Source organism: Crocodylus siamensis, chromosome 1 (genome assembly GCF_052110815.1).
Source record: "Crocodylus siamensis isolate JL-2025a chromosome 1, ASM5211081v1, whole genome shotgun sequence".
In the NCBI taxonomy this organism is placed as follows: domain Eukaryota; kingdom Metazoa; phylum Chordata; order Crocodylia; family Crocodylidae; genus Crocodylus; species Crocodylus siamensis.
Window position 1 is genome coordinate 305,008,892 of NC_143395.1, and position 1,153,433 is coordinate 306,162,324.

The following is a 1,153,433-nucleotide window of genomic DNA, read 5'->3' on the forward strand; positions in this document are numbered from 1 at the left end:
ACGCACCCTGTCCCAAAAAGAGCATAGGCAGAATTGAGGTACCTAAATGTAAGCCTCAGAAAACCCTTGCTCAGTCTTCTGGGCACCTTCATCCGTGGGTTTTGCTGGCTGGGTTGCCTGTGGGCAGCCCCACTCCAGCAGGTGTGAATATGTTGAAACCTCTGTTGTACCTATGCTAGTTTCATAGTTTCTAGGGTCGGAAGGGACTTGAGCAGATCATCTAGTCTGACCCCCTGCCATGGCAGGAAAGAGCATTGGGGTCTAACCTCCTCTTAAAAACCCCCAGGGTAGGAGCCAGCACCACTTCTCTTGGAAGTTGGTTCCAGATCCTAGCTGCCCTGACTGTGAAGTAGCGCCTCCTGATGTCTAGTCTGAATCTACCCTCTGCCAGCTTGTGACCATTATTCCTGGTCACTCCTGGTAGTGCTCGGGGGAACAGGGACTGCCCCAATGCCTGCTGATCCCCCCTGGCTAGTTTGTAACAGGCCACTAGATCCCCCCTCAGCCTTCTCTTTTGGAGGCTGAACAGGTTCAGGTCCCGTAACCTCTCCTCATAGGGCCTGCCCTGCTGTCTCCTGATCATGCGAGTGGCCCTCCTCTGGACCATCTCCATGCTGTCCACATCCCTCTTGTGTGGGATCCTGGGACGTATTCATTCCCTGTCCATGCCCTCGAAGCCTTTAGCTAACTGGAGGGTGTTTCCAAAGAGGATGGAGCTAGACTGTTCTCAGTGGTGACAGATGAGAGAACAAGGAGCAGCAACAGGTCTCAAGTTGCAGCAAGGGAGGTTTAGGTCCAATATTAGGAAAAACTCTCTCATGTGGAGGGTGGTGAAGCACTGGAACGAGTTACCCAGAAAGGTGGTGAAATCCCCATCCTTGAAGACTTTTAAGACCCAGCTAGACAAACCCTTGGCTGAGATGATCCAGTTGGGGCTGGGCCTGCTTTGAGCAAGGGGTTAAACTAGATGACCTCCTCAGGTTCCTTCAACCTCATCTTCTATGACTCTAAGCAGCACAGTGGCAAGGATGTTTGCCACTCAGGGCAAGCCCGCAGTGGCAGCCCGCCCTCACCCCCATGCATTGATCTGGGGGGCACATGCCCCCCCATGCTTGCCTGGAAGTGCACACACCAGCAGAAGCCACCCTCCCCCATCCCTGTGCCCCCCCCCAGACCAGCCGCTCACGACTCTGTCCTGCACCCCACCCCCACTGGGCAGCATCTATCAGTGCCCCTTCACTTTGGTGCCTGGGGCAGTTGCCTCACTCATCCCTCCCCCTCTTGCAATGGCACTCTTTCTAAGGGCTCAAGCCAGTGCTTAGATCACACCCAACATGCTGACAGGGGACCTGGTAGCAGCTTACCACTATACTAGGGGAGTACATCAAGGGCTCAGTGAGCAACTGTTCACCAGGGCATACAAGAGGAAAGCCAGGAGTAATGGCCACAAACTCCTGGAAGATCGATTCAGGCTCAACATTAGGAAAAACTTCTTCACAGTCAGGGTGTTCAGACTGTGGAATAAGTTCCCTCCAGAGGTGGTGCAATCACCTACCCTGGAAATCTTCAAGAGGAGACTAGACAGTCACCTTGTTGGAGTCACCTGACTCCCAGCTATCTTTTCTGCTTGGTGCAGGGGGCTGGACCGGATGATCTTCCAAGGTCCCTTCCAACCCTACAGTCTATGAATCTATGACAGAGCTGGGCTCTGCACAAAATGCAATAGCCACTGCCACTCATTCCAGGAGACGACAAGGAGGTGGGGTGGGGCCAGCATCCACATTTTGCATAGGGGCTTAGTAGAGCTTTCAACCAGGAATTGGAAGACCTGCCTTTAATACTACCCTCAACCTGAACTCGCATCTTTCCCCTCACAAATGAACACCCTCAGCACCTGTTGGAGCCTAGTGGGGGTAGCACTTTCCACTCCTCCTGCTTAAGGCAAGACGCTTTGCAAAATGAAATTCAAGCTTCAGGCATTGAGTACAATGCATAAGTTGCTCTGGATGCACAGATCACAATCTATATCTCCCTTGTCTTACCTGAGTGCCTTCATCACCAAGTTAACAAGTCATGCTTCTCCTTGCTCTCAGTCTCCTTTCCCAACCAATCCCAGTTTCTTCTCTTATGGCTCCCTCTCCTATAATGGTCTCCAATCACCACCTCTCAACTATTGTCCCTGCTCCTGCTGTCTTCCTGACTCCCTCCTCAGGCTCTCTGTTCAGTCTCAGCATTCCCACTCTTCCCAATGCCCCTAGCAGCTTCTTCCCACAGACAGTCACAGTTTTTCCTTTGTACTCTGATACCCACTATCATAAGGAAGCACTAGCCCCAGACCCCAACCAGAGGGAAGAGGAAGTGCAAAACAGCAGCAGCTGCTCTGCTGGGATTGCCATTGCTGTGCTGGCAGCAGTGCAGCCACTAATGCTGCCCCATGCGCGGCAGCAGGGTGCTCAGGCATCCAGTTATCTCTCTGCTGATACCTCACCACATCCAACTCCCTGCTCCAAACAAGCTATTTTCAGTTCTAGTTTCCTAGTCCATAAACATGAGCCACAGTCCCACTTCCCATCTCTCTCAGTTCCCTATCCCCAAGCTTCTTGCCCTGATGCAGTATCTTCCTTCTTTAGCCTACGGAGGTCACTGAGAACGGAGGTGACACTCCCCCTGCCATCAGATAAGGAGCTCAGCATCCCTGCAGCAGCCCAGAGCTGCAATTGCAGGGATAGTCTGGCTCAGCCCAGGGCTCAAACAGGCCGAACATCGATAGAATTTTCAGAGCTTGTAGCTGCTAAAGATTTTACTCCATTTATTCCATTATTTTTCACTGGAAATGTGGGTAGACTTTCATAGGGATAGCAAGAGAGACATCCCTGACACAGGAATTTGCCCTGTGGCAAATTTCAGGTTGCTATTTTAAAGCATGGGTGCACTAAAGCTCTCAAATCAATGTAGTCAGACCAATGGCATTTTCTCAAGTCTTGTTCTCCAGAAGTGCTGAGTAGTTTTGGCAGAAAGCGTTCAAGAAAATTCACCTTGAAGCATGCATTTGGCAAGGAAAGCTTCATCCTAAATAGAAATTTTTGGAAAAGTTAGAACTAGGTTCTTACAACCTGTCAGCGTTACCAGCCCTGCTTATCAAAAGTACCTGCTGCCTCTGATAGCACTTCTAGTATTTATCACAATAGTCAGTCATTCTTAAAAGTGTCTTTCCAGGAAGCCTTTCAATGAATGGCCTGTGCAGGAGTCCTTTCCCATTTCCAAACCATTCCTATAAATCACATTTCATACTTCCAGGTCTAAACATTATTAGCCCCTTGGGGCAAATACTAGGTTTTAGTTGCTTGTGTAGCTAGCAATGAGTTCATTAATTAAATCAGTGTATTCCGTTTGTAATCAAAACTTAGCTTGTCCTTCTATTTCTTGATCCTGGACACATGGCATATGCCAGAAACACTCTCTCTCATGTGCCGAGCCTCAGAACACACTGATTACAAAAGTTATTGATATAGCTGTCCCTTGAATCTCTTCCTTTCTCCATTTTAAATTACATGCAAGTATAAATATACAAACCAAAACTAACAATAAACATTTTTAGACTGCAATAGCAACACTGAAATAGAAACATCTAGGATGGAGGTGAGTGAAGATAGGGTTTGTTCCATGTTCTGTAGGACATCTGTCAAAACTATCCTCTCTGAATTGCAATGGCTCTCATGTCCACCTCTTATTTTCTTAACCAGTTGCTCTCCCTATTCAGCTCTAGTGACAGATCAGCAAACTGCACTTACTCTCTTTCTCAGTAATATTTACTGAGTAAACCATGTCACTTCTGTCAGTAAGGCTCCAGATGTCCTCAAGAATAGTCAACATCCAATGTTTTATTTACATGCCTTCTGCAGGACTGACCCTTAGGAAAGGCTATAAGCATTTGACCTTTGAATCCATACTAAAGTTGACAGGTTGTCAGCTACTTTGCTTGCACTAACATGCATTTTTACTTACATGGAAGATACTGTAACTAATTTAGTACTTTCATAGTATTTCCCTTTTTGAACAGCATATAACTTTAGTTATATATTTGGAAAGTGACAGCTGTCTTGGGGTTCAGCCAAAGATTGTAAAGTGAACTCCCTTAGGAACTAAGGACTACCACAAACATCACCATCTTCCTCTCTCAATGTAAGCCACATTTCTCTGATTTACCTTCTCTAGCATAAATATGTAGTAACATGTATGTATTGCGTATATAAAATTAAACCTGAAATGCAACCAAATGTTGTGTTTGTTTCTCTTGGGAAAACAGAAACACATACATTAGTTGTTGCAAAATGCATTATTGGGAAATCTTCAGATACTTTAGTGTTAAATATAATATAGCAATTTATAAGGGTACAACAGAAATGTTAGTACTAAACATCTGTCCTTTAGCAACTGGAGGGTTGCTTTTTCCCCTTACAAATTTGTGTCTTAATTGAACTCAAATTGCCCTAGCCTTTCTTAGCAGATGTGATTCCTAGTCACCTGCTCCCATCATATGATGCCTAGATTGAGAGGAAAACCAGCCACAGGCAGACAGAACCCACATGCCCTCATCAGTGACACAACTGTGATGGAAGGGAAGCTGGTCATTAATGATTTACGAACACCACTTTTGACTGGGCATTGTGGTAATTACTATATGAAGAGGTTAGTTTGAGAGAGAGTTATTAGGAGAGCAGGAAAGAAAAGTGGTTTAAGATAATCCACCCTGCAATAAAGCACTTACTGGTTCCTTAAGAAACAATCTTCCAAATTCATAGTTTGAGTATTCTGTCTCTTAGCTCCAGGCAATGTAAAAAAATTCTTATGTTCATGGTCAAAGACTGGGCACAAGAAGATTTTAAAGAACAATAAAAAATTAAAAAAGGGATTTCCTCAAGATGGGGATACTGCTGCTCATCCATGCAGACACCAGTGATAATGCCAGGGGAGACCCTGAGCAGATCAAAAATCACTACAGGGCTCTGGGTAAAAGGGTGAAGGGGTCTGGGGCTCGGGTCTTGTTCACTTCCTTCCTTCCACTCAAGGGAAAGGGCCTGGGTATGATGAGCAGGTGCATTCTGCAGATCAATATTTGGCTTCACAGGTGGTGTTGCCAGCAGAGATTTGGCTTCTTTGACCATGGGATGTTGTTCCAAGACAAAGGATTACAGGAGAGAGATGGGATCCACCTGATGAAGAGAGGGAAGAGCATCTTTGCAGTCAGGCTTGCTAACCTAGTGAGGAGAGCTTTAAAACTAGGTTTGTCAGGGGATGAAGACTGAAGCCCTAGGGTAAGTGGGAAGTGGGAGAGCTGGAGGAAGAGCAAGCAGGAGAGGGCAAGAGAAGGTACTCTCATAACTTCCTGAGAAAATCAGGGCAATGAACTAGTTACCTCGAGGCCATCCTGGGGTGGGGGGGCAGCCATGAATCTGGGCAACTGTCCTAGGCCCTGCACTTTGAGGGGCCCCGCAGAGCCAAGTGGAGCAGCTGTGGCAACTCCATGATGCTGCTGGCTTCACATCCAGCTGCTGGGTACCTCTTCCCCACCGCTGAATCTGCCGCCAGCTTCCTTGCGTCTGGGGGAGAGGCCCGGCGCAGGCTGATTTGCTCTGGGCCCCACACCCTGCTCAGATAGTCTCTGCCTGTACAAAAAGGCACCGAGCTTAGAAAACTAGCACAAAGAATTAGAAGTCCTTGCACATTCACAAAACTATGATATGATTGCAATAACAGAGATTTAGAGCTATGCTCACGTGGCTGGAGCACTGTCATGAATGGGTACAAATGGTTCAGGAAGGACAGGCAGGGGGGAAGAGGAGGAGGAGTTGAACTTTATGTAAAAGAGCCATATGATTGCTCAGAGCTCCAGTATGAATCTGGAGATAGTCCTGTTGAAAGTCTTTGGGTTAAGGTTAGAAGAGAGAGCAACAAGAGTGATGTCGTAGTGGCAGTCTCCTATAGACCACCAGACAGGAGGAAGTGGTGCATAAGTTTTCTTCAAACAGCTAGTGGAAGTTTCCCAATCCATCCTTGGTTTTCATGGGGGACTTCAAATCACCCTGACATCTGCCAGGAGGGCAACAGAGCCAAGCACAGGCAATACAGGAAGTTTTTGGAGAGTGTTGGGGACAACTTCCTGGTGCAAGTGCTGGAGCAGCCAACTGGAGCCATGCTCTTCTTGACTTGCTGTTCACAAACAGGGAAGAATTGGTGGGGAATGTAGTATACTGGATGGCAACTTGGGCAGCAGCGACCATGAAATAGTTTCATAGTTGGTTGGGTCAGAAGGGGCCTGAGCAGATCATCAAGTCCGACCCCCCTGCCATGGCAGGAAAGAGTACTGAGGTCAAATGACCCCAGCAAGGTGTACATCCAGCCTCCTCTTAAAGACCCCCAGGGTAGGAGCCTGCACCACTTCTCTTGGAACTTAGCTCCAGATCCTAGCCACCCTGACCGTGAAGTAGCGCCTCCTGATGTCTAGCCTAAATCTACCCTCTGCCAGCTTGTGACCGTTATTCCTGGTCACTCCTGGCAGTGCTCGGGGGAACAGGGACTTCTCCAATGCCTGCTGGTCCCCTCTGACTAGTTTGTAACAGGCCACTAGATCCCTCTCAGCCTTCTCTTGTGGAGGCTGAACAGGTTCAGGTCCCACAGCCTCTCCTCGTAGGGCCTGCCCTGCTGCCCCCGATCATGCGAGTAGCCCTCCTCTGGACCCTCTCCATGTTGTCCACATCCCTCCTGAAGTGCTGTGCCCAGAACTGGATGCAGTACTCCAGCTGCGGCCTGACCAGTGCCACATAGAGGGGGAGGATCACCTCCTTGGACCTGCTTGAGATGCATCTGTGGAAGAGAAGACTGAGAGGGGATTTAATAGCAGCTTTCAAGTACCTGAAGTGGGGCTCAAAAGAGGATTGAGCTAGACTGTTCGGTGGTGGCAGGTGACAGAACAAGGAGCAATGGTTTCAAGTTGCAGCAAGGGAGGTTTAGGTTAGATATTAGGGGAAAATTTCACACTAGAAAGGTAATAAAGCATGGGAACAAGTTACCCAGAGGGATGTGGACTCTCCATCCTTGGAGGTTTTTACAACCCAGCTAGACAAAGCATTGGCTGGGATGATCTAGTTGGGGATGGTCCTGCTTTGAGCAAAGGGTTGGACTAGATGACCTCCTGTAGGGGTGATGCATAGGGGGAGCACGCAGGTGCACGCACACCCCCTGAGCTTGTCCATGCATCCACTGCAAAAAGGCACCGCCAATAGGCAGCCCCTGTGGGCAGTTACCACTTGCCACCCCACTGTCAACATCACTGCAGAATCTGCAGGTGGTCTGAGATTCCTGCTGGCTGCTGCTGGTGGTTGCAGGTGATCGCCGACCCTTGATCAGCACTCGCCACCCCCCAGCTGCCGACGGTGCCAGCAGCATCTTTGGGAGCTCCCCTGCTCACTGCTGCCGCCACTCTTCTGCTGTTGCTGTGCCCCTCCAGCTGCCGGGGCCATGTGCCATTCATGATCTCCTCAGGTCCCTTCCAGACTAATTTTCTATAACTGTTCAGGAGCTATTTGAGCATGAGACTGATGTACAAACATGCACTGAGAATGTCTGGAGAAGGTAGGTCCGTCTAACCCACCACCACAGAATGACAGCTATCATGAGGTATACATATAAGCAGTGATTAATTGGGAGGCATTATTTACACATATTCCCCCAAACTGATTTAACTGCCATCAGGTTTGGGCCTTGTCAAAAGCTAATAACAAGCTATGTTCATTTGCATTATTTTTATATCTGCAAGTGACATGTTCAACGTAAGAGTTTTATTTTGAGTTTGAGTTTTATAGCCTGCATAATTTACAAGTCATCTGGTTTATTGACAAGTGTAAATAGTTTTATTAGTCAATAGCCAGTTACTGCATCTTGCCTCAGATTTAAGTCCTCTTCTCAAATAATAGCCAGTTGCTTTTCAAAAGAAAAAGCCATCAACAAATTGATCAGTGGAGACACCTATGCTCATCAGACAGGTACCTAGTAAAGATGAAATTGCTTGTAGAAACTGATGTCTGTCTCCTTTGACCAAAATAGCTGAGGAAAATGTGATTAGGGGTTTAGGTGAATATTTCTGTCTTCTTTGAATATAATAAAGGAAGAGGAAGGGCACCTAGCTTCTCAGATAGATGCCTATCTGGAAAGCAAATCATACACACAGATGTAAGTAGTTCTGTCCTTCTTAAATAGAATGAGGAAGATAAGGGAGTATTAGGAGCCAGGAGACTGAAGTGGGGAGTTCTGAGGGGAAAGTTATATTCAGCATGCCAAATCAGATGACACACCCCGAGTCCAAGGAAAGAGAAAGGGCACCACCTAGACAGGCTGTGGAAATCATCTGTAAATAGCAGCAGGTGTGTTTGAGCAGTGAGCTGGACTGCTGAGAATACCAGGAAACTACTTCAGGTCAGAAAGTAGCTGGAAGCTATTTCTGATTCTATTCCTTTGCATCCTTTCTCTCTGAACTTAATAGACTCTTTTTCTTCTTTCTTACATGTTCTTCTGTCTTATGTAATTAACCTGTTTTGCTTTACAAGTTACTGATTGCCTTGTGGTAAGAGTGATTTCAGGGCAGCTGATAACTACAGGCATTTTGTTTCCATGGAAATGGTGAGTCCATAATATTTTGCAAACTGGGCAATTATCCTGTGAGCTGCAGTCTGTCTAGGGTCCGGGAAGACTTATATTTGCTGGGGCTTAGGAATCATTGAGGAACAATCTAAGACTTTATCCAGAAGACATGCAGCAGGACAGTGGGGAGAGGCTTGGGATACCAGGTTCACCCCAAGAATCTGTCACAGTATAGTTTTAGGTAAGATAAATACACATAAAGATGGTTTGTCAGCAGCTTTTCTTTAAATGCTTTGCCCCTTCAGTTAACCTACTTAAAACCAAATACCGTTTATTTTATCTTGTCTTCACAGTCACTTCTGGTCACAGACTCCCAAAAAAGAAAAAAAAATCACAAGTGCAAAACCTAGTCAGACCTGCTGGGTAAGCATGGTTGATAGAGTCCTTTAGCTCTGTCTGGGTGGCAGAATTGCAGAATTCTCCAACACAGAAGAAGTAACAGCACAAGATCTAATACATTTGGGATATACTCAGAGAAACCAGGAGGAGGACAAATGTATCACCATGATAACAATGTCCTTTGTACAGAAGCTGATCAGATAGCCCCCTGTTACAATCTCAGGCCATATGCCTTACTCAAGGTTGAACTAAGCCATTGGTCCCTCTCACACACAGCACTTTGGGCAGAGAGTATGCACCCTACTCTATGTGGGCCTCCACGTACTTCTGCACCCGCCCTGGGGCTGCTCTCTCTCTGCCCCTTCACTGGGGCCATCAGGGTCTTTTACCCTATGGGCTCAGGTGCCTCTCACTAGGCATGCCTGGCCCCATGCCTGGCCCTACTTCAGGGTCACCCACCGGGCTATGGGGGATGGGGTTTTAAGGTGCCCCTCCTGGCCTTTCACCAGAGAGGTAACTGGCCTAGCATTTCTGGGGTACTGTCCCACCACAGACAGCCCTATCAGAGCACCCTCCCTGGCAGGGTGCAGTTTTCAGTCATACCCAAAACCAGGCACCTCCTACCATCCCCATAGCTCCTGCCCTTCCCCCCAAGGATGTGCCAAGCAGCAGCTCAGATGGGTGTTGCTCTTTCAGCTGCCAACAGCAGACAGCTGCCCCAGCTCTGAAGGCCTGGGTTAAAATGGAGGCGGCTCTACCCCCCTCCTGCAATCCCAGGGCCTTCCTGGGGTTGTGTGACCACCTGATTAAGGCTAGCCCACACCTGCAGGCTGCTGATGCTGCCCGCTCTCAAACCTTAAAGTGAAACTGAAGGTACTTTGCCATGCAGATCCAAAAATTTCATCTTTATAGTCCCCAAAGTTCTAATTCCTGTGCTTTTTCTGTGACCTATCCATCTAAAGCAGTGGTGCCCTAATAGTCCTTAGTAGATGTGATTGCTAGTCACCTGCTCTCATTATGACACCTAGATTGAGAGGAAAACCAGCCACAGGTAAGGCATAACCCACATATCCTTAACAGTCACCCAGCTGTGATAGAAGGGAAGCTGTACAGCCCATGGCTGCTAAGCCATGTCATCTAGCCAGTGGAGCTTCCCACCAGTCTGTAAAATTACCTGCGGGAATTAACATAGCCACCAGTCTCCTACCACCAAGTTTCCAGACACACAGGGAGCTTCTCAGGCCATATGACATGGCTCCATGCACCAAGCTAGACCAGCATGTGGGGTTGGTGCACGGGATTGCTTTGTGGCTAGATCCAGAGCACAGGGTCTGGCTGGTGAACAGCAGTGGTTCACAGCCAGATCCAGCATGCAGGGTTGGTCCACAGCTGGATCTGGAGCATCAGATAGACTCTACATACCAGATCACACCTGCTGAGCAGCACTGTGCTGAATCAGGCCCACAGACTGACTCCACAGGCTAGATCAGGCATGACTGCTGGCAGTTGGGCATGGGGGCACCCCTGTTTGTGTGGTGTGCTCCTTAGTGAAGTCTCTGGAGGGCCGGGTGCAGGAAGGAGACTCCGATGGTGATACCAGAGGAGGAGGAAGGTAAGCAGTGTGTTACCAACCACAAGAGGACGTGCAAGGTGGTGGTGGGGCAGACTCCCTCCTATGAGGCATCAAGAGTCCCATCTGCCATCTGGACCGCCTAGCTCATGAGGTCTGCTGCCTCCCTGGTGCCTGCATCCACGATGTTGCAGAGAGGATCCCCAGGCTCATCCAGCCCTCCAACTACTACCCTATGCTCCTCATCCGTGTGGGAACAAATGACACAGGCAGGAGTAAACCAAACTGGGTCATTAGTGACTACAGGGCTCTGGGGGCTGGCCTCAAGGGGTCGAGGGCCCAGATAGTCATTTCCTCTGTGCTTCCAGTTGCAGGTCATTGCCCTGATTACTCCAATGGTGATGCCACCGAGAGGGCTTCAACTTCCTCAACCACAACACGCACTTCAGGGAGAAAGGAATCCTGGGAAGGGATGGCATCCACCTAACGCACAGAGGTAAGTCCTTGTTCTTGGCCAGGATGGCCAAACTTCTAGATAGGGCTTTAAACTAAGATTGCTAGGGGGATGGAGAAACACTGACTGGAACTAATCTGGGGACCGACATACAAAAAAGTTCCATAGACAGGGACACTAGGAGAGCCATTCTTGCAGGAGCTGAGGAAATAGTTGTCCTTCCATGTGACAGGAAGCTGAGGGTCTCCATAGGAGGACTAAAGCATGGGGAACAAGCAGAAGGAGCCAGCCCTCCTGGTCTCCAGTGGGCATTATGACCTAGTAGAGATTACAGAGACCTGGTGGGACTCCTCACATGATTGGAGCATAGCCATAGAGGCCTACACCCTACATAGAAGGGACTGGTCAGGAAAGAAAGATGGAGGTGTAACTCTCTATGTAAAGGAGTAGTACACCTCCTTGGAGGCCGATATTGGCTCTAAAGAAGGACAGATTGAAACCCTCTGGGTCAAGCTGCAGATGGGCGGGGGTGGCATGAGAGACCTAACTGTAGGTGTATACTACAGACCACCAAACTAGGGGGAGGAACTCAATCTAGAGTTTGCCCAAGAGCTGGTAAAGGCCACATGTGCATGGGACATGGTCATCATGGGCTACTTCAATTATCCAGACATCTCTTGAGACATATACCCAGCCAAGTCAGATTGGTTTTGTTCCTTGCTGACCTGCATTGAAGAGCTCTTCCCGGCTCAGGAGGTACATGGCCAACCAGAGGTAACGCTCTCCTAGACTTGGTCCTGGCTGCAGGAGACGACCTGATGACCAACTTAAATATAGAGGGTAGCTTGGGTGACAGCAACTATGAAACCATCACATATGCTGTCAGTCACAAGACAGACAAATCAGATAGCAGGGTTGACATTTTTAGACTTAAAAATGCAAATTTCCACAAGCTCAGGTCACAGGTAGGGGTAGTGGTGTGGGACCAAGGACTGATGGCAAAAAGAGTGCATGAAGCGTGGTTGTTCCTTAAGGACACAGTCCTTGAAGCACAAAGGAAATCCATTCCCATGCAGAGGAAAGGTACCAGAAGGGCTGGGAAGCCCTCTTGGCTAAACAGGGAAATCGCAGTCCTCCTAAGACAGAAGAAAGAAGCATACAAACAATGGAAGCTTGGGACAGGTCCCAAAGAGGACTATATAACAACGGCACACACTTGTAGGGAACAAATTAGAAAGGTTAAGGCAGTGACTGAATTTAAATTATCAATGGAAATCAAGGACAACAAGAAGTTCTTTAGGTGTGTAGGGAACAGGAGGAAACCAAATGGGAGTGTGCTCAACAACTCAGGGCAGCTGGTTACCAACACTCAGGAGAAAACTGAACTCCTGAATGACTACTTTCATTAGGTATGTTACTGGAGCAAGGGGAAATTCATACCAGATAGGTCTTGTCCTACCAACCTCATCTCCTTTTACAATCAGGTAACTCACCACCTGGATAAGAGAGAAGAGGTTGACACTGTATATTTTGACTTCCAAAAAGTCTTTGATCTGGTATCCCATGATGTTCCTGTGAGAAAAATGGAGGATTGTGGGTTTAACTGTGAGACATTTAGGTGGGTATGAAGCTGACTGTGGGGTAGGGCACAGAGAATCCTAATGAACGGATCTGTGTTCTCCTGGCAAGACGCGGCCAGTGGTGTCCCGCAGGGGTCAGTGCTTGGTCCAGTGCTTTTCAACATCTTTGTCAATGATTTGGATGTGGGGGTAAAGAGCTCACTAACCAAATTCACGGACAACACCAAGTTATGTGGAAGCATGGTCATGCTTAAAGATAGGCTACTGATACAGGCAGATCAAGACAGGCTAGCAAGTTGGGTGAGTCAGAACCAGATGAAGTTCAACACTGAGAAATGTAAAGTGCTCCACCTGGGGATGAATAAACCCCTACACACCTAAAGGTGTGGCAGTGCCAAACTGACCAGCACCAGGAATGAAAGGGACCTGGGGGTAATAATAGACCACAATATGAATATGACCTGGCAGTGTGACGCCGTAGCCAGCAAGGAAAACAATATTTTGGCATGCATCAATAAATGTACCTCCAGCAAAACCAAGGAAGTGATTCTTCTGTTCTACTCGGCATTGCTGAGACTGCAGCTGGAGCACTGCATCCAGTTCTGGGCATCGCACTTTAACAAGGACGTGGTAAAGCTTGAGAGAATCCAGAGAAGGGCCACCCATACGATCGGAGACTTGCATAGCAAGCTATACAAGGAAAGGCTGAGAGACTTGAGACTTCAGCCTGAAAAAGAGGAGGCTGAGAAAGGGCTTGGTAGCAGATTACCGCTACATCAGGGGAGTACATAAAGGGCTCAGTGAACAACTGTTCACCAGGGCATCCTTGAGGAAAACCAGGAATAATGGCCACAAGCTCACCCCTGCATCTAATGATTTGGTGACCTGGTCATAGAAGGCCACCAGGTTGGTCTGACAGGACCTGCCGCTAATGAACCTGTGTTGGTTGCCCCTAGGCATAATCTCCCCTGCTGGCCCCTCGTGGCCAGGATAATTCTCTCAAAAATCTTACTCAGGATTGAGGTAAGACTAACTGGCCTATAGTTTCCTGGGTCTTCCTTCCTCCCTTTTTTGAAGATGGGAACCACGCTGGCCCTCTTCTAGTCCTCTGGCACCACACCAGAGCTCCACAAGTGCTCGTAAAGCCGTGCCAGGGGTCCCGCAATGACCTCAGCTAATTCCCTCAGCACTCTGGGATGGAGACTGTCAGAACCAGCTGATTTAAATAAGTCCAGTCCCTCCAAAAGTTCCTTGACTAGATCCTCACTGACCCTTGGCCTGGGTGTGCCTCCCCTGGGGCCTGAGGGGGTTCCAGTGGGGGGGGCTGATCTGGTCCCTGCTCAGGAAGATGGAGGCAAAGAAGTTGTTAAATAGGTTAGCTTTGTCATCTGGCGTGACAACCAGATTTCCTAGCATGTCTTGCAGGGGCCCCATGTTACCCAGTACCTTCTTTTTTCCCCCCTACGTATTTAAAAAACAAAATTCTTGTTGTCCTTGATCCAGGAAGCTAGTCCCAGTTCCATCTCTGCCTTGGCCTTCCTGACTGCCCCCCTGCATCCCTGAGCAACCACAGTATAATCCTATCTGATGATGGCCCCTCCCTTCCATTGGGTGTGCGCCTCCCTTTTAGCTAGAAGACATTCCCGGATGCTTTTGGTGAGCCCTGGGGGCTTTTGCACCCTCCTGCCCCCTTTGATCCGTGTTGGGATTACAGCCCTTTGGGCTTGGAGGATTGTCTGCTTAAGGAGTGACCACTCTTCTTGGACACCCAACTCCACTCCCCTCCGGAGACCTGACAAACAATGAGACCTGACAAAGATTCATAAGTATGTCAACTATCTAGACACATTCATCCCTAAGTTATTAAAATGCAAATATCAAGACTTGAGATGATGCAGTTCAGTTTCCTCTTCAAGCACTGGGATGATCAAAAGAAAATATTTCGAACATTAAAAAGTGCTATCCAGAAGTACCCTGTTTTGAAGTTGAAAAAGAACGTAAGGTATCAGTCAATGCAAACACAACTGCATTGCTTTGTGTCTTTTTGCAAGATAATCAGTTACAAGTGTTTGTTTCAAGTGCACCACCAATAATACAACAGATGAACACTGGGTTTAAAAAAAGGCTGTCATTTAGCTTTTTTTATGGGCAACACCAAAAAAATCAGTCAATACTGACCATAAATTATTGAAAGCTTTATTATAGAATCTATTATTCAAAGTACTACTCGATTTCAGCATATATCCAAGAAATTGCAAAAATACATAAATGTGAAATGCAGACCTGGTAAATATTGTCTTATAATGGGCATAGATTCTGGAGTTCTTAAACAGTAAAAATAAATTTTGGGAAACGACCTTGGTTGCCTCAAAGAACCTTATGAAATCATTTAAGAAAATGGTAAATATCCCTTTAAACTAGGATTTTCAAAAACACCCAAGAAAGGTAGGCATCCAGCTCCTTCTGGCTGTCTTTGGGAGTTAGGTGCCTCATTTACTAAGGTACTTTTGAAAATTTCCCTCTGAAAACACTGCTAAAATTTGAAGAAAACGAATAATTAAATTAGATAAATTAAAGATGGAAAGACCTGTCTCTGCTAGTGCATAGATTCATAGATTCATAGATGCTAGGGTCGGAAGGGACCTCAATAGATCATCGAGTCCGACCCCCTGCATAAGCAGGAAAGAGTGCTGGGCCTACATTACCCCAGCTAGATACACATCCAACCTTCTCTTGAATACCCCCAGGGTAGGGGAGAGCACCACCTCCCTTGGGAGCCCGTTCCAGACCTTGGCCACTCGAACTGTGAAGAAGTTCCTCCTAATATCTAATCTAAATCTGCTCTCCTCCAGCTTGTGGCCATTATTTCTTGTAACCCCCGGGGGCGCCTTGGTGAATAAATACTCACCAATTCCCTTCTGTGCCCCCCTGACGAACTTATAGGCAGCCACCAGGTCGCCTCTCAACCTTCTCTTGCGGAGGCTGAAAAGGTCCAGTTTCTCTAATCTCTCCTCGTAGGGCTTGGCCTGCAGGCCCTTAACCATACGAGTGGCCCTTCTCTGGACCCTCTCCAGGTTATCCGCATCCTTCTTGAAGTGCGGCGCCCAGAATTGCACGCAGTACTCCAGCTGCGGTCTGACCAGCGCCCGATAGAGGGGAAGTATCACCTCCTTGAACCTATTTGTCATGCATCTGCTGATGCACGATAAAGTGCCATTGGCTTTTCTGATGGTTTCGTCACACTGCCGACTCATGTTCATCTTGGAGTCCACTAGGACTCCAAGATCCCTTTCCACTTCCGTGCCACCCAGCAGGTCATTTCCTAGGCTGTAGGTGTGCTGGACATTTTTCCTCCCTAGATGCAGCACTTTGCATTTCTCCTTGTTGAACTGCATTCTGTTGTTTTCTGCCCACTTGTCTAACCTGTCCAGGTCTGCTTGCAGCTGTTCCCTGCCCTCCGGCGTGTCCACTTCGCCCCATAGCTTAGTGTCATCTGCAAACTTGGACAGAGTACATTTCACCCCCTCGTCCAAGTCGCTGATGAAGACATTAAAGAGTATCGGCCCAAGCACCGAGCCCTGCGGGACCCCACTGCCCACACTCTTCCAGGTCGAAACCGACCCATCCACCACAACTCTCTGGGTGCGACCCTCCAGCCAATTCTCCACCCACCGGACTGTGCAGTCATCCAAGTCACAGCCCCTTAACTTGTTCACCAGTATGGGGTGGGATACCGTGTCAAAGGCCTTCCTGAAGTCCAAGTATACGACATCCACCCCTCCTCCTGCGTCGAGGCGTTTTGTGACCTGGTCATAAAAAGAGACTAGATTGGTCAGGCACGATCTACCTGCCACGAACCCATGCTGGTTTCCCCTCAGCATAATTTGTCCTGCCGGGCTCTCACAAATGTGAGCCTTGATGATTTTCTCAAAGATTTTGCCAAGGATGGAGGTGAGACTGATTGGCCTATAGTTACCCGGGTCCTCCTTCCTCCCCTTCTTGAAAATGGGAACCACATTGGCCCTTTTCCAGTCCTCCGGGACTTGACCCGTGCGCCACGAGCGTTCAAATATTCCCGCCAGTGGCTCTGCAATGATGTCGGCCAGTGCCTTCAGTACCCTCGGATGGAGCTCATCCGGGCCTGCCGACTTAAAGGCATCCAGTTCCTCCAAGTGACCCTGCACCACCTCAGGGTCCACGCATGGAAGTCTGGTGCCTTGCTGCTGCCTCCCTACACTCCCAGTGAGAGACTTGTCATGCCTCTCACTTAGGAACACTGAGGCGAAGAACTCGTTGAGGAGTTCAGCCTTGTCCCCTCTGTCCGTCACCAATTGTTTCTGCCCATTTAGCAGGGGTCCTATTCCTCCCTGGGCCTTCCTTTTACTCCCTATATATCTAAAAAACAATTTCTTATTGTCTTTTACTTGGGTTGCCATCCTCAGCTCCATGGTAGCTTTGGCCTGTCTAACTGCCTCCCTACAAGCACGAGCAGAAGAGGTATATTCCTCTTTGGTGATCTCTCCCTGTTTCCACTTTTTATGTGCTCCCCTTTTGGCCCTTAGTCTGCCCAGGATTTCTCTGGTCAGCCAGGGAAGCCTCCTGGCCCCTTTCCCTCTTTTACCTCGCACGGGGATCGTCTCGCTTTGTGCGAGAAGGATAGCTTCCTTAAGGCACAGCCACCCTTCTTGGGCTCCCATCATTTCAAAGCTACTACTCTGCAGTGCATCCTTCACTAATCGCCTGAGTTTGCTGAAATCAGCTTTCCTAAAGTCCAGCACGTTCACCCTACTGGTTACCTTACCCACTCGACGCCTTATGTTGAATTGTACTTTTAGGTGATCACTGTCCCCCAGATGGCTACCGATCTGTAGGTCCCCTACTATGTCATCCCCCGTTGCCAATACCAGATCCAGTAAGGCATTCCCCCTAGTGGGATCATGTACCTCCTGCGTCAGGTGGAGGTCCTGTACACAGGTTAGAAACCTGCGTGAGCGGTGGGACTTTGCTGTCTGTGTCTCCCAGCAGATGTCCGGGTAGTTTAGGTCCCCCATGACCACCGCCTCTTTAGCTTTTATGGTCTCTGAGAGTTGCCTCAGGAGCCCCAAATCTATTTCTTCCCCTTGATGTGGGGGTCTGTAGCAGACCCCTACCACCAAATCTTTTTCTCCTTGCCCCCCATGTAGCCTAACCCACAGTCCTTCTACTTCCTCATCCTTTGATTCTGTCTTGATGAGGGTTGATGTATATTGCTCCTTAACATAGAGCGCAACCCCTCCCCCCCTTTTCCCCACTCTGTCCTTTCTGTACAATCTATAGCCCTCAATATGTACCGCCCAGTCGTGGGATGGATCCCACCAGGTTTCCGTCAGCCCCACTAAGTCGTAGTCGTTTAGTGCAACCAGGAGCGCTAGTTCATCCTGCTTGTTCCCCATGCTCCTAGCATTAGTATATAGGCACTTGAGCCCTGTGACTGGTGCTTTTGCTACCCCCTCGCTCCAAGTCCTAAAGGGCTTTTTGTCTCTAACCTTCCCGTTCCTTACCTGTGCCGTATTGCTGTCCACCCCCTGCCTTTCACGTTCCCAAAGCTCTCTTTCTTCAGGCTGGGCTGTCCTTGTGGGTGCCACCTGGTTTGGTGGTCCACAGCCTCCCCCACCCTCATCTTCCCCTCCCCCCGACGAGCCTAGTTTAAAGCCCGCCGGAGGAGATCCGCCAACCTGGAAGAAAACACACGCTTACCTTTGGGGGACAGGTGAAGCCCATCCCAGCTGAGCATGTCCCTCGTTGTAATGTGTGGGTCATTGTCCAGGAAGCCGAAGCCCGCCTCGAGACACCACTGCCGAAGCCGCCAGTTGGTCTCTCGGATGCAGTTCTCATGCCGTCTTCCACGTCCGCTCACTGGTAGGATGGAAGAGAATACCACCTGTGCACCAAATTCCCTCAGCACACTGCCGAGAGCCTGGTAGTCCGCCATCAGGTGATCAGGGGTTCTCCTGGCCGCATCATTAGTACCCACATGGACAAGGACCATGGGGTAGTAATCGGTGGGCTTGATCCTGGCCTGGATTACCTCCGTCACATCCTGAATCTTAGCTCCAGGCAGGCAGTAGACCTCTCGTGCTGAAGGGTCCTGGCGACAAATGGGCCCTTCCATACCTCTCAGGATGGAATCGCCTATGACGAGCACGCGTCTCCTCCTCTTCTGGGTCCTCTCGGATCTCTTGATCTGTTTGGAATGTGAAGAATGTGGCATTTCTTCCTGCCCAAGGGTTTCCTCCTCCCTTTCCATCTCCTGCAGAGTCGCCAAGGCCTCGTACCTGTTCTCCAGTCGGACTGGAGAAGCTTGTACCTGCTCGCTGCGAGCCGCTCCGGTCCTGGCTGTGACCGTCTGCCACTCTGCCGTGGAGGTCCTTCCCTGGGCTGCTTCTTCCTTGGGTGCCTGGTCCTGCAGGGAAAGGAAATAACTGTCAATTTCCTCCTCCGTCTCCCTGATCCCCCTCAGCCTGCTAACCTCCTCCCGGAGCTCCCTCACCTGTGCCTCCAGAGCCCTAAGCCGGGCACCTGCCGGACAGGTGTGGGGGCTCCCAATCTCTGCCCCCCCCGGCCCTGCTGGGGATCCCCCGCAGGCCGGGAGGTAGGGGGACATCAGCTTCCCCATGGGCTCGGTCTGGGTGGAGGCCTCAGACCAGCCCCGGTTAGCCTTGTCCCCCTGGGCAGAGGCCCTAGCAGCACTCCTCGTAGACACCATTCTAAGCTGCTGTTTGTAGACCTGTGTGGTGTCTACGTCCTACCCGTACAGGAGTCCCACTCCTGGCCCTCCCAGCCCGCCCGCCGGCGCAAACGCCTGCGCAAACGCCGGCGCGCTCTTACAGAGCGCGCCTGTTTGCGCGCTCTGTTCGCGCTGCGCGGCTCGGGAGCGCGGCTGCCTACCGGCTCAGCTATATGGGACCCGGAGGGCTTCCCCTCCGGATCCGGCTCAGCTGTGCCGAGGCCCTCCGCCCCACTTACCTTCGGGGGATCAGCTGCTGCTGCCCCCGCTGCCGATTCCTCTGCTGCTGCCGCCACTGCCGCTGCATGATTGTTCCCTGATAGCATAGTCTCAAAAGAATTGTTCAGTTTAAAGTCTCAAGTGATGAGACTTTATAATTTTCCTTAGGAGACTGTTTAAGTATCTAACTGAAAATTAAAAGAGTTGGGAATCAGAGTTTCTCCCCAGGAATCCCAGTAGGGTTGTAATTTATTCTGACATTTGTCAAACTGTTCCTATAATTATTTTAGTGATGGAGTCTTTAAGCATATACAATGCATGGTCTCACAAAGACTTTCTGGATAGTGGAATGTAATGTCAACAGACTAACATCCACTTTAGCTTCTAGTTTATTAAAAATGACTTGATAAAGAAAACAGAACTTTGGACAACTCTGTAAGTTCAGTAGAATGGCACAAGGGGAGTGTGGGGCTAGCATATCAGGGATTCAGAAGCAGGAGTGGTGCTTTGGGTGGATGAGGCATTAGTTCTGATTATAAAAACAAAGCTACTAGCCATAGAGACACATTGATTGTAATATGGCAGATGGATCTCTCTCTCCCTTTCTCTTTCTGACAGGAAACACCACTCATCCCAGACATGTACCACAGTTATTGAGAACCACCCACATTAACCATTTCTATATGGGTTATTTCAAACCAGAGCCTTCTATTTATTTACAGTATAATGAATCTGATCAGGAGATGAAAATGAATGCATTGCTTTTTGCTGGGAAACCTTTCTTGTTTTAAATAGGTATTTTGCTTAAAATATTTATTTTTGTTAATTATTAGATTCAAAATGAAAAGCTGCTTTGGAAATATGTTGGAATTGTAAAATTCAGATAAGGACCAGCTAGGAAGACAACCTAGAGATAAGAGTATCCCTTGCTCCAGGGAATTCTGGACTGAAGCAATACGCTGGCATGCAACTGGTATGATGAGAGGCCTGAAGAGCAAGCCATACGAGGAAAGGGTGACAGATACATGACTGTTCAACCTAGAAAAGAGAAGACTTCAAGGGGGATTTGGTGGCAGTTTACAAATATCAGGGGTGAGCATCAGGGGCTAATGAACAACTATTCATCAAAGCACCCCGGAGGATAACCAAGAGCAATGGTCATAAACTCCTAGAAGAAGGTTTCAGACTGGATTTAAGGAAAAACTCCTTCATGGTTCATGTGACCAGACTCTGGGAATAGACTCCCAGCAGGGGTGGTGTAGGCACCTACTCTGGAGGTCTTCAAAAGGAGACCGGACGCACACCTTGTTGGGGTTATTTGTCCCAGCAGTCTTTCCTGCCCAGAGCAGGGGGGCCGGACCCGGTGATCTCACAAGGTCCCTTCCAGCCCTAAACTTCTGTGAATCTGTGCTACAAGAACAAGTGAAAGAGCTGACTCAGAACTGACTGGTGGCAACCAGGAGCGCTCAGAGAACCAGAGGGCACATGCTCTGCCAGTGCCTGGCCAGCAGGACTGTTCCTAGCTAGGTAAGTTAGAGCACCTGTTACTTCAGCACTGATGGTTGTTTCACACTCCAGTTTTGGAGTCATCTTTATACTTCCTCCTTTTCAGCTGCCCCAGACATTAGCTCAGTACAGCTGAGGATTACCCTCTTTAATTTTTAAGTTAAGAGTGAAAGCCTCATTCTCAGCTGATGTCCTTATGTGAGAAAAGATCATCAATTCACATTAAAATGTCAGCTCTTTATCTTTGAAATACTGAGCTTTTGTTTGTTATGGCAGCACAAAGAAAGGGCTCCAACCTAGCCTCTTTCTGCTGTTCAGTTTGAAAATATCAGCATTAATGGGGCATAAAGGTAACACAAGCTGCCTGGGGAGATAAAGGGAAGAGGGAGAGTTGCAGGAAGAAAAAGGTGACAGTTTTAAACTGTATCCTCTCCTCCCAGGGCCATGACACTTTCAGCAGCAGTTTGGGATCATCCAGGAACTCTGCACTGTAAAAAATGAAATGGCAAATAATAGGAAGAGCTGCTGGACCCCAGGCTGCTTTAGAAAGTTTTGCTTCCTAGCTGTCTGGGCCAGTAGTGTAACTTGGGGTGAGTAAGTGGGGCACCAGCACCAGGCACTCACTTAGCCACCCTTCAGGTACCCTTTCTCCTTGGGGAGTCAACAGTGCTTCAGCAGCCAAGAATGCCATGGCTACAGCAGCAGCAGCAGCAGCAACCAGATGCAGGCAGACCTCTCCACACCTGCAACAGCTGGGGACTTTGAGTCCCTGGGACAGGTAAAACTGATCCCTCCTTATCCTCTACTCTCCAGGGCATGGCATTCCCCCTCTGACCCCTTCCCCCCCAGGTTCTTACCAGGACACAAAACTTGCTAGTTATGCCTCTGGTAAGGGCACAGGAAGAAAGAGATAGAGGCAAATAGTCCTAAATTTTACAAACAGGAAAAAGTGTTAGAACTTAAAAATATATTTGGAATAGTAAGAAAAGAGTGTTTGCCTTTTTTTTTAAATATTGTTTTTCAACTAGCAGGAATTAATTTTTATGGGGGTGGAGGAGCGGAGGTGGGATACAGTCCTCCTCTTTTCCATTCAAGAAGCAGCGTGTGTCTGTGATTCTCAACCAGGGTGTCACGGTACCTGCGGTGTTGTGAAATTCTTTTAAAGGTGCTGCATGATGCCACACAATATTCACACTGTTAGATATGCAAACACCTACGCATGATTCACAACATAAACCCAGGAATTTCAAATAGGAATCTAAAACATTCTGACCTGTTGTGGACTTTCTGAGTTCTTTGCAACAGAACTATTGCTGTATTATTTTTCTGTAGTCATAAACTAAAATGAAGGTGAAAAGCTGGTATTTTCTAAGTGGGGCTTTTTGAGTCTGACAAGGCTGAGAACTGTTGAGTTAATGAAATGTAAACTAAAGAACTGTATTCCAGTGGCAAAAATGGAGACAGGTTACTGATGTAGCTGAGTCTGCTTTGAGCACAACATGCCTGTATCCCCTCTTTTCTTAATACTGTCTGTCCCTCTGTTACCAGTTAAAGACTGCAGTCCTGACTCTTTAAGCCAGGGATGGCCAATCTGTGGCACAGGTACCACAAGTGGCACAGGCAGCCTCTGCATGGCATGCAGCAGATCAGTGAGGGGACAGGCAGCACAATGGCAGATAGGGCAGAAAGCGCAGCAAATTGGGCAGGAAGCCCAGGGAAGGAGGCAGAAAACAGAACAGCAGATTGGGCTGCTTTAAGCCACCAGTTGGACCTGGCCCAGGTACATCCATGAGTATACTTGACTATCATGACTCTGTGACGCAGTTAGACAGATGGAACAATGTACTTTAAACAGCCTTATGTAAAGCACTTGAGAGCTACAGACACATTTCTCTTGTTTAGCGCGATCTGGTTGTCAGATAAGCTTACAGAGGAGTTTGGAATGAGCCAGTCTGATGATTGTTAGGGCATGCTACACTGATTTCCTCTCTCATAATGTTTTCTTGTCATTACAGGAACAATATTTTAAAAGTCTGCACAATGGATTTTAAAACAAAATTTTAAAAGTCTGCACAATGGATTGAGCCTCCTCTACAGAGCTGGATCCAGACATTTTGTTTCAGGATGTTAGAGCAGGTCCCTGAGCACCATACAGAGACATGCTGTACTGTGTGAAGTGTCTCAAACTAGCAGCCCCTGACAACATAGTAATATTCAGGGAGGTCCTTAGCCAGGGAAAGGATAAGTGCAGAAGATTCTATGATGTTTACTTTCTTCTGCAAAAGAAAGTAAGCTCTGGATGCTCTGACATCCTGAAACAAAATTACTTGGCAATAGGAACCACAGGAAGCTAGGAGATGCATAGAAATCATGGGCCAATTGAGCTGGAAGAGCTCTAATCCATCCCCCTACAATGAAGCAGGATTTAGTAGAACTAGACCATCTGCTACAGATGCTTGTGCAACTTGTGCTTAAAACTTTTCAGTGAAGGTGCCTCCTCAGCCTCTTTAGGCAGGGTGTTACAGTGCTTTCCCAGCCTTACAGTTAAAAAGTTTTCCCTAATCCTCTTCACTGTAAACTAAGCCACTTCCATTTTAATCCCAGGAAACATGAAGTGCCATCGATCATTGTCCTTCTGACAAACTTTTATATATTTGAAGACTGCTAGCTGTAACAGAGAACCCTTCTCACCCTGTTACTGGGAGAAAGCTGGGGGACAGGCAGGACCTGCAAAGGCCCTTTAAGGGGAATGTCTTTGTGGCTCAGAGAGGAACTTGTGAGCAGAGACAATATACAGAATGGAGACAGGGTTTTCATAGTCACCAGCAGCCCTACAGCAGATGCAAATCCAAGCAGGGCAGAACTGCCCAGTGAAACAACCCTGGATGTGCACAGTGTAATAGGGTGAACTGGCTGGAAGGGATGTGGTTTAGGAGTATAAGAGGGCTGCCCTCAGGCCAGCAGCCAGTCTAGCCTGACTGAGACAGGGAGAGGACCTGCTGGACATGTTGCTGTGAAGCCAGGAGGGGATGGCAAACCCTGCGATGCCAGCAGACAAGCCTCTTTTCATAGAATCATAGAGAATGGGGGGTGGAAGGGACCTCAGGAGATCATGTAGTTGAACCCTCTGCTCAAAGCAGGAACAACCCCAACTAGATTATTCCAGCCAGGGCTTTGTTGAGCTGGGTCTTAAAAACCTCCAAAGTTGGAGATTCCACCACTTTTCTAGGTAACCTGTTACGGTGTTTTAGTACCCTCCCAATGAGAGAGATATTCCTAATATCTAAGCTAATATTCTCTTACTGCAACTTGAGACCATTGCTCTCTGTTCTGTCATCTGCCACCACTGAGAACAGTCTAGCTCCATCTTCTTTGGAACCCCCCTTCAGGTAGTTGAAGGCTGCTATTAAATCCGCTCTCAGTCTCTTCTTCTCCAGGCAACATAAGCCTAGTTCCCTCAGTCTTTTTTCACAAGTCAGATCCCCCAATCCCCTAAATATTTTTGTTGCCCTCCACTGGACTCCAATTTGTCCACATCTTTTCTGTAGTGGGGGGCCCAAAACTGAACATAGTACTCCAGATGTGGCCTCACTAGTGCTGAGTACTGGGAAATAATCACTTCCCTTGACCTACTGGCAATATTTCTACTAACACAGCTTAGTATGCTGTTATCCTTTGTCAGAACAAGGGCACACTGTTAGCACATATTCAGCTTATTCAACTGTAATGCCCAGGTCCTTTTCTGCACAGTTGCTGTTTATCCAGTTGATCCCCAGCCTGTAGTGGTGCATGGGATTGTTCCGTCCTAAGTGCAGAGCTTTCCACTTTTCCTTATTGAACCTCATGAGATTTCTTTTGGTCCAATCTTCCAATTGGTCTAGGCCACTCTGAAGCCTAGCTTTACCCTCCAGCATATCTACTACTCCCCACAACTTGATGTTATGTGCAAACTTGCTGAGGGTGCACTCCATGCCATCTGGAAGAGGGCCAACATGGTCCCCATCTTCAAAAAAGGCAGGAAGGAGGACCCAGGAAACTATAGGCTGGTTAGTCTTACCTCCATCCTAGGCAAGCTGTTCGAGAAAATAATGCTGGCACACATCCAGGAGGGGCCAGCAGGGGACTGCATGCTTAGGAGCAACCAACACGGGTTCATCAGTGGCAGGTCCTGTCAGACCAACCTGGTGGCCTTTTACAATCAGATCACCAGATCATTAGATGCAGGGGTAGCAGTGGATATAATCTTCCTGGACTTCCGGAAGGCTTTCGACACTGTCTCTCACCCCGTTCTCATTAAGAAACTGGGGGGCTGTGGTGTATACACCCACACAGTCACATGGGTCGCCAACTGGCTGGAGGGCCACACCCAGAGGGTGGTAGCGAATGGGTCCTTCTCAACCTGGAAGGATGTGGGCAGTGGGGTTCCGCAGGGCTCGGTCCTCGGGCCCGCACTGTTCAACATCTTCATCAGTGATTTGGACGAGGGGGTAAAAAGCACCCTGTTCAAATTTGCTGGTGACACTAAGATGTGGGGGGATGTGGGCACACTGGAAGGATGCAACAGGCTACAATCAGACCTAGACAGGTTACAAGGGTGGGCAGATGAGAATAGGATGGGTTTCAACACAGACAAGTGCAAGGTGATGCACCTCGGGAGGAACAACTGGCACCATACCTACAGGTTAGGGAACTCCCCTCTTGTCAGCACGGAGGCAGAAAAGGATCTAGGGGTCATCACTGACTTCAAGATGAACATGGGCCGGCAGTGTGGAGAGGCAATTAGGAAGGCCAGCTGCACCTTGTCATGCATCCACAGATGCATCTCGAGCAGGTCCAAACAGGTAATCCTCCCCCTCTATGCAGCACTGGTCAGGCTGCAGCTGGAGTACTGCGTCCAGTTCTGGGCGCCACACTTCAAGAGGGATGTCAACAGCATGGAGAGGGTCCAGAGAAGGGCCACTCGTATGATCAGGGGACAACAGGGCAGGCCCTATGAGGAGAGGCTACGGGACCTGAACCTGTTCAGCCTCCAGAAGAGAAGGCTGAGGGGGGATCTTGTGGCCTGTTATAAACTAGTCAGGGGGGATCAGCAGGCATTGGGGGAGTCACTGTTCCCCCGAGCACCGCCAAGAGTGACCAGGAATAACGGTCACAAGCTGGCAGAGGGTAGGTTTAAGTTAGATATCAGGAGGCGCTACTTCACAATCAGGGCAGCTAGGGTCTGGAACCAACTTCCAAGAGAAGTGGTGCAGGCTCCTACCCTCGGGGTGTTTAAGAGGAGGTTAGATGCACATCTTGCTGGGGTCGTTTGACCCCAGTATTCTTTCCTGTCATGGCAGGGGGTCGGACTAGATGATCTGTTCAGGTCCCTTCTGACCCTAGAAACTATGAAACTATCTTCCAGGCCGCTGCTGAAGACATCGAACAAAACCAGCCCCCAGACCAAGCCCCGAGGCACTCTACTTTGTACCAGCTGCCAACTAGACAGCGATCCATTGTCTACTACCTTCCTTTTCTTTTGCCTTAAGTTTACTGTGCGGTAGAAATGATTCTGAGTTTTGTCCAGTTTTGGTTTTGTGGATGCCCAGAGTGGTGGGAGGGTTCCCCCTTACAATGGTAGAGATGACTACCACTAAAGGACCAGATGTGGCTAATAGGGAAAGTTTGGGGGCCATACAAGGGGTGCCTGGGAGGCATTCCGGTCTCTGAACCCAGAGAGGGCAAGGGAGGGCAGGCTAAAGCTGAGATGGCCAGAGCCTGCATCCTGAAAGCAAGATGGGGCAGGCTAATGGGTGAGAGGGCTAGGGCTTGAGCCTCAGAGTGGAGCATGGCTGTGGAGAGGCTGGAACTAAGAAGCCAGGCCTGATCTAGTAGACCAAGGCTTAGGAGTCCCTACCTAGAGCAGCCAGTGAGCCAAAGCCTAAGAGACCTGAACTATATACAATCTGGTGTCTGGAATACCTGCAAGGAATGGATGTGGCTATAGGGATGGTGGAGATACAAATATAGCCCATAAGACACCTATGCCCTAAGGCCCTAATTGAGCTAGAAGGGCCCCAACTTTGTCCAAGGGGTGATATAGCAGGGAAATGAACTCATTTGGGAAACACTGGGGCTGATTCCGAAGCTTTGAGTAACATCAAGGCATGGCAGACAAAACAGCAAGGTAAAGTACCCAGAGGAGCCAGAATTAGGAAGAAGTCATGTGGCCACCAGGGGGCATCACAGCCACCCCTGGGTCAAGGGTTCTGTTATATAATCATTTCCCTTAGTCTTCTATTTTTCTAATGAAAACCGAGAATATTCCTTCATCCTTTCCTCATGAACCAAGCTTCTCTAAACTTCTTATTTTTGTTGTTCACCTTGCAATCTCTGCAATGTGTGTCTTGAAGGGCAGTTTCCAACACTAGAAAAAATACACCAACTTAGGCTGAATACAGCAAAATAATTATCTTCAGTTTCTCACATACAAACCCCCTTTTAATATAATCCAGAACGAGATTTGTCTTAAACAGCATCACACTGGCTGCATCTGCATGAGAAGCTGTGCAAAGCTTTGGTCCCTGATTCAATTTGGTGGAGATTTGGCCTGATTCATGGCCAAATCTCTGAATCTGAATCAAATAAAGAGACCTTTTAATCTCCCTGAATCGAATTGGAACCCTCCGAATCGATTTAGAGATTTTTAGAAATATTCAGAGATTCAGAAATAGAGACAGCTGTAAATGTTTTTTCTACAGATCTCTAGGTAGCAGGATGCCCTGATTAGGGAGGGGTTCCCCCCTTGATAACAGAGCATTTATCAGCTCTGTTATCAGCATTTAACACCCCATTAGAAAACAAAGTCCCTCTTATTAGTTCAAACTCTTCTTAAACAACTTTTTTCAAGGAAGGAAAGGAGGGACATTACCAGCTGACCTATTGATTAGCTCCAAAAAGCCCTAAAGGCACTGTCCTGTCAGCCTTATGCAGACACCTCTCAGCATTAGCTAGCATGCTACATGCTGACTACCGATCAAGCTGTGGGAGGGAGAGGGGATCCCTGCTTGAGCAGCAAGCAGCAAGGGGCAGAGGGGGCAGAAGGAAGCCAGGCAAATGCTCTGTGTCTGCAAGTCACTGCTAGAGCTGCAGCCAGGGAGGAGAGGGGAGGGGCCAGCCCTGCTCTGAAGCAGAAAGCCCTACCCAGCCCAGCCCAGAGAGCACGCTGGGGGAGTCTGGTTTAACTTAAACCAGGAAGGGGTCTGGGACAGATATTGCATAAACTGGTTTGAGATAAATCAGTTAAGTCTGATTCAACCAGGTTTATCTCAGACTGGTTTCACCCATTTTCAAACTGGTTTATGTGCATTAAATGTCTGTTTTGTTATAGGTTTAAACAGTTTCTCATCACTTACACCTGTTTATGTGTAATGTCTGTCCCTAGCCAAAAAGGGTAAATTAGACTGGTTGTAATATATACTTTATTCTGTTTTTCTGATGGAGAGGTTGACTCACAATATTCAATGAAACTTAAATACATGCACACACACCACCACCACCACCACCACCACCACCAGTTACTAGAATTTGCATCCTATTTTATCTAATTTCTGTGGTGATAAGCAACAGAATCCAGGTAATAAAAGCTTCCTATTCAGGCCTGGTTATCCACTCTCTCTGCAAACCCACACAGCCCCATAGACTTCACTGACATCATCTTAAAAATCTCCACACACCTGTCTCATGAATTCTTCAGCCCAAGCACCACATTCTCATCTCTTTCTGTCCTTGGAGCCCAACCAGTCCTGACAGTCCTAGAAACCCGGGGCTCTGTTGAGGTAAAGATGATGGTGCTGAAAGATCTTGCAGATCCCACTGAATTGAAGTAGCAACAGGGGACCAACATGAACCACTTCCCTTATCCTGCATGTACTCTCCTGCACTTGTAAGCCGAACTTCCTATTATCACAGGAGGAAAACCTGCCTGTAATGCAAAAGTTAAAAAGGAAATAAATGGAGACAGAATGAAGAGGTGATTCCAAAGTTACAAAATGGTTAGAAATTGTGCTTTTGCTCAAGAATAGCCTCATATAATTGTTAAACTGCTGTAATTCAATCTAAACCACCTTTTAATCAGGCTCTTTATTCCACCTCTTCAAACAAGCTGAAGCTTTTAACAGCAAAACAATACAATTATTTATAGCCAATGCCCAGATGAAGGCAGATAGATAAGAGAACCACAAAGATAATTGGAACCAGTCTTATTCTGCAGCAAAGATTTTCCAGTGCTAATAAGACAAGCTTCATCAAAATAAGTATGAGGAAAAATAGAGTGAGTAGAGCAAGCAAGAAGAGTTGTATGAATTTGCTTGCATTTGTTGTATCGTTAAAATGCTAATAGAGATTAATATACTAATATGAATGCAAAAGAGTCATACCAGCTTCTTGGTCATTTACCTACAAGACAATGACAAAATCTTTGTAGTCACTCCATTCCATCTGGTAGCTATTTACTTTGGCCATAACTTTCTACATGGGAAAAATCCTTTTACAGTGTGCAAGACAAGGAGCCTACATGAGTAATAAACACATTTAAAATTCTTTTTGTCCTCTAAATATTCTTACTTTTAAGATAGTGAAAGTAACAAAGTTATATCTAGTCATATGACTAGAATGTGTTTTCAGGAGAATGTGTTTTTGTAGGCTTTGCAGGGATAGTTCAAAACCTATAACTTATATATAGTTTAATTCTTGCAAGTAAAAATAGTTTTTATTTTGATTACTTGTAATTAGGCTTGCAGTGAGAACTCAAGATTCTGTGCATTCGTTGGCACTTGGGATGTGATTTCATTCTGAGTTGGTACGTTCTCAGGGAAAAAAAATAAAAAAGGAAAAAGGAGAAGTTAATGTAGAAATATGGAAGGGGCAGAGGAGTTCCATTATCAATGGTGCCACAATCCTCTTTAGGCATAGAAATCTGTTATTCTATGGATGTGTTTTGTTCTATCATTAAAGTTTCTGGAAGTTACAAGTTTATATCAGTTGAAAAACAGATTCCTAATTAGCCAGTTTTCTTTTTCAGGTTCATGGCTTCCAGACCCTCAGGCAGCTTCTGCGAACAATGAAACTTTTTACAATTATTACCAAATAGTTGTGTGTTTTGTTGGGTTTATTTAAAGGTACTTATCTGACTTGTCTGACCTAGCTCTTATTCAACACAGCTCTCTGGGTGTGATGTGTGGTGATGTGGTCGGCATAGCACAACCCCAGTGATGACCAGGGATCTTAGAAATCCATTTGCCATGGAAAAAACATGGGGAAAAATGCAGAATTAGAGTTTTTAAAGAGAATTGCCAGAAGAAATAAATAGTTACTGAAAATAAAATGAGGGCTCCCCAGTGGGGAGTTTGTATTAGGCTATTGAATCAATTGTGCAAATAATAAAAGGAGCATTTGTAAACGGATGCTGACCAACTGCAGTGAGGATCTAGAAAGGCATGTTAACTTTTTGCACACCCCCAGTGCTGGAACACCGTAGCTTCACCTGCACCTTCAGAGAATATTAGACAGAGTTGGAATTTATGATGTTGTGGCAAGAAGTCTTATTGGCATGAGTTGGGACAACCAAATTATAAATGGCAAAGGTGCAAGCAATTTATACCCAACCCAAACGTGCCAATAAAAGTTTTTCATGGAACACAATGGCTGTGAGACAAATATGCCACACGTTTCTTTGAAAAGTTTTTTTTGATAATGTTTTATGTTGCTATTTAAAAATTGCATTGGGACTATATTTTACATTACTCTGCCTCATGTCCAGGGATCCTGGTTTTCTCTGATTTAAAAAATCCCATTTTCAGTTTTAAAAAAAAGGAACCCCAAATCCACATTTTCCATGATTTAAATGAAACACCATTAATATATAGATGTGGATTTGGGGGTTACTTTTTTTTTTTAATGAACATTGGGATTTTTTTTTAATTGGAGAACACCAGGACCCCTGTTCATGATGTTACTAACCTCAGAGGAGCATGGAAAGTACCTAATACATTTCAGAATTCTCTAACAGTTATCTAAAATTGCTTTTCTATACACAATAATGCCACATTTTTAAAGACTGATATCTTGGTTAGGTTAGAAGCAAATGATATGAGAACCGCTGGGAAGCTTCCATTTTCAATTTTTATAAAGCTTTCAATTCTAGCCTTGATGGATCTTGAGATATCAGGCCTTAAATCTGACATTGCTTTGGGACAGAATATAACAACTTCTTACACTCCCACTGTCCTTAGAAGGTGATGAGGGGCGGGTAGGAAAGAGCATGAAGGAAACATTTGCCACTTTTTTTCTTTTGCTGTTGTAGCCAGGAGTTGTTTTATTCCCTTCAGGCAGTTGTTTGAAAGCTACAGGCAAAAACAGAAAGAGTCTCAAAGGCAATGTTAAAGTGGATCATCAAACGAGCTTTAGTTCAAGTGTCCCCACTGCCATTTTTAAGAGTGGGGACACTGATACACAAGACGTGGTGGTGCTTTAGAGAGCCACTGTAATTAATTAAAAGTGTTGCCCCCTCCACCCTCAGTGCTGCCCACCCCACCCTCATATTGGAGGCACTAAATTTAATGCACATTAGAAAAGGCCCATTAATACACATGTAGATGTACCTGAGTACCTGTTTGTGAATACTGTTTTTTCTCTGATTCCATTTGAAAGAAAACTTTTATTGAAATCGGTGACATTTTTCCTCAAGCAAGGACTGCAGAGAAAGTCAGGGTGGAATCCTCTCTCCATTAAAATCTGTGGCAAAGCTACTACTGATATTAGTGAGGACAGGTTTTCATATGTATATGTGCACACCTATGCTCACATGAAGACAAAAAGAGACAGAGAACTAATTAACAGAAGCTTCCCTCCCCAATCCATGCCTTGTCCATTACACCTTATGAAATCATTAAACTTACATTAATGAAATGTATTAAATGGTATTAAAGTGCTATGGTTTTACCCATAATAAAATTTAAAAATGGGTTCCATATCTTCTTGAACTGTCTTGTTTTGCTCTAAATCTCACACCTTACTTCTCTCGTGAGGCTCTGTTAGCAAGAGTCATTAAAAATTATTTTATGGGAAAGTCAACTTACCCTTCCAATGCCTCAGTATAATTCACTTAACAATAATTAAGCTTACTGATCCACTTTAACATTGCCTTTGAGACTCCTTCTATTCTTGAACGAAGACAGATTTGCCAGCATATGGCTCTGAAATTACTTTTCAACCACCGAGGAACATTTGCCTCTTAAACCATGTTTGTTTTAATGGAGCTTGGTATTGCATTTTTTACACCTGTCACTGAGCTTGGGAGTTTAGCGTCCACAAAGAAAAATCAGATCTCTTTATCCCACCACTTCTGAGAATTTAAGAGACCAGATCTTTGGCTGGTATAAATCTGCAAAGCCCTACTGGATTAAAATTTATATTAGCTGAGGATATGACCTTTCAGGCGCCCAACCTGATGCATTTAGATATTATGTCAGAACCATGCACAATATAGATTAGGTAAATCAAATGACCTAAGTCTGACATCTTGGAAAATAGAAAATCACACAGGTCAGAAATATTAGTACTTCGAGACAAATGACACAGAGGTTTCCAGAACCTGATCAAAAAAAGTTGAGCTGGAATATGGACAGAAATATACAACAAGCTACAGTATGAAGTTTAGAGGAAAGAATAAATAGGAAATGTTGAAAAAAATGCTTGTTTTATACACCTACATAATTGCAAATTAATTGTTGATAGACTTACCTGCACTTAAACATTTGAATACTGTATCTGATACAGTAAGTGTTTGTATTGGGTGGCTATAAGTGCTAACATTTGTACCCATAGTTGAGTGTGGACAAATTTGTGTCTGAAAAGAAGGGAGGGATGGGGGCAGGGGTCGCACTACAGCTCATTGAAAACCAGGTCTTAGCATGAATATCTAGCCCTGTTTTAAACAGTAGCTTCTCCCTCTAGGGTGCTTTTTTGCTTTTGTTTCAATCACAAGCAGTTTCTATTTTAGAAACACAGTTGATTATTGATTATTGGAGATTCTACTCTCATTACAGACGTAGTAGTGTAACTTCATTAGAGTCAGTAGAGCTGCAGGGAAATGACAGCAAAAATCAGAACCACAGGGCTTAAGTCACTTGTGGTTGCTTTCTGGTAAAATGTCTACTCCTTCCCAGATGAGTCCCCTAACCACTATGCTACAGATATATGCTCCATCAAGCTTCCTGTCTCCAGCAACATCAATACAACCCCCTCCTCCTTCTCCTGTGGATGTGTTTCAAAATAAGAGTATAAGGACTGTTCACTCCTTTGGAAGAAGGGTTGCAGGTGCTCCCCCTCAGACAGAGCTCCAGCAGACTCCAGAGTCTCGTGTATCAGCATCCCCACGCTTAAAAGTGGTGGTGGGGGTGCTTTAACTAGGATTTGAGCCTGAGGGCCAGAAGCCTCAGAATTAAGCATTGCAGCCCCTAACTGGAAGGTGCCTGGGCTTTTATTAGGATTATTCCTGTTTCTTTAGTCCATTTGCCCATGTCATATTTAAATTTAAAAATGAAACAAAATTGAAATGATAGGGCTAAATTCTATGCTAGTGTAAGTCCACTGAAGTCAATGGAGTTCATTCAGAAGTTGATTTGACTTGGCTGGTTCTAGCCCAATGGTGTTCAACTTTTCTCCACTGCAGGCCAGATGGATGGCGCTCAGCCCAGCCCCAACCCAACCATGGGGGGGTGGAAAGGGGCACAGCTCAGCCCCAACCCAGCTGGGGGCACTGCTGCACCCATGCCATCTGTGTTGGAGAAGGAGGGGCACAGAACAGCCATGGGTGGGGGGAGAGGATGTAGCCTTCCCCCAGTCTGGCCCTATGTGGAGGGAAGGGGCAGGAGCAGCCCTGCTCTGGCTCTGCAGTGCTTGGGAATTCGGTAGTGGTGGAGGGATGGCAGTATTATTTGCCACTGTTCCCCCACCACCAAAATTTCCCAGCCCATGGGGAGACATGTGGACCAGGTGCTGAAGCTCTGTGGGCCACATCTGGCCCACAAGCCAAAGGTTGAGCATCCCTGTTCTAACCCTAAATCCTACAGCTAGTATTTTCCATTTGACTAGCTGAGGAATTGGAGCTCTCACCCAATCCTGTATTTACAGTACCAGGACTAGTCTGAAGGCGACTCTGAAAACAGAAGGTACAAGGAAAGGAGTGTCCCTTGTATCATTCAGCACTAACCCCTGAAGCAAATTAAGCAAGAATGCATAGCGTTCAAAGCTAGCTGCCTTCTGCCATCTTCAGAAAGAAGCATAGTTTGTAATTTCAGTTGGAGGTAAAGGGTCCTCATCTTCTGTCGCATCAATGTCATGGTCCTTAGCGGTCAGTGAAATGGTCCTATTTACTAAGAAATTTTGCCCAGTGTTTCATTTCGAAGTGATGCATTTTCGAGCTTGAAACAGTGAAATTAAAATGAAACAAGAGCCTTCAAAACAGCTTTGAAATGAACAGGGCCCTCTAAACGTTTTGAACGTTTCTAAACGTTTCGAGTTTTGAAGCCAGGCTTACTGGCTTCATCACCAGTCCCAGCCGGCAGCAGCAGCCTCCTGTCATCCAGCAGGCAGACTGGGGCCTGCTCAAACCCCAGAAAGGCTGCAGGGCTGTGCCAGACACCTTTGGGGGGTGCAGGCTCCCAATCTGCCTGCCAGACGACAGGAGGTTTCTCCTGCTGGCTGGGCACAGCCCGTACCAGGAAGATCGGTACTGCTGCTGGCCCCAGCCAGCAGCACCAGCCTCCTGTCACCCAGGCCCATCATGAGGCCAGCTGCCTGTCATCTGGAAGGCAGATCGGGGCCACTCACAATCCTGGGAGGGCTGTGTGGGCTGTGCCAGACTGCTCCCAAGCGTGCGGGGGGGGCCCAATCTGTTTCCCTGATGACAGGAGGCTGGTGCTGCCAGCCAGGGCCAGCAGCATCACTGAATTTCCTGGCACTGGGTGAGTGAAATGTCAAAACAGCATCAAAATAGCAAAACAGTTTCAATGAAACAAAATGGAACAGTGCTTTTGAAACAAAGCAAAACTTGAAACGAAACACTGTTCTGTCGAAACGTTGAAATAGAAGTCAAATTGGAATAATGCTGTTTTGCACAGTCCTACTATTTACATCAACATAAGTGAAAGCAGAATCACCCATGGAACATAGAGTCAAGCATAGAAGGAGAACAGTTTGAATTTAAATGGGAATGTGAGTGAATGGTAAAGTTTGGCTTTGCACACATATTAACAGACATGCATTTTTGGTCCTAAATGCATAAAAGTTAGCAAAAAACCAGACTAATACAAGAGAACAAAACAACAGAGAGCAAGGTACCAGCTATAGTGCAAGCAACTTTCCAAAGGAAATCAATTGAATACACACACATTCCAAATTCCTTCTGTGTTTAACTGGCCCTTTTCATGGATCCATAATTTTTGGGGGTTTCTACAATGCCCTGGTTTGTCCAAAAGGCATTCACAGGAGCAGTATTATGTGACCAACCAAAGGCTTAAAGTCTATTGTTAACCAAACCAGCATCAACAACTTTTGAAGATTATTGGCATGTATTGACAACAGTATTAATATAACTCAGCTTGTTGTATACAGTGTTCCCCAAAAAAATTGTAAATGCCTATTTTAAATTACCACACAGTCCACTGCCACACTATTTTCACCTTTTACAAATTATTCCATTTATTATCTTTATATAGATTTTATTAAACCTAGCAGTGGCATGATTTTCACACTTGATTTCAAATTGTCATTGGATAATATTCACCCCTCAATTAAAGGACCCAATGCCTTTAATCTTAATTTTTTGTGTTATGGTCTATATCTTTGAGGTCAATTGTTCACAGAAACCACTGTTCTTTTTCTTTTGCTGTATGTTGCAATACCATTAATCCACCATCCATTCACAAAAAAGAAAACTTGTATGATTATGTTTTTTCCAGTCATACTCTCGTTACAGTGAGCACTATATAAATATAAAGCAAAGCTTGTGCCCTGCTCAGAGAACATTAAGTCATAGAAACGACAAACAGTCAATGGGGAAAGAGAAGGGAAACAAAATACAAGTAAATGAATCAAGAGATGAGTGACTATGTATTGACAGTACAAATAATTTTTGTTTGTTTTTAAAAATGTATTGGCTATCTTCAACAACCCTTCAGCTCAGCTATTGCTAGCCAGCTATTTCCTTGGAAGAAATAGATCTTAAAGATGATTTGGGGCAGAAAAAAAATTGTGAACAAGCTAATTGTACAGATTGTTGTACAGTGACATATGGGAGAAATGGACAAATAGTGTATAAGTCTGGCATCATTAATGGAATAGAGAGGGCAGCTTGGTAAGAGACAAAGTCTGAGGCATGTGATTGGGTCTGGGAAGAGTAGTGACAGACCATGAAGATAAAGATAAGAAACTATCACTGGGAGTATTGAAACAGGACCATCAGTACAAGAATTCAAAGGGAGCAGAGGGAGATACTATAGATAGCAGCTGTACTTTCAACAGTGCTTTTAAACAAGCCTATCATGTCTTTACAAAGAAAGATTAAATAATCAATTAATTAAAAAGAGGGTTAGAGACAGATGAACTCTTCTCACTCAGAATGATGATTTGTGATCCCTGGCTCTCTCCAGTTGCCCAGGTTAATTACAGGGAGCCTGCTAATGTGCTCTGGCAGTGTCTCAAATAAGATTATTCTTCTTGTGCCATTTGTTATCTTACTATAATAAGTTTAAATTTTGTATCCTATCTTCAGCTGCACCTCACCCTTGTTACCGTTAGTCAGCTACTTCCTTGTAGACTTCCCAAGAGGAATGGATCTTGGGGAAAATTTTGGGCAGAGAGAGAAATAACAGTACCTGGCTATTATCCATTGATTTCTGTCATGCTCCCTATCTTCCCTTTTATGGTTTTTTTCTATTCATTGCTTCTTTTTAACTGTAACTGATCAGGCCCCAGGTTTCTTGAAGCATTTTCAAGTTATTCCCTATTAATTTTGCGTGCAAGTTCTGATATTTAGTTCATAGTATCATAGTACATAGGGTTGGAAGGGACCTAAACAGATCATTATGTCCGATCCCCTGTCCCGGGCAGGAAAGGGTGCCAGGGTCATATCACCTCAGCCAAATATCTGTCCAGCCTCCTCCTGAAGACCCCCAAGGTAGGAGAGAGTACCACCTTACGTGGGAGCCCATTCCAGAGCCTGGCAGCCCGAACAGTAAAGTAATGTCTCCTGATGTCCAGCCTGAACCTTCTCTCTAGGCCATTATTCCTAGTAACCGCGGGTGGTGCCCAAGGGAACACAGCCTCCCTCAATTCCCACTGGCCCTCCCTGGTGAGTTTGTAAACAGCCAACAGATCCCCTCTCAGCCTTCTCTTGTGGAAGCTGAATAGGTTCAGTCCCTTTAGGCTCTCTTCGTAGGGCCTGCCCCGCTGCCCCTTAACCATGCGAGTGGCCCTCCTCTCGACCCTCTCAATGCTAGCTACATCCCTCTTGAAGTGTGGCATCCAGAACTGGATGCAGTACTCCTACTGTGGCTGGACCAACGCTGCATAGAGGGGAAGGATCACCTCCCTGGACCTGCTTGAGATGCATCTGTAGACTCCAAGATCCCTTTCTGCCACCATGTTGACAAGAAGGGTGTTCCCCAGCCTATAGGTGTGTTGCTGGTTCCTTCTCCCTAGATGCAGCACCTTGCACTTGTCTGCATTGAATTCCATCCTTTTCTCATGCACCCACCTCTGTGACCTGTCTAGATCTAGTTGAATTCTGTCCCTCCCCTCTAGCATGCCCACCTTGCCCCACAACTTGGTATCATCAGCGAATTTGGACAGCGTGCATTCCACACCCACATCCAGATTGCTGATAAAGATGTTGAACAGTACAGGCCCCAGGACTGACCCCTGGGGGACTCCACTGCCCACATCGCTCCAGGTCAAAAATGACCCATCCACCACCACTCTCTGGGAGTGACTATCTAGCCAGTTTGCCACCCATCTGACTGTGTAGGCATCTATGTGGCAGTCACCAAGTTTTTTTAAGAGAATGTGGTAGAAAACCATGTCAAAGGCCTTCTTAAAGTCCAGGAAGACAACATCCACCCTGACAGCCTCGTCCAGGGACTTTGAGACCTGATCATAAAAAGAAACCAGGTTAGTCAGGCAGGACCTGCCCTCAGTGAACCCATGTTGGTTGCCCCTGAGCATTACCTCCTCTGCTGGGCCCTTGCAGATGTGCTCCTTGATAATTTTCTCAAAGGTCTTCCCAAGGATCGAGGTAAGACTGACTGGCCTATATTTGGTTAGTGAATGACTTTACAAATCTATTCATCCTAAACTTGTTCATCTTTGGCTTGAAGTCCCAAGTAATTGCTTTCTCACAACAGCATACATACTCTGGTAAACTATATTCATCAATGGGATATTCACCTCTGATAATTACCAGAACCATTAGTTAGGTAGATGGAGTTAACATCATCTTACTTTATGAAGACCAGAACTCATTTGGCCTGTGCAGATTGTTTACAAGGTACAGCAAAGATAGCTTACAAATGGGGAACCCAACTTCAGTAATAACCAGAATCATACAGTATGCCTTCATCTGGACAAGTATAAAACATTGTTGTAACACCCAGGCCAAATGCACTGGCATGCACTAGGTGACAATAGTTCAAAAGCATGTCCTCAGAGAGGCATAATGCAGCAATGTAGGGGCAAACTCCCAGGCCCGGTCCCAGTATTGGCTTGCCACCTATCTATGGGCAAACTGCCCACCCACCTTTCCTGCCATGCCTTGTTGGTTAATTAGTTCATAGATGGTACTAGGTGGGAGGCTGCCCTTTGAGTGCCCTGATGTCAAGGGAACTTCTCACATGACTCCAACCTACCCTTATCATGTCCCATGCCTCTCAGATGACATGCAGTTTGTTACAGCACACTGCCCTGTTCTGGGCCACATTCACTCCACCCACCTCTCACTGAGACCTCTGACTCTCCACCCACTTTCACCAGACCTCTCTCGCACTGCCCTGTTCTGGGCCACATACACCCTGCCCTGCTTCCTCTGAGCAACCACATATGCCATCAGACCTATCTTTTCACTCCTTGAGTGGCCCTTGTTCAGCCTTTTGGGTCTCTCCCATGACCTTCATCTGAGCTGTGACCAGTCAGTTCACCAAACTCTGGGCTAACTCTGCCCCTGGCCCCTTACTGGGCCACTCTGCCCCTTTCATGGATCAACACTCCACCCCTATGCTGGGGCCCCAGGGTCTTACACCCTTGTAGGCTCAGGTGCCTCTCTCTAGGTGTGCCTGGCCTCAACTTTGCCCTCTCACTAGGCCCTGGCATCTTATACCCCCTTGGGCTCAGGCACTTCTCTCTAACTGTGCCTGGCCCTTACTCCCAGGTCTTACACCCCTATGGGCTTAGGTGCCTTTCAGTAGGCTTGCCTGGCCCCCCTGCTCCCACAGTGACCCACTGGATGGTGGGGGCTGGGGTTAAGGTGCCCCTACCCACCTTTCACTGGGGAGGTTACTGGCCTGGCATTTCTTTTTTTAATAACAATAAATGTATTTCCTTCAGTGTCCTTCTGATGGCTGATGATTTGGCGAGAAATTATATAAGAGTAAAAACTGACTAAAGGCTTTCAAATGTCAGAAAGAAAGAAAATAAGCATTACTAAAAATTCAAAATTCAGCTATAGATACAATTAAAGCCACCTCTGAGAAGTGGCATAGGCAAAGATGGATAACAGAGATAGAAGATGAATGCCTAATACTTTATTGTTGTTAATTATTTTGCTCTCAAATACAAGTAACCTTTGTTCACACATGCTTGTTATTTATGTGCTCCAAGGATAAGTGTGATAGTATTTTATTACTTTGTAAGGACATGATCTAATACATTATGTAACATAAAACCTGGAAAAGTGCAATCAATCTGGCTAAAAAACAAGAATTTAGTTTCATAAAAAACTGAATTTTGACATTTGTTTTTTTCCTGTCAGATGAAAACTGAGATCTTTCGACATTTTTCATAAAAGGAAGCAGAGTGGCCCACCCTATCTACTGGGAGGATGATACTACTGAAACATGCTGGGGATCACTGCCAGAAAGCAGACTGCTCTTGTAGGTGTTCTTTTCAAATCGCACACCTGTTCATGCAGGTGATAGAACAAACAGCCATGTCGGCCAGTGATAGAATTAACACAAAACTAATTTGGAGATAGACATATTTTGCATTTTAAGCTATATTAAACATAGATATAAGAACTGAACAGATGCCAGGGTCAGACAAACACACATGCAGGTGTTTACCTTTTCAACTATGTGTCTGCCTATAAGAAAGTCAGACAAATGCCCCTTGGAAAACGACGCTGTATGCAAGTGAGATACTTACATCACTTCACACCCTAAAACAGAGGATAACAGTCCAAACTCCTGTGTTAATGATTATTGTAAGATTTCCCTTTTCTACACACTTACTGATTAATATGTAGATATCAAAAATATACAGTGCAGAAACTAAGAAGAGGGAGAGGGAGAAGTGGGGAAGGACCGCTCTGATATTAACATCTGTAGCTGGCCAGTATCTGTGATTTGTCCCTGAAGTCGCTTCCAATCCCAGTGCTTTGGGGTGGGACAACAGACTTCTGTCATCCTGTGTGCAGTTCCGGGGGCCCACATCCCCTGGGAGGAGTCTGGCACAGCCCTGCAGCCCTCCCATGGGCTGCGGGCCCCCGGATCTGTGTGTGGGATGACAGCAAGCTGCAGCTGTCAGCTGGTGCTAGCACCAGCACCCAAAGCTGTTTGGCACAGCCCGTGCTGAGCGCCAGAAAGAACCCAGTACTGGTGCTGGCCCCAGCTGACAGTGGCAACCTGCTGTCATCTTGCACACAGATCTGGGAGCCCACACCCCCTGGAAGGAGTTTGTCACAGCCCCAAGCCCTCCCAGGGGTTGTGGGGCCTCAGTCTGCATGCGAGCATGCTGCCGCTGCCAGCAAGTGATGTGAGTTTTGCTTTGAACAGTTCGAGGTGCAGTTTCACGCAAACCCCAGCACCCATCTCCTTGAAACTCGGCAAACTTGATGCCCTCAGAAGGGGCTACCATCCCTGCAATTTTCATCTAAAATCAGCCAAAATACAACAAGTTACAGGTATTTTAGTGATTCATCATTATAGTCCATGGCTGAATATCCAAAACAGCGTCAAAATTCCTAAACAGTTTCAGCCAAATTTAATCAGGACAGTGATCTGAAACACCAAATTAAATCACTGTCCCTCTGAAATGGCCAAATCTAAATCTGAATCAGAACAGAGCTGTTCTGTGCAGTCCTAACTCCCAGAGTAGTCCAGGTATTGGCCAAGAGCAACTCTGCAGGTCTTCTGCTGTAGCACTCTTCCCCCAGCAGCTCCTACAGCCATACTGACAGCCCTGGCTCAGGCCCTGAGTTTAAATGGCTGGAAGCTATGCCCTGTTTTGGTCATGTGACTCCCTGAGCTGCCACAGGTGTTTCCTGATTTAACTTGCCAGCTCAGCCCCAGGGAAACTTACTGCTGCTGGTCTCTGCTGTAATAATGGCTTGTAATAGGTAAATCCTCAGGTACTTGCTCCCTGGAAGTTCCTAATGGGCCGCTTTCCCCACTGCCCTTTCACCCTTAAAATAACAGGAGCCACCAGCCACTGGGTGTTTAAGGGCTCGTAAGACTCATAAGAAATGTATTATGTGTTTTAGAAATCAGGACATTTCCCTCTTTTAATTCTCTGTAGTATTTTTTTCCAAAACTTGTATTGACTTCTTGATCTGACAGCAGTAGGTGCATGTCGGTGAGTAGAGAAATAATCTGCCTGGCTCCAAGCCTCTGAACAAATGTATTTACAGACACAGGAAGTCTGCTGAACTGGATCAACCCATTTTTAAATTTTATTGTATCTGTAGAATAAGTTCTGTGCTTCCTTTGTAACCATCTTTGGTGCACAGGCCTTGGCATTATTCCAATCAAGAATCAATCATTGCATGCCTAGTCACACTCTAACTAAACCTAAAAAAATATGACTTAAGAAAAATACAAATCTAGAAGATTGCACAGTATCCATTTTTCCTTTTGTAATAGACTGTGCTGCTATTTATTTATTTATTTATTTTTTGCAGTGCTGTACAGAAGACTACTATGTACCTCGTTCGAATATGGCACTTGAGGTCAGTTTGTAATGACATATTCATTCGCCATATCAATGTTTATTACATAGGGTTCACTGAGTGGTATAAATTCAAAAAGTTGAATTGTTTCCTAACATCAAAACAAGTAAACATTGCTAATTTGTATAATGGTATCCTAACTACAATCAGGGAACATTATGAAGCCTGTCAAAAGAAATCACTACCCATTGCAATTAGAGCAGGAAAGGCACAAGCTTTTTTAGTCAGAGTTCTGCATAATAACATATTAATGCATTTACGTTCCTTGCCCAGGAAACGTTTTTCAACAGGAAATGTTGTTTTACACTTTCAGACTGCAGAGAAACATCATGATAGCCATAATCATTTTACCAGTCAATCCATCATTCATTTACTGGGCTTTCTGCCTGTCTATTTTAGATACATCCTGTTTTCTGTTCTGCAACTGGCAGATAGGAAAATTTCATATTGCACTGGACAAGTACATTCATTCTAAGGGAAGAACTTATTTTATAACACTGATGCTATGAAAACAGGATATGACAAACTTGTTGCATTTCTGTTCAGTATAATGATTGCTGGTGAGATTTTGGACAGTGCCTCTTGAAGCAGAAAACTCACAGCCCAGAACAAACCATAGTTTCAAGCCACATGTGCACACATTCTGGGCTTTTCTGTGACCTGAAGTACACTTAATGTACCTTTAGCAACTCTGGAGGGCTGTCTGAGTTACAGTAGCCTGTTCATCATTGCCCAGACTGTTTATAGTGCTACATATTATAGTGCTACATATAGTCCTATCCCTGATACCTCCTTAAAGCCTGAGCTTGTGAGGAGGTTTACAGAGACAGCCTACAGCTGTGTTCTTCATCTCTTGCACAAAGGGGATTCTCCCCCAGGCAGATCCAGGGTTTTACAGCTCTTTTAATCTCCACTAGCCCTGTTTCCTAGCTTACAGTTTCTGGAGTGGGTGTAAGAATCATCCTGTTAAGATATGCCATCTCCCAGAATGAACACACTGCAAAGGTAAGAGAAGTTATGATTGTCAATAATTTACCATTTCTAATGTGAACACAGCCATCAAATGGAGAATATGTGACTGAATTTTCTTTTGGACATTTTATAAAATGGGGGCAATTAGTCCTTATGACTTACCTTAGGACCTTCTGAACCAGTGAGGTGAAACAAAGGTGAATGAGCCAAGCATGTGCTTACACCTGCTCCAATTCCATATAAAATTTGGGGGATAGATTTGGGCAAAAACATGGTATAAACAGTTCATTGGATACCAAAGAAAAGCCAAGAAACAAGGGAAACCTGTTAAAATGCACAGTATGCGGAATAAGGAAGCTAGATCCTCATCCAAGCCTCAAAGGCATCCTGCTAGGGTCCCACTCATGCATGATTGTGTTTCTTCTATTTTCCAGCACATGTGCTACTGACAGCTTACCACTCTCTTTTCTTCTTTATATTCAGTCACTCATATGTTACGTTAAAAATCTGTTTTCTTTATTTGGTTTGAGTACAACCAGAAATCTTGTACCAGATCTGCTTTGAGACTCCAAAAGGAATATAACTCGCACTTAAAGTGTACTGATAAAATTCTGCCTCACTGAAATCAAAGAGTGTTCTGACAACTTCCCTGGGGCCAATATTTTACCCTGAACATCTTTTGCAAAAATCACTATTTTATTAGCATTAGTGGGAATTAACAGTTACTAATTATATTAATATTAATGGGTTAACATTATATTGTGAATGTCATGCATAGCCTAAACCATGATTGTGACACCATGATTGTGACAATCTTCAAGAAAGAAGAAAAGTCTGACTGTGAAAACTACAGAATTATTGCCTTGCTGTCCACCATGGGAAAGATGATTGCAGGAAACCTCCTGAACCATCTCCTTCCACTTGCTAAAGAGCTCCTCCCAGAACCCCAGTGTGATTTAGGGCATCAAAAGACACAGGTGACTTGATCTTAACACCTCACCAGCTGCAGGAAAAATGCCAGGAACAACATTAGCCCCTCTGCATGGCCTTTTTGACCTCACAGAAGCTTTCAACTGTCAGTCAATAAGTAATGCAAAGGATCCTTCTCAAGTACAGATGCCCATCAAAATTTGTCACCATTCTCTGCCTGCTCTATGGTGGTATGGCAAGCAGTAGTTCTCAGTAATGGATCTATCACAGATCCCTTTGAGGCTAAAATGGGAGTTAAGCAAGGCTGTGTCATTGCTCCAACACTCTTTTCAATATTCTTTGCCACAATGGTACATCTGACTACCAACAGACTTCCAGCCAGAGTGGAACTAAATTACGGAATGGTTGGTAAACTGTTTAATCACAGCCAACTCTGAGCCAAAACCAAGACCACCTGAACTTCAAGAATTGAGCTCCAATATGCTGATGAAGCTGTAGTGTGTGCTCTCTTGGAAGCCAAGCTTCAGGGAATCATCATATTTACTGAGACATACTGGACAATGGAACTGATGCTTAATATTCAGAAACCTAAGGCCCTCCACCAACAAACTCCTAATGAACAGTCTCCAACTCCAATAATCCAGGTCCATGGTGAGACTCTGGAGAATGTTGAGTACTACCCATATCTCAGAAGCCATCTCTCACAAAAGGCTGACATCAACAAAGAAATCCAACATTGCCTCAAATGTGCAAGTGCGGCCTTTGGACACCTGAAGAAATAGGTGTTTGAAGATCATGACATCAGATCTGAAACCAAGTTTATGATTTATCAAGCAGTCATGCTCCCCATCTTGCCATATGGAGCTGAGACATGGACAACATGCACAAGACCTATTCAACGGGTACTTTGCGTCAGTCTTTCATCAGTCCCTGCAACCCAAATTCTGGAAAGGAACTTTGGGCTGAAAGAGAGCCTAAACTTGTTGAGTCCTGGATACCAAAGTTTAAACCCTCAGAACTCGTTTGGGTCACTCTGCCTGACCCCAAGAACCGCCACCCGAAAATTCTGAAAGGAACAATAAAGTCTGCCGAACGATACCCAAATACTTACCTCGTTGAATTGAAGGACAGTGGACGAGCCATACTGGCCCACCGTAACTGGCTGGCCAGACGAGCCATCAAAGACACTGTACAATAGGCCCTTAATTAGGAATGTAAATGATCCTATCGTAGAATTCGTTCTGTCCCGTTTTGCTTTATTTTTCAGAACCACCGAGTTGCTGAAAGAGAGTGCGTGATCTGACCGGGTGACCATCCAAATACCTGAATCACCGAGAGATGTTACATCTCTTGCACCAACGGATCCACAGTGGACAATTGGCTGAACTGACCACTGAGCTGGATCACTCAAATCTGTTATTGTTTTAATTTGTTTTATTATAATTGTTCCAGTTGTTAGTTGTATTTTTCAAATTCTTAAACGTAAGTTGTCAAATCCATCGGTTTATGTATATTCCACCGTACCTAGTTATGAAAATTTCTGAAATGAAGATGAAAATGAAATTTAAATCAAAATATAAAACTCCTGTGTTACCAGCAAGGGGGCATGTCAGAGCAAAATTTTGTATGTGTGCTGATAACACAGAGAGTTAGATCTGAACATGCGCAGACAAACCTAGCAAGCGGAAAATTCCACTGCATGCCCAGCATGTGCCCCCTGCTCGACCCCAAGGCTTGTCAATCAAGACCGCCATAATGCGCATACTCAGTTTACTCAGAGCATGAGGTAATCTGATCTAACACACATGCTCAGTTCACTGACTGCATGATGTAATTGGACTAGAAATTTCTATGAAGCGAGCAGCCTGATTGGCCACTAAATTCATATAAAAGGCTTGTGACCCCCCCACCCAGGTGTGGTGAGGTGGTGTGTGTGTGTTTTGGAGGAGAGACTGTGCTCGACCTGTGAGCAGAGGCTGCCTTTGCAGGGACTGTCTCACAGGGAGAGAACAATCCTTAGAGCAGGGGCTGCAGCTGCAGGGGCTACTCCTAAGGAGGGCTTCTAGCCCACTGGTCTCTTCCTCGCTGCGATTTTGGCTATTCGATTCCTCTTCATTTCCTGTCTTGATCTTTTGGCTACCGGACTGATTCTGGCACCGACCCTGACCAAGATTTCGATCAACCCAACTTACTGAGATCACAGCTTTACCTCATCATACCTGGCACTGACCTCAGCATCATTATCTATCAACTTCGGCATTGATTCCACTTTGGACTGGCGCCACAACATGTTACAGTTTTGTTGTTCGTATCCCTTAATGAGCTGTTGACCAGCCCTGGGACTTAAGGAGTGGGCAGCCACCCCTATCCCTCGCGGGGTAGATAGCAAAGGCTCACTCTGGAACCCTGTGGGCCAACAGACCCCTCTGTTGTTCGTTTTGTTAGCACTGTAACTGAAGCAAACTTCCTACCTACACTACAGAAGTGTAAGTAAATAAAATTCAACTATTTTTGAAACCGCACAATTCCGCGTACCGCTCAGACTCCTCGCCGCTAATCCCACCTGTTCTGTATATGAACCCTCGGCCCACCGTGACCTTGGGGCCTTTATTCCCCAACACAAGAAAGGGAGGAAAGCGGATCCAGCAAACTACAGGCCCATCAGTCTGACCTCTATCCTGGACACGGTTCTAGAAAAGATTATTAAAGAGGCCATTCTTAACAGAATGGCCGACAGCAACATCCTGAGGGATAGCCAGCATGGGTTTGTTGCGGGTAGGTTTTGCTTGACGTCTCATTTCCTTTTATGACCTGGACAAGGGAGAGAAGATTGATGTCATATATCTTGACTTCAAAAAGCCTTGATCTGGTATCCCATGATCACCTCTTGGTGAAACTGGCCAACTGAAGCCTTGGGACCACCACGATCCACTGACTGGGGAATTGGCTCCGTGGTTGGACCCAAAGGGGGGTGGTTGATGGAGGTCAATCGTCATGGTGCCCTGTGACAAGTGGGGTCCCTTAAGGCCCTGTCCTTGGATCCATATTGTTCAACATCTTCATTAATGATGCGGACATTAGAGTCAGAAGTGGACCGACCAAGTCTGCTGACAATACCAAACTCTGGGGTAAAGCACCTGAAGACAGGCGGGTGATCCAGGCTGAGTTTGACAGGCTCATTAAAGGGGCAGATGAGAACCCGATGGTGTTTAACACCGAAAAATGCAAGGTTCTCCACCTTGGGAGGAAAAACCTGCAGCATCCTTATAGGCTTGGCAGTGCTACGCTGGTTAGCACTACAGATGAAAGGGACTTGGGGGTCACGACTGACCACAAGAGGAACATGAGCCTTCAATGTGATGCTGCGGCTAGTAAAGCGAGCAAATCGCTGGCTTGCATCCATAGATGCTTCTCAAGTAAATCCCAGGACATCATTCTCCCATTGTACTCAGCCTTGGTGAGGCCGCAGCTGGATAACTGCGTCCAGTTTTGGGTTCCGCAATTCAAAAAGGATGTGGAGAAGCTTGAGAGAGTCCAGAGAAGAGCCATGCACATGATCAGAGGTCAGGAAAACAGACCTTACGACGATAGGCTGAGAGACATGGGGCTCTTTAGCCTGGAAAAGCATGGGCTCAGGGGTGATCTGATGGCCACCTATAAGTTTATCGGGGGGTGACCACCAGTATCGGGGGGAATGTTTGTTCACCAGAGCACCCCAAGGGATGACAAGGTCGAATGGTTATAAATTACTGCAAGACCATTTCAGGCTGGACATAAGGAAGAATTTCTTTACTGTCCAAGCCCCCAAGGTCTGGAATAGCCTGCCACTGGAGGTGGTTCAAGCACCTACATTGAACGCCTTCAAGAGAAATTTGGATGCTTATCTTGCTGGGATTTGATGACCCCAGCTGAGTTCCTGCCCTTTGGGCAGGGGGCTGGACTCGATGATCTTCCGAGGTCCCTTCCAGCCCTAATGTCTGTGAAATCTGTGAGACATCTAAAGTTGTTCAAGAAGTACCATCAACTCTGGCTGCAAAAGAACCTCTGAATCCAGTGGAAAGACAGACACATATCCTCCTGCAAGCAAACACCATGAATACCGAGGCAATGATCATCCAACATCAACTTCATTGGGCTCGGTACATCACCTGGATGTCTGACTCCAGATGCCCAAAGTAAGTTTTATTCTCTCAGCTCAGCCAAAGCATATACTTATGAGGAGGGCAAAGAAAGCACTTTGGTCCTCAAGGCCAACTTTAAAAAATGCAACATCGATGTCAACTTGTGGGAGACTATCACCCAGGAGCACCTCAAATGGAAGAAGAGTCTGCTATAGGGATCTCACTACTTTGAAACCTCACAACAACAACAGGAGATGGAAGAGTGAGACCATTAGAAATAGCATGTCATGGACCAAATAAAAAAATCCAGCATTACCCACCCCACATGGTAACACATATCTGAGCTGCAGTAGAATTGGTCATTCCCAGATAGGCATCATCAACCATCTTCAGACACACAGGTAAGACAGTCATGGAAGACAATCATCTTTGACTATGAGGGACTGCCAAAAAAGAAGAAACTTAAATTTCTTCTGTGTGTGAAACTCCTATCAAAGTACAGGGGAGTCCTGGAGGCAGAACCAGTGAAAGGATGTTTGGATGACTTGGTCAGTAAAGGCTATATGTAAACCTAAGTTCAGCAAAGAAGTTAACTATTACTTTTACTGAGAGACAAGCTGAGAAACAGGCTAGTTTTAACTAACCAGTACAAAATAGCCAAATTCAGCTACTGTACTAGCAGACTCATCTGTCTAATTATTTATTTCCTTTAGTTTGGCAAGTATTTTTTTGTGATGTGTACCCAGCCCTCACATGTGAATGCATCAGATTTGGCCATTTTATAACAAAGTGCACTTCAGAGCTTTCTGCCTGATAAGGCAAGTGTGTGGGGAGAGGGTGTGAGGAGGCATTTGTAAGCACAAGGTGGTACTTTCCAAGCAAACAAAAGGCATAGTTTGAAGGGATACAGGATTCAACAACTTGGCCTGTGTTACTCATGAGTGGATCAACTGAGTCAATATTCAGTAATCAATGCAGCTATTTCTGAGAGTAAAATGAAAGAGTGTTGAACTTCGATCCTCAGTGGTGTGTAAGTTTTCAGCTCCCACTGATTTTAATGGGACTTGAGTGGCTAAATAGGATTTTGATTGAACATCTTTGATATGGCCCTTCATTCGGTGTCTGAGATGTGAACGCTGCAGTGAAGTGATGGAACTAAAAATCGATAGCCAGGAATGTTTTCAAAAGATAAACAAAGTATTCTTAGAATAATTCTTAAATTAGCTAAAGTCTTGACCAGCCCAAACTTTTTGCTGTACTTACCACAGGACAAACAGTTCTCAACATATACTTTCTATGACACCACACTGCTGAGCATAAATGCATACACCGTGCAGCTGGTTGTTAGAAACTTAAAGAGAATGAATATATTAACTACAGTACATGTGTGTCAGCAGAGATGCCACAATTTACTTCTATCTAGTATCGGAGGGAGCCGTCAAGAAGGGCTAAGGTGAAAAGTGCAAATCAGCAGTTTTAGCAAAGCTTACAATTTGGAAGCCGCTGCAGGCTTCAGAGATTAAGGCTAGGGACAGACATTCAAAAAGCCTGAGCCTGAATTAATTCAATCTTTGCAGGTTAGTCTAACCTGGCTAGGCTAAATCAGTTTTGTAACCAGACATACGTCCCAGACGTGCAGGCACATGCTGCAGTGGCTCAGGCTAGAAGCTGGGGGTGCTAGAGCAGCCCTCCTTTCCTTCCACAACAGAGGACGGAAGCTGAGGGGGGCATGTCCAGGCTCCCACAGGAGGTCTGATTAGCCCAGGAGGGAATTGATAACAGTGTTTATGACCCAATTAAGAAAACAACAGAGGGACATTACCAGCTACTTGCTGATTCTGCCCATTGATTCTACCTGTTGATACAACACAGACCATAGCCAGCCTGTGGTCTGCTAGCTAATAGATAGACATCTCCTCAGCAGGGCAGAGGGGAGGGGGCAATTCCTGCTTAGCAGGAAGTGGTGAGGGGAGAAGGGAAGCATCCCACAGTCTCTGGAGCTCCAGCCAGGAAGCAGAGGGGAGGGGTCAGCCCTGTTGTGGAGCAAAGAGCCCTGCTCAGCCCAGAGAGCATGCTGGGATGTTGGGGGTGTGTGGTTTATTTTAAACCACTAAGGGGTCTGGGATAGACATTGCATAAACCAGTTTGAGCCAAATCAAGTTAAGTCTGATACTACATTCAACCAGGTTTATCTCAAACCAGTTTCAGCCATTCTCAAACTGGTTTATGTGCACTGAACAACTGTTCTGTTACAGGTTTAAACCAGTTTCTGATCACTTAAACTGGTTTACGTGTAAAGTCTGTCCCTAGCCTAAGAGTCCAACCCCAGAGTTAGCAAACAGAGTGTGAACACGGTAGAGCAACCTAGGGAGAGGAACAGAGTACCAGTAGTAGAGGGAACTGGCAGAGTAGACAGAAGAGAAAGGATGGAAGAGCAACTAGAAAACAAATGAAAAAAGAGGTAAAGTAGCAGGGGAAGAAGTATAAGAGAGATAAGAGTTGCCAGAGATGAAGAAGAATAAAGGAACCAAATCTCAACATGGAGCCAAAATTTGTTGTTAAGACATTTGATATACAATGCATTTAAGGCCAAAGAGCTTTCTGGGTTATTGTACTCTATATGCTTTACACTAGAGGTGTCAAATTCTCTGCCCCCTGGGCCACAAAAGGACCGCAGGGCTCCTCTGGACCTGGTAGTGTTGGTTGGGCCAGCAGCGGTGGTGGGGCAAGTAGCAGCACAGGGGTTAACACAGCTGTTGCTTTGTTACCTTACTGCCAAAATGCATCCTCATTGGTCTCTGTACCCTGGATGTTGGTGGCAAGCCCTCTCCCTGCTTGCCCTACCTCCAAATTGCCAGCCCCTCTGGGAGCCACATGATTTGGCTCCACAGGATGGACCTGGCTTCTCAACTGTACATTCGATACCCCGGCTTTACATAAATCTCTGGAGCATAAATCTTTGGTGCTCAGGTAGTGTGCTTTGATGGTGGGAACATCATGAGTTCAGTACCATCATTCTCCTGGCTTACAATCTCCAGTGTCAAATGGGAGGTAACAAGCAAGAAAGCAATAAATTTGTGTTTGTGTGGAATAGGTTTCAATGGGATTGCATGGGGGGCAGCCAGAAGGCAGGCAGTGATGTAAAACTCAAATTCCTCTTCCTAAACAAGAAAGTAAAGACTATGAAGAAGGAATACATTAAGAAAACATTGATAGTGAAGAAGTCATTTCTCCACAGAGCAAACAGACCATAGATACCAGTAGTACAAGTTTTCACACACTGCCCCCCACTAAGAGGACTGAACACTCCATTGGCAAGAATTATTAGCTCAGTGGTCTTTCTGCTAAAACATCTTTTTTTTTAGGTGGGCCTTTGGTCACTAGGATTACATGCAGATGACCTATACATTCCACATACACTACCAGAGCCTCAACTCAAACACTAACAACCTGGGGCATGTGTAGATGAAATGGGGACCATAAATTGAAGCAGTAGGTTTTTAAAAACATTGTTTCAATTTTGGGCCCTTTAAGTCCCCCTGTCGTGCACACACCCAAACCTACCTGCTTGTCCAGCAGTGGGGAGGGGAGGGTGAGCTGCCGGCAGGCAGAGCAGTACCTGGGCTGTGGGAGGGGAGGAGGGCTGGTGCTTCTCTCCATGGCAGAGGTGGCCCTCACCCCTGCAGGCAGCACCTGCCTGCAAGCAACTGGCTCAGGCAGTCCTGGGGGGCACCGCAGCTGCAAAGGGAAGCACCAGGCCTCTGTGCAGCTGAGGCAGGCAGACAGGCTCCAGGGGAAAAGAAAAGAAAAATATCTTTGGTGGAGCCTGTTTTCCTGGGCAGGAGGAGTTTCAGTTTGCTGCACCCCCAGTCATTTAAGGCACATTACACCACTGAATTTGCTACGGCGGCTGGAATTACTGTGCAATACACTGGCGACGTGTGCAAACACCAACACCATTAAAGCGGTGCAAAAGCATTTAACTTGCTTTAAAGTGTTGTGCACACACACCCCCTGTTTTGTCTACACATGGCCATGGGTTTTTAAAAACACCACTTTAATTTAGGGCTGTTTAAACCCCTGTGTCATGCACACACCCAAACTTACCTGACTCTCCAGCAGTGGGGAGGGGAGAGTGAGCTGCCGGCAGGCGGAGAGGTCCCGGGGCTGTGGTGGGGGGCTGGTGCTTCCCTCCGTGGCAGTGGCGCCTCCCCACCCAAGGAGGTACCCACCCGCAGGCACCCAACTCGGGTAGTCACGGGGGGCATCACAGCCATGGAGGGAAGCACCATCCCTTGGGCCTCTCAAGCAGGCAAGCTCCAGGGGAAAAAAAAAAGAAAAGATCAGGCTCACCACTTTTCTTGGTTGTAGCCTGCTTTCCTGGGCTGCTGCCAGGCTGTCTGCATGGTCTTTCTACAGAGCCCCTGAGCTACGCAGAGCCTAGTGCTTTGCTTGGAGTAGTTTTAGTTTGCTACACCCCAAGTCATTTAAGACGCATTATGCCGCTGAATTTGCTGCAGCGGCTGGAATTACCGTGCAGTATGCCACTGATGTGTGCAAACACCAACACCATTAAACCGGTGCAAAAGCATTGGCTGCTTTAAAGTGTCATGCACACATGCCCCTCATTTTGTCTACACATGGCCCTGGTCACCCCCTCCTTGGCCTCAATTTAGACCAAGGCTCTTTCAGTGAAATGCTCTATATCACATTACTAATCCCTGAGTCATCCTGTGGCTATTCATTTATTTATAACACTTTATTTTTTGACCCTGGATTTTAAAATAATTTCAGATCACTCTTTTTTAGAAGCACAGTCAAAGCAGACTGCAGCAACAGGCAAGGAAAGGCCAAACTTCTGTCATTTCCTACACATACATCAGCAAGTAGAAGATCTTAGGAGGGCTGGAGGAAAGGATCCCTAACAATACCCACTGCCTACGGACGACCCATTGCCCTTGCAGATGAAAACAAGAGATACATTGAACCAGGCTTTTAGGATTTGTAAATCTTTGGGGGTGGGGGGGCAGGCATAAGGGGGACAATGAGTGCTCAGGAAAGCAAAGTGCGAGGCAGTGCTTATGGCACTTGGATTTGTATGTTCTCTGTTCTGCTGCATACTACTTGTATGACTTCAGGCAAGTTCTTTGGGGCCAGATCTAAATGGGCTTTGTACTCACTTTTATTAAGGCTAAACAATAGATGCCTTGCCCTAGGAGGCAATCCAGATACACTGGTTTAGGCACCTGCTGTCTCTATACAGAGGATGGGGGATATAACTGCCTCCCAAGGGAAGTCCAGGGTACCTAACTGCTGAGCAGAGGAGGGCCTAAGGCTAGCCAATAGGCACACTAAGCCCAGGGTCAGAAACCCCAGCCCTCCTTCAAGCTTACATACCTGACTCAGAGCTAAGTAGGCATCCAGTAGGCATCTTTGTCAAGTTAAGATTCTGGTCCTGCTCTGAGGACAATTTATGCACATTACATTAGACAGTCAGAAGTTACAGAAAAAAAACCTAGCAGCATGAAGCACAATCCAGGTTCCCCCTCTCAGGGAAGGACCCACATCAGAGGACTACAGAGTCAGCTCATTCTTGTTTCTTCTCTTCAAGTCTGCCAGTAGCCCAGTTTCAACAAGAAGGGTGGAAAGTGACCACTACACACCCAAGCTATTTTATTCTATAGCCTAGTAGTGAGGACATTCTCCTAGAAAGTGAGAGATGTGGGTTTTTTTATTTTCTCATACTGAGCAGGGCCCAGAACGCAGGTCTTTGAGGATAATAATTCTTCCTTATGCTCCCAAGGGTGTTGCAATGCTCTACGAATGATTGCAGGATTCTTAGATACTGCAGATATGCTACAGAAATGTGTATCTAAAATATGCAAACCCAAATATAAGACAGAGAATTTTAAACAATCACTTTTGCCTTTGCTTGATTTTGTGTCCAGCATTTTGGACAAACCTAAATCCTATTTAGATTTCATTAGAGATGAACCAGAGCTTAAAGGAAATTTTGATCCAAATCTAATCTTTGAATTTGACCCCTAACATTCAAATGAACTTCTCAAAACCCTGTATCTGAATTTTATAGCTTTGACCTACAGCATGTTTCTGTGAGTAAGGTGAGTAAAACTACTGTTCTCTAGCTTTTACCCTTCCATTGCTGCCTAAGGACATTAATAACATTGGTATTCATTAGGTTCTTGTCACCAACAGATGGTGGCCACAAATGCCAACACCCCTTGTGATGGTGTGCTATAAGGATAAATGCCTGCCGTGCTATCAAGATAAATGTCAACCTGAAGCCCTTTGGTCCACATGAAAGTAAGTACATGTTTTTACAGGACCGCTTTTTGGTTTCAAGTAGAACTTTGCAAAGAATATTTTTTCAGTTTGCTGATGGATCAGAAACTCCACCCCCTGGTCCTCACCCCAAAAAGAATCAGCTAAAATGTTTTGTTCAACCTGAAACAAAAGCTGTTTTTACATAGTGACAAGTTTAGATAACTATTGTCAGACCTTTTCTTAATTTAGGTCAATTTCAAAATGAAAATGCCATTTTAAATTAAATGACAAGTTGATGTGTTTTGTTAGGCAAATATCACTACATTTTGTACTGCTTTCGTACATCTCATTGCAGCATCTATGATGAAGGAAGGGGAATTACCAGAATTTGGCCTAAATGTATGGCCCTAGCCCACATGGCACTAGGCTGCTGGTTCCATAGACCCCAGGAGACCCAGTCCGGGCTCCTGGGCTTGAGGTCAGGCACACAGCTCTCCTGACCTCAAAAACTGGGGACGTTCTCCCCTAGCCAGAAGAATCCGGGAGGAGGGCTGTGGTTTCTGTCCCCAGCCTCCCACATTCCCAGAAGGGAGGGAGGAAAGGTCTGCCTCGCACCAAGTGTGGTGGAGCAGGGAGCCCAGGGAGCATGGTTAACCCTGCTATCGTCAGGATTAACTTCTGAGTTATAATCTCCAGGACTGCAGGATGCCATGGCACCCTGGTTCAGAGTCACTGTTCTAAAATAATGTTTATTTTCAAATACCCTACTCAGTGAGCACTTCTATACATGCATTTACTCCAGCCTAGATTTACTGTGCAGTAAGCTACTGTACAGTGGACACAACTACACGTGATGCTACACAGGGCTGCATTAATCCTTTAGTGGGCCCCAGGCAATCAAACTCATGGGTTCTGGGCCAGACGAGGCACCCCTCCCCACACTGCCACCCACAGGGACTGGGGTCAGAGCCACTGCCAAGAAGCAGCAGCTGCAGTGATGAGGCTGGTGAAAGGAAAGGGAAGGGGAGGGAAGGGAAGGGAGGGGAGGTAGATGGGGTCATTTGTGCCACTGCTGCAAAAGAAAGGAATGGCTCCTCCCGCAGCTTAGGGCTCAAGGCATGTGCCTAGTTTGCCTATGCATTAATCTGGCCCTGACACCATGGCAACATAGTGATATGCTATGGCGATGTAGGTCATCACTATGGTGACTTAGCATTAGTGGGCACAAACTGTGATGCAGATGCTATATCGCCATAGTGATGTGCTACGTCATTATAGCACATTGCTACAGTGACGTAGCATCTAAAAATACCCCCAGTAACGGCTGTTACTATGTTTTCATTTAGTACTTCCAAAAGGAAGTACTAAATAATGGCACAGTAACAATGGCACCATGTGGAGACGTGCCCAGTAAAGGTTTTTGGGTAGGTGTCTACACACATGTGGAGACTAGGGAGAAGATTTGCTGCCAGGTCCCTGTGGCTCTGCAAGGGACTCCTGCTGCCATTGCGGGGAGATCCAGGCTCCCCCGGGTGTTAACCCAGGGGCTGGCAGGGAGTACCGGACCAGGAGACAGCTGTCCCCTGTCCCTTCGGGTTGTCTGCTGCTGGGGTGGGGGCAATGTCCCCCTTCAGCAGGGAGCTCCTGGCCCTGGCTCCGCAATCAGGGGCACAGGGCTTGGAAACAGCTGCAGGGAAGAGGCAATTCCCAGCCCCCTGCCCTGATCTGCAGGTGGGGCAGTTAGCAGCAATATCGCTGCTAGCTGCCCCACCGATGAATCAGGGCAGGGAGCTGGGACCTACCCCACCCCTGCAGCTCTTTCCAAGCCCCATTCCTCTATCACCCAATTGAGGCATGGGCCTGAGACCTGCCTGTGACTGGGACAGTTCCTGGTCAGTCTGTACCTGCAGCCCAGAGCTGGCTGGGGACTAACCAAAACAGGACAATCCCCAGCCACCTCCAGGCTGCACATGCTTCCCTGCGTAATCTAGGGCTGGCTGGGAACTGTCCAGGTCAAGGGCAGGTCCTCAGCCAGCTCCAGGCTGGGCAGAGAACTGTCCCCATACAAGGAGCTCCCAGCCCCAGCCCTGTGATTGCAGAGTGGGGGGCTGGAAGCTCCCTGATGCTGAGGCAGGGGGACATTGTCGCCACCCAAGTATGCGGGGCAGGGCAGGGGCTGGGGAGCTTGTTTCCTGCCCAGCTCCATAAGCTGCGGGGGAGCAGACTGGGGAGCTTGTTCCCCAAAGCTCTGTGCTCGTGGAGGCAGCAGGCAGCAAGCAGCTCTTGGAGGCAGGGAGATACCTCCTGCCCCCGGTAGACGGCTGACTGGGAGCAGATTTTGCTCCCAGTCAGGTGTCTACATGAGCACTATGGTGCCATTACTAATACTGAGAAAATTTGCTACATGCATTTGCAGGTAGCAAATTTACTCGGTATTGGGGAGGTTTACTGTGAAGTAAGCATGTGCACTTGTAGAAGCACATGCTTACTTTGCAGTAAATTATGCTAATAAGAAGCTAAGCGTCTCATGTAGATGTGCCCAGAAAAGACTATTCTCAGCAAACATGTCAGCTGAAAAAATGTGGAAGATAGGAAAAAGAATGTAAGAACATGATGTAGCTCATCACTATGGCAATAAGGTATGTTGCAATGGAACCAGATCCAAATTGTGTGCAGAACTGTTTATCCAGATACTTGGAAAGAAAACCCAGGAAGTGTACTGAGGAGAGAGTGAAGTGCTAACTAGCATGCTTTTGGCTCTGAAAGTTATTTCTAATAATATTTACTGGAACCTAGGCAACTCTTGAGTAATTGAAGAAGATATTTTACCTTTAGTCTTCTGAGGAGTTCATGCCTTTTGGTGTGTGCTGGGAAGGGATTCTCCCTGGATGACCTACCACAGAGCAGTTACAGAATTTTCATATTTGGACCCCAGTTACCTGACCTGAGTCACAGTTACAAAAGGTTGTCCCCTTATGTCTTTATTAAGATGTCCCATACTTCAGTAATTGAGTCATGGAAAATTCTTTTTAAGATAAACTACAAGATAAACTTGAATTATGCAAGTCACTTTTTAAATATGTGTCTGCATTTTCTAGAATGGGTCAAAATTAGCTTGAAATAGACCTATTACAGTGGACTCCAGAATAAACAATTAAGGGCAGAACTAGCTAGTCATGAATAATGAAATATAACATTTGCACATATGCAAGAGTTCTCTTAAGTAATTAAAACAGACCTTCAAATTATTATTCCTGTTGACAAGAACCATTTAGTCGATGCTTAGAACACTGTCAAGATCAGCTGTTTACCAAATACCCTTGGGGTACTTTTTGTTCATTTAACATTGTGTTCCTATTAAAATAGTGTTCAATGTATGCTGCTCACTGCTTCTTTAGCATCTGATCCACTGCTGTACTACGACATGAGATCTGTGTTAAGGCTTTGTGCTTGAAGGATTTCTTTTTGGCTTGTTTCTTTTAGTGACATGTACATGGGAAATACAGTACAGCATGTTTTCAATTCAAGCAATTTCTGTCACGTAACAGAGATTTATCAGATAAACAGAGTATCTTGCAAAAAGGTTACAACCAACACTTCAGTCTACTCACTGAACAAAGGAAATAGGCTCTCTACAATGTCTCTGAAAACCTAAAATTATCATCCGAAACTTGAGAGCAATGCTAAGATGTATTTTCACACTCTGTTTGAAGGCTTTCCAACCAAGATAATAAATACTGGATAAAACCCACCTGGCCCATGAATTGCTACAAATATATTTAATAAATATTAGGAAGTAACCAGGAAAGGAAAGTTTTGTCTAGAAATATTATACATCAAGCCTATTATTAACAAAGACATCCCCTTGAGCAAATCACTTAAATTCTCCATGCTTCAATTTTGCTATCAGTAAACATGGGAACATATGAAGAATTGGTTTGAAACCTTGGATAAAAAAGTTCTCCATGGACGCATCTACATTAATATGCAGTAATAAACTTTGGCACATATTGAACCAGAGTTTATTGCTTCTGGGTGCCACGTCTTAACGTGTGCCCAGGACTGTGGCATGAAAAGCCAGGCTGGAACAGGCCCTGCTGGCAAGGGATCCAGGAGGTTAGCTTGCCAGCCCAGGGCTGCTGCTGCCCAACTTAATGTGCTGCGGAGGAGCTAGCTAGGGCATGAGGGTGCTCCAGTGCAGAGCTAGCTGGCAAGCAGCCCCCCACACTGAAGCACCCTCATGCCCCAGCCAGATGCATCAGTGTCTACACATGCATTGCTGCGCCCAAAAAAAGTCTGCAGCAGGATAGTACTTGTATGTAAGTATTAACCTGCTGCCAAGCATATTAGTTTCCTGCAGTCTAATAGGGCCACACATGTAGCATGGAGCTATTTAGGCAAAGCTGCAGTAAATGTCTCGTGTAGATGCGTCCTGTAGATGCTAAATGTGACTGCTATTCATTCAGTATGGCCACGGCACTGAGATTTCTGAAAAAACCTTAATCAATAATGCATTTAGACAGAGACCTCAATTTATTTGTGAAGACCTCTCTTGTTGTTCTCTTTATGCAGTTCAGGTTTCTTGTTCGGACAGCTAGAATCAGCTTCCTAAATTATATTCATTATTACATTAAGGGATAGACACAAAAAAGAACTTACCTGCCTACAAAATAGCTGTGGTGACTCTAACCTTAGAGGCACCTGACCCTTAAGTTTAACCAAAACCCTGAGCCTGGCATATAAGCTCTCTACAAACTTTGCCTACTGAATTTAGACACCTATTGTTAAGTAACAGATGAGCAGGACTTCTTAGACAGGAAAATCAGACTCAGTGGACACATCTACATGTGCAATTAATGAATCTGAATTTTCTTGGCAGAAAATTTAATCTCCTTAATGTGCTCTGAGGTGCACACCTACATATGCACCCCTGTTGGAAGCAAATAGCACCTAATAGGAGCAACCCGGTCTAGGGCTGCTCTTGCCCTGCTCTGCCCCCCTGCAGCACCCAAGGGAAGCTCCCGGCTCCCCTGGGTGCCAGCCCGAGGAGCTACCAGGGGGAGGTGGGCTGCCAGGGGGCACTGGGGTCTGGCCCAGTCTCTGCCAGGTGGAGAGAGCTGTGCCAGCTTCAGGAACAGCTGTCTCCCTGCCATTTGGGGATCAGGATGGGTCCTGATCCCCATGTGGGCGGGAGAACTATGCTAGTTTCAGAGGCAGCTGTCTCCTGGCTACATGCGGATCAAGACAGGTCACCCCACATTGGGGCTTAGCCAGGCAGTAGCAGGCCCCCTGCTGCCTGGGCTGACCAAGAGAAAATTGCTCCCAGCCAGTATCTACACGTGTGCTATGGCACATTAGCTAATGAGCTGTTTATCTATACAGTATCTGTATGTGTGGGTACTAGAAAATGGTGCATTAGACTAATTTATTGCACAGTAAGTCCCGCACACATGTAGATGGTTCTATTTTACTGTGCATTAAAGTAGTCTAATGCACAAGAAAGCATCTCATGTAGATGTGCCCAATATCTTATTGAAAGGCCTGATGGGTGTTTATCACTGATTATACCTAGTCTGTCAATCTGAGAATTTATTTTTAAGGAAGAACACTCCTAAATGACAGACATGAGAAAACTGAGAAATGTAATGAGTATGTCAGTGCTTGGATCTGGCTTACAGTTAAAGAGCATGGCAATCTCTTCCACAGCAAAGGGAAGGCCTGTAGGTTGTAGTCGTGTTGGTTTAAGGACATAGGCAGATAAGGTTCTCTGGGTAAATCAGGTATCTTTTATTAGACCAACTCAAATGGTTGGAAAAATTATTCTTTGCAAGCTTTTTAGTACAAACACCCTTTGTCAGGCAGAGGAAGCATCTTCAGTTGGTCTGTGTTCCTCCTGGTTGGAATAGTAATCTCAAAATGGCCTTCACTCAACAAGGACACTCCTTCAGAGAGATAGATCACACTTCTGAAAAAGCCACCTGGATGCCACGTGAAGAATTGCTGCACTGCAGAAGAAAAACCCCCATGAATTGCACAACACTGGTTATGACATACCATCCCTCCCTGGAACCTATACAGAAAATCTTCAAACAGTTGTAACCCATACTAGAAGGAGACCCAATTCTTAAAGATAACTTCCCAGAGTTACTCATCCTAGCCTTTAAACAGGTACTGAACCTTGCCAACCTCTTCACCAGAAGCAAACTTCCTACAACCCGAAACACATTGAATGGATCCAGAACATGCCATGACAAGAAATATAAAACCTGCCAACACATCTCCATGACCTACAATTACTACATCCCACAACAGAACCATCAACATTCCTGGATCATACACCTGCACTTCCAAAAATGTAATATATCTCATCCAGTGCACTAAATGCTCTGATGGAAAATATGTAGGAGAAACCAAACAACCGTGCACCAGAATGAACGCACACTGAAAATCTATAAAAGACAAGAATACCCAATTACTTGAGGGAGCACATTTCTCACAAGAAAACCACTCTCTCAGTTCTAATCCTCAAAGGGAATTTACAAAACACCTTTCCCAGATGAGCCTATGAACTTTATCAGTCTACTGGATACAAAAAATCCTGGATTAAATATAGACGTTGGATTTATGACACATTATAACCTGCCTAACGTCTGACTCCCTTGGTAACCTCTCCACTTTTTACCAGGTATATTCTTTCCCTTCTCCCACTTCTTCCTCCCATCTCTCACCCATTGACTACAGCTACATTCTTTCCCCTTCCACCTCTCACCTGTCTCTTACCTATTGACTTCCTCAATTTATATTTTTATTGACTGGCTTTCTTGCATAGGTACTGGCCTCTGTACTCCATCCAAAAAGAGCACAGACTAACTGCAGATGCTTCCTCTGCCTGATGAAAGGTATTTGTACCCAAAAGCTTGAAAAGAAGAGTTTTTCCAACTATTTGAGTTGGTCTAATAAAAGATATCTGATTTACCTAAAGAATCTTTTCTGCCAATAGCAAAGAGAATGCATTTTCAAACTATTCCCCTGGTATTTACTAGGATCTGGGCAATTCTCACTTATAGCAAGAGTTAATTTCCAGTGCACTGAGTTAATAAAGTAATCTCTGGATCACAGGCAAGTGTTCATTACTGATAAGTTCATTACTAAAGCTGACCCAAACATTCATGGTTGGTTAAATCAGTACTAATAGCTGCTCCTTTGGATGTTGATTTTTGTGCACAGTAAAATTATTAAACATTTCCACCATGACATTTAGAGTTTAAAGCACTTAAAATACTAATAACAAAATTTGCTGCAAAATTCAGTTGCTGAATAATTCCTGTAATCTAGTGGTTTTCAGACTTTCTTGCTTCTTCTGCTGAGGAATCTCCACCCTTGGCTCCACCAGCTATATGAGCTGATGTGGAGCCAGATAACATGGCCAGGCAACGGCACCTCACTTCCTCCCAGTATGCTTTAGTATTACCCTTAATCTCTGCAAAGTCCCTGTTTGAAACCCTAGGTTCTGCAGAACAGTTTGAAAAACACTGCTCTGATTCATTTCTTTCCTTGAAATTGATTCTTTCCCCAATAGTTAATGCTATTTCCTTTAAGTGTGTAATGAACAAATGTCCATAATTTAATATTATTCTTCCAGTCACGTTCTATAAACATTCCATTTTAAACATTTCCTGCTTTTCCAGTCTCAGTGGCTCTACAGTAACTGAGAAAGCTGATCAAATTATGTGAAAATCTGGACTTGCTCCAAGTGCGTTCTTGCACAAATATGGGAATTCCATACCATGCCCTTGAAAACTGCTCAGTTCCTCTTTGATTTCACTTAAAAACACACTGCCTTCTGATTCCCATGCCTAATAACCAAATAGCAAATTTCTGGACTGACCCACCTATAGCTATGCACATTAATACTGCTGGATTGTTAAATATCAGAAGACCACTTAGATTAGGTTAACAGGTTGATTGCATCGTAATTAGGAGCACTGAGATTATTTGTTACTAAAAATCATATTTACGCACTCAGCTCATGCCCTCACATTTCACCTGCCCTCCCACCTCCCCCCACCAAATCTCCATAGAGGTTATAGTCACATTTGGAATATCTGTCTTCTTTGTTGGAGTTGTACTGCCACTGGCAATGACAGGCCTCTACTTGAAGGACATTCTGCCCTCATAATTATCTATGTTAGGCCAAATCTTACTAAAAGTAAAGCCACAGGAAATCTTGGTGATAGTGCTCTGGGGTCATAACACTGAGTTTTGGAGATGACTTCATTATCATCATCATCGTCTATGATGAATTCAGCCATGGATAACTGAACATATAGGCCAGTAATTCTCAACCGGGGTGCCATGGCACCCTGGGAGCCTTTGAGATCTTTTTAAGGATGCTGTGGGGTGCCACACTTATGTTAGTATTCTTAGGTGTGAAACCATGATTCACAAGATAAACACAGAGATTTCAAATAGGAATCCACAGTATTAAAATGTTCTAATTTTGTGGGGTCTGAGTTCCTTGCAACAGAAGAATTGCTTCATTATTTTTCTGTTGCCAAAAAACAAGTGAAAGTTAAGTTCTGGCATTTTCCAAGGGGTGCTTTGAGTCAGATGAGGTGTGCCTTGAGTCTAAAAAAGTTGAGAACCATTGACTTAGGCCTTCAGCTACTGAGGTGTCTGGGGAAGGAAAGGCTCTGGTCAGGCCTCACCTGGAGTCCTGTGTTCAGTTCTGGTCACCCATGTTCAAGAAAGATGTATTCCTGGTGGAACAGGTGAAGACAAATGTTGCCAAGATGATCAGGGGGGATGGGGTGCCTATCTTGCAAGAGGAGACTAAGGACTTATCTGATGCATGCTAGCAGCATATCTTGACCACAAAGGTCTTGAACATACATCTCTGCACCATACCCACTTGCACCACAGGCACACACCAAACCAGAAATTTATTGGTGAGCTTCTCTCAGTAATGTTCCTTTGAGGCCACTCTCAAACTCTTGGTCTCTAGATGAAACCAGGGCAACTCCAATGACATACCGGGCACATCTACACATGTTGCTATGGTGACATTGTTACTGTACCATCTTTTAGTACTTCCTTTTAGATGAACTACCAGGCCCAGCAACAGCCAGCGAGCCCAGACCAATGGTCAAAAGGGAGAAACAGGTAAGTGATGGGGGACGGGGCATTGCTGAGACTAGAGGGTCAGTGGGCACAACCGCTGGAGGCCTCAAATGCCTCTACACAAATGCTAGAAGTATGGGGAAGAAGCAGGAGGAACTCGCTCTCCTTCTAGCTGTCACCAGCCCTGACATAGTGGGGATCACAGAAACGTGGTGGGACTCATCGCATGACTGGGCGGTGAGTGTCAAGGGCTATAGGCTATACAGGAGGGACAGGATAGGAAGGAAAGGTGGAGGAGTAGCACTCTACATCAAGGAGGAATATACTTCCTCGTTAATTAGCAAAGGGGTAGAGGGGGGGCACTCTGAGGTGCTCTGGGTTAGAGTAAAAGGCAGTCCAGAGGATAGAGACTTAAAGGTGGGAGTCTACTATAGACCTCCCAACCAGGGAGAAGAGCTCGACCAGGAATTCTTAGGTCAGCTCACAGAGGCAGTGAGGGCTAAGGATGTGGTCATCATGGGGGACCTGAACTTCCCAGACATCTGCTGGGAAGAGCAGTCAGCCAAGTCTGATCGCTCACGTCGGTTCTTAGCCAGAGTGCAGGACCTCCATCTAACCCAGGAGGTGCACAGCCCCACCAGGGGAGATGCCTTGTTGGACCTGGTGCTGGCCACGGGTGATGACCTGGTGAGGGGGCTGCGGGTGATGCGCCACCTGGGAGACAGTAATCATCGCTTGCTGGAATTCACCATCCAGCGTAAGGTGGCAAAGGGCTGCAGTAAGGCAACAGCCCTAGACTTTAGGAGGGCTGACTTCAACAAGCTAAGGAGGATCGTTGGGGAAGCGCTGAGGACCCAGAGGGGAAGGGAACCAGATGTCGAAGGTGAGTGGTTGCTCCTTAAGGAGACGATCCTCCATGCCCAAAGGGAGGTAATCCCAACAAGGGTCAAAGGGAGCAGGAGGGCACATAAACCCCCATGGCTCACTAGGAGCATCCGGGAATGTCTCCTTGCTAAAAGGGAGGCATACACCCAATGGAGGGATGGGGTCATCACCAAGAAGGACTATGTTACAGTCGCCCGAGGATGTAGGGGGGCAGTCAGGAAGGCCAAGGCAGAGATGGAGATAGGACTAGCTTCCTGGATTAAGGACAATAAGAAGTCCTTCTTCAAATACATAGGGGGTAAAAAGAGGGTCCCGGGTAACGTGGGGCCCCTGCAGGACACGATGGGCAACTTAGTCATCACGCCAGATGACAAAGCTAACATATTTAACGATTTCTTTGCCTCTGTCTTCCTAAGTAGGGACCAGTTCAGCCACCTCCCTGCTGGGCCCCCCTCGGGCCCCGGGAGAGACACGCCTGGGCCAGGGGTTAGCGAGGAGTTAGTTAGGGTACTTCTGGAGAGGCTGGACGTGTTCAAGTCCGCTGGTCCGGACGATCTTCACCCTAGGGTTCTACAGGAACTGGCCGAGGTCATTGCGGGACCCCTGGCGCGGCTCTATGAGCACTCGTGGTGCTCTGGTGAGGTGCCGGAGGACTGGAAGAGGGCCAATGTGGTCCCTATCTTCAAAAAGGGAAAAAAAAGAGGACCCAGGAAATTACAGGCCAGTTAGTCTTACCTCAATCCCGGGTAAGCTCTTTGAAAAAATTATCCTGGCACACATCCAGGAGGGCCTTGCGGGGGAATGCATGCTCAGGGGCAACCAACATGGGTTCATCAGTGGCAGGTCTTGTCAGACCAACCTGGTGGCCTTTTACGATCAGGTCACCAAATCATTAGACACAGGGGTTCCTGTGGATGTAGTCTTTCTGGACTTCCGGAAGGCTTTCGACACTGTCTCTCACCCTGTCCTCATCAAAAAGCTGGGAGACTGTGGTGTCGATGCCCACACAGTCAAATGGGTCGCCAACTGGTTGGAGGGCCGCACCCAGAGGGTGGTAGTGGATGGGTTCTTCTCGACCTGGAAGGACGTGGGCAGTGGGGTTCCGCAGGGCTCGGTCCTCGGGCCCGCGCTGTTCAACATCTTCATCAGTGACTTGGATGAGGGGGTAGAAAGCACCCTGTTCAAGTTTGCTGATGACACTAAGATGTGGGGGGATGTGGGTGCACTAGAAGGGTGCAATAGGCTACAAGCTGACCTTGACAGGTTGCAACGGTGGGCGGATGAGAATAGGATGGGGTTTAACACTGACAAGTGCAAGGTGTTGCACATGGGGAGGAAGAACCGGCACCACACTTACAGGTTGGGGAACTCCCCTCTTGCCAGCACGGAGACGGAAAAGGATCTTGGAGTCGTCATTGACTCCACGATGAACATGGGCCGGCAGTGTGGGGAGGCAGTCAAGAAGGCCAACCGTACCCTGTCATGCATCCACAGATGCATCTCGAGCAGGTCCAGGGAGGTGATCCTCCCCCTCTATGCGGCACTGGTCAGGCCGCAGCTGGAGTACTGCGTCCAGTTCTGGGCGCCACACTTCAAGAGGGACGTGGACGATATGGAAAGAGTTCAGAGGAGGGCCACTCGTATGATCAGGGGTCAGCAGGGCAGGCCTTATGAGGAGAGGCTACGGGACCTGAACCTGTTTAGCCTCCATAAGAGAAGGTTAAGGGGGGACCTTGTGGCCTGCTACAAACTGGTCAGGGGGGATCAGCAGGTATTGGGGGAGTCCCTGTTCCCCCGTGCACTGCCAGGAGTGACCAAGAATAACGGTCACAAGCTGGCGGAGGGTAAGTTTAGATTAGATATTAGGAGGCGCTACTTCACAGTCAGGGCGGCTAGGGCCTGGAACCGGCTTCCAGGGGAAGTGGTGCAGGCTCCTAGCCTGGGGATTTTCAAAAGGAAGTTAGATGAGCACCTTGCCGGGGTCATCTGACCCCGGTGCTCTTTCCTGCCAGGGCAGGGGGTCAAACTAGATGATCTACCTAGGTCCCTTCCGACTCTAGCTACTATGAAACTATGAAACTATGTCACAGTAACACCCTGTACTGTGCCATGCATGCTGTGCATGGTTCTTTTTAGGCAGTATGTCACTGTAGAAATGTGCTATAATGGGGGAGGGTGTTGCTACAGCAATGTAGTTGTGACATCATGGTTTGTGACCACCAACACTACATCAACATAGCACATTGCTACAGTGTCATAGCATCATGTGTAGAGGCGTCCACTGCTTGGTTTGTAGCATGCCTGCAGGCATGGGTACTGCAAGATGTGGAAGAAGCATGCTTCAGCCCACCTAGACTTGGGCACACTTTTCCTGCCATGTGGACAAGCCCTAAAAGAGCTTGACTTGTTTATTCTTTGAGCCGTGTTTTCTATATGCACATTCCGCTGTGGGTGCTCATAACCCTAATGCAGTCAAGGCAGATATGTTTGGCCAACTGTACCTGTAGTGCACACATGTATCCTGCTGCTTCCTGTGTTTTGCACCAAAAGCAGGCATAAAAGGACAGAGTACCTATTATGCCTGCATTTTCTCTCAACCAGGTTTGCCAGACTCCAAGGAAGAGGGTCTGGAGGGCAAGAAGTGGAATGGGGACACTTGAATGAAGATATCCAGTCACCGTGATAAACAACTTCTCTTTCTCCTTTGTGTGATTGGCCATGTGCATGTTCCGCTGTGGATAACTCTGAAATGGTAACTAATCCATCTGAAGGAAAGAAGTTACAGTCTCAAGATAAAAGTGACTCCAGCGCCCCATCTGAAGGCTTCAGAAATTGTCCAGTGTTTTGTGAATATCGCTCCACATCACCATTCTACAGGTGCCTGGGGCAGAGATGCTTTTAAGTGATGCTGTTAAGAGTGCCTAAGCTCTGATGCTGTAAAGGCCCAAAGCAGGTTTGCATTGGTTATTCTGCGGCCTGGATTCATACAAGCAGAGATCCATTTGAAAAGCCTTTGGAGGAGACTGTTATGCTTTACATCATTTTTGCTATGGATGTGGAAAGCTGAAGAGATGACCTGAGAGATCTCATCCTTTGTAAGTCAAAAGCCAATGCATGTTTTTTGTCTGGGTTATGGGGCAATGCCTCTGTCCCAGCTGCATATGTATGGGGAAAAATATGAGCAGGTGGTTGTTAGTTGTTGGTTTAGTTTTAACTCTGTATTCATCTTTTGTAGGAAGGAGACCTTGTCCAGATAGAAAGCTTTATAGGGAAGACTTAGCATCTGGGCTTGGACTATCAGGGAAAGCATCACAATCATATCCAAATAGAATTTGCCAGGAGTAGACCCTAGTTTTAATCAACCTTCTATGCACTGCAGGTGTAGTTTTGTATGTGGCATCATGTAGGTACACAATGCCATGTAATCCTACAGAGAGACAAGTTATTGCCTCTGTTTAGCTCTAGGTTAATTGGGCTCTGAAATCTGTCCTGAGGAAAGTATGCCACATATGACATGAAAATCCATAATCCCAATGAACTGAGTCTTTGCTTTGACATTTGATTCCTAGGTGTTTACTTTGAGACCAGAGTAAAGTCCAGAGCAGACAAAGAAAGTATCAGATGACTTTACAAACCTGAAGAGAGACTTTCCTTTTCATTATTCAGTTATCCAGGTAAGAGTACACCATTAAAGTGTTTGTCTTGATGTATATCTCCCTCACTGTCCTGCTCTGGGAAGCTAGAGTTGAAGAAAAGATGTTAAAATAGCCCCCTTTTTCCTAGCAGAATGTTTTATATGAAGTGATCACTCAGCAAACTTGATTAAAATTCTGCAAATAATTTCCCCCGTGGCTTATAGCTGGCAAATAAATGATAATCTAATGCAATACAGTTAATACATTTCACAAATATACCTAGATATATTCTAAAATCAGTCATAAACTTAACAAGAATAAAAATAAGTGGCCACATCTACATACATGCTTCACTGTGGAGTAGACTAATTAATAGGACTGTGTGAAACAGCTATGTTTCTTTTCAGTTTGGGATCCTGCCGTTTGGGGGGACAGTGATTCGATTTGGTGTTTTGGATCACTGTTCTGTTTTGATTCAGCTGAATCTGTTTTGAAGTTTCAGTGTTGTTTTGGTGATTCAGCCATAGGCTATAATGGGGAATCACTGAAATGCCTATAACTTTCTCACTTCTTGCCTGATTTGGATGAAAATTGCAGGAATGGTAGCCCCTTCTGAGGGCATGAAACCCATCAAGGAGATAGGTGCAGGGTTTTTGTGAAACTGCACCTCAAACTGTTCAAAGCAAAACTCATGATATATGTGACTGTGTGTGTGTTAAGGTTGTTAAGGTGCAGCAGGATGAAACCAGCAGGGGTGATAGCTGTAACAGGGGGCCTTCCCAGTGCCAGTTGGATCTCCACCCAAGCATCTGTTTCTGGGCCAACTGCTCAACTCTCTTTTTCCTGCCATGCATTAATGGAAAACTGATTCAGATATTTTCCAGGTGGGAGGCTGCCCATTTAGGTGTCTTGGGGTGATATCCATTCCGCAGCTCCGTATCTCTCCTAACACAGTGGCCCATGCCTTGCACAATGTATCCTTTACCCCCTCCAGCTGCAGTCCTCTATCTGCAATCTTTGATTTTCAGGTCAGTCAGAATCCTGAGCCTCTTGCTCCGGGCATCCCTCGCAGTGGGCCTCAGCCCTTTGACCCTCCTTTGGGTCCTGACCCCAGCATGGACGAGTTGAGAGTACGTCTGATATCTTTTATTAGACCAACTGAATAGTTGAAGAAATATATCTTAGCAAGCTTTAGGGTTTAAAAACCCTTCATCAGGCTAAGGAAGCACCAGGTTGCTGTGTGTGTGTTCTTCCTGGACGGAACAAATAATGAAGAAGCCAGAGGCTGGCATGTAATGCAGGCAAGAAAGCCAGTCAGTGAAAATGTAAATTGAGGTGTCAGGGGATGAGGGATAGGCTGGGGCAGAGGGAAATGGGATGTAGCAGGTAGAAGTAGAGAGGTACCTGGGGAGTCAGATGTCAGGCAGGTTATAGTGTGTCATAAATCCAATGTCTGTATTGAGTCCATGAGTTTTTGTTTACAGGAGGTTGATGAAATGAAGCTCATAGGCTCATCTGTAAAAAGTGGTTTATAAATTCCCTTTGAGGATCAGGCCTGAGAGATTGGAGACAGAGTGGCTTTCTTGTTAGAAATGTGCCCCCACAGATAGTTGGGCATTCTTGTCTGTAATAGATTGGATTAGTATGGGTGGAGCCTCCTGCTGGCGCTGCAAGTATGCTCCCACTCCGTGGTATGGGCCCCTGACTCACCTGCCATGACTTGATGGAATTACAACTGAAAGGATGGTTTCAGTGGTGTTTCCCTCGACCCAGAGATGGGATACTCACTGGCTCGCCACGGTTGTTCCTGGGGGTCTGCCTCCTCTGCACCCCGTCCACTCACCAACCATATGGACCTCTGGGTTTTGGCTTGTCTAGTGCCCCAAGGAGCTTTTGCCTCAGGGCCCACTAAGATCTGGGAGATGGTATCCCGCTCTGTTTTGTTAAGGGGGCCACTGATCCCAATCTCTCCTAGCAAGGCCATCTCATGGATGGACTTCTGTTGCTTGACCAGCCTTTCCAGCATCAGGTATTTGGAGTTCCATCAAGTCTCCACATCCTAAATAATTTTGTGCAGTGGGATGTTCAGCTCTGCCTGTTTGTCCCACACCACCTTGTCTCCCTTGATGCTCCAGTAGAAGTAGCCCACCAGCTTCCTGCATTTGGAAATGAGCTGGCTGGTTGTGACAGTGCCCTCACCAGCAGCCCTGTCCCCCTCCAAGGCATCCCTGACTATAAGGTGGAACTTGTGTGCCACACAGCAGATGCCAACAAAGTTGGCATCACAGACTGCCTTGACCATATTGGCCCCATTGTCAGTGACCATGAACCCATGGATGAGCACACCCTGCCCAATAAGCCACCCCTACACCATCAACAAGGAGAAATGCAAAGTGCTGCATCTAGGGAGGAAAAATGTCCAGCACACCTACAGCCTAGGAAATGACCTGCTGGGTGGCACGGAAGTGGAAAGGGATCTTGGAGTCCTAGTGGACTCCAAGATGAACATGAGTCGGCAGTGTGACGAAACCATCAGAAAAGCCAATGGCACTTTATCGTGCATCAGCAGATGCATGACAAATAGGTTCAAGGAGGTGATACTTCCCCTCTATCGGGCGCTGGTCAGACCGCAGCTGGAGTACTGCGTGCAATTCTGGGCGCCGCACTTCAAGAAGGATGCGGATAACCTGGAGAGGGTCCAGAGAAGGGCCACTCGTATGGTTAAGGGCCTGCAGGCCAAGCCCTACGAGGAGAGATTAGAGAAACTGGACCTTTTCAGCCTCCGCAAGAGAAGGTTGAGAGGCGACCTGGTGGCTGCCTATAAGTTCGTCAGGGGGGCACAGAAGGGAATTGGTGAGTATTTATTCACCAAGGCGCCCCCGGGGGTTACAAGAAATAATGGCCACAAGCTAGAGGAGAGCAGATTTAGATTGGATATTAGGAGGAACTTCTTCACAGTTCGAGTGGCCAAGGTCTGGAAGGGGCTCCCAAGGGAGGTGGTGCTCTCCCCTACCCTGGGGGTATTCAAGAGAAGGTTGGATGTGTATCTAGCTGGGGTAATGTAGGCCCAGCACTCTTTCCTGCTTATGCAGGGGGTCGGACTCGATGATCTATTGAGGTCCCTTCCGACCCTAGCATCTATGAATCTATGAATCTATGAATCTATGTGGCTCATGGGCCCTGTTGCCATCTGGGACTCATCCATTACCTCCACTTGAAGGAAAGCCCCATGACAGCCTGACTGATTGCATCAGTGCCCTGTGAGGGAGAGGTAGGCATGATCTCCACCCAGGCTGCTCCAGATGTCCAAGGTGAAGTCTAAAGCCACCTGCAGACCTGCCTTGGGCAGCTCCTCCCTCAAGTACTCCCTGCATGCCTCATACAGGGAAGGCACCACTGTTCTGCTGAAGGTGGTGTGAGGGGGCATGCGGTATGATGGGGCCATGAGCCGCCTGAACCCTGGCCACTCAACTAAGGACAGAGGATGGCCATCCAGAGCAAGCATCTCCCCAGTGCTCTGGGTGACCTCGCTGGCCTTGGGAGTGCATCCCCCTTTCTGTCCGCCTTTCCCCCACTGGTCCAGGGTGGCCTGCCTCTCCTTCTAGGGGATGGGGGCTTTGGAGCAAGAGGGGGACTTCCCTTTGGGCATGCTCCTAATGGTGCCAGGCTGAGGGGGTGGTGCCTCCTCATATGCATCAGCATCTGCATGGTGCTGAAGTTTTTCTCATCCTTGCCCCAGCTGGTCTTGCATTGGCAGTGCAGGCAGATAGCATACTTTGGATCATCTGATACCTCAAAATGATCCCACACTACACTACCCCCTCGCTTCTGGGGTATGGGTGCGGATCCTGCCTTATCCCTCTCAACAGACAGAGGCACAACAACAAGGGAAGCTGAGCCACCTGCCCCCATTAGCTCCTCTGCAGTGCCTTCCTGACAAGTAGACCTGACTCTAGGGGAACTTTTAGGGGCATGGAACAGAAACTAAGATTCCCACTCCTTTCCCAGAATTTCCCTGGCTATGACACTGAGCTTCCACAGTTCCAGATCCAGCCCCTCCTCTGGCACTGGGAGGCTCACACTGGGAACAGAAATTGGGGTGGAGGGGTTTGTCTTGCTGGTGTTTGTCATGCTGGTGGTGCTGGGGGTTATTATTTCATAGATTTCATAGACATTAGGGCTGGAAGGGACCTTGGAAGATCATCGAGTCCAGCCCCCCACCCGAAGGGCAGGAAGTCAACTGGGGTTATAGGATCCCAGCAAGATAAGTTTATTATTATTATTGCTGGTGTTAGTGGAGGTGGGGCAGGTGCAAACACTGCTCCCACCTTCTTGCTGCCACTAGCAGCAGAAGCCTCATGCCTGCTAGGGAAGAGGGTACATCTAAGTTTGGGCAGAGCAGGACTTACAGCTCTCCCTCCCCTGCCAGAAAACCTGACACCTGCCTTTCCAGCACGCTTCATAATGTTTGCTGTGCTGGAAAATGTGTGTGTGTGTATGTGTATAATATATCTTCTATCTGCTTTTTATATCTTCTTTCTCTTTACTATATCTGCTTATCTTCTATCTCTTTTCTATATGCTTATTTTACTATATCATCTATGTTTATCTTTACTATATCTTCTATCTGCTTATCTCACTATATGATATCACCTTCTATCTGCTTATTTTACTATATCTTCTATGTCTTTACTATATCTTCTTCTCTCTGCTTACTATATTTTCTATCTGTAATATATTGGAAAGGTGTATATCTAATTCTTTCCAAAAAGAGAGGCTAGCAAGAGACTGACTAGGAAGCCAGTCACTGCAGACAGCCACAGTACCTTTCACACACTGCGGCTTCCAGACAGACAGCTCACAAAAGGGACAGAAAGGCTTCATGCAGAGCCTTTTATGCTCCTTCTCCATCCCTCCCCCAGAGCACGGGGACTAGAAGAGACCTCAGGGACAGATTGCAGACACTGGCCAGCTACAGATGTCAATGTCAGAGTAGTCCTTCCCCCCCACTTCCTCCTCCCTCTTCTGAGTTTCTGTTTCCCTGCAAACCCACCTCCAAAACATTCCGAAACATACAAAACATTTTGAATGGTTTCGTTTAGTTTCAGAGCCTTCGGTTTCTTTTTGGATTCGGTGTTTCAGATGCCAAAATGGGGCGAAACACCTCCAAAAATGAAATGGCTGCTAAAATTTCGCATAGCCCTACTAATTAGCTATGGAGAAAAGTGTTACCATCTACACATGCAATGGTATTAGGCTGCAGTAAATTAATTTACACCAGCATAAGAGTAGTACTGTCCCCAGCAGTACTATCTTAAGCTGGAGTAATATACTGCGATAAAATGTACATGTAGATGCTGACTGCAGGCATAAATTGCACCCAGTCAGCCCAGGGCCAGACTCCTGTCTGCCACCTAGCCACACAGCTTCACACTTTTAGCACCCTTGTGCCCCAGCCAGCCCCTCCACCACCCAATACCACCAGCCAGAGCCTGAGGCTGATCCCCCATGCTCCTTGCCAACCTAGGTCTGCTCTGCCCCGGCTCAAATTGTTGCTGTCCTGGGGGCATGTCTAGACACCGCACCTGGGAGTAGTTTACTCTGGCTCAAACTGGGTACATCTACACAAGACATTTGCTGAGAAGCTGCCTAATTAGCTCCACAATAAAGTATCTGCATCTACACATGTGGCCCTTTTAGGCTGCAGTAAAATAATAAACACTGTCATAGAGTATGACTTATAAATATAAGTACTATCCTGCAGCAGCATTATTTACTGCACAGCAACACACATGCACATACTGACAGGGCTGACTGGAGCATGAGGCTGCTACGGTGCAGAGTCTGCTTGCTGGTTAGCCCTACAGTGAAGGACCTTCATGCCCTGACCAGCCCCTCTGAAGCATGGTGAGCCAGGCCAAAGCAGCCTCAGGCTGGCCGGCTGACCCCCTGGCCCCTCTTCCAGCTAGAGCTCCTCCAAACCGGCTCAATGTGCTGCAGTCCTGGGTGCACGTATAAATGCAACACCCAAAACCAATAAATCCTGGAGCAATACGTACCAGAGTTTATGGCTTCACATTGATTACATGTGTAGATGCAACCAATAGCCACATCTACACAAGATTCTAACTGCATAGTAGCCTAATAAGACTGTGCAGTAGCATGGCACAGCATAGACAGTGTTAATATGCTACTACACAGTAGCATCACTAAAAAGGTGTTTGCCAGTGCTACCGCGCAGTAACTCTGGTTGCTGCGTGTTTATTTACTACTTGATTATACAAGTACCAAAGTAACCACTGCACATTAATGAATATGTAGGTGTACCCAGTATCACTTAAAAACCCAAGTCCTAAAAGTTCTGACAGGTGGCCAACCTGTCAAGAGGATCTTACTCAGAATCAGAGGCTGTTTTAAGAGGCATGGGATCCTCACAACATTTGCAGATGGGAACCACAGCAAAGGATGCTGGAGGAACACCTCTTAGATCACTAAACCTTCTTTCATCCCCTTCCTCAGTAAAGGCTTACAAAATTACTTGATAGAAACTTCAACCAATATGGTAAAAGAAAAGATGCCCTTATGTCATCCTATTCATCAGGATGGAACCTGCTGACCTGACCCCTTTATCAAGAATAGATGTCCAAAGACTTAAATCTTTCAAGGAGTTTCTCTCACTGGGGACTTTCTTCCATTTTTTTCTCTTATACCACTTCCCCTGTCCTAACTTATGCTAATTTAACAGTACTTGAGGCCTATTAGAACATCGCACAAGTCTCTCCTAAATCCAGAAATCATTTGCTGAGAAAGGGGCTTGATATTTAATGGTCCTGAACTGTAGGCTCAGGCTTCATTTTTTTGTGAGTGACTTTATTCTGGTGATATTTTTCATTTGCTTTTATCACTAGAGAAGATGGGACTGGAAATACTGTCCTTCCTCTCCCTCCAGTGAGACTTGATATTTCTTGTCCATATCTTACATAAGGTGGAGTGTACTATAGTTGAAATCTGTCAGACCACTAGAGCATGACCCATTTGTTTATAGGCAGAGCCACTTTTCCCATTAGCAGTGGAGAACATCTACCAGTTGTGTGTTTGTTCCTCAACTTTCTCAAGACCAGAAGCGGGATCTAGAGAACACTTGCTATTCTTTTCAGACGATTTTGGAACCCTCAGAAATCATGCAATTCAGGGGTTCCCCAGAGGAATCACTACTTCAGCTGGGGAGGAAGAAGTGAACAGAGTAAGACCTCCTGTGGTTTTAAGTTGGATCATGGTCTTAGGCACATGCTCTTGTTGTGGTGATAGATCTTGCTGGCACTGGTCAAAAAAGCCACCAACCTAGAGATCATGAGATGCATGTCCACCTTGCAGCAGAATGTGCATGTACCTTTTTCAAGGAAAACAAATGGGTATAAACGCTGTAAATACATTTCAGCTAAAATGAGAAGGCTTCTAGCCATCAGAAGAGTGAGGCTGGCACAGCTTTTTAATAGGAGTAATGTCAGCAAGAAAATTAATTGGTTTTAGGGTGCAGCCTGAGAAGTTTGTGAACAGGATTATCTGATGAAAAAAAATTGTAACTGACATGGAGAGAATGAAAAAAAATGTCACTGTTTAGGTTTATCTCTGATTATGAGCAGATATTACAGGCAAGTGACATGTGCATTAAGTATCAACTCCCTGTTTGCCTCCTTACTTTTATACCCTGTTACGAACAGCTGGACCAGAAGGACATACAATGACTAAGTTGAGCTCCTTTCTCCTTGGACATATTCAGAGTTCAATTAATGGGAAAATTCCAACTGGGGAGAAAGTCACAATCTAAAAGAGTTAATTCTTGATGTGCAATAACAGAAAGTAGATGTATTGCACCATTTCTCAAGGTCTTACTAATTCATTACAGACTTTCAGCCTCTATCATATTCTAAAGATTGTGTGTTTTCTCCTTTCCTGTGAAAATATTAATGTAAAGTTTAAATTTTACGTTGATTCTTGAGGAGCACATAAAGATTCAGTTGGTGAAAACAGACAACCTTTCATAGACTGTTTCTTGACAATCTTCAGTGAGTAGATAATTAAGATTTATATATATTTTATTTTGCTGTGGTAAAATTCTCTCTGGTGTCAAGAGATAACATCAGGACCTTTATCCCTCCTGCACTGGATTCCCAAATAGATGCTAGTCCCCCTTATGTATCTCTGGAGTTTGTGACCAGTATTCCCAAAGGGAACAGAGACTCTACTTGTACTCTTAGACATACAAAACCTACTTTATTCTTTTTTCTTTTGGAAAGCAAATGCTGCTGTATATTCAGATCCTCAAGCAAAGTACCAGATTTTCAACACCCTGCCAAAAAGAAAATTGCTTTCTTTCACCTGAAGCTAGGAAATCTGCTTATATTTCTTTCACAGAAATAAGGACATGAGATGGTGCAAAGCATGTATAAATCCACACACACACACACACACATCCCAGCAAGAAACCACTTGTGAAAATCTAAGGACCTTTTACCACTCTCTCTTGCTGCATTTAATTTTTCTGAAGATTTGGATTTAGTATTATCAGAAAACCCATATAGATGCACCCACACTTTCTGCCACAGCCTCCCAGGTGCACTTTGTACTCTGCCTCCACAAATGCTGTAGTGGGGCTGCCAGAAGTAACTCAGCTGGGGGGACATGCTCCGTGGGTCTCTGTAGGCAGAACTGTTTCCAGCAGTGTGCTTCTAATGTAGACAAGCCCCCAGTCCCCAAAGCTTCCAAACATGGTGTCACGGCTCAGGGTCTCCAAGGATGGCCATGATGCCCCTAGGGCTCTGTGACTGTGCCAGCTTTGCCCTGCGGGCACCTTCTAACCTCTTCTGCCACATCTTGATGGTTAAGATAATAAGTAGGGAGGCTGCCCACAAGTTTCTGCATGGTCAGGGTCCTTTTGAACCCTGTTAGAACCTGCATGTTCTTGGATCCCTTGCCAGGTCCCACTCCAAGTCAGTGCCTCACAGGACCCCCTAAGCCTTATGGGCTAGATGTGTGGCTCCAAAACCTTCCCTTTACTATGCTCCATGCCTCACAGGTGGTATATAAATAATGTCTCTGTAACAGAGCCTTAGCCTAACTCAGTTTCCTGGGGTCACTGGGCTCTGCAGCCCTGTAGCTGCACCCTCTACAATGCTGGGCCCTGTGCAGTAGGCCTGTGTGAAGTGGATAGTATTCGCTTCAGATTCAGCTGATTAGGGGGCCAGTGATTTGATTCGGTGATTCGAATGACTGTTCTGAATCGATTCAGCCGAATCTGATTCAGCGATTCAGCCACCGCCGAATTGACTGAATCTCCTAATCAAACAGGCCCCATCTCCAACCCAGACCCCATCTCCCCAAGTGCCAGCACAGTGGGGCTGGGCAGGGCAGCCACTGAAGGGGCTGGGAGAGCAAGCAGGGGATGGGGGTTTGTGGCAGAGCCCTCCCACACAGTGCAGGGAGGCAGTGGGGATTGCCCCCATGCCTGGCAGGAGCCAGTGAGTCTGGGGCTTTTTTGTTGTTGTTGTTTTTGTTAAAGTACTGGGATGCTGGGGCTGGGTGGGGCAGCCATTGACAGGGCTAGAAGAGTGGGCAGAGGGTGGGGCCTGGTGGGAGTCCCCCCATGATCCCCTCTCCCCTCCTCCAGCCCTTTCCTCCCTACTTACTGGCACAGAGTCTGGGTCCAGCTCCCTGTGGTGGACAGGGACTGCTCAAATCACCAAATCTCCTCTGAATTTTTTTCTGAATCAATTCAGAGGCTTCAGATCAATTTGGGCCTTTTTATTGGTCTCCAGATTCAGTTTGGATTTGGAGATTTGGCTGCCGAATTGGGCTGAATCTCCTCTAAACTGAATCAGCACAAAGCATGAAGCTTCACACAGCCCAATCTGCAACCCTGTAGCTGCACCCCCTCTGGCACTGTGGCTCTACACAGTAGTGTGCCCCAATGAGGCCTCCTCCTCCCCTAATAGCCTCATCCTGCTCCAGCGGTACGAATGACAACATGAACACAAGCTGCTGGGCTACAACACAATAACAATGGAAGCCACAATCTTCCCCTTTAAGAAGACCAACTTCTCCCTTAGTATTGTGTGCCTCTCCTAGCCCCAGGTACCTTATGAGCTTTGGGAAGCCTATTAATCTTGCAGGAAGCGGATGAAACAACTAAATGTCCCCCAGGTAGCTTTCTCATGGAGAAGCTGCTTCCCCTGGCATGGGCCTGCCAGCCCTAGCCTTGGGGCTTATATGTGCCCAAGGCCCTTTCAGCTGATCATGTGCAGGTGCCAGCTAATTTCCTCATTAGCCTGCTGTCCGGGCAATCTGCAGCTGTGGAGCTCTGCCTCCCTCACATGGCTCTCTAGCTAAGCTGCTTTTGCTCTTAAAGGAGCAGGCTCACCTTAGTTCCTTGCGACACCTGGCTTCACACAGGAGCAGCAGCAGCAGTGAGCCTGTTCTTCCCCTAGCTCCTAGTCCCACCCCTGCTCACAAATCCTTGAGTGGCAAGTCACAGCTGTACAGGTTAGGGACAGTCAGAGAAGGTTTTTTTAGCCTTACAGGTGACTGCTTCACTAAGCTGAACAACACTAAGCCAATTCACATTTGTTTGGCTCACAGAATAAGGTCTGACAAGGCCCTAAGTATTGCTGGCTACAAGACATTTACTGTGGAGCTGCCTAATTAGCTCCACAGTAAGTAAATATCCTATGGTGGCATTATTTACTGTGCAGCAACACACATGTAGACACTGATGAGGATGGCTGAGGCATGAGAGTGCTTCAGTGTGAGGGCTGCCTTCCAACTAACCCCCCTCTGAAGCACCCTTGTGCCCCAGCCAGCCGCTCTGCAGCATGTTCAGCCAGGTCAGAGTTCAGCCAGGTCAGAGTAACCCTGGGCTGGTAGGCTGACCCCCACCCCCGGGCCCTCTGCCAACTAGGACTGCTTTGACCCGGATCAACGTATTGCTGTTCCAAGTGCACATGTAAACATGGTGCCTGGGAGCAACAAACTCTGGTGCAATATGTGCCAGAACTTATTGCTTCACATTAAATTCATGTGTAGATGCACCCGCTGAGTAATAGATTCAGTGTTTTTGAAACAGGTCCTCTAATTCCAGAGCGCACATTCATCTTGCATATTTATTTTTGTTCCTTTTTCAAAGATACTTTGATAAATGCCTTGGATGTAGCTTCACAAGAAGTATATGTCAACAGTTATTTTGTAGGTATTGCCTGTTGCACACCAGTGGTTTTTTCTGGCCAATGTATATAGTGATCTTATTATCTCATACTTCATATTTTTTGCATTTATTCCAAAATAAAGGCCAAATTGTAAGAACTTTTGTTTATTTTTAACTCAGGCAACTTTCAAATGTGTAATATTTCACTGATGATAACTGCCTCCCAAAACAGCAGGGATTTCTGTACATATTGGGAGGGCTGCTTTCCACTACATACAAAATGTCAAAACTTATAAAAAAGTAGAAGCACAGAATAAGAATTTGGAAACTGCTTAAGAGAACCAAAGGAGAGGCTTTAGTACAGGCATACCTCGGAGATATTGTGGGTTCGGTTCCAGACCACCGCAATAAAGCAAGTATTGCAATAAAGCGAGTCACACGAATTTTTGGTTTCCCAGTGCATATAAAAGTTATGTTTACACTATACTGTAGTCTATTAAGTGTGCAATAGCATTATGTCTTAAAAAAAATGTACATACCTTAATTAAAAAATACTTTATTGCTAAAAAATGCGAAGTGAGCAAATGCTGTTGGAAAAATGGCACTGATAGACTTGCTCGATGCAGGGTTGCCACAAACCTTCAATTTGTAAAAAACGCAATATCTGCGAAGCGCAATAAAGCGAAGCGCAATAAAACAAGGTATGCCTGTATTAATGTCCACTGATTTTAGTCACTCCTTATTCCCTCATTAGTGTCACTTCTTGCTTTCCTCCTTTCCTACCAGAATAACTGAACCAGCTCATTGTAATGTCAGGTGCAGTGTGGCAGGCCCCCGCCTAGCTTACTGGCCCAGCAGGAGACCCAGTACTTGGGATTCCAGGTTGGGAAAGCCAGATACGCCCATTAGAAGATACGATCAGAGCCTTGAATTCCTATGAAAGGCCTCAAACAAAGAGACAAATCTGAGATTTTTGGGGACTTGCCAACTACTACCTCAAGTTCATCCTGTGGTTTACAGAAATGGCAGCACTCTTCGTGGATTTGACACAAAGCCTGTGACCAAACCAGGTCCAACAGACTGCGGTGGCCCAAGAAGCATTCAAACAGGTAAAACTTGTGTTATGTCAGGACCCAGTGCTATATACCCCAGACTTTAATAAACTATTTGTTTTGCAGAATCACCATAGGGCCTAGGGTTGTATGAAACAGCACCATTTGACTTCAACTTCCGCTTCAATGGAACAGTGTTTTGTTTTGAGTTTTGTTTAGTTTTGAAAGCACTGCTCCATTTTGTTTCGTTGAAACTGTTTTGTTGTTCCAATGCTGTTTCGACAGTTTGTCCAAAGTCTATTCTGCAGCCAGTGCTGGGAAAATCGGTGCTCCTGCTGGCCCCAGCTGGTAACACCAGCCTCCTGTGATCCGGCAGGCAGATCGGGGGCCCACACCCCCCAGGAGCAGTCTGGCACAGCCGGAACATTTTGAGTACCCTTGTTTCGTTTCAAAGCTGTTTCGAAGGCTTTTGTTTCATTTTGATTTCTCTGGTTTGAGCCCAAAACACATAGAATCAGCTTTGAAATGAAACACTGGGCAAAATTTCACACAGCCCTAATAGGGGCTATCCTAATGCAATGGTAAGAACCTTGGGAATGACTCATGGCTTATGCAAGCCCTAAGTTGCTTCCCCAGTACTTGATGATTTGCCTGTACTTAACTCACCAGTACTCGATGATTGAGCTAGAATGTCTGGCCATCCAGTGGCTGGTGGAATTTCTCTGCTATTAGTTACTAGGATGAACTTTCACCCTCCTGACTGATAACGCCCCCCCTTAGGTGACTACAGTCTTCCAAGATGGATAACTCCCAAATCATGCAACAGTTGTTAGCACTGCAGCTGTTTTATTTTCCAGTCCAGCACTGGCCTGGCAAGCAGAATGTGGTGATGGACTTTCTCTCTTCCCAATATGAGATCAAAGCAATGCCTGGTAGACTGGAATTTCAGGCAACTCCAATGTATGGCCTGGAAGTAAGCACCAACTCCACACCAATGCATGACCCAACCACCAAGCAGAGGGAGGGGGTATGTGGCATAACCCAGGTGACCAGGCTGTGACTGGCACAGCTGCTGCTCTGTAACCGGAGGAGCATAGCCCTGTGGCCACATGCTGAAAAGTGTCCAAGAAGCCAGGAACATGGTGGGATGTGCCGGGCACTGGAAACAGAACCAGATGCGCCCCCACTGCTGGGAACACACCGCTGCTGCTGTCATCATTGCCATCCAGCATGCCGGGGGGGACTGGCCCAGGCTTGCCTGTGATTAGAGGAGTCCAAACCAGAGGGGCATCCAGGCCCCAGACATGAGACTGCACACCAGGTGCAGCTCTGGCTGCCAGCCCAAGGCCAGACCTACTTGCTGGGACCAGGCAACTCACACTGGAGTCAGAGCCAAGCAGCTTATGCTGGACCAGAGCCAGTATCATCACAGGTTAGATGGGGATGGGAGAGGGCAGACCGGTGGACCTAGAGGGCACCCGACGGAGACAAACCCCAGGGGGACAGACTGCAATGCTGGAACCTCCTGGCAGCCCAATCACGTGCCCAAAGGGCACTGTTGGGGGAGCCCACTGTAACTGGCCACAAATGGGCTCAGCAAAAACCTCATGGAGTCATGGGGACACCAAGCCATGGGGCAGTAGGGAAAAGCCCTGGGGCAAAAAGATGTCTGATAGAAAAAGGGGAACTAGGGGTTGAGGAAGCAGACCCCTAAGCTGCAAAACTTGGGAGCAAGCAGCTCAGAGCAGGGCCAATGGTGCCCTGCCCACCACTCAGCCTGAGCCACATTGAGTTATATTATTTTGTTTTGTGTTAGCATCCCTTTTCCAAGTCCCACATATCACAGCAAGCAACTGTGACCTTGAAATGTCATCCTTTCTGTGCATCAAAGCACCTAGAATGATAATAAGGCACAGTGTGAGATCTACAAGAACAACCGAGTGGAAAGGAGTGGGGTGTAGGGGAGGAGGAGACCAACAGAAGATGCACCAAGGCAAAGTCCCTAAGCTGGTAAGAACCACTGAGCAACATCACAGAGGTACTGACAACACCCAAACTTGGTGAGTAAGTAGGCTCAGGGGTGGTCTGCCCCACAACAGGCAGCAAAGTGAGAGCCTGCCACATGCAGAAAATGGGTTATTGTTAAACTGCACTGTCAAAGTGTAAGCAAAAGTTAAAAACCCATATTAATAGTAGGATGCTCTCTGCCCCTTTGGTATGTTGTGATATTTCTAGAAAAAAATATAATATTGTAATGGGCCTGGCCCCATCACTGTGTGAAGGAATATACCTGAGTTACCATCGGCCTGGGGTGGCTTTCTCTCCTCTTCCCAAAACAGATGTGGTTGTGCTGTGGTCATCCACACTAACCAGTAGAGCTGTGCAAAGCTTTGGATCGTGATTTGGATTTGGAGATGATTTGAGTGATTCAGAGGCTGAAATTGTGAATCTGAATTGAACTGCTAGAAGCTTTAGGCTTTTTGAATCAATGCGGAGCTTCCAAATTGATTTGGAAATGATTCAGAGATTCAGCCATAAGGTATAATGGGGAATCAATGAAATATCTATAACGTTGTTTTTTGGCTTATTTCAATGAAACTTGCAGCGGTGGTAGACTCTGCTGAGGCCACAAAGCCTGCCAAGTTTCAAGGAGAGAGGTGCAGGGCTTTCTGGGAAACTGCACCTCAAGCTGCTAACAAGCAAAACTCATGACATAGGTGACACTTTGTGTGTGTTAAGGGGATAAAAACTGCAGGAGTAGTAGCTCCTGCTGCAGCCACAAAGCCTTCCAGCTGTCAAGGAGATAGGTGCAGGGGGAATCTGGGTTCTGGGGCCCCACACTTCTGGCCGCAGGCAGGCAAAACTTGTGACTGTGCTTGTGGGTGCTTGTGGGACTGTGTGTGTGTTCAGGTGCACCCTTCCTGGCGCTGGGGCCTCTGCACAACATGGCAGTGTGCCCCCATGAGATCTCCTCCCCTACAGCCTTGTCTGGTCCACCACTGTAAACAATGGCTGGCTCCACACCAATAGCACCAGCAGCATCAAAGGTAGCCAGACAGAATTGTCACAGAGCCTTTCTTTTTATAAAGGAATTGACAGCAAGAAGTAAAGATGCTGTGTTGGATATATGTTACTCGTGGTGTGTGATGGCTTATCTTGTGTTTTTATGTTTATATGATTATTATGAAAAAAACCAAAATAGTTAGAAAAATGTATCTTAGGAAGCTTTCGGGTTGAAAACCCCTTTGTCAGGCTGAGGAAGTACCTCCTGTCGGTGTGTCTCCTGGTCCTGGATGGAAGAAATAGTGAAAAAGCCAGAGGCTGGCCTGGCATGCAATGCAGGCAAGAAAGCCAGTCAGTGAAAATGGAAATGGAGGCGTCATGGGGTGTGGGACAGGCTGCGGGTGGCGGGGGAGGAGTGACGGGAAAGGAGGATGTAGCAGTGCAGGTAAAAGTGCAGAGGTGCATTTCTCCAGAAACCCCTGCACCTCTCTCCTTGAAAGCTTGCAGGCTTCCTGGCCTCAGCAGGGGCTACCATCTGAAGTTTTCACCCCACTGCACTTTAACACACACACACAGTGTCACCTATGTCATGAGTTCTGCTTGTCAGCAGTTTGAGGTGCAGTTTCCCAGAAACCGCTGTACCTATCTCCTTGAAACCTGGCATGCTTTGTGGCCTCAGCAGGAGCTACCACCCCTGCAGTTTTCACCCCACTGTGGCTTAACACACGTGACATGAGTTTTGCTTTCAGGACTTTGAGGTGCAGTTTCCCAGAAACCCCTGCCTCTATCACCTTGAAACTTGGCAGGCTTCATGCTCTCAGCATAGGCTACCATCTCTGCAAGTTTCATTTGACTCAGACAAAAACAACATTATACTCTATGGTCGAATCTCTGAATTGGCTCCAAATCTTCTGAAGTGATTCGGCCAAATCCAATCGGGAAAACAATTCAGATCTCCAAATCAAATCCCTGGCATCCAAATTGGCTGAATCCGAATCTGAATTGAATAGTTCCCTATTCACACAAGCCTACTGGCCAGCAGCCCATGCAGCCAGCACAACTGCAGCAGACAGCCCCAGCTGTGAGCAACTTGGGGCTTGGCTGCCCAATGAGGGTGGAATGGCCCATCCCTGCTGCACGTGCAGGGAGAGAAAAGCACTTGGGAGAGGCTGTTTGGGCTGGCTGGCTAGGAGCAGTCAGGCAAGCTGCCCCTTGCCTGGCAGTAACCCTGCAGCCAGCCCACACCCAGACCTGGGCTGCTAGGGGGACACACCGAACCCACTATATGGACAATGGCAGGGGCCAGAATCACAAGTACAGATACATGTAACCTTTTTTGTTAACTCTTTATTGTTGATTTTAATTTAACAATTGTTGACTGTGGGCCCGTGGGAAAGGAGCCATGGGCCCCAGCAAAGTCTGTAATTCCAATGGCAAGCCTCAGGCCAGCTGCCCAGGGAATCCAGGGTCTGGATCAGTGGACCTTTGGCTGCCCCCCCTGCGGGCTATACTAAAAAGGCTCAGGGTGTCAGCAGCACACCCAAACCAACACACCCAGAAGAGCCCCTCCCAGGGCTGCCGCCACCTTGGCAGGTCACAATATTAATATATTGTTAATTCTAAGAAGTCCCAGTTGGGAACTAGAATTATATTGTTTCTAAGCATGGTAGACATGTGTACTGAAAAGATACTTAGCATACTGGTATCATTTAGCATACTCATTTAGTCACCAGGTCAAGTCATAACCTGTGACAGTATCTGATTTTCCCAAGCTAAACAGTGTTGGGTTTGGTCCCTGTTTAGACAAAAGACCAGTAATGAAAATGCAAGTGATGCGGGAAGAGGTGTTATTGAATTAACAACCCATGCTCCTTCCTCTGAGTTAACACTAGCTCAACTGGTATAAAACATAAACAGCACTGAAAGAATTGCATAGCCAGGCTCATTCTGCAGGAGAGGTTGGGATATGTGGATGATACAGGAATTAAGATTTCTTTCTCATTCACACACATACTTTTTACATATGATGAGTTAGTTAAAGTTATGATGTAACCCATAGTAACCCATGATGGCAACCTTCATAAACTGATAAGTGTGTGCCCTAAATGTGAGTGTGGTTTCAGGTAGAGTGTGATTTACTGCATGTCTCCAAAAACACAGAAGTATTAACATGAAAAAGATTTAAAAATCTCACTGCAGGTCTAGAGACAAAATGATAAACCTCTTTTCTACTTTGCTCCATTGACTCCTCATATGATGGATAAATGTTAGCAGGTTCTCACCCTTATTTCAATCGGTAAATCAAGAAATATTTACCTACAAGTAAGGTATTTGCTCTTATCAGGGAACAGTCACTGAACCTAAACAAAACAATCTGCTTTATCTTTCCACTGAAAAAGTTCCACTTTGACATTCACATCCTATGTTTTCTTCACCTTGGAAGTTTCTTTATTATTTTTTAATGATCTTAATAGAAATTTAGTGTTTTAGACTGGGAGCTCGACTTGAAAGAGTACATAAAAAGAGTACATAAAATACTGCGATACAGCTTCCTTTGTGCATTTTCATGTAAGAAAGCCATTCATTGTCTCACGGTCTTTCTATATCAGATATTCTTATGTACTCAAGGTATAGTTCACTTTTTTTCAAAGAGCAAATGAAAGACCTATGTACCAATGAGGTCTCAATGTAGAGCCCTGATTTGAGGATTTACCTGTAGGTCCTACTATGTACACACATCTTGCCAAAGAATAAATTTCACCCATGGATATATTTGGCCTGATTCTGATTTCACATAGCTACAATACATCTACATACAGTTGCTGTAGTCCAGCCAGGAAAACATGAAGGCATGAGGAATTAAGGTCAGGTTGTTGTCTGCCAGGAAGGTCCAAACTGAAGATGATACCAGTGTATGGACCTAAATGAGAGGCAAGGTGATAGGGGGAATAGCAGGGCACTAAGATGTACCTGCTCCTGTAATGCTGAAGCAGCCTGACCAGGGAGCTCTGCAGGGTAAGCAGAGCTCCACAGCTATGGGTTGCTGGGGAAGCCTAGGGGGATAATTGAGCAGCACCTGCAGGTGTCACATGACTGGAAGGAGGCAGGATTTTGGGACATAGAGCCCAGGGCTGTAGCTAGCAGGGATACATTCTCCCTCTGACAACTGCAAGGGAAGGAGCTCCTGAATGAGGAAGGTAGTAAAGCTGCCTGCTTTACTACCCTAGTGCTGTAAGACTTCAGGAGCCTCCCAGGTACCTAGGGCTAGGGGCATGTTGCCTTAAGGTTGGAAGTTTGTCCCTTTAAAGGGGCAGGGCACTGTTGTCATTGCTAGTGTTTAAGTTATAGCCCAAGGGCTTATGCAGTCACGGTGTTCAGGGTAGCACATGGCTTGGTCATGCCAATTTAAATGGGACTTAGGCATGTATTTAACATGCTCTTCCAAACAGGGATGCTTTCCTAAAGTGAAGCCTGCAATTACCCAAAATATCAGTGTTGATTACTTTTTCCTGCAAGTATACAGGAACACTGGCAGAGACAAATATTGTACATAAATCCAAGGCACCTGTAACTTTTTCAGGAGAAAATCTTTGATAATTTAAAATATATTTGTGAGTTCTAAAAGTTCCAGGATATATAGCACAGGAGTTGGGAACTGGAAAGTGGTAATTACTATTATTTCTGATTGTCTGTTATGTCCTGACAATATGCCCTATTAACATCTATAAATTCTAAGAAAAGATGAAAAATATGACAATGAAATACGACTAAAGAATTTTTTAGAAGCCCTTGAATCAATATAGTACATTATAGATTCATAGATTGTAAGGGGCTGGAAGGGACCTCGCAAGACCACTGGGTTCAGCCCCCCTGCACTAGGCAGGAAAGACAACTGGGGTAAAGTGACCCCAGCAAGGTGACCATCCAGTCTCCTCTTGAAGATTTCCACAGTAGGTGATTGCACCACGTCTGGAGGGAGTTTATTCCACAGTCTGGACACCCTAATTGTGAAGAAGGTTTTCCTAGTGTTAAGCCTGAAAAGGTCTTCCAGGAGTTTGTGGCCGTTACTCCTGGTTTTCCCCAAGGATGCCCTGGTGGACAGTCGTTCACCAAGCCCTTGATGTATTCCTCTGATATAGCAGTAAGCTGCTACCAAGTCCCTTCTCAGTCTTCTCTTTTTTTTAGTATATATTGCAGATGTTCAGATGTCCCACAGAATTCAACGAACTACTCACATAAAGTTAGACACTTGCATAATCATCTTACTGTATTAGAGCCAGAATCATTCAAATTTATTAGTTATTGGGAAGAAATACTGAGGAAAAACCAGGTCTTATGTGATCTTGTATTTCTGGTTCAGGTTCATTCCATGAAACTTAACTGATGTCCCTGTTAAAGAAAAAAGACACCCGTGCTACCTGCTTTGATATTAACAAAATAAGGCTTTAGTCATATTTTTGGTTGAAACATCCAGTGGGTTATGAGAATTGTCCAGCCCTAACGTAAGCTAGAACCAATAGTAGTAGTATATAATGGGTGGTATATGAAATGTATTAATTCTAGTATGTTCATAATTAGAACTTTAAAAAAAATGTGAAGTACCGAACAGTACTGACATGTTAAATGTTTGTTAGGTTTTTCATCATCATAAATCCTTTGAGGTCACAACTGTCACTAGTTTGAACTTGCCACATAGATTTTCTTCCCCTGGTTATGTATATATTTTTAAAAGCTTACACTGATTAAGTTATTTTTTTTTCATGTTTTTGGCATTTAAATACACAACTTGTCTAGTTTCAGAAAACAGTTTGTATCACTTAGGCTAACAATGAAAATAATCAGATGGGTAGAATTTGGTACACTCCAGTTGTTGTCTAGCTAATATATTTTAACAGTATGTTTGAATGCTTCAGTAGAACCATTTGAATCCAAAATATATTAAGAATCCTGGTCATATTATAGCATTCCTTATCTAAGGTGGCAGAAAAATTAGGACTTAGCTCTGCAGTCTGAACACAGGCAAAATTATCCCCCCTAAATGTCAGTACTCATGCTTTTTTTGATTTCCTAACCATATCCTTAATGAATCAAAAAGGAGGCAAAAGGGAACAACAGGACAGGAAAGTAGATAAATCAGCTTGATGATGCTCTGTAAAGCGCTAATAGGTCTTTATCACTTTTAGTATGAAACATCAGTCAATATCACTTTGGGTGCATCTACACATCATCCTACAGTGAGGTAGCAACATGCTACATCGCCGCTATGGTGATGCTATGGTGACATAGCGATCACATGGGTCAACATGTGATCAGCAGCTATGTTGCCATAGTGGCACGCTCCACTGTTTCAGTGCACCACCAAGGCAACGTAGTGGCAAAATCTAATTGTGCCATGTGCATGGTGCAGCATGCGTGATTACTGCACTGTTCTTTGTGGTGCAAAGCACCATAGCAACATTACCATATGGCAACATGCAGACATGCCCTTTTAGTATGAAACATAAGTCTATATCCAGAGCCATCCCTTGGGTCGGACGTATTGAGGTGACTGCCCCGGGCCTGCTGCCTTGGGAGGCCCTGTGGAGCTGGGCGGAGTGGCCACGGCCCCTCCCCTGGGGCCCGCCTGGAGCTGGCAGCTCAGTCCTGTTCTGTGGAAGAAATGTCCAGCTGTTCACCCCCTCCCTCCCCCCTGCTGCAAGTCACCAGCTTCGTGTCTGCTGAAGAGCAGCTTGTCCAGGGCACGTAGAATCTGCTTGACCCTGGGCACCAAATTTCATTGCTACAGCAGTGCCATGCCCTGCCTTTGCGGGGATCCCACAGCCCCCCGCAGTGTTAAAGGGGCTCCATGCAGGCTGATTTAACTCGGGCCCTGCACCCTCCTAGGGACGGCTCTGTCTATATCACTTTTACTATGAAGTACACTGAGATGATCATTCTAGGATCAAACACTACTTGGGGTTTCTACACGTAACAGCATCTGAATCTCCTGCTGAAACACTGGCAAAACTGCAGGACACAAGAAAAACACACAAACACCAAACCAAAACAACAACCCTACACCCCCAAATATTATTTTCTCAAAGTGCTGACATTTTTATGAGTACAGGATTTTAGCACATAAAGCCAGACCAGCACAAAGGGGATAGGGCAGGGCAAGACAGAGAATCTGGCCCTATGTGTGTATAGCATGTGCATCTGTGGAGTACATTGTTGAACCAAGCCAATGTTTCTCAACTAGAGTTCCATCAAATCCTTTTAGTACTGGCATTGTTAATTGTACAAATATTCACAAGCATAGGCAACAGGTGGGGGGGGGTCACATGCTCCCCCTGAGATTGGCCCTGTTGGCTGGGGAGTGGGGGTGCCAAGAGAAGCACCAGCGGCACTTCCGGTTTTGCTGGCAGCACTTCTGGGGTCAGTGATCAGTCTCTGGTTCCCCCCCAGACTCAGGAGTCACCAGTTGCCACTGTTCACAAAAGAAACTCGGAGATTTCAAATAGGAATCCACAGTGTCAACAAGACTCATTCTGGTCTTTCTGAATTCTTTGCAACGGAAGGCTTGTCTATCATTTTTCCACAGTCAAAATATGAGTGAAAGCTAAGAGCTGGAATATTCTGAAGGGTGCCTTAAGTCTCACCAGCATATCTTCAATCTAAAATGGCTGAGAACCACTGACCTTTGATTAAAGAATGGAGTTAAAGGAAAATATTGACAGAACCAACAGTGACTCTTATCTGAAGATTGTAACATATACCAGGGGTGGCCAACCTGTGGCACAGGTGCCACCACAAGTGGTATGAGCAGTCTCCGTGGCTGACACATGGGAGATCAGGGAGGGGGCAGGCAGCACAGTGGCAGATAGGGAGGTAAGCAGAAAGAAGAGGAGCAGAGCAGCCAGGAAGCAGAAAGCAGAGCAGCTATCAGGAAACGGAATGAGATCAAAGTGGCACTTGGGGAGGGTACAAGGCTAATTTATTTTGGTCTGCCAAAAATGTTGGCCCCCACTGATCTACATTATTCATATACTGACTGGATTGTAGTCTTAAAACTCAATCTGGCTATACTAGAACTATATATATCAACATATATGGTCATCCCAGATGTAAAAAAATACTAGCAGAAGACCAATGCTTTTCCCTGGAAATAGGTATAAGTAGACTCATCTAGTCTAAAATAGAACCAAGTTTCAAGGTGTCTCCTGGTCATATCCTTGCACAGAGATTTGCTTATATCACCTCACAGTTTCCAGTTTGGACTCTGAGGCATTTCTGTGGCTCTCTCAAATAAAGCATAACAGAATAACTTGATGAACTTGCTAAAATAATATGAGCCCAGCTGAGTTCAATCAATGGGATGAAAAATAAATTAATCCATTTACAGGTTCTGTATTCTTATTACATAGCCCTCTCCCTTTCAAATTTCTAGCACTGACTTGGAGACATTACAGCCTGGGATCAAAATTCTCTCCTGCCCACTATCAATTATGAAGAATAAAAAGTATATGGGCCTAATTTCTCTTAGCAGCATACATTCTGCGCAGGTCCATTAAAGCCTATCGTAAAACTGAAGCCAGATGAGACACAATGTTCCTATTAGCCAAAAGGTGGCAGTGTTCTCCCATCTCAGACCTATCTGAAACCAGTTCTTTGTGCTGGTGAATGAGTAATCTCTTCCTTAAGCAATTCACCTTGAAGGGAAAAATGAACATGAAACATAATTTTTATTTGTTTCCTTTCTATGGCTAGATTTCTCATTCTAGGATTCTGCTAACACAAGACAAATTTTTGTCCCTGCTCTATCTGGAAGGCTCAGTGGTCTTTGGAAGCATGCCTATGTAACCCTTCTGCCAGGCACCGGTTGGTAGCAAGGGCCGGGTTCAATTTTGGGGTCAACATATATTTTGCCTTAGCTCAAGCCCACACCCAGGCCACCTGGGAAACACTAAATAAATTACTAGGGTGTCCCACCTAAATAACCACCCCCCCCCTTGCAAGCAGTGTAAACAAAGAACAAATATATTACTGAAAACAGGCAAAAAACCAAAGGAAACACTAAATACAGATTTAAACACTACCAACTGCAAGGCATCATTCATAGATTACACCCTTTTGGGGAAGCCTCACCCATGCCCAGGCAGTCTGGGACTGGGGCTCATCCAAAAGGCAGTTCCAGGGTCTTGCACTCTTCAGCAATGGGCTGGAGGGGGGGCTTCACTGGAGAATCCTTTGAGCTGCTCCTTGGGTTTGCTTGGCTGCGGGAAGCTGCTAGAGAGCATGGCTCTTCTGTGTTGCAAGGGGCCCCTCGTTGCTCACTGTGCCACTAGAGTGATTCCTACTTCCATGTGGTGGCCTTGAGGGGTTAACTGTAGCCCCAGACAGCATGTTGCACCCCTGAATTCCTAGTCCCAATCCCAGCTCTGCTGGGCAGAAACTGCAAAAAGAAAACTTCAAAGGAGAGGTCAGGCCTACCTCACTGGGCCTAAACTGGGCAGCACAAGCTGGCCAGGCCTATATTACACTGAGGCCAGAACATATAGCTGGGGTTTAGCTGCGCAGCTAGGCTGAAACAACATAGCTGTAGAAACAGCAGGAAAAAAAGGCCCAGGCCCAGGGGCAACCTGTAGAGGGTGCACATGGGTGCGTGCGCACCCCCTGAGCGTAGTGGTACACTCCCTACAAAAAAGTCCCTCTGACAGTGTTGCTGCTCATCACCCCACTGCTGACACTGCTGGCGGTGTCTGCAGGCAGTCCGTGATCTCTGCTGCTGCCAGTGATGTCTGCAGGTGGTCACCAACCCCTGGTCAGCACTTGCCACCCCCGCTGCCGACAGTGCTGGTGGCGTCTGCAGGAGTTTCCCCACTTACCAATGCCGCCATGCTCCCAGCTCCGCTGTGCCCCCCAGCCACATTTTTGAGTGATTAAAATGAAACACCACTATATATACATCTATATCTAAGTGGGGTATCATTTTAATAATGGAAAAATTTGGAATTTGGGTTACTTTTTTAAAAATAAAAATTGGGGATTTTTTTTTTTTAATTGGCGAAAACCAGGATCCCTGCTCATCAAGCAGATGGATAAGAGCATTGGTGATGCGTGGGGGGTGCACACAGGTACACATGCACCCCCTGAGATTGGTGGTGCACCCCCTGAAAGAAGCACTGCTGACGGTGCCTGTGGGCATTTGCAGCTCACTACCTCCTTCCCCTTCCTCCCCCTCCCCCGCTGTGCTGCTGACACTACTGGTGGCGTCTGTGGGCAGTCGCTGATCACCACTGGCCGCCACTGACGCTGCTGGCGGTGTCTGCAGGTGATCACCACTCACTGCCCCCCCCCCCACTGTGAACACCACTGGCAGAGTCTGTGGATCGTCACTGATCACCACTGGCTGCCACCGACGCTGCCAGTGGCATCTGTGGGTGGTCGCTGATCACCACTGGCTGCTGCTACCACTGCTGACAGTGTCTGCGGGTGATCGCCAATCGCCACCCACACCACTGGCAGCATCTGTGGGCAGTCGCTGATTGCTGCTGGCTGTCGCCAACGCTACCAGCAGCATCTGTGGGTGGTCACCACTTGTCACTCCCTCCCTCACCGCTGACACTGCTGGCAGTGCCTGTGGGTGGTTGCAGATTGCTGCTGGCTGCTGCCAATGCTGCTGGTGGCATCTGCAGGTGGTCGCCAACTGCTGGTCGGTGCTCACAACCCACCCACCCCCCACTCCTCGCTCACTGCTGCCATGTCCCCGCTGCCTGTGGGTGGTTGCTGTGCCCCGCCAGCCTCTGGGAGCACTTGCCATTTATGAATAAGAGCCCCACAAGAAAGAGGAAGACTTAGTGAGTTGTTCTTATATACCTGGTGTGACATCACCCAAGCCTTGTCAAATCTGAGAGGGCCACATTTCAGTCCTTCTCCCAACCAATCTGCCCAAAAAATCCCCTGGTACCTCTGGCTAATGAGGTCAGAGGGTTTTACATATTTTCCCCAGATACAGGCCCCAGCTTGCCATGTGCTGAGGACATGGCCAGCACAGCAGAGGCCATCTGGCCCAAATCAAATCACGCACACACATACAAAAAAGATACTGCCCCAAAATTCACCTTAGCCCCCCCATTGCCATCCCTCCCAGCATTGGCCCTGTCCAAGCCCCTCACCTTCCCTCCCGAGTCACCACCACAAACCCCACTCCTGCCTGCAGAGGTGCAGTGCTCCCAGTACAGCCCGGCTGGTGGGCCCATGTCTCACTTTTGTCTAAAAGCCCCCCTCCTTCCCCCTCCCCCCCAGTTTTCTGTCTAGTCTATCTCAGCCCCTGTACTGGGAAGAGGCTGGTGCCATCCCTGATCTACATAGTAGAAAGGAATCACTCTACTTCATCTTGAAAAAAATAGAGTGAGGTTCTGTGGCCTGCATTATGTGAGAGGTCAGATAAGATGATCATAATGGTCTCTTCTGTATAAATCTGCAAAACCAGACCTACTTTTCACTGTGTGAAAAGTGCTTTGGGATTTAATGGCCACAGTTGATCAGGACCTCAGATGTATGTAACATTTGAAAGACAATATTAATACCAATATAGTGCTTCATACTCCTATCCATTGATATTAGTTCAATACCATCTCAAAAAGCAATATTATTTATCTAAGTTTCATAACATTGACTTTTGCCCTTGATTTAGCAGCTTTTTCTTCCAGCCATAAAATTGTTTGGTTTCTCAAGAGAGAAACAAAGGGGAAGCAGGCAACTCTTGGACAAAGTGGAGCAAAATGAGAAAGGAAAGAAGAGAAGAGCAGCTGGTTCTAGAGAGCAGGGGGAAGAGAAGTGGTCTCACCAGATCCTGAAGAAGAGAAAGATTTGCTGTTTTGTGCCACAAGGCTTCCCTGCAAAACTTACTGTGCTTTCATCTGCCCCCTCTACTTTACCATAAAATATCCTGTCTTTGCTGTAGCCCCTGGGTAATTTTCCAGCAACAGCATGAGCACAAATACAGACCTTATTTTTACCCCAGTGCTATCTAGAACTGCCTAGGCTGAAAGTTTATGTCCTTAGTGCCAAATGGAGAACAATTGCTCTCCCAAGCTGGAAAAATGTCAGCGCATTTCAACCTGACAGATGCTAAAGCTGTTATTGAGACAAACTGAATGGAGGGGATTGTGAGTCCTTGAAACAAACAGACCAACAGAAAAAAAAAGCAGTGGCAGAAAAAAACTATGGGCATAACCAAACACAGACTGGAGAGACCACATTGTCTCTCATTGCCACATTGTTTGCAGCATTCTTTAGTAGTCTGTATATTCTAAACTTTCTCCTGGAATTCAAATATCAACATTTTTATCCCCTGAATTTCAAATTTATGTAACCTCTTAAATTGATATCTTTTTAATACAGCCTTGAGAAAATGGTCTCCAGCCAAACAGGAAGCAGTAAGCTCCACTTCACTACAGTGAAAGTGTGATGCATTTACTACTAGGGGTGCACCGATAAAGATTTTTTGGGCTGATACCAATGGCGAGTTATTAACCAGCCCTATTGGCTGATACCAATCTAATTGCCAATATGCAGCCTGGCAACTTGGAGTGCAGCGTCCAGCTGATAAGTCTGTGGGGTGGAAGGGGCAGGGAAAGAGAAGGGGTGTGGGGGGGTTCAGATTGAGGCCTCTATGGTGAAGGAGGGAGTGGGGCTGGGGCCAGGAAAGGCACTGCCCAGCTAGAGGCTCATTTAGGGAATATGAGGGGCGATAGAAGGGTGACTCCCACTCCTGCATGCACTCCCGGGGGAGACATGGGGGGCATGTTCCCCCCAGAATTGTGCATGGGGCAAGGGCAAGCTGCCCACTGTGGGCTCAGGGCCAGGGGCTGCACCAGCCTCTTCCCAGTGGGGGAGCTGGGCCAAGGATGTGCTCAGGCTGAGCGGGGGTGAGACAGGCAATGACTGCACTGGGAGGGCTGGCTACAGGCTAAGCTAGTCACCCCAAAATTTGCTATAGCCACCCTGTAGCCCCTGTCCCAGTGCCACTGCCACCCATCCTGCCTGCCCTGAGCTCAGCCCCAGCCCAGCCCCCTGCTGGGAAGAGGCTGGCTCAGCCCCTCGCCCTGAAGCCATAATGTGTAGCCTGCCCTCACCCTGCACACAAATCCAGGGAACACATGCCCCCTGTGCCTTCCCTAGGGGTGTGCAGAGTGTCAGGAACTACCCCCATCCCTGTTCTGGATGAGCTACCCACAGCTCCATCTTGCACCCTGCCCCTCCCTGGCTGGGCAGTGCCATTATCAGCCACATCAGCCCAAAAAAAGCCGATGCCAATAATGTCTATTTTCTTTTTATTGGTGCTGATACGATATGGACTGATATATCGGTGCACCTCTATTTATTTATTTAAATGCAAGATGGAATTTTTTAAAGCCCCTCATCTTACATTCACATACAAGGAAACCTCAGTAAGTATATTGTCTGTCATTAGACTGCTACCAAAAGCAGCATGTGCTCGATAATAGAAACCAATTATGGAGTTGATTAAATGCAGCCAGCACTGAGCATGACTATAAAACACATGGCCCATACTGGGCAAACATACTTCACTAATCCACTTTTTAAATTAAAATATATTTCTATATAGAGAGAGTTATATATATATACATCCTTTATCATAAACTTTCCATCACACGTCTATAAATCGCATTAAGAAACCCGTGATTCCTGTTACAATAAATGCAACCGCTCCCCTGAGCCCCCACCCTCCACCCTCACCTACTCCAATTGCAGTCTTTTAGTCCAAGCCCTGATTTGGGGTTACATTCTCAGTTCATTCACTGTCCTTGTCGATGTCACTGTCACTTTCACTGCTGCTGATCCTGCTGTAGTCCTTCTTGCTGTCTCCAGGTCCAGTTGCATCTCTGCCCTCTTCATTCTCCCTGTCCACTTCCCTCCCCCCCCCCCGAGGGTCTTTGAACAATCCGTACTATGTGTCACTTTTCCAGATGAAGTTGGCTGCATCTTCTCTGTCCTTGTTCACTGATTTCTGGTGGTAGGACTGAAGTTTGTTCAGAAACATTTTAACACAGTCCATTTTCTTGAGCTTGGCATGCCTATATAACAGGAGGTTCCTGCATTGCCACAGGGCACTCTGGAGACAGGACACAACCTGATCAAAATGTGTTGTCTGGGACCCCTGCTGCTCAGTCAGGTCTCTGTACACTGCCTCTTCCTTGTGGTCAACCTGACTCCTATTACTCTTTCAAGGAGCCAGCTTACCTTTTTCCACACATCCTTGGCATACAGGCAGTGCCGTAGGAGGTGGTAAATGGTCTCTGCTTCTTTTTGGCTGGTTTCATGAAGCAATTGGATTGAATCCCTCATCCCTCCCTGTACCTCCACGCCCTCACTGAGAGTATTTGGTGCTCTATTAATCAACTCAAGTCCCTGTAGCCCTTACAGAGGTCCTTGTGGAAGATCCAGTTCCAGATGGCTTGACAGTCCTCATCGTGGAGCATCTCCACGGTTGATAGCCTGTCTCTGGCTCTTACTCCCTTCTGTATCTTTCTGTGGTTGGACATAGTCACCAGGCTTTCTTTCTGTAACCCATACTTGCACCAAAACTCAATCAGGAACCCATAAAACCAGGGCTGCTCCATGGTCCATGGTCTTCCATTGGTTGGTGCATACACCCCACACTGTCTCAAGAGGTGACCTGAAAAAAACTTTACTAGACAGGCTGTTCTTCTGTCTGGCCCGGTTGCCAGCTTGCAAATCTGGCTCATGTACCATGCCCGCAGGAACAGGTGTATGTCTGGCATCCCTCTGCTCCCAGCCCATTTCTTTTTGTATAGAATCTTCCTTGCCACCTTCTCCATTTGGGATCCCCAGAAGAAGATGCTTATGACTCTCTGGTTCTGTGGATTATACGCTTTGCAGGAGGGAAGACCAGTGCAATGTACAGAAACACTGGTAGCAACACTGCCTTTATGAGTAGCAACACCCACCCATGGAGAGGTGACGTCTGTGCCACATACTCAACCAGTATGTGGTTCACCTTGGCCTCCTTCTCCCAGGCCTTCCTTCTATTCAGCTCCAGGTCAAATTCCACCCCAAGGATCTTGACCCCCCTCATGGGTGACTGAGACCCCCAGAAACTCCAGGTCCCAGAGCTTACCTATGGACAGGCAGGTGCTTTTGCTCACATTAAGTTTGGACCCCACTGTCACTTTGTAAACTGTCTGTACCACAGGACTCCACAAGGATAGGTTAGTATAGCAATCTGAATAACATATATGGTAGTGTCCATTGAGTGCAGCCCCCTCATTGCCAACTCTTTTTAAAGTCATGGTGAGCCACTACATTGCATGTATTTCAACTTTGTCTTAGCCACCACAGTTGAGCTCCACCTTTTCTTTTCCATCCACAATTATTCCTTTCATCACCAGTTTTCAATGTCTGGCAAACATAATGAAATGGGGCCCTAAATAATGAATCCAGAATCCCTCTGTTGCTGCCTCTCTCATATAATTAATATGGCCCTGCCTTCCATGAGGTAGAAACAGATCAGGTTACCCTGTGCATTGTCTTCATGTAAATTTTTGGAGAATCCCAGGATTCGTGACAGGAACACTTGGTTCCAATCATGTGTATGGGCCTAATTAGTACACAGATCCTTTGTGGTGGGTATCAGGAATACATACACACAGTGAACAATGCTAAGCAGTGAGGTTACCATGGCTTTGAATGCTATTGTCTCTGCTGGGACCCAGCTGAGTGAACTCTATGGTAAATTATGAACCTTTTGGCTTTGGACTAATATCATGCATAGATTGTACTTTATATTTCTCAGCATCTTGAGAGCTAAGATCAAAGGTAGTCACTGCACTGGTCTGATACCTGAGCCAAAATGGATTTAAAATGGCACTGTGTAGTGGAGGGTACACCCCAGTCCAAATGTGGGCAGGACTCCCTATGAGATCCTCATAGTTAGCTTTCCACTGGCCAGCTTCCAGTAGGACAATCTTAGTGAATTCACAAGCCTTAGTGAATACTGGGGCTACATTTTCAATGATTCCAGAAAAACCCCCCTGTGCAGGAACTAGTGAACAGCATGTACTTGTGGAAGGGATTGAGGGAACGCAATCCCGACTCCCTGTTTGTAAGCCACTTCTCACCAAAGTGGGGGACCATTTGCTTGAGCACTCCTTTGTATATTCTCCAAGTTGCCCGGTTGCACTACTTAGGCAAAACCTACTCACAAAATTGCAAGCTGAGATATTTTTCAGAGACGACCAGATGGTGGTCCAGCTACCTGTCAAGCAGAGCTCAAACTATCAAATGGCTCTCCTGGAGGACCGACGCCCTGTAGTAAGTTCTAAAAATCACGACTAGAGTAGACCCTTTGGTATGGGCTGATGGAACCCCTGCGCAAGCTAAGTCGGTCTCCCTGGTAAGGATCACACTCAAGGATGGGGAGGGGCCCGTTCGGGTAAAGCAGTATCCACTCAGCTGAGCGGCCAGAGCTGGACTCAAGCCGTTAATAAAAAAATACAAGAGGTGCAGATGGCTAGTAGAAGGGTCCTCACCATATAATACCCCCATTCTTGGAGTGCCGAAGGCAGATGGAGTCTCATACAGACTGGTCCAAGACCTGCGAGCAGTAAATAAGAAGGTCCTTTCAGACCATCCTGTAGTCCCGAACCCACACACGATTTTGACACAAGTACCGGGGGAAGCTGAAATATTTTCAGTGCTAGATTTGAAAGATGCTTTCTTCTCCATTCCCCTTCACTGAGAAAGTCAAAAATTGTTTGCTTTTGAATGGGAGGATCCAGATACTTTCCATAAAGCCCAACTCATGTGGACAGTTCTTCCACAAGGATTCATAGCAGCCCCCCATATTTTCGGACTTGCCCTTCAGAAGGACTTGGAGGAGTGGAAGGGATCACACCCCGCAGTGACTCTCCTCCAGTATGTGGATGACCTGCTAGTTGCAAGCCCAAACTTGCAACTCTGCGAGAAAGCCACCAGGTTACTGTTAAACACTCTAGGGGAAAAAGGATATAAAGTCTCTAGAGAGAAAGCCCAAATATGTCAGCCTCAAGTTACATTTTTGAAATATAAGCTCTCAAAAGGAGTCAGAGCCCTGAGTGCAGACCGCATACAGGCAATCCAAGGTCTAACCTCACCTAAGTCACCCAAGGAGCTGCAAGCATTCCTAGGGCTAACTAGGTTCTGTCGACTATGGATACCAGATTATGGTTAAAAAGCTAGACCACTGTATGACTCACTGACTAAGGAGAGTCTCACTAAATGGAAATGGAATAAAAAAATGCAGCATGCCTTTGATCTGCTTAAGGCAGCATTAACCCAGCCCCCTGCCCTGGCCATCCCAAATAGTAAAAAGCCATATCGACTGTGTGTTCATGAGAATCGAGGGGTCGCATCAGGGGTGCTGACACAGCCACCAGGCCCAACCTGGAGACCCGTAGGATATTACTCAAAGGTTCTAGATCCAGTTGCACTCGGGTGGCCAGCCTGTCTTCCGGCTGTGGCAGCCACAGCAGTGGTTGTTGAAGAAGCCCAGAAGATAGTCATGGGTGCGGATATGGAAATACACACCCCACATGGAGTTCCCCAGATTCTAGGGACTGAGGAAAGAAAGTTTCTCAACCCCTCCAGACAATCACGGTATGAGATATTTTTGCTCTCTAATCCAAGACTTACTTTCAAACATACTACAGCCTTGAACCCTGCAACCTTGCTGCCGGAGCCAGGGCAACCGACGCATGACTGTCTTGAGGTCCTGAATCAAGCCACACAGGTGCGGCCTGATCTTGCTAAGGACCCAATTGAAGACCCAGATGCTGAATACTTCGTAGATGGCTCCAGCTCTGTCATCAATGGAAAAAGACGAACAGGATGTGCAGTAGTAACCTTGGATAAGGTAGTATGAAGGAAGTCATTGCCGAGCTCATGGTCGGCACAGGCCGCGGAACTCACTGTGCTCACCCGAGCATTACAGCTGGGGACAGGCCAGCAGGTTAATGTATACACTGATTCTCGCTATGCTTTTTCTACGGTCCATGCGTACGGACTGTTGTGGAAAAAAAGGGGTTTCATTACAGCTTCTGGGAATAAAATTGCTAACAGCCCTCAGATTATCAAGCTACTAGAGGCACTCCACCAGCCTAAAGAGGTAGCAGTCATTCATGTGCGGGCCCATGGGAAGGCTGCTGAGGAAAAGCATAAGCTTGGAAACGCAAAGGCTGATGCAGCAGCAAAGGAAGCCGCATTTATTGGTGAAAAAGTGGAGAAAGTATCCAGGCAGGCCTTGTCCCATGCCATATGGCCATACGTCCGGGATTTAGTCCCGCAGTATTCCCCTGAAGAAGATAAATTTGCACAGAAAGCTTGTGCAGAAAAGAACTCCCAGGGGTAGTGGATAGTACCAGGAGAAAAGGTCATAATACCCAGGCCATTGCTTCGGAAAATGCTGCATCAGCTTCATGCAAGAACCCATATGGAAGGCTTGGCTATGGGTGATCTAGTGATCCGCCAAGCAGTAGCCCCAGGGCTATATGTAGAAGCTCAGCGTATTGCTACCAGGTGCATCACATGCCAGAAAGTAAACCCTCGAAGGAAACCCCCTGTGCCAATGGGAGGTAGACCCTGGGCAGCGTACCCTGGACAAGCATGGCAGATTGATTTTGCCGAGCTCCCACGGTCCGGACATCATGGGTTTTTACTTGTCATGATAGACCAGCTCTCTGGTTGGGTCGAGGCATGGCCCACCAGGACTGCCACTGCGGCAACAGTAGTGAAGTATTTGTTGCAGGAAATCATTCCCCGGTATTCTCTGCCTGAATCCATCGAGTCGGATCAAGGACAACACTTTGTGGGAAAGGTAGTTCAAGAAGTCGCACAAGCTCTCGAAATCACTTGGAAACTACACACACCATGGAGACCACAGAGTTCAAAACAAGTGGAACGCATGAATAGGACCTTAAAGACTCTACTCACCAAAATCTGTATTGAAACACGCCTTAAGTGGCCTTCAAGCATTGCCGCTAGCTCTTACTTGCATTCGAAACACTCCCCGATGGGGCATTAAATTAACCCCATATGAAATTATGTTTGGCAACCCCCTCGAGTCTTACCCCCTGGGATGCGAGAAAATGTAACTTTTGAATTAGGTAATAGCGAGCTTCATATGTACGTTATTGCTTTGCAGTCTGTCTTGTCTTCTCTTCACAGGCATGCAGCCTCCCTTCAGCGTCTGCCTTTAGACGTACCGGTACATGACTTCTGCCCGGGAGACTGGGTCTTGGTGCAGCGGTGGAAAAAGGAACCTTTGACTGAGAGGTGGAGTGGCCCTTTCCAGGTACTTCTAACAACCCACACCGCTGTAAAGATCGCTGGCCATGACCGTTGGATACACCATACCCGTGTGAAACGACATCCACAAGCGTCAGAGAACACCAACTCCCAGCACGAACTCACTCCGGAAGCTGAGTCGTCCTCGGAACAAGAAGCCAGCAAGTAGAGCTGTGAACCCACTGATAATCTCCAAGTGCGCCTGAGACGGCTTAATCAAAGTTCAAAAAATTAGACAAGAAAGTAAAAAGAAAAAGTTTAGACTGTATTTAATCTCAAGAAAGGGAGAATATGGTGGGAATCTTAATATGCTTTGTTGTTATCTATGTAGTAAGAGAAGCAGGATTGAGCAGCCCTATCCACCAGCCTATATCCCCGCTTCCCCCAATTGCTCCCCCAGGGACAAATTTGTATGTTGACATGATGGAAAGAATTGCAGGTATCTTCAATCTCACCAACTGCTGGGCCTGTGGGGGACTCCGAGAGGCCGGAGAACAGTGGCCTTGGAGGGCTTTTCCTTTGGCCCCAAAATGGTTGGTAAGTGATAAGGCGGATGTTAAGAGTACTGGTCAAGAATAAAATAAGAACCGCAGCTGGGATCTTTCCCAAGTGGCATTAGGAGAGTACTGTATTCGCAATAATGGTACAGGAAGGAGTTTGGGACATAGCCAGTGTACATGGACATTGAAATGGGTCCAAACATGCACTACCTGTTATGCCCTTAATTGCAGCATGTATGCAGGTCAATGGAATTCTACTGCTGTTAAGCTCCCAAACTCCACGTGGATGAAATGTAACCCATCCACTCCACAATCATCCCCATATGATAAAAACACCTGCTTCAAAAAAATTAATAACCACCACAGTTGAAGGAATGCAAGTTACAGCAGTCCCCCTCAAAGCGCAGACTGTAGCAAAAGTCATAGTACTCAGAAAAATTCCTCGTAATGATCTTAATCTGCCTAAATAAAAATGGAGAGCAAAAAGCATCTTGAGGGGGGAATATTGTTAGAAATGGAATATTGTTAGAAATGGAGTATTGTTAAAAATGCACAGCTTGCATCTTGCACCTGATAAGAAAGAAACACTGCCAAGGACTTTTTTCCTTGCCCAGCCTTGCCACAGCTTTTCTTATACTAAATCGCAGACTCTCCCCCAGCTTCTCCCTAGTCTTTCTCATACAGATTACAGAAGCTGGAATTCAACTGACTGTGTCCTTGAAAGGGGGGGGGGTTGAACTCTTGGTAACCTATAGTACTCTCTGAGCATGCTTAATTAGCTGATACATATTTACCTCTCCGCCCTGCATACTTAAGTAGTTAATTATACTATACATGCGATGTATGTAGTGATGTAACCACATGTATGCTTGTATAAAACGGAAGTAAGCTGTAAAAGTTCCTGTTTCTGCACACGTGCCCAGGAGGAAAAAGATAAATACAGCCTGCAAAATTCCTTGGTGGGTTCAGAGTAATCTGAGTTTTTGACTCTGCTCTGACCCTATTTGCAAATACACCTTTTGTGCCATCTAATAAGTGTGTGTCTGTGATTTTGGTGGCCTCCAAAAAAACAAACCGCTTTAAGCGTCAGATATTTGCCAGCAGCAGGGCCACACATGGTTTTTTGAATAATTCAAATGATTTGGAAATGATCTGGCTAATTTGACCTGGAACACAAAAAAATTTCCAAAAAATAAATAATAAAAAAGGGTTTGTACTTGATATAAATAGGCACAAAAGTGCTGCTTAAAAATGTGTTTATGGAGAACCTGTGCTAAAACTTGCAGAAGCTTCAAAAAAGGTAACATGCATCATTTCTGCATTTAGTAAGTCTGCGGGCACTATATGCAAATTACTTCAGGCCTATTTTGAGGTTATGTTTTCAAATTTGTTCTTTACTTTCATGTACTCAGGAAGAGTTGGAGCTGACAGTAAGGGTGACAGGAACTGTGAGAGAGTGCTTATGCTAAGCAAGGCCTAGCATTAGAAACAATGCACTAAAACTCCCAGAATGCTTCAAGGAGGTTGAGAAGTCAGCGATTGACATTCTGGTAATCACTTTCTGACCCTTGGATGAAAATACTGAACTTCTGACCTTTGAACAATGATAAAAATAGCAGACATGCCGCTTACATTGTTAAGAACAGGAAACTGCATGGCTAAACCGCAATGATGAAAAAACAACCGCATATTATGTCAGTTTTGACATTTTAACCCTGCAAAAACCAGCAAAACATATAGATGAATAATATATTTAGGTTATAGAAAATTAGCATAAGAAATATAAAGGTCATTAAGAATTAACATAAGAAGCATAATGATTATAATACAAAGCATATCACCTGATATTATAATATAGATAAGTTAACTAAATAACCAATAGAAGTAAGAATTAGAAATGCATATGTATAAGTGTTATCATATATAACTAATAGTAAAGTTATGTTAGATGCCTCACTTCCACCATGGGGACAGTTTTGTATCTTTTGCCCAAAAAAAGATAAGGGACTCCTTTTAAATGAGCTGTTGACCAGTTCTGAGACTACTGGATCAGGCAGCTGCACCTAGCCTCCGGGTTAGAGAGCAAGCGCTTGATTTGGGAACCCCGTGAACCAACAGACCTCCTTTAGTTTATGACTTTGTGAAACAATAGAAGTTTTAAATTGAACAGGTCTGAGCCTGTGCTTAATTCAGGCCTATATAATTCAGCATCGAGCTCACACAGGAACGGACTGCAGGGAAAAGAAGTTGGTCAGGTGCTACCTGACCCCCTACCCCCAGCTTTACTTATTTTCCTTGCTGTAGCAGTAGGGAGGAAAAAAATTCAAGGTAAACCTCCAATAGTTAGATTCTATATCTGGAAAATTATAAGAAATGTATACATTTTCCATATATAGTGTCTAATTATTGGGGGGGTCACCTTATATTCAAGTAAACATGGTATGTGCATTAGTCATTATTTATGGTATGGTTTCTTTAATGTGGCTATGCTGTGTTCCTCCTCAGGCACCACATTTTATTTTCAGTTTTGGTTCCTGTTCAGAACAATAGTTACCAGCCATATGAGCTGTGTGATGCTTTCTCTGCTAGTCTAAATCTCCCCACCACTGTGGAACCACAAGACATAACAGAATGGTAAACTCCAGAGCTTACCTGGAAGTCCCAGTAGTACATTTGCAATGCATGGAAGAGAGGCTGCACTGGGACAGATATTTTAAGGAGGGTGGCACTGCACAGTACTGGTGTCATGCTTCCAAGGCATTTGGCCAGATCACATAAGGCCAAAGCTCTGAAGAATACAGGGAGCCATCTGTGAGAGATTCTAACCTTGTAGGCATTCCTTGTGGTCTGTGTATCCACAGGCTTTGTAGGAGTTGACAGCCAACACTGCTGCTGCTGCTGCTGCTGCTGCTGCTTTAAGGTAGGAGGAAACCTCCCAACAGAATTCTTCCTTGCTGAAACTGCACCCCCTTCCCCTAGCCCTCTCTCCTGGGAAGGGTCAGTAAGGCCCATTACCATTAATGAGTAACTGTAATAATTAGCAATACACTCATACAGAATTCTTGGCACTCACACAGCATTATGGAACTACAAAACAACATTGGCAAGTAAAACACAGCTAGCACTTTAAACTCCTGCAAGACCGTTTCAGGCTGGACATAAGGAAGAATTTCTTTACTGTCTGAACCCCCAAGGTCTGGAACAGTCTGCCAGCGGAGGTGGTTCAAGCACCTACATTGAACACCTTCAAGAGTAAATTGGATGCTTATCTTGCTGGGATCCTATGACCCCAGCTGACTTCCTGCCCTTTGGGCAGGGGGCTGGACTTGATGATCTCCCAAGGTCCCTTCCAGCCCTAATGTCTATGAAATCTATTAAATGAATCATATATAAAGTATATTTAACAAATCTAAAAATATCACGTGATATACTGCATGCAAAAACACATCAGCATTGATTTATATTACCTTTTATTTATCTTTCATTCTAATATGAACCTTGCTGTTGTGGTTCAGTGGTAGAAGCTTTGTCTGCTGTGTGGGTGAATTGGGTTTGATTGTTGGACACATGCATAACTACAGCCGTTGAGGCACTAAACATCCGGATTCAGTCTGGCCTTTGGAGTTTGTCCCAATGGTTTAAGAGGGGTGGAAGGTCTGGGCAGCCTTCATTTCCCCGTACTCCTGCCTAGGCATACATGTTGAAGATCTGGGTGACCTCTCATGCATACTCCACGATTGGCAAGGATCGACAGTTGCTTACTACTAATCAGTGATATTAGCAAGTCCTTTCCAATCCACACTATTCTCCACTATTTGAGTGGAGAGCCCAGTTTGATTTTTTACAAAAACCCAAACACTCTTGAAGTTACATTGTGCCTGCTTGGGCATGGGTTTCCTCAAGAAAATCCACTTAGCAACACTGTGCCACTGCACAGAGCTAGAACACTATAGCAGTCCTCTGCTCCAATGATCCTAACAATGCTGGCTAACCCAAAAGAGAGGATGGTTTGGGAGAAAGCAGGGCTGTGACCTTGCCTACTGCCTCCATTAGACAACAGAGTGGGTTGGGCTTAGAAAGCCATGAGTCTTTCACTTGCTGAAAGAGTCACACAACATACCCATTGAAAGGGCCACCTGCATACCACATGTCCCCAAATAAGGTATGCGCCCTTTTTCTGGAAAGCAAAATTGGTGGGGGGTGGGCAAGGTGGTGGAAATTTTTCCAGTGTTGTGGCCTAAAGCTGGCTTTTTCATGAAGAGCATATGTTGCAAAGTGGCTTTCAGCATGTTAGCCAGCAAGCTGAGTTGCTGTAAAAGGGTTAACAATGGACTCCACCCCTCCTTCCTGCTTGCTGAGAGACAGAAGCTGGCAGCAGTTTTGCAATACAGTGCTTTCATGCTTCTATCACTGCAAAGAAAATCAACTTCCCCACTTACAACATGGATCCCAATTTTGGAAGACTGATTTCTGGGGGAAAGGTGCATGTGGTATGCAAGTAAATATGTAGCCATACTATCCAGGAGCTCAGGGTGCAGGAGAAGGGGGCATTGCTGAGTCTGCTTTTGACTGCCTTCTCCCCTGCCTCTCATATTATTGCATAAGTACCAAGAGTTGTCATGTAACCTTCCCCCTTGATTTGGCTGTCCTTCAGCTCAACAGTGAGCCCAAGGTTATAAATACAGTCACTGAATACAAACCAGAAAGTAAACATCAGCTATGTTCAAACAGCTCTGAGTAGAGTACAACAAATGGGTATTACGTGCAAAACACCTCTCTGGTGTCCTGGTACCTGGATTACAGGCAAACTTGCAGGTTGATACTGATAAAAGAGGCAAGAGACAGGTCTGCGGCCTGAACTTTTATTGCTTACACCCCAAAACACAAAAACAAACAAACAGTTAGCCCAAAGTTTATCTGGTTGTCTGAGCAAAATACAGACTCTTGACCTATACTGGGTGGGAAAACTAAAGAACAGGGATGAGGATGGCACACAGATTGGCAGCAGGTCTTCCTGAATTCGCTGAGTTCTCCAAATTTTCCTCCAGCCTATACACTATACTTGTAGGTGGCTTAATATTCTAATAAATGGTCTCTGATTGATTTGATTAAAATGTCTTTGTTTTATTGCTTACCACCATCCTGTTTTGTCTTGACCTTGACCCATGGTCTTCCCTAATAAGCTACTTTGTTTTTACAGTTTATATAGAAATGTTAACAAAAAGCTATCTATTATAGCAAAACAGCATCTAATACATTTGGGTATGTTAATCACTACTACTAACATATTAAGATAAAGTTATGCTATAATATATTTGAATTATTTTAAAGGTCTTTCCTTACAATGTCTCCTTCCAGGCCTCATGTTCTGTCTAATTAGATCTCATTACTGGTTTAGCTGGACATGTTGATTTGCTGACCAAGCTGGTTGTCACATCTGTAAAAGTTCATTCTACAGTCACTCAGAAACAGGCTCTGGGGTCTTCTGCTTAGCAGCTTTGCCTAGGCCCCTTGAAAATGGTCAAGGCTAGCATGGCTTGACAGGATACTTTGTGCATGTTCGTATGTGCAGTACATGCAAACAGCCTGGCTCAACAACAGGAGGACAAAGAGGAAACAGGTTGCAAAGCAGCAAAAAGATGAGAAAAGAAAAGGAGCAACACTGACTGAACAGGGCAAAGGAACCTCTAGGAGGTCCTTCATGATGAAGAACTTCCAGGAAAACTGCACTGAGTCAAGGAAATTGGAGGCTCAGCTGCAGAGCTGGGTGTTGCCTGGCCCCACTGGACTGAGAAAGGGAGAAGGTCACACAGATGCAAGAACCCTGAGTAGGAAATGCAAAAGCAAAATATCCAATAATTAATAACGAACAACTTTCCAAAGTACCATTATTACTAGCTATCCCAAATGCCCAAGTACAGAAATGAGCTGTACAGGCTGCCTAGATTGTAATTACTGTGCAGGCAAACAAACACATTGTAGTTTTTCACGGGTTTCTTGGTTTTAAATGTAGAAATGCACATATGGGTTCCCCAGACCTTTGTTAGGCCTCAAAAGCATGGAATGACTGCCGATTGTGCAAGTCTCCATCTCCGGAGGACTTCTGCTCTTCCAACACATTTTTTCTGTTTTCACATGCCTTAATCAAGCGTCATCTCTTAAATGTTGTTAAAACATGTACTAACCACATATCTCTATGCTATTTACTTGTGATATCAGCTGCTTTCTGCTTTGCTCAATGGAGAGAGCTTTCTACTACAAAAATGGATTACAAGCCATATAAAAAATTCCATTTTTAAAAGCCATTTACTTTCTTAGATCTGATCACAAAACTCCCATTGAGATCACTAGCTGATACATATACAGGACCTGTGGGCAATTTACAGTTTGTGGTAGCTATATCTGTCCTCTTAAAGGTTTTGAAACTCTTGCCACTTCCTATGTTGATGTTGTATCCCTATGATAATGACCACTGTATCCCTCATCAACAACCTGGAAGATAAGATGGGAGTGCACCCTCAGCAAGTTTTCAGATGACACAAAGCTGGGGGCAGTAGTGGAGATGCTGGAGAGCAGAGTTAGGATTCAAAGAGGCCGTGACATATTGAAGGATTGGATGAAAAGAAATTTCATGAGGTCCAATAAGGGCAAGTACGAAGTCTTGCATTTAGGATGGAAAAATCCCATGCACCAGTACAGGCTGGGGACCAACTGACCAAGCAGCAGCTCTGCAGAAAAGGACCTGGGGGTTAAAGTGGACAATAACCTGAATATGAGCCAGCAGCATGCCCTTGTTGCCAAGATGGCTAATGGCATACTGGACTGCACTGGTAGGAGCGTTGCCAGCAGATTGAGGGAAGTGATTGTTCCCCTCTATTCAGCACTGGTGAGGCCACATCTGGAGTACTGTGTTCAGTTTTGGGCCCCCCACTACAGAAAGGATGTGAACAAATTGGAGAGAGTCCAGCAGAGGGTGACAAAAATGGTTAGGGGGCTGAGGCACATGACTTCTGAGGAGAGGCTGAGGGAACTGAGCTTATTTAGTTTGGAGAAGAGAAGACTGAGAGGGGATTTAATAGTAGTCTTCAACTACCTGAAGGAGGGTTCAAAAGAGGATGGAGCTAGAGTCCTGTTTTCAGTGGTGTCAGATGACAGAACAAGGAGCAATGGTCTCAAGTTGTAGTAAGGGCAGTTTAGGTTTGATATTTGGAAAAAAATCACTAGGAGGGTAGTACAACACTAGAACAGGGTACCCAGAGAGGCGGTGGAATCTTCATCCTTGGATGTTTTTAAGACGCAGCTAGACAAAGCCTTGGGTTGGATAATCTAGCTGGGGATGGTCTTGCTTTGACCTCCTGAGGTTCCTTTCAACCCTAATTTTCTATGCTTGTATTAGTTTGTAATACAAGCTTCAATTAAAATAATGAAATAGGGTAAAAGTGCTAAAAACTTAGAAGTTATTTGAGATGCTATGGAAGGTAATCCAATAACGGCTAGTAAACATCATAGCTGGCATGTGAGTGTGATATTTATTTATTATACATAACCATAAGAACTTGGGAGTCTTAAACTCTTACACTTGTGGCAATATACTGCATCAATAATAGTGAGACAGAGAAGCATGAAAGGGAATGTACCTTAGTAAAGTATTACAGGATCCAGGGGCCAACTCCCTGAAGAGGGGGAAATTTCACCACAAGCTCAGAATATCCTCAGGAAAAGTATAATACAGATCTCTACTGGTGCCTCATTTAGATAAGTTCTTCCACATTATAGAAATAAACACATGCCAATTAAGACCATCCCCACCTAGATCATCCCACCCAAAGCTTTTTCATACTTACCAAATTTCAACTTGTTATAATTTTCCAAGTATAGGATCTAATTATTTCATGACCATCTTAAATTCATCCCCCCCACCCCCAGCCCTGCACAGGGGGTTAGGACAGGCAGCCTGATCCCTGCACCTTGTTCCCCCAACTCCCTCACTTGCACCCTTATTGCCTGTCCCCCATTCCCCACCACTTTACTCCTCCTTCCTGCACCCCTGCCACCTGTCCCCTGACCTGATCTCCAGCTCTCACTGCTGCCTGATCCCCTACAGGTGCTACTTCCCCATCCCTCACGCAACTCCTGCAGGTGCTGCTGCCTGATCAGCAGCACATGCTGATATCCCATCCCCTGACCCACTGCTGCAGCATCCCTGGACCTGTGCTTCTGACTGGCAGCAGTGCACACCAGGGGAAAGGGAAGCAGCACACATTGCTGCCCCTGGATCCTGGATGCGGCTGCTGCCAAATAGGAGTGTGGGTCAGGGGATGGGTCAGGAGTGTGCCCTGCATCCCTATCTCTGAGCTGCATATCTGCCCCATCTCCTGACCTGTGCTGCTGATCAGGCAACAGTGCAGGCAAGGGGATGCAGCAGCAATACAAATGGGGGCATGGGGCAGCAGCACAGATCGGGGGAGAGAGAAGCAGTATGTTTGCTGTGCCATCCCCTACCAAATTTCCAATCCAAACCCCAACCCCAGCATCCACCCATCCTGGACCCTAGCCCTGGTCCAACCTGCACTCCTCAGATTGCTGCTGGCTTCAAGCAGCATTAGTAACAGCAGACCCAGCAGCTCCAGCTCCAGCCCTAGACCAAAACTGGGGACAGGGCAAAGCTGGTACTTGAATCCAAAACCAGGTTTGTTTTCCCACCAGTTGATGAAGCGCATTCCAAACCTCATCTTGGAATCAAGTAAATATACATGTATATTGTATTTACGCAAATCCAAGACAAGGTTATTTTTCCCATTTATCTTTCAAGTACAAGGCAGTTTGGGGACAGGGAACTGGTGCAGCTTTGCCTCTGGCAAGGGCCAGAACCCCAGGTGCTTCTCCCCCACCACAGCCTCAGGCCCTCTGCCTGGTCCTTCCCCTCCCCCACTGCAAACTAGGGTTTCCTCTCCCCCACTGTCACTTACCCTTGCTCCAGCCTGGGGCATGGAGCATATGCTTACTCTGGCCCCAGTCTGACCTGTAGCAGTGGTGGCAATAGCTCCAGCCGTGCCCCAGAGGTGGGGCTGTGAGCAAAGCTGCAACACTGCCACTGCTGCTACCACTCTGGGCTGGGGCAAGAGCAAGGGTAAGTGGAGAGGAAGAGGGCAGGTGTGGGATGGGGGAAGAGGCTGCAGGGGGAGGCAAGATACGGGGGGAAGAGACAATGGGGATTTGAGGCTGCAGGTGGGGTAGAGGCGGCGGCAGGACAGGCAGCAGCACAGCAAGTGGTGGAGGGGAAAGACAGCAGGGAGTAAGGGACAGGGGTCAGGCTGCTTGATCCCGGTACTGCCTATCCCTTAATACCTGCTCTTCCAACCATCTGCTTTCCTGCCTCCCCCTCTGCCACTGCTTTTCTTGTTGCAGCAGTGGAGGTGGGGAGGGGCATGACAAATTTTAGATGACCCTCCCTTAATTAGTTTCCATATGTAGAAAATTATAATAAATGTATATATTTTCCATGTACATAATCTAATTATTGGGGGGGGTCCTCTTGTCTTGGATTCTGATAAATATGTTATATATGACGATGCACTTAATTTGTGGAAAACTGGAAAATCCCCAGATCTCCACTGGAAGTTTTCAAAAGCTCTTCAAATCAATACTGTCTCTACTCATAAAGGGCACTGTTAATCTTCTTGAAATATTTTAGAATCCTTTAATCTGTCTCATAGTATTTTAAGGAGAACAGAATATATAGTATAAATATATATGATTTAGGAAAAACAAATTTAATGAAGACAGATTTGGAAATATGCAAAATGCCAGATTTTAGTTTGAAATTATACTGTTTCAGAGACAAGATATATTTTTTTTCCATTCAGATACCATCTACTGGTATCATTTAAAAATCTTGGACCTATTACAGCAGTAACAAAGGTTTTGTCAAAAACATTGCTACATTTCAGGAAATCATTTTGAAACACATTTACATACACCTCACGTCTGCCTGCAGAACGTGCTGGCTTCACCCTTCACAAAACCAGAATAAACAGAGAAACAGTTCCATCTTTGCAAAGTTTTCGTCAGAATAGAGCTGCATTATTGGAATAAATAATGCTAGCACCCACATAGAATTATTCTGACTGGGGCTGGAGCAGTTAAGAAAGCTAAAAAAGGAAGGAGAAGGTACTGAGGGTAGGGGTGGGTGGGAAGAGGGAGGAGGGTTGCCTTGGAAAGAGAAGGATCGTAGGAGAGGGGAGAACACAGTTCACTAACAGCAACAATATTGGATGTTGCTTAGAGTTTAGTTATAGCCAACAAGATGAAACGTCAACATTTCAAAATGTTTCAAAGGATGAAAAGTTCTGATTCAGAAATGTCAAAATGTTTCCCCTCCAAACAGCTCAGAAGCACTTGCCTGAGTTACCACAATACCTCTATGGAAACTGTTGCTTAGGTATCTGATGTGCTTGGCCGGACTATGTCTCTCTATCATGATGGTCATAGGACTGCCAAGACACCACCATCTTACTTTGGGCTTAGCTTTTGTAATCTGGTGAGAAGCATAGCTCACAGGGGAGGCACATGAACTACCACAGCTATTATCCACTAGGGCAGCTCAGACAGATGTAGACAAATGTTCTGATCCCCAAACATGTATTTCAATTCAACTTGACCAGTGGAAACATTTTGTTTCAGATCAACTCAACTTGAAAGCAAACATTAAAAAAAAAATTCCCAACCAAAACTCAGCATGTTTTGGCAAAATTGACATTTTCTTGTGGTGATGGATATATTGGAAATAAAAAAGTAGGACTTTGCATATACATAGCAAGTTTTAAATCCATTCGTGTCATGTATTGATGGTTAACGCATGCCATGCAGAAGAGATGCCTGTGTCTTTAAAGCTGCTGGTGACAGAACTCTTGGAGAGACAGAAGTAGAGCTGTGCTGCCTCCTCACCAAGGGGAGGTCTCTCAATCTATTTCTCAACCAAGAACACGGCCCCAGGAAGCTCGGTCTTTTTGATAACATTGAAGAAAGTGCAAAGTGTTCTTACCACTAGGAATCCTGACAACAGACCAGGAAGTGCTTACAAAATAAATGGCAAAGTTAGACAGTTACAAGAGTATGGATTTTCAGCACCATTTCTCCTTCTATTACTTAACTCAGAAAGATACTCATGAATAGTTCTCCCTTTTCTAATAATACTTGGAAAGTCTGCAATTTATGTGTACAATGCTGTGTGGAAAGTGCATATGCAATTACTAGCAGGCATCTACCGAATTCGTGGTGGAAGTGAGATGTGCTGTGGCTCCTTTAACCTTACAGGCTCCCCTGCACTCCCTCCTTGGTTGATTAGTGGAGGAGCCCTGCTTGTGGCTCGCTTCTGATCAGTGGGGAGGGAAAAACTGCAGTTTTAAATATGGCGCCATTTTTGCCTCCCGCCAATGATTGGCTGAGGGGCCCCGGACAGCTCTGCTGTTTGCTGCTGACTGGTGGGAAGGCAAAAATGGTGCCATGTTTAAGACAGCAATTTTAACTTCCCTGCTGATCAGGAGGGAGTGGCAGGGTCCTCTGCTAATCAGCAGTTTGGAGGGGGGAGATTTAGGGGAGAGGTGCATGCAGGGGAACATGCAAGATTAAAGGAGCCACCATGCATTCTACTTCCACTGTGAATTCAGTAGGTCCCTAGCAATTAGCCAGCCACTTTGCCAATAGAATTATGATTTTGGTATGTACTGGTCAATTCTATGCACAAGTGGCTACATGTGGTCATTTATGTAAACAGTTAAATAATTTACATGCACAGAGCTAATTGTGCAAATAGTTCTTTGTTAAATCAAGCACAGAAAATAATTCCTGGTGATTCCTTGTACAGAGAACATATTTCTTGGCTTTCGTCTGTTCATCCAGTGTTCTTACCTGATGTGTTCGATACATTGCCTAATAACATGCTACAAGTTACCATAACCTACTCCTATTTTCTGTGTATATGCAGTTCTACATTTACATAAAAAATACATAAATTAAACAAAAACATACCTGCCATAGAAAACAAGAACACTTAGGCTCTGATCCTACAGAGACTTTTGGGACCATAATTGGTTTATTACATGTGAGCAGTCCAACTGGAAAGTTACGCATACACATTTGCAGCAACAGAGCTCCAGGCTGTAAAGCAAAATAATCGAAAGTCAGGAATGCTAAAGTTAAGGTAAACCCACGGCATCTGAACCTACTTCCTTGTCCATGTGCACAACAAAACTGCCTTTTATCATAATCATGCTTTCCTGCTGGATCCATTCTTCATTCAGTTGTGGTGGTGAGAAAGAGGTAGAGATATAAAATGGATCAGATGCAGCCTTGTTACTTGAAATAGTGCACTAGAATACAGCCTCCAGTAGATAGTAGAGAAAAAATAATCTCAAATTTCCTTTCTGGTTGTGAAAATGGGCAAACTGAATATTGGATACTTCACCATATCTGCCATTATTTACTCCCTGTGGGCCCACAGGAAGAACTTGATCAGGTGGTTGTAGATTATTTTAAAAAACACCAGGGGAACAGTCTTTCTTAGCTATTATCAAGACAGATAAAGTTATCACACTGAATATATCACAAGCTCTGAAGGTGGTGAGCAAAATGCGTAACTGCAGATTGAGATATTAAAAGAGAAAGTAGAAGGACATTTGATAGCAAGAAATTTTTCCTTGCCAGTCTGAACATAGTACATTGTCAATAATGACATAAAAGACAATATCTGAACTGGGTTGATAATTGCTTGTGGTTTCACTGATATTGGATGCAATCTGATTGACCTTCAGGGTAAAAAGGTATAAAAACCAAAGTATTTTTCTTGATCAGCCGTTTGGACATCAGTTTAATTTCTTGATTTCTAAGGGAATTCTTTGGGACGTGGGAGCAGATTTTTCTAAGAAAATGGCAACTTTTAATGAAAAAAAAACCTGCAGCCAACGGATGGAAGATTTCAGCCGTTTTATGTGGAATCCAGAAACAAAGCAGTTTATGGGAAGAACCTTGATTAAGTGGGGTATGTGTTTGTGTTCATGTACAAAAACAAGAATCTTTTCTTTTTTGTGGTATTGTTAGAAAGCTGCATATTTTTAAATGACTGAAATAACATATAAATGTTGGATGTTTTATGGTTACCAGTTTTACAGATAACCGATTTTTATTACATAGTTATGATTCACCTTTGCAGGTCAGTGAAATATTTTGTTACAGCCCACGTTAATTTCCTGAAACGTTTCTGACTGTGGAGTTATAGAATGGAGAGATTTGGTATTTCAATGATGCTTCACAAATACAAGGGTTTTACTACCATAGTTAAAATATCTAAACAACTGTCAAGATAAAATGAATGGATTTAAAAATGAATTAAAACAAGGCAAGGAAAGACAATCACTGAAAAATGGAGTGAGCACAATGAACAGCAACCAGAAAAATTAAGGAGTTAGTAGAACTGATTTATGAGAAAAACTGAAAGGACTAAGGACTTGATCCTGCTCCCACTTCAGTCAATGGCAAAGAGTCCACTGGCTTCTATATCTAAAGCCCATGAATACAGCATGAAAAATGTACTCCCAGTATGTTTTTTAACTCTTCAAGACCAGGTCAGAAGAATGAGAAAATCATTTCTGGGCCAAATATCTGGAAATATATTTTTCCTCAATAAAATTATTTTTGAACTTCTGTTTGATTAGCACATTTGCCATTTTATCCCAGCACACTGATGTCCATTCATCCACCCAGAGCCAGGTCTTTTACTAATAATATGCAATATAATTATATGGTCTACAGTCAGAGGGGCCCAACTCTTACTAACTTTAAGATGACTTTCCATTCTTCCCACGTATTTTAATCTCTCCCTTACTCACTCCTTCTGTGAGATAACAGAATTTGACTGCAAGATAAAATTTGACACACTGTATTTCATCAGAAGGATTTTATTTTGAATTTTAATTTCAAATCAATTTGAAACTTTCATATTTTGCTATTGGCAAAGTGCCCAGTAACAATTGAGGCCATGTAGAAATAGGTAACTCATTCATTATTTTGCCACTGTACTTTCCTGTCTTTGGCTACGACAGTATTTACAAAGGTGGTTGTGGGGAATGACGGCAAAACAATGTTGCTGTGGAATGCCTATACATAGAATTCACTTTAACTATATATTCTAAAGCATACATTTCCTTTACAGTGTGGATCATTTTGTACTACATTGCCTTTTATGTGGTGATAACTGGGCTGTTTGCACTTTCCCTGTATTCCTTAATGAGGACAATAAATCCATATACACCGGACTATCAAGATCAATTAAAATCACCAGGTACAGTCCATTTCACATCATATGGCCAAACTATCAAAATCACATTGTTTTGTATAATAACACAGTAGTTTACTTAAACTGATTGGCACTGGAAGTATTCTCACAACTAATGGGGCAATGGGAGATGGAGATCGGTAGAACGGACTTGGGTAAAGCAAAAACATACTCCAACGGTAGTCCAAAAGTTGAACACAAATGAAAAGAAAAACCAAGGTTGAAAAATCTGCATTTACTTTTTACTTCTATGAACATTCTGGCTTCAACAATTAAAGTACCAGTGCCTGAGTATGCACATGAAAGCTGTGTATGGAAGGTATCCTCCACAGTCTGATTTCTGCCCTTTTATGTGCAGATAGGGTCACCCATCACTGCATTACGCCAACATCTTAGAATCCGCAAGGTCAGAAATTGAGTAAGTAAGGGTAGAAGTAGCTAGGTTAATATGGACATCCCTGCTTGTGTCCAGCATAGGTCTGCTCACAAACAAAAGACAGCTGGAAATCATACAAGAGAAAAATGGAACAGAGTGGGAAAAGGCAAAATGTGTTTAACACCTGGGAAAAACAGGTGTTCAACAATTTAATACCAAAATATCCAATCTAAGGCTTCTCCTAATTAAGCAAGGGAAAAGAAAACCCACCACTTTTAGCTACAGAACACTACTCCAAATTATATCCTCCCACCCCCAAACGATATGACTTGTTTGTAAGCAGTCAATTTTCCTCTCTTCATATCTAGCAAGTGAAAAGTTTGCTGGCAAACTAATCAGTGCATGGATGGTTTCCCTTTTCTTCCTTTCATAAAGGCGTGACATTACGTCCAGATGTTTATGTGGATGAAGATCTGGACATTTATTATAACATTAATGACACACACTCCTGGGGAAGACTTGTAACTGCTCTTCACACTTTTCTTTCAGGTGAGAAAAGAAAATATAGTTCATATTTATTCAAATATAACATTAAGGAAGCACCAGTCATGGCTGTCTTGTGAAGGCTGAATTGAATTTTTTACTTCAAGCAGAGATTCAACTTTGAGGGAGGGTGGGGGGCTTTGTATGAAAAATGCAGTATATCCTCCCAAAATTATAGAACATTTACTATATAAAAGTATATTGAGTATTATCTTTTTTGAAAATTAACAAGTAAACCTGTTGATTAATTTATTAATCAAGTTCATGGAAAATGTGCTGCTTAAAAAATAAAGACCCTTTTCAGATCACTTTTCATCAGAAATGGTCCTAAAAACAGTGGGTCAGATCCTAAAAAAGGACTTAGGCGGATTTTAGGCCCACAAATAAAAAAAAATGGAATCCAAAAAATCCCTACAAGCAACCATGTACCCCTGGAAGTACCTATACTCACTTCTTGTCCCCAAATCTTCCCAGGGCCTCCAGTTCCATCTTCTGCACGTGCTCAGATCTGCCCTGGTCTGAGCAGGTAGGCCCTCTTTAGATCCAGAATCTAGCTGGATCAGCAATTATATCCCCAGACAGCTGATCTCCAGAGAGGCTCAAAACACTAATGGTTCTGGATTTTGCATTCCACCTTGGGGTAGAGATGTCTGTGATTATAGGCATAATTTGTTAGGTACCCAAGTCTTTTACTGGATTTAGCACAGAGTGAAACCATAAAGTGAACACCATGCCATGGTGTTTTAATAGGGGCATTCAAAGCTGTTTTGGTGATGTAACTGTATCATAGTAGTTAAATATTTGCATTTATTGTCAGTTGAACTGTTATTTTGTATTCCTAGCATTTATAATGCTTATTTTTAGAATAATTATAACATTCCTGGTATTAATTTTACCTTGAATTATTAATATATACAGTCAACCATAATTCCATTTGAAAGTAGGTTTATAAAAAATGTAACCTAACCTTCTAATACTATCTGACACCATTCTATCTATCAGAAACAAGAACTTGTAAAATGGTATCAGGAATTAGAATTTCCCAGTGAAATGTTTCAAGGACACAAAATTGGTAGAGAAATTAAGTTTTTTCCTTGTTGCATGTACAGCATACAATACAACTGCACAACATAAAAATATCAACTGCTCAAGTGAGACATACTTCTTCCAGAAATCATTCCTTGGTCCAAATAAAACAAAATTCTCCTGCAAGTTCACAGCAGATATGCTTGAAAACTGTTCAGGCCTGACAGATCCCAATTTTGGATTTCCAGAAGGAAAGCCATGCTTCATTATAAAAATGAACAGGGTAAGTACCAATCCAATATGCTGGAAAAAGCATGATTTGTTAGTATAGGATAAAGAAAGTTAATTTTTCTGGTCACCTGTGAAGAATTGTTTAATTTTGGGCTTCTGACTTACACTGTAAGTCATTAGCAATTGCTGCTACTTAGCAAGCTTCAAGGGCCAGCTTCCAGAAGTGGAAGCTTAGATGCCTGGCTTTGGCAGGTAAAGAACAGACTTTTTTCAGAAAGCTGCTGCATTCACCAGCAAGGCCTTTTTCAGGCCTCCTACCACCTCAAGGTTCAACAACGAGGAAAGCCTGTCTTACAGTCCCCACTGGAGATTACATCCTTCCTTGCTCACAGAGATACAGGTTCTACCATTTTACATCTGCAAAGGGTTTGTCTATTTACATAGCCCAAGCCAGTGATGAGATGTTAGGTCATTGGAGGCAGCAAGTTATAGTAAGATGCATTAATAAGCTTCTGCTCACTGAAAAATACTGTGATGAACATACACAATTGAACCAGTTAGCCCCTGTGAAGTAACAGAATAGTGTTTCATATTGCCATATGATGTTTTATGGCAAGATTTTTTATGCTTACGTAAAAGTAAGCGACCTAAGTTTCATAATTCTTACTGAGTTTCAGATAAAGCAGCATGTTTATCTAAATTTAATGCTTTGTCAATTTTAAATAACAAGTAATTGAGCTGAACAACACGAACTTTTTGATATTTCAGATTATCAATTTTCTCCCTGGCAATGGCACTGCACCAAGGGTAAACTGCACAAATAAAGTAAGTCTCCAGAGCTTATATTTCAAAGTATCTAAGCAGTGCAGTTCTAATACATATAAATTGTGATTTCTCTATCTTTTAAGACAAATGACTGTTAACTTGATTTAAACAAAACATAGTGAATTTATAAGTCATTGCAATGTCTAATTGTTCCTTCAGTTGAGGTATTCTGAGCTATGCATCTCTTTCTCCACCAAAAACAGTCAAAAAGGGAAAAATTTTAAAGTAATTTGGAAACTGTTCATATTGCAGATATTATAGTAGTGAAACTTATTTGTCTCAAATTTTTGCTGTTCCTGCCATTTTACCTCTTACCACATATACTTTTGAAAATGGAAGCTTTTCAACTAAAATAACATCTAAAACCCAGGAACTCTGAGTTGACAGAGGTCTTTTCATATTTTAAAATTTTAATTATATGAAATTTGGTCATTTAAAAACTGCTTGTAAATATTTATTTTAAGGGAGTATACATATTAAATATCAGATATTAAAGCTCTTCATAAAGACTATTTCCCTTATGCATTTTGATAAAAGAATTAAATATATTGCTCTTTAAATATAATCACTGGCATCTGAGTTAGCATTCATTGAAATAAGTAAGGGAACTCACTACTCAAAGTAATTGTTATGGACTCTGATGGTGTAGGCAGAAATCCAGGCACTAGTTAAATTATCGTGATATTTGGGACTTAATCTTTACAACTAGATATCTACTGATTTATTAATGAGAGCTGAGACTATAGAATTAATTTAATTGGGGCATAAAATGTTAAGCATGTTCTTAAGTGCTGTGCTGACAAGCAGTGGACCACTGAACTGGGATTTCAGTGAATACTATATGGGTTTCAATATCAACAATATTCTAGGCCAAGTTTATCGTTATATTGTTAATAATCCTCTTTTCTTCAAAAACAGGATGATTCCAGCCCACTTGAAGTTCAATACTATCCAGTCAATGGTACCTTTAACCTTCACTACTTCCCTTATTATGGAAAGAAAGCACAGGTATAAATTTCTAAACTCATTTTTCCTTCAAGTTTTTCTGTAAAATTGTGTGAATTTAATAGAAATTAAATGTACAAGCTGTATTTCTAAATTGACAGCATTATTTTTTAAGAAAAGGTTATAAGACCTTCTTTTTCTTTCATCCTAGCCCACCTATACCAACCCTTTGGTAGCAGTGAAATTTCTCAACATTCCAAGGAATACAGAAGTTAACATAGTGTGCAGAGTTGTTGGAACTGGAATCATCTCAGATAATATTCATGACCCATTTGTAGGAAAAGTGGAATTCAGACTGAAAATAAAAGAGTAGACAACAATAACATTTATTGTACAAATGAAAATGTTTCTAAAAAGTGTGCTGTGAAGAGTGATTTAGGTGTCACTACATTGTCTTATATTTATTTTCTCTCAATGATTTTACACCAAAATCACTCAGATTGCAGTTTAACAAAAGCCATTTTAAATGCCAGTACTGAAAGATCATCCACAGATCAAAAAGTCCACAGTATCATTTACAATGCATCAAGCAAGAAGGATTTTTCTTAATGACATACTATGTGGAACAAAACAGCTTACTCTTCCACGACAACCGTATATTAGCGCAAACAGTTGTATAAAATGGCTTTCTTCTAAATGGAGCAGAAATGACTCATGAGAAACATGGACATAGTATCAAGAAGTCATTTTCAGTTACTTTTTTTAACCATAGAATAACCATTGTATATTTACTACATACTGGACACTGTAGAAACAGCTGAGGTATTAGAAAAAATAAAATGGCACAGCAGTTGAAGCACTGGTTTATATTTCATTACACATTGTTTTTTGCATAGCATACAATGTATAAATCAAAAAGTAGTATAATCTAACTGGATCATTAATTAATACATCATATTCTGCATGGTTTAGTCAACAGATTTGTTTTATTGTGTAACCTATCAAATATTAGAAAAAGAACCAACTTGAAAATTAGTTTATGTAATTTACATCATTATAATTACTGCAAGTTTTACAACTTCTATATGTGTACAGTTTAATAAAATAAACAAAGGTGAAATCTAATTATGCCTATGAAAGTTGGGCTAAACTGTTAAATTAGCACAACATGGCATCTCCATGGGCCAGTCCCCCAAAATAATCACTGAGTTTTGGCTGTCTGCAATAATTCAGGAAAACAGAGCCTATTATGAAAAAATCAAGTTCTGACATAAAATAGTATTAATATAGCTACAGCACAACAGTATAGCTTCTGTTCAAATGGGCTTGGGTAAAAACTAGGATGTTTTAAGTAGACAATAAGTATTTTGGAGAGTACGTAATTCAGAAGATATTTTTGAATGCTTTCTTAATTGGAATCTGGAAAGACAAAGATCAACAAACTTCCACAGCAAGACCCAGTCAGCATGGCACCTGGAATGACTGACCTACAGGAAAAATCCTTAGAGGGGAAGCTATATCTCCCTCCATGACCAGCAAGAGATCCTCCTCACAAACCTGGAACTAAGGACTATTTGGATATCTCTAGTTTCAGGGAGAGAGAGAAAATTAATTAATTCTTACCTATACATTTCTTTCCCTAAATCTTTTGCATCTCAGTCTTAACATTGGGATATTTGTCTCTTTTTTAGGTGATTCAGTGAAGACCAACCTTTTATCTTTGCTGGGCATAGATTTCTCCTCTGACTCTTTCCCAAAATAGCATTTAAAACTATGAAAACAACAAAAAATTGTGAACCAAACTGCTCAAATGTTAGCCAGTACCATTTATACATAACTGTACCATTTGCCCATTGAGCTATTAGAAACAAGCATAAAAATCCTCCTGCTTCTCTTGTAGAAGATCCTGCTGGCTTCCTGCTGCAATTTTTATGTTTGAATCAGAAAGCCCTCTATCACAATTCCACATACTTGTAGGAAGACTGCTATTCATTTTTGCTATATGCTAGACTGCTTGTGCCCTCAAAGGCAATCCGAGCATAAAATGTCTCAAAGACTGGACCATTAGGATTGCGAAGAAAGGTCTTCAGTACATTGAAGAGAAAGCCATAGCACTAGAAGTGTCCATGTGTGGGTTTTATTAAACAGATTTTATGTTCACAGTACCACCGTCTGAAAATGCTACTTGATGTCACTGTAAACAGCAACATTTGCCAAGATTCCCATACACAGTGCAATCGCTCTGCTAGTGATCTCTTAGATGCTGGAATGTATGGCTACTGGACAAATTATGCAATTCCCCTCTCCAATGATGTAATCAGCTGACATTGATGAGGTGACCACAAGGTGTTTAGAAACATCAGTTTAGAAGCATTTGAGGACAGGCAGTACTTCTGAATGTAGCGGGACATTTTCTTCTGTCTAATAGAAATAGGAAGGAGCCATAGTTTCAGGGTAAGAGAGATCACTATATTGTCTACTCTGAACTCAAAAACCACCCATTTTAATGTACTGAGCCTGATAACTAGTGTTGGAAAAAGTGCATCTCTCAGTAAGGCATCTACATTCTTGATTGGAAGACAGCACAAAATGGAAAAATTAGCACGTTGTAATTTGTTCCATTAATCATATCACTGTTTGCTTAAATAATATATTATTTTTTATTTGAATTTGGCTGATGTTGACTTCCAGATATTAATTCTTGTTATACTTTTCTTCACTCGATTAGAGTCTGTTCTTATTCCAACTCCTGTGGAGATACCAGTTAAATCTTTTTCTCACAGTCTTTTTTCTGATAAGTTATAAATTCAGCTCTATCACTCCACAGCCTCTTTGCCAGATATTTACGTAATTCTTGTGGCTCTCTTCAGCACCGTCTCCAAGTTTTCCAGCACCCATTCTCAGATATGGCCAGAGTACAGAAATATATACACAATAATACAGGAAGGTTAAAAAAAAAAAACAACCAAAAAAAAACCACCCCAAAACAAACAACCTCCCTGCTCATTACTGCCCCACTTAAGTATCCAAGATTGCACAAGCCATTTTTTGCTCAGCCTCGCATTGAGAATGTATGGTCATGCTTGTCCACCATGACCTTTTCCAGGATCACTTTCTAGCACACAAGTCCCAAATTTTATAGGTACTGCCTGTGTACCCTGTAGTTTCTAGATATATTATTTTACACTGAGCTGCAGCAATGCACATTTTATTTGAATGGCCCCAAATTAAAAACAATCCAGAGTACTTTGCCTTCATTATCATTTACCACTCTGCTAATCTGCATTATTTATAAGTTTCTTCTTTATTATCACCATTGATTTTATACTTACTTTGGAATATTTTCCATCAATGATCTGAAAGCAATTGCTGTGGAACCTCACTAAAACCACTCCCATTCAGTGATATGATGTTTTTTAAATGGTCATTTAGCCAGCTCTTAATCCATTTAACTTTGGCTTTGAGGTTTCTGTAGTACTGATGTTATTTTTAATTAGGAAATCATGCTGTACTGAATCAAACACCTTAAAATAGTCTAAGCATCTATGAAAGATAAAAGGTTTTTATGTTCTTTTACTGCACCAACTTTAAAATATTACTAAAAATGTATACACAGTTGATCCAACAAAATCACACACTCTCTCTACTCTAAACAGCCATATGATTTAAACACCCAACTCTTAATCTCCCCAGAGAAATTAGATCTTCCTACGCAAACCTATTTTCTATTAGAACTACTACTTTGATAAAAATTATATAATACATCTAATTCTTTTGAAGTCAACACTCTTTAAAAAAAAAAAAAAAAAAAAGAGAGGCCTGGCAGCCTAATGTCAGAGTTTGCTGGGTTGTTCTTTTTGAAAATATGTACAACGGTAGTCTTCCATTATTCTAGAATGTTGCTTGTGTTCCAAGATTTATTAAAAATTAAAACACAGAGAGCAAATATCTACTTAAATCAAACCTTTTAGGACTTGATTTAAAATTTTAGGATTTAATTTTGTTTTAAATCCCAAAGTAGATATTTAACGTCATCCTTAATTACTGAAGGAGTGGGAAAATACTTCAACTTCCTGATAGCCTTCTTCAAAAGGACTTTCAATTTTGCTGTACACTGGTATCCAAAAAGTGGGAGAGAAGGGAGGAAGAAAGTGTTTCTGAAACTTTTCAACAATCAGACCTTGCAACTGAATAGGACTGACATCATTGCTTTGGTATTTGCACTGATGGTACTAAGCTGTCACTTGGTACGTTGATAGTACCAAGGTTTATTACTAAGACCGCATGCAAAGCTAGCTGGGCTTGTGCTCCAGTTAGGTGAATTTAATCCATGCTTTTATGCTACCCTGCCTCTCCCCCAATATGCCAAAGAGGTCCATTATGAACAAGTGATTACTTGAAGAGAGTAGTAATTGCAACTTGGCAAGTGGTTTAAAGAACTGATGGATATTCTTTGCATTCCCCCTTTGTTTCTGGAGAGGAGCTGTACAGAGTAGTTTCCCTACCCCAGCTCTGTTTTGATTTCAGAAACAAATTCATGAAGATTAATCAGAAACAAGAAATCAAGAAAGGGGAGGCTTTTAGAACTCCCCCCGCCCCGTTTTTTCATACCCACTGCCAAAGACCAAGAGTGCCACGAAACTACTCCACAGTCTAAAAATCACTGATTTATATACCCTTACTTTTATCTCTTTGCTCTGAAACTTTGAGCCTTCCTTTTCTCTCTGCCCTAGCTTTCTCAAAGCCTCTCTTTCCTCTGTCCAACTGTAGATGATATGCTGGAACTTTATAATTCAGGGGAAGCTTGAAGATGAGCCAGAGAAATCTTTGGGCTGCCACTTACCTACTGATAGGCTCTGCAGATGCAGATGTGACTTCTGCTGAAGAACTAAAGGAAGGGAAGGAGCTGACTCAGCTGCTATGGAAAGATATTTTCACATCGACACCACAAAGAAATGCACCCATCTGTGGTGACATCTGGTTGATAACGCATTAACAAAAAAGTTCCTCTAGACCAGTGGTTCCCAATCTTTCTGATCCCATGCCCCACTTCCAGCAAGGGTCCAACTCTTCCAAAAGAATACAAGTTGCTTACAACCCCACTTGTAAAGTGATGCAAACTCTATTGCTCTCAGGCCTCCAAAATCATCACTGAGACAATCCAGTAAGCCCCTGGATGAGCTGAAATGTTCTAAAGTAGAATAATCCTAAATTAGAAAAACACAGAGCTTGTTAAAAATGCCCATGCGCGTTTTATTAATAAAAACTAACAGTGCCAAGGTTAAACAAGTCAAACAATTAAAGTCTCTTTATATTCCATAAAATATTACAGAAAAGTTTATTTGTGTTTCAATAAAAAGACTACTGTCTTAGAATAGGCAGCTGACAGTATTTGTGCAGTTAATTGTTTTGTGAATAAATTTAAAAAGACTACCACCTGCCCTGAAATTCCTTTTATAAAAATGAACTATTAAAAATGATTGACAAATTTTGAGTTAAAAAACTTAAAACATTCTCTATATTTAATTTCAACTTTATAATAGATTACAGGAAGATGCTTATGAAACAAATACAAACATTTGTTTCGGTACATGTCTTTATACGATAGACTTATAAGTATGTAAACAACTATATAATAAGAAGTTTCCAAAGTCTGCCTGTAAGAAATCAGGCAAAATTTACCATAAGCAATAAATCATTCCAAACCTTCAAGACATTTTATACAGCTGCACCAGCTGGCAGTAAACATTTGCCAAAAACTCTGTAGTTTTATGTTTCAACATACAGTGAAAACAATATATAAAACCGATGGAATCACAATGTTTATATATAATTTAAGGGAAAGTAAGTTCACAACATTTCTGGAATTTAACATGTAAAAAAGTAGGACGTATCTCTTTTGTTTGTTTCTTTGGACACTGCATGATTAACAAAAACCACTACTACGTTAGCTTGCTATCCCTCAAAAAGTGGTATAATCAAAATACACTCCAAAGAAATGGCCATTCAGTGTATTCATTTTCCACAGAAGGACAGCATTTTATTTTTCATTGATGTGTCTACATTTTCTTTAGCAAACTTAGCAAAAAACATTTGGGGCAAAATGCATTTTCCTTCAAGTAAAAAAACTAAAGAGTAAATAAAGGCTCTGCATTAACACACTGGTATCAAAACACACATCCACACCACATTTAAAAATATCCTACATAAAACAATCCTTGTTTGCTTATTGGAGGTGCAATTTCTAAACTCAGAAATGCTTACCAATATTTTCCTTGAGGGATGGGGCAAAATAATTTGAGTGTTCTCTCCCTAGAACAATTTATTTCCTGAAGCTTGCTGAATTTTAACAAAAAATAAAGTCTACAAGCAAAGGGGATCAGTCATCGTCATCATTTTCATTAAAGTCATCATCATCATCGTCATCATCTCCAACATAAGAGACAGGCGTCTCAACTCTGGAGCCACTGTACTGTGATCCATTGGAACTTGTAGCTAACATCCCATCTCCACCGTTGGAAAAGTCACTGAAACAAGGAAAAATGAAATTAATATTTATCATTTTTAATACATTTATTCAGCTATTATTTGCATGCGAGGTAGAACACTAAAATTCAGTGAAACTTCAAACATTCCATGGAAAGAAAGTCACGCTTTCATCAAGCGTTCTCCACCTATTTTTGTCATTGCTGCTATACTAATTTATTACCATTTATCACATTTTAGACATGGGAAAGAAAGACAAGTCAAACATCTGGATACTGCAAGAGTTCAGAAGGGTTGACATTTGCACATTTTCCTGTAAGGTTACTTTAACGCATTGAAAATTTTTTAAAACAAAACAAGCAAACACGAAACCTTCACTGGCTTTGGAAAAATGGTCCAACAAACAACCAACTGAGACTTAACAAAGACAAGTGCAGAGTCCTGTACTTGGGACAGTATAACTGCACATAAAAATACAGACTAGGGAATAATTGGACTGGCTGAAGTACTGCAGAGAAGGACTTGGGGATTACAGTGGACCACAACCTGAATGTGAGCCAACAAGGTGCTCTTGATGCAAAAAAGCCAACAGCATCCTAGGCTGAATTAACAGGAGTGTGTCATTTGCAATCAAGTGAGGGATTTAGCACTGGTAAAGCCACATCTGGAATACCATATCCAGTTTTGGGCCCCACACTTCCAAGAAAGACGTGGACAGTTTGGAAAGGGCAACAAAAATGATTAGGTACCTCTGAGACAAGATTTCTAAGGTAAGGCTGAAAGAACTAGGGTTATTTAGCTTGAAGAAGACTGAGGGAGGATTTGATAATAGTCTTTAAATACCTGAAGAATAAATATAGAAAGGAAGGAGATGGATTTTTCTCTGGGTTGTAGGGGACAGGACTAGGAGCAATGTCCTCAAGCTGCAGCAATGGAAATTTAGGCTGGAGATCAGAATGAACTCTCTATGAGAGTGGTTAGGTACTGGAACAGGCCCCCTAGAGAAGTTCTGGAATCTCCTTACTTGGAAACTTAAAAAAAAAAACAGTTTAGATGCCTGGCTGAGAGGTTTAGTTAGGGATGATCCTGCCTTCAGCAAGGGACTGGAATAGACCACGTGACCTCCCTTCCAGCCCTACTTCCCTATGAACCTATGAGGCTCTAGGCCACGCTTGTCCAACATACAGCCCGCAGGCCGCCATGCGACCCACCAAGTCATTTTCTGTGACCTACAGTGCTGCGACAGGAAACTAAACACAGTTTACTTTAGTTCCCGCCCCTTGTCCTTCCCCCAGCCCCTCAGCAGCTTCCTAACGGCTGCTGAAGGGCTGGGGAAAGGACAAGGTTCCCACACGCACTGCATCAGCTTGACATTGCTGATGCTGTGCATATGGGAAGAGGAATGCAGACCCGGCCCGCCTCCTCCTGTCCCCAGTACCATGTGGGGAAGCCATCACTTCTCAGCCTGAGCGACTCACCGCTCCCCGCCCACAGGTGAGAGGCAGCCTAGCTTGGCTGCCCAGCCTCGGGTTGCTGGCAGAGGTGGAGCAGCACGGGCAGGTGCCGCCTCCTGCCACACTGTTGGCATTGGCCATGCGGGGTGGCCCTGGGCCCAGGCGAAGCCTGCACTCGCTGCACACTAAGGTGCTGCTTGGCCCTGGCTCCCTCCAGCCTGGCACGGCACGGTGTGGCGATGTGAACCCATGGAGGCAGCGTGGTGGCCGGGCTCACCCTTGTCATCTGCCTCTGCCGCCTCCTGCCGGGCCAGGGTGCCACAGGTAGGACCGGGCCAGGTCAGGGTCAGGACAAAAAGATAGCACCTCCCCCCCAGGGCCGGGCCAGTGGGCTCCCGGCACCTCTGTGTGTGGGGGGGGTCCCCTGCCTTTCTCAGGGGAGGGAGGCTCAGCTCTGATCCCCATCTCCTGGGGCCAAGGCTTTAACCTCAAAGCCTGGTCTTCCCTCCTGGAAGCTGGCTGTGCCCACGTCCCAGAAGCCAGGTACTGGAGCATTACAAAGGAAGGCAAAAACCTCCACAGTCGGCTCTAATCTGACCATAGGGTAAAATTCCTTCCTGACCCCAAATTTGGTGATCAGTGGGACCCCAAGCAGAGGGGAAAGGCCAGGGCTCGGCAGCATTTTTTGGGCAGTGTCAAAAACACTTGCAGCCTTGACTTGTAAAATGTTGGCGTGCCAGTGGCAGACAGCGGGGGAGCCACGAGGGGCTCTATCCTTGTAGTCGCAGCACAGCCCTGGCCCTTCCCCTGAAGTCTGCCCTGAGGCACATGTGCCAAGCAAAATGCCTTTGTGTACTATGCTCTGGCACCCATGGAAGAGGTTGCCTACCTCTGGACATAACCCTCTAGCCAAAACCCTCTGGATTTGGTCCCAGAAGGAGCATTGGCACACCCCAGTCAAAGTCCCTAGCCTTAGCTGTAGCCAACACCCAGTACCTCTGAGGAAGACTTAAAAACACCATGGCACATATAGCAGAAAGGGGAAGAGTAGCGGTGGGGGCAACCAGCAAAGTCCAGAAGCATGAGAAGTACCCATAGTAGAACATAGACATAGCTATGCCTAGATCAGGGGTAAGCAAAATATGGCCCACAAGTTGTATCCAGACCACCAATTGATCCTATCTGGCTCACCACCGGGAGCCTGAGGAGCAAGGGTTGTACCCTGTGTTGCTCCGCTCTGCCTCAAACAATTGCCCACCCCGGTCTAATCAGTGGTTCTCAACCTTCCTTGTACCAGGACCCATCTGTAAACATAGATGGTCAGTCCCGACCCAATGTCCCTCACTGCTCCTACCTCCAGACCCCAGTGCCCGGGGCATGAGGGGGCCCCAAGTAGCCCTTTGCAGGCTGGAACTCTGCCAGCCCACAAGAGAAAAGCCACAGTTATAAAGGAGAAAAACATAAAGGAGAAGCCATTTTTAAAGTTTGCTTGTGACCCTTTCATATATTCTTGAGACCTGCTTTTGTGTCACGACCCATGTTTTGAGAAACGCTGGCCTAGATCATGCCTGATTAGTGCTGTCCAACATCTTTTTGAACACCTCTGATGATGGAGAGTCCACAGCTTCCCTAGGCAGTCTGTTTCACTCCCTTGCTGTTCTAACCTCTGTGACCAGAGGGCTGGTACTGGAAATATAGCAAGGTTTTCAGGCTCTGTTCTGTGCCTTGTCAGTTAACACACGGACAAAAAGAAAAGGGGAAGAGGTTTTCTCTTTAATTTCTACCTCCTCCCATTGGCAAGAACCCACTGGAAATTTCTTCCCAAGGTCTTGTTTGACTGGTGGCAGGATGCCTACTGCCTCATGGGGTCCAGGTCAGGTACTCCCATGGAACCAGTGGGTGCCCAGTTCCTTTCCAAATCTGGCATTGGCAGTTTACCCAAAATTATGTGGCGAGTCTGTGGTAGAACTTGAAATATAATTCAGCTTGCCTGGCTCCCAGTCTTGGTGCTGAATCCATAAGCCACAGTTGCAGCAAGAATAATGATTTATGGTCCTTTCTGATTGCTAAACTAACTTGCCACTCCCTGCTTTCCTGGGTGTGTTTGCACAGTAAGCTTCAGCCAGCACTGAGAAGTGATTAACTAGCTATCTATTGCCTGTAAAGCATGGTGTCCAGAAAAGAGAACAAACACAACAGTAGTTCATCTTCCTTCTGCTTCATCCTTTTCAGTGCAGTTGCTGTTGTACTATGAGATAAGTGATCAGATCTTTGGATAAAGTACAAACAAGAGAGGCTTCTGCTGGATCAGCTGTTGTTTCCATTTCCCCCTTTCCTCTCTATTTGTCTGAGCTATAGCACGGTAGGGCTGGTTGTGTTGAGGTTGCCACCAACCTGACCTTAGACCAGATGACCTGGCTAAGCTAGTCTCCAAAACTATTTTGGGAGTGTTATTTTAATCAATGCCTGGTCTGCTACTTTGGAGGCCCTCTGCCTCTTTAACCAGCAGATACTGAATTGCTGATAAAAGGGATAAGATGGGGTAACACTGGATATGATGGCAGTAAATGAAGACGCGTGTAAGCATCTTTCACTGGGCCAGATAAATCTAAATTCTACCCCTGCTGGTCACTGAGGTCCCACCTCCTTCATCCAGACGATGCTTCCGTTTCTCTTTGTGCAAGACTGGGGGTTCAACTTATTACTACTTGTTAAAAGATGTGTTACTAACAAGTTATTAATTCAATAAAAGTAAATCTTCTTGAAGATTATTCTCAAAAATGCCCATATTTTGTTGCTTTGATTAGTCTCCACTCTGGCTGATATCTTTTCCACATTTAATCTGTCAACTTGCATTACGGTTCTTTCATTTATTGAGAAGTAAGTAGAAGCGAAAGTGTTTATTTTAGTCAAGTGTTTCGTATTATTTCTTTGTTGCTTTTTATATCGTTTTTATTTTGGATTTTAAACCACATTTCCAGACCCATTTCATTGTCACTTCCTGCAACTTTATTGGTGTCAAAGGTCACGTGACCACTTCCTGATGTGATACCACTTCCTGTGAGGTCTGTGAATATGGCTCACCGGCCCACTGAGCGATAGAAAGTTTGTGATGGGGCCTCACATTCAAAAAGGTTGGACACCCCTGCTCTAGGCTAACCCTTAGATGAAACCACTCCTCACAACTGAAAATGTGCCACTGTGTAGATAAGATGAGAGAGCAAGCACAGGAGTGAGCATAACTTCATAGCCCAGCAACAATGGCACTTCCTCAAGGAAAGGAAGGGGAGATGCCTAGAATCTGTTCCTACTCTTAACACTGTTTAAAGCATTTTATCTAATGACTTCATCTGCTGTACTGGTATGTTGTGAAGACTTGTTTATAAAACATATTTGAAGTAGTTTAATTAGCAAATCTAGAAAGAAAATAGCAAGTGAGAATTGACAAGCTAGCAAGTGAAATAATATTTTCTAATAATCTCTGAAAGAAAAATAGTGAGTAGGTGCAACTATGCAAGCATGTATAAATGTCGTAAGAATGGATGAGAAAGCAATAAAGAACTCACCATAAGTTTGCACCATCCCTTTGAACAGATTGTCAGATTCAGTGGTTTTAAAATAGTACTGTGTGATTAGTTTCACACAGTTGACATTCATTTGGACATCCATATTTATACTTTATTTGGGGTGCTTTTTTATTCGGTCAAACTAGAAGGTTCCAAAAAAAGCTTATCAAAACTAAAAAAATTGCAAGATTGTCTATTTGTTTCAAACCTAGGAAAAATGGAGGATGCTGAAATGTCAGAATTTGGAATATTTATAACAGGTGCCTCAAAAAAGGGATACACCTGTAGAGGCAAAGTTAAAAAAAAAAAAAGCAATACAGAGCTACTATTTTAGGGCCAACAGGGTATTAAAAAAAAAGAAAAAGAAGAAAACACAATCTCTTAAAGCTTGCAAATAAAGAGATGAGGATATAAATCTGTCAAATAAGTCTGGCATAGAGTCTATACCTAAAAACATTTTCATCTACTAAAATGAGCCATGTAGTTGCTGATTTATGCCTTTTAAACTATACTAATACCAAAAATTAAGTTTATTCGTGAAATAAATTAACTTAGAAACTGATAAGTATGTGAACATGAGAGTCCCATGTAAGAATTAAATGCCTCCCTAATGGTGCTTCTCCCCACACCCGGAGAGATGGACGTTAAATGGTTACTGTATTCCTGGGAACATTTTGGGGTAGAGAGTTATGCTCGTTATGGTAGGTTACAAAAGGTTGGCAAGTCAGAAATACTTAAAGTCAGGCCCTAAAGCCCAGTGGGTTTCAGATTAATATTGTATCTGTCAGCATGACTAGAAACCCATATTAGAAGCTGAAGAATACTTCTGGGAAATTGTGAGTAACAGACACAAAAGATTATTAAAAGCAGCGGGGAAGATTAATACAGAGAGTGACCCACATTCTCCCAGCACACATTAGGATATAGAAACTGCTTTTTTTCATTAGCTGGGGTTGAAGGGATTCTGCAAATTCAGCTGACATCTAACAAGTCAAGGAGAGAGAAAGTTAAGGGGTGACAAAGCAGACTGCAGGAACAACATCCATATCAAAAGTGCAGGGCAAATCTTTCCTTCAGCCAGAAGCAGTTAGGTTGTCAGGCTTCTCCTAGGGTGATGTTCTGTGACCTTCATCTTTATATTGGCCTCTGGCCAGAAAATACTTAAAATTTCAATGCCCTTGATGTTCAAAGGTTTCTTTACACTCTAATTCCAACTATTACTACACAAAACTTGGTTAAAAGTTGAAGGTAAGGTGGGGGGAAATGTACTTATCTTATAATTCTGATTCTATAAAGATATTTTGGCAGCATTTGTAATCCTGAACTTCAGTTCCCTACTCAAAATGGAGAGAGCACCCCATGCTCTTTCACACAACATGCCCTGCAGGGGTAGCATTTTACCACCCTGAGCTTAATTGCTTCCTTTGCCAGTTAAATCTGGACTTGAACACAAAAAAACCCCAAAAAAACCAAAAACCCCCACACCACAAAGAAACACCCTCTACCTGAAACATAACTTTGGAAATGTAATGCTTAAAAAATACGATGCTATATCCTGCATCTGCAAAAGATTCCCCTTCCAAACTGAGAGAAGGTGGGTGGATGGGTGAGAGAAAGATACCAGAATGATAACTTCAGAGAAAAAGAATTGCACATTATACTTCGCCCTGTTTAAAGATAATCTTACCATTGCAGGACTTTTACCCTACAAAGCAAATAGCTTAAAACAGGGCTGTCAAACACATCTGACCCTGCAGGACAGATGAGTGATAAGAGGGCGGTCTGTGGGCTAGATTGCACCCCCATCCCCACTCCCATCAGATCCACCACATACAGCACCCATCCCGGCTGGTCTGGGATGTGCTGTAGCCAGTTCAGGACCATGCTGCATGCAGCAGTGCAGCCTGGATTCAGCTCTTGGGCTGCATCTTTGACATCCCTGGCTGAGAAAAAGGTGAGTAAAGGGTGAGAACTAACTCAGCTTGCTGGATGTTCATTATGGGCTGTTTGTACTTTATGTTGTGCTCTGTGGTGAGGATTAACCCAGGACTTGAAGCTTATAGTGGACTGGTTATATTTGCTACGGAGCCTTGGGAGGGCTGAAGAACCCAGGGCATTATTGTCATGTGCTGTAAGCCGGGTCCAAGTAATCATGACCTGGGAGTTAGTTCAAGGACTGATCTGAGCCTGGTAGTGCCAAGCTAGCCATGTGTCCAGCTACAACATCTCAGAGTAGTCCTAGAAGAAAAAGGAATGGCTGAGGCTTGGAAAAGCCACAAGAGACTCTGGAACTTGCTCTCCCCTCTCCTTGTTCCAATGACTGCATGGTTATGTGTTACTGATAGAGTTGGTTATTCAACTAGCCAAAAAAAATACTTGGTCGACTGACCAGTCAAATACTTTAAGCATTAATTAAAAGTGGAGAGACTCACTTAAGCTCTTGCAGCCCCGTACGCTTAATGGGGCAGAAAGAAAATAAGGCTGGAATAGCTCAGGAAAGAGCAGAAGGATGGGGGCGGTACCTGCTCCTAAATGGACAACATGTAGGATAGTTTATGAGTCCTGACTCCTGCAGGACTTCAGGGACAAGACATACATTCCTCCTACTCTTGCTAACAGATGAAACAATTATGCTCTAAAAAAGTAGGCTGCCACATACACAGAGGCATTCTTGGCTTCCTGAAACATTTGACAAATTTTGACTGAAGTCAAATAATGGGCTGTCAACTGACCAATCAATTATTTTGATATTATTTGACCAGTCAGTTTGTCAATCACAGTAACTGAAAGAGGTAGAGGGTATGCTTCTAGAGAAACTGGCAAAAAGGATTCTTGTAGTTAACTCATGAGCTGGCTAAATTAAATTTGTTCTACTTGACTTTAACGCTGCTAGCTGTATTACACTGTTGTAAGAGTAATTACAGAGCTTACATAGGTGTCTGAAAGCAAAAACTAAGCTAATACCAGTTTATGAGTTAAACCTAATACAGTAAGGAAGACAGAAAGAGAAATTAGTAAAATCAGGGATTGCCATGAGAAACAGTACAGGGCTACCGTGCCATACAAGGGATATAATTAATAGTCCAATCTGCTACTATTAAGGACCAAAGAAATTTAAACTCCCACTGCCATAAGCTACAGAACCATAGAGAAGTAAGATTCTTGCCCAAATGTTATCTTTAGATTAAGGACTTTCACTTTATTGCTAATTTAAATTCTAAACTAAAGCCTACTCCAAAGTAATCCGACTCTATATTTCTTGGCTTCCTGAAACATTTGAACAAATTTTGACACCGTTTTGTGACGGATTTTTCCAGTGACCACAACCAACTGCATAACAAATTTCTATACAACAAACTGTATTTCAACCATGATTAATTTCTTTACAATATTAGAAGGGGAAATTGCCTATATGACATCACATGATAGTCCAATTACTCCTAAAAGTGACAAATGGGCAATAAATAGTAAGAAACATCACTAATTATCTTTTAATTAATTAGCATTAATGGATGTGATTAATGCAAGAACCAATTAAAACACATTAATTTTTTATGTATTAATCACAGACATGGTTTTGGAGTCTGCGCCCAGGCTGCCCTGCAGCTTCTCTCTGCCGCTGTCAACACTGCCTCTGGGCTGCCCAGCAGGGTAGTGGTGGCAGTGCAGACAAGCCACACGGCAGCCTGGGCGTAAGCACAAGGTAGCTCCCAGCTGTGCTGGGAGCTCTGGCACAAGCTGCCTCTGGGCCCCTGGGGAGCGGTGCCGACAGCAACCCCACGGAGGCAGTTGCTGCTGGCAGGTAGGGGCAGGATTCCTGTGGAGCCACTTCCCACAGCCCCCACCCCATGCCACCCCACACACCTGGCCCCAGCCCAGCGCTGATGGAACCCAAGCCCAGTACCTGGGAGAAGCTGCCACCACTACTCTCCCTTTGCTGTCTGTACTCCTGCTCAGCAAGGAAGCGGGGAAGTTCAGGTCCAGGCTGGGGCCAGAGCAGCTGCCCCCAGTAAGGGCAGGTTGAGGCCACCACTGCTGGGGGTGCACTCCGGCAGGGGCACACTGCAGCCCCACAGCAATTCTGCAGAGACCCCACTTACATTGGGCATCCTGCCAGGTCATGTGGGGGTCCACACCCCCAGGCTCCAGACCCTCCCCCCCAGCTCCAGATCCTACATATATAGCCACAGCCCACCACACCTTCACAAATTTCGTCCCACACCCACCCTGCAACCATACAGAGTACCTGCAGAATTTTGGAGTTTTTAGCTGTGCAATTAAAAAAGTTGCAATTAATCACTATTTAAAGTCATGCAATTAATTTTTTAATAGTTTGACAGCCCTACTAATTATAATAGAATAGTCCCCATGAATTACTTTTGAAGAAAAAAAAAGTTACACATCAAATCTGCCATTGCCAAGGTAGAACTAGAGATTGCATACATCATGGTACTGGTTAAATTGCTGTAGTTTAAATGGATCTAAAGCTAATTTATGAAATTAGTCTCACCTAGCAGAAAATCTTGTGCCATTTGAAGCAGAGCCTGACGAAGATGTGACATATACACTGCTGATGGATCCCTGAGCCATTTCTGCAAAATAGAAAGAGTACACACTTCAACAACTTAACATGAAAGCAAGCTAGCATAATCAAGAACCACCATTCCATCTGATCACAGCCCAGAAGCATCTTTTAACTCTTAAAAACAGTATTTGGACTCAGAGATTCAATTCCTATATGCAAGATAGAGTATCAAATTCCAAAAGACGAAAGAAGGAAAAGCTATAACTTAAGACTTAACTTCCTTATATAACAAGAAAAAGTACTAATATACATTTAGCGGAGATACATTTTTGCAAGTGAAACAAATTTCATGCTCCCCTACTAAAATGTTATCGGTTTAGGTAATGCACTTGAAAAAATGAACTAATAGAACTTTTTGCAGAGTCAAGTTTTAGTTGAACAAGTTCACTCTCAAGTCCTACATAAAAAGATAAAATAGCAGAAGCATGTTATAAAGGGTAACTAACCTGTCACATATGGTTCCAGAGCTTTAGGAACCAAACTCTTTGCAATTTTTAAGTCCTCTGCTGAACAGCTTCCAGATTCTAGCCCACAAGCCATTCCCATTCGTTTTAATACCTCTATATCATCATGAATTTCAAAAGTATTGTCAAAATTAAATAGGTATTCAAACCTAAAGGGGAGAAATCTCAATTAACTTCTGAATTTCTGAAAAACAGAAATATAGCAAGTATATCAAGCATTTTCAAGTAGAGTAGTGTAGTGCTTAAAGAAATTAAAAACACATGACCACAGCAATATATGCTTTCTTAATGCTGGTTTGTTTTAGTAGCAATTCTACTCCTTTGTTCTAGTGAAAACTCTTAAGTCTCAAATGCCATACCCTAGTTAACTCTATGAATAGATAACTCTGTATTTACTTGAATGTAAGATGACACTGAATAAAACAAGTACCCTACAATTAGATTCAACATCTGGAAAAATTACAGATGTTTTGCCTTGAACTTGTCCCCCTCTCACTGCTAGAACAGGGAAAATAAATCTGGGGAGGGCCATGGGCCCTCTGCTCCCACAACAGTCCCTCCTCCCCACTCCTTACTTTCAGACCTTGCTCTCCTTGAGCACATAGAAGTGAGGGGCAAATTTGAAAGCAATGACTTTGAGATAAACTTCCCTGTAGTAACTTGAATATATGCAAATTATTGTGGGTACCCATAGACTTAGTTCATCTTAGCTGCATTTTACCTTTTCTGAAACTGCTGCAAGTTTTAGCACAGGTATTCCATAAGCAGCACTTTTATACACTAACTTCTATATCAGGGGTGGGCAAAATAAGGTCCATGGGCCAGACCCAGCCTGCGAGGCCATTCTATCCAGCCCGCAGGGCCCCTAAAAACTTTAAAAAATTAATATTCATCTGCCCTTGGTTCCTCTCAAAAATGACAGGAACCAAGGGCAGTAGGACTCAGGGGAAGCCCGGCAGGCTCCCACAACAGCAGGGCCTGCCCAGCCCCACCCCCCAGCCAGGAGCCCCACCTGGGCCTTCTGGCCCAGGGCCACATGGCTGTCCCAACCGGAACAGCAGATAAGGGGTGGAGGGGGGACCCCAGGCAGGGAAGGGGCCAGGGACAAAAGCTGAACACGGGGCGGGGAGTGGCCCCTCCCCTGCCCTGTGGCCAGCACCCTACGCTGCAGCTGCTTGCAGGCCGCATGGGGCTGCTTGTACCCGTGCTTGCTCTGGACAGCCCCATGGGCTGTGAGCATTGCAGCAGGGAGCACCGACCACAGGACAAGGACAAGGGAGGGGCTGTTTTTCCCCGCTCCTTCCTGGTGGAAAGGAAAATGGCCCCTCCCCCACACCATAGCCAGCACCCCGTGCTGCAGCTGCTCGCAGTCCATGAGGGGCTGTCTGGAGCAGGCAGAGGCAGCCCCAGGTGGGCTACGAGCAGCTGCAGCACAGGGCTCCAGGTGGGCAAGAGGCCGCCCCCCCCCCCAGCACCACCTTGTAACCTAGTCCCGCTGCAAGCCTGGGCCCCGCGCCAGCTCCAGGCTCACCAGTTGGGGCTGTGCATGGCAACAGAAGCTGCAGCCTCGCCGCTTAACAAAGCATTTGCCACTGCTTCCTGTGGGCTGCCTAGCGCGAGCTCTGGGCAGGCAGCAGCAGCCAACACTGCCAGGCACGGCACATGGTGGGGGTGGGGGGGGGCCACAGCTGCTGCCACCGACAAAAGACCCGGGTGCTGGCTTGGAGGCCAGGCTGGCAGCAGGGCTGGGTTACAAGCAGGTGCTGAGCGTGGGGAAAAGTGGCTCCTCGCTTACCCCATGGCCAGCGCCCTGCACTGTAGCCACTTGGAGCCCGTGTGGGGCTGCCTGTGCCTGCTCCTGACAGCCCCGCGTGGGTTGCAAGTGCCTGCAGCCTGGAGCGCTGGCCCTGAGGCAAGGGAGGGGCTGTTTTTCCCTGTGCTCAGCACCAGCTTCGTCCCTGCTGGCAAACCCCACTGACCCCTGTCTGTACCGGAGGGCTGGGGGTCATTTGGTGCAAGGGGGCATGGGATCCAGCAGGAACACAGGGCCCGCACCGGTGTCCAGGGGCCAGTGCTGACAGGGCCCAGAGCAGGGTGGCAGGAGCATGGTGTCTCAGCTGGTAAGGACTCTACACAGCCAGACCAGCTCCCCCCTCTCCCTGCTGGTGCAGCCCACTCTGGCTCCACAGACCCCTGCCAGCCTGTGCCCTACCAGTGCTGGCTCTGGGACACTGGTCCCAAGATATTGGGACACTGGTCCCAAAATGGTGACCAGAGGGCGGGTTACTTGTCAAAGGGCGGGGCTACCCACGCAGCCCTCGACAGCCTGCCAAAACTGGGTAAGCAGCCCTCTGCCTGAAATAATTGCCCGCCCCTGTTCTGTATAGTAAAAAACTATGCATGATATTAATCCAAAGCCAAAAGGCTCATGATTTACCATAAAGTTCACTGGGCTGGGCTCCAGCAGAGGCAACATTTCAAACCATGGTAACTGCATAGCTCAGTATGCGTGTGTACTCCAGATATCAAAACCCCAACCCCACAAAGGATCCATTTACTTATCAGCTCCGCTCCCCCTACCCTATCACTGGAACCAGGTGTTCTTGTCACGAGTCCTAGAATCTTCCAAACATTTATATGCAGGTGAGGTGCAGGGTAGCCTGGTCTGGCTCCACCTCATGGAAGGTAGGACTACGCCAATCACATGCGACAGGCTGAGACAGGAGTGACAGAGGGATTCTGTCTGTTTAGGGCCCCATTTGGTGATGGTTCGCCAGACATTTAAGATTGATGAAGAAACAGGAATCATTGGAAACAGGAACAAAAGGCACAGCTTCACTGTGGGAGTGAAGAGGAAGTCAAAATGTATACAGTGTAGTGGCTCATAGTTAGGGCCTGGTTTAAATCATAGGCCAGCTTGTAAATATCATAGCCCAATCATAGCGGAGGTCACCATTTTTGTGAGCTTGATTGCAGAGCCACTGACCATCATATTTGAAAACTCATGACTATCAGGAGAGATCTCAGATAGTTGGAAAAGGGCAAACGTAGTACACATATTTAAGAAGAGGAAAAAGAAGGATACAGGGAACTACAGACCAGTCAGCCTCACCTCAGTCCCTGGAAAATTTATGGAGCGGATCCTCAAGGAATCCACCTTGAAACACTTGGAGGAGAAGTTGATTAGGAACAGTCAGTATGGATTCACCAACTTGACTGCCTTCTATTGAGATGACTGGCTCTGTGGAAGCGAGGAGACCAGTGGGTGTAGTATACCTTGATTATAGCAAGGCTTTTGATATGGTCTCCTACAACATTCTTGCAGGCAAGCTAAGGAAGTACAGGTTGGATGAATGGACTGTAAGGTGGATAGAGAACTGGCTGGAGCATCAGGCTTAGAGGGTAATCATCAATTGTTCAATGTCTAGTTGGCAGCCAGTATCAAGTGGAGTGTTCCAGGGGCTGGTCCTAGGGCCGGTTTTGTTCACCGTCTTCATCAATGACCTGAAAGATGGCACAGAGTGCGCCCTCAGCAGGTTTGCAGATGACACCAAGCTGTGGGAGTAGTAGATACGCCAGACAGTAGGGCTAGGATTCAGAGTGACCTAGACAAATCGGAGGATTAGGTGAAAAAAAACTCATGAGGTTCAACAAAGTCCTGCACTTTGGATGGAACAATCCCATGCACCAGTACAGGCTGGGGGCTGACTGGCTGGGCAGCAGCTCTGCAGAAAAGGACCTGGGGTTACAGTGGACAATAAGCTGAATATGAGCCAACAATGTGTCCTTACTGCCAAGACGACTGAGGGCATACTAGGCTGTATTCGTAGGTGTGTTGCCAGTAAGTCCAGGGAAATGATTATTCCCTTCTATTCAGCATTGTTGAGGCTACATCTGGAGTACTGTGTTCAGTTTTGGGCCTCACACTACAGAAAGGATGTGGACAAATTGGAGAGTTCAGCAGAGGGTGACAAAAATGGTTTGGGGGCTGAGGGACAGGACTTCTGAGGACAGGCAAAGGGAACTGGGCTCGTTTAGTATGGAGAAGAGAAGACCGAGAGGGGATTTAACAACAGCCTTCAACTACCTGAAGGAGGGTTCAAAAGAGGATGGAGCTAGACTGTTCTCAGAGGTGGCAGATGACAGAACAAGGAGCAACTGTCTCAAGTTGCAGCAAGGCAAGTTTAGGTTAGATACAAGGAAGAATTTTCTCACTAGGAGGGTAGTGAAGCACTGGAACAGGTTACCCAGAGAAGTGGTAGAATCTCCATCCTTGGAGGTTTTCAAGACCTGGCTAGACAAAGTTTTGGCTGGGATGATCTAGTTGGGGATGCTCCCTGCTTTGAGCAGGGATTGGACTAAATGACCTCACGAGGTCCCTTCCAACCCTAATTTTCTACGATTCTATGACATACCCTTCGAAATACTTCAAAACCATCTGAAGCTTTCCAAAATGGTACCTCTTGAAATGAGGTATTCTTTTGAAGCATTTCAGTTCCTGTGCACAGAGATAGGAGGGATCCACAGATTCTCCAGAACCCCAGTGATGTGCTTCTTTTCTTCCCCAATTCCACAGCAGAGGGAGGGAGCGGAATGGACAGTGTGCAGCATAGGTAACTGGTGCCTTTTGAGTCGGGGGGGGGGGGGGTGCATATGCCCCCCTGACACCAGTCAGCAACTGGTGGGGAGGGAGGGGGAAGTGGCAACTGGGGCACAATCTCATTGACCGGGGGCTGGGGGGAGAGAATCCCTGGCAGGCAATCTCACTCAAAGAGCGACCACGCTTTTACTGGCAGGCCCACTCTCTGGCCAGTGCTTGCTGGGGGGGGGCGCTGGTGCTCCTGCCTGCCCCTCTGCTAAACAGGGAGCGCAGCCTGATAGGGGGTGCACATGCACCCCCGTGCATCCCCTCCACATTGTCACTGGTCTACAGGCTGGGTGATGGAGCACCAGACTATGCAGCAGTCAGGTACCAGACCATATCTTGGCCACTCCTATACTAGGAGCCTGCTGCCACTGCTAGGTTCTTCAGCTACAGTCCCCTATACCTTTCCTTTCTAGTAAAAGGGATTGGAGCTGGATAGGAATCCCAGCAGTGGGGAGCCAAGGAGCCTATTCCTTTTTGAAACATTTCCAAGCCCAATTTACTTGAAAATGTTTTAAAAGTTATTCAAGTCTTCGCCCTTCTCTAAACATCTAGTACACCTGGGTCATTTTCTTTTCTTTAATCTCCCCTTTCTCCTTTCATTAGCAACTCTTGATAACCTAAAGCCAAAATATAGACAACCACTACATTGTTTCCTCAGTAAGACACAGGTGTGGATTCCAAATTAAGGGCAAAGAAAATACAAATCTAGCCATAAGCCTGATGCCTGTGTGTCATTTTCCTTGGAACAAAGAAACCAACTACTTAGTAAAGACAACAACGTTTTTACAGTTACCATCACTAGCTTTCAGCATAAAAGGAATGCTAATCTCCACAGCACCCAAATGGTTAATAAGCTTTAAATAGTCCCTAAAGTAATTTTTACCTATATGAGAATTTTAGAAAATTCATTTTATACTACATACAAACTAAATGGTTCTGGGTGAAAAAACAAACACAAATGCTCCCTATCAACAGAAGTAAATAAGTAGCTTTATTTTTATTTCTTCTCTAGCAAAGTAAGTTGTGGACTTTATTTCTCCTGGCTGCATTGTAAGGACAGTTAAAAATTTTAGCAGACTTACTTGTCATTAGAAATACTGCAGTCAATCACAGTCTTTTTGCTGGTGTTCACAATGATAAATGGCAGATGGATGACAGAATTGGAAGGTGGTGGTCGACTTGCTTGCTGCTCTGCTTGTCGATTTCGTTGAACTAGGTTCTTGAAGGCTATTTGCTATAAAAAGTAACAGTAGCTTAGAGAATTACCCAGAGTCATATTCCCCCCATCTCTTTTATAATCTGCACATCTCCGAAAGTTAAAGAAAAAATAAGTTTCCAAGTATCTTAAAAAAGCAAACTGAAATTCTGTCTACTTTGCAGCAACAGCCTGTTTCCAACATTGTAGATTATTAAAATGGATATTTGGAATTAGTCCATTTATTTTAAATAGGAAACATTTTTAAAGAAAAATAAAGTAGATACCAATCACTCACAATTTCTTCCATTCTTTGATGTTTGTAAAATTGTATGAGACAAGGTTACCATAACCCCACATTAAACATTTTCCATCAGAAAACTGGATTTTGGACTAAAGAAAAATTTCTTTAGAGAGCCATCTGCTTTCTGTGGAAAATGCTAGCAATATAAAATAAACGTCTGGAAGGAAACTGACTATGTTTTGATCTATTCTACAGAGGAGATGCACTGACAATAACAGGAGCCGAAGCTGTAAATAGAGGCAACAGCAAGATATGATCAGCATATACCTAGATTTTAAAAGGTACCACAGAATTCTGTAATGAAAAGGCCTAATATTGTAGAACTCATTAGGGAAAATTAGAGAAAACTTGAAGTTTTATGGCCATAATTGGGGCTTTACACAACCTAGGGAGGCTGAAACATCTGAGAAAAGCAAGCCTGAACACTCAATGACCAGCATGGCAATTTAATCCACTCTGTCTCCTCCTCCCCGCTGCTAACCATGTTTTGCTGCTGCATTGCACAGCAATAAATAAAAATCTTAGTTTTAGCAGAAACCTCCCACCGGTTGCAACGTAGTAATTAAGATTAACTAGATAACACTGCTATCTCTTAGAGGTAGCATTTCAGCAAGGAATTAGTTCATAGGTAGACAATTATTTTTCACAAGCTTGAGACCTAGAAACTTGAGTTTAACTGAATCTTAAATCTGATGCCAAGTTCTGTGGGAAGTTCCGTTTTCTCTAGTCACAGGACTATGAAAAATAAAAGATTTTGAACACTAGTACGTTTTATTTGTGGTGACTATTACAACTCATGGCAACCACAAAATAAAAGCAGCGCAAAATAAAGAAACGTTCAAAATGCATGGTCAGAACTGCATGTTACAATTCAGAAATACAACAGGAATTAAAGCACTGTCAGCAAAAAGCTGCTTTAAAACATACTCAAAGATCCTACTGAATTTAACACAGCATTCTGGAAGTTTGCCAGCTATTCCCAGAGCAACACAGAACTTGTCTATACCACTAAATGCACAGGCACTGGCACCATTCTTTTTACAGTTCACCTGGAATTCCCTGCAAGGTTTCAGTTTGTTTGTTTCTAATAAGTGCCAATAGAAAATAGTTATGCAAATATGTTACCTTGCCCAACAGACAAGAGTACCTTGACTATACCTGTAGAATAAGTTCTTGTAGCTGAGACTGTTTTAGCTTTATTCTTTCAAGTCTTCTCTGTTTCTCCACCTTAAGGAAAAAAAATGGTTTTAAACCAATATTCCATATTAACACGGTCTCCGATTTAATAAAATCCAATGGATTGCAAACCATCTTTTTATTCTTCCAGTTTTTAGTTCATAATCTTAAAATTATTTTTCAAATTATTGAAAAAAATTAAAATTTGACATTGCATGAAATCATATGCAGACAGTTTAAGGCTCAAAACTTAAAATTTAGGGAATAAACTATCTAAAAATCAATGTCAAATCAGACCATATATAATCATTTTCATAGTTCAATTCAGATATTTTCATACTACTTGTACATTTAACCCACATTTATTTTCAAGATTATTTCAAGGCAAAGGCTTCACTCACTTGCTAAATTTTATGCCTTGAACCCATTAGTGTAATCACCACTAATCTCCCACTGAACATTTCTGTTCTGGGTAAACATTTCAGAAGTGGCTAAATAGTCTAAATATCCACAGGATTCCATCTTTAAATGAGTTTTAGGGTAAAGATTTTCAAAACTCCTTTGTCTACATATATAGTAACTGGCCTATTTTGAGGCTAGGGAGATTTACTAGGCAGATGATACATTTCACTCTTCCCCCCCCTTAATAATAGAGGCTGCAACTGATATTTTCTAGTCATATGGTAGTCCCTCCTGATTTGAAAAGCTCATTAAAATGTCTTGCTACTGCTCTTGCGATTCATGAACTAGTTCCTTCTATATTCTTTGATCTTTTCCCCCTCCCATTAAGACAGGGAACTGAGATCTTTACCCTGAAAGAAAGAAAACAGCCATATTTGCCAATGATGGCTGGAATGGCATGACACTGCAGTACCAATTATCATAGTCATATCAACATGAACTTGTAACAGAATAAACACTCCATAGACCACTTACAACACAGAACTGAAAATTTTTGTTCCTGTATAGGTTATAAACTCTGCAAGAAGGGGCCTATAATAACTATTAGAACAAACAATAAGGTTTATGTTATTTTGATGAAGCCAGCAGAAGCTATATACTCTACAAACCTAATAATTCTGTTACAAGCACTTGAAGTAGCAGACAGAGCCTAGGGGTTCCTTCCAGCTTAATACAACTATATTTCCCTCATTCAACACAAGAGGTAAATATAGATGTTTGACTTTTGGGTAATGTTGATGCCACAAATTTAAATGATCTATAGATAGGGAATAAAAAAGCTGCAAGGCTTCCAGTACAAACAAAACAAAAACCCAGAAGCTTAAGTGTTACAGTCACATGTTAAAGCATGTATTAATTATATTCACTATAAAATGTAGACATGTGTTGCATGTCTGAATAACATTAGTATGAGATGTTTGGGGGTTTTTTTGGTTTTTTTTAATTACTTTTTAGTATAGTCTAGAGCAGGGGTGGGCAATATGTGGCCCGTCAAGCCATTCTATCCGGCCCGCAGGGCCCCTAAAAAATTTAGAAAATTAATCTGCCCTGGGCTGCCTGTCATATGGCCCTTGATGGCTTGCCAAAACTCAGTAAGACGCCCTTCACCTAAAAAAATTGCCCACCCCGGTCTAGTGTCATGTTGGGATTATAAAATATTTGCATTTCAATTAAATCGACTTCAGGGCTATTTTACGCATAACAATTTCACGTAGAATTTTATCAGATGTAATCCAAATAATCTTTAAAAAGCTTCAATTACCATATTTTCACCCAACTAAGAAGCAACTTGTTTTTGGGACAGCAGAACGAAGATAAAAAAGTATGTCCAGAGTTACTGCTGCATAGAGCAGGTACAAAGCCTAGTCTTTACTCACCCTCCCCTTCCTACTCAGCCTAAAACTATAACCGTAGTTGTTGTTCTCAACTGGTCTTTACTGGATCTGATTTTGAAAAGACCTAAGTCTGCAAGGCTGTGAAATAGAAGAGACTAGAAATACTTAGCAGACAGCAAAACTGCCAGAAGAAAGATTAGCTTGATTAATGGAACTTCAAGGCTATGAAGAAGGAGACAATCACTAACACCTGTGGACTGAAGAAAAAAGAGTCATTAAAACAACTGACTCCCAAGCTCCCTGAATAGAAAAACACTACTGCTGTTGTTGGGTAGTTGACTTTGGAGGAGGAATCATAGGAAAGTAGGGCTGGAAAAGACTTCACAAGGTCTTCTAGTTCAAGCCCTTACTCAAGGCAGGATCATCTCTTGAGTAAACCAAGTGTCTGTACTGCCTGCTCTAATATATTTGGGGATGGAGATTCCACTTCTTTAAGTAGCCTGTTTCAATGCTTGACCAACCTCATAGAATACCTCCTAATCTCCAACCTAAATTCCCTCTGCTACAATTCAGTCCATTGGTCCTAGTCCTGTTTCCTACGGCCACAGGAAAGAGCCCATCTCCATCTTCTCTAATGGCCCCTGAGGTATTTGAAGACTGTTATTAAATCCTCTCTTAGTCATGATTTCTCCAGACTAAAAGCCCTAGTTCTTTCAGACTTTCCTCTTAAGTCATATATCCCAGGTCTCTAATAATTTTTGCTGCTCTACTCTTGACTTTTCCCAATCTGTCCAAACCCTCCTTGAATCATAGGACCCAAAACTGGACACCAGGCGAGGTGAGGCCTCAGCAGTGCTAAACACAGCAGAAGAATCACTTTCTTGATTTGTAAGTGACAGTCCTATTAATACAACCCAGTCTACTGCTGGCCTTTTGTGCAACATGGACATACTACAGTATTAGCTCATTTTCAGTGTATCATCTATTGCAGAAGCCAGCAACCTTTTTATAAGCTGCAGGCCATAACAACCTGACTTCAAGTACAAGATGGGCTGGGTGGTTTTGGCATCACTTTCCCCACACACATGCTGGTGAGAGGCAGCTGGGAGCTGTGCTTGCACCACTGCAGCTTCTCCCAGTCCTCCACCTCCCCACAGTGGAGCAGGTACACCAACACCTGGTATCTGCAAACTGTGTCTGCACTGCTGCTGCTTCTCTCTGCTCCCCTGCAGCTCTGGTATAGGCACAGATAGAAGTTACTTGGTCCCAGTGCAGCTTTACACCAGCTGAAAGCTGTGCCTGTCTCATAGTTGGGGAAGGGAGCAGAGAGAGCAACATGGACACAATTCTAGCTGCCCAGTCCAGCACAGCTCCCCAAGAGCTAGAAGCTGTCTCTATGCCACAGCTGGGCAGTAGAGGTGTGGGTGTAGCTCTAAACTGCCTGGCCCTGGTGTGGGAGAGCACCCCTCCCCCCCAAAGACACTGATACACCACTAAAACCACCCAGCCCATGTTAGACCAGAGCTGAGAGGCCAGAAAAAGCAATAGTGGCACAGGTGCAAGATGTTTAACTGCTTGCTGCCTGGCCCTTGTGTAGGCATGGGCACAGGCAAAGCTCTCTAATTCTGCAGGCTGGATCCAGTGTTACGCTACTATTCCTGGCTGTCTGACTCCTTCCCTGTCTTTACTGCCAACTGTTACTGTCATGTAATAATTTATGAAGACTGAAGTAAAGAAGGCATCAAGTATTTTCAGCCTTCTCTGCATGATCTGTGACTAGACTGCTTTCTGTATTCTAAAAGGGACCTACAGTTTCTTTGGTGTTCCTCTTATTCTTGACATACTTAGTTATTGCCTTTTATGTCCCTTGCCAGTTGCATCTCAAATTGTGCTGTGTGCTTCTACTTCAGACAGGAAAATCAGCTTCACTGCTCAAGACGTGCCCTCCAATTTTGGGGGGCTTATTTTTGGAGAAAAAGGTGCAGGTGGTATGCAAAAAAATAAGATGTTTAATTAGATATGGTATAGTAACGTAGGTTATCTATTCTTTTATTATATTTTTATATACTTAAGTTATTAAGAATCCAAGCATCTAATTCTACATTGCTAGCTTGGAAGAACGTTTGCTGGCAGGATAAGAGCATAGTTAAGTCTCTAGCATTTACTGAAACAGAAAAATCTCTAATTATTGACTTCTCTATATGTATACCTCTAAATTCTGACATTCCTGAGCTGAGTTAGTAGGTAGACCAATCCATTTGATTTCCTTCTTCTCCTTTGAGATAATATTCATGGCCATAAGGACATTTAAGGCATCATAGACACGTCGTCTAATATTCTTCTGGTCATAAGCCTGCTGTAGACATAGTGCATTAATCAAAAACATACCTGTGACAGAAACATTTGAAAATCCATTACAGTGTATGGCCAACTCAGGCAGTATCAACTGTTTCATTTAATATAAAGGGGAGAAAAAAAATTCTAAATTCTCTAAAGAAAGCCATCCTTTTCCCATTCAAATGGCATGTAACCCAACCACAGTATACTTACTGATTCATTTGGTGAAATATGATTATCAGTGGTACTGAACTCTGCGACCAACTCGTCTGCCACCTCATTATATGAGGTGGTTCCTTTTCTCTGTACCTTCTCACAAACCTTCATTGAGAAATGTCGTAAACCCTTGCCATTCTTCTCTCCTTTTTTGTTGCGTTTCCTACAAAATAATTTTTTAAAATTTATCCCTTAGAAAGTTCATCAGTCAATAACACTGTGGTCTGAAATGTCACCATTGCAATTTTCAGCAGCAAACACAACTGTCCTTTTTAGGAACACATATATACTACATGCTTGAATCATGGATTAAATTGAATTTACAAATAATATTTGCAGCATATTGACCATAAAACACCAAGCTAATCTGGTCACTGGTCCTACCAGAGAGCCAAGTTAGTAGTAGATTCTTTTAATGTAAAGGGAGTAAGGGGAAAAAATAAATTCTGTGTTAACATCTTCAAGATGAAGAAAAATTGAGGACTAAAGTCCTCTCTAAGTGGTGGTGAACTACAGGAACTAACATTTTTCTGAGAGCAAGTCAGTGGACTTAATTCACTTTCTTCACTGATATTATATTGAACATTACAATATGGCCAAACTGTGGATTTCTGCTGCCATGACATGCAACTTTGCTACAAATGCCATAAAAGTCAGGGTATATGCTGCGTAAATCACATTACTTGTTCAAACTTGCAGTGTTATTAAATATTTAGAAGAATATGAATGATAGCTAACAGATCGTTCTCAGTTTAAGTTTCCACTAAATCTTAGTATCTTTAAAGTAATAATAAAAATGTAAATATCAAGACCAGTGAATGAAACTGTTTATATTTCCCTCCACCTGTTAGCTCAAATGCCTTTGAAACAACAACTCCATAATCTACAGTTAAAACAAATACATTTAGTATCAACTATAAAAAAAAACCACACATAGTACTGCTAACTTGAGTGAACTACGTTAAAACAATCAGCCTTCAAAACAATCTTTTGTGAAATAAATCCCAAAAGTATGTTTCTGCTGAAACTGAATGAAACACCATTCTTATTTTAAAACTGCCCAACAAATTATGCTAATTTAGTCTGAAACAATGCATTTATATTTTAAGAGCACACAAGAGAATGCAAAATCCAAGTTAACACCACTGAGCTGAAGCCAGCTTGATTCCTTATGTTAGGAGTCAATATTTATAAGCACAAACATGACACAGGAACACTGCCTACCAGCATACCTGTCAGTTTGTTTCTATAGGTATCTGACTTCTGCTATATGAAAGTGAAAATGCATTCTAATTTAAATATCTAATCCAGGCATTAATATCAGAAACAGTAATGCTGAAGAACTCAGAGTAAATCTAAGCCAAATCCCTTTTTCACATAATATAATTTTAACAACAGAGCACATTTACCCAAAACTGAGAACTTCAAAAGAATGTTCACACAACTCTGTTAATCCCCTGTAACTTAATAGAATTTTGCTCACCCAGCAGACCAAGGCGAAGAGTCTGCAGTCTGGTTCTGTGATACAAAATGTGTGTTGGGTGTATGTGGACTTCCTACCAGGATAGTATTTGGCGCTGACGGTCTCTGAGGTGTACCAATAACCTACAGTTAAAACAAAATAATTTGGAATATAATAAAAGTTTCCCATATTATTTAGATGCATTCCCCACCCTTATCTAGAACTATTTTTGTATTTCTACCTACTTCTACTAGAAAACTAAAATCACACCATACTACCATTAAAACCTTAGCTTGTATTTGTATATTTTGGGCTTGGTACATTGTCTGATCAGATGGCAAGTTTTTACATTTTATCTTCTCATGATCAACTCCATTTGCTTTTTTGATTTATAAACAAAAATTTGGCACTAACCTTGCAAGGATGAAAACAAGCCTCAATAATATGACATTAACAGATGAATAGGTTTAAGCAAGGTTTAAAGAGGCAAGAGCAAGTGATGATATAAAATGCACCAAAGAGGAATCATAAAGCTCACAACTCTCTTGATAAGTGAGAGAAAAAGTGGTACTGTAAGAAGCAGCTTCCTAGGCAAGCTGTTCGATAAAATTATGCTGGCACACATCCAGGAGGGGCCAGCAAGGGACTGCATGCTTAGGGGCAACCAACATGGGTTCATCAGTGGCAGGTCCTGTCAGACCAACCTGGTGGCCTTTTACGATCAGATCACCAGATCATTAGATGCAGGGGTAGCAGTGGATATAATCTTCCTGGACTTCCGGAAGGCTTTTGACACTGTCTCTCACCCTGTTCTCATTAAGAAACTGGGGGGCTGTGGTGTAGACACCCAGACAGTCAAATGGGGTGCCAACTGGCTGGAGTGCCGCACCCAGAGGGTGGTAGTGGATGGGTCCTTCTCAACCTAGAAGGACGTGGGCAGCGGGGTTCTGCAGGGCTCGGTCCTCAGGCCCGCACTGTTCAACATCTTCATCTTGGAGTCAATGATGACCCCCAGATCCCTTTCCACCTCCGTGCTGACAAGAGGGGAGTTCCCTAACCTGTAGGTTGTTCCTCCCGAGGTGCATCACCTTGCACTTGTCTGTGTTGAAACCCATCCTATTCTCGTCCGCCCACCCTTGTAACCTGTCTAGGTCTGATTGTAGCCTGTTGCATCCTTCCAATGTGCCCACGTTCCCCCACATCTTAGTGTCATCAGCAAATTTGAACAGAGTGCTTTTTACCCCCTCATCCAAATCACTGATGAGTGACCAGGAATAATGGTCACAAGCTGGCAGAGGGTAGGTTTAGGTTAGATATCAGGAAGCGCTACTTCAGTCAGGGCAGCTAGGGTCTGGACCCAGCTTCCAAGAGAAGTGGTGCAGGCTCCTACCCTGGGGGTGTTTAAGAGGAGGTTAGATGAACATCTTGCTGGGGTCATCTGACCCCAATATTCTTTCCTGCCATGGCAGGGGGTCGGACTAGATGATCTGCTCAGGTCCCTTCCGACCCTAGAAACTACGAAGAACCACATCCTCCTTTCTACTTGCGTCTTTCCTGCTATTGCATCAAAAAAAATTAAGACAGCTTCTGACTTGGGTGACAGTGAAAGCCACCTCTCCAAACTACTCCAGACTAATCACATGCATCACAAATACCATCCACCTGGTTTAAGAGTATACATGAAACCCTCCTTTACTCATATTTGTGAAATTGGCTGAAGCAGCCACTCCCACCTCTGCTGAAGAACTACTCTCCACAACTAAGCTTTTATACATGTTGTAACATTATAGTATTCAGAGTTAAGAAAAACATTCCAAAAACTGATCACTATGGCTTTCCTATATTTAAAGAAAGATCTGCCTATTCATCCAAGCTGCAACTCTATTTCCAGAAGAGAGGGATGGCGGGGTCACTTATGCCTGTGAGACAAAAACTTCTATTATACCTGAAGGCTAATACCCAATACTTCCCACATTTTTCTTGGCATCACATTTCTTTGGTTTCCTCTTCCCACTTGTCAAAACCTTGAGCTTAGCTTATTCCCCCTGTCTGACTTCAACAAAATTGTTAAAATTCTGTAATGACAAAAACTGAAAGTTTAGGAGGATCTGAAGATGAAACATTTCAAATTCATGCTTAATTCATTCTGCAACTGCATAAAAAAGGGATAATGTAAAATCTATTATTGTTTCGCATTTAAATTAAATGCCTCTGAAGTTTACTTGAATTTGGCTGGGGCAAAATGCAGAGTTGCTAGGCTGCAGAAGTCATGTGTTGCTTAAAAAATTAGGCCAAATCTGCAACAATATGGAGTTGTTATGCCTAACTTAGAGCACTATTTCTATACTAAGTTTTATTGCCATTTCAGAACAGCCACCCAAACCAGATAACTTCTAGTTAACTATATGGAAGAGGTAGAATGGGACACAGAACAGGCATAGAAAGAAGCGTGTCAACAGATTACCTCTCTCACTGGAGCCCAGCCCCTCAGCATTTATACTGTTCTTCATAGCCATCTTAGAGAGCTGCAGACTGAAACATGACATTTTTCTCCTGACACAATGCTTTCCTTGCAGAAGTTTTTAAGAACAGGTTAGGAAAACACCTGTTAGAAGTAGTCTACTTAATCCTGCCTCACTAAAAGGGAATGGCATAGAGCAGGGGCAGACAAAATCTGGCCTGCCAGGCACTTTCATCCACCTCATGGCAACCACTAATTGTACCCTGCACAGCCGTTCCATCCACGAGGGTGGGAGTGAGACACCCACATATACACCCCCCACCAGCTTACCTTATTGTGCTTCTCTCCCATCCTCAAGTGCAGAAGGGCCTAGCCCAACGAGTACACAGCTTCCAGGTGCGTCTGCTACTGCCAGTGCTGCAGCCGCTAGAGAACCTGATCAGCTTCCCGTGTCCCACTTGCTCTGGGCAGCAGGTAAGGAAGCTGTGGGGGTGGAGCTGCTGCCAGGCCAGCGTGAGGTGTGGGGCGTGGAGCTGGGGCTGGCATCAGCAGAGCTCAGGTAGGTAGTGTGTGGTGTGAGGGAGAGTGAGGGGGGCGTGGGGACCGCCCCACTCTCCCCATGGTGCGCAGCTGCTGCAGGCAGCAGCAGCAGCAGGCAAGAGAGCTCATGCCTGGTGCAGGCACTGCAGCCTGACAGCACACAACTCCATCCAGTGCTGCATGTGGTGGCAAGCTCAGCCCAGCCGAGCCACCTCTACCTCTGGAGCTCCCCACTGTGCACATGCACAGGGGCCGGGGCTCCCCTCTGTTTCCAGCAGTCCTCAGACCTGCACAGCAGGGATCAGCGAATGCACCCAGCTCCAGCACGTGGAGCTTTTCTCTGATGGTGCGCGAATGAGGGAGTTGCATGCGTGTGGCAGAGAGTCCTGGAGACAGAGGCAGCTCAGCCAGGCTGCGCTCCTCACCTCAATATGCAGTGCTGGGTCGAGCCACGCACCCCACAGGCAGCAGTGCCTATGCCAGGTATGAGCACCCTGAGTGCCCCTGCCTGCTGCTGCCTACAGAGGCTGTGCCATGGGGGGGGGTCCCCACTCCCCCCACCACCTGACAAATAATCACACACCCATACCCTACCCCTACAGCCCCTCCTCCCCACAGCCACACACCCCTCCCACACTCCACCTGGGGCAGCCCTGCCCCCACCACTTCCCTACCTGCTGACCAGAACCAGCAGGAAACTGGAGAAGCAGAGCAGGTCCCCAGGAGTTGCAGGCAATGGCAGCAGGAACCCTACCTGGAAGAGCTGCGTGCTAGCCGGGCCCTTCCGCCCAAAAGGGTGGGAGCAAGGTGCAATAGGACTTTTTTTTTTTGGGGGGGGGGGAGGGGAAAACGTGGGCACCTCGCTTCCACCCCTGTGGGTGGAAGCGCTGGGCAGGGTACGATTTGTTGGTGGTTGTTGCGCAGGGCCAGATTAACGCACAAACATCCCTAGGCCCCGGAGGTGCGGGGGCGGGGGGGCAGTCCTTCCCTCTGCAGCTGCAGTGAGAATGGTTGTCTGCCTCCACTCCCTTCCCTCCACCAGCCTCGCTACCATAGCAGCTGCTTCCTATTAAACTATAGGAATTAGAGTCATTTCTAAATTATTAATTACTTGTATGAATTTCAAAGAAAATACTAGTTTTATTGCAGAGAAAAAAGCTGAGTATCAGAAATAAATACATTCTTTTTACAGGTCAATCACAGACACTATCCAGAGTTATTTTAAGCATATCATTTTATTATCTTAAACAGATAAAATGCACTACCTACTCTGACCCTGTTAGCTTCTGACAAAGGATTTTTTTAAATTCATATGCTTTAAATCTAGGTGACCTCACTCACTTCAACAGTTCAGAGTTCTAGCTCAATGGAAAACTAAATGACGTTATACCCACTTTTGCTTTGAAGACGTTAAAAGGTGATACAGACAAAAAATAACTAACTGTTGAATAGGTTACTGTTGTGCACACATTAAGGCAAGCCTTACTATGTCTTACTACTTGCATAATACACAATATTTACAACTTGTTCCAACAAGTGCTTGTTGCTATTTTCTCTTAAGTAATTGAACTACAACTAGAAATAACCATCAAAAACCTCTTTGGTACTATAGGTTTAAAAACTCTTAATATATCCTTTTCAACTTCCCAGAAAGGAAAACTCCAGCAATTTAGAAATATATCAACATTACTAAAAATAATAGTATTTATTCTTCCATAAAACATTAAATTAAAAAAACCAAAACCCTTTCACCCTTACCCACATTTCCAAAATCTACTGAGCTGAGTAACTAGCATTCTATAGGACTATAAACAAAACAGTGAATCGCCCTCCTTCTTTCCTCCAATATACATATTCTTCAGCTATGCAACACATTTTTCCAGTACGTTATATCTCATACTTTACATAGCTACTGCTTCCATTTTTCATTCAGGCCAAAACTGACGTCCTATCTCTTTACTGAATCCCATTTGTAAGCATCTGGATACCTATGTCTTCAAAATAAGATTGCCTGAAATTCTAAAAAAATGCTCACCAAAAGATTATACTTTAAATGAAGTGAATGACAGATCTGAATCGAAGACACAACTTTTGTCTCATTAGCAGGGATTCTGGTTTCTCCATTAAAAAAAATCCAAAATTCATTCTCTCTCTCTCTGTTGAGCACAATGTTTGCTTTAAAACTGTAAATGTATCAATAAATCTGAAAGCCTAACAGTGTCTTAATCATAATAGTAAAATAAATTCTAAATACCTATATATTTTGGCATTTGATTTTGCTTTAACGTGGAAAATCAGAGCTCTCCTTGTCCTTTTTACTCATCAGGATACAGGTCCTGCTGTGGCTGTCCCCCGGCTGCTTTGTGGCACCAAGCTGCCCCTTCACTCCCAAGCCAAACCACCCACCAGTCCTGCCAGTGCTCCTTACTCCCAACTTATAGCCCTCCCCCCCCAGCTCTGCTGGTGCCCTTTACTTCTGACCCACTGTCCTCCACCCCTCAGTGTGTGGGGTGTAGGTGCCTAAGCATAGGCAACACCAGAGGAGACACGTGGCGCGGTTGGCGAGGGGGGGGGGCTAAGGGGCAGGAATGTGACCCCCCAGGGGGCATGGAGCTGCAATCTGGTCCGACCAGCAGAGACAGGAGCCACCTCTGTGGCTCAGTGGGCACGACCTGATGCAGGGTGATGAGATTCATTGCACTGCCACCAGGACCCCCACACAACTAGCAGAATAAGGAGAAGCTGGGGGGGGAGGAGCAAGCTGTGCTGCCCTCACCACCTCCTGTTGCCAGCCGCAGTCCTGCGCTGGGTTACGGCTCTACTCCTCAGTCCATCTGCACTGCCCCCTATGCCACCTCACCTCCAGGGTAGAGCCACAGCCTGGCATAAACAGCTGGCATCGGGAGGAGGGGAGGGCAGCGCCCCCTCCCTCCTTGTGCTGCTCGTGTAAAAGTCCCAGTGGCAGCAGCCAGTCTTGCCACCCTGCTCTCCCCTCCCATGCTAGGTCAGATATAGTAAGAATAAACAATTGAAAGTATTTCCAATATTTGTATGTTCTTGCTGTTTAAAGCATAAATAAATACAGGATCTGCTATGTTGTGATGAAGGAATCAGAACATGAACACAGCCACAAGTAAATTTTCGTGAGTTGTTTTTATTAACTGAAGTACAAACTGTAAAGTAAATGCAATACATATCGACCTACCTTAAAAGATGATTTAAGGCAGGGGTGTCCAACCTTTTTGAACATGGGGCTGGATCATGAACTTTTTATCACTCAGTGGGCCGGTGAGCCATATTCAAAGACCTCACAGGAAGCAGTATCACATCACCACCCCCACCCCCCCCCCGAAACGAAAGTACAGTGTTTAATTTGGTTCCCCGTTGCAGCACCCTGGGCCTCAGAAAACAGCTTGGAGGGCCACATGGCGGCCCGTGGGCTGTACATTGGACAAGCCTGATTTAAGGTAACTGCTATGAAATGAGCAGAAGTTATTTTAAGGGATGCAGCAAATTTACCAGTTAGTACACAGGACCAAAACTTGGACCATGGACAGAGATGCATCTGAAAAACTCTGAATCCAGGATGACTAAAGAATTTCTGCATACCTCTGGAGGTTTCTGAAAACTGCCTGGTACATAGGATAGCACTCACTGACCGTCTACCCGTTTCCCCCCACATGTGTATGAGTGTGTATACAAGTTGTCAGGGGCTTAGGGATGGGGGCTTTAAAGGAAGTAAGCACTTTAAAACATGCTCATTTTTAGTGGGTCATTTTTAAAGTACTACTTGAAATCATTCACATTTGTACACTCACCACTTAAAGCACTTAAAGGCACTTGGAGTGCTTCTAACAGCACATGCCCAGGGCTTTAGGACGCCTTTACTATCTCTGGCTCTACCACGGGTGTGCTACGCAATGTCAGCAAGTAATTTCATTGCTCTGTTTCACTTTTCCATTTGTAAGTAACGATATTGACTTTTTTATAACATGCTCTGAGCCCTGCCCACAAAATGACACAATTTCTATTGAGTTTAGTGATGGATAGTCTATAGGAGTATTAATACATCAGTGCATCACCCTCCTTCCCCACTCCAATCTCAAAATATGCTCTTTAGCTAGTCACCCTTTTCACCAGGTTACAGCTCATATTGCAGAATACCATCTACTAGCTGTACTGCATCCCTTAAAGCAGGGATATCAAAGATATGGCCTGTAAGCTGAATATGGCCCACCGAACCACATCATCCAGCCCAGTGTTGCCTGCCACATGCAACATGCACTGGTCCCAGCAGCACGTGGAACCCATCTAAAGCAGTCTTCACATGACAGAGCCAGTCTAGGATATGTACTGCATAAAGCAACTATACCAGACCAGTCTGCCATGCCGGATCTGGGGCCTGTCCAGATTGGGCTCACATATCATATCACATCCACCACACAGGGCTGGTCTACTGTGGGTACTGCATTCAGTACATGCCTCAAACCAACCCCATCCACTGCATACTGCACCAGGCTGGAGGTGGCATGCACTGCATGCAGCATATGGGGCTGCTACGGAGCAGAGGCTGTATGTGGCACCTGGACCAGACTGGCCCTGCTCACTGAATCTAGGGCCAGTTCAGATCAGGTCCACAGACAAGCCTTGTACACTAGATCCAGCATGCAAGGCCACTCCAGTGTGGATGCCACATGTAGCATATGCCCCAGACAGGTCCTGTGTGTGGGGCTGGGGCTAGGCCTGGTGCATGATGCATATGGCAGGTGTGGCTGCACCTGGCACATATGTTGCAAAGTGAAAACAGCTGGTCCAGGGCATGTGCTGCTCACAGCAGATGATCCCTGCAGGGTGGATCTGGAATATGGGACTAGTCTCTGGCCCGATCCAGCTCGCAGACCAGACCTGAACCTCTCACCTGGCCCACAAGGCCAAATGAGCAGCACTCCTACCTTAATGTGAATTCTGCATAGTGCACTACAGTTACCTTACATGATTATTTAAGGTAAATTTTCTTTATTTCATTTCGTTTATAGTACAGGATGTAATTTCATGGATAAAAAGTATTAGTTAGAAAATATACTGAAGTCACTAGGAAGTTCATGAATTTGGGTGGGGGGAAGGGGGATAGGAAGAAAAGAGCTTAGTTTTAATAAAAAGCAAATTTAAGAAAAAAAATTTGCTTCTAAGCAATTGTCTGGAGTATTCTGCTTATAAAAGCAAGCAGACTACAATTCAACTACAGAGTGTGTGAATAAATCCAAGGCATTGGGAGTGAAGGGCAGAAACTATTCTACAGTATTTACATTCTTTTATTGTATTCACCATGTTGTCCAAGGACTTAACTCTGACTTGATTTACTCCTTGATTTTATGCCCTTCTGGTAAAAGGAGAATATTATTTTATAGCTGAGCCAAACAAGTACTTAAAATTAAATGTTTTATTTTTAAGTACCTAAAAATAAATCCAGTCTTGGAGAGTCGTGTAACACCTCAATTATATGGCTGACCAGACAGATGAGGTTACCTTGAAGGAAAGTACAAGTAGAAAAGCTTTCCTAAAGAACCTTGCCTGCCTACTGAGTTAGGATCTTTCCAGGATAGGAAGAGTTCAGGAAATAAAAAAAATCATTCACTTAAAACCAACTTGGAGCTCTGGGAATTAAGGAAAGGCACTGAATGTATTCAAGGAGCTGTCTATGCAAAGAATAAAAGCTGATTATCTTGCATGGCAATATACAACTAAGCTCCAATTTATGTTGGTATCAGTATAGCCAGTATACAATATCCCAAGTAGAAGATCCTACTAACATAGCATGAAGAAACCTACATATATAGGTGAATAAAATCTCTTCAACATTTGAGGCTCTACACTCTTTAGTATTATCTTGTGATCCAGACATTTAGTACATAAATCTTTCTATGAGTTTTTCTAATGGTCACAGAAATAATAATGGGAGAGTGTAATTACCTATTATTTCAAAACTAATATTTTAAACAAGCAATACCATACACAAGTAAGTTTAGGAGTTAACAAAAAAAAATCTTTAAACTACTGCAAAAATTTGAGTTGTTTTAATACAGTAAACTATTTAATTTGCCACTCCAAAGGGAATGCACATAATGGCAAATTATCCAATAGTGACCAATCATCAGGAGTTGAAGGTGAGGAATTAGAAAAACAGCAATTTAAACCACAGACAAAATTGATCACATTTTAATGTATGTATTTATCTTAGTTTTCAAACTTTGAGAAATTCTCAAGTTGTAATAAAAAAACCCCAAAAATAATATAATCCTTTCAAAGTTTAGAGTGAAACGAGTGCACTTAAATAAAAATTATAAAGATTCCATGTCACTTTAATTATGAAGTTATGACCTAGGACCTACTAATAATTCTCCTTACTGTAGTTCCTTTGATGGGTTACTACATTAACATAATAAGAGCCAATGCAATGGCTGGAATTTCCCTTTCTGAGAAACTAAAGGAAGACCTGAGAACAGTAACTGAATTAATATATAACCGGCAATGTAGTACAATCAAGTTATCTGTTGCCCTACAAACATTTCACGCAATACCATCCATGGTCTGAGAGGGAACTTTTGAAGTGTATGGAGTTCAAGTATTAGGCCTGGTCTCTACACATATTTTAGATCTGCATAAAATTACTTCAGGTGGGGGGGGGGCGGGAATCAAAACCCTTTTTTTCTTCTTTTTTACTGAAATAGTACCCCAATATCCCTAGCATGGATACAATTATACTGGTATGTCTGGCTGCTGTAACTGTATCCATATTAAGAACGTTTATTTTCATTATACCAACATAGTTAAAATGATACAACTTGTATAGTCAGACAACCCCAGAGCTCTTTGCATTCCAAGATGGGTCCAAGAACGAGTTACTAAAGGTAAGCCAGGGTGCAAACGTGCTCAGTCAATTCTTTCCCAATAGCCTGCACACGCTCTCTTACTCCATGGTAAATGTGAGGTAGTTTGCCTCTCAATGAAAATGGGATAAGCTACCTTCATTTTTAGCGTAGGGCAGGGTTGTCAATCAGCGGTACAAGTGAGTGAGCAGGGATGGAATGCTGCCACAAACCATCCTCCACTGCTGCACAGGCACTGCCCACCCAGACATGAGGGAAGCTTGCGCACAATGGCTGCCACCGTTCCACATTCGGCCACTCTCCCCGTGTTCAGCCGCCGGGGGTACACTGATCCAAAAAGGCTGAAAACCTCTGGTGTAGGGGACTGTGGGATAAGAGCATACATGCTGATAATTTTATTGATGCACTAAAGCTTTGTGTGCTCCTTGTAGTAATTTATAACTGAGGGCATGGATGCATGAATACAACCACCTCTTGTTCAATACACCTCCAAACTCTTAGCTCTCTTTGTTATTAAAAAATAATCCATATTTCAGTGCACAGGCACAAAAATTCAGAGGCTTTTACACTACAGGAATAGGGTCATTTTATCTTGTTACTAGCTTCACACACCATCCAACCTCCACACTTTTTATATTTAATTATTTTCCCAATATTGATCTCTCTTAAGATACTTGCAAACAGGCTTTTAGTCCAAGATCCAAAATATACCAGTCTGAAAAGATCATTGATTTATAGCAACAATTCTGATTACCAAGAGAGAGACCTGAATATTCAGTAATGAAAGGTCTTGAAGGCTGGTTTAGTTTGATAACCATTGGCACCTATTTACACACTGATGCTGCCTGTACCCATGAGAACAGTTATTAACAAACTACTGGACTGGTTAAATAAACAACCCCTCTCATAAAAGAAGATTAGATTGAATTGAATTTTTTGCCAGTACTTTGCATGTTACACAACAACCGATTCTCCACATCAGAAGTTGGCAACCTGTGGCCCAAAGGGCAGAACTGGCCCACAGCAGCACTGGGGATCAACAGTACACAGCTCACTTCAGTGCTCTTTCCACCCAACAACATGCTGCCGATCCTCCCACCATCCTGTCACCTCCTATAGTGCATGCTGCAGCTCATCATCACTGCCAAATGTTCCTCAGGGACAGGGATTGGAGGCACATAGCAGAGGCAAATGATGGAGCCAGCAGGAGGCAATCTGGGCACCATGGAGGGGAGTGCTGCAGAAGGGAGAAGCATTTCCCTTCACTTCCATGGAAGTGAAAGGAAACAGCAGCCTGTGGCAAAGGCTGAGTCACAAGTGGCAGCTCACTGCTTTAAAAGATTGACTCCTTCTCTACATGGTGAATTTAAACTAAGCTACAGCTAGATAGATTTGCAACCAATAATAGAAAAAAATCCTTACCACTTGTTGTGCAATGTTGACATTAGACTGTCCAAATGTTTTTGGCAGGAGCTGTTTCCCAAGCGTATTTACTGTAGAAGGATGAACAGCCACTAATGAAACAACCCCTAAAGCAAATAAAAGCAGAAAATTACAAGTCCGTCTTATTTCTTTCTTTCAATAAATCAAGCTTCATATAATAAAAAGAACCACAGCACGTAACTTTGAGAAAACCAGCTTTGAAAGAGCCATCACCCCAAAAATAAATAATGTAAGCACCAAAAATAATTTTTGTGGGTGCATATGAAAACTCCCTTCATGAGTCTAAACCACTTGTTCTCAACCTTTTGCAGACTCAAGGCATGCCTTGGAAAATGCCAGCTCTTTGTTTCTGCTAATTTTCTGACTGCAGAAAAATAGTACAGCAATTTTTCTGTTGCAAAAAAAATCAGAAAGACTACAAGCCAGAAAGATTTTGACACTACAGATTCCTACTTGAAATCCTTGGGTTTATCTTGTGAATCATGTGTAGGTGTTTGCACACCTTACAGCATTAATACAGTCCAGCACCACAGGAAACCATTAGAAGGATCTCACAGCACCCCAGTATGTCATAGCACCCTGGTTGAGAATTAGTGGTTTAAACAAACATGAATATAGAATGTGTGTCTGAAGACAGCAGCAAAAAGTTTAAAATCCCCAATAAGTTCTTCCAATCTTTCTCCCTTACAGACACCTGGAGTTCCATGATCCATCACAACTGGGTTATTCTCTTCCTTACCCTCCAAACTCATTAATGCCTCCCCTCAGTTTCACAGTGCAATTCCAACAGGTGGACCTGTTTAGAGAACAAATTCCCCAGGGTCTCATCTCTATTTGAAAAAATGCAAAAGGCCCTTCACCACCAGTAAGTAAGAGCCTTTCCTGCCCCGCCCTACCCCACTCCTTCCATATCCTTCTTGATGCCCTTTGGTGCAAAGGTAATGTGTGAGCAGGAGCCCTCAGAAAACAGATATTTGAGGAGAATAAATAAAAGTATGTGGCAGACCTAGCTAGAGGCAAGAGACCAGCACCCCCTTACCCTACTACAATGAGGTAAGCAAATTAGGTTATTTAGAGTTGAAATTCAGTGGCAAAAGTTGGCCTTCCAATACTGTCAAATCAGGTGTCCCTGGTTATTTGGTGTTCCAGGCCAACGTGAAACAAGGCAACAAAAGCAGAATACAAAAAGCAGCAACACAGCAAGCAAGCTTGAAGTTGCAATTCAGCATCAAGGAGGCTTTTGGAACCAACAAGCCAGATATCTCTGGCACTTATTTTCCTGCTGATGGGTGTAAATATTTTATCAGCCTCTTGGAAACGCTTCCCCTGACACCATACTCACTTCAGACTATCACAATAATTCAGTATTTTTGACCAGCAGTTTTGGAAAAGGCCTTGGCCAGTCCTTGTGGTTGGGATCTTGAGCCCCCCAACCCTTAATGACTTAGTTCGTCTCCTTCTGAGGTCAGCTCTGAACTCCTCAGTACCTTAACAAAAAGCCCTTAATCAAACAGCCCAGATATTCCATGACAGCCAAGGAAGTTAAAGATTCCGCTCACCAATTATCTTCTTAGCTTCCTCAGATGTAGTTTTATGCAGCATGGTTTAACCTACCATTTTCCCACTTCTTTACTACTTCTTTCACTGTCTTCCCACCCTCAGGGTGTGAGCAGAGCAATCCCACCCTCAGGATGGTACACACAGCAATCACCCTCTAACTCTATTCCCCTCGCTCCTTCAAGTGTGGTCTACTTTACTCCTCTACTTTAACCCTGTTTATTCTCTTTTTCTTCTCCTGTTGAAGGTCACAGCAGTGATAAATTTATATTAGTACCTGATCTCCTGTGATGCTTCCCTAATGTAAGTAAGGTCTACCCACTTTGCATTTTACATCCTCTGACTGCTTTATTTATAAGTGAGACAAGGAAGCCTAGCACATATTGACAGCCCGCATGTCCAAAGGACCAAAATAGCTTGGGAATAACTTTCTGACCCCTGGATTCATTCAAACCACATAAGGAAGAGATGAGGTGATCCAACCCACTGAACAAGTCTTTTGAATTAACCCTTAGATACGTTAGCCATGTTGTCTGATGAAAAAAAAAAAGAATTATGAATGAACCACCTGCCCATTCTATTAGTATAATAGGCTTGGATAAAGGAAATAAGAGAACCAACTGTGGACCAGGATGTTGCATTCAAGATTGTGTGAAAACGGACTTGCTAAGCCTTCCTGAAGACAATGGGGAAACCAAAGACAATGACTCCCCCGAGTTCAAGAGAGACAATGGATACAGATGGATCATGGGTCCATGGTGTTCTCAAGCCACAGGATTCTAACAAGTCCATGGCCCTACCAGGCAAAAAAAATAAAAATAAAATAAATGAAAATATGTCATAAAAGCTTTAATGTCAAGTGATGCCAGTAAACATCTTTCTAGCTGAGGCTCTCAGCCTCTCCTTTCCATTCTTCCCCAATGTGAATAGCCAAAGGAATCAGTTTGCTATTCCTAGTTCTATCAGCATCCACTAAGGATCAGTAAGGAACACTGGGCTTCACTCTACTTGTTCATATACAGAGATACAGGACTTCCACTTAACCCAGGAGGTGCACAGTCCTACCAGGGGGAATGCCCTGCTGGACCTGGTCCTGGTCACAGGCGACGACCTTGTAAGAGGGCTCCAGGTCCTCGATAACTTGGGCGATAGCGATCATCACATGCTGGAATTCATCATCTAGTGCAAGGTGTCAAGGGCCTGCAGCAAGGCGGTAGCCCTAGACTTTAAGAGGGCCAACTTCAATAAGCTGAGATTAGTGGGAGAGGTGCTGGGGTACTCGAGAGTAGGGGAACTCAGTGCCCAAGATGAGTGGTCGTTTCTTAAGGAGATAATACTCAGAGCCCAAGGGGTGAAAATCCCAACAAGAAGCAAGGGGAACAAGAGTGCCCAAAAGCCCCCCTGGCTCACCAAGGGCATTCATGAATGCCTGACTGCCAAAAAGGAGGCACACACCTAGTGGAAGGGTGGGGCTATCACCAAAGAGGAGTATGCCTCCACCGCTCAGGTCTGTAGGGGGGCTGTTAGAAAAGCTAAGGCAGATACCAAGCTAGGGCTAGCATCAAGATCAAAGATAATAAAAAAGTCCTTTTTTAAATATATAGGGAGAATGAAGAAGGCACCAGGTAATGTGGGGCCCCTGCAGGATATGCTTGGCAATCTGGTGGTTGTACCAGAGGAGAAAGCAGACCTCTTTAACAAATTCTTTGCCTCCATTTTCTTGTGCAGGGACCGGGACTCCCTGACCAAGATTCCAGATGGACTCAAAAGAAACGCCGCCAGGCCTAAGGTCGGGGAGGACCAGGTTAGAGAACTTCTGGAAGGGCTGGACGTGTTCAAATCAGCAGGCCCAGATGCTCTCCACCCCAAGGTGTTGAGGTAATTGGCAGGGGTTATTGTGGGGCCCGTGGTACGGCTTTACACGCACTCGTGGTGCTCTGCCAGTTGCCAGATGACTGGAAGAAAGGCGAAATGGTCCCCATCTTTAACAAAGGGAAGAGGGAGGACCCAGGCAACGATAGGCCAATTAATCTTACGTCAATCCTGGGGAAACTCTTTGAGAAGATTATCAAGGAGCACATCTGTGATGGGCCAGCAGCAGGGATGATGCTCAAGGGCAACCAGCACGGTTTCATTAGGGGCAGGTCCTGTCAGACCAACCTGATTGCCTTCTACGATCAGGTCACAAAAGCATTGGACGCAGGTGTCGCGGTGGATGTAGTCTTTCTGGACTTCAGCAAGGCCTTTAACACTGTCTCCCACCCCATCCTCATTAAAAAAACTAGGCAACTGTGGCACTGATGCCTACACAGTCAGATGGATTGCAAATTGGCTGAAGGGTTGTACTCGGAGGGTAGTGGTGGACGGGTCTTTTTCGACCTGGAGGGAAGTAGGCAGTGGCATCCCTCAGGGCTTGGTCCTTGGGCCTGCACTGTTCAATTTCTTTATTAGTGACTTGGACGCCAGGGTGAAAAGCAGCCTATTTAAAATTTGCTGATGATACCAAGATTTGGGGTGAAGTGGGCACACTAGCAGGGAAGGACAGATTACAGCAGGACCTGGACAGGTTACAGGAGTGGGCTAATGAAAACAGGATGGATTTCAATACTGAAAAGTGCAGGGTGCTGCATTTGGGCAGTAGGAACCAGTAGCACACTTATAAGCTGAGAAACTCCCTTCTCAAGAGCACAGTGGCAGAAAGAGATCTTGGAGTCATTACTGACTCCAAGATGAACATGGGCTGACAAGGTGAAGTCATGGTCAGTAGGGCTAACCATACCTTGTCATGCATCCACAGATGCATCACAAGCAGGTCCAAGGAGGCGATCCGCCCCCTCTATGCGACACTGGTCAGGCTGCACCTGGAGTACTACATTCAGTTCTGGGCGCTGCACTTCAGGAGGGATGTGGACAGCGTTGAGAGGGTCCAGAGGAGGGCAACCCACATGATCCGGGGACAGCAGGGCAGACTCTACGAAGAGAAGCTATGGGATCTTAACCTGATCAGCTTTCACAAGAGAAGGCTGAGGGGGGACCTGGTGGCCAGCTATAAAACTCACTATGGGGAACCAGCAGGGTTTGGGAGAGACCTTGTTACCCCTAGCACCCCCTGGGGTAACAAGGAATACCGGCCACAAGTTCTTAGAGAGTAGGTTTAGACTAGACATCCAAAGGCACTATTTCACAGTCAGGGCAGCTGGAAGAAACTTCCAAAGGAAGAGGCTCCTACCCTACGGGTCTTTAAAAGGAGGCTTGACGTCGACCTGGCTGGGGTCATTGGAGCCTGGTTTCTCCCTCCTGCCCAGGGCAGGGGGTCAGACTCTATCTACAAGGTCCCTTCCAACCCTACTTCTATGAATCTATATACTGTGTGATAATTGTGTACAAGTTTAATTAAAGTTCTCTCTCATCTGAAGAAAAAAGATATTTAGTCAGTTTTAGGACTCTCATATCAAAATATTTATACACAACCTCATCTTCCTAAGGACTACATGCAAATTATAAATGGCTCATTTAAATAAGCTAAAACCATTCTCTTTTACAAAATACTCCCAATTTTTATATTATTGGACCAGTGGCCTTCCTAACCTAAATTTGGAATGCTCACTTCTATCACGACCTTTGGGGATGACTAAAAATAAATAAATAAATGGCATCCTTATTTTAAGACATTTCCTAGAAAATTTGATAGCAAGAAGGTTCTCATACACTGTAGAATGAAAGAAGATATTAGCATAAATCTAAACCTCATCTCGAATGCGGACGATAAACATTTTTCACAGCTTGAGCTGAGGAACACTGGTAAGGCAATATGATGAAGTTCAGATCTCTGATGAATGATTTGTTCATTTTTTAAAAATGGGAATTCAGTCTCTATCACTTACTGATCATCCATGATCCCTTGATTTACTCCAAAAATGTGAAGGAAAAAAAAGGTCAAGCAAAACCTATTCTAAAAATATTCAGACACTGGCAAAATCATTTGTTTTGATTTGAACTAAGGGTTCCAATCTTTTGCTACACTATCTGATGTTACTCCTCTTCTCCACAGAAGGAGCTGTAATGGGAGTGTTAATTATTTTTGTAAAAATTATTTTCCCTTTCTTTCCAGAGACCATTATTCACTGAGGTTGGATTGGTAAGAAAATTCAAAATAAAAACCTGACATAGTATATTGTAATTTTAAAGTAGCAATCTTTTCTACTTAACATCCATGGAAAACTTGTTATAATAAAACAAAATGATTTTTTCACGCTCTCAAATACAAACAGGTTTGACAAAAAAGCAAGTCCCAGGGTTTACTGCAGATAAAAGCTTATTTTTAAGATGCACCAAATATGTATGTTTTAAGGACTTCTTTTACAAGCATTTCTCTTGTGTGCCACTACTGCCACCTACTGGTATACATGTCAATCCTCATCTATAGTTAAATACCACATTTGCTGTCTAAAATTAATGCAAGGCTGTGTAGACAAAATGAGGCACATGTGTGCATGACATTTTGAAGTGGATTAAATGCTTTTGCACCACTTTAACGGTGCCTGTATTTGTATGCATCAGCGGCATACTGCGCAGTAATTCTAGTCGCTGTACCAAAATCCAGCGGCGTAATGAGCCTTAAATGACTTGTAGTACAGCAAACCTCGAAGGAGTTTTAGTTTACTGCCCTACAACGGCAGAGCGAAGCACTTGGCTCTGTGCATCTCAGGGGCTCTGCAGGAAGCCCATGCAGGCAGCCTGGCAGCAGCCTGGGAAGGCAGGCTCTGCCCAAGAAAAGCAGCAAGCCTGACCTTCCCCTCACTCCCCAGAACCTGCCTTCCTGAGCTGCACGGGGGCCCGGTGCTTCCCTCCATGGTGCTGTCTCCCCAGGACCTCCTGAGCTGGGTGCCTGCAGGGGGGTGCCACCTGGTGGGGGGGCTGGCGCTGCCACTCAGGGAAGTACCAGCCCCCACTCCACAGCCCAGAGACCGCTCCAGCCACTGGCAGGTCACCCTCCCCTCCACTGGAGAGGCAGGTAAGTTCGGGTGTGTGGTTTAAAGGGCCCTAAACTGAAGTGGTGTTTTTAAAAATCCACTGCTTCAGTTTAGAGCCCCCATCTAGTCTACACACCCACATGGCAGCTGCCCCATTGCGCAGGTGCAGCGCAGCCTGGCAGAGCGCTGTGCGCTGTCTGAGACCTGGGGCCACTGAGGCTTGGCTTCAGTTGACTGTTGTAGCTGCCCCAGGTCCCAGACAGCACATGGCACCCTACCAAGCCGTGCTGCACCCAAGCAATGTGACAGCTGTTGTGCAGGTGCTAAGTTGGGGAGAATCCTCACTGCCCCATGCTGTGTGGGGGCACTCTGCCATGAGCCCTGAGGCCCTGATTGTCACTGCTGCAGGGCAGCCACTGGGGCTTCTTCTGTGGCTCCTCCAGCTGTGCCTGCTTCTTCCTGGACATGGGTAGCTGTATGCTACCCCCCCCCACCTACTGGTTGCCAGGGGTACACTGACCTGAAAAGGTTGAAAACCCCTGTACTATCCTGCTGTGGAGTAAAACACTCCACAGTAGCGACGATGTGTAGACGCTGCCTGAGGCACAAGAGTTCTTCAGTGAGGGGGGTTGCCTGCCAGCTAGCCCTGCACTAAAACTCCGTGTCCCAGCCAGGCCCCAGCAGGGGCAGGTCTGGGTTGGGAGGCTGACCACTGGGGCCCCCTACTAGGTGGGGATGCTCCACCCAGGCTCTATACACTGCACCTGAATAAACTTTAGAGCTTATTGCTCTGGAGTCGACTGCTCCTAGGTACCGCATCAAAGGCATACCCAGGAGAAATTAACTCTGGAGCAATAAGCTCCACAGTTTATTCAGGTGCTGTAACTGCACATGTAGATGCACCCACCATGTATCAAAGCAGAAGAGTCTGGAAATTTCCCCCCCAAAATCAAAAACTCGTAAGTTCAGAATTAAGGCTTCACTTAAAAGAAATCCAAAAACATCAAGGTAAAAAGCTCAGCCGAGCTTCTCAAACAAGCTTAGCTTTCATTAGAATTGTTTGGCGGTTGCATGATGTCATTACAATTAAGCCATTTTGGTGTTTGTGATCTGAGATGAGGTAAAACTGATTTCTGACCCAAGATGCAGATTCATTCCCGTCTTTTTGGGGCATTACTGCAAGGTACAATTCAAGTCATCTGGCTGCCTTAATTCTGAATTTCTTAAGACACTTGATTTTTTTTTTTTTTTTTACATGTAATATTTGTTTAATCTCAGATCTTTATTTCAGCAAATTGTAATGCTGAAAATTACTAACAACTTTCTTCAAAGTTCCTGACACATTCTTATCTCTAACTCCAATTTAATACATTTCCTAGCTAGATCTTTTTTTTTTTTTTTAAAACATTACATGGGAAACTCCCCAAAATATATTATGTAACATATCTGATGATCTTTACACAAACATCAAAATCTTCAACTTTATGTAGTTTACAGCTACTGTTTACAGCAGTGGTTGGAAACTTCCAGTCCACAGACCAGACCCAGCCCGTGGAGCTGTGGTTTCAGCATAGGGAGTGAACCCTGTGCCATACTGCAGTCAGCTACCTAGAGCACCCATGAAGGAAAACTGTCTGTGCACCATGCTAGTGAGATGCCTGGGGCTCTGGCAGAGGTGGAAATCTGGAGGCAGGGGGGTGGGGTAAGCCAGGCAGGTGGGTGGGACTCTGTCCCATGTGGAAAAACGCAGGGGCAGCCATGGGCCAGACTGGAGGAGGAAAGAGAGGGGACCAACCACACCTACACATGCACTGCACCGCCTGAGTGGGCTCTGCTGCACACAACCCTCTGCCGCCCCATCCTTCCCAGCCTGCTCCTGGGACCTAGAATGTACACATACAATACACAAGAGAAAGACTTTATTTTGAGCTATTATGCAATTGCTTCTATATACACTACTCAAAAAAACAAAGTCAGGACAAAAATTATTATTTTTGAATATAATTATGTTATAGTATATTAAAAAAAATAAAATCAAGCGTCTACAATTTGTTTTTTTAATCTCACTCCACGATGGATGCGCAATTTTACACATCCAATGCTGGTTCCAAGCCCAGATAAAAAGGAAGAAGATTAGCATGAGGAAGGGCATCCAGCTGTAAAAACCTCTGCCAAATCATCATGATGCAAATCCAAGGAACAAACCTAGCTAGGGCATCCCCTGTAGGAGACAAAATCAACACCTGGATTCTGTGGGAAATGGGTAAGGGCTACCGCACCAAGGACAGTGTGGCAAAGGAAGCTAGTCCAAAGAAAGGATTTGAGTTGTGACACTCACTGTGGGAAGTACGATGGCGAGAGGTGGAGAAGTGGCAGACTTAATGGAAAGGAGGAAAGTACATATTGGGTGTGTGCAGGAAAGAAAATGGATAAGAAACAAAGCAAGAGGGTTAAGAGGAAGATTTAAACTTTTCTATAGCAGTGGAGACAAATGAACAAACAGAATCTGGATCATCCTGTGCAAAGAACTAACGGACAAAGTTTTGGAAGCTGAAATAACAGGGTTATGAGACAAAAACTGGACAATGGAGGCCAACTGATGAGTGTGATAAGCATGTGTGCCCCACAAGGAGAGAGTCTAGCAAAGAAGGAGAACTTCTGGGGAAAGGTGAATGAGATGATGCAACAGGTGCCCAACAATGAAGTAGTCATTATGGGGAGAGAACTCAATGGACATGTTGGGCGAAGTAAAGATAGCTATGAGCAAATCCCTGGGGGATGTGGATTCGGAGATCTCAATGCAAGGGAGAAAGGATAGTACACTTTGTGGTATCTTACAATCTTGTGGATCTGCATGTGGGATGACGGCATGCTGCCGCTGCCAACTGGAGCCAGCAGCAGCACCAGTCTTCCCAGTGCTTGGTGTGGGCCCTGTTCAATTCCCCCAGCTCTCTGATCACTTCCCCAACCCTTCCTGGGGGACACGGGCCCCCAGATCTGCGCGCCGGGTTTCAGCAGTGTTCCCAGTGCTTGATGTGGGCTGTGCCAAGCAGCTGCCGCTGGCCCCAGCCTGCAGTGGCAGCCTCCTGAAACTCCGTGTGCAGATCGGGAGCCTGCAACCCCCGGGAAGAGCAGGAAATGATCAGCGCTGGGGAAAGCAAACAGGGAGCTAGATGTCAATATCAGAGCAGTCCTCCTAGCCTTTCCCCCCCTCCCTCTCCTTAGTTTCTGTTTAGCTGCAAGCAAGCCTGGCTCCAAAACTCGAAACATTTTGAAACTTTCAAAACATTGAGTGCCCTCATTTCGTTTTGAAGCCTTTTGTTGTTTCCATTTCATCGTTTCAAGCTTGAAACACACTGACACAACTTTGAAATGAAATACCCATCAAAAGTTTACACAGTCCTATTTGTAAAATCTTGAGAAATCAATATACTGTGGAAGCTGTTTAAAGTTATATTTGTAACTCAGAAAATGGCAAATGAATGGAGAGGGAGGTGTGTTGGTGCCAGTATTCAAGCAGAAGGGTGATGTCCAGGACTGTGGCAACTATCAGGGAGTAAAACTGATGTCTCACACTTTGAAAGCATAGGAAAGAGTGGTGGAGAACTGGTTAATGACTGAGGTGGTCACACTGGGGAAAAGTACCATGGTTTTTGCAATAACACAGATGATGGAGAAATAAAGAGAAGGTTGTAAAGATATCCATTTATTTTTTATTTATCTGAAGAAACTTATGATCACGTACCCAGAGAGGAAATATGGGAGTGTCTGAGAGTTAAGGACGTGCCGGAGAAATGTGTCAGAATCATCAAGAACATGTACTGGAAATGTACAACACAAGTGAGGAGCAGCTCAGGAGAATCAGAATTTTGAGGTGAAGGTGGGCATACATCAAAGGTCAACTTTCAGCCTGTTCCTGTCTGTGGTCATGATGGATTTGTTTACTGAACAAATAAGAAAACCTCCCTGGAATATGATGATTGTGGAGGACATGGTCAATTGCACTGAAAGGTTAAAGAAAGTGCAAAATGGATAGGACCAATGGAGAAAAGTGGTAGAGGGAAGAGGAATGAAGATTAGTCTAAACAAAAGAGAATATATGCACTGTGATTTCTCTGATGTACCTGATAAAATGTAATAAAATCAATGAGAAATATGTTTGGAAAAGTTGACAAGTTCAAGTATCTGGGGTCAACCATTCAGCAGAATGTAGAGTTTGATGAAGAGTTGAACCATAAAATAACAGCAGGGTGGACAAACTGGAAATTGGCAACCAGAATATTATGCGACTGGGAAGTACCAGTGAAGCTGAAGAGGAAAGTTTACAAGACATGTGCGTCCAGTGCTATTGTACAGAGCAGAGATATGGCCCCTGAAGAAAACTCAAGAAAGGAGACCTAATCCAACAGAGATGAAAATGCTCCGATGGATGTGTGGAGTGATGAAGATGGATAAAGTGAGGAATACTTGCATCAGAGAATTGATAAAAGGTAGTGAAAGCATCTAAGAAAGTACAAGTGAGAAGACGGGCATGATATTGGCGTGTTCAAAGGAGTTTGGAAGAATGTGGGAAAACAAGTTACCAGGATGACACTACCAAGCACACATGGAAAAGGAAGACTAAAAATGAGATGGAGGGATATAGCAGAGAGGACATGAGAGAGAAAGCACTGGAAGAACAAGATACAAATAACTGAAGTTGGTGAGGAGCCAAGATCTACAAGAGCAACCCCATTCAGATGGGACAAGTGAGGGAAGATTTGTTTTTTACCTCATTTAAAAAAAAATGATACCTTATGAAAAACTGTGCATGTGCAGCTACTGACAGTTCACTAAAACTTGCTAAGTAGCCCACCAGTCAAACTAATTGCCCACCCCTGCTCTGGTAGAAAGGGTCTTTTGCCACACCACACTGCAGCTGAGTGGTAGAAAGCAGCAGCAGCAATGCGTGAGTCTCAGCATGGCAGATGCTGGGTTGAAGCATCCCCACGCACCTGGCACTGTGCAGTGGCCAGAACCATGATGGCCTGAGCATGACTCGCCCAGGGCCTGCTGTGCAATTCCAGGCGAGGCTGCTTCCACTCAGCATCCCCTGCAGCGCCCAAGATTTCATAGACATTAGGGCTGGAAGGGACCTCGGGAGATCATTGAGTCCAGCCCCCTGCCCAAAGGGCAGGAAGTCAGCTGGGGTCATAGGATCCCAGCAAGATAAGCATCCAATACTTGAAGGTGTTCAATGTAGGTGCTTGAACCACCTCCGCTGGCAGACTGTTCCAGACCTTGGGGGCTCGGACAGTAAAGAAATTCTTCCTTATGTCCAGCCTGAAACGGTCTTGCAGGAGTTTGTTACCGTTCGACCTCGTCGTCCCTTGGGGCGCTCTGGTGAACACACGTTCCCCCAGATCCTGGTGGTCACCCCTGATAAACTTATAGGTGGCCATCAGATCACCCCTGAGCCTACGCTTTTCCAGGCTAAAGAGTCCTGTGGCTCTCAGCCTGTCATCGTAAGATCTGTTTTCCTGACCTCTGATCATGCGCGTGGCTCTCCTCTGGACTCTCTCAAGCTTCTCCACATCCTTTTTGAATTGTGGAGCCCAAAACTGGACGCAGTACTCCAGCTGCGGCCTCACCAAGGCCGAGTACAAGGGGAGAATGACGTCCCGGGATTTGCTCGAGAAGCATCTATGGATGCAAGCCAGCATTTTGGTCGCTTTATTAGTCGCAGCATCGCACTGCAGGCTCAATTCATCTTGTGGTCAATGATGACCCCCAAATCTCTTTCTTCTGTAGTGCTATCCAACGTAGCACTGCCGAGCCTATAAGGGTGCTGCAGGTTTTTCCTCCCAAGGTGGAGAACCTTGCATTTTTCGGTGTTAAACACCATGAGGTTCTCGTCTGCCCATTTGCTGAGCTTGTCCAGGTCAGCCTGGATCACCCGCCTGTCCTCTGGCGTGGATGCTTTGCCCCAAAGTTTGGTGTCATCGGCGAACTTGGCCAGTCCACTCCTGACTCCAATGTCCACATTGTTAATGAAGATGTTGAACAGTATGGGTCCCAGGACAGAGCCTTGAGGGACCCCACTGGTCACAGGGCACCACGATGAGTGACTGCCATCAATCACAACCCTCTGGGTCCGTCCACGGAGCCAGTTTCCCAGCCAGCAGATCGTGGTGGACCCAAGGCCACAACTGGCCAGTTTGGCCAAGAGGTGATCATGGGATACCAGATCAAAAGCTTTTTTGAAGTCAAGATATATGACATCAACCTCTTCTCCCTTGTTCAGGTGATAGGTCACCTGGTCATAGAAGGAAATGAGATTGGTCAAACAAGACCTACCCGCAACAAACCCGTGCTGGCTGTCCCTTAGAATGTTAGCCTGGGCCAGTCCCTCAAGGATGGCCTCCTTAATAAACTTTTCTAAGATCTTCCCCAGGATAGAAGTCAGGCTAATGGGCCTGTAGTTAGCCGGATCCACTCTCCTCTCTTTTTTGAAGATCGGCACCACATTGGCCTTCTTCCAGTCTTCAAGCACTACACCAGAGCGCCAGGAGTTTTCAAAGATCCGTGCCAGGGGCTGGGCTATGACGCTCACCAGCTCCTTGAGTACCCTGGGGTGCAGATTGTCAGGGCTGGCTGACTTGAAGGTATCCAGCTTCTCAGGGTGTTCCTTCACGAGGTCAGCATTGATGGAGGGTAGGGGATCCCCCTCACCCAGATTTCCCTGTCCCATAGCAGGCATGGGCATCCCGTGTGACTGATGAAAGACTGACGCAAAGTACCTATTTAATAGGTTGGCTTTTTCCTGGGCGTCAGTTGTCAGTTGCCCCATCTGGTTTAGCAGGGGTCCAACATTGCCCTTGCTTTTCCTCCGGCTCCCCACATATCTGAAAAAGGACTTTTTGTTGTCCTTGATGCCTGAAGCTAGTTGGAGTTCAGTTGCAGCCTTGGCTTTCCTGGTTTGCTCCCTGCAGGACCGGACCAGCGCGGAGTAATTCTCCTTGGAGGTGAATCCCGTCCTCCGTCCTTTGTAGGCTTTCCTTTTTAGCCACAGTAGGTCCGCTAGGTCCCTGGAGAGCCAGGAGGGCTGCTGTTCCTTCTTGCTGCCTTTCCTCCATGTTGGGATAGATTTAGCTTGTGCATTGAGGATCGCTTCCTTGAGAAGCAACCACTCTTCTTGAACTCCCCTCTCTCTGGGGTCATGGTCCCTGAGGGCCTGACTGACTAGCCTCTTGAGCTTGTCAAAGTCGGCTTTTCTGATGTCAAGGACTTCTGTGTTGCTGACTGACTTGCCAGCTTTACAGCAGATGGTGAAGGTGATCAGCTCGTGGTCGCTGTCACCCAGCTTCCCATCGATCACTAGGTCGCCGATTAGGTCATCCCCTGTAGCCAGTACCAGGCCGAGCAGCGCTTTGCCTCTCGTTGGCCCACAGACTTCTTGAGTCAGGTAGAGGTCATCCACGCACGAGAGAAAGCTTTGCGACCGCTCGGATTTTGCTGAGTGATCTTCCCAGGAGATGTCTGGGTAATTGAAGTCACCCATGACAACCAAGGTCCTGGAGCAAGCGGCCTCAGTCAGTTCCCGGGCGAACTCCTGGTCAAGCTCAGGACTTTGAGTGGGAGGTCTGTAGTAGACTCCCACCTTTGTGTCCCCTGTGCCATATTCCCCACGAATTTTTACCCAGAGGGTCTCTAGCTGTCCATGCCGGTCGCCAACATCAGCTTGCAGGGACATGTAGCTTTCCTTGACATAGAGAGCTACACCCCCGCCCCTTTTGTCAACACGATCCCTCCTGTACAGGGTATAGCCCTCTATACCTGTGGTCCAGTCATGGGTGGAGTCCCACCAGGTCTCCGTTATCCCAATGACATCATATTTCTTTGCACTGAGCAGGAGGACGAGCTCGTCCTGCTTGTTGCCCAGGCTCCTGGCATTAGTGTACAGGCAGGCAAGTGTGTCCTTGGGGGCTCTTGCCTTGCCCACAGATTGTGCCAGGGCTGGGGCAGAGGTGAGCTCCCTTAAGTGCTTTGGTCTGCTGGCTTTGCAAGGGTCGCTCAGCGGGCCAGCAGTGGCAGTAGTCCCCCCATCCCCCAGCGGGCTTAGTTTAAAGCCCAGTGGAGCAGGTCAGCCAGCCTGGCTGAGAAGAGCCTCCTCCCCAGGGGAGAGAGGTGGAGGCCATCTCTTCCCAGCAGCTCGCTGCCTCTCTCGCCAAAGAGCGGGCTGTGGTCATGGAAGCCAAAGCCTTCCCGATGACACCAGCGCCGCAGTCTTTGGTTCACTGCGTGGATCCTCCTCTCCCTCCTCAGCCCATAGCCCGAGACTGGGAGGATGGACGAAAACACCACCTGAGCTCCCAGACCCCTAAGCCCTGCTCCCAACTCCCTGTAGTGCCTCATGACCTGGCTGGGGGTGCTCCGAGCCGTGTCATTGGTGCCCACATGAATAAGGAGCATGGGGTAGTGGTCTGTGGGCTGGAGGAGCTGCGGGATCCTCTCCGCAATGTCTTGGATGCGGGCCCCCAGGAAGCAGCAGACTTCCCGGGCTAAGGGGTCGGGGCGGCAGATTGCCCCCTCGGTCCCCTGCAGGATCGAGTCTCCCACAACAAACACCTTTCGCTTTGTCTTGGGGAGAGCAGGGGCAGTAGCTGCGGTCGAGCCTGGGTTGCCTGTGGGAGCCGGCAACTGAGCAGGCTCTGCTGGGGCTGCAAGAGGTGCGAACCTGTTGCTAAGCTCCGGCGAGGGAGGGGCCTTGGTGCGGCGGGCCTTGGGGCCCTTGACCACCTTGGTCCATGCCCCTGACTGGGCAGAGCGGGAGGTCCCAGAGTCCTCCTTAGTCGTGGAGAGAGACGGAGCTCTCCCCTGCGGCTCCCGGGGGAGAAGGGCCTGGCAGTAGGAGTCTATCTCCTGCTCGCAGTCCCTGATGGCACGCAGTCTCTGGACTGTGGCCTGGAGCTCCTCCAGCTGGCGCGCCAGAGACCCCAGTAGGGAACAGACCCCGCAAGGGGAGGTGGCCATGCTCCTGGGCCCCAGAACCTGAAAAAGGGACAGGCAGCCCCCGCAGCCAAGAGCCAGGGGCTCCGTCTGCGTGGAGCCCAGAACCATGGGCTCCATCTGGGCGGCCATCTCTGAGGTGGCCAACGAAGGGCCCACAGAGCCCGAGGGGACCCTCGGGGCGCAGCGCGTGCCCATCCGTGTCATGCCTCTGGTAGGCTGGCTACGGCTGGGGCTGGCTATGGCTGGGGGGGGGGGAGGGGGGGGTGTCGCAGGCAGGGTCTTGTGCCCTCCCGCGCCCTCCCCTGCGCGAACTCCGTGCTAACTCGGGCGCCTGTTTGCGCAGCCTGTTCGCGCGGCTCCCTGGGGGGCTGGGCCAAGTAGGATTCTGGGCAGGGGCTCGACCCGCCGGGCACCAGGCCGCGGCCTCCTCCCAGCAAGCGAGAAGTTAACCCCTTCCCACCACGAGCCCGCTTACCTCCGGCTGTGCTGGGGGTCGGCAGGGGGCTCGGCGGCTGCTGAGGGGGTGTCTGGGGGGCTTCAGGGGAGCGGGGGGCGCAGTGGGCTTCCATGCCTCTAGCCCTGGCCTCTACTGGTAGGAAACACCAAGGGTTTGTGAGGATGGACCGCATCTCCCAGGCACTGTGGGGGACAACAGGGAGAAGCAGCCCCACCGACCCTCCCGGCACATTGCACACCAGGCCCTGGGTGAGCCGTACAGGCCCCAGCCTCTGCTGGCACAATGCAGTGCCTGGCAGGGCTGCTTTTGCCCAACATCCCTTGCAGTGTCTGGGAAATGGGATCCAACCCCACAAGCCCTGGTTGGCCCAGAGTCTATTTACTAGGATACTTCTTCCTAGCATTGCTTGCAGTGCCAGCAGAGGCCAGAGCCACCACCTGCCAGCAGAGGCTAGGGCTCGAGTGCAGTTTACCCAGGGCCTGCTGTGTGGTGCTGTGGCCTGCAGCCAGATAAAAGTCAACTGGCAGGCCTGATCTGGCCCTCAGGCTGTATTTTGCTTACCGTTAGTCAAATGTCTTTCATTTGGCTAGACAGTCCTATGAAGACAGGACATAGGATTTTTTTTGTTTGCTGGCCCATAATGCTAGGGTGGGGAAGTAAGACAAAGAAGAATCAGCTAAGGAAACCCAACTGGAGAAAGCTGTTCATTTACCTTATCAGCTCCTGGAACTGTTCAGAGAGGAGATGATGCAGGAAGGGGTTTGGGACCTTTAGGAGAGTTACCATCAGTATTTTCCTCATTGAGCAATAGCTTTCCCTGTTAAGCATCTTTTTAACAATTAAAAATATCCAATGCTCTTCTTAGGCCAGAATAGGCACCACCAATGTATTGGTACAGGTAGTCCTCGACTTACGTTTCGAGTTATAACTTTTTGCACTTAAAACGTTTATAAATTGACACCCCATTTCAACTTTCTGACTTGAGTTATTTCGACTTTACAACGCCTGATCTGATACCAAGCCATGCCAGGGAACAAGTTCGCTGCGCTGCCCATCTCCAAACATCTGTCCAAACTTCCTGGGACACTTTCTTTAAGAAAGCAGACAAGACCCCAGAAAAACCTGCAGCCGACACTCCTGAGAGGACTCCAGCCAAGAACCCTTCAAAAAGCGCAGCCAAGAGCCCTTCAAAACGTCCAGCAAAGTCTCCAAAAAGAAGTCCTTCCAAATCAATACGATTGGTATTTACAATATAAATACATTAATGTAGCTACATTACTCATCTATAATTGATTGAATACAAAATTCTGGGTTATTTTTGGTGAAAATAGGGCATAGGGCCTTGGTTCAGGAACCAATCTCCCATTTATAACATTGTTTCTTACAGGAAAAAATCGGTTCCGAGTTGTAATGTTTTGACTTATGATACAATTGGTTCCTGAAAACCATGTCTTAAGTCTGAGGACTGCCTGTATAGCTGTAGTGCTGGAATGAAGGCCCTCTAAAAGGCAATGGTGATCAGGATCGACTTAGTACAAAGGTCTTTAATTCCAGGTAGGGTGCATGTATCATACCAGGAAAATGACACACTAAGTTTTGCGGGCTTTAAGAATCCTTTAAGAATGCCTGAATATAAGGCCAAATGCCTAATGGAAAAGGGCTCTGCATAATATCTTTCCATGTCAACAGAGATTCTGGTAAAGAAAAATAAACTGACTTGCTGGAATAAGGCAATGGGATTTGTGTTGCTAATTCCAATAGGATTTGGTGATCCTAGAATGTTGAACTGTTGGCAAATACTGCTGCACAAAATCAAATAACAAAAAAGCAGAGCAAAAAAATTCAATGAGACCTCTGAACAACAGGGAAATATTTAATGCAACTGTGAGAGTACATGCACCATACATAACTTGTGATTAAAGCCTTGAGCTGAGAAGCGACATGAGCTGACAAATAAGGTCTAAAAGAAAACACAGGTCATTTGCGGAGAAGGTCTCCCCTTCTCTTTAGACTCTGTAAGTTTGACTGCTCTTTCTTTCTTTCTTTTTCTTTGGAATGAGGTCATGTAAATATCTGGAAATCTCCCTGTGATTTATGACATAAATCAATGCCTAATCTAACTATATGAAAGAGTCTTTGTCACAATCAGCGGTGCCAGTTCAGATTGCCTAAATGGAACTTGTGATGTCAGGAAGTACCAGGCAGGAATATCAAATGCTGTGGGCATTAGTCTGCGAAAAGTGAACCTCAGGCTCAATGCACTAAGATAGGAGTTGATAAGGGTATCTCAGATGTCTACAGAAGAGTATTTCAAACTTCTGGCTGCAGACTTACTGAAGCCCAACACGATTACAACCCCAGGTGCCCATTGCTCCTAGTTTGAAAGGTAAGAATATGACAAATCACACACTGGGATGCTAGAAGTGATTCTTCCAGGCAACTAAGGCACCAAACGTGCATCTGTCCCAGGAAATATAGCTGAATAGGTTACACTTCGGAACCATTTTGGAGTCTGGGGTATGAAAGTTGCAGTGGTGACCCACAGCCAGTGGTCACACGCAACCTATTGCTAGAAACTAAACAGAAATTATTCGGGGGGGTGGGGCAGGGAACAAACGGCAGCACAAGTGCCATGCAGGCAAGCTCTGTATATGGCACATGGCAGATCAGGAAGGAGATGGACAATACAACAGCAGACTGGAAAACAACAGAAACCAGAGTAGGGGATCACGCAGGGAACAAAGAGCAGCATGCAGGAAGTAGAATAGCAAATCTGGCAAAGAAAAGGGATCAGAATGGAACTCAAGGAGCCTACAGGGCAAATTCATGGCACTTCCACTGAAAAGTGTTATGAAGAAAGCCAATTAGTCTGATAGACAAGATAGTTCAGGGGTTGGCAACTTATGGCCCCTAGGCCAGATCTGGCTGACAAAGAGGTTGGATCTGGCCTGGAAAGCCTGGGGTGGCACAAAGGAATAAGTATATACAGCTGCCCATACCCTCTGCAGTACCTTCCTCAACAGTCCTGCCTGCTGCTCTCTTGTCCCTGCACTTACCTCACTGCAGAAGGAACAGCTATTTGCAGCAAGGGAAGTGCAAGCAGTTTGAGCTGTCCAGGGCATTACGGGGTAGGGAGGGGGAAAACGGGTGCGGGGGGTGAACATGGAGATTTGTCCAGGGTGACAAAACGTTGCTATTTTCAAGGGAGGTGGTTCTTTCAGCTCTCTGGTGCAGTAGTTAAGGACCTGAAATGGATAAGGATGTGTTCCTTCATATAGCCAGGGCTCAGCCTCGTTGGACTCGAGGCACACTCCCGAAAATGCCAGCTATTAGTTTTTATTTGTTTTGGGGGTTTTTTATACTGTGGAAAAGTAATAAACCAATTCCTCTGTTACAAAGAATCCAGAAAGACCACAACAACAGGTTAGAATATTTTTGACACTGAATCCCTATTTGAAATCTCTAGGTTTAGCTTGTGAATCACATGTAGGTGTTCTTCATCCTAACTGTGTTAATATTGAAGGGTGTTTCCCTTCAATATCACAGTACTGTTGTATCCTGGCTGAAAACTGCTGTACTAGCACAAGTGTACCTCCACGGAAGATACGAGTTTTACATAGCTTGGCAGCACAGAACAGCAGAGGCCCTATACCTCCTCAGTGAGAATACAAAGAGACCAGGCAAGAAGAATCCCGATTCATTTACAACTCGGGTTATTCAAAAGCAACCCTATGCATAAGATTCCTACTAACTTTAAGTATGTGGGAAAGTGAAGTTTCTGAATTATCTCATTTTTAAGGTCCTCTCAGGAAAACAACTGACAAGTAAATGCTGAACTTCTTAAAGGACCTGTTGAGCTATTTATTTTTAACTCTGAATTCATTTACATTTACAAAAAGTTCATTCAGTAGTCAAAATAAGCACAAGTTGGAGGAATTTAAGCTATTTTTCACTATAAAACTAATAAGATTAATACCTTCTTTGAAGTGCAAACCAGAATTCAAACAAAATTACACAATTTAGACTGCTGTGTCAATAACAACATATCAACTACTAAAGCATGAATGGTCCCCAACACTCATTCATCACAGTAAAGGGCAGTTCCTTCTGATAACAAAACAGGGTTGCACACAAAAAAAGTTAAAAAAGGTAACAATTGTCATTTCTATTACTAGACTGCTGCCAAGAATAGAGTTGATAAGTGAAATGGGGAAGTGGAAAAAAGAAGGATAACACATTCTAAATCAGATACATTTGATGCATTTAACCCAGAATGCTTGTCACAGCCTGGGGAAATAAAAAGAAAGAAAAATCTCATCATTTGTGCATGAAGAGCCAACAAGAATTCGGTTTTCCAAAAAGAATTTTTCTTGCCATTTTTATGGATTTCCTAAAGTGAATAAAAATGAAAGCTTGTTGCCACTGCAATTAATTGCTAGAAAGAATCTGAAGTAGAGCCATGTATTTATACCTCTATTGAGTGCTAGAGCAGACCCCACAAACATAAGGAAGAAAAAATACCCCACAATCTACCACAACAGTACAAGTGTTTTCACTGAAAACAATACGCTGAGAGACAACTGGCCTCCTGATTGGAATTTTTTTTTAAATATATGTTTAAATCTCCTGAAAGCCACCATAAATAGCTGGGGTGCGCATAGCTTCAGTCTGTGATTTGATTTGGAGAAGATTCGGCTTCATTCAGAGGCCGAATCCCTGAATCCGAATCAGAAGTTGGGAGGGGGAAAAAAACCCCTCCGAATCAATTCAGAAAAGATTTGGAGATTCAGAAGGCAGTCTTTCAGGGGAACAGAAACTGAGAAGAGGACGGGGGAGAGAGGGGGAAGGACTGACATTTCTAGCTGGCCAGTGACTGTGACCTTTTCCCAAGTCCCCTTCCAATCACAGTGCTCTGGGGGAGGGACACAGAAACAGTATGTAAACCTCTGTCTGCAGGCTTTTTATGCCTTTTGTGAGCAGTTTTTGCCTGAGCAACACCATCTGAAAGGTACTGGACTGGCTTGGCTTCCTACCTCGTCAGTCTCCTGCTAGTTTTCGTTCTTGGAAATGATTGGATACATCTTAGTAACTAGAATCCCTCTACTTATCCCTATCCAATCCATTTCTTTCAACTTATAATTTGTTCTTGTTTGTTCCCCTCCCCTCCTCCCCCCCACACACACACTTTTTAAAAAGAAAGCTATGTTTTCCCTGGCAGTGTGATCCATCATTGTGCACGAAAGCACATACATTACACACACATCATAGAAGTAGTCTGATAGAGATTATTAAACACAGAACACAGAAGTCAGATAGTCATACAACAGAGAAGAAGAGATATTATTAGTTAGTTAACACACACAGACATTTTCCAACACAGGAAAGATTAATATGAAGCGTGCTGGAAAGGCAGGTGCCAGGTCTTCTGGCAGGGGAGGGAGAGGGGCTAGATGGGGTAGGAGAAGAGCTAGGGCTGCAAAGTTCCCTCCCACCAAACACAGACACATCCTCTTTCCTGGCAGCCATGAGTCTTCTGCTGCCAGTGGGAGAAAGAAGGTGGGAGCAGTACCTGTTCCTGCACCTGTACCACCTCCCCCAACACCAGAAATAGCCACCAGCAGCAGAATGACAGTCTCCTCCACCCCAATTTTATCTCCCAGTGTGAGGCTCCCACCGACAGAGGAGGAGCTGGAACTGGAACCAGGGGATGCAAGAGCCCTAGCTAAAGAAATTCTGGGGACCAAGGGGGAATCTGACTGCTCCCCACCCCTCAACATTCCCCTAGAGCCAGGTTGCTTTCTCAGGAAGGCACCTCAAAGGAAGTTGTGGAGGCAAGTGGCTCAGCTGAGTCAGGTCCTCCTGTTGTTGTGCTTCTGCCTGCTGAAGAGGGGAATAAGCCAGGATCCCCATCCTCAACCCAGAAGCCAGGGGGTAGTGTAGTGTGGGATCATTTTGAGGTGGCAGATGAATCCAAGTATGTTATCTGCCAGCACTGTCAAAGACACATCAGCCAGAGCAAGGAGGTAAACCACTTTACTATGGCAATGCTGCTGCATCTCAGGAGGCAGCACACCCTTGCCCTTCTTCCTCTTCAGCCTGGTACCAGTGGCAATATGCCCAATGGGAAGTCCCCTGCTCACTCCAAAGACTCCATCCCCCCAGTGCAGAGGCAGGCCACCCTGGAGCGGTGGGGGAAAGCCACAGACAAAGGGGGCACATTGCAAGGGAGAGGAAGGTCACCCAGAGCACTGGGGAGATGCTTGCTCTGGATGGCCAGCCCTTCTCCTTAGTTGACCGGCCAGGGTTCAGGCAGCTCATGGCACTCGTGGCCCCATCCTACCAAGTTCCTGCACACACCACCTTTAGCAGGACGGTGATACCCTTCCTGTATGAGGCATGCAGGGAGTACTTGAGGGAGGAGCTGCACAAGGCAGGTCCGCAGGTGGCCTTGCACTTCACCTGTGAAGTCTGGAGCAGCCAGGGTGGAGATCACGCCTACCTCTCCCTCACAGGGCACTGGTGCGATCAGTCAGGCCATCAGTAGGCTCTCCTTCAAGCCAAGGTGATGGATGAGTCCCACACAGCTAGGGAGATCATGGTGGCCATGAACCGCATAATACAGAGGTGGCTTGTTGGGCAGGGTGAGCTCACCCACGGATTCATGGTCACTGACAATGGGGCCAATATGGTCAAGGCAGTCTGCGATGTCAACTTTGTTGGCATCCGGTGTGCAGCACACACGTTCCACCTCACAGTCAGGGATGCCTTGAAGGAGGACAGGGCTGCCGGTGATGGTGCTGTCACTACCACCCAGCTCATTTCCAAATGCAGGAAGGTGGTGGGCTACTTCTACCGCAGCATCAAGTGGAACAAGATGCTGCGAGAGAAACGGCAAAGTTGAGCAACCTGCAGCACAAAATAATGTGGGATGTGGAGACTTAGTGGAACTCCACATACCTGATGGTAGAAAGGCTAGTGGAGCAACAGAAGGCCATCCATGAGATGGTATTCCACTCCGCTTTGTTAAGGGGACCACTGATCCCAATCACCCTGAGTAAGGCCATCTCCCATATCTTGGTGGTCCTCAAGCCCTTCCTCAAGGCAACCGAGAGCCTCAGCGCTGGCGATGCCCTCCTTAGCCAGGTGATCCCCATAGTGAGGGAACTTGAGAACCAAATGGAAAAGTTCCAGGGGACCAATGTTCCTGCCTGGGGCAAGCTGCTGTCACCAGATGTGCAGACACTGGTTAGGCGGCTGAAAGAGGGCATCAAGAAACAGCTGGGTCCATTGCAGTCCAGTACAGTCCACATGCTGGCAGGCATGTGAGACCCGAGGGTGAAGGGGAACATGTGCATGGCTGAACAGGTTCAGGTCCCGCAGTGATGAAGTGAAGTGAAGTGAAGTTCATAGGCCTGGCGGTGAAAAGTGGTTTGTAAATTCCCTTTCAGGATCAGGCATGAGAGACTGGAGACAGAGTGGTTTTTTTGTGAGAAATGTGCCCCCACAGGTAGTTGGGTATTCTTGTCTTTGATAGATTCTGGTGTGCAGTTTGTGGGGGTCCTGGTGATATGTTGGTAGGTTTTGTGCTTTGAACTGTAGGAAGCTGGCTTCTGGTGATGAGGTTAGTAAGGTTTGGTGTTTGCTTGAATATACAGACCACTTGTCACAGCTGGGCTTATGAACTTCACTTCATCAAACTCCTAGGTACAGAAACTCATGGACTCAATATAGACATTGGATTTATGACACACTACAACCTGCTGGACATCTGACTCCCCATGTACCTCTCCACTTTTACCTGCTACATCCCCCCTCCCCCAGCCTGTCTTTCTCACCTGACGCCTCCATTTCCACTTTGACTGACTGGCTTTCTTGCCTGCATTGCATGCCAGCCTCTGGCTTCTTTACTATTCCTTCTGTCCAAGGAGAGCATACATACACACCAACTGCAGGTGATACCCCAGCCTGACAAAGGGTTTTTCAACTCAAAAGCTGGCATCCCAAGTAGCTAAGCTGAGCTCACCTGGAGCCTCACAACTCTACAGAAGGACGCAGGGCCCTGGGCACATCTAGGCCCCAGGGCTGGGGCTGGGGCTGGCAGGGAGAGTTTTCTGACACCTGCTGAAGCAGCAGCTCCTACAGGAAAGGAAAGAAAGGCTCTAGTCTGTGACAGTTTGGTTGCCTGAGATGCTAGTGCTACTGTGCTTACCTTTTGTTATTTAAAGTGGTGGACCAAGCTGAGGCTGAAGGGGAGGAGGAGACCTCACTGGGGCATGCTACTGTGTTGTGTAGAGGCCCCAGTGCCAGTGAGGGTGTGCCTTCACACATACATCACGAGTTTTGTTTGTCAGCAGCCTGAGGTGCAGTTTCCCAGAAACCCCTGCACCCATCTCCATGCAACTTGGCAGGCTTCATGCCCTCAGAAGGGGCTACCATCCCTGCAATTTTTATCCAAATCAGCCAAAACACGACAAATTTATAGGTATTTCAGTGATTCCCCATTATAGTCTAGGGCTGAATCTCTCCAAATCAGTGCCGAATCTTCCAAAGCAGATTTGGCTGAATCAATTTGGGACAGTGATCCGAATCAAATCACTGTCCTCAGAATCTGAATTGAATACTTCCCTATTTGCACAGGCCTAACAAATAACACATACATAACATTAAGTAAGGCACTCTAGTCCCATGAAAAGTGGAATGTCAGCTCCCCAGTTCACACTTTGGTACAGTGCAAATTTTTAAAGTCATTAACAGACCACTTTGTGAAGTACACAGATTTCATAGACATTAAGGCTGGAAGGGACCTTGTAAGATCATCAGGTCCAGCCCCCTGTCCAAGGGGTAAGAAGTCAGCTAGGGTTAGATCACCCAAGCAAGACAAGCTTCCAAGCATTTCTTAAAAGGTATCCAGAGGAGGTGTTTGCACTGCTTCTGGGGGAAATCTATTCCAGACTCTAGACTAGGACTATAAAGAAGCTTTTCCTTATGTCCAGTCTAAAACGGTTTTCTGGCAGTCTGCGACCGATAGACCTCGTCTACCCTTGGGGTGTTCTGGTGAACAGATGTTCTCCCAGGTCCTGATGCACACCCATGATATACTTACAGGCTGCCACCAAGTCACCCCTGAGCCTTCATTTCTCCAAGCTGAATGTGCATCTACAGATCCAGATGGGTTTCTTGCTTCAAATTTGTCAGTTGTAAGAAGTTTTTGGACCTAAGCATGAGTATTACTGTATTCTGCTACAAGCTCTACTCACCTTGGCAAAAGTTCAAACAAGAGACCCTCTCTTTCAGTAATAAGAAGCTTTTCAGTCTCAATTAAAATAACTGTTTTCAGTGTTAAGTATGAGGTGACGGGAAAATGCTACTTCATTCTCTTCTCTTTTTTTCGCTCCCTCCTGAAGAACAAGCTTAAGGTTGTGGTTGATGTAAAATAAGCAGTGTAAATTTGGCCTTCATAACACTTGAAGGGCTTCTGTTTATCACCATGTAATCTGAATTCAGACCTATTAGTTTTGGCTTGAGATATATTATCCAAACTTGGTTTTGTCCTCTATGCAATACCACAGAATCAAAGAATCACAGAGAAGTAGGGCTGGAAGGGATCTCCAGAGGTCATCAGGTCCAACCCCCTGCCTGAGCTAGGATCATCCCTGTCCAAACCATCATACACAATCCTAATCTAAAGCAAGGGTGGGAAATTATTTGAGCTGAAGGGGCACACAAGGGAGTTCTGATGAGCTGTTGCAGGCCAGGACAGCACACCCTGCTCCCCAACTCACCAAAACTCCCTATGGGCCACTGGGTGGGTGGCAAGCAGTGTTTGGGAGATGAACGGGCAAGTGAGGCTGAGATCATGGGGCTGGGTCATGGAGCAGTAACAGACTGCGACCAGTGGCCAGGACAAGCTGCGATCCACTCCCTGCATGCCCCTGCCCTGTGGAGGGGGGTGGAGGCAATGTGTATGGGGTATGTTGGAGGGGGTAGCCCTGGGCACTAAGTCCCAGGAGACAACCAGGAGTGAGGAGAGGAAAAGGGATCAGGGACACCTGCAGTAAAGCTTGCCTGGGTGGTGCAGTCCATGGCTGCCCCCATGGTGCTCCAAATGGGGACGAGCCCCACCAGCTGCCCCCCAGAGCAGCTCGCACTGTGCTCCCACCCGTGACAGCCAGCCTGGCCCCAGCCCAACCAGCATGCACAGCTTCCAGAAGGGCTGTTCCTGGTGCAGCTGCAGCCAGCTGGGTGCTGCTCTGCTCCCCTTGCCTCCAGCTGCAGGTACTCCTCCTGCTCCTGCCCCTGCTGCATCACTGAGTGGAAAGCAGAAGGTGAGGGGGTAAGAAGTTTCAGTCAGGGGGCTCTGCCTCAGCTCACAGGGTTCCAGCTTCCTCCCACCTGCTCTGCCCACTCAGCATGATGATCAGTCATCTGCATGTGGGTGAACAGAATGAGAAGAAGGCAGCCAGGAGCTGGAGCTGAAGCCATGCACACTCACCTCCAATAGTGGCAGGTCCTCCAGCTCCTGCCTCTGCTGTGCCACTCTGGGCAGACCAGGAGAAGCTTCAGCCAGGCAGCTTCTGCCCCAGTACACCCAGCTCCAGCTCCACCTCCTCACCACCTGCCACCCGCTCCACCTACCTATAGGTGGCTGCTTATTGTGTTGGGTGGGTAGAGCAAGTAGAAGACAGATGGAAGCTGGAGCCAGAGCCCCATGTGTTGGGGCAGGAGCTGCCTGGCTGAAGCTCCCACCCCTGCTTGCATCTGCACAGCAGGAACAGGAGAAAGAGCCACAGCTGCAGGCAAAAGGAGCAGAGCAGCCCCTGGCAGCTCCTGCCCCAGGACATGGGGCTCTGGCTCCAGCTCCCTTCTGTCTTCTACTTCCTCTGCCCACCCTACACAATAAGCAGCCACCTATGGACAGGTGGAATGGGTGGAAAGTGGCCAGGGAACAGCCCCACAGGCGGAAGGTGGCATTGGGAACAGCTCTGTGGGAAGCCGTAAACACTACTGGGGCCTGGGCTGGCTGGAGCACAGTGTGTGCTGCCTCAGCAGGAGTGGTTGGGGTTTGGCCCTAGGCAGAGCAGTACGAAGGCAGCCACGGGCCAGATCCAGTCAATTGGCAGGCTGAATCCAGCCTATGGGCTGTACTTTGCCCACTCCTGATCTAAACTCTACATAAGACTACCATCAACCCTGACAACCATAAACCAGGGGTGTCAAACTCACCACCACCTCCTCCCTCCTTGGACCACATCTGGACCTTGGAGGCCCTCATGGGCTAGATTTTGATGCAGCGGTGACCACTGCAGCTGACAGGGCTGCATGTCTCGAATGCTCAGACCTGGCCTATGGGATATATATTTGACACCTTTGCCATAAACTGTACCAAAAATCCAATGGCAGTTTTATACCTTATACAAAAGAAATGTTTGATAGGTTTGATTATTTTTCAATTTTGGTTTTTTAAAGATAATTACATACAGTTTAACGTATGTTTAAGATCATAAACGAAAGTCAAAATTGCACATTAAACTACCTGATCACTGCAGCAATGGAGTCTGAAAATATAAGGCTGTAGAAAATACTAGAAAACCCCAAATCCAATCAAGCCATGTTTCCCTAAAGAATACAATAATTAAATTGTACCCAAGTTTACTACAAAACCTAGCTTAGCAGTTAGGTTCTGGCAAAAATGTTACCTCTGAATTATCCATGCAACTGATAAACTACAGTTTATTTCTTTTTCCAAGTCAAAAAAAATTGTGCCATGAAACAGTATCAGACTCTGTGGAAAAGTTTTCAAAGCTTTAAAAGTTGCTACACAGTCCATTTCTGACTTGTTCAGAAAATTAAACATTGTTTGCCTTTCAACCAGGAACAGAAACAAAGCCTGTACCTTCTCTCCCCCATATAAATTTTAACAAACCTCAGTTTTAACATAGAACACATTGAAACATGGGCTCAGGGTCTTACTTGTTCTTCCAAGGTTCTGCTTGTAAAGACACTCCTCCAGCTGGAACCTATACAGTTCTACCTTTCCACTCCTTAACCCCAAGACCTCAGTTCTCTTAAGACTCCTCCAAACAATCTCCTAATCTAACAGGCACCTCTATGGTCTATGTTACATCTAGGGTCAAAGTAACACAATATAAGGAAACTCTGTATTTTTTTTCAGGTTGACACCACGCTCCTCCTTACCTTACACATCTGAACTACAACATTTTTTTTCCAGCCTAGGCACTGTCCAGGGCTGAGAAAACAATAGTTTGTTAACCAAGCTCTTACCCTCATGGACTTGTAATTTCTCAGGGCATTTTTATACGTGCTCCAGGAGTTGGGGATGGGTGCTTTAATTAGGGCAGCTCCAAAATCTGCTCTAATTAAAGAGCCTGGAGTGCCTCATGTATCAGCATCCCATGCTTCAACATGGCAGCAGGGGTGCTTATCTAAAAAGTTTCCTGAACAAGCTTTAAAGTGCCCACACTGCCATTTTGAACTGCAGGGATGCCGATACATGAGACACAGATGCTGGCTACCACACTCCAGCAGACTCTATTAATCAAGTCTGCTCCAGTGCACTGTAATTATAGCACATTGGAGTAGCCTCCCACCTCATGTATAGGCACCCTCAGAGATTCCCTCCAGCAGCTATGTGCCATACTAAGTTTGTCAAATCTGTCTTTCAGTTCTGAGGGATCAGGAAATAAAGCCTTCAACAACAGGCTTCCCTGCCCTCTTCATGAGACTGTAGTCTCGCTCTTTTTGCTCTCTTATTCTCAAAGAGTCAAAACAAAGAAAGGCATATGATATGGACTTACTTCAGTAAACCACTTGATACGGCATCATACGACAAATTAATTAAAAAGAGAAGGATTAGTACTAGACCTGTAAGGTGCGAGGAACTGGCTCAAATGGAAATGATGAAGTTTTGGGCTGAAACAGGGAACTATGTGGAGTTCCCTCAATGACTGTTCTTTCACCTTGGCACTGAAATTTGATGATGAAATACAGTTAAGAGGCTCATCAATACAAAGGCAGACCAGAAGAGTTAAGAAGAATGGAATAGCCCTGAACACCAGAGTAATAGAAAGGGGCTGAAATTCAACAAAGCACAAAGTAGGACACTTACAGTCTCTGCTACAACATAGAACTCATCAGTTGGAAGTCACTAAAGAGGAGAAAATCTTGGGTGTGTGAAATGATCACAGGATAACTATGAGCCATCACAAGATTCTCCAGGCAAGGTATTTCCAGCAGAACTTGGGAAGTATTGATGACATTATACAAGTTACTGATAATGGAATGTTTTGTACCAGTCTGGTCACTGATGTTTAAGAAAGATGATGAGGTCAAACTGGAACAGGTGCAGAGTCATGAGGATAGATCATGGAAATGGAGAGCCTATCTGAACAAGAGGAAACTTGTTTAGCCTCGCTCCCCTCAGCCTTTGTTTTGCTGTAATTTCTCTTTAAATAGAGAGATCAGGAGATGAACATTCAGGAGGTAAAATAGTACAAGAACAAATGGGTATAAGTGGACGTGAGTAAATTTAGGCTGGAAAAAAGAAAGCTCAGAGAAATGCAGGTCCTAAAACCTTCCAATTGAAGCACTGGGGGCAAATGATTTAACCAGTTTTAAGACAGAGTTTGTAAGCGGGATCATACGTTGTGGTTAATGCAGTAGCAGGGGAGTGGAGTCAGTGACTCAAGATTCCTTCCAATCTCAGGTTCTCATGCCTTTCCTAGGTCAAATGTTCAACACAACTCTAAAACTGATATATTTTCTTGGATTTTAACGATATAAATCAAGCTGAAATAGAATTCTCTTTTATAGGCCATGAGGCAGACACGTTCGCATCACAGAAATAAAACAGGTTAGTCAATTACCTAACAAAGTCTAGAAATTTCTATTAAGAACATTATCTCAGGCTTTGACAAACTAGGACAAATCCTCAGGGTAACTGATGACCAATCACTGTTGTAGTCATACCAGTGCAAGCCTCCCTTAGATAGGCAAAGACACTTCAAATGATTATTTGCCCTTAAACACTTTCCCCAGCTGTTAAGATACACTGATGCAAATTGTATCTATCATCTTTGCCTGTACAGTGGTACAGCTACACTCACAACTGACCAGGAAATGCCAAAGCTACTATTAAACACCACACAAATTGGAATCCACAATAAATTTGCAAAGTTAGTCTGTTAAACTTTAACAGTGAGATTAAGAAAAACCTAATAAAAGCCATACTATAAAGACAGTTGCCAAGCCCATTATTGCCAGTAATACACTTAGATATAACTATGGCCAAAAAATGGAGAATTTTTTTCTGAAAATATGTTCTTACCTTTTCCAGGACTAAGATTTTGGTCTATAAACACCTTAAGTTCTCCATTGGCTTCAATGAGTCCAGCCTATAAAAAGAAAATACGTTCAATTTACACATACAATACCTACAGACAGCTATAAATTCTTTTGTGTTTATTAGAAGTTAGAAGAAATTACCCCAGAAAACTACAACATAAAACTGGAACTAAATAACCAAAGTATCACAAAATTAGTAAGGTATGAAAAGCACAAAAATAAAGTTTAGGAAAAGATCAGTTATTCAAAATATCCAAAAAACAAATAAGAATGCTAACTATATGGGTGATATAACTGATTTTGCATATGGTGCTACAAACCCTGCATACAAACTGGATGTACATTTTAAATCATATTCCAAGGGTAAAGAATTTACAAGTAAAAAAAAAGCAAAAAACCCCCTGCAAATTACCCAAAGCTTCTTTCTAAAAAGGTTTTTCTAAGGTAGGGACTCAAACTCAATCACTTTCAAGTAACCAGAACTATTACTAAAGCCAACAATTTCACCAGATCTACTGGAATATGAACTGGAAGTAACCTGTTTACTAGATTACAAGGGGATTTTTTGTTCATTGATAAATGTAATCTCATTTACATAAACTGAATTAAAAAAATAAAAATGTAAAACTATTAACTTTTCTATTAGACAGCTGAAAGAAGCAAATAATAGTATATCAAATTTACAGTGCAGAATTCCTGCTAATTCATATTCAATTAGAAGCAAGAAATGTAGATAAGCGCAGTATGATATGAAAGTAAACCCCAATTCTGGATTTTGATTAGTGGGTCATGAGGAATTAAAATTTTGTTTTTATCAGTAGCATCTTTATTCAAGTATTTAAGTGATTTAGATTTATTTTAAGAACACAGATTGGGTTTTATTTTGCACATTAAAATATCTGTATTTAAAATGGCAGTTCTAGGAACAAGGCAAATGCATATGAACTTTTAATTATACTTATTCAAATTTGTGGCGCAAACTGTTGGGAGTGTCAAAAGTAATATTCTAATATTATAAAAGTCTAAGCCTGTCTGTCTGTCTATAATGCTTTATTCCAGGGGCGGGCAATTATTTTGGGCAGAGGGTCGCTTACTGAGTTTTGGCAAGCCATCGAGAGCTGCATGACAGGCAGCCCAGGGCAGATAAATATTAATTTTCTAAAATTTTTTAGGGGCCCCACGGGCCAGATAGATGGCCTGCCAGGCCACATCCAAGCCACATTTTGCCCACCCCATTTTACTTGCACTCTGACTGGCTGACAGAAACAGTCAGAGTGCTCCAAGTGTGGGGGAGCGCCGCCATGATTCTGAAGCCATGCCAAGGACCAGACAGGGGGTGGGGGAGCTGGGGCCAGCAGTACTGCGCCTCGGCTCCCCCACCCCGCTCCCTGCAAGAGGCACATAGGGTACTATGTGGCAGCACTCCATCCCAGCCCCCTTCCCCTCCTGTCATCCTTGACAGGCAATTGCCTAGTGATTAACATAAACACCTTAAATAGGCTTAATAGACTTCCCTGCTACATTTTTGACTGTTTTCTTCTTCATTAAAGGAATTTCTTTACATTCACCATTCTATCCCTCTATTCCCATAGCCATTTATCTGCACAACTCATTTATCACAACCCCTATGAGAAGTAGGAAGAACTATAAAATGAGGCACAGAGGGACAAAGTAATCGTGAAAGATGACAGTCTCCAGCGCAGCATGGAGTTTAAACCAGGACTTCTCAGGTCATATTATTCCCTTCAATACTAGACCACCCTTTGATCACATTCTTTTATATATACATATGTATATATAAACGCCCAACCTAACTGCTGAGTAAAGGGGATCCCTTTCTTCAGCAGTAAGAAAGCAGGTTAGTAGAAAAAAAGATTATTATACTTACTCTTCCAGAGTGGAGAGAAGTACAGAAAGAAAAATTATACCACACTTTTCAAGTGATCAAATGGTATCAAAATATATTGAATACTCACTAGCCCTGCCAATACAAAAAACAAACAAACCAAAAAACCAAAAAAACCCCCCACAGAACAGACCTGCTAGTGCTAGCAGGATTCAAGAAAACCACTCTTCCCTTTCCCAACTTCAGGTTCAAGGTTCAATTCTCTCTTGGGCATTTCCTTTACACGGGCAAGGTTCCACCATCTTTAACATCAGCACCTTACTAGCAGGTTTAATCTTCTAGTTATTTTGTGTCTCATAAATATCATCTGAAGGGGGCAGGAGGATTAACCAATAAAGTTAGAAAGGTTTAGTAATTAAGAGGTGCACCGATAAATCAGTCCATAGCGTATCAGCACTGATAAAAGGAAAATTGACATTATCGGCAATTGGCTTTATTTGGCTGATGTGACCAATAATATTGCTGATAAACGCCATGTGCACATACACAATTGCAGCATGCACATGGCCAACCTGGAAGCTTGGAGAGTGACATCCGGCTGGCAAGTCTGTTGGGGGCAAGTGGTGCAGAGAGGGAAGGGGCATGTGGTGGGGGGCAGATCGACACCCCTGTGGTGAGGGAGGGAGTGGGGCTGGGGCGGTGGCAGGCGCTGCACAGCTATGGTGGGGTACAGGACAGAGCTTCATGGCTTACCTAGGCTATACAGGGGGAGGGCAGATCCCACCGTTATGCACACCCCCGGGGAGTTATGGGGGGGGAGGGAGGAGTCCCCCAGATCTGCACACCAGGAAAAGCCCAGTGCTGCCCTCAGCCCCAGCCCACAGTGGCAGCCCGCCCTCATTCCACTCGCAGATCTGGGGAACATGCCCCCCCATGGCTTCCCTGTGGGTGTGCGTAGTGACAGGATCCACACCCCCGCCGTGCCTCCCAGACGAGGCTCTCATGGCTCTGTCCAACACCCCGCCCCAACTGGGCAACACCTGTCCCTGCTCCAGCCCCACTTGCTCCCTCACTGCAAGGGCCTTGATCTGTACCCCTACATGTCCCCCCCCCCCCAACAGATTTACCAGCCAGATGCTCTTCAAGCTGCCAGGCTGCGTATCAGCAATTAGATTGGTATTGGGCAATATGGCTCAATAATAAAATCGGCCATCGGTATCAGCCCAAAAAAATCTTTATCAGTGCACCCCTAGTAGTAATAACACTAAGAAATTTTGGGGGGTGGGGGGGAGTACAGAAATCAGATATAACAACTGAGAAAAAGAAGAATAGAAACTACAGTCTACTACAAAACAAACAAAAAATGAAGAAAAGCCAGAAAAGGAAAGCAAACTTAACTAAAAGCAAGAAAGAGGTAGGCAATCAAATATAAAAGCCTCAAAAGCTAACAAACAGTATTACAACAAAACACAGAACACAAGGATGTGGAACTATTTTAATCCTTTAAATTGCAGGGAATCTGACAGCCCCATTTATTTTTATTCCTAGCTCTGAGCTTATACCACCACATGACCTTGACTTGCAGCCACTGCTCTCAAAACTGCTCCCCTGGACTCACTGCCACCTCCAGATTCTTCTAGCCACTAGTGGAATCACCTCTGGACCCCTCTCTGCCACCTGTCTCACCACCACCACCAGACCCCTCACCACTGTGGCAGTGGCCACAATAGCCATCTTTGTGGCCCAGACTCTATCTATTTAGTCTATAAGGAGCTCTGCAATACACATCCATCCCAGGGCCCCAGATGAGTTTCACACCCTGGTATCAATGGATAAAAATGTGACCATTAGCATGACAAGAAGAAGAGATAAACAAGGAGATAGTCTAATCCTACAAATCTAAATGAACGATTCAGGAGAAATTTCAAGACAAAGATCAGAACAAACTTGGAATAAGAGACAGCTTGTCCCTATGAATGATCACCTAGGGCAGGGGTCATCAACCAGGGGTACACATACCCCTGGGGGTACTTGGGACGGCCCCAGGGGGCATGCGTGGCGGTAAGGACAAGTGACATGCAGCAGCAGTGCAGAATGGTGAATGGCGGCAGCCACTGCGTGAGCTCCTCGCCCCCTGCTGCTGCCATTCACCACTCCATACTGCTACCACACATCGTTACCCCGCTGCCCGCCATTCACCACTCTGCATGCTGCTTCCCCACTCTCCACTGCCTCCATTCACCACTCCACGCCGCCACCGCTGCTTCCCCACGCTGCCGGTTTCATGTCCAGCCAGTCGTCAGCCCCCCTCCCTCCCATCCAGAAGCAGGTAAACTCCAGAAGGGGTACATTCCTTAAAAAAAAAAAAAAAAAGATTGAAAATCCCTGACCTAGGGAAGTCCAGCCCTAAAGTGCTCAAAAGTCACCTTCTCCTAAATAAAGCAATGGCAACTAGAATGACAGCCTTCAGACTTAAATGATGAGAACATTTTGAAAGAGTTTCAAAAGGAAGCTCCATGAATCTCTTCAAAGGACATTAAGGTCCCAGGCAGCAGTAGACTAGCCAGATAAAAAAGGCCATTGCAAATTTTCAGTAATCAACAGATGACAGAAGATTAAGTGCAACTAAACAGGCAAATTACAAGGCAATACTGTTGCAAGGTGGTCCTTAAGTACTTGAATGAAAAGTCAGATTTTTTAATACGGCCAATACTCAAGGATCTTTAATACTGGAGCCTACCCTGATTCTAATCTATGCTGGGCTATCCATATAAAAAAAACAAAACAACAACTTCCATTTTGGGGAAAAAGGTTTTGATTGATGGTTTCCTGTTCTGCATCAGGTTCATTTAGACTAGCGTTTCCCTACCAGTGTGCAGGGGCACAAAAGTGTGTTGTAAGAAATGAACAAGTATCCTGCGGAATTTTGCCATGGCAATGAGCTATAATGAGTTACAATAGGTATGAGGATGGAGAATGCCTTAACAGGTGTGCCACGGAAAATTTTTATTAATGCAAGTGTGCCTTGGGCTAGAAAAGGTTGGGAAACACTGGTTCTGGAGTACCTAACACCTATGCTAGCAGACTGCCATTCAGCCCCAAAGTAACTATCTGACTAGTGACATGAAATCAGATAAGGGTGTATGGGAGATGAATAACTGACTGAATGAATATCTCTGCAAAGTTTCTCAGCCAAAACTGCACTGGCATGAAGATGATCAGGACCTAGGGGTGCTCAACCTCCAGCCCATGGGCCAAATGGGCCCATCTCGTCTGGTCTACGAGTCTCCCCACAGGATAAGACATACTGCTACCATCCCCCCTATTGAATTCCCAAACCTCAAGCTCCACACAGCTGGTTGGAGCCAGGCCACACGCCCTTCCCCCTGCTGAGCTGGGGCCAGCCTGTGCTTCACCTCACTATAAGGCAGGGCCATACCCTTCCCCCCCCTTCGTGAGACAGGACCACACCCCTTTCCCCTATGGGGCCTGGTTCTGGCCAGGCCATGCTCCCTATCTCCGCATGGGGTCAGGCCACCCCTTCAGGGTGCTCCCAGGTCATGGCACTCTGGTTTAAAATCACTGCAATATGGTAATCACTCATCTGTTCAGAAAGTGTCCCAATGTTTTCTTTTGACAAAACTGTACTTCCCTTTTTACATAGTATATCACTGACCCCCTGTAAATTAGGATCTGCGGTGAAGAACTATGGAAAATAGGTAGGGACTGCTATGCAGGCTAGGCTGTTGGCTCCAAATTCCAGGATATTTATGTGAAGTCCCATACCCTTCGAGGACTGAGTCCTTTGCATCTGTAGATAATCTAACTTGGCTGTTCAATATATTCTTGAAATACCTGCTATTAAGGTATTAATCAGAGAAGACACTGTAAAAGCTTCCCTCATACATTTATGGAGTCCAGCCAGTAACTCAGTTGTGTGGTGAAAAGGGTCAGTGTTAGCTGGTGACATCCAATCTCTCACTAGAAAACAGAATGATATGAGCTATTCTACAGCTACTGACACGCTTGCTGATTCCTGACATTACCTCAGATTCCTGGTGGTAACATTGTTCTCTATCATCATGCCTCTTTAGGGTCAAAACTAGCTAACAGTTTTTGAGAGACAGGTTACATACATCCATACTAACATCCACCTACCTCCTACAAAGTACCCAACATTTGCAGAGAGGAACCTGACTCCTGACATTCCCATCAAACCTGCTGCCTCAGGAGTGTGTTGGGTGTAAGACAGAAAATGAAAAAGAAAATGTTGTGGAGTACTAGAGTCCTTCTTGGTAGGGAATCAGCCTGTTTATTCTGAAAATAAAATAGTGCCACTAATGCCAATGTCAGTACCAGTTCTCCCCTTCTGTATGTCGCACATAAAATCTATTAGAACCCCCATAAACTCTGTGAGCGGGTAAGCAGGAGCAAAACTGTGGGTGGGTAACAGGTGCACAAGCCCCAGGCACCAACTTAAAGGGGTGTGAGAGAACAGAACAGGCTCCCCAGGGTGCAGAACCTTTTCTGCAGAGGGAGGCGGATTAGTGACTTAACTACAAAAGATATGGAGACCAACCAGGTAAAAAAAGGCAGCAGAGCACACACTTCCCAACTTGCCGCTATTTTTACTACGATCTGCCTCTGATCAATTCTTTATCTACATAAGGGTAGGTGCAGATGGGCTGTCACCACCCTAAATACTTTGTGAGAACTCTCATTGCCGTAGGCAGTACAAATGACATCACCTTGTACAGATAACAATTAGACTATATACACTGCAAATACAAGGTACTTCCTGTAGGCTGAGTGAATGCCTATAGAAGTATGTAACCTATATATCAGAAGCCCCATACTTTCTTCTTGACTTGCTTTGGGTACTTGAGTCAGGTATATGGCTAAGTATGCAGCTTAAGACATCAAAAGCCACAAGCCAGCTTTGAACTTAAGATGAAATAACAGGTTATTGTTACCATCTTGAACGTGCAATTCAAGGAAAATTAAAGATTACAAAATTCTTTGAATTTTAAGGAAAGAACAGAATTCTAGAGATCTGCAGAAAGCAGCAGGTTGTGGACATTCAACAAGTTTTAATCTCACTGCAAAAAGCTGAGAGGGAAATGAAAGTCTTAACTGCTGTATCATTTATAGCCTCCACTGTGAGCACAAGGAGAGAGAGTGCACATGTGCAGCTCCATACACTGCTATCTAAAAGGCTGATCTTGTATACATTAAGTGCATAAACACAAGCAAAGGAATCTACATCAACATATGCTCAAAGAACCTACAAGTTATTCCAGGCGGGGTGCCCAAAACTCTGGTTGAAGTAAACAAACTGTCAAAATGTGCCAAGTAAGTTGCAAGATGTAAGCATAATGATAAAGAATGTGAAAGCAAAATTATTAAACTTGTTCAACTTCTTATAGGTATGACTACAAAAATGTAATGCATATATATTCTATAAATAATGGTGAAGTCTCAGTAAAGTCAATAAAAGCAAAAACTTGCATCACAACTGTCTTGGTAGGATCAGGGCCCTATTAAAAAAAAAAAAAAAGATAAACCAAAAAATTAAGCAGCATGAGTTTAAAAATGATTGACGTTTCTGACATTCCAATGTTAAAATATTACTGCAAGTAGCTTTATAGTTTGGTTTTCCTGTTTTTAATATAAGTTGGGGTGGTAGTACCTTAAGGTGCCTTGACAATTCCCATTTTAGAGACCCCATCTCTAAATTGCATATAACTTGTCGCAACTATTTGTACTGGAATAGTTCATGGAAGGAATTTACTTCAAACTGATTTCTTGGAAAAAGTTCAGCCATTTCTGCGAAAGAGGGGCTGCATGACCCAAGACACATGTAATCCTTGAAACATTTTCCTTGCTCTAGTGCTTCTGTGCTTTAGAATAGGAAGCTGAATTATAGTAGGGTGGTATCTAGTTCCAAGGCTGGGTCTTTTGTTGCCCCTGTAAGAACTCTCCCAATTATGGTCAAGTTACAGATCTTAAAAATCCAAATTTATACATGGAAATTTGACAGTTTATGGCCAAGATATTCAAAAATTTGATCCACACTAAGCAAGCTTAAGAACCTCACAGCTTCTGATCAGTAGGTATCCTGGTTTTTCATAATTAAAAAATAAATAAATGAATAAATAATCACAAATTCTCTGATAAAAAATTGCAAATTCTCTCATAAAATTCCCCAAATCCATAGTTAAAATTAAATGCCCCCCCCACAGCCCTGCTGGTGTCGCTAAGTCCCATCCCCCCCATCCCCCAGGCCTGTTCGTGCCCCTTGCCTCCCATCCACAGCCCCTACCCCAAGGCCCTCCTGGAGGGGCCCACAGCTGCCAGGGACCCAGGTCCACAGCCCTCTGCCCCCAACAAAAGGCAGAGGCTGCTACAGCAGGAGCATAAGCTGGTAAGGGGGACCCACAACCCCCAGATCTCTTTGGGGAGTGGAGGAAGGGCAGGTGTGCACTGCAGGCTCATTCTCCTCACCCTGCTGTCCTCCCCCAGGCCTTCTGGAGTGCACCATGTGCAACCTGGCATAGCAGCACATAGGGACACACACACACACACGAAAGCTGGCTGCTGCTGCAAGCTCCGTGCTGCCCTGGCCACCTGCAGGCAGGGGCAACAGTGAGGGGGGCAACCCTGCACTGCCCTCATGCACACAGAGGAAGCGAGTCCAGGGCAGCATGGAGCTTGCAGTGACAGGCAGCTTTCATCCATGGCCCCACTGTGCCCTGCCACACCAGTTGCACATGCTGCACTTCGGAGGGCCCGGGGGAGGGCAGTAGGGCAGGGAGTTGGCTGGGCACTCTGGCCAAGGGGGTTGGGGAAAGGGGTGTTGCAGCCTCCCTGCTCCTGGCCAGAGCGCCTGGCAAGCTGCAAATCCCCACTGCTGGCCAGAGAGTGCCCAAACTGGCTGGAGGCTGAGGTAGTGGGGGAGACTACAAACCTCCCCCACCCCTCCCAGAAGTGCCTGGCCAGCTGCAAACTTCCCCACTCTCCCCAGCCAGCTTGGGCACTCCAGCTGGGAACAGGGGAGGTTTGCAGCCTCCCCATTCCCTCAGACCCCAGCCAACTTGGGCACTCCTTGGCTGAGCACTCCAGCTTAGGGGGTTTGCAGCCGGCCAAGTAATCTGACTGGGAGTGGGGAGGCTGCAAACCCCCTCCCGGCCAGCTGCAAACCTCCCCATTCCCTCATCCCCTAGCCAGCTTCCCTCCGCAGCCCTGCCCTGCAACCCACTTACCTCCAGCAAGAGGAGTGAGCCTGAAGCAGCCATTGGGCCCCACCCTTTCCCCTCCCCCTTCCCCTCTGGGCAGGATTGAGGGTTTCCCCCACCCCTTTTTTGCAAACAGTTCTTGCAGGATGAAACTCAGCCAGCCTTCAGAGCTCTTTGCAAAAGGGGGAAATCCGCGGGTTTCTCTTCTAAAAGGGAAAATCTGCATTTTTTTCTGATAAAAATGGGAAATCCATGGTTTTCTCCGTTTTTCCATGGGAAACAGAAAACCTGGATCCCTGCTGATCATTCAGATGAAGATGCTTGGTACAGCAAATTGAAGCAATTGGAGAAAACAGTGGAGGGTTGGATAAGAAGTTAGGAGACAGAAACTTGGACTGGATGAGAAAAGTGCCTTTAAAGAATATGGAAAATTAACACTAATAGGAAGCCCCGGAGATAACACTAGAACTGACTGGGCAAGAAGACTTGAACTAAGCTAAGCAAGGAGAACAGGACTGGGGCAAAGGGTCAGAAGTGGGGAAGAAACAGCTGAGATTCTGTTCTAGCCAATCCTTCCATGACTCAGGAACATCAGAAGAAATGTTTAACTAGAGTACATTACCCTGCTACAAAATCAAAGACTTCTGAGCCCGAACTTTATTCTGCTGATAGCATGCATTTGTAAAATACAGTGGTAAAGTGAGCACCTTATTCATTCCTAAGGCTGATCCACAGAGAATGACAACCCTGTCACAGCTGCTGGTCAGGCAAAGCTGCTACCAATTCAAAAGCGGTTGTGAGAAGATGAAACCTCTAGCTGCTCACTTGTACTTGAGGCACCCGTTAGAAAACACCACCTCTTAGTTTTGGCATGTTTCTTGACTACAGAAAAATAAGACAGCAGTTCTTCTGTTGCAAGGAACTCAGAAGACCACAAGTCAAAATGTTTTTGACCGTACGAATTCCAATTTGAAATCCCTGGGTTTACTGTGAATCATGTTTACACACCTAACACTGCATGGTACCCTATGGCACCTTCAACAGGATCTCAAGTCACCCCAGGGTGCTGTAGCACCCCAGCTGAAAATCAGTGCGCTAGCTTTAGGCTGAGCAGGAAAGGGAGGACAAGTGATGCTGAAGAGCACGTTCTATTCCATACGGCCGGAAAAGAGCCAAATCCCGGCAGCCATTCCAGCATCCTCACACCTCCAACCGAGTGTGGGAATTAGCTTCCTTCCTTAAGACATGCACCCCAATTTTGGATGGCTAATTTTTGGGAAAAAAAGTGTGTGTTACCCAAGTAAATATGGTAAATGAAAACCATCTCACCCTGGTGGAATCCCCAGGGAATGATGCAGCAGTGCAAACAAACTACCCTCCTTTAAGGCATAAAATCTTTACCAGACAGTTTCTCCATCTGGTGCAGGAAAGCTTAATTAGCACTCATCTGCACCAGTAGAAGTCTAGCCTAAAACAGTGGTTCCCAAACTCTGACAGACTGTGTACCACCAAGTTTAAACAATACAGCCTTAAGTAGCACCTGCAAATTTTTCTTACATATAGGTAAAACTATGCATTAAAACAACATCAAAACCTTTAGTAATGATAAAACATTGTTTTATCAGCTACTGTAGCCATACAAGAGTTCCAATTTAAAAACCTGATTATGATTATTTGTGCAATTAAAAATTAGTTGCAATTAACTGTGATTTTAAATTGCACAGCTAAAACCTCAAAATTATTCAGGTACTTTGTATGGTTGGGGGTGGCAGTGGGATTTGTGGGGGGCAGGAAATTTGCGAAGGTGGTGGGAGCTATGGATGTGTGTGTGGCGTTTGGAGCCCAGGGAAGGGGTACTCCCCACATGCCATGGCAGGATGTGGGGTACTGTGGGTCAGGAGTGAGGGGAAGCAGCAAGGACTGGGGGGTGGGGGGGAAGGGCGCTGTAGCTTGGGAGTAGCAGACACACACAGAGACAAAGACATAGTGCCCAGCAGGTAAATTTGTGGAGGGGGAGGGGCAGGAGGAGAGGTGCACATTGAGGCTCCCACGGTGAGAGAGGGAGCGGGACAGGGGCAGGGCTGGGGTGAATGAGGCCCTAGGGCTGAGGCGGGTCACAAGACAGAGCCATGAAAGGCCCTCCACAATTACACAAATCCCTGGGAGAGGCATGGGGGGCATGGGCCCCCCGGATTTATGTGCGGGGCAGAGGTGGGCTGCCCGCTGCGCTCTGCACCCCCACTACCTCCAGTCAGTCAGGATGTCATGTGCCTTCCGCGCACTGGCTGCACTGAGTCCTCTGCCCACCCGGCAGAAGGCACATGCCAACCTGCACAGCTCCAGAGGTAGCAGCAGCACTGGAGCTCCCACTGCTGCATGCACCCTGGAGCAGACATGGGGGGCACATGCCCCCCAGATTTGTATGCAGGGCAGAGGTTGACTGCTCACTACGTACTGGGCTCTGCACCCTGCTGCTGCTGCTGCCTCTAGAGCCTCACAGGACACTATGCACCTTCCACCACTGGGTGGCAGGGGACACACTGCAGTCAGCGCACAGAAGGAGCATGGCATCATGCAAGGCTCCCAAGGCAGCAGCAGCAGCGGGAAGCCGCCTCTACCCTGCACACAAATCCAGAGAAGGAGGGCGCCATGTCCCCCCCCATGCCTCCACTGAAATACTTGCAATGGCGGGGAGACACCTCCCCCCCACCGAATTAGCCGCCCAGGCTCTGACCATCCCACCACCCGCCCTGGAGCCCGATTCAATCCAACCCATACCTCTGCTCCACTCCCTCTCACTAGAGGGGACCTCGATTCCCACCCCCTCCCCACACCTTGCAACACACTTACCTGCTAGGTGCTGCTCCACACACAGTGCTGCATTCCTGGCCACGTGCATCAGGCTATGGCTGGGTTGTGTACATGTGGCCCCTCCCTCCAGCCTTCCACATATCACTCGCAGGTTGTCTGTGTACTACTGGCAGTACGTGTTAGGCCTGTGCAAAGCACCTACTATTTGCCTCAGATTTGGCCGATCCAGGGGACAGTGATTCAATTCAGTGATTCAAATCACTGTCTCTAACAAATTCAGATGAATCTCATTCAGAGACTTGGCTGCTGCCAAATCAGCCGAATCTCTGAATCAAAGAGACTCCATGGGGCTTTTTCCTTGAAGAGCTGGGATGCTGGGATACCATTTCCAACAAGAGTTCTCAGTGCTTGCTATCCTATACCTGAACAAAATGTGCGTTTATTCTCCAGCTAATTCTTAAAAGCTATAGCTTCAACATCATCTGTACTAATACTATATTATCAGTTACTGCTTAACAAGATTTTCATAGATTCACAGATGCTGGGGTTAGAAGGGACCTCAGTAGGTCATCAAGTCCCACCCCCTGTCCTGGGCAGGAAAGAGCACTGGGGTCAGACAACCCCAGCTAGGTACTTGGCCAGTCTCCTCTTGAAGACCCCCAAGGTAGAGGACAGCACCACCTCCCTTGGGAGCCCATTCCAGATTCTGGCAACCCTTACTACAAAGAAGTTCTTCCTAATGTCCAACTTAAATCTGCTCTCTGTCAGTCTGTGGCCATTGTTCCTCATTACTTCAGAGGGTGCCCTAGTAAATAGAGCCTCTCCCTGCTGCCCTCCCAATGAATTTATAGGCAGCCACAAGATCACCTCTCAGCCTTCTCTTGAGAAGGCTGAAGAGATCTAGGTCCTTCAGTCTCTCCTTGTAGGGCCTTGCCTGCAGGCCCCTGACCATACAAGTGTCCCTCCTGTGAACCCTCTCAAGATTCTCCACATCCCTCTTGAAGTGAAGCTCCCAAAACTGGACACAGTACTCCAACTGCAGCCTAACCAATGCTGCATAGAAGGGAAGCATCACGTCCCTGGACCCGCCCGTCATGTATCTGCTAATGCATGATAAAGAGCAGTTAGCCTTGTTGATCACTTTGTCACACTGACAACTCACGTTCATCTTGGAGTCAACTATGATTCCAAGATCCCTTTCTGCTGCTGTGCTGCTGAGAAGGTCATCCCCCAAGCCTGTAAGTGTATTGGTGGTTCTTTTTGCCCAGGTGCAGCAGTTTGCACTTGTCTTTCTTGAACTGCATCCTGTTTCGTTCTGCCCATTTTTCAAACCTGTCCAGATTCGCCTGGATCCATTCCCTACCCTCTGGTGTGTTAAACTTTGCCCCATAATTTGGTCTCATCTGTGAACTTGGGCAGGGTGCTTTCCACACCCTCATCCAAGTCACTGATGAAGACACTGAATAGCACTGTTGCAAGGACTGACCTTTGCAGGACTCCACTGCCCACATCTTTCCAGGTCGATATTGATCCGTCCACCACCACTCTCTGGGTGCAACCCCTAAGCCAACTTGGCCATCCAGCTGACCGTGTAATCATCTACATCACAGCCTGTCGTCAGTTTATTTACGAGAACAGAATGAGATACCATATCGAAGGCCTTCTTAAAGTCTAGGTAGATGACATCTACCTTGACTCCTACATCTAAGCATTTTGTGACCTGGTTATAAAAAGAAACTAGGTTAGTCAGGCAGAATCTACCTGCAATGAATGCATGCTGATTTCCTTTCAGCATTTTTTCACCTGCTGGGGTCTCACAAATGTGATCCTTAATGATTTTTTCCAGAGTTTTCCCAAGGATAGAGGTGAGACTAACTGACCTATAGTTTCCCAGTTCCTCCCTCCTCCCCTTCTTGAAAATAGGGACTACATTGGCCCTTTTCCAATCTCTGGGACCTGACCAGAGCACCATAAGTGCTCTAACAGCCATGCCAGCAGCTCTGCTACGACACTGGCCGATTCCTTCAGCATCCTTGGATGAAGTTCACCCGGGCCTGCTGATTTGAACACATCTAGCCCCTCCACAGTCCACAGCTGGTGGACTGGTATCCCTCCTGTGTCTATCTATGATCCAATTGGGAGATTTGTCTTGATTTGTGTCTAGGAATACAGATACCAAGAACTCACTGAAGAACTCATCTTCGTCCCCCCACTCTCTGTCACCAATTGCCTTAGTTTGTCCTGTAAGGATCCTATGTTAACCTGCACCGTCCTTTTGCTTCCTATACACCAGAAAAACTTTTTGTTGTCCTTAATTTTTGTCGCCAGCCCAAGTTCTAATCCTGCTTTGGCCTTCCTAACTGATTCCCTACAAGTGCAACCCAGGGAGGTATGTAGCTACCCCATTTCCATAGCCTGTATACCTCTTTCCATCCCTTAGGCTTTCCTGGACTTCCCTGTTCAGCCAACAGGGCTTCTTGGCCCCTTTGCCCCCCCTTTTATGCGCAATGGGATTGTCTCCTTCTGCACCTGTAGGATCACTCCCCTGAGGAACGACCACCCTTCCTGGACCCCCCATTTTGCCAGTGCTCTTGAGCTTTAAAGCCTCACTAACTAATCTATTTATTTAAAGCCATTTACCTTACTTATCTGCACATCAGTGTGGTTTAAATGCCTACAGAATTCCAAAGGATTATTCTGATATAACTGTGCCCATCAGCTTGGCATTTAGGTATAAGGACAATTAAAGCAATGCATTAAACTCCCTACAAGAAAGCAGAAAACACCCTGCCCCAGTCCAACCAATCATAAATCACCCATAAGTAGTCTTCAGTCAAGCAGATATAGAATTAAAAGTAGTGCTCTTAAAGTATCTACTGTAGCTACAAGAAATTAAAAGCTGCTATTTTACTCATACTATAAATGCAAGCTGTTCATAACAAAAACAATGACAGCATACACCAAAAGGCTACCACAGTATATTGAAAGGTACAATTAAAGTAAAACAAAGTTTGAAGAAGTGGCAAAAGAACAATTTACAGATAGGCTACAGAACAGATAGGTGGCTTCTCAGTTGCTACTGGCAAGCCACCTCAGCTGGGGAAATGGGGGAGGAGTTTTGCGCTTGTTTATTTATTTATAATACTAATGGAGAGCCAAAGGGTTACCTTATGTCTTCTGCCTACTTCCTTCCAAAAAAAATGTTTATGTTCTAAAACGTTTAACATCAGAAATTCAGATCTTAAGTACTCTTTTTCCTATAAAAAGTTTGAACTAGAGTACAAGTAAAAGTATATTATCAAATACCAAACATGTGAAAACTGACTGAGGATAAATGATTTTTTAAATCAGACTATTTAATAATCTGTGAGCTAAATGTTAATCAAAAAGTACACGCAGAAACTTAAATAATACATGTTATTTTTGTTAAAGCCTATATCCCCAGTCATTTGAAATAAAACTGTTCATCTTTCCTTATATTCTAAAAATAAATAAAAATAAACCTATCAGAAAACTTTCCTCATAGGTAAAGAAAAATCAGATGGAAAAAATCTCAGAGACCTTTCAGACTCTTTATGCATCATATAGAAATAAAAAGCCCATCCATCCTTTAAATTTTTTAAATTTTAGCCCAGATATAACCTTGGGATCCAGGGCCACAGATAATTGTTCAAAATTAATTTAGAAATACCATACAAAATAAGTAAAATAAAAGCTTTGCATTATAGTAATGAATTGCTACAATAAAACACAGAACTATTAAACTTTAACACTATATAGTAAATCTAATTCTTATAGGATTAAATATTTATAATGGATTTTGTTCAGAGAGCTAAAACTAATAAAACATGATTTTGCAGATCTTACTATGTTACACTATGCCTTGCTTAAAGAATTTATTGACAGCCTAGATGCACTACTTTATACTGGGCTTCATAAAATAGTTCTATGAATGAAACAAAATAAAAATTCACCTAAACAAGCTTAGTAGGCACATGTGAGATTATCTGTATATTATTTATCCTCAACGTAACACTAAAATATATGGAAAAATATTGTCCTAAATTAAATTAGAGGCCATTTATTTACTTTTAACGTAGTGCTTCACAACACTAGCTGTTACCACAATTGCCCAAGCTTTTCTTTGTTACAAAGGAGTTTCTCTCATTGGTCAATCTGGATGTATGTGACAATGCTCAAATCTGTTGCCTGTCTGTCCCCCCCACCACAATCACTTGCCCCGCTGCTGCCCTGTGTCTATGTGCCTCAGCACCTGCCCCCAACCCACCATCCCCATGCCTTCACACCACCTGGAACGGGAGCTGCTGCCACCACCACTACCAGGGCAGGCTGTGGCCAGAGCAACAACCTGCTCCATGCCCTGGGCTGGAGGCGGAGTTTGTGGTGCCAGCAATGAGGTGGCGGCAGGTCAGAGGAGGGAGAGTGCAGTAGCTGCAGCTCTGTTTCCAACACCATGTCAGGGCTAGAATCATAGCCATAGCAACTGCCTGCTCTTCCCCACCCCCACCACCTTGTACTCAAATCCAAGATGAGGGTTTTTTTCCCTTCCTATATTAATTTTGGAAAGAAACCTTGCCTGGATTCAAATAAATACAGTATTTTGTTCCCCATATCTTTGGGAAAAGCTCCAAGTCCTGATCCTGCAATGAGCTCTATGTGGGCAAAACCCTCTGAAGAAGGTCAGTGTGATTACATACAGGCATAAGAGTCAATCTGCACAAAGATACAGGGTCAGTCTTACTTGGTAAATGAATGACATACAACACTAAAAAGCTGTTCACTAAATACTTCCAGACGTAACTTGAGCACGTAACATTTATTCTAGGTAGACAATGTAGAGGTCAAAAGAAAAAATTTGGCAAAACAATTCAAGTGAAAAATAAGGTATGAGTAGAACAAACAATTTAAATGTTTGAGAAATCCACCAGTACAGTTTGGAAATGTTTTCATAGCAGGAACAAAATGGTATTAGTGATTGTGTAGAGCTAGACTCTGAGACAATTGCATAATATCCCCGAGACAACTACAGCAATTGCTTATGTGGAAACTGACATTGAGAAAGCCTTTAGGCATGTTTAATGCAGGGGTGGCAAACATATGGCCCACAGGCTAATCTGGCCTGTGGAGCAGCTTTATCCAGCACTGGAACATGAGCGTGTGGTCTGCCAAGGAATTTGCCACTGGGCCCCAGTAGAAATGCCAATCAGTAACAGGAGGGTGAACAATGGCTGATGTAGGCCCAGTCACCCTCCAGCCACTTCACTTGTTGTCACTGCCACTGGTCCCAGCTCCTCAGCTGCCAGCCCCACCACTGCAACTTGTCCCCTCCCAGAGCCAGCATGTGGTAGCAGCTTTGGCTCTGGCACAGGGTATGAGGTAGAAGCCAGAGCTGCCACCGCAACATGCCCTGCATTACAGGAGGCAGGCCTCCTGTGTGCCCCAAGCTGGATCTTGCCCAGAGTGCAACACAAGCCATACCCCTGATTTACTGTAATGAGCAGTTTGTCCTTTCTGGAAAAAAGAACCTCTAAATCCCTTTGGCCTGGTCTCCTCACCCACATATTCTCTTTTGGCATTCCCCCAAATGTATGCCTCTGATTCCTCCTATGTAACTATAATTCCTATAAGAAAGCCAGTCACAAGCCTGCCCCCTGTTTCACAAACCTCAAAGATTTTCTCTGCAATTAAAGTAACTAAAAATCAGCATCATTCAACCAGTCAGCTCTTCAACTACCAGTTTAAGAACTTTGATTATTATGTTTTTTTAAAAACTCTATGATAAATAGTATTTCCTTACTTGATTTTCAGATACAAATTCTAATGTACAAATAAATACATGAGGACCAATGGCCCGTCCGTTACATCATATCAGAGTTACCATCTAACTATTAGGTCACTATTATATCTCCCTACCAAATGCAGAGTTAGTCAATGTTCCATTTATTAGTGCCCAATTAAGGGACAGAAATTTCACCATCTTCTTAGCACAGGGGTGGGCAAAACAGCAGATGCAGCCAGATTCCATTCCCATGCAGTGCCTGCTCATGTCGCTGAGGCCAGTTTCCATGGAGACCCCAGTAGCAGCAGCACCATGACACCATGGAATCAAGGTTTCCAGGGGCATGCAGGCAGCAAATCGCAACTGCCCTGGCTCCAGACTGCGCTGTCAACACTGTAAGACCCCAGGCCCAAAGCAGCTCCCCACCCGACCAGCACTGCTGGGGCCAGTGACCCCACGTTGTCACGGTGCCACTACCACTGGGGTCTCCATGGAAACCAGCTGAGCAGGGGTGGCTGGGAAATAAAGGCCACCAGAAACCCAATCCAGCCCTCAGACTAGACTTTGCCTACACCTGCCCTAGAGATAACATTTGACAGCTTGATAGTGCTTACAGTTAAGGTTTCCTCCAAGCCATAGTTTCCAAAGTACTCCCTTTTTAACTGCACCCTATTATGATTCAATGACTATATGAATTTGCTGAACAGCAACAAGTCCAAGAACAGATAAAACACTTTATCCTATGGATGAACTGCCTGTAACTCTTCTCCTTCTTAAAGTACAACAGGATAATCACAAAGAGAAGGTTCTGGGGCTGCTGGAGTGACACTGAAGATGTGGTCAACCACCAGAAATGGAGTATTGACTAAACTGGGAATTCAAGAGATTACTGTGAGCTATTTTGGTTTACGATCACCAATGTATGTAACACACACACACACACACACACACACACACACACACAGAGTTAAAAACCAGAGCTAGAACCAGGCAAAAGGTACACATTACTTGACTCAAAGACTTCCATTTCTTCCAAATGAATCTATAAGACCCTCCAACCTAACACCTCAGAAAAAGGAAACGTATCATGCCCCCAAGGTGCAAACATAAAATCACTCTTCAAACACCAGGGTCTTTGTTTCCTCCCTACCGCCTATAAGTTACACATCTTTACATTTTCCATCATTTTTGTCACCATTCTCTCCAAAATTTTGTTGCTGTTTCTTTGAATACAGTCAGCTTAGAAGTTTTCTAGTAATGGGTTGCTCTGAATGCAATATGGTATGCCAAACCGGCTCTCCTCTGTACAGTTCTGCTGTGATTCTTTACTTTACGGGATATGTTGGCATACATAAACAAAAATATCACCAGCCACTTTTACCGCTAAATCATATTAGCAATTCAGAACTAATTTGACCTCTACCTCCAGTCCTAATTCTTTAAGCATTATGGTTTTTCAACTAGTCTCCTTTTATGTTTTACTTTTTCTTCCTAAATATTAGACTTTATTTAAAAAAAAAAAAAAGTCTTCATGTACATGTGTTTATCTGTCACTGGGCATATCTACACAAGACATTTATAGCAGAGCTGTCTAATTAGCTCAATAGCAAAGTCTCAGTGTCTACATGTGCAGCCCTATTAGTCCACAGGAAATTAACTAACTCCACCTCAGGTTAGTACTTGTAAATAAGCACTATCCTACAGCAGAGTTCATTACTCCGCAGCAATGCACATGTAGACACTAATGGGGCTGACTGGGACACAAGGGTGCTTCAGTGCAAGGCTAGCTGGCAGGCACCCCCTGCAATGGAGCACCCTCATGCCCCAGCTAGCCTCTTTGCAGCATGCTGAGCTGGGTCAGAGCAGCCCTGGACTGGCAGGCTGACCACCAGGGCCCCCTGCCAGCCAGGGCTGCTCCAACCCAGCTCAACATGCCATGGTTCCAGGCTCACGTTCAAACATAGCACCCAGGAGCAATAAATTCCAGCACAGTATGCGCCAGAGTTTATTGCTCTGTGGCAACAGCATATGTAGATGCACCCACTTCGTATTATTTTTCTCTCCTCAATAGTATTTTCAACTGATCCATATATAGTATTATCAAAGAACATGTTCTTTACTTATTACAAAATCTGTTAAATTCAGTCAGATGTAACATCTTCATTAAGAAACTGAACAACCTCTGGACCATGTCTAATAAAAAAAGTGAGAGGAAATTCTAACTTGATACTTTGTCATTTATCATTACCTCTTCTTCCAAGTACTTTGGCTACTTTATAATCTACATGACATTGTATCTAGGCCAGTTTAAACTAAGTAAGATTTTGAAAGATTTTATTAAATGCATCATTAGAATCCAAATATCTTCTCTCATAGTGCACCAATTAACTTTGTAATTTTTAAGGCCTCTTAAACAGCAATAGCCTTCATTTTGGCAGTAAATAATCTTTGTATACTTGTGCTGTCTTGTTCAGTTTCATTATCCAGTAGAGTCCCAGTCTTGCAGATGTAGGTACATACTCCACTTCAGCAGGTATATGCAGTTCCACAGAGGTTCCATGGGACTATGTGCAAGCCTACATACACATAAGTCTTCATAAAATGTGAACCTAGAAATGAATTGATACTTTTTCTGTTATGACTCATCCTGTTACTTACTAAGGACAGAAATTAGGCTTTGGACAGTGAATCTAAATTTTTTTTTCTTTTTAGATTAAAAAAGTAAACAATACTAATTAGTACCTCAGTTTTCTATTACTAAACTAGCTTGGATACACCAAATTTGCAAATGAACCCAATGTCTTACACCAGGGGTTAGCAACTTGCAGCTTGCTGAACCATGAATCTGGCCTGTAGAACCGTGGTTTTGGCGGCATTCAGCAGAGAGAACTCTCTGCCTGTGTCATGGCAGAGTCAGCTACCAGGGGCTTCAGTAGAGGGGAGCACTGACTGCGCCATATTGTGGTCAGGAGCTCTGATGGAGTTCTGCCTGCACTGCACTGCACCCTGGACAGCTAGGTCTTAGTGCCTCAGACCTGAGCAGGGTTGTTTTGGCTCTGCTGCCAAAAAACATTGCCAACCTCAGTCTTATTGTCTGCATCACTGCAACTTGATTAGCAAAATATAAACTCACCTTACAGACTCTTAGGAATCACAGAAATATAGGGTTATAATGGGACTGAAAGAGGTCATATAGTCCAACTTTCTACTGCACGGCAGAATTAAGTATGCTTAGTTTATTCCTAGTAGGGGTTCTATAACAGACAAAGTTCCAAAGAAAGAACGATTCACAACCTTCTTTGGTAGCCTCCTTCACTGCTTAAGTACCCTTATCCTTAGAAAGGGTTTCCTAAAACCCAACTTAAATCATCTTTTCAGTAAATTAAACTATTTTCCCCTACCCCTGTGAACACAGAATAATCATTCACCTTCTTTATAAATGAACTTGTACACATCTAAAAATCTATTATGGTCCGGCCAATCTTCTCTTCCCTAAACAAACTCATCATTTTTTATGATCCGTTTCTCCCTCTCAAATTATCTTCATATGCATTAATTGTTTAAGTTCTTTTACTTCTTTCTTTTTTAAAGGATAGATTTAAAAACAAAAATAACTTCAGTATTTCAGTCATTTTAAATTCCTTATTTTCACCCTCATTTAATAGCAAGCCTTCTTCCTTTTTATCCCCTGAGCTTCTTTAGCTATCTGTAACACATTTTGCTACCCTTATCTTTTCCTGGCAAGCTCTGAGCAACTATGTATTTCGGTTGGTTGTCTCCTCATTCATTAAGTCAGTCTTAAGGTTTTTCTTAAACCATATCGTACTGAAATCCTTGCCACTTTGAGGATGATGTGAACTGTTGCAATCCTCAATCAACTAGATCAAAATCAGTTTTAATTAAAAAAAACCCCAAACAGCTCTGCATGTTCTCTACATTTTTAAATCTTTAGGATACACATCTTGATATATAAATGACAATATTTAAACTTCTTGGTATCTTGCCAATAAGGAAGTCCAATGATAAGTAAGGTAATAATTTAAATTAAGAGTGCAGGAGAAGATGAATATTCTTATTGTGCAGAAGGACATTAAAAGTGGAAAAGGAGAGAAACAGTTTAAAAGGTAGTCCCTTTTCATTATGACTCACCTTTAGGTTGAACAGCTTTAATTGTACAGCCTATGGGGAAATCCCCAGAAGCTTGATTCCTAATGGCCCTAAGTGGCATCATTTTGGTAGTTTCAGAAGAAAGGTGAAAGAATGAAGGCATGGAGACTGAACTGCTTACATAGGAACTACCTCAAATATGATACAGCTCTTAAATAGGGTCGAGTCAACGCATGGCACTGACACTCATCTGTCCCTCTGCATCACTCAGAGGTTACTGGCTGACAACTTTGAATGCTAATAATAAATTTATTCACTTGTGTTAAAAAAGGCTGGCACAACAATGAAAAAATCAGGTTTTCAAATCCCCAACAAAAGCACACAAAATGCCAGCATCACAAATGCTTTTCAGCAAGATGGTGGTTCTTGTTATACTGCACTGAACAAACGGCTGTGGGTCTTTTCAAATCTTAAGCTCCCCCCACCCCGGTTCTAGAGCTCATAAAAATTCTATCCCGAGCTTCCTCCAGGAGCAACAAAGACAGCGCAGCTCCCACCCAGCGCGGTGCGGAAAACACGCTCCCACCGACACCAATGCCACGGGCACAATGCTCAGCCCGCTCCCTTCCCACGCACAACCAGACACGTGGAAACAGGCTACTCCCGCGCACTCACATCTTTTGCCATGTTACCAATGCCTCGAAACCAACGTCGGGGCCTGCTGAAGTGAAGGAGGCAGGAGCCCTATGGCCTAAAAATGAAGAGAAAGAGAGAGAAAAACACCAGCTTTAGCTAGGAGGTGGGAAAAGTTTTGGCAGTGCTATTGGCACAGGACCACGCAGGTCATTTCTCTACTCAGCAAAGTGGTGCTGGGACGCTGAGAACAGCCCTGGTCCCCTCACAGTATGGCCAACCCCTCTGATGGGGCTGTCCTGCTCCCACCCCATCCCCACTTCGGAAACTGCCCCCCCCCCTTAGCCCTTTGCAACCCCCCATGACTCCCAACAGCCCTCGGGGCACTGCAGCCAGACAGGCAGGCACGCGGGGTGGGTGCTGTCCAGATGCCCCCCCTCCCCCAACAACGGCGCAGACGCGCCCTTCCCCCACAGAGCCCTCCGCCGACCTGTCACTGCGGTAGTCGCAGGCCCTAGGCCGCAAGGGCCGACCCCAGCGCGGCACCCCACCTCCTCGTCCCGGCCTCGCGGCGGGGAGCGGCGGCCGCACGGTTCCGCGGGCGGCTTGGGGCCTCTGCAAGGCGCCGGGGCCGGGCCGGGCGCGGGGACACGCGCGGGAGCCCCCTGCCTACGTGCCCTCGGGGCAGCCCCTCCCCCCAGCAGCAGCAGCGACCGTTGCCCGTTGCCCCCCCGCCTCGCGCACCTGCTCGCGCTGCCCCCCAGCTCCCCGCCGAGGGCGCCCTGCGCGGGGTGGCCGGGGGGAGGGGGAGGGGCCGGGCTGGGGGCGGGGCCCCGCACGCGCTGCCCGAGGGGGATCGCGCCCCTTCCCCCCGCCCCTACCGTTGGCAGGAGGAAGGATTAAAAAAAAAAAAAAAAAATTGAAACTTACACTTTTGTGCGTCCCCCCGGCGTGACGCTGCGCGCTGACGTCACGGGGGAGAACGTGCCTCGCCCGGCCACACGCGGGGAGCCCGGGGCATCCTCCGCCCCTGACGTGGGGAGGGGGAGGGGAGAGCGCATGCGCGAGCTTTTCGCGCCTTCCGACTCTTGCTCCCTCGCCCCGCCCCCCGCGGCGGGCGCGCGGGAAGCATGGGCGCGAGAGCGACGCGGCGGGAGGCCGTTGGATGCGGCACGTGGGCTCACGCGAGGGGCGGGGCGGGGCGGGGCAGCAGCGCCCCGCCCGCAGGACGGCGGTGTGAGGGGGCCCGCGTGGTACTAGGGGCAGCTGCCTCACTGCTTTTCTCCCCTCTCCCACTGCGATGGGGGTTCTTTTAAGCGAGGGGTGGCTGCCTTGCTGTCAGCACCAGACCTCAGAAGAGTTGCCACGGGCTGGTTGGTGGAGCCAACGCCCATCTTGCCCCCTGGCAGAGAGAGGGTCTGGCTGTGGCCAGGATTTTCTGTGGTCTCCTGTATCAGTTACAGCTACCAGACTCGGGAGGCTCCTCACTCCCCTGCTCACTAGCTCCCACTGCCCCATCCCTCCTGAAATCCTAAATGCTCAGCTCAAGACTTAGGGGTCGCAGCATGGAACAAGTTAACACAAGGCAGTTCGTTTTCAAGCCTCTGTCAAGGATGTGGATAAATTGAAAAGTCCAGCAGAGATGAAAATGGATTGGGGGCCAGGGCACACGACTTCTGTGGAGTGGCTTAGGGAACCAGGTTTATTTAGTCCAGAGAAGAGAAGACTGAAGCAGGATTTGAGAGCAGCCTTCAACTACCTGAGGTGGGAGTTCAAAAGAGGTTGGAGCTAGACGGTTCTCAGTGGTGGCAGTTGACAGAACAAGGAGCAATGGTCTCAAGTTGTACCAAGGGAAGTTTAGATTAGATATGGAGAATTTTTATGCATAGCTTGTACTTGGTACCTACCTACAAGTACTGCTTAAAAGTGCATATCATAGAATCGGAGAAAATTAGGATTGGAAGGGACTTCAGGAGGGTATCTAGTCCAACCCTTTGCTTAAGCAGAACCACTCCAACCAGATCATTCCAACCAAGGCTTTGTCTAGATGGGTCTTAAAAACCTTCAAGGACGGAGAGTCTACAACCTCTCTGGGTAACCTGTTGCACCACTTTACTACCTGTCTAGTGAGAAAATTCTTCCTAATATCTAACCTAAACCTCCCTTGCTGCAACTTGAGACCGTTACTCCTCTTTCTGTCATCTGACACCACTGAGAACAGTCTAGCTCCATCCTCTTTCAAACCCTGCTTCAGGTAGTTGAAGGCTGCTTCAGTCCTCTTTTCTAGGCTAAATAAGCCCAGTTCCCTTACCCCTGACCCTGAACCATTTCCGTTGCCCTCTCCTGGACTCTCCAATTTACCCACATCCTTGACACGTGGCTTGAAAAAGAACTGCCTCATGTTAACTAATTTCATTTTGTGACCCCTAATTCTTGTGAGAGAAATAATTCCCTATTTACTTTCTCTTCACCTTTTAGTATTTTGTAAACCCTTCTCATGCTCCTCCTTAAGCACCCCTTTTCTAAACCGACAGGCCTAGCCTTTTTAGTCTCTCTTCCTGTAGAAGCCCCTCCATAGTGCTCATCAGCCCTGTTGCCCTTCTTCAGACCATCTCCAATTTTTCCATGTGCTTTTGAGGATCAGAGGGGTAATGAGCCTTCTCCTAAATGCTGTACCCCCTTGTTTCCACCCCCCCACCTCTGAAGGAAGATTAACTAGGGACAGAAGGGTGGGGGGAAAGCAAAAACTTGTACCACATGACCCCGAAAGCTTGCAGAAAAAGAAATTCTTTGCAATTTCTCAGTTGGTCTAATAAAAGGTATTATTTTGTAACCAAGAGTTCTAGTTTTTTACATTTTAACTTGTACTGCAGCTTTCTGACCTTGAAGGCCCAGTTCAGCAGCAAAGCAGTTTTTTCCCTGAAGCATGGTGGGTTCCAGGTGAGCAGGCCATACTGACTACCTATTGCAGCTTGAGACAAGAAAAACACCTCATTTGGAGCCTACCTTTTCTTCATAAAGACTGCCTCCTGTCTCACCATCATCGTCAGACCTTCCAGGCTACTTACTGCCTTTCTGTCTGAAGCAGGAACCAGCAATGTTTTTTCAGAGTGCCAGAAACAGCCACAACCTCATCTTGCAAAGTGTTGATGTGCCAGGGCAAATGGCAGAGGAGCCGCAAGGGCCCTGATCCTTGTGGCAGCACAGCCCCGGTCCCTTCCCTGCCATATGCTCCAAGGCCACATGTACCAAGCAAAATGCCTTCATGTGCCATGCTCTGGCACCTGTGCTGGGGGTTGCCTACCCCTGGTTTAAAGTACTACTGAAGTGATTAAATTAAAAGGCACAGCACTTGGTTTTCCCCTTGCTGGTGTGAGAGTGCATAGACAACCCTTGTTTACAACCCCCACAAGTGTTCCAGCACATTCTGGGGGGGTTAATGACTGCCTTCAGATATATAAACCTCTGGGTATCTTTTTCCTTCAGTACTACAGCATTTACCCCTGCACTTTAATCTGGCTTTTCTTCATGGTAGTAGTGTTGGTCAGCGCTTTTCTTATGCTCTGCTGTTTAATTTTCTTTCAAGTGTACTTTCAAAAGCGAATAAGTCGCTCAAGTTCAGGCTATGGAAGCGTGACAGAATTGATAGCACAAGATAGCTTATTTTCATGGTGTCATCTCTCACTAGACTTGGCATCAGCCTCACTCATATCAGAAGATATGTGAGAAGAAATGGGTTTTCTATTCCATTTAAGCGCAGGGTGTTCACCACTGAAATGCCTTCTGCCATGCATCAGGAACTCAGTTGTTCCAAAGATAAATGTGATGATCTCCTATTATCCTGCATTGAAGGGTCTTCCTCAGCACATCCAAGTAATAAATATTGCAATACAGATTTAGAATAAGCCTTTATAGCTAATGCCAAAAGACGGGCAAAAACAGTGACTGCTCCACAGGGAAGGATCTTTCTTCCAAATTCTTAGAGAAACTTCTCAGGACATCTGACTGAATCAAGAGTCAGTCACATTTATGCAAATAACATTCAATATCTAGACCTGCAACATCTGTCCAAATATAGTGCATGTACACATCTGTGTCAGCTAATGACCAAAATACCACTCCTCTTTCACATGGCTGTCTTAATTTCAAAAGGAAATTAATAAAAGATGGATCTTCTTTGACATATGCTATTGACTAGATTAAAGTAAAGTTCTCCATAGCAGATTAATTTTTTATTCTGGGTTCCTGCCCACCCGCTTTTTTTTTAAACCGGACATTTGGAAAATCTACCACTATCCTGGCATAAATTAGAGCTTCATTTATGTGTAAAATAGTAAGTTGTTCTGACTGCTTTACAAGTAAACAGGCTGATGAATTCCTTTTTTGTAAATTGAATGTCCGATGCTGAAATAAAAAAGGTAAAGCAGATTCAAAGTTTCTTTCTATTAAAAGACATAGTTTATTATCTGAATACTTAATAATTGGCAGGTTAGATTCTAATGTACATATGCAACATCTATCTTTCTATAGTTGACTCTCACAAAAATGGCAGTTTCATGTGACAGTACAATACTTGATTGAAAATGTTACAACTGTACATATGTCTTTATAGTTATTAAATACATCTTTGTAGTGTAATAAAAACAGGATACAGCAGATAAAAAGTCCCAAGATGAATCACCTTAGTTTCTCTAAGCAGACTACATTCTATGACATTTAAAGAAAGAGCTCTTACAAAGTTTGCTCTATAACAGACTCAAAAAAAATCCAGACTCATATAACACATTCAAAACATTGGTGTTTAAGACACTCAAGTTGATCTAATATTGATGCAATGTAATTATGCCGGTTTTCAATGCATACCCAGAGTTGTCACTTCCTATGTTGTTCAAAATAATTTAACCAAAATAATTTGTAAAGTACAATCAACACTGGCATCCAATCTCAAGAACTTTTAGTAAGTAATTCAAATATTTCCATGTCTAGTTTAAGTTCTCAGAGTTAGGTTTTCCATACATACACTTTTATTTTGGTCTCAGTGAATACAAAGTATAAACAATCAGTAAAACAGTAAATCAATAACTGAAAGTGCTGACAATTGGAATTAATCTTGAAACATAAATTAGAAGTCAGGTCACCCCTAAATCAACCTTTAGGTCAAAAATATTGTCAATAAATAGAAGACACCAGAACAAATAAAGTTACAATACAAATAAAATACATACAATGTTTTAAAAAATATCATGAAAATCAGAGTATAAATGTATAATGCTGGCTGCATCATTTTGGGATATGCATTTTAGCACTTAAAGCGTTATGCCAGTGCTGCTAAACCTTATTTTTGTGTAAATGTCTAGGCTTTACACATCACTGAAAATGTTTTGCGACTGATGCAAAACCAGCATATTAACTCTTAAATATTACATACTTAAATTGCTCAAGAGTTACATTAAGAAGGTACCATAGGCACCATAAAATAACTTGAATTTTTTAAAATAAGACTTTTATGAATGAACAGTACAAGGTGCAAATCAATGTAATAAAAAGGCACATCAAGGCAAAATATTCCAGGTGATTTGCATGATACAGTATTTAAAAATATTTTCTACTCTGTATAACTGATTGGATCAAACACAAAAAAGTTATTATCGCAGATTCTAATATGATAGTGTATTTTGTAAAAGCTGTGCAATCATCAGTATACCAAACATTTTTTTTTTTTTTAAATGTAGCATCAGTAAGGCTCATAACCAAGTGCATGTTTAGAGAAATATTCCAAACCCTCTTGCTTTCTAACTGCATAGAGATACAATGAGCTATGAGGAGAATCTCTGGAAAGACTTTTTTCCTTTTGAATTATTAAAAGTCTTGTCAGGTACTTGAGCGTCTTTCTGGCCTTGGTACACATTTCATAATTCCAGCTCTCCACAGTGCAGGTGCAAGTAAAAGACTTAACGTAGTCACACTCAAGATAAGGAGGTAGACCTGAAAATTAAAAATCAAAATGCAAGTTCTACAGTTCACATTCATAGATGCACAATAAATTAAGAAAAGGTTGAAAGGTTAATGAGATAAGTAAATTAGGAACTTTTCTGGACCACTCTTCAGTTTGACTTTAAGTCTGAGCCTGAAACTGAACATGCCTGCAAATACAAATGCATATACACATCCTACTTAAATTTAACCATGCCTCCCACATTTGGAATGTATGTACAGGCCAATTTTGAAAGCATAAGGTATGCAAATAAAGTCACCTGTCAAATACCAAGTATCTTTTACATTCAAAAAATAGGATTATTTAACAGCAGAATACTAGTCATTTTATAGGCAACCTAATTATAAGCCATGCATTGACTGTTTACATTCATTCTGGAGATGCAACTATACATTCTGAAGTATGTTGTTTACACATTATAAAATGCAAAGTAATGTAGAGAACAATGACAGAAAAGATCCCACAAAAATATCTCACAGCCTGCTGAACTCCATGTACACACAAGAAGGCCTCAAACAATTGTTATGTTTCTGTCTTTAGACAACGTGCAACTATTTTACAGAAGTGCAGTTTTTGCGATTTTATTTCATGTGACACATGGAAATTAGTCACCCAGTACTGAAGTGTTTTGGGGGGTTGATTGTTTTGAGTGAGTATTCACACTGGCCATGGTTCATTACAAGTCAAATTTGCATGCAACAAATACAAGTTTATGCACCTCTTTTTTATTTAGTTAATATGTCAAGATCAGTCACAGCCTACCACCAAACTGGACTGTGTGTTTCAGATAAACATAGTATGAAAACCTAATAACTATTAGCATATTTACTCAAATCCAAGACAATTTTCTCCCCCCATTCTGCATGGGGAAGAGAGACCCTTGTCTTAGTTTTGAATACAAGGCTGGGGGTAGGGTGGAGGGAGGGCAGGCAGCTGGCTGCAGTTCTGATTTTAGGCTTGAGCTCAGGTTAGAGCCAGAATCAGAGCCATAGTAAGTGCCTGCTCCCCTGCAGCCAACCTCTACAGCCTCTGTCCCCACCAACCCCTATAGCCTGTGGCTAACCATCCGGTGTAGCTCCTGTGTCATTCCCTCCCAGGGCACAGAGGACACAGAAGCTCTATCACTTGCCTGGCTAATCAGCAGCAGTGGCAGCTCACGCCCCTGGGACACTACTGATTGGCAGAACAGGGGACAGAGCTTCCATATGCTCCATACCCTGGCAGCTAACAGAACTGGAGCCATGCCTGGCAGTAAGCTGGGGGAGGAGAAGAAGGGGAGAGAAGGGGGCATAGGCTGTGAGAGGCAGGCATGGGGATGGAAAGGCTGGTAGGCTCCAAAGCAGAGCACGGAGGGGTGTAGAGGGCAAGGAAGCTGCCTGCCTCCCTGCTGCTTTCCCTGATGTAGCAGTGAAGTAGGACGAATTTAAGATAAGCCTCCAATAATTAGGTTCTATACATGGAAAACTAACAAATTCATAAATTTTCCCAATATAGAATCTAATTATTGGGGGATCATCTTAAATTTGAAGTCAAAGTCAATAGCTTACCTCTCGAGAAATGATTCCTGCTCTGCGTGCTCTGCTTCCCAGAACAAAAGAGAACTCACTGACTTGTGCCAGCCCTGCTGAGACGATCCACTTGATATACTGGCTGCTCTTTGGAAGAATCAGAGAAAGAACAAGCACTGCCAAAACAAACTGGAAGGGGGTTGGGGGGAGGTGTTTTTAGAAGTCTGGAAGATAAGAAGTGCTTACTGTAATGGATATAACATTTTTTACCATACATTTTGGCTGTACACAGGACAAACCAGGGGCTTTCTTAACCATAATTTCTTTAAATATCTTAATGCACAATAAGACAGTTTACTAACAAGTGTCCTTTGAACAAAAAATAATACTATAGTGTTTGGTATAGTGAAAAAGCATTTGATAATGCTGTCATAAAACCAACAGATCTAACCGAGTACATGTTTATCTGTCTAAATATAACAACAATTTCTATATTCAGCACACAAATACTAGTAGTCTGGCATCAAAATACCTATGAATAAGAGTTACAGAGCATAGCAATCATAATGGTGTTTCACCAATAATATTTATATAAATCATTTTCAGTATGTATACAGCATTTAGAAAAAAAACTGTCCAATAATGGAGATTCTAAAGTAAATATGGCATACAACACTTTAAATAGCTACGTTATCAAGGGATAAAGAAAATATACCTTCATTATGACAACTGACAGCGTAAGAAACAGCAAGATGGTGAGTTCATATATTACAAATGTGGGGAAAACATGAAGCCCTGAAAGAAAAAAAAGCCAACAAAATGGTTATAAGCATTAATTTACAGCATTCCTTTCCAGCATAGAAGAGGTCTGATTCCTTTCAGGTTTAGGGTCCTTACTCTCCTGTAAGATGACAGTTTGTGAGGTAGCTATCTAAACCGTTGCACAGAATTGCGGAGGTGCTCTGGGTGACTTCAGCTTTTACTCCAAAAGGCAGTACTCCAATTGAATGGAGGAGCAGCATCTACTGAAGAAAAAGCTGCAGCAGTGAGCCAGGCAGCTCATTCTTAATTCAGCGACTTCCTGCAAACTAAAGGAGTTGTGAACCACTCAGATACAACATGTCAAAGATTGATTATACTAGTGAATTAATAAAAATATACATTTTTAATAAACAGAGAATGACGAAATCTTCACTGATTTTACTTTTAGTTTCTTTTAAATAGTCATTAAAATCATTAAAAAAAATACTGGCATATTAAAAGATGATCATGTGATCTGGAAAGGTTGCTTAAAAATAATTTCAGGGTTTTGTGTGGTGGGGGTGGGGGTGTTATAAGCAAAGGAATAACTGTTACTCATAGTTTCATAGTTGGTAGGGTCAGAAGGAACCTGAGCAGATTATCAAATCTGACCCCCTGCCATGGCAGGAAAAGTACTGGGGTCAAACGACCCCAGCAAGGTGATTGTCTAGCCTCGTCTTAAGGACCCCCAGGGTAGCAGCCAGCACCACTTCTCTTGGAAGTTGGTTTTCCAGATCCTAGCCGCCGTGACAGTGAAGTAGCGCCTCCTGATGTCTAGTCTGAATCTACCCTCTGCCAGCTTGTGACCATTCTTTCTAGTCACTCCTGGTAGTGCTCGGGGGAACAGGGACCACCCCACCAATGCCTGCTGGTCCCCTCTGACCAGTTTGTAACAGGCCACTAGATCCCCCCTCAGCCTTCTCTTGTGGAGGCTGAACAGGTTCAGGTCCTGCAGCCTCTCCTTGTACGGCCTGCCCTGCTGCCCCCTGATCATGCGGGTGGCCCTCCTCTGGACCCTCTCCATGTTGTCCACATCCCTCTTGAAGTGCAGCGCCCAGAACTGGATGCAGTACTCCAACTGCGGCCTGACCAGTGTCGCGTAGAGGGGGAGGATCACCTCCCTGGACCTGCTTGAGATGCATCTGTGGATGCATGACAAGATACGATTGGCCTTCCTGACTGCATCCCCACACTGCTGGCCCATGTTCATCTTGGCATCAGTGATGATTCCAAGATCCTTTTCTGCCAATGCACTGACGAGAAGGGAGTTCCCCAGCCTGTAGGTATGGTACTGGTTCTTCCTCCCCAGGTGCAGCACCTTGCACTCGTCAGTGTTGAATCCCATCCTATTCTCATCCACCCCCCCCTGTAACCTGTCTAGGTCTGATTGCAGCCTATTCCTCCCTTCTAGCGTGCTCACATCCCCCCACATCTTAGTGTTGTCAGCAAATTTGAACAGAGTGCTTTTTACCCCCTTGTCCAAGTCACTGATGAAGATGTTGAACAGTGCAGGCCCGAGGACCGAGCCCTGGGGGACCCCACTGCCCACATCCCTCCAGGTCAAAAACAACCCATCCACCACCACTCTCTGGGTGCGGCCCTCCAGCCAGTTAGCAACCCATTTGACTGTGTAGGTGTCAACACCACAGTCCCCCAGTTTTTTTAAGGAGATTGGGGTAAGAGACAGTGTAGAAGGCCTTCCTAAAGTCCAGAAAGACTACGACCACTGCTACCCCTGCATCTAAGGATTTGGTGACCTGGTCATAGAAGGCCACCAGGTTGGTCTGACTCAACAAAACAAACACCTTTTCCATCATAAGCAATTTCAATCTCTGATTTCTGTTCTATCTGTGACTGAGCTGGAACATCCTTAGTTCAAAACTTGGCTGTTAAAAGAGTATTTCCAAAAAAAAGAAATCATGAAAACACTTAAGGTTTAATACATGTATTTATAGCATTTTTCTCCAAACATTCTGTAAACACCTGTCACTGTGTCAGTATCATTATTTAGCAATTAAAGTTGGGGACTTGCCAAATTAATGGTACTTCCCAGGAGGGCTGTGCAAAGCTTCAGTCGCTGATTTGATCTGGTGGAGATTCGGCCTGATTCGGCAGCTGAATCTCTGAATCCAAATCAAATCAAGAGACCCTTTAATCTGTCCAAATCAAAATGGAACCCTCCGAATCAATTCAGAGAGATTTGGAAAGATTCAATGATTTGGACATAGACACAGGTTTAAATATTTCTTCTACATACCTCAAGGTACCAGGTGGCTTGTGAATGCTGAGATGGTGGGGTGGATGAAGCATCCCATGGGAGCTCGGGGAAGGGGCCCAGCACACTCAGCAGTGGAGCTGGACACTTCCGGATTCACCTCTAAGTATGCAGGGCCTCCCCACCACACTCCTGTGGGACACTCCATCTGCCCCACCATCGCAGCATTCACAAGCCATACGTGGTACCTCAAGGTACGTAAAAAAAAAAACATTTAAAACTGTCTATGGGCAAATTGCTGATTCTCTGAATCAGCATTGAATCTTCAGACTCAGATTTGGCCGAATTGAATCAGGATAGCAATCTGAATCAACAAATCGGATCTGTCCCTGATTCGGGCTGAATCTGAATCAAATATGGCCCATTTTGAACACCCCTACTTCCCAGCAACAGTCCCCTTCCATCATATAGCCTGATCTCTCCCATTATAAAGGACTGGAAAACAAAAAAAAAATTCTAAAACTCTTATCAAATATATTCTATAATTAATGGATTTGGGGCTAAATTGAATTAATAGCAACAGTAAACTTGAAGCACAGAAAATTCCTATCGGTACTACCTACTGATGCACCAACCCAAACTACTTCCAGCAGCACCCACCTGACTTATTTCCCCAGAGGTGTCATATCCCAATACTACCAAGACTTGAGGTCACACACTGATAAAATCTTGGTATTGTGGTTGCAGAAATTGATGCTTGTATTCTAGAGCTGGAAGAAAGGAAGGAAAATCCTAAAGCCCTTGACTTACATGAATAGCAAATAGTTCATTCAAGTCAGTGGGAGATTAACCTGAATGAATATTAGGTAATGTAGATTCTGATTTACATGTTCTTTCACACATTGATGTATTACAGTGCACACTTTATATTGGCATAGTGCCTAACTAGGCAATATCAAAAACAAAATTCTCAATACTAAGCTCCCGCAAAGAGTTTACTCAACCAACATAAACAGGAGCACTTCCTTAAGCAAATCTGTGTTGACTTACAGCTGGGTTTAAAACCTGCTTCAGGGTTCAAACAACTTGACATAATACATTTTCCCTAGGACTTGAAAGCACAAGGTGCACATCCTCAAGCAGACACACATCCAAATGAACCATGTTCTACAAACCTAGACCAAAGACGGGACCAATTATGCTAGTCCTTTTAATGCCACTTACAAGCAAATTTACAGTATTTCTACCCTAAGGTATCAAGCCCACAGTAACTGCTAATGGGCATACCTCAAGTAGAGAAACTAGCTTTCTGGAAAGATATATTTAATAAAATTCAAATAATTTTGGAATCCACAGACACAAAATGTTTGGTTCTCTAGACATACAGGCAGACTCTTCTATTTACTGTTCTTAATTTCAATCAATCTCTTACTAAAAAAAAAAATAATCAAGGTGAGTTACCTAAGGGACAGCTTCCATTAACAAAAGTTCAAGCACTGAAAATATGGAAAACAAGTATTGCTAAAATCCTGATTCACTTCTAAACATTCATAGCTTTTACAAATACAATATTTTATAATAATAATTTCACTGATTATTTCAGAATCCTTAAACAGACTACTTACACCCCAAAGCATGTATGTTTTACGAACACGCATATACACACACATGCATATCTTCCCCACGCAACCTTCTGAACTGACCTCTTTCATTTGAACTGGAATTGCAAATTAGTGCAGGGAAATTATCTTCTTATTCTTTATGTGGACTAGTCTACAAAACACTAGTAGCTTAACAGTATTTGTGAGTTGGCAATGGAATGCCAGACATCAGAATTTCTGGTTTCTATTCCGGGCCTTGGGAACAAAGTATGATCCATTGGTTACCGAGAATATAGCTATGTTTAACACTCGTGTGGGACTCCACCCAAGACCCACAGATGTGAAATGAGACTACCATTTGAGCTAAACAATCAGCTCTGTTAGCATGAAGGCAGGGATAGCCATAACATTTGTATCTGAAGTCTACTCACTTGGAGTCATGCTGTTAGTGTGAAGTGCATGAGCACATAATCTGACATTTTCTCTTTGAAACAGAATGTGGCAAAATGTGTTTCGTCTCTTGTATTGTACACCTATATTATACTTCCAATGACCTTGTGCAATTTCTCAGTTACCTCACCAGTAGATGAGTGAGTAGTTAGTTCCCCTTGGTTATAAGCATGTATCTTTGGATAACGTTTGTGAAGGGTCTGGACATTAACAGGAATTGGCTGAGGAGTTAGGACTAACATTCATAGGTTTTTGTCTTGATACCAATAACTCAAGTCATTAAGGGCAGAATTGCACCAGAATTTGACCTCCTGATTGAGTCTCAGTTCATCACATTGTGAGAGGCATCTGGCTGTGCATGCCAAACCTGTTGGGAGCTTTCTGCATTTTTAAAACAGCTGAAGAAAGGACCAGCGTTAATGCTTAAGATAAATCCATGGGAATGCGTAGTAAAAACTCCGCAGCAGTGCCTAATTCACCTGGAGGCAAGCAGCAGCATACCAAGAAAACAGGATCTGGAGGACTGTTTTGAAAGTCCCTACAATGGCAAAGTGCTTAGTGAAAGTGTAAAGAGAACTCCGAGGGTTGCCTTATAGATATCCACAAGACGGACATTCTAAAGAGCAGCAACTGGTAATGGCATGGAGTTTACTGGAATGTGCCCTAATCACTATCAGTGGATCCTCCTGAGTGATTTCATAACACATCTTGATACAGTCCAGAGATTTCATTTGAACAGCCTCTGGATGAAGATCACTGTCTTTCAGCTACAGAAAGAAAAGAGCACAGATAACCAAAAAGGGTTTGGGGGTTTTTTTTGGAAATCCTCATCGTTTTACATCTAGTGTATGCAGCAATGCCTCCCCCACCTTCATCTGATCCCTCATTAGATGAGGGTTAATTTGTCATGTGATCAGTCACTTTTAAAGTGCTCTGCAGCCATGCATGTGTGTCACAACACAGCTGTAGAGCACTTTCAAGGGACTGGTCATGTGACAAATGTCATTTCTATCAGTGCCTAAAATGGCTACTTTCCAACAGTCCTTGCCAATCTGACCTGTGGGAAAAATTCCTTCCTTTTGCCAAATGTAGTGGTCTCTTTGTCCCTATCTGTGCCCCTTGGAATCTATGAGAGAGAGACAGAGACTAACCAAAGAAAAACTAAATACCGGAGACTAACATTTCGAGAGCTTCTGTAGACATCAGACATGATTGGGATCAGACTGCAAAAGCTCCTTCTCAAAGATCTCCTGGCTGGCTGAAAGGAAGGCAAAACCTGGAAAAACGGCAACACCTTTCACACTTCAGCATGGAGCATGAAGAAGGGCAGGGCTCATGCAGGCTGTCTGGACATAGCTAGAGCTCCAAGTTCAGGATACATGCACATTTACAACAGAATGTGCACATACTCAAGCAGCTGATTGAGAAGAATTGTTAGCCCGGGCCCAAATCCAAAGGCAAAATCCTCTCCTCACTTATAACTGTACAAAAACTGCACAGGTTCAGCTAATGGCAATTAAAAACGTATTATGTACAAACAAGGTGACATTTAACTTAAATTTTAGATCTCAGGGTGAATTTGCAGGGCCAGTGATGACTCTTATTTTTCCCTGCAAACAGACCAGTTCTAATGTGGATTTAGGACAGAATGAGTTAGGAAGTCCACCCAATTTTTACCATAATTTTCCAGTTGAACTATATTTTAATATGCGATCCTTTATTTTACCAGGGATAGGAATTAAATATACCTGACTGATATACCAAGCTACCTCAAGATCCAATTCTTTACTCTCTACAACAGAATATCTTGCTTATTCAGCAGTGGCCTTTTTCCTCTCTGTTCCATCACCCAGTTCAGGCTACCCTTGATGCAAGATGCTCTAGAAGAAGAAGAAAATCCCAGTAACAACTCCCTCTTTTTCAACATCTTAAAGTATACTTTTACCTTTCCTTTAAGCTGTTATTTGTCTGGATAATATTTTATTTAATTCTATTTAACTTTATTATTTTGGATAATAAAGTATTGGGATATATAAAACTCATTATACAAACTGTAGTGCAGAGGAGCTAAACGTGAAGCCTGAATGCCAAAAAACCCAAGCACTTTAAAATTTCAACCTCCATGCTCCCCCACCACCCCCACACTTCTCACAATGACCTACACAAATAGTTTCATGTTACATCACACAATTTCTCATACCCAACCTCTTTCCACAAACTCTTGAACTCTCGTCCATACTCCTATTTAAGCCTTTTAACATTTAATAGATGAGAAACTTAAAAGTAAGATAGTTAGCACCATAACCTTTTTGTGAACTGCTAAAGTACACATCATATTTCTTCTCAAGTAGCATCATACATTTCATGCAGCCATTCCTCCATAAGCAGGTTTATTCTCTTTAAAGCTCTACAAACATTTTGGGGTTCATTACTGCTAAATTAATATCACAAAAGGAAGAGAAATTGCAGTGCTCAAAGGGATATTCTTATCATTCAAGAACAGAACAGGAAGTAAAATTTGAAATAGCTACTGTCTGTTACTAGTTAGGGTGGACAGAATACTCCCTAATATCTCACCATTTTCCTTTACTCCTGTGTCTACCTGTTGTCTTCTCTTACACTTCTCTTACACTGAGCCTGCCCCAACAGATTTACAACTTGCTTTGTTCTTATACACTACTTAACATTAAACAATTCTGGTGTATGACTGGTTCTAAGGTGATAATAACTATTATATAATGGAGATGTGTTTTAATAGCTCAGCTGAGAACATTTAGCAATGACTGTCCCAACCCAGTTGCTTACACAGACCCAAAAGTTTTACTCTAGTCTAACAAATTCCCCATCCCACCTAAAGATTCATTTTAAGAGTCAGCTAGTCTGCAATTTGACTGATTTGAGTAAACTACTGTTGCAGATTGGGCAACATGTCATTAAAACTGGTGGGAATAGTTATTCATTTTCAGAGAGCTGTAAGAAACAGTTTAAGGTTCTATGCCAAATAATGGCCACCAAACCAATACACAGGTACATGGATGGGCATTCAGCCACTGAATTATGTTAGTGAAGTTGCTCCACTAGGAAGTGTTTGCATAAGGGTGAGTACTTGGAAGTGAGAGAAGTTAGAGAACAGAGAAGGAAGTTCTAAACAAAGCCTGAAGATGCTTCAAATGAAGTTCTAAAACAACATACAGAGTTTTTGAGGTGAGTGCTCACTAAAAGTACCTTGGAGCTACAAGTAAAGAAACTACCTCCCGTTTGATTCTTCCTTTTCCAGGTATGCATTTATGCATTGCATCTAAACAAAGAAAACTGCAACAAAAATTCTCAACTCCATATTCAAGTTTTTCACCTAACCTAAATAAAACTTTGATAAATAAGAACCATTTTTTTGCTGTAATAAATATCCTTCTGCAAGGAGAAAATAGGATTTAAAATAACAAAACAAACTTTTTTACCTTAAGGTATTTCAGAGATTTGTTTAAAGTAGCTCAAAGGTTAGCAGTTACTTGATTAAATAGAAATTAGGCATGTCAATTAATTGCTATTCACATGCGTGATGAACATGTTAATTGATTCTTGTGTTAATTTTTTTTAATGCATTAATCACACACATGGTTTTGGAGCCCACACTGTGCTCCACCTCTGTCACCGCTGCCTCTGGGCTGCCCAAAGGGACAGTGGTGGCAGTGCAGAGGACCACAAGGCAGCCTAGATGTGGGTTTTAGGCTGCTGCAACAGGAAGGCATGGGGGGCAGATGGACACATACAGATGAGCAACCACAGCATGCATACAGCCTGGAATGCAGTCTGGCAGCACATAGAACAGTGCCCAGCAGGTAAGTCTGTGAAAGTGACGGGGCAAGGAGAAGAGGAAAGGGGTGGAAGGGCAGATCAAGGCTCCCACAGCGAGGGAGAGAGTGGGGCAGGGGCAGGGGCTAGGGTGAATGGGGTTCTGGGGCCAGGGCAGGTCATGGGATGGTGTCAAAAGGAGACTCGCCCAGGAGTGTGGGGGGGCGTGGCTCTCCACTGCTGGAAGCACCGCCATGGGAGGATGGGGATCCTGTGGCCCCCCAGATTTGTGTGCAGGGTGGAAGAGGGCTGGGACTCAGTGCCCTGCTGCCTTTGCCCCAGGAGCCACATGCTGGCTGCATGTCCCCTGCCTGCCCAGGATGAAAGGCACAACATAGCATCATGTGGCTCCTGGGGCAAAGGCACCAGGACACAGGACCTCAGTCCACAGTGGACAGTCTGCCTCTGCCCCATTCATAAATTCAGGGGGCATATGCCTTCTTGCCTCCCCCAGGGGTGCGCACAGCGACAGGGAGCCACGCCCCCCACACCCCTGGTCAAGACACCTGCAGGCCAGTCTCACAACCCCGTTCGGCCCCAGGGCCCCATTCACCCCAGCCCGTCCCACTCCCTCCCTCACCATGGGGGCCTGAATCTGCCCCCTGCTTCTTCCCTCTCCCACCACCCTCCCCCGCAACAGATTTACCTGCTGGGCGCTGCTCTACATGCCACTGGGCTGTGTTCCTGTAGCATTACCATATTTCCAGTTTCAAAAAAAGAGGATACCTGTGAGGGGGGGGTAGGCAGTGATATTCCCATGCCCTGCCCCCACCCCTCACTCTCAAGCCACAGCCCTGCTGCTATCCCTCACTCCTGACCCACAGTACCCTGCACCCTGCCAAGGCATGTGGGGATTCTTCTTCCCTGGCTCCAAACCCCGCCCCCCCCACACACACACCACCCCCAACCATACAAAGTACCTGCAAAATTTTGTGGTTTTCTGCACGTAATTTTGGTGAGTTTTTAGCTGTACGATTAAAATCACAATTAATTGTGATTAATTTTATTAATCACACAACTAATCATGATCAAATTTTTAAATCATTTGACAGCCCTAATACAAACAGGACTACAGAGTTTTAACATTACATACTTAATTTACACATTCATAAAATATTTTAATGTTATACTTAAAATATATAATACATTTATAAAAACTTCACACTTAAGAAAATATTCTAACAGATTCATACAAAGCAAAAATTTCCCTCCCCACACAAGTTTATGTAAACTAATAAGTTTTTTAATAATGTTTTAGATTACCTATAGATGCAAAGAAAATGATGGCAAGAAAGTCCCTTATTGGTTCAATACAGGACATGATCTCTTCAGTAACCATGTGCCCCTGAGAAGAGATCAGTGCACCAGCTAAGAAGCATCCCAATTCCATTGAAACATCCAAAAGCTCTGTAATCTGTCAAGAAAGAAACATTTATTGATCTCCTCTTGCTGTAAGATTTCATGCCAGTTTTACAGGTAGACTAACTACAAAACTACTACTTATAGATTTGATGTATAAAGCTTGCCACATCAATGGTTTCACCAATTAAAGGAATGTAAAATTTTGCATTCTATATTTAAGGTATTATTATTAATAATTAATATCGATCATTAATATTTTCTTTTTGGAAATAAAATCCTTATCGACTTCAACAGAGCCAGGATTTCCCTCAAATATTTCATGTCACACACAACCCAGTAAATTTCCTTCCAATTTTCCAAAAAGAAAACTAGATTTATAATTTGAGAATTAAAGCTGTTATTGAATATCGTGCTGTTGGAGCCGGCCATCTTGCAAACCATTGTACATTATATTCAGGATAGATTTTTGGACTAGATAGATAGATAGTTAGATCAAGCAACGACATGTCACACAATACCTTTTTGGACAAAATTAATCATGTCTTGGATGATGTTAAGGTGTAAGGTATGAACCCAAAGCCCAAATAACTTCAGGCAATGAAAGAGAGCAATAACCTCTTCAACATGTAATGCCTGGAATATTTTACTACAAAATGGAACCTGCAATTTAAGAAAAGCTGTTTATTTTTAAAGCACTAGCATATGAATGTTCACCACACCACTCTATTTGTGTATACAGTTCTCAACAATTAAAAAATAGTTAAGAAAATGGAATGGGTCTGTCAAGAAACATGATTCCTTATCAGCAGGGATCCCGGTTTTCCCTTTTACAAAAAAATTCCCAATTTTTGGATTAAAAAGAGGAACCCAAAATCTGCATTTTTCCATTATTTACATGAAACACCACTAATATATAGATAAATATACAGTGGCATTTCATTTTAAATCATGGGAAAATATGGATTTGGGGTTACTTTTTTAATCCAAAAATTGGAGATCTTATTAAATAAGAGAAAACCAGGATCCCTGCTTATCAGTCAAAACTAATACAAAGATTACTGCCAAAAATCCCTTCCATTTAGTTTCAAAATACAAACTGCTCTTAGCAATAGTTTAAAATTAAAGTCAGCAATTCCTTTGATTCAAGGATGATCTCTACTGTGGCTCATTGATAGGTATTAAGGCAACTTAAAAGTCCAATCCTTAAGCCACAATTCTGCCCACAGAAATTGCAGATCTTTCCAAGGAGAGAATAAACCATGGACCAGGATTTCTCTTTTCCATCCTCCGCTTTTTCTTCTCTGCTTTGTCTTGCCCTTCTTTGCTTCAGGGCAAGATGCGCTACCTCCAAGTGGGCTGCCACTTGGTTGAGGTTGTGGCACCATTCCCAAGTTGGTTAGCCGCTATCTCCTCCTAGCTCTTGATGTCTACATCTGTTTTCTTGAGATATGCCTTCAATGTGTCCTTCAACTGTTTCCTCTGGCTGCCATGACAGCTCAAGCTAAACTAGGATTAGAGTACTTGGTTCTGCAAGTTCAGGGCCAGACATTAGGGCTGTGCAAAATTTCACCAGCCATTTCATTTTGGATGAGTTTCAGGCTGTTTTGGCACCCAAAACACCAAATCTGAATCGAAACAGAAGGCTCCAAAACATCTCTGAAGTGAAATGAGACATCCAAAATGTTTCAGAAAATTTTGCACAGGGTGGGTAGCAGCAGTGAGGAGACTCCCAGCATGGATCTCTGCTCCCTGCAGAGCCAGGTCACGGAGCATGGCAGGGCTGGTCCCTGCCATGCGATCTGGCTCTGCAGGGAGCAGAGATCCAGGGCAGTGTGGGGCTGGCAGTGGTGGCGAGGAGACCCCAGCACAGATCTCTGCTCCTTGCGGAGCCAGGTCGCACAGCAGGAGCAGCACAGGGCAGGCAGTGACAGTGAGGAAACCCCCAGCATGGATCTCTGCTCCCTGAAGAGCCAGGTTGCACAGCAGGAACCACCAGGCTTGGTCGCTGATCTGCGCTGCTTCCCTGCCCCATGACCCAGTGTGACAGGGATCAGAGATCCACGCAGGGCTCTCCTCGCCTGCACGGAGAGCAGCGGCCCTCCCCCTCCCCTGGACAAGCCACCCACAGCCCCATCCTGCTCCCTGCTAGGGCCCTGCAGCCCCCCAGTTCCAAGCCCAAACTAGCTGGACAGTAGGGCTGTACAAAACCTGCAGCCCATTCAAAACAGATTCAGAGGAGATTCGGCAGAGCCAAATCTCCAAAACAGATTTGATCAAAACAAAATAGGACACTAATCCGAAAAACCAAAACGAATCACTGTCCTCCGAAATGACCGAATCCAAAACCAAATCGAAACACAGCCATTTCACACAGCCCTATCAGGCATCTGTCAGAACCAAATTTAAAAGAGGTGCTGGATAACACAGTGTTAAGCACAGACATGCACGGACAAGCAAGTGGAAAATCCCCAGAGGGCTAGTGAGCATGCCCAGCACATGCCCCATACTTGACCCCACACTTGTCCATCATAAAAGTTCAATGAGGTAATCTGAATTGGCACTACGCGCATGCCTAGACATGCACCAGAATGGACTAGAACTTTCCAAAAGGGGAGCTATCTGATTGGCCACTCGAAACATATTTAAGGCCAGTGAGTTTCCGCCTACAGTGGAGACCAGACTAGCTCGGAGACCAGACCAGACCCGACCTGAGCAGAGACTGCTACAGCAGAGACTGCCTCAGGAGAGCCTCTTAGAACCCTGGTTTGCTTCCCAGAGTTCCAGTGGTCTCCCCACCACCGTCATATCCCGGCGTACCCTTTCCTAGAAAACGTTCCTCTCGTCTCAACCATTCGTTAACGATCATCGCTTACTCGTTCACGTTCCGGTTATCTTCGACTCGTTTTTGGCCACTCGTTCTCGATCATCCGTTCGTTTCTCATTACTCATTTACCACATTCCGGCCTCGTTTTCTCGTCCTACGTTTCCGATCAACTCGTTATTAGACTCGTTCCTGTTCATCGACTTCATTCCTGTTACAGACTTGGCTCCGTTTCTAATTCACCGTCATCGTATTATCGTATTACTGTAACCAAGTTGACCTGACCTACACTACAGTACCATTAGTGGCGTAAGTAAACAATAAAAGCATTCTGTTTTGAAACCACATGCTTGTCCGCCCGCTCTGACTCCTCGCTGCTAATCCCACCTGTTCGATCCATACTCGGCCCACCGTGACACCGGGGCCCGCGGCTCTGACAGCATCCACATGTCATATCCAGTCCAGTGAAGTTGGTGCTTGAGGATCACCAACTCAATGCTGGTAACACTGGCTTAAGCAAGGATGCTACCATTTGTGTGGTGATCTTCCTATTTAATGCAGAGGATTTTCCAGAAGCATCACTGGTGACATCTCTCCGGGCTCTGCTCCCCTCCCCACCCCGAATGATAATGGTAGGTCACCCACATTTCGCATCTATAGAGGAAAGTAGGGATGACGATTCAGAGTAGGGATGATGAAACAAATGCACTGTAGACCTGGATCTTAGGGTCTTTCTGGAGACTGCAATCAATAAAAACATGCTGAAACAATTTCCTGAAGAAGGCACTTATGCACTGGATCCTATGCTGGATAGCTTCAGTGTTCACTCTCTGAGAGAGGTGGCTGCCAAGGTAAAAGAAGTGCTCAGCTACCTCCAGGGTCTTTCCCCTTAATGGTAATTTGAAAGGAGGGGTCATATTTGAGGCCTGGAGCAGGCTGATAAAGGACTTCAGTTTTCTCCATGTTGAGAGAAAGACCCAAAATTTAGCAGAGTTCTGCAGAGATATGCAGTAGTTTGCGGAGGAGATGAGCAGCCAACAGTGGCATGAACTGTGTGCCCCTAGTGGCTGGGGGGCACAGCTGTGCTCACAGCAGAGGAAGCACAGTGGCCGTAAGTGTGGAGCTCCTACATGCACCACCGGCACTGTCAGCAGCAAGGAGGAGCTGGGGGAGGATGCGTCGGTGGCGCCTTTTTTAGGGGGTGTGCTACCATGCTCAAGCATACACATTCACCTGTATGGACCCCCTACATGTTACCCCTGAACAGTGGCAAAAGAACAGGTTGGGAACTATTTAGAAAATTGGATGTATACAAGTCCATGAGGCTGGATGTGATGCACCTGAGGGTGCTGAGGAAGTTAACGAATGTGATTTCAAAGACAGTACCCAGCTGCTCTGCAAACACATGGTGATTGAGAGAGGTCTTGTATGACTGGAAAAGGGCAAATATAGTGCCCATCTTTAAGAACAGGAAGGAGGAGGATGCGGGGACCTACAGATCAGTCAGCCTCACCTCAAACCTGAGAAAAATCATGGAGCACGTCCTCAAGGAATTCATTTCTAAGCATTTGAAGGAGAAGGTGATTAGGAACAGTCAGCTTTTGATTCATCAAGGGCAAGTCATGCCTGACCAATCTAATTGCATTCTATGATGAGATAACTGGCTCTGTGGATGTGGAGAGACCAGTGGACATGATATACCTTGACTTCAGCAAAGATTTTGATCCAGTCTCCCACAAAATTCTCACAAGCTAAGGAAATATAGGCTAGATGAATGGACTCTAAGGTGGACAGCAGGCTGACTAGATCATTGGGCTCAAAGGGTAGTAATCAATGGCATAATGTCTAGTTGGCAGCCAACACCAAGTGAAATGCCCCATGGGTTGGTCCTGGGGCCAGTTTTGTTCAATATCTTCATAAAAAAACCGGAAGATGGGACACAGCGCATCTTCAGCAAGTTTGCAGATGACACCAAGCTGGGAAGAGTAGTAGATATGATGGAGGGTAGGGTTAGGATTGAGAGACCTCGACAAATTGGAGGACTGGACCAAAAGGAATCTCATGAGGATCAGTAAAGACAAGTGCAAAGTCCTACACTTAGGACAGCATAATCCCATGCACCAGTACAAGCTGGGCACTGGCAGCTCTGCAGAAAAAAACCTGGAGATTACATTGGGCAATAAGCTGAATATGAGTCAAGAGTGTGCCCTTGTTGCAAAGGCAGCTAACAGCACACTGGGCTGTATTAGAAGGAGAGCTGCTAGCAGGGTCAAGGGAGGTAATTATTCCCCTCTGTTTGGCACTGGTTGAGTATTGTGTCCAGTTTTGGGGCCCCCCACTACAGAAAGGATGTGGAAAAATTGGAGAGAGTCCAGCACAAAGCAACTAAAATGGTGAGGGGACTGGGGCATATGACTTCTGTGGAGAGACTAAGGGAACTGGACTTATTTAGTCCAGAGAAAAGAAGACTGACCGGGGATTTAATAGAAGCCTTCAACTACCTAGTTCCAAAGAGGATGGAGCTAGACTGTTCTTAGTGGTGGCAGATGACAGAACAAGGAGCAGTGACCTCAAGTTGCAGCAACGAAAATTTAAGTTACATATCAGGAAAGACTCTCTCACCAGGAGGGCTGTAAAGCACAGGAACATGCTACCCATATAGGTTGTAGAATCTCCATCCTTAGATGTTTTTAAGACCTGACTAGGCAAAGCCTTGGGTGGGATGATCTAGTTGGGGATGGTCCTGCTCTGAGCAGGGGGTTGGACTAGATGACCTCCTGAGTGAGGTCCCTTCCAACCCTAATTTTCTATGCTTCTATGATGGTTGTTTTGAATACTTTGGTAGACTAAACAGCCCTCCATCCATTCAGTATTCAATATCGATTCCGGAGGGGAGGATCTGGATGATGATCAAAAGTGTGGGGAACAGAACTGAAGCAACAACATCCTTGCTTGCCTCCCAGTTTGGATGACAAATGGATCAGTCTCCAATCCGCTACAAAAATGATCCCTGTCATCTAATATCAAGAGAAGTATCAGGACCTTTGTGTATTTTTCAGGGTATCCAAATCTGGCCAGTATTCCCAAGGCTTTGCAACTGACTGAGTCCTTATTGAAGTCAATGAAGTCCATATATAAGTTCCAATGTCCAAACAGTTTTCTTGGTCCTGGTGGGCAACAAAGATCATGTTGATTGCTGCACGGAAATATCTGAAACCACATCAAGATTCCAGTAGGACTTCCTCAGCAAGATGATGAGCGTTCAGGAGGATTGTGGGCAAGGAATGTCCCTGCTGTGGAAAGGGGGACAATACTTTGATAGTTCCTTCACACAGACTTTCTTGAAGGTAAATACTATGTTGGCATTTCTCAAGTCCACTAGGGAACTCCTCATTGTTCCAAAGTCAAAGAACAAATTTGTGGAGTCTCAATACCAGTTCCTCACAGACAGCCTTGAAGGTTTCAACAGATATGCCATCTGGTCCAGTAGCCTTGTTGTTCTTGGTTTCCTTGATGGGATATCGAACTTCTTCTAAGTTAGAAGACCTAGACTGAAACCTTGTAGCGGTGGAGAGGCTTGCGTGTCCCAATAATCCTCAGAGTTATGTCATCTGCAGTCTTTCAATTTTGGCAGGGTCACCTATGGCAACCAGACCTGAGAGCAAGTTCCAGACAAACTACAGCCCAATTCCAAGTCCTCAACAGAGGATCAGGCAGAAAGTAACATCGGGATCTGTAAAGACAGGAGAAGAATGCAGCAGGATGGAGGCTCTCCTGTTTCCTAGGATCCTCCCTTGCCACTGGGTCCAGATGTCCACCTCATTAAGATCCTGCAGTTGTTCATTCCGCACATCAGCTTCCTCACATTAAATAAAGCGATACTCCATAACCATCATAATACAAAATAAATACAAAAGGTTGGATATAAAGGGACAAAGGAAGCAAAAACATTTTATACAAAAAGATGTTTCTGAGCTTTCCCCTTGCCCTCTTTTTGGTGAAAAGTAAAGTATCACCACTCTAGAGTGTTTTTACACTCTAAATATAGCATACAACTGGAGCATGGCTTTACTACTAAGATACTCCCACACATGCTTGTGTGTCAAGTTGTTAAAATAGTGTGATGTCAAGCTAGCTATTTAAATTTTAAAATGTTTACATTTGATGGTTAGTATAGGATTTGCAACACTGGGTTTAAAGGGCAGCATAAAATGAAGAATAAGAAAAATACCACATATATACTTATATATAAACAGTGACCAACTATAAATTGTATTTAGCACATTTGTTTTTTTCCCCCTCAATATCAAAGTCTCAATCCAACCACTTATTTTAGTATTAAGAACACAAATGTGTCAGCCAAAAATGCTGGCTTTGTTATTCTCCTGCTCCGTTCCCAAAACTGAAAGCAGGTACACAAGCCCTAGCCTAAAAAAAAGTAATTATTGCTATTCCATCTAGGGAAAGTGCATTGTATTCCTGTCAGCAATTCTTTAAACAGTCATTTTACCCCAAACACCACAGGAGGACAAGATACCAGCTATACCATTTAACTCCAGGACCACTGCACAGAAAAGGAAAAGGAAAAAGGAAAACGAAAACAGTGGTGGTGGTTGATTACTTCCTTTTGCAGAGGACAGAGACACCAATTTGTCATCCAGTTTTATGGGCCTGAGAAGTGTGTTGTCTTCCTGGATCTCAAACTTAAGACATCACAGAAAGACGACCAAAGCTCATCCATCCTTCAGACCACTGCCCCTTCCTGCTCGTCCATGTAGGCACCAATGATACTGCCAGAAATGACACTGAGAAAATTAGTGGTGACTATAAGGCGGCTGGCAAGAGTACTGAAGAGTTTAGAACACAAGTGGTGTTCCCATTGATTCTTCCTGTGAAGGCAAGGGTCCAGGCAGAAACCACTGTATCCTGCATGTGAATGCATGGCTGAGATGGTGGTATTAACGTGAAGGCTTCAGCTTCTTTATCAATGGACAGATGTTCTTTGGAAGACTACTATCAAGAGATGGGATCCATCTGATAAGAACAGGGGAAAGCATCTTTGGACAGCATCTGACCAACCTAGAAAGAAGGGCTTTATACTAGGTTACATGGGGGATGGTGATCAATACCCTCCAGCAACAGAGCACAGTCCAGAGGAAAAAGGACTCAAAAAAACAACTTAACTGTGGGAGAGATCCACAGAACTACAGGACTGCAACAAGTGATGCTAAAGGGAAGTAAGAAAGTCAAAATGCAAATAGATCCAATGCATGTATAACAAATACAAGAAGTATGGGGAATAAACAAGATGAGCTGGAAGCTGCAGCCTGTGAAAAGAACTATGATCTGACTGGCATCACTGAGACCTAGTGGGACAGCTCTTATGACTGGAATGTCGACATTGAGGGTTATACTTGATTTTGGAAGGACAGGGTAGGGAGAAAAGGTGATGGCATTGCCCTGTATGTCAGAAACACTGTTACTTGTTCCCTAGTTTAGGAGGAAGACAGCAAAATTGAATGCATTTAGGTGAAGATGAAAGGTAAAAGATGCAGCACCAAAATAATGGTGAGGATTTATTATAGCCTACCTAATAAAAAAGAGGAGGTAGCACTCTTCAAACAGGTGACAAATCTATCCAAAAGCTATGGGATGGTACAAATGAGAGACTCAACATTTCTGGACACCTGCTGGAAGATTAACACAGCCAAACAAAAAATGTCAAGCCAGTTTCTAACTTGTATGGAGGATAACTTTTTCTTCCAGGAAGTAGAAGATATAACCAGAGGATAATCTATCTTGGATCTTATCATGACCAGAAGGGAAGAATTGATGAAGTATGTGAAGGTGATGGGTAAGTTAGAAAGAAGCGAATGTAGCAGAATGCCACCTCTGTCTCTCCCCAAAACTTCTGCTATCTGACAATTTAGTTAACATGGTCACTGCAAAGGGCAGACATCCTATGGGCTCTTTAGGTAACCCTGAGTTGGATACATTCCTGAGGCAGGGGGAAAACCTGCTCGCTCTACCTACGTGACTGGCATCACATACCTAGGTGAGGGGCTTGGGCTCCCTATTGTTCTAGAGACCCTGCCAGTCTGCATGGCAACTAGTGATGCATTTCAAATTGGTTGGCTGTCAGCCAACAGGTGCTGGCCTCCACTGGACCAGGTAAATGAGATCATAAGATCTATATAAGTTAAGGACTGCCCAGGAGGAAGGGAGTAGTCATGATGAAAACTCAGAGAGAGAAAAGCTGGACCATCTGAAACTTGCTCTCTCTCTTGAAACTCATGATCAATTAACTGCTTGCCTCCAGAGGGAATCTCCACCTGCCACTGGATGATACTTGTGAGTAAGCTACCTGAAATCTAACTAGATATGTAGCTTGCAGTAACTCAGATGCATGATCAAAGGGTACCCCAGCCACCCTGTTTGCTTTATGGGATTTCTCTAATACTGCTCAATGCTGTGCCCTATTCCAAACTTACTCCTTGTAACCAATAAAGTTCTCCTTTGTACCTAGCATGGGAGACTTATTGGGAATGGGTCTAGATTATGCCTTGGGGACCCCTTGGTTCAGCTGAGGGAAACTACTGTTTGTGCTTCAGACTGAGGGAAGCACCCCAAGTTCTTGAAGTGGGTTGAGTACTCTTCAAGGACTACTAGGCCTGTGTTTCCCAGAGGGCACAGTGCCAAGATAAGACCAGACCCTGGGTGGTGGTGGCACTACCCCCAGGCTAGCAGGTGTGCGCCAGGAAGGGGGTTCGGCTAGATGTGAGGCACCCCCTGGGAGGCACTCAGAGCCTGGAAGGTGGTTGGGCACAGTGAGGTGGGTGGCTCAGAGCAGGAGCACCTCCTACTGGCCTGCCACAGTGAACACAATACAATAGAAGTCCAGATTCTGAGACAGGGGAAGCATGAAGTCAGCAAAATTAGGGAAGAGGGAACCAGCATTATGGTTATAGGTTAGGGGTTGACCCTCTCAGCAGCACAGAGGCAGAGAGGGATCTTGGTGTCATGATCGACTCCAGGATGAATATGAGCTGCCAATGAGATGAAGCAACAGGCAGAGCCAACTGCACCCTGTCATGCATCAACAGGGGCATCACTAACAGGTCCAGAGAGGTCTTGCTCCCCCTCTATGCAGCACTGGCCAGGCCGCAGCTGGAGTACTGTGTCCAGTTCTGGGCGCCGCACTTCAAGACGGATGTGGAGAACCTGGAGAGGGTCTAGAGGAGGGCCACTCGTATGGTTGAGGGCCTCTGTGACCAGCCCTATAAGAAAAGGCTGAGGGACCTGAATCTCTTCAGTCTCCGCAAGAGCAGACTGAGGGGGGAAATCTTGTGGCTGCCTACAACCTTATCAGGGACCAGCAGCAGGGACTTGGGGAAAGTCTATTCACCAGGGCCCCCCTTGGAGTCACTAGGAACAATGGCCACAAGCTGAGGGAGGATAGGTTTAGGTTAGATATTAGGAAGAACTACTTCACTGTAAGGGTGGCCAGAGCCTGGAATAGGCTTCCCAGAGAGGTGGTGCTCTCACCTTCCCTGGAAATCTCTAAGAGGAGACTGGGTAGGCACCTGGCTGGGGTCTTATGACCCCTCCCACCCCCAGTGCTCACTCCTGCCCATGGTGGGGGGTCAGACTCGATGATCTGTCTAGGTCCCTTCCGACTCATTGATTCTATGATGCTAGATTTCCAACAGTTAGATTTCATCTGATTCAAGTTAAACAGGCATAGTATCATGAAAAGATAGTTTGAAGGATAAATGCTCCCAGGAGGGCTGGGGTCTTCTAAAGGGCACAAAACTGGAAGCCCAACAAGAAAGTTTCCCAACACAATGGAAGCACAAGAAGAATGGCAAGAGACCAATGTGGCTGCATAAGGAGCTTCTTAAATGCCTCAAATGCAACAGGAAAGCAGGCAAGCAATGAAAGAATTGAGTATAGCAAGAATCTGCAGGGACAAAATCAGGAAGGCAAAAAATATAAGGAATGAGCTGCACCTGGCAAAGGAGGTTAAGGACAACAATAAGAAGTTCTGTAAGAATGATGGTCAGAAAAGAAGGACCAAGGAAGCTGTAGGTTCCCTGTTAACAAGCCAGAGGGGACTCTTAAGAGAAGATGCACAAAAGGCAGATCTACTCAACAGCTACTTTGCCTCTGTCTTCACAAAATAATTAAGCTGCAGCCAGACACATAATAAGGATTATGTGGATAAGGAAGGGGGCAAGCTGAGGGAAGAGATAACAAAAAGAGATGGTCAGAGAGCTTTTGTTGAGTCTGCATTAATTCAAATCATCAGAGCCAGATGATCTTCATCCCAGGGTCTTGAAGGAATTTGCAGAAGAAATCTCAGAGCCCTTGGCAATGATCTTCGTGGAGTCATGGGAGATGGGCCAGGTACCAGAGAACTGAACAAGGGACAACATCATGCCCCACTTTAAAAAAGGCAAGCAAGAGTATCTAGGGAACTACAGACTGGTTAGCCTCACCTCAATACAAGGGAAATTACCGGAGCGTGTCCTAAGAAAAGCCATTTGCAAGCATCTGGAGAAGGAAAGGCTGATCACAAGCAACCAGTATGGATTTCTGAAAAACAAATTGTTTTTCAAACCTTATTTCTTCTTTGACAAAGTAACTGGGTGGATGAAGGGCAATGCTGCGGTTACATTGTATCTGGATTTCAGAAAGGCTTTTGACAAGGTCCAACATGACCTTCTTGAAAACAAATTGGAGAAATGTGGGCTAGATAAAACTACTATAAGGTGGATAGGTAACTGGCTCAATAGCCATAAGCAAAGGGTAATTATTAAGGGGCTCATGTCAGAATGGCAGGAAGTTTCGGGGGGGGAGGGGTCATAGTTTCATAGTTGGTAGGGTCAGAAGGGATCTGAGCAGATCATTGAGTCTGACCCCCTGCCTTGGCAGGAAAGGGTACTGGGTCAAATGACCCCGGCCAGGTGTTCATCTAGCCTTCTTTTAAAGACCGCTAGGGTAGGAGCCAGCACCACTTCTCTTGGAAGTTGTTTCCAGATCCTGTAGTGCCTCCTGATGTCTAGCCTGAATGTATCCTCCACTAGCTTGTGTCCATTGTTTCTAGTCAATCCTGGGAGTGCTCAGGGGAACAGGGACTCTCCCAATGCCTGCTGGTCCCCTCTAACTAGTTTGTAACAGGCCACTAGATCCCCCCTCAGCCTTCTCTTGTGGAGGCTGAACAGGTTCAGGTCCCGTAGCCTCTCCTCGTAGGGCCTGCCCTGCTGACCCCTGATCATGCGGGTGGCCTTCCTTTGGACCCTCTCCATGCTGTCCACATCCCTCGTGAAGTGCGGTGCCCAGAACTGGACACAGTACTCCAACTACGGCCTGACCAGTGTCGCATAGAGGGGGAGGATCACCTCCTTGGACCTGCTCAAGATGCATCTGTGGATGCATGACAAGGTATGGTTGGCCTTCCCGACCGCATCCCCACATTGTCAGCCCATGTTTATTATGGAGTCAATGATGACTCCTACGTCCTTTTCTGCCTCGGCACTGACAAGAAGGGAGTTCCCCAGCCTGTAGGTAAGGTGCTGGTTCTTCCTCCCCAGGTGCATTACCCTGCACTTGTCAGTGTTAAACCCCATCCTGTTCCCATCAGCCCACCCCTGTAACCTGTCTAGATCCGATTGCAATCTATTTCTTCCTTCTAGTGTGCCCACTTCTCCCCACATCTTGGTGTCATCTGTGAATTTGAACAGGGTGCTTTTGATCCCCTCGTCCAAGTTGCTGATGAAGATGTTGAACAGTGCAGGCCCGCAGGGGTCTCTCCTGGGCCTGGTGCTGTTCAATGCATTTATCACCAGTTTGGATGCTGGCATAGAAAGCTTCTTAAGCAAGTTTGCAAACAATACAAAACTGGGAAGAACTGTGAACATGTTGGAGTATGGAAGCACAATTCGGAAAGATCTCGACAGATTGGAAAGTTGGACTCTAACAGGATGAAGTTTGATGTGGACAAATGCAAGGTGCTACATCTTGGGAGGAATAATCAAAAACACAAATATAAAATGAGTTACACCTGGCTGGATGGCAGCTCTATGGAAAAGTACTTGGGAGTCTTGGTAGGTCACAGACTCAATACAAGTCTTCAGGGTGATGCAGCCACACAAAAAGCAAATGCAGTTTTAGGATATTAGCATCAACAGAACTATTAGGTGCAAGACATGGGGGGTGATAATACTTCTCTACTTGGGACTGGTTAGGCTTCCTCCAGTGGTGATACATAGGGGGTGCACATGCTGGGTGTACCCCCTGACCAGCTGTGCTTGCCACTTACGCGATGGGAGGGGGGGCAGCGGGAGCACCAGTGCCCCCCCTGCGAATGCCAGCTGATCATTTCAGCCATTCCCAGAAGCGGCCGCAGCCACTCCCAGAAGCAGCTACAGTAATCGTCCGTTGTGGGACTGGCTGCAGGGGAACCCGTCCTCCCCCACCCCCAGTCAGCGGGACTAGTCACAGAGGGGCACATGCCTCCCTCTTTACTAAGGCAGCACCAGTCACCCATGGCCTCATCTGAAGTACTGTGTGCAGTTTTGGGTTCCGCAATGAAAATAAAAGCTGTGAAGACATTAGAGATGGTCCATAGGTGGGCAACAAAGATGATACAGAACTTGGAAAGCAAGTCATATGAGGAGAGACTAAAGGAGCTAGGCATGTTCAGCTTGAGGAAAAGCTTAAGAGGGGACACAATAGCAGTCTTCAAATACTTGAACAGCTGCCACAAAGGCAAGGGAAAGCACCTTTTCTCTATCACTGGAGAGAGAAAGACACAGACCAATGGTTTGGAAGTTTCAGCAAAGTACATTTCGACTGCATAGCCAGTAAAACTTCTTCACTAGTAGAATAGTAAGGCATAGTAACAGAATGACTGAGAAAGTGTAGACTCTCCATCACTGAAGATGTTCAAGAGGTCAGGGATGATCTAGGTGTAGTTATGCCTATTTTCTATCATGGGTATTTCCCATGCTTCTGTGCTTTGCTGGTTATCCCTGCCTCCCACTCCCACCCCTTTTCTGCTACATGGGTCAGGGTGTTTTTAAGTCTTCCTCAGAGGCATTGGGTGTTAATTACAGCCAAAGCTGGGGATTTTGACTGGGGTGTGCCTATGCTCCTGGTGGGAACAAAGCCAGAAGGTTCCTGGCTAGAGGGTTTTGCCTCTCCACTCAAAGTCACACCGACAGCCATATTTGGGGTCAGAAAGCTATTTTACCCCATGGTCAAATTGGTATGGACTATAGGGGATTTTACTTTCCTCTGTAGCAAGGGCCATGGCCCTCTACCTGGAATCTCTTGAGCATATATTGACATTTCATAGAAGCAGGGTGTTGGCTGCCATCATTCCCTGCTTTACCTGTGGCAGTTTAGGGTGTTAGGTCTGTGTTGTGCCAGGGCTGATGGTAGCCTTATGTAGATGGTAGTCTTATGCAGAATTTAAAATATGAATTGTATAGGATGGCTTGGATAGGGATGATCCTGACTCAGGGAGGTGCTAGATGAGGTCCTTTCCAGCCCTACTTCTCTATGAACTAAGCCACAGCTTTAAATAATATCTCCATAGGATGACCATACATCTAATTTATGCCCCATTTTCAAAAACCTCTCTGTTGGACAGGTGTTTATTTGAAGAAACTGATGGGACATCTGAATGAAGTGCCTCTCCCACAGAGTCATCAGCATGCTCCACTGTCAGCAGAGCTCAGAAACAGCTGTGTGCTGGACAGGGGAAGGAAGATTTATCCTGTTTTGAGATTCAAGAAATATGGTTTCCCTATACCTCTGGGAACTGTCTAGCATTAACTTTTCCAGTACGATAATTTTTCCTTTGAAATCCATGCCACGTGATAGAGAACTGCTATCTCTGCTCCATTAACTGCTGCATGACCCTACTGGTCTTCCTTCATGCATTAGTAAAAAAGAGCAGAGAAGAGTATTGCATAAACTGTACCAGTCATTTGTCCTCACCCAAATTCCTATCTTCTTTACAAGAAACCTTCCACAAATCAAGTGTTAGAGAATCTAGTTTAACTGTAATTATTAACTGTTAAATAATTGCCTACAGACCTGCCAAACTGTAGCAAAATGGATTTTATAACTTACCAATTGGGTCCCTGGACTGCTAAGTGAAAGATAGGCAACACACATAGCATTACTGCCCAGGCCAATTTACTGGGAAAGAAAAGTTTCTTTCCTAGCTTCAAAAAAGGTAACCAACTTAATTCCCCAAGAGGCCCAACTTTCATCAGGAAGGGAGGTAATGTTTATGGTTGGCTTTATTCATCCTGCACAAAAAAGCTTCTCCTACCTCTGATACGGGAAGGAGGGATAAAAGCAATTTGGCTCTAGTTTGTCTGCAAAATGGAACAATCTCCAGGAATCTGCAATGAAGCTGCAACTATCACAGCTGTGAGTGTTTCCTATAATGCCAGTTTTCTATCAGCAAGGCTTACTAAACAATTCTGTATTAACAATTTCACTGTAAAACTCAAAGATGTTATAAAAGTTTTGAACATTCAGAAATTCACCCTACAGAGTGAGCTGGATTCTAGTTCTACCTTGTGCATCATCAATAGGATAGTTTGCTAGTTTACAACAAGCAGCATCTGCATTAGCAGACAGGATTGCACAGGTATCGGGGTCTAATATGGTATGTGAGTCCCTTGCTTGGTGGTGGAAAAATGGTGGAAAAATTCCAGATTGTATCTCATGTAGTGGAGAAAAAGATACCCACAAACTGGCATGCTGACAACACTTATCAGAGTAGAGCTGCATTTTGAGATGCATCCTTTTGTTCTCCTCCAGTCTCAAACCCACATCTCAATTTGAGGGAAAATCAACATTTTACACACCTGTTGGTTTTTTTTTTTTAAACTTTGAATTATGATCTGGGGAAAAGCTCTTATTTTAGACCTAATTAGATGTAGCGAGACCAGTGTATCAGTTCTTCACAAACATTTTAGGAAACAAAACAAAACAAAACAAAACAAAACAAAACAAAACAAAACACCCTGCACTCAGAAAGTATTTACATATATGCAAGTTCCACAGGAAAATTACTACATGTCAAATAAGTGCTTATTGAAAATCCAGTATAAAACAGACAGTTTTGGTCTTTCAATGCACAAAGGTCTAGTCTCCAATGCTGGTAGAGAAACCTAAATATTTATCTGGTTCTATTTAATGAGCTGCTTTATATTTTGTCAAGATATTCTGTTACCAATTAAAAAATAAGCTATAAATTAATTATTCTGGTTAGGTGCCCTCTTGCTAGCTGGAAAAAATGGTTATTTCAGGATGTCTCATGCATTAGATACAGAGATTAGAATAGTCTTGTTTGATCTATTCCATCAACTTTCAAATGGAATCTTAGAGTCACGTGTGATCAAACTCAATATATGCACGATCCCATTCCTTTTACAGATGAAATGGTATGATTATGAACAACTTGCATGCATGCAATTAAGTAGGCAGAATTTCTTTCTTTTAGTTTATTTTTAGGAGATTTTTAGACTAAACCACAGAACAAAACTTTTCCTCCATCTGACAACAAGAATTCTTTCCAAATGCATCCCCCTTTCTTTTCAAATTGGATTTTTTTTTCACCTTTTTATTTTTGATAGGATAGAGTAACTATGGAATGTGGCTCTTAATATTTGCTATTACAGATGTGTAGCATTTATTATCTTGTCTTTGTCCTTGAAATGACCTTTCATCAAGTAACTAAGTATTAATATGGTATTGGTGTTTGTCATTGCTTTATCACCTCTACTGATCTGTGAAAAGCTTCTTGATATATTAGGAGTTTGGAAAAAAAGCTGAATGAAAATAGTATTTTCTATGTAAAGAACACAGCTTACTTTTGCATTTTTACAGCAAACTTGTTTCCATACATAAAAAGATTATTTTATGACAAAAATCTTTCTGCAAATATAATGCAGAGCCTGATACTTCATATAGGCACATTTCTTGTTTATGTTTGCAATAGGGGATCCATTTCAAATACAAACCCTAAATGTAGAAATGGCCTTATTTTTGAGAGAGTAAGTATATTTCTGAAGTCACCCCAATATAATTTAAGTCCTTCATTACTTTTCCATTAACAGAGCTTCACAGATATTATTCCCACTAGTTAACAGAAGTCTAGAATAAACAGTAAGTCATTTCTCCTCTTTCTTATATGATCCAACAACCTGCCTTCCTCTTTAAAAAGTGCTCTGTATTCCACTGCCTCCGTAGCAATCAATTTTTTCTAAATTTCATAGCAGCAATCTGATTTTGGCATGATATGGTTTTCGCCTTTTAACGTCTTTCCTGACCTAAATTATCAAACTTAAAAGACAGACTCCCTTGGCCAAAAATGCCCACATTGATCATTTGCCTCTGGTAGTTCTTCCCCCTCCCCCCATCTCAGGATGCATCTGAAAGCTGCTAAACTCAGCTGGATTCATTACTTTTTTATCCTCTATCCTGCTTTTAATGCAATGCTCTAGTGACAACATTTCTACTTGACACTTAAAAAGTAAAACAAATTATTTAAACTGTATATCTATAAACTCTGTTCTCACTTTGTGATCAGTTTTACATTCTACTAATTTCCTATATTAATTGCTAGAGCAAAAAATTATGTCATATGAAAATGCCAGTAACATTCAAAGAATATTAGCAGTTTCTATAGTTCCACAACAGTACTGCTTCAAACCTACAATTTACAAAAAGACAACAGATATGCTCTGCAGCAAAGTAGTTTACTGGAAAAGTGCAAATGTGAAGTATTAAATAAATGAAAGAGTTTGAAGGGGGGCAGGGGGAGGAAAGGGAAATTACCTTTAAGATCTATGAAGAATTTATAATCAAAACATTTGGCTCATGGTGTATATCTGGAAAGGCTATATTAGCTCCAATACAGTCTTTAGAAGTGCTACCAGTCACAAGAATGTCACGTTATGCCTTAGCAGTAAAAAGCAATCTGATCATGCAGACTTTTCTTTACAAAGGGACAGTTACAGATGGGTGTGAATGCATAGCAGGGTTGCCAACTGTCCAAAAATAACCAGACTAAAAATGCCTGTGCATAAATTCTGTAAAAAAGTTGCACCATCCATAAAAACCACAAAGCAAAAATAGCTCTACAAAAAGTCAGCTGAAGACACAGTTGAAGCTCCAAAGTCGGAAAAAGAAGCTGGAAACAGCATTCAACCATAGAGAGCACAGCGGTGCCACCAGGTATCTGAGCAGGAGTGTAGTACCCTTAAGGGGCTCTTCTCAGGGCTTTGTGACTTCTTCCTAAATTCCCCTGCCATATGTTGCTGCAGGTAATGGTGCTACTTCTCATTTGTCTGTTACACTGCTAGGTGATAGGTAAGCAGATACTAGTCCTTCTTTTGAAGGGCCTGTGCTGGGATGAGAATGTGGGGGGAGGAAGGGGAGCTATGTGGAGAGGGAAATAGGGTAGCAGGTAAGTTGAGCAGGGGGCAAGGAATACCAAGGTATGGGGGTAAGTAGAAGACCCGTGAGGTGGGTTGGGGCAGCACAGTATAAAACCATTGCTGCAGGTCAAGTAGAGTTGCTAACTGATAAGTCTGAAAACTTTACTAACAGCCAAACTATGCTATGTCCATAGTAAAAACAGTTTTTTTAAATGTTATTTGGTTTTAAAATGTCCAAATACAGAACTGACAAGATACGCAAAAAACAGACAACATGTTAGCTTTCTTGGTATACATGTTAAATCTATACACCTTATGCAAGTAAAATATATTATTTTTAAAAAATTACCGTTAACATAAGAAAGATGAAAGCAGATATTCCCAGAATGAGGATTTCTTTATTTCCTTTGCTTTCTGCATGCAATTTGCGATAATATGGTCCTATGAGATAAGTCTTTATAACAAGACATATAAGAAAGACAGCAGCCAGGGAAAAGAGAATTTGGCCAATCAGTATGAGTATTCTCAGTATTTCCATCACAATACTAGGAAAGAGAAGAAAAAAAGTTATTTGTATGTACTTTCTTGCTTCTAAACCAATTTCTAAGTGAAAATATCTAATATTTTAAAACAGGAAGCTTGGATTAAGGGTCTAAATTTATATTTAGGCACTTAAGTAGCCTGATTATCAAGTATGCTGAAAAACTCAGCAGCTTCCAACAAATTCTAGAATTTAATTTCTTGCTGGTCCAGTGATGTTCATGCTTGTTAACTTTTGAGCAAAGTGTACGGATCACTACTTTGCTCAAGCTTATGTCCCACATTTACTGAATTATAAAGAGTAATGCTGGAGATGTTCAGTGTTTGGCAAGGAGAGGGGAATTTGGGGGGATAACAAAACCCCACCTTTTCTTCATCACTCATTTTTAAAGTGAATAATTGAGGTGGACTAAGCTACTTAAAACATGATGAGCATTCCAAGTTAGTACTGTGAAACAAAAATAATGCATGAAAGCCCCATGCATGAAACGAGCTTCTACAACAATTACAATGTCAATTTTGCACATGGATTTTAGTTATACTTGTACATGCATTCATTAATAAGTACACATCTCTTCATTTTAAACCAAAGCCCAAAAGGTCTCCCTTCAGAACCAGAAGTACATAAATATCTATACTTCTTATAATTTCTTTACCTGGAGTATGTACTGGCTCCTGCCTGTATAAGAGTTGGCATGACAGCTATAAACAAACCAAGCTGCACATCCTGCATTACCAGCATGCCAAGTAATACGCTACTGTAGTCAATATCACCTATGCATAAGAAAAAAACATCAGATTCAGGGAACCACTTAGGAAATAAAAAAAAAGTTTGAAGTGCATTTCTCCTTTGAAAAGATACTTAAAAGTCTTATTACTAACCTATTATTACTCACAGATGCATTCTGAATCATATCTGCTTTTAGCAACAAAAACGAGTTTGCTTTTCAACCCTAAGAAACATAAGAAATACCATTTACTGGATTCCTTTCCTTTTTTGTGTCCTTGTGACAAGATATTAGCAGAATTCATAGTTTCACTGGAATCTGACAGGCCTCACCGTGAACACTTCTGCTATAGCTTCAAACTTGTGAGTTCTGGGCCATCAACTGTGTGCCTTGGCACTCGTGCCACCCCAGCTCCCATACAGTACTTTAAACCTATGTTACAGCAGCAGCTTATTATAGTATACTATAGCATTATACATACTTTTTAAAAAGTGAAATGATAGGATACTGGGCTAGATAAATCTGCCTCATGTAATCTGTATTTTAGAACAGGCTGGTATTGGGGACAGTTTAGAGACAGAAGTTGGCAGTGCAGGTAAATCTAGAATCAGTGCTGGTGCTGTTAAGTTGTGCAATAGAAATTCTGGTTCAGACTTGATCATTAAATCTTTTAGTACTATGAAGCAAATTAGGACTGCTGGGGATAGTGCCATGGTATTTTAGAACAGGCAGAGCTAAGCAAGCTACAGAAATAAAGGGGAAAAAAAAAGATCAATCAAGCACCAATGCTCAGAACCCTAGAATCCCCATCAAGCTAGTAAAAGTTACTTAACAAGAAAAATGTGAGAAGCACGGATTGTAGGCAATATATTTTATTGGACCAATACGTTATTGGGAGGAATACAGACATGCTTTCAGGTACCAAGTACCCTTCTTCTTCAGGTCTCTGAGAAAAAGCCTTTTATTTCCCAATTTGTCTTAAGACACTGACATCTTGAAAATTATTGTAAGCATTTAAATTGGTACCGACTTTGGGATGGTCTGTTTAAGCTGCACATACCTTCTTTGTCTCCTCGAGCACTCCCTGCAAGGAATCTAGATACCAAGGGTGTGCTTGATAATGACAAACAAGTAGAAATGAAGACGCTCTGTGTTGGTCTTATCTGTAGTAAGTGTCCCCATAACAAGCCAAACGCAATCATCAAAACCGTCATATAGCATGGTCCTTGCAAAGATATCTTCCATACCTCAAAGAAAAAAATGCTTATATTTGCATTGTATAATCTGAGGGCTATTGTTCCAGTGATATGATGTTACAGTGGTTTTCAGTGCAATAAGAAGCAAAGATGAGAAAGATTTGAGTCATAACACAGAATTAATGGGCTATAATCATTTTACTAGAATTTATACCCTTGCTAGACTACATGCAGGACTGGGGTGCTCCTTACCAGAAATATTAAATAAATTGGAGGGAGTTCAGAGAAAAAAAAAAAAGAAAATGATTATGGAGTTAGAATGCTTGGCATACTAATTGTCCACAAACTGAACTACAAACTCCCTACAAAAAACAAATAGCGAGCGGAATTATTTGCCATGATTCCAGAGGAATGACTAGAAGTATTAGGGAAATAGTAAGAAAAACAAAAGTAGTAATCAACTATCAGTAAAAGTCTCCTTCCACAGAGATCCAGAACAAAAAAAAAATTAAAAGACCCAATCTCAAAAGTCATTTAAAACTAGACTGAATTATACAATTTATTATTATGTAAATGAAAAAAAAGTCATGTGGGCACTTAACTTCAGTAAGTGATATTTGCCCATCACTCAAATCATGTTGGGTATCCCATTAGTACCACACTAACATTTTACCAAGCATGGATCAATCCAACAATGGCAAAACATGGATTAGTATATGGACTAATAGATCTTTATCTTTTTTTGAGTTATTTGAGTGATCGGCAAGTGTCACTTATGTTAACATTAAAGTGAGATGACCATGTAACTTTCTATGTATTGATAAAACAAACTAACATGATATCACTAACTCACTTATCAAGGGAAGAATAAGGCAAGGAAAGTAGATCTTAAAAGTATGCATTGAATGGTTAATATTTTCAATCGTTAAAATATATTTGCAGGCTTACCTAGTTAAAACCAGCTATTCTCTGTATCAATGGTTTTCAACCTTTTTTTCATTTGTGGACCCCTACAAAATTTTGAATGGAGGTGCGGACCTCTCTGAAAATTTCAAATGGAAGTATGGACCCATCTGAATTGTAAATGTGGGCATTCACATACTTTTGGTTGATCATAGTCATCTTTCAGACCCCTTAGACATAGTCTGCAGAACACCAGGGGTCAGCTGACCACAGATTGGAATCTATTACTCTGTATTAAAAATTCAGCTTAAGCATATTTGTATCTTTTCGGTTAAAGCTTAACTGCTGTTCTATTTAAAATTAGTTTGCATTACGTTATGTCTAATCGGGAACCCGCAGGCTTGATTGGCACTTTTCAGCCAGCACAGCTTATGTTTAAATCCATTTTATGGTGTTTATTACATTAGGTTTCCCTTGCAAGACATACCTTTGCATCACAACATTCTGATATTTGCATCTCAAAAACTGGATTCAGTGTCATATAAAGATGGATTGCCCTGAAGTGAATGTGGGACTTAACAATATGAAAATAAATACATGAAATAAATGAATAAATAAATAAATACATTAAAAAAATTAAAAGGTATACAGCAACTTTATTTTTAAAAAGTGATAATGAGTAGAAATATCCTTTTCTCAGATAGTGGGAGCAAAAGAAGAGACAAGTCAAGGAGAAAGAACGTGAGATATCTGTCTTTTAAAAATCTTGGTCAAGTTACATTAAGAGATAATCGCAGGCAGCTTTCCAGGTGCTTAAATATAACTGATAAGTTCAACACTAACAAATCCCAATATCCAGAAGTATAACACAAAAATACCTTTCTTAACCTTTCAGGGGAAAATTCCAAACCAACTAGGAACAAGGTGAAGAACACACCAAACTCTCCTAATGTTTCCACCTGTACAATAGACTGTAAAAAAGAACATGGATATATTTAGTGCACTACAATCTGCTTACTGTAATACAATCACATATACATTTTAAAATAATTATGCCATACCACAGGATATTAAACTGTACACAGGGTTCTAGGGGCCTTTGTACACACCACAAAATTGGCCATTAAAGCAGCTTAAATGCCCTTTTGCACTGCTTTAATGGTGTTGCTGTTTGCACGTTCTGCAGCATATTCTGCTTTAAATGACTTTGGTATGTAGCAAGATAAACCACTTCCAAGGTGTTTTAGTTTGCTACCTGACAAAATACAACAGTGCAAGGGGCGCTGGAAACTGAAAGGGCTGTGGGACCTGGCGGCAACCCATGCAGCAGGCTCCACTGAAGAAAAAGAGACAAGCCTGATCTTTTTTTTTCCCCTCCCTGGAGCCTGCCTGAGCTGTGCAGGGTCCAGTGCTTCCCTCTGTGGCTGCAGCGGAGCCAGTTCTTCCCTTTACAGCTGCAGCAACCCCCAGGACCACCCGGGCTGGGTGCCAGCAGATGGGTGCCACCTGGGGGAGCCCCTCCACAGCTCAGTGACCACTTGGCCTGCCAGCAGCTCACCTGTCACCATGCCGCCGAAGAGGCAAGTAAGGATCAGGCCCCTACCCTTGTGTACATGCCACGAGGTTTTAGTTTGGTTTAATTCTCCCTAAATTGAAGCAGTGTTTTTAAAAACCCGCCACTTCAATTTAGGGATAACTAAACCGAATTAAACCCCCATGGCCTGTACAAGCAGCCTAGATCAGCAGTTCACAATTCGGAGCACTTATTGGTAATACCAACACCTAGCTAGTCACATGATGATAAGTCTCTGGTTACAGCTAGTTCTTCAGGTGACTAAGCTCTATTGCTAAAATAATCCTACTGCTTACTTGCCTATTTCTACGAATTGCTGTTGCATAGCAAGTGGAAGAAAGAGGTGCTGTCATTAAAACTGTACCCTCCTTCACCACCACCACTAGGAGAACATATCTTGGAGACTGGAAGAAGAATAAAGCATCTAGGTAGCATCTCCAAAGGAGGTACACTAGAAGAGCAGAGAAGCATATGCAAGAACAACACATGAAGAGTAGGTGGCAAACAAATGTGCAGGGTGCTCTCAGTGAGCAAAGAAGCACAACAGATGGGAGAGTGAGATTAAATGAAGACATGAGGTTTCCTCCCCTCAAGTAACAGAATATTCCACATTAGATAGCTTAAAAAAATAAAGCCACCCATGCATAAATACTTCCCTGCTCCAATTACAACAGTTACTTAGGAAAGCATCAAAATGTTAAGTGACTGGGAACAGTAGGGATGGGACCTGTGCAACTGCAAACAGGTGATACTCCACAAGACTGCTTCTTTAATAACATGTAATATACGTATACACCATGAAAAATAATCCCTGTTCCATTCAAGATCTTTATCACTACAGTAATAGTTTTAAAACTTGTCCCTATATTGGTATGGACATTGATATGCTAAAAAAAAGCTACATTACATGTTTATTCATGTATTTAGCCTCTCCTCAATTTTCTATCCCTCAAATTTGGTAAAAACCTCTTGCAAAGTAAACCTAAGTACTTCTGGTCTCAAGATATATTTTTGCCAAAACTTATAACATTTATTTTAGGCCTTTGCTTTATTAGAGAAAAGTATGAAATAAGATAAAAATTCAAGTTTAAAATAAGTATCAATACACTGGTAAGACAACAACATTTTGCTACTACTAAAACAGTGGCCCAGCTTTGTTCTCACTGGTCATTTTGTTTTCCAGATAACCTGTGACCAACGTAGTAAGGGGAGATAACTAGACCATCTGACAGATTTTATACTGAACATAACTTCAAATGACAGTTTGGAGGGTATTGCTTTATTTTATTGCTTTGATTTTAAGATTGTATGGCATGGCTGTGCAGAAAGCAGCAACAGGTTTCAAAAGCTGTCAAATTACAGACACTAGTAGTTAGCATTTCTGAAAATCCTACCTTAAAATCCTTCTATCTGAAATAGTTTTCCAGTGCCTTTATGTATGACCTTAACAAGAATGTGACTTTTAAAAAAATTCAGTACAGAAGAAATAATAAGTTTAAACAGGTGAAGAGATACTGCAGTTGATATTCACTGAAGGACCCATGTCATTCTGAAAATCATTACGTCAACAGGAGCAGAGTTAGGTACTTTGGAAAATCCCACTCTAAGTTTATGTCTATCTGTAAACCTCGGAACTCCATGGCTAAGGATATTTTAGCTGCTTTAAATAGGGGAAGGGGAACTCACTTAGGAGTTCCAGCCACTGCTACAGTATAAATATTGCCTACATGAGCCTTTAGTGATATAAATTAGCTAAACTGCCCTAACTTTGACCCTGGAGAAGCCTGGCTATAGTTAGAGTGATTTTGCTACAAAATCATGCAGATGTAACCATGCATCATAGCAGCTTTCATCTTTATCCTTTGACAGCAATATGATTGTTACCTCTTCAGAATATTTTATCTACAAAAGAAATCCTAAAAATATTCATGCTTTGTGTTATTGCATACTTCCAGTGTTTGTGAAGTGCTTTGTAATCAATTGATTATAATCCTGCAGATCAATCCTTACTCAAGGAATTCTTTCATTTTACAATACAGGAAAGAGCCAAGAACTATTTAACTTGCACAAAGATTTCATACAGTGTTTATTTCTGTTGTACTTTTGTAAAGAAATGTGAGGGCTTTAATAATAATTCAGCCATAATTTAGTGAACAGAATCTCTATATTAAATAATGTAAATTTGATAAACAATGTTTATTACTTGCAACTACTATATATGGATTCATACCTCTTGAAATTAAGGTACATGTAGAAGAGGCCTCGGGCTAACTACTTCATTGCTCTGCAGGCCTGAAGATTCTGTGCTATAATTCTCCTGCTATATTCTAGTTCATACTCTTCTGTGTCTGCCTTACAGCCCCTACATGCCTTTATTTCCCTGACAATGGAACTTCCTTATAGGGAAAAAATAGACCAAGAAAACAGACAGTGACAACAAAGTGGAGAGGACAGATGCCATTCTTACAGCAGCAACACCTAGCATTTCCTAGCAACAATTTTAGGGTCCAAAGGAAAAAAAAAAATAGTGATAGCTGTAAGTGTGGGTGAACTGACAAAGATCATTTTGGCCAATACTGATGATAGATTATTAAATGAGCCATATCAGCCAATACCAAACTGACTGCTTGGCAGCTTGGACAATAATGTCCGGCTGGTAAGTCTGTTGGGGGGAAGGGGCATGTGGAGCACAGATCAAGGCCCCTGCGGGGAGGAAGGGAGGGTGGCTGGGGCTGGGGCAGGGGAAGGAGCAGGTGCTGCATAGCCAGGACAGGGAGTTGGACAGAGCCGCAGCTTGTCTGGGGGGCACAGGGAGTGAGGAAAGGGGTTGGCTCCCGCTGCTGCACATACCTCTGGGGGAAGTGCAGGGAGCATGCGCCTCCTCCCCATCATGATCTGTGCATAGGGCAAGGGCAGGCTGGCCACTGCGCACTTGGGGCTGGGGGCTGCACAAGGCTCTTCCTGGTGGGGGCTGGGCCTGGGTTGCACTCGGGGAAGGGAAAGCAGGGTGGTTGGCATCAGTGCTGGGAGGCGGGGGCTACAGGGTGGCTAGAGCCACCACAAAATTCATCAGGCACCCCATAGCCTCCCCTCCCAGCAATGCCAACCACCCCAAGCCCCGAGCAGGAAAAGTCCATGCCTCCCCCTAAGCTGCATGCAGCAGCGGGAGATGCCGCCTCCCTCCCCTTCCCCAAACAAGCTGCTCATGGCTCCATCCCACACCCCACCCAACCTGGGCAGCACCTCTCCCTGCCCCAGCCTCACTCCCTCCCTAACCATGGGGAACTCAATCTGCCCCCTCCACGCCCCGTCCCTCCTACAAACTTACTGGCTGGATACTGCTCTCCAAGCTGCCAGGCTGCACTCCTGGCTGTGTGCATGTATATGGCATTTATCAGAAACATTATCAGCCACATCAGCCAAAAAAAGCCGATTGTTGACAATGTCAATTTTCCTTTAATTGGAGCCAATACAATATGGACCAATGTATCAGTGCACCTCTAGCTCTAACACATGGAAAACCCCATTGACTATGAGAAAATGGGACACTTTCCCCCACAATCCCATGGCCAGAGGAGACTGAGAAGAAACAAATTTTATGTCTGCATATTTCTATAAAATTTACCAATCTTACTCTGGAGAAGTACAACAGATAACATAAAGGCCTTCAGAGGAGGACCTACAGTACAAAAAAGCAGAGGTTTACTAGAACTCCATAAGAAGCCAGCTTCTCATTGGAACTGTCTTAAGAGGGAAGGCAGCAAAACCTTCTCCATTTTCTCTGTTCTGACCACAGTTCATCTCTTTGGGGCTGTTACACTGCCTTAGCCTAGCCAACTGGAATTGCTACATCATTTTGCAGTCTTGGTGGACCAGCTTCCCAGAAAGCTGGGCAGACATGATAATCAATAATAGATTGAGCAGCAAAACAGTGATACATGACTGCTTGTTACAGCACAAGTGCACCAAATGGAAGTGTAAGTGTTAAGTGCTCCAAATTAATTCCCTCATAGGGTTCCTTGAGTTAATGCAACTTAGTCAAGTTCAGTTTTTTTAAACATGCCTTCAAAAATGTTTTAATGTAATAATAAACTCAATTTCTGAACTCTTGTTTATTTTGCAAATTTCATAGTGTGTTAAGTTTTCTTAACTCTAGAAGCTGAGGCTTCATTATGCAGAAACCTCAGCTTTCACATAAAAATGTTTATCTTCCATGATTGTGGAAAACTGTTTGGGGAAAAGACAAAAAACAGAAACAAATTAACTCTAAACCCCCTGAAATAATTTGCCTCTGAAACAGAGAGCAAATTAAAATAATCTTAAGTGTATTACATTTAAATTCTCATGATTTTCCAGGGTTCAACTTAATTTTTGAATGCTTGAAATTCTTTAAGCTTCCTAAAAATGAACACATGGGTTAAAATTTACATGAAAGCTTACTCTCTTACCTTTATACTGTTTAATCCCGATGGTCCCAAGAGCACTCCGCAAATGATGTACCCAAACATGGTTGGCAATCCTATCATTGTACACAGCCAGCCACATGGCAAAGATAACATCCCTATGGTCACAATGTCCTAGTGTATAAAATTGATAATACACATTACAGTAAAAGTCATGAAGAAGCTGTGAAAATGCTTCTAATGGTCAGAGTTTAATAGCAGTATAAAAATGAATGGAGTATACAGGATACAGGTTTAAGTGCATAGACTTAGGACTGGGGGAGGGGGGAGCTATGAACTTACCTTAACATAAAAATACAGGTTAGCTACAGGAACAACCTGTGTGAAGTATTTCAGATCTCATTAACACTCAGTACCATTTCTCAGATTTCAGTCTTGAGGTGACAGGACCTAAGCAGTTCAATGCTGCTTTAGAAGTTTTGAAACAGATGACTCTTAGTCAGTTCTACTAAATATGCAATACAATTATATTACACTGCAAACAGTGACAGCCAGGTAGAACAGTTCCTATGCACGTAATTGGTTCATGCACCTAACGGATATGCGAACAGTCATAAGCTGTCAGTTACAGAAAGCTATCATCAAATTTATGGAAACTGAACATTATGGATCTCAACATTTGAGGGTACTGAAACAATAGGATGGTCAGAACTGTATGGAAATGAGAAACAGGAAAACAAGATACAGCAGACTCCAGTGGTATTTCCCAAGTCCATCATTCTTTTTACCCAGGTGAGAATAACTGATAAAAGTTTTCTAGGCAGATGTTGTCAGGGATTGTAGAAATGACCAATATCAAAATGAATGTTTTGGCATGCACAATACACAGAGGCCTGAAAAAGGGGCTAGTGGTTTTGATGACTTGAATAAATTGTTTTGTTTTTTTTAAGAAGTCCAAAAGCCTGATGATAGTGCTGTGAAATGTAAAATACATTGGTTTCCAAATCTTCCTGAAGATCAAGGGGGCTACTATAACCTTAATATGAGTTTCTGATAATGGGAAATAGAATTTGAGATTTTTTTCATTTACTAGATCACAATGGCTAAGTACAGACAGCCAAAAAGCCCAAGGCTGAATTGATTCAACTTTGCAGGTTAGTCTAAGCTGTGTAGATCAAACCAATAAGTGAACAGATACTCACTTCTGATTTTGGAAATGCAGCTACATGCCTGCAGTGGCCCAGGGCAGAAGGTGGGGGGCACTAGAGGAAGTCTCCCTGCTCTGCTGGAGTAGACAGCTTGGACCAAGGCTAGCCCGCCCACCCTGCAAAGTTGGGGAGGGGGGGAAAGCATTGCATGGGAAGAAAAAAGCATCCTGGGATGCTGTGGGACTGAGTTAACTTGAATCTGGAAGGGATCTGGGACAGAAATTCAATAAATTGATTTCAAACTAAGTCAGTTAAGTCTGACATTACATCCATTAACATTGGCTAAAACCAGTGTAAGATCATTTTGAAAATGGTTTATGTGCACTGAATTTCTTTTTTGTTACAGATTTGAACTGGTTTCTGATCACCTATACTGGTTTATGTGTAATTTCTGTCCCTTGCCCATAAGTAACTGTCAGAGCCTTCATGATGATTTCCCAGTTGACTACTCCACAATCTGCTTGGTTTGGGCATTACACTTAAGAACCTTAGGGTTCTTAAGCTTTTCTCCATTCAAATAAGCTAAAATATTGTCTCTTTAACTTCTATAGGACATTCTCCATATTCAAGCAGGCTGTGCATTCCTCTCATGAAAAACAGAACCCTATGATCCTATTGCCTGAGATCCCCAAGATCAGTGACCTTTTCTCTTCAGAGTTCCAAAACTATAGGCACTCCAGGTTTACAACTGATCTCTTCAGACACATAACATGAGACAGAGAGATGCACAGGCTTTGTAAGAAGGCTTCAAAGAATAATCATTCTTTACTTAGCCTATTAAAAACAATATTATATAGAAATATCCCTTGTGTTTGCATCAATTTAATTAGCTGGGTTTAATTAATAAACATCTCTAATTAATATAATAATGGCTGAATTACTGTTAAAGCCCTTATATTTTTTTAAAATAGAAACTGCAACAGAAATAAATACCAGGTGAAACCCTTGTCTACACTGTTGCTGCAGCTGGCAGAGCCGGACTCCCTACTCAGCACAGGGCAGAAATGATCATAAGTGGCTCTGGGGCTCCTCCATGCCTGCATCTGCAGGGGACAGTAGCAATAGAACACAGGTTCTTCCTTCCAGGGCCTCCTCCCAGCCACCAGGGGAGACAGAAAGAAGAAGGACGGAACCAGAGCCAGGCAACCAGCAGGTGCTGGAAAGATAAACCTGAGCTAAGTGCTGCCACTGCTGTTCCTGGCCAAGCCAGCTGTTCTTTGCAGTGTGGGGCAAGAACAGATTAGGAGAAGCTCTGGGGCTCCCCCCGCACCCAGATCAGTGTGGAACATCACTGCTTCACACCACCCCCAGCTGAAGCTGTCTCATGTTAGATTCCAAGATGAGACTTTGTTTCTTACCCTCCCCTTTGTTGAACAGGGTGGGGGGCGCCTCATGTTGAAATCAAGTAAATATGATATATGCCAGTGAGCTGACTATGACCTGTCATAGCCTGACTTCATAGCAGTCCCATCAGTCTGGAACATTGTCCCACAGGTGCAAGCTCATCAAACTAATACAAGACACAAGGGAGCATGTTGCACATACACCAAATTCATGCCACAAACATCCATACATGTCCTGTTGTACCTTAGCATAAAGTAGAGCCAGAACCTCAGTAAAAATGGAAAGCATGAAATAATGGGAAGACATCCAAGACATGGAGGGATACCAAAACCACACACACACACGGGTCAGAGGAGGTGCTGGGCAGGGGGAAAAAAAAGTAGGCAAGAGTTCCCACAGCAATTTACCTTTATGAAATGATGATCAGCACGAGGAATGGTTGAATCCCTGGGCTTGGTAAGTATATACTGATTGTTCTGGGAATCAATAAGCATACTAAGACCTAAATCGTCTTCCACTTCTCTTTTTGAAATATTTCTCTTGGAGTCTGCTTCATCTTCTTCCACCCTTAAAACTGCCTCAAAGTTAACACCTCTTACCTGACATGGAAAGAACAAAACAAAACAAAACCTCAACATTTCCTAGAAGTATAAATTTCATTGTTAAAAATATCTGTTTAGAAAGGAAGGATGAAGGAAATGAGAAATTAAAGTCGTTGGAAGATTTTCTCCAGAATTTACAAAAATAATTATAGTGATCGACCTTGAAGTAGTTTATCACAACTTATTTCATTAAATGGTAAGCTTGTTGCCAGAGTTGAGATTCCATCATTTGTAGTTGTTGAAACATTCCATTTCATTTTTTTTTTTTTTTTTTTTAATAAAGTTGAATTGTTTTCAGTTGAAACTCCTGGACTGGCTGCATGGTAACACCTTTTAAGTATCTTAAAGCACTTGTTATTTGATTTAACGCTATGCCACTCCAGGACAGGATTCTCTCTAATCTGCCTAAATTTGCTCCTATTCCATTAATTTGTAGCCACTCTCCACTGCTTTTCTGCCCAAGTTAAAGTCCTTCAGCATCCCAGGAGGCAGTGGGCCTTCCTGAGTCAGGGCAAGTGGGGATGCAGGGGCACAGTGCCTCCATCTAGCCCCAGGGAATGTCTGGCAGAGGGAGCACTACAGCCACAGAGTGCCTGGCACTGCAGAGGGTGGCTTCTGCCACTGCTGGGGCTGGTGCTGCCCCCAACAGGAGCAAAGAAAGCCAGCCCAAGTGGATGGCACTGCCTCCCTCCTGCCACTCCTCAGACCAGCTCTGCTCCTGGGAGCAGGGCCAGTTGGAGTGGTGGTAGCAGAGAAGGGGTGTCCCTACCCCACTTAGATCATCTGACTCTGCTCCCACTGGGAGAAGAGCCAGTCGGAGCAGTGGTGGGAAAGCAGTGCCCCCTCCCCTCACCCCCACTCAGACTGGCTCACCCTGCTCCCACTGGGAGCAGAGCTGGTCTGAGCAGCAGCAGGATGCACCACAGCTACCAGGCACTCCAGGGCTGCAGCATTTGCTCTGCTTGGTGGGAGCTGTGAGACTATGCCTCCCCTAGCTCCTAGTCCTGCCCCTGCTCACAAAGTCTTTAATGGCAAGTCACAGCTGTGCAGGTGAGGGGCAGTGAGAGCAGGTTTTTTGCCTTAATGTGCGACTGCTCCACTAAGCCAAACAACACAAAGTGAATTAACATTTGTGTGGCTTTCACCAAGAGGTGTAACAAGGTCCTAAATAACACTTCACGTAATTTGAAGATTGCTATCGAATCCCTCCTTAGTCTTCTCTTCCCTAGACTAAACAACCATAGCTCTTTCAGCTTTTCCTCACAAACCACAGGCTTCTAATCATTTCTGCATTCTCCATTAGACTCTTTCCAGTCCATCCACATCCTTCATGAAGTGTGGAACCCAAAAATGGACACAGTACTCCAAATGAGGCCTCACCAGTGCTGAACTAAGTGGAAGAAGAATCACTTCCCTTGATTTGAAAGTGACACTCCTTTTGAAAAAACCCAGGATGCTGCTGCTTTTTGGTTTTGTTTTGCCACAAGAGCACACCATTGGCTCCTATTCAGCTTAAATTCTACTGCAACTCCCAGGTCCTTCTCTGCTCTCATCTACGATAATAAAATGTAAAAAAGCCTGCCAAATGTTTTTTGCTATTCTGAAATAGGATCAAAAGAAAGGCCCTGAGCTGGCATTTCCTCGTTTTTTTTCCCCTAGCAGACACAGGGAAAACGGGTGAGAAGAAAAAACCCATAGAGACAAATGACCCAGTCTTCCTCTTGCCAGTTAGCAAGAATAGCAACAACCGGAAGCTAAATCTGGGTTTCTTCCACACCACCTGGGAGTGGCAGGGAAAAGCTGTTAAATTCCCAGCTTCAATACATACACAGAGGCTTACCTGGAGGATGCTTCCCATCATATGTAGAATGCCAACACAATATTGCAAGTAAACCAAGGGATTAAAAGCAATGAAATCAGAAGTGAATGAAAACAATACAACTAAATTGAAAGATCACAAACCTGTTTCATATTCTACCTTGTACACCATTTCTTTTCCCAGACCGTGAAAACAAATCTCAAGAATTCTTCTCCTCCCATCAGGCAGGCAAGATTCTTTGGGTAAATGTGATATCTTTTATTAGACCAACTAAATAGTTGGAAAAATTGCTCTTTACAAGCACAAACACCCTTCTCCAGGCATAGGGAGAGTCTGCTGGTATGTTCTCCTGGGTGGAATAGAAACCAACATGCAAAATGCAAGTCTGTGAAAAAGCAAATGTGTGGCAGGGAAGATCAGAGAGGACGGGAGAAAATAGCTGCAAGACAGGTCAGTGGAGGGAGAGGGGGGAAGAAGGGGGAATTTTGACTTGGTGATAGAACGTAGATGGTAAAATGTAGAGAGGTTAGTGGGGTCATCGGATGGCAAGCAGGTTCTAATGTGCCATAAATCCAAACAATAAATCTCCCATTATATTCTCAATAAGAGATTATCATCATCATCATCACCACCACCACCATCATCTAATAATAGAAATAAAACTTTAATCCTGTATCTTGCAAGCCTAGATATCAGCTTCCTGACCTTGAAAATTGTATATGTTGTGATGTGGAACAGGCATGTCAACAATAAAAACAATACACCAGCAATTGTATGAGTTTCAGTTAAGAAACAAACATACTGCTGAGAAGAAAAACTACCAGCTTCAGGGCAAACAGTAAAAAAAATTCACAAGTCTCTATCTATGAGAGGTGCAGGATAAAACGTACGTAATAACATTTGAATATTTAAGGGGAAAAAAGCTCACCAAGTTGTGACCAAAATTTAATAAATTTGGCACCACAACAGCATCAATTCAATACTTAGTTCAGACTAAAAGTGAGTGTACATAAATCAGATGCCAAAACAGTTTCTAGACTATCACTTACAGATTTGTTGTCATCAAAGGCATGTTCTTCAATTTCCTCTTCCAGTCTATCAGCTGCCTTCCTGACATCTTCAAGAATTTCATCAAGCATGGACAGGCTTTTATTCTGGTGCTGCATATTCTTGATGGCTTCAACCTGATGTTTTTCTGCTGCTAGAAGCTCAACATATTCCATTTCTTCCTATTGGATTTTACAGCAAATAAAAATGAGGTGCTCTTTTGCTCTTTGAACAGGATGATCTTGCCTGAAGTTTATATTCATTGCTTTTGAAACAAATCATTTTTATGAATATTAGAACTGCCCAGCTGATACAGCAGTTCTTCTGGAATATTGTTTTTTTTAATTGTCAGTTTATATTATTTGAAAAGACTTATCTGCCATTTATTACAGGTGGGAAACTCTGTTTTATTACAGTTTAGAAGCAATTGGAAGGCTCCAGATGAGGGAGTATTAGAAAAGGGCCATCTCAAGGTGCTTTCAAGGAAATATCAATTGCAGGGCCAATATACACTTAGAAGTATGGCTTTGATAGTCAGATCAAGCAGAACAATGGAAAATACACCAAATCTTAAGAAGTTTTATTAAACCTTGTATAAAAGTAAAACAGAACCCCCTGCTGAATGAAATGTCAATTACAGATCACAGAATGATGCATTTCAATCTTTTGGAGATGTATTAATTTAGGAACAATATTTAAGAACTTGGAAACTAGAAAACCATGTCAAGATTCTCCTTTTTTTCCAAATTCACAGCATTACTGACAGCTGCTATTTGGACCTTCATGGAGCTAACATCAAGGTCAAAGGGAAAAACAGCATTGCACGAGTAATTCCTGCATTCATAGATGGGCTCACTCTCTTCTTGAAGTGAGCAAATCCATTTTATTTAGTCAGGAGGAACAGATTAAGTCTCCCTTGATGTTAATGCTGGGACAACAATCTGTTTAAAGTCAAACCTGTTACTTCAGTCTGCCCTTTCAAACCACCTCCTGGTTAAAATCAAGCCTTATTAACACATTCAAGAATCGTCAGAAACCAATCATATTATCATAGTAATACCCTTGTCAGGTGAATCACTGTTGGCATTACTGGAGTAAGTGGAGGATTGGGGGGAGGAAGGGGAAGGTGGAATAAAAACTAATAGACAAGGTTTTATCTGTTGGCAAGGCCAAATGCTGGCCTTTATTTCTTCATCTCTGGTTCCTGGTAACGACCATTTGTGTTTTCATAAATTTTCCTAAAGACTGCCTACTACTTATTCTTCTCTAGCTCTGTTAAAAAGTCCCATTTATGAGGGAAAAGCCAACTTCATCCACAAGCTCTAGCCTAATCCACAGATACCTACCTTCTTTGGATGGCAGTAGCCTAGAACATAGGATGCATTTAGCATTCACGTTTCCTTCCATTAAAAAGAGAAGAAATCATTTTGTCACCTCAGTCAGAACAGTTAGTTGTAACTATCTCTGTTTACTTGATGGAAACAGCTTCCACTGTATCCGAGATGTTTCTCCCCCTTTCCATCCACTCCATAACTTTGTAAGCAAACATCCTAGTGCTGCACTGGAGCAAGGGGAGTCACATAAGGAATGGCTAAAAAGAAGAAACATTTTCATATCTCTTACTGTGTGCAAGGTGAAAGTGTGCACTATAGTATACCCACTATACTGTGCCTCACAATGGTATGGAATGAGATGCCTTTTTAAAAATTACATTAAAATAAAAGCTCTTGACAAATTTAATCCACTGGCTAATACATCAAGAATTGGGACCTATTCTCTTGCATGTCTACCAACAAGATTCAGAGCAAAGTCCTATAGAGAACACCATCTTGTTTCAGCTGCCCTGTGCTGTTAAGAAAAGAAACAGCGGCATATTTCTACTGGGATGCATCCCCAGACCCCGTTTATTGTTTTTCATATCACCATCTGGTTAGTAGGTGCCCAGTAAACCTGAAGCTCCCAGAAGGTAAGTTGAAGTTTCTGTCACTTCTCTTCCTAAACAGCAGTGGAAAACAAAAGTAGTCTCTACCACTTTACTCCTCTTTTAGCCTGCCTTCTTTGGCTGTCCTTCAAAAAAATTCTGACTTTTTTCAAGCAAGATATGAAATTTGCCCAGCACTCAGCTAGTAAATACTTCCGTTCACTCAGAATAAGGAAATGAAGGAAACATTACTATAATCCTTGGAAATCAGCACCTAATCACCCAGTAGGAAATTGAAAAGGAACATCTTGCAGATACAAAGTTTAGAACACCACAAGAAACTAAAACAAAACTGGAAGTAATGCAGTCATGACAATGTGAAAGCAAGCGATATTAAGTCTACCAAGTAAGCTTTCTCCCCCCCACCCCCTGCTCCCCCAAGTGTTATACCTTACTGACTTTCCTATAATAAAGAATGAATTTGGGAGAAAAGACACTATTTAACCAACCACACGCCTGCTAAGATAAACAGTCAGGTAAAAGGAAAAATATCTTTTTTGTCCTAAATAACATGTTGACCTAGCTCACAAGAGAATCTATACTCTCCCTTCCTCCAGAATCTAAACTTCCATTTAAAAAGAACTTCCGTCCCAACATAAACATAACCTTTCAAATGTGTGGCAAGTGTGACCTAACGAAGTCGCCTTCTCAAGAAAGCAGACAGATTGCTCCAATATTCCTTTTGTGATGGTTTCTTTGTCAAGAAGCTGAAGAGTGAAATGAAAGAGAGGAAAGCAATGGACATAATATGCCCTGACTTTAGCAAGGCTTTTAATACCATCTCCCACAGCATTCTTGCAAACAAGCTGAGGAAGCATGGGTTGGATGAATGGACTGTAAGATGGACAGAAAACTGTCTGGATTGTCCAGCTCAACAGGTAGTAATCAATGGCTCAATACCTAGCAGGCACCTGGTACCAAGTGGTGTGCCCCAGGGGTCAGTCCTGGGGCCAGTTTTGTTCAATACCTTTATTAACAATCGGGAAGAAGGGAATGGAGTGCACACTCAGCAAGTCTGCAGATGACACCAAGCAGGGGGGTGCAGTAGATACACTGGAGGGTAGGGCTAGGATTCAGAGTGACCTAGACAAATTGGAGGATTTGGCCAAAAGAAATCTCATGAGGTTCAACAAGGACAAGTGCAAAGTCCTGCACGTGGAACGAAAGAATCCCATGCACCACTACAGCCTGGGGACTAACTGGCTAAGAAGCAGCTCTGCAGAAAAGGACCTGGGGTTTACAATAGACAATAAGATAGATGTGGGTCAGCAGTGTGCCCTGGTTGCCAAGATGGCTAGCAGCATACTGGGCTGCATTAGTAGAAGCGTTGCCAGTAGAATGAGGGAAGTCATTATTCCCCTCTAGCTGTGGCCTCACCGGTGCAGAATAGAGTACTGTGTCCAGTTTGGGCCCTTCCCCCCACTATAGAAAGGACAAGTTGAAGAGAATTCAGCAGAAAGCAACGAAAATGGTTTGGGGGCTGGGGGACATGACTTTTGAGGAGAGGCTGGGGGAACTGGGTTTATTTAGTTTGGAGAAGAGAAGACTAAGAGGAGATTTGAGAGCAGCCTTTAACTCCCTGAAGGGTGGTTCCAAAGAGTATGGAACTAGACTGTTCTCAGTACTGACAGAAGACAGAACAAGAAACAATGGGCTCAATGCAACAAGGGAGATTTAGATTGGATATTAGGAAAAACTCTGTCACTAGGATGGTGATGAAGCACTGGAACAGGTTACCTAGAGAGGTGGTAGAATCTCCATCCTTGGAGGTTTTTAAGACCCATCTTGATGAAGCCCTGGCTGGAATAATCTAGTTGGGGATGGTCCTGCTTTGAGCAGGGGTTTGAACTATATGACCCCCTGAATGAGGTCCCTTCCAACCCTAATTTTCTATGATTCTGGAGAGCTTCACTACTATTTAGAACTTTGCAGGCATGTATTGAAATAACCAAAAATCTTGTCAGCTTTATGATTGCCAGAGCTTCAGAAAGTGATAAGCCACAGAAGCCAGTTTCTGCCTGCCCACAAAATACTGGCAGCAAGGATGTTGGGAGGTTGGTTAGAAACTTGTTGTCAACTACACTCTACCCAACTTTTCACAAGCCCACCATAACAACAATGATCTGGTGGGAGACTTGTGGCTCACCAGAGAAGACCCCAACTCTGAATTTTTTTGACACTATGGACACCTCTTTTGAAATTTCTGGGTTTACCTTGCAAATCATGTTTGCATACCTAAAAGTGCTAACACTGTGTGGCACTCCTGGCACCATTGAAAGGATCGGAAGCCATGGTGCCATGGTACCCCCTGAGTGAGAATCAACTGATCTAAAGAAAACAAATTTATTCTAGCTTCATTCAAAATTCCATCTTTAATAGAAGTGTCGTGTACTTGCTGTAGCTCCACATTTTTAATGCATTTAAAAAAGTAGTATTATAAAACTGGAAAAACTGCTAAGAATTTTCCCATATTATCCTCCATAGAAAATTTTATATCACTAACCTTAATTGCAGCTTCCCTCAAGGCCTCCAGTCGCTGTCTACTACTATCTTTCATATTTACAACATCTTTGTAATCACCTTGAAGAGCTCTTTGCAGTCCGTGGATTGCTTGAAAGACAGAGTTTTCACTTTCATTTAGTTCCTTTTGGAAAATTTCAAATGTATGTACTTGAAATAATTTCTCTTCATCTGATAGCCTCAAATCTTTCTCCACTGCTTTTATTGCATTTTTTAGTTTATTAAGGACCACATTTTTCTGGCGAAGGAGCCCAGACAATTTTCTGCAGTTTTCTGAGACCCACTGTCTTCTCTGAGTGACAGCAGCTCCTTTCCCACGATGCAGCTTTATTGCATGCTTTACTACATCATCATGTTCCGCAGTGTTCGCTAATTGACAACAAAGCAATGAAATCAACGTCCATAAGGAAATAAATACGACTGCCTTCATTGTCCACTTTTTATTACGGTTCGGAGAAACATAACTTGGAATGGTCCAAAGCCTTCTGCTACAGGCTCTCTGCATCTCAGATACACATGTTATGCTGAAAGGTAATACAAAAAATCAGCAGTCAGACAAAGTTTAATAACAGAACCCTGGATCCACAGTGGAAAAAAAAAACCTCAGAGACAACACATTCAAGACAATGAACTTTGTTCTTTAATAAAAGTAATGTGTTCTCCTTAGACCAACAAATAGTTAAAACCAAGTCTCCCTGGGTTAGTAACATATTTTTGTTTTCTTGCTCTTCAAAACACATTATTCCACTTTAAATCCATTAAAGCTGGAAAGTTTAGCAGTTCCAGACACAGTAGTCAGTTATGAGATATAGAAGTCTCAAAACCAAAGCAACAACACCCCACTATTATTCAGTTAAATTGTTAGGATAAGGTTGTACTTAATTAAAAACATAAAAACGAATTCCTCTTCCAGATAGATGGTTTTTAAACTTCTATTACAAAGGTTTAGTTTTATGTAGTTTAGATTATAGTTTGTATGTATGGGACAGTTTGGATAGGGATGATCCTGCATTAGGCAGGGGCTTGGACTAGATGTCCTCTGGAGGTCTCTTCCAGCCCTACTTCTCTATGACTGTGATAACTAAAAAGTCTATGTGAATTATTATCAAGGGTCTCAAAGCATGTTAAGTACAGTATAAAGATTTTTTTTTTAATTATTGCCTCAAAGAGGTTACAGCATACAGAACACATAGCAATGAAACTGCCTTGATGTTTAGTCACTGACCATGAGCTTTCAGAAGCTATGCAGTGGTCTCCAACCATAAACCACACTATGTAGAATGTGTTTAAAAAATTATTCTGAGGGGAACATTAAAATAAATCAGTATCACTCAGAAGTCAGTTTGCTAGTAACTATTTTTAATTCTTTATAAAAAAGACCTTTCAAGACTGTTCTTCAATTTAAAGAAACAACAAGTATTTGTTTTTGAAACTGTCTACTATACATTCTCAAACCACGGTAAACTCTGCGCAAACTCCATTGATTTAGAAATTTTATACAAATGTAATATCCAACAAAGTGAAATTAAGTTACCTGTAAAAATGTGCTTGCCATCTAAACTTACTATTTTTAATTGCAGAATATCAATAATTAAATTTCAGCTAATTTTCAACATAATAAATAAATATTTGTTTCCTCTTCAACTGCAATTTTGAACTTTGGTCAAATTAATTATAAGCAACGGTGACCATAAATGGAATACAATAATGATTGCCTGGAACCAGCTTACCTAGAAGATACTGTCTGCCCTGTAGTACACTATCAGTTGCAAAGCAGGGGTCAGCAACTAACAACCAGTGTGCTGGATCCTGCCCAAAAAAGTCTGATCTGGCATGGGGGATCAGTGGCCTCAAATGTCTGATCTGGCAGGGGAGCTGCACCATGTCACCTATCCTCTCCATTACAGAGACTGCTGCTCCATCATGTCCACACTGATCCTCGATGGACAGAGGTTAGAAACCAGTGAAGAGGGTAAGTGCAGGCAGCTGGCCGCTCCAGGTTGTAGCCTTCAACAAGGCCTGGGTTGTAACCCACAGTCTATGCTGGCAAAAGGCTGCTGACTCCTGAATTAGAGATTGCAATGTCCTTGATACATTAGAGGGAAATAGTTGCCCAATGCTACATTACGCCATGTTGTTAGAATTCACATATGTCTGTTTCAGGAAGGCTTAGATAAGCTCAGGGGTGGGTAAAATATGGCCCGTGGCCAAATCCGACCCACCAACTGATTTAATCTGGCCCGCAGATGGAAAACGGCACCCTGGGCAAACCGCACTCCCACCTTTGCTGGTGGGTGTGGTGGGCAGCAGCTCCAGCTGGCACCCCAGTGGACACTGGGCAGAAGCAGCCCTGCCCACCCACTACCACCCAACGCTAGCAGAGGCCGGAACCAGAGCTGCTGCCCACCAGCAGAAGCAGGAGTCCGAGCATACCTCACCCAGGATCTGCCACATTGTGTTGGGTGCATAGGGCTGCTTCCACCCAGTGTCCCCTGTGGCACCTAGGAAATTCACTCTAGCCCCACAAGGCCTGGCTGAGTCACACTCAGGCCCCAGTCTCTATTGGCAGGAGGCGCCCCAGGCCTGCAGAGCTGGACTGCATCTCCCAGGCACTGTGGGATGCTGGGCAGAAGTAACCCTGCCCATCTGGCACCATGACAGGCCCTATTCAAGCCATGCTCAGACCATGATGGCTCCAGCTTCAGCCACAGCAACCCTGGGTAGGCAGGTGGGGCTGCTTGTACCCAGCAGCTGCCAGCACCTGAGTGTGGCTCATCCAGCTCCTGCACATGGGGGATGAAGCCTGGCCACAAGCCTTTATGCTGTCCTGCCCTGCCCTGCCCCCATTGCTCCTGGGAACTGCAGGGTGGAATGCACATACCAGGAACCCTGATGACGGTATGGGCTGAGCTGCAGGTGCTGGCTTGCAGTGAAGCATGGGGGAAGGGCCTGCCCCGCTCGGCAGAGCTGCCCCAGCCTCCCCGGGGCGGCAGGGCTTGGCAGGGGGAAATGTGCAGTTCCTGGTGCCAGGCCATGTGTGCAGCCCTCAACAGCTCACCAAAACTCATTAAAGTAACCCTACAGCCCAAATAACTGCCCACCTCTGGACTAGCTACCTTCAAGGAATATCCCAGGGCTTTTTCCGCCCCCCAAGTTCAAATGAAACAAGTGACGTAGAATACTATGAGCAGGGATCTGGGTTTTCCATTTCCCACAGAGAAACCCAGATGTCCCCCTTTAAAGGAAAAAGACCCAGAAGTTCCAATTTCAAGTGGGAAACCACAAGCTTCCCCTTGCAGGCTGGCAGAGTTCTAGCCTGCAAGGAGCTGCTTGGGTCTGTGGGGAGGGAGATCAAAGGCAGTGGGTGCAATGTGCACACACACACCTAGCAATAGTCAGGCAGGGTAGTGGGAGCTCCTCCCTGCAGATAACTCTGGGGGATGTGCGAGACATAAGCAATGTGTGGGGGGGCACAGTAGAGGGCACAACTTACTACTGATGCATATCAAGCAAGACCCAGGATGTCATCCTCCCATCTTACTTGGCCTTGGTGAGGCTACAGCTGGAGTACTGCACCCAGTTCTGGGCTCCACAACTTAGGAATAAGCTTGAAAGAGTCCAAAGGAGAGTCACATGCATGATCAGAGGGCAAGAGAACAGGCCTTATGAAGAGAGGCTGTGAGCTATAGGACTTTTCAGCCTGGAGAAGCACCTACTCTGGACTCTTTCAAGAAACATTTGGACATTTATGTTGCTGCAATCCTTTGACCCTAGCTGCATTCCTACCCCTTGGGCAGGGGGTTGGACCCAATGATCTTATGAGGTCTCTTCCAGCCCTAACGTCTAGGAAATCTATGAAACTCTGTGCTGCCATGGCCACCCCTTTGCTGTAGGGCATTGGGTCCAGCTGGGCTGCACCCCTGGGCCCCTAGATTGAGGCATCGGCAACAATTCAGTGAAGGAGGGAGGGAGTGTGCACTGTGCCCCTGCCTGCCAGACCAGGCACCCTCAGGGCAGGGTTGGCAGTGGGGGCTGTGCCTGGGGGTTATGCCTAGCCAGGGTGGCAGTGGCAGCATCAAGTCTAGCAATCTGGCGAGACTGCAGCCCTGTGCACCACAGGAATCTGAGGGAGCATATCTCCCTCCATGGTCCCCTAACATGCAGCTAACAGGCATGCCCAGATCACCCCTGTATCATCAGGGGGCCTCCCTAATAGTGCAGGGTCAGTTTGGGCTCACCAGGGCTTGGCCCCTGGTGGCCTAGAATGGCCCCATACCATTGGGTGCCCCCCAATAGCACAGGGGCAATCCAGGCACACGGGAGCTTGGCACATGGCCCCAATGGCATGGGGCTGGTACAGGCCATCAGCGGCCAAGCTCTGGTAAGTCTGAAGCAGCCTGGCACCATCAAGGCAGGGACCAAGCTCCAGAAAGACCCCACTCCACACTGACACCCCCTGCCCCCAACACTGGGAAGCTGGAGGCTCCCTCCAGCAACGCTGGGGGCAGCAGGGGTTTGGGGTTGGGAATGAGAAGTATCCCTGGCTCTTTGCAGCCTCCTCTGCCCCTTCCTAAGCCACACTGAAGGTGCTGTGACACCCCCTTTCTCTCCCCACCTCAGTACTCTGGGCAGTTGCCCTGGCTGCCCACCCCCAAGGCCAGCTCTGCTGGCAGGGATGGAGGTGGTAGCGCAGAGAAGTATGGGTCATGATGGCAGGGCTAGAGGGGGCTGTGGTTTGGGAGTGAGAGGCACTGGCCTATCAGGGCTGCTCAGCAGCACAAAACAAGGGGGGCAAGCAGGGGACTAGCCACAGATAGACCCATGTCCTGGTGAGTGAAGAGGACAGGGGGAACTCTGATTTTCCAGGATAAAAAAAAAATAACAAAATCAAACAAACACAAAATATATAGGTATTTAATCATTATAATAAAATAAATTTTAAGGTACTGGTAGGCTGCTTTAACCTGCTTTAAAACTAAATGTATCAATAAAACATTGTGCTCAACTGATATATACATATATAGTGGCGTTTCATTTTAATTGTGGAAAAAGGTGGATTTGGGAGTTTTTAATCAGAGAATTTTTAATTTTTAAACAAATGAAAGCAGGATCCCTGATCTTGAGATAATTTCAGTGGAGTCTATACATTGGCTTATGTCTGGTCACCACTTACAGGACTTGTTACTCTCTTCCTTCATCAATATCCAAGGTGTTAATATTTGAACACAAGCTTGCTTGGAGATAGGAAAACTTCTGTCCTACTTAGGTCTTCCCTTCTCTGGAGAAAAACCCCACCCATTAAACTATTCCTCATCGGTCATGTTTTCTAAACATGTGTTCAATCTTGTTACTGTCATCTGGGGGCTCTCCAGTTTGACTGTCTTTCTTAAAATCCAATGCCAAAGCAATGCCACCCTCACCCATACCAACTAGAACAGATAACTACCTCCCACGCATAATTCCTTTCACTGTGGGCTGTGCTGAAATTGGCTTCCCCTAAAATCAGAATATTGGTGATTCACTGAAACTCAAAATTATGATTCACCATTATTTAGTGATTCTTTGTAAGACACAGAAGCTTTTCTGCTGACATTAGATTTGTGCATTTGATTTTTCTTTCCTAAACTTGGCACTTTGCATTTACGTTTATATAATTTCATATAGGTGCACTGATAACGATTTTTTGGCTGATACCAATGGTTGATTATTAACCAGAAATAATCAGCCAATACTGATCCGATAGCAAATATGCAGCCTGGCAGCTTGGAGAGCAGCGTCTGGCTGGTAAGCGGGATGGGAGGGGCATGGGGGTGGGGGAGCCGATGAAGGCCTTCACAGAAAGGGAAGGAGTGGGGCTGGGGCAGGTGCTGCCCAGCCAAGATAGAAGACGGAGCCGCAGGTGGCTCATTGGGGTGGGTCAGGGAGGGGCAGCAGCTCCCACTGCTGCACGCATCCCTGGGGGAAGGTGAATTTAATGTGATCCACAATTGTTAAAAAAGTATTTTTATTCCAGTCCTCAAATCATTAATGAAAATACCAGACAGAACTGAAGCCACAAAAGCCCCCTGTAAGATCTTACTTGAGATGCCCTCCCAGTTTGACAGCAAACAATTGATAAGTAGTTTTTGAGAGCAATTTTTCCACCAATTTTGTACTCACCTGATTATGATTACATCTAGACATCTTTATCTTTAGCTTGTTCATGAAGATGTCACTTGGGATAGTGCCAAAAACCTTAATAAAGTTAAGAAAATTCTCATCTACTGCTCTTTTATCCATTAAGCCAGTTACCCTGTGAATGAAGAAAATGAGATTGGTTTGACAAGATGGTCTTGACATTCTGGTAACAGTTTCTTCTTTTCATTCATCTTTGAGGTACTTGCAAGTTAACTGCTTACAAATTTGTTCCAGTACCTTTCCAGAGATCAAAGCTAAGCTTGCTGGTTCTTTCAACAAGAAGGGAAAATGTGCATTTTGCTTGCCCCTCTCCAATCCTTTGGGATCTTGCTGCCCTCCCCCCACAAATTCTCAAAGATAATCACTGATGGTTCAGAGATTACTTTAGCTAGCTCAAGATGACTAAAAGCATCCTACAGTGCATAAAGAACACAACTATCTTACCTAAATATTCCTAAACCTGTTCTTAAAAAGTTCTGGCAAGACCTCCCAGCATCCTGTTAAAATTTCATTTAATTAAGAATTTAATTAAGAATCCAAAAAGTGCCTTTTTCAGTGATGGACCTAGCTTCAGCCTTCTTTGTATTCCCTGTTGTCACTAGTTCACCCATTCCATAATAGATCCCTAACTCTTCTTTGTTTTCCTCTTCTGGTTGCCTTTTATGCCTTGCTAATTTTAACCTGTTTTGCCCCTTAGCCTTTCTGAGCACCTCCAGACAAGCACACACATGCAGTCTGCAGTACCTCAAAGCTGTTTGAGGCACTGCAAACCATATGCAGCAGAAGTGGACCCATTCACCATACTGCTAATTTGCAGTGCACCGCCAAAATTTGACACCAGGGGGGTCTTGGTGTCAAAAAAGCCACAGGAAAAAAAAAAGCATAGTCACACATGCAACAGCAGCATGCACCACCAGAAATGGAGCCTGGCTGCCCCAGGCAGCTGGATCAGCACCACTGCTGCACTGGGAGGTCCCCAGTAAGACTGCTGGGACCCCTGGCCCACCTGAGACAATTTGTAACACACTAGAGCACACATGCAGGACACACCCTGGAGCAAAAGACAGCAGCACAAATATGTGCCACTGCTATTTATGCTGTGGGAAACACATTCCCCTGCATGTGTGCACATTTGAACGCACCCTCTGATTTTACCCTTATATGATTTAGGTTCACCCTGAGGCAAGAGCCCTTCTTTCAATCTCTTGTAGGAGCCCACTCTGATCCTCAGGTCACTGAAAAACCTCCTTGAGCAGGTAGAAAAGGCTCAAACTACTACGCTGCCTACCCTTCTGCTGGATAGCAGGCAGTTGTGCAGTTAACAATGTCTCTCTCAGACCCCTGCCACATGTTACATATATCATTCAATTAACTTGTGAACTGTGCCATACATTTAGGCCTGGGCTAACTAACAGTAGCCATAAGCATGGAGTAATTATCACAGACTGACCCAGTGAACCATAGTACGACATCTAGACTGGTCTCACATGCAAAGTATCATCACATGATCAAAATGACTACCCAGTTATAACAACCAGCTGTAGGCCTCTGCAACACTGTATATATATCAGCATCTCATTGGCAAGTGCCAGGCCACACCTGCAACGTAATTATCACCTGATAAAAAAGAACAATCCAGAGATAAAAAGCTATAAACCTAGGGTTTGGAAATGTCTGACAACTCCGGAGTTGGTCTCTAATCCATCCTGAAATATGAGCATTCGGTGGGGACCCTCAGCCATGAACACCCCAGCTCTTCTGCACTCCCTCTTCTCTCAGGGCCTTGCTGTTACACAATCATTTTGGGCGGCTACTGCACCTCTTAACTGCTGGATTGTCCGCACATTAACAACGTAAAACGGTTTTAAGCACTCGTTATGCGGCTAAATGTGACGCCACTTGAGTGCAGGATCATTTCCGATCTGCCAGACCCAGCTCCCCTTCCATTAAGGTGCTGAAACCCTCCAGGATCCCAGGCTCTCTCACTCACCCACCCACAGAGCAGAGACAGAAGCCTGTGCTGGCCCCCAGCTCCCTCAATCACAAGTTTCATCAATCAGTTTGCCCTAAACCAATGAAGCCTGATCTGACCTCCAATCAGGTTGATCTCTGACCGGTTCTGGCCGCTTTGAAAGAGGTTTACTGCACTGAACTTCTGCTCCGTTACAGGTGTAAGCTAGTTCCCAATTGCTTAAACTGGTTTGTGTGCAACTTCTGCCCCTGGCCCGTGGTGAGTCACAGCGACAGCTCCTAGTCCTGCCCCCAGCTCACCAGGCCTCTAGTGGCAAGTGGGGGTGGGCAGAGGAGGTTTCCAGGGTGCGAATTTCAAACTTCAAGGTGGCGCTGATGCCCATCAACATTCTCGGGAGCCACAAGACCCTCAGACCCTCCATCCCCCAGCATCGCTCTGCTCAGGTAATACCCCCGAGCCAAGGCCAGCTGCCCGCCTCCTCTACCGCCTCCCCCCGGCCCCGCCCCGAGGGGCCACGGGCTGTGTGTAGGCCCCCTCCTCACTCCCCCAGCAAGGAGCCCCGCGTCTGCTCCTACCGCGGCGGCGGATCCCGGGCACGGCCCGCGTCTCTAGCTACCGCATCCGCCCACACCTGCAGCGGGAGGAGCCGAGGAGGAGGGTGTGGAGGGGACGAGGCAGGGCGGGCGCTGCCACGTCATCGGCAACAAGCGTCCCAACTGCCGCGGCCGGGGGGAGGGGGAACGGGGACCGGAGGGATCCACAGCCACGCCCTCACCGAGGGCCGGCGCGGCCCCTTTAAGCGCAAGGCAGCCCGGGCTTGGTAGGGCTCAGCTTTGCTGAGGGACGCGGTGCACCACGGGAGTTGGAGTCGCCTGCTCTTCCCACCCATCCCGTGCATCACGGGAGCCATAGTCACCGGTTCATCCGTGGCGGCGCGGTGCACCACGGGAGTGGTAGTCCGCGCCGCGCTGGGCTCGCGCACCGCCTGCAGCGTTCCGCCAGTCCCGCGCAGGCGGAGGGGGGGCTTCTCCCGCGCGGCCCCCGTGTCCTCCTTCCCCCCCCCCCCCCCCTCCGCGCCTGGCGCTTGCTCGCGACCGGTGATAGGCGGCTGGGCCGCGCCTGCGCGGAAGGCGGCGGCGGCGGCGCTAGGCAGTGAAGTTGAGCAAAGCACCGGTGATAAAATGGTAGGTGGGAAAAGCCTGGCTTGGCCTGGCCTGGCCTGGGCCGGCCCGGCCCAGCCACCCACTCCCGCCCGGCCACCAGGGGAGGCCGTGCGTGGGTCCAGCAGCGGCGTCACTGCCTCCCGCGCTCCCCGCGGGGGGGTCGGAGCGGGGAAGGTCACCGGGGGCAGGGGCCGGGCCGCGGGAGTAGGGGGCGGGGCTGGTATTTTGGGCGCTGACGCCCCGCGGCCCTTTCCCTTTTTCGGGCAGGCAGGAGCCGGGTCCCCGTGGGGGAGGGGCCCCCGAGGGGGGCGACGGTTGTGTCGGTTTGTGACGTTCCAGGGCCCCCCGTGACCCGCGCGGGGGAGGGGGCGGGGCGTTCCCCCTTCCTCTCCCCCCCCTGTCTCTGGGGTCCCTGAGCACTGCTTGGATGAGCCTCTGCTGGTCCCAGTTCCTGGCCTCAAGGCATTGCCTGGTGGTTGCAGTGCCTGTGTTTGCCTCTGGTTGAAGCCCAAGGGTGCAGGAAAACCCACCTGCTCCTCAGGGGCCCAGGAGGTGGGGGGGGGGGTGACATGTAGGCATCTCTTTCCAAGAGGCATCAAAGCTGGTGTAAGAGGTGATTGATATCTTTTATTAGACCAATGAGATCTTTGCAAACAAATTATTTTATTTCTCTGCAAGCTTTTGAGCACACTCCCCCTTCATTAGGCAGAGAGCAGAGATTGTCAAAGTTAGGTGGGAATGAAAATTCACATTACACAGGAGAACTTAAAGGTGTGGCAAAGTCTCCTGTTTGGTGTAGTTCATTCTGTCCGGGTTAGAACTTGCCCCCCTGCCTGCGCTGGGCTGTCATGGTGCCCCCCGCCCCCTGTTGCACCCCAAGAAAAGGTACAGAGACAGGTGAGCATCAGCCAGGAACAGGATGGAATAAGCCCAGCGCAGGTGAGGTGCAGTTGGTGGGTTTGCGCATGTGAAGAGCTGATTTTTCGTCCTCGCGCCGCGTCACCTACTGTTAATTGGGATCTCGCATGAGCTGTGCAGGATTTGAGTTGGGAGCTCAGATATTTCCATTTCCCTGAGTGGGTCTTGACATAAGTCATTTTTTGAACTGGAATAGGAAAGGTCCTTTCAAAATGCCTTTGTAAACTCTATTATAGGGTTTTTTTATTTTTTTTTTCCCCATCACTGCAATTAAAGTTGTTTCCAGTTTTGTTTTCGTCACTTTTTTCAATCGTCGGAACTACATTTCAAAGAAAAGAGCTATATGTGCATGTTGGGTGTGTGATGCAGGTCTCTTTTATGGCCAACTGCAATAACCTTCTAATAGGGTTACTGTGATTAGTGTTTAAAGAGATAATCAGTAAATAGTAACTATGTATGTACAGTCAGACTGTAGTGTAATATTGAAAACTGCATAAGTGATAGCTTTTTCTAATGCTGTGAGATTAGAAAGTCTTTGCTTAATGTTATACTTGCTTGTTGATTTAAGATTTAGTCATGTCCCCACAAGATAACTTGTAAAACCTATCAGTTAACAAAAGCAAGAAATATTAAAGAGAAGAAAGGAGCAAAAAGAAAAAAAGTATTGCAGAGAGCAGTTGTAAAAACTCTTTCATACCATGTTTTGTCATCTTTAACTCCACTTTCCTGTTCTCCAACAGTACACTCTGGGTCATTGTAGATCATTGGCTTACTGCAGTTAATAAAAACACTTATTGGTTTCTGTAAATCCTTGTTTTTTGATTATTGCACAGCAGTTAATACATTATGAGAATAGACGAGATACTGGTATTAGTTCTTGTACATCTAACCAAAAGCTTTTTCTAGTTTCATAAATTAGAGCAAATATCTGACTTCATTGTTTTAGGAGTTGTGTTTTCTTTTAAATTAACTTGGGAGCAACAATTGTTTCTGACATTCAGATGTGAAATGTGCAACTTTGTTTTAAATGGTCAATTGTAAAATATTGTATTGTTCATTAGTACTGGAAAAAAATAGGAAAACTCTTAAGATTATTCAGAGTAAACACTCAGTTTTTTACAAGGCCTTTACAGACACAATCTCAAATTTGAAAGAGTCATGTTTATGAAAATTTTTGTTATCATGAACTTATTAATCATAAACTTACTTTCAGCATGTTAGCATACTGGTCAAAGTCATAGTGGGGTTTGGGGTTTTTTGTGGGGGTGAGGAGGTTAGAGTTTTTAACCAAAGAAGTTTTAAACCTTACAGGAAATGGAACATATAGAGGTCAGACACTTTTTAAAAAATGTTTCTGTGTGTACAAGTAAAACAGTGATCGGAATTTATTATTGCCAAAATATTTGCTGCTGACAGTGTGCATAGAAATGCTGGCATTTCAGTTTTCAGAAGAAAATGCTGTCTTTAACTGCAGAAGAACAAGGCTTTGTCTTTCTGTAATTCTGAAGTGGGAGATATCACTCACCAAGAAATCTAAGCCCCTTTTAAGATAGGCATTGATAGTAGAGTGCTGAAACAAACTTCTGGATTAGCTTCATTGGCTTTCCTGCTTCTTTTGCATCCCAAAGCATAAGCTTAAATCGTCTCAGAAGGACAAGGTCCGCCAGTTTATGGCATTTACCCAGGCTGGTGAAAGGACTGCTATATACTGCTTAATGCAGAATGAGTGGAAACTAGAAGTGGCAACAGACAACTACTTCCAGAACCCAGACTTGTACTACAAAGAATCCATGAAAAATTCAGTAGACAGAAAGAAATTAGAACAATTGTATAACAGATACAAAGGTAAGGATCAGTTTTATAACTCATTTAATATACATTTATGCCTTTACTTTTTGCCACTGGTAACATTTTGAGATAAAAGGTTGCTAACATAATGACCAACTGTTGTTACTTTCTCTGTGTGTTGCTGCACTTGAGAGGTTTGCTTCAATGTAAGGCTGTCTGTCTACTATTGCATGGCTCAGTGTTCATCCCAGACTTCGGACTGTTTTGCTTGTAAAGTATAAAAACACCTTGACAATGGGAAATATAATGCAAGAACTGAGCTAAATGAAACTAAATCCAGTTACTTAAAAGAGGGGACTCTGTATCTGTAAAGGATGTTATACAGTATGTATGACCTACTGTCCTTAAACTATGTTAAGGAATTTTTGTATGTCATATGTTATGTGGTAACATTATGATTATAATTCCTGTATGAAACATTTTTTCAGAATTAAATTTAGATTAAAGATGGTGGTAGTATTGTTATTTATACTACAAAAACATTTTCAGATGTAGGTAAGGTTCTGACAAATGCGTTAAGGAAATGTGATTAAGGTTGAAACTCCATCCATAATTTACTCTTTGTGTTTTGAATATTACACCACAAGTCCTGTAAAATGACCCGTTAAGAGATTCTTGGTGGGGAAACATCCATGAGAGAGTGAATTTAAGATGGAGTTGTGTTTATATCTTCTGTTACTCTTTCTTTTATGCTAGTGTTAATAGGAAAAATGCAGAAATATGGCCAAAGAAGTGCAAGACATTGTCCAGTGAAAGAATTCCTTTCAAAATGTTACTATCTTAGATCAATTATTTTTTGTTAAAGCTTGCTTTGTGAAGCTGCTTTAAATCATTGCTGTTTATTGCTTGGGTCCAAAAGTTTCTGTGGAACTCTTTTTAAAATGGAACTTTGGCCATATTTTTATCAATAAGGACCCTTTCTAATCCTAATAGATGGTATGATTCTCACCAAAATTATTTTCTATGCATCTTGGCCTATATGATGATTAATGCTTTTGCTTTTCAAATTGTGGATAATATGAATGCTTTATTCCATCTGACATGCAGGTCATCTTAAAAATTTTAATTTTAAAAACATGGTTGTAATGTGTTTACAGATGCACTGGCACTTGGGCAGCACTAGAACATTTCCTTTGGGTGCACCCATAGAATTACTATGATACTTCTTTTGGTTGGTTTTGCTTATATTTAAATTTTTTTTTCTTGATCTGTGTATAGTAGTTTGAAAGGAGGTGGTCAAGTGAAGGATATACTTAATTTCTTAAATTTGTAACTCTCAGTGGTAATGTCTAAGATGAAGGAATTTTTTTTCTTCACTGTTTTTTGTGTACTTTCTACTTCCATCTTCACTACTATGAATTAAAATGATTTAGTCAGTTTTTTAGGTTTTTGTTTTCATGCATCAGCACAATACTGTAGTGCTAAGAATTAAAGTAACGAAGGGGGAATGTAGATCTAAACATCGCTTTCCCAGAATTTAAGAGGAAAAGTCATGACAGTGCTTTTAATTGGTTTAACACTTTTTTTTTCTATCTTAACCATAACCTAAACTTTTTGCCTGATTAAAGGGTCCATTGTAATCCTAGCTCTAGACTTACAGAGGATTACAATGGAGAGAATCTACAAAAATCTGTAGGTTGCATTAGCATTGCATTTGAAATGTGAGGTGGTATTTCATTGTCCACTCGGCTATTCTTGTTTCAGTGTTCTCTTTATTTAATATTCAACATCTGAACTAAAGTTACACTTGTTCATTTTTATTGTTCACTCGATTGCTCAGGAGTTAGCAATATGCTAAGGATAGAATAATCCTGTTTGTTGAAACTGGTCAGAGTTTGGCCATTAACTCCAGTACCGACTCTTTAAATATCTGGGAATAATTTTAGGAAGTTAAGAAATACATTTAGATGTTATCCTGGAACCTGATTTTTGCAAATAATACCCTGGAAAGATTTACTCATTACTTTTACACATAGTGTTTTTGATGAAATACTTTAATAACATGTTTTTGCTGCATCAACTACTTCTACTTGGTGTTCTAACTATTGGCTATTTATAGTATCAATTCTTTAGTTACTATTGTGGTATCCTTAGAAGAGCTTGAGAAGCAAGAGGGAACCCTAAAATGAAGGCTCCAATCTTGCAGTCAGATCAGATTGTAAGACCCACGCCTAGGAAAGGATAAAATCATACCAAGTATTTATGCAAAATGTCAACCTTGTGATGTATTGAAAATATTGTTTTAACTGTATGTTTCATACAGTGGCTGGCTATTTTAGTCAAATAAACGCTTAAGACTTATTTTGCCAAATGATGGAATAACTTCTGTATTTTGTAACTTGCATAACTGTGAAAAGTAGAAGTATAATTTTGAGAATATTACTTTAGATTTGTGTAACATATTTTTAAGAGACTCTGTCGGGTTCCAAACTAAAGGAAAATAGCAGTCTTGTTTACATATGAAGTGTTTAATTTCTCTGGGATCAATTATGAATCAAATATAGTTTTCCACACAGGATTTTTGCATTTGTTTAGATTTCCTTATTTAAAACAGAAGTTAAATTTCAGGCTTATGACATAAGCAGACACTGGCTATTACAGAGTGTTTCTACCCTATAAAATAGCTTGAACAATTACAGTAGTTCTGAGGAACCTAATCTAGATTGAGGCCTTGTAGTGCTGAGCACTGCAAACACTGTCGCATTGATTTGGTCTGTCTGCAAGGCTAATTTTGTTCCTTGAATCGCAATACAGTAATTAAACCTTGGTGATCTCAGTTAAAATAGGTCCTTTTCTTTTGTGTCCCTGGGGGGGTGAAGATGGGAAAGATCTGTGGACCTCATCTAGTACATTTCTTTTATGCATCTGTTGCTGTTGCCTAACTAGTACATGTTCATTTATTGTACTTTTTATAACACTTTGCTGAGAATTAGTTTCACTGATTTCTCCCTGTTCTCAAGCAGCTTCCCTGTTGTTCATTTCTTTCTTTCATATGGTGATTGTGGGGAGGGGGAGTTAAAGAACAAAAAGCAAATATTTTTAATAGTAGTTTAAAAACAAGATTGTCAGAGAGACTTGGGAAGACTTTTAAATCTGCTTTGAATTCACATTTTGAAATTGATTAGATTTTGAATTAATGTCCAAATAAAGAGCTTGAGAAGTACTCAAAAACAGTAATGTCTACAGTGCAGCATATCAAAAGTACTCTGGTCAGGATTCCATAGGAAGGTTTAAGAACTGTAATTCTCCTTTTTGTATTTTGAACTGCAGACCAACAGGATGAAAATAAAATTGGCATTGATGGGATTCAACAGTTCTGTGATGATTTGAGCCTGGACCCTGCCAGTATCAGCGTTTTGGTTGTAGCCTGGAAGTTCAGGGCAGCTACTCAATGTGAATTCAGCAAAAAGGAATTTGTAGATGGCATGACAGAATTGGGGTGAGTGTGTTGGTTTTTCTTTATGGTGCAACTTTCTTAGGAGCTGAGCCAAATCTATTGAAAGCTTTTAAAATTCTCCATGGACTTGTTCCATGTCACCCTGAAGATGCACACAACTGACCTACTATATTGTCTGGATCCACACTTTTTCCTATGTTAATACCGCCACCACCCTATCAACTTTCTGTGATTCATTTACACAAATGCCTGAACTGGGCTGCAGCAGGAATTGAACCATGACAAGCATAATCATGATGCATTTAAAAAAAAAATCTAGACTTTTATTCACTGTAAATCACCTGTTTAGATGATTTCTTACTCTTTTTTTTTTTTTTTCCTTCCTGTCTCTCACTTTGGCCTAGTTCTTTTTTTATACCCCTTTTTTGTAAGCTGTCTAAAACACTTGTGGACCTTTTGCAGCTTTTCCTTCTCATATTGGCTCCTAGAATATAAATGATATGTAAATTTACATTTGTCCAAAGAGTATCCCTTTTTTTATTCATAAGAGAAAATAAATGAGTAAGTGTACTTGCTGAATTTTTGTTTGATAGCAAATTAGCTGCAACTTGAACTTTTGGCACTCATTTCTAGGGCTGAAAACAGTAAGCAGAAGACCTAGGCTGACCCTAAACCCTGTCTAGTTTTAGAGACTGGATAAATTCCATACATTTCGGTGTCATTGACTGTTTTTTGTCAAGTTGCTCTACACAAAGAATTTCGGTCTCCAGTGTGACAAACCACAGTCTTATCTGTTTCCCCCAAAGTGACTAAACTACCACATTTATTGAAATCCAGGACAGGATTTTTTCCCCCCATTTAACATGATGGGTCTGGGAGAGCTTCTCATCTTTCATCTGAGTACAAGCAGGGAGGCAGGCAACTACTACATTAGGTCCCATCCTGGATTTGGAGTCAGAGCCTTTCTGCTCTGTTCTGCCCTTCTTTGTGCCTACCCCCACCCCCAATGCACTTGCACTGGTCCAGCCTGGGTCACATGGCTACTCTGATCCCTGCCTGGTTACACAGCAGCAGTGGCGACAGTCCCAACGATGACGGTGCCAAGGCTGGAACTGCCACTGCCATGACCAGCGCTGTGGGGCTGGTTTAGAGACAGAGTCACTTTGTGGGCAGGCACCAGAGGGTGCGGGCACTGTGAAGGGGGAAGGGGGCAGACTGCTTGACTCGCTTGCTGCCTGCCCCCCCTGTTAACCGCTTGCCCTACTGCAGTGGTGAGGTGGACAAAATTAGAACTATCTTCAAATTTATAAATTTTCAGTGTATAGAATCTAATTATTGGGAGGGGGTGGTCATCTTGCATTCTGAATCGTCTTGGATTTAGAGAAATATGGTAGTTCTGGCTTTCTTAGCTTTTACTACTAGAAACCACACTCAGGCCAGGTATTAAAAGTCAGGATGCACATAATTCACTCAGAAAGGGCTTCTTAAAACTATTCAGTAAATTTATAGAGCGGGTCGCCAAAATGCATATAGCAGTAATTTTGTCCCACAATTTACTTACGGTGTATTGTATGTGCTTGTGTCTGTTTCTGTCTGGCTTGCAAAGGTCGGAAGTCTGTGATAACACTCCAATGTGAGAACCTGGCTGTTAAGTACAAATTTGTAATGGATCATATTTTTAGTTTTCTAAATAGTTTGTTTAATCTCTGTGATGGTGGCTGTCATTGTAGCAGGTTCACAAATGCAATTGATGAAGCAATTCCTGCTTCATCAAACTGTTATGCTAATGCAAAACCTTTGCTGTAACCTTAGCAAATAACTTTTCAAATATGGAGATGTGATAGAAGAGCTATTGGTATAAATGATACAAAATTCTATTAAGGTATTTCAGTAGAGTGCATGTTGTTTGACATTGGGACCATTATCTGTTGAGAATGGAAACAAAGCTTTTATGGAGTGTTTGGATTATAGGCAGCAAAAAAAGAGAAGTGGATAAGATATTCCTTCATAATCTAATCTTATTTAAGTTTTTGAACATACTGGGTGAGTCAGATTCTGGCCTTAACTGTCATTAAGTCTAATTTTATTCACTAATAGTACCATAAATAATTGTTCTCTCTGCTGACCACTTTTATTATTCAGAGAACCTTTGAAAAAGAGGGGAGATATCTGGAGTTGAAGTTAGAGCCCTAGTGGTGGAAATGATGTCCCATTTAACTGTAGTAATCGTTTCTCGGCCTCTTGAAGGCTCAGATCGAGCAAAAACATTTACTCTTTAATCTTAAAATTCTTCTTGTGGCAATAGACCCAAAGAAAACTTTCTTCATCTGAAGTGTCTGGGAAATCATGGCTATTGGAACTCAGGCTGATCAACTTGTAGGTTAAGCCATACTGTCCCTGTTTTTAGCAAGAGAATCAAACATTTCTTACTGAAAATGATGTTTTATTTATACTTATTTCTTGAAAAAGATGGATCAAGTAGCTGTCCTTGTTTGATCCACATCAGAAGGAACAAATTATTTTGCTAAAAGAGATTGTAGAGGTAGGTGGAAAATTTTGACCTGTTACTTGAACATATATTTCCTGTTGCTAATAAAATTTAATTTGGCTATAGATTAGTATACTGCAGAAAGACACTAGTAATAGGTGGCAACTTCTATCTAATCCAAGTGATTTTGTTTCTTGAGTAGGGGCATAACTGTGTGTTGCTCCAAGTACTGACCTCTCTCTAACCTTTCCTTTTTAGGTAAGGATGTTGACAGATTGTAATAAAACAACTTTTAGTGTCATCTGAAGTCCACTGATTACTTTATGCCCTTTAGTCTGGCTTCTGGCTATAATGACAATAATAATTGCTTCGTTATCTAGCAACTGACTAGCATTCATGTTGGTTTTGTTGTTTTTTTTTTAATTTTAATTTTTTTTTTTTTTAAGTCTGCCAGCAACATTTGATACCCTTTATTGTAAGATTTATTGAGCCACTTCGGCACATCTGTCTTTTAGGATATTTTTAACATGTCATCATAGTATTGCTATCTTTCCTGATGGAATTCAGTCAGTGTTTTGAACAATTCTGTTCTTTCTCCCTGTGCTTGAAGCACCTACAAGGCTCCTCAAAGGATAGTTGGGTAGTTTGGACTTAATGCCACTGGTTTGCTAGTTTGAAACTTTTCCTTTTTAAAACCCAGGTAGTGTTATGTATTTGCTTGTACGGGGCATTAATTGGGATTTTAGTTTAAAGTAATTTGGTTTGAGGTCTAGTGCTGTCAAGTGGAGAACACCCTAGAAGGCACAGTAGGTATCCACATTATTTAGGGAGTTGACCTGTTCCTCAGACAAGAGGCTCTCAATATAAAGGTGGCATGTTGATATCATGATAGCTCCTAATCAGGTGGTTTTGGAAGCCTAAAATGTATTTGTCTTCATCAGCATTAGTGAATTTGTTATTATCAAGCCTTTGTCCTTTTGAATGAATTACAGCAATTTGCCCCCTAATAAAGTTATTCTAGAAGTGTCAGCTAGTAAAAATATTTACATAAGCTGTTTGGCAACCAAGAAGATTTAGTCACAATAGATACTATAATTTTCAAGTAATTAGTATATTGTTCCATATTCATTTCTAGGTGTAATTCAGAAGACTCAAACTAATACCAAAATTTATAGGATATTGGCAGTAATGTGAACCTGAAAAGCCCTTATCTTCCCAGTATGATACTGTATCAGTTGAGGCATAAGTATCTTTGAGGCACAGAAGAGCTCTTTTTCTAGGTTTTAGTTTGAGGTGTGGCTTACATTTGTGACAGTACAGTTCAGTGACTGAGAAGTCATATAATTAACTTTTAGGCATAAGTTTAATGTGTAGTAGTCGTAACTCCTGTGATGGATGCTCAGATAAATTGAATAAAAAAAATCAAATTAATTTATTATAATAACCAAAACCGTACATTACAGTTAATAGTATTTATAACTAGTTGTATTTAATTTTTTCTGCACTCTGGGAGTGCTCTTTAAGCATGTGAAATTTACATTAGTTGAGATCGTGGATTAATGAAGAACCTGAAAAAGACCAAATAAATATTTATAGAATATTTTCTATGTACTTTAGGTGCTTGGATATAACATTTAACCCTTGTTTCTGGTTAAACATTTGGTGAAAGATATATTTCATAGCTTATAGAATATAAATGAAAGTGATACTTTGCAGTTGCATGTTATCATATTTTTATGTCTTTAAAATTAAACCATTTGTTTAACAATTATGCATATTTTATAGACAAACATAATCTTTTTCTGCAACAGGTGTGACACCACAGAAAAACTAAAAGCTCTATTGCCAAGACTGGAACAAGAGCTAAAGGATCCAATAAAGTTCAAAGATTTTTATCAGTTTACTTTTAACTTTGCTAAAAACCCTGGACAAAAAGGTTTAGGTGAGTATAAAAACTCAAAAGGTAATGGTAAAAAATAATGTGTGTAACTTGCATACTTTCAATAACATACTATTCACAGTTTGTCAATAGCAGCTCTAGTAGAATTGACTTCTAGGGGTGCATCAATAGAGATTTTTGGGGCTCATACCGATAGCCAGTTTTTAAGGAGGCATATCAGCTGATCCTGATACGATTTCTGATACCAGCCCTGCAGCTTGAGGAGTGGTATCAAGCTGGTAAGTCTGTAGTAGTGGACGGGGAAGGAGGAACGGATGGGCCATAAGGGGAGGGCAGATCAAGGCCCCTGCAGTGAGGGAGGGAATGGGGCTAGGACAGGCTGGGGCAAGCACTGCCCATCCAGGGCAGGGAGGGCAGCTCCCTCTGCTGCATACTGCTTGTCTGGGAGCTGCTCATCTGGTGGTTCCCACTGCTGCTCCCACTGCTTGTCTGGGAGAGCATTGAGGGGGATGGGGGGCATGTGTCTCGGGATCTCTGTGGGGAGGGTGGGGCCAGGGCTGTGCTTGGGGCAGGCAGCAACACTGGGAACTGGGCCTGTAGGGAGGCTACGACAACTTTTGGAGTGGCTGCAGCTCACCCTGAGTGCAGCCTTAGCCCCGCCTACCCCATGCAGATCCAGGGGCACACACCACTCCCATGCCCTCCTGGGCAAGCAGTGGGAGCTGCTGGATAAACAGGCAAGTGCCAGATGAGCTGCCAGATGAGCAGCTCTTGGATGAATGGCACACAGCAGCAGGAGCTGCACTCCTCCCCTTCCCGACACCCCCTGGATGAGCTGCAGCTCCGTCCCTCTCCCACTGTGCCCCAGCTGGGCAACACTTGCATCAGCCCCACTCCCTCCCTTACCACAAGGGCCTTGATCTGCCCCCCCCTTCCCCCCCATCTCCTTCCTCCCTCCTTCCACCACAGCAGACTTACCAGCTGCATGCAGCCCTCCAAGCTGCCAGGCTGTGCTGCACTGCGCATGCGCAGGCCATTTATCAGTCATATCAGGCCAATGTCTGATACAGACTATTTTCTTTGTCAGTGCCAGTCCAATATTGGACTGATGTATCAGTGTACCTCTATTGACTTCCTTTGCCTTCTTCCCTTATGTTAATTTCCTCTTTGGTAATTCTTTTGGTTGAGGTAATTTGGCTAGTTTTCATGTATGATATCGCGTTTTTATCAAGTTAAATTGCATTGTAATGGTCCTTATGTTCTTTTGGAACCAAAATGTGAATAACTGATATTAAGGAGATAATTTGATTTTTAAGATGGTCTGATTTTTCACACACTCTTCCTCTATACTCACAGCTAAACACATGTTCTTGCTAAATAGGTCCACATAGATCCTAGAAAGGTGGCAAAACACTGTGCAGACCAGTATCCTATCCAGTAGCTTTTAACAACTTGAAAATTTATAGCTTTTTTCTGGTTTTAATTTGAGCTTGAAATAATCCCATGCTGTTCAACCATGGAATGGGGGTGAGGGGAGAGATCATGTGATCAAGCAGTTAAAGACTGTCAGTGCATACACACAAGAGGACTGAACTGAGCTCGTCCATAAAGTGTTGCTTTATAACATGATCACTTGATTCTGCAATCTGAACTTTCTTTTAACTGGTTTTGTGCCTATTTATAGACGGAGTAGGTAGTACTCCTGTAATTAATACTGCCTAACACTCCCATCAGAGTACTCTTTACATAAATGCTATTATGAATTGTGGGCGCTGAAGCTTGTAACAAACAGATGAACAAATAAAAAGTTCTTCATAACAGTGAGTGGCTTATTTAAAGTAACACAGTTTTACCAGTATTGATAAGAAGGTTAAGTAGTAATAAAAGAGAAAAAAACGTAATTACTAGGTTAACCAGTTAATCTCAAAAGACAGAGCTGAAATAACAGTTGTTCTGTTGTTTTAAAGCCCAAAAATAAAAGACGAGGAAGAATGAACCATTCATGTTGTAGGGAGCTTAATAAGCTTGTCAGCAATAAGTATTTAAGTATTTGTGCTAAGCAATTTTTAAAATTGCTTGGCAAAAATACTTTGCCCATTTGAGTAAGGTCACTTTTACAGCCTATTCCTTTTAGTTTTAACAGTAGTAATTGAGGTTGTAATTTTTTTAGTGTTCTGTTAAAAGGAAAAAACTATATCTCCTTTGATTAGGTAGAGTTTGTTTTGATTTGTTGTTTTGAGACGGGGTTTGAAATTTCTGCTTGCCAGTGGTAAGGGGGATTTTTTTCCCAATATGCTGTAGTTCCAGAGTTCTGTCTTTGCATAGCAGGTGTTAATGCATTTAGTTTTGTCAATAACCTTAAACACTACTTTAGCAGAAGTAGAGAATTGTCAGAGTAGCATATGGTCAATTTCTTGCTCTTCTGTATTATTTTGTATCTCCTCCAGCGTCTTGATTTCCTGAAAAGATGCGTAGCTTTTGAATGTTTCTTTTTTCCTCTTCTGTAAGAGTCTAATGCAATGACAACTGAAATTAGTGGAAATCTCTCCACTGGCTGCATATAAGTGTTTCGTCCATAAAACAGGGATTCGTAAATTCATAGACACCAGGGCTGGAAGGGACCTCAGAAGATCGAGTCCAGCCCCCTGCCCCAGGGGCAGGAGTTCAGCAGGGATCATAGGATCCCAGCAAGATAATCATCCGAATGTCTCTTGAAGTCACTCAAAGTAGGTGGTTGAACCACCTCCAGCAGCAGTCTATTCCAAACTTTGGGGGCTTGAACAGTAAAGAAGTTCTTCCTTATGTCCAGTCTGAAACAGTCATGGAGGAGTTTGTGACCATTTGATAATAGTGCATGCTCACATTTGGTAAAGTACTTTACGATGTGTAGATAGAAAACGCCAGGAAAATACTGATATTTGAGTATTGAATTTTTAATATATATATGTCAGCCTTTTGTTGCATTGCTCTTCTAGTCAGGAAGGATGTGGAAATAACTCCAAAAAGAGCCTATTAGCCCAGTTGTTTAGAGCAGTGCAGAACTCTTTCCCTTCCCACTTAAATTTTGTTGATTCAGGAAGGGGAGGCCAGACCAATGAGATTATTTAAAACATTTAGATGGCCTTTTATAAATAGTATAAAATGTCATAACCTACGTCCCACCCCTTATCTCATTGTGAGTTGCTGATGTAATTAGTGAAAAGTATAGTAAGGTTTATTTTTATAATGTTCCTTTCTGAGTAGTTTTTTCTGCTGTTTTGTATAGCTGTCCCAGAAAATGTGACATGTACATTTATACTTGAGTGTCTGTAAAACAGAAGAAATGTGGACACTGTTCACAACCCGATTGTACCATTACATAGAAAGCTCATTTTAAGCTGTGCTTAAAGGTATGAAAAATCACATCAAGCTATAATTGTATCTGGTGTTGTATGGTTTTGCAGCATTTGATAGAGGTTAACACTGACTGACTTAAAAACATATGTCTGTTTTTCAAAGTGGTAACTCTTTTTGCACTGAGAGTTGCATAAGAGAATTTTGCATTTTAAGAATGTGTTTAATCAGCTGGTAAATGTCTGAAAGTTAAAGCTTATAAGGCCAGGCATGGTAGCTAAAAGAGCATCGAAAGCTCTCTGTTGTTTGAATGTCTTGATTCCATTATGTGCATCGGTGGTCACAGGACACCACCCATTGCAGTCCTTTTCATTAGAGAGGAGATAACTTGCTGCAGCCAGTATCTAGGATGTGAAATTAGCCTGAAATACCGTGATTGGTTTGTGATAATCAGGGAGTTTTTTTTTAGATACAACTGTGTTTGTAAATTATGGTATTTTGCTGGTGAAACTAAGCTATACAACTGTTGTTCTCATTAATAAAATTCTAAAATATATCTTCAAAGTAGAAAATAGATCATTTAAAAATACTGTTTGTGACAATATTTGTCTTCAGGCAGACATTAAAACAATAAGGATTTATTTTTTAATGTGGAAAATACACATTTTAAGCACAGAATTAAAAACAAGAGTTCATACACTTTTTGTGGGGTTTTTTTGTTGACAACTTGGATGTTTCCTGACAGAGTCTTTTATACCTTAAGGCCGTAGTTTGTTAACCATAAGAACAGTTGTTTTGTATCCTAATCAAAGACTCATGTAGATATACCCATACATATCCATTCTAGGTTTTACTAACTTGACCTTCAAATATAAGATGGAAGGCACATTTTTGCTACAAATACATATGTATGTAGGAAGTTTGTTTTTCTTTTTTATGAAGATGCTTATGTGCCTGTATTGTGTACATTTCTAAGGATTACCATATTTACTCAAATAGAAGATGAGGGTTTTTCCTCTGATCAGCATGATAAGGGGAAGCCTCTCATCTTATGTTTGTATACAAGGAAGCCTCAATAAATCCATTGTCTATTAGTAAACTGTTGCCAAAAGCAGCATATTCTTAATAATGGAAACCAACTATGAAGCTAATTTAAATGCAGATTAATGAGCATGACTAAAGCTCATAGCCTATATTGGGCAAACATACTGGTGACGGAACTTATCTGAATAAGATGTATGGTAGTGCCCGTTGTGCACAATCCTCCCCTGTCAGTGTTGACTCTTTCAAGTCATGGTGAGCCACTGCATTCTACACATTTTTACTTCCTCTTCACTCCCACAACTGAGCTGCAACTTTCTTTTCCATTTCCAGTAATTTCTGTTTCTTCGCTAGCTTTAAATGTCTGGCCAACAATACCAAATGGGGCTGTTAGCAAATAAAAACCTAGGATTCCAGACTAGCCTATGGATTGACACGGGACCTCATTTGAGTGACCAAGACTTTATTTATGACAAGTATTCAAAGTCAAGTGAGTCCAAACCAAAGCAAAATCCAGTAATTTAACTATAAGGTGATGATTTCTCACCAAACAGGTGACAAGAGACTGTTTGTTTCTTCCAGCTTCTCAAGATAGCTGGGGCACAGTAGCAGTTCATGTCAGAGAGATTTCTCACTTTTGAACCACATGCTGTTTCACTTCATAGATGGTAGATTTGGAAGGGACCATGAAGGATCATCATGTCTGACCCCCTGCCCCAGGCAAGAAAGAGTGCTGAGGTCATACGACCCCAGCCACCTGGGGTCTATCTAGTCTATCTAGTCTCCTCTTGAAGACTTCCCAGTTAGGTGAGAGACCACCTCCCTTGGCAGCCTATTCCAGATTCTGGCCACCCTTACTGTGAAAAATGTCTTCCTGATGTCTAACCTGAATCTACTCTCCACTAGTTTGTACCTGTTATTCCTCATTGTTTACCGGGGCACCCCTAGGAATAACACATCTTCAATTCTTTGTTGTCCTCCCTTGATAAATTTTTAGGTAGTTACAAGGTTACCACTCAGCCATCTCTTGTGAAGGCTGAAGAGATCCAGATCCCTCAAAATCCCCCTCGTAGGGTCTTGTACAAAGGCCACTAATAATACGAGTGGCCCTCCTCTGAACCCTCTCCAGATTCTCTGCATCCCTCTTGAGGTGCGGTACCCAAAACTGGACACAGTACTCCAACTGTGGCCTGACCAATGCCACATAGATGGGGAGCATCGCCTCCCTCCATCTGTTGGTCATGCATCTGCTAATGCACAACAAGGTGTGATTGGCTTTGATGGCTTCATTATACTGCCAGCTCATGTTCATCTTGGAGTCCAAGATTCTTTGCAGCTGCTCTGCTGCTGAGGAGGTCATCCCCCAACCTGTAGGTGTGCTGGGGATTCCTCCTTCCTAGGTGGAGTACCTTGCATTTGTCTTTGTTAAATTGCATCCTGTTGTGTTCTGCTCACTGATTCAGCCTGTATCCACTCCCTGCCCTCCGGTGTGTTAACTTTGCCCCATAACTTGGTGTCATCTATGAACTTGGACAGGGTGTTCTCCACACCCTTGTCCAAATATCTGAAGATATTTAATAGCACCAGTCCAAGGACCGAACCCTGCGGGACACCACTGCCCACTTCCTTCCAGGCCGAAAATGACCCATCTACAATCATTCTCTGGGTGTGGTCCCTTAGCCAGTTGGCCACCCACCTGACTGTGTAAGCATTCACTCCACAGCTTGCTAACTTCCTTATGATAATAGGATGCGAAACTGTGTTGAAGGCCTTCTTAAAGTCCAGGTAGAGGACATCTGCCTCAGCTCCTGCATCTAGGCAGTGTATGACCTGGTCATAAAAAAACTATAAGGCTTCTCAGACAGGATCTACCTGTGATGAACCCAGGCTGGCTTCCCTTTGAGCATCATTTCCCCTGCTGGGCCTTCACAAATGAGCTCTTTAATGATTTTTTTTCCAGTGTTTTCCCGAGGATAGCGGTAAGACTGACTGGCCTAAAGTTACCCAGCTCATCCCTCCTCCCCTTCTTAAAAATGGGCACCACATTGGCCCTTTTCCAGTCCTCGGGGACCTGGCCAGAGCACCACAAGTGCTCAAACAACCATGCCAATGGCTCAGCTATGACACTGGCCAATTCCTTCACTACCAGTGGATGGAGGTCATCCAGGCCTGCTGACTTGTACCTATCCAGTCCCTCCAAGTGCTCCTTCACTAAGTCAGCACTAACTGTTGGCAGTCTAGTGCCTCCCAAACATCTATCTATGTTCGAGTTTGGCAAATTGTCTTAGCCAGTACTTAGGAATACAGAAATGAAGAACTCATTGAAGAGCTCTGCTTTTTTCCCTTTTGTCTGTCACCAACTGCCCTGATTTGTCCTGCAAGGGCCGTATGCAACTCTGTGCCTTCCTTTTGCTCACTGTGTATCTGTAGAAAGACTTCTTTTTTATTGGACTCTTCATTCTTATACCCTTAGTCCAGCATCTTCAAAGCATTCTTTTAGTTGTGTAAATCAAGAGAGAATCCCAAACAGTAATTGACAGGAAAACCCTGTTGATCAAACTGCTTGTTGTTGGTTATCATAAAGTTCCAATTTGAATGAATTGCCTTCCTCAATGACAAGAGGCTATCCATTTCCACTAAGCTTGGAACACATCAAGAAATTAATTAACAATGAGGAAAAATGCAAGGGTTTTGGGGGGAGTGTCGTTGGAAAATCAAGGGGAACCACTAGCCAAAACAGAAATAAATCAGGAAGAGACATCTGTCACGTGGAGAATGACTCTGCACATAAAAAAAAGTTAATTGCAAAATAAATATTTACCATACTAATTAATTGAGGATAGACATTTCACACCGTTACATGCTGGACAGCTAGGAGCCTGCTTGAAATAATCATGAATATAGTAAGATAAACTGGAAGGGATACTGCATTATTTCATCTCAAATGGCCTAGCCATGAACTTGCATCCTCTTGTACTATGCAGTTAGCATTAGTATTTTGTATTTTAACTTTTATGAATAGGCCCCAGCTTAGCATGAGTTTCAGAGTCATTGGGGCCCCAAACAGCTCACCCAGAATTCCTCTATCACCCCTTCTCCCAGCCTGTCACACATGATTAGTGTGACCCTGCTCTCCATGATGTGGAGCAGGATCAAGTTGCCCTGCTCCTCATCCGCATATACATTTTTGGAGGATCCTAGCTAGTACTCATGACAAGAGCACCTGGTTCTAGTCATGAGTGGAAGGCTAATTAGCCCACAATTGGGTATCTGGAATACATGCACAGACTGAGCAGTGATGAGCTGCGGGGTCACCATGGTGTGAAATGCTTTTGGGTTTGTTGGGGTCCAGCCCAGTGACCTAAATGGTCAATTATGAGCCTCTTGGCTTTGGACTAATAGTATGCATAGTTTGCACTACGTATAAGGAATACAAAAGTACTGCCTAATAGTGCATTTATGGAGTGCCTCTGCTGAAACTTGCAGCAGTTTCAGAAAAGATAAAATGCATAAATTCTGGATGAACTATATCTGTGGGTACCCATAGTAATTTGCCTATATGTACATTTATTATAGGTATGTTTGTTTCAAGGTCAGTGTTTTCAAATTTGCCCCTCACTTCCATGTCCTCAGAGGGAGCAAGGTCTAACCATAATGAAGGGCAGAGCGGTGGGGGGCAAAGGAGAGCCTGCAGGGAGTAGAAGTTAAGGAGGGCAAGAGGCTATACAATCCCGCAGATTAATTTTCCCTGCTGGAGGGGGATGAATTCAAGGCAAATCTCGAATAATTCGATTATATACCTGGAAAATGTATAACATTTATAATTTTTTCCTGTATCATTCTAATTACTGGGGTGTTGTCTTATATTCAAGGTTTTCTTATATTTGAATATATATGGTATTTTCTTTTACACTAAACCTTAACTTACATCAGGAAATACATAGGCAAAATAGAAAATATCTGCAATTTTAAGATTTGCTCAAATACTCTGTAAAGGGTCTCCATCTATTGTAGCTGTTATACATACCTATCGTAAAGGGAGTTTTTAACTCACTGTGACAAAATACAGGTTTAGTAGTGTGTAGGTGCCTACTTAATTAATGGCCAAACAAAGGAATTTTCATAGTTTAGTCATGGCATGAAAAACTGATTTCACAGGCATTTCATGGAGGCCCCACCCCTTGCAATTGATTGGCAGAGAGGCCTAGCAGGGGAGGCACAAGGGGGCAGCTGCAATTTTGGCTGCTGGCTTCCCTATATGCCACCCTGCTAGCTGGCATCTTTCCTTCCCTGGCAGGCTGAGGCAGTGAGAACTGCTTGTTCCCACTGGGCAGGGGGCAGTATTTTATTTTTACTACTTTTTTTTTTTTTTTTTTTTTTCCCAATTGATTTTGTGGACAACTGCAGATTTCAAGGTTTCTGTGAAATTCCAAATTAAGTAGGTCCCCAGTCATGTGCTGGGCCTTGTACAAATATAGAACAAAGGCAATTCCTGCCCTGAGCAGTTTGTAATCTCAGTAAGGGTCATGTCTAGAAGTATAGGGATAGTCCCAACAGTTTGCAGAAATATGGAGGTCTTCCTTAATCATGTTAACAGGTAATGAATAGGTTGTGATGTGGGGGTGGGAAAGGACTGGCAATTGCAATTATTAAACTTAAGTCCAAATTCTATTCCAGCCCCCACTTCTTGGTTACTCACAACTTTACCTAATGAATCCAGTTTTAGCTTAATTTTTCCATTTATTGAGTTTTCAGCCAAAAGATGAATTTCCTAAAAGAAAGTTGTTTTTTTGAAATCGGTTCAGTCAGTATTGACTTATATGGGTATGACACTTTCCCCCAGGTTTTCTAACTAAAAACGAGTCCTGAAACTGCAGAGTTCTACAATTCAGTCACACTTCTTAAAGTCTTGAAGGATATTATTTGTTTTTGAAAGTTCAATAGCATGTAAAATATTCATTTTTTCATATTTGAAGTGCAATCTCTGAGCTTTTATGTAATACACGGAAGCAAAGGGTTAATAATGCCCAGCAGTTCTTTATTTTACTAGTACAGTCAAAATTGTAGCTAGATTCAGTTTGGGTAGTTTACTAGCCTTACTAGCAGAGCCTTTACATACCCAAAAGCTCTAGATCTCATTTCTCTCTTTCTTTTTTTTTTTTTTTTTTTTTTTAAGGCTGGGAAGAGTAGAAATTAAATTTTGTAAAATGGTAGTTGTGCATTATTGAAAAATCAGGAAAATGAGGAAAGTCCAAATTCATAGTGGAGCAACATTAACAGTAGAAGTTTTAGATCTCTCTTCTTCTGCATTATTTTATATAGTCCCACATGCATTATTATTATGGGTTGGGGTTTTTTAGTCCCATGTTAGGCTGATGATAATTACATGTATATAATGCAATATATAAGAATACACAGTATAACAAAGGTAACATTCCTGGACAACCATAACTTACCAACCTTAACCTCAATGTTCAAAAAGTTTAATTTTTTCCAACATTAGGACTGAGAAATAATTAATGTTAATCTGAGGTTGAGAGCTTTTATACATGGAGGTAGTTTAAATGTTTGCCATGTATTTTAAAAATACCAAATTTTACAAAGCAAAATCCACAACCCAGACCCAAATGCGCCATAAGCCCTTTAGAGTCGGAAATAATTTATACTAGAGGTGCACCAATACATCGGTCCCATTATCATATTGGCACTGATAAAAGGAAAATTGACATTATTGGCGATCAGCTTTTTTTGGCTGAGGTAGCCAATAAATGTTGCCAATAAATGCCACGTGCGCAGCCCAGCAGCATGGAGAGCAGTGTCTGGCTGGTAACTCTGTTGTGACGGAAAGGGCGTGGGGGAAGGGAGGGTTGTGTGGGAGGCAGACCAAGGCCCGTCTGCATTGAGGGCAGGGCAGAGGCAGGTGCTGCATTGTTCATGGCTCCGTTCTGTGCCACACCTGCTTATCTGGGGGACACCGGGGGGGAAGCTCCCACTGCTATGCGTACCCCAGGAGGAGGGGCAAGTGCCCTCCTAGATCTGTGCACAGAGGCTGCCACTGAAGCTGGGGCTGCACTGGGCTCTTCCTGGCAGGGGAGCTGGGCTGGGAGAACAGGTGGCACTGCTACAGGGGGTTATGGAGTGGGCTGTAGGCACCCCAGAACTTGCCATAGCTCTCCTTCCAGCGCCACCCCCAGCTGTAGTCCCCAATGGCAACTCATCCTTGCCCCACACAGATCCAGGGGCCACATGTTCTCCATGCTGTCCTGGTGTCTGTGTACCAGCAAGAGCTGCCCCTATTCCCCGTGCCCCCCAGATGAACTGTGGCTCAGTGCTGTGCCCCACCCCACCCTGGCTCACTGCAGGAGGCCTTGGCCTCCCCCGCTCCCCCCGTACCCCGATGCCTCTTCCTTCCCTGACGACAAACTTAGTCAGACTTCGTTCTCCATGCTGCTGGGCAGCATATTGGCAACCGAATTGGCATCAGGCAATATGGCTCATTAAAAATCGGCCACCAGTATCAGTCCAAAAAATCTCTACCGGTGCACCCCTCATTTAAACCATTTCCAATTCTGGTTAGTATAGTGACCTTAGTGTAGACTTGTGTCCTTGTGCATCAGTGTCCTGATGCTCTGTAAATATTATTATAACGCTTCCTTTTTGGGAGGTTAGCTGTGCTTCTTGAACCAGCAGCAGCATAATCCTTATGGCACTTCATCTAGGGAAATAAGCTAACTCTTAAAAGAACTTAGGGGAGTACTGTGTGAATACAGCTGTGCTGCTCCTGGTTAAAAAAGTAACCCACTTGTACCTCCCAAACCTAGCAGTATAGCAACCTTCATTTGTTGCCCAACACAATCATGCTGCATCTTCTCAGCAAGTACAGCAGGATACTGGTGTCTCTTTGAGACAAAAGTTTCATTTCAGAGGGCAAGTCCAGACGAGCGCGCACGTGCCTCTTGCAGTGTCTCAGCCCCCCTTTGAGATGCTGCAAGAGACGCATGAAGAAACAAAAAAACGTTCCCTGTGCTGCAGATTTGCAGTGTAGGGACAAAATTAGACCCCTGGATATCCAAGGATCAAAAAATACCCCAGGGGAAAAAATCAGGGCTATACCCCGAGGCAGCCGGCCCTCCACAGATATGCTCTGGTAGCCAGCGAGAGTATTTCTATGCCTGGCCCTCATTGCAGTGCTGAAGCACACTGCCTGCACCGTGCAGGACAGGCAGTGGTGCAGGCTGCAGAGACCTGGACCCGGCTTCATGCCAGGTAAGTAGGGGGTTGGGGAGGCTGAAGGAGTGGGGGAGGGGACCATGAGGGAGGGCCAGCCCAGGCCCAGCTCCCCTTTACCCCCCCATACTCACCAGCAGTAACAGCAGTAGTCTGGCTGCTCAGGACTTCATGGCAGCCCCAGTTGCCTGGCATCCATCCTGCCACATTGCATTGGTGCACCTAGCTCGGCAGGGTGCTGTGCGCTCTGAGCTCTGAGCCACTGGGGCTGAGCAGTGCTGAGCCCTGGGTGATGGCCACAGCACCCCAATCTTCCAGATGGCACATGGTGCCCTGCCAAGCCAGGCTGTACCCACATGGTGGCAGCAGCTGCAGCTGGTGCCAGGGAGCCAGAGCCAAGCCCCGCTGCCCCCCACCACATAGGGGGTGGGGGAGGGGGCTGTGCCATGAGGCCCCAAGTGGCCCCAACTGCCACAGCTGCTGCTACTAAGCTGTGGCAGTGTGGAAGGCTGGAGCCAGGTGGAGGAGCAATTGGTTGGAGGGGCAGGAGCCAAGAGGGGGAGCAGTCAGAAGCCTGGAGCCAACTGGGGGAATCCCAAAATCATCTCCAGCCTCCTGATCACTCTCCTGCTGGTCTCCAGTCTCCTGCTTGTCTCCAGCCTCTGGAGGACTGGAGACAGAGCAGGAGAACAAGTAGCAGGCTGGAGACAAACAAGCCCCTGGAGAAAGCTGGAGACATTCCCCTGCTCGTCTCCAGCCTCCTGCTTGTTCCCCTGCTTGTCTCCAGCTTCCTGTTCCTCCTGAGGCTGGAGATGAGCAGGGGAACGAGCTGGAGACCAGGGGGAATTGGCGGGGGAGCTGGGACCCTGCAGGCCCACCCCCTCACAAGCAGCCTCCGCACCTATCATCCCACGCACTGACTTGCATTCCCCCACATCCCTCCACACCCACCCACAATAATATTAATACAGAACTCATAATAAAACATTAAATCACAAAATGTTCCTGTCCCTGCTGTCCTTTCTAACTTTCTTTGAAATACCTTGGCCACTTTTTTTTGTTTTTCTTTTCTGCCTTTAAGAGGTGTATTTTCTCTCATTTAAAAACTCTTACTATAAAATCTTTTTCTTCAAGATGCATTTAATAGTATTAAATGTTAAAACTGTACAGTTGTGGAAAGAATGGCCTTTCATAATTATAAGCCTAAGTGATCATGATTAAAAAATAGTCAATTCAAATGAATTTTATGAACCATAAAATTATTTATATTAGTACCTTCCCATTACCATTATTATTCATTCAACATTACTAGTGTGAATAATTAACTGTAGTGTATACAAACAGCAGATTTTCAATATGGAAGTACCATAAAACTACAGATCAATAAAACTGGGGTTAATCCTAAGGGGAATGAAAAGAAACACTAACCCAGCTGCCTCTCTCCCTTAATACTTCTACACTGAATAAGCAGAGATCCTGCACAACACACTCTATGATATAGTAAAACTTTATTGCCCATCTAGTCAAGGGGAGAAGAGTAAAAGTGTAGACACCCCTAATTCTTTCAGCATCTGGCGTTTGTGTGCTTTATGTTGCAACTTCAGTATATCTTTGTAAATATAAATTTGCAATATGCGTAAATTCTACCTGCTTTACTAATATAGCAAACTCAGTAGTAGAATCTAAAATTTCCTTTTCAAACTTAAATTGTCTTCAAACCAAATACTGCTTTTGCTGGCATGATCAAGTTTGAAATGTAAAAGTCATATTTTCTGCTTTGTTGTCATTGGAGATGGGGGGCTTTCTGCTAAGCATATGTCAACACTTTCTCTAAAGGCTTCAGTTATTCATTCAGAGGGCAGTATTTGGTTTGATGACCATTTTTAAGCATATGAAATTTTACACACAGACTGTTTCATTTGCAAGCATTATGATTTTATCCTGGTGTTCTACAACTTCACACCCTAGCTTAGAACCTTCATTTTGTAGGGTAAAGAATAGGAGACCACAAGCAGCATTGGTAGCTTACATTCAGACCTCTTCCATATCAGTGCACTACACCAGTGATTCTTCTTTCTGGAGAATATAACCCGAGCTCTTAGTAATGCTGCTCTTGTAGGGAGTCTCTATTTAGAATTAAATAAGGCAAACTATCCAGTTAATTCTTAAGTATTCTTATTAACACCATCATGAAAAAGTAAAATGAAACTCTTTGGTCATGTTTTCATTCCCAATTTCTGGATAATTTATAGCAATATATATTAAATGAGTGAAAACTGCAACGAAAGATATAGCACTGTTATATTTACATTTGTGTTTTATTTCTTGCAGATCTAGAAATGGCAATAGCATATTGGAATTTAGTCTTATCAGGAAAGTTTAAATTTTTAGATCTTTGGAATAAATTTTTGTTGGTAAGTATGTTTTTCTTCCTGTCAAAATTGATTCACATTATTAAGGTGAACTTGGCAATTTGGAAGTGGTGTACGTAGCAGAGAAAAGAAACACCAAGTAAAAGGCATCGTTTCTTTCTGAGCATGTTTGCATTTGAAAATTCATGTGGAACATTGTTAAGGCAAACTAAATTAATCCTATCTATATAACTTCCCTAATGTGGAGAAAAGGAAGTGAAGCAGAGAGATAACAATACATTATTTTATAGTTTGAGTACTAGGTGACCCTGTATTCTCCTCTGGGGGAAAGTTGAATGTACAGTGTAACTCTAATTTTAGATTGTGACGGAGCCAATGTAGGTTCAGATTCACAGAGGTTTAGGGCTGGAAGGGACCTTGTGAGATCATTGGGTCCAGACCCCCTTCTCTGGGCAGGAAAGACTGCTGGAGTCAAATAACCCCAGCAAGGTGTGTGTTCCAGTCTCCTTTTGAAGATCTCCAGGGTAGGTGCCTGCACCACCCACACTGGGAGTCTGTTACAGAGTCTGGTCACGTGAACCATGAAAACATTTTTCCTTGTATCCAGCCTGAAACATTTTTCTAGGAGTTTTTGACCATTGCTCCTGGCTTTCCCCTGGGGTGCCTTGGTGAGTAGTTGTTCGCCTAGCCCCTGATGCACTCCCCTGATATATTTGTAAGCTGTCACCAGATCTCCCCCCTGAAGTCTTCTCTCTTTTGTAGGCTGAACAGTCCCATCCCATCCTCAGACTGCTCTGTTTATCACCAGGCATGTTTTGTACCAGATCAAAATGTTTTACTTGTATGCTATTTATACACATGCAATATCATGGATATTTATGAGTACTTCAATTATATTCAGTTCTTTTCTGACTTGAAAGTTTGGGAGGCTTTATAAAATTTATTTAAACCAAAAAAAGTGGAGCTTTTAACTAAAAAATGTTATAACTCCTTTTCTAGAGAGCAGTCTGTAAAAGACTGAAAGTTATGGTACTTAAAGAATAGTATTTTTCTATCCATGTACTTCTAGAGGTAGAGGTGGGGGGAGTCTAAATCTCTTTGCAAGGGATATAGTATTCTACATACTTGGTTTAAAAAAAGTTTATCTTAAATAAAGGATTTTGCCATTTAACTCCTTTTTACTCTAAAAACACTGTCCTTTTGCTTATGCCTATGATCAGGCAGTTTCAAAGTAGCAAAGTATTTCCTTAAATGTAAAACATTTTATTTTAAATTTCCTGTGAATCCAGCTCCAAAGCAGCTGGGGTTTATAAGTGGAAGGTCTATGTTTTGTACACCAGTTTCTCCTGACAAAATGTCATAAGATTTCACATCGTGCCCTCTTTGAAATTGAGTATAAATTTTAATACTTTTGATATCTCTCTTTATATCAGATGTTCAACTTTTCTTTGCTGAGCCATGTAATCAACATTCATTATGTAAGATTTTAAAGATTGCTGTCTTCGCAGTATTGTAGGTGGGGCTGGTGGCTCCACATAGTACAGTTACCCAACGCTTCTAATTAAAGGCACCTTGGTTTGTTTCTTGTAATTTCAACTGTTTAGGTTGCAGTTTTACATGCCAAGGGCCAGATCCTCTTCCACCTATAGGTGCATAAGTGCAATCCCATTTGACTATGTTCAAGTCTGTGGGAATCCATTAATGCTGTGATCAGCAACACTTTTAGTCTGCAGGCTGGAATGACCCAGTTCAGATCAGAAATAGCTGGATGCTAGGATCTAGCCACTGCTGGTGCTTTTCTCCACGGCGCAGGGAGTGCATCTGCTGCCACCACTTTTTGCTGTGGTGACTCGGAAGAGGGTCCAGTGCTGCTACCTCTTTCCAGGATTGACCACTTCCAAAGCCTCCCATTACTAAAGCCCCATGTCTACAGGCTGAATCAAATGTCTGTAGGTTGCTAAGCCTTGTATTAATACATCTTTGTTTTGGAGCACACTCTCATCATAGTTCTGAGACCTAAATTGCACAAAAGCAGAGAGAAAGAAGAGGACCTCAACCATCTTTTATATTAACTTTTTTTGTGTGGATTTGAGCAAGTAGAATAAGATCACATTAAGGATCTGGACAAATTATGTTTTAGCTGCTTTAAAAGGGGAGGGGAAGCTGCTGCTCAGGAATGTGCAACAGCTTAAATGATGTAAATGTTCAGCCTTCATGATGCTATAGTGATACAAGTAGGATAAATTGCCTTAACTTGTACCCTGAATGATACAGGGCTAAAACTGCAGCAGTTTTGCTACACTGGTATCATTCACTACAGCATCATGCAGATGTAACAGTGGTATCCTTCAGTATCAATACAATTGCTACATCTTACTTGCTGCTTAAGTGTATAGGAAGTGGGATAGGATCTTGTCCCCAACACCTGTCTTCAGGTTTTATTTATTTATTTTTAATTTCAACCAAAATGGTTCAGTTCTATAAAGAGGCAACTGAAACTTAGGTTTTGCCTGTGTTGAATGTTTTGGGTTACTTTTTCTTTGAAAAACTCTGTCTGCTAGCATCCTCTTGCCATGTAAAATCTGCCCAACTCTAATCAGTAGTTGGGCAAAGAGTCTGTGCTCCAGCAGTTGCATAGAGAGAGGTGTGGAGTCCAGCATTAGCAGATCCAGGAGGGTGCAGTTTTCTATTGGCAGAATTCATTTTTTTATTTTTTTATTATTATTTTGATGGCTAAAATTTATGTTTATTTTTAAGCATTTATTTAGATTTTTATCAATTGAAACTTTCAGAATTGTGGAAAATTAGGGGTGTTCAATTTTTATCAATTTAGCATACACATGACAGCTGCTGCAGGAGCTGAAAGCTGTGCTGTGCCAGAAGCATGGTTTGGAGGGGTAGGGCTGGTAGCACTTGGAAGCCTTGTGCCACCAGCCCCTCACTCTGCCCAGGTCCCAGCTGGGCAGGGGCCAAACTCCCATGGAGCCTGGCCCAGCGGGAGTTTTGCATTTGCCCTGATCCTGGATGGGCATGCCAGGCTCTGTGAGTTTGTCTCCTGCTGTAGCTGGGACCTGGGCAGAGCAATTGGCAGGCAGCACCAGGCTCCCTGCTGCTACCAGCCCTGCTCTTCCAACCCCCACTCCCAGCACAGCCTTACCAGTCCAGCCCCCGGCTCCTGCAGCAGCTGTTGTGCTTGTGTGTGTACACATGCAGTGTCCCAGACCCAGATTTCTTTGCCTCCATCCTGGATTTTTTTTAATGTCTCCTTTCTACAAATTTCAATAATTGACCTGTGTGTCAAGTGAAATTTGATGTTTATCAACATCTAGCAATTAAAAATTAAATCCTGCCAAGCCTAAGTATTATGGTCTCACTCTCTTTTGATTCCTGCTCCACCCAAAATTTAAAATCTCCTGCCTGGAAACAACACTGGCATTTTTTTATCTGGGCAACACTGCAGTCAGTTGACTTAATGGCTCATTATAATAGACCTGATTCCTGCTGATTGCTTTTCATTTCACAGGTGTTAACAATTTTCCCTCCTTTGTGATTGTCTTGAAGTTTCACTAATCAACCCTACCTGTCTTCAGCAATTTTGCTGTCTGCTTGCTGCTCCTCATCTTTCCTCTCTTCTCCTACTTTACAGTCCGCAGAATATGTTTATCTGTTGTCAGAATCCTAGATCTGCCCACGGAGTTCACTCTTCAGCTACAGTTTTAGCTTTTGGTGGAGCAGCCATGAGCTGCTGACTTTTTGTCTGTAAAAGGGCGAAAATTATAGTTTTTGCCTGAGCAGAAAAGGCAGAGTGAGTGAGCTGAAAATTGGGCACTCCAGTCTGTGTGGCCATGGTTCTGGAAAAATCTTTGTTCTTCATTCTGCCTTCCCCGAAACAAGGTGTGTATCTTATTTGAAGGTGTGGTATGTGAGAAAAGATGGTGATGAAAGAATATATCATCATGCATATTCATGAGGGAGCCATGCTAAAGTTGCATAGGTAACCTTAAATCGTGATATTTCATAACTTGAGTGCTTGGCATTGCAACTTATAATCTTTTAATTTTTGTGTGACTAATACTGTGTATTTCAGTGTTTTCCCAGAATTAATATAGCATAGGAGGATATTTTCTGTAAGCATCCTGCTATTTTAGGTTAACACAGGCAAACATAGGTATAAACTCAATTTGTGTCTTTAAACAAAACTCATCAGGGTGCACTTCTAATTCAGTGGCATATTTCAGTCTTAAAAGGCTTCGAGCCTGTGAATGCCTGATTTCATATCCTAAAGTAACTGGTTTTCAAATACTGTATTCCTTTATTGTTGTGATTCTTCTAAAGTCTGTTTGAGGCAGTGGAAGCAGCATTTCTGAAATGTCAATAATGCAATAGTGGTCCATCATGTACATGTACATGAAGTGTGATTGGTGTACTTGGCCCCATATAGGACTAGTCCAAAAAATTTTTGGTGTTTATATCCAGTTTGTTGTTCCCATATGCTTTGGTTGGAGGCCACAAACTCCTGGCTTCTCCCTGCCACCCTTATTTCCACCTGTGCTTTCTCTGTCTATGGAAGCACATCGTACTTGTACATAATATTTGCAAATCTTCATAATCTCTGATAACATCTTTTTCCTATATCTGCTGGCAATGGAAAGGTGCATATCAACTCTGAATTAGGGAGAGAAAATAAGAAACATAGTTGTATCCTGCAAAGGCTACCAGCAAGTTGAAGTAACGGGTTGCAAATGATGAACCGAGAACTGTTTTGGTTGATATTTTAGCATAGCTCCTTTATGCCTTATGATGTAATCTTTAATTATGTGATCCTGTGCTGTAACTTGCATGGTCCCCCTGCCTCCATCAAGTACAGGATGGACAGTACTCAACTTACTGACCAATTCTTCTATATTTTATCACTCCAATTCAGTGTGTGGCTCTTGTCCTGTACAAGTCTAAGTATCACAGCTTTTAAAAAAAACAATAATGGGAGCACGGTTGAAGAAATAAAAGCAACTGTTCAGTACAGTTTATACAATTACCTCTTTCAAGCAGCATTTTATTTCACAGTATTATTGGAAAGCTCCCGGACTTAGTAGAGAGCATTATCATAATCATATTTAACTATGTAACATTTTCTCTTTTGGAAAAACTGAGTGTTACAGATTATTGTCAAATTCTGTAGTAGTTTTATCATAATGCAATTTGTTTTCATATTATATAGGAACATCATAAAAGATCAATCCCAAAAGATACGTGGAATCTTCTGTTAGACTTTGGAAATATGATTGCAGATGATATGTCTAACTATGATGAAGAAGGTAACAAGTTTTAATTTTTTTTAATTAGATTTAGTAAAATTGGGTTAGTTTACATAAACAAAAAGAACTTTGAATCTTAATATGTATTTACATTAGGCATTTAACCACAAATATACCATATCAGATTTATTGCCAAAAATGTATCTCTATTAGGCTGAACAGAAAAAGTAAATAATTCTTGACTCTACTGCTTCAGTATGTGCTATCCAATGTGTTATGTTACAGAAGTCCTGTTAAAACAGAATTTTTATACAAAGAGGATTGTTAATTTTTAACTGAAGGTTGCTATATTACTCTCCCACGGCAAAAATAACACACAGATGTTTTTAGCGTGCACAAGTGTGGGAGTTGGTTAGCTCTGCTTATGGAAATATTAATTCATAATTGGTTTAAACTTATGATACTACTGGTCCTTAATTCTGCTAATAAAGTATTAAAATAAATATTTCTTAGCATCTACATGTTCTCATTCAAATATATTTACACTAACAGCCTCTAGCCTAAAAACACCAATGTTGGAGTAACTTTGTGCACAAGAGTATTCTGTATGATGTGAATGCCTTTAATAGGGTTAAATTACACTTCAGTTGTATTAAAAGCATTTTAAACCTGTTCTTGTAACATAGAGTATACTGTAACATTATTGATTTCGGACCATTACTCCAGTTTATCAAAATCCTTTTGGATGTTAGTCCTACCCTGCAGAATGTCTGCAACTTCACCCAATTTAGTGTCCTCTACAAATCTGCTAACTGTACTCAATCCCATCTCCCAAATCATTTAATAAAGATATTAAAGAATATCAAAACCTAGAACAGGTCCCTGGGTACCCAACTTGATACCTTCACCCAACTAGACAATGGGTCACTGATGAATATTCTTTGAGCATGAAAATCCAGCCAATTTTATATATACATCTAGGAGTGTGTTTGGGGTTTTTTTTTTTTGTTTGGTTTTTTTTAATCTAGTCTGTATTTCCTTAGCTTACCATGATAAAGGCTTGACTAAGTCAAAGTATATCACATCCACTGTTTTTCCCCCTCTTCTCTTCCCCATCCTATCCACAGAGCCCATCACCTTGTCATAGAAGGAAATCAGGATGGTCAGGCATGACTTGCTCTTGATGAATCCATGTTGACGGTTTCTGATCTTTTTTTTTTTTCTTCTCCAAATGCATAGAAACGGGCTCCTTGATGATCTGCTCCTTGATCTTTCCTTCTATTGAGATCAGACTGTCCAGTCTGTAATTCCCCAGCTCCTCAGTCTCCCCTTTCTTAAATATGGGCAATATATTTGCCCTTTTGCAGTCAACCAGCATCTCACCTGACCTCCATAAGGTCTCTAATAGCCACTGGCTCTGAAATTACCTCAGCCAATTCCTTCAGTACTCCAGGATGTATCCCATCCAGCCGTGCTGACTTAAATATCCAGGTTCTTTAAGTAATCCTTAACTAGTGCTTTACCTACTCTAAGCTGTTTATGACCTCCCCATCCTGGCTGCCAACTGCACTCATCAACTGATAACTAGCCTTATTTGTAAAGACTGAAGTGAAAAAGGCATTGAATAGGCCTTCTCTGCATCTCTTATTACCCTCTGTATTCAGTAAAGGGCCTGTGCTGTCCTTGGTCTTCCTTTTTACTTCTGATGTACTTGTAGATTTTTTTTTTTTATTATTGTCTTTTATGTCTCTTGCTAATTACATTTTAAATCATGCCTTGGCTTTCCTGATTTTTCTCCCTGCATGCCCATGCAGTACACTTATTCTCCTCCCCAGTAATGCAGTTGAGACAGAATATGCTTTAGCATTTATGCTTTTTTACTGTTTAGGCACATTTTTATATTTTCTGAAAGATGATACAGTTACTACGTTGTAGTCAGTCCAACATCTAAGTAATATCATGCTGTGAACTTGTGATCATTTGTATTTAAAGACTAAACAGGTTTCTCTTAAATTATGAACCCTTTTTTGGTTTTTATTTAGGAGCATGGCCTGTTCTCATAGACGATTTTGTGGAGTATGCGCGGCCAGTAGTCACAGGAGGAAAGCGTAAAACATCCTAACCACAGACTCTTCATAATAAACTAAGTTTGCAGTCTGAACTGCATCAGGTAACGAAGACATTTTGGCCAATAACCACACACACTGTTGCTGGTTTCAGTGGTCATGGTGAGACGCCACTGACAAAACTGAGATTTGCTCCTTTTTGCCTAAAGGAAATGATGGCTGACTTATGGACACTGCAAGAACAAACTCAGAAGATAGTCCAGGCTGCTCGTAGGATATTGGCTTCAATTATTGTACTGGGTGTATCATATAGGATGTAGATTTTTGCATGATTTTATACTTTGGAGAAGTTTAACTAGAGGCCATTTTATTGAAGTTCTGACAGCACAGCATGCCATTCAGTTCATGATCCAAGGTGAACACCAGCAGTTACATAATTAAAACTGTATTATATTGTACTTATATTAAAAGCAGTATTTGTGGTATATAAATTAAATCCCTAAATAAAACTTATGTAGTATGTTGTATTTTTATACAGGTCAGCTCTGTGAATTGGTCCTAATCATATAAACTTATGACAGAATACTTACTGATATTTTTTTTTTACTTGAAGCCAGGATTCTAATTTTATATTTTTAAACTTTCTAATGTATAGATTGATTGTACCTGGCTTTTTTTCTCACCTTAGAATTAACTTCATCAGTGTTCACAAAGTGTTTAGTCAAATTAGTTAGCAATTGCTACTCTACATTGTATTGTGACTCCAAAGATGCTTTGAATAAGATTTGCACTGTTGGTTGACTATTCCTTACCTTTATTAAAGAAGAAAAAAATAGACAAACAACCAAAGACACCTTTTTATAATTCAAGTGTCATAGTTGAGTACAATTTAGTTGTTCTTCAATTTCACATTTTCTGTTTGTTTTTTGTATTCAGTGAATTGATGAGATTGGTTATAGTCTGTCTGTAGGTTTGCTTCTGTTTCGGGAGCAAACAAGTCAGGAACTGCATGCACTGAAGGCTGTATTTGCCTGGAATTTTTTTTATCATACATTTCAGGCTAACAACAAAGAATCTGCCACAGTACAGATAACATATCTCAATACCAATCTGGAAAAACTTTTGGACTTTGGAAGACTTCTTTCTCTACACTAAAAACTTCAGCACCCAAGTATTCTGGTAAAATAAAAATTGAATAATAGTGAGGGTGTAAATAGGTGCAGTACCTCTGACATCTGTGGAGTTGTATCTGTTTATACCAGGTCTGACTTTAGGTCAGTCGGCTGTTTTTTCCCCCCTCTGTATCCCTCCACATAGACTGCTCTGGTATAGCTCAAGGACCAGTCTTCTCTTTCTCTATAATGACTTCCTATCCCTGATTTATAAAATGTACGTATAAGAGATTTCACTGGAAACTTTCACATATTTTGACACACAGGGCTTTTGTAACTTCTACCTCATCGCACTGAGTCTGTCGTAGTCACTGTAGAAGTTTGTTAAAGGGAAGAGTTGTGGAATATTTACAACTATTTGGTTTAAGAGTTGAACTGTGTATAAGAGTTGAACTGACAAGACCGTGGAAATGATAGGATGTTAACTAAGTTACATAATTTATTGGAATTTTTAATATTTAGATCATATATAAGATCATTTTAAACATCTTGTGACTTAATACACCATTTTTATTCATAAATCATGAAGATATGAGATTCGTAGTACTAAAACAACTCTAACATTTAGAGTTCTTAAGTGTTTAAGTTTCAAATATGTCAGTGGCAGCTCATAATAAAATATAAATAAATATTTATCTGTCAATATGTAACATGCTGAGTAAGGAAATTTTACCTTCATTCTTTCACATGTGTGAGTTTCACTTGTTCATACTGTTAAAAAGGAAGGGGGACGTCTGCATATGTTTGAATTGGCACATTTTCTTCAGTAGGTTCCACAGCAGGCATGGTACAAATAAACCATTCAGTGGGTTTTTATTCTTAGTCTAGTTTTACCCCTCTTGAGGTTTTTTATGAACCTTACATCTTGTTTGACAGTTAGCCACTAGATGTCAGTATCTCTGTCTTTAGATGCCTATCTCCTTTCTACATGGGAGTTAATATTATAGGAACTAAGAAATAATACTACATCTAAAACAGTCCTCTACCAGCTTCTTAACTAAGCTTATGCATCTGTGTAGAAATACATTTGAGTGCATAGTTTATTCTACAGAAGTCAAATAAGGCAAATTTTAAAAAGCAGGAAGAATGCACTTTTCTGGGGGGGACCCCAAGGTATACCATCTGTAGCTATTACATAGTGAGCATTTAATATCCAGTTATGTCAGCCACAGCTGCCAGTCAAATTTAGTAGAATGCTTATTTCTTAGAAAATTATAACCTGAAATGTATGTATACAGTACAAAACAAGCATGAATAACATACTCTGTAGATCCATTAAACAACTGAAGAATGGCTTGCATTATAGCAGAGCTTGTGCAACATTTTGTTCATGCTGAACTTCTATAGATTCAGTTTATTGAACAACCACTTCAACTTTTTTAAAATTCATACACGATGTAAAATCTTTTTTTACTGAGAGAAAATAAGGTGAAAGCACTAATGTAGTTGCTCAGATGAGCTTCCTATCTGAGTTGGGGTTATCTTTTTACTTAGTCTCCCAGGAGGAGGATTCTCAGTGGTCCTGATGCACTGCAGTTTCCCTCAAATGCATTTTTACTTGCCTGTTTTTAAATATAATTTCTGTGGAGGCTCTTCATGGAAAACAGCTGTTGTAAGAGACTGAACAGAGCAGCTTCAAGGGAAATTGGTTGCTTGAAAGGTTGCAATTCATCTGGGTGGAGTACCTTCCTTCAATGCTGTTTTCAGTTTTCTAAATCTCTGAGGCAGCCTGGAATTTAGCTAAAATCCCCTCACATAATAGCACAGAACAATATTTCTTAGCTGTTAACTCTGAGGCATCACAAAGCAAATACTTCAGATGCGTACTTGCCAATTATTGCTGTCCCGTATTCTGACCTACTCAAAGGGGTTGACTCTGACTTGTCTTTTCAGTAAACTGGTATAGTGATAATATCTAGGATGACCAATTTTTTATAGAAGCAAATTATACAGAAAAACTTTAGGCTGTTCAATGCATCTAGTATTAATGCCTAGACGTATGGTATATATTTTTTTTTGAAGTTTGTGCCAATTTGGTTCGACTTGTTTAGAATATCTGAAACTGAGTCACGGCATTTGTACTTGACAGTTCTAAATCAATGTGATTATATTGTGTATACCATGTTAAGGAGCGCGAACCCATAGGCATTCACTTACGCAATGCACCTGAGAGTCTTGCTGCTAAGTAAGCTGTACATTTGTAAATGATGTGGGAATGCAAAAAGAATAAATAGACTTTCAACATAATGCATCAAAATCAATCACACACATTGTTTGTATGATTTTTGTCTGTTCAATAGTTTGGTTGGAATGGTAAGTTTGCTTCTTTGTTTTTTTTATATAGCTGGATCATTCAGAAACTGGCAAATATGTAACAGAAACAGTTTTTTCCTGTTTGTTCTTAAAAGGGCATTTTGCTTAACTCCAAGCTCTTACTTTTCAGAAAGGCTTAGACTCGTCCTGCTGTGTTGAGCTGCAGTGATGGATTCATTAAGGAACAGTATAGTGACCAAAGCAACTGCCTGAGCTCTAGTCCGTTAACCTTCAGAGTGTAAGGGTAAAGGACATCAGTTAAACAGCATGGACTGTTATGCTAGGATGTTTTGTTTACTTGTCATAGATGCCATTTTGATAGCAGAAAAATGAGGAGGTTGGGGCAGAAAATAAAGTGGGTTTTTATTTCTTTTTAAATAGGAATAATATGGACAAGTTTAAACACGGAATGTGTCTGAGTTAAAGCAACTGGAGCCTCCTGAGAGGAGGGGGTCGAGAAATGGATACAGACTCCGTTCTGCTTGCGCTTTGTGTAAAAACATGCAACACCTGGTACCCTCTTCTATTCTTGTTTTCACTTACACCGCTTTACCAGCATGGTGGGAAAAGAATCTCCACTGGTGACCTGCAAGAAGCCCCATCTGTCTGGGTTTTTACTAGCAAATATACTACTTCTCATATGCTTTAATGTTTGCTCTCAGTTTCTCAAGATCCAGGCAGAGTCTTTCAGAAATAAACAGACATCCAGTTTAGTGGACCTCAGTCTTCCTTAGCTTCATGCATAACACTTGTTTCGTTGTAGGAGCTTGATATTACAGTTCTTTATTTGCCTCTTCCTTCATCTCTCCGTTCCTACAATAAGGATAGTCAGCTACAATTTTAATAGCTGTACATCCCTTTAGAACCTGATTCACTTCACGTTATAAAATCTCTAGAGCTGAGCTTCATGCCTATAGGCATTCATACCCAAAGATATCTGCCAAAAGGTTATCCATGAAACTGGATGAGTGAATGATACTCCAACAATAACATTGTTTTGTTTTGCAAACGTTGCACTGTTGCTCATAAAGGACACTTTCTTTTTGGCTTCCATATATTGCTTTCCAGGTATGTACCCTGGACTACAATGTCTACGTTCCCAGACTATCTCCAGCCAGATCCTGATCTGGGCTTGTATTTGTTCTGCACTGGTAACTCTCTTACTGTTTCAATCCTTTTTCTGCTATTTGGAAAGCATGTTTCTTAGGTTAAACTTGTTTCAGTCAACAGCCTCTCCTGTCAGGTGGAATCATATCCCACAGATGATCCTGTCTTTATTTGGGGAATAACTAGATGTGAATGCTAGAGTTCTCAAGTCTATACCATAAGTGTCCATGCCCTCTTGTTTTGCTTGGAAATAAAATTAAGTATCTCTACAGTCTCCTTCCACTTGGAGCCAGTGTACCTTACCTTACTCAAAAACAGTTGCAGTGCTTTTAGCATAATTCCTGACAATGCCTCATTCCTTTCTTATCCTGTTTCCTTAAAGAGAGTAAAAAGCCTTACTTACATTTTCTCATCCTCAGCCCCCCAAGATCATCTATCCATACCATTCCAGTTTTCGCTTCATTTCTTATGCAAGATTTTTAGGCCTAGAAATTTAGCTTTCCAAACAGTGAGAAATCCCTCTGTCTATTGGCTGTTTCTACATGCTGCTTTGTTTGCAGCTGTTAATCACACATGCTCTTCCCTGCTGTGAGTATTAACATTACTTTTATAGGCATAATTGTTGCTGAAGCTAAGCCATTTATTTTGGCAACCACAAAAACATGACCTCTGGCTGAGATCTTGCAAACTGTAGTAAACAGGCTCAAGCCTATCAACAAGAGACCAAGGAAAACCCAAGTGGTGGTAGGTAGCATGTGTTTTTCTTCCATTGGAGTTGATTCTTCACCTATATTCCAACATGGTATTGGGGTACTCATTGTTGGAGATGTTTATTTGGGGTGGAAGGGAGGAAGGAGTGACAGTCATCCAAGATTCTCCTAACAACTTCTGTTTATGATGATAATTTGTATACTGTATCACCTTTGATCCCATCATACACCAAGATCCCGTTACACTTGATGCTTTATGAATGCAGATGAAAAGATGATTTTGGCCCTGGCTAACGTAGTTTTAATTAATCATTATTGCAATAACAGTTGGGGTTAAAAATCCAAGTCAGTTTTTAAAAGAATAAGTCTTAGCCGTTGTCTCCTGATCAAAATGTTGTTTGCTTGCATAAATCCCCTGTAATCTCAGATAGATTTGATTTTTGGAAGGTTTTTTTTAACTTGTTACTAGATGTCCATAGTATTTTCCTTTTATTTTCAATATCCGAATCCTTTTAAGTATGGGGCCATTACCTAAAATGTATTAAATGAGTACAAGGAACATGTGGGAAGCAAGGATTTCTGGGGGTTCTATCTTTTATTGGATCAACTTCATAATCTCATACTTCCTGGACCATCCTGGCTATAACATGGCTCCAACACTTACTACAAAGAACATACACTGTACTTATGCAAATCTAAGATGAATTCAAATTTAATACACCTCCCTGCCCACTAATTAGATTCTAGACATAGAAAATTTAAAAATTTATAATTTTCCACGTCTATAATTTAAGTATTGGGGGGGCCACGTTAAATGAATCTCTACCCACTACTGTGATGGTGAAAGCAGTGGCAGGGGGGTGGGGTGCTTCTTGCCTTCCTACCCATTGCCCCCTATACCTGTGCCTGGCTACCCCCTCACCCCTGCTCCCCACTGCCATGGACCTTCTGCTGCACCTGTGGCTCCAGGGCATTCAGTAGTGCCAGCCCAGCCTCAGCAGTAGTTGTGGGGCAGGCTATGTAGTCTCTACCATATTCCTCCAAGCCATATGCTGTGGGTGTCCCCCCATGTGTGCTTTCCCCTACACTAGGGGTAGGCAAAATGATGGAACAGGCCAGTGGCTAGACTCCATTTCCCAGCAGTCCCTGCTGGTGTCGCTGTACCCAGTTTCCATGGTGCTGTGACAGTGTGGAGCCAGGCTTTCCATGGAGGCCAGACCCAGCAGCACTGGCAGGGTATGTGGCTGGATGGGGGGCTGCTGTGGGGCTGGGATCTTGCAGTGGTGAGCTTGGGGTGTGCAGGCAGCAAATCGCAGCTCTGTCCTGTCTTTGGCCCATGCTGTCACTGTTGCAAGATCCCAGTCCCAGAACAGCTCCTTGTCCTGCCACATGCCCGATCAGCGCTACTGGGTCTGGTCTCCTTGGAAACTCTGGCCCCACCCATTACAGCACCACTGCTGCTGGAGTCTCCATGGAGGGGCAGCTGGGAAATGGAGTCTGTGTGTCCAATCTGGCCCATAGGCTGGACTTTGCACACCCCTGCCCTACACTGTACAGTCTTTCCCGTCCCCTTCCCCTGCTGCACAAGTCACCCCAGCCTGGGGCAGGCAGCAGCTCAGTTCCAGCTTCAGCTCAGGGTGGAAGCTGGAGCTGAGCTGCCATCTGCCCCAAGTCATTACTTAAATCTGAGATGAGGCATTTCTGGCTCTCCCCACTCCACTGGGTTCAAGGAAATGGATATACCTTGGATGCCTTATTTTGTTTACTTGACTGCTTCCCATTTTGAAGTAGTCTTGAGTTATGTCTTGTTTTGCTGAGGCTTGCTTCAGTATACATTTTTAGCCTGATCAAATTGATCTTAAGTCTTTTGTGGCTGGGCTCACTCATGCTATCAACTTGTTATGGAGGTCTATGAACAATGGGTTTTTCAGTCTGGCAGCCAAATCCTGAAGCCTCCCCACCTCTCAATCCTCTTAGTTTTCATCTGGTACCACATTGCTGCCACCTCCTTGCTTTTTCGTGAAAATCAAGCCCTGCAAACAAAACTCCTTTCAGACACTAGTCTGCAAATATTGCAAATAGTTTTTCTATTTTGTGTATTGTATTGTTGTCCTGAGAGAACTAAACCATCAATCATAACTTTGAGTTTCATTAGAGCCTAATTTCTTTAAAAAGGTGAGGAAAGGCCCTTTCCTGTGCTTAAACTGCTATCTAATATAATGTGCTTAAGCATGACTCTTGCTATATTTTGGGTGCAAGACACTTGGAAGGAAATAAGTGTCAAACACCTCAGTCAACAACACAGTATAGTGATGTCATTCAGAATTTAAGAACAGAGACATCAAGCTCTTTGCTTTCTTGTTGAGAGAGTCTGGAGAATGAGATCCCTCTTGTTAGAAGCAGGAAATTTAAAGCACTGTCTTTGTTCTGTTATCGGCACAAAATGCCTTTGAATGAAGAAGGATTCTTCCCTAAAAGGTCAAAGACAGACAAAAGACAGTACAGAAGTTTTGAAGGGTGTAAGAGGACAAAATCCATGACAAGGGTGTCCACTTCTCGGCCAAGGATAAGACAAAGGGGGAATGACAACAACTTTGCCCGTTTCTGGAAAGGAGCCTTTCATCTGATAAGGCCTGTACTTGCTCATCGTACTAGCTTTGGTAGTTGATTTTCTTGCCTCTTCTTCACAGTGACACAGCTTACCCAGCAACTCGAATGGACTAGGTATAGTGGTTAATGTAGAGGTTTGGGAGGATGCTATGTCTTGTAAATGAGACACAGAATTAGGAGTTGAAGGTGCTTCCTCCCTAGATGGCTGGTGTGATCTTGAGTAATTCCCCTGAGTTTCAGTTTTTAATTATAAAATCAAAGTTTCTAAATTCATAAACCCATTTTTGAAAACTTCTGTCTCTGTAAAACCAATAAATAAAATATTTCTACTTATTTAAGAAAATGCAAATGGTGCTTTGAAACTCATTTTTCGTCATCTGCTATAGACATGTTGGCAAAAGACACTGCTATGTGGTCTGAGGGAGTAGGGGAAGAGCCCTATTTGAATATAAGTATTGAGTATTGGGTTCAGAGTGGTGCAGTGTCTTTCCCCATGTCATGTTACAGTTGTGGTCACGTTTGTGATAAACCAAACCATCTGAAAAATACTAAGTACAAAAACCAGAAGTGTTTGTTTATCAGAATATGAGATCATTACTAGTTTAGACCTTTTCTGTGTAAACAATTGTTGTAGACTCCTAGGAAAGTCTCTCTTTTTATTCCAGAACATGTAATGACCAGCTTTTGGCCTATGCTGGTATGAAAAATGTGAAAGCAAAACAGTACATTAGTAGTTATTTTGCATATTTTCTTTACTTTGTCCAAAGAGAAACAGTAAGTGAAGTAGTTATTTTTCTTGCTTGTTTAATGAATTAAACATTCTGATTTGTGGGTATAACAAGTACAACTTTTTTTTTAAATCAGCCAGTTGAATTCAGCACTAATGTTTTCTGGGTCACCAGTCTAAATCTAGTAATGTACCCATCCGTGCTTCCATTTGATACACTATAGCCATGAGATATAGTTAGAAATGTGAAAGGTCTACTGAATTTTACTTGGCTTATAGTCCGTAACCTACAAACTTGATTCCCTTGAGGTTTTGGGAGTAGATCTGGGCTATCTCTTCTAACAGGAGACTGCTTCTAGTTTTTGCTCCATTTTACAAAGGGAACAAAATTATTACCAAAATAAAAAAATATATACATGTTTACAAGTCATTAAATAAATTAGTACCTCCCCTGAAGGTATTTGTTTTTCTGAGTGTAGAGTTACTTGCACTGGATAGTTTGCGTATTCCCTGGCTTGCTTTACACTGGGTTGCAAGAATGACTTTCATTTTTGCATTTTGTTTCTTGCAAGTGGTACACTTGTGCTTTTACAGTAAACTAAAAGCCTGTGAAATCCTTGGATTACAAAATATTTCCTCACATTGGGTTTCAGACAAGAGGTAACACCTAAAAAGCCAGAAAAGGAAGGTCTTGCCTTATAGAGGGAGCTCTGTGCAGTGACACAATAGCTGATATAAAGTGTCAGTGTAACTGAGCAGAAGGCAAAGGAACAAAGAAAGACCAAAACTCAGTGGCTGCTTTAGACAAAAGGAAAGTGGAAAGTCCCTCTTAGGATGGAGAAATTTAAGGCTGCTCTTGTGCTGGCTGGGGTTGGGGATGCTCTTGGTTATCGAAATTTCTCCCGGGAAAACAATGCTTTAGGTGCAAAGATCCAAGAGGAACTGAAAGAAATTGGAGGGCTTGAGAATCTGGTGCTGTCTTCAGACAAATGGCCAGTAAGTGACAATACCTTGATGCACATGGCTACAGCAGAGGCTCTCATCACAGGTAAGTAAGACGTGACTAGTGAACCCAGACGGGAAGGAATAAACCTGTGGAGCTGCTAACACACTTACAATAAACTTTAAATAATGCGGGTGTAATGAGCTTGCAAAAAACTACTAAGAGTCTACAAGTGCTGCTCTACTGAATTATGAGGAGTATAAGCCTGCTGATGGTAGCATTATTTATTCAGCCACAGGAAATAGAAGTGTGATTTCTTAGGCTTAGAGTGTCTCCCTATAAATTTTTTTTTTCTTACTACATAAAACTGATTAGAATTAGATTAGCACAATTTGTGTCTGTCAAAGAAAACTTGTTAAAGAGATTCTCTGCACCACACACTTCCAAGAATAATACAGTCCACAAAAAATAAATCAATTTGAAAAGCTTTAAACTTCTCGTGCTGAAAATAATATACACAGAACACTTGCATGGTTTCTGTACGTTACGTTATACAGAACACTGTGATGTCACGCAGCCGGTTAGAAATTTTGTCTCTTTGAATCTGAGACTAGGTATAGCACCTGGAAAGATAGAAATGGAAAGTCTTCCCTTATGCAAAGAGCTTCTCTGTCTGGTCTACAGAAAGACATTTTAAAACATACTGTAGTTTTAGCTAAAATATCAAAACAGTCACTGTTTTTAAATTTGTACTTTCTCTAAAATCACAAAAGTTTTGACCTATGTTTTCTCAAGGCAATAACAGCTATCTGTAGCTGGCCATGGTTTCTATGTCCACACTTTCCAGTTGAGTCAAGACTTTTGAGACCAGCAAGCCTTTTTCACAAAAAGCATGTCAATAAGCAGGGGGGTTTGTTTAGTAACACCTTTTTCTTCAAAATTAAGTTATTTTCTTTATCTGTACAAATGAGTCTAAAGAAAAAAAACACAAAGTGCTATTCTGTAACTGACATAAGAAGAAGTTTGCAAATGTGCTGAATTGTATGTAAGAATCATCCAAATCAATGAAATCTCACATGCTCTTATTTCACTGTTTTATCTGTCTGCTGCTAAACTGTTCTAAATTTAGTTTCCAGAGATCAGTTGAAGAGCATGTTGAATACTTCACGCTTGGCTGCTGGCTAACCAATGGTCTGAAGGATAGCTAATACACTAAAGATAAGGGCAAGATGTCAGCCTATCAAGAGGAAAGATGACTAACATGTTTCTGAATATAGTCCATGATCAAGTGCATGTCATGTTTTCTGCTTCTTGAATTCTAAAAAGTACAAATGGTATCTCCTACATCTAACAAGTCTTGTAGCCGTATCAGTTACGCTATTAGTAAATTATATTTTTGAAATACAATGAGCACAGCTGGTGTGTTTATAATGGGGGGGGGGGGAAACTAACTATAAATCAACAGCAACTCTCCTGCACTTTTGTTCTCGCTGACTGGAGAGACTACCGCAGCAAAATACATGGTTTGGACTAGTTGAAGAAATTGTAAAGCGGGAAGGAAGAATTTTTAATTAAAATTCTTCAGTTTATAGCCATATTTTTAGTAAGAAAGCAACTGTGACAAGTGTACCTTGTCTTGCTACTTGAAGAAACACAAAATCCCTGTTATGCATGTCTTTAGTACCAAAAAGTGTAAAGGAAATGGGAAATTGGGCCTGATTTTGACTTCAAACTGTTGATGTAAATGCAATAATAACGCTGGAGTATGTAAAATAGGATCTCTTGGGCTGAGTTAACTAACATTTATGTTTCTAACCTATCTTTTATATGAATGTGCTACTCGTAAACTAGTTTCTCAGGCCCCCTCTACACATTACAGGTATCACAGTTACTGAGGTAATTGCACAAATTACTTTAAGACCAGCTACACATGCAAAGTAGCTATCATGTTGTAAAAAGCTCCAACCAGCTGTAAAATTAGACCTCAACAATGTGTCCTAACTTCATAGCTGGTTGCTACTGAGCTTTAATTCACATGTGTAGCAGGGGGTGAATTAGATCCCATTACACATTTACCTGCCATGTGTAGAGAGGGTCTCAAAGATTAAAGAGCAGCACTGTGGGGAACTCATTGCATAGGAGGAGTTTCAGGCTATATATAGGTAGAAGTGCACGATTCTTAGTACTATGTCAAAAATTTGAAAGATGCCTTGGCCCCATAAAAGTGAAACCTTGATCAAGAAATAAAACTAAAACCCTCAACGTCCTCCCAGCTGTGTTAATAATGGCAAGTGCAACAAATTGTTGTGGCAAAAACATTTTAATTGTTCTTCCTTCCTTTCACCATTTGAGTGTGTTATTATAAAGCACTTATGGTAATATCCTAGGGCTACAGATGGGCTTGACTGTGCTGCTCTATGTCAGGTATCCCCAACTCATGGCTTTCAGACAATACATTGCCTGCATGACCTTTCTGAAGTTGCTTACAGCAAATTATAAAGTTAAAACTGAGGTTAAAAGGAGGAGCACAGTATGAAATGGCCAGCATTGCATTTCTTGCTCAGGTTTGTTGCTGCTTTGGTGGAAGTTGTGGGTCTGATCTAGACCCTGTACAAACATAAAAATTCAGATAAAAACTGCTCTAAAGACCCTGTAGAAAGATGTGCTGCTGTAAGATGCTCAGGGCTCGGGACTGTTGGCAGCCACGCATAGCTCTACTGACTTGGACTCGCATGTACGTAGATGTGTCTGTCAGTGTGAATCAACAGGCAGGACCTGGCTTCAGAGTATAATGTTATTCTAACAGCTGAAATACTTGAACTGGCTGGACTCCTATAAAGCACAAAATACAACTACTGAGGCTAAGTGGATTATCTTTCATGATAGGAGATCCATATGAATGTTACTGATTCAAGAATCTGTATTTCTGATGCAAAGTAAGGTGAAAAGATGGAATCATGAAGCATAGTAACCATGATCAGTTCTGATACTGCATCATTCTTATGCTACTTCATTTCCCCTCCCAAAAACAAACATAGGTCTGATTGTCTTAGCATAATTATGCAAGGAAATAAGGATTTTAAGAAAGGCAATTGGAGAGAGAGCCAACTTTTTTTATTAATTTGCTTAGTATTATCATAGTAAACAATTACTTCACATTTCAGTTGCTCTTGTAACTCCCTCCTGGGGAAAATGATAACTTATTCCTTTTTACTCAGGCAGTAGTGGTAGTTCTTATTCAGAGGTGAGGCCATTCTGAATTGAACTAAAGGTCCATTATTGGTTACAGCTACTTGAAACTGGCTAAACATCCAAGTGTAAAGTCTGATCCACTAACAAAGAGTAAAGAAATCCTAGGAGCTTTTTCTGTTGTGTTTTATTGCATTAAAGGAGGATCAAGATACCTACCCATATTACTAGTTCCTGCCAACAGTAGGAGACACTGTAAAGCCATCACTAAAACTAGGAAAGCCTTTTCCTTTCTGATTTGAAAGAAGAATTTAAATAATCAGACTTCAGTTCTGAAAAAATAAAATAGTTTTGTTCCTAGTGCACTTAATTGCAAACACACCTAATGGAAATGTTCTTCTCTGTGTGTCTATAGCTAGAGTAATTATGGTGCTATGCTGCTCAAACAGTCCTAAAATGTTCTGGAAGGGGATATGTACGATTCATAATCTATAAGGAACATTTCTATCCACCTTCTGTATTACATCTGACTGACACCTATGACTGAAATGATTTTGGTGGGCGGGATGGCTTGTAGAAAGTCATGTTTCTTTGGAAGTCTGAGTGGTATAATTTATATATTGCATATGGAAATAGGAAATAATATTTGTGTCTCCTCCATTTTTTTCCCCCCACATGTTACAATATAACAAAGGAACAGCTCCGGGTTATGAACCTCCATAACTTGTCTTTAAATTGAGTCTCTTCTATTAGTCTCAGGAAATATCCACTGACTGCAGTAAAGAGGCTATCAAAGGAATTTTCCCCCGGGAGTGCCTGAGGCATGTGATTTTTTTTTTTTTTTTTCCCCTCTCTTTGTTCCTTAGTATATGTCAGACATAATCAGGCAAATCCTAAAATCTTTACTTAGTCCTTAATACATAAAATAAATAGATTAATTTTTTAAAAAATCAAATAGAAGCCAGTGGAAGCTCTTCTGAGTTGGAACTAAAGGGAGATTCTGAGACTCTTAACTCATATTAGATATGACTTTTTTTATAAATAATCCTGAAGAAATACAGTATATTTCTGTATTACTGTAGTACTGAAGAAATAGTGTATTATTGTTCAATACGGTGAGGATAGTAGAACTGCGTCCCCAGGAAATACCTTGAGTTTTAACAGAAAGACCTAACCTGAAAATGTAGTTAATCACTGTTTCAGAAAATGAATTGCTGATAAAATTGCAAAGCCGGTAAAGACTTATTGTGATTATTAATAATCTCTTAAATTTTGAACAGAAGATCAGGGCCCTGAAGAAACAAAGGCCCAGGGCCTGTACCGAATAACCTACCATTCTACATAAAAATTATAATAAAAATATATTTTAAAAAATTATCTTTGAGGTTAGAAATCAGTAATTCTTCAAACAGGGAAGTGCGGTCTTAAACTAGAGCATTGTTGGCAAATAAACTTAAAGGCTGCAGCTTAGCAATGACCTGATAAGGAATGCCTTGCATTCGAAAGCTTGTCTAACTTTATATCAACTATGCAGTTGATCCAGTAAAAGAGATTTCCTGCCCCCCCACCCCCCAAAAAAACCAAACAAACCCCATCTTAGCAGCCCATTACACCTTGCAGCTCACTTTAACAGGACTATTGTGTGCTCAAAGTCAAAGGCTGCCTATATGAATTCTTGCGGGGCGGGGGAGGGGAGTGAGGGGTTGTTTTAATTGGAGCAGTTCCTGGACAGCCACTCTAATTAAAATGGCTCACCATCATGTGTATTATGCCTCTGCATGTTTAAAAATGGCCACAGGTGTTTTATCTAAATTTCATTTGGCTTAATACACATAACAATGAAGGGACACTGGAGGGTCCTAGTTAAAACGTGGAGAAGACTCAATTAATTGAGCTGCTCCAATGCACTCTAATTAGAATGCGAGCAAGCACATGTTTAGGCAGCCAAAGACGCTGCCTATGTCTGTGTGGATCTCATAACAACAGTTGCTAAAAGTGGGGACTCCTTTATTTTTCAAATGAAGGGAATAAGAGGGAGGAAAAAATACAAGCAATTGTCCCCTTCTATAGCCAAGGTAGCCATACCACAGCTCATGAGCCTCGGGTGACTCTTGGGTAGTTTAACTATTGACAGTGGAGGGAGCACAGCTCCAAAATTGTGTCCCACTGCATGTCAAGGTTTTAGTTTGTTGGCTAGGATTAGGAAGTTCAGCCATCCAGCCCTATAGTGTATGTACCCTGCTTCTGTTGCTTTGTTTTGTATTTTAGTCCAGAGATAGACTCAGCATGCCTGCTCCGCAATTGTTTTCAGGGCTTCTATAAAAGTCTTTGTACATTTACCTGAATGAGAATTTTAAAATGTCTGGTGCCCTGTGTAGTCCTTCCCATTTCCCCGCCCCCACGCCATTTCGTCTTTTATTTTGCTTACTTTAATAGTCTCTTAATGCTTTGTTCTGAACAGATTACTGGTGTTTAGAAGACCTATATCGTGAACTGGTAAAACGCTATGTTGATTCTATTGACAAACTCCCAGGGAGACGGTCAGACCCTGCCACCATTGAAAGCTGCTCACAGTTAAAGCCGGATAACTATCTCCTGGCTTGGCACACACCATTTAATGAAAAGGGTACAGTATTTTGGGTCATGTGTGTTTGTCAATAACAGTTTTTGTAGAGTTAGAAATTCAGGGAAAGGGTCATTCCTTTTTCCTGCAACAAACAAGAGGATAGCTTTGTAACAATTCCGTATTTGCCTGCAGGTGGCAAGTGATCTGCCAGGAATTCCTTTGTAAGGCACACTGTCCTTTTGTAAATCAAGCCTGTCCTATTTAACATCTATTTAAAGAGAGATTATACATGATGTTATGCCTCTTGGTCTGGATTTTTGTCCTTGATTTGCATGTTGATTTTACAGAATATTTTCTGCCATGTTTCATTTAAGTTTCAATAGTTTTTTTTTGAAGTTCTATATGTGATACTGTCTAGAAAAACAATGTTGTATTTGCAAATGAGATTCACATCTAAAGGAAAAGGTTAGCTAGCAAAGTGACTCTGCTGCAGAAGAAAAAATATGAATATTATAACTGTATTATATTTTTCCTTCAGGTAGTTAAAGCAAAATATTCCATAGAATAATTTATTCTTCACTGATAATCCTGCTATCCTCTATAAAGAGACCCTCTAGGATCTATTATGGCTCTCTATTTGTGACTGTTTCATTTAATGATAAAGTGACTCTAGTTCCTTAAGGTTAAATAAATTCTCTCCCAGCGCACATGAAGATGCCCATGCATTCATAGTTTATTTATCCTTAATGAACTGGAGAGTTAACTTATCAAATGATATTTTAGTAGTGTTGTATTATTGCTGTAGTTATGATCCAGGGAATATGGAAGAAGCAGGATTTATTTTGGCAATATCACTTCTTAGATTAGCTATGCAGTTGGAAGAGATGTTAGACAAGCTTTCAAGTAATACAAAAACTTGTCTAAAACTTCTCTCAACTATATAACTGGTCCAATAAAAGATATGACCAAAAAAATCCTACTTCTTATTAAATAAAGTATTCACAAGGAGACACACAATTGTGATATGCTACAAAGATGTTGCCCTGAGGTGATGTGATGCTATCACAGTCATGCATATCAGCACCACTCTGACATCACACACTGATGCAATATCATGACAAATACACTGCAGTGCAATGCCGTGAATATTTTTGGCACTCAGTCCTCTTTGACAGAGCAGGAACCCTCCCTCCCTCTCTGCTTCTTGCAGCAGCTGCTTGGAGAGAGCAAAAAGAATTTTAGCAAGTCTATTCCATTCACTCGGTACATCTCGCTTCGGCCTGCATACCTGTGGGTTGGGCAGTGTGGGCAAAGACCCTCCAATGGGTGCTGTGTGCACTGTGGAAATTGACTGGGATGCTGAACTCAGGTGAGGGTCTGCCTTGTATGGCCCTGAGAAGATGCATGTCCCTCTAGCAACAGCACTCGTGCTAGTTTTTAGGGTCTGTCCAAATTTCAATGTGCGTAACTACGTATTGGCTATCTAACTTTTTTCCTCCTCTGATTCCTTTGGATACAATTGTTGTAAGTCATGTTGTATGTTAAGTAGTTGTATATTGTTGCTGTGTGCTGTCAAACAGCTGCTGTGTTCCATTCCAGCTGTAGCAGAACTACATCACAGGATGAAATGATTCCCATATTACAGGCAGAATTGTTATGCCTGTAGTTAAGGGCACCTGACAGTTTCTGTTTTAGGACCCCATTTTCTGCTACTTATAATTTGCCAGACTTTTAGCAGTTTAGGTTGAGCTCTTCCGTGCTTTGTGTTAGACTCGTTTTTGTTTTTTTTTTTTGTCAACGTGTCAATAAAATAGTTCAGTGGTCTCTGAGATGGACATTATAGGAAAAATGTTCTTAAAAGATATTCTTAAACTCTTAACAGTGTAAACAAAAAGCTCCAGTGCCTTTTTGGAGTCAGTAATGTGGCTTTTGGGTCTGTGAAAATCCACTGAAGTGGAGTCTTGGGTACCAACATGGTCCAAAGATTGTCTCCTCTGAGCATGCTCCAGGCCATGCCTGCAGGGCCACAGATGGTCTTTCCTTGAAACTGCTCTCCACCAGCTGTAGGAGGCATCAGTGTCACTGAGGAACAGAAGTAACCAAGCGAAGCACTCTCATCCATGGTCCTAGTACTGTCCTTTTAGGTGTCCACACAGTGTGGAGAAAAAGAAGAAAACAGTGTAAGTTATCTGCAGACAGGGTTGGAAGCAGAGGGGACCAGTTGATAAGGCAATGATAGCAGAATGTATAGGATGACCTGGCACTTTAAGAGGGGCAGGCAACCCTAATGCAGAAGGCCAGCTGTGAGTGTGTAGAAAATAATAAGAGTACCCCTTATTCCCTATGGGATAAGCCTCTAGAAGCTTAAAACCCAAAAGGAGAGAGCACAGAGCAGCAAACAATTCAAAGATTGTAAAAGTTCTCTACCTAGTAGAGACCGGCATTTGAGTTGCTTTGCTTTTTTCTGATGCCAGTACTGGACATATCAATAGGAGTAGACAAGTTAAAAAGTCATTTTAATGGAAATTTTCAAGTTGCTTAAAAGAGAATCTCAATTTAGCTTACATTTTTATAACACATTTCATTCAACAGGATACCAAGGCAGTTCAGAAACAACCTGATAGAGAGCTTTTACAATTTTTGAATTCTCCTCTACCTAATGAAGGGTGTTTGGGTCTGAAAGCTTGCAAATAAAGACATTTTTTGCTACCTTTTAGTTGGTCTAATAAAAGATATTGCTTCTACCCCAAGAGTTTTTATCTGCTTCTGCTTTTTAGACCAAAACGGGTACAACCTATATCCCTGAAAAAATGCCAAATATTTTTTTAAAATCGGGTCCTAGTCATCTCTGCCTGGGTGATCAGAACTAATTTTTTTTTCCTGGGCTTCACTTTACCACTGGTAAAGTAGAGATGATACAACAAATCAGTGTGTGGTGGCAATCAATTGATTAATATTTGTGTGGTATGCTGATATTGTACTGAGAATAGTGTCGCTCCATCGTCTTTGGAACCAGGTTGATGAGGGCTGCTATTAAATCTTTTCTCTCAGTCCTCTTCACCAGACAAAATAAGCCCAGTTCCCTCAGCTTCTCCTCACAAGTCATGTACTTCAGCTCCCAATCCATTTTTGTTGCCCTCCATTGCGCATCCATCCTAAGTGCAGGACTTTGCACTTCTCCTTATTGAACCTAATTTGTCCAGTGGAGGGCAATGAAAATGATTAGGGGCTGCTGAGGGTGCATTCCATCCCATCTTCCATGTCATTGATGAAGATATTGACCAAAACCAGACCCAGGACCACTTGCGACCAGCTGCCAACTAGACATTGAGCCATTGATTACTACCCTTTGAGCCCAATGATGCAGGCAGTTCTCTATCCACCTTATTGTCCATTTATCCAACCCATATTCCCTTAATGCTAGCTCTTAGTTTTCACTTTTTTGACAATGGGCCCCCCGGTACCTTTTAAAGGCACTCCAAGGTGCTGAGAGGATCACTAACCTAGCTTATGCACTAAGGCAGGCATCCTAAAGAGAAACTAGGGTGTTATCATGTAATTAAAGACTATATGATCATGCATACAATGGGATTGAATTAAGTTTGTTCAGATCACTTGCATTCAGGGATTTCCCGAGTGCTGGAATTTGTAGCCTTAATTTTTTAAATGTAGGGTATTTTCTAAGGTAATAATGTATAAAAATTTTGTGAACTGTCTTGAAGTCCTGTTGAATAAAATACTGCACTGAAGTGTTCTATGTAGAGGCAAAAATCCATGTGCATGGCTGTTAGTCCTGAAGTATGTTTTGAATGATAGATTTCAGTCCCTTAAAGGTTATTTGAATTACTGTAATATGCTTGTTTCATGTGACATTCATTATATTTGTATACGATTAGTTCCTTTTTAAAAAGGCTGTAATTATGTTTTTAATGTAGGTTCTGGATTTGGAGCAGCTACAAAAGCCATGTGTCTAGGTATGAGATACTGGAAGCCTGAGAGGCTAGAAAGTCTTATTGAAGTGAGCATTGAATGTGGCCGAATGACTCATAACCATCCTACAGGTAACATCCACTGGAATGAAGTTGTCTGGAATGTAAAAGACTGATTTTTAGTTTAGAGAAGACTAGCACAGCTCCCAATAACTGTCTTGTCAAAATCTGCTGTATTTGCAGACTCCAGGGTCCTGGTTTGATACTTGCGTGCAGTGAGGTGTATGTTAGATACACATCCATGAAATCTCTAGCTATAGAATGGCTAGAAAACCACTTGAAATGCCTAAACAATTTGCTTGTTACTTTCATGATCAAATTTAACATTTGAATTTATCCAGATTTCACTGTTTTGGAGGTAATGATATCTTTATTTTTATGATTCTTGCCACAGTGATCATTTTCATATGGTTAGGAAGGGAAACAAATTGGTTGGTTGTCAGGATATTTCCAAATCTGTGTGGCTTGAAGAAATCAGACTTAGCTAAACCAAAACAAATGTAGCATTCTGAAAGATCAGCCGTTCTGTTTTGACATCCTTGAAAAAAAAAAACATATCCCCCCCAGCAGTAAGTGCCATCCTTGTTATTGTACATTGCCTCTCCCTGATAGCTCAAGGAAAGAACATAGTCATGTCATAGTTAGGGAGCTGAGACGCTTCAAAAATAATGAATGGCAAAAAAATTGTTGAGGAACAGTAAGTATTAAAGCCCTGATCCAACAAGTTGCTTAAGACACAGACAGAAGTGCAGGTCCCCAGTCTAACTTATATAGTGCTTCACAGAAAATGTGATGAATTAGACTGATCCCCCAAATAACATCTGTTGGGTTGGAAGGGTGAGGGTTCAAGCTCCAATATGGAGTTGATACAGTCAGAGACTGCATGTTGGCAGCCTCTTCCCAGAGCCCTCTTCCCCCTCCCCCCCCCTCGCTATCTTAGGATGGTAGGGCAGGAATGGAAAGGAGAAGGGACATGAGGGTAGCCTCGGGAGGCTCCCGTCCACGTGCCTCCACTCCAACAGAAGACTGGTAAAATACCACCCTGAGCTCCCCTCTCTCCCTTCTCCCTCCTCTCCCATCCTGAGCCAAACCTGGGGGCAGGGCTGAGCTGTAGCAGCTCGGCTGCCCGGGCAGACACAAGTTAATAAAGGCACTCTGCTTTGAAGTGCCTTCATCTGAATCTTCATACAATGAGGGTTAATTTGTCCTGCAGTCAGTGCCCTGCAGATGTGCTCTTCTGTTAGGGCACAGCTGCAGAACACTTTCAAGGGGCCAATTGCACAGCAAATGTAATTTCTGTCTGCACCTTTTAAGAGCAATGCTTGGCTTAGACTGTGAGCAGTGATATTGATTTGCATCCTTGAAGTTAAGCATAAACTGTAGTGCTTTGCTTAGTTAGGTATGTAAAATGACCGGACTGGTTTCAAAACCTTATAGTGAATTTTGTACTCAATATTTTTCCTGTATTTAAAAACTACCTCAAAAATCTCAAGCAGGTATAAGAAAACAAACAAATAAAGCTCTGACTCAACCAAACGATGAGTTTAACTTGAAAGAAAAATAAATTCTTGACCATAGTCAAATGTTAAGAGTTAGATGCAACCATGCAACAAAATTTACTTGCACAGTTATCTCCTTAAGGCAAATAAAACCCGAAGACTCCTGACCTGTTACATTTAAGATGCAAATAACAGGGTAATTCTGCCTTAAATAGCAATGAGGCCAAGTGTTCAAGTCAATTTAAGGCATGCCAATACAGTAAACAAGCCACAAACCTATTCCACATATTATATGCAACAATTTTGTGGCTCCTTAGTATCATGCTTTAAATTGAACATGTGGCTGATCATGAATCAGATCCCATTAAACTGAATGTCTGTCAGCAGTCAAGTAAAATAAAGCATGCATAACAGCAGTGTAGAATAGACTTCACTAGAAACAATGATACACCTAATATCTGCAAGTTGCATGAAGCCAGTTAAATCTTATCTAACTCTACTCCAGCTATGCAGTTGGTCCAATAAAATATATCACCCTGAGAAATCTTTGCTGTTTAAAATGTAATTGAACTGCTTTGTCCAGGTCAGTTATTTAATGCGACTTAAATGAAAAGATTTTCAGTATCACACAAAGCCATCATGTTTATTTACATAACTCACATAATTACATAAATTTCTGTCATATTATACCAAGGAAAACAGGAGCTCCCTCATGTGAAATAAGTTGTTACCCAGTAAGCACCACACAGCAGCCAAAAGTCTGACTGTGCCATGTGCCAGCCTGTAAATAGACAGATTAGGTAATATATATTTGTTAAACAATCCTAGAGCTATGACACACCTAGTAATAATTTCACTGGGGATAGGCCAAGGATGTCTTCATTAATACCATGGTAGAGATACAGGTGGTAATTATTAATGCCAATTTATTCACTTTAGGCTTTTTAGGGTCTCTGTGTACAGCCCTATTCATATCGTATGCAATTCAAGGAAAACCATTAGTACAGTGGGGAAGAGACATGATGAAGGTGGTTCCAATGGCAGAAGAATATTGCAAAAAGACCATTCGACACATGGCAGGTAACTAAAATGTTTTTTAAAAATCAACTATAACCATACCCAGTAAATTTCACTGCTCAGCTATCCTGCTTTTATTACTTCATAGTCTGTCCTGTGTCTGCATGTTGTCTTCCCACCTCATCTGTTTATCCTGTAAGCTGTTCAGACAGAATCTTATTTTTATATATTTGGGAAGTTGCCTGCCACACTGGTGGCAATATATAAAAAGTAGAAGTATAACAATAACCATAAGCTTTATAGAGTTCATTACAAAATAGGAAATATACTTGCAAGCATTTCAATTGTAAAATGCATGCTGCAGTTCAAGCTGTTTCAGCTGCCCTACATCAAATTATATAGGAAAACAAACTCGCATGATCACTATGATCAAAATCATAGCTATTCCTAATTTTCCAGTGGAAGTCCCTAACCCAGCTGAAGATGCATGCATTAGATAAATCATTAATTCACTCTTTGTCTGGATATTAAAATCTCGGTTGTTGCTATTCTGTTCACATATTTGGGAGGCATCCTAGTTATACTGCTGTATAAAGCAGTTGAATGAAATAGGACTGCTGAAAGAGATTATTTTACTTTACCTGAGTATATAATACCTTTGTGCTTAATAGCTGCCTACTGACTGTTTGCCTAGGATCATTGTATTTATATCAGTCCTATTCCAATGTGAACAAATTGGCATAACTAGGATGTATCTCTAAAAGTGAAGCAAAGAGGTTTTCCATCTTTTCTAAAGAGCTATGGGGGATGGTTATCAAGAATGATGAGACTCCATAGAAAACCCTGCTTGGACCATTCAAAAAACAAAAGGGTTATCTAAGTTATCTAATTGTTCCTCTGAACATGACAGAACAAATGGGAAGGCTTTCTGAAATGCACAGAATGCTTTTAGTGGAACCTGTTCTGCTTGGAGGTTATTATTATTCTTTAAGCTAGTACTAGGGACAGCAGGTGCGGGATTAGCATATATAGGTTTCTCTTTGACTTGCCTTTACAGAAGGGTCCTGTCACTCTATCCAGGGTGAACCCACCGCTGTGTAGAGATATGTGGGGCTCCTGAAGCATGCACTATGTAACTTTGGCATTGTGGAACCTAGTGCTATTTTGGATTCAAGGAAAGAATTTTCTGTATCGAGGTCAAGCCCTCTTGGCTGCTGAGATGTGCTGCAGAGGATTTCTACTGAATAGAGTCCTCCATTTTAGGAAAACCAATTCTTAGAATCTTTTTTTGGTTCAATTGCAAAGACAATGAGAAACATTTAGTTGCAAAGTCCAATTCATTAGCCCTTGCCCAGTATCAAATTGCAATTACTTCTGTGTGTAGTCCCACTGATCTCTATATGGATGCTTGCGTAGTGTCATTAAGTATTGAGCCCAAGTAAGGGTCAAGGAATGGCACCCAGAGGGGAAAGCTGCTTGGATAGTCTGGGTTTAATTTCTGGTTTGGCCACAGATCTCCCCTATGAGAGGACTATCACTTAAACCCTGAGTTTTTCCATCTGTAAAATGAAGTTAATAGTATTTATCTAACTTACAGGGCTCCTACAGGGTTCATTAATGCTTTTGAGTTGAGACATTAGGATGGTACTGTTATGAGCGCAACAGAAAAGCAAGAAGGCATCTTTAAAAATACCAGACTTTTTTGAGTTTTAAAATCATCAGGTCATTTAGTAAGTTGTGTGTTTATTTAAGCCTGTACTGCTTTTTCTGTAATGTACTTTTTGTTAAAATACTCATCTGAGCTTTATGGCTAGGAATACATTTTAACCTTCGCTTTTTCAAACATAAATGAATATCTCATCAAGACGCTACTTGGGCTTTCTATACTATGATAGAAGTAACTTAAGGTGTGCTAAGCAAGATACTAGCCATGTTTTTAAGGACTGACAAAGTCAGCAAATGCCATTTCTCTCAGTCTCAAGTAAGGGCCTGGAGTAGCTGAACAGTTACTCAGTTTTTTCCCTCTAGCAGCAGTCCTGGGTTTGGGGCAAGGAAACATTATGGGGAAATCAAATCTTTCCTGCCCCACCAATCTGGAAGCTACTTCAGCATAAGGATTGCAGTAGACTCTGGTAGAAGTGTGTTCCTGTTCTTTCTGCTGGGTTGTGGGAGCTTGGGAAGCAACCACCATGTACCAGATAACAGCATATATAAACCACTGTTATTCTTTAAAAGGAGGTGAAGCGTTTTAAGGATATTAATTCATTATGAGGAACTCTGCAAGAGAATAGAAAATCAAATTGTTTCATTTAGAAAAGTAACTGTTACACATGCATGGTCCCTTGTTTTCTATCTGGCTCTGAGGCGTTGATAGGGAAGTCATTGAAGTAGAAGTCAGACTTTGTGTGTACTTAATTTGGAGCAGTAGTGCTGCTCCACACACTTGAACAAGAACTATACTACTGAATTGCCCATGTTCAAATGATCATGTCCCTCTTGCTGCTCTGTAAATATTTCACCCTGTCAAGATTTGCCTCTTGTCAAAGTCATTAGTGGCTCTTAGTCTCTCTTTCTATGGCACACTTACTTACTTTTGGAGGCCTTGTGGAGGGGTATGTAGTCAAGATCCTAGTTTGCAATTGTGTAGTGGTTTGAAGTGTTGATTCTGGGGATTCTTCAGTAAATGATTGCCTGAAAATTCAAGGAACTGGAGTTGATGGCCCATAAGAGCCATTCCAGTCCTAGTACCTATGCCATTGAACTTGGTGCTTATATGTTATTGGATGCTGGAAGCCTGCTTTGCAGTTTCTGGTGAGTGAGAGGGGCTGGCTGGATGTTTTCCTAGACTCTTTTGGATTTGACATCTGTTTTATAGTTACCTGCAATTGCAAGGGATTGGGATTGATGACCCAAGCAATCTTGGTTCTAGGTACCTTTAATTGCTTTATTGAATTGGTTTGGACTTAAACATTTGTGTAAAGGTTAACTTAAGGGGAATTGTTAAAGTAAGCACATGAAAATTTTATATGATTAGGGACTCATGGTGCTTAAAGTGACATGAAAACAGAAAAAGGGTTGGGTATATATAAAGAAAGCCTAAAAGGTTTTCTTCCTGTTTATATATAGAATTCAATATACAACTGTGGAAAGTTCTGGTTTTCTCACTTAGTTATTTCTTAGAGGAAAAGCTAGTAGACTCATGAGAAATCATAACTGTAAAATCTGAGGAATAGATAGGATACAATTCATATTCAGGATGCTTTAACTTAATGCTTTCTAATTGGTATTCTCAAAATTTGTTTAACTCAAACAATGGGGGAAAAGGTCTTTAGTCCACTTCTCTGTGATATCCATTAAGTCTTCTGGTAAAACCAGGAAAGGTAAGACTTGAAGTTCCTCATATTTCTAAAGTAAATGGGAAAGAACAGTATGATTTAAAGGCAAAACCAGAAAAAAACCTAAGCCTTTTTACACCCCTTTTATCCATAATATAGGGACAAAAAGTTGGCATACCTGTTGTTCTAATCATTAGTTTACTTTTTCACTAAGCATTCTTATTCTTGTATCATGCTATTTATTTTCAGTTGTAGGAAATTATTATGGTAACACTAGTTCTTAGTTTTTAATGGCCTCCCCTCCTTTTTTTCTTTTTCATGTTTCCAACCTGTTAGTACTCGTGTAATAAACCAAATACTCAGTTTTGATCCTTTTTTAAAAAATACATCACTTGTATTGTGTGAACTGTTAAAGTTACATCTCTGTAAAAATAACTAGATCAACACTGTTCTGTTTTCTTTACACATTAAGTGCACCTGAGACTCTGGTCAAGGTGGACTATTACTTTATTAATTTGCTTTTATCTTCAGAATATCAGGAGCACTGGTTTTACTTTGAAGCCAAATGGCAGTTTTATTTGGAGGAAAGAGAAATCAATGAAGAAAATCAGAATAAACCAAGCTTTCCTGATAATTATGATGCAGAAGAGAGAGAAAAGGTAAAAAAATAAATAAATTGCAAATGTAAATTTAAAACGTTCTCAGGTAAAGTCTTTACTAATAGAAACATTTCCAGCAATCTGAAATTACTTATAAATGCAGATGCTTCCTGAGTGATTCTTGTGTCTTTGCCAAGAAAAAAAACGTTCCACTGTTGTTTAACCTGTAGGGTAACATAAATGGTTGCAATGTGAACATGTGGAAAAAGATGCATGGAGGAATGCAGTAGGTGAAAATATCATGCTAGCCAGGTATTTTAACGTCCAGGAAATGTGCAATATTGAGAACCAAATTGTAATGAGAAATAGCTATTAAAGATGGAAAAGACATAGAAATTACAGTTTTAAAAGGTGCCTGATCGTCGCTAAATTAGGTTGCCCTTAGAAAATTGCCATGTGGACTAGGTACAGGCTTTCAAAAAGCTCGAGGCAGAATCAATCTAAGTTAACACAGTTTTTTGTAAGCAGCATAGTTTAGAGCGGTAGTGAACAGAGCACACGTTTGCCCTTGGGTGGAGTGTGTGGAAATCTTAGACTGGATTCTGCCATTTTTAAATCAGTCTGTGTGCTGAATTTCTGTTCTGTTACGGGTGTGGACTAGTTTCCAATCACTTATACTGATATAAGTGTAATGTCTGTACCTGGCATTTTAGTCCACTTGTTGGACCACTTTCTTGTTCCCTTCACTGATTCTTCTCCAGTAGTATTTTACTACTTTCCATGAGAACCTATTTCATAGTCTTTTTTATTTCTCTTTAAACCTGCTACTTCTAGCTAGATCTCCTTGAACCAAGCTAAGAAATGCCTCTCCTTCCTTGGTGTTTACAACTTTCCAATATTTGCAGACACTTCTCATGTTCCCCATTTAGCAGCCAAGCAATAAATATGCAGTTCTTGTCACCTTTCCCCATAAATCAATCCTCCCAGACTATTCTGAGAAGTAACTGTGTAAACTTTCTAGGGGCTCAAATACATGGTGAATGATGCCAGTAAAAGATGGATTGATGATGAATAATAAAAAAACACCTGTGTTCTGTGCACACACAGAGAAAGGTTGCATTCAGTCATATTTTCTTATTTTAGTGCCAGTAAGGTTTTTACTAGTTTTTGCTCCTGCCAGTATTATAGAGTCAACACAGCTATTATATGAGAGACTGGCGGCGAATAATATTCTTCCTCACTTATTACCAAGAAAATAGTTGACAGGATTCAAATTACAAGGACAAATTCTGCCTTCACTTACACCTGTGTAACTACGTTAGCCCTACAGAGCCTTTGATAATCATGCACCTAAAGAAAGATCCTTCCTTAACTCTGAGTCCAGGCTTGTCAGCAGGACTGATGGAAAATTTCCATTTTTCCTGGTAAATTGAGTATATTTAATCTTGAGTAATGGATAGAAAATGCATGTAGAAACTGTGTAATTTCTTTTCAAAATAAAATTGCATTTGATTCTTTCCTGCACGCCTTTCAGTGTGCCAGTTGTGTATTGAACTACAGTGGTGTATCCTTCTTTAGCAGAGGTCAGCAATCTATGGTCCTGGGGCTGGATTGGACCATAAAAAGATTGGATCCATTCCAGAGTGGTCTAATATGGCCCAGGTCATACAGAGGATTGGGTAGCATGGAGCTACATTGAGCCACCAGTCCCATCCACAGCAGCCTCCTGCTGTTCTCTCCTGCCTGTGCTTACCTTGCTGCAGAGGGTCTAGGTATTGGCAGCGAAGGTGAGAAGGCAGCTTGAGGTCTCCAGGATCAGTGGATAGTTGTAGCCAGTGACAGGGAGCTAGATTGTAAGCTTTGGCCTAGGCCGGGAAAATGTTGCCAACTCCTGTTTTATGGTGCACCAATAAAGAGGAATGTGCAAGGCCAGAATGTCACACTAAAAATCTGGGTGCATTTTTTTTTATATGGAAAATCCCCATGTGAATGTGCACACACTAACTCCACAAGCTTTGTATATTAGGCCCATACAGCTCAATGAATTTCTTTAAATAGTTTGCATAGACCCTTTTTATTCATAAAAATAAATATGCTTCAGTTCAGTAAGAAACAAAGAGTTCATGTTAGATAAAGGGCTATTTTTTAAATCTTCAAACCACTCAGAACCTTGGGGAGTAATGCAAGGGAATTAACCCTCTCTGGCTGTGTCCACATGTGCATGGTCATTTGGTTCCCTGGGGACAACTAGCAGCAGCACACCTTGTGCCACTTGCCCTCTGGGCAGTGGCTGATTTAAGATTTACTGGGGCCCTTGGCAAGCAGAAAATTGGAGGCCCCACACACCCAAGTGGGGACACCAGCAGGGGGAGGGGCCCCTTCCCCTCCTGGTGCTGCTGCTGCCAAGGGCAAGGTGGGCCTTCATGTCCCATGGGGGAGGCTGGGAGGACCCAGCTGGACTGGGTGGCACACTACTGCCTCTTCCCACAGCTCTCTCCGCACCCCGCCCCCATGACTGGAACAGAGTGAAGCCGAATGGGGTGAGGGTGGATATGGGCTGTCTGCTGTGGGCTTGGGGCTCTCTGCCCTGCTGCCTTCACCTTGGGGGCCCCACACTGGCTGTATGTCCCCTGCCCACCTGGCAATGGGAAGCATAATTCATCACCCACATTGCTGCAGGGGATGGGCAGAGGGTGTGTGGCCAGCGGGGCCCCTGGGTCGGTGCACACAGTGGCGGGGAGCTGGCCCCTTTCTCATTTCCACTCTCCCCACCCCCCCTGTGGTTGCTGGATGAGCTGCCCATGGCTCTATCCTGCTCCCTGACCTGGCCCTGGGTCCAAGGCACCACCCTGGCTGGGCACTGCCTCCAGCCCCTGTCCCACTCCCTCCCTAGCTCTGGGGCCTGAGGGCCTCAATCTGTCCCTGATACATCCCTTCCCTCCCCCACACCTCTTCCCCTCCATAGATCTACCTACAGGGAGCTGCTCTCCATGCTGTCCATGAATGTGCATGTGGGCCCCCATGCCCCTGCATCCTGCTTCTGGCAGCCTCAAGCAGGACCTCTTGCAGACTGGAATGCTGCCTGCCTGCAAGGGGAAACCCACCATTTCCTGAGGGAACTCAAGCATCCAGGGGCCCCTGGGCCTTGGTCCCATGGGCCCATGTATTAATCTGCCTATACCTCTGGTGTACAGCAAGTTGCCCCAGGTGGGGTAGGGGAGGTTGGGGCCAGCACAGAGTTGGCTCCAGCAGCCTTACCTGGGGTTCTGGGGCCTCCCAGGGCTGCAGCGGTGGCAATCCTGCCACACGGAGCCTAGCTAGCAGCAGTAGTGTGGCTCCAGCCAACTAGGCTCTGGTTTTGAGTGGGGCAGTGTGCTACTTCACTTTTTTTTTTACCCCCCCCATGGTTGTTTTTTTACACCTGAATATCCAGGGGTCAAAAAAAAGACCCCCATGCTGCTCCCTTGCAGCGTGGAAAACAACTGAATGTGTGGTATGTGGCCATACCACACAGCCATGCTCATCTGGATATGACCTCTGAGGGCATAGATAAATAGGCAGTGGGTATATATAAGACAAGTTACTTTACATTTAAGTTTGGGTGTTAAAAAGAGTGTTACATAAACTGTACAACTGGAAAGAAGGGGAAGTTCCCTCTTGCTCTGCGGCTTGGCTCTTGGAGCACTCCTCTCAGGTTGTCAAGATTCCACGGCTGGACACGTTACATGATGAAGATTCAAAACGTGGGAGAGCAAACAATTATTCATGCAAGGAACTTAGGATGCATCCCTGTAGCGTGAATTATTTTCTATTGCTTCAATTCCATAATTATCTGTTCCCAATCTAATAATTTTCAACAGTGAAAGTGAAGAGCCACTAAATTTGTGTAGAGCATTTAGGTACCTTCAAAACTCAAATGAGTGACACCTGAGATGTCTGCAACTTGCAACCAGCATAGCACTTCTGTGAATAGTCCTTTTGCTTCCAGTGGGACTATACATGTGAGTTAGTACTACTCCACAGGAATCGGCTAAAGCCTTAAATATCTGCACACCTGAACAGAAGCCTTACATTCTGGTGTGATAGGATCATACCAGCAGATGGATGCTGCTTATTGCTTACAAACATACAAACAAAGAGGAAGTGAAACTGCATTCCTGCCTCAGATACTGTCATCTCTAGCATAGAAGTTTGTGTAGCAGGGAGGGGTATAGAATATAAATTTATGAAGCTGAAATGAAAACGAAAGCAAGAGGAGGTTTTCTGTGCGCCACAGAACCTAACGGTCAAATTTAGCTCTGGAAAAATTCAAGTTACCATCTTGTAATCTAAGGCAAAATACAGGCTTGCAGGCTATCTGGTAAGTCAAATGCTTATTATACTGTATAAGAGGAGCAGGTGGATTTTGTTACACTTGGGAATTATGGACAGGCAAAACTTGAGTCCTGCATGGCCCATTCTGAGAGCCCAGGTCTTTTTGTTGCTGAAAAGGAAATCTGCCTCTTGCACTCAGAAATAATTTTCATTCTCATGCTGACCAGTGTTTATAGGAGCAGGGGCAGAGAAGGGTCAGAAAGAAAACTTAAAATGTTCAAAAACTGACCCATTTTAAAAAATGTATTGATGAAGTCCAGTTTTGGGCTCCACAATTCAAAAAGGATGTGGAGAAGCTTGAGAGAGTCCAGAGGAGAGCCACGCGCATGATCAGAGGTCAGGAAAACAGATCTTACAATGACAGGCTGAGAGCCATGGGACTCTTTAGCCTGGAAAAGCACAGGCTCAGGGGTAATCTGATGGCCCCCTATAAGTTTATCAGGGGTGACCACCAGGATCTGGGGGAACGTTTGTTCACCAGAGCGCCCCAAGGGATGACGAGGTCGAACGGTCACAAACTCCTGCAAGACCGTTTCAGGCTGGACATAAGGAAGAATTTCTTTACTGTCCAAGCCCCCAAGGTCTGGAACAGTCTGCCAGCAGAGGTGGTTCAAGCACCTACATTGAACACCTTCAAGAGTAAATTGGATGCTTATCTTGCTGGGATCCTATGACCCCAGCTGACTTCCTGCCCTTTGGGCAGGGGGCTGGACTCGATGATCTCCCGAGGTCCCTTCCAGCCCTAATGTCTATGAAATCTATGAAAAAAGTGGAGAAAGTCCCATTTAAAACTGGATTGGATTAAACTGAGAATATGTGACTGGGTGAAGAAACAACAATTTCTCAGTGGCACAGAAAAGGGCAAGACAACCTCTTAAGTCTCTTCCACTTCCAATTTCCAAGACAGTATGAACTTTCAAGATATAAAATTAGACTCTAATGTGATCCTCTTCTTGAAATCTGTCAGTCAAATTGGGTCAAGAATTTAGCCTGTAAAGTATTTGCAAGTGCTTTCTGTTTCTTCCTGTCCAAAAGTGTGGCAAATCACTGCTGTTGTCACAGATGGCTTTGTCCATCACTGAGGGAAGTGTTCCTTCTGAAAGCAAGCATCCCATGGAGGAACAGAGAGTTTGGCAGTTATATAAGGCTGTGAAAAATAATATATGCAAAACTTCATGTTGCAGTTGTATTTTGTATATGGGAAGGTAAGAGGGACCCCTCCAATATGTCAAGTAAAATAACGAGGTAGGAACTTCCTCTGAAAGGTGGGATTGGATCCATCTTCTAGGGGCCTGTGTCAGTGGTGTAATGAGTAGGGATTTTGCCCTGGGCAAACCCTGCAGGAGAATGGGAGTGGGGTGGGGAGCGCAGTGCTGAGAGCTGAGGATGGCGTGCAGGGGGAGAACGAAAGTCTTGCCCAAAACAGTCCCTGATGGTTGCTGCTGCATGTTTTGCCTGCCCCAGCTCTCTTTCTTAAAGCAGCAGTGGTTTGATGTTTATGCCCTGACTGCTGCTGCAAGAGCAACTCTGCGGGGCTGCTTCTGCTGCTGGGGGGCAATTTTGACACCCCTCCTCCTAAGTCGGCATCTGGGGCTTTGTGCCCCTCTCACCCACCCCTAGTTATGCCGTTGGCCTGTGTTTCCCAGCAGAAGAACTACTGAACAGCTGCTTAGAACTCAAACAACTGACGCTGTAGTTATTCCTTCAGACTTACAGGAGGTGGAGTTCAGAAGGCCGAGGTGGAAGAAGAGGGCATGATGCTCCCATGATTGCGTATGATGCTATTTTAGGATGTGGAGGTGACTGGACAGAACTTTGCAACCGTGCCATGTTCCACGGTGGTGAGTGTTCCTTTATAACATCACATATTTGAATCCCTCAGGGTTTAAAGGGCAAAATTATCATTGCTGCAAGAAATGTGAAGTTTAAACGAGACATGTTTGTCTTGTTGGAAGAAATACCTCAACAGGAAATCTGAGAAAATGAAACCTACGGTTGTGTATTATTACTATCATAGCAGCTTTACATCATTATTATTACTATTGTAACAGCACCTGTCATTTAAGGTTCTGAAAGTGCTGTGCAAATATTAAGCTTCACAGCCTACCTTTGACATGCATCAAGGATGTCTTGGTACGAGTTTTGCTTCATCCATCTCTAGGATAGCAATTATTTGACCACACAAGGGGTCTGGGCAGGGAAAGAAAAAGTTTATTGTGTCCAGTAAAAACAGCAGGAAGGATTCAGGTAAGCTGAATTTACCTGAGTTGGGATTTGGCTAGGACAAGGTGGGTAAAATACGGCCCATGGCTGCATCCAGCCTGCCAGGCAGTTTTATCCGGTTCTCAGGTACCCACCAATTAACTGTACCCTACCCAGCCCACATGCTTCACTCCCACCCTTGTGCATGGGAGGGCCCCAACCCTGGCCAGCACACCCAGCTAGGATGTAAGTTTGGCATCCTTAGTCTTGAGAAAAATGCCACCTGCTCTTTAAGGTGCTCGAATGGTTCATGTGTCTGGTTTGCAAAAGACAGCTCCTCCAGCAGCACTTTGCCCCCTAGTTCTGTGCACAGCTTTTAGGTCAGTATTGGCTCAAAGGGAAGTGGGGCCACCATCTGAACCACCAGCTCCACTGAGACATCCAATGGATACTGGGCTTGTGATGCCATTGTAGCTCAAACCTGGCTAGCTGGTGAGAGCTCACAAGATCTGACCCCAAGCTGTCATAGATAGTTTCAGTGTCTGAGTGTGTGTATTATTGCAATTACCTGTTTTAAATTGCTAACCATTCCCTAATGTGTTAGAGTAAGATACATTCTGCCTCCCAAAGATTTTGCACCATAAACAGATGTTTCTGGAGTTGCTCTTCCTATCTAATAATGAGGTAACAATGATGATGTGTTGCACGTCAAGGGCTCTTTAAATTAAGGGAGATATTTCTGAGCATATGTTTTCTTCCTTAAAGGAAAAGAGCAATAAGTCAGTGCTTATTGTGTTGTGGTGACCCTGCTACCTCCCTCCCAGCGGCAATTAAGCTCAATCAGCTGTGCCACTCACATGGGTGTTTGAGGAATTTTTCTGTATGGTTCCACATGTATCTTTCCAAACATTACCAAATATATTGCTTTAATTTATTTCAATTACTTTTTTGTAATGAAGAAGACATTGCTCTTTACCTTTCAAAACCATTTTTTTTTAATTTAACTGGGTAGTTTGTAATGTAGGGGGCAGTAGCTTGACGCCCTGCTAAGAAACCCTTCAAATTTATGGGTTGCCATCTTAGCAATAGGAAAGCATGGTCGCTTGCTGCAATGAGTCTTATTCTCTTATCCATTTAGCAAATTGATTTTTTTTTTTTTGCCCTGCCACTCTGAAGCTAATGGCACACCCATTTCCTTGTTTGCAAATCAACACAATCCGGAATGCCAGCATGGTTGTTCACTGCTGCTGCACAGGCAGCAGAGGAAATGCAAACACTAGGTTGTCTTTTGTTTTGTACTTTGGGGAGGGGGCGGGGGGCTTGTTTTGGTTTACTTTTTTTGCATGTGCCAGGAGCATAAGAACAAGTTCTGCTTGATTGGTGCCTGCTCAAGGTTCCCTGTGTAAGGGGAATCCCTCCCTGGAAGAGCAAGGGGAGTTTCCCCATGTCTGTACTCTTCTTAACACAGAGCAGGGCAAGGAATCTCCCCTACCGAGTCTGCTTTGAATGGAATAGTGGGGCCAATTTGTGTGCTGGGACACATGAAACTCAGGGTTTACCTTTGCTTTGTGGCTCTGCAAGCATGTCTACACAGCACAAGGCACAGGAACATCTCCACTGACTTTGCTGTGTAAGCTATCCCACAAAAGGAAAATGGTGTAGCCACCTATGTTCAGGTGGTGCTGTGCTAAAGCTAATTGTCACTGCTGAGAGACAAGAGGCACATTAGCCACAGGGAAGAGCATAGTCTGCTGAAGCAGAGCAGCTCTCTTTCTTTTCAGGTGCAATATATTATGCACTGGTGGCAGGGGAGAAGAGCAGGGATTCCAGTTAAGACTGGTGAATGTCCTAAAGCTCCTACTCCAAGAGTGTCACTGAGACACCACAAAACCTGCCAGTGGAATAATGACTTAATGCTTCCCTCCAGAGTGGGTGCAGTTACGTTCCCCTTCGGCTGTGTTGCCTGTGAGCTCTGGGTGTAAAGTCTGGCTTGAGCCACTGTTAATCCCCCTCCTTTCCTCTGCTGCTGAATTCATTGGGAAAGGATAGGGTAAGCAGCGACAGTGCTCCCCCCTGGACTCCAGAGCCATGCAAAAGCAGCCTCTGTCAGACCCCCACTCCGATCAGCCGGTGAACTCAGAGCTCTGGCAGAACTCTGTGAAACCAAGCAGTGAGATCAGAGTTTGCTGTGCCCCAGCAGCACAGCTAAAACTGGGGGACTGGGCTGCCTCTGCTGGGTTCCTGGATCTGCTGCTGCTGCTTCCCTCCCTGAATAGTGCAGTTTAATACTGTGCAATTACAAATGGCTGTAACAGGATGATGCACTACTGTGTTTAATTTTACAGGTGAGAGTGCGGCCACTGGATCCATTGCTGGCTGCTTGTACGGATTACTTTATGGCCTGAACAAGGTTCCTAAAGGCTTGTACCAGGATCTTGAGCAAAGGGAGAGGCTAGAATACTTGGGAGAGACTCTTTACCGACTATCCACAGAGGAAAAGTAAAGCAGTTTCTGCCATTTTCTCTTTTCTTTAAAGACTATATCAAATACTGTAGATAAGTAACTAATTTCAATAACCCTGTGATAGGCTGAGGCTTACTTTTAAAAGGCTCTGTACAATGTGCACCAGTGCAGTGAGCTGAGTAGTTCAAGAGTAACTGAACTTGTAAACATTCAGTTTGTCATGTGTGCTGGGGATTTTTGAGTATCAAACTAGCTACTTAAAATATAGTCCAGATCAGTAAAGCTTATGTTAAATGGAAAAAAATAAAGAAAGAAAACCTCCTTTTATCAAATTCAGTCTACCTTGCTATAAAGTCACTTTCTAAATGCTATAACTAGTTATTACACGTGTAACTAATTTTCAAAAGCTAATACTTGTCCGCCAGAACTAATTGATTTACCCCTTACAGGGGATGTTCCCTGTATACTTTTAAATATTTGATAATTCTTGTTACCACTCTCTTCCCCCCTCTCCCACCACCCCTCCTCGTCCTCCAGTCTAACAGTCTCTGATACTTGTAAATCTAATGTCTCTCAGATGATCTTTTTATGAACTGTTAACCCTTTGTCAGCAGTATGCTGCAATGTATTATCATGTTAGAAACTTCCAAAAAGGAAAAACCAAGACAAGGAATACATTCAAGGTACAACAAAATGTCATTGTGTTTAACCTTTCTGAATTATGTGTTTTTACTCTAGATTCTTCAGGGGGAAAAAACCTAAAAAAATACAACTGGCTGAAATATTTGTAAATAAATTTAATCTTATGCTCTTCATAAGCATTGTTCTTTATTTTTAGATTGTACTTGTATGTTACTGTAACAGAATTTTTGGCTGAGGTCTTCAAACAGTTGCATTATATCATAGCCTGATAGATGACCTGTTTCACACACAACTGAGAAATACAGAGAGACAGGAAAAGAAAACTGATACTTTTGTTTTTCTTAAATCACTATACAAAGATCAATTGGAAGAGAAAATGGTCAATTTGGCTACTACTTTACTAATGACAGGACAGTCTTTAAATGTCAACCTGACTAAGAGTAGCAGCTGTAGCAGAGAGTGTATACACTGCCTATGGTTGCTTTCCCTGGATTTTAAAAACCTCACTATGTGACCTAGTTAAAAATTATCTGATTTGAATAAAATTAACAGCAGAACATGTTGAGGCAGTCCTGTCTCCACTATGCTGGCATATATTTTGAGTAACTCCTAATAATGGAATTATACTTGTGTTAATTTTGGAGTAACTGAACGTCTACACAAGACGCTAACTACGCAGTAGCCGAATAATACTGTGTGGTAGCATGTCACAGCACCAACGGTGCTAATACACTAATGCGCGGTATTATTAGACTAGTGTGCAGTAGCATCCCTAATAGGCATTTGCAGGTGCTACTGCACAGTAACTCTAGTTACTGTACATTTATAAAAGTACTGAATTAATGCACAGTAACCACGTGCATTTAAACATGGCCACTGACAACAGAGCTTGGCCCAGTATGTTTAAATCCATGTTTAAGCATAGAAGTTCTCAAACTGCTCTGCAGGGAATGCTGACAGGTTATATGCTGTTGGTTTCTCCTTCTCCAGTTGCTGATTACATTAAAAATAAAGCTAAAAATACATAAGTACTTTCCCATTACTTTTCCATGTAAGCAATTGCTGTACTGTCCATAGGGATATTATGTGAAAGGGGGAGTAGGTTTTCCATGTCACTGCATTATAGGAGAGATGGTCTGCATGACATCTCTGTATTAAAAAATTGTTCTTGCAATGAGTAGCTTTTAAGTAGCTGTTTTAGCATGTTCTTTCTTTGCATCGTTGCTGGGTGCTTGCTTTTTCATTTTGGAAAGCATGTGTTAAACAAAGCAGGATATTTCTCTTTGTAGCTTTTGATTTTATATAGGAGAACATCAGGACTTGCTGAAAACATTCTTTCTAGTTTATGATGTCTTTAGCATTCCCTGTAATAAAATCAGCAATAAAGAAGAGAGAAGAGCATGTCCTGCATAAGGTAGGATTTTCTCTTGTATGTGTAACTCTTCCTTTTTTCCACAGGAAGACAAATCTCCACAAGAAAAAATATTGTTTCTGTGTTTTAAAAGTTTTATAACAATTCTCAATGTTGTTATCCTAGAATTTATCAAAGCTTTTCCCACTTCAACATTCCATACGGATAAGGACCAAACTTAATTTCATACACTTAATGGTGCAATAGTGATTGTTGGGAGAGAACATCAGATCCCAGTTGTGCTACTGCCAGCAATAAGCCCGAGGCATGGTGTGCAAGTGCTGGATGGTGAGAAACAATCAACTCTACCTACCTGGCAGCAAACCCAAAGGGCTCCCTGGCAGGGCTCTAACCCTAACCCCACAGCCCTTGAGTCCTGGTAGATAACTAAAACCCATGTGTATAGCTGGGCTGCACACAGTTTTTAAAGGTCCTGACATACTAGGACCAAAAGATCAGGGTGAGGCTCCCTGATCCCAGGATCCCCATGTAACCGGACCTATAAAACCTATATATGCAACTGGGTTCCACATATGTTGTTTCTCACATCCCCAGTGCACAGGGATCCTGGGATCAGGGGGTCTCCCTGATCCTGGGGTCTCTATGATCAGGATGAATAAGTGCCTTGCCTTTAAAGTATAAGGCATTTTAAAGTGCCTGGCCCTGCACCCCCTGCTAGCTGTACAGTTGGGGATCTAATGGTATAAAGGCGTTTCATGGAGATAGCTATGAATTATGTAAATAGTCATACAGCACTATTTCCATAATTGAAAGGGAAAACTGACAATTTTAGTAGCACTTTATTAATGAAGGGACACTCTTTAAATGTCAACCTGAATAAGAGTAACAGCTGAGGAAGAGAGAGCTTATGCTTGCTTTCCTTCATTTCAGGCAATTCTTTGAATCAAATCACATGAAAAGGCAGCTAGCCCCGACATATCACATTTGTCCCACCTTAGCATGGACATCTGATTTAAACCATGTAAGAGCTGTGATAGGTCAGCTCCTTGAAATGTCTGTCTAGTGTGGTTAGAATAACCTTCCTCTCCCAGTAACTAAACACCAACCATCTTCTCTGGCCAGCTTTGAACTGTCATTTGCATTGAACCAGTCTGCAAGGAACATTTGTTAAGAATTTCTTACAACTTGTTAATGATGATAAGAAAATACATTAAAACAAAAGTTGCCTCACTGAGTATTTGTAATTGTTTAACGTGGCCCAGACACACAACAGGCTAGTATGAATAGGAAGCAAATATTCTAATTTATCCAAACATGAATAACCAGTTGCAGCAACAAACTACAGGTGTCAAGCATATGTGTGCAAGTGGACAAAGTGTCCTAGCAGTGGTAAGTGGTCCTGAGAAGCAGCTGGTTCCTCGTGTCCTCTCTTCCCTCACCTAGTTAAATAAGCAGCCTTCAACCACTCAGTTAATGCTGAGGGAACCAATTATTGTAAAACAGCTTGTCATGAATGGCTGGCCATCAAGATGACCTTATGGCCTTCACTTGGTGAGTTTAACAAGAACATTGTGATTGCTCACAATGTGCAGATGCAAAGAGGGGAACAGGGCAACAGGAAATACTGTTTGCCAGATAAAAAATCTTCTCAGTCTGCCTCACACAGCCATACACAGAATTTTAAGAGCTGGACTGGACCCTTCAAGAAAATAACCACTTCTGCTCCAGTGTTCTTGCCATGCTGCTGTCATCATTGTTCTGCACCTCACCTCCAACTAGTTCTGTGCGCCCCTAGGAAGTGCTCTCCGGCCTAGTGTTTTAAAAGGAAATTCCACTTGTTCTGGGCCATAAATTTTATAAAAAGCTTTTGACTAGAGGTGCACCGATACATTGGTCCATATTTTATCAGCACTAATAAAAGAAAAATTGACATTATTGGCTATCAGCTTTTTTTTGACTAACATGGCTGATAATGTTGCCGATAAATGCCATGTACACATGTGCAGATGCAGCCTGCACGGGGTCAGGAATGCAACCTGGCAGCTTGGAGAAACAGCATCTGGCTGGTAAGTCTGGAGGGTGTGGGGGAAGGGGCATGGTGGGGGGCATATTGAGGTTCCCATGGTGAGGGAGTGAGATGAGTAGGGGCAGAGGCAGGCGCTGCCCAGCTCGGGTGGGGCAGGGTACAGCATGGAGCCAGTGGCTAATTCCAGGGGGAAGGGAGGGAGGGGCAGCTCTTGCAGCTGTGCACACCCTCAGGGGAGACATGGGGGTCATGTGCCCCTGGATCAGTGCATGGGGTGAGGGTAGATTGCTGCTGCACACTCAGGGCTGGGGTTGCACCAGGCTCTTCCCCAGTGGGTGCTCTCGGGCTCGGCTTGGTGGGGCAGGTGGTGGCACTGGAAGGGGGAGCTATAGGGGGACTAGAACCAGCCAAAAATTTGCTGTAGCCCCTCCTCCCAGCACTGCCGTCACCTGCCCTGCCCCACCCAGCCCAAGCGCAGCTGCTGGGAAGAGGCTGGATCAGCCCCAGCTCCAAGCCCACAATGGGCAGCCTGCCCTCACCTTGCGCACAAATCCAAGGTGACATGTGCTACCCATGCCTCTCCCAGGGTTGTGTGCAGCAGCAGAAGCTTCTCCTCACTCCCCAACCCCCTGTGCCCTCCGGATGAGCCGCCAGCTCCATCCTGTGCCCTCCCCCCCCACTCCACCTGGGCAGCACCTGCCCCTGGCCCAGCCCCAATCCCTCCCTCACTGAAGATGGCTCAATTTGCACATCCCATGCTTCTTCCCCCTAATAAGCTTACCAGCTGGATGCTACTTTCCAAGCTGTCGGGCTGCATGTCGGCAATCGGATCTGTATCTGCCGATACGGCTGGTCAATAATTGGCCATTGGTATTGCCCAAAAAATCTTTATCGGTGCACCCCTAATTTTGACAGAAACTGGCAGGGAAGGATTTGAAAAGGCTGGTTGTCAGTCCTGCTACTTGTTAATGCTAGTTTCCCATGTGGTGCTGGAAAGCCACAATACTGCAAGTGGCTGACAGCCAGAGAGCCGTGAACAGTGTAGCATCAACTGACAGAAGCTAAGGCCAAAAGTACCCCTCCCCTCTTCTGATGGTAAAAGTGTGACTTCTTCTGAAGCCTTCCAAAGTGTGTGCTTTCGACATGCATTCCCTGCACCTTGTGTGGAGGATGACCTACTGCTGGTTTAGCACTCCAGAAACCTCTGTGGCCCCAGCCCAGTGAAGAGGAGGAACACGAATGTAGGGGCTGGTCACTGGCGTAGCATTTGCGTGAGCTCCTTCTCATTCTCCCACCATCAGCAGCTCTGACAGGCCTGAATGGGAATACATCTACTCTGCCCCTGTCAGAAGTAAGTCAGACTAATCCCAGTTTCATGACAAGGAGGTGTCTGCTACCAGTGCTTTCCCTGAGGCAAGCTAGGCACTGCATTGCAGACTCTTAGCATATCAAGCTGTTTGTGCTCAAATATTATAGTGATAGGTGTCTCAGAGATGCCTGCACACACATAGTAGTAACTGTTGCCTGTGTCTGCATGAGGTATTGCTGGTGAGTGGTGCGCTGAGGGGAGCTAGTTTAAAACCAAAAACTTTTGAAAATGGCCTTAGATCCATCGGACATTCAAGCAGCCTTCTGCAGATGCACAAAAACCTTATACTGAAGATAACAGATCTGGAAAGCTGCAGTGCATTTGGATATTGTATAGATGTTATCATTATGATGAAAAAGAAAATAAGAACCTTTTAGTTTGGAGGCAGAGAGAAGAGAATCCCAGTGTGGATGTTGGTGCATGCACTGCCATGGTGGAGTCCCTGTTTGGGTGAAGTGCCTTGTACTGCTCAACTGAGATCTCTTTGGCCCTTGAAGGGGTTAATAAATTCCCATTGTTCACTGCAGTCCTAAAAAAAAATAAAAAAATCTGTCTAGTTTGGCTCAACTGTAATGATATGTAACAATAGTTCAGTGGCAGAAGGGGTAGAGCTAGGAGAGGGAAGGAAGGGAAATATTTGGGATGAAATCTTGGTCTTATTGAAATCAATAGCAAAACTCTCAGTCAGTATGGCCAGGATTCTGCTCCCTGCACCTCCCCAGATTACACATAACAGACACTTTAAATGCCATGCCAAAGTGGTAAGAGAACTTCCTCACCTCCTCCCAAACCTATATTTATTTTTAGGAAACAATATCATAGAATGATCTCAGGGTTTATAGTTTTATGCTACTGGGTCATCCAAGAGATTTTTACAGATCCATTGTAATGCGAGTTTACAGCTGACATCATCTTGGAAAAACTGTTGATGTCCTAAAAGGGTGGGGTAATTCTTATTCAATTTCTATTATTGGCCAGTGAACATGAACCAAGCATTTTGCTGCAGGCCTATCCGGCATATTTTTTGTACTTATAAAACACTGTAATATTTCTGTAAACCTTGGAAAAATCACTTTATTGCTTCTTTAAATTAGGGTTCTTAAGTGGCCTATGTCAATATAAACTAATAAGGCAGTTTGAGTCTGTATTTACCGCTTTCCAGGATGGAGAGAGGGCAGGCCCCATATTGGCAAGCTTTGCAGTCAAAGGACAGATAGACCTAGGCTAGTCAAAGTTATGGGTGGAGGGAACAGCAAATCTCTCTCTCACTCTCTCTCCCCTTCCATATACTTTAAAAAAAAAAAATCAAATTCTTGCAAAATTCTATTGTAACCATTCCATGGAAACCTCAGTATGACATCAGAGCTGGCTTCATAACATTTCTTCCATCATGTATCTTTTATCCTTCAAAGGAAGGAGTACTAAATCTAAGGTGTTACCATATGCACTATACATGGGGGAACACCTGTACTCTGATGAAATGTAGTTATTATTCACAATTGAAACCTAGCAGTGTTTGCTATGTTAGACATCAGCCAAACTTTTTTTTTTACTTTTAAAATATCTGCAAAGTCATTATAAATAGAACTGGTTACTTTAAAGCTCATTGCTTTGTTACACTGCTGTTGAATGCAGGTTTTAAAGTCCTTCTCTTTAGTGTATTGTAACATTCTCTCTCAAAGCCAGATTTTGCTCTTTATTTACAATGACCAGTCCCTTGCCCCACAAGCAGCCCCAGTAAAATTACAGTACAGGCTTAGGTTTAATTGCCTATCAAATACAACCTGCTATTAATGAGGGGGAAAGAGATCAGCTTTTCAAGGCTAATACTACCTAAAACACAAACAGTTTTGGCAGTCTTTCTTCACTCACTCACTGCCTATCACGTTTAGGTTACAGAATTTCTTCTCCCATTTCTACTCATAAAAATGAATACTCTCCTGGCATGGAGGCTGAAATCCATTCCCAGTACTTCTTACTGAACAGTGAAGCAACTTTCCAGATCTTTTGGTGCTAGAAAGCTGACACCTCTCCCTTCCCACCCCAGCACAATCTATTATTATTGAGTTCACTCTACCGATTTTGTACTCAGTTCAGTATTTTATTTTAGTAACTGATCAGCAGCAGTTAAAACATTTTCTAAATCCCCAGCTGTTTGAAGGCAACATTTCAAACTGAAGTATAGATGCATCATGTCAGAATTCCTGTTCCAGGATGAATACTGAAAAGGGACAGTAGTCAAGAGGCATTGCGTGGATATCTTTACATAAAATGTTTTATCTTTGGTCCCTTGCTACTTGTTATTGTTATGATCCTTTCCCTAAAGGTATTTCCCAAATGGATAATTGCAAAACTAAGCTAGATTTCTACTTAAGACAAAGAGGAAGAATGCACTATTAAAAGTGCATTTTATGGCTTTTTATGCTTGAAATATACTTGCTACTTCATAAATTGTATCAACAGCAAAACACAATTATTAACTTATACTTTTCAGCCTTCCTGTGGTTTTTTTGTTTTTGTTTTTTTTTTAAGCCATAGGCACAGCCATATTTTCATATCGGATATGTTCTCATCTTATTTATTGTTTAGCAGGAGTGAAAACATTTGATGATATTCTCCACGGGAGGGGACAATGGTATTAAAATTAAAACTGAGGAGTTGCACAGATGAGATTTTATTCATCATTATTAGTGTTGCTTATTCTCATGAATGTTTCCAGCTGTTACAAAACACAGAAGACGCTTCTGATGACACAATGTAGGATTGTTATTAAAACCCTGCACACTCTGGCTACAAAATGCTTCACGAAGCTTCTAAAATATTTTGCATGCTCTTAACAGCCAACTAACTATATCTCTGTTAAGTAGCTTTAAATTTAAGTATTTCTTTCCATTTTATGCACTATAGCATGTAATTAGAAAAAAGAATATAAGGAAGTAGAACCAATGTTGATTACTTCAAAAGAGCATTCATTTTCTTTTGTGCAGCACCAAATGTACAAAGTTTTGCGGTGATAAGGCGCTGATAGATCCCATGGTGCTGAAGAAGAAACTCAATAGGTTGGCAACAGAACAAGGGGCTTTTGCCGTCCTCAGCAGCCTGCTGCTGTACGTTACAGACCTTGCAGCCTGTGATCCAGAGATGCGGAGCAAGAGGGCCAAATGGGCAGAAGGCAAAGAAAATAAGGTGAGTTGTACCCGTGAACGCCAAGGGACCAACAGCACTGTGCGCCCCACAAGGTTTCAGCTTTTGCAGTCCAAATTCATGAATAACAATCGTGAAGCATATACGAAGAAGAGAAGAGAGGTTGGCAAATTGGTCATTAAAGAAAAGCAGTGGGTAACCAGGGGCTGTCTGAATGCCACCGTTAATAAGTTAGACAGAAACAAGGAGAAAAATGGAAGTGATCAAACACCAGAAGAGAATAAAAGCATGCTGCCCAGTGAGAGGGTCAAGTGGAATAATATGGCTGGGAAAAATACAGTGAAAAATATTCTTAAGAAATTTTTAGCTGCAGAGGAAAAAGCAGCTAAGGAAAACTCTCCCACCTGGAAAAAGAAAGAGCCAAACAGCAATTTGCCAAAAATAATCAGCAAGAATTCTGTTCTGTCCAAACTGAGGGAAAAATTTGAAGAAAGCAGTTCTGTGCGTTCAGCCCCAGAGGTGAAACCATTACTACCGCGCAAAAGTGAAAAAAAGAGCCAAAAGGTCCCAAATCAAAAACGTGTTCATAAACCAGACATCAGAGTGCTGCACAGCCTGGCAATGACAACCATGGATATAAATAGCCCAGAGTCCCAGTATTTAGTGTGTTCAACAGTTCCAATGCCTAAATTCAGTGTCGTAACTGAAATTAACCATCCAGGGAGCTGGTCAACAAATAACATTAGTAAGCAGCCTTTTAATCATGGTGCTCAAATGAGAAAAACAAATGCCATTGGGCACAGAGATTATATTAAGTCTAGGAAGAAAGAAAAGCCAGAAAACCAAGCACAAGATACAGAATATAAAGAACAGTTACAGACTACACAAGGTGGAATGCCCAAGGTCATGACTAATGCAGAGGGCATTGTTGAGACAAAAATAGATTCCACAAACCAAGGACCTGGCTGTCTCCCTAATTTTACTTTCCGTAAAAGTGAAGGACTCGGAGACAACATTCCTTCCTTATCTGAACATAGTCCAAACCACCCCTTACGTGGATTGGATGCATCCTCAGTGTTAAGGAACAACAATGCCACTCAAAGTATTAGTGGAAAAAGTCCACCTACTGACTTGCCTTATTCTGACATAGCTGAAGGATCTGATGTGTGCAGTCCCCCAAACACTAACAGGGGTGAAATTCCTGAAATAACAATGTATGCATGCAGTCCAGAGGAACCAGAAATAGAGTCGGTACAGCCAAAAAAAGATCCCGTCTTTGTGAGCCAGAAATGTTTCCCAGAGCAGAAAGTATCAGAAAACATTCCACCATTTCGCTACCCAGTAGTTCAGGCATCTTGTAATGTAAAGTCTCCAACTGCTGATCTGCAGCTAACTTTTAAAATGCCAGTTGCTGATAAAAAGGCACCGGTAAAGTCAAGTAAAAAAAATGTCCCAGGTTTTAAAGATGAACATTCTGAAGCAGGTGAAAAGGGAGAATCTCACAATAAGCATGAAATATTTGCAAGTTGTAACAAAAATGATTGCAAAGTCCCTACTGCACAAAATGAGGAGCCTCTGATGAATCAAAACAATTTATCTGAAGGTCAAATGCAAAAGAAACAAATAACCCCAGAATCAGAACCATGTGAAATGCTCAATGTGCAAATTAATCTTAATAACATTAGCTCTAATGCATCAAATCAAATTGTGAATAAGAAAAAACACGTGCCCTCATCAAATGATAACCAGGAGCAGACAAGTGATATTGTAGCAGTAAAGCAAATTTGCTGTGGTTCTGAAAGTGATTTTGTGAAGCGCCGTTGTCATATTGCAGAAGAGAACTTTGGGAAAGACCCATTACCTTCATCAAATGACATGACAAGTTATGAAAACAACGTTGCCCTGCCAAGAAGTGCCTTGAATGACCTGGAAACTTGTCACAGGCCATCTTATTTCATCAAACATGAAGAAGTCACTGCAGAGGAGAGCCCCTGGCCTAATTCTGAGACATGTCAATTGTTTTCATCAAATCATTTAACAAAACAAGAAAGCAATGCTGCAGAACAAAGAATCTGGCATGCTCTTCATAGACCTTTGATCCCTTCATCAAATGATTTGGTGAAAGATAAAACTTGTAGTGTAGAAGATAAGCCCTGTCATTGTTTGCCTTCACCAAATGACCTAGGGAAGCATGAAAATGATACAATGGTAGAAAAAGATCCCACAGTTAGACATGAAAATGGAAGTGAGAGAGAGAGAGAGAAATTATGTAAAAGAGGCAAGTACCAAACACCATTATCCAGTGATGGTGCAAAGCCAAAAAAGGATATTGTTGGAGCTGAGAAAAATCTGTTTTGCAAAAAACCATCAAGTGGTTTTATGGAGCTAGACAATAAAACTTTACAAAAGAAAAATTCTTGTGATTTTGAGATACCTGAGTCATGCCCAGAGCTTGATACTAAGGCTCCAGGAGTAAAACATACCTTGTGTAATATGAAGTACCCAAAGCCAACAAGAGAGTTAAAGAAACCTAAATATGATGCAACAGAAAATGAAAACACCTGTTCTACTGAGAAATGCCAACAGTCCTCAGCCAATGAGCCAACACAATCTGAAGATAATACTGCAGGAGCAAGAAATATCCAATGTAACCTTAAGAAATTTCCAATGCTATCCAAAGAAACAGTGAAGAATGAAAATAAGACTAAGGAGAAGAATGTCCATCCTAATCTTCAGAACTACCAGTTACCCTCAACAAAGGATCCAGTGCAGCGCAACAAAAATACTGCAGCAAAGAGGGATGCTTTGTTTGATCCTAAGAAAAATCAAAAACCATCAACAAAGGAGGAGAATAAAAACGTAATAGAAAAGCAGAAAGAAGTATCTTCCGACAATGTGAAGCATAAAATACATGCTGTGAAAGAGAAAAATACACAGGATAACTCTGAGAAATACCAGTTGCCTTCTAAGAATACTTCAGTACAGAAGAAGCAACAGATACCAACACCAGATGATTTTATGACTAACGAAGCCAATATTGCACAAGAAAAGAATCAACATAACTCTGAGAAGTACCCGTTGCTCTCATTAAATAAATGGGGGAAGCATGAAAAAAATGCTGCAGTAGAGAAGAAGCAAGAAATACCTGCATCAGAAGATTTTATGAAGCCTGCAGCGAGCAATGTAAAAGAGAAAAAGACGCATCAGAATTCCAACAAGTACCAGTTACACTCATCAAACAAGTTGCTGAAGCAAGAAAAAAATACAGTAGTAGAGAAGCAGCCACAATTGCCCTCATCAGACGGAATCACAAAGCATAAAATGAGCACTCCAGAAAAAAAGAACTTGTACCACAAAGAAGAGAAATACCAGTTACTCTCAAGAAAGATATTGGACAGTCATGAAAATATTAGTTCACGAAAGAAAAATACTGTAGCGGATTTTGAGAAGTATCAACCTTCGTGCTTTGAGAGCATGAAGCGTAAAAGTGACACGGTATTAGAGGAGCCCACTTTGCGTAATACAGACAAGCACCAGAAATTACCCCCATCAAATGAAATGTCCAAGCACAATAAAAGCCCAGTAGAACAGAACGAAACCCAGCATGGCTTCAAGAAGTACCAAATGCTGTCAACCAAGGGTTTGGTGAAGCGTGAAAATGAGCCTGATCAAGGAGAGGGGGTTGGCAAAACAGATGACAGAAAAGCCAGCCATGAGGACAGTTCTAGCATAGCAGCACTAACAAAATACACAGCTGAAAGCTACAGTGAAGGACTTTCAGATTCATCTTTTAAACCACTGGTTATTAGAATAACTGATACTTTTAAGCATCACACATAAGGTATCTTTACATCTAAAGAAAGAACCTAAATTGATTGATATAAAGGCATCACTTGATCTTTCTTTTGTTCTCTATTAAAGCATTAAACTCACTTTGCAATTGCATAAACATAGATATATATTTATCAGGACTGAGTTTCTTTCCTTTCTAAACAATAGCCCAAAGGTCTGAATTCGATACACTGCTGCAGGTATGTTTGTTTAATTATCAAATTTATCATCCATTTATTATTTAAATTATGAACAGGGACTTCAAAATGAACATATTAGTTCAATCCTGCTCCAGTTTCTCCTAGCTAAATGCTAGGTTAAGTTTGTAATCAAGTAGATTGTTTTGAGGATAAACTTTTATATTTACTCCTCCTAAAAGGTAAATCCTTAGCTTGAGATGATGTCAGTCTAAATTAGGTAAAAAAAATGGTTGTGTTTATGCTCTAGTTTGAGAGGTAAATGCAAATACTGATCTGTTGCTAAATTGAATAATATTGTATACAAATGAAATATGTGGAAGGGAAGCCACTGCTTGTATTTGCAAGAAAATCCTAAAGGGGCATTTTGTTAAAAAGGGATTTACTAGAGAGGCTACCATTCACTCGTATAAATATTAGGAAAATACTGACTGAATTTCCTGTAAGGACATTTTTTATGTGTATAGTATGTTTTTGTTTGTACAGATATGTGATTTCATTCAAATATGCCACTCCATAGCCACTACTGTATCTACAGAGGGTCATATTCCAGCTAAGTATAAAAGCTCAGCAAAGTACCAATCCTGGCAGCTACCGAGCACCTCCTATTTAGATAAAAAAAAAAAAAAAGGAGAGGCTGATCAAAATTTTGCATTAAGGTGCCAGCACTTTGCAGTACTGGAGTTAAAGGGCTTCTAGGTTATATCTGGCACGCAAACACAAGGCAGGCATTGCAGCCAAAAATGAAGTCACTAATTTGAAAGTCTTATCTTGCTGGTGCTTTTCTGTCAAGAGGAGCAAGTGTTCACTACAGTGTGATATGAAACTTGATAATAATGAGCAGCCAGTGTCATTGGAATGTGCCAATGGAATGTGATTTTTAAAGTTCACATTAATGGTGACTTCTCCATAATGTCTGCATGTAACAAACTTTTGTTTGAGAAAAGAGGATGGTTCTGTTCTGTTTGCTCCCTTCTGCCAAGCTGGGGAACATGATGTAGCTGCATCACTTAATTCTGCAGCTAATATAACAAAATTCTAGGCTCTTAGATAGATGTACTGTATTTCATGGTGTATAAGTCAGGTTTTGAAGCCCAATTTTTGTGTCTTAAAAATCAAACTCGACTTATATGCTACGCCACATTGAAAAATCATGGACGGGGCTGGGCTTGAGACTTGGCTGGCATGGCCCTACCCCCTGCAAGTGGCTCTCCCAGCACGGCTTGCAGAGGATTAGGCTGCGCCACCTGAGCGCCAACCACAGCCCTGTCCCCATCCCCATCCCCATCCCCTGTGAGTGGCACCAGGCTCTTGTCTGCTGCAAGCAGCACTGCCAAACACCAAGCCTGGTGCTGCTTGTAGGGGACAGGGCTGTCTCAGCACTTGGCTAGCACAACCTCTGTGAGTGGCACCAGGCTCAGCGTTCAGCAATGTCACTCTCAGTGGCTCCATCCCCTGTGAGCCCAGCGCTGTTCACAGGGGATGGGTACAGGGCTGGGCTTGGCACTTGGCTGGCGCAGCCTCATCCCCTGCAAGTGACACAGGTAGCGCCACTCGCAAAGAATGGGGCTGAGCCCGACCCTTTCCTTGTCCCCTTTGAGCAGCACTTGGCTTAGCACTGCTCGCAAAGGGACGGGGACAGGCTCGGTGCTCAGCCAGTGCGACCCCATCCCTTTTGAGGGGGATGGAGCCATACTAGCCAAGTGCTGAGCCTGGCCCCAACTTATACACTGTGTCTATGAAAATTTATATTTCAGATTGGAAAGCCAGGGGTCAACTTAACCACCATGTTGACCTATACACTGAAATATGGTAAATGAAATGACCTCACTGATCACATGTGCCAGCTCATCTTTTCTTTTGTGTGTGGGGGTGCAGTTGTGGAGAGAGGGGCCTTTTCTAATTAAGAAAGCCCTTCTTTAAATGGAACTTCCTAAAGACTTGATTTATTAGTTTTCTACAGCCATCCGTACAGATGCTGGCTCCGTGGCAGTAAAGGTCAGCCTGCTTGAAAAGCCAATTAAAAACCCAATCTTTTAAGTGGTATTAAGCTTTAGAAAATTGTAGAGCTAATCAGCAGGGGAAGAGTTTATATAAATGAGCTCTTCTTCACCCACTGCAGCAAATAATTTTGAATTTGTAAGATGGTTCCTGCAACCATGCATCATATCTGGGGTTGCTCCAGTCCCAGACTGGCAGAACACCCTGTCTGCCTGCCAACAAGAAAATGAGAACATGAGCACATTGGTGGCATGCTTAGTGCAAATCCCTTTGCCAGTATGTAAAGCACACAGCCACATGTATGACAACTAGGCTGGACAAGCCCAAGGGGCACCTCTGTGAGGGAGTAGTACCATGGAACACAGTGTTCCCTGACAGCTAAAGAAACTAATATTTTAAAAAATGTTTCCTTGAAAATGTAGGATTAAATTTCCCAGCAGCCAGGGGTAAATTCATGCTTGTGCACTTTCAATCCACAAAAATAGGGTCTGAGTGAAATGTATGGGTTGTATTATACTGCCCTTTGCACAAGGTGAATTTCACCTATACAGAGTTTATGAGCAAGCCAGGGAACCTACTTAGCCCTGAACTGAACGTGATGATTGCTATTCACTATAACATGACACCTAACACACAAATGCATCTAATTTGAATTGTAAATACACTATATGCCTGTTCACTAATTGGGCTCTTAATGCAGCAGACAGGGCTGGAGATTTAAAAACAATTCCTTTTCTTAATAAAAACCAAATCATTTTGCCCAAGGATCACACAGCTGGAGAGAGCACCATCTGTGATGAATTAGTGTGTCCCATTAGTTGCCTGGCAGATAATAAAATGTTACTCAGGCAACAGAAGAGAATTTTTCAGTGCTCAGCAAGAACCCTTTTTGATTTGTATCCTCCATGTCTATTTTTCTTGATACTGTTAAAGATCTATACTAGCATGCTAGCACCCTTCACTCTTGGTTCAATTTCAGAGCCACCATGGCTTTTGCGGGAGTGGATTACACTTCTTTGTATGCCACAGTCTATTAGAAAAGTAAGTTGAAGTCAATTCTGTCACAAGCGCTACAGAAACTTTCACTGAAAGCAGACTCAAAAGTGGTGCCCCGGTACAGCAAACTGTATATTTTTGGTTCGGTAATTATTGACACAATGTCAGAACAGAATTTCAGCTTTCATCTGCTCTACAGAGTTTTATGGGCAGAACTCTGCACTCTCAAAGCCTGTTGGGGGGAGCCCTATGCTCTGCCCGCAGATAAGGCTTCTGCTACTACGCAGCTTCTGGCTGAAGGCCTCTGTAGCCTCTCCTGTGCCTTCAGCTGGCAGCCATTGTCCGTTCCGCAGCATTTGTCCTCCCAGAGTGAACTTTGCACTCTGGTGGCCATGGGTGACTGGTGCCTCCCAAGTCTGGGGGGGGGCACCAGATTGCCAACCAGGGGCTGCACTTCTGGTTTCGTGGCTGGCACTGCCAGGGGATGCACGGCTGATCTCAGGGGGTGCGTGTGCACCCTCTACATGTCACCAGTGCTGGTGGCTCAGCTGCTCTAGCGAGGTAGCCAGAAGCTTGTGGATATAGATGTGCTATGTCTAGGGTGGCCATTATAGAAGATAGTCCAGTTGTCCTCTGTCCTCTATTTATACAAAACCAGATGCCTTTCTCCTGAAGAGAAAAATAGAGGACATAAAGGCGTTGGGTTTTGTATCAATAGAGGACAGAAGACAGAATGTCCTCTATGATGGCCACCCTAGCTATGCCGGTGGTCAGTAGCATAAGTAGGGCTGTGTGATTGGGGCATGAGCCCCCGGTGCTGACCAAGAGACAGGGGTGCCAGAGTAGCATCAGGTTATCGAGCTGTCTTAGGGGTGGTTAGCTCAAAGCCTTGCAGACCAGAGGCAGGACTCCCCATACAGCATTACTCCCCCCACCCCGCCTCTGCTATGCAGCCAACTGCCACTGCTGCCAAATTAAGGCTTTTAAAGGTATGTTCTACATGCAGGTCAGCAACAGGTGGGAGAGGGTCAACTAAGGGAGGTGGAGTGAGGTTGCTGCAGGAACTCTGCTTCCAGTCTGTGAATAAGCATCTAACAGCCCCTGGGTGAGCCTGTGTCATGGAAGAAGGACTTTGCCCCATCTCCCAACTCCTGTTTTTCTGTGCTTAGCACAACCCCACCTTCCTGCACCTGCCACTCTCTGCCCAGGTGCAGAACTACCTTATTGATGCCTCTGGCAGTTGTAGCTGATGGTTCCTACAAGAAGTCCTGTTGACAGAGGCAGTTTAGTGCAGGTGTAGCCAAGGTGCCTTAAAAAAGGGTGTAAGGTGAGGGAGCACTCATCAACCTGTGAAAGGAGTTAAGCAACAGGCCCAGTCTTTTTGAGAATCTCTGTTATATGTTTAATGATCAATGTGATGTGGTATAGTTCTGCTACAGTATTACATGGTGCTTTATATTCTCTTCCAATTCATTATGACTGAGATTTGCAGAGCACCAGAGGGAATTATGTACCCAAACCCCTGCTGACTTCAATGGTATTTGTGTGCTTTATGCCCCTACATTTCTTTGGAAATCCCAGCTTAGATTTCAATAGAGACAAAATGTCAAAACCAGAGCAAGTTTATTGCAAACAAACAAATAAAAAAAGAGTGCAAAGCACTCCTCTTCCCTCCTCCCCCCATCTGTTATTTCTGGAATTATTCCTAAAATACCAATTATTTGGTATTTCAGATGTTGATGACATCTTCCTCATTTGTGTATGCAGGTAATTTCACTAGGAGTGGACAAAGTTGTTGATTTTTCTTTCATGCCCCCATGCATTTTTCTGAAACTTCAAAGTTTTAGCTTTTCATGGGATTTTATGGGCCTCAGAAATGGAGATGCTGAGGAGGTGTATGGGTCTCAAGTGAAATTTGGGACACTTGAAGTAATAGATTTATTAGAGACTGTTGGCAAGTGTCTGGTTGTTAGGAGCATTGGGATGACTGATAAACAGCAGATAAGCCAAACTGGTATCTGCCAGCATCTCCTTACATGTTAGCAATGCATTTTTGATTCTTATGACAGGTGTACCCAGAGCATAGTAAAATCAACCTGTAGTACTAGCAATTAACACCAAAGTACAAGCAGTGTAAGTGACTTAGTAAGTTAGCTTCACTGTAGCAAAACCACAGGAATCTAGTAATAGGAGACTCAAAAGGTTTGATTTTAGGGGGCACTGATTTCAAGGCCAGAGCGGGCTCCACCAAGCTACACAGCCAGGTGTTCTAGGAGAGTTGCCTCTATTTGACCGCAAGCCAACCATCTCTTAAAACCCCATTTGTCCTCTGTTTCAGGTTCTGACATTTATTTCAGAAAATAATTCTCCTTTTGCAAGATAGCCATCGAAGATGGGTTTTGTCACTTGGAATGTTAGCTTTATAATGCAGAGAGTGCTATTTTGGAAGGTTTTTAGAATGCAAATGTTCCTAAAGCACTATTCCTGAATATTCATCGACTGCATCAGCTGCAGTTGATTTGGCTAGGACCAGTGACTTGCTACCTTCATTCAGCACAGGTACAGTCAGTGCCACTCAAGGATTTTATGGGGAGTGATATATTTTATTGGACCAACTACATGGCTGGAATAAGCTTTTGAATACAAGAACTGATGAAGAATGCCTAGCATTTGAGAACTTGTCTAACCTTATGCAGTTGGTTCAGAAAAATATATCATCGCTCCCAAAAAATTCTTCTCTCTTACATTATTTCTAGGCCATCATGGCTAAAATATCACTCTAACTCTACTGGAAAGCATCATAAGAATCTTCAGTCATTTTCTTTAGTCCTCAAAGAACAGAAAGGGGGAAAAAAAAGAGTTAATGTAAAAAGTTGTTATAAAGCCTGTTTCAGTATAATGAATTGAGAGGCACTTCTGTGCTTGAATTCTGAAATTGCTTCAGACTGTCTTTCAGACCACCTGTACATGGTATGGGGATGAGAGCCTGAGACTATACGTTGGTAAGATCTCCTCACTTTTCTTCATTAAGATTTTTGTATGTCATGAATAGGCAATAGAAGACAGCAATACAGAGAGTAACTGTTTGCCATTGCAACCATTTGTACTTAACCATTTTGAGGCAACAGATACTAGTAAGTCTGTACTCCATTAGCTCAGTTCAACAGTCTTCTCTAGCCTACTGATGATGTAAATGTTGGATTTCTCAACCACCCATAGTGGAAAAGCTCCACCTTGTGGTTTATCTGGCAGTCTACAGTGAATGCTATTGATGGAAATAAGCCACAAGGTTTTAGGGTAATATTTTTCCTTTTGTTCTGGTGTCCCAAAGGTTGCACTGTGGTGATGCATCCTGTGATTAGTCTCTGTGAAAGTGATTTGTCTCTGTGATTTAAGGAGAAGCATAATAGATCATAAGAGGAGAGGCATTACAGTTAGAATTGGAACTTCTGAAAGTAAATGACACCTTAGAAATGAACATATTTTTACAATCACAGAATCTTTTTATTTAACTATTTCACTTTGTGTATTAGCGACAAACTCATAGCATCCTCTTAAATCTATTCCTCTGTTTCACTTGTGACAGCATTCACATTTCGAGAACGAAGCATTTCTCATTCCTTAACGAGAGGTTTCAGCATAGCAGAACCATACTTTCCTGTCCTGTTAAAGAACTTGCATATATCAGTTAGAAGAACCCCCTGACTGTTATTTTATACTTCATAACCTAAAGTACCTGGGAGGATGTTTTAGGCACCTCAAACTTTTTGCCTCGGTTTATCTTTGCAGTTTCTATGGTTACTTATAGCTTACTGCACTGTAGGGACATGGGAAGAATATGTAACATGTTAGGAATTCTGGTTGACAAGCAAGAGCTATAGTAGGTCTTGTACGATACATATGTAACTCAGTAGCAAAATACTACCAGGGGAAAAGTCTGTTGAAATAAAACCTGCATATAAACATTTTGCATTGCACTGATCACTTTCTAAAACCTCCATATTAGAGACGAGGGGTTATATTTTCAGCAGTGACTAGTGATTTTGGGTGCCAAATCTGAGGTACATTAAAAGGGCTTGATTTTCAGAAAATTACTTTCTGAGAATTAAGCCCATCTAAGGTGTCCCATGTGGGACACTCAAAAATTGAAATAGAAAAAACCCTTTGAAAACTTAGGCCAAGATTTCTGAAATATGGGGGAACATTAAGGACAGTTGCTGGTTCTGCAAAGGAATCCTAAAAACAAGAGTTTCCATAAAGGAACAAATACAGATTCTGGCATCCTGTTAGTGCGTGGGGCCAGTGCCGAATGTTTTAATTACTAAGAACTGCAGTCCTTCCTGTCGGATTGTCTAATGCTACACCAAACAGGATTGCCTTGGTCCTGGCTGAAAGCTTGGGAGGATTGTTACATAGCAGTGATGTAGCTCAAAGGGATGGCAAGCCCCTGCCAACTACTGTTTCTTAAAATATTCTAGGGAGTGTGGAGAACTTATAAGACTGTGTGATATTTCAGAACCCATCCATCATTTCTGAGAGATTATTATGTTTAATCGAACCTGAATGCTTGGTTCCCTTTGAAACTTTTATTATTAAACCACCTGTCCCCCCAAAAACTAAAAAAGAAGAAAATATCAACTTTGTGAATTTAATGTTCGTGTAAAGCTCTGGATTGCTAGTTCAAGTGACTGAGGTCTGTCTTTCTTCTAAGGAATGGGAACAGAGCAGGTGGCAGCAATCCAAACTTTTCAGCAAGGCCTCACCGACATATTTCAGTTCTGATTTATCTCTAGTGAAGAGAGACATATCTACAGAACAGTGAAAGCCCAGACCCCATTCTAATTATATATGGACTCAAAAGAGATTTTGACAAGCTTTATTTACATGTATCCTCTTGGCAAATATATATAGAAAGTCATTCTTAGCAGTTGCTCCTCAGCTGTGGAATTCCCTCCTGCTTGCGGCCTGGCAGAGCCCAAGCCTGGACATCTTTCAAAAGTGCTGTATGATCTTCCTATTTAGGCAAGTGGTTAGCAACACTAGACTGGGATATTGATTAGGGTGTTTCTGTTTTATATTGATGCTATTGATTCCCTTTTAAAAGTTCTCTTGTACATTCTCCTGTTTTACAAATTATTCTATCCTTATTGTAAGCCACCTGAGCCTTTGTTAGGAATGACAGTATATACATTGAATAAAATACGTAATAAATACTCTTTATATAGACAATGCTTATACCTGAAGATCACATCTGGCTACTGTCATGTTCCTTAATAAAGATCTTTTGCTTATTATTTGTGTTAGTTACTTAGACCACTGAAGCTTGCTTGTGCCAAGAAGATGAAAATAGTGGATACATACAGATAAGTCTTGTAATCAGTGGGACAACATCAAGGGAGAAGGAAAGGAAATGAATCCATATAAAGTCAATCCCATCAAATTGATGTACAAGCTACAGGCAATAGACACCTGCATGGAATGGTTGAGGGATAGGGAGCCTTGCATCTGTGTAGGGGACTGGCTCGAGATGACCCTTGAGGTCCCTTCCAGTCTTCTGATGATATTATAGTTTTCATCTTTCTCAAGGGCTGACACAAACTAGGCTGCAGAAGGCAAATAGGGGTGGATATGTTACACAGGAAATAAATTTGCAAGTTTTGTGGCTTTAAAAAGAACAAGATGGCCACCGTGGGTGGGGTGGGGAGGGAATTCAATCCACCCACCCCACCCTCCAGCACCGGCTGGGCAATCCTCAGATCAAACCCGCTCTGCTCCCTTTCTCCCTGCCCATTCTGAAGACGGTGCCAGAGATGGGAAGGGGGAGGGGTGGTGCTACAGGAGAGCGGCTGGAGACTCAGAGCTGCTCCGAGTGTCTGATGTGTCCAGGGGATTGCTGTAATTCATGATGCTTCTTGCAAAGCACCATAAGTTACAGTGGGGAGCTACACTTGTGTGTGTGTTCCTATAGTTTTCATTTTTCTTCAGGGATGACGCAAAGTGGGCTGCAAAAGGCAAACAGAGATGGGTATGTCACATAGGGAAGAAATTTGGCAAGCTTTGGCTTTAAAAAGAACAAGATGGCCTTTGTTCTCTTACTGTATGAATCCATCCCTAAACAGTTACCTGTCTGTTTGTGATTTGCTGATGGGAATGGAGGTTGCAGTTTAGGATCCAAGCTAAAGTGTAGTCCCTGAAGAAAAAAAGGGACAAATGCACAGTTAACAGTGGACTGAACCAATGCACAATTAATCTCCACTTTCCTTCTGGGGTGGAATAGCAGGACGACACGAAAAGACATGTTGTACTTCATCATCTAATGTAGAATGGCTAGCAATTCCAGGCTGCATAATGTATTTCGTTCCTGTGAGGTGCTGATGAACCCATCAGCAAGGAGAGTATCGATGACACTGTCCCTGTTCTATGCAGTCAGCATTTAGAAAAATGCTGGGAAAACCATTTTTTTATTTCAGTCTGCCTTTCTAAAACAAGATACCTATCTTAGTTGGGGCATGTGGTATGTGAGAAAATATGGGAACATGAATTGGGATACTGTTGAGGGGTAGAAAAAGTTATGAAGGCTAATGCCCATGGGGAGCTTTAAGAAGTTTGGGGTTTCACCCAAGCTTAAGAACACTTCCAAAGTGCTCCAAGGATTTCATGAAACTACCATATTTACTCAAACCCAAGATAAGATTTCTTTCTCCTATCAACGTGGTAGGGGGAGGCTCATTTTAGATTTGAGTACCTGCTTGTGGCAGGTAGCAACTCAGTGCTAGAGTTGGTTTTGGGTTTGTGGCTGAAGCCAGAGCTAAGATGCTGCCTGTCCTGGGCCAGAATGGCTTATATGGCATGGGAGAGGGGCACGCAGCCTAGGGGATTGTAGGGGAGACCACAGGGGGAGGGGGAGAGGGAAACCTGCAGCCTTCCTTCCCACTCCATACCCCCTGTGTCTGTGCTGCCTCCACCCCCCACTTCCCTTCCCTAAGCTACCCCTTCTTCTTGCCCTCTGCTTGGCTCAGGTCCTTCCAGTCCTGACTCGGCTGAGCTGGGGGTTGTCCCCTGGCCAGGTTTGGCTAGGGCCAGGCAGGGCCACTACTGCTGCTGACTCCCCCAGAGGAGCAGAGCCACAGCAGAAGGGAAACGGGGGTAGGCTGCAGGTAGGAGCAGGTGGTGGGGAGCAGGCCCAGGCATGGGGGGCACATGGCAGGGGCTGTGTGGGGAACAAAATGCAGTGGTCTAGATCTTCACCCCCTCCTAATGCTTTCCCTGCCACAGCGGGGTGGGAGGGGCAGTGAATTTAAGATGACCTTCCAATTAGATCACCTCAGGATTAGTTGCCGGTGAATGGATGATGGCAGGAGGCATCAATGTCACACTGGCTGAGATGCTTGGACTTCATACTAGTACCACGCTATGTCATCAGGTTTCTACCCTCCTCCCCTGCAACAGTGATTGGTATGATAATTCCCATCAAAACCTTTAAGACTGTGTTAACGTTGTCTGGAGGGTTACTCACTCATGAATGGAGAGATTCAGTTAAAAGTCAAAGCTGTGAAAAACTGCTGTTGAACAGTTAAAGAACACAGTAGTGCCAGCAGCTGTGTCTACCATGTCAGGTATAGCTGTACTGAATAGTGGAGAAATTAATTGGAACAGTTCCACATAGCTGCAGTTGCAATATGAGGAGACTTGAGGACCTTGCTTCTTTTGGGCAAATCTGAGCCCCTTTTTCCATTGGCCTCTGTGAGCAAGGGGAAGAGGAGCTCTGGTATCTTAAAGGATCCAGAATTTCCCATTTTGTTACTATGTTCCATAGGTTGTGTCAGTAGTGAGTATCTTCTGCTACAGCAGGGGTGGGCAAAATGTGGCCTGGGGGCCAGATGCAACCCGCCAGGCCAGCCTATCTGGCCTGCAGGGCCCCTAAAAAATTTAGAAAATATTAATCTGCCCTGGGCTGCCTGTCATGCGGCCCTCGATGGCTTGCCGAAACTCAGTAAGTGGCCCTCTGCCCAAAACAATTGCCCATCCCTGTGCTACAGAGCCTGCCAGCAGTGAAGTGTGCAGGGAGATTGGTCTGTGGGCTTAATGACGAGTAAAAATACTGTATTACATGGCATTCACTGTGCAAGCATAAAGAGGTTGAAAACTTAAGCAAATGGCAGGAGTTGTTTCTGTAGTTTAGGCTTAAATGTTTCGGTGTAGATGGATCCTGTTCAGTGCAACTCACCTGGCACAAGTTAGCCCTTGAAAAACAAAGGCATCAAGCTGTGCCACTGTGAGCGCAGGCCCTGTTCTGTGAATACTGTGCACAGGCATGGAGCATGGGCATGTGTTTAAGGGTCCTGTTGGGGGTCTCCATCAAGGAGGGCAGACTTAAAAAGATGTTGACATGTACATTACCTCAGAATGTCCTTGTTTTTTAGAGGTTAGAGTTTAGATGAACTTAGCATTCTGAAAGGACATAAGACACCACTAGGAGACCTTTATCCTGCATTAACAAAGTTTTTGTCAGTCCTGTTCTGTGTGGGCCAAAGCCTAGTAATGCAGTATATATCTCCTTGAGCCTCTCTGGGTGCATGCCAGTCGCCTGCTTGAGACAGAAAGCCTGAGAATGGCACTGGGAACATGGCAAGAATTCTTGTGGGTGATATCTTTTATTGGACCAACTGCACAGTCTAGGATTTAGACAAGCTTTCAGGTATCACAGTACCCTTCTTCAGGGCACATGCTTATTCTAAGGCTACTGTAGGGCAGCTACTTTGCCTTGTCTTCACGAGTTGTTGTTTACAGGGCAAGATCAAGTAGGCTGGGGCACGCCTCATGGTGATATTGCTAGGAAGGGCAGAGGGATGGGGTGCAGTCGTCCTAAATGCTGTGATGAATTAAAGAGAACTTTCTGTAGAAGCACAGTATTGCAGTAACCACTTGGCAAGAGCTTTTGCACAACCACGTTATAAGATGCTTTAACAGAAAGATTCAGGTAAGTCCCAGTCTCTCTCTTTTTTTTTTTTTTAAATAAAGTTAGCCTCTAAGTAAATCAATTCTCTCTGTGTGCCTCATTTCTCTAGCCAAATAATAAGGATATTCATACTTTCTTTCTCCTACCTCTGGCCTGTCTTGTTTATTTAGATTCTAAGGTCCTTGTGCTAGGGATATTCTGTGTGTGTGTGTGTGTGTGTGTGTGTGTGTAATACAGTATATAAAAATCAGCTGATATGTGAGTATATCAAAATTATTCAAAATTAATTTTCCCACTCCATTAAAAAAAAACAGTTAAAACCAGGAATTTATCCAAAGCTCCAGTTTTACAAAACTCTTGGAAGTCTCTGAGACGCTATTAAAAACCTGAGGTTTACATTTAAAATTAAAATGTATTTCAAAATTTTGAAGAAATCAAATACCTATTGTCCTCTGATTGTAGCTGATGGCATGCAGCCTGCACTGAAAGTGAGAACTGCTTTTATAACAGGGTTTTTTGTTCAAATCGTTGGTTTTCTGTTATATGTTCCCTTCTAGGAACTTCATTCCAAGCTGAAAAAGCAGCATTCTGATTTTGTGGGCTTAACTGAGTCATGTTTTCATTTTCTAGAGGTTAAAGTAAAGTTCAAATTCATTTGATAACTTAATGAAGCATTAAAGTATCCATAAAGATCACTAAAATTCCTATCTGGGTACTGTGAGACTAATCGGGTAGACTTACAAGTATTCAGTAAGGCTCCTTAATTGAACCAACAGTTCAACAAGCCTGAAGCTTTGATGGATTTCCTAGCCTGAACCTGCACTGGCAAATGTCCTCACACTAATTATTTTTCATTGGTTCCAGTGTTAGCAACAGTGGAACTGATAGCTCAGACACTAGTAACTGAGGCACCTGTAACCAAGTAGGGTTGGATAAAGATAATACGATGGTAAATGTGCCAGAGGAACTGCACATGTGGTGAAGTATGGGTAGGGAGTTTACTAATGGTATCAAAGTCCTGCTGGTCCTTATCATGATCATGCTTTGTAATGGTATTTGGGATCGCAATCTGCAGACCTGATGAAAGTCAGGATCATAGGTGCTCTGCTTCCTTTGCACTGCACAAACATTTTCCAGTGTGTTGCTGACAAAGACTAAAAAAGAGACAAACTTAAAATGTCTATTCGGTGAGCAGTTGTGACATTTTGAAATATTTTTTTTGCCCCAAATCAGAATTAAAACAACAAATTTCAGAATGGCCTATGGAACAAACTTAAAGGGAAAAAAGATTAAATAAACCATTCTGTTGGGGTAGCACCAAAGGGGTTTGTTCTGCTTCTGAAGTTTTGTTTTATTTATATGGCTGAAGTTTTTGGAGCTATAATAACACAAATACTAATGTAAAATAAAGCCCAGCGTGACAAGCTAAGCAAACTTTTAACCATCCATTCTAATGAGGTTGCTCCATTTGCATGAGGAAGGCTTCATTTTACTGAAATATTTTCTTTCAGTATTTTTGCCAAAAGCAAGTTTTGTCACAGTAAAACACATTTCCATGGGAACATTTGTTCTGGCAAAACAGGATGTTTGAAAGAAAAATGTTTCACTGGAAAAATTATGGCCAGCTCTAGTAGCTGTGGCTCCCACTGGCACAGGGAAGATATAAAACGTTCAGACTTGGGGAAGACAAATCCTCCATCTCCCACCTCTCGCTCTCTGGCACTGAAGATGTATCAGGTCATCTTAGTGTTTGGACCCTAAGAGGCCACAGGCAACCAGCCTGAAGTGAAGCAGAACAATCCAGCTTTTGGTTTTAAACTTTCAAAATATTCTACTGAGATTGGATTTGACTTCAGAAGTGCAGCCTCCCCAAACTTCCTTGGGATAACAGGGCATTCTGTACTGCTAATTAGTAAATAAGTAAGTAATGATGGGGCTTTAAAGCCCATCCACATCTAGAATTGCCTGCACTGGTTGAGCAAATATTTTTGTTTGTATTGTAGGTAGTTAGAGAGACGATTAGTTAGAGTGATATTGCAGCCATAACAGTCCAGGAATTATGCAAAGGGCAAGGATTCCCAGAGTGCTATCTTTTATTGTCCAACTAACTAGTTGGAATAGAGTTCAACAAGCTTTCAAATGCAAAACATTCTTCATGAGGTCTCCTTTATTAGGCCAACTGCAGTCCTTTTAAATCCTTGCCCCTCCCACGCACATGTCTAAATTGCATTTTTGCTGGCCTGTAGATGTCACACTTTCCATCTGACAGAAGGGGCTGGTTGCATGGAAGGAAGAAACTGTTCAGTCTTAGCAAGTAACTGACCAACGGAACAGGGTTTTTCTTTATACATTTATGGCACTTAATTCCTTATGCATGATCATGCCTTAGCCAGTCAGCAAGTCCTGCTCTGAAGAGAGTATTCCTGGTACATTTTTTTGTAAAACATTAATTCTTCCCAAAGTGGAGATGGAGAACTTTGCCCACCTCAAGAAATCACAACAGAATTATCTGTGGTGGGTCCAGCCAGGCAGGGCCAATGCCAACCATGTCATATTCCCTGCAGGCCAAAGTTCTTCTATTTTCTGGACTCCTCCCATGGTAGACGGTAATGTTAACTGGCTAGTCATGCTGAGATTCAGTGTCTCACTTACAGCATTGCCAGTCACAAGAGATCAAAGATCATGAGTTAGATCTCTCTAAATATGAGCTATTTTAATAAGTGAATTATGGTTTTTCAGTCTTCCTTGACTTTTTTTTTTTAACTTTTCCCTCCTCTGCCTGTGTGTGGGTGAGGATTTCAGGGTGAAGAAACAATGTTAATGCACAGAGAAAATGCCCATCTCTCCCTTGCTGCCCAAATGGCGATTCCATTTACACTGCGCTCAACCCTGTGATAAGGGAACTGCTATCCATTTCTTACTACTGTCTCGACTGACTCTTCCCTTCCTTACTTTTCCTCTAGAACCCACCTCCTCCTATTGTACTTGCTTAAATATCTGTCTCAAGCCTACTGAGAAAAGGTATACTGCTACAATGGCCAGGATGAAAGGGTGAATATGTTTGACTGTACCCTCCTCTCTGTTTCTAGAGGAAAGCACTGGAACCTCTGGGTGCTAGTACAAAACAGAGAATTATTGTTCATAAGAAAGAACTGAACCATGTGCTCAAGGGTCAGGGGGCAGCAACTTGGGGGGTTTAATATTGTACAGGAGAAGGTGAGTCATATATAGTAGACTCGGGCTCCTGTTATTAAATAGGAAGGCACATTGGTTCCACCCAGCTAGAGGCTTGAACGTTTGCCAAGAGCTGTGTGTGGTTCAAAGCTCCACCTTCTAAGAAGGCAGAGTTTCAGCCTGTAACAAGCTGCTTTCAAAAGGGTGCAAAACCCTAAGCCCTGTCCAGAGGGGAAGGGAGAAGAGGCAGAGGCACAGCCTGAAGATCTGAGACCAGCCAGGGCTGGCTCAGACTTATGTTACCTCCTGCAGTCTTTGGGGTAAGTAGGGCCTGGGAGGCTGGGGGAAGGCAGCTGCTAGGGGCACCTTCCACCAGACCTGGGGAGTGGGGAGTGGGCAAGAAGCTGAGTTGGGAATGAGGTGGCCAATGATTTCCTGGTCTCTATGTAGCTCCTGGGCCTGATTTTGCAGGTTACAGGGCCTGCTGCTTGACCTTGCAGGAAAGAGGAGGGAAGCCTGGTGGCAGGCAGGGCAAGGGGGATGGAGGAGGGGAGGGAAAGGAGGCTGGGAAGTGGGAGGGGGATGCAGCAGGGGCCATCCAGGGGTCTGTCCCAGCTGTCTTTTAGCTCCCAACAAGGCAAGGACCACTGCTGCCTGCCTGCTGGTCCTATGCAAGTCCCTGGCCTACCACAGTCCCTGCCCTGCTACTCCAGTCCCACTGCTCCCAGGTGCTCACTGCCCAGATGTTTCCAGATAGTGGCCGTGGGTGCATCAAAGTGCTTGGGGCCAGTAGTGCATGGGTGGGCCGGACTAGCGAGGCGTGTCTCAGCAGAGTGGCTCCAGGAACTGCATCTGGGACAGGCAGTAGCAGCCCTGGGCAGCGTGCAGGGGCTGGCCAAAGCTGCAATGAGCCCATTGCTGTCAGGGGCAGCCCCACTTAACTGGGATGAGCTGTGCTGCCCCTGCTGCCACCACGTGGAACCATTTGGGTGATGAGGGCCTGGGAGCAGTGGGGAGCCAGGGACGCTCATGGGGGTAGCAAGAAGGCAGCAGCAGTCCCTGCTTGGTGGGAGCAAAAAGGTGGCTGAAGCAGACCCTACCTGGCTCCATGGGTGGCCCCTGCTGCATCCCCATTCCGCTGCCCCTCCACCTTCTCTTCCTCCTCTCTCCTGCCTGCTCTGCCTGCTGTCAGGCTGCCCTTGGCCAGGGGCCAGCACAACATGAGACACACAAGGGCGCTGGCAGGACTGGGGGGGCTGTGGCTTGGGAGTGAGGGGCACCCCCATGGGCAGGGCACCAACATGTCAGGACTGCTCAGTGCCACAAAGCAGCTGGGAGGACAGCTGCAGTTGGACCCGTATCCTGGTACAGGGGGGAAACTGCCACCAGGAGGGAGCAAGTGGAGGGTAGGCACGGGCTGTGGGTTGGGAGTGAGGGGCACCAGCAGGGCTGAGGAGGCTGTGGCATGGGAGTGAGGGGCAATAGCATAGACAGGGACAGGATGCTGACATATGAGGGCTGCTTAGAACTACAAAGCAGCAGGTGGGGGGGGGCAGGGACAACCACATCTGGACTCACTCTTGGTGAATGAAGGTGTTAGGGGAAGCTCTGATTTTCTATGATAAAAAAACAAAATGAAATACCAAAATAGATAGGTGTTTAGAATTTATTCTAATATAATAAAAGCCTTAGTCTGTGTGTTTGTCTGTCTGTCCGTAACCAATCAGAGTGCTCCAAAAGTGTTCTGGCCAGGAGGCGGTGGTGGCACCACAGTGGAGTGCTACCATGACACTGGGGACGGAGGGGATGGGACAGAGGGCTGAGGCCAGTGCCTTTCCCCTTGCCGTCAGCCCTGTTCCCTAGAGGCAATGGTGGTATGGGGTGCTGGCCAAGGAGGATGGAGGGAATGGGAGGGCAAGCTTCTCCCCCCCGGCCACCCCTGGGATGTGTCCTGGCCTGTCAGTCCCGCCCCCCCCCCCTTCCTGATGGGCAGTTAGCTAGTTTTATTATAATGATTGAGGCACTGGTAAGCTTCCAAATTGCTTTCAAATTGTAAATATATCAATAAAACATTGTGTTCAGCTGATACCTATATATATAGTGGCATTTCATTGTAATCACAGAAAAACATGGGTGAATTTGGGAGGTTTTATTCAGATAATTTTGGATTTTTAACAAAGAAAACCAAGATCCCTACTCATGAGGAAGAAGGTTTAGTTTCCCCACTTCCTTAGCTTCTCCCATTACACTTTGATTGTCTCTCTAATTACAACCCTTGAATTTTAATTTCCATTAATCCTGGGCAACCAGGTCCCTTTGCTTATTTCTTTGATCCCTTCTTCGCCACTCCTTTTGCCTGACACATGCCATGCCCTTGGTTTAGGTCTTAAGATAACAACACCTGTTGTTCTTCCTTTGCTGAACTTCCTAGCAAAAGTGCTACCCTTTTCCTACTTACTGACTCCTGTGCTTTATAATTTTGTTATTGCTCACATTTATATTCCTAAACTTAAAGTGAGGGGGGGAGAAAAAATGAAAATAAGAAAAACATATTGAAACTTGATCTGAAAAAAGAAACAAATTAAATGAACAACTGCTCTACAAATATGCTCTATACTGGCTAATTCCTGGCAGCTGCACATGACCTTGCTGGCGTAAGGAGGTCAGTTATCTTTGTAGGCTGTAGGGTGTTGAAGATATGTGTTAAAAATAGCTTTGATTAGTTTATAGCCTCTAGACTCCTGATGCAATTATTTATACTCTCTGCTTCCCCTCCAAGACAGTTCTTAAATTCTCTGAAAATGGATTTGTTTAGACTAATCGTATCATTATTTACCAGTTTTTCCACTGCTTTCTGATACTCTAAAATAAAAAGCATCTTTTAAAATAGGCAATAAAAGAAAGACTGAAAGATTATTTTTAGCTTGCTACTGTCATAATGAGATTGTAGGGAACTGCTGTGAACATAGGCCTTAAGGTTACACTGAAGATAAGTGTCACAAATCTCTAAAGGTATGCTTCTTTTTCCTTAAGTCCTTTTTTACTGGAAAGGAAAAAACTACTTGTACTTTACTACATGCATTGTAGTTTTGTGTATTGTGATCATCTGTGAATTCCTGAAGTCTCCTTTGATACATTATTATCATTATTCAAAAGGCAGCAAACAGGAGATAGTAAATACTCTCCAGACTGGAATGTAGCAGGATGATTATGTATAGCCCACACAGGGAAGTGGCACCAGGGCTGATCACACATAGAAAAATGAACGGAGACAAGAAAGTGTCCCACTGAGAAGAAAATATAAAACTCAACTAATTCTTATATAAATGTCATCTTTTAAATAGTTCTTCCTTTATGATGATAAATTAGAATCGTCTCTTGTTCTATTATAGAAATAACCTTGAAAGGCAGTTCTACACAACCATGAGACTTTCAAATATCATTTATCATCATCAGGAATGTGGGTTTTTCATTTCCCATGGAAAAACAGAGTAAAACACGGCTTTCCCCCCTTACCAGAGGAAAACGCAGGTTTATTATTTTAATGGAGAAACCTGTGGATTTTGCAATTTTGCCAAGAGCTCTCTGCAGGCTGGCAGAGTTCCAGCCTGCAAGGTGCTGTGGGGGAGCAGGAGGAGAGCAGTCAGGCAGGGGGTGACATGTGCACGTACATGGCCATGAGGCAGCCTGGAGAGCAGCTCCCACAGGTGCGTGGGGTGGGGGGGAGATTGAGGCCCCCATAGGAAGGGAGGGAGTTTGGTAGGGCTGGGGCTGCTTCCCAGCTGGGTGGTACATGGGGCTTGGGACCATAATGTGTGGCCGCAGGACCCCAGCAGGGTGCCATGGACAGGGCCATGAGTGGCTCATCCGGAGGCAGGGGGGGAAGCTCCCCACAGCCCTGAGGGCTCCTGGGACTCCCCAGATCTGTACATGAGGTGGGGGCAGGGTCAGGCACAGGCACTGTGGGCTCAGGCTCCCACCCTGATGCCCTTCCCCAGAGCCTCCGCAGTGCAGCGGGTGACACCCAGCACTGCAGGGCACAGTGGGGCCATGCAGGGAAGCTTGTTGCCACTGTGAGCTCAGTGGTGCAAGGTTGTGCCCCTCATTGCTGCCACATGCACAGGGGATGCTTTGCCAGGGCAGCGTGGAGCTCACAGTGGCAAGGAGGTCCTTGTGCAGCCCCTCTGTTCCTTGCAGCACCAGGTGGCATCCGCTCAGATGCAGAGGCCCCAGGGAAGGGCTGAAGAATGAGAAGTAATATCTTTTGTGTATCTTCTCAAACACCAGAATTATCTTTTGATGTGATCAATGAAAGAGTACATACTAATGAACTAAGTGACTTCCATTTGTGAACTAGATTCCAGCTGTATCACTGCTTAACATGATAGGTGACATCAAAGCTTTAGTCCAAATTCAGATCAAATGAAGAGTTGGCTACAAGCCAACACATTAGTGACAAAGAAGCAGTGTTATTGTATGTCCATGTTCTCTTCCTCATAAAATTCTTATCCTCAGATGAAGTTTATTTCTGCTACAAGTGTAACTGAATGTTTGGTAGGGTACTGTAATAGGGCACTGATCCCAGGCCCTGTTATGGTCCAGGCTGGCCAGCTAGATGAGTCTGCTGAGGGACCTACCTCTGGGCCCTCAGGGTTGCAGTGCTGACCCCAAAGACATGCGGTCAGCCACTAGAAGAAGCAGTCAGCTCGGGAGGCACACAGCCAATGTGCTAGTGAAGTGGGCCCTGATTAGTTGCTGGGAGTTCTGATAGAACCCAAAAGAGGCTGCCAGCACACATGTAGATAATCCAGAGAGAGGAATGCATAGCTTCTCCTGGGAGAGGGCAGTGCAGTCTGCGAAGGAGGTACAGAACAGGGTCAACTGCAACACGAGTCACAGACACCAGTCTGGGAGCAAGAAAAGCCAAAAGTAGGGTCAGTGCAGTGGATGGAACACCAGGTAGGACAATGGGAACTGGAGAGTGAACCATCCAGGCCCTGGTGGTGACGGTGAGGAGGAAGAGGATAAGCCCTCCTGGAGGGAGTTTGCCTTGGGTAATTTTTTTTCTTTCAGTTGTGGGACTAATTAAATAGATGAGCTAGCATATGAAGGATGGAACACAGCAGTCCCCTAAACATGATTTATTGATGGGAAGAACCAGTGAGCGACTCATGAAAGGAACCCATCCTAGATAAGCACAGGGAATGGGATAAGTCAGTGCCTGACAAACTCGTGAATTGGTGAGGTATAAAGTGAAAATTAATAGAGTAGTTGGACTTGTTAACTGATGTTTCAAAGAGTGATGGTAAACTCATTTATTGACAAGGTATAAGTAAGAATTGAGTGATGAAAACTTGGTAATTAATGAAGTATAAATAAAAATTACTTGAGTGATGGAACTTGTTAATCAATGAAGTATAGATAAGGATTCATGTAGTGATGATAAAACCACTAATGGGTGAAGTATAAATAAGAAACAACTGATTTGGTGAACTGATGGTGAAGACTTTTTAACAAATGACTTATAAATTATGTAGTTGAACGTGTTGGCAAGGGTTGTATTGCTGACTCCTGTGGGTAAATGGCAGGAATGACCAGACTGTAGCCTGGCATCACTCAGTGCGTTACTGTGAGAATGAGATATCAAAAGAAATTTCTGGCCTAAAAATGGGCAGGTGCAATAAGGGCAGGGTGTAGAGGAGGTGGAGCCCTGTGAAGAAAAGTTTTGCCCTTGAGCCCTACCATTGATTGTAACAAATATCTCACTTCCCTTCTTTTCTCTTTTCTAATCATTTGAATGTGAAGGTGTGGCAGGCGAATAACAAAGGGAGATTCCAAAGTGGAGGAACAAGCGAGCAAGCGTGACATCTCCAGGATACACACTCACTTACAGGAACATATGGTCAGTTCTGTTCTAGACAATGTGTATGCATACACATAAGCTTAGAGCACATCCTCTGAACTATTTGCCTCTCTGGAGAGTGATCCTGTGTACATCACATCACAAGGTCTACCTCCCACTGCCATCTTGTGACCTATCTTCACCTTGCACTTTCTTGGGCCTTTACATTCCCTGATTTGTGCCTCTGTACAGCTGACAGCCAGAAGTTATCTGGCCTTGTATATGTGTTATAACAAAAATAATTATTTAAAAAAAAAATCTGCCTAGCAGTAAGGGATAACACAAAAATGATCGCTAGAACTGTGGAGTGCAGTTTGATAACTAGTTACAAGAACTGTGAAGATGTAAATTCTACTTCACAAAGGAGTTCAAGATTTCAGAATCTGGCTTTGTTCCATACTAGAACCTAATCCACATAATCTTCAGTATTCTCCATGAAGATAGGAAGGGGGCTTGAGAGATGGAGCAATGGGAGTAGGAATAAGAAGACTTGGGATGTGATAGAAGGTGAGGCAGGGGAAGAAGTGAAGCCAGTGGATGGGGATGAAACTAAGAGAGTTGGATGAGGGGGACAGGCAGGAGCCAGGAAGGGAGAAGCAGCAGGGGAAGGGCCTGGACAGGGGCAGGACCTGAGGGCTGAAACATAAGGACCTGGTGCCCGATGGGGGCTGTGCCCCCTTCACAGCCTCAAGCTGAACCTATTATTGTTGCATCAGGACAGTGCCTAGCACTGTCCACACCTAGGACTCCTAAATGCTACAGTAAATAAGTAACAGTAGGCAGTGCTAGGCAACACCATTTTTGTCCCACTGCATATAAAAATATGATTTCCCTTTCCATACATCTTTAATAATTTGCCTTTCCTATTTAGCAGATCTCCCATCAGACCCTAATGCCCATGGTGAAACTATTGTTTAAAATGTTCCATGTGGCAGCAAAATAAGAGAATTTTTAGCAAGCACGTTCACTAACAACAGGAAGGCTCCAGAAACATGTTTCAGAAAAGCTGGTGCCAAAAGCAGTGCATTTTTGCCATGCCAGTTTGGTAGGCGTATTGGTTATTAGCTCCCCTGATTTGAAAAGTACAGAATTATACCTTTTTGCAGTTAGGCAGTGTTGCTTGTCAGCAATACTTTTATATATAAAGGACCAGTCATAAATAGCATCCATTTCTGTAGATCCCTAATTTACAAGTTTGCAGCCTGGGGCCCTATGTGTCTGTTTGTTCTCAGTGCCTTTGCTTTTAATATATTTACAAAGTGGTGCACATGTGATTCCCACCAGTGAGCAAGTAGAAATGCTAACCACTTTTCTATCAGTGACCAAGATATTACCATCCTATTACCATACATAAGACTGTTTCCTGTCCACAGTTGCAATAGCAAAGAGATATTTTTATATTTTAAACGAAACTGAGACTTCGTAATTATTTTTATTAACATGTTATCACTCTAAAGAGATTCTTTAAGATGAATAAATAGCAAGCTTGGTGGGAATCAGACATTCTGAGTGAACAGTAATTTTGCTAACAGTTATTAGATTTGTATTTAAACTAATGGAAAATGTATGTAACACTTAGATTATCTACAATGCAAAAATGGGCTGATGTATATGTCAACCTAACTTTGATGACTTTTTCTAGCATAGACATAACTTTATTTAGCCACAGGTTTGTTGCATGTGGTGCATCTGGTAGGATTATTCTTAAAGGAACACTCACAGTATAGTTGTGATCGAAAGGAAAAGAGACGAGGGTTGGCCATGTGAATCAAAAGGTAACGTGGTTATGGGAAAGTGGAAGATCTGGGGCGAACTTCTGCCTTATTTGCTGTTTTACCATGTTGAACAAGCTTACCATTGACTCCAACAGAACAAGATTTCACACTTCCTTTGTGACTGAGTAAGTCCATCAGGTGATCTTGAACATTTAACTCTAAGCTAAAGGGCCAGATCCAATAAAGGATTTAGGCAGAGTTTGGACACTAAGTTCAAAATTGCTTCTTAGAACACCGTCACTCAGCTGCTACCTCATTCCACAGACCATTCAGTTTTGGGGCTTAATGTTCTTCAAGTGCCTAAAGTTTTGTTTCTGTGCCTGTCTACAGCGGCAAGACTTAAGATAACCCACTGTATTTGACTACTGTCAGAAACATCCCTCCCATGCTAACTTCAGGTAGTTCCTTATAACCTGCTCAATGCTCTCCTAATGCTCTGCTTCTCCCCATGCACTCTGTGTGGGAGACAGGGTTCAGAGTTTTCCTGAAGGGACCAGGTACCTAAAAAACAAGCCTTGTAACACAGAGGTTGCTGACAGACATGTAGCTCCAGGCATAAGTCATGGCACTTTCTGCAAAACACCATAAGTCACAGTGACACTCCCGACCCAACAGGCATTCACTGTTGGGTCAGGAGGGCGTGGAATTAAGCTCTACTTAGGAGCCAGTCCAGGAGGAGATGCCTGCCTGCAATATCCCTCCCCTAGCCCTGCTTCCACCACCACCCCCACCAGTTCTGGTGCTGTCTGCAGGATGGGAGCAGGGAGAAGAGAGCAGAGAGCATCAGCCCAGCCCCAATGAAACAGAAGTTTAAACGTGCTTAAACATGTAAGCCCAAGGCCTCAAAGGTACATGGACAATGCCACTCTAAGCATTACAGTGCCCAATTCCTAGGCATCCTGACAAGAGCATACCACTAGCATCATTATCCTAATGTTCCTCTATATTGGAAGTGATGGGGGTGCTGAGGTACACAGTTCACCTAGGGCACCAATTACCCTTGGACTGACTCTGCTATGTCCCCTACTAAAATGTAGGATAACTCAGTGTGGGAATTCTAGAGGAGATTAACCAGAAGTCCCCAACACCAACATCAACTGTCATAAATCAACCACAAAGCATTTGTGAGAATCACCAGGAAAACTTCTTTTGGGGAAAATGTCACCATTTTCCAACAACAAAGAAGTCTAGAGGTCCTTAAGCTGCTACTCACTGATCAGCACCATATTCTGACCATGTGTCTGGCTTCCCACTGCTAAATGCACAATCCCTTGCAATCTCACCCACATCATTGAGCAATTGCAACTCATACTGCAACAGGACTAGCAGCCGCATGCTGAAATTGCCAATTTTGTTGCGTAACTCTTAATGCCCAATTCCAGCAAGCTACCAAAAGATAAGGATAAGGCAGGGATCTACATGCAACTGTCAGTGATGGAGGTTGGGTTACTCTGGGACCAAGTGTAGACTGCTGAGTACCAGCTCTGGGCTTGAAAAAAGCCTGAACCAGTGGAGAAGAGCATGCTGAAGCTCTAGGGGCAGTACGGGCAGAACAACTTCTGGATAAAAGACGGTTTTCCTGGAATCTGTTGAGAGCCAGCCTCAGAGCTGCAGAGATAGGTGATCCACATGAGATCCTTTGATTCTGGAGAGGCAAGTGGTAATACCTATCTGGAAGCTAACAACCTCCAGTGGACAATGGTTTGTAAGTAAACCAGTTTAATTGACTGTGGCAAGTTTACACGTGATGCTGTGGTGCATGAGGCAGTTGTAAAATGTGGCTGGCCCCACATTTCTTGAGGCTTTTTGACACCTAAGAGATTATTGGTGGCTTTGCACACCTGGGTTTCCATAATTAAAGAAAGGTGGTAAAGCACAAGTTCCAGTTTTTTACTTCCTCCTGCCTGAAGGCTTGGACTTCATCAATAGGAGGGGTGTTTTTCTCCCATGTGCATCAGGACATGGTTGCTTCCTGTGGAAGATTCATGCATATCAGTGCAGAGTGGTATGGACAGTTTTCAATCGTTCTACTTTGGTTTCCCTGATGAGGAACAGAAAGGTTGCCAGCACTGGTTGCACCATAGAATTCAGTGGTGTTACCAGCCCTTTGCTGATACTTGGTGACTCTGCCTACCCACAGCTGCTGTTGCTCATGAAAACTTAAGGGACTTTGACCAGGGGACCAGGAAGAAACTGTTTAACTTGTAATTGAGCAGTTGTAGGATGACAGTTGTATGTGCCTTTGGGCAGCTGCAGGCCACATAGTACATACCCAGTGTCTAGGTGAAGGCTATCAAGTGATACCTACCTCAGATTTCGATGATGTGCTATGTTTTGCACATCTGTGAGAGCACAGGCGACGGTCTTGGTGAGAGTTGCATAGCAGAGATAGAAAGGCTGGCCCAGGATTGAGTAGTTAAAGGCATGACTGATTGGCAAGTGACAACCAGCAAGGGCATGTCATTTGGTGGGATGTGGGCCATGTACTTTGAGCCAAATGTGGGAATGTGACTGTATGTTACTGGAGCTCTTGCAATGCAACTACTGCCATCCATTTGCATGAATGAAACCTTGGGATGAAAGAGTTCTCTGAATCCAATCCTCATACTTTTTCTTCTACATAACACCTGGGTTTACTGGCCTTACTACACACAGAAGCCCTGCAGGGTCTCGAGCAGCATGGGCATCTTGGCTTTTCTGTTGCTCTTCATACTTACTGCTAGCTTTAAGTAGCCATCTCCCTGTTGTGATGCTCCCCCTTTTTTTTTTGCTGTGCGTGAAGTACCTATATTTGCTGGCACAGCTTAGCTTGTGTGCTATGGGTGACTGCAGGGCAATACTATCAAATGAAGGCTGCTTTGAGATTTGATAGTAGAGAAAAGAGCTGACGAACGGGATTCAGGCACGAATGAGATAGGGAGCTATGCAGAAGTTCAAAAATAGCTAAATGTTGTGTAACATAGGTGGACCTCAGCAATCTTTAGTCCTTTACTTGCAGGCAATGGTCAGAACTGAGATGGAGGGATCCTGGCTGCCCACTGTAAGTATAAGTTTCCTGAGGGCTGGAGAAGTGGAGCACCAAGCTGATGAATTGGATGGGTCAAAGCAGCTTGGTTTCTGGACAGCACTATCCTTCCTGACCACCCTGGAGTAGCAGTGGCTGGTAATGGTGCTACACACAGGCTGTTGTTTTAATTTTTCAGAGAGTGCAGCATGGGTCATTATCTGCCAAGGTCAAGTGGAATTGGCTGGGGGGACATGTACAGTGCAAGAGGTGGCCAAGCAAAAGCATTTGCTCATCTGCTCACTATGGATAGCTGTCTAAACAGAACTTCTACTCACAAGTGTTTCATTTATTGCTCAAACCAGATGCTTCTCTGGATCAGGCCCAGAGTCTCCCTGATTACTGCAGTGGCATCTCTGGGTATACTTCTACCAGGGGTAGGCAATTATTTTGGCTGGAGGGCCACTTGCCAAGTTTTGGCAAGCTACCAAGGTCTGCATGGGTAGCCCCGCCCCTTGACAGATGCCCCACCCCCTGGTCACCATCTTGTGAGTGGAAGTCCCGCCCCCTAATCCCTGACCTTTGCTATCAGAAGTCCATCCCCTTAACCCTAGACATACTTCTTTCAGCAACGGGTTTTGTCCTGATTTACATATGTTTGCATAGTGTACATAGAGGTGATTGCACAATAGCTTAAAATGACAGAATGGCTTGGTGGGCCACATCTGGCCCACTGGTTGCATTTTGCCTGCTCCTGATTTATACAGTGGTTTTGTGGGAGGGTGGATAGGTATGAGGGGTCTGGGTGTGAGGTGAGGGAGCATGTGGGTGTGTGTATAGATAATTATGTAGGGTGTGAGTGGGTATGGGGTTTACACACACACACACACACACACTGTCCCTCCTTCATTGTTTTCTCTGTCTCTCTCTTCCCCTCCGTGCACGCGCACACACACCCACCTCCCCTCCCATTCCTGGTTCCAGGGTACCAGTGTGGGCCCTGTACTCCCATGGTCTGACAATGAAGCTGGGAGCCACATAGTGCTGGAACAGCCAGTGGCAGGGAGGAAAGTGGGGAAATGGAGGCTACAGGTGGGGGAGTGGTGAGTGGGAGTGAGTGGGTATGTGGGAATGCAGTGACAGCTGGGTGGGAGTGTGGGGCCCACACTGGAGCCCCAGGGCCAGTGCCAGTGGGCCCAGACTGGGGTGGCAGGAGTGCAGGGCTCAGGCCAGCAGGGAATCTGGTGCCGGGCCAGCTCTCCCCTATCCCTGCTGGTGCAGCCTGGCTTGGCTCCATAGAGCCCTGGCTGGCCTGAACCTCATGCTGCTGCTGCCCCCTCACCCCCCAGGCCCTGCCAGCACTGGCCCCGGGACACCAGTGTGGGCCTCACACTCCTGCCCAGCTGCCACTACTCCTGTGCACTCTCTCGCTTCTACTTTCCCCCTCCTTCCTGTCAGCTGCCACAGTGCTCTGGCACCACATGGTTCCCAGCTGCATGGCCACAACTGCAGGACTCAGCAGGATCTGGCCCAGCCTCAAGGACTGGAGCAATTGCCCACAGTCCTTCCCTGCTTCTCTCCCACCACACATCTGAACTTTCTCTCTGGCAGAGGGAGGCAGGAACAGCTCCAGGGTCCCAGGCCAGAAGCCTCTACTAGGCAGAGGCTTCCAGTTGGGGGTGGTTTAGGGCGCAGCAGGGCCCAGCTGGCCTTGCTGCTGTTCTGCTAGGTCCTGCCACCAGCTTCCCCTGGGTTCTACTGCCCCTGGCACCTGTCATCTTTGACAGGCAGCCAGAAGCAGATGAATATTAATTTTCTAAATTTTTTAGGGGCTCTGCAGGCCAGACAAAATGGCTTGGTGGGCCACATCTGGCCTGCTGGTTGCATTTTGCCTGCTCCTGGTTTATACAGTGCAAGGCAACACTGTGCTGAGACATGCTGTCACTCCCAAGACCTGCGAAGTTTGCTGACTCCTGAACTGAAAGCAGCGTGGTCATTTAGTGTAGTACTGCATACATGCCACTAAGTTCTGCCTAGCAGGGTTTGGTAGCATATGGGTGTGGACACTAGTTTGTATTTATTTGCCTGCGGTCCTTACTGCAACAGAAGGAAATGCTGTTCCTTACTGCTCATACTGTGCTAATATGCTCCCAGGAGCTCTGTAACAGGGAGCCAGAGTCTCCTGTTACTCTAGGGGGATGCTGCTACAGATTACGCTTGCTGGGGGCTATGAACACAATGTGGCCCTGGAGGCTGCGGGGGGCATGGCGAGTTCCCACAGGTAGCAGTGCTGGCGGTGGCGAGAGCATGATGGCAGCAAGTGAGGAGCTCGCACAGGCAGCCATGGCACTGTTGGGGGTGAATGGGGGGTGGTGAGCACTGACTGGTGGTTGGCGATCACTGCAGATGCTGCTGGCAGCATTGGCAGCCAGCAGTGGTGATTGTGGACTGCCCGCAGATGCCATCAGCAGTGTTGGCGGCAGGGGGAGAGAGCTGGTGAGCACTGATTGGTGGTTGACGACCACCCGCAAACACCGCTGGCACTGTCGGCAGCTGCCAGTGGTGATTGCGGACTGCCCACAGACACCACCAGCAGTGTCGGAGGGACCTTTTTGCAGGGGGTGCACCATCAAGCTCGGGGAGTGCGTGTGCACCTCCTACACGTCACCAGTGCTGGGGGTACGGTCAGCTGAACAAGGGTCAGCTGTGGAGAAATAAGCAGGTGGTATCAGCCAGGCTAGGAACTGCTCCTGTGGGGAGGAGTAACTGTCCTGAGAGCTAGCTGCACAGAGGACAGACACCCAAACAACCCAGGAGCAGACCTACAGGCAGCCCAGAAGGGAACCGCAGGCAGCTGAGCTAATCTTCAGTGGTGGAAGTCAGGCTAGCTGGCAGGCCTAATTGGAAACTCCTGTGGCTGGCTGGAGAGGCACCAGACAGAAAAGAGTGGAGCTTTAGAGGTACATAAGACCAGTCCTGGATAACAGGACTGCAATCTAGCCCTGCAGATACAGGAGGAGGAGTTCTTGAGCAGGATGGCTGTAGGAGGGGAACTGCCCAGCACCCAAGATGTCCTTGAGAGCTGCAAGTGAAGTGGAAGGAGTATCTTGGCTTGCAGGAAAGTTAAGACCCAGTAAACTGGGAGACCAGGTGTGGCTATAAGGGGTGACGAGGACCCACAGGGGTTCTATTGAGCCCTGCCAGGGGCAGGAGTATGAACCACAGGGGTTCCTGAGAGATGCATGAGGTCTTGAGTCCTGCCAGTGGCAGAGGCAGGGGCAGGGGCAGGGGCCTAAGACATGGGCAGACAGAAGCCAGGAAGGCTAACGCCTGAGCCACAGTGGGGTGCCAAGAGGCATGCCAAGGCTTGAGCTCTGACAGGGGCCTGGGCACCAGAAGTAAGTAGCTGAGGTCAAAAGGGCCAATAGCCTGAACATGGCAGGGGCTTGAAAGGTGGGCTGAGGCTGGGAGGGCCAGAATGCATAGCCTAAGAAGGGTGAGACTAGGGCCAGGGACCCAGAGCCCAGAAAGGGTGAGCAGAGAAAGGCTGAAGTCAGAAGACCGAAAAACTGAATTGGAGAGAACAATATAGAGGTGGCCTGAAGCCAAGAGGGCCAGCCAGAGCCTCGGAAGGGCGAGAGCAGGGCTGGGGCCTACAAGCTGAGCCCAGGACTGTGGGCCTTGGGCTAATGACCTAGCTAGAGAAAGGGGTTGAGGCTGGGAAGACTGTCAACACTCCAACAATGCTTTTGAGGCCAGAGGGGTCAAACAGTGCTGAGGGGTGAGGGACCCTGCTAAAGTGATAACTTGTAATATCTGTGAGGCCTGGATGGAAGGAGACCACAACTAATCCTTAAGGCAACTGGTGCCCTAGGAGCACAGATGGGACCAGGAGGTCCCACTTAATGCTTGAGGGGCAAGACTGAGATCAGCTGAGTCTGGGACAGACATGTGGGATGAGGAATAGAAGAAGTCTTGGTCTGGAACCCTAGGGCAACCTCTCTTTTTGTAACCCAATTATTCCATCAAGGCATGACAGGCAAGAAGAAAGGGAGGGTATCCTAAGGGGCAGGAGGTGTGTGGCCACCAGGGGGGTGTCATGGCTGCCACTGGGGCCCAGTCCCATCACAGGCTTTCACACGATAAGGATTCAGCTACTGCATGACATTCCTCTCTCTTTTTTGTGTTTGCCATGTATGCACCTGGAGAGGATGTGGCGGGGAGGAGGCTGGGAAGGCATGTAACAGGCCAGTTCTTAGGCTGTATGTCTGGAGAGAGTGCATGTTGGGGGATGAGGGGTGGAGTGGGTGAACTTGAGCTGAAAGATGGCATGGGATCTTTGAGCTGAAAGATGGTGGGGGACCAGTTTTGACTGTCAGCCCATTCTCATTCAGACATGACCAAGCACAGCATAAACAGCCAAGGATCCATTGCACTTTGGCATGCAAGAATATCCAAACCAAAAGGGATACATGTTCATTAGCGCTGTCTATACCTTTGCAACTGATAAGGCCAGTGTCATAAGCAAGAGGCTGGCTGCCAGTTGGCTGCGTGGTGATGGGTTGGATATCACTGGTCTGAAAGACCTCTGTATCACCTTTTCCACTGGGGCAAATGCAGGATGCCTGGATAGTGAACAAGATTTGGGTCTCAGTGGGCACATGTATACATTCATTAATGTGCTTTAGGTAATGTGTGCTAAATCTAGTACCTCCACTGTGGTAGTAATGCTTTAATGGTCATTAAAGTAGGCTAATGTGCGTTAAAGCACACATGTGGATGCACCCAGTGTCATTTAAAAGCTAATCTAATTTATTAAAATGTCTGTATCTATAGTGGAGGTGCAGTGTACATTGGTAAAGGGAATATTTTTGCTGTTATAATCAAACCATCTTCCCAAATGACATAAGCTTCTACTGACCAAAGCAAAATCCATAGAGGAAGTTTAGCCAACAGTTCTGTTGAGAAGGGTGTAAGTTTTTCCCATAGTCCTTTCTGATTTAGCCTATGCCAGGAAAACTTACTAGCATGAATCAGGCCAGACTCACCAACATTTTCCTCTAGGTTAAGTTCTGAACCTGCTAATACTCAATCATATGAATCATTTTACTCCAGTGTTTTATCTTGTGAGTAAAGGCATGCATGGGCTCACAGTTTTTCTTAGGTTTTTAGATTTCATAGGCATAGGGATGTTTTGCTAGGCTAGTAGCAATCTTTTCATTCTATTAAAGGGAATGGTTCTGGAATATTCCCTTACTGTTTTTCTTATGCTGTTGGATGTGAATCGTGTCTATATTTCTGTGTGGTACATTGTTTTTGATCCATATAGAGGAGGCAGCTGCCTTGAGGATCATGTTGGGAAGTTCAACTGTTGATCTTCTTTATGAAATCGCACTTGTCACTCTTTTCAACTACTGCTTGCTGTCTCTGGTAGATAATATTTCTCTGGCAGTAACTGTCATTTTTCCAAGAGCTTGCCTGGTACAAAGACAAAACTTTATTAAAAATGTGGAGGAAAGAATATCATTTCACCGTTCCTTTTCTCTCATTTAGGTTTTTTTTTAACATGTATGTTTCAGTTTTCTAGTTATTGTAGTAGGTGTGTTTGGTTTTCCCACAAGCACTGTTTTGAGGAAACAGTCTTTCCAGTGGCAGACAAGCTGGAGAAATGGGGAAAATTCAGAGGCTGTTGTTTTTCCATTCTGTCTTTGATTGCTACCTTATGGTAGAAATTAAGTAAATAAAAACTAAAGCTAATAATATCATCTCAGTGTAATAAAACTTTGGCTTTGCTGCCAACAAATTCTTCAGGGGAACATAAAACAAGCTGCAGAGTGTACTAGGCTTTGAGTATTGAATGAAAGAAAAAGAAAGAAGGAAAGAAACCAATATTACTGCTAAATCCTGTTTGGAGGGAAATTCCCTCCCCTTTTTGTATATATTTTAAGTAGGGTTACCATACGTATGGGTTTTTCCAGACACGTCCTCTTTTTGGATCTTCCTGATCAGATGTCCAGGAGTTTGGTCAGCTTAGTTTTGAAGTTTTTCCTAGCTTGACCTAGCAAGGAGCTGTTTAGGGCTGGGGGAGAGTGGAGGGAGGGCAACTAGAGGCAAGGCATACATGCGTGATGGCTGGCATGCAGCCAGGTAGGGAGGGTGGGACGGGAGCAGCCGGAAGAATTGCATGCAAATAAGTCTGTGGGAGGTGGGGGTTGGAGGGCCAGGGCTTGGGAACTATCATGTGCGTGCATGTATGTGTGGAGGGCATGGGTGTATCTTTTTTTTGGAACTGGAAATATGTTAACCCTAATTTTAAGGAGACATTTCCCTTAGCAGGAAAGCCACCTTCTAAACCAGTGTTTGCGGTGTATGATTAATACAGTCAGGTACATTTTAAATGTTAAAAATATTTATAGTACTTTATATGGTTAGAAAATTGCCTTGTCGCTAGAGTATAGGATAGGATCCTGATATCTGTTCCTGGCTCCACAGAGAATTAAGGCCTGATCTCAGGAAGTCTTGCACCCATCAAGGAGAGCAGTAGCTATGTGGAAGGTTAAGCGCCTGAATGAGCCTTTACCTAGGTTCCTGTGAATGAAGTCAATGGGACTCTGTGCATTCTTGAAGGCTAGATCTTGCACATGGATCTGTGCGGACTGACATGCAATCACATGGAACAGGAGCTGAGAGGTGAGCCTTTGTACAAGTCTGACTTGGCAAGATTTTGGTTTCAAGTCTGCAGTAGCTTGGGGGAAAAAAAGGAAATTTAAAAAATCCATGCCTTGAACAAAAATGTGGAACAAATATTAAGTACATGGAATGCACTCTCAGAGGAAATACAAAAAATAAGGACTGGAGGAGTCCTGCAAATAGTTTGGTGTAGGCTATGTACCCAGGTGGAGCACAAGGCCCGGGAGGGCCCTTGGGGGCTTAGGGGTTCTGCTTTTAGCATCACATTAAGGCCATTTAGAGTTCATCTCCTTCTGGCAGATAAGCCATTTAGATCTGAGCTGGAAAGAGGCAGCAGGACTGGACCTCAAGCACAGGTGGATCTAGGATTTTGAAAAGTGTGTGTGTGAGGGGAGGGAGATAGCGTATCATCACACAGAACACAACACACTTTTCTCCAGTTAAAACAAAACTAGAAGCTTTACTGATCTACTAGGGCTCAGGGCTGTATTATTCAGTTTAAGATCAAAGTAACAACAAATATCATTTTATTGAAAGTGTGTTACTTTGCTATATCATATATTGTGCACAACAGGACAAAACAAAAACTAGGCAAAAGTGTTCTTTCTTTTGTCCTGTAGTCATTAGAATTAAATGTACACCTCTTTTTTTTTTCAGAGTGATAATGATAAAACCAAATCTAGCTTTCCTGAACAGGTTGACAGTGCAAGGTTTCACTGTAGGTTATTCCCACACCCGAGTTAATGTTCACCTGAGTTTATGTTTTCCGCACCTGAGTTAAGCTGAGTCTTTTAAGCTAGACTTCACAGCAGGCTGCAGGGTGGTGACTAGAAGCTGGCATGTGGGGAGCAGCTAACAGAGCAGAATGGCAGAGCAAAGGGCAGCTTGATTGGAAGACCGTTACAAACAAAGGAAAGGGGGTCATTAACACCCAGACAATGAAGATCTTGGTTTTCTCTGATTTGAAAAAAAACAAACCCACCCAATTTTTAGATTAAAAAAAAGTAATCCTGCGATCCACATTTTTCTGTGATTAAAATGAAACACCTATCTGTCTAAATGTGTAGTAATTTTTCATTTTAATCACAGAAAAATGTGGATTGTGGGGTTACTTTTTTATTCCAAAAAATTGGGGATTTTTTTTTAAGAAACATTTTATGTTCCAACTCAAATCAAGTCCAAATCCATGAGTGAGTCCAGAACCATAAGTGGCCCTACAACCAGCAAACATCCTCCACCCCCACCAGGGGCTTTAGATATTTCCGAAGCCTTCAGGCATCCTAGGTGCAGGCCCAGTTTCGCCTGCCCTCAGCCATACCGCCGCAGGGGCAAGCTAGGGAGAAGCCTCCCCTTTCCATAAAGTGGGCTTTAAGCCCCGACACCTCGGCGGGTACTAAACCGTGCCAGAAGAGCAGTTATCCCCCGGGCACTTAAGGAAAACTGCCTGCATGGCCCCAGATTCAGGTGTTTCCCCTGCCAGGTCGATTTTTTTTTTTTTTTTTTGGTCAGAAAAAAATCAGGATCCCTGATAACGGCCACGAAGGCAAGCTGGTTTCCCACTCTGGCGGGAGCAGGAATCAACTGCACCCCCTTGGGTTTGTCCGCGGCCCCGAGTCAGGACAGGGCAGGACTGGGGGGGGCACTCCTGGAGGGTCACTGGGAAACTGCCCTGCTCTGCCCCAGGGCCGGGACCTCTCCTTGCACTGCGGGGTGCAGCCTGCTCGGGCTGGGGCGGGCGCAGGGAGCGGCGCCTCCCAGGTGCGGGGCGGGGCGGGGCGCCCTTGCCGCCCCAGCCAAGGTGCGCGGGCGTGGGAGGCGGCGGGCAGCTCAGCGCGGAGGAGGGAGGCGGCGGCGCTGCAGCTTGAGGAGAGCGCCCGGGAAGGGCAGAGCCGAGTCGAGCCGAGCCCCGGGTGCGGGGCAGCGACCGCGCTGGTCTGGAGGGACCCGCGGCCCCGGCCCGCCATGGAGGAGCGCGGCGGCGCCGGGCAGGAGGTTGGGCGCTGGCAGCACAGGTAGGGCGGCCGCTGCCCAAGTTTCCCTGCCCGTGAGGAGCGGCGGTGGCGGCCGGGGGACCCGCGGCCCCGCAGCTCTGCCTCCCCGCGGGGGCTGCGCGGGCTGGAGCGCAGGTGCGGCCGGCTGGGCTGGTCCGGCGCGGCGCGGCGCGGCCCGGCCCGGCCCGGCCCGGTGCCGCCGGGCTCGGAAACCTCGGGGGTAGGGGGCAAAGCACGATTCGCCCTGCCCCCGCCCCCATGTATTTTGTGTGCCTGTATCTCTCATGTATGTCTCTGGACACCTGAGGTCCTGTAGCCACCTTTCCCCTCTGAGGAAGGGATACATACATACTTTAAGAAGAGACTAGACAAGCACCTGGCTGGGGTCGTTTGACCCCAGCCAGCTCTTTCCGGCCCAGGGCAGGGGTCAGACTCGATGATCTACTAAGGTCTCTTCCAAGCCTAACAATTGCTTTCCTTCCTTCTTTCTTGCTTGCCTTCTTTCTTTCCTACCACCTATCAATTTCTACGTGTGTGTGTGTATCCTTTTCTCAGAGGGGGAAAAGTGGCTGTGGGATCCCAGGGCTTGGGTGTCCAGCCCTTGGAGGAGGCTGTATTTCCTGGCTGGGGACTAGACACTTCCCTAGTCTGGACTCCTCTAGTTGCAGCAGTTTCTGAGCAGGCAGAGAGGTGAGAGAGACACCCTAGAGACCGCTTCATAGGAGACCAGTTTTTGGGAGCAAGAACCTGGTGTCGGGCTGCCAGGGCAAGCTCCCTTGCCCTGTCCCTTCCAGAGGCACTGAGCTGCAGTCCTGGCATTGGCTGATGGGTTCTGTTTTATTTGGAAGAGCTTCAGGAGAGGCGGCTGAATGCTGGCAGACTTGCTCTCCTCTGTCATTCTCCACCGAGAGGCACAGCACACTTGTGTGTGACCCTATTCATAAACAGTATGGGGTACCCGGAAGGCTGCAGATAATAAATACAACAACGTGACACTTTGCTACAGTGAAACAGAGCCACTGTGAAAGCACCGTGTGAAACAGAGCTCAGAAGCCTGTTGCATTGGTGGAGGGGGGGAGCAGAGAGGCTCATGGGGGTCAGAAACTCAGCAAGGGAGTCAGTGCCTAGAAATAATGACAGAGATTGCCTTAGCAGACAGAGAGCAAACTTGTGACTGGAAGTTTGGAGGCCGGATGAGGAAGCTTTGCCAGTGTCATTCTCTCCGTTTCCCATGTGTGACACGTTGGAACAAGGAATCTGTTACAGATAGAGTCAAATGGCTTTGACGCGTGCAGCCTCAGTTGAAAAGAATATCTTAAAATCTGGGACAGCCCTCCCCTGCCCTCCCTACAGGATTTCTGATCATGTCAAGGCTCTGAGGAGAAGAAATAATGCAATTTTTAAAAGAAAATGCATGGAGACTTCTGCTTCCCAGCAAGCAGACCGAGTTAGAAAATGAATCTGCATCCTCACCTCGCATAATTGGAATCTTAAACATGCATTTGTGTTGAAGTGTTAGTGCTGTTTTTAATTGTCACAATGCTGTACGTATGCTAAAGTTAATTATTATCCAGTTCAGGAATATAAAAAATAATAATAGCTCCCCAAAAACCTTCTCTCCTCTAGTGAAGAACAAAATAGAAATAAGTGAGTCTGCAAACTGTACGGCTGGTTCTTGGTGTTTATGTCTGCTGTAATGCTGCTTTGGCCCAGCCTCTTGTCTCCTATCAAGTAGTCAGGATACAGTTAAAAAGATGATCTTTCTTACTGCCAGTTCAGTGAATTCAGATGCTAGATGCTACTTTTTCTGACCCATTGGTGAAGAGGTTCATGGAGTCAGAATCACCTGTACTGTCCTTACTGGAGGTTGCCCAGATGTAACCAAGAGCCACATTTTTCTTTATAGAGCTGGAATTTAGCTCTTGATATTATGAAGTTTCTTTCTGCATGGATAAACTTCTGTGTCCTCTGAAAGCCCCACTGAGTTCAGGGAAGCTTTGTGGTTGTGTTCACTTATGCAAAACGCATCTTGAAGAATTGGGGTCATCAATGTAATTAATTTTTCTTGATACAAGTAAAATAATAATAATGGAAAAAATATTTTTGACTCAGAATCCAAACCACTCTTAAATTACAGTTCTTCAGTACTAATTGGAACAAAAATAGTAGTAATTGCTATAAATAAAATGAATGTATCTGATATCACATGCACACGTACATACACATGGTAGGACAGGACACCTTAGGGACACTAGTTCAGAGAAGCAGGAACTTTTGTATTTCATCCCATGCAATGAAAGGACAATGCAGAGGATCTGTTGGAGAGGGTAGTAAAGACTGCTGCTATACAGTGGCTTTTCTAGCTACTAAACTTTGAAGAGAGCTATGTAATTTTGTCACATTGTTACAAAAAATAGCACCTTCTAAAGGTCATTCTTGTAATTGAATACATTTCTACAGGCTTCCCCCCTACCCCCCAATGCAGAACTGTCTTTGTGGAAAAACTAATATATTGCAACATTGAACCAGACAGGCTTGCCCTTGTAGCACCTACTGCTGCTTTTTTTTTTTTTTTAATGGCCTGTCATTCTCTCCACCCATGAATAAAAACTTTTTATTTTTAAATTGGCATGATTTAAATCATTTTTCTACAAAACGCATCTTCCTCTCTGAACCTTCATAGCAAAACCAAAAGCAGTGAAGGCAGAGATTGACCATAAATTGCATACATTCCAGTTGTTCATTTTAGCAGTTATGATGTAGCAGGGAGCTGGTAGGAATGTGTTGATTTTATTTTCCTGAGTTACTTTGTAGATTATCACCTATAAGTTAGTATTAATAAAGTATACTTGCATATTTTGAATTGTGAATTTGGAAAAAAAATAAGCATAACAATAACTTCTCTTACATTGCAGAGTTGATTCCTATGGGTTTGAAAGGCCAGAAGATTTTGATTATGTGACATACGAAGAATTCTTTTCCAGGTATCTTGTGATACTCACTAGGCGGGCAATAAAGTGGTCCAAGCTTCTAAAGAGGAAGAATAGTATACAGAAAAATTTAAAAGGTGAGTTGCAAGCTGAATGATTCACATTTAGCTCCGATAAACTGCAATTTGGGGAGTAGACTTTAAGTTTAAATTGGTTCATGGTTAAGAATGCTTAATTCTACCCATCTTTCTGCTTAAAGTAATAGTACACAGAGCATTTAGTAATAACACATCAACAAATGTACTGTGGTTTTAGAAATAATCAACTTGATTTTAAGTTCTTAAGGGAGTCATCCTGCTTGATATGCATCACGATATTAAACTTTGTATCCGTAAGCAAGATGGATTATACCTGTGCGAGACCAGAATTTTACTGTTGTCTACTTTTTTGTTGTCTACTATTCTGTGCTTGCTTCTGCTGAGATATGCCATACAGTTTGGTGCAATAGAAAGTGTGAAGAGGTAATGCTTAGGTGCAAGGATAGATGGGGAGTTTGTGTTTGAAGAAATCAGCTGACTTCTCTGAACATTCTCATGGTACCACTTGGCCGCTCTGCATGTACTAACTCCAGTCTTAGCAGCAGCTTAGCTGTCTCAGTGCAGGCATGTTTATTAGCTGTAGCAAAAGCTGGGTGAATGGCTGTATTGCTGCCTCTTCCTCAGCTAGAACTAGTGTCTTCCCCATGCCTAGCAGCAGGACTATGACGGGAAGAGGGGACTGCATGGGCTTGGGAATGTGGGGTGGCAGGAGGGCTATAGGGTAAGTAGGATTTGGGAATGCATAGGAGGCTGGAAATGGGCCAGGGGATCAAAAAAAAAAGGGTGAGAACCACTGGTATAGAAGAGTCTAGGGTGTCCCAGACTGTATTCATAGAGTGTATCCAGATGAGCATGGGCATGTGGTATGTGGTGCTGCAGACAGGTCGTATACACTGCACATGCAGGCATTCCCTGCGCTGCTACCTAGCACTGGGGGAGAGGGAGGGTTTGACCCCAGGAAATCCTGGAGTCAAAAAAGCTCATGCTAAAAAAAAAAAAAAAAAAAAAAAGGGCAGGTTATGTGGCAGCAGCAGATACTGTCCAAAACAAGCCACATGCCAGCTGCTGAGTAGGTTTTCTGCTGCAGGAGCACCAGGGCTGCAATTCCAGGAAGCCCCCAGGACCTCAGGTAAGGCTGTTTGGGTGCTGGCCTCCAGCCTCCCCTACCCCACTTGGGGTAAACTGCCACACACCAGAGTGCACATGGCACAAGCATTCCCCAGGGACAAGTAGTAGCAGCACAAGGTGTGTCACTGCTACTTGTCCCTGAGAAATGCATTTCCTGCTCATGGGGGTGTATCATTAGGTTTGTCATTGATTCCTGTCTGTGACTCCTTGCAAAATGCTTTAGCTTCCTTTTCCATTTTTATCCCCTCTATGAAATGAGTTTAAAGCTAAAAGGTATTATGTATGTGCTAAGACCCAATACTACTTTTTATTTTATTTAGAAAATGTTTAATATTAACATAGGAACTGGATGCAAAGACTCAGGGAGATAATGGGACTTTTAATAGGTAGTTTAGGAATCAGGAAAGCGTTTAGTGGTAGCTCAGTATGTAGACGTGTAGGTGAGAAGGTGGAAGCTGCATGTTCTCTTCCTTTCCATGTTGAATTTTTTCCATGTAAACTTCTAAATTTCCCCATTTGCTCTTATTGATGTATCCAGTTTGTCTGCTCCAGGTATCCTGTTTGAATACCTGTTTGAGCACCACTTACGAGAGCTCCAAAAGGACATTAAATATTTTCCGTTTTACTTGTATCTTCTTTAAGAGCTGCTAGGTATACCTGAATCTTCAAAGGTGTGCTTCAGAACTAGGCTGTGCTTGGTTTTTCTGAGAGTTTGTTGCAGTAGCAAGAGTAGGTTGGTTAGCACTGAGAGACAGGTATATGCATGTTAGGACAAAGAAACTGTACAACTTTGAAACTGAAGAACACTGGTAGGCTTGGATCAAATATTGCACGTGTGTTTGCTCGCATACTTGCTCCCTTCCCCCCCCCCCGCAACTTTTGTCAATTTAAATAAGTGTTCTTTTAAGTGTTTGATTTTAATACAGGGGTAACTGAAATGATATTGATTTTTAATGAGATTTAGGCTTATGCAGAGTTCAGAGGAAAATACCTTTAACTTTTAAGGCTACTTCTTTGTTTTTGTAAAATGTGGAAATTCTTAATGTTAAATTTTAGTATTTCCTGTTACATGGTAGAGTGTTTTCTCTTTGTGCTGAGTCTTGTCCCATTCATATTAGTTTTCCAGAAATTAACTTCCTAGTTTTGCAATGTAGGCTTCTCTTTCAATTACGTTCCTAGATGCTGTGGGGATGAGCATGGTTTATATATGCCCTTCTTTCATCTTTTTCTCATGTAAACTGCAGCAAGCTCACTCAGACTCTTCTTGAGGCAGTATGGGTCACAGCAAGCACATACTATTACAACAAATCTTGCATATTGTATTGTCCAGCATTATTTCCCACCTTTGGTAATTTTAGGATATCAGAACAGAAAAGTGGCAGATTACTTTTAATCTGTAAACTACAGATGTGTTGTTTTAAATAGCAGTTTCTAGGTATTTGTACAAGGATCAATTATGTCTGTGGTGTATTCCTACCCTCAAGACAGAAACATGCAAGTCAGGAGTTGGCAGCCTACAGTCCATGGAGTTGTCAGATCTGGCCCACAAACACATGTTTTTAGTGGCATTCAGTCACAGATGGGGACCAGCAGCAGGTGCTTTTCCTGTGCTACCCTGGGAATGAGCACTGGCAGTGGCCAAGTCATAGCACCTACCCAAACTCCTATCTCTGACATAGGGTGGATTATTCCAGCCTGGAGCCAGAAGAGGCTGCCTACCTCTGATGTAAGTAGTTAGCATAGGGGTTGGCAATGTTTTTGAGCAGAGTGCCAAAAACACCGGCAACCTTGATTTGTAAGATGTTGGTATGGCAGGGGAGCCCAATCCATGTTGTGGCAGTTCAGCCCTTGCCCCTTCCCTGCTGTTCACTGCATGCTGTGCGTGCCAAACAAAATGCCTTTGCATACCACACTCAGGGACCTGTACCAGGGATTGCCTACCCCTGAGTTAGCAGTTTGTATGGATGGCCTTATATTGAAGTATTGCTTTTTTCATTGGAATGCAAACTGGAAAATCCATCTTTTAATGCTCTGAATGCCAGTGAGCTGCTCTAATTGAGATAGCTCATGCTTCAGTGTTAGTCTGATACTTAATTTTGTTTCCCTGGTGTTCTAGGAGACTGAACTGCTGATCCCAATAATTTCTCTTCCAACTGTAAACTGATCCCAGACTTGTGGCAAGAGGTGCGTTTAATTTACAGTGCTTCCTTAGACTTCCCCTGAGAACCTACACAGTCTACAACCTCCTTTTCCTAAATCACTGGTGAGATGTGGGGTCCTATCAGGACACAATGTGATCACCATCACCAGACCTCAAAGACTACTCTGCATATGATCTTTTTAGCTTTACACCCATTTGTCCTCGGGCCCTAAAATAATCTCATAATTCCTTTGATTTCTGCCAGGATGAGCAGGAAGGAGGTATGACCTGTGATGCATATTCCTAGCTAGGAAATGTGACGCATTCATGTGGTGATCTGTTGCATGTGGCTGCCTCGTGTCTGAGATTACACATGTACATACATGCTTTTGTTCTGCATGCCAGAAAAATAATTTACCTGTTTTAACCACAGTGGCAAAGTCCCATCTCCTGTTAGTGTTGATCATAAAGTTTGAGAGAGGAAAGTGTTATTAGTTTTGAGCATCATTTTGTTCGCTTGTTGTTCTTTATCCAGTTCATCATGTTGTCGTAGCTATTTCAGCCCTGCTGTCTTATTTGCATTTGTTCTCTATCTTTAGTTTTCTTCTTTGTCTTTTTCATGTGCACAGATCCCACTGTTAGTTCTTTTCCCCCCCCCCCATGACTCGATTGTTGTGATTTAGTTCTGCTTTGACCTGTTCAGCAGCTGTGGGAGCTGTGCTTTCTTTGCAGTGTTGCAAAGTCAGCTTGCTGCTTTTATGCACACTTACAGGTGGGCAACAAGCACCAATAGTGCAATTATGGAGCCTGATGAGGCCCTTTAAAGTATTCCAGTTCCCATGTGGCCTATGAATATTTAGGAAATTCAAGTTATTGCCTTGTTGCCAGAAATTCCTGGTAACAAGAGGTAATTATTGTAAACCTTATCAGCCTCTGGCTGCTTGCAAATACTGTGCGTTGTACTTTGGAAGAAAGTCTGTTGTGGTTTGTGAGCACAATTTGTGAGACCAGGCTTGTCAGTCTGCCACTCATCAGAAATGCCCTAGCAAAGGCTGAATGAATGCATAAGCTTTTCCCATTCAATGCTAACTTGTAGCTTGTTGACTAGACTGGATGTTCTTAGAAGACAAAGTTTTCATTTGTCCTTTAACTTCTAAGTACATGGAAATAACTTTCATGGTCACGCACATCAAAGAAAATAAAGCTGTATAGTCCAAACCACTCTTTAAAATGCATTGACTTTTGTTTACAGTGCCACTTATCTATCCTCAAGAATTGAATGAGAAAGTGATATACAATAGTTGTATTATTTTAAGTTGCATTGAGGCTATAGAATAAACCATTTATACTCTCTAATAAATGTGCTACTGCTAAGTGTTTATCTATACCATCTTCAGATAGATTCATAACTGCAGCTTTTATTGTTGTCTTGGATTGTTTTTCCTGAAATATATTACTTTTGGTATTTATTTTTTATTTCTGCCTTTTTTTTTCTTTGAGCCCGTTAAACTCTCGACTATAATTACATTTTTAGTTTTTCCACTCTTTCTGTACTCTGAAACATACCTTTAAGCTTCCAACTTTTTTCAAGGGTAGTAGACTAGTTCCAGCACTTTAAAAAAAGAGGGAAAAAAGATGGTATTGGAAACTGAAACAACTGGAGCATTCTTGGTTTTGATTACAAAGGGTGGGGTGAGAGAGGAGTGGTGGAGGGCAAGAGGAAGGAAAATGTTTTAGAGAAAATATAAACTATTTTCCATCTTGTGCTTGGCCATAATTGGAATGCCAAGTGTATACAAGGCCAACTTTTGCTTCTTCTGTGATGTATTAATAATGAAATAAGCAACTCTTTTAACTCCTTATTCTGGTCTTCTGGTTTCATCTCTGTTTTAGCCTTTATTTCTCAAGGGTGCTAGTGTTCTCAACACTTACGTTGTGATTTTTAAATGTAGAAATACTTTGCAAATATAAAATACTGCATAAGAGAACTTTAATAATATTTTTGGATTTTTTTTTTGTTATGCATTTAATGAAGTTTTCACATGACTGCCTAAAACCACATCCTAGGGAGATAATATTTGTGGAAGAGCATGACCAGAAGAAGTGGAGTGAAGTTTTTATCATTAAAGGAAGAGTGCCAAGTTAGAAATCACATGTTGTTTTTTTTATTGCTCTTATTAGAAATAATGTCCAATATTTGAGAGACAGTATTTTCTGTATTTTTTTTTCTAATTTTTCTTGCTTTGACTATATGCAAAGTGCTCTTAAGCACTCACTTTCCTCCATTAGTTGGGCAAATCTTTCATGGTATTAAACAGAGGAAAATATATGAACATAAATTGATAAATGTGACTTGAAATTCCCAAAAAACTGACATCAGAATCCAGAAGCAAATGCAGTGGAACAATTGTGTTTGTTTGGTTAAATTGTCTACATTCCAGGTTGGGTAGTGCCTTTTCACTCACATTACACAAGCAGGTTTTTCCTGGTCAGACACAGATACAAATTGAGGTTGCATGTACTTCTGACCCTTCAAATGCCTCCTTCTTTGCAGTCAGTGGGGCTTGCCCATGTAGCATTCCTTTTGGGATCAAGACCTTAATTTGCTTGCTAGGTCAAGTGAAGGAAAAAAGTATGATGTGAAGTGTAACTTCTTCTGGAAAAAAACCCCCCAGCATTACACATTGGAACTGCTTACGGTTCCTCTCTGAAATATTTTATGCTTTTCTTTCTCAAGGCTGGGAGGTTAACTGGCTGTAGCTATCTGCTTTACTGTAGGAAACTATGTTGTCAAAAATTGCAACTGAACTCTGTTCTTCAAAATGTGCGCCATTTCTGTGGGCAGGGATGATTGCTCTGGGATGATGATTCTGACTTTGTTTTAAAATCTACCTCAGCAGGAGCTATAGTGAGGGAGGCAGCACTGTGTAAAGGCTCTGAGGTGCAGTTTTAACATTTGGTAGACTTTCAGAATCCATGGTCTTGCTAGCTGCAAAAGGCTGAATCGTTTTAGAATAAACCTTTAAGCAAAAAGCATTACATTAGTTGCACTTAATCCAAATAATCTTCCAACTTGGGTGGTATGAATACAGGGGCATTCATAGGTTCATCCATATATATGTGCCTCCTGGCCTAAGTGGGATTAGTCTCTGAAACCCAGGTAATATAGATGTGTATCTATAGTGTTTCTCCAGCTGAAACTGGTTGATATGAGAGCTGTTTTTTCACTTAACCTAAATGAAGAAGTGGTTAATTGCCCTTTTGATTAGTAAAACCTAAAGCAAATAGAGGCCACTGCCCAAAATGCAGATCTTCATGGTAAACTGGAGCAGAAACTGTCATGGGGCAGGGGGTCTAGGTGCTGATTATAGCAAATATGGAGACTGACCTGAATTAGTGGAGTTGTGTATGTCTGTGGGGAAAAAACACCAAAAAGCTGGAGCAAAAGAGCCATTGCCACAGTTGAGCCAAGCTCTGGGAATGTCAATCCACTAGAAAGCTGAGAGAAAATACTTCTAAACTAAGTACTGACTACATACTCATAACTTGAAGAAGATCTTGATCCACTGGAACAATGCATGCATGGAGGAGAGGACTCCTGGAGGAGTTAAAATTTTCCAAAAAGAAGAACCTGATGTTTGAATTGTGTAACTGAAAAATAATTGGCCAAGTATACATGGTATTCCCTCAGGATGTCCCAGCTGGAAAGCTTGTAGTTTTAAATGTGTAATATTTAAGTGGTGGGAGGAGGAAACAGGGGTGTGATTTGAACAGTTGCATTCAGAGGGGGAGATGTTTTGCAGGTGTCATGCTTTATAAAACAACAGTTGGATATTTCAAGAAACTTAGCCAACCCAAGGAAGGAACGGTAAACTAGGCAGGATGTAGGAAGTCCAATACTTGGGCTGGTGCTGCCTAAGATTAAGAGATCCTCTATGGAGCAATATCTTAAGGGTGCACAAGATGATCACATTGCTATTCATGAGATTTGGCCTCTGCCTGAGAGACCAAGAAAGCTTCTCCAAGAAAGAACCTATGGCAGTCACAGTTGCCATTCTTCACCAGACTCGGGTTTCCAGGTCAAGGACATAACTTTTAATTCAGAAGCTTTCAGCAGCCTGACAGGTTTTCAAATCCACAAAAATCCACTATGATGGCACATCCATGATCTGCTTGAATGGTGGAAAGGTTTGTTAGACTAGGAATTCAGTTCTCTACTTTTGTAGAATGTTGTCAAAGGAATGGGAACCAAGTTATCATATAGTTTTTGCTAGTTTAAAAAGTAAAAAGCATAACTTAATGCTTCATATGTTTGGGCAAGCTAATGACCCCTGCAAACACCTTCTATTCCTGGGGAGGCCCAGTAAGATCTGGATCGTAGAAACCTTATAATACAAACTTGGAAAAGCTTATGCTTCCAGTGGGGAAAATATGAGGATAGCACCTGATAATATTAAGATGCTGATGTGAGGTCAAATGAGAACTTTTTAAAGAAGTGATCTGGCTTGGTTCCATGCTTCAGGAGATAGAAGGTGGGAGTACTAAATTGGATAAACCCATGAGAGACCCTATATAGCACTGACCCAGATGCAACATCATGGTGTATAGGATACTTACTGTTAGGTTCCTAGCTGGGCTCCAGTGACTCTTGGGGAAGATGCAGGGGGACAGGGTTTTATTATGGCTTGAATATGAATTGCCCATTAGAACAGAACGAGCCAGGTCTGTCCTAGCCAGCAGATTCCACTGAAGGGCCAGGCATTCCTGAAGGGTTAATTGAAAGAAGCTCTCCTTTTGGATGGTGGGAAGGAAATCAGGTGGGGGAAAGAAAGCACTAAGGAGATTAGATGGGTGGCAAGGTGGAACATGAGCTGTCACGCAGGTGAGCAGTTTTCTCGGGACTAGAACAAATATAGAGGCTGTGCCATTGGTGAAACAGTTCATGTCTTGTTGGGGTTAGTGATATGTAACTGTGCTAACAGGTATTCTAGTAGGGCCCTACTGTGAAACAACTCTTGAGCAATGCAGAGTAACTGGAACAGTAGCTGGTAAGTTGTTACTAGCTCAACTGTTGCCAATATTTGAGCTTCATTTTCCCCTCTCTCTTTTATTGGCCAGGTAGCCTGTGCTTCATGCATGGTTTTAAATTGTGCTAGAAACTTTTGCATGTGTATGGCTTAGGGAAAAACTTGAAATACATTTCATACTAATGCCACAGTAAAAATTCCCCTGCTATGTCCATTGTCTCTTGTTTGATTCCTGTTGTTGTGGGGGGAAATGGGACATTGTACATTCTTTGAAAATAGAGTTGCATCAAAGACATACCCGACTTCACCAATTTCTCCTTCTTACTGGAACAACCTATGAGACCCCAAGCTTTTGGTTAATGGCTTAAAAGGGGTGGCAGTATGCTAGGGATACTACCTCAGAGTGGCAGGCATTTGTGATTATTAACATACCTTTCCTTGGAGGCAATTACTTTAGCTGTTATTAGGATAATACTTCTTCCTGCAGTCTTGTATCCAGTTGCTCATGCTGAGGTGTCTGTTAATAAGATAGGACTCAGAGAAGCGATATTAAAAGGATATGGTCACAGTTTAATTCTACAACTTGACATAAATTAATATCATAAATCTCTGGGTAGAAAAAATAATGGGTCCTTAGCTGTCATGATGAAAATAAGTAGTTTCTCTCTCCTTTTTTTGACTCTCTTTAAGAGACTCTTTCAGACAACAGCTGCAAGTCCTAAAGGACTGAATAGCACACACTGGACTCGTTCTTTTTATGCTGCCGAAGTCAGTAGTACTGACAGCTAACCTCTAAACCCTAATCTAAAAGTTACACTAATCTCCCCAGTGAGGTTAGTGCATGTCCCATGCAAACAAAATACCGTGGACTGTCAAGCTCCATTATAAATTTTGGAAAGGGGAAAATACTGAGTTAAAAAGGAACAACTCTGTAATTAATAAAAAAGGACAGAGACTACTGGGAACATTTTTCAAATATGCATCCAAGAAAATTTTGTAATAAAAAGAAGGGGAAATGCTGTCATCCTAATTTTGGGGCAGTGTGTATTATTAAATTAAATAATTTAATAATTAAATTAACAGTAGTTTGTTCTTGTTATAATATGCATACACTAAACCAGTAAGAATTTGGCCAGTGCTATGACAATTCTGTGGAGGTACTAGCAATTATTACCAGTGGCTCATGAAGGTCTTTTTGAGGAAGGTTTGGTGCTTTCAGTTCTGTTTGCATAGGAACTTCTTTTATTCTGGGTGTATTTTTTGCCAGTGGAATTTGCTGCATACTCGGTAAGTAAATCTAAATGTGTCTCCTGGGTTTTGGCCTCCTGTATGGACACGGTAACTCTGAAATTAATAAAGGTTCTCAATTTGAGATACTAGAGGATCTCAATTTCCTTCTGACTGTCTCCCAAAAAGTTGTCTTTTTTTTTTTGATAAAGGTACTGAAAATAACTTCTGGTTTGTTGCTTTCCAGTGAAGAGATATATCAGGAAAGGTATTCCCAATGAACACCGCGCACTGATCTGGATGGTTGTAAGTGGAGCCCAGGCCAACATGGAACAAAACCCTGGATACTATCATAAACTACTTGAAGGAGAGAAAAATGACAAGCTCTTGGAAGCGATCAGAACAGGTTGTTATATATTAATGATACTTAGTTATTGGTTGTATAAGATCTCGCAGTAAAACTGTGTTTGTGTAAATAGTGAGTAGTGGCTTAGTAATATGTAATTGCTGAATTATAGCTCTTTCCAATGGCAAATGGATGAGTAGAAGGGGGGAGGAGTATATTGATCATTCTTGATTATACTATGCAGTATTTCTGAAACCAGTGATGTCTTCATAGTGGTCAAATGGTTAATGACAGAATTTTTTTGAAATTCCATTGGCATAATTCCATTACTTTCTTCTGTACCATCATCCTCAATGTCAGTGTAGTTCTAGGACTCGTCATTAAGATAACAAGTCTAGGAGCTCTTTGCCGGCTGACTGCCTGTCTCCCCCTCCCCCCCCAAATGCCCTCTCATCCTCACTCCTGATCAGGTGCTTTAAGTTATGGCCATGCCAGATTTTATTTTATAATTGGCCAGTTACCTAAAACTTTCTAAACAACCCCCAAAACAACAACAAAAAAGCCTTGTCCTCAGTAAAGTAATTTTGTTTTCAAATATTTGTTCAAAGCCAATTGGTTGCTATAATAACTTGTGGGAGTTTGGGATCACAAACCTCAGTTAGACATTTTGGGGAAAATAAGTTTCAGAAAGGAAAGCCAGGCCAGAAATCCTCTGATTCCAGTTCTCCATGCTGAAATGCAAGCAGCAGAGTGGCAGTTTATGAGTGTAGAGGGAACACCAAACATGACTGACTGTCAATCTCACCAGTGGCTTAAAAGAAAAAACCAACGAACCCAGTCCTCTCACAGAGGCCAGCTCCTGGACTTTATTTCCTCTGTAATATTTTGCAGTAAAACCAGGGATTGCAGTAGTTGATTATCTGGGAAGGGCATTCTGTGAAATAAAACATTGTAGGTGGAGACAGAAAATATAGTAGGAGGGATGGGGTAACACAAAGGAGTCACAGGGAGCAGTAAGAATTCTAGGGATCCAGTGGATGGTGACTTGGGGAGAATGATGTTGTAAGAGAAAACAGTAAATGGGAGGTCAGCGGAGTTAGAAAATAAAGGGTAGCCCAAGCATTTGAGAGCTGGTAGAAGAAAATATGAACAAATTGAGATGCGTGCAACTTGTAGTCAGTAAAACTATGTCTGGTCTACTCTTTAGAAGCATATTTGGTTTTGAATGATTGTCATTTCACTGCAGGGTGATACCTGATTTTATTTGCAGCCATTTGGTATGTTCCAGCTTTGTGCTGAAGATTTGTAATGTTGTGGTAGGTTGTTAAATAAATAAATAAACAACCCAGAATCTTGTTAATACTTGTTTTGGAAAACCTCCTCAAATCTTCTGACAGTTATATCCCATAGATGGGTAAGTACTAAGTTGTTATAAATAATGCCAATAAGACAGGAAGGAAAAAGCAGAATTCTCCAGTTAATTCTTAATCATTACTGGAACTAAAAAGGTTGCTTCTGTGGGGGAAAAAACAAAAATGTGTTTTATTTTAAAACATTATGCTTAAAATTCAAAGTAGATTTTAGGTCCAAAGAGGTGATCCTCCCCCTCTATGCGGCACTGGTCAGGCCGCAGCTGGAGTATTGCGTCTAGTTCTGGGCGCCACACTTCAAGAGGGATGTGGACAGCATGGAGAGGGTCCAGAGGAGGGCCACTCGCATGATCGGGGGCAGCAGGGCAGGCCCTATGAGGAGAGGCTACGGGACCTGAATCTGTTCAGCCTCCAAAAGAGAAGGCTGAGGGGGGATCTTGTGGCCTGTTATAAACTAGTCAGGGGGGACCAGCAGGCATTGGGAGAGTCACTGTTCCCCCGAGCACTGCCAGGAGTGACCAGGAATAACGGTCACAAGCTGGCAGAGGGTAGGTTTAGGTTAGATATCAGGAGGCGCTACTTCACTGTCAGGGCGGCTAGGGTCTGGACCCAGCTTCCAAGAGAAGTGGTGCAGGCTCCTACCCTGGGGGTGTTTAAGAGGAGGTTAGATGAACATCTTGCTGGGGTCATTTGACCCCAGTACTCTTTCCTGCCATGGCAGGGGGTCGGACTAGATGATCTGCTCAGGTCCCTTCCGACCCTAGAAACTATGAAACTATTACTTTTGAAGTTTAAAGACATGTCTATATTGAGAATGTAAAAGGACACAGTCAGGTTAAAGAACATGCATCCTGTCTTAATTATTACTGTAATCCTGTAATTAATACTTTAATATTATTTTTTAACCTAAAAAAATCCAAATCCTATTCTGCTTTTTCAGTATAGGAGCATGAAAGGGGAGGGAGCACTACATCCTCTCTGGATCTGCCCCTGGCTGTACCTGCTTATACCAGATACAGATTGTGTCCACAAATTGCAAAATAAGAATTATTCAGCCAGCACTCAACTTTTGAATCAACTAGCTGCTTCTTTTTTTTTTTTTGTGGTATCTTGGGACATCCTACTTCATAAGGATTCACCTACATGGATCAGTTTGCAGTAGCAGAGTCTTTGTATATTCATTCATAATAGTTTAAGGAAGCTATTACTTGAGTATTTCAGTGGTCATTTGACTGGAGGCAGTGAATATTTTACCATCAAAACAGAAATGCACTTCAAAAGGTTAAAAAGAATATTGGCATTATTCCCTATTTGGGAAATTAGCTAGAGAGAATGCAGTCATGAGATGGTGAGGAGAATAGTGTTACCAATACTTCTGGGTTTAGGGTGGATCTTGCAGAATTTGGTATCTGTCATAGAGCCCGAACTACTCAGGCCATGGGGATGATAAGAATCAGCATTCTATCATTTTAAGGATGTTTTTAGTCCTCATGGTTGCAATAAAAGTTTGCAAATTTGATCCATTAAGGTGCAAAAAATTAACAGGACACAAAACAGGAGAACCATAAACTTACTTTTACAAACCAACCATGTAGAAATAATGATCTGGGGATACCACTCGTGATTTGGAATACTTTTAAGTAGCAGACTTAGGAGGTATGGGGGAAGAAATAGAATGGTTTTTATTATTTTTGTGTGCAATGGAGATGTAACTATGGAGATGTGTTAAAAGGCTGTATGCTTAGAAGAACTTATAGATAAGATAGACAGTCTACAAATGCAGTAATTGGGGAATAAAAGGAGCAACCAAAATACATGCCTGAGCAGAGCAGCATAGAGCTTGTCATGTTAGTTCTCTGTTGTTAAGCTGTACAGCTGGTACAGTTTGATACAAGGAGTTGTTTCCGGAAGTGGGAAGAGTCTGGATATTATGATAAGAAGAAAAAGAGTAGGAGAGTTTGATAGAGTTGGCTACAGGCATGTTAGACTTCCCAAATCCATGATATGTCAGCATAGAATCCTGTGCAGATGTATTTTGTTTTGCTCTGTGTTCTTTTTCTTTTAAACTTTTGTTGCAAAAATAACTTGTTAGAAGTTTTATTCTTTTTTTTTAAACTTTTTATCACCTTATATTACTTGATTCTTTAACTAAATATTCATTACTACCCAAGATACCAAAAATTGTGATGATGATAAAGAAGAAAGAAACACACAAATGGCTCTATTAAATAAAATTTATACATAGAAGTTAACCTCAAGAGGAAAGAAATTATTTAGCTAACTTAGTTCAGCTAGTTGCATGACACTGTCATCTCCTGCTAATAACTCACAATTATTATTTTGTAACTGCAGATGTACTGTGTCTCCTCCTAGAATGGCCCTCTTCTTTTTCTCACTCTGTCACATGTTCCTCTGTTAAAGCTGGTGGACCTCTGCATAACCACGGGCATGTCCATGTAGAGCTCATTGAAGGATCAGGACTAAGCAGTCAGTATAAAATACCATGCCGTTTCCCTTGCTACCTTTGTCCTATAAAATTTGTCCTAATTCTTATTGTCATGCTGTAATCAACTGTTCAAAAAAATAGTGATTATTGGCTTCCTATCTGAAAATGTTTAAAAAAGAATTAAAGTAAATGGAAAGTGGGTTTTCCCTCACCCACACACTCACCATGTGTAAGGTTTTTCAACCTCTTTTCTAAAATGCATGGCACTCTGTCATAGTTAATGGTTCAGGCCTTTTTTAGCAAGAGTAGGAATATTCTGCGCACACTTCTATGTATTTTCACTCTGGTTCCTTTCTGAGCTTCATTGTAACAGTGTGAGCTGGCAGCTCAAAAACCTGGCAACCTATGGCTTGCGAACAGGATTTGGGACGCAGCAGCTCAGGGAACCAGCAAAATGTGCCAGTTAAAGCAGTAGAGGAGGCATCATCAGGTTCCTATTAACTGAACAGTGGCAGGTCTCTTGCTGTGCCAGAGGAGGTGCCCCCAGGGTCCTAGCATCTGTATTTATCTATTCCCAGCTTCATGTAGTGGCACAAGGTTGCCAACCCCTGGCCTCCTTCATCAGTTAATAAAATCCAATCGTTCTCAACCTTTTTAGACACAAGATTTCCCTGCCCCCCCCCCATTAGACATAGGCACTCCTCAGAAAATGCTAGCTCTTTACTTTTTACTCCTTTCTTGACTGGGGCTGTGTCGGGGTACAGCCACGACCGTCTCCCTGCGCCAGGGCTGCTTACCGGTCGCCAAGTGTTGGCTCACCTTGGGTTGGGTGTTTTACACGCGCTTGCCTTGCTTGCCATGACTTTGATGGTAATAGAGTTGGTTCAGATGGTCCGGTGCGTGTCGTCCAAATATGAGACTCCTCGGCGTCCCGTGGGTCCTGCTTTGATGAGGGCTCTGCTACCCCTACACCCTCGCCCATTCCACTGGGAGGTGGCCGCCTATCTGGCTCAGCCACGTGTCTGTAGACCACACAGATTGTCCATGAAAGAAATGTACAGATCAACACAAATGCTATAGCTAGGGGTCTCCCTGGGTTGGGGCCGCCGCTTCTGCCTTCAGCAGACGGTCTCCGATATCCCCCCCGTATGCTGTGGGGTCGAAACCCCACTCCCGCTCTCGCAGAGCTCTTCTTGAGGGCTTGTTCAATTCTTCCCTTTATAACTAAGGCTTGCTGTGGCTGTTCCTCCCCTATTATAAGAACTACGGTGCCCACAGTCAATGAGTGCCCTGCTATTAGGGCTTATACGGTACTCGGGTCCCGCCAGGTCCCAGCAGCTCCCGGCCGGTAGCAAAACAGTCCCATGTCCCACAAGGGCCAGCTGACTGGGCTCAAGAGCCCCGTTGGGGCTCACCCCTTCTCCAAAGGCTCCTACCGCGGTTGAGCTGCTCGCATCCACTGCAACGCGCTCCGGCCGGCTCCAGCCCCTCCGCTGCCTGTTTCCGGTTCCGCGCCACCACTTCTTGCCGGCCCTGGCCTCTCTTTTATGCCGGTCCCAGGAGCACCGGCTCCGCCCTTCCCCACACACCTGTGAAAGGTGAATTCCTGCCCAGCGTCTTGGGCCTGCGGACACAGGACCGGTGGGCTACCACTCGGGCGTAGGGCCCCGGAGCCTGCTGGCTCCTTCTCTCCCTCACAGGCTGGTTTTGTTCAGTGTCTTCATTAATGACCTGGAAGATGGCATAGAATGCACCCTCAGCAAATTTGCAGATGACATCAACTGGGGAAAATAGTAGATATGCTGGAGGGTAGTGACCTAGACAATTGGAGGATTGGGCCAAAAGGCATCTCATGAGGTTCAACAATATGCAAAGTCTTGCACATAGGATGGAACAACCCCATGCACCAGTACAGGCTGGGGGCTGATTGGCTGGGCAGCAGCTCTGCAGAAAAGCACCTGGGGGTTACAGTGGACAATAAGCTTAATATGAGCAAGCAAGTGTGCCCTTGTTGCCAAGAAGGCTAATGGCATACTGGGCTACATTGATAGGAGTGTTGCCAGTAGGTCAAGGGAAGTAATTATTCTCCTTTATTCAGCACTGATGAGGCCATGTGTGGAGTACTGTGTTCAGTATTGAGCCCTGCCCCCCCCCCCACTACAAAAAGGATGTGGACAAATTGGGGAGAGTCCAGCAGAGGGCAACAAAAAAGGTGAGGGGGCTGGGGGAAATGAATTATGATGAAAGACCTAGGGAACTGGGTTTTAGTCTAGAAAAGAGGAGACTTAATAGTAGCCTTCAACTACCTGAAGGGGGGTCTGAAAGAGGATGGAACGAGACTGTTCTTAGTGATGGCAGATGACACAACAAGGAGCAATGGTCTCAAGTTTCAACAAAGGGAGTTTAGATGAGATATTAGGGAGAATTTTTGTACTAGGAGGGTAGTAAAACACTGGAACAGGCTACCCAGAGAGGTGGTGGAAGCTCCATCCTTGGGAGTTTTCAAAACCCGTATAGATAGCCTTGGCTGGGATGAAATAGTTGGGGCTGGTCCTGCTTTGAGCAGGGGTTGGACTAGATGACCTCCTCAGGGCCTTTCCAACCCTAACTTTCTATGATTCTATGACTATGGGAAAATAGCAGAGCATCTCTTCTGTTGTCTAGACATCAGAAAGATCGCAACAGGTCAGAATGTTTTTGACCTTACGGATTCCTATTTGAAATTTCCTGGTTTATCTTGTGAATCATGTGTAGGTGTTTGCATACCTAGTATTGTATAGCACCCCATCTTACTCTTAAAAGGATATCAAGGCATCCCAGGGTGTCATGGCACTCTGGTTGAGAATCACTGCTATACTCTGAAGTGCTGCCCTGCCCTGCCTTCTGCCCGACTTCAGATTAACGTGGTTAACTACCTCACTTTGTAGTAGCATAAATGTCCTTTGCTCCAGAATGATGTAATCAGAATGAAGCATTTTTACAAAATATAAGCATATCTGAAAATCCTTCATAAAATCTTAATCCCTCTGCCTCCAGTGTAAAGTTGTACTTACCAAGAGTGAATAAAATTAGAGTCAACACTTTAATTATGGAGCCTTCCTGAGGATGTAAAATTAAAGATAAGTTTGTTTAGGTCAACTTTTGCTGTGTAAGGCTGTTTTCTTTCATCTGTAGAGCTGAAGGGGAGGGTCATAACTAAATGTTAACTCTAATCTTTCCTGAAACTTTCATACAGTAAATAACGGATGTTGATTATACTAAAGCTATGCTGCTATTTGTATTGAGAGAAACAAAAGTTTACATTGCTCAGGATTATCTGACTGTCTCACAAGGCAGTTAAGGGCTATTGTTCTTCTTGCTTTTTAGATTCTGGTGGGAGGTGAATGGAAAACATTGCCACTATCCTTCACCCAAGCTGATTTCATATCTTTTTAAAAAGAACAAGTGATAATTCTTCCTCGTAACTGGTCACAACTCAAGTTTTGGTCAGGGAAGTCATAACAAGCTGCTTCCTTTAAACTGGAAGAACAGATAAGAGCAGGTATCTCCTAGCTTCTAGGACATCCACAAGTTGTGCATAGTTGTGTGCAATACTAGTACTGTTTTTTTTTATGCTGATTATTTAAGTATCTTGGGTATAGTTACCTAATTTGAAGGAGACCTGAACCATAGAAGTGAGTTTGCTTTTGTTCCTAGTGTTTTAATTTAAATCTAGCTGCTGTTACATTGATCCTGTGATCCGTATTTTCTAAAGTGACTAGTGATTTTAGGTATTCAACTTGGGACCTTCTAGAAAGGCTGAAATTTTTAGAAAGTGGGATACTTATGAAAATTCAAGTAAGTCATTAGAAATTCAAGTGAGTCATTAGTTTGTAAATTGGTTATAAGTAATATCAGTTTAAAAACCAGTGTGCTGTGTGCTAGATATCAATAAAGGTTTGTTAACAAATTGACAACCCTTACCTATAATGTGTGTAGTTAAACAGTGTGCATTCTGGCTACAACATCACTCCTACCAAAACTTCTATTTAAATTCATCTGTATTTGTGATCTTCATAAATAATCCTGAGAAACTTTAAAATTTCACATTTCCCTATTTATGCTACTTGTTAACTGTTTATATGCAGCATGTTTTAAGTAGTAGTAGACTACCCTATTTACTTTTCTCTTTAAGCAGTTTCTAGATACTTACTGTCTTATGAACTAGCAATATGTGACAAGCCCTGTGGCAGAAATGTGTTAAAAAGTTTTCCCCTGACTTTATTTTAATTTAAATGGAAATTCCCTCCACCATCCCCTTTAGTATGAGCATATTTTCTAAAAACTAAACTTCGGACCAAAGTTTTCTTGATGTTTAAGGAATGTGTGCTTTGAAATGCTGTGTGAGAAGCAAGATATAACTGGTAACATCTCTCCGACCTATATGACTGGTCAAGTAAAAGGTATTGCTACTCTCATTCACTGGACTGTCATGGCTACAACAGCGTTAACCTGAAACTGTGCAATTGTAGAAATAATTGAAAGTTGCATTTTTAAAAAGCAAAAATGCAACAAAAGCAAAATAGTGGTGTAGGACTGATCTTTTTACCTAAATGAAATGGAGACCAGTTTGATCCAAGTTAAATTATCTTGTAAGAATCTCTTTAGAATTGCAGCTACTGCTTTACTATCACATTAGATAAATTTGTTAGAGATGGTTAGTTGAAATGTAGCCAACTTGTTTCTGGGACTTTTCTCATAGATTGGCCTCTATCTTTAGTCCTGCTTGATACTGTAAGACATCCATTCTCTAGAGAGATCAATCTTTCTAGGGATGGATCCTCCTTAAGGAAGATGATCACTGAGCCAAAACAGTGCTGAGGTTGTTTTGCTAATCTCACCCATCAAACTATTGTTCTGTAAACCCATAGTCAGATTTCAGTGGTACCTCTTACAAAATTAAGATTTATGTGGTTGAGGAGAAATGAGGGTGGAGATGTGGCAACCTGCTTTAATGTGGTCCTTTTTTTTTCCCCTTAGACATGAACAGAACATTTCCAGATAACATACAATTCCGCAAAACTGCTGATCCCTGTTTACAGCAGACACTGTACAATGTATTAGTAGCATATGGGCACCATAATAAAGCAGTGGGATACTGCCAGGTATGTAACTTGTTTAAAATATGCTCCCTTACATTGGCATATCATTTCTTTTTTCCAAATTTTAAAAACTAACTTTGTGTGGCAAGGGTGTAGGTGCAGGTTCAAGGTAGATACGTGAACTGTTGCAAAGGATACTTTACTGGCTTGTTTTATGTTGGTATTTTATGTTAGTTCAGGTGGTAGTATGCAGTTACATACTAACTGAAATCCAGACTTTAAAAAGTAGCATTCTTTGCTACCTTTTTGTCATGTATTAAGGCATAAATGCTTTTTTAAGAGTATACTTGGCATTTACAAGGGAATTATTGGGTCTCATTTGCCCTTTTTTTGGACAAGATCTTCTTAAGTACAGGCTATAGGATGATACGCAAGTTTTTTTATTATTATTATCTGGGTAACCCAAAATTAATGTTTAGGGCTTTATTTCTTTTAATTTTTAACTTATGACATGGAGTAGAAGAAAGAAGTATATGAAAGAAATACAGGTACTCCTGACTTAACGTTGTCCCAGTTAACATTTCATTATTACATCTCTGATCTATTTAAAAAAATTCTTTGTTTAAAGTTGTGAAATGTTTGATTCCAGAAAAGAGGCACATGCATGATCAGAGGTCAGGAAAACAGACCTTACGACGATAGGCTGAGAGCCATGGGGCTCTTTAGCCTGGAAAAGTGCAGGCTCAGGGGTGATCTGATGGCCACCTACAAGTTTATCAGGGGTGACCACCAGGATCTGGGGGAACGTTTGTTCACCAGAGCGCCCCAAGGGATGACGAGGTCGAACGGTCATAAACTACTGCAAGACCATTTCAGGCTGGACATAAGGAAGAATTTCTTTACTGTCCGAGCCCCCAAGGTCTGGAACAGACTGCCATCGGAGGTGGTTCAAGCACCTACATTGAATGCCTTCAAGAGCAAATAGGATGCTTATCTTGCTGGGATCCTATGACCCTAGCTGACTTCCTGCCCTTTGGGCGGGGGGCTGGACTTGATGATCTTCTGAGGTCCCTTCCAGCCCTAATGTCTATGAAATTTATGAAACATGGTTTGGCTGCTGCCTACTAGCAGGCAACTACTGTGATGTAACTGGATTCGCTTAACATCATTTTGCTTAAAGTCACATTTTTCAAGAATGTAACTACAATGTTATGCAAGGAGTAGCTGTAGAAAGAATTATTGGAATCCAATGCCATAACTTTTAGGTGGTGGACTGAGAAGACTCCACAGTTCTTAGTGGTTCCTGTGAAGGATGCAGAATGTTAAATACCTGGTTCATAAAAGCTTGAAGGTAACATACAAACAGTAAAACCTGTTTTAGAGGCCATCTTCCATACTATCTTTGTAGGTGAGGGAGGAACCGTGACTCGCGCAAGTGTAAAAATCTGTTCCCTGTTCAGTCTATTTTTTTTTTAAATCTTCCCTGCTGCTTCCATATTCTGTATTGCATTATAGTTGTACACACTTACATTTGCTTTGTGATTGTCAAGAAGGGGGATATTGTAAACTAACCATCCTCAATTATAAGAATATAAGCTATGCTTTTTGAATGACATGCTACTAGAAGAAAACTGATACTGATTTTTTTTTTTTGTGGGGGGAATGCACTTTTGTACTCATGGCAGAGACAGATTGGTTTTATATATATACATTAAAAAAAAACAAATCATTGTGGGTGCCACACTTCAAGAGGCATGTGGACAACCTTGAGAGGGTTCAGAGGAGGGCCACTCAGATGGTTAGGGGCCTGTAGGCAAAACCCTACAAGGAGAGATTGAGGGCACCGAATCTGTTCAGTCTCCGCAAAAGAAGGCTGAGAAGTGATCTTGTGGCCACCTACAAATTCATCTGGGGGGAGGGGGACAGCAAGGAGAGGAGATGCTCTGTTTACCAGGGCACCCCTTGGAGTAACTAGGAGTAACTAGGGCTAGACATGCACCTGGCTGGGGTTGTCTGACCCAGGCACTTGTTCCTGCCCAGGGCAGGGGGTTGGACTTAATGATCTGATACATCTATGAATATATGTATATTCCTTCCAACCCATACATCTATGAATATATGTATAAGTATGAATAAAAATCAAAGGGTCTACTTTTGCAAATGATCTAGGTACTTACAGCATCAAGCCCCAAGTTAGAGCAAAGCAGACAGACAGATGTATCAAGAAATGCATGCAACTTTGAAACTATTCTGTCCCTGCACAGAAATACCATTCTGTTTCTCCTGATCAGTTCTGGTATGATGCAGGTTTTACTCATCAAACTCCACCTGTGTTTGAACATTGAATTGTGTACATGTATAATCTGAAGAATGAAACAAATAGGTTAAGGAGGGGAACAAAAAATTCCTTTTCACCCCTTTTCTGTCACCAAAAAAGAGGATGCTGTTCATTGTAGGAGTATAAATAGGGCATAACCAGAGGCTGTAGCCTGCTCTGAAATACTCATCTGAAATAACTGTATACTTTGGAAAAATCCTCTATTGTGCTAATGAAGTACTGCATCAAGATAAATGGTCATAGTAAAAATGCATGCAGCTTTTGTTGTAAATTTAGTGTTTTGTAGTGTTTACTAAAAATAGGCCCTTTTAAAGAAAAGCTTTCATAATGCTTGTGTGTTTGTGTTGTGTGTGTGTGTGTGATGCTTACTAGACCATTAAGCTTGCCGGCCCAAGAGTTGGTCTGACCCTGCATTGCCTTCTGTACTGTCATTGTGGGGAATGCTTGCGGTGGTGCATACGGCAAGTGGGATTCTTGGTTCCATTAATATTTTCTGTAGAGTAGTCTTTTGTGCCTGCCACATCAAGTGCCAAATACTCTCCTGTCACCATGGATGCAATTATCAAGCTAACGGGCCTCAGGGAACAGAATAGCTGTCTTCACAAGCAGAAGGGCAAGTGCAAGACAGATCCAGGCAACTTCAGCAGCTTCTAAAAGTTTATCATCGAAGCCTGTTGAAATCAAGAAACTGGATTCCAACTCAGGAACTTTTGGTTTCCAAAATCCTCAGAGTATTTTAGTTTTGGCAGTGCTCTTCTTGCTTGTACTGTATCTGGCAATGGTAGAGTGCAAAGCAAGGCAATGTTCTGCCTGTCACCATAGACAACAGTGGAGGAGGGGTGAGTTCAGGGGGAAAGAGGGCAGGGAGAAGGCAAAAGAAAAGGATGAAACTTGAGAATATTCCGAAGACCAGAGTCAAACACGGGTGACCTGACACCAGCCTTCACAGCCCACAAATACTGAAAGACATTTTTGTTTGCTTTTTTAATATTGTAATCATGTACATCAGAGATGGCCCCTGTGCACCTTCCTTCAGATATGCTATTTTAGATTCCATCTTGTTTATTTTGAGAAAAATAGGCTTTAAAAAAAATCCTGTGACTCTGGAAACCAATAGGGCACAGCATGGTCTCTGTGAGTGAGTATTCAAGGTCACTTAATAGTCTCTAAGAAAAGGGTTTGTTTTTTTAAGTAAAAAATAGTCTGTAAGGTGTTTTAATTTCTCCATGTTTATTTATAATTTACTTCTGTGTGGTTTGGTGCATAATTTAACGTTTAATTTTCATTCTGTAAGTGTAGCAGCCTAATCAGTCCATAGATTTACTCTGTACTACCCATATTGTGAATTGTAATAATCTAGCCTGTTGTAGCTTTCAAGGAACATGTTGACAGCATTTTTTTTCTCTACTTTTGTTATTTTTGCTTGCTAAGTACTTTGACATTCACGTATGATATCATGAAATGAGACTAAAAACTGGAAGTAGGTGGAGAAGTCATAGAAGCTTCTTTTTATTTCAGGGCATGAATTTCATAGCTGGATACTTGATTCTTATTACAAAGGATGAAGAGGAGTCCTTCTGGTTGTTAGATGCTCTCATTGGACGAATACTACCTGGTATGCAAAAGGTTCTTATTTTGTTTTCTGAACGGTAGTGTTTGGTGTGTTTATTCCCCCTTAACCTTCATCTTCAGTTTTAGAAATTTGTGGTGATTGTATTATGCTGCTCGACTACTTTCTAATGCCCTAATTCTGCTTAGATTTCAGTTGGGAGATACAGGATATAAGTCAGGATAGAATTTGTCTCTTTTAATTAAATTAAGACTCCACTCTTCAGGCAGGAAAGCAGCATGAAATTGAAATTTGGTTAGATGGTATAAAACTGTTGATTTGCTGTGTGGTTCTTGCTTTTCACTTATCCCTATCCTGGCATATTGCTCCAATACGTCAGTGTTGTAGTGGAGGTCAGGGCTGAAGAGAATATCTGGGACTTTGCAGTTTCCCCTTGGCCTGTGGGAAAACAGTGCAATGAAGAAATTAAGTGATTAGTCTCAATGTGAAGGAAGAGCACGAGTTTTGTTGCTACATGAGCATTGTGTGATAGCAGGTACATAACATACTAGCTTTTGATGGACTGAAGTGTGGCAGCATTTGTTTGGAAAGGACTACAATAAGTGTTGTATTTGGATAGAGATGGTTAAGTTGGTATATTTCTGGCTTCTTTCACACTGTGACAGAAAAAGAGTTTTGGGATTTCATTCTTATGTGGATAAAAAAAAAAAAGCCCGTGCTCCTGCTGGAAGAAGCAGTTTTTCCCATGATATTTCTGTTTAAACTTTTGAGTGGGTTCGTTTTTATCTGGGATACTGTGGGGAGGCTGGGATAGATTCATAGGTCTCTGAGATTCAGCAGACTAGCTCAGTCTTTGATGAAATTTCTTTTCATTGGGACCCTGTAAAGCCTCTTTCTCATATCTACCAGGATCCTCCAAAACCTTGCAAATATCTAAATAAGAAAAGGCACTCATTTAATTTTCCTAGTCATTATTTACATTGATTATTTTGTATCTAATGCTAGTAGCATCACTAATTTTTTTTTTATATAGAGAGTCATACTATGCATGGCAGATCTCCTTAAATACAGTATTTAAGGAAATATATATTCAGACATGGGTGTATGCTCTCTGAGATCTTACTATGCACCTTGTCTTTGTCTTTTTAATATCTTTTGTATTAACATGGGACTTTCTGTGAAGAGTGTTTGCCATGGGTGAAAATTCTTTTTGAGACCTCCAAGATGGTTGTTTTGCCCTACACTGGTGTGTGCTCCATTTTGGGGGAGTTTGCACAATGAGCAGAATAACTGGGATAACTGTACCAAAGTATGGTAAGTGTCTTAGAGCTTTTCTGTGGAAACATGATTATTCCCTCTCAATTGATTTGGAATATGCATTGCTTTAATTCATTGTCAAGAAAGTAAAGAAACATCACATGTATTTCAGGACTAGTGTTGGCTACCACGGTTTGAAGTGAGTGCGTGCCAGTGTGGATGCATCTTACTAGCTGTCAGCTCTTGATGGCTCAGTTAGCTGGCACGTCTCTTTTTGTACATTGGGTGAGACTGCCCTCTCCATAATGTTATATAATCTGTCCCGGGGAGCCTGGGAGGAACCCGGGGAGCAGGAACGGGACGAGAAAGAGAAAGAAAAGAAAAACAAATAGGTTCTTACCTTCAGAGAGCAGTGTGGCAAAACCAAAAGTGGCAGCGTGACCTGAGCGGCTTGTTAGTTGCGTTTTTATAAAGTTATGGCAAGCTAATGGCCACAGCTGCAGGATCCGGTTGGGAGATTTAAAAGCAGCGGAGTGCAGCCCCGGGGGGAGGAGAGAAGGAGCAGCGCCGGTGAGGGAAGCACTCTCCACGTCCCCTTGGAGTAAAGGAACATGGGGGCTTGCAGCCGGCAGCCCTGTTGGAGAGAGCAAGACCCTGCAGGAGGAGATTGTCACCGGCAGCAAGGCAGGAGGTGAGGAGGGTCGAGGTGTGGAGGCCGAGGAGGGTTGGAGAACACTGAGACCTGGAGGAGCCCTCAGAGGATAAGAAGAGGCAGCAGGCTCCAGATCACCGGACCAGGTGGGATCACCGAGGGCATGGACAGCCCCAAAGAAGAGCTGAGGGGGAGACGCGCCAAGGGGACCCACCAAGAACACAGTAGGCTGACCCTAGACTAAGGTTAGGCTGGTTGAGGTCGGAGAGATGGCAACTGGAGCGGGTGGTAGGAGCAGACATAGAAGGGGCAAAGGGCAGCCCTTAGTATCTGGTGTTTTCTGCCAGCAATTTATTCTGTTTTGTTTGGTTACCCACTGTTGGAGGGAAGGTGAGGTATATAGCACTGACGGGGTGCAGCTGTGGGTCAGAGCAGGCGGCTGGTAGGAGGGGAGTATCTAGCTGAATTCCTGGAGCCAACTGGGAAGAGGGCCCCAAGCCCAACTATCAGAGGGACGGGGCCAAAGACCATCAAGATCCATCAAGGTGTGGTGTAAGGGTGAGGTAGAAGGGAGGAGGAGCCTTGCAGAAGACCAACGTCCTTTGGTCCCTGGAGCGAGGAGCACCGACAGTCAATCCCTACCACTGTAATAAGATCAAATTCATGGCGGGCGAGATTGGGGAGAGACGATTCAGGTCAATGACATCAACTCGCTGAGATTACAGGGATGGAAGGGCGGACAACTTCGAACATCCGGGGGTGCAGAGCACGTGACTGGATGTTCGAAACCAGATGGGTACATAATCCCTTTCAAACACTGATCACACTACATCTTAAAACTGTATTAGAAATACACTTAGGGTGAAGTTACATGTTACACTTAAGCTGTACTAAATCTCTGGAATGCTAAGCAATGTTAAAGTTAGAATGTGCTGTGACCAGTCGCACATTAAGGGTTAATACCATTTCTTGCTTGCACAGAAAGCTGGCAAGCAGGGGATTGGCTGGGAGCTAGGGCTCTATGCCTGTTCTGGGCAGGGGTGGGAGGGCTGGGAGCAGTGCATCCTGGGATGCTGGAGGACAGTAAATTGCTCATTTTAGCTCTGTGGAGCAGAATGCAGTTACCCCAACACAAACTAGGTAGGACAGTCCAGAGTTAACTTTTGCCTGAAGTGGCATAACTTTGAGATGATCAGAGGGCATTTAGCATGAGTTAATGAGCTTTAAGTTGCAGAGGCTCACATTTTAAGTGCCCTTAGTATGGCCTAAGTGTAATGTGTAACTTCACTCTTACTTAGAAATTGTTCTAGGATCTAATTTTTTTTTGATGGTTAGAAAGTCTCTAATTTATTTATAGCCATTTTATACTCATTTGTGCTTGTATCAACATCCTTTATCTTAAACACCTGGGAAAAAGAAGGAAAGAATTGATATATCCCCATGTTTAGGGGGACCACTCCCACTCAGTCTTTATTTTGCTAAACTAAACAAACTGAATTATTTTAGTTTCCACTGGTATGATTCCCCTGACCATCCTAGTAGCCCATCTCTGCATCAGTTCCTGATTTGAATTATTTTTTCTTGATTTGTAGGTGACCAGAACTATATATTGCTCTACGTGAGGTCTCACTAGTGCCTTGTACAAATGCATTCATGTTTCCCTGTTCCTACTGGGAAGTACTTTTCCTGATGAATCCAAGGATTATGTTTGCCTTTTTTGCTGGCTGTTATCACATGGTAGGCTCATAGTCATCCTGTGACTGATCTACATACCCAGGTCTACATCCTCTGTCACTTCCATATGATGAGCAGGGATCCTGGTTTTCTCTGATTTTTAATCAAAAAATTGGGGATTTTTTTTTTTAAAAAGTAACCCAAAATCCACTTTTTCCCATGATTTAATATTTTAATTATGGAAAAAACTGGATTTTGGGTTACTTGTCTTATCCAAAAATTGGGTTTTGGTTTTTTTTTAATTGGAGAAAACCAGGATCCCTGTTTAGGGCTGTGTGAGTCTTCGGACAGAGCTTTGGATCCAGAGAAGCTTCGGACACTTAAGGGTCTGAAGCAGCATGTCTGGGTTGAAGCGCTGGCTGCGTTAGGCTTCCCGAACCGGTTTGGAGCTTCTGAAGTGCTTTGGAGCCACCTTGGAGATCTGGCCATAGGGTATAATGGGGAAACAAGAAAATATTTATAACTTTGTTGTTTTTTGTCCAATTTAGATGACATTTTTAGGAACGGTAAACTCTGCAAAGAGGATGAAGCCTGACAAGTTTCAAGAAGGTCACTGCAGGAGTTTGAGGGGAATGGCACCCCAAATTCTTGAAAGCAAAGCTCCTGCCACATCTATGTGTTACAACACAGGGGGGATCAAAACTGCAGGGGTGGTAGCTCTTGCTGAGGCCACAAAGCCTGCCAAGTTTCAAGAAGATCGGTGCAGGGGTTTGGGGGACCTGCACCTCAAGCTGCGGACAAGCAAAACTCCTGCTGCATGTATTAAGGCACAACGGGGTGACAGCTGCAGGGATGGTGACCCCTGATGCAGCCATGACGCCTGCCAGCTGTTAAGGGGATCAGTACAGGGGGGTTCTGGGGTCCTGCACCTCTAGCTGCTGACCGGCAAAACTTGTGACATAGGTGCTTGTGGGACTGACTGTGTCTGTCTTGGGACCTGGGAGACGCTACTGCAGGCCTGGCTGCTAAGCTACTGTGTTACCGGTTACAATCAATCATGATTTACTCAGGGACCAGGGACTCGGGGACCAGTTCAATACACAGAATCTAGCTACTACATAGTGGCTTAATGAGCATCATTAGCACCTACAAAACCAGGCTAAGGAGAGGAAAGAATTGATACAGATAATCAACTCCCCCAAGACGGACACAGTCAGTTCCACAAGCAGCTATGGCACAAGTTTTGTCTGTCAGCAGCTCAGGGTGCAGGGCCCCAGGACCCCCCCCCCCGCACTGATCTCCTCCACAGCTGGCAGGCATCACAGGAGAGGCCACCACCCCTGCAGCTGTCACCCTGTTGTGCCTTAATATACGCAGCAGGAGTTTTGCTTGTCCGCAGCTTGAGGTGCAGGTCCCCCCAAACCCCTACACCGATTTGCTTGAAACTTGGCAGGCTTTGTGACCTCAGTAAGAGCTACCAGACCTGCAGTTTTGACCCATCCTGTGGTGTGACACACAGCCATGACATGAATTTGGCTTTCAAGAATTTGGGGTACAGTTCCCCCCAAGCAGCGATCTTCTTGAAACGTGGCAGGTTTCATGCTCTCAGAAGAGGCTACCATCTCAGCAAGTTTCATCCAAATCAGACAAAAAAACAACAACATTATAGATATTTCATTGATTCCCCATTATACCCTATGGCCAGATCTCCGAGGTGGCTCTGAAGCTTCAGAGCTGCTTCAGCCGGATTGAGGCGGAAACCTGGTCTGGAGCTCTGGATTGGATCGCAGCCATCTGAAGCAGTCAGATCCAAAGCTGGATCGGATCATCGCTGACTTGCACGGGCCTATCAGGTAATCATGTCTGGCTCACTCCTTTTGGAACTGCTGTTAATACACTCTTACTTCCTCCTTTTTAGTAAATTTGTTTTACTGTTTGGACAAGGAATACTGAAATCCCTAAACCTGGGATAAGTGCATTTTAAAATCTGTGTCTGGAGAGGGAAGTAGAATCTTCTATGGGAAGTGGAGCATCTCATTAAGCTGGATAGGAAAAAAACTTGGGAGAGGTTAGACTGAATTCAGCTGTTGGAGAACCTGTAGGACAGCATACATAAGATTTCACTACAGATTAAACCAGCTTTGTGGCTATCACCACAGACATAGAACCTGCAAATCATGAACTGTTGGGTTGCTGCCTGTGCCCATTGCACTCAGCTCCATGACTGTCTCTTGGCAGAGTTGTCTCTCTCCTCTTTGGAGAATTGCTTCTAATTATGAGATGACAGTAATTCTGATTAGCCCTCTTAAATGTGCTCCCATCCAGGGAGACGGACATGTTTAGCCAGATAATCGGGATTTCAAGATACAAGTACCTGGTATATTTTACTGTTGGCCTTCAGCTGCCAGCATTTAAAGAAATCTTTTTTTAACATTAGAAGCCAGTTATTTTTATCTAAGAGTTAAACATGTTTGTGTCATGTTAAGGTGAAGGTGGAATCTGGGGTTCATGTGAATATATTTGGAAACTCTGATCATCCTGAAATGCTTATTACTTCTAACTCTGAATTGCCAGAGGATTCTGAAGATCTAGACTGTGGGAGGATCAACAATGAATATTTTTCTGCTTTAACTTCTGCTGGTCTTGTGCTGCCTGTGTTTACTGTGTAAAATTCAGCTACTGTTAATCTCGGTAGTAAAAGGGAGTATTTTGGATATTTGGCTGGCCTGTTCCAGGCACCATGGTAGAGGTGTCAAGAGTTTTATATAATACGTATTTTAACCTGAGATTACTTTGTTTCTGAAGTTAGGCAAGGTTTTTAGAATGCCAATGTCCTTGGCATTTGGCCTGGCATGAAATGTGTTTAAGGTCCAGTCAACACTGCAAATAGGAACTATTTTGGTAACCAAGCTAAGAGTTGCTGTATTCCTTGACTGGTATAGTGCAGACATAGCCAAAGCCTTAGGTGCCCAAATGTGTCTTCCTATGGCAGGCTTTCATTAATACAACATAGTCCTTCTATACCTTGACTAGTACTCTCCAAGCCTTCTGTAGGTTTCTCCAGTCCTGTAACACAGCCCTCTCACCTTGCCCTTGTTCACATTTGCTTGTTTCCCTGGTAAGTTGGAGTTCTTTTGTTATGAGAGGACCAGAAAGTAAGACTTTCCCACAATATTGAAGTGAAATCCTGTTTTGGTTTAGATTAAATAAAAGCAGATTTGTTCTCAATTGAATTTAAACTCCCTGAGTAACTTACTGATATATTTGTAAATTCTCAGGAGATCCATTTATATACTCCAGGACTGGGTACTTTTAAGCTTGAATTACAAACAGAAGAGGCTGAGTCCTTGTTCTAAACACAAGTATTCCTAGATTAACATCAAGAGGTACAGTTTGGTCATCTAGTCTCAGGTCCTGTATGATACAGGCCCTAGACTTTCACTCAATTTGCTTTTGCCATGAACTCGGTAACTTGCTTGGTTAAAGTACACCTTCCTGAAAACCTCTAGACTTTATCTGAAGACATGAAGGATGGAGATTTATGGCTTTTCTTGTTGCAGTGGTTAATTGGCTTCGCTCTTATGTACATATGCCTTATTTCTAATCTGACCTGGTTTGTGCTTAACTTGTAAGCATCATTGGTTTTTATGACTCTGGGATATCCCTTTTTGTACCCAGTGTTTTCTCCCTTTAAAGACTAATATACTGTACTCAAGTCATCTCTTGATCTTCTTTTTGATAAGCCAAGCTATTAAAGCTTTTTAAGTCTTTCAGTGTAAGGTATTTGTTTTCTAGCCCATGAATTGTTCTGGGGGCCTTCGTCTGCACAATTTTCAACACGCTTTTAAAATATAGACAGCCCAACAGGAAGTAGTATGCTAACGTTAGTCTTATCAATGACAAACTGAAGTGAAATCACCTCTTCTCACTGTTCTTAACATGTCCAAGGCTGGCCTTAGGCTTTTCTATGGACTAATACTGGTAGATGAGTTTGTGATGGATTTGTGATGCGTGCAGCTAATTGTTTTGCACAATGTACTTTTTTTCTTCATAATCAGTGCATACATAATCAGTATAGTTGAATGAGTTACTATTTTGTCTAAATGTAAGATATTGTTAGAAATGGATGGTGTTGCATTATTAGTAATGTAGTTACAAAGTGTGGCTGGATACCTAACTGACACCTGGTAATGCTTGGCGTTATGTAAGTTGAGGAAAGGATATGAGAAGTTTTCCTAGGAGAAGTTTAGAGAGTCTGGCTTTAGGTAGGAAATTTATTGTTAGGTTATCTAGAAGATTTGAATAACTTAAGCCTTTGAATCCTGCCACCAGTACTAAGATTTCATTTCTGCACTCTATAAATTAGAAAGTGCTAATTTAAGATTAAAATGAATTCTGTCAATTTGCGTCTTTAAATTTGAAATAAGTGCATTGTGTTACTCTTTGTGAGGGGTGGGGAGGAATGTTAGATCAGTTCCTTCTCTAAATACCAAATTAGTGGTGTGTGTGTGTATGTGTGTAGCTTTCTGTTTCAAACTTGTCTCCATCCAAGTGTTTTTATGTAACCTTAAATACCATGTAGTTCTGAGGGTGAGACCAGAGCAGTCATATGAGTTCAGGAAGACCTAACTTTATAGGGTCATTTTTAAGTACAGTGTAATCTGATTAGAAGTACAGTATTTTGCATTTAGGTATGTTAAGAACAGGTAATCTTCTCAGTGTACTTTATTTTATCTGATAAGACAACTGTTCCACATGCTTCAATATGCAAACTTAGAGCCAGGGATATTTGTGTACAGCTGAAGACATGAATCCTTCAGACTCATTTTGTATAATTGTAAATTAATAGGACTCTCTCATAAGCATGTCAGGGATTTTATTTTCTAAATATTAGTTTGTGTTTGTTTTTTAAAAATTTCATTCAAGTATTACAGGTTAAAATACTATCTGTGATGGAAGTGATTTTTGGATGAAATACTCGATTCCCATGATTAAGAATTTGGTGAGCCTCTTACTATAAAATAATCACTTGTTTACACCATGGGAATGGCACTGATTTTTGTGGCTAGAGATATACCAGGCTCTTTGGAAACTAGTGAATTGGTGAATAATGTATGAAAATGTGTATTAGTATTAGGAAAAGTAAGATAGTTAGGAAAGATGTGACTCCTGTCACTAACGAATATGGTGGAGGAGGAGATATTGTACATCTGTTTTCTTTCCTTTTCTTCCTAAACTATGTGGCTGTTTGAAAGGACTTAAATAGGGAGAACTTTAATCAAACTAGACTATCCATAACAATGATCCAAGTAGTTATTATATAGAATCCATTTCAGATTTTTCAATTGACTAAGAAGCAGTGATGATAAAGTGGCTCATTCTGGTCAGATGACTAGTAAGGTGGTGTTTCCTTTAGAAGTGTACAGCAGTTCATATTTCCCAATAACTAAAAAATGTTCAGATCTCATTACTGTTTTCTCATATTAAGCTTGCTTTATTTTTGTCTCTGTATGTCTGCGAGATTACTTCTGGAATTCCCGCTGGGCATTTATATTACAACAGATGAAAGTAAAATACAATCTAAAGATGAATCCTTTCTCTTCCTCCTTCCATCTTGTTCTGTTGTGTGTTAAATAAACACGCCTCTCATCCTTATTGTACCACACTAGAGGCTTAGTCATGGACCAGGAACTCCTTGTGCTAGGTAATATATGAATGTAAAAAAACCAAACCAACCCCCAAAACAATTCTTGCCTCAAACTTTAGAGCAGGGATGAGCAGTTATTTTGGCCCAAGGGCCACTTTAGGAATTTGTGAGGTGGTGTGGTGGTGGTGGGGGCGGGGTCTGGGGATGGGGTGCAATTGATACTATCTGGCTTGGGCCCATCCGCTGTGCACCCATCACTAGGGTTGCTGGGCAGGATGTGTGGGTGGGATCTCCATTGATACTGGCGGGGACCCCTGTGGGCAGGGTGCAGTCAGATGAATGAATGGGATGGGGCTGTGGGCAGGTGAGGAACAGTGTCTGGGAGCAGGATGAGTGGGCAGAGGTTAGGGGGTGGGATCATGGGGCAGTGACAACACAGGGCTGGGGCCCAGGGCAGAGCCACAATCTGCTCCCTGCATGTCTAGGCCATGCAGCTAATGGATTGCAGCAGTGTCCTGGCCCCTGGCTCCATGCTTTCACCACACCGTGTTCTGCCTGCCCCTCCCGCTCCCAGATGCAGTTCCCCTTGCATCCACGGCCCTATCCCATACACCCAGCTGAGCACACTCTGTCCACAGGGGTCCCAGCTAGTCTCCATGGAGACTTTGCCTGCCCACTCACTTTAATGCCCCCAGCTATGGGTGTGGGGTGGACAGGCCTGGGCAGCAGGGCCAGGTCTGGTGGTGGTGGCTGGAAGGGAGTCCAGCTGCTGTGCTGCCCCCACCCTGCCATGCACTTAGGGGTGGTAGGACTGACTGCACTGCCACAACCTGGGCTGCCTTCTGCGCCTGGGCCAGGTGGGGTCAAGGGACCCACCAGGGGCTGGATAAAATCCCTTGGCAGGCTGGATCCAGCCTGTGGGCTGTATTTTGTCCACCCCTGGTTTAGAGTTGAGTATAAAACAAGAGATAATGGATGTACACGAACAGACAGGAGAGGCAAAGGAAGAAATAAAATACCTTTTCTTACCTTGGGGATTTACACGCATGAAAAGTTTAATTTTAACCTTCCTCAAATTATACATAATTCAAATTGATATTCTTTGTTAACATTTCTGGGAGATATTCACTTTCACCATTTGGTATAAAAGTAGAAGTACACTTGATATAGGTTTTCATGTGCATACACAATGTATTTGTGTAAATAAAATTTTATTTAATATTTCTATTTTTCTGTTGCAGTGTCTGACAACTATTTAGACTCTATTGTGAATCCCAGGATATCAAAAATGAGAAGTTACCCACTCTCCGCCTTCCCTTCCCCCCCTCCCCCCCCTCCAAATTAGGCTGGTTCAAAGATCACGGAACTTTATAATAAGTAGGGATCTTGGTTTTCTCTGATTTAAAAAAAATATGTAGTCTCAATTTTCAGATTAAAAAAGTAACTCAAAATCCACATTTTTTCATGATTAAAATAAAACACCACTATATATATATACAGTAAAAAGATATAGTGACATTTCATTTTGATTACAGAAAAATGGATTTTTTGTTACTTTTTTAAATCTGAAAATTGGGAATTTTTTTTTTTTATTAGAGAAAACCTTTATAATAAAATACCTTTTCTTACCTTGGGGATTTACACGCATGAAAAGTTTAATTTTAACCTTCCTCAAATTATACATAATTCAAATTGATATTCTTGGTAATGAGCTGGATTCTGTCTTTTCTGAGTTTGTCTTGGGGGTACCCAGGTCACATTTGCAAACTTATTTCCACAACTAAGACGGTAAGAAACTTCCTTTTAATCAGAATGAAGGTAGTCACATAATCCAAGTCTACAGGGATAGGACTTTAAGCAAAACACCAGATAGTGCTGCAAGACTTGGCAGTTTATATGGATTGCCTTCCTCCCTTTCTTGTTCCTTATGATTTTCTCTAGTTTCCTTCTCTCAGCATGATGCATATTGGAATATTCAGTCAGCTCTCGTACAACTGAGGAAGCAGAGCCTCCTATGGAAATGTGGACCAAAGATTGCTAGCCTGAGAGGAAAAAGTTGTGTAAGCAGCGCTATAGCCTTTTTTTTTAAAGGCCAGAAATAATCATTACCATATTCAAATCTGCTTTCCTGCATAACTTGGGCCTGAAAGCTTTATTCAAAGATTCTTGCCTCAAGTCCATAACTGGAGCTATAGCAGATCTTTGTGGAAAAGGGAGATTCTTGCTGCTAGGCTGTTAAATTGATGGATCACAGTATTCAATAACATGTAATCATATCGGATTTTACTGTAATGGATTACTGGAAGAGATTGCTTCTGAAAAACCAGTTTCACACAAAAGATAACTTTGAATATTTCCCACTACTTCTGCCATTACTACGCCCACCTTTCTTTCTATGACCCAGCCCTTCCCTGCTTGTTTTGTTCAAGGTATCCAGCCTCAAACAGCAATCCACACTGTATTGCAGGCAGCTATCTTTGGTTGTTGCAAGGACAGCTGTACCTCTGTTCTCACCTCTTCTAGGAAGAAGCGAAGGGTCCATTGAAGTGCAGGAACACAAACTCAACAAAGACTCGGGAGGTGTTAGGCACAGCTTCAGTTTTGTAATAATCCTGTGCCATTTGGGACTGGTAACAAGTCCAGCAAATAGTGTTAGTAGTCATGGTAAAATGTGCCTGACATTTACCCAAATGCATGCATTATGGCAGTTAAATTTTTTAGAAAAAGCATTGTTTTAAAGAGGAAAAGGGCTGGAGCCTTTCTTATTTGCTGATGTACTCTATGCTTCAGCAAATTTTTATCACTTAGAGCACTCTCTCACCTTTCAGTACCTTTGTTGAACCCCTTCAGGATAAAGTATCGAATGCTGGCCACTTGGACAAAGCAGGAAACTGATACTCTGTTTTGAAAGGCTTGCTTTGTTGCATTGTAACAGAGGGGTCATTGATTATTTTTCTGAAAGAAAATATTTTTGTTATGAAAGAGAAATGCATTTAAATACAGGAGCAGAATGTGGAACCCTGATACTAGCTATACAAATTGGAAATGGAGCATTAAAAGTTTGAGTGGAATAATATCTAAACAAAATGATAGAGAGAGAGAGAGAGAGAAAGAGAAATTTGGTAATGGTATACCCTAGAAGTAATCAGTAATACTTTACTGAATTCAGAAAGTGATCTGCAATTGATGGCTTTACAATGTGTTACTTTTTCAATGTAATCTGAATAAGCCTGTTCACAGTCAAGGTTTGAGAGCAGGGGTGCTTTATAGTGTTATAGATTTCCAAAAAACTAAAGTAATGTACTAGAGCAGGGGCAGGCAATTATTTCAGCTGGAGGGCCACTTCCTGAATTTTGGTGAGCTGTCAAGGCCTGCATGGGTAGCCCCACCCCTTGACAGCTGCCCCACCCCCTGGTCGCCATCTCATGGCCAGAAGTCCCACCCCCTAACTCCTACCCTTTGCCACCAGAAGTCCCTCCCTTTTCCCCCCCTCCCCAAAGTACTCCTTTTGGGAGGGGGTAGTATGGCCTTGGAACTGGAAGTTATACTCTGTCACATGGTCTATGTCAGGGGTAGGCAATGTTTTTTTTTTTTTGGCTGGAGTGCCAAAAAACCCACAATCTCTACCTTGTAAGGTGCTGGAATGCCAGCATGCCAAAAAAAACCCAAAACCTGGGCAGGGGGTGTTGTAGGATGCACTGTATATTAATATAGGTAATAATCATAAATGTTTCTGTTTTATGGTAAATAGCAGGTTTTCTAAAAATTCTAAACCTGGTGACCATAAATAAAACTTCAGGGAGGGAAGAGAGAGGGAATAAAAAATAGAGGGGAGAGCGAGAGAGAAGGGGGAAAGAAGAGGGAGGGAAAGAGGGAAAGAGAGAGAGGCATGGGGAGACACCGCAGGGTGACTGGCCTGGGCAGGCCAGGCCCTTGGGAAGGTGGCAGCTGGGGGGGGGGGGGGGGGGGGCTGCCTCAGAGCTCTGACTGGCCCACAGCTGGGCACCCAGAAGCACCCAAAGTGGAGCCTGGCCTGGCCCGGCCCCCACAGCTCTGTGGGATGGGGTGCAACTGCCCTGCCCATGAGAGGATGCTGCCTGGGTTCACCTTGCTGCTCCACCCCAGGCTCCTGCTGGGTCCTGATGCTGCTGACTGCCTCTCATCTTTGACAGGCAGTGAGAGGCAGATAAAAAAATTAATTTTCTAAAATTTTTAGCGGCCCTGCGGGCCAGATACAGCCTGTGGGCCATATTTTGCTCACCCCTGTCCTAGAGGCTAGTTCAAGGAGTAAAATTAGGTCTTTAGTTATTACCTCCCCCTCCCCCCATCTCTGACATGCAGTCTGTCAAGTGTTATTTTCATAATTCTGTGTATGACCCATTATCTACTGATTGCACTTCAGGGAACATTCTTAAAGATCTTGATATCCCAGAGCATGATAGCACCCCCTTAACCCCCTTTATTATCGGTATACTGAGAATACAGGTGGGAACAAAATCTTTCATAGGAGAACTTTGTGACAAATATGCAAAAACACAGATTAATTTGAGTAAGATTGCACAACATAGACAAAATACTAACTGGACTTGTCTTGTTCCTGCTTTGATGCTTATGGGATTTTTGAAATGATCAAAGGTAGTGTAAGCATGGCGGTCCAACTGGTGGCCCACAGGTTGAATGCAACTAGCAATTGGTTAAGTTGGGGCCCCCAGGCTCCTGTTCACCCATGGCTTCCCCCTACCACTTGGGCTGCAGTAGCGGCCAGAGTATCCAGATTCCCATTTTGTCCTCTGGCTTCCACATTCTCTGCCCCACAAAGGGGGCAGTGTGGCACAGGACAGGGTATTTAAGGTGATGCCAGGGCTGCACAGTGCAGCTGTGTGTGTGTGTGTGTGTGTGTGTGTGCGCGCGTGCACGTGGGGGAGGGGGTGAAGCATCCATGTAGAGTTACAGCATGCGGGCACACAGTGCAATATGGCGGGGTGGGGGGAACATCCATGTGACATACAGTCTGGGTATCTGTGACTGGCCCCCACCCCAGTGCAGCCTGCAGGGCATGCAGCCCCAGACCTCTTGAAAGCTGGGCAGCCCTGGTAGAAGGTATGTAGCAGAGCTACATTATTGTCCTAGATATCTCCTGGCTGTTGCATTGAATGCAGAAATGATGCCTCAAAGTTTCTGTCAGGTGTAGAAATACAAATAGCAGTGGTGAAACTACCTATACAGTTACACAGAAACACTTTGTGTTCTTTGCAAATGTTTCTACAGTAGTTTGTGTCAATTTATTTCTTACAGTATCATTTTTATTAAGTCTGGCATGCATGCGCACACTCTGATCTGAGAGTCTAAGACGCGCTTTTTTTAAACTTCTATACCTCTGATTTGAAGCTGATGATCTAAAGCTATGAAAACACCACTTCTTAAATTTTTATTTTTGGGGTCTTTTAATCTGTTTGTAACTGAGAATAAGGTCATACAGTCTTTGACAGGAAATAAGGGATAAAGACTGTAATCTCATTACTGCTGCGTAGCACTAGCCAGCAGTAGTATCTTTGTAGTGGACTTCTTACTAGTAAGATTCACACAGGTGCTGATTGTGATAAAGAGAAAATGAACGAAAATCATTTTTAAGGCATATCTATTCTTCCCCATATATTTTACCCTTCCCCATAATTTAAACCAGAATATACCATTTTGTACCTTTTGTTCATAGTTCTGTATGCTCCAGGAGTCGCACAGTCACTAACTAAACAAAACAAGACTAACTAAAAACAAAACAAGAATCTTTTCAGCATCTTTTCTAGTTTAACATCATGCACAGGATCATGTAGTAATGCTAAAACATTTGGGCAGTTTGTGAACGTAGATCACACGTTTGTGTTTTCTATTACTGTAATAAAGACTTGATTCTGAGAGGTGGGGATAATCTCCAATCCCCCACCAATCCTGCTGATTTAAGAGGCGTGATGGGAACTTGGCACTTTTCAGGATCAGCACTTTTTGTCTTGGATTAATTAAGATGGATGTTGTATGCAGCGGGTGGCTCTGGGTTAGCTCAGAGGCTCATGAACTTGAATGCCATCTGGTCAAATGAGGACACTGTATCACATCACAGTTTAAGATTAACAGCTTCTGCTGGTATAACAGGGTGGTTGGAGGTTAGAGTCCCTAGAAGTGACCTAATTTATGAGGAAGTGGCAGAAGAGAAGCCACAAGGTACTATGCTTTTCCCTTTTGTCGATTATTTTAAGAGGAATTTGGAGGGGGGGAGAGAGAGAGAGAGAACTTTAGATCCATTCATTTAACTTCTGTCTGGGTAATTCTATCTAGAATCGTTAATAAAGTGGAGAACTTCTCAGCACCTAGAAGAAAATATCATGAACAACAATAGGGAAATCTTACTGTGTGACTTCTGTGTAGTGATTTACACCTGGATAAAATAATCTGGTTTAGTATATTTTAATTTTTGAGGGTCTCTGTTGTGGCTTCAAAGAGAGTTTTCCTATATGGATCAATGGATACCCAGTACATTAAATTAAGCTAGTTACAATAGTGAATGTCTGTGACCAGTGGAGAGAGGATATTGACTGGAGTTAGTTCTGGGTCATATACTACTCAATATTTTTGTGAACTCCTTAGGGCAAACCAGAGAGTGTGCTGATAAAATTGGATAATATGAATCTGGAAGATATTTCAAGTAATATAGACTAAAATATAAAAAAAGCTCCTTTATATAGGTGCATTGATTTATGGATAATTTTGAATAGTTCATATAGGAAAGAAGTGGTATGAATGACTTAATATGCTTTAATGTTGTACAGTAGAAGGATTAAATACTGCTGTGGGTGGCATATTCACTTGCTGCAGGAAGGAAAGTCATGAGGAGGAGAAACACTACTACTCCTTTTTTAAATAAGGGATACTGTGCATGAAGTTCTGTAGAGCTGTAGGCAGAAGTAATGATTATATCAGTACCAAAGGATGCTGATACAAGCTGTAACAGAATCCTGTACAAGTAACAGTTGCATTGCAGCAAAACAGTATAACAAAGCCACTTCAAACTACTTCAATTTGAAATCTGTTCCTTTCAGGGTTGAAGAATGGTGGTTTAGTGAACTTGTATCCCTGCAGGATCATGCAGACAACTATTAGATCAGGGATATTGAAGACCACTCCACAGCCTGGGACTGGTCTGTGGGCTGTTTTACCTAGCCCATGAGACTGCCAGAAGGGCCAGGAATTCAGAAGTCGGGTGAGCGGAGATGGGGCCTGCTGCTGAATTGCCAGCTACAGAGCTCTGTTGGAGACACGTATGGGTGGCAAGGGAGCAAACAATACCTACGTTAACTCCATCCCTGCATGCCACTGCAGCTTGCTCCAGCACTACTTCTGGGTGCAGATTGGCCCTGTGAGGCTCCTTGCAGTCCAGATCCAGCCAGGTGGGGTTAACGCTTCTGAATTGGTTCATAACAACAGATGCATACTCACCAGCAGCAGCACCCCCTCACCTCTTTTAAAGTGGCCAAAAAGTATGTTTGTCTAGTTTGTCTTTTATTGAAGCACTGCTCAGCTTCACCCCCAAATTTGTTTAAAAGTCTGGGAAAGCAGCAGTTTATACAGTTGCATTGTAAGGCACATGAGGAAAATTAAGAGAGATGGAGAAGAAAGAGATCTATGTTGCAGAGGGATGTTAGCTGAGAGGCTAGGGATAAATTCTCTTTTAGTAAAGAAAGATAAAATAGAAGGGCAAAATAGGTTAAAAATGCAAATATTTATAATCAGTGGAACATGTAGGCACCTAAACAAGCTGCAAAATCACCTTTGCTCTAAAAGAAGTTCATGGCATTGACCATCTGTAAGAGAGAGCTTGGACTTTGAGAGTGAGTCCTACAGGCAGTGCACAAAGCTGGGCTGAAGGAGCTGCCAGAGGTCCTCTCTGAATGCTTCTGTGAAAAATACAGAAATATGTGCCTGAATTTCCATGTCTATATGGACTAAAGTCAATCTTAAGATGCGAGACACTACATTTGATGCTTGTAATGCAGTTTGCTTTATAGAATTAAAAACTTTAGCATCCAAATTTGTATTGTTACCATCTTGTTATGTTGCTCTTATAATCGATGGGTAAATTTTATATTAGCACAGGCTTGTTTGAGAACATTTGAACTCTCAATTTTGAGGGATTTATCTTTAATCTATTTTAAAACCCTTCAGTGCTGGTTAATCATATCATGATAAAGTGTAGCTAATCTGTGCATAAAATTATAAATCTTAGTTTTTTTGAGTTCATCAAGGTCAGTATGGAAACTACCACTTTAGGAACAGATGACCAGGCTGTTCTAGCTAGAAAATAAAAAGGTATTACTGTGTAATACTACTGTGTAACAAATTTGAATGTAATTTGAATCTAAATAAGGCTTTCCTGCAACTGACTTATTCACCACTTTATAATTCAAAAGACCCAGTAGCTGAGGAGTGGCTTATCTAGCTTTACTCTGGCATTTCCAGCTGGTTGGGCTAGTGGTCTGATGCTCTATCTGAGATCTTGATGTTCTTTTGGCTGGAGTACTGTAAAGACTGAAAATAGCAGCTGATGTGGATTTCTGCATATCGGATGATCACAGCAATACATAGCAGAGAGCATGTGGGCATGTACTCCAGTGCAACTTTCCAATGGTAAATTAAGAAAGACTTAACCACTTACGTACCTCAAGCATGCACAAAAGGAAAAGGTTGTTTTGCATGTTAGATGGTGTAGGATGCAGGGTCCTTTTTCCTGCAAAGTATGTTTGTAGGAACATTTTAGAGGCATTCCTGATTTATAAAATAGGCATGTGGGCCTGTGCTTTTCTCTTGTGTTCCAAGTTGTCACGGAGCCACGGAGGTGCCCCGTGATTGTAAGGGTGATTGGCAGAGCTGCCAATCACCCAGGCAGCTCAGGTGCCGGGTTACCAGGGCAACCAGGTGGGTCACATGGCCAGAAGGGGGCAGGGCCTGGCCTTTATAAACAGCTTAGGCCAGAGCCTGACACACAGTTCCCTTCTGGCTGCCACAGGAGCAGGAGCTCTGCGGCTCGAGCTGAGTGGCCTGAGTTGGTGGTCGCAGCCTTACCCCACTAACAGGCTGCGATGATGCGGGGAACCAGATCACCCTGATGGGAGGTAGGACTGAGAGCCCTGGTAGGGCTTGGAGTTATAGTTAGGCGGATGGAGCCTCTGTGTTTATGTTACAGCCGGATGGCTGGAGTTTGAGTTACAGTTTGCTCCGGAGGACCGGGTGAGGCTGTAGGGGAGCGAGGAGGCCTCCTGGGGGCTCCCCAACAGCTTGGGGGTTCCCAGTGCCCAGTAGGGGCACAGTGCCAGGGGCACTATTGTCGGTGCCAGGGAGGCACTGTATTGCGCCAGGGAGGTGCGGGGTACAAGGTTGCAGACCCCAGCCCCTAAGGCTGGGGTGTTGCCCGGTGGGGCAACCTGACCCAGCGAAGGGTCAAGGGGACAGGCACGGCGGTGAGCGCCTGTGCCCCTAGCGCGGGGCGCGCGGTGTCGGCCCTAGAGAGGGCAAGGCCCCGGAGCGGGGCAGAGACAGAGCGCGAGGCGCGCGGTGTCGGCCCTAGAGAGGGCAAGGCCCCAGGGTGGGGCAGAGACAGAGCGCGAGGCGCGCAGTGTCAGCCCTAGAGAGGGCAAGGCCCCAGGGCGGGGCAGAGACAGGGCGCGGGGCGCGCGGTGTCAGCCCTAGAGAGGGCAAGGCCCCGGAGCGGGGCAAGGACAGGGCGCGGGGCGCACGGTGTCAGCCCTAGAGAGGGCAAGGCCCCAGAGTGGGGCAGAGACAGAGCGCGAGGCGCTAGGCCCCGGCCCTAGAGAGGGCAAGGCCCCAGAGCAGGGCAGAATAAGAAGTGATAGTGAGCCGGCCCAAGGGCGCCGAGACTAGGGCGGCGAGAGCGAGCCGGCCCAAGGGCGCCGAGACTAGGACGGCGATATCGCTCCCGGCCCAAGACGGAGCCGGCGATTAGCCAGGCGCTGGCTAGAACCCGGCCCAGGGGGCGTCGATATTAAGCGGCGCTAGTGACCCGGACCCAGGGGGCGCCAGCGTGTAGCTGGGCGCCAGCGAGACAGGCCCAGGGCACGGGGAACGGGCTAGAGATTGGAGCCCAACCCAAGGGGGCGCCAGGTGGGCGAGGAGCCCCGGGGCCCAAGCGAGGGCACCCGAGGGGCGAGGGACTATCCAAACGTCCCCAGAACAGCTGCGAGGCTTGGGGCATGCTGAGGGGGAGGTTTGGAGGCACGCATAGCCCTTAAGGCGGGACGCGCATAGATACCCCAGTCTGGAATAGGGACAGGAACACCAAGACCGTCCACTAGGGAAACTGGCAGCCTCCACAATATATATATGTCATCAAAGTCGTGGCGGGCGAGATTCTGAGGGTGCTACGTCACCCTAACGTGATGGTAGGGGGCGCTAGGGGGTTCACGGCCGCCCTTAGCCCCCGCTCCCTCACACAAGTCATAAGTAAAATTATATTAAAACTGAGGTTAGACACACCTGTGTTGTCATGTTGAAGTGTGACTTTCTTTACTCTTGACTTCACTTTGGTAGTTGGAATTTTCCATACATCTCTTGATGACAATTTTTGGTTTCAATACTGAGAGCTTTTCTATGATGGGTTCTAGAGCAGAAGCCAAAGGTATGTATGGTCTAATAATAACTAAAATGGATAAAATGTCCTGCCTGAGACATGCATCTAAATAGGTAGGAAGATATTGAGGCTTACCAAAGGACTAAAAATTAGGTGTTACCCTCCATGGGTGCATTCACACATGCAAGCACGTGTGCTTGCAGCAGCTCAAATAGAAACGGTGCAAATTTGAGCTAGGGCACACGTGCTTGGACATGCATTTTGTTGAGGAGCAAATTGTGCCACTTGGGGCAAAATAACCCTTCCTGGCTCCTCCTGGATCTGCAGTCAGGGGGAGCTAGAGCCCAGGGCCAGCACCTATCATGGCCCCAACAGTATAAAAAGCTGCCCTGTCCTGGCCCCAGCAGTACAAAAAGTTGCCTTGGCAAGTAGCTCAGGGCTACTTGCTCTCAGGAGCTTCTGTGGCCCAGCCAGTTGGTACCGGGGTACACTGCCCCTTGTGCCAGCTGGACTGAAACAGCCCTGAGAGTTCCCTGCACTCTCTACCCACTACAGGGGTCTGGCAGTAGGGGCTGCTGCCTGGCTGTGACCTACTGCACACCTTTCAGACCCAGATGGGGACTGCACAGCCAGTAGAGGCATCTGCCCCTCTGGGCTGTGGCTGCAGAGTTGGCTCTGTGCAGCACTACTGCCATGTGTGCCTCTGCCTGGCCATCTGGGCAGCTGTTGCCCGGAAGATGTTCCAGGTGTGGTGGCTTGGTTTGAACTGTCAAAGCATGTCCTCCAAGCCCCATTTGTCCAGGAGGTCAGCCACAGCCAGCTGGGCCCATGGTGCCAGCTCTGAGCAGGCAGGGTCCTGCCACTGGCCTCCCTAGCAGGAATTCTGGTGTTCCCTGTCGGAAAACTGAAAAATCCCTGATTTAAAAAAAAAATAAAAAAAAATCCCAAAGTCATTCTGTAAAATACCCCCAAATCAATGTTTCTCCACAAGTAAAACAAAATAATAAAGTGAACTTTAAATATGTTTCATGAAACATGAATATAAGCTTTGTTGCCCCCCCCCCACAGGGGCTACAGCCCCCGACGCAGAGGCCAGATGGCTGCTGCAGGAGCTACAACCCCCTCTGCAAGGCTCATATGCCCCACCCCCTGTCCCCAGATGGCTGCCCCCCCAACTCCAGGCACCATCACTTTAAAAAAGGAAAATAAAGGAAAAAAACCTGAGAAAAAAAGCCTCTTACCCTAGAAGCAGGGGCTCCGGGGCCTCCTAGCAGAGTCCCCCTGGGAAGCACAGGAAAGTGCTTCAAGTTTGCAACACGGGGAACATTTTTCATTCCCACACGTGCCTCTTCCCTCATCTCAAAGAGGTTTGAGATGGGACAAGAAGCACACGTGTGTTTGTCTGGATGCACCCCATAAGGGTATGAAAACAAGCTCTGCAAATTGAGCCGGAGCCAGTGGTTATTAGATTGAGGTTATTCAGAGTGGCACTTATGACAAAACACACTTTGAGGTTTTAAAGTACTGGCAGGGTTTAGCTCTTATCATGGACAATCTACTATAATTCATTATTTACATAATTTAGTGTTCCTCTGTTAAGATTTCCTAAAGTATGGGCATTCTCCTAATACCTTTTGTTAGCTCTAGCTATTTCTCAAGCATATGTAGAAATCCATTATTTTAGGACACTTTAGGGTTTCTACATTGATTTCTAGCAGGTGTTTTGTTTGTTTCTCCTTATTGCTTTACCTACCCATAAATTATCTCTTTGTCCTTCTCTTGTGTTTAGCAGTTTTGGCATAAACCCGCTAAATGGTCACAAAGTCACAATTATTTTTGTCCTGTGACCTTTAGAGGCTATAAGCAAAAGGAAAGGCACAGCAAGAACTTGCATTATCTGCTGTGCTGTTTTTGTGCTGAGAGCATGGTTCTATCTGTACAGCACTTTGAGTCTGAAGGACCAGGTCCACAAAAGAGCTTGGGCAACTCAAGTCTGTTCTAACTGTGCCTGCAAATACCTCACTCAAGAAATCTGATCTTCAAAACTCTGGAGGCCCATAAGTTTCCTAGGCACCAGCAAAGGTCCCTGAAGTGACCTAAATGCCTGCTCCTGAATTCCTTAGAGGGGAAATATCTGTCCTACCTGCAATTCCAAACCAGGGAGCATTCTCAAAGTGCATGTCCCAGGTCCAGAGGTGGTGAGATACTGGACAAACAGGAGTCCCAGTTGCTGGAGCACTTGCCCTCAGGGACAGACATTACATATAAACTGATGTAAGTAATCAGAAACTGGTTTAAATTTGTAATAGAACAGACATTCAGTGCACATAAACTAGTTTGAAATGGCTGAAACCAGTTTGAGATAAACCTGGTTGAATGTACCATCAGACTTAACTGATTTGGCTCAAACTGGTTTATGCAGTGTCTGTCCCAGACCCATTGCTGGTTTAACATAAACCAGAGACCCGCAGCATCCCAGCATGCTCTCTGGGCTGGGCAGGGCTCTCTGCTCCCCAGCCCGAGAAGGAATAGGCAGGGGCAGGGGTCTGGGCAGAGAGAGGTTTAATTCCTTCCTCTCTGTCCCACCAGCAGGGACCCAAGCTGTCTGTCAGGGGCTCCCCCACCCTTTGCTGCAGGAGTGGGGCATCATGGCCTGTGAGGCAGAGGGGGGCAGAGAGGAGGATTAGTTTCTGCTCTACCCCCACTGGCAGTCACACCTGCCTGCTTCGCGGCCATACTTGCTCCCTGCAGGGAAATGGGCCCCTGCTGTCCCCTCCGCAGGATGCTGGAGGAAGGAGGAATGACCCTTGCCCCTGCCCCCCCAAGGGGCCCTGCTGCCTGGTGTCTGGCAGGACAGCCTGGTTCTGGCTCACGGTGGCTGCACTAGGAAGCGCCAACTGTCCAGGCATGGCACTGGGCTGCCCTGCATCTCTGCTGACTGCTGGGAGCTGGCATCCTGCTGCCCTGCATCTCTGCTGTGTCAGAGATGCAGGGTAGCCCGGTGCCGACTCTGGCTGGCTGCACTTGGAAGCATTAGCAGCGGGGGAAGAAGGGCCGCTTCTCCTGTGCCACCGCTGCTTGGCCTGGACCGTTGTGGCCCCGCCTGGCCACTGGAGCTGCGAGGGGGGAGTTTCCCTGAGCATCTTGAGGGCAGGGGAGTGCAGGGCAAGGAAAGCTGCTGCCTGCCGTGAGACCCTGGTGCCTCAGTGCCCAGCCCCCCACAGCTCTGTTCACCCTGCAGCGGGGCCCCTCTCCACACTCCCTGACATTGACAGCAAGGGCTCTGTCCCCTCCTGCTGCAGCAGCAAGGAAGGGGCACAGCCAGACGCCAGCCAGCAGGGCCTCTTTGGGGGCAGGGATGAGGGTTATACCTCCTCCCTCCAGTGTCCTGCAGAGGGGGCAGCAGGGGGCTATTTTCCTGCAGGGAGCAAGTGTGGCCAGGAGGCAGACAGACCTGACTGCTAGTTGGGGTAGAAGAGAGACTAATTCTCCCTTCTGCCTCATGGGCCATGGTGCCCCACTGCTGCAGCAAGGAGGGAGCCCAGTTTGGGTCCCTACCAGTGGGGTAGAGAGGGGGAATTCACTCTCCCTGCCCAGTGAAGCTAGGATTGGCCGTGGTCCCCCTCCCCCCACTCCCCTCCAGGTTTCCTGCAGCAGAGGGCACACTGTAAAGCACCTTGCACCCAGCCTGAGTGACTGCGGGCAAGTGCCTGCATGTCTGTTCTGTTACAAACTGGTTCAACCTAGGCAGGTTAGACTAACCTGCAAAGGTTGAATCAATTCAGGCTCTGGCTTTTTGAATGTCTCTCTAGCCCAGCTGAGGAACCTACATTCAAATCCCTCATGTGCCCCAGGGAATTTGAGCCTGTACCGCCCCCCTCTCCCCCCATGGACAAATGCTCTAATAACTAAGCTGTGGAATATGCTAATTTGGGGTGCTACCTTGCCTTTCTAGTTCATGTTCATGTTTACATGTTCCATTTGCATGGGAAAAAAACGAAGCCCGTCATTGAGCCAGTGCATGAGTGGTTGGGACAGTCACCTGGAAAAGATGGCACCTGGGTTCCTGACTCAGCTTTCAATGAAGGCTTAATAAAAAAGTGAAATAATCTTTTTTTCTTATTATTTTCAGTGCAAATTTTTGTATCTCGTCACGTCTCCAGATTGATCAAAGACCTAAGATTTTGTTAATTGTACCCCTGCTTGGGTTAAGACGTGTCGATTGTTAGGGCCATTGGCGACGCATAGGGGTGCATGTGGGTGTACCCACACCCTCTGTGTGGCGGTGCACCCCCTGCAAAAAGGCACTGTCGACACTGCCAGTGGTGCCTGTGGGTGGTCGCTGCCTGCCACCCTCTCCTCGCCCCCAACACTGCTGGCAGCTTTTGTGGGTGGTCCCCAATTGCCATTGGCCACCGCTGTCTGCAGGCAGTCATTGACCGCTGGTTGGCTCTTACTACCCCCTCGCCACCAACAGTGCCATGCTCCCACTGTCGACAGTGCCACTACTACCTGCGGGAGCTTGCCATGCCCCCCCTAGCCTCCGGGGGCACGTGGTGTTCATGGTTAGGGTGGGTGGATGGATGGAAAAACATGCAGCAAAGCTGAGTGATTAAATGTTTGAGGAGCTGAGAGTAGGGGGCTATTGTGGCAGGCTTGGTGAAAGTAATCTGCTATGTAGAGGGATCTGATGCTGCTGAGGCAGAAGTTGAAGGGCTGAGAATGCATGTGGTCTCATTCCATACTTTAACATAGCTATGTGCTTGGGGCTCAGTAGGCTAAAGCTGTTTGGCTTTAACAACTTCTAGTGTTTCTCATTAGCATCATCACATTACTTTTATAGATCTCACACACTAATTACTGAATGTTGATTTTTCTTCCTTCAAAGACTTCTATAGTCCAGCGATGATGGGTCTGAAAATGGATCAAGAGGTCCTTGGAGAACTTGTAAAAATGAAAGTTCCAGCAGTTGCAGAGTTAATGGATAGACATGGTGTTATGTGGACTCTAGTCGTGTCCCGTTGGTTTATATGCTTATTTATTGACATTCTTCCAGTGGAGGTAAGAAATAACTTGCAGTTTGTTTTATGATACATGGTAGATAATTCCTTTTTGTAATGGTTTGAATAATGATTACCAATAGCTGAAACAAGGTAACCTAGCAGCTCTTTTTCCCCCCTATAGACTGTACTCCGAATTTGGGACTGCTTATTCTATGAGGGATCAAAAATTCTCTTCCGTGTGGCCTTAACGTTGATTAAGCAACACCAAGCTTCTATTTTGGAAGCCACAAATTTCCCTGACATCTGTGATAAATTTAAGGAAATCACCAAAGGCATGTTTGTAACAGAGTGTCACACTTTCATGCAGGTAAGTGTTTTCAGTTTGTAACAGAGAATAGTTAAATATTGTAGAACCAAATAGACTTTGAAGTGTCTTGCTCATCCAAAATGTGATACAAAATTTGAGAATGGATTCCTGTGAATTTTCACTAGCTTGAACAGTTCTTCCAGTATAAGATTTGTTTAAGATTATAACTCAAAGAACTAACTTACAGCCTTTTCTATAACTGCAAACTTTGGAGCACCTGGACTATAAATGAGATTCCTTTTGCCCTGCTTGTAACCTGTGAATGTGTTAAGAAAACCCTGAATTATGAGTTGAATTTACTTTCCTCAAGTACTCCAACAGATAAGTGAATTCTGCATGACTGATGCAGAATAATCACAGTAAAGTTTGCATTAACATTCACAATCTCTCATGCTACAAATGTGATTCTAACAACTGTATATAGTCAGGGAACAAAATGGCTGCTGTTAGAATATTGAAGAAGTTGGAGTGATGCAACTGAATGCTAAATGAAGCAAAGAAGTTCCAGGAATAAACTGGTCAATATTTTGTTGCTGGTGTGTTTAAAAATGAATGGGAAGTGGTTTGTTGGGAATGATTTGTATACAGGTCCACTTTCAGAGTTTCAGGGTAAGCCAAAATTGCATCCCACTTATTCCTAGCATAATTCTGTACTTATGTCAGAGCTCGGTTCTGTTCCCAGATCAGCCACTGACTTCGATATATGACCTTGGGCAAATCATTTTATTCCTGTTCCTCAGTTTTTCCCTATTTAAAAATTAAGATGATAAAGCCCTTGCTTGTCAGGCACTGAGGTGATGCAGTGGTGAAAAAATATCATATATACAACTTAGCTTTGAAGGGAACAAAAGCGCAAAGTCCAGACAAATGCTCCCGAGTCATTTGCTAACTCCTGCACACACTTTCCTCCTGTTCAGAAATACTGCAGAGTAATCTGGATAAAGATGTGGCTATTGTCTTGTTAGCTGTCTTGACAAGTGCTTCTACCCTTTGTGCAGCAACACTGTCAGGACTGAAATTCTTCTCTCACCCCTGTACCCTTCCTCCTTGGTCACTGTGTAAATTTGATAGAGAGTTAATAAATTATTCATTGGGATGGGCTACCATGATGAACTGGCCTTTAAAGTATAAAAAATTACTTATCTGAGTAGCTAAATGAGGCTTCTCCACTGCCAGTACAAGTGCTTGGTTTTCCTTGGTTCACAGATGCTGGCAGTAGTATGCCTGGTGACAGACAAATGTCAAGTGTGTTTGCAATAGAACAAAAAGTTATTTAAGTTCCTTTAAAGTAGAATTTTATATGAATCCCCTCGTGGTATTGGAAAAAACACTGCTTATACGGTTTATTTACTGAAGATGTGTATGTAACTCACCTGTATGGGTCACATTTCCCCTTCTCCATATTCACAATGGATTATGCTACATAGAACTGAAGAGAGCATAAGACAGTTCGAATATACTTACCGTCTCGCCACAGAACTTATTCCAGAATTAACTGCATGATTTAAAAAAAATGTATGTTCATACTTCCCTCCAACATCACTACTACTTGAGATCCTCTTGATATCCTTGGAGGCCCTGGGGTCAGGAGACTTGGGATCTGTTCCCAGTACTGCTGATGGCTTTGTGCAATTTTAGCCTACTCAGTGCTATCTTACTATGCTGCCACTTTTACCCTGTCTTTGAAACAGGGATGATGATGATTGTATTAATCCATCTTGGAGAAGCACTTGCATCTAAGAATGAAGCATGCTAGAATAGTGCTCTGTGTCTCTGTTCACAATGAGGACTTTGGGTTCCACCCGTGCTTCTTTACATCTTTATGTGAAGTCTAGCAAGACTTTTATGTGCTTTGGGACTGAGTTTAACAATTAATATTCTTTGTCCTAGAAAATATTTACAGAACCTGGGAGTTTGTCCATGGCAACTATTAACAAACTTCGAGAGACTTGTAGAGCGAAGCTGCTTGCTCAGGGATAACTCGGGAGTATTTATTGGCCGATTGGCTGCTACAGAAATTGACACATTCCTCCTCTGAAATTGCACTGAGTGAACACAATTTCTAATCTTTCCGTGAGTGTTAACTGACACTTGACCAATTTTTCCTGCCTTTCAAGTAAGTGTTGTCAACACTCTTTGTACTGTAAGTCTGTCAGTACATTTGGTAACTGGATTTATTTTTTAATGGTTTAAAATATGATCAGACTATTTCAATGTGAGGATACTCCTTTAAATAGTCACTCCTTTCTTTTTTTTTCCTTCAGGGCATTTTGTAATGTTTGAGCAAGTAGATATATAGGGTTACATCATGGATTGTGTGTATTAATCATGACACCACAACCATTTGTACAAAATAAATACTATTTATTTGTCAAAGCCTCTTTCTTGCAGTTAAATATTTGTTATGTGTGTGGTGGTGTCTGACTCCCAGCATCTTCAGTGACAGACTAACTAGCCTTCTGAGAAAAGATCTACTGAAAATAACAGGCCAGTATCATTATCATTATTGAACCAACACAAAAACAGTTCCTAGGCACTTCAAATAGGCACATTCTCCAACCTAGGGCAGGAAGAGCTGATGAAAAAAGGCTGTAGTTCTTGTAGACTGTGGCCAGGTACAGACATTACACCTTTACCAGTATAAAAGAACAGAAGTTTACTGCACACAGACTGGCTTAAAAATGGCACAACCTGGTCTAAGATGTGAACTTCTTCCCCCACTGCCAAGGGCAAATGTGTGTTCTGTTCCCTACTGCTCTTAACTGTCGCTTACAGAAAACCATGCAACTTGTATCTATTCCACCTTGGGCTTTTTTTAATGTCAGTACCTAATCTGTGCATTAGTTTAAGAGATCTGAATTACATAACAGGGGAGAAGGATAGGAACAGGGTTGAACAAATGGGCTTGAGGCAGAGCAGGAGTCCGTGTTGCAGGCAAGGAAGGTTAAAGAGCCTGAAACTCAGAATGGTAAGTGCAGTCTGCATTCACCCCTGGTGCTATATAGCTGACTTGCCTCCCTCAAGCAGTGCTTGAGCCCCCTAGCTTGTGTCACATGCCTGGGGACACAGACTGCTGCATAATCACAAGTAGGGATACACTAATAAGAGATTTTTTTTGACCAATACTGATAGCTGATTTTTGAGGCATATCAGGTGCCATGATCTGATTTCTAGTACATAGCCCAGCAGCTTGAAGAGCAGTGTCTGTCTGGTAAGTCTGTTGTGGAAGGTGTGTGGGGCGGGGGAACAGATCGAGGCCCCTGCAGTGAGGGTGGGAGTGGGGCTGGGGCAGGGCACAGGACAGAGCTGTGGCTTGTCTGGGGGGTGTAGGGAAGGGGTGGTGGCTTCTGCCACTGCACACCCTGGGAGGTGGTGTGTCCCCAGATTTGTGTGGGGGGCAGGCTGGACGGGGCTGTGCTCTGGGTAGGCAGCATCTGCTTTGGGAGTGAGGCGGGGGGGGGGAAGGGCAGCAGCCACCCCAAAATTCACTGTAGTCTCCCCAGTTCCTTTTCCGGGCACTGCCCCAGCCCCAGCCTGCAGCAGCAGCCCACCCTGGATGAAGATCCAGGGGCACATGCCCCCCATCCCCTCCCAGGGTTGCATGCAGCAGCAGGAGCCTGGACAAGCTGTGGCTGTCCTGGGTCCCACCCTCCCCCATCCCCACTCCCTCCCTCGCTACAAGGGCCTCAATCTGTCCCCCCATGCACCTTCCCTTCCACCACACCAGACTTACTAGCTGGATGCAGCTCTCCAAGCTGCCAGGCTGTGCTGCTTGCTGCCTATGTGCTGTGCTGCAGCTATGCGCATGCATGGGGCATTTATTGGCTACATCAGGCAAAAAAAGCCAACTGCCAATACAGTAAATTTTCTTTATATCAGTGCCGATCCAATTGGACCAATGTATTGGTGCACCTCTACAAACAAGGAATTATGGTCAGGGATATGCTTCTTTTACGGTCCTTCCATCTCTGCTCTTTGGAGGTTAGTACAGAGCAGTGCTGTAACAGGATTACTGTGAATAAGATACAATGGCACAGTAGGTCAGTACTCCTAGTTCTGCATCTTTGCTCAGTCCAGAACTGACGTATTCAAGTAAGCCCAGCTTGTGGAGTTTCTCAGGCTTCCTAGCCAGGGTGCTACCTCCTCCACTCCACTAGTCTGTGGCAAGCTGAGGCTGGGCCTGAGTGCACTGCCACCCACCATGTGCATCTTTCCTTACTTTTCCTGATGTGGCAGTTGCTGGCTTGTCAGCCTAGTCATCCTGGTGGTTTTCCTTTGCTAGCAATCCATCTCACCAGCCTCTTCTCAGTCTGATCCCTTGTACTTTTAGAGCCCTCTACTGGTTGGACTCTTTCCATCCTTCTCATTCTGGATTCTGATCCCACTCCAAAATAAGGCAGAGCAGAGTTATTAGATATGCAAGAGTCCATACAGGGCTCCTAGGAGACAATAAAGCACCTGCACAAAGGGGCGTCTGTATGGTTTGTGTGTGTGTGGGGGGTACCTGGGTACAGAGCCTTCTGTAATAGTGCTGTGGACTAGAGGGTCTGTTCTCACAGCAGCTGAATGGGGTGATGTAGTTGAATCTTTCAACCTTTAACCAGATTTCCAGTCCAGCTGTAGCAGGATGGATTAAATGACAAGTTTCCTTCCATTATGCATTGACTGTTGCTCATTAGTACCACTAATGAGAATCCTTCTTAAGTGTAACAGGCCTTGTTATTGCCCTTCATGTTATTCTGCAGCTGAAGAAACTTAAATCCTTCCTTTGTTTTTATCTCTAAGTGGTTCCTCTTCTTTTGGCTGTTTACATCTTTTTTTTTTTTGCAAGCTTGTCCCTTTTACTACAATTAGAATTTCTTACCTACTGAATCCTCCGCTATCAACATGGATGTTTAATAGGGAAGCAATCCAGCAATACTACTTGAGGTTAATTGAGCTTTTCCATTTCCTTTTTAAAAGCTAGATCCAGCCAATCATTAGGTACTATCCTCTCTGTTTTTTGTAACCCTCTGGTCCTTGCCTCTACTATGAGACCTGCACTACAGTTATGCTAGGCTCTTTAATCTCACAATCATACTTTAAATATGAACTGGCAGTAGAAACCCCCCCTGCCCCAAACCTTTCCACTCACCCCCCCCTGTAAAGTTTGAGACTTATTTCCTTACCCCTCCTCCCTTCTTTTTTTGAGCTGGATCAGTGCGAGCTAAGTTGGAGCAGAAAGGGTGTCACAAAGCTTTTCTTTGAATGGTCTGAAGAACTGGCCACAAAAAAAGCTTACCATTTGCAACTAGGTGCCCTGACCCTTACTGTCCATCTATTAAATAGGAGCCAGAGTAGTGTTAGTGCACGGTTGCAGTATGTGAAACAGCCCTATCCTGCCCTGCTCCCACCCACATTGCTTTGGCAAATATGTTGCAGACACAAGTATCTGTCTTCTCCTGTGTAAATCAAGGCTCCTGAAAGAGATGAATCAATTATATGCAGGAAGATTTGGGGACTCAAGCAATTCACATGAAAACCAACAGAAGGAGGCAGAGGGATGGAGCAGGGGTGGAAAACTGTTTTAGCAAGCTGTTACCAACAGCCTGGCTCTCCTTCTGTCTACGTTTCTGTACAACTCAGGCCTTCAACAGTGGCAGTTCTTTGCAACCAAGACATAATAAAAGATTAAGCAAGGTCTGCAAGGGCTTACTAGTGTACAAATAATACACTTACTGTACAAAGCTGTACCTAGTCTTAAGCTCTATTAAAATGCTACATTACTCCTCTTAAATTAGTAATTTAACTCTTTAAGTGTTACTTGGAAATAAGGTGTTGTGTGACCAGTCAGATAGTGCAGGGGTTATTAGCAACAGTCTGCAGGTCAGAGGTGAGTATGTACTAGGACCTAATTGCTGTCACTTTCACTTACACTCCTGCTCAGCTGTTCTGCAGCACCCTACAAGACCCCTCTGCCAGAGCCCAGCTGCGTCCACTGTTGAAGCCACAGCTCTATAGGGCTGATCCACAGGCTTCACAGGGGTTGGCAAATTGCAGTCCTTGGGATAAACCCAGCTTAAGATAGAAGAGTTGAGAGGAAAATAAACCAGCACTTTATAACTTGTTTTTTTTAGCATTAAGCTAGTACAAGGGCAGGAAAAAAATACAGCCTGTGGGGCACCTAAGCAGTTTAGAAAATTAAAATCTGCTCCTGGCTGCCTGTCAAAGGATGGTAGGAGCCAGAGGTAGTAGGGTCCTAGGGAAGTCAGCAAGACTCAGGAGCAAAGCCAGCTCACCCCATCCCCCGGAAGCCTTTGCATGCCCCAGCTTTCACTGCTCCATTGCTCCAGCACCACATGGGCATGGGCTGCGCTGTGGGAACATGGGACTGTGCCGGTACCCCAGGGCCAGGAAGGGGGTGGGGGTGTGTGCGTGTCTGTGTGCATGCACATGCAATGACAGAGTGCATGCATGTGTTCATAGGGCAAGTTCCACAAGCACCCCCCGCCCATACACATGCACCCATATCCCCCCTTACACTGCCATACATACAGATCCCCACACTCCTTCACACACTCCACATGACTATATACACACATCCTCTCACTCCACACCCACACCTATTCACCTCCTCACAACCCCCCACCCACATCTGTACCCTCCCCCAAACCTATATCCACTTAAAACTTCATTTTAAGCCATCGTGCAATCACCTCTGTGTATGCTACTCAAACACATGTAAACCAGGACAACAATTTTTTAAAAATTAAATTAATGAACGTTGTAGATGTTTGATTTTTAGAATATAATTTGTTTTTCTGGTTCTGAGATGGCAAAACCACTTGCTGAAAGGAGTATTGGGGGGGGGGAGGGGGCAAAGGTTGAGGGTTAGAGGGTGGGAACTTCCAGTCGAGATGGTGACCAGAGGGCAGGGCACCCATGCAGCCCTTAACAGCTTGCTAAAACCCGGTAAGTGGCACCTTGTCTGAAATAACTGCCCACCCTGAGCTAGTAGGACCTACTTGCCAGGAGCTTAGAGTTGTAGTCTCCGGCCTAGTTTAAGAGTGTGCAGTTGTGCAGGAAGCTTAGTTTGCTATTTGATTGGAAATACCCAAGAGCAAGGTAGTGACAGATCATATACAGAAAAAAAAAAAGATGTCTTTATTAGCATTGTTACAGGCAATGCATACATCAGAACTGATCCTTGAAGTGTACAACCCCCAGCCAAGGTTAAAGCAAGAGAATCAGCAGATTGAGATCGATATTGTACACATGTGCAGAAACAGGATCTCTGGAGCTTCCAACAGAAGAGACTGAAATTCACTTTACAAAAAAATGTAAATAAAAATAAACACCCATTTTTTTTACATTTAAAAAAGTGCCAGCTTCTAACAAGCTGGCAGGGCATCAAAAGTACCAAAGAGGGGAGTTGTCCAATTGTAAATGAGTTCCTATAGGGTTTGAGTATTGCATTGTTTACACCCTGCATATGCCAGGCATTGTGTTTAAAGCTTAGTAAAAATACGCACCCAGGAGACAAGGTGGGGTTTAGATTTTCATGTTGTCAGTCATTGCTTATACTTTAAATCAGTATAATTAAACTTCCATCGCAGGATGGTAGTATCAGAGTGAATATATTCCCTTTGTTAGGCTTAATAAAATCAGAAGTTGAGTGAATGTGAACTAACTACACACAAGTCTGGAATCTTTAACTGACATTAATGCAGTCCGTTTCAGAAAAAACACCCTCAAAAACTGCAGCTTGTTTCTAAGCGGGTAAATGTTTAAACTAGTTAGCAAAATTAGCCACCAGAATTTCAGAAGTTATTCCTTTGTGCATAGTTAAATGCTGCAAGATGGATTTCACATTTAATAAGGCAGACTTAACAAGAAGCATTTTGCAGGAAAGGCTGTTTTCCCTTATAATACCAATCTTAATGCAGGGGAACACAATTTATTTGCTTCTTGCAACTGCTCTGTATCTAATTAGTCTAAGTGCAAGTCATTAAATTGTCTGATATCCAGCATGGCTTCTCTTTCTGCCAATCAAATAAGCAATCAAGACTATCAGGACAAGTCCAGCAAGAGCTGCACCTACTATGATAGGGATCAACATGTTGTTTTCATCCAGCTGGCATTCTTCCACTGGGGAGAGAGGGGGAAAGGTCATGTTAGGCACATGCAACATAATATATTTACCTACATCGCTTTCAACATGTTAAGAGAGCCACTGGAACCATAGAAAATTGGGGTGGAAGGGACCTCAGGAGGTCATTTAGCTAAGCCCCTCCTCAACTATTCCCAACTATATAATCCCACTCATTACCCTAGGCAGACTCCCCCTCCTACTAGACACCACTTAAAGCTGCTAGGATGCACACATCTACAGATCTTTGCTGTTACTGTCTAAGATTTGTAGGGAAGAGGGACTCTCAAAGCAAGAGGGAGAACATCTGAATGTAGCTCTTCTAAGAAAAGAGCTTCTTCCATTAAATATAATGGAGACAAGAGTTTTCTGGACCATCTAGCACCCCACTGTGCACTAGTTATCTCAAGGAAAGTTACACACTTGATGAACTCATCTTAATCCAGAGCCTTAAGTCTTGCTGTCTATGGGAGCATCTACACATGTAATTAATGCACTGTAAGCTTATTTCACAGTATACTTTCCTTGGGAGCATGTCTACACATGCACCCCTGAGGAGCAAATTTGATCCTAATGCGAGCAATTCAGTGAAGCAATTCAGCTACTCCTGCTCTGTTCTGCTCTCCCTACAGAAGCCACAGGGACTTCCAGGCTCCTCTGGGTGCCAGCCCCGGGCTAGCAGGCGGCATGGGAGTCAGGGCTGGGCTTGGGGATAGGGAGGGGAAGATGGGATGTGGGTGGAGCTGTCCTGCCTCTGGGACAGCTGCCTCCCAGCCCCACATCCCAGTCAGATCAGGGCACAGGGCTGGGAAATAGTTGCTGGGGGAAGGGACAATTTCCCAGCACTGTATTCTGATCTGATCGGGGCTGGGAGGCAGCTGCCCAGGGAGGGGCACTTCCCTCCCCCCTTATTGCCTAGGCTAACCAGGAGCAATATGCTTCCAGTCAGCTGTCTATGCATGCACTACTATGCAGTAGCTAATGTGCAGTTAATCTACCTGTATTTATAGGTAGTAGAAAAAACTGTGTATTAGGCTAATCTACTGTGCAGTAGCTGCTGCACATGGTTACATGGTGATGCCTTACTGCTCAGTAGATTGATATTATGGAATAGGCTCCAAAATGTCGAAGGCCTGAAACTTTGAAAGAAGGATGTAAACATATGCTTAAGTTAGTAAAAGCTTAAACATTCTGAATGATTTTGCAGTTTATACTTAAAGTATGCCCTATTACTGACAGAGCAACTCTTACCTGCCCCAAATTTGTCTCCGTCAATCTTGAAAACTTGGACCTGAACGTTGAACAGGTTGACAAAAGCTCCTTGTGTGACCAAGAGATTCTCCTCTGCATGACACATGTAGGAATTTCCCACCGAAGCACCAAGCGCACTCATGCTGTTGTTCACAGCCTCAAACTGTGGTTCTGCATAGAGAACAGCATGTTACAGAGTTGTTTGCAACAAAAATTGATGCTGCTTATTCCTTAGGGCTTAGTAGTTAAGGAAGAAAATACACGTCACCCTTTCTACTGCAGTCTTCATTATATCTAGACACTCTGACTTAGATGTGCAGTTAGTCTAGTTCAGATAAGACATTTGAAAAACCCTTACTTTTGGCTTCAGGAGGCAAAGTTGTGTTCACGGTGACACCTTGCAGGAAAAACTTCTCAATACTTGTGTTCTTTAAAGAAAAAGATAAGCGATTATTTGACTTTTGAAAATACCATTTAACAAACTTAATTCTAGCCATTTAGGTCTTAGCTCAGTGCACTAGTTGAAAAGTTTCCAAAGCATCCTCTAGTCGAGGTGTTGCAGCAGGGAAAGACGTTCTAGAATGACACCAACTACATTTTTAGAGAAGAAAACCATGGTGGGGAGAGGGAACAATTTGCTTGGGGACAGAAAAGGAGGCAATAAAAGGTTAAAAAGAAGGCAACTTGGTCTCAGTCTGAAGTAGCAACTGGATCACAGCAGCTGACCCCCTGGCAGGGGCAGAGAAGTCAGTCATGAAACATTATCTTCCCACACCCCTCTATCTCTGTGACAGCTCCACTAGCAGAACTGGTGCTTATCTCAAGATCATGCAGTGGTTAGCTCCAGTGTATTTGCCTTGTTTAACAAAAGGCACAATGCTCTTCCTGTGATAGTGGTAGGATCCCTCTAATGCAAGGTGTCAAGAGATGCAGTCCAGGGAGGTAAACCTATTATTTGGCCCATTGTGCTCATGCATCTTGGATCTGCAGCACGTGGGGCCAGTCTGCAGACTAGCCCTGCGCCCCTCACCTGGCCTGCAGGGCCTTATGAATTTGACAGCCATGCTCTAATGCATGCAGGCTGTGGAACCTGCACAGTTAAGGCTTATGTCAGGGGTTTCCAAAGCATTACCCCTGAAGGGCCATTTCAAAAAGGGGCAGTTCTGGGTCACTGGTTGCTCCAAAAAAAAAAAGGGGGGGGCTGCAGGTGATACCTAGACACACTGGGAACACCCTGCTTAAATTAAAGCTGAGTTTAAGAGTCAGTAGGTACATCTATACATGCATTAATGTGCATTGGTTACTGAGCATTTAATTTAGTTCCTGTAATAATCTGCAGTAATCAGCACAACTGCACAGCAGCACCAGCACATGCATTTTAGGTGACACTAATAGGCAGCAGACTAATTCTACTGCACATTAGCATGGCTTTTGCCTGCCGCACTAATGCGATGTAGAATTAGTCTACTGCGCTTCTAGCGTCTCATGTAAACATGCCCAGTAGGTCCCTTGAAAAGCTGACAACTGGGGGATTTCAGGGTGATCAAGTGAAGTCCTTTCAAGAGAGAAGTCTGAGAATCAACTGTTATGGACATATGTTGTGGTTACAAAGGAAACAAAAGCTATACAGCTTCTGGCAAGATGGTAAACTGCCACAGAAGACACCACAGAGTAGCTCAACAGTGTGCAATATGAGGGCTTCATTCAATTCCTTCCTTCACAGGATTTGCTGAAAGACACATTCACAATCCTGCCTTAGCTAGTGCATGATCATTCTCTGAAAGCTTTATTGAATTTAAGTTGTTTCAAAGTAATGGCATTGCCAGTACTGCCACTGAGGGTGACCATCTAGTGCCAGGGGTGGGCAAAATGCAGTCCGGGGGCCTGAGTGGCCTGCCAGGGCATTCTATCTGGCCCCTAAAAAATTTAGAAAAGTAATATTAATCTGCCCTAAGCTGCCTGTCATGCAGTCCTCAATGGCTTGCCAAAACTCAGTAAGCAGCCCTCTGCACAAAATAATCACCCACCCCTGGTCTAGTCCATGCTCTTGAGGAAAAGAAAATGGTGGGGAGGTTCGGAATATTTTTAGAAAGGGGCATTTCTAAAGCTAAGTAGCTCAGACATAACTCCTAGCTCTCCTGCTTGGTTTCATTGGCTCCAGAATGTATAGGTTAGAGAATTCCCCCACCCTTTCCCATAAAACTGCCATTTTCTCATGGCAAGATAAGGGGAAGGGAAAGTTTTCCCAAACGTGGCCTTGTTCAAAGTAATTTCAACCTGGAACTACTTGACAGCAGTGCAAGATACTGTGGCCAAATACTCTTACCCGAATGAAGTGGAAGGTGAGCTTGGCTTTCCCAAAAGTCAAGTTCAAGAAGGCTGAGGAATTGTCACAATTTCCAGAGACAGATGTATTAGGTGGGATGAAATTCAGCACGTCTAATCCAGTCTGTACATGAAAGAAAAGCAGATGGAAAACCACTAGTGTAACATCCTTTTCAACTTAAAGCACCTTCTGCAATTTCTTTGAATTTGGCAGCAGCCCATTAAAAAATTCACTCATTTTTAACTACAGAAAATATTTAATAAAGCAATTCTTTTGTTGCAAAGAATACCAAAAGCCCGCATCGGTTCAGAATAGTTTTAACAGTGTGAATTCTCTGGGTTTAGCTTGTTAATTGTGTCTACGTGTTTGCACCTCTAACAATAGTGCTAATATTATGTGGCACCCTTAGAAGGATCTCACGGCACCCTGTTTGATAATCATCTTGGTTTTAGTACCTTACAATAAAAACTGTTCAGAAAACTTCTACCTGGCTTCCACTCAGATGCAAGAAGGGGGCTATTTTTTACAGGCTGCTGTGTGTTATATCAGTTACCAGTTGACACCAACTAGCCCCAAGCTGAAGGAGCAGAAAGGTCATAGTCCCACCCAGTTTTTGCTGTGGTCTTACTGGATGCAGCCAAATCTGAACTTTGAACTCAGGCTGCATTTTGTAAGCAAGGCAGCTAGTACCATATTCAGAAGCTAGAGGAGAACCTTGAGCTGCCACCAACACTGCATTAGTGCCTTGCTTCACTGAAATGAAGGCAAACTGATAAACCAAACATTCTGCTTTGACACTAGAGAGAAAAAGCAAATCAAAGGGAACGAGCTCACAACATATAAGACAACCCCTTAGAAATACAGGTTTCCTTTGCTTTATGTGGGTTCTGTATGTGCAAATTGCTCTTATGCGATGACCCTTTTTTTACCAAAAATTTATTATGTGCAAAGTGAATTCACTCTTATACAATCTGTGTGGTGGAAATCCACAGTCAGTTGCTTTGTGCGGTGCATTATGGGAGTGACGAGCACCAAAATATAGTCCCCGATGTGGATCTGTGCTCTTTGCTCGTTGTCTGCGACACGTTTCTGTAGTTGCCATCCCCATTATGATAGTGCCTCGTGCCTTGCATATGCTGGTCTGCTGCTGGTGAGTACCGAAACCGTCTTGTAAAAACGGTAGAAAAGGATCTGGGGGGTCAGTACAGTCAAGGTCTTGGAACATATCCCTATTTGTTACATTGTAAAGTGGGTTCCCTTTATACGAGTTTGAGTTATGAGCCTTTTTCCAGGAACACACGTACAGCACAGAGCGAGGGAAACCTGTACACATTTTAAAATGCTGAACTGTATCACACGTACACTCTGACATTTATTTCAGACACTCCTGTTTTGACAACTAACTGTGGGCTAGATGTTTTAAGTGAGTGGGGACCAACCCTTTAGGCAGGCCCTCTGCATCTTTCTTGAGTGTCACTCAGATCCCCATCCCCTGCCTGATCTGCAGCTCTGCATTGCATTTCCTGCCATATCTGCAGCTATGCTGCCTATCTCCTCCCCAGCCAGATGCATGTTGCATCCAGAGGCTGCTTGTGCTACGTGTATCACAGGCTGGCCACCCCTGTTTGAAGCCATCTGAACTGGCTTAGAAAGGCACTTCCACAAGCCTTCTGGGGAGAATTCTTTTCTTTTTGTCAAGTTACCTAAAAATTAACACCCAAATCATCCTTGAAGTAGGCTCAAATATTGCCAAGATAAAGGCAAAAAATGACTATGTTGTTTTAGACCCATCCAAAGCTCCCTAGAGCTAGGAGAATGAGGAAGAACATACCACCAGGGCTCTGACAGGTTGGTAGGCCTGACTGACAAACTCCCTCACACAACCAGCCATTTAAAACTTCCCATCATTTGGTAGGTTAGAAAAATTAGTGCTAGAATTTAATGTTGTAGAATTAGCTAACTAGGTTGCACAGAACAGAGTGATAACCTACAGTTAAAGTTGCTGCAGCATATTTCCCCACAAGTCAATGAACCACCATCTGGCCCACTCTGGTTCACATACTTCCCCTTCCAGCCAAGTTCACTGTTTTCAGCACTATACCACATTACCTATAACTCTTCAGATAAAACCACGTAAACCCAGACAGGGTCAGGGGACCGGCTGCTGCATTCTGAAGGCTTTTAAAGTTATTTTGTGACCAGTTCTTCAGACTTTCCAGTGAAAGTTTGCAGCCCACCCCTCTGCTTCAGACACCACAGCCGATAAAAACTAAGGTTGTACCTAGGATTTGCCTGAATGTCCTTTCCTCTGCTTCTTATTTCAGAGCAACCTTCAACCAAGAGGCTCTGAAAAATCCATAGCTCTTGATCTCACTAATGAACCTTTCCACTGTTTGTCAGAATACAACCACCTCCCTCAAACTGGGATTCCTGCTGCAAAACCAGCCATCTTTTTTTTAAATGGTCTAGGTCAGGGTACTCAACCCCTGGTCCACAGGCCAGATCCAGTCCACAGCATCATGTCATGGGAGCCCCATGGGCCAGATAAGTCTAGAAATTTGGTGGTACTGCTCCCCTGATGCCAAATCTCCAGACCCTGGAGAGCCTTGAGCCCTGCAGGTTGGATCCAGTGTCTGATCCCAGTGCACAGGGTTGGGTGGGGGTGGTACCAGACCCCATGGGCCAATCCCAGGATCCAGGGGGCAGGAGGGCAAGGTGCCAGGCCCCCAGACCCCATCTGGCCCAGAGAGGCCCTGTGCCACTTATCTAACCCGCAGGGCCAAAAGGGTTGAGCACCATGGGTCTAGGTGCCTATGCAGGAACCTGCAGGTCTGATAGCAGAGCTTCACAGGAGGAGGAGGAGGGATGGGATGCCAGGCTAAGTAAGGACAAATGGAAAGAACCTCTAGCTTCTGTGGCAAAGTACTAGGAAGCCTAGGAAGTCTGTACAGACTAAAATTCCACCTGCTAAAAATTAATCCAGGTCGACTAAAGCTGTGTGAAACTGAAAACTCATAATCGGAAATTTTGTATTCGACTGGTTTGGGGCCCTTTAACAATACCCAGAGAAACAACCAACAGTCTAGTTGTCACTTATTCTCTCTTGGAGAATTTGAAAGTTTGTTCTTATTCAGATACTACCAGACTAAATCGTGGTATTTAACAAGGCAAATTTAAGCTGTGTCTTCATTGCCTATTTCCGTGATTCACTTCTGCTGTTCTTAACTGTTTGCTATTCCCATGGCCTAGTGAAATGTATTGCATTTGAATTTAAGGCTCTGGCATATTTACCATCCTAAATAAAGTGGAAACAGGTAGGCCCTGTTCACATTGGTTTCAGATGGCATAAGAAAGTGTCATGCAACACCTCCTCCACTCACTCCTGCTCTATGTAAAACACACGCTGATAAAAAGGTGATCTATCCACTATTAGCCAAGCACTGGTTATGCCCAGCACCACTTGCGTGCATGCAAGTAGCACCAAACATGCACTTAAACGCACCCACATGACTTCTTTGGCATTTGATGCATGAGAAGTAAGGGGAATGTTTTCAAAGACACTGATTTCTAGTGACATCCAACAGGAGACAGACATGCCTCTAAGTTTTTTTTGTGGCCTGCTTGTGACACATCAAGGGAAAAAAACAAAATAAAACACATTTATGACTGGTTTGTACTTGTTCTACAGTCTCTGAATACTTGGACTATTTGTTTTTTTAGTTCATACTACAACTGAACTGAAACATAACCATGATTAAATACTACAGTTCTGTCTACAAATGAAGTATAGGGCACCTAAAATAATTATGCTGGCTCTCAATATAAGAAAGAATTTTAGGTTTGAAGGCAAGAATAAAGAACACATACCTTTCCGTCTTTCTTTCCATAGGATACATTAAGCTGCAACCCCATAGAAGCAAGTACACAGGTCCCGTTTTTACCAGTCACATTGTATTTACCAACCGCTGGGTTCTGTGGCAGTGTGGTTGGTGCTGGGCTAGTAGTGGTAGGCACCTGGCTAGTAGTCTGCCTGGCAGTTGTAGTAGCAATAGTAGTTTTCGATTTGTCTCCAGTACATTCAGATTCTGAAGAATGAAGGAAAAAGAAAAAAAGTGACAAATAGCAAGCAGAATGGCACAGACTACAGACCAAGTGGTTTAAGTTCCTCTTTAGTATTAAGAACCAAAAGATTTTAAATAAAAATTCTAGCTAATTGTACCCCTAATAAAATAAAAGCGACATACTGTGTCAGACCAATGATCCATCTGCTCAGTATCCTGTCTCCAACAGTAGCAGTAATAGATGCTTATACAGCAGCATTTCTCAACCCATGGGTCGTGACCCAAAAATGGGTTACAAGAATATATGAAAGGGCTGCAAACAAACTTTAAAAAAACAAACAAACAACTGATTCTCCTTCAAAGGAGAAACGTGGGAAACTGGCTTTCTTCCTTGCAGGCTGGCAGAGTTCCAGCTTGCAAGGGGCTGCTTGGGGCTCCCCCTGCCTCACACACATACTCTCTACCCCATGTACTTACCCCCTGCCCCACACACTGGGAGCTGGGACCTGGGGGCAAGAGGCAGCAGGTTGGGTGTGAGGGGCAATGGGTGTCAGGACCGGCCAATGTTTACAAATGAGTCCTGGTACAAAAGAGGTTGGGAACCACTGCTATAGAGGGAAAGCATTGAATTAGATATCACTAGAGTAATCCATCAATAGCCACCCTGGCACCCATCATTTATTTAGAGAAGCTACAAGAAACATCTCCAACCATAAACACAACCATTTATGTTCAGTAGCCAAGAACAGATCTTAACATCCATGAATTTATCCAGGCCCTTTTTGAATCTGGCTATGCTCTCTACCTCCACAACCTCCCACGATAATGAATTCCACAAATTAACTATGCTTTCCATTAAAAAAAGTCATCTCGTTCTTTTTCATGTCAGTACAAAGCTGGGGGACGTGGCCTTTGCTACTGCCCTTTCCACTTCCGCAGCAGGGAGCGGAGAACGGGCCGGCTGCGGTGGTCTCTGCCCTGCGCAGCTGCCCCCAGGGATGCTGGGGGGCAGAGGAGAGAATCAAAGGGCTCCAAGCAGAGAGAGCATCACAGCAGGGCCCCAGGGCCGTGTTGGGAGCGGGCTGCTCCTGGGCCTTTGATCCATTATCAGTACAAATGAAAAGCTGGTCAGTGTCACTTCTTTTTTTCCCCTAAGCACTCAGTTTTACAGCTTCTCAAAGCATAACTTAAAGAGGATGTCCATGTCCTTTTCATGTTCTGAAAAGCAGCTCATGGCAAAACAGAAGCTATTTAGCCATTAGTTTGTATTTTCACCAAGGAGTGGGTCAAAGTAAGCTGTATTTGTAGTAGTGCAGCCAGCTCCCTCTGCTTGCAGATCACAACAAGGCTAATCTGTTGGCTGCCTGCCCAATGGAGATTAGCCTGTAAGAGCCACCTCCTCTATCTGCAAGCCAGCCTTCAGGGAGCCTCTTCCTAATCTTTCCCTTCAGGCAGAAACCAGTTGTGACCAGGGCCTTATTTAATGGTTGCAAGGAGCCCTCCATTGCCTTGAAACAGTGGAGGCTTGAACATCTTCCAGAGGAGTACCAGGATAAGCTTCAGTTCCAAACTCCAATATAATCCAGAGGCTGCTCTGTATTGCTAGGTACTCATTAGTGGGAGCAACTCTTTATCAGCTCCATCCTGTTCCTTTCTTTCAGTTTCAAGAAACAGGCCTGCATACAGAAGCGGGTTCTCCCAAGTCCAAAACAGTTCCTGCTTTAGGCATCACCAATAAACTGCTCTTCTTTCTTTTCATCCAGGTCAGTAACAAAAGGGAAGGAAAGGTATCAGGATGCGTGGGGGGGGGGGGGGGGGGGACGGGACACGACAGGGAGAGGAGGCAGTGACTGCAGCTCCATACTGTTTGCCAAGAGCATTCAGAGACTCCTGGCAGCAAGTTCCTGGTTTTTAGAAGCTATTCTGCCAAGCCTCCCACATTGTAGCCTTTTAAATCAGCAGTAGAAGTCCCAGCAAGGAAAGTGCCACTATGCAGGATTATGTTTCAAAGCAGGATCAATGCGGAATGTTTGCAAAGAGAGACAAAAAGCACCATATTTATCCATTTTATGTGGATAAGTGAGACTTGCAGCTAGAGTTGCATTACTGTATTTGTTTCATTACTCAACTCCACGGGAACTACTTCTAGAGCTTAGCCTAGATGCTTTGCAGGTTACTGCTGGTTATGTGAACCAAGCAAAGATTTTAGAAAGATATGCCATAAAATTTCTCACTCCATAACTTTTATTGTGGGTTAGAGATAGAGAGGGACTCTCCCATGCTCATAGTTAGGGGTGCACCAATAAAGATTTTTTTGGCCGATACCAATAACCGATTATTAACCAGCCATATTGGCCAATACTGATCTGATGGCTGGTAAGTCTGTGGCGGGGGAAGAGGCGTGGGACGGCCAATTGAGGCCCCCATGGTGATGGAGGGAATGGGGCTGGGGCAAGGGCAGGTGCTGCCCAGCTTGGGCAGGGTGGGTTGAAGGACGGAGCCATGGGCAGCTCATATGGGCAGTGTGGCTCCCTACCTCTGCACGGACCCACAGGGGAGCCATGGGTGGCATGAGTCCCCTGGATTTGCACGTGGGGTGAGGACAGGCTGCATTGGACTCCTCCCAGTAGGGGGGAGGGGGCTGGACCAGGGCTGCATTCAGGGTAGGCTGGGGCAGGGATGGGTGGTGGCAGCAGTGGTGCTGAGAGGGGTGGCTACAGGGTGAGTTATAGCCACCCCAAAATTCCTTATAGCCCTCCCCCTCCCAGTGCCACTACCGCCCACCCTGAGGGCAGCCCCAGCTTAGCCCCCCCCAACCCCAAGCCCGCAGCAGGCAGCTTGCCCTAGCCCTGTGCACAAGTCTGGGGGGCACATGCCCCTCATGCCTCCCCTAGGGGTGTGCACAGCCACAGAGAGCCACCCCCCCCAGATTAGCCACCCATGGCTCTGTCCTGCACTCTGCCCTGGCTGGGCAGCGCCTGCCCCTGCCCCACTCCCTTGCCATGGGGGCATCAGTCTGCCTCCCCCCACCCACCCCTTCACTGGTCAGACGTTGCTCTTCAAGCTGCTGGGTTGCATTCCTGGCCACGTGCATGCATGCAGCATTTATCAGTGACATTAATGAGCTACACCAGCCAAAAAAAGCCGATTGCTGATAATGTCAATTTTTCTTTTATTGGTGCCAATCCGATATGGATCAATTAATTGGTGCACCTCTACTCATAGTTCATCTACAATCTACAACCATCTCAGAATACATACAAAATGCAGGTACGTCATCTTGGGTATCTTTTTCCATTTCAAGGGGAAATGGGGGCAAGGAAGCTTTTTCTTCAGTGGAAGAATGGGTTGTTCCCCTCCCTGGCCCACAGTGCTTCATGGAAGGCCTGTTGGGTCTTGGCTCAGAGCAGCTAACCATTCCCTCAAAGCATAAGGGCATGCCATTGTGTTCTCCCATCTGCTGATCAATCCCCCAGCTACAATTACTGCCAGCACTAACAACTCTGTGTGTTGCAACCTTGTAAGTTTAGGGAAGAATCTTACTTCTCAGAAGTCAGCCCCTAGATACAATCCAGATATGCATTTTCATGGAGGTCATTTTAAGTTCTCTGTAATATCTAAGAATATATTCAAACCAGGATGCAGAGCTGTACCTGGCCAGCAGAGACCAGTACTGAAATTACTGCACTTATTATTATTTGAAATTATCAAAGCACTACATGTCACACTGATTCTTCAGTAGGGCAAAAACTGAGCTGACTTCTTCCTGCAGACTTCCCTTCCAGGAGAATAACAGATTGCCACTAGGAGGTACTCCAGGTCTCCCTTTCTACAGTGGCAGCTTTTATTTGTTAAGTTGGGAGAAGACAGCCTGCCCAAGCTAAAAAAGACACATGAGAAGTAGAATTTCATGTATTAAACATTAACTGTGCCATCAGAATTGCACGCTGCTGACAAGGAGCATCAGGAATAGAAGTGGCTGAACCAGTCAAGTCATTCAACACTGGTATTTAAATTAAGGAAAACCTTACCCAGTTGTTACAAAAGGTAGGTATGACCTGGAATTTCTTTAACATGTAAAAACATCTGGAAAGGCAAGAGAGAAAAAACTAATAGGAAAGAGAGGAGACAATATTATGTGGAAAAGATGGGATAGACTGGAGGTATGGAAATAGATACTGATCACCCTTATCCTGAAAGTTGGTCCTATTTATCTCCACTAAATACTTGTCTTATGACCTGTAGAGAAACTCAAATAATACTTTTACAATAGTTTTGTTGATACATTGCCAGTTTCTTCTGTTGAGATATTTTCAGGCAGGAGAACTGAACTGAGACTATAAACCCATATCTGTAAAGTGGCCTTTTGTGATATTACACCAAGTCTCTTTTATTACTTATTTCTAGTGATGCAAACCACGAAAAATCTAGCATAAAGAAAGACTAAAGATTTGCTTGCTAGTGTTTCTTTGGTTTGTTTTGTAAAGGAAATACTTACCATTTACACTTAAGGTATTATTCACAAGATATGCTTCAAGCGTAACATTGCTAAGAGTAACATTGACATTCTTCATATTGACCTGGTCTGTACTGATGCATCGGTATCTTGTACCCAAGTTTGCCTGAATATCAGTTTTTTGAGAGACTTCCATTGTTCCTGTAACAGAACATTTACATTTGTTGTGACTATAATCTCTTAGACAACATTTAATAAAAAAAAAGTATTATACATGTATGCATCTAGAATAGTTAAACAATGGAAAGAACCGTGAATTTTCACCTCACCTGCAGTTGAGGAACCAGGGAAGAAAGCCACATCAGACAAACTGTAACTGAAGGTTAACTCTTCAACTCTGTACTGGTTTGAGGTCTTCATGAATTTCAGGCTTAAGGACTGTCCCATTCCAAATCCAATCACGAGAACAGGAGGTGTATCCCCTTTACCACAAGTGCTGTTGTGCAGTACAGTAGCATTTTGTGGAAGTACAAAATTTGCCATCTAAAGATGGTAAGATGAAACACACTTAAGAATTAGTAAATGCCTCTTTTAGTACTACTGCCCCCAACTTCCTTTCATCTACAGTAAAATCTCCATTAACCTTACAAGCCAGCATGCTCTGTTAACTGGCATGCTGGCTTGTAAGGAAAAGTGAAACCGGAAGTGCCTACTGTGGCACTTCTGGTTTCTCCAAGCCCTTACAGCCCAGAGCAAAGCTGCCTGCGCTGCTGAGCCCCCATGGCCCAGGGGCATAACAGGCTTCACGGGGCTTGCCTCCCTGTTTTGTGGGAGGGTCAGCGATGCCCCAGATGTGGCAGGAGAAGCAGTGCCCCAAACAGGCATTCCTGGGGGATGCAGGATAACAGAGCTTTTACTGTATATCAATGCACGGAGCCAGACTCAGTTACTGCAGGTTGAAATGTTCAAAAATATCAATATTCCAAAATTATGCACCATCTTATCTGAGGTAGTCCAAACACGGGCCATATCATTTGCTGCTCCCTTTTAGTTTTCACCATTGGAAATGTGTAGTACTTGCTCAGATCCTCTCCTTCAGCAGGTGGAATGCCATTCACCAGTTGAAGTAACAACTGCAGCATTTTTAACTATATTCTCTGCCTTTTGCTACGCAGCAGCTTCTAATGAGACGTCCCATGGGGGGGGAGGGAGCATGAGAGGGCAGACAAGATCATTAACATCCCACCAATTACACCTTTATAACAACTTAAAGACAGTGATGCCAAAGGTTCCAGCTCCAAATGCAAACTGTTTTCAAGTAAAATTGCTTGTCTAACATTATCCATGCGGTCTGTCCAATAAAAAGTTATCACTCAAAGAATCCTTGTCTCTTGCACGATCCTTGGACCAACACAGCCACAACATCACTACAACACTACCAAAAAATGAAAGACATCAAAGTCCTCTACTGATGCCCCTTGACAGTTGCCCCGACCCCTGGTCACCATCTTGGGACCAGACGTCCTACCCCCTGCCCCCAAAAAAACCCCTTTTGGGAGAGAAGGGGGGGTACTACCTTAAAACCAGAAAAAATACCCCAAATCATACACTAAAAGTCAAACACCTACTATAACATACCTTAAATTTTATTACAAAATATGTTTTTTTGTCATGATTTGTGTTTGCATTGTGTATATAGCAGCGATTACGTAATAACTAAAAATAACTTCTTAGTCTTATGTATTTGGGGGAGTTGTGTGTGCATATGGTGGGGTGTAGGTGTTGGTGCATGTGGGTGTATGGTGGGGCATTGGTGGTGTGGGTATATGGTGAGCTGTGGGGGGTTATGGGGCAGGGTTTTGGTGTGTGGCATTTGTAGGGTGTGGGAACCCCCTACACTCCCCCCTTGGCATAGCAGCAGCAGCAGACGCGCTGAGGGCACTCGTGCTCAGTGCAGGGGCTGGTGCTCAGCGGGACGCAGCTCCGGCCAACACTGCACATTGTGGTGAGGGGCGCAGCCTCTGCTGGGCAGACTATCGCCCCTGCTCCCTGCACTTGCTGTGCATGGGAGGGAAGTCCCAGATGCTGGAGCCAGTTGCCTTCCTCGCCCCCCCTGGGGGAAGACGCCTGGAGCTTCCCTCTCGTGCCATGCAGTGCTGGTGGGGAAGGCCTCCAGCTCCAGCACACAGGGCTTCCCTCCCATGCTGTGCAAGTGCGGAGGCTGCACATGCGCAGCAGGTAGCGCTGGTGATAGAAACTGCCCAGCAGAGGCTGTGCCCCTCGCCTCGATGTGCAGCACTGGCCAGAGGTGTGCCACACTGGGCGTCTGTGCCAGGCACGAGCACCCCCACCTGCTGAGGCTGCATACCATGAGGAGAAGTGTGTGGGGGAAAGGCAGGGGTCCCCACACCCTCCCTCGCACCCACACTCTGCCCATCTGAGTTCTGCGCTGCTGCCGCCAGCCCCACATTCTGCACTCCCACCCCCACCACTTCCCCACCTGCTGCCCAGAGCAACCTGGAGGCTGGGGAAGCTGAGCAGGTTCCTGGGGCTGCAGCAAGGGTGGCAGCAGTCCCGTCTGGAAGCTGTGTCGTGGCTGGGCCAGGCCCTTCTGCCCACAAGGGTGGGATCGAGGTGCAATAGGGTGTTTTGGGGGAGTGTGTACATGTGGATGCCGTGCTCCCACCATTGTGGGTGGAAGGGCTGCATGGGGCACAATTTGTTGGTGGGTGCTGCAGGGTGGATGAAAGTGCTTGGTGGGTCAGATCTGGCCCGTGGACTGTATTTTGCTTACCCCTGCCATACAAGCTTTTCTTTTGGTAACCGATACCCCTGGGAATCTCGCTCCTCTCCAATATCACAGCTCTACCCTCTATTCTTAATCATGGATGGGCATGCTCCCTTCCTCAGGCCTGATGAAGAACACCTTGCATTCAAAAGCTCGTCTAATTTTATCCAAACCATGTAGTCAGTCCAATAAAAAGATCACCCCCAAAATGCCCTTGCCATTAGACTTAAAAATGCAATTTCAAACACAAGTGAGGTGGACATTAAACACCAGAACCTCTGGCTGCCCACACCGTTTTTCTTTTTTAACCAGAAAAAGCAGCAGGTGTGATAACAAACCCTAGTCCTTACCCAAGTTAAAGCAAGGACAAGTACACTTCAAGAGAATAATCACAAGTCTGTTGCAGACGATTGAAAAAATTCAGGGGTGTCAAAACTCACCTGGGGCCCAGGCCAGAACCAGACAGACTATGGGGCTCCCTCTGGGCTGGATCTGGCCTGAGGCTGGAGGCCTGCTGCAGCAGCAGCATGGCAGAGCAAGTCCAGAAGGAGCCAAGCTCACGGTCAATGGCCCTGCCCAGCAGGGTAAGTGTCCTGGATTTTGCAACAGACCACACCCTCCCCAACTTCAGAGCCAGATAAAGAGGCTCCATGGGCCTAACACTTGACATCTTTGGTATAAGTGATTAGTTACTGACAAGCACAGACACAGGGAGAACTGTCAAACTCAACTGAAGACCTAAATGTACTTAACCTGATTTGGAGTGACCAGCATGCAGCCAGCTATAGGAATAGCATACCTGACAGCATATAAGGTCTGTATAATATGAGACCACCTAGGCTACTTGTGACCTAATGTAACAAGTGTGTCCTACAAGTGCACTAATAGAAAAGTAGTGAATGATGTTTTTCTAACTAGCAAAGCATAACAGAGATTTGGAAATCCTGCAGACTTAAAAAAAACCCCACAACTCTCAGCTACAGTGAGATTACGAGCTATCCATAAAAGCCCATCCAGAAGATATAGCAATCAAGGCAGAGATTTCCAAGTGGGAAAACAGTATATTAGGAGACAATGCACAGACCTAATGTTCAAAGCAATTCTTTTCCAGAGGTCATTTAAGTGAAACCTAACTATTTAGCATCATGAAGGAGAGGCCCTGCAGCATACAAAAGTCAAAGCGTCAGACTTGGCAACTAGTGTACATAAGGAGTCTTGTCAGAGCCAGTGGCAGGACTGGGGCTTGGTGCCACATAGGCAGGCTGCAAGGACCAAGTCCTGTGCTCACTACAGTGAAGGTACCTTTCATTGCGAATAGAAGCGCCTGGATTACTTAAGCCTCCACAGGCAGTAATGGACTACTTTAGGCATATTCCTTTGTGTGTCAGTCTTCTGACTTTTATTTCCTGATTAATTTAAAAAAGCAGCATGATTTTAAAGAGGGCTGTTTGCACAGCACGTTTTCTTGGCTTAATGATTGTTCAGACTTTCACTAGAGACTCCTCACCCCTGTAAAAGTGCCACACGGAATTTGAGCTACTGCTCTTACCTTTTGGTGATCCTTGGCAGGGTATTCCACTGAGAAGTTTACCAAGAGATCAGCAATTATGCAGATTTTACCACTCTCTTTCACTTCAAATGAGAAGGAAGTCTGTAGAAAACCTGTTAACAATGGCAAGTGGTTAGCTTCAAACTGAAAATGCGTCACAAAGAAAAGGATGGTGTTCATTTTAGACCCCAAGCAAGAACAACTCTGAAACAGAAACAAGAAAGAGCTCTGGCATGGGAAACTGACAACAAGATACAATTCACAGAAGCTAGAAATATAAGTTATACATAAATGGGTTTAAATAATCAGAAACTGGTTTAAACCTGTAACAAAATGCACATAAGCCAGTTTCAAAATGGCTAAAACTGTTTTATGAAACTTCTGTCCCAGACCCCTTCCTGATTCAAGTTAAATCAGAGTCCCTCAGCATCCCAGCATACTTTGCAGCCCTGGGCTGTGCTGTGCTGTCTGCTCCAGAGAGCAGGGCTGGCCCCACCCCTCTGCTCCCTAGCCAGGCCAGTGAGGGCTGGCTGACAAGGGTGACAGGGGACAGGGCAAGCCCACCTGGGGATGCAGCCCAGTCTGCAGGGTGGGAAGTGGGAGGTCAACAGATGGTGGATGAGGAGTTAAACACTCCTTTCCCAACTCAAACATACTGCTGGCTGTTACTGTGGACTACAAATTCCAGAGGCACCTGGGAGCAAGAAGAGGAAGCGATGAGCAACCCTGCAGAGTCCTGCTGCTGTGAATCTGGACTGCAAATCCCAGAGACCTCAGGGGGCAGCAGGAACAGGAAGTGAACACACAGCCCATGCTGGCCATGTGCCAGAGAGACGTGCTCTACTGCCTCCTGGCTTCTGGCTTGAGTCACTGCAGGCATGTGGCTGCATTTCTTGAATCGAAGGTAAATGTCTGTTTACTTCCAATTTAATTTAATTTCTGCATATTAGACTAACCTGCAACAATTCAGCCTCAGGCTTTTTGACTGTCTGTACTTAAGCAGAAAGCCTGTAGTAGCATGATTTCACAAACCACTCTGCATATTGATTGCCACATCAGTTTGTGTCCCCCGCCCTCAACTACCCCATAAAATCCTCAAGTCTTCCATGGGGAAAACTTTTCCTCCACAGAAATACCAGCCTAGGTTGCATCTTTTAGCTTTGTAGGAGTCCCTTCCCTTCCTTTCCATTTCCTTTGCTAGTGGAAACAAAGGATTTTTTCCCCACCAACAGACTTGCCCAGTCATTTGCAGCTTACCATCAGCCAGTCACAGAGGCAGAGCAGTTTTAGTTAAGTAGCAACAAGACAGGATAAGATGGATAAGAATATTACCCTGTTAAATAAAATGCTACCCCCTTCCCTCAGTAGGGAAGTAATAAAAGGGAACTCCCATTTTCCAAGGGACTGCTGACAGAAATTCTCTTCCCCATTACTCCCCATGGGGAAAATAGTTGTATGTAAGGTGACCTGCCTTCTCCCCACAACCAAGCAGCAATTTCATTCCACCTCATCAGAACACTAAAGTATTTAAAAGATCACCTAAAAGGTTCCAGGTTGATGGGAATGATTGAAAAAGCTCCTCAGATGCAATGGAATTCATAAATAAGGGGTTGTGCTAAGATTCTGGAATAGAATCAAGGGCTAGTCTGCCTCAAGCATCTACAACAATTACATACTAACAGATACATTTATGAAGACAGACCTTTCCTCTGTCAGCTGCACACACGCCTTTCTACCTCAAAGACAGGAAACCACAGAAGCTAAGAACAACCCACATGAGATGTTATTGAAAGGTAAATCACAGACTACTCAAGCGTGATACTCTGGTTATAAACAGACATCATCCTTGGAGTTGGATCAGTTGTTCCCAGATGTGTTCCTGCACAGCTGATCCACTTCACTGGACAACAAAGACATTGCCTGTTGTCCTGAAGATGAGAGCCCTTGTTGCTCCCAGGGCTTTAGGGGTCCGATCCTGCAGGACAACTGAGGAATGAAGGAGCCAACTCAAGGAGCGCATCTGCAAGTAGGGGAACCACAGGGTTCTCCCATTTGCAAAGACATGCCCTGAGTTAGGGTTTTTCCCAGACATGCATATTGCACTGCCACAACCTAACCAGGGGACCCCCAGGGTGTACCTCTGTATGCAGAGAACCCAGACAAGCACTCCTAGGGCTTCAGAAGCCTGATCCCACATGCCCCAGGAACACCCTTGCAGGGGAATTCCTGAAATGCACAGGATTAGCCTTCTGAAGTGACCAGAGAGGCAGCTAGGGGCTGCCTGTGCTCTTCTCTCAAAGTCAAAACAGACATCCATTACAAAAAAGCTGCATAAGTTTTTACTACCTGTTGTCATGCTCACAATTTTGGGCAGTTGTGGCACAAGAAAGGGCATTGTTTGCTTGGACTTTGTGCTGCCAACAGCCACACTTAACACAGCTACAGGAAGAATTTGCTGGTCAATTAACAAATGCCATTTAGATATCTTGGATTACATCCAACATAAATCATTTAAAACAAGGCAGTATTTGTGTTTGAGTTTTCCATGATTTCAGTTAGAATTAGCCATAAAATGACTCTTGCTGTGTAATCTAAAGAAGCGAATTTGTAGCCGTTACAGTTTTGACAGTTGCTCTGCAATCAATTGTGTCTGCAAGGTTACCTTCCCAACACTGCAGAAAGCAACTGTAAGATATGGCATCCCTTTGGGTACAGGGTTAAAACCAGAGAAGATGCAAAACATTCAGCTGCTCATTTTGGTGGAAATATCTACCTGGTGTTCTATCACATTTGAAGGAGTGGCCAAAGGATTTCTACCAAAAGGAGATGAGACTGAAGAATATAGACTCAAAACTTTTAGTTACCTGGCATGAATGTCAAGAACTGAATCATTTTTGATGTTTTTCTAGATGTGGGTCAGAAGTAGTATGGCTAGAGGTACTCTCAAGACCTTGGGGGTGAGGGGAAAGGGATGGGGGGTGGCAAGACTGAAGCAGCTCAATGACTGAACTTTGATCCCAAGAGAAGGGAGGGTGGCACTCTATGTTCATGAAGACAGCAAAGGACAATTAAGGACACCCAAGGAAGACAACAAAACAAACCACACGATCTGACAAGGAAGAAGCTATTACTGGATTTGTGAAGCCAGTTTTAGGCAAGGCTCATTTTTAGGGTATTTAACAATCCCAACTGATCTACCAGAAAAAAAGCATTTAGACCAGTGGTTTTCAACTGTCACAATGCCAAAGAATTTGTGCACAAACTGTGATAAAAATACCACATTGACTTGTTCAGTTAAAGTAAGTTAGTTTTAGGAGGGCTCAAATAAGACACTGCTGGAATGTTGCTTGCATTTGCTAACTGCAGACTTATTTCAGCACACCTCTTTTTCTGCTTATTTAAACAAACAGTGACATGATCTTCAACTACAAGCTTAAGGGATGACTGCTTCAGCAAAGACTGTTGAAATCTGTCAGGACCAAAGTACTGATTCCATAAACTGTGGAGGTTATTTCTAGGGCCCCTGGAACGTGTTCATTTAATGACTCAATGGGATCTGATCCCCACTCTCAACAACTCCCAAATGGCACGGGTACCTGGCAGGATATGCAATTTTGGGATTGGGGGTCAGATCCTAATCATGCTATTGATACCTGCCTGTGCACCGAGAGTCTGGGATCATAATTTTGGGCTCTCTCTATATCAGCATATTGCAAGCCAAGTGCCTGCATCCCAGGGTAAACCAATGCAGTCCAATGGCTGGGACCCAACCATCAGCTTGCTGTCTGTCTCAGCCTCAGGACCACACTGGAGCTGATTCAAGACTCTGGTCGCAGTCCCCACCCTAAGACTGCAACCTGCAGATTGTTGGTCCCAACTCCAGTTCCAGACTCCCAGATGGTCCTGAGACTGGGACCAGTGTAGTCATAGTTTCTAGGGTCAGAAGGGACCTGAGTAGATCATCTAGTCTGACCCCCTGCCATGGTAGGAAAGAGTACTGGGGTCTAACAAGGTGTTCGTCTAACCTCCTCTTAAAGACTCCCAGGGTAGGGGGCAGCACCACTTTTCTTGGAAGTTGGCTCCAGACCCTAGCTGCCCTGACCGTGAAGTACCGCCTCCTGATATCTAGCCTAAATCTACCCTCTGCCAGCTTGTGACCGTTATTCCTGGTCACTCCTGGCGGTGCTTGGGGAAACAGTGACTCCCCCAATGCCTGCTGATCCCCCCCTGACTAGTTTGTAACAGGCCACTAGATCCCCCCTCAGCCTTCTCTTTTGGAGGCTGAACAGGTTCAGGCCCTGCAGCCTCTCCTCATAAGGCCTGCCCTGCTGTCCCCTGATCAGACGAGTGGCCCTCCTCTGGACCCTCTCCATGCTGTCCACATTCCTCTTGAAGTGCGGCGCCCAGAACTGGATGCAGTACTCCAGCTGCGGCCTGACCAGTGCCACATAGAGGTGGAGGATCACCTCTTTGGATCTGCTTGAGATGCATCTGTGGATGCATGACAAGGTACGGCTGGCCTGTAGGTATGGTGCCGGTTCTTCCTCCCCAGGTGCATCACTTTGCACTTGTCAGTGATGACTCCCATCCTATTCTCGTCCTCCCACCCTTGTAACCCGTCTAGGTCTGACTGTAGCCTATTGCTCCCTTCTAGAGTGCCCACATCCCCCCACATCTTAGTGTCATCAGCAAATTTGAACAGGGTGCTTTTTACCCCCTTGTCCAAATCGCTGATGAAGATGTTGAACAGTGCAGGCCCAAGGATGGAGCCCTGGGGAACCCCACTGCCCACATCCCTCCAGGCCGAAAATGACCCATCCACTACCACTCTCTGGGTGCGGCCCTCCAGCCAGTTGGCACCCCATTTGACTGTGTGGGTGTCAACACCACAGCCCCCCAGTTTCTTACTGAGAACAGGGTGAGAGAGTGTCGAAGGCCTTCCTAAAGTCCAGGAAGACTGTCCACTGCTACCCCTGCATCTAAGGATTTGGTGATCTGATCATAGAAGGCCACCAGGTTGGTCTGACAGGACCTGCCACTGATGAACCCGTGTTGGTTGCCCCTAAGCATAAAATCCCCTGCTGGTCCCTCATGGATGTGTGCCAGTATAATTTTCTCAAACAGCTTGCCTAGGATCAAAGTAAGACTAACTGGCCTATAGTTTCCCAGGTCCTCCTTCTTCCCCTTTTTGAAGATGGGAACCACGTTGACCCTTTTCCAGTCCTCTGGCACCACACCAGAGTACCATGAGTGCTCGTAAAGCCGTGCCAGGGGTCCTGCAATGACCTTGACCAATTCCTTTAGTACTCTAGGGTGGAGATCGTCTGAACTGTCTGACTTGAACACGTCCAGTCCCTCCAGAAGTGTTACCTGTCAGTTCCATGTTCTTGGGGAACCCTGACACAGGACACAGACTGTCTGACTCACAAAGAATCGCCATTTCCGCCCCCCCACCTAAACAGAAATTGATTAAGATGCAGTGAGAGACGCACCTAAAACCCTCCAGATAAGGGTGACAAAAGTGCAACAAGTGCCCTAGGTCTCATTTGCATCTGAGATGGGAACAGATGACCATTCATTTACATGAGAGATGGAGAACAGAAAACCTGAAGCAGAGACTGCAGTGAATTCTGGGATCAGCAAAGCAGGGGAGCACTGCATGATGGGGAAGCTGTGCTCCAAATGCTAATCAACCCCCACACCCAGTTCAGCATTTATCAGACCAGTTCTAATCTGGATTTACAAAGGACTTTTCCTCCTCCCTCCACACACACACCTCTAAGCAAAAGTAAGTTTATTAGGGATCTCGGGCCATACATTCCCCGGTCCCACTATGGGAGGCCTATGTAAACTTAATTGGCTACAACTCGGTTGCCGGGTTAGGGAATGCTGAGGCAACAGACCGAGTCAGAGGGGGTATGGGCAACATTTGAACAATGGTACAGGGTTCATCACAGCGTCCAGCCCGTTGGAGCCCTGTCCACAAGTGTTGTCATACTTTTCCCGAGACGACTGGTGGAAGTCCTCTCCGCAACAGGTTATGAACACTCCAATAATTGCCTTAAGTCTGTTAAAAGACTATAATAAGATCTGGAAAAGTCATGCTAAGCTAAGGCTTGTTCACAGCAAGTAAAAATCCAAAAACCCTGATGCTGCAATCTATTGTTTCTGAAGACACCAGGAGATATCCCATCAAGTATATCTGCTATCCATAGGAATGTCAAGCTGGCTCCCAAGTAGATGTTTCTTGAGTATCAATCAAGTTCCTGAGATGTTCCACCCAGATAACCCCTTGTCAATAGAAAAGACAATTTGATTTACAATATTGAGAATGCTTGAAAGAAACTGAACTGGGGGTATAAAAATCTGTAAAAGAAGCAGCAGTGTGTGTGCTGACACCACCCGCTTTCTTCTGGAGAGGCTGCAGGAGGAAGATCATCTCCCTTCAAGGATCGTGCTGAGAACTTTGACCTGTCAGCTTTGCAACCCGAGTGCCTTGGACTAGTGAGATCCCAGCTCTCTCTCTCTTTTCTCTTCTCTCTAAGCATAAATTTCTGAACTTGCACTGTACTAGTTAAGCTTGAGCTAAGTTTCCCCAAATACTTAGTAAAACCAGGGTACACTGTAACTGTTTGTGTTTGTTTTTCCTTTGCATGTCTATCGCTACTAGTGTCAATATATATTTAATCTACTTAGCAATAAATAACTTTTATAGTCATACTGGTGGTAACTGGGTAAATTTTGCCTCTTTACTTCTCTTTCCCCACTTGCTCAGCAACGCCCCTCTTACCTAAGCTAAAGATCCCTGTGAAGCCTAGAAATACTGTGGGGTCTGCTCATCAAGAGACTAAAAGATTGGGACGTGCTGAGTTCGAAACACATAAGGCGATCAGCTTGTACAGGCTGATTGACCCAGTTTGGCTCAGACGTGCCCTAATGAACTGAATGCTGGCCCACGAGGGTGTCATCTGGACACCCAGCCAGATTCAGAGGAATTCTGTTTAATTGTGTGCTTGTGTCTGACTGTGGTTATTGTTGCTCTGATGAACTGATTCTTGGCATATGAGGGTGTCAGCCTGTCCATGCTGATCAACCCGGCCAGGTCAGGCATGTCATGGTAATCTGTGTGTGTTTGTGTGTATGACTGATTTGGGGACTGGAGGAACCCAGCCCCACTGAACTGAGTCCTGCAAGATAGCTCCACTGGGGGTGAGGGCTTGCAGAAGGGAGAGATACAGCTCCATAATAGAAACACAAGCAACACAAGCAGCACATTGATAGAATTACCAAGACCCTAGCCCTAATAAATGAGCACACCCCAAAGTAGCGGGCAAATCTGGTAACAGAAGCTCCCCAACTAGTTCCTTGCTAACCCTTGGCCCAGGTGTGCCTCCCCTGGGGCCTGAGGGGGGGCAGGGGGCCTAAGGCTGGGACTGACAATTGGCCAATTGTTAGTCCCAGGCCTGGGACCACACAAGTGCTGGAGCTGGCTCTGGTTACCCTGCCTGCGTTCAACTTGAGGCCTAATGGAATCCTGTCACAAAAAAGTTACGCATCTTTTGTGGAATATTTGTGTGGCTGGTTTCCCATTTTGTCACTCCATTAATTCCTTGAATGTGTGGCAGGGTTACTATTTATGGCATGATTAACAGGTTAATTACTTCTTAATTGTAATGTCTGCCGGGGCCCACAGGATACAATTAAATAGCTTTAGAGACTAGCATGGAGGGTAACCTGATTGCTACTGCAGAATACTTAAAAGGAACCCAGTTATCCTTCCATGGGAAATACTTATTGTGTTGGTGCTCCAAACAAGTACAGTATCTCACTTCCACAGCTGCAGGAAAGATTGTACCTGCATAGTAAGAATAAGTTGCAGAGTGACCAGTCACCTGTCTGTATAGAGCAGTGCAACTGGTTTCTATTTCCATCTGTAGTCTTCAACCAAGTATGTGTTGCATCTCTTAATAAAAAAAGATCTATTTTATGCTCAGTTGCCTTTGTTGTTCCATGACCCTAGGTATTTTGTTGGTCAAATATCATTTTACAAGTTTTTGTTATTCTTTTGTATTTAATGGAGTTCTATAATGTGGAAACACAAAGGCTATCAGGCATTTCACTAGCAGAAATACAGCTCCGTGACTAATTTTGGTAAATTTCATTGAGAACATATACAATATTATAAACATACACATAGCTGGGAAAACTCTGAAGACTGGAATCACCTTTAGGTGAAGCCATTCAGTTATTCCAAACAGATCTGCCTTTTTTTTTTTCTCTCAAAAACAACTAAAACTGTTACTTGAAACAGCGTATTCATTTTCAGCTGAAAAAGTCTGATTTAAAATGTTAAAATACTTGCATTAGGTTTAAAGAAGCAATATCCAGGCAAACTTTTACTTTATCAGCAAAACTTTGCTGGGGACAGGAGATGACTGAATCAAGGGAAGAACAAGATATGTAATCTGGCAAGCATGAAACATGACTGCTTACACTGACTAATAATTTAGCTCTCCTTTAGTATTTCAAAACTGCAATTCCAGGCATGAATTTCATCTGAGAAAAACTACCCTGATTTGCTATGTGCATCTTGAGCAAACAAGATGTACAGAGTGTGTAAGTAAGACTGAGCTCTGCTCCCTTTGAATGTTTTATCTGGGAACCAAGTAAGAGCCAATTAAAAGTTCAGAGACTTCTTCTTCCCCTGCCCTGAAAGCTTCATATGGTACCCTTTCATAGGTACAGCTGACCAAGAGCTGGGATTTGCGCTACTAGCACAACCTCCTGGATATAATTTTTCCTCCAGCAGTGAACAGTCTTCCTTTAACTTCGAAGGAAAAAAAGTTCCTTTGTTGCAAAAATAAAAGCACTTGTTGACATGATTGCCGTAGTTACATATATGTTGTTTCTAAAAAGAAGGGTCCCAGACTGCTCCTCATTCGCTTTTCTTCCTACAAGTTAATGATTTACTGATGTTTCAGAGTTCCACCTTTTGGATATCCTGTTGTTCCAAAATGTTCTGTACTCTCTGGCTTGCATCCAAGACACCAAAGTTCCAAGATTAGTTTTTAAATTGTTATATACTGCATCAGATAATTTTGTTCAGCTCGGATTCATGTTTTAGGCTGAGCTGGGATTTCTCCATAGTACTCTTGTCCTTTCACTTTAAGGATAGGAGACCTCTACAAGAATCCACCTCCATTCAAATCCTATATTCTAGCCTGATTCAGCACATTATCACAGCTGCATTAGAGGTCGATGGTACTTAAAGGCCACTATGCTTTGGGAGGAGTCATGGTTTTAGGGTGGCAGTGGTAAACACTACAACCCTGCAATGGTTCAGCATATCACATCCACAGTGGTACATGCACCAAGGAATGCTATTTGCACATGCAACGCTTGCCACAAAGTTTGCATATGCCCAGAATTTGTGTAGCTCCATGAACTGGGAGAGAATTGCTCACGCTACCATTTTGCTTCCAACACCCCAAAGGCATGGAAGAGCTATGCATGCAAACAGCATACCAGTTTAGCAGGAGGTTGCAGTGCATAGTCTATTAGATTGTAGGCACTGTGCTTATTTTTTTTATTCCAGGCAGAACTGCTCCCTCAAGAGACTTTTTTTTTTGCACCGGTCCTGGAAGCACTGTAATACCAGGTCAATGCATGGAGTTGATGGAGCACGCTCCGGTTCCACCACCCAATACCAAAAAGAATCTGCTCAATATAAACCTCCTGTGGGGGACATATCAGCGGGCCCTAGGAAAACCACCTTCCAGATCATTGTGTCTCCCCTGCCAGGTAAGTATGCATGATATTAGTTTAAGGGACTGCTCCAGGAAAGATTAATTGTGTGACATGAGCAACCCAGAAACACCCATTCAGCTAGTGAACAGAGTGTGGCCTACAGCCTTAGGCCTTCTTTGCAAATGAATGAACCACTTCTTTAAAATTCCCCCTAACCACCCTCCCTCAGCTCTGGCACTGAGCACTCCTCTTTCTAGATGCAAGAAGAGATTCTCCTTCATCGTTCCCAGTGTTCCAGGTCACCCACTTCACTCTGGTAACAGCCTCTCAGCAGCACATGCAGCATTGCCCCTGGAATGACGGATGGGCAGTAACTGGATCACCACAAGAGGATACTGGTTAAGTATAAGACCAGGGTGTTAAGGTGTTGTGGGTCAGTGAATGTGGATGTTTGCTCTGATATACTACACTCTAGATATACTAACACTGTTATTTCCATGGCTGTGCACATGCTCCTATGTTACAGTGATAGTGGGTACCTGCATCAACAGCAACAAGTGTTTTTCTGTCTGTTGTAGACTACAGAAAGGATAACCTGCAGCCATCTCTGCAAGGCTCTTCCAAGAGAAGAGTTCTTGCAGGCATCCTCAGGTTTGGCCAGGCTTCTCTTCTCAGGAAGAAAAAGTACCATATTTTCTTGCATACTACATATCCCCAGTACCTTGTTTTTAGAAGGCAGAATACAACGGGGGGGTGCTATGAAGAATTTTTCCGAAGGGTGCCTGACAGTGAAAAGTAGGTCCTTCTGGAAAGACAAAATGTCCAGGGAGTATGGCTTTCCAGGAGACAGTCTGCAAAACACAGCAAGAACTTTCTGGTGTAGTAGTACAAGGTTGGGCCCTGGACCTTTGCAAGGGCAGTAGCAAGTATTACTTAAAAAAAAAAAAAAAAGATTGTTATTTATAGGAACTAGTATAAAGTATTAAGTGTCATTCTCAAGCCACATTAAGATACTACAGACTGTGTGCAGCAGCTCACTTGCTTTGAGCCAGCTCAACTGCTACTTCAGGTGCAAGTTGCATGTCCACCCCGTAGGTACTCCAAATTGCAACTGTGCATTAAACAATGGACTCTGCCCCTTCTGCTTGCTGGGCCACAGAGAAGTGGCAACCATTTGATGCCATTTCTCTGTGGGATCTGCATGTTTCTATTCCAGGAAGCATCAAATTTCCTGCTTAAGATGCACACCTCAATTTTTGAGGAAAAAGATGTGCATGGTATATGAATAAAAATAACAATCTTGCAATCTGAAGCAGGGAGCTAATGGCAACAATCAGTTTTCCAGGTGCAGTTTAGTTGCGTTCAATATGGTTTTTACACATGCTCATTATGGGTCTATCTGTATTAAATTTCCACTCTGAGTTAACTCAACACAGAATCATATCTGCAAGAGCTACTTACACCAAGTATAGGTGTAGACTATGGAGGAGATCCAAGCGCTAAGAATGCTCCACTGCTCCTGAGAAATGGCAGTCAATTAACTGCAGGCAGAAGAGTTGAATCTTGTGTTGGCAAGCTCAGACATGCGCATCAGTCTGACTTTGTGGAGCCAATAATCTTTATGCTTCAGAAAGTGCTCTAGGGAAGTATTCTCACCACATAAGTGCATGAATGCCCTCCTGTCATTTATTCAAAAATAACCCCCACAATGCAACATCAGAAAAATATCCATTTTAACTTTGTTGAGTCATGTATGTGGAAGTGTTTTATATGGGCTCTGCCATGAAATATTTCAATAAAAATCTTCCCCCAGGTTTATAAAGACATTAACTTAAACAAACCGACCAACCAACACTATTTAGGCATCCCTTTTCTATTTAAAAACTTGGAAACAGTTATTTAGTGGCTGCATACTTGTAGTTTGACAAGTCACTGGGTAACTACACCATGTTCTGTTATCTGAAACTTTGAAATCCAGAGCTTAGACTGGGATTTTCTTACTCTGGATAGGTGTAAATTGCAGTGAGTAAATTAGTTTAGACAGCTTTACGCTGCCACAGTTAGGCTGCTTCCAGATCTAGCGCAGGTACCTTTACACTGCATCAGAAGCATGCAATGTACACATACCTCCTCAGATAACAGAACATGTGCTTTTCTCATGGATAGCATTTTGGAAATAAAAAGCAGAGGGGGAGGGGAAAACTGAGGGTAGTCTAAAACAGCTAACAGGAAACATCTGGGACAACAAAACAAACCAACCAACCATCAGTGAACCACTTCAAACTTCTCATCCAGAACAGGGAGCACCTTCAGTCTTCATTCAGAAACTGTTCATGTTTTCCTAGAAAGCGTATGAGCCGCTAACCTGCTATGCTGAAGCTTCTTTCTGAGAAGGCTGTATAGAAATTTGAAATGCAGACTGCTGTGCCCAAAGTCTTAATGCCAAAGACTGATGCAACTGTTTCTTATAAATTTCTCATTGTATAAAGCCTTACCACATTTGAAGTTGAATGTTCTAGGACCAAAAGAAAGGAGTGTCACTACCTTGTTACATTTTGCATTAAGAGAGAGGCTCAGTACTATGTACTATGCAGCTTTCATTGTCAAAAGATAGAGAAAGCTGAGCTGGGGAAAAAAGGTTGTTCTCAGCATGTGACCTGTATCACAACTAAGACTATTTAAACCATAAACATGCTTTCAGGTTAGCAAGGCAAAAAAAAAAAAAATCATGAAAAAACTTAACAAGTACATATGCTTGGGACACAGTCAAGTTTTGCAAGTTTACAGTATATGAGTTTTAAGTAATCATGTATATTTCTGTATGAGAATAGTGCAGTAAAATACAAAAATAGCTGTTCTAATGAATTCCTTTTAAGCATGCAAAGGACATGAAGCTTTCAAAAGCAACGATGGCACTAAGCAATCTCTGAAATTGTTGTTTAGTAATTATATTTCCAATCATTTCAAACATACAACTTACTGGCTAAAATTAAATAACTACTGGAAAGATATGCCAGCTTAATACCAGAGGCAAGGGAAACTGCACATAATGCTATCAGATTTTTGGCATTAGACTTAAGGAGGCAAAGAAAGAGCTAGTTTTGTTAGAAATGTAATTTTCTATAGCTTTAGGCATTCTGTCTTTTCTACAATTTAATTTCAACTTTTAGAACTGGCATCATAGCCAGAGGAACAATTCCTACTAAATCAGGTTGCTGGCAGAACACAAGATACTGGTTACAATGAGCACCAAGAGGTAGTTAGTAGGCCTGTGGAAAGTGGTAAGTATTTGATTTGGATTCAGCCTATGTGGAGGGAGAGTGATTTAATTATGTGATTCGAGTCACCATCCCAATTTGATTCAGCTGAATTGAATTTGAAGATTTGATGCCAATTTGGAGATTTGGCTGTAGACTAAACAGGCAGCAGTCCTTGACCATGCTGGACATAGCTGCCTCCAGCTGCTAAGTCTGTTGTGGTGGGTGAAGAGGGGGGCAGACAAATGTTCCCACAGAAAGGGAGGTATTGGGGCCGGGACAAGTTGCCCAGCCAGGGGCGAGACTTGGGGAGGGGGGCTCCCACCACTGCATGCCACCTGTCCGGGAGGGCATGGGAGTGGGTGTGCCCCCAGATCTGTACAGAGCGGACTGGGCCAGGCTACGCTCCAAGAGGCTAGCTCCAGCTGCCTGCCACCAGGCTGCACTCTGCAGGGCAGGTGGAGCCAGGGCTGTGCTCCACCTGTCCCACAGAGTAAGGTGGAATTGGGGGAAGGGGGGGGGGGGGCTGCAACCACTCTAAAATTCCCCATAGCTCCTGCCACCAGTACCGCTCTGATCTGGGTGCATGCACCCGCTCCCATGCCCTGCCACTGTTTGCAAGTCAGCTTGTCTGGGAGGCGTGGGGAGGCTGGGTAAGCAGCGGGGAGGGAGTAGGCCCCACTCCCAGTGTCTTCTGCCACCCATCTGGAGCGCAGCCTGGCCCAGCCTGCCTCATGCAGATCTGGGGGCACCCATGCCCTCCCCAGCTGGCTGCACACGTGCTGCTGAATCTCCTTCAAACTGAATTGGCTATTGAAGCTTCGCACAGCCCTAAGTAGTCAGCTGCATTAGTCTGAAGTCAGACAGAAGGCAGGGAAGATATGCTTCTTATAAATTAAATAAGATACAGAGCACCAACTTTTGTGAGCTCAAGTTCATCAGATTCATTGGCTACATCATTGTTTTTGCCATCTTCATGCTCTTTAGATGCATCTGATTAAATGAATTCAAGCTCACAAAAAGCTAGTGCTCTGTATCTCTTTTAATTTATAAAGGTGCATATCTACTTTGCCCTCTACTATTAGCTGTATCCTCTCCAGTACAATTTAGCAAGGCTATTTTACCAAGGGGCCAGCCCTTAAGTCCACTGTCAACTCACATGTTTGAACCCAAGAAGCCCACCTCAAATTGAAAATAAGGATTAATGATCTACTTGGCAACTGCATGGCTACTTATTACACTTTCAGGAGTTTTAAGTATGCAAATACGCCACATTTCTTCCAAAGACAGAAAAGCTGCAGACCATGCCAAATGATTTAACACGCTAAGGATCTGACAGCCGAGATGATACTGTATAGCAGAAGCCCTTCGTGACTGCATTAAAACGAGCATGCTCAAGTAAGCAATTGTGCCAATGATATTAGGGGCTTGTATGATGCATTGCTTGAAACACAGTGTACTACTTAAGGTTTTTTTTGGTTTTGTTTTTAAAGAGTCAAGAGCTTTAAGATTTAGATATAAGATTTCACAACAAAGTTCCATGACGTTCAGTCTGAGGTCTGCTTTCCAAACAAAACTAAGTAACAGCTGCTATCCCTCAATATGGCCTGTAACAGGGACTCAAGCAGGAGCCCTGTTACTTAGACAAGGTCAGGTCAGACTGACCCAACAATGACACCTACCAGGTGGGAGGAATTACACACCCAAGACAAGATCGACTGATTAGCCCATGAAAAAATGGCATAAAACTGGTGGCGGGAGACAGACTGATCGCCTTTGGGTACAAGAAAAAGGTGAGAGGAGACAAGGAGCCCATCTGGTGACCTGGGAAAAGATGTCGGGACTACGGGACCTGAGACAAAAGATGTCAGGCAAGTTGCTTACCTTACTCCTCAGGCAACCCCAGTGAGTGTAAGGAGAGCTGACACAGCTAGCAGCTCAGCGGGGGAATCCCAAGTAGTGATAAAAACCCTGGGACGACAGGTGGGCAAGAGGGTCCCAAGCTGGACTAAGCCCTGACCCTCAGATCCACAGCTTTGCCACATAAGGCGGTGCGGAGAGCAAGAGGATAACCTAGACTGCTCCCGGCACTCAACAAAAGCTAGAGGCATGGGGAATGTGCCTTGCTAATAAGACAATTAGCACTTAGGCCGTTCAGCGCTACATCGTAACTGGAGAGGCATCCAGTGTTGCAAGATCTGCTGGCAACTCAGACATGTCTCACTAACGAGGTAACTGGCAAGACTTCTGTTTTTGCGCTACTTTTCTTTGGGAAATAAACTTGCATAAAGTATGTACCATCTGGGCGGTTTTATTCGATCCTTAGCCATAAGATCTCCTTTTTTCTTCTGATCTAAATAGCGGCAGACGAGTACAGCAAGGAGACGCAGCTAGGATCACCCTCCCACTCACAAAGTGGTGCATTGGTTGGGAAGCCAGTCATTAACAAACCCCAGCAACATGGACACACATGTCCCAACGGACTGGCAGCAGGCACACAGTATCATTCTCTGGCTCCTGCAGGGGCAACAAGCTCAGCTGGAGGAGATTGTAAGGGCGCATCCCCAAGAAGCAGAAGCACGAACCTGTCTTCTCTCCGCAGCAGGATTAATGTGAGGAAAATTGAGGCACAGCAGGTGTCACTGGGGAGAGTGGGTGACAGGGCCAGACTTCCCCGGATGTCCCCAGACAACAATGTGGAAGCATATCTAGAAGCCTTTGAAAGGACAGCCACAGCTGCAAAATGGGACCCCAGCAGCTGGGCATCATGGATTGGGCCCCTTCTCTACTGTCAAAAGTTTTGGGCCTGGAAGGGAATGGAGGGGGCTTGTCCCCGCCCGCTAGCACAACTGCTAAGGGATTTGGCAGAATGGTGGTTACAGCTGGAGACTCATACCCTACAGGAAGTGGTGGATCTCATCGTCCTGGAGCAATTCCTGACTGATCTCAGTAATAGCTCTCAGCAGCGGGTGCAATGCCACCAATCCAAGACGGTAGAAGAGGCTTCACAGCTTGCTGAGGATTATGCTGCTGCTGAAGGGGACAGTGAAGCTCCAAGGAGAGACCAACCAGGAGGTCCAGCACCGGGAACTTGACAAGGAACACCTAGCCAGTCGTGACGGGGTGAAAATACCCAAAATCCTAGAAGGGAACTTTGAATCTGGGACTCTAAAGAACTGACATGCTACAGATGTGGGGAAAAAGGACATCTCTCCCAGTTCTGCCCGTGGAAAACCCAGACTGAAACTTCTGTCGATACTATACATGATGAGAAAATGGATTGTAGTTTTGGATGACATAAGGGCCCAGGGCTGTCAGAACAAACCAGTGTTCGAGGTAAAAGTTGGAGACACCATCATACATACATGGGGCTTCCTATATCTATGAACGCAAGACTATTCCGCTTACCGTACTCAGTCGCACCAAAGAGATTGCCATGGGTCTAGCCAAAACCCTACTCCACCCCAGGCTTCTGGGAGGAGACTGGCCTTATCTTGAGGAAGTCATTGCTCGAGTCATCACCAAGAAAGGTGGAGAGTGGGACCAATTCTCTGGAATGGTCCGCTTTGGGGATCCTAAGGAAGGCAAGCAAGATAACTGAGATATGGAACAACTTATAGGCAAGGAGTATTTTTGGGATGAGCAAAGACAAGAGCCCCTGTTCCAGAATATCTGGCAGTCTCAACTGGCAAAAGATGAAGGAGAGGTAGTGGGTCACCAGAAAGCTGAGCAAAATCCCCAGTATGAGATAAGAGGCATCCTCTATCACAGTGGTCTTCAAAGTGGGGTGCGCGCAAGACAAGCCATTGGGATGCGGGAAGAAAATATTAGAACTTCTATTTATATTTATTTTTTAATCTAAAAAAAAATAAGAAAGAAATTAAGCTTTACTAATATTTAATATACAGCTTGACACTGGCGCCTTCACTCAGTCCATACGTCAGACAGTCACGTATCACATACGGCATGTGAGGTATCCTGAGGGAAGAGTGGAAGTTCCATAACGCAGAAGTACGGTAGTACAGTGTACTGTGGTCTCCAAACTTTGTACAGCGTTACACTGAGTAGTACATGTCTATAATTTATAAATAAATATACATATATTGGGGGTGCATGCTCAAAAATTTTTTACTGATAGGGGTGCGTGATCAAAAGAGTTTGGAGACCACTGCTGTATCAGGTGGACAGCCAAGAAGATGGGGAGGAGAGGAGCCAAGTCCTTATTCTCTGCATGTATTGGGAGACCCTGCTGAGGGTCGCCCACGCACTCCCTATGAAAGGCCATCTAGGATGGGATAAGACGGAAGTGCACCTGAAACAGCAGGTCTTCTGGCCCAGCCTTTACAAAATGGTAGAGAGATTCTGTGCAGAATGCCCCGCATGGCAAATGACCAGAGGGGCGAAACCCAGGAGGGTACCCTTGATATCAATGCCCCTCACAAGATGGCCATTTGATCATATCGCCCTAGATGTGGTGGGGCCATTTCCTCAGAGCAGATCAGGGTATCGATTTATTTTAGTAATAATTGATTATGCAACCCGCTTTCCTGAAGCAGTACCCCTGAGATCAGTAACAGTTACAGCCATAGCTGGGGCTCTGCTGAAGTGGATTGCATGGGTGAGTGTTCCCCATGAAATCCTTATGGATCAAGGAAAGAATTTTATGTCCAAAATCCTAAAAGGAGTCTGCCAAGTTGAGGATTAAGCAACTGCACACCTCCATCTATCACCCTCAGACCAATGACCTAGTGGAGTGTTTTAATCACACCTTGAAAGGGATGATTTGGGTCTGGGGGATCCCCAGGAGTGGGACACCATGATACCTCCACCAGGATCAGCTTTATTTGATTCTTAGCCATAAAAGACCACTGATCTCCTTTTTGCTTTTGATTTAAATCATGACAGGCAAGTACAGTGGGGAGACGCAGCTCGGATCACTCTCCTGCTCACATGACTGAACACCCCAACAGAGAAAGCCAAATACAGATTGCTATGTATTTCACGCAGCTATTGTGTTAAGTGTGTACTTTAAATCTGGGTTAGGCAAATTCCCCTGCCCACAACCACTCTTGCAAGTCAGTGATTTCCAGAAAGTGATTGTGAGAGGACAGTGGTTAAGCAACATATGCAAAGCAAGCACTGAAAACCAATACACCATTGCACTGACAAGGTTCAAAACTGCTAGACTAAAGTTGTAAAAAGGAATGTCTGAACATTGCATCAAGCACTCTGAGAATCCCATTCTCCTCATTTTGTTCTCAAGTCCAATTACTAAATATACTCTTACTAATGGAAAATTTAATCTCTAAACATTCAGATTTTTGCAATTGAGTCTTTCAATACAACAGCGTACATGAATGTATCCTTCTGCATGTTTCAGCAGCAGCAACCAAGAGAAAAAAGTAAGTTCTTCGTCCTTCACTGCACCATGCTCCAATGTCTACCATGCTCACTGATGCTGTAGGTCTCTGCTACAAGTGCTCAATAGGAAATACTTATCAAATGTGTAAAATGTCACTAGATTAAACAGGCCACTTTTAAAGTTTGAGTAAAAAGTTTCCAGTGTCTCGGACTTACTGTTTTAAGTATCTATGCAATCAAGGAGATAGTGTGCCGACTGATATTCTTTCAGTTTGTTAAAATGTGATTCTGGCCATATGTTTATCCTGTCTATATTTTACCATTCAGCATTGTGTCATTTGATTGAGGTTTGCAGCTATGTTTAAAGGGTGGTATTCTGTATTGTAGACAAACCCTACAGATTTACTTTTAAGAATTCTTCAAATCAGATTTTTTGTGATCTTATGGTCTCTTTGGCAATGTTAAAAAAAAGACTGAAATCTGGGAGCAGCTGTCTAGAGAATTCACTTGATGAAAGGGAGTTCTCCAGCCTGCAGGCAGGCAAAGGGAGAGGACATGTTAGAGCACCTGCTACAGCCATTTTCCACCAGCATAAGATTCACTTATCCCAAGCAAGGCTGACGCAGGAAAGACTCTTCTCCCCTTCCCCCACAAAGTTCTACAATTAAGTAGCTAATTCAAGGATGACACTTATGTAAATTACACATCTATATGGCAATGATTGGCCAATGATACCACAACTAAAAAGATTAGTCCGTTTTTATCTTTCTTCCTCTCTGTTTTGTAACACCAATCTGATCAGTGAGATACTGCCAAGAACCAGTCCAATAGCTATGTCAAAGCTCAAGCAGTTAAGTGCAGCAGGCATCCATGGCCAATGACTGCTGAATAAAGCCAGAAAAAAGTCTCCTCTATTCAGTTCCACAAGACATTACTAGAAGGTCTAGCTGAAGACTCCATAGAGGCTCCTGATGCAGAATATGGAACACCTTAGTGAATTAAGCCCTAGACAGGATACAGCAGCCATACAGATAACTCCCATCATTAATACCACCAGCTCAGCTCCCCTTCCTGGTCAGGTAGAAATTTTAATATAAGTAACTCTCACACTACTTTAAGGAAATTTGTTAAAGTCTCTGAAAGCAAAGTTAGGTATGAGTAGGTGCTTAAGCTACTCTAGTAGGTGCAGTAGCCAGCACTCTATTTCCATTACAGCTTCCAACTTTGGTTACACTAGGGAAGCTGAACTGGTGTCAGTGGTAACACGTCTTTGCATAGTTTTGCTATTATTGACGAGACTTCACAATAGTTCCTGTGCTATACAGTATTTCACCTCAACCAGGCCTTCATCCAGAAGCAGTGTAGAATTACAAGTTTCAATGCCAGGGCCACATTTTTGTCTTGTGCATTGTGTTATATTAAATAAAACCCAATTCTCTTGGCTCTTACCAACTCATGCATACATTTTTCCTGTCCTCCCCAGCTCTTCCAAATGTGATACTGCAGTGACTTTTCACAGAAGCTTGTGATTTTTTATGAAGAGGCTTTGTAAATATTTCAAGACCTGTGCTTCTTAACAAGACATCAGAAGATTAAAACTGACTTGCTATGGACTCATGTAAGTCCTAAAAGCTAAACATGAAAACAACTGCCTGGGGCTAAGGCAAGTAACCTACTCCCTTCCACATACTGCCAAGTTTCAGAACAATTATTATGGTGGCATCCCTGGACCCTAACCAGAAATTCAGGTTTTAGCTAGTAACCTCTGTCACTGGTGTCTCAAAGAGGAAGCCCTTATTGAACCCATCTAGCTGCTTGGAAGGCAACAGGAACTATTCCTACTATAAGCCCAGAGGCCTTAGTGGAAGAAGGGAACCGTTGTGTTATTCTCCATCTTCTCCCATCCTTCATTGCTGTTTTTTCTTGTTATATGTTCTGAATATGACAGAAGCAGTATAAGAATATATAGGAACTGCCATTTACTGGTCAGACTGTAGGTCCATCTTGCCTGGTTTCCTGTGTCACATGGTGGCAGAGAGCAGATACTGAAAGGGAAAATTAATAGGGGATGACCAGGTTTTTTCCCCCGCTACCATTCCTCTCACTTGCAGCCTCCAGCAGTTAGTCTAGGAAGTGGTGACTCAGAAGCTGTGCCCCTAATTCTCACTAGCTCAATAGCTACTGATGCACCTTTCCTTCAAGAATTTGTTTAATCCCTCTTTTGAATCTGGCTAAACAATCAGCTTCCACAAAACCTTGTGGCAATGACCTCCACACTTATAATTACATGCCGTGTGAAAAAAATCCTTTCATTAGTGTTAAAATGACTGTCTACTAGGCACCATGGGACTCCAGAAAGATAAAGTGAAAACAAAAACTGTAACTTTGCTAGTGCTGAGAAACCCACCTACACACTCCCGATGACACCATCCCAATCAGATCATACTGGTAAGTCTTCTGCAAGCATAACAGCTTGCAGGCTTTAAAAGTGAAAGATGTATAGAGCTTGTATTAGCTTTAGGCACCTCTCATGAAGTAGATCTTAAAAGACACTGAGCTCACCCAGGCACACCTCAAACACTCAGCAGCCACATCTCCAGGCTAGCTTGCCACCAGGCTGGCACAGTTCATGCCAGGTGTGTATTGTACAGGCACCTGCACAGAAGCCCCAGCCTGGAGAGCTACAGCAGCAGTTCTCAATCTTTTTAGATTCAAGGCCCCCTCTCATAAAATACCAATTCTTCACTTTCACTCTACTTTTGACTATGGAAAAATAACAGAGCAAGTCTTGTGGCAAAAAACTCGGAAAGACCACAACCAGTCAGAACAGCTCAGGCACCGGCAGATTCCTAGTTGAAATCTCAGGGTGGGATCTGGTGAACTGTGGCTGCTCATTGCTATGGTGTAGTAGCACTGGGAGGCACTAATCGTGATGCAGTACTACTGTGCAGTAGTGTCAGAAAAAAAAGAAACGTGGGGTATGACTACATAGTAATGTCAGTTACTGTGCAGTCATTTCGTACTTGATTATGCAAGTACTAAAAGCACAGTAACAACTGCGCAGTCCACCACTCGTGTAGACGTGGCCTGTGTGTAGGGGTTTGCACCTCTAAGGCTAAAAACAGACCTTGTTTGCCTGGGAACTGATTTTCCTAGCCTTCAGTTCATAGTTTTATAGTTGGTAGGGTCGAAAGGGACCTGAGCAGATCATCGAGTCTGACCCCCTGCCCTGGCAGGAAAGAGTACTGGAGTCAAACAACCCTGGCTAGGTGATTATCTAGCCTCCAAAACAGACAAGGAAAAATGTTAACTTGAATAAATCACAAGTATGTAGTATGAGTTCAGTTGAACCATTCACAGGTACTTAGGGCATGCAAGGTCTGGATTTGATGCAGCACAAAACCCTCAAATGAGAATTAAACCCAGCAGTCTGTTAGCAGGGGTATTTGGAGGTGCACTTGCACTCCCCTCCGATTTCAGCTCCATCCAAAGTTTAAAACCAACTGTCCCGCAGCAACATTTTTAGTCAGGCAGCACTGAGGAAACCATTTCACTTTATGGCTCATTAACAGGGATCCTGGTTTTCTCTGATTTAAAAAAAAACTTTTTTAAGTCTGAAGATTGAAATTTAACCCCAAATCTACATTTCTCCAAGATTAAAATTAAACAAGACTAATATATAGATATCTACCGACAGATCGAGATAATGCCATTTCATTTTAATCATGGAACTATGTGGATTTGGGGTTACTTTTTTTAACCTGAAAATTGGGGATTTTTTTTTTAAATTAGAGAAAAGTAGGATCCCCGCTCATTAATAATCTACCTGTTTCCTTCTAAGCTCTTCAGCCCATGGGTGCGAAGGCTCCCTTCTTTTTAGCAGCCTTCATGTTCCACCCTTCCAGCCCAGGCCGGAAACGCCAGCAGCCCTGCTCTGAGCCCGTAGGCTGGAAACCCCTGACTGAGAAGCGAGTTAGGTCTGTGATAGTCTGGGCAATTACAACATCTCAGTCACTCTGCCATTGGCTATGAGGGAATTTAGCCTGGGACATTTTCAGACAGCAGAATTTGAGCAGAGCAGAGGCACTGCCCTGTCTTGGCCCCTAGGTGCCCTCCCTCATGGATGCCGATCCGGGACCAGCCTTTCGTTTACCAGCTGCTCCTGGGAACAGCAGCTCCCCCCTCCCTGCCTCACAGGCAGCTTTTACCTCCCTCTAAGCAACACTCCTATTTTTTGGCTTGGCTCCTAAATGAGTGAGTGAGCAAAGCTTCTTATTTCTCCTCCACAGGAGAGAGTTGCGCTGGGGCAGCATTTCTCAGGCCACGGGTCATGATTCACAAGTGGGTTGCAAATATATATATGGAAGGGTGCAGAACAAGCTTTAAAACCAGATTCCCCTTTAAAGAAGAGAAAAAACCGAGGGTTTTCCCTTGCTGGCTGGCAGAGCTCCAGCCTGTGAGGCACTGATTGGGGACCGTCGCCTGGGGGTGGGGGGGGTGAGGGGCACTGGGTCGGGAGTGGCCAAGGATGTTTACAAGTGGGTCCTGGTACATAAGAGGCTGAGAGCCGCTGCTCTGTGGAACGAGGTCCCTCTCCCTCAACACGCCCCTCTCCGCAGCCCCAGGTCCGGCCCAGCGGGGCACGGGCTAATAAAACCAGCCGTTCGTGGGGGGAGCCGCCCCCAGCCCAACGGCCCCTCCCCCCGCGCCCCCATTGGCTCCCCGGCGCGGGCGTAGAACCCCCAGCAGGGGCCCCCCGGCCTAGAGGGGGGAGGACCCGCCTCTTACCGAGCAGCGCGGCAGCAGCGGCCAGGAGCACGGGAGCGCGGGGCCGGGCCATGGCGCAGGGAACGGAGCGCAGAGAGCAGCTGAGCCGAACAGAGAGCTCACCCACCCCCCGCCTCTGGAAGCCGGGCCGGTCATATGATCGTTGACGTCACCGCCCCGCGCTATCGTCACGTGACCCGCCCCTTTTTACCGGAAGGGAAACCGGTAAGAAGGGAGGGGGGGATAATTAAAGAAGCAATCTCGCGAGAGCGGCGCCGTTTCTCACAGTAGCCCCACACTAGTGGTTAACGCAAACCCTGGAGAGAGGCACCCCCGAGCAAGGTGCCCCAAACCCGGCAGCACCGGCGAACCCATTGCTCCTGAGCTTGCGTACAAGCCGCCATCTGATTGGTTGCTTGAACCCCGCGGCGGCCAATCAGAGCTGCCCTTGGGAGCCTTTTACTCCGCCTCCCCCCCGCCCCTCAGGTGGGACTGAAGGGAAGGATTGAGCCTGCGGTTCGGGGTGGTCCCACCCCCTGCTGCGTCACGGCCGGCGGAGGGGGCAGCGCGCGGCCTTCTACTTTGGGAAACATGGCAACGCGCTCGGCAACGCTGTGACGTCACAGAGCAGAGCAGGAAGAGCCATGGTACCTTGTTAGTGCAACGGTGAGCAGGGAACCTCGTTTTCTCCGAGTTAAAAAAAAACAAACCCATTTTTCGGATATAAAAAAGTAGCCCAACATCCACATTTTTTCATGATTAAAATGAAATACCACTGGAATATATATGTATATATTTATTTATTAATGGCATTTACTTTCAATTATGGAAAAATGTGGATGTTATCTAAAAAATGGTATTTTTTATCAGAAAAATCTAGGATCCCTGATATTTGCAGCGCCGTGGCTGGGAGAGGTGCTGTCTGGGTCTGCAGCCTGCCATGACCTGTGTTCAGAGTGGTGCTGTCTGTGGTGCCTGCCCATGTGACAGACCAAGTCACTACGGAGAATTTTGGACTTTCCTTATAGGGCTCTTTTGGGCCATGTCACCACTTGTTGCTTGTTACCTGACCCTAATGGTGCAGTGCAGTGATCTACTGGGGTGCCACAGCACCCCAGGGTACTGAGATCCATTCAAAGGTGCTGTGGAGCACCCATTGTAGCACTGCTACATGTGCAAACCTGAGCCACAGGATGAACCCACAGATTTCACAAAGGAACCCATTGCGTTAAGAAGGTTCTATCCTACTGGGATCTTTGTGTTGTTTGCAGCAGACAAATCGTTATTTTTCCATAGTAAAAAAACCCATAAAAGTCAAACAAACAAACAAGGGAAAACTAGGAGCTGGGTTTCTCTGAGCTAGGCCTTGAGTCTAAAAAGGCCAGGAACCCCACTGGGTTTAGCATCTGTCCAAAGCCAGTGACTGGGAGTAGGGAATAAATGAGCAAAGGAGCAGAATGTGTGGATCAACTCATGAACATTATGGAAAAGGTCCATCTGGGCAACATAAGGGAAATACTCATAAGACCATAAACTGGCCATACATTTCTGCAGGGAGCTGAATTTTGGAGTAACAGACAGATAATAGAGACTGGCTTTGCACAGCAGGGGTTAAGGACAGGGGTGGGGAGGTAGCAGCATTCCACTACAAGACTGGTCAAGGTCAAAGACAAGGCACAAGCTAGCTAGCTGCCTGCCTACTGTCAGACCCTGAAGAAAAGGCTGAGCTAGATCGCAGGGTATTGCATTCAGTAATTTTGTGTTTCGGCTGTATTTTCTCATGCTTGGTCTTTCAAATAAAAAGCAATAGTATGCTCAGAAACTCTGTGTAAAGTCTGTCTGCCATGCCTGCTCTGGAAACAGATTGCAAACTAGAAAGCTCATAACCTTTGCTGTGGTTCTCAGAAAGGGAATGCTTTAGCTCTAGGGAGTCCCTTCACTGCATCCGATGAAGCTTGCAAGCCATCTGCCTACCAAAGCTTATACTATGAATCTATAAAGGTACAAATCTACTCTGCTTTCTGCCTGAACAGTCAGTACTAGAACTAAGTGTAGGCAGGCTTCAGCTCTCAGGTGTTAGCAATGATAGGGCATGGATCAGCATCTATGATGGCAGCTACAGACTCTTAAGATGGGGCAATGCCTTGGGTCCACTCAGATTCTTAAGTCTTAAAACACTCAGGACATTCATTAACTAAATTCCTTGGTACCAAATTGCCAAGTGATTGAGATGATGTAATTGTCCAAACTGTTACAAATGTAACTCATTTTACATAGACCAGGGTTTTTAAACACATGGCCACAGAGCTGTTCCATCCAGCTCACTGGGCTACTAGCATTTGGGGGGCAGGGGCAGAGAGTGTGGCCTCCACAGAATTTGGGGTCACTAGGCATCAGTGGCACAGGGGGTAGAACAATGCCTGTACAGATACAGTTCTTGCTTACCCTGCTGCTGGGCCCTACTACTACCACCTGGACCAGAGCCACCACTGCCCATAGAACACCAGTGCTCCCAGACATGCCACAGCTACTGCTGGCCCCTTGGATCTAGCTCAGGAGGAGCCCAGAGGTCCAGATCCAGAATCTGATACTCCTGTCATAGATCAAATGACAATGGCTTTGGTCACCAATGACATGATCAAAAGTGTAGCTGAAAAATTGCTTACTCATTTGATCAGCATGCAAACAGTCTAGCAAAAAGTAGAATTCATAAATCTTATTTTTTTTTATTACTGTATAGTGAGAGTAACTTGGCTAACAAGTTCCAGTCCACTGGTATGTTTTTGTAATTACACAGATGAGAATTACCTGTTGATTACATCGCTTCCTCAGGCAGACATAATTCACTGGTTGGTGAAAATGTCTCTAGAGAATACGATCAGTTTTTGTAAACTACTGTTTTTGTTCATCAAAACACTTGTTGAGTTAAGAGTTTCTTTTGTTGGGGTGAATGAGTGAGGGAAAGAGAAGTAGCAGTGATATGCACCATTGTTTAACATATATCACTGGACTGCTGTTTGTTACTGCCAACTCCTTAGTCTGATGATTTTCAGCTGTGGTGTTGCAAGATCCTTTGAACACTGACAAACAGTATTATTTCTGTTAGGTGTGCAAACATCTACGCAGGATTCCCAAGACAAACCCAGAGATTTCTAACAGAAATCCCTAGTGTCAAAAACATTCTGACCTGTTGTGGTCTTCCTGAGTTCTTCGCCAGAGAAGGATTTACTCTTATTTTCTGTAGTAAAAAAACAAGTGAAAGCTAAGAATATGCATTTTCTGAGGCATGTCTCAAGTCCAAAAAGATTGAGAAGCATTGCTTTAATCTGAAGAATCTTCTGCTCCATTAGCCTCATTATATGTACTTTTTTTTTCTTTCTTTTTACTTTTAATATTTTTGCAGATGGACTGGATGGATGTGATATGAACATAGATCAATCAGTCAGCAAATCTGCCTTTAAACTAACTAAACTGCAGATTGAAAAATTGATTTAAGTACCACAGTCACATTGTGGCTAAGAAATTAATATTTAATATGCAACAAAAAAAGGTTTTATTTGAATTAATGGAAGATTCAAATATTAAAACAAGTCTACATTAAATTACAATGTTAAATAACTTTTAAATACATTTATTATACTAAAGTTATGCGAGGTTTATCTTCTAACCATAGTGGAAAGGGAACAAAAATAGTTCAAAGAATGCAATACAATGAATGAAAATAGATGAGAGAAAGGACTTTAACAAAGAAACTCAAGAGATCTCTATGTTTAACAATGTATTCTTAAGGGATAGTGATCTTTTAATTTATGCACAAAATTACATTACATAAATTTAGTAAGGTACTTTTCAAGAAAATATTGCTTAGTTAAATTCTCATTACACCATGATCAAAACTCCTTTGGTAGCTTTTAATTAGAATCAAACACACCATTATGCAACTCCTGTAAAATAAACAGAGGCTTGTAAATATTACCACAAAAAGTATCTTCCTTATAGTTACAATTATCTAACAGAGCTACAAGTCTTTCAGTCTTCAATTCAAATCAACTTACATATATACAATATGTAACAAGGTACTCACAAAATCCTTAATCTCTCAAGACAAAAAGCTATGCTTTCACAACTTCAAGACTAAAAAAGTCTTTAAGAAAACTTTTTTTCTTTTTAGTGTAGAGCACACTGTACAGTCATTACACTGTATGCGACTCTAAAGGCAAAACTAGGTTTTACTGCAGTTTTACATAAACAGTGATAAAAAATTGTTGTCCAAAAGCAAGATAGGATCTGTTGGATTCACTCTTCATTACCCCCAAAAGCAGGACCCTCCCATCCCCACCCCCCAACCAAATATCTTAGCTAAATTATCATACAGTTCTCTACAGACATTAACACAGTTGTCCCCTTGGCACTTCAAAGATCTCACTTCAAAATCTGATTTATCCAAACCAGAGAGAAGTTTAGAATTATTTGAAAGAAAATTAAAATGTGAAGATACTAGTATTCATGGTGCAGAATTTCAGAAATTTAGTGTATTTCAACAACACTGTTTGTATATAAGTATTCATGAATTAAGGGTTTTTAAAAAGATACTCAAACAATCCTTGTAGCTAAAGAATGCAGCATTAAGGGTCTGTATGAATGTGCAGTGAATAAACCTGACTTGCATCTCAGAGAAAGTTACACAGAAAAATTTTATCTTCCCATTCAACTTCAAAGATATTTTTAAACAAAATAGTAGAAACGCATTTGGAAGAATCCAAAAGAACAAAAGGCATAACTAAAAGAAATAAAAATGTGCCATTTAAAATCGCTAAGGAGTCTTGACAAGGTCGATCCAATTACCATCTCCTTTGCTTCTCTTCCACAGCAGTGCATGCAGCTAGTTGAATAATACGTATCAACCAGATATCTGCTAAAAGTAGAGTCTGGAAACAGCATAGTTATTCATTGTCCTGAAGATATATTTGTGTATTTAAAAAGGGATTCTCTCTTCATTATGCAACATAGTGATACTGATTGGGGTTGTCTTTGTCTCTCTCCATATAGTCTCTATCTATGAGAGATTCAATCCTCTTTTTCAAGTCTCCAGGCTACAAGAAAAAGAAACATTATTAAATACTATGCCAATTATAAGTGAAATATATATGGAAGTAAATTTTTATCTTTATTTTCAAAGTTGGGGCAGCTATAAACTGTATAACAAAATACACCATTAAATTAAACATCTATTTCTAAATATAAACTCCTGGCATAAAGCTGCTGACATTTTTGTTCCTTTCTATTAACACAGGGGTTGTCGACTGTGGGTACGCGGTGATGAAGCGCTGCCATCTCGCACTATTGCCTCACAGAAGCAAGGGCCGCGTAGATGCCATGCTACTGCCACTCGCCACCCCCACCTTCCCGCTCCACATCTGACCACTCGCCGCCACCCCGCATCCAGCTACTCACCTCCCCCCCCCCGACCCCGGGGGTACACTTATTAAGAAAAGGTTGAAAACCCCTGTATTAACATATACACTTTAATATCTGAATTGGTGATTCAGCTATAACATTCTGCACTATTCTTCTTCAATATCTAACAAGGTTTAAGATAAATGGAAAAACTGAGCAACACTTTCTAGTATTTTGAAATAATGTTAAGAAGGTTCAAAGTTCACTTACCTTAACTGGAAATTTCAGCTGATTATACAATTCAGAAACAAGAAGGTTATGACCAAGCGTCTTTCTTATCTTCATTATTCGTACAATAGCAGCATCAATCTGATATTGTCTGTCTTGAAATACTCTTTCAGTTGTGCTCACCTGTTCCTCAACCTGAAGGACAATCAGAAAAGATGTATCAAGCCATCTTTCATCTTTAATTCCTCTGACAATTTGGTTAACCTTTGGAGAAGAATATACAGCTAAGACATTAATCAGAATGTACACTCATGCTTTACCCAAGAGAGAGAGATGGACAGACACAAACCACTGTGCATCTAAAACTAGGTTTCTGGGATACCCTGGTGTTAGAGGAGACAGAATGCATAAGCAAGATAAATTAAAATACTGTATATACTTGAATCCAAGATGAGTTTTATTCCTTCCATTCAACATATGGGAAAAAAGCCCCTTATCTTGGATTTGAGTACAAAGCAGGGGGAGGGGCTACTGCTACAGCTCTGTCGCTGGCTCTGATCCAGGCTTGGGGTCAGAGCTCTAGCTACTGCCCCTCCTCCTCCCCCATCTGCCTCCCACTTTCCCCCTCCCTGCCACCTCTGCTTGGCCTCCCCACCCCTGCCCTACTTACCCTCAGTCATGGCTCTGAGCCTCCTCCAGCCTGGGGAACACAGCACATGGCGACTGCAGCCCCTGCACAGCCAGGCAGCAGCTCCAGCTCCAGCTTTGACTCAGTCCTGGGGCCAGGTGTGGAGCTACCACTGCTACAATCACTGCTGCGTAGCTGGGCAGGGGTCAGAGCCACCATGTCCTTGTTGTCCCTGCCGAGAGCAAGGCTGGAGTTGGAGCCAGAGCTGTGACAGAGTAAGTGGGGGGTGGGGGAAAGCACAGACACTATAGGGGGGAGAGAGAGTAGGCAGTGAGAGAGTGGGGTACATGGCAGGAAACAAGCTACAGGGAGGCACAGTACTGTGGGGGAGGGCAGACTCCAGAGAAGTAAGTGGGGGTGGGGGAAGAGGAAGGCAACAGGAGGCAGAAGTCAGGCCACTTAACTCTTCTAACCACTTGTCCCACCATTGCCTGTGGTCTCCTCACTGCAGTAGTGGCAGGGGGGAGGAGGGATGAACTTAACCCTACAATAATTACATTCTATACATGCAAAATTATAATAAATAATTTTACATAAAAATAATTAATTATCAGGGGGGTCATCTTAAATTGGAAGTCATCTTGGATTCAGGTAAATCTAGTTTTATAAAGACTGAGCTTGGTAAATCACACCGTAGTTTACAAATCATTTAGAATTGTTTAAAGAAATACAAATACAGATGAACTCTGCATAAAACTCTGACAAACAAAGGCCTTCTGAAATAGAGAGTCATTTCAAGGTTATGTATTTCAAGGACCTGCCTGAACAGAAAGGCAAGCTAAATAACTGGTCATGCTAACCAACGCGTGCTGAATATACTGAGCTGGGACTCAATCCTGACAGACAGCTATAGCAACTGCCACAACAGAAATAACACTGGCATGCTAGTAACCTCTCACCCTTCAGGTAAAAAACAAAGCAGCTCATCTGTTAATGGCATTTTTTCTGATTTGTTTATTAAGAATAGAGGCAATGCCTTAACTGCTCTGGGAAACAGTAAAGATGTACTGAAAGGCATGCAAGATCATATTACTTAGGACACATGCTAGCAGACAGATTAGAATGCATTCTCCCCTCCTAAAAGGAAAACAATCTATTGTATCAGTGCTGTCAGAATGTGGATAAGCAGGTCAGTGATAGTTTAATCAGAAAGCATGCAAATAAGAACAGTTTTAATACATACTGTTTCTTTCATCTGTATCTGGTTAATCTTGATTCTAAACAATCTATGCTTGAAATCACCATTAAAGATGAATTTGTCTTCATCTTCTACATCCTTGCCTTTTGGATTTTTAATCAATACTCGTGCTTTACCACAGGCCAAAGACTGCAAGGTTCTTCGCAATTCACTGTCCTCTGTAAACAAGTAAAAAAAATACAAGAAAAACTCACCAGAATGTTGAAAAATTACCTTTTTAATGTATAAAAGCAATTACAAAAATTCTCCCATTCTTGAAATAGGTTGGCATTAATTTATTTTAACTCATTCCCAATTATACAACATTTATAACTCTAAGGCCCCTTCTACACATGCAGGGAAAGGCACAATGGGATCTAATGCAAGACTGACACAATTGCACCTCCTACCATGCCACAAGTGCATGGTAGGAGGTGTGACTGTGGTATTGCACATTAGATCTCATTGCACCTTATTGCCAGTGAAAAGGAACCTGATCCCGAGCTTTCCCTGCACTGGCAAGAAGCAAGGTCCCACAGCTGGGTGCCCCATGCACCCCGGTTGCTCCTCAGGCCCTAGGGATCATGGCACCTGCAGGGGAGACCCTGCTACGTGTGCATATTAAAGCTTGGTAGCAACTAGCTATAACAGTAGTACGCATTTTTGAGGTCTAACTTTATAGCTGGTTGGTATTTTTTATTGTGAGACAGCTATTTTGCATGTGTAGATGGCCTGCAAGTAATTTTGCAATTAACCAGTTAATTGCACAATACCCGTACCAGGTCAATGGGGTCTAAAGGCGCACCCTACAGCTCTTAAATGTAATTCTGGACTATAGTTTCAGCGTTGGACAAAATATGAATAAACCCAGTCTCAACCTTGGAGGCCATATCCAGACAAGCACAGCTGTATGGTATGTGGTGCTGCAAACATGTCTGCGGCACCACACACTGCACATTCAGATGTTTTCCATGCTGCAAGGGAACGTTTCCTGCGTGTGCACTGAGTATCACCTCACTAGACCTGTTTGTGATGCACCTACTTATGCAAGAAAGGGTGCAGTTAGTTTTACTTATTACCTCATCACACTGGTGACTCATGTTCATTTTGGAGTTATCTATGACTCTGAGATCCCTTTCTGCAGTTGTGCTACTCAGAGTGGTACCTCCCAGGCTGTAGGAGTGTTGATGATTCTTTCTCCCCAGGTGCAACACATGACACTTATCCTTCTTAAACTGCATCCTATTCTGTTCCACCCATTTCCCCAGCGTGTCCAAATCAACCTGGATTCATTCCCTGCTGTCTAGTTTGTGTACCTCCCCGCATAGTTTGGTGTCGTCAGCAAACTTGGACAGGGTGCTTTCTACTCCCTTGTCCAAGTCACTAATGAAGATATTGAATAGTACCGGTCCCAGGGCAGAGCCTTGGGGGACTCCGCTGCCCACATTTCTCCAGGTAGAAACCGACCCATCCACCACCACTCTCTGGGTGGGTCCCAAAAGCCAATTTTCTACCCACCTGACTATGTAATAATCTACATTGCAACTGTTCAGTTTATTTATAAGACTTGGGTGTAACACTGTGTGAAAGGCCTTTTAAAAATCTAAGTAAATAACCTCTACCTCTGTTCCTTCATCCAAGCATTTTGTGACTCAGTTGTAAAATGAAACCAGGTTAGTCAGGCAGGATCTGCCTGCTATGAACCCATGCTGATTTTCCCTCAGCATCATTTTACCCATTGGTCCCCCACAAATGTGATCCTTACTAATTTTCTCAAAGGTCTTGCCAAGGATAGAGGTAAGACTAACTGACCTATAGTTACCTGGTTTCTCCTTCCTCCCCTTCTTGAAAATAGGGACTGTATTGCCCCTTTCCCAATCCTCTGGGACCTGTTCTGAGCACCATGAGTGCTCAAACAGTTGTGCCAGCAGCTCCGCTATGACTCCAACTAATTTCCTAAGTACTTTAGGATGAAGATTGTCAGGACCTGTTGACTTAAATACATTCAACCCCTCCAGGTGTCCTTTTACTAGGTCAGCTCGAACAGTTGGTGGGTTGGTATCTATATTGGGCTTACCTAAAGTCCCAATGGGATGCGTATTTGTATTTGTGTCCAGGAACACGGATGCAAAGAAATTATTTAGAAGCTCCACTTTGACCATCCTCTGTTACCAGTTGCCCTAGTTCATCCTGAGGGAGCCCTAAGTTACCCTCTACATTCTTTTTGCTTCCTATGTACTTAAAAGAATGACTTTTTGTTATCCTTAACTTTTGCTGCCAGCCTAATCTCCATTTCCACTTTGGCTCTCCTCACTGCTTTCCTGCAAGCTCGAGCCAAGCAGGTATACTCCTCCTTGGTGGCAGCCCCCTGCTTCCACAGCCTGTAGGCCTCTTTTTTTCCCTCCAAGCTCTCCTGGATTTCCCTGCTCTACCAAGAGGGGTTTTTTTTTTGTTTTGCCCTCTTTTATGTGTACTGGGATGGTCCTTTTCTGTGCCTGCAGGATTAGTCCCTTGAGAAACGCCCGCCCTTCCTGGACTCCCATCTCTCCAAGGCTTTTACTAGTCAGTCCCTCCCTAATTAATGTCCTGAGCTTGTTGAAGTTGGCCTTCCTGAAGTCTAGCACTTCCATCCTACTAGTTATCTTCCCCACCTTTCTGCAGATAGTGAACCCTATCAATAGGCGGTCACTATCCCCTAGGTTACCTTGCACCTGCAGATCCCCCACCAAGTCATCCCTTGTGGGCAGTACCAAGTCTAGTAAGGCATGATAACAGTGAAAACTTCAGCCAAGTTGTATATGAGCATGTATGGCAGTGTGGACAAAAGGGGAATGTTTTACTGGACAAGCACCTAGCTGGGGTCATATGACCCAGCGCTCTTTCCTGCCCAGGGCAGAGGGTTAGACTCGATGATCTACTGAGGTCCCTTCCAATACTAACAAATATGAAACTATGAAAATAGCACCAGCTAGTAATTTCTAAATTATTGTGCGTGAATCAGCTGAAAAACATGCAATAAACCTGCTCTAACCTTAAACCTACATGAAGAAGTGATTACTAGTAGGTTTACTGCATTTGTGTCCATACCTATACTGATTTGGACTTCTACAGAATTGGACATGTAACTTGTTTTAGGTGAACACTGTGTTGAAGAGATAGCAAAAAGTTATTTATGCTACCAGAAAAAAACCCCATTTATGCAATAAATTTACAGCATGATAAACTTACCGGAAATAAAAATTATACAGGATAGTAAAGACAGTGGATTATAAGAATCTTGTAATATGTAAAATGCAAAGTTGAAAGCTACTTGCAGGGTAGGTAGAACAAAATGCCAATGTACTGACCACTAACCTATGGAAAAGTTTAAAACATGAAGATATGTTTCTGCCTAGTCTCTGGAATCCTTTTTTTCCCTTAACACTATAAAACTGTCACAAAGTTCACTAGGCTTGAGCTCTGCAAGAGACCCATGTACTGAAATAAGAAAGATTCTGAAAACTACTGTTAAAGTGCCCTGAAAGCTCTGAGTAGCAGGCTAACTTACTTAAGTCTACTGTTAACACTAATAGCTATAGAACACTTTAGTGATCACATTTCTGCAGAGCTACCATTTAAAAATTCCTTGGTATTCCCCAATTCAATATCCTTCTGTTCCCTTATTATAATTTACAAAAATACCAATCACAGTAATCAAACAAAGGTGGAATTTTTTAAACATTACATAGAACAATTAATTTCAGTAACTCTGTTTCTTTGAGATTATACAACAACTTTTACAACTGTAAAGGCCCATTCTACAACTCTTAACTGTAAGCCTGGACAGTAGTTTCAACATTGCTTCTTTGAGATGGGTCGTCACATTTGTTTTAGTCTCACTGTGCATATGATTTGCATGAGCAAGATGGAAATGTCCACTGGAGCCAAATTTGTGCTCTGCATGCCCTCCGGCTCTCTGCAGCAGAAGGAATGAAGGGCAAAGAGGCTGCTGCTCATCAGCCCCTGAACCATCAATATCCAGCTGGTAAAGGACTCCATAGTAGCAGGGAAGAAAGGTAGGTCACGGGTTATGAATGAGCAACTCATCTTAAAGAACCACATCTACTACACGATGATTCTTTCTTTAAATGATCTGTCAACAAGTTTCCCACTTCTAATGATTCACAAGCAGTAATCTCATAGCCTGGATATGGGTACCTGGAGTCTAATAAAATGGGTATACTACAGCTCTGTCAAAGCGGGCCTTGTACCTGAAGCCCTCTTACCTAGTAGTAAAGGTTCTGGGTGAAGTATGAACTGAACTCCAGACACCTGTTTTGCAAATCTTAGATCACCTCTTAGAAGAGCTTCATAGACTGCTTGAGCTGTAATGGAACGGGCCTTAATCAACATCGATGAGTCTGAAAATAGTATCATGCTACCAAGTTTGAATACAGCCCATTTAAAAAGCTTTTGTGCAAACACAGGTTGGACTTTCTTCTTGTCAGAAAAGACCAGGAGCAGAAGATACAAACAGTCTCAATCAACTGAATCCTTGACTCACTGTTTGTCTCTTGTGATTATTAGGATATCTTGCAAGCTTGGGAGATATGCCAACAAGTTATACTGGCAGTGTCACATATACCAGCCACAGAGACCAACTGCTTCCTAGCAGAAACACTGCAAGTGTACCCTTCTCTGGTTACTGATGCAGCATATTGCTGTGGTACTATCAGTACTTGGGTAGGATAAGCATACATCACTTGGAAAGCTACTTCTCTGGGAGAACCACAGGCTCTGCAACTGAAGGCAGGGCAGATGAGTTTCCTATCTAAAGTCAGATAGACTTGTCATTTGTAGTTTGGTGGGCAGAGGTGATCAGAATGAATGCCACTTCACTGCCTGTGCATACAGCATCCTTCCATTAATCTAACAAAAAAGTCATAACTACGGTTTCACAAGTTCTATGTGGCATCTGCTAGGAAGAGATACTGATGTACCAATGCTGTATGATAACGTAGGTGAAGTTCATCATGCGGGTGTCAGAGTCCAAATATCCCATGAGCTCAAGACATATGCCCTCAACAAAGCCAATTATCAAGGTACAGTAGAATTGGTCTTTTAGTGTCCTGGGGTGGGTTGTGTCAACCATGAAGGCACTTGGTAAGTGCTCTGGGAGCAGTGGTAAGACTGAAGGGAAGTACTTTGTATAAAGAGTGAGTTTTGCACAAAGATCCCAAAGTGTATGCTGTGTGCTTGCCAAACTGCAGTATGGAGCTATGTGACCTGTGAATAGTCACATAAACAGTTTTTGAAAAATTAAAGTAGGAACTACAGAAGCCATTTTCACCATTGCAGTGACATTTGCTGATTGGTCAGAGGTCCAGGAATATCAACCCCTTTTCTTCATTGGGATTCAGCAGTATTGTGAATAAGACTCCTTCCCTGGAACTCTGAGGGCATGCTTTGCCATAAAGTGCAGCACCTGGTTCTCTGCTTGGATAAGGTAACCTACTGTCTGGGATTTTCAGAACCAACCTGTCCAAGGTTATCCTACCATAGACCTCTGAGAGAGTGGGGAGAGAGGAGGAAACCGACACCAGATGGTTCCGAAGATTTGGGAGATGGTAGCCGGGAACGTAAACAAATCCTGCAGATCTATGCAATTTTTGACTGTGACATTAAATCTGCTGATTGGAGATGACAGTAGTGCATGACAGAGGGTTGACTTCTCTGCAAGTTCTCCTTTCTGAGGCTCTAATGATCTTTGTTGGTTACAGTATTAGGAAGATTTGCTTTTGGCTGTGATATGAGGCCTGTATTGCTTCCTCCTGTGGGGAGAGTGGGCACTCAAAGAATGGGAAGCATCTTTTAAAGCAGGGATAGCCAACCTGTAGCATGCAGCACATTAGGGAAGGGACAGGCAGGACAGTGGCAGAAAGGACAGGAAGCCAAAAGCAAAGCAGCAAATCAGGCAGGGAGGCCATGGTTAGGAGCAGAAAGAGCAGGAGGTCAGGCAGGGGAAGGGGATCTGAGTGGCTCTGGGGAGTGTGTGGGGATGTGGCACACCTGCCAAAAAGGTTGTCCCCCAGTGTTTAAATTATGCAGAACTTCACTATGTGGGTACTGAAAAGGTTGCAGTTTTTAAAAGGCAGGTTTTCAATGGTTCTTTGGATTATCTTTGGAATGCAACCAAGAGAACCTGTGCTCAGTAGTCAAGGTTGCTTGCTCTGGAAGTTGCAGCAGATTCTATGGCACTGAGTGGCTTTTTGAGAGGTATGAACAACTGTCTGGCTAATACAGTGGTTTTCAACTTTTTAGACCTGAGGCACTTGGATAATGTCAGCTTAGTTTTCACTTGATTTTTGACTACAGAAAAATAATAGATCACCTTTTCAACTGCAGAAGATCCAGAAAGATCACAACAGGTCAGAATGTTTTTAACATTATAAATTTCTATGTGACATCTCTGGGATTCTCTTGTGAATCATGTCTGCAGACCTAACAGGATGCCATGGCACCCTGGTTGAGAATCGCTGGTCTAATATCTGTGCCTTAAGTTCTTGTATTCCTGAAGTCTCTCTCTATGAACTCCTCTACACGTCACAGGTATTGCACCATTAAATGGTTAATTGCACAATTACCTGGAGACCAGCTATACATGCAAAGTAGCAATCACACAATAAAAAGCTCCCATCAGCTATAAAATTAGATTTTGAAAATGTGTACTAACTTCATAGCTGGTTGCTATCAAGCTTTACAGCTGCAAGGGTGCTCCTTGCCCAGCTGGGGCTGAATCCCACAACTACTGGGGACGTTTAGCCCCGGCAACTGCAGACTCTGGGTCCCAGCAACATCCCACAGCTGCTGGGAGCCAGAGTCCCACGCTGCAGACTCTGGATCCCCACAGGTGTCTCCTGGCAAATCCCCAGAGTGGGGGGATTGCTGCAGGGGCTATGCCCCCTGGCTTAAGGGTACAGGAAACTCCCCAGCAATCCCACTGCCCTGGGAGTGTAGGAATTACCTGGGGCTACAGGATCACCACTGCGGCAATTTCCACACCCCCGGGGCAGGAGGGGAAGTTGCCTCTGGGGTTGATACTCTGTCCGTGTGGGTCTCCTATACCCTTGGGGAAGGGGGGGGAATTGCAGGGGGTATCCTGCCCTCCCAAGGTGAGGTTGGGATCACCTGTGCAGCTATCCTTTGGCCCTGGGGTATGTGGGGCACCCCCGTGGTTGGGGGCTCCTTGACTGAGGCGCGTGGGGCTCCCAGCTGCAGGAGTATGCTTCTTGCTGGTACAGGGGGAACCCAAGATCAGGCTCCCCCTGCACCAGCCACAAGGAGTGATGGGATATAATGTACAATCCCACAATTACGCCTCCTGCCATGAGCAGGGGGCATGGCTATGTGAATCCCACAATAGATTTCATCGCATCTTTATCTGCATGTGTAGATGCCTATAAAACATAATGGTTAGTCCTCATTCACAAATTCGTATTTAGTCAGGAACATTTCTTATTTAGATGCATGCATCTGTAAGCTGATTGAGGAATGAGCCTTTAGTTTTCCTGAGCATCCTTATTACAAAGTGGACATTTGTGTCATCTCACTGCTTGGCCTCCTGTGAACAGTTGCAATCACTAAGCAATGAGGAATATACAGATCCTTTTGAAAGGGCTTGACAATACCTATCCACTTTTATTGGTGCCCTTATCAAATAAGATGTGGTTTAACACAGACCACTTGTTGCTTCCAACAAACTTTCATTTATTGGCAGTACTAAGCTACTGGGGACTGGGGAGTGCAGGATATCCAGAAGTTTGTTATTCTCCCTGCACTGTCTCTACTGAAATTCTTAACCTTTCAGCTATTTACTGAAAGAGTTTCTGGAAGATTCAGGAGTCATCTGAAAAAGGTGGAACAGGAGTGAGTGACAGTTTCACCAGGTGAAGAGGAGGCTGTCATTTTTGGGATAGGCAGAACTTTCCACTTGAATTGTATCCTTCAATGGGTCTGTAAGAGCCAGGAGTGAACATGGATACAGTACCATGGAGAATACAGAAAAGGTGATATTATTGGGCTCCTGATATTTTCTCCAGTAAAAGTATCCTCCTGAATCTTCCTGCATAGCTGGGTTATACAGAGAAGAATACAATAACTATGGGCCAACTTCCCTCCATGACACTTGGATGCAGATGAGAAGACATTACCTTCCTTCCATAATCTGAACTTTTCTCTTCACAATTCTAAAGTGTCTCCAAGCATCTTGCACAGGAACTCACATAGCAGATACAGATGACAGACTTTAAGAACTGCCTCTTTTAGCCACCAATATGGATTTCAGTAGACTAGTTGTTGCTAAGACACTGGTTATCAAGAAACCTGGTTTTGGGATCATATCCTCCACGTCACCTGGTAGTGTGGTAGATGCTGCAGATGACAGCACAGTTTACAATGAGGCTACTGCTAGGTGCTTCAGGGCTGTGCATTTGGGTGTCAATACCAGTTGACTCTAAGCAACAGACAGGACTTTTTTCAAAAAATGTGACAACCCTGGAAATCCAGGTAGATGGAAAGTTGAGAGAGGGTAAGGGCCAGTTTACTAGTCATCTTCTTGTCAGGGTCAGAGAAAGCCTTTACAGCTCTTTCTCAGAGTAAGTTTTGGTGCATGGTTTCCTTGTTTTTAGCCCTCTGAGTACTGTTATAGTATATGCACTCCACTGGACAGAAGAGGCATTCAGTGTCCCTCATTATAGAAACACCTGCCACATAAGAGGGACAGGATTCGAATCCTGGGTACTTAAACTATGCCATGTCCATGGAGTTCAAGTACTCCTACTTCAAGTTTGTTTTGTTTCTTTAAATGCTCATAGGTTTAACTATACCATCTTAAACCAAAAAAAAAACCAATAAAAAATTAGAAAAGACAAGCACACACTGTGCAGAACTACAGAAACAGCAGGATTCTGTCTTGTTCCCCAGCTGGTAAGAAGGAACTGAGGGATAGGCAACATCTGTTCTGCCTTTTATGCCCACAGCTACAGAGCACCCAAAAAGCATATGGTGTGGAGGTGGTGACCTGAAGTACACTGATACTCAAGACAAATCCAATCTAAAGCCATATATATCAGAAGTGCGCGTGGATGTGGATAATCATTTCAACATACTAAATTAAGAACACACTCCCCAAACATCCATAACTGAGCTGATTTAGAAAGACCACTTTTAAATTATGATACTTGAAACTACAATGGAACTTTGATTATCTGCTCAGAACAGCTATGGCTTATTTTATTACTCTCAAGAAGACTAAAAAAAAAATAAATGAGGTCTTATACCAATACATCAATTTTTACAAGATGTATCACAGGCAGTCTATATATATGTAATTGTCTATATATGCACACCTAAAGGCAGTATGTATGCATGCATGCAGTGTTAATGTTATCTCCACAGTACAAGGTTGGACCTGTGAATCTGTTTTTTTGGGTGTGTTAAATACTCGTTGATTCATAACCAACTGACCATTGTAAATTACTGAAATTAACAAAATTATACTGATCTAAAATGAAACCTTCACATCCAGATAAAACGTAGATAAGAGCAGAAAGAATCCAGGACAGCATGAGAAAAAATTAATAGAGGCACAGAAAAAATGATTTATGAGAAAAGGCCTAAAGAACTAGAATTACTAATCTGGAGAAGACAAAACTGAATAGGTATTTAATAATAGTCTTCAAATACCTGAAGGGCTATTTTGAGGATGGAGTTAAGAGTTTTCTTTTTTCTGGTAAATGACAAGACTAGGAGCAATGGCCTCACACTTCAGCAGAGGAAACTTGGTTTAGAGATTAGGAAGAATTTACCAACTATGAGGGTAGTTAAGCATTGGACCAGGCTACCTAGAGAAGCTGTGGAATCCACATGCTTGGAAATACAATAACAGGTTAGACCAGTGGTTCTCAACCGGTTTTGTACCGGGACCCATTTGTAAACATCAATGGAGAATCCCAACCCAGTGCCCCTCACTCCCCTGCCACAGCCCCACAAGGGGCATGGAAGGTCCCCAAGCAGCCCCTTGCAGGCTGAAACTCTGACAGCTTGCAAGGGAAAAGCCACCGTTTCCCACATTTTTCTCCTTTAAAGCAGAATCCATTTTTAAAGTTTATTGATCCATTTTTGAAGTTTGTCTGCAACCCTTTTATATATTCTTGTGACCAAGTTTTGGGTTGTAACCCAGGGGTTGAGAAATGCTGGGTTAGACCAGTGGTGACTAAATCACCCAACCCCATGTTCATGATCTGGCATGTGGGGCTGGTTCACTGGTGTAATGCAGCATGTGCAACTGCATCATCTGGCCCACAGACATCCCCACCAGTCTGGAAACTTGGCAACAGAATGAGCAGGAGCAGTGATAATTACCACAGCTCCTAGAGCTCCAGCAATTAACACTGCCACTGCTCTCCCACCATCAAAAACTTCTGGTCATTTCATCTGTGGGCTGGATAAAAATTCTGTGCGCCATATCTTGGGCACCTTTGGGCTGGACAGACTCTTGTGTCAGAAGCCAGAGCAGCAGGTAGGCAGGCAAGCCCCCAGCTCTCTCTGGCTGCCTGTGTAGGACTGGCTATCAGCTGTCAGCTGCATGAGTGCCTTCAGCTGGCCCTATTAATGTGCTTGGTTGTGGCTGCTACACATAAGTAGCAGCCCCTACAGTGCTCTGGGGGCTGTCGACCCAGACTTCCTCTTCTGTTTAGTCTCAGAACTCTTGCTTCTCAATTCCTCGTTCCTAGTCCTGGTTCCTGATCCTGGAGTGTCCCAGTCTGGTTCCTGATCTCCAGTTCCTGCTGCCCCCTTCCTAGCCTGCATCTGTGCCTTGCTTCTGCCTAAAAGGTGCAGGTTAGTCAAGGATTAGGCACAAGTCTCTTTTCCCTGCCTGAATCCTTGTTTTGTTCTTGCCTGTACCTTTGTTTAGTCTGAACCTATGCCTCCCTCCTATCTAAATCCTTTCTAGTTCCTGCCTGGCCCTGCTCCCATCCTGGAATGCTCTTGTTCCTGACTTGGCTCTCTCAGCTCTCAGACACCTGGTATTATGGTCCCTTCAGCTCATGATCCTGTTTAGTTCTGTTTGTTGACTCTTGGTTTCAGCTCTTATATTCACAGTATTGTTACCTTTTGTTCTTGGGCTTTCTGGGCTTGTGCCCTTAATGCTGACATCTCACATCTAGGTTGTGCCTATGACAACTTGACTGAGATGGTTTAGTCAGGGATGATGCAATATGAAGCAGGGCGCTGGACTACATTACCTCATGAGGTCCCTTTCAGCCCTATTTTCCTATGATCCAGAATCATACACAGAAACTATATGAAAGTTATGAAGAAAAAAATATATTTTTTCATACCTATACCAGTAGCCGTTTTAATTTCTTCAAAACTGAATTCATCTCCTTCATTAAACATAAGCAGTACTAATGTCTGGAAGAGTGATACTTGAAACTCTTTCTTTCCCTACAAATGAAATAAAAACAATCCAAGTTAACATTCAGACTATAAATTTTTAATCTATACAATGTCAAACATTAAAAAACTCTGTTGTAAAAATAATATAAGAAATACCTTCAAGATGAGGAAAAATGAATGTTATCATGAAGCATATGCTTCCCTGGAAACACACAGCCATAGCAAAAATATAGAAATTCCTAATCTTTACATTGGTAGTGTAGTGAAAATCCAACAGGTTACTATGGACTCAGTGTTCCCTTAACAGTCCATTAGGTCTTGTTTTCAGATGTAATAGGTAAATTGCTGACTCCCCTGAAGTAAATAGAAGTAATATTACTAACTTCAACAGGGGCCAGTATTTTACCCTGTGTTATTTAACAGAGATAAGCAATTTAGCAGAAAGGATCTCAGTAGAAAGCATCTAGTTTAAATTTAAGAATTTTTTTGGATTTTTTTTAAATTTAGGCCAATGGTCACCAACCAATGGATCTCGATTGACTGGCTGATCACGAAGCTTCTGACAGTCAATCTTAGTCTGTTAGAGGCTCCATGACTGGGAGCGGCAGGACACACGTGGCTGGGTTGATCCGCGCCCCCTGCTACCTGGGCCCAGGTGGGTGAGTGGGGTCAGAGCCCAGGCAGCTTGTCTGGGAAGTGGGGGGAGGGGCAGAGCAGGGGGCGATAGATCCTGGGGTGCCCTTGACTTACAAAAAGTGATTTTCACCATAAAAAGGTTGGAGATCACTGATTTAGGCAAATTTGCAGCTACAGTAAATTTAATAGAAGCAAGATACAGCTAAAATAGGCAAGGCAGATTAATACGAGATCTACAAATAGATACAAATATTGTATGTCAGCTATCAACTGAAACTAATCTAAATGTTACACTTATACCTAGTTACTACTGACAGTGAATTTTGCTTTTGTTCTGGAACAATAAAATTCTGTTGCTAGTGATCCCATCAGACAGAACAAAAGCTAATGTTAACTAACATTTAAGTTATTTGATACCTCAGAAATTCAACCAGCATTTAAATTTTAAACACATTCATTAGGTTACACCACTGATACCTTTCAGTGCAGTTTTGAAATGACAGAAGGCTTCACCGTTACGTCAGTGGGCCTCCAAAATATGTTTTGAAAAATACCCCTACTCCCTTCTGTTGGTTTCCAACCTGTTATAAGTTTCTCTTACCATCACAAAATGATACTTCCTGTTGACACAGTCTATGCTGAAAGATATTACATACTGTTACTATATAGGAATGTGGCTAGAGAAAACTCATATTACAAGAACATACAACAGAAAACCATAGTTGGATTTTAGTTTCCTCAGCAAAGGGTGCTTTATTAATTAAAAATATAAGACAAAGCAAATAAATTATTTAAATTTAGAAGCAGCAGGTAAAGCATTAAATAAGTGAACATACTTCCTTAAACTCTGCTTTCAGGACAGCTTGTCCTAAAGTGGTTTGCCACTGAAGTTTTCGACCACTGTGTTTTCCAAGGTAAAAGGTCTTAAACACCTCCTGAAGCTTAACCATCTATAAGCAAAGAAGTAACAAAAAGGGTTTATTTATGCTGTACCAATGTAATTTAGGAGTTCGGTTTTCACAGAAACAGTTTGCTAGGTTCATATAAGTAGCATTTCAAGATTCAAGTTCACATAAAACTAAATATCAAGGGCCAAACTGTGGTTTCCTTGGTACCTGTTTAAATAGAATAAAACTTGATTTCAAACACAGCTACTTGCAATTCATATAGTTTCCCTAAAACTAAATATATTTTAATGAAGTTTAAAAACAAAATTTCTACCAAAAGAGTAAAAAGCACACTAAAAGGACAGCTCTCCTCCTAAGCCCTGCTATAGTCTGTCCTCACACCTAAACATTCAGAGGAAAAAAGCATGCTTTAAGGCCTCACTCCAATCTTGTACTGATTACTATTTGCCCTAGTCCAAAGTCTTATATTTGATTTGTTTTCCTAATAGGAGCCCTGGCTGTTTCCAAAATTTTGCATGTCTCCACCTCTCCGAAGAGCAGTCAGTGGAGAGATAAAGGTCTTTCAGTTCCATCAAGTATCTGACACCAATGGACAACTCCTGATGAAAAGATCCAGAAGGAAGAAGATAAGAATGCTTTTCCATCCTGTAAATCAAATGCCAATACTACAGTCATTTTTGGGCCCTGATTAGCATAGATTCATAGATGTTAGGGTCGAAGGGACCTCAACAGATCATCGAGTCTGACTCCCTGCATAGACATGAAAGTGTGCTGGGTTCAGATGACCCCAGCCAGATGCCCATCCAACCTCCTCTTGAAGACCCCCGGGGTAGGGTAGGGGGGGAACCACATCCCTTGGGAGCCCATTCCAGACTTTGGCCACTAACCGTGAAGAAGTTCCTCCTAATGTCCAGTCTAAATCTGCTCTCTGCTAGCTTATGGCCATTATTTCTTGTGACCCCCAGGGGCGCCTTGGTGAGTAGAGCCTCACCAATTCCTTTCTGTGCCTCCATGATGAATTTACCACAAGGTCACCACTCAACCTTCTCTTGTGGAGGCTGAAGGGGTCCAGGTGCCTAGTCTCTCCTCGTAGGGCTTGGCATACAAGCCCTTAACCATACGAGTGGCCCTTGTCTGGACCCTCTCCAGGTTATCCACATCCCTCTTGAAGTGTGGTGCCCAAAACTGGATGCAGTACTCCAACTGTGGTCTGACCAGTGCCTGATCGAGGAGAAGTATCACCTCCGTGGTTCTGTTTGTCATGCATCTGCTGATGCATGATAACGTGCAATTAGCTTTTCTGATGACTTCGTCACACTGACGACTCATGTTCATCTTGGAGTTCGCTAGGACTCCGAGATCCCTTTCCACTTATGTGCTGCCGAGCAGTTAATTTCCTAGGCAGTAGGTGTGCTGGACATTTTGCCTCCCTAGGGGCAGCACTTTGCATTTCTCCTTGTTAAATTGCATTCTATTGTTTTCTGCCCATTTGTCCAACTGTCCAGGTCTGCCTGTAATTTCTCCCTGCCCTCCGGTGTATCCATTTTTCCCCACATTTTTGCATCATCCACAAACTTGGACAGAGTATACTTCACTCCCTTGTCCAAGTCACTGAAGACAACACTGAAGAGTATCGGTCCAAGAACCAAGCCCTGTGGGATCCCACTACCCACTCTTTTCCAGGTCGATACCAGCCTGTCCACTACCACACTCTGGGTACGACCCTCTAGCCAATTTGCCACCCACCGGACTGTGTAACCATTCAAGTCACAGCCTCTTAACTTGTTCACCAGTATAGGATGGGATACTGTATTGAAGGCCTCTTTCGGGGTTAAAAAAAAACCCTGTCCCTTTCCCATATTGTCTGGCATATAGCATGCACCATTTTTTCCTCCAAAAATCAGCTGCTTGAAATTGGGATGTGCATTGTAAGTAAGGAAATATAGTCACAGCAGTTTCTACCATACAAAGCCTCTGCGGGGGGGGGGGGGGCGGTAAGGGGTGGGAAGAGAAAGTAATGTTGTACATGCTGCATGGGGGGCTCCTTAGCTACTGGCTGTGGACACTATTTTTTTCCCCTGGCTGCCCATCCAGCCCAGCTCAACAAGAAAAGGTGTTCGGCTGAAGGGGCTAACAGCCAGCCACAATGTTTTGCTTCCCTGCAAATGCAGCTACCTGTGTTTTCCCTGAAAAATACCATAGTTACCACTATTAAGGAAAGATCTTTTTTTCTTCATTCTGCCTTACAAAAACAAGAGGGGTACCTTATTTGGGGAAGTTTTGTATGCATTAAAACATGGTACTGTAAGTAACATGTAACATGGTTGAAATTTAATGCTGTTAATTACTCCAAAACATACCAACTTGAAAACATCCTCTTTTTAGGATGAGCAACACCTTTATATACATTGCCTTTTTTAAGAGCTATTGCACGGAATGAGGTAAGGCTCTCAGGGGGAAAAATGGCATGTCATCCTCATCTCTTTTCAAATTGTATCAAAATTCATAATCATCAGGTGGACAGAATTAAGATTAGACAGACAACCGCCATTTTTCCATTTTCTAACAACCAAATGCTTAACTTTGCAACTTAAAAAAAATACTTTAATCTGTTTTTGGTACACAATTTTATAAATACAACTATTTGTTTTAAAATAACCAAACACACTACACCACATACACAATGACAAGTGAAATTAATTTCCTTGTTTAGGTAGGTCACCAGGATTTAAGCCCAAGCCCTACAGAGCCTCAATGCATTCCTCTGCCATTTGAATTTAAAATGGCAACTGGCAGCAATAGTAGTGGGTAGTTATACAATATGGACCAGGCAGTAGAAGGAAAGGTTTACATGTTCAGGTATAACCCTACTGCACACACCGCATAATAAAATTTAGTTCTCGCAGATGCTGAGAGGCACTATGATTAAGTGGATGAATCCTGAGTCTGTCATATTACAGACCCATATTCTATTCACCCATGTTCATTTCTAGTGCCAGACATGACTTTGTGCTTTCTATCACAAATAATGGCTTATACTTGCTTCCCTCTCTACAGTTACCAATAGACTTCTTAGTACAAGATAACAATAAAGTGTAAACAATTTTTAACACAAGCCAAAAGAATTTAAAACTCATTGTTTCCCACTTCCCAAACCCATAAACACCTTCCCTTAGGGCTCAAGTATTTTGAGATTTGATAACAGCAGCTTCAGCAGCCATTTTGTTTATACTCTGTCCAAAGACTGTGTTTTGTGCAATTTCCTCAAACTATGCGAGATGTTCAGCAAGGTCTCGAAGAATAAATCAGCACAACTGAAACGTTTACAAATTTCAAAGAACAAATCAGTCTTAACCACTTTACATATATGCAGTAGAATTTGATTTCTGGAGTGTAACGTGGTCAAACCTAGCCAGTAAAAGGCAGTATATCTCCCGTAACCCATGATCATCTCTCTGCTCAATTAAAAATTTGTGCTCCAAACCAGACACACCAGAACTACTCAAAAACTGATGGAAAAATATTACTGTCAGCCTTCTATCCCATATTACTATTTATTTTACACCAACCTTAGTATAGGGAGTAGCTGTACTGTTTTAGTTTATATTAAAACAAAACCCACACATGGGATGTTTCATTTTAAAAAACTAGTATTTGCCAATATTCAAGCATGCTTAAAGAAAAAGGAGAGGAAGAGGGAATAAATGTGACACCCTGTCCTCCCGAAGTCCCATCCCTTAGTTTTTGTAATTTTCTAATTTACTTCCAAAAAGAGAGTAACAAAGTATGTTACAACAACATCAGTAGAGGTACTGCTATTTTCCCCTCATAATACATTTTAGAAGAAGAATTCAAAGACTCACCTCTGAAGTTAAGTGAACTTCCATGGGGGTATAAGTTGGCCAGTATCCCATAGTTAGTATATTTACTGTCAGGTCTATACTGCCCGGATCACTCTGGTTCTGTACATACTAAAATGGAAAACCAAATGACTATAAAAAAATCTTGCTAAAAATCCTTTTATTAATTATTCCCAACAGCAAACAAATACAGAAGTAGTAAATCAATGTCTTTTTGGTTACTAAGTGATCCTTGTAGTTTTTGAACACCTAATAATTTTGGTAATTCATTATAGAAACAGATCCAACTGTAAGATGAAACTGAATTTATTAATGCTTCTTATAAAAAGTGTCTCTGAACACAATTCCTACCCTAGGAAACATATAGCTCTGAATCCATTTAATGCTGACTTTAGCAACAGGTCATGGATAGTAGCAAGAAGAGTTTTCTGCAGGTGATGGCTTCACCCAGAAAACCTCCAGTTACTACTCTCTCAAAGCATCCGAGAACACTTTATATATCTAGCCAATTCAGAACACAGAGAACAGCTTGGAACAAAAAGACAAGAAAGTTAACAATAAAAGTGCATGCTGGAGAGTTTTCATTAAGTGACTCTAAAGTCAAAAGAATTTAAAGAAACCAAAAAAATCCCTCTCTAAGTCAGCACAAACACAGTAACATCAAAATATGGTATATTTTTATTCCACATGTGTGTTAAAAAGCTACATATTGCCATGATTTTGAAAGAAGTATGCACAGAAGGAGCCTGGGCTATATAGTCAGAGAACATAAATAAAACTGAAACATTCTGTCAACAGATGCAGGTCACTCACACTCAGAACTGGTTAGAGCCTAGCAATAATTATCATGTGAAAAAACATGGTGTTAAAATGATCTTACATATTGCTCCAATAAAATGGGTGTTACATGTTGCTCCAAAAATACGATCTTACATATTGCTCCAATAATACATTCAGGCTTTTTTAACAGAACTGAAGCAAAAAATCAAATGAAACCACCTCACATGATTTCTCAGGAGATGCACTGAACTATGAACAGAATCTGCTCAAAACCTGTTTTGTCAAAGTTTAGTTCAGACTACATATCATCCTCACTATTGCAAAACTGATTGTGCATATATGCAACCAAAGTGAAACATACCTGCTTAAACTGAACCATGACATCTTTTGACAGTTCCATATCCTTGAACATGCCTTCCAGTTTGCTGGTGAAAGCAGCACCGCATTCTGTCACAAAATAAAAGCAAAGATTCCAGACAGGGCATCTACACACATACTTTTTTTTTTCCAGAGACATGCTGGAGATGTGCCACTCCGTACGCAAGCTGAGGTGAGCTGCACTGCGCTGTGTGCAGTTGTATAAGTGGCGAAACAAGTGTCAGTGTGCAGAAAATGGTGACTGCGCTTTTGAACTAAACCACCTCCAAAGTGTCTTAGTTCAAAAGCATGTTGCTGCCATTTTCTCAGCGCTGATGTGCATTATACAACTACATGAAATTGCAGCACCAGGTACTTTTCTAAACACCTGCAAAACACACACACACACATGCCCACACAGAACAAGCAATTAAGGTTTAAACTTTAAGCAGACTGTTGAGTGAGATGTTAAGAAGTGCTTAACTTCCACTCTGGAGGCTGATTTTGAAATGGGTACCTAAATGACCTGGCCACATTTCCAAAAGCACAGCAATCAGCAGCTCTTAAAGAGAGCAGTGGAGCCATAAGGTGCTCAACTCTTATCTGGCTTGTCACTTTTTAAATACAGAATAAGGACTCAGATTTACAAATTACAGGTAGAAAAAAAAATCAACACATTTGCTGATGCCCACCATGTTTAAGCTTTGACAACATTGATTTCTCAGCATCTACTGAAGCACTTTTTCCAACCAGCAGTCTTTTGGCCAAATCTTTCTTATAAAATGCCTCAAACACATCTTTGCCTGTATGGAAACAAAAAATGAAAATAAGAAATCAAATATATTCAGTTCTACAGAAGCATCCTTTCGTTTTACTTCCTGATCAATGGAACAACTCTCACTATAGAGCTGCAAAGAAAAGTATGCTTACAATGGGGTTTTTTTATTTATTTGGATTTTCTTTTTAATGTATTGGGGTTTTATTTTCTAGTGTCCAGATGCAGCTGCTGCCTTCCTTCTTCCTCAGGTCATCAGCAATCAGCCACAATCATCCAAAAACAGAATCTTTCCCTCTGTGTTCTGATTCATTATTATACAAATTGGTCTCCTGCATATTATGTGGAAACCCCTTTTGTTCGTGCTTTTTCAGGCTTCTACACCCTTCTCACCAGGGCCTGCAAATGGTTCTATGAAACAGATACGTTACACAAATGCCCACGCCTTGCACAAGGGCTTCCTCAAATCTTTCCCCCTTGATACCACCAGGGTTTATTTAGCCTCTGGTTCAGAGATGCTATAATGTAATTTCAACTCTCAGATAGCAGGGGTTCTCACTCTCAGGATAGTCCCTGGTTGCTCAGAATATTCCTGTCTGAGCCCCTTTTATATTTCTTCCCTGGATCTTGTCAAGAAGAACATAACATTGACACAGCTGAATGCCTTATCTCCTGCCCAAGAGTCTTCCAAACTGTTTCTGGTCTCTTCCAGGACCTCTTTCCCACTACAAAAGAAGTCTGGCAGTAAATGTTAAGTTATTTTAACTCAGACACTATCACTAGGAGAGAGAACTGAAAAGTTGCAGGAAATGTTTAGAATCCTCCCAGTTTGTACATTATATGCAGAACACCTGTTGAATACAAGCCCATGTATGCCCATTCTTAAAGGTCCCAGGCCCAGAGATTGAGTACTGAGAAACATGTGTTCTTAAAGGTCAATGTCCTGTTACTATCTATGTACTAGATTTCACATAAGAATATTAGTTTAACTAAAAAAAACAAGATCAAAATTTGAAGTACAAAAAATAATGTAAAACAGCAGAACTAGTGACAGCTTCATATTTAACATTTCAGAATTGCAGAGATCAAATCTCTTAGCCAGAAAAAGCCCCAGTCATGCACTTTATTCAACGCTTTTACTAGGATTCTGCTGTTTTTCAGGCAAAAAGAATCATTTTGCAAATGGTGTTATTCTATGATCAATGACTGTTGTGTAAATCCTGTAATACTGTAATTCTTCTAGATTCTGAGGGAATAGCTCTACCACGTGAGCAAATAAAGGTAAAAGAGGACAGTCCTGCTTACTTCCCCCACCTGTATGAAGTGTTTGATACTGACATTTTTTTGGGGAAGTGCACGACAATAAGCTGTGAAATGCTTTAGTATCCTCTCAGTGCCACTGCGCACCCTCTACTGGCACTCTTGTCTAAGGGTGGAGTTGGGGAAGAAAAAAACAACCCACTCCATGTAGGACTCTGATACACTCTGTCCAGGAAGTAAGAGAAAGCGTGAGAGCAAAGGACAGGATGGAAATCTACCAATGAGCTTTGTGTCTCCCTCCTTAGGGGTCAATCCTTGATTACTGTGCAAAATTACCACTGGCATCATTTTTAGTCCCAAGCCAGAGACTCTAAATAAACATGTAACTGGGCCATGCTACTGGAATGAATATACACAAAACTGATGGACAATGCTGTGAGCAGCAAGGAAGATCAAATTCTCATTACATGTATTTTTAAATGTAAATTCTTACCATGAATGAATCGAAATATTATCATGATTTTGTCAAGTATCCTTTCCAGCTCTTCATCTGTTGCTTCTTTATTGCCAGCTCTCAACTTTGAATCCACATATTTTGCTACAATAAATAAAAAGTTGAAGAGCTTAAAAACAAAATCACTTTAAAAGCACTGTTTTAAGTATTTTCATTCCCAATATTGCTATATATATATTAAAATATGGGTAAAGTACCAAAAGTTTATATTTTATAATCAGTAGTCCCTCCCCACATTCAGTGGAATTGTACTAAAATATTGCGTTACTAGTGGAAAAATGTCACAGAACTGACCAAGAAAAAGATGAATACAACAAAAGCTTTAAAATTAATACACTACAAGTAATACTAAATACACTAAAATTAATACACTCTCAAATTTTTATGTTATGTTATGTTCACTACAAGAGTGCAAGAGTGTTACTCGTTGAGACAGAATGCTTTGGAATTGTACAAATGTATATGAATGTATTATATGAGACACAAAAGACAAACAACATGAAGAGGACTGTATTTTTGTAGACCTTTACCGTACACCTCTTGCTCTGGCCAAAACTTAAACAGAAGCGATGCTTTCAAGTTAGTAGCTTGATAATGGCAGAAAGAAATAGGAGTAAGCCATGATCTTAGTTGAGGATCTAAAAAGTCAAACAAATCTCTCTCTACTAATTCCTACCAAATCATATGACAGTGGGATGGAGAAGGAAACCATTGTAACAGCAGAGGCTACAGAATCCACGAATAGCAGCAAACCATATTGCTGCTTTGCATATAGCAAATGGTATAAGCTTATTCTTTCTATATAAGGTTGCCTTTAACAGAAACCATTAATCCTATTGAGCAGGAAAAACAAAAGAACATACTATGGAGAAAAATTGGAGGTCTGCCCCCCACCCCAGCCAGTGTAAACTATCACAGCTCCACGGAACAGAAATCAACCCAGCTAAAACACTGTATGTCACCCTTGGAACTGTTCTTATATTACTTATTTCAAAACATGCTCAAGTACATTAATAGGGCAGTGTGGCACTTATAACCTAACTCCTTCTGCATAATTTCAGACTAACATGACTAACTACCTCTTTCAAGTACATTAATAGATACTAAATGATTACGGCTTTCCTCGTCCTAATTTCTGAGGTCCTTAACAACTGTCTTCTATATAAAGATAGTCTCCCTATAATGTAATGCTTTTATAATTACTGGTCTCCAAACTTCAGCCCTGAAGTGAGATGGGGAGGTACTACTTCCTTTGAAGGGATGTTGGTCTTATTGCCAATCTGGGCTGCCACTCTATGTAGCAAATGGAGAATTTATTAACAATATAAGCCTCATCCATAAAGCATCTAGACTGTTCTCAAGAAACAGTTATAATTCTTTTTGTACTAGCTATTCCATTCCTTTAGCTACTTCCTCCACTTCTGGAAAGTAGCCATGTGGTTTTCTAAGCAATTGTTAGCACCACTCGCAATGTAATAAGCAGGATGCAGGAGTTGACAGGCTTCTTCAGGAGAATGAACATACACCTGACACAACACACCCAGACTTTTTCCTGGATCCTGTGACACATCCAGATTAGCCTGGTATCCCAAAACCAAGCCTTGTAATAGGCTAAGTACTGCACTGCTATTACACTAGCATACCCAGTAACTTTATCTTACCATACTTTCTATAGGTCTTAGAAATATTTTACAGAAAAATATTTTTGTACCTATCAATTCTGCAGGCTTATTTGGTCTCTTGTTGATAAATGTTTCAAAGGATTCCTTCATCAAGTTTATAAATTTTTCATTTTTCTGAAAGCACACTTCTATGATATGGTCCACTTTATCCTTAAAATCTAGTAGCTCTTGCACCATATCCTTGTCCTTTTCAGGATTAACCACTATTGTTGTCCCAAAATTCTGTAAAAACAAACACTTTTGATAATCAAATACTTTAGTGCTACCTATCTCCCCCAACAGACACGCACATCTTTACAAAAGTTCTCAATTAGAAAAATAAATATCATAGAGCTGCTTGATAACTGAAATCGTAAGAAAGTTTTCAAAAATGATGAGATGCATTGAAATTTAAAATAAAACCTGGACACACATTCATGGATTTCAAACAGTAGTGTTTAAAATTTACATTAAAACACAAACTAAAAAAAAATTACATAGTAGACATGGATTGTATGACACACGCACTTACAGTTAAATACAGAGCTACATGACCATGTAAAAGAAATTATGTGGAAAGTGTTGCAAGAATGTTCAGTCTAATGGACAAATCTGCATGACCTTTTAAAAATCCATGGAACTTCTACTTATTGGCAGAAATAGCCAGTTATGATTTAGCTGTTTCTGATTGATCCAAGCTTCCTACGTGTCAATGAAAACTACAAAAGTGGGAAAAAAAAGTTGTCACCAAGTTTTAAAAAGCTGCTGCTTTGCAGGGACAGAATTCTCACTTTATCTTCTTTTAATCCCATCTTGTTTCTGCTTTGCCTATATGTCCAATTGAGTTATAATACCACTGTCTACCAAATCAGTCCATATGACAATATTTTGACTGATTGCATTTAAAAAGTAGCAACATTAGTATCTGGCTTCTGTCACAAGTATAGAGACAAGTATAGTTTCTCAAGTAAAAACAAGGGTTATCTGCATAGTGGCAGGAGAAAGACAGATCATTTCTCCAATAACTGCGGCTAAGGTATTTAGCAGTGACAAGAGAATAAACAAAAAAAAGGCAAAACAACTCAGACTTTGCCCTTACTACTACATTATTCATAGTAGTACTTCATTGACAGCCCTTCATGCACTGCACGCTACTTCCCCTGCCCCCCAACAATCTCCCTGGCTTGGTTACAGCTACTTCTCTCTCATACTTGCATGGGTCCTCCTATTACTGTGGAATCTTGGACACCTCACAGTCCTTCACGTCTTACCCTCACACTCACATTTATTTATTTATGCTAGGGAAGTGGGACTAGTCCATTTTATGGGTGAACTATGGTACAGAGAGACTAAGCAACTTGCTTAAATCAGATAGTCAGTCTATGGTAGACTATGGACCTGAACTCAGACACCTTGATTTTCCTTTAGCACATCCCCTATCCCCAAGACTCCTTTTGACTCCCTCTGCCCTAATACTCCTCAAGGGGCTAGTCCTTCTCCCTCTACAAACATTCACTCGATCTTCTAACCACAGGACTTATTTCCTCCTGGTGCAAGTATTCAGGGTCATCAGGGACCTTATCTATATAGAAATCTTCCACACTATTCAATCTTTCCCCCATCTGGGAAGAGACTGTAGAGTGGTTACAACCAGTAATGATGTAAGTTTAGTTTCTAAAATGCTAGGTTTCTGATCTGTCTTTCCACATACTGACTCACAAGATAAGACATATGAGTTCCAAGAGTTTCAATGCAACATCTTCCCATCATACACCCAACCTCCAGTTTAAAGCTACAATGTAAAAGGTCTACAAAGAAGGCTGGACAGGAGATTTTTTTAAACTGTAAAAACAATTCTACTAAGCAAGGCTAATATGCAATCACAGTTAATTATAGAACTGAGCTACTGAATTCAAGATAAAGTTGTGCTTTCATATCTCTTGTATAAAACTTTATTGCTAGCAGCTTCTAAGAGAAGTAGCTGGTAAGCTCTTTGGGAAATATACCTTGTTTGGGCTATATATTTGTCGAGTGCCTGGCAAAATGGAACCAATAGCTCATTTTACTTGGTTTTATTTTTTTTAAAATAACTCATTTAATTTTTCAGAACAACAGGGTAAGAATCTAGTCTGTTGACTGCTGCTTTCTATATCAGTTAAACAAAGCACAACATGATCTGCATTAAACACTGCTGAAGGATGTACCAACTACATACTGATATTTCACTGGTTTTGTACAAATGTGACTGGTGTATATGACAAAGTTAGGCTGAAGCCTAACTTTAAGCAAATAGTTGTATATTTTGCACAAAACTTAGCTAACTTAATAGCTCAGCATTTTCTAACATCCCATGTAGCTCTATTTTTTTTCAAAATAAACTTTCATTTTCAGTTCTGAAAAGAAAATATTTCCTAAATATGAACGTCAGATCAAAATGTATGTGCTGTAGTTTTTCATCACATGAGCTTTCAGGATACTGCTCAGCAAAATGAGTGCACTGACAAACCGAAACACCCACAGACCTGTTTAAAATAGTTTTGATGAACACAGCTGAGTGTTTTATTGCTCCTGCCTACTTGTTCACTCAAACACTCATTCTACTGAAGACATCATAAATGAGACCACTGAGAGGCACTATTTTGTAATACCTTGATGTATTCACTCCAGTGTTGCAGCAGGATCTGCTGCCCACCTTTTACCCGGCTGAACAGCTGATATGTCTGTGTAAGTTCTGATATTCTGTTTTCATCAAGCAGGTTATCAAGCCCTAAAAAACCAGAACAACAAATAGATTTTATTTGCATAGTAAGAATGAAATTAAAGACACAATTAGAGGATCTATGAGCTCTATGAAATAATCAAAATTAACACATTATAGCCAATACACTAGACTTTCTTTTGTATACAACGGCTATGTTCAGCATTGATAAATGTCTATGTTTACACTAGCTGAAATGATTTGTGGCATATTTTTAAAAAGAGAAATTATTGTAAATTGAAGTACTTCCATTTTCTAACCATGTTCTGCCTACTACAGGCTTGCTGTGAAGTATTTTATTATTAATAATGACAGTTCTAGTAAAACTTTTCCATCTGTGGATCTAACAATTTTCTAAAGGAAGCCAGAATATTAAGTCAACTGAACCACCTAAGTTTTCAAGCAGTAAAAAAATATACACTGTGAAAGTTTCTTCTGTGGTTAGCCTTGTTTTTCTGTTAAGGATGTGTTATGAACAGAGAAAGTATCTGCTATAAAGTAGTATCGATACATACCATCACAAATTCTTTCCTAGAGTTCACCTCTACCTTTGTTAATACTCCCCATGACAACAATTTCAACATTGCAGATGCTACTTCATTCATAAATTGTATTATGTTAACATATTACAAATATTTCTACTTGCCAATTTGCTTTTGTCCAATTAAATTTCAAGATTCACAATTATTTTAAATTACTGCTAACTTGCATTTTCAGATTACCTGCTGAAAGCACAAAGCATCCTAATCTTACCAATACTGCCATTGTGTATTATACCTCATTCTGCTTATACTAAGGTGAGGAACATCCAAATAAGACAGAGGAAAACAATTCAAGGATGATGTCAGCCAAGTAAGCATAAGTGAAACTGGCTCTCAGTCTTTACTGTTTCTTCCACCCTCTCAAATACCCAGAGAAATACAGAGTATCCAGGTAACTAAAAAAAGGTAAATTATGGTCTCTTGAAAATATATCAGTTGGGGTTTCCTTTGATGAGATATGAGAAATGAAGAAAAGTACGCTCTGCCACATCACAACAGTTTCCAGTTAGTTCAAAGAGAACAAATGACTAAGCAGTATAAGAAAATCAGCTTCATACTCACCTGTTCACTTTCATTTAACAACATCGTTATAGTTTGCAGTGCTCTCTTCAATATTATTGTTTAAAAGTAAAGCGTTAAATACAAGGACAACATTCTTTTTCCTGGCCCAAGCAGTGGTGTCAAACATAAGGCCTAAAGGCTGAATCTGGCCTGTGGAACTGTTGCATCTGGCTCACTGGTAGTCTGGTGCCCTCAGCTCTGCACTGCCACATGCCCTGGGCACTGTTGACCAGCCAGAGCTCCATGCTGCTGTACAGAGGTATGGAGTTGGGGGCCAGTGACTACACCAATCCACATTCAGATGGCTGCATGGAACAGTGGCTGGTCGGTATTGCCTGAGGCCTGCAGCAGAGCAAAGCCAAAGGCAGGCAGTAGCATGCAGTCACATTCGGGCAGCACAGATGAGGGGGCGTGCAGTGGTAAAGAGCCTGGGGTGTGCATTGGCATGATACTCTCTGGCTGTACATGGCTCTGTGCTATTGCATACCGCCATCTCTGTACCACTGCCCAGCCATAGCTCTGTATCACCTTACAGCTCTGGCTCTTTACTGCCCAAATGAAGTTCCTTGCAGCTGCATGTCCCTTTCATATACCTGGACCAAGTCCATACTGGTGTGGATAGTCTATTGCAAGTTTGATAGGCGAAGGAAAGGTATGGGAGTTTCCTTTAGAACAAGAAGACTTCACACAACTTCTTGAAAGCATTGCGGTGGCCCTGGAATGATTTGTTATACTCGCAATGAAAACAACCAACATCTAGTCAGTGGCAGTTGTAAAAATACAAGAAGAAAAGTTTCTCATACATACCCTGCACTTGTAAGCTTTTTTTTTCCTTTATCAAACTGACTACATCACATGCCTTCTCCTAAGGAACAAAACCTACAAAAGGCAGTGTCTTCTTCTACTTGCACTGCACACTAGGATGTTATAAGTGGATTACAATGTGCTCCTAGATCAAATGAATGCAGAAAGTTATGTAAGTCAATAGATGTTAGACTTACTCAATTTAAGTGCAGATACAGAAAGTGAAAGCTGATCTAAAATATAACAATCTCAAAATATAAACATAAAAACTATATAATATACAAATCCATATGTTTATGGACAGTGAATCTATATTATGAATGCAGAAAGAGTTTATAATAAAACAAAAAACCCATATTTTTTCTGACCCAATTGTCTGCAACAAACACATCTGTGAAAGTTCATTAAGCAGTGCTTGCTTTAACAAGACAGGCTTGTAATTACATGGGTTCTGCTGATGTTTATCAACAAAATTATTAGTTATCCATACTGCTTTTGAAAAAGGCCAATGGATTGACTCTATTTATTCACTTAAATATGTTGAAGTTAAAAAGTAAAAAAAACTAGCACCTCGGGGAAGACAGAAAACTAAAGAATTATTTATCCTTAAAAGCAAAAAAAGAGTATGTAAAGAAATAAGATATAGTACAAGATTATTACACAAACCTGTCTAACAGCATCACACACTGACAGGGATTGGAATGACAGGAAAAGTGCTGGAAAGTAACTCATGTCAGGGGCATATTTTGACAGAAGTTTGGAGGCGGAAGCCTTCTGCACAGAGAACAAGACTGATACAGAAGGAACAGGTTCTGGAAATGCGTGTGGCAGCTGGTCACTTCCAGGTTAACTAACAGTTAGTAGTACTTAAAGGTCTAAATGAGAAAGCTGTTGAAATCTAAAGGAATTAGAGAGAGTGACAGAGAGAGAGAGAGAGGGGCAGACTAATCCCACAGAACCAAATCAGATAACTGGCCCTCAGACCAGGTAGAGAAGCAAAAAAAGTCAACATCAGACATTCTGAGAAAGGTATATCTGTATATCAGGGAAGCTAAGGAAAGAAAAAAAGGGGAGGAAGAAAGAGGAGAGGAGGGAAACAAGAAAACAAGAGGCATGATATCAGCTTCCCAGAAGATCCAGAACCTAAAAACTATCCAGAGCCACAGACAGAAAGGCTGTGAACAGAGCATTTATAAGATTTGGGAATATCAATCAAGCCCAGAAATCCAGCAGAACAAAGAAAAAGACTGTTCCTATAAACTTTTTTAATGCAAAAGGACATTGCAGGCATTGATGTCCCAACAAATCTAAGATTGCCAGAGATACACAACAAAGTATGGAAAATATATTTTGTATCACTTTAAACAGATATCCTCACTGGGATGTTGCTCTCTTTGATAGCATATAGTTGTTTAAATACATGACCACAAGTACATGGGAAACTGTCACCTGCGCTGTGTAATTATTATAATGCATGAAAACCTACTGCTTTAGGATAGCATTTTTCAACCCATGTAAAAGTGTTGAGAACAAACTTTAAAAATGGATTCTCCTTTAAAGGAGAAAAATGTGGGAACCCGTGGCTTTTCCCTTGCAGGCTGCCAGAATTCCAGCCTACAAGGAGCTGCTTAGGGCCCCCCATGTCTCACACAACCCCCACTGCCCAGGTCGGGACTGGCCATCAATGTTTACAAATTGGTCCTGTTACAAAAAAGGTTGAGAAGCACTGCTAGTCCCAGGACACATTAATTTAGGAGATTGCTAATTAAGAGATTTTATTATGAGAAAAATATATTTAACCAAACCCTCCATAAAACTAAAATGAAATACATGTGCATGTTTTCCTATATATAATCTGCTTGCCCAATTTTACTTGGCTTTCTTTTTGTGGCAGTTTTGGCTATGGCCTATGTTCTTTATTAAAAGGAACAGTTGTACAATCCACAATTATTCCAGACTCTGAGAATCTGTCATTAATGGTAGATTACAAGAGCCAAATAACAGATACCTTTTTGCAAAATAGCAGTTAAGTGTTCTCCTAGTAGTTGCTTCTCCACACAAGCAATTAGTGGTTTCCTATGTAGGGCAAAAAAGGTATATTAGAAATACTGTACGGCTCAAGCCAAATAACTTTCCTACCATTACATAGGTATGAATATTTCCATTTTCACAGGAAGAAGATGCCTATAACTGTGCAATCTGTATTTTAAATAAATCCAAACAGCACAAAATGTACGCTATTAAAAATGGAAATACACATTCAAGTATATTTTTTAAAAAAAACAAGATTGTGTAATTCTAAACAATTTCTTAGATGTTTTGAAGTTTGTACAGTTTCAAAAAGTACAATACTCTTTTTAAAAACACAAACGCTTCTAAAATGGCACTTCTGAACTAAACACTATACAAAATTGAACCTCATCCAAAATTTTAATCCAAAATTCATTATTTTCAACTTCAGAGGTACGCTTCTTAATGTAGAGAATAGGAAATCAATTATGTTTGAAAAGCAAGGTCTTGTTAGGTTAAACACGTTGTGTTAGCAGAGCTACTTGTCCCTTAACTTTCACAGAGGGCCAAAATATATTATATATGTAGAAAGAAATCACTGACACCAGGTTACTCTATATAAACTGAAAATATTTATGCATGGGCCTAATAGAACTACTCCTGTACACGAAATTGTATCAGCAGGAATAATTGTGGAATTAAATATTAATTATCCTGCAAGTAAGTATTCGTAGAACTAAGTCCTAGTGTTAAAATCTTGTGATGTGCAGCAACATATAATGCAAGCGAAAACATTTTATATGTCCTATAATAAAGGCTGTGAGGAATAAGTTTGTCATGTGAATTGAGAAAAGTTTATTTTAAAATCACCATTATAACAACCAGAAAATTAGAATATATAGGCTAGAAGACGGGTAAAAAGATGGACTGCTATTTTAAGTGAAAAACTTGAAAAACATTAACGAGAGATTCAATAGACAGACAATTCTCTGCCCTCCAGCAGTTTGAGCTACAATGTCATTATCAGTGTACAAATGTTGATTTTAACTATTCTGATAACTCATGTAATATATTAAATAACTAAAATATTTCAATAATTTCACTTTATACTGCTAAATAACTCAAAATGTCCTTCCCTCCTATATTTATCATCAAAAAATAAAAGACTTTAGAAAGCAAAATTTATGACGTGATGTCAGTTATCAGACACCATCAATATCATTTAGCTTTCTTTGCAAAAATGATACTGCTTTATGAACAGCTGGGAAGTTGGTTGACCTACAGTGAAAATAAGATAACTTGTACTCACTGTGTGCTGTGGTCTAAATAAGTTATAACTCTGTCACCTTCTTCTTCTAAACGCTTGCTAACATGGTGAAGATATTCTGGGACCTAGGAAGACAAATAATGACATGGCTCAATAACTAAAGAAATTAAGGATGACATTTTTATCATGATGATTATTGTAAACTGTATATTTAAGAGTGCTGATCTCACAATGATAAGACAATAAAGGAGATAGAATAATTCTAGAAGTCAATTGAGTGATATGCACTGTCAAAATTATCTGATACCGAGAGTAAAAGCAGCACACAGCATAAATGTTCATAAAATTATAAATATGTATATATTGGAATAAATTTAAAATTGTCACTATTTGGGCTGAAATGACATTGGGACTTATTTGACCTACACAATAGAAGTCTAAAATGAGGGCCATGTAGTCTTAAACGGCCAGCTACACAGACTAACTTGCAAGACACTATGGTACAGGCCCTGAGGGGGTTGTCATCATCATATCTGTTTCACATCAACTACAACAATTTCCACACCCTATCTGCCCCCATGCAGCAAAGGTGCACTTTTGACACAAGTGTGTCACTCAAGCCCCAAATAAACAGTTTAAACCATGCATACATATATTTGCAGAGTAGTGGCTCAGTCCTTTAGTTTTCTTCGTACCTTCCATCAGGTATAGAAAAATCAGTAAGAGCCCTGTTTTCAAATTCCATAATTCTCAGACCAGTTTCTCCCACCCAGAAGTTTTTGAAGATGAAGTCATCAAGAAACAGGGTGAAAAATGGCAACCTACACCACATTAAGGACACAGCATAGTTGTGGTGAGTCAGTTTTGATGCTGAAGTATTTTCTGCAGTCCCCATACTGACTCTCAAATATTTTATATTAATATCTTTTGTTATACAATTTAGGGCTCACTTACATGACTGTAACTTGACAAAAAAAAATACTGCCTTAGTCTATTGAGTAATTATACCTTTTTAAACATCAAACGACTTAATTCAGAATTCAGCACAGAGATAAGAATGATATTAAACACACTAATTTTATCAGTGAAGTAATACTGACTATATCATTTAAGTTTTTATTATTGTGATTTCTAGTGTTTGGTTTTATGCAGACAACATTTTTCCATGCTTCCTCCCTTCTAATTGCATGCTTAAAGGTATGTAATTGAACTGGGATCCAATTCTTGCCCCAGATACACCAAAGCAGCACTCACTGAAGTATTAAGAGGTTTATGGGCATATCTGAAGGCAGAACTAGGTCCCACTGTTCTTTAACATTAACATCTCTCTTATCTTCTTATGCACGACAATGATTTGACATAACAAATTCAGTTCTTCCCACAGCACTTTAAATAACATGAAAGTGCTCATTTACATAGTAGGCAAGGTTCTTTGAGTAGATGTGGGAGGAGGGGAAGCCAAAGGTGAGTAAGGGAGACTATACAGACTCCACTTTGCCCCCACCCTGCTTTCTTCCCCCCTCCCTTCCCTGCTCTACCTTTTGCTTACATAATTTCTACCTATTTACATTCTCACTGACATCCTGTCATACTTTTAGCTTCTCTCATTCCTTGGAGTCTCAGAACAGCAGAGGCTTCCTATGCCTGAAGAAGGGTGATTGTGCCCAAAAGCCTGCTAAGAACTTTTTTTCCAGCTACTCAGTCTAATAAAAGATATCACATCTACCCAAAGAACCATGCCTGCCTATTTCCTTAGACCAACATAGCTGCCACCAAAAACCTAGCATTTACAAAGTATGTGTTTACCTCTCTTTCTTGCATTAACCGTTGGCCCTCTGCAGCATATAAACAATTTGTCTCTTCCAAAAACTTTTGTTCAAATGACTCCTTGTAAACCTATGCAAGGAATAAATCACAAATGTAGTTATTCAGAAAGCTCATCGGTTGCCATGATGAACAAATAAAATATGTGATACTTTCAATGATTCTGCCAGATTAACCCCTCTGGACCATAACATTCTTTATTTATTCTCTTAACAGGCACAGAATGAGCAAGAGCAATACAAGCTTCTCTACTGCACCAGTATTGTGTTTTGATCATGGATTTGTTGTCTAATTCTTTTAAAATCAATCAGCTCACTTGCCAATATAATAGCACAGTAATGGAACCCTAATTCAGGTTAGTTCAAACCTCCTGCCACCAGTCCTGTAGCAAAGGTAACTGCTACAAATGAGGACAACTTCAGCACATAAACAGGCAATCCTCTTCAGTCAAATGCTTGAACTGGTCAGGAGCATGTTAAGAAAAATATTTTTCATCCGAGAAATCTAGTGATCAGTCAGGCTGATCACAATGACAAGGTGAGGTATGGCAGGAAAGGTGGACTTTCCTTTTCCTCTTCCCTGGAAGCAATTCCTATTGTTGAATGAGAAAGGGTTCAAGAAGGGCAACAAGCTAGTCCTCAACTATGGAATTCACTGCCTAACAAAAGCATATGAGCAGGAGTCTCGTTATGTTCAAACAAAATATAAACTTCTAAACTCATCTTTCATACAATAAGCAAGTACAACTGCTAGCATGAGTGAGAAACAACAATCACTGTATGTATTTACTGAATAATTTGTAAAACACTCAGTGTCTGGCATGAAAAAACCCCTACATTAGATTAAGATTCCTAATATAGAGGTTGAAGTACTGTTTCTGAAACAATCTGAGTCATATCTAAACACGTATTAGAAAAAGAATCTAAGAAAAGAATGATATCCAGCTTTGGTTAGTAGAGCAGATCACTAATCCTAAAACAAACAAACAAAAAACCAAAACCCTAGACTCTTTAAAAATGTGGCAAGTATGAAAAAGGTGATGTAGCAATAAAGACTAATAACAAAGAGAGCTCGGGGAGGGGGAGGAGGGAGGGAATGAACACACAACCTAGACCCATAGCTAGGGAATTCACTGAACATGATGTGATCCAAAGCAAGTAACTGACAGAAGCTTGTTTTATTCACTAGAAACTGAGACTAACAAGGGGATTATTTATTTTCCCCTTGATTATTTATTTTCAGACACAATACAGAGGATTATGAATGACAGTTAAGATGTTTAGCAAGAACTGTAAGAACTAGGTTGGGTTTTTACTACCTGCCTCTCCTCTTAGTCTTCTCTAGCATCTTATCTTTCCCCAGCCATGTTAAACACCAATTCAATTAAACTATGAAGACCAATGCTAAATGATTTACTAAAAGACTCAGTGACTTCAGCGGTGCCCCACACAGAGCACACAGCATGACTGGATGCTAACAGATGGATCACATTTACCCGAATCAAAAGTACAAAATTTATTTCAAGCTTGTTCTAATTAAATCCATTAAGTTACAGACAAACCACATTTAGTTAGAGATTGCTCAGAATTCGTGTCCTAATCTGTCCCTAGAGACTCTGCTAAGAAGCTGTTTAAATGTGGTGGTGGTTTTTATGTTACAGGCTCTTATCCATCAGGATCTAGACTAAGAGGAAATTCATTTTGCAAATGCCACACTTGATGTTAGGATAAGACAAGTGACTAATTAAGGCAAAAACAGAAAAATAATCTCCTCTAATGAGTACCAGGTTTAAAAACACCAACTTGAAGTCAGACCAGTAACTAGAAAACGTTGCAAGGTGCTGTTATGCTAAAAACCTCAAGCCTGGTAGTAAAGTCAACCTTCTCCCAGTCGGGGTGAAAACCCAGTACATGGAAGAGCAAGAAAAATTCTCATTGTGAACTTTGTCTCACCTGCAGCAATTTACAATGACAATTTAATGCAAGGATGCTGCCTGCCTATCATTTAAGAGGTACATCAAACTTCCGCTGACAATACAAAAACAAATGAATAAGAAATAAACAGGCCAGGACATATTCAAGTCAGTCTATAAAAAGGGTTTTAGAGATAGAAGAAGTAGACAAAATAGGTTGTTGCCTATGAAAGCTTATGTCTTTCCGAACTAGTTAGTCTCTAAGGGCACCTATACATGAGTGTGGAGGCTGCTCGGATGTACTGGAATTTGATTAATCGAGTCTGCTAGAGTGTGGCACTTGCTGTGCTCCAGCAGCCTCCTGGGTCTCGTGTATCAGTGTCCCCATGCTTAAAAACGGCAGTGAGGGTGCTTGAGCTAAAGCTTGTTGAATAAGTTTTAGTTCAAGCACCTCCATTGCCAGTTTTTAGTGTAGAAGTGCTAAGAGAGAAGACATGATGACTCTTTAATTAGAGCAGCTCTCAGAGCTACTCTATTTAAAGTGCCGCACCCCACACCACCCTCAGAGCAAATGTACAAGTGCCCTAAGATGCCACCCTGCCCTACCTTCATTTAGCTCTTGTTATGGAATTAATTTATGTCTTGTTAAGCTGTCAAATATGATTACACTGAAAAACAAATAGAATGAAGTAAGTCAATAGAATCCAATTTATTTTATTGAAAGCAAATCAAACATAGTAACTACTCCTACTCCTTAACGATTTTAATAGAGATTAAAATGGAGGTTTTCCTAGGATTTTTTTCAGGTAGTAGAGCCATGTACTTTTACCACCTAAAAGAGCCTTTCTATTTAAGTTTCCTCATAGTTATGTGGCAAGTCATTCAACTTGGTTCATAGCTAAACACAGTACTGCCATTGCTACATGACACATAACAAAGAGCCAGAAAACATACAGGCATGTTAATGCAGGCCACAGTACTTTACTGTACAGTATATTATTAGAAACTACTTCTGTGGATGGTGGATTCACATCTTTTATACAAGTCCTTTGAACTGGAACATCAGCATATTTACAGGTATGCAGAAAGAGACCTGCTGTGTTCTTGGTCTTGTTTTTTTAGTAGCATAATTCTCAACAGCAACTATAAAAAAGAATTATACTATAAAGCCTCACTGAACAATTTATGTAAAAATGTTCTAAACCCAATCATGATCTAAAAAAATATGGTTGCAGTTTGAAAGTGCATCTTTATTAGGAGGAAAAAGTTATTATTTCAGGACACAGAGGAATCAGGAAAGGTTCAAAATGCACCTCTGCATTTAGCTGCAGCTGGTATTTGTTAAGTCTGTCATACTTACTTGTAAATCAGACAGCATGCTCAACAAGCTTCGCAACAAACTTCTGTCGACAGCTTCACCATTTCGTTCTCGTTCAATCAGGAGGAGGATTCCATCAATGGTCTTGTTTTGAACTAATTTCTCACTAATAATGTGATTTCTAAAAAGTTCTAGCCCCATATCCCTGTACAAATATTGAAAAATTAATACATTCAAAAATATATAGTTTAATTGACATGACCCAAAGATACTGACATACTTTTAAAAGTTACATCTAAGTTTGAAAAAAATAATTGTGAAACTTTTATTAACCTTTCCTGAAAATGAAATGTAAATGTAATGTTGTGCAGGAGTCAAATAATTTACAACCTGTTGAACAGTTTATATAAATTCTTTAGCACTGGTGTCCTGAACTGTAAAAAGGCAAAAGGTACTTATTTGGAGGTTATTAAGAATATTACTACAAATTAGATCAGGGATTGGCAATCGAAAGCCTGGGGGCCATGGAGTCACTGGAGCCAGCCTGCTGAGATGGGGCTCTGGTGGTTTTGGGTGGTAGGAGGCTTCTGAAGAAGCAGCAACAGCAGGCGGGTTCTGGCACCTGCCCACCCACCTCTGACCCAATGTGAAGCATTCCAGCATGCAGCTGAAAAAGGATGCCTAACACTGGCATAGCAAATTCAAACATTTTTAAATGAAAAAAAGCACATAAAATTAGATTGACTACTGTGACAATGTGGGAAGTTTATGTATGAATTCTTTTTGTGATTCTGAATTCTCTATATGGTTAGCCTTTATGATTATGTGTAATATATTCTCTGCAGATGGCAAGGGTGTGTAGGAATGTGATTCTTCCAGGAGACGGATCACAAATATCAAGAAAGTAGTAGTTAGCTGTATTAGTCTGAAGTCTGGCAGAAGGCAGGGCAGGATGGCACCTTGGAGACTATGATGTTCAGAGACCTGAACTTTTGCAGGCTACTTCTTCAAATGATATGAAGAGACTTACAGACAGCAGATACTAAATAGAAAAGAACAATGTCATTTGAATACAAAGGACAGGGAGAAGGGGAGGAGAAGAGAAAGTATTATTGTGAGAGGGGAACGTGGGTTGAAGAGATCAGAAAGGATAATGAGGGGTCTACCCACCTTGAGGAGACGGCCGGCTGATTTTGTGTGCAGATCATGGAGCCAGCTACCATTTTTGAGGGCTTATTGTGGTGACCCCCTGCACCGTGCCTCTCATTGGCTGAGGGGCCCCACCCCACCTTCATTGCCAACTGGTGGAGAGGGCTGTCCATCAAGTGGCCCTACCCCTCACTGTTGATTGGTGGAAAGGGGCAGCACCACATGACAGGCAGCCCTCTCAGCCAATTAGCAGCAAGAGGTAGAAACCATCTTGCCAGCAGTCCCCCTCCTCTCCCGTCCCTAGCAGGCCGCAGTGGCCAGGAGGACTGCTGGCTCCCACTGGAAGCCAGCATTTTATTTTTAGTAAGTTCCCCTCCCCACAGATTTCATGGAGATCACCTGATTTTGTGATTTCCATGAAATCCACAAAATCACAATTTGGGTAGATCCCTAGGGACAAACAAAGCAGCTAACCCACTAAGGGACACAAAGCTTGTAAAAGCTGGTCAGTGTAATGGAATAAGAACCCAGAGTCTCTGTTGAGACTATACATGGGTAGGCTGTAGCCTATGAAAATTCACACCTCTCTGAACAAGTTAGTCTGTAAGTTGCTGCCCTGCCCTGCCCAAAATCAGGTGACAAAAAAGCAGCTTAGGGTAGAAGAGAGGACAAAAGAGACCTTGTTGAGTACATGCCAGCAAAGCCAAAGGAAAATTACTGCAGAGGCCAGAAAGAGTATGGAGAAAATTGACTCAGAGAATAGCATGCAAGTGTTTTACCTAAAGTGTTTTATCTAATTCTAACTAAAGTAAAAATAATTATGATAGAAGTTTTGAAAAGCCCTTGTCTGTTTTAGCTTCAACTATCATGCATCCCTGGAGAGGTAAGCAGTAAACTAGAGTGCCCACAAGGCAGGAACCTGGGAAAATGTACACTGAAGCAACTGAAATGTCTGGAAGAGTCAATACTAATCTATCTCAGATTCCTGCTGTTGAAATTCAGGTTACAGCTCTCAGACATTCATGCCAGCAAGAAACTCTGTGTGCGCCTAGAAACCAAGACCCTAACTCTACTCAGACTCAAGAAAGCTTAAAAGAATTATTGTTCCAACATGAGGACTAAAACATGCCCATGTCCAGCTGGGAGACCAGGACTATTACAGCTATTAATTTACATATACTTTAGATCTCCAAACACACATGCACTGGCTTTCTTAACACAATTAAATCAAAGGTGATTTCACCAAAACAATATAGGCAGTAAGTTTTAGAGAGCTCATACAGAAACAGAAAAACCACAGGACACTTAAATATAAAAAGTCATTTCAACCCTTATAGCTGAAGCAAAAGCATACATGGTGGCAAGAAAGCACTGCAACCTTCAGTCTTCCACCCAGTTCTTCCAAACAGATGGCCTAAGTAAGGCCTTTACAACCTCTACTCCTCTTGCTGCCATCACAGGGAGGTGGGAATCCCACTGGCCTGTGAAGAGTGGAAAGCAGCAGGCTTGCTTGCCAGACTGTCATTTCCCTAGCAGCCTCACTGATGTCAGTCTGCATTCTGTGAACCTTCCCATCAGTCCACAGGAAAGAGGAAACTGATGAGTGCAGGAGTCAGATAATCACTATGGCACCAGGTAGGTACAGAAGGTTTTTTTCTGCGCCAGGACCAAACTTTGATTTGTCAAACTTCTGAACATTTGGTAAATAATAGGACTGTAAGAAAGTAGAAGTGGAAGGGATCTCAAAAGGCCATTTAGTCCAGCCCCCTGCTTAAGGCAGAATCATCCCCAGCTAAACCATCCCAGCCAAGTGTCTGTCTAACCTGCTTGAAAGTTTCCAAAGATGGAGATTCCACAACTTTTCCAGGTAACCTGTTTCAATACCTGACCACCCTCAAAATGAAGCTGATCTGACAGTAGGAGACTGGCATATAGCAAGGTGTCAAACTCATAGGGCTGCACAGGCTGGGCAAGTGACATGGGGCTGGCCCATGGGCTGGATCAAGCCCACGGTCTCCCTGGCCAACATTCTGGACCAGCCTGAGAGGGTGCCATGTGCACTGGATCAGGCATGCGGGCAGGGGAGTGAGGCCTGGTGGCAGCTTCCAGCTCTGCCATGGCCCCACGCTGTCACTGCCCCAAGATCCCGGCCCTGGATGCAGCTTGGGGAGCTGCGTGGGCAGGGTGTGCTGGTAGTGGGCAGGTGGGAAGCTACATCCAGAGCTGGGGCTGGGATGCCAGGGCAGGACAGAGCTGCGATCTGCTCCCTGAATGCCCCAGCCTGAGGAACCCACACTTGTCGCAGCATTGTGCGAGCAACAGATTGTGGCTCTGACCCAGCCCCAGCCTGAAGTGTCAACACTCCATAACTCCAGCCTCTCCCACCTGTCCTGCTCCTAAACACTACTGCCCAGGGTCCCATCCCACACAGGGAGTTTTGGTTGCGTTGGGGGGGGGAGGGAAGGGGGGAAAGTGCTGACTTAGCTTGCAACAGCTCACCAAAACGGCCTATGTGACTCTTGGGCCCAAATAATTGCCTACCCCTGTCTTAACTCTATCCTAGGCTGACACCATGGAGAGGTAAGTGAAGCAAAGAACATATCTTCAAAAAACAAAAAACAAAAACAAATTCCTCATCATTTAATCCTCTAAAAATCTTAAAGTGTCCTGAATTTTAAGATTATTACATAGTGGGTGTATCTGCACATGCAGTTAAGGCGAAACGATAAACTCCAGAGCACTCTGAGCTGGAGTGCAATGCTCCCGGACACAGCAGTGTTTACACATGCACCTGGGACAGCAGCACTTTGAACTGGGGTGGACTAGGCCCACATTAGCAGCAGGCTTGGGGAATCAGCCCCGAGTTCTGGGTGGGGGCGTTGGGCGGTGTTGGGGCTGACTGGGACACAACAGTGCTGAACGTGCAGAGCTGCATGGCTAGGTAGCAGGCAGGAGTCTGACCCCCAGCTGCCTGGGCTGACTGCATGCAATTTGTGCCCGATGTCACCATCTTCATGAGTGTTTGATTGCAGTTAAATTACTCCACCATAAGATAGTAGTCCCCCAACAGTACTATCTAATGGCATAGTTAATTAAATTACTGTGCCCTAATACTGGCATGTGTAGACAGTGATGCTTTACTGCAGAAATAATTAGTGAACTCCACAATAAAGTGCTAAAGTGCATGTGAAGATGCACCCAGTTACCAAAACACAAAGTTAACATTGTTTGGGTGCTGTAACTGAGGAATTTCATTATCTTAACAGGTTTCGGTTTCTTTTACGCCTAGCTTTAACTCCAAATTTCCTGACTTTATAATATCTATTTTGTAGGAGTATTATAATATTCCTTAATTTTACCAGGCATTATTGATGTTTTTGCTTACAGAATGGTCCCAGGCAAAAAGTACACATGCACACTGATCAGTTGTACATATAACCCCATACATTTACAGGGAATGTTACTGAAATAAGATGTGCTATATATAACAAAGGTAATAATCTGAAAAAATGCTTAAAATTTTAAACTACATATTAAATTTAAAAAGGTACTTATATAAATACCTACCATATAGAAGGAAGCATTGAATTCTGAAGTACATATGTACGATCCAAAAATAAGAAAATACTTCTAATCATGATCTGGAAATAAAAGGTAGTGATTGAACCAATTTGGTTTTTTATCTGTTTGCAGCACACAGGATTGTATTTTATATTATTAGGAGTTGTGGTAATGAATCAACTTGTAAACTGTACTTTTATCATTATGATTTTTCATATATTTAACCAGGTGATTTTTATGAAGGCCTATTACAAGTTTTCAAACAATTTTGATGCCCATAGTGGCTAAGTACCAATTATATTGCTAGAAAGCCTGTATTCAATTAACGTACTAAAAAAAAAAAATCAAAAGCTATTAAAATGGTATAAGATCTTGTATTATTGCTATATCCACCAAGCCCCCAAAGCAGTGCAACCATTAAGTTTTCAACCTACATTCTTAAGTGGCAAACTATAAATAGTATTTGTTTAGTTTAATTTTTTTCCAAACACACAATTTTTATGGTGAGGACTGAATGACAATGCAATGAACCCCTTTTACTACGAAAATCAGTCCCTGACATAATAATAAGAAAATAGGGATAAGTTTATAAAATCTCTAACACCCATTATCTTCCAGAACTCACACACTTACAAAGATTAGTATTTTCAGTTAACTGGACACTTTCTCTTCCTATTGGTCCAGTAAAAATTTCTCTCCATGTCTCAGAGCAAGTTAAATATGAAAAATAAGCTCCCACTTTGTTTCCACACTAGAAAATGACTTAGTAGTAGTTAAGATAACTAGACAATGCAAGGCTGCATTTTGTTGGAACAGAGAAAAAGTCCTTCAGTACTGTCATATTATTTTCTCTGTGGTTTCTTATAAACTCAGACAGGTTTTTCTGAAACATGTTCTATTGGAAAATGTGCTTAGTCTGACTAACTATAGTTAATCTAACCTGACTTTTCCACAGACAAGCATCTATTTCTATTTCAATGAAATACTGACTTTCTTTTCAGAACATTTTAAATTATTTTTGGTCATCCAGCCTTCCTTACTGTATAACATTATACCAGGTAGAAAAAGGTAACTAAGTGGTTTCCTCCTCTCACACTTCCTATGACACTGGAGGAAGAAAATGTAAGAAAAGAGAAAGGAAAATATATCCTGAAAATCTAAAAAATGAAAATGGATAATCCAAATATTTTAAATGTTCATAAAACAGACCAAAATAACATTACATTAAAACACTTCTCATTTCAAAATAGTATCTAAGCCAAGTGAAAAGTCTCTTGTTTTGTTGTCAAAATTCCTATAGAAAAATCTTTGAAAGGATTTTTTTTCTATAACATTTTGCATTGCAAGGAGGGAAACACAGTTTTTCCAACTGGTTCTTGCTGCTTAATGTATTAACTACCTAGCTGATATCTCTGCAAGGTACTGTTATCTTCTCTTCCAAAGATTAGAAATGACAGTTTAAAAATATGAAGTTATTTCCTGATTTATATCTTCTGCCTTGAAGCCCCACTATATTTTTGCCAGTAATCAAAACTAATGTAAGGGAAGTTATCCATCTTTAGATTAAAGAAATTGAGAGTTTAAAGTTATTTCTGTTTCTTTTAATGTTAAATGTTAGGTTAATGTGTTTAGGAAGCAACCAAGAACTGCAGAATGTCACTTAAACAACTCAGACATACCCTGAAAGAAAATGATAGGGAAAAGAAGAGTGTACACAATTTTCTGTTTTTGTTCTTAAGAACATTCAGGGCTGAAGGGCTATGACATCTTCTGCACTTCTAATTTTTCCAAGGGGGATATTTCCTGCTTAGTCACTAAGGAATGAAGTATTATTTTAATCCTTAACTTTTACTGTAAATAAGTTATTCTAATTTCCCACTCCTCTCAGCTATAAAAAGTATCTAAAGTGTACTGCAAGGGTAAAAGCTATTGAAAAGCAAGGAGGGGGAGAAAACAAATGCAGGGAAAGGCAGATTGGCAGAGGTGGATAGTGAAGGAAAAAAATCAGTCAAGTTTAACCCTCATACAAGGTTAACTCAACTAAAACCTGTGTGTTTTTTTAAATTACTCAAAATCAAAAACAGAAAATAAAACACATTCTTATTACTTATTGCCTTCAATCATAAAATACAGTTAAGTACACATTTTGAGTAGTGTTCCAACTGTTTGCCATTATGAGACAATACATGGCTGCAACAATCAAAAAGGCCAACCAAGCAGCCACACAGCATCTCCAGACAGGCTCTTTGCAAATACTACAAAAAATGTGACAATACTTTGAAAAAGCCACAACCAAATGTTACCAGATTTTCCCCCTATGAGCCAAGAATCTGTATTATGAACTGAGTATTCAACTTACCATTTGTCTGCAATGATCTTGCCAGCATTTATCTATCTTCTTTAAAAATAAAAGACTGTCCAGAAAATCTGTGCAGCGCTTGTTAAGGAAAATCAGATTGTCAACACCTTTGAAACAGGCTACAAGCAGTTATCTTTGTCAGCTCTTCAGAAAAGAAACTCAAGTGATATTGTGCAGGAAGTCAGGAATTAGAATTCAGTTAAGCTCAGCACAGGGCTAAGGCAAAAGCATCACTTAAGTTTCTGAGCAAATGCCTTTCACTGTATCCACCAGATGGTGTAAGAGAGAAGCATTGCTTAACTTTGACAGGTTAAAGAGGAATCCCATCTGTGTCAAAATCAACCCTCCCAGCAACCCAGCACAGTTGATAGCAATATAAAAAAAAAATCTGCTTATAAAAACATTTTGTACTATGCATAGTACAGATGTCCTTATATTCCTTACAAACAAAGGACTTAAATAATGTGGAATATAAACAACATATCTGGGGCTCATTAAAATACTGTGAGGAATAGTACCCTGTATCAGGGGTCAGCAGCCTACAGCCCCTAGGCCAGATCTAACCCACAGACATAGGGTTTCAGTGATGGGGCCTCTCCTGTGCAAGCAGTGGCAGTAGAGGGTGCTTGCCTCAGGCTGCAGCAAGTACTTCTCCCCATGCTGTGATAAGGACAAGTGGCTGCTGGTTGCTAGAGCCCATCCACCTCTGACACAAACCGAGTCAGTCATTCTGGCCTGCAGCCTGAAAAGATTGCTGACCACTGCCCCAGACGATACCAACTGTCAGGTATTCACACAAAAACTGGTTTCAGAAGAGCTTTACACTCATTTACAATTTACTCCACTATCTATCCAAGCAATCCACATTACATTTACAAGAGTTGAATGCTGGGTTTGCACAGATTAAAAAGTAAAATCTATAATTCTAATTTGGAGGCAGGAGACACATTACCTGCATAATATTCCCCTGCAATAATGTTTTTTCCTGGAGTTAAAAATTCACTTATGCTGACTAATGAAAACTCTCTAAACGAAGTATAAAATTTACTCATACACTGTTAATGCATTGACAATAATGAAAATGTTACCAATATTTTGAACCATATATTAAAGTTACCCATTTCAAGCAAGCAGAATTCTGTCAAACCAAATTTAACATATGTAGGTGTTCAATACAGAATATATATCAACTGTTTTGATTAACTTTGTTTTATTAACTGTTGTATTACTTCAAAAAGTAAATTTTTAAAGATATATTTGACTGTTTTTTTAATGCAAGAGAAAGGATATTCTCTGAATTGAAAGATTTGTGCTTTTACATGTTCTTCACAGACTTGTCGCAATTGCTTGTACAGTGTAGCAGACACTTTATAAGAGCAGAGATTTTCAACAGCCTACAAAAAACAAAAACAAAGTAATAAATAAACTCTAAAATCCAAATAATGATCTTTTGTTTGGATTGTGTACCAACATAACAAATATAACAAAACAAAATAAAAAGAAAATATATTCTTCCAAATTAATAAGGATAGTAAAAATACGGTTAGCCAAAACATGAAGAAACCCCCCCCCAAAATTTAATGACCTTTTATTTCTGAATCTTAATTATTTCAGTAACATCAGACATCAGTTAGGACAAAATAGGGCTGTGCTATGCTTATCTATCCTAAGCCATTCTTTGCTTCTTCTCTATGATGTAAGTATGGTAAGTTAAGTTTTCCTTCTACAACTACCATTTATTAGATGGATTCTTCCAGCAAAACTCTTATATTCATTTCTCTCACTGCCCAACAGCATGTTTATCATGACAGACACTGGCTTAACGTTTAACACACGGACCAGGTTTTTCAATTTTCTTTTCTGGATGGATCTGGATGTAAGGTGTTGAACTCTGAGGAATCATCAAATTTGTTAAAATGAATTCCCTTTAATACTTAAAATTTTTAATTAAAAAAGTGTTAGTGGATTTCCAGCTTTCACATCCATATGAAAAACTGGAAATAACATCCGAGGTGAAGAGACAGAATTTGGTTTTTAAACTGAAGTTTTGTGAGGACCAAATCTCATTTAAACTGGTTGAATGCAGTTGCGATCTTGAACATTTGTGACTTTATTTTCAAATATTTGCTTTAGCTTAATTCCTCTCTTTCAGAGTTCCACATACCTTCATTTATATAAACTTAAAATTTGGATGTCTGATAAAAGTAATGAAATTGTTGCACAGAAAAGACCACAGAAGATCAGCGTTGACTTGCTCTGGTAGATTTAACTTTTACAGCATGTTCTGTTCTATTTGAGATCACTGATGTAGTGTCTTGAACTACATCTGATCTTCAGCCTTGCCATACAAATTCTAGTTACTTCAGCTGTTACCTCCACAGTATGTTCTACCACCCTGAAGAGCTGATCCAAATTTACTTGCAATACACAGATTGTAGATCTGATTCCTGGGCCCCTGAAACACATATTTAATAGCACAATGTGGTCTGATCAGTTATCCCTACAGCTGCACCTCCTGCCATAACACACATGCATGGCAGGACACATTTTTTTGGGATCAGATCCCAATCATGCCATTACTACTTGCCAGTTCAGAGAAAGCTGGAGTCTCACCCTGCACTGGCAAATTGCAAACCTGGTACCCACAGCCCTATGGTGCCAACCCTGACTAACAATCAGTTGATTTTAGGTCCCAACCCTGGGACCACACTAGGGCTGGATCATGATGCCAGCATGGTTTGGGACTGACAATCAGCTGCTTATCAGTTCCAGATCCTGTGCACTAGGATGTTGGAAAGCCTTGTGTGCAAGCCAGCTGCACATGTCTTTAAAGTCCTAGTGCAAGGGGACCCCAATCCCAGGGTTTCTGTGGGCAGGATGTATCAAGTGCCTTGCCTGCTGCTCCCTGGGTGTTGTGGAGCAAGGCAGTCAACCTGCTGGGTCTCGGGGGACTCTACAATTCCCAGAGCCCAGCATGGTGCTTGCCTTGGCCCACAAGCCTGGTGGGGTCAGAAGACAAGGCATGTTCTGGTACCAGACTGCAGTGAGGCATAGGAGTCAAAAAGACCCTTTGGCTCCCAGCACATGGCAGACTGGCCCCCCTGGACAAGACACACTGAAAACACCAGGGTACAGCAGGGCTGCACCACACAGCTGTCAACTTGCTGATATGGTGGAGCTTCTAACCAAGCCCTGTAAGACAACCAACATTAGATGCATGGTGGGGCTATCCTACTACACATTCATTTTAACATGTGAGAGATATGAGCCACAAAAATGTTACATATTTTGTAGAATATTTTTGTGGTTGGTTTCCCATGTTGTCATGTCATTAATTTGCTGAACGTATGGCAGGGTTACTATTTATGGGATGATTAACAGTTAATTGTATCCACATGTGAAATTACTCTCTGAGCATACCTTTGTGTGGGACTAGTACTAAAATAATTGTAATTTTTCATTTTAATACTGGTTAATTACAGAATGTCTTTTTTTTGCTAAATATTTGTTTTTACGTTTAGATTTTTTTTTCAACTCAGCTTCAGAATACTTGAAAAAATGTATGCACAGAGCAGTCACAGATTATAACCTTACATATTTTTTCTACATAACATCCTTAGGATATGGGCAATATTTGCCCATCTGCATACCTAAAACTACTGTCCAGCCTCTCATTTTTGTTACCAGAACTTCACTTTTTATAGCCTCAACAAATACAGTCCTGACAAACACAATTCTGCATTCATAGCTACAATGCCTGCTCCAAAAATTATTTTTCTAACCCATGACTTTGGCCATGTTATCCATCTCTGCAATCCACTGGTTCCTCCTTTTCTATCAAACTGAACATAAGCTATATCTTTACTTCATGACCTATTCACACTCTAAATTTCATTTCTTATTTATTATCATGAGGTCATTTCCCAGCCTCTGATCACCCACTTGTTAGGTTCTCTCACAGGCACGGTTAAGTATGCTGCCCCTTATTCTTGGGCTGAAAGACTTCACTGTAAACTTCAACAATGCAATTCCACACTCTTCTTGAAATCCTTCCTTAAAATTCTCTTTTGTAATGATAAGAAGCTTAATAACTGTTAGGATGCTGATGCGCTGAGACCACAGCCAATTATGTTGTCGAATTATTTCCTTACATCCTCCTCATATCATTGGCTCTCTCATCTTAGAATGGGAATTCTTTTGGGAGGGTACTGTGTTTTTGTTTTGTGTCCATACAACATCTAGTAAACTTAGGTTATGACCTGACTGGGACAACAGTAGTGCAAGCAGCAAACAGCCAGGCATACGTATGTACAAGAGGGATAGAATCCCACAAATTGATACTATAACAGCAGATTGCTAAACTCTCACTGAGCCCCAAATTTTGCTGGCACACTATACAGTACATGAAATGATCAAGTCCATGCAATGTGTATGTCTGTGTAATACGAAATCTATATAAATAAACACTTCCTAACTTATTTCTAAAATCCTCAAAGGATCATACTTCCAGAAATCTGTACAGTGTACAGACCTTACTGAAGTAACTGATGCAAGCTAGATGTGGTACTTAATGTCTGAATGAATGCACCATTAAACTTTTGCTATGTTTTCCCTGAGAAAGAGACTAAGCTTAATCTACTGCTCATATACAGGTATATGAGGCCCTGGTGTCAACCAGGATGTAGGCAGCCAGGTCTGGACAGATATAATATTTCAAGTTCTTCAAATACTTATGGGGCATTTCAAAGAGTAAGTGCCCCCAAAATAACCCTAGATAAATTAGCAAATATTTGAAGGTACTTCAACTTTGAGGTGCTTCCAGTTACATCTGTGTGCACTATAGAATGCAACAGGAGGTTGCTTGGTTCTCCAGCATCCAACAGTTTTCAGCTCTCTCCCTCAAGGAGAGATTAGCAGAGGGATAGGGACAGAAAGCCAATGAGCAGCATGCTCCTTAGTGGTTGGCCATCCCGAGGACTGGAGAGCAGGAATCTCTACATGCCTCTCTGCCTCTACACTTCCATTTCTAGTGGGGAAGGGGAGAAAGGATGTGAGGTCTACCAGTTCCATCAGGGGTTCAGGGCCTCAATCTTCCAGTTTTGTCAAGGGTGGGCACTCAGTTGTCCTTGCCAATCTCTGGAGGCAGGGCATCATTGTCTCCAGCCCAAGTGCACAGTGCAGGGAACAAGGTGCACTGTGGGTGGGGGTGGAGCCACAGGGCACAGATAGAAGTGCAGCTCCCAGCTGTAACTCAGAATTATTTCTGCAAAGCATTCTGAGTGACAAGGTTAACCCAGACCAAATAGAAGTTCATTGGTAGTTCCAGGGAGCAGGGAATCTAGTTGCCATAGCAACAGCCAAGCTCCTCTGCCAGTGCTCACTCTTTTCAGAATGGCGGAGTGGGGGGGAAAGGCAGCAGAAGGAGCTTGTTCTTGGGGCTCCAAAGATGGTGCTGAAGGATAGGGTGGGTGAACTGGAGCCCCTCCACCTTGGCGGGGAGGAGGGCTCCAATACACCCAACCCCACCCTCCAGGTGGGGTTGAAAAAATCCCCAGACTGAACTCCCTCCTCTCCCTTCCCTGCTCTCATTCTGAAAACAGCAACAGGCTGGGAGCTCCACAGATACAAGTTACACAAGATGCTACATTTTGAAACATTTTTATCTGATACCTTATGCAATAAGGGGTCATTTTTTCACTCAATCAGCCATTTATGAAGTTGTCTGTAGCTGTGCATTTATGTTTGGTCACAGCTACAAACTGCTTGCTGTGGCCAGATCAGGCGAAATGTCACTTTTGTCTGCACCCACAGACTAAGTAACTCTTTGTTGTACCACCTGACTGGGGAGTACACTGCTGGCATGCTGCTATGGAAGTTTTTAATCGAAGCCTTCCAGCAGCAAACTGCATGCCTGTACTTGCCCCGAAGTGGTCCAAATTTGAAGCACTCCAGATTGGAGTGGATTTAGAGTACTTCAAATTTGCATCTGTCCAATGCTCATCTTTTCTGAAGTCTTAATGCAACATCAGCCGGAAAAGACTACTGAAGGGCATGTGGCAAAGATACTTCTTGATTTACTCCTAAATGTTTGCTAAGTAGGCAATGATACCTATAAAGAAGTAAGAGCACGGTTATCTATCAGAAACACAATTATGCTCTGGTAGTCCACAGAAATGTATGAGAAAAGTATAGACAAGACCAAACACTGTTGCAAGTAAATACACCACTAAAACAAGCCTAATAGTGTCATTTGTCACTGTCATATATTAACTTCTTAGGAACACTTAAAACAATAAGACCCTAATCTGTAACAACGATTCAATGATTCAAGAAGAAAGAAGCCATGATGAAAGCTTGAAATAACGTGATGCTATAAAATAAGTAATTCAATAACATGATGTTCAAATTTCTGCTAACATTTTTAATAGTGAGAGGACACGGTATTTGTGAGGGAAGGAGATAAATGTAGGTCTGAAATAAATTTGCATCATGAAGTAGCTGAGAATTAGACTCCCAGTGCTGAAATGTTAGTGACACCTTGCTAATTGACTTTTACTTCCCTGAGGGCAGAACATTCATATGCCAAATTAGGCGTGACATACTTTAAGCATAACATATAGTAATTTTACCCTAGAGACTTACTTCTAAAATGATCTTATGCAGAGTTACAGGTAAATATAAAAGTTGGAAAAAATTTCCAGAAGAGAATGATTTAAAAAACTTCTTGACTGTATTCTGGGGGCTAAGAAGAGGTCATGCTAGATAAATCAGTTTCATTATCCTGAGAAGTGTACAAGAGGAACCTAGTAGCCAAACTGGAAGAAAAGGTGGAGAGTGGAACAAAGGGGTGGGTAAAGGAAGGGTGTGGAGTGGGAGATGATGGGGAGGAAACAGAGTATGGTGTGTAAAAAGGAATGAAAAATAAAGTAGAAACTTACAGAACCAAACAAATTTGAAATAAAAGGAATAAGTGAAGGTTTGAAAATGGAATAAAAAGAACCAAAAAAAAACAACCAATGAGACAGAGATGGCATGAATATGGATGAAGACAATAAAAAAAATGAATACTATTTAAGAACAAAATGAAGAAGGTGGAGAGAAGGATATGTCAAGGATATCTCTTACCCCAAAAAAGTTCTAGCAATGTTTCCCCTAATTTAGTAACAGTTTTAAAAGTCTTCAGCGGCAGTGCAAATATATCAGAATATGAATATGGTAGAAGCTGATACTAATTTCATCTGCACAGATATTTTTTCTGGCTCCAAAAGGATTTATGACTGAAGCTTAATTATGAGAATGGCTTTGGTAAAACAGACCACAATTTTATTACTGACCAGAGTATGCCTGGATGACAAATAGACATAAGTGTGACTTGTAGTTTAAATTATGGAACACAAAACAATTAAATAGGAGCTTAAATGTCCCTAAGCAATATTGAATCAAAATATGTGAACTGAAAAGGAAACTAAGAATGTGGAAAGAGTGACAAATTTTAAAGTGAACACATTAGAAATGAAGATCACAGTACTTCAAGTACAGGTAGATATATACTGATTTCCACTACCAGAAGCATGTTATTGTTTTTGTACGTGTTGTACCTATAACTGTTTGGGAGAAGGGCGGGCAAAGTATCATCTTAGAAACTGGATCAAATATATTGGAAACTAAAGAGAAATGATATGGAGACACTGAATCTGAATAAGACTGGGATAGAGGAAAATTAACAGTGCTTGTCACCCAATTGATTCCCAATGACTTTACAGTATCCTGAAAAAGACACCCACTTCACAAATTCCTAATTGGACCAACAGCATAATGCTATCATTCCCTATTCTTTCTTCCCTTGTATTAAAGAAGATTAACATTTTAATATCCAAAGACACAAATTACTTTGACTATTCAAGCACTGTTAAAAGTAATATGACAACTGTCCATATATAATTAAAAGCTAACAGAACAAAAAGATGGCCCCTACCAGAAAGACGAAGGAAAGAAAAAGGATGAGAGCAGTACTGTTATGGTAGTGGCATAATGCTAAATTAAAACTTACACAGAGCAATGAAGCCACCATATGAATTTCTTAGAGTTTTTACACAGCATCCTTTTCCATAAAACTCAGACTGTACAACACAAGGGCTTGCAAGATGAGGCCACCGATCACACAATTCAGGGTTTTCAAGATCACATAGAAAAGGAAGGAAAGACTAGATGCTGTTGTCACTAGTAAGGCAAAGACGAAGTAGCTGTTTAGGTCCCTTCCTACCCTAAGTATACTATGATACTATGAATAGGAGTAACAGTGTATTTCCCCTTTCTGTGCCAAGTATTAGAAACCCTTCGTCCTGCTTTAGAAAGCACATCTCTTTAGTTTTACCTTCAACTTAGCTAAAAGCTCAGATAAGTGAAAAACAATTAGACTTAGGGAACAAAATAACAGTTATATTAGAGGGTTTTTAAAAAAGCTCTAGTTAATTATTTTAACAAACACTTTAGGCTCAGCCACCATAACTGCAAATTCTTGCCAAGTACAAAATCAAATCCATATTTAATATTAAATCTGAATCTCATCAGTGGTAGTTACTTAAAGTTTTCCTCGTCAAACTAGAAAAGTAATAGAGGACTACAGCTTTTGGTTATGTGGCAGATCAGGTTCTAAGCCTACATGCTGGGCTCTGTAGGCTCACAACTTCCTTTCCAAAATGACAGGTAAAGAGACAAAGAACAGAAGCTAAAGGAGTTACGAATTCTTCCCTGTAGGCGGGATTATGTCCAGAATGACGCAGTTAGGACTATTTACAACTACACGATATTTCTCACCAAGGCTGAATTCAACCTTTCATTTCCCACCCAAGCAAACAAGTAAATGAACAAGACACATTTAAGAATCTTGTTAATTTGCACAATGGATCCATTATGACTTAATGAACTGGCAGTATATATTAGGAGTTTGCAAATTAGCAAGAAGAACAATAAATTTGATGTTTGCTTTTTTACAATATAGGTGAGCTCAAGCCCTTCCGTTCCTTTCCCTCTTGACAACAAAAAGCACGTGGCTTTGTTGATTTCATGCTAATATAATCTTATCTCTCATCTTTCAAAATGCCAAGTAACTGGTCTTTAGGGGATTAAGAAATTAAGAAAACTTTATGATTTTTCAGCTACTGAGCTTTAAATCTTTGAATGTGAAACACACACACAACTGGAATTTTGCAATCCTATAAAACCCAAGACATAAGCAACAACTACCTAAAGTTACTTATGGAAAAGACTAACTTACACTTCATTTTCAAGTTAATATAGTGGATTTAAAATGCATTTGAGAAGGATATGTTGTTAAATGCTCCAAATAATCTTTGATAAAAGGACAAGCACCGGCTTAACTGACCAACAATTATTTTGAGGTCTTTGGATTTATTTTGTTTTTATAATGCTGTAGTTACTGATTTTTATAAAAATGTTATTGCCATAAAGTACACATACTGTAAAGTAAGAATATGGATGAAGACAATAAAAAAAATGAATACTATTTAAGAACAAAATGAAGAAGGTGGAGAGAAGGATATGTCAAGGATATCTCTTACCCCAAAAAAGTTCTAGCAATGTTTCCCCTAATTTAGTAACAGTTTTAAAAGTCTTCAGCGGCAGTGCAAATATATCAGAATATGAATATGGTAGAAGCTGATACTAATTTCATCTGCACAGATATTTTTTCTGGCTCCAAAAGGATTTATGACTGAAGCTTAATTATGAGAATGGCTTTGGTAAAACAGACCACAATTTTATTACTGACCAGAGTATGCCTGGATGACAAATAGACATAAGTGTGACTTGTAGTTTAAATTATGGAACATAACATCTCATTTGATATCTTGAGCAGACAAATTGTGGGAGAGTACCACCACTCATCCCTTTTCTCTGCCACAAAAGCTGGTCCCCTAGTACATCTCTGTACGCCTCAGTATAACCTGCCAGTTAGATGGGCCCTGATAATGTTCTCCATGGACCAACAGACAGTTTCCCTGAGGATCATATTTGGGGAACCACTGATCTAGAAAATGAGAAATGTCTTAAGAAAACAGCTCTCACAATCAGTAGCAAGATATAATTAGTTTTTAACATCTACATATACAGCACAAACAAAGCTTGCAAATTTACATTTGTCTAAGAATATTCCAAAGCAACAAGTGTCATGCTATACTTTTCAGTTTGGCATAAAAAAATAAAATAACCAGGGCTCTTACCTGGTAGAGCTCTTCAAGGTTGTATTTAATAGAGGTACTACTTTGTATAGCTCTCACTGCTTCATGAAGCTTCTGCCATGTGTCCTGAGTGTAATTGTCAGGCAATTTAGGTCTTTCTGCAAAGCCAAATACAGGTGGAAAACTGAATACCCAATCTACATGACTGGTTTTAGGCATCTCTTTCAAAATGCTTGGTAAAATTATACCAAACCACATGTACTTTCACAGTTTAAGCTTGAAACAATATATTTTTTAAACAACTAATATTCCTAATTCCATGGGAGACGGTAAAAGACATTAAATGCCTTTTTAAAGATGTATATCCAGCTGTATCCAAAAGGCTCACATAAAAACTAAGGCTTTCTTGGTGATATCAAATGCGCACAGCATCTTCCTTCAGGTGTCCTTTAAAAATGCTTTTTTTAAGAGTGTGTTCATGGCTTAGGTTGGGGAAGGTGCCATTAGGATAAGTAGAGAGAGTTTAATAGTGATGTAGAGTTAAATTTTGCTTTCTAAGTAAAACAGGTGTCTCGCAGAACGGTACTTCGTGCCCAAAAGCTAGTCTAACATCTCTCCCAACTGTACTGTTGATCCAATAGATATCACCAAAAAAAAAAATTTCACTTCTTGCATATATCCTGAACTGTCACAACTAAAAACAATAATCCAGCCCTACAACTTTTTTCTCTCAGGTAGCTGACATAGGAGGCTCTTGCTCCACAAGCTACTTTGCACAGACCATCCTTTTCAGATGAATGGTCTCCTACTGAAGAAAGTGGAGGTTCTGTCCACATGGAACTTCTTGCACAACATGGACAAAGCATGTTAACAAGTAGTGTTGAGGTGATGTTGTTGCCACAACCGTCTAGAAAAAATGCGAGGGGCAAGAATTCTTGTGGGAGATCACTTTTACTAGCTCAACTGTATGGTTGAAGCTTTTGGGGATCCCAGTATCCTTCCCCAAGGCCTCTGGCAGAGCAGATACTACTTAGCTCAATTGTATCCACTTCTCAGAGGCCCAAGGAAGCCAACTGTAATCCCTGAAAGCTGGCCTCTCTCTATCCCAACCATGTAGTTCAGGGGTAGGCAACGTTTTTTGGCTGGAGTGCCGAAAAAACCACGTCAACCTTGGAAGGTGTTGGAGTGCCGACATGCAAGAAAAACAAAATGAGGGTGAAGGCAGGGGTGGTATACATGGCAGTATGCACTGCATATTAAATACTCATAAATGTTGCCTTTGTGTGTATTCCTTTTTTGTTGAGCATGTTGCAATGACAGAGAAAAAAGAGACAAATAAGAGAAAGAGAGAGAGAGAAAAGGAAAGCAGAGAGAGAACCAGACATATGCACACAGAGAACCACATGCACAAACACAGAGAACCAGAACCCACCCAGAACAGACACATGCACACATGCATCCAGAACGAGACACATGTATGTGCACACAGACACATAGGACCAGATAGAGGCACACAAACACACAGAACCAGATGCACAGGCACACGGAGCCGGGCTCTTGGGCCACTGGACAAAGTCCGCTCCAAGGCATGCACGCACCCACCGTTATGGAGCTAATGTCAGAGCGCGGAGCAGATGCTTGCAGCCTGCTGGCTGCAGCCAGCCTAGGCTCTGGGTAGCTGCTGCCAACCATGGCAGGGCTTGCAGCAGCCCAGCTGCCTGCTGGGAGCAGCCCGGGCTTCGCGGCTGGCAACAGCTGCCTAGAGCCCAGGCCAGTGGTGGCATGCCGAGCAAAATGGCATTGCGTGCCATACTCAGCACACATGCCAGAGGTTGCTGACTTGATGTAGTTAGTCGAGCCAATAAAAGATGAACTTTCCACATGAACTTTCCTCTCGCATATTTCCTGGGCCATCACAGCACCTCAACGCAACTTGGACTTTTTAACACACTGTCCACGTTTGCAAAAGAATATCTCCATTTGGGCAAGCATCTCCATTTGGGCAGACCCTCCACTTTCTTCAACAGGAGTCCATCCATCTGAAAAGAATGGTACGTGCAAAGTAGCTTGTGGAGCGAGAGCCTATATTAACTTCCTGAGAGAAAAGAAGCCATTAGGCTAGAGTGTTGTTTTAGCTGTGCCAGTTTGGGAAATACTCAAGAAGCGAGGGTTGTTTTTTTTTGTGGTATCTTTTATTGGACCAACAGTATGGTTGGGACAGATATTAGACAAGCTTTTGTGCAGAAAGTGCTGTACTGCAAGACACTTGGTTTGCCTTGAAAGCAAAATTTAACTACATCACTATTAGAATCTCCCTACCTATCCTAACAGCATCTTCCCCAAACTAAGCCGTGAATATGCCCTTAACCAAAACACCTTTTTAAGCAAGGACAGCTGAAGGAGGACATGTGGGCAAACCCTTCACTTCCTTCCACAGGACTCTATTCAGTGGAAGAGGAGGGTCTGCACAAAGTTGCTGGCAGAGTGAGAGCCTCCTCCATCCACTCTTGCCTCTGAAGTTCTGGGTGCAGGGGCAGCATGTAGGCAAGATCCTCCCACTAGCAGCTGGGCCCTGGGAAGCTAATTACAAGATTGGAGGACATCCTGCCTGCAGTGCATTGGACAGAGGTACACCCTCTACTACACAATGCCATTTAAATCAATCTTGGTCTGGGTAACAGACCAGTGCAGTGACTATGCTTGACCTTAGCCCACAAGAGGCAGCCTCTTAACTGACTTTTGGGTTGGTTGTCAGCACTTTCTTATGATCGGGATCCTGGTTTTCTCCGATAAAATCCCCAAATTTCAGTTTAATAAAAGGAAACCTAAATACAAATTTTTCCATGATAAAAATGAACCACTACTAATATAACATCAATAACATATCTATCTATAGATATTTATTAGTGGTGGTTCATTTTAATCATGGAAAAATGTGAAATCATCTATCTATCCATCCATCCCTATAGATACATCTCTATCTGTAGCCACATCTCTATCTCTGAAGATAGATAGAGATATATCTATAGATCAGGGCTGGGCAAAACGCAGCCTGCAGGCCAGGTGCGGCCCTCCAGGTCATTTTATTTAGCCTTTGGGTCCCCTAAAAATTTAGAAAATTAATATTTATCTGCCCCTGGACTGTCTGTCATGTGGCGCTCCATGGCTTGCCGGAACCCAGTAAGCAGCCCTCCGCCCAAAATAATTGCCCACCCCTGCTATAGATAGACAGATATAGTGGTGTTTCATTTGAATCATGGAAAATGTGGATTCTGAGTTTCTGTTTTTAATTTAAACCTAAATTGAGGATATGTATTTTTTTCAATCAGAGAAAACCAGGATCCCTGTTTATGTCCACTTGCCTTGAAATACAGAAATGCTTCAGCTTGGATGTCCCCCCAACGCCCCCACAAGAGCTACAGCCCGCACTATAAAGTCTGGAAGAAAATAACTTATTTGAACACTGATTTTTCCAGCAAACACCAGTGTTTTACTCCCGGTTCGATGGTCGCACACTGACGCCGTGGCAGCGCGCCGACAAGCAATGCAGGGGGCAGCGGCCTCCTCGGCGGGGCCCCAGGAAGGCGGCAGCCCCGAGGCGCGGGCGGGAGGGGGGAGGCCCTTGTCAGAGGGGAGCACCCGGCCGGGATTGGGCTCGCGGCTCCCCGGGGTCCCTGCGGGGGCGGGGCAGGGGCCGGGTCGGGCCGGGGGCCGCCCCGCACCCACCTCGGAAATTCTTGATCACCAGCTTCTTGGAGGCGGCGGCGGCAGCGCCTCCCCCCGAGCCGACACGGCCCCCCGCCAGCGCCGCAGCCTTGGTAAGGCCATTGGTGTGGCCCACCAGCGCCGTCAAGTGCGGCTTCTTGCGCGGCTCGTCGGCCATCTCCGCCAGCCCCGCCCCGCCCCCCGCTCCCGCCCCGCCCGCAAGATGGCGGCTGAGCCCTGCCCCCCACAACAGTTGGCTCGCGCTGCGGGGCAACGGACGTGTCCCCAGATGTGGTTCAAATGTGCCTGTGCGTTGTGCTTCCACGCGCGGAGGGGGAGGCTGGGCTTGGGGACTTGCTCCACAGCCGGAGACGCCAGTGTTCCCAGGCCCCGCCTCCCTGCCCCGGCGCGTGGAGCAGCAAGCTCCACCTCCCGCGGACGTAAAGGGGGGGAGGGGGAGGAGCGCCGGCGTTGCCCTTCCAACGGAAGAGAAGCAGGGGCAGGGGGTGGAGCTAACTCCCGTCACCAGGTGGGCGTGGCCCCGCCCCCTTCTGACCAAACCCACACGTGACAGCGTGAGAGGCGAGCCAGGGGAAGGAAGGGGATAGGGGTGGAGGTCACGTGAGGCGAGGGAGGGCGGGGCTTTCGTTGTGGCCCGGGCGTCCGGGGCGCGCGGCGGAGGCGGCGTCTTAAGGGGCGGCCTCTCTTGACCAGCGCATGGCACACATCACCATCAACCAGTACCTGCAGCAGGTAGGTGGGCGGCTGGCGGGCACTCGTTCTCCCTGTCCCCGTGTGTCTGCTCAGCACACACGGATGCACGCAGGCACATACCAGTGTACACCACGCATACATACACCCAATACACGCATGTGCATATGCATACACCCACCACATGCATCCTCAGTATGCACATGCATATACCCACTACACACACACACATGCACACGCATACCCAGTATACATGCACGTATATGCCCACTACATTCCTTGGAGTCTTAGACCGTATGCTCCCTATGCCTGACAAAGACTGACTGTGCCTGAAAGCTTACAAAAAACTTTTTTCTAGCTACTGAGCTGGTCTAATAAAAGATAGCACATCTACTCAAAGAACCTTGCTTGTTTATGTCCTTAGACCAATGCGACTACAACCAAGAACTCAGATACCCGCTACACACACATGCATGCACACATACACATGCAGTATACACACATGCACATACATGCACCCACACACACGGACATATGGAGCCCCTCTGAAGTCTTCCTGGAGGGTGGTGGATACATTAATGCAGGGGTGTCAAATTTACCTGGTCTTATGGGTCACAGATGTACACGGGAGTAGTCCACGGGCCACATGAACAGCACAGGGCTGGATCGGACCGCCCCCCCCGACTCCATCTAACATGCTTCTGTATTCTGAAGCTTCTATACTTAATTTGTATTGTTAAACAATAACATTCAGATACATTTAAGAGACATGATTCCCTGCACTTAAAATATCCTCCATTTCAGGAAAATAAATAAAATAATGAAAATGAATAGTGTATCTTTATTCTTGGAAGTGTAAGTGAAATTGTTAAAGACATGTTAGAAACTTTGTACATTTATCATCCAAAGACAATGATGATGATATAACATTGTTTTATAAGATCTCTGGTTTACTTTGCTCTTTGCAAGCAAGGAGAAAAAAGGTGGTGACAGTGTTGGCCACCCACATCACTTGCAGAATTTCCATAGGTATGTTATGGACTTAAGTTATTTGGAAGTAATGTATGAAATACTAATTTTTGAAAAGTCATTGACAAGAATATACATGTATCTGCAGGAAAGTGGCTTTATTTGATATGTGGCAAAAGGTGGCTAAGACTAGAGCTTATTCATAGCTTCATAGTTGTTAGGGTCTGGAGGGACTTCAGTAGATCATAAAGTCTGACCCCCTGCCCTGGGCAGGAAAGAGTGCTGGGGTCATATGACCCTAGCCAGGTGCTTGTCCAGTCTCCTCTTAAAGACCCCCAAGGTAGGGGAGAGCACCACCTCCCTTGGAAGCCCATTCCAGATTCTGGCAACCCTTACTGTGAAGAAGTTTTTCCTAAATGTCCAATCCAAATCTGCTTTCTGTCAGTTTGTGGCTGTTGTTCCTGGTTATTCCAAGGGGTGCCCTGGTAAACGCAACATCTTCTATTTCTTGCTTCCCACCCCCTCCCCCCTTGATGAATTTGTAAACGGCCACATGATCACCTGTCAGCCTTCTCTTGTAGCGGCTGAAGAGATTCAGGTCCCTTGGTCTCTCATCAGGCCTTACCTGAAGGCCCCTAACCATAAGAGTGGCCCTCCTCTGGACCCTCTCAAGGTTATCCACATCCCTCTTGAAGTGCAGCACCCAGGACTGGACAGTACTCCAGCTACGGTCTGACCAATGCCGCATAGAGGGGGAAATATCACCCCCCTGGACCTGTTCATGATGCACCTGCTAATGCATGATAAGAGTGTAGTTAGCTTTACTGTTTACTTTATCGCATTGGCCCCTCATTTTCATCTTGAAGTCAGCAATGACTCCGAGATCCCTTTCTGCTGCTGTGCTGCTGAGAACACCCTCCCCTACCCTATAGCTGTGTTGGTGATTCCTTCTCCCTACATGCAGCACTTTGCATATGTCTTTGTTGAACTGCATCCTATTCTTTTCTGCCCACTTTTCCAACCTGTTCAGGTCTGCCTGGATTTGATCCCTTCCCACTAGTGTGTTTACCATACCCCATAATTTTGTGTCATTCCTTGCTGTTGTTTTCTTTTTTTTCCATTTTTTTTACTTTTACCTGTCTTGTTTAGGTACAAGAGGCCATTGATACCAGAGATGGACTTTTTTGTGCAGAACTAGTGTCATTTAAGCATCCTCATGTTGCAAACCCTAGACTTCAGGTAAGGAAATTTGTTACCTTGCCAAATCGCAGCCGCAAATCCTCCAGTATTCTTTAGGTGTGGGAGTACATTTTCACTGACTTTGGAGAGGCTCTTAATGGATATGAGATTTTTCCCATTTGGATATGATTTCTTGATGCAAATAGGAAATCCATGTTAAATGAAGTAATGTCCACAGAGAAGCGTAGCAAGGATAATAAATAAGCACAAAAAAATTAAAAAAGCACAAACTTAAAAAAAAACCCTCATACTTGAGAATGGAGAATGTACCTAGGATGTGATCTGGGGGTGGGAATGTATACTGTTATGTAAAGCCCTACAGAATTTAAACGTGAGAAACCAAGACTGTTCAGAAGAAAATTACAACAATTTCATTTATAAAAAAATGAACTAACTGATAGACTTCAGTAGTGTGATCTCCTCGCTACAGTTCCTTAGGAATATGTAAAATATCCTTATTAATAGTCTGTAAAACCTTTCCTTTTGTGGATCACTATGTAAATTTTAAAACAGTTAGAAAGATATGTGGCCAGAAGAACATTGCCTTGCATCCCATTAGCAATAAGATGCATTCATCATTTCCTTCTTCTCCTCATAATAACCTAAAAAATGTACAATGGTTTCTAGAAGAATACAGTGAAATGTAGCTTGTAAGATCTATACATGTCCCCAGCCTACACTTTTCTCCCTTCCTTTTTTTCCCACCTGCCTTGTCTCATTTTACCTTGCCTTCTTCCCTGAAAAAAAATATTGTTAATGAGCCAAAGCAGTGGCTCTTTCTGGTTTTGTGTTTTTCTATCCCTTCTCACATTTTTCAACTCTTCACCTTTCTTCATGATGTGCTTTTTCCCTTTCTTCCCCAATTTTACCATAGGGGTGGGTAGTTATTTGGGCCAGAGCCACTGAGATAGTATTGGTGATCTGCTGAGGACTGTTCTAACACCCCTTCATACTCCACTACCCCTACAGCCTGTAGCAGCTCACCAAAACTCTCTCGGTGGCTCTGCCCTGGAGCTGGCCCCACACTGTCACTGCCCAACGAGAGTAGTCTGGGACATGTGTGCAGGGCAGGGTGTGCTTGGCCAGGCAGGTGGGTGGTGGGCAGGATCCAGGAGTGGGATGGGCAGCTGGGGCTGGGATTGGAAGGCCGTAACACTGCAGGGCTGGAGCTGTGCTGCGCTCCCTACACGCCTCTGCCTGTCATGAGGATGGATCATGGCTCTGCCCTGAGCCCTGGCTCCATACTGTCACTGCCCTGTCATCCTAATCCAAGCCCTGGCCTTGGCATCAGCTGCATCTTCTGCTCCTGGATGCCACTCCCCTGCCTGTGGTCCCATCCCATCCACCTGCCAAGCATGCCCTGCCCGCATGGGCCTGGGCTGGTCTACATGAGACCCCACCTGTATGCTCCGTCTGGTACCTCCAGTGGTTGGTGCGGGGCGGATGGGCTGTGGTGCCTAGGTGCTGGTGCTGGAGGCAGTGGAGACTGACCCACCGGCAGCTGGAAGGAGTTGTGGAGGCTGCTGGGAAGTGAGTCCAGCCACTGTGCCCCACTCCAGCCTTGCTGTGCACTCTGGGGACAGTGAGACCGGCCATGCCACAGCCCAGACTGCACCCTACACCTGGGCTGGGCAGGGGGATGCACTGCAGGTCAGATCCAGCCCACGAGCCATAATTTGCCCACCTCTGCTTTACCATCTATTCTTCCTGAGTTTCCACTTCTCCTTTCTAAGGATCTTCTGAGGTTCTGATGCCAAATGAAAATTTGTATGTAGAAAAATACCATTATGTAAAATAATTCTTGGTAAAATATGCCTATGGTTTTCTATTCTTGATTTACTTACCTTACACTTAAATGCTTTGTTGATTTATTTATTCTATATCTAGCTTCCATCTCCAGAAGAGAAATGTCAGCAAGTTCTGGAACCACCCTATGATGAAATGTTTGCTGCCCACTTAAGGTAAAGGTGGATTGAGAATAAGAAAGTTTGAATTTGGAAGCTTTTAAAGGAAGGCATTGAATTTTTCTCTGAATTGATCAGAGTTATTTGAAGTGACACTGTCAGCCTCTTTGGTCTGAAAATGTTTTTCATACTCTTGTTACAGTAACCCCTAAAACTGCAACAGATAAAATATCCCAGACAGTATTTACTGATTTTCTGTTTTCAATTGCATTTTCTAGTCTTAACAGCACATGTATATAGTCACTGTCATATCTTTTTATTTATACTGATCATCGCTCTTCTTTTCCAGGCCCCAGAAGAGGGTACTTGCTTTTAATAGTAACAGCAGTGATGAAAGTGAACAGGCAATAAACAGAAGGGAAAAGAAATATTTAATAGAAATAGGAAGATTAGTCAGGCCACTGTCTTGAGCCCAAAATAATTTTGCTGAGTGCTTTGTTTATATTTTGGGGGTTTTTGCATTTACTAGCAGTCCAGTTAACTGTATCATTTTACTTTTTGTTGTCATTCATTTCAGTAACTTGGTACATTTTCCTTTTTAGGTTGTTTTGAATGGCAGTTGTAGAAAATTAATTTAAAACTGGGGTGGGAGGTTGGTGGCATTTGAAGCCCAGGGGCCAGGAATGGAGTCAGGGATAGCTTTTCCAGCCCCCTTGGGTTTTGCCACTTCCACTATTCAGTTGGGAGCTGAGGGTGGAGACTGCAAAGGGAAGCTAGCAGGGGCTGGGAATGGGTCTTGAGGATAGCCTTCCTGTTCTCTTCCCAGTTCTTACCCACACTGTTCACCTGGGTGGCCAAGGCAGCATTTAAAACCCAGCAGCTGGGAACTAAGGTGGGGACTTGGGGGTACAGTTCCAGGTACACCTTTACCCTGTTGTTGCACTCGGCGAACCAGAAGAATGACCCCCCCAATCCTGTTATGCCAATCAGCTTGTGGGACAGGGGACAGGGTCCCCACACGTCTGGCTCTCAAGGAACCAGTGTTCTCCTTCCCTCCCTCTTCCTGGGAGGGAGGGAGTGAGGGACAGCAGAAAACTGTGGGATGCTGGGTGTCCTCAACACCTGATAGACGTGCACTTGGTAGACGTTCAACTGTGTGTGAGAGGGGAGGGTTCTCCCTGGTTGCAAGAGGTAAACTTTCCTGCAGAAGAGCCATTTCCTTCTGCAGAAAAGCCCTTGAATGGCTGTATGCTGCTTGTGTGCCTGGAAAAAGGCTTTTCTCTCGACACAAATGTCATGGCTGTATGCAGCCTATATTATTACAGAGCTTTTCATTTCACCAAGAAGCAAAAGGAACAACCTTTAAAATTTGTCTTTCCTAATGCTTTCCATTTTTCCTTTTGACAGATGTACTTACGCAGTGGGAAACCATGACTTCATTGAAGCATACAAATGCCAAACTGTTATTGTCCAATATCCTTTTCTATCAGTCCTCTGTTTTGTATCTAGGATAATTCCATTTATTTGAGAAATGGAAAATCATCCTGATAATTTAGAAGATGTAAATACAGTTTTAGTTCAGAATATTTCAATTATATAAACAGTGAAACCTAAACAAGTATTTTCCCTTCTCTCTACCTCATGCTTTCCAAGCCAGAAGATTAGTAAAATATACAGGAGTCTCCTAAAAGCATTTATACAGACCCTAAATCCCCACTGTATCAAGGTGACAATGTTACTGCAGAGAACTGCTATGTTGCGCCTCCCCAGCTTCATACCTGTGCTTCTGCAGAGTCAGGAAAGGAGGGAACAAGCATCAGACCTGCCCCTCTCTCCTCTCTTGTATGTCTCTGAATCCTGATCCCACACCACCTATTCTGTTTTTAATTGATGTCCATTTCCCGAAACTAGAACATAGAATATGGCGTCTTTATTTGTGCTGTTTAGCTTTGCAAACCATACTGTATTAAGTTCTCCTAAATAGAACACATCATTCCTGCGAGCATTTCAGGCACATAAAGAAGAAAACTGGTAAGTACTTCACAACAAGCATTAGTGGCCAGATGGATTGTTATTAGTTCATCATAAAATTTTGTCATAATTCAATTAAGATATCTCTATAAAAACACTTTAATTTATAATTATGCTTCATTTTTATGCACAGCAGTTATTTGTATGTGGTATGTGACTAGATGTTCAGGTAAAGGCATTATAGGATCTGATGTATGATTCGCACAATGGTTTATCGATCAAGCATCAGATCCTATCATGCCTTATAGCTGGTGTGGGTAGAGTGGGATCACCACTGTGGGTTCTCCCTGCATGGGCGAGTAGCAAGCTCCTGCAGCAGTGAGTCCTGTAGCACCAAAATCTGAGCCATGGCAATGCTGCACAGCAGCCAAGATGGAGAGTCTTGCAGCTGTGGACTCTCCATCCCGACAGTGCCCCATAGCTGAGGAGACCCTGCTATACATGCAAGTTAGATATGGATAGAAACCAGCTATAAAGTTATTGACATTTTCCAGCTTTAACTTTATTGCTGTTGGGATTTTTTTTATGGCATCATAGTTACTTTGCACAAGTAGCTGATCTAAATTAATTGCACAGTTAACCAGTTAATTGTATAATACATGACATGTAATGTGTAAATGTAATATAAGCCAGAAATTATCTTTTTGTAAAAACCCAATATTCTAAATTAAATTATATGTAGTGTATTTATTTTCTTTTCCTTAAACAAGCTACTGAATGCAAAATTAGATTCATTGGAGACTTAAATTGTGGAGCAGATTTTTTAAATATATTTTTCATTCACTATAGAGATTTGTGACATGTCAGCCTTCTCAAGAAACTTTCCTTTTTGTAGAGACTTCCATAGGGAAAGAAAAGTGAGATGTTTATGGAGATGTATAAACACCAGTTAGTTTTAAAAATATGTAGATGTTATGGTTTTGTTGCAAGAGAGGTTCAGTTAACTGTCTTTGTTTCTCTAGGGCTTTGCCCATTATGTATGCTGTAGCACTTGACCTTCGAATTTTTGCTAATAACGTAAGTAGATGTAAAACATATAGTTACCATTTCATGAACTTCATCCATTCAAAAGAATTTTAAGTGGCTTAAATATTAAACTTCATCATTCAGCCTAATTTTACTTAATTTTTTTGGAATTGTGTGTTAATAAAACGATGCATGTTTATAATCTCACCATCTGTGAAATTCAGTAGATATTATTACAAATGTAGATTGCTCACTCTTTCCCCATCCTGTGGTTGGCCCTGAAGTAGAGAGGTGCTGAGAACTTGAAGGACATGGAAGTCAAGTCTGGATTTATGGTTCTAAAGACTTCTGTTTGGCTGATTTTTCTGCTTCACTAGTTATTCTATTCTTGGCCCCTTGATTAAGGTAGAATTTTCTTTTACATTAGTTGGAATTTCATAGGGACCCATGTCACAAACCCATCCTTGGGGTAGCCCCAGAGCCCTGAGTTTCTCCCTGCTGTTCTCCGTCCTGTCCCAAAGAACAAACCAAGGTTTCTCTCTGTGTATGGTACAACAGATTGAGGAGGGAACAGGCAACACAGTGGCAGGTAGGGAAGGAAGCAGCAATCAGAGCAGCAGATCAGACGGAGCAGGAATCAGAGTGGCACTATAGGAGTGTGCAGGGTTGTTTGTGGCGTGCCTGTCAAAAATGGTGGCCCCCACTGGACTTGGAAATGCTTTGAACCAAATAGGTATTTTTTGTACTTCTTATTGTGACCTCATTCACTTTGGGACTCTAAACTTGATATGCCAAGTTGTGTGCTTATACTCAGAGATTACCTGTAGAAACCTGATTTGGGCTAACTTGGAAGGAGGATTTTGATTTACTGTATTAACGTTTTTTCATTATGAGAGCCAAAGAGTATGGAATGGTTACAGCTTCAGTAACAAGGTTATCCCTCCATCAGCATTGGGTTTACCTTTTGGGAGTCCCCAGACAAATGTTAATTTGTAAGCTTCTTTTTTTTATTTTATTAGACAACTTAAAAACTAAAATGGATGCATCACTGTAATGGTTTTTCAACTGCCCTAACACAGCCCTAAATCTCCTTTAATATTTTTTTTTTTATTTGTTGTTATGTTAGTCACAAAGCACATAGATCATGGGGTCAAACTCCTTTCTCCTAGCCAGTGTAGTCTAGACCGTAGGATTCCTTGCAGGTCAGGTTTGGATGTGGCAGTGGTAGTGTGAAGGTTAACAAGAGTTGTTGCTTACTCTCTGCTGTGGTCGTGTATCACCAGTATCTCCAGACCCCAAACTTAATGGTAGGCTCTGCCTCCAAATTCCCATTCTGTCTGGGAGTCCTGTGGGCCAGCTGACAGCTGTCAACCATGTTTTGCACCCTTAATATAGACAAATCCCAGTCCATATGGGGACCAGTTGTTTCCTTTCATTTATCCTTGTTCCTAGGTAGAGGCCTGCATTAATCTATATACACCTTTTAGACCTCTTTAGTCTCATTTATGCAGTATTGCCAGCTTTCGTGATCTTTATTTTCAGCAATGGCATATATAGTGATGTTTCTTAAAGCTTCAGCTTCTAGAACCATATGATTATATGAAGGATCACAGTAGTGCTATAAAAGTTTCTTAATCTCAAAAAAGGTATCATATTAAAATGTCACAGTTTTAAGCCTAGCTAATTAAAACATAAACTGTAAGTTAAAGCTGTTAAAGCCATCCTTTTTTTTTCGAAGTAAGATATTCAGAATTTTAAGGAGATACTTTAATTCTGTGTTACAGAAGTAATGTCCTAGGATGCTGGTTTTTGCTGATTTAAAAAAATATCTATCTACCTACCTATCTATTTACATTAGAGGCGTTTCATTTTAATCATGGAAAAATGTGGATTTTTGGGGTACTTTTTTAACCTGAAAATTGGGGATATTTTTTAACAGAGAAAAACCAGGATCCCTGGTTATGTCACTTGCAGGATTTTGGGGTGGCCAAAGTGACAAATTTACCACTTATTTTACTTACCAAGATAAGTGTTTAAAACACTAACCTTTTGTTTTGAACAAAATGAACCTGGAAGTAGGAGTACACTGTATGTTTCTCATCTTGTCATGCTAGGCAGATCAACAGTTGGTGAAGAAAGGAAAAAGCAAAGTTGGCGACATGCTGGAAAAAGCAGCAGAATTGCTGATGAGCTGTTTTCGAGTCTGTGCTAGTGACACGTGAGTGAAAGATCCTTCCTATACTGCACACTGAATCATTAAAAAAGTAAATAAATTTCCAATTTGCAAAGCATAAATGTTAATTTCTTTCCATTAAGTCAATATCTGAGCCAGCACAGTCACCTCTGTGGCTTGGGTCTATTTTGTTCAGTTCCCTTGTGATTTACTTATAGGGGTGGCTTCTCTCTTTCTGGCATTTTTAACATGGGTTGGAGAGAGAGAGAGAGCTTCATTTTTTTTTTCCTTAGCTCCCAAAGCAGGCCACTAAGCTCCCAAAGCAGACCACTTTCCTGTTCTGTTCTAGAGTTTGTATACCCTATTACTTAGGGACTGTGAAAGAAGGAGTCTTGCCTCAGTCTTCAGTTTTCCACTCTTACAATTTTAACACTTTCAACCTAGGGAAAAATTTCTTTGCTGTTTTTTCCTTGCTTCTGATATTTCAGGCAACTAGAATTCTCAGGTACATGCTGCCTATAGGTGTGCAGAATACTCTTTGCAGGGGGTTACCCTATTGTCATCAACTGAGACAATATTACCATCCACAGGCACTTAAAATTACTGCCTCCCTCTCTCTTATCAGTCCTAAAACCAATGCATCCTCTTAAATATATCTCTTTACTTGCCCACTTCCAGCAAATACCCAAAATCAGTTCTTCAAAAACGCGGTCAAATGCATGACCCTAATTCCAATTTATGTATATTTTAAGTACAAATAAATAATCTAACAAAGAAACTGTGAACGGACTTAAGGTTGTAATAATGTTGATAGATAATGCAGTTGAGCAAACCTTAAAGATGGCAAAGATCCTAAGTTTGAAAGGGCACCCTGTTTTGATGGTGTTGTATGGTTTAATATATGAGACTTCCATCTTGACTATGTTACTGGTTTAAAAACACTTCTTCACAAATATACACAAAGGGTCCCCAGAAGCAAAATCATATTTTCACGAAATGTTCCTTTGTATTGCTTTTTATCTCTTGTAACAGTCGAGCTGGCATTGAAGACTCCAAAAAGTGGGGCATGTTGTTCCTGGTGAATCAGCTGTTTAAAATATATTTTAAGGTATGAACCAAATCTAATTACCTGGTTTTCTTTACATTTCATATTCTAAATCAAGTCTACATTTATCCAGTGGTGCCACATTAGTATGTCTTTCAAACATTTAACTCTCTTCACAGATCAACAAACTTCATCTATGTAAACCATTAATTAGAGCAATCGACAGCTCAAATCTGAAAGATGAATATACAATGGCACAGAGAGTTACATACAGATATTACGTTGGACGCAAGGCCATGTTTGACAGTGATTTTAAGCAAGGTACTGTATGTCAGCAGGGCAGATTTATACTCTGCCTGCTGGGACTGAAATCCAGCTGACGTGTTTTGTGTGCGAGTCAAAACCTGTTGTGGAAGGGACAGTTGTTCCATTAGCATAACTTACATTTGGTGAGTACAAAAAAAATCCAAAAGGATTTACTGCAGGCTGAGCCTGATTTGGGTAGGGATTGCATTACACTTCTAACTGCAATGTATACTCAGTTTTAAAATATCTGTCTCTGTGGTGTCTTTTTTTAGTTATCTTGGTATATTTTATACACACATGCACTACAATAAGTATTTTTCAGTATGAGTATTCAGCCAGATAAGGACATTTAATCCTCAGTTTCTGCATAGAACTGATCAACTGAAAAAAAGGAATCTCTGAAATGTTAGAAGTGGAAACTTTTTTTAAAAACAAGTTAAGTTTAATCATTTTATGAAGCTTTTTAATTTCAGGAAAAAATATACTTATCCATGGATATAAAACTTCAGTGGTGGCAGTGTAGACATTGGAAACAGTCCCAGTGTCAGCACTGTAGTCCCCCGAGAACTAGAAAAGAAATCTAATTTTATCTAGAGAAATACAGGAAACAACAAGTAGCAAAAACTATGGTGACAAAAGTAGGTTTTAGCCTCCTAACTCTTAACTTTGGATATTCTGAGTGTATGAGTGGTCACAGTGACTTCATATTTTTGCTGAACTGGGACTAATTTGTTAACTGCTTTTTCAGTGTTAATGGTTATATGTGAGGCAGTTTTTATTTTAAAAGTGACTTTAACAGAAGTGTCTTAGAAACTGGGCATATCATAATGTTACTATTTTTAAGTCTTGGGTTACTGTAACTTACATAGTACTTAGACAATACTAGTTTTCTTCAAGTAAAATAACATTTCTCATATTCCTGTTCACCACATTATGAGCTGTAAATGAATCCTTATAATTCTTCTTGGGTGATATTTATATAAAAATGCTTCTATACTTCATTGATTCCCCACCTTTACCCCTTTGCTCATACAGCATGGTACAAGAAGCCAAAAAGAAAGTTTGAACATAGATATTTCAGTGTCTGGTCTTAGAGCAGACAAACTGTATTTTTTGTCCTCCCTAGCAGCAAAAACCCATTAAAGCATTTATTTGCAGTGTCACTCTTACCACTCGAACACGTCTTCAGATATTTATAGGCACATTGTATGTTATATGACTCCCTTTAGTTTGAAAAACCCTAACATTTATTTTGGAAAACGTTTATGGCATGTAAAAAATGTATTATCTTAAAGTTATCCTCTTCTGTAGCACAGTGATTCTACTGAATTGATAGGGAAATCTCTTTTATAATGTGGTTTGATTGTCCAGCTACCCCATCCAAAACATACCAGCACAGCCTTAGTGACCTTTTAGATAGAGATCTAGTTTTTATTGTGATTTCTTGTCTAATGAATGAATTGATCCTTACTGCATTTGTGTTTTGTTACTGTACAGTTTTGACTGATTTAGTTCCTGTGTGAATGCTTTTAAGTTATTAAAATATGAGAGAAATCTCTTGACAGGCTCAAATCACAGGCCGTGTCCACACAAGCAGGGATGTGCATTTGCAGCAGCACTTTGGGTTACCATATATCTGGGTTTTCCCGAACATACCTTCTTTTTTGGACCCCTGTCCTCATGTCTGGGTGAATTCTTAAAATACAAGCAAATGTCCAGGTTTTTACTTTGCCTCTGCTTTTCCTGGGCATGAGCAGCTTGGATGCTTGGGGCTGGGAGCACCGGGCAAGGTGATCAGCTGTCAGGCATCATGGGCTCTGTGTGTGGGCCCCAGCAAGTTGGTCTGGGGGGGGAAGGTGGTTGTGGGTGGACAGTGAAGGGTACCCACAGGTCTGGGGGGCCAGGGGCTTAGGAGTGAGGGACAGAGGCAGGGCAAAGGCATATTGCTGCCACAATCATATACCCCTTCTGCTCTCCTCCCAGCCCCTCCACTCCTTCCCTGCTCCTCCCTCTTGCATGCATCCTCTTTTTTGATCCTGGAAATACAGTAACTCTAGGCCACCAGCATAAATAGCAGCACAAAATTGTGCCACTAATTCGTGCCACAGTGCATACCTCTGCCTGTGCGCTTTGCAGCAGGACATATTGTTCTGCTGCTCTGTTTGCTGCTGGGGGGCGTGGAGGGGACTGGCTGGCTGGGGCATGGGGTGCCTTAGTGTGGGGGCCGGGGGGCTGCCTGGTCCCCCATCTCCACATACTGTGTGGTCCCTGCAGTGAGGTACCCTCAGTTGCTCCCTGGCTGGCTGGGGCACGAGACTGGGGAGCAGGCAGCCCTGGGTTGGCTGCTCCTTCATCTCCACGTGCTTTAGTGTGGGGGCTCTGCTGCTCAGGGAATGGCTGGCTGTGGCCCTAGGCTGCCTGCTCCCCTGTCTCCACATTTGCCCTGATGCACGTTTGTCCAGGGTTGTGTTTTTTGATACTGGAAAGTCCCAGTAGCAAATTTAGTTCTGGCGCTGCAAATTAGCAGCACCAGGCATGGTTTAATGCGCAACACGTGTGGTTTGTGATGCGACAAAAGCAGTTTGTGGCACCACAAACTGCGTGTGCCTGCATGTCTGGATCCAGTGATAGGGTCAGAATGAACCTAATATTAAAGTCCCTGTTTCACCAGTTTTTGTCATTGGTCTTCGTTACCAGAAGCTTTACTGATCCTCTTTCTGTGTTTGTAGCTGAGGAATATCTGTCGTTTGCCTTTGAACACTGTCACCGCTCAAGTCAGAAAAACAAAAGGATGATTTTGATTTACCTACTGCCCGTAAAAATGCTGCTGGTGAGTGCCTTTTATTCCTGGCTTCCAAATAGTTTGCTGTGAGACAGAACATGGTCTACAGCATAGCATTGAGTTTCTTGCCTAGTTTGTATTGGAAGCAGTCTGGGGCCTTATTCAGGTGCAGGCGTTAGCCTATGTAGGGTGTATTGCAGACCTGAGGTTTGGAAACATTCTCGGTCAGGCTCCTATATGACATTGCAGAATTAGCATTTAGGTGCAAAAAAGAGGGGGTCATAAAATTTAAATTTTAAATTATCCACTTAATAAAAAGCATATTTTTTCACCCAATTTGTAGGGAGTAAATTGTATTCCTAGCTCCACAGCAACAAAGATATCTGTATCGAAGTAACTGGTGGTCTTACAATGTATTAAGAGCAGGGTAGGATTATAAGGGGGGGAAAATACCCCCAAAAAGGATGCTATGGTATGGTACGGCACTGCAGTACCATACCATACCATAGCAGTTCCCTCTGACAATATAGGGAGAGGAAATGCAGATCCTTCTCTTTGTTAATTGTGCATTGCAAAGTGGGAATCATACTTGAGTCGGTCTGCAGCCTGAAAGGGTAGAATTCCTTCCTTTATGCTTCTCCCTTATGTCAAATATACAACTACAAGAGATGGGTACTGGAGGAGTTGTCAGGCAAAGCACCTCAGTCATGGTTTCTCAATGTGTACTAACCTATAGGCTCTCTTGATCAGTCGTAACATAAAATATGAGATCTTGTGGCATGTGAAATGGGAACTGGGATGGAAATGCAAAACCCCTCATGGCCTTTAGTAGAAATCCACTGTTTTTTTGTAACCACGTATTTTAGTCTTGAGTTGCTGTCTTTGCTAATCTAAAGGATTTTGGTCTATGGGAAGCCTTGAAGAAGACTGACAACTGTCAAAGCATTGGCAAATTTGTTATAAGCTTCCAAACTTTAAAACATATTAAAATAGCATAAGTAACTTTTTGTTTCTACCTGGTTGTTGGTAAATGTGCAACAGAACTCTTTTTCTCAGCCAGTTATCTAACCAATAAAGGGTGCTACCAGTGGCATACCATTGAGCACCCTGGGACTTAAATTTAAACTCTGACTGAGTTGATGTGCAATATAATCTCTGTTGTGCAATCTTATATTTTTACTTATGTGACAGAGAGAAATTCCTTTTTGATATTGTATATGGTCCAAAATCTTATGTGACCTAACACAATGAAAACATTCTCTTCAAATACACATTTTTTAAGAACAGAAATTAAAATTTCCCACTGTTAATTTTTAAGGAAAAAATACCTGTTATAGACACAGATTGCTCCTTAACTGTGCTGTGACACAGTGGGCATGATTTGTGGCATTCATCTTCTAACACAGCTTTTTGTTTGCAGACTGGTGGTGCAACTTAAGTATAGAATTTGTAACAGCTTAGGTCATATGAAAGGTGATCTAGGGTTGGGGTAGGCAACCAACAACAGATACCAGAGTATGGCACACAAAGGCATTTTGTTTGGCACGCATGCCTCAGGGTGGATGGAGGAGAAGGGGCTGAGGCTATGTTGCCACAATAAGGATCAGTCCCCTTGCGGTTCCTCCACTGTCCACCATTGGCATGCCAACATCTTGAAGGAGTGGGAGCCTACCAGGGGTGGAGAGTAGGGAAACCTGAAGTTGCAGGTGTTTTTGATGCTCTGTTCAAAAACATTGCCACCCCCTGATCTTGTGTGTAATGGAGTCTTAAAACAGTTTATACAATTTAGAAACAAAGTTTTAAAAAAGTAGAGGTGTGTAACATGTTATCCTTGGAGATGCAGTGTAATGGAGCCTTGAAAATAGCTCCATTTACTTCCTTTTGTTTTTTGAGGGCAAAGTAAATAAACATTTGTATTTCTTCTTTTTGATAATGTTTTTATGTGTTATTAATTGGAAATATTTGACTTTTATTTTGGATAAATATAAGTGTTGTTTACCTTTCAGGGCCATATGCCAGCAATTCAGCTTTTGAAAAAGTATGACCTTATGCAGTTTGCTGAAGTAACTAAGGCTGTGAGGTATGGCATCTTACTGAATTGTGGGTGTTTTAGCTTAAAGGAGTATCACATATATATTTATTGTGTGGGAAAAAATGCAGATTGAGTTATAACACTGAAGCAAAATATCTGCCTTTTCATATTTTTATATTTCTATGCTTTTAGTGAAGGAAATCTTCTCTTACTGAATGATGCTTTGACAAAACATGAGACATTCTTCATTCGCTGTGGTATCTTCCTTATCCTTGAGAAGCTGAAAATCATCACCTACAGGAATCTCTTTAAGAAAGTGTAAGCAAAGTAAAAATTGCATTTTTACAAAGGTTATTTTCATGTGGTTTCTCTAGAGAACTGGATTACATGTCCAGGCAAAGTAAGTTATCATGGAAGGACTTTTTTGCCCAGAAACCAGCAGATTTAGTTGATTTTTTGCTCCTTCTCTTTGTATTCTTTCAGATATTTGCTTCTCAAGACTCATCAACTATCCCTAGATGCCTTTCTGGTTGCCCTGAAATACATGAAAGTGGAAGATGTTGATATTGATGAAGTGCAGTGTATTTTAGCCAATCTTATATTCATGGTATGTGTTCACCATTCATTGTTTGCCTTTGCAAACTGCAGTCAATATAAATGACTATGCAGATTAGGGAAATTTTATTAAGACTAACATAATAGCATAATTTACTTTAAACATTTTTTTCTTGGGCCACCTGTGTCTTATATTTGCATTTACTTGTCTGTTGTACTTGCATCTTTGTATATTTTTACTGTAACAAAGGTGCTTATGTTCCAATTCTTGCCCTGCATGGAAAACAGTTAAGATTGCAACTGAATTTCCATTATAAATCCAGTCTTGCCCTTTTCTCTAAAATCCACAAATTCATGAGTATAAGTCCTAAAGGTCAATAGCCAAGCTCTGTTCATATGTTAGGGAAAAGAATAAATGGGTACACAGAGGCCATGAATAAAATTAAGTTGAAAATGTGGAAGAGATTCCTACCTACCAGAGGAGCGAAATTCTGGAAGAGTCTTTCAGTAAGTGCAGTGTTTTAAGGGGGAGTTCAGTAAGCGTATGAATGAAGTTACATGATGTGCTGCCTGTGACATCAGGGGAGTAAACAGGTGCATAAGCAGTCCCATTGAAATCAGTGAGATGATAAAAGTTAATGGCACTGCTCAAATGCTCACAATTAAATGCCGCAGGTTAGAATTTGACTGGATCAAAACCGAAGGCAGACGCTGAATATGAATGTGTCACCAGCTTTCAATACTAACATTTCTTTCTTTTTCCCTTTGTCAGGGTCACATTAAAGGATATATTTCTCATCAGCATCAGAAGCTTGTTGTTAGTAAGCAGAACCCATTCCCACCGCTTTCTACAGTGTGTTGAGTTGCTCGCATCTTAGGTACAGGGATATTCATAGAAGACTTGCATTGTCCAGTAGAACTGTTTGCTCAGATTGCACAGCATAAACTGTTAATCAGCTGGTCATGTCCAGAACTAGAATACCACAACTGTCACATGGTTTCTTTGCCAGATTGACCGGGGTCTGCCAACTTGATAAAACCTGGGGAATGCAATGCTCATGTTTTTAAAGCGTTAGAGTTTCTTTGGCCTCTTGGAAACTTGAAGCATCTTTTGCAGGAAAAGAAAACAAAGCATTCCCAATTCACTGCAAAAATATTAAGAAACACTTTACAAGAATTTTTGTAAAAGCCAAACCTTTCTCAACTGTCACTTAGACTGATGCTATTGTAAGCTCCCATAACTGTTTCTTTGCCTACCTGTCATAACAAGTGTCTATCTTATGATGCTTTGTTAATCCATTCTTTGAGGAGGCAAACAAAGCTTTTTCACTTTTTTCAAGGCTTAACTCCCATTACATTTACATTTTTTGTTAATAATTTTGTTTTGGATACAACATGCTCTTTAAGTTGTCTCTAGAAATTAGAGATGATCCTGCTAAATACTGAACATCAGGAACTTCATGTTATCTCAGTGGGATTTAAAGAGAGCTGAGCAAATACGAGATGTTTGCCTCCTGCCGCTCAGAATTCAGCCTCTGGTAACTGTTCTTCAGTACTTGTTTGAGTTTCCTGCTCAAATAACGAATAAACATTTTGGTAGTTCACTCACATTCCATTGTTGTTCATGCAGGTTATTTTTATAAGAATAATAAAATGTGATATTTTTCTCTTTTGAGATTTTATTCTTGTTTTTGAAAGGACTTTTAGAGTGGTGTCATAAGTTTCAATAAAATGACCATATTTACCCAAATCCAAGGTGACTTAAATTTAAAGATGATTCCCCCAATTATTTTTAGATTCTATGCATGGCAAGTTATACCTTTGATACATTTTCCATGTATAGAATCTAATTATTGGAGGGTTGTCTTAAATTTCTTTCCTTCCACTGCTGTGGTGGGGAAAGTAGCAGCAGGGAGGCAGGTAGCCTCACCCTTGTGCCTGCCCCCCCGGTGCGAGTCCCCCCCATACCACTTGCACCTCCCTGCTGCCATTTAGCCTATGTGGCAGCTCTTGCTTTGGCCTGGGACATGGAACACAGTGGCTTTAGCCCCAGCTAAGCAGTGACAGGGTCAGAGCCACGGCAACAGCAGCTCCCCTGCTGCACAGTCTCTCCTGTGTTCTCTCCAGGCTGCACAGCCTGTTCCCTACACTATCCGTTCCCTCAGCACAAGCCATCTCAAGCCATCTTGTCCCACAGCCAAGCAGCAGCACCAGCGACTGCCCCAGTCTTGGCCAGTGCCAGACAGAGACTCTAGTCTGGGCCCAGTTTGGAGCTGGAGATGGAGCAGCCTTGTGGCCCAGGCTAGTACTCAAGTTCAAGATGAGGCTTTCTCCAACAGGGGGAGGAAAGACAGACTGGGAAATACAGAGTTTTGGTTTTTATGGGTGAATATAGCTAAATATTTACAGGATAAACATGACATCTTTAGTATCTGGGTGCTGTCCTTGATGAAACTGGTACAATTGTTGAATCCAAAGCATATTTTTCAATCACAGTTAGGGATTTCATGTCATAGGGATTCTTTTTATACCATGGTTTGTTTAAACCACATCATATATCTTGCAATCTTGGTGAAAAGAAATATTTCTGGGTTAGTTGCTTTTGTTGGCCGAGTTCCTGTAATGCCTGTCAGAAACCAAGTGCCTTTATAATCAGTGGCAGCAAAATTTCCTCCAGCCAGCGGCTCATCCATAGGTGCTTGGTGATGCCCACAAAATTCCCTGTTTGTAAGGCTTGTATTGAGTAGTTGTTCACATTCCTCTATAGGGAGGTGTGAAACCTGCAATTCTTTTAACACTCCAGTAAGTTCTGTTCCTTCAATTTTCCAGCCACTGACCGTCCCAGCCAACTGAGGAATCAAAACATGTTCCGCAAAGTCTCTGTCAGGGGTGCATATAGGAAGCTGGTAGCTGTTGCACTCAATGTGCTCTTGGAGTTGTATCAATGCAATGTTATTTTCACCAGTCTCTTTATCATATCGGATATGTATGTGTTTCTCATTCACGTTCATTACCTGCCCAACTCCATCTTTCCCTGTAAAGTAATGACATGTTCGCTGATATTAAAAATAGCCTTACTGTGTGCTGCCAAAGCTGAACACAGATTACTGCCAACAATCACGAGAGCTATTCTGACAATGCATGAATTGTCAATGTTGTGAAATGAGGGAGAGGTACACAAACTCATTGTGGATGCCAGTTTTACAACAGTTGGGTGTTTTTGGTTATGGTTATTTAAGTTAAGCATTATACTTTCAAGGCGTTGTTCAACTATTGGCAAACCTGTTTGTATGAATGAATACGAATTTCAGGTTGAGGCAGTAAAATACACAACCAAAAATGGATGCCAGTTTCTCCCTGAAAACCAAAGACTTTCAATCCAAGCAGTTTGCTTTTGAGGCTGGATGGAATGTTCCTAAATGCCAATGTTGGCATATCAGCTGTGTTGGTTTTTTTAAAGAGCTTTCAAACACAAGTATTTAGGCAGATATAAAGAAAAAATATGCTTAGTAACCTACCAGCCCCAACCTTGATCACAAAATTTCTGTGCAAAAGGGCACATGTAGCTGTAGTCAACACAAAGTTGCTGGCTAATAGCACACCTCCACAGAAACTCTTTCCTTCTGAATTTAGCAACAGGACCTTTAAAACAAAACAATAAGTAATGGTGTCAAATAACTGTCTGTAATATGACAGGATAGGAGTGAAATACTGATTTATTGCAAGCAGTAAAATTTGTGTGTTAATTATTTTTAGAATGAAAAATCCATACCTGTCTAATTCTACTATTCAAATCAAGAAGTCTCCCACTGACAGCTGCATTTCTAAAGAAAGGAGTAGGTTTGCACTGAGAAGGGAAGAATTTGGTTCTAAATATTTGGAACCAAACCCTGTTTCACCTGTAAGTTACCCTACTTTGGTGTGAAAGGGCAATTTTATTCTGAGTCCTTGACAAAATAATGGAAAGGCAGGTAGTCCCCTCCTTACTGCTTTTTGTGGCTTAGTTTGAATTGATTAAGCTGTGTTACAAAAGTTGATCTGTTCATTTTTCTTCAGGATTTATAGCAATGTATGCTATTGGAGCTGGAATTACCACAGCTGCTGACACCAGATTTAGCCTCTATAAATCCTTGATAAAGGGTTAAAAAGTACTTGTCCAAGTTATAGGGCCTAAAAAGAGTCCTGTGTTATTTTTTGTTGCAAAATCCCTAGGTCGGACATGGGTAATTTGTGTGCCAACTGCTTGCCTTGGATGGGGGAGCTGTATCTCAGGCTCCCTCCCTGGAATCAATCTCTGATTCCCTGTCACCTATGATCACCATGTATGTACATAAAGCACCACTGAACTTTGATAGTGCAAACATTTAAATAGGTTGTTGCTGCCAAGGGGGGTGTGCAATGGGCCCAGAGATTGCTAGAGTCACCAAAGCAGCTGCTTCCTACTTTCTCGATTAAAGGAAACAGCAGATGTTTTAACTTTGGGGGAAGAGGGAAGTGAGTGAGTTTTAGGGACAGCCAGGGCCCCCAAATGCTTTAATATTGCAGCAGGAGAGGAATAGGGTGTGGAAAATTCTGGATGTGCCCTTCAGCATTCATTCTCAGCTCTGAAAGAGATGGGATGCTGGGCATGACAGACTGATGGTAGTTCTTATGTGGAGCAGAGTAAAATAGGATTGTCCTTGGGTACCTTAGAGGGAAAATAGGATGTAGACCTTAAAATACCATGTATCATAACAGTGACAGATCAAAAGGGAATACCCTTACATGAATATATTGAAAAAAACAGAATCTTTTCTCATACTGACATGTAAGACACTAATGAGCATTCTGCAAGAACAACTTGAAAATGTGCACATATTAAGAGTGGAGCTACTGAAAGTCAGAAAAGGCAAGAAATAAGATACTGACATGGATAACTTTGACATCTAACTAAACTGCTGTCTTCTGTTTTTATTTACTCATTAAAGAGCTTGCATGGTTGAACCATTCAAAAAGAGCACATTTTAATCATAATAGATTTTTTTAAAGTAAAACTATTTCTATAAATACCTGCCAAGGGAATCCTCTGGCAAGACTGTTTTCCATTTCAGCCATCTTTGTTGTTTTTACAGTGTATTTAAATCTGCCACATGCACATTTATCTGGCCGTGGTTAAAAAGAAAAAAAATACATTTATGTCATGCAATATTTTGCACTCAGCAAATCAGGATCCCAGCTCTACTCCAAAAACCTCAAGGACCAAAGAAACTCAAATCTTTTTCTTAAAAAAGATGCTCCCGCTCCTCTTGCACATATGGGAGCCAAAATGAAACCTGCAGGAATAATAAGGTATGCTTGCCTGAGAGGACTCCAGCTTTCTCAACTAGTAGGTAAATTATCCACATCTTCCTGAAAGCAAGCAAGTTCTATGCAGGTCCCATCCCCTCTTCTACATTTAAAAGTACTGCTGCCAGCACACCCCAAAATTGCCTTCACTTTTCATTTTTCCAGCTCACAACTGCTCAGAATATAACCTGATGACGGTGCGAATTCCTATTGTATCTTTTGTTATGTCTGATAATATCAGTTCTAGGCTACCTTGTGGGCAACATCAAATTTGTGATAAAATACGAGATATCACTGCAGCTGGGCATCAGCAGATCTAGGATTCTGAGAAGGGCAGGGTGTAGATGGTATGGTGCATGATCATGTCTAATACAGCACACGGTTGTCTCCTATCCTTGTTCTGGACTGCCCCATGCCAAGCCTGACTGGGACATTGCGTATCTTCAGTGTCAAGATGGTTGGCACCAATACAGCAATGCATGCAACGTACATTTGAAAGTTTGAATGATTAGAGGAATCAAAGGGGATACCTCCCCACACAATGTACCTCCCCTGAATTCAGCCCTGCAGCTGGGTTGTGACCAACACGACAGGACAGTGTGGACCCACAGAAGTTCATTTGTGCATAGTGTGGGATCTCTGCTGTGACTGAGCGGAGCCTTGACAAGCTGAAGGAAAAGTCTGGGTGAGTGAGATGCACATGGTCTTTCCTGCAGCTATTCCAACCTCGTGGACTCTATTCATTCCAAATCCAGGTGTTGCTGATGGGGACTGGAACGCCTGCTGGGGGAGTGGGTAAGACTGGCTGTAATTCACACTTGGCTTGAAAGATTTCTGTCTTTTAAATTTTAAAAAGTGAATTCTTTTCAGGCAAGGCCATTCTACTGGAAGGAGCATCTTCCCTACTCTGGAGGGAATGTGGGGGGGTCTCTCAGCCTGTCATGTCTGGGGGGAAGGTGGGTGATTCTTCTCATGGCACTTGGGAGTAGAGGGGTGGATAGTTACAGGCCATGAAGCTCATGGGGTTAGAGGAGCACAAGTTCCCCAATGAGGAACAACAGTGATGCTCTCCCAGCTCCTCAGTGCATATGTATGTGTTACCTTGGCAGTGAGATCAGCTACCAGAGCAGCAATCTTGATAGTAAAAAATGTGCTTGTGGTTGAGTCTCCTCCTACTCAGTTCTTTCTTTTCAGATGTAACTTGACTGACTTCAGTGGTGGTCTTCTGAGGCAAGGCTGTCAAACATATGCCCCATGAGCCAAATCCAGCCTGTGGAGCTGCTCCATCCAGCCTGCTAAAGCTACTGGTGGGACAGGGAATTTGGGGACATAGCTAGGAAGGGGTTGGGCCCACCATGGAATCTGGGCCCTGTTGAGCATGGCTCTTGGCAGCGGGTGAGCATGCCAAGGGCTGTGTCTGTTTGCCCTATGGTTGTTTGGGGCATGACTGCTTGTCCTGCAGCTACCACCACCACTGCTGCTTGTGCTTCCTTTGCTGCAGTATGCAGCTGCTTGGCCCACAACTGCCTGCCCCACTGCTTGCACTCATACTGTTGGCCCCGCTGCCTTCACCACTGATCCCACTGCACCTGCTGCTTGCTCTGCAGAGCTAAGCTGTGAAGAGCTGCACAATCTGTATCCAGCCTGGGGAATAAAGGTGAGTTTGCCATCCCTGCTCTAAATGTATAATGAGAACAAGTGGAGACTGTGATCCAGCAAATCCATTTTAGAATGACATGAGTGCTTTGTTTTGTGGCTCTGCTTAAAACTTTCCAATTAACTTTCTTTTTCCATTTTGGCTGCTGGAGAGTTGTCCTTGCAGGTGCCATCTGAATGCCTCCTTTTCTGTCCATCCTCAAGGTCTCTTAGTGCAATTGTAAATTCAGCCTTAGAGTCTGCTGTCTTCTACTGATGCCACTACCCCCCTGTTTGCCTACCCTGCAATAGTGCTGCCTGCATGCTAGTTTTCATACTTGCCTGTTGGGATGCATGATTTTTTATCTTTTCCTAGTTCATAGCCATTTGCACATGAGCAGCGGTAAGAGCGAGGGCCTGGATAGCAGAACTGTTGACATCCATAACTTGTCTTGTGGTGGCACTCATTTTCAGCTAAACACAATGAAAAAGGTAAATACATTTAGCTGTCAACTCTGGGAGCTTTCCTTGTGTAACATGAGCTCTGTTTCACTACACCAGAACACTGGTCACCACTCATCATCTTTTGGACTCACCACGTTAGTTTTTACTCCCTCTCCCTCTTTTCCATTTGTAGGCATGGAATTGAAAGGTGCAGAGCATATGCATAGCCCAGGAAGTGACTGCCTGTTGGACATGCACAGGGGCCCAGCCCAAGGGAATGCAGTGGCTGGACTGGGCTGAAACAGGAGCTTCTGAGGACCTTTTTTAAAGACCCCAAAGCAGGTGACAATCCCCACCTCCCTTGTGCTCAGAGGCACGTTCCTTCCCCTCTGTTTCCTCCTCCTCCTCCTGCTGATGCTTTCCCCACTGTTTTGTGGGCAGGGGAAGCTTCAGAGCTACTCCTGCCTACTCTAGCCAGGCTGCAGGGCAGGGGAGGGGGCCTGGCTCAGTTAGAATAGTAACAGCAGCAGTAATTGAGTTTCTGCCCCCCATGCCTGCTCCTGGGGGCTGGGAAGGGTGAGCGAACTCCCCACCAACCCATTGCTGCTGCTGCTGCTGTCCTGTCGCATTTCAAACTGAGTCCAGCTCCCCACCCCTCTCCCCCCAGGAGCAGCTTTAAAGCTTCCCCCACCCCTAAGACAGAGAGAAAGTAGCAGCAGCAGATGGGGGATGGGGTAAAGGGTGGCAGAAGGAGAAGCTCTTCTATGGTTGGGGATTGCCAGAGCTCAAAGGGCACAGAAGCCATTGCTCTTATTTCTCAGCCACATCCCAAATGCCAGAGGGCTATGCTTGCCTACAGTGCCCAAATATTTCTCTATGGTGGGGGAAAGTCTTCAGCTAGGCAGCAAGGCTCATTTGAGGCTGGTGGAGTAGCAGCTCTTTTCTCTCCGAAAGAGACTTGAGGCTTGTGATTGACCACAAGACAAACATGAGCCACCAATGCAATTCTGCAGCCAGCAAAGCAAATAAAACTCTCAACTACCAATGCATCTCAAACAAGACCCAAGAAGTCATTCTCCTGTTTTACTCAGCCTTGGTGAGGCCACAGCTGGAGTACTGCATCCAGTTCTGACAGTTTATAAGTATATAAAGGGTCTGCATCAGGAGCTGGAAGAACATCTGTTCACCAGGGCACCCCAAGGGAAGACACGGTCTAATGGTCACAAACTTCTGGAAGACCATTTTAGACTGGATATAAAGAAAAACTTCTTTACTGCCAGAGTCTCCAGAGTTTGGAACAGACTCCCCCAAGAAGTGGTGCAAGCACCTACTGTGGATACCTTTAAGAAACTCTTGGATGCTTATCTTCCTGGGGTGTTTTGATACCAGCTGACTTCCTACCCCTTGGACAGGGGGCTGGACCGGATGATCTTGCGAGGTCCCTTCCAGCCCTAATGTCTATGAAATCTATAAGCAGCCTTAACAGGCTCAGGAATCTGGCCTATTGTGTTTTTCTATTAATTTCCATTTCCATGTATAGCGATTAGCATTGTAAAGCAGATCAAGGCCATTTTTCTGTTTTTATTCACTCCTTATTCAGGTGAATTTCCAGTGCAGTCACCTTATTACTGCCTGAGAAAGGATGGAGAAAGACTGAAGGGGGATTACCCTCTTCAACAGAAAGCCCCACAGGAAAGTATCCTGGGAGTAAAGGAAGAAATGGACAATGGGTATCACATTTTCTCATGTAATTTTAATGCATCTTTCACTAAGGATCATATATGTTCTAAGTTAAGGCAAACATGATATGAGGTACATAAGTTTCCCATTATGGCTTCCAGGAAGGAATATGATTCCAATGTAGTGCTTGTAGAGAACTTACCTAGTGCACAGTTGTCTCCTTCATAGCCACTAGTACAACTGCATATGTAACTGCGAATGTTGTCCATGCATGCGCCATTATGCAGACATGGATTTGAGGAGCACTGTCTGCCACCTGAATGAATGGCACATCAGTAAGAGCAGTTATCATCAACTGTGACACATGACCTACTTAATTACAGTGCTTTCTTTCAGCAGGAAGATGATTATGGAAATTCTATTAAAATTACTTAAAAAACAACTTATTACTGTAAAAGAGAAATTTCTTTTCATAATATCAAAGCTGAATCAATCTTGTGAGTAGTATTTGCTATCAATTTTTAATCCGGAAACCAGATTCTGTTGTCGAAAATTCCTAATTGTGACAGGAATTGAACATATGTATCAACAGACAGAACTAGCTATGAAAGATAAGATACTCAATTTAACAATGGGACTTTGTTTTTCCTCCCCTGTTCTCAGTTCCTGTTTTCTAAATCCTTTCTATTTTATAATGAAACTTCATACCTGCACATGAGGATTTCCTGAAGTAACTGGTGAAAATTATTGTGATATCTGACAATATAATTCCCACCCACCCCCAAAATAAAGACACTAAAGGATGAGAACTGTACTGATAAATACACCCAGTATTAATTGACACTAATGTCCAGCAATGCCATCTTTCAGTATGCATGTACAGTACTGCATCTTAGCACATGGGGACATGGGTCACCTAACTGAAAACTGTCACCACAGAAACATTTCTGAATGTGAAGAATTGAAGTTTGACAATAGAATTTTTCCACAGTAATAAGTAACATTGTAATTTAGCTGAAAATATCCATCAAACAATTTTATTTACCTGCTTGATACTCCTCTGCATGAGATGCCTAATGAGTGCAGACACATGGACAATGCACTTGAGTATAATTAGTACATTCAACAACAGCTTCTGAAATCCCAAATACTTTACCTTAATAATTACAACACTTTTTGCCAGGTGTTCTTTTCCCTTCCAAGTAGACAGTGTTGGCTATGCATGACTCGAGTTCACAGAATAGCTTTACAGTCAAGCTGCAACACTACATATATGCCATAATCAGGCTGCTTAGATTTCATATAATCAAAAAAAGTGATGCATGAAAATATATTTATACATCTGCCACAAAGAGGAAACATTGGGTGGTGGTGGTTGGAGACTCCCTTCTGCAGGGCATAGGGATTCATTTGCCAGCCTGACCTGCTGTCCCGTGCAGTCTGCTGCTTGCCTGAAGCCTGGATCCAAGATATCAAGGAAGGATTACTGAGACTTGTCCAGACCTCTGACAAATATCCCATGCTGCTCATCCATGTGGGTACCAGTGGTACTGCCAGGGGTGACCCTGAGCAAATCAAAAGTGACTACAGGGCTCTGGGTGCAAAAGTGAAGAGGATAGGGGCACAGGTCGTGTTTTCCTCAATCCTTCCGGTCAAGGGAAAAGACCCTGGCAGGAGCAGATGCATCCTTCAGATCAATGCATGGCTGCACAAGTAGGGTTGCCAGCAGAGATTTGGCTTCCTCGAGCATGGGACATTGTTCCAAGAAGAAGGCTTGCTGGGAAGAAATGGGTTCCACCTGACAACGAAAGGAAAAAGCATCTTCACAGACAGGTTCGCTAACCTAGTGAGGAGGGCTTTAAACTGGGTTCGCAGGTGGATAGAGAACAAAGCCCTGAGACAAGTGGGGAAGCAGGAGACCTGGAGAAAGCAGAAGCAGGAGGGGGCAACATGAGAGAGCTCCTCATTCTTCCTGAGAAAGTAGGGCAATTGGCTAGTCACCTCAGGCGCCTGTACACAAATGCACAGAGCCTGGGAAACAAGCAGTAAGAATTGGAAGTGCTTGCATAGTCAAAGAACTATGATGTAACTGGAATATCTGAGACTTGGTGGGATAACTCATGTGACTAGAACACTGTCATGGATGGGTACAAATGGTTCAGGAAGGACAGGCAGGGGAGAAGAGGAGGAGGAGGAGTTGTACCGTGTGTAAAAGTGCTGTATGATTGCTCAGAGCTCTAGTATGACACTGGAGATAGGTCTGTTGAAAGTATCTGAGTTAAGGTTCAAGATGAGGGCAACAACAGTGATGTTGTGGTGGGTGTGTGTTATAGACCACCAGACCAGGAGGATGAGGTAGATGAGGCTTTTTTCAGGCAACTAGCAGAAGTTTCTAGATCACAGGCCCTGGTTTGCATGGGGGACTATTGTCACCCTGACATCTGCTAGGAGGGCAATACAGCAGTGCACAAACAGGAAAGAATTGGTGAGGGATGTAGACATGGATGGCAAGTTGAGCAGCAGTGACCACAAGATGATTGAGTTCAGGATCCTGACAAAAGAAGGAAAGGAGAGCAGCCATGGTCGACTGGTGCCACTTTAGTCAGGTGGTGAGGGGTGGTGCCTGTGGACAACCTCACCATCTGGGGGGAGTCCCCCTGCAGCCAATCTTGCTGACCAGGTAGTAGCTGCAGCACTCCTGGAGGTGACTGCAGTGCTTCATTTGGCACTCTCACTCCCCAGCCAGTATTTGCAGCTGGGCACCGGAGCTCCCACCTGCCCTCCTGCCCATTGCCTAAGCAGGGAGTGTGGCCTGTCAGAGGGTGCACCCGCACTCTCAGGGGCTGCATGTTCACCCCTGTGCACCCCCAACATGTCGCCACTGAGAGCAGCGGAGTATGAACCCTGGACTTAGAAAAGCAGACTTTGAGTCAGGGAACTGATTGGCAGGATCCCCTGGGAGGACAATCTGAGTGGAACAGGAATCCAGAAGAGCTGGCTGTATTTTAAAGAAATCTTACTGAGGGCACAGAAACGAACCATCCTGATGTGCAGGAAGACTAGCAAATGTGGCAAGCAACCAGCTTGGCTTAGCAGAGAACTCTTTGGTGAACTTAAAAAAGGAAGCTTACAGAAAGTGGAAGCTTGGACAAAGAACTTGGGAGGAGTATAAGAGTACTGCTCGGGCATACAGGGATGACGTCAGGAAGACCAAAGCTCAACTGGAGTTGCAGTTAGCAAGGGACAAGAAGGGCTTCTATAAGTATTTTAGCAACAAGAAGAAGGTCAGGGAAAGTGTGGGTCCATTACTGAATGGGAGAGGCAACCTAGTGACAGATGAGGAGGAAAAGGCTAAAGTACTCAATGCCTTTTTTACCTAGGTCTTCACAGGCAAAGTCAGTTCCCTGACTACTGCACCAGGCAGTACAGTCTGGGGACCACCTTGGTCCATGCCCCTGACTGGGCAGAGCGGGAGGTCCCAGAGTCCTCCTTAGTCGTGGAGAGAGACGGAGCTCTCCCCTGCGGCTCCCGGGGGAGAAGGGCCTGGCAGTAGGAGTCTATCTCCTGCTCGCAGTCCCTGATGGCACGCAGTCTCTGGACTGTGGCCTGGAGCTCCTCCAGCTGGCGCGCCAGAGACCCCAGTAGGGAGCAGACCCCGCAAGGGGAGGTAGCCATGCTCCCGGGCCCCAGAGCCTGAAAAAGAGACAGGCAGCCCCCGCAGCCAAGAGCCAGGTTGGTGGTGCAAGGCCTGAAGCCACAGGAGGAATTGTGCTGTGATGTATGCACAGCCTCAGATTGCCCCAGTACAGCCTTGAGAACAATCAAAGAAAGTGCCCATTCAATGTGACTGCATCTAGTTAAGCATATTAGTAGTTTTGGTTTTACTGTCTTCACAGTTTAATTAATTCTTAAATCACTGTTTTTATAATGACCACACTTGGGTTTGTGTAAATGTTTTCCCACACATTCTTGAAGACATAATAAATAGCAGTTGGATATTTAAATTAATATTTCAACAGAATACATTACTCAAAAACTCCTATAAAATGCATAATCCTCAGTGTAATGACCATGACATTCTGCAAATGGAAATGAATTAGGCTGCTTACCAAAGTAACCATTCCAAAATATTTTCTGAAAGAAATAAAAATAAAAAGTTATTTTTTTCTAAAACTGACTCTTTTTTACCACAAATATTTTGTCACAGCAAAAGCACAGCAAAGAATAAATATTATATTTTAAGCTTAAAGAATCACTATGGGTCTAAGTCTTACAAGCTCGATTGACAAAACCACCATTAAATGAAATGGGAGTTTTGCTTGAGTCAGAGCACAGGATCTGAACCTGATGCTTTATTTCAGAATAAGTGAATCACTGTGGAAAAATATCAGAGGGGGAAGAAAGGGTCTGTGTTATGTGTAAGAGATGTCTGGGCATTAGTATGTGATAATAAGTGATAACACCAAACCCCTTCAGCGCTGAGGATCTAAAGTCTGAAGCACATTCATTTGTCTTCTCCCCTGCTGTGCCTTGCCAAGCACTTGGGAAGAAACCGTCAGTCACTCCAAAGAGCAGAAAGTTGGATCAGGTGAGCTTTGTTGTGTATTGCATCACATGGCCTGGATTGTAGCACTTTTCAATACACCTCCAACCACTAAGCTACCCACACAGCCCCACCTCCCACCCAGTTGCCGTTGGCATCCTCTCCATCTGCTTTCCTCACTGTTCTGGCAGATAGGTCCCTGGCATAAAATGCATACTGTGCACTGCTAGCAGGTGGCACAATGCATGGTGCTGCAAAAAGAAACATCTGGCACAAGGTGGGATGCCCTCCTGATCATGGCTGCTACTTCTCCTTGCTGGGAAGACACCACTCTCTCATGTTACTCCCTTTGCATCTGCTCTCATCCCTCACTTCACTACTGTGGCAAGAAAATACTTCAGTGCCAAAGTACAACGTGCAATGCTTTTGCCCTGCAAAGAAATCTAGGTATTGTAGGCACCGTGGCATGGGAACTGCTTGCTATCTATCAAGTAACAAACAGTAAGTGCTCTAATCTTTAGAAAACAAACAATAAAAAAACTACCTACAAGCTTTTCGTCATCTTCAAACACTTCCCTTGCCTCTTCGAGTGAGCATCTTTCTTCAAGGCATTCTCTTTCCAAGTTGCCTTGGAGGAACTCCTCAAAAAAAAAGAAACGGGCTCGCTTGGGCCTTGTAATAACTTTGTTTGCATCATTAGCAGATAGAAACACTGAAAAAAATGTATAACAAGAGCAGGTAATATAATACTGGCATGGACTGAGCAATTAGTTCAGCATCTACAACCCCCAAGGCCCAGGGCATGTAGTGAGCCAAGGCCATACATATGTCCTTAGAGTTCTTACTCTGCCTCTCTTCTGTCCTGGACCACGTGGCAGTCAGGTTCTGATACAAGCCAAGCTCCATCAGGCCCACATATCCAGAAGCCTGTATATCAGCTATAGCACTACAGTACAGAAATGTTGCACGGTCCTTGTTTTTGTCCAGGTTTATACAGTGCCTAAAAAACAAGAGGGTCCTGGGCTCCAACTACGGCTTGTCTGCACTATACAAATATAAATAACCAATGAAAATTAGGACTCTGTGTTTAATTTTTCTGCAGACTTTCTCTTGGAGGAACAATTATGCACATCTCCCTAGCAATAATTCCCACCTCCTCCATTCTGACTTGATATTGTCTTTGCAAAATAAGTCCTAAGGAAAGGGCTTTCTCACCTGCTCTGCAGGGTTTGGGTGAGTGAAATGTTGCCAAAGAGACTCCCCACTTAAAAGAGTTAGGAAGCCCCAGCCCCTGGAGATTTGAAACCTCTCTGCAGAAGTGGAGAGAATTATTTTGTGCCAAGTTATTTTTCAGTGTGTCAGCCTGAACTTCCTTCTCTGACTGTTTTGAAATATTCACAAAGTAAAGATGGCAAAATATGGTCCTTCACCTGTGTGTCAAATAACTAATTTTCTGTACAAATTGAAGCCCAACAACATTCAAAAAACATGATCATAGCTTATGCCATATCCTCCTGGTTTCTGGGGTTCCTTCTGGATTTGGATTATCACAATGCCAGAAAAAACTTGGCAACAGTTTGGCTGCTGACATTCTACAACCTGTCATGTTGACTAGTGCCGTCTCAGCAGCGGTGTTCTCCTACACCTGTCTGTCTCCATGTGTTGTCTCTTGTCTTACACCTAAGTAATAAGCTATTGGGGATAAGAACTGTTATTTTTTTCTTGTGTTTGTGCAATGTCTATCATAGTGTGGTCCATGCCTGGGAGGCTCTAGCCATTATGGAGAAAAAAACCCAGCAAATAATAATCAATAGTGACAGCAGTAAGAGGAAGATATTCTGAAATTGTATTTAATGTCTTAGTTAAACCTTTATACATGAGTCCCATGGAACAGAATTATTTTAACAGGGTTTTCAGTATTCAAAAAATATTCTCCATTATACTTTAAAATGCAGCTACTGTATTTCACTGACTTTATATAGTTCATATTTTCCTTAAGTGGCTAATATTGCATTTTTGTCACTAATATAATCTCAGTTGAAAGTCATTTAAAATGTTTGTGTGTGTGTACACTATGGTATATTACATACTTAAGTAGAAATCTGTATTTTTTTCACTCAAACTCCAATTAATAAATGCATACTTACTTTCCTTTCCCCCTTCCTTTTCCTTCCCTGTGGGGTATTCTAGCACATTAATACAGAAAAGTGTATTTATGCAATTCATGTAAAAACAAGCTTTCTATATGAAACAAACTTCTACCATAAACTCATTGTTAGTCCTTACAATAATTAGAAATACTCTTTAAGGATAACAAGTGAGGAGTAAAGAGAGAATATTGTGCGACATCAACTGAATGTCATGTCATCATTTTTTCCAAAAGCTGCCTCAGTAGCTGAATTACAGATTTTGCTAAAATGTATCGGAAAACAGGAGAAGATGGATGAACATAAAAACCACCAGCTTTTTAATGATGCAAGCCTGTGCTAGCAAGTAAAAACTACACAAGACAAAAAATATTCTTGTTTGTCCCATGTGTTTAGAAGATCAGAACAAAGCCAAATTAAGGTAACATTAAAACGAATGACATACCTGTCTGTTCTGTCTGAAGAAAAAGGAGGAAAGAAAGAAGAAACCATATTATCTGAAAGTGAGCTGCCATTTTTGATCCTCTGCGAGAGTTAACTGTAGCTCGCTGGCATTCCTGTAGTTCTTCTGGGAAGTTGCTACATGAGAAATGCTAAAGTGTAAAGTTCAGTAACTCATGAGAAAACAAAACCTCTGCTAGTAATGCCCGCACTCAGTGTCAATACATACTACTTAAAAAAAACAAGGTTAATGGTCCAGCTCTATTACCATTCTAGAAAGGAGGTTTTTTTGATAGCCTCTTACCTTTTTGGCTAGGGACAGACATTATATATAAACTTGTTTAATCAATCAGAAAGTGGTTTAAGTCCGTAACAAAATGTAAGTTCAGTGTGCATAAACCAGTTTCAAAATGGTTGAAACTGGTTTAAGATAAACCTTGTTGAATGCAGTATCAGACTTCACTGATTTGGGTTGAATCAGTTTATGCAATGTCTGTCCCAGACCCCTTCCTCATTTAAGTTAAACCAGAGTCCCCATCATCCCAGATGCTTTGCAGCCCTGGGCTGGGCTGGGTTGTCTGCTCCAGAGAACAGGGCTGGCCCTACTGCTCTGCTCCCTAACCAGAGCTCCAGCAGAGACTGCAGGCACAGCAGAATCTGCCTGGCTTCTCCCTGCCCCACACCCCCTCACTGCTCAAGCAGGGATACCCTCCTCCTTCCCTCCATCTCCCACAGCATGGACCCCAGTCCCATGGATCCTAGGCATGTGGTATGCTAGCTGATGCTGAGGTGTCTCCGTGTGTGTGTCTCCAGTTTCACTGGGACAGGAAGACAGAACAGTGCTCGCTTAGGGCTTTTAGGAACTAATCAACAGGTCAGCTGGTAATGACCCTTCATGCCTTCCTTGCAAAAATCTGTTTAAGTAAAGTTTGAACTAATGAGAGAGATTTTTATTTTGTTAATGGGCTGATATATGCTGTGTTATCAGCTCCCTGCTGGCTCCCTCACCTGTCAGGTTTGCAGACAGTATGAAGGAGGAGGGAGAAGGAGACTGAAAAGCTCAGTATCACCAACAGATGCATTCACTGCACCCCCTTCCCCACCTTTGCCTCAGAGTGCTAGCCAGGGCTGGGGGCTGGCAACACACCTGCCCCTTGAGCAGGGAGTGGGGAAAAGCCTGGGACTGTGCAGGCAGGGTGGGGGTTTAAACCACTCCCTAACTGGAGGTCCTGCTGAGGCCTGGCCATGTCCCACAGCACTCCAACTCAGCACTTTCAAAGGAAAGGGAGGGCTGCTCCAGCACCCCCTGGCTTCTAGCAGTTGCAAATTGATTCAATCTAGGAAGGTTAGACTAATCTGCAAAGATTGAGTCAATTCAGGCTCAGGCTTTTTGAATGTCTGTCCCTAGTCTATGAGACAGATGTAGGTGGAAGCAGGTTTGCCAGCTGTCCTGGCAACTGCTAGAGAAGTTCAAGGTTTGAGCATTTCCTCATATCCTGGTCCCATTTTGAATAATACAGCTAGAGGAGATATGCTAAAAAGCTGAAGGATTTATTACACCTTCAGTGAAATATAGGTACAAACCTGAGGAGGGCTCCTAGAAGATTTTCAGCAAGACTGTTTTAGGAGTTAGTGAACCAGCTTTTCCCCCATAAACAACTGACCAGGGCAGTAAGAGGCCACAGAATTCCTTCAGCTTGCATTGCAGAGTCTCTGTCAGTCTAGGGTTGTATTTCCCAATAGATGAACAGATGATATTCCACAGGAACTCTGTAATGGGCAGAATTAGATCCCTGGAGCTATATTTTCATGACCCAGACAATCTTCCTTTTTGATGCTGGTGGAACTGCACCTCAGAAAAGGTGGGAGGGAACTGTTTAAAACATTTCAATCTCAACTGCTTGCAGATACATGCACGCACATCTGTACAAACTGTAGTGCTGAAACAATTAGTTGCCTGGAAATAGGGCATTCCTGTGGCTGATTTTACATGTGCAAAACTCTACATTGGTAGCATAAGTTGCCCCACACTTGGAGTACATTGGTGGGACAGCAAATGGTGCATCTGTCATAGCAAAAGTACAGACATGGACCAAATTGGTTCCTCTTCACCCTCCTACACTTGTCTTCTCAATTAGTTATACAGCACAAGCATGCTTTCTTCAATGCATTTAGCTTACAGCTGGGTCACCACTTGAGGTCAGCATATCCACAGGACTCAACTGTGAAACCAAAGCAAAGCTGTACTCTGTAAATACATTTTTACAAGCTGGCTATTTTTGCATGTTTCGTTTAAAAAGGAGATCAATGTGGGTACAAATTCATCTTTCAAAACAGAACTTCAGAATCTGCATTATTCAATTCCATTTTTCATATTAAGGTAGTGTTGAAGCATGCAGTTAATCCAAAGAACCCCATTATTAGCTACAAAAATCCTTGTCGTTTTTTAAAAGTTAACTTGTAATTCCTAAACAATACTCCCCCTACTGAGTGGTTGTTATATGGCTTTGTACCCTTTGGATATAGATCATAATGTGTTCAGTCACATAGGGCAAGGCTTTACAGTAAATTCTATAGAAAAAAAGCAACACTCAGTTCTTGGAGACATGTAAACATTAATGTGGACCTCCAATATCCATCATCCACCTTCCAACTGGTACTTCCATCTTTCAGTGATGACTGTGGGGAGAGGAATGGAGAACTAGTATTCTTAGTGGATAGAATAGATTAATCTGCCCTGACACTAAGAAGGCAGGGGAGTACCACCGAGATGAACAGAGCCATCCATGCCCTTCAAAGACTGCTGCAGGCTCTATTTACTTTCCTAGGATGCTCCCATTCATCTAAAAATATCATTTCACATCGTTTTTTACTGCTCTGAGCCTCTGAAGCTGCACAGGGATGTACCCGTGTATGATACACCTAGCTTTGGAGTAGGACTCTGTATCTCCAGTCTCCTGCCTGTTCTTGCCTTTATCTCATACAGGTACCACTGACACTGAAATCCCCATGAAATCTCCAGCAGTGTGGAGTGGCAAGGAAGAGGGTAGAGCACATTTGTATAGCAGATGTATAGGCCAGCCAAAGAGCTGTAGTTATGTGTATATACTGCTTTGTATACACTGTGTTGCACCGTGTTGGCCTGCCCTGAGTCCACTGCAGAGAAACAGCATTGCTCTTGCTGGATTTTGCAATCTCTTCATCCCACTTTACCCCATTTATGGCAGGATGCCATTTAACTGTGTTTACTCAGCATTAAGCTCACAGAACACTCTCATTTCTCATCTTACCACTGATAATCTCAGTAGCAAAAAAGACCCCTAGACCCTACTAGAGATAATACTTACAGAAACACAATACAGTACACTGGATCCTTCAACCTATCCACCTTCTTAAAGATGGGCAGATGATATGGAATAAGACTCAGTCCATTAGCCAGAAGAACCCCAGGTCTATTCAGATCAGAGTCGTAGTTAGAAACACACTCCTCTACCATTCAATGCAGCTATTTCTAACTCATGGAAGAAAGCTGGAATGCAGGCAGGTCATGTCCAGTAGCTATTGCCAGTTGTGTAGGGGACAGAGTTAATGTTTCTTTGTCACATGTCTTTCCACTGCATTTCTTGGTTGTTCAAAGGTTTTGCTGAAGGAAACAATATACCATTGAGTGCCCATAATGCTTTGTTAAACATTTCTTTCTTTTTAGCAGTGAAAAATTTTGCCCTGGAGCTAGCTGCCATTCTTGTCAGCAGAGTCAGAAACAAAGAAGTTCTAGCTTTCTAAAATCAGAGAAGATATTATATACAGACTACTGGTTAAGAGCAACAGGAACTTCTTAGTCATACCAGGATTTTGCTAGCCTGTACCCTCAAAGTATGCAGGGACTATGCACTATGTTCTTAACGTGAGGTTTAAATAGTAGATATGGTTTTGTGCAGGCCCTATGTATTGGGAAAAATTTGAGCCTGACCCGAGCAGTGTCCTGTTTACAGAGGCAAAGGCCAATACTTTAAATACACAGGAGTTTGTTTTCCAGTTAAATCTGCTTGGACTAATGTGTAATGCCTGCTATGTTTCTGACCCGGACTTTGGAACACACGACAGAGACATTTTACTGAGAACCTCTGCCTATCACTTGGGCCTCTCATGGCAGGGATTAAAACCTAGGGAGTGGTGCAAATCTTCTAAAAATGTAACCCTTATTGTCACAGTGTGAATCCCTGGAATACTTGGAGATTCATAGATGTTAGGGTCGAAGGGACCTCAATAGATCATCGAGTCTGATCTCCTGCATAGGCAGGAAAGTGTGCTGGGTTCAGATGACCCCAGCCAGATGCCTATATAACAACCTCCTGAAGACCCCCAGGGTAGAGGAGAACACTGCCTCCCTTGGGAGCCCATTCCAGATTTTGGCCACTCTAACTGTGAAGAAGTTCTTCCTAATGTCCAGTCTAAATCTGCTCTCTGCTAGCTTATGGCTATTATTTCTTGTGACCCCCAGGGGCGCCTTGGTGAGTAGAGCCTCACCAATTCCCCTCTGCACCCCCATGATGAATTTATAGGCAGCCACAAGGTCACCACTCAACCTTCTCTTGTGGAGGCTGAAGGGGTCCAGGTGCCTAGTCTCTCCTCGTAGGGCTTGGCCTGCAAGCCCTTAACCATACAAGTGGCCCTTCTCTGGACCCTCTCCAGGTTATCCATATCCCTCTTGACGTGGCGCCCAAAACTGCATGCAGTACTCCAACTGTGGTCTGACCAGCGCCCAATCGAGGGTAAGTATCACCTCTGTGGTTCTGTTTGTCATGCGGCTGCTGGTGCATGATAAAGCGCATTTAGCTTTTCTGATGATTTCGTCACACTGACGATTCATGTTCATCTTAAAGTTCACTAGGACGCCAAAATCCCATTCCGCTTATGTGCTAGCGAGCAGGTCATTTCCTAGGCAGTAGGTATGCTGGACATTTTGTCTCCCTAGGGGCAGCACTTTGCATTTCTCCTTGTTAAATTGCATTCTATTGTTTTCTGCCCATTTGTCTAACTGTCCAGGTCTGCCTGTAGTCGTTCCCTGCCCTCCTGTGTGTCCACTTCTCCCCACAGTTTTGTATCATCCGCAAACTCGGACAGAGTACACTTTACTCCCTCATCCAAGTCACTGATGAAGACATTGAAGAGTATCGATCCAAGGACCGAGCCCTGTGGGACCCCACTGCCCACGCCCTTCCAGGTTGATACCGACCCATCCACCACCACTCTCTGGGTATGACCCTCTAGCCAATTTGTTACCCACTGGACCGTGTAATCATCCAAGTCACAGCCTTTTAATTTGTTCACCAGCATGGGGTGGGATATCATATCGGAAGCTTCCTGAAGTTTAAGTAAATGATATCTACCCCTACTCCTGTGTCCAGGTGTTTTGTAACCTGGTCATAAAAAGAGACTAGATTAGTCAGGCATGATCTACCTGCTACGAACCCATGCTGGTTTCCCCTCAGCATAATTTTTCCTGCTGGGCTCTCACATATATAAGCCTTAATAATCTTTAGGCTTTAATAATTTTTGTCTTATTGGAAAGCTCTCACACAAGTTTCCCCAAATCCGACTACCTTTCACACAATGGAAGCATAACCAAAGCAGAAGGGTGGTCTACTGAGGGGTTTGCCCCACATTTTTCAATAATGAGATAACAGGAACTGTGTAAGAGGTAGGATACTCAGGCTTTTGCCGGATGTTCGATTCAATACCACAAGTTGCTCTGAGGAAAAGCTTAGCACGTAGGTGTAATGTTATACATCCATTTATAGCATCTGTGTCCAGTGGGGCTTCCCCACATAGCTGGGGATGACCAGGAGCTGTCCCACTTCTGGAGCATATCCCAGCCAGCCCCTGGTTGGGTGGGAAATCCCCAAGCAGCTAGGAGCAGCTCCTGTGGGAAGACGGGAATGGAGCAGCACTGGGGTGGTGGGAGGGCAAAGAGCTAGCCTGTCCCAGTGCTGCTCAGTTCCCGGCTCCTGTGGGGGGCCAGGAGCTGAGCCATTCCAGGACTGGGGAAATTCCCTGTCCCCCTTGGACCCCTGAGGTTGGGGCTGATTGGGAGCAGATTTGCTGTCCTAGCTGTGTAACAACTAGATAGTGTTGTTAACATCATATACAAATGACTTTCCCATTAATAAAGTCTGAGAGCTCATAAGAACCTGCTGAAAAGTAGCACCATCCTGCAGCCACTAGTCAATAAAAGTCTTGGTGTGCCACTCAGCGAGCGCATGCCTGGGCTTTATGTCCAGGCATCTATTCATCACTTGTTTAATGTCCAGTCTGAACCAGGCTATGACTATTTGTTCACATTTGGACAACTGCCGATATTTAAAAAATCTGCCAGTTTACGTAAGGTAAGCTGTGTGCGCTATATTGATCGCCATTGTTCTTGAAACTGTTCCACCTTCGCTGAGGGAGATTGTGCAAAACGTTAACTGTAGGTAAACACTTGGATTTTGATTGTAGCTGTTTCCTCTTCTTTGTTTTCTGTCTAGCACTAGGATTTCTGGTAGGATTTGCTCCTGGTGGGCAAATGGGACTCAATACCACAGTACTTTTGCAGTGGTAGGGTTGGACAGCTCTGCTGCACAGTTGTTGCATGATGGGGAAACACAAAAACATTACTGACTCCAACATCTGCAGGATAAAATTGGCCTTGGGAAGTGATTTTTGGATTTTTAAGTAGAATCCAAATTGAGCAGAAAGCCAAATCATTTAAACATAGCCATGACATGAATGATTGATATTTCCATTCCAAACATTCATTTAATGCACCTGCCTGGTCTTCTGAGATTGTCCTTGTATACTCATCTGTTAAAATGGCATTTTGCCCACTCATGAAGTGGCATGTCAGTTAGAGAAGGCTATAAATGGCAGCTAATAAAATACAGTAACTGCATCTTTCCTGCAGGATGTCCTTGCACTGTGACAGCACGGCCACCCTCTTGTTCATACCTGTTCATGCTTTCTGTGCATGCCAAATAAAGACCAGCTCCACTTCAGCTGAAACAATTTGACTGAAACTCTGTGAGTGGACACAGAGATTTCTTTTGCCCAGCGCCTTGCTGCAGGCCTCCTTTGAGTGCAACAACATAATTCTCAATATTTCTACTGAATACAAAAACTAGAAAAAATGAAATTTTGAAGATGGGGAATAATAATATTAATAAACAAGAAAGCCCTATGGTTACTGTTAAAGATCCAGAGATCCTAAATGATTTGTCAGGGTAGCATGGTTAAGGCATATTGTTTTTTGTATGCAAAGGGCTACACACAAGTAATGCGTGGGTTTAAATTGCCTTTAAACCCACCACATCCCAGCCTGAACAACCAGATCCCCCTTATCACCCAGCTGAGTCATGTTTCAAAGGTCAAAACATAGTTTCATCTCTTTATAGGGGATCCATCATCTTGTTATGCAAGTCATTGCTTTTAAATGCCTTTGAACTTGGAAACAGAAACTAATAAACGTACGATACATAAATACAGAGAAAGAGTGAGAGGCCCTGAATGTTGAGAACCAGTGGCTAATCACAGAGCTGATTAAAAAAGTTAATGTATGTTAAGCTGGAAAATATAGATGTATATTTTTAATTAGCTCTGTGACAGCCACTGGTGCTCAACATGCAAGGTCTCTAAGCTTAGGTTTCTTGCTTGTAGCTCCAGAGATGAGAACTTGTTCTGGATTTGTGCTGACCTAGCTGTAAGTGGGTACCTGGCTGCTCCGTGTGGGGAGTCAAGGGAGGCACATGTGACGCTAGCCACATCACTCCCTTGACATAAAGCACATGAAACATGTCAGTCAGCTGTATGGTAGGGCATTGCGTCTTCCATATCTTTTGGCATTTGGCCATATATACTTTTGCAAACTCTTTTACTAAATAAATACAGACAACATTTAATTTTGTTGGTACACTTAAAACAATACTGCATTTTTAATAGGCATACCTAAAACACATCCACATTCATATTAAATTGCCCAATGATTGCCCACCATCCATTCAAGAACATGAAATGGAAAACAGCAGTAAAGAAAAAATGTTCCAAATAGGAAATATGAAAGAATACAACAGTCTTCAGCACAACCTTAAAGCAAGATATCACCTCTGGAAAATACATATCTAGGGTACATATCGACTTTATAGACTAACCAAAATACATATATAGCACAAGTTTTCGTGAGCTGTAGCTTCATGAAGTGCAAGCTTGTGCTATACACATACCCATACCCATACCTATACATATACACATCTACTTTGGTTAGTCTATACAGTGCACCAGACCATGGTATGCGACGCTGCCATGGCTACATACTCTTTCCACTCTCTCCAGCTTCAGGAAAGCCCCTTGATGTGTGTTAAGCAGGGCCTTCACCTTATTTTGTTGGCCACGTGACTGGCATTTGGCATGTGCCAAGTGGGATATTTTTACAGAACCACTTACTAGCACATGTATATATGTTTTAGAAACATCCTAAGAGCCAAATGGAGAATCAAGATGGAGTTTACCTTGAGGATTTAGAAATGCTCTCCTTAGTCTCACAAATGGCCAAGACCTTTTTTAAAAAAATAAATGCTATTTATGCATGTATTTTGAATCAATAGCTCAAGTATCATCCGTTCCCAATTGAAGTACAGCTGGAAAGGGTTTATCAGTAATTCTCCTGTAGATGACAACATCAAGCAGGAACCCAAAGTGAAATCTCTCTCATCTAATCAGCACTGTTTTTAAAGTGCAAGTGTGCAGACTGAAAACTTTCTACAAGTTCATGAGAAAGCTCTCAGAAGAAACAAGGCACTAGAAAAAAAATATAGCAGAAATAATCCGGAAACTGAATTTTATTTTTGGATCAAAGGCCTACATAGAATATAACACTAAACGAATCTCAGGAAGTTACTATTTATTTCATAAATTTATGCAGCCAACGCTGGAATTTTGACACTTTTGTATACACGCCATATTTCCCTTTCCTTGCGCACCCTTCTCCCCAGCTGACAATGCCAGTAATAAAATATGTATTCTTGTATTTTGTTACATGTGGTCCTCCACTGTCTCCCTGACACGCATCTTTAGCTTCTGTATTATAGCCAGCACAGAACATGTTTTCTGTGATCTTAAAGTTACTGGAAAGCTTGCAAGTATTTCTATCTACGTAAGGGACTTCAAGTACTTTAAGTCTTTCAGATAGTCGTCCATTTTCAAAGAGGCGCCCAAAACCACTAACAGTTCCAGATTTCTGATTCATCAGAATATCATTAGCAAAGTCTACACTGGGGAGGCAGGCAGAGTATACATATGGAGAAAATATTATAGGTTCCTTTAATTTTAAAATGGCTATGTCATAATCGTAGGTGGCTGGAACAAATTTAGAATGTACAAATATTTTTTCCACGCTGTATGTTGCTTCAGTCACTTCTTCCTTTTTTCTGTCCACTACCCCTGTGTGGGAGCATTAAAAATACAATTAAATATGAACATGGCACAAGACATCTAAATAGTATTTTGAAAACCATAGGACTAACACACCCAGGCTTTGCATCTGCCAGTTGTGCAAACTGGATGGACAGTGCTCCCGTAGTGTTTTATGCCCACATTGGACATAGACAAATACCAAATCTGCTGAGCAATGATGACTTTAGAGTTAAATTGCAATAATATTTAGAAATTTAATATAATCATTTTTAGTTACATAACTCTCTTATGCAATGCTCTGGGTGTTCTAAGAGTACAAAGAAAAAAAACTGGTCCTTTATAGGTGCATCTTCAAAAATAATGCAAAAATTTGACTTCTTTGCATTTTGAAGATCTCTAGCACTATATATATTGGTGCAAAAAACAAGTTTTAGCCTTTCTGAAGAAGCATTAAGTTTCATTTGGACACTGGATGGGGTTGAGGTTCATATATACTATCTGGTGAGGTGTTGCTTTCTCTGTCAAAGCTAAGCACACAGCCTTCACAAGGCTCCACAAACATGTTCAATGACCTGGGAGGAGGTCATTTCTCAAGTTGGTATCTATAACAAGTGGGCATCCCAGGGACGGTCTAAACATAGGTCCACCCACTTGCTTCCAGACAAGCCACCTGCCTACCTTTCCTGCCACGCTTTTATATTAATACTTTAAAAAGATGTCACTGAGGTGGGAGGCTACCCATTTACTTGCCCTGGTGACAAGGGCCTAGGCACATGGCTCCAACCAACCCTTACTGTGTCCATGCCTTGCAGATGTTTCATGGCCTAACACCCAACCCTATTAACTTCTAATATATTCTTTGGGCTCCAAGCCCCACCCCAGACCTCCAAGCCTGCACTCTGGGATCAGGGCTCCAAGCCCTGTCCTATGCCCCACTGGGCCATAACCCCTTATCCTTTTGCCCAGGAGCTTTGCTAGTAGCTCCCCAAGGCTCAGGGCCCCACCCCTCTGGAGCCTCACTCCCAGTTCCCTATAACAGCCTCAGTGTTCACGGTGAGCCTGGGTGCTGCTCCAGGACCCTCCACCTGACCTGGGCCCTGCCTCATAACTCCTGTGAATCTGGGCTCCCCTTTCTTGATCTCAATACCCACCAGGGATGTAGGAACTGGGCATATAAGGCAGCCCATACTTGCCTTTCACTGGAGAGGTGACTAGCCTGGCATTTCTGGGGAACTGCCCCACCATGGGCAGCACCACCAGGCCATCCTTCCCCAGCAGGATGCAGTTTTCTGTTGTACCCAGCACAAGGAGCCTCCAGCCTTCCCCATAGCTCCTCCCTTACCTCCAAGGTGTAAAGAGCAGCAGCTTAGCTGGTGGTGTCTCTCCAGCTGCTCGTAGCAGACTGCTGATTTGTTGTTCAGGGCCCAGGTCTTAAAAGGAAACATCTGGGCCCAGTCGTCCTATCAGGCAGTTGTACCTGACTAATGATTACTAGCAGCTGCAGGCTGCCTTGCTGCTGCCCATGCCCCCGTGAGTAACATAGCACTCTGTGCTCTGCTCCAGTATCATCTACTCATGGTTGAGGATCTGACCAGAATATTGCCTCACTAATGAAAAACTAGAGATTTATATAAAAAAATAACTACAGAAGGACAGCTTAGGGAAGCGATGGAAAAGATGCAAGGAGAACACACATTATGAAAGCATGTCAACCCCCTTGGTCCCTGGGTGGATGGCTCTTTTCCCCCAAGTCAAGTGACTTCAGCCCACTATAGCTAAATCCTGCTTCTGGTCATACAGCTGAACTTTCCTGAGGGTTCCTGGGTAGACAAGGCCTTATGTTTCAGATTTTCTGGCTGGTAATAAGGGTGAGTGTTCTGAAAAAATTATATTCTCAAGGGTAGGCGAGTCTAAGAGGAATTAGTCTTAATTACTTCTGTGCAGCCCACCAACAAGAGGAGGAAACACTGACAGGAACTATAAAGTGAGCCAGTCCTGTAGTTTGATGTTACTAGCAGAGGGACAGGTTGATGCAACAGTGAAAGCTGACAAGTAAAAAGCTATGGGAAAGAGATAGAACTAATGCAATATCCTTTTCTAAGAGAATCTGTGAGTAATACATATTTTTACATTAAAGGGGTAAAATAATAACAAGCACTTACCAACCACTACTTCAATTGATTTGGACTGGTTTATGCAGTGAGCTGCTGTGAGTATATGATTTTCATTAAAAATTGTCCCACCACAGAAGCCATCCTTTTCTTCATTTAAAAGAAGAGCCTGCAAGGAGAGAAAGATTTTTTTATATATATATATATATATATATATATATAAGATACACACACACACACATTAGGGCTGTGCAAAGCTTCAGGTGGTGGTGATTCAATTCAGAGGAGATTTGGCCCAATTCGAATCGAATCAGGGGGCCAATTTAAAAGTCCAAATCAATTCAAAGCTCTCTGAATCTTTGGAAAAGATTCAGAGAGCTTTGATGATTCGGGCAGTCCCCGGTGGCTGCAGCAGGGAGCTGCAGCTGACTCTGAGCTGGTAAGTACTAGGGGCAGGGAAGTGGGGAGGGGACCATGTGGGGAACCCCTGCCAGGCCCCCCAACTCCCCCAGCCCCCTCACCACCCCTGTGGCTGCCCCACCTGCCCCAGCTCCTGGTACTTGAAAAAAGCCCCAGTGCTCACTGGGTGCTGCCAGGTGGTGGTGGTGGGGGGTGATCCCTGCTGCCCCCCACTTCCCCACACTGCATGGGGGCTTGCCATGAGTCCTCTGACCCCTGCCCCCCAGCCCTGCCATGGGTGCCCCGCCCAGTTCAGCTCTGGCCGTTTAAGAAAAAGCAAACCAAGAAAAGCCCTGAGACTCACTGCTTCTGCTGGCGGGAGGCTATCTCCCACCCGTCTCCCAGCCCAGGAATGGCAGCCCTGCCTGCCCCAGCTCCTGGCACTTGGGAAAAAGAAGCCCCATCTCACCGGGTGCTGCCAGGCAGGTGGCAATCTCTGCCCCCCCCACTGCCCCATGCTGCATGGGAGGCTCTGCATGAGCCCCCCCAACCCCCACTTGCTCCCTCAGCCCCCCACAGGTCCCCCGCCTGGGCCAGCTCCAGCCCTTTAAGGAAAAAAAACAAACCGAAAAAACCCCAGCACTCACCACTCCTGCCAGTGGGGGCAATCCCTTCTGCCCCTCACTGTCCCATTCCACATGGGGGGGCTCTGCATGAGCCCTCTGAAGCCCCAAGGCTGCTGCAGGAGCACTGAGCTCCAGGGCTTTTGTTGGGTTTTTTCAAGGGCTGGCGCTGGCCCAGGCACAGCACCTGTGGGGGGGCTGGCAGGGGTTGGGGGGCTTGTGGCAGAGCCCTCTATGCAGTGTGGGGCAGTGGGGGACAGCAAAGATTGCCCCCTTCCCCCCCACCTGGCAGCACCCGATGAGCACCGGGGCTTTTTTTTAAAGTACCAGGAGCTGGGGCAGGTGGGGCAGCCATGGGAGGGGCTGGGGGGGGGTCAGGGAGGCTGGCAGGGGTCCCCCCATGGTCCACTTCCCCCTCTCCCAGCCCCGCCTCCCCTGCCCCTAGTACTTATCAGCTCAGAGTTAGCTGCAGCTCCCTGCTGCATCCACTGGGGACATCATCAAAGCTCTCTGAATCATTGGAAAACATGAGCGATTGATTCACTTTGAATCGATCTGGACCTTTAAATTGGTCCCCATTCGATTCAGAGATTCAGGCACCGAATCGGGCCAAATCTCCTCTGAATTGAATCACCACCCGAAGCTTCACACAGCCCTAATGCACACACACACACTTATCTATATATCAGTATATGCCAGCAAGCACACAGATTTATCTGTCTAGATACAGTATAGGTCAGTATACCTTATAGGGAGAAGTGCTGGCTGTGGTGAGTCCTCATGCTCACCTACCTCAGACCCAAGTTTGGTCATTCTAGTCTGAAGCCAGAAAAAATTGCTTACTGCATGTGTATAACATTACCCACACACATACACACTCACTGTGTATATTCATATATTTACTTACATTTACTTATTTTCATACACATGCATTCTGCATGTTGCATTCTATTAGCAACACTGCAAACTAGCACTATGGAACGACTTAGGACAAAATTGACACATGCTTGACCTAGTTAAAACTCCTGGGAAAATTTTAGTTAAGATATAATTGAAATTCTGTGGGGCAGGGAGAGCCTTTTTGTGCGTGTTTGTACAGTGCTGGCCATGCTGATTGATGCCTTGGTGCATAACCTTCCAGACATTATTATAACACCAATGAACCATCATCCTTATCTTCAGGAGAAATTTAGCCAGGACAAGCTAATATAGTACCCAAATACTTATTAAAAACTTAATGTCTCTTTTAACAACTACGATTCCCACAGAGTATTGGGGTTGGAATAAGAAGAAAAGCCAGAGCCCAATACTATCACACTGGAGCAATACATTGACACAAGGGTAAGAATATTACCAATCAGTACACCAACACCTGCAGATACATCACTTCTGCTTTTCAAATTTCCTATCCAGGAACAAGATCCTAACTGAGCCCTTGGTTCGCTCCAACTTAGGTTTCAGCATCTAGTCAACCTATACTAAGCATAGATGCATAGATGTTAGGGGCTGGAAGGGCTGCTGCTGGAAGGGACCTTACAAGATCATCAGGTCCAGCTCTCCTGCTCTTGGGCAGGAAAGACTGCTGGGGTCAGATGACCCTAGCAAGATGGATGTCAAGACACTTTTTGAGGATTGCCAGAGTATGTGACTGTACCACCTCTGGCGGGACTCTGTTCCAGTCTCTTGGCACTTAAATTATAAAGAAGTTTTTCCTTATGTCCAATATGAAGCAATCTTCTATCAAGTTGTGCCCACAGTTTCTTGTCTTTCCCTGTGGGGCCTTGGTGAACAGATGCTCCCCCAAGCCCTGATGTACACCTCTTATATATTATAGGCTGCCACCAAGTCCCCTCTAAATCTTCTCTTGTCCAGGCTGAATAGTCCCATGTCTTTCAGCCTCTCCTCTCATGACCTGCTCTCCAGACCTCTAGTCATATGTGTGGCCTGCCTTTGGACTCTCTCAAGCTTCTCCACATCCTTCCTGAAGTGCAGTGCCCAGAACTGGATGCTGTGGTCTCAGCAAAGCCAAGTAGAGCAGGAGGATGACACCCTTAGTATTGCTTGTGATGCATCAGAAGATGTATGCAAGTGTTTGATTTGCTGTACCAGCTACGGCACATGTTCATTCTGTGGTCTGTTACGACCCCCAGGTCTCTTTCAGTTGTGGTGCTAGCAATCATACTGCCAAGCCTCTAAGTGTGTTGAGGATTTTTCTCCCCAAATGGAGCACTTTACATTTCTCCATGTTAAACATTATCAGGTTATGATCTGCCCACCTTGCAAGCCTGTCCCGGTCAGCCTGTATTCCCATCCTGTCCTCGAGCATGACTGCGCTCCCCCACAATTTCGTTTTGCCTGTGAACTTTGCCAGTATGCTTTTAATACATGAATCCAAGTAACTGATGAAGTATGTTTTTAACACCCAAATCCAAGTAATTGATGATCAGAGTTAAGTGCCTCTCTACAGGCCAGTGGTTTTCAACCTGTGGGCTCTGGACCCCTGGGGGTCCAGACCCTATGTTTAAGGGGCCTGCAAAGATAACCATGATCAATCAAAAGTATGTGAATACCCACACCTACAGTTCAAAGGGGTCCATACCTCTATTCAAAATTTTTAGGGGTCCACAAATGAAAAAAGTTGAAAATCATTGGTATAGGCCAGGGGTCAGGAACATTTTTAGGCAGGGTGCCAAAAATATCCACCATCTCGACATGTAGGATGTTGGCGTGCCAGGGATGGATGGTGAGGGAGCCACGAGGGACCGCGTCCTTGTTGTGGCAGCGTAGCCCTGGTCCCTTCCCCACTGTTTACCCTGAGGCATGTGTGCCTTTGTGTGCCACATTCTGGCACTTGTGCCGGGGGTTGCCTCATAGTTTCATAGTTTCTAGGGTCGGAAGGGACCCAAGCAGATCATCTAGTCTGACCCCCTGCCATGGCAGAAAAGAGTACTGGGGTCAAACGACCCCAGCAAGGTGTACATCTAGCCTCCTCTTAAAGACCCCCAGGGTAGGAGCCAGCACCACTTTGCTTGGAAGCTGGTTCCAGATCCTAGCCACCCTGACAGTGAAGTAGCGCCTCCTGATTTCTAGTCTGAATCTACCCTCTGCCAGCTTGTGACTGTTATTTCTAGTCACTCCTGGTGCCTCCCCCTGGTATAGGCTATCTAGAGCAAGCCAATAGGTAAGATTAATCACAAATTTGTGTCTGATCTCCAGTCCTTTTACAGGGTGTAGGGCATTTAGGGATTAAGGATTAAGTTAAGGGAAGCTCATTAGGCACTTCTGTTCACTTGGAATCCAAAAGCAGAAGTCCTTTTCTGATGCTAAGTGCCTAAATAAAATGACTGAACCATGTGCGTGCATTATACATCCTTTTTGTATAACATCTATAATAGCACTAGCCCAGCAAGAGGAGACTAGTTTCTCAGCTCTCCTCCAAATGAGAGGACTCAAATCCTCACTTCCTGCCTCCTAGGAGAGTGTCCCTCCTCACCTACTAACTAACTTGGATGAGTTAGTGCACAAAGAAGACATGCATGGCTTTAGAACTGTCAGAAAGAGAGGAGGCACAAGGGGGCATGACATTCTATCCTACTCGTTATGGTACCCCAGCAGAGAGGATGGACCAGTATGACCTGAGAGTCCTGTCTGGTTGCAGCATTTGGTACCACTGTCTAACCTGGTACTAGACATGTAATATACTCTAAGGCCACGATTTGCAAACTGTACTCCAAACTGCATGTCTAATGTATGTGTACAATCACCAGTACTGTATATGCAAATATGCAAACTACAAATGGCTCAGTAGATGGGCAAACTTGGTGATGCCTGAACAAAAGTTCAGCAATTATACATGTAAACAATTGTGCAATCAAACATTTTTGGACATTCATGACCAGGGATCCTGATTTTCTCTGATAAAAAAAACCCAACCCAATTTTTGGATTAAAAAAGTAACCCCAAATCCAAATCCATATTTTACTGTGATTAAAATGAAACACCACTAATATATATATATTAGTGGTGTTTCATTTTAATCATGGAAAATGTGGATTAGGGGTTACTATTTTTAAACTGAAAATCAGGTATTTTTTTCATTCGGAGAAAACCAGGATCCCTGGTCATGACCTACATACTCACTGGATAGAGCAGTATGTCTATCTACACAGAAGATGCAAAAATACATATATTTACCTGCCAGGGGCATTCACCAGGCCGACAGTCATCGCCACCCACTATCCTGATGTCCACTTCTGGATCCCCACCCATGCCATCTGTTTCATTCAGAGGATGATGGGTTGGACTTTCTGTAAATGGTGTGATGTTCTCCTCAAACGTTACATAGCTTTTATTCAGTTCAGGGGATTTGCCATCTTGGTTGCTGGTAATGTTGCTAATGTTATGATGAACTGAAATCACTGACCTTCTACTTACTTTTTTTATATAAACTCTACCACACGGGAACGGAACTGTAAGGACAAACAAAGGAAGTTAGTATTTTATGTCCAAATAATATTTGATGTTCTAACAACTACAATCACCTCAGAACTGCTAGAGTTAATGGTCAGAATGTGAATTAACCTTTTTCTTAACTTCCTCTGAAAAGATGGTATGGATTTTTTTAACATAAACAGTTCACTTGATTTGTTCTTTCCTTAAGAAAGTGAGCCTTCATAAGCAACTTGAGTAAAAAAAAATGTGTGCCAAGTTTAGAGAAAAGTATAAGAAAGCAGGCATCGCTACCAACCTTTGAAATTTTCTCTTCTCTAAGAACATGCACTACATGTCTTTTCATTGTCTTTAATCACCCATTCATTCATTTACCCAATTATTTTGTGGTAAGTTCCACAAGACTTTAAGACACTAACAAAAGACTGGCAGGTACTGAAAAGCATTTTACCAGACTGGACAAAAATAATAGCATTTTTGACATTCTGAGTTTTGTCCATGGTGCTCAAATTCTACAGAAGCAGCAGGGAACAAGCAATTTCATTAGAAGCATATTTTTAATATGTTTAAGTGTTGTCTTTTATTGCTTAAATTCTAATGGAATTTGTGGTAGCTATTTAAAAAAGTTGCCTTATATGAGTATCTATCCAAAAGGTTATATTTACAAATTAGAAATCTACATATAGAACTCATATATTTCAACTCACTCCTTTGCTTTAAAGGATAATGAAACATGCATTGTATTTAAGTAAAATATGGTGTTTGAAATTGAATATCAGCGTATATAAGTCTATAACTCAGGGGTAGGTAACGTTTTTTGGCTGGAGTGCCGAAAAACACCACAACGCCTACCTTGGAAGGTGCTGGAGTGCTGGCATGCCAGAGAAACAAAATAAGGGCAGGGGGTACATGGCAGGATGCCCTGCTTGTGCTTCTTGCCCTGCACCCAAAGACCCTGCCCCCCAAGCCCTGCTGCCCCTTGCCCCGCAACCCTGGGCTCTGTGGCTGTCAGCAGCTACCCCAGCTGCTGGAGCCTGGGCTGCTCCCAGCAGGGCTTGCAGTGTCCCAGCTGCCTGCTGGAAGCAGCCTGGGTTTCCGGCTGGCAGCACCTCCCCAGAGCTGGGGTCAGCTGCAGTCGGGAGGCTCCAAACAGCTGCGCTGTGCTCCACAGCTCTGGCATCAGCTGTGTGCTGGCAGAGACTGTACGTGCACCTTGGGGCAGACAGCAGGGCAGCATACCCTGCCTCAAGGTGCCCATGCAGTTGGCACCAGCACAGAGCTGATGCCGGAGCTGTAGAGCCCCATGCAGCTGTTTACAGCCTGCCAGGCGCTTGCTGCAGCTGCCCAGAGCCCAGGCTGGCTACAAACATTTGCACCAGGCTCCGAAGCCCAGTCAGTAGCTCTGTGCTGGGAGCTGGGGTGAGGCTGGGGCTATGCTGCCTCAGGTCCCTCCCCCACTGCCCACTCTGGCATGCGCCAGTACAGAGCTGATGGCTGGGCTCTGGAGCTCAGCGCAGCTGTTTGCAGCCTTCTGGCTGCAGCTGGCCCCAGCTCTGGGTAGCTGCAGCCAGCCAGGAGCCTGGGCTGCTCCCAGCAGGCAGCTGGGATGCTGGAAGCCCTGCTGGCAGCAGCTACCCCAAGCCATGGCTGGCTGTGGTGTGGTGAGCTAAGCAAAAGGGCCTCATGTGCGATGCTTGGCACACGTGCGGGGCTGCTGACCCTGGCTATAAGTTTTATCTACACAGAATCATAGTGAAGTAGGGCTGGAAGGGACTTTGCAAGATCATATAGACAAGAGGTGGGCAATTTTTTTCGGCTGGAGGGCCACTTAATGAGTTTTGGGGACCTATCGAAGGCCCTGTCAATCCATCTCTCTCTCTGTCTAGTCTAGTCTCATCTCCTCTGTCTCCTCTCCTCTCTCTCTCTCTCTCTTCCCTCTCCTCTTTCCCTTGTCCCTGTCCCTGTCTTTCCTCTTCTCTGTCTCTCTCCTCTTTCTCTGTCTCTCCTCTTCTTTCTTCTCCCTGTCTGTCTTGGGTGGATATCACAGAATATCCCCCTTCTTTCAGAATCCATTGGAGCTGTAGTTTGCTGCACTGGTGGGCAGCGGCATCAGCTGCGGATGCTGCTGGTAGATTCAGGACCCCAGACACTGAACCTGTTGGCTGCACCCTCAGCTGATGCTGCCACCCACTCAGTGTGGCAGCAGCTCCTACTTGCATAGGTGTTAACTCTGTGGGTGCTCTGATGCTCAAGCACCCATTAAAAAAATTAGCAGGTGCTGAGCACCCATGAGCCAGGTTAAAAAACACCCAAAGAAATGCACTTTGCTGGAAGAAGCAGTGTGTTACTTCAACCCAGCTCTGCAGTGTCTGTAGAGACTGGGTGCTTCAGCAGGGCTTTTCAGCACTTTTAACTAAAGCTGATTCAATCAGCTATTAGAAAAAAGTGCCAAAAAGCCCCACTAAAGCACCCGAACTTTACAGACACTGCAAAGCTGGGCTGAAGTAATGCGCTCCCTCTTCTAGGCATCCACAGGGCTCAGTGTGGGAACACACTAAGTTAAAATAAAGTGTCATTGTTTGCGGAGGGAGGGGGTTGGGAGGGGGGTGTTATGCCTGCAAGTATCCACCAGCAAAAAGCAAAGATGGCACCTATGCCTGCCTGGGACCACAGCTGATGCCACCCACAGGTTCCAGGTTAGAGCTCTGCACTGCAGCTACCATCCTGGTGGGAGGGCAGCAGCATCAGCTGTGGATGCCTCTGGCAAGTTCTGCATCTGGGCTCCTGAACCTACTAGCGGCCTCCACAGATGACGTTACCTGCCACCTGCTGTGGAAGCCCCACATGGGTCCACAGCTGATGCAGCTGTGCGGAAGCAGAGCCACCCACCCACCTGGCACACATGATGATTGGAGCTGCCAGTGGTCATCCACCCATGGGCTGGATTGAATCTGCTGGAAGGCTGGATCTGGCCCACAGGCCATATTTTGCCCATCCCTGATACAGACCAACCCCCTTAGAGTTTATAAATGTTATTATTGTGTGTCTACTTCTTTATATGCAGCAAGTTTTTCAGGGAGGAACAGAGTACATTGATAAATACTTTTAAGTACTTTTTCCTTCTGCTCATGTCTTGTTATACCTAGGTAATCACTAAGGGCTGTGACTTGCAAAAGGATAGGGACCTGGTCCTCAAAAGGACTTAAATCATGGCTCCATTAATTGACTTGTGAGACAGAGACTTCAAGGTAAAAGTCTGGGAGTAACTAACTGCAGGGGAGAAGCCAGGTACCAGTGAAAAGCTGTCCCTAGTAGATTGGGTCTCTTGAGGGGAATGAGATGTGGGGCATGTAGTTTGTGAATCCCAAGCAGTTTTAGATGTGCAATAGGCTACAAGGAAATCAGGTCAGTCAAGAGCTGTACTTAAGGCATGCAAGTAACTTCAGTGGCAGAAACTCAGTCAACTAGTCTCCCCATTGACATGGATTACCAGCATGTGTGCATATAGATACAAGCTCCTAAATTATTTCTATGCTTAGGTGCTCTTATGGAGCTGGTCCTGAGTGTCTTCAGTCTTCACTCTGTTAGATTCGGGGATGTTCAGCACTTCATAAAATTACACAGTGAAGGCCTTAGAAAGCTAGGTATCAGCAGGTTATATCCAAATTATTCAGACCACCAGTACATTTTAAGCCCTACAAAGCCTGCCTTCCAATACAACAGAAAACAAATCTCATCATCATGGTTATCATCAGTTAGTTGTATGACATCATACCTGCTGCAGCACAGGATTTGCCATCCTCTGCCAAAACATACCCAGCAGCACAGGAACAAACCACATTGCTCTTTTCTGATTTGCAGAAGTGTTCACAGTCTCCATTGTTGATCTTGCAGTATTTTGGTATAACTGCCCAAAAGACAAACATTATGAAAATCACAAAGAAATGCTGCTTTGGAAATGCTTGTGATGCTGATAACAACCTGCTTCAATTGTAAACTTTGGTCAAGGTCATTGCCTTTGTGTTTGTAAAGCTGCAGGCAAATCTATAGCAAACTATTATTTATTGATACATTATTGTGATAGCACCCCAAAGATAAGAGGCATAGCAGTACAGCTCCATGCTCAGGCCAGCTGTGAAACACCTGAAGCAGTGTCAATTGCAGCAGCATAATCAGCTACTACCATGGTTGCAACTATTTTTTGCACCCCCCCACAAAGGTGGCGCCCAGGGCTGCTCTCCCAGTTGCCCCCTCAGGGTGAGGCACTTTCCACACAGAGAAGACATTCTCTACCTCAAAGAGTTGATGGTTTAAAAAGCCAAAGACCAACAAGGGGTGGGGGAGCAGACTATAGCAAAGGGGCACAGATATCAGGATGGTGGCTGGTCCATCCTGTTATTTCTCCCTCCTTCTAGAATGTGTTCTTTTCATCATTCTTTCAAACCATTTTCAACTTCAGTGCCAGCGCCCTATACGCTTCTCTTCCAGCATTTTATTTTTTACATATCAGCAATGCATTAATGGGAAAAATAAGAAGTGGATGACAGCATAAATATTACAGAAAAGGTAGGCATTCTGGAGGGATTTAAATAAAGGCTTTGGCTGTACTGGGGAAATTCTGCTGGTAAAACTAGCTGTGAACAATAGAGCCAGCTGCTGAAGGGACTGTGATAGTCAGCAGAAGGCACAGGCATGTGTGTGTGCATCCTGTATCAGGTGGCAGCAAGAACCTCTTTTTGTTTGCAGAGGTGGTATTACTCTGCCAGCAGACAAAAGGGGTTCTGCTGCTCAGAGGGTACCTCTGAGCATGTATGCTCTAGTAAAGTAGTTCCCAAACTCTGACAGATTGTGTTCCACCGATTTAAAACAATACAACCTTAAGTACTACCAGCAATTTTTTCAGTTCAATCTTAAGTACCACCAGCAATTTTTTGTCATATAAAGTAATTATAATATACCTGTTAATGTGTACCACTGACAAGTTGTCTGCGTACCACTGGTGGTATGCGTATCACAGATTGGGAAGGGCTGCTGTACTGTAAACAAGACTGAAGAAATTCCCAGCATGCTCAGAGGTTTGGGAAGTCATTATGCTCTTTACTGTAAGCCACTCTCCCTCACTCTCTCATGCCCATCTTTGATGTGCTTCTCTGTCTTCTTGCAGGGCAGTGAGGTATGTAATTGTAGCAGAGTTGGGGGCCCTGTCATATGTTAAAATAGTGATATGATTGGTATCTGAGGAATTTTATGCCTCATTCAAAAAAATCACATGGCCTGCTATGCTAGATATGAATGACATGATGTACAATGTTTGGGATGAAGCCTAAAATTGCTCAGATCCCTACCACATTACCCTTCAGATAGGGTAGGGAGTGGCTGTTTTGGAACTGATCTGAGTTTTCCACAACTCATGTGAAGGTTGAGACTCGGCACAGGCCAGCTCTGGGTTTCCATTTGGGATCTAGAGCGTACCCCCCACCTGAACCCCAGGTGTTGGGCTGGGGAGAGTCCCAGGTCTGGTTCCTCTATTTTTATCATTGTTGGTGTGGTATGTGGTTTGGAACACAACACATGCTGCATGCTCAATTTAAGGTATCATACAAACTAGCAACAAAGATATTCTATGTTATATGTGGAACATCTTTGTGGCTAATTTGCCACTTTATGGTGCAATAAACTGGATGAAAATGTGATATGTTACAATCTATGGTATGATTAATGTTACCTGTACCATAAAGGTACTGCCAAGGACCAGCCAGGGCTCTGGGAACTCACATAGCACACTTCAGTATTCGTTAGGCCCTGGAGTCCCTTACTCCTCTGAACATTTTCATGAAGCTCAAGCAGGTTATTTCTGAGAAGACCTACTACCCACATCAAAAAGGCCTATAGGACTGAGTACCATCTTTACAACAAGTGTCCTTTTTGAGCATTTAAAAAAATGTATCCATTTGTGAAGCTCCAGTAATCTCTAAAGCCATGTATTATTGGCATTAGATCTTTCTGGTGTGTTTTTCTTCCCAATCTCATGAATCTCTGAATTCTGTCATTATCATCTAGTGACACTGAAGAAATGAGAACCATTCTTTATCGACCGGTTATTTGACAAATTCATTCCCATCATATATTAAACAGAAACCTACCAGATTCGCAGTTTTTGCCCTGATAACCATCCAGGCAGTTACATGTGTATGTTCCAATTCCATCTTTACAGTTTCCACCATACTGACAAGGATTGACGTCACACTGGTTCCCATCTTTAAAAAAACAAAACAAAAACTATGACATATGTTAAGTTTTAAGGTAAACTATGTTACAGGGGTTTAGATTGTAGCTGTATTGGTTTAAGGACATAGGCAGACAAGGTTCTCTGGGTAAATCTAATATATGTTATTATAACAACTCAAATAGTATAGTTGGAAGAATTCTCCTTTGCAAGCTTTCGGGTATAAATACACTTTGTCAGGCTGGGGAAGCATCTGCAGTTGGTGTGTGCACTCTTCCTGGATGGAATGAATAGTAAAGAAGCCAGAAGCTGGTATGCATGCAAGAAAGCCAGTCAGTGAAGATGTAAATTGAGGAGTCAGTGGGTGAGAGACAGGTTGAGGGTGTGGAGGGGAATAAATGTAGCTGGTAAATAGTGCAGAGGTACCTGGGGAGTCAGATGTCAGGCAAGTTATGTGTCATAAATCCAATGTCTATATTTAGTCCATGATTTTTTGTATCTAGTAGGTTGATGAAGTGAAGTTTGTAGGCTCATTTGTGAAAGGTATTTTGTAAATTCCCTTTGAGGATTAGAACTTAGAGATTGGAGAGTAGTTTTCTGGTGAGAAATGTGCCCCCACTGGTAAGTGGGTAGTCTTGTCTTTGATAGATTTTTGGTGTGCGTTCATTCGGGTATGCACTTTATGACCTGCCTAACATCTGACTCCCCAGGTACCTCTCCACTATTTACCAGCTACATTCATTTCCCACCCACATCAACTGGTCTCTCACCCACTGACTCCTCAATTTACATCTTTGTTTTCTTCCATACATACCAGCCTCTGGCTTCTTTACTATTTATTCCATTCAGGGAGAGCACATACCAACTGCAGATGCTTCCTCAGCCCGATGAAGGTATTTATACCCAAAAGCTTGCAAAGAAGAATTTTTCCAACTATTTGAGTTTGCCTAATAAAATGTATCAGATTTACCCTTGTCTGCCAAGGTTCACTATGTACATTTTCATTAAAATCTGCAGTGTCACTGGGTGATGAATTTTGTGATCATCTTTTTGTTAATATTTAAAATATGTGCATCTCAAGACACGATCTATGAGTTTCAATACTATGTTTCCAAATGGGCCTCTGGCATGGCAGACCAGGCACTCCGCACTGGATTCAATAGAGTATCTTTCATTATTATTTTCCCTGTTATCTTCAGTTTTCATTGTGATTCAGGCTTTTCATGCAGACATTGTATAATGCCAGTAAGAAACCTATGTTGCAGGTAAGATAACTGTTTTGATAACTCAGATGAGAAAAGTTGGGGTTTCTCACCTTTTAACCCAATTACCTAGTAGTTAGGTTATTTTCCAGGGAGTGAGGCCCAGGCTGTAGGTCTCCCTCTAGCTGACCTGCATCTTGCATTTAGACCTCACATCTCCCACTTCCAAGCAAAGTGCTCAAACCAACGGGCCATGGGCTGGGCAGGCCCAAGGGTGCCTTCCACCCCTGCTGAAGCCAGCCATATGGGCAAGAGGGAAACCTACGTGCTGTCAGAAGAGCAGGCCAGAGGGAGTCCAGCCTTGTGGTTAGTGAGATGGGTACTATACTGGAGGGATAGGAGTCCTGGGTTTTAGCCTACATGGCATATATCTATTTTAGGCAATGATGATTATATGGAAAATTTATATTAGAAAATATAGTATTGTTTCCAGTATTATTGTTCTTCACTCTTAGAAAAAATATATATTAGGTTCTAGCCTACATGACATATCTATTTCAGCCAATGATGATAACATGGAAAATTTAAAAAATGGTTGTACTAAATCACTCCCCTCTGGGCTGCCTCAGTATTCTCCCTGGGCTGCCTGTCCTAGGATTATCAGGAATACAGAAAACTCTTGATTTTATTCAACAGGATCATGATCCTAGCTAAATTGTTCTGCATTCTTGCTGTCCTGTGGGTGTTGAAGGTGAGAAAGGCCATGTTGATTCTTTTCCTTTGTGGAAACTAGCGTGTGAGGAAATTTGGCCCAATGAACAAAACAGAAATCAAGGGGCAGCAGGTAGAGGAAGGACTCCTCCCCCACCCCAGGTTCTTTCTCAAAGGGATGTAAGTAGCAGTATCCCAGGCTTAGGAAGGGCTGAAAGGGCATGCATGTCAGAAGCTTTAAATCTGATACTCCAAGCAAATGAAGAAAATATAGTTTGGTGCTATATCTCTGTGAACTGGACCCTATTATTCAGTTTGATATATAAATACATCAGTGATTCTCAACCAGGGTGTCACAGAACCTTGGGGTGCCATGAAGAGCTTTTAAGGATACCATGGGGTGCCACAGAACATTAGCTCTATTAGGTATGCAAATACCTATGCACGATTCACAAGATAAACCCAGAAATTTCAGATAGGAACTCATAGGGCATATCTACACGTCACCGTATGGTGCCATTGCTATAGTGCCATGCTTTAATACTTCCTTTCAGAAGGAAAGTATGGAGTAGTGGGCTATAAGCGAGAAAGGTACCGCTACAGTGATGTATAGGCGATCACTTGTAGACCCAGGTGATCGCTATATTGCGTAATGCTGTAGGATGATGTATACATATGCCCATAGTGTCAAAAACATTCTGATCCATTGTGGTCTTTCTGAGTACTTCACAACTGATAAATTGATCTATCATTTTTCTGTAGTCAAGACACAAGTGAAAGGTAAGAGCTAACATTTTTGCAAGGGGTGCCTTAAGCCTAAATAGGTTGAGAACCACTGGCACACATGAATAACGATCACCTTGCAAATAACATTTCAAACATAACCACGGAAGATCATCAGTTTTGTTACTTCTTTATAAACATTTTAAAAAAAATAAAGTGTTTCTGTCTTGGTTTCCAGTATTATTGTTCGTCACTCTTAGAAAATATATATATTATAAAGTAAACTTGAAATCATTCCTTACCTACATATATATTCCAGAATTCTTCCTAAGGGAAGGGAAAACAAGTTTTATGACAGTTAGTGAACTGGACTCTAAAACCTAAGTGTCATACAAATAGAATTCCTTACAGAATGGTGTTCCTAGATTATTCTCATTTAAAAAATGTAACCAAAACTGAGCAACTCAAACCACCATGGCCTTACCCCCTGAAACAAGAGGGCTTTTCCATAAACATTTTCCTTAGAGGTTCTTTGCAATAACTTATACTGAAAACAGGGTTCCTGTTTTTTTGTGTAACTTCCCATTGACTTTAACAGGAATGACTTCCGTCCCAATATTGCTGATCCCCAGAGTCCCAAAAACATAAGACTGGACTCTTCTTTCTTTGGCCTCCTACCCCACTCCATCTTCCACACCTCCCTAGCAAAGTACTACTTTTTGCCTTCCAAATATTCCTTGTGTTCCCTTTCCCAGTCACTCCATTCTCTCTGATGCCCAGTCTCTCCATCACGTCTCTTAACTCCTACACATCTCTTCCTCCTTTCTCTTATTCTTCTTGCTTCCCACTTCCAGCTTCCTAGTTCCTTCTTTTTCTCCCTTTATTTCCTGTTGTCAAGCAGCAAGGCAACACCAGGAGCCAGAACAACATTCACAGCTAGCAGTGCTCCCAATTTAGTAGCTGATTTTCTTGCTGCCCCATGGTGAACACTATTCAAGGGCCTTCATCTTGCTTCTACTTCTGCCAAACTACAGGCTCCTCAATGCTGGCAGACCTATACCTCTTCCACCCAGAGTCCACTTGTCTAATATCCAAGGCAGGGCTGTCCAACTGGCAGCTCATGGCCTGCATCTGTGTAGCTGTCCACGTGGCAGTGGTGAGGTGGGGGTTCAGGCTAGTCATGTGGCAGAAGTGTGTGTGTGTTGGGGTGGTTACAGGAGAGCTATGCCTGGCAGGGTCCTGAGGGGCTCTCCAAACATGTGGCCCAAGATCTGTGACTGGTGTGATGTGTGGTCCCTGGTTGCTTTGAAGTTGGACAGCCCTGACTAAGGGCATACTTTGTTCCTAGGGGAATGCTGGCAACAAGGCAGCATACAAATCAGGGTGATACCTAAAGATTATAAAAGGGGTACATCATCACCCAGTACAGCTAGTAAGTCAGTTTAAAAAGACCTGTCAATAAGACATACTAGCACATTATATTTTCTGGAAAAAGATATAGTATGTCTACAAGAAGTGGAAGCTCTCCTGTAATGTCCCTATCTCACCAACTCTCCATCCCTTGTCAAATCTCATCTGTGAACTCAGGTTCCCATTTGCTCATATATCTGAATGCTTAAAAGGTACTGCAACCAGTCAGGAAGGAAAATCTGTGGTTTATGCTTATCTTTAGAGATACTTTACATTTATGATTAAACAGGTCAGAACATTAAAGAAAGTGAACAGACAGGCTTTCATATAGTCTGACTTGGAAGACCCAAACTATAAGTAGGTGCCTTTTCAGATTTTGTATGATTCTTCCTGCTCCTCTGCCATCATAAACTCAAACTTGGCAATCTTTCCTACTTCTCCCGGGAAGAGAGAGAAAAAGACTAAAGTTGTCCTATGTATTTGTGATTTTAGGTACCCAGTTTGAAAGACACTAAGAAAGCATTTCAGTTTGGAAAATATAGGCCCATTTGTTTGATGATGCTTTGTCCTTACTGTTTTTTCTTGGTTTTCAAAGGCTTCCCTGGCCTCTTCTTTGTTGCAGACTTCCTCCTTACATTCTCTTTCAATATTCCCTTTCTTGATCTCCTCAAATAATGAATAAGCACGCTTTGTTCTTTCCAAAAATGTATTTGCAGTTTCTTTCTTTAAAAATACTGAAAGGAAACAAAAATGACTTATTTTAAAATTTGTCAAGAAACATTACCAGTGCACCTTCCTCTGGCCAGGGCACTTTTCCAACACATCCTTTGAAGGGCGCCATGAAATGTCAGGAGATAATCAGAAAAGCTAAGTAGATGAACACAAGCCTGAATGATCCCCCACCTTCACTTCCCAGCTCCTCTGTAAGGAGGTAAGCGTGAAATATATAATTAGTTTTTGAAGTTGAGTGCTACCTCATTGACAAACATTATGGAGGATGCCTTGAATCCAGTGAAGGGTGCTTTGAGTTAAAAAAAAATTGAGAATGACAGGTCTAAGGTGCTCTGCCTTCCCTCTCTCTTAGATATGAACACTGGGTTTATATAAAATAAACAAGGTTTGCTCAGAAACAGTTCCTCTTGGCTACCCAGGTAGTTGCACCTGAGTGGAAGCATGGACCCTATCCCAGTGGTTTTCAACCAGGGTGCTATAAGATCCTTGTAAGGGTGCTGCAGGGCGCCAGGTAATATAAGCACTGTTAACAGTTGCACCCATAGATTCCAAACAGGAGCCCATAGCATCAAACCTTTCTGAGCTGTTGCAGTCTTTCTGAGTTTTTTGCAATGGAATTGCTCCATTATTTTTCTGTTGTCCCAAAATGTGTGAAAGCAAAGAACACACATTTTCCCAAGGGTGTTGTGTATCTCCAATAATAATAACTCAGAGGGGAAGATTCTGCCATCATTAGGCACAATGAAGCAATATTTTATTACTGTATGGAGTCAGATCAATGCTGATTGTACGTAAGACTGGCAGAAAGTGTGAGTGTTTGGTTAAATGATTTATAGCTCACTGTTTATTCACTAGCTTGTTTGTTCTTAAAGTCATTTTCCTTCTCTTTAGTTGAGAGGCAGTGACAGGCTACAGCTGGTGTCTATAATTTCTATATTCCTGTGCCCACACAGTATTATTATGGGGGGCGGTAAAGGAAGATTTTAACATAAATGTAGCTGCTGGCTTGTTGTGTTGGTAAGTCTTGCTTTTTTCTTTCCTATTGGTTCTGCAGTGTTTTCATCCTCAAAACATAGGTGGGCAAGTAAGGCAGAACAACCTAGAAACATGCAAAGGCCATTATTTTGGAACCTAAACAAGCTGACAATGAAATCTCCCCAATGCAGTGGCTTTGGAGAATGGCGTTATAGCACCATAAAAAAAGAAAAGAAAAAAAGGAAAGACCAAGTAAGTTTTTGCTACCGTTAAAAACTGCCACAGTCACTGACAACTGAGGTGCATGACTGAGGCAAGGCAGGAAAATGGGGGAAAAAAGTCTGATTTTCCTAAGTCCCTAGTACTGCTGTAATACCCGAGTGCCTCAGTCTCCAGTGCAGTTGCCCACCCAGCTTCCCTTTAGGGTACAGAAGTGCTACCACCCCCAGCTGACAATCCTGATTTGGCAGATGGGGAACTGAGATACAGAGAGACCCGCGTAACATCCCAAAGGAAGCCTACGGCAGAGTAGAGAAGACAAGGAATTCATTCCCAGGCTGGTGCCCTCTGCCCTGCGTGTAGCTCAGGAAACTCTCCACCTGTGTGGTACCTCCTTGCTAGAGAGCTGGGATTCACCTGCTCTTCCAGGAAGGCTGGCAGGTGTATGCCAAGACCCTCACTGAAACGAAGATGTGAGCCCCACAGGGGCTGGCTGCCTCTCCTTCAGGACCTTTTCTCCCCATCTCTTTACCCTGCAAGTCTTCTCTTTCAGTCACTTCTCCGTCTCTCCTCCTTCCCCCCTGCAGATGGACGCCTCTCTCCCACTTCTTTGGCAGAAACCCTTGCTTTTCCTCCCCCTGCCCAGCTGGCAGCCCCCCTCCTGCAGGCAGCTGGCTGGAAGGGAGCTCCCCCACATCTGGCCCCTGCATGCAAGGAGCACGCCCAGGGGCTGCAGTAGGACATCGCCCCTACCCCCAACCAAGGGCATTTCAGCTCTCCCCAGCTGGCTTTGCTTGGGAGGGGGCTGGCACAGACGTGCAGCAGCCCCATCAAGAGGCCCCTTCTCCCGCCGAGCCCCAAGCACAACAGGCGAGAGCCCCTCACCGCTCCCGTGAGCTCCCAGCCGATCCTCCAGCGTGGCGCAGAGCAGGATGAGAAGCAGCGGACCCGCCATGGTGCCCAGCTGCGCACAGCACTCCCGCCCTCGCGGCGGGGCTGAGCAAGGTCCAACGCCCCGACGTGCACCTCCCTGCGGCGCGCTGCCGCCTCGGCCCGGCCGGGCCCGCGCTTGGGAGCCTGCTCTGACTGGAGCCCTTGCTTCCAGGAAGGATTTCCCCTACCCGAAAGGTTGCATTTGCGGACTCGAAGCCAGGCGGGATGCTAGCAGCCCAGCGGCTCTCCTTGCCTCCTTTTGGGGTTCATTGTTCCCTCAGGCTCAGCCCCTCTGGGTCCCAAAGCGCAGGTGAAGAAGATGTCCCAAAGCTCAAGGTCCTGTTTTGAGAGAGACCCCTGCAAGGCAAGGCAGCAATAGAAGAGCTGCTGGGTGGAGAAATCAAGGTGCCCTCCTGGCACCACACCTTCACCTGGGCGCTGCATGCACGCAAGCACACCACATGTCCTCCATAGGAGGTCTATATTGAGCAGATTCTTTTTGGTATTGGGTGGTGGAACCGGAGCGTGCTCCATCCACTCCATGCATTGACCTGGTATTGCAGTGCTTCCAGGACCGGTGCAAAAAAAACAGAAAAAGGAAAAAAAAAAAAAAGGCACTTGGCTGGCAGGGGAAACACTGCGGCTCTGGGGCCATGCAGGCAGTTTTCCTTAATTCCCCGGGGGATAACTGCTCTTCCGGGTTTAGTACCCGCCGAGGTGTCGGGGCTTAAAGCCCACTTTATGAAAAGGGGAGGCTCCTCCCTAGCTTGCCCCTGTGGCCGTATGGCTGAGAGCAGGCGAAACTTGGGAGCATCTGAATCCCAAGCCTCCGGGCTTTGGCCTGCATGTAGGATGCCTGTCAAAAAAGTTTGAAAATATTTAAAGCCCCTGGGGGATGGGGGATGTTTGCCAGTTGTAGGGCTACTTATGGTTCTGGACTGACTCACGAATTTGGACTTGGCTGATTTGGCTCGGAATATGAAAAATGTCTTTAAAAAACCCGAAAACTTGGCTAATTTTTCTTTGGGAGATAATAGGCCTGGGGAAGGAAGGCCAGTAGGGTGCTTTATGATACTGCAGGCAAGGTTCTGTGCGTAAATCTGACACCTTTTATCAGATCAACTCAAATAGTTGGAAAATTCTTTGCAAGCTTTCAGGTATAAATGAAATATATTTATGATATTTCAGAACACAAGTGGACTAAACAAACAGGAGTCATTAGTAAAGAAAAAAAAGTTGTATTTGAGTCTTATGATGTTATGAGGTGATGTCTTTCACAGCCTCTTGCTGCCATCTGTGCTAGAAGCAAGAAGCTCACAGAGGTAGGTTTGTCTGTAAGTGGCACAGCTCACCCATGAGAGGAACCACCCCATCCCAGTGGTCCTGCTTCTGAGGAGGAGATGTCCATATGTTGCTGGCCCCTACAGGATGACCAATTGCCTCATACCTGAAATGTACAGTGCCCACTCTTTTCTAGTCTTTTCCAACATCTTCAAGGGGAAGGACTGGAACTAGTTTTAATTCATTTAGGATATTTTCAGTATTTAATACCAGGAAAGTCACCTGGTAAACCTGATGATTTCCTCTTCTCCCCCTCCTACCCACATCAATCCCTGGGTCCAAAAATAATTTGCTAAAGCTAAGCAGCGTACTGTATTCCACCCTTGCATTCACCTGCCATTTAAGTCATCTAAGAGATCCCCGGCATACACCGGAGTGTTAGGAACTCCCATACTCCTGTGTGCAGGATCCTATCTTGTACTTATTGTCTAGCATTTTGTCTTGTCAGGTTTTAAATAACACAATTGATGCTGTTTTCACCATGTGCTTTGGGGACCATTCCTCAATCAAATTCCTCAGTTGCTGTCAGGAAAAGTTGCATAGTATATTGTCTCAGTCGTCCTTCTCATGATTTCACTATGTTGATCTGGCACTAGGTTAGGTTATTCTTTTCTTGGCATTCACATCTTTGATATCTTTGTAGCCCTCTATCAAATCTTTCCATTTTACACATTATAAGACTTCAGTTACATTCAAAACTTCTTTAATAAATCACGTTATTCAGACCCCTCATCATTTTAGTTGTTCTTTCCTGAACCATCTCCTGTTTGTCAGCATCTTTCTGTAGATTAATTGACTACTTATGTTACCAACATCTTCACAATGGATCTATGTACAGAGGATCAATTAAATTGCTACACTGGGATTCACTGCTTTGGGTTATTTTTGCTCTTTTTGGATTTGTTTGTTGTATTGCTTCATTGAAGAATTAGATTTTATTTGCTGGCCTGTATGCCCTGTAGGCCTTTTCTTGTTAGCTTCCTTCTGTCTTCCCTCCCCCATTAAATATCTGTGTTTTGGATTAACTTTCTCCCTGATGCATTAGTTTTCATTTTTCCAAGCTGGATCTCCTTTTGTTATTTTCTTCCATGTTTTTACTGTCTCTGGGTCCCTTGATCTTATTTCTCTGTCCTCAGTGGAATTTGGAGCTCCTCCAAATTGAATATAGTTTTTTATTATGAACTGTATGCTGCCACTTCTATGCTGTTAATTCAGATATTAAATAAAAAGAAACCCAACATGGATCTGTGCAGTACCCTGCTACCAGCATCCTTTCATCTCAATACATTACCATTTATCAGCATTTCCCATTCTTAAGTCAGTCCTGTGTGATAATGCTGGTATCATAATTTATTTGAATAAACTTGGAGAGTTATAAGATTTCATCTGACACCCATTAAAATGTTTTCCTAAAATACCAATCTATAATGTTTGCTGTTTTCCCTTAATTTGTTAGGCTGTTTTCAAATGGTATTTGGAGCTGAATTTACAAGAGTATGTAATGCAGCCTTAATTGTGCACACTATTTCATGTACTATCTTGTGCCTGTGAAACTTATCATTTGCCCATGCAACCAGATACACCCTTCAGTACGCAGCTGGTCAGAATTAGGTGATCAGAACAGTTTCTTCTAGTCTTAAAAATCTATTAATCTATACATATAGATGACAAGCCATAGTTTGAGTGTCCTACCAGTGAAATATGGTAAACCTTCATTTTCGTCTGTCCTTATCATGTACTCAGTAATGTTATACCAAAGCAAAGATAAATTTAAATCAGTTATTGTTTGCCATTCAAAAATCTGGGGTCAATATTAAAATTGCTAACAAAATAGTACAATATTGTTTATGTACAAAAATAGAAACCCAGCCTGAAATGAACCTTTCTCACCCTGGAGATTTAGCAAAGCTCGCTCCTTTCAAGGTCTGTCAACTGCATTTACAGTTGTAATGGAAGCTTGTGCTCATGATTTTTGAATAATATAAAACTCTAAATTACTGGCAAGGCAGACATATGAACCAAATTGGAATTAGATTTGTATCAAACGATCACTTAAGTGTTAGTATAATTTTCTTATGATGGTAAAAGATGCTAGAGAGGGAAGTATGAAAGATAGGTTGAAGGACAATGCAATTCAGAGATGATCTGAATGCAGGGAAGCATGGTGGCTTAGGAAGCCATGTGGTTTTTTAACCATTCGGTATATCTGGAAACTCTTGTATAAACACCATATGTGCCTTTGGTAGCACACCCCTTTCCCCAACTGACAATCCCTGTCAAAAACCAGGTGTTTTTGTACTTTGTAGCATGAGGTCCACCGCTGTCACCCTTGCAGGAGTCTTTAGTCCCAGAAAGGTCTCCAGCACAGAACATGTTTTCTGTGATATTTAAGTTGGTCTCTTCCATACATTGTTTTGTTTTCACACGTGGCAGGTCAACTCTCATAAGAATGGCAGAAGTAGCACCTCGCTCTATGAGACGCCCCCATCCACTCACTGTGGAGTATCTAATGGAGGACAGCTCACGCTCTGAAAACTGCCTGTCAGGCAAACATATTGGTACCACGTAATCGGTGAAGTTAACAGGCTTCTCCAGTTGCAGCAGGGCAATGTCATGTTCAACTGTGACTGAAGAATACTTTTCATGAATTATGATTTTAGTAACTGTCCTCTCTTGCTCGCTTTCCTCTTCCTGATTTATTCTGTGTTCACCTGCAAAAGTAATTATGACCCCAGTCATGTTTAGATAGAGAGCCAGCTCTCCAACTTCACAGAGCTTGTGTAGAAAGAGATTTCTTTACTTCTTATTTTATTACATTCCCACCCTTTCTATTGCATCCTGATTTTTAAAATGTTTCTCCTTGGTTCACCAGAAATAGTTCTTGTTACTCCAAAAGGTCTGTGCCTTAGCCTCTTCCTTCCTTTCATGTTTCTCCCTTTGATTGGAGCTATGCAATAGGGTTCAGTTACAGAATTGCAACAGAAGGCTACAACACACAAAGTCTGTATTTCTGAAGCAAGATGACAGAAGTGGATACTATTTCACTTCAGTCTATTACTTTATTGAAGCACACACCTTGGCTATTACACAATTAACTCATAGTAAAGGTCAGAATGGACTAGTCTCCCTGACAGTTATTTTTGTAACTGTGTGTAATTTCACCTGCCACCCCCTGGGAGACAAGTTTCTCCTTCATGTTAATCCCTAGGTATCTGTATTCCCTAGCTGTAGGAGGAACAGAAAATCAGAGTGTAGTCTCTGCAACCTAGTGAATTTATCCCACATGTGGAAGTCACTCAGGAGCATCCATCAGCTTCACATATAAGGGAGATGTAGGTCAGGCATAGGAGAGCCTGAAGTGTTGCCCATTCTCCGCTTGACTGGCCAATGGATCCTAGAGAGAAAAAACTTTTTTGCTACACATTAGGCATGTCTACATGAGATGTTTACTGCAGAGTTGACTAATTAGATCCAGAGTAAACATCTTGGTATTGACACGTGTAGCCCTGTTAAGCTGCAGGGAACCGATAAACTCAAGAGTTTTTACTCTGCAGCATCACACATATAGATGATAATGCAGCTGGCTGGTGCATGAGGGTGCTCAGTACAGGGGCTGCCTGCCAGCTAGCCCTACAATGGAGAATGCTTGTGCCCCAGCTAGCCCCGCCACAGCATGTTGATCTAGGTCAGAGCAGCCCTGAGCTGGCAGGCTGACCGCTGGGACCATGGGCCACCTGGTGTTGCTCCAACCCAGCTCAACATGCTGTGGTCCCAGGTGCATATTCAAATTGTGCTCCACATTAATTGCACGTGTAGATGCACCTCTTGATGACAGACTTCCTGTGGCTCACTGACCATGGCTGTCACCAGCTTCCAATCCTTCTTAAGAGTGGATTTCATGGCACAGAGGCAGAAACTGTTCACATCTTTGCATCGCCCAATTACAATGGGGTTAATTCTGCAAGTTTTGAGCCACTCCTGGTCAAATGCTAACACTCTTGTTTTATGGGACTTTTTAAAGACTTATTTTATGGCTCAGGTCCAGTGTGAGGAATCTGAGGTACTGCCAACTGCTGCAGTTGCATATTGTATTTTGTAATCCATTTTGAAAGCTATTTATTGCCTTTAGCATTTAACCCCTCAAAATATTTTCCACTAAATAATTTGGAGTATCTCTCCTGACTTCAGAGAAGTTACTCTGGGTTTTTGGACATGTAAGAGTATATCTTGGGGCCCCAAACCTTGAGAAACTGAGGAAAGAAGAATGCATACCTAATTTTATCTTCAGTTGTTTGACGTTTGCTTTTTCTACACAATGAGCTGCAGTAACTACCCAGTTTGGAGCCAGGAGGGAACCCCCACAATGTTCTTTGAGATTCTGTATTAACAAAGCCTGCAAATACACAACCAGAATATTCATGTTTTATAGCAATTTGCTGGGTCTGCAATTCTATACAAGTTAAAGAAAGCATCTATCTGTTGTATTCATATGACCATGAGATTATTTAAAATAACATTTGATTTTTGGTTGAGATGTATAATCCCAAGGGCCCTTTGCTCAGAATACAAAATGTAAGACTGGATCTTTTAGTAATTCAAGGGGATATAAAGGGGCTTAAATATCCATCTTTCAGTGAAAGCTAACAGGAGGTGGGCATTTAACTTCCATGGGTTCCTTGAAAATCTGGGCAGTAGTTCTGTGGGACTCCAGCAAAAACAGCCACTTCAGAGTAAGGTTGAGGCAGGTAATATTGAAGGGTTTGGAGCTTATGTTACCTTAAGCTGTGCCCTAACTGTTCTACAGATGAAGAGAGGACTTTGTTATCAAGCTCTGACAATCCTGCATCTTTCACAAGGGCCCAACTGATGAAAAAGTATTAAATGAGAAAAAAATGGACCCCTCCCCCCAAACAAACCACAACATTGAAGACTCACCTGCCATGGACATACACCTGGAGGACATTCCACACCACCCACAATTCTCCCGTCCTCAGTTTTACTTCTTTTTGCCAAAACAGGTATTTTCCCACAAGGATAATCCACTTTGGAAAACAACAGAAGTATAATAGTTACAATAATGTGACTCAATACAGTGAATTTGTCAGAAAAACCTGTGCTGGGGTAATTCCATTAAACTTCTTCAGTGGAGTTATTCTTGGTGGCATAGGATTAGCTACTCCGAAGTTACTCTAAATAGCTCAGCAAGTTAAGTGGTCTTTTAATTCTCTCTGGATCCAGTTTTCTCTAGATCCTTCATGGTACCTGGGTCTGCTGCTATTAAACATTCTGTTCTCCCTTGTCTTGGAAACCCTGTAAGATGTATGCAGGAGGGGATACTCTCTGACCCACTTTGAGAGTAAGGCCCTGATTTGTATTCTATGACAAACTGGGCATATTTACATGTGAAATTAATTCAACTGAATAAACTCCAGCACAGTTTGTTTCAGAGTTTATTGCTCTCAGGTGCAGTGGTTACACTTACACCTGGGACTGAGGCATGATAAACTCGGGTGATACAACTCTGGTTGGCAAGCCTGGGGCTGCTGGGAAATTATAGGTTACTCAGTTTGACCTTGCTACTGGATAAAATTTTGGAGAATCTTGAAAGGGTCCAGAGAAGGACCACAAGAATGATTAAGGGCCTGGAGGACAAACCTTACGAGGAAAGACAAAGGGATCTGGGACTGTTCAGCCTGGGGAATAGAAGACTGAAATGGGACTTGGTTGCCATCTGTAAGTATGTAAGGGATGAATATCAGGAGCTGGGAGAAAAACTGTTCACTAGGGCACTCCAGGGGAGGACAAGGAGCAAGGGCAATAAACTGTGAGAGGTTGGTTTCAGGTTGAATATAAGGAAGAACTTCTTTATGGCAAGGGTGATCAGAATCTGAAATAGACTTCCCAAGGAGGTGATGCAGTCCCCAGCTTTGGAAGTCTTCAAGAGGACACTGGACAGACACCTTGCTGGGATCATTTGATCTCACCAGTATTCCTGCCCAAAGCAAGGGGGTTGGATTTGATCTTTTGAGGTCCCTTCCAGCCCTTTATTTCTGTGATTCTATGACCCAGCTCAATGTGCTGCAGATGGACTGGCTGGGGCATGAGCCCCTGCACTGAAGCACCCTTGTGACCCAGCCAGCCCCATCAGCATCTACATGTGTGTTGTGGCACACTAAATGATGGCACCATTGGATAGTATTTGTTTTGGGCAGTACTATCCCATGGTGGTGTTTATTAGTTTACTGCAGCCTAATAGAGCTGCATACGTAGATGCTGACATTGTATTGAGGAGCTAATTAGGCAACTACGCAGTAGATGTCTCATGTAGATGCGCCCACTGGATCTAAAATCTCTTAGATTCTGCAGCACCCAGACAGTAAAAACCTGTGCTCAGTGAGGTCAATCCTAGCCACTAACTTTAGTGGGGCAAGGATTTCATTCTGATGGGGTGGAATTTCAGATAAGTCCTAGTACTTAAAGAGTGTCTACTAACCAGCTCAAGGCAGCTTCCTGCACAATACATACATTTTTTTGGCTTGCTTTTCTGAGGTTCCTAACTCTTCTCTTGGACTTTTATAAAGAGTAGGGGATGACATACATGTCTATCCTGGCTTCTGAAATATACTCTGTGGGCTCAGACATCTAATATAGATGCTTTAGTTCTTTATTGGATTTAACTCTTGATTTACAGAACCTTACCATGGGGAATACAGGACACTTCATCACTTGCTAGCTTGTAACCTTCTGCACAAAAACACGTTCGTTTTTCAGTTGAGTTCAGTTCAGTGCAATAGTGTTCACATCCACCATTGTCACTTATGCATTTCAGTAAGTCATCAAAACCTAAATAAGGAAAAATGCATGTGAGTTTGTGAGTGTGAAATTCACTGCAATCTCTGTTATTGCCAGGATGGTCAAAGACAGGTAGGCAAGTGCAAGTAAATATTAATGGCAGAGCTGCACAGAATTAGAACTAAATTCTCCAGCACAAATTAAACAGATCAAAAGTTTGCCGTAAAAAGCATTCCATTAAAATCTTTTGCTAATAGGTATCACAATGTATTATCTACAATATTGTAATTCCTTCCTATTCTTAGAGCTAGATATAATTGTAGTAACTGTTGTTAAATGTTCCTATATTAACAATAATGTTTTCCTCTCTCCTACAAGAGCACTCTGGAAAAGCCACTGGTTAACTGATTGCACAAGATGACATCTCTTCTAGAGCAAAGACATATTTGAACATTTTGGTATTCCAGCCATCTGAATGGCCGAACTTTAACAGGTACTTTGTAAGAAATATTATTAATTATGTGACAGGCAAGGATATTTTTGGGGGTGATAACTTTTACTGGAGCAACTGCATGGGATATGCTAGATCCCTGTATGGGAAATATTTTAGTCAAGTTTTTGAACCCAAAATACTCTACTTCAGCCATTATTACTTAGCCAGATTTATTAGCGATACAGTACTTAGCCAGAAATTGTCTCCACTCTGGAGACACTAGCAGCTGCCATAGGGAACAATACTGTACAAAAATAATGAGCACAGGGTGTGACGTAACCTTTCCAGGTAGGATTCACTTTAAGGAACAGTTTCATTTTCTGAAGTTTTTTTTTTGGAGAAGGAGGGGTAATGAGCCTTGCAGATATTGATTGCAGACTGTTCTAGGGGGACTAGCATGCCCAGGTGGTAAAAGTTAGGAATGGGCAAGAAAGTGAATGGCTAGGATGGATGACTAGAATAAGGTAAAGGAGAAGAGATGAGGGTAGAGATGTAGGCTGGGCTTGGCATGATGGAGTCCCTTTGTAAAGATCATTAATGGTAGTCAGAGACAATATTTAGGGAGTCCAATATATCTGCAAGCTCCTAATCTTTCTTTGGGCCTCTAGTATTCTGCTATTACACAGAGTGACCGAAATTAACTCTAGTAGTCAATATATAGTCAAGAGTCTCAACCAGAGTGCAGCAACACCGTATGGTGTCTTGAGATCCTTTTAAGGATGCTACAAGGAACCGTGCAAAATTAGCATTGTTAGGTGTCCAAATACCTACACAAGAGCCACAAGAAAAAGCCAGAGATTTCAAATAGGAATCCATAGTGTCAAAAATATTCTGACTTATTGTGGACTTTGAGTTCTTTGCAACAGGAGAACTGCTTTATCATTTTTTCATAGTAAAAAATGTGTGAAAGTGCAGAGCTTGCATTTTCCGAGGACTGCCTTGTGTGTAATGAGAGGTGACTTAAGTCTATACTCACTGGTGTAGAGAGTTAGGACTAATGCCCATTGAAATCAATAGGAAAACCTCTGTAAATTTGGTAGGGTTTTTCTGTCCCCATATGCTTTCAAGACTCTAGTCTTACTTGGCTACACAACATTTCCATTTTCGAGCCAACACACCACTAGAATTTAGTCACAGAAAAGTTCCTTTTTCTTCAGGTCAGAAAAGTGAACTTCTCAGAAGATCCATGTTGTGTAATAAGTATTCTGCTATTATACAGAGTGACTGAAATACCAGTATGCTAGATTCCTTTATAGCACAATTAACTACAGCAGTCATATATTCTGTGCAGGAATGGTACAGAGTAATAAAGTTTGTTCCATTTGTCAGAATACCTGGTATTTGAATTATGCTTTTTTTCAAGATTTGCAATTGCTTACTTTTTTCACAATTTTTGCCCTCATAATCCTTAGGACAAAAGCAGACATAATCCTGAGCTTCATCAAAGCATGTCCCACCATTCTGACAAGGATTGGGATCACACTGGTTCCTAGCTGCAAAGAAAACAAACATTCAGCATCAGTCTGGTTTATAGGAAGAAATGCCATAGTATAATTTCAGGTATTGTTAGAGCATATAAAATTCCCCTACCAGTATAGACGTGCCAGAATTGCATCTGGAGGAAAAAGAGGAAAATTAATTCTAACAAGAATAAATTCAAAGAATTTCTATGGCCTGTATTACATAGGAGAAGAGATTAGATTGTCACTGTGGTCCCTACTGGCCTTACAGTGTATGAATCAGTGAAAACAGGCATAAGGAAATTCTTCATATATGGTTTGTCATTTCATATACCAAAGGCCATGAACAGATTATATGAATGTTGCACTGAGCTAGTGAGAAGGCGACTAAATTTGCAGCTTTGAGCAAAGGACAGAAATTACATATAAACAGGTAGAAGTGATCAGAAACTGGTTCAAATCTGTAACACAACAGAAGTTCAGTGCACATAAGCCACTATCAAAATGTCTGAACCAGGTTTAAGATAAACCTGGATGGATGTAGTATCAGACTTAACTGATTTAGGTGAAATCAGTTGATTGGACTTCTGTCCCAGATCTCCACTGGATTCAAGTTAACTCACAATTCCCCATCATCCCAGGATACTTTGGCACCTCTCCCTACAAACCTCCTCCACCCTTGCAGGTGGGCGGGCTAGCTTTGGCTCATGCTGCAGATGTACGGCTGCATTTCTGGAATCAAAAGTGAAGCCTGTTCACTTGCTTATCAGTTCAATCTACGCAGTTTAGACCAACCTGTGAAGACTGAATCAATTTAGCCTTGAGCTTTTTGACTGTCTGTACTTAGCCTTTGAGAAAAGCAGCGTCACGTTTAACAATATTAGTTTTCTACTTTTTCTGTATTTTATAATTATGATAAACATAAAGGTCCAGAGAAGGTATTTTTTAGCCCCCACAGTTTAAAGGTCAAACTTAATTAATTTATATATGTAATCCAGGCTAAAAATCTGGCTAACATAAGACTGCTATCCATTACTTACTGTTCTTGTATGATCTTGGAAAATTTCTTTGGCTTCCTCAAATGAACACAATTCTTCTATGCATTCTCGCTCTAGTGACCCAGATTTTAGTTCCTCGAAGAAGCTATTTGCTCTTCTTTGTCTTTGCAGCAAACTGTTTGCCTCCTGTCGCTTTAAGAAGACTGAAAAGTAGAAATGATTGGACGCCTTTATTTGTTACACTTTTAACTCTTCAGAATCATGGAAAGTCAGGAAGATTCCAGCCAGAAGGACTTTTGTATATTTTAAAATTGGGGTTTTTTTGTAATGGTGCTTAAAATATTCTCACTGTGCAACTTTGCAGTATCTCTGATAGATATGTTTTTTTCACTATGATGTACATATGAAGTCAACTGACAGATGTCACAATTTACGCAGGCCACAATTTTAGAAAATTTTAACAGTGCTGCATTCCAGTATCTCATGAAGGAGTGTCATGCCTCACACTAGGTTTTGTCAAAAGTAGGACAGAATTTCCTTTAGTTCTGACACCTGAGCTACCATACGGCTAGAGAATGGAAATACAGCTCCTCTCACATATATATTATTTCTCTTTGCATAAATTTAATTATACTCAACATATTAAATCACATGGTAAGAGAAAGGGACATCCTTTGACCCCAGCTGACTTCCTGCCCCTGGGGTAGGGGGCTAGACTCAATGATCTTCCAAGATCCCTTCCGGCCCTAATGTCTATGAAATCTATAATGTGAGACCTGAGGGCACTCTTTGTCTGAAGCTTGTCTAACATCTCGCTCAACTATACAGTTAGCTTCTCTAATAGAAGATATAACATGACTCCCCACATGTGATTGCTTCATCCTTTTTATCTCAAAATCTTCCACTCTTTGGACCAGCAGGAAGGCTTCTGTGAGCCATTAGTTGTCCGTAGACCATAACTGAAAAACCACTAATTTAGTATAGTGGTGACCAAACTTGTATCCTATGGGTTGCATGAGTGGTGCAGGGTTGGTCTACTGGCCAGATCTAGTCCATGAGCCACAGTTGGCACTCAATCCAGTGTGCAGCCTCAGCACTACACACTGGATTAGGCCTCTGCTGCAGCCCTGTACCCTGGACCATGCCAAAAGGCCCACAATGTTTGGAAATTTGGCAGTGGGGGAGTGGAGGCAGTGTGAATTGCTACTGAGCAGCCAAATTTCAGGACCACTGGTTTAGTACATTCTTCTCTAATTTCTTCTGAAAAAACTTGTGTGCCTTGGCAATTCGTTTGGCTGGACATTGGGGCTGGGAGAGGGCATGTAAGGCAGAGGCAGATCCAGCTTTACTGCCATATACAACATCACCCCGCACTGCCACCACCTCCAAGGAGGTGACGGCAGCGTGAGGTGCTGGAGACACAGCCCTGGTCTCACCTCCTGACTCTGGTGCTCAGGGCCAGATGCAGGGTAGGGGGCTTATGGGGCCAGAGGCGGAACGGTGGCACTGAGGGGTGCTGGGTGGTGGAGCTCCGTCCCTGCTCGCCCCCTCTCCCCCCAAGTCAGTCATAATGGGCAACAGTGGGGATGGACTGGGCAGCAGTGCAGGATGGTGGGTGGCGGTGCTCTTTCCCTGCTCCCCCTGTCATTCTTCATGGGCAATTGGCAAGTAATTCATACCATTGTTATAATTCATGATCATATTAATGTAGAATTCATGGTCTTTATAATATTCACAATACCCATATAATTTATAGTGAAAGATAATATTTTGTTACAATAATTCATTATATTATTATTGGCCCAATGCAGTAGTGTTTTCCTATAACTTTGTGCAGTAGAATGTACAAACAGTCTTTTTGAGTTAGTGTACAATACCTTCCTACATATTAAAGAGTTAATTCTGAAGTGTAGTGATAATTTCAATGTCAACACTGCTATTTATTTCACTTTTGAGCAGTTGAGCAGAAACCTCTAACTACTTTGGGGGATTCTAAGGAGATCTGGGATTGATCAAGGACTATCCTCAGTATATTTTCCCTCTTCAGTATGATCCCCTAAAGACAGAGATCTATCTTCCAGTCAGAAAGTGGTCTGCTTTCTGCTTTGAGAAGATTTGTGCAAGGAAACGTTGAAACTTACTGGTGGGTGTGAGTAGGGAAGTGTGCCCTACTCATGCTGTTTAACTGCCAACCATCACATCAGCATTAATATCATTAATATTTTAAATACCCACACAGACAAAATCAGAACAAAACAAAAAGAGAGGATTACTGCCACATGCCATGTCCTATAATGACAATGATTATTTTTTCTATAAACATTTGCTGAAATAGACTTTTTTTCCCCTTAGGGAAATCTACAAAATAACAATTCTAACAGTAGTCTTTATTTAATCTAGTTGCTAAAATTCTGTTTAGATGTCATTTTCACTGTTCTGTCATTGAATTTACGAGAGATAATAAATATGTGAAAGCAATTTGGAGAAGTAACTTTACTGTTATGAGAAAGTCAGTTACCTTTTGTTTCTGTTCATGTCCAGTTTTGTTCTTTCAGAGTACAAGTAATTTTTCCCAGTGGTTTGCAATTGTTTTCAATATTTTGCAATTGTTTTCTTATGCTATGTCTACTTATTCATTTATTAAAGTAAATACATATGCATATGTAATGACCGCCTCACCCCTTCTGTGTTCATGCATGTGCATATGAAAGAGGAAAACCTTCCTTTTTCTTTTTGTATTTTTAAAAAACTGCCTGTCCACCTCAGTTGAAAAGGGATAGCGAGTAGTCTAATCTCACTAGTGCCCCTCTGGCTGCTTGGCTGCTGATTTCCAGGCATATATTAGCACTACAGATAAGCCAGCAACTAACTTGTTGATTCACATTCATGTTATGCTACATATTTGTAATGTCACTTTTCTAATTTCTCCCTGATTGAATGACAGCTAATTGATTCTCTGCTTTCTGTGTAATTCAATAATTGATTTTCAGATGAAACTAGAAGCAATTTTTCCACTGACATTTAAGGAGTAGACACCCATGCCAGTAGCTACAAGAGCACTAGAGTACTCATGCAGACAGACACATTCATGAGGTATGTTTATATACGTTTCAACCTCCTGACATGAAAATAATGTGATTAACAAAAGAACATTTAATTGTAAATAACAGTACATCTGTTTCCTAGGACATACCTGCAGCCAGAGAAAGAGGAAACAGCAGCAAAAAGTAGAGAACCAAAACTCTGTAGTGACAGGAAACCATGATGAAACCTTAATGCCTGTGTCCCAATAACTTGTTGACACTCCAGGAAGAACAGTGTGGCCAAAGATCTCTATATTCAATGCTTTGACCTAGAGGAAGGGGTGGAGAGTCACTACACAGAGAAAAATGAAACCTTTTACAAGGGGAAATGCCATGATTCCCCAACACATTTTTGTAAACAAGCCAAGATGACCACTGTGAAGAATTCCTACTCGTATTGTGCAAAGACTAGGCTGAATACTATGAACTTTGCAATGTATTTTTATTAGTTACCTAACATTCCTAAATGTGCAATACCAGTGTCAATAAATGGCTTCAATTTGAATAACATTGTATTATGTGCATAGCCACTCAAACTATGCACAAAATAGCTTGAGTTGGCAGAATTCCAAGTTTCAGGCTTATTGGAGTCAATGGGATTGCATTGTTGATGCTTAACAATATTAAGTCCATACATATTCTTTTACTTCATCACCACTGTTACTCCAAACTACTGCCTGACACTACTATGAAACACTAATTAACTAGCAAGAAGGGGCAAATCCTGTTTTGCTCTGTTTTTTTGCAGTTAACGAGTCATATAATATATATTGGTGTGTACAAATATCTTAAGGAATATTGACTAGAAGAGGTGATTGGAGAAAAAGTTATATTTCATTAATCTTTTCAGTGGTTTTGCTGAATGTGGTCTAATCCACAGCCAAAGTTTTATCTGGAAAACAAGCATGCCTTTGAATTAAGAAGTATCAAAGACTAATAACTTCAGAATAGAGTTTGCAAAGATTTGCTTAAGATATCAGCAATGGTAGGATTGTATTTGTCTTTAGAGACTGGAGCATTCCATAGGGACCGGTTCCTTTTATGATTCTACTTTTTTAGGATAAAGGAAAGTGGATTCTCTGTGTATGTCAGTGTAATGAAGGGAAAGAGGCAGACAAGGGTCTTTGGGTCAATCTGATATCTTTTATTAGATGAACTCAAATAGTTGGAAAAATTCTTAGCAAGATTTTGGGTACAAAATCAGTGGGTACACCCATCAGTGTCTCATTTCCAGGAGTGACACACGCACAGTGGGTTTTTGTTTTGTTTATTCTTATTATTTCTTTGGGTTTATTTCCTTGGCAGCCCAGCACGTAGAACAGTGATTCTCACCTAGGGTGATGTGGTACCCTGGGGTACCTTGACATCCTTTCAATGATGCTGTGTGGTGCCACACAATATTAGTACTGTTTGGCATGAGAAAATTGCAAGATAAATCCAAAGATTTCAGATAGGAATCCATAGTGTTACAGGCGTTCTAACCTGCTGTGGTCTTTCTGAGTTCTTTGCAACAAAAGAGTTGCTCTGTTATTTTTCTGTAACCAACAAATAACTGAAAACTAAGGGCTGGTATTTTCCATGAGGTACCTTGAGTCTGAAAAAGTTGGCATGCCTAACAGTGCTGACATTGTGTGGCACCCTGGAAAATCACAAGGCACCTAAGGGTGCCCTAGCACTGCCTTAGACATGCTATTTTTGTAGCACTACAGAAAAATAGATGGTTATGCACAGCTCCCTGGCTGCAGTTTGACAGAGTCACCACAGAGGCATGCTGTCCTGTCAGGACATAATAGTGGGGTACTCCTTACTCTTCCTATGCCTGGGGAGCTTGTCAGTGAACAATAGCTGAGGAGCAGGGACCCTGGTTTTCTCCAATTTAAAAAAAACAATACCAACTTTTTTAAAACCAAAAATTAACCCCAAATCCACATTTTTCCGTGATGAAAATGAAATACCACTAATATATAGATTAATGGCATTTTATTAATCATGGAAAAATGTGGATTTGGGGATACTTTTTTTTAACTGGAAATTGGGGATTTTTTTTTTAATCAGAGAAAATCAGGATCCCTGTTGATGAGGCTGCATGGAAGCTACCTGTAAGGGTACGGGCTGATTGAACAGTCTTTGCCACCCAGTCAGCTCTTGCACAGGGCTGGCAGTAATGGTTAAAATGGCAGCACCTTAACAGTCTACAACCTCATGATGACAACAGGAGATTTTGAAGTGAGAGCTGCAGAAAGAGTGTGTCGCATACCAAATCAAGAATCCAGCGCCCGCCCCCCCCCCCCCCCATGGAAACACAAGTCTGAGCTGCAGCAGACTCTGTTGACCTTGGATAGGCCTCATCAGCTATCTTCGGATACACAGATAAGACAATCATGGAAGACAATCATCCATCCATGACTGCAAGGGATGGCTGAACACCGTTACAGTTTAAAGTTGCTGGTGCTTGAGCTACAGCAGCCCTTTAGAGTGAGAGTCAGTCTCCAGTAGGGCTGGAGGGGACCGCCGGAGGTCATCTAATCTAATCCTCTGCCTGAGGCAGGGTCATCCCTATCCAAAACATCCCATAAAAACCATAATCAAAATTCTACATAAAACTACAGTCAACCCTGACACAACACAGACCTAACACCCTAACTTGCCACAGGTAAAGCAGGGGAACCATAGTGGTCAACATCCTGCTTCTAGAAAACGTTGATTCAATATACACTCAAGAGGTCCTGGGTAGAGGACCACACCCCCACCCCCACTTCAGAAAAAGGCAAAAACTCCTGCAATGCACACCAATCTGACCACGGGGTAAAATTCCTTCTTGGCTCCAAATATGGCAATTGGTCTGAGCCTGAGCAGACGGGCAAAATCCTCTACCTGGAAACCTCTGGCTTTGGAACCAGCAGGAACATTGGCACAACCCAAAGTCTCCAGCTTTGGCTGTAGCCAACACTCAGTGCCTCTGAGGAAGACTTAAAAACACCCTAGCACACATAGCAGAAAGGAAGGGGAGGGGGAAACCAGCAGAAGTCTTCAGTTTGCAGGCAGTTCTGTCACCCTTGCTGCTGGGTGACAGGATTGCAGCAGTGGCTGATTGGGTGGTGGAGACTAGCTGATTTGCCCTTGCTACCCAGGGCTGCTCTCAAGGGGATTCCTGATGGGCTTCTCCTTGGACCAAGAGAGGAGTGGAGCAGTATAGGATCCTGGGGGGAGCAGGAATGAGGGTTTTCCAGATCAGTTCATATACTGAATTTGTTATGGAAAAGCTTCCTTTGACTAAGTAGTTGTTGTTCTTGGTCCAAGAAAGTCCTGCCTGGTGGTACAAAGTCCATGAACATGTGAACAAGTGCTTTTTGGCACACCAAAGCAGCTTAAGGTATGACAACATACCTATATTTGACTTAGTCACCTACAACATACATTACACAAACATTTTACTGTTCTTGTGTGTTCTGGGTGATTGTGACCTTTGTTTTTTTCTCTTTTTCCTGTTAGTCTTTATGATCTATGACATTCTTATTTTATGGAGTAAAGCCTATGAAATAAAATATTTTATCAGGGGAGACCAAGTTCTAGGAATGATAGACAATACATGGTCTATGTGATAAAATGCCGCCTTCTAAAAAATATTGGAGAAATTTTGTTGGATAGTGACAATAAAGGTGGCATTCACAAGAAGGCCAGGCACTGGCTGGCTATAGTAATCCCTCAAGAACTTTGATGGAGTTTACTATAGCATTTTCTTGAACTTGACCTATAGTCACAGACTTCTTCTCAAAGCTGTTGCCTACGAGGAGCAACAAGCCCACTCTGGTAAAATCTTATTCATAACAGAAATAATCATACTTCTTTTTGTCAAAATCCAGCACAACTGCTTAGAATTCTCTTACACAATGAATTTCTAATCCTGTTTGTTTTCCAGTTTTTTGGTCTACAAGTAGGAACCTATGCAAATCACGATTTCACAGAAATTATGAAATTGGGTGATCTTGGTGAAATCCGTAGAAAAACAAAACAAAACCCGACTAAAAAAAAAAGTGCTGGCTCCCCAGTGGGCATCAGCAGTCCTCTTGGTTATGCAGCCTAGCAAAAAGGGGGCTGCTGGCACTAGGGTGATTAAGCAAGATGGCTACCACCCCCGCCCCTCAATACTGATTGGCTGAGAGGGCTGCCTGTTGTGTGCCTGTTGTTGGGGGTGGGGAGGGGGGACACCATGATAAGCCTATGAAAATGGAGGCTGGCTCTACTATCTGCCAGTGAAATTGGTCAGCTGCCACCTTGAGTGGGTGAGCCCCTATAACTATGGGTAGCTATATTAAAGCAGAGATACATCAGGCTGCAGTCTAAGATACTGTCTTGGCTTGTACTTTCTGCATGATTCTGAGAGCAACAAAATGATCAGCAAGCTAAAACTATATACAAGATTACTTTTGTGGTGAAGTTGTTGAAAAAATGATTTTTTTTTTAGCTGTTAGAATTCCAAAATTATTTTCTTTTCAAATTGAAATGAAAAACAGAAGTGTCAAGACTTTGCTAACTGAAAGATGAGTGATGTAGTATCTTTTAAAATGTTGTTAGAATGTTTAAGAATGTACTTGAAGAAAATATACTATTAGTTCTAAGCTACTATTAATATTAAATAAAATTCAGAATGAAACAGTATAGATATAAAATCCAAGTCGAAGCAAATCAAATTAGGTTCGTCTCAATATGGGGTTGGAAGGCAACCCTCAAATTTATACAGTCCTTGTACATAGAATTCTCATTATAATAGGGCTGTTGCTTGATTTATATCAGAGCTGACTAAATATCAAAATACTCAAATCAACTTATTATTTAATGACTGAATTGAAATCTGAGAACCAAGCTTCCTTTTTAGCTTTCCTCATTTCTAGTTTCTTCCCTGATAATCCACAACAAACAAACAAATGTTCATTTTGAGCTAAACGATGGGCCAACTAGTTGCTTTTCTGGTGTTTTCTGTTTAATACAATAAATTTAAGTTAGTCTATCAAGATGAAACCCAAATTAATACTTACATTTCACATAAGGTCTGTATGCCCATAAAAGCTATGAACTTGAAACAGGAAATTTTTTTGCACCAAGCATTTTGACCAGCTCTAAAGATGATGAGCTATTAAAAAAGTATTTATGTTGATTGCAATACTTGGTTCATACTTTACAGCAGTCTTTTGGGCTCGGGACAGAAATTACACATACACCTGTGCAAGTGATGGGAAACTAGGTCAAGTCTGTAACACAACAGAAGTTCGGTGCACATAAGCTGTTTTCCAAAATAGCCTAAACCAGTTTAAGATGAACCTGGATAGATGTAGTATCAGACTTACCTGACTTAGGTTAAATTGGTTTATTGAACTTCTGTCCCATATTCCCTCCAGATGCAAAATCAACTCACAATCCCCCAGCATCCCAGGATGCTTTACACCTCCCCCACAACCTCCTTCCTCGCAGTATTTATAGGCTAGCCTTGGTCCAAGCAGTCTGCTCCAGCCAAGCAGGGAGGCATGCTCTTGCACCCCCTGGCTTCTGGCCTGCGCTACTGTAGGCATATGGCTACATTTCTGGAACCAAAAGTGAATATCTGTTCATTAGCTTATCAGTTCATTCTAAGCAGCCTAGACTAACCTGTGAAGATTGACTCAATTCAGCCTTGGGCTTTTTGACTCTCTGTACATAGCTCTGGGATATACAAATAATGCAGGGCACTGTCTGTTTGTCTGATCTGTCTGAGACACACTGGGAAAAATGAGACAAAATAGATTAAAAATCAAAGCAAATAAATTCTCTTTAAATGATGCAGGAGATACCTCTGTCTAATCACATTTTGGGTAGTGATAGAAGAGTAACACAAAAATGCAAGCTAGAAGCATGGAAACCTGAAAAATACTTGTTTTGAACTACTTTAAGTTGAGTGTTGAACTGACCAGAGACTCATCTAGATGAATCTTTCAAAATACTGATATAAATAATTATGCCTGATACTCTAGCATCACCTTGAGGCTGCTGCTGGCACTAATGGCAAGAGGTTTGGAAATATAGTAAAGCAGAAGAGCAACAGTGTTTTAATGAGTCGGCTCTTCTCTTATATGTGCCTCTTGCTATAGCAGGGCTTTAATGTACATTGAGGGTTATGGTCTATCTTCTAAAGAAAGTGCCAGGGAGATTTAAATGTTTTTTCCTCAGGATCTGACAGATATGCAGTTCCCCACTGTAACTCATGGCACTTTGCAGGAACTGCCATGGGTTGGTGTTCCCCTGACCTGACAGACATTGGCTGCAGGGTCTGCGAGTTTGGGGGATTGAGCTGCAGTTTAGAGCAGCTGCTTGTCTGCAGCCATCTAGGGGTGGTGGTGGTGGGGTCCATTCCAGTCTCTCCATCCTCTAGGCTGGGCAGAATGAATTCCCACCCCTCCCTTCTCCCACTCTGAAGATGGCACTGAGCTGCTTCAGCCCAGCCATGCTCCCAGTGTGTGCTGACAGACGTTAATGTAGGTGCTCCACTTTGGAGTACCTTCATCTGAATTCTCACATAATGAAGGTTCAGATTGTCCTGAACTCTCATATAATGAATGTGATTGGGCATTTTTAAAGTGCTCTGCAGCCATGCACTTCCTTTTAACCCCTGTAGACAAAACAAAAACACAACACCTCTAGATTGAGGATATCCAGCAAGAAATGCTGAAATTTATTCATCAAAATTTTCATACAATAAAGACCTCTGATTTTATACTTCTTGATTTACAGCTGTAGTAAACAAAAACAAAAAAAAACACCAAAAAAGAAACAGTGAAATGTGCTGTATTAAAGTGCAGTGATGTGTGTAAGATCACCAAAATAATGCAAATGACGCAGTCAGGAGACAGATGAAAGGACAGAGTCTCACTCTCAGACAGCTTTGGAGTAAGATATGTAGGTAGGTTATGTTACAGATAATTTACAAAATAACTTACAAACAGGACAAAAGCCCAAAATGTCTACACACTGCCATTTCATTATCACATATCAGGCTGAACATTCCGAGCCAGTACAGTATTATATAGGATAATTTTTAAAAAAGGAACAGGCTGTTGGAAATGATATATAAAGTAAAAACCCTGAACAATTTTAATATTGCAATATTACAAGAAACCTATTTATGCATTGTAAAGTGACATTTCCAGCAACATGAAGGCTATAAATACATCCTTTACATTGATACATATATACACAGACACAGACACACACACACACACACACACACACACACGAATTTGCACTGACTGGAATCAGTACATTTGACTGTAAGTGGAAAAGGATTCATTTCTGGAACACTAAAGATGCTTCTTTTGAGGCAGTTCTCTTTTCATTATTTGCACTTCCAACTCTAATCTAAATTCTGGGCATTGAGATAAACTTTTATGGCCTGATTTTCACATGTGCTGAGAACTAGCAGCTGCCACTAATTTCAATAGTAGTTTGCTGTGCTCAGAGTTTCAGAGACTCAAGCCCTTAATGTCTGAGGTTATTTTAAATACAGGACATGGACCAGAGAGAGAATGGTATCTTAGTATAAAGTAAAAAATATATCAAGGATTGGATTGAAGTATTCAGTGCAGCATATACATAAGTTTATATATTGTTTGCATTTGTAAGGCTGAATTGTAAAGGATACCCTATGGAGTGATAGCTTACGGCATTGGTTTACATCACATCTGTAAAACTGCATGTTTATGATTTCCCCCTCTTTAAAAAAATAATTAAAATATTTGTCATTAACACAGTTCAGTATTTTAATAAAGAAGTTTTCCACCCTCTTCTGTCCCCCTTTATAGAAAAGGTTATGAGTTTATATTTTCTGTCCTTTTAAGTATATCTACAAACATCATCAACTAAAAATTCCAGGTCTCTAGTCCTCACAGTATGTCTTCAAGCAGAAGGAAGACCCCAACTACATAGTTCATCTGCAAGTTTTCTTTGCTTGTAACCATCTTCTAACTGTTAGAGCTGCAGGCACTGCATTGCACTACAGACCATTTAGAAATTGCTTAACATGTTTATATTAACTAATATAAACATGTTAAGTTTCAATGTGCACCCTAATGACAACAAATAATTTTGTTTCAAACATGCTATTAAATTACTAATGTTATGTAAACACAGTGATTCTTGTAAAGAATTTAAGAGACCAAAATACCTAAAAAATAGCCATTGCACAGTTTTAAAAGTCAGAAAAGATAAAATGGTCTTCTCTTTTGATACTTTTATAATCAGGGGATAGTCCATTTATTTTGCAGCATAGCCTGGAAAGTATTTTACTGCAGAATACATGGTGTTAAAATGCAAGACAACAAGAGAACAGCTAGGCCAAAATTTAATTCCCGGTTACTAGAAAAACTACTCCTGCACTGCATTAACTCAGAACTGTATTTAAAGGAAGGATTGAGAATGACTAGTAAACTCCAGATTTATTATCCTAACTTCTATATAAAACAGTGATTACCAATTTATTACTTTACAATAGTATTTGCCACTGAACACATTTCTACTGTTTTGTTTCTGATAGTTGCAAAACAATGTTTCTCTGTAGAAATTTGACTTGGGAAAAGGTGTGTTGTGCTAGTAACTGTTGAGATTCAGGCTTCAAATGAGAAGCTTCTTGAAGAGTCTTTTTCCAACCATTTTTTTGTTTCATTTATAATATTCACACTCCACATACTTTCTAGTGAGATCTTCCTAGGGATGCTTTGTAAGCCACCATTTAAAACATACAACAGGGACACGCACGCTGGTTCCCCAATACTCAGAAGTCTGCACAGGATACTGAAAGTTCACAGGAGGCTCGATGAAATTTTAACATTAGCCCTTAAGGTCCGAAAAGCTGGTGCTACTAACATTGCAACTATCACTGCAACTTGATGATGAGCTCAAAATACTGGAAGCAGTGCCTGATTCTGGAATAGAAGGGAAAGCAGTGGAATAATTAATAAGAGGTAATTGTTAACAAGTCTTCAGCAAAATGGGTTGCTGGTACATTTACTACAGATGCCTTACCAGAGCTGCTTAGAGACTGTGCAGATTTTGAGTTGCCTATGAGCATCAATAGATTGTTGGCTGGGACCCAACCTTCCCTACCGCTAGTCAGATTCTTTACATACCTAAAAAAACAAACACATACTGTCAAAACATTTTATTGAGATGTTTTAGAAGAGTTACACTCCACAAACACACACACAAATATATGTGTATATGTACAGTGGTGTAACAAGCAGTTGGGTGCCTGTGGGGGAAACCCTGCAGGAGCGGGTGTTGGCACACGCGTTTTGAGAGCTGGGGACTGTAGGTCTGGAGAAGGATGGGTTCTGAGAGTATGGAGGGAGAAGAGAGGATAGAATATTTTACCCTCCTTCTGTAAGAGCTATACCAGGTTCACAGGTCAGGCACTATACGTAGATTCTGAGAGCAGGGAGAGAGGACGGTGGGGGACACAACAGTTTTACCCATTCCAGGAACTAGTAGATAGCCCTAGCTGAACTGCTGCCACTGTGGGTGCTCTGCCCACCTCTGCTGCTGCTCTTCAAGTAGCAGCAGCCAGGAACTGTTTTGGCATTCCCGGCATAGGCATGTTGCTGAGGCACAGACTCTGGGGGTGGTGGTGGTGAAAGATTCTGGTACCTCTCATCCACACCTAGTTATACATATGTATATACATATATATGCAAAGCTATGCACAGGAAAAAAAGTATTCTGAAGCTCTGCATGCATTTCCAGATAGTTAAACACAAATTTCCAGTTTCATACCAAAGTCCATCTTCCCCTTCACGGATCAGCTGAACAGCATCACCACTTTTCACTGTAAAACTTTCAGAGCTTCCTTTGTCATAGTCAGTCACAACAGTGTATTTACCAGGAGTCTAAATGCACAAAGGGAGAATAAAACCAATAAACTAATAGTTAAAATAGAGTAGATACTTTATTTTGTGAGGGGCATTCTCTCCCTCTCCTCTCAATAAACCAAAAAGATGCCAAGATGAACATTTACTTTGAGGAGCGGCAAGGGGCAGAGGGGCATAGGTTTACAGTCACAATTTACTGGCATGTGAAGTCAATATATGAAATCTCATACATTTTGAATACTTCCTGAGAAATCTTTCCAGCATAAGACTTGATTAAAAACTTCCTTCTCCACTTAAAGGGCCTCAAAGAAAAGTGAAATTTTAAAAGATGCAGAAGTGAACAATATGAGCAAGTTGTGAATTTCCATACGCTCTCTACCACACCATTTTTCATTACTGAGGCAGTAAAAAAATGACACTTACCTGCTGCATGACTTTCATTTGAAAAGTCCTTTTGTAAGTAGTCCAAGTCTTTACAGATCCTTTCACAAGGTTAAGCCTTGCATTAGTGTCTTAAGTCAGGCAAACTTCCCATTGAAATCACTGGAAATTTTGCTTGAATTAAAACCAAGTCTGGGACCAATTCCCACCCCCTGGCTGAAATAACAATTCCCACGTATTCACTACTTCCAGCATATTGATTAGTAAATTTAAATGAACTGGTAAGAAAATGTTTCTGGTTACCAGCTTCATCTCTCCTCCCCCTCCTACAACTTCTTCTTCTGCATCTGATGAATTAAGTGGGTCTTCAGCACTAGACCAGCCATCATTTTCTTCAGAAGCATCAAGTGAATGAGATGTTTTAGTCCAACCTTGGTAAATAAAAAGTGTTGACAGTTACCAACTTTGCAAAAATGTCCCAGAAACAAGAAAAGCTCCCACTCGTTTTAGTGAATGAAATGGGAGGGAAGTATTAAGTGGGAAAATGTATATACTTTCTGGGCCAAGGTCATGGCTAGTGTGAGGTGGCACAACTCTAAAGTAAATTAATCTCATGGCAGTGGTGAATCTGGCCCTTCATGTTTTCAAAAAGAGATAAAAAATCCCTTGTTTGCATATTAATCCAGTATACAGAAGTTCTTTTACTTGGAGGAGGTGGAGATAGGAATAATTTTCAAGCTGTGTGCTGCTGGGAACTAGCACATAGGTATGACACTATCTAACCAGCTAACTGGTCAATTAGAACATGACAAGTGACAACAGCAGCCTGGTTTTTCAAACTGTGAAGCACTTCCCTGCTGATGGCAGTTTCAGGATTTCAGCACTTCATCCAATCACATTATGACTATTACAGAATTGGTTGCTATTAAAGCTGTTGAAGACAGCATCCCAAGAACAGAGCATGCATTATGAAATGTCACTAGTTATTTGGTAGAAGGTACCCCGTAGACCTCTGCACCTTATAGACTACTTATATTTGGTAACAAGTAACACAGGCTATAAAGCATTTGGCTTATTTATAATACTGAAGCATGTCCAGTATAAAGTTAAACCACAGGCCCTGCTAGTAGCAACATGCTTTTCACTGTGGCCAGGAGTTTAAAAAACACAAACAAAACATATACATGTAGTTCAGAGAAGCGAACTGGAACACGGCACTAGAAAAGATGTGCAGCCCATTATTAATGGGCACATTTCTGTCGAGGACAAAGTTACATCATTAAGACCCAGTGAAAAGAATTAAAAGGAAGAACATTCACAAAGCCAACTCTACATAAATGCATGATAAGACTTAGCTGGATTGAAAAGGAAACTAGCATTTATGCTTTTCACTGGTTGCCTAGGACACCATTTCCTATGAGACTAATAAGGAAAATACATTTGAGAGGAAAAAAAAAAAGTTTTGGTACCATCAGGGAAAAGCCAAAACAACTGCTAAGAAGTACTGCACAGCACACCAAACAGGTTCACTTGACCCAAGATGGACACATTACCTTGCCTGCGTAGTGTGACCGGCATAAGATTAGAAGTACTGAGCCATTTGGCCCTGTCCAATAATACTGACCTTGCATCTGTGAAAGAACTGAGTAATTAAGTTCAGGCTACATTTCACATATATTTCATTTTAGTGAATATATATATTTCATTTCATTCTTTCAGCCATTGGCCAGGTCTTCCCTATCAACTTTTGCAGGCATAGTTATGTTGCCTAGGCACATGAGGGGATCACACCTCCTGGCTGACATAGCTGCACCAGAATAAACCCTGGACTGGGTGCAGGTAAGCTACACATCAGCATAACATGTTATTTGGGGAGGTGCTGTAGCTTCACTAGTAGAAATAGCCCAACAAATGTTGGTGTCTTGAAGCGGAGATATCCAAGCTCTGCTGATCCACCTATAACAGCAGAGTTGCTGTAGTGTAGGCAAGTCACTCTGTCTTATCTTTTTAACATTATTTGTGCGTTGTTTCACAGAGCCTCTCTTACAGCACAATGTGGCTACAAATTCAGTTGGGGTTGCCAGACATGAGCATAACACAAATTACAGTGTTGTAGCCATTCATAAAAACTGGCACTGAATTTTTATAAAAGTTTAAGAGAGTCTTCATTTATACAGGGCAGATTTAAAAAAAAAGAGGTGGAGGGAGACAAACACAAACAGGTAAAAGAATTTCCATGAAGTAATTTTCTATTACTTTCAGAAAGGATTTAACTAAATTAGAATTGACAAAACATACTGCTGAGTGCAGTTAGGGAACCTCCTTTTCCTCCTCACTTGAGCTGCCCCTCCTGCCCTGCCCCTCCCCCCCACCTAAGTCCATTTTTCCTGCTGGAAATTTGGTGGGGGAGAGGAGATGAATGAGAGAGAGAAAAACAGTGAAAACAGGTGTTTTAAAACAGAAAACTCTCTTAGGCTATCAATGGCAGGGGTTCTGGGGAGGATAGGAGACTGCATCCATGGATGCTGGATAGCAGGAGGTTAGAATTGGTAGATGCTGGGAGAACAGTAGACGTGATATACCTTGACTTTAGCAAGACTTTTGATAGTCTCCCACAGCATTCTTGTTACCAAACTAAGGAATTATGGGTTAGATGAATGGACTGTAAGACGGATAAAAAGCTGTTTGGACTGCTGGGCTCAAAGGTTAGTAATCAATGTCTCAATGTCTAGGTGGCAGTCAGTGTCAAGTGGAGTGCCCCAAGTGTTGGTCCCAAGGCTGATTTTGTTCAATATTTTCATCAGTAATCTAGAAGATAGGATGGAGTTCACACTCAGTAAATTTTCAGATGACATGAAGCTGTGGCAGTGGGGAGTAGTATCTATGCTGGATGGTAGCACTAGAATTGAGAAAGACTAGCCAAATTGGAGGATTGGGCCAAAAAAAAATGTCATGAGGTTCAGCAAGGACAAGTGCAAAGTCCTGCACTTGGGATGGAAGAATCTGATGCACCAGTACAGGCTGGGGACTGACTGGCTAAGCAGTCAGCATCAGGTCTGCAGAAAAGGACCAGGGGGGTTACAGTGGACAGTGAGATGGATATAGAGTCAGTAGTGTGACCTTGTTGTCACGAAGGCTAAGAGCAGACTGGGTTGCATTAGTAGGAGTCTTGCCAGCAGATTGAGGGAAGTAATTATTCCTCTCTATTCTGCACTGGGGAGACCACTGGAGTACCATGTCCAGTTCTGGGCCCCCCACTACAGAAAGGAAGTGGACAACTTGGAAAGAGTCCATCAGAGAGCAATGAAAATGTTGCAGAGGCAGGGGCACATCTGAGGAGAGGCTGAGGAAACTGTATTTATTTAGTTTGGAGAAGAGAAGCCAGAAGGGATTTGATAGCAGCCTTCAACTACTTGAAGGGGGGTTCAAAAGAGGATGGTACTAGACTTCTTCTCAGTAATGACAGATGACAGCACAAGGAGCAATGGTTTCAATTTGCAGCAAGGGAGGCTTAGGTTGGGTATTAGGAAAAACTGTCTCACTAGGCTGGTGGTGAAGCACTGGAACAGGTTACCTAAAGAGGTGGTAAAATCTCCATCCTTGGAGGTTTTTAAGACCCATCTTGACAAAGCCCTGGCTGGAATAATTTAGATGGGGATTGTCCTGCTTTGACCAGGGGGCTGGACTAGATGACCCCCTGAGTGAGGTCCCTTCCAACCCTAATTTTCAATGCTTCTAAGATTCTGGAGACGTTCACTAGTATTAGAACTTTGCAGGCATATAGTGAAATGATCAAAAATCCTGGCAGCTTTCATTCCCAGAGCTTCAGAAAGTAATAAGCCACAGAAGCCAATTCCTGCCTGCCCACAAAATACTGGCAGCAAGGATGTCAGGAGCTTGGTTAAAACCCCGTCATAGACTATACTCTACCCAACTTTTCACAAGTCCACCATAAAACAATGATCTGGTGGGAGACTTGTTGCAGCTCAGAGGAACCCAGCTGATTTATTTCTGACACTATGTGAATCACTGTGAATCATTTTTGCACACCTAACAGTACTAAAGTTTTGTGGCACTCCATTCTGCTACAGCTCAAAGTGCATTCTGGGAGGCTGCCAACTTCTTACTAGAAACACAGCAGCCATCTGATAGCCCTGGAGTATTTTCACACACATTAGTGGGTTATTGAGTGGCAGCAGAAACCTTAATCCACTTGGTACAGTAGAGGACCGAGCTGACTACAGGCTTTGACCATGTATGTGCGCAGCACTTTACAAACAGAATCAGACCTCTCCTGATGAAATGTTTCTGCATGGACTAGGCATTGCTTGGCTCAGTTGGGGTAAAGGGAAAACTACACAAGGTCCAAGCATATGGGCTGGGGTTTCTTAAAAGCAAGCACAAAAAGTTGTCTCCTAGCACCCGGGAGAATTAAAAATGAAAGTGCTGAGAGATAAAAGACTGGAAAATAAATATTTAACACATATAATAAAATGATAGAAAAAAAATAATGCAAGTGCCACCTTCATGATCCTTAGCAACATAATTCCCACTCTAATGGAAGCATGCCGTTACTGGAGTGCTTTTATATGAGTATACCCCCTTTATACAATGAGCGCTGTGTGTGGAAGAAGTCAAACAGATGACAAGGGATCTAGCTCTGCAGATATCTGGGATAACCTGCTTCCTCCCTTACACAGAATGACAAGACTCCATTATATATTGAAATGGGCAGGCCCTTGTTTCTTTGATAGAGTACTCAGTACTCTTGAAATGAATGGTATGCTACTTTATTTGATCATGAGGTATACAGCTGCAAAAGCTTTTTTGTCAGAACCAAAAATCCACAGCAACTGAGTGAGCAATTTAGAAAACCCAGCTGATGTAAATATTGTGGTGCACACAGTATTATTATATGCAGTAACACCCCTTTTACACGAAGATAATATGAGGGATGGCTGGCTTATTGTGGAGTAGAAAATGTGATATCACTCTACCTCTTAAACCAACAGGAGTTGGATCACTCTTTACTTCATGCCGCTTAGCTTTTTTGTCAGGGCTGGTAGGTGAAGCTGCAGTAGGATCAATAGGTAAAAAAAACAACAAACACACAGAAGAGATATTAAAGAATTGGGAAGAGAGGTGGAAAAGAGTGAACAGGTGGGTTGCATGCTAAATACCTTTGAGTTTACGCTGGAATATAGTGAATGAGTTTCTGATCACTGCAATTTATTTTTGTTGCTGTTAGTCAGTTACTAAAAAATAAATTGTAGATTTTAAACCAGTTTGCAATAAACTAGTGTTAGAAATATTATTAAAAATGCATTATCAATAGCAGATTTAGAAAAAACACAGCTGCTAGCCCTCCTTGTCTCCTTAATGGGAGAGGGAAGGGGGGGTTGGAAATTGAAGAGAAAACTACCAAAGGCTCTTTGTACTAAGGTATCACTCTCTCTTTGTTCTGGAAATTTACTATCTCTTTGTTACACTAAATCACACTTTCTTTCATGGCTCCCACATTTCTTAGGCTAAGATAAGAATAATTGCCATTTTAGCCTTCAGGTTGAACCTTGAGTAACCTTGGGTCCCTTCTAAGCACGCGCAATAACCTAATACATATTAAGCCTATCCGCCCCGCATACTTAAGTAGTTAATTATAATGCACATGGGACGTATGAAGCGACATGTTTACATATATGTTTGTATGAACCGGAAATGAGTTGTAAGAGTTCCTGTTTCTGTACACGTGCCAGAAGAGAGGGGATAAAAGCCTGCTAATGATTGCTCCCGGGGGCAGAGGGTTTTGATCTTTTGTCTTCTCTCTCTGACCCTATTTGCAAATATATACCCTTTTGTATCACCAACAATGTGTGCCTAAAGGATCATTAATATTCATTGAGCCTCCAAAGAAACGAACCGAGAGAGAGTTTTTTACCTCACTGGCAAGGGCATTTTTACATGTACAGATACAATTATATGCAAAATTTCCCTCAAGGAACTACAAAAAACCCAGAATACACTTAATCTACATGTTGGGTACACTGGCCACAAACAGACCTTCATTTCTACTTGTGGAAATTTCTCAGAAATTTCCACTAAAAAATATCCTTCCATCAGAGGGAGGAGTACATACATTCAATTTGCAGCTGCCCTGTCTCCTGCTTTCCATTCCTTCCCAACACCAGGGTGATCCTAGGGTGGGGAAGGGGAGGGAAGCTCCCAGCTGGCCAGTACTCAGCTTGGGAAAGAGGCAGGGAGCCATGGTGGCTGTTCCTCCCCTCCCAAAGTAGCTTTCAACCAGAACCATTGCTACTTTGTCTCAGGGAGCAGAGCAGAGCAAGCAGGGGGCAAATCCCACCCCCACAACCAGCTTCTCACTTGGGGACTTGTGTGAGAAGCTGGCAGGGGGTTCACAATGCTGCTCCCTGCACTCTGGTGCAAGGGTGGGGGGGGGAAGGGGGCAAGGGGGCAGAGCAGTGGAGCAAACCCATGTTCACTATACACACATGGGATGCTGGTGAGAGAAGCAGACTTGGGAGATGGGGGAAAGATAGGGAACAGGACACCTCACACTGCTGCCCCAGGGAGAGCCCCTCATGATCCTGGCTCTCCCTTAGGAGCAAGAGGAAGCTGGAAGGGATCAGCACTGCTTCCAGCTCCTGGTGCCTGGGAGCCAAGGAAAGAAAAGCTGTGCCTTGCTGGTCTGCCTGCTTTTCACACAAGTTTCCAATGTGAGAAGCAGACATGGAGCAGCTGAGGGCTGATCCTCCCTTTCCTTCCTGGTCTACGGGAAGGGGAAGGAGCAGCTACCCCTGTGTAAACGTCTTGGTTTTTCAAACAAGAGGTCTCCAGGAGGAGGTAGGCTGGGAAAAAAGCTCCAGACATTCAGTTTCCTAGCAGAAACTCCCCCAAGAACAATTTCACCTTGGTTGTTCCTGGATTATTTTTCTCCCAGAGCAGCCAGTTTTGCTCTGGGAGAAAATAGTATGAACATCTGCCTACTTGTGATTTTTACCAGGGGAACAGCAATTCCTCCAGTAGAAACTGACCATCTGTACATAGCCATTATATGAAAATAGTTTTAATCTGGCAAAGCTAGCTCTATAGCAATACCTGGTCCTGTTAGAAGGATCATTGGCAATGTCTGGCTTTTAGCAGTAAGAGTTGAAGTTTCTGTCAAGGCAAGCATGGAACATTAGTGCCTACCTCATATCTATCTAGATATACTACTCTACAGTCTCTCCAGAAAGAACTCAAAAGGTAACCAATTTTTAAAGAGATATTTTAAGACAGTGCAATGAAATGCAAAGAGTGAGTCACAGCAAGGACTACAGAAGCATTTATTAGGCAGCAGGCAGTAGAAAGTATCCGAGTCACAACAGCTCCTGTTTTGGAACAAAATTTTAAAAACTCCTTTGGAAAAAACTAAATCTTATTTCCTTGTAGAGAAAAGAATTCTCACTTCCTTTAAAGATAGTATTAACAGATGCTCTGCCTTGCAGTTTTGTTTTACACATGTGATTAACAGCAAGTTAATACAGAAACTTTGTTAACAGAATCTTGGTTTATGATTATTAAATATTCTTTCACATGGCAGACTAACTAAGGCAGGGTACACCACTCACCTACCAAAGCATATATCTATCTGAACCAATTAGTTTCTAAGCCAGGAGGTCTTCTTTGATTCAGGGCACTGTCCATCACTTTTTTAAGTAGGCTTCACCCCAGTTGAGAACCACTGTTGGGCTGTCTCAGCGTAAATCACTGCTTCTCACCTGAGGTGATGGCACTGCTGCAGCCACCTCAGCCAGGTGGAACTGCCCAGCATGCCTTTCCAGTTCAACCCCCTCAACACTCCTTGGGACAGGTCCACCTGCCTTGGGCACCTCTTCAGGAGGAGCATGGTGGGGGTAGCGGGGCAGAACAGGATTGACTGGAGCAGGACCCAGAGCTCCTGCCTGCTTAGACTCATTAGATAACCTTAATTCAAGGCAGGAGTGTGCACTCATACCACAGCCCTTTCTGATTTGGTTGCACATGGAAACATGTGGAGCAGTTTCACCTCCCTGCCACAGCAGCAGTGTTCATACTGCAGCATCGCTGAAAGGGGTTTGCAGCACTTTGGCGTGCTGCAGCACCCTGCTTGAGAACCACTACTTTAAGCTATCACTGCACCGTGCCTTTTGCCTGACTTCAGACTAACATGGCTAACTACTACTGATAGGAAGTCAGTGAGATTTCTGCAGTCCCTTAAGAGTTCCCACTGGAATTGGGCAGCTTGAACTCTTTTTAAGGACTTCAGAGTGGGAATAGGTATTTCATCTGGCACTCTTCCTCACTATTCCTATGACTTTGCTATCCTGGAGGACACTACACCCTACAATTACCTCCTCCAACAGGCAAAGGAGCTTAGAGATGCTCTGTACCATTTACTGCTCATCTCCAAGTCCCTTCCCTGGGGCCTATGATGGTAGAAACCAACTTAAGATTTCAGGAAAGTAACAAGATATCACTGTATATTTATATACCCAGATAAAAAAACAAAAACATATACATGTTACATCTCCCTCATACACACAAATCAACAAAGCAATTACAACATTGAATAGGAAATGGAATCCAACTAGTTAAAAGTTTACCTTCCTGACTTTTGAGGTTAGTAAAGCCCTTTTTTGACAGTGCAGAGTATTCTGAGGTAGGACTAGTAACTGTATCATCTATGAAAGATGGAAAGAGGGAAAGGGGAGATGCACATGGAAAGGTCAAGGCAAAAAAAAGTCACCCACAGCAGTGTCATGGAACCAGCACTTTGAGAATGAAATAGAAATTGAAAGGATATATTACATAGGGAACGCACACAACAACATATGACCACTGTGCAGGCCTTCACTTTGAATAGTGGCCTAGAAGTCAGATTGGAGAAGTCAAACAAGGACTCTTCAGAACAAGAAATAAAGACAGTTGCCCACCTAAAGAAAACATTCATGGAGGGAGGGAAGTGGGTAGTGGAAATCAAATCTGGGAAGTTAGTCCACTATGAGTGCAGGTCTTGTGACAGGAAGCAATATGCTTTTACCTTCCATTTTACCCTGACCACCCTTCATTGCGCTCAGTAATCTTTGGTTTGCTCAGGGATAACCAAACTGCGTGCAACTCACCTTTGCCTTTCTCAGGATACTTTGGCAAGATATAACCTTCTGGACTTGTAGGATAAGTTTTCCTTTCTTCTAGTTTTTTGAGGTTTCTTGTCTGATTCCTTGAAGGACTATTTATTGGAAAAAAGTAAGTCGGTAAGTGTTATGTAGATCTGGGTTGAAGTCTGAATGGGGTTGATATATATTTGTCTCGGGGTCAGAGGGGAAATCTCCCTTGGACTAGCAAACCTGCACTTAAGTGCTGGAGAACAAATATAGACCATAAGGCTATGGGCTTATTCTGGTGGAAGCATAAATAAAAATCAGGCCTACACTTCTATGAGCTTCCCTCAATAGCTGATGTTCAGAGGTAGTCCCATTTGAGTTGAGGTACATAGGTATGGGATGATATTTGACAAACCCTAATGCATGTATGTACTAAGACAGCATATGAAGTGGCAACAGGAATACTACCTCTTAATATTCTTGGTAGTTTAATGAAATAGCCACACATATAATATTATGCAAGAGAAAGCAAGGCAGGGGCAGGTTGCTTTATAAAAGAATATTACGGCTATAAAATTTGGCACAAAGTAGTCTGAATCTACTGTCTGCAGCTATAACAGAGGGGGGCAAAGAAGGAGACAAAAGAAAAGAGGTAGCACGTGGACAGAAGTACTACACTTTATCTGAGCCTTCAAGAGGCTGAGAAACGAAATCTTAGTAGTAACCTTGATGTATTATGCCCTATTAGCCTACCAAATTGTTTTGGTAATGTATTTACCCACCTTGTACAAGATGAAGCAGGAAGAGGTAAACTGTGCGTCTGTTCTAATGTTCTGTGTTGACTAGCTTCTGCAAAGAGGAACAAAAATGATCTTTCAACATTATTTGTTCAGAGCTTACTTTAAAAACTTACTTATAGAGTGGGTAGACAGGGAGAGGCTTCAAGTACAAAGTTGCACTGCATATATGGGAAAAGGAAAGAGATAAATGTTTTACCTCTGTATGCCTGCAGTTGACTAGTTAGCACTTTCCTAATTTCCTTTACCCAGGTAGCTTTAATTTCAAGAGTGGGTGCCTATCACAGAAAATCAAGTCAGTAACCAAGTACAAAAAGCTTGTCACCTACTTGCTATGAACAAAAACACAACCAAGGAACAGCCCTGAAGGAGGAATAAAAGCAACTGTACTTCAAGTCTTGGGTGAACAGGAGTTCACTATTAAATATTAGGCTAGGCTGAGGATACTACAGCACTGTCAGTTACAAAGTAATTTGTTAGCTGTGAGAAAATTAACTTGAGTTCTGTTATGGCAAAACATTTCCAAAGTGCTGTGATATCATTTTTTTCCATCATAAAGATCCTGATCCTGCAGACATGCACACAACTTTACATGGGCGACTAGTGCCTCTTGAGTCGGGAGCAGTGGGGGGGAAAGGGGGACAACACTCACAGAAGCTGGCAGCAGTACTGGCGGTGGGAATGGGGCTGGCGGGCACCCGTAGAAGCTGCTGGCAGTGGGGACGGGGCACGTGCCCCCCCATGCCCTCCCTACCAGTTGCTTATGCAACTTTACATGCCTGAGTAATGCTTGTTATAGTCAGTCACAGGGCTGCTCAGATTTGCAATGTTAAAGATATGTATTAGCCTGTGCAAAGCAGCTAGTATTCGCTTCAGATTCGGCTGATTCAGGGGACAGCAATTCAATTCGGTGATTTGAATCACTGTCCCGAATTGATTCAGCCGAATCTGATTTGGAGAATCGGCTGCTGCTGAATTTCCAAATCAGCCAGGCCCATTCATCACCCACTCTCCCAGCCCCGCAATGACTGCCCTGCCTGTCCCAGCTCCCAGCACTCTGGGAGGAAGAAAAAAAAAAAGCCCCGAGTCACCAGGTGCTGCTAGGCAGGGGGTGATCCTTGCTACCCCTGCTGCTCCATGCTGCATGTGGGGCTCTCCATGAGCCCCCCTGACTCCCCACCACCGTCCCAGCGCCCCCCCCCATGGCTGCCCTGCCCACCCCAGCTCTAGCCCTTTAAGGAAAAAAACAAAGAACCCTGCACTCACCAATTCCTGCCCAGCAGGGGGTAATCCCTGCTGCCCCATGCCACAGGGGGGCTCTTCCATGAGCCCCCGCCAAGCTCTGAGGCCACTGCAGGAGCCGGTGAGTCTAAGGGTTTTTTTGTTCATTTTTTTCCTTAAAGGGCCAGAGCTGGGGTGGGCGGGGTAGCCGTGGCGGAGTTGGGGGTGATTGTGCAGAGCCACTGATGCAGCATGGGGCAGTGGGGGGGCAGCAGGGATCACGCCCCCACCCAGCAGCACCTGGTGAGTGGGGGCTTATTTTTAAAGCACCAGTAGCTGGGCCAAGCGGGGCAACCATGGGGGGGCTGGGGGAGCAGGCAGGATATGGGTCTGGCAAAGGTTCACCATGGTTCTCCCCTTCCCCCCCCACTTACCAGCTCCAACTCTCTACTGCAGCAGGCAAGGACTGCCCAAAATCACCAAAGCTCACTGAGTCTTTTCTGAAGATTTGGAGAGCTTCAGAATGGATTTGGACCTTTTTATTGGTCCCCTGATTTGATTCGGATTCAGAGATTCGGCCATTGAATCGGGCTGGGATCTCCTCCAAATCAAATCAGCACTCAAAGCTTCACACAGCCCTAATACCTATCGGTTCTTGCACAGGGTTTACTCCATTTTTCAGTCAGCATCACTGGTGCCAGGTCACAAAACTACTGGGTTGCAACCATGGATTAGAAAGTCTCCACTGTGTAATGGTTTTCATAATATTGCATCTCAAAATGCTTTATCAATTAGAAAAAGCCATGATTTTACTCTTGATATCTTATCAGAGGAAGATTCTCTACTCCTTTAATATAGGAAGTGTATTTTAGGAAAGAAAAAACTTTCAGCTGAGTGACTTACTACACTCAGTGGGTAAGTTTTCATAGCTCTATGGACTTCAACTAAGTAACAGTTTGCACAGTTCTGAGGGTCTGAGACCCTTAAGGAAGGAAACCTCTCTGTCCAAACAGGGTACACACTTTACCAGATTTTTTTTTTTGTGTGTGTGTTCAGTTTGGCTCTCCTGGTGCTGCATATAGACTCTGGCCACTCTTAGATACTGACCTCCCATAAGAAAAGCATTACTATCTCATACCTGAGGCAGAGTCCAACAACTGCTAACCCTTTTTAGACTACATTTCAGTGACTTTTGCATGTCAAAGATTGCTTGGTTTTATAACAACATCAAGAATGCCATCACTTCAACACATAAGGGGAATTGCTATATTACACTGCACTGCAGTCTACAGAAATACTCAAATGAGCTAGCTCAGGTATCAGCAGCAGTCTAGCTGTGGCAACCTAGAGCTCAGGGCAGATTAATTTACCCTGTGTCTCAGGTATCTGCACTAGACTACCATCTGCAGCATGGACAAACCCTGTAAGAGGACTGCGTAAAGAATTCAGATTTAGCATTACATAGAATAAATCTGAAACTCAGTTACTTTATTCTAAAGATATAGTAAAGCACCATTACCTGTATGATGTAAACTTCTTCCCTGGCATTATACCAGATTTCAAATTTCTTTGCATCACCTTTAACATTCTCTGTTATGCCAACAGCTGTCATCTGAAAAATTGAATGAACTGAAGTTAACATATTAAGGAAACAGTGGGAGCTGAAGATTAGGTCAAATTAATATAAGTACCATGCCAGGTGAGACCAATGATCCAGTATCCTGTCCCCAGCTGTGTAGGGATGGATACTATTGAGGGAGTGCATTGAATCAGATTCATCTAGACTAACTTATTCCCTATTCAATATTCTCCTAGGTATTCACCATTTTTGGTTTAAAGATGCCAGAAGGAACATCTCCAATCATTTTATTCAATAGCCATTAATAGATCTATCGCTCACAAATTTATCCAGTCCCTTTTTTGAACCTGGCTGTGCTATCTGCCTCTACCACTTCCTGTGGCAATGAATTCCACAAGTTAAGTGTGCATTGCATAAAAAAGTACTTTCTCTTGTTAATTTTAAACCTGTCACCCAGTAATTAGAATGGGTTTCCCCTAGTTTTAGCATTCAGGGACTTAGTGAACAACTATTTCCTATTCACTTGGTTCACACCTTTCATGATTTTATAAACCTTTATTGTATTCCCCCCTCAAACTTCTCCTTTCCAAACAGAAGGGTCCTAGGGCTTTTTCAGTATCTCCTGGTATTGCAACTGCTCCATGCCCCAGATCATTTTAGTTGCTCTTCTCTGTACCATTTCTAGTTCTATTGCATCCTTTTTGAGATGTAGGGACCAGAAATGCATACAGAATTCAAGATGTGGGTGCACTATGGATTTGTGCAATGGCATGATTATGTCCTCTGTTTTGTTTTCACTTCCCTTGAATTGAAGGGGCCAGATGTGGAGCGAGGGGGTGAGGGGTGGGCACTTGGCTGGATGCGAAGCAGCGGTAGCGTGAGCAAGCTTCCCCCCATTCCTGGGATGTGGCAGCGGTGCAGGGTGGTGGTGCACAGCACTCCATCCCCTCCCTATTTCCTGTCATTCTTGACAGGCAATTTGATAGTAATATATATGGGCCATATGAGACCACAAGGGAAGTTATAGTCATAACCTATCATCAGTGGGTGAAAGTAATTTACTGTATTATCGACTGCTTAATGTTGGTACTGTTTTATTTGGTTTGTTCTGAGATTGTTAAATATAGCTTACATTCAAGGAATGTTTATAACTGTAGGATGGTGCCTTTTCATATCCCTCTCCATTTTCGTCTCGCTTTTTGCAGAACAACACTGCCTTCTCATGGAGGAACAGGTGTCGTTGCATTGGCTTGAATCGTGCCAAATCCTTCACCTTTGAGTGGCCCTTTTTGTGATCGGTCCATACGCTGAAAGATCCCTGCATTAACAGCTTACCCAGTTCATTGAGGTTTCCCTGAAACAAAAAAACAATAAAAGGGTAGCAATTTAGACTCTAAGGAGACAGAAACAACCTGAACACTACAATTCTAATGCATAGCTTTGCCTTTTCAAGAAGTGCTGTTTTTCCAAGCAAGCTTTCACATTGGTGGATTTGACTGTGTAGCACTGGGGGGGGTGTCACTTTTAAAATTTTTTTTTATTAATGGTTACTTATAGAGCATACCTGCTGCATTGCCCATGGAGCCACTCAAATACCTGCTGTCCTATGGTGTTAATAAGGAACCAGAGTGGCAATTAAGAAGCAGGTAGTTGTATAGACAGAGCAGAAAAGGGAAGGAGTCCCCAGAAATATCTGGAGTAATTCTCCTGGGAAACAGAAACCCCCAGTATAAATATCTTTAACCAAGAATTTCTATTTAAAATGGTAGTCAAAAAAATAGTTAATGAAAAAAAATCAAATTGAAAATGTACCCTTATGCACAATTTATTTGCTTCATTAATTGTGCAGGTGACAAAACTTTACACAAAGCTACAGTATGTAAGATAGTACAAAGCAAGGGTTGGCAACATTTTGGGGCAGAGTGCCAAAAACAACTGCAATCTCGATTTGTAAGATGTTGGTGTGTCAGGGGCTGATGGCAGGGGAGCCATGAGAGGCTTAATCCTTGTTGTGGCATCACAGGTCCCTTCCCTGCTGTCTGCTCTGAGGTGCACATGCCAAGCAAAATGCCTTTGGGTGCCACACTCTGGCACCCATGGCAGGGGTTGCCTGCCCCAGTCCAAAGTAATAGTAATAAGACAGAATCAGTCTGGGACAGCAGCATTGCTTCTCATCTAAAACTTTAAATTAATCCTTTTCAATAAAAACAAACTGCCAAATTGTATGTACTTTCACATTAACAAAAACACATGTAATATCTCATACCTAAGTATGACAACAAACACTGAAGAGAATTAGATGAGAAAACAACGTAGACTCTTGAGATTATCCAAAAAACACACCACACTTTTCATCTAAACCTTTATTTCAAAGGTTCAGCTACAGTGAAAACATACAGGGTATTGCAATAGACTCAGTGGAGCATTGCTTTTAAAAATTCTTATTTTCCTGTTTGTGGTTTAAATTGTGTAATAAAGGAGATGCTGGCTTACTGTGCAACTTAGGGGGAAGGGGGGAGGAAAAAAAAAAAAAAATCAGGATCTACAAATAGGACCTCTTACTCTTCAGTATTTACCAGTGGTATGGCTTTGTGAAAAATATACAAGACATGAGTTTTCCCTTTAATCTTACTAGGGCACACAGTTCAAGTATGTTAAAAGGAAAATGTTGTAAAATGCCATTCAAATCCCATACCAGCCCCTTTAAAAAAAACCTGTAAATATAAAATAACAAAACATTAGAAATAATAAAAACCCTACTGCTTACATCATAGCCAGTAATGGCAATCTGGTGCATGGAGTCATTGACTGCTTTGAGAATACCTAGTATGGAAGTTAATGCCTCCTGCAGATCTTCAGCACCTTCACAGTTTTTACTGTATTTCAGCATTTCCTGTGGTAAACACATAATGAGATGCTCAGTTTTGTAAAGAGCAAAATCTGTCTGGTCACATGGAAAGCTTTCAGTTACAAATGCCATCTTACAGTTTTGAAAAGACCAAAGGAAAAAAGAGGCCAGAGGGAAAAAAATTTCTAAAAAGCCATATGGAACGACAGATTAAGTATACAGTAGGGACTTGGGGTATGGTTCCCTGAGCAAGTTCCCCCAAGATAAACTAGAATATGAATTTATGGCATATTAGCTACTCTGCAGTATCTGCCCACATGCAAGCTCTCACCCTGAAGTAAATACAAGGGAGCTTGCCCTACTTTCGCTCTGGGGGTAAAACTACCTTGCATTTTCCTTGGGGGTAAGATCAAGCTTATTGGCAGTTACCACAAAATAGAGAATGATGTGCTGTAAACTCAAACCCTACCTAACAGTAACTCACTTACAGAGCTATACCTTTGGAGGACTTCAAGTCCTACTCCTCTTGTTCTAATGACTGGCTTCAATCCACACCCATAAAGAACGTACAGTATAAACATTACTAAGTTAAAGTGTATAAGCACCAGGAAATTAAGTTTATAACTAGGGCCTGGTTTAAGTTGCCATTTCATTTTTGGGTGAAAATTATGAAATTAAAGTGAGTTTCATGAAAAATGTAATTTGCAATGAACTGCCATGATACAGCCACTTGCTGGGTTGTTACAGTACGTTCCCCAGCAACTGGCCATATTGTGGCATTTTTGCAACAAGGTGGCTGCTGAAGGCTAGGGAAAGCATTCCCCATCCAGCAGCAAAAGCCTAGCAGCCCAGAAGCTAGGGGGGAGGGGGGCAGGAGTGTAGAAAGAGGATCACAAAAGGTACAGGGGGAGGGGAGTTTTGCTCCCCTGGGTGGAAAATGTGGGGTGTGGAGGGGTTGGGTACACCTGCGGGCTGCCTTGGCAGATGGCCCTCCCCTACCTGATGCCAGGGGTGTCTGCCAAGGCAGCCTGCAGGTGTACCCAACCCCACCCCATGGCCCAGTTTTCTCACCTGGAGGAGCAAACAGCCCCTTCCCTACCCAATGCCAGAGCCTTCTGCCAGAGGGCGCCAGCAGCTTCCGAGCCCAGGGAAAAGCCTCTGCTGCTGCAGTTAAACTTGGCTCTAAACTGCCCCCTCAGCCAACCAGGAGGTTGAGGGGGTGCCACAATCTGGGCATGAAAATGACTGCCCCCACCATAATCAGGTCACAATATTATTAAGCTGGGCCTGTGATTTCAACCCGGCTCTACTTATAGGTCTAATCCTGCTAATATAGTTTCACAGTTTCATAGTTAGTAGGGTCGGAAGGGACCTGAGCAGATCATCAAGTCTGACCCCCTGCCATGGCAGGAAAGAGCACTGGGGTCAAACGACCCCAGCAAGGTGTTCATCCAGCCTCCTCTTAAAGACCCCCAGGGTAGGATCCAGCACCACTTCGCTTAGAAGATGGTTCCAGATCCTAACCGCCCTGACAGTGAAGTAGCACCTCCTGATGTCTAATCTGAATCTACCCTCTGCCAGCTTGTGACAGTTATTTCTAGTTATTCCTGGTAGTGCTCGGGGGAACACGGACTCCCCCAATGCCTGTTGATCCCCCCTGACTAGTTTATAACAGGCCACTAGATCCCCCCTCAGCCTTCTCTTGTGGAGGCTGAACAGGTTCAGGTCCCATAGCCTCTCCTTGTAGGGCCTGCCCTACTGCCCGCTGATCATGCGAGTGGCCCTCCTCTGGACCCTCTCCATGTTGTCCACATCCCTCTTGAAGTGCAGTGCCCAGAACTGAATGCAGTACTGCAGCTGTGGCCTGACCAGTGTAGCACAGAGGGGGAGGATCACCTCCTTGGACCTGCTTGAGATGCATCTGTGGATGCATGACAAGGTGCGGTTGGCCTTCCTGACTGCATCCCCACACTGCCGGCCCATGTTCATCTTGGAATCAATGATGAATCCAAGATCCTTTTCTGCCACTGCGCTGTCGAGAAGGGAGTTCCCCAGCCTGTAGCTATGCTGCTGGTTCTTCCTCCCCAGGTGCATCACCTTGCACTTGTCAATGATGAATCCCATCCTGTTCCCATTGGCCCACCCCCGTAACCTGTCTGGGTCCAATTGCAGCCTATTCCTCCCTTCTAGCATGCCCACTTCTCCTCACATCTTAGTGTCATCAGCAAATTTGAATAGGGTGCTTTTTACCCCCTCGTCCAAGTCACTGATGAAGATGTTGAACAGTGCGGGCCCGAGGACCAAGCCCTGGGGGACCCCACTGCCCACATCCCTCCAGGTCGAATAACACCCACCCAGCACCACTCTCTGGGTGCGGCCCTCCAGCCAGTTAGTGACCCATTTGACTGTATCAGTGTCGATCCCACAGTCCCCCAGTTTTTTAATGAGAACGGGGTGAGAGACAGTGTCTAAGGCCTTCCAAAAGTCCAGAAAAACTATGTCTGCTGCTACTCCTGCATCTAAGGATTTTGTCACCTGGTCATAGAAGGCCACCAGGTTGGTCTGACAGGACCTGTCTGTAATGAAACCATGTTGGTTGCCCCTAAGCATAACCTCCCCCGCTGGCCCCTCGTGGACATGTGCCAGGATAATTCTCTTAAAAAGCTTACCCGGGATTGAGGTAAGACTGACTGGCCTATAGTTTCCTGGGTCCTCCTTCCTCCCTTTTTTGAAAATGGGAACCATGTTGGCCTTCTTCCAGTCCTCTGGCACCACACCAGAGCACCACGAGTGCTCATAAAGCTGTGCCAGGGGTCCCACAATGACCTCAGCTAATTCCCTCAGCACTCTGGGGTGGAGATAGTCTGGACCAGCTGATTTAAATACATCCAGATATATATTATCATAACAGTGAAAAAAAAGTTGTAAGAATTTTTGCAATTTTTTCTTTTTGCTTCCTTGTTATGTTACTTTTCATTGTTTGAATTACAGAAACATTAAGATCCCAGAGATGGAGAGAAAGCTTATGTGAGAGGTACCTATTGTACAGAGTACCATCCAAATACGCAAGACTACATTCCTTCCTCACAAGTTTATATTCTAAATTAAGATTATTTTCTCAATTGGATGGCCCTGAGTGTGCAATGTGATCTGCACCAGCATACTTCTGAACTCACGTGATGTCCCACTGACTTCAGAAGGAGGTCCTATGGAAACTGGCACTCACCCATGCAGATTGGATTGCAGAAACTAAAGGACATTTCTGGAGAGATACAAAACCACTAGATGCTGTTTTCTCTTTTCATTATTTTAACATAATGGGAATATTCATTCAATTCTATTCATTCATTCAATTGCTGTAGCTCCATTAATGTTAATGCTGTGCGTCACAGGTATATTTGATTCACAGCAACTTTTAAATACTTGAACTATATATTTTAAAAAATTAATTCTGAAACTCAATTTCTGTGTGTCAAGCAGTTCTCAGACAAATAAGTTATATGCAAGGAAAATACAGTTTGAATATCTGCTAATGTGGGGTAATATATTCAGCTATTTATTCAATGCTCTCTGGCTATTTTTTATTAGTACTGTACTTCTAGGCTTTTTTTTTTTTAAATCTTTAATAGTGTTAGTGTTGTAGCAGCCATGATGGTCCAGAAATTATGCAAGAGGCAAGACCAAGAGGTGACCTATTAATCAGATCTATTACATCTTTTGCACGTTTATACTGTAGCTTAAAAAAAAATCATGCATCTTTCTAAACACACGCAGTGCAGTTAGCTAAAAAGTATTTCATTCAGGCAAAATAGTTCCTGAAGCCCTCACCCATCTTGGAGAGCTAAAGTAGCATTGACTTGATTACCTACAGTGACATTTGCTAACTACATTCATGCTTGTGGGTGCCTGAAATCGTTATGATTGTCAGCTAACACACAGTACTAACATCTGGTACTCCTTCCCAGGAAGTTTTCCTGGCAGTTCTGTTTTCCTAGTCCTCTTCTCTCACTCTACACAGAAAAAGCATAAAGGCAAAAGAATTGTTAAACAGGTACTATATATAGCAACATCAGTTTATTTGTAGCTTTTAGAAGTAAGGAGACAAGAGAACTGAAAAGGTGCTGGCAAGATAAGCTCTCCCTGGAGTTGGAAATCTGTATGTATCCTTACTTCTGGCATTTTAGGGGCTAAATTCAGGTAGCATAGGACATGTGATTTACAATTTAAAATGCAATATAATTTTTGTTTTGTTTTTTAAAAAAGAACTGCATCAATAAGCACACATTAATATCATTCTGCAACCCAGACAGACAAGGTTCTTTGGGTAAATATGATATCTTTTATTAAAGCAACTAAAATATTTGGAAAAAATTCTTCTTTGCAAGCTTTCGGGTACAAACATCCTTCTTTAGGCAGAGGGAAGGCTCCCTCTGCGTGAAGAAGGGTGTTTATACCCAAAAGCTTGCAAAGACGATGTTTTCCGACTATTTTAGTTGCTTTAATAAAAGATATCAGATTTACCCAAAGAACCTTGTTTACCTACATCCTTAAACCAACACGGCTACAAACAACACCCCATTCTGCAACCCATACCTTTAGAAGTAACTGATATTTGGTTATTCTTTGAACAGGCTTCAGTAAGTATGAATCCAAACTCAGTTTGTGATCAAGTTTTCTTTGACATTCCTATGATGAAAGTAGAATTAATTAATAATTAGAAACCTTTCATCTACCAAGCTCACAAAAATATGTCTGTTTATTTCCTTAAAATATTTATTTTTGTAAAAAAAGCATACCTGAAAAAATACTGAGTCTGAAAACTGCCTCCACAAACTTTCAGATCGGGGCTTGTTTTGACAATATTTTTCATAAATCTGGAAATCTTCCATCTGAATTTGGTGAGAAAAAAGGCTTGTTAATTCAAGTGAGTGAAATATTAGTTAAAATCTGACACATTTTTAAGGCCTGCATATAAAAATATAAGAAAATCAGGATGAAGATTTTCTGGTCTTAACTGTCAAAGTTTGATTGTTCAAAAACGTTGTCATTGTAATAGTAGGGTTGGGGTGATGTTGCCTTGATGGTCCAGGAAAAAAGCAAGAGGCAAGGATGTATGCGAGATATCTTTGATTGAACCAACTGTAGAGTTAGGAATGGTATAGACAAGCTTATGGGTATAAAATATCCTCTCTCTCACAAAGATCAGAGGATGGGTACTTCATACTCGGAAGCTGACCTATATCCCTTCTAAACACTTAATGGATATTCTTGTTTATTTGAACATTGCATTGTAGTATTTACAGAATAACTGCCCCTCCCAATAATTCTTGCTTCAGTGCAACAGTAAAACATCTTATAAACATGTCTATTTCACATTTACAAGTCTTCTAATCAGTAAAATGGAAAAAAGTCTATACAGCATAATAGTCTATCACAAATCATAAAACTGGAAATATAATAAAATAGCTGGATGCTCTTTTGGTGGCAGATGCTAATGCCTGCAGCTGTGTTCAGGTCTAAAAGCTATTGGTGACTTGTCCATGACAAAATTTTACTAGCCTCTTACAGCCTAAGGACTAAAATCAAATGCTGCCCAAGTTGGTGGCAAATTTCACCTGCTAAATAAAAACATCACACATATACACGCTAGAGATTTATCACAGGCCACAAAACATGGGTTGTGAACATGATGAGGCATACTCAAACATCTTATGCAAAATAAAGTTTACAATCATTTGTGCAGTAGTTGCCAGTTCTACACCTTGACTACAATTTTGCCTTCCTAAGCCACCCTTCCCATTTTCCCTGTTGACATAGCTCAGTTTCCTTCCTGCAAGCAACACAAAAAAATAAGCTTTAATATTGGGAATAAGTCAGCTTTTATACAAGCATTACTTGTATATTATTGTATATTATAAAGGCTAGCCATTATTTTTTAAAGAATTAATTAATATTTGTGGAGGCCAATCCACTCATATGGGAGCATCTGCTTCATTTCACATTTATAATTGCAATAATTTCAGTTTTAATTGCTCTACAGCCTTGAAAATGTTTATAGATGACACTTTACTGAGCATTTCAAGTCTTCAATGCAAGTTCAGTAAGTAGAGCAGCTAACTCGTCATTTCGTTTTGACTTTTCAATTGCAGTATTTTGCTTACATTTTTAAAAGGGGATATTTGTCCTCATTTACATTAAATAAAGTATTCAAAAACTTGATATATCTGATAAAGTATAAATGGTGAGAGAAGACAATGGATCAATTTTAATCTTGGCCTAAGTAGAGGCATTTTAACAACAATAGACTTGTGCCTGTTGGTAGTAATTAATGCTGAATTCCACGACATTCGGGAATGACACGTGACATAAAAGGACCACAATGAATTGCTTTTGATTTTATCCAACAACCCATGTTTATCCATTCAAACAGTGAATGGCAATTTAAATAGTCTAAATAAAAGTATTAGCTTATTACAATGACTGGAGGTTTTGACAAGATTATGTTGAGATGAGCGCCTTAAATTAAAGCATTTTTTTAAAAAAAGTTTACAAAACATGACTGAAGTCACCCAAACATATTGGCTTGATGTGACTGAAGACTTATCTATGGGTACATACAAGCATTTGCTGCATTGGTTTAGGCAGCTAACTTGAAGGCACCAAAACCTCAATTTGAAGCATCACTTGCAGGTGTTAGCTGCTGCTAGAAGCAGCACAAGCAGCCCCCCGTAAGTAACCTGGAATGGGAGGAAGGGCTGGCTGGTCTAAGATGAAGAGGTGGGGGATTCTGGGTTTAGTGGCAATAGCTGGGGACTAAAAATAGCCAGGTCAGGATTGCAGCAGGGAGAGGGCACACAAACAGCACAGCCCCATGCCTGGGGTGAGTGCCTGGGCTCTCCCAGCTCCAGGGCTTTGCTGTGAAAACCCTGCTGTCTACAGGCATTTGCTAGATTGGGTTAACCTTTTATTGATCTTAAGTTAACTACACCAGGTGTGCCTTTTTTTTTTTTTTTTTAAAGCAATTTGAGCCCTGTGAACAACTGCATGACTGGACATTTTGATTTAAATGTAATGCTTGTACATATTATCAGTGATTGTAATGGAGACATTAGTAAAACACTTTCTTTTTCAGCATACAGATAAGACACAGGTAATTCAGCAAGCAAATTATTTTTTTCAGACAGTTGCAAATAAGTTAATTAAAATGTCTTCTGTTTGGATTCCTTTGGTACTCTAACTAAAGGAAAGGAAACTGCAGACAACTATTGTGTAAAAATGTCCCAGTTTTGTAATCAGAGTGCTAGCTGTAAATCCACCTAGTTCAAGCAGTTGCCATTACATAGTAAAACACTTTGGACACGTAACAAAAAACATTCTGTTACAGTATATTTGTGATACATACCCTTTCCAGAAAACATCTTCCAACCAGCTCAGGGTATTCTATGTAATTTTCCAGTTCTCTCACAAATATTCTACAAAAGATTTTAGAATACCATATGATAAAATAGCCTACATGAAAATAATTACATTTTGTGTTCATGTACTTTGCATTCATTTTCTAGACTTTAGGAAACAATACACTTTATAAAAATGTAAATATAAAATATGCATATTTGTTATGTAAAGCGCAACATATTTTTGCTAAGCCATTTGCATCAACTTAACATGCATTTCTCTGGTGGATGTATCACTATTACAAAATCTCAAAGAAATTAGGAAAAATAATATATCTTTAGGTTTATCTACATTTTGTACATTGGGCAATATTTTGTATGAAGCCATTTGCACTATATGGCCAATACAGGCCTATTCTTTTGTTGTTTGTGTGGATCATTTGTCCAAAAAGAAAAAATGTTTAAAGAAATGTATTTTTTAAAAGGACTGTAAAACTACATAAGATGCAAGGTGGGCTCAAGGGCATGACATTCAAAATAATTTTTAATTTTTAAAAGTGAGTCACTTAAAAATTGATAATGGTCCTTTAAAAGTTTTGAGCCAAATCCTGCTGTCTAGTTATACCCGACAATGAATAAAACTGCTCATTGTGCATAACATTTTGAAATTATACTTCTATTTTTCCTTTTAAGGTTTACACTTTTAAGCTCCAAATCTGGCTAGAAGCATCTGCTAAACAGTTGGCACTAATTCAGACTTCTGGGAGAGGATAATTTACCTGAGTATAGTACAAAAAAAAAAAAAAAAAAAAAAAAAAAAATCAGCAGGCTCTGACACAGAATATGGCATATAAGAATACTAAAAGGTGGGATACGATGGTTATAGCAGTTGATATAAATTCTGGTTTTCCTTCTCATTTGAAGTTAGGGAAAGATTTTAAAATGTAGGGAGATATCTAACTTCCTTTAAAGAAAAATTTTGCTCTTTGCTTCTTTCCTTTTAGTAAGGCATTATAGCAGCTCCACTTTTGGGGCTGGACAGTCAATAAGGGATGTCCTGTGCACTTGGCTGTCCCTGACAACCTCTGGACACTGGCAATCGAGAGGCATGCAGGGATTCTTGCCAGTGCCTCTGTGGTTAAGTACAGACATTCAAAAACCCCAAGCCTGAATTGATTCAATCTTTGCAGGTTAGTTTAAACTGTGTAGATTGAATTTACAAGCAAGTGAATAAACATTCACTTTCGATTCTGGAAACACAGCCACGTGCCTCCAGTGGTAGGCTAGAAGCTGGTGGGCACTGGAATGAGCCCTTCCTTCTCTTTGGCAGTGGCTGGAAGGGGAAGTGCAGCCAGGCCCCAGCAGGCTGAATATGATTGGGGAGGGGTTATAACCCCCACCCTGGCCTGCAGGAACTCCAGCCAGGGTATGCCTAGAGGGGGAAGCAGCCCTTGCCAGGCTTGTCCCCAAGTGGTGGGGGGCATGGCCAGCTGGCAGCCCAGGCAGTGCCTCAGGTTTATAAGGTGGGGAGAGACTGGGATTAAACACCCATGCCTCCCTTCTTCCACTTTCATGGGACCCCAGCCAGGGTCTACCCAGCTTCTAATACCTGCTTGTGGCTCAGCACAACCTGGGCCCCCCAGAGCCCCCCTCCCAGCCAGGAGGTGATCCCACTGTGCCTTCCCAGACACTGGGGCAGGGGTTTCATTTGGGGCAGCTCAGGAACAAAGGCCAAATCAGGGGGAGGGAGGAGAGCACAACTGGCCTCAAGCCCAGGTGGCGACATGCACAGAGTAGAGCACTGAGGGATCACGGCAGTGGTGGCAGCTCCATCCTGGATGTGAGCCCCATTGAGTACAGGGACCCAAGGCTGGGGGGCAGGAAAGGGGATCCTACCTGCCCTACTTTGTGCTGATCGTCTTGGTCTGGTGCTGGTGGAACTTGAGCCAGAGTGGTCAGCTGCAGAGGAAGATCTGGGCACAGAGCCCCATGGCTGAGCCAGACATGCCGAGGGCACTCAGCCTGCTGCAGGCACTGGCCACCAGGGGGTCTGCCATGACTGCACTGGTAGGCACCACCTGCATTGCCAAACTGTGGCCAGTTGGCAGGTGGACAGATGGTGGTGGCAGCAGGGAAGCCACTTGGGTACAGCAGAGAGCCATAGGGATAGTGCCATGCGCTGAGCACCTGGTACACAGGGCCATGTTGTAACAGTGTTGGCTGAGTAGGGGAAGAGTGAGCAGGGTATGCCCAGCTCAGCACCCGGTGGCCCAGGGGACGGTAGATAGTAGCACTTGAGGAAGAGGCCATCCAGCAAGTACTGTGCAGTGGCAACAGGCATGGCCAGCTCCTCCTCACTGCCCAGGGAGCCCTTGTGCTCATCTGCCTTAGAGCCCACAAAGGAGCGGTCTGGCTCAGCCTCCAGCATTGAGTCACCTGGCTTCTTGGTGCTCTTGTCCTGATGCTGCTGGGGGGAGCCCATGCCATAGGTGCCACTGAAGGGGCTAGGGGTCAACCTGGGCACTGCCCAGCTGCACGCTCGGCTTAGCTCTGCCCTGCCCCAGGCTAGCGCAGATGCACTCAAGCCCCCTCCCTACCTCCTGCACCACCTCCAGCAGTCTGGGTCCCTCTGCTTGGCAGGGCTCACATCCAGGATGGAGCTGCAGCTGCCACAGTCCCTCTGGGCTCTGCTCTGCATGGTACTTGCTGCATGGCTTCAGCCCTGAGCGCTACTACCTGCCATACCCCAAGGTGCTAGGCACACCCTGCTCGCTCTTCCCCTACCTGGTAGTGGTGGCATCACAGCATGGCCCCATGTACCAGGCACCCTGCAGCTCCATTCTGCCCCCAGGTGGCTTCCCTGCTGCTGCTGCTTCTACCTAGCAACCAGCCGCAGTTTTGTGGCATGGGCCATACAGATGGCACCTACCCAGTGGCCAGCCTTTACAGGCCCGGCACCCTCAGTGTGGCTGGCTCTGTCATGGGACTCCATGTCCAGGTCTTCCTCTGCAACCAGCTGCTCTGGTGGCTCGAGTTCCACTGGTACCAGACTGAAATGACCATCACCAAGCAAGGCAGGGATGAGACCCTTTTCCAGAAGCCTGGGTCCCTCTGCACATCAGGGCACACATCCAGGATGGAGCTGCTAACACTGCAATCCCTCTGTGCATGTTCCCACTTGGGTTTGGGGCCAGTTTTGCTCCCCTCCCTCCCACTGCCTGATCTGGCCTTTGCTTCTTGGCTACTCCAAGTGAAACCCGTGCCCCAGTGGATGGGAAGGCGCAGCAGGATTGCCCCCTGGCTGGGAGGGTGGTTCTGGGGGGCCCAGGCTGTTTTGAGCCACAAGCAGGGGAGAAAAGCTGGGCAGACCCCAGCTGGGGTCCCATGCTGGTGGGAGAGGGGAGGTGGTGGGGTTTAAACCCCCTCTGCCTGAGCCTGCTGTTCCCCGTGCCCTCCGCTCCAGCAGGAAAAATTCTGGCAGGAGCTGCTCTCCCCTTCACCGGATGGATGGGCTGTGTCCCCAGCTGGGTTTTCCACCCCCTCCCCTTGTCAGCTAGCCCTCACTGCTCTGGCTAGAGAGCAGAAAGGTGGGGCCAACCCTTCTCTGCTTGAGCAGACTGCGCAGCCCAGCCCAGGGCTGCAAAGCATCCTGTGATGCTGGGGGAATGCGATTTAACTTGAGCCAGGAAGGGATCTGGGACACAAGTTCCAGAAAACAGTTTGACCTAAATTAGTTAAGTCTGATACTATATTCAACTAGGTTTATCTCAAACTAGTTTCAGTCATTTTGAAACTGGTTTACATGTGCTGGACTTCTGGTTCTGTGCAACTTCTGTCCCTAGCCTGTATGTCTTTGTAGACATTTTGAAGTGCTGTATGGGAGAGGGTGGGGTTACACATGGAGCCTAAATTGCAACACACTGGGATTCAGAGTGATCCAAATGCAAGTCTGTCCATGGTATTAAAGTTTTTCATAAGCAGTTTAAAACATTCAGCCTTGCCTACCAGCACGCTGCTTTTTTTTTTTTAAATTGAACATGACTTCCTAACCTGTTGTGAAAGTGATAAATTTCCTCCATGTTCCCAAACAAAATATCCTTCTTATTTTGGAGTCCTGGTGACATAAGATGCATCATTAAGGGGTTGTCCATCTCAGCAGCATACCCCTATGACACAAGAAAAAGGAAGATTAAGTAGCTTAATTTAGTTCCAACACCTGTCCCTTACAAAAGTCAACCTGTTAGCTGCTTATAAACAGCAAAGCAAGATTTCAAAATAAATGATAAAATAGTGAACCTTAAAAGCACCTCTTTTTACTACCACTTAAGTGAAATCTAAGCAGGATGCATATCCCCATTTAAAGAGAAAATTTGAAAAAAAATACTGAATGCTGTAGAAAAATAAGCAAGCAGCAGTTTATAGAAACACAATACCCAGGCTAATGTTAATTTAATTCCTGCCTTATTTAATTCAGAGAATTTGTGATTTAAAAATGTTTGTACATTTAAGCTCTTAGCTTCAAAGCTAAAATTCCAGGTTATACTCTGAAAGGTAAGTTATAGTACCAGTTTGACTCTAAACACTAACCTACAGCTATATACTACTGCAGGCAATAAAAGTCATGCTGAAGAGCCCATTTTCAGCATGTAGCACAAACAGAATAGTTTAAGTGCATCAGATTCAGACATTCCCAGTTAGGCATACTGGGACAGATTCTCTGGTCAGTGAACATGGCATAAATTAGGAAGGGAGGATTTACATATGGGGTTTAGATCACTATCACTTGTCTCCAGTCCTGGGAACACTGGACAGTGCCTCAACATAGTGACTTCCAGATAGATTATATATAGAAAAAACAAGGCTTTTGTGTACCAAGAACTCGTCAGAATTTGTAGTTTTAAGGATAAACTATTGCTCCTCAGACCCCAACAGGACAAGGCGTAAGGCAGCTCTGAATTCATCTTGCTGCAAATACCCACTCCAAGAGACATCCCTCAGGTAAATATATCTATCTGAATGTATTCATTTAGTAGTCATAACCAAAGCAAAAATTATCTGATTTCAGGCTCATTTGAAGACTAGAGGATTCATAAAAGTAGCTTATCCGTACATTCTTGGAAACGGTGATAAAGTACCCCAGATTTGTCCCAGGAGGTTAAACACGTATATCCTCACATGCTTTCCCCGATGGCTTTCACACCCTGGACTTGATTTCTGTCCTAAATGTCAAGACTGAGGACATTCCAAATTGCTGTTTTGGACAGACTGCATTTAGGCAGTAGTCAGAGACCTTCCAGGACCAAGGCAACAAGATTAACATTCCCAATTCCTTTGCAAGAAATTCACAGACTCCAAAAAATTCCACGGCCCATTTGCTAATAGCAGTGCTCCACCTACAGGACAAAGAGTAAAGAATCTGGAGGACTATCATCATTGTATGCTAGTCTTAATCATTAACAACGACTCCAGACAGCCTCTGTTCCCCCGCCACACGAACACATTACATGCATGGGCCTCCTTGGTTTTATAACACCTGGCACTGGATGAAGAGAGAGAACAGATACTCAAGCATTAGTAGTAGAAAGATAATGGCTGCCAGAGACAGGAGGAAATAAAGAATGCATCAAAGCCTATGTTGATAATGCATTACATTGCCAAGAGGACCTTTCCAATAAGCTTCTGTTGAAGCTGACAAATCCCTCTCCTCTGGAATAAAATGCTAATTCAAACCTGAGTGCCTATAAGACACATTAGAGCCATGGACCAAGCAACACAAAGAACTAATCATTCCATTTTGTAGAGGTCTTATATATTTGGGAAGCCCACTTAAAAACAGCAGTCCCAATACCTTCTCTCTTCAATAAGTTCTGGACACCATAATGGTGTTACATTTAAAGTAGAGACATAAATTCATGGCAGAAGTAGAATATATGGTGGCTCCTTTAATTTTGTATGTTCCCCCATGTGCACCTTGCCCCTAGCTCCCCACTCCCTTCCTGGCCACAGATGTCCCTGCCACTTCCTCCTGACCAGCAGGGAAGCTAAAACCATGGTTTTAAACATGGTGTCATTTTTGCCTCCCCACCAGTCAGAAACAAACAGCTGGGCCATTTGGGGCCCCTCATCCAATAAGTGATGGGAGTCAAAAAAAGGCACCATGTTTAAAAACCACAGTTTTTGCCTCCCCACTGATGAGGAGTGAGCTGCAAGTGGGGCCCCTCCACCAATGAAAGAGAGAGAGAGAGAGAGAGAGAGAGAGAGAGTGAGTGAGTGAGTGTGTGGGGGGGTGCATGGGAAACTGCAGGATTAAAAGAGCCACAGTGCACCCCACGTCTGCCATGAATTTGATAGGTCCCTAATTTCAAGACTTCTAAATTTGATCTGCACCTTTTCTTACTTATGTAGGGGGGTTGTAAACACAACCAGTACTCCTACTGCTTGAAACAGCCAATACATCATTCAGACAAGGACTCTTTTACCTTTTAAATAGGTAATAGTGCAGCCAACCAACAAAGAAATGCACCTTCAATATTAATCAGTGTAAAACTACTCACAAATCAAGCCTTCCTCTCCATTTCAAAGCAATCTCCCCAAAGGTAGACAAAGACCAAAACTGAAATAATCAAATTTAAGTTACTTCTTCAAAGAAAGCACAGGCTGGATTTGGTCTGGGAAATAAGACTGAAACCACTTCAGTGGTACAGATGGATGATCCGATATAAAGCAGACCAGTCCTCATCTGCCTGGACCTCTTCATAGCATCTGACAGTGTTGATGAAGAGACATCTGTTTCCTGAAAGACTTGGGCCAGGGATTCAGGACAATTAATTAGAATGATACAAGTCCTTCTTGAAGAGGTACATTATACTGATGACAAAGGAAGAATTTAATTTAAAATAGATTAGAAAACAAACATCACTAATAATAAACTCATTTGGATATCCCATGATATGATAGCCAACAGGTTTCTCCTCCAAACACTCACTGAATTGAGAAGATCCAAGCTCCCTCCTCCCCCGTTTTTTTTTTTTTTTTTTGAACAAGTGAGGATATCACTTGAGCTGGTCACAAAAATACTCTTGGATCATGGATAACCATGAGCTGATTCAGTTCTCATTAAATGGAAGGATAAACAAGAATAGGTATGTAATTAAGATTTAAAAGAGCAACATCTAAGAAATTAAGGAAAATAATGAAGGACTCAACTGAAGTGCTCAAAGGCTTGAGCACAAAAGATATTTTCTTTCAAGAAAACGTCTTTAAATGAAAAGTAAACACTCTATCTGGAGATTTTATCTGGAAAAACCCAGAAGAAAGAGCTACAGTGGTAACTGGATTAATAACAACCTCAAACAGGATTTTAGGAAAGAGGAGAAAGCACTGTTCAGCAATGAAATTCTTTTAAAAGGAGAAGAACTGATCAGCAATGAAATCTAAGTTTTAACAATCATGAAGTATAGAAACAAAATGAAAATTGCCAAATGTCAGACTAAATTAGACCTTGCAAAAGGTACTAAAAACAAGTAGCACAGGTTTTCAGCCATTTGGATTAAAAAAAGGAATGGGAGTGAAGAAAAAAAGATGAGAAGTTGAAGGTCCAACTGCTGCAATGATGATGTAGAGATTAAAAAAAAAAAAAAAAAAATCAGGTGAGACCCAAGAACTAAATGAACATTTCACCTGGGGTTTCAGCAGACAACTGATATCTTGATGGAAATTCAAGATGGTTAATGGGGATGAGGGTTTGGAAATGAAAAATAACTACAACTCAGCTGGAAGCAAAAAAAACTGAGCAAAAGGGAGGAGGAGGAGGAAGAAAGAAAAAAACCCTACACATGCCATCAGAGGTCAGATTGTTTAATGCAAAACTGGTACGTGTCAAGACACTCTAGTGTCGAATAAGATCCTATTAGATGTATAAATAGGAATATACTTACTTCAAGAACACATAGAAGCTCATCCACATATGCTCGTTCTGTTTCAATAAGTTCATTAATTACATGCCTGCAAACAAAAATCAAGGAGAACTGGTTTATTTCCTTAGACTAATAAAATAAAATGACAACTATGACTGCTACATAATTTCTATCAAAATTATATGTAATCTAGCATTTAAATATATATTTATGGTAAAAATTTTGGCCTGAGATGGAAAGGCAGGGGAACTATGATATTTGCACACAATTCAAATATTGCAAGTACTGTCACAAACTGAGTCTTTGGATTATTATTCTTTTTTTAAGTCCCACTCATTCTAAATCTGGGTTATGTTCTGTCTGGAAGTACTACAGGAACTGGAATTGGACAAAACTGCGTGTGCAAAGAAATACAGATTTTTATTGTTGGTCAATTTGTACTCAAATCATCTTGTATTTTATGGCATATGAAGAAATGAATGTATCCTTGCCTGTATTCATTAGATTTTCTCCCCAAAATAATCAAGCAAGCAATATATTTTATGATTTTGAATGGCTTCCTTGCCTATTCATGAACACATGGACTAAATGCCAATGCTTAGTTTAGCTATAGTATAGCTTTTTTTGAATAGGTGAGGTAGGACACTTGACTCTGCAAGCTCTTCTGTAACAATTCTAGATTTGTATCAAGCTAATTTTGTAACATAATGGGACCTGATGGGGCAGACAGAAGTAATTAATTCAAATAAAAGCTTAAAAAGCTTCATGTCAGAAATATGAATTATGAAGATGAAAGTATTATTGGTTTATTTAAGACTTGAATAAACATCTGAAACAAAATTTTACATTAGTGTGCTTATAATGGAACATCAGCCTCAATGAAGTGAAGCTAAACTATATGGTACAAGCAAAATTCACATAAACCTGAAGATTAAAAAGGGGGAAAAATCTTCCATTGTATATGACAGAGTACAACTAATTTATTTCCAGAAGCTCATGAAACTTCAGATTCTTATCTGACCCTTATCCAAACATAGTAGCAGATTGTGTTCAACTCAAATATAGTTGTTTGCCAAGCTGTACCCACCTCCGTAACACAGCTAGGTTTTCTTCATCATCCATCACTGATCCACTTCTGCTTTGTTGCATTTCACTCATTTCACCCTGGAACAAAAAATGGAAAAAAAAAAAAGTGTCGGAGGAAAAAACAGGAAGATGTACACACACTGATATTATAACTAGTTTCATACACAAGCACAGCTGAGATTTGGCTAAAAATGAAGGAAACGTAAGAGGCAAATTCAAGAGCAACTGAACAAAAGATTATACAAAGGTCTTGGGGGACATCACACCACAGGCGTAAATAGATATAGGGGCCAGACAACAGCTTGAAAAAGCTGTGGTCTAGTCCTCCTTCTCAGAGGAAAGACCTTGGGGGAATGGCATGACCCTGAAGGACATAAAACTGTTTAACCAAGACTCTGGTTGGCCTCAATCAAAAAACATTTTGGTATATCCAAACTCAAAGAAATAGGGTAACTTCACACAGTCAGATGACTAGGAGGACATGAAATAATCAAAAACAAAATTACTTTTGTTCTTCGGTAGTTCGTTCTCGGAATCATATTACTTTCTGGGCTGGTTACATAGTCTCTTCGAAGACCTAGTATAGATGACAGAATCAACATCTGTAAAAACTGAAATAGATTTAAAATGGATTATTTGTTCAGCCACAGATGAAAGCTCGAGTTCTTTTCAAGTTCAGCTGCATAAGGTAGGACTCTAATTTCAGGGCTACACTATTACAGCTGTTGGATCTTGAAGAGGCTTGTGATGTTGGAACAGCTCTTTTATGATATACAACAATTTATGTATAGACCTATTTATGGTAAACAGGTAACAGTCTTAATACTGTTCTTGTGAAGGTCTTGTGGCTAGCTTTGTGCCTATTGTGTCCCTGGGAAGTTCTTATTTGAACTTTCTCGTGAGATGACAATTCCTGGAAACTCTGGGTTTCCAGAAGGACTTTGTCACAACAGGTACTTACCTGGCGAGGTACAAGGTGATTTTACAAAGGCCTCAGGTCTAGGTGCCACTGGCTGAACTGGACGGGTCTGCTTAGCTGCCAGTTTCTTAAGGCTCACTTGTCTCTTTTGAAACATTTCTTCCATGCTCTCCTGCTTCTGAAAAACTTTCTGCACGTGCTCCTGTAACAGTAGCATAAAACTATCATCACGGTTAAGAACACACTCACAACCTATGCTGCCATATGCCATTAGCATATATCACTTATTAAAATAATTTTACCTATGACAATGTGCTCTAGCTCTGAGAGGAAGAGGAAAAAAAATAAAGAAAAATAATTAGTGGGACATCGGCTGCTAAATGCCCAAGTCACTTTTGCAAATGGGTGTGGGTTCATATGCCAAAAAAAGTTAGAAGCTTTGTGAAAATTTCACTCTAACTTAAAGACATCAAATAAAGCAGCCATGAATGGTACAGCCTATCTGCTACCAGTACAGCCAACAGATAGTGTAGCTGACATTAGTGAGTAGAATGGATAAGGAGTTAAAAGAGCCTCAAAAATTGCCGCCCTTGGAGGACAGTGATGTGGCTTATCATTAATGCTGGTCTTGCAAGAAAGCAATCCTAAAGTTAACAAAATGCACATGTATAGACACCAAGAGTACCATTAACTCCTGGTTAAGGATGGGTTCATATTCTTTGCATATTCTATTCAGTTCTTCAATTTTGTTGTCGGCACCAGTGTCCAGGAATTTCTCAATCTCCTGTAAAGCTGATTCTGCACCATCCTGGGACTGGCATTTGTCCACAGGCTGTGAAGCCAGCAAGTAGATTCCGTCATCACACCACTTCATAGACTGGAAAAAAAAGGAGACAGAAAGAGTGGACATCGGTGTATAACTTATATGCTAGTTAGCTATGAAAAGGGGAGAAAAAGAATCATGTTTCTGATGGTTTCCCCATCTATTAAGCAAGTGTCTGATTCAGGCCAGAAGTAGTATTTCTTTACTGAATCACTACGTACATTATAAAAGGAAGCACCACATGTTTACAGTGCCATTGGCAAGAGATATGGAATTCATATTCCATACATATGACATTTACCTTTTCTAATAGGCTATGTAGTTCCAGAGATTTGTTGAGCAGATTTTTCCTCTTGTCTGTCTCTGTAGTAAATGCATCACAGAGATGCTGGAGTTCATTGCACTTTGGAAGAATGGAGTCCACAGCATAATGCTTGCTCTGAATAAACCGGTCTCCTTCAGAGACAAGCACTCTGGCTTTTTCTACAGTTTCCTAAGAAAGCAAAACCTTTTTAAATACTGGATTAACATACATCTATAATATAGGACTGGCATTTTTAAACATCTCAAGTAGAATATGTAACTATGGTTTTATTACGGAAAATTACATTTATATGTTATACAAATCATTTTATGCCATTATCAAATGGTTAACTGATATACTGCCTGATAAATCAAGCTGTTTTCTTATCTTTCTGCCCAGTTCAGGGTTTAGATTTTGTCCCATAAAATATATGCATCAACCAACCACGTTTACATTTTGTTTTAAAAAGGGAACACAGGCAGGCTAAGAACCATGGAGAAATTACAAAGCTCTTACATGTGATTTTTCTTCAAAGTTAGCAAGGTCCTTCAGGATGTGCTCCACATGCGAGCAACTGTTTCCAACATCTGTGAAAGCAGATAGCCTTTCGGACACAATATCTAAAGCTGCTCTGACCTGAAATTAGAGAGACCAATGCATCAGACAGGGTTACTTCGTCTACCTCAAAACTACTATTGAAAGCCATCAGTTGGATGATGGATACCCTTATTTTCAGTAGCAATGACTTGCTCACATTAAAAAAAAGGATTGTAAAAGACGATTGCAACTTTGCGAAGCTAACTTTAATCGTAACCCAAGGTGCAAACAAATACATCATTGTTATTATAAAAATAAAAATTAAGGCAATCTCATTACTTGGTACTTGCAAATGGAGCAAATTCAACAAGGACAGTGGAAAACATTTTTAGGAACTCTGCCTTTACCATAGCAAAGACAACTGGATATGAGACATGTTCTTACTAAGCCAAGCAACTAGGAATGCCAGTGGTAAAAGTGAATGATGTTTTCAAATACTGACAATACAGAGAACCTGGGTGTAGATTCTGATGTAATTTAAAAGTAAAAATGAGTCAAAGGCTCTTTTGAGCATAATGGCCAATTTGGCTAGTGTAATTAAGGCATACCAATTTCTGCAGCCAGCCAGTGACACAAAGGCAATATTAGAATAGCACCAGGAAACTCTCACCTCTCTAAAATTCTGTTCAAAATGACGAAGTTGAAGACACTGCTCGAGTTTTTGCTGATGTTTAGCCCAAAATTCATCAAAGGCAGTCTCAGTTTCATTTAACTGAGCCAGAAGCCTACAACAGAAAGTACCACATCAGATATATGGATCAAGAGATATTATCTTTGAATGGGAAGTTCATAGCCTCCTTTAAAGTAACCATTTTTCAAAGCATTAAAATGGTCTGTTAGCAGTATAGTTTCTTCACCTGTGGAATTTCCTCTCTTCAGTATCCAGAAAAGGGCGGCGGGGGGGGGGGGTGTTTCTTTTTAAATGATAATGATGTAAAACAGGAACAACCTTGAATATTAGCATTGACAGCTATGGCCATAGTTAGTGCTCACACACACACACACACAAGTTCCACTTTAAGCTATAGATATAGACTCTTCTCCCAGACAAGTACGCAGTAGTGTAATAAAACCCCCACTTCTTTCCTTTTGCAGACTTCAGTCATCTTTGAACCTGAGTTCTGAGATTATTTTACTTCTTTCTCTTCCCTACCTACATAAGCACCAATACTATATCCAAACATACACCACTGTACACCACAGTATCTGAGAATCTCCTTACAATGTAATGATATTTATGATATTTTGCAGCTTAGGTCAAAGGAACACGCTCTTCACCTTTCAGTGCAAAAATTAACCTAGAATTTTGGAATGAATAACACATAAAACATTTAGGAATTGAATCCAAAACAAAATAAGATTAATGCAGAAGAGGGACTTGTATGAACCCTAAAATCCACTCTGGCTTTTCAGTTATTCTAGCTATTTGAGACATTTTAAAGCAGAAACAAGCAGCAAATGGCTTGCAAATAGCCAATAGCTATATTAGTGAAAATGAAGTTTCTCCCAAAACTCCGCATTGAAATAGATGGCTCTTCTGAATAAAAAGTGTACTAACAATATTGGAGCTAAAGCAAATACAAACACAGATGACAAAAGGGAGAAGAGGAAAAACCTTAATATCTATTACTTATTTCTGTGTTCATGTAACTGGCACCTAGCAATCTCTAAGTACTGTTTCAGCATATACAAAAAGGCCAACATCTACACTGATAAAAATGTAAGCAGTGCTACAGACTCTTCCTGACCCCTGCATAAGGGAAAAATAAACCTTCCTACCTCAAACACCCCTTACCAGGAAAGGGCCTGCATAAGGTTAGCTAACATTTGCTCTCATAAGTCCTAAAGCAGAAAGTCTTCCCTTGAAATTATTTTTACTCCCAGATGATTAGAAACTGATTTCAACTGTCAGATCTGAGCACAAGGACAGAGACAATTTCTGAACCAGTTAAGGCTTAAAACTTCAGGTGCTTTGAAATCAAAACTCAATACCCTGATTTGTAAATCAGAGGATGCAAGAGAACAGAGCTAGTTCTCTGCTCTACTTCACCCATTTTTACAGAAGCAATCATCCTGTTACATTCTGCCTTTGCTCAAGTTTCTCAGTTAATCTTCTAGCTTGTCCCAAGCAGAGCACGTTACAATACTCCAAATCTGAAAGTGCCAAGGAAGTCAACTTTAAGCAATTTGCATCTGGCAGGAATGATGACAATTTCCTACCAGATGAAAGAAAAACAAAAACAAACAAACAAACAAAAAACTTTCTCCATTTCTGCCACTCCGTGGAGGTATAGAAACTACTGGTGATTTAACTGGTCTCCTAGGTTCTTAGCAATAAAGGTTAACAAGCTCACTCAAAAGAAGGGATTGATACCATTTCTCTCTTTTCTCCAAAACACTCTCTCTGCCTTATTCAAGTTGAATGCCAGTCAGCCATTGTAGCAATCTTCTCTTTTGCTACCTAGAGCTGTCCAAATCCAAGTCAGATGAACCAGACCCCGAGTGAGTGCCATAGATTTATTTTTGACATTGAAACAAACGTTCGTTCATAGGATGACTCCACAGCACAAAAGATAAAATTCTAAGGCCTACAACAGAGCCCTTGCAGCAGAAGGGCATTTGCCTGAATAGTCTGTTTACAATGGCAAGCCTTTTTTTCTGTTACCTGCCCATGTTAAACACTAGAAGATAAAAAGGAAAGAAATTCACAGACAAATGGAATGAGTGGCAGGAATTGGTTTAATCTCACCTTTCCACTGTGGTTTGATTGTCAAGCTGATCTTGGTTCAGTTGGTAGTCAGGGTTTTCGGTCACTGGCTCTGTGATACTTGCAAGGATATTGTGTCCCTGTTCTATTGCTAATCTCATGTCTTCCTGCAGAAGATAAAACACTCCCATAAAATATATCAGGGCAATCACAGAATTCACAAGAAACCCTGTAACAATGCAATTTTTTTAATTTTTTTTTTTACAGAAAGATTAGTGAGAATTATTTAGTAATGTGATTAATAGCAATGGTTTAAAGCAAGGGTATCAAACTCATTTCATTCCCTGGGCAGATTTGGACTGTGGGGCTCTTCACATTGTAGATTTGAGTATGGCAGTAGCTGAGCATGCATTGGCATCCACGGGGGTTAATATAATCTTTGCTCATCCTAATGCCCACATGTGTGCCCCCCAAAGGGGCTCAGTATCCCAGATTTTGGTGGTAAGTCCATCCCTACCCACCAGGCCCCCATAGTCTTAGCTTTTTTACCAGCCCCACATGGCTGAGAGTCACAACCAGGCTATATGGTTGACACCCCTGGTTTAAAGCAAATAAAGCTACAGGACTTTAAATATTTACACATTTTTAGTGTATTTGCACATACAAATAACATAAAAATATCACTGCTACATTTTGTTTATAAAGCAATCCATGCCTAAAAAGATCATCCAAGTGTAGCATCTTTCCTTGACCTCAAGGAGTATTCTTTTGCAAAGAATAAAGTTCCTTGTTTAACTTCAGACTTTCTTACAACTGTCTAGCTATACAAGAAGGTCTTATATGCATCTATACATTTAAATTTAAAAATCCCTTCAATTTTCAGCTGTACTTGTATTGCTAGTTATAACTAAAACAATGTGCAGACTAAAAACACTGTTCCCTCCTTGCAACATGCTTACCTTCATTTTATCCTTCTTTTCTGTGTGCGCAGTAAGAAGGATGCTGGTTGACTGCACCTCATTTGGCAGTTCTGTCTCAGCCAATTCAGTCCCAAAGGACTGAAGGGTTTGAGCTGTTTCCTTAACCATTAGGGCGAAATTTTCTATAGCCTTTGGGAACAGAAAAAAATTAAAGAAATTTCACACTCTCTGAACACAAACTCCCATTGAAAAAAAAAAAAAAGATGCAAATGTTGTAAGATAACCATTAAAGCAGAGTAAAACAGACAGACTTCCAGAGATGAAAGATGGTCTATACAAAAGATTTTGCAAGCAACAGTTTTGTATACAAGCTACCTTCACCATCAGCTCCTTAACTGCATATTTTCTGTAGGACTACATCAGATACATTTCCCACACACTTTTACAAACTGGAATCATTTTTTTAACTTTAGTTTTCTCTCTGCTGAAGGAACAATAAGCCTCCCCTCAACAATATTCTGCAGCTTTGTTGCTCCAAACCCCAAAAAAACCACTCCCAAGCTTATTACTCATAATATTTCTCCAATATGACTAAGTTCCACTGGGATTCCTCACTCAGGCTATGTCAGTGCACATTAACTGGAATTTGTTTTTATAAGTGATAGCATAAAACAGAAGGGTCCATTAAACTGAAAAAATAAAGCAACAACTGGAGACTTACAGTGCGATGAGACAGCCATCTGCTATGGGAATAATCTAGACTGCCACCGAGGTCTTCTGTTAGCTGTGATTTACCAATGTAACGCTGAAGTTCTGTTACTGAGCCCAACATTATGATCTGCAACAGCAAGAGTAGGATTAACATTACCAACCCAGTGACAAGGAATTTTGGGCTAAGTGCTTCATATAAGATTAGCTTCCACGTTGCTGGGTTTTTAGTTGTAGCAGTGTTGGTCTAAGGACATAGGCAGGCAAGGTATCATATCAGATTACCAATTTTGTTTACATAATTATTAAAATACTATTATTTGTCTGGGAAAAGGTTGATAGACATGTTTTCCTCAAAATTACAACACAGGATAAAATAATACCTATATAAAATTACACAGACCAATTGTTAAAAATACTTTTATGCAAGTTTGTTCTTGTGACAAAGTGTTCTCAATTTCCATATGAAGTCTTTTAATACATCTTTATGAACATAAGTTGAAGAAAAGGAATACTTACAGGTACCTTCATTTTAAATTCATCTCTGTTGAATCTGAAGGCAAGGTCGGTGAGAGTTCGGTGGAAAAATCCTGTTGGGCGTAGAACAAGGACTAGCTGCAGGTTTCCTGGGAAAGATGCCTGCAAATATAATGAAACCAGTTTGTCTTAGTTTCTGTATCTGGTTTCTACAGTTATAAGTAACCCAGTTTGAATCAGGATATAAGGAAGGCCTCTCAATGTTTCACCAAATAAAAACTCCAGGCCTCCAATTACTGTAGAAAGCCATTGTAATCTAATTATGATTTAGCTATTTTTTGTGGATTGTAAAATGTTCCAGTGCTGCATTATATGGTTCACAATTACTATTGATACTAGCTGTACTAAAATGTGGTAGTTCAAGAAGATAACATTGTTAAATATATTAAGACAGCTTAATATAGTAGGGGCCAACAGTTTTTGCAGGTGTACCACAAATTAGCCCCACACTCTCCTTGAGTCTCTCTAAGATCCCTTTCCACCACTTGCTGCTCTGCTTTCTACTCTGTACTCCCTGCCTGAGCTGCTGCTCTGATTTCTGCTCCCAGCCTGATCTCCTGTTGTCTTCTCCCTTATCTGTGGCTGTGCTGCTTATCTGCTCCCTGATTTGCTTTGTGCCACATACAGGCTGCCCATGCCACAGTGCTTCTCAAATCACGGGCTGCAGATTGTACTGAGCCCTTGGTTATAGCATTTGCCATTCAAAGTTTGATAAAGTAGTTGATTGTCAGTGAGAAATTAAGGGCTGATACCAATCTGTGGGTCCAAAAAGTTAGTGAACCATTGCTTTAGTATGAATAAAACTTCCCTCTAAATTAAGGGAAGAAACAAAAAGTGATTTGATCGTTTTTTCACAGAGAATATGGAGAAGTAGAAACCCAGATCATTCTAATTTCTTGTATCAACCATCAAATCATCCTTATCCTACTGCAGATTATAGGCCCTTTGTATTAACAAGAGAAGTTTTTGTCACTGTTTATGCCAAATAGATCCATAATTGCCAAATGCATGGAAAAAATTCCTATGAAAGGTAATTTTGCTTAAAAAAAAAGGAAAAAAATCCATTTAAGTTACAATAATTTAACAAAAACAAAAAGGCTGAATAACCATTTCATGTTAAGAAGTAAATTTAAATTGCTTTGGCTAAAACATGACATTGCAGATGCACACAAAATGAAATTCTTGAAAGCCTAAACCCAAGAATGTTTTCAAGACAGAAACAGCAATGGCTTCTGTTTCAGACAGGAATTAGGAAGAAAAATCAATGAAATAATGAATAAGCTTTTACATATTCTCTGTACAGAATTTAATTAATGCTTGATACCTTAATTTGAAGTCACTTTTCTCTTTTTAATCATTATTAATCTAAAGGGTAAATATTATAGGAAAGAGGCATATTTTTTTTCCTCTAGCCCAGGCAGTCTATCCAAAACAGCACTGCTATTCAGTCTACAACTATTTACACTGAGGCCATGGACAGATGAACTGGCAAGCCTGCAGCAAGTCAAGCTGCCCTATTTCAAAAAACCGCTCCAAGCATATGATGCAACACTGAAAGAAAATTTAGTCCCATTTGATTTGTGGCAAAATTTATCATGCTTTCAAAATGCCTTCCTTGCAATGCAGTCTGCTTCTCTCTCACCTTTTCTATTGCACATCTCCATTTGTTTGCATACACACCTTTCCAGATTCATGCCTTGGGTTTCACTTTTCCATTGAGGTATCAAAGCTCTTCAGTAGTTTCCAATTGAGTACTTGGCTTCATACAAGCCTACTTTTGTCCTCACATTTCCACTTCCTTCCATTTCTTACTTTACTTTGAATCACTAACGAGCACTAGGACAAGTAAAACTGGAGAAGTGCTACAGTAAACAGTGCTGGTCAGGTGTCAGCTGTTCCCCCTTTTCTGAGCTCACATCATCACTATTAACATTAATGCTTTTTTTGAAAGCCCTAGTGACTTGCAGAGACAAGAATATGATCTAAGAGGAACTCCTGGAACACAGTTCAATTTAAAAAGCCAGCCAATTTTACAATGTACAAAGAAAAAAAAAGTACTGAAAAAGAAAAAAGTCACTTCATTCCAATCCAGCAGAACATTTGTTATAAAGCTCACCACATACTAAGCAGACCTAACAGACCACACAATGACTTCTTAAAAGCACTATGCCAAATTAAGCAGCACAAAAATAAATTGTCAATTATGTTAATATGGTTACTAAGCCACAAAATGAAGAATGTGAAGAACATCATTCTACGATAAATGAATACAAGAGAGATGGAACAAAAATATAGGACAATTCTGGTTTACAAGGTTTGTACTCCAAAAGACAATTCAGTGCAATTTGAGGGCAGGGTGGAACAGAGGCCCCTCACCTCCAGACCCAGCCCAGGTCCCACCAACAGCCCAGGCGGCGTAACTAGTAGAGCTGTGCAAAATTTCTCTGGCAGTTTTGTTTCGATGCTGTTTCAACCTGTATTGAGCTTGAAACAGCAAAATCTAAATGAAACAGAGGGCTTTGAAGCAGCCTCAAAATGAAATGAGGCCAGTTGAAACATTTTGAATTTTGAAGCTCTAGCTGAGCTTGCCTGCAGGGAAACAGAAACTAAAGTAAGGCGAGGGAGCGGCAAGGAGCGCTCTCAATATTGACTGTGGAGCTGGCGAGTGACTGTCAGCCTTCCCTGAGGTCCCTTCCAATCCCAGTTCTCTGGCGGAGGGATGGAAAAAGTCCATAAAAAGCAGCATTTTTGACAGTCATATATGAGTTTTTCTTGTCAACACCAGAGGTGCAGGACCCCAGAAGGCCCTGCACCTATCTCCTTGACAGCTGGCAGGCTTTGTGGCTGCAGCAGGACCTAGCAGGCCTGCAGCTTTCACCCCCCTGTGCCCCAAGACAGACACAGTCCCACAGCCACCCATGACATGAGTTTTGCCTTTCAGCAGCCTAAGGTGCAGGGCCTCAGCAGGGGCTACCATCCCTGCAGTTTTCACCCTGCTGTGCCTTCACATACAGTGTCACCCATGTCACGAGTTTTGCTTGTTGGCAGCTTGAAGGGCAATTTCCCTGAAACTGCTGCACCTATTTCCTAGAAACGTGGCAGACATCGTGCCCTCAGAAGGGGCTACCATTCCTGCAAGTTTCATCCAAATCAGACAAGAAATAAAGTCTATAGGCTGTTTCAAGCTTCCCCATTATAGCCTATGAGCGAAACATTGAAACAGCGTTGGAACAGTGAAACTGTTACGACAAAACGAAATGGAACAACGGTTTTGAATCGAAACAAATTGCTGTTCTGTCAAAATGTACCAGTGCTGTTTCGCACAGCCCTAGTAGCTAGGAAGGGGGCTCCGTTTCACTCCCTCCCCTCCAGCTCCTGCCATGCAAAGCAGCCAGCAGCTCCTGATGTTCCCTCTCCCTCGCCTGCCCTTCCCCAATGACAGGCCTAGAGACAGGGCTGAGGGTGGTGCTCTGTGTTAGTATCAGCCCCAAAGCACAAAAAATGAGCCCTGGAGGGAACACAAATTCCTAAGGCACTCTGCTTTAGAGTGTTTTCATCTAATACTCGATTTGACCAGGGTTAATTTTTCACATGACTGGCCATTTTAAAAGCACTCTGCAGCCATGCACGTGTGTTATGTCATGGCTGTACAGCGCTTTTAGGGGCCCAACTGTGTGAAGAACTGAACTTGTGTAAGCAAGCACCCTAAGGCTGGTTTATGCTTTTTCTTTCCTTTTACATTTATTCCTATGTTGCAAAACACTTTTGGCCAGAATACCCAAATATTTTTAATGTGAGAAAGAGAACGTAAGGCAACCTGAAACTACATCAACCATTAACTTGCTACAATTACCCAACATGTTTCAATGGCATATTCTTTCTTAAGATTAATTGTTTACGCAGGTTTATCAGGAAGCTTGAGTTAAAATGGGCTGACAGGCAGGCATCATGAGTTGGAATCATCTTAAAGTAGCAGCGATACAGACATGATGCATAATTTACTTTTCACTAAAAGCTGAGATATTGCGATTTACCCTCCATTCATGGTGCAGTGAGAGCATGCATCTGGGTAGTTAGTTCAGAGCAGTTGGCATGTTTTAAGCCCTTGAGCTCTTTTACCTCATAGAAAATTGTTCATATGTCTGTGCCCAAGTACCCCTCAATGATAATGGCTTTATAAACATTTTCCCCATCTTTTCTCTCTTTCACATGTCAAAGATCCACATAAAAGAGAAAAAAGACTGATTATATCAAGGAAATTGTGTCAGTGATTATACCCAAAGTGATGTCAAATGCCTAATGCAAACAGGCTGAACAAAAGAGAATAGAGCTCATTCAATTTCTGTCCGTTATGGCAGTCTTAAGTATTACTTGTTACAAGAGTCTAAAAGTTGTTTAACAGAATTTTTGGGGGGGTTTTGTTTTGCTTTTGTTTTTACAATACACATGTCTTGGAAAGAGAACAATGTTTTATACAAACAGAAATATTGCAAAACAGAAAATTAACCCATCTCAGTCCATTGATCCAATCAGTACCATTCTTATGAGATCACAGGGCTTATAAAGTACTAAATCCTGGATAAGTATAACCTTCTAAGTCAGATTATTCAAAGTAGAACTGCTGGGTTTGAAGACATGCTGCAAAAAAAAAAAAAATAACTGAAGCACTCATCCCCACATTATTACCACTTTTGCTAAAGTTAAACAACCTCAAAAGTAGTTTGGCTCATCTGTTAGCATGGCTGACTACACAGCACCAACAATTAAGAGCATCTTAATCCATCTCCATCCATCTAGGAAGCTTTACTTCCTTTTTCTGGACAAGGTCTTGGGTCACAGAGCTACATGTCTGGATTACTGTAAATTACTTCATTTGAACCTGAATATGAAATAAATGTATAGGTTCCAAGTGGTACAAAGTGACTACCTGTTTTTTTCCTCTGGTTTAGGTTCTTATGAACATCTCTAACCCATAATCTAGTCCTTACATTGGCTTCTAACCTACTTTCATGGCCAGTTCGTAGGAAAATAAGGCTGGAAGGGACCTCACAAGGTCATCTAGTTCAGCCCCCTACTCAAGGCAGGATCACCCCTAACTAAACCATGCCAGCCAAGTGTCCAAACCTGCTTTTGAAAACTTCCAAGGACAAATTCCACAGCTTCTCTAGGTAACTTGTTCCACATTTGACCATCCTCAGTCAGAAAGTTCCTCCTCAACTCTAACCTAAATTTCCCCTGCTGAAGCGTAAGGCCATTGGCCCTAGTTTTGCCTACTATGGTCACAGAGAAAAGCCCATCTCCAGCCTCTCTGTAATTACACTTAGAGTATTTGAAGACTGTTATCAAATTCCCCCTCAGTCTTCTCTTCTCCAAACTAACTAACCCTAATACTTCCAGCCTTTCCTCATGAGTCTTGCTTCTCAGGCCCCTAAATTGAAGGTCTTGATCCTAATCATTGAAGCAATCAACAGATCGGATCCCTGCTACAGAGGCTGCATACTGATCTGTGAACCACTAAAGACCACTCTACTCCTATTGGACAATTAAGCTCACAAAGTCCAGAAGAAAGGCATAAGAGCAGGGCATACAGAATACTTAGTTGAGAGGAGCAGGCTGTAAAACAAATTTACAGAGCAGATTCAATTAATTAAATCCCTATTCACATTTAGAAATGCTGCAAAATATTACCATTTGATAGCCATTTTTCCAGCACAACCAGAATAGCTTTCACATCATTGGTCACTTCATCCAGCTCACCCATGAAAAAAGCAAACAGAAAAAGCTAAGACCCTAGTCAAAGTCCTACAAGCCAAAGAGAGAAGAGCCAGAGACTCAGCTTAATCCATTAGGGATATTGCTGCCTTTTTTTTTTTTTGAGGAAAGCTGAGTTCCAACTAGTAGCAATTTACTCTAACATAGACTGGATCAGAATAAGTATTTACAGCTTAACATCAATCTCCAGGCAAAAACTCCAGCTGCTCCTACATTCATGAGAATGATCTGTCCCATCTGCATCACAGTGTGTACAGATTCAGGTTGTATTCCATGAAAGATATAAACTATGTAGCTGGGATAGAATTAGATACACTTTTGAATATAAGAACAGATGAAGAATGTCTTGCATTTGCATTTGAAAGCTTGTCTAACTATCCCAGCTACACAACTGGTCCAATAAAATATATTATCCCAAGAAATCCTTGCTTCTTCAATACTATGAAAACTCAGCAGCTCCAAACTCACCTCATTTTGGTCCCTACCACTGGATTCCTCTGTGTCTCAGATTAGTATCTCTAATTTTCATGACTTGTTGAGCCAAGATTTACTTTTCCAGCATTTCTTGGCAATATATAAAAATCTTCTAAACAACTTAGAATCACTTTAAGAGTAACATGAAAATGCCTCCCTCAAAAGGAAAGCTACATCGTGCATTGTTTTGTACTTATACAAATTCCTGATTATACAAATACTGATAATGACAGGTTAGAAAATAGCAAAAAGTGTAAGTATTCAGACTTCATTAAAATGAACATTCTTACCATCCAAACTCTCTTTCTGTTTTTCTGCTTACATGTTAAGAGTTTGCACTGTGCAATACATTTTGTGCATACTGTAGTTACATTTTGAAAAATTAGTAGCCCAAAAGTTTTGAGTTAAGCTCTATTTGAAAATATATGAAAAGCATGCCAAGGCATTTATCAGGTGCCTTGTAGCTTCTTTATAGAACCTCCAGTTTTAATGGAAGCCAACTTGGTATTTAAATAAAATAAAATGCAATTTTTAGGAAGTTAGTGGGCTTAATATTTTAGTTGCCAACAACATGCATGTCTAGAACATGTTAAATCTGGTAGCAAAAATTTTAAAACAGATGCCAAACTCTTCACTCTCAGTAAAAACAAACAAACAAATAAAATGAAAATATCATGCCATAGCATTCAAGCTGTTTGAGTCATCAGTGCAAAGACTATTTTAGACCAGATCCAGGTGTGTGCATTCATACATAGATGCAGTAAAACAAATTTATCTAACTTTAGTGCTAGAAGCTGTAGCATGTAAGCATATCATGTAAACTTATGGTATCCTATGTATTTATACTATCAAATTAAAATGAGAAAAATAAAGAATTGTTACAGCATATATCTTTATATATGAGACATACATTAACACTTCCATAAGTTTACCGCATTTTATAGATGCAAGAAGTTCAAACTTTAAAGGGCCTTCATAAGGCTTTCACTGAAAGCTGAACTCACCGCTATTCGCAGGATTGAGGCTTTCACTGAGGTCCATTTGTCTTGCCTACGATCTATGACAAGGATAAATCCAATTCCAGCATCTCGCAAGCTAAGTTCAGAGGGAATAAAAGAAAAACTATAGTTACAAAACGCAGATGAAATCGGTCTCCAGTTCTCTGAAACCATAGTTCACAGTTGAGCAAAATTAGTAAATTAACCTTCTTGCACTGAACCTTAAGTTATTTCAATTATGCATGTGACTGCATACAGTTACCATGAGGAAGACAGTGCTCCCAAATGGATTCGATGCAGCTTCATTTAGTCAACACACAACTGCCGTCAACCATGGGAGGCAAGATTTTTGCATATCCTGTACCAAAATTCCTTGAAGAGAATGTACGTCCCTTCAGTTTTTTAGGAGGATTGTTACAAGCGTAATCCATCTTTCACGTACTTTTTGAAATTCAAGCTTGAAAACAGAATCATTTCCCTTCTACAGCTGTTACAGTAAACCCCCTCTTGGATTCATTCCTTACTCTGTTGGTGTCTGAACCCCTTTAAAAAACACAAGCTCCTAGGATCCATGCCTCCCATTAATTCTTGCATCTGAATTTCTCAGTCTTCCATGTTAGAAACTTCCTAATAGGGGAATTTTTATATTCAAAGCAAAAAATCCCCAAGGAATCCAAGAGCTCAAAGTCATACACTAGAAAAAGAAGATAAGATGCACTTCTTTGGGAAGGAAACATCTGTGAGAAAGATCACACTCGAATCCGTGTGCAAAGATGACCTTTGTTTTTCTGCTGCATTCAACTGTAAGTCTTACAGTCACAGAGTACAAATAAAGAAATCTGCTACTGTTTTGTATTTCATATCCAAGCCAATTGTGTGATGCCAGCAGCAGACTTGCCAGCCAATCGCTACTGGAATGAAAATGACAGGCAAATACAGCCTTGAATGATTTTTTTTTTTAAATATTTGGCAAGTCTTGTATATACTGTATTTGAAAAACACCATATGTCAGTTTAAAGACAAGAAGCAAATATAAACTGAGGTTGACCTATATTGTTTCTACAGAAGCTCTAAATACTGTGCTGGTAAATACTACAGTTTAATTTGTTGTTTATTGTCATATTGCACTGATAAGCTATTGCTACTTGTATTAGGCTGGAAAGATGATATGAAAATACTCCCTGATTATTTAGCACACCAAGCTGTTGTTTGTGATTATCATCTTTTACATTGCTAGCTAGATTCATTATGGAAAAAGGGTATTTCATGATAGATAAAAACTCCAGGCACCCACTGCAATCTCTTACCTGCACCTTTACTACTACAGGTAGTAATATCCCCTCTACACCCTCCCCTTTTCACACTGCAAGTAGCTCAGTTTATGAGCTAAATATTTATAGGACCAAAAAAGATAATAGAACAAGATGTTAAAGAATAATTACTAATGTTATACAGAAGTGACCAAAAATAACGAACACAGAAAGGTGAAACAAACACATGCACCATTTTCTTATGTTGCACACAAAATGTATATGCATTTTGTACTGAAAAGTGTTCTAGTTTTATGTTGCTGTAAAATATTGTTTTTTTTCCAATATGACCATTTAATACATGCTTGCTCTGTTGTATTTTGTCTGTTTCTTAATGTGAAAGGAAATATGACAGCACGTAGGCAGGAAAGCTTTGTTTAGACCTTGTTTAGAAGCCACTCTTCTGTTTACTATAAACAAGAAACCTGGCTACTTGTCATATATGACGAGAATCCAGGTTTCTTGTTTACAGTAAATATATATATATTTTTTGGGAAATTTTTGTGTTCCAGGTCAAATTAGTCAGATCAGTTCCGAATCCTTTTGATTAAATAAAGTTCAAACACTGTTATGTACCCCTGCAACTGGCAAGCATGCTCCATCCCAGACTTTTCAGCTCGAGGCATCAGATACTTTCAAATCCAATTGGAAGGCATCCTATGCTCAGGTCCAGGCCTGGAAGCTTGGGGTTTGGGTGCCCCTGAATTTTACTTGCCCTCAGCCAACAGCCACAGACCAGCTAAGGAGGAGTTCCCCATTTCCATAAAAAGTCAGCATGTAGCCAAGATCGGTCGGAATTTAAAATTACCATCTGTCTTATATGGTACACTGAGAAACACGTCACCAATCCGTCTTTTGTAATGAATGGGCCAAATTTATTTAAATGGAAGGGAGTCTTGGTTAGAATGACAGCAAAGTCTGTCTGAAACAGAAGCCAGTCACCAACTCTCAGCAATCCTTTGACATCCATAAAAAGTATGAGTCATTTGATAGCCATTTATTGCACTCCCCCTCAATGGTTTGCCTTCACTGTGAACTGGAGGAATTTTAATTCAGTCATTAATTTTTTTGAGTATGTGTATGTATTAACTGAAAAGTCTTAAGGCTTTCACCTTCCATAAGAAAAAATAAATACAAAGCATAAAGAGATCAGTCTTGTTCCTCTACAAGTTTACAAGCAGAAAAAATAGACCTCCCACCCCCAAAGTCTAGCACTGTGAAGATGCTGAAAAGGTTATATTAGTAGTGCTCTCATACTATAGGTCAGAAGTAGCGGAAGGAAGTGGGAGGGGGAAGATATCAAGAAACAAAGAAAATTATTTTTTATTATCTGTCCTTTCTTTCAGTACCCCAAAATGTAATGCTGAGTGACTGAACCGTGCCAAAACAACCACTTTCTTCTCTGTAAATGCACAATTCTCACAGCATAGGGCAAGGGCTGAGATTTCTATTCAGTGAATCTTCTGCTTTGTTATGGGGACATCACCCTCCTTTGTCTTCTGTTTGTAAGATTTATGACCTCATGTACCTGGGGGAAAGGGTGGGAGAGTTTTCTGTGTCAGGCTGCAGAAGAAAACTTTCCTTTAGCGTATGTGAAAGCAATTACGTATTCATCTTCTGAAAGATCCTTCCATGTCTCTGAGGTATGGGTGGTGACAGCTGTGACATAAAATAAGGAGGTCTAAAGTTTTTGCTGCTTTTATACTGTTGCATGCAAATTGCTTGTATACATTGCCCATCCCAGTAACAACAACAACATAGTTATTACCTTCTGGTTCCTCAGTGCCTTGGTAAGGCAGAGATCACAGACATTGCAAATTCAGGACAGGATTAGATCATTTTTGGCCCACCCAAGTGATATGGATTTAATAAAGTTTATTTCAGTCTTAACAAGCTGCTTATTTTCTCTTTTAAAAAAGCACAAGTCCATAAGCTTGCAAACAGGAAGCCAACTGATCTTCCTCTTTGATCACTCACTACCTTGACCATACCTTCCTGGTTACGCTAATTTACCTAGGAACTTTTGCTTTCAAAAGCTGTTCAATTATTTCAGCAACAAGACTTCAAATGGGACCCAGTAAGGAATCGCTCTACTAAGCAAAGCACCAGAAGGATATTAGCAATAATGTTGCAGGTGAACTGTGATAATCATCGGGCACAGACTCTTACAAAGAGGTCAAGCATTGGGGTGGTAACTGCACTGATCATTAAAGAACAGCCTCATGCATCAAGAAGATCAGAGATTGCTGAGCACTCTTCATAGTAAAAGGTGTTTACACACATCTGAAATCAGGTATTATTCTGTATTTGCTTGTTAGAAGACTAGGACAAGGAATCAAGAGCATAAGTCACCCAGCTTAGTAGTAGGTGACTAAAAACCAGATGACTAGCAGAGTTTGTTTTCAGATAAATTGGAAGTCATAAAGCTTCAATAGCCTGGATTATAGCCATCCCACAGCTCTCTTCTGACTCAGAGACAATGGCCAGGTAATCCAGCTGCACTCAGCAAAAACAATGTAAATGTTAGTTCCAAGTGTGAAGCTCCTGAGAGCAATGACAGGCAAGCACGACTAAAGCTTCTCATTCCACCAACGCTAAGAATGACATCTTTCAGAAAAACCCCATAAACAATGTTCCACTTGTTACTTAAGTAGGAGAGAAACAAGCTCCTGCTCATTAAAACTTTACATGGGCTTCTTAAGGTACTCTGAACACTTGGTGGGGAGTGGCATCCAGTCGGCAAGACAGAACTCTATTCTACAGCAACTTTAGTTGAAAGGAAATGTATCACCAGCACAATGTTTCGGATATTAAGACATAAGAAACCCCCCCTCAGATTCTTAATCCAGGAGAGCTAAATACTCCACAGAACCAAATATGCAAGAGAAGGGGGATCCATTTTCCAGACATTGAACAACTGTCTGCACAGAGCTCTTATTATTTTGTTCTTATGGGGTGCTTGTATACACCGCAGGGTTTAATCCTCATTAAATTACATGGGTTTATAAAATTTAAACTTGTTTATTTTGGAGCACCGCATCAGTGTTTGCATGTAGTAGGTTTTCAAACTAAATAAGCTTTGGAGCATTGCACCAGTGTTTTCACAGGCTTGGTTTTCAAATGAATTAAGCCTGGTCCCTGGCCCCCCAACCCATGCTCTGCCACACAGCTGTGGGAGCAGGGAGCTGGCAAACAGCACAAGAAAAAAAAAAAAAAAAGCAGAAGCAATTTGAAAGCAGAAACAATTCAAAGGGGTGCGCGACAAAAAAAAAAGTCACATCAATGTCTGGTCGACAAAGAGGCTCATTACACATCTTAGTGCTTTTGTTTGCATGCAATGAGTCTATGGACATGACACTTTAATTTGTGGTGAACCAAACTAAACTATACTAAAAGGAGTTTTAGTTTAATGCACCAGAAAGACTTTTAAACTATCTGGAAAACCTGTTTGTGCAAACAAACAATTGCGTTGTTGTAGCACAAAAAAGGGCAAAAAATGTAGCATGTACAAAGGCCCCTGGTTCTTCACCACAAAGGTTACCATCTCTTCAGAAATTGTTCATCTATGTTTTTTCATCCTAGTCACCAGCTTGGTTTCTGAGCAACTTAAATTCATTAAAGATAACTTTCTCTCCTTCCCTATTCTCTAAGGAAGTGCTTTAAATTTTTGATAGAGGTGGCAGATAGATTACTAACAATATCGAAAAGGCAAAAGTCAAAGGCCTTTTACTTGAGAAATCACTGCTTCTAAAGGGAATGAGATTGTCTTATGCATGCCTCTTTCTGTAAAGTATGGGAATAAATCATACTTACCAGTCTCCACAAATGCTTCAGAACTTGTACCTTACACAACAATTCATAATATAAAGTCTTGGTTTCAAGATGGAAACTTTCTAATAAAGGTCATTTTTTGAAGCAACATGTATGAGTAAGACAGATTGTTAGATTTAGGCAGGTTGTTTCATCATTTACTTTACTTGGGCAATGCGCAAGTTTTCTATATTTGACAGTTACTTATGAGATGGAGGGTCTGTATTTCAAAACATGAAGCCTAATTTGAATACTGTCCTATAAGGCTGTACATGCATTTAAGACATTTTACCACCTAAAGGTTGCTTTTAAGAAAGTGCTCAAGAAAAATCTTTCAGCTCAGGAATACATTGAGCTATCTTACAAAATAAACGTCTTCAGTAGTTATCTTTCATTTCATTATTATGAGCCTTACAAGAAATACTGCAACTCCAGATTTGCATGATTTGTGTATTAAGTTATAGGATAGGTCATTGTTGCTCAAACACAGAGAAATAGAAATGACTTTGAAATATTTTGGTGCGGTGGCTCTCCTTAATTACCTTTACACTGCTTTAATATATTAAATATCAATGCAACACTGCAGAGCACAGAATGCCCAATTCCTGAACCTGTATGTTTTTTAGATTCATACAATCCTCAGCAGAAAAGCTAGTGACCTTTTAGACGTTTAATTTTAGTGTCAGTCTCCAAAATTCTGCAATTTGGAGAATACCATTTTACATGTTTTAAAAATGTACACCTCACTTAAAACACTACAGGTTTTATGGTGCACACCTAATTCTTGGTTGGACAGCTCACAATACTGGTGGCAAAGAAATGGTCAAGCAAGAAAACAAAAAGAATAAATGCCCAGTTTCCCAGTGATGCCGGATGACAGCTGTATGATATCACCATGACATTTAATTTATTAGACAGAAAGCAACAGCTTACTGCCAATTCTGCCTCTGCTGTGTACGTGTGACTTTAACCAAGGCCAATGGAAGCTGCCCACATCTGAGGAAAGAACTGTTTCCAGCAATCATAACAAATAATAAATATTAGTCACTTGAATACAGTACAGCCATTTAAAAGTACCTGGCAAGCCTAAAGAGCTGTGCTCATAGCTCATCCCCAATGGAATTAAGTTGGTAGCTTGTCTTTTCAGGCTCTGGAATCTCCTGTGAATCATCACCAATTTTGCAGTATAAATAACCCACTATAATTCAGTTCCTAAAACAGAAAATTTCTGAAGACCAGGAGAATCTGAGAATTTTTATATTCTGGTTCCATAAGTTCAGTATCAACAAGTCAAATTTCACAGACAGTGATTACAATGATGACAATAATCAGCGCCATCTCTATTAAATCATCATCTACAGTTTCAGAGAGAATGATAGATTTAATTTTTTAAAAATATTTATACCCATTCAAACCCATTCAAACAGCATACTGAATTAGATGGGTTGCGGTATCAGTCTAACGTGAGAGCTGGAGTCTCCAAGTCTTGTCCAATTGTATTTTAGCAGCTTAGAAAACCACTGAAAAAAAAAACACTGCAATGTGGTCTGAAAGTAAACACAATTTACAAGTTCCCAAATTCTAAACAGTACTCTAGTCCAGTGTCACTGTCTCAAGTAATAGACGGATCATTTTACTTTTCTGGTTCAGGATCTACATCTATAAAATAAGAAGAATACTCATCTAACTTGTAACTACATTCTTCTGACTAACCAGCTAGAGCCTGTACCTTTACCTTGAATGAGCTGATCACTGTATAAAACAAACACAGCGTACCAACCCCTACCAGGTTTTAAATTACTTCACTACTTTCCCATTGTCAAATCAGACCTTCCTGCAGCACTTTCAGCAAAGAAAGGAGGAGGAAGCTTTTGCAAAACCAAAGTTAAAGCTGCCAATTTATGTTCATAGAGCTTTCCATTGAAACTCATGATCTACAATAAACTTGTCATAAGAATATGCTTTTAATCATCATATGACAACTTTGGGCATCTATGCTGCCCTTAGTAAAGGTGGAACTCCAAAGAGGAGTACAGAGGAGTACCAGCAAGGAGAGAGAGAGCCGAGAATCTAAAAGCAGCTCATCGAGGCTTTGCCTGTCCAACCCTGCCTCCTGGTGGTTAATGCAAAAAATGGACTACCCGGGGGGAGAGCAGGAGCTTCAGCCAGGACAACAAAACTCAGCAAGTAATGCATAATCTGCAAGTAATTCAGACCCAGTCTTCACAGGCTTTCAGATTAAAAACTGAAGTTCCAACAAATAGTTTATTGTGGGAAGAGTCACAGCGCATGGAAATATTTGTATTTTTTCCTCAAATATGTGCATTTTATGCCTGAGGGGGTTCTTATCTTTGTTTTATTTTTGGCAGCTACTCCCTTCCCTTCCAAGGAACGGTAAAGCAGCATGGAAAAACAAACAAACAAAACAAAACTACTCTGAACTAGACCCAACTTTGGCCTTCCTGTTTATTTAAGTGAAATTGAACCTGTTGTTAAGGTTCTCATTTTTGTTTGGGAAGTTAAATACACATTTCCTTTTCTCTTCCCCCAACTCCAGCTGTTCTTCCCTTTCCTAGGTCCTACTCCAACTGCACCTTTGATAAAAACTGTCATTTCTTTCTTTTGCTGCTGAGCTTATTTTTAGGTTTGCTACACTATGAACTCACGTCCTGTTGGGATGTTTTAGGCACTCAGTACATTGTTGAGTTTCTCACAGTTGGGGCCTGAAGTTGGTGCACCTGGTTATAGTTCAGGGGCTCACAGCAGATATGCAGGAAGAAAATAATTTTAATCTCTGTGGAGTTGTGGATAGTATAAACCAGGGTTGGACTGGCGGTCCAACTGCAGTTTTCCTTGACTGAAAGTGGGGATGGGTGAGGTCATATAGGGAAGGATGAAATGGCAAAGAAGAACAAGTAGCAAAATGTACTTCTGAAGCTGATCACAGGTTTAGATAAGGCAGCCGAAGGTGAAGTTGTAAGTATGACAGGACTGCATGCAAGTCAAACAGGGCAAGGGCAGAGAAAAAAAAATAAAGAATATTATCAAACTAGGTTTAAGGCTTAGATAAAAAACTTTGGAAGGAAGCAGTAAGGGATATCGGACATTAAAAAAGTGGGGTGCAGTAGTAGCAGCAGCAGAAAGGTCACTCACTGTATGTGCGCTCAGGTGACAGTGAGTCAGCAGCAAGGAGATGGAGGGGTACAACTGTATCACTTTAGTTCTGTACCTGGTGGGGATGGAGGGAGCTTACCCAAAATTGAGACTCTTTCTATATCACTACACAAGTACATAATTGCCACACGTAAACTGACTTTAGTATAAAGTAAAAACAGCATACAACATATAGCTGAGCATAACTTCCCTACATAGTCATCTTGTTAATACAATTTCAAAGGGTCACTTTACCTAGGATTTCAGTGTTTTACTACTATATATTATTAGTGTAATAGTAAATGACTCAAATCCAGGGTAGTTATCCTACTCCCCCCAAAACGTCTAATCGCATAGGAAAGTTGATGCATGTGGAATATCTCATAGGTTCAACTCCAAATTAATAACATGGGGTAGCTGTTTGCTCAGTGCAAACAAGTTTTCACACAACTTTCTGACTGGAGATTGCAACAGCATCTGTAGCACATTTTGAAGAGGTGGTCACACATCTTATCCTTACTACAGAATAAAGTTTATTGTGGATCAAAATGTGGAATTAACTGCAATAATCCTGTTGCATATCCACTTCTTAAGGTTAACGCTCCACCTCCCCATTTTCAAACCCATACAATATTTGTATCTGCTCCTACAGTAGCAATACCTTATTGCATTTGGTACAGAAGCAGTTACCAAAATTTAGAACAGGTTCTTAACATATCTCAAATCAACTGGCAAGGAAAACCGAGGAGCAGCATGGCCTTTTCTTAAACCCAGCCCCCTAAAGATACTACAGTTTTGATAGGTTTCCTAACAGACCTGTTGGAACAGCTCTACAATACAACCCCACTCATGTCACATGTCACCAACATCATCTTTGAGATCTTGCTCTTCTTCGTCTCTGACTAGCCCATCTTCTTGGCATCTTCCATGTTGTCCTATGCACTTGGAATGCTATCACTTCAATTTGTCAAACCACTTGCAAATCTTTCCTAAAGCTTACCATTATTGATTATTGTTGCAGAACACTCGGGTGCCCTGAGCCTGAGAGCAGGAATGGCTTAGGAGGCCCCTAGTGGCAAGAAGGGGGAGGCTCAGCTGCAAGTCACCAGGGCAGCACAGGTGCTGGTTGCTAGGGCAACCAGTGGGGCCAGCTGACAGGAAGGGCAGGGCTTGGCCCTTCTTAAGCCCAGGCGAGGCCAGGAGGGTGGTTCCCCTCTGGCAGCCAAGGAAGGGGGAGATGCTCGATAGCAGGAGCATCCTCTGGTTGCTGCCATGGGTTGGAGTATTTCCCAGTAGGGATTAAATGTTGTTTTGGCCGGATGGTTAGCTTTTTATGTTATAGCCCAGGGGCTTTGTGTTTTTGTGTTTGTTGTTAAACCAGAGGACCGGGTGAGGCTATTAGGGGTTGGAGGAGGCCTCATAGGGACTCCATGGTAGCGTGGGGATCCTGGCGCCAGAGAGGGTACAGCATTTGGGGTGCATTGGCCGCAGCCCCAGAGCAAGGGGGGCAGCCAGAAGCCCAGAGAGAGGGCTGCGAGGAGTGAGAAGCCCCAGAGTAAAGGGGACAGCGAGAAGCCTCTGAGAGAAAGCAAGGGCCATGTTAGTACCATCTGCGAGGCTCAGGCTGCGGTGTAGGGGAGGAAAAAGGAGCCACAGACAGTACCCCCTGGCACCAGGGTGCGTAAAGTGGGCAGCCTCCCACTAATTACAATCAATCAACCAATCAAGATCAAGGCATGGCAGGTGAGTAAGCAGGTGGTTGGCCCATTACAGGAGGGTGGAGCCACCAAGAGAAAGGCTCCAGTAGCAATACCCCTGTCACAATTATATATAATCAATATTTAAAAGCCGTGGTTTGACATAGCCCCTGGCACTTGGGAGCCAGGAGCAGGGAAGAAAGGAGGGATCTGGGCACATGTGCGTCCCACATACACATGTGTGCCCCCTTACCTGACCCAAGGCAGAGGCAGATGCAGCAGCAGTGGAACCAGCAGCGTGGGTAGCAACAGCTGATCTCCCAAAGGTAAGTGAGGCAGAGAGATCTGGCACAGCTGAGCCAGATCTGGAGTGGAAGCCCCCGGATCCCTTCTAGCTGAGCTGGTAGGGAGCCATGCTCCTGAGCCGCGCCACGTGAACAGAACACGCCAGCATTTGCACCAATGGGCAGGCAGGAAGGACCAGGAGGGAGACTCCTGCAAGGGTAGGGCAAAGGCACCACACAAAAATATAAACAAACAACAACTTACATAAATGATGTTGATGCAGAGTCCTGCTAGGGCCCCTGACCAGGGGGGCACCACCTACCCAGGGCTCGTCTGAGGCCTCCACCCAGACAGAGCCCATGGGGGAGCTGGCATCTCCCTGCCCTCTGGCCTGCAGGGGATGCCCAGCAGGGCTGGGGTGGCAGGGATTGGGGGCCCCCACAGGCACCCATCTTAGGGCCCTAGAGGTGCAGTTGAGGGAGCTCCAGGCGGAGGTTAGCAGGTTGAGGGGAATCATGGAGGTGGAGGATGAAACTGATTGTTATTTCCCTTCCCTGCAGGGCCTTGCACCCAAGGAAGACGCACCCCGGGGTGTGCCCTCCACTGCAGAGTGGCAGACTGTCACCTCCAGAACTAGGGCTGCTCGCAGCAAAGCAGTACCAGTTCCTCCAGTCAGCTGGAGAACAGGTATGAGACCTTGGTGACACTGCAGGAAAAGGAAGAAGAGGAGGAAACGTCCAGAAAGGAGGCAACTCCACCCTCTCCACACTCTGAATAGGCTGAAGGAGCTAAGCAGACCTGGAGAAAACATCAAATGATTGTCATAGGTGACTCCATCCTGAGAGGTACAGAGGGTCCCATCTGTCACCAGGACCCCTCGATACGTGAGGTTTACTGCCTGCCCAAAGCAAAGATTCAGGACGTGATGGGGATGATCCAGGCCATGATTCAGCCCACCGATTACCATCCCATGGTCTTAATCCATGTGGGCACTAATGATGCAGCCAGGTAATGATCACCTGATGATGGACTACTACTCTCTGGGGGCATGCTGAGGGAGATGGGGGCACAGGTGGTATTCTTTTCTGTCCTCCCAGTGAGCAGACGTGGAAGACGACACGAGACCTGCATCAGAGAGATCAACTGGCAGCTTCAGGAACGGTGTTTTGAGGTAAGCTTCAGCTTCCTAGACAATGACCCGCACATGAGGACGAGAGACATGCTCAGGTGGGATGGGTTTTACCTTTCCCCCAAAGGTAAGTGTGTGTTCTCTTCTAGGTTGGCGGATCTCCTCCAGCAGGCTTTAAACTAGGCTTGTCAGGGGAAGGGGAAGACTAGAGTGGAGGAAGCCTTGGACCACTAAACGAAGTGTCACCCACAAGAACAGCCCAGCCTAGACCAACGAGCAGAAGAAATACCCAGGTAAGCAACAGGGGACCAGGCAGTACCGAGATTAGGGGGCCAGTGCACGCATCTTCAGGAGGCCTCAAATGCCTCTACACAAATGCTCGTAGTATGGGGAACAAGCAGGAAGAACTTACCCTCCTGCTAGCTGACAACAACCCAGACATAGTGGGGATCACAGAAATGTGGTGGGACCCAATGCATGACTGGGTGGTGAATATCATGGGCTATAGGCTGTACAGAAGGGATAGGGCAGGAAGGGAAGGTGGGGGTGTGGCACTCTACGTCAAGGAGGAATACACATCCTTAACATGTAGCATAAGGTCAGAGGAGGGGCACACTGAAGTGCTTTGGGTTAGAATACAAAGAAGTCAAGGGGAAAGGGACTTAACTACAGACCACCCAACCAAGGGGAAGAGCTAGACCGGGAATTCTTAAGTCAGCTCACGGAGGGAGTTAAGTCAAAGGACGTGGTCATCATGGGTGACCTGAACTTTCCAGACATCTGCTGGGAAGAGCAGTCAGCCAGGTCTGACCACTCACATAGGTTCCTAGCCGAGATACAGGACCTTCATCTAACCCAGGAGGTACACAGCCCCAGCAGGGGAGATGCCTTGTTGGACCTGGTCTTGGCGAGAGGTCTGCGGGTGCTTGACTACCTGGGTGACAGCAATCATCGCCTGCTGGAATTCACAATCCAGGGCAAGGCGGCAAAGACCTGCAGCAAGGCAGCAGCCCTGGACTTCAGGAGGACAGACTTCAACGAGGTAAGGAGAATAGTTGGGGAGGCACTGAGGTCCTGAAGGGGAGAGGAGTTGGGTGTCCAAGAGTGGTTGTTCCTTAAGGAGATGATCCTCCAAGCCCAAAGGGAGGTAATCCCAACATGGATCAAAGGGGGCAAGAGGGGACAAAAACCTGCATGGCTTGCCAAAAGCATACAGGAATGTCTCCTAGACATCTCCTAGCTAAAAAGGAGGTATACACTTGTGGTGCTCTGGTGTGGTGCCAGAGGACTGGAAAAGGGCCAATGTGGTTCCCATTTTCAAAAAAGGGAGGAAGGAGGACCCAGGAAACTATAGGCTAGTTTGTCTTACCGCTATCCTGGGTCAGCTTTTTGAGAGAATTATCCTGCCACATGTCCGTGAGGGGCCAGCAGAAGAGATTATGCTTAGGGGTAACCAACACGGGTTCATTAGAGGCAGGTCTTGTCAGACCAACCTGGTGGCCTTTATGACCAGATCACCAAATCCTTAGATGCAGCGGTAGCAGTGGACATAGTCTTTCTGGACTTTAGGAAGGCCTTTGACACCATCTCTTACCCCATTCTCATTAAAAAACTAGGGGACTGTGGCGTTGACACCTACACAGTCAATTGGGTTGCTAACTGGCTGGAGGATCACACTCAGAGTGGTGGTGGGTGGGTCTTATTTGACCTGGAGGGATGTGGGCAGTGGGGTCCCCCAGGGCTTGGTCCTTGGGCCCGCACTGTTCAACATTTTCATCAGTGACTTGAACGAGGGGGTAAAAAGCACCCTGTTCAAATTCGCAGACGACACTAAGATGTGGGGAGAAGTGGGCACACTAGAAGGGAGGAACAGGCTGCAATTGGACCCAGACAGGTTACGGGGGTGGGCCGATGGGAATAGGATGGGTTTCAACACTGACAAATGCAAGGTGATGCACCTGGGGAGGAAGAACCAGTACCATACCTACAGGTTGGGGAACTCCCTTCTCATCAGTGCAGAGGCAGAAAAGGATCTTGGAGTCATTATTGATGCCAAAATGAACATGGGCCGGCAGTGTGGGGATGCAGTCAGGAAGGCCAACCGTACCTTGGCATGCATCCACAGATGCATCTCAATCAGGTCCAAGGAGGTGATCCTCCCCCTCTATGCAGCACTAGTCAGGCCGTAGTTGGAGTATTGAGTCCAGTTCTGGGTGCCGCACTTCAAGAGGGAAGCGGACAACATGGAGAGGGTTCAGAGGAGGGCCACTTGCATGATCAGGGGGCAACAGGGCAGGCCCGCCGAGGAGAGGCTATGGGACCTGAATCTGTTCAGCCTCCACAAGAGAAGGCTGAGGGGAGGATCTAGTGGCCATTTACAAACTAGTCAGAGGGGATAAGCAGGCACTGGGGGAGTCCCTGTTCCCCTGAGCACTACCAGGAGCGACCAGGAAAAGTGGTCACGAGCTGGCAGAGGATAGATTCAGGCTAGATATCAGGAGGCGCTACTTCACTGTCAGGGCAGCTAGGATCTGGAACCAACTTCCAGGAGAAGTGGTGCTGGCTCCTACCCTGGGGGCCTTGAAGAGGAGGCTAAATGAACACCTTGCTGGGGTCGTTTGATCCCAGTACTCTTTCTTGCCATGGCAGGGGGCTGGACTTGATGATCTGCGCAGGTCCCTTCTGATTCTGCAAACTATGAATAATATAGTAGCATTAGATGCTTTTCTATTGTACTTAGAGGCATGGCTTCTGGTCTGAAAAGCGTGTACCATTACCAGGAAGCTAAGGATATGTAGCCAAGTTGAAAGGAAAACCTAAAGCAATCAGGCATTCCCCAGGTACACTGGCTATTTCAATTTCTCTTTCATACTACCCATTCCAAGTCTTTTCAGAACACAATCTTGCAAAGATATATGCATGCATGAATGGGCCCATTGAATTAAAAAGGACTATTCGGAAGAGTCAAATGATGCATGTGTTTGCCCAAAAAATATTCCTGTTTAATGCATCTTGCGTCTTTCATAGAAATTATATACTTTAAATACTTACTTTTCAGTGAGCCCTTTAAAAGAGACAGATGTAATGCATTCATATTTTAAATGAAAAATTGTTTATAATCCAAAGCATTTATAATCAGTCTGAACTGTAATGGTTTTGAAAGCAAAACACAGATTTTAGTAAAGAGAGTTAGACATAGGCCATATTATCCTTGAGGAACCATTTTATGAAATAAAATAAAATAAAATGGGTCACTAAAGCTGGAGGTATTCCATGTTGGTTAAGGCTATATACACGTGAACAGAGAGCAGAAGTAACCTTATTCCAGAGCTGTTAACTCTCACAGATTCCCCCAATTTTCATAATTATTCAAAGATGTCAAATTTAAAATACAGATACAGGCAACCCCCACTTAATGCTCTTAACAGGTTCCCAAAAAACAAAATGTTAAGCAGAATCGTGTTAAGTGAAGCCTGCTGCCAGCTGTACATGACTGTGAGCATTATAACAAAACTCACTGAGCGCTAAGTGGAATTGGGTATCAATGTAAAACGAGCGTTATAGCAAAATAGCACTAAGAGAAACAGAGTTAAGTGGGGGGTTGCCTGTATTTAAATGCAAGATACAGAAATGTGAATGCCACTATAAAAAACAATGGCAAGAGCTCATTTGGACAGAATGCAGTTCTGGTCATACACGTTCAAGAGAGGGGCTCTAGCATAATTGCACAAATGGAGAATCTACCTAATGACGGGATACAAAGAATGCTTGGTTTCTTTGTCTAGCCTAACAAAATGAACATGAAGAGTGAAGATGGCATCTGTCAAATACAGCAGGAAAGTAGGGGGAAGTCAACAGAGCAGGAGAACAGCTATAAAGGCAGTGTTTGTGAAAGAACAAATGGGCAAAACTGGCCATGATTGAGTTTGGCTATAAAGCAGGGGAAGGTTTCAAACCATTAAAGGTATGAAATTTTGTGGCAGACTCTCCAAAGGAGTAGTTGGGATGAGAAACCTATGTGGTTGCCTGTGATGGCAAGTGTCATCCAGCGGAGTTCCCATCCAGTCCCATGGAACTATTTAATGCTTCATGTTTATTTATCACCGTCACTACTAGTTTGAAACCTAGTAAATTAAACAATGTTAAAGTACTATAAGTGTCCATTAGTATATCCTTTAGTACTTTTTTGTACTCTTTTCCTTTCATAATAACTTTCTAAAATATTTTGAATTTGTCTCTTTCATGCATGTTTTTGCATATAAACAAAAATTGAAAAAAAAATTAAATTCAGGGATACAGTAAGCCTGAATTTATGTATATGCATCAATTTTTTTGTTTTTATACACATATATATCACATATGTGATTTATATGCCACCCTTCCCAACAAAGGCTCAGGATGGCTTAGAGCAAGAGAAACAGAGCAACTTAAAAGGCCCATTAGACTACACAAAAAATAAAGCAGAAACCTACTAAACCCCTTAGCTTAGCTTTGGCTGCTAAATGCTTCCCCTATGCTATTCTGTCATCTACATAAGTTAAGAGTGGGAACAGGAAGACAAAAAGATTGAAAGTAACAATAGCTAATGCTAGTCTCCTCTGCAGAGATAGCAAGCAGATTATAAGAAGAAAGTCTATCCATGGTAATATGTAGAGGATGAAGGAAAGAGAGGGTTGCATGGAGATAAGTAATCTTGGGCAAAGGAGGCATCAGGATGAGCACCAGACTAGGTCAGGTTTGTTTTTGTTTTTTAATGTGGTGTTCTTGTTCCTACAGAATGATAATTAACTTTGGATGTTCCAATTCAGGAGCACCACAGTGGCATGTGTGTAAGATTATAATCTTCCAGTTTCTTGCATCTAAACAAACAAAGCTAACATTTGTACAAAGTCCTGAGCCCAAAATAGAAACAACTCCCCCCCCAAAAAGTACACCCTATTGTTCTTCTATAGAGCAGACAGAGACCATTGTTATAGTCTGCTCTCAGAAGAAACTGCCAAGAGAACACTGCTTCTGAACGAGACATCCTGTCCATTCTTTATGTGGGGAACTCATCAATTTCTTTTGAAGTATTTCTGCTACACCCTGTGTTTATTTAAGTGATTAGTGTAAATTTAAGTCACCAAATTACAGTAATCACAATATTAACAACAATTTCATTAAAATAATTAATGTAAATATGCACAAACTATTGGAATATAATAAACATATTAAAGTGACAGGTGTGTTGGACAGAAATCTATAAAATGACATGGATGGGCAGACGTAGGATTTTGAAAAAGTGCGGTGCAGGTGGCGTGGCACATCATATAGAACACAATACATTTTTCTCCAGTTAAAGAGAAACCCAATGCTTTACCAGATGTTCACAATATACTAAGGGGCTAGCACTATATATTATTCAGTTTCAGATCAAAGCAAAAACAAACAATTAGTGGAATGAGTATTAATTTGAGATTATATGTAAAGTTTCTTTAAAAAAAAAAAAAAAGAGCACAACAAACTAGGCCAAAGAGTCAAAAGATTCCATGTCATTACTGGGGGGTCTACCCAACTTGGTGGCAGCTGGCCAATTTTGTCAGCAGATCAGAGAGCCAACTGCCATTTTTGAAGGGTAGTCATGGCCAGAACTCCCCCCCACTGCCAATTGGTTGTGAGGGCTGTCCATCATGTGCCCCCCACGCCACCAAGTGGTGGCAAGGGATGGGACTGCCTGACAAAGCCCTCTTGGGCAATAAGCAGTGAGGAGCAGGGATGGCAGCCACCTGGAGCCCCTCCACCCTTGTTTCCACCCCCCCTCTACCAGCTGCATGGCTGGGCAGTTCCCTCTGGGGAGCCAGCATTTTTTTTCAGTAAGTTTGCTTCCCCACACCCCCCTGCAGATTTCACAGACATTTCCTGCTTTTGCGGGTACTGCAAAATTTAATGTTTTCTGCAAAATACATGAAATGGCATTAATTGGTAGGTCCCTCATCATTAGTCCTGTAGACTATATTTTACTCAAATCTAAGATTATCCTGTATTTAAGACCCTCCTCAATAATTAGGTTCTACACATGGATAATTTATAAAATTTGATATAGTTTTCCATTTATAGACTCTAATTATTGGAGGGTTGTCTTTAATTCACTCTCCCCCACCCCACTGCTGCAGAGGGGCAAGCACTAGGGGTGCAGATGGTGTGGGGTGGTCACACAGCTTGCTCCCCTGTAATCTCTTCCCCCGGCCTGGCTCCTGCTGCAGCCTCAGGTCCCACCTGTTTGCTCTGATCCCCCTTCTAGTCTCTGCTCCCCATCCCACTCCCTTTTTCTTGCTCTGTGCCAGTAGGCTCCATACCTGTTCTAGCCTGGGACACTGAATATGGCCCCAGCCTAGCCCCTATAGCAGTGCAGGCTGCATGCTGCTGCTACAAAGTGAGGCCAGGCTCAGTGCCCCAGCCTACAGCATGGACAGAGCCTTTCAGCGCAGAAGGAAGGTAAGGGGGGAGAGGGTAAGGGTGGAGGGAAAGAAGCAGCCGAGAAGAGATGTCAGGGTGCAGGGAGCAGGCAGCAGCTATAGCTATGGCCCAGACCCCAGGTAGGGGTTAAAGTCGAAGCTCCAATACCTGCCTGCTCCCTCCCCAGCCTCATTCTTTATTCTTAGATGAGGGGCTTCCCCCTCTCCATGTTAAATTGGGGGATGGGGGAAACCTAGTTTTACCATCAAGTAAACATGGTAGTTAAACATACATCTCATTCAGATTCACAGAAAAAAAAAAAAAAAAAAAAAAAAAGCAACAACCAAACAAACTAGCCTTCTTGAGTGTCTTCACAGTGCCTTCAATACTTCACTGTCAGTCAATTGGTAAAGAGGGGTGGGGCCACATGACAGGCAGCCCTCTCAGCCGATCAGTGGAAAGTTGCACTAAATGGCCTTGTGAGGTCCCTTCCAACCCTAATTTTTCTGATTCTGTGAATTCTATACCCAAGTTAAAAACCTTAACTTAGATGTAGCAATATTAAATACAGCTAAAGACAGTCTGCAAAGCTGTAAAAGAGAAGAGAGACATTACCAGGAATGCTTTGAGGACAGCAAAATTTGCAGAAAAAAGGTAGTTTGAATATTGGAACATAAAGGCCATTAAAAAGGATAAACTGCTGTTACTGCTTGGGGAGTGGAGAGAGATTAGCAAGAATCAGAGAAATTATAGAGAGACAAAAAGACAACGGGCTCTGTCAGCACTGCTTGAATTTAAGTGCTGCTGCCCCTCACAGGCAGTTGGTTTTAAAGTCTGGTTGAAGCAGGAATCAAAGGGGGATAACAGGGGTACAACTACACACCACACCCCCTCTGGATCCACCCCTGATGACACTTGCCCAAGATATACTCCCAATATCTAGTTTATTGAAATAATAAAAACATTTCACAGGAAGAAAAATGCTTTAAAAAAAAAAAAAAATACAACGGAGTAAAAAAAAGAAGAAAAGACTTAATGTGTTGACCCTGCTCCTTTAACATGTTTTAACCATTTTTGGAGATTCTAACAGAGTTCTCTCCCTTGCCCTTGGCTGCTTACTGTAAGAGTATCCTCCAAGGAAGCATTTTTCACTGAGGGATAGCCTAACATTATCCAATGCGTGTGATGGTACTACAGCTTTCATCTGCCCATGTGTTACAAGACAGCACTCTATTTCCCCGCCACCTGGCCCAGTAACTACTGTGAAGGCAGCATTCACACATGAAAACAAGGCATGGGAGAAGGACACCCTCCGAAAGGCCACCAGACTTTTTCTTGAGACAATTAGTTTACGTTTCCCACAAGTATTTCGAAGCGTCACAAAGTTTAGGGCTATTGCTACCTTGTGATATGCAAGGCGTTATATATACTTCAGTAATATATCTTTGGACTTCAAATCCTGTGATTGCTTATGCAATTGCATAATTCAGGCAAGATGGGTATTAACCTTTTTATACAGATTGCAAAGTGCATATTAGAAGATATTCTGAGGTGGATTTAATTTATTGTATTACACCCATTCCTATTTTATAGGCAAAGGGGTCTTGCAATATCACTGATATCCACATGAGGGAGCTGTATTTTATGAAACAATATTCTTTCTACAACTACAAGGGGGCATAGGCTCCTTTCACTGCTACTTAGCGCTCTCACACAGCACTGTGACATCTTTACTCACAATCCCCTTCACCAGTAGCCTAGATTTGTAACATTTACTATTTGGGTAGGTAGGAAGTGAGGCTATCATGTATATCATGCACTCTGCAAGAGAGTATTATGTTAGCTAATCCTGTTTCAGTCTAAGATGTGCCCATTGTAAAGCAACTCTCTCTCACTTTTCCCTAAACACAAGTCTCCCAGTAAAAGCCATTTATGTTGCATCCTCATACTGTATTACCATGAAAAAAAGCTTTACAGAGAAACTGTTCATAAAACCCTGGGTTCTTAGGTCTTAAAGAGCAATACCCAAATATTTAACCCACCCCCTAAAAAACAAGGACAAGGTCCAGCTTGGCACTTAAGTCTTGTGGGTAAAGTGATGTGGGCTAGGAAACTGATTTTTTTTAAAGTATATTTCAGGGCAAAATTTCCAAAAGAAATAGGTGTACTATCAAACTACTAGAAAAACTATAGCTCCTTCTGTTCAGGGAACTGGTGCAAGTTAAACAACTGAGGCAGTATTTTGCAGGTGTAAGTGGTAACTCCATTAGAAATATTGCCAATATAATTTTAGGGATGAATCTTATAAGTGTAAGCAAGGTCAGAGAAAGCAGAGACTCCCCTATTAAGTTGCCTGTGGCAGTTTCTTGCTAACATTCTAGTGGAATACAGTTGCCCTATATATTACGACAGCAGAAAGTTGCTTGACTTGTCGCTATGATAATCCATGTGGCAATCCAGAATCTTTTGCCTGAACAAATAGCATAAATGATTTTTTGAAGTTTTTCAAAACATGTTGATGTTCTGAAGTCATGTTAGAACTTTAAAGTATTTTGTTACTCAGCAACCAGTTGGCAGTTATATAGGGCATTTCACCAAAGCTTATTCTACAGGGTTGCAGTCAAAGTAGCACTCAGCAGGGCAAATTGCTTAATAGGTTGAACCAAGTACACTTTGAAAAAAGTTCCAAGAGTAAAAATGTTGGCTTTAATTTTCATCCTTCTTATAAATCTTGTACCTTAGGCTTGCTTAATAAATAATGGATAATGTAAATAACTGGCTGACTTTTTCTTAAAGGAGTAGTCTGAACTGTTCATGAAGCTTTTCAGTGGTGTATGTTGTAGCTGTGTTGGTCCAAGAACAGGAAGACAAGGTTCTTTGTGTAAGTCTGATATATCTTTTATTAAACCAACTCAAATAGTTGGGCAAATTCTTCTTAGCAAGCTTTCAGGTTTAAAAACCCTTTGTCAGGCTGAGGAAGCATCTGCTGTTGGTGTGTGCGCTCTTCCTGGGTGGAAGGAATAGTAAAGAAGCCAGAGGCTGGTATGCAGGCAAGGAAAGCTAGTCAGTGAAGATGTAAATTGAGGGGTCAGTGGGTAAGAGACAGGTTGGGGGTAAGGGGAGAAATGAATGTAGCAGGTAAATAGTGGAGAGGCAGCTGGGGAGTCAGATGTCAGGCAGGTTATAACAACATGTCACAAATCCAATGTCTATATTTAGTCCATGATGGTTTGTATCCAGGAGGTTGAGGAAGTGAAGTTCATGGCTTTGTCTGTGAAATGTGTTTTGTAAATTTTCTTTGAGGATTCAAACAGAGATTGGAGAAAAAGGGGGTTTCTTGTGAGAAATGTGCCCCCACTGGTTAATTGGTAAACAGGTAACAAAATGGCCCCACAGTACACCAACCTTTTTATGAGCCAGCCTGACTAAGGGTTTTTAAACCATAAAACTTTCAAAGAAGAATTTCTCCAACTATTTCAGTTAGTCTAATAAAAAATATAAGATTTACCCAAAGAACCTTGTCTGCCCATGAAGCTTTTCCATCTTTGAAAGGTTAGCTACATATTGCAAATGCTTTAACCCAAGATTAGAAAATTAACATTTCTTGAGAGTTAGAAATGCCAGTATCAGTGTGAATGACAAAATATTGGAGCATCTCTGATATTTAAAAGTTGGTGGCTCACAAAACAAGCAACATGTACAAGGGTAGAGAACAGCAAATGGAGAGCTAAGAATGGAGGAACTGAAAACCATTCAAAATACTGGACGTGATTCCCAATTACAGTGAGGGAACTCTAATGAATTTTAATTTTAATAAGTGATGATGCAGAGGTATAAGAGCCAGTATCTAAGTAGCAGCATTTTCATCATTCGTTGAATGATGTTCCTTTCTTGTACTTAACTCTGTTTAGGATTCATAAGCTAGGTGGGGCACCTATACATGAGCAGTGAGGCTGCTCTGATATGCTGTAATTACATGGAGCATGGTAATTACTGTGCTCTAGCAGACTCCATCATCTCATGTATCAGTGTCCCTGTGCTGAAAAACAGTGGCAGGGGCACTTTAACTAAAGCTTGTTCGAGCACTCTCATTGCCATGTTTCAGCACAGGGACACTGATGCATGAGATGCGCTTGGCACTTTAATTAGAGCTGCTCTAGAACAGAGGTCTCCAAACTTTTTTGATCGCCACCCCTATCAGTAAAAAATTTTTGAGCACGCACTCCCAATACATATATAAATATATGTATATTTATATTTGTGCACCCCTATCAGTAAAAAATTTGATCATGCACCCCCAATATATGTATATTTATATATCTAAATAGAAGTTCTAATATTTTCTTCCTGTACCCCAATGGATTGTCTTGCACACCCCACTTTGGAGACCACTGCTCTAGAAGACACTCTGGGTGCTTTAAATTAGGGTGCTCCCCGCCCCCACTCTGGCTGGATCACGTGTATAAATGCCCTGTGCCCAAGTCCTGTGAGGGGCCTGGTCCAGGAGACATGCTCAGAGCATGCCCCACGTGCACAGAGAACACTGCAGCCATGGCCACTTTTAATCAAAAACAAACAAAAACAGGTGCAGGTGGAGCTGGGGGTGCCCGCCTTTTATAGAATAGCCTAGAGGTTACAGCTTTTGTCCAGGAAGACAAAATGCCAGGATTTAGAGCCCACACCTCAGTCTTGGGGGTGGGGGAGGAATCAAAACCACATTTCCTACCTTCCAGAAGAATGCCTGTACTACTAAGCCTCAGGCTAGACAATGAGGGCAATCCCAACTCCTCCTGTTGACATGGGGCCGGTGTGCATAAAAGGAATGCAAGACTCACAGAACCAGTAAGACTGCAAAATTCCTGAATAAACGAGAGAGATTCTGAGCCATGAGGATGAGGTGTCCCAGAGATGTTTTAGGCACATTGGTATTTTTAATACTATAATACAAGAGTGTTTTTAAAATTAGGTAGCTTTAGAACTGGAATTAGTAGAGCTATGTCAAGATGGTGTCTATTCTGGCTTAGAAGCAGGCCAATTAGACTGGGTGAGGTACTGAGCAACATGACTATATTGCTTTCAATAACGCTGCACAGCACTCACCCTGTAGACAAACACATTTGTTCACAGTCAGCTGCCTGTGTGGCACTGCATTGCACTTTCTTCTTTGCACTGTGTAGTGCCAACCCTTTTGGCTCCTCACTCAGGTTTGTGAATTCCATTCCCTGAGCAGGCATGGCAATGCCGAGTATACTCATGCCCCTGTCCCTTTGTGGATTTGACCCACAGATAAGACCATCTGTAATGCTGAAAAGAGTTCTTTACGGAGGAGTGCATTATAAAGAACTTAAATTGTGGACTAGTGTTTTTTTGGCATTCAAGGTTTAAATTACCACCATCATTCCATATGAATTACAAAAATGAAAGCAGCCTCACTAGAGCATCAAAAGACCATACCAGAAGAAGGTCAGATTCCCAAGAAGTGGTACATCTGAATGAATACTCAAACACATGCCTACTGTCAGCAAAACCCCCCCAGAAGTTTGCTCCATAACATCTGACAAACTGAGCCATTGAAAACATGCCCACAGAGCACTGGCGTTGTGAAGTCATTTACTAGTCTTATAAAAGTGGTCTTCACTCTACCGAAAAAAAAAAAAAAATAGAATTTATCATTTAGAGCAGGTGTTGAGACATGGAAGTTCATCTGATTTGGCAAACACTGTTAAGAACCATAGATAGCAGGGGTTACAAATTTGGTCTACAATTATTTGAAACAACAAAAAGCTGTTCTTAATGCTGTTAAGAGGTTTAAATTTGCCATTTATACAACAGAAGGGCAGACCAAGACAAAGAAACTGATGGAGCAATTACTGATCAATTTTAGAAAGAATGAAAAAGCAAACTAGTAGTTGACAAATACATCTGTGACCAGTGAAACTGAGGCACAGTCTACCAATGACAGCAGGTCTTCCCAATATAGCAAGAAGATTATACAAGAGAAGAACAGAGGGGAGAGGATAATGAAAACATTTTGACTTAAACTGTTTTATTCACAACGTATTTTTTTTATTTTTTTATTTTTATTTTTTTTTTAATATCCAGAGTAAACCTATCAAGTGTCATTTGAAATATGGGTTTGCAGCTGCAAACCCAAGCAAAACTGACCATGCTTACATGCTACTATTAGTTTGTTACGTACAGTGTAAACAGCGAGGAAAACTGCTCACAACCAGCATTTGGGCACTGCTACCTGGCTGCAGTTTTCAGAAGCAAACTGTTTCTAACTCCAAGAGCCTCATATAGAATAAGCACAATTCTCCTATATTGTGCTAACTATGCAACATGCAACACTTCAGGCTAGTCTGGTAACAAAATACTTGTAATCCTTTTTTCTTTAGCTGTAGTAACTGTCCCACCTCTAGAGGCAGATCAAGTGCCAATCAATTATAAAACAATACTCAATAGAGAAGGGATATATTCAGGGAAGAAAGAAGCTCTTAAAATCTGATTAGAATAAAAAAGGGTCTCATTCTCAAAGTCAGAAAGTCAGTATAAGTTTTACTCAGCAATAATCTTACAATGAATACAGTTTGGGTGCACAGGCACATGACACTTAATAAAATGTACGAAACACCTTTCACAGACAAGCCTACAAAGCTTCAGTTAGTCAACCTACTGGAAACAAAAAATCATGAACTAAATACAGACATTGGATTTATGACACACTATAATCTGCTTAACATTGACACCCCAGGTACATTTCCACTATTTACCAGCTACATTTATTTCCCCTACCCTCCAACCTCTCTCTCATCCACTGACCCCTCAATATATATCTTCACTGACTGGCTTTCTTGCATGCATACCAGCCTGTGGTGTCTTTATTATTCCTTCCATCCAGGAAAAGCATGCACACAAACTGCAGAATGCTTCCTCAGCCTGATAAGGGGTATTCATACCCAAAAGCTTGCAAAGAAGAATTTTTCCAACTATTTGAGTTGGTCTAATAAAAGATATCAGATTTACTAAAAGAACCTTGTCTACCTAATAAAATGTACAATTATCTTTGTTTTTGCAGTTTATAACTGGAAGGAAGCCAAATGCTATAGAGATTATGCACTCAAAAAGTCAGAGGGACAGGGACTTTTGTTGCTCAAGACAGACCCTTGCAAGGAATTGTGGAGTAGTATTGTCACATGCTGAGCAGTATCCTTGCCTATGGTAGTGTCACACATTCAGCTTAACACTCACTGGGCACATCCAGACAAGCACGCATGTGCCTCTTGCCCAGTCTTAAACCCCTTTGAGGCAGGGCAACAGGCACGTGAAAGAATGAAAAAATGTTTCCTGCGCTGCAAACTTGCAGTGTAGGGAGAAAATTAGACCCCTGGGGTCAAATAAAAACTCGGGTGGGAAAAAAACAAAACAAAACGGGTCAGGGTGTCCCAAGGCAAATGGGGGCTCAGTCCTACAGAAACACTCTGGAAGAGTGCCAAAACATCTTTATGATTGGTCCTTTTCCTGCTCCTGAAGCATGCTGCCCGCCCACTCTGGGCAGGTAGCAGTGCAAGCTGTAGGGACCCAGACCCAGCTTTTGCCAGGTGAACAGGGGGTTAGGGGGCTGGAGGAGTGGGGAGGGGACCGTGGGAGGCTGGAGACAGCAGGGGAACGAACAGGGGGCTGGAGACAGCCCCAGAGGCATTCCCCTGCTCTCCCAAGGCTGAAGGCAGCAGGGGATGGTCTCCGTGGCTGTCTCCAGGCCCCTGTTTCTTCCCTTGCTTGTCTCCAGGCTTGGGAGAGCAGGGGAAGCAGCAGGAGGCTGGAGGAAGCAGGGGTAATGTCTCTGGGGGCAGTTTCCAGTCTCTTGCTCCCTCCCAAAAATGGAGACAAGCAGGAAAGGAGCAGGAGGCTAGGGACAAACCCCTGGAGATAAGCTGGAGACTTCCCCTGCTCTCTCCAGCCTCCTGCTCATTCTCTGCTACTGCCAGTGAGTGTGGGGGGTGGGGTGGGCTGGGAGAGCAAGAGGGGAGCCAGGAGAAGGAACAGGGGGCAGGGGGAACAAGCCTCCTGTTCGTTCTCCTATTCTCTCCAGCCTCCTGCTTGTTCTCCTGATCATCTCCAGGCTCCAGAGGCTGGAGAAGACCAGGGGAATGAGCAGGGGGCTGGAGACCAGTGGGGGGGGAGGGATGAGGGGGAGCTGTTGCCCCTGGGGGGCCTGGGACTCTGTAGGCAGGGTAGTTCATGTGCTGTGGGGGGGGGGGCAGGGCTCTGCCCTATGAGGGGCAGGGGACTATTGGCAATGCATAGGGGGTGCAAATGCACTCCCTGAGGATGGTGGTGCACCCCCTCAAAAAAGGTGCTGTCACTGTCGGTGGTGCCTATAGGCAGTTGCTGCTTGCCACCCTCCACCGCCAGTGGTACCACTGACATGCGGCTAGTCAGCGATTGCTGCCGGTGGTGTGCACGGGCGCTTGCCGCTCACCACCCCTCCCCCCACTGCCAACAGTGCCGGTGACATCTGCGGGAGCTCCCCACTTTCCCACTGCCAGCGCTGCCGTGTCCCGCCAGCCGTCGGGGGCATGTGGCATTCATGCAGGGGACCCACCCCTCCTAAACAGCCCCCATACCCAGTCCCCCCCCCACCTACCCATGCAGTGACTCATCCCCCACACCCACCCATATTCCCCCACCCTGCTTCCCACCCCCTCCTGCAAACCCCACATCCCCCCCAATCACACACCCATCATGTGACAGGGAAACCCAAAGCAAACATTAAAACTTAGATATTTAGGATTTATTTTATTATGATGTTAGAGACACTGATAGGCTTCCAAATTTATTTAACATTGTAATTATAACAATAAAACATTGTCCATCTGATCAATTCCCCCTTTCTCTCTCTCTCTTGTTCTAATTATAGAAGAATGTGGATTTTGGGGTATTTTAAAATGTGAATTTGGGATACTGCCTCAGCAGTCTAGCTGACAAGGGGCTAGTGTCCCCAGATACCAATTGCCTGGGCCCCAGATGCTAGTGAGGTCAAATAACCCTGAGCCGCTTGCCAGGGAAGGTTTTTGTACTGCTGGGGCCAGAACAGGGCAGCTTTTTATACTGCTGGGGACCGCACAGGTGCTGGCCCTGGGCCCTAGCTCCCCTTGGCTGCAGATCCAGAAGGAGCCAGGCAGGGTTATTTTGCCCCAAGTGGCACAATTTGCTCCACAACAAAGTGCGCTGAGGCAAAAAGCCCCGGCTCAAATTTTATTTGAGCTGCTGCAAGCACACATGCTTGCATGTGTGGATGCACCCACTAAATGCTTGCATGTTCAGGCAGTTTAGTACATAAGTGCCCTCATGGTGTTGCAGGTGAGGGTCATCTCCTAACACATTCCAACTTTAATAGGTCACAATATTACACTGATTTGCAACTGTTGCATGTAAACACCTGACAAAGCCCTTACTTCCCTTGTTGGAAGATTGGCATTCGACTACCAGGCCTCAAAAAAGCAACAAATAAATGTAAGAAACAGGAGAGATGGGGAAGCTTGAGTAATTCACAGACAGATTATAAAGCCAAAAGGTGATCATCTAGCATTACCTCTTGCACAATACAAGCCACATGATGTCCCTGAATTCCATTCTTGTTTAGATTAGTAGCATGGGTAGCCTTGAGAAATTTACATGGAAAACTCACAATAGCCATAGGTGAGCTGTCCAAGGCTAAGGACAGACATTCAAAATGCCACAGCCTGAACTGATTCAATCTTTACAGGTTAGTCTAACCTTCTTAGATTGAACCAAAATTGCAAGTGAATCGACTTTCAGGAAATCCAGGCACTTGCCTGCAATGGGTTAGGCCAGAAGCTGGGGGGTGTTAGAGCAGCCCTCAGCTGCAGAGAAGCTGTGCTGGTGGGAGCCGTGGCCAGCCCTGGCAGTAGCCTCAAGTGAACTGGCCAGGGAGAGGGTTTAATTCCCCCCTCCCAGTCTCACTGGCAGACTTGAGCCAGGGTCCACCTGGTGCTCCCCCCTCACTGCTGTAGTGGCAGGGGCATGGCCAGAAGCTGGCCAGCATGGCCCTCTGAGGCAGAAGGGACAGAAAGTGAGCTTATTCCCCCCCTCCCTGCCCATCCCCAGGGGACTGCACCCAGGGTCTACCAGCCCTGACTGCTACCAATCACTCCCTTTACAGGGTAAGCAGTGGAATAAAATCCTTCCTTGCCCCCTCTGCCAGGTGCTGGGGGGACGGAGGGAGGGGGGGGGAGGAATAACCCCTCCTTGCCTAAGGGGACCATGCCAGCTAGCCACCCTCTGGCCACAGTCCTGCCACTGGGCAGTGAGGGGAACACCAGCAGACTCCAGCTCAGGTCTGTGCTGGTGGGACAGGGAGCGGGGGAATTAAACCCCCTTGAGGCTACTGCTGAGGCTGGATATGGCTCCCACCGCTGAAGCAGTCAGCAGAGAAATGCCTGGCAGGTCTGTGCTGGTGGGACAGGTGAGGGAGGGGGGGAAATAAAGCTCTTCCCTGTCCCCTTAACCTTGGCAGGGGGGCAACATCTGGCCACACCCCAGCTCCTGCTCCACCTAGTGAGTAGAAGGGCAGGGCCAGCCCTGCTGTCTGAAGCAGAGAGTACAGTTCCATTCAAGGCTACAGAGTATTCTGGGGGACTCTGGTTTAACTTAAACCAGGAAGGGGTCTGGGGCAGAAGTTCCATAAACCAGCTTGAGCTAAATCAGTTAACTTTGATACTATATTCAACCCAGTTCATCTCAAACTGGTTTGAGCCATTTTGAAACTGATTTACTTGCACTGAACTTATGTTCTATTACAGGTTTAAGCCAGCTTCTGATCACTTAAACTGGCTGGTGTGTGGCTTCTGTAGTTTGACTTGGGCTAGCTTCCACTTAGAGCCATTGGATTTCATTACACCTTTGTCTGTTCCTCCTATAAGAGTTTCCGGACTGTGATAAACGTTACCCATAGACTTCTCTTAGTTAAGTTTATTACCAGTAGACCAAGCTGACCGTCCAATGTTTTGGAGGATTTATTATACCCTTCAATAAAATCAAACAGAATGCAATAAAGGATGAATTAAATCAGGAACTAGAACACTTTCCCAAGTCTACGTGTGTTTTCAAGTGAAAACTAAGAAGAGTCCCATAAGCAGTATGATGAAGCATGTAACAAGGGACCTTAACCAAATACTTGAAGAGCTGCCATAAAATAGTGGGAAAGCACCTTTTTTCTCCTGCTGTGGAGAGGATGACAGACCAGTGGCTTGAAGTTGTAGCAAAGTGAGTTTAGATTGGACACCTAGAAAAAACTTCTAGAATAGTAAGGCAGTGGAATAGACTGCCTAAGTTGTGGACTCACTGGAGGTGTTCAAGAAGAGGTTGGATAGCCACTGGTCAGGGGTGGTCTAGGTGTAGCTATGCTTATGTTCTATTAAGGGTACACGCCAGTCTTTTGGGCTTTGCTGGTTGCCCCTCCATCTCCCACCCCGCTTTCTGTTACATATGTCAGGGTGTTTTTAAGCCTCCCTCAGAGGCACTGGGTTTTGGCTACAGCCAAGGCTGGAGACCTTAACTGGGGAGTGCTAATGTTCCTGCTGGAACCAAAGCTGGAGGTTCCTGGCTAGAGGGTCTTGCCCCTTCACTCAGACCGATTACCGTATCTGGGATCAGGAAGGAATTTTATTCTGTGGGCAGATTGTTATAGAGCGTGGGGGATTTTGCCTTCCTCTGTAGCTGGGGGCATGACTTTCTATCTAGGATCTCTTGAACATATGTTGACATTTCACAGAAGCAGGATGTTTGCTGCTGTGGTTCTAGTGCTGTGCCTGTGGTAGGTTAGAGTTAATGGCAGTCTTATGCAGAGTTCAGAATATGGATTGTTTTTGATGGTTTGCATAGGGATGATCCTGCTGCAGATAGGGAGTTGGACTAGATGACTTCTGGAGGTCCTGTCCAGCCTTACTTGTCTATGATTCTGCAATACCAGATACAGCTGTTTTCTGCAGGCACCTACCTTGGGATGCTTGTGAGATAGGTCAGAACATTTTGAAACTCTCTCTCTGGGATCTCACTGAAAGCTGGGTAGTCTGGAAATGTGATAACAGGGCTACCATCTTCCCCTCGTCCACCTAAAAAAAGAAATAAGCAAAAGGTTTTATATTTAAATTGGTCATCTTGCATAGTTCCTATTTGCTCAAAAAGAAAATATTGTTATAATTTTTTTTTTTTTTTAAACATAGTCCTAACAAATGTATATTTTGTCCAAGTAACCTAGTTTTCCTTTTTGAATCAAGGAAATATGGTCACACCAGAGCCAGTCAGTCCAAATTGTTACTCCTAATTTTGGCTTTTTTTGGGTTTTTTTGGTGGGGGCAGGGCAGGTGGAGGGAGTTGTCCGTTTTTAAAAATACTTAAAAGTTGAACCATCTCTACTTCCATGACTTCGGTTTTAAACACCAGATGGCATTGCATCTTTATTTCAAGACATCATGCTTTCAGTAAGCATATGACAATGGGTGAACTGTTTAAAACACAATCTATTACCAACCACATGAATTCGTAAGTTAAAAAACACCCCAAACTAATGTTAACTGGGACCATCACCCAGAGCCGAGTCCAATTTTCAGAGATTTAAAAATCCCAAGACTCCTAGCTGTTGTATTTTTTTTAAAGTATCTTCCCCTATTGGGAGAAGTAGCAGAATTCCACAATAGAGGCAATTTCTAGTGAGATTTCCTATTCAATTTGGTAGCTCCACATGGAATGGACAAAGTGTAGATAAATAAATCTCTGAACTTCTAAGTACAACCATACAACAGCAAACATTATTATTGCTGTTGTTAAGATTATTATTCTCTGAATCTTTTGCAGCTTCCCCATCCTTATAGGGAATCCAAAACAAGAAAAAAGGAAGTTAAATTATTTAAAATACATTACCATAAATATAAAAACAGAAGCATTTTTATAGTTAGGCATATACATTTCTGATTTAAGTAAGTGAATGTTTAAAGAGATGGGCAACACTAAAATGCACTAATCCCAGGCAACTGCATTAAAAATTAATAGACTAGGAGAAGCTCAATCCTAAAAAGATTATCCCAGCTCAGTGCTTCACAGGAAGGAAGAGAGAACAAAATACACAACAAAGTCTCTGCCAATGTCGTGGGGAAATTCCCTCCTAATTTCATGTCTAATAATTGTGAATAAAGCACTTCTAAATAATAATGCATCACAAAAATTGTAATTACAGTAATACCTTTTACAGCAAATCTAGGGCAATACAGAAGAACCACTCAACTTATGTGCATGCACTATTAACACAAGCAGAGAATAGCTACATTAATATCTATATCCATAGAGCCATTTTGATTAAAACCTTTCCCCTCCGAAAACCTCATCAATAGAAATGCATAGATAATATCACTGCATTGGTCAGATATAATCTTTTATCTACATGTTTACTTGCATACACTATAGTAGTATCACTGTGAAGTTCCCAGGTAGGAAACTGAACTAAAAGTGAATCATCCAGGATGCTTTCCATTATGCAAAACTATAATGGTTTTGTAAAGAAAAGTGTTAACAAATCATAATGACTTGGCTGTATCATAAAGGCTATGTTGCAAAAGCGCAAACACAGGAAAGCTAATTTTAGCTAGATAAATATTAAAACAGAAGTGAATTAACACCAGTTGTGATTCTCTTGTTCTGCTCTACCCAAAACAGAAAAAACTGAAAGAAGAAAATATTATGAGAGGGGCAAAGACTTTTGTGGCCGATATCCTATTGGATCAACTGTATATTTGGGAGGGAGGTAGACAAGATTTGGGGTACAAGTAAACTTCCTACTTTCCTTTCAGCTATACAGATGGTCCAATAAAATACAATCACCCATAAAAATCCTTGCCTGTTGCATATTTCATAAACCATAGTGCCTACAACATGACTACCAAAAATATTAGAAACCCCCTCAGAGAATCCTAAGCTCCAGAAGTGGTCATGCTTCTCTAGAACATATTTTGGGGTACTGGAAAGTCATCATAGCATCATAGTACTTAGTGTTGGAAGGGACCTAAACAGATAGTCAGGTCTGACCTCCTGCCCTGGGCAGGAACAGGTGCCAGGATCACATCACTCCAGCTGAATATCTGTCCAGCCTCCTCTTGAAGACCCCCAAGGTAGGAGAGAGTACCACCTCACTTAAGAGTCCATTGCAGAGCCTGGCAGCCCTAGCCATAAAGTAATGTCTCCTGATGTCCAGCCTGAATCTGCTGTCTAACAATTTGTGGCCATTATTTCTAGTAACCGTGGGTGGTGCCTGGGGGAACAGAGCCCTCCCCCAATTCCCGCTCGTCCCCCCTGGTGAGTTTGTAAATGGCCACCAAATCCCCTCTCACCTTGTGTGGAGGCTGAATAGGTTCAGGCCCTATAGCCGCTCTTCATAGGATCTGCCCCACTGCCCCTTGACCATGCGAGTGGCCCTCCTCTGGACCCTCTCAAGGTTAGCCACATCTCTCTTGAAGTGCAGCACCCAGAACTGGATGCAGTACTCCAACTGTGGTCTGACCAATGCCGCATAGAGGAGAAGAATCACCTCCCTGGACCTGCTTGTGATGCACAACAAGGTGCGGTTAGCCTTACTGACCGCTTCCTCGCATTGGTGAATCATGTTCATCCTGGAGTTGTCAATGACTCCAAGATCCCCATCTGCCACCGTGTTGACAAGAAGGGTGTTTCCCAGCTTATAGGCGTGTTGCTGATTCCTTCTCCCTAGATGCAGCACCTTGCACTTGTCTGCATTGAATTCCATCCTATTCTCATCTGCCCACCTCTGTAACCTGTCTAGATCCAGCTGGATTCTGTCCCTCCCCGCCCCCCAGTGTGCCCACCTTGCCCCACAACTTGGTTTTGTCAGCAAATTTGGACAGTGTGCTTTCCAGACCCACATCCAGATCACTGATAAAGATGTTGAACAGTACAGGCCCCAGGACTGAGCCTTGGGGGACTCCACTGTCCACATCCCTCCAGGTCAAAAATGACCTGTTTACCACCACTCTCTGGGTCCAACCATTGAGCCAATTTGCCACCCATCTGACTTTGTAGGCATCAATGCTGCAGTCACCAAGTTTTTTTTGTTGTTTTTTTTAAAAGAGAATGTGGTGGGAAACCATGTCAAAGGCCTTCTTAAAGTCCAGGAAGACAACATCTACCCCGACACCCTTGTCCAGGGACTTTGTGACCCAATCATAAAAAGAAACCAGGTTAGTCGGGTAGGACCGGCCCTCAGTGAACACATGCTGATTGTCCCTGAGCATTACCTCAGCCAGGCTGGCTGACCTGCTCCACCGGGCTTTAAACTAAGCCCTCTGGGAGATGGGGGGACTACTGTCACTGCTGGCCCGCTGAGCGACCCTTGCAAAGCCAGCAGACCAAGGCACTTAAGGGAGCCCACCCCTGCCCCAGCCCTGGCACAATCTGTGGGCAAGGCAAGAGCCCCCAAGGGGACACTTGCCTGCCTGTACACTAATGCCAGGAGCCTGGGTAACAAGCAGGAGGAGCTTGTCCTCCTGCTCAGTGCAAAAAATTATGACATCATTGGGATAACGGAGACCTGGTGGGACTCCACCCATGACTGGACCACGGGTATAGAGGGCTATACCCTGTACAGGAGGGATCGTGTAGACAAAAGGGGCGGGGGTGTAGCTCTCTATGTGAAGGAAAGCTACATGTCCCTGCAAGCTGATGTTGGTGACCGGCATGGACAGCTAGAGACCTTCTGGGTAAAAATTCGTGGGAAAAATGGCACAGGGGACACAACGGTGGGAGTCTACTACAGACCTCCCACTCAAAGTCCTGCGCTTGACCAGGAGTTCGCCCAGGACCTTGGTTGTCATGGGTGACTTCAATTACCCGGACATCTCGTGGGAAGATCACTCAGCAAAATCCGAGCGGTCGCAAAGCTTTCTCTCATGCGTGGATGACCTCTACCTGACTCAAGAAGTCTATGGGCCAACGAGAGGCAAAGCGCTGCTCGACCTGGTACTGGCTACGGGGGACAACCTAATCGGCGACCTAGTGATCAATGGGAAGCTGGGTGACAGCGACCACGAGCTGATCACCTTCACCATCCGCCGTAAAGCTGGCAAGTCAGTCAGCAACACAGAAGTCCTTGACTTCAGAAAAGCCAACTTTGACAAGCTCAAGAGGCTTGTCGGTCAGGCCCTCAGGGACCATGACCCCAGGGAGATGGGAGTTCAAGAAGAGTGGTTGCTTCTCAAGGAAGCGATCCTCAATGCACAAGCTAAATCTATTCCAGCACGGAGGAAAGGCAGCAAGAAGGCACAGCAGACCTCCTGGCTCTCTAGGGACCTAGCGGACCTCCTGTGGCTAAAAAGGAAAGCCTACAAAGGATGGAGGACGGGATTCACCTCCAAGGAGAATTATTCTGCACTGGTCCGGTCCTGCAGGGAGCAAACCAGGAAAGCCAAGGCTGCAACTCAACTCCAATTAGCTTCAAGCATCAAGGACAACAAAAAGTCCTTTTTCAGATACGTGGGGAGCCGGAGGAAAAGCAAGGGCAATGTTGGACCCCTGCTAAACCAGATGGGGCAACTGACAACTGACGCCCAGGAAAAAGCCAACCTATTAAATAGGTACTTTGCGTCAGTCTTTCATCAGTCCCATGGGACGCCCATGCCTGCTATGGGACAGGGAGATCCGGGTGATGGGGATCCCCTACCCTCCATAAATGCTGACCTCGTGAAGGAACACCTTGAGAAGCTGGATACCTTCAAGTCAGCCGGCCCTGACAATCTGCACCGCAGGATACTCAAGGAGCTGGCGAGCATCATAGTCCAGCCCCTGGCACGGATCTTTGAAAACTCCTGGCGCTCTGGTGTAGTGCCCGAAGACTGGAAGAAGGCCAACGTGTTGCCGATTTTCAAGAAAGGGAGGAGAGTGGATCTAGCTAACTACAGGCCCATTAGCCTGACTTCTATCCTGGGGAAGATCCTGGAAAAGTTTGTTAAGGAGGCCATCCTTGAGGGACTGGTCCAGGCTAACATTCTAAGGGATAGCCAGCACGGGTTTGTCTTGTTTGACCAATCTCATTTCCTTCTATGACCAGGTGACCTATCACCTGGACAAGGGAGAAGAGATTGATATCATATCTTGACTTCAAAAAAGCCTTTGATCTGGTATCCCATGATCACCTCTTGGCCAAACAGCCCAGTTGTGGCCTTGGCTCCACCACGATCCACTGGCTGGGAAACTGGCTCCGTGGTCAGACCCAGAGGGTTGTAATTGATGGCAGTCACTCATCGTGGTGCCCTGTGACCAGTGGGGTCCCTCAAGGCTCTGTCCTGGGACTCATCCTGTTCAACATCTTCATTAATGATGTGGACATTGGAGTGAGAAGTGGACTGGCCAAGTTCGCCGATGACACCAAACTTTGGGGCAAAGCATCCACGACAGAAGATAGGCGGGTGATCCAGGCTGACCTGGACAAGCTCAGCAAATGGGCGGACGAGAACCTGATGGTGTTTAACACCAAAAAATGCAAGGTTCTCCACCTTGGGAGGAAAAACCTGCAGCTTCCTTATAGGCTTGGCAGTGCTACATTGGATAGCACTACAGAAGAAAGAGACTTGGGGGTCATCGTTGACCACAAGATGAACATGAGCCTGCAATGCGACGCTGTGGCTAGTAAAGCGACCAAAACGCTGGCTTGCATCCATAGATGCTTCTCGAGCAAATCCCGGGACGTCATTCTCCCCTTGTACTCGGCCTTGGTGAGGCCACAGCTGGAGTACTGGGTCCAGTTTTGGGCCCCACAATTCAAAAAGGATGTGGAGAAGCTTGAGAGAGTCCAGAGGAGAGCCACGTGCATGATCAGAGGTCAGGAAAACAGATCTTACGATGACAGGCTGAGAGCCATGGGACTCTTTAGCCTGGAAAAGCGCAGGCTCAGGGGTGATCTGATGGCCACCTATAAGTTTATCAGGGGTGACCACCAGGATCTGGGGGAACGTTTGTTCACCAGAGCGCCCCAAGGGATGACGAGGTCGAACGGTCACAAACTCCTGCAAGACCGTTTCAGGCTGGACATAAGGAACAATTTCTTTACTGTCCGAGCCCCCAAGGTCTGGAACAGTCTGCCAGTGGAGGTGGTTCAAGCACCTACATTGAACACCTTCAAGAGTAAATTGGATGCTTATCTTGCTGGGATCCTATGACCCCAGCTGACTTCCTGCCCTTTGGGCAGGGGGCTGGAGTCGATTTCCCGAGGCCCCTTCCAGCCCTGATGTCTATGAAATCTATGAAAACCTCCTCTGCAGATGTGCTTCCTCGATAATTCTCTCAAAGATCTTCCCAAGGACCGAGGTGAAACTGACTGGCCTATAATTGCCAGGGTCCTCCTTTCTCCCCTTCTTGTAAATGGGGACCACATTGGCCCTTTTCCAATCCTCTGGTACCTGGCCAGTGCCCCACGAGCGCTTATAGAGCTTTGCCAGGAGCCCCACTATGACCCCTGCCAAGTCCCTCAGCACCCTCAGGTGAAGAGCATCAGGACCTACTGATTTCAACATGTCCAGCCCCTCCAAAAGTTCCCTAACTAGGTCCTCCCTGACCCTAGGCATGGCAGTGCCTCCCCTGGGTCCGTCTGCAATTCTAGCGGGAGAAATGTCCTGGTCCATGTTCAGGAATATAGAAGCAAAGTATTCATTAAAGAGGTCAGCGCTTTTTCATTTGCTGCAATCACCAGATTGCCAAGCCCATCCTGTAGGGGCCCCACATTACCCAGTGCCTTCTTCTTACTTCCTATGCATTTGAAAAAGGAGTTATTATCCTTAATTCATCTTTTCCCATAACTGAAATAGGGCAATTTAATATGAACAATTGAAAACAGACACCCATTATAAACATGGTGTGGCACTTCTCTACTGCCCGATTAGTCTCTGTTAAATTTTCTGTAAGTTAGAATGACTGAAACCTCGAATGTAGATAAAGAGAATAGTGTGGTTGCAATACTGAAGGAGATACTCAACCTTCAGGGTTTGAAACTTAACTGCACGTAGTCAGCAGCTTAAGTCTGCTTAGCTAGAAGGCAGGGAGCCAGCTGCAATGACAGTAAACCAGTAAACAGGTGGAGCTATGAAGAGGGTAAAAAAGCTCCAGGAGCAGAGTACAAGGGGAGAAGGAGGGCAAGAGAAAGAGGGCAAAGGCCGGTGCACAGAACATGAGTTGCCCCTCTCTAGGTCTGGAGAAAAAAAACCCACAGGTTTTGGGTCTCAGTTATTCCACACACTTTTGTTTTGGTTGCCTGCTATAAGGGCAACGTTGCACATGTAAAAATAAACTAACTATAAACCTGAACTCAGAGTTGTTTGCCTTTGATGAGGAAGCTGGGTGAGTGACCTGCTTACAAATACGCATTTTAAACAAACAAAAAAACTAGACAGCTAACAGAGATCACTCTTAGACTTGGTATTTATCCAATGAAACTTTAAATGCATGTTTAAATTTTAAGTGTTGTTTTTATGCTTTTCTATGCTAGAGACTTAATGCAGAAAACAATTTGGGGTCAAGTGATCTGAAAAGCTAATGCTTTATTATATGCTATACAATATTACGTGTGCAATCTTGGCTTTTTTTTTGTAGTGATGTTCTGTACAAGTCCTCCTTTCAAGTAAAGTGGCCTATTATCAGGCACTTTCCTTATGAAGAGAGAGGTGGTGTGCATGTAGAGGAAGCGTGGAGGACTATAGGATGCTGAGGTTCTAGAGACCTTGGTAGTTCTCCATACAACTATGCAAACACTATATGCAGCCTACAAAACAGAAGTTCTATAAAAAATACTACCATTTGTGGCAACGCTACGAAGAGATTGGCATGCATCCACAGATGCATCTCGAGCAGGTCCAAGGAGGTGATCCCCCCGCCTCTATGCGGCACTGGTCAGGCCGCAGCTGGAGTACTGCGTCCAGTTCTGGGCGCCCCACTTCAAGAGGGATGTGGACAGCATGGAGAGGGTCCAGAGGAGGGCCACTCGTATGATCAGGGGACAGCAGGGCAGGCCCTATGAGGAGAGGCTACGGGACCTGAACCTGTTCAGCCTCCAAAAGAGAAGGCTGAGGGGGGATCTTGTGGCCTGTTATAAACTAGTCAGGGGGGACCAGCAGGCGTTGGGGGAGTCACGGTTCCCCTGAGCACTGCCAGGAGTGACCAGGAATAATGGTCACAAGCTGGCAGAGGGTAGATTTAGGTTAGATATCAGGAGGCGCTACTTTACAGTCAGGGCAGCTGGGGTCTGGAACCAGCTTCCAAGAGAAGTGGTGCAGGCTCCTACCCTGGGGGTGTTTAAGAGGAGGTTAGATGAACATCTTGCTGGGGTCATTTGACCCCAGTATTCTTTCCTGCCATGGGCAGGGGGTCGGACTAGATGATCTGCTCAGGTCCCTTCCGACCCTAGAAACTATGAAACTATAAGATTGAATGGCTGCATGTTTGCTTTTTGTAGTGCTACAACTGCAAATTACTGTTATAAATGTAACACCTACATTTATAGCAAGAGTCTGCTCCAGTCAGGCAGAACACATATCACAAGATATATCCAAAGAATACCTTCAACCGATCAATTCCATTATAGGTATTAAAAATCTCCTCTAAGATGGGAATTGGAGTACATGGTCTGATACTAACAGTATGCAAAACAAGGCGAGTGTTATAAATGTATATTACAAGTGACAAAAGTAATGGCTAGTTTATATTAATAGAACCTTTGTTTTTTTTAATAAACACAATCAGAGTAAGGCATGCAGGAAACAAAAAGAGGCTTTGCAACATTTTGCTGCATTGGCTTCTTCAAAAACCACATTGTAGTGACAACTCCTGAATAAACTATTTGTAAACTGTGAACCCCCTACCCTTCCCCTGCACAGAAGGAACAAAATCAGGGAACTTATAGTCACTAGTCCTTATTATGAGACATTCTACTTGCTCCCCTCCTGCTTGAACCTCAGGTTTTAAAGACTAAAACTCTTAGGGATCTCACTGGGCCAAATCCAAATCCGAAGATTCGATGGCAATTTGGAGAACCAGCAATTTGGCCAGACACTGCTTTAAATGTTTTTTCTACATACCTTGAGGTACCAGGCACGATGCTGGGGTGGATAGCGTGTCCCACAGGAGAGTGAGGAGGGTGGCATGTGCTCAGCAGCGAACTGAAATAGTTCTGATCCACTTCTGGGTCGATCAGGGAGTGTGTGGCGGGGGGGGGGGGAAGGGAGCTGTGCCTCCCTGGCTCGAGGATTGGCTACGGGGGGACCCTACATGCCCTTCCCAGACCCAGGAGGCACCAGTCACCGAGCTGCGGGGGGAGGGAGGGGCACAGGGGTGCCCCCTCATCACGTTCCCCGGTGGACCTGGAAGTGGACCAGAAGTGCTTCTGGTCCACTTCCAGGTCTGCTGCCGTGTGTGCTGGGGGTCCTGTAGGACACTCTATCCGCCCCATTATCACAGCATTCACGAATCTCCTGCTACCTCAAGGTACGTCGAAAAAATAATTAAAGCTGCGTCTACATCTGAATCTTTCCAAATCGATTTGGAGGGTTCCAATTTGATTTGGAGGGATTAAAGGGTTTCCAGATTCGATTCGGATTCAGAGGTTCGGCCACCGAAGCAGGTCAAATCGGATTAGTGACCAAAGTTTCACGCAACCCTAATCGATATCATCCTGAGAGCGCCAGATTTCCCAAATATTAGCCATTTTCAATGGGAAACAATTCCCCAGCCACTAATGAGTTTGCCTGGACCTGCCTAACTAAAGGACTGCACATTAATGTGAGCCCAGTGCCACAACTGCAGTTATCATAGGTTTTGATACTCGACACCACACCCCCTCTTACAGAGAGAGAATGGGTGAAAATGAGGTGAATGGGGGAAACGAATGATGGCAAAGTGTTTTCTATGTCAGAGCTCTACAACTTGCTCCTCCCTTAGGCCAGACCCACTGCAAAGAAACTAAATCAGAGGATTTGGAGGATGTTGCCTTCTGGAGGAAAAGAAAGAATATTTCTTGTAGGTATCTGGCTGGAGAGTTCCTCTCTAACTGCATCAATGGTGCTAGGGTTATGCTGTAATATTAATTGTGAACTAGAGTGCCGTCTTTTGTATAGGACAGCCTTTGCTCACATGAAACGGTAGGTTTTTTCCTTTGAGAAAGTCATGAAGCATTCAGTCAGTTTTTTTCCAGGGAGCCTAAAAGTAGTTATGCACCTTAATCTATTGAAAGCCAACAGGAGTTAGGAACGCATTTTCCTTGAACTCCTTTGCAAATTCCTGACTATGCTGATGTTTGTTTATAGCAAAACAGAATCCTATGAAGCTTCTAGTTAAATGAAATGATAAGGTCCTTTCCCCAGGGGAAACGGAACATAAAGATGAAAGATGAGACATGGTGAAGTGACAGGGGTTTCCAAGAATTCCAACAGTGCTAAATTATTATTTTGTCCACTATAACCACAAGAAGATAGGCATCGAGGAAGAGCTGCATAAAAGTGAACTTACAGAACAAGATACGTAAACAGGAAATCTGGAAATTCCATGCAGATTCGTCTACAGTGCCATCTGAGAGTCTTGGCCTCTTGTCTGATATATAAACTCTGACCAGAAGTAATTAATAACCTTTTCATTTCAGTGTGGTGTTAAAAGGAAGTCACAAACTGAGGACTTTTTCTGCACCAAGCTGAATGAAAATATACCAGCATAGGATAGTTTCTTGAACTGTTTTACAGAAAGAAAAAAGGTAAGTCCCCAATCAGATAAAGTGCATGTATGTTTCTTTGTGAGGCTAGCAGGTTTTAGGAACAAGGAAGAAAGTCTCTTAGCTCTTTGCTGTAGGAATCTAAGAGGGGATTAGAGAGCGCTTAGCAACATTTTGGTAATGATCACTTCCCAGCACAATAAGAAAAGTCAAAGTACGGTATAATGGATGCTTTATGGCAATGTGCAAGGATGGGGATCTACAGGACTGAATTCATGATGGAAAATAATTGACATTTGGGTTTCAAAAAAGAAAAATCAGGTGCCATCTCTAAATTGGTTACTGTAGGCAGACAAAACCAACAATGGATCCACATCTACAGCCATAACTTAAGTGGAGTCATCTGTATGGATTGATGCCCGATTTGAAAGAGGGACTAATGCAACCAACTCTCAAGTCCCTGGCAACCTGAAGACCCAGTGTTTGGAGATCACCACTTCAGGGGGAACTTCTTCTTTCTATATCTTTGTAGCAGTAGATTTAACAAGAATAGTCATAGTATCTGGTATTAATTTTAACATTATGGGGATTGAATAAAAGATTTGGCACTGCTGTTTTCATTATATAGCATTCCCTTTGCATTCAAAGAGACCAAAAGAAGTTAAAGTATTTTCTCCCTTCAGTGAGCTAGAAGTTTTTACATGCTGTGTTTTGTCAAGAAGTTGAATCTAATTAAAGGAACTTAGAACAACTGCAATCCAGTGTAATTACAATTTAGCCAAATCTGAGGATGCATCTGAAGTCTAACACTTTTTGGTCAAAGGCCCAATTTTAAAGACAAAACACATAGTACGAAAGTGAGTTTAGTACCTTTATGTCCCAATTTAAGATCTAAAATGGTAGTCTACATCCTGAGCAACACAGACACAATAAGTCTCATGAAAAAAACCAAGCAACATTTTTCTGTAGAAGCACAAAATACGGACTAAAGCAAAAGGACCCACCAAGAAATGAACAGTGATTTCAGGGGACATTGCCATGTTTTTTTTCTACATACGTTGAGGTACCAGGTGCGGCTCATGAATGTTATGATGCTGGAGTAGATGGAGTGTCCCACAGGAGCATGGAGGGCTACCCAGCATGCTCAGCGGCAGAGGTGGAAGTGGAGTGGAAGTACTTCTGGTCCACTTCTGGGTCTGCCAGGGAGTGAGTGCGCTGGGGCCCCCCAGCTCGGTGATTGGCCGTGGGGGGACTCCGGGCGCTCCTGGAAGTGCTCCTGGCCCACTTCTGGGTCTGCTGCTGAGGCATGCTGGGGAGCCCCCTGCACTCCTATGGGACACTCCATCTGTCCCAGCATTGCAGCATTGATGAGCTGCCTGTTACCTTGAGATATGTAGAAAAAAAAAAAACACATTTAAAGCTGTGTCTATGTCCGAATCTCTCCAAATTGATTTGGAGAGACTGAGAAGTCTCCCAATTTGATTCGGATTCAGAGATTCCATGGAATTGGGCCGAACCTCCACCAAATTGAATCAGGAATCAAAGCTTCACACAGCCCTGATTAACAGTACAGATCCAGCACCAACTGATTCAGACCTATGAGGTGATCTCAGACTATAAAGGTCCAAGTTGCCAAAGATTGTGTGCACATGGGTTGTGGGTTGATGTGCACTGGTGAAGGAGGGCTAAGTGGGTATTTGGATCAGTGGGTCTGTAATCTATGCCTGTGAAGTGCAGAGTGTAAGGCTGTGAGTCTGTTCAGAGTACTCAGAGTTTGGAAAGAGTGAGTGCAAGTGAGCATGGTTGCCTGATAATGGAGCAGTACAGCACTGGCTGGCAATGGGAATCAACTTCTGTTCCTGAAGGATTACTGCTGTGATGGCTTTTCGTCTCTCTGTTGGTATTGTATCACTGTTACTTTGATCCCTATTGTTGTCTCCCTTTGTTCCCAATAATAACCAGTTCTGTTTGATGACCTTCTGTGTATATACAAATCATTTAACCAGCAAACCAAGCCAAGGCTCCTAGTTTGCTCTGAAAAGCCCAAAGTCCAGAGCAAGCCAGCTTGGACCAACAAATACCCATAGGGTACATTCTATTCAGCCACCCCTTTCACAAGAAAGGTTGTTCTATTAATTAACATTAATTAATTAATATTAATCAGTAGATTGAGATATGCCCCTGTCTGGCAAATACCTTCCCTTACAACTACCAGCATGTGCGAGCATCAGGAATGTGCCAGACATGGCCTCAGCAGAGTACTGTTATGCTGCCTACAGAGTCAGCCAGCTTGCACTACTCAAGATGATTAATAGTCTCTAAATTTCAGTTGTATTTATCATTTTTGGTAAATTCCAAAGGAGGAAATTATGAATAATTCCAAATGGAGATCACCAGACATGGGATTCCATGATATTAAGAATCAGCAGCTATGTGAAAGCACGGCAGTGGAAATGATAAATTGAACACAGCATAGCTGTCCTTACCTGACAGGTAGGCAAATTGTTTCTTTAACTGGTCCTCAATATCTGCAGCACAGAGGGGAATGATATCCTGATGCATGATTTCATCTGAAACCAAAATGAACAAACAAACAAATGAAATATTGTGGTATCTTATAGAAGAGTTTATCAAAGACCACACAAAAGGTCAGGTCTAGAGTAGTCCCATGTAGAGATGTTCACATTTTGAAAAATTTATTTTGGGATGGAGTGGGGAAGAAGTGGAATCATTCAAACTTTTTTGTCAGAAGCAGCATTTTGGTCTTCTAACTGATTTTTTGGTCTTTATAGAAGTAAGGTAGCTTTGCTGCAACTCAAGAGGATGGAATGAGTGTTTAAATCAAATATTTAAGGGGTTACACTGTAGATAGAAGTTAAATCTAATCCTGCAAAGTTCAAACCTAAAATTCACTACAATTGCTCAGACGATGAAAAGAGAGACAGAAAATGATACTACTGATATTGGACCAAATCTACCTGAAATCCTCCAATTGAGGACACAGAATAACCTTTTGAGACTCTTAATTAAATTGTAAAAGCACCAGCAGAATTAATGCATTTGAAAGATGTCACGCTGGAATACTGAACACACATTTAATCATCATTGTGGTTTTTGAAACGTAAGGATTTTAAAAGCCTTTAAGAACAGATATTTTATGAGGAGTGTTTAACGGGAGTCCAAGGTTTATCATGCCAAATTAACTTGCCAGTGCATTCCATCCTATAGTGTGGTATCTAACTGCTATGGTACTGGTCATGATTATGAGAGATACAAAAAACATGTTTCAGATGATGTCCTGCATGCAATGTACTTGCATTGTAATAAATATTGAAGCATCTATTTCATGATCCCTGTGATTTTACTGGGATCCTAGTTTGCCTGATGGTAAATATGAACCATAGTTTCATAGTTGATAGGGTCAGAAGGGACATGAGCAGATCATCGAGTTTGACCCCCTGCCATGGCAGGAAAGAGTACTGCAGTCAAACGACCCCAGCAAGGTATTCATCTAGCCTCCTTTTAAAGACCCCCAGGGTAGGAGCCAGCACCACTTTGCTTGGAAGTTGGTTCCAGATCCTAGCCACCCTGACCGTGAAGTAGCACCTCCTGATGTCTAGCCTGAATTTACCCTCTGCCAGCTTGTGACCATTATTTCTAGTCACTAATGGGAGTGCACGGGGGAACAAGGACTCCCCCAGTGCCTGCTGGTCCCCCCAACTAGTTTGTAAACAGCCACTAGATCCCCCTCAGCCTCCTCTTGTGGAGGCTGAACAGGTTTAAGTCGCTTAGCCTCTCCTCGTAGGGCCTGCCCTGCTGCCCCCTGATCATCTGAGTGGCCCTCCTCTGGACCTTCTCCATGTTGTCCACATCCCTCCTGAAGCGTGGCGCCCAGAACTGGACACAGTACTCCAGCTGCGGCCTGACCAGTGCTGCATAGATGGGGAGGATCACCTCCTTGGACCTGCTCGAGATGCATGACAAGGTGCAGTTGGCTTTTCTGACTGCATCCCCACACTGCCAGCCCATGTTCATCTTGGCATCAATGAAGACTCCAAGATCCCTTTGTGCCTCTGCACTGACGAGAAGGGAGTTCCCCAGCCTGTAGGTATGGTGCTGGTTCTTCCTCCCCAGGTGCATCACCTTGCACTTATCAGTGTTGAAACCCATCCTGTTCTCGTCCGCCCACCCCTGTAACCTGTCCAGGTCTGACTGCAGCCTATTCCTCTCTTCTAGCATGCCCATGTTCCCCCACATCTTAGTGTCATCTGCAAATTTGAACAGGGTGTTTTTACACCCCCATCCAAGTCACTGATGAAGATATTGAATAGTGCGGGCCAGAGGACCGAGCCCTGGGGGACCCCACTGCCCACATCCGTCCAGGTCAAATAAGACCCGCCCACCACCACTCTCTGGGAGCGGCCCTCCAGCCAGTTAGTGACCCATTTGACTGTGTAGGTATTGACACCACAGTCTCACAGTTTTTTTTAATGAGAATCGGGTGAGAGACAGTATCGAAGGCCTTCCTGAAGTCCAGAAAGACTATGTCTACTGCTACACCTGCATCTAAGGATTTGGTGACCTGGTCATAGAAGGCCACCAGGTTGGTCTGACAGGGCCTGCCTCTAATGAACCCGTGTTGGTTGCCCCTAAGCATAGTCTCCCCTGCTGGCCCCTCACACACATGCACCAAGATAATTCTCTCAAAAAGCTTACCCAGGACCAATGTAAGGCTGACTGGCCTATAATTTCCTTGGTCCTCCTTCCTCCCTTTTTTGAAAATGGGAACCACATTGGCCCTTTTCCAGTCCTCTGGCACAATGCCAAAATGCCGTGAGTGCTCATAAGGCCTCTCAGATCACCAGTTATTTCCTGAGGCCCAGGGACAGACATTACACATAAACCAGTTTAAGTGACCAGAAACTGGTTTAAAATCTGTAACAGAATAGATGTTCAGTGCACATAAACCAGTTTGAGAATGGTTGAAACCAGTTTGAAATGAACCTGATTGAATGTAATATCAGACTTAACTGATTTGACTGAAACCAATTTATGCAATGTCTGTCCCAGACCCCTTGCTGGTTTAAGATAAACCAGAGACCCCCAGCATCCCAGCATGCTCTCTGGGCTGGGCAGGGCTCTCTGGGGGGGGAGAGAGAGAGAGAGAGAGGTGGGGAGCAGGGCTGCTCCCATTCACCACTCCCTGCTAGGCAGGAATTCCCCCTTCCCCTCTGCCTTGCTGAGGTGTCTATGTATTAGCTAGCAGACCACAGGCTAGCTAGTCATTGATTAATCAACAGGCAGAATCAACAAGTAGCTGGTAATGTCCCTCTATTGTTTTCTTAATTGGGTAATAAACATGGTTATCAATTCCCTGCTGGGCTAATCAGGAGGACCTGCTGGAGCCTGGCCTCACCCCCATCAGCTCAGTACTATGGAAGGAAGGGAGGGCTGCTCTAGTGCCCCTCAGCTTCTAGCCTGAGCCACTGCAGACATGTGCCTGCATTTCTGGGATATCTGTCCAGTTACAAAACTGATTTAGCCTAGCCAGGTTAGACTAACCTGCAAAGACTGAATCAATTCTGGCTCAGGCTTTTTGAATTTCTGTCCCGACAGAGTATTTGACTAGACCGAATTTATCCAGGGCAGCTGGAGTGCAGTGCTGATCATTTGCTGGTCTACATGCAGCTAAAAAACTTCTAGCTTGGTTTGAAAGAGCATTGTTATTCTAGCCCCAAAACTGCGGTATTCTTCTTTGAAGTAAATTATAATTAAATGAAATATGTGGATGAGTTTATAACATCTCTCTGCATTCTCTTTATTTTGTTGTAGACCATTATTTTATAATTTTTCATTTTTATTTATATGTTCTTAGGATACAAGACCAAACGAGTCGGACATGCTTGGCTTTGCCCTTGTTTTAACATTGACTGAAATACCACTTCCAGTACCTGTCTGAGTGTGAATATCAGAATTGAGAATGTGAGATAAAGTAAAAATTAAATATGCCTGACCACTGATATTACAGGGGTCAACCTGTTTTGAAATACGGACCTGATCAAATGCAATAGTATCAAACCTAGTTCTTTACTAGTACTATTTATTCTTAGTGGGTGCTCACTGTAACAGCATCTACAGATGTATTTTTTCTTGGTACATTTCAAACCCAGTAAAGAAAGCCTTGGAGGAAATGGAGACAGTTGTGTTCAGATCAAGAACTGGAAGTAAATAAATGGTCTAGGAGTATGCTTTGCCACATAAATGTTATCTAAACATACCCATATATTGTTTATGGTGGAAAACCTATGGCCTGTCAAATTAGTGCTACAGAACAATGAGAACTGTTTCTTTCAAAAGAGGTACATCCTACACTTAGCCTTATGGTTAAAAGCCAATGTTAAATATGCACATAAAAATGTCATTTATTGTGGATTTCATGGTGAACATAACGTTGAAGACTATCGCCGATTAAATTTAGTGATTCAACTGTCCAAGCATTCTTTTGGCTTGCCACCTGAAGCAAGTAGTAAGCCTGAACCAAAACTACACATCTGAAGCATGCCCAATCATAATATAGTCTACAGCAGAAGTGAAATTCATAACTAGATTGTCTCACAATATAAACAGCATAACCTGGATAAACATCCTTGGATTTTGTAATCAAACTAACAACACTAGCTCATCTCCATCTATTTCTTCAGAATAAAACTGTTTCTATTACCCATATAACTCTAGAATTTAAATAGCAACTCAAGGCAATATTTTAAAAAAATTGCCAAGAAGTCAAAACTTAAGATACTCAATTTATAGCTATGCTTTCTACAGAGTTCAAACTGTTATCAATATTCAAATTTAGGAAACTTGTATATAAATCAGAAACTGCAGAACATGTACAATACTTAATCAAGGATAGAGTTTCAATCCTAACTTGGCAGTTTCTTGTTTTGGTTAATTACATTTATATTTTTTAAATCAAAGGGACCATTTGTCATTTCTCAGAGAGGAAACCTTCCGTTTACCTCTTGTAATTAGATTGTGTCTAGCAAGGAATGCAAAGTGGATAGTATAAAAGTACAAGTTCAAATTAGTTCTGTCACCAAAGACAATTTTTCACTAAAAGAAAACTGTGGCAAAAAACCAATAAAAGTTCACTGAAATCTGTGAGAGACAGAAATCAAAAGGAAGCTTTTTTTGTTTTTGTTTGGCTGAATGAATTTCTTAGGAATAAAATTCTGAGAAGTGCTATTTTTGAGAAGTAGCCAACATACTGTCACAGTTTCACTTCTTCCACATAAGCAGCAACTTATTTTGTGAAAACAGAACTTTTCTGTTCTCGGACAGCAGGCAACAGAAAAGGCCTCGATAACTTCCTTCAAGGTCACATAGTGATTGCATAGTGATTGGGGCTTTTTTTCTGCATCTGGTGAACTACTACTTGGCCAGAAGACCTCCACATACTGCACTTTTAAATCCACAAAAGGATGCATTTAACTGTTAAATCATGTTCCATGGAAGCAGTTACATAACTGTGGGATACATCTAGAAGAAAATTGAATTACAGCCTTTCATAGGTTTTCTGAAAAATTGGCCTTGGATAAGGATTCAGAAAAGAAAAATCAAATGAAATGAAAACAAGAGAGATTTTACTGTGGCTGATTTACACATGATAATTCCATCTGCAGTGAGCAGCACCCGTCAGATATACCCAAGTCTATAAGCTGACTATGCAACCGGACATGCACATGTGAAACCTTCTGTCCATAGAAATGACTGCTACTTCAAAGCCTAGAATGTATTTATTTGACATAGACACAGCAAAGTGTCACCGTACCCGCAAACACACGTGTGCATACCACCCCCAACCAACCAACATTTTTCCCCCTATAGCTACTTGTCAGCTACTAACAAAACGGAACATAAAATTTTGCATCCCCAGCCGTTAAAGATATTCATAAAAATCTGGGAAAGATTTGTCTGCTCCAATTGCACATTGATCACACCTCCTTATACAAATCACTCTTATTAGTGCCTAATTTTCACTACATGAGCACTTTTTAATGGTATTATTTTATTTTGATAAAAGAAAATAACCAACAACATCCTACTGATGCCTAGAAGCACAGAAGATTGCAGACCTTTTCAAATGATGCCAATATCAAAATGTTAGTCACTTTAAATATAATTATGCTCTCTCTAAACTTGCTTTTAACTCAAATATTAGGCACCAATTCTGTGTTCAGGTTGGCATACGTGCCCCATTGTGTCCATGCCAAATCAGAGTATAGAAACAGATCCTGACTGAATAAACCCCTGAAAACGTTTGAAACAGTTTCCCATTGGTCCCTACTTAATCTTCTTAATTCCTTTCAATTTTTTCAACAAGTTGTGTGAGGACACATATGTGAATATGCTGGGATTCTTCATCTAAGATTTTACATATTTTTAAAATATTTCTTTTCCAAGAAATCTTTTTCAGAGGAATACCTTTTCCACACAAATTGTTTTGTGACTGTTCTGTCATCTGCTCTATTGACTACCAGCCACTCAAATCTTGTCCAAATGCACCACACAAACCATAGAGATATTGTGCTAAATGAAGACTACTCTTGGTATTTGGAATTACTGATAAAAAGGAGAAGCCCATGTTTAAATAAGAGAAATAATGGAAAATGAAGGGATAACGTTTTGTTAAAGGGATAACCATTGCCAGGTCTCTATCTATGGGCTTTCTGTTTTTAATAGTATATAGGCAACTGACTTATTCTCCAAGTAGCAAAAAGTTGTCTTTGTATGCTATCAGTCTTAGACTTAAATCAGGCAAGGAGGTGCAATACTCCTGCAAGAAAGTTTTTTGACGGTTCTGGACTTGAGTATTAGAAGTGAAACACTTCATTTAATTTAATGCTAGCTGGGTACATCTATACAAGACATTTACTGTGCAGTTGACCAATTAGCCATGCAATAAAAGTCTCAGCGTCTACACTCATATTAGGCTGGAGTAAACTAATTTACTCCATAGCAGGACAGTATTTACAAGTAAATACTGCCTAATAAAATTAAATATGCCTGACCATTTTCCAGCCTAATATGAGTAAACACTCCACAGAAGCGCACATGTAGATGCTGCCACAGCCCCCATACTAAAGCACCTTCATGTCCCATCCAGCTATCTCCTGGCTAGCCCCCACTGAAGCACCCTTATGTCCCAACCAGCCCCTTCGCAGCTTGTTGAGCTGGGGGAGAGGGGAGAGCAGCTGTGGGCTGGCAGGTTGAGAACCATGGGGCCCTCCTGCCAGCCATGGTTGCTCTGACCCAGTTCAATGTGCTGCACATTAATAAGTTCTAGAGCTTATTGCTTCAGAGTTTATTGCTCCTAAGTGTACATTCAAACTGCATACCCTGGAGCAATAAGCTCTCGAGTTTATTCATGCACAGTAATTACATGTGTAGATATGCCCACTTCCTTATTTCACTCTGAGCTAAATAAAATATGTACTCCTACTTTACTGTAATCACTTTCACCAATGATTTTGTAATAGTTTGTTTCCAGTATTAGAAGAAGTGTTGTTACGATATCCTAGATGCAGGGAATTTAAATTCCATTTATAGTATATTTAGTCAAATCCTTCATATATCTTTAAATGAAAAACTGTCTAAATTTTGGGTCCAGACATAAAAGTTTACAATGTGAATTCTAATAAAAAGGAGGGGAAAAAAAGAAATACAAAAAACCCCCAACAGAACTGTAAATAGACATGTTACCTTAAAGTACCATATTTTCCTGCATATGACACATACCTTTTCCCCAAAAAACTAGCTGCTGGAACCTGGTGTGGTACATTATATGTGAGAAATGTGGTAAGAGCAGTTTCATCTACTTGCATGGCAAAAATGAGAGTACTGCACACAATCATAGATTTCATGCACACTAGGGGCTAGAAGGGACTTCACAAGATTGAGTCCAGACCCCCTACCATAGGCAGGAAGTTTTCTGGGGTAAAAGGATTCCAGCAAGATATGCATCAAATGCCTTTGGAATAAGTCCAGAGTAGGTGCTTGCACTACCTCCGAGGGGAGTCTGTTCCAGACCCTGGATACTTAGACTATAAAGGAGTTTTTCCTTATATCAAGGCTAAATCCAGCCTTCCAGAAGTTTTTGGCCATTAGATCGTGTTATCCCTTGGAGAGCCCTGATAAACAACTGTTATCCCAGCTCTTGGTGCACTCCCCCTTATATACTTATAGGCTGCCCCCAAGTCCCCCCGAGCCTTCTTTTCTCTATACTGAAGAGCTCCATGTCCCCCAGCCTCTCCTCATAAGGCTTGCTCTCTTGGCCTTTGATCATGTGTGTGGCTTTCCCTTGGACTCTCTCAAGCTTATCCACATCCTTCTTGAAGTGTGGGGTCCAGAACTGGATGCAGTACTTCAGCTGTGGCCTCACTAAGGTCGAGTGGAATGGGAGGATGACACCCCTGGTTTTGCTTGAGGTGCATCAGTGAATGCATGCCAGAGTTTGGTTTGCCTTGCCAGATATGGCATGGCATTGGTGGCTCATGTTCATCTCGCAGTCAATCAAGACCCTCAAATCTCTTTTGGTTATAGTGCTCGCAGGTGTAGCACTGCTGAGTCTAAGTATGCTGCTGCTTCTTCCTCCCAAAGTGGAGCACCCTGAACTTCTCTGCTTTAAATGCCATCATGGTTTGCCACCTTGTGAGCCTGTCCAGGTCAGTCTGTATCCCCAGCATATCCTTCAGCATGACCGCCTTCCCCCATAGTTTAGTGTCGTCCGCAAATGTTGCCAGTCTGCATCTGACACCCGAATCCAGATGTTGCCTTTGTTTTTCCCCTGACTTTCCACGTATCTGAAGAAGGACTTTGTTGTTCTTGATTCCTGTGGCTAGCCTGAGACTGGTTTCTGCCTTGGCTTTTTTGGTCCACTCTCTACAGGTGCAGGCTAGTGCTGTGTAGTCCTCCTTGGTAATGACTCCTGCTTTCCATCTGGTGTAGGCTTCTCTTTTCAGTTTCAGGAGGTCCAAAAGTTCTCTATTTACCCAAGGGGGTTTCCCAGCCCACTGAGTGCATTTCCTGAGGGACAGAATGGACTTTCCTTGTGCTTCAAGGATTTCACTCTTAATGAACAACCATTCCTCACGGACTCCCCTTTCTAAGGGGCCATGGTATCTTAGTGCCTGGCTGACCAGTCTCCTGAGTTTCTGAAAGTCAGCCTTCCCAAAGTTGAGGATTTCTGTTTTGCTGAGATATCTGCCTGCCCTGCATTGGACAGAGAAAGTGATCAGTTACTGGTCACTGAGCTTTCCCTCGATCCTCAGGTTGCTCACCAGATCATTCCCTTTCCCCAGAACCAGATCCAGTAGTGCCTCTCCCCTAGTCAGCCCATAGACCTCTCATATTAGGTAAATCAAAGAGGGAGAAGGCAGCACAGCAGCAGACACTGCAGGAGATGGAAAACAGAGCAGAAGATGAGGCAGGGAGCACAGAGCAGGAAGCAGAAAACAGAGCAGCAGGTAGTGGGACAGGGGCAGGGGATCAGAGTAGCCGTTGGGGAAGGCTCAGGGCTAATTTGTGGCACACTTGCCAAAAAAAGCTACCCCCTACTATTGAAAATGCCTGAGTGACAAATTAAGTAATAAAAATTGCTTTAGTACACAAAGCCAAAATTGTAAGGAGTAAAAGGTAAGAAAGACCAAGAAAAAGGACAAGGGCTTAAATACAGAATAAAGAAAATTAGCAATCAGAAAAATGACAAATTTAGGAAGCACAGGGAATCATGATGTAGGGTGAATATGGTCATATTGATAAACCACAGGACAGTCAGGAGTTCAGGGCTCTGCTCTTGCTTCTGTCATGTGCTTCCTGTGAATTTCCTCAGTTGCACTTCCTCTTTGGGCTGCAGTTTCCTTAACCGTAAAAACAGGGATACTGCTTGCCTGCTTGACCTCTCATAGATAGTATAAGGATGAATTCCTGTTCAGTGTGTAGGGACCTTAGATGGAATGAATTATAATAAAATTAAGCTACTATTTAAGGGTGCATTAGCAGCAGTTACCAAAACTCATCCTAGTGGAAATAATTAGTGCCTTAAAAGAATATGGGCAGAGGAGAACCTCATGGTGTTTAACACCGAAAAATGCAAGGTTCTCCACCTTGGGAGGAAAAACCTGCAGCACCCTTATAGGCTCGGCAGTGCTATGTTTGTTAGCACTACAGAAGAAAGAGACTTGGGGGTCATCATTGACCACAAGATGAACATGAGCCTGCAATGCGATGCTGCGGCTAGTAAAGTGACCAAAATGCTGGCGTGCATCCATAGATGCTTCTCGAGCAAATCCCGGGACGTCATTCTCCCCTTGTACTCGGCCTTGGTGAGGCTGCAGCTGGAGTACTGCGTCCAGTTTTGGGCTCCACAATTCAAAAAGGATGTGGAGAAGCTTGAGAGAGTCCAGAGGCGAGCCACACGCATGATCAGAGGTCAGGAAAACAGATCTTACGATGACAGGCTGAGAGCCATGGGACTCTTTTAGCCTGGAAAAGCGCAGGCTCAGGGGTGATCTGATGGCCACCTATAAGTTTATCAGGGGTGACCACCAGGATCTGGGGGAACGTTTGTTCACCAGAGCGCCCCAAGGGATGACGAGGTCGAACGGTCACAAACTCCTGCAAGACCGTTTCAGGCTGGACATAAGGAACAATTTCTTTACTGTCCGAGCCCCCAAGGTCTGGAACAGTCTGCCAGTGGAGGTGATTCAAGCACCTACATTGAACACCTTCAAGAGTAAATTGGATGCTTATCTTGCTGGGATCCTATGACCCCAGCTGACTTCCTGCCCTTTGGGCAGGGGGCTGGACTCGATCTCCCGAGGTCCCTTCCAGCCCTAATGTCTATGAAATCTATGAAATCTTAAGCCACCAATACAAATACCAGTACTTGGGATTTTTGATCATCTCTTCTTAATTAATGGAAGATGATCCCCATTACCTGGGGGAGGTTAAAAACCACTAATTTAGATAGCTGCTTGAAATGGGAAAGCTGAAATTATTCTAAATGAAGTATTGGAGTCAGGGTTTTCAACACATCCATCACCTCTGGTCAAAATGCTGCCGAGCATCCTACATGCAAGATGAATACCTTATTATTATACAGCAAAAGAAAACAGATACTGAAACAGCAAGTAGAAATGACAGCTATCTGAAGCACAGCATCGCTAACTTTCCATGCTAGTATCAGAAGCACACAAGAGTGAAAATACTTTTAAAAGCAACTAGCAGTTGATCGATTAAAATATATCACCCACAGAAACTCTTGCCTCACATATTTGCTGGACCGTCATGGCTACAGCATCTCAACACTAACAAAACAACAATCCTAAAATCTCAGCCTAACTAATTCAAAAGTTTATAACTCCAAAATAGTCTTGGCTGCAGCACCTCCTACAGAAATAAAAAGCTTCCTCTATCTATAAGGACCTGATAAGAAAAGCAGACATATCACTGTTACCCCTCCCATAAGATACCACACTTGTCACTCTTCCACAAGCTGGCTTGCATTTTTAGTACAGCAACATGGTCAAGCCTTTGCTGCATTAGAACATATGTCAGTTTTGTGGCATTGCCTAGTAACATCGCAGCCATGATCTTTCATTCAGAAGCTCAACTTGCATAGGAATTCAAGAAAAACAACCAAAATACCAGTAAATGGCAAAACACTCCTTGGGGCAAAATCCTGCTCCCTCTGAAGTCAACAGCAGGAGTGTAACTAGGGGCAAGAAAGGCGCACACTTTGGGCACCGATGTGTGTGGTGGTGGTGGTGGGCAGAAAGATGAAGAAATGCTGTCATCACAGCTGCATAAACATGGCAGCAGTAGGGCAGTAGATGCAAATTGCCACTGCCCCCATATGTTGCAAGTGCCCCAGGCTTGTGGCTGTGTTGTTGTACCTCTGGTCAACAGCAAAACTTCTATGGGCTTAGGATTTCACTCAGGCAAAATCCGCAGATGTCCTCCAGGTGGTCAATTATTTTTCCATAGAACAACACAATGTCATCTAGCCCAGCCCTGGAAGGGAGTCCCTAGTCTCTGGAGGCATACTTTCATATGTGCTAAAACTGACGTGTGGGTCAGCTAAAGAAGTTAAAAGGAAAGACGACGAGTTTCAGGATATATATTCATTATAGCTGGAAGAACTTCAAAAACAAGCCCTCACTTTGCCTAAAAACAAACTCTTCATATCTTTAAGTGTGGGTCACAATCCTTGATTTCTTGAGATTTTTTTTAAAGGTGGATTTATAAAATAAAGGTACTTAACTAAAAAGATTAGATGATTTACAATGTTCCCTTCTGTTATAACACATGATCTATTTTAGGCATATTGGCCAACAGATTTTAAAAGTGCATCCCTGAAAAATTCCCTTTAAACTGGAGGTGCACAGGGCAACCCACAGCCAGTGGCAGCCAGACGGACATTAATGCTGCTTTTGGGTTTATACTTCTGGCTGTAATTTGATACGATGGTTGGAAGTCCTTAAGAGTTCTTTGACTTGCGGGGGGGGGGGGGGGACCAGCAAAACAAACTTAGTGCTTACAACACTTCATAAATTAAGAGTCAGCTGTTTTTTTAAATTTTACCCCAATATGACTGGATATCACTTTCCAGCTACTGCATGATAGATCACATTCATGCATCCCCAAATATCCAGTACTATCTAGACATAACAGGCATATTAAGAGAATATTAGCAGCTTCTGTTCTGGATTAAGACCGGAAGCTCCTCAAGAAAAGGCTTTACCTACCTCATGTTTGAATTAAAGCTGAAAGATCCTTAGGGGAGTGCTCGTCTCTCACTTTTTAGCGTGATATGTCTAGTCTTGAACCTGACAGGGGCTTACTGATACTACTGGAATCCAAATAGAATATTTTTTCTTTAAAATGTTATTCTACGTGGTACAGTCAGCTGATTCAGGACAGTTGTCTTTTGTACTAGTATATATAATTACTTTAATTACAAACTCCTTTATTTTTCTTTTTAAATGACTCCATGAGACTGAACAGAAAAATCTCACGGTGCATGAAATTGTTCTGTCCTAAGTGCAGGACTTTGCACTTGTCCTTGTTGAACCTCATGAGATGCCTTTTGGCCCAGTCCTCCAACTTGTCTAGGTCACTCTGAATCCTAGCCCTACCCTTCAGTGTATTTACTATTCCCCACAGTGCAAGCTTGCCAAGGCTGCACTCTATGGCTAGGGACAGACATTACACATAAACCAGCTTAAGTGATCACCAACTGGTTTTAATCTGTAACAGAACATAAATTCAGTGCATATAAACCAGTTTAAAAATGGCTGAAACTGGTTTAAGATAAGCCTGGTCAAATGTAGTATCAGACTTGACTGATTTGGGTCAAACTGGTTTATGCAATGTCTGTCCCAGACCCCTTCCTGGTTTAACTTAAACCAGAGTCCCCCAGCATCCCAGCTGCTTTGCAGCCCTGGGCTGGGCTCTCTGCTTCAGAGAACAGGCTGGCCCTGCCCCTCTCCTCCCTAGCCAGAGCTCTTGGGGAAAACTCCAGGTACAGCAGGGTCTGCCTGGCTTCCCTCACTCCCCCTTCCCTCCCATCTCCCACACCATGGATCCCAGCTCCATGGACACAAGGCATGTGGTATGCTAGCTAATGCTGAGAGATGTCTGTGTGTGAGTGTATGCTTCCAATTTCACTGGGACAGGACAAAGGCAGACAGGACAGTGTCTGCTTAAGGCTTTCTGGAGCTAAATCAAAAGGTCAGTTGGTAATGTCCCTTCTGTTTCATCCTTGGAAAAAGCTGTTTAAGAAGAGCTTGAACTAATGAGAGAAACTTTTATTTTGTTGATAGGCTGATAAACACTTATCAGCCCACCAGCTGCTGATTTGCAGCCTTGTCAGGCTTGCAGATAGTATGAAGAAGCAGAGAGAGGGAGAATGAAAAGCTCAGTATCATCAACAGATGCATGTACTGCAGACCTCCCCGCACTTTGCCTCAGAGTGCTTGCCAGCAGCAAACGGGGATAAGCCTGCGACTGTGCAGGCTAGGGTGGGGGTTTATACCCTAGTCAGAGCATCCTGCCGGGGCCTGGCCACAGCCCCCTCAGCTCAGCACTGATGAATGGAAGAGAGGGCTGCTTTAGCACCTCCTGGCCCCCAGCTTCTAGTCTGAGCCATCGCAGGCATGTGCCTGCATTTCTTCAGTCCAGAGGTAATGTCTGTACAGTTGCAAACTGATTAAATCTAGGCAGGTTAGACTAACCTAGAAGAGTGAATCAAGTCAGGCTCATGGTTTTTGTATGTCTGTTCCTAACCTACGTAGCCTTCCAACTCATTGATGAAGACATTGAACACAACTGGCCTCAGGACCGACCTCTGGGGAATTCCACTTGATACTGGCTGCCACCTAGGCATCAAGCCATTGATTGCTACCCTCTGAGCCCAGCCAGTTTCTATTCATCTTACAGTCCATACTTCCAGCACATACTTCCTTAGCTTGCCTATGAGAATGCTGTGGGAGACTGTATCAAAAGCCTTGCTAAAAAAAGAAAAGGTACACCACATACACCAGTCTCTCTGCATCCACAGAGCCAGTCATCTCATCATAGAAGGCAATCAGGTTGGTCAGGCATGACTTGCCCCTGGTGAATCCGTACCGACTCTTCCTAATCCATTTCTCTTCCAAGTGCTTAGAAATAGATTCTTTGAGGATTTGGTCCATGATTTTTCCAGAGACTGAGGTGAAGTTGACTGTTCTGTAGTTCCCTGGATACTCCTTTTTCCCCCCCTTTCTAAAATATGGACACCATGTCTGTCCTTTTCCAATTATATGGGACCTCTTCTGATCACCATGAGTTTCCAAAGATGACTGGTGGCTCTGCAGTCAGTCACATCAGCCAACTCCCCTAGCATCGTCAGGTGCATCTCATCTGGCCCCATGAACTTATACACGTCCAGATTTTCTAAATAGTCCCTAACCTGATCTTTCACTAGTGAGGACTGCTTACTTCCTCCGCAAACTGCTGCCAGTGCAGTAGCCTGGGAGCTGACCTTGCCTGTGAAGACTGAGGAAACCCCCCCCATCATTGAGGACTTTAGCCTTTTCTGCATCCTCCGTCACAAAGTTGTTTCATTCATTCAGTAAGGGATCCACATTTTCACTGATCCTCCTCTTGCTACTGACTTACTTGTAGAAACTTGTCTTATTATCCTTTAAATACCTTGCTAGCTGCAATTCCAGTTATGCTTTGGCCTTCCTGACTGCACGTCTGCATGCCAAAGCAACGCTTTTATATTCTTCCTTAGTTATTTGTCCAAGTTTCCACTTCTTATAAGCTTCCTTCTTGTGAGATTTAGTTTACTGAAGAGTTCCCTGCTAAGCAAGGCTAGTCTTCTGCCATACTTTCAAGGCTTCTTTCAAGTACAGCCAGTTATCCTGGACTCATCTCCCCCTCAGTTTAGCTTCCCAGGGGATCCTGCCCATGAATTCCCTGAGCAAGTCAAAATTTGCTTTCCTGAAGTTCAGGGTCCTTACTCTGGTGCTGTCCATCATTTTTTTCTTTGGGATCCTGAACTCAATCACCTTGTGGTCACTGCTACCCAAGCTGCCATCAATACTACGTTCCCCACCAATTCAGCCCTCCTCCTCTTCTCCCCTGCCTGTCCTTCGTGAACAGTTTGTATCCTTCCATGACAGTGCTCCAGTCTCCAGACACTGTCACCAAGTCTCTGTTATTCCAATCACGTCATAGTTCCGTGATTGTGCAAGGCCTTCCAATTCTTCCTTCTTGTTTCCAAGGCTATGTGCATTTGTGTACAGGCACCTGAAATAACTAGTTGATTGCCCTGATTTCTCAGGAAGGATGAGAGCACTTCCTCTGTTGCTCCTCCTGCTTGCTCTTCCTTCAGGACTCCCACTTCCTCACTTACCTCAGGGCTTTGGTTTTCATCCCCTGGTGAATCTAGTTCAAAGCCCTCTTCACTAGGTTAGTGAGCTTGGCTGTGAAGATGCTCTTTCCTCTCTTTGTCAGGTGGGTCCTGTCTCTTCCTAGGAATCCTTCTTCTTGGAAGAACATCCCATGGTTGAAGAAGCCAAAGCTCTGCTGGTGACAGTATCTGCACAGCCAAATGTTGATTTACAGGATGCAGCTGCTCTTCCCTGGGCTATTTCCCTTCACTGGAAGATCTGACTAGAACACAACCCAAGCCCCAGATGCCCTCATCCTTGTATCCAGAGCCCTGTAATCACTTCTGATATGCTCAGGGTCTCCCCTGGCAGTGTCGTTGGTGCCCACATGGATGAGCAGCATGGGGTAACAGAGGGCTGGATTAACCTCCGTAGCCCCTCTGGTACTTCTTGGATCTGGGCTCCAGGCAAACAGCAGACTTCAAGACAACATCAGGTCAGCAGATGGATCCCTCCATGCCCTGCAGAAGGGAGTCTCCAACCACCACCCATCACTTCTACTTGGTGGTGGTTGTCTCGATTCTTCCCACCTTAGGGAGGCCTCACCTGTCTTCCTCCACCAATGGACATGATCATCCCTCTCCATTGCTAGGGCTGCAGATCTGTTCTCTGGATGAACCACTACCAGTGGAGGTGAAGACCTCTGCTTGCTGCCAGAAGTCAATCCTCCAGCTTCCGCCCTCTTGGGTGTCATCTCTCTTCTCCGGTACTGCCTCTGACATTTCTTCCTCCACAGTCCCAGAAGTCTTCTTTAGCATTGAATCGATGAACTCCTCATGGCAAAGGATGCTTTGGAGCCTTGCCACCTCCTCCTATAGTTCTCTTACCTGCCTGTTCTCTGAGACACACCACCAGGAGATTCTGCTCACACCACAGGCACCCTCCCAACCTGGCCATCACTAGAAGGAATCTGCAAGTCGCAGTCAAAAGAGGGGACCAAGCTAGCTCCTCAAGCCATATTCCCTCGTAGTCAGGACCAGAACAGTAAAGTGTGCTGGGAGTAGTCCCCAGGGCATCCAGGGCTGTGGTCTGGGTATCTGGCAGGCCTTCTTCAGATTGAAGCTGGAATTTATATATTATTTTCCTTCCCACAGAACAGTTACAGACACCAAGGGGCATCCTCAAGATTCTAAGACCACTTCTGTTTTTTTTCATTTTGGTCCTGTATGTTTATTAAAAAACAAAACAAAACTACAGATCACTTTAGGTATGGTTAAGTACAGTAGGGGAGAAGTTTCTGCTGAAAGAAGATTTCTCTTTCTCTACACTTTGTTTATTTTCCATGGGTAGGTTATTTTATTCAGCTTGGTATACTATGTGCCCACAAATGACAAGAAAATTAAAGTTACTTTCTCTGAAGGGCAAAGAGCTTTCATCTTAAAGGCAAATCACTTAATAGTGCCATTTTTTCTTTTCCATAACTACTTAAAAAAAATCCATTCTATATACATACATGGTCCATCACTACCTAATTCTGTAGGAAAGCACACTGGTACAGAACCTTACCCCAATGTGGAAACCCTACACAGTCCATGGAAATGTATCTATCTGTTGGATCTGACAGGAATACCTAGAGGGTTGCATGAAACCCAGGCCTTACGGTCTCAATTTTGGCAAACTTAAAATAAATGTTACCCTTTTTTGGCCAACAAGATGACACAACAAATGTCACCGAAGATTAGCATTCCAAGAATAAGGAACAACCTGAAAAAGCAAGCAAGCTACAATACAGTATACTCCATTGCTCTTGTAATTCAACCCCATGGCTTATTCTCCTGAATACGATGGTATCCTACAGAAGTGTGTCCATATGCCCAATTTTTGGGGGTTCATTTGCAGGTGAACCAATTTTTATGGCTCTTTTGGAGGGGGAAAAAGGGTCAACTTATAATTGGAACCAATATTACCAAACCAAGATAACAGTAACATTGATCCATGAGGTTGCACATTATGGGGCATCATATCCTCACAGCTCCATAGCACAGCAGGCACAACAGTTACCTTCCACAACCATGTCTTATTTTTCATTTTCAAAAATTATATAACATTCAAGTAGCTACAAATACTATTAATATATGAAGCTAAAAATAAATTTGAATGTGTTCTAAGACAATATGCATCTGCACTAGTCTTAAATAGAATTCTGTTAGAAGCCCATTGTGCTTATAAAGAAATAGAACATTGTCAAACAGACAGTTGACAAGATATTAGGCAGGTCACACAGACTTATTTTAAGATGCATATTTGCTGGTTTGTGTGGAAAAAGAAATCTTAGGAAAGGTATTCACTCTTAGATGCATCTAAAGTAAAACTGGTTTTTTATGTAGCCAAAAAAAAAAAAAAAAAAAAAAAAAGGATTACAAATGTTATTATGCCATTCATTGACTTAACATGTGGCTAGTTGCAATGGGTGCAGACAGAAGTGCAGCTCCCTGCTGTAACTCGGAGCACTTTGCAGGAAGCGCTCTGAGTTGCAACCACCCCCCAAACCAAAAACAGAAGTTCATTGCTAGTTCCAGGGGCGAGGGGAATCTAGCTGCTGACTATCAGCCTGTATCTGGTTTAACAACACCACCTCCTCCCTTCCAGTCCATGCTATTTTCAGAATGGGAGGGGGGAAAGGCAGCAGAGGGAGCTCATTCTAGGGAGTCCCCAGCTTGCAGTGGGAGGTGGGTAGGTGGATTGGAGTGACAGGCTGGGAAGCAGCACAGACAGAAATTATTGAAGGCGCTCTGTTCTGAAGCCTCTTCATCTGAACCCTCATGCAAAAGTTGGATGAAAATTGTCACCTCTGTCCGTGCCCAATGTGTAGATGGGGCTGAAGATAAATGCACAGCAAGCACTTCCCATACCATTAAAATCATTAAGAGTTTAATCACTTCACCTAAGCTGTGAACCTCCTCCCATTAAATGTAAAACAGATAAAGGTAACTTGCTACAGAATTTTAAAAATAAATGCTTACATATTCACAGCTATAACATAGACTTGGAGACAAGATTGTAAGTCTAACTGTAATGACCATACATCTGCTGTTTCCATGGTCTCTATGTTTTTTCTTCGCAAGCTCAAATTGTTGCACAAGTAATTTAACTGTTTGACAAAAATGTAAGCATATATTGCTCTTACAAGTCAGCTAACCCTTGGAAGCGAGGTTGAGTGAAAGATATTTAGGGGATCGGAAGATAAAATTCTCTTATGACTTGATCCAACTCGTACTGAATCAGAATTGAATTAATATGTAGTCAGAAGGAATATGCTTAAATGTTTTTACTCTGTCAACTTGAATACTAACCTATGCGTGTCTTTCTGATGTTTTCTTTGAAGGAGGGTGTTTTTGGCAGCATATGGCTATCATTATGTTCTGAACATAGTCCAATACAACTAAGCAGATTGTAAATGTTATTGTTGGATTTGTTTTCTTTTTTTAAAGGGAAAAAATCATTGTTCCTTATTCAGCAAGACACTTTTGAGGATTTGACTATGAATTTTCAAATACAATTAATTTTAGAACAGAAAATTGGACAAATGTGCTTAGGAAAACAACAACTTTGTTCTGTTCCCCATACAGACAAAGTTAACCCATAGGGAGAGATGAATAAAGAGGGTCCTCAACAGAAAGTCTTCATTAAAGCACCATCCAGTCCAGTAATTATAAACTCCACATAATGAGTTGCAGAGCATTCCCTTCATCTCCCTCAGCTGGGAAATTAAGCCCCAAGGCAAAGCTTTCATTTCTCATTCCTTTCTTCTCTCCACCTCCCCATCACTAACAGTCAAGTGCTTTGTCCAACTCCAAAAGCAGGGAAAGCTGGAGCCACAGAGATTGTAGGAGCTTTACATAGAAGGTGACTGCACATGAATTCAATTAACCAGTTAAAATGCTGAGAGGGATCTCTACAAAATGTACTTGTTTATTTGGAAGGTCCACATTGAAACCAAAGCTGTAGCCCTCTTCTTGAAACACTGCTTACAGATCTTGATATTTCCAAGCTCAACAACAGAAAAGCCCCTCAAAAAACACCCCCCAGCCCAAAAGAAGTATGCTAATGAAAGCAGCTTGCTGTTATGCTAGTTTCTAATCTCTTTCCAATTCATGCTATTCAAGGTTGGACTGTTTCAAGGTATTAGCTGATTAGCAGTCCCAAATTTTTTCATTAAAAATTAACTTTGCTTGAATGTCTCTTCAAGTATACCTTAACTTAAATTGCTACTTTCAGGAAATTTCTTCCAGGATTTTTAGGACAAAAAAAAATGTATTTTTTCCCCCACCACTGAGACTAAGTTTAAAAAAAAAAAAAAGAGAGAGAGAGAGAGAGAGTCATAGAATCATTGAAATAGAGCTGAAAGGAATCACAGAGGTCATCTAGTCCAACTGCCTGTTAGAGACAGGATTATTCCTATCCAAACCATCCCAAACAAATCCTTGTCTAACATATTACTCAAACTACACAATCAGCACTGGTATACAGCTACAAAAGGTATAACAGCAAAACCTGCCACAGGTAAAGAAGGAGGACAGTGGCAGTCCATGTCCTACTGCTACAAGGGCTGTTAAAATGCACTTGAAGAGGAAGCAATTAATTGGATGAGATAAGTAGTTTCTTGGAGCACTGTTTCTGCCACACTGGTAACCAATGCATGAACATTAATACTTTGTCTTTGCCCAATCCCATCAAAATCATCATGGTTATTTACAAAAAGAAAATAACTCTGAATTCTCACTACAAAGTGCAACATACAGCTATGTCAGTTCAAGTGCAGCATTAGGCACCTGACAAGTAGCTGTATCATTACAATATTTAAGAATGTTACTTTTAAGACCAGATTAGTAATTAAGATTTAAAGCTCATATTTTTCTATCCTTTCAGAGATAGTTTCCCCTTATAAACCTTAATGAATAAAATAGATCTTCATACTGTGACGAATAAAAAAAAAAAAAAAGAAGAATATTCTAAAGAAATTCCACTTTAGTAGCATTAATCCTACTGTGGATACAGGTTTACTTGATGCATAGCTTAATTTCCTTCATATTAATAATAATAATAATAAATTTAGGGGCCTCATGATAGCAAGCAAGGGGCTACTCTATAGAAGACTGAAACAGACCTGGGTTAGTAATCTTCAGCTTTACAAATGAATCTAGGCCACATCCCATTAATACTTGGAAATGAGACCTCTGCACAAAACTTAAGTACTAGAACTGGAAATGTGGTAAGTAGCAATTCTTTCTTCTCAAGCCCAAGCGATATGAGACAGTGTACTGGTTACAGGGATTTTGAGAGACAGGCCAGGCAGACTTCTTGAACCTGTTTTGGACCATAAGATTGCATCATGGTTCTTACAAAGAAAGGTGAATGTCATGGTATCTATGATGAGTTTCAGTTTGGATAACTACTTTGACTTCTGAGTTCCTAACTTTCAGTAGGTAATGGAGGTCTTGTTATTATCCTTTCCTAAAGTATTGCTACACGCAGTTAAAGAGTATACAGCTTTCACTTTAGAGACTCCCTTGAAGTTCAGTGAAAAGTTAGAAAGATTCAGAAGAGATTGTAATAATTATATGCTAGGTATAGTATATGAGATCATTTGGAATCCATGAACAATCTATATTAATAAATTACTGCTTTATCAACTGAACATCAGGAAGACTTTGTTTTTTATTTTTACTTTCCTCTCCTTTTACCCTTTTACTAGGCGATCCAGTTTTGACAACACAGTTGTTCCCTGGGGGAAGGGAAATGTTACAAAACCAACCCTCTGTACCTATTTCTTGAGGGTACAAAACTATTAAAGAATCACTTAGATAGCTTGGCTGTTTAACTCAAACTGTAGCAAGTTGTGCTTTTATTTCAGGTGCCCCTTTGGAGGGAAAAACAAAAACAGGAATTTCTATGGAAAAAAAAAAAAAGCAGGTAGGCTACAGGCAGCTGCAGCTGATAATAGAAGGGGAAAAGTAAAGTAAAAACAGCTGAGAAGGGCTGGGAGCAGCAGACACAAGAAGGAAAAAGGTAAGTCTTCAAGGAAAGCACAAAGCTTGCAATATGACAAGAAGTTCATCTGCTGCCCACCATACTTGGCACCCATAGGGAACTTAGGAAGTTCAAAGCACATGAAGAGACATTAGAAGAGACAGTCAAAAAGCCTAAGGCTGAATTGATTCAGTCTTTGCAGGTTAGTCTAAGCTGCACAGATTTAACCAATAAGCAATTGAACAGACATTCACTTTTGATTTCAGAAATGCAGCCACATTCTTGCAGTGGCCCTGGCCAGAACCTGGGGGGCTGGGTGGAGCAGACAGCTTGGGACAAGACTAACCCACCCACCGTTTGAGGAGGGGGTGAGGTACAAAGCATCCTGGGATGATGGGGGACTGTGTATTAACTTAAATCTGGAGGGGATCTGGGACAAATTCAATAAAACTGATTTATGTAAAACAGTTAAGTCTGGTACTACATCCATTCAGGTTTCTCTCAAACCAGTTTCAGCCATTTTGAAAGCAGTTAATATACATTGAACTTCTGCTGCGTTACAGATTTGAATTGGTTTCTGATCACTTATACTGGTTTGTGTGTAACTTCTGTTCCTAGCCCAATTCATTATTTAAAAAAAGGAAAAAATATGTATCTTGTGCATCACCAGCATTATAATGAAAACATAGGGTACAGAAATAAATTATATTTGCCATGCAGTCGGCCCCCTGAAAGTATTCTACAGCCATGCCATAACACATGAGCATGGCTGCAGAGTGCTTTAAAAGTGGCCAATCACACAACAAATTAACTCTCATATAATGAAGGATCAGATGAATGTGCTCCAAAGTGGACTGCTTTAGGAAATTTGTGTTCCCTAGGGTCAATCTGTCAGCATGATCAGGGCTGCATCAGCCGAGCCCCACTCCTAGTCCTTTCTGCAGGAAGGGCAGGGGGTGGAAAGATGGGGAAGGGGAACCTTCAGGCTGGCATTTGCCAAATCCGAACTGGAGGGGGTCGAGAGCATGGATTGGAGCCCTCCACTTCACAGCCTCACACCTGCTGCCCTTCCTTTAGTTCAGGCTGGGCAAACGCCCTAGCCCACAGCTGACCCTCCCCCTCCCCTCTCCCTTCCTGCAGACAGCACCAGAGCTAGGAAGGGGGAGCAGGGCTGTGTTGGCCCCACCCAAATCAAGGGACAGGCATGCAGGCCTGATCTCTCCCATCACCCAATGAGCAAATGTCTGCTGGGTCGGGGGTTGTTCTAACTCATGGCATTTTATGCAAAGTGACTTGTGTTAGAATGGAAAACTGCACATCCACAGGCACCCATATTGTTTAATCTGTGATTAAGAAGGGGAAAACCATTAACAAGAATATTCCAGTAGACTCCAGTATAAACGTATGTTCAGACTCTTCAGCAAAAGATACTTATGTAAGCACTCTCACAAGGTCTTCTGGTCATCTCAAGGTCAGCAATGAGGCTGGGCAATACCAGAATGATCTTTGATGCATCCTGGCATAGTAGCAAGACATGAGGAAGGTAAATGGCTAATGTTATAAAGTGGATGAAGTCAACTTAATATGAACCAGACCATTATCCCTCTAGCTTCTGAGTCCATACTGGTGTGAACATACTGATTAGTGCTATCATTGAAACAATACTCACCACATGGAGGTTTTAAATACTTCTATTTATTCCTACCTAGAGAACAGTGGAAGAACCAATTATGGAGACTGTACATTAAAACACATGCATTGATTCCTAAAGACATTCAGTTTGGTCATGAAAAATAATACATGGACAGGCAGCTGTAACGGGAACGTATGCAACAAAAAGGAACAAAAACAAAAACAAGATGACTGCAACGCTACCACATTAGTAGATCTGTACTGTTCTGTTACCTTTAATTCTTGCTTCCTGTCACACACGGTGTGTTTTGAAGAACCAAACCGAGTCATCTTTATCATCATACACTGAGACATACAAGTTCTTTTTCACAGTATGATCACCGTCTTTCATATGTGGAGGTTGCTCACTGATCATTCCTACAAACAATGGGCAAGACTGCATGCAGATAGCTGCATGCCAGTACAGCAGCAAAAGCAGCTTACATGATGCTTACTGTTCTGGTATTTCCAAAGTTGAAACAGCTATATATAAAGAACATCTTGAAAATTTCAGTAGCCAACTCAGGCTTTGGTTTTTTCTGAGTACTTCTCCAAGGACATTTGATTCTAACACTTAAAATAATAAGAACAACAACTTCAGAAATGCTTGCCTAGCCATTATCATTTATCTTGACAAAAGCAAGTCCCAAATACCAAGTTATTAGCTTCCCTTTGCCCTAAATAATTTAATCTCCAGACCAAAGGAATATGCATCTCCGATGCATATTCTTGATTCAAAGTTGCCTTTCACCTACGGGATCCTCCATCCTCAACTGCACTCACAGCCTACTGTGAATACAAGAGCATTACTTTGTTCCTGGCAGAAGAGATCACGTCAGTTCTATTATGTCATTCACATTTACCCACCAAAATAAGATGAAGTCCCAAAGCTACTAAGAGACACAAAAGTTAAGTGCAGTTGCTTTTAGTGAGCATGCCCAAATTCTCAAAACGCAACTAAAGGAAAGCTCAGTGAGGACACACGTATTGCAATATCAGCAATCTCCTTTATTACATTTTTCACTGCACTGAGAACATTCAAGATGCGTTTTAAAGCCCCATCATTTTAAATAGATTATTTCTTGGTACCCAGTGAAAAACCTAGAAAACACTGGTGGTGGGAGGGAAAGGACCCTTCTAGAATATCAAAAGTTATCCTAACACATCTGAGGTTTTGAGCTTTTTCAGTTAGAATAGAGTCTATCCATCACTTAGAACGTAGTCTGTTTCGATGCTCTTCCATTTTTACACTGCTCTGAAGTGTTCCAGAACCGTCTCGGTGATACCTTGTGATGTGCTGCTCCTTAAGTTGTTCCAGATACTGGTAATTATTTCTGATGTGAGATCGTGGCAGAGATAGACTAAGAATAACTAAATACAATGCATTCATTCTCTTTTCAGGATGGGCAATAGAAGGGAGAACAATCACTGTATACGTCTCACTAAACACCTGTGTATACCAGTAGTACAATTCCAGATTCCTGGGGTCTCACACCACAAAAGTCAAAGTTGACATAATATCTACTTTGATAAAACACAGATAATTTTAAAAACATAGCACTAGATATTAACAATCTTGTAAACTAGACTCCATAGCAGCAAGAGTAATTACGTTAATTTCTAGAAGTGTTAGATACCTTATTATAAATGTATTTATATGATGGTCAGGGAAGAGGACAAGTATTTTGGAAGAAACAAAAACAACCTTTTAACTATTGTTAATAGAAAATATATGGTACAGATTACACCTTAGATAGTTTCTCTTTACTTGTTGACTCTCCAACAGCAGAATGTGTTAATTTTCAGACTGCTTGTAATCAGACTTAATACTCAAGAAAAAGATATTATTAAAAAATATTATAAAATCTCTTTTGAGTTTTCAAGTCCATTCAAAGTCAAAAGCAAAGAAGAAAGTAAATACTCAGGTGCACAGATACCAAGTTTGAAGAGACTTACTGAACTGAGAACCTTTCAAAAGAACCTTACAAAGATATATTTGTAGGCCCTTTCCTAGGTTAAATGTAATCCAAGAGAAAACTTTGGATATAAATTTCTTCAATGGTAAGGGGTGTTCAGATCTGGGATATTGTTTCATTACAAATACAGCTCATTATGCTCACTGGACCACTGAAAGGCGTCGTCTTTCAACCATATAGCTTAGCATCAAAACTATTAAAAATCAGTGGGTGTTTGGATTGGCATATCTACTGCACCTCTGTTCCATGCACACCAGATCCCAAAATGGATGAAGCACAGCAGCCTTGAGATTGAGTTGGACACGCACCAGTAAGCTTTGCTTCAAGCACGATTGCATTTGCTTACCAAATTTCAAGTTCCAGTGACCACATAGGTAAATGTAGTACAGAAGCTTACATGCAACCAGAAGTGCTTTTGTTTTCTATTCCCTTTCTTTACCGAGAATTGCTCAACCATTTTTGTTCAAATGAAGAGAGACTAAACTGTGTTACTAGGCAGAAAAAAAAGTGTTAAAAAATTCTTACGATTTGACAGATGCAAGTAACTGAATAGAAACATGTGCAACCTAAACTACAGATAATTTTCTATCTGTTATAACTTTAAATAGGGCAGAGGCGTATGTAAAAAAAAAAAAAAAAAAGTTAATTTATTTAGATTCATGTGCCTCAGTGACCCGAAACATTACCAAAATCCACTTGACAAATGCAGTCTTTATCATAGAACAGTCTAGGATAGACCTAGGTAGCAAAGACTAAAGAGAGACAGGACAACATTTACAGAAAGCTAAAAAAGAAAAAAAAAAATCAAATACCAGAATGAAATCGCTTTAGAAAAATACTGTTTTTGAAAGAAAGCTTTTAAGTTGGTTGTTATCTACAGAAGACTGTTCACAACTATCTTGGAAGTGACATCCCAGGTCAAGAATTCTAGCCATATAAGGACACAGGCCCCTCACCTGGCTGCCATTCTGATGGCAAGTCTCACATGGTTGCAATATGATGGCTCTGGCCAAAATCCCACATTGTATTGAGCTGTTTTCACAGTAAGAGAAGTGAGAGAGTTTGGTTTGGCTTTGCTTTTTGCTGTAAGAATAATGGCCTTGAATCAACTCTAAATGTTGAGGTACAGCAGGAATGGACAATTTATGGCCAGTCCCAATATGCAACTCCTATCTTGTATAGCTGTTGCCAAGAATTGACAAACATCAATTTTGGTTTCAGTTTAGACTTGGTCATATCTAAAGCATCTAGGGCTTTGTTCTAATTTCAGATATATAGGAATATGGTCCACTCATGACCCCAATCATTTTCTCTACATGGGGAAAAAAAACTAAGAGGGAACAGTCTTCAGAAGGACCCCTCCACATGAAGAGCTCCAATGAAGAGAAACTTGTTATCGGTACAGAGCAGAGAAACGTGTGGCAGGCACCAGCTTCAAAGCCTGGCAACCAGCCTCCAGTACTGTAGTATTACTGAGATTAAATACTGCTATTTTCTTATTTTTAGACTGAGCATAAAGGTTTGCCTAAAGTCACACAGGATAGTCTGGAGTCATAACAAATATGCTGACAGTAGCTATGTATCCAAGATCAGAACTAAATCCTAGTTCAAATCTAAAGCAAGGCAATTAAATCTGACATACCAACAAGTTATGCATTTTGTGAAATCTGAATCAAAATCTCACCGACTAAGAAAGCTCAGAAATGAAGTGCAGAAGTATACAATGTATTATTTTATAGTTGGCAACTCAAACTTACAACTTTAATTCACACAACACTGTCATGGCTAGGTTGCATAAATGATCATTTTGTAAATGGTCTTATTTTATATAGACAATATACAATATAAAACGTTATACATACAAGGCAGGTTCTTAACTATATACTTCTCCAACTGAACTGAACATGAATGCATATAAAATACCAACACAGTTCCATCTCATAATGAATAATTCCCCTAGCTTTTTAACCTTGCTAGCCTTACCTTCCTTTAGTCCTCCTCCTTTCATCTCCTCTACACAGAATGCCTTGCAGCATACATCTCTGTATCAAGCACAGTAATATGAACTGCTACTGAGAACCAGAGGACACAGCGGATGCTTGTATGCTGCTTAATTAAATTAATTATTCCAAACAGAAATGCTCCCACTTCCACAACCTGCTTCACCCAAATATGACATTTCAAAAGGCACAATGCTGGAATGTATACCACCTCAGACTGCTGCCCTTAATCCGGTATACCCTGCAACACTCATGCATACCAAGTAACAAAGCAGAACTGGAAATGTGAATTGAAGCAACAGAATAGGGAAGCAATTTTTGGTTGTCATCATTCCACAAGACATGCTTTCAGCTCTGCAAGGGACTATAGCTGCCCTATTTAGACCAAATAATATCTCCACTGTTTCGTTTACTTCAACAGAAAGACGGTTTCTACAGAAAGCTTAAACTGAAGGAATTTAAGAAATAGTGTATTTTATGTGGCATCTCCCATACTAACAATTTTGGGATGGCAAATGCACTGTATTTTTCCCCTCTTATTGTACAGGGCTTCTAATGAAGATCTATGTCAACAATACGTTATACTGAAAGTTACTGATGAGACAAAATAGTCCAAATATGAAAAAATGACTCTTTAAAGCAGTAATCTCTTTCCTTCAAGCTGCTCCAGTGACCCTAATTGCCATAAATCACTGGTTAAACCTACTTTTAAGAAAACACATTACTTATAAAGATTTAGTTGATCATTTTGACATACTGTGAAGTGCATCAAATAAAATGATGCACTGTAGACACAGATACACACAACACAAATACTAAATGTATTATACATGTATATGAATAATCATATTTATGCATTCGCTATACATACTGAGAAAAAAAAGAAAACAAAAGCGGTCAACTCCTACCCTTACACTCTGCACCCGCATCACATTTTCCTTGCTAGGATAACCTTATCTGCCAAAGTTACTAGGTAACATGTAATTTAAACGCAATTAAGTCACTAAGGGGGGGGGGAGGGGGAGAACAAATATAAAAGCGAGACACACCTGTACTGTTCCTCAAAAGGATCCACAATTCCGCAATATCCTGGTACAGCAAAGACATCAGACTTAAGGTCATATTGCCACAAATCAATTTAGTGCAAAGTAGTCCCATAGACAGTGACCTATTTATCTGTAAGCCTGCCTTCCCAACACAAAGGAAGCATAAAACTCCATCCTTCCGTCAAAGCCAAGCGACACAGGACAATACCTTTCTTCAAATGACATGCAAAGCAAGCATGCCTTTCAACAGGGCCCGAGGTCCACCAAAGGGTTAGCTGCTTACTGGCTACGCACCACTTGGTTTTATTGTTTGAAGAACAGGGACACCTTTAGACTTATTTTATTTGCTCAGAACATGAACACATTCACTGTTCAAATACTGTCAAAATAAGAACACGTTTAAAAATTAATTATAGCTATGTTACCGTTGCATGTCAAAAACCTCCCTTTAGGAGCCCTATTTTAAATAAATGGTAACTTATCAAGTATACCCATCTTTTTTTCTCCCTCTACACAAGGAAATTTACTGTCCGACAGACAATTGCCTTTTCTCAATGAGCCTTCTGACCAGAAAATTCCTTATAATTTAACTTGATACATATATTTAACGGGGGAATCTCCTCACCCTTGTTTCTTTGAAATACACTAAAGATATTTCACTCAGTGGTAGCTGTTCCTGCTGAAAGCACAGAAGTCCATTCTAAAAAGCATCATGTTACATTTAAAGTCAGATTACTGGAATGGCCACAAGGCTATATATATTTTAAAAAAACAAAACAAAACACTTTCAATAAGATCAGCTACAACCAATTCTTCAAGACTTTCTACATACTGCTGCTTTTGCAGTTTTGTTTTATCTGATCCTTTAATATAACTGCTGAATGCTAAATTATCTGTGAACTAAGGGTTTCAGTTATAATAAATCACTGGACTTCTCCAGGGCCTTCCATCTGGACATCTTGAAGCTCCTGACAAATCAATATCCATGCTACTCCCATGAACTAGGTAAACACTACCGCAGTGCCACACGTGGAAGTTGAGCCAAAGAGAGCAAGTGATCTGCTCTAGGTTACGTATCTGTGGCAAAAAAAATCACAACTAGAACATATATCTCTTGTACAAGCTCACACTCACCTCCCAACGTTTAACAAATTTCCACAGCTTGCTACTTCTTATTAGCTACCTTTTATCAGCTTGTGGGACAGAATGCTTGACCCAATGAATGAACTCCCATTTCCCATACACCACTTGTAGGTACAACAGTCTTATTTGTTCCTGAAATTCAAGCCAACCTCAGGGGGAAAAAAACCTTCCCCTCTTCCCTATAAGGACAGTCAAATCTTCCTGTCAAAAACCAAAAAAGTTTACTGAAGCCAAGTGGTCTATCAGGATGGAATGGTTAAGGCATATTACTTTCTGTTGCCAAGGGCATGCAAAGGAGCATTGTGTCTGGTATCACACCTAATCACCTTTAACTTCCCAGTCTGAATAAGCAGGTAGCCAATTACTGATAGATTGATCGGGGGGGGGGGGAGGGGGAAGGGATTGTATACAGCATTAGCGCTTGGAGCAAGACTTCAATTCATGCTGCTGGAGCTGTAATAAGAAGCCTCAACTGTTATAAAATCACAGAATCACTGAGTCGGAAGGGACCTAGACAGATATTTGAGTCCGACCCCCTGCCATGGGCAGGAAGGAGCTCTGGGGTGGCAGGGGCGATAAGACCCCAGCCAGGTGCCTGTCCAGTCTCCTCTTGAAGATCTTCAGGGAAGGTGAGAGCACCACCTCTCTGGGAAGCCTATTCCAGGCTCTGGCCACCCTTACAGTGAAGTAGTTCTTCCTAATATCCAACCTAAACCTATCCTCCCTCAGCTTGTGGCCATTGCTCCTGGTGTCTCCAAGGGGGGCCCTGGTGAACAGACTTGCCCCGAGTCCCTGCTGCTGGCCTGATAAGGTTGTAGCCAGACACGAGATCCCCCCTTAGTCTCCTCTTGTGGAGACTGAAGAGATTCAGGTCCCTCGGCCTCTCCTCATAGGGCTGGCCATGGAGGCCCTCAACCATACGAGTGGCCTCCTCTGGACCCTCTCCACGTTCTCCACGTCCTTCTTGAAGTGCGGTGCCCAGAACTGGACACAGTACTCCAGCTGAGGCCTGACCAGCGCCACATAGAGGGGGAGCAAGACCTCTCTGGACCTGTTAGTGATGGCCCTGTTGATGCATGACAGGGTGTGGTTGACTCTGCCTATTGCTTTGTCGCATTGGCGACTCATATTCATCCTGGAGTCAATCCTGACTCCAAGATCCCTCTCTGCCTCTGTGCTGCTGAGAGGGTCAGCCCCTAACCTATAACCATAATGCTGGTTCCCTCTCCCCAGGTGCTGCACCCTGCACTTGTCCTTGTTGAACCGCATCCTGTTCAGATCCGCCCACTTCTCCAACCTATCCAGGTCTGCCTGGATGCGGTCCCTGCCTGCTGGTGTATTCACTTTACCCCACAGGTTGATGTCATCAGTGAACTTGAACAGGGTGCTCTCCACCCCCTCGTCCAGGTCGCTAATGAAGACGTTGAACAGCACCAGCCCAAGGACCGAGCCCTGGGGGACTCTGCTGCCCACACCCTCCCAGGTCAACATCGACCCGTCCACCACCACCCTCTGGGTTCGCCCCCGGAGCCAGTTTGCCACCCATGTGACTGCATTCGTCAATGCTGCAGTCCCTCAGCTTGCCCACCAGAATTGGGTGGGACACCGTGTCGAAGGCCTTCTGGAAATCCAAGAAGATGACATCCTTCCCATCTAAGCTCTTTGGCACCTGGTCATACAAAGAGACCAGGTTAGTCAGGGAGGATCGGCCTTGAACGATGCTGTTCTGCCATCCTGTTCCACTAGACAGCCTTCTAGCAACCAGAAATCCCATTTATCTTATAATTTATGGTATTCACATGCACACACTGCCATTTAACATCTCTGCTCAGATGCAATATAGTTAGCAGGGTGCTCAGTACATGGGGGTCTGAGGTCCCTGCCCCTCCTCCCCTCCCCCCCCCATGAACACAGATGTCACCTGAAATGCATAAATCTTTCTATATGTCCATCGTCTTAGCCCTCCCCTACCCCTCTTTGGCAAAAATGAAAGTACCTACGATATCTGGTGTGAATTCTCAGCATTATGCTTGACTGATTAGACCAGAGGTGTCAAGCATATGGCTATTTTATCTAGCTCATGGGGCTCCCAGAGATGCAGGGGTGGGGCAAGGAGGGGGCAGGCCCTGCCACAGGATTTGGAGCTATGGCAGCCTCGTTGAGAAGGACTTTCAGTGGTAGTGAGGGTGAACAGGGTTGATGAGCAATAGCTATACCATCCTAGCATCATTTATCTCACTGCTGCTCACACCACTGCTATTACTATCTGCCCCTGCCTCACCCCCAGGTTCGGATCTGACTCAATCAAATGAGTCTGACCTCCTGAATGAGATGATTCTCATTACAAGTAAAAGGAGCTGTGATGCAAACCCCATTCCACCTGTTGGAGAGCTATGTGCAATCTAGTTCCAACTTAAGTGCCTGAAACACTGTTCTATTCAAAACCATGGGTAGGTCCTTCTCCTGCTCACCATTGATTTTGTCTTGTAAATGATGTTATACAAGTCGCCACATTAGCAATTTTTTTAAGGGACTTGAGCAGTGTGGAACTGAATCACATTTGGGTTTCTATATAGACTTGGCCACCTAACGGGGGTAATAGAATCTGCTGTACAGTATGCTGAAAATTTTCTCCTTTTCAAAAATTTATAATTACACAAGAGTCATGATATTCCTTCTATACTTGCAGGGAAAAGGGAAGACATTGTGGCTGCCTTGAAAGAAACCAAAATGAAGTGAAAGAAGAACTATATCACCATCACAAAAGCAGAGATCTGTATCCCTCACCCTAATGACTTCAGCAAGACATTTATATGCAGAGGGACCTGGCACTAACTTGGTTGTTGTTCTTCCAAATTATGTTCTGTCCTTAAGACACCCCAACCTGAGTTATGTTGACTGAACTTAATCCTACAGTAAAATGTAGAAATGAAATGTAAATATGTGCAGAGATTAGCACTGCCTTTTCGCCGAGCCCTCTCAGGGTATGAAAAAGGGAGACCATCTCAGCACAGACAACAATTTTATCCACACATTTCAGAGCACATGAATTCTGATTTAGAGGAGACTGTAGAGCTAAAAAGAAAAAAAAAATGCTTCAGGAAGGAGGAGAATATCAGTTTGATAGTAATTCGATTCTTGAGGCTAGATTCACAAAGAGATTCAAGCTGAATTTATGCATCCAAAATCTAAAATTTAGATCTTCAAAACCTCTTCACATTTACAGGCATGTCCAGAAGCATCTCAGTCTTGACATTTAATGCCTGCCTGCCCTAAACCCCATGAACATCCACAATCTAGGTATTTTCCTCATGCTACTTGTAGGCCGCAATTCAACAAGCATTCTCAAAGTTCAGTGACACTACTGAAGAGACATAAAATATTGGGGAAAAGCTGGCTTGGAGAGTTTGGAATGTGGGAAGTAAAAGCTTTGTTGTTTTATTTTTAAGATGGTCCCAAGGCCTAGGGACAGACATTACACAAACCGGTTTAAGTGATCAGAAACTGGATTAAACCTGTAACAACATAAATTCAGTGTACATAACACTAGTTTCAAAATGGCTGAAACTGGTTTAAGATAAACCTGGTTGAATGTAGTATCAGACTTAACTAATTTGGGTCAAACTGGTTCATGCAGTGTCTGTCCCAGACCCCTTTCTCTTTGAAGTTAAGCCAGAGTCCCCCAGCATCCCAGATGCTTTGCAGGCCTGGGCTATGCTCTCAGCTCCAGAGAATGTGGCTGGCTCCATTCCTCTGCTACCTAGCCAAAGCTCCAGGGGAGACTGCAGGCACAGCAGGGTCTGCCTGGCTCCCCCTTGCCCCATCCCCTCTAGCTGTTCAAGCAGGGATTCCCCCCCCCCACCTCCTTCCCATCTCCCACATCATGGACCCCAGCCCTACAGACCCTAGGCATGTGGTATGCTAGCTAATGCTGAGAAGTGGCTGTGCGTTTGTCTCCATTTTCACTGGGACAGGCAGACAGAACAGTGCCCACTTAAGGCTTTTTGAAGCTAATCAACAGGTCATCTGGTAATGCATGGCAGAATGTATAAAATGTATAAAGTGTGTATAAAATGGCAGAGTGTATAAAAATAAACCAAATGCATTCTGGCTATGACAATGACTGGCACAGAAGCATTCATAACAGAGATTAAGTAAATTAATGCATCATCTCTTGCAAACTATAATTTAGTTTAACTGACATGTTAAAACAAAAGAATTCCTACTTATTTAAATGTTATTTTGAATGAGCTGTGATGGCCTTTAAGAAAAAAGCAAACACCAGAAGTATTTATTCCTTAAGCCACTAAGCAAAAATAATTTGCAGTTATAGTTATACAGTTTACATCAAACAACCCCCAAAGCACTTATGGAAAGGTCCATTTTTATAGTCTTGCACTAAGGAATCTGCTTGCACAAACCATTCTTTGCTAACTTGTATCAAACTATTTGCCAAACATCGACAAACCCAAGAGAACTGATGCATCTTTTCAGTTCAAGACAGCAAAATATTTTTCAAACTTAGCTGCTTAGACATACCAGCAAGGCCCCTTTTGGCATCTAGGTTTGAATTTAAGCTGCACTCAGTTAAAATTCAGTCATAAAACATGACAAAAGTATGAACAAATTACTGCAGTGTGCAAGTAGCATGGGCAGCATCTGTGTGGCACACCTCAGATCTGGGAAGAGAGAGGCAACAGTGGCAGAATGGGCAGGGAGCAGAAAGCAGAGCTGCAGATGGGGCATGTAGCAGAAAGGAGAACACCAGATTGGGCATGGGACAGGGATCAGAACAGTATCCAGGGAGTAGGTTGGGCTAATTTGTGGCATGCCTACAAAAATGTTGGCTCCTAGTGACTTCAAAGGTTAAGCAAGCAATGCTTTGCCACGTAAAGCAACAAAGTCCTTGTGGATGACACATATTATAGCAATACAACTGTTGTTTTCCAAAGAACTACATTCTCTCACACTGCTAACACATACCTGAAGAATGAGGTAAGGGGACCATGCTTTCTTGTTCCAGGTTCACAAAAGGGGTGTGTGTATGGGGGGGATGCTTGCATTAGCACTATAGAATAATCAGCCTCCAGTTTTTATAGTACAGAAAAAATCCTTAGCTGTTTCAAGATGTGCAAGTCATGCTTCCAAATCCATGTAGAGTTCTGAGATATATAAAAGAAATCCTTAATATTCAATTCCTGACACATCAAGAGATCCTATTTTTGTCCCAGCATCTCTCAGATAACCAAAAAGTAATTAAGCGCAGGAGAATATGCAATTAAGTGCAATCCTTGCTACAAGATTTGAATGGCAAAGAGCTCTCAAAATAGGAAACTTCTTCATCTGAGGGTTACATTTAGCTGCGTGATACCTGACAAGAACTGAGGGCCATGGGACAAATGGCTTTAATCTCTCTCCACTGCATTTTGTCCATGTACTGTACTCCTGGGACCTTTCAAGGTCATTAAGAATTGTGTATAAAAGCCATCTACAACTGAGGGTGGTCACTGAAAATGCAATGAAGCAAAACACTAGGTAAGACTCATACAACTCTGTGCCTCTCCTTGGGAATCATCAAGGGATGACTCTTCTTCCGCTAACATCCTCAACAGCCTTCTGACATGCACCCCTACCTCATACATAAAGGATGTCAAGCCCACTGGGCTCCACAGACAGTTTATCACAGGGATGGAAGAACAGCAAGAAGTAGCAGCAGCAACTGGATACTTTAATTAGAGGAAGGCAAGACTGAATGGAAGGAAACAAGTTCACTGATCGTCTCAGGTAGGAGTCTGAATTGCAAATGCAGTCGAGACTGAGGAAATCCTTTGCTGCAGTGGCAGAGAGTCTGGAAGCCAAGTACAAGGCACAGAAAAGAAGTGGCAGTTGTGTTCACTTGCAGTGGAAAAGAAAGTGTAATGGAAGCTGCAGCAGGAGTTAAGGGGAGGGTAGGAATCACAGGGAACATGAGACAGAAAAAGAAAGGCTAATAAAAGACACCAATTACACACACAAATGCACACATTTTGAGAAGAAAAATCCCACACATACAAGCAGAGAACACAGATCTGCTAAAGAAAATGCTGCTTCACTCCCTCACAAACAACTACACTTATGAAGCAAGTTAATCAAAATGCAAAGAAAAAAACCTATCAGTAACAATGGATACTATGTGGTGGCTCTCCACACAAGCAAGATTACAATCCTTCTAGTTTTTAAAGAATAATTACACTTTCAGAAACCAGAAGAGCTTTTAAGTTGGTACTTATTTTGTTGGAACCAGATCATCATTATCCAACACTCAGTAACACTGGTGAGCACTAATATAAGGAGCAGTGCAGCTGTCTACATCAAAAGTGGTGAAAGAAAAAAACCAAAACCAAACAAACTTCAAAGCCCCAATCTTTTGCCTCCCCTTGACACATATTGCCTTGTCCAAACCCCCCTCCTTAAAATGAATTTAGCAAGGGAAATATGATGGTCAGGATTAGGAGACAGACATTCCAGGTTTCAATTCCGTGTCTAAAACAGATTTTAGTTATAGCTTTTGGAAACATGATCTGTGGCCCAGTTCTTAAAAGATGCCCTTAGCTGCCACTCAATCAATACAAGTTTAATAGCGTTTAGCATCTACAGCTTCTCAGCCTTAGTTACCAGGCACCTTTAAAATGCTGCTTATGGGTTAAATTCTAAATCTGGTGCTTAGACTGCCAGAATACTTAAGTTTTACCAGGCCATGTGCCTATAACATAACTGAAGGGTGGGCACCAAGGCAGCTGTCCGTGTGTGTAATGGGAGGAAAAGGAAGGGGAAAAATAGTGATCACGAAAGTGGCATCACGAACCCTGCACAAGCCCTGAAAATGGCCATGCAGCTTCTAATGTTTTGGGAAGCCATATCTGAATCCTTCCTACTACAAGCTCTCTGCTTTTGAAGGCTGTAGTAGGCTCCAAAAGAACGCACCCCTCCAAAAAAAAAAAAAAAAAAAAAAAGAAACAAAACCAAAAACAGACAGACAAAGCAAAAACAAAAGACCCATGGAAGGCTTATGGGGACCTCTACTTTTATGGAGAAGTAGAAGGTGGCAAATGAATATAGTTAAGCCCATATTCCAGCTGATACTCAGGGCTAAATACAGACAGACAGTCAAAAAACCGAAGGCTGAAGCTATTCAATCTTTGTAGGTTAGTTTGAGCTGCACAGATTGAATCAATAAGCAAATGAACGAACATTCACTTTGGATTCTGGAAATACAGCCACATGCCTGCAGATACCCAAGCCAGAAGCCACGCTGCACTAGAGCACACCTCCTTGCTCCACTGGAGCCAACAGCTTGGGCCAAGACTAGCTTAACCACCTTTCAAGGAAGGGTTTGTAAGGGAGGTGCAAAGCATCCTGGGATGCTGGGGGACTGAGTTAACTTTAATCTGGGAGGGGATCTGGGACAGAAGTTCAATAAACGGATTTAACCTAGATCAGTTAAGTCTAGTACTATATCTATCCAGGGTTATCTTAAACTGGTTTCAGCCATTTTGAAAGCAGTTTATGTGCACTGAACTTCTGTTGTGTTACAGATTTTAAATGATTTCTAATCATTTATACCCATTTGTGTAACTTCTGTCCCTAGGCAGGAAGATCTCCCTTCAGATCTAAGGGCCACAGCTCACTTTCTTCCACATAAGGAAAAAGAATTAAAATCTTCACCCCTAAATGTATAGTGGTACAACCAAGATCATAACAACATTTAACCTAAAGAAACCAAGCTGATGCTAACAGCCACTACACATCATGGATCCAAAAAAAACAAGATCAGCTGGAAGAGTTTCCCCCTTCTTTGCAGACACAGCCTTTATTAAAAAATATAGTTATATCATCTGTATCTATATATCATAACCTGTAGCATCCTTTAGCATGGATTAGCATATACAGCCAAAACAGAAGCCTCTCATGAACCTGAAAATATTTCACACTCATCTGTGGACCTTATAACAAAGAAGATTCACAGCAGGTGTCCCCATGTCTGTTCACTGTGAAGCAAACAGGAAGCATATCCTCACCCAATGGAAAAAAGTCAGTTCATGAGAGGTAATCACCCTAGAACTACCACCATTTTCTTTCTTTTCAAGTTTCCTGTGGTGTTTCCTGCATAGTGCAGGATGGAAGTGCAGACACCCAACTTTTTTTTTCCCGCCAAGGCTCGAGCTATAATTTTCCACATTACGAACTATTTGCATCATTACTCTATTTACTCTTAGGCTAGGTGCAATGGGATGGGCAGTTATTGGTACCATTCAGAGGGCAAAAAAGCCTCAGATGAGGAGCGGTCTGTTTAGTCACTGGCTTTAATTTTGTCACGCGGACGTCAAAATCCTCATAGCCCATCCTTTCCAAATAATGAGTAATTAACATAACATTACCAAGAGGAAGATAATTGTGCATGCCTGCTCTAATTACAAAGAAAGATGGAAGATCTCATTGTTAACTACCGTAACATTTCCTAACCCCGTGACTAGCATTTTTAAATTAAGATGTTGTGTGTAAAGCAAAACTAGGGAAACTTCTGTAGATATTTGGTAAGAACCACAGCCAGAACACCACCCCGCGAGCCCTAAATCTTTTTCTTTTGGGTTGTTGGTTTCCTCTGCAGTGCAGATGCTGTCGCCCCCTGCCCCCTGTGCTGCAGGGATGAATTGAAGGTTAAAGAGCAAATTCCACTAGATCCAACACACACTCACTGATTTAGCTAACATCCACATGGCTAATGTAAGACAAGTTTCAGACCCCACTTTCTCTTCTTCCTTCCTGGTGGAGTCTCTGCTAAAACTTGATTTTAGCATTTGCACCTGTTCTAGCATTTCACCATTTACAGAAAACAAACTCAGTGAAGCCCAACCTGCAGTGTCAGAGCTAGTGAAATAAGAAATATTTTATTCCACTGCCCTGCTATTATCACTGCCTTTTTCTTGTTGTCATGATCAATATCACAATGCTTAAGACCCAGAGAAAGAGAAGAGAAAGAAATAATTTGCTTTTAGGTTTAAATTAAAAACAAAATGGAAAATGAAGAACTACAAAGAGCCAGCTTGCTCAAATTGGATTTTTTTTGGTTTTCTTCATAGTATATTCTAGCAGAAAAGTAAACAGGATTCTTGTTAGCTTGTAATAAGATAGCACACCTTCTCCCATAAACCATATCCATAATTTAAACCTCCTTTATTTACAGAAGATTCTCAGCCTAACAAGCCACACAAGTATTTTTATAGCTAGGCTTGCAGAAATGTATTTCCACCTACTGAATTCACCTCTGATAAGTACAGTATTATTAAGTGAGCTTTAAATCTGGTATTTTAACAAGCAGAAAGACAGTCCAGGTAAGCAAAAGGATCCACAAAATAACATGGGGTATGGGGTGGTGGTAGCAAACAGAAGTTATTCCATTTCATATGGATCACTCAAAGAGTGACTTAGTAGCTGAAGTCATAACTCTTCAACATGAAAAATACAACAGGATCTTTTTGTAAACAGAAGTGGTTAGATGTCCTGGACCAAAATCCCTGCCTCCCAAAGGTGAAGCAGTGTTTTGCTTGACCTCAGCCTGCATTCCTGAACTTACAGTATTTCAACAGCACCAAGTGCATCTGTGCAGATTTTTTTAAGGCACACTGGGACCCAAAATAGGCAACATGAGGAGTATAGAGCAGCAATACATACAGTTGAGCTCAAGGGTCCAAAAGAGAGGGGCAGAGAACTTCTTAAGGCAAAAAGGAAACAGCAGCAAGATCATTTGTGGAAGAATATTTCCACACATAGCCCTTCAGCTTACTTATTTGAGGCCCAGGGATAGTTTCTCAGGGAACTGGATTTCTCATCAGAAGAGGGTTCTTGAAGTACAATAGGGGAACATGAAGTGGGAGAGGGGTAAAAACACTCTTTTCTTCCCCTTGAGGATGTGTAGATGTTCTCCTACACCTTTCATGGCTTTCTCTTCTTGGAGCATTCCCTTTTTGAGGTGTGATAGAGATGATGCAGACAGCATATTAGAAACACCCCCCCCCAACAACTCAACCCTCTTTTCTACAGCTTTTTCTGTCAACTTAGGGAAAAGTAAAAAGAAGGCATTCTGCTCTGTTTCACTAAACAGATCAATGGGACTGCTGCTCAGTTAAAGCCAGAAAGAAAGAGTTAGTCTCTCAAAGCAAAAAAGCCTGGCTTTGGTTTATCTTTTTCCTCCTTTTTTTGCTCAGTTCAAGAAGGCAGAAGTTCTTACTGTACCTGAAGGGCAAGTAAAGAGAAAATAGTAGCAACTCCCTTGTCAGCTTGTCCAGAGAGGTATAAACTTGTCAGCTACTTCCTGACAACTGACTAGCACAAAGCCTCAACCAGCTCAGCAGGGGGTGGGCATTTAAGGAGTCACAGGTGCAGCCAGAATTGGTCAGGTGCAATCAGGTTATGGAACACGTTGTTCTGCTGCAGAATCCAGAACTTGAGAAAAAGTGAAATAGTGCCTACCAGCTGCTGGGACATTTACTGGAGCAAGAGTTTCAGATAAAAATGACTCCAACCCAAAATGACTCTGCCCACATTTGGCAAAGTGTGACCCTTGACTACTCCATTGCTTCTCCTCTGTCCCCCCACTTGTGCATTAGTAGTGTAAGCAGTTTAATACTCTTACTTGCTTAACTCTTGGCAAGACTAGTGTATTACAAAGCATCTCGGTCTGTACCTGATGTTCTGATTCTAAATATAAGTAACAATTTAAGTCTCTTAATTTTTTTACTCTCAAGAATAGGAGGACCACTCATATGGTTAAGGGCCTGCAGGTAAGGTCCTATTAGGAGAGATTGAGACCTGGATCTCTTCAGCTTCTGCAAGAGAAGGCTGACAGGGGATCTTGTAGCCATCTATTAATTCATCCGGGGTGGCAGCAAGGAATAGGAGATACTCTGTTTACCAGAGCACCACTCAGGGTAACTAGAAACAATGGCCACAAATTGACAGAGCAGATTTAGATTAGACAGATTTATATTAGACATCAGGAAGAACTTCTTTATGGTTAGGGCTGCCAGAATCTGGAATGGGCTTCCAAGGGAGGTGGTGCTCTCTCCTACCTTGGGTGTCTTCAAGGGGAGACTAGACAAGCATCTGGCTGGGGTCATTTGATCCTAGTGCTCTTTCCCCCCCAGGCTCGATGATCTACTGAGGTCCCCTCCAAACTTAGAAATCTATGAAGAATCTATTGACTCCTCTGCGAAATCATATGAAATATGAACTTTCATTTCTACCCAGGAGAACTTTTACAATCTTTTTTCCAATGTCTGACGAAGGGTGCTTCTGCCCAAAAGCTTGCAATTAAAGACACTTTTTTGCAAAAAGTCTTGTTGGTCTAATAAAAGATATCATCTCTACTATGAGTCATGAAGAATAAAACAAAGTTGTGGAAATGTGCCAGAAATCACATACAAACCAGAACTAAGTTTAAATGGTGCTTTGTCCAGGACACTTCAAAGCAGGAACAGAGTAGCAACATTTTAACAGGGAGCTCACACAAAACACTGGTTTCCCAGATAAGGTTTGATTGTGCTAACGTAAGGAGAGAGGGACTGGTAAATAACTGAAAGAAAGAAGCAATCTAACATAGCAATACCCCCCCACCAAAAAAAATTGCCAATATTTATAGCTCTTTGCTCCTGAATTGTGTGCTGTATAAGTTATTAATATTAATTTAAGGATGTATAAAATTAAACTTGTGTAATCTGAAGTTGGGAGTGCAGTAAGTAGCACTGTAGATAGAGTACTAGACTGACTGTGTCCTGTGTAATGTTAGTAGAAAACATCGGGGTGTCTCTGATGGAAAAGACCTAAAACCAAGCAATTAATCACTTGTTATTGTTGAAGATTCTCTGGCGCTGCCCATGGGAGCTGGAGTTTTAACTCCCATCTCCTAGCCAAATTAGGTTTAGATCCACAAGGAGAGAGCATACAAGGCAGAAAGACTAGGTAGGCTACTGGTTAGGACATTTACCTGGGAGCAGGGAGTCCTGAGTTCTGTTTCCCACCGTCAGGACCATCTATGCCTTCAACCAGGGGTGCTCAACCCTGGCTTGTGAACCAGTGCCATGTCATCCAGCCCACAGGACTCTCCATGGATCTTATGCAGAGTCACAAGGGCTGTGGCCCTGTGCACTAGATCAGGTACACAGGGTGACAGGGGCCCAATCCTGGTGTGCAAGGCCACTGGAGCCTGATCCCAGCTGGACAGGGGCAGAGGCAGAGGCAGTGCAGAGCTTGATCTGGACCACAGACTGGCCCCATGCCTGTGGAGCCAAAACTGTGAGCACCATTGCATTAAACTGTCATTGGATAAAGTACGGAGACAGCTGTGGGAGCAGAGATCAGGATTGTGTTAGAGTCACGACTGAAAGAATCTTGAATTCTTTTCTGCACTATGCCTCAGCTTCAGCAAGAAGGAAGAAAATGCCACCACCCAGCCCAGCCTCTATCCTGGTGCTTAAGACCCTCCTTGGTGGTGGAGGGTCTTAAGCACATTTGAATCCTTTTCAAGCTGAGAAAGGCAATGAACTCTGGTCCCCCACTTTCTGTTGTAATAACTAGACTATTATAAAATGTGCACACCCTCATTGTTTCCCCTTGCTCTACGGCTTTGGATGATAGTCACTCTTGCTGTTATTTGGTGCTGAACTTAATCCTGTTGATGTATGTTAGGCATACTCAGAGCACAAATACCAAATTGTGCCCCTGCACGGGACTCAAGCAAGAACATACAGTTTCAGGAACCCAGATTGGCTTAGAAATCATAGAAGCAACAAGTTCCTCAGCTGTTTTAAAGGTGGTGGCTGGGGTAGGTAGTGGGGTGAGTGACAGCGGTCTTCAGTTCCTGGGTTATGGAGCTGTGCCAGTGCTGCCTTTGGCAGCCACACTGACAAGCAGGGAAGCTCAAAGAGCTCAACATGGATGCAGGACATACCTAAAGAGGGGTGTGGCAGCACCTGTCCCACATCCCACACACTTCTGCCTGGATCCACCCCATGGATCTGGGCAAACTCTACTAGCAAAAATGTGAGCACCTAAGGACTTTTAGAGGTTTAAGGGGCCAGGTGGGGTTTGGAGGATTGCACTCTTGGTCCTTTTGTGCATCACGGGGTGTCAAAGATAAGCGCTGCAGGCCGGATCCAGCCTACAAAGCCAAATCATCCAGCCCCCAGTGCTGGCCCTGGCCCATGCTGGATCTACCCTGTGCCCAGGGCCTGGAGCATGTGCCACACATTGTGCTTCCCCAGGGCCTGTCCAAGACCCAAGATCCAGCACTCATTTTAGCTGCTCTGGGATGCAAGCTCCCCTCTGGCCAGTCTGGGACATGTACTGCACACAGCTCCAGGGCTGGCCACAGCTGGCTCTGGATGTTGCATGCAGGGGAAAGTATCTGTGGGTCTCCCACCATATGCCAGATCCAGGACCTGCTCTTGCCAGTCTGGGGCTATGCCACATGCAGTGCCTGCTCCAGCTGGTCCAGGACCTGTGCTACACACAGATCCAGGCTGTGGTGGGGAGGTAGGTCCATGGGCCAGATCTGGCCATGATCTAGTTCCTGTCTAATAATGATACAAGTAAATCTTTTTTTCAATTTGACCTCATAACCCTTATAATTCAAGTTACAAAAGAAGAAAGGCAACCTCCCTGAAGCTATTTGTAAGATAAAATGTGCTGTTTCACTGCTTGAGTTAAAAGAAGACTAGATCTATATTCTGCTCCTCTGATAGCTTCTCTGCCACAGGGCATTCTGTTGTGTCTCTGAATTGTCTCATCTGTGAAGCATGACAAGATTTTATAGCAAGAGACATATTTCATCTAGTTGAACTAAATACATTTTGAGGAAATAAATCAGTATTCTTTATCATTATTCAGCACATGCCTCTGAAGTGCTTCAAATATCTGATCCTATTCAAGCAGCAAATCATTTTATATCTCTGTAGGCAAAACAGTGTGCAAAAATGTGATGATTTTACTTATATCATGGAGTTCGTATTTTCAGGCTTTAAAGAATGACCTATTCTAATTACATATGAAAAACATTAAAAGCTCCGAAGTGTAATTTTTTCATCACTCAAAAAAAAGCTTGTCAAAACCTATATCTAAAAGAATATTTAAAGTTAAATTCATATAAAAATCTCAAAAGTACTACCATTACAATTTTATCCAGGAGAAGAAAAGCATAATACATTCTCATAGCTGGAAGTTCAACCTAGATGTTCAAAGAAGATGCAGTCCCTGACAGCACTGCTATCATCCCTCTGCTGTGTCCCTGCTTACCATTATTTACCACTGGATCCTAAAGAGGTTGTAAGTACATCAGCTAAATGTGGCAACTTAAAGTGAAAACACCTATTTATTTTATAGCATTATTAAAGCTGAGATTCTAGAGGCTAATTTTCCAGTTGCAGAATTGCAGATAATTTGAAGCTGTAACAAAAATTTAAGAACAATGACATATTTACAATTTTCATCTTGAAACAAGAAGAAAATGAAAGACCCATTCAGCTCCTCACTCCCACTCTATGGGAAGCTAATGGGCTCCCACTGTGCCCAAAAAGCCGATGCACTTTGTTGGACCACCACCTGACAAACATCCCAGGCCTCTGACAAACAAAACCTTCAAATATTTATTCCTATTGAGTGTACCTCATCTACAACAGAGATTCAGGGATGATTTCTTAGACATCCACAATCCAAACCTGTCACCAGGGTCACAATCACAAATCACAGTCAATCAGTAGTCTCACACATTTTTTTAAAACAAATTATATTCTTGACTACCCTGAGTTTCCCAGAATATTTGGAAATGTGAAATAAATAAATCAAAATCCACAAATCTCAAATACTCAATAGATAAATACTCAGATTTTTCAATAAAAGATCTACAAAATTTCTTGGTAAAAGAAAACTGTAACGATTCATCCTTTACAATCCAACTGCGTGTTCTTGCTAATTTACACTGGAATCCAAATCCTGTTCGAACAAAGTTATGAGAGACAAATCCAAACCTGACTGAAAAATAAGGCTAAGCCGAGTGTCACTGACACTGATAACATTCCAGCTCAAACAATCTCACTTTTACCTGTGGAGGAGGAAGAGGAGGGAGGACAAGAACATTTTGAAGAGCCCTATATGAAGAGGTCCTCTTAGCATATAAAAAATAGCCCCTAAAACACCCTTTAACCTCTCACTAAAAGGAAATAATTAATTTGCTCAAAAGCAGTAACATGTTCTGCATTCACACAGGCAAGTTAACCTAACCTTGTGGTCAACTGTATTAAAGATTGGGTTTGAAAAATAACAATGTCAACAGTTTTTTGCCTATTGATTTTAGGAAAGCATCAACCAACATGACTAATGATAGAGCAAAACCAAAAATCAGATTGAAAAAATATAAATTGGGTATAATATCATACAAAAAACTATCCAAAACAATCTTTTAAGAGGGTTGAAAAAAGGTCTCTGAATAAGAAACAAACCCATTAAGGTTGTGTGAATCTTTACCAAACATTTTGGAAAAGAAACAGAAGTATTCCATGGAAATATAAGGGATGGTCTGGTACAATTTTTTTGGTCCAGTTTGAATAAGGATGAAGTAGAAGTCTCATATGACAGTTTGCTCTCTTCAGCCTAGTTTCCCTAACCAAGTTATGTGAACTGAACTTCATAACCTTTGGAAGTTTGTCTAATGTATTTCATGAACATCTGGGGTTTTGTTATCAGTAATTTTGGTAAGAGGAAGTAGTCGTGAACCACTTCACAATGCACTGCTGTACAGTAAGAAAAGACTTTCAATTAATATAAAAGATTGCAAGCAACATGTTAAAACAACACTGGAGATAAGGAACCTCAATAATACTATATTCCTGGTCTGGGAATGACTCTACCCAGATAGTAAATAATGGTTTTGCATATTGTTGACACATTCTCTATAAGAAAAAACATGCTATAAAACACTTTAAAAAAAATTCCCAGGTTCATATTTGATACAGGTTTATATTTTTCAACAGCTAAGAAAGTACAAAAAGATAACTACCTATTACATTATTCATCTAGATACTGTCTATTAACACCATTTATTAAGTGCAAATTTAAAAGTGTAGTTATGGAAAGGATTAATCAAATAAAAAGTCTTCATTTTCAATGTCAAAAGTTGCAGTTATTAATTTATGGTACACTTTTTTTGGAGAAAGGATTTTCAATGTGTACAATCAACAACATTTTCAAAATGTTTATTGTCAAAACTTATATTTATATAATACAGATACTGCCACAAATAGTTTTTTTTAAATCTCTCAGATTTCAAAATTAGACTATAAAGGAAATGCACACTAGCAGTAGCAACTCATGTAGCTTTTTTAGGTGAGAAACTGAGATGACAATTATGTAGAGTTTTCTATTAAACTACTATTGGAATGCTTCAGTGAAAAGTAACATCAGACCTAGAACTCCATTCAGTTTGTTGGAGGGATTGTCATCAGGCTGCATTAAAATAGTAGCCTGAGAGGCTAGTATCTCAATGCTGAAGCCATAAAGGAAGTCAAGCACTGTCTTTTCAGTTTCACACAGTAAGCAGCAGAAACTGCTTTTACTGTATTTCTTGCATACACATACATTTCTCACATATAATGCACACTCCAATTTCCAGAAGCTGTGTTTTGGGGAGAAGGTACATGTTGTATGCAAGAAAATATGTTATATATTTTGTAGGTAGAATTACGTTATATAGATGCCATGTACCAAGCTGTAGCATTTACATTTATTTTTATAATTTAAAGACAATATCAGCCCCTGTTATGAACTCTTGGAATATTTAGCCCCCACTGTGATAATTAATGGAACAGCATGACTGCTGTTATAAAGGAGGCTTTATTTATGAGCTAAAATAAAATTGTAGCTAATAACTGTCAAGATATTACTTGGCTTCTAAAAGTTCTGCCATTTTTCCATAATTTTGTGTAATGCACCGCACCTGCATTGTTTGCCTACAAACCACTAACTGTTCTGAAATGCTTTGTAAATTTCCCAAACTGGAGTCTCCCTGGTGTTTAAGAAAAAGATAACAGAGAATATAACTCATATTTTAACAAGTTTGACAGTACTGGAAAAATGTTCAATCAAAGCTGATCATCTGCCAAAAATGGTGTTAAGAACTCAAAATTTCAGCAACTGGGAAACAAAAATAGACACTTGCAAAAGAAAGACAGAATTCTTTCACACATTACATTTTCTTATTTCTGCTTTTAGACTATTTTCTTATATACTTTATTAAAAAGATTACCAGTGAATTGTTCATTGTATGCAATAGCAAACACAGAAATCCATTGTTCATTTATCCATTTTCGATATTTCTTCTGTTTGTCACAACGTGTGTCCAACAGCGTCTTTTGCTTCAAAAAAACTAAAAGTTGTTTTCCTCATTTCTGTGAATATTCTACCAATTACAAAATTTTAAATGTTGAAAGTGACATCTACAGTGAGACACCAGGAAAAAAAATAATTATAGAAATAAAGCTTGATCCCTCCAGTATCACAACTCAAAACAGTCTAATCTCCAGAAGGTAAAAACTGAGTAAATTAGTAGCACTCATATAAGCTGTTGGATTGGTAGTTCCAGGGAATGTTTTCTGGGTGCATCTACACATGCAGTTAATGTGACTGAATGTGCTTCAGCTGAGTGTGAGCCAGAGTAAACTAATCTCGACATCACCATCTACACATACATTTAAGCACAGTAGGTTGCTGCAGTGTAGGTGCCTTTGCGTGCTCCACAAAATTGGCCTTTAAAGTAGCTTAAATGCCCTTTTGCACCACTTTAATGGTTTTGCTATACATTTGGCCGTGTATTCCACTTTAATGGCATTGCTGTTTGCACACTCAGCAGCATATTCCACTTTAAATTACTTTGGTAGGTACCAGGATAAAACACCTATGAGGTGTTTTAGTTTGCTACCTAACAAAGTGCAACAGTGCACAGCTGAAAGCTGACGTGCTCGGGGCTTGGCAAGCCCTGTGCAGCTCAGGGGTTGTGAGACCTGGAGGCAGCCTGTGAAGGCAGGCTCTACTGAAGAAAAAAAAAAAAAGCAGTGAGCCTGATCTTTTTTTCCCCCTCCCTGGAGCCTGCCTGCCTAAGTTGTGCAGGGGCCCAGTGCTTCCCTCCATGGCTGCGGTGCCCCCTGGGACTGCCTAGGCTGGATGCCAGTGGGCAGGTGCCACCTGAGGGTTCCCCATGCAGCTTAGGAACCACTCAGCCCACTGGCAGCTTGCCCCCTCCCTTGCTGCCGAAGAGGCAGGTAAGGACTGGACCCCTACCCTTGTGTACATGCCACGGGGGTTTAGTTCAGTTTAATTCTCCCTAAATTGAAACGGTGTTTTTAAAAATCCACCATTTCAATTTAGGGAGAACTAAACTGAGGTAAACCCTTGTGGGTAGTACAAGCAGCCTAGGATAGTATCTGTGTCTGACAGGACTGTCCTACACCAGAGTAAATTAATCTACTGCATGCTAATTGCATTGCATGTATAGATGGTGACACTTAACTGCACATGAAATTAGTTTAATGCACAGTAAAGCGCACATGTAGACGTGCCCTCTGTTTATCAGAGAACAAACACTAAACAGGTTGCAGTTCTCTAACCATTTCTGTATTATTCTATGAATGCTGATTTGGGGCGAGAGAATAAATAGGTCTTCATGGCTTTTGAAATATTGATCTCCTATTTGACTGTATCAAGGAATGCAAATTCTAGTATTAGTTCAGTGATATGCCCACTGTCAGACTAATAGCTGGACTGAGATCAGAAAACCTTTTCCCCTAAGAATATAATAACTATTGAATGGCAATAGCTTTTTGTTGCTACTGGTGATTTAGAGATGAGGAAAAAAACCCATTAAACTCCATTATCAATTTCATCACTTTGCACCTGTGAGCCCAAGGAGTACAGTTGTGAACCACTGCCTCCTCAAAGTCATGTCACTGCACTTGAAATGAGGCAGTCATTCCAACACTGTAAATTGCACTGAAGTCTATGCTACCTTGGTTATGCTGCTAGAGGCACACCAGATGGCAAGTGTAAAGCTATATATACTAAAAGAGTTAGTTTTGTGACATATTTAACTGAAATGTAGTATTGATCAACTTTCTGGTTAACTGTAAACAATATTAGAAAGGGGTTAAAAGGTTATTAAGTTAAGCTCTCAAAAGCAAGAAATGGAAGAGTTATGGTTGCCTACACAATATTTCTATCACTTGTGCTTCTGATTTCTAACTACTTCCATCCATTCCTATCCCATATTTACATATACACCCACCCATGCACCCACCCAGAGAGCATGGACAGTTTATCAAACATCACATTATCAAATACTGATTGGGAACTATGCTCAGGTAAGAACATACCACTTTCTCCCACAGATGTTAGAAAAGCAGAAGGATTCATAACAGGAGGATGTCCCCGTATCCTGTTTGGGCTCTGTGTATCAGCCTCTGTCTTATAGGTCTGAGAAATGACAAAACCTTCAGCTTGGGAGGAGGAGCCTCATTCTCACAAAATATGCCCAGGTATCTCTGCCTTATTTGCTTCAAAATTTTTTGGGAATGGAGGAAGTGTCTCAGACTGCATTGTTCTGGTACTTACCTTTGCAATTGCTCTTTGTTTTCCCAGGCTTTACTGTTCCCCATAAGGCTCTAAACAGCAACAGCACAAATGATCCAGTCTTTATGAAATGAAAGTGTTAGAAACCTATTTTTGTTTTTTAAATTAAAAAACTTAGGTCCTAAAACATTTTATGAGTATATGCCCAGGAAAAATCTTTGCTGTCTCTAGGAGTATGGATTTTTGTAACTCCGATCAGTACCATAAGCTATTTAGACACCTCAAGCAATATGCATTTGGTAAACTGATATATTTTCAAGAACTAAAGCATAAGCTAGAAAATCTACAGGAAAGACAGTTCAAAGATGCATTTTGTGGCTTACATGAAACAAGAGGCTAAATTCAAAATTCTTCCTAGAATACATGCACAACTCACATATGTCACACACTCTTTTTAAAGGGGTTGTACATTTACTTATAAAAGACTGAAACATATAGTGATACAATATAGTTAAGTTGGCAGTTAACTTACCCTGGGCCACAGAATCTAACCAAGAACACCACTCTGAGAAAAAATAATAACGCCTCATTTCTGCCACAGAAATGTGTATGCGAGTCGTCATGACTCAGAATCTCACAGGAAACCTCCACCTTTTCCCTTCCTGTGCTCAGACCATACTACCCTTCATACATGAATTGCTTTCTTACTGATTGAACTTTGTTCCTGAAAAGCAACAGGTGGGACAAAGATGACTTTACAAATAAAGCTTTCTCCAATAACTTTACTGCTTGTAATTATATCTTCAAATACCACTCTATGTACATATTAGGTGTACCCAGCTTAGAACACACTGCAACTTGACAGTCGTCTCAGGCCCAGAAGTACAATGCAGTGCCTGAAGCACAGGCCTGCTGTCTGTGTCTGGCAGCAGGGCCAGCACCTGCTTCCCGCTGCTGCTCACCCCCAGCAGTCTGTCCTGTGTTGTCAGGTCCCATGGGTCATTGCCCCTGTGCCTTGCCTCTGTGCTGAGTGCTGCTGTTGAGGGCTGGCTACACAGAGACAGCCATGCAGGGGCCCAGAGAGCCAGCACAGGATGCACCACCAGCATGTCCTCCCTATTGAGGCCTGGAGCCCCCGGGTGTACATGCCCAAGCCTTCCACCCAGGGCCCCAGCTGGAGCCAGGAGGAGGTTGGAGACCTTGTGGTGCTCTGGGGGGATGCAGAGGTGCAGAAGCAGCTCATGGAGGGTGGGCGCTTGAACACCCACATTTATGAGGCCCTGTCAGGTGGTATGCAGAAGCAAGGGCACTCCCGGTGGGTACAGCAGTGCCGCATAAAGATCAAGGCCTTGTGGGCACAGCGGGTGGCCATGACCAACTACAATCGTTGGTCCAGTCGTGCCCACAAGACCATGCCCTTTATGCAGTAGTTCACCAGGGTTTTGGCACCCTCGGACCCAAGCCACAACCCTGCAGTGCTCACCAGCAGAGGCGGCCTGCCCAAGCTCCCATCCCACCCAGACCCTCCAGTGACACGTCACTGGAGGAGGGACCCTGGGGTATTCAGCACCGTGCCCCTCCCACCTCCTTGGCTGTTGCATCCCCTAGCAGCTCAGGGAGCCCCGGCCAACAGCTCCTCCCCTACTTTTTTTGTTTTCCTGATTTTCAACCATTTCCTTTTTCTTTGAGAGCCTCTCTTTTTTACTTTGTATTATTATCACTGTGGTGTTTCCCTTGGTCCATTCCCCCGCCCCGCTTTCTTCCCCCCCCCCTTACCTTTTGTTTTTTCTAATTTCTACCTATTTATATTTCCACTGACATCCTGTCACACTTTCTTCATCCTTCATTTCTGTTTTCCTGATCTCCTACAAATTCCATTTTTACTGACAGTTTCTTTCTACCTTTCTTTCTTTGGCCTTGTTCTCCCTGCCTGCTTCCCCCTCACTTACTTGTTTTACCTTTTGTCTTTCTAATTTCTACCTATTTACATTTTTATTGACATCCTGTTTCACTTTTAACTTCTCTCATTCCTTGGAGTCTTAGACCAGCAGAGACTCCGTAAGTCTGAAGAAGGGTGACCACGCCCGAAAGCTTGCCTAAAACTTTTTTTCCCAGCTACTCAGTTAGTCTAATAAAAGATATCACTCAAAGAACCTTGCCTGCCTATGTCCTTAGACCAATACAGCTACAACCAAAAACCCTGTCAAAACAAATCATTTTAAAGAAAAATAAAATCAAAATACATTTTTAATAAACATCCAGGTATTTTATATATCATTTACATTAGCAACATTTAGCCTACCATTGCTACTATACATGAATATACATATTTGAGTGTATACACAAATGTGCATGCACATACTTTTGTATATATAGAGAGGAATTAATTGTAAGTTATATGATCAAATAAATGCATGTAAATCTTAAATTTGCTGTCCCATATTATTTTTATAGAACCCTAGTGATTCCATGAGTACAGTAAAACATCAATCCTCTGTAAAACAGATGCATTTCTTCCAATTCAGGTCATCCTTTTATACCAGATTTTCTAGGTGGTTTTATTTATATTGCCTTGACTGAACCAATCATTGAAGGTCTCTAGAAGAAAAGGACTAAAAGCAAGCCTGTCATAAGCCTACAGAGCCCCAGAATCTCTGGGTATCAACTGCATAACACCTGAGACTGCAGAAAGGGAAATCACATGTATAGGTTCCAGTATATTTTTTATGTACCTGTAGGTCTCAGAAGAGGTTTATTACTTCCAGTAAATACTGACAAGTGAAAAAGAGGGAAAACACTATTCAAGAATAGTATATAGTATACAACTCTCCCCAAAATTCCAGATTCAAGAACACTTGTTGGATTCTGATGTGTATATAATAAAAAAAAAATAATTCCTACCAACACTACAGCAGTCATTATATGGCTATAAACATTACATCATCTATTGCTCTTAAAGACATAACAAAAAGTAAAAATACCTGTTATATTCAGTCATTTAGACACAAGTTTTTTATCAACACAATTGAATGACTAGCCAATGTCTGAAACCAAATTTGTTTTCAGAGTCCTTCCAGAATAGAATCATTTTTTCATAAGTGTGACTTCCACTTCTGAATTCATATTTTTCAAATATAATTTACAAGAAAATTGCAAAAATACTATTTACATGTAACCATAATTTGGATCCAAGTGCTTTGAATGTAATGATTAATGAAATGACAGCTGCAAAACACCCCCTGCCCCACACACATGCTTCCAAAAATGAAGTCACCTCACCAGACCATGCTTGACGTGGGTTATTTCGAGAGCGTCTCTTTGGAATGGAACGAAGTACTGTGGATGAGACATTGTGAAGGATTTGGCTGAATCTTGTTAGGATCCTGGAATGACCTTCTTGTCCTTCCCTTAAAAGTCCGTGTAGAGACATGGATCTATTTCTTAATTTTCACAAAATTATTCACCAAAAAAAAAAAAAGTTAGTGCTCTTCAGAATTGCACTCTTAAATCACATTGAAAGGATGCTCCTTTTTAATGCCAACTGCACTGCAGAACAAAATTCTCCTGGAATACTCCCAATCCCAGGGACATTCAAGTACTATCAAAAAGGGATGGAAAAAATAATAGAAGTTTGAAGAAATGGAAACAGGTGCAGGTCATTTATTTGTATTGTTTGTGCTTTTCCTCAGGAATCAAGCTGTATTCTTACAATAGAGAAGATTAATAAACTCCTGCAATTCTGCCCTACTGACAGAAAATGCCAAGATAATTTCTAGCCGAAGCTACAAAATTCTTTCCACTCCAAGAACGTTTCACAACTTAGCTATGAAAATATAACATCTTCATTATGAATACATTCTGTGTTTTCTTATCTTCATAAAAAAGGTTTCTCACTTACGTAGGTCAGATTAGCAGAAAAATCCTTCAGAAAAAAACCCGTTAAACAATACCTCTTTTTTTAAAACAACCTTACGCACTTCTCCCCAAAGCCAAATAGTCACATCCACTGAGACCGTTCATTTCCACAGCATTCACTATCCCACAGCTTTAGAATTGTTCATACAAGTAACTTGTCCCACTATATATTCAGATGCTTCTCATTCATGTGCAGAGATGTTCTGTAGTTGCAAGGTGGTATTTTAGGCTTTCACTGCAGAAGGGCACTTCAAGGTCCTCTTCATAAGTTTACAAATCAGCATTCATCCAGGCAGAAGTCTAATGTTGACACTCAGTGCACTTCCTATTCCTGCATCTCCCCCTTCCTCTACTCCCCTGAGGCTAGCACTGTGCTGATGCCAGCAAATGAGATGAAAATATCAATGCCAATACCAGGTTATCAACTAGGAACACTTTTTCACTAATTGACTCTAATTGAAATTTCCATTTTCCCCTCCACCCTGAAAAAAAAAAAACTGCACAGAACAGAGCTGAGCCCTTCAAAGACAAAGTGAGTTCCCAGAAGATGCAAGCAAAAAATCTTAAAAGAAAACTCCCAGGAAGATTCACGTTTAATAAACAAAGAACAATAGGAAGGAAGGGAGGGGAAATGGATCCCCGCTTTCTTAAAACATACCAGGAAATTCTGCACTGTCTGCTCCCCCTGTCTCTTTCAATGCAGGAGAAAGAGGAAATTGATAATGCTGCTTTACTTGGCAGTGAACATTTTCCACCAAATATATTTAACTGTGTCCTGTATGGTAACAAATCTACCACAGCTTCAACACGTATCATTACAAAAATTAAACTGAAGAATATTATTCTGTGATGTGGCCTATCAATATTTAAGTCTACTACATGCTACTACTAACAGACCAACAGAAGTACTGTTTAGCAATAATGAAACTCTGCAATCTAGAAGAAAGTGTATTTATTAAAAATTGAAATTTAGGCCACAGTAGAACTTCCTAGACCTCACAGGGGATGCCATACATATTGGCTATGCTTTTCACCTAAAGTTGTTTTTTGAATCATTAATTCCTGCTGATACTTCAGCAACAGCATAACAAGGTGCAATACCAGCTGTCGGTGGGTGTCCCAGGCCTGGTCTAAATGTAAGCCCACCCACTTGCTTCATGGTAAACTGTCTGTGTACCTTTCCTGCCACGCCTTGATGACAACAACTGGAAGATATCAATAAGGCAGGAGGCTGCCTATTTACCTGCCTTGATGCCAAGGGCCCATATACATGACTCCGACCTCCCCTTTACCATGTCCCATGCCTTGCAGATGGCATCCATGTTCCTCCAGTGCCTCACACTGGGACCCAAGCTCCAGTCTCACATGGAACTCTCATTCCCCACTGGAGCTTATAGTCCCAGTGCCTTCACACTGGGCTCTCCTTCTGTTCATCTCTCTGGACTCTCAGCCCCATCCCCATTCAGGGCTCCCAGCCCCATCCCCTGCCCTACACTGGGCTACAATCCCCTTATCCCCTTGCCCCAGGAGCTTCATACATAGCTCCCTGTAGGCTGGGGGCCCCACCCCCCTGGAGCCACATACTTGGCTCCTTAATGCAGCCTCAGAATTTGTTGCAAGTCTGTGTGCCATCTCTGGTCCCTTCACCAGCCCAGGACCCTGCCTCAGAACTCACAGTGAATCTGGGCCCTTGCTCTGTCCTTTGGGGTGTGCTCCCCTAGCCATTCCCCTCCACGGGGTCACCCGCAAGGCAGTGGGGGCTTAGGCTTTCTAGCACCCCATACTTGCCCTTCACTGGGGAGTCCCCAGGTGTGGCATTTCCTAGAGATTGTCCTGCCACAACCAGCCCCAACACAACATCCAACCCCAGCAGGGTATAGATTTAGGTCATGCCCCAGGACCAGGAGCCTCCTGCCATTCCCAGAGCTCCTTCCCTTACCTCCAAGATGTTGTGAGCAGCAGCTCTAGCTAGGTGGTATTCTTTTCCCGGCTGCTACCAGCAGACTGCTGGCTTTGCTGCGCAGGGCCCTGCTCTTACAGTGCACAGCTGGGCCCTGTTCCCAATCAAGTAATTAGGCCCGATTGGGAGAATAGCCAGCTACAGGCTGCTTTGCTGATGTCCATGCCCCTAGAAGTAACAGAGCACACCCTGTGCTCTGTTACACAAGGGTCGATACATTACTTATGCTAACAAATGCCACCTTGCACAAGGAAATCAGGAGCGCAAGAAAGTAAATCACTCCATACTTTTCTACTGCAACTTTGGTACACAAAAGAAAATGGACATCCTGAACTTATCTTGCTGACAAAGGCCATCCATCATGGTTTTGGCCCCAAATTGCTACATTTTCTGTAAGAAACTACTGACAAACATGACGACTACAAAATCTAACAATCAAGAAGAGTCACAGAGGGAAACTGGAACACTTGAAGCAAATTCCATTTGTTTTCTATTTTAATTATAAATTTGCTACAATAAACAATTGCATCACTGTACAATGGCATCTAGGTCAGTCTTCCTGAACCTGACTCATTATACCTGAATAAATAATAGAAGAAGAAACATAAATATGGGAAAAAACAACTTTTTTGGACATTTAATATTTTACTAAATGTTCAACTCAGGCAATAAAAATTAGAGTATAGAGTAACATACATAAAATAAACTTTGGCAAAATTCCACCTTTTCTAGTATAAATCATTAGGGAGGAGAAGTGGAGTAGTGCTAGCCATACACACTTACGCAGCAGGATAGTTCACTGCTGGCTATTCAGCTTCCAAAGTAGAAACCCTGTGAAACCCTACGTGACCTGGTAGTGATGGCTGTGGTTGGTCTGTGCCAACCAGCTGCATATTCCCGCACAGCTGGCAGACCACTTTTTGTCTTAAAGCTATGCACACTAGCCTAGTTCTGATTGCAAGCCTAATGCTCTCTCAGACTGTGAGCAAAGTCCCTTTGGGCACTTGTGCAATACACTGACAGAGCACACAGTCTCCTTTAGTGACTGACTTAACAGAGAAGAACAGCCTCCTACTACTACCAGATAACAAAGTTACTTTGGTTCAAATACTGCTGGCTTCTGCTATGATGCAGAACATACTTGGTTCAATCCAATAAATGTTAATGCTTTAAGCAGAAGAGTTCTCCATTCCTCTCTCTGTCTGCTTACTAGCCTGTACACAAAGGGTGAATACCGTTTCCTGTTGAAGATTAAAGGTTTTGACTCAGGTTGCCAAGGTGCAAAATACCCACAATCCCACTGAAATCAGGCCATTAAGCTACAACTATGTCACTAGAAGTCATTTTTAATCTTCTTTCATGCATTCAAATTTGTTCCTAGCAGCAAAGGAATTAATCACTACACTGGCTGTAGCAGTATGCAATCAGAAGGAAACAGATGGTGTAACACAGCATTTTCCCAACAGCAGCCACCCTCAAATTGCCAGTAAAAATAATTGTTTTTTTGCTGTTGTGTTACTATAACAAAAATGTACACAGACAGGATTGCTTCTGTGTTCTGTACTGCATCAACAAGCTAATTAGTTCAAAATATAGCAACATTATCTGAACACTAATTGGCAATACTAAATAAGCAGCACCTGATCTTTCTCTTTACTGTGTAAACAGTAACAGGCAATGGGAAATACCTCTGTGAATACATCAGATGACTATGCACAGAGTGGTGGACTCAGAAAAATCATGGAAATTGATTTTTCTCATTGCTATTTGAATAATTTCTCCGGTTTTTGGCATACAGAATATTGCCATCACTTCAAAGCAGTTTAACTGAGGTTTTGTCAGTCTTCTTTGATTCTTAGGAATTTAAGACCTTTCAACATTATTTTGGCTCTTCCTTTGGATCACTGAATTAAACTATCATCATCTTTCCCTGCTTGGCACTCTCATTGTTTCTTTTACTCCCTGTACATGATTCTTAGCTTTGCTGAACTTCTTGTTCTCCTGATTGTGTTTTTTCCCCCAAACACTAATGAATATTTACAGGCCTTTCTCAACATCCTCAGGTTAAATACACAGCTCAGAAATGTTCACATCATAAGGTAAAATGACCTCTCTTCCCCATGTGGCACATGCTCTGGTAGCAGAATTAGTGTGATGCTAAGGCACAAGAGTTTAGATATGCAGAGGAGTATACCTGCCATTACCTTGCAGCGCTGTCTCTTGGGAGCTCTCAACATATGGGCAGTGGGTGGGGATGAGTTAAAAGATCTTCTGCTACAAGGAACTTTCCATCTTTCCTCCAACTCTTTCTACAGAGTGAACATATGAGAGCTGCAGGGCTTTCTTCAGATAGCGCTACAGTAGCAGCTATGCAATTATTTTTCAGATTAAAACAGTAAGGACTGCAGAGATATGTCATGGATAGCCTAGTATGAGAGCAGTGTATGGGGTGAAGGGATTTGTGCTGCTAGACAAAAAATAATTTAAAATTAAGTTTGCCTGCAACAGCCTCATAAAAGCTAGGGATATATGCTTGTTCAAATCTTGCTCACAAGATACAAGAACAACGTGTGTCCCTCAACTTTAATACATTCTGAATGTGATCAGGGATCATCTGAACAGGAGGAAAAAGCAAAACATAGGAAGAGTTCATTAAAATAGAAAAATGTTCAAGTTATTAATTACCATATTTTATGGTGTATAGGTTGACACGATATAAAAGTTGCCTCCATATTTCTGTACAAAAAAGTTAGAATTTTTATAGATGAATTGTATAAGTCTATCCTGACTTAGTGTGAGAGGTGCTGGAAGCCCAGGTGGGCTCTTGGGCGAGGCGGCATGCTGGTGGGCTCCCAGGAAGTTAGGCTTCTGGGAGCTCAGGCAGCACATGCTGACAGCCTGCCCAGCCAGCCCTGGAGTGTGCCGCTGCTGTGGAGGAAATGTCCAGGCCCCCGCCCGAGCTCAGGGGCTGCCTGGCCTGCTGGCAGTTTGCCCCCTGGCTGCGGGACAGGCAGGGAGGCTCTGCCAAAAGCAGGATTGGGCCCCTCACTGCTTCTGCCTTCAGCAGGCTTCTGCAGTTGGCAGGATGCCTGCCACTGCCTGGGAAGGGGCTGGCTTGCCCCAGGGGCAACATGGGGTGTTGGGCAGGGGGATGCCAGCTCTGCCCAACACCCTTAGCTTCCTCTGTCTGCCCCTGGCCAACACCCCATACTGCTCCAGGGGCAAGCCAACCCTTTCCTGGGTGACACAAGATGTCCTGCCAGTCACAGAAGCCTGCTGATGGCAGAAGCAGCGAAGGGCCGATCCTTCCTCTTCTGAAGCCTGCCACTTGCCCTGGGGCCTGGGGGTGAGCTGCTGGCAGGCCAAGCAGCCCCTGAGCTGCAGGGCAGGCCTGGACTTTCCCTCTACAGTGGCAGCACTCCCCAGGGCAGGCTGGGTGGGTAGTCAGTGGGCCATGTGCTGCCCAAGCCCCCAAGGAGTTTCCAGGGGTGTCTAGGCAGCACTTGTTACAGGGGACAGTGTATAAGTCAAGGTTGACTTTTAAGAGTTAGAAATTTGGCTTCAAAACTTGACTCATAATGTGAAATATGGTAGCTCATAGAAAACAAAGTGTTCATACAACTTGCTGAGAAGCATAATCTAAACTGGAATTGTACCGCATTGTCTAGTAAACTGGTTTCATTTAATCTTTATGGCTAGGGACAGAAGTTACACATAAACCAGTTTCGGTGATCAGAAACTGGTTTAAACCTGTAACAGAACAGAAGTACACATAAACCAGTTTCAAAAAGGCTGAAACCAGTTTAAGATAAACCTAGTTGAATGTAGTATCAGACTTAACTGATTTAGGTGAAACTGGTTTATGAAACTTCCATCCCAGACCCCTCCCTGTTCAAGTTCAAAGTCCCCAGGATCCCAGCATTCTGCAGACCTGGGCTCAGCTGTACTGTTTGCTCCAGAGAGCAGGGCTGGCTCTGCCCCTCTGCTCCCTAGCTGGAGCAGTAAGGGCTGGCTTACTGGCCTCACTGGCTGGCTCACTGTCCCCCCTCACCCCAGGGCCCCAGCGAGGAGGGTTAAGTTTCTCTGCCCCAAGTACAGAGCTCCCTTGCCCTGCTTACTTAGTGCTGGCTGCAGCTGTGGACTACAAATCCCAGAGGCTCCTGGAAGCCAGAAGAGGAAGTGATGAGCAACTCTGTAGAGTCATGCTGCTATGAGTGTGGACTGCAAATCCCAGAGAGAGGGCAGCAGGAAGAGGAAGTGAACATATAGCCCATGCTGGCTACCTGCCAGACAGCCATGCTCTAGTGCCCCCTGGCTTCTGGCTTGAGCTACTGGAGGCATGTGGCTGCATTTCCTGAATCAAAACTGAATGTCTGTTCATGTGCTTATTGGTTCAATCTTTGGAGCTTAGACTAACCTAAAAGACTGAATCAATTAAGCCTCGGGCTTTTTGACTGTCTGTACTTAGCCTATGTGAAATTTATCCTAAAATTTTTCTGTTTCAAGTGTTTGAAAAGAAGTGCTTTAAGAGGGCAAGTTATATATTATTTTGTAGTGTACTATATATATTTTGTGTGCATGGAAGCTCCATGCAGAATATGATTTTGTATTTTCTTTCTATTTGTTTTCTAAGTAAAGAAACTAACAACAGTAAACAAGTTCCACAGACCAGTCATACAGATAAATCAGTAGATTAGCTGGAGTTTGATTTGAACTAAATCAAAGTTTGATTCTGCTTCAACTGAGAGAGTGAGCATTAAGGAAATGAAGAGCTTTACATTCATAAATCCATGAGTGCTGTGGGAAGATGAAAAAACTTTGGGAGAAGCCTGATCTGAATGTCTGAGGAGCAAAGTTATTGTTGGAAGGGATGGAATCCATGGAGACATTAGAACACAACTCGGTTTGAGTTTAGATTTGTTAATATTAAAATTTATGTAGTTGGCTTATCCATTAAATGCTTTCTATATATAGTATTTCTATTCTTGTTAGAACTTGGTGAAAATATTAAGTTTGTTGTTTTATGCTACTTTGTGGGAGGACTGTCTGTGAGGCAAGGTACACAAAAGGGGGTTCCCATGATCTAATCTGGACAAGCAAACTTTTGTTTTTAATAAGTAGCTGGAAGAGGGATTGCGGGGGAAAATTCTTGGGGGTGGGAAGAGGTGTTAAGGGCAACATACAAACAATTGGGCAACTCTTCCAAAAGTTCTTTGTGAAAAACAGTCTCAGTAATTCTAAAACATGAGATGTTGATGACAAGCAGCTTTCAAATTTCCCAATATAATATCAGTGAATCCTTGGAGGTAAGGAGGTATACTGTTCGAGCACCAGTTGACTAATTAGAATTCCAGATGCAAGCCTTGAATTAGGTTATGAGTGAAAATTAGGTTAGTGGTCCAAGTTAGTCCTAATTGAAAGTCTCTGCTCAAAGATAAACCATGACTGTAATAGATGATGAATATAAGCAGATTATGACTGAATTAAATTGACAGGTTCCACTATTTATGCATGCACAATGTGTTGCTCTGTCACATATGCCAGTCCTTCACTTTCAGGAGTATTTTAAAGTTAACTCTCACAAAAGAATTAACTTTTTTCCTTAACAACATATTTCTGTGTAATGAGGCCTTCAAATGACAAAAGAGCAGTTTAATGACTGGGACTGGACTTATTTAAATCAGCTGGTCCTGACGATCTTCACCCCAGAGTGCTGAGGGAATTAGCAGAGGTCATTGTGAGACCCCTCACATGGCTTTTCGAGCACTCGTGGTGTTCTGGTGTGGTGCCAGAGGACTGGAAAAGGGCCAATGTGGTTCCCGTTTTCAAAAAAGGGAGAAAGCAGGACCCAGGAAACTATAGGCCAGTTAGTCTTACCTTGATCCTGGGTAAGCTTTTTGAGAGAATTATCCTAGTGCATGTCTGCGAGGGGCCAGGAGGGGAGAGTATGCTTAGGGGCAATCAACACGGATTCATTAGAGGCAGGTCCTGTCAGACCAACCTGGTGGCCTTCTGTGACCAGGTCACAGAATCCTTAGATGCAGGGGTAGCAGTGGGCATAGTCTCCCTGGACTTTCAGAAGGCCTTCGACACTGTGTCTCACCCTGTTCTCATTAAGAAACTGGGGGGCTGTGGTGTTGACACCCACACAGTCAATTGGGTCACCAACTGGCTGGAGGGCCGCACCCAGAAAGTGGTAGGGGGTCGGACTAGATGATCTACTCAGGTCCCTTCCGACCCTAGAAACTATGAACTATGAAGATTGTAAATCTGGTTTGCCAGTTTCTTAATCCAACTACCCCATTCCTAGTCTAAAATGCTGATCAGATGCGTGTGTGTGTGGGGGGAGTGGTTCTGTTTGTTTTTCAGTTAGATAACAAACATCAAGGACATGTCTTAAATACATAGGTGATGACAATAGGTATTCAAGCAAACAGATCTCAATCAAATAAGAGCCCAGCAATCTTAGGCCTTCTGGAAATGAAACTGATTAGAGTAAAGGTTTAAAAATAATGAATTATCTGACAACTGAGAATACAAAGGCAACTTACTTTATAAAATGCTGGAATGAATGCCGTATGATGCATTTACTATCACTGCAATTTTTTCTCAATTTTGTGGACGACTTCCCTGTGCATGCTGCTTCTTTTTTAGCAAATGTGTTTATTAAAAAAAAAAAGCAAGCCCTCATGACCCTGGTGTCAGCTAAAACTGTGATGTGTTGATGTGTGCCAAACTTTTGGTGATATAAAGTTGCCACTGATTTCCCATTGTTGAATATATTGTATAATGATGTTTTTCTTGGATCTAGTAGTATGTGTTCTTGCATTTCATATTTCTGTCTTCTGGATTTTTGACTCCTTAGACTAAAAATGCTTCAAATGGATCCAACAAATTCCATTTAAGCACTGTCTATTTATGACTATGCCACTATATAACTGGAACCTAGAGTGAGCTGCAGCAGACAGCCTAATGTACAATGCATCTGCTGAGCTTCAGGGACCATGTACAGTGTTCAGTCAAAGGGGTTTTGTCTTTTTTGGGGTTTTTTTTGCTTTTTTTAAAGTCACCAAGGATTTTGTGAATTACACACGCTGAACAATAAATAGGCAATGATGTAATGGTGGATTCTTTTGACATGACCTCACTACATACAAAGACTTGAATGAAAAGAGCCTTTCAAGCAAACCAGAAGCTACAAAGAATGCACAGTACAAGAAACTACCATCTTAGCTTACACCTGACAGAGACCACATGCCATCCCATAACTTCATGCAAGTTCCTTCAGGGGAGTGATACCTGAAACAAGCAGCACGGTCACTGGGATTCCCCACCCATGAGAGCATTCTAATTGATCCCCCCCAGAAATCACTGGTCTTATAGAGGGTTAGGACTTCCGTTCTTTGTGCACACAGATTGCTTTTTCCAATACCTAAATCAGTGATTCTTAGCAAGGGTGCCTGGAGTGCCTTCAGATCCTTTCAAGGGTACAGCAGAGTGCCACACAATGTTAGCTTTGGTAGGTATGCACACATGATTCAGAAGATAAACCAGAGATTTCAAGTAGAAATCCACAGTTGTGGTCTTTCTGAGTTCTTTGCAATAAAAGAACTGCTCTATTATTTTTTTGTAGGGAAAACAAAGAGTTGGCACTTCAAGGCATGCCTCAAGTCTATCCAGGGGTGCTATACCAGCAGTTTCTACTTGGCTCTAGACCTAACAGTTCTGTATTAGAAGCAAGTAGTGCTCCTTTTTACTGCACAGACAGCCAAACTGGAGACTGGGCCATAGCAGTTGTCTGTGCTGCCATTTGTAATGCATGGGAAGAGAGAACGCAGCATTCCTTTGTCAGCTATGCATGGTACTGCATTGGATACCTGTGCTCTATACTCTTAAATACAGAAGATACATCAGAAAAGCAGCACACCAACTGACCTGCCTTTTGTCAGAAAATTAGATTGGATTTTTGGACACGTACTGAGGGACAGGGATCATGTAGGGGAGGAAAACAAGAGATTCACAGATGTTGTGAGCAGTCCACAATAATCCATAATTATAAAGAGACTCAAACACACTCACTCACACATACACACACACACACACACACACACCATTTTGAACACAATGCGCAAGGAATCCCAATCAAATGAGAATAATTCTGGGAAATATTTTGTGGCTGATATATAATCAAAAACTTAACAGAAGAGTTAAAAATAGTTTGCCAGTCTCTTTTCAAACATTAAACTACAATATTCATCTCTAAATGTAAACTTTCCCAAACTTAGTATATTCTAACAGCTAAAGTTGCAGGTCCATGTCAAACCTTTAACTAGCAGTGAACCCTGCTGCTATACTAGATGTATTAAAATATTTATATTAGTTCCCTGTGCCACCTCCAAACTATTTCTTCCCATGCACTGCTACAGCCTGGTGACTGACTCTCTAAGCAGCAGCTCTGCAGAAAAGGACCTGGAGGTTACAGCAGACAATAAGATGTATATTAGTCAGTAGTGTGCCCTGGTTGCCAAGACGGCTAACGGCATACTGGGCTGCATTAGTAGAAGAGTTGCCAGGCTTGATTATTCTCCTCTATTCTGCACTGGGGAGGCCACATCTGGAGTCCTGAGTCCAGTTTTGGGCTTAACTACAGAAAGGATGTGGACAAATTAGAGAGAGTACAACAGAGAGCAATGAACATGGTTTGGGGGCTGGGGCACACGACTTCTGAAGAGAAGCTGAGGGAACTGGGTTTATTGACCGATAACAGAACAAGGAGCAATGGTCTGAAGTTGCATCAAGGGAGGTTTAGGTTGGATATTAAGAAAAACTCTCTCACCAGGAAGGTGGTGAAACACTACAACAAGTTACCTAGAGAGGTGGTTGAATCTCCATCCTTGGAGATTTTTAAGGCCCAGCTTGACAAAGCCCTGGCTGGGATGATCTAGCTGGAGATGGTGCTGCTTTGAGCAGGGACTGGACTAGGTGACTTCCTGAGGTCCCTTCCAACCCTAATTTTCTATGATTCTGTGATTCCTCCTACTCAACCATTTAAGTGAAGATTATGAAAATTACTATGACTCATATTGTGGCAGCTCTGCAAGAAGAAGAAAAGTGGCTAAACATTTTGAAATAATGATCTGATCAAATGGCTTCCTCAAGGCTAAAAGCCTAAATAAAGCCAAGGTAAGTAAGGTAAGCCTTGATCCTCTCTTTGGGGAGAGGAAACAAGTCCTTCTGCCTAGAACAGGGGTGGGCAAAATGCGGCCCACAGCTCAGATGCGGCCTGCCAGGCCATTCTATCCAGCCCACAGGGCCACTAAAATATTTAGAAAATTAATGTTTTTCTGTCCCTGGCTCCCTGTCATGTGGCCCTCAATTGCTTGCCAAAACTCAGTAATCAGCCCTTTGCCCAAAATAATTGGCCACCCCTGGCTTAGAGTATAACTTTCTGCTGACTGACTGGGAAACTATGGCAAATATCTTACACAGACGTTTGGCCAGTGTATCTGTGTGGTCACTAGTTACAGCCTGAAATCCCACGGTGGTGAGAGGGAACGCTACAAGGACACATTGGCCGTGTCCAGACAAGCAAGCATGTGCCTATTCTGGTGCTTCAAAGCAGTTTGAGATGCCACAAGAGTCATGCTAAGAACAAAAAAATGTTCCCTGTGTGTTATATTTGTAGAGCAGGCTCTACATTTGGAAATCCCAGTATCAAAAAAAAAAAAAGTAGGGACATGGGGGTAAGGGTAATGGTGGGGGTGGGGGGCACTGTGGGTGGATGGACTGTGTTGGGGTGGAGGGGACTGCTCAGCAGGGATGGGCCCCCCACCCACCCCACTGCTCAGCCCTCCCCTCCCCTGCAGCAGAAGTGGTCATTGGGGTGATCATGCCGGTGCCTGGCAGAGACCCCTGGCAGTGCGGTGCCGCCTCAGACCAGTGGCTGTACATAGCACTATGCCGGTCTGTTTGCGTGTGCTGTCAGGCAAAACTGGGCCACTCTTGCTGTCACCCACTGCTCCTGGCACCACATATAGAAGCTGTGCCCTCAGGCTGGGCTGGGTCCTGCCTCCACTGAGCCGTCCCAACCCGACAGTGTGCATGGCATATGGAGACAGGATCTGGTCTGGCCCAATAGCACATGTCTTCTGTGTGCAATGCTAGGATCCTGGGTGACAGCAAGAGCTGGCCCAGTTCTGCCTGAGGGTGTGTGTGAGGGGCTGGACCAGTGCCATGTGCAGCTGCTGGTGGTGCCAGCCAGGAATGGGCATGGTGCCCTGATAACTGCTACTGCTAGGGGTGGGGGGGCTTTGCACCATGTGGAGCGGGGGGGCTGTGGGCCATGCAGTGGAGTGGGTGGGGGACCCACCCCTCCTAAGGAGTCCCCCAGCCCCTCCACACAGTCCCTCCACACCAGGTGCAAGTAATTATTTTGGCTGGAGGGCTGCTTACCAAGTTTTGGTAAACTGTCGAGGGCTGCATGGGTAGCCCCACGCCTTGACACATGCCCCACCCCCTGACAGGTGTCCCACACCCTGGTCACAGTCTTGTAACCAGAAGTCTATCCCCTTGCCCCCGGAAGTACTCCTTTCAGCAAGGGGTTTTGCCATCTTGGAACCAAAAATGCCAAATTATATTCTAAAAGTAAATATCTATAACATTCATTAATTGATTTTTAAAAGGATTTTTGTCCTGGTTTACATGTCTACATGTAGTGTACATAAAGGTGATTGTATATAATAGTTTAAAATGAAGTCTTACTTTTGTATATTGGGTGGGTGGAGGGCATGGGGGGTGGGTATAGGTTTGTGGGGGGCTGTGGGTATGTAGGGTGTGGAGGAGGGAGTGGGTGTGGCTGTGGGGGACAGATAGGCTTGGGGTGTGTGGATGTGAGGTGTGGATGGGTATGGGGTTTGCGCGGTCTGTGTGTATGGCAGTGTGAGGGGGTGTGTGGGTGCATGTGTATGGTGGGGTGTGCGTGTGGAACTCACCCTATGAACACACATACACACTCCGTCCCTCCCTACATACACATAAACGCACACACTCTAACCATCCACACACACGTGTGCACACACTCTGCCTGCCCCTACACACAAACACAAACACACTCTGCCCCTCCCCGCACACAGACATGCTGCTCCTTCACACACACACACACACACACTCCGCCCCTCCCCCCCACACACCCATGCACACATGCACACATTCTGCCCATGCACACACACACACTCTGCCCATCCCTACACACACACAGTCATGCTACTCCTCCCCACACACACACAAACACACTCTGCTCCCCCTCCACACACACGTGCTCTGCTCCTCCCTTCCACACACACACTCTGCCCCTCCTACACACACACTCTGCCCCTCCTTACACACGCAGACACACTCTGTTCCTCCCTACACATACACACACATGGTACCAGCATGGACCCCATGTTCCCGTGGTCAGGCGATGCAGCCAGGAGATGCGTGGTGTTGGAGTAGTGCCAGAGAGGAAGGCAGGGAATGGCTGGGGGTGTGGCAGGGCTGGACTGCTCGGTTCTGCCGACTCCCCCTGGGTCCTACTGCTCCTGGATCCTATAATCTTTGACAGGCAGCCCCACACTACACCAGCCCCACAAACTTCACCCTCACAAACCCTGCACCCACCCCTACACACACCTCCAACCCCCCCAACCCACTTACACCTCTTCCCCCACAAACCCTACATCCCCACTACAAATCTCACACCCTGTGTGCCCAGCCACCAGACAGGACAGGACAGGACAGGACAGGAGAGGTCCTGCTGGTGGAAGCCACAGCTGCAGGAACAACTGCCACACTGCAGCCCTGCATCATGTCCACACCAGTGATGGCACCTGCAGCCCCAGCCTGGGGGCACTCCTGGCCCCAGGAACCACTTGTGGGGTGTGATGGGTTGGGGTGAGGAGTGGAGGTGGCAGTGGAGGTGTGTGTGCATGAGAGAGAGAGAGAGACATGGGGGTCAGGGATGGGAAAGAGAGGCCACCAGAGCTGGGCTAGAGCCTGCCTAGAGCAGCCTGTGGGGGAAGGGGGGTGGTGGGTGTTTCGGCTTGCCCAGCCCATCCCTGAGCCTCAGTCAAGGGCTTCCCCGGCACAGTATGGGGATCGCTGGGCCCTGGGCACAGGCATAGGGAGCAGAACAACAAGGGCTGGGACTACTCAGAGTCACAAAGCAGTGTGTGGTACAGCTGCAACTGGACTCACATCCCCTGGTGTTGGGATGGAGCTACAGCCAGGAGGGAACTAGTGGAGGCAGGCAGGGACTGCAGGTCAGGAGTGAGGGGCACTGGTGAAGTCATGGGTTGAGAGTGAGGGGCAAGGGCAGGGTCAGGGAACTGGCATATCAGTGCTGCTCAGTGCCCCACATCCTGGTGAACAAAGGGGAAGGGGCAGCTTTGATTTTTCTATGACAAAAAAACCAAAAGCAAATGCCAAAGTGTATAGATATTTAGAATTTGTTTAATACGATGACAGAGGTGTACGTGTAGGGAGGGGCAGAGTGTGTGCGTGTGTGTATGTGTGTAGGGAGGGGCGGAGTGTAGGTAGGGACAGAGGTTTCCAAATTGCTTTAAAATGGTAAATATATCAATAAAAGATCACCCAATTGATTTCTCTATATATATTGGTGTTTCATTTGAATTGTGGAAGAACACAAATTTTGAGTATTTTAATGAGAATTTGGAGGGGTATCAGAGAATTTGCAATTTTTAGACAGGGGACACCAGGATTTCTGCTAGTGAGGCAAATGGTGGGACCTGGGCAGAAGAGCCTGCCCAGGGGCAGCACCAGGGACCCAGCACTGAGGACTGGAGTGTAGACAAGGAGGTTGACCTCTTGGCCATTTGGAACCAGAAGGACATGTGTTGACAGTTCAAAGCAGGTCACTGTACCAAGGACACCTTCTGGACAATAGCTGTTCAGATGGCAGAGTGGAGACACCAGAAGACATGACAGCAGTGTTGCCTGAAGGCCATTTGGGCTGCCATGGCCCACCGGCAGCTGGCCCAGAGGTGCAGGTGACTCTGCTACAGTGCCCATACCATAGCCCAGCCAGATGGCCATGCAGTCCCCATCCGGGTCTGGCAGGCACGCAACCATGGGGCCACAGGTCCAAGGGGACATATGCTGTTGCAGGTGGCAACATTTCACAGCCAGGCAGCAGCCCCCACTGCCAGACTACTGCAGTGGCTAGAAGGTACAGGTGCCACTATAGGTTAGGGCTGCTTCATCAGTCCAGCTGGCACAAAGGACTAGTGTCCCCAGATACCAACTGGCTGGTCCTCAGAAACTCCCTAAGCTGCTCACCAGGGCAGCTTTTTATACTACCTCAGCCTCTAGCCCCCTCCCCCGGATGCAGTTCCAAGAGAAGCTGAGCAAAGTGTGCCACTGACGGCAAACTGACAGTTTGCCGTCAGTGGCACAATTTGCCCCATACCAAAGTGCATGTTCAGGCACATGTGCTGAGGCACAAATCTCTGGCAAAATTCTGTGCCGCTGCTATTTGAGCTGCTGCAAGTGCATGTACCTGCATGTGTGGATGTGCCCCCTGAAGGTATACCTCAAGAAAACGGATGCCAATGTCAAGAGCTGGGAGAAGCTGGCTGCTAAGCAACTCCAATGGCACCACAACCTCAACCAAATGGCAGCCCATTTTGAGGTAAAGCATCTTGTCCTCAAAGCAGAGAAGAGAGTGTGGAGGAAGGAAAAGGAAAAGAATCCCAGCCTATAGGCTACTGTCCTCTGCAGAAAGACCTGCAACTTCTGCAGATGGTTGTGTAGCCCAAGGATTGGACTCTTAAGTCACCTCAAGACCCATCACTGACATATGGTAGAGCTCATCCTTGAATTTAGGGATTGCTACCACCAACATCATCATTACCCATTAGATACACCCAATTCTATCACCTGCTTTGGAGAGGGTTACTGTGGATCACTGTTCCTGAGCTCATAGGTTATAGAGAATCTACCTGTGTGGTTTTGTGACAGCCCATTTTGCATCTGTAGAGATACTACTGTGGTCCAGATGCATCATGGCTTTGCACTTCCATGAAACAACTGAAGACTTGGTGTTGAACTGGCTATTTCAATTCATCTATGAATGCATAATTTAATAAAATCAGGTCTTGGTTATTTTAGAGTTATGGAAAAGCAAAAGGCAGTGAAATAAAGTCTTTAACTAGTTTCTACAGGTTGTGTATAGGTGGCAATTTTAAACATTATTATATTTAACACCTGTTAAATAACAGAACAATAAACATGATTATCTAAATCCTTTGACTCCCTCATCGAAAGGCAGAAAAATAGTCTTCAAATTTGTATTAGCTCTTTATACACTAGCAGGAATTGGAAACAAGTGCATTTAGACAGCACAGATTTTATGTAACCAACTTCAATATTACTACAAAAAAAATTTTTTGGCTGAAAGCAAAGTAATGAGACTATTATAATATTGGCAGAATTTTCTAGTACAGGCAACTAAATTCTATTCAGAATCTCAGGAGAACATAATTGAACAAGTCATGGATACCCAGTACTATCAAGCACTATCAGCTGATTAGGTTATCAAAGACAAAGGGAGTAAATTATAAATTCATTTGTAATGGATAGATTAGGTTGTAAAATACTGAACCTATTCAAAGCCCTCTCTCATTTCCCAATTTACTAGCTCCATTCAAACTGATTAAACAAAGGATCGTGTATTCTACTTCTTTCAGTGTTCTGGAAATAAAGGATTAGGAAATAATAGGGAACTGTTAAACTTTTGCATGTTGCAAGTCAAGGGATCCCTAGAAATGGTGAACATAAAGAACAGAACAGTTTTCCTCACTATTTACCACTGCTACAATGCTTTATTAAGTTAGTGTGTTTTTACTCACATAGTTTAACAAGTTTTAAAAAAAATAAAATTCGGCTAAATATAAGGTTAAGGACCAGAAGTGCACATGAAATATGGTTTCAAGCAGAATACTTACCACCAAAAAAGCCAGATGCAGAACAAAACCCCTTTATTTACTTTTATCTTTAACGGTCTTGAAAGCTGCTTTCAAAAACGGTCATTCCTCATGTCTGTACAGCTTTCAGAATATATACTGTTGTATTCTATGCATAAAGACCCTTCTGTGAAAACTCATTGGCCGTTTAAAGCCCCCTTTTCCCCCCACCACACTGCCATTAAAGGATCAACTAAACAAGTTCCCCATTATTATCTGAAATGGACACCTTTTTAATAAAATATCTCTAGTATTTATTCTTAGACACCCAGTGGCAAAATCTTCAACCTGTATAACCCATATAAAACACATTTTATTTTTAGCTTGTTGTTAATAGCCATATCTGTTATGTGCATGATGTTAGCTTCTAAATGCTCCCATGGCACTTATAAACAAGTGTGGCTTTTCATGAAGTTAAGGATCTAAAAGGGTCATTACAACTATCTAGTCTAATTTTCTTCATAGCATGAATATAATTTTCTTCCAGTAACTCCTGTATCAAAGCCTGTAACTTCTGGTGGAACTAGAGAATAATTTTAACAGCTGTTACCCAGCTTCACCTAAAATATGACCATCACAATTTTACAAAAAAGGTCACAATTAACAATAAAAATACTCTTCCAGTTTTGATATCAACTTAAGGAAAATGCCACTGCTACAAATGGCACAGAAACTTGTTTTCCATGCCTGCTATATTATTAGAGATGAGACATTTGAAATAAATCATCTTACTTGAGAAATTAAGGTAATAGAAATTGAAGTAGAAATAAGCTGGTTTGTTATCCATAACAGATAAGTTATCAACAGCCATGGGTGGATCTAAGATTTGGAAAAGTGGGGTGCAGGTAGTATGGTATATAATCACATGAAAAGCAAATGAACAGTTATTTACTCAATGTCATTCAACTTTCTAAAAATGGGGGTTTATTTGGGAAATGTCCCTTTAGTAACCACTTTGTTGGTAGCCTGTATGGTTAAAACTAAGCTTTTAGCTATTAGAATTTCATGTATTTAGTATGCATGTTCAAAGCCTAGATTTGCAAGCATGATGCCATAAAATAAAAGTTTGGTGAATCCTATACCAAACGAATGAACCAGCTCCCTTCACTACCAACCCACAGTGGGGGGGAAGTGGAGGAAAGAGGGGAAGCAACCTAGTACAGATCCGCACAAGAAAGGGCTCCTGAACCTGGCTGGGAGTTGTACATTCTTTTAAAGTACAACCCTACACAAGTTTCCAGTCCAACAGTGGCACAGATGTGTCAGGAATTAAGTACGCAGGGGAATTTTCCTTCCTTTATGTGTGTGAGATGTCTAAGATACCAAAGAAGGTGCTTTGGTATTAATCTGATGTAGTCTCTATAGAATTGCTCTACAGCTGCTTTGCTGCCTTAAGGAAGTAATGCCAAGATAGGTCCTTTTGTTTCCTCCTCTGCCATGGGCATCTTCTTGTCAAAGTATTAGGTTTTGAATTTGTCAATAATGTTGTAGGGCTAATTAAGATGCACCTTGCATGATAAAACACATGCAGGCTGCCACCCCCACTGGCTTGCAGTGTAGATTTGTTGTCACACACTCAGCTGGGATCTATGCAAGCAATACATTTCAGGTTACAAGTCAGCCTCAATATCAGCAGGGACTGCTGTACCACCAGCTAAGTAAGCAGGGATACCTCCTTGCCCCTGTTTTACCAGCTCTCCACTCCCTTCCCCTCTTCAGCCATGCAAAGCAGCAAAGGGAAGATGGTGGCATGATGACATCGTCAGTGCTTCAACCTGGAAGGACAGGAGCTCCATTGCATGAAGAAACAGGATAGAAAACACTTCCTTGGGGTAAAGTGAACACTTGGGGCTAATTGTTGGCTCACAAGACCCCAGCACCAGCTTTGATCCTGCACGGCTCCCCAGACTACACTAGGTATGCCAATCCCCCCTAAGCTATTTTTCACTCTGCACAAACCCTTGCCTTGCCCTCACATTTTCTTCTGGAATTCCTCCAAGCTATTTACAAGTATCAGATGAGGTATTTTTGGAACTGAGCCTTACATCAGCACCTCTGAATGAATAGCCATTAAAAAATATATGGGAGCAAATTAAATAAAGCAATCCATACCCAAAGTAATAATTCTTGTCAAAATTATAGCTGGGAGAAGGAGGATGTGGAGGAGTCTTGTTTCTTTCTCTGTTGGTGTTTGGAGACAGGAAGGGAGCTCTCCATAATACTAGAAATTAGGAAACTGGTAAGCAAGCTGCACAAAATAAACTGCATAAAAAATAGTACATTTTTCCTTCCTTTAACATGAAAATTCTGGTGGTCTTCTGTGATCTCCATTCCTTGTTAATTTCCTGTTCTACTTCCAAATATATTTTTTTAAATCATCCAATTATGAAAATGTCTCCACTTGCAACTAATCTTCCATTTTCATATAGCTACACAGAAAGGAAGATGCAGCTAAAAATAAACATCTCACTTTGTCTTGCTTGTTCTCTGAGCAGTTTGAGTATATGGATTTCAAAGAAACTGATTATGTGCCAATGAAGCCACTGAAGTGGAAAAATGGAAGGGGTTATCCTCTGTGTCAAGGTGAAAATCAAGTGCAGCAGATTCTGGAAAAGAAATATAAGGCAGAACATTTAATTCAGTGGGTCTAATTTTGAAGCTCCAAGGAGCCTCATGTTTTAGTTTATATTTTTTTTAATTTAAAATTACTTACCTCTATTTAAAGGCAATCAGGACTCATAGTAGAGATGATATCTTTTATTAGACCAATAAGATGTTTGAAAAAAACACTAAATTTTTTAATTTTTGCAAAAATCTTGTTGATCTAATAAAAGATGTCATCTCTACTACAAGTCCTGATTGCCTTTTCCTTTAAACCAATATGGCTACAACCTGGATACCTTACTTCTATTTAGTAATTTACTTCATGCATGTTTTGGCTGCAAAACCAATCACCCTGATATATTCCTTTCCTACTTCCTACATCCTCTTCTTCCCTCACTGCAGATCCCCCTCTGCCTAGGATTCTTTTCCTCACCTAGTTCATCACACTTATATTGTCACTCCCCTCTGGGCACGTCTAAATGTGTGCATTTACTGCACACTAACCAAAATTACTGCGCAGTACAGGCATGCGTCTACACATGCATGCCTGTATTACATGGTAAATATGATGATTTATGCTGACTTGAGTGTAAATTTGATACCTACATCATGAGGATATCAAATTTACACCCAATTATTGGGTGTCAATTATGCATGTATAGATGAATTACTGCACAGTAACCCAGGGGACTTCCCTGTTGGATCTGCCCAGTCACTAGGGGGCTGGCCTGAGCCCAACCCCAGGGCTCCTGGCTGGCTGCCTCTCCTTCAGTTTGGGACTAAATTAGTCCCAAGTGCTGCCTGCCTCTCCTGGCTTCAACTTGGGACTAAAGTTAGTCCCAAGGGTCTGGCAGCCATGTGGCCAGAGGCTGGAGCTCCCCTCAGTGGCCATAGGGGCACATGGCAGGCTGCTTTGACCTGGGACTAAACTTAGTCCAAGGCGCCTGCATGTGTAGATGCTAGCCTATTCCCACTTTCTTTGCACTAACTTAGGACGTGTGTAGACAAAACAAGAGGCGTGGGTACATGACACTTCTAAGCGGGCTAAATGCTTCTGCACCGCTTTAATGGTGTCAGTGTTTGCACACTTCAGCGGCATATTGCGCATTAGTTCCAGCTGCTGTAGAAAATTCGGCAGCATAGTGCACCTTAAATGACTTCAAGGAGTTTTAGTTTGCTGCCCCTACAGCTGTAGATCGAAACACCGGGCTCTGTACAGCTCCACAGCTCTGCAGGAAGCCCTGCAGGCAGCCTGGGAAAGCAGGCTTCACACAAGAAAAGCAGCAAGCCTGATCTTTCCCCCCTTCCCCCCAGAGTGTACCTGCCTGCCTGAGCTGTATGGGGGTCTGGTGCTTCCCTCCATGCCTGCGGTGTCTCCCGGCACTGCCCAAGCTGGGTGCCTGGGGGGGACTGCTGCTGTGGAGGGAAGCATGACCCCCCCCAGCCTAGGGACTGCTCCACCCACCAGCAGCTCACCCTCCTCTCCCCTCCCTGTTGGAGAGGCAGGTAAATCAGTGGGGTGTATGCATGACACGGGGGTTTAATCAGCCCTAAATTGAAGCAGTGTTTTTTAAAACCCACCGCTTCAATTTAGGGCCCCTGTTTCATCTACACATGCCCTTACTGCACAGTAACTTATTACATGGTGAATTTAAACTGACATAAATGCATGTGTAGACATACTCTCTGAGTTCCTCAAATAGGTTAAGAAGCTTTTTCTCCCTCTGGACCCTCAAACAGTAATAGAAGTATGAGGTGTGATTTTCTTTCTTAGTTTCATAGTTGTTAGGGGCTGGAAGGGACCTCCTTTCTTTCTTTTTAAATTGAAAGTCTGCTCTTATCTCTGAGATCTTTGCAGGAGAATAATATATGAAAGAATTCATTTGATATCAGACGTATTAAATTACATTTAAATTTATGATCCAATTTTAAAAAGTGAAACAATGAAGAAAATAATGAGAAACCTGATATGCCAACTGGGCAGCAATACTCAAGCTATAGATCGTGTAGAAGCCAAGAAAAGAGCAGGGCATAGAATCTATTGATCTGCATATAGTGATTAGAAAAAGTAGTAAAGGTGGAATCAACAGCCATAATATGCTGAAAAGGGAAGAGTAGGTAAAGTTTTTACCTGTGAGGCAAGATTAGCATGTAGACTAAAAATCCAGGAAGGTGTTTGGGTTGTCTGATAACCTTGCTCATCTTATTTTCTTTCCTCAGTGTTGAATGCACTAGATGACTGTTTCTCTTTCTAGCAAATATGAAAGCTGAATTCTGGGTGATTTAGCATTCACTAACAATCCACTTTTGAAATTTTGATACGATGTACCTAAAAAAATTGAAGGGAAAGTAGGCACAATTTGTGATTAAGCAGACTGAGAGTGGAAACATAATTTTTCTAAAATAACATGTAGACACTGTTGAGACCAGTGGGAGCTTAAGAAATAGCTTTGGGGAAAGTGGGAGAGGCTAGGGTAGAGGCTGGATAATGGCTTGAAATTCCTTCATGAAAGAGCTAAGAAAAGCCCCTATACCCTGGATGTATCTACACAAGATTTTTACTGTGGAGCTGACTAATTAGCTCTGCAAAAAAGTCTCAGTGTCTACACATTCAGCTGTATTACGCTGCAGTAAACTAATCCTGAAAGCACAGTGGCAGAAAGACATCTTGGAGTCATTATCGATTCCAAAATGAACATATGCCGCCAATGTGAGGACGCAGTCAGTAAGGCTAGCAGCACCAGGTCATGCATCCACAGATGCATCATGAGGAGGGCCAAGGAGGTGATCCTCTTCCTCTATGTGATACAGGTCAGGCCACAGTTGAAGTACTGCATCCAGTTCTGGGTGCCACACTTTAGGAGGAATGTGGCCTGCAGCAAGAGGGTCTAGAGGAGGGCCACTTGCATGATCCAGGGACAGCAGGGCAGGCCCTACGAGGAGAGGCTACGGGACCTGAACCTGTTTAGCCTTCACAAGAGAAGGCTGAGAGGGGACCTGGTGGCCATCTATAAACTTACCGGGGGGAACTACTAGGGAACGGAAGAGACCTTGTTCCCTGAGCACCTCCCAGAGTAACAAGGAATAACTGCCATAAGTTGTTTGAGAGTAGATGGAGGCTGGACATTAGAAGGCACTACTTCACAGTCAGGATGGCTAGGATCTGGAACCAACTTCCAAGGGAAGCGGTGCTGGCTCCTACCTTGGGGGTCTTTAAGAGGAAGCTTGATAATTACCTAGCTGGGGTCATATGAGCCCAGTATTCACTCCTGCCCAGGGCAGGGGGTTGGACTTGATGATCTACTTAGGTCCCTTCCGACCTAAACACAAGTACTATCCTATTGCGGCATTATTTAGTGTGGCACAACACAGGTGTAGATGCTGACGGGGTTGGCTGCAGCATGAGGGTGCTACAGTGTGGGGGCTGCCTGATGAATAGCCCTACATTGTGCCCCAGTCAGTCTCTCTGCAGCACACTGAGCCGGGTTGAAGCAGCCCCAGGCTGGCAGGCTGACTCCCTCTCCCCACCCCCTGCCCCGGGTCCTCTGACAGCCAGGACTGCTCTGACCCAATTCAATGTGCTGCAGTCCTAGGCACAATAAACTCTGGTGAAAATTGTGCTGGAGTTTATTGCTTTGAGTTAATTGCACATGTAGACGTATACCCAGTTTTCTTCCTGACCAAATACACTCCCTTTCTGTTTGGTACACCCTTCCTCCCAAAAACATAATGACATGGCATGCAGGTATCACAGTGATGAGAAGCAGCAAGAGAGGAGAGAAAGGAGTCACCTGCCAAGAAAGCTTAAGCCTCTAGTCAACACTGTGTGATATATTGGAGATCTGACAATAAGCTGGATTCCTGTGCCAGTTGTATGTCCTCTGGCCTGCCACTGGACCCTGACAGGACACCTGAGAGACCTAACCTGCTGTCCTCCTCCATGCTGAAATTAAGAGAAGTCACATAAAGGCAGCCTCCAGCTACAAGCAGACTCCCCGACCATTCAATGTCAGGTCCAGAACCAGTGTTCCCACAACCAAAGCAGCAACATCATAATTGAACTCCCCTCAAGACCCGGGTCTCCACGATACTGAATATTTTGCTGGTTCTGCCATGTAGGAAAACTGGCAAAAGCCTTCCAGATCCCAAAACTGGTGTGCAACCAGTGTCAAAGGAGATCCAGGAACAAGCAAAAGAGTGGGGAGGATGGGAATGAAACAGAGAGCCTGCAATGGCTGGTCTGCAGTTAGAAATGGTCTCAAACCATATCCCTTCCTGCCAACTAGATGAAGACCAATCACGCACCCCAAAACCACAGTCACTGGTATGGTATGCTTATTGCCCAGGGGCAGCAGTGGTGAGTGAAACAAGACAGCATGTGCCTAGATGCAGCATGTGCATCCTCTTCCCATCTGTGTGTGCCATTTGGCAAAAGGAAGGGAGGAAAAGGAACGAGGGAGAAACAGCTGCCATTCACCAGAAGTTAGGGAAAAGCAAAAAGAAGCTGACAGTAGCTGAACTGAGCACTCTTTCACTTAAAGTGTCTCCATTTCTCCTGGTACCAATCCCAACTAGAAACATAAGCATTTTTTCCATTTAATAACAGGCAAGTGAACCCCCCTCCCCACCATGTATTTCTACTTTTCCAGGCACTTGAGACATTTTTTCTCAAAATAAACAAATCAAACAGAATGACACCAAAGCAATAAACAACTCCCCTTTTAACTGAGATCAAACCTGTAGGCATTTCAGCCAATTATGTGACTATTTCTGAGAGGTAGGAGGCTACTGAGAATCAGATGAGACCTGAAATGCTTAAAGAACATTAAGCATGATTGAAGCACCCTTTCATGTAGGAAGATTCATTACTTCGATTCATGGGTGTTCCTTCTTTTTACTCAGAGTGCTAAGAGTTTGCTTAAAGAAACAGATGGTAGCTATAATAATGGCACCTTTCCGAAATTGAAAGAAACAGTAGGGACACCACATAATTAAGGCAGAGAATCATATGTTTGTACAATTTGTATAAATTAATCAGGTGACATTATAGAAGCAAGACTTGCAAGCCGAAACATGAGGCAAAATTCAAAAACAGTAAATGTAGTTTGTGTAACAACCAAACCAAATGTAGTCTAGTGCAGATAAATAGAAAACTCAGTGTATTATTTTGCCTTCCCCCAATCATGCTAAGCATATAAACAACACAAATTGAACAGGACTTGAATGGTATTTTTTCAGTAGCACTTGAAAAGTTTTAAAAGAAGAGTTCCTTTTTTTCCTGGGGTAGAGGATGAGGGACTTTAAAAGAAAGGTCTGCTGGTAGGTCATTGCAGCCTGGGGAATACCTTTAGGAAATAGCTTTTTTGGTTTTTGGAGACACTTTGTGGGTACCTACAGATGTTTAGTGGCTGTGCTCTAACTCATGGTGCTTTACACAGAGCTCCATGAGTTAGATTGCCCCGCTGACCCAACAGATGTTTAACGCCTTTTGGGTCAGCGGGGCTTGAGCTTGCCTGCACTGGTTCTGGCCAGTAGGTGGGGGTGCCCCTCTTCCCAGCCCTGGCCATGGCAAGGCCAAGCCAGAAGCTGTGTGCTGCCCTTGTTAAGAGGCTTCGGCAGGGGGTGAGGGAAGGGGGACCCCCACTCCTGGCTTGAGCCTCTTGACAGCAACAGCTTACAGCTGCCAGCTGGGCTTTGCTGCAGACGGAGCTGGGGGTGGTGGAACGGAGCCCCATTGTCTCCCCCCCACCCCCCCGCTACCTCAGCTGCGGTACTGGGGAGAGCTGGGCCTGACCTGCGAAGCAAGGGTGGTCTCCGTTCCTCCACCTCCCCACCTGGGCCTCTTTACAGCAGCAATAGCAGTTACTAACTTGGCTTTGCCGTGGCTAGCACTGGGGAGAGAGGGTGGGGTAGAAAAGAGCCCCCTTGCCTCATGGGCCCAGCCTGGCTCCCCCCGATACCCCAGCCAAAGTACTGGGGGGGGGGGAAGGCTGTGAGGTGAGGGTACTTCTTTCCACCCCGCACACCCCCCTCTATCTCCGGCCAGGCAAAGCCCAGCCAGCAGCTGCACGCTGCTCCCTCCCCTGCTGGAACCTGAAGGGAGTCCCCCAAGACCCTCAAGAAAACCTGAACACAAGTTCCCTACGGCACCTTCAGCTAATAGCTGATTTATTGAGGGTTACTTTTCATGCAATCAGCCATTTTAAAGGCCTTCTGCAGCTGTGCATGGGTTGTAGAGCACTTTCAGGGCCCCAATCGTAAAATGTAAAAAAAATGTAACTTGTATAAATTCTCTGTGAGTTCATGCATTAGAATGAATGAGGTCTGCCCTGAGAGGATGTAAAAGCACGTTCCTCAGGCCAGTGAGGGAACCCACCAAATTGCAGTAGGTTTGAGTGCCATCAGCACATGACACCGTGTAATTGGATAAATTTATCAATGAAGGGGATTACCGCAAGAATAGGCAGTGGCCATTGAAGAGCACTATAATAATCAGTCTTGAAACAAATAAAAGGAAAAGACCCCTAAAGGTCAATGTAAATAGTACTGCAATTGAAGTGAAGTTACCTAAAAATACAACCACACTAACAGCAGGAAAAATGATTTGGGGGCGTCTTTGCTAAGAAAATGCTTAGATATTACAACAATTTGCCCTTCAGGAGAAGGGCAAGAGGAGAGCTCAACTAAATTCACTTATCCGTAAGAGTGCTTTGATGCCCCTGCCCTTCTTTTTTTTGTGATTAATATATACATTTACAAAACAAAAAAGCAGTGGTATAAGCTTCATTACATTCTCAGAAAGGCAATAAAACAAATACCTACTCATTCAAAAGAGGATCTGATTCATTTGAAAAGAGAAGAGATAATAAGAGATGAGAAGAGAAGAGATGAAAATAGAAACAGGATTATGAGGAGCATTACTACCAGAAGACCATATGCAGAAAGGCCTTTCCTTAGATTTCAGTTTTGTTTTCATATTAAACCTTCTTTCCACCCAGAACTCTTATTAAAGATGGTAACAAAACCACTTCCTCTACTCAACAAAATCAAGGTAGTTCATCTGCCTACTTCCATTTATCTTTGATATATAGATTTGTCAGCTTACAGCATCAGCCATCTTGTTATTTATTTCCTAGTATCAGAAGAAAACTAAAAAGAGTAGTATGCAATACTTAAACACAGCATTGTTTCTGTTGGGGTAATTTTTTACCAAGTTTCAAGAGTGGTAATGAATAATACCTCAAGAATTTTGTAATAACAACCCACCAGTATGCTTTGCATGATAAAGAGATGCAAATAACACCTGTCAACTGTCTAAGAATAACTGTCCAAAGAAGCTGTTCTTGAAGGATGCAACAAACAGTACTCTTCAGTGTCATGGTAATCAGGCATATGGTGTACATTTTGTAACATGTTCACATTCTTGCATGAATAATATGCATCAAAGTTCTCCTGGACCTCCAGTCAGTCATGAATCAAACCATGATAGGCTGCTGTTCAGTCCCCGTTCTAAATATTTACATATTTAAAATGTTTCAGGAAGCTTTAAAAACTAAGCAAATGCTTCAGAAATCAGGCTAACATTTCTGTAATCTACTTGCTGCAGTTTTTATTCTCATTCAGATGTTAAATTACATTTTCCATAATTAATGCATTCAAATCTTTGCCCTTGTGAATATACAATCTAGAATCACCTAAAACAGATATTGCCACACTTGTCAAGTATTCAGGCATTTCATGATTTCATATGGTATCGCATTCTTAGATAGCTTTGCATTACCCTCCTTCCGCCTACCCATTCTTCAGCTTCAGCTACATTTGGGCTGCAGAAGAATCAAGGCTGGTTTATATTACTTGACTGTGCCAGCAGCTATAAAACACAAACAGCTCTTCAATACTATCCTCCTAAACCTGGCTTCATTAATATTACATAACTGAAGCGGTTTTTAGACAGAATTAGATCCTGCTAAATATATTCAGCATCAGTATGAACACGTTAGCCCTTACGTAGATGACTCAAACATTTTCGCTCCCATTAATGCAAGGAATGCTATTTCAATTACAAGCATTTTTCTAAAAAAACCCCTATAAAATCACTAACATGTCAATATAGCATATCATTTAAGACCAGCAGCTCCTCCTACCAGTGCACTGGGAAACCGCATTTAATCTCTGCATCAATTCTTTTAAGGCCATTTCTTCATTTCTCAGCCAACTTCTCATTCTCTGGTAAAACAAAAAAGATCCACAGCAAACATGTTTCTCCCCGCTCCACGATGAAAAAAACTACAGCAGTGCTCCACAGCCCTGCATTTCAATGAATCCACAGAGGTTCCCTATCAGCACAAAAGGAGGTGTAAGTCCATACTTCCCTCTGCAATGCACAGGCGAGGCGTATGCTGCTTGAAGCCGGAGTCATGAATGTTAATTACATCAGGATCACTTAAAACTTCTGTCTCCTCCTCTGTGCCCCAGTTTGTTTGTAGGATAGCTCACAAATGCCAGAATTAAGGTGAAGCATTGATTAGACAATGTATCACAAATATCTCTCAGACTGAAGCAGACGCTGGAGAGAGCTGCATTGAATCAGCAGCATGTTGAGGAAACAGCAGCAGTGTGAGCTTAAGCAAGCAATCCCGCAGAACTGCACAAAGCACCATCCTCATTCTAAAGTGACCATTAAGCTCCTTTATACCTCTTTTGCCGATTCCACCGCCGTCTAGCTGGTGTTAAGGAAAATTCATTCTCACTAGAGGCCAAGGGGCAATACAGTTTCTTTAGGGTGAAGAATGCATTTACCTTCTTCTTGTTACAGCTAAAATGTTGCTCTTTTTGGTTTGTGCCTGATGTTTAACTGTTCAAATGCTTTATAGCAACGGCCTGACTGTCCTCTACACCTGCATTTCTCTGAAACACAATTTCTGACATTATGGCATTGGATTCATAGCAATGGAAAAGACTAGGCTCCAGCTAGCACACGGATCGACTTCTATGCAGCTCTTCCCCACCATTCATTTTGAATGCTCTTATCCAGACTATCTTGAAAAATACCAGACAATTATTAATCTCACTTCTGGGACATTTATTTTTGTTGATTTTTAGCTACACTCTCCCCTTTTTATGTTTATCCCCCCTGATTCCAGTTATGCTCCCTGGTATTACCTAAGTATTTTAACTGCTAATTTTTAAGTTAATTGGCGCTCTCACAAATATCTGCTTCAGAAAGAAACCCAGAAAGTTCACATGCACAGAGTCATATACAGATTACACATTTATACATACAAATAAATAAAAGGACCAATTTTGCTTAGCACGAAGAGCTTAGCATTTAGTTTCTCAAACAGTTATGTGGCTGACAAAAAAACAAATAATTCCTTCAAGGGAAACGTGAATCCTTGTGGTGATTCATGGGTGACCGGTGCCACCTTAGTTGAGGGGTATGTGCCACCCAGCAACCAGTCAGCAACCAGGGGGCAGTCCCCCCCGCAGCCAATCTCACCTCCTGGTGTGGGGAGGTCCCCCTGTGGCTTATTGGGCTAACCAGGAAGCGGCCACGCCACTCCTGGAAGTGACCGCTACACTTCATCCAGGCACTCCCAGTCCCTGGCCAGCAGTCACAGGGGTGGGCACCAGCACTCCCGCCGGCCCCCCTGCCTGTCACCTAAGCGGGGAGCGTGGCCTGTCAGAGGGTGCACCAGCACTCTCATGGGGTGCACATGCACCCCCGTACACCCCCTATGCATCACCACTACCGTGATTCATTAGTATAATAAAATGCAAGCAGGGCATGGACTTCAAATTATTTCAGAAAAGTATGCCTCAGCCCATCTGGTTTTTCTCAGTAATTAAATTCTTCAGCTACATTAGTGATTCTCAACCAAGGTGTAGCAGATCCCTGAGAGTGCCATGCGATCTTTTGTAGGGTGCCATAGGGTGCTGCTCAATAAAACCCAGAGATTTCAAATAGAAATCCACAGTATCAAAACCATTTTGGCTTGTTGTGGTCTGAGTTTACCACAAAAGTACTTCTCTATTATTTTTCTATAGTAAAAAAAAAAAAAAAGAAAAAAGAGTGAAAATAAAGAGCTAGCATTTTCTGAGGGGTGCCTTGAGTCTAAAAAAGCTGAGAATCACTGAATTAGCTGGATATCCTTTTTAAAATATTAATTTATAAAGAAGTTTTTCAGCATATAGTAAATTCAAGTTTAATAAACCCCTAACATCTCCCCTTTTTTATATATGGTTTAGGTATATTAATTAAAACTTAATCATCTAAAATTTTTGTGTCAAGATTAATTGTATCATTTTAAGTTCTATGTACACACAGGCTGATGTAGAATAAACATTTTGTATTTCTAACATCTGCTTAAGTATGAACAGTTGCAAGGGGGAAAATATAACAACATGATTCTATGTCAGTTCAATTTCTAACCCAGTCAGGTAATTAATTAAGAGCACATTGGAGAGACGAACTGTGTGCGTTCACATCTTAGGATTGTTTTGAAACAAAGGATGTATCCTGGAACACAGTGTCCAAGAAATTCTCAGGCTTCCAGATTTCAGGAAGTCAAATGGAAAGGACACTGCTGCCTTAGCTAGGAAAATAAAAAGATTAAGAAATTTTAGCTTGTAATGAATGACCAGTATAAATTACTTATGTGTTACAACTTTTCTTGTGTAGCAAGAAATGCAGGAGACACAGACATGTTGACAGTCACATGAGTTTTTACTGGAGCAGAACATGCCATTTCAAAACTGGCTTGTTCCTAAAATGTCTGCTCTGTTTACAAATTCTCAAACTTTCTACAGAAAGTTAGTGAATGTAATGGGCCTAACTTTCCATTGATGCCATGCACCTTGAGAAATCATTTTTACCCATGGAAAATTCTAAGTGGAGACTTCAGTTTCACTAGTATTTTACACTCATATACAGTGGTGACACTACTTTCAACCCACTTTCTGTAGGAGTAAATAGTTATACATGGAGAAAGGCACTAGTGGGAGTCAGACCTAATGTTTCACTTACTTGGACTGATTATCCAAAAGTATTTTTTTATTTGTTTTCTTAGCCCATATAATTCTATGACATTAGTGAATCTAGAAGATTAAGAGTCTTCTCTGAAGTGCTAAGTCTGGTTTACATCCATCTTCTCAACAAATGGAAATACATACTGTAAAACTTCAAATGCATAAGTCATTGCTAGAATGAAGCAGAGATGATAGGAAGCTGACTTACACATCTACTCTTATTGAATATCCTGAAAAGAGACAGAACTAGTAACAGGCTAATTAAAAGCACCCCTCTCAACAAGAAGATCCAAGCATGGCCACATGTGACAGATCATACCAATGTCTTGCTGCGGCAATTAAATCCAACTATGAAATCAGAACAAATACTGTAACAGCAGCAGTGGATTTCTGATCATAGGGTTGTTAGTGTGAACTTTGCCTCCAACATTAGACTTCCGTAGTGGATCAAATGCAGTCATGTCACAATAACATAGCTTGTTGCAAAACTTTCTGGCATGCATACCATAGAGTAAATCCCACCCTCTCCACTCCAATCCCCTTCCCTTGCCTGATCTATGAATCTGCTCTCTCCTCCCTGCCCTGTCTACTAATGTTCTCCCTGCCGGGTCTGTTGCTCCACTCTCTCCCCCTATCTGCCACTGTTCTCCCTGCTCTCTTCCAGATATGACACATGCCAAACAAGGCAGCTGGCCATTCCACCTAGTCACCCTTGCATAAGGAGTAAGGAAATGCTATTTCTCTTCAGCAGGTCTCATTTAAAATGTGGGGTATAGGTAGAAAGGCTTAATGAAATAGTCCTTTTATGAAAAACGATTCTTGAAGTGGCATTTTGGGGTTCTAGGTTCTTGGTGATTCCAGACCAGAAGTTTGTAGGTCAATATATATTTTTTAATACCAGAAGCCTTCGTAATTGAAGCTTGGGCTCTACGGATCTAACTGCATTCTTTCTATCTTGTACATCCTAGCATATTCTTTCCTTCTTATATATCACAGGTAGTAACCCCTGTGGCAACAGGTGGATTCATCTCAAATTGCAGTATTGCATAGGATAATGTCAAAGATATGTGAGATACTCTATGTAGCAGGTGCCTGCTCAATTACATGGTTGATATGGGTAGAAAACACTTTTGCCATATGGCGTACATTTTCATTTCATCTTCCTTTATGAAAACAACAAAGTTAACAAGCAAGGAAGAAAAGTACTGCTGATTTTAATCAAATCCGACAGTCAGTCATCTCCAAGGTGACATGTATGCAATATCTGACCCAATTTCTGCATGCTTATACTGATTTTTAATAAAATGTCTGTGTAGTTTTACAGTAGCAACAGCATTACATTTTCCCCATTCCATTGATGCTCTTTTCTCCTTTGTATTTTTGTTCACATTTGTTTATAAAAGCAAATTTGACATCTTTATAATCCAGTATTATTTCTTGAAAGTGGAAAATAAGCTAAGAAAAAAATCCCAAAACAATGTAATTAGGTTAACAAAAAGTTTTACCAACTGGCTCTACATTGGCTCAGCTGACATGTGGTATATTCATTTGCAGAGTTTATAGAAATGCAGTATGATTGGGAGCTTTGAAAATCAAACAGTCCTATCAGTCATACTCAGGGTTAATAAACATTGATCTTCTCTATTGCTTACATGCACTGTTTAACTCTTTCTGCAATTATAGCTTTGCTAATGCATGTCTATATATCATATGCAAATACATGTATTACATACCCATCATTTTGAAATGGATGCATTGAATGAGTCATATCTTGCACTTCTAAAAGAAATAGATGCTTGCAAAACCTTTGCATGATCAGGAATCTATTCATTCTCTATGGAAAGCTGCTTTCAGAGCACTCAAATTCAAGTATAATTTGGGAGACAAGTGAAATGGTTGGCAGCAATAATATTTAATAGAACAAGTGTAATGTTACACTATGTTCCCAATCATCTTTCTTAAATTTAAGCTTTATTTTTAAAGACATTGGTTCCACTATATGTTAGACCACAGCGGAGCAAATAAAGTACTCCAACCCTTTGGGCTGGTGCGCAGTTGGAAAACATTATTGCAGAGATAACTTGGTGATGTCAGACAAAATGCTCTTTCAGCAATCACTGCCAAGTTTTGCCTTGGATTCAGTACAGCCAATACAGCACAGTATTTTACTGTGCTCTTCAGGTTTGCTCTCTCATATCTGACCTTATCTAACTACTTACAGGGCCTCTTTTAGTACAGTATCTTCGTGCCTCACAAGCATTATCCATGTACATTTCCTGGGAAGGAAAGGAGTAATCTTCTTTTATAGATGGAGACAGAAGTAAGTGGCTTGTTCTAAGATACATGGAAATGAATATAGCAGAAGAAGGAACAGAAATCAGGATTCTCAAGTCATAATCTCATGTTTAAACCACAAACCTATGTTCAAATTCTGTGAGAGAACCGTAATGAAACAAAAAATACATAGGAGATAAAAATATTTTGTTGGCATGTTTGGAACACCCAAGATTTTTCTTTAACTAGGGATAGGGACAGTTGCACAAATAGCAGTTAAGCAATAGGATTGAGAAGTTATATGATTTTATACTAGGTTTTGTGCTTTTCTTCACCCTGAGAAATCAACAAGCCCCAACACCTTAGCTCAAATGGTCATATCTGCCCTCTATGCTGGGCTTGCTGGTCCTCCACTAGATTGTACGTCTGGCTAGCCACCTCTTCCACTTTGATTATGATCTAGCTATGTGACTTCATTCCTCGATTGCCTCCATATTGGATAAAATCTAGCTCTATCTTCCTAAATATATAAAAAAAGTGGAAAGGAAGTACACAACCCAGCAGGCCATTTCTTAATTGGAGCAAGCTGAAGAAATCATACTTCCTTGGTGTTTCACAACATGCATGAACTACCCTTAGATTATCAAACATCATGGATAGATTTATCAAGAACTAGACTGGGAATAGGCTTACACTATCCTACTGACCACCTTACCTTCCAGAACCTCCATGGCAGTGCGATCATTCATCACATTATTATTGAAGGAGTCTGGATGACTTTTTCAGGGAAGTCATCTAGAGCAGCCCTGAGTTTCTGATCTTTAGCACTATTGATAAAAGATTGAAATACTGACAGAAAAAAAAGAAAATATTATTATGAAAACCCTAACCAATTATAGATAATGTCCTGAAAGTGGGTAAAATTTCCAACCTCCGAGGCTAGGGACAGAAGTTACACAAACTGGTTTAAGTGATCAGAAACTGTTTAAACTTGTAAAAGAACAGATGTTCACTGCACATAAACCACTTTCAAAATGGCCAAAACTAGTTTAAGATAAACCTGGCTGGATGCAGTATCAGACTTAACTTATTTGGGTCAAAGTGGTTTATGGAACTTCTGTCCCAGATCCCTTCCTGGTTCAAGTTAACTCACAGTCCCCCAGCATCCCAGGATGCTTTACAGTGGAGCAGGGACTGTCTTGCCCCTCTGCTCCTTAGCCTGCTTCCTTCCTGCATCTGTCAAGCCATAGGGATTGGGAGTGTGGGCAGGGAAACAGACCCCACTACCCCCCACTAGCCAGGGTCTACACAGCATGTAGAGGGATGGAAAGTCCCTCTGGTGGAGGCTTTTCAACCCTTGGTAGCCATTCCCCTTCCCAGCTACAGATGGCTTCAGTGGCTGCCCCAGGAGGGTGGGAGAAGGAGGCTTCGTGCCCAGTTGCCTGCCCACGCAGCCCAGCATGGAGCCTGTAACAAGGGGCCTGCTCGGGGCCGTTCTCAGATTGGCCCGCTCACCTTTTCCTAGGCCTATCGCCCGTGTACTCACTCGCCATGCCTTGATCTTAATTAATGGATATTAAGTTAAGCGGGAGGTTGCCCATTTCTGCCCCAATGCCAGGAGGTGCTATCTGCGGCTCCATTCTCCCCTACACCGCAGCCCAAGCCTCGCAGATGGCATCTAGGTGTTCTCATTATCACCGGCCCCACACTGGGCCCCAGAATCCTCCTATCAGGACCCCTCCAAGATCCCTCCATTCAGATGGCCTACCCCACCTTCATTCAGCCTGAAACTATTTTCCCCTCTCGGGTGTGGTCCCCCTGGGATCTTTGGCTACCAGCCCTGGCCCACCTCCAGGCCAGTTGGGACCCCAGGCCCTTGGCTCTTAGGCATCCCTCGCGGTGGGCCCCTGGCCCTTTTGACCATCCTGGTCCTGGCCCCAGATGGACCAGTCAAGGGTACTCTCTTGATCAGGTCCAAGTCTCTAGCCCCTCACTCTATCCAGGGGTCTGCCCTCTGGGCCCTATACACAACAGGGTTACCCATCCAGTTGTGGGTGTTGGGGGTTAAGGCACCCCAACCCGCCTTTCACCAGAGTGATCACTGGCCTGGTATTTCCTGGGGGCTCCTGAGCTACTGTGAGCCTCACCTGGCCACCCACTCCCAGCAGGGTGCAGTTTTAGGTTGTACCCAGGACCTGGAGCCTCCTATTTTTCCCCTACAGCTCCTCCCTTACCTCCAGATGATATCAGCAGCCCTCCAACCAGGTGATGTTGTTGCCTGGCCTCTAGCAGCCGAACTGCACTGTTTATATAGGCAGCCCCTGATCCCAAAATGGCTGCCCTAATCAGGCACCTGCCAGCTGCCAGCTCCAGGGACTTAAAGTGGCAGGCACACACAGTGTCCTGCCACAGAGCCCCTGGGGAGCCCCCACCCCTGAACCCCAGAGCTGCTTTCCTTAGCTGCTGCAAGTCTCAGGCAGCCTCAGAGAGTGGAGGGAAATTCTCCTGCTTGTCCGCACTCGGTTTTGCCTCAGCTGATTTGAGTCTAAGGTAAAACTAGTGCAGGGGAGTGGAAGAATTTCCCTGTGCTCTCTGAGGCTGCCTAGGGCTATCCTTGAGATTCACAAGGGCTAAGGCAAGCAGCTCTGGGGTTCAGAAAGGGAAGAATTCCCCTCAGTTCCCTGGGGCTGCCCCTGGGCTGGGGGACCCTGGGCTGGAGTTGAGGGAAGCCTCCCAAGTCAGGGGCTGTTCAGTGCCCCCATGCTGGGCTGCACAGGCAGGCACCCGGCTGGGAGGACTTCTTCTCTCTCCCTCCTGTGGCAGCAGCTGAAGCAATCAGCAGCTGGGAATGGGGAGGAGGTTAATCCCTGGCTCCCCAGGATTGCCTGGGCTGGGGACCCCAGGCTGGGGGAAACCCCTGAGGGGAAGGTTCCCCTAAGGTGAGCCAGCACCTAGACAGGGACTCCTTAAGCCCCCATGGGGTGGGGGGTGGGGGGCAGCCAGGGTTTGGGGAATGGCCAGCAGGCTGGGAGATATGCACTAGCACCCCCTGCCTACTGCCCTGGGTCAGTGCAGGCCTCTCCCAGTCTTTCCCAATTGAAAACTGAACATTGGTTCAGTTGGTTATTGGTTCAACCTACGCAGCTTTGAAGAAGTTGCTTAGACTGAATTGATTCTGCATTGGGCTTTTTGACTGTCTATACTTAGCCCAAATGCAAAAAACCCCACTAAACTGCTATCCAAAAAACTGAAGGCCTACCTCTGTCACCCACCTATAGCAGTGGCAGTTTTGTCTTGTATTCAGGCTCCTAATCACACCGAGAGAGTGAACTTTTTCTCCATATTTCAAGAAAAATACTCAGCATCTTAATATCAAAGATATTCTAGCTAGAGATGAGTAGAAGCCTCTCCAATTTCATACTCTGATTTCCCCAGAGTTCAACGAGATTCAGGCCAATTGTTGTGGGTTCTCTCCACCCGTTAGTTCTAATACTTTTGGCAGTAACTATAGAATGACATTAGACTCAATGAAAAGGAAAAATCCCAAGTAGGGATTTAGGTATTAAATTATTAATTGGTATTTGTATTGTGGCAGCATCTGAAGGAATCTGTCTAAGATGAGGGCTCCACTGTATATTCATGCAATGAAGACAGCATAATAAGAAGCCAGGCAGGTATTTTAGAGAGACTTATAGTTCTCATTACATACTGCCCAGTGACAAGAACCTGTCCTTGAATGAACAGGAAACCCTTAGACCCATAAACAACAGTTCTATCAATCAAAAACATAAGGGCAAATTTTGATTAGCTGTTAGTAACAGTAGTAATTGGAGATACCAATATGCAAATTATTTACATAGGCCAGTTACAAACTTTACATTTTTGCTGGTATAAGTAATCAGAAACCAGTCTATACCCATAGCAGAACATAAGTTTAACATACACAGACTGGTTTAAAAATGGCAGAACCTGGGCCAAGATTTGGCCATCCCCACCAAGGGCGAATGTGTGTTCTGTTCACTACCTATCTAAACTATGGAGCTTATAGAAAATCATGAAACTTAGATGAATTTTGCCTTGGGCTTTGGAAATGTTTGAACTTAAACATAGAAATTCAAACATCTAAATTAAAATAATAGAATGTCCTGGGGAGCCAAATAATAAGTGGGACGACGAGCACACGATGCCGCTGGAAAGACCCACACGGCACATCAGCCGCCTTTTTATGCGGGTACGTCCAGCCGGTGATGTCATCGGGAGCCGGTGGGCGGCAAGGATAAAAGCAGCAGCTGCAGCAATGGAGGGAATGGAGGGCCCCATGGGAGAACAGGTACCAGCTCCACCAGCGGGAGGGGCGGATAGGCCCTGGGAAGAATAGTCACCGACTTGGCCAGAGAAAGCGGCAGCAACCAGAACGATGGAGGAGGTAGAAGAGGGGCTGGAGGGGCGAAGACAAGCAGCTTGGTGGGAGGCTGCTCCAGAAGAGGAAGGTGCAGTAAGTGTGGTCACAGAGGACCTGCTGAAGCACCAGAGGGATGGCAGCGTGGGACCCCAGGGAAGTGCCGGAGTGACGCCGCAAAGGCCATACAACAGGGGAGAAACCCTGAGACAACCCCGAGAGGGTGCTACCAGGTGGGGATCACTGCTACATCACAGTACAGTGAGCTGAGGGAGGCACCAGGAAGGCTGGAGTCAAGTATGGCTCAAAGGCCCGGTGAAGTCTAGCTAGAAGGCTCTGCAGAGCGAGGGCTGAGTAGTTGTAATTTACGTTGTGTTGGGGCAGGGGGTATCCCTGGTCGGGGCAGGGAGAACCGAGTTGGTATCCCTATAGAAGGGGATGTCTAGGGTATTGTGGTGAGGCCAGAACCTGTGCAGCGACCCCGTCCAGGGTCAAACAGGGAAAGGCCAGAGGGCCCGTGGGCCAAGCATAGGGCGAAGCACCACGACAGGGACAGGCCGGGAGACAAATAGTAACCTACGGCTGTAGACCTGGACCCGTAGAAGAAGAACGCACAGGAGGTGGCGTGAGGCTGGGGTATAGGGGTGGCAGAGCCCCGTGATGTGACCACCAAGGGATCCTGGGCCGCGGAGCATACCATGAACCGACCTCGACACTGAACAAAACAGCAAGTCGTGGTGGGCGAGAACAAGGCCGGGGACTGGGATGAAAGAGAGCTGCTTCGATCCCAAAGTGATCCCGAGAGGGGAGTGACATCTCTCTGTAGAAGGGGAACCACCCGGGGGTGAGAAATTGAAACCCGGCGGTCACATAGAAATTCAAGCATCTAAATTAAAATAAAGATGTGGGGGGATGTGGGCACACTAGAAGGAAGCAACAGGCTACAATTGGACCTGGACAGGTTACAAGGGTGGACGGATGAGAATAGGATGGGATTCAACACAGACAAGTGCAAAGTGATGCACCTGGGGAGGAACAACCGGCACCATACCTACAGGTTGGGGAACTCCCCTCTTGTCAGCACGGAGGCGGAAAAGGATCTGGGGGTCATCATTGACTCCAAGATGAACATGGGCCAGCAGTGTGGAGAGGCAGTAAGGAAGGCCAACCGCACCTTGTCATACATCCACAGATGCATCTCGAGCAGGTCCAAAGAGGTGATCCTCCCCCTGTATGCGGCACTGGTCAGGCCACAGCTGGAGTACTGCATCCAGTTCTGGGCGCCGCACTTCAAGAGGGATGTAGACAGCATGGGGAGGATCCAGAGGAGGGCCACTCACATGATCAGGGGGCAGCAGGGCAGGCCCTACGAGGAGAGGCTACGGGACCTGAACCTATTCAGCTTCCAAAAGAGAAGGCTGAGGGGGGATCTAGTGGCCTGTTATAAACTAGTCAGGGGGGGGATCAGCAGGCATTGGGGGAGTCCCTGTTCCCCCGAGCACTGCCAGGAGTGACCAGGAATAACGGTCAGAAACTGGCAGAGGGTAGATTTAGGCTTGATATCAGGAGGCGCTACTTCATGGTCAGGGCGGCTAGGATCTGGAACCAACTTCCAAGAGAAGTGGTGCAGGCTCCTACCCTGGCGGTTTTTAAGAGGAGGTTAGATGAACACCTTGCTGGGGTCGTTTGACCCCAGTACGCTTTCCTGCCATGGCAGGGGGATGGACTAGATGATCTGCTCAGGTCCCTTCCGACCCTAGAAACTATGAAACTATGAAATATATTTACCTGAATACAACATGACGTTGAATTTAAGATGCACCCCTTTTCCCCAATAATTAGATTCTATACATGGAAAATTTGTAAATTTGTTATAATTTTCCTTGTGTAGAATCTAACTGCTGGAGGATCATCTTAAATTCATCCCCCACAATGGCTGCAGTGAGGCAAACAGCACCAAGGGGAGAGGGGGCAATGGGAGGCAAGCACTGGGGGCAGGCTGCAAGGGAGTGAAGTTGCCTGACCTCTGCCCCTTGATTTTGTATTTACATTTTTGATCCATTCTCTAAAGGTAGCATTTTACATCTAAACAATCAAATAACTCATTTAAATCCATATATCATACTCTTTGCCTTCTATAGTTAGATTTTATTTTTAAACAAAGAATGTTTAATACCTGGTATTAAAATTAGCCCATCTTGTAAGCTGTCCAATTTTTTTCTTCCTCCCCTCCTCCCCATACTTTTTTATAAGAACAAAAGTTTTCAAGCATTCTTAGAAAGCATTGGACTTGTATAGAAAAGATTTTTTTTTTATGTTACATTTGGAAGAAGAGAATCCCCTATATTTCTGCATGACCTATGTCACGGAGTCACAGAGGCGCTCCGTGATTGTGAGGGTGATTGGCAGGGCTGTCAATCACCCAGGCAGCTCAGGTGCTTGGTTGCCAGGGCAACCAGGTGGTCACATGACCGGAAGGGGGCAGGGCCAGGCCTTTATAACCAGCTCAGGCCAAAGCCTGAGACACAGTTCCCTTCTGGTTGCCGCAGGAGCAGGAGCTCTGCGGCTGAGCTGAGCGGCTGGGGTTAGTGGCTGCTATTTCATCCCGCTATCCGGCTGCAATGATGCAGGGAACAGGATCGCCCTAACTGGAGGTAGGATTGAGAGCCCTGGTGGGGCTTGGAGTTGTTAGGCGTGTGGAGCCTTTGTATTTATGTTATAGCCAGATGGCTGGAGTATTAAGTTACAGTTTATCCGGAGGACCGGGGAGGCTGTAGGGGAGCGAGGAGGCCTCAAGGGGAGCTTCCCCACAGCTTGGGGGTTCCCAGTGCCCAGTTGGGCATAGTGCCAGGGGCACTATTGTCGGTGCGATAGGGCACCATATTGCGCCGGCGAGGCGCGGGGTGCGGGGTTACAGACCCCGGCCCATAAGGGCGGTGTTTAGCCCCGGAGCGGGGCAACGACAGAGCGCGAGGCGCAGAGTCAGCCTCGAGAGGGCAAGGCCCCTGGAGCGGGGCAGAGACAGAGCGTGAGAGACGCAGAGTCAGCCCCGAGAGGGCAAGGCCCAAGGCGGGGCAGAGACAGAGCGCGGCGAGAGCGGCCTAGCTAGCCACCCGAGGGCGCCGAGACTAGGGCGGCGATAGCGCCGGCCCAAGGGCGCCGAGGCTAGGGCGGCGATAGAGCTAAGGCAAGCGCGCCAGGCGAGAGAGAGACCCGGCCCGAGGGCGCCGAGACTAGGGCGGCGATAGCGCCGGCCCAAGGGCGCCGATGCTAGGGCAGCGATAGAGCTAAGGCAAGCGCGCCAGGCGAGAGAGAGCCGGCCCGAGAGTGCCGAGACTAGGGCGGCGATTGAGCCAAGGCTAGTGCGGCGAGACCAGCCTAGCTAGCCACCCGAGGGCGCCGAGACGAGGGCGCGGCGGTAGTGCTTGCCCAAGGGCGCCGAGACTAGGGTGGCGAGAGACCCGAGATCCGGGCGCAGGGAGTGAGCCGGCCCGAGGGCGCCGAGGCTAGGGCGGGCGAGAGTGAGCCGGCCCGAGGGCGCCGAGGCTAGGGCGGCGAGAGTGAGCCGGCCCGAGGGCGCCGAGGCTAGGGCGGCGAGAGTGAGCCGGCCCGAGGGCGCCGAGGGCTAGGGCGGCGAGAGTGAGCCGGCCCTGAGGGCGCCGAGGCTAGGGCGGCGAGAGTGAGCCGGCCCGAGGGCGCCGAGGCTAGGGCGGCGAGAGTGAGCCGGCCCGAGGGCGCCGAGGCTAGGGCGGCGAGAGTGAGCCGGCCCGAGGGCGCCGAGGCTAGGGCGGCGAGAGTGAGCCGGCCCGAGGGCGCCGAGGCTAGGGCGGCGAGAGTGAGCCGGCCCGAGGGCGCCGAGGCTAGGGCGGCGAGAGGTGAGCGGCCCGAGGGCGCCGAGGGCTAGGGCGGCGAGAGTGAGCCGGCCCGAGGGCGCCGAGGCTAGGGCGGCGAGAGTGAGCCGGCCGGAGGGCGCCGAGGCTAGGGCGGCGAGAGTGAGCCGGCCCGAGGGCGCCGAGGCTAGGGCGGCGAGAGTGAGCCGGCCCGAGGGCGCCGAGGGCTAGGGCGGCGGAGAGTGAGCCGGCCCAGAGGGCGCCGAGGCTAGGGCGGCGAGAGTGAGCCGGCCCGAGGGCGCCGAGGCTAGGGCGGCGAGAGTGAGCCGGCCCGAGGGCGCCGAGGCTAGGGCGGCGAGAGTGAGCCGGCCCGAGGGCGCCGAGGCTAGGGCGGCGAGAGTGAGCCGGCCCGAGGGCGCCGAGGCTAGGGCGGCGAGAGTGAGCCGGCCGAGGGCCGCCGAGGCTAGGGCGGCGAGAGTGAGCCGGCCCGAGGGCGCCGAGGCTAGGGCGGCGAGAGTGAGCCGGCCCGAGGGCGCCGAGGCTAGGGCGGCGAGAGTGAGCCGGCCCGAGGGCGCCGAGGCTAGGGCGGCGAGAGTGAGCCGGCCCGAGGGCGCCGAGGCTAGGGCGGCCGAGAGTGAGCCGGCCCGAGGGCGCCGAGGCTAGGGCGGCGAGAGTGAGCCGCCCGAGGGCGCCGAGGCTAGGGCGGCGAGAGTGAGCCGGCCCGAGGGCGCCGAGGCTAGGGCGGCGAGAGTGAGCCGGCCCGAGGGCGCCGAGGCTAGGGCGGCGAGAGTGAGCCGGCCCCGAGGGCGCCGAGGCTAGGGCGGCGAGAGTGAGCCGGCCCGAGGGCGCCGAGGCTAGGGCGGCGAGAGTGAGCCGGCCCGAGGGCGCCGAGGCTAGGGCGGCGAGAGTGAGCCGGCCCGAGGGCGCCGAGGCTAGGGCGGCGAGAGTGAGCCGGCCCGAGGGCGCCGAGGCTAGGGCGGCGAGAGTGAGCCGGCCCGAGGGCGCCGAGGCTAGGGCGGCGAGAGTGAGCCGGCCCGAGGGCGCCGAGGCTAGGGCGGCGAGAGTGAGCCGGCCCGAGGGCGCCGAGGCTAGGGCGGCGAGAGTGAGCCGGCCCGAGGGCGCCGAGGCTAGGGCGGCGAGAGTGAGCCGGCCCGAGGGCGCCGAGGCTAGGGCGGCGAGAGTGAGCCGGCCCGAGGGCGCCGAGGCTAGGCGGCGAGAGAGTGAGCCGGCCCGAGGGCGCCGAGGCTAGGGCGGCGAGAGTGAGCCGGCCCGAGGGCGCCGAGGCTAGGGCGGCGAGAGTGAGCCGGCCCGGAGGGCGCCGAGGCTAGGGCGGGCGAGAGTGAGGCCGGCCCGAGGGCGCCGAGGCTAGGGCGGCGAGGAGTGAGCCGGCCCGAGGGCGCCGAGGCTAGGGCGGCGAGAGTGAGCCGGCCCGAGGGCGCCGAGGCTAGGGCGGCGAGAGTGAGCCGGCCCGAGGGCGCCGAGGCTAGGGCGGCGAGAGTGAGCCGGCCCGAGGGCGCCGAGGCTAGGGCGGCGAGAGTGAGCCGGCCCGAGGGCGCCGAGGCTAGGGCGGCGAGAGTGAGCCGGCCCGAGGGCGCCGAGGCTAGGGCGGCGAGAGTGAGCCGGCCCGAGGGCGCCGAGGCTAGGGCGCGAGAGTGAGCCGGCCCGAGGGCGCCGAGGGCTAGGGCGGCGAGAGTGAGCCGGCCCGAGGGCGCCGAGGCTAGGGGCGGCGAGAGTGAGCCGGCCCGAGGGCGCCGAGGCTAGGGCGGCGAGAGTGAGCCGGCCCGAGGGCGCCGAGGCTAGGGCGGCGAGAGTGAGCCGGCCCGAGGGCGCCGAGGCTAGGGCGGCGAGAGTGAGCCGGCCCGAGGGCGCCGAGGCTAGGGCGGCGAGAGTGAGCCGGCCCGGAGGGCGCCGAGGCTAGGGCGGCGAGAGTGAGCCGGCCCGAGGGCGCCGAGGCTAGGGCGGCGAGAGTGAGCCGGCCCGAGGGCGCCGAGGCTAGGGCGGCGGAGAGTGAGCCGGCCCGAGGGCGCCGAGGCTAGGGCGGCGAGAGTGAGCCGGCCCGAGGGCGCCGAGGCTAGGGCGGCGAGAGTGAGCCGGCCCGAGGGCGCCGAGGCTAGGGCGGCGAGAGTGAGCCGGCCCGAGGGCGCCGAGGCTAGGGCGGCGAGAGTGAGCCGGCCCGAGGGCGCCGAGGCTAGGGCGGGCGAGAGTGAGCCGGCCCGAGGGCGCCGAGGCTAGGGCGGCGAGAGTGAGCCGGCCCGAGGGCGCCGAGGCTAGGGCGGCGAGAGTGAGCCGGCCCGAGGGCGCCGAGGCTAGGGCGGCGAGAGTGAGCCGGCCCGAGGGCGCCGAGGCTAGGGCGGCGAGAGTGAGCCGGCCCGAGGGCGCCGAGGCTAGGGCGGCGAGAGTGAGCCGGCCCGAGGGCGCCGAGGCTAGGGCGGCGAGAGTGAGCCGGCCCGAGGGCGCCGAGGCTAGGGCGGCGAGAGGTGAGCCGGCCCGAGGGCGCCGAGGCTAGGGCGGCTAGAGAAGGAGCGGCCCGAGGGCCAGAGGCTAGGGCGGGCGAGAGGAGCCTTGGGGGAGGAGGGAGGAGTGAGCCGGCCCGAGGGCGCCGAGGCTAGGGCGGCGAGAGTGAGCCGGCCCGAGGGCGCCGAGGCTAGGGCGGCGAGAGTGAGCCGGCCCGAGGGCGCCGAGGCTAGGGCGGCGAGAGTGAGCCGGCCCGAGGGCGCCGAGGCTAGGGCGGCGAGAGTGAGCCGGCCCGAGGGCGCCGAGGCTAGGGCGGCGAGAGTGAGCCGGCCCGAGGGCGCCGAGGCTAGGGCGGCGAGAGTGAGCCGGCCCGAGGGCGCCGAGGCTAGGGCGGCGAGAGTGAGCCGGCCCGAGGGCGCCGAGGCTAGGGCGGCGAGAGTGAGCCGGGCCCGAGGGCGCCGAGGCTAGGGCGGCGAGAGTGAGCCGGCCCGAGGGCGCCGAGGCTAGGGCGGCGAGAGTGAGCGGCCCGAGGGCGCCGAGGCTAGGGCGGCGAGAGTGAGCCGGCCCGAGGGCGCCGAGGCTAGGGCGGCGAGAGTGAGCCGGCCCGAGGGCGCCGAGGCTAGGGCGGCGAGAGTGAGCCGGCCCGAGGGCGCCGAGGCTAGGGCGGCGAGAGTGAGCCGGCCCGAGGGCGCCGAGGCTAGGGCGGCGAGAGTGAGCCGGCCCGAGGGCGCCGAGGCTAGGGCGGCGAGAGTGAGCCGGCCCGAGGGCGCCGAGGCTAGGGCGGCGAGAGTGAGCCGGCCCGAGGGCGCCGAGGCTAGGGCGGGCGAGAGTGAGCCGGCCCGAGGGCGCCGAGGCTAGGGCGGCGAGGAGTGAGCCGGCCCGAGGGCGCCGAGGCTAGGGCGGCGAGAGTGAGCCGGCCCGAGGGCGCCGAGGCTAGGGCGGCGGAGAGTGAGCCGGCCCGAGGGCGCCGAGGCTAGGGCGGCGAGAGTGAGCCGGCCGAGGGCGCCGAGGCTAGGGCGGCGAGAGTGAGCCGGCCCGAGGGCGCCGAGGCTAGGGCGGCGAGAGTGAGCCGGCCCGAGGGCGCCGAGGCTAGGGCGGCGAGAGTGAGCCGGCCCGAGGGCGCCGAGGCTAGGGCGGCGAGAGTGAGCCGGCCCGAGGGCGCCGAGGCTAGGGGCGGGCGAGAGTGAGCCGGCCCGAGGGCGCCGAGGCTAGGGCGGCGAGAGTGAGCCGGCCCGAGGGCGCCGAGGCTAGGGCGGCGAGAGTGAGCCGGCCCGAGGGCGCCGAGGCTAGGGCGGCGAGAGTGAGCCGGCCCGAGGGCGCCGAGGCTAGGGCGGCGAGAGTGAGCCGGCCCCGAGGGGGCGCCGAGGCTAGGGCGGCGAGAGTGAGCCGGCCCGAGGGCGCCGAGGCTAGGGCGGCGAGAGTGAGCCGGCCCCGAGGGCGCCGAGGCTAGGGCGGCGAGAGTGAGCCGGCCCGAGGGCGCCGAGGCTAGGGCGGCGAGAGTGAGCCGGCCCGAGGGCGCCGAGGCTAGGGCGGCGGAGAGTGAGCCGGCCCGAGGGCGCCGAGGCTAGGGCGGCGAGAGTGAGCCGGCCCGAGGGCGCCGAGGCTAGGGCGGCGAGAGTGAGCCGGCCCGAGGGCGCCGAGGCTAGGGCGGCGAGAGTGAGCCGGCCCGAGGGCGCCGAGGCTAGGGCGGCGAGAGTGAGCCGGCCCGAGGGCGCCGAGGCTAGGGCGGCGAGAGTGAGCCGGCCCGAGGGGGCGCCGAGGCTAGGGCGGCGAGAGTGAGCCGGCCCGAGGGCGCCGAGGCTAGGGCGGCGAGGAGTGAGCCGGCCCCGAGGGCGCCGAGGCTAGGGCGGCGAGAGTGAGCCGGCCCGAGGGCGCGAGGCTAGGGCGGCGAGAGTGAGCCGGCCCGAGGGCGCCGAGGCTAGGGCGGCGAGAGTGAGCCGGCCCGAGGGCGCCGAGGCTAGGGCGGCGAGAGTGAGCCGGCCCGAGGGCGCCGAGGCCTAGGGCGGCGAGAGTGAGCCGGCCCCGAGGGCGCCGAGGCTAGGGCGGCGAGAGTGAGCCGGCCCGAGGGCGCCGAGGCTAGGGCGGCGGAGAGTGAGCCGGCCCGAGGGCGCCGAGGCTAGGGGCGGCGAGAGTGAGCCGGCCCGAGGGCGCCGAGGCTAGGGCGGCGAGAGTGAGCCGGCCCGAGGGCGCCGAGGCTTAGGGCGGCGAGAGGTGAGCCGGCCCGATGGCGCCGAGGCTAGGGCGGCGAGAGTGAGCCGGCCCGAGGGCGCCGAGGCTAGGGCGGCGAGAGTGAGCCGGCCCGAGGGCGCCGAGGCTAGGGCGGCGAGAGTGAGCCGGCCCGAGGGCGCCGAAGGCTAGGGCGGCGAGAGTGAGCCGGCCCGAGGGCGCCGAGGCTTAGGGCGGCGAAGAGTGAGCCGGCCCGAGGGCGCCGAGGCTAGGGCGGCGAGAGTGAGCCGGCCCCGAGGGCGCCGAGGCTAGGGCGGCGAGAGTGAGCCGGCCCGAGGGCGCCGAGGCTAGGGCGGCGAGAGTGAGCCGGCCCGAGGGCGCCGAGGCTAGGGCGGCGAGAGTGAGCCGGCCCGAGGGCGCCGAGGGCTAGGGCGGCGAGAGTGAGCCGGCCCGAGGGCGCCGAGGCTAGGGCGGCGAGAGTGAGCCGGCCCGAGGGCGCCGAGGCTAGGGCGGCGAGAGTGAGCCGGCCCGAGGGCGCCGAGGCTAGGGCGGCGAGAGTGAGCCGGCCCGAGGGCGCCGAGGCTAGGGCGGCGAGAGTGAGCCGGCCCGAGGGCGCCGAGGCTAGGGCGGCGAGAGTGAGCCGGCCCGAGGGCGCCGAGGCTAGGGCGGCGAGAGTGAGCCGGCCCGAGGGCGCCGAGGCTAGGGCGGCGAGGAGTGAGCCGGCCCGAGGGCGCCGAGGCTAGGGCGGCGAGAGTGAGCCGGCCCGAGGGCGCCGAGGGCTAGGGCGGCGAGAGTGAGCCGCCCGAGGCGCCGAGGCTAGGGCGGCGAGAGTGAGCCGGCCCCAGAGGGCGCCGAGGCTTAGGGCGGCGAGAGTGAGCCGGCCCCGAGGGCGCCGAGGCTAGGGCGGCGAGAGTGAGCCGGCCCGAGGGCGCCGAGGCTAGGGCGGCGAGAGTGAGCCGGCCCGAGGGCGCCGAGGCTAGGGCGGCGAGAGTGAGCCGGCCCGAGGGCGCCGAGGCTAGGGCGGCGAGAGTGAGCCGGCCCGAGGGCGCCGAGGCTAGGCGGCGAGAGTGAGCCGGCCCGAGTGGCGCCGAGGCTAGGGCGGCGAGAGTGAGCCGGCCCGAGGGCGCCGAGGCTAGGGCGGCGAGAGTGAGCCGGCCCGAGGGCGCCGAGGCTAGGGCGGCGAGAGTGAGCCGGCCCGAGGGCGCCGAGGCTAGGGCGGCGAGAGTGAGCCGGCCCGAGGGCGCCGAGGCTAGGGCGGCGAGAGTGAGCCGGCCCGAGGGCGCCGAGGCCTAGGGCGCGAGGCGCGAGAGTGAGCCGGCCCGAGGGCGCCGAGGCTAGGGCGGCGAGAGTGAGCCGGCCCGGAGGGCGCCGAGGCTAGGGCGGCGAGAGTGAGCCGGCCCGAGGGCGCCGAGGCTAGGGCGGCGAGAGTGAGCCGGCCCGAGGGCGCCGAGGCTAGGGCGGCGAGAGTGAGCCGGCCCGAGGGCGCCGAGGCTAGGGCGGCTGAGAGTGAGCCGGCCCGAGGGCGCCGAGGCTAGGGCGGCGAGAGTGAGCCGGCCCGAGGGCGCCGAGGCTAGGGCGGCGAGAGTGAGCCGGCCCCGAGGGCGCCGAGGCTAGGGCGGCGAGAGTGAGCCGGCCCGAGGGCGCCGAGGCTAGGGCGGCGAGAGTGAGCCGGCCCGAGGGCGCCGAGGCTAGGGCGGCGAGAGTGAGCCGGCCCGAGGGCGCCGAGGCTAGGGCGGCGAGAGTGAGCCGGCCCGAGGGCGCCGAGGCTAGGGCGGCGAGAGTGAGCCGGCCCGAGGGCGCCGAGGCTAGGGCGGCGAGAGTGAGCCGGCCCGAGGGCGCCGAGGCTAGGGGCGGCGAGAGTGAGCCGGCCCCGAGGGCGCCGAGGCTAGGGCGGCGAGAGTGAGCCGGCCCGAGGGCGCCGAGGCTAGGGCGGCGAGAGTGAGCCGGCCCGAGGGCGCCGAGGCTAGGGCGGCGAGAGTGAGCCGGCCCGAGGGCGCCGAGGCTAGGGCGGCGAGAGTGGAGCCGGCCGAGGGCGCCGAGGCTAGGGCGGCGAGAGTGAGCCGGCCCGAGGGCGCCGAGGCTAGGGCGGCGAGAGTGAGCCGGCCCCGAGGGCGCCGAGGCTAGGGCGGCGAGAGTGAGCCGGCCCAGAGGGCGCCGAGGCTAGGGCGGCGAGAGTGAGCCGGCCCGAGGGCGCCGAGGCTAGGGCGGCCGAGAGTGAGCCGGCCCGAGGGCGCCGAGGCTAGGGCGGCGAGAGTGAGCCGGCCCGAGGGCGCCGAGGCTAGGGCGGCGAGAGTGAGCCGGCCCGAGGGCGCCGAGGCTAGGGCGGCGAGAGTGAGCCGGCCCGAGGGCGCCGAGGCTAGGGCGGCGAGGAGTGAGCCGGCCCGAGGGCGCCGAGGCTAGGGCGGCGAGAGTGCTCCAGACTCGGGCAGAGCCGGCGATTAGCCAGGCGCCGGCTAGAACCCGGCCCAGGGGGCCGGTAGTGAGCGGCGCTGGAGGAGCCGACCCAGGAGGCGCCAGCAAGTAGCTGGGCGCCAGCGTGATAGGCCCAGGGCGTGGGGAACGGGCCAGAGATTGGGGCCCGACCCAAGGAGGCGCCAGGTGGGCGAAGAGCCCCGGTGCCCGAGCGTGAGAACAAGGGCACCCGAGGGGCGAGGGACCATACAAGCGTCCCCCGGAATAGCTGCGAGGCTTGGGGCGTGCTAAGGGGGAGGCTTGGAGGCACGCATTGCCCTTAAGGCAGGACGCTTATCAAATACCCGTCTGGGAATAGGGACGACTAACAAGACCGTCCATTAGGGAAACTGGCAGCCTCCACATCATATTTCTTAACATCAAAGTCGTGGCGGGCGAGATTCTGAGGGTGCTACGTCACCCTAACGTGACGGTAGGCGGCGCTAGGGAGCTCACGGCCGCCCCTAGTTGCCGCTCCCTCACAACCTATAATAAAAACACACTGTTTCTAAAACACTAATTGTAGTCTAATGATGTTAAGCATTTTGCTATAGAGTCTTAAAAGGACATTTATCAAGATCCTTTAAACAAAATGTGTCATTTAACTGTCACTTAAAATTGATGTTTTCATACAGCATTCATTTAAGAACAAATTTCTTAATTTTTAAGAATTTAGTACAAGAAAAAGAGGACGCAGCTGGCACAGTATCAGTTGCATTGCATGGCAGTAAGCTGGGGTGTCTACCTTTGAGGTAAAGGCTGACTACTTATATCATAGAGAATGGACTTAGAGAAGAGAGAGAGAAGGAGGAAGAGAGAAAAAGCCTTTCTTCCCCCCAAAATGCTTTCAATCTCATACAAAATGTTGCCTTTACTTTTGAGAGGCAAGGGATTTTTTTGGTGATACCCTTTATTGGACTAACAGAATAGATGGCAGAGATGCTAGATACGCTTTTGTGCACAAAAGCTGCCTATACATGTGCTTGTTCACATTTTAGTTAGAACACATTGGAGCAGACTGTATTAATCAAGTCTGCTCCATGTTCTTGCTAAAACGCTCTAGCATTGCCGCACTGTCACATCTATTAAGCTTCCATACATTTTAAAATGGTTGCTGGGGCTCTTTAGTTAAACCTCGTTGAATGAGATTTAGCTAAAGCATCCCGTGGCCATTTTTAAATGCACTGGGGTCTTAATGTAACAATGAGGCATTTTAATTAGAATGGCCCCCCCCTCCACCCAAAATAAAAAGTGCATTCCCACCTGTGTCAAACTAGCCAACAGGCTGGTGGTCAGGACAGTCAGGATGTGAAACTCTTGTTCCAGTCCAATCTGCAACAGGAAAAAGAAGGGCTTGATCCTAGTTACTAGCATATTTTCCATTCTGGGTTGGGGATAGTCACACTTGCTATTTGAAATGACTTGGCATTGTCTAAGATGCAAAACAAGAAGATTTCTGAAGTTCTGAAGACTTGAGGGAAAAACCCAACATTTTCCATTGAGCTTTAGTAATACAACTTCTCACATAATAGGGCCCATGTTCTGACTGGGGTCTCATTACTGGAATTAATACTTACCATGGTAGTTGTCTCTCATGAGACATCTCTGATAAACAGAATTTCACATGTACTATAAGAGTTTCATAAGTACATGTACGCAAGTGGCCTCTCTGTTTATTTTCTTGCACAAGACCTTCAGGAAATGAAGGAATGTTAATGGCTACAATTGATTAGAGTTGTATATATTTGACTTTTATGGCTTCCAATTATGGCTTGGGGATGAAGAGAGAAAGATCAATATTAATGTAGTTAAAAGTTGCATGGATTTTCCTTATATAAAACATTGCTTTTTGAAGGAAGTGGACTTCAGTTTTGACTGAATACTCACTTGCATGCCACTTAGAAAAAATCAAAACCAAAATGCATGGATTCAATTCAGTTTAATTCAATATTTGTCATGAACAACATTCATAATTTTTCAACCAGAATAAATTCTCAAATCTTTTCTGTTGGAGTCACAGTATAGCAAATGCCCCCAGGAGAGACTACTCTTCACTTCACAGTTTCTATTTTTATTACACTTAACCTGTCACATAGGACTATTTCTTGGTTTCTCTTGTATAATATTCATGCCACCACTTCACGCTTTGAATTTTGAACAGAGAAATCAGATTTTTTGCTTGCGAGGAGTTTTAATAGGTTTCATTGCTGGCTTTCTTTTGAAGTAGCAGCTCTGAAATCTTACTACTAAAAAAAAAATGTTGCATTGAAATCTGAATAGGAGCTATTCAAGAAGTGGAGCTTCTTGAATAGCCCCTTGAGTGGGACTGAATAGATAGGAAAGGAAAAAATGGAAGGGAGAATATCATAAGGGAAAAATAGATTAAAATGGTCATGCTGGGGACTGATATAATTATGAAAAAGGGGAAGTAAAGATATTCTAAGGGTATGCAAAGACATTATGGGGAGGTTAGGGGGAGGTTATATTGAGTTAAACATGGCCACTTGATCTAAGGTAAGTTATGCAGGAGGGGGTTGAGATCAGGGGAGCAAATGGGGTCTGTGGGGAGTTTGGGGGGCAAGTGGAATTCATGGTGGGGATGAGGAGAGGGAAAACAGGGTCTGCAGAGAGAGTTGTTTGGGTCTGGGAGGGTTTGGCAGGATTGGGGAGGACTAGCAGGGTCTGCAGGAGGGGTTGGTAGGGTCTGGAAGGGTTTGGCAGGATCAGGGGGCCAACAGGATCCATAGGAAAGCTTGGGGAGATGGGAGGCTCTCTTCTCCCCCCTGGGACCAGGGGCTATTTTTAGCACCCCAACTACTCCCACCCTCAGATGACCAACCTCTCCCCCCAGTGAACCAATCCCCCCATATCTCATCCACCCTTCCCCCAATCATGACTTATTTCCTTGGCTCCCAGTACCAGCAAATGCTAGTAAAACTGGCACTTGGAGCAGCTTGCAGGATGAGGGGGTTTGGTGGGCATGAGGGGGCTGGCTGGTTAGTGAAGGGGCATCATGCATCTGGAGGTGGGGCAAGAGGCTGGGAAGCTAAAAATAACACAGTTCTGGAGGACAGGTAGGAAAAGCATAGCCCCGGGGCTGAGGCCAACCTCTGGGCTTTCTCAGCCCTGGGACCATGCTGAGGACTATACAGAAGCTTAGGTAAATTGGTCTCGCCAGACCAGATCCAAGTTAGACTACCTTGAAAGTACAGTTAACTTAGATTGGGTTGGTCATTTTTAGATGGATCTAACTTCCCTGAACTTCTGTACAGTTCGCACTTAGATCAACCTAATTAGGGATCTAAGTATAAGGTCTGCAGCTGGGCAAACTACATTAGGCTTCCCATATGTCTGTGTGCACCCAAAAGCTAAAAGCAAATGGGGAAGGGGTGGAGGAAGGTATAAACATAGTGCAGGAAGACACTGGGGGTAGACCTGAAATATGTCTCTCTACAACTCTCTCTGCAAAACAGTAGCTGAAAAATTATAGTAGACCTGAAATATGTCTCTCTACAACTCTCTCTGCAAAACAGTAGCTGAAAAATTATAGTATATTGTCATGACTCCCCTAGGGTGAAAGTCGGGAACTTTCCAGGAAGGTGCTCACTACTCAGATGTAGAAGAGTTAAAAAATTCCTTTCCAGCTGAAGGTTAGGGTGAATCTCCATATTTTAGGGATGGTGTAAAGGGTATAAAAATAAGGATCATTTGGGGATCCAGATGGGAGGGAAATTGGAATGGGTAAATAATAAGGATTGGGGTAGGGGGGAGCTTTAGGAAATAAAGTCAATTTTAGGGTATGGATATGCACAAGGATCTGCAGGGACCAAAACAATGATACAGGTATATTAAGTAGACCAAACATAATCAGATATGCTTTGTTTTATGTTCTTATATTATAAAAGGCAGCTCCATATATTTGTATATATTCATCAGCTAGTAAGACAGAGTCTCTAGCTAGATTCTTTGACTATGAATATTAATGACTATTCTATTTATATGCATAAGCATTATATAGATCATGTGGATGCTAAGTTATAGGAATTATTGTATAATATTTCCTTGTTAAATAGGTAATAACTCTAATCTCATGCAATTTGTGTGTATTACTCCAAAGTTGGAGGGTTTTTTTCTTTAATTTCCTGAATATATAGATATGAATTCATGTTGGCTTTGGAAGCAACATCTCTTGTTCCAAATCACAGATATGTGGAGACAGTGAGCAGACAGGAAGAATGCAGCACTCTGTGTTTGTGCTGCACCTGGCACAGCAGGTCAGGTGCAGCATACTGAGTCATCATCAGGGCTCTGATTAAAGCACCTGCTCTAATTAAAGAGCCTGCAGCATTTTGTATATTCAGCATGCTGCGCTTCAAAATGGAAGTGGGGGTGCTTTAACTAAAGCTCATTCAACGAGCTTTAGTTAAAGCACCCCTGCCGCCATTTTGAAGTGCAGGCATGCTGAATACACGAGACGCAGAAGTTGCTGGAGCATGCTAATTAGCACGTTCCAGCAGAGCAGGCTCGGTTAACTGAGTCTGCTCCATCGCACTGTCATTAAAGTGCATCAGAGCAGCATCCCCACATGTTTACAGGCACCCTTAGGCGCTACAGTAATATAAATAAGTGGAACAAAAATCTAGGAATGATTGTTCAAACAGTTCTGGCTTTAAAACACTGAGATAATCTATTTTTACATCCTTGTGAATTATTTCCATAGTAAATTGTCGCCTGTAGGAATTCTATTTTATCTTCACACTCCTGCACAGCAGACTATTTTCTTCCTCACCACTAGTAAGCATTGGCAGTTGGTGTCCAGACATATTAGCTTGTTAAAATGTGTACAGAAGGACAGTGGAGGAACAGGAGGTAGTTAAGAGTTTCATTTTCATTTCCCTGTTTTTCTAAGTTTCTGTCCGCATGCTGTAAATGTAGCAGTACTGTCTGTGTTATGAAGCTTTTGAGCATCAGTTTGTGAGAAAGTCAGTGCTTATCTGGAGGTGGGCTTTGGATGTGCAGAAAAAAACCGATGGAGACAGACAACTAGAAAGAGAACTTTTAGATCAGTGGCTACATAAAAAACCTGCTCTATTCCAATACAGCATCTGACAGAAAAGTAACTCCATATGGAGATTTTGAGAGTACTCCCACCAGGTATGAGCATGTGAGAGCCTAACTTTTCCGCTGTAATACAAGTGGTAAAACCCACCCACAGTGCAAGGGTTTTGCGGGTCCATCTCTTTATAGTCAATGAAAAAGTGAGTCATGAACAAAACAAATTAGCCAAAGTCCCAATTCAGATCTTCCTATCAAAATTTTAAGAACAAAATCCTTACAGAGTCAAAGTATAACGAATGTAACCTTTACTGAACAAAGGCCTCCTCTTCAAGAAAAGTAGGAAGGTAGGCCACATTTTAAGCTATTTTCTAATATAACTTCAAGTAATATGTGCCAAGCTGTAATCAATGTTTTGTTAACACATCTGTTACAAGTGTTTCCACACAGAGCGCAGATCTCAGTATTGTGCATTATTTTCCAATTACATAGGGGAAATAGTTTAGCTAGTAGGAAGACATCACAATTTCTACTTCACGTATCCCCAGTTCAGTACTTCTACAGGCTTCCAAGCCTATATTCCAGTCTCAACAAATGCTGTGCAATACAACCTATGATGTCTCTTGTCCATGGTAGAAAATAACACAAAAATAATAAAAATGATTTAACTGCAATTATTTAGTATTGATTAAAGCAGAATGCCTAGGTAATAGCTCATTTAGCATGTTAGTACTGTTTTATCAAGTCTCAACTTTCAAAGCCAAAAATAGTATGTGATGGCATTACTTGAAATACAACATTAAACTTATATTGTGAGCAATGCCAAAATGCCATTCTGCAAGAGCCCATCTGTCTTTAGTGTTGAGTTAATTTGAATGAACTACAAATAAGGATTTTGACAGGAAGCTGAGCTATTAAGAGACAAATGCATCAACAATTTCTTTCAGCAGCTCTCCAATGTCAGACCCAGCAAAGCTGTGGCAGTATACAAACATTAGCACAAATCTTAAGAAAAAAGAAACTTAGGAGTTGAAAGAGAGAACTAACTTCAATCTTTGCCTTAGCAAATAAATGTTTTGAATAAAATAGGTGACAAGCAAGACTCTCCCAACTTTTAATTTAATAGAATACTCACCTTTCTTGTTGCCTTGTCCCAAATCCAAGTCAAGTAGGTAGTCTCCTTGGATCATTTACTTTGTACATTGGAATAAAGAGAATAGTACATAGCATTTGAGAACAATAACGTAATAAAGAGCTCCAAGCATGCATGTTAAACTCCTAAATCTCAAGTGCAAAAAACATTGACAGATTCAGTTTAATGCAGTGCCTGTGCAACAAGCTTGGTTTCCATGGAAACAAGGGGCTGCAGATGTTTTGCTATATAATAGGCACAGAAATTTCTGCAATAAAGCATTTGGTTGCTTGCAAACAGACAGCTAAAATATTTTATGCTTACACCATTTACACTAGTCTTTAAGGAATCAATCCTCACCTCTGCCCCCAACTCTTTTACCCTGGGTGAAGAGAACAAAGTGACATAAAAATCCTTTAAAAAAGAATGGCAGGGGAAGTTCAGCATGGGCAGTTCAGGAAATTGCTGTAGGGCTGTCACCAAAAGAACCCCTCAAAAGCACAGCAGAGAATCTCTTCCTAGGCATCTACCTTTAATTACTTAGAGCAGCAGATTCATTACACTTTTACACTATTTAATCAGGAGCACTACATATTGTACCAAAAAAAGGCTGTGATAGGCAGCATCAGCTAGATAAAGCAGATGTGGATAGTTGTGATTTTTGTTTTTATAGGTAAAAGTTGGTAGAAATGAATGCTTTATCTAAGGAATTCAAATATATTACTAACTTGAACTAACCAACATTCATTGTTATTTTTTTCAATTCATATTCTATCATAATTCTTCAGTCAGGGAATACACACATTTGGAAATGGTCTTTACAGATGAAGACAGAGGGTAACGTACTTCAGGTACCTCAAGTAAGAGGAGAATTGACTGCTCTGGGTTGGGAAAGCAGCTTCTATTAGGCCTGTGCGAAGAGCTAGTATTCACCTCGGATTCGGCAGATTTGGAGGACAGTGATTTGATTTGGTGATTCAAATCACTGTCCTGAATCAATTTGGCAGAATCAGATTTGGAGATTCGGCTGCTGCCAAATCTCCGAATTAACCAGGTCCATCCCCCTCAGCCTCAGCAATGGCTGCCCTGCTCGCCCCAGCCCCCGGCTCTTTGGAAACCTCCCCCCCACCTGGCTCACTGGGTGCTGCTGGGCGGGGGGTGATCCCCGCTACCCCCCACTGCCCCACACTGCATGGGGGGTGCTGCATGAGCCGCCTGACCCCCCTCGCTCTCCCAGCCCCTCCCCCATGGGTGCCCCGCTTGGGCTAACTCTGGCCCTTTAAGAAAAAAAAAAGAGAAAAGCCCTGCACTCACCGCTCTTGCTGGCAGGGGGCAATCCCTGGTGCCCCCCGCCATGTGGGGGGCTCTGCACACCGCCCCCAAAGCCCCAGTGCTGCTGCAGGTGCAGTGACTCCTGTGGCTTTTCTGTTTTTTTTTTTTTTTCTTAAAGTGCCAGAGCTGGCCTGGGTGCAGCAGCCATGAGGGGCTGGGGGAGTGAGGGTGGGGTTGGGGGGCTCATGGAAGAGCCTCCCATGCAGCATGGGGTGGGGGAGCAGCAGGGATGGCTTCCCCGCCCAGCATCACCCAGTGCGCACTGGGGCTTTTCTTTAAAGCACCGAGAGCTAGGGCGGGCAGGGCAGCCATGAGGGGAGGTTTGGGGAGCACGGAGGGGTTGGGGGGGCTGGCAGGGGTCCCCCCATGGTCCCCTCCCCCGCCTCTAGTACTTACCAGCTTGGAGTCAGCTGCAGCTCCCTGCTGCAGCCACTGGGGACTGCCTGAATCATCAAAGCTCTCCGAATCTTTTCCAAAGATTCGGAGACCTTTGAAGCGATTTGGACCTTTTAATTGGTCCCCTGATTTGATTTGGATTCAGAGATTTGGCCACCGAATTGGGCTGAATCTCTTCCAAATTGAATCACCACCCGAAGCTTTGCATAGCCCTAGCCTCTATGGTAGTAGGGCCTTGAAGGAACAACAGACATGAGATATGTTATGGTCTCAGAAGCAACTTGTCCATTCTTTTAAGTAAACAGATTGTAGGATAATATAAGTGCATGAAATGTTAAAGAGTATACAGCACATGATCTTATGCTTCAGTATGTTTACAAGTGTATAGTCCTTTAATGTTTTTCTTTCTTCTTCTGACTCTTCTTTCTACAATTCCTCACTTCTCTCCTTCTTCCTCAACCCCGCCCCAATCATTGAATCTCCTTCAAAGATATGAGTCACATCAATTTTGTGATAGCCCAACCAGCAGCAAGTCCTGCTAGAATTGAGACTTGTAGAGGGTTAGAGAAATGCTAGGTTTGGACACTTGCCATAGTTTCACAAAGTTACGTTGTTTCATAGAATACAATAACAAATTGATCAAAACACCTATTTCTCTTAAGATGACAATAGAAAATAAACTTTGAAAAAGAAGTGTACCACATAGTAATGAGGTAGCTTTAAAAATCACTCTCTGCCATATCTTATTGTTGGAGAATTCAACAAAATTTAATAATTTCTTTTGGGTAGATATACTTCCATGCCTTTCTTAAGTAGGAGATTCCCAATTTGTTATAATTTTCATACCTTAGTGGACACACTATGTATACTGCGTTTGCTGGTCAGAGTAAGAGGTTCTGTTTTGCCCATGCTCCCTGCATCAAATCCAAGTCATCTGACTATTTCAAAACTGCTTTCCCTTATACTCTCTCAGACTTAATGATTTAACACCACCACCTGCTGGCTGATGAAGAGTAGGACTTGGTTTCTGTAAAGAGCTTACTTGTCCAGCTACTATTTATTCTCATATCTGCACAATATATTCCTAGATTCCTATGCATTCCAAAGCCTTAACAAGACCATATTGCCACCATATATCACATTGCAATGTAATATACCTTGACTTTAGTACGGTCTCCCACAACGTTCTCACAAGCCAGCTAAGGAAGTCTGGGTTAGATGAATGGACTGAAAGGTGGACAGAAAACTGACTGGATCATCAGACTTGCAGGATAGTAGTTAATGGCTCAATGTCTAGTTGCCAGCTGGTCTCAAGTGGAATGCCCCAAGGATTGGTCCTGGGTACGGTTTTGTTCAACATCTTCATCAATGACCTGGAAAATAGGATGAAGTACAACCTCAGCAAGTTTACAGATGACACCAAACAGGAGATAATAGTAGATACATTGGAGGGTAGGACTAGGATCCAAAGAGACCTCAACAAAAGGGAGGATTGGACCAAAGAAATCTCGTGAGGTCCAATAAGGACAAGTGCAAAGTCCTGTACTTAGGGCAGAATACTCCCATGAACTGCTACAGGTTGGGAACCAACTGGCTAAGCAGAAGCTCTGCAGAAAAAAACCTGGCAGTTACAGTGGACAATAGGCTGAATATGATCCAACAGTGTACTCTTGTGAAAAAGGCTAACCGCATACTGGACTGCATTAGTAGGAGCATTGCCAGCAGATCAAGGGAAGTGATTTTTCCCCTCTATTCAGCACTGTTGAGGCCACATCTGGAGTACTGTGTCCAGTTTTGGGCCCCCCACTACAGAAAGGATGTAGACATATTGTAGCATATTGAGTCCAGCAGAGGACAACAAAAATGATTTGGGGGCTGGGACACATGACTTCTGAGGAGAGACTGAGGGAACTGGACATATTTAGCCTGGAGAAGAGAAGACTGAGGTGGGATTTAAGAGCAGCCTTCAACTAGCAGAAGGATGATTCCAAAGGGGATGTTAGCTAGACTGTTCCCTGGTAGCCATAGGCGGAGGGACCTGGGCCTCTTTAGCCTAAAGAAGAGAAAGTTGAGAGGGGACTTGATAGCGGCTTACCACTCTATCAGAGGAGTGCATCAGGAGCTCGGTGAACAACTGTTCACCAAGGCACCCCCTGGGAAGACCAGGACCAATGGATATAAAATCCTGGAAGGCTGCTTCAGATTTAATACCAGGAAAAACTCTATCACAGTCAGGGTGTCCAGACCATGGAATAAACTCCCTCCAGAGGTGGTGCAGTCACCTACCCTGAAGGTTTTCAAGAAGAGACTAGACAGTCACTTCGCTGGGGTCACCTAACCCCAGTTGTCTTCCTGCCTAGAGCAGGGGGGCTGGACCTGATGATCTGCAAGGTCCCTTCCAGCCCTTAACAATCTATGAATCTCTGAATCTATGGTGTCAGATGACAGAACAAGGAACAGTGGTCTCAAGTTGCAGCAAGGGAAGTTTAGGTTAATTATTAGGAAAAATGTTCTCCCTAGAAGAGTAGTAAAACAATGGAACAGGTTACCCAGAGAGGTTGTGGAATCTCCATCCTTGGAGGTTTTTAAGAACTGGCTAGACAAAGCCATGGCTGGGATGATTTAGTTGGGGATGGTCCTGCTTTGAGCAGGGGGTTGAGCTAGATGACTTCCTGAGGTCCCTTCCAATCCTAATTTGCTATGATGCTGTGATTACTGAAAGGGAACAGGGGTTTGTACCTGTTCTTCCACCCAAAGGGAAAAAATATTAAACAATCAGAGTGGGCTGTATTTCCCACCTGGAGCCCAAGTGACCATAAGGCCTTCTAGGTTGATAGGAGTTCTTGGGTCACAAGACTTTCGTATAGGGTGGTAGACTCTGACAGTGCAGTGAATGATCACTGTCTTTTCCTAACATTATAATTAGGGACCTACCTAAATCACATTTTTGCAGGTTTTGTGGAAACTGTAAAAAATGGCATTGTCCACAACCACTGTGATCACCAGGAAACATGGCATTGGCTGCAATTTCCTGTGAAATCAACCAAAAAAAAAGCAGTAGTGAGGTGATTGAAGGTATCCTCTGTCAATCGCTGGCAAGAGGTGGGACAAAGAAAGCAGTAGTAACACAGACTGAGTGAAGGCACCCTCTGCCAATCACCAGTGAGGGGCAGGGGCACTATGAAATGCCTACAAAATTGGCTCTGTACCAGAAATGGCCTGCAAAAAGCCTATTGTCTCACTGTGACTTAGGTAGGTCTGAACACAATGTAAGTTTAAGTGAACAGTTTTAATTTATTCTGATCAGCTGTTTCCTTACCTGAGCAAATTCCATGAGCCATCAAAAGTACAAAAAGCAGTCTGGACTACAGGCTGCCAAGTCAAGCAACAGTTCTCTTAAATATCATTGGGTGCATCTACATAAGACGCTATGTTGCCATAGTGGTGAGCTATGGCGGCGTAGTGTCAGCAGGCACTAACTATGCCACAGCCACTACTGAGCATTAGCAACAAGCTACTGTGCAGTAGCTGGTTGCTACTGCGCAGTAGGGTCGAAAACAATTTGTGCACCACCAGGACTGTACAGTACCAGCAGATACTAAAGCAAGTACTAAATAACTGCGCAGTGCCAACTGCGTAGTCAAGGGCATATGCAGACACACCCATTAAGAGTAATTTGACTTCAGGTGGCCCTATTAAGGAACTACAGAGGGACTTAGTGTGACAACACTCTGCACCCACCTCCGTAAGTGATATATGTAGCCTAAGCTCCCTAGACAATCAACATGGCGAGTTCAGCTCCTCTGAATGGGATTCAAAGCCACCAGCATCATGGGCAGGGATCTGCCCAAGCCATCCAAAAGGAAGTGCTGGAGAGATAAATATGTTTTAAAAATCCTGTTCAATGGGGCTGATGCGTCTAACTGCTCCACAATGAAACCCCAGTCACAGAGGCGTATTTGCAGCCCAGGAGACTCTTCATAAAAGCTAATCTAGATAATGGGATAAGATTCCGTAGTTTAAACCATGCTTAATACAATCCAATCTGTGAAAGGGTTCTTGTTCCACAATGTCCTGTTCAAATCAGTTTTAAAAATTTTGCCCTCTGAGAACAGTCACCTTCAGATAAGGGGTGGAGCGTTCAGGGACATTAAAGTGTTCTGCCACAGGCTTGCATGTCTTTCTGCAGCTGATGTCAAAGCAGTGTTCATTTATTCTGAGTAGGCACAGGTGTTACACTTAGATGGATCTAAGTAAGGCTAGATCGACCTAAATGCCAAACTACCAAATCTGGCAGGTTAGATTGGGCAAAAAATGGCCACTCAATCTAACTTAATTCACCCAAATGTGAATCTTACACTTAGAGCAACCTAACTAGGGTCAGGTTTATCTAAGTGCCCATCTGCACAGTGTTTGGAAAGGTTAGATCAAGCAAAAAATGACTGGCCCAATCTAACTTCAGTTCACCTAGGAGGTGAACTATGTAGATAGAGCTACAATCTATATTGTGCCCAGTCTATACTGAATATGTGTACCACCACAACTCTGGAGAGACAGCCCCCACCCCAATGTGTGAACCCACAAACACTCTTGCAGACCTGCTAGCCCACTGGCCCCCATGTGGACTTACCAGCCCCCTCCTGGACCCACTAACCCACACACCTGATTACTTAGATCATGCACCTAGCACAACTCCCAGCACTAGCAAACATAGAATCATAGAAAATTAAGGTTAGACGAGACCTCAGGAAGTCATCTAGTCCAACCCCCTGCTCAAAGCAGGACCACCCCCAACTAGATCTTCCAAGCCAAAGCTTTGTCTAGCTGAATCTTAAAAACATTTAAGGATGGAGATTCCTCACCGCTCTGAATTAGCTTGTTCCAATGCTTTATTACTCTTCTAGTGAGAGGTTTTTCCTAATATCTAATAATCACATTGGTGAACTCCCTCAGCACTCTTGGGTGTGCTGCATCCAGTCCCATGGACTTTTACATGTCCAGCTTTTCCAGATAGTCCCTAACATATCCTTTCACCACTGCTGGCTGTTTACCTCCTTCCCAAACTGTACTGCCTGGTGCAGTAGTCTGGGAACTGACCTTGCCTGTGAAGACTGAGGTGAAAATGGCCTTGAGCACTTCAGCCTTTTCTGCATCATCTGTCACTAGATTGCCTCCCCCATTCAGTAAGGCACACACAGTTTCCCTGGCCTTCCTCTTGTTGACATAGTTTGTAGAAGCCCTTTTTGTTACCTGTCATCTCCCTGGCTAGCTGTAACTCCAGTTGTGATTTGGCCTCCCTGATTTAATCTCTGCAAATCCAAGCAATACTCTTATACTCTTCCCTCATTGTTTCTCCAAGTTTCCACTTCTTGTAATATTCCTTTTTGTGTTTTAGCTCAATGAAGAGTTCCCTGCTAAGCCAAACTGGTGTTCTGCCATACTTGCTACTCTTCCTGCACATCAGGATGGTTTGTTCCTGTGCCCTCAGTAAGGTTTCTTTAAATACAACCAGCCCTCCTGGAGTCCTTTCTCCCTCAGACTGGCCTCCCAGTGGGTCCTGCCCATTAGTTCCATGAGCGAGCTGAAGTCTGCTTTTCTAAAGGCCAGGGTCCTTACTCTGCTGCTCTCCATCCTTCCTTTCCTCAGGGTCCTGAACTCATTTATCTCGTGGTCACTGCTGCCCAAGTTGCCATCCACTACCACTCCATTCCCCACCAATTCTTCCCTGTTTGTGAGCAGTAGGTCCTAGCTAGTCTTGCTATAAATACGTAGCAAAAGTCAGCAAGGGCCAAATGACATGCATCTGCATCAAAGACTAAAGACAGAGGGCAAGAAAACATTCATCACTCCAAATGGTAATGAGGAATGGAAAACAATGCTTTAGTATGGATGCAATACATTACTGATGTCTTTGAGTACAAATCTATATGGTATGTCCATCAGGTATACTTTCTTATTCCAAGTTCTTGAAGCTGCAGACTTAATAATGTACCAAGAAGAAGTGGTTACCTTTGTGTCAGGCTAAATTAAAGAAAAGGGAAATATTATTTGCATACTGCTACATTTTAAGGGACTGTTTTTGTTTGTACAAAACTAGTTTCCTATGCATAAGTCTTCTTTCTTTGTGTTGTTATTACTGGCAGCCTGGTTTGATCTACCTAGCTATATAAGGACTGGACAAAGGCACGGGCTCAACACTATTCCAAACTTCCTTTCCCGACAATTACTTTTGAGGCAGCATCTGTGGTAGAAGCAACACATGGCCTGCCATGGCTGTCAGGAGGGGGAGCATGGGAGAAGAGGACAATGAGGTCACAGAGGGTTGTGTTCTGTTCCATAGTATCCGGGACAGTGCCCTGTAGAGAAGCAACTCCAAGGATGCCCGTGGCAGAATTGTGGTAGCAGAGAGTGAGCATGATACAAGCTACCATTTCCCTCCTGCTGCTTGTATGCCTGTGTGCTTTCTGTGTGCATGCTGATATCCTTGGGGACCTGGAGGCAGGTAAGGCACTGGGGTAGGGCAGAGGAGGTGCCTGGCATGAGTGGCATGAAGCCTGCAACACAATCTGCCTTGGTGGCACTGTGCATCCCCCTAGCATCCAGCTGTTTGGGCACACAGTGATTCCTCTGCAGATGGAGAGGTCCAAGGGCCCCTCTCCATCCCACTGGGGATGATGTGTGGTTCACTAAAGGCGTTTATAGACATACTCTGGGAGGCAAGGGGGGAGCGCTTTAATTAGGGTAGCTCTGAGAGCCGCACTAATCAAAAATGCCCAGAGCGTCATGTGTATCAGCATCCCCTTGCTGAAAAATGGTGGCAGGGCACTTTGAACTAAAGCTTGTTGAACAAACTTTAGTTAAAGTGCCCCCGCCATCATTTTTCAGTGTGGGGATGTTAATACACTGATGCTAGAGTCTGCTGGAGCACTGTAATTACCGTGATTAATCAGACTCATTTAAACATCCTCCCTGCATGTGTATAGGAGCCCTAAGTGCTGTAGTTAATGAAGCAGCTTCATCTTCTCACAACTAGGAGGTACAGATGGCATCCTCAGAAATGACTGCCTCAGCCCCCTCAGGTGGGCACAGTTTGGAGACCTCTCCTCTCTTTCCTCCAGGGGTTCACATTAAAGAGGGTTTCAGAGAGTGAGCTATTGAGGCAGGAGTTTTTTCTTCTTGTGTACAGTGGCAAGCACAACAGTGCCTCAGGAATGGGCCCTGGCTGTAATCTAGCATAAGCTGTATCCCTTTGCAGGAGTGTCAAATAAAAGTGTGAAATATAGTGCTAGTGTTAAGTGACAATTGGCAGGAAGTTATGTTTAGTTTAGCATCTCTCTGTAGGGGCTGAAATCCTACTGATATATAAAAGTCAACTTTGTTTCCCATTGATGTTCTTCATATGTCAGTGATTACACAGTATCATGTTAAAATAAAACTGTCTCTGGATGGGAAGTAAAAATTGTGGACCACTTGTGGCACCTAGGGCCATTTTCATGGTTTCCATGAAAACTGCAAAATCACGAAGTGAATAGATACCTACTTATAATGTCTCATGGTGACCAAATTAAATGGATAATGCAGGCAGGAAAGTAGGCCAGAGCAAAGAGCCTGTGATGAGTGCCTAATAAAAAACCTTTGGATGTGACCCTTGTTGGTTAGCTTAATACCATGGTAAATGCAACAGAGAAAGGTCTGTGTTTTTAGTAGAACTTGTTAAATGTTAGACATTTGGTTAAAAAATTAAATGTGCATGGCAGATCCTCACTGTAAATTGCTTCATTTTCAGATGTACCTGTCCCAGCCCTACCTGAAGATAATAGTAACTCAATGATTAATTCACTTTGTAAGTAGCTTAAATCCGTTATACTTATTCTATTTACTAACTACTGTGTACATGCTGATTTTAGCATCTTATGCTTGAGCTATAACTCCATATCAAGGGAGTACTCAACAAAAGATTTCAGTGAATAATATAAAATGGGTCTTGATTATCCATAAAATAAAAGGAATAATTTTGGTAACTGGTTCAAAGTGTTTCTAATAATTTTGCTTCTGGCTGTAACTTAACAGAACTTTTAGTAGTTTTATTTTGTTTTTTAAAACAGGTAGTAATTGTCCATCCTCCTATCTTTGATTGCAGATGTTCCAAAATCTGCCCCTTATCCATTGGACCTGATGCATCAGATTTTAGAGACTTATAGACAGCGCACGGGTAAATATAAATATTTATGGTTTACTTAATATTGTACTAATACAAGATTCAGTCACTTTCATCAGACATAGGGCTCTTGCTTCTTGAGTCAGAGCCCTAACTACCTGTGGGCTTTTGCCAGTCAGAATGTTGTGACTTATTTTGTGACTTGAGCTGTGGCACAAGAAAGGACTTCCATAGTCATAGAGCTGTCTGGCCAGTCTAGCCTACCCAGCAAGTGCAGGAGTTATATGTCCTGATGTGCAAGGTGCTGGGAGACAGCTGCTGCTGCAGAACTCTCCCCGCCCTGTGCACATGGAGACAAACCCCATGCCCAGTGGGGATTCCTCACATAGTTGGGGGCTGGCTGGGAGCTGTCCCACTTCTAAGGCAGCTCCCAGCCAGCCCCTGGCTGGTTGCAGATTTCCTTAAGCAGCTGGGAGCTGGCTGAGAGCTGTTCTGCTTCTGGGACAGATTCTGGCCAGCCCCAGGATGTGCAGAGAAATCCTCACCCAGCCCAGAGCTAGCTGAGAGCTGCCCCAGAAGTGGGACAGTTCCCTGCCAGCCCCACCCCCGGCAGCTCAGGGATATCCCCACCTAGCTGGGGGCTGGCTGGAAGCTGCTCCAGAAGTGGGACAGCTCCTGGCCAGCCCCCAGCTGTGCAGGGAAGCAGAGCTCTCCCCATGTCTCAGAGCTGCTCAGCTCCCCACAGAAGTTTGGAGCTGAGCAGCACTGGGACACAGGAGTGCAGAGAGCTACCTGTCCTGGTGCTACTCAGCTCCTGGCTCCAGCCAGGACCAGGAAAAGTTCCCTGTCCCTTGTGACCCTCTAGTGTTGGGGTCAACATCTACATATACACTACTGTGCAGTATCTACTGTGCAGTTAGTTTATTACATGAATTTACAGGTAGTAGCTAACTGTGCAGTAGACTAATTTAATGCACAGTAAATGGTGCACACATGTAGACAGTGATGCTTTACTGTGCAGTAGATTAGTAAGTGTATACCCACCATTCCTAACTGCCCCGCCATACACCCTCACATACAACATACAAGAGTAAGACTTTATTTTCAACTATTATGCAATCGCCTCTATATCCATTACTTAAAAAACACAAACCAGGACAAATATTATTTTTTAAAAATAAAATTAAAGTATGTTATGGTAGATGTTTGATTTTTAGTATATGATTTTTTATCAATAATTTGTTAAAATGATATCTTCTGAAAGATTTTGTGTGTGTGGCCTTTGACAGCTCACCAAAACTCATTAAGTGCCCATCCAGCTGAAATAATTGTCCATTCCAGCTTACTACAATCTCAACCCACCCTGGACAGGGCTGAAGTTAATTGCACATCCTTGACCCTTCCTGGACAATGAAGGGCATTGCACCTTCTGCTTGATCTGTACCTGACTCTAGATCCATGTGGTGAGCCAAGTCTCTGTCACTGGCAATCGTGACACTGGCTGCAGCTGATTGACAATCGCAATCCCTGCACCACACTGGAGGCTTGAGCTTGTATTACCTCTGTGAAGCAGTCTGATGATAGCTAACTACATGCTACTTAATATAATCTGGAGATACTTCTGCAAAAAGTCAAACTTTTGCTATGATACAATCACACTTAGCATGTACTTGAATGCGCAAGTGCTCACATTTTATGTGCAGTAAACACACCCCAAATTTAATGTGCAACATGGCCCTCACACACTATGTGTAAGTGCTTAAAATGCCAATTATATGGATAGGTAAGTGACATTTAGATGCACAAAAGGTAACAGAATTTGGGCCTTAGTGCTCCTCAAGGATGGAGCTTGTTGAGGCCTCAGATCACCAAGTATTTTGCTCTCAGTTATTGTGACAGCAAAATCTCTTGGATAAGTTATTTATTGAGGTGAGATTTTGGTTTCTAGAGTAATTTGGTACCTCTTCATCATTTTGAAGCTGGTGTACTAGTGTAAAAGTGACGTAGAAAAAGCAGCTTCTTACTTGTGAGTGATGTTGAGTCTTTTTCATGTTTTTTTTTAAACTTAATTGCATAAGGAGAGCAATACTTTTTTACATTTCGGGGTTGGACTACATGACCTCTGAAGGTCACTTCCAGCCCTACTTATCTATGATTTCAACAGCACTCTCAGCCCTGCTTACTCCACTGGCCCTCATCAGTTAAATTCATGTCACTTCGAGTGTATGAGTGAAATGAATTAGAGGAAATGGCACAGAACTGGACTTGTGTATGTGTAGCCTGATGTTCAGTTCACTGATGGAAACTTCAGCAGCAAACATAGCCAGAGCAGCTGTAACAGCAGCAGCAGTGGCTGGAAGGTGACTACTGCTAGGAGAGATGTCAGCTCTTGTTTTTGCTGCAGAAAAATTACCGTTTCATTCACTGCTTGACATGTATGTTAGCAGGAAAAACAAAAAGTTGAGTGTTTCCAGAGGATGAGTACCAAACCCACCTGGAGCATGAACAAGGATATTCAATTCCCTATTGTTGCACAAGTTCTACCTTGTCTGGTCCTGCACATAGCCAGCTCTGGGACCTCACAGGAACCTTTCTTTCCCCATGAACAGTATAGTCATGGAAGCAAAGGCATGTTTTATCATGTATTATAATATGAACACGGTTAAATCAAAAATGTTACACTAAAACCATAGTTTGTCACGGCATGAAACTAGAGTGTATACATGTGCATTCAAAAGTAAATAATTTGACTAATTTCCACAGGAGTACCAGATTGGCTTAGACAGGTTTTAAATAATATCTAATCCCACAAAGCCAGGTGCAGAAGAAACCTGATGTGCCTACAGATCAAGCATTACAACTGAGGCAACTATTGAGACAGTTAAGACGTTTCACGGTTATGTGGCCATTGAGCAGGTGGGCTGTGACTGGGGTAGGGTAGGGCGATTAAAGGATTTAGGCACCAAATTCCTTTTTTAAATTTAACCCTAGGGTGAGCACATGTAAGTGATCCTTGGAAAATGGTGTAATTATTCATATGGTTAGAATTACTTGTGTACTTAAGTGTTTTGCTGGATTGAGGTCCCTATGCAAAAGTATACTTCAAACACAACACTAAGAGTGCAGAAGTTATGAACTGAAGTCATGGAAGGCCAAACTTAAATCTCACCCGGTCTTTTCTTGCTATAGGTTTATTATACAGGCTTCTGGATACTACTTTGTGTATGGTGGAAAAAAGTTCATGGTGCCACATGAGTCTGTAGTTGTGCATCTGAGATATTACAAAATATTATGTGGTATTAGAGAAATAGTAAGTGCTTGTATAATAAAATCACATTAAGTCTCATATGGCATATTTCATCCATAGACATTCAGACATTTAACAAACAAGCTATGTATCATTACAGATGGAATATCAGTCACACAAAAAGAACGCAGTTAATGTAACCTAGACAACATAGCTTTACTATAACATTCTTCAAATGTGGTGATAATGTACCAGCATACTAGAAGTCTGAATTAAGATCATAAGAGATGACATACTGGTCAGACCATCTCATCTAGTATTCTGTATCTCATAGGACACATCTACACGAGCAGACAACTGTGCTGCACAGTTGTTACTGCACAGTCCCATAGTAACATGATTATTTTTAGCTGCTACTGCACAGTAGCACTGATGTCATGGTTCATGCCCAGTGATACTACATTGCCATAGCAACAAGCTATGGCACAGTAGCTGATTGCTATGGCAACATAGCATCTTGTGTAGGTGCACCCACAGTGGTGCAGGGATGGCAAAGAGAAGAGTATTTATGCTGGACCGACCCAGACTGATCCGTTCCCTGCCCAGTCCAGCATTTGGAGGTTTTGGAAGTTTTAATTTGGATTTTGCACCCATAACAATAACATCTGCTGATGGGTAACATTTAATGTCCCCTCCTGCATCAATTTCTTTAATCCTCTTTTGAACCAGGTTAAAATATCAGCTTATACATCATCTCGTGCCAATGAATTCCACAGGTTAATTGCAGGTTGTGTTCAAAAGAATTTCCTTTTCTTAATTTTAAGCTTGGTTTTTAATAATTGGTTCATATGTTGCCTAGTTCTAATTTTGTAAGAGATAGCAAATACTGGGCACAACTACACATTCATTAATGTGCCATAGTAATTGCACATTAAGTTTGGTATTTGGTTAACCAAATACTAAATCAATGTGCAGTAACTTATGCTACTGAACAGTAGGGCTGGCTCACGGGTTTTTGACAATAGCTTAATATTATTGCGTGGTAGCGTATTAGCATGGTTTTTGCCTGGCATGCTACTGAGCAGTGTTAGTAAGCTACTGTGCAGATAGCATCTCATGTAGATGTGCTTACTGAGTCCCTATTTGCTTTCCCCGTGCCATTTATTACTTCAGACTTCCATCACCCCCCTTACAGCATTGTCAATGGCTATAACACACTCCATGGTGGTTCCTTAACTCCTGACAGTAAATTCATTTTTGTCATATAGAACTATAAACATGACAATGATTACATGGTAGAGGGGTAGCTTTTTTGGCATCCTGCTGCTATGGGCCCACAGCAGATATCTGTGGGGAAACAATCTGACCACTGGTTTGGGATTTGCTTTCATTGCTAATATCCTATTTGTACCTAGATCTGTCTAGAGCACACTTTCCATGTCCTCCCTTCCATTCTCCAAAATACGTGGAACTTGTGGTCCACAGTCAAGAGAAAAGTGTTTAAAACAAGAAATATTAAAATCAAGACAGACATAGATTTTCTCTTCTTTCACTCATGTGAATGTTTATTGTAATGATGAGTGCTGTTACAGAAGTATACCTCCTTGATAAAAGCAAATCTTGTTTATCTTCATGCAAGACTCTAGCAGTGTTTTGGAGGCAATTTACAACACACAGCAGCTCTCAGCTCTCTACTGGTCTTAGCCCATCCTGAAAAACAAACAAGCTGCTCTAATGTGCGATAGGGCAGTGAGTCTACCCTGTCATGAGACCCCAAAAGAACAAAGAAAGAGATGAAACTTACCGGGGCAGTGAGCCTGGACGGAGAGAAAAGACATGACAAACCCAGGCAGGGAAAAGATGCATGAAAGTCCCAGATGTTAATTAAAGCAATCAGCTGTGAGAGCCGGCAAGGCAGAGAAGGGAACGCTGCTGCCGCAGTCAAAGCTGATCTTCGCGGGAGTTCATAAGGGAGCCAAACAGGCAGTTGGCTCTCCTCTGGCGAGGGGAGCAGCACATAGGGGAGCTCGACTGAGCCAGGACCTGCAGAGACTGAGTGTGTCCCATAGATTTACCTGAAGAGCACTCACAGCTGAACGGGTGAGATTGAGTCTGGTGAGAGTGGGGCTTCATCCTGGGGACCTGGGGAAGGAAGGAGGAGAAGCAGATCTGAATTGTGAGTTTGGGCCAGTGGTCTAAGGTGACCCTTCTCTGAAGGCTAAGGGAAAAGGAGGAAACTGTAACTTTATATTTTGGCCCATGTGTTGGAACGGGACCAGAGGCCATCAGCCAGAGACCAGCTGCCTAGATTTTGTTCAAGGCAGCATAGAGAAATTGTTTTCCACAAAGAAGACTTAACAAGATCAACGCAAGCACATCTGGTGTGGTAAGGACAGGGTATGGGGATGATGGAGTCCTGTGAAGAGAAGCCCTAATTGTAAATGTAAAATTGTAACATCATCTTTGTCCCTCAGGACAGCCTATCTGTTTGCATCCTTCCTTAACATGGTGAGTGAAATAAAAAAAAGGAGACTCTCCGGTCCTAAGAAAGGGGGAGACTGCAATTTTTATTTGGGGACCGAGCTAGGTCTTTCACATAATGTTTCAGTTACCAGTAACTGTTGTCATAGAGAGACAGTGTAATATTTCCACAGTTATGATCTGAGAAGGTCTGTGTATAATAAAGACCAAACCACAGATTTAATGAGGCATAATCCAACCCAAACTCCCTTAAATGTGCAAAGAAAAGCAGTATTCATAATACAGTAGTTTTTCAGAACAAAATTGTCTATTTCTCTTTGGCATAAACTGTAACAGTTTTGTTCTTCTGCAGCCACTCCCAACTGAAGCCTTCAAATGTATAAATTGTACAAGTGTTATTCCAGATACTTAAAATTGCTTACTCAAATTGACCAGAGAAAGATGTTTAACTCCCATACCTAGAGGAGAGCACTGAACAGCCAGCTAATTTGCTAGTTTGACACCTGGCATTTTGTTAAACTGTTGTTTCCAGTTCAAGTAGACAAAACCCATTAAATGTTTTATGGAAAATTTAAAAAGTATTCTGACCCAACTTAATACTAGTCGTCGTATTGTTCCTCCCTCACACAATATGGGCCAAATCATAATTGGCCTCTAGACACCTAAACAGTTGTTAGGCAGACTTGGGCCCTGACATCACCAAGAGCTTTCCACATTTACTCCACTCAGCCACCTCAGAATTGCACAGGAAAATAGCTTCCACTTTGGTCTGAAGAGATCTTTAAGCACCTAAATATATCCTGCTACTTATGCTCAGAAGCAACCCACATGGGCATGAGATACTTAGGTAGCCTACCTATACTTAACTGAGATCCAAGCTGGTGTTGAGAGATGCATGAACTCTGTGTAATTCTCAAAAGAACAAGGAGTTAATCTTATAAAATGAGAATGCTTGTATATTCAGAAAGCCTTCCTAGTCTACTGATCTGCCTCCAGCAAGCCAGGGGCAAATGTAACAACTTATATATAACACTCTTAAAGGTATCCACACATCTTCTTCTTTTACATATAACATATTCCCATATAATACTAACATTGGCAGTTTAGTTCAACCTATAGTTAAAGCACATTTTAACAGGTTTCTATAGTCTTTGTGTTGGCTCTTTAGCTCTAAGTGATCTTCTCAATTTGTCTGCATTCTCAGTCCTTATTGGTTCAGTTCTTGTTTGGTTTCCGTGTTCAGCTGTCTTTATCTGTCATTTTCAATCTTCTCTTTGTTTCTTGTTGCTTTGATGTTAGCTGTTTCCTTTGGTGAATCTCGTGAGGCTGTTTCTTTTCTCCCCTCACAAGATGCAAGTGTCGTCTGTTCCATTTTAACACCTGTACTTCCGGCGTGACTATTTTATAGGATCTGGGAGCTACTTGCTGGGAAACTAATGCTTTTTGTTTCCATGTTCATCCATCTAAAATAAAATGTCTTTGTTGTGCAGTTGTGGTAACTTCCTGGAACCCTGTCACAGTACCATTTTTGTTTGAGTTTGTCATTTTTTAAAGATGTTTCCACATTTTGCTTTTCATTCTGATGAGCATCTTCCACAAGATTTGGCAGTCTGGTTTTGAGTTTCCTGTTAAACAGAATTTCTGCTGGGGACAATCTATGTTTCATGGGTGTTGCCCTGTAATTTAAGAGTGACAGATAAACATTGGTGTGTGAATTTGTAGCTTTTTTCAATAATTTTTGACTGTTTGTACTGCATTTTCCACCAGACAATTGGATTGTAGGTATTTAGGACTTGAAGTATTGTGATAGAATCCATATTGGTTTTCAAACTCTTTAAGCTCAAGACAGTTGAATTTAGGTCTGTTGTTTGTTCTCACAATTTGGGGAATCCCATGTCTAGCAAAAATCGATTTGATATGAGTTATGACATGGTTTGCTATTTAATGGGTCTTTTAGGGACATAATATTTTAGTCCTGGAGCTTTCATTATTTTTTCCTTCAGGTTTTTAAATTCAGCTTCATGTTCATGTTCCCATGTCCACTGAGCATTCTTTTGTAGGAGTGATCAAAGGTGTTTGGCCTGCTCTGCTAAATTAGGTAGATATTTCCCTATATAATTGATCTCCCAGTAATCTTTGCACTTCTTCCTTCTCTGTAAGGGGTGGCATTTTTGCAATGGCTTTAACCCTTGCAGGATCCATTTGCACCCTTTTCTCAAAAAACCTTGCTCCCAGATACATATTTCTTTGCCCTGAATTTTCAATTTTGTTTGTTCAGTTTCAAACCTGTTTTGCAAGCTCTTTCTAGTGCCTTTGTTAGCTTCAAGTCATGTTCTTCCATAGTATTTCCCCATATATCTCTATATTAGTGGCATTTCATTTTAATCACAGAAAAACGTGGATTTTGGGTTATTTCTTTAAATCCAAAAATTGGGGATTTTTTTTAATCAGAGAAAACCAGGATCCTTGCTGATCATGGACTCTTTTAGGTCTCCAAAGTTGCATGTGAGAGCCAGCAGTCTTTGACAAACTCCTGTATTGTCTCACATTCTTTCTGCTGTCTCACATGAAAATTATACTATTCAAAGGTTTCATTTTGTTTGGGTATACAATACTCTTCAAACTTTTTTATTACTGTGCCATAGCTTTTCTGTTCTGCTTTTGACAGTTGTAGGTTATTATAAAGAGACAGAGCTTCTGGGCCTGCTATATTTAAAAATATAGCTACCTTGAGTGGATTTTCCTTCCCTGTAGCTCTACTGGCTATCATACATATGGTGAAGCTCTGCTTTCTTTGGCCCACAAATTTTGTGGCAAGCACTCCTGCTCAGTATGATGAAAGTCTAGAGCCCAGGCCTCCCATTACCTGGGTAGGGGTTCTTGCTACTAGACTACTGGCACAAGTACAGTGGCACCCCAACCATTACTCTTGTCCTAGGAAAATGGGGAAGTGAATGGGTGCTGCAATTTATACTGAAGTAAGTGCTGCTGTCAGTTAGGAATGTGGTTCAGATAGGTGGTCTACCTCTAGGCTCTCTGGATTACAAGATGATAGAGATTTCTCCCTCACAGCCTGAGCCAAACACCTAACACCTAGCAGAAGCAGGAGTGTAGACACACCCCTGTGCCTCTCATATCCTATTGGCTAGCTGTGGGCACTGCTTTGCTGAGAGATGAGGCAATCTAGAATAGATCACCTTTGGGAAGCACCTAGGGCTCCCCAATCACTGTATGAGAAGCATAGGCACTATAAGTTGTCAAGTAGGATTGTCTCCTTCAGGAAGGTGCCTACATTTGAATTATTATGATGCCTATACAGAGATGTCTTAAAATTGAATTAGGATCTGACCCCATGTTCCCATTCATGTGTAAAAGTCCAAAATAAAATATTAAAAGGATTAACCTTGCTTCTATTTCTTTTTCATATATCCCTGGGATTTCTAAGAAGCATCTGGCAACAACTGATCATAATTGCTACCAACCAGCTTGTAACCTCTTGCATGTATTGATTCTTTCCTCTACAAACACATGTCCCCAAACTATCTGGGATGTCTTAGCTATAGAAACTTATACATGTGGAAAAGATAAGTGATGGCCATTACAAAGTAAGGTCTTTCCAGTACATACCATGGAAATGCACATGTACTAGGGACAGGGACTTTACAGATGGAAGCAGACAGTTTCTCTGCAGCAGCTACCAGAATTTCCTACTGCTTAGAATAGACAATAAATATGACAAAAGTATACTTTGTTTGGCAAATAACAAGTTTTGAATGATAAGTGACCCCTGCTGCTATACAAATTGTATTGCTATTTAATCTCCTTTTCAAAGATGGGAATAGTTAATGGCCAGGCTGTAAGACTCCGGTCCAGATATTTGATTGGTATTATTGTTTGGCTAAGAATTCAAAACACCACTGCTCTGAGCTAAAACTGCCCATCTTTTTATTCTGTTCTTGCTCTCCCTGCCCTTTCCTGATTCCCACTTGTCTTATGCACCTGCTATGTGAATCTGCTTTTGTACATTCTTTGGGTCTGGATCTGTCCATTTTGCCATGCTTAGCACAGTGGAGCACCTATCTGACTGAGACCAGCAAACATATTAAATGAATTTATAGTTTCATTAAAAGCAGTAACAAGACATAGAAATATGATATGCAGTTATCACCTGTTCTGACCATGGGTATTGTGGGGGGGGGGGGGGGAGGAAGTGTTGCAATGATAATAGAATGCAATTCTATTGCTAATGTGTAAAATATGGCTATATTCAACATTCCTTTTTGTTTGGACACCAGCGTTACGTTTGTGAGCTCTGTCCTCCTCAGTGACATTTACAAGGGTGCCAGAAATTTATTTTGGAGGTCAATTTACTTTTATCTGGATTTCATGTTCATTGTGCGATGGCATCTGCATGATAGGACTTGCTTTCTCCAAAGTTTTTCTCCTAATAGGTTTTTCTAGCTAATTAAAATGGTACCACCTTTATACAAACATTTCAACTTCTGGTTTGCCAAAATGCACAAATGGAATATTAACAAAACATTCTCTGCAGATTATAGTAAAGCTGGAGTATTATTGTATTCATAATGATTCAGGAAATGTTCAAGAGGCAAGGATATTTTTGTGTTATCTTTTATTGGACCAACTGCATAGTTGAGAAAGTTGTTGCACTAGCTTCTAGACATCAAATGCCTTTCTCAGGTCACCTCAGAAATGGCATTTGACACCCTCTCTAATTTACTTAGTTTATGAGGTACAACTCTACAATGCATCACAAAAAGTCCTCTTCTATGTGCATTACAGTTACTTACCATGTCTGGTTTTCCAGTCTGCATTAGTTAGCTAGATTTTTAGAATAATTATGCATCTTAATTTCTTCCCCACAAATTATGCATTTTTTGGAGCAGGGGAAGCTTCCCATCCACAATCCAGGATGTTTTTTCACTTTTAAAGTGCTAAGAAATATTGCATCATTGAGATAATCATAATCTCTTAATTCTTAATCTCCTAATCTCTCAATTTTTCATAGATTTCATAGACATTAGGGCTAGAACGGACCTTGAAAATCATCAAGTCCATCCCCCTGCTTCAGCGGCAGGATGTCAGCTAGGGTCAAAGGATCCCAGCAAGACAAGCATCCAAACATTTCTTGAATGAGTTCAGAGTAGATACCTGCACCATTTCTGGAGGGAGTCTATTTCAGGTCCTGGGGGCTTGGACAGTAAAGAAATGTTTTCTTATGTCCAGCCTAAAACAGTCTTGTAGGGGTTTATGACCATTGGTTCTTGTTTTTCCTTGGGCACTCTGGTGAACAGATGTTCTCCCAGATCCTGATGTACCCCGCTTATGTACTTATAAGCAGCCACCAAGTCCCCCCTGAGCCTGTGCTTTTCCAGGCTGAAGAGTCCCATGGCTCTCAGCCTGTCTTCATAAGGGCTATTATCTTGCCTATGATCATGCGTGTGGCTCTCCTCTGGACTCTCTCAAGCTTCTTGACATCCTTCTTAAATTGTGGGGCCCAGAATTGGATGTAGTACTCCAGCTGTGGCCTCACCAAGGCCAAGACAGCGGGAGGATTACATCCTGAGATTTACTTGAGAAGCATCCATAGATGCAAGGCAGAGTTATGTTTGCGTTACCAGCTGCGACATTGCATTGGTGGTTCATGTTCATTTTGTGGTCAATCATGACCCCCAAGTCTCTTTCAGCAGTGGTGCTAGCAAGAGCACTGCCAAACCTATAGCATGCTACGGGGGTTTTTTCACCTTGAGGTGGAGTACCTTATATTTATCGGTATTGAACGTCATCAGGTTTGTATCCGCCCACTTACTAAGTTTATCCAAGTCAGCCTGGATCACTAGCCTGTCCTCAGCTTTGGACACAGTGCCCCAAAGTTTAGCGTCATTGGTGAACTTAGCCAGTGTGCTTCTGACACCAATCATTGATAAAGATGTTAAAGAGAACCGGTTCAAGGACAGAAGTTTAGGGGATGCCACTGGTCACGGAGCACCATAATTTCATAGATTTCATAGACATCAGGGCTGGAAGGGACCTCGGGAGATCATCAAGTCCAGCCCCCTGCCCAAAGGGCAGGAAGTCAGCTAGGTTCATAGGATCCCAGCAAGATAAGCATCCAATTTACTCTTGAAGGTGTTCAATGTAGGTGCTTGAACCACCTCCACTGGCAGACTGTTCCAGACCTTGGGGGCTCGGACAGTAAAGAAATTCTTCCTTATGTCCAGCCTGAAATGGTCTTGCAGGAGTTTGTGACCGTTCGACCTCGTCATCCCTTGGGGCGCTGTGGTGAACAAACGTTCCCCCAGATCCTGGTGGTCACCCTTGATAAATTTATAGGTGGCCATCAGATCACCCCTGAGCCTACGCTTTTCCAGGCTAAAGAGTCCCATGTCTCTCAGCCTATCATCGTAAGATCTGTTTTCCTGACCTCTGATCATGCGCGTGGCTCTCCTCTAGACTCTCTCAAGCTTCTCCACATCCTTTTTGAATTGTGGAGCCCAAAACTGGACGCAGTGCTCCAGCTGCGGCCTCACCAATTGATTTGCTACCATTGACCATTACTCTCTGGGTCTGACCTTGGAGCCAATTTCCCAGCCATCAGACTGTGGTGTAGCCAAGGCCACAGTTGGCCAATTTTTCCATGAGGAGGTCATGGGACACAAGATTGAAAGCTTTTTTAAAGTCCAGATATATGTTGTCAATCTCTTTTCCCTTGTCCAGGTGATATGTTACTTGGCCATAGAAGGAGATGAGATTGGTCAGGCAAGACCTACCCGCGACAAACCTATGCTGGCTATCCCTTAGGATGTTGCCCTCAGCCAGCTTATCCAGAAGGGTTTCCTTGATAATTTTCTCCAGAATCTTACCGGGGATTAAGGTCAAGGTGATTGGCCTGTAATTCATGGGATCTACTTTCTGCCTTTTCTTGAAGATGGGTACTACATTCACCCTCTTCCAGTCTTCAGGTATTTCACCTGAGTGCCATGAGTTTTCAAATATTTTTGCCAATGGTTGGGCTATGACACCTACCAGCTCCTTGAGTACTCTAGGGTGTAATCTGTCAGGACCAGCTGACTTGAAGGTGTCCAGCCTCTCAAGGTCATTCTTTACTAGATCAGCACTGATGATAGGTATAAATATGCCCTCACCCTGGCTGTCTCACATCTTGCTAAGCAGGGTGATCCCATTGGACTGATGAAAGACTAACATGAAGTACCCATTAGGCAGACTGGCCTTTTCCTGGGTGTCAGTTATCAGCTGTACCATTTGGTTCAGCAGGGGTCCAATGTTGCCCCTGCTTTTTTTTCTGACTCCCTACATATCTGAGAAAGGACTTTTTGTTATCCTTGATATGTGAAGCCAGATGGAGCTTGGTTGCAGCCTTGGCTTTCGTGATCCACTCCCTGCAGGTACAGACCAGTGCCGAGTACTCCACCTTGGTGGTAATTTCAGCCTTCCATCCTTTATAAGTCTCTCTTTTGAGGCGTAGGAGGTCCTCAAGTTCCCTGCTGAGCCAAGGGCATTGCTGTGCCCTTTTGCTACCCTTGTTCTGAGATGGGATGCCCATCTGTTGTGCTGTCAGGTTTTCTCCCTTGAGGAGCAACCACTCCTCTTGGACTCCTTTTCCTGTTGAGTTGTGGTCCCTTAGGGCCTTAACGAGCTTGTCAAAGTCAGGTTTTCTGAAGTTGAGGACTTCTGTATTGCTGACTGGTTTGTCAGCTTTGTGATGGATAGTAAAGGTGATCAGCTCTTGGTCACTATCACCCAGCTTTCCGTCAATTCTTAGGTCACTGACTAAGTCATCCCCTTTGGCCAGTACTAGGTCCAGCAATGCTTTACCTCTCAGGTAGAGCTTATCTACGCATGTGTGGAAGCTTTGTGACTGATTGGATTTGGCCAAGTGTTCTTCCCATGAGATGTCTGGGTAGTTACAGTCTCCCATGACAACCATGCACTGAGAGCATGCAGCCTCAGCCAGTTCTCTGGTGAATTCCTGGTCCAGCTCTTGTTTCTGGTTAGGAGGTCTGTAGTAGACTCCTACCATAAAGTCCCCTGTGTCACGTTCCCCACATATTTTAACCCAGAGAGACTCCAGTCATCCTTCCTGGGTGCCAATGTCAATTTGCAGGGATGTGTAGCTGTCCTTGACACAGAGATCTACACCCCCACCCCTTTTATCTGCATGATTTCGCCTGTACAGGGTATAGCCATCTATACCTGTGGCCCAGTCAAAGATGGAGTCCCACCAGGTCTCCATTATCACTATGATGTCATAGTCATTCTTTTTTAGCGGGAGTGCCAGTTCCTTTTGTTTATTCCCCAACTTCTTGGCACTGGTGTACAGGCAGGTAAGTGTTCCATTAAGTACCCCTGCCTTCCCTACATATTGTTCTGGGGCTAGGGCAGGGGTGGGTTCTCTTAAGTGCCTTAGCCTGCTGGATTTACAAAGGTTGCCCAGTGGGCTTTCAGTGACGGTAATCCCCACAATTCCCAACAGGCTTAGATTAAAGCTTGGTTGAGCAGGTCAGCCAGTCTGGCTGAGAATAGCTTCCTCCCTAGTGGAGTGAGGTGGAGGACATCTCTCTCCAGCAGCCCACTGCCTCTCTCAGCAAAGAGTGGACTGTGATTGTGGAAGCCAAAGCCTTCATGATGACACCAGTGCCACAGTCTCTGGTTGACTACCTTGACCCATCTCTCCCTCCTCAGCCCATGACCCACAACTGGGAGGAGTGAGGAAAAGACCATCTGTGCCCCTAACCCTGGCTCCCAGACCCCTGTATCATGACCTGGTTGGGATTGCTCCGAGTCATGTCATTCATGCTCACATGGATAAGGAGCATAGGGTAGTGGTCAGAGGGCTGGATAATCTTTGGGATCCTCTCTGCTATGTCCCAGATGTGGGCCCCCAGGAAGCAGCAGATCTCCTGGGCTAGGGGGTTGGGGTGGCCAATTGCCCCCTCAGTCCCACTCAGGAGAGAGTCTCCCAGGATGACCACTCTGCATTTCATTTTAGGGAGAGTAGGGGTGGGTGATCCTCCCTTGCCTGCAGGAGCTGGCATCTCTGCAGGCCCAACTGGGGATGCAAGAGGTTTGTACCTGTTGCAAAGCCCCAGAGGGGAGGGGACCTTGGTGCGCCAGGCCTTGGGGCCGCACCTTGGTCCAACTCCCTGGCTGGACAGTATGGAAGATCCCCAAGTCCTCCCTTGTCCTGGAAGGTGACCTTGGTCTACTCTCCACCTCTAGGGGGTGAAGGGCTTGGCAGTAGGACTCTTATCTCCTGCTCACCCTCCCTGATGGCACACAGTCTTTGGCCTGTGGCCTGGAGCTCCTCTATCTGGTGTCCCAGAGACTACAAAGTAGAGCAAACCTCACAAGGGGAGGTGGCCATGCTCCCGGTCCCATGAGCCTGGAAACGTGCCAGGTAGCCCCTGGAGCCGAGCGCCAGAGGCTCTATCTGCATGGAGCCTGGAACTATGGGTTCTGTCTAGGTGGAGGCCTCCGAGGTACCAGAGGGGGAGGCTGCAGACTCCAAGGGGACCCTCAGGGTGCCCATCCACATTGCGCGTGCCCATCTGCATCGTGCCGCTGGCAGGTCAGCTACTGATGGGACTCCTTTCCCTAGGGCTCACTGACATGGCCTCAGGCCCTCTCACTCATCCTTCTGTGCAAACTCCTGTGCTAAACTTGTGCACCAGGCCCAGAAGCACGCCTGTTTGTGTGGCTTGTTTGTAAGGCTCTGATCACTTGGCTCCCTGCGGGGCTGGGCCAAATAGGAGCTGGGGCGGGGTGAGGCCCTCCTTGGCTCCTCTCAACTGCCTCCCCACAGCTGAACTGCACTAGTCCCCTCCCACCATGAGCCCCACTTACCTCCAGCTGTGCTGGGGGCCAGCGGGGACACTCTGCAGCTGTTGGGAGGTTGCTGGGGGTCTTTGGGGCATGGGGCGCAAGGGACTTTCACCTGTGCATCTCGCACTGCTCCCTAAGTCCAATTCTTAATTTTTAATCTCCTAATCTCTCAATTCTTTTCTCTCTTAAAGAGAAGGAGGAGTCCAGTGAAAAGGAGAAGAAAACACAGATACTTTTAAAAGGCCGTAGTACCAATCTACAACCCTCAGATAAAAATAAAGAACAATTTGAAGCAACATCCATGCCAGGTAATATCCATTCATTATAAACTGGAATGGCAAATCAAAATGCTGTCTGCAATGTTTCCAGTTTTACCTCTTAGTATAATGAACCTGAATTTCTTTCATTTCAGCTTTTCCCCATTAAACATTTTACAAATGACCCACTACCTATATGCCACCAACTGATTTTATATTAAATCAGAGCATGCTGCACCCAAACAACATTAAGGGTAATGATTTCAGTTTGGTTTGAACTGTGTTGCAAAATTGTACCTGGAAGTTTTGCATTCACAGACCAGTTAAACAGGGCAACCTCAGGCCCAGAACCCAGATGTCCTGGAAACTGGTGCCAAGAATCAGCTGACTGTCAGCATCAGCTCTGGGGCAACTCAAAGGCAGGTTTGAGACTTGGGGCTGCCCCATGTCTGTGATGACAAGATTGTCGGCCCTGCCTATGGGAAACCTGGAACTATTCAAGGCCGACTGCATCAATCAGCTGATTATCAGGCATCCATCCTGGACAGCCCCAGTGTGTAGACAATACATGTTCAAAAGGCACCATACAAACCAGACATAATATGCATTATGACTGGTTTGGCACCTTCTGGTACCTTAATTTAGGTGCATATATAACACCCTTGCCATTTATGGAAAGATTAACAAAATCACAACATAAATGTAATGTGTAGAGGGGACTTGAGAGACACACTTAGACTGTTAACCTCTTTTTTCTTTAACAGAGCCTCGAAGTGTGTCAGAAAAAGTGGACATAAAGAGTCCCAAAATATATGCATTTTTTAAAAAGTATGAAGGTAAATATGAGCTTTTTTATTTTAAAAATGAGTAACTACCCTTGCAAACCAAAAAGTTAGTGTTGACACACAATACAAATTTGTTCTTCTTTGCCATTCTCACAAAATGTACATTGGTTTAATTAAATCAAATCTTACCTAATGCAACAAGGTTATAATGTCAGCTTTGTTGTCCCATATTTATTAATTTAGTAAGCTACTGCTAACCTCATTCTGTTTTTTAAAAACTTGAGTTATGCCTTTCAGTTGGGTTTTTATTAAGTTAAAACATATTGTGTGTGTTCAGCTGAAAGACAGCAAATATTTTTCGATGACTATGGCAATTTGCTTGCAAAGACATCAGTTAGAAAATTAACAGAGCAGAGTGTGTTGTTGAATGCTTAGATTACAATAAATCTGTCATAAAGGCAGGCATGATAAAACAGAACTAAATAGTGCACACAAACTATGGTTACTTTACTACATTTAAGTTTGCAAACCAAACTGCATAACTTTGGTTTCAGAAATACAAAATTTGATTTAAACAAATCACAAGAAAATAAGTTAGAAATTGTAGTTTACAAATTAGTCGTAGCACGTTACCTGTTAGGTGAACTTTATGCCACAGATAAAGAATGGTTCTGTAAATACAGCATTATTAGTTTCAGTATTAATGCAATAAGTGTATATGTATGCGTCCCTGAGAAGACTTTAAGGTACCTCTCTACTCTGGCTTCTGTATATGTATATTACAAATTCACTTCGAGCAGCCTGTTACTCAGTTGAATATTTACACTATGTAATTTTTAGAGACTGGACCATGGAAAGAAATAACTGCTTATAACATTTATTGAACAGAGTAGTTTAGAACCCAGTATCACCACTGCTCACCTGTAATGCTCTCTGTTTTACACTGAGATTTTTATTTGGATACCATGTTGATTTTAAAACAAAGTTTTAAGGCCCCTTTCAAACACAATTACAATTGTAGTTCTCCCTGCATAATGGGTTCATCTACATGTGCTATTAATATGCTGGAAGCTTACTGCACAGTAAGCTTTCCTTGGGAGTGCATCTACACTTGTGCCTGCACCAGGGTCAGGCTTGGGTTCCAGGGAGTACAGGCAGCTGTCCTGCCTCCAGGGCAACTGCCTCCCACTCCACCCCAGGCACATGCCTGCTGCCTAACACTGATTCTGAGACTGAAGTGGAGGCTGGGACATTGTCCTTTGCCCCAGCAGCTGCCTGCTGCCAAGCTCCAACTCTGACCTGGGGCTGGAATATGTTCCCCTGCCTTGGCAGCAGGCAACTGATGGGCCCCAGCTCCAAGATTGGTGCTCCAACCCCCACTCTGAGATCAGACCTGGGGCCCAGTAGCTGCCTGCTGCCAAGGCAGGGGACCATATCCCAGCCCCCACTCTGAGACTGGAGTATTTACAGGTATTAGAAAACCATGCATTAGCCTCTATTTTACTATTCAGTAGTTGCTGTGCATGGTTACATAGTGACATTTTACTGCACAGTATATTAGTCTACTGGGCAATAAATCATCTCATGTATATGTGCCCAGTGATATGTAAATCCCAGTTAGGTAATACTCATCAGAAATTGGCTAGTATAAGAGATAATGTCTGTTTTTCTCACCTATATGTATCTGTTGGTTCATCCTTATTTGAATGATTGGTAGAGGGAAGGAAGGGGCAAGAGTGAATTCAGCTGCATTTGAACTAGTTGACGTATATGTGGCAGGGCACTTTGGGTGACTGCCACTTTAAGGCTGGGAGCAGGCAGCTGGCAGGTGTGGGCCTGCCCTGATGAGGTGCCCATTTTAGATCCAGGCTCTGAAGGCTGAGGCAGCAGTTTGATGCCAGCAGTTGAGAAGACAACAGCTGGCTTAGCTGCTTTTCAGAACATCCTGGAGGTAAGGGCACGAGCTATTGGGGAAGGTAGGAGACTCCTGGGTATGACTTGAAATTGCAGTCTGCTGGGGAGGACAGCCTGGTGGGACTCCCTGTGGCCGGGGAGTTCCCCAGAAATGCCAGGCCAGTTGCCTCCTCAATGAAAAGTGGGTAGGGGCACTTTAAACCTCAGCCTCCACATCCTGGTGGGATACCCAGATTTGGGGCCAGGCATGGGGGCCAGGCACACCTTTGGGCATCTGAGCCCCAAAGGGGTGTAAGACCCCGGAGGCCCCAGGGAAGGGGCAATAGTTTGGCCCAGAGAGAGTGGGCAGTAGTGTGGCCCCAGAGAGGGGGACAATAAAGCAGGTTTGGCCTGCACAGTGTAGGGTGTGCAGCAGCAGTCTGAAGGCCTGTGCATTAAGGGTGTTGAGTAGGGCTGAAGGGACAGTCTGAAGAGCTGCACACGGGCCATCTCTCAGGAGAAGGGTATGTTTGTAAAGTTTCCCAGTGAGGGGCTAGGGGCAGAGTCAGTGTTTAGAGAATTGGCTGGTCACCGTCCAGATAAGAGTTGCAGAGGACATGAGAGAATGTGTGCTGGCCAGTCAAGGAATGAAAGTAGGCAAGCCTGATGGCCTACGTGGTTACTCAAGGGAGCAGGGAAGGTTGGGTGTGGCCCAGTGAGGGGCAGTGTGCAAGAGGCCCAGTGAGAGGGGGGCAGTATGAGTGTGACCCCAATAGGGTAGTGTGCAAGAGGCCCATTAGTGGACTGAGTTTGTCCTGGCCTCAAGCCGGAGTTGTAATAATAAACTGGATGCCACCTGCGAGGCATGGGCCATGGAGTAGGGTGGTACGGAGCCATGGATAGCACCCTGCATGGGCAGCCTCCTCCTGCATTTTACACCAGTTTAAGAAACAACAAGTCATGGCAGGAAAGACTGGGCAGACTGCCCTACTTAAACAGTTGGGCAGGCCAACGCAAGACCTGGCCCCAAGTTGGCCCATTGTCACAGTATACAAATATTGAAAATTATCATCACCATAAAAGCAATTCAGGAAATAATATCCCCAAATACATTGGTTTGCATCACTTCAAAGAGTGCTCCTGAAATGATAAAAAAGGTAGTCAGAGATTTTCATTAATTTCAAAAAATTACAAAAATAGCAAAATATTTAACCACAAAATTCAGCAGTATGTAAAACACATTAAATTCTCAGTAGTAGTCAGCTTTTTCTTTGTATGATTTCCTTTAGGTATTCATCACAAGGACAACATTAAACCCATACCAAAATCTATTGTAGTAGCTTGCATCTCAGTCCCTGGTATCCTTGTGGCTTTGATAATATTGATGCACATAGTTTCTTCGAAGTATTTGAAGAATGAAGAGTGAGTTGATGTTTTTTTCCCCATTGGATAAGTATATAGTTGCTAACAAGAGTTTGCAGCTAAAAATTCATGACTGTTTTTTGAATTCTGCAACACAAAATATTAACTTTTAATAGTAGAAGACAACTCTAGACTATAAATTAGATTTCTGATGTAAGGAGTTAAGTTGTCATCCTAATTTGCAAAAATGAACATGTTTTGCTGAAAATGTCTTTTTTAATTATTACAGAGAACCAGCGAAAATTAATACTTCTAAAACTTACGAAACAGAGGAACCCAAAAAAGGTGAACTCAAAATAATCTCAGAAACAAATTGTAAAAAACCAGAAAAAGACACCGAGGCAGTAAAAAATCAACCTTTTCACAAAAAAAAGAATCAAATCCCAGTGCATTTATCACCACAGGAATCTAAGGAAAATGGGAAACACCTGAAAGCTGCAGAAAAGCAACCAGTAAAAAAATATTCCTCCATTAACTCACCACCAATAACAAATGGAAATCCATCAACTTCAGCTAAACCTTTGAAGTGTGAACAGCCCCTTGGCAACTACTCATCCTCCAAAATGAAAACTTACAAGAACCATAGAATGAGGCCGAGAACCGCAAAAATAACTCATCACAAACCAAGACAACCTTCTGCTGCCCCTGAAGAACTTGGTTATAAAAGACTTCAGGATACAGATGAAAAACTGCCAAGGCATAATAAACATAGATTCACATCTACAAAATATAATATGGCTCATGCAGATTGTTCAGCTCAGGATGGCTACAGCAGTCTTTGAAATCCTGGTGATCCTTCATTGGATGTATCCAATTCTTTAGATGCATCCACAAAAATGTATCAGTCGCAGCTATCCCTACAGAACAGTCTAGAGGTTCTGTGTCACCAGAACAGAAAGGATTCTTTTAGCTCAGATTCATATTCTAATTAGAGTACTAGTAGCATTTCATAGATTTTCATAGACATTAGGACTGGAAGGGACCTTGGGATTAAGCTCTTACTTGATCACAGGGATCCTAGTTTTCTCTGATTAAAAAAATCCAAAATTTTCTGATTTAACCCCCCCGCCCCAAATCCACCTTTGTCCATGATTAAAATGAAACACCACTATATATATAGATATATATAGTGGATATATCTATCCAGCCCTATATATATATCTATATATCTATATATATATATATATATACATACATACATACATACATATAGTGGTGTTTCATTTTAATCATGGACAAAGGTGGATTTGGGGCGGGGGGTTAAATCAGAAAATTTTGGATTTTTTTATCAGAGAAAAAAACCAGGATCCCTGTAAGATCAGTGATAACCAGCAGCATTTCATACCATCCATTTTACAATGTATGCTCATGATATTAGCCCTGGAGGTATTTTTTTTTCTTTTCTCATTTGTAATTGAATTCATAAATAAATGTATTATTGAATTAGAGTTTCATACTTGATAATCTTGCGAATAGTTCCTGGACTGGTGATGACAGCCTGCAGAGTAACAAACTGGCTTACACACAAAGGTTAGAAATGAGCTACATGAGATTCTTTGCTTCCCCTTTTCCTCTCCAAAAAAATACTGGGCTGGAAGACATACAGATCTGGCCAGTTCTGCAAGGGCCAGTGCTCTGCCTCTACCAAGCTTATAGGAAGATCTAGGCATAAAAGGACAGTTGTCAGAGCATCACTTATTTGTGGCATAACATGCCAGAAGATGCACCGTAACAGGCACGCTACCTCCATAGTAGCAGCCTGTATACAAGACTTATCACTTTTTTCACAGGATTGTAAAGAGGCAAAACTCAGTTATAAAACACCCTTAGCTAATGTTGTAATACTGATGGCATAAGAGATATGCAGAGAAGAGACTCATATTGAATGTATGCATCAAAGATTTTTGTCAAAGGCTTATGTCATGATTTTTTCTCTCCAGGGAAAACGTTTTATCAGACATTATTTTTAGCATACTTCAGGTATTGTGGAATTCAGAAGAAACCCCAGGAATTATATCCTTTCTTTAAAATGAGCCAAGGTTGACTGTGGCATTTCCAGAGGAAATTAAACAGTTGCAGATTATGGAAAAAAATATTCATTCAGGCTATGAAATTAAGAAGAAAAAAACCAAGAGGAAACAGTTATTTTAAAGAGTCCAGTTTAGATATCACCTCAGAATACAGACAGCCTAGCAAAACAGCACACAGGGAAATCCAGGGAGCTATGGAAAACATAAGTCTTGGAAACGCACAGGACTGGATGGGCCAGCTGTCAAATGTTATATAAGTTTTTTAGATGGTCTGGCATCACCATTATTCTTCTGGGGCAGGAAAAACCAAGCTAGCCCCTTCTGCTCAAAGGTTTAATGCTGTATAATTCTGCCCAGAGTGGCAGGCCATACAAACTAAAACCACAGGCTCTTCCCAGGATACTGAAGAGCAGTTTTGTATGGAGAACTCAGACTGCAAACACGACATGGTAAAACAATGCCACTTCTATAGGCTTCTTCATCCATTTTTTTTTAAGTACTTTACAGAGACAGCTAAATACAATTATCCCCCTTTTGCCACTGAGGTATAAAGAAGGGCCTCTTCTGGATCACAGCAGTGAAGCAATGATGCAGCCAAAAACATGAGAAGGCAGGAAGAATGATTTTGTGTTTAAGGTGGCAAACTTGTACCCAAGAAGGAATTCAGTTCTCAATTCTGCACAGCCTTGGGCACAGGCCTGCTAGTCACTGGACTAACATTAAACATCTGCTTATAGGCTTCCTGAATCTGCCTCAAGGCTTTGCCTGTAAGAACTGGAATAGCAATGCTTCCGTGCACCATAGGGGTACTGTAAAGATAAAATCATTGGGTGTCTATACATGTGCTCCAGGGTGGAGGGGAGGGTGCTTTAATTAGTGTGGCTCTGAGATCTGCTTTAATTAAAGTGCCCTCAGCATTACTTGTATTCAGTGTCCTGTGCTTCAAAGTGGCAGTGGGGGCACTTGTTTGATGAGCTTTAAAGTGACCACACCACCATTTTGAAATGTGAGGATGCTGAATACACATGATGTGGAGGCTGCTGGAGTGCATTCATTAGCACACTTCAGCAGACTTGCAGCACACTCAAATAATCAAGTCTGCTCTGACGTGTGCTAATTAGCATGTGTCCAAGCAGAGCTCTGTCATGTGTACAGGTGCCCATTAGTTCTGGGAGGCATTCCTTGACTACGGGGCTAGCAAGAGAGAGTGCCTAGGTCCCTTCCAGCCCTAGTTTTGTGTGACTCTGGGCCCTCCTACATGTGCAGGTAAAGGCACGGTAAGATCTAATGTACAATCCACACAACTGAACCTCCTGTTATGCCACACATATACAGCAGAAGGCATGATTGTGGGATTGCACATTAGATCCCATTGCACCTTATTTCCAGTGCAGGAGCAGCCCAGTCCCAGGCTCCCCCTGCGCTGGCAAAAAGCAATGTGCCGTGGCTGGGAACCCTCTCAGTTGAGGGGCTCCTGGCTGGGGGGGCACCTCATGCACCCCTGGTGGCTGAGGATCCTGGCAGCTGTTTCACCCCCCTCCCCTCCCATGCGGCAGCATCTCTCAGCTGCTGGGGCTATGAGTCCCCCAGTTGTGGGACTCCCAGGCATGGCTGGGCAAAGTACACCCTTACAGCTGGGAGCCCTGTCAACTGACAGGGCTCCTAGCTGCAGGGGAGACCCTCGACATCTGCAAATTAAAGCTAGACAGCAACCAGTTATAAAGTGAGTACAGGGGACCCTCACCATTCACAAGGGGTATGTTCTCGTATCCCCCGCAAATGGCGAAATCCACGAATAAGGAATCAGGTCCTTCCAGGAATCAGGTCCTTGGGTGATGCCTCTACAACCATCTTTCTCCTTTCTAGGACTGGCAAAGAAGCCTAAGGTTCTGCCTCAAGTAAACTCTGCTATTTATGTACCTCGGGTTGCAGACAGCCTTACCCTGGCCCTTCTAAAATGAGCTTATGTGATAAGCTTTTCCACAGTGAAGCATCCATTACATAGAGTTATTAAAGTGAGCTTGGTGGAGACATAAAGGCCCCCAGCGCAGTGCCTCCAGCAGCTGTGGGGGGAGGGGCATGACTCTGGTGGCGGTGGTAGCAAGCGCGGCGCTCCTGAGGAGCTCCTGTAAGTGCATAACATGCATTTAAAATGTGGGTTTGGCATTCACAAATATTTGAAACGGTGAATGCCGAACCTCCAAATAGCAAGGGTTTCCTGTACACGTTTTCAAGGTCTAATTTTATAGCTGGTTGGAGCTTTTTATTGTGTGATAGCTACTTTGCACGTGTTTTTGCTGGTCTCTAGGTAATTGCTTAATTAACAAGTTAATTGCTCGATACCTGTAACACGTAGATGGGGGTTCTATGTCTCCACTGAGCTTGCTTTAATAACTCTATGCAATGGATGCTTCACTCTGGAAAAGCTTATCACATAAGGTCATTTTAGAAGGGCCAGGGTAAGGCTTTCTGCAACCCGAGGTACATAAATAGTGGAGTTTACTTGAGGCAGAACCTTAGGCTTCTTTGCCAGTCCTAGAAAGGAGAAAGATGGTTGTAGAGGCATCACCCAAGGACTGGATTCCTGAAAGCCACGATTATATTGACACTAGTCTAAAGCAGACACTTGGTTGAGTTGCTGTCCAACAGCAATCATATGGTGGTACGCATGTGCAGGGTTTTCTCTGTTAAAAAAAATCCCCAATTTTTGAGCCAAAAAAGTAACCAAAATCTATATACACATATAGTGGTGTTTCATTTTGATCACAGAAAAATGTGGATTTTGGGTTACTTTTTATAACCCCCAAATGGGATTTTTTTTATTAGAGAAAACCAGGATCCCTGCACATGAGATCCCGGCTCATGGTACATCCTAGGAAAGGACAGCACTGGGACACCTTACTATCAGAAGGAGGTTTTGAAAATGATAAAAATAATTTGAAACCATTGGAGGGAAAAGTCAAAATCCACAGAATACATAAAAAGAAAGGAGAATGAAGACAAATCATTATTTTTTTCAGGACAAAACTAAACCCCATGTGTGAATCAGTAGATCTACAAATCAGTCCTCCAGAAAAGAATCAATTAAAGATTGAAGATCAAAGATGAAGTAGCAGAAAAGACGCATTTACTCTGAAGCATGGTCAAAATAGAGGTATCAAAACACAGTTCAAAAAAATTACAATTTATATGTCCTTTTTTTGTGGTGTGTTCCATCTTCGTGCAATACATATATATGTACATTGCTTAATACCATGGGGTAGGGCTGTGCAAAGATTTGGTAGCTGATTCGATTTGGAGATTTGGCCTGATTCAGTGGCCAAATCTCCAAATCCAAATTGAATCAGGAGACCCATTAAAATGTCCAAATCCAATCAGAAACCTCTGAATCAATTAAGAGATTTGGAAGGCTTGCCATTTTTTTTTTTATATGAGTTTTGCTTTCAGCAGTTTGAGATGCACTTTCACAGAAACCCTTGCACCTATTCTCCTTGAAACCTGGCAGGCTTCATGCCCTCTGAAGGGGTTACCATCCCTGTTGTTTTCATCTGAATCTGCAAAAAATGACAAAGTTATAGGTATTTTAGTGATTCCCCATTATAGTCTGTAACAGGGCAAGGAATACAGGCAACCCCTGCTTAGTTCTCTTAATTGGTTCTGGAAAAACTGAGCACTAAGCGAAACAGTGTTAAGCGAAACCCATTTCCCAATAGGATTTAATGTAAATAAAGATAATTGGTTCCACATCACCTGCTGGATCAGACCCCGTGCTCCTACAGCCCCAGCCTGGGCCCTGCTGGTCAGGCTGTGCGCTCCTGCCAATCCTGGTCAGGCCACTCCCGGCAAGGCACCACGTGGGCTCCGCCAGGAAAGGCATCAGCTCCTCCTGGCCTCATTGTTCCCCCACCGTGATGGCCCCTGCCGGCCTGCACCCACCGGCCACCAGTGCACCTATGCATGGCCCCAGCCGCCCTGCCCGTGGGGCCTGAGTTGGGGACCGGCCTGCCCAGGGATTTATGGTGAGAAGCCAGCAGGGCTCTGGTGCGGGGGAAGCAGTGTGGCCACCCATCCGCCCACACCCTGCTTTGCCCAGCAGGGGTTCCCTCCAGGGCAACTGGCACTGGGATGAGCTGCCACAGCCAGATCGCTGCAGGCTCAGGATGGCATCCGTACCCCGTGGGTAAGCATGTGACCAGAGCAGCCCAGGCCCTGTATTCCTGCTGGCCCTGGCCTTAGGACCCACACTCCTGCCCCTCTAGCCCAGGCCCCGCACCCATGCCCCCACCTACCCCTTCTCACTGCCGCTGCCACTCCTCCCCGCCCGCTAGCCACTCCCACACCACATGCCCGAGCAGACACTGGACTCCTGCCACCTGAACCTGTTCAGCCTCCAATCTTGTGGCCTGTTATAAACTAGTCAGGGGGGATCAGCAGGCATTGGGGGAGTCACTGTTCCCCCGAGCACCGCCAGGAGTGCCCAGGAATAACGGTCACAAGCTGGCAGAGGGTAGGTTTAGGTTAGATATCAGGAGGCGCTACTTCACAGTCAGGACAGCTAGGGTCTGGAACCAGTTTCCAAGAGAAGTGGTGCAGGCTCCTACCCTGGGGGTGTTTAAGAGGAGGTTAGATAAACATCTTGCTGGGGTCATTTGACCCCAGTATTCTTTCCTGCCATGGCAGGGGGTTGGACTAGATGATCTGCTCAGGTCCCTTCCGACCCTAGAAACTATGAAACCTCTCCCTGGGCCCCTGTTGGCTGCCACTCATCACTTCACTCGCTGCTGCTGCCACTGCTTCTTCCCACCCCTGCACTGAACATTATAACGAAACATGCTGAGTGCTGAGTGAAACCAGCTAGGTATTTTAAATGAGTGCTATAACGAAGCCACAGTAAGTGAAACTGCATTAAGTGGCGGTTGCCTGAAGCCCTGCTCCTACAGAGTTGTGAGTGCAGGGGAAAGTTGGGTCAGGGACAGGGTAAAGATAATTACTTAATAGGCACAGTGGGGAGAGGGTTTGCACCAGAGGGGAATTTTGCCTGATTAAGTGCCAGTGACTATTAAAGACCACGGCCAGGGGGCTATCTTTGACACAGTGTGAGGAGACTCTAAGGGGAAAGCCAGGAGTGGCAAATCCAACACTGGAGCCGATTGCCAATCTGAGTGGCTGACCAGGTGAAGATAACCCCGGTGGCCAGCAAAACAAAGAGGTGAGAGAGGGGAGATACTTACTGGGTTAATCCTCAGGCAGAGAGACGGTTCCACGGAGGAGAAATCTGCTGACACCTACAAGCAGGGCTGTCCTTGGTGGGGACAGGGCAAATCATGGCGACTGCCCTAGGCCCTGCACTTTAGGAGCCCTCACAGACAGCGTTTTACAGGCCCTGCCATGGCTGCCACCTCTGCTATGGCTGCTGTGCCACCCCACCCCGCTCCAGCCACTCGCCACCCCCTGACTCCAAATGGACTATGCCCTGGGCCCCGCACACCCCTAGGGACAGCTCTACCTACAAGGGAAAGATAGAGAGAGATGGGAGATGAGCTGACAGGCTCAGGGGAGTGGGCTGCACTGTGGTGAAGGGAGAAGGAAGACCACATGCTGTGAGAATGGCTGGGGTTGCCCAGAACCTGCTGGGAATTCACTAATAAGCCAATTTACTAATAAGGAATTCACTAATAAGCCACTCCTGCTTTTGGGGTTATTTACTGCACCCTCTCTCATTGGGGAATTAACTTCTTATTCTTTCATTATCTCAAGGCATGGCAGGCGAGTCCCAGGAAGAGAGATTTCATTAGTCGACCCCACCTGGCCACATAGTCTATGGCCAAATCTCTGAATTTGAATTGGCTGAATCTTAAAGGACAGTGATTCGAATCACTGAATCGAAACACTGTTCCTCCAAATTGGCCAAAATCTGAAGTGAATACTTGTTGCTTCACACAGACCTACCCTGGGGATCCAGTACCAGGAGACAGCATCTAAGAACTTCCTCAATGCACATAATAAATACTGAAAATAATCATAATCAAAACATTCAAGAACTACTGAACAAGTTTTGACGCAGTAGGACCTCTATCAAAATCTTTACCTTGAAGTGCAGATAAAATAATTATCTGGGCTGGCAACTAGTTTCATTATAGTCATCCTATTTTACTTTGCCAGGTATCCTTCTGAATGTGATATTTCCTTTTCAAAAAACATAAAATATCATAAAATCAGCAATGTAATATTGACTTTCTAATAGGACTGTCCATATGCCTGGAAAATACTATGAAAGTTCTACCTTGCCGAAAATTTGGAGTGGATTTCAGCATGAAAGCAGGTACATTACAAGAAAATAATATCAGGAGCAGTCTTCTAAAGAGATTAATAAACAGCTAAACTGACAAAATAAACATGCTATAGACAGTAAAATACCTGTGATGCAGGAATATTGGAGTGGAGCTAAGATAACCATCTTTAAAAAGGAGTTATGGGTAATGTTAAGGGGTACGAACCAATGAGGGTTACACATCCAGGGGCAAATCCAGAGGGAATGCAATGGGGAAAGCATCAATGGCAGCTGGAGGAGAGGAGTAAGGAGAGGGGAGGGGACATGCCTTTGAGCATGGAGGGGAAAAGGGGGATTCTTACATGATCTGAGGACTTTAAAAAGTCTCCAGAGGCTCCCACAGTGCAATCTGCCTGAACTGGCAGCTGGGTAGGGAGAGGAGGCTGGGGGGCGGGGGAGGCAGGGTGCAGTCACCCCTGCAGTGTGGGTGGCTGCTCTCCCAGATCTTGGATCTGATCCTGGCTAAATTAACATCAGGACACCAACAAAACAGTGTCATTCATCAACACCGTTATTCGTAAATTATCTCCCCATTTCCTCTGCCCTTTTCTGTTCGAATGTCTCTTAAGTCACAAGCCCTCTGGAGAACATCATGGCCTTTGTACAATGCCCAACACAATGGGCCCTAAAACCTCTGGGTTAAGTAGAGGAAAAAATATGCAATAAAAATTATTAAATTGCAATGGCAAAGCATATTCAAGGGATCACATTCTTGGATATTTTCAAGAGCAGTTTGGACAGATACTTGGCTGGTATGTTTAGTCAGGGATGATTCTGCTTTGAGCAGGCGGGCTGTACTAGATGACCACAAGAGGTCTCTTCCAGCCCTATTTTCCTGTGATTCAATGATTGCCACAGGATTGAAATGGAAAATTATGCATTTTTCTAACCTGTTTGAATTCTTTGGAAGCATTAAAGGAGTAAGCAGGCTCATAGGAAAGCAATTTATATTTTCAAATACGTCTGTTACTAAGTGTCTGCTGACAAGCTCTTCGACCACTGCTGTGAGCATAGTTAAGTCCTACATTCTGTAACCATATTTGGAATAATTTTTTAAAAAATGCTGAAGAATCCAGCATGTGTCCTCAGCCAAACACCTGATAGATCATTTGCTTTCCCTCTGCCCTGCTTGGACCTGTTCTTCTTTTGTACTCAAAAGCGTAATTGTCCTATTTACAACGGAAAGCAGAAGCCAGATGTCAAATTAGCCATGAGCAAAACAGATCAGTCAAGGTGTTGGGGAAATGAAATCCTAAGCTAGACACAAGCCTTTCCCTTTCCTGGAATTTATTTTGAAAGATTTGTTTCTGAGCTAGTTGTCTGGTTGATGTTGCGGGAGGTAAAGCGTAGGGAGAAGAAGTCAAACTATACCAGGGACATGAGAAAAAAAAGTCTCGGAAATAGCAAATAAATTAACTTTACATCAATATGTATTATCAGCTATTAGCCATAGCTGTGCTTATGTGGGACTTTGCAATGAGGAATGAAGATCATTTCATGACAATTAAGTCTGCCACGAAATACAAGGAAAAATTCAGCCCTATTCTTCCGCAGAGTACAGAGCAGGAAATATTTATTTGCTGACTTCTCTGTGGTGTTGTGAAAACAACCGACGGGGCCTGTTATAAACTAAATTTAAAGCAGTAAGGCACATAAAGTAGAAATAAGCAGCTAATGCTTGTTATGAGACTAGGTTAGTGGTGTGCACACTATTGCTAACCCAGATTTACTCTAACAGGTTGATTAACACAAGTGAAAAATATCAGATACAAAATTTAAGGCACTCAAAAACTATAAGGATTTAGAAATGCCAAGAGGACCTAACAAAATGCACCTGGTCCTGTCCACCTACTTTAGAGATATTAATATAAATGTACCTAGAGGCTATGTGACAACAGCGTATAACAAAACAAATAAACTAATAAAAATATCTAATTGGACAACCCATTGGTAAATGAAATTTGACCTTAAGAAGTGAAAGGCAATTTATGCGGGAAGAAAAAAATTAAAATACTCAAACAATGGCATCAAAATGGAACAGAAATAGGAGCCTTAGTGGGCACACTAGGTACCTTAATAAATCTGTACAATGTGAAGTAGCAGTCAAAAACCAGATGAAAATGTTAGGTAAGGCTGCAGTAAAGAGATACAGTTGAAGGGAAAATATTACAATAGAACTACATCAATCTGTGGGTGAAATCCTGGCTCCTGGGGAGTCATAATTTCATAGTTGGTAGGGTCGGAAGGGACCTAAGCAGGTCATCAAGTCCGACCCCCTGCCACGGGCCGGAAAGAGTAGTGGGGTCAAATGACCCCAGCTAGGTGATTGTCTACCCTCCTTTTGAAGACCCCCAGGGTAGGGGTGAGCACCACTTCCCTAGGAAGTTGGTTCCAGATCCTAGCCGCCCTGACCGTGAAGTAGCGCCTCCTGATGTCTAGCCTGAACCTACTCTCAGTCAGCTTATGGCCATTATTTTTGTAACTCCCGATAGTGCTGGGAGGAACAGGGACCCTCCCATTGCCTGCTGGTCCCTGTTGGCAAGTTTGTAGGTGGCCACCAGATCCCCTCTCAGCCTTCTTTTGTGTAGGCCAAACAGGTTCAGGTCCCACTGTTTCTCCTTATAGGGCCTACCCTGCTGCCCCCTGATCATACAAGTGGCCCTCCTCTGGACCCTTTTTATGCTATCCACATCCCTCCTGAAGTGCGGTGCCCAGAACTGGATGCAGTACGCCCACTGCGGCCTGACCAATGTTGTATAGAGGGGGAGGATCACCTCCTTGGACCTGCTCCTGAAGCATCTATGGATGCATGACAAGGTGCGGTTAGCCTTCCTGACTGCATCCCCACATTGGTGGCCCATGTTCATCTTGGAATCAATAGTGACTCCAAGATCCTTTTCTGCCTCTGTGCTGACAAGAAGGGAGTTCCCCAGCCTGTAGGTATGGTGCAGGCTTTTCCTCCCCAGGTGCATCACCTTGCACTTGTCCGTATTGAAACCCATCCTATTCTCATCTGCCCACCTCTGTAACCTGTCCAGATCTAGTTGTAGCCTATTCCTCCCTTCTAGCTTGCCCGCTTCTCCCCACATCTTAGTGTCATCTGCAAACTTGAACAAGGTGCTTTTCACCCCCTTGTCCAAGTCACCGATGAAAATATTGAACAGTGGGGGCCTGAGGACTGAGCCCTGGGGAACCCCACTGCCTACGTCCCTTCAGGTTGAAAGTGACCTGTTCACCACCACTCTCTGGGTGCAGACCTCCAGCCACTTTGCGACCCATCTGACTGTGTAGGCATCGACACCACAGTCGCCTAATTTTTTAATGAGGATGGGGTGAGAGACAGTGTTGAAGGCCTTCCTAAAGTCCAGAAAGACTATGTCCACCATGACACCTGTGTCCAAGACTTTTGTGACCTGGTCATAGAAGGCAACCAGGTTGGTCTGACAGGACCTGCCTCTAATGAACCCATGTTGATTGCCTGTAAGCAAAATCTCCCCTGCTGGTCCCATGCAGATGTGCTCCTGGATAATTTTTTCAAAGAGCTTCCCCAGGACTGGGGTAAGACTAACAGGCCTATAGTTTCCTGGGTCCTTTTTCCTCCCTTTTTTGAAAATGGGGACCACATTGGCTTTTTTCCAGTCCTCTGGCATGTCGCCAGAGCACCATGAGTGCTCATAAAGCCATGCCAGGGATCCCGCAATGACCTCTGTTAATTTCCTCATGACTCTGGGGTGGAGATCATCAGGACCTGCTGATTTGAACATGTTTAATCCCTCCAGAAGTTCCCTGACTAGGTCCTCAACTGACCCTGGGATGGCTGCGCCTCCCCTGGGTCCATCTGGAATCCCAGTGTGGTGGATGTACTTATCCCTGCTCAGAAAAATGGAAAAAAAGAATCTGTTAAAGAGATTAGCTCTGTCGCTTGGTGCTACCACCAGATTACCAAGCATGTCCTGCAGAGGCCCCACGTTACTTGGTACCTTCTTTTTACCCCTTATGCATTTAAAAAAGGACTTCTTGTTATCCTTGAATCGGGTTGCTAGTCCCAGTTCCATCTCTACCTTAGCCTTCCTAACAGCCCCCCATCAATCTCGAGCAATGGAGGTATACTTCTCCTTGGTGAAGGCCCCTCCCTTCCATTGGGCGTATGCCTCCTTTTTGGCTTTGAGACGTTCCTGGATGCTTTTGGTGAGCCATGGGGGCTTTTGAGCGCTCTTGCTCCCTTTGATCTTCATGGGGATTGTCACCCTTTGGGCTTGGAGGGTCTTCTCCTTAAGGAACGACCACTCCTCTTGGACTCCCAGCTTCCCTCCCCTCTGGGACCTCAGTGCCTCCCTGACTAGTCTCCTTACCTCATTGAAATCCACCCTCCTGAAGTCCAGGGCTGCTGCCTTGCTGCAGGCCTTTGACATCCTGCGCTGGATGGTGAATTCCAGTAAGCGATGATTGCTATTGTCCAGGTGGTTGAGCATTTGCATTCCCCTCATCAAGACGTTGCCTGTGGCCAGGGCCAGGTCCAACACGGCATTTCCCTTGGTGGGACTGTGCACCTCCTGGGTTAGATGGAGGTCCTGTAATTCGGCTAGGAACTGGCTAGGAGTCAATAGCAAATGTTTAATTGACTTTAAGAGAGCCAATAATATTTCCCCTTTTTATATTCACCATAATTTTGTTAGAAAATTTCCTGCTTTAAGCAAGGGCCCGGTCCTACTTTGAGCAAGGGCTTGGACTAGATGACCGCCTGAGGTCCTTTTCAACCCTAATTTTCTATGATTCTATGAGTCCTTTATATCAAGAAGGACATGAAAGAAATGGAAAAGATGGATTAGAAACTTTTGGAATGTCTCCATATGGAGACAAACATAAAATGTACATCCTAGGTAAACAGTAGGAAGCAATAAGCTAAAGTAGACTGTAAAAATTATGCCTTATTTAAATACAGTATATTTGTAGTCTGCACAGTGCCAAATGATGCAAATTTGAAATACATGTGATTTAAGGGCAAGGTGAATCAATTGATTAAGATGCCATTGGAAGACATTCTGTTGAAGTGATGTGTGTCTATTTCTTTTCCTCTTTCCAGGTCACTGACCTTAGGTCAAGTTAGGTGTTCACCTGCTAAATTTCACCAGTCATTTTGACATCGTTTCAACTCATTTCGAGGTCGAAACAGCAAAATCAAAGCAAAACAAAGGGTGTCAAAATAGCCTTGAAACAAAACGAAGCTAGTCGAAATGTTTCTAAAGTTGAAACATTTTGACCATAGTGTTGGGGATGGGAAGTCAGCCCAGCTGGCTTGCCTCCCCTTCTCCAATGCTAGATCGTGCGGGGGGCAGGGAGGTCCCCAGCTGGGGTTGGGAACTCAGCCAATGGTCACGCTGGGGAAACGAACTCGGCCCAGCTGGGCTGAGTTCCTTTCCCGAGCCCCATGGTCGGGTGAAACATTAAAACAGCATCAAAACAGGCTCGCTGTTTCGACAAAGTAAAACAGTGAGGCTGTTTCAACTCAAAATGAAATTCAGTACAAAACACTGTTTTGGCCAGACCTTGAAATTGGAGTCAGTGCCATTTTGCAAAACGGAACAGTGCCATTTCGCAAAAGCTCTACTACCTACGACTGTTAATGCCAAGTGCTGGACAGCTATTGAATAACCTAGTAACCTCTAGGATGCCAATGATTTTGGGAAGAAGAGCATCTCAAAAGGGGTTCTAGTCTCATCCCTGCCTAAGGAAATGCTGCCAAAAGCTTGTGGAACTGAGGTCCACTCCATGATATGGTAGACTAATCTCTTTAACTCTAGTCAGCAGCCAGCCTAAGAGTAGAGCCCCAATACGCTGACAAATGCATGATCTCCTTTGTTCCAGCAGCTCCTGCAGCCAAACTGGCTACAATTGGACTGGAACCTGCCTTTCCTTTTGATTAAACCAGCAATGCTGAGAGAGGGACACCAGTGCATGGGCAACTTAGTGACTCCATATATACTGCCCGGGTTTTTGTGCCCTGGAGAGGTCACTCCAGCTTTCCATTATCTTTGATGATAAGCGAGCTGATGCCTCACTTGGCACCACTCTATTTTCTCATGAGGCAGACAGATGTCTATTACTTTTAGGTCATTCCAACTGCTCATAGGACACTGGTAGTATAGAAAGGGGTGTCAAGTATCTGGCCTGCAGGACTTCTTGTAGACCAGAAAATCCACCTCCAAATCTGGCTCCCAAGGCCAGTGGGAGGTGGCAGTGGTGTGGAGGACAGCAGGTGCCACAGACACTGTTTCAGTGGGGCCAGAACATGGGGGGTTAACACTGCTGCTACTCACCTGACTGCCCAATTTCTGGGTTTATATCCCCATTGGGGACAACTTTTGGTGGTGGCAAGGCAATTGGGGGTGGCATTAACCCCTGCATGCTGGGTAGCAGGGGTTTGTGGTTGGCATATTGGCAGTAACACTGGCAGCGTTCACCCTGGTGCTGGAAGGCTCATTTGGCTTGTGAGAAGTCCTGTGGTCTGGATCCGGCCTGCCAATCCAAGTGAATTTGACACCCTTGTATGGGGCTATTTTTCAAGATTTATCTTGTTATGGGCAACACAGGGGATAGCCAGGGATCAAAAAAAAATGGAGCGGCTCATATGGGGGCAGCGTGCACAGCTCAAAACTGGAGCCTGGCTGGCCGGAGCCACACTCTGCTTGCCAGTCAGGCTTCGAGGGGCAGGATTGCTGCTGCTGCAGCCCTGGGAGGCCCCTAGAACCCCAGGTAAGGCTGTTGGGGCCAGCCCAGTGCTGGCCCCAGCCTCCCCTACCCCACCCAGTGTAACCTGCAGCATGCCAGAGGGTGCATGGCGCAAGCATTCCTTGGAGACAACTAGTGGCAAGTTGTGCTGCTGCTAGTTTTCCCCCAGGAACCAAACATCTACACCTGTGTGGACGTGGCCTAATAGTGCTAATATTCCACCCCACAACACCTTAAAAGTATCTCATGGCACCCTTGGATGCTGCAGCACCCCAGTGGAGAAACACTGCCCTGAAATTCTCTTAGAAGTACTCCTTATAGTATAACGTAACATATGGTACTTCTTCATGGATCACCATGGGAATGGCCTCCCTAAATCTATCATCTTCAAACACTAAACCTAACCTCCATATTCGACTGTATCTAATCTGGATATTATTCCCAGTTTTAAAGATTCTGAAGATGATCTCTTCCAGATATTAAACAACATTTTGAATGCTGGTCTAAAGTGTATATACCCCAGTTTAGAATTGAATGTCTTCTTTCTATAACTCTCTCACTCAAATGAAAAACACAGGGTGAGCAAAGGATCAAGGTTTGTTGAGAGTCAACATTAACACCTGTTTATGGAACCCCTGATTAAGTAAGAAAATTGTGCCACAGGAATTTGTAGCTAAACACATAGCTACATAAACTGAAGAGACTTACACTTCCAAGATGACCAAATAAAATCAATTTGGTTTACATTAGATTTTTTTCTTCCGTGTAATATCATTTAACTGTGTTCCTGATGCCTTGCCATGGCTTTGTATTTATATTTGAATATATATATATTTTAAATCAACAAATTTATCTATTTAATATGTTAAACAACAAAATGTTAATTTAAATAGCCAAAATTCTTCTCAATTCCTTGTAAAGCAGCACTTTCAGGGACTAGAGCAGGGGCAGGCAATTATTTCAGCTGGAGGGGCAATTAATGACTTTTGGCAAGCTGCCGCAGGCCACTTGGGTAGACCCACCCCTTGACAGCTGCCCTGCCCCTTGGTCACTGTTTTGGAATCGGACATACTACCCTCTAATCCCTGACCTTTGCCATCAGAAGTCCCTTCCCTTACCCCCAGAAGTACTCCTTTCGGCAAGGGGGTTTGCCATCTTGTTTGATGGCAAGTGCTGTTGCTGCCATTTTGAAATGCGAGGATGCCGATACATGAGATGCAGGAAGCTGCTGGAGCTTGGTAATTAATATGCTCCAGCAGACTCGATTAACTGACTCTGCTCCAACGTGCTGTAATTAGAACATTGGAGCGGCTTCTGCGCTTGTGTACAGGCACCCTAAATGATTCTTAGGAACAATAGAGAATGCCAGCACTCCAGACTGCCAATAACTTCATCTGGGATGTAGGGAACTGAAGTTAAGGTCCCTGGCTAGAATCAAGCAAAACAAAAACTTGAACACTGGGCCACTCCACATGGCTATTTGGATTCAGACTCTAATTCTTTCACACAAATGAGAGAACACATTTCTGTCCCAGTTCTTAATCAAATATAAATAGGAATGATAGTGGTGAAAAAAATTCAGTACAATGCCCAAAATACAACACTCATAGCCACTGTCATTTGAAAAACACACTGATGGTTTTCTCAGATGTATATATGATTTCTGATCTATATATAGTGGTGTTTCATTTAAATCATGTAAAAATGTGGCTTTGGGATTACTTTTTCTAACCAAAAATTGGGGATTTTTTTTTAAAATCAGAGAAAAACAGGATCCCTGGTAATTAGCCTAATATTTGAAGCATTCATCCAGGAAGAGACACACCGGGGTTTAAAGCCCTAATCATCCTGAATCTATATACAGTGGTGTTTCATTTAAATCATGGAAAAATGTGGATTTGGGGTTACTTTTTTTTAAACTGAAAATTGGGGATTCTTTTTTTAAATCAGAGAAAATCAGGATCCCTCCTAAATAGTGGAAAACTGACACCATTGTTAGGCACCTACCATTTTAGGCACACCAGGAACTTGAGATCTGAATTGGATGGATGCCTGTAAAGTACAGGAAGCAGGTACCTACCTCTGAGGAGGGTGGGCAATCTGACCCACCCTTGTGCTCAGTGTTTCTCATTGGCTAGCTGTCTACAGTGCCGTTTTCAGTGCTTAAGCACTCCAAATTGCCCTTTAGAGGCTTCTAAACTCTCCTGACCAAATGTACAGGGTCCTAGGTTCCTAAGTCCTTCTTTCAGACTCACAGGCTGCTTAGAGATGTGAAACCCCCCCCCCCCCCCCCCAAACAGTGCTTTACTTTCACAGCTTGGCACGCCCTTGCACCAAACACAGTGTATGCCCAGAACACGTGTTGCGTTACTTTGACCCAGTTTGTCCAAAGTCTGTATAGATTGGGTGCTTCAGCAGGGCTTTCTGGTGTTATCTAATAGCTGACTAAATCAGATTTATATAAAACTGCTAAAAAACTCTGCTGAAACACCTGTTCTATACAGAAACTGTGGAGCCAGGTCAAACTAATGCACTTCCTTTTCCGCTTAAGCACTGTTTCCCCCTCCAGGCTCTTAATGAGTTATTTTGAGGTCACTGTATAGATGTCTCTTCAACCTGCCACTTTTAATACTAGTAGTTAAACTGATTTTAGGATTAACGTTGCGATAGCACATAAAGATGGTACATCCTGGTGATGTTCCCTGATCCCTGCTGCTATTTGTTCCTTTGGCAGCTCTGATAGGAACTGTTGCCAATCCAGCCAATGGCCAGGAGCTTAGTGGTTAATTCACAGCTATATGTTAGAAGGACCTCAGGTAGGAACTAATTACATGTGTCCAATCCTATTTAATCTGAAAGAAAGGTTTTACTTTGAATGCGAGAAAAAGACAGGATTTCCCAAGGCCAGCAATTCTAGCAGTTCATCCTCTGTGGTTTACGGTATTTGTTTTGCTTTTTTATGTTCACAGCTTGTGAAACTGTATAGAAGGAATGCAGCTTTGCCAGACTGGCACCAGTTTGTATTAAGTTGAAACTCATCAGCAAAATCAAGATGAAGGGGAGTCTTGTTCTTACACAAGACTCTTCTGAACTCCCCTCTTTTATTAATTATGCCCCCCCCCATAGCTACAGAAGCCTGCGGAAAATAAATGTGAACGCAACCACACCCAGTAACATATTCAAAACACTTATTTAATTCTCCGTTATCTACTCACAGTTTATTACAGGTTAATAAGAAATCATTTTATATTTAAACTAAAATGATTTTAAATTGCTTATGAACAAACTTAAAACTAGTCTTTAATTTTTAAATTTATTGCAAGCAGATACATGTCTTCTGCTTATATAATCTACAGAAAGGTCCAAAATATAAACGAATAAAGACAAGTTATATTCAGGTATCTACAGAAATGAAAGTTAAAAATATAGCACTGAAAATAAATTTTACAGTAATGGATGATTACTTATTCACACTTCAACAGTTTAGATCAGGTAAATGAAGTGTAATGGGATAATCTAAGCATTAGGTTTGAAGGCTGATTTATTTTCAAATAAATGCACCTATCATTGTACCACTGAAAATAATGTCAGCATTTGGTGCTGATGACTACAGACATCTTTGATGTTTAATGCACTGATAACTACTCCCATTGCTCCCAACAGCACTTTTGCAGATTCTACTTTACATTATATAATGAAAGGACATTTTAAATGAAGTATGTATATACAATTTATTTTAAGTCAGAAATAACATATTAAAACTCAATATATTTTCATAAGGTAAAAAAATTAAAGCTATATAAACTGATTTGTAGATTATTCTGCAAAGTAGAATCATGTACTTTTTTCACTTTCATAATACTTGGACAAATTTCCATTAAAGCTCTGTTAACAGACAGTGGCATGATCACAGTGATCTCGCTGGCGTTCAAAAAATAGTGTAGGTACAATTCGGCTATTTTTTTTCCTTCTCATTTCATGCCAGTGGGATCAAGACAAACAGGCTAATGCAACCAAGAAAAACTGTAAGCTTTCACACTGAGCAGTTGAACAAACAATATTAATTACTGTACACCATAAAATGAAAATGATTCCAGTATTTTGCTACAAGCCACTTCAGGAATACACACACTTGAGTGGCTACAAAGCTTGAAATACTTTCTAAGACTTCACAAACATTTAGTTAGTGCCTACCAATTTCAAGACATTTATAAAAGCAGTTATGGAGACATTTTGTTATTAAAGCCGCAACAGTTTAAACAAGGCAAGTTAAGAAGTTACATAGTTTATCTTATGGTTTTTCCTATCCTTACAGTTCTTTCATCATTCAACAGCCTGTCAGCTTTCCATGTCTCAGTGATAATACAATCTTCTTGTATTCTTCAGACGTGGCTCTTGCATTTACACCTATGTATTTTTCCATCCATTTACAATGAAACTCTGACTTCCGTTAATATCTGCTGCAGTGGACTAGGTTTGCATGATAACAGTAACAAGGGACCGAAGCAAAGATTACCCAGGAAAATTGTTTTTTGAAGTTTATGCTTTTTTCATTTAGATGGTATGTTTTAACAGATGGATAAATAGTACTGACTATTTAACTAAAAGTATTGCTAAGTCAAAGCAGAAATACTTGTTTAAATGCAGACAATCTTCCTCCTTTCTAAGATGACAAGTTTAAACAGAATTATTTGTCCTTCAAACACTTTTCTAAGTGTTTCATCCTGTATACTATCTCTATTATTAATTTCTAAGAAAGAGTTGGGCTGTAAGAAGTTTGTAGTAAACTTTTGTTAGTAGGCAGAGCAGCAATGCAGCATTTTCAAAAACATCAAGCAAGAGTCTTCTCATTTAAGGCTAAAAGATGGAAATGAGAAAAAAAGTAAAACAGCAGGAGGTTTTACTAAAAAAAAATTAGCATAAAAGTATAACATAAGAAAGAGTAAAACCCTAATCACTACTAGCACTAACAGCATCAAAACATCAGTAGTTGATACAGTAGACTTCTAATTTTAACATTCATCAGAATTTTAACATTCAGCCACAATTCCACTGTAAGCTAAATTTAAGTGGCCAAAACTCATAGGTATAAAAAAGCCTTTAAAACGTATACTTAAAAAAATTGAAATGGTGTGTTAACAAAAGTACGCATAAAACAGATATATAAATAGCTACAGTATGAAAAATATTTCAGTGCAAAGGCGATTTTAAGATTTCTAAAAAATATGTTACAAATAATTTGTTAACTACACACAGGAAATTTGTCACCACTACTGGTATAAAACATATATTAGGAATTTAAAATATATACACCAGTGTTTTATGTAGGGGACAGTTTTAACTGACCAGCATTCAAGTATGTAGTGGCAAATATATATAAATATAATATATATATATGTATATATATAATTATATATTACAGTATGTGACCAATATCATGGCATTGTTTGAAACTAAAAAGTGTTACATGGTAAATGGCAAAAATGACTTAGTATCTTTATACAGGGTAGTGGATGAATGTGTGGTAAGCACTGCCATATTTTTTCTTCTCTCCTCTTTGGTATACTGAAGTTTTCACAACTTAAAAATTTCTATCTGTTTTCTCCAGGGGATGTTAATTTTCACAGGGAATTAATTGAAAACATTGTGGTAAGTGTTTCCTAGTGGACTGAATTTACTTTCATTTAAAAACTCTAGTGAAGTTTGAAGTTATTTAATATATAAAACCAAATACAAACTTCCTTCACTATGCCAATAGCATTAAAAAGGGTACAAACAATGCCTTGGTCAAGTTCTCTAATAAAGGCAGCAAATTTGATCCCAAATATTTTGTTTTCCTATAGAGAAAAAAAATTTAACTGTCTGCCAGAAACATTTTAAAAGATACACTTGTTCACCTGTTACAAACATGGGGTACAATAAAACTAATAAGTATTAGATTTGTCCTTCAGATGTTTTTACACCCCAAATAAAACACTGGACTAAAAAAAGCTGGAGAAGTAGACATCTAGTAGTAAAATTAGCGCAAGCTAAAATAAACTCTGCAGACTGCAGAGAAAGTGGATGTACAAGCTGGCTGGAATGCCTAGTAAATAATGCATATAGATGCCTGGTAATCATTGTATCAGAAATGTGGTTGAATTGACAACAGATGTACGCCATCTAGTGGTTGTCTCTCAAAAAGATTAACACGTGCATACAAACTGCTTTATGAGAACATACTTCTTCTACTGGATCCATTAGCTAGCAGTTTACCTCACAGTAAAATGGGAAAAAAACTAAAACAAAAATCAAAGAACAAAAATCCAGATATTAAAAGCATCTTATTTGGATACTATAAAAGACTGAAAATAAGATTTTTTCATAGCATGGGGAGGAAATAGAAAAAAAGTAAAACCAGTACTTCTTAATACATATACTTAAGATTTACATGCAGATGCTTCCTTTCCATAAGGGTACCTAAAGTGGTGGGAATGCTGGTTAAATTTACTAATTTTTTAGAAATTCCCCAAAACATTTTAAGTTTAATTATTCCATTCTGTATTTGTTTAAGAAAGTGTGAATATTGGTGGTCTGACTTATTTGACAGCCAGCTTGACTCCAGAAAGTGTGTACCTATTCTAAGCAAAATGATTCTGTCTATCTTTCTACAAGGAAAGAAAACTAACTCAAAACCATACATAGCCCTGATTTGGCCACTTACAAGGAGTGAATGTTAGAGGGAGTTTCTTGAAAGCAGGTTTGCACAGAGGAAACACCAGTTTGTTCTACAGAAAGAGCAAAGAAAGAAAAAAGGACAGAGAAAATAAGAACCAGCACTTGTTAAATATGCTCTAAGTGACTTTCACCAAAGAGATCTGAGGTCACATTGCTTCTGGCTTCAAATTAAAACTGTTGATCTCAAAATGTAGGTCACTGACTGAAACTATACACTTCAAGTAATAAAGGAAATGAATAAGGACGACAGAAGCAATAAATGCACAAAAGCCTTGACACAAAATGAAGATAATTTCTAGTGCTTTCAGTTTTACAGTGCCAGACTGTGCAGGTTGTTCGTTGCAGTTCAAGACAAAAATAGACCAACAGGCCTGGAAGGATTCATACTTCTAGCTCTTGATCCTGTTAGTCTGAACTTTACTTCAGATGGCCAAAGCCAGGTATATTTGAATATGGGTCTGTGACATGTTTGTTTTCTGTATTTGCAAAAAAGAAATAAACAAAAAAATACAGTTCTTAAAGGCTTGAATTGGTGATCTGTCATACAGATGTTTCCAAACCTGACCCACTGTAACAGTAACTTGCACTGGAATTGCAAGGCTTATTTGAATAGCCAAAGACAGATGGAAGTATTGAATAATCAATGCCTCTCCAGTGCGTAAACATCATTTTTTTAGAATGAGAATTAGACCTTCTTGGTGGGGAACTGCTGCAGTCATTGCTCCTGTATCTGGGGCTTTTCATAGAGGCAAGAGGTGTGAATTCTGAAATGTGGTCCCGATACTGCCTTGATGCATTCTGTCAAGAAAATGACAATAATAAAAATAAAACACACAGTAAGTGGGCTATATAAATAGTATAAAGCCTGCTATGTTAATTTCTTAGTAGTGTTATGCCCATGGAATCTTCATAATTCTCAGTAAGCCACCACTATCTGGCTTGCTTGTTCCAAGCAAAGGTGTACCCATCCTCCCTCCTGTTAAGCAAGTGACTAATATTTACACAATTAATTTCAGATGAGACTGAGAAACCCTGCAATTCTTTATATATAACTGCTGAAGCTGACAGTGGACTCAGAGAACTGATGAGAGAATACAAGGATCATTTGCAATTTGAGATTTTGTTATTTAATAGGACTAACATATTTTGCACTGATGCTTTACACATATTGGCTAAACCCATTTATCAGTCTACAAGGAATATTAAGGGGACAGAATAATTTTAGCCATTTTGCTCAATATTTCCAAAGACAGAGAATTCTTCTCAACTAATTTATGTTAGCAGATGAGAATGCATTGTGGTTTAAGTGCACTAGGCTTTTACATCCAAGCAAGATTAGATGTTACAGCTTGCTTAGGTTACATATGACGTCTATTTGCAATCTAATACTATTACACGTGAAATACTATCACAGCCTAATGATTCACTAATATTATTCTGTACCATCAAAAAAAGAAAGGCACCAATTTCACAAACTTGGCAATCTCTACTCAGGAAATACTCAGGCCAAAAATAACAGTGGAGTTGAATGACAAGACTTAAGTGTATGTGCATGGATTAAGACAAAACAAGTAAAGTGATTTCCCAAATGAGGGTATCTATTTTCCTTAACACATGCACACATAACTAACAGTTACAGGTTATGGAAGTTATGTTGCTGCATTCAAGAAAACAATACACCCAGGGTGTGTCTACCATGTTATTAGCATGCAGCAGTAAACTCTGCCATGTACTGCACCAGAGTTTATTGCTCCCAGGAGCACCATTTGAACATGTGCCTGGAACCACAGCATGTTGAGCCCAGTAGGAACAGCTCCAGCTGGCAGGCTAACCCCGCAAGCCCCCTGCCAGCTGGGGCTGCTCTGACTTGACTCAACATACTGTGGAGGGGCTGGCTGGAGCATGAGGGTGCTCCAGTGTAGGGTGACCTAGCAGGCAGCACCTGTACTGAAGCACCTTTGTGCCCCAGCCAGTCATGTCAGTGTCTACACATGTAGTGCTGTGTAGTAAAAAGCTCTGCAACAGGGTAGTACAAGTGGGGTTAATTAGGCTACTCTGTAGTAAATGTCTCATGGAGATGCATCCCTTAAGAATTATTCAAACCAAAGCTATCAATTATTCTCTCATTAAATACTGAATTAACTAGCATTCCTCTATTCAAAACGAAAAAGGGCAAAACAAGGTTAAAATCAAACTAAATTTCAATCATTCTACCCACTTCTTGTTCTGAAAATCTGCCTAATAGTTAACACTATCTTTAATACCAGTAACACCCTAAAAATACTCTTTTATGAACCCAAGAATGCACAAAAGGTTTTCTTTTTAACTCCACAATATAATCACGCTTTAAAGGGAGACATGAAGCCCAGACGCATTTCAGGGACTTATAGAGACCAGAGGTAGACATTAAAAAAGAACCCTTCCCGCAGATAAGTCTCATAGATGTCATGTTATGAGGAATTATTTTATAATGGTTTTAAAAAGATTTAAAAAATGGATCTAGAACTACTTTTTATTCCTCCATCTGTAAAACTAAGTGCCTTAGTTACCATAAATCTCTCTAAAAATAGTGAAAAGTACATTTTGATATAAACAGTTAGATCTTATTCTCCTACCAGGGTCTAAATGGTGGCCAGGCATCCTAGTGGTTTGTTTACACTGGTATGACAGGAGGCCTCAGCAAGAAGTGGGCAGAGTATACCTCACCCATACTCCATTTACTTCCATATATAGGTATACACCAAACCCAGCAGCTTGTCAGTGAGGATATGCCAGGCTTGTCTGTCTGCATCCACTCTCCTGCACTCAGTCTTCACCATAAATGAAAGCAGGTGCTGGGAATGAGCCAAGCAGCTTCACTGGTGAAATTCCAGCATTGAAGTGCATCAGTGAACACAAGAGAGCAGCATGTTGGTGCCTGCACCCTCATCAGGACAGCTTCTACTGGAATGCAGACTAGCCCTAAACACCTAGAGAGCAATATCCTTCCATCCTAGTAGAGTCCCTGAAAACATACTGATGCACCTTTCTTGGCACTGCACCATCACCTTATCCTTAAGGCTAAGTCACAAAAAGTGATAAAGAGTGCTCTTAGGCATTTCAGGGGTGAAACAGCATTTGGTCCTACATGTTTAAATACAATTCTATTCCACAATGGTGAAGTCTCTGGAAAACAGTTAATGCAAAGAGTGAGTGGTCCTAATCACTTTTTGTGCCTTAGTCCTAAGGCTAAGATAAGGTGTGCTACCCAGGTGGATGCATTAAGGATTTTTAGGGACTGAGCAGGGTAGAAGAGGATCACATTTAGATTCCCAAACGCCACCCAGATGCCTAATATATTAAATAAGATCAGACCTCAAAATATTGGGATTCACAGTCTGCTATCCTGGCAGCTTCCAGTGCCAGCAATATGCTTGGAAGCTGTGCATCCCCCACTTACCAATCTTACGAAGCTCCTGTTCCTAGCTCTACACGGTCACTAAAAGAACGCAGGTGCCCTTCCTCCACATGCCTGCTCTGCCCCCCCATAACTGCTTCACATTTCCACTCACTCTTAGTTTGGCCATTGGTCCTGTTCTATACCAGACCTTTGTTCTCTGTCCATTTATGAATGAGGAACGGACAGCAGAAAGTCCTGCTTTTCAATTCACTGATAAAAATACATATTAGTGTCTTGCCCTTGCAATTTTATTGGCTGTGCCTAGAGGTAGGGTGGTGCACAGCTAGGAGGAGAGGGTTTATAAGCCAGTCACAGTGCGAGGGAGGCAGGAAGGGAGGTGGTGGCCCCACCCCTTGCTGCTGATTGGGCAAAGTGGCAGTCCCACCCCTCACTCCTGGGCTCTCCCTCACTGAAGGGCTGTCCTGTATTCTGGGGATGTGTCAGTGGCTACCTGACTCTCTCTCTATATACCCTGCCACTTTCCCCCTCCCTTTAGTTTCCCACAAGATATTTTCTAAATCAGCAGAGGGTATGGAGACTGTAGAAAAAAGTAAAGGAGAAAGCAGATATGTGCATTAGCCCAAGTGGAGCATGCTTGCATGAAAAGGCTCGTATTTGTAAGACTAGAGAGATGAGAAGGAACAGGAGCTGGGACAGGGAACTCAGAACCTGAATCCAGATGTCCCTGTGCTCTCCACCCCCGCCACCTCACCGTGCCTGACAATTCTGTTCTGGCATGCAGTGGAAGCGAGGCAGTGATGCCATGAGGAATTCACCACTGCAGTGGCACTTGGGAACTGAATGAAGTTCTGAGCCCCTACTGGGTCCCCCGCACAAAATTTTCTCCCTACTTCTTCCAACTTCTTGGCCTCCCTCACTAACTACCCTTAATGTGGCCACCAGATACCCCTTGCACCCCTCTACATTTCCACTCACTCATCCTGAACCTTTCCTTTCCAACCTCCTTAGCTGTAGTGACATCATGAGAAGACTGTCCTAAACCCTAATTAAACTAACACCTGTTTAATCTGGAACAATGCACCCACTAAAACAAAGTGCTAACCATAAATAAATATCTGGTTATAGTATGACGTCACTACAGGGTAGAATAAAGGTTGTGTTTTATGTATTTCTGTACCCTGAACAGGTTTGCATTTCTTCAGTGTTAAATCTTGAACTGCAAATGTTTTGCTTATGCAATGGCTGCTTGTCTTGGGGACAAGTACAACTTTCTTAAATTCCTGCTATCTGAATTCCATCTCAATGGGCAGAAATACATACTACAACAAGATACACAATGCAGGCAGCTTAACTGGTGATTTTTTTATCCCTCACTGCTAAGGTTATTTGTATACCTGTTGTCTTGCTTCATTGGCTACATTTAATCTATATTTATGTGTCAGAACCTGAGCTATAATAAATAATACTAATGGGCAAACTTACTTATCTGTCTCTGTCCTACGTATTCAGTACAGATAGTACAAACATCAGTAAAGATGGCTCATGAACACAGATGTGATTGTCATATAATAAAGATTTTCTCAAACCCAAACTATATAGTCTACGTGGGCTCACTGGTCTTCATGACAGATTGCCTTGCCTTGCATTATTAAGTGTCAGAGAAATAAGGATCTTACCTGTGATATGAAACCTCTTGCAAAAAACTAGAATCTCCAAGAAAATTGTAATGATTTTATGTCAAAACAGATAAAGCACAGCAAAAACTCTGGAGGAAATAGTTTTAATTTTAAACAGCACAGCACACGCATAGAAGTGAGTCCAAACTGGCAACATGTACAATACTGTTACCTAGCATTGATCTAATTATGCCTCGGAAGCTGAAAGATTTCCTTCAAGAAGTGGCCCATCGCTGTTCGCCAGTGCATTTAGAGTTGTTTTATGTTTCATATTCTTCTGTAAGGATGAGGAAGAATACTAAGACATTTGCTGAATACATGAGGGAAATCTGAATGAATCTCTCAAGAAGTAAAGAACAGATCTCTAACTATCGTATCAATGTCATACAATGTGATATTTTCTATATATCTACATATATACATATTTTTTTAAAAAAAAAATTATGGCAATGCTTATATTCCTCTATCCTGGGATTAATCTGAGCCCTGTTGCCCAACCGGTCTGACTTTAATCGTATTCTGATCTCAAATACAAAAATGCTGATTACTCTATCAAAGATATTTAAATTGTACCATGAGTAACTACTAAACTGACTCTGCATTCCCTCCCCCCCGCCAAGTATTTTTGGCTACTTGCAGTAGGAAAAAACCTTGTACTAAATTGGAGATTTCTTGAAGAGGTGATCAAGATCTTATAGACTCTGAGCTCTTCCATAGTGTCAAAACTGCCCATGAACGGGTTTAGTGACTATTAGACAAATGTTTATTTCTGTGTGGGCTGGTCCAAACATGCCGAGCCATGCAATTTAAAGGAGAGAATGGTCTCATATACAACTGTGCAGAACAACTACTATGTTGAAAGGAAGGTAACAGTGCACTGAAAGGTAATGTGGGCTGATGGTACAGGTAGGGCATTTTTTAAGTACACCACTTAGAACATGAGGAAAGATCAGAATGACCACACATGGGTTCTCTTCCGTGGGAAGATGACAACTTCTACAGCAGGGGTGTCAAACATATGGCCCATGGGCTGGATCTGGCCTGCAGAGCCTCTCTATCCAGCCTCCAGACTATCCACAGGCCACTATGAGTAGGGGGATGTGGCGTGATGCACAATGCAAGACCCCTGTGTCTTGGTGGAAATAGCAATTGGCGGCAGGAGGGAGAGTAAGGGTTGATACAGTTGCAGCCATTCTTCAACTGCTCTAGTGAAGACCTGTTACCCCAGCTGCCAGTACCTGCCACGTGGCCTGTGGTGGAGCTGGAGCCGTCTCCGTGTGGTTTGGGTCAGAGCTGGAGTCACTGCCCCCACCACTGCTGTGTGCTCTGACCCACAGCTGCAGCTGTCACTGCCTTTACTTGCTTGTGCCATGGACTGAATCCAGCCCGTGAGGAGCCCACGATCCATATCTGGCCCAGGGTACAAAGTGAGTTGACACCCGTGTTCTACAGGATTCATATTCTTCAGCTACAGAATCCTGTCCTTTGGTTTTAATAGGGTAGGAGGCAGAGATATGAAAGATAGTAGTTTGTTGGTCACTGACTTTTTAAAAATACTGTAGTTCAAGGTCTATGCTCATTAAAGGTAAGAACTATGCTGAGTCCCCAGAATTCCCTCCTAAACCAAAGTACTACTTTTGGCTCCTTCAGGAATAGCAAAGACTTCATAACAAGGTAGATATCCTGCCATTATGATGGAAGTGAAACACTGAACAAAAATACCAATGAGCAAACAAAATGGGAGAGAAAAGGTATTTTTAAGGGAGAAAAACAAGTTATTTTCTGTGTGCACACAAAATGCTTGGATTGGCATTTGAGTTAGAAAAATGTTTTGGGTTACTGGAATAATGGTCAATTAGAGGCCAATAAAAAGTGGAAAGAAGGCAATTTTGAAGTGCTTTTACATTTTCCAATGTTGTGTCGTCACGTGGTAGAAATCTCTGCTGCTAGCAAGAGGGAAGAAAGAAGTGGAAATATAACAAATGAATGAAGCTTGTGTATAAAAAGGTCTTCTGTTACAATCAAGAGAACATACCATACATGCATAGTTTCCAAGAAGAAGACTAAATTCAGCTTATCTCATTTTGGCAAGCAGTCCCACCAAAGTTGTTGGGCCCACTGATATGAAAGATGCAAGCAGGTTTTGGCATAAAATTATTCAAAACAACAGATTCCTCCAAAGCTTTTGCAGAAGTATTGATAGTTTTAGCCCAACAAAGTGAAGTTTGCATATACACCACTAAGAAAACCCTAAAAGTCAATCTAAAATGTGGAAGACTCTATATAAGTTAGGGTTTTTAAAAATTTTTCAATGGTAACAATGGTAAATAGCTGTTCACCACACACAGGACTTCCTGTCAATTACATTAATAGTTAGAAACAAAAATAAGTATCTTGGGGCAGAACTGATTTGTAGGGATTCATGATATGGTTTCCTACTGCAGCAGGAGACTGGACTTGATTACTCAGAATGTCCTGAAAGTCTTATGTTCCTTTTTTCAGCCATTGCAGAAGCCTTTAAAAGCATAGTTTAAGGTTTTGTCCTTAAAGGGATGCAAAAAACTTAACTCGCTGTTCCAGAAGCCAGAACAAATCAATATAAAATATTTCTAAGACAATTTTAGCTGAGATTTTGAACACTGAAATCAATTGCCTATATTTTCCTTGCAATTTATACAGCTGCTATCAGTTTGAATGGTTCTACACTTCTAAGAAGAAAGGATTTATATTTATTACCTCCAACTATCAGAAAATATTAATATGAAGCCTGTAAAAGAACCAAATCTTTCTCACAGCTTTAATAGGACTGTTATTTCACCCTAAATGGTTTATACAAGGACATCTTTTATTATGCAGTTTATGTTTACTTCTTAGTAATCTAAACATTTTGAACAGCATACATTTGCAATCTCTGGGGAGGGGGGTTCCCCCAGGATGATGTATAGACTTCATGTCACAGCATACAGTGAACATTTTTCTTTTTAAAAAAATCATGTTCGCCTGAAATAACTGCTGTAAAACAAAACATCAGAACTGCTGTATTTTCCTCACTGTTGTAGAGCACTGTATGGCTTAAAACCATAATTTCTATGTTAAGACAGAAATAATGGCAAAACCACTATTGGATTGGTAAAGGGCTTGATTATGTCTGTGCGTGGTGAATAGTGTATTTTCTGTCACTTACAATGCAAGCATTCATTGCATTGTGCAACACATTCATCTACAGAAACATGAATGCTTACAAATCTTAGATTGAAGCAGACAAATTATGTAAAATTAAATAATGAGAGTGAGAGCTAATCACCAATGGTCAACAGATTCTGGAGTAGAGGAAAAATCTATACTGAAAAGTATTCTTCTTTAAAGTATAGTAGTTTATATGCGAATCAGAAATGAAGACAATGAATAAGATAAACAGCTCTTGGTGATAAACGTTCTACCATCCTTTGGATGAAAATGGTTGAGCATGCAGAAAGGCAGAAAAAGTCACCTTTTGTTCCATTAGAAACTTAGACTGCTTGAAGTCTGAGAAAGCATAAAGATGGTGGACTGCTCAACAGAAAGGCACTGATGTTTAGTCTGATTTCCCCAGAAGATTGTAGGAAGTAACCGTGCACATCATTTATGTTTAAAGCAAGGTAGCGGTTATTTAGGCAAAGCAGGTTGGAAGACAGGAGGAAACAGCGAGAGGGAAGAAAGAGACACAAGGGATAAATCTGGTTAAAAGCTAAAAGATTTTTTACTGCATATTAAAAAATGAACATTGCCAGTGTTAAGCCCACACTCTGCTTTACAACTGGTTCATTTTCCAACATTAACAGACATGGCAATAAAAAAGGCCATTCTCATTATGTATTTATATACCCTAGTGGGTGGATTTTTTTTTAATTAATCCATTCTCATTCTCTCTCTTTAGACTTGAGTACAAGCATGCACAACCTACATTGTGTGAGAGTGTGGATAATAAGGGCAATTTTCCTGTAAATATCAGTCACAAGCCAGAGTCCACTCAAAGATCTACACAAAAAGCTTCTACACTCTGATCCGCATGGGCATCTTGGTTTGGCATTCTGCTAATCCTACAGATCTGGTTTTATCTCCTGAAATAGGGTATAGTCATAGCTTTATGCATGCAGGGAATGTAGAAAATGGCACTGACAACTAATAGATATGAAAGCAGAATGCTGCTCTCCTCCCTTGCCTAAATATATACTGTCTTCCCAGATTTTATTTTCCTAGGAAGAAAAGAACAATTATTTGCTTTGAATCTATTTAATTCCTTAGAAGGGGGCTCTGCATTGCTTCTGTAAAATAACTTCTACTGTTGGCCACTAAAAGGAATGGGGATAATAGATCTGAACAACAATCTTGTCATCCACTAATGTGGTTACATATCTGTCTGCTTATACCTGAATACATTGCAAAAATATAACTGAAGATTTTGTTTTTAAATATTAATTTTCATTTAAACATTACTTGTGATATCTTTATAAATTTTAAGTTCACAGTTTTATTGTAAAGGCCACAAAGTATTAACCAATGGTCACACTTCCTAGGAAAAACATATTACATAACCAGATTATTTAACATTATTCTATTTTAGCAACAATACACTACTTAATTATATGCATGTTATTTTATCTTTACAGACTGATTAAATAGTAAGCAAGCATATAATGCTATATTGCTGTAGTGGAGATATTTTTGCAAACTTAATTTCAAGTGGATTTGGGTAAAACAACTTTCCTTCCGAATATTGGTTTCACATTTGACTTAGAAAGGACCTTTTAGTTGGCTTCTGTATTTTATACAGCTCTACCAAACTTGTGTAACTTTGTTATATTATGTGAAGCATAAACTAAAGCAAAAGTACATAGAAATTTCAACCTAGAAACAATGACTGCAAACTTCTCACTGAGTACAAACATGGATTCCTATACTTCTTTTATTACTTCTAAAACTCCAGAAAGATCTAATTTTCAAAGATTCATAGTACATGCCACTAAATCTACAAAAAATATTTTTACCTGGATTCTTTCTGTTGCTGTGGGCCACAACTGTCTGCATAAGATCTTCTTGAGTACATCAGGAAGAAGACTGATTATTATGAGCAAAATGATACCCAGCCATGCAGGCCCACTAGACAGCATCTGCATGAACACATAGTACATCCTTTGATAATTAAGAAATGGCCTAGAGGGAAGAGATGAGAAGGAGATATACTTTAGTGGAATCTGATACCTGAAAGAGAAAAGTGTCACAGTGTTAACTATAAAATATATAGCAGAGCAGTGCAAAAGTTGCAGGATCAGATTCCCCAAGGTTCATTTTTCAGTTTGTCAGAATTCATCCGAGGTTCACTTGTGTTTCACATTCTAATTAACCGGAAAAAACATGGAAAAACTCATTTAACTGTGACACTTTACCTGGCTTAGTATCAAAACCACTGTAGTTTTTACAATTATTCAGCCTCAAAAGAATAAAAGGGTGAGGAGTCATGCCTGCTTCCTCGCACCTAGTTCCCTTCCTCCTTCAAAACATCCAGACTCACTCTTAATATTGCCAAACCCGAAACATTTAAAAAACAAATAAACAAACCCCATATAACACCAAAATCTTTATATATTTTTTTTCATATTTGGGGCAACATGCCCATTCCCAAACTTGTGCAATCCCTAGGGTTAAAGTTCAGTCTTAAATACAATCATAAAGTGTGATTTCCTTTCCCTAACTAGAGGGAACTCCACTTAACATCTTTTACCCCCTGGCCCATCCAAAGTTAGAACCAAATGCCTGGTTGTGGCAGCTGCATTTCTAGTCAGGCAGTGCTTCATGAATCAATTGGCTTCATGACTCATTTATAATCTATCTGATCCCTTCTAAACTCTTCATTCCACAGGTGTTAGCAATCCTCTCCTTTTTAATTGTCTCAATGTTCCAACAACCAAGGTACCCTTTTTGTTCTGCAATTCTGCTGCCTGTTAGCTGCTCCCGGTAATGGAACTCCTATTTCACAGCCCTGTAGATTGTTTTTAACCCATTACAAGAAGTAATACTTGTTTTTGCTTCAATCTTCAACTGAGTAATACAGTCTCAGGCCCCTAGCCATGATTTGTAAAGCTTCTAGTTTATTTTTAACTGGAGAAAAATACGTGTTGTTTTATATACAAGCTGACCTTGACAGGTTGCAACGGTGGGTGGATGAGAATAGGATGGGGTTTAACACTGACAAGTGCAAGGTGTTGCACATGGGGAGGAAGAACCGGCACCACACTTACAGGTTGGGGAACTCCCCTCTTGCCAGCACAGAGACGGAAAAGGATCTTGGAGTCGTCATTGACTCCACAATGAACATGGGCCAGCAGTGTGGGGAGGCAGTCAAGAAGGCCAACCGTACCCTGTCATGCATCCACAGATGCATCTCGAGCAGGTCCAGGGAGGTGATCCTCCCCCTCTATGCAGCACTGGTCAGGCCACAGCTGGAGTACTGCGTCCAGTTCTGGGCGCCACACTTCAAGAGGGACGTGGACGATATGGAAAGAGTCCAGAGGAGGGCCACTTGCATGATCAGGGGTCAGCAGGGCAGGCCTTATGAGGAGAGGCTACGGGACCTGAACCTGTTTAGCCTCCACAAGAGAAGGTTAAGGGGGGACCTTGTGGCCTGCTACAAACTGGTCAGGGGGGATCAGCAGGTATTGGGGGAGTCCCTGTTCCCCCGTGTGCTGCCAGGAGTGACCAGGAATAACGGTCACAAGCTGGCGGAGGGTAGGTTTAGATTAGATATTAGGAGGCGCTACTTCACAGTCAGGGCGGCTAGGGCCTGGAACCGGCTTCCAGGGGAAGTGGTGCAGGCTCCTAGCCTGGGGATTTTTAAAAGGAAGTTAGATGAGCACCTTGCCGGGGTCATCTGACCCCGGTGCTCTTTCCTGCCAAGGCAGGGGGTCGGACTAGATGATCTACCTAGGTCCCTTCCGACTCTAGCTACTATGAAACTATGAAACTATATGCGATGATGCACCTCACTGTTTGCACCCTTGTCCTTTTTCAAAATCCAAGATGTGTCCGTGTCCCCTGAGGTATGGAAACAACATTTTGAGCTTGTCTACCCTCTTTCCTTCCTGTGTAGAGAGCAAGCCTTCTCACTCTCTCAAGGTGTGAACACACATTCTACAGAATAAACTTTCTTAACTCATCAGTAAAAAATGGAGTAGAAACACAATACACAGTTTTATCCTTGTGTAAAGCATGTCACTTCAAGGTCAATTACTCCCTAAGCAATGAGGAGTACCAATACTCTTTTCTAGTATTTTTTCAATCCAGATATATGAAGTTGGAAGAGTACCTCAAAACACATTTCCTCTTACATACATTTATTTTTACATTAGCTGAGAAAAAGATGGTCATAAAACATATGGACATTTTTTGAAATGTGAGTTTTCTTTTTCTGTCTGTTAATTATGTATAGCAAACCTTATTAGCAAACATATCTGTCACAAAAGAAGAATAATATAAAAAGGGGAATCAGCAGCAGGCGATGCAAAAATTCTTCTAACCTGCTCTATTTGTATTAAAGCCATAGATTTTAAAAACAAAACAGCAAATAAAGCTCAAACACTTTGTAATAGAATCTAAGGACCAATAATTTTTCCTCTCTAAGGCTATTTCTAGCATCTATTAAGCTCAAGAAAAGTTAAGTTTTCAGTAATCACCATAATAGATATGTTTAAACTGTAAGAAGCAAAGTTTTGTTGGAATGATGTTGTAGCTGTGATGGTCCATGAAATATATGAGGCAAGGATTTTTGAGAGTGGTATCTTTTATTGGACCAATTGCATGATTGGAAGAGACTTAGACAATATTTTAATAAAGTGTATTATTTTTCATATATTTCTTATGTGCCCTTCCTCAGGTCTCAGAAAGAAGCCAAAGGAAGGGCACTTTGTACCAAAAGCTTGTCTCTCTCAATTATACACCTGGTTTAATCAAAGCTATCATCACAAAACGCTTGATTTCCTGGACCATCACTGTTACAACAACACTCCAGCCCTCCGATATGTTTAAATTGGTGACTTGAGTTGTTAGTTGTACAAAATACAAACACTGAGTTGAAAAGATCTTAGTTTATAACCTATTTTATATTTCTGAAATAACATTTGCATTTAGTAACACTCCAAAATAACAATTTACACTAGGTTCTCACCAGACAATTCCTCCCCAGAGTAAGGAAAAGATAATGTAGAACAGCAATGATCCCCAGATCACAAAGTGATTTATCCATGTCCAGTAGCGTGTATCTAGCGCAAGCTGAAAGAAAAAAGAAAAATGTGGTTATTATTTTAATTATTGGGAAGAGATCAAATACTCAGTAGAGAAGGAGTAAAGTTAAAACCAGCATATTATTTCAAGAATTAAGCTAATGCATTACTGAAAAGCTGTAGTGGAAACAAGGCCTTTCAGTTTCCATCACAGTTAAGAAAGTTCCCATACCTATTACCCAAGAAGTAACCTTGCATTTCATAGTGATATCTAATATACATCACACCAAAAGCTTGAATATTACTTAGGAAATAACAACACTGGAATATTACTAGCAGCATGTTAAAAGATTGTCCTCCTTCCTGTTTCTCTTTAAAAGTAGTCTCTAAGGCCCTGATGCATATTATACTTAAAGAATGATTAATTGGTTAATCACATGATTGACTGGCTGGGAACCCCTTCAGTTATGTGAGCCAACAGCCACAGGGGGGGCAACAGGCACCCCCATGGCTGTGAGTTCTGACAGCTGATAGGGCTCCCAGCCACAGGAGAATAAATAACCAATGCAGGGGGAGCCTGGGCGTAATTCTGGGCTCCCACTCCATTGGCAATATGGCATGAGGGGAACTTGATGCTCGATCCCATAATCAACCCTCCTGCCACGCATGTGTGGCACCATAGGAATGCAGTTGTTGGGATCAGATCTCAAGTCCCATTGCACCTTCTTTTTAACGTCTGTCAGTGGCCTAATTGTCACAGTGGACACTTGCATAAGGTGGCTAAAAACTGGTAAAGGTAAACTACTCACTTTAACCATGAAAAGAATTAGGTAGCACTTTGTAAAAATTACTACACTGCTCTTTTTTCTAAGCTATTTTATTATATTTTACATTTTTATTTATGTCTACTATCCAAAAAGTACAAGACTTTGAAACTCCAAAGGGAGCAATGTCTAACTATCTTCAAAGGCTGTAGACAAAATACTGCATAGAATATAAATAGCATGGGGGAAATGGTAACGATCTAGGAGGCTTCAAAAGTTTTAGTGAATTAAATATTAATATTGGCTATCTTACCTTTAATGTAACTGTAAATACGAGCACAGTAAATACCAGCGTTCCAAAAGTCCAGTTTCCAAACATCTATAAAAAATTGTTCAAACAGTTATAGGTAACGTATTCCCTTTCATATGATGAGCTATCCAGAACAATCTACTTAAGGATAATGCACTCCGTTGCATTACGGTTATCTAGAAAAAACCATTCTGAAGATGAGTTTTACTTTGCTTGTGTGCATACATTTCAGGATACACACAAGCAACAATACACACAATCTGTGCACTCAGTTTAAAGCTCACAGGTACTTTTTTTTTGCATTAAATAAAAATTGTGGAATGGTTAGTGTGTCATTAGGATGTTTCCACCAGAGCTTTGACAGTTTCTTCAGAGTTCTGTTTTCTCAGCTGTCACCTTTTCTCCAACTTCCCTCCTCTCCTTTTCTTGGAGTCACATCTTGGAGACTGATGTATGAGTCAAAAAGATTGGCAGCAGCACAAGTGAGATTGTGATCATTATCACATACAGATGGTTCAATCAACTTTTTAAAATATTTATTTGAACAGTTTAATATTAGGTACTAGATTTTTCCCTTTTAACAGGGTTTCACTTACATGAACTTGATAAATCCATACCTCAACTACCCTCATTGCACTTTTAGGTGCCATATCATATAATATTTAAGATTCAGAATACCAGCATAATAGCCATACGTATTTTTTTCAGGAACCTGAATTTATAGTATAATAAGCTAACATACTGCAAGTTCTTGAAATTCATGGCCTAGTTGGCACAGAGAGAAAAACAGTAAAACTGGAAAACGATGTGAAGGAAAATCTGAAAGGTAAGTGAGTAAGATTTTAAGGAGAAGCTGCTGCTTACTCCGCAAGAGAAAGTACAGCTCAGAACCAGATCAACCAAGTAGAAGTCTCTTGTTTAAACTTAGGCCATGAACAGGCATTCATTTCCAGTGGTGGACATATTTCACTGCTAAAAATGTTTACAAGAAAGTGAGCAGTACAAGAATTCAATCAGCAATTGCACCCTTGTCTCTGCTCCTCACACCTCCCATGGAGTGGGATGACTGTAGTTTGGGGAAAGTGCATGGAGCAGCAGCTGCTCCAGTCCTCCCATTCCTGGGAGACCAAGATGTGAGGAGCAAAGGAGAGCAAGCAGCGGCTGCTCAATCCACTTAGCTCCCAATGCCTGAAAGAGTAGCCTAAGCAACATGGCAAAGCCCCTGCCCCCTCCTCACCCCAAAGACTCTGATATAAGGAGCTGGCAGGGAGCAGGAGGCTGCTCCTCCATACCCCTCCCAGTCTACAGGAGCTGTCCCCTATACCCTCTCCAGACTGAAGTGACCCCAGCCTGGGGAAGGCCCAGGAGCCTTTCCTCACTGATCAACTTCTCCTGGTCCCTGGGAGGAATCAAGCAGTGAAGTATACAGGTGTTCGTTCTTCTGAGTGACCTCTGCTGGGTCAGAGATGGGTTATTTTTCTCCTGGAACTACCATTTGTTCCAGAAGAAATGGTGTGAATGCCTGTACACTCATGGTTTCTGTTGGAAGAGCTGTGATTTTCCTATTACAAACATAATACCTGTACTTGGCTCTCATGGCTGTGGGTTGCCAATGAGCAGCACCTCAGCATGTTGGTTGTGCAAGGGGCAGGGGGAGCAAAGATTAACTGAAGTGTGAATATTTCCAATGTCATTTTGTTTCTAGGATTTATTCAAAATTTACTATTTTATACAAAGGTTGGATTGTATGAAAGTGAGTACATGTGACTTCTGCCTTAACAAGTCACCAGGTCATTTTTATTTTCGGCTGTTTGTGAGAGAGAGAAAACTCATCTAATTTTATTTACCAACTGCCCTGAAAAGTTATACATTTACTGGTCAGTCTTCTGCCTGGTTCAGTTTTAACCTTCAATTATGACATTTAAGCAACTATCAGAAATACACCTTGGATTAAAAGATAATGTCCTTAGCTCAAATTATGAAAACACACCAAGATTTTCTGTTTTCTTTAAACTGTATGGGGGGGGGACTTTTATTAATTATTTGGTAAAATGACTTTCTGTGAAAGAAAATACCATATGGAAATTGAGAAACTGATCGCTTCATTGTTTAGAGGTAGTTCTATTCCCTAGTTGGTCACAGACATTCTGATGATCAGCAGATCCCTTCCTGCCAGAAACAACATATCCTTTGCTCTTGTGCTTTATTTTCTGCTCACAATTTGATGAGAGCTCCTTTGGATGACTCTTGCAAATCTCTTCAGTAAGTAGCCCTTTTTATGACATTTTCTCTATGGGACCTTCAACCTGACCCAAAAACAACTCCACAAGATATGAGGAAACTTCCTGAAAATACATTGGACCTTCTGCATGAGAGGCCCAAGAACACACCCAATCAGGTGGTCTATCTTCCCAACCAAATTCTTCTTTGTGGCACTCCTTGACTTGTGTGTTATAAGGCAGGGGGAGGAGAGGGGATGTGAAGACTGTAGTGAAGGACAAGTCCTGAGCATCCCTTGTGGAATAGCAAGCTCTCAACAGAGATTATTATTCTTGCTTTTGTAAAAATCAACCATGACCCTTGGAGACAGAAATCCCATAACCAGAATAGAATATGTACAGAGCCACCAAACACTGTCCCACAAATGTGAATTTATAATGATCTAAAAGTATGTCAACATCTGGCAACACCTCCATCAAGACATTTTTTTCATCTGTCCACTAGAAATGGGACAAGACCATCTATTCAGATTACAAAGGCAAACAGCCATAAGATAACAGCTTTGGTTACTACCAAACTTGGACTCAACACTTGTACCTACAAATAAGCACAAGGTTTTTATTTTAATTACTATTTGCCATTTCTAGTCATTAGAACCATCCAGTCTTAAGTTCATTTTATTTTTGCCATAAGCCTCATTACACCAAAAATGTAAATGACTAACCTCTTTCATTTTTCAGTTAACAGAATCATAGGCTTAGAAGGGACCTCAAGAGTCCTTTGGTCCAATCCCTGCACAAACACAGGAATGCTATTCCTAAACCATCCCTATCCAATGCTTATCCAAATTCTTCTTGAAAATCTCCACCAAGTACCTTTCACATTTTCCCTGTGCAGTTCTCAGAGTAAAGCAGTTCTTCCTGACATTTAATCTAGGTCTACTTTGCTGCAATTAACACATAGCTTTGTATCCTGCCCTCTGCAGCAAGAGAGAAAAGTTTTTTTTTCTCTTCTTTATGGCAGCTTACCATACACATAAAGTTTGTTATGACTGTTTTTCCTTGCATTGTTTGACATGGCCAGTGTGGTTGTTTTGTCTTAGAATAGCTTTTCTATATATGCCAAACTCAATGATTCTAAATAGTCAATTTGCACATAGATATTTGAATCATTTTGGGGTTTATTTTAAAGTGATTTCCTGTTCCTGTGTACTCTCACACGCATCTGCTTTCACTACTTAATATTACTTGATGCCTCTGATTCATTTGATGTTTTTTCCGTGTTTCATCCTCTTAGCTGTATGCATGACATAATCTGTTTTAATTTTCTTGTGGTAACTGGATCTGTTTTGATATGGCCATGCTCATGATCGTGCTATTTTGTTCACTTGAAGCTGGGCCAGACTCAGGAAGTTCCTAGTTAGATGACTTGCTCAGGATATTGAGGCTGCACCATCACATTTCCTTTTTTCTAGCAATTTTAAATAATTTGACGCCATGTTTGGCATCTGACTGACAGGAAAGGAAACTGACAGGTTGGTGCCAGTTTTTGTATTTCTTCGTACTGGTCAGATGCAGTAGGATGAAAAGTCTAGATATGCAGGAAAAACAGAAGAGCCCTGCTTCTGCTCCCTCCATTTCCTCAACCTGAAAATGAATGGGAGGGCAGACATCCTATGCAGCTCTTTTGTAATGCCATTCATATCCTTAATTCAACTCACCACACAGGGACACAGAGGCTAATGGCTAACTGTACTCAGTGGAAGGGAAATCATCAGCCCCAGGTTGGAGCCAATCTTGGAAGATCAAAATACTTGCCCAGCAGAAGCATACTGAATATATAACAAACTTCAACGAACAACTTCAAGTTGTTAAGTATAATTTAACTTGTCGCATTCGGTCTTATATTCTGTTTGCTGATGAGTGGCTTAATCATTTCCTAACCTACGCGTATTTCCCTTTGTTTCTGATCTTAATAGCTGTGCTCCTCAGCTCATCACTTTTATTTTTGTCCTACAATGCCCGCCTTCCTCCTTTCATCTTTCCCATGAACCAGTTCTTATTCCCCCAGCCATCTGTACTTGTACTATTCATGCCCCATTAACAATATACAAACAATCCCCCACAGCCAACCAACCACCACAACCAAAATGAAGCCCAAACCCTATATATGCACACCCACACAAGCCCCACTTGCCCTGAGAGGCATCTTATTACTGGTTACTGACATTAACAAATTGTGATCATCACCCTATTTCTATGCTACTTTCTTTTTTTTGGCGTTTCCATTTAGATTTCAAATTTTTTGTCAGCTGTCTCTTACTATGTGCTTGCACTGTGCTTAACACAGGGGTCCACAATTCAGCTGTGGCATCAAGGCACCACTGTAATAAGTTAACATTTAACAATACACAATCTTAAGCATCTGAATTTGCTTGTTTCACAATCGCTCTGGGCCAGGCCTTTGCTTTCAGCTGATTTGATTGGATAACCCCACTTTAAAACAGGTGGCCAAGAGAAAAGAATTCTAAATGATGAAAGACATCCTCTCCGGAAGTTACGTAGTTGTGGATCGCTATAGAGACTGGAGTGGAATTTCTAAATATACCATATTTACTCAAATCTAAGATGAAGTTTTCCCCCAATCAGCATAGGGGGAAGCCCCTCGCCTTAGAATCATGTACAAGGCAGGGGAAGGAGGGGCAGGAGATTGTTACAACTCTGACTCTGGACCTGAGCACAGGCCAGAGCCAGAGTCAGACCCACAGCAGCTTCCTGCCTCCACTCCATTTGCCCTCTGCAGCTTCTACTCCCAATCCCCACCCCTTACTGTCACGTGAAGCCTGGCCCTGGCCTAGGCTGGATTACCTCGTGACACAGACCACAAGGAAACTTCATCCCCTGCCTGGCCAGTCAGCAGTGCTGCTGCTGCTGCTTCTGTGTGGCCTTCCACATTCTGTACTTCCACATGCTGTGCTCTTGGAAAGAACAGGGCCCCAAGCAGCATCTGACAGTAAGGGTGACAGACAGGGGAGACAGAGACTGTGGGGAGCAGACAGAAGAGGCAGAGGTTGTGAGGAGTGGGTGGGTGTGTGAGAAATGTGCATATATTGTGGGGCGGGGAGTGGAAGAAAGGTGCAGAGATTGTGATGAATAGGAAGGGGTAATGATTGTGGGGAATAGGTGGGGGAAATGGGCAGAGATCATGGAAAGCTAGGAGGTGCAGGAAGTGGAGGGGGCAAAAAGACTGCCTGGGGAAGAAGCTGAGAGGGGAAGAAGGCAAGGGGCTGAACGAGCCCTCCCCACAGCCATCCGGCATTCTTCCAGCCACTGCCTTACCTGCTGTAGCAGCTGGGTGGGGATGGGAACAACTTTAAGACAACCCACCAGGAGTTAGATTCTATACCTGGAAAATTATAACAAGTTTATAAATATTCCATATATAGAATCTAATTGAGAGACTGTCTTGTATTCAGAGTTGACTTATATTAAATACGATAGTCGGATGATTTACAGGGACTGAGTTTGTAGCTTATTTTGCAGCTGAATATCACTGGCAAGCTCTGACCCCACATTAGATAGGTCTGCTCCATTCTAAAAGATAGTATCTCAGAATAGTAGAAAATTAGGGTTGGAAGGGACCCCCAGAGGTCATCTAGTCCAACCTCCTGTTTAAGGCAGGACCATCCCCAACTAGGTCATACCAGCCAAAGCTTTGTCCAGCTGGGTCTTAAAAACCTCCAAGGATGGAGATTCCAGCACCTCTCCAGGTAACCTGTTCCAGTACTTTACTACCCTTCTAGTAAGAAAATTCTTCCTAATATCTAACCTTGTCCTTGTTGAACCTCATGAGATGCCTTTTGGCCCAATCCTCTAATTTGTCTAGGTCACTCTAAATCCAAGCCTTACCCTCCAGCATATCTACTATTCCCCACAGGTTGGGTGTCCTCCACAAACTTACTGAGGATGCACTCTGTGCCATTTTCCAGGTCACTGATGAAGACATTGAACAAAACTGGCCCCAGGACCAACCCCAGGGCGCTCCACTTAATACTGGCTGCCAACTAGACATAGAGCCATTGATTACTACCTTCTGAGCCTGATGCTCCAGCCATTTTTTTTTTTATCCATCTTACAGTGGATTCATCCAGCCCGTACTTCCTTAGCTTGCCTGCAAGTATGTTGTGGGAGACGGTATCAAAAGCCTTGCTAAAATCAAGATACACCACATTTGCTGGTCACCCTTCATCCAAAGAGCCAGTCACCTCATCATAGAAGGCAATCTGCTTGGTTGGGCATGATTTACCTCTGGTGAATCCATACGGACTGTTCCTAATCACCACCTTCTCCTCTAAGTGCTTAGAAATGGATTACTTCAGGATCTGCTCTAGAGACTGAGATGAGGCTGACTGGTCTGTTGTTCCCTGGATGTTTCTTTTTCCCTTTCTTAAATATGGGCACTATGTTTGCCCTTTTCCAATCATCTGGGACCTCTCCTTATCTCCATGAGTTTTCGAAGATGATAGCCAACGGCTCTGTAATTGCATCAGCCAACCCCCTCAGCACCACTGGGTGCATCCTGTCTGGCCCCATGGTCTTGTATATGTCCCACTCTTCTAAATAGTCCCCAACCTGTTCTTTCGCCATTGTTGGCTGCTCACCTCTTCACCAAACCATGCTGCCTGGTACAGTAGTCTGAGAGCTGACCTTGTCTGTGAAGACTGAAGCGAAGAAGGCATTGAGCACTTCAGATTTTTCTGCATCCTCCGTTACGAGGTTGCCCCCCGCATTCAGTAAGGGACTCACACTTTCCCTGATCCTCCTCTTGCTACCAACATACTTGTAGAAACCCTTCTTGTTACCCTTTATGTCCTTTGCTAGCTGTAACTCAAGTTGTGCTTTGGCTTTCGTGACTTCATCCCTGCATGCCTGAGCAATGCTCTTATACTCCTCCCTATTTATTTGTCCAAGTTTCCACTTCTTATCAGCTGCCTTTTTGTGACTTAGTTTACCCCTCCTCCCAGCTTAATAGTTTTGGTGGCAGTGCAGATTGGTATCAAAAAACCAAAACCAAGACATGTTCTGATGCAAGAGGCATTCAAACAGCTTAGAATCTGAGATGGACCATTTAGTATAATTTTGTGTCATGACTGTTGCCCTTGTCTCTTCTCCTCCCTCTCATCTGTTTTTTATTTGAATTGTATAACACTGATATTATATTGTAAACTGTTCAGAGAAAATTTTACTGGCAGTTAATTAGTATACACTGAGTACCACTGACGGACCAGGGCTCTGAGGACCCTGTTCACACAGGAGCAGATTATATATATTGCTGACTCTTCCTGATGGCCAACATTTTCAAACCTCACAAGCCTAAACTCTGAACTAAAATTCCATATTCAGACTCTTGCATAAAAGACTGGGAACACAGCATTTCAAAGCATACCTACATACAGGCTGGGGAACTCCCTTCTTGTCAGTGCAGAGGCAGAAAAGGATCTTGGAGTCATCATTGATGCCAAGATGAACATGGGCCGGCAATGTGGGGATGCAGTCAGGAAGGCCAACCACACCTTGTCATGCATCCACAGATGCAACTCAAGCAGGTCCAAGGAGGTGATCCTCCCCCTCTATGCGACACTGGTCAGACTGCAGCTGGAGTACTGCATCCAGTTCTGGGCGCCGCACTTCAAGAGGGATGTGGATAACATGGAGAGGGTCCAGAGGAGGGCCACTCACATGATCAGGGGGCAGCAGGGCAGCCCTACGAGGAGAGGCTAAGGGATCTGAACCTGATCAGCCTCCAAAAGAGAAGAGGGGGGATCTACTGGCCTGTTACAAACTAGCCAGAGGGGACCAGCAGGCACTGGGGGAGTCCCTGTTCCCCTATGCGCTACCAGGAGTGACTAGAAATAATGGTCACAAGCTGGCAGAGGGTAGATTCAGACTAGACATCAGGAGGTGCTACTTCACTGTCAGGGCGGCTAGGATCTGGAACCAACTTCCAAGCAAAGTGGTTCTGGATCCTACCCTGGGGGTCTTTAAGACAAGGCTAGACAATCACCTTGCTCAGGTCATCTGACCCCAGTATTCTTTCCTGCCATGGCAGGGGGTCAGACTTGATGATCTGCTCAGGTCCCTTCCATCCGTACTAGCTATGAAACTATGAAAGGGTCTAAGTTTCCCCAAACTTCTGCTGATTTCAAATAAATATAGTACCTCTCATTAGGCTGCTTATTTTGATGTTTAAGTATTAATATAGTTACATAACTTTGACAATTTTGAGATTACTGCAGCTGGCAACTGGAAGAGGTTATGTTATCCTGACAGCTATGAAAAGGATAAAATATCTGTGAGTGCCAAAATGAAACTACACAGAAAGTTCAGCATTTAATAGCTGCACATAGTTAAGGGAGACAGAACTGCTGCAGTATACAGCAGTGCCTGAATGGAATTTTTTAAATTTATAAGTAACCTTTGTAAGAAATTATTTTACTTGCACATTTATTTAGCTTTTCACATTCAAAGATGTCACAATTTCCATGATATTTGCATACAATGTCTCTAAACAGCTTAGTAATAATTAAAAAAGACAAATTCTGAACACTTAAGTTTATCTTACAATTGGTAAAAAACCAAAAAAAAACCAAATTGGAGAAATACTGGATATTATAATTTGTAATAATTGCCTATAAGTTTTCAATAAGACAAAGTAGGTTGATGAAAAAGGAATAAAATGCAAAAGAAAACAGAAAATGCCTACTATCAAAAGCAAAAAGAAGAAAAAGAAAAAAAATTACTGGATTGCTAATACAACCACTTTTTTAACATTTCTGAGAAATTAAAAGGCAGCAACAACTAATATTTCTATAAAGCAGGTTAGAAGTCATATTTAAAAATATTTGCAGAAAATATTTTAACTGTTCTTTAGTTCAAGAACAGGGGAAGAGAATACGCACATCATGACAAAACCATAGTAATCTTACCATGTGAGTGCTGGCTGTCATTAGCTGAGGATAGGAAGAGAAGCAAGTAGCAAAAAGGAAAAAAAAAAGCAAGACACAAATAAAATAGACCAAAAATATTAATGTGTAAATAAATGAAATGCAAAAGGTCCTTAAACTTTGTATTCATGTCACTGTAAAGTAGGTAGATGTGACTTAATTGTTTATTTAAAAAAAGTAAAATATTAAACAGTCATGTAATTCTACTATGAAGAATTCATGTAATTCTATTCTATTAAGTTCTTGCATGACATTCATCACCATGGTATCAAAATATCAATCTTAAAAAAGTCTGTATTAAAGAAGTCTAATTACCCAGCTTTTGATGAGTAATATGTTAATCATTTACATTAACGGAGATACAAGATTTAAGATACAACTTTTGGCACTATGTAGCTATTTTCTGCTCACATACTGCTGGTTACCAATATACTAGCTATTATTTTTGCTAAGTACAGACTTACAAAAATATACAAAAAAGTGTTGTGTCTACTAAAAAAGCCTTGTGACAACAGTGGGTTTAATTTAATAAACTAAGCCTATGTAAGTGATGACAGAACATTTGAGGTTTTAAAAATTAGGGTTTTTTTTATTTCTCACATCTATTTTGATCTCAATACTAACCTGTCCATTGCTGCTAACAGATGTATTTTCAAACAAGAAATAGGCACCAAAGAAAAATACCATAGCGTCGAATACTCCCAGAAATGTCCAATAAATGAACACACGCCAGCGCAGAAGAGCATTCTTGGCAATATCCCTGAGTAAAACAAGATATATGCATTGATTATAATAAAAAAAATCCAAGAAATAAAAGCAGTCATATTATTATATAAGAAGAAAAAATAAAAATAAAAAGAACACAGTTGGAAGAACTTCTTCACATTTGGCAAGTTTCTACCACTTTGACATTCAAAGCTTTCCTTAAGTTGTTTTCTCTTATCTAAACTTTTATGACTGCTTACTGGCTATAGTTCAGCCAAGTCTTATTCTGACAGTAAATTCTGTATTTCTGCTGCATGAGTTCAGTTTAGATCTCAGAGATGGGACCTGTATAAAACACAAGTTTTCGTTGCATACTGATGACCCAATATATGTAATAAATAGGAACACTAGAGGTCTCTCATGGCTTTTCTTTCTTTCCTTTTTACGTTGTGAAGACAAAGAGTACAACAAGAAAACAACTACTGAATGCAACTTTAAAAATCAGGACTTTGTGATGGAATCACTTCTACCCAAAGAGTATTAACATAATGCTTTCTTAGAGAAACTCTGATAGTTTAACAAAAGTATTTGCTGAAGTAAATTCTCTCATTGCATACAAATGTGTATGTGCCTAGGTCTCATTCACAGGTAATTGGGATCTGCCTTATGATAAATGTTTCAGAGCAAAACTGGATATAGACAGTAGAGTGTGTGCGTGTGCATGTACAGATGTCATTCTGAATTATATAAGTATACACAGCTGATGGAAATGAGCCCTTCTTTACTGTCTCACTTTTCAACATTGATTATTTCATTCAGTATTTTCACCCAGACACATTTTAAAAACTCTGCCTTATGACCATTTAAATAATGTCTCACCCTAAGTAAATTACTCTACTCAATGGTATTTTTTCCCAAAAAATGTGTTACTCTGAACAGCTAAAACTGTATCATGTAGCTTAAGATAATAAGCTCAGACAAGAATATCTGGTGGATATGACTGGATATACTGTGCTTTCAAAACATAGATAAAAAGGCCACACTCCAAAAAAATGTATATTTTAGTTAAAAATATTAAATGCAAGAAAGTGCTTGTGCTTTCAATGGCCATATATGGTATTGCCCTTAGAACATAAGCATTCATTCAACTGTGAAGTAAATATCTGAATTTCACATTACTTTTAAATGTTTACCTTTTAGAAAACCAGTATTACCATTGTAAAAAACCATCTTTTTCCCCGCTTAATCCGCCATTACTGCCCTCAAAATAATACACTAGCTTCGCAGCTCCAGCAATCAAACTGGGCACTCTTCCTAATGTAGACTGCCAAATGCTGTTTACTGGCAGAGACAGCCATCCAGTTGGCTGAGACAAGTAATCTAAAATAGTCTTAGCATTATTGCACTGCAATAGTGAACAGTATGCAGTCAACCATGTCAGATTCATTGCAGAAAGGATCCTGGAGCACATATACCTGATAGTGTCTGGCAGACTGAAATATATTGGGCTTATCTGCAAACAGCAAAAATGACTATGGGGCACATGAAAGGTTCAAGTGAAAAACAAGTACACACGTACCTACTGTGAAAAACAAGATGCTGCCATAGAAGCTAGCTCTAAGTTTTAGTTACACCAAATACTACTAATATCAGCAAAAGGCAAGGAGCTCATTGATGGAACTGGAGTCCAACAAAGATAAGATTCAGGGGAAAAGAGAGGGGGAAATTACAGCACAGTCTCTTCTCCATTTCAAATAAAAAGATTTTAAATAGGTGTTATGATGTGTTTTTTCTAGAAAATGTTTGCCCTCCAGCTGTAAAGAACAATATTAAATACTAAACTAACACATTTTTAAATGAATAGGTGCAATATTCTTCTACAATTCTTAGCTCTCATTCCAATACAGTGCATATACAGCTATTTAAACATACACATAATACACACGCAAAATAATCTGTATTGTATTGCGCACTGTATGCATGCATCTTATGTTCAGTCTTTTTCAAAACATCACAATAGTACCATGTTTGCAGCATCTGAGGTGCAGCACATGTGACTGTTATTTGAAGTTGTCCTTATCCTTTGCAACAGAAATACTGAATGATAAGTGAATCGCACCTAAATAGTCACACAAATTGGGGCTTATTAGCTTTACCTGTACAGGGTAGGTTCTCTCTTGAGCATGTCTGCCCCAATATGCTGTTCCAGTAGACTGTACAAAAGGATGGGAAGGGAAGTGAAGCTGATATTGTACAGTGTAAGATATGCAGTATCATATAAAGGCTGCAGATAGGGAAAAAAGGTGTTATATTAGCTGTATTTTTAACAAAAAAAAATTGTATTGTGATTTAAAGGGAAGGATTTAACTTGTTTAGAGTCACAAAAGTGCAGTCATGAATTAAAATCCCCACGTCATCCATGAACAATGGCTTAGTGGTTATACACCATCTGGGTATATCCAGATTGCTCTGCAGCTGACAACTGAGTGGCCTACACCACTCAGTGGCCTGAGTGGCTCTTGCTCTATTCCAGCTGTGTACAAGGGGCTGTAAAGGTATCTTAACTGGGCAACTGAAGATTCTCTTTGTGGCGCAGCCATCACATTCCCACCCTCCTTATGCACACAATGAAGGGGCATGATGGGCAGTGCCACGGCAGGAAGTGTCACTGTACTCCAATGATCCCACAAAGAACCACAACACTGCCTGAGGGGCTGTAATGAATTGCTATAAGAATCACTGTTCCAGGCTCCTCTCAGGAAAAAGGCTTGAACCCACATGTCCTAATTCTTAGCAAACTGTCCTAACCATCAGGATATGAAGTGAAAAGTCAATAGCACCCTCTAGCTGCCTGATGACACTGGCATACTAGGAAGCCAAGATGTGCCCAGAGGAAGCATGGTTTAGTGAGATGGAAAACAGGGGGGGCTGGATTCTGACTCTTGTCCCATCATCTGCCCTCAATGGTGTTCCTGCATTGTGCTTTTACCAGACATTGGATAAAATGGATACACAGCAGTGTCAGCAGGAGCCAGAACTCAGAGCCCCCTGGGTTAGCCACATAAGTGCTACTTATCAGCCTGAAGGTGGAGCTGAGTTAGAGACTAACACTTGTTGTTTTAAAATGTAAAAAACCCACTCAATTTAGGAGGAAAAAAATGAGAAACGTTACCAGCCAAATTCCATTACCACATGCTAATCAGACAAAGCTTCATAAAATGTTGGATAGGTTTCAGTGTGTACCTCAAGCTAGTTCCACTCAGTTTCTTCTCTTGCAGGAGCTTTGTGTGTGGTAGAAGGAATGCTCCCTTTTTTCTACAACCATTAATTTATTTTCTTCCACTCACATCAGGAGAGAGGAGATAACCTACTAGTTTAACTTAATTGGACACATGGAGTAACTGAGAGCAGCAGCGGCTGAGCAAAGAAACAAGAATTTAGAGGAAAGATGTTTATGCCCTCTCCAGAGTGCTGATTTATTATTTGTGGTAATCAAGCCCCCTTTTCCCCTAATCCTTGTGTTTGCTTTTCTTTTCCTACTACTGATTTCATTAGCAGGAGGTCTCAGGCTCAGCTTCAGAGGACCCTAGAAACCAGTCAGCTGTCTCCTGCACCCTCATCCCTACTTTAAAGACAAGCTGTTGCTTCATATCCATATCCTTCAAACAACTTTCTCCTTTTGGTGAGTGAAATCTTAAGGCAAAGTTTGAATTGCAAATTTTCCACAGAGATTTCACTTTTCATGAGTAGTTCTGAGCTTGGTTTTCCATTATATCTTTGACTCAAAAAATAAACATGAGCTTTTTGATAAAATTAATCTAATTCATTTTATTAGTATGACTGCAATGACCACTGATAGCTGTGCTAGCCAAACATGATATTCTTCCTTAGAGAAGTTCAAAATAGTCATTTTCTTGCCTACTTACTGCAATGAGAATAAGGACAAATTGCTTTTAAGTAAAAAAGGTTAAAAAAGGTTTAGAATAAGTAGAAAAATTGAATGTTTGACTAACCTGTTGTGAAAATCCACAGAAGAATTGATATAAAAACTGAGGAAAAATGAAGCAGACATTCTGGAAGACAAAGTAATAGCATTATTAGGGGAAGTCTGACCAAAACATTTCATAGTATTATAATGTGCATATTTATAATAATGTATAATGCCAATAAACAGTACACACACACACACACACACTGTATAGATATTTTAAGTAGGATAGAAAAAAGCCTTAAGAGATTTATTGAAACAGGAGATTTACACTCTTGTTTCTTAGTACTTACAGAGTAATATTTTAAAGGGAAAATTATATTTAACAAAAAAAAATCAATTGTCAAGATGGAAAAAATGAATTATGACTAGGAACACATGGGAGACAGAATACGACATCCTCAGTAGGACTCAAGGAATGGATATATACTTGTACCCACTTCAAAAGAGGAGAAGGAGGAATTCCTGCTTGGGAGTTAGCAGCAGCTTTTATGCTATAAATGTTATACTGTATGTGCCTGTATACTAGTAAGCTAAATTGCCTCAATGTCAACCCTGGATGAAGCAGGGTTAAAATTGGAACGGTTTTGCTATAGTTATAGCATAACAGGTCCTAAGCAGCAGGTCCCTCTCCCCTTTGAAGCAGCTACAAGTCTATGTTTGTCCATAATGAACAACTAAGCTAAGGAAGAAAGTGTTTACACTCTGTTTCAAGCATGAGTCTGGATAAACAACGGTAGTTTTTAACAAGCGTTAGCCAGTCATTTTGGACATAAACCAGATACCAGAGAAGTACCAATACATCAGTCCAATGTCGGATCAGTACACATATAAAGAAAACTTGTTGTATCGGATATCAGCCTGATGGGGCTGATAATTGGGTCGAAAGATGCCTGTGCTGCATGCAGCTGGAGTGCAGCACACAGGCAGCGAGGAGCACAGCCGGCAGCATGGAGAGTTGCTGCCAGCTGCTAAGTCCAGTGTGATGGAAGGGACGGGGAGAGGGCAGGGCATGGAAGGAGCAGGTAAATGCCCCCCATGGTGTGGGACGGGGCAGCGGCAGGCACTGCCCAGGTGGAGTGGGGGCCGAAGCTGCGGCTCCTGGGGGGAGTGGCTCCTGCTGCTGCTTGTACCCTGGGAGGGCATGGCGGGGGGGAAGCATGTGCCCCCTGGATCTACGTGGGGCTGGGGTGGGCTGCAGCGGGGGCTGTGAGGGGATCTACAGTGGGGGCTGGGCTCAGAGTGGGCACTGGTGGTGCTGGGAGGATGCTGCATCCACCCCAAATTTCACCGCCGCTCCACACCCAGCATGTGAGTGGAGGCAAGGCGTTGAGCTGGGGCTGCACCAGACGGTAGCAGTGAAGGGAACAGAGTGGCGGCAAAATCTGGGGCAGATGCAGTATCCTCTCAGTGCTGCCGGCACCTGCTCTGACTCCATCCCAGCCCCTGCCAAAAAGAGCCCCGCGTTCCCCTGGCTGCAGCCCGCCCTGTCCCACACAGATCCTTAGGGTGCCCCCTGCTGGGAAGCAAGCAGCAGAGGGAGCCACCTCCCCACCATAAGCTGCAGCCCCCACACCCCCTCACCCTGCTTCAGCAGCACCTGCCTCCTCCCTCACTGCAGGGATGCTGATCTGCTCCCCTATTCCCCTTCCCTTCTCCCTCCCCTTCCATGATACTGGACTTACCAGCTGGTGGCAGCTGCACAGGAGATCAGATTAGTATCAGCTGATACGCCTCCTTAAGTATCGGCTATCAGTATTGGCCCCCAAAATCTTTACCGGTACACCCCTACCAGATGCTAGTTTTTTTACCCTGCCCCCTCCATCCATATCGGCCAATTGAACTTAAAATGTTAAATGCTCTATCACGCAGCTATAAGCCCACAATACACACCCAATATTTGGAGGGAGTTTAACAATACTATTCCTCAAACTTGATTTAAAAGGCAACCACATAGGGAACCTAGAAATTGTTCATGTTGGGGAAAAAGCAGGTGCTGGAATTTCCGAGAGGGAGAAGGTGATTAAGGAGAAAACGGGAAGTTTACTTTTAACCATATTAAAAGGTCACAGTGAACATAAATAAAAGACATTTTACCTGTGGTGATGATGAGCAATAACTCTTGGGGATTGTATTACATAAGAATCTCTCCATGGAATAACTGTTTTGTACAGTTGATTGTATATATCACATATAGCTAGGTATTATCACATATGCGTGTGAATTAAACAGTAAGAACAAATGTCACGCTACCTTATAAAAGAAGTATTGCACAAGTTCTGATATCCTCACATAATAAAAATGCCCATGAACAAGTAACATTTTTTTCAAATGTTTAAATTTAGGTATTGCATAGTCACTATTTCTTGCAGCCTGACGACCTTCCTTTCCAATGACCCCTAAAAACAAAGGGTTGATAGAAGCTGAGTAAACAAAAGAAGTATTAAAGGATATACATAAATATCTGCAAAGTTGCTGCCCATGCTGCATTGTTAATGAACTATTATTAGATTTCACAATACCATATAATTACTTGGAGTTTGTATAGTAAGTAACCTAAGAAAACAGATAATTCTTTCAAACAATGCCTTTCTCATGTATATTTGTATTACTATGAAGTTACAATGTAAATTGTAAACTTACCTATACCAACATGTGCTTCAAGAATCATACTGACGTCATTTGCTCCATCACCAATTGCTAATGTGATAGGATGTTCCTTAGATAATTTAATCAGTTTTACAATCTGGATTTAAAAAACCAGCATTAAAAACCTCTTCTTTGATACTTCTATAGCTTGACTATTTTGTAAAATAGAGCATTTGGCATTTAATTAATTAGCAAGCAGTATGGTTAAAAGAAAATCAAAAACCCAAAAAGTCCTGGTCAACTCAACTACTAGACATTAAAAATCATCAGGTACTCTCAGATCCAGATTGCTCTCTCAAATGCAAATTGCTCTCCTTAAGTAGGAAAAAACTCTTTAAAACTTTTCTTGTGAGCAAAATCAACAACATTAACTGTAAACATTAATTCTAGAAAGCTTCTTGCATAGTATCAAACAATTTCTTCCAGTTTCTACAACCTTTTCATAACAATTCTCTGTACATACAGGCACACAGACAGGCTCTGTGTATGAATACTTTTCAATTAAAATATATCCTAGATGCAATCGTAGACCTATTATAAGCTGTAGGCACATTCTGTTTTTTTTAAAAAAGTCTATTCAAACTAAAGACTTTACGGTTTTTCCCCTGCAGTTTAAAATAAAAGTGGCTAGTTAATTAGGCTAAATGAATGTGCATGTATGCTGTACATGTGTATCAAGGCAAAAATACTCAGTGCTGGATAAAATATATGAATTTTCCAACAGTTTAGTGTCTTTAAAAAAAAGACTATATTTCCTTACACTGGAAGTATTAATATTTTTTACAAACTAAACCCCATATTAAATAAGCCTTTTATTTGGAAACATGTAAAGCAAATTTGTATATTCATGTTAACGCCATTGAGATGTTTCAGTAATGGAGAAAAATACTTTTAAACTAATGTAACAAAAAATGCTAACAAAAAATAGTAAACATATTAAAGAATGTATGTGCCCAGAAGTTTGTACAGAACAGTTTTCCCAACTATTTAGTTGGACAAATAAAAAATACAACATTTACCCAAAGAACCTTGTCTGCTTAAAGAATTTATAGAATCTACTTGCTCTATTCGGACTTAACTTTTCTTGTGTTTCAGTTCATGTTTCCAACGTACATTGTAATATCAGTAGAAGATGAAGCAGTTCAGTTTATTTAATATGTTCATTAATCGGCATGTTTGAGCCATCAAACTTGAATATAATGCACATAAATCACAATCAGATGCATAGTAGGGTGTCATTTTAATGTGCCATTACCTAAATTGCTTTTTACAGAAATTCCCCTCTCATTCTTTTTCTAATTTTATTTTTTTTTTCCACTTTAAAGTCTAGAAAATTGAATGCTAACAATTTTGAATTTCCATATCACACAAAAGTAACAACATTCAATATTTACCCAGATATACTGTTAACAATAATTACCAAATGAAACAAACCTGTGCTTTCTGCAAAGGCGCCATTCGACAGCATAACACTGCACTGCAGTTTCTGCAGATTTCAAGGAAGAGTTCTCTGTAGTTACCCGAGCTCCCATCTTCTCTGGGTTTCATTATTAATGATAATGCTGCTCCATCAATAATTAAACCATAATCGTGCATATCAGCTGAAAGTCTGTTGAGGGGGAAAACGCAAATAGAGTTAAATAACTAAGAGTTACTGTGAAATCATTTTGAGTTTTGATTTGGCAGTGGTTTGTAGCACTAACTTACTTATGAACAGGGAACCTGGTTTTCTCTGATAAAAAATATCCTCAATTTTTGGATTTAAAAAGTAATACAATCCACATTTTTCCATGATGAAAATGAAATGCCACTCTCTCTCTATATATACATCTATATATTACTGGTGTTTCATTTTCATCATGGAAAAATGTGGATTTGGGGTTACTTTTTTAAGTTGAAAATTGGGGATTTTTTTAATTAGAAAAAACTAGGATCCCCGCTTATGAATAAGGAGGCTTAACGAAAGAATGGTATTAAGATTAAAATGCACTTAATATGAAAACTTATCTTTTCTGCTACTAACAATTTATTTTAATACTCTAGCTTATTTTTTGGTCATCTGGTTTATTTGTTTTCCCATTTTACCACCTTGCTTGACTGATGAAACTAGACCGACTCAGTGCAGGAAGGAGTTTGATTTTTTAAGGGCCAAAGAAGCCTGGTGCCAGCTGACCCCTTTCAAAAGCGTGGCAAGCTCAGGTTGGGTGGGAAGGTCTTGTCTCAGGTCACAAAGCAGAGAATGATGCACTGAAGTAAGTCTTTGCTCAGAGTTGGAACAAGCTTTGTTTTTTGTTATCCTGGACATTTTTGTGTTTGACAGAAGGGTCCAAAAGACACTTAAGTCTGGTGTTAGTACCTGGGAGATGAGCCAGAAGTTTGTACTTAAGTTGCCATCACTCCTATGACTGCAGTACAGTCATGCTGACAGGCCTAAGCTAGATATTTTATAGCTAACTCAGCTATGTTTACATTATAATGTACTGTGTAGATACACAGAACACAGAACATTTCATTCATGTTCTTAATAGCAGTAGGCTACTATGTCTGGGCTTCCAACAGTGCAAGGGATTGCTTATATCAAAGATGAAACCACAGTGGGATTAAAATAAGACAAATATAAATGCAAAATTAACTGAAAAATGAAATAACCAATGAATGAAGAATTTTCAAGTAAAGACATCTGAGAGGTTTGACTGAACGTACCCTATGAGCTCCTGACAAGACACACAAGAGGGTTTTTCTTTTAAAATAAAAATGTGTTCAATATCTTATTATATATACTACATTAATTTTATATATCACTTCAAATATATGTATACACACAAGTAATGAGACACAGGGAAAACCATTAACTATTAGTTAATGGTTAGCAAGCCAGACTCATGTCTGGATTTTCTGCCAAAACATTACATTACTTGCTCTCTTACTGTGATGAAATTGAAAATGTATCATTGGAACCTCATTTTTAACTTTAACATACACATTTTTAAAAAGAAGAAAGTCACATACTATTAAACTTATAAAATTGGAAGGCTCAGAAGCTACTCTCCACTCACTGAGTCATGGTATACTCCAAATGTCTTAGTTAGAATCTTTGGAAGCATTACAGCCCATCTATAAGGTTTAATAAGCCCCCAAACCTTTTTTAGAATGGAATGGACATCCACTGATAGCTACAGTGCTTAAATTCAAAATCTAGTTTATTTTGCAGTAGCTTTCATTTCAATAAGCCCTAGTCCATACATGTTTCCATTTTCAGCTTCCAAATAACATTTGTCCCTCTCTCTAACTATCCTTTTCCTCCCTGGCACATTTCAAACAGGTGAACCCAACTTCCCCATGATCGCCTCCTTTCCTCTGAGTCACTGAGTACCTATAATACGATTTCTGGTTCCCATGTCCTCATATTTAAACCACTAAGTTTTCAAGTTCTTACAAGGTACAGTAGAACCTCCAGTCTGCATGCTGTGTCCCACATGCATATAGGTGTGCTCTCAGCCTCTTAATTATACTACAGCGGCATGGTTTTACCTGGGCAGCACAGAGTACACTAATCTTAACATAGGAATGTATTATTTTCTGTATATTTTTAAACAAAAATAACTTGTATGTTCCATTATCATAGTTGTTGTTCATGATCAATCTCTCACAATGGAAAATATAATTGGAGAGAGATATTTTAAACTATTAAGAACATTCTAAAAAGTAATGTTCCAAGATGAAGAGTGTGAAGATTGAAGCCTACATTCAATGTACATTTCTATGCCACAACAGTTCTTGTTCTATGCAACAACTCACACTAGAGCTCTTCATCTATTTTATCAACCATTCAAATAATTATAAAATGTTCAGCCAGTGTTCTTTTGGTTTGAAAGATGAACGTTCTACATACCCTGAGAAGCTGTCCCTGGTTAAGCTGCCACTTTGCCTAAGGACAGTTTTGCTTAGGTCAAACAGCACATCATGTAAACTTTGTTCCTCAATTTTCTTCGTGGTTAGCTCAAGTATTTGTGTGTTTCTCCTGAAGAGTTTGCAGGCATAGCAAGTGGCTGCAGCAGTTTCCATTTTGTCTCCTGTCAGAACCCAAACTTTAATGCCAGCTTTCTGGAGTGCTTCTATAGTGTCAGCAGCTTTTTCTTGTAGTCTGTGGATATCAATTGAGAATAAATCCTGACGGACTGACTGGAAATGAGAAATTCAGGGTCTTTATTAAAAGTTTCCGGTGACATACATGTCAGAAACAGACATGCTCTTTGGAGCGTGATCAGCTGTGTTGCTATATGTTGCTGACCCACTTCACTGATATCTAAAGACATCACCAAGGCTGTCATCCTGTATGGTTGGGACCCTGCCCCTCCTGGGGCTTTAGAGGCCTGATCCTATGGGAAAAGGGTGCCATGGCCTGACTTGGGGCGTATGTCTGAAAGTGGGGGTTTCTCTGTGTCAGTGCACAAATACAGAGAGGGGGACCCCTATGGAAGTTTCCTTCCTCTATGCTTGAATCCCGTTGCAGGGGATTTTTTTGGTGTGCATTGCAGGTGCAGAGGGGGGAACTCCCCAAAAGGTTTCCCTTTCTGTGCCTGCAGTTTGGCTATTCCAGGGGAATCCCTCTGCAGGGCATTCAAGATAGAGGGGGAACTCACATAGGGGTCCCCTGTCAGAGCTTGCACCTTGTACCCTGATTCAAGGTTTGGTATCATTATACGTATGCCAGGGCTTGGTACTCTTCTCCCTGCTGTGCCCCATGTTTGGGTGCTGTTTTCAAGCAGAGGGGGAAATCCTTATGGGAGTTAACCCCCTCTCTACTTGTAGATGTGCACCAGAGGAATGATCGTAGGTGCAGGCCCTGTGTTGGGGTGATAAGGCACCTGGGGTCTTTTTCCCACACGACTGGGCCCCTACAGCTGGGTGAGTTCCTGCCTGGCATGGTAGCTGCCTGCACTCTCCTGCCATAAAGGAACAGATATAGGCTGCTAAATGGCAGCACAAATGATTACTAGGGTCATGACCACCACAAAATTTAAGCACTTGTGGTGCAACAAAGGACTAAAATATCTCTTTGACTTGCCTTTTGTGCTAACTGGTGGCACAAAGTTGACATGTGGTTTCAGCCAGTAAAAAGTTTTAAGCCATGGACAGACATGCTGTTTCAAGTGCCCTAAACAGCACAAGATAGATAATGCACAGCCAAATAAGCCCTTCAGTAATGGCTGAAAAACTTAAAAAAACAACCCTCAGAAAAAGAGGAACATTTTTGAAGGCCTCTAGCATCCCACAGTGTTCCCCTCCTCCACAGGGGGCCAAGGGACCCAAAACTTCTAGTGTCAATTTTTTTTTTTAATTAAATGAGCTGGGTAGTATAAAGTTCGCTCTCTGCTCCAGGGAGAACATCCTTTGAATCTTATAAAGCTCTAATGATTCACCCTATTTCCTCAGAGTTCTCAGCAAAAAAGTTAGCTTTTCCACGATCGCGCCAGCACTGGAAACAATGTTAATTTATTAGACTATTTTTTGTGTCTTTACATACAAAAAAGGGAAGAATTCTATGAGAATCATTTGTATAAAGGTATCTAAATCTAGTGCAAGAGAGGAGAAGAAATCTTTGAGTGTCAGAGTCAGTTCTTTAGCTAACAGGTACTTTTAATTCATCAGATCTGATATAAAGTATAGGTCCCACTTCCCCTTCTCATCTCCCCCAAAAAATCAAATAGGAAAACAAGAACCCCTCATATACTAACCGGTCTTCAACAGCTGTAGCACCAAGCAAAATAAGATCCTTTTCTATCTTGTCATATGCCTCTGCCAGCTTCTTTTCCCGATCCTGCAGGGCCAGCATTGAATTCTGAAGCATCTTGTGCAAAAAATCATACTCTTTGTGTGTGAACTTCTTATATGCAACACACAGTGTTCGCAGTCCCTCCTTAAGAATACCATCAAAATAAGAAATATCATTGGCCTCATGAAATAATTTCAGGGATTTTTTCTTAATGGAGTTTACATTAGGATAGTTCCAAGAATAAAAAGCATTTTGCAATTAATAAGATTTGCCCTTTTGATTTCTTTATGTTAGGTCAGGACAGGAATGTTAGCAGAACAAGGGAAAGTGATTTTACTAGGCCCTGGAGCAACAGATAAAGAGACTGTGATCATCCAAATAGGGAGTAAACAGGGCTGGATCTATACCAATGCAGCATATACTTCTTGATATGCTGGATCCAGCCTGTGGGCTGGGGTTTGAGGACCCCCTGATCTATTCTCTACTTGGTACCTTAGCTTTAAAGTTTCCTGTACACAAATGCACCAAAGCAAGTAAGAGCTGGGTTGAAATTAAGCTGAATGATGACAAGCTTTCAGAAGGCAGTATAATAAAAAACAAACAAACAAACAAAAGCATAATTTTTGATGCAAGTATGGCAAATTTTTCTTTTTCTTAGTGACAGATATTATCTTCATTGCATATGCATGTGGTAGCAGAACTTTGCCTTACTAGTAACTAAAATGAAACAGTTCTTAAGGAATTTATATTCTAGGTCTGACACAGAAAATGAAAGTAACTAAAAAAAAGGCAGGGAAATAAGGGCCAATAAGAAATAAGATAAAAAGATACTGCAAGTTATATGACTTGGTATATGTTATAAAGGTTGTGATTTTTGAAACTGACACCAAAGCAAGCAAAGTGAAGCAGATAGCACAGGACTGAAAGTCAGCGGTAGAAAGCATAGTGACAGAAATGGATTTTGTGCACAATAGAGGAAGGTCATTCTAGTTGTAAGGAATAAGTGGATGAGAACAAGAAGCAGTCATGAATGGGCAAATTGTAAAAGAGGGATAAGAAGATGTAGAATTCAACCAAGCTTTTAGTGACAGTGCACTTGAGCTTCATACAGAAAGAACAAAGAACCAATGAAGGGACAATGGCAGTACTGTCAAGAAAGGAAGACAGTTCCTGCTGTGGGATGCCAAACAGATTGAAGAAGAGTTTGTCAATGAATTTTGAAATTATCCTGTTCTATAAGAGAGTGATTTGCATTATGATGGTTTGGACTATGTGCATTCCGATGCATTAGTAGATTTTACTGGATGAAAAGAGGTACATAGCATGAGCTCTTTGTAAAGGGAAAAATCTACAATTCCAAAAAAAAAAAAAGAAAGAAAGGAAAAAGGTTTAAATTAGAACTGCTGCAAAATGACCTTTAAGCTTGACTCTGCATGAACCAGGGGAAAAGAACAAAGCAATTGATGTATGAACATGTTAGTAATTGAGTAAAAAATGTTTTGAATGAAAAACTCACCTAGATTCTACACATTGGCAGTTATCAAAGGAGATGAAATGCCACTAAATGAGAAAACAACATTAACTCCTTTTTAGGAGGGAATGTGCATATAAGAGGATGAACCTGATTCCTGTGAAGATGACTGAAATAGACAGAGGGACAAATTTCACTCTCCTATGCGCAGATCCCCTTCTAAAAATGGATTAACATTGCTTCCTCATTTAAAAACCTCCTTTGATGACTCGGCCAACATCCAGTAATTTTACTTTGTGCTTTGATTAATAGGTATGTCTTGCTTGAAAAAAACCTCAGTGATTCAGTTCCTTGACAAAGGACTGTGAGGTCTTCCCACTAGTATTAAGATACTTTGCATTGGTGCACCATATATTCTCTCTCAGCTCCTGGTATTATCACAGGAATACTAAGAATTAAGACAACCTTTTCCTGGGCACTTCGTGGCTGCAGCATTTTGCCTGCTGAAACCAAAAATTCCACACAGTAAGGATCACAGCCTCTTAAGTATTTTATTGCTAGTGAGCAATTAACTATAACTACACCACTTCTCAATTAAGTTTTCCATTTTTTTAAAGACAGAACATATTAATGTCCACTCCCTGAAGAATACAGTCTTTGGGATGACACAAATAGTTTTGCTCTTTTTAGACATACATCTTTGGGCAACTAATCCAAAACTTAAACATCAGTAGAAAAAAATCTAGGTTCTAAGGGACAAAAATGACAAAATGAACAACAACTTCTCAATGATCCTTACAAAAAAAAAAGGAAAGGAAGGGCCAGTGGGAACCAGACTGTCCTAGCTTAACTAGACTGTTAAATCTGGTAGGAAAGACATTTCAGACTGCTTCAACATTTGTCTGTAACAAAATAAGGAAATGTTTTATTTGCCAGCTAACTAATGTTGTAAGAAGCAATATATTTCAAAAGGCATTTTAATGTTAGTACAGAAGCTCAATCAAGCAAGTAAAAGGCAGCTCTCTATACAGTTACCTGTACCAATCTAAAAAAGACAGGTCATGTAATTGGTTTCCTGATCGTTATTTATTACAGCAGATGAGCCTATCTGCTGTCTGTAGTATTTCTCGGAATTTTCTATATTTAGAAATCAGCCCTAAATGCAGTTATCAATGATGAAGAAATACAAGTGAAGAGTCTGGATTTGTTCTTTACAAGAAGTTGGATGTATATGATGTGTTAAATTGTTCTTTCAGTTTCATTAGCCTCCTTTACCTCTGACCAAACATCCTTGCAGAAGATAGACAATTGTTTTATATAGTAAAGCTTAGTGATGTGCTCTTGCAAGAAGATTTAAAGAGCAACCAATATCCCTTTAAAACAAAAGCAGATAATGTTAACCTTCCTGTAGTAATACTTGTTTACTTGCATGCAGTCAGTTCTGATTACAAGCCAAAGGCTTTTTAAAAGACAAATAATCACATTTCACTGAAATTACTTTTGTTCTTTAAAAGCTGAAACCAATACATTACAACTCCTAAGCTTATCTTATAAGTAAAACCAAGGTTGGGATTTCTTCCCCATGGAATCAAGCACACTTATATTTCCTTTTAAGGGAGCAAATATGTTTGTATAAGCATTATTGTTGTGTTGTTTCTCTATAACTAGAACATTTGCTGTTTAATTATGTTCTAACCGTTTCTTTCTCTTGAGAGCCTGTGAAGTGACATGCAGTCAATCAAGGCTAGGACTAAATGCTGGGGGTAGGGTTTTTAATAGGAGTTTTACCACTGACTTCAACTGAAGAACAGACCTACTCTATTCACTGGAATCCAAGATGAGGTGCTTCTTCTCCCCCATTTAACAGGCCCCTCATCTTTGATTTGAGTACAGAAATGGCAGAGGGTGGGGGTTAGATAGGCACCTGCTGCAACTCCAACTCTGGCCCTGATCTGACGTTTGAGTAGGTGCTGCAGTACCCTCCTGGCCCCCCCAGTCTTCCTCCCTGCCACCAACCACTGCTGTCACTTTCCACCACAGCTCTGCCTCCAGCCCTTCTCTGGCCCAGCCACATGCAGTGATTGCAGCTCTGACCCTGGCCCCTGGCAGGGAAGAGGCAGCAGGGGCAGGGCAGGAGGTGCAAATGCCAGGACTGCAGGCACTGGAATGGGGGTGCAAGGGCCAGGGTACACAGGCACTTGTGGGGGAGGGCAAAGGCTCCCTGAGTGCCTGCCTCCCTACTACCATTTTATCAGCCAGGGGGATGAATTTAAGATGACCCTCTAATACTTTGATTCTGTACATGGAAAATTAAAACTAATTTATAGATTTTCCATGTAGAGGATATAATTACTGGGGATTTGTTGTAAAATTTGAAGTTGTCTTGGATTTGGGTAAATACAGTAGTTCAAGTTGAGTGGCTTCTGAAAAATCTCACCACTGTACACTGATTAACAATCTATGGGTAATACATAGTAACAGACACCTGTGCACATTCCTAGTTTGCGCTGGTTAAAACCATGATGTAAAAATATCTAACAAATAATGCTTTTGAAGTGCTGATTAGCAGGGATCCTGGTTTCCTCTGATAAAAAAAATCCCCAATTTTCAGATTTAAAAAAGTAACCCAAAATTCACATTTTTCCATGACTAAAATGAAATGCCACTATAGTGGCACTACTGTGGATGTATACACTATATACTATAGTGGCATTTCATTTTAATCATGGAAAAATGTTGATTTTGGGTTACTTTTTTAAATCTGAAAATTGGGGATTTTTTTTTTTGAATCAAGAAAACCAGGGTCCCTGATGATTAGGCACTAGCCTGTATTACAGTTGAGTCACATCACCTAAGCAGGAGTTAAAAAATATGTATGGGTAGCATGGACTCAGCACTGTGGGCAGCAAGTTCCCCATAGGGGCACCTTTGGTCAAAAATATTTATGACCTGTAGGAACGCAAAAAGGCTTATATGGACAGATATAGCATAGGGGTACAGATTCTTTAACTTCTCCTCATCTTGGTACATCATGCACGGCCAAGATAATGTTACTGCAAGACAGATATTTAATCTTACCACTGCATTGCGCTCAACCCGAGACCGTATTTGGTCTATTTTGCCCTCTTTGACTCTAGGAAATATTGAAGAATCTGCTCCTTTACAAAAGAGAAAAATGTCACCTAAAAGACACAAAATAAAGAGTTAGTATGGTTGCAATGTTCTGGGATTTTTTCCCCCAAATACATGCTTTACAAATGAACAAATCTTAATTTGTAAACAAGTCTCCACATTTTTTTCCATGTAGAGGATATAATTACTGAGGATTTGTTGTAAAATTTGAAGCTGATCACAAAGATCACAAACACAACTAAAAAAAAAGACAGAATGTGATTTCTACCTGTTGCTGATTTAACAATTACACTCATTCGTCTCCTTACAGAATCAAAACTCAAAGTCTCTAATAATTCAAACCTGGAAAAGAAAACAAGTACATTTTGAAGTGTTCTCATTTCCTCTCTCTCCCCTTAACCCCTACCCCACCCAGTTACACTTTTTATTGACGCTAGAAAACAGTTTACAACTACTGCTATACAATACAAAGTAAGCAAAACTAGGTTCAGGAATTAAAAGGTCCTGTCCCACATGGCCATATTTGAAATCACAGTTAGTGCAAGTGGACTTTTGGCTACTATGTCAAAGTAAATGATCCACAGAGATCCCAGCGAACTGCTTATGTTCTTGGGGGGCTCCACAGAAACTTCAGTTTTGCCAATAAAGTTTTCCCCCTCTATGCGGCATTGGTCAGGCCGCAGTTGGAGTACTGCATCCAGTTCTGGGCGCTGCACTTCAAGAGGGATGTGGACAACATGGAGAGGGTCCAGGGGAGGGCCACTTACATGATCAGGGACAGCAGGGCAGGCCCTATGAGGAGAGGCTACAGGACCTAAACCTGTTCAGCCTCCACAAGAGAAGGCTGAGGGGGGATCTAGTGGCCTATTACAAACTAGTCAGAGGGGACCAGCAGGCATTGAGGGAGTCCCTGTTCCCCCGAGCACTACCAGGAGTGACCAGGAATAATGGTCACAAGCTGGCAGTGGGTAGATTTAGACTAGATATCAGGAGGTGCTACTTCACGATCAGGGCGGCTAGGATCTGGAACCAACTTCTAAGAGAAATGGTGCTGGCTCCTACCCTGGGGGTCTTTAAGGGGAGGTTAGTTGTACACCTTGCTGGGGTCGTATGACCCCAGTACTCTTTCCTGCCATGGTAGGGGGTCAGACTAGATGATTTACTAAGGTCCCTTCCGACCCTAGAAACTATGAAACTATATTACTGTGCCTATCGATTACTGTGTTGGCCATGCTGAACATCTTGGTACCCATCATTCATACCCATCCTGTGCTTAAGTTGCCTTAGACTTCTGATTAAGCAGTAATGGAGACCAACAGCATTGTGTTAAGCACAAAGCACATCAGCTGCAGATGCCTTCATTCAAAAGAATAACAAGAGGTAATAGTGATAGTGCTGATTGTGTCTCTCCTTTTCTATAATGCTCGGTGCACTGGCATCCAAGGGTGCCTGTACACAGCATGGGTTTTAATCCTCATTAAATTAAATAAGTTTATAAAATTTAAATTTGTTTATTTTGGAGCATCACATCTGTGTTTACACACACTAGGTTTTCAAATGAATTAAGCCTTGGAGCATTGCATCTATGTTTATACACACTGGGTTTTCAAACAAATTAAGCTGGGTCCCTGGCTGGTATTGCAGCAGAACAGGACAGTCCAGCACTGCCCCTCCTGGCCCAGTGTCCCCAACCCACCCCATGCCCTGCCACACAGCAGTGGAAGCAGGGAGCCAGCAAACAAGAAAAAAAAGAGAAAAGAAAATGCCACAAAAGAAAATAAAAAGTGGAAGCAATTAAAAAGCGAAAGCAATTTGAAGAGGTGAACTACAAAAAAGTCACAGCGCCATCTGGTGGACAAAGAGGCTCATTACATGTCTGGGTGCCCTTGTGTTTGTACCCAACGGATCCATGGATGCAACGTTTTAATTTCTGGTGAGCCAAACTAAGTTATGTCAGAGGAGTTTTAGTTTAGTGCACAGGAAAGACTTTTAAAGTGTCGGAACTCCCGATCCTGCAAACAGACATGCAGTTGCAGTGTATGAAAGGGCAAATATCGTGGTGTATACATAAGCCCCAATATTTTGCCTGGGCAACCCGCTTCTGGTGTGAGCCCAGAATACTATAATTGTATTTTTGGAAGCTCATGATCTCATACTCATGCGTTTAGGGTCACAACCCCTACTTTGGGAGTTTCTAGTTTTGTGGTTATAGTACTTGCCCAGAAAATGGGAGAGGAGGGCTTCAAGCCCTTCTCAATCTAAAAAGACTCAGTTCCAGATTTCTTTGCAACCTCAGCCTAGACTTTAGCATGATGAGGACACTTTCCACTCCACCTGCTTAACTTGTACCACTGCACAGAGAGGATGTTAGATGCATACAGACACAAAAAGAGCAAGCAAGAGCAAGCAGCACTATAGTTCAATGATGAGATCACCCATCTCTAAATCCTGGGTTTTGTCCCAACATCTTTAATGCATTTTCCCTATGACTCTCTAAATTAGGGGTTGGCAACATTTTTGGGCAGAGCGTCAAAAACACCTGCAACCTTGACTTGTAAGATCTTGGTGTGCTGGGGCGGACAGCAGGGAAGCAGAAAGGGGTCTGATCCTTGTTGTAGCAATGCAGCCCTGGCTCCTTCCCCACCATCTGCCCCAAGGTGTGTATGCCAAGCAAAATGCTTCTGCATGCCACACTCTGGCACCCATGTGGGGGGTTGTAAACCCCTGCTTTAAACATAAAATGCATCAACAATTTTTGAAGCAAGAACTAGAACATAAGATTCCCCCCACTCAGGGAAATGTACTCTGGACTGCAGAGTTGAGTATTCTTTTGCTTTTTCTCTATCTGGCCCCATTTATCTTGTATTCTTGTCATTACAGTGGCCTAGCTTGAAAAGGAAAAGGGGAAGCATGCCCCCAGCTTTGCCTCTAGCCTAACAGGGCAATTTTCTGGCAAACTGGAGATGCGGAGCTCAATGAATTTAGGCCTAAAATGCATATTTCCCATTTCCTTGGTGAAAGCTCTAACAATTGATCTGTTTATTCCATAATTCCATTCCCTGACAAGTGCAGGGTGCTGCACTTGGGCACTAGTAACCAGTAGCACACTTATAAGATGGGAAACTCCCTTCTTGAGAGCATGGAGGCAGAACAGGATCTTGGAGTCATTATTGACTCCAAGATGAACAGGGGCCAACAATGCGAGGTCACGGTTGGCAGGGCTAACTGGAACTTGTCGTGCATCCACAGGTGCATCTCAAGTAGAGCCAAGGAGGTGATCCTCCCCCTCTACGCAACACTGGTCAGGCCACAGCTGGAGTACTGTGTCCAGTTGTGTGCCCCACTTCAGCAGGGATGTGGACAATATTGAGAGGGTCCAGAGGAGGGCCACCCGCATGATCTGGGGACTACAGGGCAGACCCTACAGTGAGAGACTGCGGGACCTGAACCTGTTCAGCCTTCACAAGAGAAGGCTGAGGGGGGACCTGGTGACAGTCTACAAACTCACTAGGGGGGACCAGAAGGGTTTGGGAGAGACCTTGTTTCCCCTAGAGCCCCCTGGCATAACAAGGAATAATGGCCACAAGTTGTTGGAGAGGAGGTTTAGATTAGACATCCGCAAGAACTACTTCACAGTCAGGGTGGCTAGGATCTGGAAACAACTTCCAAGGGAAGTGGTGCTGGCTCCTACCCTAGGGGTCTTTAAGAAGAGGCTTGATGCCTACCTGGCTGGAGTCATTTGAGCCCAGTTTTTTCTCCTGCCCTGGCAGGGGGTCGGACTTGAAGATCTATAAGGTCCCTTCCGAACCTACTTCTATGATTCTATGATTCTATAAAAGGAGAACACCAGTACCACCATGCCTATCTTCTCCTCTTGTAGCCATATTTAAAAGAGAAGAAGCAGCCAGTTTTCTGTATCCAAAGGGATGACTTTGCTGATTAAATCCAGGAAAGATTTTAGACTATGAATCCAACTCTCACAAAATGGTGCCTACTTTGGTATGCAGCGAAGTACCTTAATTCCAGAGACTGGTGACATTTCAGACAAAACTTTCATTTTGGTATTTATTTTAGCTAGCTTACAAGTTTCTTCCATTCTGTATGTTGGTTGTTATACACCCCAATCTCAGGCACCTAAGAGTTCCCATTTAAAGTACTGGGAACCTAGGCACCTAACATTGGTTTGCAGGTACCAGTGATTAGTGATACCACATCTACATCCCTTTGAGAATCTGGGCCATAATAACCTGAACGGGAATTCAGATAACATAAGGACTTTGTGCAGTAGACTACTACCAGTCATAGAGGATAGCTGGTACATTTTGTACTTTCAGTTGTGTCCCTCATTATTCATTTCCTCTTTACCTAAGAGAGTCTCATTTCTTTCCAGGAGACATAAAAAGATGCATTTCACATGAAGTCCTGATTGTACAAAGATCTTTTCTGTAAATATTTTGGTCATGAATGAGACACAAACCCATTGGGTGAAATTACACCATAATGTTTTCACAGATTTAATTAAAGAATACACTCAAGTTCTATATTTGTGTAATAGTCCAGGATTCAAAAGCCTAAATAAAGCCACAATTCTACTTTAATGAAAGTTAGGAGTATAGTTCCACAAGGGAGCTGGATCATGCTTATGACAGTAAAAACACAGTGGCAACTGGATAAAATTCTAAATATCTTTTAGTACTTCTATAGATCACTTGACCATGGCATTACATTACTTCCATGTAAGTTTGTCCAAAAATATCAGAGTCCTATATTACTCTAATGTAAATGTTAAAGTCCAGTTTTACCATATTTTCTCATGTACCACACCCGTGCACATAAGACACTTGTCTGGTTTTGGGAAGGCAGAAGGAATTAAAAAAAAAAGACATTTCCAGTGTTGTGGCTGAATCCTGAACACAAGGGATCCAAACTGGTACTTCTCAAATAAAAGATAGTTTTAACACTCTCTTTGCCACTGACAAATTGGCAACAGCTTTTAACTGCTCAATGTGGGCCTTGTGGACTACCCTGTTAAATCAATGTTCATTTTTTCTATTATACTGATTTTAAACTGGAATATAAAACTAAAAGATCTTTACAAATATCAGTACTGCATTAACTTTTTCCATTAAATTCTTGTCATTTTTTTAATTACACATGAACATGCCTTCAGGAAGAGAGATTTGTTGTATACAATTAAACATCCCTTCAGTTTCAGTTAGTTCATATTCAACAAGCACTTACCTCTCGATGTCATTTTCTCGATTTAAAATTTCCATAAAGTTGTCCTTCAGCCTTAGATATGTGTAACCAAGCCTACAAAATTCAAATCTATTTGAAATAAAATCTATTTGATTCTCTAAAATTATAAGTAATACATTGATAATAATGCAGTTTAGCAATTTCCAGGTCTTTAAAACTTACTTTTTTCTGAAATAGAAGCTACCTGTTTTTTATTTCATTCACAGCTAGAAAACACCACTATTACATATTGAGAAGACTAGAATCTTGACTGAACAATATAAGCATATGGTACTTTGCTGTTTTACATTTTCTGATAAAAACAAGTTTCTGCTTCAGTGATTTGTATTTCTATAAATCTAAGAAAACAAAAATATGAGAAAAAGCTTCAGAGACCTAAATAGTATCAATGTGAAATCATACCTTTGTATTCCTTCCACTAAAGCAACTTCATCTGGTGATGAGGATATATATATACAAGGCCTTCTCGACAGCTGGCTTTTCTTTAGTCCATCTAAGTTGTCATCATCTTTCACTTGAACAGTGTGACAAAGACAAAGAGCTCGGAAAAACAACTCCTCTCTCTCCTAATAAATAAAGAGAAAGTTACAATTATGTATCATCATTTTAAATTCTTCTTCTAAAGGATGCTGTTTTAGAAAAAAATTAAAATAGTCTCATTTGTGCTTGGTTTTATATAGTTATAAATGTGCATTATTAGGTGAGAAATTGGAACTAACAGCAGCTTCCAAACTAAGGTTTTGTGGTCAGGGTCAGGTGCTGTTCTAAATATCAAATTGGTCAGCATAAAAAAACAGCAAGCAGCTTGGAAGAGGAAGGCAGACTTCTGCAGTAATTCCTGCATCAGAGATTTTTGGTTTGCTCAATGTAATCCTGCTTGGAACAAGCGAGGGAGGAGAAGAAAGGTTTGCCCAGACTTTCAGGTAGATTGCTTGTGAAGGGTAAGCCTGCTGGGCAGCAATTCCCAATCTTTTCCCACAGCAAACCCACTTCTAGGGCCATGTTATGTCAGTTCCAGCCAATTCAAGAACCCACTTCTAGTCTGAGCCTGTCTGGCATAATTGACGGTGCACATGAACCCTTTCATTAAGTGCTGTAACCATATTTGGGGCTGAAATGCTAGAGTCTAGGAAGCATTGTTGTCTGGAGTAGATAGGTTCCTGCAGAAAAATCTGGCTCCAGGAGAAAAAGGCCAAGTTTAAGATACATAAAATATACATTTGAAAAAAAATAGAATTTAATTGTGGCAAAATGGAGACTTGAATCTTGTGGATGAAAAATATTCTTTGGTGCCTGGGTCTGATCTATCTTACTAGTACAAAGACAAAAGAACTATCGTCCTGCTAAATTTTAAAGTAAAATTAAGTCTGTGGAATTCTTTAAAAGACACTATTTAATGTAATTATAGTATTGTTCAGCAGTACAGAAATGTGATACTATATCAGACCAATGGGCCACCTAGCCACTATCCTGTCTCCAATAGTGACAGTAATAAATTGTTAGAGGGACAGGATATGAACATGGCATATCTAGAGTGACCTAACCTTTATCATACTTTCCCTGGCATCCACCATCATTGATTTAGGGAAGTCAGGGGATACATCCATGACTGTTTTAACAGCTGTTAATGGACTGATCATCCATTAGTTTGTCTAATCCCTTTTTGAACTTGGCTATTTTATCTTCTTTTACAACTTCCTGTGACAAATTCCACAAATTAATTACTTGCCAGGTACAGAAGTATTTTCTCTTTTTAGTTTTAAACTGGTCTTCTGCTTATTTCAATAGGTGCCTCCTAGTATTAGTATTCTGGGACATGATGAATAACAACAGTTCCCTATTTACCTGGTCCACAACTTTCATGATTTAATAGACATTTATCATATCCGCCCTCAGCCTTCTCCTTTCCAAACTGAAGAGTCCTAGTCTTTTTTTTAGGCTCTCCTAGTAAGGCAGGTGCTCCATCTTGCTAATCATCTTGGTTGTCCTTCTCTGTACCTTTTCTAACTCCACTACATCCTATTTGAGATGCAGAAACCAGAACTATACACAGTATTCAAGGTGTGAATACTGGCACATCATAGATTTATACAGTGGCCTGATGATGTTTTCCATTTTATTTTCAACCTCCTTTTTAATAATGCCCAACATTTTATTAGCTTTTTAGTCGCTGCTGCACAGTGAGCTGATGTTTTAGAGAACCCTCTACAATGAGTCCAAGGTCTCTGTCCTGAGTTAATAACTAGTTAGGAGCCCAGCTTCATGTATGCATAGTTGAGGTTGTTTTTCTTTGTATGCACTACCTTGCAGTTCCTGACTTTGAAGATCATCTGCCACTTTTTTGCCCACTGACTTATCTTTGAGAAATTTTTCTGCAGCTTGTCTCGACGAGCTTGAAATCTGACTACCTGGAATAATTTAGCATCATCCACCAACTTTGGAGATTTCACTGTGTACTCCCATTTCCAGGTCACCGATGAAAATGCTGAACAAAACTGGATGCAGCACAGAACCCAGGTAGGGGAGGGAAGGGTGGAACCAGCACTGGGATGGCCCCAGCAGCCTTACCTGGGGTCCTGGGGTCCATCTGGGGCTGCAGCAGTGGCGAATCTGCCACTTGGAGCCTGGCTAGCAGCTGGAGCATCACTCCAGCCAGCCAGGCTCTGGTTTGGAGTGGCGCACACTGTCCCTGAGTGTGCTGCTCCTCTTGTTTTTTGCATGGGTTTTTTTAAACCATGGATATTCAGAGGTCAGCCTCCCCTTTGCCCCCCGTGGTGCTCCCTTACAGCACAGAGAACAGCTCAATGTGTGGTATGTGGTACTGCAGATATGTCTGCGGTGCCACATACTGCACAGCCATGCTCATCTGGACACAGCCAGGGAGGAAGTTGAGACTTACTGGGATAGAGACCAATTGCAGATCACTGCTCCCACCACTTCTAAGCAGGGAGACATTGTCAGACGGTCTCAGAGAGTAGCAAAGGCAGGTCTTTCCTCTTGAGTACAGCTTGGAAAACACATTGAAATAGTAACTGCTAGCTCCTGGACATTTGGTTGAGTTCTGTAACCATACAGGTTATTCGCTATAAATAGCTGTGAGTTGCAACTTGTTCTTTAGCTATACTTTGTTGTATATGTCCCACATTCACAGCAGAATTGCTTCTGTAGTTTTGATCTGAAGAGAAAAACTATACAACTCACCTGCAAATCGTACCCTCAAGGATGAGAAATATAAGGATACAGAATGTCAAATAAACTATCCAAATGCCTATTTTACACCTGCTTAAGATATATAATTCAATATTTTCACCCGTTTCCCACTTTTAAATCAGGGTTTTTTTGCCTTGTTTTCCTTATCATGGCTGATTTAAAATGGAAACTGGTCAACTGTACAAAAATACAGGGATCAGCCAGGCAAAGTTTTTTATTCTGTTTTTTATTTAATAATGATATCTGACCATTTTAAAAGATGGATTCTGTTGAGAAATGCTTTATTATGCAAATAATACCTTAATCTAAATTAAAAGGGGGAAGTATATATGCTGTAATGTAATTCTTACAACAATATGAAAAATCCCAGAATATTATACTTATAGGATTTCTTTTATTAACCTTATTCAATTTTCATATTTCAAACCCCACCAAAACTTTAAAGGTGCATCATACTTTCCCACTTGCTCCTGGAGAAGAGTCAATCATATCAATGCCAGTACAATCATGGAGGATTTGCCCATTACAGATGACATGAGGTATATAAACATGCCCTTCAATGCAGCACTCTATGAATTCCATGTTGTTCTCAGTTAATGTTCCTGTTTTATCTGTGAAGACATATTCAACCTAAAAGGAAATATATTAACATTGAATACGTTGCCCAACCTTGAGAAATCTGTTTGTCCCTAAATTAACATTTGGGTATGATTTTTTGCAAGACTAGTTGCTAGCTTTGGGGTGTCAACTTCTATCAAAACTGGTTTACCCAAAAGTTGCTGGGATAACAGAGCTAAATTTACCCAATAATAAGCATAATAAACTTAATTTTCCTTACCATCCTCTTTTACCATGCTAAATGTCTCGCTTGCTACAATAAGTGTCTCTTGAAAAACATGATATATGTCTATTTGTCAGTAGATTAATACTTTGTATTTATTTATGGACAGATTTTGAATTTTAGGTATAGGCAAACAAATTACAGCAAGTAAAAATGGGATGAGGACTTACTATAAGTTTGCTACTTCACTGCAACTGTTGTGTGTCCTGTAAGGGTTAAGTGAAAGCTAAACCAAGTAGCTTATCACTCAGTGGATATGGAAAAATGTACATGCAAGCTAAAAGGGGGAGTGTGCTTACTGTTTGTGTCAGCTGCTGTAATGTAACTGTCCACATGCCCTCTTTCATCAAGCCTAAGCCTAGCAACTATTTTTTAGGGGGCACCAATAAAGATTTTCTTGACCGATACCAATAGCCAATTATTCACCAGGCATATTGGGTGATACCAATCTGTTAACCAATTTACAGTGGAGGGGGAGGTAAGGGGCATGGGGTTGCAGATCGAGGCCCCCACAGGGAGGGAGGGACCCCCCAGGTTTGTGTACGGGGCAAGGACAGAGGCAGGCTGCCCACTGTGGGCTCAGGGCTCTCTGCTCTACTGCCTTTGCCCTGGCAGCTGCGCAGTGGCCACACGTCCCCTGCCTGTTCAGTAGTGGGAGGCACAACGCCACCAGTGCTGGATGGGCAGGGCAGGCACAACCAGTGCATGGTTCCTGGGGCAAAGACAACAAGACGGAGTTCCCCAATCCCACAGAGGGCAGCCCACCTGTCCTCATCCCATGCACAAACCTGGGGGGTTCCTCCCTCACTGTGGGGGCCTCAATCTGCGTCCCCCCTCATGCCCCTTCCCTCCCCCTCCACAGACTTACCTGCCTGCCCAGCTGCATTTCTGGCATGTGCATGTTACCACTGCGCACATGAATGCAGTGTCCTGGGCTCCAGCCAGGAGGCACATTATATTTATTGGTACATTATTGGCTATACCATCCAAAAAATGCCAATAGCCAATAACATTAATTTTCCTTTTATCAGTGCGATCCAATATGGCAATATTTCAATGCACCTTGATTTTTTCCCAGATTTTTTTTTTACTGTTTGTTTCATCTTTCACAAAATCTTACAATTCAGTATTTATACTGGCAGAAAGAAAACCTAGTAGTACACTATAAGCAGGAAGAACAGAGATACTAGACTATGAGGTCTGCTCCAAGATATTTTTTTTTGTTTTCTCTTTAGAGGAACTTACAGCGGCTCTAGCAGATGCATCACTTTTATCAATTGCTATTATAGTATTTTCAAAGTTGAAGTTAATATTAAGTGTATTAAATATAATAAATATAATATAATAAATATAATAATAAATAATTAATTTTTACCACTAGTCGTCAAGAAAAAAGTTAAACTTTAACTCAATTGCTGGGTTTCTTCCTATTAATCTATCTAACAGCCACTGAATAAGTGAGAAGACCATATTTTTCCATGAGTGTGATTTCTTTTTTGCACCAAAAATAACTATACCCCTTCATTCCAGTTTATCTTCAAGGTGACCTTTACAATATTATCCCAGTTCAAGTTCCTAGTATCAAATTATGAAATGAAATCTACCCTAATGAGAGAATATCAACCTGTAAATTTCTTTTATGTATAAAAGGAACATAAAGTAGAAATAGTACCCAGTACATAATAATTTGAGGCAATAAAATGTTTATGCCAGGATAAAACTGAGAGAAAATAAAAAAGTCACAAATGGCAACAATGATACAAAAAATCGAAGCCTTGGTTACACACCGAGTGAAGATTACTTTACAAAGAATGTGCAAAAAAAAGTTAATTTCTTGTACAAGAATGGAGTTAGTTGTGAGGTATCTTCCCTTTGGAACCAGTTTTAGTTTACATAGCATAAGTTCGGTTTAGCACAGCAGAACATTTAGAATAGCTGATCCCCAAATTGTTACATGACACCTTGATGCATTCCCTTACTGATTTTTTAAAATTAATAATGTGGGAATTTTTTTTTAATAAACTGGTGTACCTTGCAAGCCCTGCAATTTCATGTAGGCAATTTAATTAAATTAATATATTTAATTGCAGGTGGGCCATTAAAGGTGCTATGGGATCTGATGTAGAAGCCCTACAATTGTGCTCCTTGCCATGCCACACGTGATTGTGGGATCTAGCATCAGATCCTATCACACGTTATTGCTAGTGTAGGGGGAGCTCAGGATTGGGATCTTGATCCGGGGATCCCCCAACAAAAGGCAAGCAGCAAGCTCTTGCAACTGGAAGCCATCAGCTAATCTGGACTCCCAGCCAGAGGGGAGCTGTCAGCTAATATGGGCTACCATGCACTTCTGTGGCTGGGACCTCCATCCTCGGCACATGTTCAATTAATGGTGTGACAGGAACTAGCCACAAAGTTATTACATGTATTTTGTGTTATAACTTAGTGGTTTATTCATTGTTTTATCACACCATTAATTGCATTAACATGCGGCCATGTAACTACTTATGACATGATTAACTGGTTAACTGTGCCTTAAGTGTAACATCTGCCAGAAACCACAGACTCTTTCCAAAATGAACCTACACATCTGCTTCCAAGTACCCATTCTGATAATATAGAATACAACAAGTTCCTTTTTTGGGGGCAAACTCAAGACAGGAAATTTCCTGATGTGAGAACTGCCCAAACTAATGAGATTTAAACCAGGCATAAATTGTCAGTACTGACACTGACAAATGCATACTCCTCAGCCTGCCAAGATGTGAAAGTGGAACATGTTGTTTGACAAAGTCCCAAAACAAAAGATTATTCAGGAAATTGAAAATGCTGTGGGGATTACTGTCCATAGAATAAATAAAGCCTTCACTTCCATGATTCTGATTTAGTTTTCAACAATAAATGTGAAGAGACACAAACGCTCTGTGGAACATTGTTAGCATAATGATGAAAATGAGTGATGTCCCCTTACACCAAGGTATGTGAGAGAAGTGTGCATTGGTTGGGTCCACCAAGTCTGGATGCTCATCTTGACAAATATAAGGCCTATTTTTCAGAAGCTTTGAGCATCTAAAACTGACACTGGTTTCCCACTGATTTACATGGTTGATCATTGTCTCTGAAAAATCAAGCCTCAAGCATCTCAAGTTGGATATCTAAAATTAATGAATGTATCTGAAATACAGGTCACATCTAAGAACAAATTTTGAAGTGACGATTTTTAAAGCTAAAAATGCCCGTAACTGACTATTAGAAACAGTTAATAAATTTACCAGCAGTTAGAACTTGTATGACAAATTTACCTGTCCTAACTCTTCATTGAGGTCAGAAGTATTCACCAGAGGGCCTTCACCTGTGTCCTCATCAAACATTTCTTCATCCCACGTAAGGAAATAAGAACCAAGAAACTTCTGCATTTCCACAGTAACATACATGGATACAGGAATAATGTAGTTGAAAAGAACCATGAATGCAAGGAAGTCGGTAAATGCTCTAAGAAACTGCCGAAGAAATGAAACCAGAAGATGATTTTTCCTCACATATCAGCATAAATTTAAAAGTTAAAATACACATTTGCAAGATTATATACCTAATGACTTACAAACAGTAAGTGAACCTATTTGTAAGAAAAATGTTGTTGGGTATTGATAGCATAAAATCCTCATTTTTCCATCACTGTAATTTTTCTTTCCATGCTTCTCTCTATAGTGAAGTCAATGTCTGGCACACTTTGTACATCTGTTAGGATTATGACTTTACTACTAATGTAAAATGAGGAAGAAAGCTCTCTCTCTCAACATACTGTAAGAATCTCCTTTACATGCACAGGCACAGAGCTCTCAGTTTCAGTTACATATAAATGTGTTAATAGTTCTAGAGGGTGTTGAATGAATGACAAAATATAAATTACGAAAACAAATAAAAATATAGCTGACAGAATATTCATCAGAAAAGGAAAACAAATAAATGTAAAAGCAGGGAAGTTTTACTGGTTTATGCAGGCTTCAAGTATTCCATGAACATCAAATAAGTTTCCCTTTCTTAACTTGAGGTATCAAAGTGTATGCATACATATTATGTTCATATGATTGCACAGAACTGTTTCTAAATGAATTACTACAGGTTATGTTCATCAGTCTATAAAAACCAACCAGAACAAATGGCGGAAATTCACAGAGGAATATACAGCATGGTATGTCCCAGTTCAACAATCCTCCCACATGGTCCATTTTTCTGTACAGACAGGTAAGACTGAAGAATTTCAGGATCATTTATTATTTCACTGATGATCATTTTAGTAGAGAAATGTAGCTGACACATTTCATGCAGTGTACTTAGATTAGTCTGAAGTATCAAACTCCAAGTATTAGTTGAATTCCAATGTGGTATAAACAACTGAATTTTGTTTTGGTTCTTAAAAGAAAGGGGGAGCAGGGGGTAAGTGGAAGATGATGACAAAACTTTTTGAAAAGAGATCAAGATGGGGCAAAGAAAGGCTTTTGCTTCAGAAAGTGGGGGCAAAAAAAAGTGAGATGTTTTAAAATGAACCAGAAAAGTTTAAAATATTTATTAACTTTAATCATTGGGATTCTCATTTGTAGTCTGACAGATTAATTTTAAAAATATGTATGCTCACTACATTTTCCCAAAATTTCTGTAGAAATTAGATGCACAATTCTGCTAAATGTTATAAATTATCTTGTTTTCTGGTGATTCTACTAACAAGCATTTCTCAAATGTTCTGCAAAAATAAGTTATTTTCCGTACCAGGTTTCTTTTCCTTTCTGATTCTGTTTTCTGGTTATACCATGGTTCATCACGAAATGGATCACTCTGCCAGACATACTTCAAGGTTGTATTTATTAATGCTTTACTTATTAGAATACAGAGGTATACAATCAGGAATACATTCATTGATCTAAAAAAAAATGTTTGTTCAATTAGAAGTTCAATAGCAAGTCAAGCCTATAGCTGCTAAAAAGAAAACCCCAGAAAAAACAGATTATATTTTCATTTTAAATACATTTTCTATGGTATTCTCCAGTGCTTAGTCATCTTATAGTACTTCAGTAATACTACTGTTCTTCTCTTAAGTTTTACTGGAACAGATATTTTGTTTCAGTGATATTTTACTGTTGTAGTTATGTGAGTAAACAATAGTACAAGATGGAGTTATACTACAACAAGGCGGTTAATGTTTGGCAGGCTGGATATGGCTGGAGGTGAGTCATCTGGCCCACTGTCTTTTCCTAGGGCTGAAATGGAGGAGCAGGGGAACACCTGCTTACGGCATTTTCATCACCACCAAACGTACTGCTCTGGTGGCCACAAGAATCATGAGCACTTGGCAACTCGAGCGGCAACTGAGTGGCAGTGGCTGCAAGTAGCCACTATGCCAGCACTTTCCCCAGCAGTAGGAAGGGACTCTGACTGCAGCACAGTCTTCGCATTGTGGCAGTCAGCACCCCAGTCAAAAGCTGGACCTCTGGCAGTCTCGGTGTCAAAGCAGAAAATATGAAAGAATTTGATTTTCATACCCCTCTGCTAGAATAACAGTGTTTAACAGCCCTGTGCTAACAGAGAAGTATTCGATTCAGATTCGACCGATTTGGAGGACAGTCATTCGATTAGGTGATTCGAATCAGTCTCCATTCAATCTGGTTGAATCAGAATTGGAGATTTGGCACTGATTCGGATTGGCTGGGGAGAGGCAGCCACAGCCAGGCGGTTGTAGGTTCTCCCGTGGGTCCTCCAGCTCTGCCTCTCCCTGGGCGGGGGGAGCTGCGGGAGAAGCCCCCATGGCTGCCCTGCCTGGCCCCATCCCCTACCCAGCCCCAGCCTCCCAGAACTTTAAAAAAAAAAGCCTAGAACTCACAAGCTGCAGCAGCGGTGATCACTGATCAGGGCCTCTGAAGGCTCATAGCAGAGCCCCTCCCCTGTACAGTGTGGGGTAGTGCAGCTCAGCAGGGTGCTATGCGCTGTCTGGGAGCTGGGGCCACTGGGACTGAGTGGTGCCAGGCTCTAGCTGATTGCTGATGCCACCCCTGCTCCCAGACAGTGCACTGCGCCCTGCCAAGCCACACAGCACCTGCACAATGTGACAGCTGCCGCGTGGGTACCAGGCAGGAGGGGCAATCCCCGCTGCCCCGCGCTGCATGGGGGACTCTGCCACAAGCCCTCAGGGATCCTGATCATTGCTGCCAGAGCCAGTGAGTGCAGGTCTTTTTTTTTTTTAAGTGCTGGAATGCTGGGGCTGGGTGGGGGGCAGCAGGGCTGAGCTGGGCTGGGGTGGGCTGGGGGGAAATTGGGAAGCAGGGGCTGTGCAGGGGGTTCTCCCATGTGGTCCCAGAGCCCCCAGTTCCTGCTACAGCAGAGCTTTTTTTTTGTTTTGTTTTTTGATTCCCAGACTCCTGGGGCTGGGCGGCGGGGGGCTGTGCGGGGGGACCCCCAGAGGCCCTGATCACTGCTGCTAGAGTCAGTAAATTCAAGGGTGAGGGGGTTTGTTAACTGTTGGGAGGCTGGGGCCAGGAAGGCCAGCCATGGGGGCTTCTCCTGTGGCTCCTCCGGCTGTGCCTGCCTCTGCCTTGGTGGGGTGAGCCATGGGAGAAGCCCCTATGGCTGCCCTGCCTGGCCCCATCCCCCATCTGGCCCAGCCAGTGCAGGGGTGGGGGAGGGGCTGTGATGTAGGCACGGGTTGTTTCAGGCAGCAGCAGGGCATAGCCCCCACTCCCAGTGCTACTCCACCTGCATCAGCACTGGGAACGAGGGCTCTGCCCTGCTGCCACTTGCCAGAAAGTGTGCAGGGGCACACTATACAGGCACAGCAATGCTGGAAGTGGGGGCTATGCCCTGCTGCCACTTGCCCCCTTCTGCCTGGAGTAAGCCACCCCCACTCCGCGCTGGCTGGGCAAGCAGCAGCAGGGCAGAGCCCCCGGTCCCAACACTGCGATGCCCACATCCCACACCTTGCCCCCCCACCAAGTAATTCACCCCCTGCCCCAGCTGGGCGGCTTGTCCTAGTCCCAGGTCTAGGGCCCAGCCCCAATCCCTCCCTCCCCCACGCCCCTTCCCTCCCCCCTCCCCTAACCCTAACAGATTTACCAGCTGGAGCCAGCTGTGTCAGCTGCCTGTTTAGTTTATGGCCGAATCTCTAAAGTGGATGAATCTTTTCTCAAGCTTTTCCAAATTGATTCTGATGCTTCAATTCGATTTGAAGCTTTTAATTGGTCTCCCGATTTGATTTGGATTTGGAGATTTGATCCTTGAATCAGGCAGGATCTCCTCCAAATCGAACTGGCTACCGAAACTTCGTATAGCTCTAGTGTTTATAGCGTTAGAGATTATTCTGCCAGTTCCTTGAAATGACATAAATTATACTGCTATAAACACTTTTATACTGACTGCTATAAATACATCCACACTTGGGTATTTTGCCATATAGCTATAACAATAATGTAACTATTCTGGTAAAAAATATCCTTATGTAGACAAGGACTGGGGGAAAAAACACAACAAAGTAAAGCATATCAAAATAAAATGTGTGTTATTCTGATCTGTGATATGTATAGACAAAATGACTCAATAGGCACTTTGAAAACCCAGAAAAATTGTTCCCTCTTTTTCAGCTGTCATGCATGGAAAAGGCAAGCTGGTCACCCTGACAGGTTTTAAATCAGTGGCATCACAGTTCCTGCTTAAGTCAGTTACTTGAGTATGCACTAGCAGTAATACAATAAGAGTATAAAATAACCATTATGCTTTGGTAACAGACAACCAACATCAGCCTAATAACTACTACATAAACAGCAATGTGTTAAGGAAGCAAAGCAATGGGCTCCCTTTCCATGAATGGAAGTCTGCCTGTGAAGAACTATTAATTTAACCTAAAATGTGGAAAGCTTGAGAAAGACTGGTAGTGCACAGGGTTGCTGAAGATTTATTCTATCTTATTGTTCTTGTTATCCCAAACTGAAGTGCTTCAATGGAGTTTAGCCTGTTGTAATCAATATTTACTTGCTAAAAAGTGGGAATGTAAAGATACTGAAACATGGGAGAGTCTGGAAATTCTGGCAGTTGATCTACACTAAACAGTGACAGTTACTATTTTCTCCAGTTACTACTTTGCTATTCTAGAACAATAAAGAATGTCTGTTTAAAACGTAATTAACACACGTGAATATACAAAATAATATTTATATGCATGCTATTAAGATAAACTTAATGACATATTAATCTTAATACTAGATTAGAAATAATAATACCATACATGTAAAATGAGTATGTCTTTTTTAATTAAAAGGTATGCTCTCCTCAACCCCTACCCTAATGAAAGATTAAAAAAAGGCAAGGAAAACTTTACTTTTCTACAGCAGATCGTTTCTGTGATTTTGCCTGGTAATTTAATGCCATCTTAGTTTCCATGCCAGTGTATGTAGCAACACCTAAAACAAAAATAAAAACAAAACATTTTACTAGAGACTGACTCTTTCAATATAAGACACAGTAAGCTGCACAGGACCTAGCATCAACAAAACAAACATTCATTAAAAAAAAAGGAACGATTTGTTTCTGGTTTTGCCCAGCCTCATTAATAACACGCCTTGATAGACTTAAAAATACAATGATTAAATACAACAATAGAATCACTTTTAAACAAAAAGATGCATTCAAAGTGCTTATTTAATCACCTCTGCTGTCTGCAGCTGAAATAAGATGCTCCCAGATGGGTACTCTGCTGAGATAATACCAAACACTGCGTATGTTAGTTAGGACAAAGGCCTACAAAAAACGTGTACTAGCAATATTTTCATTGAGATTTTAAACTGGTTCTGTGAAGTTAAATGTTAAGTAAAAATTCTTATAGAATAGCTTAATAGCAATAATTTGTAATATTTCCAAGCAAACTCTACTTGAAGTCAGTTTATATCAAGTAATTTTATTTGCAGTATTGGCATTCAAATAACACAAAGTTGCAAGACTCATTTCTAGTCTGAAAAGATTTCTCAACCTCCCTTTTTGAAGAAAGAACATGGTTCATTATGGGAAATATAATTTAGCCAGGGAGCCCAAAGAGGAATAGAGACATGAAGGCATTGAACTGTATGGAACTCACAAGACTCGCAAGACTCACAGAAGAACATTTTTTGACCAGCTGAACATATATCTAGCTAGGGTAACAATCTGCCCGCACTACCAATTCTGCAAAAGAGACTTTACGTTTCTAAACAGGCAACTGAGTATTAATAGATACGGTTTTGGGGAATACTATTGCTCATTATGTTTTATACAAGCTAGTACTCTATAGATTAGAGCCATACATTTACTTACAAAATTTAGTATACATTTTCTTTCAAGTTTTGCTTTCATGACTAGTGTTTGGAGATTCTTACATAAAAACTGACTTAGTATAATGTTTAAAGAAAAATATAGCCTTATTCACTGCACAACAATTGTAGTAGTCTTAGTTATCTTACTGTAATTATGGCAACATACAACATTTATATCTCTCATACAGATACCATTCAAGTATTGAAATAGAAAATGTATGCCCTGATTAATTTAACTGTGAATTTAAACTTGATTCAATGCTTACTTCTTCATTGAAAATCTATTCTAAGCATGTATTAAAATATTTACCAAAGATTTTTTCTGTGTTCTTTAAAGTAGCTCCTCTAAGAAGAAGATTTTCAGATCCTAATGGCCTGCAAAAGATAAGGATTATGAAACACGCGTTAAGTGTTCACAGAGAAAAAGAAGACCTTCATGAAAGATGCATGAAGTGGACAGTGTGGGCTTTGTTTAACAAGCGATCAACATTTGCCAAATCCAACATTTGTACTTGGATTTTATAACAAAGATTATGTTGAAATATTTAAAAATATGGGTGGCCTAATGTTAAATTTCTAAATTCACATGCAGGTACCTATCTAAACTTGCTGATTTACAGAAGTGTTGAGAATCTAGCGGTTTACTTCTTCAATGAGTTTTATTGAAAAATATCAGTTCTGATAACTAGGCCATATACAGAGCTGACCCAAGCAGGGTGCGGGGCCCAAGACAAATCAGCCCATGTGGGGCCCCGCCTCTACTCTGATCCCATGGGCCCTGGACCTGAAGAAGCTGCTGCTGCCATTGGCAATGGTAGTATCAGCAGTGGGGGGGAGGAGAGGGGAGGGGTAGCAAGTGGCTGGACATGGAGCCGCAGCCCCGCTCTGCACCGCCACTGCTCCGTCCCACTCTGCAGGGCCCCCCAAAGTGTGGGGCTCAGGGCAGTTGCCCAAATCACCCCCTCCATAGGGATGGCCCTGGCCATATAATTAGGTATGCCAATACAGAATTAGCCCTTAAAATGTCATACCCACACACACACATCCCCACAAACCCCCATATGCAATCACTTCTGTATATGCACCACAAATGCCCACATACCAGGACAAATTTTTTTAAATTAAATTAAAATATATTATTATGGGTGTTTGATTTTTAGCATGTAATTTGTTTTTACCCTAAGATGGTAAACGGAGTACTTCTAGGGGCAAAGGGAGGGGCTTCCAGTGGCAAAGATCAGAGGTTAGGGGCGGGACTTCTGGCCCCAAGACAGTGACCATGGGGTGGGGCACCTATCAAGGGGTGGGGCCCTTGGCTGCTTGCTAAAACTCAGTAAACGGCCCCTCCACCCAAAATAATTCCCCACCCTAGTTTTAAAGTAAGATCTGTAACACAAACTGCCAAGGACAAACAGCATGAAGTATTGATTATCTGGCATATTACAGACAGGGTGCCATTAGAAAAAAAGCATCAGTCTTTATTAGGAAAACAGGTGCAATACAAATTTTAAACTCTGAAACAGGCTAGGGACAGAAGTTATACATAAACTGGTTTAAATGATTAGAAACTGGTTTAAATCTGTAACAGAACAGAAGTTCAGTGAGAATAAAGTAGTTTCAAAATGGTTAAAACTAGTTTAAGATAAACCTGGTTGAATACAGTATCAGACTGAAGACAGACACAGTTCTTTGGATAGATATGATATCTTTTATTAGACTAACTAATAGTTGGAACCCTAGTATCAGATTTAACTGATTTAGGTCAAACCAGTTTATGGAACTTCTGTCCCAGATCCCTTCCTGGTTCAAGTTAAATCACAGTCCCCCAGAATCTCAGGATGCTTTGCAGCCCTGCGTTGGGCTGTGCTGTCTGCTCAAGGAGAGCAGGGTTGGCCCTGCCCTTCTGCTCTCTAGCAGGAGCAGTGACAGCTGGCCGACAAGGAGGTGGGAGTGGAAACCCAGCTGGGGACACAGCCCCATTTGCCTGGCAGGGGCAAAGCAGCCCTGCTAGACTTTTCCCTGCTGGAGTGGAGGGGGTGGGGGCTTGTGACAGCAGGCTCAGGTGGAGGGGATAGAGGGGGATTAAACCCTCCTGCCTCCCCTCTCCCACCTGCACAGGACCCCAGCTGGGGTATACCTGGCTTCCTGCCCCCCGCCCAAACTTACCACTTGAGCAGCAGGAGGTGTGGCCAACTGGTGGCCCGGGCAGCACCTCAGGTAAAGGGGGGAGAAGGATTAAACCCCCCTGTCTCCCCTCTTGCACCAGCATGGGACCCCAGCCACGGTCTGCCTGGCTTGTCCTCCAACCCGCCACTCAAAAGCCAGGCAAACCCTGGTTTTAAATCCCCCTCTCTCCCTTTGCCTGAGGCACTGCCCAGACGATCAAGCGGTGAGGGGGGGAGGGCAGACCCCACTGGGGTTCCATGCTGGTGGGAGAGGGGAGGCAGAAGGGTTTAATTCCCTTCCCTCCAACCTCCCTTTGCCTGAGGCACTGTCTAGACAACCAGCTGGTCATGGCCCCCCGCTGCTTGGGGACAAATCTGCCAAGGGCTGCTTCCCCTTTCAGGCACACCCTGGCTGTGGTCCCTGCAGGCCAGGGTGGGGGTTTAAAGCCCTCCCCTATCATACCCAATGGCCTGCTGGAGCCTGGCAATGCCCCCACTTCAGCTCAGCTTCCTTCCAGCCTTCCAACCATTTCTGAAGGGAAGGGAGTGCTCATTCTAGGGCCCCCAGGCTTCTAGCCTGAGCCACGGCAGGCATGTTGCTGCATTTCAGGAATCAAAATGAACGTTTATTGACTTGCTTCTTGGTTCAATCTACACAGGTTAGACTAAAGATTGAATCAATTCAACCTTGGACTTTTTGAATGTCTGTACTTAGCTTAGGTCATTGCCATCTACACTTGAATGCAATCTCTCATTTACAATTAAAAATTACAAAAAAATAAAGCATGTGCTAGGTGCCTGGCTCATACAAAAGTATACACCGATATCTGCATGGCAAGGAAGCAGCAAGAGCAAAACCTCAGCTGTTTATACTTTTTAACTATGCTAGTTTGAAAGATAAATGAAAGTGAATTATACAGGCAACTTTACACAGTATAACTGTTTCCAGGCTAGGAGGTAACTGATTATCTTAATTTCTATACTGCTGCAAAGTTAAGCTATTATGCAGACAAACATTTACATCAGGGGTATCTAAAATTCATCCTGGCCCACAGCAGTATCCAGCCCCCACAGTTCTATCATTCAGCACCTGTGTTGCTTGCGGGTCTCAGAGCTAATATCACAAGCAGCATGTGGGGCATGCTGGATGATCCCATACATGGCCACTCTGGGATCATATCACACGTGGGAGCTGTTCTACTGTTCCAGGACATGTGCTGGATTCAGCATGTAATGCTGGTCTGTGGGTCCAAGTCAGCTTGTGGACTGACTCTGTGTCTGCAGGCTAGATGAGTTTGATACCCTGCTTTACTATGTCTAGTGGAAGGAATTTTAAAAGCATTACATGTTCCCTGATCTTAACGGTCCTCTTAGCCAAGAATATTTGGCTTGTATTCCAGAACATATAATAAAGAAAAATTTCTAGATAGCAGGTTCCAATTTGTTTGATACAGAAATATTCTCGCAGCTTAGGTCCATTATTTACGAGTTGGATGCACCGAATTTGTGGGAACCACTAGTATATTTTGTCCAGCAAAGGGAAAACTGAAAAATCCTTCCATTTATTGCAGACCATTATTTATGTTATTTCAAATGGTTCTGTAGCACTCGAGAGGATTTAGGGCTATATTCCACCCTGATTTAAGCTCTGCTTAAGGCAAGAAAATTAATATCACCTCAATTTGGCCTATGAATCACAATATAAAAAGATAACAGAAAAATGCACTATACAGGTTGTGTTAATAGCCCTGTCCAAGGCATAGATGCCAATGCCAGACACTTATCTTATTCTGCTTCCCAACCCTGACTACAGCACAGTCTTCCTAATCAGTGAACAAAAATATTCTGCTTGGGAGGATTTCTACATTCAAGTTCCTTTTCTTTCTCCTGTCCCAAATTCACTGCAAAGTAATCAGCTTTGATAAAAGAACCTTAACATCTGAAAACAAAGAGGCTTGTTTTAACAGCAGATTGCTATAAGCAAATGTTTAAAATACCGGCTTGTACATATACAATATTTTGAAAAACCTTATGAAAAACAAGTATTTTTACATGATATGCTGGGAATTTGACTGCTATATTCCAGCAGCAGAGAAAAAGTGCAAGACTCCAGCACTGTGCTAGAAAGCACCATGTTTTAAAGAAGGTCAAATACAGGACCCTGACCACTTGGGGGTATTAAACATTCCATGACATGTTTGTAAGATAAAAACCATTAAGGCTGATGGTAAGGGAAGGTCATTCCCCAGCAAGCTAGTTCATCATTGTTCCCTCTTCTCCTACTCTACCAGGCAAAAAAGTCTTTTAGGCATCATTCTAACATTACCAAATCAGGAACTGGGAAGCAAAATATCTCTTAATCAAACAACAGTGATGCCTAAGTCCCAATCTACTCTTAAACATCCTGGGAGCAGGAGCAGGTGTAAAAGAGATGCAGGACAGTACAATCACAACAAACAGGACTGCTAGCAAGAAATCTTCACTTTTGACATGGCTATCTCCTTTTCCTGTGCTACCTGGCAATTGATGTAGCATGTAGCATTATCTACAAGGAGTCCAACTAGCCACTCTTTCACTTGAAAGACTATAGGCATCATAAACAGCCACTGGCAGGTCAGGCCTCTCTTGGTCTGCTATCTAGTACCACCTGGTCAATGGTAAGGCTGTTGGCAACTAAACTGGCACCCCCACCTGGGCTAGCTGGGGTGAGGAGGGTGTGTGGACACCCAGCAGTACTAAAAACAAGCCCTGTCAAGGGGCAGATGAGCTCCCTGAGAGCCAACGGACATCTGTACCTGGAGGGGAGATGGGAACCACCAGGTCACTTTGCCTGAAGAATCACCAATGAGGTAAAGCAACTCAACTAACCTCATGCAGACTGAAGGAGGGTTGTTACAGCATCTAAGGTGCCCTAGCAGTTGCATCGGCTCTGAGACTGACTTGTCTTGATCATAAACAGCATAAATTGCCTTTATTCTCTCTCAGAACAAATAAAGGATGTTTAGAGTATCTGAAAATATAGACAACCTCTAGAAAAAGGAGTTCTATCAGGAACTTTCTGAAACCTGCCTGTAAGATGCTGCGGACGTGCCGAGAGGAGCACTTTCTTCTTTCTCCCACCTCCAGTGAATCAAGATGCCTCAGTTTTAGATAATTTAGTTGAGGCTGATTGTTTTCAGCTTCAGCCACCACCAGTTAAATATTTTTACTTAGGTGGTCTGAGCTGGGTAAACTCACTGGATTCTGGAACAGAAATTCCAGACTACTGGGCAGTGTTTAAGAAAAGCTAAACACAATAATGCTCGAACTGAAAAAAAAATCTCTCACTACTTGCTGAAAATGGTTCAGATGAGGAAATAAAACCCTAGCTCCTAGCATATTTATCCAAACCCCCAGTCTTTGTGATGGATGCACTTCCAAAATGTGACAAGTTTGGCCAACTTGCTGGAAGCATCACAGACAACTGTTGATAGCTCATTTGCTGACATACAGTACAAACACTGATGGGAGAAAAGAGGAGAAAAGGAGCATGGACTAGAAGTTGAAGGAAAGAAGTTGAAGGAAAGAATGGTGACACAGAGACAGGCTGAGGGGAAGAAGCTGTTAGAAAGGGGGGAAAGGATGTCCCCACAGGTTCAGAAAAGCAATTAACACTGCCACCACTCAGGACTATTCCTTTAATCTCTTTGTGGAAGATACACTTCATTGACCTTGCCTTTTCAAGAATACACATGTGGCTTTGTGCATCTTTTTAAAGCACAAAATGACCACTACAATGTACATCTAAAATTATCACCTTGAAGAGAAGATGCATGGGATAGAATAACATATATCAGGTCAGTTAGACCACTTCATGCACTCTTGGAAAGTGGGACAAAGAGACATGTATGCATTAATGCTGAGTATCACCACGTCTAATGTTTAGGTGCACCTGGCTCCTAAAGAGCAATTTAAAGTCTGAGACGTGCCCACATTCCATATACAATAAAAGGAGGAAAGTTAGATAGCCAAGACTGAAGTGCACAATGGTCAGTAAGATGACTGGAAGAGGTCCTAAGGTAGCCAAGAGGAAATGCTGAAGGCACGCTCTGCTTTCTGCCAAATTCAATACTACCAGTTTGTGTCAGGTATTGTCTAAGCACCTGATTCAGGTCCCTCAGGAGGCTTGTACAGATAGATCTTGTTTGCGAATAGCCTAAGGCAGGGGTAAGCAACCTACAGTGCACAGCTCGGATCCAGTCTACTAAACAATGGCATCTGGCCCACAAAGCCAGGACATCAGTGGCAATTCTGTGACAGGGGAAGCAGTGCAGTCTTCCTTCGCCCTTGCATGTTTTCTCTGCCGTGCCATCTGCTGCCATTCCAGCCCTCGTGGCTTTTTCTATTGTGTCCCCACACTACAGCCATTGCTTCCCTTTCCACAGAATTCATCAGTGGCAACAAGAAACGGTGAGGGGCAAAGGACAGCTGCTACAGTACAGGAGGCAGAAGAGCAGCCCTTGGCACAGAGCACAGAGGGCTGAGGTGGTTCAGAGCAGCCTGCCTTTGTACCCAACAGCCTTAATTTCACTCTGCTGCTTGTTAAAGGTTGTTGACCCCTGACCCTGACCTAAGGCATGATATAGATGCTAGGTCAGCCAAGATGCCAGTAGCAGATAAGCACCCAAGCAACACTGCCCAAAACAGAAGTGCATATGGGTGTTCAAATAACTTAGAGTAGTGGTGCTGAACCTTCCAGCCCAATGAGCCAGAAGAGTGGACTGGGGCTGGTTTGTGGGTCAGATTCTGTGGGAAGGATCAGTCTGTGAGCCTGATCCTGTGCATGAGGTGAGCATGTGGGGTCAGTCCACAGGTGCAATCTGTCACAACAGTCTAGTCCTATGCACTGGTCTGACCCCGTGCACTTGATCTGGCTGTATAGTGACCCTATGTGCTAGCATGATCCAGTGTAGGGGCTGTGTCATTTGGCCTCCAGAGTTCTCCATGGGACAAACGATTTGGCAGAGAGGGAGGAATGGCAGTGTTAATTGCTGAGGCTCTGAGAACAATTAATCCTACTATTACTCCACTCCACTCCCTGCTGTCAAACTTCCTGACCCAGGAGGAGTCCTATAGGTCAGATGACATGACTCTAGTGGCCACATTTGGCCAACATGCCAAAGACTGAGCATCACTGGCTTGTGCCAGATGCCTCTTAAAGATTCAGGCACCTACATTCTGCTTGTGTTGCAAATAAAGCTCTTAAAGTCTTTTCTTTGGATCTGAAATGTACATTGATAATAGCACTATGGCAACCTATGTTCTCATAAGTAGGACAGAATACTCAGTTGAGCACTATCTGAAATGTCTGTATATAGCAGAAATTCATTCTGGTACTGTAATGCATTATGATGAAAATTAATAGCATTATACAAACAAATGTGTACAATCACATTTAATTACTGGTTATTATATTAAACTGGATTACAATCTGGAGTACCACCCTAAGCAAAAAATAAAAATAGTATAAATAAATTAAAATATGATCTGAGAAAAATGAATGAAAGAAAAATGCTTACTATATATAAGCTAAACTTTTTTACACTAAAAATAATTCTATTTATAAACCAGAGAGCTTAGTACTGGAAAGCAACATATTTAACCTCATTATTGACATATATTAAGGAAGCAAAAACTTAGATACTAAGTAAAAACTCATTCTTTTACCTGGCAATAGGTTCATTCCTATCATGGTAAACATTTATTCGACCAACAAATCTATAAAAGGAAATAAAAAAGTTTACTCTGAGTGTATATATACATATATATGAAGGAGAATTTTGGAAATATTATCTTTAATACATTTAAAATGTGTTTTATGCAGAACCTAAATATTTTTATAAGTGCTTACACTTCATTTTTTAAAACCTTGGAACTATACAGGAAGCTAAGAAGTATTTTTAAAATGTTCCATAAAATGAACTTATTATGGTGAACAGAATATTTACCAAGTCAGGATACTTTGAACATCTAAGCTAAATACCTTAAATGAGTATCATATAATAAACATAATAAAAAATAAAGCTGTAAACTTGAGATTTATGTAAGATGTATTACACTTTCCATAAACCTCATTTTCATGAGCCTACTTTAAAATAGATTAGCTAGAATAGAAACAAAGATGTATGTAGTTTTAAGGTCACTTGCAAACCTTCTAGTTGGAATTCATTTTTATTTATTCATGATCAGTTCCAGAAATAAAATCTTTGTTTTATAAACCAGTTAAGCTAAGCAATATTATAAATGATATGCTGTATAAAACACAATTATTTAAAAACACAGACATTAAAATCAAGGAAATTCATAGGCCAGGACTTTAGGCCTTCTAGTGTGAAAACTGTCAGGAACAAAACATTAAATGACTAGAATATGGGGTTATGAATATCAGCAAGTAAAACCAGCAGAATTTCCTCTTGCTCACATAAAAGACTATTCATAGATGTGTTTTAGGTGTATTTACCTAGTGATACTCATAATGAGATATCAGTTAGAACTATGCATACCAAAACCAGTAGGGGTGTACTCAGAAAGATTTTTTGGGCCAATACCAATGGTCAAGTATTAATAAGCCATATCAGCTGATACTGATCCAAATGCTGATATGCATCCTGGCAGCTTGGAAAGCAATGTCTGGCTGGTAAGTCTGTTGGGGAAAAGGGGTAGGGTGAGGGAAGGGGTGTGGGCAGACTGAGGCCCCCATAGTGGGGGAGGGAGTGGGGCTTGGAGCTGTTGCTGACTAGCTGGAGCAGGGTGAGGAATGGAGTTGTAAACGACTCATCTGGGGGATGCGAGCGGGGAGGAGGGAGCACTTCCCGCTGCTGGTGCACAGTGGGGGAGGTCCAGGGGGACATGTGCCCCCAGATCTGCGCATGGGGTGAGGGTGAGCTGCTGCTGCAGCCCAGGGTCAGAAGTGGCACTGGGCTCTTACTGGTGGGGAGTTGGGCCAGGGCTGCATGTGAGGCCATGCTCCCTGGACTAGCTGCTTGCGGCTCCATCTCATACCCTGCCCTGCCCCGGCTGGGCAGCGCCTGTCCCAGTCCCACGCCCCAATCCTTCCATCACCACAGGGGCCTCAATCTGCTCCCACACACCACTTTCCTCTTCCCGCTCCTTTTCCCCTCGAGACTTACAAGCCGGATGTTGCTCTCCAAGCTGCCAGGCTGTGAGCATGCACACAGCATGCATCAGTGACATTATCAGCCAAAAAAAAGGTGATTGCCAATAATGTCAAATTTGTTTTTATCAGTGCCGATATGATATGAACCAATGTATTGGTACATCTCTGAAAACCAGGTCTGTGTTTCTACTGACTACTGTGTAGTAACAAAATGTAGGTGTAAAGTGTAAAGGAGCTGTGTCAATTAACTAATCAATATTTTTAAATTGTACTTATAACAACATAAAATGTTATAGGAGGAAGATTTAAAAAAAACAAACAATTCAGTTGACACTATTTATGCCCCTTGATCAACTTTAGAATGTTTACTTTGCTGGAATAGAAACATTGGAATGGGGGGGGGAGAGGTATCAATAAACTGTTTCATTTTCAAGTTTTCTGGATTGCAAGTCGTGGGGTTTAAAAACAGGAGAATATTTGCTTAAAATAAATATTACTTCCCCATATTGTAACTGAAATTCTTCAAAATGTGTGTATTTCCTTATCTGTGGTCCATTGAAATTTCACAGACAGCTGAATCTGCAAAATTTTACCAGCAGTGTCCCATCAGTCTGGTGGAATTTGCAATGAATTTCTTATCTTTATTCACTCTTACAAAGTTTTTAAATCAGCAGGATAAGAAGAAGAACTTAGTGTGACCATCTTATACGATGAAGAGGATGTCTTATAAACACCCTGAATGCAGGATGTTTCAAACTGACTGGAAACCATCAAATCTTATGGTACTTGGCATTAAATTAGTACAGCAGATGTGAGAATAACAGCAGCCCTTTTCTTATTCAGTACTTAAGACTAAACACCTGGTACCACTTATTGATTGTTGCAGGTATGCTTGGTAACAAAACTACTTACATTACTCAATTTCATCCCACAGGAAGCATATATATGTACCCCTACACTAGCATCGTTACTGCGCTGCAGGCACGGCTGGTGAACTCAGACTAGTGGGGCGGGTGGAGCATCACACAGGAGTGGGGTGGGATTTGCAGCCAGCTGGGAGCAGGGGGTGGAGGGGGAAGGGGTTTGCAGCCAGCCAGGCACTCTGGCTGGGAGTGAGAAGGCTGCACCCCCGCCCCCCCATGCCACTCTACCTGCCCCACCAGTCTGAGTTTACCAGCCGCACCTGCTGCGCTGTCATTTAGTACTTCCTTTAGAAGTACAGATACAGTAACAGCCCATACTGTGCTGTGTTGTGTCGGTTGTGTATGGTTATTTTTAGTCTCTATGTCACCGATACTATGTCGCTGTAGCACGCTGCTACTCCAACATAGCGTCTTGTGTAGATGTGCCCACTGAGTATGAAAGCAGGTCACATTACAGCAGCTACAGCTCCTCAGAGCATTACAAAGATCCTTAAGCTTCAGCATCAAAGTACTTGTACTACACTCCATAGGAGACCCAACTGTACTCATACCAGGCTGCAGTATCTCAACATGGAAGAAAGGAGATTATGAGACATGGCAATTATTTTCTCCATCTCTAAGGAACTTAAGAGTTGTCCTTACCATCCTTCTTCTGTGAATCCAACTCCTTTGCCCATGATTTGAAGGATAAACCAACCAAGGTTGAGTTTGAAGTGACCTTTCTTACTTCCCAAGCCCATTCTACTGTGTGAGGAGGAAAAGGGGTTTCATGGGGTTGGGATCCTAGTCCTTAGTACTCAGTGACTTGTGTAACGAACACTCTTAAGTGAATATTTCCAACTTTCAGTTTGAGAAAATGACCTGCTGATATACTTTAGAGCAGTAGAGGAAGGCTTGTCACAAATTAGCCCATACCCTCCCCAAATGCCACTCCAATATCTTTCCCTTACTCAATCTGCCTTAGCTTTCTGCTCTCTGCCATGTGCTCTCTGCCTGATCTGCTGCTCTACTTTCTGCACCCTGCTTCATCTGTCACCCTGATTTGCCACATACCACGCAGAGGCTGCCTATGCCACAAGTTGACCACTTCTACTTCAGAGAGATGTAGGTCTTGAAGTATGTCAAGCAAATGCTGTCATTGTTTTTTTACACGGAAGGGATACAAACAGATCACACAATTCTTAAGTTTGGAGACTATGGAAGAATACAGTTCTTACAGAGAAAGCATGTGAAGGAAAGAGCTAAGGAAAATGATCTCTATACTCCTCATGTAAGCTACTCTTAATTCTATATAAATACCAAATTATTAAAACAATACTAGCAAGCTACCAGCTATATACCATCCAGCCAAGTACAAAGTAAAGCTAAGTCCTCTTGGCTTGCACCGTCTCAATCCAAGATGGGGTGAAACAACTAGAGTGCTGTTAGAACCTTGAAATAATGCATGGAGATAGTTATAGTGTACCTGTCGCGTAAGCACGCACTTCTGAGAAAAACACTGGTTTTAGGTAAGTGGAGCGTGAACACAACCTATATACAAGAACAGTAACTCACAGAAGCAACTATTTTACCGTACTTTTTTTCTTCAAACTTGTTTTACAAAAGCTTAATTTAACATTTAAAATCTGGGCTAGATCTGAACTGACAAGATCTGTTCAATAGCATCATTTTGTATCTTGTTTACAGGATACCACAACGGCATATGCTAACGTTATAAAGATACAAATGATTTTCTTACTTATAAAGGTCAGGCTGAGGTTGTTCACATTCAATGGTAGCATGAAGTGCATCAATTTCTTGTTCGGTACGAAATGCTTTTGTATCTTGAACAGCATAATAAGTCTGGAATGAATGAGGAAAAAAAACTAAACTAACTATAAAATTGTGGCATATATACTAACCAAGATATTATCCTGCAGATGTAGCTTATGTGTCCCCTAAACAGAACACATACATATTGAGTTTGTCACACTGAAAAAGGCTCTCAGAGTCAATATATTATTTATATTTCTGCATTAGGCTGTTAGAGCCTTGTAATATTGATTTTCATTATAAATGCATCCAAATGCATACCCTGACCTGAGATTTTCCTCTGCTTGCCATAACAGACAGACAATTCATAAATGTAAAAAATATCCGGATGGTCCTCTACCCTTCGTATCATAAATTCTAAGTAAAATGTATTTGTTTTTTAATAAGCTTTTACACCAAGATTTGTACTTCATAATAGGCACATCCAAGTATACCTGACCTTTCATATTCCTAATTCCTGAAGTCTGAGTTCTACAAGTGTATTAAAAAGACACAACTCTGCAACCTGTGTGCCTATCTTAAGCCCTGGCAAAAATACAGATATAAGCAGGGATCCTGGTTTTCCCTTATAAAAAAAGCAAAGATTCTGACAAAAAACCCCAAATCCACAATTAAAACAAAACACTGTTCTCTTTCTATATATCTATCAACTGAACACAATGTTTTATTGATATATTTACCATTTTAAAGCAATTTGGAAGCCTACTAGTGCCTCAATCACTATAATAAACTAAATTCTAAATAACTATAAATTTTGGTATTTGTGTGTCTTATCGTGGAAAATAAGAGCTCCCTCTGTCCCTTTCACTCACCAAGACAGGTCCAGGCCCCTCACTCCCAAGCCACAGCACCCCAGCCCTGCTGCTGCTCCTCACCCCCTCGCCACAAACTCCCACCCCCTGCAGCAGTGCTTGAGCCTTGGTTGCTGCAGCCCAAGTGGGAAGCCTGACTCAGCTTGCCCCACAGATTTCACAGCTGGAGTGGAGCCTGTGGCAGGGGAGGTGAGTGCAGGCTGCCCGCTACAGGCTTAGGCAGGGGGTGGAGCCAGCTCCCCGCTGCTGTGCACACTCCCAGCGGGGTAGGGGAATGCCCCTAGATCTGCATGCAGGGTGGGGGCAGGGATGGATGTGGACTACCTGCTGCGGGCTCAGATTCTGCCAGCCTGCAGAGAACTTTTTCAAGAGAGCAAAATCCACATGCCTCTGCTAAAATAAAAAATCCGCATTTTTCTTGGGTAAAAGGAAAAATCTGCATTCTTCTCCATTTTTCCGTGGGAAACAGAAAACCTGGATCTCTGGATATAAGCAAGCACTAGTTTGAAAACTTAAAAAAATAACGTAATGCTAAAGAATCCTTATTAACCTACAGAAATCTGTATCCTTTTTATATAGATATGCAGGATGTTACTGTACTCGATGCGAAAAACTAAGGACCACCTCTATTTTAAAAAGAAAATATATAGTATTTTATTACTTTATGACTAGATTCACCATCCAAACTAGCAGTTGTAACAAAACATGTTCCATCCCCTCGACTACTTGATAGAAATATTAAGTCACATGGGAATGTTTCATCTTCTTTTACCATCACAATATCTCCAACCTATGAAAAAAAAGAAAATAAAACATTTATCATTTTTAAAAAACTTGAAACTTCAGATTCCAAGGATGAAACCCTGGCCATTTTAAAGCCTGGGGCTAAACTCCCATTGACGTAAATGAAACAAGGCTTCACCAGCTTGGATCCACAGAGACAAGTTGCAAAGAGGAGTACATGCCACAGTAATACCTAGTGCTTTTATTGAAAAATATCTACCCTCTAAAGATCTCAAAGCACTTCAAAACCATTATCTGCTTAATCCTTACAACATTCTATGAAGACAGATAGGCTGCTAATCCTATTTTACTGGTTAACACATCAGTTACAACAGTGGGGACAAATCCTTTTGGCAGGCAGGCCACAAATTAGTGCAGGACCCTCTCCAAGTAATACTCCAATCTCCTTCCCTTTCCCAAACAACAGTTCTGCTTTCTGCTACCTGCCCAGTCTGTTCCTTTGCTGTCTGCTTCCTATCCTATCTTGTACTGTGCTACCTGTCCCTGTCTCCTTCCCAATCTGCCACGTGTCACATAGGCTGCCCATGTCACTTGTGGCACATGTGATACAGCTGCCACCCCTGGGCTGCAATATAGGTTACAGAATGAGTCAGTGTAAGAAACATGATGCAGTGGTCTGACTGCATCGCTCAACTGTGCATGACCCACTATAATTGGCTCCTGAGGATATATATATGAAGATTGAGTTGTGGTAACTAGATCAGACTGAAAGAATTCAAGTTTTTCTATGTCAAAGGGACAAACTTCTACAAAAAAGTTTCATTAAAACTTCCTTCCAATAGTGATGTCAAGAAAATTAATTCAAATTTATATAACCACAACTAATACTTCTACAGACCCTGAAGGCATGCTATTAGTCACATAGTATGAACAAGCACTATTTTTTGCAAAAACATCCAGATATTGTTGAAATTCTAATTTAATGACTGAAGAATGTGAAGGGGCTAGAACGTAATCATTTTTTGTCAAAATATCAGTTTCAATGACGATTTTCATCATAAAATAAGGTTTTGTTTTCGACAAACTCTGAGGAATATGGTTTTCTTTTCTCTTCTATTTTATCTTGTCAAAATGCCTATGTCTGAAGAACTTCCCACTGTGCTTTTCATGTCATTTATTTCTTGCTAAATTGATTTAATGAGGTCCCAATCAGTTTCATAACAGTGATATTGAAGTTACAAAGACTGAATTTTGATAGCCCTAATCTGGTAGAGGTAGCCAATTCTAATTATACAAAAATATTTGGATAATCAACAATAATGGCAACATATAAAATAAATCAAGACAGTTTAGATAAATCTTGGAAAAAATGTATCCCAGTTTGCCAGACTGAGAAAAGAGTTAAAGAATCTACTTAGTCTCCATCTGCATTAGTATATTTGTATATTTTGAAGCAATTTGGGTGCCTGTAAAGCTGAAAATTGCAAGGTAGGAGTCTACTTAACATTTGCTTCTGAGAAAAACCACAACCTCTTAATTTTTTGGGGCTCAAATGCTTTATTTCAGCACTAACTAACTATCCATAAATGTTTTTGCCAAGGAGTGTACTTCAGTTTTCAGAATGTTTCAGATTTGTTCAGTGACAGCAGATCCCAAGGGCCTGGCAGGGATATAACCCAGTGTTTTTCAGACAGCCTCTTATGTGGCTTCTTGTCTCCCACTCCCTTACTAGATATTTTATCCCTCATACTACTTCTCCTTTTCTGTACCTTCCACCTAAAACTACCTGTCCACACAGTGCGCTCCCTGAAATTCCTCTAATAATGAACACTTATATTTGGACCATTTTGGATACATCTGGTCATAGTCAGCTTTGCAAAGCACTTATTGGGCCAATGCACCATTTCAAAAGTACCATTTGGACCCTGCCTGCTTTACAAAGCATGCATTGATTACGCATATCTACTTGAAACTGGCAAAATATTTGAAAAGCTGCTTAAATATTTCAGCCCTACTTATATTCATGTTGGCTCCCAAAAGATTCCCTAAAAGGTCATTTGGAAAAAGACAAAAGATATTTTGAAGTATTAGGTCAAACTTTTTTGAAAATAAAATGTAGGAAAAGAGCTTTACTTATATTTTTGAGAAAGAACAGACTATTTTTGAACCTAAAAAAAGCCTTTGTTCAATTTAAATTTTAAATTCTTAAAAAGAAACAAAGCAGGAGTGTTTACAATGACAGCTGACAATGTGACAATTCAGATACTTTAGCCTGATCTTGGTGACAAGGGTAAAAAATAATTTATAACAGAATGCTAGAATCAGGTTTTGGTGGAAAACTTTACTTATCCACCTTAAAATTCTCAATCCTTTTATTATATTAACAATTTTCTTAAAAAGTGTAATGGTAATTCAGAGACATCCCACAAAATGGCAGGAGTTACTTGAGGCCCTGGAATTAGGGAATGATGAATGGAATTGAGAAGTGTTTACTAGTTGGTAGTAAAAAGCTAAACAAAAAATGTGTCACTAAAAATTGCAAGACAGTCACAGGTAGTGGTGGTAAAGAGCACTGCAAATAAGATTATTTGAAAGTATGTTTCTAACAAACAGTGGGGTTTCATTACTCAGAAGGGATCCAAGACTGAACATTTTGACTGGGCAGAATTCACTATGAGGTTTGTTAAAGGAAAAAAAGGAAAGGAACATTATAGAACTTACTTCCCTAGTGAAAGAGAGGAGAAGGACAGGTTGGCAAGTGCTGTCAGCTCACTGACCTACCAGCCAAATACAGACCTACTGTTCAAGATTTTTAAAGGAACACAATTGCAGTCTCAAAATTAGGCTTCTGTAAAGCACAAAGAATTTAGTTCAGCCTCAAGACTGAACATCTTTTTCCCAAAGGGATTTTTAAAGCAAACTTTTAATTTAAGAAATTACATGCACTGATTTTCACTTTGAGAAGCCTGTGGTCCTCCTTTTTATTCTAGAAGTACTGAGGGATGAGGCCTGCTAATTACCAGCTCAGGCCTCAAAATAGAGAGATTTATTTAGACAGTATACGCAGATGTGAGTGTACTATGTTCTTACCAGATGATAAAGTCTCAGGCTTTCCAGGTTTAGGAAGATAGTAGCTTTCTCAGCCACCTGCTTCTGGTTAATTAATCTCACAGATTTAGGGACCAGAGTCAGGGATCAAATGCCTAATCAGAAGGTGAATGAGGCAGCAGACGCCTTCTGTTTGTAGGCAGTTTGGCCAAGGTCCGCCGTCTGCACTCTTTGAAGTAGGTGGGGGAAGGTGCTAATGACAAGTTCTGTCCACATTTTTAAGCTACATAGAGCAAGAGAGAACCTGGATGGCGAAACATGTTTGAATGCCTCCTGGACTACAGGTTTTACAAGTCATGCTCACAACAAAAGCAGAGTAAGCCATTTGACCATTTAGGACTGCAGGTTCCCACATCCCATGCCAGGTCAAGTAAACCAAAACAATCAAAATGCCTAGATGGTTATAATTTTGTCAACAAGGGCCCTTCAAGCTAAACAGCTTGCTGTTAAGACCCATTAAGACCAATATTAGCTTGAAAAAGAACTTGCACTAGGATGCAGCAGGAACCCTGTAAAAGAATGGACTAGTGTTCGGTTATCACAGTCCACAAGGAGAGAGAAGTTTGAGTTCTGAAGTCAGTAGGAATGGGAAATCTTGACATAAATTATAATAAACCTTCCCAATGTGAGATCTTTACCAGGAAGAAATTAAATGATGTTGGGAAATGGCTTTGAAGCAAATCACCAAGAGGTACAAGACATCCAGCCTACAGATGAATTATTAGAACACCTTGCATTTTGTTTGGACTTTCATAATTTTCTCTGCCACCAAAGAAAACTCTCCAGCTGGTAACAGATGTATGTACAAGTCCTGCATAAAGTATCATGGAATCACCGCTGAGTCATATTAAATGTATGCATTCAATTACCTCCACCGAGGCTATAGCAGGGGCAAAGCAGAAATACTTTGTAGGGGGGAAAAAACCCATGAGCAACCAGGTTTTGACAGTTTAAGCTGAAATAGTATTAGAAATACTATTAAAGACAAAAGGCAGAAATGTGTCCAGAGGCAGGAAGGCAGGAAGAACTAAATTTAGATTACACACAGAATGTGTATGTTTATTAGGGGAGGACTTGGAACATCACCCGCTTAAAGAGACCCTTCAAATTCTCTTCACAGTAGGAAGCAAAAAACTAGTAGAAAATCCTCCTTTGGAGAATTAATAAGGCAGTCCACAAGATAAACTAATCCATTAAACTACGGCATTCACAGACAAGTAAGAATGAAAGATAATAGGCACATAAAAAATGGAACAGCTGACATCAGAAGATTGCTATCTTTGTTGAGAGCACATATAGAAAAGCTATTCTACTCAAAAGTAAAGTTATCCTTAATCAGAAGGAAGTATTGAAAATTTTGAAAATATAATGCCAAAAACCAGACCATAAGACTCACAAACGTAAGATTTAATCACTTATTTCAAAGAGATATCCAGGCATGACACCAACTGAAGTGGATGCTGAAATGGCAGAGCTAAGAGGACTAAGAATCAAAAAACATACTATATAGTCTTATTTGGTCTTCAAGAGTACTCTTAAAATAGAGATAGTAGAGAAAAAAGGCCTTTTGTCCACAGTCCAAGAACAAAATCCATCAAGGAGTAGTGATCACTGGCAGAAAGTTGAAAGAATTGAACCCCCTCTGCCACTAGGGCCACTGGCACACATTCATTTAATGGCATAATGGGACATGATCTCAGATTCCAACAATCAGAGCAGAATGGCATTTTTTTGGAATCAGATCTCGGAGTCTGGAGGAGTCTGAAGTCCAAGAGGCGTCTGGAATAATGCTCCCATCCTCCTGCACCAGCAAGTTGAAAGCGGTCCTGCTGATGGTCAGTTTTAGCCCCTGGACCACACTGGGGCCACGTCAAGACTTTAGGACAGAACAATCCCATGCACTGCTACAGGCTTGGGACCAACTGATTAAGCAGAAGCTCTGCAGAAGAGGACTTGGGGGTTACAGTGAACAATAAGCTGGATATGAGTCAGCAGTGTGCCCTTCTTGCCAAGAAGTCCAACACCATACTGGGTTGCAATAGTAGGCCAGTTGCTAGTAGATTGGGGGAACTGATGATTCCCCTATATTCTGCACTGGTGTGACCGCATCTGGAGTACTGTATCCAGTTTTGAGCCCCCAGTATAGAAAGGGTGTGGACAAGTTGGAGAGATTCCAGTGGAAGACAATACAATGGTTAGAGGGCTGGGACTTACGAGGACAGCCTGACGGAACCAGGCTTATTTAGTCTGCAGAAGAGAGACTAAGGAGAGATTTAACAACAGCCTTCAGCTACCTGAGGGGGGTTCTAAATAGGATGGAGCCAGACTGTTCGCAGTGGTGACAGATGAAAGAACAAGGGTCTCACATTGCTGGAAGGGAGGTTTAGGTTGGATATTAGGAAAAACTTTCTCACTAGGAGGCGGTGAAACACTAGAACAGGTTATCTAAAAAGGTGGTCTCCATCTTTGGAGGTTTTTAAGGCCCAGCTCAACAAAGCTGTGGCTGGAATGATTTAGCTGGAGCTGGTCCTGCTTTGAGCAGTGGGTTGGACTAGATGACCACCTGAGGTCCATTCCAACCCTCATTTTCTATTTTTCTTAGACTCCATTGGGGTCCTGGAGCCAGGAACTACACCAGAGTCTTGAGTCGTCTTTGGTTACCCTGCCACATGTTCAATTTAGGATATGATGGAAATAAGCCATGAAAATATTATACATCCTTTGTGGAATATTTTTGCGGCCAGTTTTCTGTTTTGTTGTGCTATTAATGTGTGACAGGTTTACTATTTATAGTGCCTTAATTATAACATCTGCCAGAGGTCTAGTAGGAGTCAACCTTAAGTTGTCCTCCATTTCCTAAATATTCTATTACTAAAGAACTGAGACTTCAATGACACTGCCTGAAATAGGAATCTCCATACAAAACAGGGTGCTACAGTGAGGCATATTACCATTGACTTGTGTTTGTACTGAGGTCTAATTAATCTAAAACCCTTGCTTCTTCCATTCTGTTTGGTTGTCACAAGGCTACAAATCTGTGTTACTACCTTTCTTTTTCATCAGTGAATCCAAAAAGCCTTAAGTTTTTGAATTGCCTTCAATAGGTCTTTTACACTTTTCTTAGAAGTAAATCTATGAAGCTAAACACTGCTCCAAAACTCATTTGATTAGTCACTGCCAAAGAAGAACTAAATTCTACTGAGGATATAAGCTTGATACCTGTGGCAATAAAACTAAGGCATGAACAAGTACAACCCAAATGGTTGTTCTAGCTGGCCACTTCATGTACCTGCACACTGTAAAGTAAAATTCCAAAGGCGGTTTATGAAAATGAAGAGTATCCTAACTTTTGAGAGTTACAAACCAGAACTTATTATTAGTGATTCTAACAAGGTTCACTCTACAAGCCATGCCATTAGGGCAAAGGCAGGCAAAGTCCAACCCATGGACTGGACTGGGCCCACAGTAGAATCCATTTCCCAGAAGCCCCTGCCTGCGTCACTGTGGCCAGTTTCCATGGAGACTCCAGGAGCGGTTGTGCCATGGCAGTGCAGGGCCAGAGTTTCTATGAAGACTGGCCTCAGCAGCACTGGTTGGACATGCAGCTGGGTGGGGAGCTGGTCAGCAGCTGGGATCTTGCAGCAGTGACAATGTAGTCCAGAGCCAGGGCAGAGCTGCAATCTGCCCCCTGCACACCCCAGGGCAGGGACATACAGGCAGTGGATCACAGCTGTGCCCCAACTCCACACTATGCTGTGACCACTGCAAGATCCCAGCCCCAGCTCTGAAGCAGCTCCCTGCCCAGGGCCCTGTAAGTGCTGCTGGGTTTGGTCTCCATGGAAACCCTGGCCCCACACTATCACTCCTGGGGTTTCTATGGAAACCATCTGCAGCAAGAGGCAGGGGCTGCTGGGAAATGGAGTCCAGCTGCTGGCCAGATCCACTATTTTGCCCACTCCTGCATTAGGGATTTTTTTTTTAAAGCCAAAGAAAAACCTATTACTTGAGCTGATGTAGCAATTTCTAGTGACAAGAGCCTACCAGAATAGGAATTAATAATCTAAACTGAAGGTCAAGGATTAATTCAATAAGGAATATAAAATATAAAAGAAATAGAAACCCTGATAGAAGCAGTCTGTCAACCAAAAATTTAAGCTCATCCATGCCATTTGCTAATGCCCTGATGAAAAATAATTTTTCCTTTTAATTGTTTAATTTTTCTTCTTGTTTTCAGGGTTTTGTTTTTTTATTTTGATCACGTTTCATAGGTTCATATATTTTTAGGCCAGAAGGGACTACACGGTGTGACCTCCTATATAAAAACAGGTCGTAACATTTTAGCCAGTTAACTGTACAGATTTCCTTTATTTAAAATATCTCTCAGGGCTTTTTGCCAAGGGCTCTTTTGTAAATTAGTCCCTAAAAACAGCTATGTCAAAAGGAGTAAAGGGAAGATGAAGGAAGTGAAAAGGTGATAATTTAGGCCTTGGACACACATTACATGTGCATTGCTATATTCTCCCTTAGAGTGATACAGAAAGCATTCAGACTGTCTGTAGTGCCACAAAGATGGTGGATCTATCACCAAAATGTTCCTGTTTTAAACAGAAACTCCTTTGTAGGGCAGGGTTTTAGTATGCATATCTATTCAGTTACATACAGAACTACAGGGGGTCTCTTGGTCCTCCAGCATCCCATAGCGCTGTGCTCTCCATTCTCTGTCTTCAAGATAGAAGGAGGGAAAGCATCTGGCACTCTAACAGCCTGCGGAGAGGCAAAACTGTAGCCCACCTAGGGTTTGGGACTGCAGTTCTGCTTACTGCAGTTAAGTGCCACAGAGTCACTGCTGCTCTAAGGAAACAGTGCCTGCCACCACTGCAGTGGCAGAGACTGATACCACAGATTTAACATTAAATATGCATGTTCTCAATTTTCAAGTTACTCAAAAGACTAATGAAGAGATAATAATGCCCAAATGGATGTCTCAGGCACTCTTCAAAGAAAACTTCAGAGTTGGTTATGTCACCACAGGAAGTACTAAAAGAAAAACAGAAGCAAACAAATAAAAAAACCAAAACAACCCTCCCCACTTTGCTTGGAATATCAATCGTCTAAATCTGTGAGGTTCTGAAAAATAAATCAGAAGGCCAAGTTATTTTGCTCACAGACATTTACATGGATTCTGATAATAACCCCAAATTATCATAAATACAGGGGACAAAGGTGTAAACCCTTCATCTCCAAAGAGTGGCTAGTAATGTATGAAAAGTTATATTTTAGGCTCTATCATTTTTACAAGAATTGGAAATAATCCATGGATTGTTCCTTAAAACTGAATCAAGAGGGTCTGCCTTGATCATCTTTATTGCTGTCCTACTGAAAACACCAACAATGTGGATGAGAACGGAAGACAAACAATGAATGAAAGTTGATGCGAAGAACAGATTTTATCAATTGGAAAATGAAAGGCACATGCTAAGTGCAGAGCCTAGCGAAGCTACGAAGAAAGAGTTTTAAAACTTTCTAAAACATTTTATTCAAGTGTAATCTATTTTTTCTAGTTTGGATTTTCATGTTTATATTATGAATACTGCAAACTTGTGCTTATATTTTTGTCTAATTTGGGGTGGGGAAGGGAACTAAAGCCTAACCCCCTAAAAAGTATTTGGTAATAGTTGTTACTTACTCTTAATTTTCGGCTTTGCTTTCTAACCAGTTTGCCATGCTGAATGAAATGAACAGGGCATTGGTTCATTGCATTGTCTGCTTTATGTCTAAGCCAATCTTCATAACCCTAGAAAACAGTGAAATGGAATGGAATAAAGTTAAGAAAACATAGTGATGTGAACTTTACTTTGAAGTTTCAGATCAGATCTATTTTACAAGAATAATAAAAAAAATTCATTACTAAAAATGAAATAATGATAAAATAATAAAAATAAAACCATGAACAATTTACTATTCGGAAAATTAAATGTGTGTTAATAACATGAAAGGAAGCAATATGTGTGTTAATAATGTGAGTGAAAGCAATCCAATGGAGTGAGCAGAGCAGTGAAAAAATGAAGGGACGTTCTTGGTCTCTGAAGAACAGGGAGTGTTCTTTATCTCACCTTGCTTCACATGTGCTCAGAAGTATGTCTACAACAGTGGTTTTCAAACTGTGTTTCACAGAATCTTGGGGTTTTGCGATAGGTCATCTGGCTTCCACAAAGAAATTGGGGGTAATGGCAGAGCCGGCTGGAAGGCAGCGTGATGTCATTGCCAGGCCAGGTCACCCTGACCCATGTCATTCTTTAGGACAGGGGTAGGAGCTCCACAACAGAAGCAGCAATAGGAAAGGGTTCTGTGACATTAGGAAATTTGAAAACCACTGATCTATCAGAATGGATGTTTAGAACAAAGAAGAAGGAGAACAGATTTGGGATTACTGGGCTCAGAGGTTCCATGATCAAGTTGAATTGCACACTGGGGAGACTAGTGTTGGGCTTAAAAACAGCACACCAATGGTCAGGTATAAATTGACAAAGACCTTGAAGACTAGTGCTTATTTTGGTTGCTAACTATTTCACTAGTTCATGATATGCAACAGGGTAAATATAAAAATGACTGATCTGATGGGAACAATTCTTCCAAGTTTTTATAGCCATATTATACAAACACATAAATATCACTTGTTTAACTAGCTTATTCATGTTAAAGTGGCAAAAAAATAATGGATAAATTGTTTTGGGAGAAAGTTTCTACCCTCCAAATTTCTATTGTGTCAATCCCTTTATGGGCAAAAAAACCAGATGGTGGAATTGGCATTTAAACAAAGAGCAGACCTAAGCAAGTCTTTTGCTTTAAATTTCCTGGAAATCTCTAGATATGAGGCAACTGATGCTATACATCCAGAGGCAGAATTCAGCACACTGTTTGTGATGAATTGCAACTGGAAAAAAAGCAACAGCTACCAACAATGCATGTCACAACTTACCACTCTTTATTTAAGCATAGGTTTTCAGCTTTTTTTAGGAAATTCATTTCTCAGCTGTTTTTATCTTTGACTTTCTAGAAACACACTCATTACATATCTGGGAATGCACAAATTTAAAAAAATGATATAACATGTCAAGGCCCAAGTAAACAAGTGTCACTAGCACTCAGACTCCTCAGACTTCTTTTCAACATCAGGCAAAGAAAATTACAGGATGCATGACCTTCAACTCAAAAGGAAGCCCTTTTGTCCATTATAACTATGTTAATATTTATAATTAAGAAAGGGATGATTCTTTGGACACTCAGGACCTATGCTACTTGGTGTTTAAGACTGAGATTTTTGAGAGGGATTCCAAGATGCTTAAATGTCACTGAAATTCAACAAAAAAATTTTTCTTAAGCACTTTTGAAAATCCCAGCATAAAACAATATCAACAATATGCACTGCATCCAGAAGTGAATAGAGAAGTAAACAGAAGTAAAAAGTGAATAGAGAAGTGAAAAGAGAACTGATGTAGATGTAAAAGTATTAATGTAATGGACCCCAGGTAGGGCTGCTGGGGCCAGCCCACTAATGGTCCCAGCTTCCCCTATCCCACCCAAAGTAATTTGCCGTGAGCCAGAGCTCACATGGCACAGCTGTTCCCCAGGGACAACCAGCAGTGGCACAAGGTATGCCACTGCTAGTTGTCCCTGGGGAACCAAATGTTCACTCATGTCTGGACATGGCCTGAGTGTTTGAAAAAGGACAGGTTGGGCATGTTTAACTCATCTGAAATTCTAGTATCTTTATAGTATTAACATCCTGCACAGCAGATCTACAGAAGGAAAAGCCATCAGTCTGAACTGATTAGACAAAAAGAAATAGAAACTTCATGGTAAAGCTACATTCATTTAGGCCCCAATCTACTGAAGATATCCTTGATTTAAGATTGATCTTTATGTTCACGTATGGTTTTTTGGAGTTTCAGTGGGATTTCACAGGGCCAGCAGTTTGTATTAACTGACACCACTGAAGAAATGGGGTCATGAAACAACAAATTGCCATAATCCATTCCCTTAAATTAATGCTAATTTGAAATCAGAAAAAATGTCAGGCCAGACCAATACAAGTCCATATGAGCATAAATGTTATTCTATTTGAATACCCCAACCTTTGTTATGGAGGATCCCAATACATTATATGGCAAGTATCCACTTCATTATTATTTTAAGTTACACAGAATCATTTTTTAATTAAATTTGAGGGATTCTTATATTGTGCGATCAGCAATTATTTAAAAGGTCCATAAGTGTTTTATTATAAACTGGCAATGAACTTTAGCAAAAATTAATACACAATAACCTTGAATGCCCTTTTTGTGGGAATAATGTAAAGCAGACTGTACATACTGTAACACTATCAATGACATTTCCTCACAAATAAGAATCATGGTTTTGTTCCATAACTTAATTCTGATATTCTGCACCTATGCATTTTCATTGTCATAACACAGAGTAGCACCTTAGAAACTAAGATGCCACATTGCCCTGCCTTTTGCCTGACCTCAGACTAACATGTTATCTCTCTCTATTTTTTAGGAAAATTCTTTAAGATATAGCTGAATAAATATTTGTGAACTAATTTAAAGTTCAGTTGATTCAACTGGGTAAACTATTCCTTGGCACACAGTGACAACGAATACAAAATTATATTATGAAACATTTTGAAGGTTTTGTTGAATAAATGAAAGCCAAAGTTTTTAAAACAACAGCATTGTGCATAATACACCACAGAGTCAAAGAATAAAAAAATTAGGTTCTCAGAGAATGCAAAAAATAAAAAAGACTTTTCCTTTTCCCTATACCCTAAGCCAAAGTAACAGGAAAAGTTAAGAAAGAAAGGAATTCTAACATAACACATTTGTGCAACTTTCAATTTCACATTTTTGTTCATAAAATTCTCACCTGCTTGATAGCTGTTACAGTGATGACAAACAACAATGGAAGTCCACTTGTTACCGGACTGGTTGGTGTATCAATAATTAACTGCAACACAAAAAGCCCCCCACCAAATCAAACTGTTTACATAAATTTATACAACAATATTCATTTTTCCAAGCAAAACATTTGGATTGTATTTAAAAATAGACTAGTATAACCACATATATGGAAGCTTACTATTAAAAAAAATTAAATACACTGAGAAATAAATGTAATTTGTCTTTATAAAAATATGTTCCTTTTGCTCTGCGTTTAGAAATGTATGTAAACACATCCATCTATTTATGTACAGATGTATTCAGTTAAGCAAGAGCATATAAGTTAGACTTCTGGAAATGTCTATGGCCTGCTTTTCTGATTCCCACCCTTCACACTTCTTCAGAATTTTTTGGTAGAAGAATTCTTTAATGAAACCAGATAAGAGGGAATAAGCCTAATGGTGAGAACAGGAAGTCCAGAATTCTGCTCCTAGCTTACTATGTGTAACTGTGAGCAAATCACTTATTTGCCTTAATTTTCCCTATATCTAAAATGTAGATAATATTTACATAGTTGCATTATGAGATGATTGGCTAATAATAACCATGTGGTACTCTGAACATTAAAAATTAGGAGTTCACCAATAGAGATTTTGAGGGCCGATAGCCGATTTTTAAGGAGGCATAATGGTTGATGCTGATCCAATTTCCAATAAAGCTGCGTGCAGCTGGTAAGTCTGGTGTGGTAAAAGGGGAAGTGCAAGGGAAGAGGTGTGGGGGGGCAGATCAACGCCCCCCATGGTGAGGGAGAGAGTGGGGCTGGGGTTGGGGCTAGGGTAGGCATGGCCGAGCAGGGGCGGGGTGGGTGTAGGATGGAGTCACAGCTGATGCGGGGGTGCAGAGAGGCTCCCACCACTGTGCACACCATGGGAGGGCACAGGGGATGTGTGTCCCTGGATTTGTGTGACATGGGTGGGGTGGGCTGCAGTTGCAGCCTGGGGCCGGGGCCGTGCTGGGCTCTTCCTGGCATGTGAAGGGGAGGGGCAAGGACTGGGCTGGAGCTGTGCTCAGGGTGGGCAGCGGCAGTGCTGGGAGGGGGCTGCAGCCGCCCCAAATTTTGCTGTAGCCCCCTCACTGCTCCCCCAGAGCTATCACCGCCCAACCCGAGCACCACCCTGGCCCAGCTCCTGCCCCAGCCCCCCATATACTGGGAAGAGCCCAGCACAACCCCAGCCCCAGCCCGCAGCTGCAGCCCATCCTGCCTGCATCCTGCATAGATCCAGGGGCATATGCCCCCCACCATGCTCTCCTGGGGTGTGTGCAGTGGCAGGAGCCACCCCACTCTCCCCACACTTCCTGGACAAGCTGCAGCTCCATCCTGTGTCCTGCCCTACCCCAGCTGGGCAGTGCCTGCCTTAGCCCCTGCCCCAACCCCAGCTCCACTCTCTCCCTCACCACAGAGAGCCTTGATCTGCCCGCCCAACCCACAACAGACTTACCAGCTGCACACAGCTCTCCAAGTTGCCAGACTGTGCATCTCGCTGTCTATGTGCTGTGCTGCAGCTGCATGCATGCATGGGCATTTATCGCCAACATCAGGTTGATTTCCGATACAGTTCATTTTCTTTATATTGGTGCCTATCCAATATCGGATCAATTTATCGGTGCACCTCTATAAAAAATTCAATAAAAGTACCAATGTACCCAGACCTCCTCCCCTGTACAGGGTAGGTAACCTAATAGATTATTCCTAAGACTTTTCTTTAATCTGAAAGCTTGTTTGTAATTTGGAAGAACTGTTAAGTTCTAGTAAACACTTCACTAATTTAAAAAGTTAAAATATGTGGGCTGGAGTGCTCACCTGTTTCTTCAAGTGCTCAATAAATAAAGGTTACACTAACTGCAATTAAGATAGTGGCTGCTTTAGAAGGTAAATTATCTGGTAATTGTTGGCAGTTAAAGCAGACCCACGCATGCTGTCATCATAGCTCTCATCAAAGAAAAAACTCCACAAAACTACTGAGAACTTTTGCAATTAGAGGTAAAAAAGCAAATCAGACATAGGGTTCCAGGTCAAAATCAAAACTGTTCCATGTTCTGGTCCCAAAATCCTTATCTCTCAATACTGTTCCAAGAATCTGTATCACTATTGCTTGTAGCTATCCAGACAAATAAGCAAGCAAACTCCTGCAAGAGTCTTTTGTTCAAACTTAATGTATCTCTGTTACATTTAGTGCATGGTATAGTAAGGAAAAGTGTAGAATTATGAAGCCTAAAAAATGACAGCCTCCAATTACTCAAATATGTCATATTAGACAATGATCATATTAGTGCCCCTATATTAATCTGTTAGTCCACATTGATTCGGGCAGACTACTTTTAGCTGGAACTCTCTCCATATACATTGAGACTATATCAGTTGTAATGAACTTCATCAACATGCCAACTATGGTGGTGGCACTTCTAAATAGTACCCATAACCCTTCCCCAATTCAACTGCAGGAGTACATCCGTTAAGCAGCTGTTCAATACAAATTTTCAAAACCCACATTTTATGACACATTAATCATCAGATTGTAACAACTGTACCATTTTCCCCCAGGTTGGACTGATATTAGTACATGTGTTAAAGAGCTTGTTTTTAATTTATCAGCAATGTTGCTGACTACTGATCTATTTCTCCCTGTCATCAAAGTGGTGAGTCTGAAAACAGTTGGGGGGGGGGAGGGGGTTGTTAAACCTCTTCCAAAAATATTTTTCTAGAAGGTGTGTAAATTATTAAAGAAATGGGAATGGCTTACCTGAACAAGAAAAATGATGAGAAAATAAAAGTTAGCTATTCTTCTGAATTGCTCAAACAAGTTCTTCGGTACAAAGTTCCAAAATGTGTACTAAAAAATATGCATATAAAAAGAGTATTAAAGTGTTTGTGATACTACTTACTACTTCTTTACAGTCATGCCATACTACATTACTGACAGCAAAGACCATAGGCATCTATACATATACAAGCACACCCTTGAAGAACCAAACTATCTCAAAATTTACAAACAAAATTTAAATATCACAAGTTGGATTAAATTTTTGCAAACTCATTCACATAAATTCGCTGATAAGCAACCTTCTCAGAATCATGCAGCTGATAACTGATATTCAAGGTACCCCCATCGCACCCAACAGTTGCACTCAAATCCAAGTTCTGGCCATTCACTGAACTAGGTTTATATGGCAACACCATCCAGTTAGATGTTTAGTTGAGGAGCAGTTGGTGTAAAGCTACTAAGTGAAGGATTTAGCCTTAGAACTATTGCTTAGCCTAAGGATGAAACTAACTCCTCTCCATTTTTTAACATGCTAAAGGTGCTTTGACAGCAAATCAGGAACAAAACCAAAGTTGTCAACCTCTCTTACACTCATTAGCTTTTAGTTACGCATACTCCTCCAAACAGCAAAAAAGTACTAAGAAAGTTTATGGCTGAAAAGCCTTTACTTAATAGTTAAGCAAAGGCTATGCAGTTTTTAAATTTATATAACAGTTTTCCTATTCATGTAATATGACATCAAAAGGTATAGTATATGAACAAGTAAACAAAGAATGTATAAGCTTGCTCTTTATCTGCCTATTTGGTCATGAAAATGACACATCTAAACAGAAAAAATTATGGCTAAACTTGGTGTAAGACTGTGTGATATACAATTTAAGAAAACTGAAACTAATATCCTACACAGCCAAATACTTATTTGACACAGACACAAAAGATCAGTATTACTGCAAACTTGCACATCTAGGGAGCAGGGCAGGGACTCTCCAACTGATTGTTTTTGCTGCCCTTCCCTCTTCTTGGCAAGTTACATTGGTTGTTTCTTGATATGGAAATTACACTACCATTTACATTACCACTGAAATTGGTTCTCAAAACATATGTAAAGCCTTTAGCTGGGATGTCAAAAAGACGAAACTCCTGTATAATTTATTGGTGAACTTCATTTACATAGGAAATGCCAATACAAATACTCATTTGGATTTATATTTACTGATCTTACATGCAGGAGGAAATGTCCCCATCATCATGGTGTGAACAAAGGGGTAACAGACTTGTATCTAAATATGCCCTGAGTGAAGGGGAGAGAAGGGGGGGTATTCTCAACCTAACCTGATAGAGTTGCATAACACTCCTGCCATCTACTCCTGCCATTTTGGGTAATAGGGGAATGAGCCAAAAGCCAGGCATGCCTACTAAGTGAAGAAGTTAAAAGGCAAGGTTCTCTTATCTTACCATTAGAAGGCAGTTTCAGGGTTTGAATCCTCCCCCTTACTGACCAGCAGAGCTTAAAAAACAAAGCTGACTGGATTTCACTGAGTTTCCCCCCTAGGTAGCAGAGGTATAGAGCAGGCCTGTGTGAAGTGGCTAGTATTTGCTTTGGACTCAGCTGACTTGGGGGACAGTGATTCGATTTGGTGATTCCAATCACTGTCCCGAACTGATTTGGCCAAATCTGATTTGGTGATTTGGCTGCTTCTGGATCAGACGAATCTCCAAATCGAACAGGTCCCATCCCCTACCAGCTCTTCCAGATCCGTTAGTGGCTGCCCTGCCCGGGCCTGGCGTCCTGGCACTTAAACCCCCCCCCAAAATAAACAAAAAAACCCACCTTCACTGGCTGCTGCTAAGAGTGGGGGCAATACCCGCTGCCCCCCACAACCCTGCACTGTGGGGGGGGCTCTGCCACGAGCCCCCCAGACACCCCAATGGCCTCTGTAGCAACCAGTGAGTGCGGGACTTTTTTTTTTTTTTTTTTTAAGTGGTAGGATGCTGGGGCTAGGCAGGGCAGCTATTGATGGTGCTGGGAGAGCAGGTGGGGATCAGGGAGCGCTCAGGGAGGCTGGGGGAGCAGGCAGGGGATGGGGCTTGGCAGAGGTCCCCCCATGGGCCCTTCGCCCCTTTTCCAACCTTCTCCTCCCCACCCCCTACTTACTGGCACAGAGTCTGGGTACAGCTCCCTGCAGTGGTGAGCGGGGACTGCCTGAATTGCCAAATCTCTTCCGAATCTTTTTCAAAATGATTCCGAGGTTTTGAATCGATTTGGATCTTTTTATTTGTCTTCTGATTCAATTTCGATTCAGAGATTCAGCTGCTGAATCGGGTCAAATCTCCCCAAAATCAAATCAGCAACTGAAGCTTCACAGAGTCCTAGTATAAAGCTCCCACCTAGAAAGGAAGAGACAGTGCAAAAAAGAGGTGTTCCCTCTATGCAGCAAAATCACTAAGAGCTGAAAGCACTTAAGGCTAGATTAGGGGGTAGAACTCTGATTTATTGTGGTAGTGAAATACAAGGTCACAATAGCAGCAAAAGCAAGGCACCTGCTACCCAGCAACTGTAGAGCTGTGACCAGTGATAGGTGGGACAGATGGCAGGGGTGTTATGCAACTCTTATCAGGTACACAGAGGAGCAGAACAGAGTTATCATGTAAACCAGAGGCAGAGTGGCAAGACGAGATATCACTGAAGTAGTGGCTAGCAACAGAACAACAGTGGCAAGACAACACAGAGATGGCAGTGGGATATTTCTTAATGGAAGCAAGAGCCATTTTCCTCATTGTAGGGCTGGAGGCAAACCCATATGAATATACCTCCAGATGCTGGGCCTTTTTTAAGCTCTAGTAACAAATAAGTGGTGTTAATGGATGGACTGGAAAAGTGTTATACTGGAGGGATATTTATTTGTTAGCCATTCAGCCTACAAAGTGGGAAAAATGATGTGAAGGACTACTGCCAAAATATTGCAGGCATGGGATTTACATCCTATTTGCATACTATTGACTTATTGTTGCTGTGTTTTTCCAAATGAATGCCACGCTCTCTCCCTCTGTAATAAATGCTTTTCTTGTTTTATTTACAGACGTATTGCTTGTAAGTGAATAAATACTGCTCAGATGGCACCCAGGTATTTCGCTTTCCTGTTCTTGGGTGGATACCCAAGCCAGTTTTGTTTTGCAGTTTAAAAAAGAACCCCTACATACAGAACCTAGCATTTATAGCTGCTGCCAGCATATGGTAGAAAGGTTCACATAAAAATGGACTTTAAAATTTCAGAAGGTTATGGACAATACTCAGTTGTTGCCAGAGTTCTAGAATATGGAATAGGCATTGCAACTGAAATAATCATTTAGAAATGGTGGCTTGAAAGGGGTTTAGGTGATTGGCATGGAGCGAAACACGGTGGGAACAAATATATTCAGAGATAAGGAGGCAATAGCAGATGGTACCCACATGGAATGTGGATTTGTTCTGGTTGGAGAAGGAGATAGGTATGTAGAGGAAAGAGAAACAGAGCTGGTGGGAAGTGTAGCGCTAGGGACAGAAGTTATACATAAACTGGTATTAGTGATCAGAAACTGGTTCAAATCTGTAACACGACAGAAGTTCAGTGCACAGAAACTGCTTTCAAAGTGGCCAAAGCCGGTTTACAAAAACCCTGGATGAATGTAGTGTCAGACTCAATTGATTTAGGTTAAATCAGTTTACTGAAATTCTGCTCCAGATCCCCTCCAGATTCAAGTTAACTTGCAGTCCTCCAGCATCCCATGATGCTTTCCACCTTCCCCACCACAACCAACCCCTCACAGGATGGGAGGGCTAGCTTTGGCTCAAACTGTCTGTGTCAACCAAGCAGGGAGATGTGCTCTAGCATCCCCCAGCTCCTGGTCTGGGCCACTGCAGGCATGAGGCTGCATTTCCAGAATCAAAAGTGAAAGTCTGTTTACTTACTTATTGGTTCAGTCTATACAGCTTAGCTAACCTGTGAAAGCTGAACTGATTCAGCCTCGGGCTTTTTGACAGATTATACTTAGCCTAGAGGGTTACAAGAGTGGAGAAATGGAATCAGGGGAAGGATAAAGAAAAGGGATGCTATGTTGCAAGACCCACAAGCAAGTTTCAAGAGGGACAAGATTACCAAAAAAGAAAGTAATAGCTTTTTTATTAAAGTTTTGGGGCAAAAACATGCTAAATAATGGCACTGAAATTGAGATGACAGCCTGGGGTGGAAGGGAGGGGGAACAGTGCATAGAGCAGGAGGCAGAATGGTTCCAGCTGTGAGAAATTACCCCTGGAACTGGTCTGTGTAGGGGCAAGGGGTGAGATGTAAAATATTTGGATATTCGGAGGGTATGGAAAAAAACCGTGTTTCTACCCCCCATTTTTTTTTTTGAAAAATTCAAATATATGCAATATTTATTTTCTTACCTATATACATTACTTTACTACATTAAGAACATAAAATATATTATGTATAACTTAACTAGCACGTAAAGTTGTAATGTTCAGTATATTTATGAAATTTAAAAGGATAAATGCCCTATTATTATTTGAATAAAACTAAGGCATTTAAAATAATTATTAGTAATTATTGTTACAGCTGGAGGCACAAGCTGCTGCACCCTAAGGTACTTTTAAGCATGTCTTAGTTGTTGCCAGTTCATGAAAACTAGGAAAAAAATAAAAGTTTAAAATAGAAACCATCGACATTGTAGTAAATAAAAGGAAGTTTTTATTATCTGGACTTAGAAAGCCTCTTTCATACAGCCAGCATTCTCCAGAAACAGAAGAAACTCAGATTTTTAGAAAAAGAGCTCAGAAAAAAATCCCTTGTATATCACTTAATCAAATATATCCTTGGAAATATTAGCATCGTAAGTTTCACTGTCTAATCTGAGTCAGACTCCATTTCTGAAATATCAATATTTCCTGATTCTGAACCTTCATTTTTATCTTCATGGACTTCAGAAAACTTAAGGTTTGCATTGATTGAAACAAGCTTCTCTACTGTTTCACAGGTTAGTGTATTTCTTGATTTGGTGTTTATATTTCCTAACATAGACTACTTTCTTTCACGTGCTGCAGAAGATGGAGGAATTTGAAGCAAGTCCAGTCAGATGTGTTGTATATCAGCCACCATGCTGCAGAAGGAATATACTCGGCAGAGCCCCAAGACTGCACTCCTAAACCAAATACCTGACCACGTTCTGTATTCTGCAACATTTGAAAGTACCTCGCCAACATAAAGTCCTAAGTATGTTGCTTGTTTTGTAATCCAGTCAAATGAAGTAGCAAGGCTATCATCACTAACATTTCTACCTTTGAATCTTGGATCCAAAAGATATGCAGCAACATGAATTGACTGGAAAAAAAATTCCTCTGGCCTGTGAATGAAGTCTTTCACTTCTCCTTCTTCCATACTTGTAAGTGGAGATATACTTACATTGTCAAACACAGTTGATTTTATCTGGGCCATGAGGTAAGGAATGGCTGATAAAAGCACACTGACTGATTCAGATGCAGTGACTGCTGAAGAAATTGGCATTAGAATCTTCAGGGAGTTGTGCAGCTGAACCCAGAAGACACCAAGTATAGTATTCCTCATGCGTTGGACTACCTTAAGGTCTTCAGTGACTACTTCTGAAGAGTTTTGCTTTTTAGTAAACTTTCAGATGAGATCACCAACCCACCCCATGTAGTTTTACTACAAAGTATGAGTGTCATCATTTTATTCTTCCCATTCTTTTTTTCCTGCTGCTTCTTAAAGATTGCAGCTACAATGTGAGTAGGTTTTTATATATTTTATAACTTTCCCCCTCTATTATAGATCTTTTGCAGTGTGTCCAACTTCATGAAATCATTAAGAAGCAAGTTTAGGCCATGGGAAACACATCCTACTGGGTAATATGTGGATATTTGTCCATTATGATCTCCCATGCCGCTTTCATATTACTTGTATTGTCAGTCAGCAAAGCAAATACTTTACCACTCCCAATCATCTTAGGACTTCACATATTTTACTACTGATATACTCTGCGGTTTGTCTGTTCTCTCCTGTTTCAATTCTTTCATAAAAACTGGTTGAGGTGTTGTTATCACAAAGTCTATGATTCCTTCTCCCTGTAAGTTTGTCCACCCATCAGTAAGTACCGCAAGACAGAGTGCTTTGTTGATTTTTTCATGCACAGATTGCATTACACGTTCATATTCTGACTCTAGAAGAGGCTTGCTCAAAGAATGTCTGCTGGGCAAATGGTATCATGGTCTTAATAATTTAAATGCTGCTTGCCATTGTGCATTTTCAGTGATTGATAATGGCATCCCAGAAGCATATATTGCTCTTGCAAGCGCTTGGTCAATTTTTTCTTGCTTTTCACGTGTCATCTTGTCTACAAACGAAGTTATTGGGAATCTTTTGGATACAGCTGGTTGAGAGATCTGTTTACCTATGGTATTGACTTTGTGATGCTGATGTTACAGAAGCAGAAGGACTGCTGGATTGAGAATGTTTGCAAGTGCTTCTTCCACTGTCATCATGATCTACTTCACTCACACACGAAGGATTTTTTTTTTTATGTCTGCAGGGCACTTCATACATGCAAGGATGTGTTTGGTCATCCTGACAGCATTTGGAAATGCATGATTAATTTAACAGTATTTGCAGAACAAAGGATTTTTTCAGAATGACTTGGAGTTGCAGTGTGGAAGTGTTTCCATACATTAGAAGATGGTTGCACCATGTTGCTGAGGCCAAAAAAAAGGGTAATTTAACAGCTAGGTTACAGAATGTGAAAAATATAGTAACTGATGGAAGGGAGCCCTCCTCAGTACGACAACTGTGAACCACCCCTTCCTTCAGATCTCACCTCACTGCTAAGGTAAGGGTACAGGGTGATTTGCTAAGAAAGCATCAGATTGGTAAGAACTCCATTATGAATTAAATAAATTATGAAAATATACTAACTGAAAATATGGTTTAATATACCAAACTAAATGAAATTGAACCTCTTACCTTTCATTAAACAGAAAGTCTACTTTCAGCTTCTTTGTGTTACTAGAGGCAGTTTGTTAGGTACTTCTATGGATCTCAGTGTCACAGGGTCCAGGAGGAGACAGGTTCCATTCCACCACCAAAATCGTTAGATATCTTTTCCTTCTGAGGCTTTGCTACCAACAACAGGAATTTAGCAGTTTCTTCACACAAGCAAGAAGGGCAATAAGCTGCCTGTTTCCCTGTAGCAGGGAGCTGCCTGTGTCCACTCCCAGTACTTTGAGGAGAGAGATGACCTGGTAGAGGGACCTAGTCAGGACTCAGGAGGAGGACATATTACTCTATCTCCATCAAACCTGTGATCAAAGGTCACCAGAGGAAGGAAGGCTGCAGGCAGTGCAGAAATATACAAGCAAAGGAGGCCCTGGATCCTTCCTTCCTTTTCTTGTACAGATGGCAGCACTCTCTGAGGGAAGAAATGCATCTTGGATTTGGGAGTTGTATCATGTCTACCATGCAACCAATTGTAATGATCTAATATTGTAGTGTCTTACATAAAACATCTTCATATTGTATAGTTATCAGAAATCATTTTGAGGGAGTAAAGGGCAGCAGTAATAAACAATATTTGAAAACCTTGTCTTAAAAAGCATGTCATTCATCACTCTAAAAAATATTTCATAAGAGTTTTTTTTTTTTTAGATTTCCCCCAAAATTCCAATTTTTCCACTGGGAAAATAAGGAAAGAGTCCTTGGAAAAGAATGTTTTTATTCCATTTTTTTTCTGGGCCTTCATATCTCTATCTGGGGGTAAGAGGCAGATGCCCAGGACTTGTTCAAGCTTGGGGAGAATAACCCTCCCCCAACCCCTTGCCTAAACCCAGGGTGACCTGGGGTCTGTATACTGACTACCAGAGCATTAGCACTCAACAACAGAGCCCCACAGGGCTCCCTCACAGCTCGGCCATGGGATGGCTATCAGAGAGCGGGATACTGGGTGTCCTCAACACTGGAGAGAAACATTCAGCCATTCAAGTTAGTGCAGAAGGGAAGAATCATCCTGGCTGGAAGACAGAGAACTTTCTTCCAGAAGAAGCAGCTCTCATTTGTAAGAGATCCCTTGAATGGCTGTACGCTGCCTTTTTGTGCCAAGAGAAACACCTCTCCCCGGCACAAACATAATGCCTGTTCATGGCCTATGTAAGCACTGAAGAGCCAAACTTGGGTTTTGGTTACTTCATATTTTGGTAGTTGTAGTTTGTGATAAGTGAATGATTTAAATAATTTAATATTTTGCATTGTTAAGTTAGAGTAAAAGAAAAAATTTCTATTTAGTAAACCATCATCTTCCACAGATTTACAGCATTTTTCTCTCTGATATTAAGACAACTAAGCTATGGGACTAATACTTTGTCACTCTTTCAATTCTTGTAGATTTGCAACAGTTATGATTAACTGGTGACTATAAGGGAAACTATTCAGTTTCAAAAAAAGATAGTTATTTCCAAATTCTGCACAAACAACTCAGGCAAGGAAGAAACACATCTGCTAACTAAATGTGTACCTGTTAAATACCCTTTGTTTTCATTCAGGTAAAACTACAAGTTTAAGAAAAGGAAAATAAATATATTCTCTGTGACAATTAATATTTTTTTATAACAAAACTATGCACATCTGAGATACTAAAGATGGCAGTGTTCTTCAGAACTTCCCTTACAATCCCTTAGAAAAAAAAATCCTTCCATTTCTACCTGCATATTTCCTTTTAGCAAAAAGCTCTTGTCCAAAACATAACACTGAAAAGAGATGAGAAATTTAAAATGGCTTTTATCGTAATCAATTCTACATCCTCCTCATTCCTACCCACATGTAGAAACACTTTCCATTATTTACTACATCTTACATCACTATTGGCTTATGCTGTATTAAATTTCCTTTAGGGAAGCATAATACCACCATTTGTGAATACCTATCCTTATTCATATCTGCATAGCTGCTCTTACTGAATCATTATAAGCTGTAAAACTTTTTACAACCTAATGCTTTACTGCTTCTCTAGCTTCTAATATTAATGCTTAGTAAAGGAAAGAATCATTAGGTTAATTCATAGACGTTATATTTCAGGTTCAAAACTTTTTTTTTTTGCCACATTAAGTGATGTAATAGCTAACAAGTCATGGTGACTAACAGCAGCACTTACCAGCAGTGGTGTACTGTGGATCTCCGATGTCTGGGGGGCCAATACCTACATTTAAGCCCCCCCCAGGGATGATCCAAGCAGGGTGTGGAACCCCCTGTCCTGCCCTATGGCACTTTCATGGGGAAACTGACACCATGGCACACCAGATGCCGGAGGAGAGGCACCAGCCAGAATTTCTTGCTGTAACAGGTAAACAAACGTACAGCCTGGTGTGCCAGTGGGTGGGCCACACTTACAATGCAGGAGGCAGCACAGCCTCTCAGCCCAGCCGGACCTCCTCACCCACCAGCTGGCACCTGGGGCCATGGCCCCCCCGCCAGCCTCCCCATCGCTACACTACTGCTTACCAGGGGAATTAGGGGCTAGATCAGGGGCTGACAATTATTCTGGCTGAAGGGCCACTTAATAAGTTTTGGTGAGCTGTCAAGGGTCACAAGGGTAGCCTTGCCACTTAATAAGTGCCCCATTCTCTGGTCACCATCTTGGGACCGGAAGTCCTGCCCCTAATCCCTAACCTTTGCCACTGGAAGTCCCACCTCTTGCCCCGGAAGTGTCCCTTTTGGGAGTGGGGTTTGCCATCTTGGAACCAGAAAAAACTAAATCCAATGCTGTAAGTCAAATACCTACTAAAACATATTTTAATGTTACTACAAAAAAATTTTTCTCATGACTTTTGTTTGTATACTGTATATAGAGGTAACTGGATAACTCAAAAATAGTCTTGCTCTTATATATTGTGTGCGTGGTGTGGGGTGGGTTTGGGGGTGGGTGTGCATGTGTGGTGGGGCATTTGTGATGGGTGTTCGGTGTGTGGAGGGAGCAATAGGATATGTGGGGGGTGTATATGTGGGGAGGTTGTGGGGTGAGGATGTGGGTGTGTAGCATTTGTGGGGTGTGAGGGAGGGAGCTGTGGGAACTCCCTAGACTCTCCTCCATGGCACACAGTTCCCTGCTGGTGCTGTGCAGCAGGTGGCGGGCACTCAGGATGCTCATGCCCCATACAGGCACTGTCACTCAGTGGTGTGTGGCTCTGGCCAGCACTGCACATGGTGGCAAGGAGCACAGCCAGGCCAGCTCACCTCTATTGCATGGGGCTTTCTTCATGGCACTTGCAGCCCTGGTACTCACACGCAACCAGGGGAAGCCCTGTGCAATGAAGCCAGCTGTCTTCACCACTCGCTGCCTTGCAGGTCCCAGGACTCTGCTGGAAGTGGAGGAGAGCCCCATCCCCTGCTTCCCAGCACAGTCCCGGGACCTTCATGGCACAGAGTGGTAAAGCCAACCATTTCCATCACATGGGGCTTTTCTATCACGGTGACTCATGAGTACCAGGAGCTGCATGTGTGCTGCACACAGCCCTGTGCAATAGAGGTGGGCTGGCCTGGCTGTGCTCCTTGCTGCCATATGCATCACTGGCTGGAGCCATGTACTGCCAGGTGGCAGTGCCGGCATTGGGCATGAGTGCCCCAAGAGCCCACCGCTGGCTGCTGCTGCTGGGTGGGAGTGGGTAAGGGGTTCACCCCCCAACACACTCTTCCCACCCAAGCTCTGTGCACCTGCCACTTCCCTTGGAGTGGGCTCTGCACTGCTGCCAGCCCCTACCCCATGCTCCTGCCCAGCTACAGCTCCCCACTCTGTCCCCACCACTTCCCTACCTGATGCCCAGAGTGTGTGGGATGCCAGGGAAGCTAAGCATGCCCCCTGCAGCCGCAGCAGTGGCAGCAGCAGCCCTGCATGGAAGCTGTGTGCTGACCGAGATGGGCCCTTTCACCCATGAGGGTGGGAGTGAGGCTCGTAGGCTGGTTGGGGTGCAGTTAGTTGGTGGACACCCAAGGGCAGGGTGAAATTGTCTGGTAGACTGCATCCGGCCCATGGACTGTATTTTTCTCCCCCCGGCCTAAATTATGATCAAGGAAAAAAAGGGATAATGGTAACTTTTGAGCTATTCTAATCTTGTTTCTTGCCTGTCATTTCAGTCTCCTTCAACCAAATCCCCATATAAAAGATGGGAAGGGGGAAAGAAAACTGTAGCTGAATCCATGTGCTGAGGATTTAGTTCCCACTTTTTAACATTTCTCACAGTTAGCTGTTAGTCTGAAGTCAGGCAGCAGGCAGGACAGGGTGGTATTTTAGAGTACCTATACATATGATGGACCTCTGCTTCGACATGTGCTAATTAGCACACATTGAAGCAGACTCGATTAATCAAGTCTGCTGCAAGTATGATGAGCATGCTAATTAGCACACTCTAACAGTAAGGCTGTGTGAAGCTTTGGTTGCTGATTCAATTCAGAGAGATTCGATGATTCAGCCATAGACACAGCGGGCTGAACTCAGTGGTGGACCCGGAAGTAGACCAGAAGTGCATCCGGTCCACTACCGGGTCCAATACTGAGCATGCGGAGGACCCCCCCCATTTTCCCATGGGACGCTCCATTCACCCCACTATCTCAGCATTCACAAACCACACCTAGTACCTTGAGATACATAGAAAAAACATATAAAGCTGTGTCTATGGCTGAATTGCTGATTCTCCGAATCAGAATCAAATCTTCAAATTCGGATGAATCAAATTGGGACGGTGATCCAAATCAGTGAATCAAATCACTGCCCCCAAATTGGGCTGAATCTGAATTGAATGTGGCTCGCTTTGCACACCACTATCCAGCAGCCTCCATGTCACATATATTCAGCATACCCACATTTTGGCAGTGGGATGCTTTAGTTAAAGTGCCCCCGCTGCCATTGTAAAGCATGGGACACTGAATACACATGATACTGTGGGCTCTTTAATTAAAGCAGCTCTAAGAGCGCAGAGCATGGGGCTGGCAGCAGCTCTTGAGAGCCACTTTAATCAAAGCACACACCCCCTTCACCAACAATTAAGATCAAAGGGTATTGACAGCAGACAGCTATCATATTACAGGACTGCAAATAGACACCCCTTAACAAAACTAAAATAAATGCTACAACTAAAACTGATCAGCAGGGATACTTGGCTTTGGTACTATCAGGGCAGATGAGAAGGAAGGAACCGTTGAGATGAGGAGAAAGAAAAAATATGGGTTACAAGTGAAATTCAGGAGAGGACTGGATGAGCAATATATGGACTATAAAATGTCAGTTGATCGACTGCAGCAGGAGGCAATGAAGCAGTCAAAGCCTGTGCTAAAATAATGTTTTGTTTGTTTGTTTGTTTTAAAAAGATATGGTATATTGATAATCTGCCTTGATTTAGAAAAATGCTGGCTGCTTGCAGATACAGTTACAGGAATAATCTGATAACCGGGGCTTACTATTACTCATGTGGTCTCTGTTACAATTTACTTTATTTCACTAACAAGCTTTCCATTAGGTTAGTCAGAGCACTAATACACACACACACGTGCCCACGCGTGCGTGCGTGTGTGTAATAATAAGTGAGGACATTCCACACCAAAGCTACATTACTTGAATGGCAAAGCCATTATATTAATGTTGTAGCAGCAGCAAATGCAAAATTTTAATCTTTGCAAGATTTATGGAAAAAAATGAACACTTATGTGTCTGCAAAATAAACACCAAAAATATTTGTGTGAATAACAAATGGAAGAACACAGTTAAATAATTCACTCTAAGTACATGGACAAAACAAGGAAAACATTATTCACAAGCCCACATTTTTAAATAACTACAACATCAGTTGCACTATATATGTTAAAATAGCTATACCATTGATGTACAGTACAATTAAGCATGTAGCATTTGGGAAAGCATAACATTTGATACCTATTTATGGAAGAGTTAATTTCTAATATAGTTTTACTTTTTCAATAAAATGTATTAATACTTTTAACATCAGTAACACACAAGTCATGGACCAAAACGATGTTTTCTAAAAGCTGCACTCAAAAAAAATTGATTCTGATTAAAAATAATAAGATAGGTCACAGAAAAATACAAGTGATCTCCACTTCAGCACAAACCTAGCAAAACAAAAAATGATTTTTAGGCCATAAGGGACTGTTACCATCATGTAGTCTGAACTCTGGCATAACCCAGGCTATAAATTCATGCCTAACAAATTCTGAGTCAGCTTACAAAATACTGCTAAGCAAATTACTCTCAAAGAGGTGCATCTATCTAAGATGGAAAATAAGCATTCTTTTAGATATGTGCTATCTCCATGATGACAAATGGTTAACACATACACCTTTGGGAAGATAATGCCTAATATACTAAATTTAAGTCAGTAAAGATATACTGTACTGTTAAATTAGACCTATCAGAATGAAAAATAGACCCGCAAATGCATGGCTGTATAAAAAAACCATGCCATTACACTATCTCCAGCTACTTCTCATAATGTGTTGACAGGTTTTGTCATAATGTATGTACAAAGGGAATAAAGTTAAGGTAGCATAATTTTCCTTAATTTCATAGCACTTCTGTACATAACTTGGCAAGTTCTCACCATAGGTTTTAGATGGAACAATATTTACCTCTATATTTAAATACAGTTTTCCAGTTTGGTTCTCACTCAGCCAAAAAAGGAAGATAATTCTATTATCTAAATAAGAACTATTTCCCAATTTTGATGAATTTGTCAAGAAGTCAATATTCAATTGAAGTATTTTACTGGAAATTTTAGAGTTTGTCTACCAGCTAATTATTATATGGTAAATTCAAAGAACCAGCCAATTGCTGCCTTAAGAGAAACCAACAACTGCTCCTCAGAGATGAATTAGTGAACAATTAAATCAATATAAGAAATCACAATATAATATTTATCAGCCTACATATAAACTATAGATGTAAGAAAAAAAATCACTTATTCTCACCTTCTATCTCTTAGCACGGCTTTCTTGGAATACGTTGTCACAATCATAACAATACTTAAATTAATATGCGAAATTATTGTGTGTTTGGTGTGGCCAATTTCTGCCTACAGGCCATTTTTCATTATCTGGAACATAAATAACAGATTCTATGATATTTCAGTCAAATTCTATCATGGCACTGTGATATTACAGTGTCACAGGAGCACGGAGGTGTCCTGTGCCAGGTAGTGGGGCGGCGGCCGCGCGAGCTGCGGCCCGGGCCCCAGCGTGGGGCGGTGGGTGCGCGAGCCGTGGCCCGGGCCCCAGCGTGGGGCAGGCTCTGATTGATAAAGACCCAGTAGGGTCGGGGAGGCCAGGTAAGGCTCCGGCCGCCTGAGCCCAACCCAGGATTCTTGGCAAAGACCCAGTAGGGTCGGAGGGGCCAGGCACGGCTACGGCCACCTGAGCCCCAAGAGCGGGAAACGTGTAGCGAGAGAGGCGCGGTACAGGCCCCAGAGTGGGGGAGGCCCCAGAGGGGGCGTAGCGCGAGAGGTGCAGTATAGGCCCCAGAGTGGGCGAGGCCCCAGAGGGGGCGAAGTACAGGAGGCACGGTATAGGCCCCAGAGTGGGCGAGGCCCCAGAGGGGGCGATACCGGAGAGACAGGCCCCGGGGCGCCGGTAACAGGCCGGTGGGTAGGAGCCCGGCCCAGGGGGCGCCAGGTGGGCGACGAGCCCAGGGTGCCAGGGAGAGAGCACCTGAGGGGCAGGGGACTGTACAACGTCCCACGGAACAGCTGCGAGGCTTGGGGCGTGCTAAAGGGGAGGTTTGGAGGCACGCATACCCCTTAAGGGAGGGGCGCACGGAGGCGCCCCATTTGGAGTAGGGGCAAGAACACGCATACCGTTCACCAGGGGAATAAAGGCAGCCTCCCATTTAACCATTCAAGATCAAAGTCGTGGCGGGCGAGATTCTGAGGGTGCTGAGTCCACCGTGAGTGACGGTAGGGGGCGCTAGGGAGTTCACGTCTGCTCCTAGGCCCCACTCCCTCACATACAGAAAGAATCTTTCTGTACAGAGGCCAAATTCTGCTTTCAGGATCACCATGAAGCCTCAACCAAAGTAATATAAGTGCACCTGTAGGGCAGAAATAGGTCCTCAGATTTTTCCTCATTATAGACAGTTATTTCAAGCCGCCATATTTTATCGGCACTTTATTTCTAAGTAATAAGACAGAGTATCTTTGTAAGTAAAACAGTGTAAAGACTATTTAATTAATAGATGGGGTTTCTTCATGGTTTGAAACCCCCACAAAACTTTTGAACAAGTTTGATATGTCTTAAATTGATAAAATCATGTACTTAAGAGATGATTAGAGTATCTCATTCGTGAAGAGCAATCTTTCTTCTTACATAAGCATGAAAGACCTATAAACCCATAAGTCCACAGCTGAGAGTTATTATCCATCTCACCAAAGAAAAGGTTGGGAAATATCCTTCATGCTTGAAACAGTCTACAGATTTTTTTAAATTTAAAAAAATAGTTTTTCCATCTTAATTGTGCGAAGTGGATCATCTTTTAAATAAGATAAAGGTAATTGTCACTAACGACATCTTTAAAATTGTATGACACATTTAATCAATTTATGTGAATCTTTAATCATCTTAAAATATCTCTGTTGGTCAAATCGCCAAAAGATTTATCCACTGTGACTTGAAAAAGTAGCTAAATGGCAAATTTAAGAGGTGGTTATCAATAAACAGTATGCCCCATTATAAAAATAACAATATAGATAGATGTTGACAACTGAAAAATGCATAATTTATTAACTGACAAAGATATCCTTTGACCTCTTGAACAAAAAGGCATTAGCAAATAGTTTCACTAAAGTCTGAACAAATTAAAATTCCACATGTTTAACGTATGCAGTAACTTCTACTTTAAATTAATCTATCTGCTTTTGGAGAAAAATGTTCACATTAGAAGAAACTTGTGCAGAGGAAAAAACCACATCTATTTTAATGTCTAGACACATTAATTTTATTGTCTAGTAACTCACCTGAGTTCTTTTCCATTTGGCCATGTTTTCATTAGGACAATAAAATTGTTTTCTAATATGAATATATTGCATTTTTGTAACATTCTAGTATATAGTTAAAAAAAAACCCCAAAACCTAAACAACAACCCCTTACACACATGCACACACACCCTACAAAATTAATAGTGTTTTTAATATGAGGATAGAATAAGATCATGTTCTTTAAGACACAGCATTCATTTCACAGCTCGTCTAATCAATTTATCTACTAAAGACCATCTAAACAAAAAGAAAATACAAGGTATTATGAAACTCTTCCAACAAAGACATAACACTTATATAATGGAAAAGTTGCCAATATTAGAGAGACCTGACAAAGAATGTCTTACATCACAAAGCTTGTCTAACTTGATCCCAACTACATAGTTGGTCCAATAAAAGATACCACCCTAAAAAATCCTTAACTCTCACATAATTAATGGACCATCATGGCTACATCATCACTTGCACACTACTGTCAATATTAAACTTGTCAAAGAAGTGAAAATTAGCAGAAGAAAGGAGACCAAAAAAAGAATTGAGCCCCATGTATATAAAACGAGTAGAAGAAAAAGGGAATAAACAAAGTTTGATTCTTTTATTTGGAAAAATGTCAGCAGGATTTAACTTATGCTTTGCTTTATAAATTCCCTTGAATGGGGGTGGGGGGAGGAAGGGAACAGAGGTACCCTAATGGACTATAGAAAATTGCACAAATATGTACATTGTTTAATTTTCCAAAGGGCAATTTCCAGAATACAATGAGACGTTAAAACATAGGATTTCACTCATGTTACATCACTTTAGCTGTAGTTCAGCTGTGTTATCCACCTCATTAACTCCTGAATATATCAGACTGCAAATACAAGGATAACATGTTGCTCATTTCAGATGGTCTCTAGATGAAGTTTGTGAGCAAGGCAAAATAAAAATACATCTGGCCTTCAAAGTCTAGGAACAAGAGAACACTCCCAGTTGCTGCAGAAAAACTATGTGTTATAGTTTGCCATTACTTTTATTTAAGGCACGCTTTCAATAAGAAAACTCTCTCCCAGCAGTGGTTACTCAACTGATTATTTAATGCTGGATCTGAAGATGTGTGCTTAAGAAATTTAAGAGGACCAAGTGAATTATAGAGATGAAGTTTGTAGGCTTTTGCTTGCATATTGTGCTGCTGTGATACTAGGGAACTGTATTTGGGCAGATCTCTGGGTCAGCAGACTGGAGCATTCCCAAGGCAACACATGTGGGCCACAGGAAAAACCCAAGGGATCCAAAAGCTGTAATTCTCTAGAGAATGACTTTTGAAATATACAGAGAATGGTCAGTGGGTTAGCCCCATCTCAGAAAAATACTGCAAGATTATTTCCACATATACCAAATACACTGCAAATACTGGCAATACAAGAGTTCTCTTCCACTATCCTACATTATGACTTTCTGACAAGTAAGTGTGTAAAAAGATAACTCATTTCTCCAGAGGAAAGCCTTCTGTCCTGCAGAAGTCTATTTTCTCCCTTAATTACCTTTTGAAATATGTAACATAAAATGAGCTAACACTTCTTTTAGGCCAATGTTGCTTTTATGTTTATTGTGGCTCATTCCATTTACTTGCCAATCATTCCAGGGACAAGCCTGTCAGGTGATGTGCTCTCCCTGACCACCTACTGGCACATAAGCAATAAAGTTTAGAAGGGCTGTGTGCGTGCAGAGGGCTGTGCCACTCTTTGTTCCCGGTTCTGACTTAAATGGAATCAAGACTGCTTCAGATGAGATATCTGTTTACAGTTTAACTTAGTTACGGTCAGAGGCAGAAGCATGCTTGAGCTTCGTTTAGCCATTGTACACTCAAGACACACAAAAGATAAAGGGTTCTGTTTAGTTGGGACTAACTTCACTATCACAATTGAAAGAATAAAATGTTTACTGAGTGGTCCACAAAAAAAGTTTTAAGCGTGAGAACCTGCAGTTACCTCCAAACATAGCAATTTTGCATCTGCATTCACTCAAACTGCATGACCAACAACCTCTGTTCACAGATCTGGAATGATGCTAATAGCATCATTTAGATTCTTCCAGGCATGTTCTTTCCCATGAATAATTCTCTTTCATGGAGCTGCACTTTCAGTATTGCCCACTGCCTGACATTCACCTGACCTTGTTTTTTCTCCCTTCATGAGGCAGCTGCTAGATTCTTTCATTCTTACACAGACAATTCTTCAAGGGGAGGTTAAAGAGGGCGATTGCCACCTCCAGTCCAAGAAAGTCTAATTTGCTTCCAGGGCAGCAAAACCTTGAAAATAGTATTCGGTACTTATTTCAACTGTTTTACTAGCTGAGAAAGACAGCAACACAGAATTTGTTGTTCATTTGGTAGGGAATGTTAAATATAAAAGCCAATACTTAGGCCATATGTTGGTCATATTTGAGTAGTTTGTGTGAAATCTGTAGTGGTGTGATTTATGCCAGACTGACTTCTCTACTGAAACTGAGAATTCAGCTTTGTTCTTTCAATCACTATTAGTGTTAGGTGGTTGTTTAGTGCTCCTGCTTCAAAAAGATTGGTGGCCTACAAATAAAAATAGTAACTGAACAGATGCCTAGCATGTTTAATGTACAGACGGAATGCTCTCATGTAATATGGTGTAGGTATACTACAAGAACGTACAGAGGCCAGAATGCCTCCAGTACCTCCTTGATCCTCTTTTCTCCAAAAGCTCCCCCAGAATGTACTCATCTCTCCTAGCTCCAAACTCCCCATCCAATTAAATCTACCTGAATGTCTGCACTAAACAGAAGTAAAGAAAGTTTGTTTTATGATGTAGCCCTTGCTGCTCTAAGTAGGTTTGGACTTCCAAGAACACTGGAGAGAGAAATTAATTACCAGTTAAAATTTGTAATCTTAGGATTGAGTGAAGTTCTGACATAATTTTCATATTACTTTTCTTTTTTTATGTTCTGTAAGTGGTAATGAGAATGCACTCCTCCATTTTTCACATCTCATCAATCCCAATGCCACACTTTCATCTTTTTCTTTTTTAAGAAAAAAAAGCCCACATTTGTGATGAATCATGTAGAGTCACCCTAGCAGTTCAGTATAACTCACTAATATTTACACGGAATGAGTGATATTAGTCCTGTTCAAGCCAGAGGTAATTTAATGATTAGTTTTGGTGGAAGAAACTTGTAGCCTCTTTCATTTTACCTTTATCAACAGACACCCCAGTAAACAGAAAGAATTCTTTAGGAAACAAGAACAACAAAATAAGCAGACAGTGAAATGATTTATATAAATGCATTAAAAGAATAACTACTACCTTTGATGAAACTATTCTGTTATCTGGATATCTCTGTGGAATATATGCTTCAGCGCCTGGAGGGGGTTCGCGGTGCCCAACATAAATAGTCCGATTGTCCACCCAATTCTCTTCTCCAGCACACTGTGTGGGGAATAAAAAAAAAATGTCATCTCTATTCACTCAGTATTTTTTCATGAATATGAGTCATAGAGCAAGTCTGGCAGTCCTGTCTCCCATCATCAATGCAGCTTTCACTCTTACGCAGCCATCAATGTGGTGTTCCTAAATTTCTGCCTATAATCTTCTAAAAAATACTAAATAGTACAAATGAGAGTGGGCTGTCAAAAGTCTGCCTTTAATTGTCTTCAATAATGTTTTCACCCTAAAGCAGCCTGGAATCATCCTTGACATGCTAATCTTCAAAAATAAACTCTAGAAAATGTAGTTTATGGTTCTGCTGTCTCTAACGGAGCCAGGGGCTCCTGTTTCATGCACAGAGAAGCAGCAGCAGGGATGTCCCCAGGTGGGGTACGACAGTCAATTTTGGGCTAGCTGCAGGGGAATAGGAAGCCAGGGCCAATAGGCTACAAGTGCTGATTGTGGGGCTAGCTGCCTGGCAATAGGATGATAGGACAACACCCTGGTTAGGCAGTGAGGACACTTCTACGGTAGCCAGAGGACTAGCAATATGCTGCCCTGGAGACTGAGGAGGCACACCTGCAGCCAGTCAGGGGAGCATCTGAGTGGAAGGGGAGGAGCCAAGGAATATAAGCCTGGGGTCCTGAGGCAGACTAGCATTGCAACCTTGAACTTGGAAGGGAAAGGATCTCCTACCAGCTCAGGCTGGTAAGAAGTGTGAATGGCAGGTATGGCACGTACTCCCTGGATGAAGACAGCCAGAGAGTGGGGAGGTGGCTGGGTAGCGATTTGATGACACAAAGGTGGAAACTTAAAGAGTTTGCGGCTGCTTGTATTTTTTACTCTAACTTATACTGGAGGAATGAACATGGCTGACGGGGTGGATTGGAGGCTACACGGGTGGTGCAGAGGCACAGCATAGAGCCCTTCAAGGGTCAAGGACCTGGTGGGCTGTGTGGGGTGGAAGCCCAAACACCTCAGAGGGAGGCAGATCCAAGAGCAGCTTTGCCCTGGCTCAGGGATGCCTGGGGGCTGAGCCGAACTGCAAGCAGCCTTCCCTGGGTCAGCCTGCCAGGGGTGGTGGGACAAAGTGCAAGACAGGGTCAAGGGGTCTAGAAACCCGGAGAGGGCTGAGGCTGAGAGACTTGGGTCCAAATCAGTGGTCCAAGGCTATAAATCTACAACCAGAGTAAAAGGGGGACTAAAATGTAGAGGGCTGAAGCCTATATAAAAGGACAGAAATATGGATGGAGTATCATCTGAGAGGCATGGGCATGGATGTTGGGGCAAAAGGAGACAATGATTCAACCCTTAAAGCAAGTAGAGCCTAAGAAGCCCCAGGCCAGGAGAGAGACTGAAAGGGGAGGGGGGGAACTGTGTGTGCAGGGGTCTAAGCCCCAAGTCAGATGGACCAAGGTGGGCACAAGAGAAAAACAAAGCAGAGAGAGAGAGAGAGAATGCCTGGGCTCACCAACCTCTGAAGGCAGCCTCCCCTCACTACCTTCAATACCAAGATGTGGCAGGTGAGGAAGCAGGGTGAGACCCTGAGAAGCTGGAGTAAGAGCTATGCAGGATTGACACGGACACTAGGGGGGCATCATGGCTGCCCTCAGATACCATCCTGTTATGCCATCAAATTAGATTTGTTTTAAAATTTCTACAGAGCTATTGCCCATTTCACTACCTAAATTACTGACAGTATTCAAGGCTTTTTTTGTATATCATACTTGTATGTATGTGTCTGTAAAATGAATAAATATATGATACACATACATATAGATAGGTATACATATATAAAATAAATAAAGTCTGGTTTAGAGTAATAGCTGGTAATTTATCCAGTTTTCCTTGTCCCTGAAACAAATATAATAGGAAATAATTTTACATTTGATCAGTGTTGGAAACTAATTTCTCCCTAGGCATCAAGCTAGCACAGAAAATCCAGAGATCACTAGAATATAAGTGGGGGATTAAAGCATTCATCAGGACAGTGCACTAAAATGTTTTTGTCTTAAAACATACTATAATCAGTTTCAAATTTCATCTACAGTCATGAAAATAGAGTATGGTTGGCCTAAATTCAGTCTCCATATAGAATTTTTGTGATATAGATATGTCACTTATCCAAAATAGTTCTTATGCTTTTACAATTTATAAAAACTACTATTCAAGGATTTGGGATGATAAAGATTTGAAGGATATCTCAGTAGGCGTAGTTTAAAAAATGTTTCCCTCTTGGCAGAAAATTAACATTACTAGTTTCCAGTTACTCTAGCTAAATTTTACCCAATTTTATCCCCTATTATGTATTTGGATGTTGTGCACTATCTGGTAATTTTTTGAGTTTGACTGTTCTGAAGTGCCACTGGACTAAGTTATTTATATAAAGAAAAAAATTTTAAGTCTTCTTCATCACAAAGCCAACATAGCTTAATATTGTGTTTGAGATGTTGTGTACCTAATTTGGCTTAGCATATTGAATAAAATATTTCCTTTCCTTGTCCAAAAGTCTGAAAATAGAAGTCCAAATATAGAATTTTATCTCCTTGTTAAGGACAAGTAGTGTATAAAAAGACAGTGAGAGCATATAGGGACAAAGTCTGAAATGTAACAAAACAGGTTTTTTGAATATGTTAGAAGTAAAAGGCCAAGGAAAGCATGGGTCCTTTACAATGTTGGGAGGGGCAATTTATAACAGATGAAGCAGACAAGGAGGTGTTTAAAGCCTTTTTCACTTCAGTCTTCACATGGGGGTAAAAAGAGTGGTGAAGGGGTGGTAACCGTTCAGATGATGAATGCAGTACATTAAGGACAGGTGCTCAGATCAGAATAGGGAAGGAACAGAATAGGAATTAGAAATAAACTAAATGTTTTGAAGTCATCAGGGCCTTTTTTAGTGTATTTAGAAGTTGGCTGAAGTAATTGTAGAGGTAGTGCTATTACCTTTGGAAATGCATGGAAATTAAGGGAGATCCCAGAGGATTAGAAAAGGGCTAAGATAGTACTCACTTTTGGGGAGAGGGGAAGGGGACCAGGGAATTACAGGCACATCAGTCTAACTTTGATACTGAGAAAAATACTGGAGGATTTCAGACAAGTGATTTGTAAGCATCTAGAGAAGGGGTTTTCAACCATTTTTTAATAAGTGGAAGTGGAGGCAGAGTGGGGAGACGGCGGGGTACATGACCAGATATGGAGTGGCGGCAGTGCTGGGGTGGTGGCAGTGGCCGCCGCATATGAACTCCCCCCCTGCACCTGTCCAGCCAGGTGGTGCCTGTGCAGCCTGCAGAGGGGAGCCACTGCCCTCGCTCTCCCACCCCCTGCCTGGCCCTGCTCCTGGGAGGTTGAAGCACAGGGTGGTGGATGGCACCACTTGGGCCTGGCCCACTCACACGTACCCCCTGGGTCCTTCCCAAGTACCCTCACCCGTATGCATACCCCAGTTAACAACCCCTGATCTAGAGCATAACAAGCCAATAAGGATAAACCAGCATGGGTTTGTTTGAAGTAAATCATGGCTAACCAATCTTAATTTGGTTCTATAACAAATGGATGGGAGGCCTTGTGGCTAGGAGGGAAGCGAACCATTCCTATCTACAAAAAGTTGGCCTTCACTTCCATACCCATATCACAAAAAGCTATGTGATTTTTATTTATTTATTTATTTTTTAAACCCAAAACAGTATGCAGGATTTTACAATTTTACGGATAAGATATACCTAAGCTTTAGGAAGGCTTTTGATACTGTGGCCTATAACATTCTGTGGCAGGGCACTGTTGGTGCCTGACACTTTAAGAGCAGAGCCAACAGCCAGCAGGTGCTTGATGGCAGTGGCCATTTTAGACCTCTGGCCACCTATATAAATAGAGCAGGTAACTGCTGACAGGCAAGTGAACCTCAAGGCTGCATGCAACATCCTGGAGGTAAGGGCAGGCATTGTAGGGGATGTCTTGGAGGCTCCTGATCCTGGGCATGACCTGAAACTGCACCCTGCTGGCAGTGGGTGGCCTGGTGGGACTCTGTGGCATGGGAGCCCCCAGGAAATACCAGGCCAGTTATCACCCCAGTAAAAGGTGGGTCAGGGTGCCTTAACCCCAGCTCCCACCTTCAGGTGGGTAACATACCATTCGAAGTAGTGGGGCCAGGCATGGCTGTGGCAATCTGAGCCTACCAGGGAGGGAAGCCCATGGCCCCAGTGAGGGGGCAGTGTGGAGCCCCAGTTAGGGGGCGGAGATGAAGAGCCAGGGCAAGCTTAGACCTGATCGGATAATTGGCTGACATCTTACCCCAGTGAGGGTTGAGGGAGAGACCCAAAATACAGTGCGTCTGCCACCCAAGGTATAAGCTAGCTAAAGCCTATGGCCTAAGGGGCCTGCTCCAAGAGGGAACAAGACAGTATAAGTTGTCAATATGTGAAAGAGACCCTGTGAGATGGGGTGGAGTGTGTAAGGCCCTAGTGAGAGGAGGGCGGTATGAATGTGTGTGCGTCTGTGGCCTGACAACAAGGGCTAAGCTTGGCCAGCTGTAGGCTGGGCGCACCGTCATCTGGATGCCATCTGCAAAGCTTGGGCTGTAGTGTAGGGGAGGAACAGAGCCACAGCTAGTGCCCCCTGGAATCGGGGGCAGGAATGGGCAGGCTTCTGCCTTAATTAACAACAAGGCATGGGAGATGAGACAGGTGGGGAATCTAGCACTTGGCTAGTTGGGGAGCCCCAATTTGCCACACATTCTCATAAACAAGCTACTGTAAAGGTGGATGATTGGCTATAACTAGTTGGATAATTGCATTCAAAAGGGGAGTCCAGGGTTGGATCCAAGAGCAGGGCAGTGGTGGAGTTGCATCCCACTTTTACTGTTTCACATGCACAGTGAGCTTTCTAACAGATGGAACTGAGTAGTAGCTTATGGGTTTGTATTAAAAAAAGTATCATAAGCAAGCCACAAGAAATAATAAATTCCACTTTATTCAGCACTAATGGCAGCTCACTGGAACTACTGTGCTCATTTTGGGCTCCCCACTTCAAGAAAAAAATGGACTAAGTGGAAAGAGTCCAAAAGGAGAAAGACAATAATCATTAGTGGTTTAGAAAATATGACATATGAGGAAAAGTTGGAGGAACTAGGGTTATTCAATTCAGAGAAGACGAGATTGAGGAAATTTGATAACAATCTTCTACTACAAAACAGCTGTTACAAAAAGAATCAATTGTTCGCTGTATTCACAGGGGAAGAGATAAGTAGTAATAGGCTTAAACAGGGAAGATTTAGTTTAGGTTTTAACTAATTATTATGATACAGATGACTTAAAATAGGTTGCAAAATATCCACCACAATTTTTTTAAGTGGAGATTAAACAGTTGTCTAAGAAAATTCAGAGACAAATGATCCTGCCTTGAACAGCAATTTGGACAAGATGACCTCCTAAAGTGCCTTCCAGCTCTATTTTCCCCATGATTCTCAAATGTTAGTAAGTGAAACTCATCGTAAGCTTGCCTACACTTTTTCATTATTGTAAGTTAGTGACTTACTGTCTTAAATTCTACATTTAGAAAATATTACAATATGATGCAAAATGTTCGTGAATTTCATTTTTGAGAAAATGAATACACAAGCTTAGACAAATATTACAGTATGATGGAAAATGTTCATGAATTTCATTTTTGAGAAAATGAATACACAAGCTTAGACAAAAGAAACATGCATTCTAATACAGCTCTACTTGAATGGTCAAAGACAAAAAGGAAGCAATATTCCTTTCTTAAAATTATACAGAAACATGAAGATATATGGCACAAGTAACAAAATCATGAGTGTGGTATAAGATGATAAATAGGGTAAAACTACTGGAAGAAAAAACTTTGTAGCATTTTCAACATTTCATTCTTCAACTGCATGAATGGAACAGAAATTTTAAAGGGGTACCTTAAGGATTTTGACAGCATACTTGTATGTGCAGAATAGAAATGACTACTTGCAGAACAAGTTTCAGGATGAACTACTGAAGTGCTAAGCACCTACAACTGTCATTTTCTTCAGAGGGAGGTGTGTTCTTAGAATCAGGCCCCACGTATGTAGACTTAAAAAGCTTTCAGTGCATCCTTTGGAATAATACAGAAAGTAAGTGGTAAGAAAGAGGACTAAAAAGCAATTTTTCAGCACGCCACTCTCCAGCTCTAACTTGATTTACCACGGTCTGAAAAGCAGATTGTCACTCCAAATGGTCAAAGCACCACAGAATAGTTCTTCTTATTACCATTGCTCATAAGTTTTGTGACAATTCAAAGAATGTTGGGAGAAAAACTGCACAGAAATTTTTTGTAATATACTACTGTATTTCTGTAGCATCAAAAAACAAACGGGTTCAGAAGCCTTGTCTTAATTCGATTGCAATATAATACATTTCACTTATTCACTGCACTTGGATGCACAAAGCATTCCAAATGTTTACTGACACTTCTGTCAGGTAATTCTACTGTAAATAGGAAAGCTTGATACAGTCCTAGATAGTGGGCTAAATTATGCCGTATTTTGTATTCATTTTTCTATTTTAAAGGGCTTTAAAAAGCCTCAAGAATGATTCTTTGAGTTGTCTTAATACAGTTTTAAGGCAACTGCTGTCAGGGCTTGATGCACAAAGGGAGCTAATGGGAATTCAGTGCACAAAGCCTTGAACATCAAGAACAGACTACTTAGCTGCTCCCTGACTCTACACAGGGCCAGACTGAAAAAATATTACTCATACTTACGAACCAGTATAAGAGAATTTGGAGGGCCTTAGCTAAGAACTGGTCTGCTCCTCCCATACTAATAAAAGGCCAGTTAAGAAGTATATAACTCTCCTTCATAAAATTAATTACCAATTTGAAAATGTTAAAAAGATTGACCTTTAAACAAAAACGCTATATTATTTCAAATCCTTTAAAGCAGTGGATCCCAACAAGGTGCCCGCAGGTGCCATGGCGCCCCCCCCAGGTTTATTTAGGTGCCCGCATGCATTTTCACAATTGGTAAAAAGAACAACTTTATTCCAACAAAAAATGCTGTCACTACCAATTGAACTCAGCACAGCAACACTTCAAAAAATTCTTCACAAGCTGTATGCAACGGCTGCCAAAATGAGACTGATTTAGTCTGGCTGACGCAGTGACAGTAGTCCTTACTACTCTGTCCCCAAATGAAACTGTGCACATGTGCCTATCCAGGAGTTACCTTGAGTTGGCCATGAGAGACCGGGTGGCTGAATTCAGTCATGTAACCACATGTCATACTGGCGCCCGCAGCTTTTTCTTTTAAATTCGAACGTGCCCTTGGGCACAAACATTGGGAACCCCTGCTTTAAAGACTTAAATTCCTCAAAAATAGTTTGCTGATTTGTAACCTAATATTCTGCTTTCAGCCTAGCACCTTATGTCTGTCTGTTTACGGAAGTACAATAAAATACATTTTAAGTAGGTATGTACATTAAATCAAGCATGTAATAAATCTAACAGCTTTTCTCTTTTCACCTACCAGTGAAGAATTTTTTTTTTAGATTTTAGTGTGTTTATGGAAAGCTGAGAATTAATGTACACGCTGTTCTCCCGCAATTCAAAGAAGAAAAAACATTTATACAATAAATAAAAGGGAATATTTAGTATAAAAGTGCAACTATGTCGTTCAGTGAAGTTAAACTGCAATATGAAAGAAATGGTCATGCAGTATTCAGTAGAACTGCAATATAACTGTCCCACAAGGGAACTCATTTCTACCTATGAGAAAAGACGCAGATAGGAAAATTGCACAATGAAGTTCTAATGTATGCCACTCACAGGAATCAAAACACAATATTTTAATGGCATTGTCCTATAGAGTACACTTTGAACAAGTCATTCTTTTGATACCTACATACTGTACAGTACAGATCATTTCAGAGTGACACAAGGATAATTGAAAAAAGGAAGCCAACTCTGTGGCCAGTGCAACGAAGTGTATTCACTGTTTTATGTTCTGTTACTTAAGCCCATTAAGGATATGTCCAGGAAACCATAAATAAACCCCAGCATTATTGGTTTCTATTAATAGTATGAAGCACAATGTTCTGAAACCTAGCTTCATTGGCACATCAATGAAGAAGCATTATACTCTACTCTCTTCAGCATGATCAGCAATACAAAAGCTAAAGATTACTGAAAAATCCATTAAGTTAACATCAAAGCAAGAATTATGATCTAGGACAGGGGTGCTCAACCTCTGCCACGGGGGCTAGATACAGCCCCCCCCCCCCGAAATATCAGGATCCAGTCAGCAGTACAGCATGATTAAGGGCAAGCAGCTTGGCTGGTGCATTCCCTTCCCTGCCCCATGCCACTGAACCACTGTACAGCCTTCCCTGCTCCCTTCCTTTCCTCTTTCCCTACAGCAAGAACTACTTTACTCTCTCCTTTCCTTTCTTTCTCCTGTTCCCCTAGGCAAGGAGTTGTTTTCAGAAGACAAGCTCTCTCCCTTACCCTGCCTTTGGCACTGGATGGTTACTGGAGGTAAGCACTTTTCCTTTCTCCCTCCCATCCCTTTGACATTGGCAACCACCAGCCTCTCTCCTAACTCTGTCCCTGTTTCTCCTACCAGGAGGGAATTGCTAGCTTGCAGAGCAGCGATGTGGCAAGCAGTTGGCCCATCTTCAAGAGTTGAATGTCACTGACCTAGTATTACACCTTAATAAAAACCTTACAATTTAAAGCAAGGACGATCAACCTCTGGCTGTAACACCATGTCATCCAGCCCATAGGACAGGTCCAGAAATTTCATGGTGGGAGAACAGTGGAGTTGCTCTTTCGCTGCCACGTCTCCAGACCCATGAGGAACTCAGGGCTCTGTTCACTGGACCCGGTGGCTGATTCTAGTGCACAGCGCCAGGTGGGTGTGCTGCATAGCCCCAGGCACAATCCTGGTAGAAGTGAGCAGGAGGGAGTGATGCAAACTCCCCAAGGCCCAATATCGCCTCAGGGGCAGGAGTGCGGGGTATTGACCCCCTTCTCTCCCCAGGACCCAAGCCTGGCATGAAATGGGCAGGAGGAGGCCAAAAGTTTGAACACAACTGGCTTAGAGTGTAAAAAAACCCCAAACAAACAACAAAAGCAGAACACAACTTGTTTTGAGTATAAAAAGACCTTAAAAACCTACATAGCACCTTTGGCGGTTAAAAGTCAAAACCATGCCAAATTCAGATTAATTTACATATTTCTTCACTATATTTTTATTACGCTATATTTAGCAACTGTCTAATGGATACATGTTCAACAGGTGGCAGAGAGACACCAGCAGCCTGTGAATTATAAAATAATGGTCCAGGTATTATGTTACATGTACATTTCCAAATTAAAAGAGAAAAGACAAAAGCAGTAACAAAAGAAATGGTACAATGAACCAGCCTATTATTCAAATGTAATTTCAGCTCCCTGAGTCCAGAGGCAACCCTAGCTCATTAAAAATCAAGTTTATCAGGGCTGCAAGTATAACAGCAGATTTTGTAAAAGTAACTGATCTTAAAATACCTAAGACTTGGAATCTTTCAAGAAATATGGTTTTGAGTTTTAAAGTGGAAAAAAATCAAATGAAAAAAAAAAAAAGAGATTTCCTGGAATATTTAAAAAAGTATCCATTTGAGGCAGAACTGACAGTAATTATGTTAAAGTCAAGATTAGATTATTTCTCCAAATAATATATCCAACATTATTTGACATCTAGTATTTATTTAGAGATTCAGCTAATAATATGTACTGACCAGATCAGAAATATGCCACACTGTTTTCTTGTTCAATATTAATTTAAAAAAGAGTTTGTTGTCAAAAGACTCTTAGGGAGACAGCAGACTGAATTTATATCTGCTAATAATGGATTCCTAGAATCAGTTGTAATACTATTTGCTCAGGCTACAACCAGGGTTCAGTTCATTCACTGTATTCTAGAAAGCAATATTTTCAACAGAAATGATTCTTCAGTTCAAACACTATCCCACTTTTTGACCTCAATATAGCAATTAAAGAAATTAACATAGCTGTTGAAACTGCCTAAGAAACACAGCTGTTCAGTCATTTAGGGTGTTAAGACAACAAATTTCATATATTTCGTAGACATTAGGGCTGGAAAGGACCTTGAAAGATCATCGAGTCCAGCCCCCGCCCAAAGGGCAGGAAGTCAGCTGGGGTCACAGGATCCAATTTTCTCTTGAAGGGTTTCAGAGTAGGTGCTTGAACCACCTCCGATAGCAGACTATTCCAGACCTTGGGGGATCAGACAGTAAAGAAATGCTTCCTTATGTCCAGCCTGAAACGGTCTTGTAGTAGTTTATAACTGTTCGACCTCGTCAGCCGTTGGGGTGCTCTGGTGAACAAACGTTCCCCCAGATACTGGTGGTCACCCCTGATAAACTTATAGGTGACCATCAGATCACTCCTGAGCCTGAGCTTTTCCAGGCTAAAGAGCCCCATGGCTCTCAGCCTGTTGTCGTAAGGTCTGTTTTCCTGACCTCTGATCTGCATGTGGCTCTTTTCTGGACTCTCTCAAGCTTCTCCACATCCTTTTTGAATTAGGAGCCCAAAACTGGCTGCAGTACTCCAGCTGTGGCCTCACCAAGGCCGAGTACAAGCGGAGAATGACGTCCTGGGATTTGCCTGAGAAGCACCTATGAAGCAAGCCAGCGTTTTGGTCGCTTTACTAGCCGCAGCATCACATTGCAGGCTCATGTTCATCTTGTGGTCAATGATGACCCCCAAGTCTCTTTCTTCAGTAGTGCTAGCCAGTGTAGCACTGCCAAGCCTATAACGATGCTGCAGGTTTTTCTTCCCAAGGTGGAGAACCTTGCATTTTTCGGTGTTAAACACTGTCAGATTCTTGTCCACCCATTTGCTGAGCCTGTCCAGGTCAGCCTGGATCACCTGCCTGTCTTCTGGTGTGGATGCTTTGCCCCAAAGTTTGGTGTCATTGCCGAACTTGGCCAGTCTGCTTCTGACTCCGATGGCCACATCATTAATGAAGATGTTGAACAACATGGGTCCAAGGACAGAGCCTTGGGGGACCCCACTGGTCACAGGACACCATGATGATTGACTGCCATCAATTACTACCCTCTGGGTCCGACTATGGAGCCAATTTCCCAGCCAGTGGATCGTGGTGGACCCAAGGACACTATTGGCCAGTTTCGCCAAGGGTTGATCATGGGTTACCAGATCAAAGGCTTTTTTGAAGTCAAGATATATGGCATCAATCTCTTCTCCCTTGTCCAGGTGATAGGTCACCTGGTCGTAGAAGGAAATGGGATTGGTCAAGCAAGACCTACCCACAACAAACCCATGCTGGCTATCCCTTAGGATGCTGGCGTTGGCCAGTCCATTAAGGATGGCCTCTTTAGTGACAATCTATTATCTTCCATATTACATACTAATGCTGCACAGTTTGAAAATCTCAAAGTATAAAATGTTTGGCTCATGTTTAAATGTGTATATTAGAGTAGGTCTGTATTAGCAAGATTCCTTCTGTTCCTAATTTATCATTCAAGTTTACACACATGCAATTTCAACATCTTGAAAAACCTATGATTCATTAAAGTGGGGAAGCGAGGGTGAAAAAGACACAACATAGGTGTTTTCATTTTTCAGTATTCTAAACCCACTTTTTCATTTACTTAATATATTATTAATTTCTGTACACTCTTTTTAAAATTAGTGTATTTCAAAAATTTAGATTGCTCGGCATCTTTAAGAACATCAGGCCCCAACCTCACCTCTCTGGAAACAGTGGGGGTGATGTGCATTTTAAATTGTGTCTCTCTAAATCTAAGTATTATGTTACACATTAGAATTCAGAGTTTACCCATGTAGAGGGTACAGGCATCTATACATAAGGTACATATACATATACAGCATGCTTAAGTGCAGATCTAAACAGCATGCCATAAAAAATGTACCTAGCCTGGAAATTGCATAGAATATCTTCATTCTGAAGTAAAAGTTAAAAATATGAACCAATATTTACTACCAAGTGCAAGAGAACTAATATTGCCCATAGGTACAGATGAACCCTGCAATAGTGTACTAAACTTCATGGACTTGTATGCATCTCAACAGGGAAAATAAAGGGGCTATGTTTATTTTTGTGTGAAGGGTTGATTCTCTACTTATTTTGAAAACCCCACTTTTGGCCTAGAAATGAAGGAGGTTTATGCTCTGTTCAAAATATTCTCCAAAACCTCTATATGGGTAAATTCTGAATGAATAATAAACATGCTTTTTAAAACATGTTAAATCTTTTTTTTTTTTTTTTTTTTTTTACATATGCTGCTCAGGAATACAGATATGCATATTTTAAAATAGAAATAAATATGTAGCTTTTATTATACAGATTCAGTATCCAGAGTAATTTGATAAATACTAGTTATAACGCTCAATCTCTGGTACATGTTTTATATATAACACTCTCAATAAAAAAAAATTTCTACAAATATGCAAACAGGTTTCAAATAGATACAGGTTTTTAGATAACCTATGTCTACTGATTCAAGTTTCATATTCAACCTCAAGACACTCATACAGCTGAAGATAAGCATCAGATAGTTATTTATGCTTAACAGATTTCTAATACTACCAGATATTACCTCTGTGTGCATCTGTGGGTGGAGACAGATGTTAATATCCACAGTATACATTAGTAATCAGGATTAAGTAAACAACAGTTTTTTTCTTTGGCTTAGTTCTTTGGGTTAAGGGAAAAATAGGCAGGTTTTTTTAAGTGAATAGAAACCATCTGCATGCTCATGATTAACTGAGTTTTACCATTAAGATTAAACTTTCCAATTATTTGTATGATCCACTAATAAAAGACGCAGAATACCTTAATTTCCTTAAATCAAGGGACCATTGCTAAAACCAATTCAGTGAGATTAAATAAATATTAATTCATATTTATAAATTTTGTACAAAATGTCCTGATAAAAATGTGAACAGATTCTTTAAACACACACACCCCCCCACACACCACCACCGCCACCACCACCAACATAGGGACAGTATGCATAGTTAGATAGCATGCAGATTTTGCTATCAAAACACCAATTAACTAGGTGCTAATAGTAGCACAGCAGTGGCAAACCATCAAACAAAGCTTATGGCACTAAGGCAGACAAGGTGCTTTGGGTAAATATGATACCTTCATCTGCCTATATCCTTAGACCAACATAGCTACAACCAACAACCCTAAAACATGGCACTAAGGAACTTCTATTACTTTAATGAGTATATTCCCTTTGGACAATGCTAGTATCATGGGATCGTTTGTCTGATACTGTTGCTACAGCACATTGCTAGAAACAAAGTGAAACACATATTACAAAATCTCAAAAAAACCCAAACCCCAAAACCAACCTTAATTAAGTATAATGTCTGAAATATAACTATAGGGAACCAATTTTGTCACACCACACCACAGAATGTGTGATCGAGAAAATAAAATACAGGAGAACATGCTTTGACTTTTATGGATCACTGTTTTTCAATAACTTTCTGAAAGTACTCTTTGGTTAGGATTTACCAGTGGGGTGGATAAAAATCAAAGATAAAAAAAAAATGTTAGATTTATTTAAATCATATTTTGAATTTAATCATATTTTTCCTTAAGATGCTTTTAAAAAACCTCCCCAAAAACATAAACCTATATAGTTTTAATTTAATAAATGTTAAAGCTGAAAGATATCATCATGCAATAGGGATTATAACTTCTAATTATATACTATTTGAGACAATATATTCATGTAACCTTTTTAGAAAAGTTCTATAAGTATGTCACAACAGGCCATGGACTATATTAGGGGTCCAATCTTATGAGGTTCCCACAGGCTCCTCTATAGATTAGCAAAGATTAAAGAAAATCATTCTACCCAATGGGACTCAGTGCTCAGTCTAGAAGATCCAATTAAGCATCTGTGTGATGTTTAGTTTCAGTTCTCAAACTGAAGATTTGTGTCTCCAGAGATAACATCCTTGTTAACAGCAGTATATGGCAATGAGAGATAACAGACCTGATTACCTACCCATCAGCCCTCTTGTCTCTCTGCAAGTTTATATACACAGGGAGTCCAGCCCCTACCTCTCTCTAAAATTGCAAAATTTCAAGAAGTTCATAGAATCATAGAAGTAGGGTCGGAAGGGATCTTGTAGATCTTCAGATTAAATGAATAGAGAATATCAAACAACAAGAATGCACTTTTTGTAGAAAACAGTGATTAAATCGAGGCTTCCTGACCAGTGATTTAAATCACACTGTGGTGGCTGGAGCTGCTCGCAGGAGTCGGAGGCATTGGGTACAGACCCCGCCGCTCCTAAATGCAGCCCTGGGGACCCTATTGCTACAGGGAACTTACCTGGGAGGGAGCTGGAGCCGGGGCCTAGCGAGCTGGTGCTACACTGGCTTTTCAGGAAGCTGGCAATCAGGCTGGGCAGTGGCTGGTTGATGACATCAGCTGTGCCCACTACTGTGGGAGATTTATAAACCCCAGCAGAAGCTGGGTATAAGGGGGGAAGCCAGTGGGGGAGACACCCAGCTCGTTGGGGTGGATGCCGGTCAGCACAGGCTCCCAATGCTGACCCCCCAGAGTAGGGTGGGAACAGTGCGGGGAAGACAGAATGCACTTCCCCATGCAGAACACCCAGTGGAGGGCTCTGGACTTGTCCTGGTGTTGGGAGCTCGGAGTCGCTGTGGTCGTCCTCGACCCTGTGGAGGGCACAGCTGTCACAGACTGGCTGAAAGGACAGAGCAGGGTCAAGAAGCAGGGACAAGTGCCAGGCTGAAATCATAAGCCTGCACACTCCCCTGAGACTGATGGGGCAAGGCCCTATGAGAGGCTGTAAGGAACTAGAACCCGTAATTAGGAACAGAGGCCTGATAGCCCGCGCAGTTGGCAAGTGGACTGGGGTGTAGGGGAGGTGGAGCCCCAGAACGAGCAGCACTGACCCCGTGAGTATTACCGTCCCCAGGACAGCATGGGAACACCACTGAACCCCTCCTTCAAGTACATTTCCACTAAGTCGTAGCAGGAGAGTCGGGGTGCCTGGCCCTGGGAGTGGGGGATACTCACACCACCATCTGGGGATGTCACACACTGCTTACTACCAAAGGTCATTAAGTCTCTCTGTCCCGGGGCGCGGCGAAGGTATGAACCCCGAAGGGTCCAAGGGGGTCTCTGGGGGGCAGCACCCCACGGGGAAACAAAAGGAGAAGAGAAACTAAACAAAAACAGCTTACCGGCAGCAGGAAGCGTAGCGGGGATCGCAGCGGAGCAAAAAGCGGCAGCGGGTCCCGCGCAACTCGTTAGCCACGGTTTACTTAAAGGGGCAACAGCTGGGGAAGCGGAGGAGGGGAGGCGGCAAAAAAGCGTGGGGAGAAGATCTCCAGAGGCCACCAGGAAGGTGGAGGAGCCGGAGAAAGGTGCTGCAGCCTCACAGGGAGAATCTGAATCCTGCCCAGGGGAAGAAGACGTTGTCATCGGGCTTGACAAGACCCAGGTGTCTCGACTGCATATAACTTTGGGGCGTGAGGAGAGCCGAAGTTGAAGGCTTCATTAGCCCGGAGGACGACGGACATTGAAGTTAAGAAGGAATCCTCAAAGGAGAGAGGGACTGAGACACGACAGTGGGGATATAGGACCTCGACCAAAATTCGTGAGCCAAATGATCCCTTGATAGGGAGCGTAGCTTATTTTGTGGGGAAGGTGGCCCCTTTAGCCTTGTGATTAAATTAACAGTTTTTTTTCCTTTCGTGACTGGTATGGCTTGTTTGTGTTGGCCAGGATCTCTGTATTAGTGTTCAGGGCCATTGAGTTGAGGGGAATCTAGGATCCCACAGGTCAGATTGGCCGAGAAGGAACCAGGACTTCCAGGGCCCCTGCGTGAGCCTAGCTGGCACCCAGTAGGGTCCCTCATCGAGCGAGGGCCAGCTGGCAGCAACACCTATAGCACACTGCTGAGGCGGGGCTAGGGCGAGGTGCAGGGGAGGCGGAGCCTCGCGAAGAACATCACGCTTTGTCCTTGGGGGAGGTAGCCAGCGTCAGGTGGCCATCCCCTCCACCACTGAAATTTCATCGAAGTCATGGCAGGCGGGGTACGGAGGGGGAGTATGCCTGAAGCGTAAGACCGAGGACTACTCCCTTAAGAGACAGAGCGGAAGGTTACCACCAGGCCCCTGGGAGGGCGGCAAGGGACCGAGTAATTGAGGCCCGGCGGATGCACTCTCCTTTGTAATCATCTATTCAAAGCCTTGATATAGCAAACATGGAACTATTTGTGTGAGTAAAATGAGCCCATGAGTAATGGGGGAGAGTCAAGGTGGATTTAAACCATTTAGTGCAACTATTGTTTCTCTACCCCTTCCCAAGTGGGTAGAATTTTTGTCTCAGCGGGGCCCTGAGTGTGTATGGGAGGAGGTGGCAGGGACTACTCATTTTTTGTTGTGGCTTTTGCTGACCTATATCTTCAAGTTAGTCACAAAGCCCTCCTAGCCAACTGTTTCCCCTTCAGGATTCAGCACAGTTGTTCTGCATGGTCTACCTTAAAGAAGGTAGCAAAATACAAAGGCACTGCTTTCAGGGGTGGACAGGCTTCAGTACTCTGAACAAAATGCTCAAACACTGCTGGCTCAAGTGATTAGATTGTTTAGATTTCTTTCTCTTCTTTCTCTGCTGGAGTTGATCAGAGCTCCAAGCTAAGTCATGTCTGTTCCACCTGAGCTATACCATGCATACTACTTCCTGCAACTGAAATATAGTCACCTTAGCATGGCACTGCACGTATCCCAATAAGGTCTCCTACTACAGCATGACTTTACTGACCCTGGCACATGCCAGATACCACTTTAACATTGTTTTGTTGTACTTCAGTTTCAGGATGTAGTGCACAAAATGTACCTCACTGCCATGTTCACTGCATGGCGCATAGGTGATGCAGACATGCCCATTGAGGGTTTGGAACCACAGACCAATTATACAGTTTCATGAAACTGCTGCAGCTTTTGGAACAAGAGATATAAATCATGACATAATTCTATCAAGTTTCATTAAATCACACCTGTTTGAACATATATCCCAACATTCTCATTTCTGCAAGAAGCCTGAATGCATTAAATATTCATTTCCATATCTACAATACTGCTTACCTCCTCATGCAATACTCAGAATAAAAGGCCCTCAAGACAGGTCTCATGGATCTATTTAAAAATCACCTAACATCAGATTAGTCAACGAGCAGATATATCCTGCACCAGGTCTATTTTTGTCTACTGAACAGCAGCTAAAAATTCAGTCAGAATGCATGCTTGTTTTGTTTTATTTTAAATTTCCTATCTAATCCTACAATCACTTGTCTTTCTGACCTCATATTCTGCCTTCACCAAATTATGAACAGATAATGAATAAGTAAGATTTTATTTTTGTTCATTCCTATCTGTCATTTAACTTTCTTATATTTTTGGTAGGGCAGTTCAGTTTAAATTCATTTTTCACTTTTGTTCTCACTTTACTTATTACAATCAATTGCACTTCTGTGCTATCTTAATTCCAGAGGACTGTGAATCGCAATGGTTGGTTAATCCATTTTCTTGCTCATTAAGAGTTATGTTAACTTTTTTGTTCAGGTGTACAGCCAAACAAAAAGGTTATTTGAACAAGTTGAAAACTGCTCAGATATTTATTTTTATGCAAAACAACCTACATTAAAGCTTAGAAGTGACCCATGTTGTTTGGCTATAGGTGCTTCTCCTAATAGGTGGATGATGCAATGCATTCCTTGTTCCACTCTGCTCCCCCACCCTTAGATTTCATAGGCATTAGGGATGGAAGGGACCACAGAAGATCATTGAGTCCAGCCCCCCACCCAAAAGCAATAAGTCAGCGGGGGTCATAGGATTCCAGCAAGATAAGCATCCAATTTGCTCTTGAAGGGGTTCAATGTAGGTGTTTGAACCACCTCTGATGGCAGGCTGTTTCAGGCCTTGGGAGCTCGGACAGTAAAAAAATTCTTCCTTATGTCCAGCCTGAACCAGTCTTGCAGTAGTTTATAACCGTTTGACCTCGTCATCCCTTGGGGCGCTCTGGTGAACAAATGTTCCCCCAGACACTGGTGGTCACCCCTGATAAACTTATAGGTGGCCATCAGCTCACCCCTGAGCCTGTGCTTTTCCAGGCTAAGGAGCCCCTTCATGAACCCTTCTGTCAAGGAGTGATGGGGTGGTAAAGACAGGCAGGTTCTTATCCCAGCACTCTAAGGACCCTTCATACATACTGTCTAGGTCCCTGTTTCAAGGAAATACTGGGGGGACCACTAGGACAGAATTGGGTAGGGAATGCATGGGTGACTAGGAAGCTGCGAAAGTATTTTCACCTTATTCTTTTTCCTATTGCCTCCTCATTTTCCTACGTGGAAGCTGTGGTGGGTCTGTAGGGGGCACTTGTGCTCTGAGCCACCCGTGTCACTGTGCCCAACCAAAAACCAAGCCTCAAATGCCTCCCCTGGGGAGCTTACATCTGGCCAACCCCCTTCCTGGAACACACTCGCAAGCCTGGGGTAACCAGTGTCACCACCAGGGGTCTGGTCTTTGTCTGGGCTCTGTGCCTCCTGGGGTACACAGGTCTTGTAGACCGTGAGGTTTTTTAACCCACTGTTAAGCCTTGGGGTGCTTCCTTTAGCCTGATACATAGAAAGTAGCCTCCCTTAGTCAGCTGAGCAAAGGGAGTAAAAAGGCTTTCCCAATCCCTCTCAAACATTTACTGCCAGGCCTCCTATGATAGATAGTTTTATTGATTGGAGAGGGAGGCACTGGGAAGAAATACAAACCAAAAGGAATTTTGAAAGAAAACAGCTTTGAGGAAAACAGTATAAGGGCCTCATTGGCCCTTTCAGTACATGTCTAGAACACTTAGGTCTAAGTTACTGGCTACAATTCAGATGAATTACTCACAGAAGCGTCCAGAGGATTCTGGAGGTACACAGCTCGATTTAGTGACCAGAAGATGTCTCTCTGTCCCAAGATGGAGGGAGCCTATTTACAACCTTTCTGACATCACCACCGGGACCCAACCAACATCAGCTGTTTTCTGAGCATCACTGATGTTGACCAGTGAGTTTAAGTAATGTCATTCCTCACCTTGAAGAGGGACTACAGCCTTAGGACTGCCCTCCGAGGTCAAAGTTGGGAAGCTTAACAATAGACCTGGCCACAGAGAGAGGGAATTTCCCCCTCCCTAGGGGATCCCCTAGGCAACCAGGTGGTTGCCTAGCAACTGGGTTGACAGACACATGGGCAGAAAGGAAGAGAAGGGGAGGACAGACAACTGAAAAAAGGGAGGGGGCTGGGATGAAGTTCTTTCACAGCAGCTCTGTGTCAGCTGGGAAAAGCTAAGGTTCAAAGTGGCAACAGTGCCTTTTTTCCCTAGCCAGAAGCTGCTGAAGGTAAATCCTTTGCTACGGTTCACATTAGAATGATAAACAAGAATCAACTAGTAGCCTCCACCCACTGCCAAGAGGGACTGGCAGGTGTAACAGACATGCGATGCCAGATTCTTACCAATCCATGCACCTAAATTAATTTTAACTAAAATTTATATCTAATTATCCCTTATACCAAGGCAACATCTAAAACTTGTGTTTGTGGAAAGAATTCGGAATTTCTCCAGGTGCTAACAAAGGCTGCATAGTATCACATCATTTTTTAAAAAAGGATTTATAGTCACCTTTCAGCCTACTTTGTATGTTGTTTTTTATAGGACAGACTTGTTGTAAAAATACCACTAAGATTCCCTCAGGCTGTACAAACTAAGAATTCTGCTATATATTATTTAAAACATTCAAAAAAGAATTTCACTAAAGTATTATTTTTAAAAAGGCAAACAAAACACAAAGCTGATTGTGTACTAGTTTGCCCTGTTTCAAGAACTGCAAGCAATACCAACTAAGCTATGAAAGTGTGCACTGTATTTACAAATGTTCATCAAGAAATGATATAGAGGATGGAAAATAGGAATCTTCAAAATACAGTTAAAACTTCAATTTAAAAAGCCAACATATTATTTGCAGCATAACAAATTGAGAAAATGGTCTGTATGAAGAGAGACATGGCTGTGTGGTCTTATTCATTAATGCAAAATTAAGCAAAGATCTAAATGTATCAACTTTTGTGTATTAAATTTTTTATGGGGAGATACTAAATGATTAAGGCAGATCTAGCAAGAGTTCCAGTTAGCAGTTCTTTCAAAAATTATGATGTAATATATTTGGAAGGCAAACATCCAGTCCACAAAAATATCTGTGAAATTAAATAGAAAAAAAAAGAGGGAGAGAAACTTGGTTCAATAGTAGTCCTGTTTTTAGAGTTTTCAGATTATTCAGGGCTGTCTTATTCATTTTAATGCTTTCCTAAACCAGCAGTAAATTGTGATCAGTCTTTTAGGAGTCACAATTTTTACTAGCTAAATAGATAGACAATTCTTTGCAAGTATGTTGGCAAATCAACACAAACTATTGTTTGCACCCCTTTTATATTCCCTTCTTTCAAACAACTGTCAGAACAATTTTTTATTGAAAATTAGTTTTACTGTATGTTTGTCACCAAAACTGACCCAGAGGGAGATGTTATAGCAGGGATAGGCAAAATATGGCCTGTGGGCCAGATTCAGCCTGCCAGGTGAATTCATCCAGCCCATGGGCACCCACCAATTAATTGTACCCTGCCAAGCCCACACACTTTGCTTCCACCCTCCTGTGCATGAGGGTCCTGGCCCTGGCTAGCATGCACAGTTTCTGAGCAGGTAGGGAAGCTGCTGCTGGGTGGGAACATGGAGCATGGGGCTGGACCTGGTGGGAGGGCCAGCAGGAACACAGAGCTCAGGTGGGTAGGTTGTGGGTGTGTGAGGTTTGGGAGGAGAGAGGAAGGGTGGGGTTTGCCGAGAAGCACAGCCTCCACTGGCAGCGGTAGGCCTTCAGGGTGATCATGGCCTGCACAGGCACAGCCACCCTGCAGTGTGCAGCTCCAGCCAGTTACAGGATCCTCACATGGTGGCAAGAAGTGGAGACACACCAGTTCACCTCTATCATGTGGGGCTCTCATGCACCTCCCAGGTATCACACGCTACCAAAGGGAAGTCCTGAGCGATGGAGTTCGCTGTGTTCCTTGCTGTCACATGTCATGGGACTCTACCAGGAAGTAGGGAGCAGGGCTCCCTGCCACTTTTGGTGGAGTCCCATGAGCTGCATGTGGAGGTAGGGAGCAGGGCCAGGCTGCTGGCTCCATCACATGGAGCTCCTCCCTGGTGGCACATGAGTCCCAAGAGATGCATGTGACCAGTGTTCCCTCTAAGCTGCGCAGATGCATGCCTGCGCACAAGTAAAAATCTTGCCACGCACAAACTTTATAAAGCTGCGTGCCCGCCTGGAGAGAAGCTGGGCGCGGAGTGCGGCTGAGGCACCAGGGCCGGCATGGGACACTTACCGAAGGTAAGCTCCTCACTCCTCATGCAGGGCAGGCAGCAGCTCCTCCCCGAGGCAGGGACGGGGACGGAGATGGAGATGGGGACAGGGCTGGCATGGGCTCTGCTGGCTCCAGGGAACTGCTTTGCCCCCCTGCATCACCTTGGGGAGCAAGGAGGCACATGGCATCAGGGCTGGGGAGTGGAGCAGTTTCCTAGTGCCGGGGGAGCCCATGGAGCAGTTTTCCAGAGCTGGCAGAGCCTCATGTGGGGCAGACAGCGGCTCCACCCTGAGGTGAGGCAAGTTGGGGACAGGGGCTGGCACGGGCTCCACTGGCTCTGGAAAACTGCTCTGCAAGCTCCACCAGCTCTGGGGAACTGCTCCACTCCCCAGCCCTGACACCATGTGCCTCCTCGCTCCCTGAAGCAATGAGGGGAAGCAGAGCAGTTCCCTAGAGCCAGCAGAGCCTACTCAAGCCCCCAACCCCAGCCCCAGCCCCAGCCCCGCCTCACCTCACCTCAGGGAGGAGCCGCTGCCTGTCTTGCATAAGGACCTTACCTTCGTCTGGTGGCTGAACCCTGCCTGCTCCCACCTGGACACTTACTTTGGGACACTTATCAGCAGACTGCTCCACGCTGAAAGGGGGAAGTGGGACTGAAGCGGCGCGCTCACGGACTGCTACTCCTTAGAGGGAACACTGCATGTGAGCTTTGTGCAATAGAGGCAGGCCAACCTGGCTCCACATGCATCTTCCAGAACTGTCTGGAGCTGCATGCCACTGGGTGGCTGCACCTGTGTGGGCCACAATTACGTGGAGGGCCTGCTGCTGCCACTGCCAGTGGCTGTGCTCTGCACCATGGGGGGACTGTGTGGGGGATCTCCAGACCCCCCACCTGCTCACAAATCCCAAACCCACCCACACCCCTCCCACAAACACACCTACATCTCCTGCACACACAGCCACACTTCTCACAACCCCCCCACACAAACACACTCCTACCCACATACACAACCCACCATACACACACACTCACCCCCAGCCACCCTCACCCCTCCACAATATACAAGAGTAAGACTGTATTTTGAGCTATTATGCAATCACCTCTATATACACTATGCAAACACACATAAATCAAGACAAAAATATTTTCTGAAATATTTAAAAACATTATGTTTGACTTTTAATATATGATTTTTTTTTCTGGTTTCAAGATGGCAATTCCCCTCCCCCCCCCGAGTACTTTTAGCGACAAGGGGAAGGACTTCCAGTGGTAAAGGTCAGGAATTAGGGAGTGGAACTTCTGGTCCCAAGACGGTGACCAGGGGGCAGGGCACCTGTCATGGGGCAGGGCTACCCTTGACAGCTTACCAAAACTCATTAAGCAACCCTCCAGCCAAACTAAGTACCCACCCCTGTTCTAGAGCCCTAACATTGGCATACTACACAAGACAGAGATGAGAATTCACTGTACTTTTTGACCAGTTTCTAGAATGAACAAAGGCAAATAAAATGCATGGATTTTGCTACACAATTTACAGCTCATACCAGAGGGGCTAAATGTCTAAGTCTGTATTTCAGCTGGAATTATACATCCAGCTAAACTCTAAATGAGCAGGCAGTATTTGTCTCCAATTGCATGATGTGGGCATGTGGAGCCACTGTGGCATCACCAAGCATAGGCAGCTGTTAATCATTTTACTACTCAGGTTCTGATCTAGGGTGCAAAAAACAAAAATCAGCTGAAGAGGCTGCAGCAGCGGAACATACGTATTAAGTAAGCCTTCCATTATCAAGCTTCCTGAGGCTCCTTCATCCCTACAGATTCAGTCAACCAGCAAACTTCTATTACCCAAATATTCCAGGAGACCAAAGCTACCTGCCTGACCCAGGTCCCCAGTTTAAAATGGTCTTTGCAATCCTAAAACAGTATGGACATGCACCTTTAGTAGAAGGCAACCATCAATTCTTCTGGATCATGGCACATGCATAAGAGGTCACAAGGACCTTCCACAGTAATACCTAGGCATAGGGAGTGGAAGCTACCCACATTTTCCATCCTGCCTTTAGACAGGATCCAAAGGCCAGACCAAATCCAGACATTTGGTGCTTCACTGGCTGTAGTTACATGCATATCCAGGAATCAAACCTGGGTCTCCCACCTGGCAGACACAGATTCTACCAGCGAACCACAACAGCAGGTATATGCACCTTTATAGACTAACTAGGACATATAAATGAGAGAGAGAGCAAGAGCACACAAGCTTTCATGAACCCTAGTTCACTTCATCAGCTGCTGATGAAATGAACTTTGCAATCCTCCCAGGAGACTAACCCTCAGATGGATGCTAGAGAGGGTTTCAAGACAGATCTGGAAATGGACAATATAGCACCTTCAATTAATACTTCTAGGAACTGGGAAGAGGAACAGGCAAGCAGAACCCTGTACTGACTTCTTGCTGCAGTTCCCCCATCCCATCATTAAGGTTAGCAGTTTGTGTGTTCTCTTGCTTATGTACCACCTTCTTAGAAACATACTACAGTAAACAGAAAAGATACTAAGTTTGAGTACCATTAAAATGCAGTACAGGTACCAGAGATTGGAAAACTCTGCTTTAGACAAAATCATAGTTAAAAGTTTTAAATCATAGCCAGATTCTAGTATAGCTAATTACATGTTGGCTACTTAAAAAACTCCTGTGCAGTATTAGTTGGATAAAGTATTCTCATTTCCCAATGTATGTGATCATGTAGTGTTTCTGTGCTGTTAAACAACCGTCACATGCACGCCACGAATAGTTACACTTCAGCCCAGATAAAGTTATACCAACCTATACAGTTCTGAAAAAAACCCCAACAAATCACTTTGCTTTTCAGGATGATGGATGATTAATATATTATTAGATGCTATTTAATAGCTCTGTAACTCCAAATTTTCTACAGTAGATTGGCAGCAGATCTAGAGCTAGATGATGTCGAGCAATTTATCAAATGCAAAACCACACTGGCGTGGGCTGTTATGAGAACTGTCCGCAACTCCAGGTGGTTGTAAAGATTAACGAGAAATTTATTGGGAGCCAAATGAAAAGTAGACTGTCCCCTAACACAATTTCAAATCCAAAAACAATTATGAAAAAAAATACCCCAATACAACCTTGCTTTTATAAAGTAAAATATCACTTAATGGTATTACTTAATACTGCACAGAAATAACTCCTCTATTAAAATATTTTAACTGAAAAGTAACACTAAAATTTAATCAATCAGACTATAAGTTGTACTTCGTATGTTAACCTACTATTATATTTTAGTTGTTGATGAAATTTCCTTTCCAAGTGTAATTATGGGGATTAGTTTTCAAACACACCTGAAACTAACAAGGTGTCTGAATCAAATTTGACTTCAGGGAAAACCTACACTGATGAAAAGTAAAAAAGCTAATGCTAACACAATGGCAACATTCATGAAGGTGTTCTATCCTTCCAAATTATTGGCACAGGATTATGAACAAGCCTAACTGTAATACAGAAAAGATTTAATAATGATAATCAAGACTTTAGAACAAATTTTATTTTCACTGTTGTTGAGGAAAAAGCAATGTAATTCAAGTAAAAATTAAACAGTCTTTGAAAAATTTGTTTGATGTTTACTTTTAATCCTTCAAAAGAGAAGCTTTTCCATCAGCAACACTTTTAGCTTTTGCTGTCTGCAATTGAACAACAAAGTACAATAAATATTTCACAATGTATTGCACTTATGAACATCAAAAGATTCGTTTGAAGGAGAAACACTTATCCTGTACTCAGTCAAATATTTAACAAAGTTAATGTTTAATATTTTCCAGAACTATTTACTTATCAGAAATTAAATACATATTCATAAAGATTTTCATTTTCACATCCCAACCATTTCTTCATGTTCTTCTTTGCAACGCATATTCTAAAGTTTCATAGTTTCTAGGGTCGGAAGGGACCTGAGCAGATCATCTAGTCTGACCCCCTGCCATGGCAGAAAAGAATACTGGGGTCAAATGACCCCAGCAAGATGTTCATCTAACCTCCTCTTAAACACCCCCAGGGTAGAAACCTGCACCACTTCTCTTGCAAGCTGGTTCCAGACCCTAGCCGCCCTGACTGTGAAGTAGCGCCTCCTGATATCTAACCTAAACCTACCCTCTGCCAGCTTGTGACCGTTATTCCTGGTCACTCCTGGCGGTGCTCGGGGAAACAGTGACTCCCCCAATGCCTGCTGATCCCCCCTGACTAGTTTATAACAGGCCACAAGATCCCCCCTCAGCCTTCTCTTTTGGAGGCTGAACAGGTTCAGGTCCCGTAGCCTCTCCTCATAGGGCCTGCCCTGTTGTCCCCTGATCATACGAGTGGCCCTCCTCTGGACCCTCTCCATGCTGTCCACATCCCTCTTGAAGTGTGGCGCCCAGAACTGGATGCAATACTCCAGCTGTGTCCTGACCAGCGCTACATAGAGGGGGAGGATCACCTCCTTGGACCACCTCCTTGGACCTACTCGAGATGCATCTGTGGATGCATGCCAAGGTGCGGTTGGCCTTCCTGACTGCCTCCCCACACTGCTGGCCCATGTTCATCGTGGAGTCAATGATGACCCCCAGATCCCTTTCCGCCTCCGTGCTGATAAGAGGGGAGTTCCCTAACCTGTAGGTATGGTGCTGGTTGTTCCTCCCCAGGTGCATCACCTTGCACTTGTCTGTGTTGAAACCCATCCTATTCTCATCCGCCCACCCTTGTAACCTGTCTAGGTCTGATTGTAGCCTGCTGCATCCTTCCAATGTGCCCACGTCCCCCGACATCTTAGTGTCATCAGCAAATTTGAACAGGGTGCTTTTTACCCCCTCATCCAAATCGCTGATGAAGATGTTGAACAGTGCGGGCCCGAGGACCGAGCCCTGCGGAACCCCACTGCCCACGTCCTTCCAGGTTGAGAAGGACCCATCCACTACCACCCTCTGGGTGCGGCCCACCAGTCAGCTGGCGACCCATTTGACTGTGTGCATGTCTACACCACAGCCCCCCAGTTTCTTAATGAGAACAGGGTGAGAGACAGTGTCAAAAGCCTTCCGGAAGTCCAGGAAGACTATGTCCACTGCTACCCCTGCATCTAATGATCTGGTGATCTGATCGTAAAAGGCTACCAGGTTGGTCTGACAGGATCTGCCACTGATGAACCCATGTTGGTTGCTCCTAAGCATGTAGTCCCCTGCTGGCCCCTCCTGGATGTGTGCCAGCATAATTTTCTTGAACAGCTTGCCTAGGATCGAAGTGAGACTAACCAGCCTATAGTTTCCCGAGACTAACCGGCCTATAGTTTCCCTAAAGTATAGGTTCTATGAGTAGTATCAACAATAGTATAGGAGAAACACTAAACAAATATTTATTTTAACTAGAGAAATATTTAGGGAAAACTGCTATCACAAACTGGAAAGCTAAAATCCCCGAAGTGCTGCAGCAGTCTACATTAAGGCAGGACTTCAGCACAGAGTATCAAATCTGTATCGTCATGGAGGTTTAAACATTAAGCTTCATGTCATGATGGGCAAAATTTAAGTTAGGAACTCAAAAACTTAGGTTAAGAAATCATTCTTAATTTCATTACACCTCACTTTATTTAGTCACCAGAGAAAGTCCAACACCTTGCTTATGTGCCATTGAGAACTACACCTTACAAACATACATAGGGTTTTTTAGTTTAACTGATACATTGAGAATCATTAGGCACCGTGGAATATTCCACATGAAAACTTCTACTACTGACATAATGAAATTGGAAGACTTTTGAACAAACATTTTTTTTCCCATAAATCTACTACGTTCAAAGATGTTCACAGGCTTGCCAGATATTTCACCAACATGCACACTCACAAAAAAAAATTAGTGCTTCTATAAAAAAATAAACCCAGCAATTTTAAAGTTCAGGGCAGAACACAGACTGGCTCTTCCAATCTGGTACAGACCAATGATCAGAGTATTATATTAAAATCATCCCCTGATTTCATACATGGAACTGAATTAGGAGCTCGTGGTTTGACATCTCTGACATGGAAATAGCAGTATTAAGTATCCCACAAAGGTGTTAAAGTTACTTGTCTTCAAAACTTTGTAAGTTTTGATAGCCTCAAGTTAAAAGCCTTATCACTTGTCCTACCTGTGCGAAAAATAACAACATACAACACTAGCATACAACACTTTTAAAAATTAAAAACTATATATGTAGTTATAAGCTAATTTAATCAGTGGTCTGAAGGCTGCAGTCCACAGAGGGGTTAATGTGTGATCCCTGGGCTATTATCCAAGTCAATACTGCCCCTTTCACTCCAGGTCCTTCTGCACCCAGGTTCTCTAGGATTTCCTCCCTCCATCTTCTGTTCCCTTCTCTTGCCCTAATGAGAGAGAAAGTACAGCCTGAAGCACTGAGGGAGCCTGTGGTGCAGTTCCTCAGAGAATTATACAGCTGGGGAGCTGACATGAAGGCAGTGCAGTGGGGGCTCCACTATGGGGCCCATAACTACTGCTGCAGTAGTTCACACTATTGCAGCACCTCAGTATGTGGCTGCCCACTGGTGTGGCTCATGTGGTGTACAGCCCTAGCTGCTTTGAAGTCAAACAGGCCTGTGCTAGTTCAACCCTTTTAAAAAAATCACCCTTTACAGGAGAGTGTTCTGAATGCCTGCAAGTGCATAAGTACATTTCATTTTCATTTGTTATTCATATACTTTGGGTAACACCTAATTAAGTTTTGTTTCAGAATTCAAAAAGAAATTGAGTAGTGTTTTGGAATTACTTAAGTTTAGATATTAAAAACTACATGCACAAAACATAACTTAATCTTTCCCTAACTCAAACATAACATGGTAAAACATTTAACACATACTCTCTCTCTATGGGTTAAAAAGTTGGCCTGATTTTCAGAGATGCTGAAAAACTGCAGTTTTCATTGAATTCCAAAGTGCTCTGACTACTGGGGCAGTGGATCTTACATTTTAGTCTTTGAATAATATGAACCCAGAAAAAGAAAGTTATAGGAAAGGCTTAGAGACAAAGACGGAGTCTGGACCCGATGATCTGTAAGGTCCCTTCCAGCTCCTAACAACTATGAAACATGCCTAATTAACTTATGGACTCCCAAGGATTCTGGTCAGTAATACTAAATTACTTCTAAGGTTCATGTCAGAACTTTTAATAGAATTTCTCTAAACTTTCATTGTCCCAATTCCTGCAAAGTTTTCTTTAGCAGGTAGAATATAGGACTGAGCTTCATTACAGGGCCAACCCTTCCCCCCCGCCACCAACATCCATTTACTAAAAAGAACATTCCTGTATGTAGTATTCATTGCCTTTTTCATGTAGGACATAGTACAGTCATTCTAGCTGTTACTGGCACATTCTCAAATCAATAATATATGTATAGGTTAGAGCTATTTTTATGGCTCTCTAAGTCAGGTCAAAGTGATACAGGTTTTGTATTTGCTTGCACTGCTGACTCCTCCTTGTGAGATAGCCTCATGCAAATGATGGTAAATTATCTACCCGCTCTCTTACGGGCTAGAAGTACTGTTTGTTATACAACCATCAGAAGCCATAAATCCAGTATTGCATTGGCTTGTTTCAAATACAGACATTTTCATACTTGGCCTTTCCCCACGAGAATTTTCGATATGATGGGCTGCTTGCAGAGGTTAAAAAAAAAGTGATTTACCTGGAGAAGCAGCACGTTACTTTGACTCAGCTCCCCAGGATCTATATAGACTGGGCGATTCAATCAGCTATTAGATAAAAGAGCCAAAAAAGACCCACTAAAACGACTGATCTATACAGATGTTGGGAGAGCCAGGTCCAGCTAACACAATGCCTCTTCTGGCATGTGCTGGGCTTGGCATGGGTGTGTACAGAGTTTAAAATAAAGCACTGTTTTGTTTTGGTTTGGTTTTTAACGTCTGGAAGCAGCCATGGTGTCTGCTTGCGATGGGCTTAGATCAGTGGTCTCCAAAGTGGGGTGCATGCAAGACAATCCATTGAGGTGCAGGAAGAAAATATTAGAACTTCTATTTATATTTATATAAATATACATATATTGGGGGGCATGCTCAAAATTTTTTTACTGATGGGGTGCGTGATCAAAAAAGTTTGGAAACCACTAGCTTAGATAATAGTGGAGAAAAAAAAGTGGGGGTAGTCTATCCTACACTGGGTGGGAGTTGACAGCCTACAACTTCCAGATGTGGCCACACCATGAGACATTTAATATTAAATGATAGCATTACTTACCATCTTAGAGGTTACAGTATTTTATTACTATCTTATTTCAATGAAGTTATGACCACTCTCCTCTCTTTTTGTTTAGCAAAGGGTAACAGGCCGAAATACTACAGTGTTACTACCCCCAACATGATCATGTGGCATAAACAACAGGAGTGGGGGGGAGCTTTGGAAATTCTGTGTACCTCAATTTATCTATATGTGGATACAGATATACGTGTGTATTTCAAGTACATTTAATATATGAAAAACTGCTATGTCCCTCATCTAAAAAAAAGACAAGATATTGCCAGCAAAAGATTTTTCTACCAAGTCAGGTACTTCACTGTACTTCATGTTAAGATTAATACATTCTGAGTCACAATTATTTTGCTAATAATGGCAATAGAGAGGTTATGTGGTTTTGTCTGGGGTGAGAAGATAAGCATAATCACAACCTCCAGATGTCTCTGTTGTTCAATGATATAGAAAAAGGTTAAAAAACCTTTTGATGTAGCAGTTTTCTAAACAGCAAAAACGTACAGAACAATACATAAGATGGCATGCACCTCCAGGCTATGATTTACTAGTACAAGATGTCTTATAAATGGAATGGCAGAGCACTGGTAGTTAAAGCTTTCTACCCACTTCTACAGAGAAAAGTTGCAATGGATTGGAATCACCTTCTTTCTACATACATGGTCCACCAAACCAAACTCCTTACATCTGTCAAATTTCAGACAGCACACTAACCCTCATCCTTAATTTCCCTTCATGCCCATTCTCTAAAGAAGAGAACGAAACACCTCTCTCCTTTGAGAGAATATACCAACAATGACATCTTGCTTCATATAGCTTATGTTAGCAACACAGCACAGCACAGGGGTAGCATGCACTGTCGTTCTTTTCACCCCAACCTGACACTACAGAAATTATACTTTAAATATGCTTCTGGTGGAATGAACATGTTAGGATGATGGCTTTCCCTTCATATAAGGAATATGGAGCCTAACATTATGATTCAACTACATAGCATGAAACTAAAGCACCAGAGAGGCAATCTGGCACTGTGCAGATTCTGCAGGTGTTGAAACAGTTAAATATTAATTTTTCCCAGAAGTACATACAGTATTATGCAGAAGGCTACAGGAGATGATTGTTAACACAAGCAAAAGAAACAGCACACTGGAGTAGCTGGATCATATTACTGGGCAAAAATATAACATGTATTTACTCAAATCCAGGATGAGGGCTTTTTCCCACATTCAACATTGGGGGAGGGAACCATACAATAACAAATTTATAAATTCCCCATGTGTAGAAACAAATTATGTGGCAGTCACCTTGAATTTGAGGTCATCTTGGATTCAGTAAATATCGTAATTTATACAGAGCGGGACAGGGAAGTAAATTTGTCAGAGGTGCAGCAGTTACTTTAAAAAGTAAAACTATAATGGTTTAATTTGTAGTTTAAACCTTGTCTTAAGTAAGTAGCTCAAAAAAGTTTTGTTTATTTTTCTTCAGAACTTAACTAAGCATAAGATCTGGGCTTCTCCAATAAACATTTTCCCCTCCCAAGTCTATCCATGGTTGCCTGAAAACGGGAAATTGAAATCGTGTCAATTTAAAAAAAGGGTGCAAAGACTCAACTACTACAAAGTTGAACTACAATGCTAGTGATAAATTAAAACTGGTAAAGCTATTTTTAAAAGTTGTGCCTACAAAATAAGAGCATAAACTAAGTTTACATTGAATATCTAAAATAACCAGCTGTCCTGCAATCAAGGCTCCTTTTCTGAAAACAGTTCCTTGAAGTTAGCACTTTTCCTTATCTGTTTTTAGACGTCTAAGGATTCTGCATTTACTTAGCAACTGTTTATATAAACCTCTCGACCAATCTATTACTTGGAAGATCTTTAGTATGTTTGTGAAGTACATATATCATACAGTTCAATATGAGTTGTCTGACAATTAATTTAAGTTAGCAAACATGCTTGCTAAGGGTCCAATCCAGAGCACAAATGCTTGCATTCTGGGAGTACGCCCATGTCAAACTACAAAATCAAGGGGCACCATCTTAAGTACTGTTTTTACTCAAATACAAGATGAGGTCTCCCTGTCCCGGTTCATCCTCGTCACCTTGGCTGGGGGAGGAAGGCAGATGTCTCATCTAAAATTCATATACAAAGAACTCTCATTAAACACATTGTCTATCATTAAATTGCTACCAAAAGCAGCATGTGCTTAAACCAGCTACGAAAGTAATTAAACACAGCCGACACTGAGTATGACTATAAAACACATAGCCCATATTTGAGCAATCATACTGATAAGAATCTACCACAAGAATAGATCAATGTAAGTCATCTGAATGAAATACACAGTAGTGCCCATTGTGCACCATCCCCCTCAAAGCTGACTCTTTTTCAGGTCATGGTAAGCCACTACAACGAATATGTTTTGGTTTCCTCTTCACTCCTGCAACTAAGCTGTGCCTTTCTTTCCCATTTCCAATGAGTCCTGTTTCTTCAACAGCTTTAAATGTCTGGTAAATGTCACCAAATGGGGCCCAGAGTTTACCCAGAATCCCTCTGTCACCCCATCTCTCAGCCTGTCACACATGATTAGTGTGTCCATGCCCTCAGTGTGATAGAGCCAGACCAGGTTGCCTTGCAACTCATCTCCAAATAAATTTTGGAGGATCACAGGGCTCATGACAGGAACACCCAGCTCCAGTCATGAGTTGGGGACTAATTAGCATATGGATCTTTTTTGTGGGGGAGGGTATCTGAAGTACACATACATATTAAGCAGTGCTGAGCTATGCAGTCCTCAAGGCTTAAAATGCTGTTAACTCTGGTGGGGCCCAGCTCAATGAACTACATGTTAAATCATGAACCTTTTTTGACTTTGGATTAGTATCATTCATAGATTATATTATATATAAGTAGGTACAAAAGTGCTATTTAAAAGTGTTTTTATGGAGTAACTGTGCTAAACCTGACAGCAGGTTCAAAAGAGGTAAACTGCATCAATTCTGGATGAACTAAATCTATGGGTACCTGTAATCATTTCCCTACATGCAAGCTACTACAGGTAAGTTTATTACAAGGTCAGAGTTTTTAAATTTGCCCCTTACTTCCATGTGCTCAGACAGAGCAGGGTCTGAAAGTAAAGGGTGGGGAGGGAGAGGCTACAGGGGGAAACTGTTGGGCAGGGGGCAAAGGAGTTATGTGACCCCTCCCCCCCCAGCAGTGGAAAAGGGACAAATTCAAGGCAAAGGCAAACCTCCAGGAATTAGATTCTATATCTGGAGAATTATAACAAATGGATAATTTTTTTCATATGTAGAATCTGAGAGATTTCCAGCAACACCCACCCTACTTGGAAATGCATGTCCAAGCTGAAGTAGAGTCTGTCAATCCTACATAGGCTTCATCAGCCATCTTTGGACACAGAGATAAGACAATCATGGAAGACAACAATCCTTAACTGTAAGGGACTGCTGAAGATCAAGAGATCATGTTATACTCAAGTAAATATGGTAAATGAGAAACATACATGACCTTTTTGACAGATTACGGGTTTTATTGTAAAATTTCTGTTTTGAACGTGTTCATACTGTTATAAATGTTGCACGCCTCAATTTAACAAAGGGAGAGAATGAGTTAAGAGTTGTTGGCTTACCCTAAATAACAAAAAATATGTCACTTGAATACAGACACTTGAATAGCTTTACTGGCACACCAAAAAAAAAAAAAAAAAGTGAGGATTGCAAGTAAAGACCAGTTGTCCAGGGAAGAAAGAAATATACATGACTTTCTCTCTTGTTGGGGACGACAGTAGGAGATCTAGTTGGACAAAGAGAATGTCAGCTCCTGGCAAGGACAGTCTGAAGTAGGATACCAGCAAGGCAGCTTTGGAGCTCAGGGCTAGAAAGATTGAAAAGAGACCAGCAGAGGATTATGTGGGGGTTCTGAGCTCTGTGGATTGGACTGGGGACCACAGAACTGTTTGACCCTTCTGGGGGGAGGGGAGGGCAGAGAACCTTTGGGTGGGTGGCCTTTGTCCCAATAAATGCTTGTATTGAAGCACAGCTGTCTTTCTGATGTTTGGAGCTTCAGGTTGCACTTGTTCTCCCCAACAAGAGATGAAGTCCATCTCTCAAGAGCAGAATAGGATTCTAACACCTTGAGTCAGGGCCATGGAAACCAAGGGAAATTGAAAAAAAACAAAAATCAGGGTCTCAGAATGGGCCAGGGCCAGAGTTCCCACACCGCCCCCATCCCCCAGCAACATGATGCATTGAGATCTGCTGCAGGATTCCAAAGTCATGCCTCCAGCAACACATGTAGCATGGCAGGAAGCACGATTGTTCAGATCTGACATCAGATTCCATCAGGCATTTATTAGGGGCTACAGAACATAGCTAAGTGGTGCTCAACTTTTTGACTTTTTGGCCCCATGGGCCTGATGAGCAATGTGGGGCTGGTCCGTGGGCTGGATCAGACCTGCATGCCAGGATTGGGCCCCACACCACCCTGCACACCCAATCTAGGGCTGCAGTGTGCAGGGCTCTTCCTGGGGAGTCCTGCAGGATGGATGACACAGCACCTAAGGATAAATCTGGCCTGTGGGCTGGGGGTTGAGCATCCCTGTCATAACCCAAAGAATATTACTACAAAGAAGATTGGTAATACTAATGGTATGGAGTATATTAGTATGACGTTCTGTCTGCATGAACCTCTATAAAATATAAAAAGATTTCATTTGTACAATGGCAAACCTCCGATTAAAAAGTCACACTCATTTCTAACTTGACAAGTCAGTTACAGTATCTCTTCTTCTAATGAGAAAGGATTCCCACTTGGCACTGACTGAGAAATCAAAAATAATTAAATCTGGTAAATGCAGACAGAATACACTCTGGAGGGTTGTACCTGGAACTGTTCTCAAGAACCGCAGATTGATTTGAAGTGTAACTGGTCAAATCAGGAGTGCAGTAACAGCAGTTTCCCAGTTGTACATTTTGCTTTTAAAAAGTCAAAATAAATGGTACAGAGGGATATACAACATCAGCACAATCTTAGGTTCTCTGTGAGTTCCTTGGTTCTTCCTTTGAGAATTATATTAAATACATGCAAACAAAGATGAGGGGAAATTACGGTAAGTTTTGCTTTTCTACTGAAAGAAACCTCAACTACCAGTTTTGTTCACTTCTATGATAGCATTCTTCAGTTTCATCTACTCAGTCTCCTACATAGAGCATACCTCCCCTGAAGGGATGCATCTAGCCACCATCTTCTACTCCTTCAAATTGACTAAATAGCCACCTTATGCTAGAATACCTAGAAGATACCAGCCAATTACCACAGGTAAGGAGAAAGGCAACTAAGAATCACCAGAAACACAGGCATCAAAATCATCACATTGCTGAGCTGTCACCCAGTGCTTTTATTAAACACCACCCTCACTGTCTTTTCTCCCACATTCCTCCTCTTCATTACACAAGGCCTTTTAGTCCACACTCATCACATCTCAAATTTAACTGTAAGGTCTTCAGGGTTGGAAACTTACCTTCTGTTTCTATAGCTCCTAATTCAACAGGGCTCTGATTCTGGTTGAGATATTTGAACATTACTGTAATATAAATTATAATAGGATAAAAGTCAAACTGTTGAGCCATGAATTTCTTGTTACATAAAGAGGATGACTACTTTATAACTTACCATTACTTACAGCCATTTCATTGGTTAGAAAACTTATTTTGGCAAGATCTAAGGTAATTCTGAAACATACATTTTTCCAAAAAGGGCTGGCCTTCTTGGTGGGTTCCACAAGTTGCTGGCTAGGACATCTAAATAATAGAGGAGATCCTCCTTAGCCACACTGGCTAGGGACAGACATTAGACATAAACCAATTTAAGTGATCACAAACTGGCTTAAACCTGAAACAAAACAGATGTTCAGTGCACATAAACCAGTTTGAAAATGGCTAAAACCAGTTTGAGATAAACCTGGTTGAATGTAGTATCAGATTTAACTGATTTGGGTCAAACTGGCTTATTGATCGTCTGTCCCAGACTCCTTTCCAGTTAAACCAGACACACCCCAGCATGCTCTCTGGGCTGGGTGGGGCTCTCTGCTCCACAGCAAAGCTGGCCCCACCCCTCTGCTCCCTGGCTGCAGCTGTGGCAGAGACTTGCAGGCTGCTCCCTCCACTTCCCCTCACAGTCTGTGCTAAGCAGGAATTCCCCCCCTCCCCTCTGCCTTGCTGAGAGGTATCTGAGTATTAGATAGCAGACCACATGCTGGCTCTATCAAAACTGTAACAAAGGCAGAATCAACAGGTAGCTGGTAAAGTCCCTCTATTGTTTTCTTAATGAGTTGACAAACACTGTTATAGATTCCCTGCTGGGCTAATCAGAGCATCCTGCCAGGGCCTGGCCACCCCCCCCCTTTAGCTCAGCACTGTAAATCAAAGGGAGGGCTGCGTCCTCCCCCCCCAGTTTCTAGCCTAAGCCACTGCAGGCATGTGCCTGCATTTCTGGAATGAAAAGAGAACGTCTAGCCACTTCCAAATCAATTCAAGCTTTGCAGGTTAGACTAACCTATAAAGATTAAATCAACACAGGCTCAAGCTTTTTGAATGTCTGTCCCTAAGCGCTCTCTACTAGCTGAAACACCTTCTTGGAGGGTTACTTTTTAACAACTTCCACAATCCAATGCATAGCCTTGGAACTTGAAAAAGACAGTGCACTTATCTGGAGTCTGCACGTATATGAACTTAATGTAAACAATGTTCATTAACTACAGGAACAGCTTGTGCTAACCTGCTTCATTCTTTCTATGAATAAATTCTTTCTATCCAGAATATTTAAAACCAATTTGAACAGGAAACTGCAGAACAAGACACCATCCACAAACTGGACTGTGTTAAGTATACTTTAAAGAGGGACTACAGATTCTTATCTCATTACCTAGATTAGCTTTTGTGAACCCCTTTGTTCCTATGGGTTTACTACTTGCTTGCTTTTGTCTCCTAATAGTTCCCCTCTATCTTATTGAGTTAGTCTATAAAAGATGTGTATCTATCCTGTCTTCTGAATGATTTAAGACTAACTACTTCTTGCAAAATACTGAGTCACCAGTATGGGTTACTGCCATCTTAGGGGTTCTGCATACTTATACCTTCAAACCAGTTTCCTGCAGCTACTGGAGCTGCTGTTTTAGTTTGCCTACACAGCCCAGGGAATTAATAGTGTTGCCATTCAACCCCCATGCCCTTTGCCCCTGACACCAAGTTTAGTTGCCAAGAGTGACTAAAGCCCCAAATTTGGCAGTGAGTAAAGTGGGGGGAGGGAAAAATCAGTACTTGTTCTCTCAGTTCTGAAACTGTCCTGAAATAGCAGCTCCAGCATCCTCAGGGATCAACACCACCACCACAGGGGCTCCAGCAGCAGCAGTGAACCCCACAGATGGTCCAGCCTGCAAGAAGCCCCACAGGCTGCTTCTGGTGTGCAGGCCATGTTTGACACACCTGGATTAATGGAAACAGCTGCTGAGCTCCATTTTAAGAGTAAGATGGGAAAGTCTGGGATTTTAAAGGTAGTCAAGAAATTACCTAGAGTAGCTGCATCACAAATTAGTTAACTGGCATTCAGCTTTGATTTGAAGAAGATTTTATGATTTAGATGGTGGATTACAAATCACAACGTACTAGAAAAGATGGCAGAATTAAAAGGAGACAGGGGTCTGGCTTGACAGGGTTTTAGCACTGCTTAACGTACTATAAAAGCAGGGAGAAACCTGCTTCCAGTTGCAAACTTCAGCTAAGAGGCTGACGGTGCCTCTTAATAAATAAGGGTTAAAATTGGGTACCAGGGGGTCTTTTAGGGCTTTTTTGTCTTCCTTCTTTTTTAAACAAGTTTCTCTTTAAATCTTTCAACATAAAGGGAGTTTTTTGACAGAAGCGCTTTATATTCAAATCCTTTCAAGTTACCAAAAAATCTTAAACTCATATAAGAATAAAAATAGCAGGAAATTTATTCTGCCATCATTAAAATGATCATTATTTCAACATAGTAAAAATAATTACTATTTTATAAAAAACAATTATTCTCAGTGAATCCACTACATATAATAAGTACTTCATTCTCCCCTACCTTGCTACTTCTAGTAGGGGTCAACACCCACAATTCAAAATGTCATTACAGGGAAATAATCAAATGGAAAGCTTTGTTTGTGTGTTCACCTTTGTATTTAAAAATAATCTCCAGGTAAGGGCAATTAAATCAGATCTACTAGAGAGGATACATAAGAAGCCTATAATTTCCTTAATGCATGAATTTCTAGTATGCCTAAGGACACTTCTAAGCAATCTTACAAGGTTTTCTTCTGACAGAATTCCAGGAAGATGTGGACCAGGAGATTCAGGGAATACGTTTAAGTGAAAGCTGTTCATATTCTGTACTTAAGAGATATATTGGAGAAGTAAACCTACAGAAGACTAGTGTGCATCAGTTATTAAATTTTCACTTAATAGAATCAGCATACAGTATTCTTATTGAAATCTGAAACAATATATTGCATGCATACAACCATTCCTCCCTGCTCATTATATATAACAATCAAGTCTGTACATGTGCATGTTTGCTGTACAGATAGGTTGCTATGCAATATCTGGTGACTGAGCATGTGATCATGGCATTTGCACAGGCTTCTTACTTTGCTCCCCTTGGCACTATTTATTAGAATCACCAGTTATTAGAATCAGAATTGATCAGCCCAGTGTGTTTCTAATAAGCAGCAGACTCTGGCCTTAAGCTTCCTACAATTGTTGCATTTATTTTTCTACTTTCCTGTTTTTAAAAACTGGCAATTTTAATACAGAAGCAATGGCATGGTTTAGAATATACTTATATTTTGAACATTTTTGGTGAAGGATTTAATGTCATTTTACTCTGAAAATTATATTTTGTTACTAATGCTACAGCAGCTTATCAATATATCAGCTATGCAACTGCTTGTTTTAGATACAAGGTTGACCATAAAGATATAGCCATACTGACATATATCAGGGATAGCCAATATGCAACATGTGCCACAAGTGGCATGGGGCAGATCAAGGAGGGAGCAGTCAAATAGTGGTAGATAGGGTAGGGAACAGAAAGGAGAGTAGCAGATCACGCAGGGGAAGGTGATCAGAGGGGAAAAGGTAAATGTATGTCAACAAGGTTGGCTCCCACTGACATACTATTTTTTAGACATCTGTTTCAGCTGCTGGGCAGCTGAAGAACAAGGTTAGCTAATGTTAAGTGGTACATTAATCAGGTAGAAGGAATTTCTAGTCTTAGCTACCCCTCCCCACGCTCTGTGGATGTAGAACAGAGCTAACAGACAACCTTTCTCCTTCTTGCCACCAGTGGACAGGTCAATGGCTTCACATGATGGTAGGAAACAAAGAATTTGCCACAAGGAGACACATACATGGCTGGGGAGAAGGAAGACATAGAACAATAAATATATTTGGTGTAAAACCTATTGATCAACCATAATTTAGGTATGGGGCAAAAGCCATTTTATTTGCCTTCCTTGTCATCTTAAAGCCATCCCTTAGAAAATTTTAGGCCAGAGTTTTATTAGTGAGGATAGTGCCAACAGATCTTGTTGCTAGAGGGAATATTATCCTTGTGGACTGGTAGAGCTGAAGGTCCCAAAGTTATACAATACCACAAAATTAGTTTGTCTTACAGTGACAATTTTGCAGGAAACCTTTTGCCACTAAGCCAAACACAGTAATACTGTGGTGCTGACAACCTGAAACCTAAATGCCTGAAGGGTACTGGATTCAATATAGGACTTCAAAATCTTTTTTTTTAAGTTATTATTCAACCTCAGGAGAAATAATCACACACAGATGAACAAGTCTTATTGGCAAGCTGTACACTCTATACACTAACCTATGTACTGTCAAGTTAAATTAGGTAAATAAATTAGAGTTCAGATAACATTTCATGACAATCTGCCTGTTAACAATAGTCCCCTCTCACAAGATTCTCCCATCACATCACATCCACTTCCAAGAAACTCATTTAAGCAACTTAAAGAGAAAAAAAATAAACACACACTTAGTACATGGTAAGACAAGCACCATCCTTACAGTGCAAGAGGAACAGGCTGATGGATTTTTTCTTTAATGAAGCAAGTTAGCTAGCTGCTGCATTGCACAGAACCTATTAAATGGCAAAAAGAAAAAAGAAAAAATCTGCATCTACATACATCACAAAACAACCCATAAATTCTGCTGGTTTAGTGGATTAAAGTGCTTGAGGACACATGTGGCATTATATGAAAAAACACAAAATAAACTTATCATATTGAATCCAAAATATCTTTTAGATATTTTAATTGTTTAAAGTATGTTTACATTAGCACAACGTAAAAAAGACAGTTTTGAAAACTGACTGTAACCCAGGAATTGTTATTTAAATTGTAGCTCATGGTATTTAGCTATTCTCCAACTCATCATTTTTCCCGCTACAGGAAAAAAGTTTTTTTGTTTTGTTTTACACAGTCTCAGATTTAGTTTGAATAGCCACAGTCTGCATATTTCAAGTAGCTCAACAGAAACACAGAATTATGTCTGCCACCAGTAAATCTGTCTACCTATAGGTCTAAAGAAAAAAAAAGGGTCCGTTTAACTAAATGATTCTCAACCTGGGTTTCATAAAATCCTTTTAAGGGTGCTGTTGGGTACTGCACAGCTGGTAGGTATGCAAACACCTATACCCAATTCACAAGCTAAACCTAGAGATATCAGACAGGGATCCCAGAATGTCAAAAACATTCCAACCTACTGTGGTCTTTCTAAGTTCTTTGCAGCAGCAGAACTGCTCTATTATTTTACCGCAGTCAAGAAACAAGTGAAAGCTAAAAACTGGTATTTTTTGAGGGATGCACTGAATCTAAAAAGGTTAAGAACCACCAATCTAGACTGGCTTACATCAATGCAGATTATAAAATGTTATTCATTTACCGGCTATGACATAGCCTAAGCAGAAGATGAAAAACACTACAAAAATGTGGTGGTATTATTATTATTACTCATTTAATCTTGATCTGAAGGCTACAAGAAGAAAAATATACTAATCAGAGCAATTTGTTCCGACTGTTAATGACCTTCATTATTAAAATGCCATCCTTTATTTCTAATTTGATTTTGTCTACTTTTTAACTTGCTGACATTGATTATTATGCCATTCTCTAGGAGAAGAGAAAGCTCCTAGTCACGGCTGGTATTTTTTAGCATAAATCAAGCTTCTTTTGGATAAACTAGAACAGATCAAGTCCCTACAGTCTCTTACTGTAAGGCATGTTTTCCCACCTTCACATAATTATCATGGCTCTTCTTTGCACCCTGGACAGATGGGGAGGGATGCTCTCCACTTTTTAACTGTAAACTTTAAAGGCAAAGAGGATTTCCATCTCTCAATAAATATTGCAGTATCCACAAGTTGAAGTGTGGGTCATTTTTGTTTCTAAATTAGCCTCCTTATGAAGGTCTCTAATCTGAATAAAACTTTCCCCTGCTTTTCTAAATTAACAATATCATGTTTTAGTTTTACCAGACATAGTTCTAAAATTTTAAACAGAGGACCCTGTAATATCAGCAGCCTGATCAGCACAGTCTTGATAAGCTACGGAAGGGTACTGGAATGATTTTTTCAAAATGTTTTGTAAGTTTTACAAGACTCTTCAGTATGAATGTGATGTGTGTCCTAGTTTGTTCACGGCAAGCGGCATTAAGCAACTAAAATGAAACAGCAACTGGTGAAAGGAGAAGAGGTGACTACGAGATGACCTGAGGCCTAGGTCCCCTGTGCACACAGTGTTGTACAGAGTAGGTAAGTGTTTCTGGGGGACCCAAGAGACTGTGGCATTAAGTGCTATATGCAGAGGCACTGCCAAGCAGAGACTTACGGCTGCCCGTACGGCGCCACACCGATGGGCTACAAGCATTTCTGCATCACCAGCATCCCCCTGCCAGAACCTTCCAGAACTCGCTGCCCGTTGGGACCTGCCCCACCCCGTGATTCATCCCGGGACTCCAAAAAAAAATAAGGCACCATCCCCCAGGATGCAAGTCTGAGGAGCACTGTAGTTAAAAAGCAACTGCAAGACGGCCCTTTGCGAGTTGAATACTAGACATCGGATTTAAGAAAACAAAACAAAAAAACCCGAAGTGATATGGGGGTGCAGGTTGTAGCCGCATTGGTAGTTCTTTGGGTGAATCTGATATCTTTTATTAGACTAACTTAAATAGTTGGGGGAAAATTTTTCTTAGCAAGCTCTGGGGTTTAAAAACCCTTCATCAGGCTAAGGAAGCCTCTGCACTTGGTGTGCGCTCTTCCTGGGTGGAAGGAACAGGAAAGAGACGGAGCACTCACAGGGACAGAAAGAGAGATGGGGAGGACTGCTGTTATAGCCATTGAACTGGCTACATTGCTGGTGAGAAAGACCTAGAGGGCAGTTGCTGCCTCTCCCTGTCTTGTAGTATTGGGACTCTGCGGAGGGGGCTCCAACGGACACTGTGGAGCCTGTGGGTGCACGCTTGCTCCAGCAGCATTAGATCCATCTAGGCAGGCTGACTTTTTTCCACTCTGAGACTACAAGAAAGAGAGACTGAACTGTAAGTAGTAACAGATAAACTGATAACGGTTCTTAGGAAGAACTTCCTGAATTACGAAGAAAAAAAGAAGAATCAGAATTGACTGCTAGAAATATTTTTCAATTCATAATTCAGGCTGAAGGAAATAACCCTGGGTGAGATTCCCTCAGCTGACTACTGAGAGTTTAAAGAAAAGCTTGGAGGGAGAAGACAGACATATTATAATAAAGCAACCCATCTATTAACCTCTTTGGATGACAAAAATCAGCCCCTGGTAATATGCCCCATCTTAAAATCTTAACAGTAAATGGAAAAAGCAAGTAACTAACCTTTTTTCATTAGGCTAAGAAAGAACTAAGACATCTGTGAACAAAAGAGAGATTGTCATGTCTTGACCAAAGAATAAGCTCCTTTAGGGACCCCTGCCATCATACTAGGGCAGTTTGTCTACCTGTATACAGAAGCATCACAGGCACAATCCAGTTACTATAAAATCATTGCTCGTACTATACCATGCTTGAAGACCATGCCATTATCATGCCACTAAAGAGAAAATATTGCTCTGTACTTGCATCCATTTTAACCACCTACAGAAGTGGGGCTAGGGGAAGGGAAGGCAGGAGGAAGAGAAGGTAGAGAAAGAAGGGAAGAGTTTTCTTGGCTGGGGAGAATTATTTTTTTAGCCTCATATGGAGGGGGCAAATTTAAGAGATCCCTTTATTAAAAGTTTAGCATCCTATTATTATGCGACTACTATGCGACATAAAAAATACCATTGCTTTAGAAAGACATTGCAGAGGTGTTTCTTCTCAAAAGTGTAGGTTTTGGCTGATAAAAAATAAAATCTTTTTGCATTTCCTACAAACCCACACCCCAGCCAAAAAGTCTTCCTTCCCTATTTGGACATGTGTATATGCAAATGGGTCACATATTTACCAAGACAGATCTCATAACAGAAATAGAAAAAGAAGAGATGATGATTGCAAGCACAATAACATTTCTAAACATGTTTGTTATTCTCATCATGTTGTGCACTGTGATTAAAAACAAAAACTACACAATGTTGAAAACTGCAAGGCAGCAAATGAAGAAGTGCATTATAAAAGTTTTCCTAAGTACAACAGAACACATTAACCCAGCTGAAGCAAGCATTTTTCTAACCCTTAATGGGGACTTGCACATGAGCCAAATTCTGTTCCAGGTGATGTAAAATAGGGTTGAGTAAAATAGGGTTAGTTCCTTTAGATTTGAAACAGAGGTAGTCGAAATCACAGTGTATCCTAATCTCTTTATTATTGACAGAAACAGCAAAACCTATCACTTATTTTGAGTTCTATTTTTTTGAACTATTATTAATCACATCATACATCAGCAGCAGCTAAGTTTAACAATACTGTAACTTCAGCAGCACTTCCCAGCCTCTTAAAAGCAGTGCAGTGACAATGTCCACAAAACTTCATACTACACACTACATTATACACAGTGCATCTGGCAGAAGGTCAACAGCCACTGCAACACAGCTACTGGAAGGTTTTTTGCATTAAAAGAGATATCCAGCTCTACCACTATCTTTCCAGTTTAAACAATAAGCTGAATTTACAATGGACAATGAGCTTAAGATGAGTCTGTAGTGTGCCTTAGTTGCCAAGAAGGCTAATGGCATACTGGGCTGCTTTGGCAGGTATGTTGCCAGTAGGTCAAGGGAAGTAATTATTCCCCTTTATTTAGCACTGGTGAGGCCACATGTGGAGTACTGTGTTCAGTTCCCCCACCTGTCCCCCGCACTACAAAAAGGATGTTGACAAATTGAAGAGAGTTCAGCAGAGGGCAACAAATATGATGAGGAGGCTGGGGGACATGACTTACAAGGAAAGACTTGGGAAACTGGGCTTATTTAGTCCAGAGAAGAGAAGACTGAGAGGAGACTTAATAGCAGCCTTCAACTACCTGAAGGGGAGTTTGAAAGAGGATGGAGCTAGACTATTCTCAGTGGTGGCAGATGACAAAACAAGGAGCAATGGTCTCCAGTTGCAGCAAGGGAAGTTTAGGTTAGACAATAGGAAGAATGTTCTCACTAGGAGGATAGTAAAGCACTACAACCGGTTACCCAGAGTGGTGTTGGAAGCTCCATTCTTGAGGGGGGAGGGGGGTTCAAAACCCAGCTAAACAAAGCTTTGGCTAGGATGATCTAGTTGGGGGTGGTCCTGCTTTGGGCAGGGGTTGGAGTAGATGACCTCCTCAGGTCCCTTCCAACCCTCATTTTCTATGATTCTAACCCTCTTTTCATGAGCTTACAGCCCCCAAAAGGTTACAGTATTTATTAAATTGGCTAAGAGTCCCTTCCAGCATTTTTCACGACTCTGAGAATGTTCTAGTAGTGTTCATCATATTTCCTGTTGCAATGCCCAGAAGTTAAGTTAATGCACAGACCTGAATAAGCTCAAAAGTTTGAAAGTCTCCATTACAGCTTTTCACAAAAGCCTATTGTAGACTGGCTTCTTTGATCATCTTGCCAGGCTCTCATTTCTTATCGAACCAGCATTCCACTAGCTTTTTTGTTTTTTGATTTTGCAATCATTAGTTAAGTAGTTCTACCAACTCTGAAATGATTACGTATTGAGTCACCTGAGAACAAGGTTACTTTTCTGAAATCTCTCCAAAAAGACTATTCTGCTTTTATTGCTAACTTGTCATTATTGGGGGGCTGCTATTTCTTCCAAACTAAGTAGCATTCAATTTATCGATTCAAGAAGTTTTTCTGCATGGGGGTTTGCATTAAATTCAGACAAATGACAATTTATTGGATTGTTCATACAGTTGTCCTGGCTCAGAAACATTCTGAATTAGAAAACAGATTTAAGTAAATAAATTGCTTGGTTGATTAAAAAAAGATATACCAACACTAACACTTCAGTTTGAGGGCCATGGAAATTGTGCTGATTATACACAGGTCAAACTTGTTTGTAATTAAACATACTATTTTACCAGAATTTCTGTATTAAAAAGATTAAGTTTTTATAAAAATAGCTCAAATTAAAGCCATTTTCACCAGTGGCATAATTAATATTAATCTTAGATTTCATAGACATTTGGGCTAGAAGGGACCCTGGAGGATCGAGTCCAGCCCCCTGCTTCAGGGGCAAGAAGTCAGCAGGGATCATAGGATCCCAGCAAGATAAGCATCCACACGTGTTTTAAAGGCATTCAAAGTGGGCGCTTGAACCACCTCAGGTGGCAGTCTGTTCCAAACCTTGGGGGCTTGGACAGTGAAGAAGTTCTTTTTTATGCCCAGCCTGAACTGGTCACAGTGAAGTTTGTGACCGTTCGATCTTGTCATCCCTTGGGGGGCTCTGGTGAACAGACATTCCCCCAGATCCTGATGAGCACCCCGATAAGCTTATAGGTGGCCACCAGATCACCCCTGAGCCTGAGCTTTTCCAAGCTGAATAGCCCCATTGCTCTCAGTCTCTCATCATATGGTCTGTTTTCCTGACCTCTGATCATGCGTGTGGCTCTCCTCTGCACCCTCTCAAGCTTCTCCACATCCTTTTTGAATTGTGGGGCCCAAAACTGGATGCAGTACTCTAGCTGCAGCCTCACCCTCACCAAGGCCAAGTACAATGGGAGAATGACGTCCCAGGATCTGCTTGAGAAGCATCTATGGATGCAAGCCAGCATTCTGCTCGCTTTACTAGCTGCAGCACCACACTGAAGGCTTATGTTCATCTTGTGATCAACCATGACCACCAAGTCCCTTTCATCTGTAGAGCTAACCAGCGTAGCACTACTGAGCCTATATGCACGGTGCAGGTTTTTCCTCCCAAGGCGGAGAACCTTGCATTTTTCAGTGTTGAACACCATCAAGTTCTTGTCCAACCATTTCATGAGTCTGTCCAAATCCGCCTGAATCACCCTCCCGTCCTCAGGTGTGGATGCTATACCCCAGGGTTTGGCGTTGTTGGCGAATCTGGCCAGTCCGCTTCTGACACCAATGTCCACATCATTGATGTAGATGTTAAACAGTGTAGGCCCTAGGACAGAGTCTTGTGGGACGCCACTGGTCACAGCTCACCAAGATGATTGGCTCCCGTCAACTACCACCCTCTGGGTCCTACCACGGAGCCCGTTCCCCAGCCAGTGGATCGTGGTGACATCAAGGCCGCAGTTAGCCAGTTTAACCAAGAGGTGATCGTGGGATACCAGATCAAAGGCTTTTTTAAAGTCGAGGTATATGATGTTGATCTCTTCCCCTTTGTCCAGGTGATAAGTTACCTGGTCATAAAAAGAAATGAGATTGGACAAGCAAGACCTACCTGAAACAAACCCATGATGGGTATCCCTCAGGATACTGCCTTCAGCTAGCCTGTTAAGGATGGCCTCCTTGATAATCTTTTCCAAGACTTTCTCCATGATAGAGGTCAGGCTGATGGGCCTGTAGTTTGCCGGATCTACTTTCCTCCCTTTCTTGAAGATTGGCATGACATTGGCCTCTTCCAGTCATCAGGCACTTCACCAGAGCGCCAAGAGCTCTCAAAGATCCTTGCCAGGGGCTGAGCTATGCTGCTCACCAGCTCCCTGAGTACCCTTGGGTGTAACCCAACAGGGCCAGCTGACTTGAAGGTATCCAGCCTGTTGAGGTGTTCCTTCACGAGGTCAGCTTTGATGGAGGGCAAGGAATCTCCCTCACCCAGACCTCCCTGACCCATAGTAGGCAGGGCCACCCCATGGGGCTAATGGAAAACTGATGCGAAGTACCCATTTAGCAAGTTTGTTTTTTCCTGGGCATCAGTTGCCCCATCTGGTTTAGCAGGGGTCCAATGTTGCCCTTGCTTTTCCTCCAGCTCCCCACACATCTAAAAAAGGACTTTTATTTTCCTTGATATTTGTAGCTAGCTGGAGTTCCATCACAACCTTGGCTTTCTTGATTTGCTCTCTGCAAGTCTGGACTAATGCAGAGTATTCTTCCTTGGTGGCGATTCCAGTCCTCCATCCTTTATAGGTCTTTCTTTTAAGTTGCAGCAGGTCCACCAATTCCCTGGAGAGCCAAGGGGGCTGCTGTGCCCACCTGCTGCCTTTCCTCTGAGACGGGATGGACTTTGCTTGCACATCCAGGATTGCTCCCTTGAGGAGCATCCACGCATCCTGAACTCCCCTCTCCATTGGGTTTTGGCCTTTTAGGGTCTCTCTGACAAGCTTCCTTAGGTCAAGGACTTTTGTACAACTGACTAACTTGCCAGCTTTACAGCAGATGGTGACGGTGATCAGTTCATGATCACTGTCACCCAGCTTCCCTTCGATTGTTAGGTTGCCATTTAGGTCAACACTGGTTGTCAGTATGAGGTCAAGCAATGCTTTACCTCTTGTCAGCCCGTAGACTTCCTGCGTCAGACAGAGGTCATCCGCATACGAAAGAAAGCTTTGCGACCACTTGGATTTGGCCAAGCGCACCTCCCACAGATGTCTGGGTAGTGAAAGTCTCCCATGACAACCATACACCGGGATTGTGCGGCCTCAGCCAATTCCCTGGTGAACTCCTGGTCGAGGTCTTGATTCTGGGTAGGGGGTCTGTAGTAGACCCCTACCATAGTATCCCCTGCGCAGTGTTCCCCACGGATTTTAACCCACAGGGTCTCAAATCGCCCACCATGGGTGCCAATGTCAGCTTGCAGGGACGCGTAGCTTTCCTTGACATAGAGAGCTACGCCCCCGCCCCTTTTGTCCACTCAATCCCTTCTGTACAGTGTATAGCCATCTATACCCATGGTCCAGTCATGGGCAGAGTCCCACCAGGTCTCTGTTATCCCAAAGACATCGTAGTTATTTGAATTTAGGAGGAGAACAAGTTCCTCCTCTTTATTCTCCAGGCTCCTGGCATTTGTGTACAGAGACACAAGTGTCCCCTTAGGGGCTCCTGCCTTGCTTACATTTTGTTCCAGGGCTGGGGCTGGGGTGGGATCCCTTATGTGCCTTGGCCTGCTGGCTTTGCAGGGCCACTCGGTGGGCCAGCAGTGGCAGTAGTTCCCCCATCCCCCGGTGGGCTTAGTTTAAAGCCTGGTGGAGCAGGTCAGCCAGTCTAGTTGAGAAGAGCCACCTCCCCAATGGAGAGAGGTGGAGGCCGTCCCTTCCCAACAGCTCGCTGCCTTTCTCTCCAAAGAGCAGACTCTGGTCATGGAAGCCAAAGCCTTCCCGATGACACCAGTGCCACAGCCTTTGGTTGACTATGTGGATCCTCCTCTCCCTCCTCAGCCCATAGCCCAAGACTGGGAGGATCGAAGAAATCTGAAATGATGTGAATGTGACTTTGTATAAAAAGGTTACTATTACTACTAACACCCAAAGTTTCAGCAATGATTATTAATTAAGACCTATTGTACAGATGAGATGCTCAACACTTTCTAATAGGACTGGGTCCCTCAAAAATGTCATAAGATAGCTGTCCAACAATCAACATGCCCATATCACCAGCCGATAAATACTTTGAGAAAAATCTCTTATAAAACAAGAAGTGGCTACCAAATTGCACTTGCTGCTGTCTTTCTCCAGTGCAGGGTAAGGGCTCTGAAAAAAGGGGTACCTAAGGGATCATTTAATTCTAATCTGATTGAAGCAAAAGTTCAGGAAAAGCTTTATAGTTTCATAGTTTCTAGGGTGGGAAGGGACCTGAGCAGATCATCTAGTTCGACCCCCTGCCATGGCAGGAAAGAATACTGGGGTCAAATGACCCCAGCAAGATGTTCATCTAACCTCCTCTTAAACACCCCCAGGGTAGGAGCCTGCACCACTTCTCTTGGAAGCTGGTTCCAGACCCTAGCCGCCCTGACTGTGAAGTAGCGCCTCCTGATATCTAACCTAAATCTACCCTCTGCCAGCTTGTGACCGTTATTCCTGGTCACTCCTGGCGGTGCTCGGGGGAACAGCGACTCCCCCAATGCCTGCTGATCCCTCCTGACTTTATAACAGACCACAAGATCCCCCCTCAGCCTTCTCTTTTGGAGGCTGAACAGGTTCAGGTCCCGTAGCCTCTCCTCATAGGGCCTGCCCTGTTGTCCCCTGATCATATGAGTGGCCCTCCTCTGGACCCTCTCCATGCTGTCGACATCCCTCTTGAAGTGTGGCGCCCAGAACTGGACGCAATACTCCAGCTGCGGCCTGACCAGTGCCGCATAGAGGGGGAGGATCACCTCTTTGGACCTGCTCGAGATGCATCTGTGGATAAAAAATATCCTTTTCAATTTTTAAAATGCAATTGCTTAACTTTCTGGATTTTAGTAGCTGCTAAAACTAGCTACAGAGAGATTGTAAATCAATGCCTTCAGACGCAACCACCCCTAATCCATCATCTCTTACTTCAGGGCTGTCCAAATGGCAGCCCACAGACCACGTGGCTTGAGAGAGATTAATTTGAAGCCGCTGGGCCATAGCCAGCAATAGCCAGTCTCCAGCCTCTCCCTCCCTCCTCCAGCTTTGACCTCCTGCCCCTACCCCACGGGGCAGTGTGATGCAGCACAGCAGTGGTGACCCATAGGGGGTGCATGTGCATCCCCTGACTGGTGTACTCACTGCTTAGGCACCATGCAAGGGGGAATGTGGGAGTGCTGGGCCAGCCCCTGCAAGCACCAGCCAGGGAGCAGCTGTCCCAGAAGCAGCTGCAGTGATTGGCCACCTTGCCGTGGGGCGCCCCCCCAGTCAGTGAGATCAGCTGCAAAGGACCACCCCCTGCCGATCGCTGACTGGTCACTAGAGGACACGTGCCCCCCCGACTAAGATGGCACCAGTTGCCCATGCAGGACAGCATGACATAGCTCGCTACTAAACAGCTGAGAGTGAGACTGGGGTGCCCACACAATGTCAGTGGTGGGGGTAGTGTTGTTCACACAGTGTGTGGCAGGGGTGTGGTGATAGCCTGTAGCTTGAGCTGATGTGGCACATAGAACGTGCAGCCCCAGCCAGTCAGAAGTTGGACAGCACTGACTTACATTACCCTATTACTTTGCTAAATTTCTCCCAACAGCTTACATCTACAGCCAGTGCTATATGTGCTGTGCAGACAAACCTTACTGCATGATCTAAAGACTCAGTAACTCACAAGCCAGGGAATTCAGGGGGATCAAGTTCCAAGGTCAGAGGATCCTGAATAGCCAAGTTCCAGGCACAGACAGCTGAGATGCCTGAGCAGAGACAGGGAAGGAGGCAGTCTTTAGGATGTGTGGGTCCACAGCCATAGAGGACTTTTACAGAAATACCCCCTGAATTACATCTAAATATAGCAAACAAAATGCAAGTGCTGGGTGTTCAACTGACCCAGCCCATTGAGAAAGGAGGCCACAAGATATTGATTAGACCTTAGTCAAGGTTCAGTTCCTGGTTGAATAACACCAAGGTCTCAGGTTTGATCCCTGGTTGGACTAGATCAACTCTTGAGGTCCCTTCCAGCCTTAAATTCTCTATGATTTATATAGGCTGCTCCCATTGAAGTTTGAGGACTGTGTAATCTTCTTCCATTAGAGTTTGCTGGAGTAAGTGCTGGCAGTGGAAAGGAGCCCCCAGCATGAAGTGGAGCAATGAAAATGGCACCTTCCACCCTGCTGCTGACTGACCAAGAGGGCTGCCAATCAATGTGGCCCCCCACCCCTCTCCACCAATCAGTGACAAAGGGCAGGGCCACAAGAGCCAGTCAGCAGTGGGGGAAGCCACCACAAAAAGAGTGAGAAAATGGCACAAGCTGTCATGAGTAGCTCATGATTTTTCCCTTTCCTCTGCCAGAATTAAGTAGATAACTATGCATAGGACAAATACAGCCCTTTAATTCATGTATAAGGCAATGAGACAGAAAAAGAAACGATGTATTCTGTATACTCATAGCTATAACATGGCAGAAGCAAAACTATCTAAAGGCATATTCAAGATTTCATTCAGCTCCATCCTGTAGTCACAAAAAGACCTGTTGTTGGAACACAGATCAAATTACGGCATACTCAGTCTGCAACGAAATAAAGAGGAACAGACCTCTGTGTTCTCAGTCTTTTAAAATATACAGTATAACTCAATTATATATTTCTTATCTATTACTTATTAGAATTCTAAATGAATCTTTGTACACAGTAACAAAAGCAAACTGTTTTGTTACAGGATTATAGTTACTTTGTCCCTGAAAACCTGAAGCATGTAGAAGCTGAAACTTGAACTGATATACTGTGTTAGTAAATCACACAAGAAACTGGAAATTAACAATGCGCCAATTGTAACAGATAATAAGATTTGCGAGACCAAAATAAAGTATCTATAAACACTGTATAAATTCTATGATAAAAATAATTTCACAGGGAGATTACACAACTGATTTACATGGACAACTATAAATACCAACACATGACAGCATTCTCCCCTACTTTTGTGAAAATAAGGCCTAAATTATGCATGCTTTAGTTTGACTTTGGGGAGGAAGGGTTTTTAATTAGTTAACATCATGGACAATGCCATACTAAAATGCCAATATAAAAAAAGATTTTCAGGGTTTTAAAATTTTAGTTTCATTTTTCATTCTGTCAAAAACTGTTATCCAAGCAGCTACAATGGGAATTATTCAGGATTATTCCAGTAGAAAAAGCTTTTATTAGTAAAAATGGTTCATCTTTCATGAAGAAAAAATAAGCTATAGCTAAGCTGTTAAGTCACTGCATGGAATACCATAAGAAACATCTTTTATGCAATATGCAATTTATTCAATTTTTAATATAGCTGGTATCACTTTAACCTACATTCATTGGAAGACAGATATTCTAGTAAACATATCCTGAACTAACGCCAGTTTAGAAAAGCACATTAAGGGCTGTGTAATACCACTATTGGGTCTATCTACATATTTCTTTGATGGGTGTCATGCATGAGATTAAATAAAAAGCACAAGTGATCTAATATAGTTCTCCTTGATTCTACCATTCTGTTTGAACTACTAGTGCTTAAGTACATATTAAAAGATTCCCCACTCTCCTTTTATTTCTACTGTGAGAAGTGTTACTTACTGACCCATTTCACACCACCTAAACTATATTACACAGTACATTATAACTACGGCTGTGTGAAGCTTCGGTCCCCGATTCAATTCAGCAGAGATTAGGCCCGATTCAGTGGCCAAATCTCTGAATCCGAATCAAATCAGGAGACCCTTTAATCTCTCCATATTGAATCAGAACCCTCTGAATCAATTCAGAGATATTTAGAAAAATTTGGTGATTTGGATATAGACACAGCTTTAAATGTTTTTTCTACATACCTCCACCCCCCCCCCGCACCCTCCCAGCTCAGCAACTAGTGCCTCCTAAATCCGGGGGGAAGCACCTGGGGTTCCTCCCGCAACCAATCGCCGAGCCGGGGAAGTGCGGGGGGAGGCCCCCAAGAGCGCTCAGCAGCCGACCTGGAAGTGGATTGGAAGTACTTCCAGTCCACTTCCGGATTTGCCACCAAGCACGTGGGGGGGGGGGGTGCTCCTGTGGGGTGCTCCATCTGTCCCAGCATCTCAGCATTCACGAGCTGTGCCTGGTATCTTGAGGTATGTAGAAAAAACATTTAAAGCTGTGTGTAGTCTCTGAATCAGCACTGAGTCTTCCCAGTTTGCCCAAATTGAATCGGGGACAGAGATCCGAATCAATGAATCGAATCACTGTCCCTGATTCAAGCCAAATCCAAATCCAATATGGGTTGTTTCACACACCCCTAATTACAACCTGTACCTATACATACCCCACAACTGTCTATCAATGTCAGTCAAGAACCGTATTTCTTTGACTGGCAGGTTCCCTCCTGCTTTTTATTAGTTAAAATCTCCACAGCCAAGAAACTCCATAAACAAAGAAAGCTTCATCTTGGGAATCACAGAACCAAGGAGAGTCAAGAGAGCTCAGTCACTAGGATGAACTAGGAGGGGAAAACAGGCTTTAAGGTACCACATCAAAAAGAAAGAACAACAAAATCTTGAGTTGGGCACAGAATCAGACTGGGCCATCACACACCTCCAGACCCACACTGCTGCCCAGACACAGCCCTGCACTACCACACACACGCTGCTCTATGCTGCCACCAAACTCAAGCCTTGTGCTGCTGCATGCCCCCTGCCCCAAGCCATGGCTCCACACTGCCATCGGAATGTAGCCCCATGCTGCCACTTAGCCCCGGCCCACACTTCCACCTGAATGCGACCCCATTGCAATTACTGCTGGGATCTGGCCTGGCCTCTGCTCTGGACTATACTGAGTACTAGTATGATGAACTGATTTGGCAGCAATCCTCAAAAGGTGGCCAACAGGGCTGTGTGGCAAGGGGTTCTCTTTAAAAAAAGAAATCTAAGTGTTTCACATTTTTTCTATTTCACGTTTTAAAGCAAAATCTCAATTTTTTGGAGAAAAAATAGAATAGAACTTTGTACCCCACTTTTTGGCTTTCCATCCGGCAGACCCATAGGCAGGTTTCCTCACTTCACAGAAGCCTACCTGGAGAGCAGGTGGGTCCACAGACTTCCTCCATGCACACAGGCCTGATATGCTTAGAAATCTGCCTGCTCACAAAACCTAGGGAGTACAACGTCGGCTGTGCGTCTGTAAAAGCCCAACCTGCCTTCCTGGCAAATCGTCAGAAAACTGCAAGGGGTGGACCAGTCACAATACAAACCCAGAAAGTAACAAAGGCTTTGTTCCCACTCCTCTCTACAGAGATATACACTCCTACTTCATACAGAAGTTCATTTTCCTTTCCAAACCCCATTAAGAATCATTCTCCAAAATATGCCTTATATCAGGATTTAAAAAAAATACTATTTAAAAAAAAATCCAATTCATGCATCAGATTTCAGTTTCCAAGCAAAAATGGGTTTACTAGAGAACTGTCACCCTTATTAAATGGTGGGGGAGGGGAATCACATGTTACATCTGGTTGGAGGTTTTTGATATTTTTCCTTTCCCTCACTTACAGGAAAATAATGTTTAAAATAAGTATTTTAAAATTTTCATCCTTTTAAAAAAACCGAGTAAAAGGATTTCTTATTAACTAGCAAAGAAGGCCATTAAGTGCAAGGATCCAGCAAGAATTGTCAAAAACTAAACTGGGTCAGAACTTATACAAGATATTATAATAAATAACAAAACATTCTTCCCAGTAGTGTAACAGTGAACAAATGGGGCACAAGCCCCAGTCACCAGTGCAGACAGGGTGACAGAATGGTGGCTTCTAGGGAGTCCATGCCATGGCAACAGCAGCCCATGTGCTCCTGTTGCAGCATTCCAACTCCACCACCACCCAGGGCACCAAAATTCCTAGTTACATCTCAGTTTCTTCAGCCATATAAATAGAGAACAAGGAAAGGAGGAGGTAAAGTTGCTACATTATGCAGGATGACCCCTAAATTAATGAATACTTAGCTTCCCTAGATGACCATAAGGGCAATTAATGTTGGACATGCAAGCAAAGGCAAGATTGCCATTGTTAATGTGGGGATGGAAATGTAAATAACCATGACTAAGGTAGTAGCAAAACTCAAAAAGACCAAAATATACTCAAAATGCAGGGGGACGGGAAGGAGGGCAATAGGAAAGAGAGAACCAGATAATCTCTATTCTAGAACTCCAAAGTAACCAGCACATGAATGGGTCCTACAAGTCCATTAAGTCAGGATAGGATAATGGGTACAGACAGAAGTGCAGTTCCTGCTGTAACTAAGAAAGCTTTGCAGGAAGCATTACGAGGTACAATGATCCCTTGGAACAAACAGACGTTTTCTGCTGGTTCCAGGGGAGAGGGCAATCTAGCTGCTGGCTGCCAGCCTGCAGCTGGTTTCTCACAGCAACGACCCTTGCTCCCTGCTAGTCTGCAAAGTTTTCAGAATGGGAGGAGGGAAAGGGAGCAAAGGGAGATCATCCTAGAGTTTCCCCAGCTGGCATTGGAGGGTGGGGTGGGTCAACTGGGGTCAACCCCACCTCAAGGGGTCCCCGGCCTGTCCCACCCTCCAGGAGGGACTGAAAACTCCCCCATACCGAACTCCCTCCACTCCCTTTCCCTGCCTCCCAATCTAAAAACAGCAACAGGCTGGCAGGCAGTGCAGACACAAGTTACAGAAGATGTTCTTTTTTTAAATGTCTTCATCTGACCCCCCCTCATGCAATGAGGGTTTAGATTTTCACCTGCTTAGCCATTTTTAAGCGGTCTGCAGCTGTGCACCTGTGCTTGTTCATAGCTATAAGATGCTTTCTGTGGCCAGATGAGGCAAAAATTGTCACTTTTGTCTGCACCCAATACCACTGTAAAACAGAAATGTAGCATCTATGTTTCAGAAAGCAGGGGGAAGAGGGTAGAGAGAGGGTGTGGGCAACTACAAGCCTGACCTTGATGGTATGCTAAAAGATAGATCATGCAAGAATAATCTGATGTCTTTCTTTGATAAGGAAACTGTTTTTCTAGAAATATAGTTTAAGCTATTTGGACATCAGTAAATCATTTGATGTGGTGTCCATAAGAAACCAGTGAAACAAAGGCTCAAGACAAGGATTGTATAGTACAGCTAAGCAGGAGACAGCAACAAACATTAATAAGGGTACTATCAGGTTGGAGTTGGATTACTAGTAGAGATCATCAAGAACTGGCTCTGGGACAAAACTTATTACATATTTAATTAACAAACAATGTGGGTAAAAATGGCAAATGCGTGTTTATGAAATTTGTTGCTGAAAAAAGGTTGGGAGGCATCATCAAAGAGGATGAGACTATCAGATGAAAAGAACTTTATGACTTTGAGGACTGTAATAATAGAAATCAGATAAAATCCAACAGTATAAACTGCAAGGTCAGGGCCCTAGAGACTAAAAGCAAGAATTTGCTATAATGGAGAGAGCTTCCCAGCTGGAAATGACTAAGGAGGAAGAAGATCTGGGTGTGTCAGTTGACTGGGGTATTTGAGTCATTAATGCAATGAAACCATAAAAAAGAAAGGTAAATATGAAGCCAAGAGCTAATATGAGATATTTACAATAGAGACAGAAAAGTCTCAATGCCATCATACAAGGCACTGGTGAAAGATCATCTGGAATTCTGTGTATTTTTCTGTTTACTCACATATAAGAAGGGTGATTTCAGACTAAAACATATGTAGAGATGGGCTGACAGTATGATCAAGGGAGGAGAGATCCAAGAGATTAAACTCTGTTTATGTGAAAAACTGAAGGTTGAGAAGAGGTATGATTTCTGTCTATAAATACAGCTTGGCATAAACTAGCACAAGAACAAATGGGTACAGAACTGGCCAGGAATCAACTCAAGCTAGAAATTAAAAGTTTTTATCAGAGAAATGAGATTCTGGAAAACTATTCCAATAGGAATAGTGATGGCAAACAAACAAAATCTCCTTTTCAGAAGCTCAATAAATTCATGAGTGAGATTACATGACATAGTTGTCTGCAATAGTCCAAATTTTTCATTTATCTGTGCTCCCCACCCCTTGAAACTTACATATGTTCCAGATAATTTTCCCATTGATCATCACAACATGCTAAATGCATTCAGCAATATTTGTTGGATAATCTGGTATGCTATCAGGCACTCAACAGAATTGGCACTACATCATAATTAGGCTTTAAAAAGTATATACCATTTAAATGAATGAAAAGTTCACACTTCTCTTGTTACTATTATCTCAGCCTGGCAGGCTGCAGACTCAAAACAGAACATCTGTTTACACTCTAAAAGTCATTTGAACAATTAGAAAGACTAAATGGGTTTTTTTATCGTTAAATAAAAGCTGTGGATTATGATAACACAGCAAGACAGGAGAAGAACATACCTCCAAAGTTATGAATTGATCTCTAGAATTCAAGTTTGGTTTACCTGAAAAAAGTAAGATTCCAGGCAGCAAGCTAGAAAAACTCTATCATTAATAAAAATACACTGGTCCCATAGTGGATCAGCACTGATATAAGGAAAATTGACTGTACTGGCAATCAGCTTTTTTGTTTGACGTGGCCAATGATGTGGCCAATAAATGCCCTGTGCATGCGCACAGCTGCAGTGCAGCACGCAGGCGGCCAGGAACATAGTAGCAGCATGGAGAGCAGCCGGGTCTGGCTGGTAAGTCTGTTGTGAGGGAAGGGGTGGTGGGGAGCAGATTGAGGCCCCCACGGTGAGGAAGGGAGTAGGGCTGGGGCTGGGCCAGGGGCAGGAGCAGCACAGCTGGGGCAGAGGGGGACAGAGCTGTAAGCAGCTCATCTGGGGGAAGGGGGCAGCTCCTGCTGCTATGCGCACCTCTGGGAGGGCATGGGGGACATGTGCCCCCAGATCTGCGTGTGGGGTGAGGGTGGGCTGCCACTGCGGGCTGGGGCTAGAGCAGTACCGGGCTCTTCCTGGTGCGGGGGTTGGGCCAGGGCCACATTCAGGGTGGGTGGCAGTGGTGCTGGAAGAGGGACTATGGAGAATTTTGGGGTAGCTTCAGCCCCCCCTATAACTGCACAGATGCCACCCACCCTGAGTGCATCCTGGCCCAGCCCCGAACTAGGAAGAGCCCAGCACCGTCCCAGACCCAACCTGCCCTTGCCCCACACACAGATCTGGGGGCACATGCCCCCCATGCCCTGCCAGGATGCATGCAGAGGCAGGAGCCGCCCTCCCCCAACAAGCCACTCACAGCTCCATCTCCCACTCCACTCCAGCTGTGCAGCGCCTGCCCGTACCCCAGCCCCACTCTCTCCCTCACTGTAGGAACCTCAATCTGCCCTCTCACCTCCTTCCCCACAACAGACTTACCAGCAGGATGCCACTCTCCATGCTGCCCAGGTGCATATTGGAATCAGATCAATGTCAGCCATCAGTATCAGCCCAAAAATTCTCTGTTGGTGCACCCCTAATAACAAGTGATATACAGATAATTGTGCTGTTGTATTGCAGAAAATAAACAAAGGGCCATTCGTTGATGAATCCACAGCTAAAAATAACATTTTAATAGAAAAAATATTTTAGAGTGGTTACAATATACAGAGTAATAGTTTCAACCCTGAAATTTCTAGCTCAATTAAGTACAAGTATCTTGCTTCGCTCAGACAGGTTTTGCCTGAAGAGTGCAGCTCACCTGTGTCCAAGCTTCCTTTCATGTGAACCCGTTTGCTACATCAGCTTGTGAGATATGAGCAATCCATACCATGCTCTTATACCTATGCTGGTACAGCAATTACATGGATCACGTGGTTACATTTCTGGAAGTATATCCCTTTGGTAGTGTATCGCTAACTTCAGCCACTCTAGGAACCGGTTTATGGTGTACTTTGGGGAGCGCAGAGGCAAAGGAGGGGGCATCTCTTTCCTAGACCACTGGAAAAAGTGTTCTTAGCTTTCCCAGTACCCTAAGGTGAAACACTTGCTGTTTACAGATGGATCTACATAAAAGAGTCTAAGGATGTATGTACATAAGTAGATCATTTCCTGTGCATAGAAGGGCCAAAATATAAAGGTCCCAGGTATTTCAGAATGGCATTGGAAGACTAGCTAAATGCAAATTTAGTTATGTATTTCTTGACTGCATCCGCACTGCAAAAAGAGGTGGCCAGAGTACTATGAAAAGCAAGCCATAAGCTTTATCGCATATCACAGTAGCATATAAGTGTACAAATACACCAAAGTGCTGAGTGAAGGTAATAGAGGAAGTTGGGCTAAAACATAAAAACACAGGGTAAACTTACAATGAACAAATGCCCTAAACACATGTATGTTCTTGATATGTTTTACAGTAGGGTGACCACCTTTTACAAATTGGAAGGCGGGTCATATGAGAACCCAGTGTTCTCATTTCCATTTGATGGACAACAACTTGGGGCTATAGTATTGTTTGTTGGTTTGTACAGCATGCTGGAAGACCTGACCATGGACATTCAAGGTACTGAACCATGTTGAGAACAAAAATGGGGGAAGGAGTGTTTAGCAGTAGGAAGATGACATGTATGCTTAAGACACATTCCCAAATGGTAAACATATTTAGGCCCTATTGATATTAAAAAGTCCCTTTAAATATCAGGTCAATGTAACATATGGAAGTTACTAAAACTCTAAACAAAAACCTTCTATAACTCTGATAGAATCTGTCCAACTTCGCGTGATGCGCCCACAGTCATGTTGGGTTTTAATTCAAGAGGACCTTCAGGCACCAAAATGGAACTTGTGATTCTTTCAAATTTTCATTTCTGCCTTAAGCAACCTAGACAACATTGATTTCACCAAAACAATACAAGAGATTTTATTTTTGTATCTACTGCACAAAAATGTCAGGATCCACATTATACTGATATTTCCACATCTGGACTTAAAAAAAAGTGAATAGTGTCTTTGGAAGTTCTTCAATTCATAAGGGTCCTTCTACATATGCAGGTAAAGGCATAATTGGATCTAATGCTCGAGCCACACAATTGTGCTTTCTGCCATGGGATCATGTACTAGATTCCATTGCACCTTATCACCGGTGCGGGGGAGCCTGGGATCACAATCTTGGGCTTCCCCTGCATTGACTCCTGTGGCTGAGAGTCCTGCAGCTGACAGAGCTTGGCAGGGCTCACAGCATGGCCAGCATTCTCCATACTGCTCCCACTACAAGCCCTGCAGCCTATGTAGGCTGTGGGGCCTGTAGTGGGGGCAATGGAAAAATGCTGGCCTGCTACAAATATCACCAATGGCAGGGCTCGCAGGTGGGACTGCAGGGAGAGTACTGCCCCATACTAGAAGCCTCATGAGGTGCAGGGGTCGCAGTGGCAGCAGCATTCTTCCTGCAGCTGCTACTGTGAGCCCAAAAGCCAAAGATATTGCCCCTGCTGAACCCCATAGCTGAAAAGGTTCATAGAGGGGGCAGAGTGCTCCCTATTGCAGGGCCCATAGTTGGCAATGCTGCCACCCCACAGCTGGCAATGCTGCAACCACAGCAAGCCTTTTCAGATGCAGAGCTGGCAGTGGGTGGTTCACCCCTGTGGCTAAGAAGCCTCTCAGTTGATGGGGATCCCAGGCACAGGAGAGCACCCAGCCACACATTCAATCAATGGCATGATCAGACCAAGCTACAAAGTTATTACATGTTTTTTGTGTACTAACTTTGTAGCTTATTGCTTGTTCTATCACGCCATTAACTGGTCAATGTGTAGCTGGATCACAACTTAAAGTGTGATCGATTGCCTAGTTAATCTTGCCTTAAGTGTAGCATGCTGAGGGGACCTAAGAGACTTCATTCTTTGTAAATACAGCATAAGTGAGAGTCAATATAGCCTCAAAAATGGAATGGATATTCCTAGTTGTGAATAAACAATCTTTTTCATTATCCATATTATGCTTCCCATTTTAATTTCCATTACTTTGACAACCTACAGAAATGATGCTGAAAAACATACCATTATTAGTTTAATACGAAAATCTATATAAACACTGACAAAATTTTAAAGATTCCTTTTGGGATGAAGAAGGAGGAAATATTTCTAATAGTGTTTTTACAGGCATTTTTAAAAATGTCATAAATATTCTATATATTCTGTACCATAAGACCAGAGACATAAGACATGACACAAGGAAAACTTGATAGCAATTTACTTTTAAAATGGCATATATCACATTAATTCCTATGAAAGGAAAAGGCATTCAGTTAGACAAGCATTGTTAAAATGCATTAAATCTCTTTAGCCAGTGGTCCAATATGACATGCCACTAATGGAATACTTAAGAAATACTTAAGTTGCTAAAGAAAGTTAAAGAACAGGACAGTATTGGAAATACTGCATTATCAGGTGCCATGCTTCCAATTAGGTAATTTGGCATTAAATCTGGTATCATGGGTGTTTTGTGCCTTATGAGAGAAACAATATGTTGATGTAGGAAAGAGACTATTTTTTAAACGTTAAAATATGATAAACCACAAGGAAGGGAAGAGATGCGATAAAGAAATAACAGTCAAATTTTGGAAGATTAGGTTTTCATTTTGTTATTACTTGGATCTGGCTGCTGCTAACTCAAATTATTCCATTTCAGCATTTCATAAAAGATGAGACCTTATTCCCAATTCACTTCACACAAGCTTTCTGCCTATAGAAACTATTATTATATTACACATACACACTCCCCAGCTGTGATTAAAACTGAATAATATTTTACTTTCAAATAAAGTATTTTTAACAATCACAGTCCCTTCCCTAAAGGCAAACCTGTTCAGGCACTCTGCAATCTTAATCCTGTCATAGCTCATTTCCACAAGAGTTATGCACGAGACAATGTACAGGAAGAATTTCTTAACATCACCTACAGAAAGAACTACGAATACTCAACCAGAAAATATTTCAAAACATTTATTCCCTACTGAAGAAACACTGCCAACTTCAAACTGAAGGTGAGAGTTAGCTAAATCCAAATTCCAGAAAGAAGAATTTAACTTTGAGAATTAATTGCTTTAAGAGAAGCAAGCAACTCTCTAGAAGCAAATATATCTATAAGGAGAAGTTTACTCACAGTTGTGAAGAGAAAATGCCTAGTAGGCTTTTGAAGTTACTACTAGTTAACACTCATTCTAAAGGACAAAAAAAGGGCAAATCAGATGCCACTAACAGCACGCACAAAAATGAGAGCCACACAGATAGCTAAATGTGAAAAAGTGAAACATTTTTGTTGCTCCTATCACATATATTTAACAAGACAAAACAAATCAGATTTCAATACATATATCCTGATACACAGACACAAAGCCAACTTCTGTCTCAACTGAATAAAAAACAAAAACAGAAAATGAGAGCTACAATATCAAATTATACAACTTTTCAATTTGATTATGTTTAGTATGGTAATAATACCAGCGTGGAAACAGAACATTTCAGAAACTGTAACACACATGCACAGCAAGACTGAAAATATGAACTACAGATTTAATCATTTTCCACAAGGTTCAGTTTCAGGTAGCTACACACATTATCTTCAGTCACTGTGTTCTAGCTACAACTTCAAGGCAATGCCCCATTCCAGAAAGAGTACTAACACCCTGACAAATAAATCCTTAATCTTATCAATCTTTCTTCTTCTGGGGCATATGGTTCTAAATTTACCACTGTATTTTAAATGGTGTCTAAAACTGAAAATTTGTCAAATGTGGACATTTCATTAAAATAAAATCAATTCCATAGAAATGTAAAGAATAAAAGGTTGACAGGACTTGGATTCAAACTTGTGGTTGTGTAGGGGACTAAAACGATCATAATAGCTGCTGGCTACAGGATCAAAAGAAATTAATATAACTAAACACACAACCTTGTCTTTTTTGATTGGTTAAACTGTATTTAGGAGCCAATATTTAGGTCTTTAAAAGCAAGAATATTAGAAAATTTTAAATATTAATATTTCTTAAACAAGAAAAAGTCCTCTGTAGTGGACCTCATGGCCGAAAACAAGAAAAAGGCATCTAGATCTTACAAGGGGAACAAGGAACACTCTGGGTGACAACGGCTAGGAGCCAAAGTATAAATGTGAAAGGACAGCCTCCTAGAGCCTGATGGGTCTCTGCCAAGACTGAAATGTTGGCATCTGACAGTTTTCCATATATGTTCAGTTTTATTTTAATAGTTTAATGTACTGGGTAACTTCTGTTTTGTATCGTTCCCCCTGGCTCCAGTTTTGTGTAGTAGAACATGTTTACCTTATGCTTATAGCTCTCAGAAAACTTGTTTACTTGACTCTTAAAACCATTAGAGGATTTGGGGACATAGGATCAGCTCATATGATGCAAAGAAATACACATCTATTTATATACTCATTATTCTCAGGTTACCTGCTGTAACCAGATGCAGTTGGTCATACACCTAACTTTACCGAGAGACTCAAGTCACTACGTGAGCTGAACCATCAATTTTATAGATCAGAATCAATATTACAAATCTACAGAAGAGTAAGAATTAAAGCAAGTATTTTCTTCCCAAGAATTGCTCCTGTATCTCAAATTATTTTAAAAAATGAAATGTCATACTTCAAATTCTAGAAAACTGTTTGGGACACAAAGTGTGGGTAGTGCACGGGAAGAGGTAGTAGCTAGCAGTATGAGACAGTGAGAGGGAGGATGCAGTTAAATGGGAGCAGAAAAAGAAATTAGTTTCATATACTGGGAAGATATTCCTGCAGTACCATTCCTGCAAAGGACTCATCACAGACCAATTCAGCGGGAAGGAGAAAAAAAAGACCATTTTCATAAGTGGGAAATATTCTGTAACTAGGGACAGAAGAACCTAAATCTCACACTATTCTGGTAGATCAGTGGTTCTCAACCTTGTTAGATTCAAAACACACCTCAGAAAATGCCAGGTCTTCCTTTTAACTTAGAAACTAATGCCAGGTTCTCCTCTTACTTTAGAAACTAAAGTTTGAGAGATTCAGTCATTTGTGTTTGCAGTGCATAAGTGCAAACTATGATCTATTCTGTGATGCAGTCGCTAAAGTAAGTTTAAACAGAAAATGTATGCAACTGCTCTCCAAATCTCTTCAATGAGAGCCAATTTAAAGTTGGCTACAGTCAGTAACAGCTCTTCTAAGAAACAGCAATACAGAAAGCAATTAGAGATGGGGGATGGTTTGATCCAACACACTGGTGTCAAATTGGACAAAACCCTGAAAAAAGCTAACTAGAGATTTTGCAATTTCATGTTTAAAAGGCCCCTTTTAATATCTACATTATGGGGTGGCACCTTAAAGACTTAACTTGCACAGAAATGCATAAACTGTAATAGGCAACTGCCTACTTCATCAGATTTTATGAACAGTGTCCATAAGCAGAAATGTATAGCAGGAAAGTTCAGACTGCAGCAGGTTTAAACTTGCTGCAAACATGAAGTCTTGAATCAAGATCTCAGCAAGTTGAAAAAGTGCCACAGGAAGCACAGCATTGCGGACTGTCCATCATGTGACTGGGATCTAATACCAGTTCCCAAAAATTATGCATTGTGCCACGCACATGCATCATGACAGAAGGCACAATTGTTGGGATCTGGGATCAAAACCCTTAATGCAATTAAATTAAGTCTGTTTGGAACAAGCTATATGCCATGAAAGAATGTATTTCATGCTTTGTTTGAAAAGCAGTTTTGGAAAGGAAGAAGGAGATAAAAGAAATCCAGGAGACTGTCTCCTTTGTGACTCACTGGGTGCATCTATACATGCAATTAATGCAACGTAATAAACTCCAGTGCAGTGTACGCCTGAGTACACTGCTCCTGAGTGCAGCACCACCATGCATGCCCGGAACTGTAACACTTTGAGCTGGGGTGAAGGGGGAGGAGGGTCAGCCCTGGGCTCTGGATGGAGGCATAAGGCAGCAGTAGGTCTGGCTGGCTGGGCCACAAGGGTGCTAATGTGTGCGGCTAGGTGGCAAGCAGACCCTGCACTATAGCACCTTCATGGTCCAGCCAGCCTGTCACCGTCTACATGCGTTTTTTGGTGCAGTTAAGTACTCTGCCATAAGACAGTACTGTCACCAACAGTACTATCTTACAGTGGAGTTAATTAATTTACTGCATCCTAATACCAGCACACATGTAGACTGTGATGCTTTTGTGTAGAGCTAATTAGTCAACTCCACAGTAGAGCACACATGTAGATGCACCCACTTACAAGACTGGTAAAGTCAAACATTCAAAAGTTGGGATAATGCTCAGAATTAAATGCATCTGTACAAACTGTTTTTGGCTTATTTATGTATGTATAGTATTATACATGTAGTATTATACATGTACTATACATTATTTATGTATAGTATATATGTATAGTTTGTAACATGTTAATCACATTATTTTTGACTAGAGACTCTCACCTCATTGCCCAAAACAGACTTTTTCTGGGGGTATGAATTAGGCTGTTTGTTTGTTTGTAAGCTCCTTGCTTATTTGTTACAGAAGTTGCAGAACATATTGTAAAAGGCAGGGGATCACATGAGAGAGAGAGAGAATGGATTCATTCATGGTTAAGGCAGCTGAATGCTTCCTTGCAGAACTGATTTCTATGTTTGGATCTGCCACAGATATGATGCCGATCAAGCTTTCTTTTTTACTTAAATCTTTGGTCCATAATCATGCATTCCTCATTTCCTGGGTGCCTGACTCAAGAGCTGCAATCCAGGCCTGTAGAAGTGCAAAGCTCTTAAAGCTGTAACTGAAATCAGTGGCCTTCATGCTTGGTTCATGTGAAGTGTTAGGCTGTGCTAAGCACTCCGAAAAATCATGTCTTTGTTCTCAAACCAGGACTCAAAATTGGTAACTTAATGGGCCTTGCTGCCTCTTCCTGCGTTTCCCCTCTTGAGGTCAATACGCTCTCCTCATCTAAAAAAAACAACTGGGAATTGTAATTTTTGTGAAGCGCTCAGATTCTGCAGTGATGTGAGCACTCAGGACATGGGCTACAGAAACTTAGTTGACAGTAGGCTGCTCAAGCAGCCTCAATGGAGCAACTTGCAAAGATTTCAGTTGTTAAAACAAAAGTCATCTCTCTACTGAGCATTTTATACAGGATTTTACTTGAAGACAAAAATAAAATCAAATGAAAAGCATTATACAAAACCATCTTTGTGACAAAGTATGTGCGGGCTACAGCTGCATTTCTTTAAATGTGGAGCCACCACTTCTTATCTCTAGTTTTTTTCTTGGAAGCAAATGACTATACACTTTTGGCTGAAATATTTTCCAAAATATGCAGCCTGATGCAGTCACCCAGCACGGAAAAATCCTACCAGAATTGTTCATGCTTGGCAAAGTCTAAAGCAACTGAAAATAAGTCTTCTAATGAGAAATGTTAAATCAATCTGATAATAAGAGAGGCTACCAACCCTGCATATTATAAAAGGATGCCATTTCCAAGTGCAGAAAAAGGAGTAAGAAAGAAGTAGATATGAGAGCAATACTGCTGTTGCCAGTTGCATAAAAGAACCCACTCATGAAGTGTTGAAGGAAAAACTCTGAACTGGGCAGCACCAGTTCAGAGTTTCTTGGACTGGACCTGACCAGCTCTGAGAGACATCCCTGATCATGACATGTCAATCTGAAGTCCTGATCAGAAGATCAGCATCTGCTGTGGTAAAATATGCTGAAGAAGGGACTGCTTTTGATTAAAATAAAATGATGTCTGGACTATAGTAATCTGATAACTGAGATTTAGTAGACGTGTAAAATGTCTGTGCTGAATAAGAGAGGCACCAATATGACATAGCTGGAACCTCAGAAGTCAGGTGGACAGGGAGGGACCTATTTAGCCTGATAAGCAAACTTCAGTATTAAATTTTTTACATCAGTTCCTGATTTTTAAGTGTCCTTTAAAATACATACATAAATTCTGGACACACACAAACGTGATCTCCAAAGCTCAATTATAAAATGTCATGGGTTCCAGAATTATAAGGCTTTAATTAAATCTTAACATATCTGAAATGCATTTTATTTTTTGGCCATGGAGAGCTGACCAGAAGGATGAAACAAGTCAGAAACCTGAAGCAAATCACACTGCAGCAACTGCATACAAATCAGCTTTGCACTGAGAATGTTAGAAAATTGCACCCAATTCACCCATGGATAAATCTGCTGCTGTTAATCTAGTCTTGTCCCACTTTTAAGGACTTTTTAAAAGAGGTGCCGCTTGACTGCCTATCATCAACATGTTCATGTTTTTCTAGCCTCAAAAAATTTCATTTTTGAAGATAGCCGTCAATAGTGAACTTGAACTTCTCTCTTTCAGTTACCCACAGGGCCCATGTGTCAAAAACATGTTGTGGCTCTTCTGTTATTCTGCCTCAAATTTAAATAACTAATGCTTTGCATTACTTCTAGATTAATTTTTAACATGTACTACAGGAATGAACTAAACATTACCTCTCAGATTTCCATCTGCTGTCAAATCTTCCACTGACTCCTTTTAAGATGGAGCGAAAGTTTAGGAAAGAACACGTGATGCAATTGCCCATAAGTGCAGAGGACTGGGCTCTATGAGCAAGAAGGTCCTATGTGTCCAGACATGGTCATACTCCAGCTCTTTAGAGGTAGTTACATTTGCTGTTGCTTTGTTTTATATATTGACATTTTTCTCAAAAAGGTTTATGAGATACCATTACATATATAAATTCCAAATCTTATTCTATCTGTAATAGTATTTCTTTCTAGTTGTAGGTTTGCTCTAACATGAAGGGTGGCAAACCCCTGAGCTACTCTGCACTTCGGAAAGCACTGCAATGTCAAAATGAAACTGTAGAATTTAATCTGCTAGTAAGTGACCCAAATCTAACAGCAAACTGTGCAGTTTCTCCTCTAGTCCTGAGTTCTTGATTTCCTTGCAAGACAGAGGTCATTGCCTAAATGGCAGAGCCATTAGGAGTAAGAGGATGAGAAAGATGTGTAATGAAATGGTGGGGCGCCCTGAACACAGGGCCATTAGCAACTTCCAAATGCCACCACCACCACTGACACATCTGTGCAGTTGTAGTGGCAGCCACTTTTTTCCTGCACCTGCCCCCCAGGTTGACACCCAGGGCAGTTGCCCTAGCTGCCCCACCCAAGTTACACTGCTGGGATAAGGAGAGAAAATATGTTTGTCTTATTCAAACTTCTGTTGAGAGATTGGTTTGTTCTCATTCTAATAGCCTACAGTTCTGAAACACAGGCCATCTTACTGCAAATAGTTAATATTAGTCATAGAATCACAGAATCATAGAAGTAGGGTCAGAAGGGACCTTGTAGACCTTCAAGTCCGAACCCCCGCCTGGGCGGGAGAAAAGACTGGACTCAAATGAGTCCAGCCAGGTAATCAAGCCTGTTCTTAAAGACCCCCAGGATAGGAGCCAGCACCGCTTCCCTAGGAAGTTGGTTCCAGCTCCTAGCCGCCCTGACTGTGAGGTAGTTCTTGCAGATGTCTAATCTAAACCTACTCTCTAATAATTTGTGTCCATTGTTCCTTGTCATGCCAGGGGGCGCTAGGGGAAACAGCGTCTCCCCTAAACCCTTCTGGTCCCCCCTAGTGAGTTTATAGACAGTCACCAGGTCCCCCCTCAGCCTTCTCTTGTGAAGGCTGAACAGGTTCAGGTCCCGCAGTCTCTCATTGTAGGGTCTGCCTTGTTGTCCCCAGATGATGCAGGTGTCCCTCCTCTGGACCCTTTCAATGTTGTCCACATCCCTCCTGAAATGGGGCGCACAGAACTGGACACAGTACTCCAGCTGTGGCCTGACCAGCATCACACAGAGGGGGAGGATCACCTCCCTGGATCTACTTGAGATGCACCTGTGGATGCACGACAAGGTCCAGTTAGCCCTGCCAACTGTGGCCTCGCATTGTTGACCCATGTTCATCTTGGAGTCAATAATGACTCCAAGATCCCTTTCTGCCTCCATGCTCTCAAGAAGGGAGTTTCCCATTCTATAAGTGTGCTGCTGGTTTCTACTGCCCAAGTGCAGCACCCTGCACTTGTCAGTATTGAAACGCATCCTGTTTATGTCAGCCCACTCCTATAACCTATCCAGATCTTGTTGCAATCTTTCCCTCCCTACTACCATGCTCACCTCACCCCAAATTTTGGTATCATCAGCGAATTTAAACAGGTTGCGTTTCACCCCGTCGTCCAAATCACTGATGAAGAAATTGAACAGCGCAGGCCCAAGGACCAAGCCCTGGGGGACTCTGCTGCCCACTTCCCCCCACGTTGAATATGACCCGTCCACCACCACCCTCTGAGTACAACCCTTGAGCCAATCTGCAATCCATCTGACTGTGTAGGCATCAATGCCACAGTCGCCTAGTTTTTTTAATGAGGATGGGGTGGGAGACGGTGTCAAAGGCCTTGCTGAAGCCTAGAAAGACTACGTCCACGGCGACACCTGCATCCATTGCCTTTGTGACCTGATCATAAAAGGCAATCAGGTTGGTCTGACATGACCTGCCCCTAATGAAACCGTGCTGGTTGCCCTTGAGCATCATCCCTGAAGCCGGCCCATCACAGATGTGCTCCTTGAGGATCTTCTCAAAGAGTTTCCCAAGGACAGAGGTAAGACTGACGGGCCTATAGTTGCCCGGGTCCTCTCTCTTCCCTTTTTTGAAGACGGGGACCACGTTAGCTATCTTCCAGTCATCTGGCACCTGGCCCGAGCACCACGAGTGCTCGTAAAGCTGTGCCAAGGGCCCTGCAATAACCCCAGCTAGCTCTCTCAACACCCTGGGGTGGAGAGCATCTGGACCTGCTGACTTGAACACGTCCAACCCCTCTAGAAGCTCTCTAACCCGGTCCCCTCCAACCTGAGGTCTGGAGGCGTTCCCCTCAAGTCCATCTGGCCTCATAGCGGGGAAGTCCCGGTCCCCGCACAAGAAAACGGAGGTGAAGAATTGGTTAAAGAGTTCCGCTTTCTCCTGTGGCGCAACCACCAGATTGCCCAGCATACTTTGCAGGGGCCCCACATTACCCAGTGCCTTCTTCATCCTCCCTATATATTTAAAAAAGGACTTTTTATTATCCTTGATCTTGGACGCTAGTCCTAGCTCTATGTCCACTTTAGCTTTCCTGACAGCCCCCCTACAGGCCCGAGCAGAGGAGTTATACTCCTGTTTGGAGATAGCACCCCCCTTCCACTGGGTGTATGCCGCCTTTTTGGTAAGCAGGCATTCTCGGACGCCCTTGGTAAGCCAGGGGGGCTTTTAGGCACTCCTGCCCCCTTTGCTTCTTGTTGGGGTGGACTCCCCTTGGGCCCCGAGTATCATTTCCTTAAGGAACGACCACTCGTCCTGGACACTGAGTTCTCCTGCCCTCAAGGACCCCAGCGCCTCACCCACTAGTTTCCTCAACTTGTTGAAGTTGGTCCTTCTAAAGTGTAGGGCTACTGTCTTGCTGCAGGCCCTTGACACCCTGTGCTGGATGGTGAATTCCAGCAAGCGATGATTGCTATCGCCCAGGTGGTCAAGAACCTGGAGGCCCCTTACCAGGTCATCGCCTGTGGCCAGGACGAGGTCCAACAGGGCGTTTCCTCTGGTGGGACCGTGCACCTCCTGGATTAAGTGGAGGTCCTGCATCTCAGCTAGGAACCTCCTAGAATGGTCCATCCTGGCTGACTGTTCCTCCCAGCAGATGTCCGGGTAATTAAAATCACCCATGACAACTACATCCCTTGCCTTAAGTGCCACTGCAAGTTGGCCCGAAAATTCCTGGTCCAGCTCCTTCCCTTGGTTGGGGGGTCTGTAGTAGACCCCCACCGTCAAATCGCTCTCCCCACGGTTCCCTTGAATCTTAACCCAGAGCACTTCAGCCTGCCCTTCCTCTGACCCCATTCTGCTGGCAGAGGATGTGTAGTGCTTCTTGACATAGAGTGCCACACCCCCACCTTTCCTTCCTTCTCTATCCCGGCTGTAAAGCCTATAGCCTCTAATGCTAACTGCCCAGTCATGGGACGAATCCCACCACGTTTCTGTTAGCCCTATGACATCTTGAGCAGAAAGCTCATCCCAATGATGAGGTGCAGGCCTAACCTAACATGGTAGTGCACTAAAAGCCTTTGATAATAAAAGTATGTTCTCTAATCCCTGAGAACTAGTGCCCTTGTTACTTCATTAACCCATCAATCTTCCTTATTTCCCACATCTCCCCATATTTCACATGCTGCTGGAACCATTTATAGACTAAGGAAAGTCTAACAACTTTATGCTGCTTCATCTGGTGAAACCATCCTTCAAATATTATTTTATGAAGATTCTTTAAGAGGCTCATCTTGATTAGTCTGGCCCTTCCAGCAGGGCCAGGCTAATCCTGTACATCATAGGATTTCACCAACAAAGCCTGAACAGCTCCCTGCCTCCTCCCAACCTAAAAATAAGATTCCTCCTACCAAGTGTCAACTGCTCCACCTGGCCCTTTTAACCCATCTCCATCATAACAGTTTCTTAACTTTTCCAGGTCAAATAGTACTCGTATTTGCTTGCACTTGGTACTTTTTAGTGATGGCCTTTGTTCTGTAGTCTTGAAAGCTAAGGTCTTTATGGTCTGGGCAGTGAATATTAAAGGCTGTAGGCTGTACAGGAGGGACAGGACAGGGAGGAAAGGTGTGTGGGGGGGAGCTCTGTCAAGGAGAAATACACATCCTCAACTAGTAGCATGGGGTCAGAGGAGGGGCACACTGAAGTGCTCTGGGTTAGAATACAAGGAAGTCAAGGGGAAAGGGACTTAACAGTGGGGGTCTACTACAGACAACACAACCAAGGGGAAGAGCTAAACCAGGAATTCCTAAGTCAGCTCAAGGAAGTAGTTAGGTCAAAGGATGTGGTCATCATGGGTGACCTAAACTTTCCAGACATCTGCTGGGAAGAGCAGTCAGCCAGATCTGACCACTCATGTAGGTTCCTAGCTGAGATACAGGACCTCCATCTAACCCAGGAGGTGCACAGCCTCACCGGGGAGACACCTTGTTGGATATGGTTCTGGCCACAGGCAATGACCTGGTGAGGGGTCTGTGGGTGCTCGACCACCTGGGCGACAGTGATCATCGCCTGCTGGAATTCACCATCCAGCACAAGGTGGCAAAGGACTGCAGCAAGGCAGCAGCCCTGGACATCAGGAGAGCAGATTTCAATGAGCTAAGGAGAATAGTCAAGGAGGCACTGAGGTCCCGGATGGGAGAGGAGTCGGGTGTCCAAGACGAGTGGTCATTCCTTAAGGAGATGATCCTCCAAACCCAAAGGCAGGTAATCCCAACATGGATCAAAGGGGGCAAGAGGGCGCAAAAGCCTCAGTGGCTCAGCAAAAGCATACGGGAATGTCTCCTAGCTAAAAAGGAGGCATACACCCAATGGAAGGGAGGGGCCATCACCAGGGAGGACTACACCTCGGTTGCTCGGGGCTATAGGGGGACGGTCAGGAAGGCCAAGGCAGAGATGGAACTGGGACTAGCTACCTGGATCAAGGCCAACAAGAAGTCCTTTTTTAAATACACAGGAGGTAAAAAGAAGGTACCGGGTAACGTGGGGCCTCTGCAAGACACACTAGGAAATCTGGTCACCACACCAGACAACAAAGCATTTATTTAACAATTTCTATTTAATTCTATTTATTCTATTTAACAATTTCTTTGCCTCCATTTTTCTGAGCAGGGACCGGGTCACCCCTCACACCAGGACCCCCATAGGACCCAGGGGAGGCACACCCAGGCCTAGGGTCAGTGAGGACCTAGTCAGGGAACTTCTGGAGGGACTGGTCCTGACAATCTCCACCCATTAGTGCTGAGGGAATTAGCAGAGGTCACTGCAGGACCCCTGCATGGCTTTACGAGCACTCATGGTGCTCTGGTGTGGTGCCAGAGGACTGAAAAAGGGCCAATGTGGTTTCCATTTTCAAAAAAGGGAGGAAGGAGGACCCAGGAAACTATAGGCCACTGAGTCTTACCTTGGTCCTGGGGAAGCTCTTTGAGAAAAATATCCAGGAGCACATTTGCAAGGGGCCAGCAGGGGAGATTATGCTTAGAGGCAATCAACATGGGTTCATTAGAGGCAGGTCCTGTCAGACCAACCTGGTGGCCTTCTATGACCAGGTCACCAAATCCATAGATGCAGGTATAGCAGTGGATGTAATCTTTCTGGACTTTAGAAAGGCCTTCGACACTCTCCCACCCCATTCTGATTAAAAAATTAGGCGACTGTGGCATCGACACCTACACAGTCAAATGGGTCTCTAACTGGCTGGAAGGCCGCACCCAGAGAGTGGTGGTGGATGGGTTTTATTCGCCCTGGAGGGATGTGGGCAGTGGGGTCCCCCAGGGCTCAGTCCTCAGGCCTGCACTGTTTAACATCTTCATCAGTGACTTGGACGAGGGGGTAAAAAGCACCCTGTTCAAATTCACAGATGACACTAAGATGTGGGGAGAAGTGGGCACGCTAGAAGGGAGGAATAGGTTGCAATCACACCTAGACAGTTTACAGGGACAGGCAGATGAGAACAGGATGGGTTTCAACACGGAAAAGTGCAAGGTGCTGCAGCTGGGGAGGAAGAATCAGCACTATACCTACAGGCTGGGGAACTCCCTTCTTGCCAGTGCAGAGTCAGAAAAGGATCTTGGTGTCATTATTGATCCCAAAATGAACATGGGCCAGCAGTGTGGGGATGCAGTCATGAAGGCCAACCGCACCTTGTCATGCATCCACAGATGCATCTCAAACAGGTCCAAGGAGGTGATCCTCCCCCTCTATGCAGCACTGGTCAGGCCACAGTTGGAGTACTGCGTCCAGTTCTGGGCACCGCACCTCAGGAGGGATGTGGACAACATGGAGAGGGTCCAGAGGCAGGCCACCCATATGATCAGGGGTCAGCAGGGCAGGCCCTACGAGGAGAAGCTAAGGGATCTGAACCTGTTCAGCCTCCACAAAAGAAGGCTGAAGGGGGAATCCAGTGGCCATTTACAAACTAGTCAGGGGGGACCAGCAGGCACTGGGGGAGTCCCTGTTCCCCCGAGCACTACCAGGAGTGACAAGAAATAATGGTCACAAGCTGGCAGAAGGTAGATTCAGGCTGGACATCAGGAGGCGCTACTTCACTGTCAGGGCAGCTAGGATCTGGAACCAACTTCCAAGAGACGTGGTGCTGGCTCCTACCATGGGGTCTTTAAGAGCAGGCAAGATGAACACCTTGCTGGGGCCATTTGACCCCAGTACTCTTTCCTGCCATGGCAGGGGGTCAGACTTGATGATCTGCTCAGGTCCCTTCCGACCCTACCAACTATGAAACTATGCATCAAAGTTTCATAGCCAGGAGCTCTTCTGCCATTTTATTTGACCCAGTATATAAAATAATAAACTGGGGTTTACAACAGTGAACTGAACCTGCTGAAGGATGTCAGTTTAAGACAGGGGCAGGCAAAATGCAGCCTGGGGGCCAGATGCGGCCTGCCAAGCCATTCTACCTGGCCCGTGGAGCCCCTAAAAAATTTAGAAAATTAATATTTATCTGCCCTGGGCTGCCTGTCATGAGGTCCTCGATGGCTTGCGAAAACTCAGTAAGCGGCCCTCTGCCGAAAATAATTGCCCACCCCTGGTTTAAGTCATAGTTAAAAAACTAAGGAACATAACATCTCTTTCTAATAGCACGAAGCAAAAACAGTACTGACTAGCTTTATTAGATTAATAACCATGCAGTGGGTTACACTGTTTTCCTCGGTCAAACTTATATTCCTATCTTTTGCTTGCAATTGCTCATCTTTAGCCTAGGCAAAAGCCTAAGAGATTTTTTCCAAGGTTTTCTGTTACAGGAGCAGTATCAGCAAACTAAACCTAAGAAACATGTTAGTGAAAATAAAGCTTTAAATGCCTTATTTTCTCTAAATAGCTTCTTTTCTATTCTTCTTCTGTTCCATTATCACTCTCTAGAACCACTTCTAAATAGAAGAGATTTTAAAATATTTTAGAGGAACTAACGTGTTTGAGAAGATTATAATATGCAAGTTTCTTCTGGATAACAAGCTAGTTAATACTGTTGTAATTGCATTAGTAATTGAAATGAAGACTTAACCTTACCACCTTTAAAATAAAAGCAATTAACTTCCCAACTGTTCTCTTTTGTGTATCCACGTGTGCTTGCAATTCTAACATTTTTTGCCACCCCCACCACCTTTTATATTCTTGCTCTCCTTTCAAGCTCTGACAAGTATTCACTAACAGAGTAGGACCAGAGCACCTTCTCCCTCTTTGGGATGGAGCTCCTACATCTAGCAGCTGCAGCAGCAACATGAAAGAATATTCCCCCCCCCGAAAAGTTCCATAGGACAAAATGTTAAAGAAAGTACCCCACCTATTACTAAAAGTTCAAGCCAAAACACTGAATGAGGTGAACTTGTGGATTCCATATACTCAAATTAAGGACATACAGGGTGCTTTCAGATGAGAAAGTGTGTGCCTGCTGCCATGTCTCAAAGCAGTTTGAGACACAGAAAGGGGCACGCTGGGAATGAAAAAACATTCCCTGCACTACATACTTGCAGTGCAGACTCTAAATTTGATACCGGGAAATCCTGGTATGAAAAAAACCACACAAGAAAAAAGGCACCCAGCCGAAGCGTCTCTATGGCTGCCCCTTTCCCCTGCTGCCCCAGCACGTTCCCTCCCCAGCGTGCTGGAAAAAACAGAAGAGGGACTAAGCTGCAGTGACAGATCAGACCCATGCTCTGTCCCGATTAAGTATGCATGTGGGGCTGGGGGGATAGTGGGTGTGGCGGAAAGCTCAGGAAAGGTGAGTCCCCCACTGGCCCCCACACAGTGCACAGCCTGCCCCACCACTCAGCAGCAGCAGCCATGGGTGTGCTCAGGGACTGTTACTGGCAGAGCACCCCCTGCAGCATGGCCCCAGCCATCTGGGACCTGGCTCCATCTGTGCCACATAGCGTGGGCCCAGCCTGGCCTGAGGGCACATACCTTTGGGGAGGACAGGGCTGCTCTTGCTGTCACCTGGGGTCCCAGCACTGCACTTAGGAGCTGTGCATCGAGCTGGGTCCTGCTTCCATGGAGCTGGCCCAGCTGATGGCACATGGGGCACTTGGAGGCAGGACCCAGCCTGCCCTGACATGCAGCTCTTGTGTGTGGTACCTGGGGCCCCAGGTGACAGCGAAAGAGACCCTGTTCTGCTTGAAGGCATGCATCCCTGGGCTGGGCCAGGTCTGTGCCATGTGGTACAGGTAGCACCGGGTCCTAGGCAGCCGGGACCACACTGTGCTGCAGGGGGGCTCTGTCAGTAGCATGAGCACCCTGACGCTGCTGCTGCTGCAGGGGTGCTGTGCGCTGTGCAGGGGGTGGGCAGGAGACCCACCACTCCCAAGCAGTTCTCCCTAACCCCCACAGTCCTCCCATACCCATAACCCCCCAATTCATCGACAAACCCCACACCCCCAAACCACCCCCACAAATCCCCACCCACATACCCAGCCACAAACCCCACACCCCACCAAACCCCTGCACAATCCCCATACCCCCCAAACCCTACACCCACCCCATCAGGCACCCACAAGCCTCAACGACCCCCACACTCCTTCCCCCTCAAATCTCAAACCTGGTGTGTCCAGCTGACCAAACGGAAAAGGACAGGAGCTGCTGGAAGGAGACACAGCTGGAGGGCCAACTGCCACACTGCAGCCCTGCCCCATACCCACACCAGTGCTGGGACATGCAGCCCCAACCTGGGGGCATTCCTGATTCCAGGAACCACTTGGGTGTGTGATGGATTGGGGGAAGAGGTGGAGGTGGCAGAGGGGTGTGTGTGAGAGAGAGGGGGGGGGGATGGGGGTCGGGGGGGGGAATGCTATGGGTAGGAAAGGCCACCAGAGTTAAAGCCCCCCTACTCCCCTATGCAGGGGGAGTCCAGCCTAGAAGGAAAGGGGCTTGCCCAGCCCAGTCCCTGAGCCATAGTCAAGCGCTTCCCAGGAACGGCATGGGGATCACTGTGGCCTGGGCACAGGCACAGAACAGCAAGGGCTGACACTGCTCAGAGACACAAATGATGGGGGCGGGGGGGGGGTGGAAACAGCTGCAGCTGGACTCATGTCCTGGTGCTGGGATGGAGCTGCTGCTGGGAGGGAGCTAGTGGGGGCATGCAGAGGTTGACGGTCAGGAGTGAGGAGCACTGGCAGGCATGGGTGTCTGATGCCTCTTGAGTCAGTGACTGGGTAGGGGTGGGGGATCCCCCGGCAGCCGATCCTGCTGGCTGCGGGGGCACCGATCTCACTCACTGTAAAAGCGGCTGTGCTGCTTCCAGAGCTCTGTGGACACTTCCAGAAGCAGCATGGCTGCTTTTGCTGGCAGCCCCGCTCCCCGGCTGCCACTCGCGGGGGGGGGGGGGCACTGGTGCTCCCGCCTGGCCCCCACCTGCTGGCTATACAGGGAGCACAGCTAGACAGAGGGTGCACCAGCAGTCTCAGGGGGTGTGCATGCACCCCCATGCATCTCCTACACATCGCCTCTGCTGGAAGGGCTGTGGGTTGGGAGTGAGGGGCAGGGGCAGGTCACTAGCATATCAGTGCTGCTCAGTAGCCCACATCCTGGTGAGCAAAGAGGGCAGGGGCAACTCTGATTTTTCTATGATAAAAGAACCAAAAGCAAACACCAAAGTGTATAGCTGTTTAGAATTCATATAGTATGATGATAAAGGCATTGGTAAACTTCCAAAATGCTTTAAATTCATAAATATATCAATAAAACATTGCCCAACTGATCTCTCTATATATAGTGGTGTTTCATTTTAATTGTGGAAGAACATGGATTTGGGGTATTTTAATGAGACAATTGGGGGGGAAGGGGACTTTCAGAGAATTTGCAATTTTTAAACAGAGAACACCAGGATCTCTGCTAGTGAGGTAAGTGGTAAGACCTGGGCAGAGGAGCCTGCCCAGGGGCAGCAATGGGGACCCAGCTAGAGGACAGATGAGGTGGCTGACCTGGCCATTTGGGGCCAGGAGAACACACTTTGAATGTTCAAAGTAGGCCAATAGCAACAAGCACATCTTCTGACTTCCCAGATGCAGGAGCACCAGAGGACATGAAAACTGTGCTGCGCAAAGGTAAACTATACAGACAAGGCCCAGAGGTGCAGGCAGCTCTGCTACAGTGCCCATACAACAGCCCAGGTGGCTATGTGATCCCCGTCCAGGTCTGGTAGGCGTGCAGCTATGAGGCCATAGGTCCATGGAGGTGGCTGCTGTCACACATGGCACCAGGTCACAGCCAGGCAGCAGCCTCCATTGCTGAACTGCTGCAGTGAGTAGAGGGTACAGGGACCACTCTAGGTTATGGCTGCTTCAGCAGTCCACCTGGTACAAGGGGCAGTGTCCAGATACCAACTGGCTGGGCCTCAGAAGCTCCTGAGGGCAAGTAGCCCTGAGCTGTTCACCAGAGCAGCTTTTTTATATTGATGGGCTAGCACGGGTGCTGGCCCCAGCCTGTAGTTCCCCCTGGCTGAAAATCCAGAAAAGGCTGGGCAGGGTTAGTTTGCCCCAAGTGGCACAATTTGCCCCACACCAAAGTGCATGTTCAGGCTGTTTTATTTCTACGACCAAACAATGAACTGTTCCTTGGCTTAGATCACTTTAAAACTCATTATAAGAGTATTACTAACACATTAAATTATTGGGAGCCTCATAGCATCGTGCATCTTTTGTAAAGCCCGAAACAAAACAAACAAACAAAAAATCAAAGCTTTTTAATTTAGAAAAAAAAATATATATATATATGCCTAAAAAAATGAATATTTTATGTGCAAAAGTCAGAAGACAAATACCCTGAAATATTTCAAGTGCATTTTTTAAAGTTCCTGATTAAACAATGTTGTTTCTAGGAGCCAGACTCATGATTTTTCTGCTGCTTGAGGCTGGCAAACTGTGATTCATCTCAGTCTGTCATGTTCATTTTTTATATCAAACTTTGAGGCTAAATATTTAGTTCTTGTTAGTTCAATTATAAACTAATTAAACTGATGTTTGTGTACATTAAAAAACCGTAAAAGGCCTAAAGTAAAAATATGACTTCAGCTCAGTGTCAAAGCAATCAACTGTGCTATCTGCTGTATTGGAGAGGGAGGGGGGAAAAAGGAGGGGGACAGCTCTTGCTTTAAAAGCCCTTTAAACAGAGAAAACCAGTAAGCTGTCCAAGGTGATGCCAGGCACGTATCTTGCTAGGATGCTTCCCTCATTCCCCCTTAGTAAAAGTTAACCAACTATCTGTTTAACCAAGTAGGGAGGTGCTAGCTGATGACACAGATGTAGTCTCAACATAAAATGGAGAGTCGAGAGGGAGATAGACACAAAAATTAACAGCCAATTGTATAGTGGCAGCATCTGGGGACCCTGGGACAACAGAACCTTCAAGTTACTCTCAGAAACAAATTAGCTTAAAATCAGATAGAGATATATATATATATAAAAGAACAGTTAATTGTTTAAAAAAATATGTGGAAAACATGGTTAATGCTGCAAAGTGAAGCTCAGAAAAATTATAGGAAATGCCAAAATTGATATTGCCTGTGCAACCTTAAATTGGCTCTTGTGTGTATGTGTAATGTAACAGAGTCTAATTTCACAATCACATTTTTTCCTACAGGTCCCCTCCCTCATTCAGTACACAAGGCATCTCATTCTTTCCCTTTAGCTATGCTTTTCTTCACAAGACCCTGACCTGTAATCTATAGTGATATGAACATTTCTAGATAGGCTCAAATTAAAAACAGAGACAAACACTCACCATATAACTATTTATATTCTGGGAACACCCAGCTATGTACTCTTTAAGTGCAGAAGATCCCCAAAGTTGTATTTTCTGCCACAAAGTATGTCTACTTCCAAAGTAAAGTAAAGTAGGACACAGATTCTTACATAAATTAGTTCCTTTCAAGTTGTAGAGAAATAGATTATGCATTGTTTGCATTCCATTCACCAATCCCTATTTATATATATTTTAGCTTCCCTTTGCTACATTAAATGCCTTACAAAGCCTGTATTGCAAACAACAGTTCAACACAGAGGGTTAGCGAGTGGGGGAAGTGAGAAAAATAAACCCCCACACACTTGCTCCTTTTGCACTAAGGGGGAAATAGTATTTATAGTCTTGAAAAAAGAGACTGATACCTCCTGCCATACAGGTTTTTGGAACAACATGAACAGTGTGGCTTTGTGAATACAAAGTGTATATTCTCCCCTTTCACAAGGGATAGTACTGTTATTACAGATGACAGAGGGAAGGCAACAGGAAAGAAAAGTGCCCTTCAAATGAAAGGCAACTTTTCTAGGGTTAATAATTTGTCTCTTTAAACAACATTTATCTTAAAACTTGGTATGTAAGTTGTCAGCCTGCTTGTAACACTGCTTCTGAAGTAAAAGACTGAAAATTTAAGTTACAGGATAAAATTGCCTTGGACATACTTTAAAAGTTAAACATAGACACACCCTTGTCTAGTTCTTGCTTTAAAGTTGCCAAAGCTGAAATTTATAAACTTTCCTGTAGCCTGGCAAAGATAAGAAATGTTTGTACAGTAAGTTCAACACCTTCCTCTCCTAAACTAGTAAAGCTATCTCTGGAACCATCAGGTGGTATGCAGTAGCACCTTTAATATATATTTTGAGACTTAATGGGCACATCTACATATGCCCCTGTGGCACCATTGTTACTGCACCATGCCGGTGGTGCACGTTTTTTTTAGCCATGCTGTAGCAACATGCTATAAATAAAGGAGCGTGAAGCTATGTGCCCACTGATGCTACATCGCCATAGCATGATGTGTAGACGCTCCCAGTGTCATCTTAACTGTGTGGGCAGCTGCCATCAACCACCCCTAACAGGTTATTATAAAAAGCTGAACACTTCGCTGCAGATTCTTTTGTTACCAATTTAAAAACTCAGTTTGTTTCAAAGCGTCACCTATTTTCAAATATGTACAAAGTTAAAATGAAGTTTCGAAACCCTGCATCAAGTCCCTGGGAATTGCTTCATAGGTGAACTGGTTCTTAAAAAAAGAAAAACATGAGTGATGTACCAACTTTTCTAGAATATTAAATACCTATAAAATACTTTTACAATACCTAATTATAGCAAGCTTTCCATCTAGAAAAATCATGGCCATTTTTAAATAGGTTAAAGATTTTTATAATGATTCACTACATAAATATAATTCATGAAGTATAGGGACATGTCTCTATACCCAACTTTTTTCCACCAGTTATGGCCCTGCTACACAAGACACTTAGTATGTGTTAAATCTGTGTAGTTACGCGGTATTAGAAGTTAGTATGTATTCTAAGCAGTCACATGATAATGTTTAGTACAATAACTTGCACAGCTCGCACACACTCCACTGCTAGAAGATCAGCAAGCAGGCATCCAGACATACTTTGCTGAAATGCCTTTTTACATATTTACCAGAAGCCAAAAAAACTGAATGCAGAGGGAAATGCTGATTGTCTGACCACCTTACTGAGGATGGAAATTCCAGTCCCTCTTTGGGCAGACCCGGGATGTCCAATCCCTCCTTGATCAGCTGTCCCAGCTGGGATCAGATCTCTTGGAAATGGCAAGTGGCAGCACATAGCATATCCTTCCCCTGGCTGTCCTAGTCCACAAGCACTCTGTGCTTTGGCAGAGCAAGCTCCTGAACCTGGGCCTAGTGCTACTTTTAGGGCCACAATGCCATCACAGGTATCATGCTGGTCCACTTGAAGGAGACACATCATGATACTATGCAAGCCACAGCACTGTGGACCTGATACTGGATGCTACCTTATCACTCTGGGGTATTATTGGTGATTTCAGACTGGTGCGAGTGGCTTGTACGTGAAACACAGCACATTCATGAATCTTTGCATTTAGCTGGCCACCCGGTCCAGTGCCAGTACCCCATGTCTATCAAGATGGACAGCACTGATGATCTGGAAGTAGATGTACACCAACAGCCTGTGTTGCATCACCAACCTGCTCCGCATGGAGCAGGCATGTGGCTGGCTTTGACCATATTTAAAGGGCCTAAGCCAAGTTGTAGAAGTACAGCTAAGCAGAAGGACCGAAAGTCTGTTTTTGAGTGACCACAGTGTGAACATGCGCAGATGGGCCAACTAGCTTGGTAAAAGTAAAGGAAGCCATCCACATCTAACTAATCATGATTAAACAAAACACAAGGCCTCAAAAGAGACAACACTATAAGGGAAGACTATACCTTAAATACTCCAAATACACTATATATCGCAGTTTTATTTTAAACTATTAGTAGTCAGTTATTGATGTAACCAAATGTATTAGATATTATTTTGCTATAATAACTATATTGTTGTTAAGATGCTTAGGTAATTTGTAAAAATAAAAAGAGCCTTGTCAGAGAAGTCTATAAACTAAGGTAAGGAAGAACCAGGCCAATGTTGAACAGTGTTCCACAATGAGGAAGGAAAGGAGATAAGAAGCCTTCCCTTTTATTTCCCCAAGGATATAAATCCTAACTAATTAACACCGTTCAAATCCACAAGGGATCTGGTTCAGTCCAGTTCCAAAAGTTTCAGTGAAACAGAAATTTAAATAAAACCAATCAGAAATCATTTATAAAAATATCAGAAGCAGCCGTCTGTAAATACTGGACTTAGCCTGGAGGAAACTTCGAAGAACTTGGCAAATTCCAGAAGACCTGCTGCAATCAGCATGCCATCCTCCTCCCACCTCTTGAGTCTCCCCAGCTGGTATAGGTGAGAATCTATGTTGTGCTATTATGGGTAACCAGACAGATTTTGGAATAAATACTTGTTTTCATGTTTTAAAGCGCAAGCAAATAAAAGGTCAGGCTGTAGACCAGTTTCCTCCTATTTTATCAGTAGCCTACCCAAAAGGTTACCTGTGATCTGGGTAACAGTGCACAAAAGTGTATGATGCCACACTGGAGGAGCCAGGGCCTCAGTTCATCCAGCTCACGGGACCTGTGACAGTTCATTGCTGGGTTTGAACAGCTTTGATGGACTGTCTGCACTGTGTAGGAGCCATTGATAGGCCCACATATCCATTCTCTGCCCTCCTCACTTTGCCTTAGATTACCTGGTCACTGTTTTTTGGTCAATATTCCAGGAAGTCATGGACCACTGGGGTACCTTAGCAGCATCAATGTTAGGTGATCAAAATGAGTATACAACACCCACATATTCAGGAACTCCAGTTTCCCAGACATGATGCATAAGGGGGCAGTTCACCTCTGGAACTCTCACCATGGATTTGAGTGCTCTGATCATTCCTCCCTTGACCATCATGGACCCTACATACCCACTCCCCTGGCTCATCAAGCTGTATAATGGTCAGCTAAACCACAGGAAGCAGTTCTTCAGTTACTGGCTTAGCAGCTACTAGATGGTGGTGGAGTGCATGTTTGGGCACCTAAAGACATGCTAGAGGCCCCTTAGGATTAGGGTGACTATACATCCCAGATTGGCCAGGACAGTCCTGGATTTCAGAGTCCCCGGCTGCTTTGTGAAAATTAAAACAAATGTCCCAGGCTTGAGGTGGGGAGCCTGAATGGTGGGAGCTCCAAAATAAGAAGCTTTAGCAGACAGCAAAATTGCCCTAATAAGTTAGCTTAATTAGTGGAATGGTAATTAAAAAGGGGATTGTTAACACACGGGGGTAGAAAAAAAAGCCATTAACAGGGCATTGACTTGTTGCCTGAACATTACTGACAGTGGTGCCCTGCCTCTGCCCACAGAAGTTGGAGAATGGGGAGGGCAGTATCCCAGATTCCATATTGGCCCATATGGTCACCCTCCTTAGGGTCCAACTTGAAATCAGGCTGAGGAACAGTCACAGCTTCATGGCCACAGCCTCCCCAATTTTTTGTGATGTGAGAAGTGATGCCTCCCTCAACACAAGAAGTGCTTCAGATAGACCCGCATCAGGGGAAGCCCCTGACACTTCGGATGGTGCCCAGGTTGAAGCAACATCCCCAGCTGAGCATCCCAGACAGAACCATCGTTCTGATCACAAAGGCCTTAGCTAACTACTTTCTAGGACAATGTTCTGCTAGGTGGGAGGGAATCCCTGAGCAATTGCGAGCCCTAGATTTGCTGTGCTGCACCATCTCAGTAAACATGTTTCATGCTAACCAGTGGGCTTAACATAGGGGCATGCTAACCAGGGCGAAAAATGCGGACTGTGGGCCAGATGCAACCCACTAGGCCATTCAATCCAGCCCACAGGGCCCCTAAAAAAATTTAGAAAATATTTATCTGCTCCTAGCTGCCTGTCATGCAGCCCTTGATGGCTTGCCAAAACTCAGTAAGCAGCCCTCCACCCAAAATAATTGCCTGCCCCTGGCTTAACAGCACCTGTTGTGGAACATGCATTAACTGGGAAACCAAGAATGGAGTCCTTCATTGGAGGATTGTGAGGGCTGGCTAAGGGAGAGAGGGAAACCGAGGCATAGCAATCTGCACTAGAACTCATGAGGTTTTTCCAGTCCTCTGGCCAAAAGTGTTGCTTACCCCTGGTTTACACTGTTTTTTTTTTCAATTTACAATTGTTTTATATTGCTACCTTAAGTGATAAAACTGTTTTATAATTACTAAATGTTTTGATATTGTAATAACACAAGAGAGAAAGGGAAAAATACGAAGATACCAAACACGAAAAAGAAATGAAATTCTGTGACTATACAAGCAGTAGCTACCTATGTATCGACACATTTGATTAACACACTAAGAAAGGATGAGGTGTGGCAGTTTGAGAGAAAAGAAAGGCAAGAGAAGTAATTCTAAGTTGCAATACCATTGAAAGAAAAAAGGATAGGCAGAGTCAGCCACTCAAATAGCACTTGTCAGGAACCAAGATCGAAATAGGTGTCCTCATTGTCAAGGTTGAATCAACCAAGTTTTGCATCCATATCAACTGCCATGGGGCACTGAAAATGAAGGAAGAGATTAAGTGAATTGAATTAGATTTTATGGGAGGTAGACATAGCTGCACATGTAGCATCCTCTAGGATTCTTCTAGTTCAGGGATGAGACCAGAAGGAGTACGTATTGTTAGATGACTTGGTGGATGGAGACACAGTGAATGTTGGATTTGGATTCACAACACTGGTCAGTTGCTAATTTGCCATAGAATTAAATTAGGGTAAGGATGTGGGCATACTAAACCTAGGCATGAGTCCTGCAGTGGAAGGCCTGGGCAGAAAGGAAACAAAGGAACTCATTTCATAACTGCAAACTTTATTTCCTCAAATAAATCTGAGATTCTGCAGACTGTGCTAACCATGAAATTGTGTTAATGCTGCGGGTCATTCCTGGTGAACCCCAGACTCTTATCGACTGGTCTTCCTGTTGCATGGGATGGTCCTTGGGATTCCTGTGGCATAGGTACATGTGTGTCATCCCCCAGGTCTGGGCCCAGTAGCTCTAAGGATTTTGATAGCTGCATCTCCATGAGTGTTCCAGGTGTGGCCTCACCAGTCCTGAAGAGAGAAAGAATCACTTCTCTTGATCTGCAGGCAATGCTCCTATCAATGCAGCCCAGTATACCATTAGCTGCCTTTGCAACAAGGGCATACTGTTGGCTCATATTCAGATTCACTGCAACCCCCAGGTCCTTTTCTGCAGAGCTGCTGCTTAGCCAGTCAGTCCCCAGCCTGTACCAGTGCATGGGATTGTTCCATCCCAAAGGCAGTACTTTGCAAAAGAGATTTATCAAAACTACAAGGGCTGCCACTTCCAGCTGGGAAGCTCAGGGCCATACAGGCGTACCATATATTGGGGAACACATTATATATTGGGGAACAATAGCGGGTCCTCCTTGAGGAACTGGGACAGCCCCTTACAATATGGGACCACAATCTTTATGATACCTGAAACTTTGTGTTTGTGCCCCAAACACACCGTGACTTCAGGCACTTGATTTTCATACTGCCAGTCCCATTGCTGGTCACAAGCCACCATCTGACCCATGATATTCTTGTGGATTGCTTGGTTTTGTCAGGTGGCCTTTGCACCCTTGCCAGTAGAAATGGTTCTCTCCAATATCTCATTCCTCCAGTTCAGGGCCCACCTGCTAGGGTACAAGGTAGAGGTGCACCAGTATATCAGTTGCCTATCAGACTGGCATCAATTAAACAGGAAATGACATTATCAGCTATTGGCCTTTTTTAACCATTGTAGCCAATAATGCTTACCAATAATAATGCCTTCTGGCCAGGGCCCTGGACACCTGGGGCCCCCGTATGCCTAGATTCCCCTCAGGAAAGATGTGGAAATGGCAGGTTTCCTTTTGCAGGCAGGCAGTATTCTAGCCTGCAAGGGGTCCTGCTTGAGGCTGCCATGAGCAGGATGCAGAGGGCCCACATGCATGTGAGCAGCCACATGCATGCAAGTGGCCAGAAATACAGCTAGGCAGCATGGAGATCAGCTCCCCGCAGGTAAATTTATGGAAGAGAAGGGGCATGAGGACTGGGGCAGGGAGCAGAACTGAGTCATGGGTGGCTCATCCAGGGGATATAGGGGTAGGGCTCCCCACCCCTGCATGCATACCTCAGGGGAGGTAGGGAAGCATGGAGGCATGTGCCCCCCCATATTTGAGTACAAGGCAAAGGGGGGTGCTTGCTGTGGGCTTTGGCTCTCTGCTCTGCTGCCTTTCCCTCAGGAGCCCTATGCCAGCCACGTGCCCCATGACGACCCAGCAGCTGTGGAGGTGGTGAGTTGTGCCTCATGCTGCCAGGCAGGCAGAGGACATGTAGTCAGTGTGGGCCTCCAGGGCCAGAGGTAGCAAGGCACAGAGTCTCAAGCCCACAGTTGATAGCCCACATCCACCCTTGTCCTGCTCAGCTCTGCTCCAGACATGGTGGGGGCAGGAAGTGAATGGGACATGGGGAGCAGAGAGGAAAGGCAGGCACATGGCACCATACCCTCAGCCTGGCCAGGTCCTGCCCTTCCTAGGGCCAGGTCCATTCAGCCTCCCCCACAGGGCATAGAGGCTTCCCTACCCCTACCCCTGACAGCAGCAGCACCAGGAGGTGAAGGAGCCCTTCCCCTTCTAGGACCTGGGGACCAGCTACCAGAGAGAAGTGGCCTGGTTCTCCAAGCCTGGAATAATCCCATGGCCCTCTCCTGGGCAGAGGGAGAAGAGTGGAGAGCCTGACCCAGAGACAACCAGGGCAGATCATACCTTTCCCTGTCAGCCCTGCTGGGCAAGCTCAGGCAGTTGCTCCTTGGCACTTTCACACATGCTCAGGGTGGGGGCCTTTAATTAGAGTGATTCTCAGAAGTGCTCTAATTTAAAGTGCCACAGCGTCTCATGTATCAGCATCCCCACAATTAAAAGCGGTAGCACTTGAACAAAAGCTCATTCAAGTGCCCCTTCCCCCCATTTTTAAGCATTCTGACACTAATGCATACGACGCAAGAGGCTGCTAGAGCATGCCAAAAAGGGGGGAAGTTATGTTAGTAGTTGAAAATGCCTTGCATTCTTACTATCAGTTAATAGATCAGCATTAGCCAATATGGTTGGTTAAACTGGCTATCGGTAATCAGCCAATAAAATCTTTATTAGTGCACCCCTAGGTACAAAGAGGATAGTCTCTGGCTCTAGTTCCCAAAGCTAGCTGTTAGTTGTTCACACTGGAGCACTTGAGCAAAAGAGGCAGGCCTCAGTTAACCTTGAGGGTGTCAGTGGGTGCTCACAGTGATGGCATGTGGGCTGCGATCATGTTCCCTTTGGCCTAGTGGAGCTGCTGGCTTAGGGCTAATACCAGCCCATGGACAGTAGAGTTCAGGGTGGTGAACAGATGTAGAGGGAGGAAGGAGCTGAAAGCAGTACATGCTAGGATGCTGGAGGATTGCAAATTGCTTGTACTGTCCGCATGGATCAGTCCAAATGATAACCAAATACATATTACTTAAATACATTCTAAATATACTTCCTCACATGAAGTCACAACTGCTATAATGTACAGGACCCTCAGCATATAATTTCCTACTTGAATATGCAGATACTCACATTAAGTGAGTGTAACACATACTAAATGTAAATGGTATGTTTAAACACATACTAAGTATAATAATGGACATGGCCCTTACTGTTTTGCTGATTACTACAAACTTCATTTTCCTGTTTTATTTAAAAACAGTAATTAAAATAAGAACCTCAATATTGTGAAAATAACATTAAGGAGTATTTATGTGGTTATAAATAAAAGTTTCCATTTATACACATTTTAATTGACATAAGGGAAAGTAAATGCTATTTCCATCAATTTTATAAGTTAACTGCAGTCAAAACAGTTTTTAAAATAAAATATTAGTTTGATATGCAAAAGCTGTATTTATTTTTGTTTGTTCCTTAACTTAAAATTTGAATAGCATGTGAAATTAATGGGAAAAAATATATTGGATGCGAGGGGCCACAGAACTCTTAACATTTCCAATTCTTGTTTAGAAAAATAAACGTACGCACTTCAGAGAGGGAAGGGACAAGTGTTGATTGTTCATGCACTTTCACAATTAAGATATTGTCAGAAAATTACTTTACAATCTTATGCAGCAATTTGAGACAAACACATCGATATATTCAGTACTCAGCAATCCCACTTTCATTTTCTGAGCAAGCTCTGTACAATCATACTAACTTGAAGGATTACAAAACTTACACATGGTTCACTAGCCAAACTACAGTTTCTTCAGCTAATTTATTTTTAAGTGTCAACAGTTTAGTGTATGAGGGTCATTGCAGAGGCTGCCCTGAACAACAGGATTTACAAATGATGTTACATCAGCATTTAAGTTGAAAAATGGACCCGAGTCCTCTTTGCTCAGCAGACAAATGGAGTGAAGCCTTCTGTTGCTGGAAGGCACAGGAAAGCTAACTACTTGCAGAGCTGACTTGCAGCATCTCCTCTGTGAGGTATTTTATTGAACTACTACAGAATTCTTGACCAAGTAAAAAAAAACAAAACAAAAAACCCACAAACCCAAAACAATTTTCATCAACTTTGTTAGCCACATACAATTCTCAGGTAGCTTATCTGTAGCTTGAAACTGAAATCATAACAAAACAGTTTTGAAATGAAACTTAAAAGCTGAACAGTATTAAATAAACTGCACTAATAACAGTGTACACAGAAATATGATGATTATGCCATGCATGTCCAGATGTACCACCTTCATTTCAGTTACTGAATACTTTTATTACTAAGCACTTTTACCCAGCTGATAGGGTATCAGACTGATAGCCAAGACATGGACTCTATTTCTGGCTCTGCCAGTAGACTACTGAATGATCTCAAGTAAGTCTTGGTTACTTTTGTGCCACAATTGTATAAGATGGGAAGAGCAATACTCAAATTCCTGTACAAAAAGATGAGTTCAATGGTTGAAAAGTGTTTATGGAGAAACAGGTATCTGATAACTTATGCTGCACAAAAAGGAATGCTCTTGAATAAATGCAGATAAACAAAATCTCTAAATCCAATAATTCATTTATTCAGATGTGCGGATTCCACTGAAGATGAAGTTTTTCGAAAGTGCTCAATATTGACCTAACTCTGCTCTCACCAATGTTGCTGATAAAACTCCCACATGGATTCAGTGAGAACAGTTAGGATCATACTCAATGTTTTCAAAAATCCAGCACTGAACATCCTCAATAAATTTCAAGTCCAACAGCAACTAGCTACACTTCTCTTGAAGAACTGAATGCAGGTGTGGCAGTCTTGCTGTAATTAGCCATAACTTGTCTATAATGAAGCACTCTTGGAGTGGAGTAGCTGGACCACGTCTTAGGACCTTACAGGTCTCACATTTTATATCAAAATATTTGTTTACCTAACCTCTCTAACTGAAGTATAATATTTTCTCATTTACTTATCCATTAAGAATCCTCTTTGGAACATATTTACATTTATATAAAATTCCCAGGTCCAGCTTATCTCCGTGCTTGCTGCAATCAAGCATTCTGATGCATACAGGATAGGATCAGCACATATCTTGCTTGGCTTGCATTAAGAGCACAGCCTGCCTAAGTTTGCTATGGAAGACAGTAGGTACCATAACAGCCTCTTACACTGCAAACTCTTTGATGCAAGACCTTCGGATATTTTGAACACATTATAGGTTATACAAGTACACAACCTTGAATCTTCTGTTCAGTAACATTTACTATCACATCATTCTAAACTTTAAAAAGTAAATCAATTATGCTCAGCATAAGTAGCCTTGGTTTTTAAGTGTACAGTTTGTCAAGCGTTTTTCCAATTTAAATAGTTGGCAGAACATCACATATCTGATGTGTTAGTCACATAAAATCACCTTGATTCTGTTTGATCTGTTTTGTTGCATCTATACACTACACCCACTCCTAAATCACTGATGTATCTGGGTTTCAAGCATCTCCGGTCAGACACAGAATTTGAAGCATTTCACAGGGCAGTTGCACTCTGTAGTGCTGAAGCACTCGGTTTTTGAAGCTACAGAGAAACATGCAGCTCCCGGTGGAATGCTTCCACAACAAAAACAAGCCAAAAAAAAAAAATCATTTCAGCTGCAGCAGTACGCTCTCCAACCAGGAGGTGCAAGACACGGCAGCCCCACTTACTGATAATCTAAGTGTGTATTAACAGCCTGTCTCACTCTCCTACCTTCCCTCTATTTGGGGTGGGGGAGAAGAGGGAAAAGAAGTGGGATGCTGGATGCCTTTTGCTGTGCTTTAAGTGTTACGTCTGTCCACATCCATGCAAGGAGGGACTTCTTAGCATCTGACAAAGTTTGTGGCACTGCACCATCAGAAAGCATTAGAAATTAATCCCCCTGGCACAGCTGCAAGTTCTGTGCTTGCATAAACCAGGTGTTGAAAAAAGTTGTGCTGGTTCAACGGCAACTTAAGGTAAATACATCATCCCACATGTTGCAAAAACAGCTTGGGCAACCAGCTCACCAAACCCCACCCCCAAATTGCTAAATATGGACCACAATGAGTTTTAGCACTTCCAGGTACAATGATGGTGGAGTTCAAGACACACCAAAATGTATATGCTCTGTCTGTAGAGCTGGGGCTTTAGAAGGAATACAATTTGGCTTAAAAAAAAAAAAAGTTAAAGAAAAAATGCCAGATCTATAGTAGAGGCACCAACTAATGCAGCCGGGGGGGGGGGAAAACAGATTTAAAATTTAAAATATAAAAGTTAGACTGTTAGGTCAACTTAAATCTACTCCACTGAAATGTAAGGGAGTGAAAGTTGATATGACTTGCATACTGAGAGCCAAAAGGTAATTTATACCAATTCAGCTTCCCTTACGTATCAGTAAAATAGATTCCTTTACGTTTACTTGCATCCAAATTAGACTAGTTGTAGGTCAGGTGTTAGGCCATGAATGCCTTCTGTGAGGCATGGGGCACTGTATAGGGAAGGCTGGAGCCTTGTCTATAGGCCCTTGGCATCAGGGCAAGTAAGTGAGCAGCCTCCTGCCTTATTAATTAGAACATGATGATATCAACAAAAGGCATGGTAGACAAGGAGGCCGGCAGTTAGCCCTGAGACAAGTGGGCGGGCCAACTATCTGACCAGCTCTGGGACACCTACTCGTTACACCTCCCATACCAGGTCCTGCGCACTGGGCTCATCCTTTCACGGCCTTGCCTTCAAAAAGTACTGCTTTCTTTAGGAGTTATTTGTTCTTTTTTCGCTGAACTGTTTATTGAAAGCAGTCTTGCACAGGTATGGAAAGTAATTTATCCCTGATACATTTGCAGCTTAAGGGCTTCCCCCCCACCACATGTAAACGCTGCAGCACTGGGTGCTTCGAAAAGCGCCTGGTGCTGCAATATGTGCAGTTGTATAAGCAGCAAAATGCACATCAGTGTGAAGAAAATGGCAACAGCACACTTTTGAATTCACACACCTCAGAGGCGTGTTAGTTCAAAAGTGCACCGCTACCATTTTCTGTGCACTGATGCACATTTTGCCACTTATACAACTGCACGTGACACACCACAGTGCATGTCAGTTCATGTGCATAGTAGACTCAATTAATTGAGTCTGCTCTGAAATGGCGAATCTCTAGCATGTTGCAGGACAAAAAGGCAGTTCTATAAAATACCTGAAGTGTTTTAAGCTGAAATTTTCAAAGCCTAGTGGCAGCAGGGTTAGAAAGAGAAATTCAGATCCTACTGTTAAACAGTGGAGTTGGTCACAGAACATCTTTAGCTTTACATTGGAAAAAACAAATATTAGGTGAAGTCCTGGGAGTAGAAACTGGAAAACAAGAACATTCTCCTCTGCCCCCAGGGAAAGGTGGCTGTAAAGTCAGGCTCTGTCTTTTACCTCCTCATTCGCTGGCTCAATTAATCTTGCTGCTTGGTAGCATACCTTCAACAGAAGTGAAGAGAGCCTACACAGCTTTACTTATACTAGAGTACCACCTTGGGAGACAGAACCCAAATCTAACTGATGTACTTATAACATAGGCTAAAACTTTGGGAAAAAAAAAAAAAAAAAAAACACCAAAACCAAATCAATCCCCTCCATACTAAAACATACAAAGCAAATTTCCTAAAATTTGAGAAGGCAAGGATTTCTTTGGGTGGTATCTTTTATTGGACCAACTAGATAGTTGGGATAGAGTTAAATGAGCTTTTGAATGCAAGACATTCTTCATCGGGTTGAAGACAAAGAATGCCCTATATTCAAAAGCTTGTCTAACTTGATCCCAGCTACCCAGTTGGTCCAATAAAAAGATAATCACCCGAAGGAAACTATGCAAGAGGCAAGGATTTCTAACCACCACAGCTACATTCTTACAGTACCATTAATATTTGAGAGACTCATCTACTTGGTTCTATGTTTCATGCTTCAGGCTTAAAAATGATAACATCATTTACTGTACCATGGCTTAACATCCTGGAATGCCCTTTGACATTAAGTGATCCATCCCTTACAAGGATGGTGATTTTAAGTTTCTACTTTGTTTAAAAACAAAACCTTTACCTCATGCCATTTATGTCTTAACCAAGCTGAAAGCATCATCTTTGCCATCTATGTATCATAAACAAAACAATAAAGCCAACAATCTTGTTATGTGAAGCATTTCATAAATAATTTAAGAAGTCAGTTTTGTTTCCTCTATACCTGGGCTTTCACCTACTGAGAACAAGAAGTCTTTACTATTCTTATTAAATATTTACCATATGGTTGTTCTGGCAGTCTCACAAGAAATACTGCATACAAACTATATACCTCAGAAACAAATAACAGGGGGCCAGCAGGGGATGCAGTGGATGCTGGTAATCCATAGATGCAGATGTAGCAGTGGACATAGGCCTTCCTAAAGTCCAGGAAGACTTCGACACTGTCTCTCACCCCATTCTTATTAAAAAACTAGGAGATTGTGGTGTCAACACCCACACAGTCAAATGGGTCTCTAACTGGCTGGAGGGCCACACCCAGAGTGGTGGTGGACGAATCATTTTCAACCTGGAGTGAGGTAGGCAGTGGGGTCCTCAGGCCCGCACTGTTCAACAATCTTCATCCGCGACTTGGACAAGCACCCTGTTCAAAATTTGCAGATGACACCAAGATGTGGGGAGAAGCTGGCATGCTAGAAGGGAGGAATAGGCTGCAATTGGATCTAGCCAGGTTATAGGGATGGGTCGATGGGAACAGGATGGGTTTCAACACTGACAAGTGCAAGGTGATGCACCTGGGGAGGAAGAACCAGCAGCATAGCTACAGACTGGGGAACTCCCTTCTCGACAGCGCAGTGGCAGAAAAGGATCTTGGAGTCATCATTGATGCCAAGATGAACATGGGCTGGCAGCATGGGGATGCAGTCAGGAAGGCCAAACATATATCTTGTCGTGTATCCACAGATGCATCTCAAACAGGTCCAAGGAGGTGATCCTCCCCCTCTATGCGACACTGGTCAGGCCGCAGCTGGAGTACTGCATCCAGCCCTGGGCGCTGCACTTCAAGGAGGGATGTGGACAACATGGAGAGGGTCCAGAGAAGGGCCACTTGCATGATCAGGGGGCAGCAGGGCAGACCCTACGAGGAGAGGCTATGGGACCTGAACCTGTTCAGCCTCCACAAGAAAAGTCTGAGGGGGAAATCTAGTGGCCTGTTACAAACTAGTCAGAGGGGACCAGCAGGCATTGGAGGAGTCCCTGTTCCCCTGAGCACTGCCAGGAGTGACTAGAAATAACTGGTCACAAGCTAGCAGAGGGTAGATTCAGACTGGATATCAGGAGGCGCTACTTCACGGTCAGGGCAGCTAGGATCTGGAACCAACTTCCAAGAGAGGTGGTGCTGGCTCCTACCCTGGGGGTGTTTAAGAGGAGGCTAGATGTACACCTTGCTGGGGTTGTTTGACCCCAGTACTCTTTCCTGCCATGGCAGGGGGTCAGACTACATGATCTGCTCAGGTCCCTTCTGACCCAACCAGCTATGAAATACAAAAATTACATTTAGATAGCAGGCTGGTGGCAAATGGATAAGAGCCAGGAAGCAAAGTAAAAAGCTGAGTCTGGCTTCTACTACAGACACCAAAGTAAACCACAAAAGAGGATTAGACTTAATATACAACTCCTTGCTTCAAAATCAATTTGCATCACCCCCCTGAACCCCTCCCTCCGTGGTGTTTGAAGCTGAGACATTGAGAAAAGCCTTTCATTGAAATAAAGGGAGGAACTACTGGTTTCCCCTACAGTTTGGCACCTCACACCCAACAAGCCTTAAAATGCTAAAGAGAAATACTTATATTGCTTGTTAAATAAAGGTGGATTTTGCTTTACTGGAGAGAACTAGAAAATGTGACTTACTTGTTTGCCTTGGCAGGCACGTCCTGCTGAAAAGCATAAGAGTTCACTGGCTTTTTCATAAGATTACACTGGATGCAGATGACTTCTAGGCCACTTCTCACTCCTAGACAGTCCCAGAGGAAGCCTGTACAATGTTCAGTAAGGGAGCCTGGATTTCACTTAACATGGAAAATATTAAGGTATCATGACAATGTGAGAAGGAAGGGCTTTTTTTAGTGAATTCTTTGGGACAGACCTCTGAATGTTCAGGATAAATTTAAGCCTTCCTTCCTCCCATCCCTCTGCAGCTTTTAACAGGATTACAAGTACAGCCACAGAGCACCAACTGATCCTCTCCAAGCAGGAGCATGTTGAAAGGCATTTCACATGACACATGGACCAATAACAGGCATAAACTAGCAACACTGCACATGGAATAGGTCCTGTAGCTTACTTAGGTAACAGATCAATGCACTTTTCTAATTCACTGCACATTAATTATAACACTCAACTAAAACCTAGTTTCCCAGAACTCTCTAAGATTGGCAATTTATAACGCAAAGTCCTAATAAGCTTCTGAGCTCTGCTAGTGTAAAGCATGCAAGTGCATTAGATAAGGAAAAGTAAATTCACAGGCCAGTTAACAGAAGAGGTGCAGTGATAAGAATTCTAGAAATCATTTTTTTCTTAAACTGTTACACCTTGCTTAACTGAAACCTTCTAAGGACCACTGAAGAACAGGTTTGACCTGGTTCTCTGGGGTCCGAGAGCAAAGACCTCAATCTAGCATGCACGTTTTCCCTTAAATTAGATCAAAGACTTACATGACAAACATATTTTGTAAAATAAGCAGGGCTACTACCCACTATGTTGTGACCCCAGAAACAAAGAATGATTTTAAAAAAGAACTAGCTAAAAAAGTTTAATTTTGTATTCTTGTAATTTGTTTAGTCCTGCTTGGTTGGTTTCTATACTAATAAAAGTCCTTTTCTTTTTCCCCCCCAACCCCAGGTCACCTGAACAGTCACATAACTTCCTGGCAAAGTTATGAATTTGGTAGGCTGGACTCAGTTGTCTAGTCCAGTGGTCTCCAAACTTTTTCGATCACACACCCCATCAGTAAAAAATTTTTGAGCATGCACCCCCCAATATATGTATATTTATTTAGAAATTATATACATGTACTACTGTACTAATATATTATATAAAATAGATATAGATAAAAAATAAATATAAATAGAAGTTCCAATATTTTCTTCCCACACCCCAATGGAACATCTTGCGCACCCCACTTTGGAAACCACTGGTCTAGTCAACTAGTAAATTGTGAGCCCCAGGGAGACCCAACTAGCCTCACCTATGAAGTCCCAAAAGAATATATCCTGCCATCCCTAGCCTATTCACTATATACATGAAATCCATGCCAGTGACACTGAGCCATAACTCATTTTACAGTTGCAGCCCAAGCTATGAGAAAGCTGCCTTAATGCCTGCAAGAGATCAGGACTTGGTTGATGGATGAGTTTGGATGAAACCAAGGTAGACCAGAGCAATACTGGTCAAGAGGTGAACAAGTGTTAAAAGCAACCAGCTGGGACACCAACCTCACATCCCACCTAACAAATGAATTCAAAGTTGAAATACTCCAGAATCCTACTGGACCCACTAGTACTCCCAGACAAACAGGCAGCCAACTCTATTAAGAAAGGTCTCCCTTCAAGCAAAGAGAATTGACCCCTCTGTCCTAGACAAGGTTCTGTTATAACAATCTACACCATCAGATTCACTCTAGATTACTGAATTACTGATCCAAAAATGCAGAGACACCTGTTACTGCAGAACATGACTACACAACCTTCTGTGAGCAAATCCCTCCTCTGCACCACAGCTTCCAGTCCATTTTTTGCTGCTAAATCTAAAACCCTGGCCTCAAGTTTTCAAAGTATCAACTGGTCAGGAACCAAGCAATATCAACACCTCAAAATTTACCAGCACGACCTACCAAGACAACTGCATACTTCTCTTGGGTAATGGTCACAGGAGCTACATAGAATCAGTTAGATTTGATGTCAGACCTTTTACTGTCTATAACATGGAAGGCACCAATACTATTGGAGATGCACATGCCCGTGCTTTTTCACAACCCGGTATAAAAATTCCAAAGGTCTCTTGTACTGTTAATACAGCATTCAACTGCTTAGATCACAATGGTCCAGTTGAGTGTTGTTGAGGGGGAGATTGCGATTCCTTTTGCTCTTACCTTGGTAGCTTAGGCACCCCACACATTTCTGGTTCCATTTTGCCTGAGGTAACAGCTCATCTTTTAATCTGAAGCATGCAGTAGTAATTATCTTGGACTAACAGTACCCAGACTCAATAATAATTGCCTTCAGTACAAAATAGCTTCTACTGGCAAAAACTGTAATAAATTCTGGACAGCCCTTTAAGCAGCATCAAGCTCGGCCTTACTTCTGACGGATCACCTGGACACCCTTCCACTTCCATACCCAGGCTGAACCAGATCAGCTGGGCATCAAATGGCTTGCATCCTTTAGCAGGCTCAGCCAGGAAAGGTGTCAGGTGATTTCACTAGGAGAACCATTAGAGGAGGTTGTTTCTTATAAGTAGCCCTGAAGGCAGATAGAAAGGGTAGGCAAGCTAGAAAGAAAGATTGCAAAGGAGTCCTTTGAGTCACAGAACAGCTTTAAAGGATGGTAGATGTGGGACCACTGAACCAAGAGGAAGGAGTTGCAATTCCAGAGGACAAACCATGGAAAGAGACCCTGTATTAATGTGAGGGACCACAGAGAAAAAAGAAGCCTGATGCCTTATGCTGGGATAAGGAGGAGTGGGCAGATGGTCAAATATATAGCCTGCAAGCCAGATTTGTCCTACAGAGATGCTTCATTCAATCAGCCAAGTTACTAGAGGGCCAGGGAATTTGGGAGAGTGGGTAGCAGAGGCAGAGCCTACCGTAGACTCTGAGGTCTCAGTGTGCTTAGAGGTGGTATTGTGGAAAAAAGCACCTACCTGGGGCACTTCTCCTCTTGACCTGCCCCCCTCCCCTCCCCTCCCCTCCCATCTTCTAGCTTGAAGTACAAGGTATTCTGGGAACCATGGTCATAGTAGCCATGGAGTTTGCTACTACTGCAGAGGTGGGGAGTAATAAAGTCCCCCCCACACACTTTCTTTTTTTGCTGCTGCTGATGCCCATATCCAGAATACCAAAAACAATTTTAAAAGAGGATTTGGGTGGGAAAAAAAAATGGGGTCAGTTGTCTACTCAGACTCTATTGCCACCCATCAAAACTGCAAGTCCCATGGTGCCTTGCAATGACACACAGACTGTGCCAGCTGCTTCCTGCAACCAGAAAGTACAGGCTGGGCAAGGCAGGCAGTAACCCCAGCCTCCTAGCACCCTTTCTGTTGGGTGACACCTGGGCTACACACCCTGCTTGCCTGCCTCAAATTATGCTATTGGCTGTTGATGGCAGGCTTGTGAGTAAAGTAGGTACTGATACAGCCCTGCTCAGCTGGTGGCCACCCCACCCTAAAGCTGTTGCCCCTGATTATGACGCTGCCTCCACTTGTCCTATGGATCCAGTCCATGAGGAGCCCTGTAGTCTAGATCCAGCCAGAGCATGGCATGAATCTGACACCTCTGCCATAGACCAGGAAAGAAAGGCTGGGCCTGCAAGACTAGAAAAGCCTATTTTCTGGAAGTTTTATAAGCATTCTGGAAGAGGGGGGAAGTATCTGTAGGCCAGAGTGCTTAAACAAGGAATTTGGAGACAGAGTAAGAAATGCTACAGTGGACCACAACAGAGTGCTGCAGAGGCCATTCTTGCAACACGGGCTTAGAATTAAGGATCATTATCAGTGCATTTTTAAAGATGGTTTTCACGAACATTACTGCTACCTATGCATTGTGAAAACTCCATGTATCAGCAAAGTTTCTGCTTTCAGAAATGAGCTGGTAGAATGAAAGCCAAGAATCAAACTAGAAGAAGCAACAGCACTGAACAAATGCTCCTAATAAAGGTCAGGGCTTTGCTTCTGGAGTTGGGGTATTTTAGTAGTGAAGAACAGCATTTGATTTACACTGTTTTAAAACAGAGGTGCAAAGAGGGAGTACAATGTAGAGAGGATATATTAGTTTCATCCCTTGTGAATTTTTCTAAGTCACTTTCATTTGGTAAACCTGATGCACCACAACGATTTAACATCTCTTTTTAGGTTGTGTGTACAGACACCCTTGCTTTTATGCATGAAATTCACACTTGGACATAATTGCTGCCAGGAGGGATAAGGTGCAGAACCGGAGTGGAATTCCAACAGAAGCACTTGGCTCAACCCAATAGCCAAGTCCTTATAAACTGAGGCTTGCAGGAGCCTTTTAATCATGCAGATTAGACAAGTATTTACAAGAAATGGGATTAAGCACGAGCAAAATAGGTCATGTGATCTCAAATGCATGGATTTCAAATCCCCAGGCGTGCCCCTCAACCAAGAGCCTTTCCTTATTATTTAGAATAATGTTTCTATCTTCTTTCTCCTTGCTATTTCACAACAATGGGTAATAAATTTTCAATAACCTTTAGAAAGGTCATAAAATTTTAAGCACCATGAGTCAAGTTCATCTGATTTCTGCCTCACTTCAGAATTTCACAGCCTTTTCCATCTTACGCTTTTGAGGTATGAGACTGAACTTCTCAGGAAGGTTTAAAAGTTCTGGCTATGGACTTCCCTGATCTCAGTGACTTAATTAGTAGAAGTATATTAGAAGTCTGTTATATTGTGCGTCTAACTTAATGTTTTACATTATCAATGCATTTTACTTTCCCTGTAAAAGAAAAGAAGCCCTGTATAGGATTTTAAATTATTCTTGTCCATCTCAATAACTTTCTCTTTCCTGCAAGCTACTGGAGAGATAAGAAGTCCTTTCCAGTCCTGAGCCATTCAAGTCCAGTCATTCATAGGCAATCATGTACCCAAAGATGCCTAAAAACCACTACTACAAATGACTACACACAATCAGAAAATACCAGGAATACCCTCCACCATAGCTTGGGTAGAAGCTGGGGAAACAAAGACACTAATAGTGCCCTGCCATTGTGATGACAGAAAAGACATAAGTGGGTAATATATGCTTAAGGGATCATGCCACTTGACTAAATACACATGGAATGGTGAAACCCAGAATCTTGAAAAATATGAAATTAAAGGTTTTCTACAAAAAAAAAAAAAAAAGTTTCTACTTTACTCTTGCAATTAGAGTCAATATTGAATTTGGAGACAAAACTCCAGTGAGGTAAGGATAACTGGCAAGAAGCAGCATAAGTAAAATAGATGCATCCATTAACTGTTCATTTCTAGCCTCTCAAGGTGCTTTGAGGTCTGCAGCTATTTCCTGATGAAGCTCTTTATAGTTATAGTCTGTACCTGTGTCATCATCCTAATTGATGTTTCTGTATTTAGAACAAGCAGTAATAATCTCAGGGTAAAATAGGCGATTAAGGTCTTAGCTCCAAGGTAATTTTCATGAGAGAGAGAGAGAGAGAGAGAGAGAGAGAGAGAATTTCATTGCCATACGGTTCACAATCTTCAAACACTGAATTGGGAGACTATACCAAGCACTGTAATCACTGGTCAGCTTTACAGTCTCTACTAAAATAGGTTATAACAGCACAGGCTTCATGAATTATTCAAATGTTAGACTTCTTTTATTCACAGACATGGCTTTAAATATCTTCCATAAATAATTAATTTAAACACCTTATTACTATCTTCTAGGCAGAAGAAAAAAAACCACCCAATGAGGCAGAAGGGACCATTTCATTTTTAACTGAATGTGAAACAAGCCCCAACTGTTCTTAATTTATAGAAAGAAAACTTAGAAAAGAGAAAAAGCATATGTATTTTTATAGCATTCTAGTAACATCAGCAATAATTCAACCGTCATTCTGAAGTTGGATTGTGTGAAATGCCATACCTGGGGTATTTCAAGGATCCACCTTCACTTAAATTTAAAGTGTAACACCTTTCATACATAAGAAACAAAGAAGTATGAACTCTATATGCAGGCAGGAGTGATTTCAACTACCTACAGCAAGGTGAAAGTTTATAGGGCTAGAATCTACAGCTAGAGAGCATCATGCAGGGGGGGCTGGGGAGGGTGTTATTTTTTGCTTCCTTGCCATCAGCATATTAGGTTAAAGGTACTAAGATTAAAGAAGAGCATAATGTCATAGGTAAACTTACCTTTCAGAAACTAAAATACAGTAGGAGTTCTCTATAAAATGAAGAAGTGCAGTCTGCCAAAACTATGACTTCCCTCTCATCTTCCCCAAAACACATAGTAAAGTAATCCTGGGTTCATTCCCATCCTGCCTTCTGTTCCCTATCCCCCTGCTCTCCCTACCCCCCACACCTGCCACAAAAAAAAAAAATCACTCAGCTTTCCTAAAACAGAGAAGCATCAAGAAAAAGTTTCCCAATGACACCTTTAAATTCTTTCCCATTTACATAATCTAATGACAGACACTTTGGACCAAATCTAATGCCTCTATAGACAAGGAAGAGTTTGTCATCTGAATGGCATTTGGGGTGCTCATGCAAACTGTAGACCCTACTTCCAAGCCAATTTGCCTCGCCTTTCCAATGCACTGAAAGGATCCCCTCAAATATCTATACCTACGATTCTCAACCTTTTTAGCATCATGGCACCCCCCCCCCCCCCCATAACTGTTTGGAATTTAGCAGCTCCTGAGTTCAGAACCACTGAGCCAGAATCTAGCTGGTGCCAGGTGAGAACAGAAGGGACAGGACCTCACCCTACTGTTCCCACCCTCTGCCCCCTCACTTTTTCTGGTTCATACCTGATCAGTAATGACTCTTCTACTGGGGTTGCTCTAGGGGCAAAAGAAGCCTCATGTACCCATGGCCCTTCTTGCCAGCCCTGGGAGCATGGGAGGAGCAGAGGGACTAACTGGACTGCAGCCCTACATCCACACACCTGCATCAATACGAAAAAGTACACTGCTGGGAGTGTAGAGGCAGGAAGCAGTCATGGATACCACTTGTCTGCAAGATACTGGAGCACCTGGCAGGAGTGGTTCTTACCTCCCAGCATAGGGCTGGGCATCACATCACCCTTTGAAAGATGTTGCAACACCCCAGTTGAAAATCCCTGATGTACACCCTGTTGTAATTCTATTCTACCTTGAAATGCATCAACTTCATGCAAATCCCTTTAATGTTGATTGAAGGAAAAAAACCCAAAACACAAAGAGTAGGAAGTTACTGGAGTAAGAAGAAGACCACCACCCCACCTTTTATGCAGGAGTTCTACCTCTTCAGTTGTTTCCAGGTTGCAACTCTAGTCCTGTCCTTGCTGCCCTCAATGGGCAAAAGCTGATTTTATCCAATGACACTATTACATACAAAGGCAGGGATATCACCAATAGCATAACAGGGGCCAAAATCCAAAGCACTCTCTTGTCCAGGGCAGTGTCTATTTCATTAAGTGATACTCCCTCTAGTTTCTTCTTTCTTGCTCCAAATATCCTCCCATCTTTAATGTCCTGTGAGCCAGCTTCAGACGGAAGGGTACAGGATGCTCTTGGCCCTGGCTAGCTGGGGGCCTAGCAGGTGCCTTAACTACTCAGCTACTGAGCTAAAAGGTGAAAGGGCCCTCCTCATTTTTTGAGAATTAAAAAGTAATATGCAAGTACTTTTTTTTAAGTTTACTTTCTATACATATTATATGTATAAAATAGTAGACTCCTATAAACTCCAAAAATGCATGTGTGTAGATGTGCATGTGTAAGCGTGCAAAGAGTTGCATAAAGTTATGTATTTATGTACACACACACACACACACACACACACCCCTTCCCAGGGGAGTAGGATCTAAAATATGCATAAGCCACCCAAAATGCCACTTTCAAAGTTGAGTAGCAATGCGACTGCTGGCATAAGATTTACCTAAGAGGGAAAGAAAAGTTCTGGTAGCCATTCTAGAATAAAATAAATGAAAAAAAGAAATATTACAGAATTTAGAAAAATATATTAATTATTTAGATTAATTTGTTACATCTGCGATTTCTGTTTCTAAAATAATCTGACTTTAAAATCTGGTACCAGCACCACACACAGTTAATTGTTAACACCTTAACTAGTTTAAGATAACTGTTAGCTACCAGATATAAACCAATCCTATGAAAGACAGCAGGGGATGATAATTATATCCATAATGGAATACAGATATGCCAAATAATATTCTGTAGTTACATGATTTGTTTTATAACTTAAAATTCCATAGAGAGAATGAGCAAGTGTAGAGGTTTATTTGAGTTATGACAGAAAAATGAGTTCTTTCATTAGCAAAAGCCACAAAAGAGTTTGTTTAATGAAATCACATGCTGTTTGCATCTTCTGCTTCCCCCACTATAACGATACTCTGGTTTAGTATCAGCATGGCAACAGTGTCTGTAAGCCAGAGGCAGCATGAACAAGATGCATTCTACACCATGACAGTGAACAGATGAGCTCTAGAATAAGAGACCCTTAAAAAAAATATATTGATAAAACTTCTGTTTTTAAGTAAACAAGACCTAGTGTGGGATGTGTGTGCATAAGTCACAAACACACAAACTATGAAAATAAGATGAAATTCTGAAATCAGAGAGAAAAGAAATTTATTTTTACCCAGTATGGAGATTACTCAGATTCTGAGTTGTCAGACAGTGGCACTGGCATTAAACTAAAAGGTCCTTACTGCCCCTCTATTATGGCCATCTGGGAATTTAGAGACTACAGCCCTTTATGATAGTGCAGAGAAAGGGATAACTATTGCACTGGCTAATATTCCCTCTTTCAATAAAAAGGTATCCTAATCTACATGTGGGAAACTGCTAGGCACATAACAGCTACTCCATTTTCTCATGGTCATTACAGTATTGAGAACAACAGTAGTTTCTGAAGGTTGGACATACACAAAAAAAAAAACCCCACAGCAGTGTTCTCATGTTCCCGCTGACACGCACCCTACATTTTTCTCCATTATTCCATAATCCACTGCGAGTGATGTAAGATCTCCCAGTCATTTATTCCTCCTCTTTTCCAATATCCCACATTTTAAAGGGGGACACAGCTCCACAAAAGATACGAGCAACATTGCAAGGCTCCAGCTCCTGGAAGGAGCTTTTCTGGGATGATTGGTGCTTCTCAGCTAAAGGTGCTGTTACTGAGCAATCTACACAAGACATGTGACCTAATTAGCTCTATAGTAAATGTCACGGCATCTCCACATGTGGCCCTATTACGCTGCAGAAAACTAAAACTCGACAGGTTAACTCTTGCAAATATAAGTACTGTCCTGCTAGGGAGGTTTGGGGTCTGTGTGTGGGGAGGGGGTGGGAAACAGTGCATGTGTAAACATTAACAAGGCTGGATGGGGCATAAGAGCACTTCAGTACAGGAGCTGCCTGCCAGCTAGTCCCACACGGGAGCGCACCCTTGTGCCCCAGCCAGTCCCTCCACAGCACACTGAACTGGGTTGGAGTAGCCCCAGACTGGCAGACTAACCCCTCCCCTCATGCCCACTGCCAGCCAGAGCTGCTCTGACCTGCCTCAGCATGCTGTGGTCCTGGGTGCACGTGTTCAAACACGGCAGCTGGAAGCAATAAATTCTGGCACAGTAAGCACTGGTGTTTATTGTTGTAAATTAACTGCACCCACTGGGTATAAATGCACCCACTATTAGTTTGCTTTAGAAACCCACACACAACCACCTCCCCCTCTGCCCTATGCAAAAGGGATCTGGAGCAGAAGCTGCCATTTAAGGAACATGCTCTTCAAATTCTTTCCCTTTGCCCAATAGGCTGCCACGTAAGGAGATGCGTGAAGTGGGAATAATTTGAGCCAACCACTGATGCTCCCATCTTACAGTGCAGCTACACAAGAGAACGGACTTGTCCTCTTTCTAATTCCATTTGACAGCCACCATCCGTAAATTAGGTAAGAGCCAATAAGCCTCCAAATCAAAAACCCTGATATGAATTCCTTTTCTACGTACTGTTGCAAAATATGGGGAAGAGGTCATGGAGCTGGGCCAGTTTACAAAAGAGATTATGATACAGTTACCTGCAACCATGAGGGATTAAAACTTGATGATGAAAGAGGGTTTCTGCAATCTTATTCCTAAATCTTTTCAAAATGCTTTTCAAAATACCTAAAAGCACTAAGAGTTGCCTGCACAAGACTGGCATTTGCAGCCCAAGCTTCTCCTTAATGAGAATCCAACTTACAGCTGTTTTCCCACTGCCTCTCCCATTATGTAGGGCAGGGTCACTAACCTAAAGTTTGCAGGGTAAATATAGCCCATGGAGCCATTGGACATGGCACAAACAAATCAACCTTTCAAGTATTAACAGGCAGTTGTTTCATTCAATACCTCTATTCTACCCCTGGTTTTGCCAAAACTACTATGCTAACTAATTAAATTGACAAAGCAAACTAGAGAGACTGTGAAAAAGATCTTACTGTCCCAACACACGGTTTCCCTACGATTTACCGTAGGCAGAGAAATAGCAAGTGTGTGTTGTCCTCTCAGGTATACAAACCCAAAGTCCCACTTTAAAAATCTAACTGCAAGCCAGTATGTTTATTCGAAGATGCAAGTCTTAGTACACAACAGGACAGCAGACAATTTAACAATAGCTAGTTAGCAGGGGTGAATGAAGCTTCGGTCGCCGATTCGATTCGGCTAAGATTTGGCAGCTGAATCACTGAATCTGAATTGAACTGGATATGCGTAAAAAGTTTGATTCAGAAAAAGATCTGTAAAAAGATTTGGCAATTCGGAAAAGGTGGCCTTGTGGGAAAACAGAAACTGAGAAGAGGGAGGGCAGGGAGGAGGAAAGGAAAGTCTGCTCTGATATTGACATCTGTAGCTGGCCAGTGACTGTGATCTTTCCCCAAGTTCCCTTCCAATCACAGGGCTCTCGGGGAGGGACACAGAAACAGTATGCAAGGCTCTGTGTGAAGCCTCTTTCTCCCTTTTGTGAGCGGTGTGTCTGGAAGCAACAGTGTGTGAAAGGTACTGGCTGCAGTGGTCATCTTCCTAGTCAGTCTCTTCACTCTCTTGCTAGTCTCTCTTCTTGGAAAGGATTGAATATACCTTTCCAATATATTACAGAAGATATAGTAAACATACACAAGATATATTACACACATTTTCCAACACAGCAAACATTATGAAGCATGCTGGAAAGGCAGGAGCCAGGTCTTCTGGCAAGGGAGGGAAGAGAAGCAAGAGGGGGTAGGAGAAGAGCTTCAAGTTCCCCTCCCCCCACCCAAACAGACACACCCTTGTTCCTGGCAGCCATGGGTCAACTGCTGCCAGTGAGAACAAGAAGGTGGGAGCAGTGCCTGTCCCTGCACCACCTCCACTAACACCAGAAATAGCCACAGCATGACAGTCTCCTCCACCCCAAATTTCAGCTCCCAGAATAAGTCTCCCAGTGCTAAAGGTGGAGCTGGATCTAGAGTCAGGAGTTCAGTACCATAGCCAGGGAAGTTCTGGGGAAAGAAGGAGAGCCTGAGTCTGTGTTCCACACCCCTCAAAGTTCCCCTACAGGCAGGTCTCTTCTGGAAGGCACTGTGGAGAAGGTTGTGGGGGCATGTGGTTCAGCCTCCCCTGATGCTGTACCTCTACCTGCTGAGGAGGAGGATAATGCAGGATCCCCACCCTCAACCCAGAAGCAAGGGGATAGTACAGTGTGGGATCATTTTGAGTTGGTAAATGATCCCAGATATGCTACCTGCCAGCACTTCTGAAGGCAGATCAGCCAGGGCAAGGACGTGAAAACACTCTGCCATCACGGTGATGCTACTGCATCTCAGGAGGCAGCACCCCCTTGCCCTTGTTCCTCTTCAGCCTGGCACCAGTGGGACTGTGCCCAAAAAGAAGTCCACCTCTTGCTCCAAAGCCCCCATCCTCACAAAGCAGAGGCAGACAACCCTGGAATAGTGGAAGGAAGGCGAGCACGTTGCAAGGGCAAGTGAAGTACCCAGCGCATTGGGGAGATGCTTGCTCTGGATAGCCAAAGGACTCTCTTTTGTTGAGAGTCCAGGGTTCAGGCAGCTCATGGCCCCATCCTACCAAGTGCCGGCACACACCACCTTTAGAAGGACGGTGGTGCCCTCCCTGTATGAGGCACGCAGGGAATACTTGAGGGAGGAGCTGCAGAAGGCAGGGCCGCAGGTAGCCTTGCACCTCACCTCCAACATCTGGAGCAGCCAGGATGGCAATCACACCTACCACTCCGTCACAGGATACTGGTGTCATCAATCAGGCCATCAGTGGGCTCTCCTTCAAGCAGAGGTGATGGGGGAGTCCCACACAACAAGGGAGATCATGGTAGCCATTAACTACATGGTGTAGGGGTGGCTCGCTGGGCAGGGCGAGCTCACCTGCGAATTCATGGTCACCGACAATGGGGCCAATGTGGTCAAGGCAGTGCATGATGCCAACTTCGTTTCCATCCGCTGCATGGCACACAAGCTGCATCTCATAGTCAAGGATGCTTTGGAGGGGGACAGGACTGCCAGTGACAGTGCCATCATTACCAGCCAGCTCACTTCAAAATGCAGGAAGGTGGCAGGCTACTTCCACTACAGTATCAAAGGGGGACAAGATGCTGTGGAAGAAACAGGCAGAGTTGAGCATCCAGAAGAACAAAATCATGCAGGATGTGGAGACTTGGTGGAACTCCACATACCTGATGCTGGAAAGGCTGGTCAAGCAACAGAAGGCCATCTAGGAGATGGCCTTGCTCAGGGAAATTGAGATCAGCGGCCCCCTTAACGAAACAAAGTGGGATACCGTCTCCCAGATCTTGGTGGTTCTCACGCCACTCTGAGGCCACGGAGAGCTTTGATCCCCATAGTGAAGGAGCTTGCAAATGAAATGGAGGAGCTCCAGGGACTGATGTTCCTGGCAGGGGCAAGCCACTTTCACCAAAAGGTGCAGGCACTGATGAAATGGCTGAAGGAGAGTATCAAAGAACAGCTGGATCCATTGTGGTCCAGTACAGTCCACATGCTGGTGGGCATGTGCAACCTGAGGGTGAAGGAGAGCATCTGCAGCAGCAAAATATTCGATCACTGGACGGAGATGCTGGTGAACAGGGTCAGGGAGGCAGAAAGGCAGAGGCAGGGGGACGTGGAAGAGGAGGATCCATTGTCCTGTCCCAGTAATCCAAGCACCAGCCAATCTCCTTGACCACAGATACTGCCAACGTGGACCATAGGCATGGCTTCAATGGTGGGGTCCAGAGGCATCAGACCTCACCATCCCACAGGTAGTGTGGAAGCCTCAGTGGCTACCTATCTCGCCAAGGACGTGGAGCCACTGCAATGCCACCCCTTAGCTTATTGGGCAACCCACAGCCAGATGTGGCAGGATCTGTCCACAGTTGCCCAGGAACACCCATCCTGTCCGCCGACCAGTGTTCTAAGCAAGAGTGTTCAGCACTGCTGGGGATGTTGACATCCTTGGATCCTGGTTTGGAGAAGCAGCAAGGTGAACCTCCCACTGCTAAGGTTCCCCAAGCTCTACCTGCAGGTGGAGTGAGTGTCACTATCCTCACTCTGCAACTGTTTGCTTTGACAACCATTTAAATGCCCCACCAGGACAAATTTGGATGTATGGGCTGGGGCTATGGGGAAGAGAAAGTCTCTCCTACATATTTTCCATCAGGGCATTTGGTGCACTGGATGAGATATATAATGTTTCTGTAGGTGCAGCTCTAAGATCCATGAACGGGGATGGTTCTGTTGTGGGGTGTAGGAATTGTAGGGGTATTGGAGATAAGTTGGCAAGTTTTGCATTTCTTGTCATGGCATGGTCTGGATCCATCCATCCATTTTTGGGCCGTAGGAAGTCTGGTTCTGGAGATGAGGTTAGCGAGGTTTGGTGCTTGTTTGAATTGACAAAACTCCATTTGTAGACAAGCCTACAAACTTCACATCATAGATCTACTGGATGGATATAAGCGTCATGGACTCAATACAGACATTGGATTTGTGACACACTGTAACCTGCCTGACATCTGACTCCCCAGGTACCGCTCCACTTACCTGGCTGTTGCATCTCCTTTCCCTCCCACACCCTCCCAGCCTGTCTCACCCCCTGACACCTCCATTTCTATTTTCACTGACTGGCTTTCTTGCCTGCATTGCATACCAGCCTCTGGCTTCTTTGCTATTCCTTCCATCCAGGAAGAGCGCACACACCAACTGCAGATGCTTCCCCAGCCTGACGGAGGCTGAAAGCATGCCAAGATATATATTTCTCCAACTATTCAGTTGGTCTAATGAAAGATATCGCATCTACTCAAAGAACCTTGCCTGCCTGTTCCTTAGGCCAACATAGTTACAACCAGTAACCCAGTTAACACACACGAGTTTTGCTTTCAACAGTTTGAAGGGCACTTTCACAGAAGCCCCTGCACCTATCTCCTTAAAACCTGGAAGGCTTCATGCCTTCAGAAGGGGCTACCATCCCTGCAGTTTTCATCCAGTTCTGCAAAATATGACAGAAGTTATGGGTATTTTGGCAATTCCCTTTTATAGTCTATAGCCAAATCACCAAATTGGCACCAAATCTTCCAAATCTGATTTGGGACAGTGATCTGAATCACCAAATTGAATCACGGTCCCCAGAATTGGCCAAATCAGAACTGAATACTGTCCGCTTCGCACAGGTCTACTAGTTAGCCATCTCCAGATTAGCCTTTGAAAAGAAAGTGAAAAAAAAAGGAACAAGCTTTTCTTGTTGCGGAAGGAAAGAAGGAGGAGAGTGAGGGAAGAGAAGGAGCATCTGTTGTTAGTGTTTGGTCACCAGACTTCACTGCACAACATCATCCCAAGGGCTCCCTCTCCCATGTAAATTGTCACACAGATTGCTCTAAGAAGGGTGGCCTTAAGAAGACTGGCAGCAACAAGAAATCAACATATTTGTGTATCCCAAGAAAACTACAGTTTCCCTACAACAACAGTCACAGCTTTCATTCCTTCTCTTCTCTCCCTCCTCCTCCCGCCAAAACACAGATACACAAGAATCTCCCTGCCAAGCCAAGCCATCTGGTCACCTGATTTCTGTAAATAGTAAACTGTCAGATAATACCATTTAAGAGATTAAAAACACTTCAGCATTCACTATGAAAGCCAAGATGAATGAAGCCAAATGAATCATAACAGGTGAAGAAAACTTTAATAATTTTGTGGGATTTTTTTTGTGGAGAAAAGCCAGGGAAATATTTCTGTGAATGCAAGAAAAGGAGTCCCAAATATTCACTCTGTTGCAAGAAAAAAAAAAAAAATCTCACTTCAGAATCAAACTATAGACAATTTATTTCTAAAGCACTTGAAGGGTGCTTAACGCATATAGTACAAACATTTCCCCAAGGAGCCCACAAAAGTAAACAGGAGCCTAAATTTGTTTAGTAAGCCAAAGGAGCAAAATGATAACTCTCTCTCTAAAATGAATAATCTACCAAGAATGGCTGAACAAAGTTATAAAAAAAAAAAGTAGTAGAAATCCGTAGTAGTGAGGATTTTTTTTGTTCTAAACTACAGCTGGTTAAAATGTCAGTTTAGCTAATCTAATTATGCCCATTTACCCAAGACACATAACTATCAAGAGACAGCTAAGTTGTTTGTTTTTTTAATTAATAAAATTTAGCTATTCAATATAGAAGTTGCCAGCAAAGAAGCTAGCATCTGCAAGTAAATTTCAATCTATATTCTCTCTGCTGGCATAAATACCACTGGTGAATCTAGACCAGAAGTATTCAGAGCTGTAGATCTACTTTCAGTTAAAGCTGCCTTTTGAAACATGAGATGCAGCTAATGTACGATACAAAAACAGGAAAAAAAAAAAAAAAATCACAACAAACACAGTGTTTAAATACAATTTATGTTTATAGGGGAAATGGTGAACATTAAGAATGAAGAAAAATGGTGATATGAAGTAATCCAAGTCTGCTCATAATAAATGGAGCATTGAGTCAAACTTAATGCTAAAATTTTTTAAAGATTTATATTACCTAACTGTTAGCTTCAGCATAAAAAGTTAAGTAATTTTCTAGTTATGACTACATCAATAAACTTACCTGAGCCTAACTTAGCAATATTTGCATCTTCTTGGTATGTCACATGTCCAATAATAAGAAAAGGACTGTTTCTATTTAGACATTTTTATAGAATGATTAAATGGCAATGGTTTTGCAAGAGCTTTCAGGGAATTGTTTCATTTTATATAATGAAAAAGAAAAGAAATAAAGCATCGCACAATGAAAAAAAAAAGTTAAAAAGCAAAAGCAAAGCAAAAACAAACAAACAAACCCACCAACACAGCAAGCAGTACTTGAACTTTCCCAGCAACTCATTTCCTCACTTGACAACTGCTTCTGTTTCCTGCTTCTATTTTCTGAAAGCATGGCAAGTTAACATATATGTGAAATAAAAAGGTAACTTGTTGGGAATCAGCCCATATATGTATTTGAAACATTTAAATTGGCAGTTCAGATATTTTCTTAATCCTGGCACTTCTTGAACAGACAGAATGTGTGCACAGGCACAGTGTTAAGATAGACATGCAAGAGGCTGCCACTTGGGAAGGGCATTACATTCCCCACCCCCCATCCTGCACTGATATTTCAGTGGTTTCAGTATAAAATTACAAAGCTGACATAATTCGAATAGATTCGGAAAAGCTTCAGAAAAAGCTTCAGCTGATTTGGAGATCTGGCCATAGACTAAACAAGCATCTAACAGCTGCCTCCAGCTAGTAAGTCTGTTAGGGTTGGGACTGGGACAGTGACACTGCCCAGCCAGGGTGAGGGAGGAGTGGGGGGCACGTTAAGCGGGTACAACAGCACTTGGACTGGAGGCTCTGCCTTGCTGCCACTTGCCCAGCTGGGGGCAGGGTGGGGGGATGTGGACACAGTGCCTGCATCCTGTACCTCCCCATGCTGGCTGGCAAGCAGCAGCAAAGCAGAGCCCCCACTCCCAGCACTGATGCAGATGTGGCGGCGCTGGGAGCGGGGGCTATGCCCTGCCTTCATCGAAGCCCCCGCCCCTCCGGGACCAGCGGGGCATAGTTCCCACGGCTCCCCCTGCCAAGACAGAGGCACGCACACGGCACACCAGAGAAGCCGCCAGAGAAGCCCCAATGGCTACCCTGCCCAGCCCCATCCCCAACCCAGCCCAGCCCAGCCTCCTAGCACTTTAGGAAAAAGAAAATAAAGCCCCACACTCACCAGCTGCAGGAGCGGTGACTGGGACCTCTGGGTGCTTGTGGCAGAGCCCCTCCCCCCCATGCAGTGCGGGGCAGTGGGGTTTGGCCCTCCCCCCCGCACTTGGTACCCATGCAGCAGTTGCCCCACGGCATGGGTGCAGTGTGGCTTGGCAGAGCACTGTGTGCCGTCTGGGAGCTGGGGCCACTGAGGCCAAGCACTGCTGGGCTCCAGCTGACATGGAGCCACCCCAGCTCCCTGGTGAATCAAAGCGGGGGTGGAGAATCAAACTGGCTCAATCCCCCAGCTGCCAGCCCAATTCCTCTGGGAGCTGGGACAGCTCCATGCGTCAGCCAGAGCTTGGCACTGCTCAGCCCCAGTTCCCAGACAGTGAATTGAATACTTCCCTATTTGCACAGGCCTAGTGAGCAGCCCTGCAGGCCAGATAATGTGGCCCTGTATGCTAGACTGCACCAGCATGCAGCTAGATCCCGTCATATGGCACTGGGCTCACAGACCAACCCCACATGCCAACCTCACAAAAGGACACAGCCTACAGACTGACCCCACAACACTCATTCAGGCCTTAGAGCCAGAAGATTGAGCACCAATAACTTGGGGTAGACTTTTCTCAGTGTGCCCTACCCTCTCCTCCCCATACAGAAAATACAGGATGAGACAGATCAAGAAACAGGACACGTACCAAAAAAGTCACACCATCAGGTGACCCTCAGGCTATAGCACCTCTATACTATAACAACAAGACTTGGCCACCAAGAGAGAGAGACACACACACAGAGACAGAGAGAGATGGAGAGAGAGAGAGAGGAAAAAAAGCTTATGGGAACAAGTGATCTGCACATCCCACCAAATCACAAGCTGCAACAAGTTTTACTTTCTCTTAATGCCACTAACACCCCAAAGAAGTGAAAAAAGAACCCTGAATGCCAGCCCCACTGTTTGGTCAAATGAGAAAGTCCCTTCCCAATTCACAAGAAGCCCACTCTCAAACAACTGGTCAGATGTATTTGGCAGGGACTGTGGCAAAAGCAAGTTAACTTTTGAAATACTGGATAAACTTGAGAGCATGTCCATGCACATACACTCAGGAGAGGGGGAGCCACATGCAGTGGCCGGTCTGTTCTCATTCTGTCTTGCCCTGTCAACAGAAAGGGAGAAGACCTGGTAAGAGAAATGGGAAGCAGGCCTCATTTTGCTACTCATGCCTTCCCAAATTCTTCTCCCTGGCCAGAAGACACTGGCTCACTAGCTCTCCACTCTGGTCCAACGATCACTGTCGAAACAATTACCATTATACATAGCCTAAATAACTGTGAGACTAGAGATAGTACCACAGAAACGGTTTGGCATTTATTCTACTTAGAGGAATGCATCATTCCAAAAATTGTCTGAGTACTTCTGCTACGTACCAGTCATACTTCCTGGTTACTTAGTCAATTCACTTTCTACTTTTTGTTAGTTCCGTCTCATATAGCCAACCCATTGTTTTTCAAAAGGAGCAATTCTTTTCCTTAATGCACAATTAAAGGATTTTACACCTTAATTCTGACAGACATAACTGCAGGTTCTAGTACTTAATGGTAGGTAGTATTCAGGAAAAGTCTGCATGAAGCCTACATGTTTGACAGTAGATCAAATACTACTTCTGATTTAGGCTCACCTCAAGATCACTTGGTTTCATTATGGACACTAAATAGTTATGCTGGCTACATTATGGACAATGAAACAGCTGTGCACTAATTTGCAACTGTTTATATTTACCTGTTATAAATGCATGTATAAAACAACTGACTAACACAGTACTTTAAAAAAAAATAAAATAAAGGGCTACATAAAATGCTAAGCATATTACTAGTATTGTAATTGCATTAGCCAACATGCAATTCAAGAAATCCATTCCAGTTCATCAACATGTCCATTCAGTGACATAAATTACAAGCACCAGGTACAGGATATCAAGTTTATTTTTCACATACTTATCAATAATATGCCCTGTATTTAGTACATTTTTTTCTGCCTAATATTTCTTAAAATTGAGAACTAAACATTCCAGTGTGTATTCATTTACAAAACTTTTCTGGTGCATTAACAGATGTGCATTTCAGTGGCTCTTACAACATCATATCTTCATAATGTTCTAAAGGAAGACCCTAATTGTCCTTAATACTTTATTTTAAATAAGTTAGATGAAATCCTCTTTTGACTGAAGCAAAAAGATTAGTCAGTGCCACCAGGAAGCAGAAACATTGCTTTTCGACTTAGGACTTCAATAGAAATAAGGAAACAAGTTAACTGGATGCAAGTTTCACAAAAGAGGGGGAAAAAAACAGCAACAAAAAAAAAAGTCTACATAAAACAAAGGAACTATTAAAAATGCACATACACCAACAATACATTAATTCATTCCCAGTTCTTAGTTCCACAACATGTTTAGCTTCACAGTAGAATGCAAGTGCGAGTGTCCCAGAACATAGATATGCAGTATCATTCAGCAGCTATATGTGAAACATTATGCTGAGCCCCTTCCTACTAGTGCACACCCAGAGGCATAGGAAAGAATGCAAGAATCTAAGGTCTGAAATGTAAGACTTCTAGATCTTCTCCACTTAGGTCCTATACCAATATTATAACCACTAGGTGATTCTTCCTCACTAAAATCATCTGGTACGCAACATGAGTTTCTTTTAGAGAAGACTCGCTTATTTGTACACCAATGTCTCAAATGCTTTTGCAACATCAATAAAGCTTAACATCTATGATACTAAAAGTTGAAATTCAAATACTTTTCAAACAGGTATTTAGAACACAACTGTTTAAAGTCATTACTGTTAAAAATGAAAAAAAAAACTGGTGTCTGCATGATGGAGAAAGGCTCCTTGGTTTCCCTTGTCTACCTGCAGTTGTTGCCATGGAAATTATAGCAGGAGGTAATAGTATTCCAGTATCATTCTGCCTTACAGTTCAGACCGACTTCAACTGAGGTATCCTGTGACAATTCCAATGGAAATGTTATCCTATAGAATGGTAAACCAGCAAGCTAAGAAGCAGTAGTCTGAAAAATACGAGTAGACTAAAAGATTTAAATGATGATACTGGCTTGTTTTTTTGTTCACAAAATACAGGCAAGTCAAATTCCATTTCATAACAGGTGTTCCGACATCTGCCTAGCTATTCTACTAGCATAATTTTGTTTTTTGGGGGGCAGGAGGCTTAGTGATGCAGGCAGAGATGGGAAATTAACCTTTGCCATCTCAGACAGAGATACACACAAATGCAATTAAACACCAGAAGATAATTCAAACAATTTACAATACTTTTTACTTGCTAGCTCAGTTACTGTACTCTGAATGCAGTTTAAACCAATTTGACTCAATTAATAAACAGTATATAGTTTCACCTCTTACTTTTCTTGTTTCAGTTACTAGCAAGAAATGGGACAATGAGTAAGCGGAAAAGCGTAGGTATTTTAAATCTATCAAGAATGCTACTTCAAGCACCATTCTCTTAAATTCCCAAATGTCTATTGAAAATGCTTCTTTCCTTCAGCAATGAAGTTCAGTTGCAAATTAGTATCTGCATGAATACCCAACGATTTTGCAAATAAAAAGAAAACAAAGGCTATCAAAAGACAAGAATGCCCGAGTACTTCTTTTCTTATAAACAGGTAAATATCAAGATAACATATTCTAGAGCTAAAAATGTCAGGGTTAAGAGGTCTTTCAGAAATTTTGTTGACTTAAGATGGGAACAATTCAGAGACGGCAAAAAAAGTTCTTTAATACGAAGGAACTTTGATGAATGTAAAAGAGCAATACTTTGTAACCAATACCTACCAGTTTGTAATATATGTTCTGCCTTAGAGAAACTGAACCTGTTTACTGCTGTACTTTCACAGGTTTATTCAAAAAAGAAAGTCATATTCTTCATTATAAAAGGGATGCGTGTCCAGTTCTGCAAAGAACAAAGCCACTGTAATTCTTCACAAGGTTCTTGGGAAGCAGAGAACAAGAGATAAGAGCAGACAGCTGTTGTTTACATGAGAAGCTAATTAGTTTTGACTGTATATGGAACCAAGACATATAGTCACCTTACTTATCTAGCAGTACTCTGCTTAAATTTTCCTTAAGTGCCAGCTTGACTCCAGGTGCAATCAGCAAGGGCACACAAAGAGCCAAATGATCACGGGCTGCAGAAGTTAGTCACCTATATAATGCTGCAGAATGTATCACGCCACAAACATCACAAGACAAGAGTACCATCATAGGTTGGCACATAGACTTTGTAACAGTACAAGGTCTTGCAAGAAAAGAGATTAAATAAAGACTAAATTCCAAAATAGAGCATCTTAATTCTTCATAGATATAGATTTCTAGGTGAAGTAAAAGGTAGAATACTGACTGTGAATGATGTTGGAGGAGGTTATGATGTTTGTGTTTCAGTTCTTAGAATTAACCTCTGAAATCCTTCAAATTCAACTGTTCTTACTCTTTCAAGATGATAAATTACTGCCTTCTGGACAAAATTTGAATCTGGAAGGGATATGAAGTTGAGGCATGCTACTGATTTTTTTTTTGACTTAACTATTGTTATACCCAAAACTAAAAATGGAAAATACATTAGAGAACATTATTTTTAACAGGGCTGCTTTGTGTACTTGATAGCACTAAAAATGCAAAATATTTTCCCTAAACCATCAGCTAGAGTGCTTGTTTGTGTGGACCTTACACCAATACTTAAAATATACAAGAATATAAAACTGTACATCCACAGAAGTTTGCCTAAAGGAAGGTACAGCACCTGAAGCAACTTTTGAAGTTGACCATGTTTGTTTAAACACAAACAGCTCCAGACTAATAAGCCTAATTGATTTCCCTCCAACTTTAAAGCTCCATCAGCTTTTGTTATATTGAAGTGTATGAATATTATTTCAATTTAGTATTTAAGGCATTCACTAGGAACAGCAATTTTAAAATTATACTCTTAACATAAATGGCACACCATTTACATCAATGACTGCAAATACATCATAGTAGAACTAACATGAGATGCCACATAAATATTGTGGCAAATACACTGAAACCTTTTATATGTAATTTCCAGATTAAACCATTGTTATGCCAATCACTACAATCATTTTACTCAATTAAGACTACACTTTCAGCCCACTTCTGTTACAGTGAGACACAAAGCATACATTTATGAAGCCATTTAAAAAGTATTTGAAAAGCTCAGCCAGTTTAAAGGACTAATGTAACAGCTCTGGGAGTTCTCCAGGGACCAAAGATGCAGAGATTTCCTTTCTAGAGGACTGACAATTTATCAGGTACAATACATGATACTAAAATAAATGTTATATTACATACATTTCTCTCTATTTATGTACTGCCAACAAATATTTAATATTCTGAAATCAGATTTATGATCCTGAAGTAATGTGGGGGGACACAAAGGAGCAGACAGTACAGCAGCAGTGTCAGTAATTGTAATGTACTATATAAATATGAAAAGCAGGGCAATTGTAGGCAATAACTGCAATTCTTTAACCTAACTAGTACTACCAAAAATAGAACAGTCAGCCTGGACAACAGTATCTACCAATCAGGGACAGCTGTCCCCGAAATACAGTGTAGGCAATTACAATAGGTTGCAAGATGTTCAGTGGCTGTCGTGTCACCGAGAAACTGCATGCCAAGAGCAACAGTTTCCATTTTGCCCCAGAAAGCAAGCAACTTCAAACTTGATAGCACTAAAAATGCAAACTTGCAGCCCTGCACCTAACTAGAAATAGGTTATCTGTCATGTTTACACATATACACATTAGAAATGACCAAAGAAAAACAAAATTCATTTTACAAGAGTCAAGACTTCCGTATTTTACTTTCCGTATTTTATTTATGGAACACAATCCCTCTCCATTATAAAAAGGAGGAAATAATAATTGGTCCAGTTAGGAGGAACTTCTAAATCATTAAGACTGCTAAGGATAACATGAATCATCGAAAGGGAGGTGATGAAGTTGCAGTGAACTATACAAATGAAGCCACATCACTCCATGGCATCTAGACAATGCCTTAAACTGGAATAATCTCTCAACATAGTTTTAATTATCAAAGCACCTTTAATTTCTCCCAAGTACTGAATGGCCAATTTCTGCTTTAAATGCTAAATTTTTCATTTTAAATTTTTCATGCAACTGCTTATCCAGGTTTTTACCACAAACAAATATTGTTGTGTGCCACACCATTAAATCTGGTATTTTCAAACCGTGAATCTGACTCCCATTTCCAGGAAGATTGTACCTCTCTAGGGACCACACTACCCCAAGAGAGAGGGAAAGAAAGGAAGAGGGTTACTTTATTTTGTCTTTACTTAAGACTTAAAGGGAGGTTGGGGGGTGAGGAAAAACAGTCTACTAAAAAGTTGGGAAATTCTGATTATAAAGTTATAAAAATTGATGAATGCATCACAAACGCACAGATTACTTCAGGCTCCCTGTAAATGGACCCAAATGTATGACTCTGCAGAAGAGTCAATTTGATCAAATTTGAAAACTTGGAGACAGAAGTTACCCAATTTAAAAAACAAACAAACAAACAAACCAACATATACACTCATCAGTTGAGTTGCAAAGTTCACCTTTCTTTAGGAAAGAGACTTCCATTGTTTAGAATAAAATGTAAAGCTTTAAGACAAATCAAGTGTTTTGACTTGGCAAGTACAGAACTATTATTCAGGTCCTCTTGTTCAGCATTGTGAAAGTTTTATGGAAAAAAATATTTTTACTTTATTTTTCACAAAGATGCAACATGGCATGTTAGATGCAAGCTGAAACCCTCTAGAAACTGTATGCTTAGTAAATAAACACTCAATTCACAAATATTCTACCTTAAGCTTAGTATAAAAACTGGCATTAGTCAAACATATTTCTACAGCACTGTTCATCTTGAAGGATCCAAAGCATTTATAAGATGTCTTCTTACCGGAATTGTCATACATCAGTACAATTAAACTTCAGCATCTTTCACATAACATTTTATTCTATACATAACCTTATAAAATGGGTAGGAGGGAACAGAAAAATAATTTATTCAAAAATAAAAAATGAGGAGGAATATCATAACACAAGGTTGAATTGGGCAAGACAACAATAGAGTAGAGATGTTATTTTTAAAGCCATTCTACCACCATTCTGGGAGACTGAATATACTACAGCATGACCAGAACTTTGATTTTTTCCAAATGTCAAAATCTGCTTAATCCACACTGCCTCTGCTATTACTATGTTCTACTACCTAAACAAATAAATTGAAAAATTTGAGGCAAGCAAGCCAGCCAGCAGAAGTATTTGAAAAAGCTACCCATAACTGGAAAACTAGAAGCTCCTGAGCAATGACTGGTAAGTGCTTCACAGATTTAAGAGTTATGTTAGATTCTGTACTGCTTTTCAACATTGACTGCTGCCTTTCACCCACAGAAAGAGAATGGCCTTTCCCTTTGAATAAAGACCTTGACATTATAACTCATGTATTTAATCACCACCACAACTGAAAATTATATGGGACTAATGGAAACCACCACATAGAAGCTACAACTAATACAACATGCAGAAGCCGTTTACTGCCCAATAGAGGCTAATGAGACATCACACCAGAGCTATGAGCACTCTGTTAGCTACTTCCTTATGTCTCCAGACAGAGACAGCAAAGGAGCCAGCACAGCTTCTCAACCTTTTAAGATTCAATGCAACCCTAAGAAATTATAAGTTCTTAGCTTTTGCTCATTGTTTTGACAACAAAAAAATAACATAGCAATTCTTTTGGTGTAAAGAGCTAAGAAAGACAATACCAGGTCAGAACGTTCATAACACTATGGAAACATCTTTGAAATCACTGTGTTTATCTTGTGAACCATGTCTGTACACCAAGTAGTGCTAATATAGTACGGCACCCTGCAGCACCCTTGAAAAGATCAAGGCACCCCAGGGTACTGCAGCTTGAACAGATTAGGACCTAGCTATCTTAGAGGCCGTTTATTCACCAGGACAACTGGGCATTACAGAGCTATTGTTACCAATACTTCATGAGAAGATTTGGGGTCAGAAAATCCTTAGTGGCTACTGCACTGAAGTCCTTCCCAGAGGATATTCAACTAAGCACAAGTCTGCTCCTGTTTAGACATAGCATCTCAACAACAGCATTTAATAAAAATCTGAAACAAAGAAAGATAAACTGAAAAAATACCAGTCTCCTATAAAAGAACAAGTACCTTCAAAACAAAAGCAACAGATATTCTGCAATGGCATGGTCATCAGCTAATCTTTTCTGTCAATCAATCATCAATTTCAGGGAAAACATTTAAGATTTTAAGAGTGCACATTTCCTGTCATAGTTATATAAAAAGAAATTGAACTGAGCTGGAAAAAGGAGCTATCCAGTTCTCCTCGTACAGAGCACATTTAGGTGATAAACCTGACCTGTCCACAACAGCTTCTTCATTTGAAGTAATACATTAAAGATAAAGAAACTAACTGAAATTAGAGAGAATGCAGACAAGCAAAGTCTGGAGCAACAGATTAGAACTTACTATTTGTAGATCTCTGCAGAAAAAAAGCAAATAAAGATCTGTTCAGTTAGTTGTCCCACAAACAGAAACACAGGGTACTGAGATTTGGGAAATATAAACACTCTCTCATCCAGATTAGGAAATTCCTGGACTCAGTTTCAGTCTATATAATGAGTATAATTAGTTACAAAGAGAAACTTTTAGGTCAGAGACTCTATCCTCCCACAAGTACATGATTATTTTTCTGCAGGGTATGTTTTCACATGCTCCCTCATCTCTCAAAATAGAATATATTTTCTAGCGCAGTCTCTGGTCTGGTTTCCACCAAAGTGTTTATGACACCCAATTCCTTCAAAGGACTATTCCACAGACTAGCAGAGTTCCTCATTTAGCCAACTTTTTTCCCTTTTATTAGGCCAGATCCTGAAACTGGAACTGCACTGGCAGATGGCTACACCCAAGCAGAATGTAACTGCTTGCTGGTGGAGCTCTTCATGGGCAGAAGAGCTCATCCGAGTTTAAGCCTGAAATTTTGCAGTTGGATTTTCATGGTGCAAGCTGATTTTTTTTATATAACATTGTATAACTTGAAACAATTCCCCCCTTTCTTCAGGTTTATAATCTAAAGATGTACAAATGCAAGTAGCTTCGTTACTGTTTCTCCCCACACACATATGCATGCCGTCTCATAATAGAACAGCTATTGTTTTAGAAGTCTTTCCACAGCGAACTTCTCTTCAGCTCCCAACTTTTCCCCACTAAATTTCCTCATCTGAACTGTTCTTTCAATCCAAACATCTTGAGTGCGGCACTCAAATTAGGCTTTACTAGCTGTTTCACCATAAAAGGAAGTCAGGTCCTTGACTTTCACACTGGCCACAGAGGCCTCTTTTTTGGATTATTTTTCTTTCTACTCCAGATGCACTTATTTAACCTCAGTTTCCTATTTTTAACCCTTGCCCTTTGTATTATTTCCCTCTTCAGTGGCTGTTGGCCAATTTAGTACATCCAAGATCTTGATCCTTAGAGTGTTAACAAAGGCAAGATTTTACCACCCAATTCTGGTGCACACTTATCTACAACTCCCTTTTCCCAAATGCAATGCTGACTTCTTTCCTCTATTAGCTTTCAACAGTGGCAATATATTTTTCATATTCAGATTAATTAATTTCCCCCAAAGTACGTGTATGCAAAAGGGTGGCTGCTACACCCAGCATGTCTCTAGGGGCTCTCAATTTATCCAGAGAAATACAAGAGAAGCCAAAGCAAGTTTCTCCAAACTATACACTGGTTTACTGGGACATTATCAATCAGGCAACATTACCAAAAGCAGCTAATACAGCAGAAAACACAAGGACATAAGTCACTACTAGGTGTTGAGGACTCAGCCCCACCCTCAAAATGGGTCCTTATTGCTTGAGGCAAGTTTCAGACTCCAATCCCTCTGCCTTTGTGTGGGGGAGATCTACACAGTTCATGTTCAAATCCCCATATTCCTGCCCATCCCTCCAAAAAAAGGATTTCTTGGCCATTTCAGCAGGCAGCTGGAAACTGAGTCATGGTCTGTGACCACTGTTCTTTCATAGGGTCCTGTGGCCTCTTATTAGTCCTTATTAGCACTAGGTGTGATAAGCGGCCCATACATCTCAGCTCCCTTGAAACTGCCCCTCCCAAGCCACTTCTCTCAATGCTAAGGAAGCATGGCTTACATTTGAAAGCTCATCTAACTATCCAACTGCATACATGGTTCAACAGAAGACACCACCCTAAGAAAGCCTTGCCTCTATGCTAATCCTTGTGACTCAGGCTGAACTGCTTCTGGGCTCAGAGTATCTGGGAGGAGAAATGGAGTGACACACCCAGCACAGCAAAAAAAGGGGTGAGGGGTGCTCAAGAGTCCCCAGCATATCTAAATCTTCAAGGGAGGAGGGAACCAGAAGGCTTGTGCCCACTCCCCGTCAGTGCACTTAAACTGTCAGTTTACACTGGACTTAATTAAGTGAAAAATAGCCAGACTTTCAGTTTCTAAAAGGAGTCTCAACTCCGAAAGGAGACCTGCTTTGCCATCAGGGGCTAGTTCCAGCCACCTGGCTGATGTGCTCCCCAAAAATAAAGAGGCAAGGCAAGTTCACTGGATTGCAGAAGTGAACCCAAAGGGCAGGAGGTAACACTAGATGATGTGCATCTCAAAGCTACCAAATGCAGAAGCCTCTCCTTCACCCAGAGGGAATCACTTGCCCTGGGGCCACCCAGGTTTCTCCCTCACTTTAGTCCAAATCATGAGACCCTTCAAGCCCTGGCAGATGTGTCTGCTTTCCTCGTGCTCACAGCAAGAGATCACTTCTTTTGGCTGCTACAGTCATGCCCCTGACCTCAGTGCAAGTCATGAGACCCTTCAATCCCTGCCTCATGATGATCCCTTACTGTAAGCGCAGGGAAAGGAAAGAAGAAGAAGAAGGGGGGGGGAAACGAAGAAAGGAAAGAAGAAGAAGAAAGGAGGGGGAAACGAAGAAAGGAAAGAAGAAGAAGAAAGGGGGGGGAAAACGAAGAAAGGAAAGAAGAAGAAGAAAGGGGGGGGAAAACGAAGAAAGGAAAGAAGAAGAAGAAAGGGGGGGGAAAACGAAGAAAGATAAGGGATGAGGAGCAGAGCGGGGCGGCCGTGCGCGCACCCCTTGCTCCGGCTGCTTGGTACTCGTAGGCGCCGCTCCCCTGCGCTGGCGGGCGCTGGGGAGGCGCGGGCGCACAGGCAGGCGGGGGCCGGGCAGTGGGTACTCACGTATCGGTTCACGAGGGTGCGGAGGAGGCTGCAGTCCATGGTGAGGCACGGGCTCCGCCGCCGGGCACAAGCTGCAGCCGCCCCGCTCCCGCATGCAGGAGCCTCCCCGGCAGGCGCGCGTGGGGAGCGGAGCCGCCGCGCCCCCTCCCGTGGCTGGCGCTGGGGCTGGCCCGGGCGCTGCCGCCACCGCCGCTCTGCCCCGGCTAGATCATGCGGGCGCCGGGCAGAGCCATGTGTGCGCCGCTGCTGCTCCCGCGCGGCGCCTCCCGGCAGCTCATCCCCCGGCGTCCGCGGCTTCGAAGAGAGGGAGCGGGCGGGAAGGCGAGCACCAGCAGCGCGGCTCGGGGCTCCCTGCCCGCGGGACTGCCTCGCCGGGCTCCAGCCCCCCGCTCTCGCGCGCCCACCCGCTCTTTGATCTCCTCAGGCTCCCCAGACGCCCACGTCATAAAGGGCGTGTGGGCATGCGCACAGCGCCGCTCCCAGCCTGGTGGCGTTGCTTACCCTTCGTGCGCGCCTGGCCCGGGTCTGAGGCGCGGCGCTTGTGGGGGCTCCGGCCGCTGCGGGACGCGGCTTTTGTCTTTTTTCCCTCCAGGGTTTCCTTGGCCATTCCCCGGACTCCCTCTAGCAGTGCTGCCCCCACCCCCAGGGGCTGCTCTTGCAAGCCCCGCTCCTTTGGGCTATCACAGACTCAGCGGTTCTCGACCTTTTTTGTAGCAGGACCCACTTGTAAACCTCCATGGCCAGTCCCAGCCCGGTGCCCCTCACTCCTGACCTGCCGCCGCCAGCCCCCCCGGGTGTGGCGCAGGGGCTGGGTGTGTGCACAGCGTTTGAAATATGAGGGGGCTCAGAGATGAGATCCCCCTGTAGGCCCCTAAGTGACAAGAGCCCCTGGCCTGCCCTGTGCCTTCCTAGGCAGCTGGGGCAGTGGCAGCACCTCCCTCCAGCTTCCTGCTGCCCCTGCCGCAGGTCCCCCCCTTCAAGAGTTGGAATGTAATTCAACCCTGTGTGTGGGGCAGGGGGGCCCCCAGCAGCCCCTTGCAGGCTGGAGCTCTGCCAGCCTGCGAGGAAAAAGCCAGGCTTTGCCATGATTTTCTCCTTTAAAGGAGAATCCATTTTTAAAGTTTGTTCACAGCCCTTTCGTATATGCTCATAACCCAGGCACAACCCCGGGTTGAGAAGTGCTGTCATAGAGCTCCATGGAGATGCGAGGCTGGAAGGGATCTCAAGCTCTCGTCTAGTCCCCAGGGAGCCAGCCTGGGACCTGGTGTCATTAGCACTGCACTCTGATCAAGTCTGTGCCTGCCCCTGCTGGGCTGCAGCAAGGCATGGCAGAAAGCACATATCCTAGGGAGAGCCTCAAACAGGCTTCAATTATGGAGGAGCCCCCCCAAGAGATACGAGAAATCCCCTATAAGATTTGAAAATCATAACCTGGGGGGTCTCTGATGTTATTAAAGCATTGTGATGGGCAGACCAATTTTTTTTTGCAGACCACCCCAAAAGTCCAAGTGGAATTTGAACCCTGGCCTCAACAAGTCAGCCTCCTTCCCCCCAGTTGTGCAGAGACCAGTAGCTGGGGGCAGTGGCTGTAGCTGGGCGGGGAGGCAGTGAAACCTTGAGAAACCCCAAGGCACTCCAGCAGCTCCCTGCAGAAGCTCCTGCTGCTCCAGGGACAAGGCAGAGTGATAAATACTCATCTCTTGCTTTCTTAAGGGAAGGGGAGCAGGAGTTTAGAGGTTGCATCTGTTCACTTTGTTCCGTTGGATGCTTTATGTGAAAGATTTCCTTCCTCCAAAAGGCGAAAGCAGGCTTAGGTTTCCCCAGCACTACCTCAAAGATCTTGCCCCCACAGGAACATGTTGTGCCACCCCTGCAGCCCCAGAAACTGGCCCAGGAAACAAGGGAGATTTCCCACCAGGAATCTCAATTCATCAGTGAATGCAGGGTCAGATAAGCCCTCTTCTTCACATCACCACCTCTTCAGTTTGCCAGTGATCATCACCTCACTTCTGGGTGGTAATGTTAGATTCTTCTCCACTACCACTTCACGTTCCCTCCCTGGGTCATCTGTGGTATACAAGGGGAAACCCCTCCCCAGAAAGGAACATGAAAAATCTGCAAAATTCATAGAGAGCTGATCATTTTCTAGGAAGTCAGTGCCTAGCAAGATATTTTGATTGGTATCCTTTGCTACAAGAATTTTACAATGTGCAGGGGGCATAAATGCATTACCAATGCCAAACAGTACTCAGTGCAAACAGGCAGGGGGAATTAAGGCCTGACTCCTGCAGACACTTCCCCAGACAAGTAAGAGCTTTACCCTCATGAGTCATTCTTCAGGGGATCACATTCTTGCTTGGCAAGGGCAGGAGACTACATCGTCTCATCTGCTCCTCAGAAGTAAATGCTTAAGAAATCAGAAGTGAGATTTCAAGTCTTCCTAGGGAAGTGATTATTCCTCTCTATTCAGCACTGGTGAGGCCACATCTGGAGTACTGTGTCCAGTTTTGGACCCCCCCCCTCCCCACTACAGAAGGGATGTGGACAAATTGGAGAGAGTCCAGAGGTGGGCAATGAAAATGGTGAGGGGGCTGGAGCACATGACTTCTGAAGAGGGGCTGAGGGAACTGGGCTTATTTAGTCTGCAGAAGAGAAGACAAAGAGAAGATTTGATAGCAGCCTTCAACTACCTAGGGAGGGGTTGGAAAGAGAACGGAACTAGACTGTTCTCAGTGGTGGCTGATAACAGAACAAGAAGCAATCATCTCAAGTTGCAGCAAGGAAGGTTTAGGTTAGATATTAGGAAAAACCTTCTTACTAGGAGGGTGGTAAAGCACTAAAGTGAATTACACAGAGAGGCAGTGGAATCTCCATCTCTGGAGGTTTCTAAAACCCAGCTTGACAAAGCCCTGGATGGGATGATCTAGTTGGGGATAGTCCTGCTTTGAGCAGGGGGTTGGACTAGATGCCCTCCTGAGGTCCTGTGCAACCCTAATTTTGTATGATTCTGTGATCACTGAAAGTATGGCCATCCATAGTGTCTGGGGGGGAAGGGGAAATTTTGCAATAGAAATAAGTGTGCAACCATCCACCGAAGAAGGGGTGCAGGGTGTCTCCCTCCATATGTTCACTCAAATGGAGCCTAAGTTATCACAAACTAATTTCCAGAGATAAACATAGAAACCCTAATTTTCAATGATTCTATAACATCTTGGCTAACACCTGTTTAGTATCAGCTTGCCTCTCCTCTCCCCCCATGAGCAAGCTACAATGCAGTTAAGTTTAAAAGTCTACTGCAACAGACTAATTTGCACAACTGAGAGAAAACCTTAAAAGTGAAGCCTGTAAAACACACTAGGAACTTTCCTATTTGACCCAATATTTTGTCAAAGCAAACTTTTGTAAAAGAGAAAACGCCCCCCACAAACCTGGGGAAACTTCTCCACGTTTTTTAATTCCAGTGGAAATGATTGTTTTGAAACAAACTTTGCTCTGCAATGACTGAAACGCAAACACTGTAGCCCTAAGAAAGAGTAATGGCCTATAAACACCTGTGAAAATTAACCTGTTTTCTTGATTGTTTCTCCTGCTGCTGAAGTGAGAGAGAGAGACAGTGTGCACAGTGGTGAGCAGATATCGTATTTCTATTCAGTTTTGAAAGATGACCTCTCAGGGTTAGAAAAGTGGTTTGTTGCTTTCCCCTACCCTTCCCTCTTCTTCCCCCTCTCCCCTCCATTTGGTTTTCACTTTAATACACAGAGAATTACTTTTTGTTTTCCCTGGCTTATGTCTTGTGAATAGTTTCAGAGAATATACATTATTTTTCACACCTTAACTGAAAGCTGTAGACATAAATTTCTTTCTCCAAAATTACTTAAAAATCATTCAGTTTAGGTAAATCTGTGTTAATGAAAACAAAAACCAAAAGCATTTTATGCAGTCACAGTCCAAGACCTCTAGGACACAGATGGTAAAGCTGCTTTGCATGGCCTACTTCATGGCCTAAATTATCAACTTTCTTCCTTTTGGTTCTTGTATTGTCATTGTTCCCTGGTTCTGTAGCCATCATGAAAAACTTCCAGGACAAGCAATGTCTGAACATCTACTGCTGTTAAGGTAAAGTTAAAAAAAGAAATCACATTGTTTGAAGTTTCCTTACAAACCTAAAAGAAAAAGAAAAGGGCAAAAGCCCATTTTTTGCTACAGGTCGCCTTTAATTTAGCTACACTGTATACATTCAGCATTTTTTATTACTAGTTGGGCTGAAAAATATGTAATTTAATATGCAGTAAATGCAAAGTGGTTGAATTATTGTGGTTGCTATTCCAACCTTAAAGGGATTTGAGTTAAAAATAGATTTCCCTACCTTTTCTACTAATAATAATATATTTTAACTTTTGTGTTACCTGTCTTTTTCATTCCCATATTTACAGCCTGAATATTGTACCATGAGGTTCTTATTTTAATTATATTTTCTTGAAGATCAAAGGGGAAATTTAAAACATTCAAGAAAAGAGAACAAATGGCAAAAAGAAAAAATACAGTGGGCTTTCTACTACACCATTCTATAAAAACATAATAGGTTTTATGATTGCCTTCTATGATGAGATGACTGGCTTTGTAGATGTGGTGTACCTTGATTTTAGCAAGGCTTTTGGTATGGTCTTTCACAATATTCTCACAGGCAAACTAAGAAAGTATGGGCTGGATGAATGGACTGTAATGTAGATAGAAAACTGGCTGAAGCATCAGGCTCAGAGAGTAGCAATCAATGGCTAGATGTCTAGTTGGCAGCCGGTATCAAGTGGAGTGCCCCAGGGGTTGGTTCTGGGGCCAGTTTTGTTCAATGTCTTCATCACCAACCTGGAAGATGGCATACAGTGCACCCTCAGCAACCTCACAAATTACACCAAGTTGGGGGGAGTAATAGATATGCTGGAGGGTAGGGCTAGGATTCAGAGTGACCTAGACAAATTGAGGGATTGGGCCACAAAGGAATCTCATGAGGTTGAACAAGGACAAGTGCAAGGTCCTGCACTTAGGACGGAACAATCCCATGTACCAATACCGGTGGGGGCTGACTGGCTGGGCAGCAGCTCTGCAGAAAAGAACCTGGGGGTTACAATGGGCAATAAGCTGAACATGAGCCAGCAGTGTGCCCTTGTTGCAATGAAGATTAATGGCATACTGGGCTGCATTGGTAGGAGTGTTGGGAGCAGGTTAAGAGAAGTGATTATGCCCCTCTATTCAGCACTGGTGAGGCCACATCTGGACGACTGTGTTCAGTTTTGGGCCCCCCACTACAGAAAGAATGTGGACAAATTGGAGAGAGTCCAGCAGAGGATGACAAAAATGGTGAGGGGACTGGAGGACATGACTTCTGAGAAAAGACTGAGGGAACTGGGCTTATTTAGTCTAGAGAAGAGGAGACTGAGAGGGGACTTAATAGCAGCCTTCAACTACCTGAACGGGAGTCCAAAAGTTGATGGAGCTAGACTGTTCTCAGTGGTGGCAGATTATAGAACAAGGATCAATGGTCTTAAGTTGCAGCAAGGAAAGTTTAGGAAGAATTGTCTCATTAGAAGGGTAGTAAAGCACTGGAACAGGCTACCCAGACAGGTGGTGGAATGAATCTCTGTCCTTGGAGGTTTTCAAAACCCAGCAAAACAAAGCTGTGCTGGGATTATCTGTTTTCGGGATGGTCCAGCTTTGGAGCAGGGGGTTGGACTAGATGACTTCCTGAGGTCCCTTCTAAGCCTAACTTTGTATGAGTCTCTGATTGGCACAGGACTCTGGATTTGAGCAGTTCAGCAGTGCCACAGTTAAAACTGAAAACTAATCAGGAATTTTGCTGTGTACACACAGCTGTGTAGTATATGTTAACTATCACAAAATGCATTTCTCCCCTCCTCCCCTAACTTATTTAAACACCTTAAATAACAATTTGTAGTAAATGCAATGTTTTTCTAATTCATCATTTCTACAAATCTTTTCGTATGAAAAAAAAGATCAAACCATAAATGGGAGTGACTAGGTACACAACATTTCTGCTAAACAGCAACAGGAAAATTTAAGTTGTTTTATTAATGCACTTTCCTTATCCAAGTAATCCACTAATTGCCACTTTTTCAGTGCCTTTGCCTTGATTACATCTATACGCTACATGCCCAAAATGCATTTTCAAATTATTCAGAACTTTTAAATTGTCTTCCTTAAACTTAATATTGTCTACAGTATCAAATCTAAAGACCCCAAAGCACTTCATAAATAATTACATTTCAGCATCCCATTGGTTAATTAGGAGTACCCCTATTTGTAGTGAGGGAAATTCATTCATTATGTGATTGGAGATAAATGCTATGAAGTTTTTACATATATGCAGGTTAGGTACTGGAGCAAAAGGGAGTGAAAATGGAAGTAGTATAGTGGAACCTCAGAATTATTGCATTTAACAACGCGTTATCATATATCACAAAGATTCAAGAATATGCAAACATAAATGGATTCTTTGTCCCAAATAGATTATCATGTTGTCATACACAGGAAATAGCTCAATCTTTTCATTCACTGGCACCTTCTAGAACTCTGTCCTCTGCTACTCTATGCTCTGTTCATTGTCCTCTGCTACTCTGTGCTCAGCTTTAGAAGCACAGTCACATGTGTAAGATGTCCCCAAGCAAGTCCACCTGCATGAAGGATGACACAAAGACAATTGAAAGTCAAGTGAAGATGTTATTTCAAATGTTGTTTCAAATACAGGTACTTATTGAGGTCCAATTCACTGTGCAAATATGATGATTGCGGCACATCTGTTGATACTGTGCAACACCTAACATCCCTCACTAGACACAAATTAATCCAGAATTGTGTTGGGCACCTAGGTTCTCTGTGTAGTCCATGAAGAGTGCGAGGGGCCACAGAACATGAAGGGGGAAAAAAAACCCCTTCATATACTGATCAGTGACCTACCCAGAGTCAGATAATAAGTGCTAACCACAGAGGTGTGCCCAAATTCCTGTACATCTCCAGATCTTAGGTACCTGACTCAGGTCCTTTAGCAGGAAGCACTCTACAACACCTCCCCCCGCAAGTTGATTCTGGGAAACTAAGCACACAAGAGTCATGAGGCCCGAGAGAGAGAGTGAAATGTTCTAGCGCAAGGACGGAGACGTCCTAAATGTGAAATACAAGTCCTTCCCATTCAACACACGCTGGATAACACACAGAAACTATCCAGAAAATAGAAGCCTGGACTTGGCCTCCTTTATCTCCTGAGGGCTGTGAATATTAGACTAAAGAGGTATTCTTCTGTCCACCCTCCCCTGAACTGAATCATTTTGAATGATTGATTGCAGTTTTGGAACCCAGCAGCTCATACCTACATAAATCCTTCAGTCTTGCTTTAGGTGCCCATATCCTATATTGACTTGCCCACAGTCACATGGTGGGTTAGCAGCAGAGTAAGAATGGGAATTCAGATTTCTTCATTATAGTCCTGCTTTACCTGTTATTTATTAAAATAATGCATGCCTTAACTTGTTCATACACCCCTTCATGTCATTACTTTTCTGGATTTTCTGCTTTATTTTTCCTCAAGCACAAATCAAATCTTTCTAGTTACTCTCCACCTCATTCAGCTTTTCTGTACCTTTTAGAAAATACTCTTTTCCTTCCTTCAGTTTCTTCACAGCCTCCCCACATCTGTTCAGCTCAACTGGCATCTGCCTTAAGTTTTGTTACCACTACAACTGCCTCAGAATCTCCTAGACACTTCTGATTTCTTTCTCATATTAGCACAGCTTCACTCAAAGCATCCTGCTTACCATTTGCAAATGATATTAAACTAATACCATAACGGATACTATAACAGATTAAACAGATTACAGATGAAACAGAGACTATAACATCAAGAAAAATATTACATATTTACCCTAGCCATGTTTTCTGTTCTTTGGCAGTCCCCTGACTCTGATTTTGTCACTGCACTGAAAATACTGGGGAACTGATTCACAACCAACTCACCACTTCAAGGTACATTCCTGCTACAGGATGTTGATAGTAATACCAGTCTGTCTATATGGGCCATGTGAGAAAGGAAGTAGGAGTTTTGATACCTCCTATTTCCCAGCCAAGCCTTTTACTTAGGTCATTACAAGAGCTAAAACCAAAATTAACTAAGGAATCAATGGGTGTTAGATGCCTAAATAAGAGTTAAGAATCTAAATACCTTGGTGGATCTGGGCATTTGGCTCTTTTTTTTCAGCAAATGGCAAAGACTCCTGCAGAGACAACTGAAAATGGTTAGCAGCAGATGTGGTGAGTTGTGAGGAGACATAAGAAAGGAAAAATATTTTAACAGCCATTAACTATACACGTCACATTTAGTTCAGATTGAATTTATTGAGCAGTTAAAACCAAATTGAAACTAGCTTAGACTGAAAACTGTTCCTGGTTTATCTTCTGCAAATAAATCAGACTCATTTAGACTTATCCACGATAGGTTTAACTTTTCTGAAAAGTTAAACAGGAGTTCCTTCTTATATTCATATACTGTATAGTAAGATAGTCTATTTATTCTAGCAAAGGAAATGTTCCCTCCTTGGAACTGACATGCCTTGATATCTTCCTCTCTGATATCTTCCAATTAATTTGTGAAGTGTTGCCACAGGTTGTACAGTCTTAGATGCATTTAAATTTGGAGGAGAGAATGAGCAATGTGGAGCCAGTGCAGTGCTTCTAAGAGGAAAGAGAAAGTGAATCACCTAAAGATGTGAAGTCAAAGTAGATTTAAGTACATTATGATAGTATTGGAATGATGTTGGAGCCATGATGTTCTAGGAATTATGTGAGATTTTTATGAGTGCCCTGAGCTGGGGGACCCTGGGCTGGGGTGGGTGGAAGCCCCACAAGGCAGGAGTTCCCTGGTGTCCCCATGCTGGGCTGCATGGGCAGGCACCCGCCTGCAAAGACTTATTCTTCCTTCCTTCTGTGGCAGCCGCTGAAGCAATCAGCAGCTGGGAAGGGGGAGGAAGGTGGGGAGACAGCTGCCAGGCTCTGAAAAACCCAGACCACAGGTTGCTGGTGGTCTGTTCCCCTTCCCCCTGTACCTATGGACTGATGGACGCAGGCAGGAAGCAGGGTAAGGAGCACAGGGGCAAGTTATTCCCTGCTCTACTACAGCAGGCAGCATAGCCCATGGCTGCAAAGCATCCTGGGATGCTGGGGGACTGCAAATTAACTTGAACCAGGAAGGGATCTGGGACAGAAGTTCTGTAAACTGGTTTGACCCAAATCAGTTAAGTCTGATACTACATTCAACCGGGTTTATGTTAAACCAGTTTTGGTCATTTTGAAAGTGGTTTATGTCCACTGAACTTCTGTTGTGTTACAAGTTTAAACTACTTTCCAATCACTTAAACCAATTTATTTGTAACTTTTGTTTCTAGTCAGGGTGTTTAAATGCACTTTAAGTTATGCACTTTTGACTTCACACATTTTCTTGATTTGCTTTTACCAAGTGTCCTTCTGTTTAGACATGGCCTCTGTGTGGCCCACAGAGCAAGTGGTCTGAAGAGCATTCCCTTCTCTTTGCTTTCAAATGTGTCTTAAAGCATCTAGGCCCTTCACTGTAAAGAAGGGCTTGAATGCCTAAAGAGGTACCTGCAAACAAATAGCAGCTTAATTAGCAGTTGCTGCTACTTAAAAGGAGGATAGAAAACAGGATTCTCCCCAAGGAACTGTTTTCACTAGGAAGTTATGCCAAATCAGAACATTACCTCAGGGGACTACATTGGTTGTAAGTTAAACAAGAGTTCTCCAGCACCCCAGATGCTTTGCAGCTCTGGGTGGGGCTGTCTGCTCCAGAGAGCAGAGCTGGCCCTGCCCATCCGCTTCCTGGCCAGAGCTCCAGTGGAGACTGCAGGTACAGCAAGGTCTGCCTGGCTTCCCCCTGCCCCTCTCCCCCTCACTGCTCAAGCAAGGATCCTCCCTCCCTCCCTCCCATCTCCCACAGCATAGACCCCAGGCATGTGGTATGCTAGCTAATACTGAGAGAGAAAGAGTGTGTCCAATTTCACTGGGACAGACAGACAGAACAGTGTTGGCTTAGGGTTTTTGCAGCTAATCAACAGGTCAGATGGTAACATCCCTCCATTCCTTCCTTTGAAAAAGCTATTTAAGAAGAGCTTAAACTATTGGGAGAGGCTTCTGCTTTGTTGATGGACTGATAAACACTGTTGATGGGCTCATAAACACTGATAAACCCTTTTGGTTTCCTTGCCTGTCAGCTTGCTGCAGACAGTATGAAAAAGCAGTGAGAGAGAGAGAGACTGAAAAACTTCATAACATCAACAGATGCATGCACTGCACACACTCCTTTTGCTTCAGAGTGCTAGCCCTGGGCTGTGGTCTGGCAACACTCTTGTCCCTTGAGGAGGGAGAGGGGAAAAGCCTGGGACAGTGCAGGCTGGGTCAGGGTTTACACCCCTCCCTAATCAGAGCATCCTGCTGGGGCCTGGCCATGTTCCCCTTCAGCTTGGAAATGTGGAAGGGCTGCTCTAGCACCTCCTGGTATCTAGCTTGAGCCACTGTAGGCATGTGCCTGCATTTCTTCAGTCCAGAGGGAATGTCTGTACAGTTACAAATTGGTTCAGCCTAGCCAGGTTAGACTAACCTGCAAAGATTGAATCAATTCAGGCTTAGGTTTTTTGAAGGTCTGTCCCTATAGAGAGAGTGACATTAGAAAGCCTGAGTAATATGGCTTAGTTTGAGTTCAGCCAGCAGTTTTTCCTACCATCACAACAGTAGTTGACAATTCACACCTGCCCCATACTTAACTATGTTTGTCTTAATGCATTCTTGGAAAATCCTGACAGCTATTAAGGGATACATGGGTGACTGGTGCCTCCTGACTCTGGGGGGCACCAATGGCCAATTGCCGACTGGGGAGGGGATCCCCCCAGTGGCCAGTCACCAACCGGGGGTTCCCCAGTGGCTGAACCCCTAGTTGTAGGTGTTGTGTAGGGGGGGCACCAGCCAGTGCTCCCCATTCCCCGGCTGGCAAGGGCCAACCTCGGGGGGGGGGAGGGGCACATGTATACATCACCTATGAAAGAATATATCAGCAAGGGATATAAACAGAGCCACTTTAGATGCACAAAGAACAATGTCTCTGGAATGTCTTATCAGACACACAGCTGTAGAAGAAAGCCCAGTCCTACACACCCTGGAGGAGTTTGCCCACAACTGTGAACTACTGTGTGTTGGACTAATGAAAAGGACCAAAATCCACTTTTGGGAAGGGTTTCTTGCTTCTCTTTCAGTCACCTGCCTTCCCATTCCTACACTTCATGCAGTACATTAACCAGTATTCCTTGCTGGAATAATAATGAGCTCTTGCAACTGGAGCAGAAGGAGATTTAAACAAGCAGGGCATACATGGAAGAAAATAAAATGATGGACTCTTTAGATAAAGTAAGTATTTCTTCTGTCCTTGCTACTATGTTGAATTAAACTCTGCATTCTTCTCTTCACTCTAGATTTGCATTAAAGTTAGCCTTGCCTACTCTGTTTTCCACTTGAGTGATCTGATCCTGCAATGAACTCTGTATAGTTAGACCTCTGTGATTGTGCAGAGCTTGGTGGGTTTAGATGCAGAGAGTGTTCTATCTTATTTTGGGTCTTAAAGGAACAGGATATTCTTTTACTATTGCCTTTCATTTTTCAAACATTACTTCATAATCTCCTTAACCCTAACACTCTTGTACTATTTCCTTTGCTTACTTCTCCATGGCTCGCTCTGATAAGCGCTTCAAGCCATCTGTAAGTTATATGTTCTCAAGATGTCACTCTACATGGCTTGCAAATTGTGTCTTATGGCTTTTTTCACATAATATGACAGCAATCAATTTATCCGTTTATCCTCTACTGTCACTGTTACTTTGAGAGTCACTGTCATATTACTTGAAAATAACTGTCATTGCCTAGAGCTAGTTAGCACAACTGGTTTGCACTATAGCATATATAACACATTGGACATTTCCTTTTAAAAATATTGTCAAACCACATAAATGTGTAAGTGGTTCTAAATCAGCATAAGTAAAAAGAGCATCTCTCTCTTGCTTTTTAATGCCATCCATAATTACTGTTCTGCTTTAGTGTTCAATAGAAGTTGGAAGAAGCCTCTTTTAGTGGCTTGTTCTTTCCCACCAGATAAAGCACTAGAAGTAGTAGCATCAGCATTTTTAGCTTCAAAAATGTTGTGGGTCAGGTTTCTGAATAGCTACATTTTATCCTGACTGTGTCTTCAATTTTTTTTATAACTGTTTATTTACGAAGTATGAGCAATTTTGAAAATCAATACCTCAAGTACCAGAACTACAATATTGACCATTAAAAAAGCACTTATTTTTGTTTCTAGAAAAGTTATACTGTCATCAAGCTTCCATATTTGGAAATATAATATGAGGTAGAGGACAAAAGTACCTACAAAAGTACCTACAGAACCTAGGATGTGTTGTTGTTTCTGTATATTTTCTTAAACTGAAAGATAATATTGTCCTTTCTCAGATTAACAAACCAAAGCAAGTGCTTGTTAATACTGCAAGAAATGTTACCAAATTCAATTTTTTTTGGCATCTTCAATATTAATGGCCTACGAAAAGCTTTTTGAGATGCTTGCAGCCAGTATACAAACCTGTTCCAATGCTTGATTGAACACTGATTTTAAAAATGCTATTATGCTTTCCCCTTAGTACTGCTGTGTCTGGTGGATCTTCCTAAGCACTGAAGAGGCTTGGCATGGGGACCATTGTCTGTACTGGCAGTCTTGGTTTAAGGTAACATGTTACATTGTAGCAGGCTCTGTAAAGCATATGAGAGCCCTGAAGCCTTCAGCCATGACAACATCCAGGTCCATCTTATCACTTGCTGTGAAATGTGGAATAGCCACAGCTCATTGCCACTTTTTTCCCCCCTTAGGACCTTGTCTGCAGTGAAGTTACAATATGATTTTGCTTCAGCTTGTCATTTAAATACTACTAGAAATCAGTTCAATTAGGCAGGCAATAATTTAGCTTGTGATAATAGACTCCTGCTGGGATAAACCAGTGGAAAACCTTGTCCCCTACCTGAAAGAAAAGACTTAAAATATGAAAATATAAACTGAAAAGTTTCTTAGAAGCAGAATACAATTATGTTTGCATAATTACATTTGCATCATATCATCACTCCAGCTCCAGTTTGCCAATTCATAACTTAATTTGTAATTTCTCTGTATGAATACAGATGGCTAGACATAAACACTGTTATGGAGCAGATTATGCATCCAAGTCCTGAGGACAGGCAACAAGTTCTGACAGGCTAGATTTCTGCATTGCTAGTAGGTCTATCAAATAGCTGGAATCTTAGTTTTTCTGGAAAATTTAATTAGGAGGGAGAAGTTGCTAAGGCCTTCTGGGGGTAGAGTAGTAGTTTTCTAGGCCTAGGCTAGGAAGAAGGCTTTTACCTTGTATGAATACATTTTATTAACAGATTGTAATTTAATTAATAGGAGAGTGTATATGAGTTCTGTGTGAGCCAAGAAGCATTAATAAACTAGTGATCGCAGCCGACCTTGCCGTACCACACTTGTGCTACAGGTTAGGTCTAAAAGAACGGAGAGGGACACAGTTCACTAGGTCTGACTGGAAAAGAAAGTGGGTTAGTAGTGTCTATGTAGTGCGAAGAGACTGGTTGAGGGGAGGCTGTTCTTTGCCAGAACCTTACTGTGGGTGGGTGGGACTGTACCAACAACCAGGAGCCTGTTGTTGGGTGTTGATATAGATGGCGCGGTGCACCCCCATCTTTCTAGTTAAAAAAAGGAAGGCTGGAAGTTCAGCCTGGTGTGGCTGAATGTGCTTCTGGTTTGTGTTCATGCTGGACTTTGATACAAGACTCTGCTTCCCTGGAAGGGGTTGAATGGCTAGAGGACTGTGCTGTTGCCATAATGGAAGAGAGTGAAAGATTGCTTGGAGTGAACTGGAATGGAGGGAAGATTCACCATCACCTTTTGGGGGACCTGGTGACCGTCTATAAACTCACTAGGGGGGACCAGAAGGGTTTGGGAGAGACCTTGTTTCCCCTGGGGAACCAGAAGGGTTTGGGAGAGACCTTGTTTCCCCTAGCGCCCCCTGGCATAACAAGGAATAACGGCCATAAGTTGTTGGAGAGTAGGTTTAGATTAGACATCCATAAGAACTACTTCACAGTTAGGGCGGCTAGGATCTGGAACCAACTTCCAAGGGAAGTGGTGCTGGCTCCTACCCTGGGGGTCTTTAAGAGGAGGCTTGATGCCTACCTGGCTGGAGTCATTTGAGCCCAGTTTTTCTCCTGCCCAGGTGGGGGGTTGGACTTGATGATCTACAAGGTCCCTTCCAACCCTACTTCTATGGTTCTATGATTAATGGGGCTTGGCTGGGGGCTTCTCTTCTTTCTTCAGAAGATGGAAAAATTCACAAAACACTGTTTATAGGCTTCAATGTACTTTTATTTGAGGGAGAAAAGTTATGGAAGAAAGCTAGGAAGTTGATCACTGGGCAGTGAGTCCAACCTTCTACTTTGCTTGGGACCTAAGACTGGAATTTCCAGGTGCTGGTTTTATGAGAGCTCCCCTGTGAGACTATGCTCTATGGATACAGGCATGTGGATTCAGGGAACAAATTCTGATATGCCCAATAGTACTGTATTCTGGCTGTTTCTGGGATACTTTGTGCCTGTGAGACTAAGAAGAACATGTACCCTTGGTGCCCAGCCCTCTGGGACAGAATACAGTGTACTGAGAGGATGGATGTTCTACTAGGAACCATTCCAGGCAACTGATGCTTTATGATAGTGAACAGTAATGTTTATCACTGAGGACAGATAATGCTAGCAGAGGCTGTGTAATAAGGATGGATATAGTAAGAGGTTAAATACTATGATCAAGTGTTATCAGTGATACTTGTCACTTTATAACGTGTATACTAGGGCACTTTTCAAGCAGTCCCTTATTCTTGGATCAGCTTCATAGCAGACATGATTGGGCTGCTCTTCACCCTCTGTATCTTGCTGCTTCCATGTAGGTGATAGTTGCTTAAGTGAAAGGATGGAATTGTTACAATGTGTATTTTTACCCAGATTGAGGGCCTGTGCTCTGACATCCTTAGGTGAAAGGAACTCATTACTAATTCTTGATTCTCTCCCTTTCATATACCTCCTGATCTCACCAGTTACTAACATCTTGTTGGCCAGAAATCTGAATTATTAAATTGTGGTGTTGTTACAAAGGCTACATAGCTGTGGAAAAAGGAATGTAGCAGTAGCTGGATGTGGAGCGATTCAAAATCAGTCAGCAACATCAGCATTACTTTTGAAGTGCTGACATTTTTTGGATTATAACTTTTGTGTGCATATGTGTATGGTAGTTTGATAATCACTGCCAAAATGATCACTTGAATGAGCATTGATTTATATTTAAATAGGGGAACTGGGGGAGGGGTGGAAAGAGAAGGTGGAGGATTTGTTCATCTTATTGCACTTCTGCTGAAGATACATACAGTAAATACAGTCAAATTCTCCCCTGTATCAGGAAGTGTGTAAGCAAAGGGGAACTATGTAAGCAGCAGAAAATCAAGATTTGTGCATCCCAAGTTTCCAACCCATTGCTCAGAGGAGAAGGGTGCATGTGTAACCATTTCTCCCCTGGGAAAGAGGAAGTGGTATAAGCTATTAAATCAAAGGGAAAATCCAGCAGCAAGTGAAGTGATTTATGAAGGCTTTCATCCTTAAATCAGAAATTCTTTCTTTGGGATGCACAGCAATGCAGCTTAAGGGTTCCCCCTTTGCCTACCACAGTGTAATACTGTTGATATAACTGAATTAAATGAGCGTACCTAAAATAAACTTCTTCCTTTAATATTTATTTAATTTGTTTTTAACTGTAATGGCTTTGCGGATTTTGGAGGAGCTACTTCCAGAAATAAAAAATGGCATGTAAGACTATATGAGGCTTCTGGGAAAATGTGACTGAGGCTATCTTAACTGTGAGGGCTGAGGTAGGAGAGGACAATGGCTGTCTTGTAAATAGTTGAATAAAATATGGCCTGATAATGGCTTAAAATTTCCATGCTGTGAAAGATTTCTCTTGTTTCTAACATCTTTCTATTTTGAATTACAGTCATGTCTATTGTGATAGGCACCATATAACTACACAGGATGACACAGTACTTAATATTAAAAGATTATGAAAACTGTCTGCAGCAGTGGCTATGTGACTAATTACTGAGTAGGAAGTGACCCCTCAGTCTTCTTAGCCAGAAGAAAATAAAGGAGTTGGGTGAAAAAGGCCTGTAGTCTGTATTACTACATATGAAGACTTCTAGATAATAAAAGCATGCATTAATTCCTATTACATTTATATTCAGTCTCAGGCTGAGCATGGAAAAAGAGATTTATGAGTATAGTAGGTACCACTCTGGATGGGGAAAAGTTAACTCATGGCTGTGCGATCCCTTCTGTTGCTCAGGACAGTATTGAACTGCATACATAAACAGAATAAACATTAATGTGGATTCAAGTAAGAATAAGATAAATTATTAATAAATCTTTTGTTTATAAAAGTGTATTTTAAGAGTGGGCATTTTTTTACTGTATATAATTAGAATGTTATCACATTTACAAAGATTACTATTGACTATACACACTCATGTTTTCTTCCACTCAAACCCCAGCATAAAACACCATAAATAAAGCCTGACTTTTACACAAAATAAGATAAATACCTATTTTGGTATTTAAATTGTCATGGAGTTAAGAGGCTTAAAATTGGTTGGGGTCCCTTTGTCCCTCTACACAAAGAATTCTAGTCTACTTGTCTGGATCTTCTTTTAAATTAGGTGGTGGGAGAAAGGCAGAGGAAGAAAGATAAGAATTCTGCTTCCTTGCTCTGTGGGTGCCGTCAAAGTATACACACTCACTTCCACTTTTACTTAAAGGGCATATTTACACATGCAACTAATGCAACTGAATAAACTCCAGTGCAATTTGAGCCAGAGTAAACTAATCCTGATGTCGCCGTTTACACATGTAAGTGCAGTAATTTACTCCATCATCAGATAGTATCTGTGTTGGATGGGACTATCCTTCTCCTGAGTAAATTAATCTACTATGCCCTAATTGCCTGCTGTGCTTCAGTACAAAGGGCATGTCTTCTCTTCAGAGTGAATTCAAATTACTTCTCCTTATTTAGCCTAGCTTGAATAAGAATGGCCACTATGTAAAACAACATGCAAACTACTGTGTCCACAGTGCTGAAGCCCTTACTCATGTGACACTAAGACTTTTGTTATATCCTATGGTTCTTTGTACTGCAATAAGTTCAGCTGTTCTATAAATTCTTTTCCGGTGAATTGTGGGAGACCTTGTCTGCCCTTCTTAGGTGCATTGGGAAATTGTGGAAAGCCATTAGTGAACTTGCTACACTTAAACTGATTTTACCAGCAGAGGGGTTATGCCAGCAGCTGACTTGAGCTTTAGTCTGTATGCCTTGACAGACTAATTGACTTGATTGAGCTAGTATTTTAGCTTAATTTAAGAGTTTTGGTATGTAGATTTCATGTTGATCAAATCTGATGAAGGCCACCTTCATTTAGAATTTGAATTGTAACTGAATAGAATTGTGTGTGGTTAGCCTCTGAATAACACAGCAACAAGCCTCCAGTTGGCTGTTGTGAGAGCCTTTTTGCCACAGAAGGGAGTGAAGTTAAGAGCAACACTTGTTTTATAAAGCAAAAACCAAGTCTCAAAAGGAACATAATTTTTGTGTCCTGAGGAAAGCCAGGGCTTTGTCTGTCTAACTGTAACAGAATATTCCACTGGTTTGGGTTTCTGAAGAAAATATATTCACTCCCTGCCTGATGTGGTCCTACCCCCCAACATGATCTGAGACTGGGGATGGATGGGATTGTTAAGTGGTCTGCTAAATTGAGTGATTTGAAATATTTGTGTGGTGCCCTAGCAAAGAAGAATTGAGATCCTATAAAGAAACTAAACACATGGGGCGCATCCACACATGCAAGCACGTGCACTTGCAGCAGCTCAAAAAGAAGTGGTGCAAATTTGAGCCAGGGCTTTTTGCCTCAGCACATGTGCTCGGACATGCACTTTGTTGTGGAGCAAATTGTGCCATTTGGGCAAAATAACCCTGCCTGGCTCCTCCCGGATCTTCAGCCAGGGGGAGCTAGAGCCCAGGGCTAGCACCTGTGCTGTCCCCAGCAGTATAAAAAGCTGCCCTGGCAAGCAGCTCAGGGCTACTCACTCTCAGGAGCTCCTGGGGCCTGGCCAGTTGGTATCTGAGGATACTACCCCTTCTGCCAGCTGGACTGCTACAGCAGCATCCCAAATCCATTTTTAAAAATACCCAAAAATCCATGTTCTTTCACAATTAAAAGTCTACTCTACACACACACACACACACACACACACCCCTATAGAGACAGAGGGATCGATTAGTTGGGCAATGCTTTATTGGTATATTTACAATGGTAAAGCAGTTTGGAAGCCTACCAGTGTCTCTATTATCATGATAAAATAAATTCTAAATACCTATATGTGTTGATGTGTACTTTTGGTTTTCTTTACACATGATGGGTATGTGATGGGAGGATGTGGTGTTTGCAGGAAGGGGGTGGGAAGGGTTATGGGGGAAGGGGGGTGGGTGTGTGTGGATGGATGTGGATTGGCATGTGGGGCAATTGCTGGGGGACTGTGGGTATAGGGGACCTCGTTGGGGGAGCTGCTTAGGAGAGGTGGGTCCGCTGCCCCCACAGGAATGCCCTTCCCCACACACAGGGCCCCAGCCCCACCCTGGAGGGCCCCAACCCCCCCACCCAGGCACCCTGTAGGGCTATAGCCCTCCGCACAGGGCCCATAACTTACCTTCTGCAGCAGCGGGTGTGGGGTGCTCTGAGCTTGCTGCTGCCAGCTCCCAGCTCTCGGGAACTGGTGCCAAGCTCAGCCAGGTCCTGCTGGCCCTGGGGCTGCTCATGCTGCTCAGCCAGTCCGGTCCTGCGGCACGACTTTCCAACCATGGGGGGAGAGCAAGCTGCTGGTGGGCAGAGCAGTCCTTGAACTGCAAGGTGGGGCTGGTGCTTCTTTCTGCAGCAGTGGTGCCCCCCCTTCTCCCCCCAGGTGGCACCCACCCACAAGCACTTGGCTCAGGCAATTCCAGCAGGCACTGTAGCCATGGAGGGAAGCACTGGGCTCCCATGAGCCCCAGGAAGGTAAGCAGACAGGCTCGGGGGGGCAAAAAAAAAAGAGATCAGACTTGCCACTTTTTTTTTCCTTCTGTGGAGCTTGCCTTCCTGGTCTGCTGCTGGGCTGCCTGCAGGAGCTGCCTGCACAGCCTGTGAGCTGCACGGGGCCCAGTGCTTTCCTCTGTGGCTGTAGGGTTTAGTTGTTTTACTTTGCAGTGCCCCAAAGTTATTTCCTGCATCCCAAAGTCATTTAAAGTGCATTACGCTGCTGAAAGTGCCACAGTGGCTGCAATTAATGTGCAATACGCTGCTGAATGTGCAAACAGCAATGCCATTAAAGTGGTGCAAAAGGCATTTAACCCACTTTAAGTCTGCTTTAAAGTGTTGTCTACAAACATTGAATAGATCACCACAGCTTCAAAAAAAGAAGTGATAAACTTAAAATCCACCCTTTGCTTCAGCTGCTAACCCCTTCCAATCCCTACTGTCTTTAATACTTTCAGTCAATACAAAGCCTTTATTTTTCATCCTCTCTTACGTGCCCAAATCCTTTTGTGAAGCACAAACCTCTGATTTATCTTCTTCCTGCCATCCTTATGTCAAATGCCCAGTGAAGCTAGTCTTTTGCCCCCCATTTATTTAATGCTGTTGCAAAAGTTTCAGATTCCTGTCATATATTGTATTGAGCCTTGAAGGTTTCTTGCATTCTATTGGGTATCAATATTATATTGACTATATAGTTAGTTTTAACCGTTAATTCAATAAAAATCTGGTTACTTTTTTCATTTATTTAATGTAGTGATAGAACTATCAGATTGCTATAGAATCAGGTGCATGTAAGCAAATTAAGACACAAAATATCACAGGAGAATGTGGAACCAGAATCGTACAATATGCATTGAGTGCTTGCCTATAGATCAGTGTTTCCAAAACTTTTGATAGCTCAGTCCATTTCCAGGGCAAGTAAAATCTGTTATACTCTATGTAGTACTACAGCTTAATTCATCTTCACTCTAGCCCCTGTTTCTTCATTGCCACTGTACAGAAACACACACACACACACCAAAGAAACGCTTATTGCAGATATTTATTATAAACCATCTTTCTTTCTTTTTTTTTTTGCATGCTTTAATAAACAGTTATATAAACAGCAATGTTGACATTTAAAATATTATTGCTGGCACTCATTGAGAAGAATGGAGCAGGTTACATTTTAGAGTTTTTGTTCAAGAATTGTCTGTACAGCAAACAAATGCACTCCACTACACAAATTCAATTGCAAAAAAGGGTTTCAAACTGCTAGCCTCTATTATTACTGAAAGCTGGGATATTGGAGAGCAATCAAGAGGTCTTTTCACATAGCCCTTGGATAACTGGGCCTCAGCTTTTCAGAACAGTTCTGGTAGTTTGGAGGGCAGCTGCAGTGCTGAGATCTGACCTAACTAATACTGTCTCCTTATTTCTAGGCGGTTTTCCCTCCATCTTTCTGTATTTACCTTTATCAGACTGTGTCTACACTATAGACGTGTTGGCATGTCTCTGTTGGTCACGGGCATGATAAAATGTGCCTGATGGCAGACATAGCCATGTCCACAAGTAAATTGAATTTATACTAGACCAAAGTGCTTTAGCCAACATGCCTTGTTTTGCTTAGAAAGGCTGCAGTAAGTTATACCAGCAAAACTGTGACTTTGCTAGTATAAGACAGCTTTGCAGATATAGAATCCTGGTGCAGTAGAATATGGATACTTTGCAAGTTAGGTTTTACAAGTGTAGACGAGCTTAAATCAGAAGCTCTTATAGACAGAAATCATTATTTTTTCCCTCTATTTGTCCAGTACCTGATACAACGAGGTCCTGATCTCTAACAGGAACTCCCAGAAGCTGTCACTACACCAATGCTAAATAACAATAATGGGTGATCTTGACACAGTGGTGTCTCTGTTAGTAAATATGAACCTACAATATTTTGAATATGAGTAGGAGTAAATCCTAGTCAGAGATTCTTTTAAAATCTCTGCTTAGGAAAGATCTCAGTACCAAACTCAGAGGACTAGGTACAGCTGGAGAAACTGCACAATTTATCAAATACCAGGCAGAGCTATTTTTTTCTTCCCCTTCAACAGGCGAAGGGTGAAAAAGGCTTTGATGGCCCCAGTTTATAAGGTTAGCAGAAAAAAAGAGGAGGGAAACAGACAGCTCAGAATTTTGTAAGTTGCTTTAGTCTGACTGGCTTGGCCATCTCAACCATTAGCTAAATCTTCTGAAATCTTAGCTGAGAAGAAAAAGTAAGGAAGACTGTAAGTAAGAGTAAGACTGGTAAGGAAAAAGTTATTGTATGGCTATACTGGTTTATTACTGTAGAATTTCCTGTCTGATTGTATTGGCCTTGCTTATCAGGGGTTTGTTGCAAAGACAAGCAGGAAGGCAACATATTGGTTCTCAGATAAAAATAGTCTGGTATATGCTTAAAAGACAATAGGGAAAGCTATTAGCCTTAAGGTTCCTATAACCAGCCTCCAATTAAATCACAAGCCTCATTTTTCCAGAAGTCAAGAGTTAGATCAAATGACTTTAAACAGTTAAAAACCACTTTATTCAGTGAAAGGAAGTTGACAAATCTTAGCAATCTTTAAAGACACTCTTTCTGACAAAGATTAGGGAAGCAAAAGTGTTGATTATTTTTATTGGGAGTGGGCAAGTAGAGTGAAAAGAATAAAATAAAATTTGTCAAAGATTGTTTTTAAATTGATTTTTGTGGCAGGGATTATTCTATGGTAAACCTGCCAGTCTATAAGGCATAAAGTCTTATCTAGTCTTTGATGGACTCAGCTGGTCTTGATCCTCCCAGGGTGTATCTACATGAAATGCTATGTCACCACAGGGGCAAGCTACAGTGACGTAGTGTTGGCAGGCACTAATCGTGATGCTGGTGCTACTGCTTAGTGGGGTTGGAAATGACTTGTGCACCACCAGGACTGCACAGTACCGATGGATACTGCACAATGGGGCATATGTGTAGGTATCAGCTACTCCCCAGGGTATCAGCTTGCTTTTCAAACAGAGACAGGCTGAAGGTCTGGTTTCTTTCTCCTGTGGCTGGGAGAAGGCTTAGCAAGGAGATTCTCCTCTTATTATGAAGGAGAATTCTGTGTGCCCAGGTAAGGCTCATTTGCCTGTGCTTCTCGCAGTCTCTTGAAACAGGCCAATTATTTCATCACTTACAAAGACTGTTAATGTTCAGTCTCTTTCTCAGCATAAAGATGCCTGATCCCCTCTTGCTAGGGAATCTGGGATAGATCCAGCCAGTTGCCACTTACCTGTAAATGACTACCAGAGCCTCCTATTTGACTCTTCTTTTGACAATTATGTAGTTGTACTGTTTGTTTGATGTTATATGTTTAAAGTGTTTTTTTGTATGCTGTCGTGTTTTCCCCCTAATTATTCAAGGTTTTATTGGGGGGGGGATTAGGGGGGCACTGATAGAGATTTTTGGGGCCAATACCAATAACCGATATAAGGAGGAATATTGGCCAATACCAATCTGATTTCTGATACAGCTGCCTCCAGCTGGTAAGTCCTGTGTGGTGGAAGGGGAGGGGGGAGGGAAGGGGCGTGGGGGGCAGATCAATGCTCCCTGCAGTAAGGGAGGGGGCAGGGGCAGGAGCTGCCTGAAGCAGGGCAGGGGGGCTGGATCTGTGGCTCATGGGGGAGGTGGCTCCCACCGCCGCTTGCACCCTGGGAGGGCACAGGGTGGGGCATGTGTCCCCCGGATCTGTGCAGGGTGGGGCAGGGCAGGCTGCAGCCAGGACTGCGTGGGGCTTATCTGTGGTCTTGGAGCAGGTGCCAGCAGTGCTAGGAAGATGCTGCATCTACCCCAAATTTCTCCACTGCTCCACTCCCAGCACCACCACCGTCAGCCACCCAGTGCAGCCCTGGCTCAGTGCCCTGCCTCTACCCACGTGCCAGGAAGAGCTGGGGCTACACTGGGTATCTGGCAACAGCAGCCCTGGGAGTGGAGTGGCAGTGAGGTTTGAGGTGGATGCAGCATCCTTCCAGTACCACTGCACCCACTCCAAGCCCAGCCCCCACTGAGAAGAGCTGCAGCCTGCCCCACCCTGCCCCGCACAGATCTGGGGGCACATGACCCCCTGGTGACTTCCTAGGGTGCAAGCAGCAGTGGGAGCCGCCCCTCCACATGAGCTGTGGCTCCACCCCCCACCCCCACCTAGGCAGTGCCTGCCCCTGCCCCCTCCCTCACCACAGTTTTTCCCTGCAATTGGTGCCTGCATGCCCTGCCCCACAGGCCCAGCTGCAGCGCATGCCTTGGCCAACTGGGAGGACTGTGCCAAGCCACTAGCCACACCAGACCTGTACATATGGTAAGCCATGCACTGGGGGAGGGGGGCTCCGCCCTGGCTTCTGCCCCTGCCCCTGCCTCCCCTCCCCACCTGGCTTGCCTGCACTCTCCTAGTCCTGGATTCCCCCACACAGCATGCAGAGAGGCAGGACACAGTGCAAAAATTTATTAAGCAGCTCATGCCCCTGCAGCTAGGTGGGCATGGGCCTCTCATATCCCACTGAAGGTGTCGATGCCAGCAGCAATGTCCTTCTTGGCATCAGGGGGTAGGAACATGTGGCACTGCCATAGGTAATCCTCCAGGCAACAGCGGAGGTTGCAAGGCATCTTGAGTCTGCTCCCTGCACCATTGTAACACATGGTCCCATACCAGGAGTGCAGGTATGCCCAAGGCACCATGAGGATGAACACCAGAAGGGTATAGTGAGTTGAGCACACCTTAGCTTGCACAAACAACTCCTTGTCTGAGGTACATGCAGCAGGGGCATGCTTGAGACACAGTGGTGACACAATGGGAGGCTAGTCCCAGGGTGCCTCCCTGGAAAGGCCTCCAGTGGGGAAGGTGGGGGCATAGGCAGCTTCTTATCCCAATTGTCTGGGAGCCCTGTGTGCCCCGAGCCCGGGCGCCATGGACTGGGTGGCAACACAACACAGCGGGTGGCCTGCAGGGTGAGGCAAAGTGGGATCTGGAGCCATGGCAGCAGGTGCTGCTAGGAGTCTGGTCTGCCTCACCTTGGGAATGGGCTGTGGGAGGCAGGCTGCCTGAAGCCAGCACCCAGCAGCCCACTGGCCATGGGGAGTGTGCAGAGATGGGGGGTTTGGCTGGTGGCCACCTGGGCCTGGGCCTGCTCGGCCAACTTACCATGGTCCCTGGGCACCCATGTACGGCTGACCCCTGATCTGAGGCCAGGCAGCACACGGCTCCTGGTGTAGAGCATCTTATCTCTGAAATGTTGCAAACCCTTACAAAAGGCTTTTGTCTCCTGGCTCTGTAGGTCCAGCATCTGGATGTAGGGGAGAGGCTGCAGTGGCCAGTGGGGATGCTGGCTTAGGGACACCACCACCCACAGCTGGTGCCCTCTGGGTGCATTGGCTGCACCAGAGATGCACAATGGACAGGACCCACCTCCTCCAGCAGCTGGTAGCAGTGGCAGAGGATCCTGAATGGGTTGCTGTTTATAAGTAGACAGTCACACCCATGCCAGGGCCAGCTGGTGATTAATTAACCTGATTGCTGCCCGGACTCTTACAATAGATAGGAAGTATCTTTCTTTGAGTTAAGGAGCATCTTATGCTAAATAGACCCTCAAGGGATTAGAGCTGGATCCTGTGATGAAAGATGCATAGCCACCTGGTAAACTACTAGTAGCCATCTTCATAGTCTTCACTTGTTTAAGCTTTCTTTTCTGCACATTTTTTATTTGTCCTAAATTATACTTAATTTAAGAGCCTGTTCTGGTCACCTTGTACCACTGTCATTATTTCCACAGAGAACAGAAGTGTAGGTGTCAGACTTCATAAGTCAGGTCTGCTGAGGTAATCAGAGTTGATCACACAGGGCTGCAGTCCACAGCACCTTCTGAGAATGGGAAAAATATGTGATCCTGTCTTAAATCATGGCAAGAAGACTGAAAGGAAGTGCACTTGGAGGGGTCAGAGGAGAGATCCATGGTTGTTTCCTTGCCTGCCAGTCTGATGATTAAATGGACACTTGAAAAGTGGGAACTGAAACAAGCTCTGTTCTCAGCAAAGTTCTAGTAAATCAATTAAGATAATGTCTACTAAATGTGGGAACACTATTCACCTAAAACCCTGCTGGAAAGAATTATTAAACCAAATCAGTCCAATCACCCTGAGTTCCTAGAAGAAGAGGAGGCCTTATGGCCCAATAGGCTTGTATTTTAATTTTTGCCCTTCTGTGACAGCTGGATTTTAGTCTGCTAGTTCCTGCCTGGTTAAATCAGACTGTGTACAAAAAAAAAAATCAAATCTTGTTCTTTTAAAGACAGAGTGGGCTAATACCTCAGCTGGGGAAGGCTGACATGGAAATCAGGATTCAAACCAGTGGCACAATCAGGCTCAGTCAGGTCTAAATTAGATCAAAGAGGCATCTGAAATATTTGATTTATTTTTAGAGAAAACTTGGGGATTGACTCCAAAGCTAAGGCAAAAAAGAGAGTGCCTAAGGTGAAGAAGTTAGAGAGGATGTTATGAGACAGATAAAGCAGGAAATGGTTACTGCAGTCATAACTCCTTTTCCCTCATCTCAGATGGTATCTCTGTTTCATTGTTTAGATGCAAAGGTAACCTATACTAGCATGCCCAGTATGAAAATTTGGTCATACCTTAAGCATCAAAACCAGTCACAGACTATATAGTGGACTGCAATTTACAATCTCTGAAAACAGAAGCTGCCTCTGAGGATCTGGACAATAAAAATATTTACACTGGTGTAAACAGTGAGATGTAACAAAGCCCTAAAGTGAGGTAATTTCATTCAATCCAGTAAAGGATTACACCTGAGAGAATCATGGGTAAAACTATCAGTGTAGAGTTTTGTCTGCTTGTTCGTCTGGGAGTAGACAAAAACTGTTTGCTAAATGCAAACATGCTGTTACCCACTCTCCAACATCAAATGGAGAACCATGGTAATAGCTGCTTACTCCTATTATTTAGATTTTATCCCACTCTATCCAGTATGCCAAAAACTATCTAAGCCACTTCAGCTCATCTATTTCTGATCTAGGTGTAATATACACTAATATATAAAAACAAGGTAAATGACACATTTCAGAAATGTTTTGATTTTGAATTCCCTAATTTACTGCAACTTATTGGCTCCAGTAATACCCGGTTAGTGCTGCTAGGTAGGAGATTAATTCCAGTAATTATCAGGGCCTAAGATGGCTACATGTATTATTGTTGTTGTTTTTCTTGAAGGAAACTATTTTATATAAAAAAAACAAGTAGATTGAGGAAATAGACTAGCAGAAGATTGCCTAAAATATTTTTGTCTACTTTAAGGCATCTGACCAACTCACAAACCTGCTGCCAGGGCTTTTATCTTTCTCTCCTTTCATTCCTCCACACAAAAGCCTGCCATCTTCCCTTCCCTTCCTCTCCCCACTTCCTTTTTCACAGACCTATTTCCCTGACATTTCTTCCCTTTTCTGCCTTTAATTCACTCTTTTTTCTTCCTCCTTCTCCCACCCTCCATTTTTTGTTCTATTAAAGATGTATATTAAGGGGGATTAACAAGTGTCTCCAGAATAAATCACTGGGGATGGGGAGATGAATAGAGGCTAAAAAAATATTACTGCCAGTTTCAGATGCATTCTGGTGGAAGAATGCCTTTGTGGTAGGGCACTGTTGGTGCTTGCCAACTTTAAGAGTTTGAAGCATGCAGCAGGGCAGCTGGCAGGTGTGTGTGAAAGTAATAAGGTGGTCACATGACCATAGGAAGGCCCTGGGATTGGAGGAGGGAGCTGAGCAGCCTCTATTTTAGATCTAGGCCCTCAGGGCTGAGCCAGCAATCTGCTGCTGGCAGCGGAAAGAATAACACCTGGCTGCAGCTGCTTCTCACAACATCATGGAACATGCTTGGAGGTGTATGGGCAGGGGCTATGGGGAAGGTGGAGGCCCAGGTCCTGGGCATTACTGAAAACTGGACCCTGCTGGGGAAGGATGGTCTGGTGGGGTTACCCATGGCAGGGTTGTCCTGAGAAATGCCAGAGAAATACCTAACCCAATGAAAGGCAGGTGGGGTGCCTTATAACCTCAGCCCCCACAGTCCAGACCCTGGAGCTGAGTAGTTATGGGCAGGGAGCCCAGAGATGAGTTGATGGGCAGGGAGCCTGGAACAGATTTGTTATGAGCAGGGAGCCTGAGATTAGTTAGGACGGGCAGGGAGCCCAGAGTTGAGTAGAGATGGAGAGGGTTGAGGCTCAAATGATAGAAAACTCCAGCGAGTGGGCCATGGAATTGTAAGAAAGAGAAGGCAAGCCTGAGTTTAACCTGACTGGATGGACTCTCGAACTGGTCAGTGCTGGGGCCAGGACCCAGGGTTGAAAAGGCACATGGGCCCACCATGAGAGATGCCCAGAGCCAAGGGCATGGGGTCTGACTGGCCTGTGAAGGCGAGGCCGGGGCCTGTGTGGCCGAAGGTCCCAGGGAGGGGACCACAGTTGAGAGGGAGAAGGGTACAGGAGAGCTTGGCTGCCTGGGATGCCATCTGTGAGGCTTGAGACATTGTAAGGGGTGGTTGGAGCCATGTGTAAAGCTCTTGGTATCAGGGCAGGTATATGGGCAGCCTCCTGCCTGACTGACATCTTAATTATTATCATCAAGGCATGGCAAACGATGAAGACTGGCAGTTAGCCCAGAAACAGGCGGGTGGGCCAACAACTGACTGGTCCTGGGACAGCCCTCTGTTATAGCCGTTTATAGTGGGTCTTACCAACAGTCTTTTAGCATGCAACTGTAAAGTTAGGAGAGAAAAGGAAAGACAAAATTATTGATGGGTTTTACTCATAAGTGCTTCATTATGGCCAGGTACAGACATTACACTTTTACCAGTACAAGTGACTGGAAACCAGTCTATACCGATGTTGTTGGTACATGTTGTAGGCTTGGATCCCTTCTTGTCCAGTGCCCTACTCTCTGGCAACAACAGGGTGGTTCCTCATGTGAGTGCCACCTGTGTGTTCTGGTAGCTGTACCTTCTCACTTGCTACAAATTGATCTTATCTTCTTGGGAGACTGTTCCTGGCAGGTGACTTTGGATCCCACACCCTGGTTTCTTTGTGGGGCTCCAACCTCCCCTATATGCCACCCTTACCACATCTTGGGCCTGAACAGAGGTCTCAGTCACTGGTGATACCTTCTCATTTGGCAGTCAAGCAGTCTTTGGTACAAGTCTGCACCAGTGGCTGACTCCTCATAGGTCAAATTTCACGCCTTAAGTCAAAATCAATACAACTAAACCATCTCAGTCCTAAGATAATAGATCTAGAACAAATACACCCACAGGTGAACTGTAACGAAAAACCACCAGTGTCTATCACTGTGTGCCTTGAAGCATCCTCCCCAGGCCCACTTGCTCTTTGTTTGGAGTTTCTTGTATTCCCACAACTTTTCCCTTTCCTTCCATTATCTGGAATCAGCAGGCCCTCTGGCTCCTTGTTGTTCTGCCACAGTATTATTGGGGCACCCTCCAGTGGTTTGCCACCCCTTCCCACCTTGGCTCTGTCTGACCTGAGTCTGGTCTCTACAAGGCAGTGCCTGCCACCACTCCAGCCACTCACCTTGGTGTCCTTGAGTTGATTCTCTTTGAGTGTGGCCCCTCTGCTGCCATTACTCCATGTTGCTGTGCCACTGGCCGCTGTGCTATGTGACTCGGCTCCGGTCTTCTGCCCTACTCTGTGGTCCCTCTGCTGCATGCCTCCGCCACAGAATGCTGCCCTCTCTCCAGGGCCTCTGTGCTGTGGCTCAGTGATGTCCCATGACCCCGCCTCTGCGGCCTCTCTGCTCTATCTGCCATGTAGCTGTACCCCGCTTCAGGTGCTTTCCTGCCACTTCTCCCAGCCATGGACTTCTCTCCCATCCCCAGGGTCTGTTTGCCACTGCTTTCCCTCCCGCATGGCCCTCTTCCCCTGTTCTGCCTTACCTCCTGGGGTCCTCTGCCTCTGGCAACTCTTCAGCCTGCCTTTTCACAGCCCCACTTTCCTGGCAGGCCCTGACCCTTCTTTCTGCCGGTTTGCAATGTCACGCTGTTCTGGAGGTGGCACATGGGAGCCTCCCATGCCAGAGCCAGCTGACCACCAGTGCTAAGGTATTGGAAGACAGGGTTGGAAGGGATCTTAGTAGATCATCGAGTCTGACCCCCTACCCTAGGCAGGAATGAGCACTGGGGTCAGATGATCCCAACTAGGTGCTTGTCTAGTCTCCTCTTAAAGACCTCCAAGGTAGAGGAGAGCACCACCTCCTTTGGAAGCCCATTCCAGATTTTGGCAACCCTCACTGTAAGGAAAATTTTCCTAATGTCTAATCTAAATCTGCTCTCTGTCTGTTTATGGCTGTTGTTCCTAGTAACCCCAAGGGGTGCCCTGGTAGAGTGTCCCCTATTCCTTACTGCATCTCTCCCCTCAATGAATCTGTAGACAGACACAAGATCCCCTCTCAGCCTTCTTCTGCTGAGGCTGAAGAGATTCAGGTCCCTCGATCTCTCTTCATAAGATCTTACCTGCAGGACCTTAACCATACGAGTAGCCCTCCTCTGGACCATCTTAAGATTATCCACATCCCTCCTGAAGTGCAGTGCCCAGTAGATATTAAAATTATTTGATCTTGAATTTAAAGCCAATCTAAAACTATATTAGTTTTCAGTATTGACAGCAATGTATCACAACAGAACCCTGGGACAAGCCATCTTGACTTTTCTCTGCCCTGTTCATCATGACATGTACTCAGCCTATACACATATGC

At 43.3% G+C, this 1,153,433-nt stretch overlaps 15 protein-coding genes and 1 pseudogene across 43 annotated transcripts; 6 read left to right on the forward strand and 10 right to left on the reverse strand.

Annotated features, from left to right (window-relative positions):
* Nucleotides 1–115,362: 115,362 nt before the first annotated feature.
* ATP4B (ATPase H+/K+ transporting subunit beta) lies at nucleotides 115,363–126,078 on the forward strand. 2 transcript variants are annotated; one of them, XM_090021760.1, is made up of 8 exons: nucleotides 115,363–115,474; nucleotides 116,645–116,773; nucleotides 117,579–117,692; nucleotides 118,796–118,995; nucleotides 119,712–119,768; nucleotides 120,233–120,235; nucleotides 120,687–120,776; nucleotides 120,925–126,078. In XM_090021760.1, exons 1-8 carry the CDS (start codon nucleotides 115,363–115,365, stop codon nucleotides 121,084–121,086), a joined length of 867 nt encoding a protein of 288 aa, XP_089877886.1. In that variant the 3' UTR covers nucleotides 121,087–126,078. The 2 variants fall into 2 exon arrangements, with proteins under 2 accessions (XP_089877886.1, XP_089877875.1); XM_090021749.1 differs by lacking the exon at nucleotides 120,233–120,235.
* Nucleotides 126,079–126,727: 649 nt separating this feature from the next.
* Nucleotides 126,728–215,570, reverse strand: TFDP1 (transcription factor Dp-1). Of its 6 annotated transcripts, none has more exons than XM_090021701.1 (12): nucleotides 215,435–215,570; nucleotides 214,547–214,622; nucleotides 192,056–192,122; nucleotides 161,713–161,819; nucleotides 150,424–150,545; nucleotides 148,938–149,103; nucleotides 148,597–148,743; nucleotides 144,574–144,642; nucleotides 142,999–143,150; nucleotides 137,251–137,417; nucleotides 136,730–136,811; nucleotides 126,728–127,240 (listed from the first exon to the last, which is right to left on the reverse strand). In XM_090021701.1, exons 2-12 carry the CDS (start codon nucleotides 214,556–214,558, stop codon nucleotides 127,093–127,095), a joined length of 1,239 nt encoding a protein of 412 aa, XP_089877827.1. In that variant the 5' UTR covers nucleotides 214,559–214,622; nucleotides 215,435–215,570; the 3' UTR covers nucleotides 126,728–127,092. The 6 variants fall into 6 exon arrangements, with proteins under 6 accessions (XP_089877827.1, XP_089877852.1, XP_089877818.1 ...); XM_090021726.1 differs by lacking the exon at nucleotides 215,435–215,570 and adding an exon at nucleotides 215,249–215,372 and having other exon boundaries at nucleotides 148,597–148,740; XM_090021692.1 differs by lacking the exon at nucleotides 215,435–215,570 and adding an exon at nucleotides 215,249–215,370.
* A 3,382-nt stretch (nucleotides 215,571–218,952) lies between these two features.
* Nucleotides 218,953–279,629, reverse strand: SLC9D1 (solute carrier family 9 member D1). Of its 3 annotated transcripts, none has more exons than XM_090021780.1 (14): nucleotides 279,506–279,629; nucleotides 276,600–276,732; nucleotides 270,424–270,964; nucleotides 265,942–266,121; nucleotides 262,879–263,070; nucleotides 259,965–260,093; nucleotides 254,822–254,914; nucleotides 252,905–253,091; nucleotides 251,773–251,890; nucleotides 250,926–251,121; nucleotides 232,190–232,340; nucleotides 222,723–222,802; nucleotides 222,047–222,196; nucleotides 218,953–220,489 (listed from the first exon to the last, which is right to left on the reverse strand). In XM_090021780.1, exons 3-14 carry the CDS (start codon nucleotides 270,943–270,945, stop codon nucleotides 220,376–220,378), a joined length of 2,112 nt encoding a protein of 703 aa, XP_089877906.1. In that variant the 5' UTR covers nucleotides 270,946–270,964; nucleotides 276,600–276,732; nucleotides 279,506–279,629; the 3' UTR covers nucleotides 218,953–220,375. The 3 variants fall into 3 exon arrangements, with proteins under 3 accessions (XP_089877906.1, XP_089877915.1, XP_089877897.1); XM_090021789.1 differs by lacking the exon at nucleotides 279,506–279,629 and adding an exon at nucleotides 279,221–279,368; XM_090021771.1 differs by lacking the exon at nucleotides 279,506–279,629 and adding an exon at nucleotides 279,165–279,368.
* On the forward strand, nucleotides 279,513–312,110 carry DCUN1D2 (defective in cullin neddylation 1 domain containing 2). 3 transcript variants are annotated; one of them, XM_090021813.1, is made up of 7 exons: nucleotides 279,513–279,773; nucleotides 282,299–282,515; nucleotides 285,789–285,957; nucleotides 290,215–290,345; nucleotides 304,236–304,318; nucleotides 309,495–309,591; nucleotides 311,574–312,110. In XM_090021813.1, the coding sequence occupies exons 1-7, from the start codon at nucleotides 279,771–279,773 to the stop codon at nucleotides 311,651–311,653; spliced, it is 780 nt and encodes a 259-aa protein (XP_089877939.1). In that variant the 5' UTR covers nucleotides 279,513–279,770; the 3' UTR covers nucleotides 311,654–312,110. The 3 variants fall into 3 exon arrangements, 2 of the variants coding, with proteins under 2 accessions (XP_089877939.1, XP_089877928.1); XR_016438466.1 differs by lacking the exons at nucleotides 279,513–279,773; nucleotides 311,574–312,110 and adding exons at nucleotides 279,789–280,691; nucleotides 293,569–293,692 and having other exon boundaries at nucleotides 309,495–309,549; XM_090021802.1 differs by lacking the exon at nucleotides 279,513–279,773 and adding an exon at nucleotides 280,669–280,691.
* An 8,675-nt stretch (nucleotides 312,111–320,785) lies between these two features.
* On the forward strand, nucleotides 320,786–367,281 carry ADPRHL1 (ADP-ribosylhydrolase like 1). 2 transcript variants are annotated; one of them, XM_090021825.1, is made up of 8 exons: nucleotides 320,786–321,284; nucleotides 326,830–326,994; nucleotides 330,870–330,995; nucleotides 333,362–333,502; nucleotides 337,306–337,433; nucleotides 343,456–343,588; nucleotides 346,295–346,448; nucleotides 354,809–367,281. In XM_090021825.1, the coding sequence occupies exons 1-8, from the start codon at nucleotides 321,071–321,073 to the stop codon at nucleotides 358,803–358,805; spliced, it is 5,058 nt and encodes a 1,685-aa protein (XP_089877951.1). In that variant the 5' UTR covers nucleotides 320,786–321,070; the 3' UTR covers nucleotides 358,806–367,281. The 2 variants fall into 2 exon arrangements, with proteins under 2 accessions (XP_089877951.1, XP_089877961.1); XM_090021835.1 differs by lacking the exon at nucleotides 354,809–367,281 and having other exon boundaries at nucleotides 320,788–321,284; nucleotides 346,295–347,230.
* On the forward strand, nucleotides 354,912–446,798 carry GRTP1 (growth hormone regulated TBC protein 1). Of its 5 annotated transcripts, none has more exons than XM_090021868.1 (9): nucleotides 374,332–374,443; nucleotides 379,929–380,025; nucleotides 396,401–396,552; nucleotides 406,283–406,441; nucleotides 415,217–415,341; nucleotides 419,135–419,231; nucleotides 443,938–444,110; nucleotides 444,234–444,419; nucleotides 446,310–446,798. In XM_090021868.1, exons 4-9 carry the CDS (start codon nucleotides 406,336–406,338, stop codon nucleotides 446,397–446,399), a joined length of 777 nt encoding a protein of 258 aa, XP_089877994.1. In that variant the 5' UTR covers nucleotides 374,332–374,443; nucleotides 379,929–380,025; nucleotides 396,401–396,552; nucleotides 406,283–406,335; the 3' UTR covers nucleotides 446,400–446,798. The 5 variants fall into 5 exon arrangements, with proteins under 5 accessions (XP_089878002.1, XP_089877994.1, XP_089877985.1 ...); XM_090021859.1 differs by lacking the exon at nucleotides 379,929–380,025 and adding an exon at nucleotides 391,297–391,494 and having other exon boundaries at nucleotides 374,370–374,443; XM_090021876.1 differs by lacking the exons at nucleotides 374,332–374,443; nucleotides 379,929–380,025 and adding an exon at nucleotides 354,912–355,007.
* A 4,741-nt stretch (nucleotides 446,799–451,539) lies between these two features.
* LAMP1 (lysosome associated membrane protein 1) lies at nucleotides 451,540–492,485 on the reverse strand. The gene is made up of 9 exons (XM_090021920.1): nucleotides 492,132–492,485; nucleotides 468,979–469,091; nucleotides 464,971–465,184; nucleotides 464,684–464,842; nucleotides 459,992–460,209; nucleotides 456,125–456,247; nucleotides 454,157–454,226; nucleotides 453,799–453,969; nucleotides 451,540–452,546 (listed from the first exon to the last, which is right to left on the reverse strand). Exons 1-9 carry the CDS (start codon nucleotides 492,181–492,183, stop codon nucleotides 452,407–452,409), a joined length of 1,260 nt encoding a protein of 419 aa, XP_089878046.1. The 5' UTR covers nucleotides 492,184–492,485; the 3' UTR covers nucleotides 451,540–452,406.
* LOC149874735 (U2 spliceosomal RNA) lies at nucleotides 478,607–478,691 on the reverse strand (annotated as a pseudogene).
* A 3,139-nt stretch (nucleotides 492,486–495,624) lies between the features above and the next one.
* Nucleotides 495,625–555,964, reverse strand: CUL4A (cullin 4A). 2 transcript variants are annotated; one of them, XM_090021900.1, is made up of 20 exons: nucleotides 555,781–555,964; nucleotides 552,097–552,212; nucleotides 543,145–543,249; nucleotides 541,856–541,924; nucleotides 539,503–539,576; nucleotides 534,829–534,991; nucleotides 531,539–531,628; nucleotides 529,775–529,857; nucleotides 528,464–528,531; nucleotides 524,439–524,557; nucleotides 521,841–522,033; nucleotides 520,109–520,213; nucleotides 518,273–518,383; nucleotides 517,585–517,670; nucleotides 516,447–516,554; nucleotides 512,512–512,625; nucleotides 510,982–511,087; nucleotides 499,607–499,779; nucleotides 497,778–497,930; nucleotides 495,625–497,203 (listed from the first exon to the last, which is right to left on the reverse strand). In XM_090021900.1, the coding sequence occupies exons 1-20, from the start codon at nucleotides 555,935–555,937 to the stop codon at nucleotides 497,108–497,110; spliced, it is 2,289 nt and encodes a 762-aa protein (XP_089878026.1). In that variant the 5' UTR covers nucleotides 555,938–555,964; the 3' UTR covers nucleotides 495,625–497,107. The 2 variants fall into 2 exon arrangements, with proteins under 2 accessions (XP_089878026.1, XP_089878034.1); XM_090021908.1 differs by lacking the exons at nucleotides 539,503–539,576; nucleotides 552,097–552,212; nucleotides 555,781–555,964 and having other exon boundaries at nucleotides 495,626–497,203; nucleotides 543,145–543,214.
* Nucleotides 555,965–556,378: 414 nt separating this feature from the next.
* PCID2 (PCI domain containing 2) lies at nucleotides 556,379–574,145 on the forward strand. Its single transcript, XM_090021960.1, has 14 exons — nucleotides 556,379–556,512; nucleotides 558,589–558,678; nucleotides 560,566–560,639; nucleotides 561,990–562,055; nucleotides 562,572–562,613; nucleotides 563,576–563,630; nucleotides 565,694–565,797; nucleotides 566,785–566,860; nucleotides 566,977–567,118; nucleotides 569,833–569,933; nucleotides 571,892–571,965; nucleotides 572,110–572,235; nucleotides 572,401–572,524; nucleotides 573,245–574,145. Exons 1-14 carry the CDS (start codon nucleotides 556,477–556,479, stop codon nucleotides 573,332–573,334), a joined length of 1,200 nt encoding a protein of 399 aa, XP_089878086.1. The 5' UTR covers nucleotides 556,379–556,476; the 3' UTR covers nucleotides 573,335–574,145.
* A 690-nt stretch (nucleotides 574,146–574,835) lies between these two features.
* On the reverse strand, nucleotides 574,836–588,830 carry PROZ (protein Z, vitamin K dependent plasma glycoprotein). Of its 3 annotated transcripts, XM_090021931.1 has the most exons (9): nucleotides 588,692–588,821; nucleotides 588,247–588,285; nucleotides 586,648–586,811; nucleotides 585,666–585,690; nucleotides 581,759–581,872; nucleotides 579,775–579,906; nucleotides 577,522–577,613; nucleotides 575,991–576,114; nucleotides 574,836–575,506 (listed from the first exon to the last, which is right to left on the reverse strand). In XM_090021931.1, exons 1-9 carry the CDS (start codon nucleotides 588,759–588,761, stop codon nucleotides 574,998–575,000), a joined length of 1,269 nt encoding a protein of 422 aa, XP_089878057.1. In that variant the 5' UTR covers nucleotides 588,762–588,821; the 3' UTR covers nucleotides 574,836–574,997. The 3 variants fall into 3 exon arrangements, with proteins under 3 accessions (XP_089878057.1, XP_089878066.1, XP_089878074.1); XM_090021940.1 differs by lacking the exon at nucleotides 588,247–588,285 and having other exon boundaries at nucleotides 588,692–588,830; XM_090021948.1 differs by lacking the exons at nucleotides 588,247–588,285; nucleotides 588,692–588,821 and adding an exon at nucleotides 586,945–587,430.
* An 8,700-nt stretch (nucleotides 588,831–597,530) lies between these two features.
* On the reverse strand, nucleotides 597,531–618,959 carry F10 (coagulation factor X). The gene is made up of 8 exons (XM_090021973.1): nucleotides 618,797–618,959; nucleotides 616,559–616,719; nucleotides 614,878–614,902; nucleotides 611,857–611,970; nucleotides 609,489–609,620; nucleotides 605,459–605,733; nucleotides 600,294–600,411; nucleotides 597,531–598,158 (listed from the first exon to the last, which is right to left on the reverse strand). The coding sequence occupies exons 1-8, from the start codon at nucleotides 618,864–618,866 to the stop codon at nucleotides 597,620–597,622; spliced, it is 1,434 nt and encodes a 477-aa protein (XP_089878099.1). The 5' UTR covers nucleotides 618,867–618,959; the 3' UTR covers nucleotides 597,531–597,619.
* Nucleotides 618,960–620,050: 1,091 nt separating this feature from the next.
* Nucleotides 620,051–633,276, reverse strand: F7 (coagulation factor VII). The gene is made up of 8 exons (XM_090021985.1): nucleotides 633,122–633,276; nucleotides 629,971–630,131; nucleotides 629,061–629,085; nucleotides 628,850–628,963; nucleotides 626,885–627,028; nucleotides 625,121–625,227; nucleotides 624,458–624,578; nucleotides 620,051–622,896 (listed from the first exon to the last, which is right to left on the reverse strand). The coding sequence occupies exons 1-8, from the start codon at nucleotides 633,189–633,191 to the stop codon at nucleotides 622,355–622,357; spliced, it is 1,284 nt and encodes a 427-aa protein (XP_089878111.1). The 5' UTR covers nucleotides 633,192–633,276; the 3' UTR covers nucleotides 620,051–622,354.
* A 6,422-nt stretch (nucleotides 633,277–639,698) lies between these two features.
* Nucleotides 639,699–814,543, reverse strand: MCF2L (MCF.2 cell line derived transforming sequence like). 7 transcript variants are annotated; one of them, XM_090022050.1, is made up of 32 exons: nucleotides 785,344–790,881; nucleotides 733,099–733,182; nucleotides 719,864–719,978; nucleotides 690,029–690,119; nucleotides 682,761–682,880; nucleotides 682,255–682,371; nucleotides 681,573–681,722; nucleotides 680,656–680,780; nucleotides 678,517–678,631; nucleotides 677,826–677,945; nucleotides 677,307–677,498; nucleotides 676,868–677,059; nucleotides 676,225–676,384; nucleotides 675,770–675,840; nucleotides 675,265–675,341; nucleotides 674,199–674,265; nucleotides 670,312–670,427; nucleotides 666,270–666,339; nucleotides 663,664–663,756; nucleotides 663,461–663,553; nucleotides 658,787–658,912; nucleotides 657,152–657,373; nucleotides 655,960–656,052; nucleotides 653,419–653,497; nucleotides 653,205–653,271; nucleotides 652,441–652,547; nucleotides 651,922–651,999; nucleotides 648,280–648,354; nucleotides 643,586–643,713; nucleotides 642,807–642,919; nucleotides 642,060–642,163; nucleotides 639,699–641,959 (listed from the first exon to the last, which is right to left on the reverse strand). In XM_090022050.1, the coding sequence occupies exons 1-32, from the start codon at nucleotides 785,492–785,494 to the stop codon at nucleotides 641,865–641,867; spliced, it is 3,606 nt and encodes a 1,201-aa protein (XP_089878176.1). In that variant the 5' UTR covers nucleotides 785,495–790,881; the 3' UTR covers nucleotides 639,699–641,864. The 7 variants fall into 7 exon arrangements, with proteins under 7 accessions (XP_089878176.1, XP_089878131.1, XP_089878141.1 ...); XM_090022005.1 differs by lacking the exon at nucleotides 651,922–651,999 and having other exon boundaries at nucleotides 682,767–682,880; XM_090022015.1 differs by lacking the exons at nucleotides 651,922–651,999; nucleotides 785,344–790,881 and adding an exon at nucleotides 813,708–814,543 and having other exon boundaries at nucleotides 639,700–641,959.
* Nucleotides 814,544–848,494: 33,951 nt separating this feature from the next.
* LOC149874742 (uncharacterized) lies at nucleotides 848,495–875,325 on the forward strand. The gene is made up of 7 exons (XM_090031687.1): nucleotides 848,495–848,582; nucleotides 849,867–849,923; nucleotides 850,221–850,292; nucleotides 866,022–866,138; nucleotides 866,852–866,923; nucleotides 870,055–870,187; nucleotides 875,238–875,325. Exons 1-7 carry the CDS (start codon nucleotides 848,495–848,497, stop codon nucleotides 875,323–875,325), a joined length of 627 nt encoding a protein of 208 aa, XP_089887813.1.
* Nucleotides 875,326–888,448: 13,123 nt separating this feature from the next.
* Nucleotides 888,449–1,123,757, reverse strand: ATP11A (ATPase phospholipid transporting 11A). 5 transcript variants are annotated; one of them, XM_090022084.1, is made up of 30 exons: nucleotides 1,123,323–1,123,757; nucleotides 999,845–999,967; nucleotides 980,443–980,532; nucleotides 977,628–977,708; nucleotides 974,386–974,493; nucleotides 965,509–965,637; nucleotides 963,962–964,065; nucleotides 959,851–959,901; nucleotides 952,290–952,354; nucleotides 951,013–951,094; nucleotides 947,421–947,571; nucleotides 945,956–946,153; nucleotides 942,269–942,442; nucleotides 939,005–939,168; nucleotides 938,585–938,656; nucleotides 933,612–933,685; nucleotides 933,290–933,393; nucleotides 928,703–928,884; nucleotides 926,857–927,108; nucleotides 924,399–924,573; nucleotides 922,959–923,061; nucleotides 922,569–922,714; nucleotides 920,341–920,400; nucleotides 918,484–918,611; nucleotides 916,247–916,382; nucleotides 906,403–906,468; nucleotides 905,271–905,374; nucleotides 902,098–902,263; nucleotides 897,243–897,344; nucleotides 892,659–892,792 (listed from the first exon to the last, which is right to left on the reverse strand). In XM_090022084.1, the coding sequence occupies exons 1-29, from the start codon at nucleotides 1,123,359–1,123,361 to the stop codon at nucleotides 897,258–897,260; spliced, it is 3,414 nt and encodes a 1,137-aa protein (XP_089878210.1). In that variant the 5' UTR covers nucleotides 1,123,362–1,123,757; the 3' UTR covers nucleotides 892,659–892,792; nucleotides 897,243–897,257. The 5 variants fall into 5 exon arrangements, with proteins under 5 accessions (XP_089878189.1, XP_089878225.1, XP_089878210.1 ...); XM_090022074.1 differs by having other exon boundaries at nucleotides 897,243–897,347; XM_090022090.1 differs by lacking the exon at nucleotides 897,243–897,344 and adding an exon at nucleotides 900,561–900,649 and having other exon boundaries at nucleotides 892,666–892,792.
* Nucleotides 1,123,758–1,153,433: the final 29,676 nt, after the last annotated feature.

Coding starts and splice junctions, on each gene's coding strand:
- ATP4B (XM_090021760.1), top strand. CDS start 115,363: ATGGCAACTTTTAATGAAAAAAAAACCTGCAGCCAACGGATGGAAGAT. Junction 115,475..116,644: donor AAGAACCTTGATTAAGTGGG/GTATGTGTTTGT, acceptor TTTCCTTTACAG/TGTGGATCATTTTGTACTAC. Junction 117,693..118,795: donor TCTTCACACTTTTCTTTCAG/GTGAGAAAAGAA, acceptor TTGCATGTACAG/CATACAATACAACTGCACAA.
- TFDP1 (XM_090021701.1), bottom strand. Junction 144,643..148,596: donor AGGAATGTCAGAATTTAGAG/GTATACATATAG, acceptor TTTTTCCTTAAG/GTGGAGAAACAGAGAAGACT. Junction 137,418..142,998: donor TGCAGTATTTCTAATGACAA/GTAAGTCTGCTA, acceptor TCTCCCCTTTAG/GTTTGAATACCTATTTAATT.
- SLC9D1 (XM_090021780.1), bottom strand. CDS start 270,945: ATGCAGAGAGCCTGTAGCAGAAGGCTTTGGACCATTCCAAGTTATGTT. Junction 253,092..254,821: donor CCCCTGAAAGGTTAAGAAAG/GTATTTTTGTGT, acceptor TTTTTCTTTGAG/GTATGGAAGATATCTTTGCA. Junction 251,891..252,904: donor TGCTCGAGGAGACAAAGAAG/GTATGTGCAGCT, acceptor TCTTATGCATAG/GTGATATTGACTACAGTAGC.
- DCUN1D2 (XM_090021813.1), top strand. Junction 285,958..290,214: donor GATGGCATGACAGAATTGGG/GTGAGTGTGTTG, acceptor TTTCTGCAACAG/GTGTGACACCACAGAAAAAC. Junction 304,319..309,494: donor TTTGGAATAAATTTTTGTTG/GTAAGTATGTTT, acceptor CATATTATATAG/GAACATCATAAAAGATCAAT.
- ADPRHL1 (XM_090021825.1), top strand. CDS start 321,071: ATGGAGAAATTTAAGGCTGCTCTTGTGCTGGCTGGGGTTGGGGATGCT. Junction 330,996..333,361: donor GACTCATAACCATCCTACAG/GTAACATCCACT, acceptor TATTCACTTTAG/GCTTTTTAGGGTCTCTGTGT. Junction 343,589..346,294: donor CCGTGCCATGTTCCACGGTG/GTGAGTGTTCCT, acceptor TTAATTTTACAG/GTGAGAGTGCGGCCACTGGA.
- GRTP1 (XM_090021850.1), top strand. CDS start 393,457: ATGGAGGAGCGCGGCGGCGCCGGGCAGGAGGTTGGGCGCTGGCAGCAC. Junction 415,342..419,134: donor AAGCAGTGGGATACTGCCAG/GTATGTAACTTG, acceptor TTTTTATTTCAG/GGCATGAATTTCATAGCTGG. Junction 444,420..446,309: donor AGTGTCACACTTTCATGCAG/GTAAGTGTTTTC, acceptor TCTTTGTCCTAG/AAAATATTTACAGAACCTGG.
- LAMP1 (XM_090021920.1), bottom strand. CDS start 492,183: ATGGCCCGGCCCCGCGCTCCCGTGCTCCTGGCCGCTGCTGCCGCGCTG. Junction 465,185..468,978: donor CTGCCAAGGATCACCAAAAG/GTAAGAGCAGTA, acceptor TACCATCTTTAG/ATGGCAAATTTTGTACTTCC. Junction 460,210..464,683: donor TAATACCTTAAGTGTAAATG/GTAAGTATTTCC, acceptor TTCATTCTTCAG/AATCTGAATGTACTGGAGAC.
- CUL4A (XM_090021900.1), bottom strand. CDS start 555,937: ATGGCCGACGAGCCGCGCAAGAAGCCGCACTTGACGGCGCTGGTGGGC. Junction 543,250..552,096: donor ACCTTGAAGAGCTCTACCAG/GTAAGAGCCCTG, acceptor TGTTTTTTGTAG/GCTGTTGAAAATCTCTGCTC. Junction 518,384..520,108: donor AATATTTCGATTCATTCATG/GTAAGAATTTAC, acceptor GTTTCCATACAG/GCAAAGATGTGTTTGAGGCA.
- PCID2 (XM_090021960.1), top strand. CDS start 556,477: ATGGCACACATCACCATCAACCAGTACCTGCAGCAG. Junction 567,119..569,832: donor TGACAGTGATTTTAAGCAAG/GTACTGTATGTC, acceptor CTGTGTTTGTAG/CTGAGGAATATCTGTCGTTT. Junction 571,966..572,109: donor GAAGTAACTAAGGCTGTGAG/GTATGGCATCTT, acceptor CTATGCTTTTAG/TGAAGGAAATCTTCTCTTAC.
- PROZ (XM_090021931.1), bottom strand. CDS start 588,761: ATGGCAGCTCACTTTCAGATAATATGGTTTCTTCTTTCTTTCCTCCTT. Junction 588,286..588,691: donor TCTTCAGACAGAACAGACAG/GTATGTCATTCG, acceptor TTAATGTGCTAG/AATACCCCACAGGGAAGGAA. Junction 577,614..579,774: donor AAAATCATGCATCCCAACAG/GCAAGTATGAAA, acceptor AACCACGGCCAG/ATAAATGTGCATGTGGCAGA.
- F10 (XM_090021973.1), bottom strand. CDS start 618,866: ATGGCGGGTCCGCTGCTTCTCATCCTGCTCTGCGCCACGCTGGAGGAT. Junction 609,621..611,856: donor GGGCAAAAACTGCGAATCTG/GTAGGTTTCTGT, acceptor TCTTTTGGGCAG/TTATACCAAAATACTGCAAG. Junction 600,412..605,458: donor CTGGTGAATGCCCCTGGCAG/GTAAATATATGT, acceptor CTCTCCTTGCAG/GCTCTTCTTTTAAATGAAGA.
- F7 (XM_090021985.1), bottom strand. CDS start 633,191: ATGGTTTCCTGTCACTACAGAGTTTTGGTTCTCTACTTTTTGCTGCTG. Junction 629,086..629,970: donor TCCAAGATCATACAAGAACA/GTAAGTAATGGA, acceptor TTTTTCCTCCAG/ATGCAATTCTGGCACGTCTA. Junction 625,228..626,884: donor AGTGTCCTGTATTCCCCATG/GTAAGGTTCTGT, acceptor TGTTTTCCAAAG/TGGATTATCCTTGTGGGAAA.
- MCF2L (XM_090022050.1), bottom strand. CDS start 785,494: ATGTCTCTACACGGACTTTTAAGGGAAGGACAAGAAGGTCATTCCAGG. Junction 674,266..675,264: donor AACCTAGCTGTGTTACGGAG/GTGGGTACAGCT, acceptor TTTTGTTTGCAG/GCATGTAATTAATGAACTTA. Junction 652,000..652,440: donor GTATCCTGAGAAAGGCAAAG/GTGAGTTGCACG, acceptor CATCTTTCATAG/ATGATACAGTTACTAGTCCT.
- LOC149874742 (XM_090031687.1), top strand. CDS start 848,495: ATGATACAAGCTACCATTTCCCTCCTGCTGCTTGTATGCCTGTGTGCT. Junction 848,583..849,866: donor CCTTGGGGACCTGGAGGCAG/GTAAGGCACTGG, acceptor CTTCATTTTCAG/ATGTACCTGTCCCAGCCCTA. Junction 866,139..866,851: donor TGAAGCAACATCCATGCCAG/GTAATATCCATT, acceptor TTTCTTTAACAG/AGCCTCGAAGTGTGTCAGAA.
- ATP11A (XM_090022063.1), bottom strand. CDS start 1,123,361: ATGGACTGCAGCCTCCTCCGCACCCTCGTGAACCGATAC. Junction 959,902..963,961: donor CCTCAGCCTGACCTTTATAA/GTAAGAAAATCA, acceptor TTCCTTTTATAG/ATTTGTTGGTCGAATAAATG. Junction 952,355..959,850: donor AGGAATGAACCTATTGCCAG/GTAAAAGAATGA, acceptor TATCTTTTGCAG/GCCATTAGGATCTGAAAATC.